The 1153433-nt window shown below is 44.4% G+C and overlaps 1 protein-coding gene across 1 annotated transcript; it reads left to right on the top strand.

Annotated features, from left to right (window-relative positions):
• The first annotated feature begins 211772 nt into the window (after positions 1-211772).
• PEMT (phosphatidylethanolamine N-methyltransferase) lies at positions 211773-1105651 on the top strand. Its single transcript, XM_069210067.1, has 7 exons — positions 211773-211807; positions 250437-250544; positions 472482-472597; positions 634240-634385; positions 856088-856199; positions 1045431-1045505; positions 1101209-1105651. The coding sequence occupies exons 2-7, from the start codon at positions 250455-250457 to the stop codon at positions 1101261-1101263; spliced, it is 594 nt and encodes a 197-aa protein (XP_069066168.1). The 5' UTR covers positions 211773-211807; positions 250437-250454; the 3' UTR covers positions 1101264-1105651.
• Positions 1105652-1153433: the final 47782 nt, after the last annotated feature.

Genomic DNA, 1153433 nt, shown 5'->3' with positions numbered 1-1153433 from the left:
TACAGTTGTCTAAAGTGTTCTTCCCAATCTACTGCAGCACTATTTGTTACTATCTCCAATGCATATTTGTTAAAACCACATGCAACCAAGGACCAGAACTTTAAACAGTATTTTTCTAGTGGGGTATCATTAAATAGCACCCACCACCATTCATCTAGTTCCCGTTTGGCTTTGCAAATGGCTGCCTTAAAAGATTTCCTAATCAAACGAATAGAGATAATGTTCCCTGATTTGATGGCTTTAACCAATGATCTACTCAAAGCCCAGCATTCCTTATTAAACCAATGTTGCTTGCCTTTAGGTCTGCCACTACAAGATTTGAAACCTACAGAGAAGTGTGCTGCAATCCTCTAGAAGCTAGTGACATGGGATGATACCAACTGGTTATTCTTGACTACAGTTCCTGCCTCAATGTCAGATAGCAGAGAATTGGAAACAGTATTCACGGCGCATAAAATGTCTGGGCGAGCAACTATCTGGTGCCATTTCAGGTAGCCTTTGTCATTAGTCAAACTAAAGTCCTCTGGCAGAATGGCAGACTTACTGGACGTGAGTGAGTGGTTGAAAAAAGCAAGCATGTGGACTGAGAGCAGGTTGTGGTCACTTTCTGTCCTCTCAAGGACAATCAGATCAAGAACAAGGTGCCACAATCTCACATCAACAAGACAATAGTCAATTCTGCTTGTGTGATTGACTCTATTATACGTGTGAGAAGTGTCAACATCTGATCGAGTCCTTCCATTGGGGGCCCTGAGCCTGAATTCGATGGTCAAGGCTTTTAGATGGACAGCTACCTGCGACTACTTGCTAACAGGTGGAATATCCAGAGAGGAAATGGACCACACCTGGTCTTCTTCAAGAGTGATGTGGAGGTTGTACCAATCAAGAGGTTCAAAGGTGGTGTTAAAATCCCTGCCACAATAAGATGGTAATGCTGAGGACACTTCCTAAGAATTTTTTTTAATGTGAGAAGAGTGCAAGAAGCCAAGCACTCCCTACTTCCTCTTGCATAGAAATTAATAATGACTATTCCCTGGTTTGGCGCAAATCACAGCAGAATGTCTAGTATATCAGGAGAATCAATAGAAAGCTGTTGAATTCTACAATTTAGAGTTAATTTGACCCAGGTGGTAAAACCCTCAAAGGGTTTACCCCTCTTGCTAGGGAGTGCTGGGATAAAAACGTTTGAATAGCCAGAGTAGACAATCGGATCCAGGGCCCAAGTCTCCTAGAAGAGGCAGATGTCAAAGTTGTCAAAAAATTGAGTGCTGACAGGAAGAGAGATCTTAGGCCTCAAACCTGGCACATTCCAAAAGACAAGACGCACCCCCTCAGAATGATGTGCTGATGACATAACAAATAAATTAAGGGCCGGGGTAGGTTGGGCATTTCAGATTTCCTGCAAAGGGGGGTCATTGGTCGTTGTACCAGTAGCAACACTCTCAATAATAGTTGGAACACTAGAGCAAGCAGAACCGCTAGTTAAATGTGGAACAAAGACCACACCAGTTGGTAGAATGGACGCTCAAGGCCGGCAAAGTGCTAAGGACATGAATGCTAGAATGTGTAAAAGAGCCATATTGATTGGCTCCAGCCGAAGGCAGACAAGCAGATGGCAACTGCAAAGAGGGAAAAGGGGCCAAACAAAGATCAAGAAACTCACTGTGTCAATCATTGTTATTTAAGCCTGAGGAACTACTCCCCAGAAGAGAAGCGAGTTGAACCCTGGGGCAGGAAAGAAGCCTGGAATATTTAAACTGGATGTTCAAAAACCTTGGAGTGTAAGTTCTTGCATCTAGGGCCACCAATTTGTCCACCATACTCTTGTCTCTGAAGGTCAATTCAATCGTGTCATATTGAGCATCATGATCAGTCCTCCTGGCTGCCCTGATTATATCATCTCGAATCACGGAATGGCAACCTCTCACGTGTTGTATCCAATTAATCGCCTTATTTATAACAGATTCACTTCCTTCCCAGCGCACAGCAGGGTGTAGCTTGGGAACATTAACCATCAGTACATTATTAGCAGCTGTAAGCCTTCTATCAGCTGGGTGTGCTACACAATTGGATGTATCGCCCGCCAAGTGCCTAGGGGGTTGAAAATGAGAAAACGATGGGGGCCTGACTCTGGCTTCCTTCTCCAAGCCTAATCCCCCAAACAGGCCACAGCTAGCCGCAAATCAGGACAGGAGGCAGGACTACAATTAGCAGAAAAGCAAGTAGAAGGTGGGTTTTTATTAAAAGTTGGCAAGCGGGTTCTAGGCGGTGCAACACGCAAACCAGCGGAGTGAAAATCCAGGATATAAATACTCTCCGGAACAGTCTTCCCTTCAGAGGGTAACAACTGTTTAACAATAGAGAGTAGAGTGGTGCCCAAGGACTTGAGCTCCACCTCCTCATTTTTTAGATCTTGGATATGGGAGATGCACTGCGACTGGGTTAAATTACAATCAGCAGAAGCGCCAACGACCTTCAGGATCTCTAGTACAGGGTCATCATGCAGATCTAAGGAAGCACTTAAAAGGCTTAAACGATTGGTGCAAAGCGCAATGTCACTATCAGCAGATAGCGTCATATCAGACTAAGGCGACGCAAGCAGAGGTCAGGCCTGCCCCACTCTCCCCTTCGGATGCCACCCCCTGAAACTCCCACTTTTTAAATATATTCGGTATTTTCCGGCAGGTTGCTCCCGTGCTTGGAAAAAATGCACTCTGCACGTGAGGCAACATTATCTGGAGGGGAAGACAATATTTCGTCAAATTCAACCAAAAGGTTGCCAATCCTGTCCAACACACAATTATCCACTGCTTTCTTCATCTTCTTATGAGTTTTCTTTTGCACTAGACCTGCCCACCCTTGACCGCCTTCCTTTTCCCCATGGGCAAATCGTATGCAAGTAAACCCAAATTATGTGATCTATCCAATAGCGCTAATCCCCGCTAATATAAACCTCCAAAACCAATGCCTTCGACCACTTTTAGCTAAAAAAAAATTAGAGGTGGTCCAGCCCAGCCTCTTCAGGGATCTGATGGGCACGGATGGGCCCACTCGCGTCCTGCGCAGCAGTGATCCTGCTAGCACTATATAGCGCTTGTTAGTGGCACCATTGTGAGCAGCTGGTCTTGAAAATGGCTGCCTCTAGGGGCCAAGAGCAGTCTGGGAAATGTAGTCCCCCAAACAAATTCAGCGCGTCCCCTCCTCTGTTCATTCAAACACTCATGTCTTGAATCTTTTTCTGAATTCCCAGAGCAATGCAGCATTCCTAGGCTGCAGGCAAAAGTTGTTCCAGGCTTTGGCCACCAGGTGAGAGAAGAAGCGACCTCTGCTACTGTATTGGCGGATCCGGGTGGGGTGTTTATGAGGAAAAGGGAGGCAGATCAAAGGTGTTTGGTCTGTTGGTTTAAGATCATTAGTTTGATGACCAATGCTGGTCATTTCTTTCATTGTGCGGGGCTTTGTATGCAGGGGTCAGCATCTTGAATTGGCATCTCTTCTGGATCAGGAGCCAGTGGAGCTTTTTGAGGTGCAGGGTGATGTGTTGGGCACGGCAGACTGGGGTTGGGCGGGGCTCCTTTAATGGGTGGATCACGTAGCCTTTAACGCTGCGTGCTGCACTTAAATTACTGTTTGTTGCTGTGAGTCGTTCATCAGTTTCTCTGGATCCTGCTTACCTGCTTCCTGGCATCCGCTCCAGTTGTCAATGTCCATGGATCCCGCTTACCTGCTGCCTGATGTCTGATCCAGTTGCTGAGCTTCCTGGATCCCGCTTACCTGCTGCCTAGCTTCTGCTTCAGTAGTTTCTTCTTCTTTCGTAGGTGCACCAGCTTCCTGACTATTGGCTTCGGTCACTGGTGTTTTCTTATGTCATATTTGCTTCTTCGAATATATAGCACTGACATGTAGCAAGTCCATTGGCCTCCTTCTGCATCACAGCGTTGACTCAAGCTCTTCAGCCTCCTGTAAAACATAAAACACAAGTAAGGAGCAATATTGTTGCCCAGGGCATTGCGTTTTATCTTAATTACTATTGTAACAATTGGAAAACGAATCTGAGGTTTTCTGGAATTCTTCTTGAATTGCAGCACAAACTTTTTGAACACTTTCGAAGACTGAGCCACAATCTTTCTGAAAGGAAAGAACAGAACAAGAGTTATTTGCATTGGTTATTGTGTATTACTTTCACAGGATATTTAAAAAACTACCATTCATTGGTAATAATTCTTATTAGAATAAAACTATAAATTAAATGTACAGGTAACGATGAATGCTGATTGACTCAATTATGAGATAAAAACTTTTGCCAAGTAAATCAATAGGTGAGCATTTTGCACAAAGGGACATATTATGTATCATTTAGTTAGGAACATGGACTTTCATATTTACTGTTTTTAAGTTCTATTTGTTGCAGGAGTAGCTAGCTTATACTAACACATTCTGCTTAACAAGCTAGGAGGAAGGGACAATAGGTATGTGGAATCGTTATTGCACTTATGTTTAGGTACACCTCTATTATTCGGAACACTAACAATCTGTTGTCGGTTTTAGGTACTCAGAAGGCCAGGAATTGAAGTCATCATGTGTCGGTCTGGGGTTCACACTGTCCTGTCCTTGTCCCTTCATACAGGTGAGTCAAGCTAGATTGTTATACTGATCTGTTAGACTTGCTGGGAGGTAAGGAATTTTAGCTTGTGCCCATTTCACTCCTGCGAAAAGGTAGGTTCTTGATGGATGGGAGTCTGTCTGCAGAGGTCAAGGATGAGTCTTGCCACTGAGTTTTGTATTGTCTGTAGTCTCTTCAGTAGATGTGCAGTGATTCCTACATGAGTGTTGCCATAGTCGAGTCTGCTGGAATCAAGAGATTGAGTGACAGTTCTTTTGATGTTGATTGAAAGCCACTTAAAGATCTTACAGAGCATCTTAGGGTGTGGTGGCAAGCAGACAAGACTGTGTTTACCTGTTTCTGCATAGATAACTTGTTGTCCAAGATGATGCTGAGATTGCCGACGTGATCTGTTGGAGTAGGGGAAGAGGTGAGTTTGGCAGGCCGTCAAGTGTCATTCCATGAGAAGGTGTTGTTCCCAAAGATGAGGAATTCCCTCTTGTCTGTGTTGAGCTTGAGACAGTTGTCCTTCATCCATTCAGGAACATTCACAATACATCATGGAAGTTTGCTCTGTTGATGGAGGGGTCTTCTGAGAGCGAGAGGATGAGCTGGGTATCGTCAGCTTAGTAGAGTATGTTGAGTCCATGTGGTCTGACTGTTGGCCGGGGGTGTATGTGTCGAAGAGGGTGGGGCTGAGGGATGATCCTTGTGGGATGTCGCATATGATCTCCTTGAGTTCCGAGGTAAATGGAGGGAGACGGATTCTCTGGGTTCTTCCTATGAGGTAAGTGGGGATCCATTTGAGGGCATCTCCCTAGATTCCGATTTGGTAGAGTCTGTTGATCCAGATGTGGTAGAATATGGTGTTGAAGGCAGCTGACAGGTCCAAAAGGATGAGGGCTGCTGTTTCACCTGATGTCATCAGTGGCTGCACTCAGGGCTGCCTCAGTGCTGTGGTTGGCTCGAAATCCAGATTGAGAGGCGTCCAGGAGGTTGTAGTGTTTCAAGTGTTTGGTGAGTTACTCGTTGATTGCCTTTTCGAGAACCTTCACCAGAAAGGAAAGCAGGGAGATGGGCTGGTAGTTCTGTGAATCTACTGGATCCGCCAAAGATTTCTTCAGAAGGGGTCTCACTTCAGCGTGTTGCCAGTCTTCAGGAAAGGAGGTCTTGCTGATGGAGGCATTCAGGACTTTCTTGAACCAATCATTTTGCTACCGAGGTTGAAGATGTGGTGGGGACATGGGTCCCTGTGTGCACCTGAGTGTACGGAATTCATGATGGAGATAGTGGATTGAATAGTGAAAGGATCCCAACGGGTGAGCAGGTGTTCGGGGTTTGTGTTTGTGGGTGTGATCACGCTAATGCTATCAGCAGCTGGGGTTTGCAGTTTTTGTAAATGGCTGAGATCTTCTCATTCAAGTAGTCTGCCAGGGTGTCACATAGTTCTTAGGAGGGAGTGATGTTGTTCCCAGTGGCTGGGAGAGTCAGAAAACTCCATCCTATGGTTTGTGCTGCCCTCTATGCGGTCTGCTAGAGCCTTCTTCTTTGTTTCTCTGTGGAGGGCGTGGTACTGGTTTAATGTGGTTTTGAAGGTGGTATGGTCTTCTGTCTTTTCGCTAGTACGCCACTTCATTTCTAGTTGCTGGCAGTTGCGTTTGGAGGATGTCAGCTCCATGCTGAACCATGGTGGACCAGCTGGCTCTCCTGGCCGGTACTTTGGGTTTGGCTGGCTTGGCGGGGGACAATTGTGCCAGCGCATTCCGTGATCTACTGGGAAAAGCTCTTTGCATCCTATTCTGGATCCAGTGTTGTGTCTGGGAGGTGAGAGTTGAGAGCATTGTTCCACTGGTCTTCTGATACCTTTTTCCAATTTCTGCGTGTGGAGCTGGTGCCAGTGTTGGTAGGTACTGAGATGGTGGAAGTGGACGCTGTAGTTGTCGGATCAGTAAAGCTGTGAGGCGTCGTTGTACTTGACTCTGTTGCTGGGCATAAAAATGAGGTCAAGCGTGTGTCCTGCGAGGTGAGTGGGGTCAGTGACAGGTAGTTGGAGGCTCATGTTGCTCTTGCTTTCCAGGAGGTTGGTTGTGTTTGTGTCGTTGGGATCGTCGAGGTGGAAGTTGAGGTCTCCTAGGAAGATGTAGTGCTCAAAGTCAATGACAATCGGGGCAATGAGGTCAGGGATAGTGTTGGAGAAGCTGGGGTGATCCCAGTGGTCTGTATGCGAGGGTGTCTCTGATGGTGCTTTCTCCATCTGTGTGATGTTGCAAATTGAGATACTCCATTATCGGGTCCGATCGCCTGAGGAGGTTGTGCAGCAGATGGTGTGGATGGACGAAAATTAATGTTGTCTGTGAAGGATGGCAGAGAGGGGTTTTGTAACTCAGATTGCTGACTTCAGGAAAAATGGTTAATGGCTAACAAAGGGTTCAAAGGGCTATAGCAATCAGCAAAGGCGAGCTCAGGATCATAAGAATGCTCTGCTGAGCAAAAGAAGGGGCGATGGAAGAAGCAGGTAAATTGTCTCATATGTTCCAAAAGAGGATTCTGTGTGACCCCCCAGATCTTTGCACCGAAATTCCATGTGTATGTATGTGCAATGGGTATGTAGCAAGTGCGTAGTAGTAAGACACATTGTGTGAAGAAGGACTAAGTGCATGGACCAGTGGGATGCGTTTAGCATAACGTGGAGGAGAATAGATACAGATTCCCTACACATTGGGCATTTATTAACTACGTCCCCGTGGATGGAGGGTAGCGACCCGGAACTGAGCTGTGAGAGAATGGCGAAAAGGGTGCCCAAAGAAATTCTGTGCAATCGGTTTTAGAAAACTTCTGCTGAATAGTTCTTCCTGAGTGATGACATATACTAGATTGTAGAAGTAAGTGAAAGGTCCTAGGTTTCTCTTGTTAAAGCTGTCAAAGTTTCAAAGCAGGTCTGCCCTTTTGTCAGTGCCTGATGACTGATCAAGGGTGATGACAACCAGGTGCTGTGATTTCATGTGGGATTGTGTGCTTGTTTTGAATACGTATGCTTGGAAACAGCACCATTGCTACTGATGTAAAAGTCATCACTTAGTGAAAAGGCTGTTTATGAGCTAATCCCGGAAAATTTGAATTGGAAGATAATCACCCCAAATCAGTTCTGAAACCTTCCTAGTGGATCCACATCCCGTCTGGAAAATGAGTACTAGAGTGGAACAAGAATCAAGGTAACAAAATTTATTACCAGGATACCCTCATGGGTGATAGTGCACTTTACAAATACACATAACATAAGATAATATTTGTAATAAAGTCATTGACTAAAAGTCAAAGTCAAACATCTGTGTCTTTGATGTTTATAGGTATTTCTCTGATTTACTGGAAACTCTATAAATACTCCAGTGACATTCAGTTCAATTAATTATAGTCCCATTCCTTTGTTTTTGGCTCCTGGACAGAATACTTCCCCTAATGGCTCGACTGAGTAGGGGCCATCAAATGAAGGACTTTACGCTGTCTACTTTTTTTAGGATAAAACCTGGCTTTCGGGGCAACAAGGAAAAAGTCCTAGCATGCGGGATCATTCGCTTTTTATTTTCCAAAAGCAAACTTTAACTTTGGGAGTTTGTATTTGAAATGTTTGCTGGCAGGCCATCATACCTGACAAAACTGTCCTTCAAACTTTTCATGTGTAGACAGGAAATGCAATGACAGCAGTTCCTGTCAATGTAGGGTGTGGTCCACAGGGCAAGTGGATAACTCCAAATTTGGCCTGCAGAGGTCTCTTAGGACAGAAAAGGTTTTGTCCTCCGCCATCCTGACAGAGTTAACTCCATGCTCAAAACTTTAATCAGGTCCATAGATGTTCTTTCTTCTGTCATGATATTGGAATAAAGCCGCTCAATTATATTGTGTTGGTCACTTCATAAGGGCACAAATGCAATTGTTTCTTTTTTTATAAAATTACCCTACATATTAGACTGCCTTATGTCACTGAGATACAACATTTTCCAGTTCTAGATTTTGCTTTTACAAATCACTGTTTTCAGGTGTCTTAATCCGGTTTGTTTAATTGAACTGCACTGATTCGCTGCAGAAAAAGAGGTGTTCTGATAAAATTGAGTCTTTTGGTAATTCTCTATCTGGCCCTGGTACATTCCCATGGCTTTGTGGGCTTTGTGAGTAAGAGCAGGTACATAGCTGTAGGAGAGCAAGCAGTTTTAACTAGTCTTGCAAATATTCTAATCATATTTATCATTAGTCACAACTGCAGGTAAGTATAAAGCAGTAGGAGCCTTTGTAGAGCACAAGACAGCTCTATAAATGGCCACCCAAGTTGCTACGTCTTTCTCTATGGTGTAATGGAGTGGCATTCTGTGCCATGTCTTTCAAAATAACCTCATGTTGCAAAATCACAGGGTTTGTGGCCACAAAAAGACAAAGCCCTTTTTATGAGCTGGAAAATTATTTTGACTAGTAAAAGGACCTTTGCAATTGTTTCCAAATTGCAAATAGGAGGGTTCATGAAAGGAGTTTTCTCCCTCCCTTTTCCACTTAGGAAAGGAATTTATCGATCGTTTCTGAATGCAAGTGCTGTCATGACCCATTGATGAGGTGATGACCAAAGGTTGGTGTGGTAACTAATTTTCAAGCGGGAAGGGGCCCCCTTAAAACCCCATTCACTTTAGGAATCATGTTGGCAGCCGCAGGACGGAGACGTTTTCTAAAACTAGATTTTTCTTTCCATTTTGGAATGCAGTCACAAAGATGATGGTTTGCTGTCCCTTATAGGCCACCATCTCTGTGATTACAGTCCATCACAGAGGGTCACAAATAGGCACTTGCATAGTGAATTTGAATTAAGCAGGTCGTTCTGCAATTCCCTGCGATTCCAAATTTTGTGAACCGACTGAACAGTACATATGTCGGTTTGCAAAATACTATTTCATTTGCAAAACCTATGGGCCTGATTCACAAAGGTAAACTTACACCTACGTGTAAGTTTAAGTTTGTTTGGTATTCACAAAGAGATTTATTAGTAGTATCTTTACAAGTCTCTGTACATAAAAAGATAGGACTGTCTATTTATATATATCCTTTTCTGGTTTGCAACAGTGTGGTCAAATAATACACAGTTTATGTGATTTAACCAAGTAGCCACATATATAACTAGGTTTATTTGCTATTTGCATGACAGCTGGCCTATCTGTACGTCTGCTGGTTTGCCAGCAGCTGAATAATGAGGGAAGTTTTTTTTGTTTGCTTGACTGATGGTCAATTATAACAAAACCTCTGCTATATTTGTAAGGCTGCCAGCCAAACAGTGTAAACTCTCTACTGTTTAGTCAGTGGCCAAGTAAGTGGCCAAGTAAGTGATGTTTTTCTGCTATCAGCACAAACAGTGCAGACGTTCTACTATTTAGCCAGCGGGCAGGTAAGTAGTGAAGCTTTTCGGCTATTTACATGGCCAAAGGAAAAACAGAGTAGAATCTCTACCATGTAGCCAGCCACCAGATAAATAGTGACGTTTTTCTGCTATTTGCATGCCCTCTCCGCTAAACATTGCTTAATCTCTAGTATTTAGCCAAGGCCTGTAAATAGTGAAGTTTTTCTGCTATTTGCACATCTGCTGGCCAGACAGTGCAGAATCTCTACCATCTAGCCAGCAGCTGGGTAAACAGTAAAGTTTTTCTGCTATTTGCACAACAGTCAGCCAATCAGTGCAGAATCTCTATTATTCAGCCAGCAGATGGCTAAATAATGAAGTTGCTCTGCTATTTAAAAGGCTGATAACCAATTAGTAAATCATTTCTACAATTTAGCCAGCCCAAGTACATGGCAAAGAAAGTCACTATTTACCCGGCAACCAGATAAATAACCACTACCATATTTTAACAAGAGGTATATCAGACAGAGGAGTTGTGAAGCCAGACCTAGCAATGGTGCAACGATGCACTGCTGTGTCAAATTGTCTTGATGAACACATAGCCACGGCTCCTCACACAGTATTCCACAGTGCAGACATAAAACTTACCCTCGCCTCACTATGGGTCAGGCAGGCACAGCACAAGGTGTAACGCTTCTCATCAGTGGCACCTGATTGCTACATGCTGCTCAGCAAATCGTCATCGATGAAGTCCACAAAATGAAAATTTGCAGTTGCCAAGGAAACCGCCAGCTGCTGAGCGGCGATGTTCGCAAATACACAAATGGCACAGATTCATCCCTCCCGCCCTAATGCCCCTTTTCCTGATTCTCGAAGCGGAGAACGATTCTCTTTGAGCTCAGAGACAGGGGTGAGGGCCTTGGGGACTCGGAAGAGTTTGCATTTCATTAGAGAGACAAAACGTGGGTGAAGATTCTAGAAAGGAGCTGCTGACGTCTGCACTAGAACTGCATGCCACTGAGAGAATAATGCTGCACACAGAAGCAGGATGTAGCTTGTCTCCGTTTCTTAAACCGAATTATGAAATAATGCCTTTGCTATAGCAATAACAAAAGTTAAAAAAATGCACACAAAGGAGCACTAAGTAGAAAAGAAACGCTCTCCAACATCGTTTTGTAATGACTTGTTTTTCCTTGGCGGATGGTGACGTCAACCTCAACTAGACCCATCTGTGGCCCTCAATCTAAGTTTCTCTTAAACTCAGTAGGCCCAACGGGGCGTAACGCAGACCCCTGAAGCCCCTGCGGGGAATGGGGCCCTCGACCTTTTCAGGCACCCACTTACCCTTCAAGGGGCCCCTATTTAGCCCAACTTCAATTAATATCTATGAGATATGGGACACTCGGAGGCCCCTCTTGACATAATCCAGGGGCCCCATCAATTTGAGTTACAGAACTTTGGGCAGGTACTGGAGTTATCTGGCCCTTTGGGATGATGACCAACAGTGTAAATCTGGGAGACCCGACACTTTAAAGCAGCTGAAATCTCCTATCAAAAATGTGGCTGACAATGAGGAATAACCATGGGACTGAGATTCAGTAAATTGTGGGAAATCTTGGTTAGTCTTCATCTCATAGCAGACACTCGGGGTTACCCTATCAATCAACGACGGTAATTCTGGGGACGGAGCTACCTGTCTGATTACGGGGGACTTCGTAATAATGCCCACGGTATCAATAATGGTTATATCTGCAGATTGCATGCATTACCACGTCCACCCTACAAATTATGAGACAGTGACTGAATATTTCTGGGTTTCTATCTCTTTCTGAAAGCCTTTGTGGTTTAGAGACTTTTCGCTGTGCCTGGTATTTACATATTAAGGAACCTTAAGTGCTAGAGTACATTATGCAATGGATTCTGATAGATTGTGTGGCCCGTTCACGTCTTTTGGACAATATGCACAAAACTAAATATTGTTAAGCCCTGTTGGTGACTACCCCAATAGGCAGTTGGTATGGCTACTTACTAAGACATTGTACCCTATAAATAAATATACATTATGTCAAGAATGGATAATGTATTGAGTGACATGTTGAGGAAAGAAATCCCTACTGGGGAATGTGAAAAGCCACACCGCTCAGGACCATTGAGATACATCCATTCCATGCAGCAAGCAAACAGTTGAAAGCTGTAGCGATGCTACGTACCAGTCCTGATGTCCTTCCTACAGCCTACTAGAACAGTTCCGAATTTGTCTGCTATCTTAAGATTGCTGGCACCTTGAAGACATTTGTGCAGATCAGGTGTGGGATACCAGTCTTTCAGGGAGTATTGTATTTCAAGAAAGTGGAAAGACTGTTTCTAGCTCTCTGTTGAGCTCATCGCATCATTCCACAAGTGTGAACTCACCTATCTGTGCTAAGCAAGGCTATTGAGCCCACATAGTAAATGCTTTGCTAGGTGTTAAGAGAGATGATGTTGAAATCTCCATCATAACAACAGACACTTGGGCCCTAATGACACCTTTGACATCATGAAAAGGCTTTTCTAAAGGCCAGTTTTGAGCACTATTGCTGGAGGAGCATCTGCTGTATCATTAGGTACCCTGGAAGTGTGTCATTAGTGCCAGATGTCCTTTTAGGTCTTTTTCACCTTCTATACGTTTTCAATCTTTCAGTCATTATCGTCATCAGGAAAACCACCAAGAGGGCAGCAGAATTGATCACATGCACCTTAGTGGGCTAGGTTTGGATCTGACCCATATCGGTTCCCTACTACTGGCACTGACAGCAGGCGAGTCTAAAGCATCACAGTGATCACAGACCACTTCATTAGGTATGACCAAGAATTTCCCTGCAAAGACCAAGGAGCATCTGATGTCTCCAAGGTCCCCTTTGAGGCTACATTCCGTCCAGGGTCGCAGGTTGTTCATGTCCATTTAGGAACTTGTAAGAGTGAAAAAGTCCAGACCACCAGCAATAATCTGGTTCATGGTGCACAGATGAAGTGCTTGAGCGAGGTATTGAAGCTGGCATGTTTCTGCTCTGATTTAAACCTAAACTGCACAAGAAACTATTCCACTTGTTTCACTACCTACTACCTGTTGTTCAGAAGGGATGAAAGACTACATTGGGACAACTACTTCAGTTTCACTGGAGGAGGCAGCAACAATGTAACATACCTACATTGCATGAAGGACCTCACAAATGAACTGGGGGAGGCATACTAGCTGAGTTTAGACATCAACCCAAGAATGAGGAACAGAGGGTCCTGTGATGAGCATGTAGGCCAAGAGGAACTCACACAGGGGAAAATGTCCTACTCCGCAGCGTCAGCAGCAAAGGAAACAATAAGATAGAGGTTCAATAGATGTCCGACCTCTACATCATGTCCTGATGCACAAACTTTGCAGGCAAAAGGGACACAGAAAAATCAATGTTCTTCATTGAAATTGTCTCCTGCTTGTGATAAAGCTCAGCGAGTAGGGGTGTTGCTGCCCCTTCCTGGATACCGTTCTCAATTCCTGTATACCTTAAAGATTGCACCCAACACTTGTCAAAATTATTGTTATTGTTTTTTTGTGTAGTGGTGCTAAGCCATCCGTGTAGGTAGCTAGTGAGCTCAATACATGCACGTGTCTTTGTTTGTAGTTGTGTGTGTTGGGTGGTTTAGCCTACACTGTGAGAACTGCACTATTCCTTACAGTGTTTGTAAATTCTCAGAAAACCATACAGATACTATCTCTGCTAAAACCATCGTGCTAAGGGGTATTTTCGAACATTAGCATCAAACAACTATATGTGCAGATATATTTTTTATTGACCTTTTCGTTAGGAAAAACAATACAACATAGAGCACTCCTAAAAACTAATGCATCACCCATCTGAGCACCCTGACACAGCCACCCCTTCCCCATCGCGCACAATTCTCAACAGTGCTCAACTGTTTTTCCCTTGACCTCAGTTCGCAGGCGGAGGTAATTCTTGGCATGTTGTGTGCTTCCATGGCGAGCTCTAGCATAATCCCGGTCTTCCTGTACTGGTGGCGCTTTCTGAAATATTGTGGGCATTATTTGTTCAGCAGGGTCTACCTACCACATAACAATGCATACCCTGCAATATTATGACAATTCTTGATGTGTGGTGTGGCCATGCATGGCATACTAATGTACAAATGTGACATAATGGAGATGAAAATTTATAGCATATGATGGTCATCCCAGGAATGTGGTGGCCATACACAGGCATGTCTAGCTGAATCTTTTAATGTGTGGCAACACCACATTTACGTCTTCTTTTTTAAGAACACAATAGTGTTTCATTACAAATGGCACATTCAAAAGGAACAAGGGATTCCATATGTTAAGATATTTCAGTACTCCATTTGCCCTGCAAGAATACTTAGCTAGACGGGCTGAATCAAAATATATCCACACCCTGGTAAACTTAAAAGTGAAATAGAAGTAGTGCTCCAAATTACCTGGCCAAACCAATGAAGCAATGAATGGTAAAACGTATTAATTTCCTCACAAGAGCTGCTATCTCAAGACCCTATTGTGTGTGGCAACCTTGTGTTGTGAAAAGGCTTGTGGGTTCTGACTAAAATGGCACTCAGACTCACGCCGACCAAACAGGCAAACATGCAATTACTTAAAACTGAGTAATGTGATCAGAATGTTTACTTCAAAGGACTAGATGTCCGGCACTAAATAAAAGGCACTTCTCAAGGGGCAATTGTATTCCTGTGTGTCTAGTCTTGGCAAAGATAAGTCCTGTCCAACTACTTTGAAGTCTTGTTCTGGGATGTATAAATGTATCCCTAGTAGGAGCCTTAAGTGGCATTTCTGATTTCTGGCATTTATAGCTATTTAAGTATGCAAGGAGATTGAGTCTCTTTTCAAGAACGAGGCCTAGAGGTTAATCGACCCAGTGATAGCAGGCTGGAAGTCAAGGATTCTTAGAGACTGAACTCTGTTTCAAGTCGATCAAGATTAAGGGCCTTATTAAGAGTTTGGCGGATGGAAAACTCTGTCCGCCAAACTCCCGACAGGATGGCCACCGCCTACGCATTGACCTCCCCGCTGGAGTCATTCAGAGTTTCCCGCTAGGTCGGCTGGCGGAAACCTAAGTTTTTGCCGGCTGGCCAAGCGGGAAACAGGCTACAGCATTGTCTCCGGCACGTAATCGAGCTGGCGGCAATGCTGTAGACAGGAGGGTGCCCCAGCACCCTCCCAATATTCAGAACTTTGTGATGATGCTGGGCAGGGGTGCCCTGCACTGCCCATGCCAAGTGCATGGGCAGTGCAAGGTCTTCCCTGTGGTCCCGTGCACCTGTTCTCCGCCAGCCTTTTCATGGCGGTGATACCGCCATGAAAAGGCTGGCGGAGCACGAGGTTGTAATCCACAGGGCAGCGCTGCTTGCAGTGCTGCCCTGGCAGATTAGGATCTCAGCCACCTCCAGGCTGCTGGGATCCAACATCCTGGCAGAGCTGGCGGTAGCCTGGTGGTTGGACTGCCAGGGTTTTTATATGGCGATCGGACTGCCGCATCCGCGGTGGTGCAGACCGCCATCGCAAGTGTTGCTGTCGTAAGACTGCCACACTCATAATGAGGGCCCAAGGCTGCAGTCAGTCACCCAGATCTGGATGTTTTCAAAATTTTGTGTTAAGTGTTCTCTATCAGCAGAAGAAAATGTGGAATCCAACTGTGTGTTGTTGGTGTATTGTGATATGAAATGCCTGTATTACAGAGAAAAGCTTTGAGGTGCAGGTCGAAAAGAGTTGGTGTAATAGCAAATGCCGGGGGAACCCCTACCTGAATTGGCACACTTTTATCATTCAGAACCACTGGTTAAGTAAGTGCTGGACTAATAATGTACAATAGCACCTATGTCCTTACTCTCTGTTAGTATTTCAAGTAAACACTGTGGTTTACAATTGATGGTATCATCAGGCTAGCAGGGTAGTGTGGTCTTTGACAATGGAGTATCTTAAGTATGAGGCTAAAGAACTTAAATTTACTTGTATGTTTTGTCAACAGCCAGTGTGCTAATGATGAGATAAGGTCTGTGTACTTCAAAATAAGAAGGATGTGAGTGGTCTGGTTTTCAAACCCACAGAGGATGCACATTGATTTGCTAATAAACCACAAAATACACCATTCAACAACCTAACCATGAGCCTATCCCAAGGTGACTTCAAGGTTGTAGCCTGTTTAAAGAGAAGACAGAGAGCTCAAGGGGAATGGCTGGTCAAATGGCAGTGAGTTCTGGGTGCCCAAACAAAGTAGCATTACTCGGAGGTGTTTGCACTTGCTATTTGAGCATGTTTTTAAACCTTTTTAATTCAGCTGCTGAAAGGGCAGAATTTATGGTAAAGAGGAGTGGGATTAGTAAAGGAAAGCTGTACTCAGTATGCATAATATTGAACTTGTTTGAAGCGGGACATCTGGTTGTGCAATTCTTCATTCTGCTATTTCAGGTTGGTAGTTCATAATTGCTCTTGAACAGGGGGTAGAGCACGTGAGGCCACTCAAAAGCAAAAAACAACAAAAACAACCAAACCATGTGGGATATGATTTCCTCCCATTATTCTCCAAACTGTTAGGCAGTATAACAAGATTTCTGCACCTCCATTTTCTACTTTACATAACCCCTTATTCAAAATCTCAGTCCCTTCCCCTTTATTGTGTCTCAACCATGTAACACACCAAGGCATGGCAGCAACGTGGCCTTACAATGGACTTCCATGTCCACGATGCAAACGCTGTATAGCTGGACTAATGAATATAGAGTGGCTTGGTTTGCGAAAGATAAACCCCTTTGTCCTGGAAGTACGTCTGAATGTTGATTATGTCACTGTCATACACAGTCGCCCTTCAATGGAGCGACATTGAAAATAATGACTAGGCTAATTCTGATGTCTCCATTAGCAGGAGTGCTATTACGTAAGTGCAGCTGACTCAAAATAAGCAAGTGGACGCTCTTGCCAGCTGCTGCAGCTAAAAGGCCGCTAATTATATTAGATGTCCTTTTGCTTCTGAGATTTTTTGCCTTATTTAATTTCTTTATTTGACAGAAGAATTTGGAATTGATTGATATTTTTATATGACTATACTACAACTTATATGACTAACCATGCATGGCATTAAGATTAAACCAAATAGGCTTAGAAACCAGGACTAGGAGACACATTCATCAAACTCAGTGCAAATCACTGTTGCACAGCATAAGCATGGTTTTGTGAATTTTGCAGGGACAGCAAACAGTTACTTTTATGAGGTACATTTAAAATGGGATCTTCTTACCAATCAAAATTATCTACCAGTAGTGATACAATACCTGCCTAAAGGTGAATTCCAAAACTTGAACTTCCACACTCATCAATTTTGCATTAATAAACACCCACAGTACTGAAAAGCGGTAAACATATACCTACATATAATAAATTACGCAACGTCTATATGTGTAATGGCACACGTTTACTCCATTAACAAAATAGAAATATATATTCTATTAAAATGTCCGGCGTTTTCATATTCTTAAATAAAAGAAGCCATTTTAGCTAACAGTTAACAAAATAGAAATATATATTCTATTAAAATGACAGGCGTTTGCAAATTCTTAAATAAAAGAAGCCATTTTAGCTAACAGTTCCAGGTCCTCTTGAATTCAACCTAATGAATGGAAAGTCCTGATTATTAATCAAAGTGTCAGTGATGGTTTGATTCAAGTGAGTAAAACAACCCTCAGTAATACACTTGAGTGCTTTAGATCACACCACATTCACTACAAAAAAACACAAACACTGATGTACCCTTCAATTCCCATGCCCATGGGTGACCTCCAAAACCCAGTATTAAAGTAATCCATTATCCACTTTATGAAATGATTTTCAAAAATTGAAAATGAAAAACTATCATCAAAAGGTCTGATATTGCGAACTCATTACAGGGCGACATGATGACTGGGATATCAGCAACGGCTGACGAAGAACACATCGATCTGTCCGAAGACACCGCAATAAAACTGAATTTTAACTGCCAAAAACTGTTGCAGCTCTGTCTGTTCATTAAACGTATCCAGTTCGGGGGTGGCTGAAGGCCTGGTGGCACGATTCTATGTCACGACCGGAGGCTTCTGATAATGCTTTCTCTGTCTTTACTGTCAACACACAGCAGCCAATAAAAAACAAAACTACATTTCCCAAAGGCTTAGAGGCCTCGTTATGACCCCCAATCAGGGCCCATTTTCCAGTATATAGATCTTACACACTAAAGGCCAACCTCTTTTTTTGCTGCTTCAACACAGAGCTAAGTACATTCATAATTTTCTATACAAGTTGGTTGTTAATAATTTCATTGATTACACAATCGGTGCGGCTTCTTGCCTTTAGGCGCGTTATCTTTAATGTTTGTTTAATGCGCTTGAAGCGCAGGTGCCAAATTTACATCAGCATTGCTTTAAGCCGATTTTTTGATAACGCCATTCAGGAGTGTAAGGGGAAGCAACGCAACAGGCTGGAGCAGTCCTCTTTCTATCGCTGCTCTTGCGCATGCACACAGACCCATTTTTGGGATCGGTGCGAGCGTGTCTCAGCAATAGATGGAGGTTTCTCCTGTTTGCTCTGTGCGCTTCCCGTTCTACGCCCGCAGGGGCTGAAATCAACATCAGAGCCTTGCTCTAGGGGATTTCAGGTGCTTCCTTGTCAGTAGCTTCATTGAAATTACCGGCAGGAATGTTTTTAAACTCCCTTTTAGCACCTGGGAACTCCTCCCCATTATTTTTATAACTGTGCACACATATTTGGGACCTCTATTATTTTGTTGGTATAGTGCACTGGATAACGTGGCACAACAATATCCTGATGAGGAAGAGTATGGGGATTAATAGGCTGAGCATTATGACCAGCACATGGAAGAGAACCTGGTGGAGGCTTTAGACGTCATGTTCAGGATTCAGTAAACAAAGCTTTAGTGAAAGCCCTACGCCCGTTTGCGCAACCTGTTTTCAACTATGGAGTTAGACGCTTTGGTGCAGGCTCGGGGAACCCCACCCCTCTAGAGGTCAATATAAATGAGCCTGTCCGGTCATCTTATGACCCTGTGGAACAGACCATTAATGCGGTCCTCAATGATCATGAATATGATGCTTTTAGGAGTCGCAAAGCTACTCCTTCCTTTCAAAATATTCAAAATATGACAGATGAGTCCAATTCTTCTGATTCGGATGTTGATTATACGCGTGACAAACTCATGGGTAAGCGCAAACGTAAGACTCAACATGCTGAGGAACTTTTGATTCCTCCACCTATGAATTTACAATTTGATCCTAAGGCCATAATACACCCTAGGTCCACGGAATGGGCCCCACGTCAGGATGTGGCAGGGTATGTTCAGTCAAGACTCAGGAAGAGTTTTGAGAAAGACATTCACAATTCCCTGCGGTCTGAGTGCCCTCGCCCTGCTCTCTCTGGCAAAGTTGCGGAGACTCTGGAACTCGACCCTCATATGGTAACCTTTCTGAAGAAATATGCCACGGACCTGAAAAAGGGTATTGATAGAGCCTGGAGGGGATGTCAGGATAAGTTATTGGATATTTCGGAGCCACTCACAAAAATTTTAGACTTGGCGGTACAGGCCAAAGAAACACAGGAAGCAATAGACCCGGATGTCCTGTTAGAATGGGCTCAAAGAGCCATCTGTTTATTAGGGAACGCCAATTGTTCGATTTCCACGGAACGTAGAAAGTCTCTTCTGCTTCACATTGATCCAAAATTGGCAGAGTTACCACCTTCTGATGCAGGTCCGGTGGCTAACGGACTATTGTTTGGCGACAGGTTCATCAATGATCTGGCCAATATGTGGCTACCTTCTCGGCTTTGGATAAAGCCCAAACTTCAATCAAAAAGGTATTTAGCAGTGGCCTTTTTTGCAGAGCCGGTCGCTTCGGAGGTTGAGCGCCAGGCCGGTTCAGTCCCCAGATCACCCGTCCACACTATAGAGGAAGGGGTGCCTCCAGGTATCAAACAAACTCCAATTTCTACCACTCTAGAGGCCAAGGCTACAGGGGTCGCAATCCCAGAGTACCTCACAGAGAAGGACAGTACAACCAAACTTCCTCTCAATCAGGTAACAATTCTTCCTTCTGGGGAAGTAATATTGGAGGGCAGAGTGAGTATGTTTGTACACAATTGGTCTTTGATCATACCGGATGTATGGGTACTAGAGACAGTAACAGGCTACCATCTAGAATTTTATTCAAACCCCGAGCAAACGTTAATTCGGCCTTCTCTCAGTTTTCCCATCAAGAGAGTGCTTTTATAGATCAAGAAGTAGATGTTCTTCAAAAAGGCACCATTGTTCCTTCTCATCCTCATCCCAGAGGGTTTATCAGTACGATCTTTCTGGTCCAAAAGAAGAGAGGGGGTTCTCGCTTGGTGCTCAATCTTCGTCAGTTCAACTCATGGATTGTGTACCGACATTTCAAAATGGAGAGCATTCTTCTCCTCTGAGATCTTTTGTTAGAAGGAGACTGGATGATCCGCTTGGACCTCAAGGATACCTATCTGACCATGCCTATTTTCGCTCCTCATCGCCGTTTCCTTCAGTTCTTCTGGCGGAAAAGGTGTTCTGGGTTCTCAGCTCTTCCCTTTGGACTGTCTTCTGCCCCTTGGTATTTCACCAAAATCACACGTCCAGTTGTGCAGTGGCTCAGAGAAAAAGGTGTGCGTCTCATAGTTTATCTAGATGACATTCTTATTTTGGCGCAAGAAACGTGTCTAGGAGTTCTGCATCTTTCCTGGACGATTCAGCTTCTTCAAGATTTGGGCTCTATTATAAATTCAGTGAAATTCCAATTAGCTCCCTCCCAAAAGATCGATTTTTGGGGTTCAAGATAGATTCCATTTCGACCCAGTTGAAACTCCCTTTGATCAAGAGACTGGTTATAAAGAAGGAGTTGAAGAAAGCATTGTCTGCTCCTTTGATTTCCTTGAGGGTACAAGCCCGATTGGTAGGCCTCCTGGCTTCATCTTTTCAAGCCATCTTTCTGGGCTCTCTGCATTATTGCGCTCTTCAGAGATTGAAGATTATGCATCACCGCAGGGGCCTATCTTATTCGGAACTGATTGTTTTGTCACAGGAAGCCCGAACAGAGCTTCAATGGTAGTTGACTCATTTGGACGCCTGGAATGGCAAGGACATTTTCCGGAGATTGTCATAGAATCAGATGCCAGCAGATGCTGGCTGAGGAGCCAGATGTGGACAAATGGAGACAGGGGGTCGTGGTCCCGGGATGAACTTCAACTGCACATTAATTGTCTAGAGCTTCTAGCAGGCTCGTTTGCTGTGAAGACACTATCTCCGGGTAAGTCAAAATGTTGTATCCTTGTGAAAATGGGCAACATATTGGCAGTGAGGTATATCAACAAACTTAGGGAGACGCGGTCCAGAATGCTAGCAGAAATTGCGAAGGATTTTTGGCACTTCTGTCTAGCTCACCAAATTTCTATCACAGCGGAGTACATCCCGGGCAAGGGAGTAGTATGTAGTAGCAGATTGGAATTCTCTATACCTCCGAGATGTCAGCGTTTGGCGGTTACATCCCAGAGTATTTCAGTTTCTGAATCTTCTTTGGGGTCCTTGCTCGGTAGATCTGTTTGTGTCCCGCCTGAATGCTCAACTTCCACGCTTTTACAGCTGGACACCGGATCCAATGGCTTTCAGCTCGGACACCTTCCTTCAGTCTTGGGCGGGGGAATTGAATTACGCGTTTCCCACCTTTTCCATGATTCACCGAGTCCTCTCCCAGGTCCTTCGTCAGAAGGTGGAAATGATCTTAGTAACCCCATGCTGGAAAGGTCAATCGTGGTTTCCAGTGGCATTGTCCCTCTGTTGTGCTGCCCAGGTTCGAATTCGGGGATCGGAGGATCTTCTATTGGACCCGATGGGGCAACCACATCCTCCCATTCTGGATAAGCCATTGTCGCTCATGGCTTGCCAAATTTCCGGGGATCAGAACAAATCTCAGAGGTTTCGGAGGACACCAGATTCTTCCTCTCTCAATCCCTGGTGCCCAGTACACATAAAAAAATATGCTTCTGCCTGGAAATGATGGTTGGATAGGTGCAGTCAGAGGAGTGTGGATCCCTTGTGGGCCTCAGTGAAGATAACTGCAAATGTTTTTATCCCAGTTAGCAGCTCAAGGTTTAGCTTACAGCACGATTAACAACTTTAGCCAAACATCCTTGAATGGATGGTAAGTCTGTTGGGTAGCATCCTTTAATTTGTAAGTTACTATGTGGTATCCGGTTGATATGTCCCCCTCAACCAAAATATTCATCCTTGTGGGACGTTAATATAATTTTGAAATTCATGGTAGCATGGCCAGCTAATGAGGGTTTATCACGAAAACAATTATTGGCAAAATGATCTATGTTACTTTGTCTGATTTCATGTCGGAGAGTGTCTGACGTTAAAGCACTGGACATTGCAAGTAGGGTTTTTCCTCCGACAGGGGTTTCTTTTCAGGTTTCTAAATGCGCAAAATCTAATTCTACATGTATTTATCATCCAAGTTTTAGAGACAACGCCAAATTATGTGTGGTGAACTGTTTAAAAGTGTACGAGGATGTCACTCATAAATTCAGGAGAGATCATTCAGGGCAATTATTGAATTCATTACAAAAACCCTTTGGCCTCAAAAGCCTTTCATTCAGGGTCCAGACTGGAAGATATTATGACAGCGGCAGATTGGTCATCAGATTCTACTTTTAAGTTGTTTTTTATCATAAACCAATTGTAGATGTAGCTCCTGGGGTGCTCAGCTTTAAACTAGCATAATCCAAAGCCTTCGGTCCTGACATAGACTCAAACATTTTCTAGCTTGTGCGACAAGAATTTTCAATTCTATTAAGGACACGGAGGTGTGGATTATCCCTCCTGTGATATGGGTAATATTTGGAGTTAATGTCAATGGCATATTGTGTTATGATATTGTGTTATCCCACCCAATGTAATATGATTCATTTTCTCAGCTTTGAGATGTTACGTCATGCTTTTCTTTTACAGATGAGAAGACTACTTGAAAGATTTTTGGGGAGATCATCCTCATTTTCAACATGGAGATCTGTTGGGTTCTGAGTTGCACCGGTTGTGCTGTTTCGTTTCCTTCGCCAAGAAGAAACAATAGATTGGTGATATGGCTACGTTGATCAGTGTTGGTTCGTGTCTTTGATTTTGGACTGAAATAAGCAAAGAAAGAGGACGGACTTTAGTGTGTAAGATCTATATACTGGTAGGTGGGCCCTGATTGGGGGTCATAACGAGGCTGTAAGCCCTTGGGAAATGTAGTTTTGTTTTTTATTGGCTCCTGTGTGTTGACAGTAAAGAAAGAGAAAGCATAATCCTCGCCTCCGTGCCCTTAAAAGAATTGAAAATTCTTGTTGTGCAAGCTAGAAATATTTTGATTCAATTGATCACGAGCCAAAATCTTCGACTGCTTTGCACTTCGTATATTATATTACATTACATGTAAATGGTACTCAAAGACATCAGTAAAATTAGATAATGCTACGTTGAGAGTAAGACAGAACTATTTTAAAGCATGGGCATGAGTCAGCAAACAATAACACAACCCGTTTTTCAAAATAACTTATTTCCCCAAACACATAGTAAAACATACAGAGGCATATTTAAGAGCACCTAGCGCCTTCTTGTGCCACATTCATTAATTTACACAAATGTGGACCAACGAGGCCAGAAACGCTGCGCCATATTTACAAAATGGCGTAATGCTTGCATTGTGCCACTCTGTAACCCCTTGCACAACATTATGCCTGTGCCAGGCATAATGTATGCGAGGGTGCGTTCCGGCGCTTGGGCGGCCGTAACAATGGCGCAAAGGAAATGTGGTGAGTAAGCCTTGATCCACACGGTAAGGTTCTTCAATATAAGTTTAATCGCAGTAACACCACCTAACGTCCAGCCATCACAGAGAGAGGCCAGTAACTGCCTTCTCTCGAATGTCAGAACATTGACATTCTAAAGAATATTACAGGTAAGCAAAACACAGCAGGAATCTACTGTTCCAACCCATAAGGCGCTGGCACAAACTTAACACTAGCGATTGGATAAGTACCTTGAAAAGTCGTAAATCCATCCTCCTTGATAGGAATGCCATAGGGATAGATTCATTCAATGAATGGATCATGGATTGTTTAGACACCTTACTCCCCTACAGTACGAAAAGTGGGAGACGTTGGAAAGCTGGCGCCCTGTGGTTTACTCCTCATCTACATATTCTCAAAAGGAAATGTAGATGTCTGGAAAGAAGATGGAGAAAATCCTACGACCCTGCACTAAAGGAAGAATACAAGAAGGCTATTAGATTTTATCATGCTGAAAATAAATCAGCTCAAAGTACCTATTACGCTGCTAGAATAGAACAGTCTTCCAACTCTTCCAGAGAGATTTTTCAGTTACTCAAATAAATTTTACAATCACCCTCTGATAGTGAATTAGTTGAAGCATCTCAAAATCACAGTAACAATCTGGCGATGTTCTTTCAGCAAAGAATTGTTGATATTTATTTGAATTTTCCGAACAGTAGGCTCCCCTCGGAAGTTGCGGTGACAACTGTGCTGCCACTATCACGCTATTCTCTCCTCTCTCACAGGATCAAGGCGCTGATCAACTCTCAAGTCAGGATCCACTTTGGACCCTGCTCCTCCATCGATATTGGCCCTTGGGGCTCCAGTCATTGTCCCGGGCCTGACTGAACTGTTATATTCCTCATTATATAGGAGCACCATTCTGGATCAATGGAAACATGCCATAGTCAAACCCCTGCTGAAAAACCTAACCTGGATGCAACAGTGCTAACAAATTACAGACCTATCTCGCTGCTGCCATCCCCCTCTAAAATATTAGATAAATATATCAATGCTCAACTCTCAACATTTCTTGAGGAGAATAATATCCTTCATCCTACCCAGATGGGCTTTTGACCCCTTCACAGCACTGAATCCGCTTTGATCGCCGTCATGGAAGAGACCAGGAATCGTATGGATCAGGGGTGCATGACTGCGATTGTACTCCTTGATCTTAGTGCTGCCTTCGATACAGTTGATCGCCATTTACTATGTCAGAGGATGAAGGAGATTGGAATCGAGGGAGGAACACCAAGTTTGCTTTCATCTTTTCTGAGGGGGAGATCATTCCAGGACCTTGACCGTTCTTACCTTTCCAGCAAGATTGAATGTAGCTGTGATGTGCCACAGGGCTCTTCCTTTAGTCCTACTTTATTTAATATCTATATAGCACCCCTGGCTAAGATAGTGGAGTCATTTGGACTTTCACTAGTTTCTTATACAGATGATACCCAACTAGTGGTTTCGTTTTCTACTAATTCAGGAACCAATGGACTCTCTTCTTCTCCTTGTGTACAGCCAGTGTCAAGATAGATGACTGAAAGCATGCCCCAATTAAATGAAGACAAAACAGAAGTAATGATACTGGGACATTGTGCCCGTATGGGCATGAATCCCTTGCTGCCTAGTTCCTTGGAGGAGCTGCCTCCTCCTAAGAATTATATTAAAAGCCTTGGAGTTTGGCTAGATCCCCGACTTACTTTGGAACATCAAGCAAACAAAATGACTGCTACTTGCTTCGGATTAATGGGGCTTTAAGAGAAGGTCTTTGCAATTCTCCCGTTCTTGGAAAGAAGTCTTATCATCCAGGCGCTCATTATTTTCCGACTGGGCTATGGCAATGGATTATTTCTTGGTTCTCCCAAATATGTTAAAAGGAAGTTACAAGTGGTTCAAAACGCCGCAGCCTGTCTTCTCTTTGAGGTACCTAGGCATGCTTCTGCTAAATCAGCCCTTTCTTCACTTCACTGGCTCCCGGTGGAACAGCGCATAGAGTTCAAAACACTGTGCTGTATCCATTGGCACTACACAATAGAGGTCCTCCTCTTTCAAAGACCCTCACATCTTTTTATATACCTGGCAGAGATCTTAGGTCCGTATCAGCAGTTTTGGCCATTATACCTAGAGTAAAAAAATCCAAATGGGGAGGCACTTCAATGGCATATTTTGGAGCTAAATTGTGGAATTTCCTTCCCCGCAGCCTTCGGATAACTAGCCATGAACTGAACTTCCAGAAAGCACTCAAAACTTGACAGGTCTAGGGCCGGCTTCTCAAACATTGTTGCAGAGATTGTCTTTTAGCGCTGGGAGGCCTTTGGGTAGCCATGCGCTATATAAGCAACTTAACATTAACATTTGTGCCATTTTTATCAGCATATTTCAATGCCTGCTAAGTGCAGGCATTAAAAAGAGGCTCCCATTGATTACAATGGGCCTCTGGGTGCTTTGCAGGATTAGCGTCATTATTTTTGATGCTAATCCTGCAATGTACCGGACTACCGTAAAAAATGATGACACTAGTCACAATAATTACAGCCATGGTGCGTTAGGGGGTGCTTAGGGGTGCAGGAAAAGTGGCGCTGCAGTAGGTGCAGCTACACTTTTCATAAATCTTCCCCACAGTTTTATGTTACATAGCAGAACCCACAAATTCCTTCTTTTTAGAAAATGTGCCTGTCTTAGGCCTTAGAACGACCATTATTGTTAACGGAGTGGTTGTTGGACCTATATCCCCCCCTCTGACTTCCTTTCTCATTCTACTAACGTTATGGTTAACCTTATTTCAGAGGGGTAGCGCATTTGCTGGAGAGGCTGATGTGTTCTTCATCTCTACATTTCTGTTCAGCATCCACAATGAAGAACCTTGCAGGGTTTGTGTCCTCAGCAGTGGGGGTCTTTTGTAATCAAGCATTTGATGAGAGAAACTATGTCCATTGCCATAAAATGCACCATTGTTCAAAAGGACACCTCTGTCTAGTAATGGATTGGACATTGTGCCAATTTAGACCAACTCCATAATCGTTAAGGTAACTGAGGCTTCTTGGTGGGAGTTGCGAAGACACCAACAAATGCAGCCAGTGTTCTGCAGTCACAAGTCCGGCGTCTTACCACAACATGTTGATGGAGGCTGCTCTTGTGGATGTTAAGGAGACCCTTCCACTGGGCAGTGATGAATTGTACGCAGTAGCTCTCATTATATTAGGTCTGTCAGTGGCTTTAAGAAAGTTGATCGTTTTTTGCTACTTCCTCAAATACAAAGTCAGGGTTAATGGAGTTTCAAATACATGTTTGTGCTAGTTCCTGTCAACAGCAAAAAAAACTCTGGACCTTGCTTGTGTCACATAAGGACAATATCTATAGTATGCAACTTAGTTCTATACCTTCCCCATCTATTTTTAAATTCTACAAGTGACCACTGCCTGCATTTCGTAGGAAGCATGAGATAGCTTATCAACTTTTTATGGATACTACTAATGTACTGCTGAACTGAAAAGGGGCAAGAAACCAGAGCTTTGGCAAGCCTCCTTAACATTCAAGATGGAGCAAGACCGAGGTAAGCTTTAATAGCGCGTCTTCCACCTCAGTTTTGCCATTAGGTTGAAATGCTATGTTGGTCGCCCAATAGCACATCCTTGGGAGGACATACTAGGGGCATTCATAGATACGCTGAACACATCCCCAGTGCTGACCAAAAGGACCTATAATCATAAAGCAAATGACACAGAATTAAAGGCATTCACTATATTGTGGCTAATCATCTGTGTTCACCAAGAAAACAATTCAGAGGATTGGCAACATGGGCAACACTCTGCCTGTACTATGGAGATTCCGCTCTCAATGACCATGGGATCAATGAGATCTACAATAACACTAGTAGAAAACATAGGAAGGCCACTCACCCTGTCCGATGGTCCATGTTTTTAGTTTAACTATGGTATGCTGGAAGGGCCAATAGCCAACGATATATGCATAAATAAATTAAGTTCTTCGCTATGATTCAGGCAAAATTAAATTTGTTCTAGTCATGTTTTTTCACTTGACCATGCAATGCACACAACGCTTGCCACTATAAACAAAAGTTTTTAAAAAAACATTATGAAGAAAGCAAAGAGTTGGGATGGCCCCCTGATTCTGGAGAGAGCGTAACAGGGGCCTGGTCGGGTTCAGTGGTTAGTGCAACACAATCCAGGCCCTGGAGCAAATGTGACTAGACTGAGAAAACATAAAAAGCATAAATGAGATTAAATTGACAAAACGTTTATAAAGTCTACTAGGCTAGTTTTGTCACAAATGTAAGCATTCGGGGACATCTAGGGGATTTTATGTGGCCCAAAAATACATTTGACACACCTAACACCATAACCCAAAAGGTGACCATACAACATTTAAACCCAATGTTTTTTACCTAAATTAACTTTCTCTGTTTAGAGAAAAAAAAAATCTGTACTTGGCTCAAAAGGATGTAAAGTAGTTTTATGTTGAAGAAGAAGTCCACGTGTCCCCTGTGGCTTATCTGTGGAGAAACAATAGTACACTCTTTTCCCACTTTTGAGGATCTCCTGCTTATGAGATCAATTTGTTTCACCTCATTACTTTGTCTGGACACCTTTTTATGGGTAAAACTGACAAGCCATAGTATTTACCTGCAATGTAAAGTGCAGCACACCATGTTGGAAGAACAGGGTACGGTGAAGATGGAAGTAGACTGGATCAGGAGGGACAACTTTCTAATGGGGATCAGGAAGAAGATATGAACAATTAGATTCACTGGTTTCTTTTTTGGATTTGTTTTTTTAAAAGCGCAAACCCATCCAAAAGGGCATAAGAGCACTTTACTTCAGAACCAGAGTAGACTATGTTATGCATTCTAAGTTATTTGCTTAGATTTGCAAGATACAGAATTAGGCCTGGAAGTTAAACCTGGTTCACCATGTTCCATGGCCAGCACCTTTAGCCAATATTCCAAAGCTTCTCCACTCTGACCAGTAGTGTAACAATGGTGCCTTGAGCACTGGGGCAAGCATGGCAAATGGGCCATGCTCGTGTTCACTGGCAGGACAGTACAATACAGCCTTAACATCCCTGTAACGTGCACCACTATACCTGCTGCACTAATGATAACTACATCCCTGAGAGGGGCCACTAACATTGGGGCTTGCAGTCGTTGTTCTGGGCTGCAAGGGTCTCTGTAAAAGCCCCTACCCTGTGCATTGCTGCAACGGCAATAGGAAGGGGGGTTTATGGCATAGGAATGGTACCATAGGTTTTGGTGCAAGCACAGTAAATTGCCCCATTTCCCAAACCTATCCACTAATCCACTGGCTGGAATGTATATAAGGCCCTCAGCATCCTGCAGTGTTGATAGATAAGTCCCTGAGAAGGGCCGCTTCCCAGAGGCCTCGCAGCAATAATCCAGTGTCCGAATGCCCAATTAAAGGAGCCCTTCCTTCGGCTTTGCAGCTATGAATTTTTGCTGAGGCTCACAGCAACAGTGTTATGAGCCTTGGTGCAAGTAAATTACATTTTCCCAAAGCCTAGTCCCGTCTACTGCCTGGACATAATATTAGTGCACTGACCCCTAAGGCCCCTTGGTCCCCTACAGATAGCTACGGTCCTGTCCCTGAAGTGGCACATCCGAAGATTTATGGCAGAATTGTCCTCTCATATTATTCATAGGGGTCGTGGACGGTCTATTCAATTCTAAAGATTTTGGCCTGGACAAAATCTCCCAGTTTACATCAAACAATCGAATTCAATAAACACAATACTTAACAGTGACACAGAACAATCTCATCTTGACGTTGTTTGCACTGTGTAAATTCACTTAAATAAATACATTGAAACATATCTTAAAGAATTCAAATAATAAGTGTATCATATCAAATGTTTCAATAGTACTAAGGGTGCAAATGTCAAAGGATATATAACCAACATTTTTATAACATTATATTTCCAAAGCATATTGTAGATTATCTACTTCGATGTGGTACTTTTGAAAGTAGCTCTTTTCATGGGAAACAAGAGAGGGCTAATTTGCTAATAGTCTCTGCTTTCACATCTAGAGTAAATTTGATAGCCTGGATTTGACTTCACTTTGCCTGATTGTTTTACTAGGACAAATTTCTCTACACACTCAATCCTCTACTCGTATTGAATTTCCAGTTGCCAAAAATATCATCATAGTTTTGGTGTGCAAGTCAGTTGTACCATATATGAAGAACACTGCATCTCAACAATCGCTAAAATGTCATCTGATAACAAATAAGGCAGAGATGACTTGGAGATCCCACCAAGCACCCATATGTTATGCTCATTGTCAAAAGAGGATAAAATCAGTGTTATGAGTACTACACACAAATATCATCAAACCAATGTGTTTACCTACCAATCTGTTCAATGCATCTTATGGACCACTCAAGCACTATTCCTATCTCTTGTGCCGGAGATTATTTTGGAATGGCAAAGTACAAATACTCTTTAAATATGTCATCACCCACGTTTTAAGCAATGTGGTGGGCAGACGCCTAGATGTGTATCCTAATATAGTTCTGTTAGGTGTGATGGATTCTCAGTGGCTGGGGGGAGGAGCAAAGAGTGTGGGCACCCTGGTGGCCATGAGTTACCTGGTAGCCAAAAGAGATATAGCCCAACTTCGGTGAGCAGCCCGTGCTCCCTTAGAGCTAGAATGGACCAACGGAATGAATCATTGTGCCACATTTGAAGAACTGGTATACAAAGGCCTGGGGAGTGCTTAAGAAATACTTTAGTGTATGGTCTCACTGAACTCAAACATCGATGGCTGTGGGAGAAGAAGTCTGATATTGAATCCTTGATTGTGTGGAACAGTAGATCAAAGGGTCTGATATTTATATTTCAAAGGTATGAATATGTAGACGGTATAGTTTTTCCTGTGGAGATTCCTTCATGAAAAGAGACTAGTTGGAAATATATATGTTCTGTAAATAAAAAATTAATACAAGAATGGAGTAGCTGTTCTTTTTACTATAAAAAGGCATCTTCAAATATTAATCAAATGTTCAGATACAGACGGCCGTTATACCATAGCAAAAATTAAAATTGATAATAACATTTTTTTATCTAATTAAATGTATTTGGTTCAATAAATGACAATCCTAATTTTTGGTCTCTCATTTCCTCAGAAATACTAAAACTAGGGAATGTTCCATTTATTCTTGGTGGTGACTTTATTTTGATATATAACCCCCTTATTGGATAGAAACTCTCAAACCAAATATTGTCCTCCCAAAGCTTTTTCAATTTTTAGAGCTTTTTTTAAAACTACCAAGTTGGTAAATATTTGGCGTTTACATCACCCAAAGGAGAAACATTTTACATTTTTTTCTAATCCTCATAATTCTTATTGGGAATACATTATTTATTCATTTCCTGTCCATGTATTCAGGCACTTTCTGACCCTATCATTCATAAAATTGATATTTCTGATCATGCACTCATTTCAGGTATTTTGCAACTTAACGGTACTCAACAATTCCAATCTCTATGGCGTATGAATTCAAATATTGTCCTTAATGAGAAAAATAAATTACATCTTTTATCGGCAATAAATGATTGTTTTTCTTTTAATCCAGAAGGGTCTACTTCACTTGTAAATCATTGGGATGCATTTAAGGCTTATATTAGAAGGGTAACCATATCTATTATGGTACATGATAACAAATCATTTAACTCTAAACTAAAGGTTTTGGATAAAGAAATAGCAAAATATGAACATTTATTTATAAAATCTAATAATATCTTATACAAGATTCACTTACAAAAACTATGTTATGAATTCAATTCCCTGTTAAGCAAAAGGGCCGGCATACAAATTTCTAACAACCTAACTCAATTTTGTTTGATGCGAATAGATCTGGGAGATTTTTGTCAAACTAACTCAGTATTAAAAAAAAGGTAACATTCAAATTAATGCAATCCATGGTTCAAATGGTAAAATCGTATTATCTCACAAATATATTGTTAATGAATTTTAAAATTATTATTCAACCTTATACAATAACCCTTCATCTACTCATACTTGTATTATTTATCATTTCTAGGAGTTATGTTGACTATCTAAAATGTCCCAATCAGTCATGGATGAGTTAGATATGGCAATTTCAGTTTGAGGAATAAAATCAACTATTAAATCCCTTAAACAGCTTAAATCTCCTGATCCGGATGGTATACCTGCAGAATTTTATAGAAAAATGTTCTCCTAATCTTACACCTCATTTACTTAAACCTTTCACTTACTTTAGTATCTTGGATCAATTTTAGGGTCCTTTACTGAAGCTTTGATTATAGTTCTTCCAAAACCAAACAAAGATCCACTATTGTTTCAAATTACTGACCTATTTCTTTAATAAATCAAGATTGTACACTCTATGCCAGAATTCTTGCAACCAGGTTGGCTTCTGTAATCAATAACATAATTCATATTGATCAATCTGGTTCAAGAAACACACACTTTCGATAAATAACACTAGGTTACTATTCCATATGATTGAAGTCAGACCATCCTTATCTCTTTCCTCTGGAGTCCTGGCATTAGATGCTGAAAAAGTTTTTGACAAGGTACATTGGAAATATTTATTTTGTAACTTGTCTGCTTTTAATTTTGGAACCTCATTTATTAACATGGTTTCAGCACTATTTTCAGACCATCCGTAAGACGGTTTCCCTTTTCAGTGGCACCAGACAAGGATGTCCCTGATCACCTTTACTTTTTCTTCTTACCATTGAACCTCTTCTCATTGACATTAGAAATCGAAAGGTAATTGAAGGTATTAATATCAAGGACCTTACTATAAAAACTTCAGCATATGCTGATGATGTATTACTATACATTAGTAATCCTGATTCTTCCATTCCTCCTCTCTTAAGTTTAATTCAGCCGTATTCTCACATTTCAGGTTATACTTCAAATCCTCACACAATTCTTTTCCATAAAATATTCATTGTACCCCTGATATGCTCCCTAACAATGAAATCATATGGCACAAGAAAAAACATAAAAATCTTGGCATTTTATTTTCTCACTCCATTAGGCATTCAATCACTTTGAATTGTGAGTACATTCTTAACCATAATAAAAACAAATTCCAAAATTGTTCAGTTTTACAACTCTCAAGGCGGGGGAGGTACCGTGTATTTAAAAATATTTTACCTCTTCTCAATGATTCCTACTCAACTTCCTCTCACGTTTTATAAAAAAATAGATAATCTACTATCTAAATGTATTTGGAGCAACAAACCCCCTTGTATAAGCTATAAAAATGAAAAATGCAAAGTGCAATAGTGGTTTTGGTCTACCAGATGTTTTTATTTGCCATAAAGTGTTTATTTTAAAACAAGCTACTTTTGGTTTAATCATACATAAACTAATAATTAACCCCGGTGGCTTCTCATTGAACGAAGTTTGATATCACCATATACTTTATTTACATTACTATCAATGTCTAATTTTACCACTTTACTATGACGATTAATAATTTCAAAATGTACAATATTAATGCTAAACGATCTAGACACTCTATTTCAAGTAACTATCTCACATACTGCATAAATGCCATTATTGTATGATCCATTGTTAAAACTTGATCGTAACAGCACAATTTGACCATCCTGGACAAATGCTGGTATTTTTTATTTAAAAGATATTTACTATAACAATACTTATTTGACTTTGGATGAATTACAACAAAAAATTATTTTACCTCCCCGAGATAATTATAGATATCATCTTCAATACAATTCCATCATGGATTCACTTCCAATCAAATTCCCCCTAAAAACATTTCGGATTTAGAAATTTACATTTAAACAACAACTACTTCATCACATGCTGTATCAATGTTTTATAAAAAATTGAAAACATTTAATGGAAATAATATTAATTTTCTATTCTTTGGAATAAAGATTTAGTTATATCTATTTCTCAAGGTGTTTGGAAAAAATATATCTGAACAAGGTGTCTGGGCGGCTTCCATCTGTATATCAAACCAATTACTTTATACTATTTAATTGTTTATGGGCTCTGATAAAATTATTTAATGCCAAACTTCTACATTCTCATTATTGTTGGCACTGCAATTCAAGTTTAGGTTTGTTATGCCATATGCTTCATTAATGTAATTCTGTTTCTAAGTTTTAGGATGAGGTTTGGGATGTATTAAAAAAATATATATCTCATAAAATCACTCATACAGTATCTTGATTTGTAAATCTACTATACTTTCTACAAGAACGTCAGATTGGAATAGCAAACTTTTAGAGTCCTTAATTTCTGCTGCCTTGAAATCAATTACTTCCAACTAGAAAAATGCTTCTTTACTATCAATACATGCATGGTGGTCATGGATAATTTTCAAAGGAAAAGGAGCAAACCCACTTTATTGGATGTTTTTCAAAACACATCTTTTTATCATTTATTTTGGAAACCAATAGATAATTGTATAATATACCTATAAATCAGTATCATTAATATTTTTTTACCTATTTGATATGTACGATCTTTAAAGTTATAATGAGTAGCTCTTGTATGATAGATTTGTATAGATGGTCTTTATTGCTTCCCTTTTATTTTGTTATTATTTTATATCGTATTAGTAATTGCATTTTATAGATAAATATACGATATAAAAGTAATATTGTAACCATATATGTGACTCATGTGGTGCTCTTTTTTGTATAGATCCAATACATAATTTAATAATTTCACTATTATCATAATTTCAATCAAATATTTTAAACTACAAAATAAACGTTTTTTTTTTTAAATGTGTTATCACCCAAGGTTATTAGTAAAACATCTTACCGATCTTGGATGCATATGTTTACTTTTTAAATCTTCAATGTTTTCTCTAGGAGCACCACTCTTATGGCTAACTTTAGGATATTGGGGAGTTCTCCTAATCTAGAATGCTTCATCACAATATTGCACTTTTTATTCAAGGAATGGTGGTTTTCAATATAGAACTCTCAAACCATGTGTGGTGTTCTGTGAAGATGCAAAAGTGGTTCTGATCTTGCCATGGTTTCTCTGACCATTGGCCTACATAACTTTCTACTGCCATTTTTCTCAAAATATAACTTTGCAAAAGCTTCATATGGGCTGCAAACTTAGGGACAAAGCTGTTTTGTAACTCCAGAACCTCACTTACTGGCTAGGTTGTGGTTGCAAACAATTAATCAGATATCAACTTCCTGAAATGGGGGTATTCCACATGCACCTTGCAAACCTACCCACATACAGATACTACATGGTGAGAACTCCCTAAGAGGCACCTTACCTCTCACCAGTCCCACCACCTCCTCCCAAAAAACAATTAAAAAAAAAACCAAATGTCCGCTGTGGCTGTTGCCATGTCCATGATATTTTCAAACCACTTAATGGGTATTAACTGTTTACAGACACCAAAGACACGCTGGAAAGCCAATCTGTGCGTGATTTCACACCATGGTGTGATATCTGCTCTTTACCGGGTAACCATTTGAAGGGAGCCAATATCAAGTAACACATGATGGTACTGTGTGAGTTGGCAGGGCAGACCTTGTGAAGGTGTGGGTCTGGCACTGGGGAACGTCAGCTTTGTAATTGTCCTCATGAACTTGTATTGCTCTTATAGTCATGATCCTCCCCATCCAATAGTTGCATATCATCTTCATTGCTCACTGGTACGGGTAATTTTTCAAGTATCTTCCTTCTTACTACTCTCAAACTGTGCTGTAATATTGCCAAATTTCTTTTTGGCGCAAACACTACTGCACTAATTGTCCCTGTGTAAGTTTCAAATGCATCCCTCCAGTCTTTCGATCACAAAGCAGATTCACCCACAGACAGGAGGAAAGTCAGCAGAGGTACCACAGATTCCATCTTCCTTATTTATATGTATGTAGAAAATATGTCACGTGTAAACAATGTGGCCACAGTTGTCTTCTTCACTTTCAGCAACCTATAAAAGATTCTGCCAGTTCCTCTTTCCCTTTGTGTATACCACACCTCATACGAAGATCTCGATTCATCCTCCTTCCTCAATAGAAGCACATAGTATCTCTATCTTATCATTTGTAGTATATAGAAAACAAACGTGCTTTCCTTAAACTTGGCAACTGCTCTCCAATGAGTAACACCAGCATATGTGTTAAAAGCCCAGTGTGTCTCTTCACACTCTCAGGCAGTCTGCTGACAAACGTTTTGATCAGACGCGCAAGCTGTCAAACTTCACCCCCCAGTTCTCCAATACTAATGTTTCCCATTCTCTGGCTCCCCTTTGATCAGAGGCTAATACTCGACACGTGCGACCTGAATCTGACCTCACAAGCTAGCAATGCGTAGTTATGATCTTGCATGGGCTACATCAGATCTTACACCCACTGCTGAAGCCTGTTGCATTCAGCAATATGCTCAACCACCAATGTCTTCTCAGTGAATCCCAGCAAATCCTTTTGGTTGAAACGGAGACCAGTAGGCACATTCCTCTGCACAGTCCACTCCTAAGTTGTCCACGGGCTAAATGACTTACCTGCCCACTTGCTTTTGGTATCTCTCGAAAACCACTAAACAAGACTTCATCCAGGAAAACAAGGATCTAGTGGTGCTTTAAGTTCTTGTTGCATGTTACCTTTGATAAGATGGTTCTTTTGGTAGGTAAACATCTTTATTTTTAGCACACCCACACATATATGGCAACATCAATATCAGCAGCCAGGTATCAACTGCCAGACCCCAGTCCCATCAGCTGCCAACATTTTACCCATTCCATGGTCCATCATACCTTCTGCAGAAGGCAACACAACCTTTCAGAGAGACCACATCTGCTTCGCAGGTGAGTACTTCTCACTCCCACTAGAGAGTTGCAGTTCCCAGCACTTGCATATCGGGAAATGTCTGTGAGTGATGAAAGAGAGAACACGAGAGGTATAGATGGAAAGTCTACTTGACATTCTTGATTGTGTATCAAGTCATTTGTTAGGTCTGGCCTAGAGACATCTTTATTTCTCAGAAGCCCCATGTATAAAAAATAATAAATAATAAAACCATACTAATATGCATATACCTTCTACGGCACTAGGTCAGCCCTCTTCGTCCACTGCTCTGTTCACATTTTGTGTCCATTCACCAAAGTACAGAGCACAGAGTAATGTGTCAGCTCACTTACGTAATTTCCTCTCTAGTACTGTGAACAATGGCATTATACCTGATCACATGTGCACATTTGCCTAAAAACAGGTGATCTTTAATCCAGGGTTGCTGAGGCAACATACTTCACTAATGCTTTTTTCTTTCATGTTTTATATTTTTATAATTTTATTATTTTTAGTCATCCTTTTGTGTTTTAACTATGCTTTAATGTTACTGTAATTCAACTGTTTTTTTTTCATTTCATCAATAAGAATCATTTCTATGATATATACTAGACCTAAACGTACTCTAAGTGCACCAGCTAGCTATGAAGCACCAGTACTGTTCTACTAAAACTAGACGTGGAGATTACATTTTTTACTTAAACATTTTATTGCAAATATGTGGCTACCACATTTAAGCGGCAGCTTATTTTCCTTCTTGTGGCATATATTTGAAAATAAAAATAATAACCTTCGTACCAGTCTGGCAAGACTGGCATATTGGCTTTGCCAATGCATATTAACATTGTCACTGCTCCAAGTCCAGCACAGCCTCCTCTGGGTTCTGTTTTATAGTGATGGATCTTTATGGGACATTGCATTAGAATTCTGCATCCTTAATCCTAACCTTGTTATATATTATGCTCTAGAACATCAGTGCTTTCTGTTCCAATTTATAGGCGGCACACATTCCAGCTGTAGGACCCTCTATATGGTCTAACTCATGATTGCATTATTGATTTACAGTTAGGAGTGTTGTACTGAGTGTGACATGGCCTTAAAACTGACGCCAAACCCAACGTCTCCTGCAAGGCCAAACAGCCACCTCCTTTAATAATGTCATTTCAATCACCACCACCACTTGAGGCCCCCCTCCCCAATGTTCCAACATTTTAATTTCTAAACTTCCTGGGGTAGTTGCACAACATCATCATGCCCCTTTTTGTCTCAATGACAGAATATTTTGTGGTCGCAATAAAGGAGTGACAGCATATTTTTGAATCAATAGCATGCACACTCTCACACCATGAGCCCCACAAGAAGTGCTTAATTTGAGCCGGTGGTTTCTGGTGCGGAGCACCAGCACTTATTTCTGAGGGCGGCACTTATTTTTCTGTCTCAAACATTTACTGCGAGCAAAAGCAAAGACGGAGGAAGAGAACAAGCATTTGCAATGCAACGGGTCTCGCGTTTGCTCATGTTAATGCTGATAGCGTTGTAAACTCCTAACCCGACTTTATACCTAACGGCCAAAAGTGCTTTTATATACGTAACCGGAAAAAGTGCAATTAACTATGTAAAGCGCTCCACTTCTGCCAAGCGAGATTGCGCTTGTAAATTAGAGAAAAAGAAGTCCACGAGCCCCGATGGAAAACAGCGAGCCTCGCATGTTTTCTGTACTTGGTCGCTGCGCTCGAGGAGGGCTAGCCACCGGAAAAGGCATGACTTATGCGTGCCTTCGACTAATGAAAGCAAGCAGATTTTATTAGGCAAGCCCACGAACCAATAAAAAACACTGACGTGATGTTGACAGGGCTCCGAGCCCTTTTCTGAACACTAAAGAGTCTTGCTGCGATACGAATGCGCGAGCGCATGCAACGCAGGCTCGACCCTAAAAATGAAAAAGCGTCACAAAGGGAGAAAACAGAAAGCTGCAGGAGTGAGCTGAAGGGGCCGGGAGAAGGGGGGGGAGGAGGAGGGGTGCTGTAAATGGATTAAATGGTCCCGAGATGGCTTCAGGATTGCGCTGCCTCAGTTAGCATTAACTGCAGCAGCAGCCGCGTGTTTCAGAGGAGAGCTTTGCGCACCGGCATGTTTTTATTGATAAATTAAGCAGTGCCCACAAGTGTATCAAGGGAGTGAGACAAAGGTGCCAGCAGAACATGCAGACAGACGCTTGTGGCATCGGTGCCAGGGTCGTTCGTTATCCAAGTAATTGCCCCATAGCCACACTTTGGTAGACAAATACATTCATAAATAGAGGCCAGCGGGTCCGTCACACCGCTTTTAATCGATCATGATGATGTAATTTTGTGGTTGTTTAGATAAAAGTTGATTCAATAATGGATTCTGATTTGCGATATTGTATTTATTTGTTAACCTAACAACAAACTAAATGCTGTCAATAAAAATAATGGAAGGTCGTGGGAATGTCAATCGAGCTCCATTTGGTCATCTTGTGTGTTTTAACCCTTGTGTTGTCCTATTTTCTCCTTTTCATTTGCAACTCTTCATTATTTGAGCTTGTTGGTCTCTTCATAGAAACTGTTATGCGGTGAATGTGAAATAGAATACCAGGTAAATATATTTTGTCGATTTTTTTTCTTTAACCCTTCAAGTTTGATTGTTATGCAAGACAACAACTGATAAATGATGGAAAATAAATAAAATTGAGGGTAGGCAGCAAATTACAAGCAAATATAAACAGAAACCTACTCCAAGATCAATAAACGAATTAAAAAAGTAGACTGATTGTTGGTAGTTAAACAGAAGTTCATGATATTTCAGTGCATCTCCCTTATCTCTGCGCTTGGCCCCAGGAAGCCACTGCTGGTGTTTCTCCTTCAGCCTTACTGTCCTTTAATGGAGTAACGGAAATACCACACTGTGAGAACAATTTCAAATTCACAAAGGTGTCAAACAACCTTGCTCCTGTCTAGCTTTGTGATCTGGGTCATATATGTTTATTATAAATCGAGTTTCCAGTTGGCAGAGATTTGCATTCTGTCCAAGTAAGGACCTCATTCCTAGTCAGGTCAAGTAAGATACACGCCAAAAGTTTACCTGTGCTCACCCGCTGGTAGCTTGGCACAGAGAAGTCAGGCTAAACTAAAGAGGCAATGTGTAAAGTATTTGGGCACACACACAGTAACACAGTGAAAACACCACAAAAGGACTCCAAGCCAGTTTAGAAAAATAACCAATATTTATCTGAGTCAAACAAGAACAAGACGATAAAAATCCAACATACACAACTCAAGTTATGAATTTTAAAAGATTAGATCAAAATGCAGTGTTTAGAAGAAAATAACTCCAACTGGAAGAATCTGGTCGCGCAGGACCAGGGCCATCCAAAAGTTCAGTCCAACGCAGACTTGCTGAAAGTATCTTGGTTGCTTCAAGGCTCAGTGACAATGCATTGATCCAAGGAAGGGCTGCATCACGCTGGCAGATGATGTGTTGTTTAGTGATAGGGCAACGTTGTTGATGGGTCAATGTTGCTCTGCGTTGGTACTGTGTCGGCCAAGCCTGGGCTGTGTTGTAAGTCAAAGTCATTGCATTGCACAGTCGGTAAGCGGTGTCTGTGGCTTCGGGCAGGCATTGGTAAAGCAGCATTTCTGCAGCAGGATGCTTCTGTTCCAAGTGATACACCAGTGTTGTTGCATCATTTCTTGTGTTGCAGCAACACACTCACATCCAAGGGCCCAGAACTGGATTTGGCACCACTTGGCAGAGCAGGACTCACAGCAGAGGAGCCCTGGTGCTGGTAGCAAGATGCTGGTGAAGTCTTTGATATCCCTGAGACTTCAGAAACAAGAATCAAGCTCAGTCAGGCACTGTGAGAAGTTTTATATTGCGGGGTGTAGATTTAGATTCAGTCCTCTCACTCCCAGACAAGAAGCAGCAGGCATCAGGCCAACACAGCAGAGCAAACAGCAAAGTGGAGGTCTCTCCTGACAGCCCAGCAGTCCTTCTTTCCGGTAGAATGTCCTCAGTCCAGAAGTGTTCCAAGTATATGGTGTCAGTGGCACAGTACTTATACCCAAATGTGCCTTTGAAGTAGGGAAGACTTCAAAGAGTGGTTTTGAAGTGTCCCAGTTCCTTTTCAGACCAGTCTTGTCTGCCAGGAGGTCTATCAGTCCCTTTCAGGCCTCTACCCTTTGAAGTGTAAGTGAGAACCCCTCCACCCTTCCTGCCCAGGAAGACTGATCAGTATGCAGATGGAATGAGGGGCAGTTGACTGTCCTGTATTTATGGCTGTCTGGATGGAATGCCCAAAGGTTGCTGTCACCTAACCTTACACAGACCAGACATGGATTGGAGACAGGCTAAGACACAGGATAGTTTAAGTAAGAAAATGCCAACTTTCTAAAAGTGTAAAGCACACAATGTTCATGGAGAATCATTTGCATACAAATATTTCAGCGATATTAAACACTATTTATGTTGTAATAAAAAAATATCAAATTTCATTAATGAATAAATCTTCAAACAGCGTGTGATTCATTTCTAAAAAATGAAGACTTTATATATATATATATATATATATATATATATATATATATATATATATATATATATATATATATTCACTAATTATATATTCATCAATAAAGCAAAGCAAGAAAGAGAATTTTTAGTGTTTTTATACAAACGCACTGGTGAACCCTCTAGTCCCCAATCACTCTACACCCGAGGGACAGAAGGAGAGCACCAACCCTCCTGACTTTCCAAACACAAAAGTTTTGAGTCCTATATGCAGTCTCTCAAACAATCAGAAATTGCCCTTAATAGACTCCAGCAGATCATGCAATGAATTGCGTCAAAGAGAGTATAAGGTTGAAGTTTTGGTCTCCCAAGGCTCAAACCGTCCATGAGACCATCCCCAGGTAATGTGTTAAAGTGGATTAAACCACAATAATTGTTGCTTTCAATATTAACTTGCTAGAAAAGCACTGCTTAATCATTTTCGTCTGGCACATCCAACTAAACAAAAACCATACTAAATCAAGAGTAAAGTTCTAACATCTGATCTACAGTAGCAGGACTCCTACATGACCATGCTTACCACTAGTTATTTACTCCAGTATAAAGAAAGGATAATGTCATTTCACCACAGATACATAAACTCTCGCCGGGCTCGAATCAGTCATAAAGCTCAAGTCAGGCCCGATTACCAGCAAGTAATTGAGATATTACTTCTACATTTCTTGTCCTCAACTCAGTCATACAAAAGTCAAATAAAGCCTTTGACAACAATAAAGACACCTTCTTGAATGCACATATATACATCCTATAGTAGCATACACTCCAAAACATACCACCTCTCCATAATATAAAGTAGTACCTAGTGATTTAATAATCAATTAATGAAAGAAACACTGAGCCAAAAGGACCACAATATGATTCTGAAAACAAGTAATATTTGAAATGCACAGACACAGACAAAAAAATCTAAATCATTAATTCTAAAAAGTTTGTAAAACTCCAGAACAAACCCTTTTCCCCTCTGGACCAATGATCTGTAAATAATAATGTTTAACAAATGTATGTTCACATGTCCAGGTTCCGGCTCTCCGTATTTCCTCCAGTGGAATCCCTTTAAACTCTGCCCAGGAGGCTGCCACTCCCCTAGTAGAGCGACCCTGACAGAACCAGGAAATGGAGGATTCTGACTTGCACAAGCCATCACAACTGCCTCTTTAATCCATCAGCTTATAGTCATTTTTGAAGCCTTCTTACCTTAATCAGTTAAACCAAAAGTAACAAAAAGAGAGTCTGTTTTTCTGTACTTACTGAGTCTGTCAATGTAAACCGACGAAGAACGTTTGACATTCAGTAAAGGTAGCAGGCTTTCATCTTCATAGACAGAAGTCGGAAAGAAAGACGGAAGAACCATTTCCTTGGATAAGTGAAATTTTGAATGAACCTTAGGAAGAAAGGCAAAACAGGTGTCAAAACTACTGCATCCTCTAGGTACCATAAAAATGGAAGGTGACAAAATAGAGCTAAAGGCTCCCTAACTGATGTGCAGATGTGATTGCCACAGGATAAGAAACCTTGAAAGAAAGAAACTTCACATCCACAGAGTCTGAAGGCTCAAACGGATGTGTGGCAGATATTTTAAAATCAAAGCAAGATCCCAAGAAGGTGCCATGTTCATAGACATAGGCTTGGAGATAGAAATACACCTGAAGAGTCTGGAAACAAAAAAAGTCAATCAGAAGATAAATCTTTCCCATGAAAAGCCTTAAATGAAAACCACTGCAACATAAAGGTTACCAAAGCTACACCTTTGTGAAATCCCTCCACCAAAACCTCAGGAATAGAAGGAGGAGTACAAGAAACTGCAGAAATATTGTAAGAAATACACCAAGAATTAAATATAGACCAATGCCTGGAATGGGACTTCAATGGTGAAGGTCTCCTTGAACCTAGCATGGCGGCAAACACTTTTAAGAGAAAACTTTCTGCTCTAAGTTCACCCTCTCAACCTCCATACCGAGAGGGTGATCTTCAGATGACTGGAAAAACTCAGTCCCCTCCAGGGCTTAGGGAACTCTGTAAGAATCCAAGGAGACATGGCCATCCTCTTCAACAGAGGAAACCATGATCTGCAAGGCCAAAATGGAACCACCAATTTTACATTTGCATTTTCTTTCAAGACTCCTAGTAACAACTTGGGTATCATGGGAAAGGGAGGAAAGGAATAAAGAAGTCTATTTGGCAACATGATCAGAAATGCATCTGTTCCCATGGAGCCTTTCCCTAGAAACCCGGAGCAGAATCTACGAAGAAGATGATCCTCACTGGAGGTGAACATATCCAGATATGGCATGCCAAACCTTCTGGATATCCTCTGAAAGATTTCTTCAGAGAGATGAAGATTCCAGGAAAAAGAAAACACTCTGCTTAATGGATCCGCCTTGATATTGTCCTCCCCTCTGATATGAACTGCTGAAATAGAAAGAAGATGTTTCTCCGCCCAGTCTCCCAGAGCGCCACCATGTGAGGAATGGGAATGTGTGCTGGCCTGGTGGTTTATAAATCCAACAGTAACTGGATTGTCAGATATTACCAATACATTGCGGTTCTTGAGAAATAATTGGAACTTGAGAAGAGCGTGAAACACCGCCGTCAACTCCTTTCAATTCGTGGACTTTATTGTTTCAATATGACCCCACCTGCCTTGAACTGTAAAGGCTCCCAGGGTCACTCCTCCATTTTGCTTGCGTCCATTGTCAAAAGAGGAGGATGCATCAGAACCCCAGAAATAAGATTTCTTGGTTCCAACCACAATTTCAGATCGTTCTCGAGATCCGAAGGAAGAGGAATAATTACATTTACATCTTGAACCTTTTTCTGTGGATATTTGTACAGATGCCACAGCAGAGGATGAAGATGGAGACTTGCCCAAGGAACCATGAACACACAGGAAGCCATGTGTCCTTTCTCCTGCATCCACTTCCTCATTGGAGCTTGTTTCAGACGTAGAAGAGTATGCAAAAAGCCTTGAAAATGTGACAGTCTTTCTTTTGCCAGAAACACTTTGTCCAAATCTGTCTTGAACCTCACTTCAATAAAGACCAGATCTTTTTCTGGAGATAGCTGACATTTTGGCAGATTTAAGAGGAATCCATAGAAATTTAGCATAAGAATGGTCTCCCATAATGCTTGAACTACCAACATATGTTACCGGGCATTAATTAATCAGTCGTCCGCGGTATTGATGGACTGAAAGGCCCTTGATGTGTAGAGAAGCCACCAGTGGAGCCACCACCTTCGTTAAAACCCCTGGACTTAGAAAAGGTCAAAGGGCAATACCCAGAATTGCCAGTGCATGTTCTGGAAACAATACCTGAGAAACTGTTGATCTACTGCCATCAGCATATGAAGATTAGCGTCTGTGAAATCGATTATGATTATGATCCTTTTGAGTCAAAGGAATGATCCTTTGTAAATTCCCCATTTTGAACCGGATGAACTTATTGGGATATCACCATGCGAAACCTCTGTGAAAGTCTGGGGACCAGGAAGACGACTGAGTACACCCCTTTCCCCTTCGGAAGGACTGGCATCGGAACAATTATATCCTTTTCCAGTAACTTCTGAATTTCATCTAATAGGGCCAGCTTCTTTTCTGAAGATTTGGGAACAGAAGTTGAGATTGTTCCTGTACCTTTGGGAGGAGAGATGAATTCTATGTGGTACCCTTTCCACACAATGTTGGGAACCCATGCATCTATTGTCATTAGTGTCCATGCGTCCAGGAAATGATGGATCCTTCCTCCAATCGGTCAATTATGCCCAACCATATTCTCGTACCTCAGCATAGTTAGGATCTCTTGTCTTTGGCATTCCCACTTTGATCCCGCTTTCGGGGAAATTTCTGAGAAGGTTTGGACTGTCTCCTATCATACCATTGTCTTCTAGATGGCTGACAAAAGGAATTCCAGCCACTAGAAAATTAAGAACTTCTAGATGGACCATTCACTCTCAAATGCTGTCTTCTACATGAATTAGTTATTTCTTTCCTTAAACAGCTTGTCAAGTTTTTTCTCCAAGGATGAACTAAATAAACTTTTACCCTCAAAAGGCATTCTTAACACTGTGGCTTTTAGGGCTGAATCCGTATTCCAATCTCACAGAAACAAATTTCGCATTACCACTGAGGCCTCACAGGCAAGGGCAGAAGCTCTGGCAGTATCAATAGAAATGTCCAGCAATGTTCAGACTAATGTGCAGGGTGCGGGTGCCAAAAGGAATGTCATATATTATCCGCCAAGTATGTAGAGTGTGGGAACACGCAGTCACAACAGTGATACGGCATGCCCCGTATGCCAGGTGCATGCCACTTTGGCCCTTAAACCATATGCACAAGTCACTCAGGTTATGTCGATACAAAAATGGAAAGATGGGAGTTGTGAGCTCCTGAGAGATCTTTACCTTGAGGAAGGATTTATCACAAAGGGTGGATGCCATTGACTCCTTCAGGTTGGGACTGAGTCAATATTTGCAATATATAAAATTGGCCCCAATGGCACGAGATCTGTGGCCCTGTTTTCCAAAGGAACCACCTACATCACAAACATTGACCACAATGTTAAACATTGCAGGGGGCAGATGCTTGATTTCCTATCTTTATAGAGTACTTGGACAGGACCTTCCCAAACATGCACCTAAATCAGAGAAGCGCTGGGAGAAGGCACTGGGTGAGACACTGACTACACAAGAATGGGAAAAAGTATATGTTGGGGCAAAAGAGATAAGTTCCAATTCTCGCTTCAAAGTAATACAGTATAATTACATACGTCAGATATAGTTGACCCAAAAATCTTACATATAATAAATGCAAACTGATCAAATGTATACTCTCAATATGACTCCCCAGTAGCCGATCTTCTGCACTTGGTGAGGCAATGCCCACTGATCATAGTTTATTGGGGTGACATAATTCAAGCCCTGGTCTGTGTCTCAGGCTGGGATATACCAATGTCACCACAGGCCTTATTCCTGGGACTGTTACATCACCAGAAAAATAGAAACTAACTCGTAAATTCATACAGCTGAGGACTGTATTCGCATAGCAATGAATTGCCGTCAGATGGCTGCGTGCTGTCCCACCCAAATACACAGAATGGTTTAGGGATAGGGTGGATTGGGCAGTGGCTGGAGAGATACGAATGAAACATATCAGAAAAGATGAGAAATTGATGGATGACTTGGTAGCATGGGCGCAGATGCTATGGGTATTGCACAAACCTCCTGAAGAGTTGTTGGGTCCAAGGGGAGAGGATGAACAGATACCTCTTATCCAAAGTCAAGAACATGTAACGGAGTAAGCCTAGCCCTCAATGGGGATGAAGTACATTAGAGGGGAATCTGCCGGTCTATGGATAGACTAAACTTTCTGTTTAATGCACTTACCTGCAGCTCTGTTGGTTTGATAATATTATTCAACGGTCTTCACATTTACTTAATAATGTATCCTATAAGTATGGAACCTGCATAACCTACTTATGCCCTGTGTAGTTTTTACATGTACGAGCAGCATTCCCCTGGGTTTTTTGGGGGGATTGGTAATTTGTATAACTTGTATTACTGACGCATTCTTTCTTGGTCTAGATATAAAATATCAATAAAAACAATTTATAAAAAAAAGAAAGGGACATGCGTCCATTGTTCAAGGCCAGCTGCTATTTTTGTCGAATTTATCTTGTTTACATAATTGCCTTGTTTGTATCTGTTCTTTTGTAGGAAAAGGCTTACTAATTTAAACAGCTTTGAAAGGTTTTATAAATTATATTTTACGTGAATAGGTGTTCACACAATCTATGGACTTCGATGAGTACCCATTGTTTTTTTCTTAAATATAGTGCTTCTTACAAACCCCCCAAAAACACAGTTCAATCTGCTTTTCCACCTCTCCAAAAATCCAGATACATCCTGTTTTTCCTGTATAACTTTAAAATGTGCTTTAAAGTCTAATAATAATGAGTTGGAAGTATAAGCACTATATACTCCCACTGTTAAGGCTAAATGAGCCCCTCATTAGACTTTCTTAGGAAACCCAACAACTTTCCTCTCGGCTGGATGTTTCAGAATATTTTCCTCAGTCATTGAAGATCTCCCACCCACCTAGCTGGCCACTCCAGAATCAATATGAAAAGAGTCTGGAAGAACCTCATACATCTTATCAAAGGGGTAACGTTTAGCCATAAATCTAGGTAAATTAATTTTGTCAGGATCCCTCCATTCATTCAAAGTTACCTCCATAACATAATCATGAATTGGCATGCCCACACAGGGAGGTGTCTTGATTTTCCTTAAACAGTGTCCTTAGAAGAGCTGGGAGCCTCCTCCAAAACAAAACCATATTTTCTTCCACATGATTTAAAATATCAGGCAGAAACCTCCCTAGAAATATATTTGACTTTTAAATCAGGAGCAGGAGTAGTAGAGTTATCAGAATCATCAGACACAGAAACATCAGAATAAAAGTATTTTTCCAAGGAGTCTTTGACCTCATCCTTTTTCTCCTTTAAAGAAATTAGGGGCTCAATAATCATTTTCTTTATCCTCTCATCCTCCATATCCCTTTTCCTAGACTTCTTTTGGGGATGGAAAACATGATCTTCCAGAAGAATCATGTGCTGAAGAGAAGGAATCAGAAAGATGTCTCCTTTTTGAGCGTTCGTCTCCATCTTAATAGCCAGCATACACTTGCTATCATAACAGTAAGGATAGCCGTGACAGCAACAGCTTAAATACTGCTTCCCTGCAAAAAAGAGGCAAAACACGTTTAGAGACTCGCTTGCGCATGCCTAATTACCTTGGAAACGCTAGAGTGGGACTGCGATAAACAGCAATCCTGCTTTACCTAAATGAATCACCAACGCATGGAGCCCGCCATGTGCATGAGCAGAGCTACGGCACATCGGGACCACCAAGAAGCACTTAGATGCCCGCAATCCCTCTCTCTACTTTTGCAACAATGAGAGAGAGAGGGGGGAAAAATCTTAGGTACGTTCGACACCCCGTTCATACATACCTGAACCCAACATGGCGGGGCCTGCCTGAATCGTACCACGACCATTAAAAAAAGGGAGGGGTTAATAACTGATTCCTGTCCCACCATGGAACGGTAAGTAATTTGAGACAGGAGGAAATCACCCTCATTCCCTGCTCACTGTAACATGGCTGACCAGGTGCTCCTAAATCATGCAGACGAGAACCATGATCCCTGTTGGAGGAACCAGCCGTGCTGACCTTCATCCTCGTTCAAACTTCACTTCCCTTCAGGACAGGAAACAAAAACAGAAAGTCTAAAGGGTATGCTAGCCATTTTATGGCTTCCACCTAGGAGGGGGTTGTAGTCAAGGGAAAGCATTTCCTGTTTTTGTTTCCAGTCCTAAATGAATCAAACCTCATTTAGTGATGACTGGAAAGAGGGCCATAGAAATAATACAACCTTTTTTCTGCTATTATGTAATAAATGACAGTGGGGCAGTGATGTGGCCTAGTGACATGAGCTACCAACCTTAGAACATGGGTAACTGGACTGAAATCCAGGCCTGTGAATAAATTAATCTCTCTGTACCCAAAAAGGAAAAAATTAGTAAAGTGATCTGGTTCTGTTATACAGTGTTCTGATGCCCTTAAGCCAGGTTCGTACTGTAAAATCTGCAAAAACTGACTGAGAGACTCACATAGAAAATCACTACTTCCCGGTTTTGCCTCTGCCTCAATCTTCTCCGTTACAAGCACCAGTTTGTACACTCCTGACAAATTCCTTTCTCAAGTGCAAGTAAGTTAGATACTATAAAATGAAATGTTCTTCATTTGTGCACCCAGAAATGGCAGCATTATGGAATCCACCATAAAATTAGTCTACAAGCAGTCCCTTTGATGCGTGGCTCAAGGTGATAGATGAGTAGACATCACAAAACATAAATTGATTGTCAAATTAAATTGGTATAAAGCTCCAGTCAAGTTGAAACATAACTGTTCATAAGACGCATGTGCAGAGTTGGCCATTTTCTGTTGCACTTTCACTTAAATAGTGCAGAATTTATCCATCTTTTTTAATAAAAATTACTCTTTTAGCATGTTTAGAGGTGACTGAAGCTGGAAAGTTTTACTCTTGTGAACTTCTCAATATAATTGTGAATAATACTATTAATACCCATAGTTCATAACATTTTCTGCATCTGTGTTTTCACATTACAATGCTAATTTTCATGCCATTTTTACATTGCCTTGCAAAAAGTATATCTCTGACATTCATCCAGTTTTGATGTCACAATGCAAACAGCCTTAAAGTCCCAAAAACAGATCCTGCAGATTGATTCTTAGATTTGTGAGGAACCCTGATGGGACCAAAGGAAACACATCAATGGCATTCTCATTAAATAAACTATTCTCACAGATGCCCCCAATCAAAAATGAAATTTGCCCATAGTTATGGAAAATCAAGTTCTTTTCATTAGACCCAAACCCATCTGCTCCCGGAAACCATCCTGGTCTCTTTTGTATTGCATTAAAGAACTAATTTTAAGGAAAACAAGAAGTGCTCAATTGTTCCAAGCTGCTAAAGGTTTCATGTATCATATGTTTGCTGACCTAGCCTTTGAGACTCCACAAAAATGAAAATCCAAGATGCAACTGATTCAAGAGATCACAGTAAGTTGCGCCAGAGCTTAAACTGTGTATCGATCTAAACTTTGTGTCCTGTGGAATGGACAGTTTTGAACCTTTAACAAAGTATTTGATGTTCAAACATTTATGAAAAAGATTCAAAGCACTCTATGATGCTCAGCAATGTAAAAATGGCTGTTTAGACCTCTATAAAGGAGAAATGTAAAATAAAAGGAAGTAAAATTAAATCTTTGGTGGTATAAATAGTGGGCAGATGACTCATAAGGGGTCAAAGTTACCACCAGCACACCCACTCAAAACAGGTAAATGAGCTGGCTCTTTACACTTGCATTAGAAGGATGGAACGGACAGAAAACATTTTGCAGAGTTTAATCTAGGCGGTGGCGGCTGCCACTAAACAGGGCTGGCGGGGGGTTAAAAAAATACATTAATTAAAAAAAACACTCACCAGCCCCTTTGAGAGACGCATTCATCTCTCCTCCGTCCTTGTCCTCTACCCGGTAGCACACAGGCTTCCAGCCAATCATGATGCTGCTGTCAACAGCATGCAGCAGTGTTGTGATTGGTGTGAGCGGCCTTGTTCGGCACTCACACAGGGAGTAAAGGCCTGTTCACTTTCTCCTCATGGCTGTGCAATACAGCCAGGTGGAGAAATGCAAAGTGTGCATGTCTGTTTGGCCTGCCCAACACAGTCAGCCAAATAGACATGTGCACTTATGGTGCACATACCCCTCCTCCTCTAACCCTCCTCTGACCTCCTCCAGGCCCGTCCCGCCCTAACCTGGCTCCCAGGAATAATAAAATGATAAGAACATACAGTTATTATCATTTTATTTTTCCTTTTACTGAATGCCGCCGCTGAATATAAAATCTGGAGGCAACACCAGAAAAGCAGAGGCTAATGAAGGGGAGGCCCTGGAAGAAATGATGTTAGCTAAAATAAATCCACAATTTATTTTTTACGATTTTGTGTCTTAATGTCAGTGGTCAGAACAACAGATGTAGAAATACTACCTTAATCTTCCTTTTTGATTAATGCAGAGCAGCCATGATAATGCTCAGGGCCCCACCTTGCAGGGTCCAGAATTTCATTTTTTTAAATGTATGGATCAATATAAGATGCTAATTGTTTGAACGTATGTAAGATTGTGAGAGGGGTAGCCTCAATTATTAAAAGCCAGGGAGTCACTGTAAAAACGGTCGATTTCTAGTGATAGGGATTAAAAAGAAGAACATGAATTTAGTAAAATGTGTTACCACTGTGCAGCCAGCAATGATCCCAAATCCCTTAAAGAAACTGATTTAAAAACAGACAACTTTTCCAGCTTTGATCCTTGTAGGAGGCAATTTTAATGTGTCACTTTCTTCCATAGATCGGTATTCTAAGAAGCATCAGATGCAAGTTCTTCACCATAAAATGCCAAAGCTACTATAGATAAGCTAGATCAAAGCTTTAGATTATAACATATCTAGACCCTAAAGCACATTACAGAAACAGGACATAAGTATTCTAGTTAAAAAAGTGCAATACTTTTGCAAGGACTGAATATCTTTTAGTGTTCAATTATTCGGTTACCTTAGTCTCCAGTGTCCTGCTAACAATCAGATCATTCCCCAATCTATCTGATTCTTTCTTTCTCAAAATCAATAAAAATCTGATTTTGATCTGGTGAACTGGACCTTTCAACAAGCCATGCCGGGGAAATTAACTTCCTGGACCAGTTAACCAGCTTGATAAAGGCTTTATATTTTGGTGTGTCCTTAGATATATTGCTCAATGGAGTATCATCGACTGTTGTACAGAGAGCCCAAAGTACACAGCTGGGTTATCCTCTACCCCCTTAGTAGTTGCCTTCTTTATACTGTAGAACCACTTCCTGCTTCAGTCATGGAAATTAACAACATTCGTGTCAGCCATAAGCCTCCACTGGTCTCTAAAATCATGAATATGCCAATGATACTGCACAGTCAGTGTAACGTCAACACTATTTATGAATTCATGGAGGAATTGTCGGCCGTTCGGGATATGACACACACCTACACAAGGTTGATCTCTCTTTCTCCGTGTATTGAATGAGCTTCTTGCTGCCAATGCAAATTCTACAAATAGGCAATCGATTTATAAAGCGGTCCTTAAATCCAACTAAATTCTGACCGGTGTTTCGGGCCTATTAGGCTTAAAAATGCACCTTATGGAGATTAGTTCCTGAAGAGAGGTGTTGAGGTAATCTGTTTACAAATGCAACATTTACTACTGAAAAGAACCCACAGAGTGGAATTCTCTGTCAGGACCGGAGGCTTCGGATTATGCTTCTCTTTCTTTACTGAGAATAAAGAGCATCCAATCAAAAACATTAAAGACAAAAAACTACTTATGCCAAGATCCTGAGTAGTCCATACTGATATCCAATCATATGCGCTCCCCACATATATATAGCAATAGAAAAACAGTCCTTCCTTTTTATTTGCTGCTTGCAGCCAGAGATTAGGGTCCCCCTGTTACTCTCTTTATTATTCTTTGTGTTATTTTAACACGATTGTCTTGTAGCGTGGAGCAGGGATGTCGGTGTATCATTGTGCATGATTTGAGGTGTGTTACGATCGCGCGATCGACTCAAACGACTGGGTGCGGCTGAGACGTATTTACCCTCGTTTTGGATGACTGTGACGTAAGTGCTTATTGAACGGGCTTTGCCCGAGAGAAAATTTGACTTGCACACGCGTCTTCCTAGATGCAAACGTATGACCGCTGGTTGCTGAGGATATAGTCCTCTTTCTCTTTCCATGCACGCACATGCGCAGAAGCCGTTTTTCCGGCGTCCCGTTCAAATCGGCTCTGCGGTGCGACACAAACGTGTCTAATACAGTTATCCCCTTTAGAACGCCCGATGGGGCGATTAAGTGCTTTAGGGCTCTGCGTTAGGGGTCATTTGGCAGGTGCTCCCTCCACATTCTAATCTCTGCTTGTGAAGAAGCTTATTCTTGTGACTTTTCTTTATTAACATTGAACTCCTGCAATCCTCGTATCAATGTGAGATGGTGCACTTCGCCGAAGAGGATGATTGTTATCAGGATTTTCTGGAAAGACCAGAAGAAAATCAGATGGAGGAGAGATTGGTTGAAGCCTTGGGATATCATGTCCAAGATTCGGTTAACCAGGCCCTTGTTAAGGCCTTAAACCCTTCACACTGCCTCTTGCAAGGTTTGGCCAACGTGAATTAAGAGGCCGCTCCCTCACTGAACAAGCATCCAGGGGTGACCTGGCATCTGATTTGGGCTTTGCCCAGGGAAGGTCTATGGGGCCTGCTTCATCCGCTGAGATTTTAGCGCACATGGCTGTGTCTGTCCTTAAGGACCATGAGTACAGCCCATTTACCTCATTTGATTCTTCTGAGTCTTTTCCAGAACCCTCCACGCAGACAAAAGAGGCATCTCCAACTGCTTCCTCTCAAGCATCTGACTCAGATCAGACCCCAAACCTGCGGCCAAGTGCTAACGTAAGTCTCACAACTTACAAGAAGATGCTCTGGTGCAGCCCACTTTGGCATTTGACCCAGAGAATATCATTCACCCAGTTCCACAGAGTGGATACTCTGCACTGAGGTAGCGCATTATGTCCAGGACAGATTACGTAAAGGTCAACATTACTACAGAAAGGTGGTTGATGCTAAACGTTGCACATCTGAAACAAGACGTTCCAAAAAATATATCGTATGTACAGTAATGCACTTGGTGCAGACCTGGTATGGAAACCCAACCACCAAGGGTTTCAAAAATACACAAGAAAACAGGCGGAACACGTAGAATGAACCGCCTATGTCAAGTGTTGTAAGTAGAATGTGCATAAACAAGAGCAAACCAGGGCACTCCAAATATAAGTCCAAGATGAGTACAGTTACAGAAGAATAATTTTTAATCCTTTATACTGAGTGAAAACGAAATGATACTGAAAGATCATCATGTCCATATACAAGAGCACGGCATATGAGAAATCAGAAAAAACAGCCAACACGTGTTTCGTCCTCTCTGACTTTTTCAAGGCTGAAACAAAAACAGATGGGAATTTTAAACAAATAGTATCGCTACCGACCGGTAGGAGCAATAAATAATAATACATAAACATCCACTTTAATTTAAAACAAAAGGGATACTGACTGAGATATAGAGCCCTCGAGTGTGTATAAATATTCCACACAGGAGTTAATCCGAGTTATAGATTCATTCGGCATAAAGACATGCCACCCTGTGCAAGACAAATAGATAATGAGGAAATAGTGAGGGAGAAATAGTAATGATGGTTGTTGCAGACGTATAGAATCACCAGGTGAAAGTTAGTTGCAGTAGAAAGTGTGGATTAGTACATAAGAAAAAATGCTGATGTTATTGTGCGCCTATTGTGTACAACAGTAGAACAGAAAAAGTGCCTTTGGATTAATAAAATTGGGAAATGTTATATAAAAAATGAAAAAATGTACCTTAGAGAATGAGGTTACAGAAACCTGTTCAACAATTACTTCTGTTAAACACTTGGAAATAGTACTACATCTAGGGGAGAAACCCACAGAAGAAAAAGGTCTGTAATTGCAAAATCTCACTGAGAAAGCAAATTGAAAATTGAAATGTATACAAGGAGAAACAAAAAAAGGAACGGCAGACTTTAGTGGACCTACCAAAAATGATGGAATAATCCAGCAGACTAGTCTGGAGAACTCTTATGATAGAGAGAAGGGAGATTTCCAGATTGAATAAACTGTGCCCAGTACGCGTATCCGAAATACGGGGATAACACAGTAAGATTGAGGTCTAAATGGACCCAGCCTGTGGATGATAAGAGAACAGACTAAAGACCCTGTAAGATGAAGCAAATATTCAAACACGAAACATACATATTTCAAAACCTGGTAAAAACGAAGAAAAGAAAAACTGAAAATCCCTCTATGAGAGAAGTTTACCAATCAGCCTTATATTAACTCTGGTTAGACATTAATCCACCTAATTGGGCTTGTAACGCTAAACAGGACGCAAAAAATATAATTGCCTAACCACGTAGAAGAAACCATGTGTGGTGGTAGTCAAACACACTCACTAGGTACGGCTGCAAAAACCCACAGGACCATGTCCGGGTGTCAACATAAAGGGGGTCATTCTGACCCTGGCGGTCGGTGATAAAGCGGCGGCCAACCCGCCAACAGGCTGGCGGTTCCAAAAATGGAATTCTGACCCTGGCGGGAACCGCCAACACAGCCCGCCACATTACCACTCCGACCGCCACGGCGGGACAGGCAAACAGCGCGGCGGTCACCGCCAACAGGCAGGCGGCAGACAAAGTACCGCCCACCCTATCACAACTCACCAATCCGCCACCTCATCCGGGGCGGGAGCCCCGCCGATAAAAACACGGCGGAAACAGACTACAAACGGGAAAACGCTCACCTCTATACTCTCCACGAGGACGGAGGACAGCATGGAGCCCGAATTACACATCCTACCCGCTCTCGTCTACCTGCTCATCTACCACGAGTACGAACTCCGGCGCAGACGACAACGGTGAGTACCGCACCTATGACACAGGGGAGGGGGGGGAGGAAGGGTTACGGGCACACACATACGCATCACACCCACCCCCCAACTATCTACACACCAATGCAGAGCACCAAGTCAAAGTTACCCCACCCAAACCCCCCGGAATAACGAAAAGATATGATTCAAGTGAGAAACAACATTTATGTACAAAATAGGTTCAATGAAGACATGGCAAAATAGGAAAATGATGGAAAAATTATCTAATGTAAACATTGCGTGACCGAGAAATAGAGGCAGAAAGTCCCGCACAGTCACAGAAATTGCAAATGTCCGTGGGCCGAAGTGTATCAACACATGGGCAAAGCCCACACAGGAGACCTGAGTCCGTTGGAGAGAACACTGCAGGGGCATCACATGACAAAACTACAGGCACCTCAGGGGGAAGGGAAGGGTGGGCACCACAGCCACATGAGTCCACGACACCAGATCCAAGAAGGGGCCACAATGCCCACCGTCCAATCCTGGGTAGTGCAAAGCCACAGTCTCTCAAGTCTCTACAGTGGGTGGCTTGCCCACTGTCATATCCTGGGGAGTGCAAAGTCACAGTCCATCAAGTGGATAACAGTCTCCACAGGCAATGGAGGAGGCAGGGTGGGCCGAGTGCAGCGTGAACATTAGCACGACACAGAACCGGCACAGTCATTGGCCCAGCGGTGCTTGAGACGGCGGGGCCCAGCAGAGCGGTGCTTGACAGGAAGGGCCCAGCGGAGCGGTGCTTGAGACGGCGGGGCCCAGCGGAGCGGTGCTTGAGACGGCAGGGCCCAGCGGAGCGGTGCTTGACAGGAAGGGCCCAGCGGAGCGGTGCCTGAGATGAAGGGCCCAGCGGAGCGGTGCTTGACAGGAAGGGCCCAGCGGAGCGGTGCCTGAGATGAAGGGCCCAGCGGAGCGGTGCTTGACAGGAAGGGCCCAGCGGAGCGGTGCTTGAGACGGCGGGGCCCAGCAGAGCGGGGCCTGTCTTGGCGGGGCCCTCTTCAGCGGTGCCTTCCTGCACGGCGGGGCCCTCTTCAGCGGTGCCTTTCAGGACGGCGGGGCCCTCTTCAGCGGTGCCTTTCAGGACGGCGGGGCCCTCTTCAGCGGTGCCTTCCTGCACGGCGGGGCCCTCTTCAGCGGTGCCTTTCAGGACGGCGGAGCCCTCTTCAGCGGTGCCTTTCAGGACAGCGGGGCCCTCTTCAGCGGTGCCTTCCTGCACGGCGGGGCCCTCTTCAGCGGTGCCTTTCAGGATGGCGGGGCCCTCTTCAGCGGTGCCTTTCAGGACGGCGGGGCCCTCTTCAGCGGTGCCTTCCTGCACGGCGGGGCCCTCTTCAGCGGTGCCTTTCAGGAAGGCGGGGCCCTCTTCAGCGGTGCCTTTCAGGACGGCGGGGCCCTCTTCAGCGGTGCCTTCCTGCACGGCGGGGCCCTCTTCAGCGGTGTTTGTCCTGTAATTCCAGGGAGTCTGACCTGGGCAGGACTCCCTGCTCAGTCGCCCTCCGACCGTGCAGTTGCTGGACCCTTCGGTGACGGTGTCCTGAGCCCTTGGGTGTCCTCCCTCACACCCGGGATGGGGCTTGTGGGGCCCTCCTGGTCCGCGCTCCTGCTGCCTGACTTCTCCGCCCTGCTGCCCTTGCCCTCCTTCGCTGTGGCTCTCTGGGCCTTGCCTCCCCTGGATGTTGTGGCAGGTGAAGTGTCTGAACTTTGGTCCTTGGGGGCAGCCGTGGCACTCCTCCCGCGGCGGCCCCTCACTTTCCGGGTCCTCTTTCCAGGGGGGGGGGGGCTGGCTGTCCCCTTGCTGCTGACCGATGTCTCACTGCTGGCAAAGGGGGGACTCCAAAATCCATGGACTACGCTGACACGTGAACCCGGGCTGGTGGTGGCTGAGGTGCTCTTGGGACTCTTAGCAGATGGAGGGGGTGGGTCAGGTGAGGGAAAGAGGTCAAGATTGGAGAGGTAACACTTTTTAGGACCAAGGTAAAAGGTAGGTGCAGTGGTTATGGGAGTGGAGGAAGAGGAGGTGGTTGTAGGAGAGTCAGGTGTGCTGTCCTTGGGTGAAGGTGCATGGACTGGAGGCTGTCGTGAGGTGGTTGGCTGTTGGGTGGGTGGCTGCCTGCGTTTGTGTGTCTTGGAAGAGGGGGTGACAGACACAGTGGGAGAGGACACAGGGGACGTGTAAACGGCAGTGGGGGTGGTGACTGCACGTGTGCGGACTGTACTGTAGGGTGTGCTGGTGATGGGTGTACTGGCTGTTGCATGCAGGTGTGAGTGGTGACGTCACAGGGAGGGAGGAGGGAGACGAGGAGGTGGGGGACACAGAGGTGGTAGTGGCTGTTGGCATGTCTGCATCTGGGTGTTGCTTGGGTGAATGTTTGTGTGATCTGTGGTGCTTATGTCTGGAAGAGCTGCCCTTTGGTGTTGAGGTGTGTGCAGGCTGGTCTGATGGTGTGGATGGGATAGGCTGAGGAACAGGAGACAGAGACAGGGTGGAGGCAGTTAGAAGAGGGAGGCTGGAAACAGGGACAATGGCTGCCGTCAGTGCTGAGGCCAGAGAATTGAACGATCGTTGATGGGCAGACTGACCCGAATGAATGCCCTCCAGGTATGCATTGCTACGATGCACCTCCCTCTCTACCCCCTGGATGGCATTCAAAAGGGTAGTCTGCCCAACAATGATGGTCCTCAGGAGGTCAATGACCTCCTCACTGAGGGCAGCAGGGGTAACAGTGGCAGGGCCTGAGGTGCCTGGGGCGAAGGAGACGCCCGCCTTCTTGGGCGAGCGGGCACGGAGCGTAGGCTGAGGGGCTGCTGGGAGGGCGGAGCTGGTGCGCTGGGTGGCGGCTGTACCTGTAGACGCAGGGGGCACGGATGTTGCCACCACCGCTAGGGAGCTCCCTTCCGGGGACGTGTCGGTGTCGCTGGTTTCACCACGGCTCCCCGTTGTGAAGCTCCCCTCGCCCTCCGTATCACTGGTGGCCTCGGTGTCTGTGCCATGGCCCACCGGGGCCTTGTGAGTCGCAGCTCCCTCGTGCTCCGGTGCCAAGTCTCCTCCACCTGATGATGCTGAAGCACACATGCACAAGAAGATAAAGAAAAAGGGTGGGGGGAGACATAATAAAAGGTTCAGTACATGCATTGTCAACACCGTTGGCGGAGAGGACAGACACAGGAGCCTCATGCACTAAGCCGCGCAATCGGGGTACACTACTGAGTACTTGTGACTGGGCCAACAGGTCTAGGGACAACAAACGCGGACATGGGTGAGGCAGGACCATGGCTAGCTGTACCTGGCACCGTACAGAGGTTGGGGGCGGGGGCACAGGGCCATGCCTAAAGGAGGGGACTACACTACAGAAAGCGCCCTGGCCTAATGTCACCCACAGCCCTCCTCCCCCACCCAGACGCCTCCACTGCGTGTAAAGATAGCTGAATGTGCTGGTACTCACCCCCTTGTGTCTGCTGTGATGTCGTCACGCGCCCATCCAAATCGGGGTAGGCCACCGCCAGGATCCGGGACATCAGGGGGGTCAGGGTACGACTGGCACCCCTCCTAGGTTGGGAGGCCATCCCCAGCAGTGACTCGGCAGTCTTCCTGGTCCCGCGGCGGATGTCCTCCCACCTCTTGCGGCAGTGGGTGCCCCGTCTGTTGTGGACCCCCAGGTTCCGGACTTCCTTGGCGATGGCACGCCAAATGTCGATCTTCTGATGGGCGCTGACCTATTTGACATGGACAGGGTGGACATTGAAATATCATCAATTTTCCGCATGATAGATGCGATTGGCCCCCCCTCCCCAACCTTGCCACGTGGCACATGCTCTCATCTGTCGTGCCTTGCACTCCTCATTCGCTCCCCACCCCACCATCTTACATCCACCATACACAACCCAGGCATAGCCCATTCAACGTGCACACAGTGTACTTACCTGTTGGTCTGGAGGACCGTAGAGTCGCGCATACTGGGGCAGGACCCCATCCACAAGTTTCTCCAACTCTTCTGTCGTGAAGGCAGGGGCCCTTTCCCCAGTCGCAGCAGCCATTGTATCTCCCAGACCGAGGTCACAGCAGCACTTGCAGTATAGGTCCTCTCCTGTGGATGATCAGGTCTCGAGTGATTAATCAGATAGAAAATGGCGGTCACGACCGCGGCGGCGCGTACCGCCGCGGTGCGTTCCGCGACCGCCGGCGCAGCTAGTCATTGGCCCGTGAAACCCATAGGGTTCGATGTTAACCAATGCGGCTTTGCGCCGCGGTCTTCGACCGCCTACCGCCACGGTGTGTCACGCCAGCGCATTGACCTCACATCCCATTGTCACACTTCTCAGGTCAGGCAGCCGCCATTACAAGGGACCACAGGGCTTAATTACTACTGCGTCACACAGGCCTAGGCCTTGCATTGCCACTCATACAAGCCATTCAATGCATTGAGAATCGTGTACTGTGCAAGCTGTAGTTACGTACCTGTGGGTTGTTTGACTCTGTGCTCCATGTTGTCCTTCGTAGGCACCGTCCGCTGCGACTTGTGAGGAGAAGGATGAATCCTCCCGTGTACCGACCGCTGGTGGACCTGTCGACAATGGAGGAACGTCATATAATACTTCGATACCGACTTGACCGAGCCACTATACATGAACTGTGTGCCCAGCTGGAGCCAGCACTGATGTCCCCCATCCGCCAACCCACAGGAATTCCCCCTCTGGTGCAGGTTCTGTCAGTCCTCCATTTCTTGGCAAGTGGGTCTTTTCAGACAACAGTGGCCATGTCATCAGGGATGTCTCAGCCTATGTTTTCTAAGGTTTTGTCCAGAGTGTTGTCTGCCCTGACGAAATACATGCGGAGCTACATAATTTTCCCTGAGGAGGGTGATTTGGCCACTGTGAAGGCTGACTTCTATGCCCTTGGACATATCCCCAACATCATTGGTGCCATTGATGGGACCCATTTGGCCTTAGTACCCCCAAAAGACGATGAGCAGGTGTACAGAAACAGGAAAAGTTACCATTCTATGAATGTCCAGGTGGTCTGTTTGGCTGACCAGTACATCTCCCATGTAAATGCCAAGTTCCCTGGGTCAGTGCATGACGCATATGTTATGCGAAATAGCAGCATCCCCTATGTGATGGAACAGCTACAGAGACACCGTGTGTGGCTAATTGGTGACTCTGGTTACCCCAACCTGCCGTGGCTACTGACCCCAGTGAGGAATCCCCGGACCAGGGCAGAGGAACGGTACAATGAGGCCCATGGGCGATCTAGGAGGATCATAGAAAGGACCTTCGGCCTCCTGAAGGCGAGGTTTAGGTGCCTGCATATGACAGGGGGATCCCTAATGTACTCACCCAAGAAGGTGTGCCAGATCATCGTGGCCTGCTGTATGCTTCACAATCTTGCATTGCGACGCCGGGTGCCTTTTCTGCAGGAGGATGGTCCAGATGGTGGTGTCGTAGCAGCTGTGGAGCCTGTGGAGAGTGAAGAGGAGGAAGACGACGGGGACGACACGGACAACAGGGACACGGTCATACAACAGTATTTTCAGTAGCACCCAGGTAAGAATCCCCCACGTCATTTTACATTTACTTCTGGCCTCCTGCATCTCTACTTTCTGTGTTTCCCCCCAGTTCCTTTCAACTGAATTGTGACTTTCCCTTGGCTTTTCAGAGCTGTATGACCCACTGCGTGACTTCTGGTTTGTTCGGCAATGGAGTAAAGCAAATTGACATTGGTATGTTGTCATCACAAAGTAACTGCACATTTTTGACCCGTTATGCATAATACATTTGTTAAGAATACAAGCAGACTCCTGAGTGTTTTATGTGCAATAAGTGATTTATTTAAAGTGCTACATATAGGTCCATGATAGTAAAACGGTGATGGGTGGGGGTGGAGTGATGTCCATGGCAGAGTCCAGTTCTCGGTCGCACAGGTGCATTGTCCATATGCCTGTGGAAGGATGGAGCAGGGGCAGTTCAAGGTTGGACAGGGTGACGATGTGGGACAGTGGTATGACATCCGGGGGGATCTTGGGCTGGCAGGGGTCTTGGCATCCTACTCTGTCTTCCTTTGTGATCTCAGGCTCCTCTTGCGGGGTGGTTGATCTTCAGCAGGAGGTGGGGTTCTGGTGGCCCGTCGTTGTGTGGGGGCCTCCTGTCCACTAGCGCCGGCGGAGGTGGTAGGCTGTTCCTGGTCCGGGCTGGTGACAGGGGCCCTTTGGGGTGCCACATGGTCCCGCAATGTGGTGACTATTAGGTTCAGGGCCTGGACGATGTTCCTGAGCTCCTCTCTGTACCCCATGTACTGTTCCTCCTGCTGTGCCTGGATCTCCTGGAACCTGGCCATTACCGTCGCCATCGTCTCCTGGGAGCGGTGGTATGCTCCCATGATGGTGGTGAGGGCCTCTTGGAGAGTCGGTTCCCTGGGCCTGTCCTCCCCCCCCTGTCGCACTGCAGCCCTCCCAGTTGCCCTGTTTCCCCGGGCCTCTGTCCCCTGGACGGTGTGCCCGCTACCACTGCCCCCAGGTCCCTGTTGTTGTTGGGGTGTTGGGTCAGCCTGGGTGCCCTGTAGTGGCGGACACACCGCTGATTGACCTGTCCTGGAGACAGAGGCATGGGCCCGCTGGGTGGGAGCGGTGCTGATATTCCCAGAGGGGGTTAGGTCTGCTGTGGCCTGTGTCTGTGTGTGGGGAACCGACTGTCCAGAGGTCCCCGATGGTCCGGGCTGGTCATCAGGTTCCAGATCGACAGAGCTGCTGTCCTCACTGCGGGCCTGTTCTGGGGGTGGGATGGACATATCTGGACCCTCCTGGCCGGTGTGTTGGCGTTCGGGCCCTGCAGGGGTGAAAGAGTATGGTTATTGCTTCTGTGGGTTCCATGGTGTGCGATTTGTGGGTGCCCTTGTCCCCCAGTGCTGGCATCCCCTTGTGGCAGGAGTTGTGAGGGTGGTTTGTGGGGGGGATGGGTATGTGCAGTGGTCATGCATAGATGATGGGTGTCCATAGTTTGTGTTGGCATTCAGGGTTTGGTTTTGGGTTGGGTGGGTTGTGCTGGTGAGACATTGGCAGGGAGGCTGTGTGCTGGGGGGTTGGGGGTGAGGGTGGGGGTGTGGGTTGGCATGCTGGTGGTTGGGGGGGGGGAGTAGTTGAGACTAGACTTACCAGAGTCCATTCCTCCGCCTACTCCAGCGAGGCCCGCAGGATGCAGGATGTTAAGGACCTCTTGCTCCCATGCTGTGAATTCGGGAGGGGCGGGTGGGGGTCCGCCGCCAGTCCTCTGCACAGCGATGTTGTGTCTGGAGACCATCGACCGTACCTTCCCCCGTAGGTCGTTCCAGCGCTTTCTGATGTCTTCCCGGTTTCTGGGATGCTGTCCCACAGCGTTGACCCTGTCAACAATCCTCTGCCATAGCTCCGCCTTCCTGGCTATGGTGGTGTGTTGCACCTGTGTGCCGAAGAGCTGGGGCTCTACCCTTATGATTTCCTCCACCATGACCCGGAGTTTCTGGTCAGAAAACCTGGGGTGTCTTTGGGGTGCCATGGGGTGGTGTGGATGAGGTGTGGGGTGGTGTTTGCGGTGATGTGAGTGGTGGTGTGTGGTGATGTGTGCTTAGATGTGGTTGATGATGTTGGGTTCCTGTGTGTGTTGGGGTTTTCGATTGCTGTTATCTCTCTCTCTCTCTCGCTCTCTCTCGCCTTCTCTCCGATTTCCAACTAGTGGGGGTTTGTGGGTGATGTGGGTGTGTGTTTTATAGTTGCTTGGATGTGTGGGGGTGGTGTTTGTATGTGTATCAGGTGTGTGTATTTCAAATTGTCCAATGTGGCTGGGTTTTGGAGCCTGGGTGTGTATTTTGACCGCGGCGGTGTGTACCGCCAATGGAATACCGCGGCTCAAAGACCGCCGCGTGGATTGGTGGGTCGTAATGGCATGGGCGTGTTTGTGTTGGCGTGGCGGTGGAGGTTTGGTCATCTCCAGTTTATCGCTGCCCGCTGATGAGGCGGCCTTCCGTGGATGTCGGGTTTTTGGCGGCTTGGCAGTTGTTGGTCAGAATTACCGTGGCGGGTTTCCGCAGCCGCGGCGGTAGAATGGCGGTCTTCTGACCGGCGGTAAGGGCCTTTTACCGCCGAGGTCAGAATGACCCCCAAAGTGTCAAAACCTTAAAAAAGCTGCTTATGGAGCTCGAGAGAGCCCAATAGTACACTTAACCAAATCAGCTCGTAAACAGATAACCAATGGTCAAAAGATTGGGCAAAATATTTGTGGTGGCACAGTGAGAAAAATAAAAAATCTTTCGTATTCCCGTTAACCGATGTCCCAAAAAGCCAATTTCCTTGAGGTCCGAAAGTCGGCCGGTCACCATACCTGTAGTGTTCTGGTCCGGCATTCAGGAGAAACAAAAACGGGTATCTTCAATCGCACGCAGCGCATGATAACGCTGCCGTGGTAAAGTGTAGCAATGTCCCCGGGGAGTGTTTGCGTCTAAATACGCGCGATCAGAAAATATAAGAAGGACTGTGCCTCCTTTAACATTGTAGCTGGTAACGCACACTCTAAGTAGCAGGCTAACCACGGGCGCCATATTGTGTGTAGTCAAAAACGTAATAGACCATGTGCCAAGGCAATTGAAGTGTATATTAAATCAAATAGAGTTACAGGATAGTCCCTCCCCGTTAAGAGGGGTGTGCATTTAAAAAGAGAACCACAGAGATACCGTGACCAAGATGTGTTACGTAAGAAATTTTAGAGAATGAGGCCAAAACATATTACTTCTAAGGACAAAGAATATAGTAAGCCAAACAGATAAACTTAGTAGATGTACACTAGGTAATACAGTAAACCATAGACATATAAACTTTTACATCGAATCCTGTAGAGATACAGATGTCTGGTACTGGCAAGGGCATGATATAAATGACATTACAGAACAGTGTGCGCTGAGAAAATTTCACATGAAGAGAAGTTAATACCATTTACCAATGAACCAAATTAAGAACAGTACGTAATGCAATATTAGACATAAACAGTATAAATTGTTTAGACAAGCATCTAATATTAGAGAAATACATGAAGGTCTTTGTGAATATTGAGGCCCCTTTCTACTGCTCGTAGTTTAATGATCCACCTGCTCTCCAGGCGTCTCAAGGCCAAAGTGCAGTTACCTCCTCGAGGTGTTTTGTTCAGGGAGTCAATCCCATGTATTGAAATGTCCAAAACTTCCCTTTATCCATGTGCCTCGTTGTAATGAGTCGCAAAGGGGTAGTTAATGTTAGAGGCTCGAATGGCTCTCAGATGTTCTTGAATTCTCTCTTTTAATGGTCGGATGGTGCTTCCAACGTAGATAAGTCCACATGTACAGACAATGCAGTACACCACAAAGCTTGTGTTACAATTAATAAAATGTTTAAGTTGGTATGTGACCTGAGTATTGTACTGGAAACTCACTGTCTTGTCCTTGATGTCCCCACAGATATTACAGTGGCCACACCTGTAAGTGCCAGGCGGTGGTTTAGGAAGCCAAGTGTCCCTGTTCTCGGGGGGCATGAAGCTATGACATAACTGATCCCGTAGAGTAGTGCCTCTCTTAAAAATGATACTAGGTTTTTTAGCAAGACCACTTTTCAGTATGTCATCAGTTAGTAACAATGGCCAATATTTACGTACAGTTTGGAAGACTCGGGAACTTAGTGCACTATGCTTGATGACCAGAGATATACGTTCATGTGCATTGTTCTTTTTTGAATTAGTAAGTAAGTTAGGACGTTTAATTATCAGAATCTTATTACACGCTTTTTTGAGGGTATGTGGGTGGTAGCCTCTATGTATGAAGCGTAGTTCCATGTTGTACAATTCTTCTCGGAAAACCTGATCCTCACTACAGTTACGACATATCCTGGTGCTCTCCCCATAAGGAATGGCATTGATCTGGGGCCTAGGGTGTGAACTGGTAGCATGCAACACAGCATTGCACGATGTCGGTTTAATGAACAATTTAGTAAAAATGTTGCCATCCTTGATATATAAGTTAAGATCCAAGAAATTAATGGAAGATTGACTAGACTCATGGGTAAAAACTTGGCCCCCATGGCCACTCCTTGTATCTGGCGATACCATCCCCCATTATGCATGAAAATGTTGTTGTCTAGTACCACACTAATCAGGTCCATTAACATATTAGTATGATCCAGTAGGGAAGCATCCCTAGTGGCTAAGTAATGTTGAATAGCAGAAAGACCCTCTATTCTCGGGATGCTAGTGTATAAAGATGTTACATCCAAAGTGACTAAGTAATGGCCCTCAGTCCAATCAAAATCCACAATTTTACACAGTAAATCTTTGGTATCCCTTATGTAAGAGGGTAGGTTTTTGACAAAAGGCTGTAAGAAGATGTCTATGTACTCTGACAATTTTTCTGTCGGGGAGCCAATACCGGAGATGATGGGTCTGCCTGGGGGAAATGTACCAATCTTGTGTATCTTTGGTAGGATGTAGATGCAGGGGGCGGTGGGTGTGTTATTATAAAGATATTTGAACTCCATATCGGAGATCAGGTCAAGATCCAGAAAAGTTTGGAGTTTATGTAGAATGCATCTGTTTACTCCTGTCATTGGGTTGGAAGTAAGTTTTAGATATGCAGTACAGTTCAATAGTTGGCGACCCAATTCGGATATGTAGTCTGTCCTGTTCATAATCACGATGTTCCTACCCTTATCTGCTTCCTTAATGACTATGGGGGTCATTCCGACCCTGGCGGTCCATGACCGCCAGGGCCGGGGACCGCGGAAGCACCGCCAACAGGCTGGTGGTGCTTCCTGGGCCATTCTGACCGCGGCGGTAAAGCCGCTGTCAGAAAAGGGCAACCGGCGGTTTCCCGCCGGTTTACCCCTGGCCCAAGGAATCCGCAATGGCGGCGCTGCTTGCAGCAACGCCATGGGGATTCCGACCCCCTTCCCGCCATCCTGGTCCTGGCGGTAAATACCGCCAGGAACAGGATGGCGGGAACGGGTGTCGTGGGGCCCCTGGGGGCCCCTGCACTGCCCATGCCACTGGCATAGGCAGTGCAGGGGCCCCCTCACAGGGCCTCATAATGATTTTCAGTGTCTGCAAAGCAGACACTGAAAATCGCGACGGGTGCCACTACACCCGTCGCACCCCTTCAACTCCGCCGGCTCCATTCGGAGCCGGCTTCATTGTTGAAGGGGCTTTCCCGCTGGGCCGGCGGGCGGCCTTCTGGCGGTCGCCCGCCGGCCCAGCGGGAAAGTCAGAATGACCGCCGCGGTCATTTGACCGCGGTACGGTCTTTTGGCGGTTCCCGCCAGGCGGCCGGCTGCCGCCGCCCGCTGGGGTCGGAATGACCCCCTATGTCCTTACACACTCCGAGGGAATGTAGAGCTTTCTTTTCGGCTAGAGTGATGTTATGCATAGGGATAGATTTATGTCCCAACAAATACTGTTCTTCCATGCGAAAAAGGTCATTGGTGATCTTATTACAAAAAGAGTCAATAGCATAGTCTCTCGGAATTGTAGGGGTAAACTTGGAGGGTGTTTTTAGACCACTCAGGGTCCTAGTGTTGGAGTCAATGTTAAGATCAGACAGAATCTCCGAGAGTGCTGCCATGGGACCCTCTGTATGTTCGATAGATAACAAAGTTTGAATGTCCTTGATGTCTCTGATGTTCATTGTGCTGGGGGTGTGGTGAAAAACAGTGGCGGCATGAGCAGGGGTATGGATAACATAGAAATATTTATAGAGTTTACATTTACGAATAAATTTAAACAGACTGATATGCATTTGTGTAAAGTCTGCAAGAGAAATGGGTACAAACCCTAGACCTTTTTTCAGAATGTTAGTTTCGATTGGACTCAGAGTTTTGGAAGATAGATTGACAATGGAAATGGTGTCTGAAGTGTCTACCCTAAGTCCACAGTTGTCCATCATTGTTGGGCATTGCGGGTTGTCGAGCGTGTAGCCACTCCCTCTGGTCGTCTGTTTGTGTTTGTATTTGTGCTTCCCCCGCCTGATGGTCTTGTGCTTTCTTCCTCCCTCATCTGAGGTTGTTTTTGACCTCTTCGAAATCTCTTCAGTTCTAATAAAAAAGGTGACCTGTGAGTGGATGAAGGCAATGGTGTTTGGTCACTTGTATCTTCGTTAGACCCACTAGAGATGCTGGAAATATCCATGTCACTAGTTGTGAGATTAGAAGGAGAGAGGTTCTTCTTATTCCCTATTGCTATCAAGTTTGGTACTGTCATATTTGCATGCAAAGGTAAACACCCTGCCATTCTTATAATCATAGTCATCCCTTCTGAGTTTACATAGTTTTTTGTCCTTTATATATAACGTGTGTTTGTGTAGGATCTCCTTGAGTATGTTAAAGTTCTTAGTTTTAGTGTCAGGTGAGTCTATATCGTTAATATCTTTTTCTACCACAGCAATGTCCTGTAAAAGTTTATCCCTTTTGGCCTTGGCATCACGAATAAGGATATCCATCATACCGTATGATGAGGTAATTAACAGTTGTTCCCACTCATTTAATAAGTCAGGGCTGAGGTCATCAAAAGATGGAAATAAGATGACCCTCAGACCCCTCGGGATCTGGTTTATTTCCATATATTTCTGTAAGATTGTGTAGTCCCACCAACGTGAAAGTTCCTGTTTTTTTAGTCGTTCGAGTTTGATAAACTTGGTTCTAAGGCCTTCATGCATGTGATTAGATGCAAGGGGTGCACTGGTAAGTGAATCGGCTTGGAAAAGTTCTTTAAACAGGGTATCCCTATTGTCATCAAAGTTGTCCATTATAGAAATATACAATTATTTTATAAACCAAGTACAGAGTATGTCCAGTCATGCAAACTGTGACACAGAAGGCAAAAGTTCAATATAGAGTTAGAGAGTAACAGAGTGCAGACAGCATCTACTTGCAATCGGTCAACATTACTACAGAAAGGTGGTTGATGCTAAACGTTGCACATCTGAAACAAGACGTTCCAAAAAATATATCGTATGTACAGTAATGCACTGGGTGCAGACCTGGTATGGAAACCCAACCACCAAGGGTTTCAAAAATACACAAGAAAACAGGCGGAACACATAGAATGAACCGCCTATGTCAAGTGTTGTAAGTACAATGTGCATAAACAAGAGCAAACCAGGGCACTCCAAATATATGTCCAATATGAGTAAAGTTACAGAAGAATAATTTGTAATCCTTTATACTGAGTGAAAACAAAATAATACTGAAAGATCCTCATGTCCATATACAAGAGCACGGCATATGAGAAATCTGAAAAAACAGCCAACACGTGTTTCGTCCTCTCAGACTTTTTCAAGGCTGAAACAAAACCAGATGGGAATTTTAAACAAATAGTATCCCTACCGCCCGGTAGGTGCAATAAATAATAATACATAAACATCCACTTTAATTTAAAACAAAAGGGATACTGACTGAGATATAGAGCCCTCAAGTGTGTATAAATATTCCACACAGGAGTTAATCCCTTTATAGATTCATTCGGCATAAAGACATGCCACCTGTGCAAGACAAATAGATAATGAGCAAGAAGTGAGGGAGAAATAGTATTGATGGTTGTTGCAGACGTATAGAATCACCAGGTGAAAGTCAGTTGCAGTAGAAAGTGTGGATTAGTACATAAGAAAAAATGCCGATGTTATTGTGCGCCTATTGTGTACAACAGTAGAACAGAAAAAGTGCCTGTGGATTAATAAAATTTGGAAATGTTACATAAAAAATGAAAAAATGTACCTTAGAGAATGAGGTTACATAAACCTGTTCAACAATTACTTCTGTTAACCACTTGGAAATGGTACTACATCTAGGGGAGAAACCCACAGAAGAAAAAGGTCTGTAATTGCAAAAACTCACTGAGAAAGCGAATTGAAAATTGAAATGTATACAAGGAGAAACAAAAAAGGAACGGCAGACTAACGTGGACCTACCAAAAATGATGGAATAATCCAGCAGACTAGTCTGGAGAACTCTTATGATAGAGAGAAGGGAGATTTCCAGATTGAATAAACTGTGCCCAGTACGCGTATCCGAAATACGGGGATAACACAGTAAGATTGAGGTCTAAATGGACCCAGCCTGTGGATGATAAGAGAACAGACGAAAGACCCTGTAAGATGAAGCAAATATTCAAACACGAAACATACATATTTCAAAACCAGGTAAAAAGGAAGAAAAGAAAAACGGAAAACCCTCTATGAGAGAAGTTTACCAATCAGCCTTATATTAACTCTGGTTAGACATTAATCCACCTAATTGGGGTTGTAACGCTAAACAGGATGCAAAAAATATAATTGCCTAACCACGTAGAAGAAACCATGTGTGGTGGCAGTCAAACACACTGACTAGGTATGGCTGCAAAAACCCACCGGCCATGTCTGGATGTCAACATAAAGTGTCCAAACATTAAAAACGCTGCTAATGGAGCTCGAGAGGGCCCAATAGTACACTTAACCAAATCAGCTTGTAAACAGATAACCAATGGTCAAAAGATTGGGCAAAATATTTGTGGTGGCACAGTGAGAAAAATTAAAAAATCTTTCGTATTCCCGTTAACCGATGTCCCAAAAAGCCAATTTCCTTGAAGTCCGAAAGTCGGCCGGTCCCCATACCTGTAGTGTTCTGTTCCGGCGTTCGGGAGAAACAAAAATGGGTATCTTTGATCCCACGCAGCGCATGATAACACTGCGGTGGTAAAGTGTAGCAATGTCCCCGGGGAGTGTTTGCGTCTAAATACACGCGATCAGAAAATAGAAGAAGGACTGTGCCTCCTTTAACATTGTAGCTGGTAACGCACACTCTAAGTAGCGGGCTAACCACGTGCGCCATATTGTGTGTAGTCAAAAACGTAATAGACCATGTGCCAAGACAATTGAAGTGTATATTAAATCAAATAGAGTTACAGGATAGTCCCTCCCCGTTAAGAGGGGTGTGCATTTAAAGAGAACCACAGAGATCCCGTGACCAAGATGTGTTAAGAAAGAAATTTTAGAGAATGAAGCCAAAACATATTACTTCTAAGGACAAAGAATATAGTAAGCCAAACAGATAAACTTAGTAGATGTACACTAAGTAACAGACACTAGTAAAAAATATATTTGTAAATACAGTAAACCATAGACATATAAGCTTTTACATCGAATCCTGGAGAGATACAGATGTCTGGTAATGGCAAGGGCATGATATAAATGACATTATAGAACAGTGTACGCTGAGAAAATTTCATATGAAGAGAAGTTAATACAATTTACCAATGAACCAAATTAAGAACGGTACTTAATGTAATATTAGACATAAACAGTATAAATTGTTTAAACAAGCATCTAATATTAGAGAAATACATGAAGGTCTTTGTGAATATTGAGGCCCCTTTCTACTGCTCGTAGTTTAATGATCCACCTGCTCTCCAGGCGTCTCAAGGCCAAAGTGCGGTTACCTCCTCTAGGCGTTTTGTTCAGGGAGTCAATCCCATGTATTGAAATGTCCAAAACTTCCCTTTGTCCATGTGCCTCGTTGTAATGAGTCGCAAATGGGTAGTTAATGTTAGAGGCTCGAATGGCTCTCAGATGTTCTTGAATTCTCTCTTTTAATGGTCGGATGGTGCTTCCAAAGTAGATAAGTCCACATGTACATACGATGAAGGACAGCACAAAGCTTGTGTTACAATTAATAAAATGTTTAAGTTGGTATGTGACCTGAGTATTGTACTGGAAACTCACTGTCTTGTCCTTGATGTACCCACAGATATTACAGTGGCCACACCTGTAAGTGCCAGGTGGTGGTTTAGGAAGCCAAGTGTCCCTGTTCTCAGGGGGCATGAAGCTATGACATAACTGATCCCGTAGAGTAGTGCCTCTCTTAAAAATGATAGTAGGGGGCATATTTATACTCTGTTTGCGCTGGATTTGCGTCGTTCTTTTTTACGCAAATCCGACGCAAAGCTAACTCCATATTTATACTTTGGCGTTAGACCCGTCTAGTGCCAAAGATCTTGGAGTTTGCGTCATTTTTTAGCGTGGGCTCCTACCTTGCGTTAATGATATGCAAGGTAGGCGTTCCCTTTTAAAAAATGACTCTAAGGCATGTGCGCCTTATTTAAACTCCCGTGCAAAAATGACGCACGGGAGTGGGCGGGCCTTAAAAAATGACATCCAGCCGCTTTTGCGTCATTTTTTAACGCCTGGTCAGGGCAGGCGTTAAGGGACCTGTGGGCTCAGAAGGAGCCCAGAGGTGCCCTCCCATGCCCCCAGGGACACCCCCTGCCACCCTTGCCCACCCCAGGAGGACGCCCAAGGATGGAGGGACCCATCCCAGGGAACTTAAGGTAAGTTCAGGTAAGTATTTTTTTTGTTATTTTTTTTGTGGCATAGGGGGGCCTGATTTGTGCCCCCCTACATGCCACTATGCCCAATGACCATGCCCAGGGGACATGCGTCCCCTGGGCATGGCCATTGGACAAGGGGGCATGACTCCTGTCTTTGCTAAGACAGGAGTCATTTCAATGGGGGTTGGGCATAAAAAAAAATGGCGCAAATTGGGTTGAGGCCAAAATTTTGCCTCCGACCTGACTTGCCCCATTTTTTGATGCCCAAGCTCCATTTTCCCCTACGCCAGCGCAGCCTGGTGTGAGTCATTTTTTTTTACGCACACCAGTCCGCAGCGCCGGCTAACGTCATCCAATAAATAAGGCGCCCGCATGGCGCTTTGGAATGGCGTTAAAATTGTTGAAGCACAACTGCGTTGGCGCAGTTGTGCATCAAAAAGTATAAATATGGGCCTAGGTTTTTTAGCAAGACCACTTTTCAGTATGTCGTCCGTTAGTAACAATGGCCAATATTTACGTACAGTTTGGAAGACTTGGGAACTTAGTGCACTATGCTTGATGACCAGAGATATACGTTCATGTGCATTGTCCTTTTTTGAATTAGTAAGTAAGTTAGGACGTTTAATTTTCAGAATCTTATTACACGCTTTTTTGAGGGTATGTGGGTGGTAGCCTCTATGTATGAAGTGTAGTTCCATGTTGTACAATTCTTCTCGGACAACCTGATCCTCACTACAGTTACGACGTATCCTGGTGCTCTCCCCATAAGGAATGGCATTGATCTGGGGCCTAGGGTGTGAACTGGTAACATGCAACACAGCATTGCACAATGTCGCTTTTCTGAACAATTTAGTAAACTTTTTGCCATCCTTGATATATAAGGTAAGATCCAAGAAATTAATGGAAGATTGACTAGACTCATGGGTAAAAACTTGGCCCCATGGCCACTCCTTGTATCTGGCGATACCATTCCCCATTATGCATGAAAATGTTGTTGTCTAGTACCACACTAATCAGGTCCATTAACATATTAGAATGATCCAGTAGGGAAGCATCCCTAGTGTCTAAGTAATGTTGAATAGCAGAAAGACCCTCTATTCTCGGGATGCTAGTGTATAAAGATGTTACATCCAAAGTGACTAAGTAATGGCCCTCTGTCCAATCAAAATCCGCAATTTTACACAGTAAATCTTTGGTATCCCTTATGTAAGAGGGTAGGTTTTTGACAAAAGGCTGTAAGAAGATGTCTATGTACTCTGACAATTTTTCCGTCGGGGAGCCAATACCGGAGATGATGGGTCTGCCTGGGGGAAATGTACCAATCTTGTGTATCTTTGGTAGGATGTAGATGCAGGGGGCGGTGGGTGTGTTATTATAAAGATATTTGAACTCCATATCAGAGATCAGGTCAAGATCCAGAAAATTTTGGAGTTTATGTAGAATGCATCTGTTTACTCCTGTCATTGGGTTGGAAGTAAGGGCCAGATGTAGGAAACTGTTTGCGACTCGCAAACGGCAAATTTGGCGTTTGCGAGTCGCAAAACGCAGTTTCCTATGCAGAAATGCATTTTGCGAGTCGGAACCGACTCGCAAAATGCATTTCCGACTCGCAAATAGGAAGGGGTGTTCCCTTCCTATTTGCGAGTCGCAGTGGGATGCAATACCATTTGCGACCGCGTACGCGGTCGCAAATGGCATCGCAGTTACCATCCACTTCAAGTGGATGGTAACCCACTCGCAAATTGGAAGGGGTCTCCATGGGACCCCTTCCAGTTTGTGACTGGACCCAAAAATATTTTTTCAAGGCAGGGAGTGGTCCAAGGGACAAATCCCTGCCCTGAAAAAATACTGAAACAAAAGGTTTCGTTTTTTTTTAAGTGCAGCTCGTTTTCCTGTAAGGAAAACGGGCTACACTTTAAAAAAGAAAACTGCTTTATTAAAAGCAGGTCACGAACATGGAGGTCTGCTGACGTCAGCAGGCCTCCATGTTAGCGAGTGCCTATACTCGCTATGGGGCCGCAATTTGCGACCCACCTCATGAATATTCATGAGGTGGGTCATTGCGACCCCATAGCGAGTCGCAGTCGGTGTCTGAGACACCGTACTGCATAGCAATTTGCGACTTGCAAATTGCGAGTCGCAGGGACTCGCAATTTGCAAGTCACAAATTGCCGATTTGCTACATCTGGCCCCAGGTTTTAGATATGCAGTACAGTTCGATAGTTGGCGATCCAATTCGGATATGTAGTCTGTCCTGTTCATAATCACGATGTTCCCACCCTTATCTGCTTCCTTAATGACTATGTCCTTACACACTCCGAGGGAATGTAGAGCTTTCTTTTCGGCTAGAGTGATGTTATGCATAGGGATAGATTTATGTCCCAACAAATACTGTTCTTCCATGCGATAAAGGTCATTGGTGATCTTATTACAAAAAGAGTCAATAGCATATTCTCTCGGAATTGTAGGGGTAAACTTTGAGGGTGTTTGTAGACCACTCAGGGTCCTAGTGTTGGAGTCAATGTTAAGATCAGTCAGAATCTCCGAGAGTGCTGGCATGGTACCCTCTGTATGTTCGATAGATAACAAAGTTTGAATGTCCTTGATGTCTCTGATGGTCATTGTGCTGGGGGTGTGGTGAAAAACAGTGGAGGCATGAGCAGGGGTATGGATGTCGTAGAAATATTTGTAGAGTTTACATTTACGAATAAATTTAAACAGACTGATATGGAGTTGTGTAAAGTCTGGAAGAGAAGTGGGTACAAAGCCTAGACCTTTTTTAAGAATGTTAGTTTTGATTGGACTCAGAGTTTTGGAAGATAGATTGACAATGGAAATGGTGTCTGAAGTGTCTACCCTAAGTCCACAGTTGTCCATCATTGTTGGGCATTGCGGGTTGTCGAGCGTGTAGCCACTCCCTCTGGTCGTCTGTTTGTGTTTGTAGTTGTGCTTCCCCCGCCTGATGGTCTTGTGGTTTCTTCCTCCCTCCTCTGAGGTTGTTTTTGACCTCTTCGAAATCTCTCCAGTTCTAATAAAAAAGGTGACCTGTGAGTGGATGAAGGCAATGGTGTTTCGTCCCTTGTATCTTCGTTAGTCCCACTAGAGATGCTGGAAATATCCATGTCACTAGTTCTGAGATTAGAAGGAGAGAGGTTCTTCTTAGTCATGGGGGATTCCCTATTGCTTTCAAGTTTGGTACTGTCATATTTGCGTGCAAAGGTAAACACCCTGCCATTCTTATAATCATTGTCATCCCTTCTGAGTTTACGTAGTTTTTTGTCCTTTATATATAACTGGTGTTTGTGTAGGACCTCCTTGAGTATGTTAAAGTTCTTAGTTTTAGTGTCAGGTGAGTCTATATCGTTAATATCTTTTTCTACCACAGCAATGTCCTGTAAAAGTTTATCCCTTTTGGCCTTGGCATCACGAATAAGGATATCCATCATACCGTATGATGAGGTAATTAACAGTTGTTCCCACTCATTTAATAAGTCAGGGCTGAGGTCATCAAAAGATGGAAATAAGATGACCCTCAGACCCCTCGGGATCTCGTTATTTTACATATATTTCTGTAAGATTGTGTAGTCCCACCAACGTGGAAGTTCCTGTTTTATGAGTAGTTCGAGTTTGATAAACTTGGTTCTAAGGCCTTCATGCATGTGATTAGATGCAAGGGGTGAACTGGTAAGTGAATCGGCTTGGAAAAGTTCTTTAAACAGGGTATCCCTATTGTCATCAAAGTTGTCCATTATAGAAATATACAATTATTATATAAACCAAGTACAGAGTATGTCCAGTAATGCAAATTGTGACACAGAAGGCAAAAGTTCAATATAGAGTTAGAGAGTCACAGAGTGCAGACAGCATCTACTTGCAATCGGTCAACATTACTACAGAAAGGTGGTTGATGCTAAACGTTGCACATCTGAAACAAGACATTCCAAAAAATATATTGTATGTACAGTAATGCACTGGGTGCAGACCTGGTATGGAAACCCAACCACCAAGGGTTTCAAAAATACACAAGAAAACAGGCGGAACACATAGAATGAACCGCCTATGTCAAGTGTTGTAAGTACAATGTGCATAAACAAGAGCAAACCAGGGCACTCCAAATATAAGTCCAAGATGAGTACAGTTACAGAAGAATAATTTGTAATCCTTTATACTGAGTGAAAACGAAATAATACTGAAAGATCATCATGTCCATATACAAGAGCACGACATATGAGAAATCAGAAAAAACAGCCAACACGTGTTTCATCCTCTCAGACATTTTCAAGGCTGAAACAAAAACAGATGGGAATTTTAAACAAATAGTATCGCTACCGACCGGTAGGCGCAATAAATAATAATACATAAACATCCACTTTAATTTAAAACAAAAGGGATACTGACTGAGATATAGAGCCCTCGCATGTGTATAAATATTCCACACAGGAGTTAATCCCGTTATAGATTCATTCGGCATAAAGACATGCCACCCTGTGCAAGACAAATAGATAATGAGCAAGAAGTGAGGGAGAAATAGTAATGATGGTTGTTGCAGACGTATAGAATCACCAGGTGAAAGTTAGTTGCAGTAGAAAGTGTGGATTAGTACAAAATAAAAAATGCCGATGTTATTGTGCGCCTATTGTGTACAACAGTAGAACAGAAAAAGTGCCCGTGGATTAATAACATTTGGAAATGTTATATAAAAAATGAAAAAATGTACCTTAGAGAATGAGGTTACATAAACCTGTTCAACAATTACTTCTGTTAACGACTTGGAAATGGTACTACATCTAGGGGAGAAACCCACAGAAGAAAAAGGTCTGTAATTGCAAAAACTCACTGAGAAAGCGAATTGAAAATTGAAATGTATACAAGGAGAAACAGAAAAGGAACGGCAGACTAACGTGGACCTACCAAAAATGATGGAATAATCCAGCAGACTAGTCTGGAGAACTCTTATGATAGAGAGAAGGGAGATTTCCAGATTGAATAAACTGTGCCCAGTACGCGTATCCGAAATACAGGGATAACACAGTAAGATTGAGGTCTAAATGGACCCAGCCTGTGGATGATAAGAGAACAGACGAAAGACCCTGTAAGATGAAGCAAATATTCAAACACAAAACATACATATTTCAAAACCTGGTAAAAACGTAGAAAAGAAAAACTGAAAAACCCTCTATGAGAGAAGTTTACCAATCAGCCTTATATTAACTCTGGTTAGACATTGATCCACCTAATTGGGGTTGCAACGCTAAACAGGATGCAAAAAATACAATTGCCTAACCACGTAGAAGAAACCATGTGTGGTGGCAGTCAAACACACTGACTAGGTACGGCTGCAAAAACCCACAGGACCATGTCCGGGTGTCAACATAAAGTGTCCAAACCTTAAAAACGCTGCTAATGGAGCTCGAGAGTGTCCAATAGTACACTTAACCAAATCAGCTTGTAAACAGATAACCAATGGTCAAAAGATTGGGCAAAATATTTGTGGTGGCACAGTGAGAAAAATTAAAAATCTTTCGTATTCCCGTTAACCGATGTCCCAAAAAGCCAATTTCCTTGAAGTCCGAAAATCGGCTGGTCCCCATACCTGTAGTGTTCTGTTCCGGTGTTCGGCAGAAACAAAAACGGGTATCTTCGATCGCACGCAGCGCATGATAACGCTGCCGTGGTAAAGTGTAGCAATGTCCCCGGGGAGTGTTTGCGTCCAAATACGCTCAGTCAGAAAATAGAAGAAGGACTGTGCCTTCTTTAACATTGTAGCTGGTAATGCACACTCTAAGTAGCGGGCTAACCACAGGTGCCATATTGTGTGTAGTCAAAAACGTAATAGACCATGTGCCAAGGCAATTGAAGTGTATATTAAATCAAATAGAGTTACAGGATAGTCCCTCCCCGTTAAGAGGGGTGTGCATTTAAAGAGAACCACAAAGATCCCGTGACCAAGATGTGTTAAGTAGGAAATTTTAGAGAATGAAGCCAAAACATATTACTTCTAAGGACAAAGAATATAGTAAGCCAAACAGATAAACTTAGTAGATGTACACTAAGTAACAGACAATAGTAAAAAAGATATTTGTGAATACAGTAAACCATAGACATATAAACTTTTACATCGAATCCTGGAGAGATACAGATGTCTGGTACTGGCAAGGGCATGATATAAACGACATTACAGAACAGTGTACGCTGAGAAAATTTCATATGAAGAGAAGTTAATACCATTTACCAATGAACCCAATTAAGAACAGTACTTAATGTGATATTAGACATAAACAGTATAAATTGTTTAGACAAGCATCTAATATTAGAGAAATGCATGAAGGTCTTTGTGAATATTGAGGCCCCTTTCTACTGCTCGTAGTTTAATGATCCACCTGCTCTCCAGGCATCTCAAGGCCAAAGTGCGGTTACCTCCTCGAGGCGTTTTGTTCAGGGAGTCAATCCCATGTATTGAAATGTCCAAAACTTCCCTTTGTCCATGTGCCTCGTTGTAATGAGTCGCAAACGGGTAGTTAATGTTAGAGGCTCGAATGGCTCTCAGATGTTCTTGAATTCTCTCTTTTAATGGTTGGATGGTGCTTTCAACGTAGATAAGTCCACATGTACAGACGATGCAGTACACCACAAACCTTGTGTTACAATTAATAAAATGTTTAAGTTGGTATGTGACCTGAGTATTGTACTGGAAACTCACTGTCTTGTACTTGATGTACCCACAGATATTACAGTGGCCACACCTGTAAGTGCCAGGTGGTGGTTTAGGAAGCCAAGTGTCCCTGTTCTCAGGGGGCATGAAGCTATGACATAACTGATCCCGTAGAGTAGTGCCTCTCTTAAAAATGATACTAGGTTTTTTAGCAAGACCACTTTTCAGTATGTCGTCCGTTAGTAAGAATGGCCAATATTTACGTACAGTTTGGAAGACTTGGGAACTTAGTGCACTATGCTTGATGACCAGAGATATACGTTCATGTGCTTTGTTCTTTTTTGAATTAGTAAGTAAGTTAGGACGTTTAATTTTCAGAATCTTATTACACGATTTTCTGAGGGTACGTGGGTGGTAGCCTCTATGTATGAAGCGTAGTTCCATGTTGTACAATTCTTCTCGGAAAACCTGGTCCTCACTACAGTTACGACGTATCCTGGTGCTCTCCCCATAAGGAATGGCATTGATCTGGGGCCTAGGGTGTGAACTGGTAGCATGCAACACAGCGTTGCACAATGTCGGTTTTCTGAACAATTTAGTACAAATTTTGCCATCCTTGATATATAAGGTAAGATCCAAGAAATTAATGGAAGATTGACTAGACTCATGGGTAAACCTGATGTTGAAAGTGTTCTCGTTTAAGTGTTCTGTGAGAAGTATGAGTGAAGCTGCATCACCTGACCAGAAAACTAATATATCGTCGATATATTTACCCCAGTACAGGATGTGCTGCATCAAAGAAGGAGGGCAGCTGCGCCATACATGTGTTTTTTCCAGGTACCCCATGTATAGATTGGCATAAGATGGAGAAAACTTGGCCCCCATGGCCACTCCTTGTATCTGGCGATACCATCCCCCATTATGCATGAAAATGTTGTTGTCTAGCACCACACTAATCAGGTCCATTAACATATTAGTATGATCCAGTAGGGAAGCATCCCTAGTGTTTAAGTAATGTTGAATAGCAGAAAGACCCTCTATTCTCGGGATGCTAGTGTATAAAGATGTTACATCCAAAGTGACTAAGTAATGGCCCTCTGTCCAATCAAAATCCGCAATTTTACACAGTAAATCTTTGGTATCCCTTATGTAAGAGTGTAGGTTTTGGACAACATTTTCATGCATAATGGGGGGATGGTATCGCCAGATACAAGGAGTGGCCATGGGGGCCAAGTTTTCTCCATCTTATGCCAATCTATACATGGGGGTACCTGGAAAAAACACATGTATGGCGCAGCTGCCCTCCTTCTTTGACACAGCACATCCTGTACTGGGGTAGATATATTGACGATATATTAGTTTTCTGGTCAGGTGATGCAGATTCCCTCATACTTCTCACAAAACACTTAAACGAGAACACTTTCAACATCAGGTTTACCCATGAGTCTAGTCAATCTTCCATTAATTTCTTGGATCTTACCTTATATATCAAGGATGGCAAAATTTGTACTAAATTGTTCAGAAAACTGACATCGTGCAATGCTGTGTTGCATGCTACCAGTTCACACCCTAGGCCCCAGATCAATGCCATTCCTTATGGGGAGAGCACCAGGATACGTCGTAACTGTAGTGAGGATCAGGTTTTCCGAGAAGAATTGTACAACATGGAATTACGCTTCATACATAGAGGCTACAACCCACATTCCCTCAAAAAGTGTGTAATAAGATTCTGAAAATCAAACGTCCTAACTTACTTATTAATTCAAAAAAGAACAATGCACATTAACGTATATCTCTGGTCATCAAGCATAGTGCACTAAGTTCCCAAGTCTTCCAAACTGTACGTAAATATTGGCCATTGTTACTAACGGACGACATACTGAAAAGTGGTCTTGCTAAAAAACCTAGTATCATTTTTAAGAGAGGCACTACTCTACGGGATCAGTTATGTCATAGCTTCATGCCCCCTGAGAACAGGGACACTTGGCTTCCTAAACCACCACCTGGCACTTACAGGTGTGGCCACTGTAATATCTGTGGGTACATCAAGTACAAGACAGCAGTTTCCAGTATAATACTCAGGTCACATACCAACTTAAACATTTTATTAATTGTAACACAAGCTTTGTGGTGTACTGCATCGTCTGTACATGTGGACTTATCTACGTTGGAAGCACCATCCGACCATTAAAAGAGAGAATTCAAGAACATCTGAGAGCCATTCGAGCCTCTAACATTAACTACCCGTTTGCGACTCATTACAACGAGGCACATGGACAAAGGGAAGTTTTGGACATTTCAATACATGGGATTGACTCCCTGAACAAAACGCCTCGAGGAGGTAACCGCACTTTGGCCTTGAGATGCCTGGAGAGCAGGTGGATCATTAAACTACGAGCAGTAGAAAGGGGCCTCAATATTCACAAAGACCTTCATGCATTTCTCTAATATTAGATGCTTGTCTAAACAATTTATACTGTTTATGTCTAATATCACATTAAGTACTGTTCTTAATTTGGTTCATTGGTAAATGGTATTAACTTCTCTTCATATGGAATTTTCTCAGCGTACACTGTTCTGTAATGTCATTTATATCATGCCCTTGCCAGTACCAGACATCTGTATCTCTCCAGGATTCGATGTAAAAGTTTATATGTCTATGGTTTACTGTATTCACAAATATCTTTTTTACTATTGTCTGTTACTTAGTGTACATCTACTAAGTTTATCTGTTCGGCTTACTATATTCTTTGTCCTTAGAAGTAATATGTTTTGGCTTCATTCTCTGAAATTTCTTACTTAACACATCTTGGTCACGGGATCTTTGTCATTCTCTTTAAATGCACACCCCTCTTAACGGGAGGGACTATCCTGTAACTCTATTTGCTTTAATATACACTTCAATTGCCTTGGCACATGGTCTATTACGTTTTTGACTACACACAATATGGCACCCGTGGTTAGCCCGCTACTTAGAGTGTGCGTTACCAGCTACAATGTTAAAGGAGGCACAGTCCTTCTTCTATTTTCTGATTGCGCTTATTTGGACGCAAACACTCCCCAGGGACATTGCTACACTTTACCACGGCAGTGTTATCATGTGCTGCGTGGGATCGAAGATACCCGTTTTTGTTTCTGCCGAACGCCGGAACAGAACACTACAGGTATGGGGACCGGCCGATTTTCGGACTTCAAGGAAATTGGCTTTTTGGGACATCAGTTAACGGGAATACGAAAGATTTTTAATTTTTCTCACTGTGCCACCACAAATATTTTGCCCAATCTTTTGACCATTGGTTATCTGTTTACAAGCTGATTTGGTTAAGTGTACTATTGGGCACTCTCGAGCTCCATTAGCAGCGTTTTTAAGGTTTGGACACTTTATGTTGACACCCGGACATGGCCCTGTGGGTTTTATGCAGCCGTACCTAGTCAGTGTGTTTGACTGCCACCACACATGGTTTCTTCTACGTGGTTAGGCAACTATGTTTTTTGTGTCCTGTTTAGCGTTGCAACCCCAATTAGGTGGATTCATGTCTAACCAGAGTTAATATAATGCTTATTGGTAAACTTCTCTCATAGAGGGTTTTTCCGTTTTTCTTTTCTTCGTTTTTACCAGGTTTTGAAATATGTATGTTTTGTGTTTGAAGATTTGCTTCATTTTACAGGGTCTTTCGTCTGTTCTCTTATCATCCACAGGCTGGGTCCATTTAGACCTCAATCTTACTGTGTTATCCCCGTATTTCGGATACGCGTACTGGGCACAGTTTATTCAATCTGGAAATCTCCCTTCTCTCTATCATAAGAGTTCTCCAGACTAGTCTGCTGGATTGTTCCATCATTTTTGGTAGGTCCACATTAGTCTGCCGTTCCTTTTCTGTTTCTCCTTGTATACATTTCAATTTTCAATTTGTTTTCTCAGTGAGTTTTTGCAATTACAGACCTTTTTCTTCTGTGGGTTTCTACCCTAGATGTAGTACCATTTCCAAGTGGTTAACAGAAGTAATTGTTGAACAGGTTTATGTAACCTCATTCTCTAAGGTACATTTTTTCATTTTTTATATAACATTTCCAAATTTTATTAATCCACGGGCACTTTTTCTGTTCTACTGTTGTACACAATAGGCGCACAATAACATCGGCATTTTTTCTTATGTACTAATCCACACTTTCTACTGCAACTAACTTTCACCTGGTGATTCTATACGTCTGCAACAACCATCATTACTATTTCTCCCTCACTTCTTGCTCATTATCTATTTGTCTTGCACAGGGTGGCATGTCTTTATGCCGAATGAATCTATAACGGGATTAACTCCTGTGTGGAATATTTATACACACTCGAGGGCTCTATATCTCAGTCAGTATCCCTTTTGTTTTAAATTAAAGTGGATGTTTATGTATTATTATTTATTGCGCCTACCGGTCGGTAGCGATACTATTTGTTTAAAATTCCCATCTGTTTTTGTTTCAGCCTTGAAAAAGTCAGAGAGGACGAAACACGTGTTGGCTGTTTTTTCTGATTTCTCATATGCCGTGCTCTTGTATATGGACATGATGATCTTTCAGTATTATTTCGTTTTCACTGAGTATAAAGGATTAAAAATTATTCTTCTGTAACTGTACTCATCTTGGACTTATATTTGGAGTGCCCTGGTTTGCTCTTGTTTATGCACATTGTACTTACAACACTTGACATAGGCGGTTCATTCTATGTGTTCCGCTGTTTTCTTGTGTATTTTTGAAACCCTTGGTGGTTGGGTTTCCATACCAGGTCTGCACCCAGTGCATTACTGTACATACAATATATTTTTTGGAACATCTTGTTTCAGATGTGCAACGTTTAGCAACAACCACCTTTCTGTAGTAATGTTGACCGATTGCAAGTCTGCACTCTGTTACTCTCTAACTCTATATTGAACTTTTGCCTTCTGTGTCACAATTTGCATTACTGGACATACTCTGTACTTGGTTTATAAAATAATTGTATATTTCTGTAATGGACAACTTTGATGACAATAGGGATTCCCTGTTTAAAGAACTTTTCCAAGCCGATTCACTTACCAGTGCACCCCTTGCATCTAATCACATGCATGAAGGCCTTAGAACCAAGTTTATCAAACTTGAACGACTAAAAAAACAGGAACTTTCACGTTGGTGGGACTACACAATCTTACAGAAATATATGGAAAATAACCAGATCCCGAGGGGTCTGAGGGTCATCTTATTTCCATCTTTTGACGACCTCAGCCCAGACTTATTAAATGAGTGGGAACAACTGTTAATTACCTCATCATACGGTATAATGGATATCCTTATTCGTGATGCCAAGGCCAAAAGGGATAAACTTTTACAGGACATTGCTGTGGTAGAAAAAGATATTAACGATATAGACTCACCTGACACTAAAACTAAGAACTTTAACAATCTCAAGGAGGTCCTACACAAACACCAGTTATATATAAAGGACAAAAAACTATGTAAACTCAGACGGGATGACAATGATTATAAGAATGGCAGGGTGTTTACCTTTGCACGCAAATATGACAGTACCAAACTTGATAGCAATAGGGAATCCCCCATGACTAAGAAGAACCTCTCTCCTTCTAATCTCACAACTAGTGACACGGATATTTCCAGCATCTCTAGTGGGACTAGCGAAGATACAAGGGACCAAACACCATTGCCTTCATCCACTCACAGGTCACCTTTTTTATTAGAACTGGAGAGATTTCGAAGAGGTCAAAAACAACCTCAGAGGAGGGAGGAAGAAACCACAAGAGCATCAGGCGGGGGAAGCACAAATACAAACACAAACAGACGACCAGAGGGAGTGGCTACACGCTCGACAGCCCGCAATGCCCAACAATGATGGACAACTGTGGACTTAGGGTAGACACTTCAGACACCATTTCCATTGTCAATCTATCTTCCAAAACTCTGAGTCCAATCGAAACTAACATTCTTAAAAAAGGTCTAGGGTTTGTACCCACTTCTCTTCCAGACTTTACACAACTCCATATCAGTCTGTTTAAATTTATTCGTAAATGTAAACTCTGCAAATATTTCTACGACATCCATACCCTTGCTCATGCCGCCACTGTTTTTCACCACACCCCCAGCACAATGACCATCAGAGACATCAAGGACATTCAAACTTTGTTATCTATCGAACATACAGAGGGTCCCATGCCAGCACTCTCAGAGATTCTAACTGATCTTAACATTGACTCCAACACTAGGACCTTGAGTGGTCTAAAAACACCCTCCAAGTTTACCCCTACAATTCCGAGAGACTATGCTATTGACTCTTTTTGTAATAAGATCACCAATGACCTTTACCGCATGGAAGAACAGTATTTGTTGGGACATAAATCTATCCCTATGCATAACATCACTCTAGCTGAAAAGAAAGCTCTCCATTCCCTCGGAGTGTGTAAGGACATAGGCGGTCATTCTGACCCTGGCGGTCAAAGACCGCCAGGGCGGAGGACCGCGGGAGCACCGCCGACAGGCCGGCGGTGCTCCAATGGGGATTCCGACCGCGGCGGTAAAGCCGCGGTCGGACCGGCACCACTGGCGGGCTCCCGCCAGTGTACTGCCGCCCCATTGAATCCTCCAAGGCGGCGCAGCTTGCTGCGCCGCCGAGGGGATTCCGACCCCCCCTACCGCCATCCAGATCCCGGCGGTCCGACCGCCGGGATCCGGATGGCGGTAGGGGGGGTCGTGGGGCCCCTGGGGGCCCCTGCAGTGCCCATGCCACTGGCATGGGCATTGCAGGGGCCCCCGTAAGAGGGCCCCTAAATGTATTTCACTGTCTGCTGTGCAGACAGTGAAATACGCGACGGGTGCAACTGCACCCGTCGCACAGCTTCCACTCCACCGGCTCGATTCCGAGCCGGCTTCATCGTGGAAGCCTCTTTCCCGCTGGGCTGGCGGGCGGCCTGAAGGCGACCGCCCGCCAGCCCAGCGGGAAAGTCAGAATTACCGCCACGGTCTTTCGACCGCGGAACGGTAACCTGACTGCGGGACTTTGGCGGGCGGCCTCCGCCGCCCGCCAAGGTCAGAATGAGGGCCATAGTCATTAAGGAAGCAGATAAGGTTGGGAACATTGTGATTATGAACAGGGCAGACTACATAGCCGAATTGGATCGCCAACTATCGAACTGAGCTGCATATCTAAAACTTACTTCCAACCCAATGACAGGAGTAAACAGATGCATTCTACATAAACTCCAAACTTTTCTGGATCTTGACCTGATCTCTGATATGGAGTTCAAATATCTTTATAATAACACACCCACCGCCCCCTGCATCTACATCCTACCAAAGATACACAAGATTGGTACATTTCCCCCAGGCAGACCCATCATCTCCGGTATTGGCTCCCCGACAGAAAAATTGTCAGAGTACATAGACATCTTCTTACAGCCTTTTGTCAAAAACCTACCCTCTTACATAAGGGATACCAAAGATTTACTGTGTAAAATTGCGGATTTTGATTGGACTGAGGGCCATTACTTAGTCACTTTGGATGTAACATCTTTATACACTAGCATCCTGAGAATAGAGGGTCTTTATGCTATTCAACATTACTTAGACACTAGGGATGCTTACCTACTGGATCATACTAATATGTTAATGGACCTGATTAGTGTGGTACTAGACAACAACATTTTCATGCATAATGGGGGATGGTATCGCCAGATAAAAGGAGTGGCCACGGGGGCCAAGTTTTCTCCATCTTATGCCAATCTATAAATGGGGTACCTGGAAAAAACACATGTATGGCGCAGCTGCACTCCTTCTTTGACGCAGCACATCCTGTTCTGGGGTAGATATATCGACGATATATTAGTTTTCTGTTCAGGTGATGCAGCTTCACTCATACTTCTCACAGAACACTTAAACGAGAACACTTTCAACATCAGGTTTACCCATGAGTCTAGTCAATCTTCCATTAAATTCTTGGATCTTACCTTATATATCAAGGATGGCAAAATTTGTACTAAATTGTTCAGAAAACTGACATCGTGCAATGCTGTGTTGCATGCTACCAGTTCACACCCTAGGCCCCAGATCAATGCCATTCCTTATGGGGAGAGCACTAGGATACGTCGTAACTGTAGTGAGGATCAGGTTTTCCGAGAAGAATTGTACACCATGGAACTACGCTTCATACATAGAGGCTACCATCCACATACCCTCAAAAAAGTGTGTAATAAGGTTCTGAAAATTAAACGTCCTAACTTACTTACTAATTCAAAAAAGAACAATGCACATGAACGTATATCTCTGGTCATCAAGCATAGTGCACTAAGTTCCCAAGTCTTCCAAACTGTACGTAAATATTGGCCATTGCTACTAACGGACGACATACTGAAAAGTGGTCTTGCTAAAAAACCTAGTATCATTTTTAAGAGAGGCACTACTCTACGGGGATCAGTTATGTCATGGCTTAATGCCCCCTGAGAACAGGGACACTTGGCTTCCTAAACCACCACCTGGCACTTACAGGTGTGGCCACTGTAATATCTGTGGGTACATCAAGGACAAGACAGTGAGTTTCCAGTACAATACTCAGGTCACATACCAACTTAAACATTTTATTAATTGTAACACAAGCTTTGTGGTGTACTGCGTCGTCTGTACATGTGGACTTATCTACGTTGGAAGCACCATCCGACCATTAAAAGAGAGAATTCAAGGACATCTGAGAGCCATTCAAGCCTCTAACATTAACTACCCGTTTGTGACTCATTACAACGAGGCACATGGACAAAGGGAAGTTTTGGACATTTCAATACATGGGATTTACTCCCTGAACAAAACGCCTCGAGGAGGTAACCGCACTTTGGCCTTGAGACGCCTGGAGAGCAGGTGGATCATTAAACTACGAGCAGTAGAAAGGGGCCTCAATATTCACAAAGACCTTCATGTATTTCTCTAATATTAGATGCTTGTCTAAACAATTTATACTGTTTATGTCTAATATCACATTAAGTACTGTTCTTAAGTTGGTTCATTGGTAAATGGTATTAACTTCTCTTCATATGAAATTTTCTCAGCGTACGTTGTTCTGTAATGTCATTTATATCATGCCCTTGCCAGTACCAGACATCTTATCTCTCCAGGATTCGATGTAAAAGTTTATATGTCTATGGTTTACTGTATTCACAAATATCTTTTTTACTAGTGTCTGTTACTTAGTGTACATCTACTAAGTTTATCTGTTTGGCTTACTATATTCTTTGTCCTTAGAAGTAATATGTTTTGGCTTCATTCTCTAAAATTTCTTACTTAACACATCTTGGTCACGGGATCTCTGTGGTTCTCTTTAAATGCACACCCCTCTTAACGGGGAGGGACTATCCTGTAACTCCATTTGATTTAATATACACTTCAATTGCCTTGGCACATGATCTATTACGTTTTTGACTACACTCAATATGGCGCCCGTGGTTAGCCCGCTACTTAGAGTGTGCGTTACCAGCTACAATGTTAAAGGAGGCACAGTCCTTCTTCTATTTTCTGATCGTGCGTCTTTAGACGCAAACACTCCCCGGGGACATTGCTACACTTTACCACAGCAGCGTTATCATGCGCTGCGTGGGATCGAAGATACCCGTTTTTGTTTCTCCTGAATGCCGGAACAGAACACTACAGGGGACCGGCGATTTTCAGACTTCAAGGAAATTGGCTTGTTGGGACATCGGGTAACGGGAATACGAAAGATTTTTAATTTTTCTCACTGTGCCACCACAAATATTTTGCCCAATCTTTTGACCATTGGTTATCTGTTTACAAGCTGATTTGGTTAAGTGTACTATTGGGCACTCTCGAGCTCCATTAGCAGCGTTTTTAAGGTTTGGACACTTTATGTTGACACCCGGACATGGCCCTGTGGGTTTTTGCAGCCGTACCTAGTCAGTGTGTTTGACTGCCACGACACATGGTTTCTTCTACGTGGTTAGGCAATTATATTTTTTGCGTCCTGTTTAGCGTTACAACCCCAATTAGGTGGATTAATGTCTAACCAGAGTTAATATGAGGCTTATTGGTAAACTTTTCTCATAGAGGGTTTTTCAGTTTTTCTTTTCTTCGTTTTTACCGGGTTTTGAAATATGTATGTTTCGTGTTTTAATATTTGCTTCATCTTACAGGGTCTTTCGTCTGTTCTCTTATCATCCACAGGCTGGGTCCATTTAGACCTCAATCTTACTGTGTTATCCCCGTATTTCGGATACACGTACTGGGCACAGTTTATTCAATCTGGAAATCTCCCTTCTCTCTATCAAGAGTTCTCCAGACTAGTCTGCTGGATTATTCCATCATTTTTGGTAGGTCCACGTTAGTCTGCCGTTCCTTTTTTGTTTCTCCTTGTATACATTTCAATTTTCAATTCGCTTTCTCAGTGAGTTTTTGCAATTTCAGACCTTTTTCTTCTGTGGGTTTCTCCCCTAGATGTAGTACCATTTCCAAGTGGTTAACAGAAGTAATTGTTGAACAGGTTTCTGTAACCTCATTCTCTAAGGTACATTTTTTCATTTTTTATATAACATTTCCAAATTTTATTAATCCACGGGCACTTTTTCTGTTCTACTGTTGTACACAATGGGCGCACAATAACATCGGCATTTTTTCTTATGTACTAATCCACACTTTCTACTGCAACTAACTTTCACCTGGTGATTCTATACGTCTGCAACAACCATCATTACTATTTCTCCCTCACTTCTTGCTCATTATCTATTTGTCTTGCACAGGGTGGCATGTCTTTATGCTGAATGAATCTATAACGGGATTTACTCCTGAGTGGAATATTTATACACACTCGAGGGCTCTATATCTCAGTCAGTATTCCTTTTGTTTTAAATTAAAGTGGATGTTTATGTATTATTATTTATTGCGCCTACCGGTCGGTAGCGATACTATTTGTTTAAAATTCCCATCTGTTTTTGTTTCAGCCTTGAAAAAGTCCGAGAGGACGAAACACGTGTTGGCTGTTTTTTCTGATTTCTCATATGCCGTGCTCTTGTATATGGACATGATGATCTTTCAGTATTATTTAGTTTTCACTCAGTATAAAGAATTAAAAATTATTCTTCTGTAACTGTACTCATCTTGGACTTATATTTGGAGTGCCCTGGTTTGCTCTTGTTCATGCAGATTACGGAAAGGGTTTGATTGTGATGTACGTTAACACCCTGTGATCAAAATGTCCTCGCCCATCTCTTCTGAGTAAGGTGGCGGATACAGCCGAATTAGATCCCAACATGGTGGCCTTTATTAAAAAAACTTACCAAAGATCCTAAGAAAGGACTGGACCCTGCATGAAGGGGATGTCAAGATAAACTCCTAGACATCTTCAGTCTCATCACTAAAATTCTCGAGCTCGCCATTCAGGCAAAAGATACCTATTCATTGGATCCAGACACTGTGTTGGAGTGGGCTCAACATGCAGTTTGCCTTTTAGGAAATGCCAACCGCGCAATGGCTACAGAGCGTAGACGATCAATACTCATGAAAATTGTCCCGAAGCTGGCTGAACTAGCCCCTAATGAACTGGGTTCCCTGGCTAATGGAATGCTGTTCAGAGAAAAGTTCATAAAGGATTTGGGGAAGTATGTCGCCACCTTTTCTGCATAAGACAAGGCCCAGACATCAATTAAAAAGATGTTTAGTGGGGGCCTTTTTCTCAGGCCGGACGTTACAGGAGCCGAGCGCCAGGCCGTGGACTTTATCAGGCCTCTGGAAGTTACACCCAACGGGGATGGGGCCCTGGATATGCCACATCAGGATTCTACCCCACCTGATCCAGCAAAGGCCGGGGCTGTGGCTTCCGAGGTTCCAACCGTGGAGGTTTCAACACTGCAGATGGCGCAACCACAGGTGAGAGTCATTCCCTTTTCAGAGGTGATTCTGGGGGGAAGACTAAAGGGGCACATTACAGCCTGGGAGCACATTTCTCAAGACCCGTGGGTCTTGCAGACAGTCCGAGGGTTCAGACTAGAATTTTTCTCACCCCCTCCGCAGTGAGTTCCTCCAACTCCTATCTATTTTTCCCAAACAGAGGGCATTTTCATAGACGCCAAAGTCAAAGCACTTTTTCGCAAACAAGCGATAGTTGCGACGACTCCTCATCCTTTGGGGTTTATCAGCACAATATGTTTGGTGCAGAAAAAAGGCAGGGGGCTCTTGCCTTGTTCTCAATCTGAACAAATTCAATTCATGGATTACCTCCTGTCACTTCAAGATGGAGGGTATCCAGCTTTTATGAGATCTTTTACAAGAAGATTTCCTTTTACGTTTGGGTCTCTAAGATGCGTATCTTACCGTCCTTATTTACGGTCCACATAGAAGGTATTGTCAATTTCATTGGCTAGACCAATGGTATGAGTTCATCGTACTCGTCCTTGGGCTGTCCTCAGCCCCTTGGTGTTTTACTAAGCTTTTGCGTCCAGTAGTACAGTTCCAGAGGGAAAGAGGCGTTCGCCTCATTATTTATCACAACGATATTTTGATCACGGCCCAGAGCGAGGAGCTAGTCATGAGACATCTGTGGTGGACGATACAGCTTCTTCAGGACCTAGGCTTTCTCATAAACCCAGACAAATCAATATTAGTCCCATCTCAAACTATAGAATTCTTACGTTTTAAGGTAGATTCTGTCAAAACCCAAGTGTTGCTTCCTCTAATGAAGTGGAACGCTATCAAGAAGGAGTTGAGGAAAGCCCTTGTCTCTCCGACTATATCATTGAAGACACTGGCATGCCTGGTGGGTCTCTTGGCCTCTTCCATTCAGGCGATATTCCTGGGTCCTCGTCTTTACAGGGCTCTTCAACGTTTGAAGATTATGCATCTTCACAAAGAGCTATCCTATTCGGAACAGATTCTGTTGTCTGACTAAGCCAGGGCAGAGATGATCTGGTGGTCAGACCACATGGATGCCTGGAACGGCAAGGCTATATTTGCATCTGCTGGGGAAGCGATAATAGAGTCAGATGCCAGCCAGTTGGGCTGGGGAGCGAGATGCGGCTCAGTGGAGACAGTGGGACGTTGGTCCGCACAGGAGCTCAAACGCAATATCAATTGCCTAGAGCTCCTGGATGGGGCGTTTGCGATTCAATCGCAAAACGAGTTGTTGTATTCTGCTGCGCATGGACGTTTCAGAAGTTTGATATATCAATTGGCAGGGCGGTACCAGATCATGAGTTCTTGTGGAGATAGCCAAGGAATTTTGGCACTTTTGCCTCCAACATCAGATAACAGTGATGGCAGAGTACATCCCGGGATGTACCAATCTGGTAGCGGACTGGAACTCTCTTTTCCTGAGAGATGACACCGACTGGAAGCTCAATCCTCAGATATTTCTCAGCCTGAACTTGCTTTGGGGTCTATGCTCAGTAGATCTGTCTGCGTCAAGACTCAACTCCCAGTTACCACTGTTTTTCAGTTGGAGACTGGATCCCCTCGCATCAGAGTCAGATGCCTTCCTTCAGTTTTGGGAGAGGGGACTGCTTTATGCATTTCCCCCACTTTCCATTATTCAGAGAGTACTCTCTCAGGTGAGGAGACAGATGGCGGAACTCATTTTGGTGATGCCACTATGGAAGGATCAACCAGGGTTTCTGGTGGCAATGACAAAGTGCAGGACCGTCTCACATCCCTTCCGATCCACCTCTGACCCTCGATCCAGTGGAGATTCCTCATCCGTTGATGTTAACGGGGCAATTGTCCCTCATGGCATGGAGAATTTCAGGCAACGTTGGCAACTGCCTGGTATTTCATACAACACAATGTTTTTCTTGTCCCACACATAAATGATATAAATCTTCTTGGAGAAGATGGATAAGTTGGTGTGGTGAACAATGTATTGATCCCATGGGAGCAAGCATTAACATGATTCTTAATTTTCTTTCGGAATTCGCCGCCCAGGGTTTGGCTTATCGCACTGTTAACAACTTCAGGTCAGCAGTTTCGGCAGGGCATCCTTCTTTGGAAGATAAGCTAGTAGGAGAGCATCTGCTAGTATGCAAATTACTTTGAGGTATCAGGTTGTTTAAACCTCCTCAATCTAGATATTCCTTTTTTATGGGACGTAGCTGTGGTCTTACGTTTTTTGTGAGCTTGGCCTTGTAATGAGGACCTATCGCATAAGCAATTGTCTGCAAAGCTTACGCTACTTCTTTGTCTGATTTCTTGTCGTCGTGTTTCGGATGTACATGCACTAGATTTAGCAGGTAGAGTATTTACTCCTTCCTTGAGGAGTTTCTTTCACTGTTTCCAAATGTACGAAAACAGCATCTAGAAGTATTTCTTATCCAGCTTTTCCTAATAACCAGAAACTTTGTGACGTTAAGTGCTTGAAAGCCTATGAGGATGCTACTCGTGATGTTCGCCAAGATGCCCAAGGGCAAGTATTGATTTCGTAACAGAGACCTTTTGGTCCAGTTTCTGCAGCTACGCTGGCTAGATGGGTTAGATGGTTATTACAAGAAGCTGGCATTGACATTTCCAAATTTGGAGCATATTCTGTCCGCGGTGCCATGGCTTTGAAAGCATTATGTACAGGTTCTTGTTTAGAGAACATAATGGCAGCGGCAGACTGGTCTTCAGATTCTACTTTCAAGGTAGTTTATCATAAACCTATTGTTGATGTGGCTACTACGGTAGTGGAACAGCTTTGAATTAGCATAATCCGAAGCCCGGGTCCTGACATAGAATAACAAAAATTCTAGCTTATGCTTCAAGAATTAACAATTCTATGAACGACACAGAGGCGAGGATTACCCCGCCTGTAAACAGAAAGGTATTCATATGCTCCTGAATAATGTTTATGTTGATACATTGATCTGTGATGTTTTGATGCATTTGAGTCAGGACGAATATTATTGGTATGTTTTATTGGTCCTAGGTTACGAGAGCAAGGGTACTTGAAGATCGGAAGAATGCGGAGATGTTCCAACTTTGGCTTGAGCCCTGTTGGCAGAAGTTGGCAAGAGGTTTCGTCGATTCCCTACTGTGTGTGGATTCCAGTTTCTAGGAGTCAGGTTGATGATTCAGGCCGATCGCAAAGAAAGAGGCAGGACTGTGTTCCTATGGTCATATATATGTGGGAAGCGCATATGATTGGATATCAGTATGGACTGCTGGGGATCTTGGAATAAGTAGTATTTTGTGTTTAACGTTTTTGATTGGCTGCTATTTATTCTCAGTAATGAAAGAGAAGCATAATCTTTGCCTCCGTGTCCTTAATAGAATTGAAAATTCCTGACGCGTAAGCTAGAATTTTATTTTCTAACACCCTCCTTGCTTTAAAGCGCAACAGTCATTTGATCAAACAGGTGCTAGACAGCACAGGGGCAATATGAAAACAATACGCTGATTAAATGCAGTCTTCAAATTTTAGTTTATTCCAAAAATAATACATTTTAAATGCGTTTGTATAATGTAGTATTTTGGGTAACTATACTTTGCGATGTATTTATTTTGTAAAGTATTTAATTTATCAGTGCAACACATCCTACTGCTTGTAAAAAACAATACAGATAGGGAAATGCAAATCCAACATTTTCAGGTGCATAGACCCTCATCCTCCCTCCTAATATTGCCTGCCAAGTACCCGCCCCAACTGCACACCAAGGTACCAGGACTTTGTACACAATGTGCCTCACTCCACTCCTGGCAAGCGCTACACCCTGAAACAGGGGCAGAGTCAGAAGCAAATTCAGGTTGCCACGAAGCTGCCACAAGAGAATTCAAGGGAGATGCCAAAGGAACTGACATAGAACTTGCAAAGAAATTAACAAAAGAAACTGGCAAAGCAGCTGCAAAAGAAGCTGACAAAGAAGCTGAAAAAGGGGCTGTCCACGGAAATGATAAAAAAGTTGACAACGGAGCTGACAATGAAGCTGACAAACATGCTGTCAAAGAACGGACAAAGAAGATGCCAAAGAAGCTGTTGTTAGAGGGAAATCTGTTAATAAAATAAGACAGATCAATTTGACACAATAATATAGGTTTAATCGATTTTCAGCTGGGAACAACAGGCAGTCTCATCATAGAGGCCATGACTGAAGTTCAAAGTTCTAGTTCACAAGCAGTGGTATTTATACTGTAAAAAACACAAAAAACTATTCTGACAAGTTCAGCATTGACGTAAGCTAGAACAAGCAGTACAGATAAGATAATAGGGGAGAGGGACCTCTTGACAAGAGCACATGCACGATTACTGGTCACCTCATGGGTGGGTAAGTAACATTGACGTCATTCTGCATCTCTATCTTTTCTGCACAGCAAGTGATTATATGTTACATGATGCTCACGGTAGCCCTGCCTTGTGCTAATGCTTATCTGACCCTTACACAGTTCCCCTCACCAAGATATCAATGACTTGTGGTTTTTAGGACCCTTGTGCTAAGGCAGGATACACCCTTTTGTTCCACCCTGTTCGTGCTAAGTGAACATTTTGAAAGCAACAGTTGGTGCAGCTTTAAAGAAAAACTCTCATTCTAATATGGCTTTGGCCTCTTGTGTGTTTCAGCACAGCTAACTTAACAATGCAGCATGTGTATAAGTTTCCTTAGTAATAAGTGTTTGTTTGTCCTAAATATGACCTGCCTTTTCTATTGAACCCACAGTCTCTCTTTTTTTTAGCATGTCATCTATTAAGCCTTTCACTACTTACATTAGTTTACAACTATCCCTAGCCTAAAATGTTTGTATTGGGATTTGGGAACTTATGTTTGTATGTATGTGATGTATGTGATGTGTTCCTATTCTTCCTACATCACTGTCAAATGAGATGCCAATGAAGCAGTCCTAGGAAGAGCCAAAGCAGATGCCAAAGGAAATGACAAAAAAAGCAGACAAATGAGTTGACAAAGAAGCTGTCAAAGAAGTTGCCTGGTAAGACTGCCATGGATTAAACCAAAAAGCTGCCAACATGGCAGACAAAGGAGGTGACAAAGAAGCTGCAAACACGTGTGGGCAAAAGAGCTGGTGCAGACGCTGCCAAAAGAGATGCCGAAGAGGCTGCCAAAGGAAATACCACAGAGGCAAGTAAATGAGCAACACAGACAAAGAATCAGATACAGGGCCGGACAGACGCAAGATACGAACATGGGTTTGTTATGAATGATTATGCACATCACTCTCTAGTGATTAGAACCCTTTGCAATAGGTATTTCTTTATTAGAGTCGGTAAAAACCAATTACCACTGTGCATCAGATATTTTTAAAACTAGAAACAACCTGCAGCCTTACACCACGATATAGTCAACATAGACCCAGACACAGGACAGAGTTGAAGCAAACTCCGACACTTGTGGTGACTGGCTTTTGACGAAGAAGCAGCGCGTAGCTCCGCCTCACCAACAAAACGCATTAAGCTTATTGAGCAGTGGGTTCATGTGGGGTAGGTTAGTACACAAGCAGAAGCCACTCACTGAAATCTGAGTGCTTCGAAAACAAATAAAGCAGCCATTTTCTAATTTGCTGACAATGAGCAATGCCCCAGTTGGCCGTGCAAGCGCGCGCAGTAGCAGCCTGCTGGGAGCAATTTAAATCAAGGAGTGTTTGGTAATATTAACAGGGAAAGTATGCCTAGCTGCTGAGAACTAAAAATGGGACAAGAACATAATTTTCTGTAATGTTGTGCCTACTCATTTTGACGCGGAAAATGAATTCTGTGAATTGAAAAAGTACAATAACAAACTAAGCACAAAGTTTTGTTACTTCATTTTGTAGCAGCACCATGCTGTGCTTTTTGATGTGTTTGCACCACGCACGGAGTGCATAGCAGTTCGGGTTTCAGAGGAGTGTCACGTGGAACACGGGACGGTTCAACAGCTTGTCACGTGTCCAGAGAACCACGCCCACTATGACCACTTCCCGTCCAATCAGTGGCGATGAACAACCGTCATGCCTCCATTAACACTAGTTGTAGCACTATGTCGTATTTGGTTTTCTTCATGGGTTCCATTTGGTTCAGTTCCAAGGGGAGCCTTGGGAATTGTTTTTCTCCGTATACCACTGGCTCTATTTGAGATACTGGGGTGTCTGGTGTCAGCCCTCTTATTCCCTTTTCCAGCCTTGGCACCACTTTTGCTTCTATTGACAGGTGATGTTTTCTGGTGGTGCTCACTTGAGTTTCTGGCAATTCTGGATGTGACTTAGGGCTACACGTGTTTTTAATTGTGAAGTAATTGGGGAAGAGGGCACTAAAACATGACACTGTTGCTGAGTGTGGAAATGGCCGCTTAATTGGAAACAGGTGCACTTACAAACAATAACCTTGGCCTTCGCCTAACAAAACTAAAACCTCACTAAACATCGACATGACCTCTCCAGAATCCTCTCCCTTCCCCTACCCTATGCTCCCTCCCCTTTCCTTTTCCTTTTCCCAGCTGTATTTGTCCATTCCTGTTTCTTCCATCTAACTCGGTTATTGACCTTGCCCATTCTTAATGCAACCTGCCAATCGTCCCTGCCCAGTGTCATATTGTTAATGTCAGCCTACCTTCTTGTCCGTCCACTCCATCTGTTGTTCCCATTCCACTAACTCAATAACTGCTAGGGTTCTGTCCTATTTGCTATCCGAGCGTCATTCTTTTTGTCCTGTAGGATTTACAGTCACCACCAGGAAAGCCGGCAAGCTGGCTTTCCTGCCCCCCCCAAATGACTACTAGGATTCGTTAAACGTCTTCAATGCCTCCTTCACCTGTAATAGATAAAGTTCCATCCCCATGAACCCCGTCACCCCGGAAGAATTCCACATCCTCAAACCGTAAGTCCTTGTGCTCTAGAAAAGTAATGCCCCGGGCTTCACATAAGCTCCTCATCTCCTTGTTTAACTTCCTCCGGGCCCTCTCAATGGCACTGGGCTTTTTTGCCCCCATCCAACCCCGCCACGGATCGAAGCCTGTAAAAACCACATGGCAACCTTGCCACCTCTCCCGAATCTCCCCTAAATCCCGCTTCATGGTTTTCATGAGATCAAGTCCCGTCACCTTAACTAAGTCATTCTCCCCAGCATGTATCAGCAAAACATCAGGACAAAACCCATTCCCAGCAAAATTCCTCAAACGAGGTAGCAATTCACCCCACCATAAACCACTTCTCGCATCCCAGCGGACTTGGTATCGGGTCCTGTCCAAACCCAGGTTCTCTCCGATGGCCGTTCTGGACACTTGTCTGCGTACCCATTTAATGAACGAATGTCCCACCACCCAAACTGAAAGGAAAGAAACTTCTGGTCCGGGTACCACACCTTTAGGAAGAAAAAAAAAAGTTATAGCTCATCGTGGGTCACGATTCCGGACCGCACATACCTTTTAAAACTATCTGACTTCCATCTCCCAGACCCATGATCTCTGCCCTACCCCATCCCCGTCTCCTCGCTTCCGTAGCCACGCAAATCCTAAAATAATGGGTCCCAAACTGCCCCCCATCCTGCCACAACATATCCAGGCCTCTTCTCATCACTACTAAAAGTTGAGAGGCCGTAACTGCTGTCCCATCCGCATGCCGAAAAACCACTCCTGTCCTGAACGCTGTGCACTGCCACCACCGCCCAAGCAATGCCAAGGGGCAAATCGCGGCCACCGGGTACTGCCGCAATCGGACATCCATCCCTCTTCCCACGTGATCCGTCTTAGAAGACTTCAAATGCAATCATATTCCCTTGCTATCCAGGGAAATATTCTCCCAAGCAATCCCCGCTTTGTGCTTTGAACCCAATACATCTGACACGCGAAAAGCCCCGAAGAACATGCACAACATGAGTGTCCGAAACACCTCCAATAGGCCCTTCAGCAAAGACACCGACAAAGGCTGTCTCACTCTTCCTCGCTTGCCACCCCCTCGGGCCCAACCCTCGAGAATTCTCTGCCCCAGTTCCCCCGCCGACGGATGATATCCCCAAAACAGCTTACCCATGAACCACAGGGCCGCCAGCTTACCGACTATTGTCACCCTGGACTGTCCCCGAGCAATCAAGGACATAATGAACCGGACCACGTCCTCCACCGTGTCTGCACGCCCTACTCTCCTCCGCGCTCCCTATCTCACGAACTCCCGCCAAGCACTCATGTCGGTACGACGCGTGGACGGCGCCAAGGAATCCATCACCAGTTGAAGCATCCCACCGTTCCCATGTTCCGCATCCCGTCTGCCATCCTCGCTCTGGTCAAGGGCACGCCCGATACTAACCCATGGAATCTCTCCCACTGCGAACCTTGACAAAGCGTCCACAATGTCATTGTCAACACCAGGAACATGCCACGCCCTGAACATAATATCCTGTCGCAAAGATTGGAGGACGAACACTTGCAGCAGCTGCAATATTTGGGCTTCCCTGGCTGACTGCCTATTAACCATTTGCACCACTGACAAGTTATCCACTCGAAACAGAACCCGCTTGTGCTGGAGAAGATGCCCCCACAAACATACTGCCACCACCAGCGGAAACAATTCAAGGAAAGCAATGCTGCAACCACCATTCAGCCACGCGACCGACCAATCCTCCGCACACCAAAGGCCCTGCCAATATAACCCAAAACCGTGAGCCCCTGCTGCATCAGAAAAAATTTGCACATCCCACTCGTACTCACTCCACACCTGCAGCGGAATGCCATTGATGGATTCCAACAATAGACACCACACGCGCAAATCTTCACGCCCCCCTGCTTTGAGCCGAACGTGATGATGAGGGAGGGAAAGCCCCGCCAAAGACAGTCCCAGTCGTCTGCAAAAAGTCCATCCAGCTCTCACCACCCGACAGGCAAAATTGAGATGTCCGAACAACACCTGCACGTCCTGCACCGTCACCTTCGCCTTTCCCAACATAGTCCGAATAGCCAGAAGCATCCGATCCTTCTTATCGTCAGGAAGCCTAGCCGTCCTAGTCACCAAATCCAACTCAATCCCCAAAAAGGACGAAGCCGTACAGGACCCCATAGTCTTTTCGGGGGCCAAGGGCACACCTAGGTCCCCCATCACTGTTTGGAAGCGTTGCAAGATCTCCGCACACCTCAGAGAATCCTGTGGGGCCATGAAAAAGAAATCGCCAAGATAATGGGTCACGTGTCTGTGCCCCGTGACCTTCGTAAAGATCCATTGTAGGCAAGTACTGAAACACTCAAAAAGAGAACAAGAAATAGAGCACCCCATCGGTAGCCTTCTCTACGTACCACTTGCCTTGAAACTGTATTCCCAACAGCTCAAAGTCAAGGGGGTGAACGGGCAGCAAGCAGAAGGCTGATTTGATGTCTGCCTTAGCCATCAATGCGCCAATCTCCATGTTCTCCACCAACTCAATTGCGATGTCCACAGACACATGAGAGACTCTCGTCAGCTCCACTGGGATAAAATCATTTACCGAGCTGCCTTCCGGCTAGGATAGGTGTTGAATCAACCAAAACTGTCCTGCTTCTTTCTTGGGGACAACACCGATAGGCGAGACAATCAAATTCCGCAGCGGCCAAGCTGTAAAAGGGCCAGCCATGCGTCCTTCCGCCACCTCCTTATCCAATTTCGCCTGAACCACTGCCTCCCTGCCGCGAACCAAACAAAGATTTTCCGCCCACCTGTGCTCCCTCGGTCCTGCGTATCCCAGACGAAAGCCATGATTAAAACCGTGAAGTAACTTGTCAGCGTCTTGAGGTCTGTCATAGTCCTGCAACCAGAATCTCAACTGGTGTACCTTAACCGGAGTAAGCACCTTTTCCAGGAAAACCTTGTCTAAAACGCTGCCCAGATCAGTTAGACTATCCCCCTGAAGCCCCCTGTCCTTGTGCAGGTCCCTGCTGTCCCCCTTGTGAAGTCTGCCCGAAGCAGTGCACCAAGGCATGTCGCCCCCGCATTTGGAGCACTCATGCTGAAACTTGCAATATTCTCGAGAGCAAGTCCCTTTATTGAAGTCCCAGCACGCTCCACCCCACGTGGTGGTGGTGGTTTGCTGCCTGCCTGACTGTCCTTTTCCCACAGCTGCCCCACCCATTGGGTGGGGCGCTCCCGAAAGGGCCGATAAGTAATGGGGAGGCCACTAGCAGTAAATATAGTTTTACCGAACTTGGCTGGACCCATGGGATGTTGCCAAAGGTCCTGGTCAATCTCGCCCCACTGCACCTCCGAGTCCACCTCCATTCGCGCCCTGAACTCCTCGTCATATTGAAGCCACGCGTAACCACCATAGTTGATCAGCGCCGTTCGGATAACGTCCATGTTCTTAAAGAGCGCCACAGACCTGTCAGGGTGACGCTCACAATACACGCTCGCAAAAATTAAGAAGGCAGCCATCCAATTTTCTATATTCACCGGTACCCTAGGCCTCTTAGCCAACTCATATTCCTCCTCCTTCGACCCCTCCTTAAAACGGACCTCCCAATGTAGTAATTTCAAGATTTCAACGTGCTCGCCCTTCCAAATTTTTTCTTTCAGTGTCTGCATTAAATGAGCTCCCAAAGGCTTGGATGTGCCCATGTAAGGCAGCTTTGTTCGCTTGGGACCCTCCTGCTTGGGCTTATCCTCCACCTTAGTCACTGATACTGACACCTCAGTGTCCGTCGCAACCCCAGCATCCACTACGTACACTCCTTTAACCAAACGTCCCCCACGCTCACTAGCATCATCTTTTGCCTCAAACGCCACGGAAACCATGTGCGATTTTCCCGCGCAAGAGCCCTTACCTGGCGCCAAGGTCGGTGGCCGTTCCTGTGCCTTCCGCCTAACCAGCTCGGCTCCCTCCGGCAAAGCTCTGGTAACTGGACGTGTCAGCTGCAAAGACTTAGCGACATTATTAGAAGAGAGCCATCCCTCCCACCAAGCCTGCTCCTCGTCCCCATAATCTGAAATCTCCCCTTCTTCCAAACTCTCCTCATTAAAGTCCAAGTCGTCCTGTAATTCCTCCAGCTCCCAGTCACTTACCAAGCACTCCCTGGCATCAAACTGCTGCGTTCTTGCTGCCCTCTTCGTGACACCACCTGTCGCTGCGCCACGATGCTGCTTTCCAGGGGAGGCGACGCCGATGGGCGCACTGCCCCGATCATCCCACCTTCCCCAAAGAGCGTCTTTGACCACACTGCCCGAAAAGGAAACATCTGTTGATGCCATCCGGCTACCCGCACCGGGGTCCGCCTTCTCTTCTTTCCAGCGCCGCTGAGCCGCACACTGCACGCCTGGGTAGCTACCACTCGTTCCTGCCTCCACCTGCCAGGAAAGGTCCGATGTGCAGGGTTGAGAGCTAACCCTCAAACTCTGTGAACCCGCCGCCCGTGAAGCTCCCCCTTTTCCAACGCGCACCCTTTCACCGTCGCATGGCCCACCCTCCTTTTTAAGGACTGCTCCTGTGCCCCCAAGGGCCAGTTCCCGATGACCATACACCCTACCCAGTGGTCTTACCTGCATGGGCGGGGACGCTTCCTCTGCTCTGTCCCCCACCCCTTCTTTACTCTCAGATTCGCTCCATACCAGCATGGTAGGCCATTTGGAGCAAACCAGTGCTGGGTCGACAACACCCTCCACCAGACTTGTACCTGACTCCATATCCACCTCTGCAGCCCCCCGAAAATTGCCTCCGCTTCCAGCCTCACTGTCCTCCCGCACCCAGTACCCACCTGGCCCTGTAGAACACCCCTGCTCCTGGAGATCCTCTTTGCCGCCCTCTCTACGAGGACCTCCAAGTTAGGGGGTCTCGCCCCTCGCTGCCCCAGTCGATTTTGCAGCCCCTTGACGCTGCGACTCCTTCAGGGCCCGACCGCCCAATGTGATGAAACACACTCCCCCGGGGGCCCCACATCCACCGCAAAGTCATTGCGGGAGGCTTCCCCTTCCTCAAAGGGGGCGCCTCCCTCATCTATAAAAGCACACGCACCAAAGCGCGCTCAAGGCCCTTTTTGGCAGACTCTGCCACCCTCAGCTGCCCCAGCCGCATTCTTCTGCTGCCTTGCCGTGGCAGGTGAGCCGGCAAAACATAACCCTCCCTGCACGAAACAACGTGCTCCACCCCGCACCCCCTTTGACTCACCTGCATCCCCCGGATCCTCTCATGGCGTGGGGGCGAACACGCCCATACCGCCGCAGCCACTCCTCCCGACGACTTACGCGCCGGGCACCGTAGGCTGCACCTCAGCATGAAGGAGGTCCGTGCGCCCGGCCTCCTCCAGCAGCCGGAGCGCTTGCTGGACTTTGTCTTCCGCCATCCGAACGACCACTGTTCCACACAACGCCGCGCCGACGGTAAAGCGAATACCACTACTTACTTTTTTTTTTTTTTTTTAAATACGCCTGACTGCCACCCAGACAACACAGGGGAAACTAACAAGCCACTAACCACTGTAGTGAGGTTGTACGAAAAATACTTAACCACCACTACGCTGCGAGCCACTAACTCCTATGAATAACTTTGCAAAGCACATAAAAAAATGTCCTTAACCTCCCACCGGCCACCGTGCCACCTACTGACAAAATGGTGGCTGGTACAAAATGTCCAGTTATAAATAACCCCCAGCGCCCACTCAAGGGAGCCCAAAAATAACCCACGCTGCCCATGGGCAGTACCACCTTCTCCAAATAACCCCGGGGGGAGACCTCGCCCAACTCGGCAATCCCCCCCAGGGCCTCATTCTCATTCCAGAAACCATCGCCCATTCACTATACATACATGCGGTTCTTTGACACTATATCAAGGTCAATAATATCTAAAGACAAAAATATTGCATTAACGTAATTGTCAGTAAGTAATGGAGTGTGCAAAATTTGCGTAAATATGCAAAATGTTTGCAAAATTACTCAATTCTGTGCAATTATGCAAAATGCGAACCAATCAGTTTGCGCTATATTTTAGCGTATATTGCACCCATGTGTCACTTGTAGACACAAGGACGCATTTCACACTTTAGAAAGTGCAAAAACACCCAAAAGCATTGTGAATAACAGCTGCCCGTATTTTGTTATTCTGGTGCACTTGAGGTAAACTTTTATTTAACCCGAATGGTGCATAGTTACACTAAGTTGCATAATGGCGGAGTTTCAGAATATTTGCTTAACAAGTGTAATGTGAAATTCCATAAATTACCTGAGTTATGCCAGCAGACAGATCAGCAGCTGCCTTTTCTGGGTTATCGCTCTATTAGTCCTAGCTGCTAGATGTATCAAGGTGATCGTGCGGTCCAAAAGTATCTTCGATCACTTCCATACTCGTTCTTCAAAAGGAGCCAAGAGAAATCCATTATTTCTGCTTTGCAGCTCATCTCTTCCTGAATCAGTGTTATATACACAGATATTACCTCCTCGCCTTCGAATTCTTGGCTCTGGGATTTATCTTTGTGCTCCAGTGATATGCCCTCCAGTCTAGAACTAATGCTTTTGCACAGAACTCAAGAACTCACCATTTCCATGTAGTTCCTACCCATCATTTACAAGTTGAAGATGAAACTTCTACTCTCAAGGCAAGTCTTTACAAACCTGAGGCTCTTCTGTAAACTGATCTTGTAAAAAAAACTTGTACAAAGAAGGTACTTTATGCATATTACTCTTTCCCTGGCTATGCTGTTTGGCATTGCTTTCCAGGCTCCACTCTGTCTTGACTGTATAGAGCCACCTGGGCTCTATTACACTTTCTTGCGGCTGGGGATTATGTGGGCCGTGCCTACAGTGCGGATATAAATAAAGGACGGTGTCGGAGACCCCAAGCTAGACTTAATAACACATCTCACAGTGTGCTGCGTGTTTATTTAGTGCTGCAAGCTAGCTTGCAGGCAGCACACCACATTGGCGATGAGGGATCACGATCCCATGGTGCCTCGGGAGAGGGGCGCCCGGCGTGCCCCCTTGAGGCTTAGGAGAGGAGCCAAGCGCCGCTAAGTGTGTGGCCACGCTTCCCTTCGCCTCAGCAACCTCGCAAATCGGCACACTGTGGCCCAGCCATGCTCGCACGCACGAGGACCACTACGACCTCACACGGAGTGTGGTGCATCCTATGCTGTCAGATCGCCCCAGCAGCTGCCCGGAGTGATGGTGGCACACAACCTGTCGCAGCAGAGGGGAGAGTGTATGCTGGATGCCTCAGGCGAGGCACCGCACGTGTGCCAAGGGAGCCGTACCTCGCAGCGGTGAGGCCTCACTGCCTAGCCCAGCGCCCGCTGACAACGCACTTAGTGGTGGACTGCCCGGTGAGGGGCCCGGCTGGAAAAAAAATGTGCTCTTCTATCCGAGCCCTCAGAAAGCCAAGTAAAAAGAAAAAAGATATGTATAACATACAGGTATTTGAATGCAGAGCAGGAGCGGATGATGGAGAGGTGAACACCGGAAGTGTGCATTAGGAGGATGAAGATGACAAGGACATCTTCAATTTTTTTGTTCACTAGGTGGCAGAAACAGAAGCGACAGCCACTCCCCCATGTGTACGGTAGACATCAATGGTGCCCCGTCGCGTTGCCTCAGCTCACGACCTGCCACATCAAAATCTACACATACGACGGGCGTGAACCGCTGCCTCTCAGAGGTGCCATCAAAGAAGTGATCTGCTGCAGAGGGCGAGCGACTAAGGCAAAGTTCCATATGGTTGAAGGGTATCGCTGGACATTGCTCGGATGCCATATGGCAAGGACCTCAAACTGGTTTTCTTTGCTCGACACGTCCATGACACTCGGGCTGACTCCATGCTGAACGAATTCCCACAACTCTTCAATCGCCTAGGCAAACTAAAAGGGAAACAATTCAAGTTACACATTGACCTGACTGTACAGCCCACGGCGCTTCGTCATCACAGGGTCCCGTTCCTTCTGCATCCGGCCGTGGAGAAGGAATTGCAAATCCTGGAGGACCTGGGCGTGATTGAGAAGGGCACGGGGCCCAACCCGTGGGTATCGCCGCTAGTGATTGCTCCGAAGCCAAAGCAGCCGGGAGCTATCCTTCTCTGTGTGGACATGCGACTCCCGAACTGCGCCATCAAGAGGGAAAGGCATATTACGCCCACCATGGACGATATTATTGCTGATCTGAATGGAGCCCAGTAGTTCTCCAAACTGGATCTGAATGCTGGGTATCTTCAGCTTGAATTAGCCCCTGAGAGTAGTATCATCACCACGTTCTCCACTCATGTGGGGCTGCCCAGGTACAAAAGGCTGAGCTTCGGATATCCTATGTGGTGAAGGTTTTTCAGAACGCCATAAGAGAAACACTGTCGGGACTTGAAGGCGTGCTCAACCTGAGTGATGACATCCTCATCTACTTCGAAATGTTGGAGGACCGTCATTGTCGTTCACGAGCCACGCTCAAAGGCTTGGCAGAAGCCAGCTTCATCCTCCACCGAAGGAAGTGTGATTTCTACAAAACGTTTTCTGGGTATATATTCTCCCGGGAAGGGTTACAAGTAGACCATAAGAAGGCGGCTGCCATCAGAAACGCCCCAAAACCTGACAACGTGACTGAGGTGTGAAATTTTCTAGGGATGGCAACCTATTGTGGGCGTTTCATTCTCCAGTTAGCCACCATGGCAGAGCCCATGTGGCAGCTCACAAAGGTGGGAAGGACGTAGGACTGGGGCAAAAAGGCTAACCAGGCATTTTAAAACATCAAGGAAGCCCTGTTAGACAGAGCAACGATGGCCACTTCCAACCAAAGAAGAAGACCGAAGTGGTCGTTGACCCCAGTCCGGTGGGGCTGGGCGCGGTCCTGCTACAAGAACGAAAGGACCAAAAATGGGTGCTGGTGGAGTATGCAAGTAGAGCGTTGTCATCAACGGAGTCCTGGTATGCTCAAATCGAGAGGGAAGCGTTGGCCACCCGCTGGGCATGTCAACATTTTCATCTGTATTTGTATGGCCATGAATTTCGTGTGGTCACGACCACAAGCCTCTGGTGTCCCTGTTCGCTGGGTCTGCCCGTCTGGCTCCTCCATGGATAGGGAGATGGGATGTGCTACTGCAGCCCTACCGGCCCGAAGTGAACAACCCTGCGGACTGTCTATCACAACACCCTCAGGAGTGCCCAACCGGTGAGGCCTGGGATGGGGAAGCTGAGAGGATAGGTTTTGTGAAATTGATTGTGCAAGCGGTGTGCCCGGCGGGCATGACACTAGCTGAAATAGCAGACCCCTCTGCCCAAGATCTTGTCATCTGTCGGGCGAAAGAAGCTTTGCCCACAGAGAGTGGAAGCACTTTCTGGATGGTACCTGGTGCCTTGATTATGGCGAGCGGCTTGCCATGCATCTGACCTGGAAGGTCAGAAATGAACTGTCCATTGGGAGTGATGGTCTTCTTCTGCATGGCCAAAGGGTAGTGATTCAAAGATGCCTCTGGGATCGAGTGTCCAAATTGTCCCAACAAGGACATCAAGGGGTGGCTAAGACGAAAGCCTGTCTCGGGAGCAAGGTCTGGTTTCCCGGAATGGACACCACTGTGGATGAGTGAGCGAGGAGATGCCATTCATGTGCCATCACTGCCAGGGATCAGCTGAGCGCTCCTGTCATCACCAAGGTCCCTGTCACCAAGCCCTGGACCAAGTTAAGCATGGATTTTAGGAGTTTTCCCGATGGGCGATTGACTCTTGTAATGATTGACTCGTACTACCATTTCCTGGTGGTGGAACTGGTTGCATCAACAGCATTTGAGCAGGTCAGACCACTGGTTGAAAAGACATTCGCCATGCTGGGCCTCCCTGAAGAGATAATACAAACAATGGTCTGCCATTCCAAGGGCAAGAGTTTAGAGAATACCTACATCTGCTCGCCATCCATCACAGACGGATCACGCCCTATTGGCCTCAGGCCAATGGGGATGTCGAGAGGTTCATGAGGACCCTCAACAGAGCTCTACAAGTTGGGGTTGATCAAGGTGAAGATGCAGAGTGATGCTTGTACAAATTCCTACGGGCATATCATCAGATAGTATCACCGGATGTGCTCCCGCAGCCCTAATGTTCCGGCAGCCCCCTCAAGACTGTATACCCGCTGAATACCAATGGCAGCCGGAATAGATGGATGTCAATGCTGCCCAAAACAAAAGAAGGATAACAAACAAAAGGGCCAGTAATGTGCTGAGGACAAGGAGACCGGACATCCAAGTGGGTGACTACGTGATGGTGAAAGATTGCCATTTAGGGCACAAGTTCAGAACCCCTTATGGACCAGAGGTATGGACTATGTCAAGGGTGCAGGGGACGATGGTGACCGCCCGGCGAGGAGGGGGACAAGTAACCTGCAATGTTTCCTGGTTCAAGAGAGTTGAAGTGCCCGTCGGGAGCACTGAGGGTGATGAAGAAGAGGAAGATGAGGAGCCTGGAGAAGTCGGTGAACGTGATGAGCCTGGTGAATCCCAGGGGTCGAGGTCGGTGCAGCCGAGCCCACCAGCGGTGATTGTGACAGTCGAAATGGGCGGTACCATCTCCAGCCCAACCCGGCTCCAAGCCAGAGACTGAGGGAATTTGCATGTTAATACTAGACATGATCATCTGTTGATTGATGTTGTTCTTTCTGGATACAGGCAAGCAGTTTTCCTGTATGCCCTGTGTGTGCTTATTTTGTCTTTCCTATTTCATGGTTTTTGTTTTCTCTCTTCCTGTCCCTTCCTCTTCTGTTTTCTTTAGAGGTTTGGGGACTGGTTTAATAAAACAGGGAAGGGATGTAGAGAGCCACCTAAGCTCTATTATACATTGTTGTGGCTGGGGGTCGTGTGGGCCGTGCCTATGGTGCGGATATAAATAAAGGACAGAGCCGGCGACCCGAAGCCAGAGTTAATAACACATCTCACAGTGTGCTATGTGTTTATTTAGCAGTAAGCTAGCGTTGCGGCAGCACGCCACATTGACCATTGCATATAATTTGAATTGAACAGTACATGTTCTTCCTAGCAGGTACGGATACCTAATAATAGGTATACAGATCGTTTATAGTTTTAACACATAATATCTGAAAGTATGGGTCTCCTTAGTGCAGAGAAACAGAACTGTTGGTTGTGAATTACTGCATCTAAAGGCAAAGAAGAGGGACCGGGAGTTTTTGTGGTCCAGTGTACAGTCTCCCAACAATGTAATATACAAAAAAGGTACACTGTTCCAAAAGTACTCGAATAACCTAGGGCACACTGAGGTGTCAGGAGCAAAACCCTCAAGCATCACAATGGATGACTGGCATCATCATTGGGAAATGCTCCTCGCCAGGCCGGCGCTGCAACGCCTGACGGGCTCCCCTAAAAGGGAAGCACTCAGCCGTTCTGTTCAGATGTAAACTAATCAGACAGGAATGCCTATATTAAGGCACCAGCATACGCTCGGAGAGAATAAGATGTAACTAAAATTGGTTATTCATCCCTAAGAAAGAAACATTCTTTTAATTTAATATACTTGGATGAAGACCAAGACTAAAATCAAATAGGAAAGTAATAAACTGAGTATTGATGCTCAATTACTTTCAAAGAGCAACAAACTATTGGGGTCTGTAATAATCGCAGTACCCTCAGAAAAAGGTCGACATGTTTCGCGTCGTGTGGTCCTCAAAGGATCCAATGACGCTTCATCAGGACCAAAAAAAGACAATTATTAAGGAAATTCTTCTCCAATTACAAAGGAAAGAGTGACGAAAATTAAATATATATACCGGTCACTTACATTTTAAGTCAAACTCGCTACGTCACTATCAGGTCGCCCTAGGGGACAGAGAAGTATCAAAACAAACAAAAATATATTCATACAACTCATAATATCTACTGTGAATATCATGGTGTAATATGTGTTTATCATAAGGTTGATCAGGCAGTCTTAACAGTAAAATATGGGCTTACCATCCCTTAGTCAGGATCGGGCTCCTTGAGAGGCACGTTTCAGGGACTTGGAAACACGTAGCCTATTAGTAGATGTAAGTCATCAAAAAGCACACAAAAAAACCATGTAATCCATGTTGTCCACATAATACAAGTAGCACCCAGCACTCTGTAGTCAGTGCGTCGTATTATAGGGTAAGATTGGTGACAAAAGTAACCAAGCAATTATGTGCGTTAGAGTAGTGAGTATCAATCATTAACAATGAGCAAACCAACAGATTATAGTGCATGTCACTATAAGTGCTATATAATTAAGGGAAATAGCCATCATAGTGCCCACACTCGTGTAACCTGGAAGTGTACATTAGAAACGCTAGGTCGTTATATCTATTGCTTCAAATAATTAAGGCAAAATATCCATTTGCTATAATACGTGGTATTAGTGTACCATTAAGCATTTTTGAGCTCGAAAGACGAGCTAAAAGAGCGTTAAAAATCGCGTAAGTAGCAGCCGCAGTACTCACATAAGTATTCCAGGTCCATAACTGTGGACCTACCCTCCGTAAACGGCGTCTCGCACAAGTACAGAGCGAGCGCCGTCGGAGCTTAAAGGGACGCCGCGGACCCGGAAGTAACTGTGTTTCCACGGGTTCCGCGCATCTCGAATCATGGAGAGGGAGAAAGGACTCCCGAAACCCCAAGTGAAGACTAACGAAGGACTAACAAATTCAGTCCTAGTTAGATCACCGATGTGTCCTGCTCACGCTCTGCCCAAATAATAATACACATCTCTCCTCCTCAATCGGAGGTAGACAACGGGGGATGTGTGTCTCCTTCAAACAAGAGTGCATTTCCACAGATCTACAAGGTAACTAAGTGGAAAAAGTGTAAAATTAAAGGTTTTCAAGCCATTAGAGTGTGCGTCAGTATATAGTTAACAGATCTGGAGCCAAACTTATTATTCCTTGGCAAGGGTACAGTTGCTCATAATGGGACAAAATTCATTTACAGGTATTCTCAGGGTAAACAATACCACATTATATACCAAGAAATATGTGTATGAAATTTATTCCAGTAACCAATCAAGAGATGAACAACCAATATGTCTGCATAAAAGTCAAGTCAGGTCAGTGAAGTCCAAGGTATGTCATCGTTCAGACCATATATATAGGTACCTAGTTTGAAAATCCATCTTTGTTCTATTCTGAAAAGATGGCTAGTGTCAAACGAGTGATTTTTAGGTGCCTCTATTACTACCCACCACATATCATCTGGTGTGTGTTTTGCCTCCAAAAAATGTTCACTGAGTTTGGTAGTAATTCTATTGCAACGAATATTACTCCTGTGTTCGTTAATGCGGATTTTTACTGGTCTTGATGTCATGCCAATATAACGTAAATCACAGGGGCATGTGATCATATAGATACAATTTTTAGTGTTGCAGTTAGTGTGTTTATTGAGATGCCAAATCCCTATGGGATTTAGAACTATGGATGTGAAATGTTTAGTTAGAGTACAGACGTTGCAATTACCACAAGGGTGGTGGCCCGTAACAGGCGGTAGGTCCCATAATGTTTTCTGTCTTTGAATATCAAGCTTAGGCTGTGGGCGGGTATGTATAACCATATCCTTAATATTGGACGTACGTTTGAAAGCAAAAAGAGGTTTAGGAATGTCATTACCTATACTAGTCAGAATAGGCCAACGTTTGTTAATCAATTTCTTAATAGAATTGGATAAAGGTGTGAAAGTAGAGACGCACGTTATCCTGGTCTGAGGATTCTTGTCAATAGTCATTAATAGTGCTTCCCTGTTATTATTCTTCGCCCTTTTCCGTGCTTGATTAATTATTCTCGAAGGGTAATATCGTTCCAAGAGTTTTTCTTGGAGTGAGTCAGCCTGATGGTTAAATTCAAGGGACGAACTGCAGTTCCGCTTGAGTCGTAGAAATTGTCCCACCGGAAGGTTATCCCGTAGGGCTTTTGGGTGATGACTTGCATATAACAAAAGTGAGTTTCGATCAGTAGGTTTATGATAAACTGTCGTGGTCAGTATACCATTATCAATTGAAATCATTAGGTCTAAAAAGGGTAACTGTGTGGCAGAAACAGTAGATGTAAATTTCAAGAAAGGATCAAGTGTATTAATCCATGTTGTGAAATGATCAGTCATGGACAGAGGACTTTGCCAGATGATAAGAATATCATCGATATAGCGACGCCATAACTTTATGTTTACACTTTTTCCACTTAGTTACCTTGTAGATCTGTGGAAATGCACTCTTGTTTGAAGGAGACACACATCCCCCGTTGTCTACCTCCGATTGAGGAGGAGAGATGTGTATTATTATTTGGGCAGAGCGTGAGCAGGACACATCGGTGATCTAACTAGGACTGAATTTGTTAGTCCTTCGTTAGTCTTCACTTGGGGTTTCGGGAGTCCTTTCTCCCTCTCCATGATTCGAGACGCGCGGAACCCGTGGAAACACAGTTACTTCCGGGTCCGCGGCGTCCCTTTAAGCTCCGACGGCGCTCGCTCTGTACTTGTGCGAGACGCCGTTTACGGAGGGTAGGTCCACAGTTATGGACCTGGAATACTTATGTGAGTACTGCGGCTGCTACTTACGCGATTTTTAACGCTCTTTTAGCTCGTCTTTCGAGCTCAAAAATGCTTAATGGTACACTAATACCACGTATTATAGCAAATGGATATTTTGCCTTAATTATTTGAAGCAATAGATATAACGACCTAGCGTTTCTAATGTACACTTCCAGGTTACACGAGTGTGGGCACTATGATGGCTATTTCCCTTAATTATATTGCACTTATAGTGACGTGCACTATAATCTGTTGGTTTGCTCATTGTTAATGATTGATACTCACTACTCTAACGCACATAATTGCTTGGTTACTTTTGTCACCAATCTTACCCCATAATACGACGCACTGACTACAGAGTGCTGGGTGCTACTTGTATTATGTGTACAACATGGATTACATGGTTTTTTTGTGTGCTTTTTGATGACTTACATCTACTAATAGGCTACGTGTTTCCAAGTCCCTGAAACGTGCCTCTCAAGGAGCCCGATCCTGATTAAGGGATGGTAAGCCCATATTTTACTGTTAAGACTGCCTGATCAACCTTATGATAAACACATATTACACCATGATATTCACAGTAGATATTATGAGTTGTATGAATATATTTTTGTTTGTTTTGATACTTCTCTGTCCCCTAGGGCGACCTGATAGTGACGTAGCGAGTTTGACTTAAAATGTAAGTGACCGGTATATATATTTAATTTTCGTCACTCTTTCCTTTGTAATTGGAGAAGAATTTCCTTAATAATTGTCTTTTTTTGGTCCTGATGAAGCGTCATTGGATCCTTTGAGGACCACACAACGCGAAACATGTCGACCTTTTTCTGAGGGTACTGCGATTATTACAGACCCCAATAGTTTGTTGCTCTTTGAAAGTAATTGAGCATCAATACTCAGTTTATTACTTTCCTATTTGATTTTAGTCTTGGTCTTCATCCAAGTATATTAAATTAAAAGAATGTTTCTTTCTTAGGGATGAATAACCAATTTTAGTTACATCTTATTCTCTCCGAGCGTATGCTGGTGCCTTAATATAGGCATTCCTGTCTGATTAGTTTACATCTGAACAGAACGGCTGAGTGCTTCCCTTTTAGGGGAGCCCGTCAGGCGTTGCAGCGCCGGCCTGGCGAGGAGCATTTCCCAATGATGATGCCAGTCATCCATTGTGATGCTTGAGGGTTTTGCTCCTGACACCTCAGTGTGCCCTAGGTTATTCGAGTACTTTTGGAACAGTGTACCTTTTTTGTATATTACATTGTTGGGAGACTGTACACTGGACCACAAAAACTCCCGGTCCCTCTTCTTTGCCTTTAGATTTATGTACAGCTGTTTGCTGTGGGACCTTAGTCTTTTTCAATTGCTGCCCTGTTGAGATCCTCAAAATGGATGATTTCCAGGGACTTAGCTATGACGACGATATGGTGTCAGCAATTTTACAAGCACCATCTATTCTTGATCACGATGGGTCAACTCCATCTGGTAGTCTAAAAACTGAATGGGATAAACTTTCTGCTTTAAAGAAGGAATTAATTAAAACAGTCATGCATGGTACCATCATGACTGAATACTTACGGGCTAACATTGCACCTAATGGCCTCTTGGTTTCTAATATCCCTCGGATATTTTTGCAAGATCTGGCCTTTAGAAAAGACTGGGCACAAATAGCCTGGAAATGTACTAGGGATTGGCTGATTTTAATCATTAACACTTCTAAACGCTTAGCGGATATTCTTACTATTCAAATTAACACCATGGAAAATGGACTAAAAACGTCTGTCACTTTGACATCTTTCAAAAGCCGTCTTTCTGAAATCAATACTGAACTTAACGAGCACAAGGAGTTTTTAACACAACAAAAGATTACTAAACTCCAAAAGGACATCACAAGATTTAGCAGGGAAAAGGTTTATCCGTATATTAAAGAAGATTTTGAGGGGGATAACCAATCTCGATCATCTGATGATTCTACCTCTTCTTATAAGAAGAGTCGCAAAATCAGCAGTGGTTCATCATCAGATGGGTGGAGTACCGATGATAATCAACCTCAGCCTTTTTACAATTATCCTCCTTACCCGGTGCAACATCCTATGCCCTGGCAAACACCATTTCCCTTTTTTCAACCTCGCCCTATGATGCCATACATGCCTTTTTTAGGCCGCGGCCGGGGCAGAGGCAGAGGCAGAAGGAGAGGAAGAGGAAGGCACGTCCAGTGGTCCAGAGAGGAACCACAGATGGTCACGAGGAGCCAAGTGAAAAACCCTCCAGTGCGAACCTAGTTGTTAATCTATCAACTAGAATCCTCACAGAAGCAGAAACTAATGTGCTCAACAAGGGCCTGGGATTTGTCCCTACCCCTGAAGAAGATTTCTTCCGCTTACATATCGAAATTTCCCAACTCTTTCGTAAAATTCGCTTACACTTTTTCTTCAAAGACAAACCTACTGACACATCACTTATGGATTCAGGCCTAAAAAAACCTTCTGGGTTCGTTCCTCCACTAGCCTTGATGCCTAGTGAAGTAGTGACCTCTGAAAAGGCAGTATTATCTGATTTGGAAAAATTATGTCCTAAACACCCATATAATAACACACCTACAAATGAGAAGAGAGCACTACTATCTTTAGCTTCTGATACTAGCATTACCATTAAACAGGCTGATAAAGGTGGTGCAATAGTAATCATGAACTCCACTGACTACAGACAAGAATGTCTACGCCTACTTAGTGACTCTACTTACTATGACCAGATAAGAAGTGATCCTACTACTAGATTAAAGAAACAGATCAGAGTTCTTATTGAAGAAGCCAAGAATAATTTATGGATATCATTAAAAGAGGCTGAATTTTTGGACACACCCCATCCACGTGTTCCATACTTTTATTGCCTACCTAAGATTCACAAGGGTATTACACCACCACCTGGACGCCCTATAGTTTCAGGAATTGGTTCTGTCTTAGAACCTCTTTCAACGTTTTGTGATCACTTCCTACAACCATTAGCGAGGAACTCTTCCACCTATTTAAAAGACACAAAAGATGTCCTCAATTTAATTGAGACCATAAATGATTCAGGAACGGTTCAAGGAATCATCACATTGGATGTAGAAGCACTTTACACCAATATCCCTCAAGAAGCGACTTTAGCAGTCATTGAATCAGCTCTACGAGAAAAATCTGATTCCTTGACCTCTCCGGTTTCCTTCATTATGCACTGTGCTAGACTGGCCTTGACAGAAAATTATTTTCAGTTTGAGGACCAGTTTTATAATCAGATCCGAGGGACTTCAATGGGAAGTACTTTTGCCCCTAGTCTTGCCTGTTTATACATGTATGACTTTGAAAAAAAGTTCATCCTTTCCTCTTTGAATGTTTACCAGGACAACATAAAGTTATGGCGTCGCTATATCGATGATATTCTTATCATCTGGCAAGGTCCTCTGTCCATGACTGATCATTTCACAACATGGATTAATACACTTGATCCTTTCTTGAAATTTACATCTACTGTTTCTGCCACACAGTTACCCTTTTTAGACCTAATGATTTCAATTGATAATGGTATACTGACCACGACAGTTTATCATAAACCTACTGATCGAAACTCACTTTTGTTATATGCAAGTCATCACCCAAAAGCCCTACGGGATAACCTTCCGGTGGGACAATTTCTACGACTCAAGCGGAACTGCAGTTCGTCCCTTGAATTTAACCATCAGGCTGACTCACTCCAAGAAAAACTCTTGGAACGATATTACCCTTCGAGAATAATTAATCAAGCACGGAAAAGGGCGAAGAATAATAACAGGGAAGCACTATTAATGACTATTGACAAGAATCCTCAGACCAGGATAACGTGCGTCTCTACTTTCACACCTTTATCCAATTCTATTAAGAAATTGATTAACAAACGTTGGCCTATTCTGACTAGTATAGGTAATGACATTCCTAAACCTCTTTTTGCTTTCAAACGTACGTCCAATATTAAGGATATGGTTATACATACCCGCCCACAGCCTAAGCTTGATATTCAAAGACAGAAAACATTATGAGACCTACCGCCTGTTACGGGCCACCACCCTTGTGGTAATTGCAACGTCTGTACTCTAACTAAACATTTCACATCCATAGTTCTAAATCCCATAGGGATTTGGCATCTCAATAAACACACTAACTGCAACACTAAAAATTGTATCTATATGATCACATGCCCCTGTGATTTACGTTATATTGGCATGACATCAAGACCAGTAAAAATCCGCATTAACGAACACAGGAGTAATATTCGTTGCAATAGAATTACTACCAAACTCAGTGAACATTTTTTGGAGGCAAAACACACACCAGATGATATGTGGTGGGTAGTAATAGAGGCACCTAAAAATCACTCGTTTGACACTAGCCATCTTTTCAGAATAGAACAAAGATGGATTTTCAAACTAGGTACCTATATATATGGTCTGAACGATGACATACCTTGGACTTCACTGACCTGACTTGACTTTTATGCAGACATATTGGTTGTTCATCTCTTGATTGGTTACTGGAATAAATTTCATACACATATTTCTTGGTATATAATGTGGTATTGTTTACCCTGAGAATACCTGTAAATGAATTTTGTCCCATTATGAGCAACTGTACCCTTGCCAAGGAATAATAAGTTTGGCTCCAGATCTGTTAACTATATACTGACGCACACTCTAATGGCTTGAAAACCTTTAATTTTACACTTTTTCCACTTAGTTACCTTGTAGATCTGTGGAAATGCACTCTTGTTTGAAGGAGACACACATCCCCCGTTGTCTACCTCCGATTGAGGAGGAGAGATGTGTATTATTATTTGGGCAGAGCGTGAGCAGGACACATCGGTGATCTAACTAGGACTGAATTTGTTAGTCCTTCGTTAGTCTTCACTTGGGGTTTCGGGAGCCCTTTCTCCCTCTCCATGATTCGAGACGCGCGGAACCCGTGGAAACACAGTTACTTCCGGGTCCGCGGCGTCCCTTTAAGCTCCGACGGCGCTCGCTCTGTACTTGTGCGAGACGCCGTTTACGGAGGGTAGGTCCACAGTTATGGACCTGGAATACTTATGTGAGTACTGCGGCTGCTACTTACGCGATTTTTAACGCTCTTTTAGCTCGTCTTTCGAGCTCAAAAATGCTTAATGGTACACTAATACCACGTATTATAGCAAATGGATATTTTGCCTTAATTATTTGAAGCAATAGATATAACGACCTAGCGTTTCTAATGTACACTTCCAGGTTACACGAGTGTGGGCACTATGATGGCTATTTCCCTTAATTATATTGCACTTATAGTGACGTGCACTATAATCTGTTGGTTTGCTCATTGTTAATGATTGATACTCACTACTCTAACGCACATAATTGCTTGGTTACTTTTGTCACCAATCTTACCCCATAATACGACGCACTGACTACAGAGTGCTGGGTGCTACTTGTATTATGTGTACAACATGGATTACATGTTTTTTTTGTGTGCTTTTTGATGACTTACATCTACTAATAGGCTACGTGTTTCCAAGTCCCTGAAACGTGCCTCTCAAGGAGCCCGATCCTGATTAAGGGATGGTAAGCCCATATTTTACTGTTAAGACTGCCTGATCAACCTTATGATAAACACATATCACACCATGATATTCACAGTAGATATTATGAGTTGTATGAATATATTTTTGTTTGTTTTGATACTTCTCTGTCCCCTAGGGCGACCTGATAGTGACGTAGCGAGTTTCACTTAAAATGTAAGTGACCGGTATATATATTTAATTTTCGTCACTCTTTCCTTTGTAATTGGAGAAGAATTTCCTTAATAATTGTCTTTTTTTGGTCCTGATGAAGCGTCATTGGATCCTTTGAGGACCACACGACGCGAAACATGTCGACCTTTTTCTGAGGGTACTGCGATTATTACAGACCCCAATAGTTTGTTGCTCTTTGAAAGTAATTGAGCATCAATACTCAGTTTATTACTTTCCTATTTGATTTTAGTCTTGGTCTTCATCCAAGTATATTAAATTAAAAGAATGTTTCTTTCTTAGGGATGAATAACCAATTTTAGTTACATCTTATTCTCTCTGAGCGTATGCTGGTGCCTTAATATAGGCATTCCTGTCTGATTAGTTTACATCTGAACAGAACGGCTGAGTGCTTCCCTTTTAGGGGAGCCCGTCAGGCGTTGCAGCGCCGGCCTGGCGAGGAGCATTTCCCAATGATGATGCCAGTCATCCATTGTGATGCTTGAGGGTTTTGCTCCTGACACCACAGTGTGCCCTAGGTTATTCGAGTACTTTTGGAACAGTGTACCTTTTTTGTATATGTGAATTACTGCAGCCTGAAGATGGCAATATAATAAGGATAAATAACAGAAAGAAAAAAAAGTAATGCAAAGTAAAGTATTGGTCCACCAGCCTTGGCAATGAAGTGCACTTCTTTTTAGGAAAAAAGTGATCAGGCAAAATGCCATCACAGTGCAAGTGGGTCACCCTCTGATAAAGGCTGACCCATTGCTGCATGCTCTGGTGGGTGGAAGCAAGATGTGTATGACAGCTGAAAAGCAGAGCCTGTATATAAACATATATATATATATATATGTATATATATATATATATATATATATATACATATATATATATATATACATATATATATATATATATGTGCAAATTCACACCACCACAATGGAGCATGGGCCATATGCAGGGCCAGGCTCATCCCTCGGGAAGTCTACCTTCTGACTTTAATGTAAAGACAGTGTACCGTGGTTCTGCGGGTCTCTGTGTAGACTGGCGTTGCGCTGTGCTTGGCCAGATGAGGCTTTCATTTGGTAGCTGTGTGGCTCGTTCAGGCTCTGAGTCACTCAGTGGCAGATCTAGTGAAGCCTTCGGTGAGGAGCTGCATGTGTGGGTCTGCGGGGCTCTGCATCGCCCTGCGCTCATTCTGGTGAGGCTTTCAGTAGCTCTCTGGTGCTCGGTGTCTGGTTCAATGAAGCCTTCAGTTAGCAGCTGCACTGCTCTGCGAGCCTCCATGTTGTGCTGTGTCGGATCCTTCAGTTGAATAGGGAGAAGTACACTTTGACTCAAGCACTGGGGGTTTACGACATGTTTCACAGTGCTACTCTAGCAAATGGCACAATGAGTGCTGAAGCCCATTTAATTTGCAAGCCCTGGGTACATGTAGCACCATACATAAATAAATGTAGCAGTCGGAAGTATACCAATTCAACCATGTATAAAATGAGCCCGCAAACACTTTACCACTGATTAGCAGGAGTAAAGTAAAGGCAAAAATCTGTGGGAATACCATGCAAAAGATGGTTGTGTCCAGTATTCGCTCCCCCAAGCAGAAAGTAAGGAGAACTAACTACCCTCATGGGAGCTCTGATTGCTAATTTGGAAAAACCTGGAAAGTCTATCAGCATTGACGTGGTCAGTCACAGGATGATGTTCAACTGTAAAGTCCATTCCTGTAGGGAGACAGGTCATCTCAATAGTTTTAGGTTCTCATCCACATATGCATCAGTCATCTGAGGGGTCTGTATTTTGCTGGCACCCAGAAGTGAGTTCCAGTATGTGTGGTCTCAACTTCTTCAGTGCCCAGACCACTACAAATGCTTCCCTTTCAATTGCACTCCAGTACTTTGTTTGAAATCAATAAGTCATACAGTTTTTGAAATATTGTCAATAATCTGTTTTAAAAATGGACACTGCAATTTTCAGAAACAGGTTTTTGAGGGAAGAAAAGTTAGATTGTTTTACAGGTAAGTACAACACTTACAGTTCCAGTCTCCGAGGGTTAGGAAGTCCATGGGTTGGGGTTCAAGTTAACCCCAAACACCCACCACCAGAAACACGGGGCCGCGGGGGCTGAGGTTAAAGTGTAGGCAAAATTAACAAGGGCTGCTATGGAGACTGAGGGCACTCGGTTTCAGATCTGCAGGCAGGTAAGTACCCGCGACTTCGGAGGGCAGACCTGGGGGGTTTAGAGGAGCACTGGGGGGCCACAAGTAGGCACCAAACATACACCCGCAGCGGCACTGGGGCAGCTGGGTGCAGGGTGCAAACATGATGTCGGGTCTCCAATGATTCTCTATGAGAGAACACCGGGGGGTCACTCAGAGGTTGCAGGTGAGGTCCAGGGGATTGTCTCGGGCAAACCACAGACTGGACAGGGAGGAGGGCTGCCTGCTGAACGGTGCTGCACCAGGTGTCGGTTTCCCCAAGGCTTGGGGCTGTGGGTGCACTGGGTCCTTTAGGTATCGGATATCTTTGTCCGGCTTCGGGGTCAGGGGGGTACTCAGGATTCCCTCTGCAGGCGTCATCGTAGAGGGGTGGAGAGGTCAACCCAGGGTGGGCAGTTGCTTGGAATCGCCTGGGGAACCTCTTCAGCTGGTTGGGCCACCTGGACACGGGACGTGGGCATCGGGTACAGAGTGGTTAGGACTCAAGCATTCGGAGAGAGGTTGGAGTCCTTAGTTGTTGGTTTCTTCTCAGACAGGGCTGCTGTCCGCAGGAGTTCTTGGTCCTTTTGGGTGCAAGGTAGTCCTCTGGAGCTTGGCAGAGGTCGTTGGTCCCGCTGGATGTGTCGCTGTTCTTTTGCAGGTTCTTTGAAGCAGGAGCCAGGCAGGTAGGGCTTGGGCCAAACCGGTTGTCGTCTTCCTTCTTCTCAGCTGGGGGTTTCAGCTCAACAGTCCTTCTTCTCAGGTTGCCAGGAATCTGGTGAGCTGGGTTCAGGGAGGCCCTTAAATCCTAAATTTAGGGGCATCTTAGCGGTCAGAGGGCAGTAGCCAATGGCTACTGTCTCTGAGGGTGGCTACACCCTCCTTGTGCCCACTCCCTTTGGGGGGGGCACAAACCTAATCCTATTGGTCACTGTCCTCCAAACCAAGATGGAGGATTCTGCAGGGAGGGGGATCACCTCAGCTCTGGACTCCTTAGGGGTGGTCCTGGCTGGGGTGGTCACTCCTCCCTGTTTTACCTAATTTTCCAGCCGGACTTGCTGCTAAAAGTGGCAGGCTCGCACAGACCGGTCAGTCCTACAATAGCAGTTTGGCTAACATACAGGGGGCATCTCTAAGATGCCCTCTGTGTGCATTTTTCAATAAATCCCACACTGGCATCAGTGGGGGGTTTATTGTGCTGAGAAGTTTGATACCAAACTTCCCAGTATTCAGTGAAGACATTATGGAGCTGTGGAGTTCGTAATGAGAAACTCCCAGACCATATACTCAATATGTCTACAATGCACTTAAAATGTCTAAGAATGGACTTAGACACTGTAGGGGCATATTGCTCATGCAGCTATGCCCTTACCTGTGGTATAGTGCTCCCTGCCTTAGGGCTGTAAGGCCTGCTAGAGGGGTGTATTACCTATGCCACAGGCAGTGGTTTGTGTGCATGGCATCCTGAGAGAGGTGCCATGTCGACTTTGCCTTTTTCTCCCCACAAGCACACACAGGCTGCATAGGCAGTGTACATGTGCTTGGCAAGGGGTCCCTTAGGGCAGCATAATACATGCTGCAGCCCTTGGGGACCTTCCCTGGCCACAAGGCCCTTGGTACCATGGGAACCTTTTACAAGGGACATAACTGTGGGCCAGGGTTGTGCCAATTGTGGAAACAAAGGTACAGCTTTTGGGAAAGAACACTGGTGCTGGGACCTGGTTAGCAGGGTCCCAGCACACTTTCAATCAAAGTTGTCATCAACACTAGGCAAAAAGTGGGGGGTAACCATGCCAACAGCAGCACTTTCCTACAACAAGTCACTGAGTGGAACTGCAGAAACACAAGTACTGAATCCAACTGCTGAATTCCACTGTAACAAGTTGTATACCTAGTTGAAGGAGGTGAGAACCCACATCAAATGATAATCACACTCCTTGTCAGGATGAACCATAAATGTAATTAAATAAATCTGTTCTCCATCTTATGATAGCTTTGTACAAAAGTAGTCAGGCATAACTTAGAAGCAATGTGTAACGGATTTATACAGTACTCAAACAGTAATAGAGTAAAAACACAACACAAGAAAAATCCCAAACCTGTTCAGACAAAGAGTATATTTTAAGAAATAAAATGATACCAAAGAAGCACAAATCCTCCATTAGAACTCGATTTATGAGTCTTGAAAATGTTAGGTAAAAATAGCTCCAAAAGGTGTGAATCACCTACCATGAGTATTTGGTTGCACCAGACTGGGACAAAGTCACAAGTAGGACTGATCGCAATGTCACGCTCCTGGATACAGGGCCAGGCCTGTCCCCTGGTAGTTTTACCTTCTGACTTTGATACAAAGGCGGTGCAGCGTGGCTGTGCATCGTCCTGTGTTGCATTGTGTTGGACCCAGTGAGGCTTTCTGTTAGCAGCTGCATGGCACTGAGCAGCTCTGTGTAACTCAGTGCCAGATCCAGTGGAGCGTTCAGTAAGGAGCTACATGGTGCGGGTCTGTGGGGCTCTGCATCACCCTATGTCAAGTTGCGTTCATGCCGGTGAAGCTTCCAGTCAGGAGCTGCATGGCGTCGCTCTGTGGGGCTTTGCATCACTCAGCATCAGATTTGGTGAAGCCTTTGGTTAGAAACTACTCAGCTCTATTGGGCTTTGAGTTGGATTCAGTGAAACCTTCAGTTATGTAGGGAAAATTACACTCCAGCCAACAGTCTAGGACCTTGAGGACAGCACTTACGAGACAGAACTTACTTACACAGAGGCCAGTATAAGGGACCAGGTTAGGTCCAGTTGGGTATGGTCAGCTGGAAAGCAGAAAAAGCCTTTGAAAGCTTGTTGTGTCCCTGTGCCTCAAGCAGGAGGTCAACCAACTGACCCTTGAAGTTACTCCTGGGGGTGTGGGTTCAAGACAAGCAAGTCTGGTCTTCTTTCAGTATTCCAACAGCAGGGCAGTTCCTCTGATCGTCACAGGTCCAGGAGTGTTCTGATTTCAGATTCCATGGATGGCGCTTTTATTCCCAGTGCTGGTGTTCATGCACTTTGTCCAACCCTAAACTGGTTCTGATCAGTTCTTCCTTCTTCCCTGGATTTGACTCCTGCCTGGCTAGTGAAACAAAGGGCAGGCAGGCCTAGGTGTGAACTGCATGTCCTAATGCCAGGGCAGGCTTCTTCTGAAGTGAGGAAATGACTAAGTTGGGATCCAGGCTATCTAATCAGTGCAGAGACACAGACCCTCCCCAGCCAGTGTGTCAGGATGACCCACTCACCTCTACACCCAGGTCCGTTGTCCACTGTCTGATGGCAATACACATTTCCCTGTGCGGAATCCATCAACAGTCAAGAGACCCTGGACACTGGCAGAAAGCCACATTTGGCTTAGGCAGAAAAATGACAACTTTCTTAAAGTGGCATTTCCAAAATGGCATCTTAGAATCCAAATTTACCACTAAAGTGGATTTTAATTTATTAATAAAATGAGTGGAAGAAGTATTTTTCTTGCTGTTCATAAACTGATTTTACCACTTATTAAGTGTCATGAGGTGCACCTGTGTCAGACTATGGGATGCCAGCCTTGCCACAGTGAAAAATGACTGAGGTTCTTTTACAGCCAGGACTTATAAAACATTAAACATACATATCCTAATTTTTAATTACCATGCACCCAGCTCTTTGAGCATTTAGGGCCTATCCTAAGGGTTGACTTCTAATTATTAAATAGAAGGTTTAATTGCCAGGTCAGAATAGCAGTTTACAACTGCACTACAAGCTGTAGTGGCTATAGTGAGATATGTTTTACAGTGCTACTTTCGTGGGTGGCACAATGATTCCTGTAGCTCACTTTTAACATTAAATATACAGTCCCTGGGCACATGTCATACTGTATACTAGGAACATATACGTAAATTAAATGTAATAATTAGGCCTCTACCAATTCACCATGTTTAAAATGGAGAACACAAGCAGTTTACCACTGGTTAGCAGGAGTACAGTGTGCAGAGTCCTAAACCCAGCAACAACGGGTTCACCAAAATAGGGCAGTGAAGGCCAAAATCTGGTGGGATACCTTGCAAAAGATGCTTATTTCCATCAGAGGACTCCGGAAAAAAACTAATGAGACTGTGAGGCAGGTCAGAAAACAATAGAAACGTCTTCTTTGTGATTTTGGGCTGGTTGATAACAAGCAGCTAATAATAATACCTTCTTTTTAATACAGTGCTTTATCTTGCACTTGTGTTGTTTCTAAGCAGTATAGATGGACAGTTTCATTTTTACCCGTGTAATGGCATTCATTTGAACTACTTTGGAAGGACAGAGGACTGAGTCTGCCTTAGCCCGGATTCAAAATCCTGACCTACAGATCAAGGTGTGAGTCAGTGGCACATATTTAACCTAAAAGGCCATCTTGCCAGCTCTGGAGACAGAGGTAAACTGCAGCCTTATTCCTTTCATGGGCAAAGGAAAACATGACAAAGGCAAGCGATACATGTAAAGATATGCAACTAAGGCCATTAACCGCTTATCACCAAATATGTCAATGCATGAAAGAAAAGGCTGAAATGAAAATTCTCTTATTAAGAATACAAAAAAGGATAAAAAAATAAAAATGATCAGTTTATTTCAAACTTTCATCAACAAATATGCCATTCTTTGCTACTTTCTTGCTCTTCTGTGGCATTCCCCTTACGAAAGAACTTCTCAAACATTTTGGAATCAAGACCCTGATAGTTAGAATGAAAAAATGTCACAACCCAACTAGCTTTATTGGACAATTTCGGATGTGGTTTTTGTCAATACAGTTGTGCTACATTTATTGTTGACTATGAGACCACACAGGAGCATGTTTAATAATCTAGTATCGGACGAATCTTTTTAAGTGGACTGAAATGCAAAGGGAGTTAACAAAATTAAAACAACTCAAATTTTGTGAAGTCCATATGGCCTTATAGTATGGACCATCAATCGGTGATTGAAGTTAGGCAATTTTATTTCCAATCAATAATCAGTCCAATATATATACATATCATGAAAATATAAAAAAGATAAAGGATAACAACTGGCCATCTGAATCATCGCAGTTGATTTAGCCTCAAGAGGTTAAGGTACAAAGCAATAACAGCCATTGCAATACAGAAACTGAGTATTAGAAATACATCATCCATAAAGAAATTCCGATTCTCTCTCCTAAACATAAATAAGTTCTAAAGTCATCTAATCAAGTTTCTAAATTAAATTATGAGGATGGTTTGTTAAATGGAGTCTCAAGAAATTTCTGAAATGGAAGAAGGTGTTAGCATAGTGGAGACTTGAGGAGAAGTCTTCCAAGGACAGAATAAGGCCCTCATTATGACCCTGGCGGTCGGCGGTAATATGGTGGAAAGTACTGTCAACAGGCTGGCGGTACTTTCCACAATATTATGACATTGGCGGTTTGAGCAAAACTGCCAATGTACCACACCGACCGGAATGACGGTAACAGCCACCGCGCTGGAGATATCAATCTCCAGCCCTGCGGACGTCACTGTACCGCCTGTGGGATAATGACCCCGCCTACCGCCATGGTTTCTGTGGCTTCCTTACTGCCACGAAAACCATGGTGGTATGCACTATCAGTGACAGGGAATCCCTTCCCTGTCACTTATAGAGGCCTTCCCCACCCCCAACCCCCTCTCCAGATACCCCTACCCCCCTTTCCTCTCCAAACCACCCTACATTCACACCCCCTTCACACACACACACATGCATACACACAACTATTCCCACATGCATCCACGCGAATGCATACATCCATTCACACACACATCCGCACACACTTTCATAAATACACGCAGACATGCATTCACAGAACACAACATACACGCACTCACACCTCAATACATGCACACACATTCATTACGAAACACACACCCGCATACACGCACGCACAAACATTCACACACACACCCACACAACACCCCCCACCCCCTCCCTTGTTGGAGCACCCACTTACCTGGGTTCAGGGGGTCCTCCGGCAGGAGACGGGACGGGGCGCTGCTGCCAGCAGCAGCGTCCGAAAGCAGAACACCACTAGGCCGTATTATGGGTTATAATACGGCTGGTGGCGGTCTACTGGCGTGGCGCTGCTGGTGGCAGCAGTGCCACCTTACCACCATCCGCCGGCATGGCCACAGCCGGATTTCCGCCATTCTTCTGGCGTAAATCTGGCTGTAGTCATATTACGTCAGACAGCAGGTAGCCACGGCGACGGTCTTTCGCGGCTGTCGCCCCGGCAGTAGGTGGCTTTTACCACCAATATCATAATGAGGGCCTAAGTGTTTAGCATAAAGCTTCACCCTTGCAAGAAAAAAGGAATAAAAGAGGTCTGTACCCCTCAAAAGCTGAGGGAATCTGTCTTATCTTCTAACAGCGTAAACATTAATTTAATATAAATAGAACCTTTAGCCACAATCATATCTCTTCCTACCCCACTGTTTGCTCCCGTGGTGTGCATTTACAACACCACCTGAATTTCACATCCTACAGAACTTGGACAGTTACTGCTACCTTGAACATCAGCCGTTCCTGTTATGCGATGAAAAAAGAGACTTCAGCTGCTTTTTCAGTCCTCACATCTCTTTGAAACATTTCTCTTTTCAAGCCTTACTATCAGTAAACGAATACAGACAACAATGCTCCTTTTCTCTAGCTAATGGAATAATGAGAACGCTCCTGCAAAAGAAAGAACTGGCTAACCGAGCAACATACATTTCAAAATGAAGGCCTTTAGTTGGGCTAAATTTAAGTATACCTTAAATGTGCATATTGAATATATGATTATATGTACACACAAATAACTTTCAAAATAAATGCAGAACACAAATAAAAGTATGCATGTTACGTCTGCAAATGCAACTTAAAGTGTAAATATAAAACGTAAATAATGAGAACATGAAAGCAATTCAAACAAACATTAGTGCGCACATTATAAAACTTTCAGTTTCCCAGTAGTTAAATTTCATTAATGTGTGTATATGTTCACACATGTTAATATTATTAAAGCACACAGTAGATATACTGTCAAATATAAATGCGTTATTTTGCTATGACAGCATGTAAAGGATGGAGTCTAAATTACGCTGCTCCAAATATCAATATACTTTACTAAAAAATTATCTATTTCTCATAATGAGACGTGTGAAGGGTTACTGGTGATGGCGACATTGAAATACACATCTATACGAATAATTTCAGGGGCAAAGAGTTTGACAACTGCAGTTTGTTTCAAAATGTGGTTTTGATTGATACAATCTCTGAAAATCCACAGATGTACGAAGATGTGAACGGCAGCAACACCTTCAAAGCTTCAGTAGAAAGAGTTGAATAGGTTGGTTGAAGAGACTGCCAGGACTGAACCAGTTTGGCAGTTGAAATTAATTTTTAACAAGGTGTCTGCGGACAGATCTATGTGTTCTTCGTCAGCCTTTGCCAATGTACCAGTCATGAGGTCACCCTGAAACAGATTCCCAAACGAGGTCTCTTCAAGGGAGTAACAATCAAAATGTTCTTTAAATGCATTCAAATAAGTAGCAATTACAGAGATTATGGCCCTCATTCTGACCCTGGCGGTCCTAAACCGCCAGGGCCGCGGGCAACGGAAGCACCGGCAACAGGCTGGCGGTGCTTCATTGCCCATTCTGACCGCGGCATCAGAAAAGGGGATCCGGCGGTTTACCGCCGGAATACCCCTGGCAGGGCTGAACCTCCATGGCGGCGCTATTCCGACCCCCTTCCCGCCAGCCTGTTTCTGGCGGTTTTGACCGCCAGGAAAAGGATGGCAGGAACGGGTGTCGTGGGGCCCCCTAACAGGGCTCCAGCATGATTTTCACTGTCTGCATAGCAGACAGTGAAAATCGCGACGGGTGCAACTGCACCCGTCCCACCCCTGCAACACCGCCGGCTCCATTCGGAGCCGGCCTCTGTGTTGCAGGGCCTTTACCGCTGGGCCGGCGGGCGCTCCTTTGGCGGGCACCCGCCGGCCCAGCGGGAAAGCCAGAATGGCCTCCGCGGTCTTTTGACCGCGGAGCAGCCAAATGGCAGTGACCGCATGGCGGGCAGCTACCGCCGCCCGCCGCGGTCAGAATGACCGCCCATGTAATCAGCTGGTTTCACCTAATTTTTTATGACAAAGGTTTCAAAAGTTTCAAAACAGTCATACTCGCGGTCTTCCATTTTTTCTTCCACAAGTTTTTTTGATAAAACCTATAACGTTGTTGCGAGCTGCAAATAAATAAGCTTCAGCATTTTCCCACTCAACAGCCAATGTACCTCGGTATGCAGAAGTAATTTATCTACTGCTACAGCTTTTCAAATAAAATAGATTACAACTGCCTCAACTTTGTGAAATTTGCGATTTTCATAGAGTGTTCAAAACACTTTTCAAATCATCTGACATAGTTTTCGATACTAACACTTCCAGTGAAGGTTGCGGTGGGGCCATGACGCATTCCGACTAACTTCATGAACACCTGACCCGCGTTTTTGCATAAATATCAATGGCCTTGAAAATATATTTGCCGATACTCTGAATAATTGGTTTGCAGAACAGCTTATCTTCATGGGATTTGTTGTTCCAAATATAAAGCATGAAAACAAGCTGCTGGGACAAACTTTTGTACATCTATGGATTCTTCCAGTTGTAACGAGAAAAATGTATTGCACTACCTCTTTGGATCAGCTCATCTGTCGCTGGGATATTGAATGGATTCTGTGTGCAATCATGTTATTGAGAAACAGAGTTGTTTCAACTTTTTCTGAGCTTTTGTCACCAAACATACCTCCAACCGTGGTTTTTATTATTGGGAGCATTAAAGACTTGCCAGTTGTGTGGGGTTTATTAGCTTGTTTGAATCGTAAATGAATCAGGTACAAGGCGTGCGTAGCTTATTCATTGATATTTGTGAAATGCGAAATCTTCCATTTTGACTAAATCAAATCTTCCCGTTTCATTTCAGAGACACGCTCTCATTTGCAAGCACTTTGCAGCAAACAACGTACCTCAGACGTGGATCTTTTTCATTTCCATTCCACGGAATCAGATTTTTAAGTGGTCTCAGTCGTCCTTTCTCCACATATTGCTTTGCGTTGATTTCTTGGAAATCAGTGCTGGACGCTCTTGTTCGTTGACGTCCATTGATTTTCCTTGATTGACCAGTTCCCCTGCAAACGCTTCTTTCCATTTTTGTTGTCAGTTGCTGCATTCTACGTCATCATCCACTGATTTTCAGCCACTTAATCATGAGCCCATCATGCCCTCAAAGAGCGTACAATCAGATGAGACAGTAGTAAAAGAATAAACTATGCGAGTAACACAGAAGTTTCATTTCATGACACTTTGCTCAGTACGCACTGTTGTACTCGACTGGACACGAGGGTGGTTCATCCATCTTAAATAAAATGATGCAAAGCTCTGGGTAGGAAAGACATTTAGCAAATCGGGAAGCTGGTGCCACAGCCCGTGACCCTCGGAGTGCCTCCAGCACAGCAAAGCCCAGCTCTCAAAGCTCATACAGAAGAGTTGAGACACGTAGCTGCTTAAGAGACAAACAGGGAGGGCAGGCGGAGGGTCTGCAGCTCCACGATGTTACCAGGGCGGAGAGAGGGGCCAGAGAGAGAGGGGCCAGAGACAAACAGGGAGGGCAGACGGAGGGTCTGCAGCTCCACGATGTTACCAGGGCGGAGAGAGGGGCCAGAGAGAGAGGGGCCAGAGACAAACAGGGAAGGCAGACGGAGGGTCTGCAGCTCCACGATGTTACCAGGGCGGAGAGAGGGGCCAGAGACAAACAGGGAGGGCAGACGGAGGGTCTGCAGCTCCACAATGTTACCAGGGCTGAGACAGAGACCAGAGACAAACAGGGAGGGCAGAGGGAGGGTCTACAGCGACCCAGGGTGACCAGGGAAGAGGCAGAGTGAAATATCAGGTCTTCAACACACAAACAGGAAGGACAGAAAGAGATCATCTGCTGCCCAGTGTGACCAGGGCTATGCTGAGGCACACAGCCGGACATTACAGGGAGTGCAGAATTATTAGGCAAATGAGTATTTTGACCACATCATCCTCTTTATGCATGTTGTCTTACTCCAAGCTGTATAGGCTCGAAAGCCTACTACCAATTAAGCATATTAGGTGATGTGCATCTCTGTAATGAGAAGGGGTGTGGTCTAATGACATCAACACCCTATATCAGGTGTGCATAATTATTAGGCAACTTCCTTTCCTTTGGCAAAATGGGTCAAAAGAAGGACTTGACAGGCTCAGAAAAGTCAAAAATAGTGAGATATCTTACAGAGGGATGCAGCACTCTTAAAATTGCAAAGCTTCTGAAGCGTGATCATCGAACAATCAAGCGTTTCATTCAAAATAGTCAACAGGGTCGCAAGAAGCGTTTGGAAAAACCAAGGCGCAAAATAACTGCCCATGAACTGAGAAAAGTCAAGCGTGCAGCTGCCACGATGCCACTTGCCACCAGTTTGGCCATATTTCAGAGCTGCAACATCACTGGAGTGCCCAAAAGCACAAGGTGTGCAATACTCAGAGACATGGCCAAGGTAAGAAAGGCTGAAAGACGACCACCACTGAACAAGACACACAAGCTGAAACGTCAAGACTGGGCCAAGAAATATCTCAAGACTGATTTTTCTAAGGTTTTATGGACTAATGAAATGAGAGTGAGTCTTGATGGGCCAGATGGATGGGCCCGTGGCTGGATTGGTAAAGGGGAGAGAGCTCCAGTCCGACTCAGACGCCAGCAAGGTGGAGGTGGAGTACTGGTTTGGGCTGGTATCATCAAAGATGAGCTTGTGGGGCCTTTTCGGGTTGAGGATGGAGTCAAGCTCAACTCCCAGTCCTACTGCCAGTTCCTGGAAGACACCTTCTTCAAGCAGTGGTACAGGAAGAAGTCTGCATCCTTCAAGAAAAACATGATTTTCATGCAGGACAATGCTTCATCACACGCGTCCAAGTACTCCACAGCGTGGCTGGCAAGAAAGGGTATAAAAGAAGGAAATCTAATGACATGGCCTCCTTGTTCACCTGATCTGAACCCCATTGAGAACCTGTGGTCCATCATCAAATGTGAGATTTACAAGGAGGGAAAACAGTACACCTCTCTGAACAGTGTCTGGGAGGCTGTGGTTGCTGCTGCACGCAATGTTGATGGTGAACAGATCAAAACACTGACAGAATCCATGGATGGCAGGCTTTTGAGTGTCCTTGCAAAGAAAGGTGGCTATATTGGTCACTGATTTGTTTTCGTTTTGTTTTTGAATGTCAGAAATGTATATTTGTGAATGTTGAGATGTTATATTGGTTTCACTGGTAATAATAAATAATTGAAATGGGTATATATTTTTTTTTGTTAAGTTGCCTAATAATTATGCACAGTAATAGTCACCTGCACACACAGATATCCCCCTAACATAGCTAAAACTAAAAACAAACTGAAAACTACTTCCAAAAATATTCAGCTTTGATATTAATGAGTTTTTTGGGTTCATTGAGAACATGGTTGTTGTTCAATAATAAAATTAATCCTCAAAAATACAACTTGCCTAATAATTCTGCACTCCCTGTAGAGACATGTAGAAGGAGGGTCTGCAAACTCTCATCGAGGCTGGGGCGGCTCCTCGGCTAAGGCAAAGGAGTGTCGACCCACTGGATTGCGGGGAAAGGAAAAATAAAATGATTATAACACAATGTTATTAGCATTTTATTTTTTCTGGGAGTAAGGGATGGGACTGGGCTGGAGGAAGGGGGCCGGATGAGGGCTTTTGCTGCAGAAAGTGCACTTGTCTGTTTGGCCATATGGCCAGTCAAACAGACATGCGCACTTTGCATGTTCTCTACCCAGCTGTACTGCACATCCAGGTGGAAACTATGCCCATGCCACCCTCTCCCAATCTGAGCGGCAAAGCAGGCCACTCAGACCAATGACGATGCTGCTGTCATGCGTCCATTTTCTTGCGATAATGGCATTACTCCTAGTCCTACTCCCTCGCCTTCCTTTCAAACCAATGAGGCTTCCTGCCTCCCACTAGACCCTCCCCTTCCCTTTTAAACCCCCCCCCCCCACCCCTACCCCCTCCTGTACAAAAACCAAGCCCAAGCAGCAACTCAGACAGTCCGTACCGGGAGGGCGGGAGGCAACGGAAAGGAAGGCGAGGGAGTAGGACTAGGAGTAATGCCATTATCGCAAGAAAATGGACGCATTACCTCCCGTCCCTCCCTCGCCTTCCTTTCAAACCAATGAGACATAGCAAGAAGCACACAGGAGACGGACACTGAGTTGCAAGAAGTTCAATATCATGCACAAAGGCCACCAAAAACCCCACCCCTAAGACTACATAGAGGATAAGACCCGGTGAACCAATACCGACTCCAAACAACCCAAGTCCGACCGGCCAGAATGCCGAACGAACGCCAAAGGCGAGGCCCAAGTGGCGGCCCTGCAAACTCCCACCACTGAAATCCCCTGAGACTCTGCCACCCAAGCCGCCATACCCCCGGTAGAACGACCCCAAACCCCCTGATGAGGAACAACCCCCATCAAGGAAAAAAACAAACAGAATCAATGATCTCACCCCCCGACTCAAGGAAGCCGTGGAAGGCATCTCCGCTACGGGCCGGCCCAAAATTTACAAAAAGCGAATCACCCTTACGGAAAGGAGCCACCACCCTCAGGCACTCCAACAAAGCCCTGCATACATCCAACAAAAGCAAACGAACCACCACCACCAAAGCGGGATTCGGACAAAAGGAAGGAAGGATGACCTCCTGGCGAGCATGAAAAGAAGAATTGACATTCGGGATAAAAGAAGGTACCGGAACCAGAACCCCCCGATCCGGAAAAACTTCCCAAAAAGGAAAGGAACAGGCCAAGGCCCCCAAGTCTACTAAACGGCGAGCCGAAGCAATGGCCACCAAAAAGAACGTCCTTAAGGAAAGAAGACGTAAACACAGTACCCCAGAGGTTCAAAAGGATAATCCATTAAAACCTCCAACACCAAAGAAAGATCCCCTGAAGGAAAAGAACGTACAGGGCGAGGAAACAAATGAAAAAGCCCCTGAAAAAATCCCGGCAACAAACGACCCTTAGCCGGAAGGCTGCGCCACGGACCTCAAAACGCCTGAATAGCCGCCCACTGTACCAGCAGAGACACCCCAGACAACCTCAACTGTGTACCGTCCTGCAAGACCTGCATCACATCAAAGAGAGACGTGCCGGTAGGATCCAATACATGCCTCAAGCATCAAGAAGAAAAAAACCTACCACAGCCTACCCTAAGAAAGTAAAGTGGAACGCCGCCAGGAACCCAGTAAAGTAGAACTTAAAGCCACTGGCACCCCCAGACCCGTCAAACCTCGGCGGGCCATTCCCAGGCAGTCAAGCGTAACCTCCCCTAAGACCTCAACGAGAGGCCGGGAAACTCCAGGGGAGACGGACACAGAGGAAGAGGCCACATCCGACCGGATGCCCTCAGCTGCAGCAATGGGAACCAATTCGCCCTAGGCCAATGGGGAGCAATCAGGACAACCCTGGCCCCCAGAAGCCGCACCCTTAACAGCAAAGGCCCGAGTAGCTGAAACGGCGGGAACGCATACAAAAGGCCCCTCGGCCAAGGACACGACATCCCGTCCACCTCCCAGGCTTGGGGACACCGAAAACCGGGAGCCGAAGTGACCGAGCTACGCGTTTTACTCGGACGCGAACACATCCAGCACTGGAAGACCCCAGAGCCGAACCAGATGAAGAAACAGTGAACTCTGGATGGAGAAAAGTTGAGAGGAAGTAACACAATGCCCGAACGTATGCAGCCCTGAGAGCAGAAACCCACTCCTGAGCCCACACCAAAAAAATCTTCCAGGCCAGACCGAACAAAGCCCTAGACCAGGTCCCCCCATGAAGTATGACATAAGCCCTGGCCACTACGATGCCCGAACAAGCACCGCAGAACCACCAAATGACCTTGCAGCCGCAATCATAGAAAAGCACGGAGGGCCGTCTGTACCACAACCATCCCCACCATGGACCGGAGCACCACAAACTTCTTCACTGACACTGCCACCAAGCCAAGAAGAGTCCGAAACTGAGACCCCAGAAAAACCAGATCCTGGGATGGGACTAAACCGACAGCCCCCCGTTGATTAAAAAAACTGTGGTTCTGCCGGACACCAGAACTCGGGCAACCTGCTTCCGAAATAGGGCCTGCGAGGTAGAACGGAGCAAATGTCGTCCAGATGTGGATGAGTAAACACCCCTTCTGAATGTAGCAAAGCCACCAGGGGGGCCAGTACCGTCGTAAAAATCTGAGGAGAAGTCTTGCGGCCGAACGGCAGAACACAAAACGGACAGTGCACCCGATCCACAGCAAACCTCAGGAACTATTGAGAGGATCCTGCCACAGGCACGTGTAGGCAAGCATCCTGCAGATCCAGTGACACCAGAAAGTCCCCTCGTCTGACCAATGGAAAAATAGTCTGAATGCAGCATGCGGAAATGCACTGTCCTGATCCAGGTATTCACCTCCTTTAGATTGAGCACAGGCCAAAATCCCCCTGAAACTTTCTGTACAAGAAACAAGACCGAATAAGTGCCCCGACCCCGTTCGTCTAGCGGAACGCGGGAAAGGGCCCCTTTGACCAGTAAGCCTCGCACTCCGTTCAACAATGCTCTTCTCCGTGACCCCCCTGAAGGCAGAGGTGTGGGACGTACCCCTGAATCTGGAGGAACCACAACAAAATCTATGACATAACCATTGGTCACAATGTCTATTACCCAATGATCGTTTACACTGTCCTCCCAAGCTGACAGAAAGCGACTCAGTCTTCCCCCAACCGGCCCTCTGCCAGGCCCACAGTGATTGTCAGGACCCCTTCTTGAAACCACCCCGGGTCGCAGGAGCAGACCACTTAGGCGAAAAACGTGGCTGAAAACGTCGTTTCCTGAATGAAAAGGATTTAGCAACCCTAGTAGGAGAAGATCAGGAATGCTTCTTCCACCCTTCACCCGAAGAAGAACCCCCTTTATAAGGTAAGGCATGCTTCCTCTCCTTAAATGCCTTGGAAAGCATGGACGGCAATTGCCCACCAAATAGGTTACGGCCTTCAAACGGCAGTCTCAACAAGGCCGCCTTCTCCCCTGGATCAGCCTTCCAGGAACGCAACCAGAGGGACCTACGAGCCCCAATCAAAGCCCCAGAAGCCAGAGCCGAAGTACGGACCACATCTGAAGACACATCTGCCAACAACCAGGCCGCTGCCCCATACCAGCCAGGAGCTCCGAACACTCTGCCCCATCCTGAACAGCCACTGCCAGTTCATCCAAGTCCTGCACATTGACTGGGCCGCAGAAGCCGAAGAAATACCTGCCCACAGAGCCAGATTCTCAGCCGCAAAAAGCCCTCTTAAGCCCTGAGTCCACCCTACGGGCCGTGGCATCAGCAGGCACACAATCCTCCGGATTGACAGCTGTTTTGCCAATCAGGGTAGCCAAACGTGAATCCAGGAGGACCGAGGGAGGCCATACCTCCTCACCCTAAAGTAAAGAACGTAACTGAATGAACCGTGGAACCTGAGCCATATCCACATCCTCCACTCCCAAAATACCATATCCTTCACAGGTCCCCGAAAAGGCATGGAAAATACAGACAGCGTCTGATATCGTGGAAAAAGAGAGAGCCAGCGTTGGCAGGACTAAACACAGGAAACCCTTACATGTGCCATCACAACCCACATCACCATCCTGGAGCCAAAATCACCCCCAGAGGACGTAGATGGAGCATCCCTTCCCACACCCTCAGAGGAGGACTTCCCTGCAATTGCAGGAGAACGGGTAGCCCAGCCCCACTAGGCCAGGCCATCCCCGCATGAAGAGCCCTGGAAACAGCCCCCTCGAACATCTCCTGCACCTCCTCCCTGGACATGATGGGCGCAGCACCACCACCCTGAATCAGGGGGCTCCCAGGAGTGGAAATGCCATCAGCACCACCCTCCTTCGAGGAGGAAGAAGAAATAATCCTCATAAGAAATTTTAAGGGTGTAGGCGGGAGTCGCCCCACTGTACACAGGTAACCCGCTGCACCAAAGGTACTTGACCTTGCCACTGAGCTCTAGCACCTGGATTCCGGCCATTAACTGAACTGTAGGCACGATCTCATCCACAGATAAAATATACAGGGCCCAGGAACAATATCCCAGAACCAATCCAAATAAAGGATAAAACAAGAATTTCAGTCAAAATGCGGGCAGAACGCCCGTCTTACCCGCACAGAAACCCAAAAACACTCTTCGGCATCCCTCCGCGGCTCCGCGGCGAAGAAAAACCGGAACTGAACGCCCCAGCCACCAAGAGCCGGCCGACCCCGTCAGCCGCCTCCCAGGACGCGTCTTACGAGCAGCCCCGCCTGCTCAGAAAAGACGCGCCCGGCCGAAGCACACCTCGCGGAGCTCCGCATCCCGAGGAGTGCATCCAACGATGACCTCCAGGCCCCGCCGTGAAGGTAAGTGAAAAGGGAAAGTCTAGCGTGGGCTAGACAAAAAGAACAGGAGGGGGTACGGGTGGGGGGGGGTTTTAAAAGGGAAGGGGAGGGTCTAGTGGGAGGCAGGAAGCCTCATTGGTTTGAAAGGAAGGCGAGGGAGGGACGGGAGGTAATGCTGGTGACAGCAGCGTCGTGATTGGCTGGCAGTCTGTGTGCAGTCAGGAAGAGGACGAGAACAGAAGGGAGACAAGCATGTCTCCCCCAAAGGTAAGCTTTTAAAAAAAAATGTGTTTAATCCCCTCCCCTGTCCGGCCCCTCAACCCCCATTGAGTAGCACCTGCCACTCCGTCTAGGGTAACAAAAAGGCACTGGGCTAACCCCTATACCCTGTACCTCAATCTCAAAAAAAGGTGGGCCCGTCAGCCTGCACCAATTACTGTACTTTAAGGAAGCAGGACATGATTGCTCCTTCGAGGAAGTAGGACACGAAATTACCCACAATGTCAAGAACCAGATCGGTTGGGAATGAAGAAGTTTGTGTGTACAAATTCAGGCATTCTGCTTTTAGGAAATCATTAATTACTGTGAAAACAAGATAATTCTTCATACTAAATGTTTGTATTTGCACAGAGACATTGTTCCCTCTTTGCAGAGTTCTCTACTATGGACATCTTTGCACAGCAGGAATATGATGTAAATGGAAATGTCACAAGACGTTCCCGTGAATGTACTTGGAAGCCTGTGACTGACTCAGCTTTCCAAGGAATGTTTGTGAACACCATAAATGTGTAAATCTACACTCATACCTAGGTGTAATTCTGCAGGTGCAGATTTATGAACTTCTTTGTGAATCAGGCACCAGGGGTCAAAAACCACTAAAGAGGCAATACTTCTGATGGAATCTGCTCAGCACGTTTTGACAACAACTCAGAGTGTCCTTGTTCAGATGAGGGCTTAGGACTTTCATTGTACTGGATATAAATTGAACAATTCCTGGAATAGTTTTAGAAATGTTTTCTATTTTTACAAAGGTGCTGCGCTATTAGCTTTTGAAAAAGGAGCTTGAAGTGTAATTGGGTATCTTCTACATAATATTTTTTATCTTGGAGGTAGTGCATTGGTCAGAAAACTTAAAATCATTATGGGAACATCATGAATAAACATCAAGGCAGTGAAGACAAAAAGACCGTCCTCTATCAATCATTTAAAACATCCTACTTTCTTAACGACTCAAAAATAAGAACCATGTTGTATAGTAAAAAGAAAGAAGCATCCATTCACATATTAAAGTGACTATGTGCAATCGACTATGTGCCACCAACATTCCGAATACACAGTGCAAACGTTAGAAGTGTTCAAGCAATAGCAAAACACAGCAGCATTTCTCATCAAATATCTGAGCAACCCTGGAAGGATATCTGAAATAGGCCCTCCAAAATGTTCAAGTACTAAAGTGCTAAATAACTTCCAGATCCTACATTAGAATGTGGAAATATGTTGAACAGAATGTTTTGTAAAATATTGATACAAACGTAATAGAATACCTGGTTTAAGCCTTCCAAGAAGGCATCACAATTTACAGTGTTAAGCCGAGATTTACAAGGCTCTAGTGCCACTGGAGTGTCACTTTTCTTGACGGTCAGGTGGTACTGTGACGTACGCCACATTTACAAGACGGCACTAGTGCTCTGTTTGTGGCTTTAGGGCACCTTGTAAATATGGGCCCCTCCAATGCAGTTTTCTTAGTCAGAGGGGCATGTAATGGGTGTTGCTGTGGGTGTTCCACTGCAACACCCATTGCTTTTGACGCTGCCCCAAATTTACAAGCAGGCGCAAATCTGTTGCAGCACCAAAAACCAATGCCACCCTAGGGGTGTCGTTAGCATGGCACAACTAGGAGGAATACTTTCATTCCTCCTCGTTTTTGCTTTTTCCATGTGTGCTGCACTTTGCGGCACACATGGAAAGAGCAAAAGGCCATAAATGAATGTTTATCTGCAGGAAGGTGTCCCTTCCTGCACATAAACAATCATTCAAAAATGCCAAATCACCGTTGTAGATTGTTTATGTGCAGAAAGGCGTCCCTTACTGCACGTAAACAATCAGTTTCCTCAACGCAGAAACCCTTGCACTATGGAGCAAGGGCCTGCGTTGGAGGCTAAATTTAGCGCTGGAGTAGGGGGAAACACAGGGGTGCGCTGTATTTTAGTAAATATGTCACATTCCTGCATTTCTTAAGTGACGCAGCGCAGTGCTGCAAATTTTGTCGCAGCACCGTGCTGTGTGCGCCACTTTTGAGTAAATCTGTCCCTTAGAGTGCTAAATAGCTAATTCATATAAGTATTGTTGCCATTCAAAAATACTAAAGTGCTAATGCTTAGTGCACTAAGGCATTAAATGATGTCTACAAGCAATGTATTTTTTCATATTACCAGTGCTTAATTTGTAAATAAAAAGGTGCTGGTGCCCAAAGCCCTCCTCTTAAACACGTGGCTGCTGCAATTCAATGTGTGAACACGGCATACTGAGGCGGCGTACTCCTGAAGCCATCGTGGCCCTTTTGAATCCATATAAAGCCACTCCCTGCCCCTTCAGCTCACTCTTGCAGCTTTCTACTTTCTCCCTTTGTGAAGCTTTTTCGTTTTTCTCTTCCTCCATCTTTGCTCACAGCAAATGCTTGAGGCAGAAGAATAAGCGCCGGCCCTCAAAAATAAGTGCTGGTGCTCAGCACCGGAAACAACAAGCACAAATTAAGCACTGCATATTACCCATCCTCCTGGCATACGCTTCTTCAAACATACATGCCTTTTGTAATCACTAACCACATCTTTAGTGTTGGAGCCCTGGTTGTTCGCCATCATTGCAATATCAAGAATATAGCTACTGCTAGGAATGCAGCAATAAAATACTGAACATGTTTATCCAGCCGAAAGGTTAAACTAGCTGCCCCGAAACAAATAATTTTGCTTCACGCTTGATTGTAACTTGCACATAATCATTGAAAGCTTGGAAAACCTCTCCCAAAATTGCAACCATTTCGGGAAAGCCAATCCCCCTTATCGTTTTGGGCACATCTAAAACATTCATCAGGGATGGATGAATACATTTTATGATTTGCCCCCGGAGTATAATATGCCATCCACCATGATAGAAAACACACTTTCTCCTAAAGATAGCTGCACTGAGGGATTTATAACTAGTATCAAAAGATGCTCCCATTCTCTGGCTGTCTCCCGCTCTATTTTATTCAAATGACCCCCAACCAAAGAGGAGTCTGATTATTTCCGAAGGGACCTGGACAAATTCCCTAACCCCTTTAATTGGGTTCTATATCAAAGTTCTGTCAAAGCCTCAGTAGGATGACTCATAAACCCTCTAATCTGCACTAAACTGTGCAAAACTGTATGGTGCTCAGCCCCACCACGTTGTTATCCTCGCCCCAACATAAAAATCACCCAACACTTGATGCCCTAGGGAGTTCCAAAACCTACATACCTTCTTTAAAAAAGAAAGCCCTAGCACCTGTTATTTTTGCAGCCTTAAAAAGCGATGAGGAGACGGGACTTGTCTTGCTGTAAAGAAATTTTTCACTATCCAATTAATTTCCCCTAGCACTTTGCATCTCCTTCTTTTCGGCAACCTTGGCATCTTTAAATAAACTGGGAGATTGCCATCACACTCCTGCACATTTTCACCCTCGGCTTTACCCCTTACCTTAATATCCAATCATGCTGCATGGTGGTGCAATAAAAAAAAATCAGGCAGGGTCAGCCCACCCTGTTCCTTATCAAGCTGAAGGATTGAACAGCGCCAACATTACTTTTTGCCTACCACAGGAATTTTATTATAAGGGAAAAACCTTTATAGATTTTAGCTGGGAGGTTTGCAAACAAAAACAAGAGCAGGGGCAAAATGGAAATTTCTATTAATGACACTCTACCTATTATCGTAAGAGGCGGGAGCGCCCATCTACTCAGCAGACCTCTCAACTTCTCCAGCATCTTATTGTAGTTCAGCTTGAACAAATCAGTATACTTGTTGGTCACATAAAGACCAAGATAATGAATGGGGTGGCTGCTATTAAATTGTTTTCCTATGTCTAAAGGTAGAACGGATGGCTGGGCATTAAAAAGCAATGTCTCAGGTTTGCCTCGGTTGACCTTATCAACACCGAGCTTTGTGTAATCTTGAATATTACTCAGAGCACCCTCAATATCTGCCTGATCCACTTTTAAATCCAAGACCATATCATCAGCGAACAAGTTAAGCATTGACATCCCTTGCAGCGGAGGGGCAATGCTATCAGCATTCCATATTTTAGTTGGTGGTGGCTCGATAACTAATGTAAAAGGTACAGGGAACATTGGACACCCCTGACGGGTGCCACGCTTAATTTGTATCTACCTTTGCATTAATTATTATTCACGCCTCTGCCCCCGATATACTTTTTTTTTTTATAACTGTTTTATTTGCATTTCATATAAACACATTACCATTCCCACTCGGGCAAGGAGACAGTAAAAGTATTAACATATCAAAGCACAACAGAGGAAGGTGGTACAGATGTCTTGGTCATCCGTCGTACAAACTGAGGGTTGCAATACCAGCGCATTCACGTCTGTCATCCCAAACGTTCAACATAGTCTTCATGTAAAGTGTCTCAGTCTACCCGGTGTTGCATATCGTACAAGTCGTGATATTCCCTCCAAGAACCCCGTACCTTGATAAAATTCCTTGGGCAATCATGGGCTTGATAAGTCACTTTCTCTGCCATCATGTAGAGATCCATCCCTGCTTTCCATTCCGTCAATGTGGGGGTCTCAGGAGATCCCCAGTGTTTTGTCACATCCCTCTTGGAAACCACTAAGCCCAAGCTGCTAAGGAGGAGTATAGGGCGGGGCAGGTCTATATCCATTGGGATGTCTAACAATACATAACATGGATCAGGAGGGATCTGCACTTCTAGCGCCTCCTCAAGTTCTCCTAGAATGCTAGACTAATAAGTCTGAATATGTGGGCTTAACCATAATGTATGCATAAAGGTGCCCACGTCCGTCCCTCAGCGCATGTAGCTTGGAGATGGGGCCCTCCCTATTTTGTGGAGCCTTACCCTGTTGTTGTAGGTTCTATGCAGAATTTCTAATTGTATTAGTCGTAGTCGGATATGTATGGCCACTTCTCATTGGAGCATGAGAGCAGCCTCCCAATCAGAGTCATCTAGGTATCCCAAGTCATCCTCCCACCTCTCTCTCCTCAAGCATCGCAGAGTCTTGAGCATGTTATTAATCAGGGTCTTCTACATCAATGATATTGCTTTCTCTCGAATTTGACCCATAAGGAGCATCCCTTCCAGCGGGGCATATTTTGAGAGGTCCGCTGTGTCTAGGTGCTCTACCTACCTGGCATGTATTAGTCAGATATATTGGTATCATTGCGTCTGTGAGAGGTGATATTCTTGCAGTGGGGTGGTGAAGGTCTTTAGTTTTCCATCTTTTATAAGGTCCCCCAAGATGGAGATGCCTCATGTGTCCCAGGCCTGAAAGCCCTGAATTTTCCCTAGTTCTTTCAGAAAAGTACCCTCCCACAACGGGGCTTCCCGAGCGACCTTTACGTACCAACCTATCTTTCTCACTGCTTTACACCATGCCCCTATCGTTAGCTGCATGGGCATTAGGAGTGACTATATCCCTTTCCTTCCATACAGGATATGCAGGTGAGACTTAGGTGCAAATTGAAGCCTCTCTAAGAGGTATGTTGGATGGTCCAAAGGGTGCATGTTGCCAGTCATTGACCACTATGAGGTGTGCTGCCCAGTAGTATGCTCTAATATCAGGCAGTGCAATCCCCCTATTGTAGGGGTTACACTGAAGCGGTTGCAAGGATATTCTGGGATATTTACCACCCCAAAGGAATGTACGGACCACCCAGTCTATCTTATCAAAGATGTCCTCAGGTAAGCGAAGATAAGTGTTCCGGAGAGAATTTAATAATTTCGGGAGGGAAATCATTTTATACATTGCCGCTCTACTGAACAATGTTAAGAGGTTCTTTCCCCATCGTACTGTGTATTTATGGAGCTCATCCAGGACCCTCAGGACGTTGCGTTCCCAACACATCATAGTCCAGTGTCACATATACCCCCAGCTAAGTGAAACCTTCCTTGTCTATTTGCAGGTCATCTGGGTTCTATCTGCTTATGGTGGCCCCCCACTTGATAGCGGCTCAACTTGGCCAAATCAATCCTATATCCTCGGTAGGACCCATATTCCTTGAATGTAGCCAGAATCCAGGGCAGCGTTGTTCTTGGGTGAGTGACATGAAGAAGGATGTCATCTGCATACAATGAGATCTTTTCAACATCCCCACTTCCATCATGTACTCGGAAGCACAAAATATCTGGATGTGTGTGTATAACACAGGCCAGGGGTTCAATCATGAGAGCAAACAGCAATGGTGAGAGAGGGTACCCTTGGCGTGTGCCTCTCGCAATGGGAAATTCCATCCACTGTAGCTCGTTCACCAGGACTACAGCTATCGTTTGTGTACAGCAGCATAATCCACTCCCTAAACACAGGTCCTAATCTGAAATTTTCCAGCATTTTTATCATGAATGGGCAGTGGACCATGTCAAATGCTCTATGGGCATGTAGAGTTAGTAGTCGATGGGGTTTCTCTCGCTCCGTGACTGCATCAATCCAGCCATGAAGCCTACGAAGATTAAACCTCGTTGACCTCTTGGGCATAAAGTCCATCTGGTCCTGGTGAATCAGGTACAATGTGACTTCCGCTTATGTGGCAAGTATCTGAGCAAGAATTTTCATCTCTATATTCAAGAATGAGATTGGACGGTAGGAATTACATTCCCTAGCGGGCTATCACTGCTTAGGAATTACCACTATTGTGGCCCCTCACAAGTCCCAGGGGAGCGATCTTTTCTCTCTTGCCACTTGAAACATGTGGAGAAGGTAGGGGCATAGAATGTCTGGAAGGTCATTTGGCCTGGGTATCTAACCATATTTGATTGCGGCTATAGTTGCCTTGATTTCTGACAGATCTATTTCCATGTCTAGGGAATTACTGTCTTCCCCGACAAACGTGGCAGGGGTATCCAGGCAATTCTCATCTAGGGACGTGTCTGTGGATGTGTGCCTAAGGTAAAGTTCCTTGTGAAACTTTGCAAATTCATTGGCGATGTCAAGGTGAGTACTGTAACAGGTCCCATCGCCCACCTCAATGGTATGTACCCATCTTTTAGCTCCCAGGAGTTCGGCCTCCAGAAACCCCTCTCTTTAAGGGGCCGGGCCCCAATTGCTAGCCACAGAGGAGAGTGATCTGATAGCCCTCTCGCTAAATATTCTGCCTCCTCTGTCATTGCCACTTCACCTGCTGGAACCAGGATATAATCCAGTCTTGAGAAGACTCTGTGGGCCCCAGAATTTTTTTTTAATTGTCACCAGGGTGGCGGTGTCACCAGAGGTCAATCAAGCCAAGGAAAGCCACTATGTCAGCCAGCAGTGTTCCCCTTGCGGAAGTTGCTGTGTGTTCTGATAGGTCTTGTTCGGGCAAATGACACAATTGAAGTCACCCCCTATTAGATGAAGGGGTGAGTTTGATTGTAATAGAACTTCTGCCACCTTAGTGTATGTTTGCCGTTGAAGTCGAGGTGGGAAGTAAACACTCATTAACATTTTCTCTGGTCTACTCCACTTTGCTTGGATCACTACAAATGTTCCGGTGGGGTCCCTACAAATTCTAGTTGTCTGAAATGAGGGGGATTTCCTTATTAGGACCTCGACCCCTGTGTAACAGGTGGTAAGTCGTGCATGTGCTATTACAGAATACATACCCCCTACCAATAAAGCTACAGTACTGACCCTTTAGATGGGTTTCCTAGAGGAAGACTATGTCCAGCTTATGCCTTTTAATATTTGTCGCTACCAACCCCCCACTTAATTTAATTACCCAGTCCGTTGACGTTCCAGTACAACATAGTATATCAACTATTCTCACCCATCAGGTACATGTATCTGAAACATGCACTGCGTGACTGACCTTTCTCCATCTTGTGGGCACCATCATGACCTATTAGTACAGCGTAGTGTTTGTTGTGTGATCACTGTCTCCCTATCTCTGAGCCCTGTGTAAGAATCAAACCTGTAAACCCCTGACACTTCCCGCACCCCCTCCACCGTTCTCTGCAGATTTTATCATCCTCAACCAAAGAACTGGTCTGCAGAGAGGCTGGAGAGATCTGTACTCCCACTCTACCCATACAAAATTAGGACAACTTGAAACTTATATCAGCCATCAGAACTCAAAACACCAGAGGGCAGTCGCTCAATGCTTAATGCAGCGAGCTTAGGTGCTGTGTCCATGGATCGAGCAGGTGCTGCCATTTGGGGGGGAGGGCTCACTTCTAGCTCAGTGCCCCAAAGTTAATTTGTAGATGGCCAGCATGGCCGGCCCCTCTTTAAGCCAGTTCTTTTTTTTCTGCGTCTTGGAGGCACCACACCGCACACTTATTGACTGCTCGTGCTTTTCTGAGGGTGTGTACTGCATCTTCCAGATCTGATATCCTTGTTTCAACTGAAGTCACTCTTTCTGCAACTTTTCTCAGGTTTTGTAAAGAGACTTCTTTTCTGATTTCGTGAATCGTACCCTCCAAGGAGGATTGTATGGCTTGCAGCAGTGCAGCGTTGTCCAGACCTGTCTGCCCATCTTCACCCGCAATGGAGGAGATCACTCTGGCATATTTGTCTAGTTTTACCTGCCAGGGGGTATTGTCTCTTGTCTTTTGACATAGCTACTGAATTTGCAGTAGCGCTGAGGGGGCACTCAGTTGGCACGTGCAGTTTTATAGTGGTGTGTCTCTTTAGGCCATTGCTCCCCTTTGACCGATTTGGGATACCGAGATGTACAGACCTGGGCAGCCGGCTCTTGCCATCTAGTTCTCAGAGGAATGATCAAGTGTTGTGCCTCAGACAACCAAGAGATCGCGCCTCTGGACCTATGAGTTCTACAATGGCTGAGCTCAGGGTATAATTCTTCTAAGAAGGACTTGACATGATTGATGTTGGGTGTTGCGCATCCCAGCAACCAAGGCTGAAAGAAGAGTGCACCAATCAACTGCCCTTAGTCAGCCCCCTCTGGACATGCGGGTGGGTCCCTTTTCAAGAGGATGGTGCGGTCAGCTATGAGCAAACCCACTAGCCCTCCATTATCTTGCTGTGGATAGCCCTAGACTGTGGTCTCCCATGGAGTGTCTGGTCCAGGATGATGCCTGCACCACCACACTGGGCGATGTTGTGGAGGCTTTCTGAAGGCCTTGTGCATACACTCCTGGGATCACTGTCTATCCCTGATCAGTCCCCTCTAGCCTGGGGGGAGGCACGTCTCATCACCAGGACCTCAATGGGGGCTCTCTGCGAACCAACCATTCCCTTTGCACCTGTTCTTGATGCTACCTGCTTAAGTCAGGTGTCTCTAGGTGCCCCTAGGTCCTCTATCAGTCTCCTTTTCTTTAAGGCAGTCCCCGGAGCTGTTCGTGTATCTCGATGTCAGCCGGGGGTGGGGTCCTGGGGACAAGAGGCCCCACCCCCAGCTGACCGCCGCTATGGGTATCTCTGGTAGTGGGATGGCGGAGGGGTCCCAAAAGGGCAATTCTTCAATGCAGGCATTAGGTCTAAGCCTTCCCCACTGTGGATTCAGAGTCTTTGTTAGTGCCTTGCACAATACCCCTTTACCTCCTCTGTGCCCCTTGATGCATGCTGGTGGTAAGGATTGAGCTCTCGGTGGGGAATCGGTGCACCCATACCTGTCACCTTCCTTCCGGGCTCCCTGCGCAGGCCATGCTTGCCACGCTTTGTTGCATAGTGTGCCTCCTGCCCTTCACAACCCGCCGTCCCCGGTCTGACGTCCTTTAGGCCTTCGATACGGGTGTGTACTCGGGGACGTGCTGGGGAGGCCTGTTCATTCACCACACGGTTCACCATTCAGCACTGGCTCTCCCCGACCCAGGACTGGCCGGGTCATGAGTCACCTTTCGGGGTAGTCCGAAACGTGGGCTATGTGGCTGCGCTCTGGTGTCATCTCCCCCTCCATGTCGCTTCTCTCCCGGAGCACCACGCAGTGGCTGCGATGAGAGGTCTGCCACTTCCACCTCACGGCAGGCCGCTCTCAGATTGGTCGCTCCTCCTTCCATACCAAATTTGCGCAGACTTTTTCACACAGTTGTCCACCTTCAGTGCATCTCACGTTGCATTTTTGTGGGAAAACACGGCTCCGTCCACCATCAGGAAGCAGGATTATACAGGATTTATTTGGGGCCCATAGTGGATCTCTTTACAGAGCATCCGTCCATGCCGCTGTCTTGGCTACACCGCGATATAACTTTTTGAGCATTGTCACTATACTAGCTGGAAATCCAAACCTATCAAGTGCAAACAACTAAACATCCGAGTTGACAAGGTCAAATGACTTTTCGAAATCAAGCAATACTATTGCACCTTTCTCTTGAGAACTAAAAAAGAAATCATTTGCCTGTACCAATTACTGAGTATTTCCGGATATTGTTTGATTTGGCAAGAATCCATTCTGATCCCTATGAATCAGTATCTGACCAACCCCCACTATATGTGATGCCCATATTTTTGCAAATAGCTTGTAGTCAGCGTTGAGGAAGCTTCTTGGGTGATATTAATTTGTTCTTGAAGATGGTTTATCCTTTTTCAAAAAGCTTACCATCTCGGAATCTTTAAAGATGGATGGAATATCCAGCCTCCTCCAACTGAATTAAATAATTGTACCAGAAGGGGTGACGGTTCTTTTTGGAAAATGTTATAAACCTCCATCGCAATTCCATTGCTGTCACTAGCTTTGGAATTAGGCATCTTTTGCAATGCAAAGTCAGCCTCTCAAAGCAAGATGGTCTCCTGTAATATCTCTACCTGGACATCTGTCACGTGTGGGAGCTGAATCAGTCCATAAAATTCTTCAAGATGAGATCTAGAAATTATCAGTTTTATGATCGCCTGTCTGCCCTACATTCAAGCTTGGATCATTAATTTCCGTAATGTGCAATGCATCTTGCTGAAGGCGTGCCGACCAAGCCAACAGCCTCTTCCATCTGACTCTCCCCATACTGTTTTTACTGGAAGGTTCTCGCATTGTTGATCTGTTCCAGAATAAAAAAAACTTCAATTTCTGCTTAGCCTGATCAAACCATTCTTTTAGAGTAGTTCTTGCACCTACCCTTGCCTTGGCTAACACACCTTACGTCTTATCTAATGTAGCCTGTAGCTCACCAGTTTGGGCTTTCCGGGCCCTGTTCTGGTCTGCTTTACTTGAAATCACCTGGCATCAAAATGCGTCCTTAAAAAATCCTCAAACTGCAAAGGGCAAAGCAGTCTTGAATACAATTTTGCATTGCATCTAGCCAAACCTGATTTGCCATGAGAGTTTTATCGACCTGCCATGTCGGTCTTGGGGCCGTCAGTACTTCCATTTCTAATGTAACACATACTACAGAATTAACTGGAAAAGCATTAGCCCTGATATCCGCAATATCCCAATTCAAAAGTTTTGAGATAAAAAAGAAGTCTAGTTGTGAGGCAGTACTATAACGACTAGAAAAGCATGTAAATTGCACCTGATCTGGACGGTTTGAGCTCCATGGATCGACCAAATTGAGATCATGATTCAAAGATTCAAGAACAGAAGTAATTTTAGGCTTCAATTGTTTTTTTGCTCCATTTGAGTTCATGTGTTTGAGATTCTTGATGAAATGAAATGCCCCCATATCAAGGAGCCCTCTTTCCCCATTGCAGTTACAAACAATTCCCTTAAAGGGCTAGCTTCATCTTGTATAGTGCCATAATAATTAAGGCTATTCAGATAGACTGATTGCACCCGGACTTTCAGGCAGCTCCATCTTTCCTGTGTATCCCTTATTACTTCCCTCGCCTACCAGTCCACTGATCTGGAAAGAAATATTGCCACGCTCTAACAGCCAAGCCTTCCGAAGCAAAGAAGGCATATGAGTACTTCTTAGGGATAGGCAGTTTCGGATCATTGTGCTTGAGGTGAGTCTCCTGCAGATAAATAACATCTGGATTGAAAGTAGATAGCAAATTCATTATAGCCCCATATTTCTGTTTAAGATGGCATTTACATTGCATGAAACAACACCAATCTTATACATTTATCTTGCCCTGTCTTTGTCTTAAAACCTCCCAATGAGTACTAAACTGGATAACCCCGCACCACTCCATAAACCTTGCTTGCTAAAAAAGCACCTCTGGTCATATATCTGCTCTTTTATAGCTATAATCCACCCCCTGTGTACCTCCTTAATACTCCATGGCCTTTTGCCCTTGAAGGGGGAATTGTTCACACTACCCCAACCATCTCTTCCTAGTTTTGCTGTCTTGGTATAGCACTTCCATAGGAGAGAAAATCCCTCCCACTGCTATTCCTCAAATCATATTAAGCATAACAAATCCTAGTTTTCAAAATCAAGGTACAAAACAATTTCCATCAAAGCATTGAAAACGTACATAAATGTTTCACATTGTTCATCATCTGGCCTGGACCATCTTCAACAGACTACCGGCCTCTCTATTAATGAGGGGATGTATTAGTAACCACTGTATTGGGCCCCATGCCATGTATCTACCGCATATCTTAGTGCAGTCGAAGCAGAAACAAAAAGCCTGTTCAATATTGGGGGTGTCCAACCCCCTACTGGCAATCCCTGCCACCACCTACACTGAGGGGCAAGCAGGGAGATGCCCAGGTCAGAGAACCTCAAAGTAGGTGGAGGGACCCATGCTATGCCAATCTAATGAGGCATGCCTCACGTACCCCTGGTGAGAAACCTGGTGGCTCCCCCGCAAATCAAATGGGCATCTCTTGGCATCTGTCAGTGTCTCCTGGTGTCCATGGCCGTGCACACCTCCTTTGCCCCACTCTCTGGGCTCGTCATGCCTGCTGTGGCCTGCATGCGGCACACCTCCCGACCAGCCGATCAGTGGGAAGCAGGAAAGCAATAGGTCGAGAACCTGTTGCTTGAATGAGAGCCCTCCTGCTTCGATGTCGAAATTCCACATGGCTGTGGATCCGGAATTGCTGACCCCACCTGTAGCAAGGGAAAGGTGCTATGAAGCACATCTAGCAGCAGATCATGTGGGATCCATCCTCTGCCATTCCAAAATCAACAATCTGAAGACGTTTTGCATTTTGGTGAATTGTTTTAGAACATGTGTATATACTTACTACGCCTATTTGGTGTCCTGAGCTGCTTGTCCATGCAGCTGGCATTCTAAACTTCATAGGTGTGCAGCTAGAACCACCTTCAACACCCTCTCTGAAAAATAATTCTACAGCATTATCAACTTGAGCAAACTATCATGATTATCTCAAGATCTAGCACCTCCAAGCACTTCTTAAGATATACGTTGCTCATCCTGTGCAGGGGAAGCAGCTAGAAACATGCTACAAAAGTCCTTGAACTAAGATCTTTCTCATCCGTGTTGAAAACCTTACATTATAAGGATACTCGATATCTTTGCCATCCCAAACATAAGACGTGCTTCTCAACTCAATATTAGAAATGCCTGCTGAGACTCCGCACCTGAAAACCCACATGCTGCCTAGGACTCTAAGTATAGCCAATTAACCCCTACACTTCACAGAAATAATGAACTATTTCTATCCTACTTCCTACCTCTAACCAAAAGGAGGATAGTACAGTAACTCCATCCCTTTCTGTTGGTCCCCTGAGGTTCAATGTGATATGATTCAAAGATTGAGAAATCTGCCAGACGTTGCTGACATATTTCACCCTATGGGTCCCAAATAGCCGCACGCCCTGAGAACCAACGTCCTATAATTGCAAGTATCATTACAATGCTGTGCATCTTCTATTTATTTGATTTCCCATAGTGGCAGTCATATATGCGGGAGACAGTGACCCAGTCTATTTGCATAGCTCTTTGATTCCCTCACACTTTCTTTTCATCCATTGAAAGCCTTTAGTCCATAAGATCTCAGAGTGGACATCCTCCTGCAACAGCCATGACTAGAAACTTGAATGTGTACATAAAAAATACCTACCAGCACAATAAAATGCGCCAGAGAGCTAATCACAAGTACCAGCATAACACAAACTATACAAATGTGCATTTATTTCTCACTCTTTTTCATTTAGCACACTGCCAGGCACTGTGTCCCATAACACGATAAAGACACTTTGGTGGTAATCATGAAAGAGATGGAAAGAGCCCTTCCACATAGGCTCAAGGAAAAGATATAGGTATTCCTATCAGGATCCACACACTGTTCTGACAATGTACTTTGATCATGTCCTTCACCATCCACTGATGTCCATACTGGAATCAACAGGCTGCTCTGCCAACACAGCTCAATGCTGCTCTGCAGCAGCCCTCATAATCTAGTGTTTGATTCCACACAGCACTCTGTAAAGGCACTGCAGTCCTGACCCAGATATCTGATCACAGACACAGGCAGAATAATGTACTGCCACTTATAGGTCTGGACTCAGGCTTAGTAAGACCTAAACTAAGTAGTATACATTTGAATTTTAAGAGTCTTAACCAAGGAAAGTGCTTGTGTGCTGCATTTTGAGGGGTAACTGGGCTTGTACATTGGCATGAATTACCACGAGTGGGCAGCAACCCCTGCCCGCCCTTCTTGATCTTCTCTTTCTGTAACCATAACCTCCAACAGGAGACCAGCTATTTTTAACATATCTTATAGGCCTGAACTCAGGCCTAGTAAGACCCAAACTAAGTAGTATAAATTTGAAATCTAAATCTAAGAGCCTCTATCCCAAGGAAGTTCTTTTGAGCAAGCTCTGAGGGGTAAATGGACCTGTACATTGGAATTACCACGGCTTAGCAGTCTCCCCAGTCTGCCCTTCTTGTACTGCTTTTGCATAACCATCCCTGTTCTCATTAGGGCAGCCTCACTCTTTTAAAACAGTGAGGGAGTCTAGGTGGCATGGCCTGGGCCTCAAGTTGTATGGAGGGACTAGGATTCTGTTATGAAAAGGGGGTCAAGCCCTCAAGTGAAATGTGTTTTGGTTCTTTCGAGCAGGGTGCATCTTCTTAATGGTTTCAGAGTAAAGTGCATAAATGCAGTGAAGTCAATGTTGCTTAGTGAAGATCATCTTTAGAGCTGGTGTCAACAGGTATCTTTCCTGAGTGGTGATGTCTATGCAGACTTCTGAAAAACACATCATCTACTAGTTCTAATTGTATGTCTGAGTTGGTCGGTCCTATCTCATGCCACTCTTACCCAACCATTCCACTTGAAGACTGTCAGTTTTTAGGCCCATTGAAACCTCAAAGGGGTGTTGTTCTGCATGCTTTGCCGCCCAGCGCACAAGAGAATGTCCAGTTATCCACATCGTCACCTCTCCTGATCACAGTCCTGCCAGGGAACCTGAAAGAAATGAAACCAACAAAAAACAATACACATTATCTTGAACATCCCAACTCTTGATGTACCTATTGGAACAACTACAGGATCATCTGCCCAGCTTCTTTATCCCCTCCTGTAAAAACTCCAGTCTATTTGCTTCTGAAGGTACACCTATCCTAAAACAGTGTGTGATAAAACCATGTTCCTTTATACCAATGCTCCTCAGTGCTCTCCCCAAGACCACGCATATCTGAAATGCTGTTAGGACTTCTCCATCTTCATCTTGCCCACCCCAATACCAAAGACCTTTCCCAGGCTCGACCAGGACACAAACTACCTAACATTTATTGCTTCATAACCCATCTTCCTTTCCCTTTTTGGTCCACCTTCGACTGACGCAGCTATAGAAGCAATATTCCTCGTGTTCTCTTCTCATCAAATACCTTTCTTTCCCTTTCCCTTTCCATCCACCAATCCTAAATCGGTAAAGGTGCCAAAATGAACCAAAACAAAGAAAGCTCAAACCTGATCTACCTTAAAGTTTGAAACATATGTCAGTACCGAGCTCTCTACCAACCTATCAAATAAATTAGCAGTTATAGGTCACCTCACTCCCTCAGACCGTACCCCTGTATTACTCCTATCCTGCCAAAGTTGTTTCCCCAATTCTACTGCTGTCGAGTCATAACCACAACAGTATTTGCCATAGAAGGCTATTACTGACTGCTTTCCTGTTATTGTAACCGGCAGCAACCCTTTGTGTGTCAGAATGATACAGACCACATCCTCCTGCCATTCACGAAGGACACTACCTGCACAATGTCGCCTTAGCGGCCCTGATGGCAACAACTCCTTCCAAACTTTCCTAGATGCATTTCTAGTACATAAAATGAACAATTTCTCAAGTAACTGAAATACCTTCACTCTTCTAGAATTCAATGCTCCTCCCCTCCTCATACCTTGTTGCCGACCATCTTTCAGAACACCACTTGCCTTAATAAAAGAGCTCAAACCTATCAGTTCTTGTTGTATCCAAAAATATTTCCATAAGCCATAGAAATTCATCATCCCACAACCACATTGTTACTCTAGTGAAATGCCTCATGAAACAAAGCCACACCTTAAATCTGCCCTGACCTAGGGGGAATTCCCAGTCCTGTGGTGTGGCATTGGTGCTCCAGACATCACAAAACTAAGCCTTTTACAAAAAATCACCCTGCATGCAAAACTGAGACGCCCCGACAATTTTTGTGCTATTCGTAGATCCATCTTCCTCGCTGCCATCATAGTTTCCAATCTCAGCTCCAATTCAGCTCAGTGGGAAAGAAGACGAATGTGGTTTCTGGTCCTTTTCTGCGGCTAAGGGTACCCCAATTCCTCCATTAAACCTTTAAAATTGCATAATGCCTTGCTGCATGCTCCTGGAAAGCCCATACACATGAGAAGTCACCAAAATAATGCTTTTTATTCTCACAGTCTGATACAGCTACAAAACACCACTGCAATAAAGTGCTGAAAGTCTCAGCCCACAAGAAATGCAGGGCCTCATAATTTTCTTTTTTGCTCTATGGGAATTCTCCAGAGGATTGGAGCCCTTGTAGGCCGATTTTGAAATGCCTGACAGCTCCTGGTGCCTCTGTTACTTTCCTCAGCCCTCTGTGGTTAATTGCAGCAGGCACAGATTGGCGATAGAGTTGGAAGATTCAGAGAGAAAGCAATCAGAGAAGGAGAAGAGAGTGAGAGGGGAAAAGGAGTGAGAGAGAACGGATGGGTCGAAAGAGAGAGATTAAGGGACAGATTTACAAGAAAGTGGCGCATCAGTACTGATGCGCCACTTTTCTTGCATTGCCCTTGCCCCACCTAATGACACCACGCGTGTGCCATATTTATAATACAGCGCACCATGGTGGCCGTTAGAACAATAGTGCCAACAGTTTTGATGCTATTCTGGAGCGTTGCTTCACTACCATCAAAAATGTTGACGCTAGTGTAGCAAAGTGCAAAAAGGCCCATTGATTTCAATGGGTGCGTCATTTTAATGCCTGCTCTGAGCAGGCATAAAAAAAGTATGCCGAAAATGGTGTAGTGAAATCTTGTAGATTTCACTGCACCATTTCTGCAGGCCTCCTAATGCCAGAATGCCCCCCTTGCACACATTATGCCTGATGAAGGCATAATGTGGCACATGGGTTTGCAAAGTGGAGAAATGCAAGCATTGCGCCACTTTGTAAATATTGCGCAGTGAAAATTGCCTTCTTGGGCCACATTAGCATAAAAAAATTACGCCTATTTAGCACAAGGAGGTGTTAGGGCTTTGTAAATATGGCCCTAAGTGAGGAGACAAAAGGAGAAGGACCGGTTGGAGCATTTTTGCCCGGGCTGCTTTTGGTTCTCCAGTCGGGCTCTGAAGAAATAGCACAGCTTACCTGCGGCATTTTGCCACAAATGTCTGCCCCTTAAATTGAATTCCCAGAAGTGGAAAATCCCTTGTGATTTTATGTTGCACTTTGCTAACTCTGCCCCCCTTCTGCAAGACTTCACCAAAGCCATAGCTACGTCAACCAATGCAAATTCAGCTATTACGTCCTCTCTAGCTATGAAATCATTTGCTAAATTCCCATAGGGCCATGGCAAATGGTAAATTATTCTGAACTCATCCAGCTCCTTCTTCAACACCACCGACTGGGGACACCTTTAATTCATCCAAGGGCCAATACTGAAATGGACCTACTATCCAATACTACTCTGCACAGTTTCACTCGTACCACATGTGACCTTTCTCTGGCTGGTTCAAATTGTCAGCACATCGCTTCTCCCCTGGTACCTAGCACTTGAACCCCTGTTTAAAACCTCATTCCAACAGTTTAGCTTCTTCCTTGCAGAACCGCGACCGATCTTAACTGGTGTAAACGCTCTATCCTTCAGACTGTTGTTGCCCTATCCCCTCCCCTGGTATTCCTTGGCTGGGCCCAGCACTTGTCCTTGGCACTGCATTAGCATATGTTTTCCCACACACTGTGAACATTACTGCTTGTAGTTACAGAGGCTCCGGACTCAAAGGTGCATGTTTAAGAGGCCCTAGCAACACCGGAGCATCACTTTTCGTGGTGCTCCTGTGACGCAATGCCCTGCGCCGTATTTACAAGGCATTAAGCCATTTTTTGTGGCATAACTCCACCTTGTAAATACGGCCCCTTCACATGCAGCACTTTGTGTGGAAGGGGTATGCAATGGTTGTTGCTGTGGGCGTGCCACAGCAACACCCATTGCAGTTTGATGCTGCCTCAGATTTACGAGTTTTCGTAAACCTGAGGCAGCGCCAAAATCTAACACCACCCTGGGGTGGTGTAAGCATGGCACAACGAGGAGAAATGCTTTATTTCTCCTCACTATTTCAGATTGTTTTAGTGCAGGAAGGTGTTCCTTCCTGCACAAAAACAGTCTCCCCTGCAACTCAGACATCCTTGCACTATGGTGCAAGAGATGCTGCGTTGGCGCACAGCAGCAAATTTAGCGCCAGCACAGGGGGAAACACAGGGGTGCGCCATACTCTAGTAAATACGGCACATCCCGGCGTTTTGAAAATGATGGTGCGTGACGCTGCCAAATTTGGTGCATTTTCTATTAAATCTGGCCCTGAATCTCCAGTTGAAACCCCAACAGGCACCAGCATAAAGATCCTGCCACCTTCCAACCCACCCAACCTTCCACCACCCACCAGGGTCAGTCTCCCTTTATGGTACCAGAAGCCCATTATCAGTATGAACTGCTGGCTGTGGCCGCTTGGTGTCATTCGTTCTAAGAACAGCCCATTTTCTACCTCTCCCTAAGGATTTCTCTGTTTGCTCCCAACCTGGCACTGAACTCGTCGCTGTACCTTACCCAAGCAAAGCCCCAAAACTCCATTTGTGCCTTCAGAATTAGATCAATGTGCTTCAAGATAACCTTCAACTTTTCTATATTTTTTCACAATACACACATGTATATGAAGGACAATGACGTTCAAGATTCTATAAAAATGGGCTCTTTAGGTCTTTTAGTCAACTTCCACACCTCCTCCTTAGAGCACTCTCTGGGCTATGTAGTAGCTTGAACAGACCATAACTTAACCTTTCCATATTTGGTCGTGGTCACTGATAAATGTGATCCCAAATGCCTCAGTACACTAATGTGCTGCAACATCTTCTTGGTATACTCCATCTTTTCTTTTCCTACTGCTTTTACTCAGTTCCCCTTTTGGTTCCTTTCTCTGTACCACTTTTATTGCATGTCACAGGATCCTCAGGCACCCCTTCCTTATCCTTCCATTGTCCCACCTTTCCCAAGCCATCACTTTTCCCTTTGGTTCTTACCTCTTTGTCACACATGATGACTTTCACTAACCTTTTCCTTAAGACCCCTCGCATCTCCTCTTCCATACCCACACAACTGGACTTCTGTTCCTTTTACCTGTTTCCCCTCCCCACCTTGGTCATCTCCACAACACCTCTTCCATTTTAACCTATCTGGTTGCAATCTGGCCCCTCTCGTTTGGCCCATCTTCGTCCTCAATCACCATTGAGCCGTAGTATAGCTCCCGCATTGCCCTTGCCTGGCAAAACATTCAGCCTGGTGGCTCAAGGGTTGGCTAAATCAACCTCCCCAGCCCCAATATTTCACACATCTGTAATCTGCATCCTTAGCATTCGCTTTGCTTTAGTGGGGTGAATCCTTGTCTTCCAGCACTTTTCATCGTAATCATAGTCCAACTTATTATCCTCCTCGCACCACTCTTCCATTACCTTTCACTGATTCACCATTCTCAGCACCACAACCATCAAAAACCTTTCAGTTTGGAACACGTTGAAATGACATTGAAGCCTTGTCCTCCATCGTTGTCGGTGAGGCTGCACCAGACCACCCTCTTTATTTGCGCCAGTGCTCCCAAGCCACACAAAGCTTGCCTGGACTGTGCATCCCAATGCTGAGTCTTCCTGCCAGGTTCACGTAGATGTATCCCCCAAGTTGCACAAACCTGGGTAAGGGTGTCATCTGCAGGATCCTATAGACATTCCAGCCTTCACAAACTCTTCAGCTATACCTTCTTCCTCTGGTAATCAAACAAACTCTTGTTTTCGAACTAGACTGCCTTTAACCGACTTTACCCAACTGGGTCTTCCTATTTTGAAAGGTCAATCACCCCATTCTTCTCTCTGGGGGCCATATTCCCGGACCTGCCCCCATTTTTCACATTCCCCAGACTATCCCATTACATAATTTTTAATATGGAAGCAGTACACTGTATCACTTTGTTCAGCCTCCTCTTGCTGTACTGACCAGATCTCCTTGAACTGTGTTAACTCCCTACCCACCGTTTCCTGTTGCAATCTACCCCCTTCCCTAAAAGACAGCATCCCACCGATTCTCTGCCTGTCCTTGTTGGTTACTAATATACCACAGAGGGTAACCCAAAAACCCGACCGGGCTGGGTAGGAAGTAATCATTACAAACAACAATGCCCAGACGGAGAAAGAACAACAAATTATTTATATCTCATAAAACAACATAGGTGAGGCCAAAAACACTATCACAATTTATTCCTATAAATATAAATATATTAATTCATTTAATTTTTACATAAATATCAATTTAATATATTATACGGACAACCCATCTAGAAACACAACACACCAAAGGAAGGATAGTGTGAGGAACAGTGCTCATGATAGATAGAAGAAAGAATAATACATATTCAAATAAATAAAAAAACACCTATACAAAAAACATTAAAAATAGTCGGTTGGTTCTATTTTGCTGCATTGACTCCATTCCAGATCCTCACAGAGTCTGAATCAATTCCTTCAATCCTCCACAGGTTCTATGCAGAAACCAATCCAAACTATAATATAATAGAAAACGTTTCGACCCCTTTATATCTTGGGCCACATCACAGCTCCATATTGGGTCTTCATCAGGACTAGTATGATGGGAGTCCCTAAAACATCACAACAACTCAATCAAAAAAACATCACTTACATCTTAGCCACCTATGTTGTCTAACAGTACTAATCAAAACTTACCTAAATATATCCTCTGACTCGTCCACTTTTTTCTTTATCTATTTATGAGGGGATCAAATCTAAAACAAGAAACCACATAAAACCATTTAATATCAACCCAATCTCTCGTATTCAAAACTATACGAATACAAAATACAGCAACAGAGAGACAACAACCTACTCACCTTCTTCCAAAATGCCAATTGCCCCCATATATCCGGTCATCAGTCAAATCCAATGCATTCTAAAAGTTATAACCAAACACAACACATTACCACATACCAATCAATAAATACCAATATCAATCACTAAAACATCAATATAAAATCCCCATACGTCCTTCCTTAACACTACCAATCAATAAATATTCATATAATATCCCACTACCACATTACTTACAAATACCAAGTCCTCTGATCATGAGACACTTTAATCAATATTCGTAACACTCACTGTGAAGTAGGAAGAGTCAACCAAGTAGGAATTGTGTTTTTTGCTCTGGGATATTCACCTGTCAGCGTACATGTCCACTTAGAAATACTCATCTGTATTGAGGGAGCATTCATGGCACGTTATACTATTCTCTTTTTGTTGCACTCTTGGCCCTTTTTGAACTCGATTGCATACATATGCAACTGTGAGGCTGGTCTCTCGATTGCCATGTTTTGCACTTGCATGCTAACTATGGGCGTAAAAGGTATTGCTGGTATATGCACCTTAGAGACAGGTGTCTTGAGTGTAATCTTACATCATGGTAATAACAAGTAATAAGACTTTAATTTGTGGACTTTCTATTAGAATCTCCTTGCTCTTCCTTTTATTTGTTTTACTTGCTTATTTATTCTCTAATTTTTCATTTTCATTTTCTTCATTCTTTTTTTCTTTGTTGTCACTTCTTTGTGTCTGTCTTGTTTGTCTGGCCAATACACATCAGTTCTGTCTTTTCCAATTATAACATTTTGTTTGTTATAGGTATTTGAATTAAGAACTATTACAGCCCCCCTGGGATTATTACAGACATTTGAATAAGTTGTGTGCCCTGATGAAGGTGAGTGCCCCTTGAGGTCACTCTTCACCGAAACGTATGTCGGCACTTTCTCACCTGGACCAAGACTTTGGATCGGATTTGTGTTCCACCCCTTCCATAAGGGCGATTGATTTAGGAGACAATACATCAACATACAAGGAAAGACTGTCCTAGCATTTATAATCGCCCCTGTATCTGAGGAGTTGGCCTGCACAACATGGCAGGACATTGATTCCTCTGGATATGTATATAGATATTTGAAGAACATTACTTTAGTGCTGTAATCTGTTTCTTTAGATCAAACTACAGGATAAGGAGAACGTTGTTCCCTTTCTTCTCCAACATGTCTTGGTGATAGGTGTGTCTTGGTGGTTTTTATAGTGTGATTGAGTTTGCATGAATGTATGTTTTTATTTGCCATTGTCATTACATAGAGGGTGTTTGACCATGTCTTTTCTCTATTTTTTCTATTCTCTGATTATATAGAGTATACATATTTGTGTATTAGCCAATAAAATGTATTATTTGTTTATTTTCTATGTATGAAGGACTGTTTTGGTTCCTTGGGCATTTTTTTGGCTGGCTTCTTATTCGTGGTTCATAGGGATTTTTGTATTACAGAACCCTTGGTATGAAGTTGGGTTATTTCTACTTGTCAGTATGCTGTGAAAACCCCAGGATTGTAGTTCATATGTTTTCAACCATCCTCATAATTACGTAGGTCATGCCCCTTTTAGAGACCCGCTCCCAACCCTTTTATCCTAATTAAAGCATTGTGTTCCACATTAGACGTTTGCCTACAGACTGCCAAATATTGTCTCATAGGAGAGAATGGAAAATTGTAATGTCAAACTGTGGAGTTCTTTGATCTAAAATTTAAGAAGCAAAAAGAAGGAGCAACCACTATGCTCCTCTGACACACTCATGCGGCAGTGTTTCTGGAAAAGCAGGAGCATAGCTGGTGTTACACGTCAGAGGGGAAAGCCGTGCATTCAGTGAAAGAAAGCTGGGGGCCTGTCCTCCTACACTGTGACACTCCAGGCAGGGATTGTAGGTCTTGCTCCCACCTTGTCCCTTTCAAAGTGCAGTTGCAGTATTTGTTCCCTGGCAAAGTTGATCCAAATATCATGCAGGTCATTTGCCCCCGATGAAGCAGATCCCAATATCTCCAGCTTCCCTGGGAGTCAAGCACAAAGAGAGATACAAGGGTGAGAAATAGCAACATAGAGCATGGCGACGGCTGAAGCAATACAGATGGTGGGTGGGGTGGAATTACAGAGAACAGGGTGGAGAAGCAATATGGGGGGGGCTAAGGGAGAGAAGAAAACTAATGAAAAGTGAGAGCAATGGTGGGTGGGTAAAGTAAATGGGCAAGAGAACAATTTGAGCTGGCAGGGAGAAGCATACGAGCAGGAGAGAAAGTGCAACGTGGAGCTCGGAAAAAGAAGAGAAGCACAGTAAGGAAAAAGCTGGACCACAGATGCACCCTTGTGGAATGCTGAAACAAAAATAAAAAGTAACATCTGATAAATGAGCACAACTAACATGTCCATGCTCCAGATGATGGTCAAACACAAGAAGAGGAAAGAAAGCCCATAGAAACTAATGAATAAGAAGAAAGCAAATAGGAGTCACACTGAAGCCAACCAATGGTAAGCACAGGAAGAATCTAAGCCCAGTGTAATCTAACAATAGATCTTCAAGTAGGCAGAGTATCTGCTGTCAAGTAGGTAAGACTTAAAAACCACTACTGACATTACCTACCACAGGGCCAGAGCTGCCTATACTGGACGTTCAGACCACCTTTCCTTGCCCCTTAACAGTCCCTAAAAGCCCGTCCTTGTCCCCAAAATAACCCATCCCTTTAATCCTGCCTGGATTCTGTCACTCACCAAACAATTCCTGGGTGGAGATGTTATGGGGACTCCTCTCCCACTAGGCACCCCGATTCTAAAGATGGAGAGCAGGTTTGTTTGCAGGACCATCCACAATAACCCTAAATTGCGGTGTTCCTGCACAGATATTCTCCCTGAGGAAACTAGGGTGGCACTAGGACCAGCGTTCAATGTGAGACATATGGCATTACCAACATCAAAACACTGACATGTATGGTCTGCGTGCTGACGCTCCAGCTCAAGTGGATGCGCTGTGATGAGTTGGGGGTGTGAGGTTAAGGTTAGATGGGAAATCTTCATACATTCACTGTCATTATAAAAATGTATTTATCACCTTACATTCGCTTTCATAGTGACATGGGCTTTTACACTTGTGCAGATACTGTACATTTCATACTGTTCATGCTCTACTTCAGATTGACTGTTAAAATTTCCAATTTCCTGAGTAAAGTTCCTTTCACACCCATTAAAATTCAAAGACCAAATTCAAGTAGCATATTGCCCATAGAGTGCACTTTTCCTCTCTAGCTTGGGTAGAGTATTCACCATCACAGAGGCTAGGTCTCTGCTGACCAGGAATCAGTGAGCTTTACATTCTCCTGGCTGAGTCCTGGTGCAGGTCACATCAGGACTTGCATTTGTGATTTGTGGCAGTGGCCTGAAAGAATCACTGAGTGCTCCGAGCAGCTAACTGAGTATTCTGTTTAGCCCTATCTGTCCACTTTGCAGATCCACAGAAGTATTAAAAGATTTCAATAAAGCAGACGATTGTTTTCCCTTCTCTTTGGGGTTGTCTCAGGTGAGTCACTAAAAATAGGGATGTATTCCTCTTTGTAAATTTATTTCGATGCACTGTGGTGGAGGATCACAGCAGACCGGGGAAAGAGTGGAATCCATGCAGAGATTAGATTAACTAACAAGTCGTCGCTCAATACATATGAAAGGATACTTTTGTGACAAGCATCTTTTAATCACCACACAGGCATAGCAGTTATCCCTAGGAGACCTTAGTAGTGCATATATTCCTGGCCATCTGGTGGTAATAATGTGTTTATTGATGGCCCTCTGGTGGCTGGTGCAGATACCATCTAGTTTTTCTTCTTATGAATACCATGGTAGCAAAATATGCATCGCTACTATCATCAGATGGACTATCATCTTAGAAAACTGTGGTAATACAACCCTTCTAGGAAAGTCAGAAGGACCAAGGGGGTTGCATTGCTGAAAAGAGCATACTGATTCAAGTAGTACTACTCCGGAACCCAAGAATAGTTCTTAGTAGGTTAGTAAATGTTTTACATTTCTTTTCTCGTGGATTAGTTGTGTTAAGTTTGTGCTCTCATGCCCATATTTATACTTTTTTGTGCCACATTTGCATAATTTTTTTACGCAAAAGCGGCGCACATTTACAGAATATAATTGTATTCTCTAAGTTTGCTCCGCTTTTGCATCAGAAAATGACACAAATGCGGCGCAAAAAGGTATAAATATGGGCCTTAATTTCATGTGTGTTTAGTAGCATATAGAATAGAGACAGAATGATAGGAATGGATTTGAAAACGGAAGTTCCTGTTGAATTTCATTTCTGCACTCCAAATATCATCTATGTACCAAAAGAGTGGATTGGGTACCAATGGGTAAGCTATTGTCCCCTATCCAATTGTGGAAACAGGGTGTTGAGCATAGTGAAGCGGGGGCAGCAGAGCCGGAGAGGTTGATGATAGGTGCATGCTTGGTGTCTGCTGTGTCCTAAAACACCAAATCATACACACTGAGACTCCTCAACTTGTTTCTGGCAAGCTAGGAACTGCAAAATTACTCTCCCAGCCAACAAAGATGCACCTTTTGCATATCTTTCGCCTTAATTGGGAGGATACAAAGCTGAGATGTGCATCGCCTTACGTGGATCAGTAATGGGATCCCATTTTGAATTACACACATATATGCATTCGCTTGGATAAATACTAGATCACAGTGGCTCTTCACCTTCAAGGTTATTCATGGTGGGTTTAGCTCTACATGTTAATCTAAAGTGACAATGCCCAGACGACCCTGTCCCTGGTCCTAGCATCTTCCCTAGTGGAACCATCCCATGAACATGTGAAGGGGAGCTGTATAATGAGGTTTTACTGGCAACAAGTTAAGCACTATCGAAATGAGAAAAGATTATTTGGCCATGACTGCTAAGCTAAGAGACTGTCTGTGGCCGACCACACAGTTCTGCAGCCAGCAGTCACCCAGGACACAATACAAGACTATGTGGTGACAACCCCAACCACAAAGGTTGGTGGCCCAATTGTGGTGACCCAACATCCCCACCTAATTAACTGTTCTATAGGAGATGTTGGCAGAAAGACATAGAGCCTTATATAGGTTGTCATTTGATTCTGAGAAAGAATATTTAGCAACACAACCTCTCCTCCTGAGTGGCCTCTTAGTAACATTTTGGGCAGAAACCATAGTTTCCCCAAGCATTTTATTTTACCACCGATGGTGTTACAGCATGGGGTAACACCACATTGGTTATGGTGGAGAATTCCCCAGGCTGTTCTTGGAGGACCGTCCAGTCGGGTTCAGCATATATAGAGTACACTCTATAGGTACACCCATAAGCAATCACAGTGCATCCACCCTGGTAGCAGCTCCAGGAGACCCTCCATTGTGGGTCGTGCCAACTAAATAATTAGAGATAGAAAGCTACTTGCAGCTGTTTCAGTAATCCAAGAGGGGCATCACCACACTGAGGATTTTTGGGACTTTCTGAGAGTTGAGGAGCATCCGCAAACACCCTTTTAGCCTGCATGTCTGCTAGGTTCACTCATCTTTAATTTAGGACACTTGACTCCCTGTCTTATTTAGGGAGAATAACATGACAGGTTAAAATTTCTGAATAAAAATTGTCTGTGGAATCTTAACATAATGTGCATCAATAAAATCTGAAATATTGCTATTATTGGCACACGCGATGATAGAGTAACCAAGGAGGCACCCCTTATGGTAACAATTAAATAGCATTGCCTTCTGCTTGGATCATTAACAGCCGTTAATATACTCTGCTGTTAAAACCCAGTTGCATGTGGGCAAGAATGCTGTTGCACCCGTCTTACTAGGCTACCCCAAAGGTAGAAAAAAACTGCCTCCCCTTCACACTATCACTAAACTTAGAATTCAGACAGAGGCTAATGCCAGCTTTCTACGCAGCTTGCTGGCTGCGCTAATCTCGGTACTCAAAACGCACGGCTTCATGAAACGAGAAATGTGTTACATGTACTACCTGACGCCAGCAGCTTGTGGGTATCAGTTTCCCTTCTGAAACCCAATTGTGATTATGTAAATACATGGAACTGTTTATGTAAAGAGTTACCCGGGTATCCGACCCATTATTAGGTACTTTCCAGTAACTTAAGACTGCCTCGTGTCAGTAAATACTCAGTTTCCATTTTCATCTGTGTTTTATTTAAAGAGGAGAATCGGAAAATGCAGAATGGATGCGGGGTGGGAGAGGGGGGTGGCGGGAATCCACATGTAAAATCGGAATATGCCAGACACAAGGCTACTTTTTAAACGCTAAGACAAACAAAGCATTTCAGCAGTTGGGATTCTGATTGGGCCATCATAGTTCCGAATGCTCAGCGAGTTTACAAAGTGCGCAGACTGGGCTGAAATAGCCACTGGGTTTGCCAAGCACGGCCAAATACACAAAGACTCACAATTGTAATTGCCAGTCAGAATTCTGAATGCCTTTTTGGCTTCCACCTATTTAGAATTTCTGTTGGCGAATGGAATATTTAACGCCATTAGAGGCCTCTGAGTGTTTGGATCCTAGCTGGAACCACAGGTAGAATTTGGAGCCATCTGTACAAAAATTGGAATATGTCCAAATAATAGGAATTGGTTAGCAAATCAACATACCTTGTGAATATTAATGAGGTAGGTTGCAATTTGCAACTCATTAGAAATCTCAGCCCCCATAGGTATTGTGGCCTGCTGGGGTCACCAGACCACCATGTATGTGATTGCTTTCTAATAAAGTAATCTTTTTTAAAGCCCATTTTCCATAAAGGAAAATGGGATATGTTTAAAAAGAAACAAGCATTGGCAAAGCCAATAGGTTTTGCCTATGTAACGTCTTTTAGCTGTGTTATTCCTCTATATTATGCTCATGTAAACCACTTCAATCTCTGGCAGAAAAAGAAGGAGCCACGATAAAGAGTGACCTTTATATATCTCGGGGCATGCATGCAGTCAGATGTGAGCATGTTCCGGGACCCGGGGGCTAGCATATATACCTTTCCGTGCACATGAGGGGTGCATAGAGTTGAACATATGACACAAACAGGCCAGTGAAAGGCATTTTGACAAACTATAAAAATTAAATGTGAAAGCAAAAAAACGCGCTGGAGCAAAGTGTTCACTTTGCAGTTAGTTGTTTTTGTGTCATGTGTGCACATCCGAGTTACCCACTAACTTCTGTTCTATTGACTGGTATATTTAGTCTGTTCTCTTGTGTAAAAGAGGCTCACACGTGAAACCAATCCGTTCATTATATATGGAAACGGGTTCAGATAAGTAGTCTGACTGTGTGCAGATGGGGACCGTTGGCTGCTGAAGCAGGGCCACAGAGAGGAAACACGACGTGTAGAAGATCAAACAACCAGAGGGGGGAGCCACGCCTCAAATAAGCCCCTAGCTCGGAATTCAGTTCCTCCACTGTAAAAGCAGGCTCTCTAGCAGCATTAGGTGAGGGGTGGTGTCTCCTGAGAGACAGCCATGCCTGCTGATATTATGAATAACATTAATCTCTGCAGTGCCCTCTCATTTCTCTGCCGAATTGCACCCCCTTCCCAGTTTAAACTTCAAAGCCTCTGCCCCTGTCTGTTTATGCATCTCCCATCGTCTGTAATCACCACCATATTGCGGTTCCCCCTGCTACCAATTAGACCACTCTCAGAGAGTCCAGATAGCCGCCTTGTAAACTGTGGCACCGTTATCAAAAGCTTGAGCCCAGGGCTTCTAAATGGCCACACTGCTGCCAACTTGAATACGTCCTTCGTAGAGCTCCAGGGGCCACTGGGTCGTCCAAGAACCTGTTTCCCCTACCAGGTTTCCAGTTTTATCCTTGTTTACCCGGATTCACTACATGCCTGTGTCTGTCTTGGGTGTTTGTGAGTAAATGTAAGCACTTCAGCGCCTCGTCAAGAGTAATAGGCACTATTCTCTGCTTTCTGCCCCATCCACCCTTCTGCTTGGAGTTTGCCCGCTGACCCAAGAACTCACTAAGCTTACACAATGTTCCAGAGATGCACTTCAGAGCTTGAAAGTGGACCTTGATGTTGACCTTGAAAGTGGACTCAGTACTCCAGATGTGCACCTTGGGAGTGCAGATTACTTTAGAATGACTTCCACAGCTTGACATAATACTCCAGATATCCACTTTAGAACTGGACACATTACTCCAGATGTGCACCTTGCAAGTAGATACAACTTCTGACGTATACATCACAACTGGGCACAAGACATTAGGTGGCCTCTGCAGCTGGCCGTAATACACATACACTGCATTTCAGATGTTCTCTGATGATCGACATGACAGTCTGGACGTGGGTGACAAAGCTAGATTAAATAGTCTACCTAGAAATGGACACCACAACAGCTCACACATGGCCCGAAAATATTATTCCAGTGGAAGACTCCCAAATATTGTGAAAGTGTAACAAATCCATTCCTTTCCCATCCCATAACTGTGAACAGCAACAAGCTTTGTGCTTTCCCAATAGTTCTGGCCAGTGTGGATCCATACTGACATCAGCACATACATTGTGTTATGATATACAATACACATTTTAGGTTTTAAGTAGTATTAGATCATATATATAGAGCACACAACAAAGTGAACCCCCTTTAACCGCTACAACACCCCGTACAGCTATCTCAGTTGCTTTCATTTCCCTTCCACTGAAGGTAGAAAGGCACAGTCGGCCCTGCTGGAACTCGAACTGTGCACTGCGGGTCCCACGGATTGCCAAAGCAGGTGCTTAACCCATAGAGCTATTTTACCTCTATGCACACTTGTGCCAGGTCGAAATAACTATGGCACTCAGGACGGGTTAAAAATTGTAATACATCTTTAGTCACGTATTGTTTTGCTCACACGCGCACAACATGGTGACCAAGAATGTCAGTTAAAGGTCAAATTTTGAAAAAAAAAAGATAATCAACATGGTAAAAAAAGCGAAATCTCCAAGAGTGCCGGCCATAAATGAGTTTTAAAAGTGTAAGTAAAAATAAGCAGAAGCCGACTATACTTCCAGACAACTTTCACCTGCGCCACTAACTCCGGCAGCTAAAAGTTATCTTGTGCAGCTCTTCTTTGTAGCAGTGGGTGTGGGGGGATGTGCCGAATAAAGGGCTCTTAGGCACATACGACCAATAAACACCCTTTTTCTGAAGAGTCCCACTATCTACCTTATAAATTGTCTAAAGAGAAAATCAGCTAAGCCAAGTCGAACTGCTATGCGATATAGTAGGAGCAGCCGAGTCCAATGAGCCATTCCAGATCCCTCCCTGAGCTGCTGGGAGAGATCTCTCTTTTTTCTTAAGTTCCCCAAATCTGACATGTTATTGTTAAAAAACACTCTTAAGAAGGAAAATACTTGTGTGTACGTTGTTGAAAGACTGCCACACGTCAGACAGGCTTTGTTGTGACCTTGGACGAAGGGTTACTCATATGCAGATACACTGCCATTGGAAAAGAAAGTTAAAAAAAGTTTGTTAAAAGTGCACGGCCAGTGGAAGGAAGGACACTATTGGCCAGCCACAGCCGGAAACAGTAGTTCATCCAAGCGCCATGGAACAGCTGAAGACAAGGAAATGACGCGAGGAGCTGCTGCTGACCAGTGACAAGCAAGAAAACAAGAGTGGCCAGCGAAGCTACCAATGGTAAGTAACGCATGGGCTGTGGGCGGGCTGTAAGTCCCTTTTTAGGATAATTTTTTTATCACAATAGATTTCACAAGCTCAGCGTGCAAGCAGGTGTGGTGAATCCAATTTAGTTTTATTGAGACTCAGGAGATTAGCTTAGCCCTTTGGCTTTCAGGCCTGTACCCCTATCACTTAGTTACTTTTAACCTACTTACCTTGCTCTGTTTTAGTCTATTTATTTTATTATTCCTTTTAAGATGGCTGCAATTGTTTATACTTATAGAAATTTTTTGATTTGCATTATTAGTGCCACTCTGTGAAGGCGTCATTATCAGCGTCATAATCAAGTGATTTACCTAGGTATTCACATCATGTCCCTTTCTCATTTACTTGTGACAGAAACATAATGTACCATTGTTGGGGATTATTTATATAATTGCCGCCACAAGTCTGCCTCCTTATCAATTGTTTGGGAACATACCTGCGTCAGGGGTCCTACATGATCTGTGTGAATACATCTCACACAGACATGGTCTTTAGAGGGATTCCTTCCAGATGCCATCTCCACTGCACTTCACCTTGCTGCAGAACTCAGCCTTTGTGTCACCACAGAGTCCGACATAGAGACCTCATTCCAAGGTAATGAGGGTTGGGGGTCACTTCTCATGGACACAGTACTGGCAGGTTCGGTTTATCATATCTAGCTCTCATAAGGTTAGAGACTTAGGGCCAGATGTAGCAAATAAAAAATTTGCGAGTTGCAAAGTGCGAGTCCATGCGACTCGCAATTTGCAACTCGCAAATTGGTATGCAGTACGGTGTCTCAGACACCAACTGCGACTCGCTATGGGGTCGCAATGACCCACCTCATCAATATTCATGAGGTGGGTCGCAAATTGCGGCCCCATAGCGAGTATAGGCACTCGCAAACATGGAGGCATGCTGTCGTCAGCAGACCTCCATGTTCGTGACTGCTTTCAATAAAGCAGTTTTTTTTTTTTTAAGTGTAGCCCGTTTTCCTTAAAGGAAAACGAGCTCCTCTTAAAAAAAAAAACGAAACCTTTAGTTTCGTTTTTTTTTCAGGGCAGGTAGTGGTCCCTCGGACCACTACCTACCGTGAAAAAATTGTTTTGGGTCCATTCACAAAGTGGAAGGGGTCCCATGGGGACCCCTTCCAATTTGCGAGTGGGTTACCATCCACTTGAAGTGGATGGGAACTGTGACACCATTTGCGACCGCGTAGGCGGTCGCAAATGGTATTGCATACCACTCAGAATCGCAAATAGGAAGGGAACACCCCTTCCTATTTGCGATTCTGAAATGCATATTGCGAGTCGGTCCCGACTCGCAATATGCATTTCTGCATAGCAAAGAGGCATTTGCGCCTCGCAAACCGCGATTTTCGCCGTTTGCGAGGCGCAAATCCTTTGCTACATCTGGCCCTAGGTTCTCTTTGATAGGAATTTTACATCACATGATTATTGTAAGATGGTGGGGGGGGTTTGTTTTCACAACTCTTATCTTCACAATTATGCTTCTTTTACTGTTCTTTATCCTGATAATTGCAGCTGATGCATTTTACCATAGATTGCAGTCTTTTCAATAAACCTATTGAAAACATTTCTGCATCTCCTTCATTGCCTGTGTGTGTCTGAGACTTATTGCTAATGAGAGAAAAGGGTAGCTTCCCTTCTCCCATGTCGCAATCTAGAGTCCATGCGTAATGCTGCCAGAAATCACCTTTTGTTTTTTTTTGTGAGAAACTGCTTGTGAGCCGGGAGGGCTGAGCCGACAATTGCGCCTTGTTGTAGGAATGACCTAGACGCCTACAAACAAACATGCTATCATCCCTGTACCAGCAGTCTTGCTTAGGAGCAAGAGTGAAACCTAAAAAAAGAGACTTTGAAGTTTCGTTTTTTAAGAGCAGGCAGTGGTCTGTGAAATTTTGCATCAGTATTCCTGGGATCACCTAATGTTACTATCAAGAGATGTACACTGCTTAACCCAGCAAACTCTACTTCCACATGAGAATGTAAATATTGAAAAATTGGATGACACTGAACATGAATGTCTGGAAATTACAGAATTGTGTACAAAACCCAGAGCAGATATGAGGATACTTGCCTAAAGGAGATTATTTTTGTTGATGGTTCCTGCTTGAGAGATAACCTGGGCTCATTGAGAGCAGGATACACAGTGTGCACTACTACTGGCATACTGGAGGCTTCATGGCTTCAAGGAGTGTTTTCTGCACATGTGGCAGAACTGGTGGCTTCTACTAGAGCATGCCACATTTCGATTCAGCTGAAATTCACTGTTTACACAGACAGTCAAAATGGAGCCAGCATTGTTCATGATTTTGGCCAATTGTGGCCACAGAAAGTTTCTTTTACTTCTTCTGGTTCACCAATAAGAAATGGTGAAAGAATTCATGAATTGTTACAGTTAATCAAATGCCTGAAAAGATTGCTGTGGTAAAATGCAGTGCACATCAGAGATCCCAGGATTACATGTCATTGGGCAATGCTTATGCAGATCAAGTTGCAAAGTTTTGTGCCTTGAACGGCATATCTTACAAAGGAGAATGGGAATTGTTGCCGGAACATTATGAGACCTGTCCAAATTATGTAATGCACATTATTGACAATTTAGAAGAGTTGAAAACTCTCGAGGACAATGTTCCAAAAGAGGAGAACAGGGAATGAGTTAAGATGAAGTGTGTCCAAAGGGACGATGATATTTGGGTCTCAGGAGAAGGGAAGGTAGTATTACCTAATAGTCTCCTGACTCAGATGGCCAGATACTATCATGGACAAACACATGTGGGGAGAGATGTGATAGTCAGGTTATTCAAACAGTTTTGGTTGAATCCCAAATTTAAGCAGATTGCCGAAGCAGTTTGCCACAGGTGTGGCATCTGCCAGCAGATGAACGTGGGCAAAGTAACAGTAGTCAAATGGGACATATTGGCATGGCTGTAGGACCATTTAACAGAATGCAAATGGATTTCATTGAGATGCCGGTGTGTGCTGTTTTCAAATACATTTAGGTGATTGTGTGCATTTTCAATCATTGGAACAAGGCTTACCCTACAAGGAGAAATGATAGTCTCGCAGGAGCAAAGTTACTGTTTAGGGAATTAATTCCACATTTTGGTTTTCCAGTCTCTTTAGAATCAGAGAGAGGAAGCCACTTCAACAATGAAGTGATTAAGTTGCCATGTTCAGCTTTAAACATTGAGCAGAAGCTTCATTGTAGCTACCATCCAGAAGTCTAAGGACTTATAGAACCTATGAATGGTACTTTGAAATCGAGATTGGCAAAAATGTGTGCATCGTCAAATCTTAAATGGCCAGATGCTTTGCCGTTGGTTCTAATGTCAATGAGAAGCACCCCTGACAAGAAAACAGGATTGTTGCCACATGAAATCCTCATGGGAAGAGCCATGAGATTACCAGATATACCTGCAAATGCTCTTGTGAACATTACAGATGATATGGTATTGAACTACTGCAAAGGCCTACCTGATGTGGTTTGCTCTTTCTCTCATCAGGTGGAAGCTACCACACTGCAACCATCTCAAGAGCAGGGACACACCTGAAGGCAGCTGACTGGGTTGTGATCCAAAAACGTGAGAAAATCGTGTTTGGATCCTCGGTGGAAAGGTCCTTTCTAAGTAGTATTAATTACTACCATAGCTGTGAAGTGTGCAGGACTTCCAAACTGGATCCACGCAAGCCACACTCAGAAAGAGAATAATACAACAGAACAAGAAGAAGAGCTGTTGAGATTACCACCACTCAAACGTATTCCAGAGCAAGACAGAAGAACAAACAAGCTGGAGATAGAGCATGAACAGCCACTAGTCAACTTGCCCACTCCTGTGACAGACAAAGTGGGAGGAATCCTGGAAGATGAGGGTAGGTTGTCCTTAACGCCTTCAGATGAAACAGTAAAATAACTGGTCCAAAGAGATCAAGAGAGGGAACCTGTCCAGAGAAACCCTGTTCTGAGGAGGCTGTCCTCAGAAGCAGGTGGTCTGACAAACCAGACTGAACAAGTGACTGACCCCAGCAGGAAAGGAGTTGAGGCAGATCTGAGACAAAAGGATTTGACTCCTCCTGAACCGGTTGCGGGAACGTTGAAGGGGAATAATTCATGTCCAATACTGAAAAGAGCATCAATGAGAAGACCTCTGAAAGGTGACAATTGGCCAGAAGCAAGACCAAAGACAAAGAAGACAAATCTAGTGCAACCAATACAGGAAGAATCAATACAACCAGAAATTAGATTTGAGTGATGGTGAAATGAGTGATGGGAGAAGGTTAAAAAGAAAAAGAGTTGCCAATCGAAGATATTCAGGTCCAGATTGGGCAAATGTAGCTACCAGGGAATGGCAAGAAGAATTTTAAAAAATGTGTTTTGATAGAGACATTCCGGGTGAATACTTTGGCACTTGAAGAAAGGTGATGACCTGAACTGTCGAGTAACCTCAAATTAAGAAAGTGCAATTGAAAAGACTTTGATAACCTGATTTTGATAAGCTACTAAACTGAATTTGACAATTTTACCGATTTTTGACAAAAGGATCCTGTGTGAATGAAGCTGTGAATATTATTTGAAAAAAAATAAGGAGGGATCGAAGACTGAAGATTTGAAAATGTTCGATTTTTGTTTTTCTTGTTTTGTTTTTGCCTTTTTGGGAGATTTTGATTTTTGCTGCATAGCTATATTCTTGATTTTTGCCCTTAAATATCTGATTCTTTATAGACCATAGGTAACCACAACCAGCAGAACACTAAAAGTAGATGCTGTAAATATATGGGCATTGGTTTAGTGATTGTTTGTGCAATTGTATGTTTTTTACTGATTGTAGGTGTGACTGTTTTTGATAGGAATACCATAGCTATAGAAACAACTGCAACACCTTTAGAGTTAGTGCCTACTTTTTCAGCAATGGATAGATTTAAGGTATATCAGAAATATTTGCATGGGGAAAATGTACAGGGAGAACTTTCTTCTAATGTCTTCTATCGCTTATTGCATGAGTATGTAGATACAATGGGTGCAAGAGATTGTTATGTTTGCACGCAGATTCCAGCCTCTGTTGAGGAGGGAATTGCCTATCATATTTTGCCATTAACCTATGGCACAATTATAATCTATTACTAACCAGATTCTATAACCAGGAGTATATGCAGTATTTTACTCCAGCTTTGACATTGTGTTTTCTTTTGTTCCTATAATTAGGGATCTTAATAAGATAGTTAAGGACAAAAACATAGTAATAGTGAGGGATTTCTTTGAACCTACACTAACATTTGGGACTGCTTTCGCCCACCAAAATAATTTGACCTGTTTACTTTCACCCTTAGAAAAGAGCTTTTTAGATTACATAGAAGATAGGAGAAGGGCGATAAAAGCTAGGGGAGATAAGGGATTACTTTTAAGTAGTCCTGGGATTGGCTATGCAATTACTGACATTAATAAAGAAGAAAGACTAACTTTAGATGCACAACACATAGGAAAGCTTTGCATACATAGGCCTCAATCTAGGATTGATAAAATATTTGTGGGAACAAGTGAATGCAGACATTTGTTTTTGTTTGAGAACAAGTGCACATTTATGTTAAATGGTCAGGATCCGCCAGTGGCTGGTGTTTATTACGTCTGTGGGACGAATGCATATTACCATCTTCCTAAAGGATGGTATGGCACATGGTCTTTGGGAACAGTTTTCCCGAAAACGCACCAACTTGATGACTTGAGTAAATTTCCGAAAATGACTGAAATACAACCAAAGAGACAAAAGCGAGAATCAGTTTCTAGCATTGTTAGCAACATATTTGGAGCAATAATTCCTTCAGTGGGTGTTGTTCTGAATGCTATTAAAATTCAACACTTGGCTACAGTTGTGAATAACATGATGACAAGCTATTCAGGAGCCATTATCCTTTTGGATACAGAGATGGCTATGGTAAGAGCTATGACTCTTCAGAACTGCATTGCATTAGACATCCGCTTAGCGAAAGAGGGTGGAGTTTGTAAATTGGTAGGTTTGCATCATTCTTGCTCCTACATACCGGACAACAGTGAAGCAGTTAGAAGCTTGATTAACAATCTAACAAAAGAAGAAACTAAATTGAAAGAACTAACTGAGCCCACTGTTTGAGAAAAAGCTGTTAAAGGGGTGACTGCTGTGGGAAACTGGCTTGGCAACTTGGGAAATGGAATGTAAGTGGAGATAATACAAGGGGTTTCAATTATTGTGATTTGTCTAATTGGAATATGGGGCATTTGCAAATTGTAAAAAGAGATGGTTTGAAAAGAATGGGAGGAGGGTGGAAGTTCAATTAGAAAAGGTATATAGGAAAAATTCAAGGAAGACGAAATATCATAAAAATGTGAGGGAAGCAAAATTTTGAAAATCATTGCAAATAAATAAATACATTTATTTGAAGGCGTAGGTGTGATGATATATATAGTCATCAGAGGAGGGATTGTGAGCACATAGAATTCAATAATAATTTTCTCTATATATTTCTGTGTCTGATTAAATATATAAAATGCATTAACAGTTGAAATTAATATGTAACATAAAATGTGCCTTTAATATTGGTCACCATCGAGGGAAGGCCTGCACATGTATTCTGAAATATTGTACTAATGTTGAAATGAAAAACATGTCTGTTTGAGAGCATGTTCCTTGCAAAATTGAATGCTGAAATAATATGAGTATTTCTTGTTTTCTGCTGGGCTTCAAGTAGACAAGGCCACAGTGGGAAGTTATCTAATTCCCGGTGTTCTAGCTGTTGATACATTTGTATGCTTTCATGTCCGTTGTTTTACAGACTCCATTCACTGAATTCACATACTTGTCTGTAGTTATGTTTGTAACTCATGTTTTTCTCTCGAGGATACTGAGTTTTCTGCAACAACTGTCTCCCAGCATATTTGGAATGTGCCAAACAAAGAGCTTACAGATCAAAGGTGGAAGAAGAAGCGCACAAGATACATTTAGTATAGTTTGGAGTTACATAAAAGATGGAAGAACCCAATCAACGCTTTCCAAGTTAACATTTTATGATTTGCTGATATCTAATGTTTTTGTAATTGGATGTTCTTTCTTCGCCTAATGTTTTCAGTCAATAGAAAATGTTTAGTAAGTTTGATTTAATGTTCTGGTGCTGAGAAGTGTTATGCCATTATTCTTCTGACTTGCTTCTCACAGTAGCCATTCTTAATGTGGCCTGTCACTCTGACACTTCATGCCTTGCCAGATAGTCTACTGACACTCTGGTATTTTATTATGTTCTGAGTTTTCCTTGCCTGTTCAATGCTGAACTAATATGCTGATGGTTTAGTGATCTTATAGTTCCAGTCCCGCTTTCCTTGTTCCTGTCCTGATGTTGACGCTGAGGTCCCTCTGATGAAGCCGAAGCCTATTGCTAACATTCTCTAAGGAGAGGTAATTATGAGAGATCTGTGCATTTGTTATTTGTCTTTTGTCTTTCAGGTACCAACTGCTACTATTTTAATACTGCTGCTGTTTTGATAGTGCCGTAGCTAGATGTTTTTCTAAATTAGTGTTACTAAACCTTTTGCATAAAGCCCAAAATGCTAATGCTAATCCGAAGTTAGCGAGGTATTACCTTTATGCCTACAGCTTGTTATAACTCTATTGTTGTATCAACGTATGTAATTTCTCTTGCTCAAATATTGTTGCTTTAATTAGTGTTTTCGCTATCGAAGTTGTTGTTCTCATTGCTTTGTTTAAACAAAGATTTTCTCTGAGATTTGGGCAGCCTGTGGTGTTTCTTTACATGTATCATTTGGTGCTGAGACTAATTTTGGTGACCTTAGCATTGTTAACATAGGGAAATAAACATTTAAATTGAAACTAAAAGGTGTGGTTATTCATGGCCAAATGGGTCGTGGTGTGTTATTTACTCACTTCTTAATAAATTGCATTGTTTGATGGTTGTTGTTGTGTCATGTGACACTTTATAATAATAACTTAAACGCGTAAAAAGATTCATCGACATTAAGCGATGCTGTCAGCTTACTATATAACAAGTTATCTAGTGCAAAACAGGACCTAAAAAGTCTACATACAGTTAAAAAAAAAACAGACTGAAAAACAAAAAAATCTGAGCTCTAAAGCTGCAAATAAATCTGTCTCTGATCAAGCACCTTCCCTGTGGAACTCTCTACAAGTTAACTTGAGCTGATCTGAGATCCAAAAGGTATTCCAAAAAAAGGTGGAAAGATATTTCTTAAAACATAATCTTATGCTTTCATGTTTTCACTTTCCATTTGCTGTGAATTTCAGAGGGGCTAGTCCAGCGTGTTAAAAAATTGTAAAACTCAGCAGTTCTCTGTGATTACTCTTTCTTATTCCTTAAAATATTACAGGGGTATTGTTTTTTTGTAATAATAAAAATGATTTAATTTAGTTTCTTTTCTCCTTCATGCCAATTGTCAGTTCTTATTTATATTCTTTCCAGCATGCTCACTCTAGTAAATTTTCATTATTTCTTTCTCCTACGTCCTTGTCTCATTTTCCAGCCCTTAAATTGACCCAAGGGTAGGTCGCTCCCCCTGCCGCTGCAGCTCCTCCAGGTTCCTGAGTTCCTGAGACCCACCCCACAGTAAGTACCCCCCACCTCCCAGCCCCTCGTTCTGCCCCGCGCTACTCACCTTCTCTCCTGCTCCTGCTTCTTTTCCTCTTTCCTTCTTCTCTGTTCTTCCTCCTCGCTCCTCATCTGTATTCTTCTTCTGTACTCCTCTTCTCCCCGTCTTCTCTCCTCTTCTCTTCTTCCTCATCTTCTGCTGTGGTATTCTGCACCCTGTTTCTTCGTTTTTTGTATCTCCTTCTGTGTTCTTCTGTGTTCTTCTGTGTTCCTCTGTCTTCTTCTGTCTTCCTCTGTGTTTTTCTGTCTTCCTCTGTGTTTTTCTGTCTTCCTCGGTGTTCTTCTGTCTCCCTCTGTGTTCTTCTGTATTCTTCTCTGTTCTTCTGTCTTCCTCTGTCTTCTTCTGTCTTCCTCTGTGTTCTTCTGTATTCTTCTCTGTTCTTCTGTCTTCCTCTGTCTTCTTCTGTCTTCCTCTGTGTTCTTCTGTATTCTTCTCTGTTCTTCTGTGTTCTTCTGTGTGTCTTCTGCTCTTCCGGTCTTCTGCTCTTCCGGTCTTCAGTCCTTCCGGTCTTCTGCTCTTCTGTTCTTCTTTTCTTCTGTTCTTCTTGTCTTCTTGTCTTCTGCCTTCGGCTCTTCTGCCTCCTCCGTCCTCTTCTCCCCGCGCCTGCCCTCCTGCTCCTGCCTCATCCCCCTCCCCCACTCGCATCCCCCCCTCTATCTCCCCTATCTAACCCGTTCACTTTCTACCTCCCTCACTCCTCCTATCTACCTATCTCTCCATCTCTCTATCCCACTATCCAACTCCCTCACTCTCCACCTCCTCCTATCTTCCTATCTTCCTATCTCTCTATCTTTTTCCCTATCTATCGATTTCTCTATCTACCTTTTCTCTCTACCTATTTCTCTATCTCTCCCCCCCTCCCGCCACCCCCTCTATTACCTATCTTCCTATCCCCTCACTCTACCTCTCACCCTCACCCACCTCTACAACCCCCCCTCCCCTATCTTCACAACCCTACACCTATCTTTCTCCCTAATCTCCTAAACCTCCTAACACTCTCCCCCCTCCACCCTTAAACCCCCCTCCCCCAGCTCTTCTCACTCTACCTGTCCCCCCCTCCCTCGCGCTTTCCCGCCGCGACCATCTGCACGCCCCCGCCCCCCAGCTCCCATTCGCCCCCAGCTGACCCCTCCCCCCCCTCCTACCTCATATGGCGGCCGCTGCACGACAGTGGAGCGACCCTTGACCCAAGGGTAGGTCGCTCCCCCTGCCGCTGCAGCTCCTCCAGGTTCCTGAGTTCCTGAGACCCACCCCACAGTAAGTACCCCCCACCTCCCAGCCCCTCGTTCTGCCCCGCGCTACTCACCCTCTCTCCTGCTCCTGCTTCTTTTCCTCTTTCCTTCTTCTCTGTTCTTCCTCCTCGCTCCTCGTCTGTATTCTTCTTCTGTACTCCTCTTCTCCCCGTCTTCTCTCCTCTTCTCTTCTTCCTCATCTTCTGCTGTGGTATTCTGCACCGTGTTTCTTCGTTTTTTGTATCTCCCTCCGTGTTCTTCTGTGTTCTTCTGTGTTCCTCTGTCTTCTTCTGTCTTCCTCTGTCTTCTTCTGTCTTCCTCTGTGTTCTTCTGTATTCTTCTCTGTTCTTCTGTCTTCCTCTGTCTTCTTCTGTCTTCCTCTGTGTTCTTCTGTCTTCCTCTGTCTTCTTCTGTCTTCCTCTGTCTTCTTCTGTCTTCCTCTGTGTTCTTCTGTATTCTTCTCTGTTCTTCTGTACTCCTCTCTGTTCTTCTGTGTTCTTCTGTGTGTCTTCTGCTCTTCGGTCTTCTGCTCTTCCGGTCTTCAGTCCTTCCGGTCTTCTGCTCTTCTGTTCTTCTTTTCTTCTGTTCTTCTTTTCTTCTTGTCTTCTTGTCTTCTGCCTTCGGCTCTTCTGCCTCCTCCGTCCTCTTCTCCCCGCGCCTGCCCTCCTGCTCCTGCCTCATCCCCTCCCCCACTCGCATCCCCCCTCTATCTTCCCTATCTAACCCGTTCACTTTCTACCTCCCTCACTCCTCCTATCTACCTATCTCTCCATCTCTCTATCCCACTATCCAACTCTCTCACTCTCCACCTCCTCCTATCTTCCTAACTTCCTATCTCTCTATCTTTTTCCCTATCTATCGATCTCTCTATCTACCTTTTCTCTCTACCTATTTCTCTATCTCTCCCCCCCTCCCGCCACCCCCTCTATTACCTATCTTCCTATCCCCTCACTCTACCTCTCACCCTCACCCACCTCTACAACCCCCCCTCCCCTATCTTCACAACCCTACACCTATCTTTCTCCCTAATCTCCTAAACCTCCTAACACTCTCCCCCCTCCCCCAGCTCTTCTCACTCTACCTGTCCCCCCCCTCCCTCGCGCTTTCCCGCCGCGACCTCCTGCACGCCCCCGCCCCCCAGCTCCCATTCGCCCCCAGCTGACCCCTCCCCCCACTCCTACCTCATATGGCGGCCGCTGTGCGACTGCGCGCAGCGGGTGTGCCGCTGGCGCGCCGGAGGCGCGCCAGGGGCAAGCCCGTCTGCGCCCGTCCGCACCTGGCCCGCGCCCAGCGCCATGACCCCTGGTCCCCAGCGCTCCCAAGCCCCGATGATCCGCTATGACCCCACCACCCTCCATGCCCTCAACCCAGGACGCTCCAACACCTGCTTCCAAGCTCACCCCAAAGGCACCCATGGACCCTTCGCCTGCAACTCCTGCAAACGCATCTTCCACCACGCAACAACTACGACCACAAGCCCACGCGCCATCAACCACCTCAAGTGCATCCTAGTCAACGCTCGCTCCGTTCACAAACACGCCGTTGAACTCTGGGACCTCCTAGACTCCACAGCACCGGACGTCGCCTTCATCACGGAGACCTAGATGAACGCCTCCTCTGCTCCAGACATCGCCACCGCCATCCCCGAAGGCTACAAGATCTCCAGGAAAGACCGCACCAACCAAGTAGGAGGAGGCATCGCCATCGTCTTCAAAGACTCCATCAGCGTCACCACCTCCACTGAAGACTCCCCTCTTGCCGCTGTACACCTGCATTTTCAGATTCGCACCGACCCGAGGACCACCCTCAGAGGATCCCTCGTCTACCGTCCTCCCGGACCTCGCGCCCCTTTCAGCGACACCATCGCCGACTTCATCTCCCCGCACGCCCTCGCCTCACCGGACTACATCCTCCTAGGCGACCTCAACTTCCATCTGGAACAAAACAACGACCCCAACACCACCACCCTGCTCGACAACCTCGCCAACCTCGGCCTCAAACAACTGGTGAACACTGCCACCCACATCGCCGGACACACACTCGACCCTATCTTCTCCGCCAGCAAACACGTCTTCTTCAGCCACGCCTCCGCCCTTCATTGGACCGACCACAGCTGCGTCCACTTCACATTCCGACGCGAGACCCGCCACCTCCGCACTCAACCCATCCCTCGCCGACAGTGGAACAAGATCCCTGAAGAGCAACTCTTCGCCGCACTCGCCGCCAACCAACCCACCCTCACCACTGACCCCAACGTCGCAGCCCTCAACCTCACAAACTGGATCTCCAACTGCGCAGACAACCTTGCTCCCCTCAAATGCTCGCAGCGACAGAACAACACCAAGAAACCCCTCTGGTTCTCTGACACCCTCAAAGAATCAAAGAAAACTTGTCGCGCACTTGAGAAAGCCTGGCGCAAGGACCGCACCGCTGACAACATGACCGCCCTCAAGAACGCTACCCGCAAACACCACCACCTGATCCGCACTGCCAAAAGGAATTTTTTCACCGACAGACTGGACATAAACAGCCACAACAGCAGAGAACTCTTCAGCATCGTCAAGGAGTTCTCCAACCCCAGCGCCAACGCCAACGCCGTCACGCCCTCACAGGATCTATGCAAATCCCTCGCCACTTTCTTCCATCGCAAGATCAGCGACCTCCACGACAGCTTCGGACACCAGACCCAACCTAACACCACCGAACCCACATCCCCGACCATCACCCTCAACAACTGGACCCACATCAGCACGGAAGAAACCAAATACATCATGAACTCTATCCACTCCGGCGCCCCTTCGGACCCCTGCCCGCACTTCATCTTTAACAAAGCCGACAACATCATCGCCCCGCACCTCCAGACCGTCATCAACTCTTCTTTTTCTTCTGCTACCTTCCCCGAATGCTGGAAACACGCCGAAGTCAACGCCCTACTAAAGAAACCTACGGCTGACCCGAGCGACCTGAAAAACTTCCGCCCCATCTCCCTTCTGCCTTTCCCAGCCAAAGTAATAGAGAAGACCGTCAACAAACAGCTGACCACCTTCCTGGAAGACAACAACCTGCTCGACCCCTCACAGACCGGATTCCGAACCAACCACAGCACAGAAACCGCCCTCATCTCAGTCACAGACGACATCAGAACCCTGATGGACAACGGTGAAACAGTCGCCCTCATTCTTCTCGACCTCTCGGCTGCCTTTGACACCGTCTGTCACCGCACCCTAATCACCCCCCTCCGCTCCACCGGGATCCAAGACCAGGCCCTGGACTGGATCGCCTCCTTCCTCGTAAACCGCTCCCAAAGAGTCTACCTCCCTCCGTTTCGCTCAGAACCCACTGAGATCATCTGCGGCATACCTCAAGGCTCATCACTCAGCCCGACACTCTTCAATGTCTACATGAGCCCCCTCGCTAACATCGTACGCAAGCACGACATCATCATCACCTCCTACGCCGACGACACCCAACTTATACTCTCCCTCACCAAGGACCCCGCCAGCGCCAAGACCAACCTACAAGAGGGTATGAAGGACGTCGCAGATTGGATGAGGCTCAGCCGCCTAAAGCTGAACTCTGAAAAAACTGAAGTCCTCATCCTCGGCAACACCCCGTCCGCCTGGGACGACTCCTGGTGGCCCTCGGCACCGCACCGACCCCCGCAGACCACGCCCGCAACCTCGGCTTCATCTTGGACCCCCTTCTCACCATGACCAAGCAAGTCAACGCCGTGTCCTCCGCCTGCTTCCTCACCCTCCGCATGCTCCGCAAGATCTTCCGCTGGATCCCCGCCGACACCAAAAAAACCGTGACCCACGCCCTCGTCACGAGCCGCCTGGACTACGGCAACACCCTCTACGCTGGGACCACCGCCAAACTCCAAAATCGCCTGCAACGCATACAAAACGCCTCAGCCCGCCTCATCCTCGACGTACCCCGCAACAGCCACATCTCCGCACACCTGAGACACCTGCATTGGCTCCCAGTCAGCAAAAGGATCACCTTCCGACTTCTCACCCACGCCCACAAAGCCCTCCACGACAAGGGACCGGAATACCTCAACAGACGGCTCAACTTCTACGTCCCCACCCGCCCCCTCCGCTCCTCTGGCCTCGCACTCGCCGCCGTCCCTCGCATCCGACGCTCCACGGCGGGTGGGAGATCTTTCTCCTTCCTGGCAGCCAAGACCTGGAACTCCCTCCCCACCAGCCTCAGGTCCACCCAGGACCACTCCGCTTTCCGGAGACTCCTAAAGACCTGGCTGTTCGAGCAGCGATAACCACCCCCTTTGTCCCTAGCGCCTTGAGACCCGCACGGGTGAGTAGCGCGCTTTATAAATGCTAATGATTTGATTTGATTTGATTTAAACTACTCTTATCAGCAGGCCAGCTTCACCCCAGTCAAGGAGGCGCATGCATGGAGAATTGTTTGCAGCTCATTAAGATTTGATTGTAGCAGATTAAAAGTTCATGGTGGGAATTTAATATTCCTTCCTGCTCTTGTATTCTTTAGACAAATTGCAAAGTTCAGCTGAATGAATATTTTACACTTTGAGATGAGATATATACTTTGGGTGCTAGGATACTGAAAATCAGTGACATGCTGCCTTGTTCATTGTCCAAATACACCAAGAAAGGACTGTAGAATAAATGTACTATTCATGTGAGATTTGGGCCTGTTTCCTGCTCTGACTGGTCATGGTTGAGAAGCCTGCAAAAGAATTTAAGTTTTATTTATCTTTTGCAGGTTTATTTGGCTTCGAAGGCACTGGAGTGCTAATATGAGCACCAGATTATATTATACAAGGTCAGATTCATCTTTTTTCTGTTTTAGTTTTGAAGACAATAAGTGAATTGCCCAGAATCACAGGATGTTGAGCCAATCCCTGGTCTCAAACCTGGTTCCCCAGTTCAAAGGTTGACAACCCTGGCTGTTAGGCCACATCCTCTCATGTATAGTGTTAGCTAAAGGGGCTTCAGTTGGTGACTACAAACAGTGCTGCTGTATGAAAAAGCAGTTCAATTAGCAAGGTTTTCTTAAGTGATGCCCTGCATCCTACCATATTGTTTTAGTACAGAAAACATGCATCATTTGGTTTAGTGCTCTACAAAAATGCATAAAATAAAAAGCATATAAAAGAAATTGAAAAAACAACCAGTGGCGAAGTAGTGGTCCTCATTTCACTCACCAACCAGGTGCCCAAACTAGACATTGGTGTGCTTACTCCACAGAGAGTTTAAAATTGTGAAATGTTTTCCATGCAAACACTTGCCTGCTTCCATGACAGTTTGCGAGGCACATTGTAGTCTCATGAAACCTTTGAGGCTCCTTTGCCTAAAAAAGCCTCACATATTCAGCACCATCCAGACTCATAATCCATGACAATTTTTATTTGTGTTGACAGAGGCCAGGGCCATCACAAAGAGGGAGGGGAGTGCACAGGAGACGTTATGACCCAGGCCCATGATTTTTAGGACTTTAAACTTGTGCAGCCAAATTGTAGACCCTTAGTGCCAGGCTGAACTAAATATAATGAGGCCTCTTACTTGTTCATATCATTAAAATAGGCCAATTGCCATAGCTGCAGTGTTTCTTCTTTCACTGCAGGACATGTTTTTTTACATAGAACTAGCTGATCTTAGCACCTGGCAAAAATTAAAGAGGCCTCACATTAATTTTATGACCTAGGCCCCACAAACATTTCTGACATACCTTACTTTAAGTTCCACAATGATTCAGCTTATGCGCCAATGAAAAGCAAACTTTGATTCAGCAATGTCAACTTTTATATAAAACCTATTCCTAACCTGCAGTGCACTCAGCACATATAGAAACAAATGCTAGAGTAGTGACAAAAACAGCCCAGACTGCGATGGTTAGTGTTAGTTAGTGATGGTTAGTGTTTGTTATCCTAAATATATTGGTGCCATCTATATTATTTTGCCTAGCGAGATCTCTGTCTTCGGCAGCTTCCAAACTGATGACTCTTATGGCATCAGTCTGGATCAGTATTTGCAAGCCCAGCATTATTTGACAGAGGCATACATATCAGCTCCCATTCTTATTTCCAAATAAAGTGACCACTTCTGCAGCTTCTCAGTCAATACAGAAAACAGTCCTCAAAATGTGTGTGTGTGTCATATACTGGAAACCCACTCACCACATGGGAAGAGTAAAACAAATGTTTCAAAAAAACTACCTTCATATTCCCTCTCAGGTCACAGTATGTAAAGGGGCTAGTAGTGGATCTCCTGGAAGATTACAGGGAGCTCTGGTGTACTCCAGACCCAGAGAAAATATTTGCTATTTTAGCACCCCTAATTACAACAGGACACACAGATACATATGGCACAATTACTTATTCTGTGATCATGTATTTTACCCATACTGTTCTGTGCACTTATGGCTATTTCAAACACCCTCTATTAAAGGGAAAACATTATTTTGTTAAATGCTTTATCATAGCTTACGTAATGACTACAGTTATAGCTTGTAACCCCAACCTCATTTTAATGTACAACTTTCCTAGAATTCTGGACAGTTCCTCTCCCCAATCCAGTGCCAAGGATTCTCTGGCCCTGATTCGGAGGTGGTCTGAGGAGCATATGTTATTAAGAATCCAACATTGTGGGTTCGGAATTTATTGGGATTGTTAATTAGCATACATTTCCAATTTTGGGGCAAAAAAGTTCATTTTGGTTTTTAATGTGCCACAATTCACATGTTACAGTAAATACTGTACTATTTACCCCTGTTCAATTCTGGCAGGTTTGACCTACCAACATTTAAATAAGGGTGAGGGTATTAACCACACCCAGTAGTTAGCAGGTGCAATATATATCACCTAACTCAGATTTCTGGACCCTGCACAATTAGGGATTTGTGAAGAGCTCGGAAAACACCACCCAACTCAGAATAGGAACCATTGTCTTCAATTAAGAATTTAGTGGTAGAAAATTCTAAACTTAGCCATTAGGTAAATACCAGGTCACCCTGTTTAATTGATAAACATGTTCTGAATAACACTGATTATGAGTTTTTACTGTATAAAGTGAAATTGGTATTTACTGTATGTGTTAAATTCCGAATTTGTGCTATTTATCCCCAATTAATCCCTACAGAGTAGAAACAGCCAGATCAACACACAGAAGTACCCCATGACACCCCCAAAGTACAACATTAACTCTGTCCTCTGTGGGAGTGTACAGGTATTCATTTTCTGTTGGCAAAGCACCTTGAAACAAGACAAACAGCATCCATTCCCATCCTCTGACATCACTCAGTCATCACAATCAGAATCCTGCCAAACTTTTCAATTTTCTATCATGAACTCCATCAGAGAAAGGAAGGGCAGGTTTATGTGGCATGAGCTGGTGGCCTTGGCCAAGGAGGTGATATCACACCATGACTGTCTAATGTGCCACCACATGCTGAAGATGACACCAAAAACAAACAAGACCATGCCTGTGTGAGAGAGAAAACAAACAAAATCAACACTGTATCAACATATTCACTCGACGTTGAGAACATTGGAAACAGGTTCCAAATCTTGAAAAGCTTGGTACTTTGGGGAGTTGCAAAGCACTAAATTATGACAGCTGGTGGTAGTTGCCCACCTCCCCTCTACATCAAGCTGTTGGAACAAACAAATATCAGCATCCTCAATATGTCTGGAGTAAGAGGAATGAAAGAAGGTCTTGAGGTTGGAGGAATTCAAGGTAAGAGACTTCAGAGTTGTAAAGGAAGTGTATGCGGTTGTTAAAAGCTTGTCTTGGCTGAGCATCCTCATCTTTGTGAAGAGTGATTAATTTTAATTGTTACACTAATTCACATCGATCCATGGATCTGCTGCCATAAGTTCTGACTATTTAATTGCACTGCAGATACAGATTGAGATTGTACAATAATAAACATATTGCACTGGAATCTTGAAAATGAAGGCTTGATTTGTCTTCGCAGTACACTGAGGGTGATGTGTCATTGAAGTATGACCGATGTTGCTTCTATGCAGAATCATGTCATTGTGGTTAGATTGAGGCACCTACTACAGCAGTTCAGTATACATAGGTCCTCGTCACTTAGCATTGGCACATTAGTAGTGTGCTTCATTTTATGGTTGCAGCATACTTTTTCCTGTTTGCATGAGGCCACCACGTGTACATGAATGCAAACAATTGATCCAATGGCATCAGGTAATCCTGCTGTGGGCTACATTTCCCTTTCTGGCATTGGCTCGGAGTGTGTCCAAATTAAACTACATATGCTGCCCACTCACTCTCTGCCCACCATTCATCACTTAGCAAAGTATTTTGTTCAATGTTGACTGAGAAATGCCAAGCACCAATACTACTGCCTGCTGTTTGGTGGCGGTTGAAAAGGATTTTAGTGCTACTAGCATTTTCAAGAAGAGGGGATGGCAGCGGAGCCCTACGTTGGGGCTCAGGGTACCTGCAGCAATAAGGATATGTTTTGTATGGTGCCCATATCGAGCCTGTACATCCTCTGGATCTCAATTTTACTCACGCTTATGCGTTCCAGCCTCACTCTGTCAATCTTGGCTCTCATCCACCATTGCTGCACCGTTTGAGGTTATTCATTGGTGGCCTGGTTTCCATCCTCATGTTGAATAGTTATGGGAGTTCCATTTGTGCAAGGTCCACAGAAACAGTGTTCAAGATGGCAGAGAAAGCAAGTGCTCTGCCATCATGAAAATCGCTAATCGCTGCCCTCTAAAATAGCACGTAGGCTCCGAGAGGACAATCAGAACTTCCTTAAATTTTTGGTAAATGGGGAGCTTATTTTTCATGGAATAAAGTCACCACACAGCCCACAGCAGGGCTTTGTGGGAAGCCTATGGCAAACCTCAGATCTATACTCCGTTGGTAGTGCTTTTCGGATACATAACAGACTCAGTCAGGCACGTGGTCACCCGAATGGAGATGAGAATTCACCTTGGCCCTTGCCAGCTATTGGAGGCTCGCTGTCGCCTCTGTTTTTTGTTTTAGATTTGGGCACTATGACTCAGCAGAGAAAAGTGTCCTCAGAAATCCTTCATGGAAACCCTGCGTAGGTCTCACGTGCACGGTACGCGTGACGGGGCCCGTGCCGCCGCCGCTTTCAGCGGCAACCCCGGGCTTTAAGGGCAGATACCAGGCTTTCACCTGGAGGCACCAGCTGCCGGCCGAGGACGTGTTATCCGTTTTGTGGTCTTGTTTTGCATTGTTGGATATTTTGTTCTCAAACAAAACCGTACGTTAAACGAAAAGCCAACGCATTTTAAAACTTGGTGTCAAAATTAGCAACAGAAAAATACATATATTAATTTTGAAGCTGTGTTTACAGGACACGTGCAGCTCATGCGTAAAAAAGCATTAGCATACTATTAATTAGATTTGTCCCAAATGTACCATGATAAAACAAGAGTAGTGCTATCTGCCAAAATCAAGTGCTGCACGTGGAATCCCGAGCCACCCCTTTTGCCCGCTGAACAAAACCATTCTTTACTTTCATTTTATTTGTTTCTTTTTTGGTATTTGTAAAACGTGATAACTCACCTGTAGACTTCAAGGCGCAATTCTTGTCAAATTCCATTTAAAGCAACTGACATAAGGTTTAAGTGAACAAGTTTGTTTGGAAAGGTTTTATTGGCTAAAAAAGCAAACAAGACGTTAGTATGAGACGAGATCTGGATACTAACGTGTAAGCTACCCGTTAAACAAAAAAATGAAAACACAGAGACTTCTTTTACTCTGGAACCTGCAGGAATACCCAACACTCCCACGATGTGCTTGAGTCCGTAATTCCATTGATGCTTGTCTGAGGTTGGGTTGCAAGCGCAAGCCTATTGGCTAGGAGACTCTTCATGGCATATGAGTATGTTTGTTCACCCAGTTAGCGTAAAAGTGCCTCCACCACCTGCTAGGGGCCTGTGAACCTCAGCACACTTACAAAGTAATTAAAAACTCTAAACTCTCACACTACTGACATACTTATCTTTAGGTTTAAACTGGTCCCTGATATAAAAGCTGTGCTTAATTTGAGGGTCATCTTAAGGATGTTTGGGGACCAAGGCAAGGTATATTTTGGGGACCCTTACTAGGGACAAATTTTGATTGTATTAGTATTTTTGCAAGTTCATGTGATACCAAACAATGCTAAATTATACGTTAATATGGCCTAACCGGAGCTGACAGGATGATGTACTAACAAATAAGACACTGGGCCCTGCATCCAGCCAATAGGATACTAATAGACCGTTAACACCGTTTGAAAAATGGATCCTAACGAAAAAGGATGATAAGCGCGTGGTTTCTGAGCTTTATGTCCTTCTACGGGGGTAGGTCCGCTCGACCAAGACTAAGGGGCAATTGAGATGGGAGAAGGAACTTGAGAGAGAGCTATCGGAAGACGAGTGAGAAAGTGTCTTTTATAGGGCACACCACACAGCTTACCACTCAGAAGGTACAGAGACAGCCTATAAAGTAGCCTCCTCCTGGTATCACACTCCAAATAGGATCCACGCTTGTGATCATAACAAATCTAGTCTCTGCTGGAGGGGTTGTGGGGGTGGAGATTCACTTGTGCATTTGCTATGGCATTGTCCCAAACTACACCGGTATTGGAAGGACATATTAGACACGGTGGACAAGGCTTTTGACACTCAAATCCCTAGACTTCCTGCCTATGTCTTACTGGGCCTTCCCAATTCTCTCACCTTTCCCCTGAGATCATTGAAGGATCGGCCGATGGCTTTAGCCTTTAATGCAGTAGTACAGATGTTGCTATCTGTCTGGGGGACATAGCGGATCCCGACAACAGTCTCGTGGCTGCATAAACTCTGCTTCATCCTCGCCATGGAGAAGCTTAACCTGACTTCTCAGCAGCGAAGTGGGGACTTTAAAGAACTTTGGCAACCATTTTTGTCTATTCTGTCTGGGGAGTTCTCAGAGCTGACATGCCCAACTTATTTGAGGGTTCTGAATTTGAATTGAATGAAGGGGACTGTACCTGTAAGGAGATGTGTATATAGAACTAGATCTTTATGGTATTAGAGACTGGGAGTGTTTGATCATTGAATTGCTAGCCCGAAGTGGGGAAACATAGTTGCATTAAATTACTAACCTTATTTTTCTATTGTTTCGCATTCATTAAGCTAATAATGAGACTTTTGGCAATATTGTGATGTATTGCATATGCGATGTTCGAAAATTGAAAACTAATAAACAGATTTGATCCATAAATTATACGTTAAGCTTTCATAAAGTACATCTCACAAAAATGACTACATTTGGATGGGGCTCCAAAGTTATTATGATGACTGCACGGAGAGAGACAAAGTCAGAGGTAGGGGTAGGTACAAAGAACGGCAGAGTTTGAGAAGTAGAAAAAGGCAGAGGTAATATGCAGAGAAAGATCATTTTCTGAGGGGTCCCACCTGGATGGTGTGGGGCCTGGGCAGTAGCCCATTTTGCCAACGAGTTAAAACGTCTCTGATTAATTTGTAAAATAAATAAACAAAAAGTGCAGGGCGCCTCAAGGGCCATGACAATTTGCATTCAGGGTTGGGGAAACCGCTCACAAAACGTGTTGCCCTTCAAATCAATCTAACTGTTTAGCCTATGGGATTAAAACACATAGGAAATCCATTCCAGGCTTGAAATCAGAAGAAGCAAAACATAGGAAATTACAACAAGTTGAAGTTAGTAAAAGAGCTGAAGGCTCTTTGAGGGTCCTACACTGTGAGTATCAGGAATGGTTGTAAAGAAAAATCCTGAACAAGCAGGAGCTATGTTTAAATGAATAATTAGGAGACTACTTATGTATTGTTATTGATGTAACACAAAATGATTTAAAAAACAATGGAGCACTATACATTATAAGGAGATTGGAAGACATTCTACAAGATCATGTACATTACACAAATACATTTCATATCACATTTATTTTTAACCCGAAAGGGGACAAAGTAGTTTGCTCAGAATCATACAACTGTTACATCAAGCACTGAAACCAGGACCCAAACATAGATTCCCCGGTTCTAAAGCCAGTAGCTCTAGCCACTACACCACAATGTAGAAGGCGGACCGCGCACTCCAGGAAGTAGTCAAAACTAAAACCAGGTTACACGAGACACCTTATCTATATACTGATGTTGAGGAAGTAGTCAAATGCCACCTCGCCAGGTCTCAGGCCATGCAGATGCTCCAGCATCTATCATAACTCTGGATAAGTGTGAAAGAACACTACATACAATGGAGGAAAATCAGGTCTCATTTCTGCACCATCCTTGTAGACAGTTATTTGATAGTATCTGCAAACAGTTGTACTCAATATCCAGTAGTAGAAATTGTAGCGTAGGCATTTTCTGACAAGGTAGCCCTGAAGGTAGAAAACATTTAGCTTCACATGGTCTGTCTGACATAGTGAAAACATACAGTGGATCACTATTTCAAAGAACTGAGTTGATAATAGGTGGACATTTGAGCTCAGAAAATCACTGCTAGATGGCTGTAAGTCAACAGTAAAGTAAACTGTTCATGAGGACCATCAAAAGTAAATGTGTATTGGACTGGAACAGCACACTGACATTGTTAGACATGTCAGCCTTAGGGTGGACTTTCTAAACAATTTTGCCTACTTACCTCAAATTTTTGCTGGATTTTTGCTTTTGTTAGCCAAAGAACTCTATGCACTTTACTACTACTAACCAGTGCTAAAGTGCTTATGCTCACTCCCGTAAACATGGTTTGATTGACATATACCTAATTGGCATATTTAATTTATTTATAATTCCCTTGTAGAGTGGAAAACTATATATAGGACCAGTGTTCTTGCAGCACTTATTGTGCCACCTACCTAAGTGGCACCTTAAACATGTCGCAGGCGAAATGTAGTGTCACACTGCCATGTCGACTTGGCATTTAACCCCCTTGCCTAGCCTTAAACGCCCTTCTAGTACATATAAGACACCCGTCAGGTAGGCCGTAGATAGCCGGTAGGTCAGGATACTGCGTAATTTAAAGATTGGACATGTACATGTTCTGGTAGTGATCGTCTCCCAAATTCATTTTTTACTACTCTGATGCCTATCTCTCCCACACTCCCCTACTTTGAGGATTCTCATTATGTTTAATATGCTGTAATTCCTGATTGAAAGGAGGTAGATAGATCATGTTTGGTACCTATGAATTTGTAATGATGAACTCTCTTTAATGGTAAAGTCAGATTTTGAAAATGTCACTTGTAGGAAGTTGGCACGTCCCTGCCCTTAGCCCTTTTGCATCTGTAGCCTAGCCTGAGTCACATGACTGGGTGTTAGTGAGAGACTTTGTTAATTCCTTCAAGATGGTCACACAGCTGAGGGTTTGGGTGTACCTGAATGGGACATCTTCTGTCAGGATTTGGGCGAAGCTGAGGATAGCACCACTTACACCTAAATAGCTTATGCTCTGCATCCTCACAAAGTGCTTAATGGTCCTGTATTGTTACTGTAGCCAGCCGGGAGCCAGGGGAGGGGAGGCAGGAAATTCTATGCACTTCAAAGAACCTTTCCAGAAGCTTCTTCCACCTTCCAGAAGACAGGAACCAAGGTATAAAAATAGGACTTTCAGACCCACTCTTCAGCTCACTGCTGGACCTGTGAAAGGACTCTCAGAGGACTGTCTGATGCAGTGACCTACTGTGCACTCTGCCAGACTGCTGCTGTACCTGGAAGAACTGCTTTGCTGCCCAGAGCCTGCCTTGAGCCCTCATAGGTCAGCCCTCTATCTTCATCTGCACCTAGGACTACCAGAATTGGCTTCCTGTTTTGAGCCATAGAGACATAACAGGCTCCCACTATCTTGATCCCGTACCTGGACCCACTCTTAGTCCTGAACCCCTAAAAGCCCTCCCATCAGTCCTGGACCCTTGGTTGTGGGGCTAAAGGTTCCCAGATGGCCGTTTTCGAAAAGTGGGGACTTAGACAAAATTTGCCCAAAAATTGCCCACAAAACCAGGAAGAGACTGGGACCAACCTGCTCACCTATCTGTCCGAGATGCATCGCTGATCGGATTGACTTTGCAACTTCTCCCGCTATATTCTTCTCAGCAGCAGCAAATTCATTTCAATGGTCCTTCTCAGAAGGGGTATTTAACCTCGTAGAGCTATCTTCTGCTACAGCTGTTTAACTCATCCTGGTGAAGTTTTTCGACTTCCATTTAGACGATTAAGGCAGAACATGGAAATCTTCATCGTGGCTTTGGGTCAAGGCCACCCAATGATGTCACCAGACACCTGCTGTAGCCTTGCTCCACTGAACTTTACCTTCTCAGACATTTTTCTCTATTGCGATTGGCCTTAACTTTCAACTTTGGCCCGGTCATGCACAGTTAATGCCTGAGTTTGGTGCGTTGATCTTTTAGGCACTGTTGTTTTGGTGTCAAATATTTTTTTTAATTTGCTCTATTTGTCTAAATTGGTTTGGGATTTTTCATGTATTGAGTTTTCACTTCATTACTATTAGTGTGCTGCATTATTACTTTACACATTGCCTTTAAGTTAAGCTGGACAGTATTTTTTGTGCCAAGCCACAAAGGGTTAAGCACAGTTTAATGTAGAGACGTTTTGTCGTTCACCGTGCAAGGAATTGTGACTGTTGCTTGACCATGGCTGACATCCCAGTCAACCAACAACCCCATTTCTCACAGACGTGGAATGATTCATTCATCATTTCCTGTAGATCTACAAGAATACATTGCTCTATGATAGTTGTGCTGTAGGTTTGGGGATGTCAACCATTCTATGAAGGGATGAGTACCAACACCACCCTCTCCTGAACCAATGAGCAGAGAAGGAACATTAACACATGAGCTCACACTATGGGTCATGGCCATCGTGCTTGCGAGTAAGGGATTGAGTGTTGAGACGGAACAGTTATTCCAGAGGCAAGTTTCAGATGCTAATTGATGTGCTCAATGGGCAGTTATCTGTGAGGAAGGTACCATGGTAACAAGAAGAGAGAGCTAGTGAGATTCACCTGCAAAGTGTTCATGTTCAAATGGACCAAATCTGAACCCACCATTGGTAATCTGCCAAAATTTTCTAGAGCACTGCGACTGGAAGGTGAAGTCTTATAGATCAGCCCTCATCTGTTTGGCTGTTTCCGCCAGTTGAAGAACATGGGACATCCTTGGAGCCTCAAGATGTTCCCCAACGTAATAGCAATGGATACAGTGTCCAGGCCAGAGGCAGATACTGTCCCATATGCATTCATGCCTATCCCTGAGACTACTACAGTACAAACTGTAATAATATTTTATTATGATTGCCCCTATACTTAGGGTCTTATGTATTTTATTGTGGATGGAACTAGATGCTACCTATACTGTCATACAGCAGTTACTGCTATCTGGATGACAATGAGACACACACTGCATTCCCATGCACAAACTTGGTAGTGTGGAGAACGTAAAAGGGACTTTGACATGCCTGGTTGTCAGTCCTTATCTGTCATCCAGGGACAGTGTGTGAGCATTACATGTGCGTCAGCACCCAAATTACAAGCAGGGGCAGGGTCTTAAATGGTACACAGGGTAACGAATAAAAGGGAGTTTTTAAGACAGAATTCCAGAAAATATTGATTTTACTGTAGCTTGCATTGAAAGGGAGGAAGTGTTAGGAGGGAGAAAGCTATTTTAACATAATGTTTGACTCGAAAAATCTGAAGTCTCCTGCCTGAATCAAAAGTGTAGGCATGTATGCGGGATCTCATGCTTGTATGGTGTTAACATCTCTAAGCAAAACAGTGGGGAAATCTAGTATTTGTGCAACTTACATGTACATAGTGTTTTATAGCCCATATTCCCAGCTTGGTTCCTAGGATTGCTACCTTTAGCAGAATAAAGTACCAGCCATTTATTTATGTTTAGCTACTTTGAAAGGGACAAGAACTGGTAGGTGAATAACAAATTATGCAACAATCCTTAGGAATCCTTAGCATGGAAGTTATCACTCCATGTGCATTCATAATCATGAGGAAGTAATTTGGACAGCTCAATCAAATTCCTAATGTGTTTGCAGTTTACATTTATAGCTCAAAGAGAAAAAATACAAGATTCACAGATGTTCACTTTTTTTTTAAACTGGTATAGTTTATTTTTTAAATGTTATATAGCACACACTAGATCCACAGGCATCAGAAAGTTTCCACTGCATGCAAGCAGCTATTTTGCTGGGACATTTACTAGTTTACAGTTACAATTTAGCATAATTCAGTTACAAAGACTAAATATGAAAAAGGTACAAATAGTGCTACTGAAAATGCTTGTAGTAGAATGAACAAGGACAACAGAGTTTAAATTAAGCAAAAGATAGTTTTATCTAAGACGGTGCTCAATGATTTATCCAATATGGCAAATGCAAAACAGTGTATAAAACTATCAGGAAGCAGAGAAGTGGAATCTGGAGTAGGATGAGTCAAGGCTGGAGATTTTGGAGAACAATGATATGGAAACTTAAATGACTCAAACACTAGACCACTAACCTGATCCCTACCTATACTCACTTCCTGGTCTTAAGAAATCTAAAAGCCAGAAGGGGTAAAGTAAGTATTTAAGAGCCTACCCAACTTGAAGACAATGCGTGACAACATGTTGCTAATAGCAGCCTTCCGTGTGTATCAGTTTGCACTTGTTGTTAAGTCCCTTGCCTTTGTTGTTTCCCTCTTGTCCGGTTCCATCCTGTACCTCGCCCCCCTACCTCCTTCCTTTGAGCTTGTATTGTGTTCCTAGCACTATTGGCACATGAGCCATTAAAACTGATGATCCAAAAACTTGGCTATTCTATTCTTATATGCTCTTCACTAACATCCAAAACTTGACCGTGGTGTCCCAGTTCTATGCACAAGTGCAGTAACTTACCATACTCTTACTAGTGAACCTACCTATCATGTTCCCAACCTGTGCTGAATCCATCTGAGACTGAACTACAGGCAAGTGTTTCTGTCTCACTCTCACCCCAACCACTCCCAAGTCACTATGAGCATATAGTTCCTTTACTCATTCATGTATTAGTACTAGGATGGCAAAGGCCTTCAGAGGGTTACATGCCTGAAATCTGACAAAAACGCAGGATTTTATTTGTTAAAGAAGAGGTCACTTCTTGCACGGGTTACCTATGTTGAACTAAAGAGTGCAACAATGTTGGACCTTTAGAATAGCTAATAAGGTGCCTCCATCATCAGCCTGGTGAAGAGGCATTATTGGGATGTGTTTCTCTCTAATGACCGATTACATGATATAAGCGCTCACAGATTAATACAACATGTTGGGTATTCTGTTCACTTTTTCATTTCTGCTAATTGTCTATGCAAATGTGTTACTAATGATTGTCATAGTTATCATTCTTTTTGCTCCACATAAGTATGCAAAGTCTAAATATGTAGTTGTGGTATAGTATTCTACTAATGTATTAACTCTTTAGTGCTCAATTGTGGAAACAGTTCGCTTTTCAGTAAAACCAACAATTATAAACAATCTTGAATGAGCTCTGGAAACTTCTGTACTAATCACTGTTCTGATCCACAAACTGTGAATTTGCCTACGGTGGTTTTCAATATCATGGTCTGTTTTCTGAGGTGTTCAGAGCAACAATAGGTCCACAAAGATGTAACAGTCATGGGAAACCTAGTTTGGGAGTGGCTAAGGAAATATATGTGTAAAGTGAAACAATGACAAAGGATGGCTGCATTAAGGTCCAGATGTCCTCAAGAGAAAGGGAGACACCTGGCATTTGTACTCTATATGAACCCCTGGCAAGGATAAGAACTCCATGGACACCCTTTGCGAGACAATGGGGCACATTATTCTACTGGTGGCTTCCATGCTCCTTTTAGACTACTTCAATTTGCACATTGAGGATGCTTCTAACTGCCTGTCAAGAGACTGTATTAAACCTATAAACATCTATGATCTAGCCAAGCTGATTGTCACACCTACTAATCACAAGGGTCACACCTTGTATCTTATTTCCAACCCATATATTAGGTTTTCACCCAATATATTGGAGCAATTTCCACTACCCTTGTCATATGGACTGATTACTGCTTAATTCTGTTACTGATCGAAATGCTGGGTAAACATCCAGTCAACTAAAAAATGGAATGCTCTCCTAGAACCCCATCTAGGTAATGACAATATAGATGAAGCCTCGCTTACATTAAACAACAGATAGCGAAGATTGTCTCACAGGAACTTTACCACAAACTCACATGCAGAATTGCTGCATGCCAAAACAAATCTTGGTTTACAGCAGCCCTGAAACAGCAGCAGCTACTTACATGTCACTTACATGTTACTCCGCCAGTGCCCACTCTAACATATCTTTCCTCCACATTTAATATCTTGTGGCTCTTTCCGTAATCCAGTGGATCAAAATTTACCATTTCACCAATACTATTCCCAAACACTAGAAATGTATGCTTCATTTAGTGTTTTTTGTTGTTCTTGGGTAATATGCACACTAAGCGGTGATTGCTTTTTCAGGCGGAGATCTGGTCACTGGTCGCAAGTTAGTCATTACTACGTCCCATTGCTCCTGTATATGGTGGCATTCACAAATCATGAGTAGGAAACTTTTGACTTGTATTTAATGTTAATGACTATTCATTAGCACAGCTAATTAGGTGTACTAAGGACGATATTCAGTTAATTCTTCACTTACATCAGGATGCCTCCAACTCACTGCAAAATGATATATTAAGTTTTTTTAGGGTATTTGTTGTATAGCACTTAGCAGTGCTTAGGGATTTCTGCAAAGCCAGTTCTTGCCTCGCGCTATGTTCCTTGTGGGGCAGTTGGACACTGGTAAGCTTTGTGAAGTTGTCCCCAAAAAAAAAAACATTTACCTCTTTTACTCCCGTGTCCATCAACGTTGAATTTACAACAATTTTGGCGGCAAGCAGCTGGCCAGTGTGGTGAAGAGGCTAGAAAGAAGGGTGCCTCCACACAGCAACTTCAAAGTGTAACAGATCAGAGTGGAAGAAGCTGTCGACAGTACAGAGGAAGATGCCATCGAGCACCCGCGAGGAGGTGATTCTATGGCAGGACCGGAGGCTTTGGATTATTCTATCTCTTTCTTTACCGAAAATCCACAGCAGCCAATCAAAACCTTTTAAACATCAAATCTATATTTCCCAGAAACATTAGTAGTCCATATACTTAACAATCCCATGTCATCACTACTGTATATATGTCCTTGTAAACACAGTCCTTCCTCTTTCTTTGCTGCTCGCAGCCAGAGTTAAGTGTACACGTCTTACATTTTACTAGTCCTGTATCGTTTCATTAATTGTACCTTATTGCTATGTCATTGGCCAGCATGAATTGGGAGCAGGGTTTGCCATGTGCTCATAGAGGATCTCCACCCTCATTCTTTCTCTGGTGCTGCAAAACCGTTAAGGTTCTGGCTATGGGATTGACAGATGCTCCCTCCACCATCACTGTGATATTGGCTGACTGAGACTATATATGTATATCTATATATATCTATAGATATATATGTGTGCATGTGTATATATATATATATATACATATATAGTCTCAGTCAGCCAATATCACAGTGATGGTGGAGGGAGCATCTGTCAATCCCATAACCTAGAACCTTAACGGTTTTGCAGCACCAGAGAAAGAATGAGGGTGGAGATACTCTATAAGCACATGGCAAACCCTGCTCCCAATTCAATATAGATTGATATATAGATATATATATATGTATATAAATATAGTGATTTAAAGAACTCATCGACTTGCAGGACTAATTCTGCCCCCCCCCCCCTTGAACTCCTTCATTCCTCTTGCGGACCGAGCTATGGCGTAATACACTGAAGAGGACAATTACTATCAAGACTCTCCTGAAGTGTCCTTTGAACACTAAATGGAGGAAAGACTAGTGGATGCCTTGGGTAACCATGTCCAAGACTCTGTCAACCAGACTCTTATAAAGACTTTTAAGCCATTTACGCAGTCCCTAATGAGACTTGGGCAATGCGAATTGTTGGGAAGACTCCCCTCAGAGAGTGTGGCCAGAGATGGCTAACCATCACAATTGGACCTTGCCCAGAGAGCCTATATGGGTCCTACATCATCAGCCGAGATCCTAGCACACATTGCAGCTTCAGTGCTCAAGGATCATGAGTATGGGTCCCATTCAACCCTAGATTCCTCTGTGTCTTTTTCTTTGCCATCAACTCACCTGACAGAACCCCATCACTCATCCTCTTCTCATTCTTTGGATTCCAATCACCAGCACGAAGACCCTAAACCGGCGACTAAATGTAAGAGGAAGACTCTCTTCATGAAGGAAGAGTCTCAAGCACTAAAAAATCTGTGCTTCGATGCTGAAAACATAATTCATCCCCGTTCTAAGTAATGGATCCTGTGCATGAAAGTAGCCCATTACATCCAAGACAAATTGCGTAAGGGTTTTGACAAGGATATATGCTGTACTCTGCATTCTGAGTGCCCCTGACTTTCTCTCCTGGGCAAGGTGGCTGATACCTCAGAATTAGATCCTAGTATGACCACTTTCTTAAAGAAATTTGCGAAGGACCCGAAAAAGGGCCTAGACAGAGTTTGGAAGGGATGTCAAGACAAGCTCCTGGACATCGCAGGACCACTTATCAAGATCATCGAACTGGTGGTACAAGCGAAAGAGTCACAATCACATTTGGACCTTGAAACAGTCCTAGAATGGGCACAAAGAGCCATTTGTATATTGGGTAATGTCAATTTCGGCTACGTCTGACGAAAGGTGAAAGTCCCTGCTGATGCACATTGACCCAAAGCTGGCTGAGCTGGCCTCCATTGATGTGGGTTCGATGGCGAATGGTCTTTTTTTTGTGACAAATTCGTAAAAGACTTGGGGAAATATGTCTCCACTTTCTCAGCCCTGGGTAAGGCGCAGACGTCTATGAAGAAAATGCTCAGTGGGGGCCCTTTAACCAGGGCCGGATGCTATCGAGGTCGAGGGCCAGGTTGTGGATCATTTCAGACCTCTGGAGGCTACCCCCGTACCCAAAGCAGTTACCAATCCTCCTCAGGTTTTCACCTACCAGGGCCCGGGGGGTCATGAACAGGTCTATAGCGGTGGCAACCAAAGTGGATTCAACGCAGATGACGCCACTCCAACAGGTGAAAGTCATTCCCTTTTCAGAAGTGATTCTAGGAGAGGAGGACACAATGGCACATTGGACCCTGGTAACATATATCTTAAAGCTCTTGAGTACTGCAGATGTTTTGAGGTTACAGGTTGGAGTTTTACTGCAAGTAGTTCCTCTTTGCCCCATGTATTTTTCCCAAACAGAGAGCAGTTTTATAGATGACGAGATTGTGTCTCTGTTCCGCAAACAATCGATTGTCATGACGGATCCCCATCCAGCTGAATTTGTGAGTAAAGAAAAAAGTGAGGGCTCTCGTCTGGTTCTTAAACTAAAGTCTTTCAATTCTTGGATAGTGTATTGCCACTTCAAGATGGAAGGTGTCCACCTTTTACCAGACCTCTTGCAAGAAGGCGATTGACTAGTGTGATTAGACCTAACAGATACATATTTAACAGTTCCCATTTATGCCCCCTCACCAATAGTTTCTACAGTTCAGCTGGCAAAATCACTGGTTCGAGTGTACCATCCTCCCATTTGGTCTTTCGTCAGCCCCTTGGTGCTTTACCAAGCTCTTACGACCGGTGGTGCACTCCTCAGAGAAAAGGGAGTGTGCATTATCATTTATTTAAACAATGTTCTAATCATGGCACAAAGCGAAGAGACGATTCAGCTGCACCTATCTTGGGTGAGCCAGACCCTACAAGATTTGGGGTTTCTGATCAATTTGGACAAATCCAGCTTGATCCTGTCTCACTAAATGGAATTCTTAGATTTTCAGGTGGATTCTCTACAAGCTCAGTTGAAACTACACCTCCCCAAACAGAACCTGATCAAGAAAGAGTTGAGGGAAGCTTTTGCCTCTCCGACTATATCATTGAGGACTATTGCTTGCCTAGTTGGTCTTTTGGCATCTTCAATTCACGTGATATTTCTGGGGGCCTTACATTATGGGGCCCTTCATTGTCAAAGATCTTTCACCTTTGCAAAGGTTTAGTTTATCCAGAACAGATTCTGCTGTCAAGTGAGGCTCAAGCAGAGATAACATGCTGGCTGGATAATATGAATGCATGGAATGGCAGGTTTATTTTTGTGTCCTCTCCGGAGTTGATGATAGAATCAGATGCCAGCAGGTGGGGTTGGGGAGTGCTTGGTGAATCAGTGCATAAGGGAGGTCGCTGGTCGTCAGAGGAGTTGAGCCTCCACATTAATTGTCTGGAGCTTCTAGTGGGGGCCTTTGCTATTCAGTTGTTGTCTCCCCGCAAGGCAAGTTGTTGCCTCCTCTTACGCATAGACACCTTCTAAACGGTCTGTTATATCAATCGTCTTGGGGGTTCCCGGTCTCGGGTACTGGCAGAAATTGCCAAGGAGTTTTGAAACTTTTGCCTTCGACATCACATAAATATGACAGCTGAGTACATCCCAGGAAATTCCAATATGATAGCGGATTAGGGGCCAGATGTAGTAAGCAGTTTTGCCCATTCTGTCTCTATGGGAAAATGTGTTCGTACATATGGCCCTAGAACTCTTGCTTCTGGAGGGATGGCAGCGATTGGAAGCTAGATCCCTGTGCGTTTCACAGTCCTTGTGCGAATAACCTTTTTGTGTCTTGTCTGAACTTTCAAATCCTGCTATTTTACATTTGGAGACCAGATCCTCTGGCAGCGGGGCCAGCTGCATTTCTGCAGACATGGCAAGACTGTCTTCCCTATGCCTTTCCCCTATTCTCCTTGATTCTGATAGTTCTCTCTCAGGTACGGAGAAGGTCGGCGGAAATGGTCTTGGTGACCCCTCTCTGGCGATGTTGTTAATGTGTGCCCTTCTGGTTCAGATCCAGTCTTATCAGTCTCTACTCTTGGACCCGTTGGGTCTTCCTCATCCGCTGGTAATAGCGGGTCACTTATCCCTCATGGCGTGGAAACTTTCCGGCGATGCTGGCAGGTACCGGGAGTTTCGAAGGACGCTATGTTTTTCTTGTCCCAATCCTTGGCCCCTTCCCCTCATAAGAGACATGAATCTGCATGGAAGAGATAGGTTTGTTGGTGTAGAGAACGGTGTGTTGATCCCTTGGGGACAACTGTTAATATGAGTGTCAATTTCCTTTCCTGCTTAGCATCGCAAGAGTTGGAATACAGGACTAATAATAATTTCAGGTCTGTGATTTCGGCGGGCCTTATGAATTTGGAAGGTTAACCGGTTGGGGAACATCCCTTAGTTTGTAAGCTTCTTAGAGGTATAAGAATGGCGAATCCCCCGCAAGCCAAGTATGCTACTTTATGGGATGTGGATGTTGTTTTGTGTTTTTTTTGTTTTTTACCTGCATGGCCTTGTAATGAGGATTTGTCACATAAGCAATTATCTGCAAAACGTACCCTTCTTTTATGCCTAGTATCCTGCAGGCGTGTTTCAGATGTCCGTGGGCGGGGTTTATCAGATATAGTATTTACTCCTTCTGGAGTCTCTTTTACTGTTTCTAGATACACCAAAACAGGTTCACATTGTATTTGATAATCAGCTTGTACGCATAATACGAAGTTATGTGGGGTATAATGTTTGAAGGCTTATGAAGCTTTGATAAGAGAGTTTTATAGGGATGCCAAAGGCCAGTTATTAATTTCATTACAGGAACCTGCATAGACCAGTGTCTGCGGCCACCTTGGCAAGATGGGTCAAGTGGATATTAGGGGAGACTGGAATTTACATTACTAAGTTTGGACCACACTTTGTTCGAGGGCCATGGCATCAAAAGCTTTTTACATACGTTTTCAACTAGAAGACCTCGTGGCTGCTGCAGATTGGTCTTCAGATTCTACCTTTAAGGTATTTTATAATAAGCCTATTGTTGATGTGGCATTTGGCAGAGGGGAATCAGTTTTAAACTAGCATAATCCAAAGCCCACGGTCCTGCCATAGAATAAAACATTTTCTAGCTGTTGCGTTAAGAATTTTCAATTCTATGAAGGACACAGAGTTGAGGATTATCCCACTGATACGAGTCATATAGCGATGCATGTAATGTTATAAATAACTGATATCATTATAAATGCTTTTTTGTGATAGTTTGGATTTTGTATGCCCACCTGTTTGTTTTTATTATTACCAAGTGCTGTGGTATTAGCATGTCTCTTTGTCCCTAGGATCAGACAATAAATAAAGAAGTGGGAGTTCACATGTGAATCCAGAAGTTCCGTGCAGATATATGGATCTGAATTATGAGCCTGTTGGGGTTTTCAAGGCTACGCTGTGGTTCCAGTATGGTTGGAGGTTCACGTTGTTAAGTTTCCAATGATTTGCAAAGAAAGAGGAAGGACTGTGTTTACAATGACATATATACAGTAGGGCTGACATGGGATTGGTCAGTGTATTGACTACTTATGTTTCTGGGAAATGTAGTTTTGATGCTTAAAAAGTTTTGATTGTCTGATGTTGTTTTTCAGTAAAGAAAGCGATAGCATAATCCGAAGCCTCCGGTCCTGCCAACATGTCGGCCATATTGAATCACCAAAAAGAAGTGCACAGCAACGCAAAATTACCTTGAGACGCGCACATGTAAACGGTTATGTGCACACCTATGAAAAATTTAGTGGAGATATGGTCATCATGCTAGCCATTTAGTGTTATAAGATATATTGTGAGGAGTGTCTACTACAGTGCATCGGTGATGCTCACAACCTATATACAAATATTTGACTGTTGACAATTTGTGCTCCCTAGTAGAAAGTTTTTATAAAACACCGATTGTTATTTATTATTGGTATCCCTGAAAGGATACTTAAACATCAGCACTCACACTTCTTGGGTAAAGTCATGGATGCCTCCAAGAGTAAAAGAGTGAGGCCTCTCCAGTAACTTCTTCTTCTGACATCACAGTAATTCAACCACTATGGGGGTTATTCCAACTTTGGAGGAAGTGGTAATCCGTCCCAAAAGTGACGGTAAAGTGACGAATATACCACCAGCCGTATTACGAGTCCATTATATCCTATGGAACTCGTAATACGGCTGGTGGTAAATCCGTCACATTTGGGACGGATTACCACCTCCTCCAAAGTTGGAATAACCCCCTATGTTTTTTGATACAACCTGGCTCACCATCCAAGTCTTGGGAAGATTGGGTCTTAATCTTTGACCACTATCTCGAGGCCTTAGACAGAGAGGGGGTTCCCCCCATTAGAAAAGAACCATTGTTGTTGAGTCCTCTAGACAGGGAGGCTCAATGTGTGTTTAAATATTTACCTCCAGATGTTGACCTTAATGGTAAGCCCATGCAAGATGTGTTTAAGTAAGCCAGACACAGATTAAAGATTCACTATGCTAAGGAGGAAAACCTTGTCATGACAAGATATATGTTTTATACACAACATCATAAGGGGTGAGAAACAATAGATGAGTTTGTAGCAAGGTTATGTGACTTGTCCATCAAATGTCATTTGATGATAAGACAGATGTACTTATCAGGGAACAACTAATTGTACTATGAAAGAGCAAGAAAACTCAAGAGGGGTTAAGGGCAGCTAAGAATCTGACAATGAGTGACACTATTGGCATTGCCGAAGTGTTAGAGCAGTCAGACTTGTGTATGAAAAAACTGGAGAAGAAGAAGCAGGGATGTGAAGTTTCTGAAACAGGAGCTGAAGGTAGATCAGGTGTTGAGTCCTTTACTCCAGTGAAGCCCAGTAATACAAGGGAAAATAATTATGGGCCTTCCAAACACATTAACAATGGTTGCAATCGATGTGGTCATGCCTCTGATTCAAAGTTTTGTTATGCTAATAATAGAGAGTGCAGAAAATGTGGTTGAATGGGGCACTTTGCAAGAATGTGTAGAGGGGCGAGTTATGGGAGAGTGGCATGTGTCTCCAAAATTCCAATAAAACCAGCTAAAATTCATGAAAAGATCTTAAGTGTAGGGAATGAAAATAAAGGGTTAGATGAGGACCACAGGAGGAACAGACCCAAAGAAATCTTTAAGATAAACGGAGATGAAGTGCAACTTATGGTGGACACAGGATCCATGTACACCATTCTACCTAAGGCCATATTTGAATAACTATGGGGAGGTACGGTATTACAACCTAAAGATATTTCACCAGCTGGATACCAAGGGGAGGCTATTGACATTGTGAGGTGCATGAATGCTGACACAGAGTTTGGAGGTAGAAACACACATGGAAAAGTATATGTGGCAGAAGAGGGTCCACCAATTTTAGGGTGAGTACATCAATATGATTTGCACATCATTACCAATCCCAGGGTATCCCCCCAAGTGATGGTAGGAGAAGAAAAATCAATTTCTGGACTTTTGAACTCAATGAAGCAAGTGTATGACAATAAGTTAGGCAGGTTGAAGGGTTATGTGCATAAGATTATGCTCAAAAAGGTAGCGGTTCCATTCCAACACAAGTTAAGAAGAGTTCCTGTTATTGTTGGGAAGGTGTAAAGAGCTAATAAAAGAGATGTGAAAAGAGGAAGTATCCAGTGGTCTTTTCACACAAGGCTGATGATAGACTGAGATTCAGAGTGGACTTGAGATCCTTAAATCAGAGCATAGTAGCAGATCCTCTACCCAATATTAATGAATTGGCATTTATCAGTGTTGGCCGGTAAACTTTAAACGTGGTGAGGTGCAAATGCCATCCACTAACTGAAGCTATTGAGCAAATCACGCTGGCATTACATCTTTTTAGGAGATTATCTCTCCATGGCATACTTGGGGGAAGAGTGCCAAATGCTGCATCTTATAGCTTAAGGTTGAACAAAGTTGCCTAAAAATCCAGAACACCTGAAGGTATGTCCCTGAAATATTCCAAAGATCATCTCATGGAATCAAATGTGTCTTCTGAGAGATGATGACAGCGACACTTACTTGAATATGCATAAGCTTCACTGTGAAATTTTGTGGCAAAACACCTCCTGGGCTTCTGTTTTATTTACAATCACAAACTTTTCAAGAATGGGAATTTCAACTGCTGCTTTCTAGAAGGATGCACTGCTCGACTGCTATTAGCAAGCCAGTTTATTTTTTCTGCATACTTACAATGAACATGAGGATAAAAAGGCAGGGTGTGCAGGCATGCCAGAGAGATTTTCAGAAAGCACTGCTGTCCATTGAACAACCACCCTTTTGCTCAAAGGTGCTCTTCTGTCGTAGTTTTACTTTCGCTCCTAGGTGAGATTGCTGGTTTAGGGATGACAGCACTTTTGTTTGTAGATGACTAGGCTAATCCTACAACAAGTCGCAAATGTGGGCCCATCCCTCCTGGCTCACAAGCAGTACCTCACCAAAACCCTAAAGAGTAAAAGGGGATTTCTGGCAGCCTTTACGTGTGCACTCTAGAATGCAACATCTCAGGGGAGTCATGGTGGAACAGGGATTATCCTTTTCTCATATTAGCAACGAGTCTCAGTCGCACACAGGCAATGAAGAAAATGCAGGAGAGTTTTCTACAGTATATATTTATTGAAATGACTACAACCTAGGGTACATTGCATTAGCTGCAATGATTAGGATAACAACCAATACAAGAAGCATAATTATGAAGATGAGAGTTGTGAAAATACAAAGACCCCATCATTTTTCAATCAAGATGAGATGTAAACAATCCTAAAGCCCTAGCATGGGGAACCTAATCTCTAACCTAATCAGAGCTAGATGTGATAAACCTAATCTGCCAGTACCATGTCTATGAGAAGTGCCCCCCAACCCTCGTTACCTTGGAATGACTTCTCTAGATCAGATTCAGTGGGGACACAAAGACTAGATCTGCATCAAGTGACGTGTAGCATAGATGGCGTTGACAGCGTTGTGCCTTCCAGCAACCCTCTGCACTACAGGCAGTTCCCAGACATCCCACTGATAGCCTTGTCTGGGTGAGATGTACTTATACAGATCTTGTAGGACCCCTGATGCAGGTATGTTCCCAAACAATAGATAAGGGAGCATGCCATTTGCTGCAAATATGTAAAAATTTCCTCCAAAAGTACATTATGTTCCTGTCGCACGCAAGTGGGAAAGGGACATGATGTCAATACATACATACATCACTTGACTTTCATACTAATAGTGATGCCTTCACAGAGTGGCACTGATAACATAAAATCAAAACATTTCTCTAACTATAAACATGGCAGCCATTTTGAAATAAATAATAAAATAAACCTGAGTGTTGCTGTTTTAATGAACTGCAATCAATTAAATAAATAAGTATGTTCCTGTGCAGGAATATATTTGCTGTTGTCTTTCAGAAAAAAATAATTGTTGAGGTAATCCCATTTCTTTACATCGTTTGCATTCCTATGCCAAGGAATACCCTAGGTACTTCTGAGATCCAATTTCCATGAACCAATGTGCTTACAATTATGTGTACATAAATGCAGACAAGCTGAGCTACAGACCTTTGCTAATACACAGGTTCGTCTTTTTCGCTGTGCATTCTCTTTCTCTCTGTTGCACTTAGTCATGCGTTGTGCTTTCAATTAATTTCCACTCTTTCTCTATCATTTTCTTTCGTATGTCTCCTTTCTCCTTTCTCTCTTACCTATTCCCTTCTTAAGGACAAGAGAGCAGGTTAGAGGCATTAAGGAGAAAGAGAACATTTGACCGAGGCAGCGACAGAGGAGTCTCACCTGAGGAACATAGTGCCCCCTTTGCATGCTGCACGTCAGGCCTCTCCTCACACTCCTAACATATTTGTCTTCATTCCCTCACAGTGCTGGTAATACGTGCCTTCCAGCAACCCTGTACACCACAGGCAGTTCCCTGATATTGGCTTCTCTCCTTTCAGTGAGACTCAGCATATGACAGGAGAACCCTAATTGTGCTTGACTTCCAGACAACACAGGACGCTGATGGACTTCAAAATGTTTTACAGCAGATGCAACTAATTTTAATGCTTTACTCATGCCTGGTACTCCTAGGACAAAACGGATCTGTTGAGTATTTTACCTTATAGGTTTGTGTCTCGGCAGGGAGATCTTCAAGCTCTGGGCTCGCAGTGCAAAGGAAGTCAGGTGCACTTAGTCAGCGATGGCTTGTGATACCAGACCACCCAGTGACAAAGTGAAAAAGATGCACCTCGCTGATTGTCACAGTTTCAGGAAGCACTGAGTTTGAGACTAAAGCGCCCTTGCTGTGTTCAATCAGCGAGGGTGCTGTTCATCATGGGTGGGTGTGGCTCCTTAACACTGCAGGATGAAAAGTCTTTGGGCTGATAGACAAGCCCTGGAAAAACAGCAATGGGGCACATGCACACTAGCCATTCGTCTGTGAGAAGAGCCATGACTTTGCCTGACCATCTCACAGGTCAGACTGATGGCCCAGAAACCCTTGGCACGCTGCCTGAAATAAAAATAAAATGAAATATAAGGCAGGCAATGGGAGAGGGGCGTAGCCCTAACGTTCCTATGCTGGGCCTTATGTTGAAAAGGGGGAGATATTTTTCCAAATTAGACTTTAAAAAGGCATACCATCAGATTAGTCTCCACAAGGATTCTAAACCAATCACTGCATTCAAAACAATGGAAGGAACTTTCCAGTTTACTTGTATGCCCATCAGATTGTCTCAGCGGCAAGCGTTTTTCAACGCATGATTTCAGAAGTATTTCAAGCGATGGATAATATCATCTATTTTCAGGATGACATACTCATATTTGGTGAAACCATTGAGGATTATAACACAGTATTGAAACAAGCTTTATAGAGGGTCATTGATGTAGGTCTTACTTTGTGCAATTATAAATGTTGCTTCTTGTGAGAACAAGTAGAATACTTAGGGTACAAACTGTCGGCTGATGGAGTTAAGCCGAAGAGGAATTTGTTGAAGGCGATTGAATGTGCTCCAAGACCAAGGGACAAAGAACAATTGAGATCTTTCATGGGTCTCATAGAGTACTACGCAAAGTCTGTACAGAGATTTGCAGATAAAACAGAGGCATTGAGATAATTATTAAGGAAAAGTCAAGCCTTCATATGAGAGCACTAGTGTTTTAATTTGATTAAAAAGGAAATTTGTGAGACAGGCATTCTGGACCCATTTGATATTGTTCTCACGTCAAACGGTGGATATAAGTGAAACAGGTGTCAGTGCCATTCTTTTTCAAGAACATAGTACTGGAGAGAAAACTGTTGCTTTTACATCAAGGACATTAACTAATGCTGAAAGAAACTATTCATTGATCAAGAGAGAGACTTTGTTTGCAGCATGGGGTGTGGAATGTTACCGAACACACATTTGGGGGACAGAGTTTGTGTTCAGACCCGATCAAAAGCCCCTTGTCAAAGTTGTTCTTCCTGGAGGGGCTGGTAAAGGATCTGCCAGATTAGCCTGGTTAGCTGCTAGACTGCAAGGATATCAATATGTAATGGAACATATACAGGGTTGGCGGAACACACAAGCTGACTGGCCCAGTTGCCAAATGATTGTGAGTTGATGGATGGAACAACTGAATGGACTGGTAAACACAAAGAGTCTGTAGCTTCGGTGTAGATGCTGTGTTGGAGGTGGCCGGTGTTTATGCATTGGAGAAATGGTGCCAAGAAGTGGATAGTGATGCCATCCTCAACAAGTTTATGTGGATGTTAGTCAATGGAAGCAGGGGAAAAAACTGTGTTGTGATGTCAGTGTGACCATCTGTCAAAGTCTTGGATGAGATGACTGTGTGGTGACAAGATTTGATTGAGTGGTGACAGGTTCGTACCTCCAGTGGGTTTGAGAGCTAAACTAATAAGCATGGTGCATGAAGGACTCTTGGGGCGGAGTTAAACACAACGTTGGCTCAGAGCTAAATTCTGGTGGCCAGGCATGGATGACCAGGTTGCAGGATGGATGGTGAGATGCAGTATGTGCAAAAGGGGTGAGAAGAGACTTAAGGTAGGTAAGCAATCGGGGATGGGACATATAACAAATCCGGGAGAGGCTTGGCACAGTGTATGCATTGATTTCATTGGTCCTATGTGTGACTTGAATAGTGATTGTAAATTTGCATTGGTGGCAGTGGATGTACTTTCCAGGTTGTTGACTTTGTTGTTCGTGAAAGAAATCACTACAGAAGCCGCTCTTGAAAATGTAAGGAGAATGTTCTTCCATCTAACCTCATAACTGACAATGGCATACAGTTAGGGTCCCATGAAATGAAGATGTTCCTCAACCAGCATGGCATCATGCATCATTTCACCTCTTTTTACAACCCACTAGGGAATGGGATAGTGGAGAGAGCCAACAAGATGCTTAAGGGTGTGATCCAGATGGCTGATGCAGCAGGACAGGATATTAAAAGAACAGTAGAAGAGTTAGTATGGACTTATCATACCACAAAGCAAGAAAAAACATAGAAATCACCCTTTGAGTTGTTGAGGAGAAGAGTTCCGGGGTCAAAAAATGGTACCCTCTCAGTTGAAAGAGTAGGTAGCAGAGGTGGGGTTACAGGAACTCAAGTCTGAGAAGGTCAACTTGAATGCCAAAGGGAAAATTTTGGAGGGTGATTGGATAAAACTCAAAACAGGACAGGTGGTGAGAGGTTTGTCTAAATTTAGAGGTCCATACAGAGTGGTGCGTGGATACAATTACTTCATAGTTTTGGAAAATGGTGAACAATGGAATCGACACAGAGGTGCATTATATCAGAAAGGTGGTGAATATGATGAATGTGAGGTGAAGAAGGTTGAGAATTGCAGTGGGTACATGTTGCTGAAAGATGGTGAATTTAAACCGACTCTGAGAAAGAAGAATGAGAGTTGATGAGATACTACCCACTCCCATAGAGGACACTGATGCTAGTGATGTCAGAAGCTCCAAAGTCAAGGTGTGTAAGAGACCGCAGACCACCAGAATACTTGAAAGTTTATATATGCTAATTAATTCCTTTTACCTTGTTTAGTTCTTAAAGCTGAAAGATTGTGAAAGATTCTGTGTATTTATAGCATGTATAATCTTATTTTTGTTCTACTTTTCACATTATTTATGTTTGTTTTGTTTTTGTTTCCTTGCAGAAGCATACTTTGGTTCTTTGTGTTGTAATTGTGTCTTCATATAGAACAGAAGGGAATGTGTTTTATAGTACTTAGCAGTGCGTAGGGATTTCTGCAAAGCCTGTTCTTACCACGCACCATGTATATAGAGGAATTCTGCTGTGGCAGGATTCCACATGAGGGTTGGAGGACGAACGTTCCTTGTGGGGCAGTTCAACACTGGTCAGCAATGGACGATCTGCTTTGTGAAGTTGTCCCAAGAACTAAATTTACCTCTTTCACCACTGTGTCCATGGACGTAGAATTTACAACAGTATTCAGCAATGAGTTTGTGGGTGAAGATGTCCTCAGGTTTAATGAAAACATGACAGAAATTCTTTTAGTGGTTCTGAATTGCCAAACAAACTGAAGGAGGGTCTCCCGCCAAAGCAGTGCCCAGGCCACCTGGAGTCTATCCATCTGAGAGGAGAAGTTACCATTCAGCAGAAGAGCTTTGCACCAATAATAACAGTGGCTATAGTTTTCACATTTAGCATCTGCATGTATTATTGATCTTTTGTGAGGTTCTGGGTGGTCTACTTCAGTGGTTTCCAACTTGTGGTCCATGGGTCTCTGGAAGTCCACGAAGCCTTCTTACAAGGTCTATGACTGCTTAGGAAATTAAGTAACAGATTAATTAAGTGTATATAAGTAAAGTGGCTGAATGTACAGTTGAAAATGTTAAAACATACTGTCAAGGAATTTGAAATTAGAGGCTAAAAATGAAGTTAGTATCCTCAGATTGATTCCTGAGAACAGTGCACGTGCATCAAACAGAATATAGTATGGACAATGTGAGGCTTCAAATGAATTTAGAAAAACTCCACCTTCTCATTAAAATTAATGTTGTTTTTACTTATGCTTATTTGCAAAATAAATAAAGTGTGTTATTGTTTGTGTATATGTTTGATTGAATGCTTGTTTCTGTATTTTTTGTGTATTGTTTTGCTGTTCAAATCATCAACAATGTGTAGGCCGGGGTCCCTGGCTTCCAGTAATGACTTAGGCCCTCATTACGAAGACTGCCGAAGCTACGGGTGCCATTATACTGCCAGTGCTGGCGGTATTGGTAGCTCCATATTATGACATTTCCGCTGGCCCAGCGGAAAAGTCATATCAACATTGCAGATGGCTCAAAATAGAGCCGGCAGCAATGTTGCTGTGAAGCGGGTGCAGCCGCAGCACCCGTCGCGCATTTCACTGCCCAAAATTCAGGCAGTGAAATGTGCAATGGGGCTGTGCCTAGGGGCCCCTGCACTGCCCATGCCAAGTGCATGGGCAGTGCAGGGGTCCCAGGGGCACCCCGAGTCCCCCTTACCGCCAGCCTTTCCATGGCAGTGTTTACCGCCATGGACAGGCTGGCCGATTGGGACTCATAATCCCCTGGGCAGCACTGCTTGCAGCATTGCCCTGGGGATTATGACTGCCTGGCAGAAGCCTGGCGGTCAAGTGGAGGAGCCGGCGGTATAGCCGTGGCTAATGCGCCACAGTCATAATACACTGGTGGAACACCGCCAGCCTGTTGGCGGTGTTACCGCCAGTGTACCGCCGGCCGCCAGGGTCATAATGAGGCCCTTAGTGCGGGAGTGGCTGGAATCAACTAATGATTCATTAGGTATCCACGTGTCAAAAGGTAAAAAACCCTTGGTCTACTTTATTTAGACTGTGGTCCTGTTATATTTTGGTACATTTTGTTTTTTTTAAATCGTTTTTATTTAATTCACCTTCACATCACCAGTCTTCTTACATAAATGAATGTGACGATGTTACCCATTATGACTGTTCGTAATCACTGCTAAGAATACTGGCAACATGAGATCCCAGATTTGCATGCGAACTACGAAAAGTGACAGTGTCTTCTCCATGTGTAACGTTACGTTTAGGGCTACTGTCTCTAAACTGTACGTTATTGAATACTGCGATGACGTAGATTATGAACCTCAGTTCTGAGTCACAGATGTTCAAGAGCACATTAATTGCCGCGTGCAGAGGAGCGAAAAGAAAACAGGCGCACTGTCCTATTAGCCGGTGCAGTACATCAACCAATGAACAGCTTCCTCCTCTGACCAATGGGAGAATGGCTTGCATGCGTAATCCAGGAAGTGTCCTTGATCTGTCAGGTGTGTTGCACAGAATGTGCTGCTGTTACCTGCTTTGACCCTAAGTCTTTATCAGTGCAGCATGGCCCACAACTGTCGCTATCGCATGCTGCTGCCATGGGCAAAGGTTACACTTTAACCCTTTTGTTACTGCTTCTTTGCATCCAGCACACACATGCTGCAAAGTGTACATGAGTTGGATATATTTGATAAGCTGTTTGAACTGTTCTTGACAGACTGAGACTGGCAGGCTCACTGGCATTTGGCAGGTCCCAGTTGGACTGCTGCGGAGGACTAAATAATTTGGATTTTAGCAAGGTAACACCGTGATGCTGGCTGATCTAACTGTGTGAAGTGTGACTTAAGTTGTTATCATTTCAGTATGAAGTTATTTTTATTGACGTACTTAATGTAACAAATGGACGTTTTAAAGTATTTATCGCGGGGAATGAGTTTTCACTATCGATAGGTGACGACAGTGATTGTATTTATTTGTCAAATCGGTGTTACACAGACACCATCTACGAACTTGTTTGAAAAACACGTTCCAAAACAGTGTGTTGAGAGCTCTGTGCCTATTTACATGTATCACCTCCGCTCCAGTGTATCAAAATATTGAATACAAGAAGATCTAGGCTAGAAAGTGAACTCAATGTAGGTCTCCCGGTCATTACAATGATGTGTATATATATCTTAAATATATTTATTTGTCACTTATAGAAATCAAAACATTTGAAATAAGCTAAGTTCTTGTTTGAGTTCTTTGTGTAAGAGTAAAAATAAATCTGTGTCAGGTGCCGTGTACTGTGTAGGGTATTGCGGAAACGTTACTGACTTTAAAAACACAGTGATGAATATAAGATGTTGTTCCGCTCAATTCCCTAGTATTTGTGGGGGAAAAAAGTGTTCCTATGTACGGTAGTTTCAGAAAACATTTTCTGGCTATTTTGATACAATGCCAGTTACAGGGTGATAGTTAAAAAAGCTAAGACTACAGATACGTGTGTTCAAAAAAGCTCACTGCAGGTATAAGCGTGGCTGGGAGTTGTGCATGATCCGCATCATTGGCTTTAACATGTGGTTTTCATTATAAATAAGTAAACTCCACTACCTTTGTTTTAACATTTCATAATAAACAGATCAGCTATATGGCTTCTGGCATAACTTTTGACAGTGAACCAATGAGGCCTCTAGGCTTTGCCATTGATTTCTCATTATAAACAACTCAAGTATACTTTATTCAGCAGTAGTTTTTATGAGTTAAACAGCAGGCATGCAATAAAACTCTAAGTTTGTACAGAATTATTGTTGGTAATACAATAAACTTCTGGCAAGACGGCATGATAAAGATTTTCACAAAGCAATTAGTCTCTCCCTCGTGTTAGTTGTGCAGATCTCAGGTTCGTAATGGTCAACCTGCGTGTTACGCTTCCAGACTCTAAAAAGTGAATGTTTTGCTACTGCATGTAGATCGCAAAGCAGTCATACATACCAAAGCAAGTCGCTATTAGGAAAGGACGTCCTAATACTGAATCACTAACCTATTTTGCAATTCGGTAGGAGGTTACTGCATCCCAAAATAGGTCTCAGTACATCAGAAAAAGCTTTTTTCTTGTCGCAAACAGCCTTATTCTGCGAATTTGGCAGTTTGCAACCTTAAAAAAGCTTTGTACATCTGACCCATTGTTTCTTTCTTATGTGTTATTTCAAAAATTATGCTTTAACACATAATTGTTGCAATACACCCCACCCAACTTCAATCCAATCTGCCCCACTCCAGTCCACCACTCCACCCCACACACCAATCCTCACCAATCAATCCAGTTGACCCCAGACCACTCCAGTCCAATCCAATACACCCCACTCCAAACCGAACTACTCACCCTCATCCACTGCAACCCACCACATTTCAGCCATCCAAACCAATCCCACGCCAATCTCCTCCAATTCAAAACAGTCTGACCCAATGTAATAAAAAACAATCTGCCCCTCTCCAATCTGCCCCATGCCAATCCAAAAGTCTGCCACCTTCCAACCTAAAACAATCTGCTCCACTCAAATCTGGTCACTCAAATCTAAAACAATCTGGTCCATTCTAATCTGTCCCATTCCAGTCCAAAACACTCTGCCACACTCCAGTCCAAAACATTCTGAACCACTCCAATCCAAAACATTCTGCCCCACTCCAATCCAAAACAATATGCCCCACTCCAATCCTCCCCACTCCATCCCTAAACAATCTGCCCTACTCCAGTCTTCCCCTCTTAAAACCAAAATAATCTGCCCCACCCCAGTCTGCTCCACTCCAATCCAAAACAATTTGCCCAACTCCAATCTGCCCCATGCCAATTCAAAACAGTCTGCACCACTCCAAACTGCCCCATGTCAATCCAAAACAATGTGCCCCACTCCAATCTGCCTCACTCTAATTTCAGACACTCTGCCCCACTCCAATCCAAAACAATCTACCCCATTCTATTCTGCCCACTCAGTCCAAAACAGTCTGCCCCACTCCAATATGCCCCACTACAATCGGCCCCCATCTAATTCAAAACAATCTGCCCCACTCCAACCTCCCCCACTCCATTCTGTTTCACTCCAGTACAAAACAGTATGCCCTAATCCAATCTGCCTCACTCTATTCTCAAACAATCTGCCCCACTCCAGTCCCAAGCCGACAGCCTCATTCCAATCTGCCCCACACCAATCCAAAACAATCTGGCCCAATCCAATCTAAAACAACTTGGCCAATTTAAGTCTAAGAAAAAGTGGCCCCACTCCAATTCAAAACAACCCAGCCTACTCCAATCCGAAACAATCTGCCCCCTCCAGTCTGCCCCACTCAATCAATAGCAATCTGTCCCACTCCAACAAAAAACAATCTACCTCACTCTAACCCCAAACAGTCTGCTGCGCTCCAATCTGTCCCACTTCAATCCAAAACAATCTGTCCCACTCCAATCTGTCCAGTTCCAATATGCCCCACTCTAATCTAAAACAATCTACCCCACTCTAATCTAGCCCACTCCAATCTAAAGCAATCTGCCCCATTCCAATCCAAAACATTCTGCTCAACTCCAAGCCAAAGCATTCTGCCTCAGTGTAGTCCAAAACATTCTGCCCCACTCCAACCCAAAACAATCTGCCACATTCCAGTCCAAAACAATCTGCCCCATTCCAATTTGCCTCAGTCCAATCTGCCCCATGCCAATCCAGAACAGTCTGACCCACTCCAAATCCAAAACAACCCAATTCTGGCCAAATCTAACAGCAAACAATCTGCTTCATCAAATCCAAAACAATCTGCCCTCTCCAATCCAAAACATACTGCCTCGCTCCAATCCGCCTCCCTCCCATCCAAAGCAACCTGCCCCCTCCAATGCAAAACAATGTGTCCCACTCCAATCTCCCCCCACTCCATTCTGTTTCAATCCAATCCAAAACAATATGCCCCACTTCAGTCTGCCCCAGTTCAATCCCAAACAATGTGCCCCACTCCATTCTAAAACAGTTGCCCCACTCCAGTCTAAAAAAATCTGCCCCACTCCAATTCAAAACAACCTGACCCAGTCCACTCCAAAACAATCTGCCCGCTCAATCCAAAGCAATCTGCCCCACTGCAATCCAAAACAATCTGCTGCACTCTAAACTGCCCCACTGCAACCCAAAACAGTTTACTGCAGTACAATCTGTCCCACTCCAATCCAAATCAGTCTGCCCCACTCCCACTTGGCCCCACTCCTATCCAGAAAAATCTGCCCCACTCCAATCCAAAACAATTCACCCCACTACAGTCCGCCCACTTCAATCTACCATACTCCAATCTGCCCCACTCCAGTCCAAAATAATCTGTCCAACTCCAATATGCTCCACTGTAATCTGCACCACTCCGCTCCAAAGCAGTTTGCCTCTCACCAATCCAAAACAATCTGCCCAACTCCACTTTGCCCCCCTCCAATCCTGAACAAGCTGTCCCACCCTAATCCAAAACAATCTGCCTAACTCCAATCTGCCCGACTTCATTTTGTTTTACTGCAATCCAAAACAATATGCCCTGCTCAAATCTGCCACACTCCAATCCCAAACAGTCTGCCCCAATCCAATCCCAAGGGAAATGCCCCACTCCAGTCTGCCCCATGCCAATCCAAAATAGTCTGCCCCAATTCAGTCTAAAACAATCTGCCCACTCCAATCTAAAAAATCTGTCCCACTGCAATAAAATAAATCTGTCACACTCCAATCCAAAACAATCTGCCCCACTCCAGTCCAAAACAATCTGCCCCACTCTAGTCTGTCCGATTCCAATCTGCCCCACTCCAACCTTAACCTCTTGGGTGCCCAGGACTAGCTGGTCTCGCCCTCGGCTACAGTTGCCCGGTGCCAAGGACGAGACCAGCTCGTCCTGCTATGGGCCCTCGGGGGGAGCGCTAACACTCCCGAGGGCCTGGCACCCCCTCCCCTGGGCAGGGGTGGAAGGTGAATTGCTTCCCCTTCCTCACCCACCCCCCTAACCCCCCCATGGCGTCTGATGACGTCAGCGCGCGATCTCATCAGAGGCTGCCCCCTCTGCGCTGGAAGCTCAGCTTCCTTTGTGGATCAGAAGAGAAATGTTTTAGCATTTCTCCTCTGATCACGTGGAGGGGGCGAGAGAGGCATGAAAGGAAAGGCCTTTCTTTTCCTTTCATGTCTCTCTCTGTATTTCTGCCGGCCGATCGTGATGCGATCGGGCAGCAGAAATGCCCACTGGACACAAGGGAATTTGTTTTATTTTTTATTATTGAATAAGGGAAGCGGCCCCTTGGGCAAGGGCCACTCCCCAGGGGTGGCAGTTTATTTTGAGGCCTTTTCTGCCCCCCTCCCTTCCCCCCCGGGCAGATCAGCCTTTTCTAATTAGGCCGATCTACCCCCAGGAGGGACAGAAACTGCTACACACCAAGGAATGTACATTTTAAAAAAAAACTTTTTTATATGTGGGGAGCGAACCCTTAGGAAAGGGTCGCTACCCTGAGAGGAAAAATCTTTTTAGGCCATTTCGACCTATCTTTATTAGGCCAATCTGCCACCAAGGGGTGCAGAAATAACTAGCCACCAGGGATTTTTATGTTTTGCGTCAATTTCAAGCAAGGGGGGCGACCCCTTAGGCAAGGGTCGTTCCCCCTGGGGGGCAAATTTATTATAGGCCATTTCTGCCTCCCTTGGGGGCAGATCGGCCTATTTTTATTAGGCTGATCTGTCCAGACGGGGCAGAAACCACTAGGCACCAGTGATTTTTTTTTTTTTTGCACCAATTTCACGCAAGGGGAGCGATCCCTTAGGCAAGGGTTGCTAACCTGGGGGGGCAAATTTATTTCAGGCCATTTAGATCGGTCTATTTCTATTAGGCCGACCTGTCCCCGAGGGTGGGGCAGAAACCACTTAGGCACCAGGGATTGGTGTGTGTGTATCTGTGTGTTTTGTTTGGGGAGGCAGCCCTTTGGGCAAGGGTCACTCCCCATGGGGGCACAATACTGTTGGCAGATCAGCCTATTTTTGGAAAATCCATCTGCCCAGAGGCCAGGGAAGATTTTTTTTTCTCAAAAAAAGAGGGCGGGGTATGGCTATACCCCCACCCCAAATAAATGGGGCCAAAGTTGTTCTTCCCACCAGTGGGCAGATGGGGCAGTTACCCCGATCCACTCCCGGAGGGAGGGGGGCAGAAAGCCTACTAGATGCCAGGGAATTAAAAAAAAAATAGTGGGGTGGTGGCTACCAACCAGTATGGGCATGGTTATGCCCCTATCCCAACAGAATGGGGTAACAGTCTTTCAGCTCTTCTCCGCACACTAAAACATCTTACCCACGGCAAGCAAGAGGACATTTGATTATTTTGGGTTTTGGTTTTACATTTGGGCCATGAGAGCTTGTCTAACTCTGAAAAATCGTCCCACTTGGAAAAGTGAGGGCTGTACCTTTTGGACTTTGGGATGCTGCCATGTAGAAAAATCCACAAGACCTAGACACATCTGAAAACTAAACATGTGGGTGAGTCCAGGTGGTGTGCTTCACATACATCTGCACCATTTTCTTACCCACAATGCCCTGCAAACCTCACATTTTGCTGGAAATCATACATTTCCCCCACATTTTTGTGATGGAACCTTCCCGAACCTGCAGTAATCCAAAAAATTCCTACCACCCACCATTGTTGCATCTATACCAATAAACATTCTGCCCCACTTGTCAGCCTAAAAATGTTTTTTTTCAAACTGCCCTTTTGGACCCGCTTCGGTTCCTCCTCAATTTCAACATGTTTTTGGCTCTTCCCTGTCACAGGCACTTGGCCCACCTACACAAGTGAGATATAATTTTTACCAGGAGACTGAGGGGAATGTTGGGTGGTAGGAAATTTGTCCTGGTGCTATGATTCCACACAGAAATGTGGGAAAAATGTAATTTGTTTAGCTAAATTTGAAGTTTCCTGAGGATTCTGGGTAAGAAAACACTGGGGGATCCACGCAAGTCTCACCTCCCTGAACTCCCTCGGGTGTCTAGTTTTCAGAAATGTCTGGGTTTGGTAGGTTTCCCTGTATGGCTGCTGAGCCCAGGGCCAAAAACGCAGATGTTTGCAAAGGATTCTGGGTAATAGAACCTGGTGACAGCCCCACAAGTCACCCCATCTTGGATATCCCTAGGTGTCTAGTTTTAAAAAATGCACGGGTTTGGTAGGTTTCCTTAGGTGCTTGCTGAGCATAGAGGCCAAAATCCACAGCTATGCACTTTGCAAAAAACAGCTCTGTTTTCTTTGGGAAAATGTGATGTGTCTACGTTGTGTTTTGGGGCATTTCCTGTCGCGGGCACTAAGCCTACCCACACAAGTGAGGTACCATTTTTATCGGGAGACTTGGGGGAACGCTGGGTGGAAGGACGTTTGTGGCTCCTATCAGATTCCAGAACTTTCTGTCACTGAAATATGAGGCAAAAGTGTTTTTTTGGCCAAATTTTGAAGGTTGCAAAGGATCCTGGGTAACAGAACCTGGTGAGAGCCCCACAAGTCACCCCATCTTGGATTGCCCTAGGTGTCTAGTTTTAAAAAATGCACAGGTTTGGTAGGTTTTCCTAGGTGCCGGCTGAACTAGAGATCAAAATCCACAGCTAGGCACTTTCCAAAAAACACTTCAGTTTTCAATGTAAAAATGTGATGTGTCCATGTTGCGTTTCCTGTCACGTGCATTTGGCTTACCCACACAAGTGAGGTTCCATTTTTATCGGGAGACCTGGGGGAATTCAGAATAGGAGAACAAGAGTTATTGCCCATTATCTTTATCTACATTTTTTCCTTCCAAATGTAAGACAGTGTGTAGAAAAGACGTCTATTTGAGAAATGCCCTGTAATTCACATGCTAGTATAGGCACCCCAGAATTCAGAGATGTGCAAATAACCACTGCTTCTCAACACCTTATCATGTGCCTATGTTGGAAATACAAAGGATTTCTTGATACCTATTTTTCACTCTTTATATTCCAGCAAATTAATTGCTGTAAACCCGGTATGTAATGAAAACCCATTGCAAGGTGCAGCTCCTTTATTGGCTCTGGGTACCTAGGGTTCTTGATGAACCTACAAGCCCTGTATATCCCCACAACCAGGAGTGTCAAGCAGTCATAAAGGTATATTGCTTTCAAAAATCTGACATTGCAGGAAAAAGTTAAACATGGAGACAAATGGCTGTTTTTTTTTCACCTCAATTTCAAAAATGTTTTTAATTCTGCTGTTATTTTCTGTAGGAAAACCTTGTAGGATCTACACAAATGACCCCTTGCTGAATTAAAAATGTTGTCTACTTTTCAGAAATGTTTATCTTTCCGGGATCCAGCATTGGTTTCACACCCATTTCTGTCACTAACTGGAAGGAGGCTCAAAGCACAAAAAATAGTTAAAATGGGGTATGTCCCAGTAAAATGCGAAAATTGTGTTGAAAAATGTGGTTTTCTGATTCAAGTGTGCCTGTTCCTGGAAGCTGGGAAGATGGTGATTTTAGCACTGCAAGCGCTTTGTTGATGCCATTCTCAAGGAAAAAAACACAAGCCTTCTTCTGCAGTCCTTTTTTCCCTTTTGTTTTGAAAAAAAAACAAAATTGTAGCTGTATTTTGGCTAATTTCTCGGTCTCCTCCAGGGGAACCCACAAACTCCGGGTCCCTAGGATGTTGGAAAAAAAGGACACAAATTTGGCGTGGGTGGCATATGTGGACAAAACTTTATGAGGGCCTATGCGCGAACTGCCCCAAATAGTTAAAAACAGGCCTGGTACCTGAGGGGGAAAAGGCCTGGCAGCAAAGGGGTTAAACAATCTGCCACACTCTAATCAGCCCCATTACAATCCAAAACAGTTTGCCCTAATCCAATCTGCCCACTTTACTCTTCCACACTCCAATCTGCCACACTCCAATCCAAAATAATCTGCTCAACTCCAGTCCAGTCCACTCCAATCTGACACACTTGAATTAAAAACAATCTGCCCCACTCCAATCTGACACTCCAATCTGGCCCACTGCAATCATCTCCACTCCAGTCCAAAACAACCTGCCCCAGCACAATCCACCCAACTGAAATCCACTCCAATCTAATCTACCCTAATTTCATTCAGTCCACTTCACCTGAATCCAATTCACCCTACCCCTCTCCAATCCACCTCATGCCAATATAACCCACCCCAGTCCACCCACCCCAATCCTCCCCACCCCATTTCAGTCCACCCTAATCCAATCCACCCTTCTCCAATGCGCTCCACACCAGTCCACCCCACTCCATTCCCATTTATCCCACTCCACTTCAATCAACCCAACTCCATTCCAATCCAATCTATCCCACTCTGCCCCAATCCAAACCACCCCACCCCACCACGGTTCACTCCATCCCATCCCACTCCAATCAAAACCATCCAGCCCACCCCATTACACTCCACTCTAGTCCAGTTTACCCCTCTCCAATCCACACGCCTCTAGTCCAGTCCACCCCACTCTAGTCCAGTCCACCCAACTCCAGTCCAATGAACCCAATCATCCCACTCCAATCAACCCTATCCTAGTCCAGTCCCTTCCACTCTACTCCAGTTCCATTTGTCAATGTTTGTTATTACTTAGAATGTTATTTTTATTATGTTGTTGTAGGGAGCTGGGTTCTGGTTGCAGGACCCCCACACACTTTTTGCTGGGTTTTTAGCTGCAACTTTGACAAAAGTGCACTGGCTTCCTGCTAACCAGGTCCCAAGTGCCAGTCTTCCTTCCCAAAACTAAGATACCTGGTCCCTTGATCACCAAGTGACCAGGACCTTTAGCACCTCTGTATGTCCCTGGTAAATGGTACCCCTGATACCTAGGGCATGGGTACTAGAGAGTGCCCCTCAGACCTGCAGCACAACTTATGCCACTCTTAGGGATCCAGCATCAACTTTATGCAGACTGCCATTGCAGGTTGTGGTACAAGGTGCTCCCAAAATTGATAACACAATATGGCACACACTTGTGTGCCATGTCCCCTAAAGCACTGCTTGTAATATCTGTAAGTCACCCCTAAAGCAGGCCTTCAGCCCTAAGGCAGGGTGCATTCTATTACAAGTGAGGGCATAGATGCATGAGCAAATATGTCCCTACTATGTCTGTGTTAATTCCCAGACATAGTAAGAGTACAGGAAGCCATTTCAAATACATGTGCTGGACACTGGTCACTATGAGTTCTCCAGCTACATGATCGCTTCTCTGAACATAGGGATGTTTGGTATCAAACATCTCGTATTATTAAACCCTTACTGATTCCAGTGATGGATTTATTAATAAATGCACCCAGGAGGCTCATTAGAGGTGCCCCCTGAAAAAGCTGACAACTGCTGGTAAGCTCACTGACCGGTTCTGGCCAGCTGTCACCAAAAGGCACAAATCTGCCCTCCCAGGGTGATAGTCTGTGCTCTTGAGAGGTCAGAAAACAAAAGCATGTCCGGGCTGGGTTTTACACACCCTACCCCACAGGATGACCTGCTTTCCAAGGCTGGACCTTCAAAGCAGCCCACCCCCTTTGGTAGGCAGATATGGCCTTCTTCAGAGGAAGATGCCAACACCCCCGCCTCAGGGTCAATCTGGCACCTGGACATGTGGGAATATTAGATATGCAGGAGGCGTGTCACCCCTCCAGGATGGACACCCTCCCAGGATTGCCAAACTGCAAACTGAACTGGACATGGCTTTAGAAATTCTGCCATATGCATGTGGCGGGATTTAGGGACTCTGGTTTGGTTCCCATAGGAAGTGGTCATCTATGTGGTGTAGTGCACCCCATTGGCTACTACCCTTCACTCCCCTTAATGCTCCCTAAATTGAATATTTAGGGGACCCTCGATAACAGATCCTCAGATCTTAACTGGACAGAAATGGAGTGGATTAGAAGCCTGCTGAACCTGAGAACCAAGGAGCACAACTGACTTGGCACCAGCCCTGCCGGCCTGCCTCCTGCACCTGACTCTCGAGGAGCAACTGACCTGTCCTGCCGTTGCAGCCTCTAAGAAACAGGGAGAGCAGCCAGTGCTTCGTCGATTGCCAGGAGGAACTCCACTGGAGTAGAGGAGCTGCTCCCCTGCATCCACAGGCACCCCAGAAAGAACTGGGAGGACCAGGACCACCAAAAAGCCAACACCAGACATCACCACTGCACCCAGGCACACCAGCCCGTGTTGAAGTGGGCCAATGATTTCACTGTGGTCCCAGGCCCTCTAGAGACAAAGCCCACTCTGTGCTCCCCCACTATGGACTACCCACCAGTGTCTGCAGCTGTTTCTGCAGGCCCCCTGCAACTGCGAGTGACCAGGAAACAAAAAACATATACCTTACGACACCTCTGCACCTGTCCGCCTTGGACCCAGGAAAAGAGAACCAAGGGTAACCCCACCTATCCCCGCCTCAGAAGACATGAGCCCACCTTTTGGCTTGGTCGGACTGGACCCCCAGTCCACGCGTTCAGAGTGTTTCTGTGGGCACTCCTGCAACCGCGTGGAACTCCTGCACTAGACCCGATGCCAAAAGACACCCCTGCACCCGTGCTCTACAGCATGAGGAGGAGTGGACCGACGGTGTCCCCATGTGCCTAAGGTCCTCAAGAGTCAAGTCTCCCTGTGAGGTCCCTGGGACTGACATTCCTTTCCGTCCCTGCAGCGACTTTCTACTCGGACCGATTCTCATAGACTTGAATGGGACACTCAACGCCATGACACACCTATGTACCAGAGCCTTCCGAGGTGACTGGTTGGTTTGGCCTAGGACCTGGCCTCGTACTCACTCAAGTCCAGAAGAACAGTCCTGTAAGTCGTGGCTGAGTGCCTGTATGCAGTGTCTGTTTTTCCCCATAGGATAACATTGCGCACAGAGGTTGAAAAACACCTCTGCACCCAGATGTCTGAGTGCCCTCCGAAATGAACTGTTGGTGCTGCTTTGAACCTTGCCTCATATGTATCTTAACTCCAGAAGAACAGTCTGTTGAGATCAAAGAGATCAAGACACACTCGGTAAGTGGCTGTGCACGTTTATTCAGTGTCAAGATACAAGAGCCACCGTAAACACGTCCTGTCACCTTTCCCCAACTGCTGGTCCCCGGTCTCCAAGACTACCCCAGCACGAGCCCATTACAGGCCCCGCATTCCAAATAGAACGTCAACATATCATACCATCTCTTCCCCCTTTTTTTTTTTACATAACACATAAATACTTGCTAATTAATAAAGCACACAATACATTTTTTTTTTTTTAACATAACCTGACCCTACTTGATAATCTATAAGGACCATAGCAAATTGTTTGAAAACTGAAAAAAAAAAATAACTATAAAAAACTATTTTTTTTAACTCCACCATAAAGTTCCAGAGTCCCTAATAATGACATCTTACACATCTGATCTCATCTTCCAAGGTAAAAAATGTTCACGGGTAGACCTGCGTACACACATCTCCCCAGAATCCATGGCTCCCCTTTGGGTACTTGAACTAAACGAATCTTTGATCTGTACAGTAGGACCGTTACTACAACCACTCTCACATTCGTTACTACAACCACTCTCACATTCAACACCTTGGGAAGAGTCTTCGGATATCTTTACAACCTTGGACAGATTCCACCACTGGCCTCCATTACTGCATTGCCACAATTTTTTTACCCTAACAGGTTCACTGAAACAATCATCACCTTTTTTAACAAACATACTTTTTTTAATACGCACTAAATCCCCCGGGCAAATCATACGCAGTTTGGTGGCCTTGATGAAGTCGTATCTCTTCTTCATACTTTCCTGTCCCAAATCCACATTTTCCCACTTGTATACACCATTCCTTTCACTCATCCCCTTATCTTTCATGCAACTTGCTAACCAAGACGGAAACAAAATGGAAGTTGGTTTGCGACCTCTTAACGCTTCAAAAGGAGACACCTTAGTCAAAGAATGAGGTGTAGAACGATAAAACCATAACATGGTCTTAACTGCCTCTTGGGTGTCAAAATTATTATGTCTAGCCCAACCACTCTATTCATTCTCTCAACCAAACCATTGGTTTGAGGATGATATAGTGAACTTTTCAAGTGCCTAATGCCAGACTGTTGTAAAAAACTCTCCATTTCAGAATTAACAAATTGCACTCCATTGTCTGAAATAATGGCTTCAGGAAAACCTTCTTGCATGAAAATATCTTTAAGGAAATTGACTGCATTGGTTGCAGACGGTGTGGCAAAAAAACGAACCTCTGGCCACCTACTGTGATAGTCCATGAGAACGAAAGCATACCACAAATTGTGAGGAAGAAAATGAAATGGCCCGACCATGTCTATGCCTAGCTTCGACAAAGGTACTAATAGGGTGTAAGGGGGGCGTAAACACCTTCAGCCCCTTCTCAGCAGTATTGTAGATCACACACCCCTTGACCACAGCATCCACATCTTTATCCATAGATGGCCACCAGTAATTCTCTCTTAGTCTCCGTTTGGTCATTGTTTCCCCAAAATGAACGAATACCATATGGCGGAGTACACCTCTCACCTCTAAAGAGTATCTGATCTTCAATGGAAATCTCTTCCGCAATTTTATAAAATGGTTGTAAAGACAAGGAAACCTTTCTTTCTTTCGGCCAACCACTAATCACAAACTCCTTAACCTTGGCTAAAATTGCATCGTCGCAGTCCGCTTCCTTCCAGTCAGTTTTGCTGAAAACTTTGCACACTGGAAGATCCACACTGGCAACAAAACAGTCTTCCCTATTGTAAGGAAATGCCTCCTTGGCATGGTTACCCCCTGACTTTTTGCCTTTGCTGATGCTATGTTTTGAATTGAAAGTGTGCTGAGGCCTGCTAACCAGGCCCCAGCACCAGTGTTCTTTCCCTAACCTGTACTTTTGTATCCACAATTGGCACACCCTGGCATCCAGATAAGTCCCTTGTAAATGGTACTCCTGGTACCAAGGGCCCTGATGCCAAGGAAGGTCTCTAAGGGCTGCGGCATGTCTTATGCCACCCTGGAGACCCCTCACTCAGCACAGACACACTGCTTGCCAGCTTGTGTGTGCTGGTGAGAACAAAACGAGTAAGTCGACATGGCACTCCCCTCAGGGTGCCATGCCAGCCTCCCAATGCCTATGCAAGTATAGATAAGTCACCCCTCTAGCAGGCCTTACAGCCCTAAGACAGGGTGCACTATACCATAGGTGAGGGCACCAGTGCATGAGCACTGTGCCCCTACAGTGTCTAAGCAAAACCTTAGACATTGTAAGTGCAGGGTAGCCATAAGAGTATATGGGCTGGGAGTCTGTTTTACACGAACTCCACAGCACCATAATGGCTACACTGAAAACTGGGAAGTTTGGTATCAAACTTCTCAGCACAATAAATGCACACTGATGCCAGTGTACATTTTATTGTAAAATACACCCCAGAGGGCACCTTAGAGGTGCCCCCTGAAACCTTAACCGACTATCTGTGTAGGCTGACTGGTTCCAGCAGCCTGCCACAACCGAGACATGTTGCTGGCCCCATGGGGAGAATGCCTTTGTCACTCTGAGGCCAGTAACAAAGCCTGCACTGGGTGGAGATGCTAACACCTCCCCCAGGCAGGAGCTGTAACACCTGGCGGTGAGCCTCAAAGGCTCACCCCCTTTGTTCCAGCACCACAGGGCACTCCAGCTAGTGGAGTTGCCCGCCCCCTTCGGCCACGGCCCCACTGTTGGCGGCAAGGCCGGGGGAAATAATGAGAATAACAAGGAGGAGTCACTGGCCAGTCAGGACAGCCCCTAAGGTGTCCTGAGCTGAAGTGACTCTAACTTTTAGAAATCCTCCATCTTGCAGATGGAGGATTCCCCAATAGGATTAGGGATGTGACCCCCTCCCCTTCGGAGGAGGCACAAAGAGGGTGTACCCACCCTCAGGGCTAGTAGCCATTGGCTACTAACCCCCCAGACCTAAACACGCCCTTAAATTTAGTATTTAAGGGCTTCCCTGAACCTAAAACTTTAGATTCCTGCAACTAACAAGAAGAAGAGGACTGCTGAGCTGAAAGACCCCTGCAGAGGAAGAAAAGAAGACACCAACTGCTTTGGCCCCAGACTTACCGGCCTGTCTCCTGCCTTCCAAAGAAACCTGCTCCAGCGACGCTTCCCCAGGGACCAGCGACATCTGAATCCTCAGAGGACTGCCCTGCTTCAAGAAAGACAAGAAACTCCCGAGGACAGCGGCACTGCTCCAAAAGAACTGCAACTTTGTTTCAAAGGAGCAGATTTAAAGACCCCTGCAACTCCCCGCAAGAAGCGTGAGACTTGCAACACTGCACCCGGCGACCCCGACTCGACTGGTGGAGAACCAACACCTCAGGGAGGACCCTCCGGCGACTCCGAGTCCGTGAGTAACCAAAGTTGTCCCCCCTGAGCCCCCACAGCGACGCCTGCAGAGGGAATCCCGAGGCTCCCCCTGACCGCGACTGCCTGAACCTAAAGTCCCGACAGCTGGAAAAGACCCTGCACCCGCAGCCCCCAGCACCTGAAGGAACAGAACTTCTGTGCAGGAGTGACCCCCAGGGGGCCCTCTCCCTTGCCCAGGTGGTGGCTACCCCGAGGAGCCCCCCCCTTGCCTGCCTGCACTGCTGAAGAGACCCCTTGGTCTCTCATTGAAAACCATTGAAAACCCGACGCGTGTTTGCACACTGCACCCGGCTGCCCCCGCGCTGCTGAGGGTGTACTTTTTGTGCTGACTTGTGTCCCCCCCGGTGCCCTACAAAACCCCCCTGGTCTGCCCTCCGAAGACACGGGTACTTACCTGCTGGCAGACTGGAACCGGGGCACCCCCTTCTCTCCATTGAAGCCTATGTGTTTTGGGCACCTCTTTGACCTCTGCACCCGACCGGCCCTGAGCTGCTGGTGTGGTAACTTTGGGGTTGCTCTGAACCCCCAACGGTGGGCTACCTTGGACCCAAAACTGTGACCTGTAAGTGATTTACTTACCTGCTAAAAATAACAATACTTTACCTCCCCCAGGAACTGTGAAAATTGCACTGTGTCCACTTTTAAAACAGCTTATTGTGTTTTATGTAAAAAGTATATATGCTACTGTGATTATTCAAAGTTCCTAAAGTACTCACCTGCAATACCTTTCAAATGAGATATTACATGTAGAATTTGAACCTGTGGTTCTTAAAATAAACTAAGAAAATATATTTTTCTATAACAAAACCTATTGGCTGGATTTGTCTCTGAGTGTGTGTTCCTCATTTATTGCCTGTGTGTATGTACAACAAATGCTTAACACTACTCCTTGGATAAGCCTACTGCTCGACCACACTACCACAAAATAGAGCATTAGTATTATCTCTTTTTGCCACTATCTTACCTCTAAGGGGAACCCTTGGACTCTGTGCATGCTATTCCTTACTTTGAAATAGCACATACAGAGCCAACTTCCTACATTGGTGGATCAGCGGTGGGGTACAAGACTTTGCATTTGCTGGACTACTCAGCTAATACCTGATCACACGACAAATTCCAAAAATTGTCATTAGAAATTAATTTTTGCAATTTGAACTATTTTTCTAAATTCTTTAAAGTCCTGCTAGGGCCTTGTGTTAGTCCCTGTTAGCATTTCTTTTAGAGTTTAAAAGTTTGGTAAAAGTTTGAATTAGATTCTAGAACTAGTTTTAGATTCCTAAAAAGTATTCCAACTTTTAGAAGCATAATGTCTAGTACAGATATGAATGTGGTGGAACTCGACACCACACCTTACCTCCATCTTAAGATGAGGGAGCTAAGGTCACTCTGTAAACTAAAGAAAATAGTAATGGGCCCAAGACCTTCCAAACTACAGCTCCAGGAGCTGTTGGCAGAGTTTGAACAGGCCAACCCCTCTGAGGATGGCAACTCAGAGGATGATGATAGTGACTTGGAGGGTGATTCCCCCCTACCAGTCCTATCTAGGGAAGACAGGGCCTCTCAAGCCCTGACTCCAAGCATAATAGTCAGAGATGCTGGCCCCCTCACAGGAGGGACCAACCTCTCTGAAATCACTGAGGATAACCCCAGTGAAGAGGACATCCAGTTAGCCAGGATGGCCAAAAGATTGGCTTTGGAAAGACAGATCCTAGCCACAGAAAGGGAAAGACAAGAGATGGGCCTAGGACCCATTAATGGTGGCAGCAACATAAATACGGTCAGAGATTCTCCTGACATGTTGAAAATCCCTAAAGGGATTGTAACTAAATATGAAGATGGTGATGACATCACCAAATGGTTCACAGCTTTTGAGAGGGCTTGTGTAACCAGAAAAGTGAACAAATCTCACTGGGGTGCTCTCCTTTGGGAAATGTTCACAGGAAAGTGTAGGGATAGACTCCTCACACTCTCTGGAAAAGATGCAGAATCTTATGACCTCATGAAGGGTACCCTGATTGAGGGCTTTGGATTCTCCACTGAGGAGTATAGGATTAGATTCAGGGGGGCTCAAAAATCCTCGAGCCAGACCTGGGTTGACTTTGTAGACTACTCAGTAAAAACACTAGATGGTTGGATTCAAGGCAGTGGTGTAAGTAATTATGATGGGCTGTACAATTTATTTGTGAAAGAACACCTATTAAGTAATTGTTTCAATAATAAACTGCATCAGCATCTGGTAGACCTAGGACCAATTTCTCCCCAAGAATTGGGAAAGAAGGCGGACCATTGGGTCAAGACTAGGGTGTCCAAAACTTCCACAGGGGGTGACCAAACGAAAGGGGTCACAAAACCTCCCCAGGGGAAAGGTGGCGAGACAGCCAAAAACAAAAATAGTAAAGAGTCTTCTACAGGCCCCCAAAAACCTGCACAGGAGGGTGGGCCCAGAGCCTCTTCACAAAACAATTCTGGGTACAAGGGTAAAAACTTTGATCCCAAAAAGGCCTGGTGTCGTAGCTGTAGTCAGTCTGGACACCAAACTGGAGACAAGGCCTGTCCCAAGAAAAATACCACTTCAAACTCCACTCCAGCTAACACTGGAATGGCTAGTCTCCAAGTGGGATCAACAGTGTGCCCAGAGCAAATCAGGTGTCACACTGAAGCTACATTAGTCTCTGAGGGTGGGGTGGATTTAGCCACACTGGCTGCCTGGCCTCCTAACATGCAAAAATACAGGCAGCAGCTCTTAATTAATGGGACAAGTGTAGAGGGCCTGAGGGATACAGGTGCCAGTGTCACTATGGTGACAGAGAAACTGGTTTCCTCTGGCCAATACCTGACTGGAAAAACCTATCCAGTCACCAATGCTGACAATCAAACTAAAGTACATCCCATGGCAATGGTAACTTTAGAGTGGGGAGGGGTCAATGGCCTGAAACAGGCGGTGGTCTCCTCAAATATCCCAGTAGACTGTTTGCTTGGAAATGACCTGGAGTCCTCAGCATGGGCTGAGGTAGAACTGAAAACCCATGCAGCCATGCTGGGTATCCCTGAACTGGTGTGTGTCAAGACAAGGGCACAGTGCAAGGCACAGGGTGAAAAAGTAGAGCTGGAGTCTGGAAGAAAGGCCCAGCCTACCAAGAGAAAAGGAAAGTCAGCTGGGAAACCAGCTGCAACACAACAAGAAAAAGAGAACCTCTCTTCTCAGGAAGAAGTTCTGCCCTCTGAGGGAACTGAGCCTATGGAGCTGGAACCTTATCAGGTTGAGCTCTTAGGCCCAGGGGGACCCTCAAGGGAAAAGTTGTGTAAGGGACAAGAAACCTGTCCCTCTCTTGAAGGCCTTAGGCAGCAAGCTGCTGAAGAGTCCAAAGGCAAGAAAAATGGAACACATAGGGTCTATTGGGAAGATGGACTCCTGTACACTGAGGCAAGAGATCCCAAACCTGGTGCCACTAGGAGAGTGGTAGTGCCTCAGGCGTTCAGAGAGTTTATTCTGACCTTAGCCCATGATATTCCCCTTGCTGGGCATTTGGGACAAACCAAGACGTGGGAGAGGTTAGTCAACCACTTCTACTGGCCCAACATGTCCCAGAAGGTTAAGGAGTTTTGCATCTCCTGTCCCACCTGTCAAGCCAGTGGTAAGACAGGTGGACATCCAAAGGCCCCCCTCATTCCACTTCCAGTGGTGGGGGTCCCCTTTGAAAGAGTGGGTGTGGACATAGTGGGCCAACTTGAACCTCCCACAGCCTCAGGACATATGTACATCCTAGTAGTAGTGGATCATGCTACTAGGTATCCTGAAGCTATTCCCCTTAGGTCGACTACTGCCCCTGCAGTAGCCAAGGCCCTCATTGGTATCTTTACCAGAGTGGGCTTCCCTAAGGAGGTGGTGTCTGACAGAGGTACCAACTTCATGTCAGCATACCTGAAACACATGTGGAATGAGTGTGGAGTGACTTATAAATTCACTACACCCTATCATCCACAAACTAATGGCCTTGTTGAGAGATTCAACAAGACATTAAAGGGCATGATCATGGGGCTCCCAGAAAAACTCAAAAGGAGATGGGATGTCCTCCTGCCATGTCTGCTTTTCGCTTACAGAGAGGTGCCTCAGAAGGGAGTAGGGTTCTCACCCTTTGAACTTCTGTTTGGCCACCCTGTAAGGGGACCACTTGCTCTTGTTAAAGAAGGCTGGGAGAGACCTCTTCATGAGCCTAAACAAGACATAGTGGACTATGTACTTGGCCTTCGCTCAAGGATGGCAGAGTACATGGAAAAGGCAAGTAAAAACCTTGAGGCCAGCCAACAACTCCAGAAGTTTTGGTATGACCAAAAGCCTGCACTGGTTGAATTTCAACCAGGGCAGAAAGTCTGGGTTCTGGAGCCTGTGACCCCCAGGGCACTTCAGGACAAATGGAGTGGCCCTTACCCAGTACTAGAGAGGAAGAGTCAGGTCACCTACCTGGTAGACCTGGGCACTAGCAGGAGCCCCAAGAGGGTGATCCATGTGAACCGCCTTAAGCTCTTCCATGACAGGGCTGATGTGAATCTGTTGATGGTAACAGATGAGGACCAGGAAGCTGAGAGTGAGCCTCTCCCTGATCTCCTCTCATCAGACCCTAAAGATGGCTCAGTGGATGGAGTGATCTACTCAGACACCCTCTCTAGCCAACAGCAATCTGACTGTAGGAAGGTCCTGCAACAGTTTGCTGAGCTCTTTTCCCTAACCCCTGGTCAGACACACCTGTGTACCCATGATGTGGACACAGGAGACAGCATGCCTGTCAAAAACAAAATCTTCAGACAGTCTGATCAAGTTAAGGAAAGCATCAAGGTGGAAGTCCACAAGATGCTGGAATTGGGAGTAATTGAGCACTCTGACAGCCCCTGGGCTAGCCCAGTGGTCGTAGTCCCCAAACCTCACACCAAAGATGGAAAGAGAGAGATGAGGTTTTGTGTGGACTACAGAGGTCTTAATTCTGTCACCAAGACAGATGCCCATCCCATTCCTAGAGCTGACGAGCTGATTGACAAATTAGGTGCTGCCAAATTCTTAAGTACCTTTGACTTAACAGCAGGGTACTGGCAAATCAAAATGGCACCTGGAGCAAAAGAGAAAACAGCATTCTCCACACCTGATGGGCATGATGAGTTTACTGTTATGCCCTTTGGTTTAAAGAATGCCCCTGCCACCTTCCAAAGGTTGGTGAATCAAGTCCTTGCTGGGTTGGAGTCCTTTAGTGCAGCTTATCTTGATGATATTGCTGTCTTTAGCTCCAACTGGCAGGATCACCTGGTCCACCTGAAGAAGGTTTTGAAGGCTCTGCAATAAACAGGCCTCTCTATCAAGGCATCCAAATGCCAGATAGGGCAGGGAACTGTGGTTTACTTGGGACACCTTGTAGGTGGAGGCCAAGTTCAGCCACTCCAGCCTAAGATCCAGACTATTCTGGACTGGGCAGCTCCAAAAACCCAGACTCAAGACAGGGCATTCCTTGGCTTGACTGGGTACTATAGGAGGTTTGTGAAGGGATATGGATCCATTGTGACAGCCCTCACAGAACTCACCTCCAAGAAAATGCCCAAGAAAGTAAACTGGACTGTAGAATGCCAACAGGCCTTTGACACCCTGAAACAAGCTATGTGCTCAGCACCAATTCTAAAAGCTCCAGATTACTCCAAGCAATTCATTGTGCAAACAGATGCCTCTGAACATGGGATAGGGGCAGTTTTGTCCCAAACAAATGATGATGGCCTTGACCAGCCTGTTGCTTTCATTAGCAGGAGGTTACGCCCCAGGGAGCAGCGTTGGAGTGCCATTGAGAGGGAGGCCTTTGCTGTGGTTTGGTCCCTGAAGAAGCTGAGACCATACCTCTTTGGTACTCACTTCCTAGTTCAAACTGACCACAGACCTCTCAGATGGCTGATGCAAATGAAAGGTGAAAATCCAAAACTGTTGAGGTGGTCCATCTCCCTACAGGGAATGGACTTTATAGTGGAACACAGACCTGGGACTGCCCATGCCAATGCAGATGGCCTTTCCAGGTTCTTCCACTTAGAAAATGAAGACTCTCTTGGGAAAGGTTAGTCTCATCCTCTTTCGTTTGGGGGGGGGGGTTGTGTAAGGAAATGCCTCCTTGGCATGGTTACCCCCTGACTTTTTGCCTTTGCTGATGCTATGTTTTGAATTGAAAGTGTGCTGAGGCCTGCTAACCAGGCCCCAGCACCACTGTTCTTTCCCTAACCTGTACTTTTGTATCCACAATTGGCACATCCTGGCATCCAGATAAGTCCCTTGTAAATGGTACCCCTGGTACCAAGGGCCCTGATGCCAAGGAAGGTCTCTAAGGGCTGCAGCATGTCTTATGCCACCCTGGAGACCCCTCACTCAGCACAGACACACTGCTTGCCAGCTTGTGTGTGCTGGTGAGAACAAAACGAGTAAGTCGACATGGCACTCCCCTCAGGGTGCCATGCCAGCCTCCCACTGCCTATGCAAGTATAGATAAGTCACCCCTCTAGCAGGCCTTACAGCCGTAAGGCAGGGTGCACTATACCATAGGTGAGGGCACCAGTGCATGAGCACTGTGCCCCTACAGTGTCTAAGCAAAACCTTAGACATTGTAAGTGCAGGGTAGCCATAAGAGTATATGGGCTGGGAGTCTGTTTTACACGAACTCCACAGCACCATAATGGCTACACTGAAAACTGGGAAGTTTGGTATCAAACTTCTCAGCACAATAAATGCACACTGATGCCAGTGTACATTTTATTGTAAAATACACCCCAGAGGGCACCTTAGAGGTGCCCCCTGAAACCTTAACCGACTATCTGTGTAGGCTGACTGGTTCCAGCAGCCTGCCACAACCGAGACATGTTGCTGGCCCCATGGGGAGAGTGCCTTTGTCACTCTGAGGCCAGTAACAAAGCCTGCACTGGGTGGAGATGCTAACACCTCCCCCAGGCAGGAGCTGTAACACCTGGCGGTGAGCCTCAAAGGCTCACCCCCTTTGTTCCAGCACCACAGGGCACTCCAGCTAGTGGAGTTGCCCGCCCCCTCCGGCCACGGCCCCACTTTTGGCGGCAAGGCCGGGGGAAATAATGAGAATAACAAGGAGGAGTCACTGGCCAGTCAGGACAGCCCCTAAGGTGTCCTGAGCTGAAGTGACTCTAACTTTTATAAATCCTCCATCTTGCAGATGGAGGATTCCCCAATAGGATTAGGGATGTGACCCCCTCCCCTTGGGAGGAGGCACAAAGAGGGTGTACCCACCCTCAGGGCTAGTAGCCATTGGCTACTAACCCCCCAGACCTAAACATGCCCTTAAATTTAGTATTTAAGGGCTTCCCTGAACCTAAAACTTTAGATTCCTGCAACTAACAAGAAGAAGAGGACTGCTGAGCTGAAAGACCCCTGCAGAGGAAGAAAAGAAGACACCAACTGCTTTGGCCCCAGACTTACCGGCCTGTCTTCTGCCTTCCAAAGAAACCTGCTCCAGCGACGCTTCACCAGGGACCAGCGACCTCTGAATCCTCAGAGGACTGCCCTGCTTCAAGAAAGACAAGAAACTCCCGAGGACAGCGGCACTGCTCCAAAAGAACTGCAACTTTGTTTCAAAGGAGCAGATTTAAAGACCCCTGCAACTCCCCGCAAGAAGCGTGAGACTTGCAACACTGCACCCGGCGACCCCGACTCGACTGGTGGAGAACCAACACCTCAGGGAGGACCCTCCGGCGACTCCGAGTCCGTGAGTAACCAAAGTTGTCCCCCCTGAGCCCCCACAGCGACGCCTGCAGAGGGAATCCCGAGGCTCCCCCTGACTGCGACTGCCTGAACCTAAAGTCCCGACAGCTGGAAAAGACCCTGCACCTGCAGCCCCCAGTACCTGAAGGAACGGAACTTCTGTGCAGGAGTGACCCCCAGGAGGCCCTCTCCCTTGCTCAGGTGGTGGCTACCCCGAGGAGCCCCCCCCTTGCCTGCCTGCACCGCTGAAGAGACCCCTTGGTCTCTCATTGAAAACCATTGAAAACCCGACGCGTGTTTGCACACTGCACCCGGCCGCCCCCGCGCTGCTGAGGGTGTACTTTCTGTGCTGACTTGTGTCCCCCCCCGTGCCCTACAAAACCCCCCTGGTCTGCCCTCCGAAGACGCGGGTACTTACCTGCTGGCAGACTGGAACCGGGGCACCCCCTTCTCTCCATTGAAGCCTATGTGTTTTGGGCACCTCTTTGACCTCTGCACCCGACCGGCCCTGAGCTGCTGGTGTGGTAACTTTGGGGTTGCTCTGAACCCCCAACGGTGGGCTACCTTGGACCCAATACTGTGACCTGTAAGTGATTTACTTACCTGCTAAAAATAACAATACTTTACCTCCCCCAGGAACTGTGAAAATTGCAGTGTCCACTTTTAAAACAGCTTATTGTGTTTTATGTAAAAAGTATATATGCTACTGTGATTATTCAAAGTTCCTAAAGTACTCACCTGCAATACCTTTCAAATGAGATATTACATGTAGAATTTGAACCTGTGGTTCTTAAAATAAACTAAGAAAAGATATTTTTCTATAACAAAACCTATTGGCTGGATTTGTCTCTGAGTGTGTGTTCCTCATTTATTGCCTGTGTGTATGTACAACAAATGCTTAACACTACTCCTTGGATAAGCCTACTGCTCGACCACACTACCACAAAATAGAGCATTAGTATTATCTCTTTTTGCCACTATCTTACCTCTAAGGGGAACCCTTGGACTCTGTGCATGCTATTCCTTACTTTGAAATAGAACATACAGAGCCAACTTCCTACACCTATCTTCTTCTGCATCAAACTCGTCCAACTCAACAATGGGTAATCTTGAAAGGAAATCAGCCCTTATGTTAAGCCTACCAGGTAAATGCTTAGCCTCTATGTTGTATTGCAAAAGTTTTGTGTTAAGATGAGCAATACGTGGAGTGGTGTAATTGATTTTGTCACCCCTCAAAATATATAGTAGCGGTTTGTGATCAGTCACAATTACAAATCTTCTACCCCAAACATAACTTCTAAACCTTTCACTTGCCCAGCCACATGCCAAGAGCTCCTTTTTTACTACGGAGTAATTCAACTCGGCTTCCCTCAATACTCTAGAGACATAGCTAATAGTGGCTTCTCCTTGTGCAGTTTCTTGGATTAACACAGCACCCAAACCATACTTGCTCGCATCCACCTTGATCGTACACTAATTAAAATGGGATCATATGAATGTAATGCTTTGGCATTGGTCATTTCAGATTTTACTAATTCAAAGGTGTCCTGACAATCCTTGTCCCACACAAATGCAACACTATTTTTCAACATATTGGACAAACACTTCATCTTTGAAGCGTAATCAGGAATAAACCCGGAATAAAATTTGCACAATCCAACAAAAGAGCGCAACACATCTTTATTCTTTGGAGGAGGACAATCCTGAACTGCATTGACTAAACCAGGTCTAGGTTTGACTCCCTCCGAAGAAATGACATGTCCCAAAAACTCAATCTCTCTCTTCCAAAATTCACATTTTTCACCTTTCACAACCACGCCATTATCCTAAAAAATCTGTAAGACTAACTTGAGTACAGTGTCATATTCTGCTAACTGTTTAGCAAAAATGAGGACATCGTCCTGGAAAACCAGAACCCCTTGAATATCCCTCAACAGCTGTGATATAATACGCTGGAAAACTGAAGCCGCTGAGGCAAGACCAAAAGGCATCCTGCGAAATTGAAAGCCACCAAATGTCGTGTTGAAAGCAGTGTAATGTCTAGACTCATCTTCAAGCACCACCTGGTGGTATGCCAAAGCTATTTCAATCTTAGAAAAACATTCAGCACCATTGAGTTTCTCCAACAAATCTTTAATTCTGGGCAGGGGAAATGAGTCAATCCAGATCTCCTTGTTCAAGCTCCTTAAGTCAACGCATAAACGCATTTCGCCATTGCGTTTGCGTGCCACCACAATGGGAGACAACCACAGGCTGGACTGGTTCGATAACCCCTGATCCTTGTAGTTTTTCCAACTCTAATTTAAGGTCATCCCTCAAACTGAAGGGAATTGCTCTCAGTTTGTGTTTAACAGGAATAGCACCTTGTTTGATTTTAATTCTATGTTTAAAACCCTTAATACATCCCAGTTTCTTCTCAAAAACATTGGGGAAATCTTTATGTAGGCCCTGGAGATCCAAACCACCTTGGTCTTTAACTACCATCACCTGCTCGCTCGTACCAGGCTTAAGTACCATACCGAAAAGGCCCTGATGGAACCAACCCAGAATGTTCAGCCCCTTGACCGCTACATACACTTTTCCCTGGATCTTACGCCCTTTGAATTTCAAAATGTCTTCGATAAAACCCTCAAGTTCTATCCTCCTGCCTTCATAGGAAACTGGAGCTCTATCAGGCGGAAACAATCTCCTAGAACCCCATGTTTTATTAAATAACTCTGACGTAACCATGGTGATTCGTGCCCCAGAATCCACTAGCAAATGTAGTGTCTTACCCCCTACAACGATACCCACATAGGGGTCTACACATTCCTCAGGATTTCCTGAAATAGCTTGTTTATCTGTGACCACAACAATCACATCACGGAACTCACTCTCCAAATACTGATCTGAAACCTCTCTGGCTTCAGAAATGCTGTTAATCTTGACATTCTTGTTCACACTACTTGGACATACTTTTGCAAAGTGGCCTGTACGACCACATTTGTGACATACAACACCCTTTGCCGGGCAACCCTTAGAGTCCTTTCCATGCAGAAAATTACCACATCTAAAACAAATATTGTTCAGTTTAAAAAATTGATTGTTCACACTCTTGTGTTCCTTACGTGTGGAAACAACGCTGATGCTGACTTTCTCTTCTTCTTTACACTGGACAGCTAATTCCTTAAGAGACACTTGAGCTAGTTCAATACTCTTAGCCAGTTTGATCACCCATCGTGAGTAGCTTCTGTTGAATGTATCTATCAACACAATGTCTGATGAATTGATCCCTGATAAGTTGATCCCGGAATGTTCCAAACTGGCATTGTGCACACAATTTCCTAAGTGCACACACAAACTCATCAATTGACTCACTCTGTAACTGGGATCTCTTGAAAATTTTGTAACGTAACACGACGAGGCTCGGCTGTTTGTCAAATCTCAGCACAAGTTTTTTTTACTGTTTCCTGGTATTCATCCAACTCTTCGCCTTCTGCAACTACAACATCAGGGAGATGTTTTAAAGTTTCTCGGCCTTCAAAGCCTAGAGAGTGCAGTAACAGAAATTTGTTCCTTTCAGGTTTGTAGTGTGAGGCACCAATAGCACCCAAATAAGTCTCAAATGCATTAAACCATTGAGACCATAAAACTGGAGACTCTAAAAATGGTGGAGGAGCAGACACAGATTGTATTGTGCCAGAGACGGTATAATTTTACTATTGATATTACTCTATAAAGTTGTGTATTTGTTGAGAAATGCCTACAAAACCAGTGTGAAACTGCACTCCAAACTATATATTACAGTGAAGAATGCAGCAAAATTTGCCATGCGACACACAAAAGTGCTCTCCAATGTGCTCTGAGGATGAGAGGCACGGCAAGAATTACTGGTGTTGCATAGCAACCGATCCACACAATGAGGCCATTCCGTAAGATCGTTCTTGTTGCTTGGTTACCAAGCAATGATCTCACAGCGTATGCGAAACGTCTGATGGGCACGCGCGCGCACACTCTGCTCGCGCAGACCGTGATGGTAGCGGCACGCGCACAAGATGAAACTGCTAGCAAAAGTCGGGATTTACGAACAGAGTGCTGCCAGGGAATCCCAATACAGTGCTCTCACCGCCTCCGAAAACCAGATGACTCCGTCCACGCCGTCCGTTCCACGCTGCCCCTGCAAGAATGGAGGAGTGTGAGGATCTTCACTTTGAACGCGCAGGCTCCTGAGGTGGCTCCAACTGCTCGTCGCCAAGTTTATGTTGAGATCAAAGAGATCAAGACACACTCGGTAAGTGGCTGTGCACGTTTATTCAGTGTCAAGATACAGGAGCCAACGTAAACACGTCCTGTCACCTTCCCCCAACTGCCGGTCCCCGGTCTCAGAGACATCCCCAGCACGAGCCCATTACAGGCCCCGCATTCCAATTAGAACGTCAACATATCACAGTCCTATAGGCCGTCACTCAGTGCCTGCATGCAGTACATGTTTTCCCCCATAGGACAACATTGGGCACCCTACACTGAAAAGCACCTCTATATCCGGACGCCCCAGTGCCTTCTGAAGAGCCCTAATGGTGCTGCTTTGGAACTTGCCCTGTACTTACCTTAACTCCAGAAGATTGGTCCTTTAAGCCTTTGCTAAGTACCAGTATGCACTATATGTTTTTCCCCCAAGGATAACATTACCGCTCCAAAAATTGCACTGTCAACTTTTGAAAACTGTAAAAGTTCATAACTCGAAAAGTACTCACCTGATTACGGTGATCTTGGTATCAAAATGTATATAAAAGTATGTTCTTTTTATAAATGTGTGTCAGATTTCTTTAGTGAGTGTGTCTCACTTAGTGTAGGGGTGTGTGCCTTACCTGCGTAGCACTAGACTCTGATACTCCTAAATGCTCAACAACACTAGTCAGAAACAGAGCATTTGGGATGTCATTTATGCCTTTGTGTTACGTCTGGGGATTGCTTGGACTTTTTCACACAGTGTACCTCATTTTAGTCCACTATATAAAGGGCCAGGATTCCTACAGTTGTGTTTTCTATGTTTTAACTGTTTAGGTACTGATAAGTACTTTACACATTTCTCCTAAGTTAGGCCGATCTGCATTGTGATACAGCCACCAAGGGTGGAGCTCAAGTTTAAATTATTGAGACCTAACTGGATCTGCTAGGGAATTTGTGACATTATTACTTGGTGAAGACTCACATCCTCTCTCACTAATAATCAATGCTTCCACCTTAAGAGTTTAAGAATAGTGGTTATTTGTACAACTCTGAAATTGGAGTTACCCATGATATCATGTGATTCAGTGGGCATTTTGCAAAATGTGTTATTTTTTTACTTTGGTTATATTTGAATGTCAAGATTGAATGGAATTTAATAATAACAAATTTTATGCTGTTCTGTTGCCCATGCTTCTCCTGATAAAAACGGTACATGACTTGTGTGGGTGGGACTTTTACTCATGAATGGCCTAAAATACAATGTGGAAACATCAGGATTTTTGTTTTGAAATTCACTCATGATAGCAATGTGGGTAGCTGTGGTATTTGTGGCCATGCTCCATTGGCATCCAAGAATACTTACCGACCCCCAGACATTCCTGAAAACTTTCCACCCTTGGGAAAAGAGAGTGGTGTGGTTTGTTTGGATTCCACTGCATTCTCTGCAAAATCACACTTTTGATACAATCACATATGTTCCTCATATTTTTGAGAGAAGGTTCTGAAATCTAAATGATCTAACATTCCATCAGTTCTCCTGATAAAAAAGGCACCCCACTTGTGTGTGTGGTCCTATCGCCTACAACATGAAAGGCCTCAAAATACACATTTTTCTTTCGAAAATTCATTCATTCAGATGGTGTGGATGGTTGTGTTTTGGGCCAGGCTTGGCACCCAAGCAAACATATAAATCCCACACATTTCTAGAACCTAGACACTCCCAGTAGTCCACAATAGTATTGCTACCATGCAGCATTCAGCTATTCCCGCTCTCAAACAAAATGGTATTCCACTTTCGTGAGAGGGTTTGTCGCTTGCAACAGGAACCAGTGAAGTCAGTGTGGTGCTAATAAGGTCTTCACTCGCGCTTAATTAGTGCCGGTGTTTGTCAGTGCTCCGCACTTATTTCTCAACACTGACACTTTTTTGGATAGTCCACCACACGGTGGTGCTGTGTGTTTATTTTTGCAGTGGTGCTTAATGTTTTTCTGCCTCTTCCCCGCCCCACCTGGGTGAATGTATTGGGATAAACCTCCACCAGTCTATTCCCCGAGGTGTGTGGGTGCTTTAGAACTTGGGTATGGCCCAAAGCTAGGACTTGCCAACCCCCGTACACGCCTCTCTGCAGATTGGGGGTAAATAACCCAATCACTCTCTCGATGAAGAGTAGAAAGACTAATAATGTCCATTTTATGGTACAGAGGACTTAGCCCTGCCTAGAAGTCTGCTCAACCCCTTCGGGCCATCGCTAGTGGCTAGTAGATGGATCCATGCTACAGGACCACCCTCCTGCAGCAATCCACGAGCAGAGATCTAGTAGGGAGGAGCACAGTTGGAAATGGAACAATCTCCTTGCCATAGTGTTACTTCTCCCATAGTGATTGATGCTCAGGGGCTGAGGTATGCCCCTGAGCATCGATTACAGTGAAATCAGCCAAAGCCTGAACGCTCCAGCTGCTTCTACTTTCAGTATCTGTGACATCAGTGCACTTAGCATCCTGTAGGTTACAAACACCCACAAAAAAAAAAAAACTTGAGTTGTGAGGGAAGTTCTATCGCTGCTTCAGAGTTTACAGGAAACAGAAAATCCTTTTGGTACAAGGACCATAATGATTTTCTGTTTTTAGTGAAAGGATAAGAATTTTACGGCTTCAACAGTGTTGAGGTAGTGTGGAGGACATGAATTGAATGTTTTGACCTCTGCACTGAAGCACCCTTAACATATGCTTTTCACAAGTGCTTTTCACAGTAAATAAGTCAAGCCTACTGCTTTTGTCACAAGTGTTTATAATGAACAAATCAGACCATTGACATCAGACATTTTTGTCATCATTGGTTTGTCACAGTCATCAAGTTATGCCTACAGTATTGAGTAATATCTTTCCAGCAAAGCATAAAATGCAATACAAGCACTCTTTTTTTTCTTTTCTTTTTTTTAACCAGCGGAGGAATACAGCTTCTGCCCAATCAAATGTTGTAATTTTGTTGTAATTGAGATAAAGAAACTGTCCCAGTAGTGCTTCCTAAAATTCTTATTCTGATCGCGTAACGTCAGGTGACAGCAAAGAGGTCAATCCAGACCCACAAATGCAACCTGTCCCATCATCCTGCACTCTTTGTGAGCACTACAAATCACTGAGAAGCATTTCAAATTCGTGTTTTAAAACGTATTAAGTTGAGCACTGCATTTTTCAAAATCATGTCACTTTGTTGGTGAAATATGTTTTCACTCATTCAGGTTGTTTAAACTGGCAATTCGACTTGGCAAGTGTACCCACTTGCCAGGCCTAAACCATCCTGGGCACAGAATGTGTCTTCCGATGTCTCTGTGGCAGGCTCGCTTAAGTACATGCTATTAAACCATCAATCATCCTCGGTGATAAAGAATGGGGCAGACCCCCATCTATGCATCAGTCCAGTTCATAGAACACAGACAGCGCCCCCTCCAAATCGGTGGGAAATGCTTTTAGGGACACTCGTTCTGGTTACCGTCACATACCTTTCCACCGCACTGAATTTCACTGCCGGAGCCCTTCTGGATAATTCATATTTCTGTCATACATACCTTGTGCTTCTTTCTCTGTTATAACTAGTGGAAGAACTCTTTGCTTCTGCAATGGCTCAGGCATTCCTTCAATTAAATTGAAGATACCCCCTGTGCAGAACCTTGGAAAACCAATGCTCTTCAAACGAATGGTTAGACCAGAACTCACTTCACTGTGTTGCATCTTTATGTGGTGAACCATTAAGTCAGTGTTGGAAATGAAAGTACAATGTTATTGCTTTTAAATCGCCAGATACTGAAGGGGTGACTTAAAAGACAGGATACAAGGGGTTAGACTTGGCATCCTTGGCGTTGTCTCCCCTAACTTTTTGCCTCTGTTTCCCAGTTTGTTGATGTGTGCTGTGCTCTGTTTTTGCTGTTCTTGTTACTCTGGGCACTTTACCACTGCTATCCAGTGCTAAAGTGCAAGTGCTCCTATATAAAATGTGCATGTAATTGGATTTCCATGATTGGTATATTTGATTTACTGGTAAGTCCCTAGTACAGTGCGTTAGAGGTGCCCAGGGCCTGTAAATCAAATGCTACTCGTGGGCCTGCAGCACTGGTTGTGCCACCCACATTAGTAGCCCTGAAAACGTGGCTCAGACCTACCACTGCAGTGTCTGTGCAGTTTTAAACTGCCAATTCGACTTGGCAAGTGTACCCATTTGCCAGGCCTAAACCTTCACTTTTCTTACATGTAAGACACCCCTAAGGTAGGTCCTAGGTAGCCACATGGGCAAGGTGCAGTGTATGTTTAAGGTAGGATATATATTAATGTGTTTTGTAAGTCCTAACAGTGAAATACTGCCAAATTCGTTTTTCACTGTTGCATGGCCTATCCCGCTCATAGGTTAACATGGAGGCTGCCTTTAAATATGATTAAGACGTAGATTCTCTTTGAGAGATATGGAGTTCGGGGTCTCTGAACTCACATTTTAAAAATACATCTTTTAGTAAAGTTGGTTTTGAGATTGTGTGTTTGAAAATGCCACTTTTAGAAAGTGGGCATTTTCTTGCTTAACCCATTCTGTGACTCTGCCTGTTTGTGGATTCCCTGTCCGGGTCAGTTTGACAGTTAGCTGTTTGCACCTCTCTCTAGACCAGAGGTCTTCAAACTTTTTGATGCCAGGACCCCCTCTCAAAAAAATGTAGGTGTAAGGACCCCCTCCTGACAAAAGTTTCTAGAACCTGGTACTCATCATCGACAATCATAAACGTCCCCAATTCTCACAGCAAATCATTTGTATGGTGAGGAAATAATATTAAACAGTGTTCAGCAAGCAAATGGTCAGTGAGTGTGGGGGCGCGGTCAAAGGTATGGCTAAAAACAAAGGTCCTAATTTATGAAGAATTGGCGTAGGGAAGTGCAGCAAGTCTTCTTATATAAAAGGGCACAAATGGACCGTATTTATGAAATACAGTACCCTCTGCGCTGGTGCACAAATTGCTGCCTAGTGCCAACAAAAGCAGGATTGTTTTTGTGCAGGAAGGAGTGCCTTCCTGCACAAAAACAATCCAGAGAGGCATTTTTCTCTTTCTATATGTGTTGCAGAATGCGCACAAAATGTCAGTGAATCCGGCCCAAGGGCATGTATACGCAAATCTAATTCTAATAACAATTTGAGTACATTGTGAAAAATAGGAATGTTTACTTACTTCTCATTGTCCAAAGAGAACTATTTTGTATAGGAATTTGCCAGTGTTCTGTTGTCAACATCAGTTTTATTCTTCGAGAGAACTGCGACACACCTCATGTAGATACAGCATGGTCATAAAGTTATACTTTGAACGTAAGTCACATTATGAAAATTACTTCAAAATGTGAAGCAAAGTTCCTGTGTGGCTACTTAACGTCTTCAGAGTTAGATATGTTATGTGCCTGATACTCACTGTGCTTTTGAGAGTAATTTTTATTATATCTTATAACGTTAGCACATTATCCTCGTTGTGAAGCTAATAAATATGAATTCGACTGCATTATGCACCGAGTGCACACAATCAACTTCCAAGAAACAGCAACTACATTGTCATGATGCAGCTCACATCTAAAAGTTATAGTGGTGGAAAAAAGTTGCTTAATGGGTGTTCTACAGATCTTGACCTTTCCACATTCAAAGTCGCATTTTAATGATTGGACAGATAAAGTGAGGCTTGGACAATTAGCGACCCCCTGCCCACGAGTCCACTGCCCCCCGGGGGGTCGCGACCCACAGATTGAAGACCTCTGCTCTAGACAGTGACACAAAGGGAGCTGGGGTGTGGCCTGCATATCCTGGTGAGCCATCTATGCTAGGAGGGAGGGGAGGAGTGGCCACTTACACCTGAAAGGGCTGTACCTGCCCTCACACAATGCAATCTCCAACCCCCTAGTGTGTGTCTGGGGCCTGGCCTGGGCAAGGCAGGATTTCACAAACAAGAGAGACTTTCCTTTGAAGTACGCCTACTTCAAAGGCCAAAATGGGTATAAGAAGAGCACCCAAAACCACAGACTTTAGATCACTTCTGGAAATCAAGAGGAACCTCTGCCTGGAGAAGAGCTGAAGAGCTGAGGAGAAGTGCTGCCCTGCCTGTGACTGTGCTTTGTGGAGCTACCCTGCAGTTGCTGCTTCTACCTGTGCAAGGTGACAAAGACTGGACTTCCTGCTTGTGAAGAAATTTCCAAGGGCTTGTCCTGAGCTTGCCTCCTGTTGTTGAAGTCTCAGGGCCATCAAAGACTTCTTCTGCCAGCACCGGACTCTCTGCTGAGACTCCTGCCCTACCAAGTGGTGTCCTATCCAGTTCTTGAGACCCTAGAAGGTGAAGCTGGCAGACCAAGACTGAAAATCCACGCACAGACCGCCGTGCAGGGAAAATTTCGACGCACCTTCCGAGACATGGCTGAGAAATGATGCGCCGCCGGCTTCGCGGCTGAAATTGATGCTCCACCTGCATCGCGGCTGGAAGATCGACGCACGCAGCTGGAGAAACTACGTGCAACACCCGCTGACGGAGGCTGATAAAGTCGCAACCCACATAGCGCAGTTTTGCTGATACCGTGCAGCAGGATTTTTCAACGCAAACTTCGCTGGGCATGGAAAAACGGCACAAATACTGCCCGGACCTAAGTGCTTGCCCGGATTGACGCATCCCTCTCCTGGGGAGGCGGAAAACGACACACGTCGGCCGGAGGAGGAGAAACGACGCTCGGTCTCACTTGCAGGTGAGAAATCGACGTATCGCTAACCTTTTCCAACGCACACTCACCCGTGCGTGTTATTTTGAGGCTACCCAGGTACTTTTCAACGCTAACAGTGTTTTTACTGTTTTCTAAAGGATTGAATACTCTTTTTTTTAATTCATAACTTGACTTGTGTATGTTGGATTTTCTGTCGTTTTGGTTGTGTTTTGTTTAGATAAATATTTTCTATTTTTCTAAACCTGTGTTGTGTCATTCTGTAGTGTTTTCACTTAGTTACTTTATATGTTTGTACAAATACTTTACACCTAGACTCTGAAGTTAAGCCTGCCTGCTTGTGCCAAGCTACCAGGGGTATGAGTGGGGGTTAACTGAGGGTGATTCTCCTTTACCCTGACTAGAGTGAGGGAACTTGCTTGGACAGGGGTTTAACCTGACTGCCTACCAAAGACCCCATTTCTAACACAATGTCTGCAGGAACTGTTCTGAAGTCCCAAAGCTAGTTTGTCAGGTAGGATTAATTTACCTCTTGGCTTAGTCCATCCTGTGATAATTTCACCAACTTTAATATCCTTCTACATATTGCACTCAGGGCGATTGGATGTAAGAGTATAGAAAACGTTTTTTGAGCTGGTGTTTCCATGTAGGAGCGGTTTTGGATGTATGAATGCATTAAGGTATTCAATTTATATCTGTGTTAGGGACTGTTAGGTTATAATTTGCAGATAACACTTATTTTCATCCTTCATGTGACCATTTCGCTATTGCCAAGTCCTTTCAACTTTCTCTTTTCAACTTTAATCTGTTTGGACAGTGGTACAACCACAATAGAGTTTACAGTAGACTGTATAATACTTTGTGACAATTGTCCAAGTCTCTGTGCCTACAGTGCAGCAATGGTTGGTGATGGCTATGTCTTTATTATGGATTAAGTGAAACTGTGGTTTCACCTTGATTAAAAGTATGGAATATGTCAACTCAGTGAATGGTTTTCTATAGAATGGTCCACATTCAAAAGAAAAGGATGGTTACTAGAATAAAAAAGAAACAGAACAGGCAAGCCAGTGAGAGTCCAGTTTGACGTATCCACAGGAAAGACAATGAGAATGCTCTCCCCAACGCCAAGAAGACATAATTTTTCCTTAAAAAGCAATCCAAACTAACTTAACATTGAGTCCTCTGCTATAAGGTGTTACGCTCCGAATTTTCATTTATGGAGGTATTATGGGAAAGGTGTCACCCTTTTGGATGAAAGGTTAAAGAATGAGTGCCTGAAATTTGGATGAGCCTTTGCAGAAGGGGAATGAGATTCATTTTTGATTGTTTTAGAATCTGGATATGCTATGACATTGCTCTGCCCTACAACAGAATATAACTGCAGAATACACTTGACATTGTTTGTTCTTGTGTCTTAATTGTGTTAGTGTTTTTGGTACAGAGGTATATGTATACTAGACTAAAATCAAAGTAGTGTTTTGATCAGTATAGTAATATCTGTCACCCTTCTCTCTCTGTTTTTTCTGTTGCCAGTAACCGCCCTTTAATTTCCTCTGCACCAGCCCAACTGAAGCTGTTCTCCATTGGTTGGAGAGGACCGGAGCCACTTAGTAGATAAAAACAAATGTAAGAAGGTTAGGCTGAAGTTAGCATGAGGGGCTCTTTCATATTTCTGATGTCACCATGAATTGGAAGTATTAACACAGAGAGAGTTCTTGACTAATGGTATGACATTTTCTACAGTGGTAGGTATCCTTTCCTATGGTACTCCTTTGTTATGAACAAGAATGAAATGAAGAACCAAAAAATAGGCAAAAGAAGAATTATGTCCATTCTGAAGTTTGAGATGGCTAACCTTTTGCAGAAGAACTTCGGCAAATAGCGGAAAAATGGACACACATTCACTCCACAGTCTGTATCAAAGGCACCCGCCAACAAGTTTGATCATGAAGACAGTATGAGGTGATTACAAAAACTAGTAGGGCCCGGTAAACCAGCTCAGATCATTTAAGCAATACCTTCGGAGGTCTGTCTGGAACTTCCATGATATAGATATAAATCTACAAGCCATTCGCACGACAGATGTTTAAAAGCAACACTTAGGGCCTGATTACAACTTTGGAGGAGGGTGTTAATCCGTCCCAAATGTGACGGATTTCCTGCCCACCGTATTACGAGTCCCATAGGATATAATGGACTCGTAATACAGCAGGTGGTATATCTGTCACATTTGGGACGGTTTAACACCCTCCTCCAAAGTTGTAATCAGGCCCATAATGCACAAAAAAGAGAGAGGTGTGTTTTGGCTCACTATAATCAAACATCTAATTTGATTCGAACTCAACAGGTTTTCACTGCATTAGTAGCCTGTTTTGTTGATTTGATAAGTAATAAATGATCTAGCACTACCATCAGTCCTACTTAAAAGGTTTGATAATAGAAATATTGACCAGAATAGGTTTTGCAAATCCCATTCTTTTTATTTATTAAAGAAAACAGCTGCCTACATTTGTTTCACTCCCGAAATTGGATGAAGAGTTTTCTCCACGCCTTTCCATTCACATTGTAAACGTTGGGGTACCATCCTAACTCAGTCTGTGCTGAGATCTTAATTACTCACCATAGAGCTTGGTCCAAGTATTCTTATTTCCACTGTGTTGTAAAACTGTAAAAATACATGAATAGGAGTGATTTACAAGTAACACGTCCAGGACAGTTTTACAATTCAAGTTGGAGTGGGTAGGACAAACTGAAAGAAGAGTAGTGTGTATCAATCTGAAATGGTTGGTTAAACAGTCAAAAGCGTACACTAAAGTATTTTCAGAAGACAAAAGTTTTGAGGTTTCTAAAGATGACTCCTCGGGAGACCTTGGAGTAAGAATGCCTGTGGGTAAGGAGTTCTATATTTTGGCTGCAGTTGCTGGAAAGGAGTGATTTATAGATTACTTGTATTATATGCAGTCGACAAAATAGTCAGGTTCAACTTGTGAAACTACGGGTAGTTATATTATGGAAGTATTACACTGTTTTTTCAAGAAAGTCTCTTTCTAGTCCGAGCTTGAAAGAGGGAGAGGAGTGGTGAAAACAAGCAGCTAAACGTGATCCACTCTGATGCATAGATTTTACTCTAGGGCTATCTGACTTCAGTATTATTATCATTATCCATGTATGTCGTATGCTATGTAATTTGTAATGACAAATATATTGGAATACCACTCTTACTACTGGTACTTTGCACTCAGGACGGTTGGCTGACTCCACATAAAATGTGGCCAGTGGTGTCAGTTCCCAAATTTAAAGTAATCAAGACTTTGTGATTGAAAGTCCCCTACTGGCCACTGCAGATAACAATTTGCCGGCCCTCTCAAAATATGTGTGATGTTTTAAGTGATTTTACCTACATGTACTGTCTATACTTAAACATTAAGACAATTTGGGCATCAGTTTGAACGTTTTTGGTCAACCGCTGCTAGTTACTACCAACCTGGTTTTGTGTTTCGACTAGTATAATCTAGAAACTTAATACTGGAAATCGACTTGACACAGGTGGTGCCCGGCATTGACTACTGACAATTTGAGTAAGTAAAGCTTTCTCTGAGAATATTTTCCGGCCATGGTGGTTATTAATGATGTTTGCAACCTTGTGGAATCGGCTACTTCAAGTGGGGTAAGCTACCGACCCCTCAGGCGTGGTGATTTCTTCAACCTTCTATTAACCATATGGCTCTGATTGGCCATTTTTCAGTACGTGCACAAGTCTGACCGGTTCGTTATGGAATCTCCGGGGCACTAGCATTTAGTTTGGGATCCACTTCAAAACATTTATTTATTTATTGGAGACTGATGTGTTTTTGTACCTTCTCTTTTTGGGCTTTCTTATATGTCATAGTCAGAAGCAAGCATTGTGTAAATTGCCAAAAATGTTCCACTTTAAACGCTTATTAGGCCCTACTCAGGAGACAATATTTTCTACCCTTCGGGCTGCTACTTAAATTGTCACAACCTCGTCCCGATGAAGACTATTTAAAGGGTCAGAACAATGACATCTTGATTGGTTTTCGACTGGTTGCACTCCTAGTACGTTTCCAGCAAAAAATATAACCAGAAACATTGGATGTTTTCGCTTAATTACTGAATCCTGAGCCAGAACTGCTCTTTTTATTCTACGGGTGTCTCTTACTTACCCTGGTTGTTTGCATGTCCAGTTCGCTCAAACACTGTGCCACCACCATCACATAAATTTGTGTAGCATCCATTTGTATTAAATTCCTGATGTCCAAATTGAACAACATCTGGCTGTTAGTTTTTCTGTTCCTGGCTAAAACTTTTGTAACCAAGTACTAGGTTTATTTGGCCGTCACAAATAAAGTATGTTGCAGTCACACATTTATGAATAGATTTTCTAGTTGTCCTGTGGTGTAGGGGCACACTTGGGCATACCTAAAACTATAACCTAACACGCATATATAGAATAAATCCAAAACAACCCACCTGTTTACTGACTTTAAAGCCATTTTCCTTAGTATACCTGCTGCCCCGTCATGAGACCAGTTTGTCAAAGGTCCGAGTTACCTTGCAGGGTATCTTGGCCCTGAATAACAGATGTTTATTATTATCATCTCAAATATACTCATTAGATGTACAGAGACCAATGGCTAATGTATAGTCTATGGTGAAGACAGATACCAAGGTTAGTATTGTTCTGAATTGGTGGAGGGGTGGAGAGGTTTTGGTTGAACAGGTAGTTTAAGATGAGACAGTATAGCCTTACAGGGGGCTATACTGCCCATTAAAGGCTCGCTCTAGTGTCAAAGGCCTGAGCCGAAGGCCCGAAGATAGGTCAGAAATTCCGCCTGCTTCAGAGATGGGTGCCTTACTTGCCTGTCTCGGGTTCTCATTTACATTAGAGACTATCTCTTTCTCATCTTTAAAACATACGTTTGTTGCCAATAATTCCATATTTTCGCTCTGACACCATTCTACTTCTCTTTACCCTACATTAATGATTAATATTAAAGGTTATGATGCGCACAGTGTATAATTCAGTGGCCGTTCTGTTCCTGTAGGTGGACACCTCTGTTATCATGGCGCCGGCTGAGTATATCGATGTAACAGATTTCAGTTTTGTCATGGCTGCCCTGTGCATCGTTTTTGCTCCGCTCTTCTGGAATGTGGTAAGTGGAAAGATTCAGAGGGCTTAAACGCTAAGAATGGTTTGAACGGTGAGAATCTTGGGGCGGGTAATCATTTGTGTCTGAGTCTAATACATTTTCCCTGCCTGGAAAGCATGTCGGACACAGGTTCGGATAATGTAAAATGGCCCCCAGGCCGAGGGAGAAAACTCCTTGCTTGTTGGTCCATTTGTTTATTGTATTGCAAATACAAACTTCCACCTTGGGAGTTGTTTTCTGGAAAATAAAGTTTGCTGAGTGGCTGCTTTTTAAAATGATAAAAGGGTGGACTGTCCTCTGAGAGACCGTCAGCCACGGTCTAAATGACCATCTTTGTCTGGTCAAAGAGATATAGAACATTTTCTGGTACCATTACTGCTGTAGTCGTATTTCAGATTCTAGCTATGCCTTTTATGTTCATTTCTTTGATGCCTCTGAAAAAGGCAGTGTTCTTCTAGGTGCTTCAGAGAGAATTCAGAGAACAATATATGACATTTTGCTCTATAATTTTGTACGAAATGTTGCTGCACAGGACAAAATCTTGAGTGTTCTGCCATTTTCACATGGTACCTGGTGGTCCAGGTCCTTGACCTGTCCCGTTAGAAAGTGAAAATAAGCTGCAGACATAGCCTGTGTCTCTCTGAGACCTATCTTTCATGCAGCGTTGTAGTTAGTTTTTTTGTTTGCCCACAGCAACCATAACACCACTTTACCTCACTGATAAGGTCCTTGAACTAGTAGCCTAGATATGACCAAAATATGTTAAAATGTATTCCTTATGTTTAAGGCATTACATTTTCAGCAATAGCCTCTCTTCATTTTTGTACAGAACGTGTAGTGTGCATGCTCTAAAGTTAAAGGCCTTGTGGTGTGGCAGTGCAGGGTAGGAACAGACACATCACAGTGAACAGCTTTCTCCTGTGTGCATGTATGTTGTTTTAGACAGACTCTTTTCTTATTTTGGTTTGCCACAGGATTTTGTGAAGATGTGTTTTAGGGGTGGTGAACCAACTGCGCTTAAGTGTATGTGAGTTTTACAATTCTTAAAGAAAACTTTAAGCTTCTTTTTAACAGTCCATGCATTCTTTACAGTTTTTCCATAATATGATACATGTTGATTGTTTAAAAAAGATACCATTCGGGCATGCACTATCATTTTGTATGCAGTTCCCTCACTTTTACAGTGCTGCTTTGAAAATGCAGCAGTTGCGCTTGCACTGTGTGTTTTTGAGCCATTTGCCACGTTCAGATCCGTGCGCAGTGTGTTTTACTTCATTTTCTCCGTTTGAATTCAGCTCACCAATGCTAAAATTGTACATTAAAACTTTAGTTATACTACAGTGAGATGATGTGACTTCTTTGCTTGAAAACATGGCATTTTTGCGCGCATGGTGCTGTTTTGTCCAGTTTTTCAATTTCACTTCACCTCTGCCTAGTTCACATTATTAATATACATTCTGGTTTCAGTACGGGGACATTTTGGCCTGCTTGTGGTTTTTAAACACGGCAGTTGTGCACGCACTGTGAGCTTTTGGGAAATCACTCCACTTTCACTAAAGTGCTACAAAGCTGAGATAGTCGTCTTAAAACATGGCATTCACACTTGTACAGTGTGTTTTACTTCATTTTCTCCGTTTGTGGTCAGCGTTCCAACACTAAAACGGTACATTCAAATGTTAGTTTTACTACGGGGGATTATGTTATTTCTTTGCTTGAAAACTGATATTTGCGCACTCATGGTGTTATTTTGTGCAATTTATAAATTTCACTTTAGCACCACAAGGTTAATATTATTAATATACAGTTTGGTTTCAATACGGGGAGATTATAGTCCTCTTGTGGGTGTTAAACGCAGTTTTCACGCACGCATTTGTGTGCTTTTGGGCAATCCCTACAATTTCAGTACAGTGCCACAAAGCTAAAATAGTCGGCTTAAAACATGGCATCCGTATTTGCCCAGTGTTTTTTACTTCAGTTTCTTCTTTTGCCCTCAGTGCACCAATGCTAAAATTGTACAGTAAACATTTTATTTTACTACGGAGAGATTATGTGATGTGTTCACGTGAAAACATGCCATTTGCGCGCACATGGTGTTGTTTTGTTCAATTTATCAATTTCACTTCAGTACTACAAAGTTAACATTATTAATATACATTTTGTTTTTCAGTACGGGGAGATTATGGCCCCTTGTGGTCTTTAAACTCTGCACTCGCGTACACACTGTGTGCTTTTGAGCAATTCGCACTTGAACAGTATGTTTTTCTTCAATTTCTCAGCTTAATTTATACTTTCCAACTCTAAAGTAGGACATTACAATTTTAGTTTTACTACGGGGAAATTATGTAATTTGCTCGCTTAAAATCATGGCATGCGTGCAAGTTTTTTGTGCAATTTATCACTTTCAATTCAATATAATAAAGTTAACTATGTTAAGGTACATTTTGGTAAGGGGAGAATATAGAATTTAATGCAAAGCGCCAAAGTCCAGTACTCTGTTGCTATAGGCTTGGAGCACATCCCATTGCACTAGGTTTCAGTTTCGCTTGTGGACCTTTATCCCTGAGACAGATAAGTGATTTTTCACATTTTCAAAATGTTGATGGCATGCGCTGTATGCTTTAAAAAGTTGTAATTTGTGCACAGATGTTAAGGTTTATTTCTCGTTGCCCGTAGGGGAACTGTGTCTGTGCTTGGTGGATTGGGAACATTCTGTAGTTTATGGCAAGTGACTCAATTGCTTTGTGTTTATCAGCATCCCAAGTGAAATTTGTAGCATTGATAACAATCTTACCAGATGCTAAAGTATTCGCTGGGATAGGCTAGCAGACTCTTCTGTTAACAGAGCCTGCACGTTTTTTTTCATTCCCACGCCACTTGTTACTCCAAACTGGCACCGGGTTCGTGCCAAAAGGAGTGAGTCTGTTACAAGTTCGGAGGTTGATAAAGATTGTCTAAAGGTTAAAAGCAGCAATATAGTATTTAAATCCAGAACAATTGTATTAATTATTTGCCACTTCAGACGGCCTGGGGAATTGTGAAACAGCGTTATTACAATGGATTTTGATTTTAAAAAGCTGCCTTTCTGACTTTTAAAAATGTGGCAGGCAATGTGAGTTTATTTTTTGGTATAAACTTATTGAGGGGACTTTCCGTTTGTAAGGCACTGAACTAATTGATACATTACTGACTTAGTCCCAAGCGTAACAGCCGTTTATAATTAAAACATGCCTACATTATTAATCAACGGGAGAATTATATTACTGTAGGGTGTATTGCGTTTTACGTTGCATGCTGATAAACTGTATATAAGAAATCTACTATGTACATTAGAGGAAATGCTTATCTATTAAAAGCACACATACTATCTAATTCAATTTAGTGCCAGCAATACACTTAGAAGACAACCACAATACTAAACAACTCAACTAGAAAAACAACACTAAAAAACGTGTGCAGGCGCAAGGCCTATTGGCATTGGTAAAGCCAATAAGTCTTGGCAATTTGAGAGCTATAGGTGTTGGCAATGTTAGTGCATTTGTGTATATCATTAAAAAAAGCACCAGAGCCGTACACGAATGCATTTACATTGCCAATAGCTCTCGGATTACCAATACCTGTTGGCTTTGCCAATGCTTCTTTCCTTATAGGTAATAGTGGCCAAGAGCTGGAGTGGAGCATGTTGGACCTGTCCATTGTTCAGAAAAGGATGGGGTTCACACTTGATAGGCACTTAAATATCAGCTTAGAATCTCGTGGTGGAGGAGAAAAAGAACAGTATTAATGATTCAGAAACGTGCGCTTGGAATGTTGTGTGAAAATGAAAATTTTATTCCAGAGTAGGCATGTTATAGTACAACTTGAGAGGAGGCTTAAGAAATTGGATTACTATTTGTGGTGGGTGACTACATACCTCAAGGGATAATCACAGCCCTTGTCAGGGTTTACCCTCAAATCTCTAAATTATCCCCCCCCCCCCTCCCCCCGGTAACTGTGGCACAGAGTAGGCATGCTTAACTTAATGCAATGTTTAGAGTATTCATGCAGTATCAAAACAGTAATAAAGTCGAAATACAAAATAATAAAAATCCCAAAACTACTTAGAAAAACAGAGTAAAATGTATTAAATAACGTTACACCAAAATGGCAAGAATTCAATATAGGTTTAAGTAGGAATAGTGCCAAGAAACACAAAGTTCCAATGATTTTCAATGGTCACAGTAGGCGGGGACCTAGGTTTGATTTGACACTGACTGCGATGGTGCCTGGGTCAGATACACCAATCAGGTGTGTCCTGAAGAAAGATTTTACCTTCTGACTTTAGTCCTTTAAGCCCACTGCACCCCAGGAGTACACTTATGAAGTCCCTGGGACCTCCACGGAGGCAATTACAGATTGACAGGGTGTCAGGCTGGGTCCAGTCCAGGTCCAGTAACCACTGATCAGCTGGACAGTTGAAGGAAAAGGACTCTTGTTGTGTAGCTGTAGGAGGTCAGCCTTATGATTCCTGTTGTCTACTTATTTGTTCTCAGTGCAAAAGAGAGCAGGTCCAAACCTTTAGGTGCCTCTCCGGTCATAACAGCAGTGTCCGATCCTATTCTGTTCTTTCTCAGGTCCAGGAGTGTTCTGAAGTGGGTACCTAGATGTGCCACATTAATGCCTGGTATGAGCTACTTGGTGGGAAAGACCTCAGAGGTCTACACCCACATCACCCCCCTACCTTAGAGGACTACACTGGCTGCATGTGCACAAGAGGGGCGAATTCAAGGTTCTCACCGTTGCATACAAAGCCCTCCACAACATCGGACCTAAGCTAATCAAACTCAGACTCTCCTTCCACCAGCCAACCAGCGAGCTCCATTTGACAACTCTCGCTCATGTCCCAAGAGTCCAACACAGCCACTGTGGAGGGCACTCCTAGCTTCCAATAACTGGAACAACCTCCACCACCTTCGCACTCGCACACCCTCCTCGATATCAGGAAAAAACTCAAGACAAGGCTCTTTGAGGAGTAGCTCGGACACAGTGACAACCCTGAGTGCCTGGATACCCCCTGGGGTGATAAGCTGTGTTTCAATGATTGATTGATTGATTAACCAAATGTGTAATAGTTCCTGAGGCCAACCCAATCCTCTTTGGGCTTTTGCAAGATGGCGGAAGACTTCGGCCGCACTAAACATGGACTCTGAGGGCTGGGTGGGGGAGTGTGTGTTTGGTAGGTGTACTGTACTATTGCAGTCCTAGTGTACTCTCACATCTAATACTAAATTATAGTTTGAGGCAGACTTTATACCAACATCTTGTACAAGAGGAGAAGCGTCACTGAAGTGTGTCCCAAGTGTTATATCTAAAACGCTGGTAGATCTATCAAACAGAATTTGACATTCAAGCAGAATCTGCCACTGCAATATCAAAAATGATGCTTACTGCCCTGCCCTGTATATTCAGAGGGGTCATCTCTGCCCATTCATGTCAGCCTATTATTTTCTCACGGGAGGCATTTCATACCCATTCACACCTATTCAGGTGCTAATTGCTGGTTGGTAGAAGTAGGAAAGCAAATGTAAATGGGTCCCCAGCGGTTTTTAGCTGAAAAAGGTAACTTTCTAAAAGCACATTTTCCTTACTATTTATTAAAAATCCTATTTCACAATTGAATTTGATTTTTATTAACTATTAAACATAGTTGTATGATTATGTTGTTAGCTGTTTCTTAATCAAAATCAACATTATTAAATGTAATAATTTAACTCATTGTTTCCCTATGACATGCCAGCCTTGCTACAGTGAAATAGCTTTTGCAGCTTTTTCATTGTATGGACATATTTAACATTTTATTCCTTCATGTCCTACTTTTAAATAGCTTGCACCAGCCTTACAGGTAATAAGGCCTACTTAGAAGAGACTCATACATATTTAAAAGGAAGGGTTTTACCTGTCAAAAGGGGTTATTTTGACAGGTCTAATTTGCAGTTTAAAACTGCAAAAGCCAGTATACAAAAGGTAGACCTGCAGTCATGTTTCACTGCTACTGTAGTGGGGGTACAATGGGTGCTGCAGCCCACAAGTGACATTTAACTTAGAGGCCCTGTGTGCACTTCTTACCATGTACTAGGGACCTATAGGTAAATTATATATTCAAATTAGGAGTATACTGATTTTATCATGCTGAAAGGAGGAGCATGGAATTTGGGCTCCACTCCTTGCAATTCTTTAAGTACCTTTATATACAACATGCACTAGATACCAAATGTGCATTCTTGGGGGACAGTCCCAGACTATAACTCCTAGAGGTTATGTTGGAAGTGCATTGAAATGGCATTTCATGGTTATACAGATCCCTGCTGCTTAGTGTACCAGACCCCATGAAAGCACTCTGCGTGAGGTGAGAGATAGAAGGGGGAACTAGACGACGATGACTAGTGGGAAACCAAAATGGCCTTGAGAAAACGACTATCTTGGTCACTCTCAAACTAATACAGATTAGCTTTCTTCATACATACTACAGCCCAGACCGGTTTCTGGAAGATAGGAAGAGTTGAGTCACTGCGCACCCTGACGGAACCTTCTTGCGTCTCACATGGATCTGCCAGATAATAACTATATCCTGGAACACAATCCATACTAGAATCCCACATCTCCTTCACAGACCTGCCAACTCACACAGTCCCACCGTGTGACATACAATATAGGCTCCCATCACACATGACCTGGTGAGGAGCCAATATCGCACAGTGGCAGAAAAAATGAGTTTTTGGATGCTTTTAACTGCCCATGTCCATTAACGTGTGTGTAAACAACGGGGGACATTGGAAACACCCTCAGCAAGCTTTTGTTTTGTGTTTTTAGAGGAGAGTGTTTGGGGCCCTGGTGAGGGAAAAAGTGCCTCCTAGGTTCTTCTTGGCACAAGGCCATGCCCCCTCCAGGGTCACACCTCCTCCTCACACTGTGAGATTTTTCTTGAAGTTGGCAGGGAGGGACATTGCTTGATATTGGAGGCACTTGGACACCCAGGGGGGACAGTACAATCGAGAAGGATGACTATTGCTGCATGGTGGAACAAGAAATCTACAGAATGAGAGGATGCTCCCGTAAACATCGAAAAATCTGGGGCCCAAGGCTTTCAAGATTTACACTTTACATTTAAGATTTGCTGTAGGTTACCTTATGTTAGATACTATGTAGTGGGTATGGGTTATGCTATAAAATACAAGCATTCTCCACTGATAGTCACACTGCCTTTCTGGGGCCATATTACGGATAGGGCCCAGTGGTGGGAGGGTGACAGGCATGTGCACCTGCTTTGTCGGCCCCCAGGGCACTTTGGTATTACATACGCTTATGTGGACCCTTCTGTGATACTGATAGTGCTGGCACACATATATCGCCAACGCTGTGTCAAGAGGACATTCCCTCATTTGCATGGGGGTGTGGACCCATGCAAATGAAGGACTCTCTTTGCCTCTGTGTCTGCACCATATTATGGATATGGGTGCAAAGGCAACGAAGCTGCCAGGAGACACACTGAAAGTGCACCAAAAGGGGGTGTACTTGGTGCACTGTCAGTGCACCACGTCATGGCAGCCATCTTAAGAAGCAAATTGGGTCCCATGGACCCCGACACCTTGTGCAAGTGGCTGCAGTTACCAACAGCACCTGTCTGCAGCAGGATCTCTGTCTTCTCTCTAAAGTGCAGGTGGGGGCCACCTGCACAGTGAAACACAGAATGGCTGGTTAAAGGGGCCACTCTGTATTTCACTGAATGCGCTGCGCCCAAGGCAGCCCTGAGGATGTGCCTTCCCTAAGGACAGTACATTCATTGTAATCTGTCACACTATTCATGTTTGTGCTTGGTCACCTGTTTAAAAGTGTGCTGAGGTGCAGATGTCAGCAGTGCTCCAGGTGCATGAAACAAGCCCTTTTCTGTTAAGTTTCTTTGTTACACTATGACTAAAAACGTAATAAATAGATGTATTAAAAAAACATAATCACACTACTCTTGTGAGGTACAGCAAAGGTTTGAGTAATTAAAACCTTAGCTCAACCCTTGGTAGCTGTGGCACAGAGCTGACAAGCACAGCTTAATAAAATGTGTAAAGCATTTAGAAGTACCAAAGCAGTTGAAAAGTTGAAAACACAACACTAGTTGAAACACAACACAATACATATCCACTCCAGTTTATAAAAATAGTTAATACGTTTTTTAACAAACTGACACCAAAACATCAAAAATCGACCAAACCTTGCCAGTTGCCTAAAGAATAGACCTGCAGGAAGATGTGTTACTCGCCCACCATTATTGTTTATTCTGCTGCCGTCAAATCTAAATAAGGTGCAAAAAAAATTCCGTGCATGCACATCCTTGATGTAGGGTGGAACAGGCCGGCTGGTAAGGGGAGATTTAGTGCCGGGAGATAAGACGGGCATTGCGTTGATAGAAATAATGAAAGGTTACTAGAAAGAGCAAAATCAGGTAAAGTTTACAAAGAAGGGAGTATGAAGATGAAAGAAGTAAAGAAGAATAGACCATAGGATTAAATGAGAGAAGGAATGAAATTAAATATTTTTTTATAAATACTAGAAAAACACAACCGCTATGATTTATTTTAAGGAACAAAAGAGTTAACACTAATAACCACTGTTTTTACAAATTTTGTAAACTGAAAAACACTGAAAAAACTCCACTAGACTTAGCAAATAGAAACTGTAAACAGTAAAGCATAATATTATGTTTTTGGAATACCATTACAGTCTTAGATTGCCTCAAGTTAACTGTCAGAAAGTTCCACAGGGAAGGTGCTGCATCCAAGAAAGATTGATTTGCAGCTTTGTTAGTTTTCTCTCCCCACATACAGTGTTCTTGTTATAGTCTTAGAAATGGGAGAAAGCCTTTACAATGCTGTATTTGCAACAACATGCCTTTATCACCCATTGCTTTTACCATGCATTCCTTTATCATGAGTATGCCTTTTCCATGCATTTAAGTTTTTTTTTGGGTGTGTGTGTGTCTGTGTGTGTGTGTACAAGTACATATAGGTATATATGGCAGTTGCCAGTAGGTAGTTATATTTAGAACCTACTTTCCATAGGAAAAGCGTTTTTTGACTTGCCTATATCTTTGGCATCAATCGAGAAGTCTTCACAAAATTGTACCAAAAAAGTGTCCTATAGGGTCTTGTTTGTGTGTGGAAAGTTTCAGGATGATCCGACAAGCAGCGGCTGAGAAAAAGGGGAGTTAAAAAAAAGTGTGTTACCCTTGTTCATTCCTATCGGGATTTTGAATACCACTACAGCCTGAACTGCTGAACAAAATTAAACCAGATTTGGCAAGAAGCCAGATTTTTCTGGGCAGATTGTGCTTTTTGTGATTTCATGTAAATCCCTTCAGTAGTTTTAGGGACATTAAAGTTAAAAAAATATAGATATCTAGGAAAGCGGAGGATCTACGAATCCTGGAATTCTCATTCTGTGATCTGATTGGCTGCCAACACTTCAACCAGGAAGTGTTGGCAGCCATTTTGGGACTCCGCTTCAGCTGAGTCCAAAAAAAGCATAAAAAAAGAAAAGGGGGCAGGGTAGGATTACCCTGACCATCTAGCCGGTGCTGGAGTCCTACAGATACTCTGCCATTCCTAAAAAGCAATTTTTAAAAACATTTGGTGAAATTTGCAGCCGGATCCGCTGAAATTTTTTTTAAAAAAACAAGTGCGTGCTCCCGCACTTGTTTTTTTTAATGCCCCCTGGGTGGGACAGGTCCCATGAGTTAATTTGCATCTTGCATGTTGCTTGGGGCTTTGCATGGAACAATAGTGGAAAATGTAGAGCAGAGCTGGATCGACGTGCGGCGTGGAATGGTTAGTTTGGACAAGGAGCCATCTTCTACCCCGACTCTGTTTACATCTATGCTTACTTGCCATTCTGCAATTTCATTTTGGATTTAGTGACAATCAAGAAATGAAACTGCAGTATGGCGAGTAAGCATCTATGTCAACAGACCTGGGCCCTATAACTCGCGCCCTTGCCATGCACAGTTTTCTTATCAATAATTTTATTGCAAACGTTGCATTGATGATATCAAAGATGCCATACAAGATCTCATCAGTGATATAATATGTGGAGTAATTAGCTGTGCATGGCGAAAGTTCGAACTATAGTTACCTTAGTTATAGTTACTTGAAAGACTATAACTGCTGAATTTCTGTGGTTTTGAACGAGTACATTCAGAACCTGACTAAAACATCCCTGTAACATTTGTTTTTTTCTGTGATTTTCATTGGATTTTAACATAAAGCAATTTTAACTACTGTACATTATTCCAACCCCAGCCGAGCAAGGCTGTAACCACCCAACCCCACGCCATCCACGTCCTTTGGCTGTGGGCAGTGTAGGTTGGCCACAGGGCATGTCTCTGTCATTGGATCTGTGGGTGAGTGCGTGAGTGTTTGAGTGGGTCTGAAAGTGGGTGTATGGGTGTGAGGGGGTGCATGCGTGTCTGTGTGGGTATGTCAATGGCCTCATGAGTCTCTGAGTGTATGTATGAGTAAATGAATTAGTGTATGAATGAGTGTGGTTTTTCTTTCAAATTTTTCCACATTCACAAATAATTCTTGAAAATTCGCGAATTTCCACGAATATCGGGCGTGGTGACTCAAAATTATTTTAAACCTTTAATTTGCACCTAAAACACGCCAATGTCTTTCCCCTGACCCCTTATGTCCTTTTCAATTTGGATTTTCACTCCCGGGGACCGTGTCCCGTGAAATAAAATGTCAGATACAACTTTGTAGTCAGGTTGCGGTCAGGCAATTGTAATGCTTCTTTTTCCATATTTATTTGCGGCAAATTTGTGAATTTCACAAAATATTCACAGATAGAGCTATACAAATTTATTTTCCCTTTAATATCTCAAAAACTTCTGAACAGATTCACACTAAATAAGTGAAGACGTAATATGCATACCGACAGTCAGCTTTCTGCCAAATTTGGTGTCATTCCGTCCATTAGTTTGGCCTGTAATCTTGTTTAAATAATCCTTTTGGAATTCACATGGGAAAGGCAGTGTTTTTTTAGCCCTCTTTTTCTTGGCTCCCTTGATGGATTACCCCGAAACTTCCCATGTGCAACAGGAATCACCACAACACCTTTTGGGGGAAAATTTTGTGAAGTTTCGTCAAACAGTGGCAAAGATATAGGCAAGTCAAAAAACACTTTTCCTATGGAATCATGGTCTTAGCTATATATATATATATATATATAGGTATGTGTATATATATATATATATATATATATATATATATATATATATATATAGTCACTGAAAAAAACAAAGGTTACAGGGACGTTATAGTTAGGCTCACATTTAAATGTACAAAATCATTGAAATTCAGCAGTTATGGTTATGGTTAACTCAAATAACTATACCTTGTGCCTTTAGGTATCTATAACAACGCACAGTTTTCTCATCAATAATATTATTGCAAATGTTGCTGTGATAATATCAAGATGCCACAGAAGGTGTCATCAGTGATGCAATATGTGGAATAATTAGATGTGCATGGCGAAGGCGCGAGTTATAGTTAACTTAGGGCACGTGTTATAGTTATTTGAGTTAACCATAACTATAATTGCTGAATTTCTGTGGTTTTGTGTAAGTTCAGAACCTAACTATAACGTCCCTGTAACCTTTGTTTTTTTTCTTTTAGTGAATTTCGATGTTTTTTTTAGCATGCACATATGTAAATATAATCAGCGCCACCCGCGCAAGGCCAAAGGTAGATAGATAAAATAGAGGGTTTTCTTACCTTTATATATACTTACTTGAGTGGTGAAAGCATTGCGTGGTAAAAGCATATGTTCTAATGTGCATGTCATATAACAATAGAAACATACTACTGGGCTTCTGAATATGGATCAAGTCCTGGGGTCTCGTTACATATCCCCTCAATCATACTTTAACCAGCAGGGAGAGAAATACAGCACTAAAGCTTACTATGAAGCTTAATTACGCGCTCATATTTGTTGGACATTTCACTCGTAAGTAGAAAACAGAGCTACTATACTTCAGGCGTTATCTGAGAGGAGCGAGCTTTAGTTAAGCCTTGACAATGTCTACAGGATGAAACATGTTGTGTGCTGGTTTCTAACTGTTTCCACCTGCTACTGAAGATCTGGCTGCTGACTGGCATTATGTACTTAAATGGGAGCTCATATTGTGAACTCATCGAAGTAAGTGCACCAAAAAGAACAAGCCTTTGCAAGGCAATGGGTCTCGCATTTGCTCGAGTTAGAGCTATTAGCGATGTAAACTCCTACCCAGACTTTTCTTGCCACATAAACTGAAGATGAAAAGTAATACAGTTTCACATAAGTGAGCCGAATCAAAGCGCCACAGCATCAGCGAGAAGCAGCGCACAAAAGGAAACAGCAGTTCGCTCGCAGTCAAACATATTGGCAAAAGTGCAATTAGCCCGTAACAGGGGGATGTGCAAGGCGGTAACGAAACTGCCTCAAGGAGGGACAAACGTAAAGCATTACCAACGAACATAAAGTGTTTTGTTTTTAAGTGCAAGCCCACTAACGAGTGGTAATGATGGGCGTGCGGTGGGCGTTAGTTAAAAGCCCAGATACATACCAACATGTCGGAAAAGCAGCGCTTGTGCGCGCTATCCTCGACCTAAAAATCTAGTAACTTGCTAACGGTTCTTTGTTTGCTCCAATATCATTTGATTTATGTTGCGGAAAGCAATCCCACTACAGGTGATGAGATGAATGCTGCAAATAGTCGTCCCAGGTAGCAGTCCAACCCTTAATAAGGCTGCAACCAGTCTTGCCACTCTTTCCAGAAGTGGACTTTATTGGGTAATTATTCTGCGGAGTTATGTTCTTTTCTTTCTCGTGTGGCACACTAGGTTGTGGGACAAAAACTAATTTGAGCTCCAATCAAATATTTTTCCTCCGTGAGAAAGTATGTCTTAATTATGGAAATTCTAAAGTAAATCATACCTATGCAATGAATAAGACCGATCTACTCACAGAACACTCCTCAGGGATCTATGCCATAGTAATTTTGATTTCCTCAGCAAACTACCTCTTTCTAAGGATGAAAAAAACAGATAAGAAACACTTGTCTATATTATAATGTCAATGTTTTTCTCAACATTTGGATGTTTCACTTAAAATCTGAGTCTGAATAAACCTGGGCATTCATTTAGTATTTTTAAGCTGTGTCAACAGTGGCATCCTGAGCTGGATAACTTACAATAGTGCTGATTCACTGCAGGGCTGCTCATGGCTCCATGTGTTGGTACCGTTCACTCAGTGAAATGTAATTTTCAATTATAATATCATCGTCATCGTTCATATGATGTCATTTACTGCTGGGAACTCACTTTGGGGTAACATGACACCATTTTTTTACGAAGTGTTTATTCTGGGGTTCAGTTGTGGTACTTGTGATATAATCAGTTATCCCAATTGAACTCTAATAAAGCTGGCTTTGTGTTTGTATCCCTTAACTCATTGGTATTCAATCGTTTTAGAGCCGCGCCCACCACGCTCCAGTGTCAAAAACGCAAAAAACTCCAGTCTCCGTAGAATGTAAAAACTTTTTCACAAATATTCTGTAAAACGGGCAGTGTTTGAATATATCTAATCATATTTTAAGCATTCCAGTTAAGTTCAGATAACCCTTTTAAAAATGCAATCAAATCCATGATTGCCACCACTATTCTGGAATGCCCCGTCTTACTAAGGTGTAAAAGTACCCAAGTGCAAAGGTGTAAAAGTGTGATTCATTATCAGGAACGGAGGAGGCGAGGGTTGAGGATTATATAGAGCCCCCTCACCAATGAAGCCTTCTCCCAGCCAGGATGTGAGTGACAGAAAATGGTAGTCATGCTCCACTACAGAGTGGCTTACTGGCCCTCATTTGTTCCACTTAAAACAAACCACTGTTGTCAGGGTGATGCTTCTCTTGGTAAGTGCCTGGGTGCAACCCCCCCACGGGATCAATTAAGGCCCCCCAGGGGGTCCACCTGCCTAGATTGAAGACCTCCTCCTTTACCTAGCCAGGAAAATGGAAGAAGAAAAGAAGTGCTGGTTAGAAAAGATATCATGAATAGCACTGTACTTGCTTCAGATCCACATTAACCCATGGACAGATGCTTCAATCTGTGCTGTGTTTGTATTGCAGCCACGTGCACTCATGGGATGACTAATGCTGCCCGTGAGTCTTTAGTCAATGTTTGCTCATTAGAGCAGACTATTACATGTGTCATCTTGGACAACTTTCCTTAAACAGATCACAGGTCATATTGACCGCAGAAGTGTGTCACTACTGCTTGTTCTCGGTTTCCGAAACTGGTTCTTGTGTGCAATCTGTATTCTCAAGAGGTACAGATGTGCTAGGTTTTGAAAGGGCTTCTTTACTTACGCTCTCATTATTACTGGCTGAGATTTATGGGCCAGTGATACAGGTACCCAGGTATGACAAGTTGATGCCCTATAGCTATATGCAGTGACAAATGACATGCTGGAATCGGTGGTTTCTCATTGAATCCCCAATGTAAACCCTTATGTGCAGGCTTTGTACCGGAGGCAAAGCCTCTAGCCACGACCTAGACAGTGTGTCTCTCGGAAAACGTAGTGTATTACGCATAACGGAATACTGGTTGTAGTAGCACTGCATCATTTGTAAATTCTAATGGGACCAGTAACTCCTGTTACTGATCACACCTAGATTTGCAGGGCACTCGTAATGTGTGCCCAAGATTTTTTTAACAAGTATTATTAAAGTCAATAGTCTTTGTAGGTCGCAGCCTGCCAGACAGCACAGCTGTCTGGTTTGCTAAAGACATCTAGGGGACATTCAGAAAGTTTACCTAAGAATGCATTCTGCCCATTGCTTGCCATCAGGTTTGTGTTTTGTAACTCACATTTTCTTGCCTTCCATTGGCTGGCTTTATTTGTTTTACGATGTCCAGCCTGAATTTGGTCCTTCCCTTGCCAAAGCCTTATTTACAGTATTCTTCAAACTGCTCCCTTTTTGTAAACATGCCTGTAGATCTTGTTTTTATCTAGTCTTATTTACTGTGCATTCAAAGACCGAGGTCAAATGTCAGGCCCTGTCTTCTGAGGGCGCTTGTTTCTTTTCTTTCTTTGACTTCAAAGTGAAAGGATTTATGTGACAATCTTTCTGGATACTGGGGATAGGAAAGAGTTTTCTTTCTAGCACACCACAAAATTTAAGTGAACTTTGTAAGTATTTCAGAATATATCAGAATTAGGAACACAATGAAGTACATTTTTTGTTATTTCTGAAGTGTGTTGGAAGCAAATACTTTAATAGGATCAAAATAAATCATTACCTTAGGTGATGCAGTTTCCACACATTTCTGTCTAAGCATTGTATAGACTAATTAGTACAACTGTATTTCTGTGCAAATGTAATGGTTGTTTCAATTGAAAATGAGTTGTCAGAAATGGCAGTGTGCTACCACACCATGAGTACTCCACTCTATGCCACTCAACTCCACGCCATTGCACTCTTTCGCCACTTCCTTCTATGCCTCTCTACTCTAACCTGTACATCTCTACTGTATGCCAGTGGACTCTTCACCACTCTACACTATTGCACTTTTCGCCACTGCACTTTAGACCACTCAGTCTACTCTGCACAATCCGCTCTAAGCTGCTGTACTCTACGATACTCTGCAACACTGCATTCCGTGCCACTGCATTGTATGCCAATACACTCTACGCCAATGCACTTTACTCTGTAACACTCTACAATATGCCCTGAAATCTACAATAATCCACTGTACACCTCTTTAATCTACTCTGCACAACTGCACTCTACACCACTTTACTCTACGCTATTACACTCCATGCCACTCTATGCAACTGCACTCTACCCTGCACCACTCCACTCTATGCTACTTCACTCTACTCTGAAACAATCTACTCAATGCCACTGCATTCTATGCCTTTCTACCCCACTTTCACTTGGTGCCACTGCACTCTACATCATTCTACTCCTAACCACTGCACTCTACACCAGTGAACAGAGCTTCACTCTGTCACTGCACTCTACTCTGCATCACTGTACTCTGTCACTGCTCTCTACACCAGTCTACTCCACCCTTCTCCACTTCACTGAAACTCAACTCTGTAACACTGCACTATCCGCAACTGAATTCTACACCACTGTATTGTGCACTACTCCACTCTACAGTACTCCACTGCACTCTATGCCACTGCACTGTATGGCACTATACTCTACTCTCCACCACTCTGTGCTACTTTATTCTACACCACTCTGCACCACTGCACTCTATGCCACTCAAATCTACTCTGCACGCTATACCCCTGTACTGTACTCTTGGCCACTGCCCTTGCCATCACTCAACTCTACGCCACTCCACTCTGCACCACTCTAGGCCACTCTGCTCTACGCCACAGCTCTCCATGCAACAGCACTTTTCTCTACTCTGCCCCCTCCACTCTACGGCCCTCCATTCTGCGCCCCTCCCCACTCTGCACCTCCCCCCTTGGGCCACTGCACTCTGCACAACTACTCTCTCCTAAGCACCATTCTAATCTATGCCACTGAATTCTACGACGCTGCATTGTACACCGCCGCACTCAATGCTACTGCACTGTATGCCACTATACTCTGCAACACTGTAAGCCATTGCTCTCTACATCACTCCACTCTTCGCCATTCCAATCTACGCCACTCTCCTCTATGCCACTAACTTTTAGCCATGCTGAACAGCAGCCAAGCCAGCACATTGGCAAAGCCATAAGCTCTTGCATACTCAAGACCTATTGGCTTTGCTAATGCTTGTTCGTATAGCGACTGCACAAATTGGTATTGATCACACATACTTTTACATTTGCAGACAGAGTGGTGCACACACACAAACAGAAACATTCAGGTACACACACACGCCTCGGCCTCCAACCTAGAACAGACGTACAGGTATCCATGTTCATAGATTGACAGGCACACAAACTATCCGATATAGAACTATCCATGCAACAAAAATAACTTAGAAAGAACACACATACTGACAAACATAGTGCCACACAACACTAGTGACATAAGACAGCCTCAAGTAGAGATTTCAGTCAGGTGGGTGCCAGATGAATGGAGGTATTATATACTTAATTGCTAGCACCTCAGCTGAGGAAATTTAATATGGAGAAAAGAATAGTATTAAACACCTGGTCTCTTGTATCAATGGAGAGAGTATCCTTCATTATTTACGCCCATCCAGTTGTTACCACATTCACTGCTAAGGTGTTTGTGCGCCATTGTGCCACAGGTTTTTTTTTGTTTGTAATTGTCATTTGGTTGTTCAAACACATGCACCCTTTGAACTCTTTGTGCTTCCTACGGGGCTGATCTAGAATTTGGCAGAGAGAGTGCTTCTTTGTAACAGTGACAGAGCACCCCCTTTGCCAAACTCAGGGACTGCCCTCCAGATTTAGTGGCAGGCGAACCTTAAGTATGTCGACGATAGAGCTTATTCCAGCTTTATCAGCACCATACTACTCCGATGGAGAAGAAGTCGCCTGAGATTAACGCATAACAGTGTGCGCTCTATTAAAAGAGGATTTCATTATGTGCTCTTCTACATTAAATATTATCAAATCACCCCTTGTGCATAATACAACATGTATCCAGTCCTCGCCTTTCATCATTTTATAAGTCATTTTCTTTAAAGCATGTTTGTCAAATTAAGCAAAACGCACAGTCCCAGAATACACTGATTCGGTAAATAATATCCAAGGAATTTATACATATTTAGTGCATGTGGATAGAACTGGCAATCCTTCCTAACACTGGTGACACCTCTTGAGTGTTGGGGCTGTTTCTACTTCCCCTGTGGGTCACAGGAGCTAAATGAAGAAGCCAGAGGGAGGGAAATAACTGTGTTGGGGGTCCACTCCACAGCCTGGCCAAGTCTAAGATAGCACGTGGGTTAGCTGGTCTAGATATTGAAAGAAGGAGCTCCTGCAGTCAAATGTGGTCGAACTACTGTTGTTGTGAAGAAGAGACAACCCTGCTTCATGATGAGGACTGTGCAAGACAGAATGGTGCAACATGCCTTCTGTTTGGCAATGACTCGAAGTGTAGGTTCAGCCGCCCTCACCTCTGCATATGCCAGTGGCCCTTGGTTGGTGGCATCCCTTTAGCAGGTTCAACAATCCTGAGGTGGGTGATATATTTTGACTGTGGGCATGCAGGGCTTCTACACTGAAGGAGTTGATGAGGACCACTAGGCTATAGATCATTGGTGATCCAACCCACAAACTTCTGGTGCAGGTCTGGATATTGAGGATAGGAACGCAAAGTATGATGGACAGAGTGCTGAAACTTTTCGAACACTCACCCCCAGTCACAGATCTGGTTTTAATTCATCATTCTTTTGCTCATCATGCCAACTCAGTTTGGACCCAGCCATATGCAAATCAGTCTTAACCCTGTTCCCCATGGGAACAGTCCAGCCCGAACTGCCGGGCCTGGTCCTCCCTGGACCAAAAACAAGCATCCTGGGACTGGTTTCAGGGTATCATCCTTCGTCAGCCAGGCTAGCTTGAATCCAGTGGCACAGTGAGCACGAGACTGACATCTGGGGATACCCTTTCCACGAAGGGCAACTTTAGCAACACAAAAGGCTGATGGACGTAGTGCTGAAACTTTTCAAATACTCACCGTCAGTCTCAGATCTGGGTTTAATCCTCCATTCTTTTGCTCACCATGGAGTTTGGACCCAGCCATGTGCAAATCAGTCTTGACCCTCCAGCCCTACCTGCCAGGCCTGGTCCTCCTTGGACCGGAAACAAGCACCCTGGGATTGGTTTCAGGTGATCACCCTTCATCAGCCAGGTTAGCTTGTAGCCAGTGGTACAGTGAGCAAAGGACCCACATCTGGCCATACCCTTCCCACTTAGGGCAACTTTAGCAACACAAAAGGATGAAGGGCAAAGTGCTGAAACTTTTCAAACACTCACCCCCAGTCACAGATCTAGGTTTTTTCCATTGTTCTTTTGCTCACCGTGCCACCCCACTTTGGACCCAGCCATATCCCCAGTTGACCCTGTTCCTTTTGGGAATAGTCCAGCCTGAACTGCAAGGCCAGGTCCTCCCTGGAGCAGAAACAAGCATCCTGGGACTGGTTTCATGGTATCACCTTTCATCAGCCAGGCTAGCTTGAATTCAGTGGCACAGTGAGCACAGGACCTACATCTGGGCATACCCTTCCTACTTTGGGCAACTTTAGCAACACCAAAGGTTGTTGGAAGGAGTGCTGAAACAGTCACAGATCTGGGTTTATCCATTGTTCTTTTGCTCACCATTCCACCCCAGTTTGATGGATTAAAGCAAGATTTGTGACTGGGGTGAGTGTTTGAAAAGTTTCAGCACACCACCCATTATCCTTTTGTGTTGCTTGATATCGAGGATGGCAATAGTAAAAAAAGAGCAGGATTAACAAGCTGGTGAAAAGGATCCCTTGTATTAACTAGATTGCCTCCAGAGAAAGGTGGACAACATCGAAACCCAGGGTTACAGCAGTGGAGAACAGCTTGGAGCCCCTGCTCTGCAAATTAGGAGGTGTTAAAGCTTCTACATCTGCATCAGAAAAGATGACTGGAATCCTTAAGTGTTTTGATCCAGAACAAATGGAAACCAATGATTCTTTCACTCATTTTCATCAGTGTTTAGTTTCATTTTTTGCGAACGTGGAAGACTATGTGGAGCGGCTAATGCTCGGAGGTTGAGGAATATAAATCTGCTAGGTTGGGAAGTTCTGGCAGAATGGGGTTGGAAGGGGTCGATATCTATTCGTCATTCGGAAGTTCATGAAAGCAGAAGTGTCTCTGGATGTCTGTTAATCTACAGTAGTTGTTTAAAGGACAACACTCTTGCATACTTCTGCGTGCCAAAGTAGCATGCTGCTTACTTCAAAGGAGCTGACCGCCGAGAGGTGGTGCTGAAATAGACAACTGGAAAGGGCAACGTGTTGCAAAATGGTTAGAGGCTTATTTTTCCCTGATGTCAGTCTAGCGCAGTTGCCAGGATCAGTAGCCTGCAGGGTTTGAGAAGGAGCCTACCAGTTAGGCAGTTGTGAATGACAAAGGCTTCATGATTATTTTGTTATATTACACGTTCAGATTGTCTATCCCTGTGATATAAGGACCCAAGGGCCCGATGTAGTACTGCTAGAAATAGCACCTTGCAATTTGCGATTTTTTGGGACTCGCAAATTGTGGCTCACTATTTCTGATGTGCGTACAGTTTCGGCCAACAAATTGAGACTCGCAAACCAGTCACATTGCTGTTACCAATCTCGCAATCTGCTAATAGGTAACTGTTCGCTAATATAGACCGCGGTTGCAAATTGCGACCGTGGATTTGAAAAGTGCCTAAACACTTCCTGAAACACTGCAAGGGCCCCTAAACAGGAAGGGGTGGCTCAGGAGCAACATGCACAGGAGTTACAGCACAAGGTTGAGTCCTGCAGCGCAGACCCGCACCACTATCTACCTGGAATCCGCACACTGCAGTGGCCAGCCAACAGAGCGGGAAGGCAGCATGGGTGCGCAGACGAAAAAACAAAGTTCCCAGATAGGGAACTGGACAGCTTCACCGAGGAATGTTGCAACCACCATGAGGAGCTATTTGGTAGGCTGTCTCAGACTGTCCCTAAGTCTGAGAAACGAAAGATCTGTATCAACATGCAGATCAAAATCAATGCCGTGGGTGTGACTGAAAAGTCAGTTGGGGAGATCAAGAAAAGGTGGTAATACCTGCGCTCCAGGAACAAGTAGAGGGTTGCAGTACAGCTGAGGGACACCGAGGGAACAGGAAGAAGACCATCCAATGTACCCCCTCCCTCCCATCAGCGGAGGCAATGGTAGAAACCAAATTGGAGCTGAAGGTAGTGTGAGGCTTTCGGTCCCTTAACACATCTGCACCCTCACCAACCACTGGTAAATGTAATATCTCAACTACTTCAGTATTGGTCCCAAAAGCCTGCTGGCCACAAGCATGCAATAAACCCTCACCTATATAAGCCTGGATGGTTCATGTAGATGAGGAAAAGTACACAACTGGTGCATTATGGAACATGTAGTCATGTACAGAAATAGTGCTGTTACTGTCAGACAGTAGTTGATTAATGTAGTGCAACCAATGAGCCAGTGTCCCACACATATATTTTATTATTTTTCCCACTTACCACATAGAAACACCTTGTAAACCACGAGAAGGGGAAGGTAATAAGGGAGAGGTCCAGTCCCAATCCCAGATGGAGGGAGGCAGGGTGGTGTGACCCTGAGTCCGCCAGGGATGTCGCAGGACCATGACAGTGCTGATTTCAGTTCACCATACTCAGCTGCAATTGGGGATCCAGTAGTCTTTCAACAGACCACTTCCCAACACATCCCTGTGACCAGTGCCTGACATCTATGTCCAATTCAGCAGGCACGAGGGCACCAGCAGGTTGCATGCTCCCAGGCAGGATCCAGCAATCAGGATGAGTTTGGCAGGCTATAACGGGTGAACTTGCAAGTTCAGCACCTGCAACAAAGACAAATCCGTATGATCTGCCTCAAACTCATGCAGGTGTTCTCACACATCACCCAGCAGATGTCTGCTAACCAGGCACGCCTAAATGCAAAGTTTGATGCCCTTACAGGGGCGATTGGCCAAATCTGCACAGAGATGGCAGAGGAGAGATGCCAGCTAAGGCGCAGGGAGCACAGCCGGGCAACAAGATTGGACACAGGGCAATTGGCAGGCTAGCCCAGGCTACCACCCAGCACACCAGACGCACACTGGCTCTGCAGGTGGAGATGGGTCACTTAAGTGGTGATGTGGCTTGTAGGGCTGCAACAAATCACTGCGGCTTTGGAGGCATTCCAGACAGCCAGCATTGCCAGTGGGGCTACTGTTAACGCAGCACACAGTAAGGTATCCAGCATGAGTAGTGTGACTGCTGCAGACACGCATGTCATTCGTAGGAGCAGCCGCCAGCAACCTGCACCTTCAACAGCCAGCACCCCACATGCCAGACGTAGTGCACGGAAGTGACTGCACACTGACAGTGTGCCTGTGTGATATTCACATTTATGTTTACTTTGGCGGTGAAGTAACCGCACAACATGTGGAACAGCATTACCCATTTCACTTATGATGGACAGGGTGTCCATCCTTTTTATTGCATACACTGATATTAAAGGGTTACCTTTTTGTTTGGAGAACAAACAGTTGTTTTATCAATCATGGTGGGTGTTGGGTACATGTGGATTTCTTACCATGCAAAATAATGTCTTGCAATGTGTTCCCTGTGCCTCTGCTGTCTGCCTCTCCCCTCTGCTGCTCTGCTTTCCTCGACTGGCTGTTGGGCAGGTAGAGCAGGGTCATCATCCTCAGAGTCAGATCTGGATACCTCTATTTGTACGCCTGGCCTGCAGGCAATGTTGTGCAGTATTCCGCAGGTTGCCACTATCCTGTTTACAGTTTCAGGGTCATACTGCAAGGCTCCCCCTCTCTTGTGTAGACAATGGAAGCATGACATCAGGATGCGAAACGTACGTTCTATTAAAGGCCTGGTGCGCCTATGTGCCATGTGTGTAGCTTCTTTCCTGGAGATTGTTGGGAGACAAATAGAGTGTCAGGATCCAAGGCCGCAGGGCATACGCACTGTCACCTGTTGAGACATATATGAGGGTTAGACAACATAGAGACAAATGATTGTATCACAAGACATTACTATGCACCATCCATTCAAGTACCTAGTAGGAATCCTTCGTCAAAATACCCTCTTTCTAGTCGCTGGTATATGTCACTGTGCCTGAATATATAGGAGTCATGAGTGTTCTCCGGATATTTGGCTAAGGTCTGTGATGATGTTCAGGGCATTGCAGACAACTTGTTCGTTCATGGAATGTGTGCTTTTCACTGTTCTGGAATATCTATTCCAGCTGGGATGGGGGTCATAAGGTCACCTGAGTCCCGTCTATGCTGCATTTTCAAACCATCCCTTGATATGTAGTTGTGCTGATGCATGTGGTGGAGCATGGCCTATAGGAATTGTTGAAAAAACTTGACAGTGCACTCTGCGACACCCCTCTAGCAAATGCTGTGACATGGTGGTATCTACCACTGGCCAATAGGTGGAGGGAGCACAGGACCTGGTCATAGGTGGGGATTGCATTGCTGCGCTTTGTAGCGCTCTGACAGCACAGCTTTAAGATGGCTATTAGCTCCAGGATCACATTGCTGCTCAGCCTGTACTGCTCAAATATCTCCTCCTCTGTCTTCTCATACAGGATCAGCCTGACCCTAAAGATCCTCTCCTGTCTCCACCTGCTCTGCTGGACAGCCAGTATCCGCCTCCTCCTCCTTACCATCAGGTACAGGGCAGCCATTGTAGAAAGTCCCTGGTGCATTCTGGGCCTTTTTTTATAGGTTGGTTCCAGTTAACACCTGTTTTGAATTGGTGTTAAATTGCATGTGCAAACTGGCCATTTTGCAGCTACTTGAAAATTGCGACTCGTTTGTACAAGTATTTTTGTGTATCAAAATTAGCGATTCTCTAAATTGCGAGTCGCAAACCCCTCACGTCGCAGTTTCAGCTTTGTGAATGCTTGTGTTACATCCCGTGTGCCCGTTTTGGCATTTGCAAAGCAAATTGCGACCGATTTCCGAGTCGCAAATCGGTCGTACATCAAGCTCTAACTATCCGTGAAGTCTTCCACTTTTCGTATCTGAACTCTTCTGCTTTTCTTATCTACTGACCCTCACTCCACTATTATAATTGCTTTCTTCTTTTGTAGTTCCGTAGGTTTCTGGAACTCTGGCGTTGTCCTCCTACTTCTGACATTATGAAGTTATTTCTCTATTTTTAAACCATCACACTGTCCCCATGTAGAGTTACAAACACTTGTTTAATTCATATAGGACGGCAGTTGATCTTTGTAGTAATACTTTTTTTGCTTCTATCGTCGTATATTGGGGTTTGAGGCGCTCCATTATTGATGCAGTTGCAAATGGATAAATTACTTTGTAAAAACTAAATAAAGTTGTTAAAAAAATCATAATAAACAAATTAAAATACCTCAAATAAATTACATCGTGTACTAAATCTGTATAATGCACCATGTAGGATGAAAGAGAGCTTTGCTTGACAGGCATAACTTATTTCCTAAGCCAGGAAATTGTATTGATATTCTGTTAGGACGTGGCTGCTACCAGTGCCAATCCAACAGAAACAGCAGCTGTTGTCTGGAAAATGTAGTGCAGATTCTAAAATCAATTCCTGAAGCATGATGCTGGCACGTGCACAAGTGCAAAATGAGAAACTTCCATTCCTACACCGGTGCCGTTTAGTCGTGTATTGCCAAAAGAATATAGCTTTTGAATTCCATAGAGACATTCGCTAAATGAGAGCTAAAATTAAAAAGATGCAAGGTGTTACGTTTTTTTATACTTATTTTCTTCTTTTCACCTCATATCAGTAAAAGGTTGAAAAAAGGGGTAGAAAATGCAACAGACCCCAAAAGATCAGAGTGCTTAATCCCTTGCAGTACCAGGACCTTCGGTATTCTCTATTTTCACTTAAAAGCCTAGGATAATGAAACTAGAAGTGCCAGAAGGGATGTTACAAATATATCAAATAGATGAGGATACATCTGCCTTTTCACCTAGATTTAAGAAGCCATGGCTGCAAATGCAACAACTTAACACATTTAAACCAGGACTGCTGCAGAGCTACCAAACATTGTCTAGGGTCACGAAATCTGGCAAACAACTAAAACCAATAGTCCATCACTCAGAAGTAACCTGGAATTTCCCACCAATAGGTAAATGATAAATTCTAGAGAGCCCAGTGACCGGGCTCAAGAGGCAGGGTTTCAGAGTTCAGTTCAAATTTTGGCTGAGGATCCTAATGTAGGTATCAGAAGGCACAAGACAGTGTTCAGATGAGGCCAGTTGTGGTTCCAACTGGTTGCAAGAGTCAGTTTTGAACAAAACGTTCAAGTTGCTTGAAACCCAGCCCACCATCGTGCCTTTGGATTTACCAAGTTGAGAGAACCACGGCGCATCCAATTATTCCAAATATTGTCCTTTATTCTTCTTTAGTTGTCCATTGAAAAAACATCTGCTACAATGTTCCATGGACAAACAGGCTGTTTTCAATGGACAACTAAAGAAGAATAAAGGACAATATTTGGAATAATTGGATGTGCCGTGGTTCTCTCAACTTTATTTATCCACTGTGGACCAGTTGGCTCACAACCTACACACCCTGTGGCTGGGTGTGGAACCACCATGGCACTCCTTATAACTTACGTGTTCAAGCTTCAATATCATTGACTGTATTGTACTTATATACAAGCAAAGAATTCTGGGAAGTGCGCACCGTTGTAGTACACAGCCATATTTCGTCCTTTGGATTTACCACTTTCTCCTAAGTCAGGGGAAGTGGTCCTATAAATGCACCAGGAAAATTCTCAGATGTTGCACAACTTGTAATGCCAAATTGGAAGTAAACACCTGTTTGCGTATGATTTTGAATAGGCGCCTTGGAGCGAAAAGAAAAAACTCATACCCGCCTTGGTCTGGAAAAGGAGAGCTATGGTCTCCCTCAAACTGACAGGTGGTACTACGGTGAGTAAGTGCGATATATGCTCAACACACTTGATTTGGAATGTAGCCTACATGTCCTCCAACTCTGTTAAATGCAGATGTCTTTGCTTCAGTTCTCTGACCAGCTTAGCTGCAAGGCCCATCTGACTTTTCAACCAATTATTTTGAGCAGTACAGCTTCCTCTTCCAGTGGGGCAGATCTTCTTTCCTAGTCCTTGGCTTGGTTCCAGGCTTAGGGGATGGAGGGGAAACAGCAGCTTCCAAAGTCGAAGATGAATGCACAGGCCTGATCTTTTTGTGTAGTGGATTCACCGGCAGGAGGGCCAATGCCATTCAAAAGGGATGCTATGTTCTCAACCCGTCGCTCCATGCAAGCACAGTAAGGCACATCATACATGCTTTTGTAACTTTGGGCAGATGTCAACTGGTAAGAGGTACGTGTGTTACAGGGAGTACATGCAGACTTCCTGACTGAGACTTAGAACTTTTCAGACAGTTCCTACCACATGACAAGTGGAAGGCCACAAATAGCCACGTGATATGTGTTATGAGAGTGAATAGCCAGATATCCCAGCTCTTCATATCTTAAGGCAGATCTAAAAATATATTGGTTTAAGATGCAACCTGGCAAGATGCAATTCTTGAATCCCCAGTGGATCTACAGAACCGCTTTACAAAAAACTAAACAAGGATTGCCATGTATACAAGGCATCATATGTGTCAGTTTCCACTTTTGCTTCAAACTCTGTGTCCTTGCAGAGGACATCATTCACATAAAGCACAACACACCTGCCATACTTCCGCAATCCTTCATATACACATGGGTCAATAAAGCACCCACAACATTTTATTACATTTTGAATTGTAATCTATTTTTTATTCTTTGTAAAGGCCTGCTTACCAGTCTGCGTCAGCCTCAGAGCAGTTTTGGTAGGACATGAAAAGAAGGGAAATAGAAACTGACCAATCAGAACATCACAGGAAACAGTCAGTGCCTAGCAGCGGGATTGAAATCTGCCTGCAGGATATCTCCTCATATGTGTACAGGAATTATCTCAAAAACCGTATGATGGACGAACTACAGAGTCTGTTCATTGCTGTGGTATCTAGAGTTTATTTTGACTGTGTGCTTGAGTCCAAAGACAGGTAAAACTAGCTTTGCACGGGGGGATGAATAATGTTTGAGTTCCTACCACGCACGATCATACTTTAGAGGATGTCTTAATTTCTGAAATATCTTTAGAGTAGCCATCTTTGACTGCACCTGGAAACCCTTTGTTTAATTTCCCGAGGTCCAGGAGAGTAGATACTTATTATATGACTGCTGGGTGCCTGCTGCTATGCATGCCTCCCAGTGTTTCTAATACATCTACATGGACGTAGATCGCAATCACAAACCTGATCAGTGCCATGAGGAGCACAGCACATCCTCTGCCCCTCCATTATTGTGACTTCCTCCATCACACTGAAGTAGGTCACGCATGTATGTATGTAGCAAACTCATAACGAAATACAGTGAACACATTCAAAGTGATCTTCGACACACAAAGCATAGCTATTAATACTGAACAACCAAAGGTAAATCGGGGCACCATGTAAGCTTTGGGTGTCATGACTAGTGAGGATATGGGTAGGCTGAATAAACAAAAGCTTCTTATATCAGTCATATTCTATTTCTATAGATATGAGTCTCTGTAACGAAAGGTCAAATTTCCTAGACAAAGCGCAGTTCTATTCCGAACGCCCACTCTATGATCACCTCTTTCAATTAAAAGTCCACATTATCAGTTAAGAAGGGTGTTTTCACTGCAGAGTAAGTCAGCAGGGACACTTGAGTAAGAAACGACCTCGCAGGTAGGATGACATTTTGTTAGCAATCAAAAAATGTATGATTGTGTCACATTTATTTACAGTAAAAGTGGGTTGGCCAATCGTTCTAGTGGAATAATCGAAAAAAGCTAAAATTAAAAATAGATGCCTTTTCTTGCCAGCTATTGACTCTGCGCTCAATACGAAGCTGCTAAACCTAGTGTTTCAGACAGCTGTCCACTGACACCTCTGCATGCCCTATTGCCGTATACAGTGACAAAAGACATGCAGGAATTGATGTTTTCTAATTGAACGCCCAATGTAAACCCTTATGTGCTGGCTTTTTAATGGAGGAAAAGCCTCTAGGCCCAATCTAGACTATGTGTCTCTAGGAAAAGGCTGGGCTCCATACTGGGCCACATAAAGAAGGTGAAAGTGTTACTTCGAAGCCTGAGATAGCAAGAAACCATCCCACCTGGGTCCTTCCAATAAGAGACGTGGGTGACAATTTAACGCAGCATCTCTTGTGTTTGTCTTGAAAAGGGTTCCAGCGTTCAGGACATTTATTAAAGCTTTTTAAAGACTTTTTTTATTATTTGCAGTTGGCAAACAACAATACAAAGAAAGAAACAAAGAAACTACAACCATCCCCAAACGTTTGACATGGAGTAATAGTTTATCACGGTTCAAACCCCACAATAATGCATATATATCGTGGCACAACAATCTCCTATGAAGACACCACAGGGCCGCAACATTGGAGGTGGAAGGAACGTGCTCCTTGTCCTCTAATGGAGTGCTCTGCGACCCCACTCCCCTTGTCGCACAAACTTAGTCAGCAGCACCCTCCAAACCTGGAGGTGGTCCTCCACCCTCTCATAATGTCCACATTTTCTGAGGCGTACTTTCTCTGCAACTGCCCACCTATTTACATCCCTCACTATTTGAGCCCTAGTACTGTAGCCACTCTCAACACAAAAGGCATCCAAAATGAGTTTACCAGAGAACAGTACTATGCAAGGTGTCGGAAAGATGCCACCTGAGCCTGGCACCGATGGCAAACACTAGGCCTACTGGGATCTATCCTGTTAAACGGCACTGGTGTGTTATACGTGTGGTGCAAGAATTTAAAATAGACCAATTTAAATCATGCATTACAGGAAACAGTCTGGACCATAGCACTGGACCTGCACCACTGCACATTCTCTAGTGGCATCCCCAATTCCTCCTTCCAAGCAGCCCTTGCAGGAAACGGGATTTGGGGTCTATCAACCGTTATACAAATGTAAAACCAAGTGTAAAACCCAGCCCCAACAATCCTCGAGGCAGAAGTGCTGTAGACGGAGCAGTCAGGAAAGTGGGCCATATTTGGACGCAGTAACATCCACTGAGTGTATGAATCGCCGTGTGCAAAAGGGGCTCTACCCAGCACTATCTTGACAGCTTGCTCCCAAGGGATGCTGTGTGCTGTATTCCGCCCTCCTAATAACAACAATTGCGGGAAAGTGAAAGCACGTCTCATTCACCAATTGCGATTTCTCCCAGTTGACATCCAACAACCAATGGGCAGCTGGTATGCCAAGTGATACAGCTCCATATCAGGTATCACTAACTCACCCTCCGGCGTTGGCGAAAACAGAAAATCACTTGCTACCCTGCTTCTGCCGCCAGCCCAAATCGGAACATTAGTGAGGGAGTGTAATCTGTGAAATGTCATTCGGAGAAAGGTATCAAACGAATGCTGCATAGTGTACAGGCACCACGGCAAAAACACCATCTTGGCTACGGCCACTTGACCCATTTGGGACAGAGGAAGGGTATTCCAAAATTGAAACAAAGCACTCTGACCCTCAGTGATTCTGATTCTGTCAATTTTATAGCGCCTACATTTTTTTGGAGGTGTATGCCGACATGATCCCCAGGTAGCAGAACTGATCAGTTTCCATTTGAAAGGGCAGGGAAGCTGGTTTCCTGTCAGCCAGTGGACCCAGCTGGAACAAAAGTGATATGCCATGATTAATTTTAAGCCCTGTGAGCTCTTTAAATGCATCTAAATATTGTAGGTGAAGAGGTAGGGACTCCTGAGGATCCATAAGATAAGAGAGGGTGTCATCTGCATAAGGAGACACCAAATGATTAACATCACCCACTCGGATCCCCCATTCCAAACATCATCAGCCAAATTTGAATCACCAGTAGCTCTAGTACTATGACAAAAAGGAGAGGCAATAGGGGCCGCCCAGGCGTGTACCTACACCCACTGCCCATGAGTCAGAGCACAAGCGATTAACTTTCGCCCTGGCTCTTGGTGCAGTATACAACAGACACACCCATGCCCGAATTTGCACACCAAACCCCTTTTCCTCCAAAACTGTCATGCGAGGGGTGTCGAATTCCTATAGTCTGATGCCCAGGACATATTGTTTTAGGGTCAAGGACACCAAGTTTTCAGTTTTATTTTGTCCTTGAAACAAGTAGGCCCAATCCCTTGCAGCACAAACCCTTTGCCAATTTACAGTTGGAAAGGAATTGTCTGCAACTGAGGAAATATTTGTGTCTATATTTTAAGGCTTTTCAAACTTGTATTTATGGTTTATTAATACAAAGCTTTTAAGATTAGGGTGAGCGTTCTAAATATATGTTGTGAGCTCGGACTGTACTACTGACAGTGGTTTCAGGAAAAAAAATATGTACACTCGTTTGAAAAGTTTAAAAATAAGGGGCGACGTATAATGCTCCCAGAATGCTTTTTGATTAAATGAAAATATTTACATAAGCTTGAAATCAAGATTGATGATTTTGTGCTTTCAAGTTAAAATGTTCCCAAAAAATGCAACCAGGAAAAAGAAACATTTTGCTGAACTACTGTAAACGTTTAGGTACCATTTCCCTGAAACATCATTTAGTAAAATGTCTTGATGCCTTGCTAGTATTTCCAAAAAATATTCATAATGGAAAGTCAGTGTAACCGGTTTCAAAAAGATTATAGGAAACAGGAATCCAAACTAGCATTGGCAAACCCAATAGGTCCAATATTGGTGGTCAGTTTTGGTTTTGACAAGGTGTGTCTTGTTTTGACATGGCTTTTGTAAAACTTTATTGTTGTGGGAGCTGCTGGGCCCTCACCATTGTAACAAATATTAGCAAAAAACAAAAATATTTTTGGCGCCAAAAAGCACACATTGCCTCAGTAGCTCTTGGCACTGAACAAAACTACTTTGTGTGCTGATAAGCTCTTAGTGAAATAGCAGATTGCGATCATTGTAATGCAATGTAACATGGATTTGCAGAGCGCAGAATTTGTCACTTGTGAGGGTATCCAGGCACTGAGTAGGAGCAGGTTCTGCATGTAGGATCAGTCACAGTTAAGCAAGTCGATAGAGAAATATAATTTTAATAAAACAAAAGGTCATGGGTATGCCAGACCTAATTAGGGGCAAATTCTTAAAGTTCTTAAAGAAAGTCATAAAAGTGCACCCATGGTATATGTTTTTGCATTCGTGCAGATTTGTGTATTTCATGAATTCACAAGAATTTACAGAAGTAGTCCAGGAAATCATACTCCTAGAAACATTTTTTGAACTGTACTATAGCACAAGCAAATCTGCAGGTGTAGATTTGCTCATGCGAAAATCTGTTGAGCGTTTACAAGTTCACTTTCCCTTTAACAAATTTTTCCCCCAATCTTGGAAGAAGTTTTACTTCTGACCCTTGTCAGGAGTACATTTTGGACCTTTCTCTTAATGGGATTAGAGAAGATCTTTTAAACATGCATGTTAATAGGCTTTCACAGACTCAAAAGGGCAATCCAGCTGTGGAACTATTGCTTACCGCTACCTCCAGCCCCAGTATGTAAAGGTGGCAAAATAAGGAAGCTGCTAGTATTCAAGCACTACTATAGTACTAGCCCTGGCTTAATCAGAGAGGCTATTATCAGAACTCTTATATAATGATATTGCTGCCATAATTTGTTGCCGCATTACATGGCACTAAAGAAACAGGTAGATTATTTTACAGGACAAGTAGATTTATGAAGCAGCCTGTCCCATGGACAAGTAGATATTTCATTAAATTCCACACCCCTGCGTATTTAACATTGTAAGCGAACCATTGGTGGACGGATCTGAGGCAGCGTTGCCAGGCTTCAAAACCATAGAGATATACCCTCCCGCATGGATGGGGGTAGAATGCCGTTGTCACAGGCCTCCAGATACACCTCAAGAAGTCGCTGACTGAGGACCGGAGAAAAAGCCTGATAAAACTTGACAGGGAAGCCACCACTCCCTGGTGTCTTCCGCCCCAGGAAAGCAAGGACCATACTGACCTCCTCAAGGGTGAGATCCACATCAAGTTCTTCGGCCGTAACAACCCCCAATCTTTGAAGCAGCAGAGTTGCCAAAACTTCACCATTACACTTTAGTTCCAGCCGCCAAGGGCAAGAATACACCCGTTCCAAATGGTCTTTAAGGGTCTTTAAGATATCACTATGTGTGTAAACATCCCACCCTAGGGAGTCCTAAGATGTAAAATAGGGGCACCGGGTGCCTCCTGACGGAGCACCCATGCCAAGAGCCAGCCTGGAGCTGCCCCCCTCCCTATTTAGTAACTGACAAAACAACTTCAAGGTACAGCTCTCAAGTCTACCTCTCACGAAAACTACATGATTGATGCTGGACCCCCATCTCATCCCGGCGGTCATCCACGTAATCTGGGGGAGCCACTGAATCTTAACCAAAACTCCCTCCTTCTGGAAAAGTTCAGCCCGCAGTGCCCGTTGCACCCCTCATGAGAGGGCCACACACTGTCCTCCCAAGACAGCCTTGATCACCTCCCATTCGTTCGCCCTGCTCCAAGTTGAAGCCCAATTAACCGCAAAGTAGTTTGTGAGAGTAACACCTCCAGGGGAAACCTCCAAGTGAACGTAGACCTGAGACTCCTCCCCCCCCCCACGCAAGCAAACAATATAGTCTCTCAACAATAGTAGTTTCTTAGAGTAGTGTGTCTTTAAGTGATATAATTCTAGGATGGAATTTAGGTGATAGAATCGAAGGGGGTGATATTTGATGTTGGTGAAACGGAAGGCAAATGTTTTACGGTGTTCGGGGCTGAAACATAATTAAAGCTCGTAACTTCAATTTGTCTGGAGACTTCACTACAAATACCTAAATCTCCAGCTTACTAGGCAATGGCCAACACAACTCAACAGTGTGAAATGAATATGTATTCAGGTATAGTACTAGCCAGAAACTGTCTGCATGGAAACAGATGTATATACTCGCAATTCGCTAGACATGACTGGATTTCAGTGACAGGCCATCCATCGCACAGTGTATATGTAGATCATCAGATCCATTGGCATTAACATTGTGTGCAGGCATTTGCTATTCACTCTGCTCACAGTCTTACCTGAACCCGCATGCATGTATCATACCTCTCACAGTATACAACTCTGCATGGAGCAGTGGTTGAGTAAAGATGCAGTGGATAAGGACACCAGTTTTGTGAAATGTCTGTAATTTTACAGGTGAGAGATTGGTAGACCATTTTGCCTCCTCCCATAGATCTAAAAAAGCTGTACGCCAGAGCTAAGGTCCTCTGACCATCAAGTCCTGCAAGCCTGACACAAGAGGTCACTAGGAAACCAGACTATGGTTGGTGGTTCACTTTGTGTCCACCATGGACACATAAAGAGAAAGTTGGGCTCTCTGCAAATATATTTATTCAAGTAGTGCACATGTTTCAAACGTTAGAATTTCAAAATTTTGGAATACTTTATGTGGAATGATAGATTGACAAGTCCATTATAGGAAGTGCAGCACTAGTCAGAAACATTGGCAAGTGTCAAAGCTTCCATATTCACGTTCCTACCTTCAAGTCAATGATTTAGTCTGTTATTGCATATGTGTGTGATGAGGTCTGAGAGTTTATCTCAGATCCCGTCATGGCATTGCACTTTGCAGTGCATTCTTCACTATTTCTGCAAACATTCATGCAGTCCTCTGAAACGTAATATTTCAGATGGATACTTCTACGTGCAGATTTCTCCCCTTTGAATATCCCAGGCACCAGTCTGGATACTGAAACCTCTAACATAGCTCTGTGGCACTGGCAGGGGTCGCTGGCTCCATCTCCACGACAGAAGTATATCTTCTGTACTGTTACAGGAGCAATAAAGTGTCCACTCTGGCACTTCAACATCCGTTCCAGTTTTGCCATGCCTTTTGACCTGGTTTGGGAATTTCTCTCCTCATTTTATGGTGACAAACGTTTTGCTTTCTAAGACCTTTTTGGTGCAGTTTAGGCAACATTTCCTCACCTAAAATGTTGAGATATAAGCTGTATGTGTAATTAACTAATCTCCATGACAGACCCACATTATGTCTGCTTGATTGCCTGTGGTGTCTTGGTTCGAAGCATGATTCGTTATCGTGTGCCCTTTGCCTTTGAATGAAACCTTAAGGTCATCAAAGAGTGCAACACCAAACTATTTATGGTCCTGGCTGAAGAATGACTGCAGTGGTAGCCAAAGGTTGAGGACCATATCCCGGTTCAGGACAAGATCAAGATCACCATTAATCTCGTCCCGGTATTCCAAGTCTCCGATGGTGAAGAAGAGGGGCTACAAGAAGAAGAAGCACTCTTCTTCTTCAAGGAGACTGAAGTCCACGGATAGGTCTTCTAATGGGGCTTCACTCTCTGCACCTTCTTCACTGGAACTGGGCTTAGTGCCAGTTTATCTTTGGGAGTTGCTGACACCATTGGTGCTATCTCGACTCAAATGCTGCCTCTTCCCTTGCATCTACTGGCAGTGGCATTCCCTGAGTTCCCAACATCGGGAGTGTATCGAGCCACCTTTTTACGGGCTATGCTGGACAAATTTCGAGAATGGAAGTCCCCTGTGGTGTGTCCTCTGCCCCTGTAAGAATTTATAGGGCTCCACTTGTCCATAGGCACTGAGGACCCTTTTGCCACTTTATGGGTTTCTCCCGTTATTGCCTTAGTTGCATTTTATACTGGATCTCTTGGCGGAGTTCCTTGCTCCAAAACCATTACAAGCACCCATTCTAATGCTCACCCTGAAGCCACTTTTGATGGTGGCTCGGGCGCTACCTCCTCCTCTGTCTCAAAAACCGAAGTTAGCACCTGTAAAGTGGCTACGATTCAAGAGAGAGGAATAATACCTCCTAGAGTAAGATCAATACCAGACTGAGGCGCCCATAACCCTCACTACTAGGAGACAATCTATACCCTTTTCAAGTCTGTTTTGGACCAGCATCCCCAAGATGATCAGGGGGATGTCTCTGAACCCCTACCCCTTTCTCATGCCCCGGATTTGCTGACCCTGCAGGATATCAGTGGTCTGGGTACCTTTACAGGTATTGATATAGAACCAGCCCCTAGCCCTGCACTGGCCAAGTGGGTTTACATCCACACTGTCTTGAAAAAGGAGGCTGAGGTGTTAGAACTTCATATCACCTCAGTGGTATAGACAAGGAACCTCCTTATGGATGTGCTGTACATGGCTCTTACTATGCTAGAACCACTCCTTCCTTTCAGTGAGGCCTTGGTTGAGGCAGTAAGGGGCCTCATAGTCAAAGCCCACTTCATGTGCTGTGGTAAACCAGATTACAGTGCATCACTAACAGCCAACCCTTTGAGTCCTAGCCTTTCAGTCCATTCACCCCTGAGCAGAAAATGTAGTATTCTTGGCCACTTCCAGCTTCAGACTGAACCCAGTAGCATCTCCGACCCACCCTCCAGACAGAGAGTAAAAAAAGCTAGAAGGATTGAGAAGAAAGCTTTTTCTGGTAGGGATTTTGTTACAACACTTCTGTATGCGGCATTCTTGTTGGAATGTTACTTTGACACCTTGTTGGATATGGCAGTGATGTTTGTTCCTAATTTGCCTATAATCCTCTGAAACCATTGTGCCAAGGTATACGATGGACTGGACACCTTCAGCCATATCTTAAATATGGGCAGCATTGCAATTGCGATGGTTTCCTCCATGGCTGTGAGATGGCATGCCTTTCTGCTTTCAACAAGGTTCTCCACTGATGTGTAAAACCCTCCAATGAATTAGCCATTCGTTGACCATTTGGATAGAAGGCGGACGCAGTGCTTGAGCATTTAAAGGGAGGCAGAACCACATTTAGGGCTCTAGGTATTCGACCTTCCAGAGATATTCATTCCTTTTGAAAATCCAGAGGCTTTGGCAGAGGATTCCAGACCAAGCAACATCAGTTGGGCTCGGTCTTCCTGCAGCAGCCCAACCGCTCCTCCTTCTCAGCTTCTCCCACACCACCAATGAAGCAACAGTAGTTTGGATGTGAAGGATGCACGTGTTGCTAGTGCGTAGACTTGTATCCTCTTTATGCAGGCCTGGAAGGCCATATCTTCAAAACAGAGGATTCTGTAGATAGTAGTAAATGGGTATACCCTACCCTTCTCCTCAAGACACCCATATCCCTTCCTGGTACTCCCTTACTGAGGACCATTAACGGATCCTGCAGCAAGAAGTGACAGTGGAATTAGTGATTGAGCAGGTAATTGGGGGGGGGGGGGGGTTGCTGATTTTGGTACTTTCTAGTTCTGAAGAAGACATCAGTCTTCGTCTATCCTAGACCTCAGGATCCTGAACTGGTATCTTCCTGTACAAGGAAAAGTTCAGGATGTTGTCCTCAAACTCAGGTTTTGTTGGCACTGAATGGAGAGGACTGAATGTTGGCCCCTGACTTGCAGGACTTGTATTTACGTATACCATGCCTGCGGTCCCACAAGAAGTATCTACAATTGATGATGGGTTCCACTCATTATCAACTTGTGCTCCTTCCTTTTGGATAACCAAAGTGATGACAGTGGTTGCTGCCCTCTCAGGAAGTTGGAATTTGTAGTATTCCCATATTTGGATGAATGGTTGTCCAAAGATGGTTTGCTGCAGATGGTGTTGCATTTTTTTTCCCTACCCTTGATTCATTGGTTTCTAAAGAGGATTTGCCAAGACCAAACTCACGTCATTCTCACTGTCCCAGACTGTTCTAGAAAGCAACCATTATGTATCCCTGTTTTGTTCTCTTCAACATCTTGTGGTGTCTCATCTTTGGGATAAACCATGTCACATATTTTGGGTACTTATTTAAGTTTCCAAAACATCCACTCAGTATTGTGAGTCTTCACTGGTTTGCGATTTGGTTTTCATAACGAACCCCGAGATATGGATAAATATCATCTTACTATAGGTGGCCAAACTTGGCTAATTTCAGATGGCATATTAATAATGAATGTTTTCTTAATGTGCATGCTTATGAATGTTACTGATGTCAGCACAAGAATTTGTATGTTTTTGAGATTTTTAAAGAACATTTAGTAGGTAAATATTCAGCCAAGGTGAGAACAGGAAGGGCTATTAATAACAACTGCCAGTTCAATCCAGTTTTCTATATTCACAGCTAAGGAATCCTTTCCATCTGACTTTTGAATGGTGGTGACAGGATTCTCATAGGCAGACTTTATAAAGGAGACCAAAACTTCAGACAACATAATAAAGTCATCCTTCCTTATTTGCACATCTTCTTTTATTGTAAAGTACAAAAATCTTAAACTGTATCCAGGCGGAAAATGAATCAGGATGGACTACCATGTATTAAGAGTGCTGATCCAACCATATTTTAGACTGTCGTATCCCCACCGTGAGAGCACCAACTCACCATTGCTCACATAAGAGTGAATCATTTATATCATGTCAAATATAATTTCACCACTGAGAGCTATTATGAAGACTGCATGTACATTTTCGAACAAAATGTTGTTTTTATCACTTTTTGCAGAGACATTTTGATCACCTAGCCTAAACATCTTTTAACAAAGTATTTTATTAGTGATCTAACTGATAAATTACTGTGAAGCGTTTCAGCCTTGAGAAAGACTTATGCAGAATCGCCTAAAAGGGTGAAACGCTAATGGGCTGAACAATGTAACATACTCAACATAAGAATGCAATTGAAGAATTGAAATAAAGATTTTATCCAAGTGATTCCATAACCATATACTATGTGTGAACAAAAATTGTTGATTAGAATGCAACAATTATGTTTATAGATATGGGGTCCATATATTGTTATACTTGCTGCTCATAATATGGGGACAGTGCGTGATATTAACCTCTTCATTGCGGGCGTCGGCCACTGGCCGACGCCCACACACCCTCCCTGGTGCGGGTCACGACCAGTGGCCGACACCAGGAAGGGTATCAATAAATCCTCGGGTGCGTTGCACCCGAGGATTTTTTATTTTTTTTAAACCCCCCCCGGGAGACACAGAAGCTTCCGTGTCTCCCCCCGCCCCCCCACCCGCCCCTTTGTGACGTCAGCGCGCCTCGCGGCGCGCTGACGTTGCAAAGGTGTTTTCCCCATCAAAGCAGGAAGCAGCCTTGCGGCCGCTTCCTGCTTTGATGGGGAAAACGGCCTTTCCCACGTTCGGGAAGGCCTCGTAAGAAAGGGGAGTGTCTCCCCTTTCTTACGAGGCCTTCCTGAAAGTGTTTCCTGGCCCCCGGTCGCAGCTGTGCTGCGATCGGGGGCCAGGAAACACTTTCAGGTTTCCTGGCCCCCCGATCGCAGCACAGCGATCGGGGGCCAGAAACAGTTTGAGAAGGCCTCGTAAGAAAGGGGAGAGTCTCCCCTTTCTTACGAGGCCTTCTCAAAGTGTTTCCTGGCTGCGATCGGGGGCCAGGAAACACCACTAGACGCCAGGGATTTCACTTTGTGGGGGCGGCCCCCTCGGAAAACGGGCCGCCCCCCCCCCGGGGGCATAATTAATTTTTTTTTAAAAGGTAGGTGCCCCCTGGGGGGGGGGGGGAGGCGCGATCGCGCCACCCCCCCAGGGGATTGTTTTTTTTTCAAAAAAATAAAAATAAAAAATAAATAAAATGACAGGGGGTCGCCCGTGGGCAGGGTGACCCCCTGTGGGGCAATTTTTTTTTTAGATGTTGTAGGGTTTCCCTGGGGGCCATTTTGGCCCCCAAGGAAACCATACAACAACTAAAAAAAATAGATCTATATATAGATCTATATTTATATATCTATGTAGATAGATATATCTATGTACATGGATATATCTATAGATATATCCATGTACATAGATATATATATATATATATATATAGAGGTAGATCTATATATACCAAAGAGATTTATAAAGTGTGCTACTCACCTGTGAGGGTCTCAAGGCGCTTGGGGGGGGGGTGGGGGGAGGGAAAGGGGCTGGGAGGTTCACTGTTCGAAAAGCCAGGTTTTGAGGCCCTTCCTGAAAAGAAGTAGGTTTTGGGTCTTGCGAAGGTGGGTTGTGAGGGCGTTCCAGGTTTTGGGTGCAAGGTAGGAGAAGGATCTGCCCCCGGTGGTGGTGTGTTTGATGCGGGGGACAGAGGCGAGAGAGAGGTCAGCTGAGCGGACGTTTCGTGTGGGGGTGTGGAAGGTGACTCTCGTTGAGGTAGGCAGGGCCTGTGTTGTGGAGTGATTTGTGTGCGAGGATGAGGATCTAGAAGGTGATCCTTTTGTCAATGGGGAGCCAGTGGAGGGATTTGAGGTGTGGAGAGATGTGTTCGTGTCGGCGGAGGTCGAGGATGAGTCGTGCTGCTGAGTTCTAGATGCGTGTAGTTTGCGCTTGAGTTTTAGAGTGGTGCCGGCGTAGAGGGCGTTTCCGTAATCAAGCCTGCTGCTGATGTGTGCGTGAGTGACAGTTTTTCTGGTCTCTGTGGGGATCCATTTGAATGTTTTTCAGTATACCGAGTGTGTTGAAGCATGAGGAGGTGAGAGCGTTGATTTGTTGGGTCATCGAGAGGGAGGAGTCTAGGATGATGCTGAGGTTGCGTGCGTGGTTGGCGGGGGTGGGTGCAGGGCCTAGCGTGGTGGGCCACCATGAGGGGTCCCAGGTGTTTTTGTGTGGGCCAAAGAGGATTATTTCGGTTTTGCTTGAGTTGAGTTTCAGGTGATTGGCTGTCATATATATATCACTTTTGTCAATATGTGTGTGGTTTCCCTGGGGGGAAAAGGGTCCGACTTGTCTAGTGGCAGTTTTAGTGCCATAAAGAAGCGCAGAAGGTTTATAGGCCTACTGCAAAGAGCAAATCTGTATTTTATGTAAATAGCTGAGTACATTAGCAAAGTCTATGGAGAGATGAAGGGCACTTTTGATGGGTGGTAATGAGGGAATCCGAGGAGGAGGGAGTGGGAGCACCAATAATGATTGTTGGACTGGGCGCAGGAGGTGCTAAAGACTGTGACGAATGGTATGTGACAAGGTGTTTTTTGAGTGTCTTGAAAGTACGTGCTGATTGAGGGAAGAAGCGCAGGTAAGGTGGCCTCTACTGTTGCACGTATCTCACACACCATCGATTTTGTGACTGTCTACGTAGGCCAGTGTTTTAGAGCAACAGTTTAGCCAATAGCAGAGATGGCATCTTGATGGATGACTGCTGCCTGCACTCGGGTTATAGAGGACCGCTCTGACATAGGATCAGAGACTGAGACATCAGATACTGAGACAGCATCTGAGGGATAGGACAATGGCGCAGACTCTGGGAGTGATTTTTCAGTCAGAGAAGTCCCATTCGATAACTCCTCTTCCAGTACATTATGAGGGAGGTGATGAGGACAGTCCTGCTGTCCCTTCGCAAGCTGTTTGTGCAAGTGGGTAATAGTGGGTTAGGCCAACCCAGAGAGCAGGTGAATGCGGCGGCAAGCAGAGAGAGAGTGCTCTCTTGGGAGCTCCCCAATTTAGTTCAGCCCCAAATTCCACCACCCAAATCATATTGTGGAGACATCAAAATTATCCATGGCAAAACAAACTGGTTTTGTAAGTCAGGCACCTGTGTTTTTGGTCCTGGATTCGGCGGCCATATAGAGAAACACACTAAACCCAAACATTTCTGGAAACTAGACATTCGGGGGAGTCCACAGAGGTGTGACTTGTGTGGCTTCCCCAAAGTTTTCTTACCCAGAATACCCTGCAAAGCTGAAATGTTGAAAAAAACCTCAATTTTTCTCGCATTTCTGTCACACAAACTACAGGAATATGCTGGGATCCACAATATTCCTACCACCCAGTGACTCCTCACCTGTCCTGATAAAAACACTACCCCACTTGAGTGCCTACACCTAGTGTCTGTGTCAGGAATGGATCACCCCAGGGTCAACAGCTGCCTCACGTAAGGACCAACATTGACCGTTGTGTGATCTATTCCTGTCGCAGGCACCAGGCCTAACCACACAAGTGAGGTATCATTTTTATCGGGAGGCTTGGGGGAACGCTGGGTGGAAGGAAATTTGTGGCTCCTCTCAGATTCCAGAACTTTCTGTCACCGAAATGTGAGGAAAACTTGTTTTTTTAGCCACTTTTTGAGGTTTGCAAAGGATTCTGGGTAACAGAACCTGGTCCGAGCCCCGCAAGTCACCCCTTCTTGGATTCCCCTAGGTCTCTAGTTTTCAGAAATGCACAGGTTTGGTAGGTTTCCCTAGGTGCCGGCTGAGCTAGAGGCCAAAATCTACAGGTAGGCACTTTGCAAAAAACAGCTCTGTTTTCTGTGATGTGTCCACATTGTGTTTTGGGGCATTTCCTGTCGCGGGCGCTAGGCCTACCCACACAAGTGAGGTATCATTTTTATCGGGAGACTTGGGGGGACGCTGGGTGGAAGGAAATTTGAGGCTCCTCTCAGATTCCAGAACTTTCTGTCACCGAAATGTGAGGAAAACTTGTTTTTTTAGCCACTTTTTGAGGTTTGCAAAGGATTCTGGGTAACAGAACCTGGTCAGAGCCCCGCGAGTCACCCCATCTTGGATTCCCCTAGGTCTCTAGTTTTCAAAAATGTACAGGTTTGGTAGGTTTCCCTAGGTGCCGGCTGAGCCAGAGGCCAAAATCTACAGGTAGGCACTTTGCAAAAAACAGCTCTGTTTTCTGTGATGTGTCCACGTTGTGTTTTGGGGCATTTCCTGTCGCGGGCGCTAGGCCTACCCACACAAGTGAGGTATCATTTTTATCGGGAGACTTGGGGGGACGCTGGGTGGAAGGAAATTTGAGGCTCCTCTCCGATTCCAGAACTTTCTGTCACCGAAATGTGAGGAAAACTTGTTTTTTTAGCCACTTTTTGAGGTTTGCAAAGGATTCTGGGTAACAGAACCTGGTCCAAGCCCCGCAAGTCACCCCTCCTTGGATTCCCCTAGGTCTCTAGTTTTCAGAAATGCACAGGTTTGGTAGGTTTCCCTAGGTGCCGGCTGAGCTAGAGGCCAAAATCTACAGGTAGGCACTTTGCAAAAAACAGCTCTGTTTTCTGTGATGTGTCCACGTTGTGTTTTGGGGCATTTCCTGTCGCGGGCGCTAGGCCTACCCACACAAGTGAGGTATCATTTTTATCGGGAGACTTGGGGGGACGCTGGGTGGAAGGAAATTTGAGGCTCCTCTCAGATTCCAGAACTTTCTGTCACCGAAATGTGAGGAAAACTTGTTTTTTTAGCCACTTTTTGAGGTTTGCAAAGGATTCTGGGTAACAGAACCTGGTCAGAGCCCCGCGAGTCACCCCATCTTGGATTCCCCTAGGTCTCTAGTTTTCAAAAATGTACAGGTTTGGTAGGTTTCCCTAGGTGCCGGCTGAGCTAGAGGCCAAAATCTACAGGTAGGCACTTTGCAAAAAACAGCTCTGTTTTCTGTGATGTGTCCACGTTGTGTTTTGGGGCATTTCCTGTCGCGGGCGCTAGGCCTACCCACACAAGTGAGGTATCATTTTTATCGGGAGACTTGGGGGAACATAGAATAGCAAAACAAGTGTTATTGCCCCTTATCTTTCTCTACATTTTTTTCCTTCCAAATATAAGAGAGTGTGTAAAAAAGAAATGCCCTGCAATTCACATGCTAGTATGGGCACCTCGGAATTCAAAGATGTGCAAATAACCACTGCTCCTCAAAACCTTATCTTGATCCCATTTTGGAAATGCAAAGGTTTTCTTGATACCTCTTTTTCACTCCTCATATTTCAGCAAATGAATTGCTGTATACCCAGTATAGAATGAAAACCAACTGCAGGGTGCACCTCATTTATTGGCTCTGGGTACCTAGGGTTCTTGATGAACCTATAAGCCCTTTATATCCCCGCAACCAGAAGAGTCCAGCAGACAAAACGGTATATTGCTTTCAGAAATCTGACATCGCAGGAAAAAGTTACAGAGTAAAACATAAAGAAAAATGGCTGTTGTTTTCAGCTCAATTTCAATATTTTTTTATTTCAGCTGTTATTTTCTGTAGGAAAACCTTGTAGGATCTACACAAATGACCCCTTGCGGAATTCAGAATTTTGTCTAGTTTTCAGAAATGTTTAGCTTTCCGGGATCCAGCATTGGTTTCACACCCATTCCTGTCACTAACTGGAAGGAGGTTGAAAGCACCAAAAATAGTAAAAATGGGGTATGTCCCAATAAAATGCCAAATTTGTGTTGGAAAATGTGGTTTTCTGATTCAAGTCTGACCGTTCCTGAAAGGTGGGAAGATAGTGATTTCAGCACCAGAAACCCTTTGTTGATTGCATTTTCAGGGAAAAAACCACAAGCCTTCTTCAGCGGCCCTTTTTTCCCATTTTTTTGGAAAAAACTAAATTTTCACTGTATTTTGGCTATTTTCTTGGTCTCCTCCAGGGTAAACCACAAACTCTGGGTACCATTAGAATCCCTAGGATGTTGGAAAAAAAGGACGCAAATTTGGCGTGGTTAGCTTATGTGGACAAAAAGTTATGAAGCCCTAAGCGCGAACTACCCCAAATAGCCAAAAAAGGGCTCAGCACTGGGGGGGGGGAAAGGCCCAGCAGCTAAGGGGTTAATGTTGCCATCCCAGAAAACATATTGCCCAGAGCTTAAAGTTGTGAGCCAGCTTTCCTGTTCTTGCAGTAGCTTGACAAGATGCTTGCGAGAAAGTAAACAGTCCATGAGATACAAGGATTCTTGTCACTCAACTGGAAAGAACCAGACTAAAGACATCTGCTTTGCTAGAGTCTCTTGAGCGTGGAGGAGACATTGCAGTACAATAATTGTGGTGAGGAGTCAATGCCGTGACCCTCCACATACCAACACTGACTTTGTCGGAGCCACCACCAGCCTAAGAAGGACACAAGATTTGGGAGATTTGCTGCAGGTCATAGTGTAGTATCATCTTCACTTAAACTGGTTGCGCTGATTTAGGTATAGTTACAACCATTTGTCTACCGCATACACTGCTGTTGATATTGTATTTTAAAGGCATGCCAAGTCCCTGCACCTGTGACTTAGTACTCCAGTGGCTAGAAGCAAGCTGTGGGTCCTGTAGGCAGCCTGGCCAGCGGATATTGCCTGCTGTGACCATGCCATTTGGCCAGCTGAGCAGCGCACAAATCACAGCTGTTCTATTTTGGGGTCGATAATCTGTGAAACTTTCAAAGGAAGTCCCTTACTCATGTCAGCTGTTTAATTGTATCTTTTTACTGATATTATGAAAGGTTTTTTTTAGAATGTGTTATGTTTTAATTTTGTGATATTTTAGTAGACCTTGTTGCTCTACTAAACTATTTGATTCATTCAAGATTTCGAAAAGCAGAGGATTTTCAATCTTCTTACCATTTGTTAGGTAATGAAATGCTTCACACTACTCATGCAATTACTTAATAAGGGGCTGGGTCGGAAGGGCTAAGGAAGGGCCACTTAAGAAATACTGTGAGTGGATGTTGTGCCTTTTAAAAGCTGTCTGCCAGAGCAGGGAATGGCTTGTCATTTGGTGAAAAGCCCTCATGTTAGGATGAAGTCCTTAACGGAGGCGGATTGTGAAGGAAATGGCAAACATGGACTGTGATGCATCCAACAGTCACAAATAGGAGGGTGGTGCCTTGGTGGATTACAAAATTTAGAAGGGACTAGATAAATTCTGTGACGGAGGTTTGGGGAGATGGTACAGTATTCTATGTAGATGGGGTATATACAAGTTTCTCCTAAATAAAAATATGAAAATGCAAGTGATTTCCTTCTGCAAGCTTAAACACTGCTTATATTCCAGTGATACATTATTTAATATGTTTACTTTGGTTTCTAAATATAATATTTTATCTTATTTGTTATGTCATTGTATTGGTTTTAAGGTTGTAATATTAGTTTGTGCAGAGCTACATTGCCTGTTTCTATTTTAGAAGATGTTTAGATAAAGCCTTAATAATAGTAGTAGTGTGCGACATGCCGTGGGGTGGGAAATCATTACATTTATTTTGTGGAATATGGTTGTGTGGAGTAGGAGGTGTAGTGTTACAAGTGGCAGGTTAAGTATGTTCTGAAATGTTCAGTTTGTAATGACAAAAATAATCTATTTAAATATTTACGCAGGCCCGCTCTGGGGAGTACATGACATCGGTGCCTCCGCTGTTTATGTAGCTGCAAAGTATGGGAAAATGTCCTGGTCACATTAACTTAATACGTTTAGCTCTAAGAGAACTCCTGGTCCTGCTTTCAGGAAATGCAGAATTCCTGGTTTTCATGGAGACAGCTACAGCCTCCTGCTTAAATGTCCCAGGGATCTTGGTTGGATGCCCCCCCACCAATATCCCTGTAGTGGAACCACATTTGCATCTTCACTGCTGTAATGTTAAAGCAGAGTACAACTTCTTTTACCAAATAGATAGTAACTCATACTTAATTGCATTATTTTAATGGAATTTGTGTTTTCCTTTATTCACTAGCAAATTCTACCTATTGACCACTCACTGAGTTGTTCACTCATTATCTCTTTGAGCGTAGCAGGGCATGCGATCCCATCTAGACACATAAAGCTCTAAGAGATTCGGTTCTGGATCTAACTTATTTTACTTTAGCATTAACTATTATCATGATCCATTTCTAAACAGTTAACAAAGCACTACTAACCATAGACCATCAAACAATTCTACGCAATTGAGCAATCATAATTACTGAACCATGGAAAAAGGGCACCCTGATTAAGAAGGCACCACATTATTCGTAGAAAGTGGTATCTGAATGCGGATAACATCAGAGCTCTTCTAGCTCCTAATAGTGTCAGATGAGCAGTGAGCATCAGCTAGAAAACTGGAAAACTGGCACACTTGGTATTGGGTGGAAAAGTAGGCCAAGTACATTCCTCCTTTGTGGCTGTGTCAGAAAATAAGCACTAACCCCTTGGCTTTCCTCCACGGTCTGTACGCGGAAAGCAGAAAATGGGCCACATTCTGCGTAGGTTGTAGATTGTATGTTTTCCTAACCTTTTTAGTTATTTCTTGTCCGGAGCTGAACGTTTGTTTGCAAATTGGAGTGTGTACTATGAGCTGGCTCTAGTGCCTCTCAGGAACCGAGGTCTAAATTCAGAAACAGCAGTGAGTGCATACAGTCGAGGATTTCAATGTATGAATATTCGACTAAGAGACCACAGCAAGCTGTGTTGACAACAGTTGAAGGGTAGCACTTTAGTGTTTCATAAAAAAGGGAGAGAGGGTTATATAATGAGTGTAAAAAGCTTTCAAGTGTTGACCTTTGCGCAAGTGGCTTTTTGTGAAACTTACCTGCTGAGCTCTCCTGTGCGCACTCTTGTCAATGACAGTCATAATATTTGAGTTTTTTATATTTACTTTATATTTCGAGGACAAAGGGTTGCATTGCCTTGTACCTCTTGTGAAATGCATGTTTGTTGCATAAATGGTTTTTTGTTAAACTTACCTTGTGATTTGCTTGACTATTCCATAAGCTTGCTACTGATGACAGACATAGGCCCTCATTACAACTTCTGCGGTCTTTTCAAAAGACCGTCGAAGGTGCGGGTGCCACTATACCGCCAGTGCTGGCAGTATAGCTGGCTCCCTATTATGACTTTTCCGCTAGACCAGCGGACGGTAACAGCGTTTCCGTCCACTGGCTAAGTGGAAAAGTCACATCAACATTGCAGCCGGCTCGTAATAGAGCCGGCGGAAATGTTGATGTGCAGCGGGTGCAACTGCACCCGTTGCGCATTTCACTGCCTGAAATTCGGGCAGTGAAATGCGGGATGGGGCTGTGCCTGGGGGGCCCTGCACTGCCCATGCCAAGTGCATGGGCAGTGCAGGGGCCCCTAGGGGCACCCCAAGTCCCCCTTACCGCCAGCCTCTCCATGGTGGTGTTTACCGCCCTGGACAGGCTGGCGGTTGGCGATTATGACCGCCAGGTTGAAGCCTGACGGGGTATGTTGGAGGGTCCGGCGGTATGGCCGTGGCTAATGAACCATGGTCATAATAGCTGGTGGAACACCTCCAGCCTGTTGGCGGTGTTACCGCCAGCTTACCGCCGGCCGCCAGGGTCGTAATGAGGCCCATAATGTTTTATTTTTTTTACTTTCTCATTTTCTTGGTGTATCTGCTTAGGTCTATCAATAGCCAAGGCCTTTTGAGTTTATTAAAATTGTTTATATAGTATACATTGGTTAGAGATATTCTGAGCCGGCCCTCTTCATCAATTGATCCGTTGTTGTCATTTTTTCCGCCCTCTAGAGCATTGTTCAGTGGGTCAGGCCACTTTCATTGTTTAACTTCATTGTGAGTAACGGCATTCCACCCTTTGACAAGGCACATCCTCACACAAAGCTGTACCCTTTATGGTGGAGGCTATCAATGGCAGCATGTGCTTTATGAGACAGAAATATTTCTCCTTTAGGCATTTTTTTAAATTGTGGCAATGGCTGGGCAGCTCCTCTCACAGTAAAGTTTTACAAAAGCAATTATGAAACATAACCTGGATTGGCAACGTCCAAATGGAGGTAGCAAACACCAGACATGTTGTCTTTACCAGTGCTTGTTTATTTTGGGAACAGAGAGTTGCCTTATTTTACACATCTTGCACGAGTGCTTGTTTGTTGTGCTAGTGGCTCAATGCGAAACTTATTTTTGATTTGCTCGACTTTCCTATGGGCGCTCTATCTATCACACTCGTGTTAATGTTTTACTTTAACCCTTTTATGACATATCGTTTTATTTTGAGAACAGAGATTGCCTTGTTGCTCACATGTTGTACACATGCATGTTCATTGTGCTGGTGGCATTTTGGTAAAATAACATTCATGTTTGCTCCACTCTCCTGTTAGCCCTCCGTCAATAGCAGTCAGTGTCTATTGTTTTTTGTTTTTTACTTTAGGGAGAGGGGACAGAGGTTTCCTTGTTCCTCACCTGTTGCAGAGGCACATGTTCCGTGTTATCAAGAAACATAGGGGCTTATTTACAAGCTCCGTAGCACGCAAGTACCTTGCTGTGCCGCCCTGCGCCTCTGGGGCAGAAATTCACCTTATCTACAAGATACAATGCATTTCTGCACTTTCTCCCTGCAGCACACATTGAAAGAGGGAAAAATTGGGAAAAATAATGACATTTCTCACTGTTGCGTCACTCCTTCGCCACCTCTGTGGTGTTATAGAAATCTGTCGCATTCTCAGACTTGTAAATCTGGAAATGCATCAGATTCCATAGCGTTCCATGGGTGTTGCGTGGTAATATTGAAACACACTGAAAGCCCTTGAAAGTAACTACTTAAGAACACCTCTTTGGTGTCCTGAACCGACCACTCACTATCCATAATCCAACCAGTCTATTTACTGCTGTTCTCTAGACGCAGAAATTTAGGGCAATATCTTGATGTCCTTGGTAGTTATACTTATCTAACTTCGTATTACCCTCCACACTGGCTCTCCAGCTTCGGTGCAGTTTCATGCATTTACCATAGTGTCTGTGATCTTCCCTTGACAAGTCTCGTTTCATCATAACATATATTAGAGTCACACCTCCATTGGAACACACGGCCCCTTGCTCTCCTCGTGTATATTTATTCCACTGCAGTACTTAAATGCTCCATAATTTCTTATATCTGCATTCAGTGGGGTTGATTTTCCAAGATCGTTGGGTTTCAGCAGTGCTAATTTTCGAACTTTGACCCGATGCTATTTCTGCATGTGACCTTGCATGAAATTAAATTACAATAAATTGCTAAATCAACCATGTTCCGGGCAGAAATTACTGAAATAACTTAATCCTCTCATCTTGTCAGATGCACAGGCTATCGTAGCACATGAAATTCCATTAAAGTGTATTGAATGATGCTTTTATTGTGATTTTATTTTCCTGGAGATGTGGGTCTTTCTGTTTTGGATCATGGTTTGTTCACCAGCTCCAGAATTGCCATGCTTGCCAGATACAGTAATCTGAAATCCTTACCTCTTACAGAATTGTGGCATGCCAACTATTTCCTGAAGAGCCAGTTTTCACCAATTTCAACATCACTGCATGGTCGTTAGTTTTGGAACCATGAAATATCCATCAGATACTGAAATGCACGTTGTTCACCAGTTTTACAGATCTCCATCAGTTTTAGATTCATGTAAGCTCCCCTGTTTTTAGATCGGTTGAAGGTGCATTTGTTTCGCAACCATGGCATGCCTGCCATTTCCAGATCCTGTCCCATGGCAGCTTCTGGATCACAGCTTCTGCGTAAGTCTTATAATCATTTCATGGTCACAAGGATCACAATTATGGTATGCCTAAATGTTTGCACAAAATATCCAAGTTTCATAACCATTACATGTACCAGCACCTAACTTGTGAGTTGGGGGAAAGCGGCCAAGCTTAGATTGAGCAGCGGGCCTTCTTACTATCCATTTTTATTGCCACCTCAATATGACTATTGCTCTAATCGTGAACCTCTCCTTGCATTTTTCCATATTACACATCTCCTCATTGTTGCAATTGCATACACCTTTCCTATCCATGAGTATCGCATTAGTAAAACGCTTAAAGAGCTCACATCGTGCAGAAGGGGAACATGAACGACCTCCCCATTGGTGGGGTTTGAGACAGGAATTCATAAACCATATTGAGACAATCTGTGAAGCTATAGTGGTCTCCAAGCCATGCAACATCTGTAGAGTTCCTTCAATTAATCTAGATATTAACCTGTGGTACATATCTGTGCAGCAGTAATCAGACATCCACAGCCTAGTACTGCTTTTACAGCACATCCACCATGATCTTAAAATGCACTTCTGTCCTCACTTGCATCAAGCTCTTTTCACAATACTGATGCATTCCCGGAGCTCTGGTAAGGCAGCTCTCTTCTGATTTGAGTCTGTGCTGAAATATTTTGCTAAGCATATGCCACTAGGAAGTTGAAACTAGTTTTTTTCCTGGGCGTCGTCTCGCAGCTTAAATGCTCAAATAGATAATATACCATGTATGTTTAAAGCATCAACTGCAGATATTTCTTTATTTATTAGTCATACGTAAGGTGTGCCTGTAGTTAAATGAGCAGCTCCAAAATGTCTGTGGGGGAGGGCACGCTTTCTAAAAGCATTAAAATAGCTAGGGGGAACTATTTGCCTGCTGTAGAGATTTGAGTGTAAGGTGCTAATGGAGAATGAAAGTTTCCACAGAAACTCCTACAGGCTGATAGCTGTGAAATATAAGCAAATATACGGAGTTTACAGCTGCAGTCACTATAAACACCTAAAAATACACCTCCCTCAAAAGAGCTAAAGCCTACTCAGTGGCACTGCCCCTGGTATTTCTCTCTCTTCATCACATCAGATGTAGTTTGGGGTGGGAGCTAGCGCTGTCCACATCTAAAAAAAAATCTATGTTGCAGTCTCTCCCCAGCTATCTGTAGCATTCTGTATGTAACCGCTACCATTATTTTCACCGGCCCTACTGCAGCCAGAGAGCAAACCTATCATGGTGGTTGCATATTGACACAGACGGATCCAGTCATGAGTAGTTCAGTGGCACCCTCTGACACTAATCACAGCCATGTGACATTTGATCTATATCCCTCCCCATATATTATAGCCACTGAAGCCTTCACATCTGCTCTACTTTGGGTATTTGTGCATACTCACATTGGTAGAATTCTTTAGAGTTATCTATAATATGTCTTTATGATGCTGTAGAAATGACTTTCAGATTTGGTCTCATCATTCCAGGAAAGGTATCACCTGTGATCTATGCAATGATGAGGCATTCTCTGTGCTCTGATGTTTATATTTTTCCACGGCCTCTACACTCCGGTATTCTCTTACATCTGTGACCTGTCTTTGTACACTGTTTGTAAAGGTAGTGAGGCTTACCTGCTCCATGAACTTTGGCCCTTATTCATATCATCCTCAAAGAAACAGGACAAGCCCGATGGTAAGAGGAACCTGGGTAATTAACAGGTCTAGCAATAAAAATGGTTCTTTTTGGACAAAGAAAGGAGATTATTGTTTTTATGAAAGAGTTCTAACAGTTCTTACCAAGGGCTATCACAAAGGACACAGTTAAATAGAATAATCACCTTATATTAAAGTATTCATACATATGGTACAAGAGTATACAGGGAGTGCAGAATTATTAGGCAAGTTGTATTTTTGAGGATTAATTTTATTATTGAACAACAACCATGTTCTCAATGAACCCAAAAAACTCATTAATATCAAAGCTGAATATTTTTGGAAGTAGTTTTTAGTTTGTTTTTAGTTTTAGCTATGTTAGGGGGATATCTGTGTGTGCAGGTGACTATTACTGTGCATAATTATTAGGCAACTTAACAAAAAAAATATATATACCCATTTCAATTATTTATTATTACCAGTGAAACCAATATAACATCTCAACATTCACAAATATACATTTCTGACATTCAAAAACAAAACAAAAACAAATCAGTGACCAATATAGCCACCTTTCTTTGCAAGGACACTCAAAAGCCTGCCATCCATGGATTCTGTCAGTGTTTTGATCTGTTCACCATCAACATTGCGTGCAGCAGCAACCACAGCCTCCCAGACACTGTTCAGAGAGGTGTACTGTTTTCCCTCCTTGTAAATCTCACATTTGATGATGGACCACAGGTTCTCAATGGGGTTCAGATCAGGTGAACAAGGAGGCCATGTCATTAGATTTCCTTCTTTTATACCCTTTCTTGCCAGCCACGCTGTGGAGTACTTGGACGCGTGTGATGGAGCATTGTCCTGCATGAAAATCATGTTTTTCTTGAAGGATGCAGACTTCTTCCTGTACCACTGCTTGAAGAAGGTGTCTTCCAGGAACTGGCAGTAGGACTGGGAGTTGAGCTTGACTCCATCCTCAACCCGAAAAGGCCCCACAAGCTCATCTTTGATGATACCAGCCCAAACCAGTACTCCACCTCCACCTTGCTGGCGTCTGAGTCGGACTGGAGCTCTCTGCCCTTTACCAATCCAGCCACGGGCCCATCCATCTGGCCCATCAAGACTCACTCTCATTTCATCAGTCCATAAAACCTTAGAAAAATCAGTCTTGAGATATTTATTGGCCCAGTCTTGACGTTTCAGCTTGTGTGTCTTGTTCAGTGGTGGTCGTCTTTCAGCCTTTCTTACCTTGGCCATGTCTCTGAGTATTGCACACCTTGTGCTTTTGGGCACTCCAGTGATGTTGCAGCTCTGAAATATGGCCAAACTGGTGGCAAGTGGCATCGTGGCAGCTGCACGCTTTACTTTTCTCAGTTCATGGGCAATTATTTTGCGCCTTGGTTTTTCCACACGCTTCTTGCGACCCTGTTGACTATTTTGAATGAAACGCTTGATTGTTCGATGATCACGCTTCAGAAGCTTTGCAATTTTAAGAGTGCTGCATCCCTCTGCAAGATATCTCACTATTTTTGACTTTTCAGAGCCTGTCAAGTCCTTCTTTTGACCCATTTTGCCAAAGGAAAGGAAGTTGCCTAATAATTATGCACACCTGATATAGGGTGTTGATGTCATTAGACCACACCCCTTCTCATTACAGAGATGCACATCACCTAATATGCTTAATTGGTAGTAGGCTTTCGAGCCTATACAGCTTGGAGTAAGACAACATGCATAAAGAGGATGATGTGGTCAAAATACTCATTTGCCTAATAATTCTTCACTCCCTGTATATGAAAAGTGCAAAGAGGGGAATGCAGTGCCCAGTGCAACAAAGTGTAGCTACACCAACGCAGTCTCTCTTGTGGGCCATACTCCTTGCTACACCTTAATTGTATGGGTAAGTGTTGATTTTCCGCCAGACAGATTAGGGGTAATTTCCTTCCTGCCTGCTTCCTTGACTCAGCTCCTCGACTGCCCAGCAAGGCTTGATGATCCTGAAGCCTTGCGGTATATCCAATATTGGTGGACCTGCACGTTGCCTTTATCTGTGGTTTACAGATTAGAATCTTTCTGAAGTATTTTTTGATTTCCCCAAGTGGTTGGATCATGCTTTTTGCTCTTCTTTCTGTACCAATTGTCGTTCAGTTTTCATGTAGCTTTGGGATCTATCTGACCTTGATTGTTAACTTTTATGCTTTTAAATAATCTTTTGTCCTGACGATGACCCTATGATTTGCACAAGTGTGTCAGAGCGCCAACATAAGTACTAGTTGCCTTAAATTACTGTGGATTAATTTAAACATTTGTTCTCGGTCCACATACCCACATAGCGTTTTAGGTCTCTTAAGTTGTACTTTGCAAATTATCGTTTTAGCACATTGTTGACCCATTTCGTTTGAGTGATGACTACAAGGTAATTATTCTATTTAAGTGTGTCTTTTTTTATAATCTTTGGTCAAAATTGTTAGAACCCTCTAATAAAAAAAATACTTCAGTTGTCCGAGAGTAACCATTGTTGCTATGAAAAATATTCCTCCATGGCACCCACCAGCACTGTTCTTTGAAATTGAGTGTTAGGAAGCAGCTGTACCTGTCAGGAACATCTGTCATCAGAGCAACACAAGCCAACATCAAGAATTAGCTTGAGAATCATTGACCTGCAGTACAAAGAGGAGGCGAAGGGTACCTTTCACACAATATTCCATGATCAATGTTATTTTGAATCTGGAGTAGCTCCGCAAACACAATTTTTTTTACGGCACTCCTGAAGGATAGTCAGTTTTGTGCATTAGGACATCAAGCTAGTCTGCTGAGCACTGCCCATTGTGCACATGGAGTGAATGTTCCCTGCTAAGTACGCCATATGCTTGAATAGATGCGACTGGATGCATAGAGCAATGAGACAAAATTTGATTCAGAAGAGCTATTACTGAGAAAATCGTCTTCCTGGTTGAAACAGTAGGGTCTACAAGAGGCGATAGGTGGATTTGAAAGTTGAAGCTGCAAATATCCCTGCAGTGTAATGCTAATGGCAGATATACCGCTTTTTAAAAGCTGAATGACGAGTGCACTGAAAGTAAAGTGGGTGAGCAAAATGACAGCCCACTCACACCTTCATCACACTCTGCCTATGAAAATTGCCTCAATGTAATTAATCTCTCTATTGGTTTCTTTCTGTCTCTACATAATTGCAGCACATCCCGGAGCTCTGTTACGCCTATAGGCAGCATGCCAGCAATAACATGGGCCTGATTTAAAGTTTGGCGGATGGGATACTCCATCACAAATGTGACAGATATCCTGTCCTCTATATCAGTGTTGTCCAACCTTTTTATCGCCGCGGACCGGTAAATGTTTGATAATTTTTCCGTGGCCCGCTTGTCCCATTGTGTGAGGAAAAATTATCAAACATTTACCGCCCGCCACAGTGGGGTCGGCCCGGTGCCGATTGATCCACGGACCGGCACCGGTCGGCGGCCCGGGGGTTGGGGAACACTGCTCTATATTACTGATGCATTATATCTTATGGCACTTGTAATTTATCCCACCCGCCAAGCTCTAAATCAGACACTAAATCAATTTATAATGAAAGAAATAGGTTGCATTTATCAGTGTAGAAGATCTCTGCCAATGATGCAGGACTTTGGTAAGGTCAGACCTTCCAAGTGGCAAACCCAGGTGGCAAACCCAGATGCCAAACCTTTGACTGTTTTTTTATATGACTTAGCACCTAGTTTAGGAATATGCAGCTATTGCTTAGCTGTAAGCCCTTCAGTTGAGGGTGCTCTCTTACAAGGTGTGCAAGTGCCAAGTCTAGTGGGTGAGGCTCTAATAGTCGACATTGTTTTACAACTGAAAAACAAAGTCCTGTTATCCCCTTGTCTCTCCTGTAGCTACAGCCACGTTCAGTGGGTTCACGAGTGATATTGCATGCAGTAAGCACCACAGTGCTTAAAGTAAGAGAATGCTCAATGTATGCAAGGGTGAACTATTATTTATGTGGCTGTCAACACTTCATATACTCGCTGAAGAGCCTAGAGACTGCAGAAAAATTCCCTTGATTGTAGAGACGTGGAGACGTGGGGACCTAATCTTGAAGGATTAGAGCTGCTCAGCATTGGTTCAGAGGCCTTTGCAGGGAAAAACAATTAACATAATAGATTTCCATAGAGCGAATCTTATTTTCAAAGACATGAATATTAGGTTGTATGTTGCCCTCAGGGATGCAAATATACTGGGATGGAAGGATCAAGCGCTGGTTGTGAGGGGGTTAGTGAAAGAGTATTTAGTGGTTGTGTGCTTTCCAGAAATGTTTTCTTGGATGTTGGGCATGTTTAAGAAGTTTTCGCACCAGATTAAACTCAAGCAGGGATTGACTGCTGTGAAAAAGATGTTTAGGGGTTTGCCCTTGTAAATTAGAATAGAGTTGAACTCCATGTTGAATGAGTTATTTGAGAAGGACATTTTAGAAGCTGAATTGTCAGGGTGTGTGATTAGTTCTATCCAGAAAACCTGGAAACGTTTGAGGCTGTGTGTGGTTTTGAGGGCACTGAATGGAAATATTAAATTAGTCTCCCACTTCTAAACATCAATAAACTTGTATCTTCATTGGGTGGGGACATGGTTAATTTTCATGTTTGATATTCATTCTGCATATCATCAAATTGCTTTGTCATTAAAGTGAAAATATCTTGCGTCTTTTCTCACTCCTCAAGGATTATTCCAGTTCATAAGAATGCCATTCAGTTTTGCCTCAAACTCTTTCGTTTTCCAGAGGGCTATGTATCATATTTTTAAAGACATGGAAGATTGTGGGAAGCGTTTCTAAGACAATATTTTGATTTTTTTCACAGAATACAGAGGACCACCTCAAGAGCGTTATGTAACAGACTTGCATTAAATGTGTTAATGCTTAAGAAGAAAAGTAATGAATATGTTATCATTTGGACTAGTTGGAGCATACTGCATAAGGTATCGGTGAGGTTCTAAAGAAGTCTTTGGTGGAGGCACTTCAGAATGCACCTCTACTGGACATTAGAGACTAGCTGTTATCTTTTGCTGGAATATTGTGCTTGTTTTATAGCAAGTTTATGACAAATATTGTAGTGAAAATAGAACCGTTACAGTTTATGAGGAATGGTGTGTAATATTTGTGGACTGAAGAACAACAGAGTGTGTTTGATGGAAGGCAGGGGGCCCCCAGGTTTAAGTTATTTTTTTTGTATAGGTATTGTTTTGGCTATGACAGTGAATGTAATTTTATCTCTTAGTGGAGGTTGTAATTCAACCGGATTGTCTCCCAGACTACAGTTATATTTTTTCAGTGTAGAGCATCTGCCTTGTAAAACAAAATGTGGCTGGTGATTGTATAGCTAGATGCCAGTGTCAATCTCTGGTAAGTGTGCTGGATTAGGAGCCTGTGAACTTGGATGTAATTATCACTGAAGAGGTGATCTTTGAAACCTTTAGTGGCATTTGTGAGGAATGGATGGAAGTTGAAAGGAAGATAGGCTTCCCAAAAGTATGAAGAAATTGGCCATTCAGAGTTGGACTCATTGCTGGTCCGTATCTCCTGAAGCATTGTTGTTTTGCTGTGTCACTAGTGAGATGGAGGTTAAAGTAGGAATGATATTTAGGGCTGGTACCATTAAGTGTATGTGACAATGTATTTGGGATCACCTGTGCAGGGCTGTCTGTGATGTCATCCTTAGGTTGTTAGCACTAAGTTTTTGTGGTAGACTCAGCTGTGGTCGGATGAGAGAGGGAGTGCACTAGTATTGTGATAGTGAAAGGATATTACAAGCCAAGGGCCGATTGATACATTGGTGTTGTGTATACTCCATCACAATAGAGCCTTCACACTGCCAACATAATGGTCCACCCACCCGCCCAATTTAATTGCGAGCAGACCATAGGTTTGGCTACCTCAGTGACTACTCTGTCCCCGCCCTAGCCCAGCCTCCCCGACGGAGTAAGGGCCATCCGTGAAATGGCTACATTTAAAAAAAAAAAATGTATTACTGTTGTCACCACCAGCCAAACCATCTACCACACTCCCACCCCCTTTCCGGCGAAACAACAGGCCGCCCATTGAAATACAAATCAACCCCCAAGTATCCACCCCTTTCTCCTCTGGCTTGGCCTTGTGATCCATGGGAAAATGTGGCATTAGACATATCGGGAGCTTTCAATAAGTTATTATATGAATCTGGGTTTGCTTTTGTAATGATGGTTTACCACTTCAAGAGGCCTGAGATCAAGTTTGTTAACCATGCCTCTCCAGTGGTGTTTGGTGAGTTTTTTTAAGTTTAAGAAGATGTTTGCCATGGAGATGTGTGCCTTGACAATGCGGTTAGTTTAATAATACAGGATATGAAGGAGTTTTTAAAAATTTACATCTTTAGCCATATGACTCCAGTGGTACATGTTTCCCCAGAACAGTGGACAGGTAGAGCGGTTCAAAACTCTGATCAACAAAAATCTGGTGTGTGCTCTTTCTAAGAGACTTAAATGTAATGAGCTATTGCAGGCAGACCTGTAGCTGTATCACAACATAGTCCATAGCAGTACTGAGGTGAGCCCATTTAAACTATTCAAAGCAATAAAACTGACATCAGGAATTTGTCTGTGGTGGTTTAAGAAGAAATATAGGGACAGTAGGTGAGTCTCTTGTGTCTAGGGGCAGAGATGTTGAATTAATCATGAAAAAAAACAAAAGTCAAAAGCAAGGCATGATTCTAGTAATGGTGTGTGTCTTCCTGATTTCAAAGTGGGTGAATTTTGAGAGAGCTTTGAAATTGGGTCATATTACTAAAAGCAGTTTGAAGTTTGGTAAGCTGATTAAAGCAGTGAAATTAACTCCCCTTAGTGTAGTGACCTATAACAGGATTATTTGGAATTTTAGGAATTTGGGTAGGTTGAATTGAGAGCTTCTTTTCATTGGTGACAGTTCTCCGGAAGGTTTTGTAGTGAGAGTTGGTCTGGTCACTGGTTGTCATTTTCCAAGCTCAATTGAATGCCTATTTCTTAAACTTTGGAGGCCGAAACGTGGTTAGTGTGGTGTAATTGGACTAACTGCTGACATGGTTGATAATGGGATTGCTGCTTGTGAACTGACACTGTTGCCTCAAGGCCCGAACAGATTGAAATGAACTAAACTTGTGGTTTACATTTTTTTTATAATATATTTCCCTTTTGTTTTCTTCTCCCTGCTCCTATTGTTTCCTTCCCTTGTTCTTCCTTTTCCATTTTTTTCTGAAGGAAAGAGGTTAGACGTATAGCTATGTTTTCGTACTTCCACATTTTCCTTTGTATTTCTTCCCTCCCACTGAGAACATTATAATGTGTGGCTTTGTGCTCAGACTGTGTTGTATGTGCTTCTCAGCATTCTGTTTCAGTTTTTCCTGCTACTGCCCTGTGTTGCTGTGGTATGGATAAATTCTGCTTACCAACATTGTGTCTTATTATTAAAACTTAATTGTCTCAAATTCAATAATGTGGAGGGCAGCATATTTCAGGAGTAATGTACAGTGTAAATTTGTAGAGAATGAGGAAAATGACTGATGGAGCTATGATCAGGGTTAAAAGCTCACCAGTGGAATCAGTTTGGTCTAAGAGGCCAGGACTGTGCATGTTCATATGCATCAAGCCTCAGCCCTATTTGCTTTCTGCACCATTATCATTACACTAATGTTGGATAATACACAGTTATTCACTAAATACTGATCCTTGCTGCAAGGGAGGGTCCAGCAGTAGTAGTCTGAGGCAGGCATGTTTGTGAAGGGTGGTGCAGATGCATGATAGTGCTGGCAGCAACCATCAGACAGATTGGCCTGTTGTGGCCCCCCGCCCCGTGGTACACTCTAGCACCATTATTTAAGGTATCCCTAGGTGCTTTAAGCTTGGGGCCTGTATTGTTTGCGGATTCGAGCAAATCAGCTTGCACCCCAACATCTTCTCAGAGCAGAAAAGAGTGGGGTTACAAATTTGAGGTTGGTAGCTGCAGCCTGTAACTGAGCAGGTTCCAGCTTGTGTAAGCATGAATGTCATTGAAATTAAGTAGGTAATCATAATAGTAACAATGAGTGACAGGGACTGGGTGAGCATGAAGGAAAGTGAATGACACTGTGTGAGTATGGGAATGAGTGAGAATGTTTGCAGGTGAGAAAGTGAGTGAAGATGAACGTGTGTTAAGGAGTGTCAGTGAGAATGAGTAAATGACAGTGATTGAGTGTGATTGTGAGAGGGAGGGGGATAAATGGAAATGAGTGAACTACAGTGAGTATGAAAAATGCAAAACCTAAAAGCAAGTGTGAATGAATGAGAATGACAAAGTCAGAGTAAATGAGAATAAATTAGAGTGAGTGCTTGTGAGTGAGAAAGTGTGAGTACATGTGAGTAAAAGTGTCTACAACTGAGAGAGATGCATGAGTAAGAGTGCATAAGAATCAATAGGAGTTAAAGTGGCAGTGAATGAATGAGAGCATTAGTGAGAGAACAGTAACTGAGTGAATGAGAACAAGTGAGTGTGTGAATGTACAAAAAGAATGTGGTGTTTGCAATTGGCGCTAACATACTGTATGTAATTCTTGGCTTACAGAGGCACGCATAGCAAGATGATATTGCTGGCATGCTGGAGGCAATTCTTGGCATAACGACCACATGTGGCAAACAGCTGATACTGGTGTTGTATAGGGAATTCTTACCATATGTGGCCCTCAGAGAAAATGGCATGCTGGTAGAAATTCAAAGCACATAAGCTACCCACTGCAAAATGTTGCCGCAGGCAAGTTGGAGGTAACTTTTTGCATAGGGTAGGACAACCATAGCATAGGCTAGAGAGGCAGCCCTGCCAAAATGCTGGCCCTGGATCATTAGTGGTAATTTTTGATGTAAAGGTCACCCATGGTGTATGAATGGCGCCAATGGCTCATTTCTACCATTGACTATAGCATATTTTATCTAATGGTTGGCATATGAAAGACACACGTGACAAAATTGTGGTCCAGGCTCAGTGGGGGTAAATTTTGACGTGTATGCATACCTTGGCACCAAAAACTGAAAATAATACTCAACTTATGCTAAGCACTAGTCCTCACTGGCTTGGCACACCTTGAAAGGGCTTAAATATTTATTAGGTGCCCTTTCAGAGCTTATGCATTTTTTTTATCAAATGTAACTGTTTTAGAATTCACTATTTGACCACATTTTTTTAAAAAAATGTCTCCGGTAGAGAATCCTCCTCCCCACATTCCTTTGGAAGAAGATGGGCATGCTTGGAACCAACCACCCCCCCCCACCACCTGGCCCCCCACCCCCACTCCTACCCCCACCCCTTTCTACAGTTCAGGTTAGGTGGCCCCACCACTTGCTACGAGTCAAGCCCTTGTTAATTTTGTTCATGTTTTTTGCCTCATCATGCAGGGTGTAGCCTCCTTGCTGCTGTTTCTAAGAGTTCTCTGGACCTTCATTCCATTCCATAGTGAACTGCTGACTGGGTTCTCCTAGGTGGAGTGATTGATTGTGAGCTCCATATTCCTTCAATATGCTTGAAAACTGTATTACTTTCCTTAGCTGTTGTGTACTGACATTAATGTTGATGCTTGTGAATACGTATGCCACGCTTTTCTACACTTTTTCGCCTACTGGAAGCACTTTTCATTGCTCCGCTCATATAAAGTCTTATTTTTAAATGTATTCTCTTTCTTGGCCCCAGACTACCTGTGTGCACACTCTTCGTGGTACGCACCTTGAATTATGTGTTGTCTATCCCCTACCACCTCCAGGTACTGTTTATTTTGTTAAGACTATTGTGTTGAGTAGAGTTGTCTGACACCTGACTTGGACAAGTCCATGCTCAACAAAAAAGCACAAATAACTTGTTCCAAGTGTAAGAGACATCATAGAGCTAGCAATACTGTGCGATGACTGAAACTTGTGGAAATGAGGAATAACGCAGGGAAAGTGTTACCACAAAGTTTGGTGCATGTGCATAACTGAATTTGCCTGATGCTTGAAGTCTTCGGTGGGGCCTGCCACCAGAGAGCAACCTGGCTTTATGTAAATCCATTGTAATACATCTGGTACTGTTACTAGTTGATCAGCAACCTACTATAAATCGAGAAGCGTGGGCTGCTATCCAATGAGGTGCAGCTTGAAGACAAGTCTGTAATTCAGCCCCCAGGCCCACGGCCTCCTCTGCATCCCAACCAAATTTTTCTTGCTTACTATCCAGGCAGCCCTAGTTTGCAAGCATAGGTGTGAATATGTTTTGAAGCTGTGACTTTGAGGAATGTTTTGTTAATTGAATATCTCTTGTCACATTTTAGTTTTTCCCCAGCCTCACGTAGGGAAGGAAGTTCTTCCAGGCAATCTAGAGGATGTTGGTGCAAACTGTTAATTATTATTGATACGGAAACACCAATCCAATAGCAAGTGGTGGGTTTTTGGCTGTTTTAGTTTGCTGGTGTTGTTTTTAGGTTGAGCGTAAGCGTTCGATCTTGTGTATACTTTTAGTGTACTTCTTATGACTTAAGCTATTTCATTTGTTCATTTGTTGGTTGCATTGTCCTTTAAAAAATTCTTGCTCGCTAGTGGTCAGTTCTGCCTTTTTCTCCCTCCTTTTTCTGTTTCAGAGCAGTGACCAACTACTGTATTATTCCTCTTTGGTTGCTTTATCTATTGCTGTGACAGACTGTTTTTTGTTGTTGTTATTTCTTTGGTGCTCCCCTTTCACTGTGGGTGTTTTAGGCTGGTAGCTGCCTGCATTTTATTGCAGAATTCCGTTCCTCCCATCTCCTCCCATGTAGCTGACATTTCTTTTGACTTTATTCCAGTGCTGTCCTTGTTTACATCTGGCTCCTAAAATAAGCTTATTTTACAAAAGAAACACCCAGTTGTTTAGATCGCTGCTCACGAAAGCCACAATATGCCCTTTCTGGTAGAATGTAGCTAAACCTAGAAGCAATGATGTGAAGCTTGCTTAGCCTTGCATCTCATCTTGAGTTTCTCTCCAGGGCCCCTCCCTACCAGCACTCACGACAACGCACACAGGTCATTGTTCACCTTCTAAATTGGGGCCATGAAGCTTCTCAGGCTGCTTTGCTCATTGAAATGCGAGGGAAGAATGCTTGTGAGACTTTTCATTCTGTTAAATTTAAAAAAAAATACTTTTCCATCCTTATTTTCTAATTTCTGTTCAGACTATACACAACGCGAGGTAGTGCAGTCATCTTCTCGTCTCTCCTCAAGCGCTTGTGATTTCTGATGTCAGTAGCCAACAGTGACCACCAAAACATGGCAGGAAAAGATGAAATTATGAGACAGGGTTGACCAATTTATGTGTCAAGAAAAGTCCAGTTCTGAATTTACAATGCTCTAACTCAAGAAAATTCAAGACCTATTGCCTTGCAAATGCTTGTTTGTGCCTTTCTGTAAACAGGCCTGTAAATCTTCTACTTATCTTGTCACATTTGATGTGCATTCAAAGACTGAGGTCAAATTTCAGACTCTGTTGTCTGAGGGAGCTTGGTGTTCTCTGATTTCAAACCGAGAAGATTTATGTGACAATCTTGCTGGATACTGGAGGTAGAAAAGGTTTTTTGTTTTTTTTCTGGCACACATTTAAATTAACTGTTCAAGTGTGTCATGATTTTTTTGTTAATTCGGAGGTGTGTTGTAAACAGATACTTCTATAGTATCAGAACAAATCATTATACTAGGCAATGCCATTTCCACACATTATTGTTTATGCGCTCTATAGTTTTATTAATAAAACTGTATATCTAAGCGAATGTAATGGCCATTTAAATTGAAAATGTGTTGTCTGTAGTGGCAGTGTGCTACCACGCCATGCATACTGCACTCTGCACCACTCCACAGCACTGCACTCTACTCTGCAGCACTCCACTTTACACCACTCCACTGCACTCTGTACCACTCCAAGCCTCTCTGCTGTACTCTGTACCACTGTACTCAATGCCAATGCTCTCTATGCCACTCTACTCTATACTTTACTCTACACCACTGTACTCTTTGCCAGTGCATCATACATCACTCCAGTCCAGGCCACACCAATCTACTCTGCACAGCTCCACTCCATGGCACTCTACTCTACGCCACTCTGCAACACTGCACTCTACGCCACTGCATTCTATGCCGTACTCTCTACACCAATACGCTTTACTCTGTTACACTCAAATCTATGCCCCTCACTTTACCCCAGTCCAGTGTATGCTACTGTAACATACTCTGCAGCACTGCACTCTATTCCACTGCACTCTACACCACTTAATTCTACGCCATTACACTACGCCACTGCACCCTACCCTGCACCACTTCACTTTCTGCCATTTCACTCTACTCTGAAACAGTCTACTCAACGCCACTGCACTCTGCGCCTCTCTACATCACTCTACTCCACTCTGCCCCACTGCAGGCTACACAATTGTATTGTGTGTCACTGCACTCTACTCTGCACCACTGTACTCTACACCACTCTACAGTACTGCACCCTACGGCACTCTACACTGCACTATTGCACTCTATGCCAATGCACTCTATACCACTTTACACCACTGCACTCTGCGGCACTACACCCTCTGCCACTCCATTCTACACCACTTCACTCTATGCCACTGCACTCTATGCCACTCTAATCTGCACCACCCCACTGTACTAAGCAGCACTCTGATAAACGCCACTGCATTGTAAAATGCTGCATTGGACGCCGCTGAATGATATGCTGCTGCACTCTACACCACTATACTCTGCAACACTACGCTAATGCACTCTACACCAGTTCACACAAGTCTATGTCACTGTAGGCTACTCCACTCTATGCCACTCTAATAAGCAACACTCTTCACCATTCCACTCTGACACTCCATGCCACTGATGACGCAGAAATGAAGGATTTACATTTATTAGCGCATAAACGTAGTGCTGCAATAATCAAGTGTGACTTTAACCGAACTAATAAAGATTGTACGGGGACAAATGTGCCCTCAGAGTAGTTTGCCGACATTTATAAGCGTGCTTTATATAACGTGATGTATTAGAATTGTACTAATCTGACATAACCGTAAACGTGTGCTATGATTTGCTTGTTTGAAATGTTTTAGCTTAGCATGACTTTAGTGGAGGCTTCGGCCTAGTTGCCTGTCTCACGGTTTAGATGCTCGTGTTTTTCTAACGTGCTAATAAAACGTGTATTCTTGCTTGAAGCTGTACTTTTCCAGTGAGATCGTTCACCTGCTTATCTTTAAGGTTTCGTGCCAGCCTGGCATCTTTTTCTTTGCTCCAAGGTCAATCTGCAGGTGCAGACAATGGACGCTCTGAAAGTGAGTTAATTGGTAAAATATGTTGCAACTTACGTTCCCGACTCCAAGGATAATGTATGCTTAGGTAGAAGCTTGTGAACTGTAGTTTTTGATTGGACAATTTGAAGCCAACCTATGAACCCTCCAATGGAAGACCCTACTGGATTTGAACTGTTGTCTATTTAAACCAGGTGCACAAGTAGAAAGCAGCTATTACCAGCCATTATTGCCGTTACCTGCCATTATTAGCCCATTACGAACTTTACCAGCCATTGACCGCCATTTGCAGAACTTTGCAGCTATTATGGCCCATCTTGCTGCGACGCCATTTTGAAAGAAACTTTGATGCTTTCTCTAATCGAGAGAAAGAGACTTTAAGTCCCTAGAGACTTTAACTTTGATTCGTCCCTTTGCATGAAGTAATAGTTTTGTCCTTTATCTTGCCGCTGAGAGGCAATTGCCCCGTCCACCCTGCCCCTTTGCCCCCGTCCCATGCTGATCGAAACCGGTACCTGTGAGACAAAGACTTCCTTGAATGCTGATTGAATTTGGTAAATATAAAAGGAAATTGTACAATTGCATTGTGTTCTTTTTAGGTAACCAACTGCTGATTTTTTATAAGAGCCCTAGTTAGGAGTTTTCTAAAATTAATGTTGCTAAATTGTTTTTGCATGAAATCCCACATGCTGATGCTAATTTGAGGTTAGATGAGGATTCATTTGTTGCACGATGCAATTTGAGACCTTGTTGTGCTGACCAATGTATGCAATTAGCTCATTACAGATTATAGTTTTAGTGGTTTGCGTTGCTATTATCGAATGCATTGTTATTCAAATGCTGCATAGATTGCATCTGTTTCGCCGTTATGGACAGCTATTAATGTTCATTTACATATATCATTTGGTGTTGAGACACATTTATATTGTGCTAGCTTTGTTAATATAGGGAAATAAATTCATTAACTTTGAATAAACTGGTGTGGTTATTCATGACCGAAAGGTCATGGTTCGCCGAAATGTATTCTGGATTAATTGTGAAATGTTATGTTGATCAGGGTATTGCCTATGTACGTTATTGATTATTGATTTGATCGAATTGATTACTCTCGGGTGAAGAGAGCCCCACTTGGTCAAAAGATTCATCGACCTAAGAGCGTCCAGATACAGGTAATTTATTAGTACGGAACGCTCTATCACCACTCTCCTCTACCCATTAAATTTTAGCCATGCTGAATAGCAGCCACACTGATGTACAGCATGGCTAAAACACACTGGCAAAGCCAGTAGCTCTTATCTATATGGCTTGCTAATCGGGACTACTTTAATTCTGGTGCTCTGGCATATTTTTTGGTCTAGACCGACACTGATCAGATGCCTGGATGTGTGCACCTTGTATTGCATCAGTGTTTGCAGCAGAAGCCTTGGGCTCGGCTCTCCTCGTGATGGGATGGTTTTATTTTATTCGTTGTTTTTGTAAAGCCCAAGTGACAGCCTTGGCGCGCTTTGGAATAGTATAACGAATCAGCAAATAGCTTGGAACACGCTTGTCATTGTAACCTTATGTTTGCGTAAAATTATCATGGAGAAACGGTAACAAAGTCAGTGAGATATTTGCAAATAGTGTGTAATCATATTCTGATTTATTTCTTGTAGGAAACTGATTGTACAGCTGACATTGTGCGTGCGTACATTTTGTTTTCGTCTTCATCGCTTTTGCAATATGCCGATGTACGTGCACTCCTGCTTGCGCGTGCTTTCTCGCGGGGACACAGAGACGTGCACGAGGACACCTTCTTTGCATAGAGGCAAGTGGCGTTTTCCCCTAGAAACAAGCTTCTTCTCAGCTCCGCAGACTGCTCTACGTGCATTATATCAAGTTCACGCTGTACTTGGCTATTATTGGCATTTTCGCTCGCCACTGAGAAGCATACTCGTCCCCGAAGATTCAGAGGATATTTTCCAAAGGCTAAATTACCATTGATCCAAGAAACATGATACACCCTTCGTAGGAGAAGTTGTCCTCTAGCTGGATTTTATGCTTGCTGGAGCTAAATAAGCCAATCTCTCAAAAGAGTTATTACTGTTCTGTGAAGGTAAAGTGATGCATATTAAATTTCAGCTAATGTTCCTGTGCCTGTCGTTTGTCCCTCCCCAGACACGCCAACAACAGCAAATGGGTCAATTTGATTGACCGATGCGCGCATTGGATGTTTGCTTAAACGGACACAACCATGTAAACCAAATGGCATACATGGTAGCAATTAGTAGTACACCAGTTGTGTCATGGCAGTGTGGCATACATACAGTGAAGGAGTAAAAAGGCGCCTGATGGCAACTCACCATGCACTCGTGAATACCACACTTAATTGATGAAGCCAGCTCTTCATTGACTCTCAATGCAATTAGTCATTGTAAAGTCATTGAATCTCCCCACGTAACCTTCCCGGCTCTTGAAGATGGGCGCTTGTAGGGATGCCTGCTTTTGTCTTATTTCGAATAGCTCATCTCTTTTTTTCTGTCAGTACAGTTCTCTGTTTTTTGTTGAACGATTTCCAAAAATTTAGAGTTGCCCTTGGGAACACAAATTTATATTAATCAGCGCATCTTTGCTGTCTGCCTCCTCTTCCCTTGGAGCCAGGGTCCTCTTCCCAACCATTTGCAAAAACAAATTCTTATTTTCCTTTTTGATCAAGCTCATTGACAGCCTCTGTAAATGTCCCATTATTTTTCCATTTATCTGGACATTTAGGGTGTGTTGAGCTTTTCTGGGCTATATTGTGGACTGTGCCTTCACGAGTGGCTACATTCACTGCGAGTTTTGGATACTCAAATGTTTTAAGTACATTTTTTTGTCTTCCCCTTCTACTTCCCTTGAGCTTCCCCTAAGTAATTTACAAATTAGATTCTCCCTAACTATTTGTACGGTCTCTTTTACTTTCTAGTTTCCAAATGTTGGTTTATAGGTATTGTGGTTGCTTCTTAACCCTATGATTCTTGCACTTATTGGGGCCTTGTCATGATGGCAGTAACTTCAAAGCTTTGCTCTATTTTGCACCTATGCTTGTTCAAGATTGGGTAGGCAGACTGCTGCTAAAAATAGCCTACAAAGTAACTTGCTCCTTCCTTTTCCTCAGCTGTTTCCACTGGACTTTGACAAGGTCAAGAAACCTGATTCCAGGCAACTTGATCGAGCCTATAAGAGCCTGGCTGCAGGCGTTTCTGGTTGCTCTAGGAATTGTCGTGTCCCTCACTGAAGCTTTGACACTCAGTCAAGTAAATACTATGCCTACCACTACCAAAAGGAACTGGTAAGCTCTCTGGGAGGCAATTAAGAGTCTTCTGGTAGCACCTTTCATATTGCTGAGCCTTGGCTCATAGGTTATCACAGGGTAGTTTATCACAGTCCGTTTGCCACCCTAGCTCATGAAGGTCCAGTTTCGTTCATTGTTGCTATGCTTGTTCTGCTCTCGATTATCCTCAGAAAAAAAGATGAGATTGCCTGGAGTCTGTTCGTGTCTGGATGTCAGTATGTGTCTCTATAATCTACAAATGATTAGTGGGGTTGTGCACATAGTCCTCAGAGTAGAGAGGCACTTGAAGCCCTAAAGTAGTTCTCTCCCTTAAAACATGTTTTACTTTCTTGCTTGAATGCTAGTTACTGGTCCTTAGGCCAATAGACAGGATTATGGGCATGCTGGAAATCCCTTTGAAGATGGTCTCTTTCTGAAAAACAAATTTCTTTGGCAAAAATACCACCTTCCAACAGCAGCAATAAAGTTAGAAATGCCAGAGGCTCAACTCATGGCATTATTAGGTAACTGCAAAAAATACATACTGGGAGTAGAGGATTTAAAATGTTGCATAATTTTTCCAACATATGTTCTGTACTGCAGAAGTGCAGAGTTCGGGGTGCAAAAAAGACTAACATGTTTTGTCCCTCTTTCTTCCCTTCTCAAAGGAACAAGATGACTCAGTTCCTGTCTTCTGTACATAGAGTTAACACCAATCCTTGTGCACTTTGATGCACCAAAAAGTGCACACATTAATTGACATTGGTCAGCCAATTCCTGCATTGTGAGCAATATTATATTTGGCACTCTGTAAAGAGTTGTAGAGTCTCTACTGGGAATCAAGAATTTTAGTTAATGGGACAAGATAGCATTTCCTTTAGGTGAAGCAATCTCCAATATTTTTGTAGAAGTCTGGGAAAGGTGTTCTGTGGAGCCATCAGCAAAAGTTCTGACATAAACAGCAAGGATTCAAAGGACACTAACACATCAGTAGAGTTCATGCCAGGCACCTCTAGGAAAATGATGACTGTTATGGTGGCACAGCTAAGCTGGCTGTAATTTTCTCAACAGCTGTGAGAAATTGGGTTGTTGGTTGAGAGGGGAGTGAAACCCTGCTTAAGCAACAGCCACAGTCCCCGTCAGGGTGAACCACTATATCACTAAATTACTGTTTGCTTAATCATTTGGTAGCTTGTCTTAAAGTACTCAGGCTTAACTTAAATTCAATGTGTAAAGTATTTATGCAGCACACAAACAACAAGAAGGTGAAAACACAACAAAAGAAAAATGTCTATGAAGGTAAAGTTCAACGGGGCAAGACATGTGTCAATGTCCAACATCGCAGCAGCTGGCCAACATCGCAGTGAAGAATCATTCGTTTGGTCTCTTTTTTGGAAGTCAAAGATCTCCAGGGGGATGAAGCTGTAGCCCTTAGCCAACAAGGGCTCCATGAGGCCAGACACTTCTTGTGCAAGGAGTCGTTGAACAGGATTTACTGCTGTGGAGAAGAACATAGTGGAAGCTGCCGCAAAGTCAAGCTGATTGACGATGCACCTTGGGCGGATAGACGAGCAGTTTGGTACTAGTCTTCTCTTGGTTCTCTTTTTTGGCCGAAAATGCTTCTGTTACCCAAATGAAGCTTCTCACAAGGCTTCAAGTGTTTCCCCAATTTTTTATAATGGGGTCTAACAAATAAATCTCCCGGGAGTGTTGCCTTCAAAAGCCCCTGATCGGCAAACTGTACATCATTGCAGTAACTGCACCCTAGGCGCAACTGCATATGCTTATTTATAACACTTTTCTCATGTGAAGGTTTTCATGCTTGGTTGAATAGGTGCTTAGAGTGTTAATCTTTGAAACATGAATTTTCACTTTCAGGCCGTATAAGCACTCTCAGAGCGCAGGTTTGCAAGAATGTTGTCCTTGTTCATGTTGACTTTCCTTGTTGGGAGGGCAAAAATATAAAAATGCAGATATTTACCACTCTTTAGGGTCTTAGTACCTAGACCTAGGACACGCCAGTGCCAGTTAAAATTAATGTGAGATCATAGAGAAGAACACAAGTGAAAGAGTGGCAACAGAGACGTAGAACTCAATGCCATCCAGTCATGAGCAAGGGTTTGACCCAAGGCCTACTGTAAGTATACGTTATGTTTTGGAAACAGTAGGTCTGCCTTCCAAAGCTGCTTGTATCTGAGACCTAAAAAGGATATGCAGTTTTGTATTTGGATTGATAAATGTAAATAGGTAACACCATATTGGACGAAGCCTAGATCAAAATTTAACAAGCAGCAATAAGTGTGGGTATAAAACATTTAAAAAGCAAAGTCTTTATTTGAATGATTTCATAGATTCTGTTCCATCACAAAGAAAATGCAATGTCTTCCAGAGTACTGAGATTCTTCATTCTCCATAAATCCATAAAGTATCAAAGATCACATAGTGCTGTTCACAGAATCATTATTGGTGTAGTGATGGATTCGGTATGTGCTGCACAGTGTTGCATACATTTCAAGTGAAAAGATTAGAAGAAAAGTTGAATAGTGACATAAGCTTGATATCTGTATGCAGAAAAACACAACCCAACACTCTACGCTTACGAAATACAAAACCCATTCATACTCATACATAGTACTTGGTACGCAGAACAGATCGACACAAGGCCACTGGGAACATATAACCCACTATGTTAAATACCGCCACAGGCTAGCATTGTCTGCAACCTTCTGATTGAATGAGAGTTAGTGAGGTACTTTATTATTCTTGTGTCGCCTAGGGCCTGATTTAGAGTTTGGAGTTGGTGACAAAGTAACCCCTCTGCCAAACTCCAAAATTAGGCCCTTAGACGATCTCTGTCTGCTAGGTCATGTTGTCAGACTTTAACTTGATATTCTCTACAATATCACTTATCTTAAATGTTTCAGGATTAGGTTTTCCTCAAACATTTGACTCGTCAGTTGCCTGTTTTGGTGAAATATAAGTTGGAGACTATTATATAAAGGTGTGCATTTAACCTTGTTCGCTTTTATGCGGTGTGAGGTTGAATTCTGTTAACAGATATGTCAGGTGTGGGTTAAGATAAGTTTAAAAATGATACACAGATTTCAAAATGTATTTGGCTTTTTCGGTAAGGTAGTGTAATGAGTGGTGATCAGATGCGGTATGGCCAAACCTACTCAAGTTGTTTCATATTTTCTGATAGCAGTGAATGTCAAAACTGTGCATTACAAACTATGAATCACTGGTATTGAACAGATGGGAGCTAATAGTTGTATATACCTCAGGGATTACCAGCAGGATATATTTGTGTAAATGAAGTGAATTGGATTGCTGACTGAGTCACAACATTAATCCTTAGGGGCATAGACGTTTCAGCATTAAGCATCATGTTTTTTATCCGGTGTTACGTTGAGACGAGATGTTGGCAGCTGAAGTCTGTGCATCATTTCACACAGCCAAGAAAGTAGATTTCCCAAGGCGAGGTCTAAATCTTCCTCCGCATGGGTACAAATGCTGTTTAACACATTTCTGAAGCTCATATATGATCACTTCTTGGGACGTTTTAACCAGATCTTAGGCCCCTAGGGGGTCAGTCAGAAGAGGAGTCCCTCAAGCAGAACCTCTCCATGGCCCTGCACAAGGACTCAGTCCATCCAGAAGGTTTCAAAAACCTGATCCCTTCCTGTGCGACTTCGAGTCAGCACAGAAACTCCTCGCTGCTACTGGCATTGAGGACCTTACCAGGTGGTGTGAGCAAACAGCCAGGCCTCAATTTACGAAGCTTTTAAGGGCTTCTACTTGAATCTAAATCAGGAGCAGGGCACACATATAAAGAATTAGTGTTAATGAGCTATTCAACCCCTTCCCACACGTGTGGCTATCAGTAGAAGTCTCAGGGCGTTGGGAAGCTGGCCGCTGTCACGCTGATCAAGTGAGTAAAGCACGCTGCATCTTCTCCCGGTTCCTCCTTTACAACACTTGATTGACATCAGGCCGGAGGTGGGGCGGGGAAGAGCTAGAGCAGTGCTTTTTTTCACGACCTTGATGGTGGTAATTAATTGCTTGTTATGGCAATTGTTATGGTGTGCGGTGCTTTAGTATGGAAATATAGCTACATTTGTTAATGTAAACCAAAGTACTTAGAGAAATAGCACACTGAAAGATGCAACAGACAGCAAACTAGTCAAACCAGGAGACAGCACAGCCAGTACAACACAACAGTAGTGGAATGCAGTATTGCCACACATAACACACTAGCACGAAAAAACACAACAAAGCACATCACCACCACAATTAAATGCCGCCCAGCAACTAAGCACAAGCATGCTTGTCTCAAATCATCACCTCTTGAAAGCAAATACAGCACTGGGTTTCCTAATCCATGGTACCCCACAGTGAAACTAGCCAGTAAGTCAGGATTGTAGGCAATATATTGGGAGGCAGAGGGAAGGTAACGGTCAAAACCATTTCCAGGTCTACCTTCCTTTCACCACTTGGCCCTCGTCATTTCCCATTTCTCTATCACATCCCTCCCTTTACATTTCTCCTTCCCTGACTTTGTCTCCATCACGTAGTCTTCTCACGCTTTATTGTTCTCATATTCCTTGAGAGAAAGAGATAGAGAGAGAGTGAGGCTCTCTCTCTTTCTCTGTCTCTCAGTTCCAAACTCCATAGCCAACTTTCACATACTAGACAACGTCTCTCAATCGTGTGTACGCCATAACATTTTTTTCCCACCCTGCTACTGCCCCTCATGTCTCCACCATTCCTCTGGTCCCTGTCTTCTTTACCAGTCAGCTCTCCTCTTTTTCACTGTAATCGCCAAGTGCCTAAAACCTCTAAGCCAGAGGTTCCCAACCTTTTGACTTCTGCAGACCCCCACTTTATCATTACTGGAATCCAGGGACCCCCACTGAATCATTTTTGGAAACTGGAGACCCTCCCCCCTCCTCCCCCCCCCCCACTGAGTCATTACTGAAAACTGGGGACCTAAGCTTGTTAATATTATTTCATTTTCGAAGCACTCACGGACCCCCTAAGGAGGCTTAGCGGACCACCAATGGTACCTGGACCACAGGTTGGGAATCACTGCTCTAAGCAACTGTCTCATGTCCAGATGCCTCTTTTCTAGTCCAGGCATTTGCTTTAACAAACAGTGCTTAGTTTGTAAAATAATGAACTGCTGGGCCCAGAGTTTTGCTCAAAAGCTCATGGCCGGCGCTCAAGGGTGCGATTACCAAGGATGTCTACTCTTAATTCCACCTCATGCCACTTTATTCCACCACCAGGCACTACCTGACCCTTTATCCTAATCCTTCAGGTGTTTTTCACTCCTGCTCTCATTCTTCATCGTTGTTTGTCTGTCTTTCCCTTCCTCATTATTTTCCTCTTTTGTGCTTTTATCCTTTTGGCTCTGGGTCAAACCCTGATGAGGAAATACAAGTGATGGTCCCCAAAAACGAGTGGCAGTGCGTCCTACCTGCAACCACTGGCACAAATCAAGCACTAACAAGTCACAATTTAGCTGGGCATTGTTCTTCTTAATGAGTATTTATACCATTTGATGTAGAACACCTACAGATATTCTAGTTAAAAGCCGGAAATTGTGTTCCCTGGTAACAAGGAACCATCTGTTAACCCTTTGTGTGATCTCTGCAGACAGTCCTGGCATTTCTCTCAACAGAACGCTGCATGCTGGGGTTTAGGGGCACACACTTCTAACTGGAAAAAGGACAAACTTCAACATCAGAACGAGTAAATCTGTGACAAAGAGAGAAATAACGGTGCGAAAAGGATCTCGAAAAGTTTGATAAAGAGAAACTACGTTTAAAGTGGTAGAAGAAAGATGCCTGAGGTGGACTGGCATTTGCTAGCACCAGCAGCAGCGTTCCAAGAAGAATTTGGGAATATGCACTTTATTTATTTGTTTCTTTATTTATTTACGAAGTAATCACATCATTCATCCCTTTTGCACAGCGGCCCTGAACCGAACCCACTCCCTTTGAGTTCTTTAAACTCATGCACTAATGAATACACAGGCACACTCGACGATCAATGCAAGAATAACAACCTGGTTCATTTTCATCAGAATATGCAGTGTTTATACAGTTGCAAGAGAGTGAAGTGCACGGCCTGCAAGGCTTTTTGTTTTGATTGATGGCAGAATGTACGGAAAAACGCAGGCCGTGTTTTGATTTGGCGGGCTCATTCCACCTCATGAAAGGTTTAATGACCTCAGGCTTTGGGTAAGCACGGCAGGCCTGACGCGACGGGGGCCCCCGCATGCCCGCGCAAACGCTGTTTGTGGAATTAAATTGTTATCAGTTGTCATCAGGGGTGGAATTAAGGTAAAGGGTCCTCAAGTAGTTTGTTCCACAAAGTCCTCTCCAGGTTAAAACGTGTCCACTGTGGGCTTCACGTGTACCTGGTGAACCTGCTGCTTTCCTGACCTAATGCGCAGGTAAAATGGTGAGCTTTTTCTTGCAGAAATTACAACATACTCAAGGAAATTGACTTTGCATATACCACATGCTGTCTGAAACATATGGAGCGCCCCCCACCGGGGAAGGCAATAAAATGTGAGGGAGATGTCTTAAGGTGGGGGGGGGGGGGGGGGGAGGGGCGGGGGCGGATCCATGCAAGCTACTTGAAAGGAGTGGGGAGGGACATAAAATAAAAAATAACTTACCTTGTTTTTGAGTTGCCGACGGACGCCTTCCTCGCTCTGGTTTCCTTCTTTGCTCCAGCCTCCATCTTAGACACCATCCAACTCCCCTAACCAGTCGTGGCGCTGCTCTCATATTGGTAACCAGCGTGAGGGCAACGCCAGGATTGGCTGGACCAACCTCTTTCGGCTCTCCTAAGGGCACTGGAGGCCTGTGATACCACTCACCCCGTTGAGAGGTTTAAAGTGCACCTGTCTGGCTGACCATTGCAAGACGGCCAGCCAAAAGGACATGCGCTCTTTAAACAAGTGCACAGGCAGCCATCAACTCCTTGCTGCTGGCACTTAGGGTGCCCTGCCCCTCCTGACACTGGGTTCAGGACTGAGAATGAAAAATAAAATGGTGATGAAGTAACTTTATCACCATATTATTTTTCGTCTCTGGGCAGGGCCTGGGGGCATTTGTCCCAGTGGGGCAACGCTTTTCAGCTCTAATGGAGGGGACCGTGCCTGCTCAGGCCATGTGTGTGCTTGTGTTATTTATTTAAAAAATTTATTTGAAGGATTTAATGGTTAAACCCATGAACATTGCTAAAACTATCAGCAGTAATCAGTTTACAAATGTTTAAATGTAGATGGTTGTTATGTCCAGTTTGAGCCTCCTTACTGAATGACTGGCATTCCAATGGAGGGTTAGGTAGTTGGAGGCCCACATTTGGAGGAGAAACAGAGCTTTGAATATGAGTGTCCCCTAATCCTTGTAGCTGGATTAAACTTTACTCACATTCTACAGAACTGGTTCGATCTTTCTAACCGCATCTCAACACAGGTGGCAAGTGATACAGGATTCAATTTAAAGAAAGTGGTGATTATGTGACATATCACTCTGGAGATTTGACATCACGCGGAGGAGTGTTGTGGAGGAGGTCGGATTACCAGATCTGGGAAGACAGAGCATTCAAAACTAATACCTGTATTAACAAAGATTGACTGCCATTTTATCCTTGGCTTTCTTCAGAATCAAAGATCTTATTACTGTCATTTCTGTGTATATATTGTCTGTCTTCTGTATCTGACAGGGCTGATTCACATCGTAAAGGGGCGTGTTTAATTTCTAACTTTACTGTTTGCTGACACAAATTATCTAGGTCAACTCTGAGTGCTGTGCGTTTTTATATTACAGTAGTTAGAGTGACCCTTGAGTGTCAGCCTCAAGTGAATCCCAGAAATAATCCACTGAGGAAGAACACAGATTATCTTTAAAGTAGTCATTTAAGGGGGGGAGGAATACATTGTTTATACACTGGTTTGGTGAAAAGAAAGTATTGAAATCCACCTACTAATTCTACCTTTTTTGCAGTTATCCAAAATAGGGATTTTAAAGAGGAAGGGGCTATGATTCAAGATTGTCTCTAGAAACAGGATAATAAAAAACTCCTATTATTCAAATAGGCTGAACAGAAAATGTCAGTACTCAAGAACACTCAAGGAGTAGCACAGTAAAACACAAATGCTGACTCTGTCTCCTTTGTCTCTCACCAGATGGCTAACAAGCCTCAAGCCATGACCGTTTGTGCCACTGTGTCTCTGACTTTAATCATCTTATTGCTACCTTGTTTAGTCTACCTAACCAGACGAGTATTAAAAAAAAAAAAATACCAACAAAATACATATGCACCTTCTCCCCATTTCAATATTTCGAGTAGAAGTGATACAAATGTTTCTGGGTTGTAGATATTAAGAACATAAACTGCACAAATGTCCAATTCTACTTTCCACTCTACTATTTTCATTATTACCCAGCAGCCAATCTCATGCGATTGTTTGTAATGTCATATATTTATTTTGGTATTTGTAAACCTGAATATGCCCTTAAACCCATATGAGACCAGGGAAATGTATTGGAAAATGTATACAAAGGAGTCATGGGACTCATATATAACAGTCTAACGTCGTAAAAATTGTACTTTTGTGAGTTTAATCATTCGTTTATTTGCGAATATGTCAGTACGTTCAATTAAATGAACAGAAATATATACGATGGCCTATTCTTTTCAAAAATATGCTTTTTCTATTTCCATGTTCTACTGATACATATTTGCCGGGCCATTGGGTGGTCAGCTTCTTCTCTTTTTAAGCAAATGAGAGGAGTCAATATCAGATGCACGATTCCTGGACATAATCAAGGAGGGCAACAAGATAGAGTTTCCAGAAAGTCCAGAAGATAGTTTTACAGAAACTCCGCCGTCTCAGAATCCTCAAAAAAGAGCAGTAATCCTACTTGGGATTCATGACTTATTGAAGAAGAAAGCCATACTCCCAGTCCCTCTGGAGGAATGAGGGAAGGGTTACTATTCCATAATTCTTGTGGTTAAAACAACTTTCAGGAGCATACAGATCTATCCTGGATCTCAAGAAGTTGCAAACGTAGGTTAAACACAAGATGGTAACTCTTCAAGATGGTAACTTTTCAGATGTTTTTCCTTTGATGTGTTTAGGGCATTTATTGGCATCTTTAGATCTGTTAAATGCAATCTACCTGTTCGTATTTGCAAACAATTTTTTGGATGTTTAGATGTTAGTCTGGTGGAGGCATCTTCAGTTCAGAGATGTACCATTTTGTCAGTTCTTGGCTCCCAGGGTTTTACAAATGAATTGTCTCCTCCGCTTGGAATATAGTATAATTAGTATATACATTTGTTTCCTTTATTTTCTGATCCTATAATAACTGCATCTTGTGTTTTTCAAAGGCCCAGCAAAATGTAGACTGTTTGTATCATTCTTCGGGATCACATTTTACTTTTGAATTTCAGAAATCAAATATTTTGCTATCTCAGGCACACCAGAACATAGGAGCGATTTTTCAGACAGGGTACGTCAAGCTTTTCCTTCCAAACTCAAGAACGGTGAAGATAAGACATAATCTGACATATCTCCTGGTGAAGGATTCAGCAACAGCCAGAGAGTGGCTACAAGTGCATGGAGAGATGTCTTCATGCCTATCGGTCATTTTGTGGTCACCTCTTTACTTGTATCCACCATTCCAGCATCTGTTAAGGCATTGGAATCCTTGGTCTCAGTAAGAGGATAAAACCATTCCAGTAACTAAACAATAAGATAATAATTGAGTTGGTGTTTGATTCCGAGCAATCTTGACAAGATTGTACACATTCCACAAGGCATTACCACTTATGCTAGTCTCAGGTGCAGAGGTGCTGCAATGGGCACTCTTTCAGTCCTGGGTGTCTGGTCCCAAATGGAAGTTCAGGGATCTTCATATTGGAGGGAACTGGCAAGCACCCTTTAATGCCCTCCAGGCCTTCCCCAAATTTATTCAAAACAAAGCAGTGAAAATAAAAATGGACAACAAGATGGCTAAGGCTTCTGTGAATCATCAGGGAGTAACTAGAGTTTGGGTTCTTCCTGTCCTGACAATGTAGATGGGGGGTTGGGCAGAGGCCAGTCTCCTCTCTCTGGAAGTAATTAATCCTCCAGGGAAGGAAAACAGACTTGCAGACCAATTGAGCATGATTTTGCTTTCTCCAGCCTCAATGAGTATCCCTCCTGTGATATTACATCAAATCATTCAGAGGTTTGGACTTCCCTGAATAGGAATGTTTGCAACGGATAAGAATGCATTATTTCCCAAATTTTGCTTCCTATGTCTGTCTCAAAAGGCTTCGGCTCAAGATCCTCTTTCGTTCCCCTGGCCAAAGGCTTCGATTTATGCCTTTCCTCCAATCCCTTCACCATCCAGAGTCCTAAGGAAAATGTATTCAGGAAAGGGCTCACATTCTGTTATTAGCTCAATATTGGCCTTATAGACTCTGGTTTCCATTAATTATCAGGTTAGCTGTAGTGGATCCTTGCGAACCTTTAGGGAGTATTTTACTAAGTTCTCAACTTTTAAGGTTTTTTTTCCTATTCACCATTGCATCCAAAAGGCAATAAGTGGACATTGGAGCTTTTTTGAATGACGAACCATACCTTCAATTTTCTTTTGAGAACTGTTCCACGTTTTCTACCCAAAGTAACTGCTTCAGTTAATTTATGTAAGGGCATTCTCCCCTTCTCCTTCCTCAGAGGAGGAAGGTCTATTATATTTGTTGGATGTGCATGGGGCTGTACTTACATATAAGACTCTCACTTCATAGTTCAGAAGGATACAACTCCTCTTCATAACTTTTGGTACCCCAAACAAAGGTTTAGTCTATCCTCCTCTACCTTGAGTAGGTGGTTAAAACAGACATGACTTAAGTGGTACATGCCTACAGGAAGCAGTTCAGGGTGAGCCATAAAGGAGTATTCCACTGGGCAGTATACAAAGGAGTTTCTCCCAAAGAGATTTGTAATGCTGCTACCTGTTTGTTACCTGTTTTCTGTCAGGTGGGAGGATATAATCCCCTGCATATGCTTAAGAGGTTCTTGCTAAAGTCTTGGATTAAGTATTAAAATTGTAGATAAAGCACAGGATATAGTATCATTTGTATTCAGTGCTTCGATTTATTATTGATGTGTTTACTGTTTAGAGGGATGATTAACTTGGGTACCTCATTAGTAAGTGTTGGGAAGAAGAAGAAGACAGATGAGAAGATAATGTTCAAATTATTTACTGATGATTTCAATACTCCAAAATTATACTTATTGATAATGGAATTACTCCGAGTCATAGTTTTCCTCATCAGAGTCCTATGTACCCTCCCTCCACCCCCTTTTGTTCTTTGTAAAACCTATATCTAAGTGCTTTGGTGTAACAGGATGTGGAGGAAGGTTACTAGCCCAGGGTTCATTTTGTGTTTTTGGAATTAACATGGTCTTCACCTGAGGCAAGAATTTCTTCACTAAGAACTCTGATGAGGAAGATTACAACTTGGAGTAATGAAGGTTACAGGTGAGTTATCTAAGCAATAGTACTAACAAACATTACCAACTATGGAAGGGTGACGGACTGAAACTGCTCCTTTGAGATTTTTTACTTGCACCCAACGAATTCCAATACATTTTTGCCAATAACCTTGCTTTCTCTTTTGCAAATAAGAATTTAATATAGTGAAAAATAATTTGCATAAGGTGACCAAATTTAGCAGTCCACAAATCCCTAGAACATGTGTTTTTCTCAACTGTAGTCCAGCATCTTTGCTCTGCAAATTTGTCACCCCCAGACTATAATTACTAGGTAAGGAAATAAACTACTTTTCAAGTTAGCTCTACTCTTCGTTTAAGAAGGGGTACGTGTGGCACCCTATTCTGTGTGTCAAACAGTACTTGTCTCCCCTTTGTTTCAAATGAAAGAATACAGATATGGAACCGGGGACCAAAATAAATATCTTGCTCATGGAGGAAAAGAGGGAAAAAGACATTAAACCGCATTTAGATATCAATGGAACAAAGTCATTGGAATTTAAAAGTAGTCAGGGAGTCAGTGGTTTAGTGCTATGGGAAGCTGCTTAGTTTCCCCCTCATGCCTGGACTGTGGAGCATTAGAGCCGCTTCACTGCACTGCTAGTTCCCACTAATGGGAGTTTTAAGATTTTAATTCTCTGGACATGCTTTATCATATACCAAGTTTCAGGCACAGACTGATAGCAGGGGAAGTAGTCTCTAAAACTGTGTCATCAGGCTCGGAAAAATATTCCTGGCAGTTCATTGTCGCCAATAAAAACAGCTCTTTCAACTGGAAAACATTGTTTAACATAGCTAAATCAGAAAATAGGTTACTTGTCAACATCGTTAGCTGGGTTAATCCTGTTTTGTTCCTTGCTTGTGTAACGTTCTCAGGCTCGCTGTGGGCCCCACATGCAGGGAGGCAATTAAGCACGCCTAAACATATCAGGCTATTAGATTGATTCACCTGCGGCCCCCATGTGTCAAATTAGATTTATTCATCCTGGCTGTTTCCAGTCCGAGTCTTATGAAGAGCTTCATGGCACAACATTATCATGTTTATCAGTGGAAGCTTGATGGGCATATATAAGGTGAAATCTCCTAATAGGTAGTGCAGCTGAACAACTTTGAATTCGTTTATATGATAGTCGACAGTTTTACACTGTCATACTTAAACTGGTGTACAATAGCAGCTTGAGTTAAGGCTTACCGTGCTTTATGTGTAAAATATACATTTAAGTAGTGCAGGGCCGCAAGAATGTTCTGAGGAGGATCGTTGCAGAATTGATTCTAGCTCATGTCTCTTTCTCACACCATCCTACACTTACCGTCTCTTATTTTTGTAGATATTTCACTCCTGTCTATTTTTTATATTTCTCTTTTTCCGTCACCTGCAAGCACCGGAACAAGTTCTGTATAAGAGGCACATAGCATCATAGTATTTTGTACGCAGAAAAAGCAAACCTCTGAGTCTTCTGTCACTCTTCTGAAGCATAAAGGTTTGGCAATAGCAAGTGGTGTCAATGAAGAATGCTAAGTTGTCTGGCAGAATAATGCTTAATCATCATCAGTGTGAGTGCATAGAATGAATTAGATATTTCCACACTGCAAATGTGAGTTGAGAGTCCGTTTTAGTGGATGCTAAAATTGTTGGAAGGTGCATTCTGAACCTTCAGCTGGAAGGTTGCACTGCGGTTTGAACTCTCAGGAAGGAGCCCACAGCGCAGAGGAGGTGGGAGTTCCTGCCCTGGTGATAAACAGCCTATGGCACATCTGCTAACTTTGTCAACAAGGTGTTTTTAATACACGTTTTTTGTTGTTGTTTCAAATATCATAAAAATTCAGGCCTCAAGTTACAGAACTTCCCAAATAATTGTTTACTAGTACGGTGTTAATGTCACACCTTCTTCAATAGCATTTATGCTGTTATCTCTCCTCTCTGCAAAAACAGATGTTTTATCAAAGTTTCGTTAAGTCAATGAGGCATCCCAGCACTCACAGAATTCCTGCCTTTTCTTTCCAGACCCCTGAGATTTTGTTGACTTTTCCACAATTTTGTATAATCATACAAAAGGAAATTACGCAAATTTCTCACACCCCTAGATTGACGTCTGAGGGGAAAGATCGATCTCTTAGACACATGCTTGCAATTGGCTGCTGGTTTGTGTGTGAGGGCTACTCATGGTGATCACCGGCCACTGAAGAAGAAAAAAGCAAATACTGTAATAGACATCAATCACTTACCACTGATCGGTGATGTACTCCGAATGAAGGGCCATCCTCAACCCTGCAACAGATGCACAAGATTACCTAATTAGAGAGGCCCCTAAAAGTGCCCAGGCTCAAGCATTCATACAGTGGACAACAATTTACACCTGGACTGTGCATGTGCCTTTGAATACAAGCTGAAGGTCCAGCACATATTCCAAGCCTATCACTTTTCCCCGGGAGAGAGTACACATTGGAACACATCCCAACAGTGAGCATCTGCAGTACCAAATCTACGCATGTCTGCATGACCTATCGATTCTTTTCAACAGGAGGCTTTCACAAGAGACAGAAGATTCTGCTTAATGCTATCCCCCTTTTTTAGCGTTCCTCACATGGGGAAAAGCCTCAGGACCTGGGAGGAGTAACAACAGGGGTTCTTGTTCCAAAGGTGTGGGCAGTGGCTAATGTCTGATCATGACCGATATGGGTTGTTTTCACACTGGCCCTTTCTCTCCTTCCAAATCACTGCACCCTCTAGTTTACCTTTTGTGCAAATCAGTGTCCAGTATTGAAAAGCCAGACACAAACGGTGAGTGAATGAAGAGGAGTCCAAATTGTGTAAGAATAATTGTACAGGAAAAAGGTGTGAATCACTAAGAATGAATGGGTCTTAACGTCCCATAAATTGTCCATCTTCTGTGTCCTGTTCATTCCCTGACCCCTAACGTGACTGAGTTGTAACCAGTGCCGCATTTATTATCAGAAAAGTAACAATGGGCTTGTCAGATACCAACGATTCCTAAAATAAAATCCACTTCATGCCTTTATCTTCCACCACCCTACACCTCTTGTCTGATGTCTGCATTTATTTCTGTTTTCCTATCGTTTTCTTTCTTCTTCTTTCTCCTTTTTCTGCCTTCTCTCCTCTTGCTCTGGTGAAGGTCTGATGATGAAAAATAAGACCCAATCCTCAAAAGTGTGTGTTGGTGCCTACTGTCTGCAAGCACTTACACAAATTTAGCACTGGTTATAATGCTGAATCATTTAAGCCCTCTTGCTAAGTGTGCCCTATATAAGTGCAGCACTCCTTTATATGTTCTGTATTCTCATTATTGTACTGTGAAATCTAAAGATGACTGAGCATCATTTATATTAATTCTGATCCAATTTTTAACGTTGTTCATACTAGCGGTTTACTTGTACGTCAAAGCCAGAACTATCAAATCAAAACATGTTGACCAGTGAACACCTATACTTATTCATGACGTCAATATCTAATGATCCTGTTGACCAGTGCCAGGAGGTGGCTAGGGATTGGCACCCCATATTAGAGGTTACAGGAAGACAGGTGTCCCCTGGAGTTAAGGAGTCACATCTCGCACTGTTTGTTTTCTATGTACGTGACTGAGAAATCCCTTGTACTTTAAGGATCACAAATCTAAAGCGGAGTCTCAAGGATAAATTAAATCCCTGATTCATGGACGGCTCACACTGATTTCCTGTTTGTTATTTTACCGATCGCTGCACAATTGGCTGACTGCTTGCAGGTTGCTCTCTTTGGGGCACCTGTTGGGTTGAACTGCTGACTCACCTTCCCTGAAAGCAGTTGTATTGAATCGATGTGTAATGAGGCCACACAACAATAACTGAACGATTTTTTAAAGAATGTCAATACCCTTAAATTGATACTTTGCCTACTATTGTCTGCCACCTAGCAACATTTGAAATGCATCAAAAATGCAAGAGGATTGTACATTCCAAGCACGAAAAGATCTCTATAGCCCAGGTTCAAGAAGAGAATACATTTGCAATTCATTTTTTCATTTATCTGTTCTTCTTCCAAATGTGTTTTAATTTCATTATGTGGAGATATTGTTCCTGAATTTACATTTTATGAAATCCAAATATGTGGTACACAGTTGCACCCTCAGTTATATGTGATGTTTTAAAAAAAATCATATACCATGGAGCCTCTGACTAGTTCAAAATAGGAACTTTTGTGGCTCCAAGACACGGAAGGGCACATTTATACATCAATTTTGCAGTTGCAGTGTGCATATTGCAAAATTAGAGACTGCGCGACCACAAAAACCTAAGTTGCAATGTACACTGGGTATTTTGTGGGTAGGAAAAGTGTTTTTGACCTGTAAAGTACACATTGCTACTCATTTCAAATTGGAAGTTGAAGAGGATGTGAAAAGACTGCCGGGATCAGGATTGTAATGCCATGTATGAGTGGTGCAGTCTGGCAAATGTGGTTACTCACTGACCGGATACCAACTTCCAGAAACTAATGGTATCCATTCAAACAACTGAAGATTCTTAAGAGGGACAGCTTCCACTTTGTAAATGTGGGCTGTTACCTTTAGCTGGAACAGGTAGTCGTCAAGGGGGCCTCCCCCTGCACCCACAATGCTATTAATAGAATGCCAATTGTTTTAAATCTCCTTTCACATTACTTTCCACATGATGCCAGGCAGAGTCTCCAGCTTGTTTGTTATTCAGTTGGCTCTGGGTCAGTTTCAACCTACAGATTGGTATTATGTCTGCTTTTTTCATTGCCCTCCTTTTGGCCCTCTTCAAGCACTGCAGTTGCCTCTCTGGTTGCATCCTCCCGTACAAATTGTTTTCTCTTCACAATCAGGCTCCAGATCCTGCAGCTTGATTGCTTTTTCGGTTGACACAGATTATTTTTTTGCCATTCAGAGAGAAGAGTAGTAGAAAAGGGTGCCCCATGTACACTGGATTTGTCTGGATTTAATGCATCTCTCGTCACTTTTGTAGGATTTCCGTTCGATGAGAGTTGCAGCTGAGACATCTTGAAACGGTAAGATTTGCGGCTTCTCTATACATAATGGGTTCAACTTTCCACACCACCAACAGAGCCACACATTTGAACTTAAACAAATTGTATTGTATTGTAATCGTATTTATATAGCGCTTACTACCCCTGACGAGGCGTCGAAGCGCTTTTCGATGAGTAGCACGCTACTCTGGAACCCAACAAGAATAAGTGATGGATTAGTATCGGGAAATAATGAGTACAGTTTTAGTATTATTATGAGTTAATTTGAGCCGCGGATATGAGAGTTTGTTAGATTGACTGGAGTAATGGAGGGGTGGAGGAGGAAAGAAATCCAGAAGTGTTAATTGGGAGTATATCCTTCATTTACTCAACCCAAAGGCTTTGGGATGAATAAAGGGGGGAGGAGAAGGGAAGAGTATGTGGAAGGGTTAGGGAGAACATAGTAGCAGGGCAAGATAAATGCGGGAGAATTTAGTAGGGTTGTGTGGGAGGTCACAGTAGTAGAGTGAAATTTGGTGAGTTAGATGTGGAAGCGGAGGGAAGAGCTTAGGCAGAGTTATTTAGGAGATTAAAGTAGCAGAAGGCATTTGGGATGAGTCAGAGTGAGAATGGAGGATAGTTTGATAGACATGACATATGATGATGAGTAGATAAGTGTGATAAGATGAGAGCAGGAATTCATATATATCTAGTATAACAACCACCCAGGAGCCATGCAATGATCCACGAACATGCCAAGCACTGAAACAACAAATACACATACATATATATATATATATATATATATATATATATATATATATATATACACACACACACACACACACACACACACATAAATACACACACATATGCACATACAATACATAATTAGAACCATGGGTAAAAAATACTTAGTCAAACAGGTTTAAAGAGTGTGTGTGTATTTTATTGTTATGACATAGTAGCGATACATATTTGAACATGTGTTTTGTTAAAAATGGGTTCTCTTGTTGGCAGAGGCAGAGTGAAGTATTTAATCCAAAAGGTTCACATTGTCCTAATCTCATATGGTTATTCACCTCTGGATTGAGCCTAACCAATTCCAATATTGTAAACCTCAGTTGTGCCACTGAGTGACTGTGTTCAAGCCAATGTGTAACCAAGCTCGAATTTTTATTCTTGTTGGAAATCATACTTTTATGTTTGGTTAACCGGACTTTAGCCTTCCGTTCTGTCTTGCCTCCATACAGCAGCCGCAGGGTCATTTTATGGCATAAATGACATTAGTTGTGTTTCAATCAGAAGTATGTTGAAGTTTCAACACTTTTCCAGTCCTTGGATAGTTTAGAATGCTGTCAACAATAACGTTACTGCAGTGTACACAATTGAAACACTTCTGCATTCCCTTATACTCAGTTTTGCCCCTCCTGCTCGATGTGGACAAAATTCCCACTTGCCAGGCCCAAACCATACTTTTTATTACATGTAAGTCACCCCTAAGGTAGGCCCTAGTTAGCCCCAAGTGCAGGGTGCAGAGTATTTAAAAAGTTGGACATGTACCTTTACGTTTAACATGTACAGATAATGAAAAACTCTCTAATTTGTTTTTTCACAATTGCAAGGTCTGTCTCTCCCATTGGCTAACATTGGGGTTACCTTAAAACATCTTTTAAGTATAATTTCATTTCCACATAGGAAAAGGCAGGAATATGGAGTTTGGTGTACCTGGACTCAAAAATGTAAAATCACAACTTATGGTGAAATTGGATTTTAAAATGTAAGCCTGAAAATGGCACTTTTAGAAAGTTGGCATTTCTTACTTTACCATTCTGTGCCTTTGTCGTTCTCTGAATGCATGTCTAGGGTACATCACAGCTGGGCTTAGTGCATTCACTCCAGACACAACTGGAGCTTAGGTGTGACTTAATGGGCCTTAATGGCCTGTTTACTGGCTTGTTGGGCTGCCGGAGCTTCGCACTGCCTCACTTACATCTGAATAGGGATGTGCCTCTCCCCACACAATGGGCTGCAAAACCCCCAGTACAGTGTCTGGAGCCAGGAAGGGCCAGGACAGGGACGTGGATTTCAGAGGACGGCCTGGACGTTTCTCCCACCTTCCGGAGCCAGGGCACCAAAGTATACATACTGGACCCCAAACCCCACCTTCTACTGGAACCAAGGGCACTCTGCCAGGAAGAAGGACTGCTGTGCTGCCAGAAGGGACTGCCACACTTCTACTGCATTGCTGTGGTGGCCTACTGCTGCTGTTGTAGGAGGGACTGCCACTTTGCCTTTGCTACTTGCTCTGCTGTGTTGGCCTGCTGCTGCTGTAGGAGGGACTGCCACTTTGCCATTTGCTCTTCAGTCTTGGCCTGCTGCTTCTGTCATGCAGTGAGAAGGAATGGATTTGCCTCTGCATCCTTGCGACCAAGAATCTCCAAGGCTTGTTGGCTTGCCCCTGTTTTTCTGTAGTCTCAGGGACATTGACGTCTGCTTCCAGTTCACCTGCTACAACACCTGGACTGTGCCATATGTGAGTCTACCCTGCCAAGTGGTCTCCCCAGTTCTGGACTCTTGGAAGTGGGCGTAAGGTGCTCTGCCGTCTGTGGTTTTCATTTGAACCGCCGCAATGCAACACGAAGCCTTGCAAAGCAATGCAGTGAAGGCCGGGCACCAGGATTTAAGGTAATGTGTTCAATGCACCCGAGTGGAACCCTGTAGCTTGTAGCCAGCCCCCGCTCCATCAGGATTTTGGCCCGGTCCAGCACGACCAGATAACCACAGTTGGCGATTTGCTCTTCTATGCGCTATTTTCATCTAAATCTTTAAAATTGCATATCTCAGGATCTATTAATTGGAGCTTTGTTGTTTTGCTCTTGTTTTAATCATATAAATGTTATCTATTTTTTTCTAAACTGGTGCCGAGTCATAGTTGTGGTGTCTTTCACAGTATTACTGTAATTAAGTGTTGCACAAATACTTTACACATTGTCTCTTGAGTTAAGCCTGACTGGTGTGTGCCAAGCTACCGTGGGGGAGCACATGTTAATTTAGGATGTGTTATCTGATTACCCCAACTAGGATTGTGGTCCCTCTTTGGACAGGGTGATCATGTTAGGAATTAACGTTCAAGTCCACATGAGATTCACTACACCCATTTCATCTCTATGTATGTTTATGATTCTTCATGTACATTGTGTTGTTTATGGTTTTGCAAGTTGGACAATTAATGGTGCAGGAAGCCTTATTTTGTTAATATCTTCAACCATTGGAAGTTTTGTAACTCATGGAGTATGTACATGGTACCATGTTTCATGTTGCCATAGGCATATGTCTAGTTTTTTCACATTTCATTCTACTGATGTTCCTAGATATGTTTGTATTCCTTTTTTATATCCAACTCATTGGAATCACAGTACATAGTGATACACACTGGATGGGTATATATCAGTTTTACACTCACCATTCCATTGTCTTCATGTGTTTACCATAATTTTAAAAAAGAGGGCAAACACAACCTTTCTCCTCTTTTTTAATCATTGAGATTCACTGGTATTCTCTTATGTTTACGGGCACTCTTTCTGTTATTGCGATTACGAGGGTTCATGTGTTGGTTCAGCGGGTATCAATATTAGTGTCTTGTTGCCGTACACCTTTTTGCCTGTTTGCAGCTGCAGTAACATTATTTTCACGTTTGTGCACTAACCTGTTACCGTCATAATGATGTAATGTATACTGCCTTGACAACAAGACACACTTAACCTCTTAGCTGCTGGGTCTTTTCCCCCCAGTGCTGAGCCCTTTTTTGGCTATTTGGGGTAGTTCGCGCTTAGGCCTTCATAACTTTTTGTCCACATAAGCTATCCATGCCAAATTTGCGTCCTTTTTTTCCAACATCCTAGGGATTCTAAAGGTACCCAGAGTTTCTGGGTTCCCCTGGAGACCAAGAAATTAGCCAAAATACAACTTAAATTTCGGTTTTTACAAAAAAATGGTAGAAAAGGGCTGCCAAAGAAGGCTTGTGGTTTTTTCCCCTGAAAATGGCACCAACAAAGTGTTTGCGGTGCTAAACTCACCCCTCTTCCCATCTTTCAGGAACAGGCAGAGTTGAATCAGAAAACCACATTTTTCAACACAATTTTGGCATTTTAGTGGGACATACTTCATTTTTACTATTTTTGGTGCTTTCGGCCTCCTTCCAGTTAGTGACGGGAATGGTTGTGAAACCAATACTGGATCCCGGAAAGCTAAGCATTTCTGAAAAGTAGACAAAATTCTGAATTCAGCAAGGGGTCATTTGTGTAGATCCTACAAGGTTTTCCTACAGAACATACCAGCTGAAATAAAAAAATATTGAAATTGAGCTGAAAAAAACAGCCATTTTTCTCCACGTTTTACTCTATAACTTTTTCCTGCAATGTCAGATTCTTTAAAGCAATATACCGTTACGTGTGCTGGACTCTTCCGGTTGCGGGGATATATAGGGCTTGTAGGTTCATCAAGATCCCTAGGTACCCAGAGCCAATAAATGAGCTGCACCTTGCAATGGGTTTTCATTCTATTCCGGGTATACAGCAATTCATTTGCTGAAATATAAAGAGTGAAACATAGGTATCAAGAAAACCTTTGTATTTTCAAAATAGCCACAAGATAAGGTGTTGAGAAGCAGTGGTTATTTGCACATCTCTGAATTCCGGGGGTGTCCATACTAGCATGTGCATTACAGGCCATTGCTCAAATAGATGTCTTTTTTACACACTGTCTTACATTTGGAAGGAAAAAATGTAGAGATAGACAAAGGGCAAGAACGCTTGTTGTGCTATTCTGTGTTCCCCCAAGTCTCCTGATAAAAATGTTACCTAACTTGTATGGGTAGGCCTAATGCTCGCGACAGGAAAGGCAATATGGAAACATTACATTTTTACAATGAAATCTGACATGTTTTTTGCAAAGTGCCTAGCTGTAGATTATTGTCTCTAGCTCAGCCGGCACCTATTGAAACCTACCAAACCTGCACATTTTTTTTAAAACTAGACACCTAGGGGAATCCAGGTTGGGCTGACTTGTGGGGCTCTCACCAGGTTCTGTTACCCAGAATCCTTTGCAAACCTCAAAATGTTGCCAAAAAAAACCCTTTTTCCCCACATTACGGTGACAGAAAGTTCTGGAATCTGAGAGGAGTCACAAATTTCCTTCCACCCACCGTTCTCCCAAGTCTCCCAGTAAAAATGGTACCTCACTTGTGTGGGTAGGCCTGGCGCCTGCGACAGGAAATGCCACAAAACACAATGTGGACACATCACATTTTCCTAAAGAAAACAGAGCTGTTTTTTGCAAAGTACCTAGCTGTGGATTTTGGCCTCTAGCTCAGCCGGCACCTAGGGAAACCTACCAAACCTGTGCATTTTTGAAAACTAGAATCCTAGGCGAATAAAGGGTGGGCTGACTTGTGGGGCTCTCGCCATCTTCTGTTACCCAGAATCCTTTGCAAACCTCAAAATGTGGCCAAAAAAACACGTTTTCCTCACATTACGGTGACAGAAAGTTCTGGAATCTGAGAGGAGCCACATATTTCCTTCCACCCAGCGTTCCCCCAAGGCTCCCGATAAAAATGGTACCTCACTTGTGTAGGTAGGCCTAGCGCCTGCGACAGGAAATGCCACAAAACACACTGTGGACACATCACATTTTCATAAAGAAACCAGAGCCGTTTTTTGCAAAATGCCTAGTTGTGGATTTTGGCCTCTAGCTCAGCCGGCACATAGGGAAACCTACCAAACCTGCAAATTTTTTAAAACTAGACACCAAGGGGAATCCAGGATGGTGTGACTTGTGGGGCTCTCACCATGTTCTGTTACCCAGAGTATTTTGCAAACCTCAAAATGTGGCCAAAGAAACACTTTTTCCTCACATTTCGGTGACATAAAGTTCTGGAATCAGAGAGGAGCCACAAATTTCCTTCCACCCAGCGTTCCCCCAAGTCTCCAGATAAAAATGGTACCTCACTTGCATGGGTAGGCCTAGTGCCCGCGATATTAATAGATCTCACAACGGTCAATGTTGGTCCTTACATGAGGCAACTGTTAACCCTGGAGTGATCCATTCCTGACGCAGGCACTAGGTATAGGCACTCAAGTGGGGTAGTGTTTTTATCAGGACAGGTGAGGAATTTTGTGAATCCCAGCATATTCCTGTAGTTTGTGTGACAAAAATGCAAGAAAAATTGAGGTTTTATTCATCATTTCAGCTTTGAAGGGTATTCTGGGTAAGAAAACTTTGGGGAATCCACACAAGTCACACCTCTGTGGACTCCCCCGGATGTCTAGTTTCCAGAAATGTTTGGGTTTAGTATGTTTCCCTATATGGCCAACAAACCCAGGACTAAAAACACAGGTGCCTGCATTACAAAACCAGTTAGTTTTGTGATAGATAATTCTGATGTCTCCATAATACGATTTGGGCGGTGGAATTTGGTGCCAAACTAAATTGGGGAGCTCCCAAGAGAGCACTCTCTCTCTGTGCTTGCTGCCGCATTTACCGGCTCCCTGGGTTGGGCTAACCCACTATTGACCCGTTGCACAGACTGTGCTTGTGAAGGAACAGCAGGACTGTCCCCATCACCTCCCTCATAATTTACTGGAAGAGGAGTTATTCAATGGGACTTCTCCGACTGAAGAATCACTCCCAGAGTCTGCACCATTGTCCTATCCCTCAGATGCTGTCTCAGTATCTGCTGTCTCAGTCTCTGATTCTGTCAGAGCTGTCCTCTATAACCCGAGTGACGACGTCAGCAGCAGTCATCCATCAAGATGCCATCTCTGCTATTAGCTAAACTGTTGCTCTAAAACACTAGCCTAGTGTGTGTGTGTGTGTGTGTGTGTGTGTGTGATACATGCAACAGTAGGGCCACCTTAGCTGCGCTTCGTTCCTCAATCAGCACGTTCTTTCAAAACACTCAAAAACACCTTGTCACATACCATTTGTCACAGTCTTTAGCACCTCCTACGCCCAGTCCAACAATCATTATTAGTGCTCCCACTCCCATGTCCTCCTCCTCGGATTCCCTCATTACCATCCAGCAAAAGTGCCTTTCATCTCTCTATAGCCGCCACCCATCCCGCGCATACATTTCATTTGTATTATAGCGTAGGAAATGGCACACTTTACTAATGTACTCAGCTATTCACAAAAAATACAGATTTGCTCTTTGCAGTAGGCATATAATCCTTCGGCGCTTCTCTATGGCACTAAAACTGCCACTAGAGTAAAGTCTGATCCTTTTGTAGCAGAAACAAAATCACAAGCCTTACTTGACTTTTTTTATTGCTGCCTAAAATCTACAGTTGAAATGCGTCAGATGAAGTATGTGCATTGCTTTGAAGACGCAAGCTACAACTACAAGACAACTGGTGGCAAATTATATATATATTTATATATATATATGTTCAGTGGCATGTGTAGCTGCAGATACACATGCTGTGCATTATCCTGCCATCTAGAATTCCGGGGTGTCCATACCAGCATGTGCATTACAGCCATTGCTCAAATAGATGTCTTTTTTACACACTGTCTTACATATGGAAGGAAAAAATGTAGAGATAGACAAGGGGCAAGAACGCTTGTTGTGCTATTCTGTGTTCCCCCAAGTCTCCAGATAAAAATGTTACCTAACTTGCATGGGTAGGCCTAATGCTCGCGACAGGAAAAGCAATATGGAAACATTACATTTTTACACCGAAATCTGACATGTTTTTTGCAAAGTGCCTAGCTGTAGATTTTGGCCTCTAGCTCAGCCGGCACCTAGGGAAACCTACCAAACCTGCACCTTTTTGAAAACTAGACACCTAGGGGAATCCAGGTTGGGCGGACTTGTGGGGCTCTCACCAGGTTCTGTTACCCAGAACCCTTTGCAAACCTCAAAATGTGGCCAAAAAAACCCTTTTTCCTCACATTACGGTGACAGAAAGTTCTGGAATATGAGAGGAGCCACATATTTCCTTCCACCCAGCGTTCCCCCAAGGCTCCCGATAAAAATGGTACCTCACTTGTGTAGGTAGGCCTAGCGCCTGCGACAGGAAATGCCACAAAACACACTGTGGACACATCACATTTTCATAAAGAAACCAGAGCCGTTTTTTGCAAAATGCCTAGTTGTGGATTTTGGCCTCTAGCTCAGCCGGCACATAGGGAAACCTACCAAACCTGCACATTTTTTAAAACTAGACACCTAGGGGAATCCAGGATTGGGTGACTTGTGGGGCTCTCACCATGTTCTGTTACCCAGAATCCTTTGCAAACCTCAAAATGTGGCCAAAGAAACACTTTTTCCTCACATTTCGATGACAGAAAGTTCTGGAATCTGAGAGGAGCCACAAATTTCCTTCCACCCAGCGTTCCCCCAAGTCTCCAGATAAAAATGGTACCACACTTGCATGGGTAGGCCTAGTGCCCGCAATATATTAATAGATCTCACAACGGTCAATGTTGGTCCTTACATGAGGCAACTGTTAACCCTGGAGTGATCCATTCCTGACGCAGGCACTAGGTATAGGCACTCAAGTGGGGTAGTGTTTTTATCAGGACAGGTGAGGAATTTTGTGGATCCCAGCATATTCCTGTAGTTTGTGTGACAAAAATGCAAGAAAAATTGAGGTTTTATTCATCATTTCAGCTTTGAAGGGTATTCTGGGTAAGAAAACTTTGGGGAATCCACACAAGTCACACCTCTGTGGACTCCCCCGGATGTCTAGTTTCCAGAAATGTTTGGGTTTAGTATGTTTCCCTATATGGCCAACAAACCCAGGACTAAAAACACAGGTGCCTGCCTTACAAAACCAGTTTGTTTTGTGATAGATAATTCTGATGTCTCCATAATACGATTTGGGTGGTGGAATTTGGTGCCAAACTAAATTGGGGAGCTCCCAAGAGAGCACTCTCTCTCTGTGCTTGCTGCCGCATTTACCGGCTCCCTGGGTTGGGCTAACCCACTATTGCCCCGTTGCACAGACTGTGCTTGTGAAGGAACAGCAGGACTGTCCCCATCACCTCCCTCACAATTTACTGGAAGAGGAGTTATCCAATGGGACTTCTCCGACAGAAGAATCACTCCCAGAGTCTGCACCATTGTCCTATCCCTCAGATGCTGTCTCAGTATCTGCTGTCTCAGTCTCTGATTCTGTCAGAGCTGTCCTCTATAACCCGAGTGACGACGTCAGCAGCAGTCATCCATCAAGATGCCATCTCTGCTATTAGCTAAACTGTTGCTCTAAAACACTAGCCTAGTGTGTGTGTGTGTGTGTGTGTGTGTGTGTGTGTGTGTGTGATACATGCAACAGTAGGGCCACCTTACCTGCGCCTCGTTCCTCAATCAGCACGTTCTTTCAAAACACTCAAAAACACCTTGTCACATACCATTTGTCACAGTCTTTAGCACCTCCTGCGCCCAGTCCAACAATCATTATTAGTGCTCCCACTCCCATGTCCTCCTCCTCGGATTCCCTCATTACCATCCAGCAAAAGTGCCTTTCATCTCTCTATAGCCGCCACCCATCCCGCGCATACATTTCATTTGTATTATAGCGTAGGAAATGGCACACTTTACTAATGTACTCAGCTATTCATATAAAATACAGATTTGCTCTTTGCAGTAGGCATATAATCCTTTGGCGCTTCTCTATGGCACTTAACTGCCACTTGAGAAATGTCTGATCCTTTTGTAGCAGAAACAAAATCACAAGCCTTACTTGAATTTTTTTTATTGCTGCCTAAAATCTACAGTTGAAATGTGTCAGATGAAGTATGTGCATTGCTTTGAAGACGCAAGGTGCAACTACAAGACAACTGGTGGCAAATTATTATATATATATTTATATATATATATATATATATATATATATATATATATATGTTCGGTGGCATGTGTAGCTGCAGATACACATGCTGTGCATTATCCTGCCATCTAGTGTTGGGCTCAGAGTGTTACAAGTTGTTTTTCTTCAAAAGAAGTCTTTTCGAGTCACGGGACAGAGTGACTCCTCCATTTCGGCTCCATTGCGCATGGGCGTCAACTCCATCTTAGATTGTTTTCTTTCCGCCATCGGGTTCGGACGTGTTCCTCTTCGCTCCGTATTTCGAATCGGGAAAGTTAGCTAAAGTATCGAAAATTTGACGGTATTGTTATCGCTCGGTACCGGGTTAGTGTTAGTGTATCGGCACCGACATAAAGACCGCTTTGGCGGCCCTTCGGGGCTTCCACTCTTCACCGAGGCCTGGTCGGCCCGACAACACCCGTCGTCCCAGACTAATGAACCGGACCCCCTTCCGTTTCTGTCCTAAGTGTCATGCAAAGTATCCTTATCCAGACCAGCACCAGGTCTGTAATCTGTGTTTATCACCTGAACACAGAGAGGATACTTGCAAAGCTTGCCGAGCGTTCTGATCGAAAAAGACCTTGAGGGATCGACGCGCAAGTAGACTACAAATGGCGTCGAAACCAAAAGAACAGATCGACGTCGGAGAGGAGGCAAGCATCTCCATCCAAGAGACGGACTCGGATGAATCCGAAGGTGAACGACCCTCGACGGTGCAACGAACCGTGAGTAAACCTGCCCCGTCCAAAACTCAGGGTAACACCAAAACATTTAAGGCCATGGGGACGCCACCGCCAGCATGCCATGGCTCAACCCACCGAAAGGAAGGTGACCAAACATCGGCACCGAAAAAGGCCAAAGAATTGCGGAAGACTTCCGACTCCAGGCGAGAATCCGGCACCGAACGATCTCGACACCGAGAGTTCGAATTGACCAAACCACGGAAAATCTCCTCGGAACCGAAAAAGACTGTAATAACAGAAACATTGGTACCGAAAAAAGCAGCCTCGGAGCCGAAAAGAAGCTCTTATACAGAAGAGCGAGGACTTTCCAGCCAACTCAAGGAAAGACATCGATTTGAGCAAGAGTTAGGTATGGAAGAACCTGACCATACACAAAGGAGGTTACATATCCAAAAAGAGACTGGAAAACTACAAACTTTACCTCAGCTCAAATCAAAAAGGAAGCTTGCATTTCAGGAGACAGAAATGCAACCTAAGGCAAAAATGGTTAGAGACAAATCGCCACCACCAATGTTCTCACCACAACCATCCTCACTGCACTCAGCCTACAACTCTCACCAGTGGGAATACCTCTAATGCAGTCACCCACACATACTGGGATGACACAGGATGATGCTGATGCATGGGACTTATATGATGCACCAGTATCTGATAACAGTCCAGATTGTTATCCAGCAAAGCCGTCACCACCAGAAGACAGTACTGCATATACGCAGGTACTATCCAGGGCAGCTACGTTCCACAACGTAGCAATGCACACAGAGCCAGTGGAGGATGACTTCCTTTTGAACACTCTGGCATCCACCAACGCTTCCTATCAGAGTCTGCCGATGCTCCCGGGCATGCTTATGCAAGCGCCACAGGTCTTCCAGGAGCCTGTACAGGGAAGAGCTATCACGCCTAGAGTTGAGAAAAAGTATAAGCCTCCCCCAACAGATCCTGTGTTCATAACAGGACAACTCACACCGGACTGAGTGGTTGTAGGGGCGGCAAGAAAAAGAGCAAACTCTCAATCGTCAGGAGACAGTCCACCACCTGACAAACAAAGTAGAAAATTTGACGCAGCGGGCAAGCGAGTGGCAGCACAAGCAGCCAATCAATGGCGAATAGCAAATTCACAAGCCCTACTTGCACACTACAACAGGGCACACTGGGACGAGATGCAAGACATCATCCAGCACTTGCCCAAAGAACACCAAAAACATGCCCAGCAAGTAGTGGAAGAGGGACAGGCCATATCTAATAACCAGATAAGGTCCGCAATAGACTCGGCACACACGGCAGCACGGACTGTCAACACGGCTGTGACCATTCGCAGACATGCATGGCTGAGAAGTTCTGGATTTAAGCCATAGATTCAACAAGCGGTGTTAAATATGCCGTTTAATCAACAACAGTTGTTTGGGCCGGAAGTCGACACAGCCATTGAGAAAATGAAAAAAGACACGGACACGGCCAAAGCCATGGGCGTGCTCTATTCCCCACAAGTCAGAGGCACCTTTAGAAAACCACAATTCAGAGGAGGTTTTCGGCAACAAACATCTAAGCCTTCCACCTCTCAAACCAGACCCACCTATCAGGCACAATACCAAAGGGGAGGCTTTTGTGGTTCCTATAGAGGACAATTCCCAAGAGGAAGGGGAAAATTACAAACAACCAAACCAAGCCAGACCAAGCAGTGACTTCAATGTCACAACACCCCAACACTTGTCACCAGTGGGGGGGAGGCTAACCACATACTACCAAAACTGGACACATAATACCACAGACGCATGGGTTCTATCAATTATCCAACATGGTTATTGCATAGAATTTACAAGATTCCCACCAGATGCGCCACCCAAAACTCACAGACTGTCCCAACAACACTTAGACCTATTACAAATAGAGGTCCAAGCACTACTACAAAAACAAGCAATAGAGTTCGTACCCAATCATCAAAAAGGAACAGGCGTCTACTCACTATATTTCCTGATTCCAAAAAAGGACAAAACATTAAGACCTATCTTAGATCTCAGAACAGTGAGGGGGTCATTCTGACCCTGGCGGTCTGAGACCGCCAGGGAAAAAATGACCAAAGTCGCCGTTCTGTCTCCTTGCCTGATGCTTTTAATGTTTTCACCATTTTTACATGCTTTACATTTGGCACATTTAAAGAATCCATTTTGCGATTTAATCCAACCACTTTGAGAAGTTTTCCCTTGTCGCACATCACTCTTCACAAGTACATTTCTTATTGACGTCCCTTTTCTATATGTAATTGTAGGCCTTTTTTTCAAATTTGTGCCTTCACAGGATCACTTTTTAACATGTGCCAATGTTTCTGTAAAATCTTTCTTATGGTGAAAACATTAAAAGCATCAGGCAAGGAGACCGAACCATTCACACTATAAAAGGCAGATATGACTGCAGGAGTGAATACGTCATCTACATTTTAAAATGTAGCTGTCCCAAGATATATGTTGGCAGCACTAAACTTCAAGCACATAAAAGAATACTCCAACATTTCAGGGCTATAGCCAACAAAGATGATTCTTATCCCGTTGCCAGACATGTACAGACATGTACATGAGTTTCATGCAGGACGAATAGAAAGCATCAAAGATAGCGTAATTGACGGGATAAGAAAAGATGTCCGTGGAGGCGATAGGGAGAAAAACTTGAGAAAGTTAGAATCCAGATATAGATTGACACTAGACTCTAGAGAACCAGTAGGGTTGAATTCCAGTGAAGAATTATATATACATTTGAGTTAATACTCATGGGTCCCTACCACTGTGAACACACTTTCACCTGTTGACATATTTCTCCCTGTTGGTATAGTCATTCCTCCGGAGATTTACCTTACTTTTCCATAAATAAATATTTTTCTCACTTTTGTGAAAATAGATGTATAACAGCCAGACGACATCACATCATTAAATAGGTTGGAGTGTATGGTTATATTAGTGCATTGTTGTTGCAGTTTTCATATGAGTTTCCAACAGGTCTTAAGATTTGTTCATGGTAATTTAGTTCAGTTTTGTTTCTTGTAGATTAATGATCAATTTATTCAATTAATTTTTTTAATTAATTTTCTTAATTTGTATTGCTGATGACAAGAATGACAATTATATTCTTTCACATTTATTATTTTTCTTATTCAAGGATTGGTTTCATATAGATGAAAAAAATGTGATATATGATGTATTAGCTTAAGTTGTATATATATATTTTTTCAAAAGGCGGTATGATGGACACTATAAGCACTTCATGTCTTATTATTACTATTTTTTGTCACCATGTTGCTTTAAGAAAATCACTTGTATATAAATGGGGCAAAAATGGCGGCCCCCACAGGTTGAGAAAGGCGGAGACGCCGAAACGCGTTCCTGTTTGGTCATATTAAACCTGATTTTGCACATTCACGGAGTGCCGGTTGCCTTATTGAGGAATAAGGTTTTGTTTTCATGTTAGACACGGTGGCGCGCGTCATATCCAGGCACCATTGGTGGTCAGGAGCGGCAAGGGAATTGCCGAATTTAAGTGTTGTTAGATCTATATATATATATATATTTTTTTTAGTAGTTGTATGGTTTCCTTGGGGGCCATGGTTTCCTTGCCCCCACGGGCGACCCCCTGTCAAATTATTTATTTTCTTTTTTCTTTTTATTTTAATTAACCCCTGGAGGGGGCGCGATCGAGCGCGATTGCACTCGATCGCACCCCCCCAGGGACCACCTACCTCGTTATTTTAAAAAAATGCCCGGGCGGGGGCCGACCCGTTTTCCAAGGGGGCCGACCCTTCCCCCCCAAGTGAAATCCCTGGTGTCTAGTGGTGTTTCCTGTCCCTCGATCGCAGCTGTGCTGCGAGGGCCAGGAAACGCGTTCAGGAAGGCCTCGTATGAAAGGGGAGAGTCTCCCCTTTCATATGGGGCCTTCCCGAACGTGGGGAAGGCCGCTTGGGGCTGATGGGGAAAACAACAATGTGACATCAGCGCGCCTCGTGGCGCGCTGATGTCACAAAGGGGTGGGGGTGCGGGTTGAGACACAGAAAAGCTTCTGTGTTTCCCGGGTAGTGGGGAAAAAAAAAAACCTCGGGTACGATGCACCTGAGGATTTTCTTACCCCCTCCCTGGTGTCGCCCACAGGTCGTGACCCGCACCAGGGAGGTAGTGCGGGCGTCGGCCAGTGGCTGACGCCCGCACTCAACGGGTTAAGGAAGTTCATGGTATTTTCTTTATTTACTAACCTACTGTTGTCATCATCAGCTAACTTTTATATGTGCACGCTGCAATAGATGCGGTTACTCTGTTGGCCATTGGAGGAGCAGCCTCTGGTAGAACAGGATGCAGCGGGTATGTAGCACTATAGGCAGTTTTGGGGTAGTATCCATCGGGAGATTATCAAGGTCCAGTGTACAGCCTCCCTAACTATGTATAGCAATCAACAAAGGTACACTGTTCCTAAAAAGAAAAAAGAAAGTCAAGGCACAAGTACTCAGGACACTTCTAAGTTTAGAAGCAAGAGCCCTCACACATCCACTGGATGTCATGCTTCATCATAGGGCTAGCTCTTCGTAAGACTGGCTCTGCAATGTCTGACGGGCCCCTCAAGGGGGCTCTTTGCCGGAGATCTTGAAAAATGTGTGCTGTGATGAAGCCCAGTGGGGATAGAGTAAGTCTGCTGAAAGGAAGAGCAGGATATGATTAGAACTTCGGAGGTCTTGGTCAAGATTAAAAACACAGTAGAGTGGAAGGGAAACAATGTACCACCCCTCTCACAAATAAAGGTAGCTAGACAGGGACATTCACCCTCTAGCTGAAAAATCAGGTCAACATGTTTCGCGCCTAAGAAAGTCCGTCCGGATCCCATGGCGCTTAATCAGGACCAAAAACAGTCAAATCCTGAGCTACAGTATTCGTCCTAAATGAAATCTAAAGGACAAAAAGCAACTTACATCACCTGCTACAGTACTGAGAAACCTGAGTAGATGCAACACCTGTAAACAAAAAAAAAATTCATAAAAATAGTGTCATTTAGAACATACAAGTGCATAACACACCTACCAGTGTAGTAGCAATTAGTGTAAGGGTGCTGCCATGCTAAATATAAACATGCTCCCAATCAAATATAACCTTACCCTCCTGACTAGGAGCTCAGGTCCTTGGGAATGCTTAAGCCACTTGCTTGACGTCACTAACTGAAAGTCATAAATAGGTAAAATAATCATATTTAAATAAGTCAAAGGACATTTATAGAGAGGATAACAGAGCAACACTGTATACATATCTTTCTCTGAATTGCGACTGATGCTGTCTCAGTGTTATTGTGGGAAGAAGGTCAGGACAGAAATCAGGTAAGATGTACAAAAAAACCCACAAAAAAAGTAAAATAAACAAGCTCAAATAGAACCTGAATATCAACAACGTTCAGAAAAAACAGGAAGCCAACTGAAACTTAAAAGAACAGGCTCTGAAAAGGGGCTGCATGTTTTATATGTACGTTACATTCAATGTCATAGGGCCAGAGTAAAACCCCCTTTTGTTTTTATAAATGTATAATTGCATGTCTTATATGTGCTTAACATTCAATGTCATAGGGCCAGATTAAAACCCAGGGTTATAAGGTAGGGCATCTCAGTTATATATTATTGCGAGAGAGGGGCTCGACCTCGAACCTGTGCAACTGAGTGGAACCTAACTACACTAAAAATACCTATAAGGTACCCTATAAAGATAATTTATTTTGGGGGTCCTGTGGTATGATTAAAAACAATGGTGACACAAACCGGCTATAATGGGGCGAATGTGTGCCACAGTCGACATGATTCATCCCAAAAATGTCAGTCCTTGGATATCTTGAGGACTGAATAAGATCCTTCACATAAAAGGAGGACCCCATACTACAGGGTGCAGTCAGTCACCTTGGTGTAAAAATATGCACACACACATTAGAATGAATCAAGCTATTGGGGTTATTATGTAGGAACCTAAAAGGAAGACATAAACGACAAAAAAGTGACATTGTACTCATTAGTTTTTTTTCTCAACACATACCTGATTTAGGAACATTAACCCATGATTTCACAGCACGTGTTATATTGCTCAAGTGAAAAAAATGACATAAAAGTAAATGACTCTCTGCCATCAATTATCCATTACAATATAAAATATCCATGTTGTGCTTGTAACCTTATCAAATAACCATGATAAAAATGTGAGTTTCAACTTGAGTATTCTCAAGTTGTGGCCATCGGTATAAGAAGTTACTTAGTTGGGGGATATACTCTTGCCTGGAGTCAAATTTGAGAGTATGCAGGGGACCTCAGTTTCTGTTTCACACCCTGGAAAGAATGACATGCACTTATTATAAGTGGGGAGAAATAGTAGGGCAGTACATCTAGCTCCTGACCACATCTTCAAATGTCAAGGGAGATGCAGCACCAAAGATCTCGTTAAATAATAGCCACCCTAGGTGAATGGACCAGGGTGTTATTGCCTGGGAAGGGGATATGTCCATCCTCCTCAGAATGTGAGCTCACCCCAAAGAGTCAACATGCCACACAGGAGGAGGAAGTCAGATAAAGGTGGCCCTCCTATTAAAACCCCAAGAGAGTTAACCTGAAGAGGACCAGGGCATGTCTTCATTCAGACCGAATAGGTTAGTCTTAGGTGGTACACCAGCCTATGTTCTCTTTTCAAGACAATTCGGTTGAGGTTTGTATTTGGGCCATCGGGAACCACCTGTTCCAAGACTGTCCAGTACTTGTCTTGGTGTGTTTTTCTGTAATGAAGTATTTGGCCAATTTTGTACTTGCTCTACTACATCTTATATTGCTCCTGTGCTTGCCAACCGAACAACACCTTTTGAATTACAATTGATGTTTCGTCTTTGGATCCATGGTTGGAGAGACCCAGGTCCAGATCGGTCTTTTTTTTGGGGGGGGGAGGGGGGGGTAAGATGACACACACTGCAGTTATCACAAGAGTGGTGTCCTGTTACTGAAGAGTGACCCCACAGTGTCCCTACATGTATGGGCTTTTGGTCTGTCTTCTTGTCCCTAGTATGAATTAGGTTATCTCTCAGACTCCTCTTTCATTTGTGTGCACAAAGAGGTTTTCAAAATTAAGATTAGTTGTATTCACCATGGACCACCTCTTATTGAGTATCTTCTTCGCATCATTAGATACCAGGTTATAGTTGTTCACACAGACTGTAGGAAAGTAGCCTCTTTCTAGCATGGTTACCCCCACTTTTGGCCTGTTTCTGAGTGTGTGTCAGTGTGTTTTTACTGTGTCACAGGGATCCTGCTAGCCAGGACCCCAGTGCTCATAGATACAAACCTATATGTCAGTGTGTTTTGCCTGTCTCACTGGGATCCTGCTAGCCAGGACCCCAGTGCTCATAGTTTGTGGCCTATTGTGTATGTCTGTGTAGTGCCTAACTGTGTCACTAAGGCTCTGCTAACCAGAACCTCAGTGCTTATGCTCTCTCTGCTTTTAAATTTGTCACTGTAGGCCAGTGACTTCATTTACCAATGTCAATTGGCATACTGGACCCCCCTTATAAGTCCCTAGTATGTGGTACCTAGGTACCCAGGGCTTTGGGGTTGCAGGAGATCCATATGGGCTGCCACATTTCTTTTGCCACCCATAAGGAGCTCAGACAAACCCTTGCACAGGCCTGCCATTGCAGCCTGCGTGAAATAACGCACACGTTATTTCACAGCCATTTTCACTGCACTTAACTAACTTCTAAGTCACCTATATGTCGAACCTTGCTGAAAGTTAGGTGCACAGTTACTAAGTGTGAGGGAATCCTTGCACTAGCACAGTTGCCCCCACATAGTTCAGGGCCATTTCCCCGGACTTTGTGAGTGCGGGGACACCATTTTACGTGTGCACTACATATAGGTCAATACCTATATGTAGCTTCACAATGGTAACTCCGAATATGACCATGTAACATGTCTAGGATCATGGAATTGTCCCCCCATTCCAAATCTGCTATTGGGGAGCAAATTCCATGCGTCCTGGGGCCGCCACCATGGACCCCCAGTACTGCCAAACCACCACTCTGAGGCTTGCACTGCAGCTACAGCTGCTGCCACCTCGCAGACAGGGTTCTGTCCTCCTGGGTTCCGGGCAGCCCAGTCCCAGGAAGGCAGAACAAAGCATTTCCTCTGAGAGCAGGGTGTTACACCCTCTCCCTTTGGAAATAGGTGTTACAGGCTGGGGAGGGGTAGCCTCCCCCAGCCTTTGGAAATGCTTTGAAGGGCACAGATGGTGCCCTCCGTACATAAACCAGTCTACACCGGTTCAGGGACCCCTTCTCCCCTGCTCTGGCGGGAAACTGGACAAAGGAAAGGGGAGTGACCACTCCCCTGTCCATCACCACCCCAGGTGTGGTGCCCAGAGCTCCTCCAGCGTGTCCCAGACTTCAGCCATCTTGCTTTGCAAGGTGTGGGGGCACTCTGGAGGGCTCTGAGTGGCCAGTGCCAGCAGGTGACGTCAGAGACCCCTCCTGATAGGTCCATACCTGATAAGGTAGCCAACCCCCCACTCAGGGCTATTTAGGGTCTCTCCTGTGGGTTCTCTTCAGATTCTGCTTGAAAGTTTCCTTCAGGAATCCTCTGCAACAACTTCAGACTCTTCTGACCTCGGATCAACCACAGTCTGCTCCAAGAAACGCCGTAACTGCAACAAAGTGTCTACAAGAGGCACTTTTCTTCAGCAACCTCAGCTCCAAGTCGGCAACTGCAACAGTTTCCATGATGTGCACGCTCTGGGGACTCCCTGTCTTCATCCTGCACCAGAAGAGCTGAAGAAATCTCTTGTGGAGTGACAGAGTCACTCCCCTGCTCCAAGCAGGCACCTTCCAGGACGATGACTGGTACCCTGGGACTCCTCTTACAGCATTGACCGTGCTCCTAGGGACACAGAGGGTGGACATCATCGACATAGACTGTCCTGAGATCCTGCTGATGCAATTTGGAGGGGGTAAGACCTTGCCTTCCCTGAGAACGACAGTACCCCTGTGTATTGTGTCTTCTTCGCCTCCTGAGGCCTGGGTGTACTCTTTGCAAAATTCCTTCGTGCACAGCCTGGCCCAGGTCCCCAGCACTCCATCCTGCGACGCTCAACTTGCTGAGTTGTTCTCCGGCTGCGTGGGACCTTCTTTTGTTATGCTGCATCAACCATGTTTTGAACCTCCTTTGAACCCGGATCCTTCGGCTTCTGGGGGTGCTGGCTGGCATCCTGAGGGCTCTCTAAAGTGCTGAGAGACCCCTCTTCCTCACACAGAGTTGAGGGCCCCCAGGTCCCTCCTGGGTACATCCAGCACCATTTTGATGCAAAATGCACTTTTGTCATAGCCAAGGCTTGTTGGCACCTTCCAACACGAAATCTCATCTGCAACAAGCTTCACGCCGTAGGACATCTTTTGCATCACGCAGGAACCCACCGGCATCTACCTTGGCTGCATTTCTGCAGTCTTCGACTAACCTGGGACTCTTCTTTTGCACCCTCTTCTGGGTTGGCAGGGGCTCCTGTCCTTCCCGGAACTTTTTTCGACTTCTGGACTTGGTCCCCTTCCTTTGCAGGTCTTCAGGTCCAATAATCCAACAGTTGTTCTTTGCAGACTTGGTTGGCTGCTGCAAAATCCCAAAAACGATGTGTAGTGTGTCCTAAGGAAACTTGCAATACTTTACTCCTGCTTTTCTGGGCTCTGGGGTGGGGTAATTTACTTACCTTTACTGTATTCTTACTCTCCCAGCAATTCTGCACACACTACACTTGTCTAGGGGGAATTCGTGATTCACATTCCACTTTTTTAGTATATGGTTTGTGTTGCCCCTATAGCTATTTTCTACCATTGCATTCTATAGGATTTCCTACTGTTTGCATTGTTCTACGACTACTTAATTGTCTCATTTTGGTCTCTAGTGTATGAATTGTGTATAACACTTACCTCCAGAAGGAGTATTGTCTCTAAGATATTTTTGGTACTGTGTCACTCAAATAAATACCTTTATTTTTGTTAACACCGAGTATTGTCTTTACTTGTGTATAAGTACTGTGTAACTATAAGTGGTATTGCATGAGCTTTGCATGTTTCCTAGTTCAGCCTAAGCTGCTCTGCTATCGCTACCTTTATTAGCCTAAGCTGCTAGAACACTCCTACTTCACTAACAAGGGATAACTGGACCTGGTATAAGGTGTAAGTGCCCAAGGGACCCACTACAAACCAGGCCAGCCTCCTACATTGGTGGTGCAGTGGTGGGATAAGTACTTGCAATTGCTTAACCACTTTGTTACCTGTGCTTTTCACAATAAAAGCTTGCTCCAATACTTATAGGATATATAATATACACCTAGAAATCATTTTCTAACTTTCTTAAAAGTTCTTTAAACCTTGCAAATGTTTTTACAAAGTTCTGAAAATGTTCTTCTTTTCTCTAAAAAGCAAGCTCTGGTATTCTACTAACTTTTTACTCACTTTCATAAACTTTTTTTCTTTCAATATGTCTTCTGTAGAAACCATCCCTAGATTTGTCCAGACCACTTATGACAATTTAAAGTATAAAAGCTTGAAGGGGCTCTGTATTGAAAGAAATGTAGGAATTGGGAAGAACCCCAATAAGGAGTACCTCTTAAATCTCTTCATACAGGATGACCAGGGAATCAGCACTGAGGAAGAGGTAGAGGATAACTCCAACCAGGAAAGCTCAGAGGAGTAAGATGACAATCCTGGGAGGGTCCTTCCACAGACCTTTCTGGTACCAAGCCCCCTAGTATAACTGGTAGTGGTAAGGGTTTGCAGTGAAGTAGGGCTCTCTTCACCCCTAGAGGCCAGGTCACTAGAGTGGCCCCTGTTAGAGATATGTCTGCCTCTGCACACTCTCATCTTACCTCTGTTTCAGAGGCTTCAAATAATTCTAACTCTGAGGACCAGTCCCTAGATAGGGAACTCAGAAAGCTAAGGTTAGAGGAGGCCAGACTGAAGCTAATGCAACAGCAGTTGGCCTTAGACAGGGAATCCCTGGCAGTGGAGAAAGATAGGCAGAATTTTGGGTTAGTTCCCCATGGTGGCAGCAGCAGTTTTAGAAATACAAATGTGAGGGAACCTTCATTTGATTCTAGGAATCTGCACAAAGTTGTCCCTCCTTACAAGGATGGTGATGACATCAACAAGTGGTTTGCTGCACTTGAGAGGGCCTGTAAAGTTCAGAGGGCCCCTCATGTACAGTGGTCTGCTATCCTTTGGTTATCCTTCTCTGGCAAGGGGAGAGACAGACTTCTTATTGTCAGAGAGGATGATGCAGATGACTACCAAATTCTCAAGAATGCACTCTTGGATGGTCTAGGCCTAACCACTGAACAGTACAGACTTAAGTTCAGAGAAACCAGAAAGGAGTCATCACAGGACTAGACAGACTTTGTGGACTGTTCTGTGAAGGACCTAGAGGATTGGTTACATGGCAGTAAGTTGACTGATTATGAAAGCCTTTATACCTTTATTCTGAGAGAGCATATCTTGAATAATTGTGTGTCTGACTTGTTACATCAGTATCTTGTGGACTCAAATCTGACCTCTCCCCAAGAATTGGGAAAGAAGGCAGACAAATGGGTCAGAACAAGGGTGAGCAGAAAAGCTCATACAGGGCGTGACAAGGATGGCAAGAAGAAAGATGGTGAAAAATCTCAGGACTAGCATGGGGATAAAACTAAACATAAAGATCCCTCTTCAGGTCCAAAACACTCCTCTGGGGGTGAGGATAAAATGTCTTCATCTTCTTCAAACTCTTCACACAGTCAGAAAAGGCGTTGGTGCTTTGTGTGTAGAAATAAAGGCCATTGGCCAGGGGATAAGTCCTGCACAGGTAAAGTCCCTGAGCCTCTAGTGCCCCTAGCAGTAGTGGTAATAGTGGTGGGACTACTGGCAATAGTCAAACTAAAGGTGTAGTTAGGTTCACTTTTGGAACCATAATAGAAACTGGGGTAGACAGTCCCAAGACAGTTTCTGTCACACCTGGTGGCATTGGCCTTGCCACCTTGGCTGCTTGTCCCCTTAACATGGATATGTACAGGCAGTCAATCTTAATAAACGGTGTTGAGGCCCAGGCCTACAGGGACACAGGTGCCAGTATCACTTTGGTGACTGAAAACCTGGTGTCACCTGCACAACACCTCCTTGGACAAAAGTACCAAGTTACTGATGTCAATAACTCCCCTCAGTCTCTCCCCTCAGCTGTAGTTCAACTTAGTTGGGGTGGAGTTACTGGCCCTAAGCAGGTGGTAGTATCACCTAGCTTACCTGCAGATTGTCTCTTAGGGAATGACCTAGAGGCCTCAGGTTGGGCTGGGGTAGAGTTTAGTACCCATGCATCCATGCTGGGTATCCCTAAGGAATTGCTTCCTCTCATTTCTGGTTAAATGAAAAAGCAAAGGAGAGAAAAAGGCCTGAAATCTCAGGATCCCTCTCCACCAACAGGTAAGAAGGGTATCAAAGTATCCCTTCCCCACCCTGCCACTAAGGATACCATTCCTGTGGTAGGAGAAACCTATCCTGGGGTGGAACCTGTACCAAAGGAGCCCTTATCTACCACTGCTGGACTCCCAGAGGTAAAAGTATCTCTCTGTGGAACTACTAAACCAGATGTGCAAAACTGTACCATTTTAGTAAATATGGAGCATCCCTCCAACCCTCCCAGAAAAACTTTAGCGCAGCAACCCTGCACTACCTCTAAAATCTTAGGACAACAGCCCTGTCCTGGTGTGGAGCTTATAGGACAGCAGCCCTGCCCTACTCCAACTCAAGAGAAACAGCAACCCTGTTCTCTCTTACAGCCATATGAACAAAGTATTTGCCTAGCTATTGCTTTATTGAGACAGCATCACTATCTAGCATTTCCTGCATTTGACATAGACCCAGTGGACCAATCCCACTGCCCAACTTTAAAACATACTAATAGGAACTCTGAGAATTTACACTCACACTGTTGGTTAGGTAAGAATCTCCAAACAGGGTGGTTTACATCCCCACAGGGAAGTAACCATATATTGGATGTTAAAGGGAGTAACCACTCTATTGCAGATCTACTCTCCACTTATCACCACTTAGACAATAAAGTCTCCACTGGCCAAGGTTAGCCTTATTGTCCTTCGTTTGGGGGAGGGGGGGGAGTTGTGTAGGAAAGTAGCCTCTTTCTAGCATGGTTACCGCCACTGTTGGCCTGTTTGTGGGTGGGTGTCAGTGTGTTTTTACTGTGTCACTGGGATCCTTCTAGCCAGGACCCCAGTGCTCATAGATACAAACCTATATGTCAGTGTGTTTTGCCTGTCTCACTGGGATCCTGCTAGCCAGGACCCCAGTGCTCATAGTTTGTGGCCTAATGTGTATGCCTGTGTAGTGGCTAACTGTATCACTGAGGCTCTGCTAACCAGAACCTCAGTGCTTATGCTCTCTCTGCTTTTAAATTTGTCACTGTAGGCCAGTGACTTCATTTACCAATTTCAGTTGGCATACTGGACCCCCTTATAAGTCCCTAGTATATAGTACCTAGGTACCCAGAGCATTGGGGTTCCAGGAGATCCATATGGGCTGCAGCATTTCTTTTGCCACCCATAGGGAGCTCAGACAAACCCTTGCACAGGCCTGCCATTACAGCCTGGATGAAATAACGCACACGTTATTTCACAGCCATTTTCACTGCACTTAAGCAACCTATATACATGTCTAACCTTCACTTGCTGAAGGTTTGGTGCAAAGTTACTGAGTGTGAGGCCACCCTTGCACTAGCAAAGGTGCCCCCACATAGTTCATGGCCATTTCCCTGTACTTTGTGAGTGCGGGGCACCATTACGCATGTGCACTACATATAGGTCAATACCTATATGTAGCTAGCTGCACAATGGTAACTACGAATATGGCCATGTAACATGTCTTAGATCATGGAATTGTCCCCCCATTCCAAATCTGGTATTGGGGAGCCAATTCCATGCATCCTGGGGCCTCTATTATGGACCCCCAGTACTGCCAAACCAGCTCTCTGAGGCTTGCGCTGCAGCTACAGCTGCTGCCACCTCAAAGACAGGGTTCTGCCCTCCTGGGGCCTGGGCAGCCCAGTCCCAGGAAGGCAGAACAAAGCATTTCTTCTGAGAGCAGGGAGTTACACCCTCTCCCTTTGGAAATAAGTGTTACAGGCTGGGGAGGGGTAGCCTCACCCAGCCTTTGGAAATGCTTTGAAGGGCACAGATGGTGCCCTCCTTACATAAACCAGTCTACACCGGTTCAGGGACCCCTTCTCCCCTGCTCTGGTGGGAAACTGGACAAAGGAAAGGGGAGTGACCACTCCCCTGTCCATCAGCACCCCAGGTGTGGTGCCCAGAGCTCCTTCAGCGTGTCCCAGACTTCAGCCATCTTGCTTTGCAAGGTGTGGGGGCACTCTGGAGGGCTCTGAGTGGCCAGTGTCAGCAGGTGACGTCAGAGACCCCTCCTGATAGGTCCATACCTGATAAAGTAGCCAACTCCCCACTCAGGGCTATTTAGGGTCTCTCCTGTGGGTTCTCTTCAGATTCTGCTTGCAAGTTTCCTTCAGGAATCCTCTGCAACAACTTCAGACTCTTCGGACCTCGGATCAACCACAGTCTGCTCCAAGAAATGCTGTAACTGCAACAAAGTGTCTACAAGAGGCACTTTTCTTCAGCAGCCTCAGCTCCAAGTCGGCAACTGCAACAGTTTCCATGGTGTGCACGCTCTGGGGACTACCTGTCTTCATCCTGCACCAGAAGAGCTGAAGAAATCTCTTGTGGAGTGACAGAGTCACTCCCCTGCTCCAAGCAGGCACCTTCCAGGACGATGACTGGTACCCTGGGACCCCTCTTACAGTGTCAAGCGTGCTCCTAGGGATACAGAAGGTGGACATCATCGACATAGACTATCCTGAGACCTGCTGATGCAATTTGGAGGGGGTAAGACCTTGCCATACCCGAGAACGACAGTACCCCTGTGTATTGTGTCTTCTTCGCCTCCTGAGGCCTGGGTGCACTCTTTGCAAAATTCCTTCGTGCACAGCCTGGCAGCCTGGCCCAGGTCCCCAGCACTCCATCCTGCGATGCTCAACTTGCTGAGTTGTTCTCCGGCTGCAAGGGACCTTCTTTTGTTGTGCTGCATCAACCATGTTTTGAACCTCCTTTGAACCCGGATCCTGCGGCTTCTGGGGGTGCTGGCTGGCATCCTGAGGGCTCTCTAAAGTGCTGAGAGACCCCTCTTCCTCACACAGAGTTGAGGGCCCCCAGGTCCCTCCTGGGTACATCCAGCCCCATTTTGATGCAAAATGCACTTTTGTCATAGCCAAGGCCTGTTGGCACCTTCCAACACGAAATCTCGTCTGCAACGAGCTTCACGCCGTAGGACATCTTTTGCATCACGCAGGAACCCGCTGGCATCTACCTTGGCTGCATTTCTGCAGTCTTCGACTAACCTGGGACTCTTCTTTTGCACCCTCTTCTGGGTTGGCAGGGGCTCCTTTCCTTCCTGGAACTTTTTTCGACTTCTGGACTTGGTCCCCTTCCTTTGCAGGTCTTCAGGTCCATTAATCCAGCAGTTGCTCTTTGCAGACTTGGTTGGCTGCTGCAAAATCCCAAAAACGAGGTGTAGTGTGTCCTAAGGAAACTTGCAGTACTTTACTCCTGCTTTTCTGGGCTCTGGGGTGGGGTAATTTGCTTACCTTGACTGTATTCGTACTCTCCCAGCGATTCTGCACACACTACACTTGTCTAGGGGGAATTTGTGATTCACATTTCACTTTTTTAATATATGGTTTGTGTTTGCCCTAGACCTATTCTCTCCCATTGCATTCTATAGGATTTCCTACTGTTTGCATTGTTCTATGACTATTTACTTGTCTAATTTTGGTGTCTAGTGTATATATTGCGTATAATACTTACCTCCAGAAGGAGTATTGTCTCAAAGATATTTTTGGTACTGTGTCACCCAAATAAATACCTTTATTTTTGGTAACACTGAGTATTGTCTTTACTTGTGTATTAGTACTGTGTAACTATAAGTGGTATTGCATGAGCTTTGCATGTCTCCTAGTTCAGCCTAAGCTGCTCTGCTATAGCTACCTCTATCAGCCTAAACTGCTAGAACACTACTACTTCACTAAGAAGGGATAACTGGGCCTGGTATAAGGTGTCTGTACCCAGGGTACCCACTACAAACCAGGCCAGCCTCCTACACAGACCAATTGATTTTCAGGTTTTTTCAGGTCACTGTGTTCTGTGAGTGCATCTCTGTCATAATTACTTTTCCTCTTGAAAGCTTTTTGATTTATCCTGTCCGGATATACTTGTACTCATTTTTTTTTTACTGTGTCCTGGAATCCTTTTTCTTGGTTCAGTTCCTCCATAATCCGAGGAACTGACTAAAAGGTCATCTTGTTCACTTGGGTTGAGGATGGAAGCTGTCAAATTTCAGTAAATTGTTACAAGCAGTGCTTTTGTGGAAAGTGTCCGTTATGACCTTCCCATTCTTGTGAACGTTAGAGATATCTAGAAATGGTAGCCTCACTACTTGGGCAGTGTTTAAATTTTAGGAACTCATTTTGTGTATTCAGCCAGGTCATTAAGGAGGTAGCTGATGCTTCATCGCCTTCATCATCGCTGTGCCGCTTTTTATCTGGTCAAGGTACAGATTACTGTCACTGAGGATGATTATTTTATCAAAGTGATTTACATATAAACCGGCTACATTGGAAGCAAATATACCGTCCATAGATGTAACATGCGTTTGCAAAAGCAATGTCCTATTGTACCCATAATAATTCCTGGTGGTCTCATACACTCGATAACAAAGCTGCCTGTAGACCAGACCTACAAAATAAGTTGGCATTCTTAGAATGTGAATGTAGGGATAATGGCCTGCGGTCCCCCTCGGGCTATCAGCTGTGTATGTCAGACCACTCAGTAGGACTAGTAAATTGAAACCTGCCTCAACTTCGTCAATGGGACTTGATTCTGCAATTTCCACTTCATGGGTAGTTTGTACTGCAAAGGATTTGGACATCCATCTTGGGGCCAAATTGGGGTTCGCTCAGAAAGCAGTTTCTATACAGCATTCTGCAATTCCTCTTTGACCCTACCTTGGTGTATCTGGCATGAAATTCCAGAAGCCCAGTAACATCGGCGCTTGTGCTCCCGTAAGGCAGGGTATGGTAGGCTCCGAGCTCCACGTGCTGCCAATTCACAAGACAAGAACATGTCTGTAATGCTGTTGAACGCTGTTTCGCTTGGAGTTAGAGCATATCATTGCTCTCCTCCTGGATGTAGTACCTTGGACAGAAAGAATTAACAATCAGAAAAATACACATTCTGGGAAAGGTTCCGCAGTTCATGAATGATTATGAGTTCATTCTGAAGAATAAATGTCGTGTGTCTGACAGTATTCCAAGAGTTATGATTATTTTTAAATAATGAATATTGTTTGATTGCGGCCAGTACAGAGTTTTGGGAAGCAGTTGGTATTAACTCTGCTTTGTTTGTGTGTGATTTGAGGTTTCGAAGAGCTATATCCGAGCTAAAAGCATCTAGAACTATTGCGAGTTTCCAGTTGATGCTGGTTTACACTGAACTCCCAGTATAATGCGAGTATTTTTAGACTCTGTATTTTGTAGTTTGTTTTTTCCCTTTCGGATGAATAGTTTGTTTTGAACCGCACACCCAGTCACAATGCCCTGTCCTCCACGCACCCTCCCAATGCTGAAATCGTTTTAATTGAATGTATCGCTTTAATTATTGCAGCAAACAGTTTAAACTTGATTAGTAAAAGGAGCAAAGAACATTTCGTTTTCATTTACTTCCATTAGCTCTATTTATAGATTTGATTTCCTGAACTCAGACTCGCTTATAATTCATTACATTGCCCAAAGTTCAAGAGCCAGGCTAGAAGATGTGGAAAGAGAGAAAACCTCAAGGCCTTGCTATGACAGGAGAGGTTTTAACATGTGCAAAGTGGGCATTTGCCCAAGGCCCCCACCTTTCAAGTGCCACCCAGGTCAAAGATCGGTACATTTCAGATATATATATGTATATATATATATCTCTAGCGTGCGCCACCCACTCCCCCATGCCTCCCTGACTGTGTGTGACTTGATGAAAATATGTTTTTGTGAGGAAAACTTAAAAGAAAACTAGTAACCTGCTAAACATTGTATACATGTCTTTGTCTTCGCGGATCAGTACAGCTATTGCTGTGCTCCTTTAGATATAGCTTTCTGGTTTGCTGTTCTGTTTCTATTGCAACCAGAAGTTGACTAAGAACATAAGACACCATGAATGAGTGGTTGTGTTGTTGTGTGATAAATAAAAGAGCACTTGAGTTTTGATTTTGTTCACTGGGCAATGTTGTAAGCCACTTGTAAGGGCAAAGGGACCTATTCACAAACTGCTTTGTGTAGTACGTTATTAATACTACAGTGGTACTATTAACGTATTACACAAGGCCATTCACTCACCTAAGTGCAGAGATTCCCCCTAGCCTCTCCAGTCTTTTAGTAGAGTACATTTCCACCCCAATGGTGGGAATCTCTGCACTCATGCTCCTCTGCTTTCGCAGTAAATGTGAGCAGGAAGCGGGAGTGTCTGAGTAATGGTGAAAATGTATTACTAAAGGGGAGGGTTTAGGGAGAACTAAGGAGGGACTAAAAGTGGGCTTTTGGTACGGGCATGGACACACCTACAAAAGACTAAACTCTTTGCTATTTATAAACTGCCCTTATACATGTTCTACAGCCACAAAGTACAAAAAACAGCTCCACCCATGGCCACTCCGAGGTTCTGCAACTCCCTCTCACAGAAAATGATGGACATGAGAACATTAAAACCCCATAAGACATAGGGTTAACATCAATTAATGGATTTAAACATTTGAAACATATATTTAAATTCATTTTAATGTTAAGAAAAAATAACAAATTATAAATTAAGAATGTTTATAATAAATGATTAAAATAATGTATTGATTTTTTTCAATTTAATTAAACAATTTCTACACATACCTATTAGTAACTTTTAATACATAAAAAATACTTCTATACATTTTAAGTGGGTGTTATTTTTTAATAAATCTTTAAAAATATGTTTTTATAATCTTTATGCATTTATCTTGTAGCATCCATGCATTAACAAGAGAAGAAAATAACAAGCTGACCGCAGTGCTTAATTTGTAAATAAAAAGGTGCTGGTGCCCAAAGCCCTCCTCCTAAACAAGGGGCTGCTGCAATTAAATGTGCGAGCACGGAATACTGAGGCGGCGTAATCCGGAAACCACCTCGGGCCTCTTCAATCCATATAAAGCCACTCCCTTCCCCTTCAGCTCTCTCTTGCAGCTTTCTACTTTCTCCCTTTGTGACGCTTTTTCGTTTATTCTCCCTCCATCTTTCCCATATGTCTTTTGCTCGCAGCAAATGCTTGGGGCAGAATAATAAGCCCCGGCCCTCACAAATAAGTGCCGGTGCTCAGCACCGGAAACAACAAGCACAAATTAAGCACTGGCTGACTGTGGCTCTTCTCCAGTTCCATCAGTATATTTATAAAGTGCTGTCCTGTTTCACCTTTCTATGCCTTTATGCTGCCTGTGTCGTGTGCCTTTCTGCCCCCCTAAACTGCCAATGATTACAGAATACATCCTTTCCTTGTTCCGAGAATAAGCCTTCCAGCTTCCCTCCTCTCCCCACCGACCCTATGGCTAAGGTACAGGAGTGTCCTAGGAGCGTGTAGGAGCGTTTCCGGCCAGAGACCCTCAATCCTCCTCGTGTGTCCCCACCCCTTCAAAGGTGGACAGTATCTGCCCCCATACCACAAAGTCTTCAGTGACATTGTCCTCTCTATGGGAGAGCTTAACGTAAGTCTCCTCCTTCACTGACTCAATGGTGTCCCTCATGTGCCGCTCAAACACCGGCCCTCAAGTACCTGGTCACTCTATGGCAACTGTTCGCTTCGCTAGTAGAAGTGCCAACTGGAGGCATTTGTAACGCATCTTAATTTTTTGGGGGCATGTTACAGTGCGTAATAAACACTGCTTGGGGGAGTGATCCAGTTACCCAGGCCGTTTCAAAGCCACTGTGCACAGTCCCTACCTGATAAGGGTATAGAGGGATGGGCAGCTACAGTGGAAGGGTACGTAAAGGCAAAAATACTGTACATGATGTTCATTATTATGATTCAAACAGTTGCACCTGTTTTGACTCCCAAGTTTATCCACTGTTCCAGTTCTAAAAACGAACCGATGACTCCTGCCTTGCACCCTCTGTATCTACATGTAGATGACACAAACGTTTTATGAAAAATGTAAATTAATCTTCCAGTTCCGAATGTAACACTGACCACTATATGTGCCTTAAATACTTAATAAAAATTGGTTTAAAAAAAAAGCTTAGTTCTGGGAGAGGTGTAGCAGTTTTGGGCATCATAACATGCTTCATCATCCTACACAACTCAGGATTGTTGCACGTGGCTAATTCCCAGAACTAAACCTTTTATGTAACCTGGTGCCTTGGTTGTCTTTACAGAAGCATGTGATCACCATGGTACTTTGTAAGCAGGTCATCCAAAAAAGACCATCGACCCTGCACCAAATACTGTAGGCAGACTAGGCCCCTATGAGTGAGCAGTAGGCTAATAAAGATATGGATGCAGTGTCCTGAAACTTCTTCTGGTGGTATTCCTGGGGGTGCATAAGTGCACACATTGTTTGCAGATTTGGAAACTGAAGCACAAGAAGACAAAACACTGTTGCTAGGTTGGCCTACAGCCTGTTCTATGATCTGCTCTCTTCTCTAGGTTCAGGGAGCGGTCAGTGAGATTCAGATGAACTATGTTGGACTCTAGCATGGAGCAGGCACCAAGCAGGGTTATAAGATAGACTGGACTGACGTGGTCAAGAAAGTTTTTTGTTTTCAGCAGACCGCCAGCTGGGGCTGGGGCTTGTATGTGAATGGGATTGGGCTGGGCTGGACTGCCTACAGCTCTGTGCTCTGTTTTTTGGCCAATCTGTGTCCTTGATTGTGGACTAGTGTAGGCTATGGTATGAATAGACTTTGGTTTGGCTATTGGTTAAACTAAGAATTAGATATGACTAAACTTGGTGCAGGGCTGTGGACATGGTAATACAGCCAGTTGTTTTTAGAATCACAGCAAAATCGTGCAAGTCAAAGACAGACAAAACAGCTAGGATTGCATGCCTTGCCTGCACAGACACTTGTCTGTTCCATCTTTAAAACGTGGGGTACCAACTTGGTCATTCACCATTCCAAAGTTGACAAGTTATGCACTACTGAGCTGTTGTAGGAAAGTACCATCTTGCCTGGCATGTTACCCCCATTTTTCACTGTATGTATGTTGTTTTAGCCCTTGTGTCACTGGGATCCTGATAGGCAGGACCCCAGTGGTCATAGTATGTGCCCTGTATGTGTTCCCTGTGTGGTGCCTAACTGTATCACTGAGGCTCTGCTAACCAGAACCTCAGTGTCAATGCTCTCTTTGCTTTCTAAATTTGTCACTACAGGCTAGTGACTAAATTTACCAATTCTCATTGGCACACTGGTACACCCATATAATTCCCTTGTATATGGTACTTAGGTACCCAGGGTATTGGGGTTCCAGGAGATCCCTATGGGCTGCAGCATTTCTTTTGCCACCCATAGGGAGCTCAGGCAATTCTTACACAGGCCTGCCACTGCAACCTGAGTGAAATAATGTCCACGTTAACTTATAAGTCACCTATATGTCTAACCCTCACTTAGTGACGGTTTGGTGCCAAGTTACTTAGTGTTTGGGCACCCTGGCACTAGCCAAGGTGCCCCCACATCGTTCAGGGCAAATTCCCCAGAGTTTGTGACTGCGGGGACACCATTACACGTGTGCACTATACATAGGTCACTACCTATGTATGGCGTCACAATGGTAACTCTGAACATGGCCATGTAACATGTCTCAGATCATGGAATTGTCACCCCAATACCAGAGGTGACAATTCCATGATCCCCCGGGGTCTTTAGCACAGAACTCGGATACTGCCAAACGGACTTTCCGGGGTTTCCACTGCAGCTGCTGCTGCCAACCCCTCAGACAGGATTCTGCCCTCCTGGGGTCTGGGCAGTCCCGGCCCAGGAAGGCAGAACAAAGGATTTCCTCTGAGAGAAGGTGTTACACCCTCTCTCTTTGGAAATAGGTGTGAAGGGCTGGGGAGGAGTAGCCTCCCCCAGCCTCTGGAAAAGCTTTGATGGGCACAGATGGTGCCCATCTCTGCATAAGCCAGTCTACACCTGTTCAGGGATCCCCCAGCCCTGCTCTGGCACGAAACTGGACAAAGGAAAGGGGAGTGACCACTCCCCTGACCAGTACCTCCCAGGGGAGGTGCCCAGAGCTCCTCCAGTGTGTCCCAGACCTCTGCCATCTTAGAAACAGAGGTGTTGGGGGCACACTGTACTGCTCTGAGTGGCCAGTGTCAGCAGGTGATGTCAGAGACCCCCTCATAGGCTCTTACCTTTCTTGGTAGCCGAACCTCCTTTTCTGGCTATTTAGGGTGTCTCCTCTGGGGTATTCTTCAGATAACGAATGCAAGAGCTCACCAGAGCTCCTCTGCACTTCCCTCTTCGACTTCTGCCAGGGATCGACAGCTGACTGCTCCAGGACGCCTGCAAAACCGCAACAAAGTAGCAAGAAGACTACCAGCAACATTGTAGCGCCTAATCCTGCTGGCTTTCTCGACTGTTTCCTGGTGGTGCACGCTCTGGGGGTCACCTGCCTTCACCCTGCACTGGAAGCCAAGAAGAAATCTCCTGTGGGTCGACTGAATCTTCCCCCTGCTAACGGAGGCACCAAAAGACTGCATCACCGGTCCTTTGGGTCCTCTCTCATCCTGACGAGCGTGGTCCCTGGAACACAGGAGCTCTATCCAAGTGACTCCCACAGTCTAGTGATCCTTCAGTCCAAGTTTGGTGGAGGTAAGTCCTTGCCTCCCCAAGCTAGACTGCAAACCTGTGTACTGCGTGATTTGCAGCTGCTCTGGCTTCTGTGCACTCTCCAAGGATTCCTTCGTGCACAGCCTAGCCTGGGTCCCCAGCCCTCCATCCTGCAGTGCTCCATCTTCTGAGTTGGACTCCGACGTCGTGGGACCCTCCTTTGTGACTCTGAGCCAGCTCCGGTTCACAATTCTTCTAAGTGCCTGCTCCGGTACTTCTGCGGGTGCTGCCTGCTTCTGTGGGGGCTCTCTGAGTTGCTGAGCGCCCCCTCTGTCTCCTCCTCCAAGGGGCGACATCCTGGTCCTTCCTGGTCCCCAGCAGCACCCAAAAACCTCTACCGTGACCCTTGCAGCTAGCAAGGCTTGTTTGCGGTATTTCTGCGTGGGAACACTTCTGCAACCTTCAGCTTGCCGTGGGACATCTTCCATCCAAAGGAGAAGTTCCTAACTCTCTTCTTTGTTGCAGAATCCTAAGCTTTTTCCATCCGGAGGCAGCTTCCTTGCACCTTCATCTGGTGTTTCCAGGGCTCCTGCCCCCCTGGACACTATCGTGACTCTTGGACTTTGTCCCCTTGCCTTGCAGGTACTCCGGTCCAGGAATCCACTTCAGTGCTTTGCTGGTGTTTGTGGTTCTTGCAGAATCCTCCTATCACAACTATTGTGTCCTATTGGGGTAATAGGGGTACTTTACTCCTACTTTTCAGGGTCTTGGGGTGGGGCATCTTGGACACCCTGACTGTTTTCTTACAGTCCCTGCGACCCTCTACAAGCTCCAATAGGTCTGGGGTCCATTTGTGATTCGCATTCCACTTTTGGAGTATATGGTTTGTGTTGCCCCTAGACCTATGTTCACCTATTGCATCCTAATGTAATCCTACACTGTTTGCATTACCTTTCTTACTCTTACTTACCTGTTTTGGGTTTGTGTAAATATAACTTGTGTATATTACTTACCTTCTAACTGAGGGTACTCACTGAGATACTTGTGGCATATTGTCATAAAAATAAAGTACCTTTTTTTTTTTAGTAACTCTGAGTATTGTGTTTTCTTATGATATTTTGCTATATGATATAAGTGGTATAGTAGGAGCTTTGCATATCTCCTAGTTCAGCCTAAGCTTTGCCATAGCTACCCTCTATCAGCCTAAGCTGCTAGTAACACCTCTATTCTACTAATAAGGGATAACTGGACCTGGCACAGGGTGTAAGTACCACAAGGTACCCACTATAAGCCAGGTCAGCCTCCTACAGCTGTGTAATAACAGCTGTGATTTGAGCTCATAATAGCTTTAGCTTTCTGTGTGCATCAAGTAGGCTTTAATATTAATTGAAGAGTGAAACAAGACTTCAAAATGTTGATCAACAAATTAAACAAGCATTCGCAAAACCAATAGGTCACACCAATGCAAGAGCTATTGGCTTTGGCAATGTGTTTTAGCCATGCTGCACACCAGTAAGGCTGCTGTTCAGCATTGCTAAAACTTAGTGACGTGTGGTGCAGTGGGGTAGATAGGGGTAGAGTAGAATGGGGTAGATTGGGATAGAGGGGAGTGGGGTAGATCGGGGTAGTTTGCACTGGGGTAAATCGGAGTGGGGTAGTTGGGTAGATTGACTTGGTAGCGTGGGGTCAATTCAATTGAGGTAGATTGGGGTGGGGTTGGGTAGATTAGGGTGGAGTAGGTTAAATTGGAATGGAGTATATTGGAGTAGATTAGAGTGGGGTAGATAGGCATAGGCTACACCGAGGTAAATTGAGGTAGAGTGAAGTGGGATATATTGGGGTAAATTGAAGTGGAGTGGGATAGATTAGGAAAACGTGGAGTGGGCAGGTTTGGGGTAGATAAGAGTGGACTGGGTAAACTGCAGTGGAGTCGGGTAGATTGGAGTAGTGTAGATTTGGTGGATTTGGTGTAGATTGAGGTAGTAGGGTAGATGGGAGTGGTGTTAGTTACATTGGGATGGGTGGGATGGATTGGAGTAGGGTGGATTAGATTCGGTAGAGTGGGGTAGATTGAGATAGCGTGGGATAAATTGGAGTAGATCGGAGGGGAGTGGATTGAGGTAGAATGGAGTGGGCTAGATTGGAGTAGGGAAGTGTGTTAGATTTAATTGGAGTAGATGGGTGGAGTGTAGTAGATTGGAGTGGGGTACATTGAAGTGGGGTCGATTGGAGTAGAGTAGATAGGGGTACAGTTGAGTGGGACATATTGGAGTAAATTGGACTGGAATGAAGTAGATTGGAGAAGGGTGGAGTGCAGTGGATTGTGGTAGACCGAGTTGAAGTGGAGTAGATTGGAGTGGAGTGGAGTGTGGTAGACTGGAGTGAGATGCATAGGAGTGGAGTCGTTTGCAGTGGGGTAGATTGGAGTGGAGTAGATTAGAGTGGGGTTGAATGGAGTGTGCATTAACTAATTGAATAATAAAACTAGTGTTTTATTTACAAATATGTTGTGTTTGACTGCATTTGAGCTCTGTGGGTTGTGTGACTTCCTTACTTCTTTACTAACTAGGCTAACTTGGTACTAACCAGGGGCTTAAAGGTGCTGATCATTGGAACCTGCAGTCACCTAAACAGAACTCTTTGGTGAGCAATACCTATCAAAAGCATAGGGCTACAAAAGGGGAGAGGCGCAGGACCAAAACAAATAGATCCCTTCAGCAGAATAGGTGCATATTGAGCTTTTTTTCTTACAAAGATTTAGGGATGGGGCATATCTGAATTTCTTGCACAAGCCATTCCAAACCTTAGATGCAAGATAACAGACTCAGAGGCCTACCTAGGAAATGAGCATATGAGAGAACTCAAAATAGGGATTGTCCTTGAACATCTAAAGTACAATGAGGGGTGAGGTAGTTTTCTACATTCTTTTACCAATTCAGAAATCATAGTGTATAATTCATTATTGTTTTGCATCACGAGGTCTTGAATTAGGTAAAAATGGTTAATAAATTCAGAGTTGTTCTAAACAGGGTGATCCAAAATGTCTTGCCTGTGTCCCAAACATCCTTAAAATTGCTCAGTCTTAAAAGAGGAAGGGATCACTTGTTGCTGCTGAATTATTCATATAGGTGCATTCATTCTAATATTCCCTTCTATGTTTTATAATACTCCGAAGATTCAGTGGGAATATCACCTAACGTCGAGCAAGGCCTTCAGAACACCTTAGGATGTTCCCCATCCAGTCACAAATTGATTGAGAAGCACAAATGTACGCCCATCGTGAATTACACATACCCGACGTGTATAAAATAGAACCACCCTATGAAGGAACCGGTGATGTGTTTAAGGGCTTGGTGATCGATCAGGACTTACTAAGTTCAGTTTTAGCATTGCTGCATGGTCTTGAAGCTCATTGTATCTTGGAAAGATTCTTTATGGGATCTCTTCGTAGATTGTGTTGCAGGAGTCCAAACGAGTGTTGCAACCACGCAAACTTGCAATTTTTGTAGTGGAGGTGCAGCTTAGGGAGATTACCGCAAAGTTGACATAAGCGATTGAAAACGTTTTTGGTGACTTTATTGACTTTCAGGAGCTGAAGAGCATTTACTTTCAAATAGCACTCCCAGATTCTGCTGTAATTTCTAAATTTCTGCAATGCCTAGATTTGTTCCACACTTGCCTGGATTTACAGTTCCTTAAAAACATCCCATCCAAAGAGTGAGTAAATCAAGATGTGCATTGTGTACCATAGATGATCGATCTCCATGTTGACCTTCAGTGTACCATGTGGATCTGTCCCAGTATACAGCTCTCGTGCTCAGAAGTTAATTAATTTATTTTCACTATGAAACGTCTAAACTGAGCTGGCAATGCCATCGTCGTACCTTGAAAGTAGATTCTGTTCATTTTCTAAAGACACTTATACTTTGAAGAATACCTTGTGGGGGAAAATTCCTCAGTAGAGTTGATGTTGGTGTCTGTGAAATGTGTTGGGCGCACATTGTGTGCGATGTTAGTTACAAAGAATAGAACAGGAGGTCACATGTTGCTTGGGTGGCTAATGGACGCTTCCTAATTTGCATTAGAGCTGATGAGCACAGCATTCCATTATCTCCCTTTCAGTAATACATTGGATACACAGGATGCACTGCACGTAGGACATATTTGAATAAACCCACTGGGAATGTTGGTACAGACAGCAGATCTGCATCCCAGACTGTTCAGATTCATTTGCTGAATTGACCTGAACTTCATCTGCTTCACTGTTGTTAATTGCTGTTAATCTGCCGGTGTATATTCGGCCATTCTGTTCTTTTCTGTCCTAGGTAGTGATATTATGATGCGAGACTGCCTCGGGAGCCTTCTGGCCTGCCACCACTGTGGAAGGACATGGTGAACATGATTCAGACTCAATACTTTTTAACATGGACATTTACACCTGAAGGCCTACGTTCACAACGGTTTGAGCAGGTGCTCGCACTGTGCGTCACATTTTTGCGCGTGACAACTGCCTGTGCTGTTTTGACCCACGCGAGCACCCTTGCAAAGCCGTAATTTGGGGTCGCAGAAGTTTCTCACGGTACTCTAATTAGACTGGAGTTTCCATTCACTAGCTGGAAACGTTTTCTGTTCGTCAAGATTTTATGAGTTAAACATTTCTACTTGACAGTGGAACTATTCCTGACACGAATGTCTTGCGCACTTTGAGTTCTCATGGTGGCACTGCAGTTGCGGGACCATTCCTAAGCGTAGCGCTCTTCTAGCCTTTGTGTTATCTCTGAATAATAATATAGCAATGGAGCTTGTGGTCTGACCATCTCACCTGTTGCCAAAAGCTGGGGTGACGGAGGAGCAAGGCAGCACATTGATATCTGTTCGAAAGTCTGACCAGAGCACTGGGACAGCTGGGACCTGCAGCGGTCGCCTGTGGGTGGCCTCTAGCTTTTGATGGGTATTGGGAGGCTTTGGCCCCTCACAGCAGCCCAGCGCCCCGAAACACTGTTTCGAACCCATAGATAGCATTTGGAGATGATTCGCCAAATCCAAGAAAAGGCACTGAATGAAGAAAGGCCTGTATGCCGCTCAGTGCTTAATTTGTGCTTGTTGTTTCCGGTGCTCACCACCGGTACTTATTTCTGAGGGTCGGGACTTATTTTCCTGCCTCAAGTATTTACTGCGATCAAAAGACACATCTGGGAATGATTGAGGAAGAGAACAACGAACAAACGTCACAATGGGAGAAAGCAGAAAGCTGCAAGAGTGAACTGAAGAGGCAGGGAGGGGCTGTAAATGGATTAAAGAGGTTTGAGATGGCTTCAAGTTTACGCTGCCTCAGTATTTCGTTTCGTGTTCGCACATTCAATTGCCGCAGCCGCGTGATTAAGAGGAGGGCTTTGGGCACCTGCGCGTTTTTATTTACAGATGAAGCACTGATGCCGTTAAAATGTGGTGAACTCTGTCCAGTGGTCTGATAGTTTTACATGACCAAAACCTCTTGTTTGAAAACCTCTGGCAAATTCAAAAGTGACAGGTTTTGGGAGTCTGTTAACTTTTTAACTGTAAAACGAAGCAGCACCACATTTGGCTTCTTCCTGGCTTGAACTGTGAATGAAGTTTCCATAATCTTTGATACAAAGCGGTGAATGTGGCAACGTTATCGATAAAGCAATTATGCCCTATGGCACAAGGAGTCGACTTTAACGACAGCCGTGCGACTGTGCCTCTCTAATAATTCCATGGAAAAAAATAAGTTTAGGCGGGTGTTTAGTTTGACTGGTCATTAATAGAGTTTACAACACCAAACCGAAAAAAAAGAAAAAATCACATATGTGGTCCTCCCTTAATCTTGAAAAACAGTTTTATTTTTCAACACTTCCTTATCTTTCATTTTCAAATTCATCTTATGTTTACTTATCCCAGTTTTTTGACTGTAAAAGACATTTTGCTGCCCAGATTTCTGGAAAGCCTTATGTTTTACTTACTTGCAGAGCTCATATACGAAAGTACCATGGAATAGAGTTCTGTCTCTTTCATGGACGTTTTTACAAACGAGTTTATTGCCTTGCTATATCTGATTTCTAAACTTGATCGAATCAACATTCCTTTTGTATCAATACCTTCTTCTGTGTTTACACTACCTCCAGTTTGAAATCACCTTCTTTTGAATTTTTGTTTGTTAGAGTACACTTGCATTTATTTTAAAATATGAGTGATGGAATCTGTTGCATAAGGAGATACCATCATTTTAAAAATATTATCTCTAGATTAGGAGCTCCTAAGTACATTTTTATGTCACCCAAAACAGCACATGCGCTGCAGGCAAACCTTTTTGTTAAAAAAAAAAAATTACATTGTGCTTAGAACCCGCCCATTACTTACCATTACCTACTATTGGTTGACTTTGACCTCACTCTGTGTATTTACAGCAAAGCACCTCAAGCCAGGCCACTGTAGGACCGGCTCCTCAGCCCACCAGCCACTCTGAAACAGCCAAACCTTCAATCCACACATACCAACCACACTACATATAATCCAGAGTTACAGGAATGCACACGTAAAGAATTCAAAGCACTGCATGACTGGAACAGGTCACATGATGCTTCTTTCAAACACACACAGAACCTCCCGCCAGCCCATGCGAAGATGCACCCTCTTGCCCTTAATTTTCCAAAAGGTATCTCCTCTCAGGCATCTGAAGCACGGGTGGATGAATAAAAAAGTGTTCGTTTGGGTTTGGACTTTAAAATCACAGCTCCTGCAACTCACACCTCGTACGTCACAGTTCGGCAACATTCTCTTTTGTGTATTCTCTCCATATAGACCAAATATTAACCAGCTAATGCGCACACTGCAGCCCTTACACTGTGATACTCAGACCTATCCACATCAAACCTTCTGATCACATCGGGCTACCCATCAGCACACATTCAGCAGTGCTGCACACAGGTGCTTAGCTGTCCTCATTAGCACCAATAATGGTGATGCCATCTTCATTACAGAATCATGGCACATCCGAACCACCTCTCACAACACTGATGTCCTGTTGGTGCAAGACTGAAGCATCCAGCACATCAACAGGCTTAATAAACCAGTTGAGGTGTCACAGTCATCTACTGAACATATTCGCCCTCACACTGCATCACCACCCAATGCTTAGCACCCTCTAGCTCTTCTCCTACCAACTCGCCCAGCTGCTACACAGACCATACTAACCACCAAGCCCCAACAATTTAGCCACTTAGTTACCTACATTGTGATCCAGAAAAAACTTCTAACTCAATGGGAATTTATCTGGATAACATTCTAGTCCATCATTTTAGCTCCTCGATGCCAATCCGGATATTCACCTGAACTCTAGAAAATCCAATGTATATGTTGAAACATGACTTCCAAGCATACAAAGGATTCAATATGCAAGCCGCTGATGAAGCTCTGAATTTTCAAAATACATCTGGCATGTCTTATTGTCTAATACTGAGAAAGTATGGCCAATCTACTTGGTAGCTAACTGCTGGCCTGATTTGCTTATAATTGGTACAATTATGCATTACACATACAAGCTAAAATACAACAGGGGGGGTTCCATCCAGAGGAAAACACAGTGGTTTGGAAGTGTTGGCTCCAGCATTTGCATCCAAAATGTTTTGGATTTCTCTTTGAAGAAAGTACAGATCTCTTGATCAAACCAGTGACTTATAGGTTCCAAGGAAGTGTCATGTCTGAATTAAAATAAGCCAAAGTGAGTAGGTGGGTCAGCAATTTCAGGTCTTGTACACTGTGTACTAGTAGAACAATGCACATCATCTGCTTTCCAAAACCGAGTCCAGCTGAGAAGTGGTAATACTCCGTAAAGATAGGCGGGTGCAGCCAACTTAGGTTCTGTGTCAAATAACACACTCAATTTACTAATTTGTCTTCAAAACTTCAAGACTGTGTGAAACATACCTGAAGAAAATACCACGTTCCAGTTTCTAGTTCGTTTCATCCCTCAGTATTCTACTTTATAATCTGTTTAGCTGTAGGAGCATCGGGCCGGACCTAAACATAGGTCACTCCCTGTATCTGAACAATATATGGATGTCTAGCAACAGAGCCCTCTACAGCACCCTCATCCCAGGATCAGTGCACGTATATATATATATATATATATATATATATATATATATATATAAATCAATTTGTGGTCCACTTGGCTTTTGCAACTAACAACTTCACACTTAATCCTTCGTATAAATGTATTTCACAGTATTACCATGATTTCCCCCGTTTTCTCACATTCTATGAGCATTCACATTTTTCTGGGACTACCCACCTGCTGGATCTGAACTGGAGTCTTAAATCGACCTGGGCGAAACGTTCATTACACCAGCGTAACTGGAATAATTTTGGTAATTCCGTGTATCAAAATTAACGCAGAATCTGAAAGCAAGTAGCAAGCAGTGTTTTGAAGGCAAGAGGCAGTTCTGTTAATGCGAGCCGTCACCTAACATTTCAGGTGGATTTTTTTCCCGAGTGGAATTTGTTGGTCATTTTTTAGCATAAAACTACCACCGGAACGCTAGATGCAGTGTTTTGAATGCAAGAATTTGGAAATAAACTTGAAATGACATTTTGTAGTTTAAATTTTACCCAAATGGGTCGTTTGGTTAATTTTTGGAGTGCAAGATGCATTTGTCCTAATTAACCATAATTTCGGAGTTATTTTGCGTAATTATGCTACATAAAATTGCGCGTTTCGCACATCCCTAGTCATCACCTCACTTCAGACTGCTCACCAGCCAGCCACCATCTGCTAAGGTCTCTCAGTCACGTCTCTCTTGAATCAACGTTTGATTGGCAACCCTGGCTCAAGTGCTTTCTGATCCTTCACCAAGCCATGTCCCCGAGAACTCTATTCTGTGTGTCAGTTCTTTAAGATGATTATGAAAGCAGGCCGCCATTTTAAAGGCAGCCCCTAGTGGGAACATCAAAAACATAGCAACAAATAACAGGATAGAGTAGCCCATAAGTTTGTTTAAATATCAAACAACGCGCTGAAAATGCATTCGTTCCATAATCAAATCCTGTTGCCAACAAACTTGTCTGTCTACGTTTTCTCAAGCTACCCACAAACCCCCTTGCGCCTTTGTGTCTGCTGCCCACGTCATGTTTACAGCCTATGATACATTGAAGTAGAACATTGCTCAAAGGAGCGGAAACGTAAACCCAGCGGGTGACCAGCTGTGACTGGGGGGTTTCGAATGGATTCTCTTGTTCGGAGACCTCTCCCTGCGCATTGTGCCTGTTCTGCTGGCACATGAGGTAACATGAATCCATTATTGCCCTGGTTTTCATTCAGGTAAGCAGGGCGCTACGTGTTCAGTGGAAAGCAGGGGTTGCGATGCCGCTCCAAGCACTTTAGCCCTGAAGATACCGCTTTTGTATATATTTATGGGCATTGTCAGCTCATCCCGTGGTGAATTATCAGTGATAAATAGAGGCTAAAGGGATAGCCATTGCAAGGCTTATAAAAAGCACACGAGCACAATACACCTGAAAAACTCTTCTGAGGCTTACAACTTTTGCACTGAGTGGGACTGATTTTTGCTTATTTGTAGCTGTCCCAAAACAGATAGATTACAGTGCTTACATTGTACAACAACCATTGGCAAAGTCACAAGGTCTTGCTTATTAGAGAGCTATTGGCTTTGCCAATGTGTTTTAGCCATGTTGTTCACCAGCGTGGCTGCCCTTCAGCATGGCTAAAAGGTAGTGAAGTAGAGTAGTGTCGTGGATGGAGTAGAGTGTAGGAGAGTGTTATTGTAGATTGTAGGCCCAGCAAAAATTAAGTAGTGGTTTGCACAAGACTAGCTGTCCTTTTTTTGGTGGTTTCATTCGAATAAGGTACTCATTGTGGAAATATCAGAGGGAGCTTGTGTTGACTTCACACAGACAGTACTCAATTTGTTAAAAAATGCTCTTGCATTTGAAGTGTGAGTGGCAAGCTTTACCGGTGCCTGTTTGCTTTATCAATTTAAGAAAATGAAATTAAATATCTAAAAATGGCCATTGGTGCATGTCACAACGTAAGCCTTAGTGGTTATTTTGGAATGCTTTTTGTTTGATATGAGAAAACACCAATCCATGATACCCTCTATTGTGTGCACAGGCGTTTTGACGTCACCAAACGTGTACACTCGACTGCTGCCATCTTGAATGGGTATTTCCTCAAAGAAAATGCTTTCCAAAATACTTTGAAAGTTGATAGCATTGCTTTACATACCATTAACAACTATGGGCATGGAATTGAGATAGCTTTCGGTATTTACACTGGTCATTGCTTGCCATGTCTGACCATGGTGGGCACAGAAGCACATTAGTTTCACACTATCCCTTGCTGAATCTTTTCATGATGAGATGATTGCTGACTTTACCTTCATTTTAGAGGAGCAGTGGCTTTGTTTCCACAAACCCAGATCTGTGACTGGTGGTGAATATTTGATTTGTTCCACCTTCCATCCATCATCTGTTCTTTTTGATTTTGTTGCCTTAAGTGGGAACTGTATGTCCTGATGTGGGTCGCGGGATCCCTGTGCCACTGGATTCAAGCTAGCCTGGCTGAGGGATGGTACCCCAAAACAGGTGCCAGAATGCTTGTTTATGGTCCAGGGAGGACCTGGCCTGGCAGTTCGGGCTGGACTGTTCTGTTGGGGAGCAGGGTCAAGACTGATTTGCCTATGGCTGGGTCCAGACTGGGGTGGCAAGGCGAGCAAAAAATAATGATGGATTAAACTCAGATCTGTGACTGGGAGTGAATGTTTGATTTGTTCTTCATTCCATCCATCTTCTGTTCTTTTTGCTTTTCTCGCCCTACGTGGAATGGTAGGCCTAGATGTGGGTCCCGTGCTCAGTGTGCCAGTGGATTCAAGCTAGCCTGATTGATGAGGGGTGATTCCTCAAAACCGGTCCTAGGATGCTTGTTTCCGGTCCAGGGAGGACCTGCCCAGGCAGTTCAGGTTGAACTGTTCCCGTGGGGAGCAGGGTCAAGGCTGATTTGCATACGCTGAGGTGGCATGGTGGGCAAAACAAAACAATGATGGATTAAACTCAGATCTGTGACTTGGGGTGAATGTTTGATTTGTTCTGCATTCCGTCCATCCTCTGTTCTTTTCGTCCTTAGTACAGTTGCGAGCAATGCAGTGAAAGACAAGAATTGACAAAGCCAAAAATTCTGGTTTATAACTGAAAGTGTCTCTTGAGGACTTGGTGCATTTACATGAAGAATTATGAATTGGCGACTAGATGAGTGGAAGAATGAGTCAACTGGAGCATCTCAAAATGGAGAAAAGGGGAGAAAGGTGGTGGGCAGGATCATATGCAAAGCTTGTGAAAGAAGCATCCTAGACAGTGCAACATCAGAGTCAATCTTTATCCATTCATCACTGAAAAAGTCAAATGTAAAAGACATAACTGCCCTCATAAATACTGAAAGCCCTTTGTGCGTATTCTATTTTTTGTTTAATAGGAGATGTGGAAGATAGATGGAGCTGTCTCTAGCCAGGCCTACAAATCTTTTTCAGCATCATATGTGCACTCCAAATATTTCAGCGTTGGTTATAGTGAGCAACTGACGTGTAATTACCAGAGTCCCCTTTCTGTTAGTGGTAAATAGCTGCCTATGAACAGAGAAGGGTATTGGCAGGTTATACAGAGTGTTTTTTCTAAATTAATTTTAAAATGAGACACATTATTTTCTTTTCAGAAAGGTTTCCTGCCAGAAGCAACTTCGAAATGTGTAGTATTTTTGATCTGATCAACTTAATATATATTTTTTAAACTTTTTTTCTGTGACTTATAGAAAGAGTCTATCTTGAGGTAAGATTTAACCATGTAGAAAATCAAAAACAGAAAAGTAACGACTTGAGGTTAATCTCAACTGAAGACCGTCGCTCGGGTCTACATTCCAATATGTTAGCCTTTGGCCACTATGCCACAATGGAGAGAAACCAGCCATATGCAACTCGGTCTTGGACGAGTGTAGTAGGAACAATCTAGCCCAAACTGCAAATAGGTCCCTCCATATGGAACACTAGCACCCCGAGAGAGTTTTGGCCTTTTGGGCTTCAGCACTGAGGTGCAGATTAGGCCCAGTGAGAGTGGGGTCCACGTGAGGCATACATGTTGCATTTATGGCAACTACTAAAACAAACAAACAAAGTGGTGGGAGGAGTGCTTGAAGTAATCTCAGCCTCTGGTAATTGACAGGCTTTATTCCAATCCATCGATTTCAATTGGATTTGAAAATGTGAGAACTACTGCTTAAGTATTTCATTTGACAGCGGAAATACATTAGTATTTTACTAGTATTCAAAGTTTGTTCAGTTGGCGTTTGTGTTTCCTCTGAGAGTGATTTCATACCTAGGAATGTTTGATACCTTTTCGAATATGGTGGAAACAGACACAGTTTTAAGGTATTCTTGCTTCAGAATCTAGTTGACAATTAAAGGCAGAACACGAAGTTTATGACTTCAAGGATGGTATGATGTTGATTATTCTTCAGCGTAATTAGGGTTTTGTTGTATAAATCGGCTGACATCTTTCGCTCTGAGCATGTATTCCAGTGGGCCCTCTCAACACCAAGCATTGTTGTGCTATAGACTCTGTCACTGCAGTTGTAATGGTTTTGTACAGTTTGATACACTTGTGAATTGAAAATGTCCATTGTAGACTGCTTTCACGTTTTCATGTTAAAGGCATGCGCATTATAAAGTATGAGTCACTCTAAGTCTATACGTTCACGGTGCTTTGTCTTAGATGAGCAAACTGAGGGGACGGATGTGAATACTTTTTGTTCTTAAGAGCTATTTGCTTCTGCTCAGCGATTGTTATCCCTTTTGTATTGATTTGTGTGACACCTCCACAACTGCTAGATTACGCACCAGCCTCAGAGTGTGGATCACACTACTACTTGACCTGCTTTTTCTTGCTGCACAATTTAGTCAATTTCTGCCAAATAATGAAGTCCTCACAAGAATCCCAAGGGCTTTTTACTACAAAAACGTGTATTTCCGCAGATTCATCTCAAGCCCGAGGTGCTGTCCACAGAACAGTGCTGTGTTTGTGGGGTGGAGACCCTATCCCAGAGTTCAGGATGCGCACAGGCGGAGGCGTGTAATAAAGAAAGCATATTCTCCCTGAATCATAGGTGTCCATGTTGAGTATCGATTATTATCCACTTTCAAAAGTATGAGGCAAGAAATTAAACTAAGCCCACTTACAGGCTTAGACTTAGATTTAACAACACTGTTTTTTAACAACATTCATGACTTTTGGCAGAATCTTTGTGCACCTTTACTTCGTCGTTTCTTTATAAAATACATTCACATCTCCAACCTTTACATAAGCAGTGCCATAACAGGGCAAATTATAGAATTAGGGCTCGTTCAGGCTAAGAGTTAAAGTGAAAGTTAGATAGGATTAGGTCTAAGGGTAGAGTACATGTAAGGGTTAGTTGTGTAGGTTTATGTTAGGATAGGGTAAGGACCAAGGGAAAGGTAAATCCAAGGGTTATCAAAAAGGCCTTGGTTGGGATTGAGGTTAGGGTTAAGGTAACTGACAATCAGAAATGTTTTAAGCCATGGGCAAAGTGGGCTGTGGCCCAGGACCTCTACTTTTCAAGAGACCCCTTCATTAAGCATTCAGGACAGTCCAAGGCTATCTAGAGTTTTACAATAACCAGTTTTACATGCTTTCCTTTTCTTCATTCAGCCCAGGCTGTCCGCCTAACCCAGCCCCTACTTGAGAGAACATGATGGATAAAGAAAAATACCCATTATATTCTGGGTAGATTCAGTAAGCGCTTTAACCTTTTGAAGTTCACAGGCCCAGCCCAACTGCCCACTCCTTTGGATTTATGCAGCATGTGCCACTTACTGGGGCCGTAGAGATTGTCTTTTTGTGCTCCCTCTGTGACTGCATAGTGCTTGTGGAGCTGCTGCCAGACTAGTGATATTACAGCCACCTACCTTCTGACTCTATATACCAGTCCCATGCTACACTGGTAGTGCGGAAAACAAGAGCACACTACAGCACTATATGACACAATGGTGCAGACAGACTAGCAAGACCATACATTGTACCTAGAAACTTGCTAAATCCACTATTCTTTCTGATGTTCTGGTGCAGTTGAGCCTGAGACCTCTTGTGCCAAGTAGGGCCCGAGGTTCGGCCACATGCCTGTATGCAGTGCAGCACACCAATATATATTCCATACATGGCTAAACTATCCATCTGAAACCGAGGCTGGGCTGGTGTGATCACAACCTAGAGCCACCTGACTCTGAGCTCCTGTTCCTCACACAGCAGGGACTGGAGTGCAGTACATATAAAAAACCACTCTCCATTTGCACAGACCCAAACGGTGAGGCACCAGTCCCTACCACATGCAGCAGGCTTCTTCAGGCACTTGTTTTCCTGCTTTTCTGGTGCTAGCAGTCAGAGAAAGATTGTTCAAGGTTTGGTCCCAGATGTAGGCTGGTCATGCAAAAGGATTGTCAATAATCTGACCATTGTCCCTGACGGTGTGAATGAGCAGAAAATGGATTATAAAATTCTGAATTGGTCTGAACAAGGAGCCCCAAATTAAGTTTGGCCCAGGGCACCCACAATCCTTAAGATGTCCCTGCTGGCAATGATAATGCATTACTATACTAGTGGAGAGGTAAACACTGTAATGAAAAGATGTTGATATATTGGTCCTTTACCTATTAGGAATAAACTAATGATGTAGTGGTAGTCGGGGTACAAGATTCCTAAAGGACCCCCTTCCCAGTTATGTTTTTAAAAATGGGATATGGCAGAGAAGTCAAGGCAGCCTTCGCATGGTCCTTCCAAAAAGAAGCAAACCCCTTTCAAGCCAGGTTTTTCACCCCAACCGCTGACAGACAGTTCAGCAGGATAGAAGAAGGTGCCATGTTGAAAATAGCCGAGGGACCCAAAAGAATAAGAGCTACTCTGCTGCCCTCCTCTAGAATCTTACAGAGGTCATCAAGGGAAGCCATAAGGACAATCTCGGGTTTGTGCATCAGTCTTCTCCTGATTTAGCACTTCAGTACTCCTTCATTGATTTTTTTTGTAGCCATATGCAAGAGCACAATAGGTCCATAGCAGACACGAATAAAAGCAGTGATTTCCTGGTGACAAAGCTGGAATGATGAACACCCAAAGGGCACAAATACACTTTATGAATACACTTTTTTTATGTGCAGTAGTCTTCATTTTTTGCACATGTGTAAACCAGGTGTGAATTGTTAGCAGCCACTTGACGTGCGTGAAATTAACCTCGGAGAGTTCCTTGCATTCAATTCTGTGCACAAGTCTAAAGTGGGTACTTTATGCACTGAGAATCATTCATCTGCAATCAAGATACGATTGTGCACTCAATTGCTGTTACCACTGGATGCATTAACTAGGCAATGTACAATTTGTTCTTGGTTTCGAGTTTGTCCCTTTGGAATGGGGAATTATGCCTAAATTGTACATAAATTCAGGGGGGCGGGGGGGCATACCAGAATTATGCTCACTTTGCACCTGCCATTTGTGGCAGATTTGACCTTTAGTGTGCAGATTGGATTCAGGACTTAAAAGCCTGATATAGAGCCTGGCAGACTGGCTACTCTGTCCCAAACGTGATGGCTATCCTGTCCGCTTTATCATAAATGCCTAAGGAGATAATGCACTGGTGATAAGGCAGGTAGGATAGACATCACGTTTGTGACAGAGAAACCCTCCTGCCAAAATCTCAATCAGCCCCAAAGTTTTTAAAGAAACTTTTTAAATTTTCTAACCTATTTGCAGTGTAGTCCAGTAAACCCTTAAAGAAGCATGAAGCCCACTGCAGACCTTCAGATTGTAATCGCCAGCGGTTTAGAACACAGTGACCCAGTAACGAAAGATTAGTGGGGCAAATTCGCTCATTTTTTCTTCAGGCAGTGCACCATCATTAGTCCTCCGCGCCCTCAGCCGACCAATTGAAGAGCAGAACAAATGCAGAGAAGGTCTAACCAAATAGCCCAATAATAGCGCGCAATACTCTTCGTTATTCCTCCACTGTGGAATTACCACTACTGAGGCTCTCGGTAATTCCAGGGCGGGGGAAAATAATAAGAATTACAATTTTGGGGGAATTAAATGTGGAACTGATATTTCTGCACCAACTACCGCCAAGTTTTCACCAAATTCACAAAGATATTCTGTGTGCTATCAGCAGTCGAAATCTCTGTATGAAAACTCCCCAAATCATAATTCCGATTGGCCCGGTACCTCCCTTCAATGGGCCCCTTGATATTAACGGGCTATTCAGAATGAGGACCTTTGTTTTATCTGCTTTAAGGCAGATTTTGCAGTGAACATTGGTGCCATTTGTTCATAAAAAAAAAAAAAAAGTGCAGTCCTTTTAGAGAAGCACGGAGCCCACCACAGACGACCAGAATGTAATAGGCAGCGGCTGGGACACAGTGACCCGTTAACTTTAGATCTGTGGGACGAATTCGCTCAGTATTTCTACTGTCGTAGCGCGACCGTCAGTCTGCTGTGCCCTGGGCTTATCAGTTAAAGAGAGAAAGTCCAACCGTGTGGCCTTGAGAAGAACAAATAAACAAAAGGTCTAAGCAGAGAGCCTGCGTGTAGATTCCAGCACACCGGATCAAAAGATCAGCGCGCCACGCGCACACAGGCGCGCGCGGAATGTTCTCCACACAAATAAAGAGCGAGCGAGGGTAGAGGCGTAACGTCATATGAAGCAGGCTGCAGCCATGGCCCCCATTTAGATCGCTAAAGATTTGTGCTTCATAAAGAAACAGTTTTTCAGGGTCACATTTTTTTTTGCAGTTTTTATGTAGCGCGAACTAGATTCGAAGGTATTGGAGCTCTTTAGATGAGCTCCAGTTACCCAAGAACACCTGCATTTTTTGGTAGGCACGGGGAGATTAAGGCTCTCATTACGAGTCTGGCATACATTATGACTGTGACGAAAGCGCCACGGTCCAACCGCCTGCACTGCCACTTTTTCGCCGGCCGACGGTGCCAGCGGGCTTAGTCTGCAAGCAGCATTGCCCTGGGGATTACGACTCCCGTCTCTGCCAGCCTTTGCAAGGCGGTTCCACCGCCATGCAAAGGCTGGCGGAGATGGGGTACTGGCATCCTCGGATTGGCAAGGCGGGCACTTGGGCATCAGCCGATGGGCCTGCGCCTGAAGCCAGTTAATGGGCTGGTTTTTCGGTCTGTTAAACAGTGCAATCTGCTTTGGCCCTCTCGGGTGCCTCTAAGTGCACAAATCAGTTCCCACTTGCTTTGCAGAGGACTGGAGCAGGGAAGAGGACCTGAGGGTTGGGTGGTGGGGGTTGGTAAGAGGCAGAGAGGGAACTCCGCAGTTGATTTTTGTCTCCTCTCCTCCATTGAACAGTGTGGGATAAATTACTCTGCTGTTCTTCTTTGCCTGCCCGATATCCGTTCCTGCAGTCAACAGGGAGAGGTTGGGTCCTTAGCAGACTTTGAAACTTGGAAACCAAGTTTAAGTCCCAGAATCAGCTCAGCATCTTGTGATCCTAGGCAAATCACGTAATTCACCTGAGCCTCCAAAGAAATTAATCGGACCTTCTGTAATGTTGATGTTAACTGCTGCTCTTGTAAAGTTCTCCAACACTCCCCTATATAAAACTGTGCGGAAAGTGACACTATGTATTTATTTTTGCATGTCCACACTAGCATCATTCCATTTGTTGAAACTTACGCATGATGCTATCTGCAAGTAAAACAAAAATAACAATGCACTTTTCGACAGTCTCTGGACACTACACTATAGGACCGCTCTTAAATAGTGTAAAGGTACTGTTCATATCTAAAAAGCCATGGGTGAGTGTAAAAGGCCTAAGGGCGAATAGGTCTCTCAGGGGAACTTAGGGTGAGAAATATTCCAAGAGCACCCAGGAGAATAATGTGGAATAATTTTGTTTCCAGTCTTGACAAAAGTCACTGGCCCTATAAGGTTTAAAATACTTTTAGTACTGCAAATGTTTACAAACATTAGGTCCATACTCCTAACTAAACAGTGTTTTGCGAAAGCTTGCGATCTGCGAATGTGGGCCACTTTTTTTTTTTGACTGCCCAGGCCTAATTGTGGCCCCAATCCAACCCTGGGTACTGGGGGCCCCTCTACTGCTCATGCACTTGGCATGGGCAGTGCAGGGGCCCCCATGGGCAGCCCCGTCGTGCTTTCACTGCCTGAATTACATGTAGTGAAAAGCACAACAGGTGCTGTCGCACCCAATGCACCGCAACATTGCTGCCGGCTCGATTACTAGCCGGCGTCAATGTTGTGGGTAGTTTCCTGCTGGGCCAGCAGGCGGAAACTCTGTTTCTGCCCGCTGGCCCACTGGGAAACTCATAAGAGGGCCAGCGGACGGAAGACCAAACTGGCGGTCTTCCGACGTAACAAGTTTGGCGGGCGGCGGAAACTCGTAATGAGGCCCTAAGTGATTTGCCCAGAATCACAGGATGTTGAGCTGACGCCAAGACTCAAACCTGGTTCCCCGGCTCTGCCCGTTTATGTCACCTGGATTTGTGATGCTGATGGTACCACTTGAAATTGCTTTGTGAGTTACTGCTCTGCAAATTAATGTGGAGGCACAGTAAACACAGAAGGTCTCGTTCACAACCGTTTTTGGGGTCATAATTCTATTTATGGTTACAAAAACTTGGAGTTAGGGGCCATATGCCAGTTCTTGATTCAAAGAATCTGGGTTTTAATCTGTTTCCCAGCTTAAACTACTTTTACAGTGGCATTAAGTCTGCCTCAGTGAGTATTTTCCGTTGTAGTAACTGTAGGGTTGGGGGAGGGAATATTAGTGTTCAAAAAGGAGGGTTGGCGATGGCCATTGGGAATGTGCTGACCAAATCCAAAGTCATAACACTGATGTTTGGTGACAAAGGGTCAAGAGTAAGAGTACAGAGGAGATGTACAAGACAGGCAAAGACCATTAAAGTTGCAAGGGATACACGAGGGTGATTTTTCAACAAAGGTTAATGCTCACTTCGCCGAATGTACTTCAGGTGGATTCTGCTGACAGCCTGGAGGAAGTGGCAGTAGGGTAGAATATTCCAATAGAGGAAGTGCCCACACTAATACTCATCAAAGAGTTACACAAAATATGTCACAGTGTGCTTTTAAAAGATTAAAACTATCATAGCAAACAGGGGGTGGCACTTATTTTCTCACTTTTTGAGGGTCTGCATCAGCAGTTCTCCGGGTGATGTGACAGAATCGGTAATTCTCTTGGAACTTACATAATTGTGCAGTACTGTGTAACCCACATGCACTACGATTGTTTCAGGCACAGTGAGGTATAATGCACCTCACTGTGTCTTCTGTTTAACCTTAGGGAATGAACTTGGACTTTTCCCTTGACATGAAGGCTAGTTGTTTATTTAAGAAATGCTGTCCACACCTTACTTGGGTGTCCAATGTCCTAATTATTTACTGAAATCAAACTCTGTATAAAAACGTCTACTTTATTTAACACTCAAAGAATGCAGTCCATGTATATGTATGCATGCACTACGTCAGATAATTAGTAAGATTGACTGAAAGGTCATCTGGACCCTTGTGTATCTGTTTCCCAAGTTAGTCCTCTCTGGAATCCCACTTGAGGTCAGTAGGAAAACCAGGTTACAAACAGAGGTGGTCATTCTGACTTTGGCGGTCTTTTCCTTAGACCGCCGAAGCCGCGAGCCCCAGAAGACCGCCAGTGCTGGTGGTCTTCCAACCACCATATTCCGCCACAATTTGGGTTGAAATCATCTAGTAGTGGTACTGGCAGCCAGAGGTGCAGAGGCGGTTCCACCGCCGGCACTGCCCCGCCAAAAGGACTCCGCCAGCCGTATTACAACCTGTAATACGGCTTGGTGGTTTCCTGATGGTGGGGCGCTGCCGGCAGTGGGAGCGCAGTGTCCCGTCCCCTCAGGGAGGAGCACCTCATCGGACGAGGTAAGTGTCCTCTGCAAGGGGAGGGGTGTGGGAGGTGTGAATGGATGTGTGTGAGTGAGTGCGTGTATGTGTGTAATGAATGAGGGGGGGGTGGGAGGGTAGTGTTTGTGCATGTGTGTATGTCTGTGTGTAAATGTGGTGATGCATGTGTGGGTGAATGTGTATGCTGGGTAGGGGTGCATGTGTGCATACATGTAGACAGGGGTGGGGGTTGTGTGTGTATGTACGTTGAGAAAAAGAGGGGGTTGGGGATGTAGTGTATGCATATCAATGGCTGAATGTAGTGAGTGCGTGTGTGAGTGGGGGTGTTATGCATGCATGTGTGTATGGATTTGGAGGTGTTGTGTGTGTGTGCACAAGTTTAAGGGTGTTGTGAGTGCGAGTGAGTGTGTGTCAGGGTGTGCATGTCCATGGGTGCCTGCATGTAATCGGGGGGGTGGTGGTAAGTAGAGTAAGTACGGGGATCGGGGTGGTTGGGGGGTCACCATTGGTAGCAGGGGGTTTGAGGAGGTGGGGGGATGGGAAGGTTGTAAGGGCGGGGGGCTCTTAGGTAGATGGACACATCTACCGGCAACTGGAATGCACCACCACAAAATCCTTGGCTGAAAGGGGACTTGTGATACCTCCAGCGGTATTGGGAGGACCGCTGGGTCGGAGCTGCTCATCTCCAGCCCGGCTTTTCCAACCGCCCTGGCGGTAGGAACGGGTACATGGAGGTTTGGCAAAGCCAAACCGCCACATTCGTAATCTGGCGGTGTTCACCGCCGGCCCGTCAGTGGTGAAGATGGTCGGAGTGACCACCAGAGTCTCCAAGTCGATATTGGGTTTCTTTTGGCAAGTCACTTCGGGCCTGCTTCCCCATTGAATCGCATGTACGGGTTTTCTCAGAGACCCTGTACGCATACATTTCCTAAGACTCCATCTGGGGTTTAGGATGATATTGACCATAATATACTGATTTCCATTGCTAATCTAATTGAGGGCATTCCTCGGGGTCTGTAGCAACACCACATAACGTTTCTGTTTTAGGTTGTAGAACAGTCATAATAGCAACCTTATTAAATACATTAATCTATTTTTGGTTAATATTCTAGAATGTTGTAGAGTCACATGTAAAGCACATCACTAATGCTTTCTCGTTATCACAGTAAGTACATCCAGAGATCATATGTGCAATCTCCTCTACCCTTTCCAAGTTGATTGGCTCACACAGCAGTCATGGAACAGTTGTACGCTGATATAGCCTCATCTCTACAGATGTCAACCACAGCTTACAAGAACAACACATAAGGGGCTAGATGTACATCTGATTGCAAAGCCTGCACTTTTTACTGTTGCTGTAAGAATGCCAGAAGTGATAGAGAGATATTTGTGATTACAAATATTCAGCAACTAAAGCCACAAATTCAAGCGCTATGTCTTATTGTAATATTATGCGCTAGCCCACTAAACATTTAACTAGTCACTCTTAGCATGTTTTTCCCACAGTGGGAGTTAACAAGCTGCTTAGTAGACACTGAATTTCACAAAAATGTGAAGTACAGTTTTAGTGGCAGGACTTGGACATGAGCAGTTCACTGGACGTGCAGGCGACAGCCAGAGGTGAGCCACTAGAGTGGGTTGGAGGTGGGGAGAGGTGATTGGGTGAATGCCAGCATTTCAACAGTAAGCAGACTGAGCCAGTGGTGAAACTAACAGTGGGGAGGACTGGGGCAAGCCAAATGCGGAATTAGAATGATAGGTTTTTAAAGTCAGTTTAGTGGGATGTTTTGCATGTTACTACCTGTGTGAATACGTATGCTATGTATCTTCTGACACTATAGTACCCAGTGTGCACTGCTGGTGGGTGCAAACATTTGCACTGAATTGTAATCCAGTATACACAATCTTTCTGCAAAATGCGCTACTAGAATATTCTTCAGTTTGATTATTTGTATTCAAAATTGTAGCATGATTTCATGATGTGTCTTTGTTTTTATAAAAATCAGTCCGGTGTCCGATATTCTAGTACAAACATTGTACAAAAACCTCAATACATTTCGAACGGCATATCCTTCATTTGGGAAAAACCTCATAATTTTACATGCATAAATTCATGACTCTGTGAAAAGATACAAACTATTCTATTTATTGAAATAGTCACAACCTTATACGTGCAGATTCTTTTATATGAAATTGACTGATGGAGGAGTGGCGGGGCGACGTGTGCGCGGGTTGGGGGGGTTTAATAATAAAAATAACAACTTGCCTCTGCCGCCGTCACCACCGCGTTTGCTCCTTTCTGCAGACAGGCTGCAGGCACAGGCTGCCAGCCTGCCCTGCTGCTAATCCTGACGCTGCTCAGAGAATAAACTTTGTTTAAATAAATATACACACACAGCACATCCATGTGGCAATTTCTCATAAATACGTGCCAGTGTTTACAAAACAAATGCCAGTGCCGAGCACCAGCAAACACAGTCACAAATTAAGCTCTGCCCTAACCTTTCTCGCTCTCTGTTTTATCAATTACTAACTATGATCTTTAAGCCCTCTTGGATCTTCTTTACTCTACCACCTCTCTCCTACCCATCTCTTCATCACCTCTTTTTTGGTAATACATCCTTTTTTCTGAGCTAAATGCTCATCACCTTCCTTATTTAAGAATAAGTATGCATGCCTTGTCCTCTCATCCACAGTTTTTATATCCATTATTAAATCATACTATATAAGAAAGATTGCATTGAAATTGTTAGTTTTCTGCGAAGCGCACTGACACAACTTTGATTATGCCATGCTATATAAAAATGTAAAATAATTGCCAAAAGTAAATTGCCATTTACAGTGCACTTAAGCATGAATACCATGCTGAATAGTATTCTAAAGGAATTGTAAGGGTTAAGGCATACTTCAGTAGAGATGAGTCTGGTTTGAAGGTTAAAGGCAGGAATATATTATATTTAGCATCATCCAAATTTTATGTCACGACAGGAGGCTAGCATTATGCATAACCTTTTATTCAATACTTCTGGAGCAGCACCTTTAAAAGCTTCCAAATCCAATGAACACACATCAAAATAGAATAGAATTTTGAGTCTCATAAATATAGCTTGTCCACCATTTTCTCCCTCTTTTGTTTGCTGATTCTGGGCAGATAAGTATTGTTTTTGTAATGATTGTATGAGTGTGATTTACTAGTGTGTTTCTTTGAGAATTATCTACTTTTTATGGATTTTATAGTTGTTTCTACCCAATTTATGGGTAATGTTTATTAGGTATATTCTTTTTTATTAGTCATGGTTTACCAATAGAATTATATTTTGAGAATAAGGAATGTTTGGAATTACTGTTTTTCTAAAGAAATAAAATAAAAAATAAAGCGATTCTTGTTAAGCGTTTATAATCTTAATTGTTAATGTACAATAATTTGTTCGTATCAAAATAAATATTTACAGTTATTGAACGCAAGTGAGTTGTGCGCTCAAGTCTCTTGGGCTTGTGACAGTATGCATGACTTGTGCGCCCGAGCCACTTCTGATGGTAAGAAAGCAGAGGAAGGCTCCTGAAAATGCTTGCATCATCTATTTTAGCAGTTGTAGCATTTTTTAGGGCAATTAATCTTGTTTTCGAAGCGTTGTGAAAGTGTTATCACGTACGCTTGTTTCTTAAGGATATTGGCTTATTGGATTGACAGTAAGGCTGATTTCTAAAGGAATATGAGGTGTGAAGCTGTTTCCATAGAAATGGTAGAAACAGCTGCAACCGAGTGGCAGTTTGTAAGGATCACACTTGCTTTTGTTGGTCTGCACCTTGTGAGGAGTGATATTAATCGTTTTACACAGGACTAAAGTGTTTTACCTAATAGATACATTGAGGATATAGCAAATTATTTAGAGGCAGACATTATGAGTGAGCCTATTATGGAAAATAGCTCACAGGAAGAGATAATAGGGAAAATACTGACTAAAGAACTATAGTCAGTAGTTCAGGCAACAGTTCAGCAAGTATTGAACAAAAATAGAGAAGCAAAATTTGGAAGATGGGGAATATTATTCAGTATCAGATGAGGAGGAAATGAATAGGTGTCCTGAGGGTAAATGTATGAAGAAACGTAAGCACATAGATAAGATGCTGACTAATAGAGGAATCCAAAGCGGTTCAAAGAAAAAAGATGTCCGATGCAACATAATAAAAAATCAGTTACACACTAAAAATAAAAATGATTCATTGGATGAATTGGCACCTTACAGTAAAAAATTGGATTTAGACGAATATAGTCTGGATTTAGAATATAAAGATGATTTAGATGTTGAGGAAGAGATTACAGTGAGTCCCAAAACTAAAAAAGAGTCTCCTGTTGTAGATCCGTTTGGTGAAAAATGATTTGATGCCAAGGATATTTGTCACCATACGGGCAAGGATTGATGGCCCTTGGACCATGTTGCAGATTATATTAAGCCAAGGTTACGTAAACCTTTGGAAAAGGATGAAAGAACTATAATGAGAGCTGAATGCTCTCGACCTCTTATTGAAGAAAAAGTGACTATTACTCCTATTTTGGACCCTGATTTAATCATACTTGTTAAAGCTAGGAAAGGATCCTAGGAAAGGATTTGAGAAATCCTTAAAACAATGTCAGGGTAAGGTCTTGGATATTGTGGGACCTTTGGCAATTGTTTTTGATGCAGTAGAGGATGCCCTCATAAAGGGTACAGATTTAGTTATTATTACTCTGTGAGAATAGTGTCAACAAGGAATATGTTTTCTAGGAAATGCAAATGCTGGATTGCTGAGTGAAAGCCGCAAAATAGTGTTAATGTGCCTTAACCCAAAATTATGTGATTTGGCAAAGAAAGAAATTTCTGATGAAGCAAGAGGGCTGCTGGTGAAGGGATGGTTTAAGCCCCTTACTAAGTATGTACAGACCTTTACTAGCTTGGACAAGACACAATATTCCATGAATAGAGTTTTTAATGACTGTAGTTTTTATGGTAGGGCTGGATGGAGGCTGTGTATATGGTAGAGCCCAATATCAAATGCAGTATTCAGGAAACCAAGTATATGGCTTATTCGGAAACTAGGGTGGTTCTCAGTTCTATCTCCAAAAAGGGAGAGGATGAGGGAGATCGATCAGAAGTAGAGGACAGAGTAGTACCCAAAGACAAGGGCAAGGTGAGTATGAGGACTAGTTCCACTTTTATCCCTACAAGTGTGGGAGGAAGGTTGCAGTTATGTAAAAAAAGAATGGGAAACAATAACTCAAGATGTCTGGGTTTTGCAGACAATACAGGGTTACTGTATAGAATTCGATCAAGAACCCTTCCAAATGAGAGAACTAAAAGAATGGGTGTTTCAGACAGAGTTGGAGAACATTGTACAGGAAGAAATAATGTGTATGTTAGAGAAAAAGGCTATTGTGGAACTAGAAGAAGATGACATGGGTTTTGTGAGTACTTTGTTCTTGGTAGAGAAGAAAGACAAGGACTGGATACCTGTCATAAACCTGAGGGATTTGAATCAGTTTGTAACGTACCTCCATTTCAAAATGAAAGAGATACATTTGTTACTAGACATTCTTCAGGATTTGGATTGGATGGTGAAATTGGATCTCAAGGATGCCTATTTCACAATTCCAATGGCAAAGGAGTCAGAAATGTTTACAATTCAGTTGGAAAAAGTGATTGTATCAATGTCTTTGCCTTCCCTCCTGATTATCTTCAACCCCTTGGTGTTTTACAAATGTTATGCAACTACTTGTGGGTCATTTAAGAGAAAGAGGAATAAGAATGATTGTTTATTTAGACGATTTGCTCATAATAAATCAGAATGTTCTAGAGATACAACAGCAGTTGAAAACAGTGATATAATTATTTCAAGCTTGGGTTTCATAATAAATTTAGACAAATCCATTCTAGCCCCAACAAGAAAAATAGAGTTTTTGGGATTTGTAGTGGATACAGAGATAGGTCAATTACAATTGCCAAATAAGAAGGTACGAAAGATAAGAGAGGGGGTGAAGTTAATGTCTAGAAAGGAAAGTGTGAAAATGAGAGATTTGGCTTGAATAATTGGTCTGTTGTCATCCTCCATTCAAGTGTTTTTTCCTGATCCCTTACATTACAGAGCTCTTCAACGTTTAAAGGCTTCAGGCTTGAGGAGAGGTTTGTGGTACCGAGATACTGTGACCATAACAGAGGAGGCACAAGAGGAGTTGAGCTGGTGGAAGGAGATTTCGAGACCTGGATTGGGCAAGCTACTTTTGGAATGAGTCTAGATTTTGTTGTAGAGACGAATGCCAGCACCTTGGGCTGGGGTGCAACTTGTCTAGATCAGGAGACAGGTGGAATTGGAATTTGTCAGAGAAGACAGAAAACATAAGTTATATGGAAATGCAAGCAGAGTAGTTTGCGATAGGCAGTTTCAAAGAGTTTTTAATAGGGAATTCAGTATTATTAAAGATGGACAATGTCACAGCGTTAACAAAAGTGAACAGGTTCGGAGGCAGCAGGTCCATGAAGTTGACAGAATTGGTGAATGAAATTTGGGAGTTTTTCTTAGAGCACAAGATAGGATTGAAAGCAGAATATTTCCCTCGGATCCTCAATGTGAAGGTCGGATTCGTATTCACAGAATATGAGAGATTTCAGCGAATGGAAATAGAACAAAGATTTATTCATGAGGATTCAACTGCTTTTAGGTCCTTTAGAAGTGGATCTGTTTGCCACAAGGCTAACGTATCAGTTACAGAGTTATGTCAGTTGGAGAGCAGAACCTGGCGCAAGCGCAATAGATGCATCCACACAGGATTGGTCAGTAATGAAAGGTTACACATTTCCACCTTTCTCAATGATACAGAGGGTGTTAGTTCAGGTGAAGAGACAGCTATGTCAATTAGTTTGTGTAACTCCTTTTTGGAAGTCTCAGGTTTGGTTTCCAACGGTTATGGAAATGGCTGTGCAAATACCATACTTAATATGCTCTCACAGAGGTCTTGTACTGGGTTTAGAAGGGAAGGAACATCAGTTGGTGGAAACAGGTTGTATGAACCATCTAGTATGGAAGATATCAGGTGTTCAGGAAGATTCACAGGTCTTTCGAGAACAGCTTCTGGTTTACTCCATGAATAATGGTCACCGGAAACTAGAAAGAAGTATAAAGGAACATGGAAAGTTTGGACATGTTGGTGCTTGGAGAGGTATTTGGATCCTGTGGAAGTTGATGAGATGGAGGTGGCAAATTTTTTTGCAGTATTATTTGAGAAATTACTGTCTTAGAGATCAGTAAATTGATATAGGGTAGGAATGGCAGCTGGTCATTCATTGCAACAAAGGTTATCAGTTGGGAGGAATCCACTAATATGTAGAAATGTGAAAGGAATTCGATTTAAGAGGCCACCTAGAGCGAAATATCAGTCAATGTGGGATGGTGATCTGGTTTTACAGTTGTTCATTTCTTGGCCAGATAACAGATTTCTGGAAATTAAGGAGGTGACTTTGAAGTTGGCGACTTTGTTATGTTTAATTTCTTTTAGGAGAGCTTTGGATGTGCGAGCTTTAGAAATATCGTGTATGTTTTTTCAGCCGGAAGGAGTGATGTTTTAAGTCTATAAAGAAACAAAGTATGTCTGAATCAATATTCTATCCAAGGTTTGATATCTTCCTGAAATTGTGTGTGGTGATATGTCTGAGGGAATATGAAGTTAGAGTGTCAGAAAACAGGAGAGCAGGCCATACTCAACTATTAATTTCTTATGTGAAACCTTTTAAACCAGTGCCAAATGCGACAATTGCTAGATGGGTTAAAATGGTGATGAGTAATCCTGGGGTAGATGTGACCAGATTTACAGCACATTCACTAAGAGGTGCAATGGCAAGCAAGGTATGTATCATGGGAGGTCGTTTGGAAGACATTTTGAAAGAGGCAAATTGGTTAAATGCTAAAACATTTAGGAAGTTTTATTTCAAAGAAGTTAAGCATGTTTCTAAATGTGCTTTACAGAGCTTAAAACATGCACAATGCTAGCCTCCTGTCTTGACATAAAATTGCGATTCTTATAGGTTTACTGAACAAAGAATCGAGATTTTGTTAAAGACAAGGCAGCTAAAATTATCCCACCCAACCCAGGTGATGGTGAGGGGTTTACATTTACATATTTGTAAGATGTTTATAACAATATGTGGGTTGTGTATCTTATAATGTTCATATCATTTAAATATATGTATATGTTTGCTATGGGTATATGTGTAATGTATGCTTTAACAGTATATGAATTACGTTTTTATCTGGGTTTTAGGAAGTTTCAATTAAAAACTTTTATTTATAGAATGGATAAGTAATAGAATTTTTATTTTGCAGATTGATAGTTATGGTTAAAAATATGATTATCGGAAGGATTAAGCGAGATTAGCGGAAAGAAGACAAACAAAAGAGGGAGAAAATGGTGGGCAAGCTATATTTATGAGACTCAAAATTCTATTCTATTGTGATATGTGTTCATTCGATGTTGAAGCTCTAAAGGTGCTGCTCCAGAAGTAGTGAATAAAAGGTTAATCATAATGCTAGACTCCTCGTCTTTAATAAAATCTTGATTCTTTGTTCAGTAAATCTTTAAGAATCACAATTACCTGCGTTGAGAATTTCAGAACAAGTAAAAGTTTAATCTGGCGAGTTGTTACAGATGTGTTTTGTGTCCCATCTCCTTCTGTAATTTTCTTCCTTTGTGTTTTATGATGTGTATTGCTTTGTGTGTTTGCTAATAGCGGCTTGGGTCTTTATGTTGGTATTTAAGTGGCGTTTTTGTCATTTAGCATCAGTGTCTGAAAGTTATGGCGGCTACTATGATTACCATACTGGGCATCAACTGCCATCAAAATTATTAAGGTGTTTCTTACTGTACCAAGTGTTTATTGCCTGCCCTCCTGCTTAAGCCAAAAGTTCACACCAATGGCAAAGGCAATTAATTCACACTAATGCAGATCAGAACATCACTTGCTAATATATCCTAAAACTGTGTGTTGTTGGCAGATTTACTGGGTAAGCAATGTTATTTGATGGGCAACATGGTGTGATCACTGAGATGAGCTTAAAAGCAGCAGACAGAATCACAGTGTGATTGGCCCTTGAAACGTATTACTATTTTATTGCTTCATTTACAATTGTGAAAAGTGAGTCTTTACTGCCAACTAGTAGCCTCAATTTGAGCAAGACTCAGTTTGAGCAAGCTCATTGTCTATCACATTGTGGATGCTACTAATTGTGATTATTGGATTGTAGGAAGCAAGAGTATTCCAAAATCAGCCGCCCAATTACCAAAGGATTATTGAGGAACATTGAAGAATAAGGAATTTTGTCTCCTTTTCACTTGAACTTGTGTAGATCTATTACCCTAGTATTTACAGGATGTCTCCGTGGGTATCTATTACCACCAAAACATAGAAAGAGAACTGGATCCCGAGGATATCAAGTGCCTTGCAGCCGAGTCTTAGCAGCAAGAAACTGAAGACTTTCTGTAGATTGACTCAATATTATTTGAACTGAAATTGTTGTCCTTTGAAGATAAAGTTTATAGTGGGGTTTTACTTTGCCTGTTTATCAGAGCCATAGGCACACGTGATGCTTTCTTTCATGTCAGTTGACACCTGCAGGTAAATATTATGACTGTTCAATAGTAAGTCATGTTTCCCCTTGTGGAAGGGTGAAGCCTTCAGATTAGTGTGTGGTTTTTATTAGTTAATATTGAGCTTGAAAATGATGTTCCTCGCCCAGATTTGTGATCAGATACTCTTTTTTTCTATCCTGTTGGCGGTGGCTCTGAATGGAATATTGTACAATTAAAGAGACAAAAGCAAAATTAGTCTAGGGCAAGTTTATAAATGGCAAAGAACACGCAACTGCTGATTTATTTTATGCAAGCAATTTTATATAGCACAGACTCCGTCCAAGCAGAGCACTTAACAACTGAAAATACAAGTTACAAATAAAAGTAAGGTGACCACAGCTGCAGTGAAACATTGCACTTAAAAGTAAACCAGTAATACAAATAGGAGAGTAACTATGGACTGAAATATATCAATGGCATTAAGCATTTGCAGGACATAAACATCAAAAATATTGGAAAACTAACATAGAATGGAAGCAGGAACCAAAGGAAAATGAGAATTGTGCTTCGTGCAAGGTGAGGGGGCATCACTGGCAAGGCAGCAGCGTAGGGTAGCTTGCAGTTGGAAGGCAGCAGATGAAAAGTTAAAAAACAAGTCGGAGAAGGGGGGCTTGCAGGAAGAGGCAAGGGACAACAAGCTTGGTGAAAGTGTAGAGTAAGTTACAGGACATGTCTGAGAAGAAGGTAAGCATCCAAAAAGGGAAGTTCAGGTAGAGTCAAGCATGAAGTGCTTTTTGAAGAGAAGAAGTTTCAGCCCATTCTTAAAGGTGGTTCCAGAGGCCGTGGTGCGTAGGTCTCTGGGAAGAGAATTCCAAATACTTGTAGTACTTTCCAAAAATGATTGGACCATGGTTAATTTCTTTTTGAAAGCCGTTTGTACAGAGAATTGAGTTTTAATGCATTAATGCCATACATCCAGAGCTGGCGCTAGGCAGGGGCAGTGTGGGCAGCACTCATCCCATCAACTGAGGGCACTGCACCAGGACACCACACACAGGCCACGGCAGCACACCTGTCCTTTTGTGTCCCCTGCCTTTCCAGTTGAAATAAAGGTGTCTTGTTGCAGTTGGACCCACGGGCCTCGCTGTTATTGTGTAAGCAGGCGAGGTCCATGGGGGATGGCGGAGGCTTCTATGGTCCCAGTTGCAAGGAGACACATTCTCAAGGTTTGTCCTGGCATGAGGCCTGCTGCCTGGCTGCCCATACAGAGGCACCGTGAGGTGCCTGTTGTCCTACAGTTTACCTCCTCCCCAGTATTAACATACAAGTAACTCTACACCTTCAGCATTATGTGAGCTGTCAGAGGTGCTTGTAGATGGCTGAGTGGGAGTGCTGCAGCCCGGCAGGAGTCTGCACAAAGCAGCTCAAGAGCAGGGGCATCTGTTGTGATGCTAACTGCCACAAATGTGTTACGTTGTATGAAAATGAGAGGGGCCCGTACATTCTCTTTCTGCCGGGGTCCCAAAAATCCAAGGGAAGTCCCTGCATAAATCACAACAGTTTTTACTTTGGAGGGGCGTTCGAAAGCTTCAGCAAGAGTTGCATCTCTTTAATGAACACTAACTATCACAATGCAGTAGCAGCATAGTTTTGTGTTGCCAGCCCATGAATCTCTTCTATCACTTGTTGACTGTATGCTTGCCTTTCACCTGTGCAGTGTCTACTGCCACATACAAAGAATGCAGAAACGTGCTTGAGACTAGCTCGGATGGGGAGACCTAAACATAAATTGATGCACACAATTAAAAATACTTCACCACAAACAATGATTACTCAATGTCATTTTCTGAACTAAAGGAATTCTGTTCCAAAGACATATGGACATTTCGTAGGAGAGGCACACCCAATGAGTTTGCCAATGACAAATCAAAAATAATTCAAATTTTGAGTTGTCTGCTGCATGCCAAAAAGCGTTTGACAACATAAAAATGTAAGGGGTTTACCCTAAGACAGAACATATTAAAGAAGTGGATGCAAGTGGGAAGAGATTAGATGCTTTTTTGACACAGAAAGATTGAGAGAGACAGTATTACCATTTGCATGCAGGTCAATGACACTAGAATAAAGAAGTTATTTTGTAATAAGTGTGAAGTGCTGTGATGCTTGTAGGCCAGTGATTCCCAACCTGTGGTCGGAGGTGGGGGTTTCTGCGGAGCCTACTCAGAGGGTCCGCGATTACTTAGAAAATTAAATAATATTAACAAATTATTAACATGTATATAAATGTACAATTTAAAAGATTAAAATGTTCTGTAAATGTTAAGAAACTTTAAATTGGAGGCTAAAAATTAAGTGAGTATCCTCAGATTGATTTGTGAGAGCAGTGCAAGTGCAGGATGGACGATCAGTGGCCTCAATTGGATTTAGAAATGCTCCAACCTTCCTATTAAAATTACAATTTTTTATTTTTGTTATATTTGATTGTGAATTAAATAAAGGATTTAATAATTTGTGTATTTGTTTGATGAATGCTAGTTTCAGTATTGTGTGTATATTGTTTAGTGGTTCAAATCATCGAACATGCTTAGGCCAGGGTCCCCGGCTTCCATAATAACTCAGTGGGGGCGTCCCCTGTTCCAATAGTAATTCAGTGGAGGTCCCCAGTTTCCAGTAATGAGTAAGCATGGGCCATCAGAAGCCAAAAGGTTAGGAACCACCAGTGTAAGAAATGGAAAGTTTCAGGCAATTTATGTGAGGTGGTGAATTTACAATGTAGTGTGATCATCCTGCTTTGACTAAGCATCTATATCCCGTGAAGAACTTTTGTCATTAGCAACCTAACTTAGGGAGCATCCAGTTTTTGGAGGATATCAAATCCTACTGGGTAACCGGTTACATTAATTATATAAATGCTGCTTTTTCTCTGACTACGTCAATTAATTATTCAAGTATACTTGGTCATTGATTTGTTTTATTCATGTAACAGACCAACATTTGTATTGGCATTCATCAGCGATAATTTAATGTGATTGTGTACAGTATTGAGTTCATTTAGGCTGTTTGCAAACTGCATCTTGGTCCCACTCAACAGTTGAAATACATAATCGATCCCTATTTTACCATTACCAACAACCACAACACATATTGATGCCTTATATTTTGAGACTTGAGGAGCTCCCGGAATATTAATCCCCTAAAAGCAAAATGCAAAATTACCATGGGAGAACCTGTGGACCACAAAGTAATGAAGCTCCATTGCTTTACTCGTAGGTCAGATGCCCGACACATTTGCTGCAATCCGCTTAGCCTAGGAACGTGAACTAGGGCCCCCTACAAATGAAGACTCAGTGAAGGTGAGAGCCTTAAAATGACGTTCGGCAATCACAACATGGTTCGGCCTCATTCAACTGAAATATGTACACCGAACCTACCTCACAAGACACAAACTATTAAAAATGTCAGCAGTTGTGTCCCCTAATTGCTGCCAGTGCGCACCAGAAGAAGGAGGCTTGCTATGCACTGTATGGGGCTGTGCCAGCTGGTACCATACCTGAGGCAGGTGCTTTCATACTTGGGGACAGCTCTGGGATGCTGTGTGTCTGAGAACTCAGACCTGATCCTCCTACATATCACCACAGACCTTGATGAAGATCAGCTTACACTGACAGTGGCTAAGAGACACATAGCTCAACCGTAGTAAAGACAACAATCTCCACTCGATAGAGAAATGGCGCAGGGGAGTTGATTGGTGTATGAATAAAGAGGAATCAGTGTACAAGGCCAGGGCCAGCCCCTGGAAATATGTAAAAATCTGTAAGCGATGGGCAGATTATCAGGGCATTACTATCACATCAAGGGACTCACAAGCCAAAACATTAGAAATGGAAATCCGTAAATACACCGGATGACCGTATTTGGATGGATCTGGAGGGACCAAGGTACTCAATGCAACAAGGAGGATTCTGGGAGGTGGGGGGTAAGGGACAGGGGTAGGACACATCAGGGGATAAGCAACAATGTCATAATGTTGCTATCCTATCTTCCACTTAGAGATGGAGACTGTTGTATTAAACAACCAAAAAAACAATAAAATGTGTTATTAAAAAAACTTATCATCTATGCACCTGAAGCATGCTTTTAAGCTGGTTCTCCAGCTTGCATTTTGCAATACATATTCAACCTATTTTTTTGTTCATGAACAGATTTGCATAGGATAGTGCTGTACGGCAACCCATAGAGGTGCCGGGAACCTGTAGAAACAAACTCATCTTTGTATTAATAAAATTGTAATGTAAAATAAGGTGTAGTAATTAGAATAATACAAGTTTAGTGACTAAAGGGATGCCAAATTTGAACATTGAGCTTAAGTAGGGGATCCAGTTTTAACCGCAGGGAGGTTGGGGAAATAAATGAAGACATAAATGTAAGGTCCTCCTTCTAGGTATTGATCAATATAATGTTGTCAAGAGAAGAAACAGAATATTATTTATACATAATCACTTTGTCTCTTTAATTTACTCCATCTAAATTAATTTTGATAAAATAACGTGTCCCGTCATATGTTATTCAGCTTGATTTTTGATTACCGCAACTTTAACAACCTAAGCAATTTTCCATTCATATTACATCAAAAACAAGGTTTTTATCTCTATATTTGCAAATAGATTCTTTTCTTCAACTGACAGAGCACAACTACTTTTATCTCACATTGGCTGTATAGGGAGGTTACTTTTAACATCAATAAATTAATTTCCACTTTCTTTCAAATATTTGCAGGGTTTATGTTTTATCTGTTATAGTGCTTTCCTCCAAATTGAGTTAATGTGTTTCAGGTGCAAACAATGTTTGTTTTTACCAAACTTTCCTATAAAATGGATCGTAGTTGCACATTAAGTATAATCAGTTCGATGCAATTCGAAGTTAATTTGATTTGAAGCTTTACGAACATTTACATATAATAAAATACAGACGATATATAAATATATTTAGTTTGCTTTTGTCATCATACTGATATAAAAAAGCTTTTACATTTAAAATGTTTAACACTTATTATTCAATGTTGAGGGGCTTTTTTCACCAAAGAAAACCCAAGTTGTAGAAACAGTCAATTCAGAAGTTGTTGATGTGTAAAATTCAAGACACAACAAATAAAATGGTGTGATCAAGATCTTGTACACCAATTTTACAGAGTTCACAAATTCAATCAAAACCATGGCGGTAGGCGGGGTCATAATCCCATGGGCAGAACAGTGACGGCTGACGGGCTGGAGATATCTCCAGCCCGGCGGCTGTCACCACCATGGCGGTCGGAGTGGTACATTGGCGGGTTGGCTTCAGCCAACCTGCCAATGTCATAATATGGCGATAGGTACCACTAGCCTGTTGGCGGTACTTACTGCCATATTACCAACGACCGCTGGGGTCATAATGACCCCCTATATATTTTATTGGTATTTCGACGCCTGCCTCCCCCATTTTTTAAGGTAGTGATTGTTTTCCTCTGATTAGTCAAGAGGAAATAAAATGTCTTCAAACTGATGTATTAATTTCTTTAGAAAGATGGCATTCAGGCTGACTGCCCACTAGAGTTATATTGACTTGGATGACTTAAACTTTTGAGGTCCCTCTCCTAGAAAAGGCTTTATGTAAAAGTCATATTCTTCTAATAAATTTATGATTGAATTAATTATGCCTTTAATTGCTTTTGATATCAGATAATGACATCATTATTTTATTTGTATTCCAGTCTGTTTGATTTCTGAAAATACAGTATGTCATCCTTCCTATTCCATAGAATATATTTTATATATTTTCTGGAGAAACAGTGTCTCTAAATGAAAGTGTTCTGTGTTTGCTGTAGGTGTTTTCTATTTTATTGAAGTCTGACAGAGAGCCAAATGCAGAATAGTATGTAATTGAATATGGATGACACCCATAATACAAGAGTGTGTATATTTTACAGCTATATTTTTTTCAAGTCAGCCATTTATTATAATGCAATCTTGCTCCCTGAAAATTATAAAATTACTAATCCTTTCTTATCAGCCCTTAATGTGGAGGAAACAGAGAGGAGAGAAAGCTCAACGCTCTTCTTTTGCTGTTGGTGAAATTCTCCTAAAATTGATTTAATTCTTTAGCATTAACGTCACCTGCCATAAGTATAAAATGACATTTTGCAGACTCAGTGATTGTAGGTATAGAGGCCAGTATGGTCAGAGAGATATTTTAGTGACCAGGAGACAGATGCACAATAATCAAGAGACACAAATGTTTACATTCGCTATCAAGTGTTTTCATAATTAATTTCACAAATTGTGCTAGATTGGAAGAATGGTTAAAAAAGTGATAGGACCATAAATAGTTTATAGAGGGTTAGATGGCACCAGCATGTCCTTCCTAGAATGTGTGCCCAAACAACTAAGTACATAATAGTTTTTTAATTGTAGATTGAATATGGATCAAGTTTCTTGTAGATATATAGAGGCCTATTCACAAACAGCATTTTGTAGTACATTCAGGACCCCATTATGACTTTGGCGCTCTTATGGTGGCGGCTGCCAAAAGACCACCAGTGTTGGCAGTCTCACAACCGCCGTATTACGAGTCACAAACAGAAGATCGCCCAAAAACAGCCAGAAATCCGACACAGCCAGGCTGGCCGAGGGTGGAAGAGAGGCGGTCTCACCACCAGCACTGCCACACCGACAATATTCTGCCCTCCATATTATGACCCCCAAATCAGCACAGCGGTCCTTCCACAGCGGTAAACCATTGTCGTTGTGACCCGCCACGCTCAAAAATACACCTCCAAAAGAACCCAAAGCCACATTGGACAGTACAAACACCCCATACCTGAGACACATACACACATCAGACAGACCCACACACACCACTATAAACCCCCCACACACATCCCACAATCCTTTGCAAAAGGAATGATTCACACAGACCCAAAGATACTGCCATACCCAATATATAGCACATATACACCATTGGCACACTCACACGTCACACACAGCACAACTGCACACAAACACCACAATCCACCACCACACCAACCGAAACACCCCACACACCCCATCAAGCACCAAACACATCAACCTTGAGGACAATACTCCCCACCCCCCCCCCACAATCCACTTCACTACCACCATGTCCCCTCAAAAGCACCCATGATTCACAGACGAAGAGTTGAGGGTCATGGTTGATGAAATCATCATGGGTAGAGCCACAACTGTTCGGAGTACAGGTCCATCAAACATCCATAGCCAGGAAAATGGAGTTATGGCGGAGGATCATCGCCAGGATTAATTCAATGGGCAACCATCCACGCACAAGGGAGGATATCAGGAAGAGGTGGAACGACCTACGGGGGAAGGTGCGTTCCATGGCATCACAACACCACACTGGCGTCAACAAGACTGGCGGTGGACCCGCACCTCCTCCCCCGCAGTTCACATTGTCAGAGGAGAAGGTCTTGGACATACTCCATCCTGAGGGCCTGACTGGAATTATAAGAGGACTGGAGTCCGGTAAGTCACTAACACTCCCCTGCCATCAACGACTCCTGTACAGCATGCGTCCCCACCACCCTATCACTCCCTAATTCAACCCACCTCACACTTCCTCCCCCCCACCCAATCACCCAATGCCCCTCCCAGGCATACCACACCCCCCGCCACTATCCCCACACAGTCCCCCCCGGGTGCACAGAGAGCACTCACATTGGCAAGCACTACAACTCCCACAATGCATGACTCCCCGCACATGAAAAGCTGCCAGTCCCACTTCACAGTGGAACACCTGCACCTAAAACCATCGCAGTAGCTACAATAACTAGATGCTTCGACTGCGTACCACTACATGGCAATGACAGCTATTCTATCCACAACCCTCCATGGGACACGCACCAATTCCACAATCCATCACCCACTAACAATGCCTGCAGTGCCGCATCTGTCATTGCCATCACAGGGAAGCAAGTCAAGACACTGTATGCATCAGACAATGATACAAACAAGTACACCTCCACCATGTAACACTTCCCCTCTCTATCCACAAGTACCCCCGCCACTGCCACCCTGCATAGGATGCCAGAGAAAGACAGCCCTCCCCGGGATGAAGGCCCCAGTAAGGACTACACCTCTGGATGACAGGACATTGACGATTTACCTGGCCCATCTGGGACATCTGGTCAGTCCACCACCACCAGACTCACCCTGCCCACATCTGAGCCCCCACCCCTGTGGTAACAGTGACACAATCAGAAGTGTGCCCCTCAGTACAGGGACATGAGCCTACTCCTCACACCCTAGACAATTAAGGTCCTGGTGTTGCTGGGAGTAGGAACACCGTGCCAGCGGCATGAGCACAGGGGGCCAGGGCCAGTGGGAGGGCACCTTTGGGCCAAGGGATGGGGCCCCCAAGGGAGAGGACTGGCCAGGAGGCCATCTCCCAAGTCCTGGGAGCATAACAGCAATCCCAGGACAAGATGGGCCAGATACTCCCCACTTTGCAGGAGAACAGGAGGCTGCAGAGGGAATACCACCAGGAGGCCATGCAGCAGTGGCAGGTTCACAATGCCACCATGGCCTCCGTTGCAGGGGTGTTCAAGGAACTCACATCCATCCTGCATGCATCCTCCTCCCGCCAACAGGCCCCTTCCACTAGCCACATACCAAGTGAGCCATCCACCTCTGCTGCAGCTAGTGGAATGGAGGCCCCGCCAGAGGACCCACAGGCCACTAGCACCCCTCCCTCTGTAGCTGAGGAACCCCCTTCAAACGAGGTTGTCCATCCAGACATCCTGCAGGAGCTGATACCAAGACCAAGACCACTGCCAGGAAGTGAGACTCTCCTGAACATCATTCTTTGTGTGCCACTGACACACCATGTTGACTGTCCACTGTTATCTCTCCATTTTCCCATGGCCCTTGGATACTGGACCTTTACTACCTGCAGCTGGGACAACTGCTCTGATGATTTCAACAACCATGACCCCACTAATCACCCATTGCACTTGTAAACCACAATAAACACCATTGAGCCCAGCTACTGCTTACCTGTCTTAAATGTAACATGGTTGAATTTGCTGTGGTACAATATGTCAGCTTACTTAAACCATTGACCAGTAAAAGTCTGTAAGATGGACAGAAGGGGGAGGCACTTGCAGCAAGTTTGGTAGTGGAACAGAATCATCCTGTGTCAAGGAAGCCACCAATCAAGGAAAGAACCAGAGTAGCACCACCCAAATTACCTGCAAATACACCAAGACAGGGACAACCATCACAATAGGAGTCACTGTTGCCTAGCCACCACACATCCAGTACATTGTCATCCTCCCTAGTGTGAGTACCCAAGTGGCATGTGAACACAACATACCGTAGCAGATCCATATTTACAAGACATCCATTCCCAATGGTCCATCCCTCACAGCTCACAGTACCCAACTAAAGCTGACTTCCACTGTCAATATGAGTTATCTCCATATCCGTCCATTGTGTACAGTGAGGATAAGTTGCTGTACTGTTGACACAACCATGGTTGCCAATCCTTTTGCAGTTGACAATGTATTACTGAGACCATACAACATGGCTATTCCCTTGCAAATGTGATGGCAGCCAACATCACAGTAAACATAGCACCAACATATGAACAGTAACACCTCCCCTGATGGGCAATATGTTATTTCCACAAACCCACACAGGGGGATAGCTGCACTTAACACCTCCACTGATGAGCTATGTCACATGGCAGGCAGGAGTACAGTTCACATAAAAGGCACATGACACATACCTGTAGATCATTAGAAGTATTGTTGGATCAACTTTGTCCTAGAGTCAGCTGCATCCTCATCATCTGCCTCCTCATCATTCCACAGGTCCAGCTGCCACCTCCTCAACATCTAGTAATGGTATGTGACATCTCAGAGCCAGATTGTGTAGCATGCAGCAGGCAACTACGATCTGGCAGACCTTCAGTGGTCTGTAGAGCAGGGCACCTCCTGAGATGTGCAGACACCGAAATCTGGCCTTTAGCAGGCCAAAGGTCCTCTCTGACACGCCTTGTGCTGCCGTGGGTCTCATTGATACAGTTTTCCCCATCTGTTGTTAGATATCTCACTGGCTTCAGCAGCCATGGAAGGTTAGGATAGGCAGAGTCACCTGTGTGCGCAAAGGTTGGACCTCTCACAATACCAATAGAGAAACAGGGTAGAATGCTAAGAGAGGTGTCATTACAGTTGCACACATACTATTGGATACATACCAACGAGCCAGGCCCTCTCTCTCTGTAGCTGTGCCATCATGTGTGTTCCTCAGGATATAGGAGTCATGCACAGATCCAGGAAACTTGGCCGTCACTTGTGAGATGTACTGGTCACTGAGACACACTACCTGGACATTGATGGAGTAAAAGCTTTTTCGGTTCCTGTACACTTGTTCATTGGCCCTGGAGGAATCAAAGCAATGTTGGTGCCATCTATGGCCCCTATCACATGAGGGATATGTGCCACAGCATAGAAGTCAGATTTAACGGTGGCCAAATCTGCATGGTGTGGGAACCTGATGTAGCCGTGTATGTGTTTCAGTAAAGCACACAGTACATTGTTCAACACTATACTGAACATAGTCTGTAACATCCCTGCTGCCAAGCCCAGTGTGATCTGGAACGAGCCTGCGGCAAGGGAGTGTAGCACAGATAAGATCTGTACTTTGGGAGGGATGGCATGTGGATTACGGATGGCTGTCAAGAGATCCAGTTCCAACTGGGTACACAGTCCCATGATGGTCTGACGGTTCAGACGATAGGTCTGAATGATGTGTCTCTCTTCCAGGGTAGCAAGGTCGACTACGGGCTGGCACACATGTGCATGTCTCATTCTCCCCATTGCACGGTATCTAGAAATAAGAGAGAGGAAAAGCTACACATTGATGTCAACAGTTCACATGCCACTTAACACTAAACATGTAGCTTGGTAACACACATACTTGGTTAGGCCGCCTACGATGCAGCAAGTGACTGCACATATTGTGTCATAGTTATCAGTACACACACTTGAGTATCCATGATTGTCACATGTGTGAACATTGCTTTGATGTGTGAACATGGTTAATCTATGCACATGTCACTAAAACTCATACGTGACACACTTATCGTTCACCTACATTACTCTACCTACATGTAAAATGGCAGCCGTCTGTCCTGCAAGCACAGGACAGATGGAAGTGACCTGATTCTGCCAGCGTTAGTCGTCATGGTGTGGCAACCGCCCTGCAACTCCTCATTGGCTAACATTGTTGCCTATGGGAGACTGGGGCCAATGGTGATCACCTCCGGCGGTCATGGTCATTTACGCGGCAGCCATGACCGCCATTTTGTGTTGCATAGCTCACTTGACTCCTGACACTTGTGCAAGCAAGACCACACTGCGTGACCTGCTGTGTTCTGTCTCTGGTAGCCATTACACCACATCCTTCAGAAAATAGGGCCCCTGCCTTCACCCAGGAGGAAGGGGAAAAGCTTGTGGGTGGGGTCCTACCCATGTATGGGCAGTTGTATGGGACACTAGAGCAGCAGGTGAGTCTAATGTTCCTGTCCTGTCTGATGGTGATGTGTGTGGGGTTTAAAGGTGTGGAGACAACGCACATGGAGTGTATGTATGCAGATGGCAAAGGAGTAGGTGCACAAGTGCCATGAAGACACATTTGTGTGGTCATGAGATCTGTCTGATGTGTGAGGTCCACTGCTGTTTATGTGATGCACTCTACATGACTTTCTCTTCTGTCTGGGTCACCCATGAAGGTCAGCACCTATCAGAAGAAGGGGATTTGGCATGCTATTGCCAAGCAAGTGCGGACCCTGGGGGGGGTCTATGCCCGGCGGAGCACCCATTGCAGAAAGCGGTGGGAGGACCTGAGACGCTGGGCCCGGAAGACTGTGGAGGCCCAGCTGGGGACATCCTCCCAACGAAGGAGGGGTGCCCGTCGGACCCTGACCCCCCTAATGGCCCACATTTGGCAGTGGCCTACCCTGAGGTGGATGGGCACTTGAGGGCAGCACATCAGCCACAAGGGGATAAGTACACACTCACACCGCCCTAATGGTAGGCATGTATGGGTTTGGGTAGCCTACTAGTAGGTAGATGGTAGATGTTGTGTAGATCATTGGTAATTGCACATCGGCTATGGGTATGAGCCACCCTGACAGGAATTGTATTGGTTATGTGTGCCTGAACCATTCAGACGGTGGCTCATGAGGGTAGGAACTTACATTTTGGATATTGTCTCCTGACGTTTGTCATCTTGTGGGTGACCCACTCCTTCCATCAGCATCAGTATACATTAGGTGTCAGGGCAGTGCCATCACTAATAATCTGCCATTATGACAGAGGTAATTGGTGTGATCGCAATCAGCTGCCACAGACTGTAGGCTTAGTTGGCTGCAGGGGACAAAATGTTACTGGCTACATGGTTTATGGATTTGCTTGCATGCTACCTTGCCATGCAGGAATCAGTAGAGTAATGAGTACAGGGTAGGTCTCTGTAAAGGACAATGGATGTGTGCCAAGTACAGTGCATTGTATGACCCTTCATGTAGTCAAAGGTGCCAATGTTCCCACATCAGTTGGATTACAGTGCATAGCTTCTGTTTCCCCTCTGTTTTCCTAAAGTTGAGCATTACCTTGTAAAGGTATGCAATGGCAGTTTTTGTTTGTTGTCAGTCTGTGTGAATGATGTGTAGAAATTGACCCATTGCACCCTTTATTTCTCTCCCACTCCCCCTCCCTCTCCTTCTCTTTCTTTGTGTGCATCAGCATCATCAAGCGAAGGAGAAGGGGTGCACCGGCGAGCGGGGAAGCAGCAGCCCACTAGACCCAGGAAGCTCATACCAGCGGAGGCGAGGGGACCAGTGGGACAGAGGGTGAGGGAAGTGCCACGGGGAGACTAAATCTACAACATCCTCTTCGGATCCTCCTCCGATGGATGCCCCCTGGCGGTGGCGGACCCATCTGGGACCATCCCAGCACCATCCTTGTCTGCCACCCCCTTTACCAGCCCCACCCTCCCTGTAGCTCCCCACCCAGTTGCCCCTGCCCACTCTCCCAGTAGGGTAGGCGTCTCCTTTGCCACAGGCACCTCTGCCCCTGCCCCTTGCAGCCCTGCTGCCCTCAGTGAGGAGGCTATTGACCTCTTGAGGTCCATCTCTGTGGGACAGTCAACCATTGTGAATGCCATTCAGGGTCTGGCATCACAGATGCAGCAGACCAGTGCTTTCCTGGAAGGCATTCACGGTGCCCTGACTGGCCTGCAGAGATCCTTCCAGGCTCTGGCCTCCTCATTGACAGCTGCCAGTAACCCTTTGTCATATGAACCCCCTCCAGCCCAATCCCATACCCCTCTACCCACACTCATCCAGAGGACACAGTCAGACCAGCACTCATCCACCTCAACAGATACGGTTCGCAAAGACAAATACAGGCACCACAAGTCCCACCATCGCCATGCACACAGCCAACAGACATAACAACATCCACTCCCTACACAGATTCCCCCCACCTCCTTCCTCACAGACACTACACCACTCACTCTTGCTTTCACCACATCAACACTCCCAGATCCATCCACAAGTCCCATCATGCCCACCATCACCACAATAGCAGACCCACATACATCCATTGCATGCACCACATGTGCACTCACCACTACCACCGACACCCCCACATGCAGCACATCCACCTTACCTGCAGGCACTACCCCAACAGACACTCACACATCCACCCTGTCATCTCCCTGCATCTCCTCCCCCCCTCCTCCCAAGACCCCTAAACGCCCATACTCACCCACCCAACAGACACCCAGCACACACATGGCTTCCACCCATGCACCCAACACTCCTACCAAGACACACCTCACAACCACTCCCTCTCCCTCCACACCCGCCTGTTTTTCCCATGACCGCCCTTGTGTCCCTAAAAAATTATTCCTGTATGAGTTTGCCCTGTTCCCTCCCCGGACCCTGTCCCTGTCCCTGTTTCCAACAAGCACCCTCATGCACTCCCCATACCCATTCCTTCCCCCTCCCAATCCTCCTATAGCCCCTGGTACTGCCCATGTCCCACGCCCTCCGGAGACTACCACCCCTCCAAAAGGCAAGAGCCCTCCTACAAAGGGCCATACGAAGGGGAAAGCCCCCCTCAAAATAAAAATCTAAAGGCCCCCACTGCCAAAGCAAAACTGAAGGACCCCCTCCCAAACCTAAGGACGACCCCCCCTCCCAAACCCAAACCAAAGGACCCCTCTCCCAATCCCCCATCTCGCCCTCCCTTCACCACCTCGTGCATCCCCCATTGATGCCCCTGCCATGTGGAAGCCACTTTGCAGTCAGGAGTCAAGTTGGGGCCAGTAACTCTGCCCAGTGTGTCTGGGACAATGGACACTTTTGGACTGGCCAGTAGGCCAATGTTGTATATAGTTTATTTGTATCATGAGGACATGATTTTAATATATCTGCACCAGTCACCCGCTGGAGTTGTATGGCCAGCAGCGGAAAGACTTCCAGTTCGGGTTCCATGGTGGCTGCGGATTTGTCTGTGTTCCTGAAGGTGTGTCTCCTTTTATGTTACAGTGTGACCGCCCCGGAAATCCTGGCGTTGTGCTGGGTTGTAATATGGTCGGCAGAAACATGGTCCCTGTTAGCCTGAAGATGCCTGCCGCGGCGGGAGACCCGCACTGGCAGTGTTTTGGATGTATTCTGTTGGGAACACCACCATGGTCATAATATAGTGGTTTTCTCCACAGGCCCCGCTGTAGAATGATCGCCACCCTGGCGGTCCTTGGGCTGCCAAAGTCGAAATGAGGTCCTCAGTGTTAGATACCGAAGCCAAATTAGTATGTTTTCAAAGTTTTCAGAAGTTGTTCAGCCCAAGAGGGAGGAATCGAGAGATGGAGAATTGATAGGTATGAAAACAGTAGTGGGAAAGTACGAAGCAGTAGATTGGGTAGTCCAGTAGGCTCCCTTTCCCCATACCCTGGCACATGTTTCACCTTCTCCCATCTCTCCAGGGGAAAGAAACACAAAGGTGAGGGTAGAAAAGCACACTACTGAGTCCAACCCTACCTCGGTGTACTACATACCAGAGGCTGCAAGACCACAGCCACAGATCATTTGTGTTTGTGTAAAAAAACTACAGGTTACAGGGCCTGTAGTCAGGAAGCACCGCTGCACCTTTCATCAGTCTCACCACCGAAAGGCTAACGGTCTGCTGGTCCACCAGTTCCTGCAATCTGTGGTCCTCCATCACACCACAGAGCACAGCGCCTTGCAGCACACGCAAGCAGTGGAGAGGTAAAATTCTACAAATCTGGAGACCAAACGACATGAGTCAAAAGGGAAAAAGAGGTCAGCGAGCCCAAGAATGGAGGTAAAAGCCAACCGACCAGCAGTGTAGATTAGTGGTTTAGGCCAGGGTTCTGCAAAGTCGGTCCTGGAGAGCCGGGTCCATGCCAGATTTTTAGCATATCCACATTTAGAAAAATGTAGAATTCTGAAACATCTTGTTTCTAAATGTGGATATGCTAAAAATCTGGCATGGTCCTGGCTCTCCAGGACCGACTTTGCAGAACCCTTTGCAGCCAAAGGATCAAAAGTGTGCTGAAAGACTATTAAAATTATGTAAAATCCAATGCAGAAGCAGCAAAAGCAGGTAGGATCGGCTAAAGTCATAGAGGAATCACAGATGGCAACAACAACAGTGGTGGGCGGCATGAGCAGGGTACATCTGCACTGTCTGACGCCAAAAGAGGAAGGGCTCTGTTACTGTTATGACATTTCAGCAGTGAGGCAGCGCATGTACAGCACAAAGCATACCATTTCAACTGCTTGTATTCACATTCCTCCAATTGAATAGCAGCACTTAGAGTATTCTTGACAAATGAGTCAACTTAATGGCTTTTCAGTGTTCATAAATATAGGGTGCATACATTCGACTGAATTTCTATGCCTACTTCTATTAAAGAGAAAATGAAGGATGTTTGTGATGAATGGATGGTAGCTTCTGTGATGTATTTTGCACGAAGCACTTACAAAAGATAAGTAAATATGTGGTCATGAAGAGAGTGAAACATTAAAAAAATCTGGAAATACATACGACTGGATGGGCAAATAAAAGTGAATTTGGTTCGGAAATACAACCAATTCTTGGACTTGAGGGATAAGTTGAATATGTTCATTATTGTCCAGAAGGATAAAGCAATTTCCCGTATAGCAAAAAAGAAATAGCCCAGATTTAGCCATGAAGGAGGGTAGAGATGTATTCTGATGGCAAGGATTGGACATCCAAGTAAAGAGATTGGTCAGGGATTATGCTTAACTGTAGTTGTGAGCCATAATGGACTTTAAAGTCAATGATTTCTCAAATGTTATGCTCCTGGAGAAGGTTGTGATAACGCAAGTGGTTAGTGGTATTAGTATGTATGTTATTATTTTGATGAATGTGTTCTGAAAATGGACAGAGTTAAGGAATTTGGAAATGGTAAATACTGAATAACAGATTTCTTTCGAAGGGGACAAAATCTATGTTAATAATGTGTCTTGGAGTCTAATATGATGAAGACTTATTTATAGACTATGGGGGTCATTATGATTTAGGTGGCCGGAAAAGGCCGTCTGCCAAAGTCCCGATGGTCAGGTTGCCGCCAGTGCGTCGCCTTCCCGTGGACCCCATTAAGAGTTTCCAGCTGGGTCAGTGGGCCGAAACGGTGTTTGTGCCTGCCTGCCCAGCGGGAAATGGTCTACAATGTTGACTCCGGCTCATAATAGAGCTGGCAGCAATGCTGTAGTGGGTAGGGTGCAGCAGATCGTGAAGATCGTGATGGGGATAGCCAGAGGGGCCCCTGCACTGCCCGTGCCAAGTGCATGGGCAGTGCAGGGGCCCCCTGCACCCCATCTCCCCCAGCCTTTACATGGTGGTGCTACCGCCATGTTACCGCCTGCGGAGATGGGACTCATAATCCCCAGGGCCGCTCTGCTTGCATGGTGGATGGGAGAGCATTGGGTCCAGGGTGAGTTATGTAGGCCATCAGTTAGAGCTACAAAACACATTAGTTGCCAAAGAACAAGATCACATTTTTGGAAGAGTTTAGTTTCAAGGAATTACTCGTTATCCTAGAGGCAGTGGAAATCATGCACTATTTCATTCTAGGTTAGGGGAGGAAACATTGCCTTTCAATTTAAGGATCAATTGGGTATCATCTGTATATGTATAATAAATAAAACTGAAGAAGTGTTTGTAAGCTTCTGGAGGGTTCAAGTACAGGTTAAAAAGAGTGGGACTTAAAACTGATCCTGGAGTAACTTAGAGTCAGATGTTTTTAAACTTAGATTGAAATAGAAACATGGAGTTTTCTTAGGAATAGTAATTCAGGCAGGAATTTAGCAAGTCAAGGGCACACCCTAGCTGCCATAGGGCACAAAGTAAGAGTGAGGGACCTAGTCACATCAAATAGACATATCCTATAAGGTATATAATGGAGAGTGCCCAGAATAAAGTCACATACAAATCTCATTAAAAACAGAAACAAGTATTGATTTCGTACTGAAATTAGATCTGAAGCCAGCCTGACATGTATGAAAAAATTGTTGTCTTATAGAACAGAGGAAAGCAGTGTAGTAACATGGGATTCTGGGATTGTAGAGGAGGCACAGGGAAGCAAAATAATTTTAAAATTAAAAAGAAAAGTGGCAGTCTGTTCGTGTTTGTTTTTGGAGTGGAATGATCAGTGTTTGTTTCCGCTGTGAGGGGACTGAGCCTAGGATTTATGATTGGTTTAGATTGGAGTTAGATGAGTGGCAGTGAGTGGGGCCCAACGTTTGATATATGTGGTTGAACATGGATAAGGAGTTGAACCTGAACAGTAGAGGTTTCGGCTATGACCAAGGATTCATCAACTGGTTCAAACTGAGATAGCAGAGACCGAGAAGATGGAATTTCAGTGTTTGTTGTGCAGCTGGCTTTAGGCAAACCTTGTAGTGCCTTGACAATGTCCAATATTTTTTCTTGAAAGAAAGTAGAGGGGCCATCACACAGAGCTTACGTTGGTGAACACTGGGAGGAACAACAGTCTGTGGGTAAGTGGCGCAATGATGTTGAAGACCTTTTGTTTTATTGGGGGGCAGATGAGATACACTTACCTTAGAAATCTATTCTTGTCAACTGACATTTTTTACATTTGCAGAGCGCTCAGAGACAGTGGCGACTGGTGACCTTTAAAAGTGGTGGGGCGTAATCCTTGGCTCGAATTCCAAAGAGCTTTTTCTTGAAGTATTCACTCAAATTTTCTTGCACTAAGTTTACTGTCTCACTCTGAGTCACTCAGTCTCACTTGGTCTCACTAATTCACACAGTCTCACTCATTCTGCTCTGGCCCACTGTGTCTCACTCAGTCCCACTCATTCTCACTCATTTTGAATTAGTCGTACTGTGACTCAGTCTCCCAGACAGTAACACTCAGTTACACTCACTGTCATTCTCCCTGACTCGCTCACATCCATTCTCACACCTGTGGTACCTTACTGTCACTCATTCTCACTCATTGTGACTCATTACTTCACTGACTCTCTCCCTCACTTTAACTCACACACATAGTCACACAAACTTGCTCACAGTGCTGGCATTTCACCAGCTCTGAACAGTATCACTAATGGCTGATGCAGGCACCTTCATGCCCGTGTGTTGGTAATCAGACAATGTCACTAGCTGCCTCAGTTTGTTGCTGGACCTGAAGCGGGTCTGCATTCTACTTTTATTATATCAAAAGTAAATAATTACTTACTCTTGATACAGTAAAAATCGACCACAAAACAAGGAGGGTGTAGTGTAGCTGTGGAGCCCATAAAGGAGAACCACCACTGCTCTAGGTTGTGATCTTGTTGTGGAAGAAGTGGCCAAGGTTGTCACACAGTTCCTGTGAGGGTGTGATGTTGTTTTGCTGGCAGCCAGATTAGAGAATTCCTTAAAGATATTGAAAAATTATTTGGTGTTGTTGGCGCTGGTTTTGATGCATGTGGCAAGGGCTTTCTTCTGTGTTGCCCTCAGCAGCCAGTGGTACAGGTTGAACTGTTTGCTGTCTCATTTCGCTTTCTGAGTTCTTGGGTGTACCAGCTTTGGAGGATTTTCTCTGGATGTTGCTCTTAATGGGGACAATGCTGCTGGCGCAATTGGTGATCCAGGTGTTGAAGTTTTTCACTCCCTGTTCGAGATTTGTGGCGGTAGCGGGGTTGGACGTGTTGAGAGTGTCCGCCCAGCTGATATCTGAGATTTTGTTCCACCTCTGGTGGGGGGCGCTGGTCATCTTGGGTGTGGCGGTGCGGGTGCTGGAGATGCTAAAGTGGACAATGGAATAATCCATGTGAGTTCTGTAACATGGCTGTATTTGACCCAGTTGCTGGGGGTGAAAATGGGGTCCAGTGTGTGTCCTGCGGTGTCTAGAGTCTTGGATAATCTGGGTCAATCCGAGGCTGCTCATACTGTCAAGGAGGTGTGCAGTGTTGTCGTTGGGGTCATCGATGTGGAAATTTAGGTCACCGAGGAAGATTTAGTCCTTGGAGTCTAAGGCTAGGGGCGCAATGAAGTCTTCGATGGTGTTGCAGAAGCTGGAGCGCAGTCCTGAGGGTCGGTATGCAATGGTGCCTCTGATGGTTGTTTTGTCATCCTTGTTGAGCTTGAAATTGAGATGTTCCATGGGGGTGGTGGTGTTGTCAGTGGTGGTGGTGCACTATATGGTCTCATTGTGGATGATGGCTCTTTCTCCTCCCGGCTTGTTGCTGCAGTCCTCGTGAGTGATTTTATATCCGTTGGTCATCGAAGAGGCAATTTCTGATGGATACAACTACCTGTGGATTCCTCACCTAATGAATTCTCCCCATGCGTAGCATTCGACGGAAACTTCTCTAGCTCTGCACGTCGGCGAGGACGTCACAATTGCCCTATTCCACGCGGCTCCGCCTGATGTCATCGTGGCAATAAGAGGCCCTCGCCGGCGTGCTGACGTCATTTCCCTTTTTTCCGTGCCTTCGATAACGGTTACTTTTCTAGTTGCCTGTATCGTTCGCTCTTTGGAAGGGATACTTTGTGTTTTTCCTCGATGTCGGCTCTTAAGAAGTCAGGTTTTAAGCCCTGCAGAGAGTGCGGAGGTCGGATGTCGGTGACTGATCCTCACAACGACTGCCTTCGGTGCCTCAGTTCGGAACATGACGTCCAAGAATGTGGGTCATGTCAAAAGATGAATCCAAAGGCCTTGAAGGAGCGTGAGGCTAAACTATTCTTAGCCAAGTCGAAGAAGGAGAGGAAGCGGCACCATGGTTGGTCTTCAGGAAAGTGGACTCATAAGAAACAGCGTCACCGTGACTCTCGGTGTCTGTCCAGGAGTCGGTCGGAGTCGAGGTCTCCGTCGACTCGATGCCGTAAGTCTTGGGAAGTGAGTCCGACGGTGTCCCCACAGCCAGTGACTCCGCAGATGTCCCCGGCGCCGTCAGTCTTCGAGGTTGTGGAGCCTCAAAGTCATCAGGCTTCTCCGGCGCATCCAGGCGTGCAAGAGTCCAGCCCGGCGCCGGCCCCGGCTCCTCAGGGCTATCCTATGTTTCCGGGGACGGATCCGGCAGCATTTCTTAATGCCATGTTTGCCATATTCCAAAATATGGCTCCGGGAGGTGGTGCGCCGGCTGGCCCCACCGGTCCCCTGGCATTCAATCTCAGCATTCCAGCTCTGTACAGGCTGACGCCGTTTATGCCGTTCTGTTCGGCAGCTGACTCTAACCAGGTGCCTATGCCGGCGGCGCAGCCGTCGTCATCAAGGGAGAGACCTTTGACGCCATTGTCGGATGAGATGGAGCCTCGAGGCCGGATGGCGTCGTCGGATGCAGGGCCTTTGTCCATGGCGCCGGTGGATCCATCTGCAGCGTCGGGAGGATCCGGAGATCCTGTCATGACGCCTTCTCGGCGCCATTCACCGACGACGTTGCACTCCATGTCGACGCCGGGGCTGGAGGCCAAGTTAAGATCCAGACGGAAGGCCCTCAGGTTGCTGGATGAAAGTGAATACCGGCAACAATTCCTTGAGGAGGGGGAGATTACTGATCCCCAGAGTGAGTTTCCAGGATTGGATACAGCTAGCGGGCTTGATACTTCTCCAGAATGGGATCTGGCCTCTTCAGGGGAGTGTACGGAGGAGGCAGCCACCTTTCACTCAGTCATTAGGAAGGCTGCGAGTTTCTTGGAACTTCCCTTACCTACAGCTCAGGTTAAAACCAACCTCTTGACGGAAGTTCTACACCCTGCTACAGCCATGGCGGATCCTCTTTTGCCATTTAATGAGGCTCTTATGGAACCAATAGAAGAGGTGTGGAAGAAGCCTGTCACTTCTTCGGCTGTGAGTAGGTCAGTGGCCAGACATTATAGCTCTGCACCTGGGGACCCTGAATTTTTGTCTAAACATCCATCTCCAGAGAGCCTGGTCGTGCAGGCATCCTATTCTTCGCGGTCTGCCCCTGATTCTTTTCCGGGAGTTCCATCTGACCGAGAATCCAAGCGCATGGAACAGTCAGCCAAGAAAGTGTTCTCATCGTGTAGCATGGTGTTAAAATCTGCCAATGCTACCTGCATTCTTGGCAGGTACATGCATGCTATAATGGACGCGGCAAAGACAGTTCTACCAGACATGCCCCAGGACTTGCATGGCCTACTCTCGGATGCCCAGGCAGCGGCTACGCAAGTCATTCAGTCAGGGTTGGATACCACAGACTCTGTTGCAAGAGCCATGGGGACCTCTGTTGCCACCAGGCGCCATGCTTGGTTGCGCACTTCTGGAGTTTCTTCGGACGTTCAGGCCACGTTGTTGGATTTGCCTTTTGATGGGGCAAAACTGTTTGGATCTAAAGCGGACTCTGCGCTAGAGCGCTTTAAAGAATGTAGGGCCACGGCTAGGTCGTTGAGTCTGCAGGCTGCTTCAACCCCATTTCGATCATTTAGGCGGCTGCGAGTTTTTGGAAGAGGAGCTTCCTTTCGTGGGAGATCACAGCAGCCAGGACAGCAGTCTTCGAGCCTCCCTTATCAATCAATTAGGGGGCGGGGTAGGGTCCGCACTAGAGGGGCCACCCAGCAGCAGCACCCTTCCTCTTCCTCAGGAGGGTTGCCACAAGGAAAGCAGCCCTAGTCCTCTCGCCATCGTCTCCCATGCCTCTCCAGTAGGGGGAGGCTTTCTCTTTTTCTTCCCATGTGGGAGTCCATAACATCAGATTCCTGGGTCATCAGTGTGGTGAGAAAAGGTTATGCTCTTCCCTTTCGGGAGATTCCCCCTCCCTTCCCTCCCCGTCCTTCCTTTTGTTCAGAAGATCATCTCCTGTTGCTAGAACAGGAGGTTCTGTCCCTATTGTTGAAGGGCGCAGTGGAGTTGGTTCCAGAGCAGGAGAGGGGTCAGGGATGTTATTCCAGGTACTTTCTGATTCCCAAAAAGGATGGTCGTCTGAGACCTATCTTGGACCTGAGGATTTTTAATTGGTTCCTCAAACAGGAGAAATTCAAAATGCTGACTCTAGCACAGGAGCTTATGGTGTTGAACAAGGAGGATTGGATGGTGTTGGTCGACCTGCAGGATGCTTATTTCCACATTCCCATTCTCAAGTCGCACAGGAAGTATCTCCGGTTTGTGGTGGGATCGCAGCACTACCAGTTTGCGGTCCTTCCTTTTGGTCTTACTTCCACACCTCGGGTCTTCACGAAGGTGATGGCGGTTGTTGCAGCAGACCTCCGGAGGAAAGGGATAGCAGTATTCCCTTACCTGGACGATTGGTTGATCAAAGCCGAGTCTCCGGGGCTTGTGTTGCATCTGCAGCTGGCAACCCAGTTGTTGTTCAGTCTGGGTTTTTCAATAAATGTGCCCAAGTCTCACCTAGAGCCCTCTCAACGCCTCCTATTCACAGGGGCAGTACTGGACACTACGTTGAATTGGGCCTTTCCTTCGCCATAGTGGATTCAGGACATTCAGGCGTTGATTCCGATGTTTCAAGAAGAGCGGTTGTTCCAGTCCTCAAGATCCTTCGTCTGCTCGGCCTGTTCGCTTCTTGCATTCTGTTGGTCACTCATGCACGCTGGCACATGAGGGTTCTTCAGTGGTGCCACCGCAGGCAGTGGTTTCAGCACAGAGGGGATCTCGGGGAGTCGATAAGGATCTCCAGAGACACTGCAGCGGATCTCCGATGGTGGGCTGCGGACGGCAACCTCTTTCAAGGAAAGCCGTTTTCGCTGCCTCCTCCGGTGACCACAGTGATAACGGATGCCTCCACTTTGGGGTGGGGAGCTCATCTGGGGGATCTGGAGATCAAGGGTCGTTGGTCTCCAGTAGAGCAGATGTTTCATATCAATCTGCTGGAACTGCGAGCGATTCGTTTGGCCCTTAAGGCCTTCCTCCCTTCCCTTCGCGGTCAGTCGGTTCAGGTTCTAACGGACAACACGACCGCAATGTGGTATATCAACAAGCAGGGAGGTGTAGGGTCGTACCGTCTTTGCAGAGAGGCTCTGCGACTCTGGTCCTGGGCTCGGGACCATCAGCTTTGCGTAATAGCAAACCATCTGGCCGGGGTTCAAAACGTGCGTGCGGACAGTCTCAGTCGGTTCTTCTCAGACGACCACGAGTGTCGTCTGCATCCGGATCTGGTTCTTTACATCTTTCGGATGTGGGGCTTTCCCCGAATAGACCTATTTGCCACTCGGGAGAACACGCACTGTCCGTCGTTCTGCAGCCTTTGGTATCTGATGCAAGGAGCGTTGGGGGACACGTTTCAGATGTCCTGGTGCGACCAGTTGCTATACACGTTTCCCCCCATACCCTTGATTCCTCGGGTTTTGAGGAAGATTCGCCAAGACCGGGTCCAACTCATTCTAATAGCTCCAGATTGGCCAAGAAGGGTGTGGTATGCAGACCTTCTCCAACTCTCGCTGTGCCCTTCGCTCCGTCTCAGGGCACACCTCCTCTCGCAGTCGCAGGGGCAGGTTCTACACCCCCACCTCCAGAGCCTGCACCTTCATGCTTGGAGATTGAACGGGGCAACCTGAGTGCTTTTTCTCTCCCGCCAGAGGTGGTGGTCGTTCTTTTATCGGCCAGGCGACACGCCACCAAATCGGTCTATGCTAGCAGGTGGGCTAAATTTGTTGATTGGTGTGGAGAGCAGCAAATTAATCCTTTAGGTGCCCATCTATCAGATATATTGTTATTTGCTTTGTCGTTGGCGCAGCATGGTTGTGCTGTGGCCACTGTTAAAGGCTATCTTTCGGCCCTTTCGGCCTTCTTATGTCTTCCTGATCAACCCTCTCTGTTCCAATCCCCTTTAGTATTAAGGTTTTTGAAGGGGCTTACTAATAGGTTTCCTCCCACTCCTTTTATCATGCCATGGTGGGACTTGAAACTGGTGTTGGCTTTTTTGATGGGCTCTCCCTTTGAGCCTCTTCATTCTTGTCCCTTGAGGTATTTGATTTTAAAAACTGTGTTTCTGACAGCCATCACATCGGCTAGACGTGTAAGTGAGCTCCAGGCCCTTTCTGTTCATCCGCCATTTACAACTTTTCATAAAGACAAGGTGGTTTTGAGGACCAGGGTGGCTTTCTTCCCCAAGGTAGTGTCTCCGTTTCACTTGGGACAATCCATCACTCTCTCGACGTTCTACCCTCCTCCGCATCCTTCTAAGGAGGAGGAAAGACTCCATCATCTGGACCCCAGGAGGGCTCTCAGCTTTTACAATGAGAGGACGAGAGTTCCGTTTGGATGACCAACTCTTTATTGGATACGTGGGGAAGGGGAAGGCCGTCCACAAGCGAACGCTCTCTAGGTGGGTCGTTCTTTGTATTAAAATATGTTACTCATTGGCGAAGAAGGATCCTCCTGAGGGGATCAGGGCCCATTCCACCAGGGCCAAGTCGACCTCATCAGCTCTGGCCAGAGGTGTTCCGGTGGCGGACATTTGTAAGGCCGCGACTTGGTCTTCCCTCCACACCTTTGTAAAGCATTATTGTCTGGATTTGGAAGTGCAGAGGGATGGCCATTTTGCACGGTCTGTGCTGCAGGAGTTCCTGGTGTGACCAGACAGACACCCTCCTCCAAGGTGGTACTGCTTTGGGACTCTATTCATTAGGTGAGGAATCCACAGGTAGTTGTATCCATCAGAAGAGCAAGTTACTTACCTTCGGTAATACTTTTTCTGGTGGATACACTAGCTACCTGTGGATTCCTCACGGTCCCTCCCACCTCCCCGTTGTCTGTCTGGTCATACCGAGATCTCCTTGGGTGTGCATTTGTATATTTTATTTATGTATATTTGTATATATATATATCTATATATAGTTGCATTTCTGTTTATTTGCAAGTTCTAAATTTTGTTCATAATGGAGTAGAACTTATAAGAAGGTGCATTAGTATTGTTTCTATTATTGGCGATTACTTTTTACATAAAGGTTTATTGGATATTGTTATGGATTGTTTGGATTATCAATATTTATCCATTCGTTTCAAAGGCATGTCAAAAATGGCGTAAACTGACGTCAGCATGCCGGCGAGGGCCTCTTATTGCTACGATGACATCAGGCGGAGCTGCGTGGAGTCGGGCAATTGTGACGTCCTCGCCGACGTGCAGAGTTAGAGAAGTTTCCGTCGAATGCTACGCACGTGGAGAATTCATTAGGTGAGGAATCCACAGGTAGCTAGTGTATCCACCAGAAAAAGCGTTACCGAAGGTAAGTAACTTGCTCGTCTGGGGTAGATGTGGGGTTGAGCCAGGTCTCGGTGAGGAAGACAATGTTGGATGTTTGGTGTGAAGGTGGCGACGAGGTCCCATAATTCGATGGAATGTTTGCATGGTGAGCGTGTGTTGAGAAGGGCGCATGCGAGTTGGTGTTTTTGTTCAGGTGCTGTCTGTGGTGTGTTTGGCGTGGGGCTGCTCAGTGGGCTGGTGTGTGTGCTGTGGCAGGTGAAATGGCATTGGGTACAGGTAAAGTATCCTAATGTGGAGTGTGGGTCTGTGCGGTGGCAGTGTTTGTTGCGGCGTCCGGGGTCGAGGGTGTAGAGCTCGGCGATGGTGTATCTCTGGGAGGGAGGGAAGACCAGGAGTCGTGGTGCTGGACGCGATCCAGGCTTAGACGGGCTTGCCTTTGGTGCGCCAGCGGTGCATCTGCCGATCGATCATGATGCGGCCTGCATTAAGTAGGACCGGGGTGGGCGGGGCTTCTGTTGGCAGGAGGAACGGTGAGTGGGAAAACCCGGTCGGGAAACCCCGGCAGGAAAACCCAGGCAGCTGCGGTGTCACTGGATCAGTCTGGAAAAGCAGGAATTGGAAGCCACAGGAAAATGTCAGGCTAGGTGTCTAGGTGCCTACTGATGTGGTCGCGCTGCGTCCTGCATCCTGGGGTGGGCGGGGCTTCTTCTAGCAAGAAGAACGGTGAGTGGGAAAACCCTGGCGGGAAAACCCAGCCAGCAGCGGTGCTGCTGGATCAGTCTGGAAAAGCAGGAACTGGAAGCCACAGGCAAGTGGCAGACTAGGAGTCCAGTTGCCACCCTTTCACTCAGCCATCCCCCCTTCCACCCATCCATCCACCCTTCGTCCCGTCCATCCATTCATAGATCCCTCCATTTACCCTTTCACTCAGCCATCCATCCTTTCATTCACTCATCCATCTAGCTTTCTATTCATCCATCAATTCACCCTTTCACTCATCCACTCATCCGTCATTTCATCCAGACATCCATCTACCCTGCCTTTCACTCATCCATCCATTGTTTTACTCATCCATCTTTACATACATCCTTTCATTCATCCATCCTTTTGCTCATCCATCCATACTTTCACTCCATCATCCATCCATCCATTTACCCTTCAACTCATCCATCCATGCTTTCACTCATTCTACCATCAAGGAGATTCAGCACACTGTCTCCGAGCAGTGATTTATTTTCAGCTGCTCTGTGTTTATTTCCCTGTTCTTGCGGCAGGGCAAACTGCTTTTGCCCATGAACACCAGTTGTCCCAGCTCGGAGATAGATTATCATCATTGGACAATGTAATGGGTATACCATTTTATTTCTGGGTGTTTGCAGATTTCTTTGGACTTTTTGTAGCGAAGGCATGTACTGGGTTGTAGAAGTTCATGACCTATGATAATGGCCATTCTTAGGGGAACAGACTTGCAGAGAGCTAAAGTATTCTAGCTGTTGAATGAAGTTACAATGCAGCTAAGGCCAAAAAAGCAGGTTGGTGGATCCACAGCAAGAACTGCCACCACCAATGAATTAGATCATTTATACAAAGCTAGCTGCACAGGAAGTGAGGCTAATGTCCCTGAAGAGAGACTAAAATTGAGAAATGGTGTGTCCACATCTGTGGAATACAAGAGCTCATCTTGACAACATCTTGGATAGAAAACATCAAGTCTACGGTATGGATTTTGGAATGACCGGGAATATTGATTAATTGGGGAAGAGTGAGACTGACTAGACTATCAATTTGGGTGTAAGCTATATTATTTGTGGCAGATTTCTGTATGAACGTAGCAGTCGCCCAGGACTAGCATATTATTAGAGGTCAGAGATGGAGCGGCGAAGAGATTAGATTAGAATGTATGGAAGGCAGTCAATAGGCAAGGAATATTTTAATCACAAAGGATTGGGAGGGTCAAAACTCAAATAATAGAAATCCCCTTCAGTAAACCAAGGACCTCTCAAGTTTTTTTTAAAAGTGTGGTTATCTTTCAAAATGATGACCATGCCTTTGACTTGCTCAGGTTGGTCCTGCTTTAAAATTGTATAACCTTCACAAAGGGTGAAGACAAGATCAGGCTCCTGGAGACATGTTTCTGTAATGAAGGCAAACTCAGTCTTATGTTGTAAAATGAGATCATGGAATGTGGGAGTGAGTGCATTTTGAATCTGGCTTGTTGGAGGAGATTGGAGCAGATATGTGAGACACTTGAAAAGTATTTGAAGGGTAAATGGGTGTGAACGATTTGAGAGCTATAGTAGAGGAACAGGTACCTAAAATATCAGAGGGACATGAGAGATGCTCCAAAACGGATGATAGTAAGAGTGGGAAATTACGGGCACTTATAAGAAATCACTATGATATTTTAGGGGCAGCAATGACTTATCGTGAGAAAGCCAGCATCCTGCACGGGCCTGACACCGACAGGAGTGCCATTATAGTGCCGGCAGTGTGCCTCCCTGCCGTTTCTCGTAGGGTTGAGAGAAGGAGAGGGCCAGGCTAATCCCCCACGCCAAAGAAACGCTGGGGTGGAGTAAAGCACATGTAGACTACAGCACTACAAAATTGTGTGTAGCTGAATTACGCAAGTGATTAGCCATTTTACTCATTTCTTTAATCTTCACGCTATGTTAGCACACCAGCGTTTTTAATAATTGTTAGTTATTTACTAATATTTTTCCCTTTTTCTCATTTTCGGAACTTCAAAGTGTCCCTTGAGGTGGATTTCTTTGTCCGGATGAGACCTTTAGTCGTTTGCTAGTCACAACATCAGCTGTAACCCGAATGAAATGAATACTTAGACCTGGAACCCACTAGACAGTGGGTATCTGGAGCTCCTACATGAACTTATTCAGCCTGGAGTTTTATTGCACTGTAATATACGGACAATTAACTTAAATAATAGAACCACTCCACGCTGCATTCAAAACGCAATTGCATTACTGCTCACATTTTATTCTTTATTATTCTCCTTTTACCCCTGCCGACAAACTAAAATATGTTTCAAAATAACTCAGTTGCGTCCATATGATTATTTAGTTGCTGTAAGTGAATTCGAATTTTACATGAAAAACTGAATTCCGTCACTCACAGCTATAAATACATGAAATTCACACCTTGTAAATTTGAACTTTAGACATAGCATTTAGAGCGAATCAGGGTCTATTATTCTTATTTATCCTATATACCAAGTTTCTTGGTGGCTTTCAGCCCTGTTTTCATTTTACTAAATTGTAGGCGAACGCATTAAGCAAGTAGAAAAGATAAGAGGGTGAACATACTCAATCTAACACAACATAGTATGGCATAACAAAACATATCAGAGCATAACATAACACAACATAGCATAACACAACACAATATAACAACATAGCACAGCATAAAACAACAGCATAGCATAACATAACACAACATAGCACAACATAACACAACATAGCATAGCATAACAACGCAGCAAAACATAACACAATGGAAGACATCGCATAACATAACACATTATAACACAACACAGCATAACATAACACAACATCGCATAAAATAACACAATATAACATAGCATAATATAACACTACTTAGCCTAAGATAGCACAACATAACACAACATAGCATAACATAATACAGCATAATATAGCATAACACAACACGACATAGCATAACATAACACTACATAACACAACCTAGCATAACATAACGCAGCATACCATAATATAACACAGCATAACATAACACAATATAATACAACATAGCATAACATACCACAACATAGCATAGCATAAACCATAGCATAACACAACATAGAACAACACACTCTGTCATAGCATAACACAAGATAAGACACCATAGCATAACAGAACACAACATACAACATAGCATAACATAACACAACATAGAATAGTATAACATAACACAACATAGCATAACATAACAAACCCACATCATTCCATGCCACGTCACATAGATCCACTTCATTCCAAACCAAAACACATGGGTAAAACACATTGTTATTTACAACGCCAGTAGCTCTAACTATAGCAAATGCGAGACCGATTGCTTTGCAAACGCTTGTACTAAATTGTATGCGAAAACATTAAGAAAGTAGAGAAGATAAGAGGGTGTTAAACTAGTGCACAGCAGGTGCCAGAGGCCACAACCATTAAACCTACATTATATTCAGTATTTTTGCATTTTTAGATTCATTAATATTTATTTTTAACCTTGTATTTTTTGGCATTTCCTTAAAAAAAAGAAAGAAGAAAAAGAGACAGCCCAGGGCAGGCGCCCCCCGCCATCATGAAAATGCATCACATCATCATTTACAGGATAATCGTAGGGCATCCTCCGCTCCTAGCCAAGTTACAGATCATTGAGTAACAGAGGGGTGGACTCCCTTATATTGCAATCAACCCTTGCTCCTACGAAGGAAGATGCTAGCAGCCACCCCCCATTGCGGGACGATCGCCTACGAGTACGCAGGGGGGCTTCCCTCGACCTCCAGTGGAACACAATTTCCCGCTTTGCGACAACGATTGCTAAGTAGTGAAACCGATCACCGGCGGTTTTTCTTTGGGTAAACATCCAAAAGGCAGACTTCCAGGGTGCAACGTCTCTCCTGCTCAGCTTGCGCTCCACATTGGTACAGGAATCTGGAATTCCTATCGCCCGACACCTGGGACATATTGTTTGGGGTAAAGGACAACACGTTTTCATGTTTATTTTGTCCTTGGGACAAGTAGGCTCAACCACCTGCAGCAGAAACACTTTGGCTACCAGTTTACAGAGAAGGGAGCAGTCTGTAGTTGATGTGATTTTTTGTGTCTGTGTGTTCAAGCTGTTCGAACTTGTATTTATGGTTCATTAATGAAAAACCTTAATTATTAGGGTGAGTGCTGTAAATAAACGTTTTAAGGTCACACTGCACTGTGGAAAAGTTTAACAATATGGGGCTAAGTGTAATGCTCCCAGAATGCTCTCTGATTTGATGCAGATGTTTGAGGAAGTTTGTAAGCAAGAGTGATGATTCTTTGCTTTCAAAGTAAAATGCTCAGAAGAAAAATGCAAGTAGAAAAAAAAACGTTTTGCTACTATGAAATTTTAGGTGCTGTTTCTTTGAAGCGTAATTTAGTAAAATGTATTGATGCATGCTAGTATTTCTAAAAAATATTACTAATGGAAAATCAGTGTAACCGTTTTTAACAAGATTATGGGAAATATGAAAATAAACAAGCAGTGGCAAAGCCAACTGATCCAACCTTTTTTTGTGTGAGTCTTTTGGTTTCGTCAATGCTTGTCGTGTTATGACATGGCTTTTGTAACACTTTATTGTTGTGGGGGCTGCCAGGCCCTCACTATTGTAAGAAACACTGGTCTAAAAAAGCACACGTTGCCAACAGAGGCTTCTATGTTCTTTGCAGGGGGTCCCCTCCAGTTTCGTTAAGCCAAGGATTGCCACAGTAGTTCCTGGCACGGGACAAAACTACTCTGTGTGCCCATATGCTTCTTGTAGAAGATCAAAATGCAATCACTCATAGTATAGTCAGGCGATAGAGAAATAGAAGTTTAATACAAATAAAATGTCTTTGTTAACGCCAGACCTAATTAGGGACCCAATTCTTCAAGAAAATCACAAACGTGCACCCATGGTATATGTCTTTGAATTAGTGTCTTTCATGTATTCACATGAACTTATAGAAGTAGACCAGGAAATCGTAGCCCTAGAAAGATATTTGTGAACTGTATTTGAGCACGAGCAAATATGTGTATATTTGTTCATGTGAAAATCTATTGAGCGTTTACAAGTTCACTTTCCCTTCAACCATTTTTTTCCCAACCCTGGAAGAACTTCTACTTCTGCCACTGTCAGTAGTAAATTTCCAACTTTTCTCATTATGAGAAAAGATTAGAGAAGAGCTGGTGAAAATCCTTGAAACATTCAGACTCAAAGACATTCCTGCCCTTGAACTATTGCATACTGCTTCCTCTAACCCCAGTATGTAGATTTGCGGAAAGGTGGCAAACTAAGGAAATTGCTATAGTAGGAATTGAAATTGCAAGTATTGAAACCCTAATATAGTAGTAGCCCCGGCATAATCAGAGAGGCTATTATCAGAACTCTTACATAATGCAATTGCTGCCATAATTTTGTCGCTGCAGTACATGGCACCAAAGGGACAAGCAGATTTGTTTTTTACAGGACAAGTAGATTAAATAAGCTACCTGTCCCATGGACAAATAGATATTTTATTAAATTCCACCCAACAAGTAGGGAGTCCCACCAGGGGAATCGCTGGGGTATAAAGCACTAGGTGGTGCATCCTCACCCTCAGGGCCCTCCAGCATCTCGTTGCAAAGGTCAGTAGTCTTAATAACATGCGGGCCCCCTTGTACCCCATCCCAGAACTCAGGCCACAAGGGCACCCCTGCGCAATGGTTTGGCAAATCCCTCAAGGTTTTGTACAACTCTGCCCAACAGCCACATTGCCCGCCACTGTAGCTGCACCAACAGGAAGTACAGTTCTATGTTAGGGACACCTAGAACCCTATTTCTAGTAGTCTGACGTAGTGCAGCAAGGGACACTCAAATCCGTCCCAGATTAATTCATGAATCATCGCATCAAGGGCATGAAACCCTCTTGGGCATCCAAATTGGGTGGTTGGCGAAATGCTATAAAACCTGTGGGAGGATCACCATCGAGCTACACTAGCCATAACGGGAAGTTTAATGAACCGTCAGAATTTTAATTTCACATTCCCTTGAGTCTTGGAGCGCAGCCCCTAGGTTGGCCTTCCTCATGTCTTCCTAGTCATGAAACACCCACTCTCCTATGTAGTTCAGTTGGGTCAGTGCCAATTGCGTATTGAGATCTGTCACAGAACGGACGCCTCTATCCAACCCAGGAACAAGGGAAAAGCATATGTCTTTTCCCAGTTGGTCATAAGTCTCAAAGCTTCACCCAGGGAGGTCCTCCAGCTCGCACATGCATTGCTGCATTCCCAAGTCAGGGTATCAGAGGTACATCAACATGTCAGTGTACCAGAAGACTACATGCACTGGGATCCCCAAGGTACACCCTCGGTCCATATTATGCAAGCAAAGAGTTCCATTGCCAATGCAAAAAGCACTGGGAAAAGGAGGCATTCTTGTCACATACCGTTGTACACCCCAAAGGATTCCGAAATGCCATCTCCCACTCTGACGCGAGCGCAGGCATCTGCATACAGGAGGGTAACCCACCTGCACCAGTGCAGGCCCAAATTCATTCGCCTCATCACTTCCTATAGGTATGACCAGCCCAGAGTGTCAAAGGCCCTATGTATGTCTACTGAGAAGGCTAGGATAGCACGGGCCTATTCCTCTGGCATCTCTCTCATGAGTGAAACAGTCTATAGATATTGAACGAGGTGTGCTGCAGAATAAAAAAACATTGTGGTTGCTGTGCACGAGAGTGGGCAGATGATCGTGCAGCCGGCCTGCTAGTATTTTACTCATGATCTTATAATCAATGTTTAGCATCGATAGCCTGTAGGCACCTACTTATTCATGATTCCCACCTGGTTTGGGCACCAAAATAATCAAAGCGTCCACAGATATAGGGACCTACCTATGCGTCAGCATCCAATGGAAGTCCTTTCTTTCTAGCTCTCCATGTCGACGAGGACGTCATAATGATATGACTCGCACTCAACTGTGTCTGATGTCATCGGAGCCATAAGAAGTCCTCGCCGGCCTGCTGATGTCAGTTCCCTTTTTTCCGTGCCTTCGACGCTAATGTTTTTTTTACCTCGCTGTTGTGCTACAACTGTTTTGAGGGTGATATTTTTATTGCTACAATGTCTCTGCCTAGAAAATTAGGCTTTAAGCCTTTTAGGGAGTGCGGGGGTAATATGTCGGTGACAGACCCGCATGAGAACTGTCTTTGGTGTTTGAGTTTGGATCACGATGTTGGAGGATGCTCATCTCGTCAGAGCATGAATCCGCAGGTTTTTATATAAAAGAGAGGCAAAGCTCTTCCTGCCAAAAGCAAAGAAGAGAGGCAGATGAAGATTCAACATCAGGAGGAGTCTTCGTCACATAGATCTTCGAGGTCACACAAGAAACAATGTCCTCATGGTTCAAGGCGTCGCTCATCTCGAGATGGCAGCCTTTATTCAGTATCTCCGACTCCGAGTTCTGGGCGCAGCACGACTTCTATTAACTATCACGTCGGCTAGACGTGTTAGTGATCTGCAAGCTCAGAGTGTAAAACCCCCTTTTACCACCTACCATGCTAATGAGGTGGTTTTGAGAACTAGGGCGGCTTTCCTACCTAAGGTATTGACACCTTTCCATTTAGGACAATCTATCACCCTTCCATCCTTTTACCCTCCTCCCCATCCTTCAAACGAGGAGGAAAGGCTGCATCGTCTGGATCCAAAGAGAGCACTGAGCTTCTATGTGGACAGGGCTAAAGGTTTCAGGGTGGATAATCAGCTCTTCATTTGGTGTGTGGGCAAGGTGAAGGGCAAAGCCGTCCACAAAAGAACACTCTCAAGATGGGTCATTCTTTGCATAAAAATATGTCTTTTGCTAGCCAAGAAGGATCCTCCTGAGGGCATTAGAGCTCATTCGACCAGATCTAAGTCTGCAACGTCTGCTTTGGCTAGAGGTGTACCTGTTGTTGACATTTGCAAGGCAGCAACTTGGGCTTCCCTCCACACTTTCGCAAAATATTAGTGCTCAGACTCTGAAGTGAGGAGAGATGGTCATTTTGTCCGTTCAGTGCTGCAGAATTTCTTGGTATAGTCAGAGAGGCACCCACCTCTGAGTGCGGGACTGCTTGGGGATTCTGTTCAAAAGTTGAGGAATCCACAGGTAGATGTATCCATCAAAAGAGCAAATTACTTACCTTCGGTTACGCTTTTTCTGATGTATACGGTATCTACCTGTGGATTACTCACGGTCCCACGCACCTCCCTGTTGCCTGTTTGGATATATGAAGAATGTTCTGGGTTGAATATATTGTATACATATGTGACTCTGGAAAGTTATATATTCAGAATGTGTGTATATATATATATATATATATATATATATATATATATATATATTATTGTATTGAGTTTGCACATGTTGTGCTTGTGATGTTGGTGTTCACCCGTTCACCTCGAAGGCATGGTAAAAAAAAGTGGGTGAAACTGATGTCAGCACGCTGACGAGGACTTCTTATTGCTCCGATGACGCCAGACAGAGCCGCGTGCAGAGCCGTATCATTATGAAGTCCTCACCGACGTGGAGACATAGAAAGAAAAGATTTCCGTCTGATGCTGGTGCATCAGGAGTATTCATAAGCTGAGGAGTCCACAGGTAGATACTGTTTCCACCAGAAAAAGCATGACCGAAAGTAAGTAACTTGTTTGTTAAGTTGAATGAAATGAGGAGAGGAATGAAGAGTATGTTGAAGAGGTGGCACATGTAAATATCCGAAGGAAAGAATGTGAGAGCTGGGTTGTGGCAGTTGTAGTGACATGGTGGATAAAAGAAACATGACAGAGTAGCAGCGGGTAGATAGTGTTCTCCATGTTGATGTGAATGTTGCAGAGGAGAGGATGCTAGGTCAAAGAAAGTGTGGCAGAGCCCCCAGGTAAGGAGAGGCAACTGGTGGTAAGAGAAGGACAAGAATGGTAACTGAAGTAGATGGAGAGTTTGTGGAGGTAAATGCAGGGAATCAAGGGCTGTTTGTGATTTTGTAATGGATTTTGAGACAGCCACACAATTTCTTGAATCTGAACTTGGAACTGTGATCTTAGTATAAAAGAAAATAAATCTTCCCTTTGAAAGTGAGTAAGTGTGAGCCCCCACCACCCTACTATCTCTCATAAGACTTTCCATCAGACGATCAGTACTCAGGAGAAAGAGTGCGGGAACATTGAACAGCCATGTCTCACCCCCTGGCTCAATTAAAATGTGTTTATGGTGCACTGTTTTTTTTCTGGCTGATGGTGCTGCACAGACGGCCAGAATCATGCAGATAAAGTAATCTCAGAAACCAAATCTGCAGAGGGTTAGGCTGCAAGAATGCTACGCAGCCTTCTCAACCTCCACATATAATCCTGCTGCTTTTGGTGTGTATGGCAGCATGGCAGAAAGAGGCGGATATCACTTTTGGACAATCTGCCTTTCATTAAGCTAGTTTGTGTTAGGTGCATAAGCTTTTGTAGAGTTCTTTTTAGTCTACCTGCAAAACTTTTAGCAAAGAGTTTACAGTCTTTTATTTAATTAAATTGGCTTGTTGTGTTTTTGGTAGTCCTTGGGTCTTAACCTTCTTTTGGAATGCCAACGATGGTGGCTCCTGCTACACTGCCATGAACTATTCCCGAATGGCTAAAATGTTCAAGCAGATGCATGACAGGGTTAAATTACTCAGCAGAATTTGTAGCCAAAAATAGTGTACACAAGAGACACATAGACCTGGAGATTTACCAAGTGTGAATAGCTTTTAGGATCCCTTCTTTTCCAATGGGTTTCAATTGTAAACTGTTTTGTATAACTTTATAATTTGCACCCTTTATCACTGTGATGTTTGACTTGTTCTGTTTGTATCTGGCTAGAGCACTTCTAGCTTTATTAGAAGAACATAATTTCTTGTCTTTCTCCATACTTACCCAAGCCTTCACCCTTCTACTTAAAATGTGACTGTTCTCATACTTAGGTTCTCTCAGTCTCATTGTAGTATTATTGTCTTTTATATGAATGTGTCATTGTTCCGTTGTCTTCATTACATCAAGTCTGTTTAGTTTGGAGTTTTGCTCCCTATTTTTTCTAGCCATATTCCAAATTATATGACCACTCAATGTGGCTTTTCCAGTATCCTGGGGGATTTGCTGGGGCGGTGAGGCAAACTAGAGTCCTGATATCAATAAATATTTGAGTAATGGCTTCTTTAAGTCTACTGATTTTTAATTGTGTAAAAGCTAGTATTTTAGCCTCCAGATTACTGCCTTTTTGTCTGTTTTGCCAATTGTGAATATCATGCAGTACATATGTAATCGGAACAAGCATAGGGTCTGTGAACGAGTATTCCATAAGAGGTAGAGGGGAGCCCTCTATGTTCATATATTCAATCCTTAATTAGCTGTGATGAGCGAATAAAAAAGGGAATTTTCCACCTACAGGATTGTGTATAAATCGCACATCTTTTAGGCACGAATATTGTAGAGTTGTGTCACCTATTTATGTGAGGTTGTCAGACAAAATTTACACTGACTCTGTCTACAATGGAGTCTGCCTTTTGGTAAGTGACAGCGGAATCTGCTTTCATCAGGAGTAGGGTCAGATATATTAATTATATAAATCAAGTTTCACATTTATTGACAGACCCAACCTAATATTTAATCGTCAACACTAAACAAGAAGTATTTAAAATTTGTTGTAAAATAAAAATCAGTGCAGAAATAGATAGAAAAATACATTAAAACCAACAATTGCGATGAATAAGTACAAAACATCAAAGCCATCAATAAAAAATCACTAAGAATAGAAAGAAAAATGTATCCACACTCTTTGAGGTACGACTAGCACAAACTAACCAATATGGTCAATTAATCAAGACGAGTGCATAAGCAACCCCAAAGTAGGGCTGGCCTTTGGTAACCGAGCAGACAGTTGATGTCTAAAGGACCACGCTGCAAAGATAAATTTGCTTACTGCAATTATTATTGCACTTTCTGAGAGTTTTTATATGATTTGAAATTCCTAGAAGACGACATAAGGGTGCAATCCACCTAGCTCTAGGTCTAGAGTATTTTGGGCACAAGAATAGCAAGTGTCAGTCTCATCGAAGCGCATTCAGGACTGGCACAAAGTAGAAATTTGCAAGCTCTCGTGCCAAAACTGCAGAGAAAGCGAGCATACATGTGTTGATCGTGTTTATTATAGGAATTCCTCTACCTTAGGCACGGTCTTATGCCATAGGAAAAACCTTGTGCAGCTGCCTATGGAACTAGGTGATTCATTTTGAGCAGCACCTTCTGCTTTATCAACCCATGGATTTCCCATTTTTATGGCTGCTCCCAAACCAGTCTTAGTTTCCTGCAGTAAGATTACCGCTGTGTAGGTTTGTGACTATTCCCAATATTTTCCTCATTTCCTCCTTCTGACAGTATGATTCTATCCATTAGGTTTTAATTATGAAAGTTTAAGGTCACTCTTGGATTAGAGCAGTGGTTCCCAACCTATGGTCCAGGGGCCCCTGGGGTCCACGAAGCCTCCTCCGGGGGTCCGCGGCTGCTTGGAAACTTTAATAATATAAACAGATTAATTCCACAGCTTTCAGTAATGACTCATTGCTGGGGTTCCCGGGTTCAAGTACTGATAAAGTGGGGGTCCACAGAAGTCAAAAGACTGGGAACCACTGGATTGGAGGATCAGAATTTGTCTGGGGCCAACCCCAAACATATCCTTTATAGATAAGTCTTTGAGAGGACGTGGTTGGTATGTGTAAGAGTGACAGAGCCATTGAGTGCAAATGAAGATCACATCTTTGTATCACATTACAACCATGGCCTTCTAACAGAGAAATGAAAAGAAGACGACAAAAGAAAGTGAGAAAATGCTAAGGAAAACTATAAATCTTCCACATATTACTTTCCAACTCCCACCTCTTCTTCCTTCTACCCACACCCATAGCAAAACTGCTCACGCTGTGTGTGGTACATGGGAAATACCGCTCTCAACTCAGCTGACTGACCTTTGGAAATACTTTGAAAGCAACATCAATACCAGTAGTCGCCTGTGAACACACGGCCTATTATCTCTAATGCTCTCAGATAGGAGTTTCTGGTGTAACTGTGTAGTGAGAGCACACAGAGGTGCACCAAAACCTGTGTACTTGAAGTATAGTAACTTTCAAATATTAACCAACATGAATGACCAAGTATCAGTCTCAGATAATTATTGATATTAATCTTGAACAGCTGTTAGACTAACGAAGCGTAGTAACAAGTTAACTTCTTTGTTGGCCATATACCCATCACCTACTACACACTAGAGAATACCATGATAAACTGCCTAAATGGGGCCTTAGAATGTGACGTGGAATAATGTGTGGATTACATAGAAACCATGTCAAATGGTATAGATGCGTAAACATCATAGAGCAGTGGACTTCGGGTGTCCATACCATATTTTGAGATATTTTAAAATGTTTCCTTTTTGATGGCCCTCTATATGACAGAAACTGATGCGACGATGCTACTAAAACAAGTTGTATATGTTTGTCTCTGAGACTTTTTCCTCCTTGGCAGACACTTTTTAAAATGTTTATTTCCCCTAGTCATGGGCAACGCTATTCCTGACATCATCCAATTTGAACATTTGTACTGAGATTAAATGTAATGAAAAACTCGCTGTGTTTTGAAAACACAGATGACAGAATAATTAGGCTTTTCAAGATTATAGAGATTTTGAACTTGTGGTTGGGAACCCAGTGTACCTTCTCGACCCCAAACAGTCTAACGAAGGAACTTCCAAGCATGTTGTGAATCCAGATTTACAGTAATTCATCTCAATTGCTACCTTTATCGTCTCCTCCATCCAGCATGGCAAATAAGCACATATTCACTCTTCGAAAGTGATCTTCCAAATTGAAAACTTCTCTTTAATTCATGAGTATCGGATTTGGATGTTTCCTGAATTTTCATTAGATTGTTTACAACTTTCCAAATAACTGATCCTCAATTCGGATTCGGGCACTCTCAAAGTCAAATTTTGGAAGTCCTTTTAAACTCCTGCTTGTTAGGTAAGTATTTCAGTGGTCTGGAATACCTCATTCTTAGCACTCAGGTTCTTCATTATTATCTTTATGTTCATGATAGGTTCACTTTAATATGCGAGTCTGAAATGGTGGCTTAGCCTTACATCTTTTTGAAGTCTGCCTCTACTTTTTTGCCGTGCCCTAACAATGGTTGACTTTATACGTTTGTCTAAATAAACAGATTATTCAGCAGTACTTCTGGTGGAGCAAAATAAGTATGGCCATTACTGACACTAGTTGTAGTGAGTGTCACTTGTCATGCTAACTAGTTGTCAGAACCAGTTCCAGTCCTGTCGGAATCAAAGCAATGGTGCAGTGCTTAATTTGTAAATAAAGAGGTGCATGTGCTTAAAGCCCTCCTCTTAAACATGAGGCTGCTGTAATTAAATCTACCAGCACTGAATACTGAGGCAGCGTAATCCTGAAGCCATCTCGGGCCTCTTGAATCCATTTACGGCCACCCCTGCCCCTTCAGCTCATCCTGCAACTTTCTACTTTCTCCCTTTATGATGCTTTTTAGTTTTCCCTTCTTCCGACTTTCCCATATGTGTCTTTTGCTCGCAGCAAATGCTTGAGGCATAAGAATAAGCCCCGGCCCTCACAAATAAGTGCCGGGGCTCAGCACCGGAAACAACAAGCACAAATTAAGCACTGCAATGGTGTGGATCAAAAGCTACCTTAAGGGTGTAATAGTGAGACATCATTTAAAGATCCAGCGAAACCAATCGCATTATGAAGTTAATGCATTCAAATTTTCATTAACCATAGGATAGAGACCCAAATTCTGTCATGAAACCACCAAATCAAAGTGGGCCCAAAGAGCTGGCACCATATCATAGTGGTCCTGACCACTGTCAACCGTTGCGTCAGGAGCACCCCACTGTAGCAGCTTAAGCTGGGGTGTTGTTGACAATAGAAACATTGATTAGTTATTTCTGAGCCTGCTTTGCTTGCACCTCCTCAGGCAAAAGCTCCTAAAAACAAAGTACGGGAAAACCATATCTGAGGTGAGGGATGCGAAATAAAGGATGCCTAGAAGAAGAAATGATAAAAAGAGAGAGAGTGGTGGCAGGAAAGAAGAGTTAAAGGAAAGACATATGAAAAGAAGGAATTAACAATGAGGAGGAAGAGTGAAAATGATGAAAGGATGGATGTAAGGGTGAACAGCTTAATGGATAAAAGGGTAAATGGTATTCACATGGGTTCTTGAAAGCATGAATGCATGAAATGATGAAAGGCTGGATACATTGGTGGGTGGGTGGATCAGTGGTTGGTGGATTGATAAGTGGAGGGTTAAATGATGGATGAAAAAGAATGGATGGATAGGTAAATGTCTTGATGAATGGTTGGAAGTGTTAGTGGAAGGACGGATGGAAGATGGTAATGATGAAAGGGTGGATGGATAGAATGATAAAGGAAGGATGGATGGAATGTTGAAAATAGATGGACGGAAGAATTAAAAGATGGATGACTGGATGGGTGAAGAGCTTGAAGGATGTATAGATGAGGGGTGAAGGGTGAGTAGGGCTTATTTGCTCCTTCTATCTGAACACATTTGACGTATAGATCGAAGTCTGAGTTATTTTAATTTTCTGTCTGTTTCATTTACTGTCAAGTACCAGTTTATAGAGGGCCAGAAAATGTTTCCAGTTTTGTTCCCCACTTAAGCCTAAAAAAATTGGAGCTCACATCCATAAAGTACTTAGTTACCCACAAGAAAATTGTGTGAGTATACCTTTACCTCTGGAGAAGTTTCCGCAGGTGCGCAATGCCCACTGGGCAAAAAGGGGTTCAGCCCCCACTGTCATGTGGCTCAGTCTGGGCTGCTGCAGCTTCCAGGACACACACAGATATTCAGTTGATGTATGCTGGGCTGAACTGGAGATAGACCCCAAAGAAAGTCTCAAGCAAAGTATTTTGTGGGGCATCTAGACGTTGATGTGCATAAAAAACATGATGGGGACTGTGCACCTGAGTGCAATGGGGTCAGGGGTGTGGCCTGAGCCCTGGCCAAAAAAGAGCAAAATATTCTGCAACTATTTTGTTGGCCTTTCACCTTGAGAGATAAGTTCATATAACACATGCCAAAAGTTAAAATTAAATGCAAGTGAAAATAATGGGTATACAATTCATTCTTTAATGCATGAAAGCTCAGTTGATTAATACGATCTCTACTGATGTTTGTGTGGGTAAACAGACAGTTAAAAGAACTGGGTCCTCGTTGGTACACTGAGGAATAGTGACATATGTAGTTATAGTGCTATGAAGTCCCCGCCTGTGACTGAAGACACTGTAACATCATTCTAAAATTGTATTACACACAGTATAAGAGGCTTGTGCAAAATACTCATTGATTTAGGGGCCTGGTGTATGAAATTCCCATTCACAAAGAGTGGTTGCAAATTGTGCACTAACTTTTTGCGAATGGAAAATAACTTTGCAAACTGACCTGTGTATTAATAGTTTGGTTAACAAAATTCTGAACCGTAGTGGTTCAGAATTCTATCTACCTCATCAGCATTTAAGAGGTAGGACTCAAATTGCATTTCACTGAGATTGGTGGCCATCTCTGTAGAGAGCCATCCGGGCTCTTCAATACAATGTATCCTGTTCTGCGCGTTCCGTTTAGAGACCCAAGCCGTGTGGAGTCTCTATGTTCCTGTGCACCATAGAATAAGGGCCTAGTCCACTACATTGGCAACGAGGCAGGCACTCATGCACCCCGCGTCACATTTCCCAGCCCGTGCATCGTCTCCGGTTCCAGTGGCAAGGAACCCGACAGCACGCCAGCAGAAGAAGGCGTGAGAAAAAATAAAAACAAGGAAGAGAGACGGCGCGCCGCTCCCCAAGGTGAGCCCTACCTCTGTTCGGGGGAGCGGCCCGTGGGGATCTGTGTTGCCGCTGGGTCCGAAGGCATCCAGCACCTGGCCTCGGGCAAGCCGCACAGCGGCCCGCATAAGAGGGAGGCGCGGCCAGCGCTCTGTAGAGCGCGCGCTTCGGAAAAAAAATAAAAAAACGCCACGTGTGGAAGCGGTGAGCAGCAGGCAGCACCCGCTCAAACCCCAGGGAGGAGGCGGTCATGTGCGCTCGCGCTGCGCTCCCCAGGAGAGGGGAACACAGCGTATAGAGCCAGAGGGGCAGGAGCCCCAATACAAAATAAAAGAAAAAAAAAAAGAGGAAGAAGGAAAGGAAAAAAAAAAGATATACCCAAGACAGGACAGTAGTGAGACACAGGGGCACGTGGGCGGAACCCCCCCCAAAAAAAAAAAGGGGGAAGGAAAACAAATATTCACCTCTAAAAGAGAGAAGAAAAAAATAATAATAATAAATAAATACATAAACATACAAACATAACTTTATCAAAAGATTTCTGCAATAGTAGCAAAGTACCTGGAAGACCAAAAGCACAATGAGCGCTCCACAACAAGAAAACCCCCAAGTGCCAGTGCAGGCGGGCACCAATACTCACTCTTCCGTCACTGCGCTGCCCCCGTTCAGCCAACTGATTGACCCGGCCACAGCGGCGCCGAGATGGCGCCTGTGGCTAAATCGGCTAGAGAACTACTTCTGCGCCACAAGAGAGACCGATGGGGTGGTGCGCAGGTCGCTTATGCTATTAATGGGAGGAGACGAGCTGCAAGAACTATTTGACTCACTCCCAGGTACCGGTGATAAATCAGACTTTAATGCGGTGGTTGAAGCCCTAAATAAACACTTTGACCCACAGTTAAACTCAGACTTCGAACGTTTCAAACTCCGACAGGCGCAACAGACGGACATTGAGTCCATGGATATGTTCTATGTACGTTTAAGAAAATTGGAAAGCTTGTGTGTAGGCCTTAATCAACAAGAGGAGATCAGGGCACAGATTATTCAGGGATGCCGGTCAAACGCACTACGAAAACTAATCCTACGCCAGCAAGGCATGTCCCTTGACGACATCTTGGTTCTGGCACAATCCCATGAACTATCGACGAGCCAGGCAGATGCCATGGCGGCAGCAAGGGGACAGTCGATGGCCGCTGCCTCTAACACACGCCCAGTCCAGGTGAAGGAAGAGCAAGTGGACGCCATACAAACTCGTCAACCGCCAGGCCGCAGACCGGACTCCGGCAGACAAGGAACACGTACCTGTGGAAGCTGCGGGTACGAACACAAAACGGTAATGGGGTACCCGGCGAAAGGTAAAACGTGCAATAAGTGTGGCAAAGACAATCACTTTGCGAAGGTTTGCAGGTCTGGGAGAGGCTGGCAAGGAAACCAGAAAGGAAAAGACGTCGAAGTCAGGAGTATAACCAAGAATGTCGACGAGTCCAGAACAACCACGGACCAAAGAGACCCAGTCTTTGAAGAAGATGAGGACGAGGACATCTTCGTGATCTCATTCACTGGTGAAGGAAAGCAGAAAAAGCAACCACCACCCATGAGCAACATTCAGTTTAACGGCAGATCGGCGACCGTCCTCATAGACACCGGGGCATCGGTGAACGTCATGGATGACACCTTGTTCAAACAGTTGACTCCAACGCCGTCGCTTACCCCGACCACCACCAAAATATATAACTACGGGGGCCGAGAACCCCTTCCTCTAAAAGGCACGGTGGAAGTGGCAGTATCCAGTGGGCAAGTAACAACACAGGCAAAATTTTATGTGGTGACCGGAGACCGAGGTACCTTGCTGGGATGTCACACCGCAAAAGAGCTGGAGTTAGTATTCTTTGCACGGCAAGTATACGACTCCCATGATGAGCGGTTGATCAGCGAATTTCCACAGCTCTTCGAAGGATTGGGCCGGCTCAAAGATAAAAAGATCAAACTCCACATAGATCCAAGAATCACGCCCGTTGCCCTAAGACACCGACGTGTACCATTCCATTTGCGGCCAGCGGTGGAAAAAGAACTACAATTGCTAGAGGACCAGGGAGTGATTGAGAAGGTGGAGGGTCCAACACCATGGGTCTCACCGTTGGTGATAGCCCCTAAACCAGCAAGCCAGAAGCCGTGGACAAAGCTGAGCATGGACTTTGGGAGTTTCCCAGATGGGCGGTTGACAGTCGTCCTCATTGATTCGTGCACGAAATTCCCTGTTGTTGACGTAGTGTCTTCAACGGCATTTGAAAACGTTCGCCCAGTACTTCAGAAGGCATTTGCCATGTTTGGTCTCCCTGATGAGATCCGGACAGACAATGGGCCACCGTTTCATGGGCAGGAATTTCGATCGTACCTGGAGGAGCTTGCTATACACCATCGGAGAGTCACGCCCTATTGGCCGCAAGCTAACGGAGACGTTGAGAGGTTCATGCAGACTCTAAACCGAGCGCTCAGAATAGGTGTTGAACAAAGAGAAGACAGTGAGCAATGTCTGCAACAATTTTTAAGTGCTTATCGCCAAACATCTCACAGCACTACCGGGTGTGCTCCGGCTGCACTGATGTTCAAAGTCCCGCCTCGGGACTGTATCCCATCAGGTCCTCGGTGGGTATCCCCAGAACTAGACGTCTAAGCCACCCAGGAGCGCCGAGAGCGCAAGAACAGGAAGGCCACCGAAAGAAGGTGAGGTTGGTTCCGAGACTTGCAGGAAGGGGACCGAGTGGTAGTGAAGAGTCGCCGGTTAGAAGGAAAGTTCCAAACTCCATTTGAGCCTGAACACTGGCAGGTTGTCAGTGTAAGAGGATCCATGATAACAGCCGCCAAAGGTAGACAGAGAATCACCAGAAACATATCACATTTCAGGAGAGCAGGAGTGACGCCCACGCATAGGGAGGACGGAGAGGGTGATGAGTCGATAGACGAATTTCAGGATGAGGAAGTCGGAATTGAGCAGAATTCAGTAGCCGTGCCCAGCAGAATGCAACCCCTAGGAGAGCGCGAAGATCAAGAGGAATCACGTGTGAGGGGTGGACGGTATCACCTGCGCCCCAACCATGTGCCTAACAGCCGACTCCGTGATTTTGTCTGCATCCTTGGATGAGGAGGCGCCTACGCGTGAGGTCGTATCATTAGATAAAGTGTCTTCTGTATCCATTGACATTAGCTGTTTGTTTTCTTTGTGTTCTTATCATGTTTTTGTGCCTCTATTTCTCTTTGATTTATGCGTTCTCATTTTCTCCAATTCGGTGTGACTGTTATAGTTGTTTATGGCTTAAGTGTATTCATTTCCTCTTCTGTGTGAAGTAAAACATGGGAGGGATGTAGAGAGCCATCCGGGCTCTTCAATACAATGTATCCTGTTCTGGGCGTCCGGGTGGAGCGCAGGACAGAGTCCTTAAATAAAGAAGGAACCGCGCTGACGCAGTTCCGTTTAGAGATCCAAGCCGTGTGGAGTCTCTATGTTCCTGTGCACCATAGTATAAGGGCCTAGTCCACTACAATCTCAACGATGGAATCTGCTGGAAAGACCGCCAAGTCAATGATCACTTATTAAGTAAAGTAATGTTTTTTCTTTTTAAATGTAGCCCAGTTTCCTTAAAAGAAACTAAGCTACATTTAAAAAGGAATGTTTACTTTTTGTTTGTTTGAGAGCTGGCAGTTTTCTCCTGGCCCACTGCTAACCCCCAACAAATGTTTTTTTTTAATATTCGCCAAAGGGAAGGGTCCCAAGGCAACCCCTTTCCTTTTGTAATTGTTACCACCCCAACTCAGAAGCTAGTAACTTCAATGTTTTGCGATTTGATTTAAGTCACAAAACATTGCTACATACTTTAACAAAATGCTATTTGGGACCACCAAACGCACTTGTGGATGCTGTGGTCCACGTTGTACTGTGAAGTTCATATGGCATTTTACTTTTACAGGGGCTGTTGTGGGGTTCATTGGATGTACTTTCAGGTCTTGTAACTGCCTGAATACCACAGTTTGCTCCTCCCAAGCATAGTTCCCATCATCTCTCTGCAATTTCTTAGCCCCATATTCAATGTGGTTTAACACAGAAAACGCAGGTATTGTCTTGTGTGACCTCGTCTATCATCAGAATCCTCTCCATTACACATGAGTTACCATAGCTACACACTTGGTTATGAAACCATTTCAGCAGTTTTAGCTGTATCCACACAACAACTCACTTCAGACATAGGCTAGACAGCACTCATACACTTGTGCCCATCAATTAGTATATAATGCTTAAGCAACCTATCTCTCTCTCATTTTCTCTTCAAATTCATGCTGAGGCACTCTGGTCCTGATGCATGACATAAGAAAACTCCCCTTACAGGCTGCACAACAGACATTCACTGTACCATCTATGGGACTCCAAGGAGTAGCGTGCTACCCTTTGTGAAATGCGTTTTGACAACTTGTTTCATGGTGTATAGTTTCAACTTCAATATAGTGCAACTTACGCCAACAGCACAGTGAAGCCATAATAATGGCAATACATAGCTAGACAAACCTGTATTGATATAACCTGTCCCTGTTTTCTGTAAAAGTACAGACTTTACTTACTTCCTGTATAGTGTCCTAGATAGAACATGGAAGCTAAGAGTTGACGTTGGTGTTAAAATCGGGCAGCATCTCCTGTGACACAACAGAATGTTATAGTTCTGTTAAGAGCTGTGATCTAGGCATTCTAAGTAGGTATGTAAGATGCATAAGGGTTCAGACCTGGGACTTGCCAGTCACACTTCCAGAAATCGGATATGCTAACCCAGTGGTTTTTAAACTGTGCTCTGATGGCCCCTCACGTATCCGTCAAATCTCCTCAGGGGGTCCGCAACAGATTTTAAAATTAACGAATATCAAAAGATCAATAACGCTTATATAAATAAAAAAGGAAAAATTAAAAATGTTAAAGCGTTCTATAAATGTGAAGGAATATGAGATTGGAGGCTAAAAAAAAAAGTTTGTATCCTCAGATTGATTTTTAGGACTAGTACTGATGTGGCAAACAGAACATATTATTGATGATGCGTAGCCTCAATTAAATTAAAAAGAAAATCCAACCTTCCCCTTAAAATAAAAATGGTGATTTTTAAAAATATTTTTTTCTGAGTTAAATGAAATATTTTATCATTTGTGTGTTTGTTTCATGAATGCTTGTTTCTGTATCTCTTAGTATTTCTTTGTGGTTGAAAACATCAAAAATGCTTATGGTGGTCCCCACCTTCCATAAATGACTCATTGGCGGTCACAGGAATCCAATAATGATTCAGTGAGTGTACCTTGGTTCCAGTAATGAATAAGTGGGAGTCCGCCAAAGTCAGAGTGTTAAGATCTACTGTGCTAGCCCAGCATGTATGTAACTTCAAACAAGTTTTTGTTACAACATCCTGATGAGCTGACTGAAAAAGTACCTTCGGTTAACAATGAGACTGGAGTGTCTTTCTGAAGATGGAATAAAAATAATGTCATGTTCCTATTGTGAATTTACGGATTCAATTATGAGAGAATTGGCATAAAACAATGTTGTCCTGAAATACCTATGCAAAAAACTGGTATCTCCGGACCATCTCCTCACTTCCAGAATTCTGAATGGCCCTCAACACCTGGCTGTTCCAATAAGCCTCGGACACCTGGGAGCGCCTGGATACCCTGTCTGGTGATTAGCCACGCTTTATAAATCCTGATTGATTTTAAGTGCTTTATAGTGAAATCTGTAGAAGCTCTTTTTTGGTTGTCTCACTTATTCCCATTTTTTAAGATCTCGGTCAGAAACCTATAAACATAGTTAAATCCACTAAAACATATTTGCTGTAATCAGGTTTGGCCTATCTGTTTCCAAGGCACAATTTATCACTCTTATTTTCTTGTATTGGTTCTAAGTATAGCTCTGCCCTGTTTCCATTGGTTGATCTGTTTCCATACCGCAATCCAAGTCGCCCACCTGCGTAGATATGACCACCTGAATAGCACTCAATTCAAATTTTATGGCAAGACCGGAGGCTCCTATTATGCTTAGTCTTTTCTTTATTTTCAATAGCAGCTGCAGTCAAGAACAGAACTACTGATCCCATAAGGCCAACAACAACGTCCAATGAGGATCAAAAGGTAGTTCTAAGAAAATGCACCAATCACCAACAACCTGTCCTAATAATACTTATCTTGACTGGGACAGCCCTCTTTTCTTGCTGCTCGCAGTCAAGATAAGTACATCCACTTCCTATGTCTACTGTATATTTTAGGCTTATAGGTATTATTACATGTAGTTATACTTCAAATGTTTGTTATTTCTGTATTCTGTGCTTAACGTACGTTTATTTTCCTTAGCCGGCTTGTAGCCGCAATTTTAGAATGTTCACAGCGCGTCTCTCCTAAATAACCGTTCTCTCCTCAGCGCGCTCTGTTATTTCAGCGCCCGCTGTGGAGAAAACTATTTCCTTCACGCTTCGTCGCGTCTGCCAGGCATTCTGTTTTTCTTACGGGAACGCTTGTAAAAAAAATATCTCGGCGCCCGCTGAGTTAATCTTTTTTCTTTTCACGCTTCGGCAAGCGCGTTTCCCCAGGCGTTCGGGTGTTTACACTAGAACGCTTGGAGGAATTTCATTCAGCTCCTGTCTTCAGAGACAGCGTTTTTTGACCCTGGTCGCTCCCCAGGGATTTTCATTTCAGTGAGGTTTTGTTGCCTACGCCTCCTGCTGTCAGGCGCTGGGGGAACATTTTTTTCAAGCCTCAGTTATTGATTGACAGCGCCGGACTCATATTTCTTTGGAGTTTTGGTTTCAGTTTCGATTTTTCAGTTTTGATTTTCAATTTTTCCAACTTAGGGTAGAAAATATTAACCCTTTCTTGGGCAGTTATTTTTTAGTTATCTTTCCCTATTACCATGGACAGCTCTAACCTTCCAATGCTGTCTCAGGAGGAGGAGGAAGACGTCCTCAAAGACAATCTGAATGATTTAATTCAGTCCTCAGTTGAGCAGGCCATGGCAGTTTCATGGCAGAAATTATCACAAAATTTAGAAAATTCTGTGGTGTCTCTGGTGTCAAAAACCATGCTGGCCCAATCTGCGGAAAGGGAGTAACATTTTCCAATCCTCCAAAACCAAAGTATAGTTCTGTATGGGATGTTAATACTGTACTAAGATTGTTTGTGTCATGGCCGGATAATGCCTCTTTATTGTTGAAACAGCTTTCAGCCAAATTGACTATGCTTTTATGTCTGGTGTCTTTCAAACGCTAAACTTTGGACATTACAGCTCGTCAGTTCACTTCTTCTGGGGTTTTGTTTAACGTGGTGAGACGTACAAAAACTAACCTTTCTTCAGTTTTTTACCCCTTTTTTCCAGATCAGCCTAAACTTTTTGTAGGTGAATGTTTAAAAGTTTATGAACAGCAGACAGCCGGTCTGAGGAATTCCTCTTCTACCCAGCTCCTGATTTCCTTCAGGAAACCTTTCAAACCTGTGTCCTCCCCAACCTTAGCTCGTTGGGTCCGCTGGATTATGTCTTTGGCTGGTATTGATGTCTCCATCTTTGGGGCCCATTCGGCTAGGGGAGCCATGGCGTCCAAAGCTTTTTGGGCCGGTTCCCGCTTAGAGGATATTCTCAGGTCGGCTGACTGGTCCAATGACAATGTTTTTAAAGTTTTCTATTGTAAACCGATTGAACATGCCTCTTTCAATGTGATTAAAACGCTTTAAAATAGCATAATAGGAGCCTCCGGTCTTGCCATAAAATGTAGATTTTCCTAGTAATTATGAAGGAAAGTCTTAATTTTATTAAAGACACGGAGGCGAGTATTATCCCGCCGCTACAAAATTAATTCTACTATTTTGTCTCCCTCCCTTTCAGCTTCTACATCGGGACAACAGTCAACGACATAAGACTCCTGCCTTCGTCTCTTCGGCTGCTTCGTTCTTGGCCAGTTCCGCCTCTACAATCTTCTCTCCGTCCTCTCAGAACACCCTTCCGGAGTTGGCTCAAAGACTGATTTACTCTTTACAAGAACTTTTAGCTCTAGGCTTAGCTATTTGTATTTGTAGTTTAATTGTTCCTTTGTTTTCTGCGGTTTAAGCTTGCACAAGAAAAGAGGGCTGTTCCCAGTCAAGATAGGTATTATTAGGACAGGTTGTTGGTGATTGGTGCATTTTCTTAGAACTACCTTTTGATCCTCATTGGCTGTTGTTGTTGGCCTTATGGGATCAGTAGTTCTGTTCTTGACTGCAGCTGCTATTGAAAATAAAGAAAAGACTAAAGCATAATACTCGCCTCCGTGTCTTTAATAAAATTAAGACTTTCCTTCATAATTACTAGGAAAATCTACATTATGCACTAGACAAGAGTAATCAACTGTCTAAAGAAAGTAACACAACCTCCTGGAAAACTCAAACAGTAACAGGGAATGGGGAATTAAGAAAAGTATGTGAAAAATAAGCAAGGACGACATGAATTATGTCAACATTTTTTGCACTCATTGTTAAGAACTCGATTAAAGTTTTTGCATGAAAAGTTACGGACGGAAGTGAACTATTTCACTGTCTGTTTTGAATACTAGTGGGGTTTGAGAGCGGAGGGACTCAGTTCACTCAAAGCCCAGGCTGCACAGACTACTCAAATCAAGATTTTCCCCATGTGATATATCAGTCTTTGAATAGCCTCTCACTTTCAGCAAACTCAGCTTTTTCACCAGGTCCGGGCTGAAACTGGGAGTTCACTTGGTGAAAATGCACAAACCGGGCCCGCCCTCTTCATCGACTTGTTCTGCCCTCTGTCGTTTACCATCCACCCCTTCACAGTCCCTCGCTTCGCATCCTCTCGCCCTTCCTGCTCTCGCGCTCTGCGGTGCCTTATACTACGCTCCACCTAGAGAATGAATGATTGCTTGTCAGCAGAAGCCGCGGCGTGACGCACCATTACATTATTGTATTTCAGAGAGAGACACGCTTAAGTGTCATTTAATTGGGGAATAAATGAGACCTCATTACTGGCAAGGAGGGTGTTTGCACTTATCAAATTAGCGGCTGAATTAACTTTTGTACATTATGTGAGCTGCTTTTAACGACCTCAGGTCATCGGCAACATGAAAATACGCTTGCCGCATAATCTCATGTGATGGTTTCCAGAATCATCTGGAACGAATAGATTTATACATCCAGTAAAATAAACACGTAGATTTAAGTTACTGTGGTGGGAATCTGTGCGCAAGCTTCCAATCTTATGCTCAGTACCACAATAGGTTGGTATATGTTGCACCCCTGACTTAGTGTAAAATTGAAGCCTGTCACAAAAAGTATTTGAAAACTGTTTGCCAGCATAAAGGAATAAATAAATAATATTTAATTTTTTTGTGCACACTGGTTGTCCTTGACAATCCTCCTTCAAATCTCACCGACGTGCCTCTGCGTCATAGACAGAATGTGGCTTGACATTATTTTTCTATTGCTTTCAATAAACAACCACTTGCACTATGGAAGTTTCAGTCTTTCTTTGCACCAGTTGAGCCAGTTGGAATGTTGTTTGCTGGTTTATTGTGTTATTTTACTCAGTTTCTTTAAGGAGTGCAGCTATTGACAATTCCTTGGCCCTGATGCAGTTTAGATTTTTGGGCAAACTACTTGTCAGTGGAGGAATGTCTGCTCTGATGAGGCCTTGCTTGTGTACTCCCAAACAGGACGGTGGTAGAGAATGGTTTGTGGGTTGCAGGCGCACATTGGAGGGTTTGTGGAAGAGAGGGTGTCATTTTTGAAGGGGAGGGTGTTATAGATGGATATGAGTTTAGAAGGAGTTTGCACACCAGATGTATAATATGTGGGCTGCCAGTTTCCTTCATTGAAAAGTGTTAGATCAATGATTGTTTTTATATTTCTACGTTATTAAGGACCTAGACGAATGAGGGATTGGTCAAATAGGCACAGACTGGGATAGCAGAAAAAGACCGTGAGTTCTGTTGGGTTTGCTTGGAGTGTCCAGGTGGCAGTTGCAGACAGTGATGATAGTTCCAGCAAGTCCCCTTGCCAAACACAGCATTCAGCCCCACGCATCTCAGTGTCCCAAACATCTAGGCCAAAGGTGCTGGAGGCCACAACCCATCTCAGAATGTGCCTGATCATGATACACTGCTCCTACGTGCGCCCAAGCTTTGTGGCATTATGATGCTACAAAAACATATTAATATGGTCATATTCCTTGTTTAAGCCACATTGGGTACCCACTGGCCCTTGTGGAAGTGGGCCTTTTGATTACTTGTGCGGCCAGGAAAGAGACTGCAGCCCTTCTCGGACCTAGGTTGATGTCACACACCAACATATCACTGCTGAGCCAATCCCTAAATTTACCATCTCCTGATGAATTTACAGAAGCCGACTTCTGCATATTTCTCAGTGTACGTATTAGATGAATGGAGAAGTGCAGAGTATTTACATTAAAGAGTTTGTCCCAGGATTTTCAGTGTGTATTTATTGGTGCACTTTGAAACGTGTGCACTTAAATACTGTGTATCTGATATAAACTTTGGCATGATCACATCTGGACTTTTAACCAGCATTCCAAGCAGGAATTAGTTTTGATCCTTGTTGCCAGCACATCAGAATTTGACCTCCTACTTTAACCAAACACATACAAATCAACCTGAAAATTAGTGTTCTTCATTATCAGGACTGTTGGTCCGGTTCTTCAGTTTTTAATTTTTTCCTCTTATTTCTTTCTTCACCTTTTTATTTTCATTATTTTTAGAGCTTACTATGGATCCCTAGACTGCTAACAGGCTGCTTGCTTGCTGTTCATTTCATTTGCAGGGGTCTGCATCCTGCAACACAAAAGTCTCTAGAACAACCCATCATCATAGAATGATATTGTCAATAGTTTCACTATTTTACCATTCCAAGATAACCCGCACAGATAATCTTGGCCATGCAAGACCTTCAGAACAATGAAACAATATGCACAATAATATTGCTAGACCTCCACCTGCTGTTATGTTTAATTTGATTTGTTATTGCAAGCATATGCTTGCTGAGTTTAGGCTACAACATTGATCTGTTATGCTTTTAATATTTTCATTTATTTTGGATGAGTTTGTGGAGTTGTTCTGTTTATTGTGGTTCTTTAAGTGGATGATTAAAAGGATGAGCCTCTTGTAAATTAATGGATGTAGGAGTGCTGCGATGAATGGCAGAGTGCTTGTGTGATAACGTACTGAATGCCCAGACCCATCATTGACTGAGGAGACACTTCATTTAAAAGCCAGAACTATTGGCATTGTGTAGGAAAGTACCCTCTTTCTTGGCATGATTACCCCCATTTTCTGCCTGTTGTCAGTGTGTTTCACTGTGTTCACTGGTATTCTGTGAACCAGGACACCAGTGATTATACTTTCTCCCTTCTAACTTGGTAACTTGGTTACTCACACCCCACATTTGGTATATTGGTGCCCCCATGTAAGTCCCTAGTATATGGTACCCAGGGCATTGGGGTACCAGGGGATCCTCATGGGCTGCACCATGTATTATGCCACCCATGGGGAACCCATGCAAAGTGTATCTGCAGGCCTGCTATTGCAGCCTGCGTGAAAGAGTGCATGCACCCTTTTCACTACAGGTCACTGTACCAGGCCACTGTAGGTTACCCCTACGGCAGACCCTCCTAGCCCAGAGGGCAGGGTGCAAGTACCTGTGTGTGAGGGCACGCCTGCACTAGCAGAGGTACTTCCACGAACTCCAGTTCCACTTTCCTGGACTTCGCGTGTGCGGGGATGCCATTTCATGCGTGTACTGGACATAGGTCACTACCTATGTCCACCTACATAATGGTAACTCCGAACCTAGGCATGTTTGGTATCAAACATGTTGGAATCATACCCCAGTACTGTTACCAGTATTGGAAGTACAAATCCATGCACTCTGGGGGCTCTTTAGGGGACCCCCAGCATTGCCCCAACCAGCCGTCTGGGGTTTTCTGAGCAGCCCAAGCTGCTACCACACCTCAGACAGGTTTCTGCCCTCCTGCTGCTTAAACAGCTCGAGCCCAGGAAGGCAGAACAAAGGATTTCCTTTGGGAGAGGGGGGTAACACCCTCTCCCTTTGGAAATAGGTGTTGCATGGCTTGGGAGGGGTAGCCTCCCCAAGCCACTGGTATGCTTTGAAGGGCACATTTGGTACCGTCCGTGCATAAACTAGTCTTCAGACTGCACTACAAGGGAGAAGAAATCTACCTTGGAGTGAAGGAGTCACTCCCCCTGCATCCACAGGCACCATCTGCAACGATGACCTGCTGCATGGATCTCCTCTCATCTTTAGCTGCATGGATCCTGCATCACTGGAGGTGGTCCGGAGTCGTCCTCTTGATCCTCTCTGCCAGCTGTCCAACTTTGGTGAAGGTAAGCCTTTGACTTCCCACACAAGACAGTACCCCTATGCACCACGTCTCTTGCAGCTACCAAGGCTTGTTTACATCTCCTCCCAGGGATCTTCAGGCTCCATGTAGCCCCAACCTCCAGCATTTCTTCCTCCGACGCAAAGCCCTCTGTGTGCTGCTGCTGCGGCATCGGACCCTTTGCTAGTTGTGCTGCGTGGGCTCCTCTGCGACTCCTGGTTCATTGCCCAGTGGGTCGCCTGTGGGGATGCCTCCTTTTATTTGGACTCTCCACCTTGCCAAGGATCCCCCTAGAATTTCCCCATGGGTTGAGTCCTCTTGGACCTTTCTGGTCCCCGGCAGCTTCACTTTGTGCATCACCGCAACTTCTGCCTTTGCCAAGGCTTGTTTGTGGCTTTTCCCCACCACTGACCGACTGCAATCATCCATCTGGCGTGGGATGTTGATTGCATCCTCCAGGAACTCTTCACCTGCTCCAGTGCTGCATTCCTGACCATCTTCGTCCTACCGTCGACCAACTCCTGCAACCACAGCTGGGTGGGTAGTAGCTCCTGCTCCACCTTGACTCTTCTGTGACCTCTGAACTTGATCCCTTTACTTCACAGCTCCTCCTCTTCAGGAATCCATTGTTAGTGTCTTGCATTGTTGTCTGGGTTCTGCATTTTCTTCCTTTTCTTCCTTCTGGGTGGTTTGGGGAAAATCCAGTAACTTACTCCTTTTTTCATGGTCGCTGGGGGGGCACTGTGGTACTTACCTTTGGGGTTTCCTAGTACCTCAGTACCCTTCTACACATTCCCCCTATCTAGGTGGGGGTCCTGTGTTCGCATTCCATTTTTATAGTATATGGTTTGGGCTCCCCCTCGGGTCACTATTGTCTGTTTGCTTTTGCTGTGTTTTCTATCACTTTTTTTACCTATTGCTGATTACTAGGGTACATGTTTAGTGTGTTTACTTACCTCCTATTGGAGGGTTGCCTATCTAGTGCTTTGATACTGTGTTACTATAATAACGACCCTTTATTTTTGTAACACTGAGTGTTTTCTTTCATGTGTGTAAGTGCTGTGTGACTACAGTGGTATTGCATGAGCTTTGCATGTCTCCTAGATACGCCTTGGCTGCTCATCCACAGCTACCTCTAGAGAGCCTGGTTTCTAGACACTGCCTACACTACACTAATAGGGGATACATGGACCTGCTATAAGGTGTAAGTACCTAAGGTACCCGCCACACACCAGGCCAGCTTCCTACACATTGCCAGTGGTTGATTCTCATGTGCAAGAGGAGAGTGGATAAATAAGAATCTTGAACTTTATAAAGCACTAAATGAAGTCGAACTGTTAAGCTATAGTGAGAATCTTGATATCTGTTGAGACTCAACTCCCACAAGGCCCAAACAAGTTTTCACAGAGTTATTCTGGTTCTACAAGGAGTCCTTGGGTCACCGTTGGTAGCTTGGAGTGGCTAGGCTTATGTATGAAATGCATGTAAGACAAAGTTAGTTTCAAAGATAAAAATATAATAAAACACACCAAAATTCATAATGGAAAAATGTGATGAAGTAGTAGTATAAAGGATCAAGAATACAAAATGGGCAAAATAGTCAAACTAGTTTTCATATTGAAGCAGAATTTAGATGAAGGTCGCAGTACGCTATGTCTATAAGCTGGCAAATAAATGACTTTGTTAGCATTGTTAAGGTATCATTTACATCCTTTGGGTGAATGATATCTATTTATCTATTGGCGTGTGTATGAGAGAGTGTATACATGTATTTATTTATATATATATATATATATATATATATAATTACCGAGTGGCAGTAGCCACTCTGTAGTTATTATTAAGGTGACAAGAGATAGGGATTGTTTGGATTTTTGACCCTTAATACTTTTCACCCATTTGATGAATGTCCGCAAAACTTTGCAGACCTGCTGCCCCTGTTTCATTGTCTGAGTACTGAAAGTTTCACGCTGTTTGGTGAAGGGGTGCAAAGAAAAAAGTGAGGTCCCAAAACAGGGTTGAAATTCAATGCATTTTACACAGTGTTTTGTATTTCGCATAGCACTAAAATAGCCAGTCGAGTTTTGTTGAAATTTGGCAGTATCAAATATTAGTATGCGCAGATGATTCCTTTGGGTTCTACAGGTGTGTAGAGTAAGTATTTCTTAAGTTATGAGGTTTTTCAACTTAGTGATATCTTCTAGCACAATACTACTAAAAGTAGCAAGGAAGCCAAACAAAATAGACTGCATATGTAAACTTTCAGATTTACTACATGAACAACTGAAAGACCCGTTTGTGGTCACATAGTAATGGAAACCTATAAACAAATACATACCAAATAGAATCTTCAAATACATAGTTTTTATTTTCATGCCCTCTGGCTCACAAATTAAAACTGGCTGAACAAAACAAACAAAATACTTCTTTTTTTATGAACTCCTGTGGAACAAAATGCAAAAATTCCCCTAGCAGTGAGCCACACAAACTACTATTTAGAGGACATGATTATTGGCCACAAGAAAAAAATAATCTCACTTTTCGTAACAGTAACAATGATTGGCTTTCATTCACTTGTGCCTTCGTATTTAGCAAGATCCAAAACGTAGGAAGGAGGCCTGAAGATTAAACTAAACTGCATATGTAAAGTTTCTGTGTTATTACTTGAACAAATGACCCATTTACGGTCACAAGCTAATGAAAATCTATAAACATACACAAATAGAATACATCTTACTCTACATACATTTTCTTTGCATGCTTTCCGGCTCACAAAACAGAAGTGACCCAACAAGCCAAACAAAAACCATTTTTCTTATGCATCCCTGTGTAACAACATGAAAAATGCCCTAACAGTGAGCCACACAAACTACTATTTCGAGGATAAGAAAATTGGCCACTAGGAAACATAATAATCTACATTTTTATAACAATAACCATGATTGCCTTTTGTTCACCTTGGCCTTTATATGTAGCACAACCCTGCGATAAGTTGCAAGGAAGGCAAAAGAATAAACTGGAATGCATATGTAAAGTTTCAGTTTTACTACATGAACAACTGAAAGACCCATTTATGGTCACATGCTATTAGAACTCTAAGAACAAATACATAACAAATAGAATGCATCTTACTCTACATAGGTTTTCTTTCCATGCTCTCTGGCTCACGAAAATAAAACTGTGCCTAACAATCTGAACAAAAACCATCTTCCTTATGTACTCCTGAGGAACAAAATGTACAACTGACCTTGCAGTGAGCTTCACAAACTGCCGTATTTAGGACATGCTAACTGGCAATTAGGAGAAAATAATAATACTAATTTTTATAGCAACAAATGATTGGCTTTCACTCACGCACAAAAAATAAACTAGACTGCATATGTAAAGTTTCAGAATTACCACATGAACAACTAAAAGACACATTCATGGTCACAAGAGTATGTAAACCGATAAACAAATACAATGGATAAAAAGAAAGAAATCACACTAAATCTGATTGCCACTCTGTAGTTATAATTCCCAAAGATAGGAATTCCTCGGATATTATCTCCCTAGTAACTTTCCTCAAGGAAGTGCAGAGATAAAAGTCAGTCCCAAAATGCGTTTTTTTCCCAGTGCATTTTCCGTAGACTATTGTATTTCAAATAGCATGAAAACGGCTGAAAGGATTTCCATGAAGTTTGGCAGGGTTATACATTATGGTGCAGAGATGATGATTTTTGGGTACCACAGTTAGGTAGGGTAAGTATTTTAAAAGATATAAGGCATTTAAAGTTAGTGATATCTGTCACAGCGGTACTTTCGCAGAATTTCACACAATTTTGTGAAACAACAGCGGTACATGGCCATAAACTTATTTAAAAAATTTAAAAAATATATAAATACATTTCCCTACCAATTGCCACTTCAATAAAGTGGTAATAGGTAGGGACCTACGTCTTACCTATATCTAAGGCCCTAACACGGAACACAGCCAAAGTGTAGTCAAAACAAAATGGCTGCCTTTTCATTGTCTACAAACAGCCATTACCCAATTATATACTGGCTTGTCATTGCCATGTTCCACAGTATACTGCAAAGTTATCATGATGTTCCATGGCCCAAAATAAAACAAAGGCCTCGCTGTATTATTGGATTGTGGTACTCTTGCCTCACTCATGGTGTTGCATGGGCAATTCACTACCCATGTCAGATTTACAAAGGAGCGCAAGGCCACCATGCGTGGCCGTGCATCGATTGGTAAATCTGGGGAAATGCAAGGCTGTGCAGTTCACAGTTTTACATTACTCAGCACACCATCATCTACATTGCTGCTAAATTTCACATACATTCGTATGCCAAGCCACTTTAGCCACTCCACTATACGCTATACCCCACTGTATGAAACTCCACTCTATGCTACTCCACTCTACGCTATTACACTATACACTGCACCACTGTACGCCACTCCAGTGTACGTCACTTCACTGTACGCTACTCCACTAGACAGTACTCTACTATAGGCTATTCCACTCTACGCCATTCTACTTTTACACCACTCAACTCTACTCCTCTCTGTGCCACTCCACTCTACAACACTCGAGTGCACGCTATACCCCTGTATGCCACTCCCCTGTACGCTACTCTGCGCCATGCCACTCCGGTGTATGGCACTTCATTTACGCTATTCGATTGGACCCAACTCTAATGTACGACACTCCACTGTATGCTATTACACTCTACCCCATGCCACTGTATGCCACTCCAGTCTACACCACTACATTATGCGCTACTCCTAAACACTATTGTACTCTATGCCACCGCACTGTACAACACTTTGGCTCTATGCCACTCCATCTGCGCTATTACACTGTACACAACTCCATTCTAAGCAGGTCAGCTCTTCACTTTTATGTTGTATGCAACTCCACTCTGTGCCTTTTAAGTGTATTCCACCCCATTGTATACTACTGAGCTCCAGTATATGCTAGTACACTCTACGCCATTCCACTGTATGCCACTCCACTCTGTGCTACTCAGCTGTATGCCACTTCACTGTACGCTTATCCACTCTATGCCACCCCCGTGTATGCCAGTCTACCTCACTCCATTCTATGCTGTTCCATTGGACACCACTCCACTGTATGCTATTACACTGTACCCCATTCCAGTGTACGCCACTCCAGTCTACACCACTTCACTGTACACCACTGCACTGTATGCTGCGCCACTATACATTATTCACCTCTATGCCACTCCACTCTTTTACACTCCACTGGACAGTATTCCACTGTACGCTATTCCACTCTATGCTACTCCACTTTATGGTAATCCACTCTACGCCACTATAGTGTACACGACTCTACTCTATGCCGGCTCCATTATATGACACTCTTCTGCACTCTATATAATTCAGCTGTCTTCCACACTTCCTGGCACTCTACAACATTCTACTCCACTCTATTTCTGGACATTCCACTGTGCAACTCTATACTCCACTCTATGCCCCTACAATCCAATGTCCAGTGTCGTAGAGTGGAGTATTGTAGAGTGGAATAGAGTGGAGTTGAGTAGATGGGAGTGGAGTGATGTAGCGTACAGTGAAGTAAAGTGTTATACAGTGGAGTGCTGTGGTGTATCGTATCATGGAGTGGCGTAGAGTGGAACGGAGTGTTGCACAATGTAGTGGCATGTCGAACAGTTGAACTGAGTGTTGCACAGTGCAGTGTCCTCGACTGGATTATCATGAAATGGAGTGTCGTGGAGTGTCATCGAGTAGAATGTTGTAGGGTGGCATAGAGTGTAGCAGAGTGTTGTAGAGTGTAGTGGCGTAGAGTGTTGTATAGTTCAGTGTGGTTGAGTGTAGTGTCGTGCAGTCAATGGCAGAGAATTTCCTACAGTGTAGTGTTGTACAGAGGAGTATCATTATTTGTGAGAACACAGTGCATGGTAGAGTGGCAAGTTCTAGTCAGTGTTGCCTAATTAGTGAGCTGAAAAGAGAGCATAACAAGGTCCACTACTTTTAATAATTTGATGGTGGTGGATAAATTGTAAATGAAAGTTATAACTATAACTTTAGATTTGTTAACATTTGTGTAGTTTAACATTCGTTTGTATAGGGAAAATACGTTTTCCTAACTATAACTAAGCTTTTATAAATACTGTCAGTGGCACTCACAATGGTGTAGTTATAGTTAGGTTAGAGATTAGATAGGAAAGGCATTTTTGTTTGATAATGTTGTTACCATTTATCTAATCTTTATGAAACTTTGAAAAAAAATGTTCATACACATCGGCTCCTTCATAGGAAATTGCATGCCAATCCATCAGGCAGAAGCAAGGAAACAAGAGTTCCAAAAGTGTTATTTCATTTGTCATTTCCATTAGGAAACTTTGCTCCGTCATACAGAAAAATCACCAGAACACAATTACACTAGATTTAGCAGAAAGTTTCCTAAGAATGCATGCTTTTTGTTATTTGGTGTTAGTCCGTCCAGCCGTTTTGGAGAAATAAGTGTGTAAAAAGGTGATCAGGGTGGGCATAAAGGCATTAACGCTAATAAAAATGTAAAGATATCTGGCCCGTTTCTGTTTATATCTGCTCTGATTGGCCCATTTGATGTGGATGGGCAGGTCTTGATTGGCGGGCCACAACATGGACAATATGTTGTGGCAGCCAGTACAGATTTTCTGAAAAAGAAATTAAAGCCCACATAAGGGATGGGATGGTCACCCTTTGATGGGACCAAGTGCCCTAAAAAGATCCCTCCTGATGACTTGAACTTGCTACCATGAACAAAATGACACCAAAAGCATTCAAAACAGCCACATTGGGCTTGGAAAATTCCAAGAGTAGCTCATTCTCTATGAGAACAGGACGAGACAGGGGCTCACAGTGCCCTGCTCAAAAATCCCTTTCAACCCATGTGGAAGGCCAGAGGCTTAGAAGGTGGTGCCCCTGCCCTCTATTGAGCACCATAAGCAGAATATGCAAATTTTAAAACACACTTACAAGGGCTTTTGAGATCCATTGCCAAATATTATGCATTAATTTACAAATATGTAAATGTAAGCAGGTGAAAATACCTATGGTGATACCCTCTTAACAGCCCACACCTCTATCAAGCCCTGAACCCTTAGTGCATGACACTATCACATATACTTGGCACAATGTAAGAGGTGTAGCTATCAAAAGGCAAGCCTACTCTCTTTTTAAGGGTGTCACCACATTCACCACAAAAAACTGAAACATAACATAACAGACCAAAGCAACACAGTTAAAACTACTAGGGATGGTACCTCACAATGACATTCAATAGAACATAACATAACGACTCACTTCACCTGGTGATAATCAATAAATCATTTCTAAGACTTTCAGTGAGAGATATACATTAAAACTGTCAATTTTATCATTGTCAATAAAGCATTACAATGTAAATAAAATATGAGAAAGAGTCTCTCTCTCACTTTCAACATGCTCCAAGCACAGCCCTATGGCCCACCCACAGGAGTCCCCACAAATATGGATATTTTTAAGAGTGCAATAGGATTCTGGGGCACTACTTTAGCCTCAGGCTTGAATATTTGATTAGATGCTTTCTGCCTCTTATACGTTTACATTTTCAATAAAGCAGACTTGTGGGACTGCCAGGAGTGTAGTAGGAGCCTTCTGCTAAATTATTATGTAAAAGTCCCTCAAAATCTCTTAGGGAGTAAAATGGTGCTGCAAGGGTAGTTTTCACGCAGTTTCAGGCACTTCTGGAGTTTGGACCAGTGCTTGGGGGTTATAGGGTGTAGCTCCTAATATTGCGCTTGCAATATGTTGAAAATCGAAGAAAGACTCATGCTCATACTTCATTTAAATTGTAATGCTTTATTGCCAAACTAAAAAGTATAACTATAACTTTAGAATGGTACATCTAATGAAAGTCATAATAATGTTAATTGATTATCACCAGACCATCAGTGAGTCATTACATGTTCTGAATAATGTCATTGGAAGGTGGCACCAGCCCCAGCAGTTTCAATAGTGTTGCATTGCTCCGTTCTGATGTTTCTGCTTTTATGAATGTGATGACACCCTGACAAGCCCAGTAGGCATGCCTTTGATAACTACACCCCCTTACATTATGCTTCGTATATGTGGTGTGGATAACTATCTTAGGATTCAGAGCTCAAAGAGCGTGGACTTTAGTGAAGGTATCACTGTTGGTACTTCAACCTGCCTACTTGTATATATTTGTAAATTGATGTGCTACATTAAGAAGTGTGTGCATAGTAAAGTATTTTTCTATTTTATAAGTAAATGCACTGATTGGAAAATAGCTTTTTAGGTGTAGCTCATTATGTACCTGAGGACTGGATGCTAGGTCACTCCGTCTCTCCTGAGTATGCCTCGCTACCTTGAAGGAGTCCAGTGCTACAGTGGGGTAATTGTAGCCAGTATATGGAAGGTTGCAAACGTATGACTTAAGAAGAACTCACATCCTTCCCAACTAATAACCCAAGTTTTTACATTTTAGGGATTGGCAGAGGGCCTGGCTGGAGGTCAGACCCACCACACAAACTCTGCTGTGATTTGGCTGAAGCCCTTGTGCAGCAGGGGCTGGGTGCCTGTGGGGAAAGGGAGCAGGGCCTGACCAGAGGCCTGGCCCTGCTCCCAACTACTGCTGCTCAAAGCCAAAGGCCATGCTCGGGGATGTTGGGTGACAGCTGTGGATTGGGTGCAGGGCCTGCTGAGAGGCGATGCCCTGCGGTCGTGCCTCCCACTGTGCATTACTGAAGGCTGTGCGCAGCAATGGGATTGACTGCGGTTTGCCCAAGAGCCTTGTAAGTATGCTCAACATTGAAAATGATTTTTTAAAAAAATAGAAATTCTCTCAACAAAAACAAAGATTAAAGTGATGTTTTAAGTAGCTTTGGTAAAAGGATCTTAACCTAGGTTAAAAAAAAAAAAAAGAAATATACTGAAAAAACAAGGGTTATTAAGGCGGTATACTTAGGTGCTGAAATAAAACAAGAACTAACGTTTAAAAATTAAAAACACTGAAATTTGCCACTTATAGGTTAGTAAACTAACTATAACTTGCAACCTCGTCATGCACTGTTTATGACCTCACACATTACATCACTCATGACATGTTAAATGACATCATTGATGACATCTCTGATGACATAAGACGGTAATGTGAATTTGTCCTTCATAATTACATTACATATGTGTACTCTTGGTAGTAGCTCAAGTAACCTTGAAAGAGACAGCTGCTTTACCCCAGGGAGAGTTATGGCAATTCAAAGAATAAAAAGCATACAAACGTAACTAAAGAACATATTGCAATGCCCGATTCTTAAGCGGCAGCCATAGCAGAGGTCGGAAAGGTATTTGTCCAGAGCACAAAGATGGTAAAAGTATGATAGAATATGGACTTTCTTGCAGGCACACAATATCCTGCAAAGTTGCAACTGTATTTGGCACAGCTGGAGCCCTTCTTTTTTCAAAAGTCCACCTATACTCAATGAGATGTTAGTGTGAGTCAGGGTGTCTAATATTTGGGGACGGTGTTAAAACCCCTTAATATTCTAGGGCCTATGTATTAGGTTGAGAACATGAGAGTATTAAATATGTGGGGATTTATAAAGAAGAGAAAATTATAAAAGGTGAGGTGAAGTTCAAGTTGAAATATCAATTAAGTTTATTTACTCATACCTAAAATACTACAGGGAATGATGCATTCTCTACGATAAGAAAAAATGAAGTTGCAATAACTGCATGCAGCCTTTTATCACCGGAAAACAAACTGGAGACAGGAGAGAACTACTCCTACCTCCTTCAAACATTGGCAAGCACTTTAAAGCCTCATTAAATACTGAATGGGCTTGTAACATTGTAGGGAATAAGGAACTATTGGCGTTCGGATGGAAAGGATAAATGCTAGTCATAATATCATAATAGACAACCCATGAAGAACATTACCCCTTAGCTACTAGATCTCCACCCCGCCCCGCACTTTCACCCACCACCCCGTGCTGAGACATTATTTGGCTATTTGGGGTAGTCCACACTTAGGGCTCCATAAAGTTTTGTCCAGGTAAGGCATCCATGCTAAATTTGCATCCGTTTTCCCAACATCGTGGGGATTCGGAGGTACCCAGGGTTTGTGGATTCCCCTGGAGGGGACCGAGAAAATATGCAAAATATAGCAACATTTTGATTTTTCTTTTTTAAATAGGGAAAAAATGCTGCAGATAAAAGTGTCAGATTTTTTCCTGAAAATGGCGTCCGTAAACAATTTACTATACTAAAGTCACCACCTTCCCAGCTTTCAGGAACATGCAGATCTGAATCAGAAAACCTAATTTTTATACCACAGTTTTGGCATTTTTCTAAGAGGTAGCCTATTTTCCCCATTTATTATGCTCTCAACCTACTTCCAGTTTGTGGTGAAAACCAGTGTGAAACCCCTGGGTGATCCAGAAAAGCTATATATTTCTGAAAAGTAGACAACATTTCAAATTCAGTAAGGGGTCATAGGTATAGATTTCTCAAGGTTTTCCCAATAAAAATAACTGTTGAATTAAAGAAATAGTGAAACTGAGTTTGAAACCACAGGCATTTGTGACAACATTTTCATCTGTAACTTTTTGTCACAATGGCTTATTTACAAAAGCAATACACTATTAGATCCGCTAAACCCTTCTGTTTGGGGGTATATATAGGGTTTGTAGGACCACCAAGAACCCAAGGTACCCATAGCCAACAACTGAGCTGCACCGTAGAACGTTTTTTCATTGAGTACAGTGTATAGATCAATTCATTTGCAAAACAGGCAGAGTAAAAAATGGATATCAAGAAAACTATGTATTTCTGAAACGGGCACAAGATATGGAGTTTAGGAACTGTAGTAACTGTACAGCCTTAAATTTGTGGGTACCCATACTAGCGTATGATTTAGAGGATATTTTTATAGATGTCATCTTTTTTATACACAGGTTTACATTTGAAAAGCACAGATGCATCAAAATCCAGTTGTTAATAACGAATGTTCTACTATTCTATCCTCCCACAAGTCTTCCGATAACAGTAGTTCTCCGCTTCCGTAGGTAGGCCTAGTAGCTGCAACAGGAAATGGCCAAAAGCGCAACATGGAGGTATCACATTTTTACTCTGAAAACTGACCCTTTTGTTCCATTCTGGGTAGCTCTAGGTTATGGATCCTAACTCAGCCGGTGCCTGTGGATACCTAGCCAGCCTGTACATTTTTTAAAACTAGACACCTAGGGGTATCCAGGGTGGGCTGACTTGCATAACTCTCACCATGATTTTTACCCAGAATTCCTCACAAACCGCACACTTTGACTCAAAAAACACATTTTCCTCACATTTCTGTGATGAAAAGTTCTGGAATTTGTGGGGAGCCACAAACTTTCTTCCACCCAGCATTCCCCTAAGTCTCCTGATAAAAATGGTTCTGCTATCTAGTTATCAGTGTTGGCATGCTGTCCACGTCATAGCACTTTGTTTTCTCCCTACCTGCCTTCCTTCTTTCATTGTCCATCTTGCCGCTTCCTCTGTTGTCCATGCTGCTCCCAAACCTGCCATAACAGAAAAAAAAGTGCTATGACTCAGCCAACGCTGACCACATTGTAGCCCTTTTTGACTCAGTTCCCTTGGTTATCCATGCTGCACGCCACACTCCCTCGATTATGCGGTATTGCACCCTGGTCCGTCCCACTAGCATAAAAAAAAAAGATCTTTGACGTCGCATCAATGTTTTGTTTTTTTTGTTTTTTTTTTTAGAGGCAAAGAAAAGCGGGATCAAAATATAAAAAGAGGAAAGTTGACATGTTTCTTATTATGTATAGCACTATACTCAACATAGCACTGTGCTCAACTAAGTTTAATCTATTTAACATGAAGGAAATTTGAATTTTGGTATATAGTTATACATTCTTAATAGAGGAACAGAATGTGTAACTGCATCAATGTATGCCTAAACAATGGTTTCCAAATAGACTTTTAGCTGACTAGTGTTTATTTTCAGCTTAACATGTATGCTTTAATTGAGCAAGAAGGATGGACCAAAGTTTGTAAAGTTCTTAATTTCCATCCGTATCACTAGCAATGCCTACTTTTTTATCTTTCCCTTCCTTCAGTAGTGCCCGAATGGTTTGTACTTTCATGGTCACGTTGATAGTAAGGCTGTCCAGTGTATAAAGCCACTATCTGCCTTTCTCCCACCACAAAGCCACAGAGGAGCAATTTCACCAAAAATTCAAGGGGAGGGCTCTTCACATCATGCCCCAATTAACATCGCAGCAGGGGCGGCTCCTCTGTTATGGCGGAGGAGCGTCGCCCCCGCCAGCAGTAGCAGCTGCAAAACTTCTACAACAAAATCATAATAAACTATGTTTATTATGGTTTTGTTGTAAAAGGGGTGGGCCATGAGGCATGACAGGGACCTAGGGGGTGTGCACAGGGCTCCCCTCAGTGCGCATGTTTGTTTGGCCGGCCGACTCGGGCCGACCAAACACACATGCGCAGAATGCTCCCTCCATCCGTGCATTGTGATGCCGGGTTGGAGACAGCAGGCAGAGACTTTCACTATGCCTCGGAGCGATCTTAACGCTGCTTTCATGCATGAAAGCAGTGTTAGGATTGGCTACAGGGCAGGCTGGGAGCCTGTGCCTGCAACTTCTGGCAGCTAGTGGAGTATTGGAATGGCGCGGCGAAGGTAAGTTGTAAAAAAATATATATATATATATTATATTTATTTTTTTCTTCCACCACGCACCGCTCCGCCCCTTTTCCCTCCCGCTATCCATGACTGCACCGCAACAGAAACGTACTTGAGTAAAAAACATTGACAAAGACAATAGCTCTCTTGTTGGAGAGAGATTTTTGACTTTGCCAATGCTTGTTGAACATCATGAACTCAATATAAAAAAGCACACCCTTAAGGAAAACTGTGTTGTTTGACGTCTAACAAGTGTCACAGGTGAAAGGAAGAATATTACAGACGTTAGCCCATCCTTCTTGTTCAATTAATGCGTCCCGTGAAGCCGAAAGGAAACAGTAGCCAGCACAAAGGGGACTTATTTACACTCCGGTGGATGGGTTACTCTGTCACAAACTTGACAGATACATCTTCCGTCGTATTACAAGTGCATTAAATCCAGTGGCACTTGTAATGCAGCAGACAGGATATCTGTTACGTTTATTTCTGAGCAACCCTTTCGCAAAACTCCAAATCAGGCTATAGTCTACTTGGGAAACACATTTAGGCGCATGTTGACGTCTTTACACTTTCTGTATTACGAATATTTAACTATATACACACCAATTTTAGTTTCCATTGTGTTAAATAGATTAAACTTTGTTCAGTGCAGTGCTATCCATAATAAGATACGTTTCCCTTTCTATTTCTATATTTCTACCCTCCCTTGCTTCTCCTCTCTATCGTTTCCATCTCACTCATCTTTCCCTTTCGCCCCCTTCTTTCCCCTCTCCCCATCTAGCTCACTCCTTCGCTTTCTTTCTCCATACTGCTTTGTGCATCGTTCTCTTTTTATTTTCCCCCTCGTTTCTTACTTTCTCTCTAGTTTCAAAGTCTCCATTCGGTCTCAATCTCACCACTCTCTCTTTCCCTCTCTTCTGTCTCCCTCGCCTCGTCTCTTTTTCTGTCCCATTCTTGTCTCTTTCATTCTCTCTCTCTCATAATTTATTCCTCCTAGCCATTTATTATTGTGTCCCTTGTACTAGTCTGTATCAAAGGCTTTGTTTTTAACTTGAGCCACAGTACACAGCACCACGGATGCTGTGCAGGGGGATGCCGTGGGCGTGTCCACACGCTTGTAGTGCCATTTCATGGTCCAGGGTGTCCCTGGACAGGAGGCCCAGGGGTAGAAAATTGTCCCAATCCACAATAGCCTGTAAATTGTCTAGAATGTTCTTCTCTACATTTAGGCCTGTGTTTGGGGCAAAATGTGACTTTTTAGAAACTCTCATACAGTTCCAAGAACTAGACTGCAAATTTGTGATAGTCACAGATTCCCAGGAGTACTTAGAAGCATAACCATTGAGGTGTCCAAAAATATAATGCATGTGGAAATAAAAATAAAAATGTATTTTTAAGGTTTGTTTCTAAACAGGGAAAGTTGAGAAACATATTTTTGTATATGTTTCTGCACAGGGAATTTCGAGACACTTTCCATCACACCACCATAAATTAGGGATCTTTCCTCCCCGTTGGAAGCCTAAACCAGGGCATGACGGTCTTTTATTCTACCGGGCATTTCCCTGGTGGGCTGAAGCCTTTGTAGGCTGGTTTTGAAATCTCAGGGGCCCTCCTGTTACATGTCACTTTCCCCAGCTCTTTGAGCTGCAGCAGACATGGGAGGCTTCGAGAGAGAGAAAATACAAATGAAAATAGGTGGTTGGAAAGAGAGTAATTGTGCGAGGAGACGAAGGGAGCCGGCTGGTTTGACCATTTTTGCCAAAGATGTTTTGGTTACCCAGTCCGGCCTTGCCCTGAACTGGCATTTAATCCTACCTTTGACGGGAGTAAATTACAATAGCTTTATGTGTGGTTAGTATACGACCTGCAGAATGTGTTTTTATATTCACAAACTTGCAAGTCGTGTGTTTGTACCAGCTTTTACAGGATGTAATCACGTTAGAACGACTCCAGACCCAGAAACAAGAAAAGGTTTGCGCAAAAGGAAATTCTTGCCGAATTTCCGTATAAGTAATTATCATTTAGAGTGCAAAATCTCAGCGACTGCAGGCCGTATTTGTGTGCCCGTGTTTAAAAAGCGTTTCTGGACTTGGTTTGAAGCTTTCCTACGAAGTAAAGTTGAAAACCTTGTCTTCCATTCGGTGCTCATAGCACGGTTGTTTCCCTAATGCTCCATGTTGTTTATATCTGTCCTGGACTTTAGTTTATTCCTCCTCGACCACACTTTCAGTTCATACTTTGAAATAAAACCTTTGTGGTTTTTTTCATTTTCCTCGCGGGATGTTAAATTTGCGTCATCCAGACGCCAGCATTTAAGAACAGTCTTTTGTCTCTGCCAACCACGAAATTCCGGATAGGTAGGGAAGTGGTGGAGAATAAAGGACTAACGCAATTACTACCTAATGTATCTGTCGGAGAGCAGTTTCCCACATCGATTAAGACAAGCCGACTACACAGGAAGGACATCTTGCTTTGTGTACATTCCTACACATTAAAGGAAAGCTCAAGGCCCTACCAACCCTCACAACAGGATGTAAACTGAGACCCGCAGTTTATGTTCTACTCTGTGACTGGAATATGATGCAGTGTCCTGCATTCTATGCTAGCTCTTCAACTTGCGTTTTGAGACCAAGGCCCTAATTATGGGTCTGGCTGTCCAAAGGCCGCCAGCCTTGCGGTGGCGGCCTCACCGCTACATTACGAGTTTGATGACAGACCCACCAACCTACAGCTGCCCCGACAAGATCAGAAATCCCAAAGGACTGACGGCAGACCTGGTTGTAATCAGCCAGGGCGGCGCTGAACTAATCGCCGCCCTGCTGATTATAACCTTGTTCTTCTCCAGCTTTTCCATGGCGGTCTGACAGCTATGAAAAGGCTGGCGGAGAACAAGTGCAGTGGGCCATAGGGGAACCCTTGCACTGCCCATGCCTATGGCACGGGCAGTGCAGGGTTCGCCCTGCCCAGCACCCTTGAAATGCACATGGTCTGCTGTGCAGAAAGTGTACATTTCAAGGGTGCTGGTGCACCCTGCACGCGGCAGCATTGCGCCGGCTCTATTACCTGCCGGCAGTAATGATGCCACACCTTTCCAACTGGGCTAACTGTGGGAAAGTTGTAATAGGGCCAGTGGAGAGACCGCCACCTCGACGGCAGTCTCCTCACCACGGGTGTATCGTAATCAGGCTCTAAGTAAGTTCAGAACACAGTGTAATCCGTCCTATGAAAATAACTATTATTTTGAAAATCTTAGTGTTGTTTTGTGGGTTGGGAGATCGGTTTTCCGCTGTTTGTAATTAGTCATTTAAATTTTTTTGTGTGTATTTTTTCTATATTGGAAACCGCCACCAAAAGTGTGTAACTGAGGGCATTACTACTTAGCGACAACTGAGCTTGCATACATCTAATAGAGCTGTCTGCTTGGCAAACGTTAGATGTTGCACCTGTTCGTACCTGGGCCGCATAACACAGGCTCACATGACTGAAGTTGTGTCAGGGTTTTGGAATATTCACTGACTATGTACACGATTCACATTTATTTTAATTGTATATAAATGTATTTCATGAGAATCTCAAGGTTTATCAGCAATGGACATTAGTATGCATGAAAGCAAGCATTTGGTGATCTGATAGCGTTCCAGGTCGGGGTAACAGTTGAAAAGTTGCATTTCATGGACATTAGTTAGAGATTGATTGGGTGAGGTTGTAGTTGGTGAATTTTGCATTGCTTGAAATGCAACACTTCATGCAAGGGCATGTACTGCTCTTTGTGCCCAAGTGTGGCCAAACACAGTGAGTGTTTTTGTTTCAATAGGATCATAAATCTGATTCACCTAACCCAGGCATTGTGCCGTGCTCTCACCCCAGCATAGATGCATCAGTCTTTCTGTTACAACCTCCAGTCTGCCCCCCGGGGGACAGAAATACTTTTGGGGCTGGGTGAGGGGGAAGCACTAGCCCAAAGCAAGTGGGCAGCTCCACCTCTTCAAAAAATAGACCCTGGTGTTCTTAGTCGGTGGATCCCTGCTTGGGGGATCACTCAACTCGGCAATCCCCAAGCAGCGTCCCACAAGGGCAAGATCCCAGTGGAAAGGGGAGATTCTCCCCTTTCCAATGATACCTCTGCTGCATGAATCGGTGCTATGGGGACTCACATATGCCCCTGAGTACCGATGTAGTGAAAGTGAAGATTTCACTTTAATTTTCTCTGTAATGACAGACATGCAACATGGCATATGCATTGATTATCATTGCAACAGCTTCGGGGTGCTGGGGAACCTATTCCCCAGCTCCCAAGGCTGAAGTGAATAAAAGAGAATCCATCTGGTGGTTGCACCAGAGGAATTTTATGCTTCTGGTGTCAGGATGTGTTGGCGCCATCCTCAGCACCAGTGCTCAGGTGCTGAGGATGGCTCCAGCACACCCATAGCACCCGAAAAGTTAATAGTTCAACAAGTGCAACAATGGAGGGCTTCAGCTGAAAAAAACAAGTGGCGTCACCTCAGTAACCGGTGATTCTGGGCAAATCACCTAATCTGCCAGCATACATTAATGTGAATTTGTGTAATCTAACTGGTGCGCATATAAAGCACCCAATACGTTCTAGTCAGGTCGAGTTCACGCTATGGAAAAATGCAAATACCCTATTTTGCAGCAGGAGCAGTGAATGGACAATAATTAGGTTACATCACTCTGTACTTTGCCCATGCTGCACACATGGAAGCCACATCTTGCAAGTGCTGCTGAAGTAGCAGTCAGCAAAGGAGAGTGATAAGGGTGCCAAAGAATTCTTAGTGGTGGGCAGGCTTAAAGCCCCTGATACAGTAGGTTGTTGGCAAGCAACAGCGCATGCCAGCTGCCTGCAGACTCGATCTAAAAATTTTAAACCCCCTCATTTTCTCCTCTAGAACTCTCACTCCTCCCTTGACTCATTGTCTGCCTTCACATTTTGGAGTAATTCTATTGCTCTACATCACCCATGGTACTATCTATTAAAAAAACTAAGTGCTGATCCCCTCACCTCCCTCTACCTCCCATCCATCACCCTGCTGCTCTACACAAAAATCCCTGAATGCCTTATTGTCAACATGTTAACCAATTACCTTTTCTTACCTCTTCACTGACCAATCTCCAGCCAGGCTTCCTAAATTTCCCCTCCACTGAAACAGTCCTCCCTCGGTTTCGATTTTATCACCTCAGCTCAGTAAACCCTATTCCCTCTCCTAGGTTTTGTTTTTGATGCACTCAACAACTTGTTTCTTCCCAATATACTTGCCTCTCCTAGAATTCTAACAAACAGCTTTTTATTGGTGCTTCAACCTCATTTTCTACCTTCTTTGATGTGTTCTTGTCCACACCCATTCTGTGGACATTTCCCAAAGCTCCGTGTTTGGTCCATTATTAGTCTGACTCACTTTGTAGTTCTTTCCTTTATGTGATCATCTCCTCCTTTGGCTTCTGTAATTGCTTTGTTAAACAGTTCCTACGAATCAAGAAGGCCTGCACAATTAGTCACCCTGGACTTCAGAATATCGGGACTCAGTCTGCACATACCATCAGAACATGCTGACATGATTCCTAGCAGTGCCCCGTCTGGAACCCCAATCTTACCAGAGTACCAGACAGTACTGGCAACCTTGAACATGGCCACTCCAACTCCCAAGAAAGTTGTGGAAACAAATCTACCCTTTTGTTGTCCCTCTGCATACCCAAGATGAGACACAAGAAGGATAAAAAAAATTATTTTCCAACATTTATTGCAACAATCGTATTCTCGTATAAAAAGCATGATCTGCGATTATTAGACAAATGAAACAAAGCATTGTAACCAGCATGACGAAAATGGTGAAAAGGATAAATAGTTAACCGTGATTAAGCTACTATGTTGATATACTCCTATCTGTTACTACCTACACTATCAAGAGCATGGTGAGTGTACTCTCTGCCAGATGACTTGGGAACGCCTAACCCCCCATACCTGGGAAAGATATACAAAGAAGCTGGTCTGGTGTAGTGCAGGCTATTGTTCTTTGCAGGATGGAGGTCAGAGGGTGTAGGCCTGCATCTTGGCTACTGTGCACCATATTTCAGGATAATCCTAGCAGAAGTGTTCCTCTGTTGAAGGTATCACAGAGGCATTTTTTATAATACAAGCACCATTCATATCACACTGTATCAGAGGTGCAGAGCTGATGCAATTATACATCTGCAATTGAGAAGCTGTCTCCATGGAGAATCCTAATACTAGTGCAGCGTATTCTGGGTACCTAACCTTGGACAGAGTGTACAGTCTGGATGGCAGCAGCGCATACAAGAAACATGCTGCATGTATAGTGATTTCCCTGTACACTATTGCATGAGCGAAAAGCTGAGTAAAAGATCACCATCAAAACGACAGGCTACGTTAAAATCTGAAATTTTAAAATGGAGGCTATTGCGGGTCCTGTTGTGCTTTACCACTGCATTGTCATCATCTCTTCATGCCACTGCAGTGGGTTCAGCATCGAATGCCACTGCACTTACATCATCTCTGCATGGCCCTGCATTGTTGTCAGCACCAGCTGGCAATGCAGGCCCATGTTGTCCATTCAGTCAAAACTGAATTCATCCAATTCTTTTGACTCTACCAAAACCCGCTGCCCTCCCTTAGTCCTCTCAGCCTTCCCTGGACATCTTTAATCCTTCCCCCAAAACTGGAAACCTAGGGGTTCTCTTTTATTTCCCAGTGCAGGTGACCTTCTTTATATCCACCACAGCATCAACAGTATGCTATCAGCTGCTCAACCTAAAAGCCTGACCAAAATAGAACCTACTCACCAACACAAAAGCCAGCACTGTAAAAAACCTCATTAACGAATGTATAATGAGTATGCTGGACCACTGCAAGTGTTTGCGCATAGGTCTTCCTAAGTATGCAATTTCTTTCAACGATAATATCATGAACTTTGCATCCAGACTGCTATCCACCCTTCCGTGCCAAAATAAACCCACATCTCCAGTTCCACCTAAGTGTTTGCTGACTTTCTTCAGGCAGCAGAAGAACCCTAGTTTAGCTCCTTAAACCTACCCTTAAAACAGTTACCCACTTCTCTCCCCTACATTGTCTCCCGCCACACTTCTTCTAGAGTTCTGCAGCAAATTACCTCCTTACAGTAACTGCTCATATGTGGTATGTAAAAATAATTGACTGCCATCCCTGATCATCCTCCCATGCAGTGGGTCCCAGAGCCCTTACATCAATCTCAAAACATTGTTTGGGCCTTTTGACCTTTGTTAACCAATACACCTGAATACTGCCCTGTGTAACAACCTTGTTTAGTACAGTGGTTCTGTTGGAAATGCTATACCTACTAAATAAAAAAGAACTACATAAATAAAGCTACAATAGCAATTATATGGATGCAACCAGAGCTTCCGGTCATTTATAAAGCTGCCTTTCTTTATTTTGCCTCTTATTTTTCCACATAGGTTGCAAGATGGGAACACAAAACTCGAGTTCTTACCAGGCTCTTTGGGTCTCCATACACAGCCTGCTATTCCGTAGGAGCTGTTATTATCATGCTTGCTTGTTTAAGAAGTTATTGGTAAGTAATATTTTCTTTAAGTACAAATGCGACTGTGGGATTATGTCTGAACAGTTTCTTAAGAACAGCAACAACAAATGGCTCATACAAATAATTTTGAAGTGAAAATGGGTAGCAGTGATGGGTAGTATAAGCTAGCAAGTGGAGATTAAAGAAGGATGCAGATTTGGGTGTGCTGCCAAAGCTCCTTGCAGCAGGCTCCTTGCTATTACTGGTTTCACTAATTTCCAGGTGAGATGCTGGCACAGTGCATTTAATTCCAGTGAAATGTGAAGCCTCCTATTTTTAAATCTTGTCTTCAGACAGCTTTTAACTGTTGTCTAAGACCCATTGTGGGCAGTATCATTACTAATAGTTGGTTTTGGGACTGCTTACCATTGGTTGTTTTTTTTAGCAATCCCATTTACTTGCTTCTTATTCAATGGCTTTCCTTGCTCTTCTTGCTCGATTGGAAGACTTGTGTCCTTCTACTGCTTACATTCTGGGAGTTACACTTTTCTTTTTCTTTGAGCAACCCATGTGAGTGTGTGGTTTTTTCTCTCTCCCTTGTTTGCTGCTTCTCTTTTTCTCATTACCGACACACTGTATATTGCTCCACCTAGCGTCAAATCTAATACTTCACTGGTCCTCCCCATCTGTTTTTGCTTTTTGTTTATTTTATTGTTTACCCCACCATCCTGGTCCTCCGTTTGTTCCCACCTTCGCTGCTCATGGCTACTTTCTTTGAAAACCCACTGCTCCTCCTGTTCCAGCAGTCCTCCCGCCTCCTTGTCTCGATCTTTTTATGTAAAAAAAAAAAAAGGTTTTCGGTACCCAGCAGCTGCAACTTGCTGCTGAACCATTCTTTAGAAAAAGAGTTATAGTGCAGTTTTTATATTTGATAATGTATCGCTCCAAGATGGTCATCCACCATCTTAGCACAATAAATGGAGTGATACATTTAAAAATGAAAAATGGTCGAATGGACATACACGCTTGGTGATGTTTTCCAATTGATGCTTCAATACGCAGGCATGTACATATGTGATGCTGCGTGCATATCATGCATTGATACCAGGTTAACAAACTTTTTATTACTCTTTTTATTTTATTTATCAAACCATAGTGGGTCCACTTATTTAAACTGTCCTTTCTGTTGCTAACAGGCAAAAACTGAATGGCTGAACATAAAGTGCACTGTGCTGGAAAATAAGCCATTGTCCTTGCTTTACAAGCGAAATACTCATTCTTTTAGAAGATGCTTAAAAACCAATGCATTACTAAATGAGGGGTTGATTTCCTTATAACAGAGACTCCCTTATCACCTTATTTTTTACATTGGCCTGACGATACATAAAGGAAGAATACCGCTGTCCAGTGGACCCAACGTGGCTGGGATTGGATCCTTCTTTGAGCCTCACTCAGAATTTGTTTTATAACTTCTTGAGCCCTGTAGTCCAAACCATGCCTTCCTGCCTCCAAGATTCTAAAGATGTCCTTAATATGTTGATTGATGAAAGTTTTGATAATGGCACCAACCTTTTGATTGGATTTGAAGTGGGGGCAGTTTACACAAGCACCCCCCTGAAAGAATCCCTATGAGCGGCATATGTTATTTCTATTTTAACTTCACGTCACAGGACCGAGTCCCTGTCTCCAGTAATGCTGGCTACACCATTTCTTTTGATGTTGCTGCCAGCCATTAAGATCACTTTCTCCTGTAGGACCGGTAGTGGACCAGCGCTACCTGGGCACTTGACAAGGTGGAAAAAGCCCTTTTGGACAATCAGAACGCTGTAGTTTTCCATTTTGTGGAACTGCAGGAGTACTGCAGGACCAACTGTACAGATATCACTATATTATGAACCTTAATTGCTCGAAAACAGCCTAAATGATATACACCAAATCACAAAACCATAGATTCTAAGTAAAGAGCAAGCTTTCTTCCAAATTTGATAATATGCTATTTTTTCTCTATCACTTCTGAAAACCTCACATCTTTCTTTCCCCTGTTTGATGGCTAGCAACCACCAATGTAATATGTGATTGGTATATTAAAAACCTAATGGTGGTCGCCACTGTGTAATTATAGCTAGGAACATGTTTCCATAGAAAAGCGTTTTTTTACTTGCCAATATCTTTGGCACCATTAATGAAACTTTCCCCCAAAAAAGTGTTGTGCATGGAAAGTTTCCGGATGATCCATCAAGCGGGGCCTGAGAAAAAAGGCGGGGGTCAAAAAGGTATCTTTTCCAATGTTAATTTTCAGAGGACCTTTGAACACTTCTACAGCCCGAAACGCTGGAAGGAATTCCACTACATTTAGCAGAAAGCTAGGTTCCCGTAAGCAGATTGTGCTTTTGCTTATTTGGTGTAAATCTGTTCAGTAGTTTTTGAGACATTCAAGGGAAAACAAATTTGTATATCTGTGGTATTCGAGACTGCGGGCCAGATGTAGGAAGGCATTAGCGCCTCTCAAACAGCGAAAAACGCAGTTTGCGAGGCGCTAATGCCCTCACGCGATGCTGAAACACATATTGCGAGTCGGTACCGACTCGCAAAATGTGTTTCAGACTCGCAAATAGGAAGGGGCGTTCCCTACCTATTTGCGAGTCGCACCGCGATGTAGGGTTGATTTGTGACCGCGAAAGCGGTCGCAAATCAACCCGCAGTTACCATCCACTGCAAGTGGATGGTAACTCATTCGCAAATGGGAAGGGGTCCCAATGGGACCCCTTCCCATTTGTGAATGCTCACAATAATGTTTTTTCAGAGCAGGCAGTGGTCCTATGGACCACTGCCTACTCTGAAAAAACACCGAAACAAAAAGGTTTCGGTATTTTTTTCTATTTGCAGCTCGTTTTCCTTTAAGGAAAACGGGCTGCAAAGAGAAAAAATAAACTGCTTTATTTAAAAGCAGTCACGGACATGGTGGTCTGCTGTCTCCAGCAGGCCACCATCCCCGTGAGTGCCTAGACTCGCTATGGGGTCGCAAACTGCGACCCACCTCATAAATATTTATGAGGTGGGTCTTTGCGACCCCATAGCGAGTCGCGGAAGGTGTCTGAGACACCTTTCTGCATACCAATTTGCGAGTTGCAAATTGCGAGTCAGAAGGACTCGCAATTTGCAACTCGCAAATTGGTTTCTACCTACATCTGGCCCTGCATGTGACAATGGGAATGCTGTCATTGCCTGGCCACAACCCGAGTAGAAAGTTGCAGCCCCCATTTTAGGTTTCTGAACTCTGTCCCTGGGGCTGAAACAAATTATGAAAAATAGCATAGGGGGTCAGGCTAACTCCACCCTGACCACCTATGCTATTTTTCATAATTTGTTTCAGCCCTAGGGACAGAGTATGGTCTACATGTGTTTTAGGGGTAAATTATGGGTTTAAAATACATTTTAATCACCGTGCAGGGTATTCATGAATTTTCGCAAATTTTCACGAACTATTTGCAAAATATTCACAACTATGAAAAAATGTGAAAGAAAAACTGCACTAATTCATACACTAATTCATTCACTAATACATGCACTCAGAGACTTATGCGCCCACTCACACACCCACTCAGACACTCATGCACCCACTCAGACCCACTGGTAGGCTCATACACCCACTTTTAGACCCACTCAGACATTCACGCACCCATTCAAAGATCCACTGACTGAGACAGGCCCTGTGGCCAACCTGCGCTACGCATGGCCAAAGGCTGTGGCGCCGATTTAGGTGGTTATAAGGGCTTGGCTGCAGGCCAGGCCTTGTGACCAACCCCCACTGCACACGGCCCATAGAAATTCACTGAAAAAACAAAGGTTATTGGGACATAATAGTTAGGTTCTGAATTTACTTGTACAAAACCATAGAAATTCAGCAGTTATAGGTAGAGTTCTTTCAAGTATCTATAACTCACGCCCTATGGTAACTATATCTCACGCATTTGCCATGCACAGCTAATTACTCCACATATTCTTGTGTGGCACCTTTGATATTATTACTGCAACATTTCCAATACAATTATGAATAAGAAAACTGTGCATGGGAAGGGTGCGAGATAGAAGAAGTAATGTGATTGGCTGGTCGCAAGCTGTAGGAAAAATTGCAGCCACCATCTTATGCACTGGTGCATGGTCCTAGGGGATGGAAATTTGGCCTAATAACCGTAAAAGGGGTCAGAGTAGAGGTACTTTGACCCCTTGATGTACACTAATGAGTGACTGAGGGACTGATTTTGATTGTAAAATGTTTTAAAACCTTTTATTTTTCTATGATCACGGAGTTTCAGCACCCCCCCATAACGTTGCAACGGAGTGACGAACCCTGCCACAAAATTAAACTCCCACCTTCGCCAAGCACTGCTAATGACCCCAGAAAATACAGCACTGATGACATCCTTGATAACATCATTGATAATATCAATGTAATATTTTCAGTAAAATGTTTGGCAAAAAACTGTGCATGGTGGGGGCGCAAGTTATAGTTACTTTGGGGCATGAGTTATAGTTACTTTTGGTAACTAACTATAACTTTCTGTGGTTTCGTACATTTAAAATGTGAGCCTAACTATATGCATAAATTTATATACTGAAAAAGACAAAGGACTAAGTGAATTTGTCTGAGACAACATTAAAGTTTTGAACAAAAAAATGCACGGATATTCACCAGTTGTAGTTAGCAGCGTGAACTGTAAACTTGCAGCCCTGCCATACAGTGCTTATGGCCTCACATATGATATCACTCAACATGTTCGATGACATCACTGATGCCTTTATCCAAGTTTCACTTTCCCACCTATTGCTTCAAAATTACTATGTCATTACAGGCCTGAAAGTAAGCACACAATAACTCATCGAATATCAGACATCATTAATGCCGTCACTGATGCAACTCCCGTAGGTGTTGAAAGCAAGCATTATGTGCAACATTGACCCTATAGCATACACTTTACAGGTAGCATAGTTCGCATTAACTATTAACCACAGATGCAGGGAACACCCTAGTTGAGTCTGGTGTTCAATCTGTGTACAGCTGTTCAGAGAAATGCCCTACTATGGACAGCTTTTATCTGTATCAAATCCCTGATACTCATCAAAACTACATTAAGAAATGAAGTTGATATTACTAGGGTATTGGGTACTGTAAACTGTTTTTACTCTAAGGAGAGAGTTTGTTATATGCCGTACTGTTTACAAACAGTGAAACTCTCATGAGAAATACACCACAGAGTATTAAAAACTATCAATAAGCACAACGTACACTGTATGCAAAATGTTTCCAAAGAGAGACTATTTACTTAAAATAACCAAAGTCTGCAGGTGTTAAAGATCATGCTACTTGCAGATCCATACTGTGGAAATAACTTTACAGTTAGCCCTTCTTTAGAAGCAAAACAAGCATACGTTCAAATCTTAATACCTGGTGCACAGTGTTTTATGTTACCTAGAATTTGTCATGCTGAGACAATTCTGTTTTTCGACTCAAGCCTGCTTACAATTCTTAGTATGTTGTATGTAGAATTTTTGCCCTGTTGAAAACGTTTACTACAGAGCCTAAAAACATGTGTTGAACATAATGGACACAAGTTGTCAATTGTCAGCTGCACACAGGGCTACTCCTCAGTGCAAACATTCATAGCATGTTCAATACCTTTGCACAGCTACGATGTATTCAGGGCACAAGCATTTTGTAAACACACTCAGCTGGACCCTATTTGTACAAAAACTGGAAACGTTATATAGTAGTTACTTACCACAATGTAAACTATAAAGCAAACTAACACAGTCATTGGATGATGTCATCTGTCATGTCATCAGTGGTGTCATTTGAGATGTCATCAGTGATGTCATAAATGATGTTCTAGAACATGTCTGGAGTGTTGCCATGTTAGGTCATAAGCAGTGCATGGCAGAGGCGCAAGTTATAATAAGCGCAGCTACCAATTACTGGTGAATGTCTGTGTTTTTTTCTTCTTTTTAGTTCAAAAGGTTAATGATGTCACTCACATTCACCTAACTATAACTTATTTAAACCTTTGTTTTTTCTGTGAATTTCTAAGTTTAATTATTTATTTATTTTTTAAATCTCTTTATAGCACCTAACTATAACATTACATTAACCTTTGTTTTTTCCAATGAATTTCTAGGGTTTTAACTTAAAGTAATATGTAGTTATGACACATAAATCAAAGCCCCGCTGTGCACAGCCTGCGGTCAACCCTCACTTGCAGCCAACCTCACACTGTGCTCGGTTGGCCATGCGCAGTGGGGGGTTGGCCACAGGACCTGGCACTGGGGACCCTGTCCCCGCAGGGCCTTTTTTTTTTTTTTTTTTTTTTAAAGTAGCCCCACTTCCAAAGCCTCATTAGGACCTGGGGATCCCATCCCTCAGGGTCACTCCTTTAATTTAAAGGGAAGTGGAGCGCGAGTGCCCCCCCTCCTCGGTCTGATTTCAGCCCCAGGGACCCCATCTCCTGGGGCCTGGCGTTATTATCAGTAGGAGGTGGGCATTCAAAACCTCAGGCCTCTTTCAGCCCAGGGGACCCCACCGCTTTTTAAAGAGATGGTGAAACACGGCCCCCCTCCACGGGCTGATTATGGCCCTGCAGACCTTTTCCCCAGGGGGAAGTGTTATAATCATGGGGAAAGGACACACTGCTCGGCTTCCTAGGTCGATTTCAACTTTGGGGATCCCATCCCCTGGGCCTGATTTTATCAGTAGGAGGGGTGAAGCAGCTACCTTTGGTCTCGGGGACTGAATCCGCCATGCCTGGTGTGCTTTTTAGAGAAGTGGGGCACACAGCCCCCTCCCTGGGCTGATTTCGACCCTGGTGACCCCGTCCCCTGGGGCCTGGCATGCTTTTTAGGGGGAAGATCACGTGGCCTCCTTCCCTGGGCTGACTTCGACCCCCAAAGTCCTCATCCCCGGTGCCTGCCATTATGATAAGGGGGAGGGAGGCACACAACTGCCCTTTCCGGGATGATTTCAGCCCCAGAGATGCCATCCTCAGGGCTCATCTTTATCATCAAGTGGTGGGGCACACAGACCCCATCCCCAGGAAAATTTTGGCCCCGGGTACACCATCCCCCTGGGCGGGGCATGTTTGTTTGTGGTAGTGGGGCAAGCACCCCTTCCCACCTGGGCCAATTTTGGCCCTGTGGACCCCACCCAGAGCACCCATCATAGTGTTGTAGGGGTGCAGGGGGAGCCCGAAGGCCTCCGCAGCCACAGCCCGCTCACTGCATCCAGCTGGAACTGTTGTTGCTTTCACCCTCAGGGAAAGATGTAGTACTTAATGCTGCTTCCTGTGAGCTGGAGCAATATTTAGATCTGTTTCCCTGCCTGTATCCTCGCAGGAAACAGATTTCAAGTCTGCTTCAAATAACATGCTCCGGGCGGGATCATGTTATTTAAAACTTCTTCTGTCTGAGAGCGGACAGGATATTTTTTCCCGCATGGTTGGAGATTTGAAATTACTCCAGCCAAGCGAGAGCAAACACAGGTTCCCTTCCGTTATTATCAGTAGGAGGTGGGCATTCAAAACCTTAGCCCTCTTTCAGCCCAGGGGACCCCACCGCTCTGAGCCCAGACTACTTTTTAAAGAGATGGTGAAACACGACCCCACCTCCATGGAGGGGTTTTCTGACAGCGAAAGAATGAGCTGTGTGTTGTCAGGATAGGAGATTAAATTGAATCCCTGTTGTCTGATGGTGGTAGCCAAGGGGGTCATGTATGTGTTGAATAGGGTGGGGCTGAGGGACGATCCTTGTGGGATGACGCACATGAGCTCCTTGTATTCCAAGGTGAATGGTGGGAGGCAGATTCTCTGGGTTCTTCCAGTGAGGTATGAGATGATCCATTTGAGGCATCTCCCTGTATTCCGATTTGGTGGAGTCTTTTGAACAGTATGTGGCAGGTGAGGGTGTCAAAGGTGGCTGACAGATCCAGGAGGATAAGGGCTCCTGTTTTTCCATGGTCTAGGAGCCCCCTGATGTCGTCCCTGTCTGCGATCAGGGCTGTCTCAGTGCTGCGGATGGCTCAGAATCTTGCAAGTGTTTAGTTAGTTGCTCGTTGATTGCCTTCTTAGGAACCTTTCCCTGAAAGGAGAGCAGAGAAATGGGCCGGTAGTTCTTTGGATCTGCTGAGTCAGCGGACAGTTTCTTCAGGAGGAGCCTTAATTCAGCATGTTTCCAGGCTTCAGTAAAGGAGGCCATGGTGATGGTGACTTTATTGAGCTTGTCACCAATTGTTTTGCTACCTAGGGTGATGATGTGGTGAGGACATGGGTCCATGGGTGCGCCCAAGTGTGCAGTGTTCTTGATGGAGATTGTGGCTTGAGTTGTGAGAGGGTCCCAACGAGTGAGCAGGTGTTCAGGGTTTGTGTTCGTGTGCGAGTAGGCTGATGCTGTCGGCGACGGGGGTTAGGGTTTCATATTCTCATAAAAGGCTGAGATCTTTTCATAGAAGAAGTCTGCAAGGGTGTCTCACAGTTCTCCGGAAGGGGTGATGCTGTTACGGGTGGCTGTGTTGTTAGAGAACTCCTTCACAATGGTGAAGAGCTCCTTGTTGTGGTTTGTGCTGGCTTCTGTGCGGTCTGCTAGAGTGTTCTTCTTACTTTCTCTCAAGAGAGTGTGATACTGGTTGAGAGCAGTTTTGAAGGTGGTATGGTCTTCTGTCTTTTCGCTAGTACGCCACTTCCTTTTTTGTTGCTGGCAATTGCGTTTCAGGGATTTCAGCTCCACGGAGAACCAGCTGGTTCTCCTGGCTGTTACTTTGGGTTTGGTTTGGCCTGGGGAGATCGTGTCAGCGCATTCCGTGAATCACTGGGAGAAGTTCTTTCCAGTATGTTCTGGGTCAGATAATGCATCCGTGACGTGAGAGTTGAGAGCGCTGTTCCACTGGTATTCTGATACTATTTTCCATTTTCTGCGAGTGGAGCTGGGGGGGTGGTGCCAGTATCGGTAGGTCCTGAGATGGTGAAGTGGATGCTGTAGTGGTTGGTCCAGGTGAGCTGTGAGACATGATTGTACTTGCTCTGTTGCTGGACATAAAAATGGGGTTGAATGTGTGTCCTGCAATGTGGGTGGGGTCAATGACAAGTTGTTGGAGGACGATGTTGCTCATACTTTCCAGGAGGTAGGTTGTGTTGGTGTCTTCTGGGTCATCAAGTTGGACGTTGAAGTCTACTAGAAAGATGTAGTACTCAGAGGCGATGGCGATCGGGGTGATGAGGTCAGGGATGGTTTTGCAGAAGCTGGGATGTGGTCCCGCTGGTCTGTATGCGAGGGTGCTTGTGATGGTGCTTTTCCAGTCTGTGTCAAAGCTGGAAACTGAGATGCTCCATTATCGGGTTGGGTCGTCTGAAGATGTTGTGCAGCGGATGGTGTCCTTGTAGATGATGGTATTTCCACCTCTGTGTTTGTTGATTTGTTCCCAGTGTGTTATTTTGTAGCCTTCGGGTATGGCAATGGCAATATCAGGCACAGAGGCGGGGTTCAGCCAGGTCTCTTTGAGGAAGATGACGTCCGGGGTGAGGGTTGAGATCGCGTCCCAGCTCTCCATGGCATGTTTGCTGAGCAATCGTGCATTGAATAAAATGCACTGAAGTTGTGCCATGGAAGGCTCAGTCAGCATGGTGAGCACAGTTGTATTTGTGGTGTTTCCAGCATTCTTGGTTGCTTCGGTGTTGCAGGTGAAGTAGCAGTCCTGGCAAGAGAACGGTCTTCTGGTGGTGCGCGGAGATGTGTGGCAGCAGTTGTTGTTGCAGATGTGCCAGGGTTCCTCGGCTCTGATGTCTGTGGAAGTGTTGCTGCGCGCATTGGAAGAACCAGGGTTCCTGGCGCGGTCTATGCATGGCATGCACAAACAGACTTACCTGCTGTACTGCCTCGATGCAGCCTCCATTAGGTAGGTCCTGGGAGGGGGGGTGGAAGGCTTGGGCAGGATAAAGTGGAAGGCAGGAAAACGGGCAGCAAGTGCGAGTGGCAAATGAGGGGAAATGCAGGAGAAAGCACTCCGAAAATGGGAAAGGAGGAAGAAAGCGTTAAAAACTAGGGAAAAGCAGGAGAAAGCAGTTAGAAAACGTGGAAAGGAAGGAGAAAGCAGTAAAAAAAATACACTCAGAGGATGGGGGAAGAAGCAAAAGTGATGCAGCAGCATGGGAGACCTTGCCAGGGAAGCTGCTGGCCATGGGTTGTCTCCCTGCGGCCTTTTGAGGCTCATGAGGCGGAGGCATGACTCCTTCCCCATTTTCTTAAATTTCTACCCTGGGGTGGGCTCCCTGGGGCCTCTTGAGGCTCTGGGAAGGGGGCATGCTCCACCTCTCACCTTGGCCATGGGGTTGTGCTACCCGGGGCCTTTGAAGGCATAAGGTGGGGCCAGGGCACACTGCCCCCTCCCCATTGTCACAGATTTTGGCCAATGGGATAGGCTTTCAGGGGCTAATAGCCATTGAATAGGCTTTGGGACCATTTTGTTTTTTCTTTTTTTTAATTCCACAAGAGTGCGGGATAGTGCCATTTTCTGCGGATTTCTTTTTTCTATTTTGGCCCCATTGGGTGTCCCTCTGGGACCCCCAATGGGGCTTAGAGTGTCAGGATATCCCCTACTCTGCCCTGTTATAGTATTCTTTTTAATCTTACTTCAGAGTCCTGTAATTGCTGCCAGAGACATTTTTCTCATGTTGCTGGCAGCCTTTCAGAGTGCTTGGGGGAGTCTGAGTCCAGCTGGAGCGAGATGGCCAAAGGGAAATAGAGCTCCCGTGCCAATCAGAATGCTCTATTTTTGAACTGGCGCTCCAGTGAGTCTCTTGAGACTGTCACGGGCCCAACCATCGAAATATCAATATTTTTTATCAGCCTAAATTTCTCAAAAACTACTGAACGGGTTTAAACTAAATCACAAAAAGCTAAATCTGCAGACCAAGATCTAGCTTCCTGCCAGGTTTGGTGTAATATTGTTCAGCAGTTTTTGCTGTAGCTCGTTGTGATGGCCCCTGGAAACTGAGCAGGTTAGGGATACCCTGGCACATTAGGCCTGGTGGTGGGATCCCACAGGCACCCCGCCGGGGCCAAAGACTATTTTTCAAAAATCTTTGGCATGAAATAGTAGTGAATCTGTGAATCTGTGGTTAAAAAAAAAGCCCTGCTCTCCCTATGCGGCTGCATCGCTCTAGCTCCTGTCTTCTCCTTGCTTTTTCCTCTTTTCTGAGTGCTTTCTTCTTGCTTTCCCCGTTCTCACTGCATTCACTTTGTAAAGTACTTGCATTTCCTCTAAAAAGTATTGCCATTCACAGAACCTTCGCCCTCACTTAATTCCACTTCCGATTCCATGGAAGTCTCTTCACCATTACGATTCTGTTGCATCTTTTGACTTAAGTATTTGCCTTCATGTAAAAATATTATAAGAATATATAGGAAATTATTATTGTTAGCACTGATGGGTTGTAATGAGTTCTGTTAGTATGATTTGTTGTTTACTTAATTGAACTACTAGTCCCAACATGCATTTTTGGGGTTATAAGGTCATTAGCTATAAATAGATGAGAATGGACAACAGGACTTGAGAACTCGATAAAGACCGTGTCGGTCGAAATGCGTTGTTCGTTTATTCAAAGTCATACAATAAATATTTGATACTAAGTCCTTGTCGGAGTGCCCTGCCAAACGTCTTTTTTCTTTCAAATATATATATATATATATATTTTTATATATATATATATATTTTTTTTTTTACTGAACAAAAGCAAAAATTAAAGAGACATTATATTTTTCTCAAGTAATAATAATTTGTGCAGCCACAGTACACAGTGTTGCCATTAATGATGTCATTTTAAAAGTTGCAGTGATGTTATCAGTGATGTCATAGATCATGTTATGAGTGATCTAATTTGTGCGGTAATTAGCAGTGCAGGGCAGGGTTGTGAGTTATAATTACTTTAGAGTCACTTTAACCTTTGTATTTTTCAGTGAATTTGTAGGTTTTTTTTCAACAAAAATGAATATTTTATTTGTGTACTTAAAACCAACTCCGCACCCGAGGCTCACGTTGGTTAGACACTGCTTGTGAGGGGTTGTATGTAGGGCCTGTAGATCCTGGCTGCAATCAGACAGACTCACTGACTTTGTCAAAGTTACAATTCCAAAATATAATAGGTGGGCCTATTGGATTTATTAAGGGGTGAGCATAGCAATATATATTAAAAACGATTTTTCATCTTTTTCCAAAAATCACCAATATTTTTTATCAAATTTATATTTCTGTAGTTCTCACAATGCAATGTTTATAAATAGTGAATATTATACAAATCCTTAATAAAGTTTTAATAAAAAAATAAATCAACATGTCTGTGAGTCTTTCTTTTAACCCCTTCGCTGACAGGCCTTTTCCTCTTCAGGTGGCTGGCCGTTTTTTGGCTATTGGGAGCAGTACGCGCTGAGGCCCTCATAACTTTTTGTCCACATAAGCTACCCATGCCAAATTTGTGTCCTTTTCTTCCCACGTCCTAGGGATTCTAGAGGTTCCCCTGAGTTTGTGGGTTCCCCTTAAGGAGATCAAGAAATTAGCTAAAATAAAATACAGCAAAAAGAAGGGTTTTTTTTGTTTTTTTTTTAAATGGGAAAAAAGGTCTGCAGAAGAAGGCTTTTTTTTTCCCCAGAAAATGGCATCAACAAAGGGTTTGCGGTGCTAACATCACTGGCTTCCCAGCTTTCAGGAACAGGAAGACTTGAATCAGAAAACCACATTTTTCAAAACAATTTTGGCATTTTACTGGGACATACCCCGTTTTTCTCAATGTTTTACTCTGTAAACTTTTCCTGCGATGTCAAATTTTTGAAAGAAATATACCGTTACGTCTGCTGGACTCTTCTGGTTGCGGGGATATAAATGGCTTGTAGGTTCATCAAGAACCCTAGGTACCCAGAGCCAATAAATGAGCTGCACCTTGCAATGGGTTTTCATTCCATGCCGGGTATACAGCAATTAATTTGGTGAAATATAAAGACTGAAAAATAGGTATCAAGGACACCTTTCTATTTCCAGAATGGGCACAAAATAAGGTGTTGAGAAGCAGTGGTTATTTGCACATCTCTGAATTCCGGGGCACCATACTAGAATTACAGGGCATTTCTCAAATAGACATCTATTTTACACACTGTCTTACATTTGGAAGGAAAAAATGCAGAGAAAAACAAGGGGCAATAACACTTGTTCTGCTAATCTGTGTTCCCCCAAGTCTCCCAATAAAAATGGTACCTCACTTGCGTGGGTAGGCCTAATGCCTGCGACAGGAAATGCAAAATGGACACATCACAATTTTACATTGAAATATGACGTGTTTTTTGGAAAGTTCCTAGCTTTGGATTTTGGCCTCTAGCTCAGCTGGCACTTAGGGAAACCTACCAAACCTGTGCATTTTTGAAAAGTAGACACCTAGAGGAATCCAAGATGGGGTGACTTGTGGGACTCTCACTAAGTTCTGCTACCCAGAATCTTTTGCAAACCTCAAAATTTGGCAGCCACAAATTTCTTTCCACTCAGCTTTCCCCCAAATCCCCCGATAAAAATGGACCTCACTTGTGTGGGTAGTCCTAATGCCCGCGACTGCAAATGCCCCAAAACACAATGTGGACACATCACAATTTCCCAAAGAAAACAGCTGTTTTTTGCTAAGTGCCTAGCTGTGAATTTTGGCCTCTAGCTCAGCCGGCACCTAGGGGAACCTACCAAACCTGTGCATTTTTTAAAAATAGACACCTAGGGAACTCCAAGATGGGGAGACTTGTGGTGCTGTCACCAGGTTTTGTTACCCAGAATCCTTTGCAAACATCTAAATTTGGCAAAAAAAAACATTTTCCTCACATTTCAGTGACAGAAACTTCTGGAATCTAAGAGGAGCCACAAATTTCCTTCCACCCAGCGTTCCTCCAAACCTCCCGATAAAAATGATACCTTGCATGTGTGGGTAGCCCAGGTGCCTGCAACAGAAAAAAGCCAAAAACCTGTAGAGATTGAGGGGATTCACAGCGAGTTGATAAGCACATATTTTTCTTTTATACATCTTTAGGCTGACTCTGCTTTGGGGACCCACACAAGTGAGGTATCATTTCACTTGGGAGACTGAGGGGAACGCTGGGGGGGTGATCCTACAAAGAAAAGTGAGGAAAATATGCCTTTTAAGCAAAGTTTGAGGTTTGCAGAGGAGTCTGGGTAAGAAAATGTTGGGGGATCAACGCAAGCCACACCTCCCTGGACTCCTTGGGGTGCCTAGTTTTTAAAAGTGTCTGGGTTTGGTAGGTTTCCCAAGATGAAGGCTGCACCCGTGACCAAAAACATAGGTGCCCCCTCCCCCTCAAACACAGGTAGTTTTGTAATAGATCATTTTGATGTGTCCACGTACTTCTGTGCTGTTCCAAACACTAAAATTATGAAAAGAAATATACTTAGGTTATGTTAAAAAGACCCCTCACCCACCAACCAAGTTGGTGGCATGCTCAATCATCGGGGTCCCACCTGAGATACCTAGCGTGTCATGGGTGTGCTGCGACACCTGATTACAGTGGAGCAGGTTTTGTCATTTTTACCACACATAATGGTTGGATTTGGCACGAGGGTGAGTGATGGTTCAGTAGTAAATGCTTGTTTATTAAAGTTAGTTTCTCCTTTCTTACTTCGACATCTGCCGATAACTTGTATTTGTAAATGCTTGTTTATTAAAGTTAGTTTCTCTTTTAAACTCTACTTTGATTTATTACCGTTGCATTTGTAAATGCTTACTTGTTAACATTAATTTCTCCGTTAAACTTGGCCTTCGTTTATAACCTTGGTATTTGTAAATACTTGCTTGTTAAAGTTTGTTTTTCTTTTGACTTTGGTATCTTAAACAGGAACCTTGTAAACATAAGGTTTATTCATACATGAAACTCTGTAGCCTTGCCAAACCTCCACTGGAACGGTCTACTATCAAACTCCTCAAATAAACCTGGACAATATTTATCACGTTTTCTGTAAAATAGTCTTCAAGTGTAATTTTACCTCACAGGAGTTTCTGCTCTGAAGCGCGCTCTCTCTCCACACAGCTGATTCCTGTCAGACCTCAGTTGAAGTGGCAAGCTTCCAGCTGGTGAGCTCGTAACCTAGCAACCAACCAATTGCAAGACTAGAACTGTAACTAACTTCAGGACACACGACGGCCATCTTGAATCTTCTCTTCTTGATTCTTCCTTTGAAATAAGCGCAGGATTACTCTGCAAACCTTCTTCCAGTTTGGGCTTTGCTGTCTCCACTGAGGATATCTCTTTGCTTTTCTCAAGCATTTCTTTGATTTGATTTGGCAAGTTTGTGTGGTCATGACAGTACTCCCCCTCAAGGAACAGTTCTCCAATTTAGGTTTGCTTGGGTAGGTTCTATGAAAGTTTCTCACTAATCTTGAAGCATGTACATACTCGTGTGGCTCCCTGGATCGTTCCTCTGGACCATAACCTTTCCAATCAATTAGATAATAAAGCTTTCCATTACGGATTTTGGAATCTAAGATTTGATTGACCTCATACTCTTCTGCAGAGCTAATCTGGATAGGACTTGGAGAGGAGTTTTGACGTAAATTTGGAGGACTGTTCTTTAACAAGGAGACATGGAAAACAGGATGTATCTTTAGGTGAGCTGACAACTGCAATTTAACTGCCACTGGATTGATCATCTTGTCAACTTTAAATGGGCCTATAAATCGTTGCTGAAATTTGCGATTTCCTTTGAGACGTAAATGACGAGTGGATAACCAAACTTTCGAATAAATGGGGCTCTCTCTTCTTTTTCTATCAGCCTGAGTCTTATATGAATCTTTTGCTTGAATTATGTTTTTTCTAGCTCTAACTAGCGTGGTCTGCAAATCCCTCCCCGTCTCTTCTACTGCAGGCACTGAATCATCTTCTTTGCCCAACATTACATTAGGATGTCTACCATGGTTCAGATAAAAGAGGGTGAACCCAGTGGTGGAATGAACAGCATTACTGTAAGCAAATTCAGCTGCCCACATCAACTCGGGCCATTCCTTCTCTTGATCAAATAAATTGAGTCTTAAATACTGTTCTAACTCTTGATTCACGCTCTCTGTTTGCCCATCGGTTTCAGGATGGTAACTGGTAGAGTAACGAGAATCAATTCCTAATCTTTTACTAAAAGCCTTCCAAAAGCGAGAAACAAATTGGGACCCACTGTCTGAAACTAGAATTTTTGGGATACCATGGGCACGTACAATGTGTTGTGTAAACAACTGTGCAACCTGTGGGGCTCGAGGGATTTCTTTCAAAGGAATGAAATGCGCCATTTTAGTGAAAGTGTCCACAAAAACTAGGATAGTGTTAAAACCTTGGCTACTACGGAGGTCCACTATAAGATCCATAGTAACAGTATGCCAAGCATGGGGTGCAGTGGGCAAAGGTCTTAACAGACCTTGTGAAGCTGTTCTATTTGATTTCCCTCTTTGACATTTGTCACAAGTTGACACATATTGTCTTATCTGAGTTTTCATTTTTGGGCACCAAAATTCTCGTTGTATCAGATTTTGAGTTTTTTGAATTCCTTTGTGTCCAGCCAATTGATCATCATGATAAGCCTGAAGATTTTTTTCTTGCAGCTCCACAGTCGGAACATACAGTGCACCTTTAAAGTATGGCAAACCATTTTTGATTTCACTTCCTTGGCCTTCTTTGGACCACTTCAGCATTCCTTTGAATGTTAAGTTTTCTTGAATTTCTTTGGTTAAATCTTCATTCAATATGGCAGATATGAACTTCTCTTGTGGAATAATCAATTCTTTTTCTGGAGGCTCTTTAACTGCACCGGTATCAATTCGAGATAGAGCATCTGCCTTCCCATTTACTTTTCCTGGTCTGAAAGTGATAACAAAATCAAAGTCTGCAAAATATAGGGACCAACGCAGTTGCCTAGCTGTTAGAGTTCGAGCTGATTTTAAAAACTGTAAATTTCGGTGGTCCGTGTAAACGGTCACTTTATGCTTAGCTCCCAAAATGTAATGCCTCCACTCACGAAAAGTTTCTTTGACTGCCAATAGCTCCTTATTCGCAATTGAATAATTTATCTCTGGTGGTGTTCATTTTTGAGAGAAATAGGCCACTGGATGTAATTGACCTGTATCTTTATGACGCTGGGAAAGGATACCTCCTATGGCAACATCTGAAGCATCTGCCTCCACAGAATATGGCTCATCCGGATTGGGGTGGAGCAAGATTGGAGCTGAGACGAAGGAATTCTTTAAAAAATTAAAAGCATTTTCAGCTTCTTTTGTCCACTCAAACTTCACTCCTTTCTTCAACAATCGAGTAATGGGTGTAACTGTTTGAGAAAAGTTGGATATGAATCTTCGATAAAAATTTGCGAACCCCAAGAAACTCTGGATCTCTTTGACATTGCAAGGAGAAGGCCAATGTTGCACTGTCTTTATCTTGGTAGGATCCATGCTAACTCCTTCTGGTGACAAAATGAATCCTAAGAACTCAACTCGTTCCACATGAAATGCACACTTCTCCAATTTTACATAGAGATGGTTTTCTTGCAACCTTGTGAGGATGGATCGAACATGGGAAATGTGTTCCTGTAGATTGTCGGAAAAGATTAAAATGTCATCTATATAAACCACGGCAATCCGGTCGAGGAATTCTCATAATATATCATTAACGAAATGCTGGAAAGCAGCGGGAGCATTGCATAACCCATAAGGCATCACTTGATATTCAAATAATCCGTATTGAGTCCGAAAAGCGGTTTTCCATTCATCCCCTGAAGCCACCCGTATCAAATAATATGCTCCTCGCAGGTCCAATTTGGTGTAGATTTTAGCATTCTTTACTTGATCTAATAAAACTGACACTAAAGGCAGTGGGTATCGATTCTTGATGGTAACCTGATTGAGGGCTCGATAATCAATGCAAGTTCGAAGACCCCTATCCTTCTTTGGTATGAAAAATAGTGGGGATGACACTGGGGATTCAGAAGGACGAATAAAGCAAGATATTGATCCAAATACTCCTTTAAATGTTGGTTCTCTGCTTCGGTCAATGCGTATATTCTGCTACATGGCAATATCGCACCTGGCTCTAGTTCAATTTTGCAGTCGTAGGGTCGATGTGGCGGCAATTTCTCAACCTCCTTTTCATCAAAAACGGCGACTAAATCCTCATATTCTTTTGGGATTTCTGTTGTTTTTAGTGCACAGATCATTGAAGAGTGTGATGATAAATAGGCCGCTTGGGACTTGGTGGACACTTCCACTCCATCATGAAAGCAATTCTCTTTGCAGTAAGAGGAATTCATCTTGATCGTTCTTTTGCTCCAATCAATTTGTGGATTATGTTCTGTAAGCCAGGCAGACCCAAAATGAGTTGAAATTGTGGAGCATCTATCAAATTAAAGATTATCTGCTCCTGATGCCCACCAAAACCTTGCATCTGAATTGGTTCGGTCTCATGGGAAATGGGTCCTGAAGAAAGATTGGTTCCATCCACAGCTCTTACTACTTCCAAAGTAGATTTCTTGATAAATCGAATACCCATTTTACGAGCGTATTTGATATCACAGAAGTTGCCGTAGCTCCAGAGTCTATCATAACTGAGATCCCTTGAATTTCCTTCTCAAGGGTCTTAACTGATACTGTTTGTACCAAATGTGGCGCTGCGGTTTGTAAGGTATTTGCCACTCGTTGATCTAAAGGAGTTGTCTTGGGTTCTGCTTTCATCAGGGCAACTCCCTCGACTGATGAAGCTGGCCTTTTCCAGACTGAAGAGCTTTGGGTTTCTTGGGACAGTTTTTAACAAAATGCCCAGATGCACCACAATATAAACATAGTTGATTCACTCTTCTTTTCTCTTTTTCTTCCTTAGATAAAGGACCTCGGATGGAACCAATTTGCATTGGTTCTTCTATCGTTATCCCTTCTCCGGCTCTCGTATGATAATTTCTTACACGTTCAATTCTCAGGGGAAATGGTCGATATTCTCTTCTCTTTTCTGCTCTTCCTTCGGTTAACCGGTGGTCAATCTGTAACACAAGATCAATTAACTCCGAAATTTCGTTGGGTCTATTTGGAACTTGTGCTAAGGCATCTTTCAATTCATCTCTCAGTCCACGATAAAATATGGCGGCTCTTTTTGAGTCCGGCCAGGCAGTCTCTACAATGAGTTTATTGAAATGAGCCAGATAGGCTACTAGATCTTTATTACCTTGCCTGATTTCCAATAGTTCATTGTCAGTGGCTTGAGCTGCAATTCGCTGATCAAATATTCTTGAGAACTCTTCCTTGAAATTTTTGAAATGATATAAAACAGGATAATTTCTGGAAATTATTGGCATGGACCATGCGGCCGCATCATCTGTCAGATAAGACAATATAAATGCCACTTTGGACTGGTCTTCGGAAAAAATTACTGGTCTACATAAAAAATGCAAAGAGCATTGGGTCAGAAAAATCTGTGCCTTATTTGGATCCCCACCGAAGCGCTCGGGTTGAGCCAGAGGAATAATAGGGGAAACCGCATGAATTACTTGAGTGGATATACCTACAGACTGTGAAGGGCTAGGGATTTGTGAAAACACAGATTCATTTGATTTAGAGGTGTTCCCTAACTCATTTATTCGCTGTTTTATTTGGACTGTTTCTTCTATGGTGTTATTTAATTGTTTCTGTAACCCTTCCAAAATGGTGGCTAATGCTTTTATATCAATTCCTTCTGCCATTCTGCTCAGGAGGAAATCAGTTTTTTCCCTAAAATTATGGTGATGGCACTTCAATCTGTCAGGATACTTCAATTCAATTTTAATCCTTCATGCCGAGTACCCCGGAGGGGGAAAGGGGAATGGGATTGTAGAGAGACTGCCATAGAGATGATGAACGTCAGTACTCAGTCTGCCTCTTCACGTCTAAGATTGGATGCAGCACCTGCAAGAGTCACAGTCACAATTACTAGGGACATACAACATCAGTTTTACACTTTCTACTCTTAACACTTAATTCTCTTTAATTCTATTATTTCTCCACTCACCCTGAGTTCTCTGTAGCCTTGCTTCTCTCTATGAATGATAAGCTCTTCTTAAAAATGCTTATTACTGATTCTGGAAGAACTTCTCAACCTTTGTTAGAGATTGGTTTTATGTTGCTATATATATATATATATATATATATATATATATATATATATATAGTTGGTGATAATGCGTTCCCCAAATCAGCTGATGTTAGTTGGTTTCTACTTTACATTAGAGAGTTCAATTACGTTTATTACATTGGTAATTCTTGCTTGTGAAAGTTTTCTTTCTCCTGTCTTATTTTGACTTCTGTCAATACTTGTATTTGTAAATGCTTGTTTATTAAAGTTCGCTTCTTCTTTCTTACTTCGACATGTGTTGATAACTTGTATTTGTAAATGCTTGTTTATTAAAGTTAGTTTCTCCTTTCTTACTTCGACATTTGTCGATAACTTGTATTTGTAAATGCTTGTTTATTAAAGTTCGTTTCTCTTTTAAACTCTACTTTGGTTTATTACCGTTGCATTTGTAAATGCTTACCTGTTAACATTAATTTCTCCGTTAAACTTGGCCTTCGTTTATAACCTTGGTATTTGTAAATACTTGCTTGTTAAAGTTCGTTTTTCTTTTGATTTGGTATCTTAAATAGGAACCTTGTAAACATAAGGTTTATTCATACATTAAACTCTGTAGCCTTGCCAAACCTCCACTGGAACAGTCTACTATCAAACTCCTCAAATAAACCTGGACAATATTTATCATGTTTTTTGTAAAATAGTCTTCAAGTGTAATTTTACCTCGCAGGAGTTTCTGCTCTGAAGCGCGCTCTCTCTCCACACCGCTGATTCCTGTCAGACCTCAGTTGACGTGCCAAGCTTCCAGCTGGTGAGCTCGTGACCTAGCAACCAACCGATTGCAAGACTAGAACTGTAACTAACCTTCAGGACACACGACGGCCATCTTGAATCTTCTCTTCTTGATTCTTCCTTTGAAATAAGCGCAAGATTACTCTGCAAACCTTCTTCCAGTTTGGGCTTTGCTGTCTCCACTGAGGATATCTCTTTGCTTTTCTCAAGCATTTCTTTGATTTGATTTGGCAAGTTTGTGTGGTCATGACACGTTGTCCCTCAAATGCTGCTCCGCATACAAATTAGTGTGCTCAACAATCTCTTCCAAAAATACATTGTCCATAAACAACTCAAAGAAATTGACAGGCAAAATGTTTTCCGTATTTACTCTACACCCTGGGAGACCAGTAAAGGCAGGTAACTATGGCTGCTCCATGTTTGGGGCAACCCAGGTGTCAGGTCTTCCAAAGGGAAACCTTTCAACCCCAACCTGCTGTACTATTGGTATATCAGTGTCCTCCTCTACAACAGGCCCTTCATCTGCACTCAGAGTGGCCTCCTCATCAGACGATTCCTCTCGGACAGAAAATTCACTGCCAGAATCTCTCACTTCCTCCTCTGCCTCAGATGCAGATTCAGTCTCATAATAATGGTCAGAAGACGACTCAAAAAGTATGCCAACAACCTGCTGAGCGGTCACTCTCCAGCTAGCCATGATCCTATCTTACAACAAATTGACAACAACAACCAGCACTTTCTAAAACAAGTAATAAACAAAGTGTGGCTTTTTCACAAAGAGTTATGTACTAAAAAACTAAACCAGTCACTTGCCTGAAAAAGCTAGACTCACTAACAACTACTCTGTACAGACACAGCACTCACCAATGATATCCCACTAAAAAGAAAAAAAGAAAAGCAAATTAGACATAAGACAACACAAGTATCATTGTGCACAAATCTAATGCAATTTCACACACAATCATGCATTTTGTATACCACCTATAAACATGTCATTCATGCATGTTAACAATACTCCTTTGGAGTAAATTGCTTTTACTTACCTAAAACATGGAACTACGCTAACCACAGGTCAACTACTGCCAACACTGCAAGGATCCACGGCAAAGGAAGCAAAGCTTTGAACTAGAACAAAAAGAAGAAATAAACTGTTATAATCACAAATACAAATACTTCGCCAGTTGATAAACACCCCACCATCAAGAATTTACAAATTTTCCCTGGTGCCTAAGTGGCTTGGGCCTAAACAAATAGGCTGATCTGCCCCAAAGGGGGGCAGTAATGGCCATCAGTAATGTGCCCCCTTTGGGGGGGTGACCCTTGCCAAAGGGGCCCCCCCCCACACACACACACAAAACACACACACACACACACAAGATCCCTGGTGCCTACGTGGATTCTGTCCCCCCTTGGGGCAGATAGACCTAAGAAAATAGGCCAAGAAATGGCCAACATTTCTGTGCCCCCTTTGGGGGGCCGACCGTTGCCAAAGGGGGCGCCCGCCCAGCAGAAAAAAAAGAAAGGGGAACAAAAAAAAAAAAAAAAAATCCCTGACGTCTTGGTGGCTTCTGCCACTCTTGGGGGCAGATGGGCCTAAAAAAAATAGTCCGATCTGCCACCAAGGGGGGCAGAAATGGCCATCAGTAATGTGCCCCCTTTAGGGGGTGACCCTTGCCAAAGGGGCCGCCCCCCCACACAAACCGCACAAACAAGATCCCTGGTGACTAAGTAGATTCTGCCCCCCTTGGGAGCAGATGGGCCTAAAACAAAATAGGCCGAGAAATGGCTACCACTAATGTCCCCCCTTTGGAGGGGGTGACCCTTGCCCAAGGGGTGCCCCCAAGACACAACAAGCACACACACACAACACAATCCCTTGGGCTTAGTGGGTTTCGACCCCACCCCAGGAGCCAGATCAGCCAAAAACATTACCGATCTAGCCCCACGGGGGGCCGAAACATATTTAAATAAATTGCCCCCTGGGCAGCGACCCTTGCCTAAGGGGTCGCTGCCCAAATACATTGTTGAAATCTGAATCCCTGGTGTCTACTGGGTTTCGACACCCCCCCTCCAACCCGCACACGGGGCAGATCAGCCGAAAAAAACAGCCGATCTGCCCCAGGGGGGGCCGAAACATGGATATACATATGCCCCCAGGGGAGCGACCCATGCCCAAGTGGTCGCCCCCAAAATAAACTGGTAGGTACATCCCTGGTGCCTAGTGGTGGATTCCTGCTCCACGTATGTGGGCCTCGCGCGCTATCGTGGAGCAGGAATCCATTGAAAACAGGCACAGGGGGAAAGGAAAAACTCTTTCCTTTCCCCCTGTGTCTGTGTTCCACCTCCAACCACCCCCCAGGAGAAGGACTCACTTGTAAAGGGTCCTCTCTCCTAACGCACTGGAAGCAAATGGCTTCCAGCGCGTCCTCTGCAGCATTTGGTGATGTTGGTGCACTGATGTCATCAGATTGGTGGGGGGGGGGGGTGGTTGGGGTGGAAGGGGAAGCGATTTACCTTCCATCCCCGACTGGGGTGTGTGGGCTGGGTGCAGGACAAGCTGGTCCCGTCCCCGGCACACAGGAACCGTGTGCGAGGACGAGACCAGCTCGTACCGGGCACCCGAGGGGTTAACATGGTTTGTATTATTGCTTTTTGAGGGCTAAAAAATGCTAAGAGTCAAAGATGTAGCTTTTAAAAAATAAAATAAAAAAGCATGTCTATGAGTCTTTCTTTTACCATTTTTCAGCCACAAAACACAATAATAAAAACAACCACAAGAGGGCTGTGCACTTCAGCTGAAAAGCATAAGAGCTTCATGTAGGAGTGTTTTTGAAAATATGTTTAAGTTCTCCTGGGGTCATGGATTCAATGACCCAGGAGACTTAACAGTTTTGTTTAATATTTCTTGGGGGCTGCTGCACTTTCTTCAGCCTGCCCGCAACATTAAATGAACGTTTGGTGGTGATGCTGTCCCTTCTAGGAAGATCGCCAAGCTTCAAAAAAAGTTCTCGCAGGTCATTATGGGGCTCTGCTTCGAGGAGCAGTGAATAATAAAAGAGCTGCTCCAGATGGTAATTTGTCATTCTTTTTTATTTATTTTTATTTTGGGTGTCCTGGTGGCCTCCTGGGTCACCCTTTTTTATAATTATTGTGGAGGGGGCTTGTGGCCCCCTTCCATGAACCTTTACTGTCCTGGGGACCTGATCCCCTGTGGCTGTATTAATTTATTAAGGGAAAGGCGGTGCCCCACTCACTGAGACTTTACGGGCCACCTAAGACCCCATCCCCCGGGGCTTTCACTTTTATGGGGAGGAGCACTGGGCACCCCTTTCCTGGCCCTGGAAACCACATCCATCTGGGCCTAAGATGGGTGTTCTGGTGACTCACACAACAATCGGGCCTGCTGGGGGAGTCATAGGACACCTTGTGGCCTGCCAGCTCCACGCATGCATGCATACGACATGTGGCAGGATCCATAGTTGCACGATCCTGGCAGCAGCAGGTATTTTTCTCAGCTCCAGCCAAGTGGCAGCAATCTCATTTTACTTGCCAGTGCTGAAATGCGTGGTGCTACCCGACGTTAGCATTTTTGCAGTTCCCATTGGGTGGGATCAGACAAGTTTTCGAAGTGTCCTGGGAGTGAGCTGACCCCTGGGAATAGGGTCCCCAGGACCTTTACTAGCTCAGGGAAGTTAAAGTAACTTTTAAAACTGACAGCCTTAGGGTGGTCACCCTCAAATTATTTCCTGCCTCCCTCCACTTTTTGACACTGTTTTTGCTGGTTTTAGAACTCCGTGCACTTTACCACTGATAACCAGTGCTAAAGTGCAAATGCTCTTTCCCTTAAAACATGGTAACATAGGCTCATACCCAAGTGGCTTGTTTAATAAGTCCCTAGTAAAAATGTACTACATGTGCCCAGGGCCTGTAGATTAAATGCTACTAGTGGGTCTGCAGCACTGGTTGTGCCACCCACATACGTAGCCCCCTAACCATGTCTTATTGCAAGGCCAGGGTGTGCAGTTTCTTGTCATTTAAAAGTACTTGCCAAGCTTTAAACTCCCCCTTTTCTACATATGTCACCCCTAAGGTAGGCCCTAGGTAACCCATAGGGCAGGGTGCTATATAGGGAAAAGGCAGGGCATGTACCTGTGTAGTTTATATGTCCTGGTAGTGTAAAACTCCTAAATTCGTTTTACACTGCTGTGAGGCATGCTCCTTTCATAGGCTAACATTAGGGCTACGCTCATATACTGTTTGAGTGGAGATTCCGATATGAAAGGGGTAACAAGGTCATATTTAGTATGGCCAGAATGGTAATACAAAATCCTGCTGACTGGTGAAGTTGGATTTAATATTACTGTTTTAGAAATGCCACTGTTAGAAAGTGAGCATTCCTCTGCACTTAAATCATTCTGTGCCTTACAATCCATGTCTGGCTGGGTCAGTTGACAGCTCTCTTGTGCATTTCACTCAGTCACACCTGCACACATCTGCACATTGAATGGGTCTTCCTGGGCTGGGAAGGTGGATGGCCTGACACTTACATGTCAAAGGACAGCGGCCTGCCCTCACACAATGGACTGCCAAACCCCCTACTGGGACCCTGGCAGGCAGGATCGACGCAGCTCCTGTGACTTCGTCCGCACAACCAGGATTTCTCTGCATCGTCCCCGGGGCGTCCTAATACCCCGCAACCTGAAGAGGATCCAAGTCCATGTGCCGGAAGTAAACGCAAGGCGCATGCGTGCGTGGAAGATATTGACGCATCGTCTGCATGAACCCAGAGAAACCAACACCCACCTCCCAGTTTTCTACACATCCCCTCCTCTACGGTCCCTTGCAGATAATTTAGACGCAAACCAGGTACTTTGTGCTTGCAAGAGACACATTGCTTTTTAAGAACTAAAGACTCTATTTTTCATTACAAAAGTGATATCTCAACTTTTACTTATAAAATCTTGATAATTTTGACCTTATTCTACTCAGATACATATTCTATAGTTTCTAAAACTGTGTGGTGTATTTCCGTGGTGTTATACTGTGTTATTGCATGATTTATTGCACAAATACTTTACACATTGCCTTCTAAGTTAAGCCTTATTGATCAGTGCCAAGCTACCAGAGGGTGGGCACAGGATAATTGGATTGTGTGTGACTTACCCTGACTAAGTGAGTGTCCTTGCTTGGACAGGGGGTAACCTGACTGCCAACCAAAGACCCCATTTCTAACAGTAATATTATAATTAGTTGAAATGTTTAGTGAAAATGTAATATTTTAACTAAGAGAAAGACACTGAAATTCACTAGTTATAGTTCTCTCTAGTAACCCTAAAGTCCCTATAACACATGCCCACCATCTACAGTTTTGTCATCAATGATGTCATTTCAGATTGTGCAGTCATTTTATCATTTATGTCATAGAACATTTCATGAGTGATCAAATATGTGGGGTAATTAGCAGTCCATGGCGAAGGTGTGAGTTATAGTTATTTTAAGACAAGAGTTACAGTTACTGGAGGTAACTATAACTGGTGAATTTCAATGTTTTTGAGTTTAAAACCTTGTTGTCACTGAAAATTTCACCTTACTATGCCATCACTTTAAACTTTGTTTTCGTCAGTGAATTTCAGTGAATTGCTAGGGCTTTTTAAAGTAAAGTAATATTTTATTACCAAACGTAAAGCCAACCCCTCACCACCCACGTTCTTCACCTGTGCACAGCATTGGCTTGGTTGTAGGGTCTTGAATTCAGCCAGGCCCTGTGATCAACCCCTTTAGGGCTGTTTCACTTCCTACAGCACACTCAACACCATAAAATAAATGCTTGGTGATGCCTCTTCTAGGGCACCACATCTGTTATTTTTTTATAAGGGGAAGGGGGGCCCATCCCCTGGGGCTGTGATTTGTTAGTAAGGGTAATGGGGCAGTCGCCCACCCACCCAAGCCTTTGCATGACCCAGGAACCCCATCCCCAGGGGCCTTTATATAATTAAGATGAGAGGGGCACACAAACACGCTTCTCTAAGCCTTTACGGCCATGGGGACTCCAACCCCTGGGGGCTAGGTTTGGTGCCCAACAAAACACTACATCGTGGTGGCGGGGGAGCCCAAGAGCCACCAAGGTACTCCAACTTCCACATGCACCCAGCCTGGGTACATCATGAACCGGCATTGCTCCTGCCCACCAGGAGCAGCTGTTTTTCACTGCTTTCCCTGGGTGTGAGCAATCTGACTTTCCTTGCCTGTAGTAATGCCCATGGAGCACAGTGTTATATAGTTCAGTGTAGTGGAGTGGCAGTCGGTGGAGTGCCGTAGAGTGTCATGGTGTAGAATGTTGTGGCATAGAGTCTCATGGCATAGAGTGGTATGGCGTAGAGTTTAAGAGGTGTGTCCTAAAGTGCACTGTAGTGGCATAGAGTGGAGTGGTGTGTTGTGTAGTGTGGTCTCATCCAGTGTGTTTGATTGGAGGGTCGTAGATTTGTGTGTTCTAGACTAGCGTGGAGTGTCGTACAGTGGAATGGAGTTGAGTGGCATATCGTAGAGTGGAGGGGCACACAGTACAGCAGGTTGTAGTACAGTGGAGTGGGGTGTCGTAGAGTACACTGGAGTGGCATACACTGGAGTGGAGTGTCGTACAGTGGACAGTCATCAAGTGGAGTGTCGTCAAGATCAGTGTCATAGGGTGACATGGGGCAGATGTACAAAAATTCAATTTTGCATTTCTTAAATAGCGAGTTCATAGAAATCGCTATTTAAGAAATGCAAAATGTTATATATAGCCTGTATGTATTAAGAAATCCCATTGCATTTGAGTCAATGGGCCAGTTTTGCATTTCCTAAATAGCGATATCTTATTAAGAAATCGTTATTTAGGAAATGCAAAACCAGAGATGGCAAAGTACAAAAGGCCACCCTTGGTGCACCCCAAAAATAGGGGTGCACCTGTAGAGCATACATATGCCTAAGGGACATGTGGGTGCTTTATTGCAATTAAAGAAAAAGCACCTTGGGGTGCTTTTTTTTAAATTGCACCTGGGTGGTATTTGCATCTCCTAAATGCCCAAGTCAACTGGCCAGAAGGGACACGTAAGTATCAAAAATAGCTGGATCTGATGTGGTGTGTGGTATAGTGTCTTACAGTGAAGGTGAGTCGATTTGAATGGCATAGAGTGAGATGGGATGTCATAGAGTAGAGCGGCGAACGGTGGAGTGATATGTTGTAGAATGGAGTAGCCTGTGGTAAAGTGGAGTGGGGTGCCATAGAGGGAAGTGGCATGTCATATAGTGGAGTGGCTTGGAGTGTCCTAGAGTAGAGTGGACTGTTGTAGAATGACATAGCATGTTCTAGAGTGGAGTGCCACGGCATAGAGTAGAGTGGAGTGGCATGTTATAGAGTGACATGTGGTACAGTGTCTTAGAGTTGAGGGGCATAGAGTGGTGTGGCATATAGTGGAATGGCATGTCATAGAGTGGAGTGGCGTTAGGGATTTAGAGTGGAGAGGACTGTTGTTGGTTGATGTGACATGTTCTAGAGCGGAGTGTCATGTCATAGAGTAGAGTTGAGTGGCATTTTATAGAGTCACATGTGGTAAAGTGTCTTAGAGTTGAGGATGTGTTATGGAATAGCGTAGAGTGAAGTGGGATGTCGTAGTTTGTGGTCATAGATTGGATTGGCATGTGGTAGAGTGGAGTGGCGTGTTGTAGTTTAGCGTCTGGTACAGTGACTTAGAGTTGAGGGGTGTAGAGTGGAATGGCATAGAGTGAAGTTAGATGTCGTAGAGTGGAGTGGTGTACAGCAGACTGGCATGTCGTAAAGTGGAGTATCATAGAGGGTCATAGAGTGAAGTGGATTGAGGTAGAGTGGGGCGGCGTACAGTGGAGTAGTGTTTCATAGAGTAAAGTATTGTAAAGTGGCATGGAGTGCCATAGATGAAGTTCTGTAAAATGTTGTAGAGTGTTGTAGAATTTCATACAGTGGAGTAGAGTGTTGCAGAGTGGCATACAGTCGATTAGAGTGGAATGACGTGTTGTAGAGTGGAGTGGCATGTCATACAGAGGTGTGGCGTTGTAGATTGGCATACACTGAAGGGGACTAGAGTGAGGTAGAGTGCTGTGGAGTGGCGTGTCATACAGTAGAGTGTAGTGTGTTGTACAGTGTCTTTGATTGGAGGTACGTAGATTGGAGTGGTATAGAGTGAACTGGTATGTCGTAAAGAGGACTGTCATATAATGAAGTGGCATGTCATAGAGTGGCTTGTGGTAATACGGAGTTGTATGTTGTAGAGTGGAGTGGCATGTGCTTGAGTCTTCGTGGAGCGAAGTGGTATGTTCTAGAGTGAAGTGGCATGTTATAGAATGGCATGTGGTACAGTGTCTTAGAGTTGAGGGGCGTTGAGTGGAGTGCCATGCCATAGAGTCGAGTAGCATAGAGTGGAGTGCCATGTCAGAGTCGAGTGGCTTGTGGTTGAGTGACGTGTCGTAGAGAGGAGTGGCATGGATTGTCATAGAGTGCAGTGGCCTTTGTAGAGTAGAGTGGTGTGTCTTAGAGTGGAGTGGCGTGCAGTGTCATTATATTGGAGAGGACTGTCATAGAGTGGAGTGGCATGTCATAGAGGTCTGTAAAGGTAGGGAAAACAAGGTGTATTACTTTATATTTTTAGAAAATTAAAAATAAGTTTATGGAGAACCATAGTAGTACCTAGAAATTATTGTGGTACTTAAAAAATGTTGTTTTTTTTTAAACTTGTTAAAAATTTCAAATTTACTGAACTACACTAAATTTCCCCTTACAGCCCACAACGCAGGCTAAGTGTTGTCTAAACAATATTTTGCCCTTACAAACTTAAAAGGCAGCCATAGTTTTTAGACCTCAATTAGCCTGCATTCTAGATTTTAAAGAGAAACATAGTGTAGTGAAGAGTATTTTTATTTTTTTCTATATTTACTTTTTACATTTTTGTACATACCTTGATACTTTCTAGGTAGTACTGCAGTTCTTCATAATTTTTTTCTTAAAATATATATAGTAATAAATCTACTTTTCCCTACCTTTACAGACTCAGCTAAAGCGCATCCTTACCCTCCTATACACTTTTAAAAAATGTAGTGCACTATATTTCCCCTTACAACCCAGTACGCAGACTAAGGGCCTGATTATGAGTTGGGCAGGTGAACCGCCACAACTCCAATATGGCGGTGGTGAGGCGGCCGTCAAGCTGGCGGCCTTACCATCACTATATTACGATGTTTCCACCGGGCTGACCTTTTGAAACCGACGTTTTCACTGGTAAGCCCGGTGGAAACAGTGGGACGGCATTAGCCTCAGCACCCTTTGGGAGCCAAGGCCAATGCCATCGCACACAGCACCCTCTGAGTACGCACTGTCTGCATGGCAGACAGTGGGCATTCTGAGGGTGCTGACAGGGGGTGCACGATATGGTCGTGAGCAGTGCAGGGGCCTCCCTTTGGCCCCCAGCACTTCCTCTCCGACAGCCTTTTCATGGCGGGGATCCTGCCATGAAGAGGCTGGCAGAAAGGAAAGTTGTGATCAGCATGGTGGTGACGAACTAGGCACTGCTGTGGCTACCACAACTCCGACCAACACCAACCCGTCAGGATACCTGAGCCCTGCGGAGTCGGCGGTCCAAACACCAGGATCATAATCTGGTGGTCGGACCACCAGGAGCACGATGGTCCATTCTGCACCATGAGTTTGAGGGTCTCAAGACCGCCAAACTCGTAACTAGGCCCTAAGTGTGGTGAAAACGATATAGCTGCCTTTTAATTTTGTAATGGCTTGTCTCAACCAGTCATAAACTGGCTTGTCATTGACACATACCTTAGTGTACCACAAAGTTCCTGTAGTATTCCATGGCCCAATATATCCCTACATTTTTGTGCCTTATAACTTTTTAACTACTGAACCAATTTTGATCTTGAAACAAAAAGCACTGTTTCTATACTAGAATCTATATTCCTGGCAATTTTTTAGAAAATCCGTCCTCGAATTCCACAAAAAGATGCAAGCCACCATCAATCTAGTATGGTAATGTGGATAACACCAATGGTTTATATTGATACACCCACCTGGTGATTCAGAAACCACAGAGCAGCTGTAAGAAATATCCTTATTATACAGTTGACCGTATCACCTACCGTTCGGTCTTCACAGCTGTCTGTGCCTGTGTGCATTATTTATCATGCCATTCATGATTAAGTTCCACTAACTTCAACAAAAATGTCATACCTACCGCTAATCCAGAACTGTTCAATCTAGGCTGGCAACTACTATTTGTCTCTTGCTTCAATAATTTTTACTGGATGAAACTTCTTCTCAGTCCAAATGGCAAGGATATGGAATGCACAAACAAAAGTAATTTGCAAACATCTTGAATCCAGGAGACCGCTAAAAACCTGGCTAATCCCACTTTTATAACTACTCTTTTAAAATAAACCTTAAAAAGGGGGTAGGCATTTTAAATGTGTCTATAATCACACTGTGCCTTTAAACCACAGGCTTAAGCTCAGCGGTAACACACCTCACCCAACAGCATCCACATAGGTCAAGATACAGCTAACCACAGCCTATCTGTGCATTCTAAAAGATACACCAGGTACCTCAGTACAAATTACAGTACTTCTAATGTGTCTCAGATTAGGAAATTACTTACAAATGTGCAATACAGCACATTTCAATTATTTCTTATAAACAGAAACACAAGGGACTCCAGGAATGTATTGGTCTTTTTAGCCATGTTGGTAAACCATAGCTTGAGTACCACAACAAGCATTGTCCTCCATTATGAAAGAAACATGCAGGGTTCCTCAATTCACAATCAAAACACAAAAATTTATGGAAATGCTTGAATCAGTCACAACCACTGGCAATTACCTTGAGTTTGTGTTGCTACAGACAACGACTGACCAATGATGTGCCAGTGAGCTTTGTTGCTCCACAAAAGGGGCGGTTGTGCCTGTAATGCTACACTGCAACCTCTTTATCCTTTAACTAAATCAATACTCTGATATACATACATGTAGATTTCAGGATAGAAGAATACAGAGATCAATTTATGAGTTCAATTTATGAGCACAGTCCCCACAGAGAGAAAATGTTAGACCAGGCATCCTTGGCATTGTTTTCCACCTAACTTTTTGCATACAGACCTCCTGTTTTGATGACCTCAGTTTTGCTGACCTTAAGAATCTGAACACTTTACTACTGCTAACCAGTGCTAAAGTGCTTGTGCTCTCTCCTTAAAACATGGTCAAATTGGCTTCTACCCAATAGTCATATTTAATTTACTTGTTTAAGTCCTTAGTAAGGTGGCACTACCTGTACCTCCAGAGCCTTTAAATGAAATCCTACTAGTGGGCCTTCGGCACTGATTATGTCACCTACTTAAGTAGCACTTTAAATATGTCTCTAGCTTGCTATTGCAGCCTGTGTGTGAACTGCTTTTTTCATCCTGGAAAAATTAACATTTTGACAGGCTCAAACCTTCCATTTTTATCTGTAGAAATCACCCCTAGAGTAGGCCCTGCAGAGCCCAGAGAGCAGGGTGCAGTGTGTTTAAAATATTGAATATGTACTTCTGAGTTTTACATGTCCTGGTAGTGAAATTCATTTTTCACTATTACAATATCTACCTCTCCTATAGGATAACATTGGAGTCACCTTCTTATATTTATTAAGCTGTAACTGTCAAGTGGGAACATGTAACTCATTCATGATTGGGGTCTTTGGAATTGTAATAAAAATTCTAACTTATGGTGCTATCAGATTTTAAATTACAGTTTTGAAAATGCCACTTTAAAAAGTTGGCATTTTCTTGCATTAGTCATTTAGTGGCTGCAGCCTGTCTCAAGGTCACATTACTGGGTGTAGTTGACAGTTGGACTTTGTGTTTTCCTCTTAGGCAGTCACACACAATAAGGAACTTAGGGGGTGATTTTAACCTTGGCGGACGGCGGAGGCCGTCCGCCAAGGTACTGCCGTGAAATGACCGCACCGCGGTCAAAAGACCGCGGCGGCCATTTAAACATTTCCGCTGGGCCGGCGGGCGCTCTCCGAAAGAGCGCCCGCCGGCCCAGCAGAAATGCCCCTGCAACGAGGACGCCGGCTCAGAATTGAGCCGGCGTAGTTGCAGGGGTGCGACGGGTGCAGTTGCACCCGTCGCGTATTTCAGTGTCTGCAAAGCAGACACTGAAATACTTTGCGGGGCCCTCTTACGGGGGCCCCGCGGCACCCCTTACCGCCATCCTGTTCATGGCGGGTTTCCCGCCATGAACAGGATGGCGGTAGGGGGTGTCTGAATCCCCATGGCGGCGGAGCGAGCTCCGCCGCCATGGAGGATTCAATGGGGCAGCGGTAAACCGGCGGGAGACCGCCGGTTTACCCTTTCTGACCGCGGCTGAACTGCCGCGGTCAGAATGCACTCGGGAGCACCGCCAGCCTGTTGGCGGTGCTCCCGTGGTCAGTGACCGCCAGGGTCAGAATGACCCCCTTAGTGTGCCTGGATGGACCATCACTGGCAGGATGGAAAGGAAGAGCTGGGCACAGCTCCCCTGACACTTGAATAGGATGTGTCAGAAAAGGCTGCATACCCCCTTTAGTTAGTCTGTAGCCATGGCAAGGAAGGCAGGGCACCTGTGCACTTCAAAGGCATGCCTCTAGATGCTTCTCCCCACTTCAAAGTCACAACATGCTTTAAATATTGGACCTCAGACACCACCTCCTCAGTATGCTTCTGGACCGCTGATTCATCTACCCAAAAGAAGGACTGCTGTGCTGCTGAAAGGACTGCCACTCTGCTGAACTGCTACTCTGAAGGAACTGCTGCCCTGCTGTGCTGACCTTCTGTCTCCGGCCCTCTTGTGTTGGTGAGAAGGACTGGACCTGCATGTGTTAAATCTAGATAACCGGAGTGATTCCAAGGGCCAGTTCGCTGACCTTGTGACTTGATCCTCAAGGATAGAAGGCGCCAACAACCTTCACACCAGCAATTGGACTTTGCCATCTGTGAATTTACCCTGCCAAGTTGTGCCACCCTTGCCTGGACCCTTGGAAGTGGGTCTAAGGTGCTTTGTCTGCCATTGAAGATCCAGAAGAACTGAGACATCTCCTCTGCTGCATGGCACAACACCAAGCACAAACAACGCATTGCTGCCACTGTGTGAGTCTTTCCTGTTGCAAAGACCCACATCACTTCGTAACCCTCATTGGAACGGCCGCTGCATGATGGATTCTAATCTCAGGCCCTCTAATCCCTCGTTGACTGCATATTTGACAAACATGCCCGAGGGTACTTCACAGCCTTGCAGCTCCTTGGAACTGACGCATTGCAACTGACTGCATGACGCATTCTTAACACCGGACTTCACATCGTAAGCCCTTGTTGACGGGATCCTCGATAATGATGCAGGACCTTGCATTGCAACCTCGCTGCATCTCGGAACCGACACAGGACTATGGCTGTGTGATGCATCTTTGATGCGGACCCTTGCAGCGCTCCACAAACCAGGACTTAAGGTACTTTGTTCAGTGGGCCTAACTGAGTCTCTATAGCCAGCCTGCCCTCCATCGTGGTTGGCCTGAACTTGTGGCTTTGTCCTGTCTGGCACAACCAGATATTCACAGTTGTGCTTTGTGCTTTTTGCCACTATTTTCACTGAGATCCTTGAAATTGCATATGTCCGGTTCTACTGATTGGATTATTGTTGTTTTGGTCTTGTTGTATTTATTAAAAGTAACTCTATTTTTCTAACTTGGTGTGGGGTCCTATATGTGTGGAGTTTTTCACTTTATTACTGTTTGAAGTGTTGCACAAATACTTTACTAATTACCTCTAAGTTAATCCTGACTGCTTTGTGCGAGAGGGTAGTTAATTTAGGGTTGGCTTGTGCCTCACTCTGACAAGGATTGTGTTTGCTGCTTCCCAGGGTCCACAGCCAAGTCAACCAACAACCCAATTTCTAACAAGAAATATGCAATGGCTCATGTGAAAGGTGGATGAAGATAAAAAATAATGTACATGCTAGGGCTGTGAGGGAAAAATACAACTGGATAGATGGAGCAAGCAGTTATTTCTGTGCACTTCATTTCTTATTATCATGTCTGGTAAAAAAAATAGGTTTGGAAAACTGAAAAACTCTTCAGGACAAATTATGTGTGCCGTCCCATTGTCCTCAGATGGTTTGTGATATTTCTTCCTTAGTGTGCTGCTCTTAACCAGCTATGCAAAGCACTCTGCCAATCCAGGTAATTGTATAATAAATTAAGTCTTATAAACCCACAGTGCTAGCAGGATATTGGAAGTGCTTTTTGAAGGCAAATTAGCATTATTATTGAATCATTTAAAGTCAAAGGTTAGAAGCGGAACATCCTAGGCTCTCACAAATGTGGATTTGGACAGGTCCACATGGCTCATTCTGCCACAACGCTTCCTGTGGTGCAGGAACAAATAGTGTGTTGATGTACTCTTCATTTGACCAGTTATTGTGAAAGCCTTGTAGTGACGCACTTCCAGCTATCTCTTGAGAAGCTAGTCCAGTGGCTGACTTCTCCGATGCTTAGAGACTCTTATTTTTCTTGCTTCTCAAGTATTCTCAAGTATTCTAACAGTTCTGTCATAACACGTCCTCTTATTCTGAATATTGAATGTTTTGCTCTTACTGTGCTTCTCAGTTACATAGTGGAAATGTGTTTGCATGACTTTTTAAAGGGTGTCTCTCTCCATGCTTGTAAGGGCTGTGTGACTAAAGGGTCCCATGACGGCTATGGCAGTGAGTTTGTGTGGTACCTCATTTTGCAGTGTTTATGAATGAAATTAACACCACAAAATAAAATGTTGAAACTTTTCAAACACTCACCCTAAGTCACGGATCTGGCTTTAATCCATTGTTATTTTGATCGCCACGTCACCCCATTTTGGACCCAGCCATAAACAAGTCAGCCTTGACCCTGCTCCCCAGGGGGAACAGTCCATCCTGAACTGCCAAGCCAAGGTACTCCCTGGATCTGAAACAAGCATCCTGGGACCGGTTTCAGGGTATCACCCCTCATCAGCCAGGCTAGCTTAAATCCAGTGGCGCAGCGAGCAAGGGATCCATGTCTGGGCATACCCTAGCCTCTTAGGGCGCACATAGCAACACCACAAAATGAAATGATGGACGGAATGCTGCCGCACTCTACTCCTGGGAGCCATAGTACAGGCCGCCACCAGCAGGGTCAACTCCAGTTCTTTTCATATTATCTCTCCGGACAGGGAATTAAAAAGAATTGAGGCCTTTGCAAAGAGGATTTTAAATTTTTTTTTTTTGGTTGCCTCCACCTCAGGTCAGTCAATGCCAGATCTTTGCTGGGGCATGCATTGTGGAACATGGTTGCGGAGTTCTTCCCAGGAGTGCCATGAGAATTTTGCGACAACTTGGTACAGTTCATCCATTCAGGATATCCAGGAAATGGCTTAGTAGGTCATAAGATCAAACCCGGACATGACCACCTGTTTAAGCAGAGGAGTCTGTACTAGTATGGTGCTCTGGTGCCCCACCTGGATGAGATTCATGGGCTTTTTGGGCAAATGTACTGTATACATTAGCACTCTAGAGTGACAGCCACCTACCACTATAAGCAAAGGCCTGTCTGGTGCCAGTGGGGGCCCATGCTGTGATGTGCCAAATTTGGGGGTCAAAGCGTCATTCACAAATAGCCAGTTGGCCATCAATGAAAATAACAAAAAGCTATGAATTAAAAAGTAGGTCACTTCTGACATAATTCTAGCATACTTCTCTTTCTTAATCAATCGCAAGCCTACAAGCAAGGCACTTCGGTTTCTTGCTTGTTGCGCATTGTGCCATGAATAGTGTGAGAGCCATCAGGCCAACCTAACAAAATATTTGCTGGATCAATGGTGTCTGTCCTAGTCCTTCCCATAGAAAGGGGCGGAAAGAGAGAAAGATTAATTGATTCGAAGGTTATTGGGTTCCTGGAAAATGGCACATAAGAACGAGTTACTTACCTTCGGTAACGACTTTTCTGGTGGATACATTAGCTACCTGTGGATTCCTCACCTAATGAATACTCCCATTGCGCCAGCATTCAACGGAAATCTTCTTCCTAGCTTCTGCACGTCGACGAGGACATCACAATTGCCCATGCGACGCCGTCTGACGTCATTCAGGCAATAAGAGGTCCTCGCCGACGTGCCGACGTCAGTACCAACATTTTTTTACGTGCCTGAGAATAATAGGCCATTGAGAGAAATGAACAAATAGCAATATTTAATAAAATTTCAAATAAATACATCATCTTAATAACTTAATTATTCTCTTTTTTTTTTTTTTTAAACAAGTAAATGAATATGCGAACAATCATATATACATATGAACATATATACAGAATATGTACAAGTCCTCAAAACCAAGAGGATCACACTCAAGAACTACTTGGTTAGACCAGACAGGCAACGGGGAGGCGGGTGGGACCGTGAGGAATACACAGGTAGCTAATGTATCCACCAGAAAAGTCGTTACCGAAGGTAAGTAACTCGTTCTTCTGATGGATACAATTCCTCACCTAATGAATAGAGTCCCAAAGCAGTACCGCACTCGGTGGTGGGTGCCTGAATGGTCAAACCAAGAAATCCTGCAGCACTGACCGTGCAAAATGGCCATCCCTTCTGACCTCGGAGTCCAAGCAGTAATGCTTCGCAAAAGTGTGAAGGGATGACCAAGTTGCGGCCTTGCAGATGTCAACCACAGGAACACCTCTAGCCAAGGCCGAAGAGGCCGACTTAGCTCTGGTGGAATGAGCTCTTATACCATCAGGGGGTTCTTTCTTTGCTAAAGAGTAACACATTTTAATGCAAACACAACCCACCTGGAGAGTGTTCTCTTGTGGACTGCCTTTCCTCTTTCCCACGTACCCGATGAAGAGCTGATCCTCCAGCCTGAAATCCTTTGTTCTATCTATATAAAAGCTTAGCGCTCTCCTTGGATCTAACGGTGAAGTCTCTCTTCTTCCTTTGAAGGATGAGGCGGAGGATAAAATGTGGAAAGAGTAATCGTCTGGGCCATATGAAAGGGTGAAACAACCTTCGGTAGGAAAGCAGCCTTGGTCCTCAACACCACCTTATCCCCATAAAAAGATGTATAAGGGGGTTTTACAGACAGAGCTTGCAACTCACTCACTCTCCTTGCAGAAGTAATAGCAACCAGAAAAACCGTCTTTAGGACCAATAATCTTATGGGGCAAGAATGCATAGGCTCAAAAGGGGACCCCATAAGAAAAGTTAGAACCAAGTTTAAATCCCACTGAGGCATAATGAAAGGAGTAGGAGGGAATTTATTAACAAGACCTTTCAAGAATCTAAGTACTATAGGGGATTTGAATAAAGAAGGCTGGTCTGGAAGACAAAGAAAGGCTGATAGGGCAGAGAGGTATCCCTTAACCGTAGCCACTGCACAACCCCTCTGTGCCAGAGACAATGCGAAAGATAAAATATCTGATAAGTGAGCATGTAAGGGATCAATTTGCTTCTCTCCACACCAAACCACAAATTTAGACCACCTATTAGCGTAGATAGATTTAGTGGAGTGTCGCCTGGCCGCTAAGATAACATCCACTACATCAGGCGGGAGAGAGAAAGAACTCAAGTTGCCCCGTTCAATCTCCAGGCATGAAGGTGCAGGCTCTGGAGGTGGGGGTGTAAAACCTGCCCCTGCGACTGCGAGAGGAGGTCTGCCCTGAGAGGGAGACGGAGCGGAGAGCACAGTGAGAGTTGGAGAAGGTCCGTGTACCATACCCTCCTCGGCCAATCCGGTGCTATTAAGATAACTTGGGCCCGGTCTTGGCGACTTTTCCTCAATACACGAGGAATCAAGGGTATGGGGGGAAATGCGTAAAGCAACTGGTCGCACCAGGTCATCTGAAACGCGTCCCCCAATGCTCCTTGTCCCGGATACTGGAGGCTGCAGAATAACGGGCAGTGCGAGTTCTCCCGAGTGGCAAACAGATCTATCAGAGGAAACCCCCACATCTGGAAGATTAGACGGACTTGATCCGGATGGAGACGCCACTCGTGATCGGGCGAGAAATGGCGACTGAGACTGTCCGCATGTACGTTCAAGACTCCGGCCAGATGATTTGCTACCAAGCAAACTCGATGGTCCTTTGCCCAGGACCATAGCCGAAGAGCTTCTCTGCAGAGAAGGTACGACCCTACTCCTCCCTGTTTGTTTATATACCACATCGCAGTAGTATTGTCCGTCAGGACTTGAACTGACTGACCGCGAAGGGATGGGAGGAAGGCCTTGAGAGCCAGACATACAGCCCGTAACTCTAACAGATTTATATGAAACATCTGTTCTACTGGAGACCAAAGGCCCTTGATCTCCAGGTCCCCAGATGAGCTCCCCACCCTAGAGTGGAAGCATCCGTTATTACCGTGGCCACAGACGGAGCTTGCGAGAACGGCCTTCCTCGGGTAAGATTGCCGTCCGCAATCCACCATTTCAAATCCGTGGCAGCATCCCTGGAGATTCTCACCGAACCTTGGAGATCTCCTTTGTGTTGAGACCACTGCTTTCGGAGGCACCACTTAAGAGCCCTCATGTGCCAGCGAGCGTGAGTGACCAACAGTATGCAAGAAGCAAACAGGCCGAGCAGGCGTAGGACCTTGAGGAGATAACCGCTCCACTTTGAAACATCGGAACCAACGCCTGAATGTCCTGAATCCGTTGAGGCGGAGGAAAGGCTCGATCCAATGTTGTATCCAGTACTGCCCCTATGAACAGGAGGCGCTGAGAGGGCTCTAGGTGAGATTTGAGCACGTTCACCGAAAAACCCAGGTCGAACAACAACTGAGTGGTCGACTGAAGGTGATGCAACACGAGCTCTGGAGACTTGGCTTTGATCAACCAGTCGTCCAGATAAGGAAATACTGATATCCCCTTCCTTCTGAGCTCCGCTGCAACCACCGACATCACCTTCGTGAAGACTCGAGGTGTTGAAGTAAGACCAAACAGGAGGACCGCAAACTGATAGTGCTGCGACCCCACCACAAACCGGAGATACTTCCTGTGCGACTTGAGTATCAGGATATGAAAGTAAGCATCCTGCAAGTCGACAGACACCATCCAATCTCCATTGTTCAGCGCCAAAAGCACCTGAGCTAGGGTCAGCATCTTGAACTTTTCCTGTTTGAGAAACCAATTCAAGATCCTCAGGTCCAGGATTGGCCTCAACCGACCATCCTTCTTGGGAATCAGGTAGTATCTCGAGTAACAACCCTGACCCCTTTCCTGCTCTGGAACCAACTCCACCGCGCCCTTTGAAAGGAGGACTTGAACCTCCTGTTCTAGCAACAGGAGGTGTTCTTCTGAACAATAGGAAGGACGGGGCGGGATGGGGCGCGGAAACTCCCGAAAGGGTAGGGTATAGCCTTTTCTCACAATGCTGGTAACCCAGGAGTCTGATGTTATGACCTCCCACTTGTGGAGAAAATTCAGTAACCTCCCCCCTACAGGAGTGGAGTGAGAAGGAATTGGCGGTAGCCTAAGGCTGCTTCCCATGCTGCACCCCTCCAGAGGATGAGGAAGAGGCAGAGTGCTGCTGAGTGGCTCCCCTGGTACGGACCCTACCCCTCCCTCTGAAAGATCTATAGGAGAGAGCAGAGGTGGGTTGCTGGAATTTTCCTCGAAAGGAGGAGGAGGAACCACGACCAAATCCTCGAAACCTCCTAAAAAATCTGGAGGAAGCAGAAGAAGTGGCTTGCAAGCCCAACGACTTGTTAGTGGCCCTACACTCCTTGAACCTTTCCAAGGCCAAATCCGCCTTGGCACCGAAAAGTTTGTCATCATCAAAAGGAAGGTCCAAGAGGGTCGATTGCACATCAGAGGAAAAACCAGAGCTACGAAGCCAGGCCTGCCTCCTCGTAGCCACACCAGTGCCCATTGCTCTAGCAACCGAGTCAGATGTATCCAACCCAGATTGAATAACCTGGGTTGCTGCTGCCTGAGCATCAGAGACCAGGCTCAATAATTCTTGAGGAATTCTGTGTGTGTCGATTTAATCTCCTCCATCAGGGCGTAAATCTATCTCCCTAAGATGCATGTAGCATTGGTGGACTTCAAAGCCATGCTACATGACGAGAAAACCTTCTTCGATGACATGTCCATCTTTTTAGAGTCTCTATCCGAGGGCACAGCTGGAAAGGACCCAGGAACAGATCGAGCTGAGCACGAAGCCTGAACCACCAGGCTTTCAGGTATTGGATGCCTGGAAAGAAAGCCTGGATCAGCCGGTGCAACACAATACCTCCGAGCCACAGATCTATTCACGGCCGAAGAAGACACCGGCTTCTTCCAGACTTCCATAATGGGGTCCAGTGGTGCCTCATTGAAAGGCAAAAGTGGCTCTGCAGATGTAGAGGCAGGATGCAACACTTCCGTTAAGATATTAGGCTTGGTCTCAGTTACTGGCAAAGGGAGGTCCAGAAAGTCAGCCGCCTTTCTAATGACTGAATGAAAAGAGGCTGCCTCCTCTGTGTACTCCCCAGGTGATGACAAGTCCCATTCAGGAGAGGTGTCCAGGCCACTAGCAGTGTCCAAGCCATGGAGACCCTCACGAGAGTCCTCAATCTCCCCTTCCTCCAAAGCTTGTCTCCTGTATTCCTGTTCTTCAAGGAGGCGAAGAGCAAGCCTCCTCAAATGCAGTCTCTCCTCTATCCTCGGCGTCGACATGGCATCAGCGGACATCGAAGCCTGACGCCGAGCTTCGGATCCGTCAGACGCCGGGTCTAAAGGCACCATGGTTTTCTTCGGCGCCGAACGTGGAGCAGGATGAAGCAAAGACTGTTCCGGAGTCGGAGGAGGTCGAGTCGGCGTCATTGGCTGAGACGCCGAAGCCGCAGGAGCCAAAGCCGCAGGGGCCGAAGTCACATGAGCCGAAGCCACTGGAGCCGATACTGGCGGCGAGCCCACGTTTCCCAGGGGAAGAAAGGGCATAAAGGGTGCCGGTCGAAGTGGAGCCGGAGCACCCATGTTATAGGCCAAAGGGCCTGAAGGACCAGCCGGTCCACCACCTGGAGCCATCTGTTGGAAGATGGAGAACATCGCATTCAAGAATGCGGTACTATCAGCTCCAGGGGCCGGGAAAGCCGGGTACTGAGGTGCCTGGTCCGAAGGCGACATCGACGCCGGTCTCGACGTCTGCATAGACGGAGAAAACACCTGAGCCTGTGGAACCTCGAACACTGAAGGAGGATTAACCGATGACATGGGCGAAGTCGGTGAAGCCGGAGAAGGTAACGGCGTCGTCGGCTGGGGAGAAACAGTGGGACTAACTTCCCACGTCTTCCGACGTCGAGTCGAAGGTGATCTTGATCAAGACCTCTCCCTGCTCGACCGGCCCCGACATTCTTGACGGCGCCGGGAGTCCCGATGACGCCGATGTGACTTCGGTGACGACGACTTTCGGTGACGTCTTTTCTCCCTCTTCTTTGATTTTGCAAGAAAAAGTTTGGCCTCACGTTCTTTCAGGGCCTTCGGATTCATGTGTTGACAAGAATCGCACTTGTCAACATTGTGGTCGGAACTCAGACACCACAAACAGTCAGAATGTGGGTCCGTTACCGACATTTTGCCTCCACACTCTCGGCAGGGCTTGAATCCTGACTTCCTTTGCGACATTGTAATGTCTCAAAGTAAAAATAGCCAAAAACACACTGTAACTGTTGAACCGCAACAGTAGCTCCCTCGAAGATAACCGTTTCGAATGGCACGGAAAAAAGGGAACTGACGTCGGCACGTCGACGAGGACCTCTTGTTGCCTGAATGACGTTAGACGGCGTCGCGTGGGCAATTGTGACGTCCTCGTCGACGTGCAGAAGCTAGGAAGAAGATTTCCGTAGAATGCTGGCGCAATGGGAGTATTCATTAGGTGAGGAATCCACAGGTAGTTGTATCTATAAGAAAGTTAAAGACTTAAGGACTTTTTGGTTATGATGACACAAAAACTCTTGCTAAATAACTGTAAACATGTTTACCTGCCGACGTGGGGAGCAAACTGGTAACAATAAAGAACACACCTGAGGGTAAATAGCAGTCAATATGAGGAATTACCTGTGGAAAAGGACACAGAATTACAGATTCCCCAGTAATTCCTCATTTCTTAGTCGTGGTCCACCTCATTATGGACTAGAACATAGAGGATTAGTGCTGACCGAAAAGTATTAGATGTCAAAACAGCCAAGTCCCCGTAAAACACATATTTTTTCCGGACTTTGTCACATCCTTCTGTGAATCTGTCTACCTTAAAGCAACCACATCAAGAGCACTTAAAGAAATAAGCTTAAGTGCCAAATCAAGAAAGCACAAAAACCCTGCACTTGTGTTGTCATAAATAGTTAAAGCTGATAATAGAGGCCTTTATAAGAATGATTCATGACACAAAGTTGTATAGAAAATAACTCCTTCATTCAGCTGACTGACCTAAAGAAAACATATAAAGCATACATTATATCAAGGCTTCCTCCTCTAGAAACTGTAATCAACAGTCCTTCCTCATCCAACTTATCACTCCAACCTCCCAAATGTTATCTGGGATTCCTGATATCTCCCAAAACGTGGCATCCCACTGAAACCAACCATACATCTCAAATTAACAAAGTACAGTAAGATTATACTTAAAAATGGAATCGGCTGATCCACAGAGGCAAAGCACTAGACCTCAAAGAACTGAAACATTAGAATACCCTCAATCTAGATCAGAACCTAGTGCTCAGTTTAATTCTTGGCATTCGGACCATTTTCTGCCTGGGATGTAGAGTGAAGCATTCTGTTGTCCTAGCGGATGTCCCAATTTAGAAATTCTAGCGTTCACAGCGAATGCATTTGAACTTTGCCCTGCTGCCCGTCAAACATGTCAGCTATGTACATCAAAGTTTCCAAGTTTTTTATTTTCAAATACATAGCTCAAAGTAGGTTTTTGTGTTTGAAAATAAAAAAACAATGCCACCCTCACCATGAGAGTGATCTCCCATGGTGAGGGGGGCATTTTCCATTTTTTTACTGCCCCTTACTGGCAGGGTTTGCCTGATGGTGACGGGGAGTAAAACATGGCTGTATGTCAACCCATCCTAATTATTGGACATATAGCCAAAACTCTGACGGCCCATAATCTGCCAGACCGTCGAAGATGTTTGGCCACGGCGGAGACAGAGTAGAGCCTGCTGTGGTCAAACTTTGGTCTGTCCGCTTTTAAATTTGGTGTGCGGACCATCACGTTGGCGGTAAGCACACTCCGTCGCCGTTGCGATGGAATACACTTACCACCAAGATTTAAACCAGGCCCTTAATCTCACCCCGTTCTGAAGAACTTTGAAAAACAAAACTATTCAGAGATGCCTTTGACAAAATGGAATCAGCCTACTTTAATACCATTCACAACACATGTGTTTAACAGCAACCTAGCTACTAACAGAGGCATGAGGTTTGAATCACTGAAAGCAATAAAAGATGCAAAGACTAAGGGCCTGATTTAGAGTTTGCCAGATGGAGGGTATGCAGTCTGTTAGAATGGTGAAAGACATTACCTCCCTTATATACATCTGCCCTCCAAATTTAGAGTTGTCTGCTGGCCCAGCAGACAACTCTGTACATTAACAGGAAACTCTGTCACAGTGGTTCCTGTCAATGTATAAAATGTTTGACGGACGATACTGTCAGCCACGATACATGCAACTCAAACTTTAAAAAATGTTGTTTTTTCCACTGTGACAGACAAGGAAAAAACTCATTAAACATGGTTCAAAGTCCTTCCTTCAATGACCCCTACTCTGTCGGGCTGTCTGAGGAAGTATGCAGTCGAAAGAGCCAACTGAGGCTGTCTGACAGAAGGCTTTTTTTTTTTTTTTTCGGAGGTATAGTACAAAAACCAGCATCATGATACAATTCATTAATTTCAAAAAGAAAAATGACCAATACTAAAATAAGACTGGGAAGCCCACAGAATTAATTTTTGCTACCAAATAATCAAGGTCTATATAACAATACATTTCATCAAATTCAATACCCTCCATCCCCCAAAGGATCCACCATCTAGTTCCCTTAGATTGCTGAGAAGCGCCCCCATAGTTTATGGAATTTTTACAAGGTGCCTGATCGGGCAGAGAACACACTGTCTTTGCCTTATCTTCTGCATTTTACACTTCCGTAGAAGCAATGATCATGCCACTTACATAGAAATATGTATACATTTCTGATGCCTTATCCCAACACCTGGCATAGGGCAATACCCTAGAAGTGCCAGGACAGGATTTTTTGGTAATGTGAATTTGAAGCTGATTTTCGAAAAATCTAAAAATATAGCCTCAAATGTAATCCGATTAACTACACTGCCAAATAATATGGAACCATTCTCAGTTCCCGATAAATCACACCTAAAGCACTTATTGGGGGACTCCCTATTTATTTATTTTTAAAGTCGAGGAATACTACAAAGCAATCATTTGGAAAAGAATAGCATTTTACGAATGTTCGCCACTCTGAATGTTGTAAAATTCAATGTCCTTACTTAATACTCCCACCTCTTTTCGTAGCCATTTGGTGTCAATCTGACTAAAAATATCAGCTCTTTCCATTGACAGCAGAAATCTATTCCAGAGTTTTCTAAAACTTCTCAAATTTGCCAGGCTGTGCCCAAGATTAGCACTAGACAGTTTCTATAGGAGTACGGATGATGAAGGCTTGACTATGCCAAAGATAAAATACAATTACTTTACACATTTTGCGCATTATCTTTTTAGATTTCAGAAAATCTGCACTCTGCGTGGGTATTTTCAGAATTATCTGTTAGATATGATTAGGCCGAAAAATCAAATCAAAGAGCCTTTACGGTTAAACAAATCCCCCAAAATGGTGAAATGTAAGTCTTTGCAATTTTTTTAAAAGACAGTTGCAATTTTTTAAGGAATACGATATTCCTTATCTGAATACAGAAGCTTACCTGGATCAGATTGAGTGGGATTGGAGATGTAGGGGACAGTGGACCCTGCAACTGTCTGCAGATGGAAAACTAATGGTTTTGTGAAGCTATCTGATTTTTTGGTGAATTAATCCATAACTCCATGTGAGTGGTCTGATCACTACTTAATTTTCCTTATCCTCAAAAAGGTGTTCTCTAGAAAGGGTCAGACACTTAAACCCAGGCAATGGTCTAGAGACCTAAGAAATATTAATCTTAGTGAGCTAACTGCAACAACATCCTACCTCCCCCCACAAACTTGATGAATGTGAATGAGTTTACCGATTGTGACACCCAATCCAAGACAGACATATTGGATACAACTGCTCCGAAGCAGCTCAAAAGAATATCTAGCAGACAGTCCAAACCCTGGTTCAATGGCAATTTAAATGAGGAAAGATGCATTCTAAGACGTGCTAGATATTTGGAGAATCTCCTAATCTGGCTATCACCTCAAGCAATTAAGGTCACTAATAAATTCCTTCAACAAACACATCCAAAGGTCAAAAGCAATATACTTCATGTCACAACTAAATAATGCCAAAAACAGACCCAAAAAATGTTTTGAAATCATCAAACAAGTAACAACTGCCATTCTAATCGCCACTCGGAAGGCAAGGAGAACTACCTAATGCTGATGCGTTCCCTGCACATTTCATCAATAAGACAAGGAAGATCGAATTAGAATTGCAACTCTAAAAATGGTTTACTTCATTCCTTCACAATAGAACTCAGAGAATCAAAATCAACCAATCCCTGTCAGACATTACACCGGTAACATTTGGAGTACCTCAAGGCACCACCCACTCTCCCACGCTATTCATCTTGTTCATTAAACCTCTTAAGGACATTTTGAAGATCTCAAACAATCGTTACCACATGTACGCTGATGATACACAACTGAACTTGAAAATCTCCTCACCTGAAGACATCAGAACGCTCATTTGCACTGTTGAAAACCCAACAATGCCTGACCCGCCATCACCTCAGGTTCAACATCTTCAAAACTGAATTCCTTTTGATCACTCCTCACAATCTCTCTGCCTCCGTAGAAGATTGGATAAAACAACTCACAGTTTTCAACTGCTCTCCCCCCCCCCCCCCTTCATTATTGACTCTGCTCAATCTCTAGGCATAACTTTGGACCAACATCTTAATAAACAAGATCATATTAGTGCAACCATCAGGGGATCCAATCACCAAATTAACATTATAAGCAAAATCAAACCCTTCTTTCACCCTGTGGATATTCAGTTAGCAGTACACTCTCTAGTCATCTCCGGATTAGATTACAGGAGTGCCACTCTTGCTGGCCCACCCAAAGTTGGCACTGTTAGAGGCCACACTGAACTCAGCGGCCAGACTCATAACAGGTTCCAGGAGAATCAACCACATTACTCTAGATCTAAAACTTCTAAAATGGCTCCCATACAAAGCTAGAATCCAATTGAAGATTGCATGCATGACACACAAGGCCCTCAACCATAATACTCCTGTCTACTTAGCCAAAAAACGCAAGCTATCTGGTGGTTGTCGCTCCTCAAGAAGCACAGACTCCCAATTGTTGAAACCACAGAAGTTCAAAAAAAGAAAACCCACAACCCCTCCTTCTCTGGGCTTGCCCCAAGAATTTGGAACACTTTACCACCTGGAATCAGGACAAAACACTTTCAAAAAAGCTCCTGATGTATAGATTCCTTCTCTAGGAGCCTTGGTCCTTTTTCAGCTTGGCTAACATTGGGTGGAATCCCTTGAATCTTGGAATGATATGCTTAATGGTATTCTGTGTATATGTAACTCTATGATTATTTATTTTCTGATTGTCATTTGTTTTTCTTTTTTCCTGTTTTGTATGACTTGACTGCTATATGTAGAGCACTCTGATACCCAGACAGGTCATGTACGGGCTATATAAAACTCCATAAATAAATAAAGTAAATGACAAATGGAAAACCTCAGGAGAGATTGAGCCACTAATTAAAGTCAGCAAAATGTGGCTACAGTGGGCCTATAGAGCTCTCCATGTCTTTTTATTGGACATAGACCCTAAAATATATCGGACAGGAAGGAGTGAGTTGAAAATGTAATGAGCACCTGTGACAAAATACTTACTGTTTGTGACAGAGCACCTAAACTATATCTTGACCAGACAACTTGAAATATTTAAAAACGATGAAAACCCCTGGGTACTATTTCACACAATATAGAAAGATTATGTCATACCAGCCATTGTTTGACTTTCTGTGAAGGACGAAGGTAAAAACGAATATTCACTTGTGTTAAATGTCCTACTCTAATTGCAGAGAAGGTCACGTTTGCTCATTCCACCCACGCAATACTAACTCAGCCCCCATCTTCTATTTCCCACCTCGACCCCCAAAACTGAACCTGGTGTGCAAATAAGAGACGCATGTATACCTGCAGTAATAAATAAATACTTGATCTGTCACTCATAAATAGATGAGCCTTTTACCACTTTCCATCACTCTGACTTCTAGTGCATATCGCACGGCGAGTGTAGATTTTCATAATCCCAAACTCAACAGCGGGATCGTTTCTGCCTCATAATAGGAAGCAGTTTATATGAATCTTGTGTACATCGTGAAATAAATAACATGCTGGGATTTACGATGGAAAGATGCAAATGCAAGTATTTGAGATTTAAGGATTAGCGCAGAGGCAGTGCATGCAGCCTTTGAGTTTATCTTAGATGTTGTGCAATGCAGACTAAGTTTGAATCTGTATGACATGTTAATATGCATGGCTCTGGTGTCCTTATATGGCCCTCAAACTTACTTTCCTGCTTTAATGTGCTGTTTTAACCAGCTCTGCTGAGTGCAATGTAAATCCTCGAGATTAAAAGAGATATGACTAAGTACCACACTGAGGGGCTGAACTCTCCCAAGGTAAAGGGATTTAATACATCTGTGGCGCATATGCCATTGTAAGTGCATTGTGGATGCAAATTACCGCTATTATTGGCTCCTGCGAAGTCCGCGGATAAAATGCTAGCATTATGGATTTACAAAACGTGTAATTGAATGGGGTCCAGCGTATCATTGGCGGACGCCTTCCCGCGATACCATCGCCACTACTATGTTGATGCACTTATAACTTTGTCAAGGTTACGTTTCTAGCCTTGCAGTGACGGCTGCTGGACCGCTTCATGAAGAAGGCTTTTCCAGTTCACTCGTCTGATGTTAGAAGCCTGTTAGATACCTTCACACTGGCTCTCCGGATCAGAGCGAGTAGAAATGTGAACCCTCGGATGGGACATCTTATTGCTAGGGTGACCAGACGTCCCGGATTTCCCCGGACAGTCCCGGTTTTTAGAGGACTGTCCCGGTGTCACGACGCTTTTCTTAATTTTAAATAAATGTCCCGGTTTTAGGGACAAAGGTCAGTTAAGGACAAAAGTCAGATCATCTAGGGAAGGATAAATTAAAGACGCCTACAAAGTATGAAATAATTAAAGTAATTTCTCTGTTACTGTCAGGCAACACAATCCCCTGTCTGCTCCCAGCAGAGAGACGGAGTGGGGAGCAGAGAAAGGTGGATGGGGGTGGGTTGGGGGTGCAGGGTGGGAGAGCTTATTTTATGCATTTAGTCTGGTAAGTGTGTGTGTGCGTGTGTGTATACACACACGCGCGCGTATAGGCACACATTTACAAAGCTACGCAAAAAAACGGGACAGGCCAGATATAAAAGTGAGAGTAAAGTCTTTAGTCCTCGTTTTATGTCTGCCCGGTCCCGGTTTTTGCCCCTCAAAATCTGGTCACCCTACTTATTGCGGACAGTCCACTAAAACAGCAGATTAAGGAGTATTACAGGGTAGGCACGCATAGAACCAAGTGTAGGAGTAGGGGTGGGAAAAGCGATGGCCTTGAACACATATTAAAAACAAACATTTGTGTGTATTCCCGTGCACTTCGTAGGCCATTTCTGACAGGAGACTCGCATGAACTAGTCCTGCAAAAACTGCTTCTGTGGATGTTTTCCCATGCCTGAAAGGGAATTGGCCACCTCCTTATTACAGTGGATTATGAGAGACTGGGTTTCTGTACAGGAAGAAATATTTTCTTGTTGATAAAATAACACATAAATACACATTTCTGCCATGGTTACCCTACTGACTTACATATGTAAAAGGGTGGTAACGCTGACCGAGATCAGCGCGTTGATCTCCCTTTTGTAATGGCTTTCACCCCCCCCTCGGTTGCAGATGAACAGAAAGAAACCCACAATAGGTGCATTTTTAGCAGTTCATTTTTTTCACAAACAGATTTTTTTCAGTCATAGTGAATTTCCAGAATCTTGCGTTGCCAGCGTGAGTTCTGTAGTTCTTAATCCGGTTTGTCAGATCAGCATGTGCACTATTTTAAAAAATAGGCAAAGATTCCAGATGATCCACTTAAAAAATAAAAATCAAATTCTCCAAGCCCTTAGCGTTCACTCAGAATTACAACAGATAGGATTTATTACCAAAATCCAGCCTCATAAAAAAACTAATAAGCAAAAAAAAAAATCACTACATTTAATATTCAGTAGGTTATCCTATGCCTATACATGTAATTGAAATATCCATAGTTAAAAGTACTTACCTACATTTGGCCTCATTCACAAAGGTATTTGTTCATGTAGATCTGACTTACACATACAAATAAGTTTTCTGCCAGTGCAGTCAGTTTGGCAATCGTAAAAGGTTTTACTCAAATAGCGTTTTCACTGTGAGTAATTTACCTCCAGTAAGAGAGGAGTGGAAGTTCCAGGACTAATGGAAATGTTCGAGACTTACTCCTGCCAAAGGCAAGATCAAATACACTTCTAAGGTACAAAGGCAAATTGGACACCCCCAAAAATGGTGGGGTGCAAGGGAAAAGTTTCTTTAAATGGACAAATATTTTCCTTGTAGAGAAGAAAAGTTAGAAGGTGCATTTGCACTTCTCTTGCTATTTTCATGCATGTGTTTAGTTTCAAATCCCAAATAGGAATTCTATGTTGGGACCGGAGGCCCTTTTACCCCATCAGGGAGTTCTTTTACCCCTCAGGGAGTAATAACCTTCTACCTCCCTATGAAGACTAAGACAGATTCCAGAGTGATATCTTATCCAGCCTTCTATAGGGTCCCAAGTTGTGTGTCATTCGTTGCCTTAAGGGATACGAGTATGCGACAGAGCACATCCATCCTCATGGGGAGCGACAACTCATGATTTCCATTAAGAAACCTTTCAAAGCTACCTCATCCCCCACCATCGCTCGCTGGGTCTGCTTGGTTATGCAAGAGGTAGGCATTAATGTGGCACCCTTCGGAGCTCAATCTGTGAGAGAGGCTGTGACCTCAGATGCCTTAACTCTAGGGGCTAGACTGAAGGATCTCCTTAATGCAGCCGATGCATCGGATTCTATATTTAAGGGATTTTACTTTAAACCAGTGGTAAACATGGAATCCTTGGTGGCTGATAAGCTTTAAACAAGCATAATCCTTGCCTCCGGTCCTGACATAGAATGGAAAATTTCCTAGCTATTGGGAAGGAAAGTTTCAATTCTATTAAGGAGAATAATGCTGTTGCGCCAAGAAAGAGGAAGTGCCTGAGAGGAAGGCTGAATATATGGACATTCAGGAGGAGTGTTTATGAGCTGTTATGTTTGTAGTTATTTTCTGTGGTGTTACGGGAAAGGTGGTTCTTCTCTTTGAACGCTGCTGATCAATAAATGGAAAGAAAGATAGAGCAAAATACTTAATAGAATTTAAACGTTCCTTCACAATAGCTTGGAAATTTTTCATTCACAACATTTTATCAGGATTATTCTTGTAAACAGTGAAAGATTGCAGAATTCTTGGAAAGTCTCTGGCCCTTTCATCACCCTCATCGCTCAGGGCAAATAACACTGAGAATCCCAACACCTTCCTCCTGCTTTAATTACCCCATCATAGTGTTTTCATAAGAAATGGCTTGCCCTGTAGAGCTTTACATATTTGAATATTGGAATACTTCATTAATTTATCTTTAAAACTACTAGTAAACATATTATTTAAAGCTAATATATGGTATATCTTGTGCTGCATAATACACCACTGCCCTGTGCTGCTTAACATTGACAGTCCATTTCTGAAATTAAGTCATCAGATTAAAGGTAAAATTGAGTTCTTACTGCTCTCATTAGGTCAGGATCCATTGTTTTGGGCCCTGGAAGACATAAAAAAGCGAGCTAAAACTGAATCCACAATCTGTATTTGTTTTTCACAATACTACAGATAGCATTTGCCATTTAAAGATGTGAACTGCTCACCTACAATTAATGGATATTTGAAAGCCACAAATGTTACTGGTGATTGTTTTATCCATGATTGGCATATTTGATTATTAGTATGTCCCTCGTATAGTGCACCTTCTGTGCCCAGGCACTGTAACTCAAATGCTGCTGGTAGATTGGCAGCACTGATTATGCTACCCACATGAGTAGCCCTATAAACATGTTTCAGACCTGCCACTGCAGTGTTTATCCGTGCAGCTTTAAACTGCCATTTCGACCTGGCAAGTGCACCCACTTGCCAGGCCCAAACCTTCCCTTTCTTTACATATGTCACCCCTAAGTTAGGCCCAAGGCAGACCCTTGAGCAGGGTGCAGTGTTTTTAAAAGGTAGGACTTGTACTGGTGTGTTTTACAAATCCTGCTAAATTTGGTTTTCATTATTGTAAGGACTATCTCTCCCATAGCGTAACATGGGAATTGCCTTGCAATATCTTTTAAGTGTAATTTCCCATTGGTAGCAGATATGGGGTTTGGAGTCTCTGATCTCGCAATTCGCAATTAAAAAAAACATCTTTTAATGAAGTTGTTTTTTAAATTGTGTGTGTGTGTGTGTGTACACAAATACTTTACACATTGCTTCTGAGATCAGCCTGACTGCTGGTGCCATGTTGTCAAGAGGGTGAGCAGGGGTTATCTGAGCTGTGTAACTCCCTTACCCTGACTAGAGTGAGGGTTCCTACTTGGACAAGCTTCTTAATGGTGCCATCCTGCCAAAAAAGAGAGCACCACCTCTGGCTTCACTTCATATTATGGTGCAGTTTTGTAACACTGCCTACAAGTACCCTACAAACCTGGGCCATTTAGGGACTTTCAGACATTAAGTCTTCACTTATCAGGATCTTTGCCAGGCACCCTCAGATGTGAGATTCTGGGTCGCCGTTCTCCTTAGGAACAGTGGGATCACACCGAACCATAATTTGATCAGCTGTAAGGCAAGACAGTGTGTGATGACGATATTAATGAGCCAAAGGTTTCAACTCCCATTTCCTTTTCATATCTGTTGTGCAAGAGCACATTTACAGGTGGTACAGTACAAAGTTGACGCGGTACTGCAGCTGTACTTCAGCTGGAAGCATCACAATCAATAATCTTGTATGTGTAGATACTCCATGGTATAGGTTGGAGGTCATCATTTCTCCACGACGCCGGCCCTGCACCAGTATATTAATGCACCCAAGTCCACAGTCAGTGGTCTGAAAGTGTACACAAACTCACTCGCTACAAATCAGTGGCAAAGCTGCAGTTTTCTTTTACCATTGCTGTTTTATCGCACTTGGAATCGGTAGAAGTAATATACAAAAATCTACCTATAAACAAGTTGTACTATTATTATTTTAAGTAAAACAGCTTTCCAGCTTACCACGACTTCATGTTTTCAGCAAAACGAAACTGTTCTGTAAAATTTTCCATGAGAAATTAGACTAATTGATTGGAACAAAACCTCTGGAATTAACTCATCAAACCTTCAAATGTCCCATTAAAAGTTGGTAATTCAGTCAGCAAACATGTTTTGCTCAGTTTTGAGACCAAAGTATGTGGGTAGCTGTGCTGGTCTGTTCTTGTGCCTGTGGAACCCGCTCCTTCTTGACGAGGCTGACACAAGCGCCAGCATGTGTTACAATAAGTCATGATTGCCCTTTTCAATAATTAGATTACATTTACGCGTTGGTAAAACTACGGTATTGGCGGCGCAGGATTAATATTGGACGCAATCAGGAACCGAGCAAAATGCGCAGAGGGCGAGGGCACCCTGACCGGTTTGTCATAATAAAGTAATCTTGCGGCGCAGTGGGGAGAGTCGAATATACCCCGTCCCTTGCCCGTGGTCACAATAACACGTTCGGAAATCAAGTTGGAAGGTAGGTAATTTGGTTAGGTCAGCGCATAAGCAGAGCCAATAAAGGCCGCCTTGGTCTGCATGCGATCTTGTATTAGGGAGCAAAGTGTGTTTGTGTTTTATTGTTGGAGGCTGGAGCCATCTTTGACCGCATGCGGCACTCTGACTTCGCCAGGGTGCATCAGAAAAACATTTCCCGTAAGGAAGCGCAGTCAGAAGCGTCAGACTTAACTTTAATCAAAATGGCCACCCTGCTTTGGCCTAAAGTGTTTCTAGCGGCCTGCAAAGAAGGCTCGTCTCTTTTGCGGCCTCTGTTTTTTGTTTTTTTTAACAACACAACAATGATGGGTGTACACTTCCAATGCTGCCTTATCACATAGGGCGGTCCCCATACCAGAAAGGAACATTAGTTATGTATTGTTTGACATTGGAACAGTAGGGGTGGCAATAATCCCAGGAATCATGTAACTTGTTATTCTAAATTGCAACTGGTTACATGTGTACAGGAACAGTACCCAATTGAACCACTTCATAAAGACTATTCTGATTTTTAGGGTCGAGCCTGCATCGCTAGCGAGGCGCTTTAGGTATTAGAAAAGTGCTCGGAGCCCCGTTGACGTCACGCCAGTGTCTTTCATTGGCAAGTTGGCTTGCCTGTTAGAATCCGCTTCTTTTGATTAGTGGAAGGCATGCATACGTCATGCCTTTTCCGGTGGTTAGCCCTCCTCGAGCGCAGCGACCAAGTACAGAAAACATGCGAGGCTCGCTGGGTTTGTGGACTACTTTTTCTCTGTGTTCGCAGCGCGATCTCGCTGGGCAGAAGTCCAGCGCTTCGCATACTATCGACCTTGTTACTCAGTTAATTGCACTTTTGCCCATAGGTATTATCAGTGTGAACTGTAAAAGCGCGATCGCGCTGTTTTTTTTTTTTTTTGCAAGAAAAATCCAGTTGGGAATTTACAACTGTGAACAGCTGTAACTCCGACAAATGCTAGGCCACAGTGCATTGCAAATGGTTGTTTTTTATTGCTTCCATGGATTGGCAGTTATCATCTTAATGGGAAAAGAGTCCATTTATAGTGCCCCTTTATTTCCTATACCCCATTTTTATCTTACAGACTCAAGTGTCCAGTAACATGCATACAGGAAACAAGTGCTAAAGAATGGTGACTTAAGGTGAAAAGAGCAACACCTAGTGCAGGCGGTGCAGTGCTCTATAATTAATGTGGATAGTGCAAAATATTTTCACACTAATAAAAACAACCATGACATTGTGAAAAAATGGCAAACAGCCTGAAAATGTAACAGTTTAATCTGTGGAATCAGTTTTTGTTGATGTTTCAGCTCTGTATGTCCAACGTGTGAGAGGGAAATCTTCAGGACAGGCAGAGGACCGATGGGAAATGACCGCTGTAATTTAGTTGAAAAAGAAAAAGGCAACAGGCCAACGTTAAGTAATCCAATTGGAAATGGTTCCAGCATTTGCTGAGTAAAATAATACTAAGTTCTGCATGCGTGTCCATCATCACACATTTGTCTGTGCTGATATTAATAGTTAGAGATAAGTGCTATTCTTCACCACGGGTGCTTTTGAACATTAAATTCCTGATACTTTTAATTTAGCAGCATCAAGTGAAAACATGCTTTTTAGTTCTAGATCTTGTTCTCTCTGAGAATGCCTCCTTTTAGTGTTGGAGAGGGCTCTACAGGCAAAAGTGATGTTTTCATCCATCCATCCATCTTTGACGTTATGCCAAGACAGCCTGAATCCCACTGGGCTGACGTTTACGATTAATGTAGGGTTTTTGTTCGGGCCAAAGTAGCCCATTGTGGTATCGCAAAGGAGGGATTCTTTGATTGTATGGAATGCCTTGTCTTCTTCTCCACTCCACAGTAATTTTTGTGACAACTTTGTGAGAGCTCCTAGTGGTTCAGATAGTGTGGTGAGGTTCAATACGGCACAATCCTGAGGAAGTTTCGACCATCTAACACAGTTGTAGGTTGGGTAGCATTCATGATGTCAGTAATGTTTGAGAGGTTCAATTTTACTTACTCTCCTGAAATGTATCTGTAGAATTCCATTTCTGCCTTGAAAAGTTTAGCATTTTCTTTTGTGGAGTGCCGGCACATATGTCTATGTTAGTGGCATATATTGTGAATCCTGATGAAGCTCAAGTGTAAGTGAAATGCATGGCTGTTCGTTTGGCTGCTCCTATATGAAGAAATGATGAATATAGGATTTATTTCAATTAACATGATTGGAAACCTTGCCTGGATTTTGTTTGTTGGGCTTAATGTTCTGATTGTTGGCTCTTTGATTCGATATAACATTTCCGATGTTCGGTTGTTTGGTAGCCAACCTATAGAGGTTGGCAGCAAGCTCAAAAATATACGGGAACTTATTGGTTGTGCGAAATATTGGCCCTTAGCTGCCTATGTTGTTTAGAAATTGTATTTCTTGGTTAAGAAAAAAAACGATTATAAAAGCTTTACAAAAGATCTTTGGAGTGTGGCTTTCAAATCTTGGTTGTGCTCTTAGATGTTACAGGCATATAGCAATATATTATCACTGATATTAGTATACCTTTCATACCTGTCAGGACATCTTGAATGTAATTATGGATAGCTCCACAGCTAATAAGGTGCAAAAGTTTAGATGCATTATCTTCAGAGACGAATATGAGCTGAGAAAGTGGTTTGATGTATTGACACTTTTCTACCAGGTGGAGTTGATGATAGCTTGAGTGTTGGTCTAGTTTGTTGAACCATTTAGCTCCCTTGAGTTTAGAGATGAGGTAGTCGATCATGGGTGTAATGTGTTGCTCCCTCTTAATCACCATGTTTGGAAGCGTCATGTTTATATACAGACGGATTCAGTCCGACTACTTGGGTTTGTCTGTGTTAACTTACAGTAACCATCAGTGAGCCCCTAGTGCGTGGCTTATTGCTTTGTCAATGGCTCCTTGGTCTTCAAGCCTTTGTTGCCTAGCTTCTATGGACAGTCATAAATGAAAAGGAGCATGCCGGTCACAAAATGCCCTGCACTGTATAGTGCAGTGCACATGTAACTTTACTGGAGGCACTTGGCTCTTGGACAGGCGGATGAAGATATTTAAAACAGTGTTTATTCCTTTCAGCTCTGCAGTTAGAACCAAGTTCACATCCGCTGCTGTTGCACAGGTAAGAAGGGTGCCTGTTCTAGCAGTGACAAAATATAATTTGGTGTTGTAGAGCTTTGTTTCATGAGCGATGGTGGTGCTAAATGTCCCAACCAAGCAGTTGTTCTGTGGTGCCGATTACCAGTGTGTCAAATTGTTGCTTATTTTACATGTTCACTGGTGATTCAGTTTCTGTTAGGGCACACATCTGTTTGCCTTGCATCTTGACTTGGTAGATCGGTTCACTTTTCCGTTTCTGGCTTTAACTGCTTCCAGTAAGTGACAGCAGAAAGGTTTGGTCTTTTTCATCAATTTAGTCTGCAACAGGCATGGCGTGCTAGTTGTTTCTTAGACATGTTGTCTCCTTATGGTTTCTTGTGACTGTCTGCCACATCCACGGTTGCTTTGAGTTGCTGTGCCGTAGGCTTCATCAACAAACCAGTGCAAGATGGTTAGATCTCTTGCAGATTGAAATGGTCTTTCCTTTGGCAGGGTATTCTGCCATCAGGTGTAGGGCAGGCCAGGCTAACCCCACTTTTATAGAATAATCTTTTTTATGGACTGGCTTGACAGCACAGCTGTCACTAAACAATACTGTGTGAAATCACCAGGAGAGTGACTCTGGCATCGCCCATATATTGGGAGCCAAGAGTAAATGTTTTGATTGGGCAGAAGTTGTGTTTTTTGACAAAAAAAGTGTTTTCTCTCCACACAGCTGTGATCATTTTGTTCATTTATCGAGCTGCCTGAGATTGAACTTTCAAGCACACACATGTCATTGTAATGTTATTAAATTGTCTTAGATAAATAGATAATTTATGGTGTTTTCTCTGGCAGCAGCACAGATGAAAGGAGGGCAGTCATTAACCTACATGGTTTTTTGGGTCTGCCTAGACAGTGCAGCTTTCACCTGGCCTTTAAGACTACCAATTTTATACTTCAGTTCTTTGCTTAGACACAAATATATACGCATTCCCATGCTATATATTTGTAATGCTTCACATTACCATACAACATTCCTTTAAACCAGACCTGTTGGCATTGCGGAGTGGGCGCTGTTCTTGATGTTGACTGTTTCCTCTGTGGTGAAAGTGGACCGCCACGCACGTCTTCACTACGACGACGCCACCCTCTGCGCCCTCAACACAGGCTGCTCTCCTGCCTGCCTTCAAGCCTGGTCAGTGCACTGCTCTGCCTCCCGTGGCTCCACCTTGCAAGTAGAGCCCTTTCCCTGGCTCCTCTGAACTCCTGACCCCTGTCAGGAGTTCGAGGCCCTCCTCCACCCGCAGGCTTCTGCCTGCATCTCGCCCCTGGTGTCTAGTGGGAGAGCTCTGCTTTCCTACTAGGCTACCTTCTGCCTTTCTCCTCCTTTTCTCCTTTCTCTGCTTTGCCCCCTGCTCTGCTTCACTTCTGTTCCTTAGGGCTCCTTTTGCTTCCGCTACACTCTTCCTCATTTTTCTCTCACTCCGCTCTCTCTCTCTCTGCTCTCTCTCTCTCTCTCTAGCTCTCTCTCGCCCCTGCCATTGCTGCCCCTGCGGCCCCAAACCCCTCCTCTCTCTCGCGCGCTGCACTCTTGCCGCTGCTGCCTCCACAGCCCGCCCCCTTTTTTGCGGCCCACCCCCTTTTTCGCACAGTTTTTCGCACCTGCTCCCGCCTTCCAGCTGTCCTCTCCTCCTCCCCACCTCCCTACTTAATGGTGGCATCTGCGTGGTAGTTCGTGCAATATCACTGACCTGGTCAGTGCACTGCTCTGCCTCCCGTGGCTCCACCTTCCAAGTAGAGCCCTTCCCTAGCTCCTCTGAACTCCTGACCCCTGTCAGGAGTTTGAGGCCCTCCTCCACCCGCAGGCTTCTGCCTGCGCCTCATCCCTGGTGTCTAGTGGGAGAGCTCTTTTTTCCTACTAGGCTACCTTCTCCCTCTCTCCTTCTTTCTCTGCTTTGCTCTCTGCTCTACTTCACTTCTGTCCTTTTGTGCTCCTTTTGCTTCACACTTCACTCTTCCTCGTTTTTCTCTCACTCCGCTCTCTCTCTCTTTCGCTCTCCCCCTCTTTTTCTCTCCCCCGCCGCTGCTCCCCCTGCGGCCCTGCCCCCTCCTCTCTATCTCTCTCGCTGCACTCCCGCTGCTGCTGCCCCGCATCCCCGCCCCCTTTTTTGCGTCCCTGTCCCATTTTTTGCGCTGGTTTTCGCCCCTGCCTCCCAGCTGTCCTCTCCTCTCCACCTCCCTACTTAATGGTGGCCACGGCCCGGCCGCGCCGCTGGCGCGCCAAAGGCAAGCCCGTCGTGCCTGGACTGCGCCCAGCGCCAGAACTGCACCCAGCACCAGAACCTCTGGCTCCCGTCCCCCCACCGCCGCCAAGCACGTCTTCACTACGACCCCGCCATCCTCCACGCCCTCAACAACGGCCACTCTCCCGCCTGCCTTTAAGCCTCCCACAGACCACCTGGGAACCCTGCTCCTGCTGGAACTGCACCTTCACCAGCCTCCACGCGAACGACCCACCCCCCAAGGCAGGACGCAACCATCTCAGATGTATCCTCCTCAACACCCTTTCCTTCCATAAGCATGCAGTAGAGCTATGGAATCTACTCGACTCAGCCTCCCTAGATGTCGCCTTCCTGACCGAGACCTGCATGAACCCCTCCTCAGCGCCTGACCTCTCCAACCTCGGCCTCAAACAGCTCGTCACGACACCGACCCACTCTGCGGGACACACTCTCGACCCTATTTTCTCCACCAGCAATCATGTCTCCTTCAGCCACACCACCGAACTCCACTAGACAGATCACTGCTGCATCCACTTCTCCTTCAAGAAACCCACAACACACCACCACCCACAACGGATCCCCCACTGAAGTTGGAACAAGGTCACCGAAGACCAACTTATTGCGACCCTCTCACGGAACCCACACATTGACACCATCAACACTGATGCAGCTGCCCGCAACTTCAGGCAATGGATCGACACCTGTGCCAGTACTCTCACCCCAATCAAGAATCCCTCCAACAGACGCAGTGACAGAAAGACCGTCTGGTTTACCGCCGACCTCTGCGAATCTAAGCAAACCTGCCGAAGACTCGAAAGAAAGTGGCGCCAAGATCAGACTCTACAACCACACAGCCTTCAAAAACGCCATCCGCAGACATCAACAACTCATCCAAGCCGCCAAGAGAACCACCTTCAAAGACCGAATCAACAACAATGCACACAGCCAGAAGGAGCTCTTCAACGTCGGGAAGGAACTCTCTAACCCCAGCTCCAATGCCAATGGCATCCCGTCATACCAAGACCTCGGCGTCTCCCTATCCTCCTACTTCCACTGCAAAATTGCAGACATCCTCAACAGCTTCAGCACCCAGACCCCCCTCCCACCCCCCCCCAGCAACTACCAACACCACAGATTCACCTCTGACCAACCTCCTGCTCTCCTGGACCCCCATCAACGACAATGACACCATCGAAATCATTAACACCATCCACTCCGGCTCTCCATCTGACCCATGCCCTCACCACATCCTCAACAAAGCAAGCTCCATCATTGCACCCCAACTACGGAAGATCATCAACAGCTCCTTCAAGTCCACCACCTTCCCGGAAAGCTGGAAACACGCAGAGATCAACCCAATCAAAAAACCCAAGACAGACCCAAAGGACCTCAAGAACTTCCGGCCTATCTCCCTGCTCCCCTTCCCGGAAAAAGTTGTTGAGAAGGCTGTCAACAGACAACTAACCTGCTTCCTCGAGGAGAACTGCACTCTGGACCCTTCCCAATCTGGATTCCGCAGCAACCACAGTACCGAAACCACCCTCATCACCGCCAATGACGACATCAGAACTATACTGGACAATGGCGAAACCGAGGCCCTCATCCTCCTTGACCTCTCGGCCGCATTCAACACCATCTGCCACCACACCCTACGCTCACGCCTCAGCAATGCAGGAATCCGTGACAGAGCCCTGGATCACATCCTATCTCACCGGCAGAACCCAGAGAGTCCGCCTCCCCCCATTCCGCTCGAAGGCCACCGAAATCATCTGCAGCGTACTGTAGAGTGCATCTCTCAGCCTGACCCTCTTCAACGTCTACATGGCCCCGCTCTCTAACACCGCCCGATCCCACAACCTCAATGTTATCTCATACACCGACGACACCTAGCTGATCCTCTCCCTCACAACGGACTCCGCTAAGTCCAACCTCCATGAAGGAATGAAGCCTATCGCCGAATGGATGAAGGGCAGCTGCCTCAAACTCAATTCCGACAAGACAGAAGTCCTCATCTTCTTCTCCACCCCCTCCGCATGGGATGACCCATGGTGGCCTGCCACTCTCGGAGCCGCTCCGACACCCACAAACCGCGCACGCATCCTAGGATTCATCTTGGACTCCTCATTATCCATGGCCCAGCAAGTCAATACGATCTCCTCCTGCTTCAACACCCTCCGCATGCTCCGAAAGATCTACAAATGGATACCCACTGAAACCAGAAGAACAGTCACTCAAGCTCTCGTAAGCAGCAAACTGGACTACGGCAATGTCTTCTGAGCAGGTACCACGGCCAAAGTCCAGAAGTGGCTGCAACGCATCCAGAATGCCTCTGCATGCCTTACCTGGACATCCCCCGCCACTGCCACATCCCAGACCACCTGAGAAACCTGCACTGGCTCCAGGTAAACAAGAGAATCACCTTCAAACTCCTCACCCATGCTCACAAAGCACTGCACACAACGGACCAGAATACCTCAACAGACGCCTCTCCTTCTACACCCCGACCCTGCATCTCCGCTCCACCGGCCTCGCCCTCGCAACCGTCCCACATGTCTGCAGAACTACAACCGTCGGTAGATCATTCTCGCATCTCGCGGCCAAAATGTGGAACACTCTTCCCACCCACCTGCTCCAGACCAAAGACCTCCTTACCTTCATGAAATTTCTCAATACTTGGCTGTTCAAGCAGTAGCGACAAAGCAAAAACAACAAGTGATGGACGGAATGCTGAACATTGTCAAACATTCACCCCCAGTACAGTGATCTGGGCCTAAATCCATCGTTTTTTTGCTGCCCATGCCATTCCAGTTTGGACCCAGCCATATGCAAATCAGTCTTGACCCTGTTCCCCATGGGAACAGTCCAGCCCGAACTGCTAGGCCAGGTCTTCCCTGGACTGGAAACAAGCATCCTGCTAGGCCAGGTCTTCCCTGGACTGGAAACAAGCATCCTGGGACCGGTTTCGGGGTTTCACCCCTCATCAGCCAGGCTAGCTTGAATCCAGTGGCATGGGAAGCACGGGACCCACGTCTGGGCATACCCTTCCCACTTAGGGCGACAAAGCAAAAACAACAAGTGGTGGACGGAATGCTGAACATTGTCAAACATTCACCCCCAGTACAGTGATCTGGGCCTAAATCCATTGTTTTTTTGCTGCCCATGCCATTCCAGTTTGGACCCAGCCATATGCAAATCAGTCTTGACCCTGTTCCCCATGGGAACAGTCCAGCCCGAACTGCTAGGCCAGGTCTTCCCTGGACTGGAAACAAGCATCCTGGGACCGGTTTCGGGGTTTCACCCCTCATCAGCCAGGCTAGCTTGAATCCAGTGGCATGGGAAGCACGGGACCCACGTCTGGGCATACCCTTCCCACTTAGGGCGACAAAGCAAAAACAACAAGTGATGGACGGAATGCTGAACATTGTCAAACATTCACCCCCAGTACAGTGATCTGGGCCTAAATCCATCATTTGTTTGCTGCCCATGCCATTCCAGTTTGGACCCAGCCATATGCAAATCAGTCTTGACCCTGTTCCCCATGGGAATAGTCCAGCCCGAACTGCTAGGCCAGGTCTTCCCTGGACTGGAAACAAGCATCCTGGGACCGGTTTCGGGGTTTCACCCCTCATCAGCCAGGCTAGCTTGAATCCAGTGGCATGGGAAGCACAGGACCCACGTCTGGGCATACCCTTCCCACTTAGGGCGACAAAGCAAAAACAACAAGTGATGGACGGAATGCTGAACATTGTCAAACATTCACCCCCAGTACAGTGATCTGGGCCTAAATCCATCATTTTTTTGCTGCCCATGCCATTCCAGTTTGGACCCAGCCATATGCAAATCAGTCTTGACCCTGTTCCCCATGGGAACAGTCCAGCCCGAACTGCTAGGCCAGGTCTTCCCTGGACTGGAAACAAGCATCCTGGGACCGGTTTCGGGGTTTCACCCCTCATCAGCCAGGCTAGCTTGAATCCAGTGGCATGGGAAGCACGGGACCCACGTCTGGGCATACCCTTCCCACTTAGGGCGACAAAGCAAAAACAACAAGTGATGGACGGAATGCTGAACATTGTCAAACATTCACCCCCAGTACAGTGATCTGGGCCTAAATCCATCATTTGTTTGCTGCCCATGCCATTCCAGTTTGGACCCAGCCATATGCAAATCAGTCTTGACCCTGTTCCCCATGGGAACAGTCCAGCCCGAACTGCTAGGCCAGGTCTTCCCTGGACTGGAAACAAGCATCCTGGGACCGGTTTCGGGGTTTCACCCCTCATCAGCCAGGCTAGCTTGAATCCAGTGGCATGGGAAGCACGGGACCCACTGAAGAACCAGAACCTTATGGGCCTGGCGGCGCAGGGTACGCCTGAAATCTCCTTGGATTCACCTGCCTCAACTAACAGAGACACGGGACACTCTGTCAGGCGTAAAAGATCAGATTTTATTAGCTGCAGCTAGTACAGTTGTCCAAGAAGTACACAAGGTATGTTCTCAGGAGACTGCCACTTTACTTTGTGGCGCACAATCTTATATACCGTATAAAAACCATTTATTAACTACATACACTCCCAGAACACATAGAAAGGAGCCAGTAAGAATAATGTAAAGATAGAACAGAGCCAATAGAAATGTCGGAAAACAAGACAGCACCAATAGAAGGAATTGGAAAACAAAGTATCAAGTGACTTAAGGTTGCCTCCCCTCCAGCTGTGTTTGTCACCCCTCCCTTGAACTAATTCATTAACCGATCCACAACGAAGTTGCATGTGGTGCGATAAGTTTGTGTGCGTTTGGAGGACAGTTGTGAAATGAGAGAATACTAGCAAAGGACAGCGAAGGCCAGACGATAAGATAAGATCGGCGGAGAATAGTGTGAGCCTACAGATAGTTGAAACAAGGATTAGAAAACCAGACAGGGATTAGTGTACTCGGTCAGACCTTAATACCAGCCTTGTAAAGATAGAGGCAGAAGGCTGTTTTGAACACCATGTTGCAGAATAAGCAGAAAAGGCAGAATGGACTTCGTTCGCTGTGCTGCCTGAGTGAAGGCAACATAAAATGGCGGCGGGCCACAAAATGGCGGGTCGATACGATCGTATTAAAAATCGAATTTCCTCAGACCCTCCTTTTGCCAGAACTCAGGCAAGATACACAAACTCATGTTAATCTGAGTCGATGTCTATGGCCATGAGGTCATCAAGCTGTTGCTGTACCATCATTTTGATATTCTCTGCTCTTTGTGACTTGGGTTTGGGAATACATGCAGTAGCACATAGGTTGCAGATGGCAGGACCGCAGTGCATACAAAGACAACAAGAGAATATAAAAGCTAAAATTACTCCAAAGAATGTCAATACCTTCCAACCCCATTTGGACAGTAATCCCCAAAACCATTCTGAAAAGGACCAATCTCCTTCGTCCTGATGAATCGACTCGGAGATTATGTGTAACTTAGAGATAGCTTGGTATACTGTCGGAGCGTCATTAGGTATGAAAATACAGCAACTTGATCCGATCAATTTGCATACTCCACCACGGTCCGCAAGAACAAAGTCTAAGGCAACACGGTTCTGCAAGGTCATAAGGCGATCAGCCTGTAGTTCAGCTGTAATGTTACTTAAAGCTCCTACAGTGATGTCTATGGTGGTTTCTACGACACGAACCAATTGCCTTATATTTCTGCTGTTGGCCATTGGACCCCAGAAGGGAAGAAATCCTTTCAGGAAATCTCCTCCCTCTTGTCCTGCTGTGTCTTTCGAATCCACAATCCCTCTGCCATATCTATTTTTATGATGGTTCGCAGGAGCGGTGTATGTAGGGGGAAGAAGAAAGGCTATATAACAAGTACCAGAGAAATCAGCTGGCAACCATGTATAAGCCCTATCGTGGCAAACGAAGTATGTACCTTGAGATGGTACTAACGGCAGTGAATTCAGGGCTGAATAAACATATGTATGGGAACATAAACTTTCTCTTTGTCCGGTGTTTGGAGTTCTACCATTTATTTGCAGACAGAAATTTCCTTGTTGGGGTATGACCCGTATCGGAGGAGATTTTCCTTGCTTAACCTTATCATTGAGGCTGGAAATGTAATTAGTTATGTTCCAATTGGTATATGCTTTTCTTTCATCTATGGAAGCTTCACTTTTTTCCATGATTTTAGCCATAGCTACCATTCCCTTTATCAATAAACTATGACTGAAATTTGAACCAACACTATGTGAACTGACAGGTTGTTTAATTTTACTTTGATATGCATTATTGAAAATGACAAAATAAGCCCAAGCGGAACCTTCATAGGAGAATGGAAGAACTAAATATGGCATTCCTTTTTCTACCGTATGTGGTATGAGTCCACACACCCAACAGTCAGTTGTATTGATCACTAACTGATGTTGATGTAACAACTGGACGAAGGAATTGTTAAAGTATTCACTTCTTCTGATGAGTTCATGCTGGGGAAGAGTGTGAAATAGGTGCGGAGAGATAGTAGAAGAAGATGTAGAGGTAGGAGAAGAGACAACTTTTTGCTGCAGAGTAATAATGATCCAGTTTACAGATGCCAAAAGAATACACGACAATATAATGACGCATAGAGCAATACTACAACGACTACATATTTCTTTACAATTATTCTTTACATTTTTACTTTCTCTTTTATCTAATGTAGCCTCCATCTTTCTAAGTGGATGCTCACGGCAATCTTCCTCAATCACTGTAGTCACGATTATCTACCGTCCTATGACACTGTGAGGTCCTGCAGGCCTATTGCCACTTACTCAGGTCGTAACTAAGACTCCTACCGTGACCCTGCAACCGGGATAGAGTACTACATAGGAGAGAAATTTACAAGTTCTTTGGTCTTGGTCTCAAATTATAGCGTTCCTGTCCAGAGGCAGTCTGGTTTTGAAACAATGTTCCTGGATTTGTCGTGTTCAAGCGACGATGCGATGGTATTGCTTCTTGAAGGATGTCGTCGTCCTCTTTCTCAGAAAGTGTTCCAATTAGACGCGCATCACTGAATGGTACAAATTGCGGAACTTTCTCACTTTCAGAGTCACTGATGCCTCTACGGACCCACTGATCGAAAGGCAAGGGCAAAGGCACTTTCTTGCAGTGCACGGCATGCACCCAGTTTTTCTTTCCTTCGACTTTAACTGCTGTTCTTGTGGTCAAAAGAACCAGGCGTGGCTCTCTCCATCTGGGCTCCAAATTTCTCTGTCGTTGGAAATTTTTCGTGCAGACCCAGTCACCTGGTCGGATGGAATGACCTGGGTCTGTGGAAGCCTCTGGTAGAGCACTCTGAACCTGTTGATGTAGAACACGCAATTTAGTTGTAAGGTCATGCAAGTAGTCAATCAACATCGGGTATGGCAAGTCTGAGTATTTCTTAGGGCGAGGAACTCCCCATACATTAGCTGGGCGACCAAATATCACTTCGTAAGGGCTAAGCCCCAAACGAGAGTGTACTGCTGTTCTGGTGGACAGAAGAGCCAATGGTAAAGCATCAGGCCAATTAAGTCCTGTGCTAGCTTGCACCTTAGCAATTTTAAGCTTCAAGGTTCCATTGTAGCATTCTACTAAACCAGCCGACTGTGGGTGATTCGCCGCGTGGAACTTCTGTTTTATGCCAAGACCTGCACAAACTTTTTGCATGACTTGACCCACAAATTCGCTCCCATTGTCACTCCAGACAATGCGCGGCAAACCAAACCTAGGGAAGAATTCTTTCAAAAGTATTTTGGCAGTTGATAAAGCAGTATTGTCCTTCAGAGGGTAGGCTTCTACCCATCTAGAAAAAGCACATACTACCACCAGAACATATTTGAGGTTGTTGCATCGTTCCATGTGAATATAATCGATCTGCAACACCTCAAATAGATATGTTGGAGGAGCAAAATGACCTGCTGGAGTTGGGGTTCCCTTTCCCGGATTGTACATCAAGCAAACAATACAATGTTTTACTACATTATTTGCACACTTTGGGATCCCCTCATTTTGCCACACTGGAGCCAGAAGCTTACATATTCCTTTTGCACTTAGGTGAGCTGGACCATGTGCCATAGTAACTACAGGTAGTACATAAGCATCTGGTAACAGCCAACGTTGATGTTCTGATAATTCAACCCAACATCCCATCTCATCTAACATTCCTGTACTTTCCTTCCACTTTCTCAACTCATTCTCCGTAGCCTCTCCTTGAATTGATTTCACACTCTCTACTGTATCTTCACACATTCCCTTTTCTCTTACGCAGTTTGCGAGACCTGCAACATACATTCGACTTGTGTTGTCTCTGGCTGTCTTTTTCGCTACCTCATCTGCAAATGCATTTCCTCGACCAACATCGTCCACAATCTTTTTGTGTGCACTACACTTCACGATCGCTATCTGAGTAGGCATTGTAAGTGACTCAAGAAGTTCAGTCACTAATTGACCATGTTGTATCTTAAAATATCTCTACTCTCTTCGGCGATGGGAATACTAAAGAAAGCATTCTTTAGATCAATAACTGAAAACCAAGTCGCTGTAGAAGGTATCATCGTCAACAGAGCAGTGATATCTGGGACTACAGGAAACTGCGGTACGACAATCTTGTTTACCTCCCGAAGATCAATTACAAAACGATAAACAGGAGGCTGAGAAGGATCAGTGCGTTTAAGAACCGGAAGAACAGGACTGTTACATGTATTTCCTCTCGTTTCCTCAACCACACCCTTCTGAATCAAATCATGGACAATTTCCAGAAGTGCTTTCTCACCTTCAGTAGAGATTCTGTATTGCGGAATACGTGGCATTTCAGCATTGGGCTTAAGAGTAACAACATAAGGTGGGATCTCAAGACAACCAACGTCATTCGGACCCGTAGCCCAAAGCGTTTCGGGAAGAGAAAGCAATTCAGGTGGGAATTGATCTTTTGATAAGTACATTGGACTAGTCATTTTCTGTCCTAGAGTGAGGTATACACCAGAAGGTGAACAATATATCGTAGCATGCATTCTTTTTAATAGATCTAAACCCAACAGATTTTCACCACAACCATTCGTCAGAAGAAGCGGAGCTTCTAAATCATAAGGGCCTATTGAAACAGGCAAAGGGCAAGAAACTGGATTGCGAACAGGGGCGCCAGAAAATCCTACAGATACATTCGTTATGCCAGACAAAGGTGCGCCAGGGAGTTTAGAATGAATGATAGAGCTTCTCATGGCACCAGTATCTAAAAGAAATGGCTCTGAAACACCCATTGTAGTGACATTAACATAAGGTCCATTCTGATCCACTGGAATTGACGTAACCCCCTTACTTTGTCCATGGCTGTCCTATTCAAAATGAAGACTTTCATTCCCTCCTTCAATATACTGATCCTCACTGTAATACTGTGTAGACCTAACATTTTGCTGGTCAAAGTAATTTCCGGAATTTGGAGGAACAAAAGAACGCTGCTCTTGGGTTAACACACCTCGACCTCTACCTCTATTTGCTGACTGAGGACCACCACGACCTCGTGAAGCAGATGTTGCTCCATTACGCTGCAACAATGCCGGACAACTGTTCTTAAAATGACCTTCCTCCCTACAATAAGCACATTGATTGGGACCTAGCAAAGGTCTTGGAATGAATGGTTCAGGCTTTTGATACAACCTCTGAAACTGCGGAGGCTGTTGAAACTGAGGCTGAACATAACGAGGAGGATAAGCCTGTTGCAAGAGAACTTTAGTTTTTAATTCTTTCGTCTTTTTCTCTTGTTTTTCTCTTTCTTCTTTGTCTCTATTTTCATAATATTGTGCAGTAGCCAATATCTGGGCGGAAGAAGAAACTGCCCATGAACTCTCGGTGACTTTTAGCTTGTGTGATAGTTCAGGAAGCAAGTTATATACGAACTTATCCACAAATAATCGCTGTCCCCCTTCTGTAGCCATATCTTGACCACTGTGATCAATGAATGTCTCCTCGAATCGGGTAAAGAAATCGGAAACACTTTCATCTTTCTTTTGTTTACATGCTGCTAGCTTATCCCAATTAACTCTCAAAGCAGGCATCATTGTTTTCATTAATGTAATAATCCTACCAGGGAGTTCTGAGATCAAAGCGTCGGGCTTTGCACCACCTACTTGACCTCTATCTGCGGCAATAATAGCGTTCCAATCGCCGCCTAATTCTTGAGCGTGATCCTCTCTACGAATTTTAGCCCATATTGTCTGTGGAACTACATTTCCCATCAACATGTCAATATCTGCTAGATTCATAGTACATGCATCAACTGTTTGCGACAACTCTTTATAGTAACCAGCAGGATTTTTGCGTGAATCTGGTAGTGACTGTTTAAGTGCTAAAACTTCAGACCTTTTCCAGGGGACATGTATCCATATGCGCTGAAAATGCGCAGGAATAGCTGGATTAGCACCTGCTGCTGCAACTTCTTCCTTCCATATTGGAGAAACCTCTCTCATGGGATAGTTTTTCAGTGCTGTCCTAACTGAAGGATCAGAATCAGGAAAAGTCTGTGAGAACAATAGGGATCTGAAAGAAATAAGTGTTCTGACAGCGTTTTCAACCTTAGGACCCACAATAAGTCCTTTGTCAAAGTCAGCCTGAACATCTAACAGATCCTGTGGGGCCGAACCCAAATTCATATCCTCCCATTCTTTAGCGAGAGTATCGCACATAACTTTAAAAACATATCTCTGCGTAGGTGCATTCCATTGCAGAAAGGTGGACATAATATCAGACGTACTATATTGGGGACCCTTCTTGATCCATCTACAAGCAAGTGAGTCCAATTTTTCTCGCTCTTCGGAGTCTGGGAATTGACTACGAGACTGTCTTCGAGAAAAAGCTGGAGACACATTTAAAGCTTCAAAGAAAGGTGATAAGAGACCAGAGACAGTATCTGCAAATTGTTTACGCATAGATGGAGAATTTGACATAAGGATAGGGGACAAGGTATTAGGTGAATTAACTAAAGGAGCATTAGGAATTGCCAAAGGAGCAGAAGGCAAAGGAGTTAAAGGCAAAGCTGGCATAGGCAATACTTGAGGAGGCAAATGTGGAAAAGCTGGAGCAGGCGGAAGCACAACTGGCGGCTGAACAGGCTGTAACATCGGGGGTGCATTAGCACCTTGTACATAGGGCGGAGGCAATTTCAATAAGTGGGACATTAAGGAATCTTCCTCAAAATCTTTTCTCTTATCAAGGGAAGAGATAGGCAACGTCGGATACCATTTATCTATTGCCATTCGATGCTGTCTGTCTGAAATTTCCATTGCATTATCTATTTCATCATCTTTGAATTGCTGAGCAGCCTGTATAATCGTCATTCCCTGTGTTTTCCTATCTCGTTTCGCTTGTTTAATTTCTCTCTGTTTGGCTTCCTTACGCCAAAGGCGAAAAGAGTCAAACATTGCCGGCCGGGCTTTTCTTTTAAATAACGTTGCTTCTAAATTATCTAGCACATCAGTTTCGAAACTACCATTTTCTGGCCATTTTAAAACACCATCTTTCTTTGTATATCGGGTCCATGTCTTATTAAAGGCAATAGGACCAACACCATGTTTAGAATAGAGCTCATATGTGGGAGTTCCAACCGAAGGAATCGGACAGGAGTCCTCAAGCTGGGAGTCCCTATTACAACCAAAGCAACAAAGTTTTCCAAACTTTGTCAGACCAGACATCTCACGATTTTTACTGGCTGTTCACAAACATCAAGGGGGTAAAACTTTCAGTTTACACAGCACAAATGCACTTACCCCTCGGCTTTGGCCACTGCAATGGCCAAATCTAAGGACCTAAGGACAAAACAAAGACCAAAATTTGTGGGTGCGACCCACCAAATACTTAACTAAGGATGTCTTCTTACACCAACAGAGGCCCGTCTATCGTCTCGCTTTACCATACATCATCAAAGAAAGGGCCAAGGCAGGGCGGCAGTCAGGGCAGCAGTCGTCAGTAGCCGTCAGGAAGGAGTAACCGCGCTGAAAAAGACCTTCGGACCACTTCGACATACAGGGGTCGCTTGACGTGGCTCGCGATTCCTCCAGAATTTTCTTGCGGGGTTCCTCACGACCTTCAGGCAGAACCGGTACCGCTGAAGCCGCCCCACGTTGGGCGCCAGTTGAAGAACCAGAACCTTATGGGCCTGGCGGCGCAGGGTACGCCTGAAATCTCCTTGGATTCACCTGCCTCAACTAACAGAGACACGGGACACTCTGTCAGGCGTAAAAGATCAGATTTTATTAGCTGCAGCTAGTACAGTTGTCCAAGAAGTACACAAGGTATGTTCTCAGGAGACTGCCACTTTACTTTGTGGCGCACAATCTTATATACCGTATAAAAACCATTTATTAACTACATACACTCCCAGAACACATAGAAAGGAGCCAGTAAGAATAATGTAAAGATAGAACAGAGCCAATAGAAATGTCGGAAAACAAGACAGCACCAATAGAAGGAATTGGAAAACAAAGTATCAAGTGACTTAAGGTTGCCTCCCCTCTAGCTGTGTTTGTCACCCCTCCCTTGAACTAATTCATTAACCGATCCACAACGAAGTTGCATGTGGTGCGATAAGTTTGTGTGCGTTTGGAGGACAGTTGTGAAATGAGAGAATACTAGCAAAGGACAGCGAAGGCCAGACGATAAGATAAGATCGGCGGAGAATAGTGTGAGCCTACAGATAGTTGAAACAAGGATTAGAAAACCAGACAGGGATTAGTGTACTCGGTCAGACCTTAATACCAGCCTTGTAAAGATAGAGGCAGAAGGCTGTTTTGAACACCATGTTGCAGAATAAGCAGAAAAGGCAGAATGGACTTCGTTCGCTGTGCTGCCTGAGTGAAGGCAACATAAAATGGCGGCGGGCCACAAAATGGCGGGTCGATACGATCGTATTAAAAATCGAATTTCCTCACCACGTCTGGGCATACCCTTCCCACTTAGGGCGACAAAGCAAAAACAACAAGTGATGGACGGAATGCTGAACATTGTCAAACATTCACCCCCAGTACAGTGATCTGGGCCTAAATCCATCATTTGTTTGCTGCCCATGCCATTCCAGTTTGGACCCAGCCATATGCAAATCAGTCTTGACCCTGTTCCCCATGGGAATAGTCCAGCCCGAACTGCTAGGCCAGGTCTTCCCTGGACTGGAAACAAGCATCCTGGGACCGGTTTCGGGGTTTCACCCCTCATCAGCCAGGCTAGCTTGAATCCAGTGGCATGGGAAGCACAGGACCCACGTCTGGGCATACCCTTCCCACTTAGGGCGACAAAGCAAAAACAACAAGTGATGGACGGAATGCTGAACATTGTCAAACATTCACCCCCAGTACAGTGATCTGGGCCTAAATCCATCATTTTTTTGCTGCTCATGCCATTCCAGTTTGGACCCTGCCATATGCAAATCAGTCTTGACCCTGTTCCCCATGGGAACAGTCCAGCCCGAACTGCTAGGCCAGGTCTTCCCTGGACTGGAAACAAGCATCCTGGGACCGGTTTCGGGGTTTCACCCCTCATCAGCCAGGCTAGCTTGAATCCAGTGGCATGGGAAGCACGGGACCCACGTCTGGGCATACCCTTCCCACTTAGGGCGACAAAGCAAAAACAACAAGTGATGGACGGAATGCTGAACATTGTCAAACATTCACCCCCAGTACAGTGATCTGGGCCTAAATCCATCATTTGTTTGCTGCCCATGCCATTCCAGTTTGGACCCAGCCATATGCAAATCAGTCTTGACCCTGTTCCCCATGGGAACAGTCCAGCCCGAACTGCTAGGCCAGGTCTTCCCTGGACTGGAAACAAGCATCCTGGGACCGGTTTCGGGGTTTCACCCCTCATCAGCCAGGCTAGCTTGAATCCAGTGGCATGGGAAGCACGGGACCCACGTCTGGGCATACCCTTCCCACTTAGGGCGACAAAGCAAAAACAACAAGTGATGGACGGAATGCTGAACATTGTCAAACATTCACCCCCAGTACAGTGATCTGGGCCTAAATCCATCGTTTTTTTGCTGCAGTAGCAGCACCTCCCCCTCCCTCTCCCCCTACTCAGCACCTTGAGACCCTCACGGGTGAGTAGTGCGCTTTAAAAATTCTTGATTAATTGATTGATTGACCAGTGGTGGGTGGTCTGGGTGGGTTCTGGGGGGTGGGTCGGTCGCAGGTTTTGGTGCCAGGTGACAGGAAGCTGTCGTAGATGTCCTGGATCTTGTGGTGGAAAAAGGAGGTGAGTTTGTCGCATAGGTCCTGTGAAGTGGGATGCTGGTGGCTCATTCAGATCCGCAACCGCCACCCACTGACGAAAAATCAAGAACACAAGGAAGTACGCACTCTGGGACTGCATCAACTCCTCCACACACAACTCGAAGGAACTCTTCTCAGTCATCAACGAGTTCACAGATCCCACCCTCCAAAGCCACCAGCATCTGCCCCTCACAGGACCTCTGCGACAAACTCCTCCCCTTTTTCCAGAAAGACCTTACTGAAACTCTCAATCATGCCATTCAGTTCAGGGAGGTATAATGCAGTTTTCTTATGCACAATACTTTTATTCACCAAGAAATCTTTGTACACCAGTATCCATCAATAAACAGAAGGGTAACCCTCCTGGCGACATATTTCATAAACGAAGGTAATGACAACCAGCGTTTTGTTTGAGTTTACTATCTTGACTTAGGACGACCTGGAGTACTTACCCATGCAACTCAACACATAATGATCTGCACCTGAAACATGGAGTGTACCAACTATATCCAAAGCTATTTCCTCCCAAGGTCCAGAAATTAGTTTGCGAACACACATTGGTAGCATCCTACATTTCAGTATCTTGTCACTGCTGAGGAACTCAATACAATCTCTTACCTTCCTTTTCACTATGAACATGTTCCTAGTTTTTAGAAATCCCTAAATGGCTTTCACGCACCATTGAAATAATTTGATCTCTCAAATGTGTGCTTGGAACCAATCTACTTCCTCTCCACAGAAAACCATAATTCACAGATAGTTCCTTCTTCACATTATAGAACCCTTTTAATTTCTCATTGCACGCAATTTGGTGCACCTAACCAGAATCCACTAATGTCACCATTGTTTGTAAAGTATGATCATTCTCCATTTGTCTCAACTACTCATATTCTTGGATGACACCACTCGTCACTTCACAAACATTCAACTCCTCGCTGTAGGATTCTCCATCAACCACGTCTCTAGGTACATCTATGTTACCCAGACCACACAACCTAGAAAAGCAATCCGCAAAAGCATTTGTTGCCCCTAGAATATATGTCAAATTAAAAACAAATTCCTGTAGGGCTATTATCCACTCCTGAACTCTATACAATACAGATTTAATGCCTTTTCTCGTGAATATCTCCATCAGAGGTTTATGATCCATCTTAATTTCAAAGACACATCCCCACAAAAGTTTAATTAGCTTTCACATAAACCAACATATAGCCATCTCCTCCTTCTCAATAACAGAATAATTCAGTTCTGCCCCCTTCACATTCCTAGAAAGAAACAAAATGAAATTATCTTTTCCCATCCACTAATTACCTACATTATCACAGCTCCCACACCTTTTGAGCGAGCTGGCATCAGTCATTAAAATAGTCTATTGACCAGGTTCAAAGCCATTTAAACACAGATCATTCTTTATTTCTAATTTCAGTCGACACAGTACCAAACAAACTCCTTACCTCTCCGTAGCAAAGCTCACATACTCTTACTCTTTTCTGCAAAATTAGATATAAATTTGATATATTACCCTACCATTCACAGAAACTTTACAAACTCCTCTTTTTTTGGAAGGACATGGCATGTCACTTATGGTAATCACCAAATCTTGCTTGGGTAGAATCCTGTCTGACGATATATAATGACTCAAGTGCTCAATGTTAGATACATTGAACTTACATTTTTCGAACTTAGTGTTGGACCACTAATTTCCAGCCGACCAAGAACCTCATGTAACCGCACTTCATATTCTTGCGGATTGCTTCAAAATACTAATGCACCATCTTGATGCATTTTCAAGCATGGCACAGCATTCAACACACTTTTCGCTGGAAAACAGAAGAAGCTAAGATTAATTCAAAGGGTATCTTCTCATAGTTAAAAGTGCCAAATGGAGTAACAACAGAGGTTAACTCTTGTGACAAAGGTTGCAACTTGGTCTGATTGTACTCTGTGTTAAAGTAAAATGTCTCTCATTACCCAATGAATTTTTAGTATCTCAGTGATATTAGGAAGAGGATAACGACCCGCAATTACACATTTGTTAAGCCCCTTAAGATCAATGCAAAGTCTTACTTAACCATTTACCTTTCTTGCCATGACTACAGGTGGTAGCCATTCAGATCCTTCCACTTTTTCAATTATACCATCTCACTTCAGTCTCTTCTATTCTTGAGCCAGGTAATTTTTTACCTTCAATTGAACATTACTCACTATACACACTTTGAGTACAGGACCCGGGCTAATCTTTATGAAATTATTATAATTTTTCAAACAGCCGAATCCATCCTTGAAATTATTCGAAAAAAACGTATTTCATGGCAAGAACTGAAAAAGAATCTTGAACTATGTTCCCCTTTTCAATCTCACACATGGAGATTCATTCAGATAAACCTTCAAATGTTTTGGGTGGAACTAGTTTAGCAGAGAGTCACCTTTCATGGAAACATACACTTTCCCTCAACAAAACTTCCATGAAAATCTATACCACCATTGAAGTCACCCAGTAACTTTATGGGCTATCCACTGTACTCTTTTAGTTGGATACGGGCCATAAACCTTTTACTTTGCCTTTCAAATACATGTCATAAAAATCTTTTGGTGGTATGGCAATTTTTGATCCAGAATCAAATAAAATTTTTACAGGGGCTCCTTCAACTAGTACTTCATCAAAAAGACCCCCTTCCTCATTTACTCATACTTGTAAAACAGTTTCATTACACCCATCCTCTGAATTATAATCTATTTCACTCACTTTCCATTCAAAAACACTGTAGATCTACAACTATTCTTAAAATGGTCCTTCTTTCTGAATTTTTTGCACACCGTGCTCCAACCCAGGCAATCCTTAAAATTCACTAAATGATTAAAGCTCCTACGTTGGAAACATTTAACTTGAGATTTCCCAGAGTCCTTGGATTCCTTTAACTGTCTCAGGTCTTCCTACATGAATCCTGTCACCCTCTCAGCATTCACACAGGACATTTTCCTTTTTGATCATTTCCACACATGCCATAGAGTGTTCTCAAGTTTTGGCAATTTTAAGAACTTCCTTTAACGAAATATTATCTTTCTACCACTAATTATCCCTAGCTTTTTCCATCACAAAGTCCACATAATTTGATCCTGAAGTTGGTCGTCACATGAAGGACCAGAATTACATGTCAAAGCTAATTTGCATAAAGATGTTATATATTCTTTCACAGATTCATGAGATCTTAGAATCCTTTTGCCACAGTGATAACGCTCCAAGACCATTCTAATATTTGGAAGAAATAAATAGCTTGTTTATGCAGATTTCAAACTCATTTAGTCCTGTAGCATCTTCCTCAGAAAGATAAGGTAAATGTTCAAATACTTCTTGACCATCACAACCCAAACAAACTGCATCAAAAGAGAGTTTTTTTTGTTCAGCACTTAATGAAGTACCACACACCCTTGTGTAATGGAAAAAAAACTTTCTTCTGTTTAAACCAATGAAGCACTGGATCACCAGGAGATAAGAAGAAAGGAGGAGGGTTAATATTCTGCATGGTGGTACCACAAGTTAGACAACAATTATATGACTTAAAACAAATCCCACCCTTTTTTTAAATTAAATAAAGAAAAAACTCTTTAACAAATTTCTTAACAAATTAGCAAGAACAATACAGTTATGCCACTATTCAAAATAATACCTGAATCCTTCCACAACCACCGGTATTCAATATAATACCTGAGAACCTGTGACTGAACTGTACTTCTTGGTAAGGAGAGATAGGAAGATGATTGTGAGGTAACACCACACTCACTTCTTGTAAGAAACATGCGCCTATGGTGCATGCGGCTGTAACTGTGAACACCAAAATTCTCTGGCTATGAAATGAGCTTAACAAAAAAACAGTCACCACCAGTATTTTATGCAAAAACAGGTAGGGGGGCACAGACCTTAAAAGAGAGCTTGTAGAGTGGCACTTTTAAGTAGAGCAGCCTGAAACTTTCTCAACATTACTCTCCCGATGCAAGGCATTCCAGCACTTTTTATTCAATTGTTGAAATGTTCCACATGCTCTTGTATGTTTAGCCAGAACAAATGAAAACTCAGTTCCTGAAGGCTCTGCCAAGTTAAAAATCCAGAAGGATTATAAAAAAAGGTAGTTGAAATCAGATCGCTGTTTAGTTCATGAGAGTTCTTCCCCTCATCGCCAGTGTGTTAAAGGACAGACAGTATCCTAGAGGAATGGTTCATGTAAATTTATTTTAAAAGTTTTGTAATGACCTTAACCAACATTCACCTTCAATTTCCTTTTTAACCTCCCAGGGTCTAAATAATAACATTTTTAGAGCTCCCAGAATAGATCATTCTACCATACACAGACTAGGAGATACCATCCCTTCTTTTGAGCTCAATCTGTTTTGGATGGCTGGTCTGCCTCATGTCAACCACTGAATTGGTGGGCCTGAATTAGAGTTTGATAGAGGGTTACACTTTCACAAATATGAGGGGTATCCCATTTGCCTTATTAAATGTGCCATAGGATCTAATGTACTTGTTTTAAGGCAGATGAGATATCTATCATTTTTGTGATGGAGTAAGCCATTCAGTAACCTCTAAATCAGGCCTTTAGTTTTTTTTAATATTGTCTAGTGATCATACTGCATAAGATGGTGCCAAGTACGTTTGTAAGGTGGTTAGGGGGGCATGGCCAACCACAGCAAGATGGTTGATGGGTTTTAGATCTGCTCCATCGGGAGACCCACTATCCAGTAACACCTGCCGCCATCCTTGCTTCAGGGCCCCAAACTTGGAAGGGTCTGTGGAGTGGAATGTCAGCGGCATCATTTAAGACGGTTGGCGGAGCCCAAAGACTTTGGGAAGACTGCCTACCCTGCTGGAGCTGCCTCTGGCCCGCGCGGCCTGCATCGGACACAAGCAGCCTTGGACTCAAGACACTCGGCGGCCCCCTGACCACCCAGACTACGGTCAGAAGGACTAAATACGGGGCTGAGTGGAAGCACGGGGCATTAGGAGAACTCGATTGCCTGACATGCTGTGCCCATGACTGAAGACCCTTGCTCGAAATCAGGAGGAGAAGCAGGAGGCCTAGTTCCTTTGCGCACGCCGCAGCATCGCAGAGTGCAGTGACCATGGCCAGGGCAGGCCTACTCCCCAGCCAAAGTCCCCGCTTTGTAGTGAGCGCGGCTGTGTATGAGACACTGGTCACACCAGCTCCATAATCAGACTCCCCACTTTCCTTTTTACAGAGTCACAGCTGCTGGGGCTGAGACATGTGCTGGAGCGCGACGAGAGGCCCGACCGTCGTGGAGGCCCCTCTGGGCTCAGGATTGACGCATGATAGCAGTTTAGAGGGATCATTACAGCATGCATTCACAGGGGAGCTGCCAACACTACAACAAAATAGTAGAATCCCCTATGCCCTGCAGGCCGTTAACATCAGTAACAGAACACCAGATCAGTGTATCATGCAGGGCAGTAGACATTTGTCAGGAATAAGGCTGTGCGCGGTCCAGGTCCCGCCCGAATCTCCGCTGTGCGTATTTGCGGCGCTTCATGCGCACCACTTGTCATCCCCTCCTGTTCTAAAAGTGGTCATCAGCGTCGCCTGCCCTGTGGTAAAGCTCATGTAGCTGCAGGGTCAGGACATTGGTGGACAAGATGCACTTATCAGTGCTATTATATGAAGGGACTACAATTCCCAGGTTTTTAGAGGTAGCGGCCATCTTGGGGTGTGGCAGGCCTATAAAGCCCAGCCACACCTAAGCACATTGCTCACTATTTTGAAGACTTCGATGCAGTCAGACCTCGTGGGGGTTCCTCTGAAGAAGAGCAGATTTCCTGCATGGCAGATTGACAGCAAGTCGGAGTATCCTTGTTTCCATGGTGAATTCAGATACAAGTAGGTCGTCCTCGTAGCGGTAAGGTCTTGATGAGCCCAATCTTGAAGGGGGTTGTTACTTCCAAAAGTACAGCGCCCCTTAGCACAACGAGCAAAGCGTTTCCAGTTCTAAGAGTAAAGTGGCCTTGGCGCGATGATCAAAGCGCTTCGGATCACAGGTGTAAAGCGCCTCTTAGCACAACGAGCAAAGCGCTTCAGGCCACACGCGTAAGGCTCCCTTGGCACGATAATCAAAAACGCTTCAGGCCACAGGTGTAAAGCGCCCTTGGCACGATAATCAAAAGTGTTTCAGTCCACATGAGTAAAGTGCCCTTGGCACGACAATCAAAGCGTTTCAGTTCACATGAGTAAAGGGCCCTTGGCACGACAATCAAAGCATTTCAGTCCGCATGAGTAAAGCGCCCTTGGCATGACGATCAAAGCGTTTCAGTCCACATGAGTAAAGCGCCCTTGGCATGACGATCAAAGCGTTTCAGTTCACATGAGTAAAGCACCCTTGACATGACAAAGCGTTTCAGTCCACATGGGTAAAGCGCCCTTGGCACGACAATCAAAGCGCTTTAGTCCACATGAGTAAAGCGCCCCCTTAGCACATCGAGCAAAGCGCTTCAAGGCGCAAGAGTAAAGCCCCCTTGGCACGACAATCAAAGCGTTTCAGGCTACATGAGTAAAGCGATCTGGGAACGAATATCAAAACGCTTCAGGCCATATGAGTAAAGCGCCCCTTAGCATAACGAGCGTAGTGCTTCAGACAAAGCAAGTAAAAGCGCTCTCTGGCATAATGAACAAAGCGCTTCATGTATGATAAAGCGCTTCATGAACAACAAGCAAGGCGCTTCTGCCCAACAAACAAAAAGCTTCAAGTTCAATGAGTAAACTTTTAGGCCTAGGTAGTAAATGTGAAAACGTTTCAGAGATAAGCAAATTATAGTTTCATTGTTTTTTTGGGAAGCATAATGTGTGAGATACATATTTAAGTCTTTGAGAATTTCCAGGCTGAGATCAAACGTTTGTCGTATGAATGCATAATTGTTACATGATTGATATTCAGAGTATGACCATAGTCCAAAGCTCTTGCCATCTCTAGGTTCAGAGGTTGCAGTTTGTTCTTGTTCCATGATTCAAAGAAGGGGCTACGCACAATTCACAAAGGGTCTCAATCTGAAATCACGGAGACGCCTTTGTTCAAGAGTCTATTGGTGAGTTATACTGTTATGAATGAATGTATGCATATTTGTTCTAACCGTTTCTTTTCAGACCTCTCTCCCTGCAGTTCCCTACCCTAATTCCCTTCCCCCTCCTGGCTTCATCATAACTCTGTGCTATAGTAGCTTTCTGAGTTGGTGACGCTGGGAGGTGGGCCTTTTGTTCAGCAGCGTGCAGATCCCGAGGAAAGGGCACTGTGACAACATTAGACTCAACGCGGGGAAACAACAAGAACCCTTGCGGACATTTAGCCTCATAGTTGTCAGGGTGACAGTGAAAGAGCTTCAGCTGGCTTAAAACAGCCTATTGGTGGGGGTAGCCCATCTTTCTGCCTCCGAAGCTGCCGTACACTCGTCTGCGGGAACAGAGAGTACCGGGGAACCACAACACCAAATTGGCAATGTGCCAGAGAAAGTTTTTTCTCTGTACAACAGCATGGGTTGCCTCAGAGGACTTTCCGTGAAAGCAGATGTATCTTATAATGCTGCAACACGTCCATACTACAGTGGAAGAAGAAGCACCATTGCATACCTATCTGTACTGACCTGTGTACCAAAAGGGCCTCCTGATAACACACTTTCGTCCCCTCGTGGACTGCGGAGACGGGGGCCTGGAGAGAAGCTGGGACTACTTGTGCCCCCCAGTGTGGGTATCTTGTGAGGCAAAAGGGGTGAATGCAGGTCCTGGTACTCTGTACAAAAGAACAATGTGGTGAAATCCTGGACGCTAAAAGAGAAGAACCATGTTGTGGGTGCATTGTGACCAGCACCCCTAGTGGGACCCCTCCCCCCATACTGAGGCGCTTAGTGTAAGTAAGAGGCTTTTGGTGGAACCCTTCTGCTTGTGCCACCCCACTAAATGCTTCAAGAGAAGGGATCTGGTGGGTCCACAGGACCGACAATTCCAACCCGTTACTACAATCATTATTGGCAAGTTTGCCCACTGGCATGGTAGCTGCCCACAGGACACAGTCCCCTGACAGGGACTGATCACGGGATGTAAAGGCTGAGTGGGACCCACATTGTGGGGCTTCAGCACGCTGAAACCACTGACTAGGAGCCTTTAACTGTGGCGCTCACAGGCTCTTTAAATACTTGAAGCCATTGCTGATACCAAGCAAGATCTACGCAACAGGGTTGACGCGGTGGAGCTGAGCATGCTGCCTGACGACTAGAAGAAGCTGACAGAATGAGAGTGCAATAAAGGAGTTGCGACCAACATTGAAAGACCTGACAGGACAAGTATGATCCCCTACTGCCAAGGTATGAAAACTGGAGGCTAGGGTGGAAGATTCTGAGGGATGTTCCTGTCTGACCAATCTCCATATAGTGGCTTTCCCAGAGGGTGCAGAAGGGCAGACCCAGTGCAATTCTTCGAAACCTGGCTGAAGCAAGTGTCATCTTTCAACAAGTTGTCCCAGCACTTTTTAGTGAAACGTGCCCACAGAGTCCCGGTAAGGCAGCCACTGGCAGAGGCGCATTCCAAACCCATAGTAGCCAGAATAATGAACTACAGGAGCAAGGAAGCTTTATTGCAGACAGCCCGGGCAGTGACGCTCATCCATTATGAAAATGACTGTACATTCATCTTCACAGACTACACACTATCTGTACAGCGCTGTAGGGCCTCCTTTCTGGGAGTAAAATAACACTAGCAACAAGTTGGATTAAATTACTCAATGCTCTTACTGGCGAAACTCAAAGTTGTGTTCAGGAACACAAACTATTTTTTCACTGAGCTGGCAGATGCTTGGGACTGGGTAGAGCACTGTCTCTATGAGTGCTCTGCCCCACCTTCGCCAACACCACAGTCACATAATGGTAGGGCCCAACACCATGGCAAACGTAAGACTTGAGCCGGTAGAGGCTCCAGGGTCCAGTAGGCCCCAACCCCGTCCAAGCCAAAGAGGAACAGATACAGGCGTTGTCAACGGCCACTACATTATGGTCACATAGACACTTCCTACTGCCTCCAGCCTCAGATGAAGCACCCTCAGTTACTGAATCTAGCCTATCCATACATACCATGTCGTCAGTGATCCAGATGTAACTCCGCAGATAGAAGATAACATGGTGTAAAATAAGTTTGTGGGATGTATATTGTGGTAAAGCTGATCTTGCCAATATCACAAAATAAAATGCTGGACGGAGTGTTGAAACTTTTCAAACACTCACCCCCAGTTACAGATCTGGGTTTAATCCATCATTATTTTACTTGCCACGTCACCCCAGTTCAGACCCAGCCATATGCGAATCAGTCTTGACCCTGCTCCCTATTGGAGCAGTCCAGCCCAAACTGCCAAGCCAGGTCCTACCTGCAGCAAGCAGGGGACCCATGTCTGGGCATGCCCTAGCCACTTAGGGCACACAAGGCAATATCACAAAATAAAAGGATGGACGGGGTGTTGAAACTTTTCAAACACTCACCCCCAGTCACAGATCTTGTCTTACTCCATCGTTATTTTGCTTGCCATGTCACCCCCGTTTGGACCCAGCCATATGCAAATCAGTCTTGACCCGTCTCCCTATGGGAGCAGTCCAGCCCAAACTGCCAAGCCAGGTGCTCCCTGGACAGGATTCTTCTTCCTTGATACCCCTATGTGACACCACTTTTATGTCCTTCCCTGCACAAAAACCCCTCATTGCTCTATTAACCTTTTTCCAAGCCTTGTCGATGGCTGCATGTTTAACTGCTAACCTCCATTTCCTATGTGGCACAAATTTCATCCATACCAAACATGTCCCAGACAGTCTGCGCTTTAGAGTCTCCAGTTCCTACTGCATGTGTTGCAGTAGTATCAGTCCCAATAGTTGTACCAAATCGTTTTCCCCCAACGCAAAACCAAAATGTCTGGACATCCCCTTATTGGCACCATAGACGCTAGAAATTGTAGTAAACCGCCCCGTCTCATACCACCCTTTCCCCACCAGAGCATCTCATGCCATCTGCTAGGCAGTCCCAGATTGCGCCCATATATCTGCTGTTCAGCGTACTTTGCTGCCCAGTGGGTGAACACGTGCCCCACTAGCCACATCACCACATTGTGACTTGTAAGGCGCTCACACACCCTAGGGCAAAATAAATAAGTTAGCCGCTATCCTCAGTCCACCGCAGACCCCCCAAATCTCCAGTCGCTCCCTCATTTCCGCACATACCGCTCACTGCACTTAGACCTCCATCTCTAATTCCTGCAAATCTTAGTTGTCCCCCCCCCAAACGTGCCGCCGTTGTCACTGCCCCATTCCGAAACTAATGAGTCCCAAAGGAAGCAGGATCCCGGCTTAACATCATCACTGCTCTGTGCAGTACCGTCAAAACGTGAAAATCTGTGACCCTGCTGCCATCCTGATGACAAAACACCGCCTCAGCCGTGTTGGGCTGGCCAAACAGACATGCACACTTTGTATTTCTCCACCCGCTGTATTGAATAGCAGTATGGGGAAAGGGCACAGGCTCCCACTCCCTATGTGAGTGCCGAAGCAAGCGCTCACACCAATCCCGACGCTCCTGTCATGCTGGTGACAGCAGTGTTGTGATTGGCTGAGAGCCTGTGTGCTGCTGGGAAGAGGATGGAGGAGACGCAAACGCGTCTCCGGAAGAAAGGTCAGTGTTTTTTTTTTTTTTAACCCTTCCCCCCGCAACCCGTGGTCAGTGGCACTCGCCACTGCAGTGGTTTCATTAACTGAGGCATACACTACCATAGTATCCTCCGTGGCAATTAAATTGTTGACCGATGCACCCTTGGTCAAGGATAAGGGATATATTTAGCTGAATTCCCCTTCTTGTTTTATAGGTACCACACCCAGAGGAGATATCATCAGATCAGACAGCGGCTAGTCCGAAAAGGGGCCCACGATGCTCCCTTCCTGTACCTTTTTGCTAAATTTTTCCTTCACTACCTATGGGAGCTACTTGGCTGACTGCATATTGTCCGCCCACCTGCGACCTCTAGGGCCTTTGTAACCCACTGGAAAACCCTCCCGGAAAACCCCACTCCAGTCTCAATGCTGCATCTACATCAGGATATTGCGCCGGCCACGGCAGGAACACTTCCAACTTAACTGGAGTAGGAGCCCTTTGGACCAGCAGTGCCCTGCTCTCCTCTGCCCCCTTGCCGCTCTCCGTTGCAGTGTCAGGCGGGCCAATGTAAAACATTGTGTAATAGGATGTCTGCCCCCACACTTGGAGCACTCATGTTTGAAACTGCAAAGGTTCCTATTGCAGAATCCCTTCCAGTTCCAGCAGGCCCCGTTGGTCCCCCCACAAAGGTAGTTCATGCCATGTTGCTGGCTGTATTACCTGCCCCATGTAGGGCGGGACGCGACCCAAAAGGACTTGTACGTGATCTGTAAACCACTAGCCGTATACATTGCGATGTCACCTGTTCTTTCAATGTTCCTTCCTTAAATTAAAAGTGCGCATAGACCCTTCCCGGGCCGTCCGCTCCTTAGGTGTCGAACAACACACGAGGTCCTTCGCCATAGGAAGGGCCTCAGTGAACCCCTCCCTTGGTTCTTCAGACCTACGTCCGGGGGGACTTCATGCTCCCCGCTGGTTTCACCATCTTTCTGCCAGCTTCACCTTCTGGTCTCAAGTCACCGTCTGCCTGGCTGCTCCAGCCTGGCACGTCGCCGCCATTGCCGGTCCCATGAGCCGGACCAGCTCCCCCTGCCGGGCCTCCCTCTTGCATCTCAGCAGACACCCACAGTCAGTGCCCTCTCAAGCCTTGACTTTCTAACCACATCCCAGCTCCACCTTTGGCTGGCGCACCTTTCGCCTTTTTGACTTGCAGCTCCTGTTCTGCCTCTAGGTCTCTGGCCCTGAATATTTTTCCCCAAAGGGCTCTGTCTCTTCCGCTGCCCTGTGCTGTTCCTTAATCCTGGCCTCCAAATCCCCAAGCCCCCTGCCCAATGCTGCGTGGGACCCCATCCGCTTCATATCCCCTACCTCCAGTCATCCCGCTCACACCTGACACCGTGCCCTCGCTCCGGTAGCTTTCAGAGTGTGAAACTGACTCTTCCCCATGCCTCAGGGTGCCTCAACCCTACCCTGCCTGTTTCCTATAACCCCCCATGCATCGGGCCGAAGCCGCGGTCCCCTGCTGCCTACCGCTTGCCTTGTCCAAGCTCATGTCCAAGGGGCCCTCCATCCCAGTGCCCTCCAATGACCCCCCTACCCCCTCTTTTCCTCATTCTGGTCCTCCCTGGACATCTCAGTATTGCGCCCCCCACAGACCTTGTGCAGGCCCCCACTTTGGGCCACAGAATCCTATTCCCCTGTGTCACAGTGAAGCCCCTACACCTCCTTGACAGTGTGGGACCCACGGGAAAACACTCCTCCCTCTTTCCCCCTTACTCTTTTGCTTACTTTTTCCTCGCAGCGAGCTGCAGGCTGCAACTGCAGCCACCATACCCCACGATGCGGCCAGGATCTGTAGCTCCATGCCGACCCAGGCCTCTTCCAACACGCCGGGCCGCAAGAGGTCGGTGCGCCAGTCTTTCCCGAGGGTGCCCAGCGTGCATCGAATCGGTATTATTCTGCATGTCCTTGCCAGAATCGTTCTCCCTGAGAGCAGTCTCTGTGACCCCCTCTCATCGCAAAACGGGCTGGCTAATTCAAATCCTGCCGCCCTGAAAAAGGAATGAGCTCTGGTAAGTGCTCCGTCCCCTGTACTGCTGGGAGCCTGGAGAGGACGTCATTTCCTCTCTAGGCTCTTTATAATCCTTCCATTCACATGTGACTCCCTTCCCACAGCCTGGCCAACCCTGTTACCTCTTTCTGCATCACAAAACTTCCCGGGGGAAGACTAGTCTGTGACTAGCTTCCCCCAGGACCCTCCTGTATGGTGTCACCAAGGACAGAGAAACCCAGACGCATACTGTGAGGAGTTTGTAAACTGACTGACGCCCAAGCACCTTGGGACTCTATTTAATATTCTTCCTATGCTGGGCATCAGCATGTATGTGTGTGGTCCCACTCTGATATGTATGCAGGGTGACACGGTACACCAAAGACCAAGGGAACTGGGATGTAGCCTCCTCCCTTACCCTCTTAGCATGTGAGGTGCACAAATGGACCAGTACATTTTAAGGTGGCCCAATTGGCGTACTTTATATGGTGAAATTGCTTCTCTGTTATATGACATGCCCAATTTCAAGTTGCCATACACTATGGTCTTTTCTTGGCTTTATTATGATGCGGTCGTTACTGCAAGCCCTGCTGCTTCAGATTTCTGATCCCCAGCTTTGTGGCATATCTCTTTATTTTATAACATTGAAATATCTGCTACAAGTACCCCAGCCTCTACTCTATGCACAACCTTTGAAGTCTCAACAGCCTGATGAGTCAGAAGCTATGAGCCAGTTGCAGAAGCATGAACGTGTCTGCAATCAAAAGATGCCAAAGTCATTTCCTGTTACGTATTAGATTGCTTAGTGGAGGGCAGCGTTAGCTTAAGAAGAAACAAAGGCACACTGAAAGGCCAAGTCAGATGTGGGTCAGTGAATCTCTCTCCATAAATGTGATTAATGCGAATATGTTCTTTTTTTCTGGGCTGAAGATTGAAAATGAGCAGTGCTTAAAGTTGGGCTGCAGAACCTGATGTGTGGACTGTTTTATTCAGGTCTAAACCTGTGTGTTTTGGTGCTAGCAAATTTCATTATACCATGGAAAGTACAGATGCCAGGAGAATGTCTTAATGTATGTGATACTATATTTATTTCTCTGTCCTCTAGCTTAGTGTGGTAATCCTCAGCCTACAGACATATAGGCTAGGTCTGAATATTGCCAAGGTTAAAGCAGCCTTTTTGTCATTCCAAGGCCTTTGAACAAAAGTAGCATTAGCGTGAGTACTGATTACATTTTTTGGTTCAAAGTTCTAGAGACATCTCAGTGTGTGATGTACATCTTATTGGTAACCATTTAAGTCGCTATCATTATTATCGTGCTCAATGTGGTCGTTGTGTTGCTTTTACTGCTAGCATCCAGGCACTAAGGAGATGATTTGCAACTGTTTTGCACATAGTAGATGAAATAGGTGCAAAGGATACCCCTTTATGAACATATATTTACATCTTTATTCACATATTCAAGACAGATGGAGCTTTTAAGTGTGTAGGGTGAATGTATGAACGTTATAAATACACCAGTGTGGTGGTTTTACAGTATTTTTGAGTTTAGATTTGGGGTCAGAATTGTGGGTGATTCTGTGTGAGACATTCTGCAAGAAGTTGGTCAGCAGCCAACAGCCACAACCCCAGGTCTCTGTGGATATTCACGTCCGTTTTGCATGTACTATTCCAGCCTTGAAACACATACATTTTCTTCCGTCGAGGACAAAAGTAAATGCCATTCCAGGGTGCAAATTGGGAGGTGGATTTGGGGGAAGGAGTGTTTCATAGGGTTTTATAAACTTTCTAGTTCTGTTGTCACAAATGCCTGGGCCACTTTTTAATATCATATAGGATGGCAATATGTATATGTACGTAATGAGAATGAGTAGGTGGTCGCTCTTCAAGCAGGCTTCATGTTTCGGGGGATGGCCATAACTGCTCACCCTACCCTCTTCAGTCCATCTTGCCCCACTCATGAGTGCACTTATCTTTAGACTGATGAGGGCTGTGTCCACTAAGATGTTGTGGAGTGGAGCATCACACATAAAGACAGGAACCTATAGTGAAGATGCTCAGGAACCTATAGTGAAGGTGATGTTGTAGCATATGTGACTTTATTGAAACAAGATCCTCTGAATCAATAGGTTGCAATACCTCTTCCAGTGTACAACTCATGCCAACTCTATACATCAGTGAAAGTCTAAACTTGGACCTAAAATGAAGCTCATTCCAAGTCAGGTTCTATCGGGTTCGACTAAAGAAAGTAGATGAACTGTAAGCCTTATTCTGGCTTGTAACGCATCAAGATGTGGCAATAACACTGGGTGTTTTCTAGCTTGCTTTGTCTATTGCTCCTAAACTCCCAAATAAAATCGCCCTGATGGGAAGCTCGAGTTACCTGGGACATGCAAGAAAAGACAAGTGTGACTACAGAAATTGAAAACATAGGCAAAGATTAGTTTCGTGCTGCGCAGCTTCTGTTTTTTGCTTTCATTCAGAAGGCATCACTATTGTATGTGTGGGCACAGGTATTTATACCTTGGAAAGAGGCTTTGCTCCAAACAGGACCCAGTATCTATGGATTGATAGCATGCTGTCCTTGCCATGCCATTTTTTTTTTAACTGAGTCCTGGTTTGTGGCCCATCAAAATATAGTTCTATTCATCTATTGCCTTAGTGGCCAAATTGGAATTCCTGCTTCTGAGCTTGATTAAAAAAAATCGTTTGATTCTTGGTCAATCAGTTAGTATCCCTCCCCTTTCTCGTAATCTGACCTACCTTTTATCAGCTCCTGAGACTGTATTTTCTCCAGTCCCTATCTCCATGAGTGATTCAGACCCACTATCCATTAATGTGTGGTTTCACCCCAAAACGCAGTGACATTTATTAAAGTCACGCATTGCTTCGGGTAGTGTCGCGTACAGCGCTGCCCTGGAAAATATGATGCAGACGAGTCACGAGCAATGGATCAGTTTCAGTAAACACGGCACGTGTCTGACCTGAAAAGATGCCACTGCAAATTGCTGCAAAAGAAGAGATCAGTGTTGAGCAAAACTGCATTGGGGCACAGGCACGTGGAGATTTTCAAAAGAAGTCCAATGTGGGTCAGTGTGGTGTGCACCATAATTGTTATGAATGGGATAATGATCAGTGATGCAGATTTCCTGCTCTAGAAACCTCAATTGAAGGGTAGTCTATTAACATGGCAGATTACTATTATGCTTTTTTTTAAATCAGTATGAAATAATTAGTAAACGTGACAAACATTTGGATATATGCAGAGTGTGCATTTGTACTTTTTTGGTGATTGTATTTGTGCAAGTGCAGTGTGTAGATTTGCATCCTGAATTAAACTTTGACAGATAATATATGTGTAAAAAGACTAATAGCATGATTAAAACATTAACATGTTTTTACCTTAAAGAATGCTTTAAGAAGTTGCAGTAGCTTCTCCCTCGTCTGTTTTCACAATGACTCCTATTTGGAGACCTAACACATATTTTGCACCTCTCTGAAGATGAAACACAAACTTTCCTCTGACAGCACAAAACGTGATAGGTCTGAGGCATCACTGTATCGAGCTAGTTAAATAAATGTAGTTATACAAACCCACCTGTGACTACCCTTTTTCCTCCATTCTCTAAGTTCCACGTTTGCATTGCTCCCAAGATAAATTAGACTTTCCCTGCTTCACCAGCGCTGTTTTATTACTTTTATTACTTTACCACTCTTGTAAGATGGTGCAACTAATTCTTGAATCTCGACAAATTTATTCAATTGGAAGATGTATTTCCTCCTCAACAATGGTGAACTTTCTGTCCCCATAACAATTAAAATTCTGTCCCGATTCCAATTAAGTATTCATTCTCAACCCCCCATCTTCCACATTTTTGTGTCTTTTCTTCCTTCTCCTTGGTAATAACCAACTCCGTTTCTCCTCCCTTTTCATCTGCTCCTTATAACTCCTCCTTCGCTGATCCTCAAAGCCTAGCCACATATATTTAACTTTTTTCATCTCTTATAATAAGAGGTCTTTACTCTGGGGCCTGTAAGCCTCAATGCTGCTTTCTTTACATTAAATCTCACACAGATTGCTTGCACAACCAACAATAAATTATCCGTCAAAGAGTGCCTTGTCAACTGTGGATCATTCAACCCACGTCGGGACCATGTTACCTACATCATTGATGTGCAACTTCTGCTGCTATTCTGTTAGTTTCATTTAGCTCTGTTAGGCATGTAACTGACGTTGTTTGAGCTGGGCAAGGATGTTCCTAAATTATTGTCCTGTCAGTAGAGTGTATCAATGTATCATTGTTTTATACACACATTTTCAATTTAAAAGGTTATCAATGTATCATTGTTTTATACACACATTTTCAATTTAAAAGGTTAGGGCCTTATTTAGAATTTGGCAGACAGGGTATTCTGTCAAAACGAGGCAGCTGTCGAGTCCAGTGAATTTAGAGTGCATTTGACTCTATGGCACTTAAAATATGGTGGGTTGGTCGCCCACCATGTTTTTGACATAGTACCCTGTCCACCAAACTCTAAGCTAGACCTCTACTTATTTAAACTGTACTAATAGCATTGATTGTTCAGCACATCACTCTGCCCTACCAGAACAGGGAGGTCATACAACTGAAAATGATGTTCTGCAAACATCCAAAGTATATCAGTAATACTAGAATAAAAGATCTCCTGCTCTAGAACATTTTCTCCTGGGTTTTCTACTACATAATTTGGACCAAACAGAGCCCTCTTCTGTCTAACCCAAATACCTTACTACCTCTCAGGTATTTCTGCATCACAACTTATCTTCCTTTCCAGCGCCTCCCATTAATCATGGACATGTTTGACATCCTCGTTAGCCATTTTGTTTTTCTACACAACACGTGAATAGGCAATATTTACCTTTCTCTACTATGGTCTCTAGGTATCCAGGGGACTCACACAAGAAGCCTGGATGTAGCCATGTAACACAAAACTATGGCACTCACATGCAAAATATGATGAGAGGGCCAGTGATGTAACTACTCAACAATAAGCGTAGTGTATCCAAACCCACCCTCACACATTTAATGAGGATGTAGTGTCAGTGGTTCTAATGAAATCTGAAGCCCCCCGCAAAGTACATAGAGAGCCCCTCCACTCAACCAGGAGCTCTCAGGCCAGGGTACTATGCTGAGGGGTTCCCCTGGAGTCCCCCCCCGTGCTGCGGGGATTGATGGGTATCGCCTGTACCGTAGATGCAGATGAAAGTTTGGGGGTGGAGTTATGCACATTTCTGTCTCCTGGAAGGAAAGGTCCCCCAAAGTGTTTTTTTCTTTGTATGTTTTCTGTGAGCTCCAACTACAGTGGACAACAGTGTGGCCTAACAACACTTTTGCAGGCATACCTATAAATCACATTTCCTTCTGTTGTCCTACCTGGCACAGACAGGCAGGCATTAGAGTCCCTTTTACACAGGCTGAAACTAACATGAGAAGGTGTTCCTCCTGTTTTTCAGCTGTGGGCTTCTGACCTGTTTTACTATTCCTTCTACTGCCTCGGCCGCCAGTCTTTCTAGTAACCTGCTAAGTGTGCTCTCAAACCTGCACCTGCTTTCTTTCCTTTCTGTGATAACCTCTCCCTGAATCATTCACACTATTACCTGCCTTCTAAGTGGCTAGCACTCCCCATTGCTACTGTCCCTTCACTGGAATCTTTTAGCCCCTTTTCAAACCTATCTGTAGACTTTACACCCTTAGGTAATCCTTCCTCTCAGCCATCTAACACGCCTCTACTCTATATATATGCACATGAATTATTTTGACACTAAGAGCCCCGGAAGGACAGCCTGCAATTTTGCATCAGCACAGGAATTTAATTGTCCTTACTATCGAGCATTGTATTAAACAGGTTAGTCATCTCAGATATATGCTTTGATAGCCAAGATCTAGCATTTCTTAGATGATGATGAACTAAATTATAGGTGATATCTAGTAATTGCAATATAATAATGTGTAGAAATTTGTATTCTCACAAACATGGATACTATGTTTGCGTCTTCTTTCTGGCCTTCTTAAGTAGACGAAGCAGTGTATATCACATTTTTTTTTTGTTTAGCCACAGAGATAAACAGATCGACTTTTGATTTCAAAATTACTCAAAAGTATGAAATTCAGTAACCGCTTTTTGTTCTTCTCTTCTGTATGACCTATTATTGGAAACTGTCATAACCTCAAACATATACAAAAGGATTTCTTAGAAACTGAGGATACTTGAAAGAAGCTAATCAGGTTCGTTACAAATAGGATTACTTTCTTTCACAATCATTTTTCACTTTTTTGCTGGTGTTTTCCTGACTCTGAAGGTGCCCTGGGCACTGATAAACAGTCCCAGAGCCTGTGCCCTAATTAAAATGCATATGCAAATTGGGCTAATTATAATTGGCAGTATCAACCTACCTATAAGTCCCTAGAATATGGTCTAGCATGTCGGTTTAGGGGCCTCAGCATAGGTGGTGCACTGCTGAGGTGCCAAGTATCATTTTAAAGGCCGGCCTGCCTTGCTGGCTGCTTTTGAACTAAAGTTGCACATTCAACTTTGGAATTAAAAGTACTTTCAAAGTCTTAAACTACCTTATTTTTACATCTTTGTCACCCAGTGGCGGCTGTTGACCATTAAGAGTGGTGGGGTGTAATTCTTAGCTTGAATTTTAGTGAGCAAGACAGACTCACTTTATTGGAGGTTTTGGTGGGGTGGTACCCTCACTCTCGCTTGTAGCCAGTCTTATTCTCTCATTTATTCTCATGCGATCTTAGTCATTTACCCTCATTCGCACTTGCAGTCACTTTTACTTACTCTGACTTAGTTCCACTGACTTAAGCAGTCTCACTCATTCTCACTCTGTCCCACTCAGTCTCACTCATTCTCAGTTACTCTCACTAAATCCCTCTCATTCTAAGTCATTCTGATTGGTTCAATCTCACTCTAACTCACTTAGTCTTACTTAGTCTCGCTCAGTCTCACTCTGACTCACTCATTCCCGTCCATTCTCACTCATTCTCACCTAGTGTCTCTTAGTCTCCCCATGACTCACTAATTCTTCCTGATTCACTCACTCCCACTAATTCCGATTCACTCAATAGCACTGTGACCCAATCAGTCCCAATCATTCTCACTCAGACCCACTAAGTCTCTCTCCTTCTGACTCGCACAATGTGATTTTGACTCACTCAGTTTGCCTCTGCCTCACTCTGGCTCACTTATTCCTACTCAGTCTCACTCATTCTCACCTAGTTTACAGAAGTCTCCCCTTAACTCACTTGTCCTCCCTGATTCACTCATTCATACTCATTCTAATTAAATCTCACTGTAACTCACTCATATGCAATCAGTCTCACTCATTCACACTCAGTCCCACTTAGTATTCCTCATTTTGACTCACTCAGTCTCAGTCTTACTCATTCATAGTCAGTCTCAGTCATTCTCACTCAATCTCATGAATTCTCACTGATTCACTCAGTCATACTCATTCTGATTCACCCTGATTTACTCGTACTCACTCAGACTCACCATTATTCTGATTCAAACGCACTTATTCACACTCATTCTGACTCAAACTCACTCAAACACAATCATTCTCACTCAATCCAACTCATTTAGTCTCACTCACTCTTACACTGACTCACTCTCACTCTCACTCATTCTTGACTCACTCAGTCTCACACACAGTAGCATTCAGTTACATTCCGTCATTCTCTCTCCCTCATTCTCACCCGTACTCATTCTTGTCACTCATTGTCCTCACTTTGCCTCACTCCTTCACTGACACTCCCAGCTTTACTCACGCATACACCCACAGACATAAAACATGCTCACATATACACACACTCTCTCACGGACAAACACTATCACACATACATACACAGTATTGAAAAGCAGTTTTTACTTACATTGCTGTCTCTACAGGTCCCATTTGCTGCTGCTACTTTCAGCTTTGGACACTTAATTAAACTTTCTCAGCTTTGGACACTTAAACTGAAACATCAAACCTGTGCGGTCGCAGATTTGAGTTTTCAGTCTCTGCTCATTCAACCCACCCTTTCCCAACTCTGTGACATGCAGCCACGGTCACTGCAGAGCTTAAGCGTGCAACGGCCCCGGTTAACTTTATCTGTGATGCTTCAACACATCACAGATTGGGTGGCTTGAGGCGTGCCAGAGGTCTGAGGCCAGGACTGGGGATTTCACCAGCCCTGGACAGTCTCTGATGACTGATACATGTGCCTTTGTTCACCTCCATCAGACATTCACACTAGCAGAGCTAAGGCTGCTGCTGCCAGACGGCATTTTTATTTTTATACCAAGAGTGAAGAAAATATTATTATTCACTCTTAATATGATAAAGCAGGGGGCGTAGCCCTGGAGCCCTAATAGAAAAAACACCACTGATGTCACCCCTAGGGTGTGCCCTAAGTGAACCCAGGGCTGTAACCATAAGCAGGAAGCTTAAAAAAGATGTTTTATAAGCCCTGGTGGGGAAAAATAGCCAAATTTGTTTATCCCTTATGGTAGTGAACGAGCACCATAGACTAAAATGGGGAGACTTTATTTGAATTAATAAAGTCTCAAAGGGGGGTAAATATATAAAGTTTGGTGTCATACATATTGTTATAATAAATTCAACAACTTGCCATTGTTCAATTTATTATAACTAGTTCAGGGAAAGAGTTTTAGAACTCTACCTGATAGTTGTCAGTCTCAGGTCTGTAGTGAGTGCCCTTCTCTGATTGGCCAGGCTCTGGCAGCCTGGTCAGGCTACCTTGATGAGGTGTGGGCTGAAGACAAAGGAAGTGCCGGGGGAAGAGATCTGCCCCAGCAGATGGTGAAACAGGATGGGTGGAGAGCAGCCAAAGTGGTCTTCAAAGGAGGGAAGGAAATTTGGAGCAGCTCAGGCCCTTTCCTCATTTCCTGCAAACCCAGAGAGCCAGGTGCCCCCCGGATTAGATTTGGAGAGGGGTGTGTTAAGGGAACTTAGCCACACCAGTGGGTGGTCTCAGCCAGACCTAACCTCCAAAATTCAGATTCTGCCAGTTTGGATTTGTAAAGAATGTTGCTCTCTGGGATTGATTTTGCCACACTTCTCAGGAAATGGTCATCCAAGAGGGTGGTGGCCTGCCTGTGATTGGACCCCCCCCCCATTTTCACCCCAGGAGCAAGGATACATTTGGCAGAGCTGCACCCACACTTAAAATCCCTCCTGGATGAAGATACTGGAGAAGAAGGGCTGCCCTGCTGGACCCCTGGCCTGCACCTGGACATTGCACTCACAAGGACTGCACCAGCTGGACACTTTGGGCTTCAACAAGAAAAGGACTTTGCCTTGCTTCTGCAACTCCAGGAGTGGACTCCCTGTAAGCTACAGGTACAAAGGAGCTGCCCAGAGTCCCCTGCATCAAGCCCTGCAAGAAGAGCCCAGCTGACCATCGTCCAGTGGCTACTTGAAGATTCTAAACAGGTGCATTCTGGGAACTGTAGTCCCAACTCCCAAGGAGCAACTCAGAGTGGATCAAGTTGTGGACACTTCAAAGACCCAAAAATGATGTCTGAAAGAAGATACAGGCGCTTGGAGACATTTGGAGCAAATGTTGTACACAGCTGTATAAGTTGAAGAGGTGCATTGTGAGAGTTGTAGTCCCAGACCCTAAGAGGCAAACCAGAACCTCTGAACCCTTGGCTGGTGCTGTGGACCACTTTTTTGTTTCAAGAAACACTTCTGAAAGTAAGTATAACAGTGTTACATCGTGGGTGGCCTGAACTCTGGACTTTGTCTCTGTCTAGTGTGACCTTTTTTAACCCTTTGAGCGCTATTTGCTTCTAAGTGCTGAATTACTATTAATCTTTTAAATAAATCATATCTCCGATTCCATACATTGCATTTTTGTAATTTTAAAGATAAAAGTATAATCTATTTTTATAAATTGGTGTTGAATTTTTATTGTGTTTTGTGTTTTACTTATTTACTGGTTTGTGATTTTTAAATGCTTTTCACACCTGTCTCCTAACTTAAGCCTAACTGCTTATTGCCAAGCTACCCAGGATTGAGCTGGGATTAATTTATTGAGACCTAACTGGACCTAGTGGGGGTTAGTGGCCTATTGCTAAGTGTAGGTACTTACCTGACCTTACCAATAATCCACTTTCCAAGAAGATGTGATGAAACATTCACTGAATCAAATTTAATATTGTCCCTCTGTTGCTCCCTCTTGACATAATTATGGAAGATGCTCAGATAAGAAAGGACCCCTTATGTTCCAGAACAGGAGGCTGAACAGATAAGGAAGGACCCCTTATGTTCAAGAACAGAAGTCTGAACATAGCTGATTGTGTGTATTTCTCATTCTTACTTTCTTGGAGTTTCAGCTGGTAACAGGAGTTAACAACTAAATCTGGTTTCCAGGTTATACAGTAATTCTGGCTGTGGTATTACTGCACTCTCTGGCTTTCCTGAGTACTTCTCAGAATATTGTGTGGCAATACCATACCTAGAAACTACTGCCCACACTAGATCTGAAGTAGCTACAGACCATAGTTGCTATACGGGATTTCATGAAAAGTACCAATTTAAAATGAACATCCAGGTTTTCACTTTGTGAGAGTAGGGGAACTGATGTCTGAATAAGTTTGGCGTGTGGAGAGGGGCTAGGCCGATCTTCCTTTGAAACCTCAGATTATTAACGAGGATTAGTAACTCAGTAAAATGTTTCGAATGTGATGTAGGTTTGTTGTGGAAGGCCAAGAATGAGTCTGGCAGTGGTGTTCTGTGTGGTCTGAAGCCTCTGTAGGAGGTTTGTGGTGATTCCTCCGTAGATGGTCTTGAAGGCTACTCTGTTGGAGGTGTCCTTGCTGGTGCGCCATTTCCCCTCCTGCCGTTCGCTCTCTCGTTTCGCTTTTCTGAGTTCTTGGGTGTACCACCTGGCTTTTTTGGCAGACTTTCTCTTGATATTGCTCTTGATGGGGATGATGCTGTCAGCGCAATTGGTGATCCAGGCATTGGAGTTGTTCACTCCCTGTTAAAGGTTGGTGGTGGTAGCTGGGTTAGAGGTGTTGAAGGCGTTCGCTCAGCTGGTCTCCGAGATTTTGCTGGCCCTCTGTTGGGAGACACTGCTCATCTTCGGGTAGAGGTGCAGGGGCTGGATATGCTGAAGTGGACGAAGGAGTGATCAGTCCATGTGAGTTCTGTGACCTGGCTGTATTTAACACAGTTGCTTGAGGTGAAAATTGAGTCCTGCGTTTGTCCTGCGGTGTGTGTAGGGTCGTAGACAATCTGGGTCAATCCGAGGCTGCTCATACTGTCGAGATGATGTGCAGTGTTGTTGTCGTTGGGGTTGTCGATGTGGAAATTTAGGTCGCCAAGGAAGATGTTATCCTTGGAGTCTAAGGCTAGCGGTGCAATGAAGTCTGCGTTGGTGTTGCAGAAGCTGGAGCGCGGGCCTGGGGGTCGGTATGCAGGGGTGCCTCTGATATTTGTTTTGTTGTCCCTGTGGAGCTTGTAGTTGAGATGTTCCATAGGGGTGGTGGTGTTGTCGGTGGTGGTGCACTGTATGGTCTCTTTGTGGATGATGCCCATTCCTCCTCTCGGCTTGTTGGTGTGGTCCTGGTGAGTGATTTTGTATCCATTGAGGATCGCTGTGGCAATGTCAAGGGCGCATGTGGGGCTGAGCCAGGTCTCAGTGAGGAAGACAATGTCCGATGCAAGGGTGGCGACAAGATCCCATAATTCGGCGGAATGCTTGCATAGTGAGCGTGTGTTGAGAATGGCGCATGCGAGTTGGTGTTTTTGTTCAGGTGGTGTCTGTGGTATGTTCAGGGTGGGGCTGATGGATGGGCCTATGTGAGTGCTGTAGCAGGTGAAGTGGTAGTTGGTGCAGGTGAAAAGTCTTAACGTGGGGCGTAGGTCGGCGCAGTGGCTATGTTTGTTGCAGCGTCCAGGGTGGATGGCGTGGAGCTCGGCGATTATGTTTCTTCGGAGGGAGGGAGGGCCGGCCAGGGATCATGGCAATATTCATGGTCCAGACGCGGACGGGTGCAAATGGACTTGCCTTTGGTGCACTGCGGCCTGCTTTAAATAGGTCCTAGGGTGGGTGAGGCTTGTGCTGGTGGGAAGAACGGTGTGTGTGGAAAACCCGGTTGGGAAAACCATGGTGGGAAAACCCATGCAGCTGCGGTGTCACTGGATCAGTCTGGAACAAGAAGGAACCAGAAGCCACAGGCATGTGGAGGGTTAGGTGTCCAGGTGCCTACTCTTTGGATTACTTTTGGGTTACTTAAATATGGCAAACAACAAAATAGTTATTCACTTCTCCAACCATTTTTATAGAGAACATATGTCATGTAATTCATCAATAATCAAAGATTCCTCAAAGAAGGCACAAAAGTACACATTCTCCATGCAGATCATGCTGTTAAACCGTGTATGTTTATGCAGTGGAATACAAATTTGTGTTTGGGTTACCAACCATCAGAATCTTACCCTACAAGATTCCTAATACATCCTCATAGAAGGGGGTGCCATGATAACACTCTGTCAAACTCTGCAAATTGAAGGATACTGGCAAAATACTTAATTTGGAGTATAATTTATACATGAATGAGCCTTAATTGAGGTTCCATAAAGTGGATAAACCCAGAAATGAAAATATACTGTATACTATTCCCAGATTATGTTAAAAGAAGCCGAGCACCCTTCCAGTTGTCTACAGATTATTTTGTTAAATGTATCTGCAGATGCGAAGTAAAGGGTAACATGAGCAATATTACTTGTGCCCCAAAGCTGTCATGACCAGTACCCCTTATCTAACAGACAAGCTTACCATCTCTGGTGGTTCTCGACATATCCACAGCCAGGCCACCATCAGACTTAGAAGTGTAAAGAGAAAAAACAAGGTAGCTCCATGGTAATGATAACTCGCTCCCTCGCCATGCATTTCGTCAAAAATTGAATTGCAAATATTACATTGATATTATCAACAGTGTTATCAAAGATGTCATGATTGCCGTAATATGTGGGGTATTTAGTAGTGCATGGCGAGGGCACGAGTTGTAGTTACCTTAGGACACGTTATAGTTACTTGAGGTAACTCTGACTACACCTGGTGAATTTCTATGGTTTTTTTTTACATTTAAAATGTGAGCCTAACTATAACGTCCCTGTAACCATTGTTTTTTTAAGGGAATTTCTTTGTTTTTTTTAACATTATTTCCTAACTATAATGTCCCTGTTACTGTTGTTTTTTTCAGCGAATTTCTATTTTTTTTTAACATAGTAATTTTACACTATACGTTAATCCAACCACTGCCCAGGCCCTGAGGTCAACCCCCTATAACCACACAGCCACATACCGTGCACGGCCATTCGCCCATGCGCAGTGGAGCCAGATCCTGCACCCCAGCCCCCATCCACCCAACTCTAAGCTGTGCAAGGCCCTTTGGCCGTGCCCCGCGAGAGTTGTCCGTGGCCTCTCGGTGTGAGAATAGGTGTAAGAGGGTGTATCTGGGGGTGAGAGTGTCTGCGAGAGTATCTGTCTGGGTGTGAGTGCGTACATCAGTGTTTTAGTGGGTGCATCAGTGTCTGAGGGTGTCAGTGGGTCTGTGAGTGGGTGTGTGAGGGTCTGGGTTGGTAGGTGTGTAACTGAGTGGGTGCGTGATTGGGAGAAAGAAACTGAAATAGAGAGAAAGAGTAAGAGGGAGAGATTTTTTAGGCTTTGATGTATGAAATACTTAGAATGAGATATTTCTGCACAATTTGAAAAGAAAAATGTATTTGTCATTTAAAAAGAGTAAGATCACCTTTTAATATGAACCTTAAACATTTGCATTTAAAAAAAATAATAAAGGTGAAAAATAACCAGGGTTATACCTGGACTCAAACCCTCAATGCTCAGTATGAAGGCCTGTGACCGTCACACTTGAGCTATTCATTTAAAAAAACATATTTTGTTTTAGCCCTTCATGAGCTATCTGGGACTGCGGGGGGAGCCTCAAGGCCTCCTCCCCAGTCCCATTGCTCCTGCAAGCAGGCAGCTGCTTTAAGTAGCAACTCCATGCTCGCTGGAGCAAAGCTTTCATCTCTGTTCCCTGCACGCATATCTGGGTGCAGGGAACAGAGATGAAAACTCTGCTTTCCACAGCTGGACCTGTTTAACAGGTCCGCTGTCAGAAAGTGTAGTGTTTGCTGTGCCTTGACTGCAGCTGTTAAAGCTGCAGCCAAGCCATACTAAACAGCTATGTCCTGGGATGGGCACCTCGGGACATAGCAGGATGGGATGCGGCAGTTCCCAGGGCCATCCATGACCGCACGGCCCCTGTCCAACGTAGAAGAAGCCCTGGGGAGGAGGTGGTCCCCAGGGCTGCAAGTGGTCAGAAACGGACACCCTTTCTATTTTTTTAATATATGCCCCGGGGAAGTGGTGGTCCCCGGGGCTGCGTGCCCCTGCACATAATTTCTGCTTTGCCCCGGGTAGATGGCGGTCCCTGGTGCTGCAGGGGGGCCAGGTGCCCCCGCACTCCAATAAAGGAATGCCTCCGGGACTTGGCCTACCTGGAAGCCTGTGCATTGTTTTTTTTTTTTATTCTCGCCGGATCAACAGCAAATTGTAGCGAAAATGTTTTAAAAAATGCTTTCTAGCCCTTAGGACTTTTTTTCTGGGACTTGGCTGCTGAGTCCGAAGATGGCTGACAGCACTTCCTGGTTGAAGTGCTGACAGCCAATCACATTTCAGCAGGAGATCGGGAGTAGTCGCGAATCCTTCGCATTCCTATATATACAAATTTGTTTTTCCCTTAATTTCTCAAAAACTAAAGGATTTACACCAAAACAAAAATGGCACTTTCTGAACGAATTAACACAAAAACGAAAAAGGTCATTTTCTGAACCAGGGCCTACCTTTCTGCCAAATTTGGTGTAATTCCGTCCAGTAGTTTCGGCGCTATCGCTGTTCAAAATCTCTATGGCAAAATTAATGGGGGAACGTGTTTTGAGACCCCCCTTTTTTTCTCAGCTCTCAGGCTGATCACCACAAACACTTTCCAGACAGCAGCTGACATCACTGGCAAAAAATTTTGGAAAGTTTTGTGAAGAGTTGTGAAGCTGCGCCAAAGATATAGGCAAGTTAAAAAAAACGATTTTTATATAGAAACTATGTCCTAACTATAACTACCTAGTGGCGACCGCCACTAGGTAATATATATATAAATCTTTAATTATTGTCTGTAAAATAAGTGTGTTGAGTTAGAATTACATCACTGGTTGAATTGGAAGCATGAGATTTCATCATTAAGAACCACCCTGTGATTGTTGGCAACTGGCTTTTCTGAAATTGTCTCCAAAATCACCCATTGCACATCATTCTTATTGTGACCCTGTTCAAGACGTTGATTGGTCACACAAATAGATGAACAATGACAGAGAATATTATTAATTCCTGTGACACAGTGAGCAATGACCCATGGCTTGTCATACCTGTCACACTTAAGGCATAAAGTGATGGAAGAAATGCTTGAATTATTCCCAGCCATTGGTGAAGATCCACTTTAGCAGATGCTGCTGAGAGTTCCAACATCACCACCAGACTGCAAGGTACTTCATCTGTCATCAGAGGTTAATGTCCAAAAAAGGTGTTTAGGTCTGAAACCAGTTTGAATATAGAATGACCCACATTTAAAGGAAGACGGAACTATGATGATGAACCGTTTCCTTCTCTAGAACTTTGGCCATTATGCATATTGAGGTGATAGGTCTAATGGTGGACTAATGGAGGGCTGAGTGGATGGGTCTATGTTTTTTTTAGTAGAGGCATCACATGCCCATTGTGTCATACTTACGAGACTAGTCTTTCTGCCAGTGATTGAATAATCAGCCCGCTGATGATAGGAGTGAAGAGGGCTCTTTGAATAGTGAGACTGGCTCAAGCTCTACTTGCAAGACTGTATGCTAAAGAAAGGCCAGGATGCTTTTAAATTTCTTCGGTATTCCATGCTTTAAAGAGAACACTATGTGAAGAGCTTACTCATGCCTGGGACCTCTTTCGAAAGTTTTGAAGCAAAGGTCATTTAGAAAGTGTGACCATAGCCTACTGTATATTTTATTTCTTCTGAAATTAGATAGTTACTAACAGGAGCTAGTGTTGGTATGGCGTACTGGTAGATTATGTAGGAGTAAGAGCAGAAGACACATTCTTGAAATTGTTACAAGCCTGGTTCCTCACCCTATTGGTGGCACACTGTCAATGTATTCGTTGGCAGTGGCGACCACTTGGCATTGGGGTAAGGGGTAAGGGGCATTATAAAAAAAAAATAACATTTTAAAAACGTACCTTTATGTTTGGAGAGACGGTTTTGTCTCTCCTTTGTCCACGGACTCCCAGAAGCACATAGGCTTCCAGACTCCCCTCCAATCATGATGCTTCGGTCACCTGCATGACAGCAGCATCGTGATTGGCCTGAGCATCCTGCTTCGGCGCTCAGAAAGAAAGTAGAGCTCTGTGCATGTTCTCCTCCCGGTTGCTCAATACAGCCGGGTGGAGAAATGCAAAGTGCGAATGACTGATAGACCGGCCCAACACAGCCGGCTAAAGCATCATGCACACTCCTCCAGCCCACCCCAGTCCACCCCACCCCAGCCCACCCCAGCCCCGCCCAGCCCAGCCCCGCCCCACCCTAACCCTGCTCCCAAGAAAAAATAAAATGATGATAACATTACGATATTATCATTTTAATTGTCCCTTTCGTCCACTGCATAAAGCAGTGTGGCGACGTTTCTCCGCATAGCCGCAGCTGTTCATTGGACAGTTTATAGATTTTTAATAGAGACAAATGTATCCTCTGGTATTTTTGTCATTTGGATCAAACACTTTAGTTAGCTTGCTCTAGTTTCTTTTAATTGAAATTAAACTAAAGAGTAGGGTGGGTGGGTGTGTACTTTGGGCCTTCTAGAGGTAGTGGCCTCCATGAATAGTGTAGCAAGAGATCCTTTGAAGATTGAAAAGGTGTACTTATAGGTAAGTCTCTGATCTGTCTATCAATGTCAGCTGCACTGAAGAAAGATGTGCTAGTGGAGAATCTATAGCAAATTCTGGGTATAATTTATTTTTTTAACACAAAGGATATTATTCTTGCTGTGTAAGGAATTGAGATGGGTTACATTAGCTGAAAATTGATAATAAAGTAGTTGGACTAGATTATTGGAGATCTACTGGTATGTAGACTTTAGCCTGCATTAATTATGCTGACTGAATGAAAATCTGCACCTGATAATTAGCTGTCACAGTGTACCTGGGCAGAGTCAACCCATGCCCACTGTACAAAGCCCAGACATCTTGAGCCAACTTAGGATCAATCAATCAAATAATTTCTTAAGCGCACTACTCACCCGTTAGTGTCTCAAGGCACTGGGAGTGGGGGGTGCAGTTACGGCTCTAAAAGCCATGTTTTTATGTGCTTTCTGAAGGTTAGGAGGTCCTGGGTCTTGCGTAGGTTGGTGGGGAGGGAGTTCCAGGTCTTGGTGGCGAGGTGGGAGAAGGATCTGCCATCGGAGGTGGTGCGTTGGATGTGGGGGACTGTAGCGAGGGCGGCAGAGCAGAGCTGCCGAGTTGGTATGTGGAAGTTGACTTGTTCGTTGAGGTAGGCTGGTCCAGTGTCGTGGAGGGCTTTGTGAGCGTGGACAAGGATTTTGAAAATTATCCTTTTGTTGATGGGCAGCCAGTGTAGGGATCTGAGGTGGGTGGTTATGTGTTTGTGGCGAGGGAGGTTGAGGATGAGACGTGCATCTGCATTTGACATTTTGTCTGGGAATGATCTAGCAGTGATGCCAGCAGTTGGTGGAGCTGAGGGCCTCAGAGGAGCTCTTCACAGAGAAATTTTTAAGATGCCAGATTGGATTGTCCCAGAATGCTGCACACAAGGGTTTGTGCTAGGGGTGGAGGGTTGTTGTGGCACCCTAGGATCGGCTAGGTTTTAAGAGATTTCCACCCCCCACTTATAAACTCTTGCACAAAGGAAAGACAGGGAGCAATACCCTGGACCTGGGAGCGACACAGCAGAGGAATAGTGAGCTGGAAAGAGAAGCCACCTGGTGCCCTGTAAAGATGGACTAAGGATTTTGTCTAATGCTGACCAACAGGACTAAAAGGTCTCTCCTAGGCCAGTACCACTGGTGCCCTTATCCACCTACGAGACCTGTTGAGGAAATACATTTGCTCCACTGTCCCCCTGAGTGCATTCAAGATAGCTAGGGTCCAGGCAGAGGAGAAGGCTGGTGCAGAGAGCCTAAAAACCAAGCTCGAAGCAAAGTGTGCTCTTTTAGAGGGCAGGAGGTGTGTTGAAAATGCTCATGGTGGCTAGAGAGCATCACCAGGAGCACGAGGAGCCCAAGCTTGTCAAAAATGGTGCAACAGGCTGAGTTATGCTCCTTTAAAGATCTGACCCTTGACCCACTGAGAAAGGAAGTACTTGGCACTCTGCCAATGTTTCTACAGATAACACCTCCTGACTAACTCAATAGTCCTCCCTTATTTAAAGTTATACCCCTTATTTCATTATGTTTCATCATATTTCATCTGGTATAGGGAGGAGGTATTGTGTTTAAGGGGTTCATGACCCACTAGCGATGAGTGGCACATAACACTTCCTCTGAGAAGGCTCGGACTGCTCTGCTTTGCCGCCCTGACAGCAGAGACATTTTATGGCACAGTGGGCTCTGACCCAGGGCCCCAGCCTTTCAGGGGGGCACTGATAGAACTAGCTGTGTTCTGCAGAGTATTGCCCTGATGTCCTTGAATAATTATTTAAAATATTGTTTTAAATACCGATTTCCTTTTATTTCTTTTTAATGTGGGTAATGTGTGAGAGTGTGTTACAGACATTGTGTAGAGAAATTTTGTGTTTGTTCCATGCAACATCAATAAAAAAACTTTTAGATCAAAACAGGACCTGACATTTGAGAAATGAGAAAGCTTCGCAGATATTATTTACAGCAATATTAGTTAGCTGCTGCTGTGTTACAATATTGAAGACACGTCACTATCCCTGAATATTAGATGAAAACCCATTTAGAATTAGGACTGTGTCTGTGTACTGTCAGTGAGTGACCTGGCCAAAATGGACTTCAAAGAGCTGAAATTCGATCTTAAATTCAAAGCTGTTCCTAATGCCCCCCCTCCCAAAAAAAATATATTTGGCCCAGGGCCCCCAAAATCCTTAATATGTCCCTGCCTTAGAGTCAAATGCTACAATGTTGCACTTGGTTCCCAATACGAAGACAACTGTGGATCTGTTATTTGTGCAGGGCGTACGAAATACACAATTAAAACTCCTATTTCTTACATGTATGCCTTTTATAAATGTTCTGATCAAGCAGAACAGAGGTGGGAGCCCAGGTGAAATTCCAGGACTGAAATGCAGACTGACCCTTTGATAAATGACGCACCAAAAAGGTACCAGTGGTATGCACCAGCTGAGCCACATCCCAGCCAATTGCATTTTTTACATTGTTCTTTTTGCTTTCACAAGGAATATCTTTCAAAAGCACAAGTTTGATCAAAGCATAATGAGGAGCGCCACTCTTTTCACTCAGGGGAGCCCATTAAACATGACAGGCATTACACGCTGAAGGAACGCTTAAAAGTCCCATTCTGAAAGATGGGTGAAAGCTACGGGTGTAGTGGTTTGTTAATCCAACGACGTCACTAGCCCTCAGCTTGCTAAAAATTGTAGTCATATATTTATGTTTTTGCTTTGTACTAAACATAGTTCTGATTGCCCTTCACCACAGGCCAAACAAGCTGCGGTTACGTTGTTCGAAACCAACCGTGTAATTCATTATTCCTCCACCCTCGCTCTGCCCTGCTTTTTCCTTGTTTTGTATAGAAAATGTCAAAAAAAAGATGCGACTTTAGAATTACACACTGACCTATTTAAGGCGCGAACACTTACTTTTGGCAGAGTGTCAATTGGAAGAAGCTGTGAAGGTAATCGGAAGAAGAAAGGTGTGAAAGAAACCAGCTGGAGGAACTTTCTCGACCGACGGCCATTACTGTGGCACCGGCAGTAAGGGCAGCGCGCGGCCCTGCAGTCACCGGGTTGTCATAACTTGAGACAATCGCTGTGCTGCGTTTGTTTTTTAAGAGTGATGTAACAAGCAGAACTCACTGGGACGAAACCATTTTGGGGACATTTGCCATTCCCTGGGATATTTTTGCCTTCATTTTTTTTTCTTCTGTTCTGCTTCTATTTTATAATCCATATTATGTATAAAACTGCACCCTACAACCATTACCTAGGAATGGGTTACACAAACTGGCAAAATCATAAAAGTAGTGTTTTGTGCCACTTTTCGGGATGTTATGTAGAGGAAAGCTCAGTAGTCCTTCTCCAGCAATCATTTGTTTTCAAAGTACCCTTTTGGCAAGTAGTTCTATTAGGTGTGTGGGTAATCAGACAAGTCATACCCAAGCCAATATATGTTATTTGTCTGTTGATGCGCATCTGTTTTTATATGTTCAACCCGTAAATAGTTGTAGTTTACACGTCATAAATGTGGGTGCGGTGGTTGGATACTTTCCCACTAATCTACAAGGGACATGAGATTACCCTTGACATTTAATTATTAGTCGCTCTAATTGCCCGAATACACACAGTCCTCCTTAGGTATTATAATTACACTAATTTAAAGACGTGATCAATTTCTTGGATTTTATTTTATGAAAGCTTCAAACTGAATGCTCATGGTTAGCCTAATCCAGGGTAAATACTTTGGTCACAACATATTTTATTTCTTGACACATTGGAAACTTTCTTGAAGAGCAGCATGTGGGTTCTTGGCCCTGACTGTTAAATTGGCTATCACTAGCAAACTCATTTTCCAGCTATGGTTCCTAGCTCAGGTAAATTTACTCAGTGATGGTTGGAGGGATGCTTGGCTAAAACTCTGGTGGCTAATTTATATGTCTTCACAGCATAACATTTCCTATGCAAGCACACCTTGTTCCTAACATGACATTTTGTTTACCAATTAAAGTGGAAGGTATGTTTGAATCATAATATTAAAAAATGGGAATCACTCTAATTCTTCTAAACTGGTATGTTTTGTTTTAAATCAAGAAAATACTTTTTTTCGTAACGGAAGCTTGCCACAACTTCTCATCTTCAGTTTTAGGTTGTATAGATTGTATTGAAAGACACACACAGTGGCCTCTACAAAGTTTTCTCTGCTTGCAAATTTAAGGGGTTAGGTCTGAGATGCCAGGGGCAATTATTCATTTTAGGTAAGGATACACTAAGGTCAAGCATCTTCCACATTATATGGTTAAAAAAAGCCATGCTAAGGCAGAGATAGTGGTTAAGAAATATCATTTACATAACCACAAATGTATTTTGTTACAACAAATAGGTGTGTCAACATTAAATCATAACAAAACAAAAACACCTGCACATTGAAGGCTGGGTGAACCCACTGGGTGTTGAGGTCCATCTTTCAATGGCACAAAACCCAAAGATCATTCTGCAAGAAGAACATTTGTAACAACTGTGTCTAAGCTAAGTAGTATCTCAAAATTAGGATAATTATATGTTTTTAGATATGGAAGCATGCATATCTATTTGAAAATGAAGAAAACAGTGATAAAGAAGCAGAGCAAAGAGACACCCAAATTGATTAACTTTAACTAGGAAACATGTATTGTACAGTGCATTAGCAATAATAACAAACCGGGTATGATGAATATCAACAAAGCATGATAGCAATCATAACTATTCCTTTTATGGTGAATGACAAAATATTATTTCAGAAATGTGGTGCAACAATATTGTGCCAAAAAAATGGTAATTCAAAAAATATCCAGGGATAGAATATAGAGGGCCAGAATATTGTTTTGTTAGGTATATAATATATATTTTAAATATTATATATTTCAATATAGTGCTTTAAATATTGTTTTACATTATCTTAATATATATCCCAGTTATATTATTTTAGGTATTGCTATTATAATCTTTCTATTTTTAGTATAGTTTGTAAGATTTAATGATTTATTGTGTAATTAAAAACTGTTTACAATTAATTAGTATTAGTATTTTTGTTTTTATTTAAATTTATTTTATGTGACTTAGATATTTATTGGTAACTCATTATGTATCAAATTATTCGTTATTTTAATTATTTAAGCGTAGTTTGTGATTTTAAAATTGTGACTAGTAAGTCTTATCCCACCAAAGCTCAGCACGTTCCTCACTGCTACTTAGAATGTAGTATGAATAGTAAGTCTAACCCTTCTAAAGTCAAACATTTTCTTGACTTTTGGTTGAATTGGAATAACAAACGTAAATCTGACTCTGGGATGGCATGGTGAGCAAAAGAACAATGAATTAAACCCAGATCTGTGACTGGGGGTGAGTGTTTGCATTGTTCAGCACTCCGTCCATCATCCTTTTATGTTGCTAAAATTGCCCTAAGTGGGAAGGGTATGCCCAGACGTGGGTCCCTTGCTCACTGTGGCACTGGATTCAAGCTAGCCTGGCTGATAAAGGGTGATACCCTGAAACCGGTCCTAAGATGCTTGTTTCCGGTCCAGGGAAGACCTGGCTTGGCAGTTCGGGCTGGACTGTTCCCATGGGGAACAGGGTCAAGACTGATTTGCATATGGCTGGGTCCAAACTGGGGTGGCATGGTGAGCAAAAGAATGATGGATTAAACCCAGATCTGTGACTGGGGGGTGAGTGTTTGCATTGTTCAGCACTCCATCCATCATCCTTTTGTGTTCCTTTAAAGTCAACTCTTTGCTTGTGTTGTTTATGTTGGAATATTGCTATTTTTATTATTTTTTAAATGTTTATATTTATAAAACATATTTTTTTAATTTCAATGTTATTTTTGTTTTAACATTAATTTTATTGTTTTGATTACGTTAAGTGTGATATGTTTGTGTTAATATATGTACATTTTAGTTTTTATTGTGTCAATATTATAATGAAAAAGGTTTACATATTGTTTTTATATTTTTAAATATATGCATATATATTTATATATTTTGATCAAATTAATATTTTAAACCAGTTGTGATATTGATTTCTGTTTTCAAATTAAGTTTCATGTATGTTTTTCCTATATACGTGTTAAATTTTACTTTTAAGTTGAAGATAATAATTTTAAAATCCAATTGTTTATACATATATATATTTATAGGTATGTGTGTGTGTATCTATATATAAATAATTTACATTACTAATTATAACGATTTCTCTTTTAATTATATTATTTTGTATTTTAATATTATAAATAAATTCCATATAATGTATGTATACGAACATTTTGACTGACCTAGCTTTTTTGACCATACTCTGTCCCGATATTTCTGACTTCATACTTTGGTAGTATAGATACCAGATATATAAGGTCTAGTTGTTTTTGTAGATTTATGTTTGATATAACCTCTTACCTATGTAAGGGGATTGTCTGGCACATGATGCAAGAGGGCAACTAGTTAATATGATGCATCAGTGTAGGCGTGCTCCTACAGGTTGTCACACCTGTTTGCACTTACTCTCAATGTCATTAAGAGGAAAAACTCAATCAGTACACCCAGTGGTTAATTTGAGCTGGTGGGGCCCACTAGCACTTCTTTTTACTCATCAGACTTTGACCAAGGACACGAGTTAGAGAGGCAGCAAAGAGCAGGGGAGTGGCAATGGGAGAAAGCAGGGACGAATAATAATATGCAAGAGTTAAAGAGTACTTAAAGGGGCAGGGAGAGTATGCTGATGGAATAAAGTGGTATGAGATTAAATCAAAACCATACAGCCTTGGTATTTGGCAGTCCTGACATTCGGCAGTGGCGCCATCAGTTTTCTGGGGAAACGTTGAGCTACTGCAATTATTCTGGTATTCTGGTACAAATTGACTGCTCTTATAGTGGAGTAATATGAAGCCACAAAGAAGATTGAAAGATCTATCTGCTGGAACCACATAACCATTGTGTCTTAATCTATTTTGTCAGCTTTTTTCATGTTGAAGCCGGCTAAGCATTAGTGCGCGCCTGTAAAATATTAAGACCAATTAGAAATTACTAATTCATTTTCTGGAGGGAAATAATGATTAAATAAATAGTGAGCCTCTTCCTTTTGTAATTCGTTTCGGTTTGAAGATAGTGAGTAGTATATTGTGAGATTTATTAAGTGTCAGAATTAAACTGTAATAGGTGGAGATTGTTCACTGTTGACTCGAACCATTTGTGAAACCAAATATTGAGGACATCATTTAGGGCACAGATGAGGAAACCACTTACTTGCCAGGCAGTGTGAGTGCAAGAAACATACTCTTTGCCAGTGCTTAATTTGTGCTTGTTGTTTCCGGTGCTGAGCACCGGCACTTATTTTTGAGGGCCGGGGCTTATTTTTCAGCCTCAAGCATTTTCTGCGAACAAAAGACACATATGGGAAAGACAGAGGAAGTAAAAAACGAAAAAGCATCACAGAGGGTGAAAGTAGAAAGCTGCAAGAGTGAGCTGAAGGGGCAGGGGGTGGCTTTAAATGGATTAAAGAGGCCTGAGAAGGCTTCAAGATTACGATGCCTCAGTATTCCGTGTTCACACGTTTAATTGCAGAAGCCGCTTGTTTAAGAGGAGGGCTTTGGGCACCGGCACCTTTTTATTTACAAATTAAGCACTGCTCTTTGCACTAAGTCAAAAATGTGGTAAAAGAAGGTGTATTCCTAGTTGAAACACAATTGAAGTGTAATAATATGTGAAGTAGGGAAGCTGGTATTGTACAATCTGTATTATGATATTTCCATCCACTAAGCTGTCGCTATTTTTGTAATTCAGGAATTGTGTATAACATGTCAGAGTTGTGTGTTGGAAATCAAATTCAAAGGTTACCGTTATAGTCTTCCTATTGTCTGTCTTTGATAGCCGGATAAACTTGTCGTTGATGAATGGTGTGGAATAAACATTTTGAGTAACAGGAAATTCCTTGATAGTTAGTGATGGAGTATCATGGCCTTAGGATGCTGTTTATCCACTCTGGGCATTTTTTCCAGGACGTGCCTGTTGCCACCCTTATGTTTAAATAATCAGAGAAGTGATCTTGAAGAATTAGTAAAAGAACAACTTTGTAATCTTGCCAGTAGTGGAGTGAAACTATAGTTTATGTGTTCAAAAGGTTGTATATCGTAATATCTTATACAGAAATATTAGCAGACATAAATATTGTGTCCTAAATATTGTTTACAAAAATGTTATCCCATTCAGTATGCATTTTCTGCATAAACTGTAATGGCTTCATATTTTTGTAGACATTATTTAGGGCATGATATTTATGCCAGATGATATTCTGCCAATGGTATTTTGATACCATACACATCAAAGATCGCAGAATACAATATGGTGTTTTGTAGAGATGATACCTGTGTCAAACTGACCCATAATTTAGATGTGTCAAGACCATCTAGGTCCCTTATTCAAGCAGTTACGGTGCAGTGTAACTAGATCCTCCTGTGTTGGGGAAGACCAGTATAACAGAAAGACATGCAAGCTGCCATTTTGAGACTGCTCAATCCGGACCTACCTGGAAAAAGAGTCATTTCAGCTTGAGAATTACGAGTGGAAACTTCCTGTGGCAGTCTGTCACATGAGCGCCATAAAAAGTAGGAAAGTCGATTATTCAGCTGGATCTAGCAATGCTTTTTTATCCCTGCCAGGGCTGGCATTGTAATTGGCAATTTATTTATTTATAGCTATCCTGATTAGAGTTTTGTTCCAGGGCACGAAGAAGTGGCTAGCAGGAGACATCTTTGATTGTATCATCTTGCCTTGCTTCTTCCGAATCCGCTTCTGGAACAGGGATAGCAGTGCAGGATACAGGGAGCAGTGCACAACTGATCAGATGCATGAAGGAAAGCCAGATTCTCAGGATATGGTGGGTCGGAGGCCAGGAATAGGCTGGAAGACCATGTGCTAAAATGTATTGCCAGGAGCTACCACTGTCTTTGAATGGCAGCAGGTAATCCTAAGGAAGCTGCTACATCATGTTGTACAGCTCGTATGAAGTCAGTCATACAATATTGCCTTCCTATGCACCATTGGAGGGCAGATACAAATTGGGGAGCCCACAGTCAGGTCTGAGAGGCCTCTTCTGGTTGTCAGACTCGCTGTCTCTTTTGTTGGTTCACTACTATACTGATCAAACTCTTTTGCTTTGCTTTTGTTCATTAACCCACTGGTGTCTTGTAAACAAAGGCTTTCCCAACTGATCTCCTGTCCTGTTTTGTGCTGCTGTGTTGCATTGTTTACATAGTTATAATTGGGAAAATGCAAGGATGGATCCGATGGCCAGCAAGGTAAGCTGCGCCATACACAGTCATCACTATCTCTTAAGAAGGTTGAATTCTTCTTTCTGCACAGCCTCTTCTGTAATGGTGGCTTGTGCAGAAGTTGGACATGTGGTCTTCATGGGGTGAAAACCTTGTAAAATTCAAAAAGACATTGTAAATGTCCCATATTAATGTTGATGATACTTTTTTGATTAACTCCAGATCCAACCATTTTTCCAGCTCCTCAACTCTACCTCAGGAAATCAATTTTTAGCACAATCTGGAATCTAGTGGACAAATGGTGAAACCGTCTCATATTGAAATTAGAGGGGCGGTGAACAAGGGCTGCAGTAGAAGAGCTTTGTTCCCTTTTTTTGCCTAAGACTAACATTTTCATAACACAAAGACCCACTAAAAGTATGCTAATGTGTAGCACCCCACTACGTTCTGATGAATTGTTCCATTGTCCCTTTCTAAGTTGATCAGTGTGCGTTCCCCTTGCCCTACTCCTGCTCATCACATGTGCTTAGTGTTCTGAAGATGTTTTTGTTGCATGCCTTCTCCCGCCTCTTCTCTCAGTGGGTTGATCTCCCTCTCTCAACACACAAATCCATTCTCAGTTTATAAATGTGGGCTTAAGCTTCTCTCTATGAGTATTCAACTATCCCTACGTGGCTGACGTTTTGTCAACCACGAAGCTGATAGAAATGATTTTGATCCCACAATAGCCTTCTACGTGGGTTGATAAACGGGTGCCCCCCAAAACAGTGCTGTTGTTTGTTGGGCTTGCTGTTCGAATAAAAATGCACTTTGATGTTGTGTTTCATTACTGGTATGTCATATTAATTGTGAACCACTCCCATACACACGCAGTTTGATCTCCTTTGACTACATTTGTCTTCCTGTTTCATGTCTTCTTAATTGTACTGACTGTTCCATATTGTGATGGTTTGATGTATTCGCCCTCCGTAACCCAGTGCCAGAAAATGTGCTGCATTGACTCTGCATTGCATCATTGACCGTTGTCGCCCACCTGCTTTGTATTACGTTGACAAGTCCCACCATTGTCTTGACATTCACCCCATGAAATGGTGTACATGTGCCCAGTTTCAATGAACAAATGCTGTTTCGTCGAGAGTGTTGTAACAAAAATATAATGAAGTGTGACAGTGTGCAACATTTAATGAAGAGTACACTGGTCCATTGCTGACGTGTCTCACAACGTCAACACATTTCACTGATTGTGTTGAATGTATCCAATTCTAATAATTTCGGGTTATTGTGACAGGATAGGCCATTTCTTGTCTCAACTTCCCAAAGCTGCTCGACCGTCTTTACAAATCGTGTCTACAGCATGCAATAAAAGCGGTGTCCCCCACAACAAAGCTTGTCCCATTCTGAAATGGATCTGAATTACTCCTGTGGCCTGATCTAAAAAGCGATTGGCAATGACTGTCAAACCAAAGGCTGAAGGTTTCTGAACCAAAGAGGTCAATGATGAAGGAGGTAAACTAAAGCACCTTAGTTGTGTAAAACAAATTATAATGATTTTTGGTTATTGCTACAGGATGGCGCATTCCACTTTCCAAGGTTCCTCAACCTTCTAAACATTGTGTACTGCATGCAGTAATAGCGGTAGCTCCCACAACTCTGCTTGTTCTTTTCTAAAATGTAACTTAAATACTCCTGTGAGCTGATCCAAGAAGTGATAGACAATGTCTGAAGCCATTGGCCAAAGGCTTGTGATGAAAAGAGGCCAGTGGTTGAAGGAGGTGTACCAAAGCCCCTTAGATCAGTGGTTCCCAACCTGTGGTCAGGGGACCCCTGGGGGTCCGCAACTGCTTAGAAAATTCATCAATATTAACAGATTAGGTCCCCGGCTTTCACGGATGACTTAGTTGGGGGTCCCCGGACTCCATTAATGGTTCAGTGGGGGTCCCTGGGTTCCAGTAATCATAAAGTGGGGGTCCACAGAAATCAAAAGGTTGGGAACCACTGTCTTAGATTATGAATAGAATACAAGACACTCTGGCAGTTCACAGTCTTCAAATATGACCATGGTTTCTACCAGATGTGCATATCTCTCCTGTGCGGCTACAAAGCAAGGAAACTGCTCTCAGACTCTTTCCAGGAGTGGTGGGAGGCTTTTGCGATGTTTGCCATAGACTGACCCAAAAACAGTTCTCAGTGTGTCCCGCAAATATATATGCAGAATCAATATTGACATAAGGTGCACCACACATCACTACACTAACTCCACACATACAGTATGGTAATGGATCCCAAAGATGATGGTCAGTAGAAGGTGAAAATGGGCCTTCCATCATTGACTACCCTAGGGTCCATGCTGGCTTGGTGAAGGCTACGTCCTGTAGCGAGTGGTGAACCGTCTACACCGGTTAGCTATCTCGTCCCAAACATGGGCATGTTAGTTTAGTTCCAAATTTCCTGTAGTATGTTTGCACCTGGAACACCAGGATACCTGGGCCTGCGGATGGCGTCTCACCACCCTTCGTCACAGGACTGTTATTCGGGTAATTTGCTCTTTCAAGGAGCCTCGTGCGTCACTGTTGCTTGCCTTTGACGTCTTGCAGACAGCCTGTATTTCTTTCTGCACTAAACACCTGTAATTACAAGCAAGCAGTTTACATCCGCCAGTGTGCGCAATTTTACCTCCTAGCTGTCAAGTGATCGTTCTCAGCACTAAAATGTGGGATTTTCCTGCGGAAGGGATGAAAACAGAAAGCTGCATCCAGTTGTGCAGAACCGATGCAGTTTCCCCACGAATCCTTCCTAGTAAGTGAAATGGAGAAGTCGGTCACTGTTGGACTTCCTTCCACTACCTTCCCGTTCAATACAACACCTGGACCAGACTTTGTAATGTTGAACACATATAAAACAATATTGCCCTAACAGTTTCACTGTTCAGCCCGTGCAACAATAATAATGTTTGCACACTTGCGAAGCACAATTTCTTTACCAGTCGTCTAGTATCAGAATTAAGACCTTTCAGGCTTGCGCTATGCACTCAAGGTTAAAATGGCCAAGAACTCAGTATAGATTCCTTTGACTTGTAAAGTCTGTAATTACCTCTTGGCAAAGCATTGGCAAACCCAGTACGTCTGGTGTTGACTGTCAGCCTTTTAACCTAGTCAATTTATTTTGTCATAGATTTTTGCAAAACTTTATTTTTGGAGAAGCTGTCGGGCTCTTTTCATTCTAATTAAAACTTTGGCTAAAAGCAAAACAGTTTTTGGTCTGAGAAAGCACACACTGCCATATTAGTCCCTGGTACTGACAATAGCTAGTTTGTATGTGGATGTGCTGCCTGTGAAAGGGCAGAATGACACCGCTCACAGTTTACTTAGACAGTGGGAAGTGTTGACCCATTTCCACATGCTGCATTCTGTCGTGGGTGGAAGTAAAATGTTAAAAAACGCTATAAAAGACCAAGGGACGAAGAGGGCTGCCTGATAGCGCCTATAAGTAAGTATATTAATCATATCATTTTGTGACCTTAAGGTCTTCACTAATGCCTGACCTAAAGATAGTAACCAGTTGGTGTGACTTTTGGGTTTCTGTTTTTGCTGCCCTTTCCTTGTCCCAGATAACTGTGCATAAGTACAGGTCGATCCAGCAGCCGTACACATTCATTTGCTTCCTTGCAGCCTTCTCTAAAGTTTTTGCGGGACCTGGGGAAAGAATTGCAGTTGGGGTCCCTTCCTTTCTTTGCCACTGACTGTTAGTTCAAACAAACCAATGCCCGTGGCTTCGGTACAAACCTGTCACTAGAGGAGGCTAGATTCTGGTTCCTTGAGTTAGCATACACGCCCTGCGCCTTTGCCACATCCTCCCCCGATCCCACTCACACACAATTACTTTCTCACCTCTGTTGTGCTGTGTGGGCTTCATAGTCTAACTCTTCTGCGCTGACTTGGGACAAGTCACAGACATGGCAGTATTCTGTAGACCCTCTCTTCCTCAAATTTCCTTTCTCCAACACACATGCGCACTCTCACTCCCCACCTCCTGTTCCAGTATCCTCCCGGCCTCCTGCCCTAATGTCCTCCCCATCCCACAGGCTTGGGCACTTTATAACAGACACAACTCTATCTCTCACCGTTTGTTTTGCTCTGTATCCTAGGCCGGACAGCCACAGGTGATACCACTATAAAATGATATAATTAATCCATGTTGGAGACAACGAGGTGGGCAGGGGGCAGAGCTCTTTACATGCAGCGCCCAGGTTTTTCTGGGTATTGAAGGAGGTCTGGCAAAGCAAGAGGATGCCATTCAGTGGACCACGGAGAGAATCCTGCCTTAACTCACAGACATTAATTGATGGCACCCATGCAGATGGCACCACTCTGTATTCTCTCTTTTCGCTGTTCTCTCTCTCTGGATTGAGTCTGTGGTGCTTCCCTTTAAACAACATTTCAGAAGAAGCTGAATTAGCCAAGAGAGGTCCATGCTGCAGCTGTACGAAGGCCAGCTTGGAGTATACCTATGGCACCATTAGTGGCAGTGCTTAATTTCTGCCTGTGGTTTCGGGTGTTGGGCACCAGCACTTAATAGACAACACCTGCTCTTATGGCAATCCGCCACATGGGGGAGCTGTTTGCTAATTTTGAAATGAGAACAACATATGCATTAAATAACTAACACCTGCTGCCTGAGCCATTCTTAGAGCTTTTAGTGGCCTTGAATAGTCTGAACTGTCACACTTTTAGGAGTGGGATGATTAGTAGTTGTGCTGGTACAGTCATTAGCACTGCTGGCAAGGGCAGTAGGCGATGCAAGCTGCAGTTGCCTCCTGGTGAGGGCCCTGATACTTTTTTTTTTTTCCCCACACAAATTAAGCACTGTCTAGTGGTGGGTCTCCACTGTTTAATTAGATCGAATAAGAGCAACCAGCCTGACCAGGGCCATCATTATTATGTATAAATACCTCTTGTAAAGCCCGGTCCTATTTTTGCACAGAGCTCGTAGTACACAGCTCAGGCCTTAACACCTTGGAACAATTCTGCGTCTTCCGAACTTTGTAACAAACAAATAGTTAGTGGTTTGTGATTTATACAAAACTGCTTGCTCATCTTGTTTATTCGTGCTGACTACTTTAATTAAAAGTGATCAAAGAACACTCAGCAGCTCTCAAGCTACCTTCACACATTGTAATACTCACATTTTCATTAGAAGGTTTCAAAGCTGTCAAGCGTGCGAACAGGGAAATTATTTGATAAGTATGCGTTATTGGGATGTGATTCATATACAATTCAATACGAATCACATCCTGAGTGTAGAACCCAGCATTCAGAGTGCAAGAGTAGTGGTATGCAAATTAAATGCCCTGAAGTGTGTAATTTTCACAAATACACCTGACAGGTTTGTGAACCAGGGCAGTCTACACATTAGAAACCCTTTGGGACTTTCGCCCTGTAAAATGTGGAGGCGTGAACCATCCTGAATGCTATAATAATATGATCCCATGGTATTGCCACTGCCCCAGAAACAAAAAAGAACAAAATCACCAACGAGCAACTCACCTCATTGCACGCCAAATCCCTCCCTCCTCCCTCCGATGACGCCAACACAGCAGTGCACAATCTAAACGCATGGATCACCAAATGCGCTGACACTGTAGCCCCCCTCTGGCTGACATCTATCAAATGTGTACCTAAGAAAGCCAGCTGGTTCACCACTGAACTCCAAGAATCAAAGCGTACCCACAGACCTTTAAAGAAAAAATGGAGAAACAGCCAAACGAGCGAAGACCTCACCTCATTCAGAGCCATAACTCCTGCCCACCGCCGAAAAATCAAGAACGCAAGGAAGGACACACTCCGGGAGCGCATCAACTCCTCCGCACACTGCTTTAAGGAGCTCTTCTCAATCATCAACGAGTTCACAGATTCCCCCCTACGAAGGCATCAGCATCCCCATCACAGGACCTCTGTGACAAACTCGCCACCTTTTTCCACTGCAAGATCCAGGACATCTGCAACAGCTTCCTCCCTGAAAATCCTGGCACAGGAACCTGTGACCAACCCACCAACCCAGAACCCACCCAGACCATCCACAGCTGGTCCTCGCTCACCACAGAGGAAACAGTCAGCATCATGAACCGCACCCACTCTGGAGCTCCCTCGGACCTCTGCCCGCACCACTTATACACCAGAACCAGCGCATCCATCATCCCGAGCTCCAGAACACAGTCAACTGCTCCATCAACCATGGCACCTTCCCCGAGGACTGGAAACATGCCGAAATACGCCCTCTCCTGGAGAAACCGTCGGCAGACCCATCAGAACTGAAGAATTTCCGGCCCATCTCGCTGCTACCATACCCCACCAAAGTACTGGAGAAAGCAATCAACGTACATCTACGGAATTTCATCGAGGCCAACAACTCCCGTGACAGCTCCTAGTCCAGCATCCACAGCAACCACAGCAGGGAGACAGCCACCTGGCAGCCACCGATGACATCAAATTACTCGTAGACCGCGACCACACTGCAGCGCTTATACTCCTCGACCTTGCAGCAGCTTTCGACACGGTCTCCCTCAGCACCCTACGCACCAGACTCCACGACAAGGGAATCTGTGGAAGAGCCCTGGAATGAATCAACTCCTTCCTCTTCGGTAGGAAGCAGAGGTTCAGACTGTCGCCCTACACATCCAGACCCACAGGAGTCAACTGCGGAGTCCCCCAAGGAGCCTGACTGAGTCCCACACTGTTCAATATATACATGGCCCCTCTCGCAGCCACCATCAGAAGCCAGGGTAAGAATATTGTGTCATATGCCGATGACACACAACTCATCATTTCCCTCACCGAAGACCCGGACACAGCCAAAAGGAACTTCCACTCTTGAATGGAAGCCGTCACCACCTGGATAAGAGAAAGCCGCCTCAAGCTCAACTCTGATAAGACTGAACTCATCATCTTCAGAAACGCCACTCAGCTTCGGGCGACTCCTGGTGGCCCACATCCCTCAGCGCTCCCCCCCCCTGCACCGACTGAGCACGCCTACAACCTAGGAATCATCCTCGACTCCTCCCTATCCATGACCCGCCAGGTAAACTCAGTCGCCTCCTCCTGCTGGCACAGACGCCGCAAACTTCAGAAGATCTTCAGATGGCTCCCAGCAGACTGTCACCGGACAGTCACCCACACCTTAGTCACAAGCAAGTTCGACTATGGCAACACTCTCTACGCCTGCACCTCAACTAGAAATATAAAAAAACTACAACTCATCCAGAACTCCGCCGCCACACTCCTTCTGGACCTCCCACGTCAAAAACACATTTCCCAGCACCTGAGGACCCTCCACTGGCTACCGGTCGAGAAGCGAATCACATTACAGCTACTCATCCACATGTACAAGGACATACACAACACAGGACCAGCCTACCTGATTCACCTTGTCTCCTTCCACACCCGTGCTAGATCCCTCCACTCTGCCCAGATGGCCTTGGCCACCATCCCTTGCATCCGCAAAACAACCCCCAGAGGATGATCCTTCACCTACATTGCAGCAAAGAGCTGGAACAACCTCCCCCTGCACCTCAGACAAAGCCCATCACTCACCATCTTCAGGAAGAACCTCAACACGTGGCTCTTTTAATGAGGCCCTTCCCTCCCCCCAGCGCCTTGAGACCCTCACAGGAGAGTAGCTGCACTGTACAAAAACTGATTGATTGATTGATTGATTGAAAAAAATAAAACTATAGGGCTCTGGCATGAAAGGGGAATCTTGTCCACACACACCCTCATGAGACAGCACTGTTGCAATGTCATGACATGAGACCACAATTAAACATGCATTTCTAAGTGTAACATACATATGTGACTTATTCATACATTTAATCCTAAATCTACGTAAATCATTCACCCTATCTTGTAATTTCCCGACACATCAGGGCACACCACATGTAGTGTCTGGAGAAAGAAACCTAACTCATGTAGAATTACACAATAATAACTTAGTTTACACACATTACACTAATATTTTCCAAGTGTGTAATTTCACTGAAAGTGTTGTGTGGCACCACTAAGGTGCCTTTTATGGCCCCAAGTGCATTGTTCATCTGGAGCCTGTCGTCCTGGACTGCAGTCATCACCATTCTTTCCCAAACCCACTCTGTCACCCAGTGTCATCCACTTTGCCTCTTAATCTACAGGAGCGTTGTATACTGCTCAGGAGGTGCCAGGTCCTGCCTCATGCCACACGATGCTTCCATAGAAGGAGTTGCATGTGATCTAGTTTTCAGTCCCTGAGTGGTGCCAGAACTTTTGACCTCAATCCAGGGGAGCAGGTGCAAAACAGCTTTTGGGTTGAGAGAACAGCTTTTGCGTAATATTGGACTCTGCACTTCACTATGAGTTTGTAAAATGAGTTTAAATCTTTGAACTTTTATTTGGCTTATTGTTTTGGACATTTTCTCTTCTTTACCTTTATTTTCCCCACTGGGCACTGTACTCAGGTCTCACTTCTGCTGCTTTCGACGGTCTTTTTCGGCCACCCACTCCCTTCCATCTCTGGCATCAGAATCTGTTTGGTTTATTTCACCCCTCCTCAAGCAATGTTGCCATTTTTACACCATACCCTGAACCCAAGACACATTTTCTTCACTTTTCTTTAAATGTTTTAATAAGATTAAATATTGTTTAATTCACCTTGCAATTGCTACGATTCGATTACAGACCTCTGGATTCAAGGAGGAATGACACATGCTCCAGACCCTAGAACACATTCATTAACGTTACTTCCATTTACCCAACACCAGGCCAGGCAAGTGTGAGAGGTGGAAGTTTGGAGCAATTGATGGTTATTAAAAAAGGTTAACAAAACAATAAGTTGTTAAATACATAATCTGGGTGGATGGGTGAACACTGAAGTAATAGTGTGTTATGTGAGAACGGGGCACTTACTGGTGGGTGAGCTCTTCAAGAGGTGGTAGTTGGATCCATAGCCATGTGGAGGTGAGCTGTCAGTTTATACTTTGAGAGGCTTCATAACACTAAACTATCTAGGTCAGGTTTGTTGCATATGTTTGTACAGATCTGTTTTCTATTAGTCTAAATAAAGAAACAGGGAACCGTGACCCCCTCCCCCACCCAACCCACGTAAGAGGTTTTGAAGTATGTCAGGGGATTACTAAACCATGCCATATAATTGATCGGTTGATGAGAACAATACAATTTCTGTGAACGGTGAGGTCTCTGTGCCTTCAATTACGTTTCCGGTAATGGAATGGTTCTGTCTAGGAATAAAGGAAAAACCCAGCTGTGTGTTGCACAGTGACAAGATTAGGATGAGATTGTCCTCCTTTCTCATCGCACAATATGTTGACCAATCAGAACGTCTCAGTTACCAGAACCAGCGTTGTCCAAAAGCAGCGAGAGGAACGAAGATGCTTTTGGTCTAAGTTGTTTGTGTTCATAATAGGCGCAGATGTCCTCTATAATAATTGCTACAGCACAACCATAAACATGTTATCTCACCTCACAATTGTTACCCTAGACACACCTGGCTCCCTGAGCATGCCCTGATAATGTTCTCTCTGTCTAATACTCCTGTAGCATTTATTCCGAAAGGTGTACGAAGAAGAAGCAGACAGACAATGCAACAATGGCAGACAGCAGTCATCTCATTCCCTCCACCCTCCTCTCCCAGAGACTGTGTAACTAACTTAACACTTCTAGTTCTCCAAAGATGATAGATTCCAGCTCTCAGGACCCTAATCTTGTCTATGATACAAGCTGCTAGACCCTGGCATTCTGTCACACTCAGCAGAAAGGTTCTAGTGCTGTCCACCTATGGAAATAGAAAATACTTACCTTCATGGTCCAGCCCAAGCTTAGCAGAAAATTCCTCTGTCAGCCTTTAGCTGTCAGTTCCTTTCTGATTTTCAGCAATGCCTTTTTTCGTATAAACAAAATAGGGATGATATCAGAAAACAACTCTAATCTGATGGTGCCTAGGGCACCATTTTTAGGTCGAGCATAGCAGCACACACACACTGCTTTTCGACCTGTTATAATCTATTCTGTGGGCTTTAACCACGCCCATCTCATGCCGATCACTTTCATTCGTTCCTGGGCCTGCCTTTCAAAAATCCCCTGATGTCGTTGGTAAATGCTTTACGTTTGTCCCACCTAGAGGCTGGTTTGTTACCACCCTGGAGACTGACCCTGTTACATGGTTATTGCACGATCGGCCAGATAGTTTTGTGTCGGGATACTATTTTTTCTTTTGCCTCGCCTCTTCGCTCATGGCAGTATGCTGTTTCTTCGTCTTCCTTTGTTTCGGGCATCTTGCTGTTTCTTTGCAGGGTCTTTTTTTTTTTTTTTTTTTTTTTTTAAGCTTTATGTAGCACAAACTTGACACAAAGTTATTGGAGCACTTTATTCATTTTTTCAGCTATATATAGCGCAAACTCGATGCAAAGGTATTATCACGCTTTACATGAGCACCGGTTACATTACACACAGACACATTCATTTTTGGTAGCAAGGGGAGATGAAGCGATTTGCCCAAAATCACAGGATGTTGAGCTGGCGCCAAGACTCGACCCGTGTTGTTCCCCAGCTCCAAAGTCATCAGCTCTGGCCCTTACGCCACATCCTGTCCCCTAGGGTTCTTTGTCTGGTGCATGTTGGTGCAGTCTGGGAATAACACTTTGTTTTAATATAGCACCTGGTAATATGGGTTCTGCCTTTTCATAGCACTGTAAAGCAGGCGCCATTCTTAACAAAATCGCTATAATTCATGTTCATCAACCTTGCAGAGATGAAGAGGTGAAAAAGCTATGCCAGGATTGTAATCTGTGACATTCTCGTTTTGTCAAGACCTCTGCAGTGGGCGCATTAACCAACTGATTTGAGTAGAGCTTAACACTAGGTGACAGCACGTGCTCTTGATAACCTCTGGAGGGTCATCAACCAAGCACATAGGTTAGTTCTAGACAAGAAGATGGCAAAAGGTGTTGTCTCCAAAATGGTGGAAAAGGAATCGTGACTCCAGACCCAAGCACTTTAGGGCCTAAAGCTTGATGGCAAAAAAGTTTAGTCTTTGAATGTAAGTTGGGCCTCTTCAAATAGATTTCAGACAGCGTAAACTCAATGCAAAGGTATTACATCGCTTTACATGAGCACCGGTTACAGTAGACAAGAACACATTTTTCTTCTTCAATTCAACTTTATTCGAATACAAAGTATTCATAAAAGTACTACACAAATAAAGATACAATGTAATAAATAGCATCTTTAAAATCAATACAAATAACTAATGAAAATTTAAAATAGCATATAACAGTCGATTACCATACAAACATAGGACTCAAAAACCTTCAGTCCATTTGCATAGAAAGCCAGGCACGCACTGCGGCTGTCAAAGTCTCTGACATGAACAATTACCTCTTCATCGGCCACCTTAACCAAAGTCTTAAAAGCTTCCCTACAGTTGTTGATCTTGTGTTTCCTCACAAGGGGTACCAAAAAAGCCTAGTATACATTGAATAATATTTACAGACGAATGTAAAGTACAATGTTGTTTGCCCAGACCTCCAATCACACGGGCAGGGTGTGCGTGCAATAACAACAGTATAACCCAAGGGAAAACTTAACAAATAATTAATCGTTCCAGCCCTAAGACGAAATAGCAGCCTCCGCTCCCATCGACCCATCATTCTTATCATGTACCCTGCCGTCTGATATGGCATAAAGGAGTCAATATATGTAGACACTTTGTGCTTTTCTCTGTCTGAGGTCAATCTTTCAGTATCCCTCAGATTATATAATGCCCAATGTAGTTGTTTTTATTAACATTGGAGACAGCCTCGGGCCCCTAAAAACATCTTAAAACCTGACTTATGCAAACACGACACAACATAAGATAGCCAAGGAATCTCCATACCCTTGTCACAGCTTAGGCAGTCCTTTATGATATCTCTTGTGAGATTTGCATCTTTATTCTTCCAAACTGTGAGCCATAACAGGGGCAGTCGAGTGGCAATATAATCCTCCACTAAGCGAAGACCCAATTCTCTATGACAGATCACACTAGGGGAAGAGATGGGAGCAGCCACCACCCTCCTACAAACCTATTCTCCTCCAGTTGAATCGTGGAACATTTCTTAAAACCTCACCCCCTGCTGTGTATGTTAGAGAGGCTAAACAATGCATGTTAAATATTTCTAAGAGGAGGAGGAGAGCACCTCCTGGGGTAACAAAGAGGACGTTACCTTAGCTAATTTCACCATGCTATGAGCGATATGCGGAGCCCAACTGCCCATGTTTGCAAATAACATCCCTAAATAGGGGAAAATGCTAGTAAATTTCAGAGTGTTGGAATCAACTTTCATGGTGGGCAAATGTCGTTACTTAAAACCACAGGACATAAAAAAGGATTTATTAAAATTAGTCAATTGGTCTAGATGTGCCATAAAATCAACAAACCCATTGAGTACAAGACGGAGTGCGTTAGGGGTACGAGCCATCAAATCATCATCGTCAGCGTATAATGACAATGGCAGTGGGGAACCAATACCAGTTTGGACGTCCGGAGTTATGTTTTTAAAAATGGGATCAATATTTATATATAAGATGAATAAATGTGGGGCAAGGACACAACCTTGTCTCACTCCTCGATAAACTTCTATGTTGTTTGTGACTTCGCCATTCTTATCAAATCTAACCCTGGCCTTCATATCAACATGCAAATAGGCCAGAAAATGAATAAGTGCTTCATCCAGCCCGCAGATTACAAGATTTGACCACAGTTTAGAACGGTTAACACAATCAAAAGCTCAGGTCAAATCCATAAAAGCCAGAAAAATCGGGGGTGTTTGGCAGTTGTATATTTTCTAATCACCAAAGACAAATTTAAATACTATTCCAAGGTCCCAACATGATTGCTAAATCCGTACTGACAGGAGTACATAATAGTCTTCCCAGCGTCCCAGTCCCTTATCCTATTGAACATGACTCTACCTAGAATCTTTACTGTTGTTTCAATAAGGAAATTGACCTATAACAGCTTGGTTGCGAATGGTCCCCTTTTTAAAAAATTAGAATTACACAAGGAACTTGATAGAGGGCTATGGGTTAAGCTGTTAAAAACATACACCAACAGGGGAGCCCAAAACTCAGGGACTAACTTTAATAAATCCATTGGAACACCATCGGGTCCAGGAGCCTTACACCCTAGACTCTGGGTGATTGCCTCGTGGACCTCGTCCACAGTTACTGCAGGCCCGCTCAAATTCAGTGCATTCGTAAACTCACTTGTGGCTTGAGGGGCGGAAATAGTTTTTGCAAAGTGAGATTCCCAGACCCCACTGGAAACATGGCTGCTCTCTGAAGGCACTCCCTGATTTAAACGCTTCATGTTATTCACTGCTACTCAAAAAGCTTACTATCCTTCTTTGAGGCAGCTGAGGCCAGGGAATCCCAATGAGACTGAAGTACTTCTGCCTTCCCCTTGTTTACAGCTTGCTTGTAAGCCTTCCACCTAAAAGCCACCTCTGCCCGGTCCCTGGCTTGGTGTACCAAAGCCAATAGCGGTTGGCCCTTCTACATTCCTGATCAAACCACCCAGGCGAAGTAATATGTACATGTAGAGGGGCACATCAACTTGTCTTTGATGCATTCACACAACTTGGAGAAGGCATTAATAATGTTTGTGTTCACACTATTTTCAGACAAACAGACCTCCAGCAAACTAAGATTCTCCCCTACCGTATTCCTAAAAAGTTGCAGAGGGTCCGGCACCCTCCAAGCAAGGCACATGGCATCAGTACGTGGCTGGATTGTAATGATAATACTCTCCTGTCTAAAATTGGGTCTAGGAAGTAAAGTAAAAGCTGCTTCAATCGGGTTATGACCCCCAAAAGTAGAGGGAAGAACCTTACCTTACAGCAATAGGTCTTCCAAGTTCCCTGATATAAAGTAATCAATTATCAAAAAGCATCCTAGGCCTCTAAAAGTTGGAACCAGGAGCCTGTCTAATGGGCCAACTCCATCACACTATTAAGTTCATAAGCTGCCAGATAGTACAACAGCTCCACCCCTCGAGAATCTACGACTCCCAGAGATACCAGGGGGTCATTAACTTTTTCTGTTAAGTCCCTGGGGGGCTTGGCATGATTGCCTATTTTGGCATTAAAATCTGCCTGCTTATCCTCAATGCCAACCCTGTTTTGCAAAGTTGAAATTAAGTCAAATAGGCTCTGTAATTTTGAACTAAAGGTATTACTGAAATCGTTATTATAAAAATAAATAAAATACAATATCACATTCCCTCTTAAATTCTACAGCCTGAAAACTATTGCTGTTGGTTTCAATAGCGTTCACTCTCCCCCCAGCAGAAAGATTCACCAAAATTTACAAACCACCTACAGCCCGTCCTGATTGAGATGGAGAACCTGAGATACTAAACATTCAAACCCTTCAAATGACGGGTCGCGCAGACTTCAGGTTTCCTGGAACTCAATTACATCATAACTTCTTATAAAAGTTGCCCAATCTGCATCTAAGATCTTAGAGTGGATACCAGCTACATTCCTTCTCATTACCCTGAATATTGTATCGCTAGCCCTCAAGGGATTTTTAGGAATGGTAATAGTAACGTGCCCTTGCGAAACTGCGTGTGGTGCTAACATATCTGGCGCTACCTCTGTATCAACAGCCACACTACTCACCAGTCAGTCTTGGTCATCTAAACTATTCAAAGGGGAGGACCTATTATCAGATCTACAGGAAGGGTGGTTGAATGCTGCTACTACCTCTATGGTCTGCCACTATATCAGGCCTGTAGAAATATCCAAGAGGGAGAGCACTGATCCCCATTTCACTATGGCTAAATTCTTCTTGCAGTTTTAACACTTTTTTTTTTAGCGTAGAAGGGCTTTCTAAAGTTTATTACGATGCAGTCCCCTGCAATAACTTTTTTGGAACGCCCCACCCACCCCACTCTCCGGGCCATTATTATCTCATTGATAATGTTCACGTTGAAGCGCTTATATTTAACTATCAAGTCTGCACACTTATTAAGGAGTTCCGGCCAGGATTCAGTTTGAGTAGCTTTAAGAGGAGGAACCCCTGCTAATACCACAACATCAGGGCAGGAAGCTGGCGGTACATCCAGACGTTCTTTAGTTGGAACCCAATCCTGACTGGAATTACCTTGCAAAGCGGGGCTAACCCCTAATCACCTCTTAAGAGGCCCGAACAGCCCTCTCTGTGTGCTGACTGCTATCATAGAGGTGGATCCAGTGGGGTTATTAGGAGGACGGCTTTCGTCAGCGTCTAATTGCACAGCATCGTAGTTAATTCAAGGAAGGGATCTAACACTGTTAACAGGTCCGATCATTTTAGCCTCCATTAGAGACACTTTAGCATATGAGTCAGCTACGTTCTTTTCAATACACTGCAGTTGGATCTGTATCCGAGACAATTTCTCCTCCAAGGTTGCACTAAGCCTCACACAGAGGGAGTCAAAATCAGGCATGATACTTCAGAATCAGTCTGGGTCACTTGGTTGTTATATTACTTAAAGCCCCATGAGGATAAATGACTTTGATGCTTTGCACAGTGTTTATTGCTCCTTGCAGGGTCTCTCCTTAGGGGCTTCCTTCGTTTCACAGCGGGTTCTGTTTCAGGACAGCTCCTGACCGGATTTGCCACCATCTGTGCATCATCTAGCCAATTGCCGGCATCCGTAGCGGCATCTGGATCCAGGGGATGTGTACAATCTCACGGCTCAACTGTGTGTGTGCACCTTCCATAGTCCCTCTATATGACATAGCCTCAGAGGAAGACTCATTATTAAGACCTTGTCCCAATGACATCCTCTGTTTGGTCAATCTGATCTTCTTTGAAATAATATTGATTGCTTGCTCCAACATATTGTCAATGGTGGTAGTTGAACATGTAGAGACCCGTATCCACGCAGGGCCCCACCTGTGCCCCCACCGGCCTTACATTTAGCCATGCTAATAATCTCAATCAGCTGGAATTATAATTATAAGGTACCAGATATAAATGAACATACCAGTTGACAGAGAGTGGCTAGGGTCCAGCCCAGCTGAGTTTGGTTGCGGTATACCATGTAGTCCTTTGAAGCACCTCCAAGTGCAAAATAGGTGTGTTAACAATGCGGCTATGGCACCTGGTCCTGGTAGTCCTACCATCCCGAACCAAGCTGCTGAAATTGACTGCTTATTTGTGGATGTCCAGAGGAATACCCTCATTTTTGTGTGTATAATCTCTGCTTGGATTACTTACAGAATGTAAAGGGTAGCTGCCATCTACTAGCTGGCAAATATTGTGATTTGAAACGTCCAATGTCGAGGCAGGCAATATCGTGGAGAGCATGGCCAGAGGTGGTGGGCCTGCCATGGCTTTTTCTGGCAATAAGAGGCGCAAGACGGGCTGCCCTTTGTCTGCGCTTCACCCAACAGCATCCTGTGCTGCTAGAATGTTAGAGGCGCTTCATTGCGCTGATGAGGCATAGCTGAAGTGTTGCATGGGCCTCCTCTGCTGGTCCTGTTGAGTCCTGGGGCTTGGGCTGCTGCTGCCCCTTGCATCCCCACGTGGCGGGAGTGTTCGAGGCACCTTATAGCGCTGATAAGGCACAGCTGAAGTGCAGCACGGGCCTCCTCTGCCTGGCCCTGAGGAGTCCTGGAGCGTGGAGTCTCTTGTGGCCGCCGCTACTGCCCCTTGCACCCCACAATAATTAATCAATTTAGTAGTACTTCAGGAGGTGCCACACGATAATAGTTCAGTGAGCAGTACTTCGGAATGTGCAACGTGATAAATTAATTAGCGGAGTGTCAAGCACATTCACAAGGTTTTGGAAATATTTATCAAGGCACTTTAACTTAAGGTAATACAGTTATTCCTTCCGGCCGTGTTCACTTCTCTTGAGTGGCTGGGAAGTGTATCCAAATCTGAGCCCGGCTCCTCCTTGGGGGTCGGTGATTACCCTCAGGTTACTGTATTAGTTGCCGGTTGCGCTCTCGTTTCTTGAACAGCCAGGGAATGGTGCCCCCACTGGAGTCCGATGGTGATGGGCATGGGTCAAATGGTTCAGGTGCTTTACCTCAGATAATTACAGCCGGGCTTTCTCCTCCGGAATGGCCAGGAAGGTGTGACGGGAAAGACCGGTGTGGGGCTCCTGTGATGCAGGGCCCAAGGGAGTCTGCAAGCCCCTGGTGGTGCAGGCGACACAGGACTTGGTGGGGTCCGTGAACCCCCAGTGGTACAGCCAGCGCAGGGCCCGGTGGAGTCTGCAAGCCCCCAGCAGTGCAGGGCTCGATGGAGCTCGCAAGCCCCTGGCAGCGCTGGCAGTACAGGGCTCAGCGGAGTCCACAAGTCCCCGGCGGTGCAGGCCTCTGAGTTAGGTGGGGAGACCAGGGGGATCAGCGGCAGCAGGTTGGGTGAAGTAAGGTCAGTTCTGCATACAGGATGTTGAGCTGGTGCTGAGACTTGAACTGTGTTCCCCAGCTCCAAAGTTGGCAACTCTGGCCCTTACACAACATCCGCTCCCCTAAGATTCTTTGTCTGGTAGGTGTTGGGGCAGTCTAGGAATAACTTTTTCTTTTTTTTTTTAATACAGCGCTTGGTGATACACATTCTGCCATTTCATAGCGCTGCAAAGCAGGTGCTGTTCTTAACAAAATTGCTATGAATCGTTTGCAGTTAAGCTGCCTCTTCTGTTATTCTCTTTGTATACAGTCAATGTTTTTAAAAGTTAGGCTTTAAAAGTTTAACACAGAGAAATATATGGCTGCCTCTTTTTTTTATTCCTAACTCTTTTGACCCCCCTCATTCTCCGGGTTAAATGCCATGAAGGTGCCTCTTTGTGGCCTGTTTTGTGCTTTAAAAGTCTAGGTAAACACACTAGAAAGGGTTACATCACTAGGGTATCACAACCAATCTGAAAGAATGAGGCAAAAACACTCCTAAAATGGTGGCCTTGTTGTGTCTTCTCTCCTGCAGCGACAGGCCTGGGAGGGTTGATGTGGCACCTGGCATACATCCACTACATTCTAAACCAAAACACATAGGTAAAAGACATTGGTGGTCATTCCAACCCTGGCGGTCCATGACCGCCGGGTTGGAGGACCGCGGGAGCACCGCCGACAGGCCGGCGGTGCTCCAATGGGCATTCCGACCGCGGCGGTAAAGCCGCGGTCGGACCGGCAACACTGGCGGGCTCCCGCCAGTGTACCGCCGCCCATTGGAATCCTCCAAGGCGGCGCAGCTAGCTGCGCCGCCGAGGGGATTCCGACCCCCCCTACCGCCATCCAGTTCCCGGCGGTCCGCCCGCCGGGAACCGGATGGCGGTAGGGGGGGTCGCGGGGCCCCTGCAGTGCCCATGCCGCTGGCATGGGCACTGCAGGGGCCCCCGTAAGAGGGCCCCTAAATGTATTTCACTGTCTGCTGCGCAGACAGTGAAATACGCGACGGGTGCAACTGCACCCGTCGCACAGCTTCCACTCCGCCGGCTCGATTCCGAGCCGGCTTCATCGTGGAAGCCTCTTTCCCGCTGGGCTGGCGGGCGGCCTGAAGGCGGCCGCCCGCCAGCCCAGCGGGAAAGTCAGAATTACCGCCGCGGTCTTTCGACCGCGGAACGGTAACCTGACGGCGGGACTTTGGCGGGCGGCCTCCGCCGCCCGCCAAGGTCCGAATGAGGGCCATTGTCATTTACAACGCCATTAGCTCTAACTGTCACAAATTTGAGACCTATTGCATTACAAATGCTTGTTTGCTTTGTTGTTTGCCTCAAAATTCTTCGGTATGGCCGCAGATAGTTCCAATTCCACAGTGCCCCCCACCCCAGATTTCCCTTATGCACTCTAGTAGGCTGAAGGCTTTCCTTACTGGGTTTTGTCCTCCCTCCAACTGAGTGCCCTGGAGATGTCTCAATACCTTAGACATCTCCCTAGATAGCTATTATGTACTAATAGAATCTTATGTCACAAAATAATACGGCAGGAGGAAACGTGTCATACCATTCTTTAGTCTGATTTTTAAATGGAGTGCAAGTTAATTTTACTTCCGATATCACTATGAATGTCTTCGGAAACAACTTATTATTTATCATCCATTATTATCCACCATCAGATTTTCTTTTGACTTCTCTATCGCATCTCTGTCTTGTGCACCAGATGGACCACTTCTGGACCACTTCATTCCTTTTATCATCCTAAGTGTGGTCACACTTCCTTTAATGTGCCTGACCTTCCTGTTCAGTATCTGACAATACGTATATGTAGCCAATACTCCATTATAGTTTTTCATATATAAAAGCAAGTGATGTTGTCAGCCATTTAAGTCTTGCCGTATTGTCTTCAAATCTTCGTTTCAGGAAGTTGTTAGAACTATCTATATTGTCAGAACTACCTGATCCTTATTTGATTCCTTCACATCTAACTACACCAAAATTACTGCCCGCCTGGTTTCTAGCCAGATGCTCCATGTTCTGGTTTCTAGATAAAGTGAATCAACTATTGGTCTTTATTCTTTGAAAAATGTATCTTTGACAAATGTATCTTTCTTTTAAGTCCTAAGATTCATATATTTTATTTTACCTTAAGTTTCTTATTCTCGCTTCATTAAATCTTCTCGGTCTAAATTATAGGGACTCGTGAGTATTATTATGGACAGTTTAAATACTTAAGACCTCATGTATGGATTGTGTAAATAAATAATCGAGTGAAGATCATGTAAATAGCTGTATTTAAGGCACATATACGTTGTAATATCTGTGATGGCATTCAAGCGCCTGTAAGTGCTGCTTTTAACCGCGGTTTACACTTAAAGACAGGGAATGGTGTGATTGCCACTGTAAACGGATACCATACATAGAGCCTACACAAATCCTGCAACAGCCATTTTAAAACTCCAGCAAAAAGAACAGATGATGGACGGAATGCTGAACAAGGCAAACATTCACCCGAGTTACTTAGGTGCCAAAAAAAAGATGGATTAAACCCAGATCCGTGACTGGGGGTGAATGTTTGATTTGTTCAGCATTTCGCCCATCACCTGTTCTTTTTTGTATTTGTCACCCTAAGTGAGAAGGGTATGCCCAGACATGGGTCCCTTGTGCTATGCCACCAGATTCAAGCTACCCTCGCTGATGAGGGGTGATACCCCAAAACCAGCCCCAGGATGCCTTTTTTCTGGTCCAGGGAGGACCTGGCCTGGCAGTTCGGGCTGGACTGTTCCATGGGAAGCAAGACTGATTTGTATATGGCTAGGTCCCAACTCGAAGACATGACGTGCAATTAAGTGATGGATTAAACCTAGATCTGTGACTTGGGCTGAATGTTTGATTTGTTCTGCATAACAACCATCAGCTGTTCGTTTTGCATAATAAAACACCATGTTTTTATACATGAGACATGCAATAAGAACATGTGTACATTCAGGTTAACAAGTATTATTTTTAAGACACTTGTAGCAATTGTTTCCGGCCCATTTAGTCCAATATGATTTTTAATTTATGGCAACCCAGTTTTTGCACATTTTAATGTGTGTGAGTCTCACTACCTGAGTTTCACTCACAGTAATTTTACAGTAATTGGATGAAACATGTTTACCGCCAGTGGCTGCCCCTTTAACATAAGGCCGCTGCAGCAGTAAGAGGCAGTGGGATGGTTACACGTGAAAACGTGTGCTCACATGTGCGTGGGCTGTGCACAACAGACAACTGTCTTGCATAGGTATCCTGGTGCAGAAGGGACTCTGCAAAGATTGGTACTGATCGGGGCAGGCCTTATAATATGAGTAGGCATTTATAGTGTATGTTTGTACTGCTTACTGGCGCATTTAGCTAACAAATCCAGCTCTCCCAGGAATGTGCCCCTTTAGAGGCCAGAAGGCTTGTTCAAAAGTGTAGCTGGTGGCTAGATCTCACCACCTGGAGCAGAACAAGCCCATGATGACTAAAATCAGCCCAAGGGGCAAGAGTTATCCCTTTTTTTAAATTTGCACATTGTATCAGTGCCCAACGAGAAACTGAGCACTGACCCTTTGTCGCTACTTTTAAGAATTACCCGGGTTTAGCCAGGGCCTAAGGATCAGCACATGTTTATTTACTCCTTTGGGGAAGGGGCGTGCGAGGGGACTCCCTTCCCTTACATTCATCTATTATCCTCAGTGGCTCCCATCTCCCTAGGGACTGGTGCTGTGGGAAAAAAGATTCCCTGGTAGGGATAGCACAGTCATGAGGTCCAAGGATCCATTCCCATGGGACTGAAAGGAGACACACTCTAGGCGCATTCCCCACACCCTGTGCCTGGGGTGTGGGTGCACATCGGATCTTCATCTCCCCTGCCTGCTACAGGCACGGTAAAGGGAATAATTCCAGTAACATGACAATTGTGGACCTATTACATGTTAATGACTCACATCCTTCACAACTAATTACCCAGTTTTGTATGGCACTGAATCTAGAAGGGCAGCATCGAGTTGAAAACGCACAACACCAGGATTCCCATTTTGAAATTAAAAAATGAACGAATGGCTCTAGGTTTTCTCATCGTTGTTGGCCTTTGCCCTAAGGTTTGGAATATTATTCTTATCAAGATAAAGCAGGAACCCCCCTTTCACACCCATCCGAGGATGCCTGAAAAATCACCTACTCCTTACTCGATTTAACACACTGTCAACCTCTAGTCTCAGTGTCACAGCCTTGAGGTGCTCGGGTTCATGTTGCTGAAACTTGTTGACCGATAATGTATTAGAATCATGGATTATGGCGAGATATATATTAGATTCCTGGCCCGCCACTTGCACTGCATCCCTCCCTAATTTCATCCCTATTCCGGCTCAATCTACTTCTTCCTAAATCCTAGATAATTAATTTGAGGGCTAATCCCACCAAATTACTAATCTAGAAAGTTGTTGGGATAGGTAGTAAAGCCAGGATATAACTCCTGTCATCAGTGGCACAAAGTGGCTGTTTGGTTTCTAAACAGAAATGTGTGTTAAGTATTTATGCACTAAAGTATACAAAAAGTGATGGCTGTAATGCTTGAATTAATCTCAGCCACTGGTAATTACTCAGGCCCAATCCATTGTTATTTTGCACACTATGCCACCTCAGTTTGGACCGGGCCATATGCAAATCAGTCTTGACCCTGCTCCATCAGAAACAGTCCAGCCCAAGCTGCCAGACTGGTTGCAGCCTTATTAGGGCTCATCAGTCAGGTATTGCTTGGTTCCAGTAGCACAAGGTGCACACGAGACCCATGTGTGAGCACACCAGCCCCTCTTAGGATGTCACACTGAAGTATACAAAAATATTTAAGCAGCACCAAACCAGTTTTACATTGAAAAACTGAAACTAATCAATACAATTTTCAAAGTTAGAAACAGATATAGATATGTAATAATACAAATGACACTTTAAAACGGTTAAAATCAGATCAAGGGAAAAAGAGATATGTTTTTTAAGTTTAAAAGCACCAACACATTATAAAGCATTTATAGTTTGGTTGAGTGGGATGTAGGGGTGATTTCAGGCCACCCACTACGAAAGCACATAGAGTAATTCTAGCAGGTCGCTTTCAAACAATGGCCTCACAACTGAAACAAGCACTTGTAATGCAATGGGTCTCGCTTTTGCTCGAGTTAGAGCTATTGGTGTTGTTAATTCCTAACTTGACGTTTCTTGCCCCATAAATTGAAAATGAAAAGTAAAACAGTTGACATAAGCGAGCCTATTCAAAGCGCCACCATGAGCATGAGCGCAAAGGAGAGACACAAAAGGACAAAGAAGTTGCTTGCAGTCAAACATATTGGCAAAAGTGCAATTATCCATGAAACAAGGTTGATGGCTAAGGCAGTAACAAAACTGCCCCAAGGAGGGACAAGCATAAAGCATTTACCAATGATAAAGGATTTTTGAAAGGCAAGTCCATGAATGAGTGATAGTGATGGGCGTGCTGTGGGCATGGTTAAAAGCCCACAGATAGATTACAACAGGCTGGAGTGCTTGTGCGATCAACCTTAAAACTAAATGGATTCGTCAGTGTACATTATGATGATGCATCACACACACCTACTTTGAGGAAATGAGAGCAGACACAAAAATGAAACTATGGAAGAAGAGATGAAGCTGGTAACCACCACCAGTGCTTTAAATGGGCAGGTACTGTCCGGTACTGAGTACCTGCACTTCTGTAAATTGAAGGGGAGAGTACCTGCACTTCTTAGCACTGTTGCAATACATTACAATGGATGAGTACCAGCATTTCTCAAGAGCAAACAGGTACTAAGTTAAGAGTACCTGCACAACTATAGTTCCATTTTAAGTACTGACCTCCACCAGTTTAGCTAGTTACCCATGTCCAGGACAGGTCTGTAGAGAAGGTGTTCAGAATGTGCCTTTTTCACACACTGCAGAACACCACGGCAAACTAGTTAGAATCTTGAATTAGAGGAACAACCGTCTTCTCAACGTGAGCCAACCCGTTGACAGTCCACACTTTGCCAGTGGTTTATCTGAGAACATTTGTGCCAGGTAAAGTGGGATTCCACAGCAGTCCTCATCCCTCATTGTGTAACAAGCAGTGAGTGCCGTGAATAGAAGTGCCCACACATACATACCATTGGCACTGCGGGGCTTGCATGGCGGATGTGATAAAAGGCATCTTTGTGCCATTGCCGGATCCCCGTATGTGGGCGGAGCCCTGAAGTGACTACACTTTCACCAACTACCACCGACGGCCAGACATCTTGTGTTCCACAAATGGAAGATGCACCACAGTCCAAGTATCGATTATTGATCCATTTTACTTATTGATACTTCGAACACACACACGATGGCTTCATGGCACTAAAATATCCAGGTCGTATGTGTCACAGACAGCGTTTTTTGCACAGATGCGTGGTCTCAGTCTGGAGAAAGAACCAGAAGAACGTTGACCCAATAAGAGGTTTCGAAGTATGTCAGTAGATTACTCAGTCGTGTCACAGAATTACTTGGTTAAATGATAACAGCTGTGTTTCTGTGAAAGCTGAGGTCTCCTTAACCTCAATTATATTGCAAATCACAAAATCCGTGAAATAAAGGACTCGACCACAGCAGTTGTCTTCCCGAGTACCCACTTATAATGAGATTTTCTTCCATTCTCATCGCACAACATGCCGACCAATGAGAACGCCTCAGTCGACGTAGCCAGCGTTGTTTCTCAAAAGTGGCAATGGAAAAGGACGTGTATTTTAATCTTACCTGATACAAAGAAGGCTGTTAAGGTGCGTCTTATGGGACCAAAAACGAGTTTATCAAATAACAGGCACATTATGTACAGGGGCAAAGTGGGTCAGCTCCTCGGAACTGATGGTTTGGCCCAGGAGACGTAGTATTAATGTAATTAATTGGTTAGGTTTCGCTGTTGAGTATAATAACTCTATTCTTTCTTTTGCATTAAGAATTCATCGTGAAGCAACTGCTGGGTTTTGCACTATTAGCCTATTTAAAGCATCCACGATCCATAATACCAAAATTATTCTACACGCCCAATATTAGAATTTCTCCGCCTAACTCTATTGATTTAATTGCATACACTTTCATATATTCTATTTACGAGCATAATAGTTTGAAGTTGCGAAATTTAAGTAGCATCAGACCAAGGATCACATAGAGGCAGACGTTAGTTCAGAGGTGAATTTATTTGAAGGCACCTCATCCATAGTGCCAGCCATCTGACCCTTGGAATATAACTAGAGCCACAGGAATTATGGGGCAGCGGAAGATCAAATAATGCGGCAGCGTTGAGTAAATTCTGCAGCATAATGAGGCACATTTTGTAATGTTATTACTACGATTACAATTACAATTACATAATTTTGTCCTTTTAAAACTTGGTACCTCTCTCTGGGTATTGGTTGCACCTCATTAGTACACGGTTAACACCCAAATGTAACCATAAGCATCAGAAAAGTGACCAGTCCAGCTTTGCTAAGGGGCCTTTCACTGCGTGGCAACACGTGTCTCTGCATTTGTAGTAACTGTTGAACCATTTGAGCTAAAAAAAATAATAATAATTGGTAAAACTTTCAGGTTATGCGGAAGATGATGGATAATGCTGCAACTGCCGCAAATCTATGATTGTGCTAAATTCGCGGCTGCCGCACAATCTCATAATTCCAGTGGCCCTGGATATAATCTTTTCATTTAATTCTTATAGTGCTTTCACCTCAGTGGCTCTTTTGACTTGACCACCTACACTTGGACAACATTTAGCATAATGTCCCTTCTTGCCACATTCGTTGGAGGGCTAACAAACTCCTTAACATTGACCAAAAATAGTTGTGTCATCAGAAGTTTCTATCTATCTATCTATCTATCTATCTATCTATCTATCTATCTATCTATCTATCTATCTATCTATCTATCTATCTATCTATCCATCCAACAGTTTACTGAACATACCTAACGCGTCCGGCAAGACCCCTCAAGGTAAGTCGCTCCTGGCTTAGCTCCGTTCTCATCCCTCTTTAAATCCCATGCTCCCGTGTAGTCCTGCATCGTGGCCAATGTGAAGGCGCCCTGAAACGCCCTAGGTGATCGCGTGCCACTGCGCGCGCACACGGTCAGTTCTTCGCTGCACTCCTCCTTTGCAGCGCCCTGGAGCTGCCTTTGGCCTCGCTCACCATGCTGAGGTAAAGAGTGCAGTGAAAACACTCAAGTGTCACGCTGCCCCACCGCCGGAATGCAGCGCCGTTAGGTATGCATTCCACTGCCCTCTGCTCTTCTCTGCTTTCCCCTCCTTTCGGAGATGGCCTTTTGCCTCGCAAGTAGCGACCTCACAGATTCCTCAACACTTGTCAGTTGTTGCCGAGAACGTTGTATCCCTGTGACCGTCCTTGTTCGGGTACACGCAGATGTAAGCACTAGCTCAGTGGGAAGTTTATTTGAAGGCATCTCGTCTACAGCGACAGCCAGCTGAGCCTTGGAGCTTCCTCCTCAGTTCAGGGCCCTTGAGTCTAAAATAAATCCCCAAGCAAGATGGTTCCAAGGCACCATAAACAGAAGGCCACAAATAACATTTCACTACGAAATGTGTGCCTCGGTTGGGCTTTTAAATGTAATGTGGATTATTTTTGCCTCCGTGATCACTGCAGACTTCTTCAGAAGCCCCTCAAAAGGGGAGCCGTGCTGTAACTGATTATTCACCAACAAGTATTCTTGTGAATTCTCCATCATCCCTGTTGTGCACCAGAAAGACTCGCCTCTGTCCTGTCACCAGCTGGAACGAGCTAATCCTTAGCGGAAGCAAAGAGCGTATAGTGGACTCTAATGAGCATTGTGGTATCCTTCCTCTGCAGCAAAGTCCACTTAAACCATTCAGGGACACCCACGGGTGTCAGCATAGTGAGAACATAGGGCCACAGGAAAAGGGACACAAACGCCTGTTGAGTGGCTGAATACCAGCCGTACATGAAAATCCGCAAAATCTGAGAACATACTTAATCTTTGCCCATGTGTGTGTAGTGGTAAACAGGGCAAGAAACTTTAATGCTCTATGAAGGAGTGTGAGTTCTGGTAACCTAGGGCAGAGTGTGTTTGCGTGTGTGTGTCACACTAGAGGGGTGCTTAATCTTGTCTTGAGCCTCAGTGCGATAGAGGAGGAGGTGCGATGGATAAACACACTTAAAAATTGTGATTAGGATTAACAGATATAGAAAGCTGCACAACACAGATATATAAACAGAGAGCCATTGAGGCACATGTGCTTGTACACACCAAAACAGTTAATGAGAGAAGGCCGAGTAATCTACATGGCAACACATGCAAGGCTGAGATGCAGCTGAAAAGAGTACAATTATGCCAAACGCATAGGAATGGGAGCTGGTGACATGAGCAGTAGCCATGCACCTCTTTTAAAGGTAGGAATTCTACGTACCACTGTCCAGCGAGGATAGAAGAGGATAAGCATTCAAGTTTGGCAGCCTCAGCAGAAAAAAAGTAATCGTTAAAATGCACAGATTTCGCATGCTTCAGCTAAATTGAAGTTTTTTAACATGTTTTTATTCGAAGCAACAAGTAACAGTAGGCATGTGCGTCCACTGCCTTACAATTTATATACAGTATCCTTATCATGATGGAGAACCCATAGCTCCTATTCCTCTCCCCTTGTCATCTTCCATGGCAATTTTTCAGATGGTCCTCCAACTGCGCCACATTTTCTATCATTTTTTGGGACATCCCTTGCTGCTGTACACCACTTTTTTCAGCATGCATACCCCAGCCCACATCTTTTTTACAGGCTTCGACCTCCGGGATTTTTCCAACCTCCTCAACATCGAGCAAAATTCCCTTTTGCTACCCTCAGTCCCAACATCATCAAAATGTTCTGGTATCGCTGGGCCTCCCCATCAATTTTAGCTATATCAGCCATTCAAGCCAACACTGCCTGCCTGACTCAGGTAATCTGTGATTTCTTCCCAGTACTCTTGAATTAGCAGGCAGGCCTATAGTATATGGAACAATGTACCCTCTTTTGTGCAACGTCCTATGCAAAGGCTGGTCAAGGCCGTCGTCGTTCAGTGAAGTATTCTTCTAGGTGGTAAAAGTGGTGCAGTATTCTAAGCTGTACCAGATTTTATAGCCGTGCCCCTTGGGCCTCTCAATGCCTCTTCCCATTCCTCATCTACAAGGATTCCCACATCTCCTTCCTATCTGGTCCTCACCTCCAACATAGTGTTCGGAGGATTGTTTTGCGTTTTTCTAAATGCCAGGGATGTAGCTTTCCTGGTCATAGGGTATCCTCTATTGGGGCAGTCTGCTTGTCAGCTAAATTGAAGTTATAGAAAGAGGTTTACGTCCAAGCCCATCTTATACCCCTGAAGCCATCGAAAGGTGGACAATCCCTTGTTAGCTAGTGGCTTAGACCTAAGTAATTTTCCTCCAAATAAGATATCCTTGGATTCCATGCCGCATTCTGAAGTCCTCAACTGGTTAAGTGAAGATATTCCCTGAAATTATAATCACACTTCCGAGTAAAAAAGGGAGGAGCCTTTTGAAGGAAGGGCAATCTGCAGTCCTTTCCTATTTTTTTTCCCTAGTTATCCTGACACTTTGCAAAATCTAATACCTAAAAAGAACAGAGATTTTAGGTTGTGTTGATAGGAATAGATAACGCAATGTAAGAATTAACCTCTGCAGTAGCGACCACTCAGTGCTACATTCCTGTTTATTGTTTTTCACTCACCATTCCACTCCAAATAGAAACCGGCCCTCCACAAACTAATTGTGGTCCTGTACCAATAGGATAGTCCAGCCCTAGCCGCCAGTCCTGGCCCCCTCCAGATGGGAGCAGCCGGAGCCACAGACCAGGTATGATCTACTTGGCCTCATCATTGAGCTATAGCTTCAATCCTGTGGCATAGTGAGCTCAAGACCCACATCTGATCCTACCCATTACATTTAGATTATCTTCTGCAGCAAAGAAGAAAGTGATGGAAGAAAAATGTGAATGAAACTCCACTAATGGCAATCGCTGAGGCCACTTTGACCCCAACCATGATGTGCCCTTATTATTTTTGATATGTGGCACTTGTGACATTCATTGCAAACGTATTCTATACATAATGTAAATGACTTTGGTTAATCTCCTTCAGCTATTTTATTTCTTGGTTCTGAAACCTTTGGCCATTCGGCTTGAGACATTGTCAATCACTTCTTGGATCAGCCCACAGGAGTATTTTTGTCTCACCCTCCTCCTACTCGCTATTTGGGTGAGCTCGTCCTTTCACTTCAATTTGAATGCATAAAAGGGACTATGTTCTATCTGAAATTCAACTGGCGAACGAGCATTAATAAACATTTGAAAAGTATATGCCATAGAAAATAAAGCACTGGTATTTATTTATGTGGCATCCATATAACAGATGTTTTTGTCTGAGCTTTAGTACAATAAATTTGATATTTGTGCAGTGTGTGCACACTCGATCCGCACACCATGCAAATATCAAACCCATTGGCTTTGCCAGTGATTGTTCGTTTTAGTTGTACTGACTGATGACTGTAGACAACTCAATTCAAAATAGTTTACTCATATATTACATCCATTAAACCTTTACAATTAGTATCAAAATATCCTCAATAACACAATCATCTCATAAATCAGTTAAGCAGCTGCCCTTTCTTTTGATTAAAATATTGATTTTGGAACCATGATTAATTTTATTCCATCTAGTTTGCATGTCAATATGATTTTATTGCTCACCTTTCTATCATCTTGTGGATAATAGTGTTGAACTTGAGTTGTAGGCATCACAGGATGACCATCTGTGCAGTTTTCCAGAGAAAATAAATGATAATGAGTATGAACTTTGCTGATGGATGACACCTCTGAAGAACAACAAGGACCAGTGTTACATGCTAATGGCATTATTTCTCTAGATTTCCCTCCCACTTATTAATTTTGGTTGCTTAAAAGTGCGTATATTACCTTCACTGTTCATGTATATGGTTTATACAGAAATGTCAGTCTCATAATTTAGAAAAAAAACGCATGTGCATTGTAGCCTTCTGTTTTTTTAACCCTGCGTTGCCAAGAGACACACTTAGAGGCCCAGAGCCTGATCCCAGTAGGGTAAAGCCAATACCCATCTTATAACGCCTGGTAAGGCAGTCCGAAGGGATGATTCTTAGATACGCACATTTTGAATTCCTTTCATTCTCTACTGAAGTTGGGAGACATTGCTTCTGTGGAAGACTGATATTGATACAAGTTCTGTCATTAGCGGCCTCACGTCTTTTCCGTAGCGGGTATCGACACACATAGTACAATATGAATATGGATATATGTAAAAAAGAAATTATGGAAGCTCACAAAAACAGGAAGGAAGGTCTGCTGTGGCCATTTTAAATACAGCCATGTTGCGCTCTTATTACTTTTGACATGTATGGTGTTTGTGACATGGCAAAATATTGTATTTTATACATATTCAAAGAGGCTTTAGTTCACATGATTCAGTCACTGGCTTCTTTGGCTCATCAACCTTCGGCCATAGGCTTAAGACATTGTCTATGAATTCTTGAATCATCCCACATGAGTATTTTAGTCTCACCTGCTTTCTAATGGTTGTTTAGGTGTGTCCTTCCGCCTCTTGATAAATAAGTGGGACTAGTTTCCATGAAAAAACAGTTGACAAGCGGTCCTACGATGCTAGACAACAAGCTTTAATAAAGCATCTGAAAAACAGTACCAGAGAAAATAAAGCAACCTTTTTCTGTGGCACAATTATTTCAGATGCTTTTGTCTGCACTTTAGAACAATAGGTTTGACAGTGTGTGGACACTTAAACCACATACTGCACAAATGTCAACCCTATTGCCATTGCCAGTGCTTGTTCGTTACAGTTTTACTGACTAATGCCAGTAGAAAGCTCATTTCATAATAGCTTTTCCAATGTTATATCCGTCAACCCATTATAATTAATATCATAACATCATCAGAAACACATTAATTCCATAAGACAATCCAATAGCTTTCATCCTCATTGGTTAACAGTTGTTCTTGTTTTTTGAGCCCTGTTTAATTATATGCCATCTGATCTTCATATCTCTGTATGATTTCATTGTCTGCCCTCCTATCATCTACTAGTATATGGTGCTGAGCTTGAATTCCACGTGAGAAGCATCACAGATGATCCAGCTGTGCAGGCTTCCTGTGAAAAGGAGTAATAGTGTGTATGATCTTTGGTGATTGGTGTCACCTGTGAAGAATCAGCAAACACAAATGTTCCACGCTGGTGGCTTTATTTCTCAAAATTTCACTCCATTTATTAATTCTGTTGGGTACAAAGGGCTTCACTTACCTGTATATTTTATGTACATGGTCTTCACAAAAAGGTAAGTCTCATAAATTAAAGCATCTGTTTATATATTGTAGTCTTCTTTCTTTTTTAGCCTGGGTTGCCATGCTGAAGTGTAGTCACACATAGCAGGGTTTAAGTGGTACTTGCTTATGGTTGTTTTAAAAATTGGTGGTAGAAAATAGTTACTTTTAGACTGATTATAACTTCCAGACAAAGACTGAATTGCGTTACAATAAAGTTATTATGTGGAGATACACAGTACATTTAAAGAAAATAGCTCTCAAGAGTGGCCCTGCTTTGGCTCGATACACCCCTCATCCCCCATCTTCCTTCCATCCTCACCTGCGTCTTGGAGACTGATACCCGGGGTTCCAGTAAGCGTAGATGATCGAGTTTTTGAGGGGGGGCTACAAGTGGATCGCTAAGGTTACTCTGAGAAATGAGAAATAACCGGGATGATTGGTACTTCACTACTGATTTTACGGAAGAAATACTTGAAAAACCTGTGATCCTGGGCTCTGCGATGTCTTGACCATCTTCAAGAAACAACCCATCCTTGGCTCATTGAAAGACAAATCTCCAACACGGTGGCCGATAACAAAGGGCTCGCGGCAAATCATCTCTGCCGTCCCTTGCATTCTTCTTATGGACACATTCTTGGATCATTCTTCATTCTTCTACAGCACCGTGTTGTTACCCAGCTATGTTTTCGCTATGTGAATAAAAATGCACACCTACATACAGACACACAGCAGCTCATCCTAATAATTAACTGCATATAAAAGCTTTGGTCAAAGAAAACCATGTCTATATGATTGGCTTTGATAAACCTGATCCATATTCTTTCTGCAATGGATAGCTTGTTGTTTATTGCAATGTTTATTCAGGTAATACAGTTACAATTCTTATTAGGCAGATGTGCAGTTCAGTAGTTATTTAGCACTGATACATTTAATAATCATTATTTTATTATTTGGTTGTTGTATAGTACAGTCTTGATCCTAGATAAGGGTGCCAGAATGCTTCATGTATTTAAGAAACCTGTTGAGAAATCTGCATGTTAATAATCATAACAGTATAGCGTTAATCATAACAGTAGAGTGTATGCAGGCAGGTACTGAGAGCTACCTAAATGGTTACATTTATGAGGTGGGTTAGTATAATTTACATGTTAGCTCATGTAACAACAGCTCTAAGTCAGCAGATGGCCCTTGGGCAGTTCTCCAAGCTGACCTTGCACTGTTGGAGGAAGGTGACAAGGGCTATCTCAGTTGGGAGGGAGTTCCAAATTTTTGCTGCATTGCCCCCAAAAACTTGCATCATAGTGGAGTTTTTCCTCATACTTAGGATGTTGAGGTGTCCTATTAGGACTTTGCATCTTCTGGCTAAAGTCAGTAGTTTTACCAGGTATTCATTCATAATGCTTTGTATGCAATGCAGGTCTTTCATATGCTTTGTGCTTCTGGAGACAGCTAGTTTAGAGATGCAGGAAGAGAAGTGATATGATCGAATTTTCTTGTTTGGTAGATGTGATGGCCAGGAGAGAGGTTAGCTGCTTTTTATTCGTCTGCAGCTCCTCCGCAATGGAAGAGGAGTGTCGCCCCACTGGCTAAGAGCCAGCAGCTGAGAAATGAAACAGTATTTTGTTTTATTTTTCAGCTGCTGGCTCAGCTGAGCCAGCTTGTGACGGGAGGGGCGGGGATGGGCTATGGGGAGGGGGGAGAAGGAGATAGTGCACAATGTGCGCATGTTAGTTTGGCTGACCGTTTTAGGCTCAGCCAAACTGACATGCGCACTTAGGTTTCTTAGAAATTGCACAGATTCCAGCGCAGAATCTGAGGGGCAGACCAAGCCGCTGAGACCAATCCCGGTGCTGCTCTCATGCTATGTACATGTAGCAGGAGAGCAGCACCAGGATTGCGTGTGGGGGGAGGGGGGGGGAGCCTGTGCTCGTGTCCCAGGGACTGCTGGGAGATCATCAGAAGAGGAATACAATGCAGCTGGCAGCGCCGGGAAAGGTAAATTAATTATTTTATTTATTTATTTTGTTATTTTTATTTTCCCCTCACCCATCCCCTCCCCTCTTGAGATTTGTGGCAGCCGCTTCTGTTTTTATTATGCAAGTTGTGTCTTAGGGAGGGTTGTGAGCACTGCATTTGTAAATTCAGTTTTATGACATTGCTTGAATTAAGTTCTTCAGACCTTATCTGGAGATTAAGTGTTAGTTGATTCATATTATCCTGCAATGATAAATGGTGCTGTTTTCGAACAAGGTTTGGGTGGGTTTCCAGATTGAGTTCTGAATCTAGGATGGCATTGAGGATGCTTCCTGCTGAGATGTATATAGTTCTTAGCCTTTTGTTCAGACATTCTGTCCATGTTATGGTTTGGTTAGAGAATGTAGAACTGGCTTTTTAAGGAACTGAACTTTAGTTTCGTATTTTTCATCCATGAATGTATTTCAGAAATGCGTGTTTGTGGAGTTATGGGAACAACTGTATTTCAGAAGTGTATGTGGTTTGTGTCACTAATTGCCGGTGCCATCCACTTATTGACGAAAAGAGACATTGTGTAGTTTTCAGGAGTTCACTTAAACATTCAACAAAAAATTATGGGGGTGATTCTGACCGCGGCGGACGGCGGTCGCCGCCCGCCAAGCGGTTCCCGCCGAAAGACCGCTCCGCGGTCAAAAGACCGCGGCGGTCATTCTGGCTTTCCCACTGGGCTGGCGGGCGGCCGCCGAAAGTCCGCCCGCCAGCCCAGCGGGAAACACCCTTCCCACGAGGAAGCCGGCTCAGAATGGAGCCGGCGGAGTGGGAAGGTGCGACGGGTGCAGTTGCACCCGTCGCGAATTTCAGTGTCTGCAAAGCAGACACCGAAATTCTTTGTGGGGCCCTGTTACGGGGGCCCCACGACACCCCATACCGCCATCCTGTTCATGGCGGGTGAACTGCCAGGAACAGGATGGCGGTATGGGCTGTCAGAATCCCCATGGCGGATTCCCATGGGCAGCGGAAAGTCGGCGGTACACCGCTGGCTTTCCGCTTCTGGCCGCGGCTGTACCGCCGCGGTCAGAATGCCCGGCGGAGCACCGCCAGCCTGTTGGCGGTGCTACCGCCGACCTCCGCCATGGCGGTAATTACCGCCAGGGTCAGAATGACCCCCTATGTCTTGTGACACACCAAAAGGCGAGAGGGTGAACTTAATGGTTGCATTGCCAATTTTCACCAGTTTAATTTGGTTAGTGAGGTAAGGCCGCAGCCAGTTCGGAACAGTCTCTTTAAACCCGCCACAGTTTAATAGAAGAGTAAGATGGATGGAGGGATGGTCAAATGGTACTAGCAAGCGTGCCATCCCTTTCTTAATGTGTTGGAGGGGGTCATCTAAGATATTTAAGAGGCTAATTTCGTCACTATGACCGATTAAAAAATAATAATAAGAACATAAAGTGTGTTGTTGTTGATGTGCTTGCTGAATTGAATGGACACACCATTTTTGATTATTTTTGTCGCGTAAGGTATAAGAACAGTGGTAGGTACGAAATTTTTAAATGGTCCAAATCAACTGTTTTAATTAGAGGTGGTCATTAGCAGATTTTCAGAAGACGAGTATGGTACCACTCAGGAGTGCAGCTTTTATGTAATTTAATCAGAGAATTTTCCAATTTCTTTTCCGCGGATGGAGGGATGGGATCACCTGAGCACAACAAGGCTTGGTTTTAGTGATACTTTTTCGATGCTTGTAGAGTAATTGGAGCAAATATGCTCCATTTAGCTGATCCTCCTTGGGTGAAGGTTGGTAGATTTTGTTCAGTCTCAGGAGCAAAGTCAGCCCGTTACCTAGTTCAGTGATTTTGCTGGAAATGTGGCTAATTTGCATTATCTGTATATATGAAATTCGTAGGTGGAGGTAGAGGACTAATCTCTAGGAAAGCTGAATACCTTCTTTGGGTGGATACTCTCATTATTTGGTCTGCTTTTAAAAGGTGTGTGCTTAGGTTTACACAGAAGCTTTTTGAATGTGCATCACGTGACCTTGAGTTGTGGAAGAGTGTCTTCCGATGATCGCTTCCAAATTACCATTCCATTGCTCTCCCGAGTTTGCCTTTGCTTGCTGTCATTGTGAGAGTACATATTAGGTGCTTTTCATTTAGTAAAAGAAGGGGGAATAATGGTGCTGAGTCTAGGATTAAGATTGTGGTTGCATTTTCAAATAAACAAATCTGTATCAAATAGTTTTTAACTAAGTAGCAATGTCCATGAAAACTGAATGATCAATATTTTTGAAGTTTCTAATAGTAAAACAAGGGTTCTTCAGCGTGGTGGGATCTACTGAGCAGGATATTCAGTGAATACGAATAAAAGGTATATAAATGGTCAAACCAGTCTACAAACAAAAAAAGTCTAGAGTTTGTTCAGTCTCTTGCCTGTCAATGATGAAGTCATTGATTGACGCTTGGAGTAATTGACAATGTAACTTCCACTTAGAAAGACTTTCAGTTTGCTGGTGATCTTGGTCCTGCTTTTCTGACAGTGTACACCAAAGCCACCAATTAATGAGGTGTAATTTCTGTTATGCAGTAACATTGAGAGAGTGTCTGTGTTTGCAGATGCAGATCTGCAGTTTATGACAGCGTGATTTAATTCTGAGGGTTGTGGCAGAACGGGCAGTTTTTTTGGTCATGTTGAGGACTTCAAGACTGCTGTGACAATTGATCGTAGGTTGATACGGTTAAGTCAGATCCTTCCTTTCGCCTGGATCTCTAAAGGCACTTCAGGAAGAGTTACACTGTTACTGGATTCTTTCAGGGGGTGTAATGGTAACTGCATTGTGGCCTTATTTCCCTTGGCTCATGGTCATGAAGGCAGCTGAAAGATCGTAAAGTAAATGGAGATTTAAGACCCAGAGTTATTTTCTGTGTTTTCCGCTCCTTGTCCTTTCCATAGCATCTCAGCAACAAGAAGACTGCTGAGGACCTAAGAGGCGGAATAAAGGCCAGCATTGTGATGTCTTTATGGGTCAAAGGGTGCATGATGTCACTTCCACTACTCCGGTATTTTGAGGATTCCATGTTTACAATTAATCCAAATGCAAATTAAACTCTTACCCAGCTGTTAAGAAAAAAACAGAGTAGGTCTAGGAGCGACAGAGACGTAGCTGCCAAGGTTTCAGATTGCTATGTATGATATTTTCATAATGTCACTGTAAATATGAGTGACATTTGAACGACTATGAGCGACACTTTCTCCCAAACAAAAATCTAGCAATGAAGACCAGGGAAACATCTAAATATCAGAGATTACACCCTTTTGGGTAGCGAGAAACTTTGAGTTAGCTGCTGCAGAGCACTGACTGGGTCCCCCGGCTCCTCCCTGCAATCAGTAATGCAGGGGAGCATCCCACGCGATGGGCCCCACATCTGCAGCCAGATGTGAGGGAGGCCCCAACAAGGACCTCAGGCTGCGCAGAGCTGCAAAGTTGTCATTTTGCTTATGCGTGACATCACATTTTCATTTTCATAGTATCCCTAATATGACATTTCAGGACCTTATGTGTGATACTGCTAGTGACACTTTATCGCAAGAATAAGGCATTCGTATAACATTGACAAGGCAACTCTCCTCTCTTTCTCTGCCGTTCCTCATTGTTGAAAGGCATTTTCACCCACCGAGTATCACCTTCTCCCACGCGATATTTGCATCAAAATATAATGTGACAAGTTGACAGTGTTAAATCACTACCCTACAGTATGTGGGACTCTAGAGTGAAAGCCCAACTGCTAACGATATAAAGTAGTTTGCTGTTAGTACTGGAACTCACTGGAGTAAACTAATAAATCGGAGAGTATGTAATAAACAGGGAAAAAACCCAATCCTGGCTAAAATGCCCCGTCCGAATGCACTTATTACGGGACGATGCAACTTTAAACTGCTGGGGCGTAAATGTGTTTATCACGCCAAATGTCTGAGGTAACCCGCGCTCGCCAGGCTCTGCTTCTCCGCGCTCCCTGCAACCGCTGGGTCCCTTGTATGAGGAATCCAGCGCGTTCACACAGTTCTCCACGGCGCCAGGCACTGCTGGAGGCTGTTGGGTAGAGTTGAATTTACCACTGATAAAACGCTGCGCTTTCCACTCTTCAGGTACAACCAGACTCTTTCCTTCGACAGTCGCCGGCACTGCTCATGTTGGGTAATGTTTAGGAAAGAATCATTGCTATCACCCTCGCCTGCTCGCCTTTCCCAATCTGCTCTCCCATTAGTGCGGGCGACACCTTGGATAGGAGACATATTTCAGGTGTTAGGCCCGTACTGAGTGGCCAGTGCTAAATGCCGTGAAGAGGGAGGCCGAACCGCCCTGGGGGACAATAACAATCAAGGAAGCCTGAGGTAGAGGCAGGAGATGATTCAGTTGTGCATACTGACTTTCACTTCAAACACGAGCAGTCACTTCAGTTGAAAGCTGCTGCCCCTGCTGCTGCGAGAGACTGTACTGTGAAGGGTCCTCGTGCTCACAGCTTTATTTGTTCAACTCTCCAGCCCCGCTGAGTGTCACCCATCGCATGACAATAAAACATTTTCTAGCTTACACGTCAAGAATTTTCAATTCTATTAAGGACACGGAGGCGAGGACTATGCTTTCTCTTTCTTTACTGACTTAAACAGCAGCCAATCAAATACAAGTAAACAGAAAAAGTAAACATCCCATGATGCCTCACATCTCATCACATGGTCCAATCACTAAGCATGACCTCGACGTCACTTCCTCTTTCCTTGGTCAAAACAGATAAGTTCAAAATGAAATCGAAACTTCTTACGCCATCTCGAATAACAGGAGTCAGGAACATCCACTCCTACTGGATAATCATAACCTGAAGAGCTCAACACCAGGGAAACCGTCCCAGGAAACCGCTACGCACAAAACTTTTCCATGAAGCCATGAATTTTCAGGAATTCTTCTGATCATAACCTGTAAGTAATAAACAGGAAGGTAATATCCAAAAGGAATTGAACACGTCTCAATAAATTGATATTTCTATACATGACAATAAAATGGGAGGGTAATATAACAATAGATCATAAACATCCACATTAAGTTGATATTCAATATGTTATTGTACTTAAGGGAGGGATAATCCTCGCCTCCTCCGTGTCCTTAATAGATTTGAAAATTTTTGACGCGTAAGCTAGAAGTCTATGTCAGGACCGGAGGCTCCGATTATGCTAGTTTAAAACTATTCCATTACTACAGTAGCAACGTCCAAGACCGGTTTGTGATAAAACTTGCGAAAAGTATTTTCTGAAGACCAATCTGCTGCCTTCTTAATGTCTTCTAAGCGGGAACCCAAGGCAAAAGATTTAGAGGCCATAGCTCCTCTAGCAGAATGAGCTCCAAACAGAGAGGTATCAGTACCTGCTTCTTTCATTAACCATCTCATCCATCTGGCTAACGGAGCTGAGGTAACTGGTTTAAAAGGTTTTTGCAAAGAAATTAACAGTTGACCTTTAACATCCTGTCTAAATTCTTCTGTGACAACTTCATAATCCTTTAAACATTGGACTACACATAATTTAGAATTGTCAGTATATACTGGATAAAATACTGACCTGTAATTTGTTTTAGTCCTTCTTGTCACCGAAAATGTGACCCCATCCGGGGAATAAGCTCTACCAGCTAAATCCAATGCTCTGACATCGGAAACTCTTTTACAAGAGATAAGACATAAAGGCATGGTCAGTTTAGCTGAAAGCTGCTTGCGAGATAAATACCTGTTGGCAGGCCAAGAGTCTAAAAATTTTAGAATAACATTAACATCCCATAATACAGAATATTTAGCTTGAGGAGGTTTAGAGAGACGTATACCCCTCAAAAGTTTACAAATTAACAGATGTTCTCCAATGGTTTTACCTTCTAGATGAGAGTGCCCCGCTGAAATGGCTGATCTAAAATTATTGATCGTCAGATAAGCTAAACCAGAACTAGCTAATTCTGCTAAAAAGTTAACAATCAATTCAATATGTGCTTCCACTGGATTGGCACCTCTTCCATCACACCAACCAGACCATCTGCGCCAAGCTGAGGCATATCTTTTATGGGTACTACAGGCCCAGGCCTGTTTAATGTAATCCGCAGCTTGTTTTGAAATGTCTGGGGTACTCCATCTTGACCTGAAATCAACCAGGCTAACAGAGTCAACTTCCCTGACGAGATCAGGGGATGTTGAAGGCCCTCCGGACTCAAGAGAAGATTCAGACGAGGCGGAATGAGAAGAGGAGAGGCACAAGCTAAATGTAGAGCTATGGGGAACCAAGGTTGTGCTCTCCAAAAGGGCATCACCAGAACAATCTCTGTCTTCTGTCTCTGAACCTGAGACAAAAACCCTGGCAATCAACAGGAATGGTGGAAAGGCATAACCCCTAAACTGGGACCAATCCTGAAGAAATGCATCTGTCTTTATCGCACAGGGGTCTGGACACCAACTGTTAAATTTTGGTATCTGGAAATTGAGTCGGGAGGCAAACAGATCCACTTCGCAATTGCCCCATTCCTTGACTATCTGAGAAAAAATCAGAGGATCCAGTTTCCAGTCGCTGAAATCTGTCCGGTATCTGGAATTCCAGTCTGCTATAATGTTCTGGTCCCCAGGAAGGTATTCCGCTATGACCACTAGGTGTTGTGTCAGATAATAATGCCAGAAATCCTTGGCAATCTCTGCCAAAATTCTGGATTTCGTGCCCCCCAATTTGTTGACATACCTCACTGCTGAGACATTGTCCATTCGTAATAGTATGTAACAGTCTGTCTTCTGAGGGGATAGACTCTTTATGGCAAATGAACCCGCCAGAAGTTCCAGGCAATTGATATGTAAAGTTTGTTCCCATTCTGACCATCTGCCTCCCGTCACTAGGGAGTTGCAGCGTGCTCCCCATCCCCATCAGCTGGCATCGGATTCTATCACCACCTCTGGGTGAGACCCGAAAATCGCTCTGCCATTCCAGGCTTTCATATTATGAAGCCACCATTGAATCTCCGATCTTACTTCGGCAGTCAATGGAATCTGGTCCGAATAACTCAGACCCTGTTATAGATGTCTGATCTTGAGTCTCTGCAGGGCACGATAATGTAAAGGGGCAGGGAAGATCGCCTGAATAGACGAAGCTAACAAGCCCACTATTCTGGCTATATTCCTTAATGAGACGGTCGGGCTGGCCAGAGCCGATCTCAATTCCCTCTTGATGTTGCGGATCTTTTGAGAGGGTAGAAGGAGCTGACATAGAGTAGAATTTATCTGAAACCCCAGGAAATCTATCACCTGAGTGGGTTTCAACAATGACTTCTGCACATTGATAAGGAAACCTAAATCTTGCAGAAGGTTGATGGTCCAATTCAAGTGAGATAGGAGGACTTGAGGAGACTGGGCCATCAGAAGGATGTCGTCCAGATATATGATTAATCTGACTCCCCTGGCTCTTAGCCATTCCATCACAGGTCTCAGTAGCTTCGTGAAGCACCAAGGTGCTGATGACAGACCGAACGGGAGAGCAAGAAACTCCAAGCACTCACCTTTCCACTGGAATTGAAGAAACCTCCTGTGAGGAGGAAAAATTGGAATCGACAGATAGGCATCCTTTAGATCTAACCGAACCATCCAATCGCCTTCTAACAGGATATCTCTTAACATGTGGATGCCCTCCATCTTAAAGTGCCTGTATAGAATCCAATGATTGAAATCCATTAGGTTCAAGACTAAACGGTGTCCTCCTCCCTTCTTGTCTACCACAGGGCTGAGGAAACCGTAAGGATGAGGGGAAGTAAACTGGACAGCTCCTTTGACTAATAAGGCCTGAACCTCTTTGTCTATAAAATCTTGATTTGCTAGGGAAAAACACCTCTGTAACGGTGGAGAGAGTTGTCTGGGAGTACTGATAAACTCTAGGCGAAACCCCCTGACCGTTTGGAGAATCCATGGATCTCTGGTGATCCTTTCCCAATTTACCAAAAACAATGCCACTCTGCCCCCAAGTTTGACCTGAGAGAAATGAATAATGCTCACCTGTGAAACTTGTGTCTTGTATGGCTCCTTGTTGCCCCCGGAGATAACCTCTGCGGAAGCGAGGACGTCCTCCTCTGGGGCGAGTGGGATAGAAGGTGGGGTCTTGTTCACCGTACCAACCACCTCTGCCTCTGGGATAATAGTTTTGGGGACTATTGAATGTTACTCAGCTGGGCATACGTCCTCCGTAACGACCGGCCCTGACAAAAAGGCCTCGTCTAAAAACCTTCTTGAGAGACATTTGGGCTTTGTCTAGCGAAGAAAAAGTAGAACAGAACTTAGCCAAGTCTTTAATAAATGATGATCCAATAAGAAGTCCCTCGGCCGAAGGACCCGCCTCTGAAGTTGCTAGATCCGACAACTTTGGGTCAATTCGCATTAGAATAGATTTCCTGCGTTCTGCAGAAATAGCGCAATTAGTGTTTCCAAGAAGGCAAATGGATCTTTGGGCCCAACCGATAAGAACATCTTGTAGAAGCCTAATTATTCAGCACCCATTCAGGATACAAACGACCGTTAGCCAGCTCTTCTAGATAAACATAATGAATTTATTAGGGATAGAATAGAAAGACATGTACATGGAGGATGCTCTGTACTAGTGTACACTCGAGCAGCCTAATACAAGGAAGTAATACATGATCTTTTATAGTATTAAACCACAAACATAATTCAACGTCTTATTGGTTCTTTGGCTTTGACGTATGATTGACGCATGACTACTTCTCCATTATGGCTGAGGTCGTTTTTCCTGTCATACCATATATAGTAACAAAAAGCATAGAAAAGGATTTTACACAAGGTGGCCTACGTGCCTAATATCACATGGTCCATCTTGTGACAGAACTTGAGAACATCACGTACTCAGACTGGTACTTTCCAGAAGGGAGATTGCTTCAGCTAGCATGCAATGACGAGGATCTTTCATGATGTCTGTTCAGAGGGCAAGCCTTGCAACATAATGCGTTCCTAGCAGTAGCGAATTACATTTGTAGGCCTCTTTACTTAATGATAGGCCTGTGCAGAGATTGTCATTGTGTATCACAGGGGCCACTAGGCATAGCATACCTAAGAACTGTAAAATGCGATTCCACAATCTGTGTCCACAGGAGATCCTGATTCTTTAGCTACATACACCATCTCAAGGATCTTGGTCAGAGGTCCGGAAAGATCCAAAAGTTTGTCTTGGCAACTACGCCAGGATCGATCCAAACCTTTTTTGGGGTCCTTCGCAAACTTTCCAAGTGACCATGGTAGGGTCTATTTCCGGGGTGTCAGAAACCTTGCCCTCTTAGTCTGGTCTGGGACATTCAGCTTTTATTCGTGACCGGACTTCCTTATCAAAACTTTTTCTTAGGTTAGATTGAACATATTGAGCCACTTCAGGACTAGGAACCCAATTGGAAGCTCTGGGGTTTATGATTTCTGTGGGGTCAAAGTCCAAAACCTGGCAAGGAGGGGCCGCTTTTTTAGCTGTTTTATTAGGAATCGGAGTATCCGAATCTTCTGAAACTTCAGAAGAGGAGTCTTTATCAGAGGAAGAGGGGGAGAAGGAGGCTTCCTTCTTAGAGCTATAATTATGTTCCCCACCACGTTTCTTACACAGTTTTTCGAATGCGCCAGCCTGAATTCCGCTAACATCGGCTCTAGACTCCAAACTTTTTGTCTTATCTTTTACTTTTTTACCTTCGGGTTGTTGTCCTTGCACCCAACCCAGTGACCGTGCGTAATCAAAAAGTTGCCCAGAGAAGGGGCCCAAGGCTCTCACCAGGGCATCATATACAGATTGCTGGACCCTGGTATCAAGGGCTTCCACTAGGTCTACTTCCAGCTGATTGCCCAACTCCTCAGTATAGTATTCTGCCTCTTGGTCATCCCACTGAGCCATGACCAGATTGTTAAAGTACAATAATCTTTTAATAAAAAGGAAGTATATTTTTTATTTGCTTTTTCAAATATCTTTGACAATGTTTTGGAAATCAAGGGGGAGTGCAAAAACCCCAAATCAGGCAAAGTAATAAAGTGCCCCTAAATAAAGTGTGGAGGGAGCTGCCTAATGGCACTCTCGGCAGAAGCCTTGTCAGAATTTTACAACCCAAGCTATTCTTATAGCTGGGCGTCAGGGAGCACAATCCTTAAGGTTAGGACACACCCGAACACACGCGCCGGTAATCCAACGAGCCGATCGATTTCAGGAAAGAAAGAAAAAACGTCTCATTTAGATGCGCGCGTGCCAGGGCGAAAGAAATAGAAAGGAGACTGCGTAGAGCACGCAGCTCCATTCCCGCTCCACAAGAAAAACGGGCATGAATTAGACGCCATGCCGAAAATAACAAAGAGCGCAAGAGCACTTCAGAAAATACAATAAAAGCACGCTGAATCGCAACCCTTGATAAATCTACAGTAATATACAAACAATGTTATAAAACACATCAAATAGTAGAGAGAACAATAGAGTATACTTATCTGCTGCGAAGCAGCAAAGAAAGAGGAAGCAACATCGAGGGTCAAAGGACTTATGGACAGAGGTCATGCTTAGTGATTGGACCATGTGATGAGATGTGAGGCATCATGGGATGTTTAGTTTTTCTGTTTACTTGTATTTGATTGGCTGCTGTTTAAGTCAGTAAAGAAAGAGAAAGCATAATCGGAGCCTCCGGTCCTGACATAGAATTTCAGGTGTGTGCGGTAATGCGGAGAAGGTACTCACAATCTGTTAGTTTAACCCCTGATGCGTGGTACTTGACAGTGCTGCAGAGAGCTTGCAAGGGATAGTTAACATGGGGGCTTGTCAATGTGAGCACCGGCTTTGTGAACGGAAACTATCCATCCAGCTATTGACGATTCACGTCACCTAACTTCCTGCTGCCGTGTCAACATAAGCAGGCTAATTAAATTGAAGTTTCGCATAAATCTCACCGTCGGCATATCGGCCCTTGGTTTCGGATTCTCCATATATGAGAGAAACCTATCTGCGAAATGCTTTCATTTGAGAATGCTGGACCGGAAAAGCATGAAAAACACGGGTATCACATTAAATGAAAGAAGTGGCTGTGTTTTGGAACATGTATCTGGAAGATTAATTAAACATGAAAAGTGATATCATACCCAGGAAGTAATTATAGAAAAAGCACTGTGTCTCATGTGATGCACATAGGGAGAACCAACCACATTCTACATAGCTGCTAAATTATTCCCGATGGAAGAAAAGTTAGGATTGTTAGTAAACTAAAAACTATGGCCTATATGACCTTGGCGCTTCATGCTCTTAGGCGCTGACATTTTGTAAAGTCTTATTTGCTAACCTGAAAACCCCTGGTCTCATCATTTACAGTGTAAATAGAAATTCCATTTTATAAGGTGTAAAAATGCTGGAGCAGGCAAAGTCTGCCATTATGGCCGCTGGAGCTTGGCCGCCGAAGCAGAATGTAAACTAACAAGGCTGCAGATTGCCCTCATCAACCTGGCAAATGTTTGCCCTTGAAGTCGAGCATGAACTAAATCTGTGATGGTCGGGGGGTGAGCAAGGTAATAAGGGCGGGAAGAACTCAACATAGCCTTGCTGGCCTCGTTGCATGTCACGTGGCCGAGGCTCGTGGATATTTTAAGGACAGGTGCACGCGTTACATAGGGGAGGGGTGTGCAACATCCAGTATCCTGATGCTTATCCACCCCAGTACACACATACACATTCATGCGCCTGCACAGCTAATAGAGGTGGCTGACACCTTAGTGCATTCTGTTTCCCGAAGGCGAGATGAAAGGTAATAAGGGCGCGGACGTGTTAGGAAGAGTGTGAGGGCTGTAAAGTTATGCAGTTATACTGACCATCATGGCAGGAGGATATATTATGTTTGAGGCCATGTCCTTGAGTTCACTGAGACCTGTCACCAATCACTTCTTAGGTCACTTAACTTTATCAGTTTATTGGTCGTGTGGGTCCTGTGACAATTTTGTGAGACTTCTCAACCCCTTCTCAACTTTGTGTAGTTCTTTCGTCTACTGATTGATTGATTGATTGATTACCGTATATAAAACCAAGAATATCTAGGGGATGAGGGCTGGTGGCGAGCTCCATGGCCACAGGAACAGATGGCAAGTCTTACCCAAAACGTCCAGACAAGATGAAAACAATGCAAATCCTTAAAGGAAATATAGTCCACTTCCTGCAAGTATATTTGTTCTGGGAAGTTTTATATGACAACATCATGCCATCACTTTACCTTTTTTGAGCGCCATAAATAGACAAGCATTTACAATGCATTGGGTCTCGCGTTTGCTCGTGTTAGAGCCGATCGCGTTGTAAACTCCTAACCCGACTTTTCACCTATCGGGCAAAAGTGCATTTATGCACGAAACCCGAAAAAGTGAAATCAAGTAGGTAAAGCGCTCGACTTCTGCCAAGCGAGATCGGGCTCGTAAATTAGTTTTAAAAAAAGTCCACCAGCCCGATGGAAAACAGCGAGCCTCGCATGTTTTCTGTACTTGGTCGCTGCGTTCGAGGAGGGCTAGCCACCGGAAAAGGCATGACCTATGCGTGCCTTCGACTAATGAAAGCAAGCCGATTTAATTAGGGAAGCCCACGAACTAATAGAAAGCACTGACGTGAAGTTGACAGGGCTCGGAGCCCTTTTCTAAATACTAAAGAGTCTCCCTGCTATACGCATGCGCGAGCGCATGCAAAGCAGGCTCGACCCTAAAAAAGTGAGCAAATGTGATAGCTAGATAGAGGTTACAAAGAGCTAATCTCTGTGTATCGAAGTAGAGCACCAGAAGAAACTCCACTGTCTGCTATCTACCAATAACATTTGCAAAGAACGTGTGACCTGTGATCGTTATTCTTGGCTTTGTGTTTGCTTTCCCATCTCCATGTTACTTGGGTGCCTTCTTAGAGCACCTAAGCCATTAAGCTTGAAGGTGATAATAATGTGTCCCCACTAAAAGATTTCCTGAACTTTGCTTTGTTGTGGGTGAGGCTGAGGTAGTGACTCACTGTTCCCTGTGAGTTGTGTAGCTGCCCATCATCTCAGCTTGTGATGTTGTGGCTGTGTTCCCTGGGTCCATGCTGCAGTGGCACCTGCGCTGGTTCCTGTTGACGGTATGATGGCTGTGGCACTCTGCTGATCTTGAGCTGACCGCGAATGGAATAGGTGAATCCTTATAGACTTACATCCACTGGATGGGTGTTTACACAGAATATCTGATCCAAAAATATTGTGGGACAAAATACTGTGTCTGTACAAATATGTACCTCGATGATTATATATATATATATATATGTATATATATATATAGATATATATATATATATATATATATATCTTCAAGGTATGTAGATTAGGAGTTAATAATAGTAAATCTGTACTTACCTACTTGCAGTTACCTTCTCGATGTTTGAGCCCTTGATATTTATGACACAATATTCTTACCACACAAAATCTTTGGATCAGATATTCTGTCAGTAATCACACTTGATGTGTTCAACTCATTACTTGCAAGGCAGACCGGCCGAATTGTAGACACAGATTGTAAGGGATCACAGAGAAAAGGGATGTGGTGCAGAGAGACACAACGATAAGTCAGGTGAGGAAGAGTGCTGAGAACAAGCAGAACTCAGAAAAGTGAACTTGACCAGTAGGACATTGAAATTGGGGTTGTGGGGGGAGGGAGAGGGATGCTGAGACAGGGAGAGGGACAGGAGAGTGAAAGGACATAGAAAAGGAGCAATGTCAAGGGGACCATACAGAGACAGTGCCACAGGGTGTCCCTCTCACCTCATCTCTGTAGTATTTGTATGGTTAGACTGTGTGAGAGGTGGGCTTGCAATGGTGAATAATGTCACCTTAGAAGGTTTAGCCATATAGTCATCATGGAGAAGTATTGCCTTACCCCCTTTTTTGAGATGATGCGTGTTTAACTTAACATCGGACCCCTGAGTTGAGGTTCTGTGTGGCAGGAGTGTTTGTAATTCTGGTGCACAGCATTTCTGCTGTGGTGGCCGATCTGAGCTTGCATGCAAAACTGTCTGCATTAGGTGTTCTTTTGACCCTGCACTGATAATGGTTCATAAGCTCATCCACCTTCTATCAGACTACGCTGCACTGTGTTCAGAAGGGTGTAGAGATGCTTTCGAAACTAGTGGTGGGTTTCTTGATCACTATATTTCCGAGACAATGTCTAGATCACCCAGAAGCTCCCCATGTGCTAAGTGCAGTGCTATAATTGTAGCAGATATTTTGTGCTACTTGCGGCCGACAACTAAACCTTATCTTGGTAACCTTTGCAGGAGGTGGTATATTCCAAATGATTGGGTGACCCAAGCATAATCGCAGTGAATAATGAGTGAATGGTGACTCGAGAGCAGTTTAATCCAGTGGGCGAGTGCACCATAGGGACTTGAGGAATGGTGACAATGTAAAATGGAAGGGGGTTCTTGACATAATACTAATAAAGAAAAAGCAATCTCACCTGGAACTCAACCCTTACTCCACATAAAATAAAAACAGTGTACTGCAGTGATCCTTACATTGCACAGGGAACAATCATGAGCCATTCATTCAAAATACACACAAATAGGTGTAAATGCAAACATCAATTATGCAGACCCACAGAAGCTATCTAAGGTGTAGTAGATCCTCAAATAAAGTTCATGAAGTCACTTTCCTTCCAGCGTATGCACTCGCTGTCCCCAAAATGCTAGGTGTCATTGACCTGCATTAATGCTGTAGCAACAATGGTTCTCCAGTCTATCATACCATTCTTTACAGTGGCACGGGTCTCAATGAGTTGAGGTACTTCGGTGGTGTTTCCCAGGCCAGCATACACTTCCTCCACTCTGGCATAATTTCTTCCTTTGGCTTCTCCTACCACATGTAAACAGACAAAAAACTAATGTCATTCTCCTCTCTCTCTCCTTCTCTTACCTTCAGTCATACATTTCTGATTGTGTTACTGCTTTCACCCCTAAAGAATGCAGATGCGCTCCATAGTTGTTTCCTTGTCAAGAATATTTATTGCAATTTTGATTACTGTAGCTCGAACTGAGAATACCAGGGCCATGAGGGCAGCTAGTGAGCTCTGTAGCTCCAACACAAGATGACGTGTCTTACACAAAACCTCCAAACAATATAAAATCAGTGCAAATATATAATCCCCCTTGGTTCTTTTAAGTTGAACTCCTCTAAAGTGGAGGTGGTATACTTTACACCCTCTGCTCCCATTTCTCTGCATTCTTCAATACTTTTTTCACCTGACACTGACTCTGTTCTCTTAGGCTAGAATTTTTGTGGTACTCTTCATAAGCTTCTGACTCCAATTCCACACTGCCGAGGCACTGGTTGATTCACAAAATTAGATTATTGTAACCACCGCTCCTGGGGTTCCCTTACTTAAAATTCCTTCTCCCAAATCGATAAAGTTCCCAACTTTGCTTTCAGTACCTGTTACAACTTGCACAGAAACACAAACTACGCTCTTTCATCAAAAACCTGTGCAGCTTTAAAAAACAAAACAAAACAGGGCAATCTGTAAAAAGTCGACAATGATGTACAAAATGGTCCATAGCACCTGGCCAGATGATCTTACCTTTCATGAGGAGATGATACTCACTGTAATTTAGGATCTGCCAACCAGAACTTGCTGGTCACACCAAAACCATCTTGTGCACCATCCTGATTCTGATATTTCTACCTTTCAGGTAACCATCACCGGCATTGGCTGCCCTATGACATCTGTGGTCACCCTTCACTTACTGATTTTGCTGGCTGTAGGGATTTCAACTGTTAAATGGCTTTATACATCAGCCCCCGTAGAGCCTTGTTTCCCTCCTGTTCCGCCATTGCCGCCTGAGCACTAAGAGTGGAATTTGCAAAGCCATTGTGGGGATACACATTATTGACGTCCTGGGAGATATCTATGTTGACGCCAATTTTACTCAAGCTTTATCTTAAACAATTACCTTTTGCTTCCACAGCTTTTCCGAAGCCATGAAGACTCAACCAAAGTTTGAAGGCATGCTTTGCAAAGCAATCTATTATGCAGGCGGAGCTTGCATAGGACTGGGAGGCTTATTTGTTGTGAGCAGTTTTTTTGCACTTGGATTCGTGGGCACGTATCTAGGTAAGGCAGAATGTGGTTGCAGGTCAAATATATGACTGGCTCAAACTTTGTAGAGTTTATCATAATACACCTGAAACTTCTGAGTATTCTTCAGTGCTATAACCTGTGGTCCCCTGGACAGAGAAGCACAAGATCACTGTTTTAGTCTGCCCTACTATTGTCAAAGAGGCATTTATATCTACAAGATATATCCATGTGAACACAGGCCCCATATTCTGCCCTAGACTTTACCAGCCTACTGCATTTTTGGAGCTGTAGTCCTAGTTCACTCACTGGAACCTCTGTTCTAAATTATAACGCTTTGTAGGAGAATATGGACTGGAATATGGTGTCCCTGATACACTATAAACTTTGTATGCACCTAGACAACTTGACCGTGTTATAATTAGTATATATTTTCATTTCTTGATAATCACCATTTAGAATTATATATGCTCATTTATTCAGGTGTATGTTTGAAATATATATATATATATATATGCACATTTATTGATGTTGTTATTCACTGCATTGTGGTAACTTGGTCTGCATGAATGTATATTGTTGTTTTTTCTATGTTTTTGAAATGGCCTCTCCATTTACTGCTTTAGAAACAAGGAACAATGTTTCACGGAAACTGGTGTCTCAACCTCTCAGTTATTGGTTTTAACAATAAGCATGGTTTCACACAATGTAAGTAAATTAAAGGTTACAAGTGCTTACTAGTTATTGTTTATTTTGAAAACGTTTAACAACGTTCAGACAGAATATGTAAACTTGAACAGAAAGTTATAAGCTAGAGAAGGCCTTCTTACTAGGGGTTCGAGACTGAGGGTCATACTAAGCTTTAATCACCGTACCTCACTGAAGGCTGTGGGGAAGGTGCGTTCAGATTTCAATTGGCTTATCTACAAGCTGTAAAACACAGGCACCTCTGCATGTTACTGAACATTGGTTTTTTGTTCTGAAAAGTTATGTGGGTGTGAACCATCTAGGAACCTCATATCTGGTGCTAAGTTTAGCTGAGTTAGCCAAGATAAAGGAGGGGCTGGAGATAGTGGCCTAAAAAGCTTTAAGATTTCTTCATAATGTTACAATATTTTTTATTAGTCACATTCGTAGCAAATATTGTTGCTACTATTTTTTTCTTTTTTTTATATAATAGTTACAATTCATATTGCATTCACTAGGATAGGATCGTAATGCTGAATACAAATTATGACTATATCCCTGCTTTCCTAGTGTTCGTGAGTGTGCCATTTCGTAACAAAAGAGGATTTGAGTTCCACTGATTTTCCATGTGAAATCTCCCAGAACTGATTGTTACCTGGCGTGCATCTCACTCAAGTAATGCTCAGTGTGTTGCAGGGTGCTTGCAGCCTACTGCGTTTTCTAGTTCAGGTTGGTACATTGATTAAGTCCTCAGTAATAGAGGGTCTAAAAAATCCACTTCTGAACTTTATTTTGGAAACAAATACAGAATACACATCAATCAAACTTCATTTGTCTTTGTTAATTTAAAAAGCCATGAGTAAGAGCCTGTAGGTTAATAGAAATACCTTTAATTCCTTCAAAATCAATTTGCACCTCTATAAAACTATTAAAAGTGTGACCCTTTAAGATCCTTTTGAAAACATGTATATTATAGTAGAATTTACCTAAGTGGCATAACACTACACTAACTTATAGCACATATATTTTGGATGTGTAGTAGCCAAGATGCATAAGCAATAGGCAATGCAGTCTTGCATTAACCCTTATACTTCAAAATCATACACCAACAGCTCAATGAATAGACAGAAAGACAGCACAGGAGGAAGATTACATCTGGTAGAATTTAGACGGATTCCAGCGGTACTTCGGTGTGCCGTGGCCATCAGGACCTCGTTTCCCCCCTCCCTCTCTCAGCTCGGAAAACGATCTTCAATGCAATTATGTATATATAATTTCTTGTAGGGGAGATTATTTTGCTAGAAGTGTAAATATCTTTGAGCTTGAGGAATTCAGCTGCAGGACAACACCAACGCCCAACGGTGCTACATTGGCCTGCCAGTCCCAGCTTTATTAAAAATTAACTTCAAATGAGACAGCAGGGACCAGGATCCATGGAGAGTTGATGTGTCTGCAGGAATTGTCAGCTTGAGTGTGCAATCAATAACCAGTTGAGACCATCCTTCATTTTCTCATGAATGCATGGCTTGGTGCTAACAGCCAGCATCCCACTGATATAACCACACATTACTGGGACCATCACCAACTATTCACACAGTGGAAAAAGCGATTAAACTGATTTAAAGTGTTTGACTTTGACACAGCTTGACCCCATCAGGGGCCAAAGAGGGGAGAGGGGAGTGGAGGAGGGCAAAGAAGGTGAAGTTTATTTTCCAGCATGAAGAGTATAGGTCATGTTGTGCCAACTAGCCACCCACCCTAGTGGGACGCAGTAGACTTCTCACTGGTTGGGGGCCACACTTGGGGTGGTCAGAGAAACAGCTTGTGTAGCTGCAGGTGAAGCTTGTGGCCCCCAGTACGGTTACTGCTACCTGCCTGCAGAGATGAAGCAGATTTCACATGGTTCTCAGTCCAAAGCGCGCTCTGCAACCAAACCAGCCCGCAGCATCGCAGCCATAGTTCACAGGGCAAGGAAGTAGGACTGAGCACTGTGGGCACAATGTGAGGGCCCTCTGCCGTGGCCATTTCTGCTGCTCAAGTAATGCACTCCCCCGCTAGCCGCAAGAAGGAGAAGGGATGGGATTAGCAAATAGTGACTGTAAACCTACGGGCAAATGACACACCGATACGTTCCATGGAAGCAAAAGGAGAGGAAACCCCTTCCCGCTTCTGGTGCTCAGCAGGAAGTTCAGATCCCGCATCAGATGCCAGATCCCCCATAATAGAGGAAATTAGGGGGGAAATATGTATTGACAATTGCTTGGGAGCAAAGCAACGCCATACATACCCACCGTTTACGCTGTCTGGTTCCAAGGAATTTATAAAGGGCAATGGATATGCTGACAACCCAGGAAAAAAGAATCAAATCAGGTGCAGTTCTTTACCCACCACTCAATTGCACGATAGACGCACGACACACCCTGGATACTTCTAATGCCATGCCATCTGTGTTGTCATGCCATGCCGTCAGTGTTGTCTTTGGGACGGTAGTGGCTCACCAAAGCACTCAAAATGCACCGAAATCCCAATCCTTTGAGTCTGATCATCTCTTCTTACCATCCGCACAGGGGTTGAGTCAGTGGAGGCAGATGAAAGGCATACCTCCCTGGCAGTAGATTCTGGGCACGCTTAAAACTACGAAGGTTTTGCAGGACCAGGTGAAACGGAGGACATAAGCTCAATTCATTCTCATCAATAATTATATACAGCAGCTTAACATGCATCGCTGGGGGTGAACAGCGTGTTTTGTATCTGGAAGATAGGGGTACCCAGCTAGATTCCTCGGTTGCCAAGCTACAAGTGGAGTTTACAGATCAGAATCAACGATGCCGAATATAGGTCAGGTCGCTCAAACTTGAGGTTTACAGGGGTTCATGAGGGTCGGAAAAATGGACAGACAACTGCTAAGTCAATCAATCACAGATGTTAACCTGAGCTTGTCTATCCACAAGGGGCATCACAAAAACTGGATCTTCCTATCACACGGGCCCATCGAGCCCCTGCAGCTCAGTCACCTAATGCTAAATACCCACAGACTTTACTGGTTAATTTGTGAGATTATCTGGTTACGGAGCACATACGTTCTAAGGCTACTAAAGCTAAATTTTATCAGGTTCCAGGCGATTTTTCTTTAAATTTTTTTCAAACATGACTGGGTTATCAGCTCGGCGATGGCATGATTTAAAGGACTGATTAATGACTTTCAAAACGCTGGTGCCCCAGCGGGTATTGTACAACAATCAAGGATAAAAGTGCTTTTTAAGGGTCAGTCACGTGTCTTCCACGCCCTGGAATAACCATGTGGCTTTTTGCATTACATTCGGCTGTCAGATGGCGGGTGAAAGACGGGAAGACAGGTGCAGAGGAGGCTGTGGTTAAACCCAACTTATTAATAAACTGATTACACTATAGGTGTTCATAGATATGCCCTCAGTCACCCTAGGTGTTTTTTTTGGCGCCATGTCTAGGCACTGCTCTAGGGGTTGGGACAATAGCTCTAGAAGAGGGGTAGGTAGGAGGATGGCTCACAGTGGGGAGCAGGGGGAATGGGGGATGGGATGTCCCTGTCCGGGAGGGAGCCTATGACAGGTTGCACTCCAGGGGCGGCAAATACAGGGATGGATGGTTGTTGGGCTGGAGGCAGGCAGGGCACGGGGCACGTGTGGGGTGTTTATTAGGGGGAGGAAAAGCAAAAAATATGCAGCAGTTTGTAATAGAATATTAAGTACTGCCTCATAGCAAGTTGAAAACTGTCTCTTGCAATTGTAAAGGGCATAAACAATAGATTAAAATGTCAGGGTATATTAGTTTGCCTCAGGTCCTTGGAGGCAGACGTGATTTTCTTGCAAGAGACGCACTTGAAAGGTAAGGGCCGCCAGCCTCTTATGCCTGCATACATTTAGCAGTCGTGGGGTAGCAGTTCCCATCACACGCTCAGTCCAGTCGGAAATCCTGGGCGTAGTGCGCGACTAAGGGGACAGATGGATTTGGGGGAAAGTCAAAATGAATAATCAAGTTTATAATTTAGTAAGTTACTATGGACCCATTGAGGATTTGCTCTCTCCCATTCAAGATCTTTATTCGTGATTAAAACAGGCTCAAGGCTATTTGATAATATGGGGAGATTTCAATTGAATTCAAAGCTGGTCTCAACACATCTTGTCCGAATAAGCAGCAAAATGAACTGACATCCATCCGGACGCTACAAACATTAATTCGGGATTTCGCTCCTATTGATCCCTGGCAAACACACCATTTATCAGCACAACAATACACGTCATTCGAAACGATAGGTCACTGCTTCATGGATAGATTTCTTTCTAATCTTGTATGCAGTTCTGTGGGAAAATGCCTCTATTCTAACTTATGCATTTTCAAGGGAATTCATTAGTTTTTCTAGACATCGAATTGGCAGGGCTATCGTCTCAAAGGCCAAGATAGTGAATTAACAAAGCGCTGCTGTTAGAAATGGGGTCTCTAGTTGTCAGTGGTTTGCACCCTGTTTAAGGAGGAACCCTCTCCCTAGTCAGGGTTAGGGAGTCACAGGGCTAAGATAACCCCTGCTCACCCTCTTGGTAGCTTGGCACAAACAGTCAGGCTTATCTCAGAGGAAATTTGTAAAGGACTTGTACACACACAGTAACACCGTGAAAACATCACAAAAGTACTCTGCACCAATTTAGAGAAATAGGAAATATTTCTGAATAAAACAAGACCACAATGACAAAGATCTAACATAAACAAGCAAAGATACGAATTTTCAAAGATTAAACTTCAGTATAGCGCTTAGAAACACAATAGATTCAACTGGGGCTATCATGAGCTCTTGACGGAGTCATTCCCAACAGTCTGATGACACATTTGAGGGAGTGCAGGCCAGTCATGGAGTTGCGTGGACCCAAGGTACAGAACCTTTAAAACAATGAAAAAAGTACGCTGCAAGGAGTCGGGCAGGTGAGGCATCACTGGAGCCATTTCGGTGTCGGTTCCTTACTGCTACCGGGAGGTGAGGCATCAGTTCCTTATTGCTAGGCCCACAACATCAGAGGCGCATTGCAGTTCAAGGCCTTCTTGAACCCAGTTGGATTCCTCTGTCCATAATCTCAGGGCCCACTAAGCTAACCCATGGGGAATCCTTCTTCTCACATGCGGACCCCAACTGTGCAGCGCCTAACCCTACTTGGCTCACAAATGTATCCCAGTAGGCACACAGTACCACCATGGCCAATGTAGAGGTGTGGCCCATTCCACCCTCAGGGTGTGACTCCTGTCCACAGCCCAAGGGCAACTCTGTCCATACGGACAGCAACCCACAGTGGCCACTGAGAACTGTCAATGACGAGAGCCAGGCCTCAGCCCTTCCAAGGCTCTCTAACCTCAGTGGTTTCTCAGAGTGGGGGGCAGTCACCCCAGGTGACTTGCACCCCGGGTCCACTCTTCCTCCCAACAGTTCCGGGGTGGTATCCTGAGACCGTTATTCCAGCCCAAGGTCTGTACTCTTAGGTTACACAGGAGTCAGGGGTGAATACTGCCTCTCCATGCCCCCCTTACCGGGGCTCTGTACCCTCTTTTTGGGAGCAATACCCTAGAATCCAGAACTGTCAGGGCGCTTGTGGCAGCTGTACTGCATAATTCTCCCACCAGTTCAGGAGTGCTATCCTGCACCTGGTCCCGCAACCCAGGGCCTGTACCCTTAGCCTGAGCATATGCCTGGAACGTCAGGACTTCCAGTGGAGTACAACCACCCCCCCCCCCAAAGAGAAACACATTCTTCATATGTTGTGTGAGAGTCTGCTTGGTGCAGGTCTCCCGACCGCTATCCATCTAACAGAGCATCATGCCCCCCCAAGCCAAAAAGTGGCATCACCAGGATCATTCCTGGGGTGCTCTGACCACAGAGCGCTCAACCCCTGACTCACTGGTCCTTCCACTGGGGATTTTCTCTCCCTCTCACCCCTCCTACTGGACTTCTCCACCCTCCTGTCTGGAGTGGTGCTGCCAGACACCTGAACTGCTGGGACTCTTGTGACATCCACAGTCCCAAGTTCTCCTGGCGCTGTGGGACTCCCATCAATGGATAGTCCCCTGGTACAGACCAAGTCCCCCTGCCTGTGCCCCCACTTAGAGCAACCTAAGCATTGGAGCTGAAGAGAGGGTGCCCTGGGCCTCTGCCACCCCTACCCTTTCTCCTGCTTCTAGAAAGGACGTGGGACCCTTCTCCCCCAATCTACACTGGGACCCTACTGAGTCACTGCAACCCTCCCCCTCACTTTGTTGGGGAAAACCTGAGCCATCTTCTTTGTAGTCCCTCCCCAATGCCATCCCAGACACTCTAGCACTTAACTTACCCAGAGGTCTGCCTCCAGTGCAAGCTTCCTGGGGTCAGATAACTCATACTCCACCAGGTGTTGTCATAGCTCTGGTAAACTGGGACTGAACATATGCTCTCCACCAGTCAAATTGTACAGCCCCTCACATGTGTTAACAATATACTACTCTTCACCCAACCATCCAGTGCCTTGAAAAAGTACTCGATATTACCCCCCATCTGGTGAGACAGTATCTGACTCCCCTTCGAACTCAACCTATCGTCTTCTGGGGTGACTCCATACTCCCTAACCAGGGCTTCGTCTGTGGGGGTTCACCTCTCCCTGTCACTCCCTTCTAGAGCCAGTAGAGATGTCCCTCCCACCACCAGGCATATGACTCCCCATGCCAGTTCCCCATTCAACTTCAGGGACTCTGCGCACCTCTGGAGCTACTTCATATGCCAGAGCCCACTGGTGTATATCACGTCCCTCCTGAGAAACCAAGTCGCTGGGTATGTGGACCTTTTCTTCAGTACTAGATAGGGTACTTTTGCTGCCACCATCTGAGCTGAACCCAGCCTTACTGGCTTTCAGCTTCATCAGACTGTGCTCCTGAGCTAAAAGAGCTTTTTCATCCGCAAGGGCCAGTCTCATTTCCTCCAAAGCTTTTTCTCTCTCCTGCTTTAACCTAAACTTTACCAGCTCCAACTCGAGCTTCCTCGCTCTCCACCTAGTCTCCAGCTCCTCTGGTAACAGACCTGGGGAGGAAACACTGCTGCCAACTCTTGGGAGGAGCCCTTCCACCATTCCAGCTGGCCCCCTGCCCCACAGGCGATGATGGTTCAGACTTTGTTCCTCCTCCTCCACAAAAGCAGTCTCATCCTCTGTGTGCTCACCAGCCTTCCTGGCTGCGAACCAGGCCCTCAGTGCCTTTTGAAGCTCCTCTTTCCAAGTGAGGCTTTTAAAAGGACATTTAAACTTCCTGCAGAACTTTTTGAGCCGAGACACCATATAGGTTTCCAACCTTTCCTGCTCAAACACCAAAGCTGCAGCGGAAGGTGATGGCTCACCAGACTGAGACATGGTTGTGGCCAAAACAGAAAAATAAAAGCAGTATGCGGCTATGTAATGGTCTGCGATACTGAAATCACGTACACCCATCACTGTATGTCAAGTACAAATACAAGTCCTATCCTCACCTATGATGTTAGAAAAGGGGTGTCAAGTTTGCAGTGGTTTGCACCCTGTCCAAGTAGAGACCCTCACTCTAGTCAGATAAGAGAGTCACACAGCTAAGATAACCCCTGCTCACCCCCTTGGTAGCTTGGCAGTCAGGCTTATCTCAGAGGCACTGTATAAGGTGTTTGTACACACACACAGTAACACAGTGAAAACACCACAAACATACTCCACACCAGTTTAGAAAAATAGCCAATATTTATCTGAATAAAACAACACCAAAACAATAAAAATCATACACAAGCAAAGATGCACATTTTCAAAGCTTAAACATCAGTATAGCACTTATAAACACAATAGCTCCAACTGGGGCTAACACGACATCTTGATGGAGTCGTTCCCAACAGTCCAACACCACTCGCAAATGAGTGCGGGTCGGTCACAGAGTTGCATGGACCCCAGGTACAGAAAATGATGAAAAAAAGACTTTGCACGGAGTCATGGAGGAGAGGCATCACTAGAGCCGGTGTGGTGTTGGTTCTACTGCTACCAGGGAGGTGAGGAATTGGTTCCTTATTGCTAGGCAGGGGAGGTGATGCGTCAGTTCCTTACCATTGCAGGGTAGATGATGCAGCGTCTGTGGTGAGGTGTTGGTTCCTTACGATCCGGCAGGGTCGATAGATCCAGCAGGTCAAGATGTGAAGCGTCGACTTCACGGTGTTGCGATCGCACCACAGGGCCACAGGTGCTGTGGCAAAGTCGGAGGTCCTGGATGTCGGGGACACAGCACTTGATACTCGCGCTGTGGCAGGACTTCCGCGGGACAGGCACAGCTCTATTCAGGTGCAAGTGTCAGCTCCTCCCGCCACTCTACCCCAGGAAGACCCATCAGGATATGCAGGGCACACTTCAGTCCCATTTGTGTAACTGTCTAGAGTGAATCTACAAACAGCCCAACTGTCATCCTGCCCCAGACGTGTATTCCAGCACACAGGCAGAGAATGGTTAAGCAAGAAAATGCCTACTTTCTAAAAGTGGCATTTTCAAACCTACAATCTAAAAACCACCTTTACCAAAAGTTTTTTTTTTAAATTGTGAGTTCAGAGACACCCAACTCCATATCTCTATATGCTCCTTATGGGAAATGACACTTAAAAGATATTTCAAGGCAATCCCCATGTTACCCTCTGGGAGAGATAGGACTTACAGTAGTGAAAAACAAATTTAGCAGTATTTCAGTATCGTGACATGTAAAACACACAGTACATGTTCTACCTTTTAAATACACTGCACCCTGCCCATTGAACTGCCTTGGGCCTATCTTAGGGGTGACGTACATGTAGTTAAGTACAGGTTTGGGTCGGGCAAGTGGGTGCACTTGCCAGGCCGAACTGGAAGTTTAAAACTGCCCATACAGGCAGTGCAGTGGCAGGTCTGAGACATGTTTACAGGACTACTCATGTGGGTGGCACAATCAGTGCTGCAGGCCCACGAGTAGCATTTGATTTACAGGCCTTGAGCACACCTAGTGCACTTTACTAGGAACTTAATGATAAGTCAGATATGCCAATCATGGGTAAACTAATTACCAGTACCATTTTAGACAGAGAGCACTTGCACTTTAGTACTGGTCAGCAGTGGCAAAGTGCCCAGAACCCTAAAAAGCCAGTAAAACAAATAGGAGGGAGGAGACAAAATGTTTGGGGTGATCCTGCAAAAAGGGCCAGGTCAAACAGCTGCTAACAGACGATTTCTGGGTCAAACAGATGATAATTGTCTAGAAGAAGTTCTGCATCCTAATTTAGGCACAGCCTCAGATTTTAATGTATGGAACGCTCTAAAAGCGTACTTCAAGGACCAGGTTATCTCATTTCAGGCATCCCAAAGACAAGAGGAAAAGACACACTACACTATACTTCAAAGTTTATTGGATGAAGTCATCAAAGCGCACATGCAGGCTCCTAATTAGTGTACACAGACAGCCTTAGCACAAGCTAAATATATTTGCAGACATTTTTTACTGCCTGAGAGATAATAAACCATGCTTTGTACCTTCAGAAAAGATATGTGGAAACTGAATTCATAGGTAAATACTTAGCCTGGTCAATCATAGAACCAATGCTAACACTGATAAAGTGATATATGACCCTCTGACCAATACGATTAGATCACAATCTTCGGGGTGGCCCAGAGGTTTTGTGATCTCTATGTTAGATTATACATTTTCATAGCAGTCCTCCTGAGGTTATTGCAGAATGGCTAAGGGATGTCAGGGTTCCTACCTTGATACCATCACAAATCGAATCCTTAACTACACCAATAACTCTAGTGGAATTTCAGCAGACGATAAAGGCATTACCCAACGATAAAGCTAGCTCTAAGGGCGGTATCCCAGCGGAGGTATACAAGATCTTTCCATCACAATTAGCTCTATTCTTTGTTCGCCTCTTTAATCAGATTCTGCAGGGGTGCTCTATACCTGGTGCTTTTACTGAGTCAGTTGTGTTCAGCTTTTTAAAGAAAGATAAATTAGAGATGGATCCTAATCCATATCGCCCCAAAGGCCTTCTCAACAGCCTTCTTAACTAAGATAATTGGAAACAGGCTATCGCTTGCTGCACTGTCAGTTACTGATACCGACCAGAATGGTTTTCTTACTGAGTGGTACATTTCCTCATACACAAACTTTCTGATGCAAGCAATACATTTCTATTCTAATCAGGACACTAAGGCCGTTTGTATAATGCTCGATGCAGAAAAAAGCCTTTGACTTAGTTGAATGGGATGTGCTAAATGCAATTCTCCATTTCTGCTGAGTTTCACCAGCCTGCTGAAAGCGTTATACTCTGAGGCTAAAGCCAGTATAATCCGCAATAATATTAAGACAGGGAGCTATCTGTTAGGCTGGGCACTTGTCAGGGGTGCCCAGCGTCCCTTATGTCTGCTCTTTTATGAAGCCGCTAGCCTGTGCAATTCATCAAGATCAAAATATTAGGGTACCCATTCAGGGTACACCAAAACTAAAACTACATGCGGACGATATGGTGCTATATTTGGCAGCAGATGAGCCAAGAACATTAGGAATAACTAATGATATCAGAGACCCAACTTTCGGAATTCAACTGCCATGACTGCCTTCAGTTCGTGGTACATATTTCTCTGAATGACCACATGAATTACTGTGGTTTCTCTGTACATTCCAATTTCTTCGCCAGAAATAACCACATCCAATTCTTTGCCTTGAAAAAGTCCATGTGACAAAACACATGTCAGCTGTTCACAGACCCTACCTTGTCTACAAGGAATAAAATCTTCATCAACCTCTACACAGTGTATGGACTCTAAACTCTTCTTTCCACTTCAGAATTATTTCTCAAACTACCTATGGTGTGCCCTGGCTTTCTTTGATGTATCTTAATCTAGTGTTGCATGATATATGCAGGGGTATGCAAGGATTTTGTCCCAGTTCAGGTCTGGAATGTCATGTCTCAGCATTTCTTCCCATCTGATTTTGAGTGTAGGCATAGGCAATTGTTTCACCTCAGTTAGTGCCTTTAATATCCACGTCACTTGTCTTGTAGAAGTGCCTAGTGTTATCAGTGTGTGCTGAACCTGGTGTTGTGTGGGTTCCTCCTGCCCTGTTCCCAATAGATCTCGGAAAGCGTTCACTAGTGTCTCATAGAGCAGAAGTTGGCCAGGTGGGATTTGGAATTTATCAGTCAGGTTGGCTCAGGGAATCAGCGTCCCCATTTCAAAGCATTCTCTGGTTGTTGTCACCTCTGCTTCCGTCCATTCCTTTAGTTGGTTTTCAGTAAAATAACACACTGGTTTCCCATGGAGTAGTCCACCAGTGGGAATGCTCGAGTGTACCTCAGGGCTCCCCTCGTTCGTCTTATACCCCCACACCATCCATGTATGGCCGCTTGCATCAGCACCTCAGGCTGCTGCAGTCGGGTCTCATGTTGTAGTAATTTAGCAACTAGTTTGTTCTGGTTAGGTGCTAACCCCAAGCGATTCAGACTCCATTCCTTGGTCTCAGCTATCCATCTAGTCACCCGTTGTAGTTGGCCCGCCTGGAATGCGACTCGAAGTCCGGTACCCCCAGTCCCCCCAACTCCACTGGTCTTTGTAAGGTTGTTAGTGAGACTCTGTGCCTATCCCTATTCCAGATCAGATCTCGGAACAGGCTATTTAGTTGTTTAAACCATGCTTCAGATAGTTTCACAGGGGTATTGGCAAAGTAAAATAGCACTCGGGCAGCATCACCATCTTGGAGAGGGCCACCCTAGCCATCAGTGGCAAGGTCAAGGGTCTCCAGAATGTCACGCTCGTGCATAGTGATCGTAGCGCCCTATCTAAGTTCCCTTCTTTCAGGTCATCCATTTGATGGTATACATGAATACCTAAATACTTGAAGGTCACTGTCGCCCATTGTTGTTCCGCCAGGTTGTCACATGGGTAAGGCAAGTCCAGCTGACACGGAAACAGATAGGTCTTGATTTTGTTAACCTTAGGGCATGATATTACGCTGAAGTCTCCAGGCGTTGTATCGCTCGCTCCACCCCTGCTCCATCATTGGATAGTTATAGTAAAATATCATCCACATATAGGGATATGATGTGTTCTATGCTCTCTATTTGAATGCCCTCTCCCTTCCCATGCTGATGAAAATGTTCTGCCGGTGGTTCTATTGCTAGGGCAAATAGGAGTGGTGATAACAGGCAGCGCTGTCTGGTGCCGCTGTAGATGTTGTACTCTTCAGAGATGGTAGTGCCCGTCATAACCATCGCCGTCGGTTTTTCGTACAGTAGGGCAACCCACCTTATCCAGTTCTCCCCCATTACCATCTTACTCATCACCCCCATCAGGTAGTCCCACCGTACAGAGTTGAAAGCCTTATCCAGATCTATCGACAAAAGGTGTGCTGCTGGTTGGAACATGACGTCTGGGTGGTAAAATATATGATAAAGCCTCCTGAGATTGACTGATGTGCTCCGCTGGGGGAGGAAACCATTTTGATCTTCGTGTATGAGTGCTTGCACATGTGGAAGCAGTCTTGTTGCTAGAACCTTACTTAAGATTTTAAAGTCCATATTAAGCATATGTAAGGGATGGGATGCTGTAACTGGTGCCCCAACTATTGACATCTTGGGCAGAGGTACTACTGTAACTCCACGAGTCGAGGCAGGCAGAGCCCCGAGCCCGAGCAACTCCTCGTAGAGGAGTTCGAACTTTGGTGCCAGCAGAGTGGCGTAAGTGGCGTAAAACTCCACTGGGGGTCCATCATTGCCCGGTGTCTTACCTTTTGCCATGTCTTTTATTGCCTGTTTTATCTTATGTAATGTAATCAGTCCCCCTATTTCATCCATCGCATCTGGGGCTAGAGTCCGGAGAGGTAGCCCACTCAAAAAGTTGTGCATTTCAGGGCCCATGGGGGTTAGGGGTGCTATACAACTTCTCATAATATTGTCTGAATTCCCTATTGATGTCCCATGGTAGGCAGACCTGTGTTCCTGTTTCTGTCTTTAGTCATGTAATTGGGGAGCCCCAGGATACAGGCCTAATCAGCCATGCCAGCAATCTGCCTGATTTCCCTACTCTGCATGGACTCTGCTCATGTATGTTTTATAATCATGGCATCTCAGTTTTTCCATTACTCCCCCATGTCGTTTCCTAGTATCTAATAACTGTTGACAAGCTGTAGGGTTTGTGGTCATGGATGTTTCCAGTGTGTATATCGTTGTTTCCAATGTGGGGAGTTCTGCATTGAGCTTAATAGTGATGCCCACTGATTGTCCCAAATAGTGGCCCGTATCACCACCTTGAACGCTTCCCATTCCACTAAGGGGGATGTAGCCGTGCCCTGATTAGTGGTGAAGTAATCAGCTATAGTCGCGCGTAGTACCTCCCTATATGCTGGGTCATCTAGCACTTCCGGCGGCAGTCGCCCCATGGGGATCACTAGTCTGTCATCAGATACACGTAACCCCTGTAGCATGGGGCTGTGATCAGACAACGTGCGCCCGAGGTATTCCGTGAAGGATATGCTTCAACTTAGTTGATCTGAGCAGAGAAAGGCATCTAGCTTTGATGTAGTGAATGTAGGGGTGAATAAAAGGAGTAGTCCCGATCATCTCCATGTTGGACCCTCCAGATGTCAACTAAGCCCCAGCTACGTTGCCATTCTATAAAGCCGGCGGCTAATTTATGTGCGGGAGCACCTGGTAAGGAAGGGCTAGAGAGGTCTAGCAGGACATCCATCACGCAGTTGAAGCTTCCTCCCAATAACAGCGCGCTGCTCATCAGTTTTCCCATTGGTGCAGACAGGGTTTGCGGGAAGGCCAGTTGGTCATGGTTAGGTGCATATATACTTCCTAGTATGATTTCCGAGCCCATGAGCCTAACCGTGACCCAGACATATCTACCTTCGTTGTCTATCAGGGAGTGAGAGGGTTTGAAAGCAAAACCTGTCTTTATCCATAGCAGGGTCCCTCATGCATATGATGAATAGGTTGTTGCAAATAGTTATCCTTGCCACCTTGACTTAGTCCGTCTAGCTCTCTGCCTGCCAGGTGGGTTTCTTGTAGCATGGCTATTTATACCCCTCTGCGCTTCAGATAGCGGTGTATGGTGTATCGCTTAAACGTTGACCACATTCCTTGCACATTCCAGAAAATACATGTCAGTGTGTGACCCTCCCTTGCCATATGTGGATTATGCATGTCATGTGTCTGTGCCCCCTCTGTTGTCTGCGCTTGTGCCCTACTGACCATATATGTAAGCTGTATACCGCAGAGATGTCTAAATAAAAACATCCCTAACACAAAACTCCCCATCCCCAGGACCGCATAGCAACAGCCGGCCATCCAAACTTGTGAACATCAAAAAGTAAACACATCTGGTCCAGTTCATCCAGCTTGGCTGCTGGGTAGATGAAGGGGGCTGTCTAGGGTACCGTTATGGACTGCTCCAGCCTACCCATTGCTCCATTCCGGGAGGACACTGTTTTTCTAAAGTCATCTCATACGTTGGGTGTATCAGGCATCTCCGGGGCACAGATGCAGTCCGATTCTGCCACACCTCTGGTGCCGCTTACCCGGATTGTGCCATTGCCTTCCTTCTTTTTCCTCTGATGCTGTCACTCGGGGCACCACCGCCCGGGCCACTACAGTACCTCGGTCCTCCCTCCGTGATCGCTCTCTCGTGATCTCCCTCGAATCTTAACCATCCGACTGCTCCGGCACAGAGGTGTGTTATCTGGTCTGGAGGGATGATGTCGTTCGGCTCCCGGGGCATTTTTTTAACAGGATTCTTACTAGGCCGGAGCGATGTGATTATTCGTCGCCATCTGTGCCATTCAGGCCATGCCACGCCCCCCAACCCCTTGAATCAATATGTTCTGCTGCATTTTTTTATAAATAAAATATTTAAAAAAATATTTAAAAGTTTATAATATAAATCCAAGAGGTAGAAAACAGCTCTCTCTGTTGATTACCTTTTTATACTAACACTGTTTAAATACTGGTGTCACATGAATCAAATTTAGGGCTATTGAGTGTGAATCATTATTGAAGTGATAAATTGAGATACCCTTTACCTCATTTAGTCAAGCCTTATTTTTAAGAAAATCTGTAGTATTCCAATTTAGTTCTTCCCCAGCAAGGCACTTAGCTTTGGAAGATCGCAGATTATGTCATCTTTAACTCTCAGTGTTTGAGAGTCCTGGACAATAATCGTTGGTATAGTCAGGAAATCTATCCATGTCTGAAATACTTTTTAGTGGTGAAACAAGAGAACCTAGGCATACATCATGCTCATTGTAGGGGTTCTTGTTATTCACTGCTGTCATTTTGAAATTATAGAAGGGTTTCCTAAAGCATAATGGATTGAGAAGGATCAAAAGGATTCTCACATCCCAAGATATCCTGCGTGGCTTTTAAATAAAATATAGGACGTCTTTCTTGAGATTAGGCACTTTCCTTCTTGAATTTGGATGTCATTTGACAATACCAAACTTAAAAATGCTATATTGTAGCGTTTTGCTATCCAGTGGTTAACCTAAACCTATGTAGGCGACATACTATTTATAAGATGGGGGCTGTCATACAGTTTAATGATGTGACGTATTGTTTGCAAAGGGTTTGAGTAGGTTTTAGAAGGGCAAGCTTTTTGAAAATGGCTGCTATTGCAGAATATTGGAGAAATATGATTGAGTGAAAACATCTACTCCCTAGGCGTTATTACTGTGAACATCTCTTTCAGGACTGTGGGATCAGCAGCAAAATATCTGGGTGCCTTGCCAATGTGTGGCATATTTCTCTACCATGAGAGAGACATAAAGTGCTGGTTCAGACATTGGGTCGTGTATATGAAGTTTTGTGTCTCTGCTGTACAATGTTATGTGCTTTGGAGCTGAATTTTTATAAGGTCTGTAGTTCTTGCTCTAAAGTGCAAAACAAAGGGTACAATTCACAAAGCCATTTATGCTCCTATTCTCGTGCATGTGTACTGTGTAGTTGTACTGCACAAGCTCATACATGCTTTTGTGAACTGGCCCCCAAATCATCTACAATGGGAACCATCAAGCAATATTCATATATAATTAGTATGAATAAAAAGGACTGGAGCCTCCATTCGCTTTTACTAATAGGGAGTCTGACATTTCGAGCTCATTTTCACAGCCTTTTATTGGGTACCAGGAGTAGCAGTAGTGTTTTTAAAGTAGAGTGCTCTAGGATTGTTTTTGGAGCATCTTGAGCTCAAGGTGATGGGAATGGAACCAGGTCTTATGTCGGACGACTCCTTTCAGATGTCTGTGTGAAGAGCAGGAGTGTCATGTGGATTCAAAGAGTTTGAAGGAGACGTGTCAGGAGGAGGTGCGGAGAAGGAATTTAGTATTCTGTGACAGGGGATTGGAGTTAAGCACATTAGAAAAGTCACCCTGGAGACCAAGACCTACTATGAAAAATGCAGACAAATGTCTGTTTTATGTTGATGTCCACGAGATCGGTGAGGGATATAATTATGCAGGTAGTGGGTGGTTTGGAAGATCTAGTGTTTGATAAGAAATCTCATGTGTTCTGGGGGGCAGGGTGTATGTCTAAACTGGACAGGTGGTTCTACTTAAGTTATACCATTAATGACTAGTGTGATGGGAATTGGCCAATTGTAGATTGATCATTGGTAGTCATTGTGGAGTATCTAGTGGTAGATTGGGTGTTGTCAAAGGGGTTCCATGGAAGAAAGTTTGTGGCTGGTATTGTTTGATGTCTCACTGCTTGAGCTTCTTTTTAGTAGTTGCTCATAGGTTTGCTGTGGTTCTCAGTAGAAAGATGAACAGTATTTAAGGTAGCATGGTTAGAAGTGGAGAATCATCTGAGGTATCTTGACATGAGTTTGTCAGTTGGGAGTCGAGCTCCCAAAGTGTGTGAGGTTAGAGGTTTTGAGGGCCTTATGGGTCCTGGAAGCATAGTGAAGATATGAAGATTTGTGTCTGAGGATTGAAGCATGGCCTTTACATTACAATACATATTGCCGTGTAGCTCATAGTCCTGGTTTTGGTATCATTAAAAGTACATTTTTTTACCATATGGTATTTTACAGGTTTTTTTATAGACCAATACAAAATTCATCAATGTATGAAAACCATGAGATTTGTGTGATGTATAAAACAAGAGATCCATTTTACTGTGCTGTGTTTAGATGTATGATATTTGTGCACTAGGCTGTATTTTTGCATGTAATGGATCTGAAGGAAAAATTATTTTACAAGTGTTATTTTCTAAATCCAGTGGTTTGACGTGTTCCTCTAATAACCTTTGATTTGTTGGTAAATGTGTTTTCCATATCCAATGGCAAGAGTGATATATTCAAACCCAAAAGAGCATGACAGTATATGGATATGGATATGAATGTACTGGTGCATGCATGGTCCTGTAATCATCCTATCTATAGATATGGTTAATTTTGGTTCCTTGAGTGTACTTAAAGCCTGAGTAGTCATTACATTTTAGTATGTGTCTTGGACATTGCACTGCATATTCACCAGTGGGCAGGTGAAGGTGTACCATATTGATAATGTGATTAGCACCAGAATTACTATAGCTCCATTGGCTTAACCCATTATGTGTCCCGACCTCCAACAGTTCTTGTTCATACAACTCAAGGTCACTAATTTAGTTGTGTCCTGCAAAACAATGCATAGTTGGCACCTTTCCCTTTGGAATATCACAATAAAAACTAGTAACAATTGTGTGCAGTGCCAAATAAATGACAGTAAGTTCATACATCACTCAGAAATATATGTAAACACTATACATTTATCCTTTAGGTAGGAAATGTCAGGTTTGAGAATCTCACTTGGAAAGATCTGTTAACAAAGCTTGTCGGGAGAGGTTCAGTAAAAGCTGCTTTCTGCCCCAATTTCGAATTTTCATGTGCATCAGAGACAGTGAATCAGTATTTCACAAGTACTAAATATAGAATGTTAAATAAATATTGCATACTTTTGACTATTTCAAGTTTTCTTCCATGAGGTTAGGCACTGAATCCCATCAAAGAATCCCAAATCTGAAGTTTTTTGTTAGGATGAGCATTCAGTTACCATTTCATAAGTGTGTTCATTCAATTGAGTAATGTCTGTAAAGTTTTCTTTCATTTTATCTTTCTTTTTTTTTAAATTAAAATGCTCACTTTTTCAACATTAAACCAAGGACTCATTCGAAGTTCAACAAAATACCTTTGGGGACGGGACATGGATTCATAGGCCTACCAACTCAGTGAGTCATGTGCAGCATCAGGAGTTATGACCAGTCTCTTGCTGGAAACATTTTTCATTGATCCAAGTGATTTTTATTAGATTATTTATTATTAATATATTATGATCGGTTGTAAACTGCATTGGAGAATTGTAATGCACAAGAGCATTCTAGCCATATATTTATGTATATATATATATATATATATATATATATATATATATATATATATATATATATATGTAGCAATATCAAAGTAAAAGAAAGTGGAACGTCCAGATGAAATAAGCATTGGTAAAGCCAATAGATTTCGCGTATTCGAGAGCTATTGGCTTTGCCAAAGTCTTTTAGCCATGTTGCACAGCAGAGTGGAGTAGCATAGAGTGGATGGCATGGTGCAGAGTGGCATCGAGTGAAGTGGCAAAGATTGCCATAAATTGGAGTCAAGTACATTGAAGTGGCGTGGCATAGAGTGGAGTGGAGCGGTGTAGCTTAGAGTGGACTGGAATAGAGTAGCGTAGCAGAGAGTGCAGTGGTTTAGAGTGGCATACAGTGGAGTGGGGTAGACTGGAGTGGAGTGGCATAAAGTAGAGTGGAGTGGCATGGAGTAGATACGTTTGAAGTGGCGTAAAGTGAAGTGACATAGAGCAGAATGGCATTATATGGAGTGAAGTTGGATAAAGTTGCGTAGAGTGGTGCAGAGGAGAGTGACAAAGAGTGGAGTGGAGTGGCATAAAATGAGGTACAGTAGAGTTGAGTGGCATAGAGTTGAGTGCAGTAACAGAGAGTAGAGTGGTGTACAGTGCAGGAGCATAGAGTGTAGTGGCGTAGAGGAAAGTGGTGTAGAGTGGAGTGTCATATAGTGCAGTCGCGTCACAGTGCAAGTTAGAGTAGTATGGCATAGAGTGCCGTGAGTAAAGTGCAGTTGCATAGAGTCGTGCAGAGTAGAATGATGTAGAGTGATGCAGAATAGAGTGTAGTGGTATAGAGTGCAGGTGCATAGAGTAGAGTGGTACAGAGTGCAGTGGTCTAGAATGGAATGGTGAAGAGTACATTGGTGTAGAGTGAAGTGGCGAAGAGTGCAGTGGCATAGGTAAAGTGCAGAATAGAGTGGCATGGAGTGCAGTTTCGTAAAGTGCAGTGGCAAACAGTATACTGATGCAGAGTAGAGTACAGTGGCATAGATTGGAGTGATGTAAAGTGGAGTGGTGTAGAGTACAGTGGTGTAGAGTAGAGTGTTGTAGACTAAAATGGCCAAAAGTTCAATGGTATAGACTGTAGTGGCATAGAGTAGATTGGCGTAGGGTAGCGTGCAGTGGCTTAGAGTGGGGTGACGTTGAGTATAGTGGTGTAGCGAGCAGTAGTGTAAGAGTGCAGTGGCATAGAGTAGAATGGTGTAGAGTAGAGTGGCATATTGTGCAGTTGCATAGAGTAGATGAGTAGATTAGTGCAGAGTGCACTGGCTTAGCGTACAGTGCATAGAGTACAGTAGTGCAGAGTAAAGAGAGTGTGATGCAATAGAAGCTCCATGGACAGGGATATGGGAAACTGAGGGGAAACACAAGCAGTCATAAGAAGTGCTTGAACCAAAAAACAAAAGGACCTCCAAAAATTCAAGCAGTGAAAGGCACAAGTACTTCGTCTGTGCTTCAGGGGAGGGCCTAACACAAGAAGAGGACATAACCCAGGCATACCAAGGTAAACTGGAGCTCAGCAAATGAGAGTGATGCTGAAACTAACCAATGGTAAGCTACGGCAAGCTGTAAGCCCACAGTACAGGGGTGCCCCGCCTCTGTGGCAGAGGAGGATCGCCCCCAGCGTTGAAAGGCAGTAAAAAGCAGAAAATTAAAATTATAACAAAAGTATTTTATTATCATTTTATTTTTCTGCCAGTCCACCGAGTCTAGGGTGGGGCGTGGCCAGCATCCTCTGAGTCAGGAGGGGCAGGAGGAGTGCTTAGTGCACTCTAAGTGAGCATGTCAGTTTGGACAGTTGTCTTAGGCCTGCCAAACTGACATGCACACTTAGAACTCTCCACCCAAGCTGTGTTTCACAGCCGGGTGGAGACCAAGCACAGGCTCCCACACCCTAACTGAGGGACATTTCGGCCAACTCAGGCCAATCCTGGTGTTTCTCTCATACTGGGTAACAGCATGAGAGAAGCGTCTAGGTTGAGTGGGGAGGGGAACAAGTTGAGAAGAACAGAGGCGGTGGGAGCAGAGGAACACAGAGGGCCGGCAGTGGCAGGTATGTCTTTTAATTTTTATTTTTATTTATTACCCCACCCGCCCCCGGTCACGCGCTGCCCCACCAAGCTTTCCCAGAAGCATCCTCCTCTGCCACTGTATGTACACTAAATGTCCATTAAAGCCAGTGCATGTGCTGCCTAGGTGAAACCTAAAAACAGCCCCGATTTTCATATATGGAAAATTCAAACAGACATACTAAAAAGGCAGACAAGCAAGCTTTTCAGAGCCTCCCACAGCGCTATATAAATCTTGCATTACAGCACAATACAACTCATTTTGCCAAATTTGTGACCTCACCAGGAAATGCAAGGAGTGAGCAATTGAATGAGGTTAGGTTCATGCAGATGAAGGTTGAGGCTATCTTTTTCAAATTAAAGATTTGACTTTACATAAATAGTCTTGGGGACTCTTTAAATATGACTTTGTCAGGGACTAGAGAACTCTAAAAAAAAAAAACCTTTCTGTAATGTCAAGTAACAAGGATTTGGCCTAACCACCAAAGCTGTCGACTTTGAAATTCAGGAGCCAGATTCGAAGCTCGCGGTCGCCTCAACATTATGAGATTCTGGGCAAATCACGTTATCTCCCCTTTCCATAAAAAAATAATCTAACCTTGTGTAACATAACTGGTGCTCTTGTAAAGTGCTCCAGTACCTTCGGGTCGAGTTCACACTACATAAAACTGCAAAAACAACCAGCATTTGTAATGCAATAGGTCTTGCATATTTACAACAAGTTAATTGTCATCTTTTGATGATAGTTCCCGTAAGCAAGAACAAAAGAAAACATGCATGAAAACTGAGAAAAGACAACTTGGCAGAATAAAAAAGTTAGCTGTAAAAAAAATAAGACTTTGCAATTTTGTTTGTCCTTCTGGGCACGATTTTGACAGTCACAAGCCTTCCGTTTGCAGGGCACTAGAAGTTAAAAAGAACAAATAGTACCTCGGTCACGTCAAAAGCAGCGGACGGGCGCTAATTAAGTTGAATCAATTAGTGCTTGACCCCTGTTCCACACAAAGAAACGGAAATGATTCCATCTGTACCTTGACGAATTATGAGGCTGAAAGAAGAGTACCATGCAAACCAACAAATGTTGAGCGACAGGCGGGCTCCAAGCCCTTTACTGGACACAACTGAGTCTTGCAAGCAAGACGCATGCACTCGCAGGCACAACCCTAAAAATTGAATTTTTATTATACTTAATATATGATGTGTTGAGGTATTTGGTAAATAAAGACAGTAACGTGTTACAGATCCATAATGGTGCTATTTAAAAATTCCTTCTCTACTTTAAGGGAAAAGCTCTACCAAACAGAACAGAAGTCACTGCATAAATCCATTACTTTTGAAGTGCTAACGTTGCTCATTAGACTATCCCATGAGGGATAGCGGACTAACATGTTGCTAGTGGCAAAGACCAGTATGGTAGCACTCTAGTTTCATGCGGCTCTGCTGCATAATGCTGGATCTCAAATGTAAACGTTTGCAAACTGAGATAATGTCATCACGCAAACAAGCTCTGATGAAACAGATGGATAAGACTTGTGAATAGCTACCGCCACAGGGCTCAGCAAGGGTTTAAGTATAAAACCTTAACATAGATCTTGCCTATGAGAATGTAACCTAAATCAGGATGCCTTGTGGTCAGCATGGAAGGGGGTTGTCCTTTCATTGGAACAGTTTGGGTGACCATGTTTAAATAACAGGGCGCCTTCTTTGTTCTCTTTGACAACAAATAGACAGGAGACAGAAGTGAAAACGCACAAACTGACTTTATGAATGGATTGTCACCCTTATCTTGCTTGGCTTGGGAATGGAACTGCGTGGTAGATGCTAGCAATAATATATATGCTAACCATTCTTACTCCAGTCAGAAAGCCGTGCTTTCATGGGTAGATGAGTGTTCGATGTAGGTTCAGGAGAGCTGGATCCATGCCAAATGTTCAGAATTCCCAGATCAAATACATTTGCACATTATTAAACTAGATGGACATCATTCACTAATACGTTGATTTTTCTGAAAATATGGAATGGTTAAGGCCCTTCTGGAGGTATATTGGACACTCATATGTTGTGCTGCCGTGTGCCCCCTGTAAGTGCATGCTTCTAGAAGGTAAGTAGCAGAGCTTTATCACACAGGCGTTCGCCATAACATTGGTGAAGACTTCTATCAGGTTCCAATTATTGACATACCTCATTTATATTGGGGCACAAATCCACACAGGACAAAACTTGCAATGCACTAACAATTACTAAATTGACTCAAGCAACATCTACAGTATGCAAATCAAAGAAATGTTCCTAGGAGAGTACCAGAAGGGAGATGAGAAATATACATTAAACCTACTTTTAGTGGAATTCTAAATCCTGGTTACTTCAACTAGATTCATCTGTCAATGGATCACACGTCTTTTAAATTAGGAGCTACATATCACTATAATTCTCTATGGCATTGGGATCCAGAGTGTAGCACCCAAAGGTGGAACAGAAGGACAATCACTGCAGCAGCTCAGTCATTACTGATATCAGATCAAAGATAAGGAGGTGTGGCTTGAAAGTTCTCAAGTAGAAACCAGTGTTATAGTGCCGTGCACCTTGGAGTGAAGCCACAGTGATGACTAAGCATCATCGGCCGTAGCCACTTTCCTACACATGCTCAATCTACTAATACACTGAGATCATCTAGGGGTTCGCTAACTTCTTCAAAAGCCTTTAGTATAAAGGGTGCACTGAACATGTAACATTTATTGTTTAAGCATTGGTGTAACTCAAAATGATGAGGGCCTCCTGGAGACCCCCCCTACTATTCCATATCTCTGTATACTTTGGGCTGAATGAGGTACCCCATGAATAGTGGGGGTTGCAGGGAAATGCGCTACACCCCTGTGTTCAGGATCATGCACATTGGCTGTGACATCTGAGAGGCCTCATTTGACTACTTGTCCTCTGTGAATAATAAACAGGTTAATTGTAGGGACCGCCACCTCCCCAGAACTGTTAGCTGTCTCGCCTACTCCTTGGCCACTCGAAAGGTGACTGGATCTGCTGCGAACCTCTGCCATCTCATACACTGATTGAATGGTACTCGTTTTAGGAACATATTTGTGCAATTCAATTGACCACTGTCAATAACCATTGTCTGTAACTTCTCAAATACTTAGGTCTGTGAGGAAATGGTTTTCTTAATAACATCTACTTTTATTTTTTTTTTACCAGTCCAGGAGCTTGGCACTTTTTTTTGGTAAAAAGGAGCATGGCCTGGCTATTCACACCATCTGCCTTTTTCTGGCCAACCCCGACACCAATCAATATTTTTGCCTTTTTGCATATAAAAAAGACTGCATTGTTGTATCAGTTGATGTGGAGAATGTGTCTTCTAATGAGCGAGAGCACAATTTAAGAGAAACAAAATTAGGAGAAAACTTACAGGAAGCATTGATCATCATGGCTATTGACTTTGGAAATGCAGTACACATGGTTTTTCGGCAGTGTTCACTGGCCCCTAAGTAGGCCGCCCACTGGCCTCTAAGAAGGCCGCCCAGCACTGCACATCCTCACTTAGCACTATGGTATATCAGTGTGAATATGTAACCTAAATCCTCATAGAGCTTTATTATCTACTCCTTACCTACCCCTAAAGGAACATAGCAGGTTTAGATTAGCTGCTCTCACTCTCAGAGCTCTCTGTCTAGGAAATATAGACTACCTCTCCAATTAACAGGCTGCCTTCTGCGGCTCAAGGGATCTGTGAATTAGAAACTTCAGATGTTTCTAAGTATCAAAACTTAGAACGAAGGAGTCCAGAAAATAGTCCTCCTGAAGGGCTTCTACTAGGAACTTGCTGGCCTCCAAGGTGACAACCCAACATTGTTCATTGACCCCTACCCTCTCACAGGTTTCAAAAAATCAAATAAGATTTCTGTTCAATCAGAGATCTCTACAACTCTAAGTCCTGTGCTTCTCTCCAAGGTAAATGCCTCCTTCTGTCTTTCTCTTTCCCATCTGTCCCCCTTCCTCACAACTTCAGTCATTGCTCATCCATGCTCAGGGTCTGGTCTCTGCATCCAATTTGAATCTCTTCTGATACCCCTTGGGGTAGAGTGAAATGCATACATAATAGAGACCATGAATGCCATTTGTGCACCTGAAGCTTGACAGCCTTTACAGTTAGGCCGATTTACGGGCACTGATCTGCGCGAAGGATGCTGCTGCACCCGCCGCACTGAGGCATTGACGACGGCTCCATGTGGAGCCGTCGGCAATGTCCCAACCCTGCATTCTGCTTGGCCGGCAGGCGGAAACACTGTTTCCGCCTTCCGGCCCACAGAATGTTTGTAATTCGGCCAGCGGGGTCTCAAGGGGGCTGGCGGTCTATGAAAAGACTTCCAGCATGAACACGGCGGGGTTTCCCGTTGTGTTCACAATGTGCCCCTATGTTTCTAGCCATTTATCTTGCAGCATCAGTTTTAGGACATCATGTTCCCTCGTCGATGAGAGTGAAGATTGTAACAAAAGAACTGAGGAATGTGGCATGAGGGATGAGGAGTGGTTAAAAAACAAATTAAGAATGAGGAACCTGGGATGAGGAATGAGACAGAAAGTGTTAAGAGTGAGAAAGAGGAATGTTGTGGAGTGAGGAATGTGAAGTAAGGAATGATGAAAAATGAATATGGGATGAAGAATGGGGAGCCAGAGATGAGGAATGAGAAGAGGGGCATTGGGAGTGAGGAAGAGGAATGATGAGAAGTGAGGGATGAGGAAAAATGAATTAAGGGATGAGGCATGAGGAGGGAGGAATGAGGGGTGAGGGATGAGGAATGAGAAGAGGGGCACTAGGAGTGAGATAGAGGAATGATGAGGAGTGAGGGTTTATAAGTGAGGGATCAGAAGTGAGGAATGATGAAAAACTAATGAGGGATGATGAATGAGGCGCGAGGGTTGAGGAATTAGAAAAGGGGCACTAGGAGGAATGAGGGTTCAGAAGTGAAGAATGATGAAAAACGAATGAGGAATGAGAAGGTGGTCATTGGAAGTGAGAAAGAGGAATGATGAATGAGGGACCAGAAGTGAGGAATGATGAAAAACGGATGAGGAATTAGAAGGTGGACATTGGGAGTGAGAAAGAGGAATGATGAGGAGTGACAAGTGAAGGGTTAGAGCTGAGGACTGAGGACTAATGAAAGAGAATGTCCTAAATAGAGCCACTAAATCCAGAGGGAGAGAGAGAGTTATAGCATAGTAGTTTGCGACTGTTGTCCTCACTGCGTCTTTGGATTGCACAGGAAAAACAACCCGAAGGTGTATGGGTTTGAGAAATATGCATTTATTTCTTTACAGTATTTTTTGAATTCACATGCAAAATTGTCTTTCCTGGAAAGAAATCCCTTCCCTCACTCCCCGTAAAAATGACCTGGGGCACTTCCCTCCATTTACTATACCACTCATATCTATATTTTTGAGATGAAAGATTTGAAATGAATTTCCCAAGCCCTTTATGGTGGGAGTAGGTTCTAGAAGTGAGGAACTTCTTAAGAGGAGTCAAGGTTTAGGGATGGATTCGGGAGTGAGGAGTTGAATCCGAAATGTTCCTCGTGGTCAGTGGTCACATTTGAACTTTCACTTTTAAGTGGCAGATGAACACTGGCAGCATGAACATTTGAAAATGGTGTGAAATAAATATATGCTTTGAGTTGCACTGGGTGAGTGATCCCAAAAATTTGAAGATGGGCTGGTTATGTTTTGTAAAGTAGGGACCAAATAATCCACTTATGACCAAAAGTATATATGTAAACAATCTAAAAAGTCATAGGTTCTAAATTGACGTTTGTATGTGTACAGCTATAGGGCAAATCAGGTTAGGGAATAGTGGAAGAGATCTCAAGTATACAATTCATCATATTGTTTACAATGAGTTGGGGTAGTATGAATGTTTCTTTTGTGTATGGTGTTAGTGCTCTTTGAAAAGATGTGGCTTGGGAAATAATCCAATATTTAATGAGGGGACGATAAAACCAGATCCTCCACATATGTTGAAGGCTAGACTTCCCCAAGAAAACTTTGAGAAAAGGATGCTTTTTCCAGACAATTTTCCAGAAATCTGGACAAATGTCTAAAGGTGTTAGAGGCAGTGTAAATATCTCGTGCTGCATACAATTTTTTTAATGTATGTATATTTATGTATTTGCTTCTGTGTTAAATTTTTTTTCACTTTACTTCTTGTCGTTCCACACAGATTCTAAGTAGTATTCTATAACTGAAACTCTACTTGGAGGGGCAGGATGCAAAATGCAATAAAATATTTAAAAAAAGTAATGCTCCAGGTTTCAGAGACTTTGCAGGTTCAAATGGAAACATGATACCCAGTTTTACAGGTTCAGGCCTTGAACAGCAATAGCCATAATGCAAGATGAAATACTGTACACAAATCATGAAGTAACACTGATAGCAGAACGTGGTCTTACCTTTAGGGAAACACTATCAACAAATATTCCAAATATTCCCACCTCTTCATGGAACATTTTTTCATATTGAAAACTCATATTTCATCAGACCCCACTGAAGAAGCTGTCAGCTTCTCTCATAAACACTTCCTGCTCCTCAACTGTTAGCCTTTAACTTGTTTTATTTAATTTTTAAAGATAGAATTTATTTAAAGTTGAAAATATAACAGAATTATATATATTTATAGAGAACAATATATTTATAAGTGCGATAATAATAGACCACAAGAAGAAAAGAAAGGAAAAGAGAAATAAGAGTAGAATAAAGGAAAAGGGATGTTTATATAATCATACTGTAGTACATAAAATACATAAAAACAATACCATTGCTTAGAAGTAATAAAAATTAACAACTAACATATTAAGAATACTCATTTATATTACAAATAACCATAACATCAATGATAAGTCAAGGAAGTTTGAGTACTTCTTTAATCTGAGGATTATGTAACTTGGCAGTTTGTGCTGATGAGTCCAGAAAAATTGTCACTGGTGACGAGAGAATGTCTCTTTTGATTGCAAGAGATGGTGGATTAACATACGCTCTATAAAGTCTGCGATTAAAGCAAACACCATACCACCAAGATTGAAAAGAGATGTTGGAAGAGTCTTTCCAGGTCTTAGTTATTGGCTGAAAGGCAACTGCAAGGAGTAAAGCTAAAATGTCTTCCTTAACGGAATAACTTGACCGGTCATTTAGGATACTGTCCAGAACTATATTTTCAAAATGGAATGGCACCGGAGAGAGAAAAGTGATATTTTTGTGACTCCAAACCTTCATCCAAAATGGATAGATGGGAGACCAGAAAAACAATATATGATTTAGGTCAGTAAAAGTAACATTGAAAGACAAACATGAGAGAGAGTTATTTGGATTCATTTTGTGTAAAGTAACCAGAGTGGCCAAGAGTTTGTTATAGATAAAATATAAAGTTTGAGTAGTATTAGCTAGAGGATTTCTGTTTTTTTAAGCCTTATTATATTCCATCAGAGAACTGAAAAAGAAGGTTAAATCTATTTTTCGTTGTGTATCAACATCTGTTTTATCTCGGTTGTCTGATGAAGTAGTAATTAAATTGTAAATATTGAACACTGTAGGAGAGGATGATAGTAACAATGTTAATAGAGAGATAGAGGTAATGGGTGTAGAATAGGGTTGAAATTGGTATGATGTTTTGGAAATTGCAGAGAATAATAAATTACATTTATCATTATCAGCGGAAGGAAGAGGAAAAACGTCATTGATCCTGAGTGAAAGAAAAGCAGGAATCATTATCAGTAAGTTGGTAGATCCATAGTAAGCCTTTCTTGTGCCGGGATTCCCAAAAATAGTCCTATTGTTGATCTTAATATGCTTGTTATCCCATATTGAGGAGTGATTAAATTGTTCTTTATGTGTGCAATAGGATCTGAACATGGGTGTAGGAGTTTACATGCACTCTAAGTATAGGAAGGGACAAAGACACAGGCTTCTAGCTAAAGGAGATGAACGTTTGAAAAGAAAAAGGGTGGATCAGGAAAGCCTCAAGATATACCAATAGGGGGTAAAGCAGACTCATTTTCAGATAGAAACAAAGGAGGCCTGTTTCATAAAAAACACAGTACGGTAGGAATGAAAGTCAGGAAAATTAACTCCTCCCAGTTGTTTAGGTCATTTAAGCTTTTTAATGGACATACAGGGTTTTTTGTTACTCCAAAAGGCGGCTGAGAGTAAAGATTTCATTCTCTTAAAATAAAAATGTGGAGTTTGAATGATAATGATGGATAGATAAATAAATTACCACTGGTGCGAACATCATTTTTAGTGTATCTAATCAACCCCACCAAGATAAAAATAGGACATTCCATCTAGACGGGAGAGTGGATAGAGTCGTAAGAACACCTTTCATATTAATAGCAATAGTCTCTTTATTGAATCAGTGAACAAAAAGACCAAGGTATTTGATTTTATCTTAATTCCATTGGGAATGAAAGGAGGCAAAGTCTGAGTGAAAACACCATTTACTGAGTGGAAGGATTTCACATTTATTCAAATTAAGCTTATATCTTGAAAGAAAAGCAAAAATAGTGACTTCTATCAATAAAAATGGTTAAGATGTTTGTGGATGAGACATGAAGAAAAGAATATCATCTGAGTATACAGAAAAGTTTAATTGTTTGTCCCCATATTCAAACCCATGTATGTCATGATTCAGGTGAATTTTAGATAAAAAGGTTTCTGAGGCTAGCACAAACAACAAGGGGGAAAAGGGGCAGGCCTATCAAACTCCTCGGTGTAACGAATACAGTGAGGATATGAAACCATTTGCAGAAATTGAATCTTTAGGAGAGAAATATAATAGAGAAAATAAATTAATCAACTTGGTACCAAAACCAAACCAAGAGAGTTGAGAAGATAAATGATCAACTGCCTTTCTGGCATCCACAAAAATGGCCACTGTTAGAAATGGGATTTCTGGTTGGTTTGGACATGCGCCTCAGCCATGCGGAAACCACCACTCTAGTCAGGGTGAGTAAGTTACACAACAAAGATAACCTGTGCTCACCCCAGGTAGCTTGGCACAGAGAGGTCAAACGTATCCCTACAGGCCATGTGTAAAGCATTTGCTCAACACACTCACACCAGTGACACAATAAACTACACCACAAAAGAGACTCTACGCATGATTATATATAAAAAAATATATTCATATATTGTGTATTGTGCATAAATTATAGACCAACATGACATTGTTCCTCCACACTGTGTGCAATTCAGCAAGAATATTATTGTCATACTTTATAACTTCAAGGCATGAGGATACCCTAAACAAACATAACATAGCCAGTGTCCCCACCCGACATGGACCATCAAGAAACCTAATCATTATGCATATTATTCCAACATGGCAATAATATCTGTTATTCTGTCTGGACAGGCATTGACAACAGTATTTATCATAGAAGAAGCACTGCATGTTAGACAACAGGTGCTGGCCAGGCACTACAGGTAGGTAATTCCTGGTATGCTGTGAAGCTCACTGAGCTCAAAAGATAGGAATGTAGTAAATACTGGCCAAATTGTTAGCAATGCTTTGATCAAATAAGGAACTTTGAAGCGTTGGCGCTCCTATTAGGATCTGAATGGTAATTTTCTCCCTCAAGCCATACAGACTCTGGCGGCCCAACGCCATGCTCAGGATCCTCTCTGGAGAGGGGTTTCCTCTTGTGGAAGTGGACCAGGGCCCCCTTCACTCACATGTAGGTCACAATGGTTGGGGAAGGCTCATGCACACTGATGGCTGTTTCGGGGAACCCTCGCTTGGTCTCCCGTGTACAGGACTTGATTGTTGCTGCTGCGAGCACACAGAGCAGCTACAACCGCTCTGTACCTCTCTCCTCCCATGTGGGTCTTCTTGTCAGTTGGGTGTGCTTCCTTTGTTTTTTTCAGCTTTTCAGCTCCCAGCAAGAGGGTGATCTCCGGGCTGCTCTGCTCCCAAGGCGATGGGGGTAGAGGGGTCTGGTACCACTCTTTGGTTTGGGCCGTGCTGGTCTGAGGGCAGAACTCATTTTCCCCTCTTCAACACCACGCTTGACTTCTTCCACAGCCCGTGCCGGAACAGAATGGTACTGGCAGCTTGAGCACTCCCCAGGCGCTAGTATTGGGAGCAGCGACAGGGGGGAGAAGGGCACTCCGCACACGCTAGGGACATCAGAATGAAGCACTAGGCTGACTCAGGGTAAACAAGGGCATTCATCAATGTGCGCTGCTTATAGAGATGCAGTATATCCATAAAGTACCCACCAATACTACAACACAATTAAACACTGAATACTCTAAGAAAAGAAGCTAAGGTGATCAGCCTCAGACCTCATAGCCATTCTCCTATCACCAAAGGTCTGCGGGAGCAGGGGTAGCCAGGGAGACCCAGGAGAACAGTTGCAGTTGGGGGCAAGGCAGGCAGGCCAGCACGTCAGGGAAATAATGGTGGTTCCTCCTGGCAGCCCTACAGGGTCTTGGGACCCACAGCTTTAGGAGCAGCTGGCAGCAGGGCAACAAACAGAAAAGCAATCCAGTTGAGTCCTTTGGGTGACCCGGCAGATACCAGGCAGAAGTGGAACAGGGTCAAGATCGATTTGCATTTGGCTGGGTCCAAACCGGAGTGGCATGGTGAGCAGACAAATTGATGGATTAAACCCAGATCTGTGATTGGTTCCGCATTCCGACGATCATTTGCTTTTGTCACCCTATCTGTTCTGGGTATACCCAGACGTGGGTCCCAGGCTCACTAAGCCACTGGATTCAAGCTAGCCTGGCTGATGAAGGGTGATACCCTGAAACTGGTCCCATGATGCTTATTTTCAGTCCAGGGAGGACCTGGCCTGGCATTTTGGGCTGGACTGTTCCCATGGGAAACAGGGTCAAGGCTGACTTGCATATGGCTGGGTCCAAACTGCGGTGGTGAGCAAACAGATTGATGGATTAAACCCAGATCTGTGACTGGGGTGAATGGTTCCGCATTCCGTCCATCATTTGTGTTTGTTTGGTTTTGTTGCCCTAAGTGTGCCAGGTATAACCAGACGTGGGTCCCGGGCTCACTATGCCACTGGATTTAAGCGTGCCTGGCTGATGAAGGGTGATAAACTGAAACCTGTCCCAGGATCATTGTTTCCGGTCCAGGGAGGACCTTCCTCGCAGTTCGGGCTGGACTGTTCCCATGGGGACAGGGTCAAGATTGATTTGCATATTGCTGGTTCCAAACTGGGGTGGCATGGTGAACAAACAAATTGATGGATTAAACCCAGATCATTGACTGGGGTGATGGGTAGTTCTGCATTCTGACCATCATTTGTGTTTCTTTGCCACTGGAAACAAGTTAGCCTGGATGATGAAGGGTGATACCCTGAACCTGATCCCAGGATGCTTATTTCCAGTCCAAGGAGGACCTAGCCAGGCACTTTGGGCTGGACTGTTCCCATGGGGTCAAGACTGATTTGCATATGGCTTGCATATTGCTGGCATGGTGAAAAAACAAATTGAAGGATTAAACCCAGATCTTTGACTAGGACTGGGCTTGACTGTTCCCACAGGGAACAGGGTTAAAACTGGGTGCTTATTACTGGGTCCAAACTGGGGTGGAGTGGTGAGCAAAATAATTGATGGATTATACCTAGATCTGTGTCAGGGGGTTACTGTTTGATTGGTTCCGCCTTCAGTCAATCATTTGTGTTTGTTTCCTCCTGTTGTCCTAGGTGTACCGGGTGTACCGAAGCATGGGTCCTGGGCTCGTTATGCCACTGAATTCAAGCTAGCCTGGTTGATGAAGGGTTATATCCTGAAACGGATCCCAGGATGCCTATTTCCAGTCCAAGAAGGACCTGGCCTGGCACTTTGGGCTGGACTGTTCCCACAGGGCCAAGACTGATTTGCATATGTTTGGGTCCAAACTGGGGTGGCGTGGTGAGCAAAAGAATTGATAGGCTAAACCCAGATCTGTGACTGGGGGTGAATGGTTGATTGGTTTCGCATTCCGTCCCTCATTTGTGTTTGTTCACTTTCTAAAAGTGACATTTCTACAATGGTAACAAAAATCCACCTACCCCAATGAACAGGATTTCTTACTACCATTCTAATCATACCCAACATGCTTACACCACTCCTCATAGCTCTGAAGATACCAGTTAGACATATGTAAGGGCATTTTCAATGCAATCCTAAAAGAGAGTAGTGAGCAGCTAAATAGGCTGTTTGTCACAACTGGGACATGGAACACATAAAAACATATGTCCTACTTTTTGCATACCCAGCGCCCTGCCCATACGGCTATCTAGGGCCTACTTTAGGGGCGACTTATGTGTAGTAAAAAGGGAGTTTAGGCCTTGGCAATTGGTTTGACTTTCCAAGTCAGTGTGGCAGTAAACTGCCCACGCAAGCCCTGCAGTGGCAGGACTGAGACATGTTTGAAGGGCTACTTCTGTGGGTAGCGCAATCTGTGACGCAGGCCCACTAGTAGAATTTAATTTACTGGCATGGGGTATGTGGTATACCTCTGTATAAGGCTCTTAGATGTAAATTGAACAATCCGAACAGGTGTAAGCCAATTATACCAAGTTTTAGGGGAGAGAGCACTTGCACTTTCCCACTGTTTATCAGTTTCTAAAGTGCCCAAAGTCCTAAAGCCAAGAAAAAGAGGGTCAGAAAAATAAGAGTGAAAAGGCAAAACGTTTAGGGATAACCCTGCTGAAAGGGCCATTTTCAACAGCTGGCAGCAAGTGCTTATAAGGGTTAGATTTACTCACAATGTTAAAAAAAACAGTCTAGTATTATCAGAAATGTGGCGACCTTTAACGAAACCGGATTGTTGTCTTCTGGTTAATATTTGGAATAGAGGATCAAGACGGAGGGCAAGAATTTTGGCAAATATTTTATAGTCCAAATTAACTAGGGACATAGGCCTATATTTTTTTAATAGTTTAAGGTCCTTAATATACTCAGGAATAAGACAGATTAAGGCATCTAAAAAATGAACCCCCAGCAGAATTAAAAGTTGGAAAATAAGTGAAAAGTTGGTGTAGTCTAGGAACGAACATTTTTGATAAATGGGTATATAATTCTTTAGGATATCCATCAGGGCCTGAGGCCATACATAGGAGTGCAAGACCTTGAGAACACCCTTAATGGTGAAATCGCCATCTACAGAAAAAAAAACTGCATCTATATTAGTGGACATATTAAGGGAGGATAAATGCAGAAAAATAAGTTTTGAACAAGGGTTTGAATCAGGACGATAAAGGATCCAATAATATTTAGGAAATTTGGCTAAAATGTCTTCATCTTTATGAAGTAATGTTTTATTATTACACAAAATTGATCCTACATTAACTTGATATTTATGTTAAGATAATTTGCGAGCAGTTTCCTAGCCTTATTTTGTTCTCAGTAACTCTTAGTACCCGACTTAAGAAGATATGATGTAGCATCTTCCATTGAAAGTTTATTGAATTAAAATGTAGCTTTAATTAGTTTGTCCTAGCATGCTTTAGATTTAGTAGCCTAGTATGTATGTTCTTAATACTTTAGTATAGTTCATGATCTCAAGCAACATTTTTGAAGCAGGCTTTCTTTTATCTGGAGACTGAAGAAAGAATGAACACTCTAGAGGCAGCTTTGGATGTATCCTAGAGATTGTGGAGGGAATGTGATGTGATTCTTTAACTTGAAAAAAAACAGTCATGACATGTTCAATACTAAGAATAAACGTATGATCAAGTTAAAGAGAAATATGAAAACTTCATTGTTTGTTTCTATTACCTACAAGGTGTAAATCTAGTGTATCAGGGACATGATCAGATATAAATATAGAACCAATGTCTACATATAAAAAATATGTTGCGAGAAAGGCTTGGAGAAAAACAAATACTTAATCCTGTTTTGGGGAAAATGTACATGGGAGGAAAATGTGTACTCTTGTATTGTAGGATGGTAAAGCCAGCAAGTATCAATTAGAGATTTTTGTTTTATAGTGGAGATAAATTGTGAATGCGTGGATGACGTAATAAAAGTCGTTTTGGATTTGCAATCAATAAAGGGGTCACAGATTATATTACAGTCCCTACCAAACATTAAATAGCCATCAGCAATTGCCATTAGTTTATACCAAACATCGGACCAAAATAATCTATCTAAATATGTGGGGGCATAGCCATTACAAATAGTAAAAGGTATTTTATTGATAGTTAGAGATACTGATATCCATCTTCCCCCTGAATCAGAGTCACAGGAAAAGACTTGAATATCTAAACATGTGTTGTAGAGAATGAGCACTTATTGCATGTACCCATACCCTGGGAAGCAAAGGTGTGACCATCCCAATTTCTTTTAAGTTTGTAAACTTAATTCTCCAATATATGCGTTTATTGTAACTAGACAATGTCCGCTTTCAATTTGGATAGAGATGGTGCCCACTAACTTTTTGTAGGAGGTCCCAAACCTTTAACAGTCCATGAAATAATTCTTTAAAACATGTAAGAAGAAGTAAGATAAATGTTTAAAACACTTTGTAAATAACCACAAAAAGAAAAAAACAAAATTATTGTAAATATGACTAAAGAATGTAAAGAGTAAGCAATGAAAAGGCGTAGCAAACGTCTAGTGAAAAGAAAATTGAATAAATTGGATAAGAGAGAGAATAGGGAAGATAAAAGGAGTGAAAGAGAGATTAGAGAAAGAGGAAAAGAAAGGGGGACTTAAAACATAAATGACAAAAAAACAAAAAGGATATACCTACAAAATAAACAAATAGTTAAGGGTGGTGAAGCCACATAAGGAGAACAACAGCCGGAACCAAGAACAGTTGATAAGAGAGGAGTCCAGGCCGCATTAAATGGTATTGATGAGTCCGTCCAGATATGGAATAAGGGCCTAAAGGAAAATAAAGATATATTATTGAAACTGGATTAAACCATGGGAGGAATACGACAAATTGCATATATATCACAACCAACTGAGTAACCAGGAAGAGTACAAGTAGGAACTATATAAATCAGTAAATCAAGTGGTAGTAAACTTTGAAGTATCTGTTGCTTCTCCTCTACAGTTGTCTCATGAGATGTAGTCTTGTTTTTGTATGTCACCTTAAATAAAAAGAGCTGGTCCCATGTCAAGGAATCTTTTCCTTCTTTCAGCTGTTGATTTTGTGAAGTCCTGAGCAAAGGACAAATTTTAAACAAACCATGAAATATGTCCTTTTACTTTAGCTGCTTCAGTGACTTTGAGAAGCTCAGTATACTCTAAAAACAAAATGATGATATCTCTAGGTTTCTGCAAAGACGTTGGATGACGAAAAGAGTGCTGTAGCCTATGCGCCCCCTATATATTTAAAAAAAGGGGAGTCTGGCATGTCCAAAACATTAAACATGAATTGGTTGAAAAAAGAAAATGGGATCTGAGCCTTCCACCAATTCTGCTAGACCATAAGTGCAAAGATTGTTTCTTATGTTATGATTTCCCAAATCATCAGTAACTTTTTTCAAGTGTTACCTCGGACTGTCATTGTTTAATAGACATGGCAGTATTTTGGAGGTCACTGAGTCTTTGTTCTACTTGGGTAACTCTGTCTTCGATTTATCATATAGAAGTAGGCGTTTTGTATTTGATTCCTTCATGGAGGATTTCACAGCCCCAATGTCCTCAAGTAAAAGTTACATTGAAATGGCAGCATAAGATTTTATGGGAGATGGCGGGTCATGTTTTTTTTGCTCTTTTATTTGTTGAAATGGTGTTCAGCTTTGAAGTTGTTTTAATGGCAGTGACTTGAATATTACCAGCTGAGCAAGAAAGGTTATCTAAGATGGAAAAAGAGTTCAAAAGTGCCATTGGTGAAAATGTGAGAGGAACCAGGTGTGGTGAGCATTTGAAGTTTTAAATTCCTATTTTTTTTCCATAAGACAGATGGTATGCACACAGTATGTATCAAAAGGCAGCAGACAGTGAGTATCAGACAGGCTGCAGCGTTATTGCATAAAAAATAATGTAGGCTATATAGTAAAGGAGTACCCAGGGCCAAGGGCTAACCATGTACTTATATTTATATTAGTCCCCTTAATGCTATGAAAAGAGCATTAAGAGCGCGTTGCGGCTGGAGGAGAAACAAAATAGCAAGTGTGACATTTGTCAGCGTGTTCGCCATGTGTGAAAGAAAAATGCTGCAAGGTTTGTAGGTGCCACTTCAGAAACAAACCTTAGGGCGCAGAAGATGTTCTCTCTGCAGATCCATTTGGCCAGGAGTCTCTAATAGCTGACGGCCTGACTACCATTTGTGACTGCACCAGAGCTCCTCAGATGGTGGCCATCTCTGTTTGATGCCAAGCTATGCCCTCATTAGCCTTTAACTCGTAAATGCCTGGTTTCCAGCAAGTCTAGAAGAAAATACAGCCACAAATCTGACAGCGGCGGTACCACCACCAGCACCGCCAAGCCGAACACTTTTGCCATCCAGATTACCACCCACAAATCAGCACAGCTGCCATTGCACGGCGGTAAACCATTGGTGGTGCGAACTGCCGCGGTCAAAAACTCACCCTCACCAGGACACAGCACCACATTGGACAGTACGAATACCCCACACCTGAGACACATACACACACCTGCTCACTGCACCATATAACACACCCTCAAACACCCCCACAAGCCTTTGCAACCACAACTACCAACACAGACGGTGAGGAGCACAGCACATCAATACCATAGGCACCATCACACTCACCACACAACTGCACCAGCAACACAATACACACATCACCACTGCACGCAAACACCAGATACCACCAGTACATACAACCAAACACACCCCACCCCACCCTACAATGCATCCTTGCACACAACACACACTACCACCCACAACACAACCATCATGTCAGGTCAAAAGCACCCACGCTTCACAGACGAAGAGCTGAGGGTCATAGTCGATGAAACAACTGTTTAGAGCACAGGTCCAGCAAACATCCATAGCCAGGAAAATGGAGTTATGGCAGAGAATTGTCGACAGGGTCAACTCAGTTGGCAACCATCCACGCACAAAGGGGGGACATCTGGAAGAGGTGGGACGACCTACGGGGGAAGGTGCTTTCCATGGCATCACAACACCAAATTTCCATACAGAAGACTGGCGGTAGCCCCCACCTCCTCCCCCAGAGCTTGCAAAGTGGGAGGAGAAGGTCTTGGCAATACTGCATCCTGAGGGCCTCACTGGAGTACCCAGAGGACTGTAGTCTGGTGAGTAACTAACTCTCTCCTGGCACCAAGTCATACTTCTCAGCACCCTTTCACTACCCAAGTCACCCTATCTACCACTCTGCCTCACACCCAATCATCTCACTTCCCTCTCCTGTGCCACACCACCACCAGCCACAATGCCTACACATTACCTCCCAAGTGCACGTATAGCACTGCCAACAACAATCACTACAAATCCAACAATGCACCAGCCCATCTACAAATAAACCTGCTATTTCCACTGCATAGTGCAACTTCTGCATGTATATCTATTGCACCTGCCACACCAACTGGATGCTTTGACTGAGGACCAGCACAGGGCAGTGACAAAAATGCAACCCCCCCCCATTCCTCAAACCCCTATGGAACAAGGGACCTACCCCACTATCCACAAACAATGCCACTAGTGCTGCATCTATCTGATAAAGACTTCTAGTTGCAGATTCCTTACCTTAGAATTTCCCCCCAGGCGTCAGACTGGATCCGTAGATTTTTTTCTTTGAACAATACCCTTGTGCGGCGGTAGGTGGCGTCAGTCGACTCCACGCGCATCGTTGGCATCATAGTCGGGAGTAGTACATGGACGCTGCCTCAGTGCAGTGACTTCAATTATTTTCTTTCTGTGCCACACACTGGTCCTGAGAGAGCTACCCTAGGTCAGTTTTTGACCGACTTCGAATCTTTTGTCGAGTTTTTCGGTGAATTTTTCGGTGCATCAAGGATGTCCCTGAAGACCGATTTCAAACCTTGCAAGGACTGTAACCACCTGATGTCTGTGACTGATCTGCATCGGGTTTGTTTGTGGTGCCTGGAGCGTGGCCATGACCCGAGGTCGAGCTCAGAGTGCCAGGCGATGCACCCTCAGGCCTTGAGGAAGTGGTCCCTCAAGCTGAGGGTGGCCCGGTGCTCAACTCTGCATAGGTCCTGGTCTTGAGACCGTTCACTGGGCCACCACCACTCTTCTTCCTCGAAGTCTTCGGGTCAAGGTAAGAAGAAGAAGTCAAAGAAATCTCAGCATCCTTCCACTTTACCCCATTACTCAACTGATGCGATGCAGGAGGAGCATCAATGCTCAATGCCTCTGTCCTCGAAGCCTGCTTTTGGGTCCGCTCTGCGCCTCCCCGAGTTTCTGGGAGCCGGTGCGACCCCTGCCCAATTAAGGAAATTCTATAAGGCCATGCACCTCTTTTTTGGGCAGTCCGACCCCGCTACAGCGCCTTCGTGCCCAGGGGAATCGGTTGGAGGGCCTTCGGGCTCTCTCTGCATCCGCTCTCAGATCTGTACTGACGCCGGTCGTACCATCAAGATCTTCCCCGCGCCAGTTACAATGTTGACGCTCCTGACGTCGGTGGTGCCCACTATCGACGTTGACTTGATCCCCGATGGCTTGGAGTCAGAACGGCATCGGCCAACGCCACCTCCTTCCTCGATGGGACCTATTCAACCCAGGTTAGATTCTGACCCATATTCTTATGGGTTCAAATTCGGGGAAGGATTGGAGGGGCCCCTTGACCCTTATGAATACCAGGATGACCCTACCATGGACTGTGCACAGGAGCTGGGCGAGGCCAGTGGTCTGGACACCTCCCCAGACTCTGGCATGCTGTCTATTCCTACGGTGGCTACGGCAGAGGGAGCTACTTATTCCGTGATGGTCAGTAGGGTGGCTGAGGTCCTCAGCCTTGAGCTGCCTACTGTTCAGGTCAGGTCTAATCTCCCGACGGAGGTGCTTTAACCAGGGGCTTCCACCTCTGAGCCTCTACTTCTATCCAGTGAAGTCCTCACTGATGTCCTTTTGGGTACTTGGTCCAGAGCCAACACAGGGAGTCCTATGAACAAGACAATCGCACGCCGCCATTGGCTCACCCCAAATGACCCTAAATTCCTGTCTCAACAGCGATCCACTCATCCTCATCCGTTGATGCATTCCCTTCCGCACCTCCGGATAGAGAATCAAAAAGGCTGGAACAGTTTGGTAAGAAGTTGTTTTCTTCCCCCAGTCTAGCAATGCGGTCAGTGAACACTGCATGCCTTCTGGACCATTATACTCACTCTCTATGGGGTACAGTCACACAAGTTCTGCCACAGATACCAGAGGTGGCCAGTGCTATTGTCTCCCAAGCAGTCACCGCTAGGAGAGACGCAGCAAAGTTCACTATCAGATGTTGGCTGGACATGACCGACTCTCTGGGTGGATCGGTTGCAACGACAGTGGCCTTTAGGCGTCACGCCTGGTTACGTACATCTGGTTTCTCAGGGGATGTCCAACATAACTTTATAGACATGTTCTTTCATGGCTGCCTTCTCTTTGGAGACAAGGCAGACTCAGCGCTGGAGAGGTTCAAAGACTCCCGGGCTATGGCTTGGTCCCTCGGCCTTTCCACTGTCCCTCGTCCCCAACAGTCCACCTTTCAACCCTTTCGTGACCACGGAAGGGGCTCCCTGTCACATCCCTTTCCCAGCCACCATGCCACCCATGCTGTTCAGCCACTGCATGGCCAGGCACGCGGAATACCACATGGTGGTAGGACAGGGAACCAGAGGTCTGCCCAGTCCACTTCTGCTGCAGCCTCCAAACCCTCCTAGTCCATCCCCTCACTCTGGTCCAGTTGGCGGCAGGATTTGCCATCACCGGCCTCTCTGGGAATCCATCACTGTGGACAGGTGGGTTTTTCAGATCGTTCAGAATGACTACTCCCTTCCCTTCAAGTCTGCCCCACCAGCCAGACCTCCATCCGTCAAAGGTATACCGGAGGATCATTTGGTATTTCTCTGCCAGGAAGTCGTGGCTCTCTCAAGGGAGCCATAGAGGGGGTCCCTGCACCAGAAGTAGGTTGTGGTTGTTATTCTCACTACTTTCTGTTGCACAAAAAAGGCAAAGGCTTCCGTCCTATCCTAGCTCTTTAGGACCTCAATCTCTTCCACTAGAAAGAGAAATTCAAAATGCTCACCCTGGCTCAGGTCCTGTCTGCCTTGGACCCAGGAGACTGGATGGTAGGGTTGGACTTGCCATACGCTTATTTCCTTATTCCCATCCTGCCTGCCCACAGGCGTTACCTACGATTCGTGGTAGGTCACGAGCACTTTTAATTTACCGTGCGCCCCTTCAGCCTTACCAGCGACCCTCGGTTGTTCATGAAAGTGATGGCGGCGGTTAGAGCTCATCTGCACAGGTTGGGGGTTTCAGTCTTCCCCTACCTCGACGACTGGCTGTTGAAGGCAAACTCTCCCCAGAAAGTCATCTCTCACCTTCAGACTGCGGCAAAGCTCCTGCACACGAGGGGGTTCACTATAAACGTGCTGAAGTCACACCTGACTCCCTCTTAGATGCACCCTTTCATCAGAGCTGTTCGGGACACAGTGCATTTTCGGGCATATCCTCCTGAAAAGTGAGTCCAGGATATTCAGACTATGATTCTGATCTTTCAGCCTTTATCTTGGGTTTCGGTGAGAGCGTCTCTGAGGCTGCTGGGCCTAATGGTATCCTGCATCCTGCTAGTGACACATGCCAAATGGCATATGCGGGCTCTGCAGTGAGACTTGAAGTTCCAGTGGGCGCAGCCTCAGGGAAATCTCTCCAACATGGTCCAGATGTCAGAGGGGACTGCAAAAGACCTGCAATGGTGGCTTTCGAATCGGCATTGGGTCAACAGCAGATCCCTCTCCCTTCCCCAACCAGATCTACCCATAGTGACGGACACGTAACTTCAGGGATGGGGCGGCCACATGGGAGAGGTGGAGATCAGTGGCCTCTGGTCTCTGGCGGAGACTGGGCTCCATATCAGTCTTCTGGAGCTCTGGGTGATCAACTTGCGTTGAAAGCATTTCTTCCCTCTCTCAAAGGGAAAGTAGTGCAAGTGTTCACGGACAACACTACCGCCTGGTGGTACTGCAACAAACAGGGCACAATAATGTCCTGGACCCTTTGTCAGGAGGCTCTGTGCCTCTGGACATGGCTGGCATATCAAGACATCACCCTGGCGGTTCAGCATCTGGCGGCCTTTCTGAATGCCAGAGCAGGCGAACTTAGCCCTTGATGCATAGAAGATCACAAATGGCGTCTTCATCCAGATGTGGCGCAAGGTCTCTTTCACTAGTGGTAAGAGCATTGGTTAGATCTGGTTGCCTCCTCAGAGAACGGTCAATGTCAGCTGTTTTGCACGTCAGAGTTTCTAAGGTGGCACTCGCTCGGAGACGCTTTTCGTCTTGAGTGGAACTCCGGCCTCCTTTCTCCCTATACCACTTCTGTTTAGAGTTCTCAAAAGATCAAGAGCAACAAGGCCCAAGTAATCTTGGTGGCTCCGGACTGGGCATGGAGAGTATGGTATCCAGAGCTACTGCGCATGGCCAAGGATCCTGCACTCAGATTGCCCCTTCAGGAGGATCTTCTGTCGCAGCAGCAGGGGACAGTCCTCCACCCTAACCTGTCCAGTCTCTGCCTTCATGCATGGAGATTGAGCAGCGGCAGTTGACGGATTTTAATGGCTTTTGACCTTCCACCCGAAGTCTGTGATGTAATCTTGGCAGCGTGTCCCTCCACCAAAGCGGTATACGCCTGTAGTTGGCATAAATCTGTGGCATGGTGTACCAACAAATCTGTTGATCCCTTCTCTGCCCCTCTTTCTGGGATTCTTTTGTTCATTCTTTGGCCCAGCAAGGCTGTGCTATGGGCACCCTTAAAGGCTTTTTATCAGCTATCTCAGTCTTTCTTAGGTTGCCTGATCAGCCTTCACTCTTTAAGCCTCCTATTGTTAGTAGATTCCATAAGGGCCTCACCCATTTGTTTCCTCCCACTCCCTTTATCATGCCTCAGTGGGACCTCAATCTTATCCTTCCTTACTTAATGTGTGCTCCCTTTGAGCCGATGCACAGTTGTCCATTGCAGCTCATTACTTTCAAAACTGTGTTTCTTGTTGCCATCACTTCTGCTCACAGAACAGAATATGTCTCTACCAGATATATTGCCACCAAAGGTAAGTAACGTGTATGTCATTGCCATAAAGGGAATCAAGTCAAGCCACTGTATGCATCAGACAAAGAGACAACCAATCACACCTCCACCAGGTACCATTTTTCCACTCCATCCACAGGTACCCCTGCCACTGCCACCATCGATGCGGTGCCAGAGAATGGCAGCCCTCCCCAGGATGAAGGCCCAAGTGATGACTACGGCTCAGGATGTCTGGACATTGATGACTTACATAGCCTATCAAGGACACCTGGTCAGTCCACCATTCCCAGCCTCACCCTGCCCACATTAAACACCCCCCACCTTGTGGCAATAACAGCATAGCCAACCCCTCATCCCCAAACCTGTTTCACAAGGATTGGTCAGTCAGTAGTGTGCCCCACAATAGAGGGACCAGAATCGACCCCTCACACCCAAGACAATGAAGATCATGGTGACACTGAGAATGGGCACACCATGCCAGTGGCACAGGGTGGCAGGGGGTGTGGGAGGGCATGTGTGGGCTGAGCACGGGGCAGCCAAGGAAGCCAACTGACCAGGAATCCATCTCCCACGTTCTGAGAGCATACCAGCAATCCTAGGACAAGATGGGTCAAATACTCGCCATCTTGGGTGAAAACCAAAGGCTGTAGAGGGAATACCACCAGGAGGCCATGCAACAGTGGCAAGCACTGCAGGGGTGCTCAGGGATCTCCCCAACATAGTGAGTCCCACCTCCACGCAGCATCAGGCCCCTTGCATTGGCAACCCCTTATCTGAGCCATCTACATTAACGGCAGCCAGTGGACTCTAGGCCCTGTCAAGGCAGTCACAGGCTACTGACACTCCCTCTGTAGCTGAAGAAACCCCCCTGCAAATGTGGTCGTCCATCCAGTCATCCGGCTGGAGCAGATGCCAAGACCAAACCCAGTGCCAGGAAGTGGCCCTCTCCTGAACATCCTCCCTTGTGTGCCACTGACTCACTCTGTTGACTGTTCAATGTCCTTACTCCATTTTACCTATGGCCCTTGGACACTGGACCGGTACTACCTAGAGTTAGGCCATCCAATCCAATGATTTCATCCACCATCCACCATGACCCCACTCATCAATAATCTGACAAAATATGCACAATAAACACTGTAGATCATAGCACATACATTTGTGTCTTTTTATGTGATGTTCAAATGCGTGTTCAGCTTAATGTCACGTGTAGTAATACCCCTCAACCAACAGCCAGTGCAAATTACTGTAGAGGGAGACACCCCCTGCAGAGGACCTAGTACAACAGAGATGTCACAATAGTCAGTTGAATGAGAGGAAGTAGACCAGCCACACACCAGAGTAGATCAAGTAATCAAATCTGAAAAATGCACGACACAGGAACACAAATCAGGATTTGAGGCCCGGTAGCACTTTAAGGACATATGAAGTCCATAATTTTGGTGGCCATTGTGGATTGGCAAGACAACAGGACACAACTGATTGCACTTCCACATCAACAAACACAGTAAGTACATGACTAAATAGCCATTACTGACAGCTGTAATGGACTCAACTCAACCACTTCAACTGTTAGCAAAGGCAACTTGACATGAATGGCTGAGGCAACTGCTAGGAGAGGAAAGGATACACTGTACACAGTCCATAGCTGGACTCACATCAGGACTTGAGATGACAGGGCACATACTACACTACTGGACTGTCCACAGAAGATGTTGCCTAGCATCCTGCATAGGGGACATATGGCTGAATTGAGACCAATTACACCTCTCCTGACATATAGTCACTCATCTATCACCACCCACACAGAGGAATGGGTAAATGGTACACCTGCACTGATGTAAATGGCCAGGAGGGGCAATGTCATTAATCCAAGTGCCAGTCTACCACCTGCTACAACACACACAACATGCCTGAATGTCACAGGAAGTACTGATTGATCAGCTCCGTCGTCGTGTGTGCTGCACCATCCTCATCTGCCTCCTCATCACTTTCCATGTCACCATCACCACCCACTGGTCCAGTGGCCACCTCCTCAACTTCCAGTAATGGGATGTGATGTTGTAGGGCCAGATTGTGGAGCATGCAGCAGGCAACTTTGATCTGGCACACCTTTTGGGGACTGTAGAGGGGGGCACCTCCAGAGACATGGAAACACTGGAATCGTGCCTTCAGTAGGCCAAAAGTCCTTTTAATCACACGTATCGACCTGCCGTGGGCCTCATTGTAACATGTCTTGGCATCTGTGGCACGGAACCTCACTGGTGTTGACAGCCAGGGCAGGTTAGGATAGTCTGAGTCATCTGTACAAATAAAGGCAGGACATGTTATGAACCAGGGACAGCCACAGAAAAAAATGTGTTGACAGGTGCTACAACAAAGACACACATCCATATTAGTACCTACCAATGAGCCAAGCCCTCTCTCTCTCTGAAGCCGTGCCATCATGTGTGGGACATTGCTGTTCCTCATTATGTATGCGTCATGCACAGATCCTGGAAACTTGGCGGGCACTTAGGATATGTACCGGTCCGCGAAACACACCCACCTGCACGTTAATAGAGTGAAAGTTTTTCCAGTTTCCTATATACTTGTTCATTGATAAAGGGAGGAACCAAAGCAATATGGATGCCATGAATTGCTCCTATGACATAAGGAATGTGTCCAAGGTCATAGAAGTATGCCTTTACAGTGGCCAAATCTGCAGTTTGGGGGAACCTGTTGTAGATGGTCATATGTTTTAGGAAAGCAGACAGTATATCCTTCCAAACTAAACTGAACACGGGATGTGACATCCCTGCAGCCAAGCCCACTGTGACCTGAAAGGACCCTGTTGCAAGGAAGTGTAGTACCGTCAAGACTTGTACTGTGTGAGGGATAGCATAGGGATTACAGATGGCAGGAGGTTGATCTTCCTGCAACTGGGTACAGAGGTCCATGATGGTGGCAGAATTCAGACAACAGGTCTGGATGATGTGTCTCTCTTCCAAAGTAGCTAGGTTGACTAGAGGATGGTACTCCGGTGCATTTCTCATTCTCCTCATTACAGGGTATCTAGGATAGAGGAGAGAGTGTAGATTGTGATTAGCAGTCCACACATGTTAGATGTACAAAATATTGTGCCACACACCAAACTATGCATACATGCCTCCACAAGTGACACACACTACATTGTGTATGCAGGATGGCCAGTTCTACCATCCGTGCTGCCCATTGTTGGCCCTGTACATTGTGCCACACAACACGTGTGATGTCCCATGTTGTATGCACATATGGGTCCCGCATGGGCCATGTATGTAGATGTTACAGTGATCTAAGGTGCACCGCCTACGAGGCGGCTAGTAGGTGAACATGCAGTTCATGTGACCTCTGCCCATAGTGCAGCACTGTGCATAGAATGTGACATGTATGCGCCAATACATGATGGTACAACATGAACCTGTGCACCATTCAGGACATATAAGTACCATGACACACTTATTTTTCAACTACAAGCCATTTACTGTACATAAAATGGCAGGGGCCTGTCCTGCAGCACAGGACAAATGGAAGTGAGGCAAGTCCGCCGGCGTATGCCGTCATGGCGGTAGGCGGTCGTAACCGCTGTGCAACTTCTCATTGGTTAACATTGTTGCCTATGCGGGACAGGGGCCAATGATGATCACTGCCGGCGGTGATGGTCATGTACGCTGCGGCGTGACCACCATTTTCTACCGCTTAGCTCACTTGACTCACAACACTCCTGCAAGCCACACCTCCACTACGTGAGCTGCTGTGTACTGTCTCTGGGAGCCATCATGCTATGTCCTGCAGGTGATAGGCCCCGGGTCTTCACCCAAAAAGAACGGGAGAAGCTGGTTGAAGGGGTCCTACCCCTGCATGGACAGCTGTATGGGTCCCCCAGAGGAGCAGGTGAGCCCCATGCCATTGTCGTGTGTGGTAAGGGTCTGTGTTGTTGTGAATGGCGTAGGCATACCAGCCACGGAGTACATGCATGCTGGGGGCATGGATATTAGGAGTGTGACCCATTACGATGGATGTGGATGGTGATGTGGTGTGTCTGATGTGTGTGTACCAATGCTGTCTACTTTGTGCCAGTCCTAATTACTTTCTCCTCCTGTCTGTGTCCCCCCTCCAGGTCAGCACCCATCAGAAGAAAGGGATTTGGCGTGCCATCGTCAAGCAAGTGCAGACCCTGGGGGTCCAAAGCCGGCAGAGAACCCATTGTCGGAAGCAAAGGGAGGATCTGAGACGCTGGGCCCGGAAGACCGCGGAGGCCCAGCTGGGGATGTCTTCCCAACGAGGGAGGGGGTACCCATCGTACCCTGACCCCCCCAAATGGCCCGCATTTTGGTAGTGGCCTATGCTGAGGTGGATGGGTGCTTGAGGGCAGAACAGCAGCCACAAGAGGGTGAGTAGTTACTGTTACCTCGCCTTTGTCAGACATTGAGTCAGATAGGGTGGGCTACTACTGAAATAATGTGATTGTGGACAATGGTAGACACACAACGACAATGGGTATCAGTGACCCAGCCAGGGTAAATATGATTTCTGTGTGACAAGACAAGGCTGTCACTGGATTGAAATGTCACATTTCCCATGCTTGGGGTGGTTTTGCCAACCTAAGCATTGTGTCTGACCGGCTCCAACCATCGGCATCAGGGTATCAAAGGTGTAAGTGCAATCCCACCTGTGTTAGTCTCCCACATGAACTGAGAATGTCTTGGTATTGTACAGTTGCTGCCATGGACTAATTGTGGATCTGGCTTCACAGTTCCACCACAAAAAGGGCCTCAATGGGACAGTGATAGGTGACTATGCAAACATATGTCACTTTCAAAGTGTAGGGTTGTGTATGGAAACTTCAATGGGATACTGCTACATGAGATTACAAGAGGGCAGATTGTACAGCAATTGCTGCTATTGTATCATTGTGTGGACTTGGCCTTACAACTATGGGATGGTACTTGATGTGGTAAGTGCCGTGGGAGGTCCCTGAAGTACCAACATTGTGTATTCATGTCATTTTTGAGAGGTCCCTGCCAATTCCTCTGCTGCAATGGTGAGTCACTGCCTTTCTCATGTCCATATCTATACTTGTGGTCACATGTGATATTAACTGTCCATTACAGCTTTCCACGGTCAACCAGTATTATCAGACTCTGGGGGTCATTCCAACCCTGGCGGTCATCGACCGCCAGGGTGGATGACCACGGAAGCACCGCCAACAGGCTGGCGGTGCTTCCCTGCCCATTCTGACCGCGGCGGTAAAGCTGCGGTCAGAAAAGGGGATCCAGCGGTTTCCCGCCGGATTCCGACCCCCTTCCCGCCACCCTGTTTCTGGCGGTTTTTACCGCCAGGAACAGGATGGCGGGAACGGGTGTCGTGGGCCCCCGGGGGCCCCTGCACTGCCCATGCCACTGGCATGGGCAGTGCAAGGGCCCCCTAACAGGGCCCCAGCATGATTTTCACTGTCTGCATAGCAGACAGTGAAAATCGCGACGGGTGCAACTGCACCCGTCGCACCCCTGCAACACCGCCGGCTCCATTCGGAGCCGGCTTCTATGTTGCAGGGCCTTTCCCGCTGGGCCGGCGGGTGCTCCTTTGGCGGGCGCCTGCCGGCCCAGCGGGAAAGCCAGAATGGCCTCCGCGGTCTTTTGACCGCGGAGCGGCCAAATGGCGGTGACCGCATGGCGGGCGGCTTCCGCCGCCCGCCGCGGTCAGAATGACCGCCTTGGTGTGCAATTGCAATGCCATGCCCGGCCATGAGCTGTTATCTGAAATATGCACATGGTCATATGTGTTTATGGAAGTTAGGTGTTGACCCTTTTCCACCCTATCTTCTCTCTCTCCCTCCCTCTCTTTCTCTTCCTTTTTGTACATCAGCATCATCTGGTGAAGGAGAAGGGGCACAGGAGAGTGGGGAAGCGGCAGCCCTCAGGACCCAGTAGGCTGATTCCAGGGAGGCTATTGGACCCAGTGGGACAGAGGGTGAGGTGAGTGCCACGGGGGAGACTGGATCGTCTACATCATCCTCGGATTCCTCCCACGGTGGACACTCCCTGGCAGTGGTGGACCTATCTGGGACTACCCCAGCACTATCATTGTCCTCCACCCACGTTGCCAGCACCACCCACCCTGTAGCTCCCCACCCAGTTCCCAAGCCTATTCACCCAGGAGGGTGAGCATCTCCTTCGCCGCAGGCACCTCTGCCCCAGCCCCAGTTAGCCCTGTTGCTCTCAGTGAGGAGGCTGTTGACCTTCTGAAGTCCATCTCTGTGGGTCAGACCACCATCGTGAATGCCATCCAGGGACTGGCGGCTCAAGTGCAACAGAGCAATGTGGTCCTGGAAGGCATTCACTGTGCCATGGCTGCCCTCCAGAGATCCTTTCAAGTTCTTGCCTCCTCCCTGGCAGCAGCCAGTGTTCCTTTGTCTACCGTCCCCCCTCCACCTATGTCTTTCCAATCCCAAATCCCGCTTCACACACCCATCCAGAGCACACCTTCACACACGCATGCATCCACTTCAACAGACACGGTTCCCCATGTCAAACACAGGCACCACAAGACCCACTCCCGGCATGCACACAGACAACATCCACCTGTAGACACAATAACATCCACTGCCGGAAGAGACTCCCCCACCATCACCTCTATCACAGACACTTCACCACTCACACCTGCTGGCACGATATCAACACTCCTCGATCCAGCCACACCTCCCATACTACCCACAGTCACCACAATAGCTGACCCGGAGACATCCACCCCAGTCATCATATCCACACTCACCACAATCACCAACACCCCCACATGCAGCACATCCACCATTCCTGCAGCCACCACCCCAACACACAGTCAGCCATCAGCATGGCAGTTCCCAGCACTTCTTTCTTCCCTCTTCCCAAAACACCTAAACGCCCACACTCACTCACCCACCCAACAGACACCCAGCATACACAAGCATTCCACTCACAGACCTGCACCCATGACATACACAAAAGCACATCTGACAACCACTCCCATTCCCTCCACTCCCATTTGCTTTTCCCATGACCGCTCTTGTGTCCCTAAGAAACGTTTCCTTTATGAGTTTACCCAGCTCTCTGACCCTCTCCCACCTTGTCAGTCCCCAAAGCGCCCTGTGTCCCTGCCCAAGCCAGCCCTTCCACCTCCTCCTCTGCCCGTGCCCCCCTACCGGTGTTGCCCATGCTCCTCCTCTGACCAAGAGGTCTACCCCCCAAACCCAAAGCCCCCCCCAAGGCCCTCCACCAAGACACAAGCCTCCCCCCCACCACCCAAGGCTAAACCCAATGACCCCTCTCTCAAGCTCAAACCCCCCCTCGACCACCACCCCCTCACCCCTGAGGTGCCTGCCTGCCCCCTTGATGCCCCAACCATGTGGAGGTGATTTTGCAGTCAGGAGTGAAGTTGGGGCTCTGAGACGTGCCATTTGTGTCATGGCACGGGGACCTATGGCCTGGCCAATGACCTTTTGCATGCACATAGTTATTTACTTATTTATAGTTTGAATACATCAGGGCCAACCTGTGTTGGTGTCGATGATGAGTTACTTTTCCTGCCTTTCATTCAACATGTCTGATTTATGTATGTGGGCTTTGGTTTGGGGTTGTGTGAGTTGTGTATGTTGGTAGTGCTGGATGTTGTGCCTGGAATGCATGTGTGTGTGTGGGGGGGCCTGCCATTGGTCCAGCTGCTACTTATGTGTTTTGTGTGTGTAATACGATTGTGTGGTTGCATGCATGTGTGTGATGTGTTGTGGTGGTGGTGTGTGCCATTGTGTGGTTGTTGTGTGTGCGCCTGTGTGTGTGGTGATGGCTATGTCTTCTGTGTTGTGTGGGCGTGGTGTGACATTTTGTACGTTGTGTGGGTGTGTGCTGTTGTTGATTGGTTGTGTGTTGTCTTTGTGTGTTGTCATAATATGTGGTCATATCTAGGTGTGCAGTACAATGTGTTGACAGGTGTTTGTGTAGCTGCGGTTGTGATGTAGTGTGACTCGGTGGTGTTATGTGTATGTGTGTAGAACTCTGGCGGTGATGTGTGTGTATGGCATGTGTGTGGTGTGTGTATTGTTCGTGTGAGTGTTTTGTGTGTGAGTGTGTGTGTGTTGGTATGGGTGTGTGGTTGCATGTCAGTTGCTAGCTGTCCTTGATGTGTGTGTTGTGTGTGCGTGTATGTTCTAATACCTTTCCCTCCAGTGTGTGCTAGGTATGTGTAATTACGGTTGTTGTTTTCGTCGTCGCTGGTTCCGAAGATGCAGGGCGAGCAGAAGCATTGAGAAGACTTCAAGTTCTGGTTTCATGGCGGCTCCGGACGTGTCTGTGTTCCTGAAGGTGAGTGTCTCATTTTATAGCATTCATTTCTGCCAGGGTTTTGGTGGCGTTGCGACTCCGGTGGAAATCCTGGCGGTGTGCAACCTCGTAATACGCTCAACGGGAACATGGTCCCGGCCAGCCTGTAGATGCCTACCACCGTCCAGTGCGGTCTGTCCGGATTGGCTGTGTTCGGTTCAGGAAGCTTCCATGGTCTTAATATGGTGGTCTTCTCCGCTGGCCCTGCGACGGTGCGACCGCCATCACCACCATGGAGGTTCTTGCACCACCAAATTCGTAATGATAGCCTAAGTGTGAGTGTGGACTACAGCTAAAGAAACTCTGTCTCTTTGAGTCCACATCTTATTTACAAGACTTGCGTTCTGCTCCTTGGCCGTGGCGGGCGGCAAGGGCAGAGGCCTAACATTAGACCCAGCTCCATGGGGCCCCCGCAGCACAGTTCCCTGGCCTGAGAGCTACTGACTGAAGGGGCCCTCCAGGTACTTTGCAGGGGGCCTCCTCAAGTTTTGTTACGCCACTGGACAGGGACATGTATATAGATGCACCAGGGCTCACAAAAGAGTGGTCTTTTGTCTTGACTCCACCACTAGACGAATCCCGATATATATATGGCAAATTGTCTGCTGAGTAATTTGCAGTCTGCACTAAAATATCTTTATATTATAATAATACGAAGGTTATATTTTTTGGGGGGGGATAAAGATGAGAGCAGAAATTGAAGCCTGAAGTCAGTATGGGTACCATGCTTTTAGCTTTGCCTTTTCATGTTAATGCGTTTCAACTGCAAACCAATTAATTATAATATGTTGCAGATGGACAAAGATCGGAGCATATTCTGTCTGTAATGAATTTAATTGATGAGTGTTGGTACAGGAATTTAGAGTGGCATTTCTATACCGAAATGTTCCACAATGATTTCCTGCAGACGAAAGACGTATAACTTTTTATATATGCTTATGTCTTGAAATGATTAAATATGGCTAGCTTCATGATTCATCCACTTCAAAATGAGTTCTAAAATTGGAGCAAGTGCTCACAGTTAGTTGGGAATAGTCATCTGATGGAAGACGGCAGGATTTGCTGCATCACATATTAGTGAAATGACTATGTTTAATTGCTCATATTACTATCAGCTGAAAGGATTCTGCATCCGCCTGCTCATTTTATTACGCTAAAAAAGCATGGAGATTCTTTATTTTAAAACTATGATCCCAAAAGTGTTTTATTTCTATTAGTCTACTAAGTTTAGTTTATCTCCATTTGTTTGTAGCATTTTGTAGTAAGTTAATGGGTTCAGACAGGAAAGTGGGTAAATAACAGGACACCCTACTCTCTGTCCTTATTGGGGGTGAGTAACCAAGTGAGGGAGGTGACGAGTTTCCCTAGATGAGGAGTGAAATGAAACAGTGGTGCTAATAAGCGCACTTAGGCCCTCATTATGAATACGGCGGTCAAAACCGCTGTGTTCATGCTGGCGGTCTTCCCAGTGACCACCAGCTCCCCCCGAAACCTCGCCAGCCATATACAGGGAGTGCAGAATTATTAGGCAAATGAGTATTTTGACCACATCATCCTCTTTATGCATGTTGTCTTACTCCAAGCTGTATAGGCTCGAAAGCCTACTACCAATTAAGCATATTAGGTGATGTGCATCTCTGTAATGAGAAGGGATGTGGTCTAATGACATCAACACCCTATATCAGGTGTGCATAATTATTAGGCAACTTCCTTTCCTTTGGCAAAATGGGTCAAAAGAAGGACTTGACAGGCTCAGAAAAGTCAAAAATAGTGAGATATCTTGCAGAGGGATGCAGCACTCTTAAAATTGCAAAGCTTCTGAAGCGTGATCATCGAACAATCAAGCGTTTCATTCAAAATAGTCAACAGGGTCGCAAGAAGCGTGTGGAAAAACCAAGGCGCAAAATAACTGCCCAGGAACTGAGAAAAGTCAAGCGTGCTGCTGCCACGATGCCACTTGCCACCAGTTTGGCCATATTTCAGAGCTGCAACATCACTGGAGTGCCCAAAAGCACAAGGTGTGCAATACTCAGAGACATGGCCAAGGTAAGAAAGGCTGAAAGACGACCACCACTGAACAAGACACACACGCTGAAACGTCAAGACTGGGCCAATAAATATCTCAAGACTGATTTTCTAAGGTTTTATGGACTGATGAAATGAGAGTGAGTCTTGATGGGCCTGATGGATGGGCCCGTGGCTGGATTGGTAAAGGGCAGAGAGCTCCAGTCCGACTCCGACGCCAGCAAGGTGGAGGTGGAGTACTGGTTTGGGCTGGTATCATCAAAGATGAGCTTGTGGGGCCTTTTTGGGTTGAGGATGGAGTCAAGCTCAACTCCCAGTCCTACTGCCAGTTCCTGGTAGACACCTTCTTCAAGCAGTGGTACAGGAAGAAGTCTGCATCCTTCAAGAAAAACATGATTTTCATGCAGGACAATGCTCCATCACACGCGTCCAAGTACTCCACAGCGTGGCTGGCAAGAAAGGGTATAAAAGAAGGAAATCTAATGACATGGCCTCCTTGTTCACCTGATCTGAACCCCATTGAGAACCTGTGGTCCATCATCAAATGTGAGATTTACAAGGAGGGAAAACAGTACACCTCTCTGAACAGTGTCTGGGAGGCTGTGGTTGCTGCTGCACGCAATGTTGATGGTGAACAGATCAAAACACTGACAGAATCCATGGATGGCAGGCTTTTGAGTGTCCTTGCAAAGAAAGGTGGCTATATTGGTCACTGATTTTTTTTTTTTTTTTTTTTTAATGTCAGAAATGTATATTTGTGAATGTTGAGATGTTATATTGGTTTCACTGGTAATAATAAATAATTGAAATGGGTATATATTTGTTTTTTGTTAAGTTGCCTAATAATTATGCACAGTAATAGTCACCTGCACCCACAGATATCCCCCTAACATAGCTAAAACTAAAAACAAACTAAAAACTACTTCCAAAAATATTCAGCTTTGATATTAATGAGTTTTTTGGGTTCATTGAGAACATGGTTGTTGTTCAATAATAAAATTAATCCTCAAAAATACAACTTGCCTAATAATTCTGCACTCCCTGTAATGGTCATTCCTCTGGGCCATCGGGCGTAAACATTGTTTCCACCCGCCGGCCCTGAGGAATGCCTGGCCGGGACATTGACGGCGGCTCCACATGGAGCCGCCGCCAATGCCTCTGTGTGGCAGGTGCAGGGCAGTGACCCGCGCAATGGGGCACTGCACAGGGGCCCCTGAACTGCCCATGCCAAGTGCATGGGCAGTGCAAGGGCCCCCTGGGGTGCCCCGGAGCACCCCTTCTGCCAGCCTTTCTCTGAAAGGCTGGGGGATTTGGGATCATTATCCGAGGGGCAGCTGCGAAGCCCTGTCGGATAATGGTGCCGTCCACCGCCAGGCTGCGTGACGGAGGCAGCCTGGCGTTGGGTGAGCTCTGGCTTCATTATGTGACTGTGTGGGCCGCCATGCCGGCTGGCGGGATTTCCCTCCACTGCCGGCATGGCGTCCCAAACCGCCATGTTCATAATGAGGGGCTTAGTGGTAGAGAGCAAGTTAATTGATAACATTTGGAGTATTAAAGTACTAATTAACAGATTAAAATGTGTATTTAAACATCTGTTTAAAAAATAATGTCAATAAAAATAACGTGTGTGCAAAGTGGTGATGGTGGCAGACACCATAAACAATATGTATTAATAGAAAATAATAATGTTTAATTTAGAAATGTTCTGTTATTCACTAACAATGGACTCTAAAGAAAACAAATTAATAATTATTTGGTTTGAAATGTTAATTAAATGTTTTATTAGATGTTCATATGTTAGCATTAGTGAAAGGCCGACTTTTAGCATTTTCCTAAAGGTCCATGTGTCTCAGCAGTTTCTAGAAATTCAGTGTTCATTGTTCACCCGTTTGCTGACCTTTCAGAAGTGTCTCAAATCTGCTGAAATGTTTAAAAGTTTAGTTATTCAACATCCTGTGTAATTCACATATTTTAGAAAAGTTATGTTATTTTGCTTGTTGCACTTGTCCTTAATAAGATGAGATAATGTGTACCAGGAGAACAATGATCTTCCGTGCTCACTATATAACCTGCAACAATTTTATTATACTGCGGAAGCTGATGATCAGGAGTGAGAGAAGATGGTTCACTCATGAATGCAGAAAAGGAAGAAAGATACTTCTGAAACTTGAATTAAAGTTTATTGGTTATTAACTAAATCACCTCATAGTCTGTCCAATCAAAGTTTAGCTAATTGCTCTCTGGGGTTTTAATATTGCAATGGTTAGATGATGTAAGTGTGTTCTTTTTTTCCTCTGCTAGTGAAATGATGCATTGTGCCCTTAGTTTTCTGCCATTGATGGTTTAGTTACAATAAGGCCAAAACATTACTGAACTGTGTCCCTGTTCATGCATGCTCGAGTGAAGACTGAAGATGATCTACTAATATAGACTTTGCTGCTAGCTGATCCATTAAGGAGAGGTATAACCAAATCTGCATTTGTCTTTTTGCAGGTTTTTATGTTCTCTCTCTTTTAAAAATCCAACTGCATTTTTTAATAGCGCCTTAGATGTTTTCCAAATTGATTTTTGTCTTCTTTTTCTTTTTGTATGAATGTCCCAAACATGCACTTCTAATCAGTGTAATAGTTAAGGCTAAATTTAATCAATTAAAATTGGATTGTTAATGATTTATCTGTATTAACTAAATGTATTCTGTTTCTATCTATCACATTCTATTGTTATTGTTCAGAATTGTGATTCTGGAATGTTTGATTATTAACATTGTAGCATGATTGAGCTTTTCCAGAGGCTTTGGTCAGCCGGTGTTGTTTTTGTACATGTATCATTTGGTTCTTTGTATGATTAACGTGAACTTAGCATTGGTAATCTAGGGCAATAAATGTTTGAACTTTACTAAACTGGTGTGGTGATCCACGGCCATATTGGTCATGGTTTGTGGAAATTAATGACTCCTTTTCATAATTGAATGTTATTATTGAAATTGTTTTACTGGTGATTGATTTTGTTGTTAGGGTGTTAACATGCTCTTATCTGAGGCTAAAGATACGTGTCGACCTCCAAGGGTAATTAATGGGTACCCTATACTTGGCACATTATAAATAATAAATAAAAGGAGTAATAAGGTTAGTCATGCCCACACCAGTGAAGTTTGTACCAAGATCCACACCTTGGCGTCGTAATGTGAGAGTTGAGTGTGCCTCATCTAGGGGCTCACAATTCTTGTGATAGTGATAAGGTGGTGTGACACTTGAAGCAAAGAAGACTGGCATCAATCTTAGCAATGTTTGCCACAAGCAATACAAGCTCTATTGATAACTTTTTTTAAATTTAGTATTTTTATTGAAAGAATTGAATTAATACAAGAGATCAAACATACCAATCAGTTTGGCAAGTATAACATAAATAAAAATAATTTGCTTCAATATTTATTTTCAGTAAAAAATGTTGTAATTTGTTAGGTAAAATTATGCATGATGAATCATATATATTTTTAAATATTTAAGAGAGAGTGAAAGCACATAAAAGAGAGAAAAGAAGAAGAAAGGAAAGCATGTAATAATCAGTCATATAAGAAACTGAAACTTTCTGATATAATATTTTGAAATGAAGAAAAAATGTTGCAGGAGAACTTGAGAAGTCTTAAGGGGGACTCTCTGCAGCCGTAGACAAAAATATTGTTAAAATATCCCACTGTTTTTCCCGCTTAGCTGATAATGATGTTGAAGGTAGATTATATCGATCGAAACGGTGATTGTGAAATACTAATTTCCACCAATGTTGATAAGAAACATTATCTGTAGATTTCCAATTGGAGGTGACCACCTTGTAAGCAACTGCTATAAGTAAATCTATTAATTTGGGAGACATTTTGATGTGGGGCAACAAATGTCAATGCCACTTAAAAATAGTGTTGTTGGAGAATGAAGCATGAAACCCTCTAATACCAACAACTGTAGACCAAACATTCTCCCAAAATTGAGAAAGCATAGGACATAAAAACAACATGTGAATGGAGGTACTCGGATTAGAATTACAACACAAACAAGTGTCTGCTTTAGGTAGGTTAGAAAGATGTGCTGGAGTGTAAAACAGTATATTATAGAATATAACATTTGAGAAAGGTTGGCTGGGCGTGCGTAGAATGAATTTTGTCCCATATTTTTTGCCATATGGATATAGGCCAATTAGAGAGTAAGTCCTGTTCCCATAGAAGTTCTGTTTTGGATTTAGACCATTCTACTAGGGGCGGTGCCAACGTTTTATATATCAATGCAGCTGTGGAGGTGTTTATGATAAAGCTAGGGAGTGGCTGTATGATGGGATGATTTATAGAGGAAGAAGAAAGATTTACTAATGATTGTGTAAGCAGGGATTCTGAAATCTGATATTGTTTTAGACAGTTAGAAGGTAGATTGTAGGAGGAGGAGGGAGTGCAGAAGGGAATGACCACAAAGTTGGGCAGAATTAGTTGAGAAACTGTAAAAATACCTTTAAGTAGCCATGTATACCAGAATAGCGGTTTTCAGTTTTTCAAGAGCTCCTTGTTATACCAGATTGAACTTCATAAGAATTTCTTTGTTGAAGAAGAAGTCTTTTTAAAATAAGGTTTAAAAAGAGAACATGAGTATGAGATCAATGATAGTATCTAATATTTAGGAGCTTGAAACACGTGTAAAATGTGGTTATGAAAAAGGGAGAGCTTAAGGCCCATTCCAGTTGAGGAACAGGGTCAAGACTGATTTGCATATGGCTGGGTCTAAACTGGGGTGGCATGGTGAGCAAAAGAACGATGGATTAAACCCAGATCTGTGACTGGGGGTGAATGTTTGATTGGTTCTACATTCCGTCCATCATTTGTATTTTGCTTTGCTTTTGCCGCCATTAGTGTGCCGGGTATGCCCAGACGTGGGTCCCGGGCTCACTATGCCACTGGATTCAAGCTAGCCTGGCTGATGAAGGGTGAAACCCTGAAACCGGTCCCAGGATGCTTGTTTCCGGTCCAGGGAGGACCTGGCCTGGCAGTTTGGGCTGGACTGTTCCCATGAGGAACAGGGTCAAGACTGATTTGCATATGGCTGGGTCTAAACTGGGGGTGGCATGGAGAGCAAAAGAACGATGGATTAAACCCAGATCTGTGATTGGGGGTGAATGCTTGATTGGTTCTGCATTCCGTCCATCATTTGTGTTTTGCTTTGCTTTTGCCGCCATTAGTGCGCCGGGTATGCCCAGACGTGGGTCCCGGGCTCACTATGCCACTGGCTTCAAGCTAACCTGGCTGATGAAGGGTGAAACCTTGAAACCGGTCCCAGGATGCTTGTTTCCAGTCCAGGGAGGACCTGGCCTGGCAGTTCGGGCTGGACTGTTCCCATGTGGAACAGGGTCAAGACTGATTTGCATATGGCTGGGTCTAAACTGGGGTGGCATGGTGAGCAACAGAACGATGGATTAAAACCAGATCTGTGACTGGGGGTGAATGTTTGATTGGTTCCGCATTCCGTCCATCATTTGTGTTTTGCTTTGCTTTTGCCACCATTAATGCGCCGGGTATGCCCAGACGTGGGTCCCGGACTCACTATGCCACTGGATTCAAGCTAGCCTGGCTGATGAAGGGTGAAAACCTGAAACCGGTCCCAGGATGCTTGTTTCCGGTCCAGGGGGGACCTGGCCTGACAGTTCGGGCTGGACTGTTGCCATGAGGAACAGGGTCAAGACTGATTTGCATATGGCTGGGTCTAAACTGGGGTGGCATGGTGAGCAAAAGAACGGTGGATTAAACCCAGATCTGAGACTGGGGGTGAATGTTTGATTGGTTCCGCATTCCGTCCATCATTTGTGTTTTGCTTTGCTTTTGCCGCCATTAATGCGCTGGGTATGCCCAGATGTGGGACCCAGGCTCACTATGCCACTGGATTCAAGCTAGCCTGGCTGATGAAGGGTGAAACCCTGAAACTGGTCCCAGGATACTTGTTTCCGGTCCAGGGAGGACCTGGCCTGGCAGTTCGGGCTGGACTGTTGCCATGAGGAACAGGGTCAAGACTGATTTGCATATGGCTGGGCCTAAACTGGGGTGGAATGGTGAGCAAAAAAACGATGGATTAAACCCAGATCTGTGACTGGGGGTGAATGTTTGATTGGTTCCGCATTCCGTCCATCATTTGTGTTTTGCTTTCCATTCCAGTTCACATCATAGTTTTTTTTGAGGCGCCAGAGGGTTCTAAAAGCATCCCTGACATTGCTTAGTGATAAGTGTTTTGCAATAAAGGGAGAAGTTGGGGAATTTAGCCCCTCCTACGTTTTTGGTAGTTTCAGACGGTTAAGAGAGACACAGGGTGTTTTCTCATTTCAAATTGTGATAAGATCTTATCAATAGCGATTAAGTATTTCCCAGGAATTTTAAGAGGCAACATCATTGTAAAGAGTTGACTACTTGAAGAATCATCATTTTAATTGTGTCAAGACAGCCCCACCATGATAAAACTAGGGATGACCAATTCTGAGACAATTTAGTGATTTTAGAGAATAAAGCACCCATATTAGCTTTGAGTGTGTCTCTGAGATTATTATGATATAATATCCCTACGCATTTAATCTCGTCAGGTGCCAGGCCCATATCCGCAAATTCAATTTTAAGACAATATTTGTTTGAAGGCATCACTTCAAATTTTTCTATATTAAATTCATATTCAGAGACTTCTGTATATTTATGTAACTGATAAGAGATATACGGAAGGGAGGTATCTGGCTTAGAAATATGGAGCAATATATCATCTGCGTATGCAGTGAATTTAATATGGACATCTTTCTGTTGAAAACAAAAAAAGTTATCAGAGTGTTTGAGTCTGCATAAGAAAGATTCCAGTGCTAAGATGAAGAGTAACAGTGAACAGGGACACCCCTGCCTTGTACCTCTATTTTGGAGAAAAATAGGGGGATTGAATACAATTTACTAATACAGAGAAAAGTGGTGATGGGTATAATGGAGAGATTAGTTGGAGGAATCTTGTGCCGAAACCATGCCAATGGAGAGCATGCATTAGGAAGTGCTAATTTACTCTTTCAAGTGCATTTTACGTGTCTAGTGCTATTGCCGCCAAAGAATGTTCGAGTTGGGGGTGCCTTACTGAGAATATTGAGAAAAACTTGTGAATTAGCTACAATATTCCTATTTAAGAAAAACAGATTGATCAACGTCAACTAAATCAGTCATAATGTCATTTTGTCTGATAGCCAATGCTTTTGCAAAGATATTACAATATGTGTTTATTAGAGATATGAGATGGTAATTTTTACACTGGGATAAGTCTCTATGTTTTTTTGAGATGACACATATCATTGTTTCTGGAAAAGTGGCAGACGATTTATTAAGTGAGAGAAAATAATTGATTCATTTAAATAGTGCAGGGAAAATTAGGTTTGAAAAATTGATGTAAAATTCAACAGTGAACCTGTCAGGTCCAAGTGCCTTGTCAGATGGAAAAAAGCTCTTCAATCGTGATGGATTGTTTAAGGGGATCAAATCAATCTGAGAATTTTTGCGCCTTGAAGGGTGAGAGAAATAGTTGTTGAGTATTCTGAAGGTATAGATTAAAGGATACAAGAGAACTTGATAATAGTCTGCAAAAGTTTGGGCAATGTCTGAGTCCTGAAAAAAGAATATCACCTGATTGATTTATATTCGATTTGATAGAACTTTTTTTCTGGCTTTGAGGTAATTGGCTAAATGAATACCAGATTTATTCCTGCCTCCTAAAAAGAGTCCAGCATGCTTTCTCTGTTGTGACTTAATTAAATTGAATTTTGGCTGCAACTAGCGCTTCTAAATCTGTTTTATTATTTTATGAGGTGCAATATTCCAGTGTTATTTAAGATAGAAACAGATTCTTTTTCCATAGATTTCCATTTATTGGAGACATAATTAATAATAAAACCTCTGGATGTAGCCTTGAAAGCATCCCAGTCAAATGGAAAGGTTGACTCACCTATATCATCATTATCAAACTATTCAAGAACAAAATCATTAAATGATGAGGGAAATTTTTTGTTGGACAGCAAATGGTTATTAAATCTGAATCAAGAATTGAGGGATGATTTCCGAAGAGTCTCCATATCCTTAGAAACCAGGGCGTGATCAGAACTCAAGACGGAACCTATCTCTGAATGTAAGATGGATTGGGTTACGTTTTTACTAATGGAGATATAGTCTATTCTAGTTTGAGAACTGTGAGGAGCGAAATAGAAAGTATATTCCTGAAGATAAGAATGCTGTAATCTCCATGAGTTTGAAAGAGCATTTTGTGTTGAAATGCTTAATGGGTTTTGTTAGATATAAATGTAGTTGTCGATCTGGGAAGGGGTCTGGAATATTGATGAAGTCTCCTCCAAGGATGAACTTTTCAGTGTTATGTTCTATAATCCTGTGAGAAACCTTTCTCCAGAAACTGAAATCTGGATTTGCAGGACCATAAACATTTATAATCATATATAAAATGTTGTCAAGTTTAATTTAGACAATAACCTACCAACCTTAATCATTGATCTCTCTTTTCATGAATGTTATGTTTAACTTTTTATTGCAAAGTGTTGCCACTGTGTTCTTACTTTGGACCAAAGGGTAAAAGTATAAATCTTCCACCCATTATTTTGTAACCTTGTGAACGTCTGTGTTCAAGAGTTGTGTTTCCTGGATTAATGCAAGGTAGCTGTGTAAGTGTGAGAGCACTTTTAACTGGGTTTCTCAAACCTTTTACTTCCAAGTTGTAATTCTCAGCGGTATATCAGAGGAAGTCATCAATGTATATCACAGAGATTGAGGGCCTGATTACGACCTTGGTGGATGGGATACTCCATCACAAATATGACAGATATCCCGCCCACCATTTTACAAGTTCCACAGGCTATAATGAAACTTTTAATATGGCAGACGGGAAACCAATCACATTTGTGACAGCGTGTTCCAGCTCCTAAGATCGTAATCAGGCCTTCAGTAACTTTAACTTAAAAATAGGAAGTTTTAGTAATGAAGAAGGGAGTTGCAAGAAGTATTGAAATGAAAGACAAAGATAGTAAAAAGAAGGCTAGATGGTTGAAAGGACCTCAAGGAACAGGATAGGCAACTAGGCAACACAGGAGGAAGGAACCGTAGTTGCAGTTTTACCATTAAGTTGAAAGAGATACATCCCAAAGGATGCACAGAGTACAGCGTGCCAAAAAGCATGGTACCAGACTCAACCTTGGTGAATAAGGACAAAAAGCCTAGTAAACAATCAAAATAGCTGCATATTATAAAATGTAAGACAAAACAAAGATGCTTAATAATTTTGAAATATAGATTACATAAAAAAGAGGATCAAAAACATACTAGTAAACTTATGTGGCACAACAAGCGCAAGGGTTTATATAATTCAGCAGAAGATAACAATGGACGACTGAACATAGAAGATACTCAAAATCACACTCTAAGACTGATAGTGCTGGAAAGAAGGCAGGAAACAAGAGGTTAAAAAGTAGTATTTGTGCAGTTTGAATACTAAGTGAAATAAAAGAAGAGAAAATGTTATATACGGTAAATAAGCAGATAAATACAATAAATGTAAAGGTGATATTTATGTTTTAGATGTAACTCCAACTTCCGTATCCTCAGGGCGAATCTGTCAAAGTGAGTCTTGTAGTTTGGTTGGATCCTCAAATGTGTAAGATGTTTCTGTATAGGTAATTTTGAAAAAAATATGGGTGAACTAAATCATAACATATATTTAAAGATTTGAGTTGCCGACCAAAATCAAGAAAGCACTTAAGTCTGGCAGCTGTTGTGTTAGAAACATCTTGAGACAAGAACATCTTGTGACTGCATCATTGCAAGGATTTAGCATGTTTGCCAGCCAATAGAATGTGCATTAAATCTGTAAGCTGTAAGAAAAGGATTATTATACCTCTTGGTCTGATATTAGCCTCACTCACAGATAGCTATGGACCCAGACGGTGTGCTCTTTTGATATTAAGCAGGCTTTGGTCTTGGTATTGCAGTTGTACAATGGAAGGTTATATCCGTTGCGCAAATTTGATAATATTCGATCTTTCTGAGTTCTCCAAAATCCTATTTAAATGCAAGTTATTTCTCCTGTTTCTATTTTCCAAGTCCTCACTGGCCCACTTAAGTAGATCAGTTTCCTTTGTAGGTAAGGCATATCTGGAATTGAGTGTTCTGTGTAGCTAATCCTTTGCTTCATTTCAGGTATTTGTTGGTCATGAGAGGACCATTTCTCCTTAATTCTTAAAAAAAAAAGAGGCATTGGTTTCCACAACAAAAGGTTTCAAAGCTCTAATTTCCTCCATGACATCTTCCAAAGTGAAAGGTGAGGGTAATTTAGGAGATTATTCTGAGTCTTTCTAACGGGTGTTTGACTGAAGTGGAGGATCTTTTTTGGGGTGTCATCAGATGGTGGAGCTATACACACCGTTCCCAGTTGGTTTGCGCATTCCATTAGGTCTGACAGAGTTTTAGGAGCTAGGTCCATTTGACATGTTTTTGGATTAGCGATGAATTTAGAGGATTGGAGAATAGGTATGTCTTTGTCTTTTTGCTTTAAAGGTTTACTAATATAGGAATTTGGAGCAGAGAAACTGTAATATTAAAGATGCCAAGTATTTACTGTCTGGGATCCATGAATATTAGAGGCGATGCTGGCAATATCACTGACAAATGATCCAGAAAGCAAATATCTACATTAAGGGTCTGTATCGCTGGGTTGAAATGCTCTGGGAAAGATAGCAAAAAAAGCCTATTTTGTCACTGTAGCAGTATATTACAGAACGGACAAGCGATTTTAAGGGGATCATATAAATTGTCTCAAGCGCGTAGTATTCGTTAGTTTACTTATTTTTTTCTTGAAGTGGAAAGTGGTAGTCATCTGTTTTGATCGATGAATCATTCGCCTCATGAATTTCTGTCAGGTGAACAAAATGGCAGCTGTTGTAATGGCTCGCTTCACTTGCATGCCAAATCTGAAACGCTCTTTTCTCCAGAGGCGAAACAAACACATCAGAGATTTTAAAATCCATACCCTGAAGGAGACAGCATGAGGCAAATGCACTGCGGTAGACGAGTTCTGCCTAGGCCGACCAGGCGACTCAAAGTCCAACAGCCATCTTGAACTGCGCTCGCGATGCGCTGCGATAACATGATTATAGTACTATGAACAAGCACTCTTTTATTTACAACCTGAAGAATGAGCAAGAGTTACTGCTTAAAATATACTAAGTCACTGTGGACTCTAATTATTTTAGTACAAACCTAGAGGACTCTCCTTGCGTACAGAGTCTTGGTCTGTGGTCAGTATCATGACACGGGTACAATAGGCTCTAACACAAGAAAAGGAAATAGTCCACCTTATTACCTGGTTGAATAGAAATAGCCAATAGAAGGTGCAGAGAGCCCCCCACACACCTAACCCTCAGTTTCACTGCACTTGCTGAGCTAATAATATCTAAGCCACTGCCTGCTGGTACATAGATGGAGCTCTTACTGATTGAGATATCATTCTGGTAGCTAAGCAGCTTTACAGGGTTTGAGTCCCCTGCAAAGGCAGAGTCGGTAAAAAAACATTATTGTGGTTGCTGGTGATGGTAAGGCTGGTATTCACTGTGTTGGACTCTTGCTCTAGGCAAGACTTCTGGTTTAGGGATGACAGCATTTTTGTTTGTAGGATACTAGGTCAATCTTACAGCAAGTCGCAACTGTTGGCCCATTCTTCCCGGCTCACAAAAGGTAACCTCACCAAAAACCAAAATAGTAATAGGTGATGTGGCAGCCTTTACGCATGGACTCAAGAGTGCGACATCTCCAGGGAGTCGTGGTTAAACAGAGATTACCCTTTTCTCACATGAGCAACAATTCTCAGTCACACACAGGCAGTGAAGGAGAAACAGTAAAGTTTTCAGTAGGTTTTATTAACAAGACTGCAATCTACTGTAAGATGCATGGGCTGCAATGATTAGGATAATGAATAATGCAAGAAACAAAATTCTAAAAAAAAAACACCATCTTGCAACAACATAAGATGTGAAATAGGCTGTAATACCCTAGCATGATGAACCTAATCCCTACCCTAAAGAGAGCTAGGTGTAATAAATCAAATCTTTACAATCTCTCCCTTGCCTGGAAAGTAGACTCTGCTAGCTTGGACGTGTGAATTCAGCCTGTCTGTATCTGAGGAGATTCTGAATAGAGCAGCAGCTCCCTTCTCCCTTCCCACAGGGGGTGGGGTTTGCTGATTGGCTCTCTGAGTACCAGGCAACCTGAGCCCTTCTTCCACACCTGCCCTGGCCCTTACGTTTGTGGAGGGAACCCCAAGACAGCCACCTTCCTTTTTGTGAGCCCAGCCTTTTCCCTGCACCCTCATACAGCCCAGTGATCAAGGATTCCTAGGAGACCTAGGTAAGGAACCCAAGACTTTTCTGGGAAGTCTTATTATTTGTTTGAAAGTGTTTTCTACTGCTACCTGTGCCTGTTTACTGTAGACTCTCTGTGTTTCAGGCAGCTTGGCCTTTTTAAAGTGCTGTTTTGTAGGTGTGACTGTTTGAAATTTCCCTCGTAGTTTGTGGCAAAAGTCTGCATAAAGCCCCCCCCCACTACTTTTTTAAGGAAAAAGGCTACATACACCTCAGTGGCTAACCAGAGTGTGATTAGGAGACTGCTTAATCTGTTTCTGTGATTTAAATTGTGTTTAGAAACTGTCTGCATCACTTGTTTTTACTTTGAATAAGTCAAATTTCAGAGTGCGCAACAAGCAGAATTTCAGTCTTTTTTACAATCTCTCCCTTACCTGGAATGTAGACTCTGCTAGCTTGGAAGTGTAGATTCAGCCTATATGTATCCAAGGAGATTCTGAATAGAACAGCAGCTCCCTCCTCCCTTCCCACAGGAGCTGGAGCTTCAGTTAACTTAGCCATTATATAAGTTTCTATTGGTTGTAGTTTATGGTGTTGTGATAGGTTTTTGGGGTTGGCCTTTCTATTGGCTTAGGGATGAGGGTTGGGTTTGTGATTGGTACTAGGGTTGAGATTCCTATTGGCTCCTGGTTTTTAGGGTTGGGTTTGTTAGATTAAGATTGCTATTGGTTCCTGGTTTTTAGGGTTGGGTTTATGATTAGTACTGGGGTTGAGATTCCTATTGGTTCCTGGTTTTTAGGGTTGTGATTGGTACTAGGGTTGAGATTCCTATTGGTTACTGGCTTTTAGGGTTGGGTTTGTGATTGATACTAGGGTTGAGATTCTTATTCATTTTTGGTTTTAGGGTTGGGGTTGTGATTGGTTGTCAGGATTAGGGGTATGATTGGGAAATAGGACTGGGTCTCCTATTGGTTGTGGGATGTGGGGTTACAAATTTGATTAGGACTAGGTTTCTATTGGTCAATAGGGCTATTTAAGCCTAGGGCTCACGGCGTCTCAGCCCGGGCGTCGAGACTAAGGGCAGAGAGGATAAGAGCATTTGCCTGTTTGGGAAGGGTCGGGCCTAGGTCCAGAAATGCTGCCCAATATTCAGTTTACCAGAAAGGACCTTACTCCATACACATTCATCAAAATACAAACACATTATCAGCAAAGACATCCAACTCGGGCATCACAAACTGACCTCATACAGATTGCAATCTATCATCAACCAACACAAAACCCCATACACCACACCTATACACATATCCACCACACCTATAACAGTAAAACACCGTCATTCTCACAGCAAACACTACTCTGTCCATTCCCACTAACACAACCTGCCATCTCCCACACAACAGAAAAGCACATTATACATTACTTTCAGCCATCCAGATGCACACTCCCTTTTCATACAAACCAACAGCACTATCCTCTATTTGCTCCTGCCACACACCCTCTTATCATGACAATATCTAAACCCATCCTTCCAACACACTATCTACAAACACCCTTCCCCTCTCTTCACCAATTACACACATTCATACAGTCTTTACACTCTACACCACCACACATATTACCTCTCCCAGTCATCACAACTAACATACCTGACACACATCCATCCCATCTTACACACTTCATACACTTGTCTCCAAAACACATCAACACCCCATGTAATACTCTAATACCACTCACCAGCACTAACTCACATACAAATCCTTCACAGAAAACCACTACATTAATATCCCAATATTCCACAAAAACAAAACAGACCACACACATCAGCACATCAAAATAATACAAACGTTCATAATACTTTCCGTCACACCCACTCCCACCCTCATGACTACACAAAAAATACAAATCCTGACCAATCTTTACCCCTACATTCTCACTTTTCACAAACATCTACCACAAGCACCCCAACACAGCAACATTCATTCACCCACCTCTCTTCCATTGCACAATTTAGAGCCTTATATTATGATCCACGTGCTCCTCTACCACCCATATTCCTTCCACACTAAACAGACACAAACAAAATAAACAACCTGCTTACCCTTCGCCTAAACAAAACACCCCCACTAACACACTTTTTCTAAACTGCCAGCTCATAAATACTCGAGCACTCTCAAAAAACAAGCACCAAATCTACGACCTGTTCACAGGCACACAACCTGACTTACTATTCATAACAGAATCATGGTTGGGAGATGACATGGCCCCAGTGTTGCATGAAGCCGTTCCTCCGGGCTGTCAAGCCATCACACAAAACCATATAGGCAAGAGAGGAGTTTGACTAGCTATTATATTCAAACAAGTAATGAATCTCAGTAAAACAGACAACATTTCCATACAAGGTCTTGAGGCCCTGCTCACCAGATGCCACCCTACTCCAACTGTCTCTTGTAACGTTCTCCTCCTTTACAGACCTCCACCTAGCAACTCAGCAGACGCTTTTCTGGATACAGTCTCAAACCTTATTACATTACACTCAAACCTATGCATTCTTGGGGAACTAAATATTTTGTTTGACAAACCCAGTTTGCCCCATCCAAAAGCTATCACCACTGGCCTAGTCGCATTGAACCTACATCAGACTGTACACAGTCCCACACACATCGCTGGACACATCCTAGATGTCATTTTTGCAAAGCCTGAACTAGTTACCGTTCATAGCATAACGCCAATCACATGGTCAGACCACCATTTGATAACTTTCCGACATAAAACACCACAAATCAACACACCCCACAACTACTTACTTACATACACCTATTGACCATGTAGCAAACACAATTTTGATGACTTAGAAACACAACTAACAGCCAACACAGATCTAGGTACAATTAATTCTGTTCCAAAATGTTATGAGTGGCTACAGGATGCTTTTGATATCCTTATATCACTCAGAAAAACTAAACAGGACAAAAGAAAACCAACACCTTGGAAAAACACAAAACTTAACAAAATAAAGCAACAAATCAGGAGGTTGCAGCAGACCTGGCTAAAAACAAACAACATTCAAGACAATCTGCAGCTACCTTAAACTTAGCAGAATATACAAATCATCAATCAAAAAAGCTAAAAAAGGTACTACTCAGACAGAATTCTGAATGCTAAGTCTGCAACCAAAGAATTTTATAAAATTCTCAATGAATTTCAAAAACCTATAAGCATGAAAGGAAGTCATCCTACTTCTCGGGATTTCACAAACATACTGGCAACTCATTACACAACCAAGGTAGACACATTGGACTCCTATTTAAAATAGAAGAAAACCATCAGCACCTAGCCCTTTACTAAAATCCCCTCTAAGAATAAACCAACCCAGCCTCTACTATCCTTCAAACAAATATCCCAAGGTGAATATATGGATTTGGTCAAAGCAAGCAGGTCTTCCATTGCCCTTCTGACCCTTGTCCACCACACATCTTCAAGAACATTCTTGTATCCACTTCTGCTACCACACCTGTAAGAAGAATCATCAACAACTCTTAAACTACAGGAACTTTTCCTGAAGACCTGAAAAAGACATACATACTTCTGTTATTAAAGAAAACAAACCTAGACCCACAGGACCCCAACAGCTACAGACCAATCAGAAATGGACCTCTCCTGGGCAAACTGATAAAAAGAGCAGCATTGACCCAGGTGTCACAACCCATTGAAGACAATTCCACGCTTTCAGACTACCAAACTGGATTCCGCCTAGGAAGAAGCACTGAATCGGCACTCATAGCAATCTGGGATGATCTTAAAAACACAGTCGACCGCAATTGAATTGCTGCACTACTTCTCTTGGACATCTCGGCTGCCGTTTGACCATGACACCCTAATTCAAAGACTCACCAAAGCCGACATAGAAGGGACTGCTCTCAACTGGGTTACATCCTACCTTCAAAACAGAACTAATATTACCTATTCTCCCCCCTTCTCGTCCAAGCCCTACCTCACAAAAGCAGGGGTCCCCCAAGGATCAATCATCTCACCTTTACTTTTCAACATCTACATGATATAGTTACCAGAGCTGATCAATGATTTTCAGCTCACATGCTACAACTATGCAGATGACACACAAATACTACTTAAATTGGAATGCCCCAAAGACATTGAAAACTCACAAACTACAACTGTGCAGATGACACACAAATACTACTTAAATTGGAATGCCCCAAAGACATTGAAAACTCACAAACCTTCAATTGTCTCAGAGCCGTTGATCAGTGGATGACTTGGAGCCATCTCAAACTAAATGCCTCCAAAACGGAAATACTCATATGTGGTGACTGGAAAAAGTATGACCCGCTGTGCGCCTGGCCTGATGATCTCGGACCACCTCCTCAATTATCCAAGGAAGCTAAAAACCTTGGAATTACCGTGAAAACAATTAGACATATACTATCATGTAATAAAGAAAATTATCAAATTTTGAATGTTCTAAACAAACATTGGCACATATTAAAGAGAGATCCGGATATTGGATCACAAGTAGGAGCGCGACCAAGTGTAACCTACAGGAAGGTTCCATCCCTAAAAAATCAATTGGTAAAAAGTCATTTTGAACTCCCACAAACATCTATTTGGCTAACAACACAGAATAAAGGTTTAATGTGCTGCAAATAAATGTAAAGCATGTCGGATTGGATGTAATAAATATAAAATCATGGATGGTCAGGTAAGAGAATTCCCCATTTTGGACAGAATTACATCTGATACAACATTTGTGGTGTATGTAATAGAGTGCCTCTCCAGGATGAGATACATGGGGAGCACTATCTGTTCACAAAAAAAGTGAATATTAGAGCATATCAGGGCGGTACAGAATGGGGACTGAAAATATGCAATGACAAAACTTCTTAGAAATCATAGTGGTGCAGATTGACTGCATATGAAATCTTTTGGGATCGCCAGAATTAAAAAACATGAGAGAGGGAGAGACAGAGTACTCCAGCTGAGATGTATGGAATCTAAATTTATTATTGGACTCAAAACCAAGGTTCCTCATGGGATCAATGGGGATGAAGAATTATATTGCCATTTTAAAAATATGTAGTTTGGATTATGATTACTCCCTGGAAGAACTAGATGGACAGATTATATACATATATGTTGAGAGAAAAACAATATGAGGGTACTATACCTAGAATTGAATCCCCATATATGATATGAAGGGGTATGTAACAGTAATACTAGCAGTAGATGTATTCATAGTGCTAGTACATATTGTATTAAAGTTAACAATTTGGAGATTGTATAAACATATGTCTGTCAATATGAGTTAATCTGTGATACATAATGGAACGGATACGAGTTTATAAATGTTTTTAGTTACTCTAATTTAGGTTTGGGTTTGAAGTCTGTTTATTGTTTTTTACGTGATGTAACTACAAATCCCATAATGCAACATAATGGCATTGGATGTGAAATGATATAAAGGGGAACCGAAGGATATGCTCACTAACCGGGAAGAAGACCTAACTGGGCAAAACGTGTCCGCTGATGGATGTTTTGGTCTATGGAACTCATAAATATTAGATGACTGGAATCCTTGGAGTGCCTCGTTTTGACTTCATTGTCCATTGTTGTGAATTTACAAACAGGGAATCGGTCCGTCCCTGACACAGGCACCAGCTGGAAAGCGCTCTGTGAGAGGGCCAACTTGTATGGAGGTATAATAATAACAGTGAAAAGTTATTCAATCACCGAACGGCTGCACAATGTCCCAAGGGTCGTGTGTAACAAACAGAGCAAGGATATCCAAAATAATTTATTTAAAGTTCGTCGACTGTTTATTGTGAAAAAAATATATATATCTGAAATTCAAAACAAAAATAGATCTTAATCACGCTGTCCCGGCCAAATGTCAACACGTTTCGGCAAACGCCTTCAACTGGACATTGGCTGACATTTTTGCACACATCTATTTAACTCGTCTAGTCCTTCTTTGATTACACCAACACCATATATGTTTCGAAAATGTGGCGGCCATATTGAAGTGTTGTTCCTTCAATCACAGTGGCTAAAAATACAATCATATATAAATGTCAAAACCATGTCATCGTAATCATATATATCTACCAATGATTGGGTTTACCTCCCTAATATAAAAAAGTCAATTTTAACATGAATATTTTTTTATATACAAGATAAATATTTGTAAGATAAATATTTTCAACACATTTCATACAACAAGTTTATGTATAAATAAATAAATATCAATGTTTAATTAAATAGTACAGAAATGTAATTTTTCAAGTATTTAGAATATTCATCTCCACATTGATCTCAAATCAATTTATCAAATTAACAATCATTAAAAATCAATTATTTCCAGATACAGTTGCATCCATGCAGAGTGAGTATGGTCCATCTATAGTCACAGTAACAACCACAATGGGTACAGGTCAAGACGACACATAAGAAACCTCAGCAATAACATGTCTGGCTCGTAAATAGATCTAATAACCATTACTAGAGTAATCATTTCATAAATGTGAAGAACATCATATTGACCCATCTAAAAATTCATATACAAGGGCAGAAGCTGATTTTTTATATATATGTAAAACGACCATCAGACCGCCAATGACCATAAAGTGCTGAATAAAGTGCAATCAATACCAATCTATAAAGTGCTAATCCCAATGTGCAAAGATGAACAAAAGTTATTCAAGAAATCTGGTTATATTGCTCCCGGCCTACATCTGGAGTCTTATTTGACATATCTATGTCATAATGTGTAAGAAATCTAATAGAAACGAATCAAATGCATATATTGAATAAGAATCTCACAAATGGACATAAAGTTTGGCATCTAAATCATCTTTGATTCCATTTGTCTCAGCTCTACTGTTCTATTCCCTCCCCTAGGGTTAACAGTGATGGTTTTGATCCCATAGAAGATCAGAGAGCTACAATCTCCATTATGGATTTCCCAGAAATGTTTGGCTAATGGATACGATCTATCCTGATTTGTTATTGCTCTGAGATGTTGTAAAAATCTCACTTTCAATTTATGAATGGTGCTGCCAACATATTTTTTGTGGCAGCCACATTCTATAACATACACAACATACTCAGTCTCACAGGTTATGCGGTCAGTCATTTCGCAAACCCTGCCATCAAATGTGACATAAGAATGTGTGTTGTAAGCAAATTTGCAAGATTTGCAACACCACACTTCCAGAAGCCCAAACTTTTCTTGGATAGCCATGATCGATTGGCCTTAGAACAAAACAAACTCCTAGTGAGATGGTCTCCTAGTGACTGAGTTTTACGGTATGTGATCTGAGGATGTGAACCAATAATCTCTTTGATGTATGGATCATGTCGCAAAACATGCCAGTTTTTACGAATGATATTGTTAAGTTCTGTATGCTGTTGGTTAAATTAAAAAAATAGTATAGGTGGGGATCTATGTCCTTGAGGTATCTCCTCTGTGACTTCCGATTTAAAGAGTAATTTTTCTCTAGACATATTCATTACTCTATGATGAGCATCATTTAAAATCTTTAAAGGATATCCTCTATTCAGAAATCTTTGGATCATAGTGGCAATTTCAATATTGAAGCTTTCATTATCCAAGCAAATTCTGCGAGTCCGCAAGAATTGACTATAAGGATTGCTCCATTTCAGAGCTTTTGGATGACCACTATTCCCATGAAAAATAGAATTGCATGCAGTTGGTTTGCTGAAAATAGTTGTCTGCAGAATCTCATTTTGGGCAGTCAACAAAACATCCAAGAATTCAATAGTGTGTGTTGTATATTTTAAATCTAAATGAATTTTAAACTCATTGTTGTTAAGTGCATTAACATATTCTATAAAGGACTGTTCATCACTATCCCAAATGAGAAAAAGGTCATCAATATATCTGACCCACAATACAACTCGTTCCATGTAGTCCTTATAGGAATCTGACCAAGCTATTTCCTTTTCCCACCACCCCATATATAAATTGTCATATGTGGGAGCAAAGGATGCTCCAATAGCTGCCCCCTGTTTCTGAAGATAATATTCATTATCAAACAGGAAAAGATTATGGTTAAGGCAGAATCTCAACATGGTCAAAAGCATATTAGTGTGTTGAAGAAATTCAATCTTACGGGTGCCTAAAAAGTGTCTGCAAGCCTGAATGCCGAACTCATGCATAATGGAGGTATATAATGAGGTCACATCCATGGTGACCAGTAGAAAACTGGATTGCCAAGGAATGTTATGTACTTTTGATAAAAAAAAATCATTGGTATCCCGCAAATAGGAGGGCAATTCGGTTACATAAGGGCACAAAAAAAGATCCAAATAACGTGAAGTATTTTCTAGGAGGGAAGAGTTCGTACTCACAATAGGTCAACCAGGAGGATTTTTCTTGTTTTTATGAATTTTAGGTAAAAAATAAATGCAAGGGATTTTTGGAAATTCAACTTTTAGATAGGAATACTCTTCCTGATCAATGAGGCAACTAGTGTGCCATGTATCCAACATCTCCCAATATATGGTCTGATATTCAGTATTAGGATTGGCACATAATTTCTCATTGTGCTCCCTATTGGATAATTGGCGGTGTGCCTCCTTAGTATAGCTTGCTACGTCCATGATCACAATATTACCTCCTTTATCGGAGGGCTTGATTATCATAGCAGGATTAGATTTCAAAACATTCAAATCATTCCAGTCAGCCGCAGAGAAGTTAGTTCTCTTAGGTTTTTCTGATTTCTAATTGTTACTAAATTTATCAATGTCATCGACTACCAGTTCATAAAAGGTTTTGATTAAGTTACCACTAGGTACCTGGGGAATGAATCTACTTGGGGGTTCGAATGAACTGGTGATAGTACGATCAACTGTAAATCCCATGTTCATCAAAGTTTCCCTATCGGTACCTCTACTTTCACTGATTGTTCCATCTGTACTGGTTAGATCACTGATTTCAACCAAATCAGGAATATCGTCAATATGAAACCCCGAGAATTCAACCACATTAGTTGGAAGCCGGCTGATTCACCTGTACTTTGTTAGAAAAATATTTCATTAGACGCAGTGTGCGAGTAAATTTATATAATTCAATTAGTGTATTAACATAATCCCAATGCACAATAGGACAAAAACTGAGCCCTAAATTAAGAATACGTTCTTGTTTATGAGTCAGATCGACCTTAGAGATATTGACAATAATGTTGGAATCGTCCAAAATAGAACCACCCTCTAGTCCTGATGTTTGTAATTTCTTCCTCTTCCCCCTCCACGTCTTGTGCCTCCTCGACCTCGACCTCGTCCTCTGTTTCTGTTTGATTGTGGCGTGACTAGTTGCATGAGTCGAATTTCCCCGCGAAAATCCAATTTGTTGGAAGAAGCTTCATCTGCCGATGAACTTAAATCCGAACTCTCATCTACAGAGTTGGATTGTGCATTTGAGTTTTCTGTTAGATTCATCTTATCTTGCGCTCTAAGGTTATTGTACTTTCGAGCGAAAGTGTAGATCCTTCCAAGTTCATAATCTTTTTTATCTCTATTGATTTTCAATGCTTTGCGTGTTTTAATTTCATCTTCTTTCTTTTTTTATACGTTCTTCCATTTTTGTCAATAATTGTTGTACTTCCTGTGAATTTCCCATTTTTTCCAATTCTTTCATTAGTCGATCAATCACCTGTGTCTGTTCCTCCATCCGTCGTTTCGCTTAGGTAATCAAAGTGCCCATAACTTTAACTGAACAATCAGCTGTATATGATCTCCACTGCTCAAGTAAATCAGGATCCATATCACCGAGGGTAGGCAGTATTAGAATCCTTAGACCTCGTGGTACACGACCATTCTCTATATATTTGGTCAATGAGGTCATCTCCCAGCATTTTTTAAATTCTAAAATCCGTGTCTTTTCCAGTTCAAGGATAATATTGGATATGGTACGATTTTGAGAATTAATAGTTGTTGATACCCCTTGAATATCATCAAATAAAGTAACCGCTGCTTATTCCCATAGAGCTCGTCGATCAGCCATACTGAGCTTCAATAATCAAAATACGAAGCCTCAAAAAGCAATATACTTGGTATCTTCTATGTTATTGCACATATAATGCTCAACAAAGGAGAGGAGCAACATTCAAGGTGTGTATATGTGTGTGTGTGTGCATGTGTGTATGTGTGTGTATATGTCTGTGTGTATATACACATATATGTGTATGTTATTCTACGCTTAACATGTTCGTAGGTCATTGCATAGCTCCTAGATAAGTTGTTATATTAGATACTTATGAATCCCTGCTCTCGTTTTTATATCACACTGATCGAATGTTTTATTATCATAAGCATTTCACTATTCGACAAATTGAGGAAAGATAAATAAATGTTAGAAAGGTACACTTATTAACTTCAAATATTACAAATCTTTAAAGTCTGTTTATATAATACTACTTTTCTTCTCACATTATTATACTCATTATTATATTCCTTGAACATATATTACCTTACTATATATTTACATATATATTTATTTATTACTCTAGTCCTACTGTACCAGAGAAAAATTAAATAAAAATAAATAAAATAAAGTCTATAAATTAAACTCAAATTATAAATAAATAAAGTTCAAAACAATAATAATAATGAATAAATAAATCATATAAGAATAAAAATAGTGATAAAAAATGTATATCTATGTAAATAAAATTATAAATACAAATAATATAAATGTACTCACTTGTAAGCTTTACTTTCTCTACCCATCACCACATGTCATGTCACTATCAATCTATCCTCCATCCCCACTATGACTCATCCCAAACCCATTCTGCTACTTTCATCTCCAAAATAACCCTGCCTAAGTTCTTCCCTCCTCTTCCAAACCTCAGTTTACTATCATGATGTCCCAAACAATCCTACTAAATTCTCACTCATTTATCTCACCTTTGACTCATCCAAAACCCCTCCTGCTACAATGATCTCCCTAACCCTTTCCAAAGACTCTTCCCTCCTCCATCTCTCCTTTACTCATCCCAAGCCTCATCCTATTACTATATACTCTCAATTAACACTTTTGGATTCCTCCCTCCTCTATCCCTCCATTACTCTAGTCAATCCAACTAACAAACTCACATATCCTCTGCTCAAATTAACTCATAATAATACAAAAAACTGTGCTCATATTTCCCTATACTAATCCACCACTGATTCCTCTTGGGTTCCGGAGTAGCGCACTACTTGCCAAAAAGCGCTTTGACACCTCATTAGGAGTAGTAATCACTATATAAATACTATTACAATGCAATACAATAAAATGCCCATGAGAAGAGCCCCCCAAGCCATGTTACCTTGAATGAGGTCTCTAGATCAGACTCCGTGGGAATCACTCAATATCCAACCCCAGAAAGTGTTGCATAGGCAACATTCTTTGCACTGATGTGGTACAAGTATTTTGTAGGGTATGCTTTTGGGAGAGTCTTGCCTTCAGTCGAAGCTTTCACGGCAGCCAGTATTTCATTATCCAGTCTCGTCTGGGAACGAGTCACTGCAGCAACAGAAGCCGTAGGTACTGAGGATTTAGCTGCTTCATCAGCCAAAGTATTGCCAATAACGTGTACACTTACAGGTTGGTGGCCCAATGTATGGACTACATGAGCACTAGGTAGCTTATCCTTAAGATCAGCCACCCTCCCTCACAGAGTTCTGTGTTTATGGTGTTCCCTTTGGAGTCTCTGAACCCATTCAATCGCCAGTAATTAAGATAATCCTTTTAAGACTGAACACAGTAGTACGAATTACAAACAATCAACGTGAGTTGTCCTTGAGTCTAGTGCTAAGATAAGGGCTTTAAGTTTAGCCAGCTGAGCTATACAGTCTCCCAGGGTCTGTGTGTAGGTATTGTGAGGGTGGAATATACCATCCTTTATCACTCCGCTCACAGCTGCGCAAGCGGCTGAGTATTGATGTTTGATACCTACAGCTGTTTGTGCTGAACATCAGTGTAAATGACAGTATGGTGTCTGTCAAGCGGCAAGATGTCTAGAGGTGCGGGGTACTCCTGTTCGTATTGGAGGAATTCTTGTGTTTGAAGTTTTGGATCAAAGATGTAATCAACATCGGTGGCAGTCTCAGAGGTTGCCCATTGAATCCAACGTGAATGTAATGCTTTAGCGTTAGGAACACTAGCTTTGGTGACGGCTTCTAAGGCTGGCACCCGGGTAACAACAATAATGCATTTCCATTGGGCTTCTCCTTGATGACAGCCATCAGTACTGCAGTTAGAATTTTTTCTGTAGGTTCAAAGCGTTGTTCTTCATTGGAAAATAAATGTGATTTATATGCTATGGGTACCGTGTCGTCTTCGTTAAAGGTGATATAAGTGAACCCAATGGCACCAGCAATTATTCTGATGACCAAATTTGTTTTTTTTGTCACAGGTGTGTAAGTGTTTTGCTTCTAGCATGTCCTGCTGTAATCCTCTCAGGATGTGTGTATGTTTTGCTGTCCAGTATCTGCTAGAAAAAGCGGGGCATATTAAGTCATAAAGTGGCTTGATACGTGGTGCATAGTCAGGAATGTAACTTCTACCAAAGTTAAAGAAACCAAGTAAAGACTGTAGTTTCTTGATAGAATTTGTTGGCTGGAGTTGAGCAAATTTTTCTAAAAAGGGTGGGTCCAGGCTCTTAACCTCGTTTGATAGCTCATATCCCAGGCACAGTACACCGAGAAAGGCTATTTTAGTTTTCCTAAAATTACATTTGTAACCAAGAGCTGCGAATCCCAGAACAATCCGATCAACCCTGGCAAGATGAATGTTGAGGTCGTCATTTGAGAGATAGATTTCTCCAAATAAGACAATGCCTCAGGATCAATATCATGCAATATTGATGTTACATGGGCTGAGAACACCCCTGGGCTGTTCCTTTAGCCTTGGGGCAAACGACAGAAGCGTTTTTGTGAGCCAAATGAGAATGCACTCAGGTCCTGACTTTTGTGTGCTCAGTTTTGGCAGAAAAAAATATTGGAAATGTCCAAGGTTGTTTTGTACTTTTTACGCACTATGTTGTTGATTAGTGCTGTGCTGTGTGAATTTTGTATTGCGTATGTGCGTGTATGACTTTTGAAGCGTCTATAATCTAAGACTATTCTATATGAATGGTTGGGATTTGCAAGGGGAAATACCAGATTATTCATTGCAGAGACACAGGGCTTAGCTACTATCTGGTACTAGAGCTGAATGAGGATCTCCCTCACTGGAGCTTTAGCTTTGAGTTTAACAAGATATTGTGGCTGAGGCTGGGGTGTATACCTAATCGGTTTTACATGATAAGGAGCATCCTTATCCCAACCTACATGGTTGCGGTATAGTGCAGTGCCTACGCTAAAGCCCAGTTGACAGCGTAAACTTGTTTTACCGCTGCTGGAACAAGATCAGAGAAAGAAGGCAAAATTACATCTACACCATGTGGGAGCTCACGGACATGCTTGGGTGGCCAGTCCCTTTGGGCCTGTACGATATCACAACTAAGTTCATCCCTGAATACCACACTAATGGTGCGCTCTGTGTCTCCCTCAATTTGGATATTTAAATCATAAACACTGTCGGGTGGGAGAAAGCACCTATCCATGGTCTAGACCGTTATAAAGTCACTAGTTGCTATTGCATCCAGATGATCTTTCAGACTCTGGCGACATATCGTGACTTCTGCTGCGCTGTCCAGCATTGTCACTGCCCACATCTTGTTCTTCAGCAGGGTTCTCAAGTTTACTGGCATTTTCAATTGAAAGTGCTGCCACCGTTTTATTTTTAAACTGTGGCTTTTGAGGTATATATGTGGCAAACATTGGCCACGTTGGTCCTTCATTACTTAGGGGACCTAATGTTAGGGGTTGTATTACGTGTGGTAGGGCGCCATTAAATCAGTTCTGATGTTCTTGATAAGTAATCGTTATTTCAAGATACTGGTATGCTTGGTACCGTTGAGGTACGTTTACAGTTCTACATGTGTGGAATGTGCTAAGGTCTTCTTGACAGTAGCTGACCCAAGAGTTGAATGCTTCTGTCTGATAAGCTTCATGAGCTTCTACAATGAATGTGACATCCCCGCCCTCATTACCTAAGCGGTGCCCTATTAAGTGGAGTGTTAATGCATGTCTCACATCCTCTGGAATGTCTATGGCTTCAGCTATATTGTGAAATGGGTAAAGAGATGGGACACCACATGGGGAGAGAGTCCTTTTAAGAGTTCGAGCTTGAACAATCTACAGCCTAGTTAAGTGTTCCCTGTTCAGCTGAGGAGATCCTCCCAAAGACCACAGACGTCTCCATATAATGGTACTTAGGGTACCTGTTGTGTGTGAGGCAAAGATACTCAGGGCAGCCGTACATTAGTGCCAAAAAACCATCCTTGGTGGCGCCATGTCGTAGTTGGACTCTTGCTCTAGACAAGACTTCTGGTTTAGGGATGAAAGCACTTTTGTTTGTAGGCGGCTGAGCCAATCCTACACCAAGTCACAACTGTGGGCCCACTCCTCCCGGCTCACAAGCAGTACCTCACCAAAAAACAAAATAGTAAAAGGTGATTTGTGGCAGCCTTTACTCATAGACTCAAGAGTGTGACATCTCAGGGGTGTCGTGGTTAAACCAAGATTACCATTTTCTCACATGAGCAACAAGTCTCAGTCACACACAGGCAATGAAGGAGATGCAGTAAAGTTTTCAGTAGGTTTTATTTACAAGACTGCAATCTATTGTAAGATGGATGGGCTGCGATGATTAGGATAATGAATAATGCAAGAAACTGAATTGTAAATATTAGAGTCATGAATACAAAGATCCCCACTCTTGCAACAACATAAGATGTGAAATAGGCTGTAGTACCCTAGCATGATGAACCTAATCCCTAACCTAAAGAGAGCTAGGTGTGATAAACCTAATCTGCCGGTACCATGTCCATGAGAAGAGCTCCCCAAACCCTCATTACCTTGGAATGAGGTCTCTAGATCAGAATCCCTGGGGACACGAAGGCTGGGTCTGCAACAAGGCGACGTGTAGCATAAATAGCGTTGATGGCATCTGGTAGGAATCCCTCTGATAACCTTGTCTGTGTGAGATGTATTTATACAGATCTTGTAGGGCCCCTGACGCAGGTATGTTCCCAAATAGCTAAGAAGGCATGCTTAGGGCAGCAATTATATAAACAATTCCATGAAAAGGTACATTATGCTACTGTCACACATAAGAGGGAAAGTACATGATGCCAATACCTACGTATATCACTTATCTTTGACGCTGATAGTGACACCTTCACAGAGTGGCACCGATAATGTGAAATCAAAACATCTTCCTAACTATAAACATAGCAGTCATGTTGGAAGAAATAATGAAATAAATGTTCTAAAACAGAGCAGGCTAAGTAGGTTAAAAGTCACTAGGTGACAGGGGCACAGGCCTGCAAGCCAGAAGGCTAAGCTATCTCCTGATTCCCAATAAAAACTAAATAGGATCCGCTACAGTATAGGTGGCAGCGCGGAGGCTGGTTGGCAACTACAAAACAGAGAAGGGAATGGATGCAAACAAGATTAATGAAGTAGGTTAGAATCCAATAGTGAACTGAACTGTGGCAGAACAATCCCATAGCATAGCAACACTACAAATAATACTTTGGGTCCAAAGAGCAGTTTTACTGTCTCTTGTTTGTGAGGACCTTTTACTCAGTTTATTGCCTTTCTTCACAAGTAAGATGGCACAGAGATCACTTGGGCCCACTCAATGCTAGACACTTCACACAGCACCAGGTACATCAGCACATCTTAGATGAGGAAACGTTGAGAACTCCAGATTTCAGGTTGATGTGGATGCAGTGGCAATCACCCCCCAACAATCACATTGAGTTCACATCACTAAGAACCCTTCGAGCTTCTGGAACCGAAGCTAATTAATACACATTTTCATCTCTTTCACTTGTTGGGATCAAAAGGAGCGCCTAGAGAACCTGTGAGTGTAAGACCCTTTGAGAAGAAAACTATCTTGCACTGTCCGGTCAAGCCTAGTTTCTTACCTGGTTAAGGCATTCCAAAGGAACAATACCGTTAAAGGGTTGAGCCTTTCCCTTCTTCTGAAAATTGTAATGCAGACCTTCTGCACCAAATGATACAGCCTCCCTCCCTCGCTCTATATGGATCGCATTAATATATCTCCATCTGATTCAGTGACCTTTTAAACTTCAACAGTAGAGTCAAGCCTAGCTCCTATTGTGGGTAGGCTCTATTGCTGTCACATTCTAAGTCAGTAGGCCTTTCTTCTAACTATTCCTTAGCCTGCAGGCTTGAGCCGAGCTCCAGTGCTATACAAATGTCTGTTGACAGGGTGACTGTCAACCAGTCAGCATGAGGAGAGTCTCTGTTTGCATAAGAAGAAACACGAACAGGGGTGTAGCTTAAGGGGGAGGCAGTGTTTGAGGCCTTACACCTCCCTAATAAATGTATTTTTCGATAAATAGTTTGGTACAGGTGCTTTCAGTCTGGTATGGTGAGGTGTCTGTCGGTTTTCACCAGGCATTGTTACATACAGACTGGCAAAAATGCACACACACTCTCTCCCTCTCTGTTTAAAAGTCCTCAAAAATGTTGGTTGTTTACAAAATATTGTGTGTTTCTCTCAGTACTCCTGCCAATCCACATTCTTCTCCCATTCCACTGCCCCTTAAGCCACTCTCATGCAGCCTGTTTGTCGTACACTGTATTATAACTTTAAATGCTAGTGTGATTGTTGAAAATCTGAAGCTCACTCCCCTCCTCCCCGCCCCCAATGTTACTGATCAACTTATGCCTCTATACACATGAATCGGTCCTCTCCCAGTGATCAGGCACAACATCAGCCCTCTCACAAAAAACAAATGGTATAAATAAAAGTGGGGGCACTGAGAGCACCGATACCCAATATGATAGCTTTCTTGGACACCCAACTACTCCTGTCCTGTCGGAGCTCATCCTAATTCCAGAGACTCATTACACCAGCAAGTATGTGATTCCACCACTCTTTTTCCTTGTCTACTTTCTGGAGGAACTGTACTTGACATAGGTTTCTTGTTACACAACTACAGGACTTTCACAAGTCCTCTGGAAGTTCTTTTGTGGACTCTGTGGAGGACAGATCGAATTTGTTGATCCATCTGTGGCACCATGAACAGCCGGATCAGGAGCTGCAGACCCTTGTCAGCTCCCACTAAAACCATCTGTAGAGTTTATCTTCATGCTGTCTTGAAACACTTGGAGAACTTCTTTTTGGATGCTCTGGGAATGAACCTGAAGGCCAGGGAGCTCCATGACAACTTCTACTCCTGAGTCTTGGTTTAGCTCCCTCATACTCCTGTTCAGCTCTTGACATTCCTAGTGCACCTCCTACAGACACTGGTGTGGCTTTCAGAACCAGAGGACCATCCTAAGGCACCTACCCCTTTAAACCATCCAGCTACCACTCCCCACTTCAGCAGGACCATTAGGGAAGGAGGATTCCTTGGTGGGTCATCTCTCAGGCCCTTCCTTATAAGAGGGCTAATCTTTGGGAAATTACACAGATCTGTAGAAGAGTACATGTGACTACTATGGTCTGTTCTGAATCATTTGGTACCATACTGTCATTACCAAGGATGCGGAAGGCTATCTGTTCAAACCATAGAGTCCTACCTTATAATGACAGAAACTATACCTTGGTGGCCTCAGCAACCACTGTAGACATAGAACTTCAGGTGTTGAGGCAGGTTCAGGAACCCACCCGTCCCTAATCCAGGCATATCAAAGTCACAGGATAACAAGTACTGGGCCCTGAAGAGCAATCACCTGTTGATTATTGTGAATCCCATAACTCAATTTTTGTGAGCATGGTGGATTCCCAGAGAGAAAAGCAGATTCCTGCCTACATAGATATAAAGGCACAATACCTGAAATAATAAATGAAGAAAATGTACTATGTTGGCAGTGGCTCCCTGAGACAAGCAGTAGGCCCCCATAACTTGGCTAGCATTGGACTCCACTAACTTGAGTACTATGTATAAATCTCATTGCTCCATGCAACTGAGTTACAGAGATCGTATAGAGTCAGCTGCTAGGATCATGAACTCTGGTCTGGCCATACACTGACAATTGTAGCTCAAGTTCTCATTCATGTACACAGAGGCCAAGGAAAAAGTGTTTGACCTGTCCGCTACTCAGCATTCCTGCAATAATGAAAGGTTTCGTCTTGATTCCATTTCTTCATGTTCACCTTTAAACAGTCTTAGGGGGTCATTCTGACCCTGGCGGTCCATGACCGCCAAGGCGGAGGGCGGCGGTAGCACCGCCAATAGGCTGGCGGTGCTTCCTGGGCGATTCTGACCGCGGCGGTAAAGCCGCTGTCAGAAAAGGGGAGCCGGCGGTTTCCTGCCGGTTTCCCGCTGGCCCAGGGTATCCGCCATGGCGGCGCTGCTTGCAGCACCGCCATGGGGATTCCGACCGCCTTCCCGCCAGCCTGTTCTGGCGACCAGGATGGCGGGAACGGGTGCCGTGGGGCCCCTGGGGGCCCCTGCACCGCCCATGCCACTGGCATGGGCAGTGCAGGGGCCCCCTAACAGGGCCCCACAAAGATTTTCACTGTCTGCTCTGCAGACAGTGAAAATCACGACGGGTGCCACTGCACCCGTCGCACCCCTGCAGCTCCGCCGGCTCCATTCCGAGCCGGCTTCATTGTTGAAGGGGCTTTCCCGCTGGGCCGGCCGGCGGTCTTCTGGCGGTCGCCCGCCGGCCCCGCGGGAAAGCCAGAATGGCCGCCGCAGACTTTTGACCGCGGAGCGGTCTTTCGGCGGGAACCGCTTGGCGGGCGCCGACCGCCGCGGTCAGAATGACCACCTTAGTCTTTTGTGAAAGGAATGCTGAGTAATGTTCTTTAATCTAGGAGAAGATGGCTTGATAACATCTCAATCCTTCCTTTATACAGAGGTCTGATTTAATGCACCAAGGGAACAAGAGAAGAGTGAAAAAGAACACTTTCTGTTGAGCTAGCAGTTTATCTTCTCCATTCCAGCCCGCTCTACCCACCTTCATGGTCTCCCCAGCCTTCCTACATGCCTGTGTATATGAGAAAAACCTGAACACTAAGTCGAACAGATTGTTTCTCTTTATAAAGGATTTTCTTCCTTTGGATGCCCTTACATTAATGGCATCTTGTCTGGGAATACGTTGTTTCTAGTTGGTCAATACCTTAGAACATTTCTTCTCTTCTGATAGAGATCTCGGCATATAGAGGAAGAATTGGACCTGTTCCCTCCAAAATTTAACTCCTCTTCCACCCTGCGAATGGTGGCAAAGTGTCAGGAAACAGAGTACCCTCCTGGCTTTCCGAAGACTTTTTTTATCCCTCTCATGGCCCTGTCTGTCAGCCCTGGACCTCAACGTTGGAAGGTAATTTGTAACATCATGATGTACTGTGACCAACTCCCAGACTGGCCCAAAAAACACTTCTGCCTCAATTGCGGGAATATGCAATATCCAGCACACCCACATTGTACTTGGAGGAGTGTCAATGAACCATCTGCTGTGCAGCGGTGCTCGACTGCATGTCCAGGCTAAGTACTCTGGACAGACACGTCTGCACTGTGATTAAATCTCATCTTTAGGAACAATCTAGTCAGATCTGCGTTTAGAAATAGTACAGGTATATAACTGTCAAAATGTTATTGTAAGGAAAAAGTAAGGAATGGTTGGCCTTATCTTAAATCTCTACAGGGTGAAACAGTTTCTCCCACGGAGAAGTCCAAGACATTGACTTTAAGTTAAGTGCTGAATGATTTCCAGAACTTGCCTGACTGTCCGTTGGGAAGCTTCAGGTTGCTTACTTCTATGTATCCTTCCCGGAGGAAAGCAAAATGCTCCTTTTTTGAACAGTGTCTATAAAGCATTACAAGTACAGGACACTTTGATTCAGTTTGTATGCTGCCTCTGGGGTTTTCACCAAAATCTGGTCTCAGAGGTGACTTTTGTGCAACAGTAAATGGTAGACGATTATCAGACTTCTGCAGTCTTGAGGAAAGTTATGTGCAAACATTGGGACATTTTACTACGGGATAAGACATTAAAGGGCTGTATTAATAAGAGACCTGAGATTACCTACCGGAAGGGTAGATCACTGAAAAGCCAACTCCGCCCCAGTTACCCAATAACTCGATCACAAGATCATTGGCTGTCTGAAAATAAAAAAGTTTTTTATAAATGTGGACTGTGTGGGGTTTGTAGTGGGCTCTTCAGGGTAAGAAAGAATTTGGAAACATAGGTAAACGATTTTTAATATTGGTTCCAACATTAATTGTAATAGGACATATGCGATATACATCATCAGTTGCTTATGTGATCGTATCTATATAGGAAGTACAATTCGTCCTCTTAAGGTGAGGATAAGCGAACATCTGAGAGCATTGAAGCAGAATGACGAACGCTATCCAATAGTTCAGCATATGAGATCATGTGAAAAACAAGGATCTAGTAAGCTCTTTAGATTTTTTGGATTTTAACATGTACCTAAGGACCCTCGTGGTGGGAATAGAGAACTGCAACTTAGAAGGCGGGAGTCATTATGGATTGTGTGTCTTAGAGCAGTAGAAGAGGGATTGAATATTGATCAAGAATTGAAATATTTTTTGGGAAAATAGGGTTATACAATATATGAGGAGGGTTACTAATCTTGAATGCATGTGCTAGTATAAAATTATGATTTCTATGTATTGTTTCTAAATGATATGCACACATATGGAATATGTCATTGATGGCAGGGGAATACTAATCTAATTATGATAATTAAAATTTGAACCCAGTATCTAATGGATTTTTTAGTATAACGAGATCACTAGTAATTTTTATTAGTGTCAACGACAATGGTGGTTGAATCAATGAGGACCTTGAACTCCCTTTAGACATCTGGCAGTAATCACTCAATAATGGATAATTATGAGAATTTATGGTACATTTATACATAATATGGCAACGTGGATTTAGTTGACAACATTTAGATATTTATGTTTAAAATCTTCCTTTCATGTCTTTGATTTTTTCTATTTGGAATTAATTAGCTGGGCCAGTATGAGAGTGGAGCCTTGCCTAATTTGGCTGTTTTAATTTACCTTGTTATTTTATTATTAGTTTGTGAGTTATTTTGATTAAATAATGTGTTTTTAAATGGAGGAGTGTTTGGAGTTATTTCTCCACTAATTTGGTCAGTGGTACACCATTAGTCTAATATGGCGACAATACTACACAAGGGAACGGTAAACATTCTGGGCGCCAGTCCTATTTCTATGTCTACAGGTATGATCCAAATATAATAGATGACGGACTACTGTTTCACGCAGGATGGCAGCACGTTGTTCTTGAAGAGTTTTTCTGAGTATACATGTCAAAGGTAAGCACGAGATGCCCAAATAAGTGTTTCAAAACAGAGGAGCACATGGGGTCATTTCTTTACTAACTTGGTCAGTGGAATACCATTAGTATAATATGGCAGCAATATTAAATAGGAGAGCGGTAAATATTTTAATGCGCCAGTCCCCTATCTATGTTTATAAGTCTGATAAATAGAATAGATGACAGACTACCGCTTGACTTGGCGTTATACACGAGATGGCAGCGCGTTCTTGACCGGTAGCGGTTCTTTGGAGAAAACAAATTACGAGTAAGCATGAAATGCCCAAATAAGTGGTTTTGAGTATGAGGTGGAAAGCGATTTTTAAGAGATAACATTGATGTTTGAACTAACTAGTTTTGGCACTTCTTACTTAATGGTCTCACTATTGATAGACTATTCCCGTAGACAGGTCTGTGACAAAAGTAGCCGATTGCCGTTTTATGGGTGTATAATGTGTAGTTTATTTAAGGTGAAGATACTTACAGATCGGCCGTAGTGGAGTCATTTCTATAATATATATGTTCATTTTTACTTATATATTTGGTCATTATAGGTTGTGTGAATATACTTTTTCGCATCAAATAAAATTGGAAAATCATGTACGGGTGGTGAGTTGGAAAGTTCCTTGATCCATATTTTGGGGGTACTCACTTAAATTACAATAAAAGACTGGATAGATTCACCTGTATTGGCAATAACTATGCATGATTGAGTTATAGGCATTAATGCGATAGAGCGAGTTAAAGATTATGGATTAGTCACTAATAGGCACTATCCATTGGATACAGGATGTGCAGGTTCTTAATGGAATGTGAAGGATCACTGCCCACATTTGTTATTTGGGATATATGGGGTCTCCACTTGTGTGAGCATGAATAGTTACACAATTCACATGCTGGCATGAATTGTGATGAATAATGTAGATGATACTGCATGAATGCACATTGATTTGGAATAACTATGTTTGATTTCCACACAGTTTGAGATAAGTAGATATTGGTTATGTTTTTCTAGACTATGGTGGTCATTCTGACCTCGGCGGTAAAAGGCGCCTACCGCCGGTCAGAAATCCTCCATAATCCCGCCGCGGTCGCGGAAACCCGCCACGGTCATTCTGACCCGCAGAAGGCAAACCTCCGAAAATCCGACAGCCACAACAGACCGCCAGACCAGCGGTCGGCGGAAAAGTGGAGGTGACAAAACCTCCACCGTCACGCCAACAGAAATACGCCCATGCCATTACGACCCACGAATCCACGCGGCGGTCTTTCAAACGCGGTATTCCATTGGCGGGACACACCGCCGCGGTCAGAATACACACAAACGAACAAAACTCAGCCACATTGGCCGATTTGAATTCCACACACCTGATACACATACACACACCACTCCCACACACACAATACAATATAAAACACACACCCACATCACCCACAAACCCCTACGACCAAAAATTCTGAAAGAAGGCCAGAGCGAGACACCGCCATCCACAAACTAGCAGCCACAGCCACTCAACACCATCACCCACACACTATCCACACACAAAACAACACACACCACCACACTCAACACACTTAACTACACATACTCCACCCCACACATCATACACACCACCCCATGGCACCCCAAAGACACCCCCGCTTCTCAGACGAAGAACTCAGGGTCATGGTGAAGGAAATCGTTCGGGTAGAGCCCCAGCTGTTCGGCACACAGATCCAATACACCAGCATTGCCCGGAGGACGGAGCTATGGCAGAGGATTGTCGACAGGGTCAACGCTGTGGGACAGCACCCCAGAAATCGGGAAGACATCAGGAAGCGATGGAACGACCTACAGGGGAAGGTGCGTTCCATGGTATCCAGGCACAACATCGCCGTGCAGAAGACTGGCGGAGGACCCCCACCTCAACCCCCACAATTTACAACATGGGAGGAGGAAGTCTTGAACATCCTGCATCCTGACGGCCTCGCAGGAGTCGGCGGAGGAATGGATACTGGTAAGTTGAAGCTTCAATACTGCCTCCCCCCCACCTGCATGCCAAATCATACCCCAACCCTCACCCCCATCCTCGAACCCCACCCTCACCCCCACCCCCACCCTCACCCCCACCACCATCCTCACCCCCACCACCATCCTCAACCCCACCCCCAGCACACCTATTCCCTGCCAATGTCTCACCATCACAACCCACACATCCAAAAACCTAGGCCTGCATGCGTCCACTAAGCATGGACACCCATCACCAAAGCATGCCCAATGCATATACACATCCCCCCCACAAGCCACCCTCACCAAAGCCCCCACACACGAATGCCAGCACTTGGGGACACGGGAACCCACAGATACACCCATATGCCACACATTGAAACTATAACCATACCTCTATACCCCTGCAGGACCCGACCGTCAACACACCGCCGCGGAGGGCCCAGAATTCTCCACACCCCCCACCCAAGAGGCCGTCAGCGATGACAGCAGCTCTGTCGACCTGGACACCGATGACCAGCCCGGACCATCGGGGACCTCTGGACAGTCGGTTCCCCTCACACAGGCCCAGGCCACTACAGACCCAAACCCCTCTGGGAACACCAGCACAGCTCCCACCCAGCGGGCCCATGCCTCTGTCTCCAGGGCGCGTCAATCTGCGGTGTGTCTACCACTACAGGGCACCCAGGATAACCCACCACCCCAACAACAACAGGGACCTGGGGGCAGTGGTAGTGGGCACACCGGCCAGGGGGCAGAGGCCCAGGGAAACAGGGCAACTCGGAGGGCAGCTGTGCGACAGGGGGGGACGGGCCCAGGGAACCCACTCTCCACGAGGCCCTCACCACCGTCATGGGAGCATACAACCGCTCCCAGGAGACGATGGCGACGGTACTGGCCCGGTTCCAGGAGATCCAGGTACTGCAGGAGGAACACTATCGGGGGTACAGGGAGGACATCAGAGCCCTCACCTCCACCCTGGTTACCATGGTAGGGCTGCTGCAGGACCTCATCAACACCAGGACGGACACTCAACAACACCAAAGGGCCCCTGCCACTAGCCTGGACCAAGAACAGCCAACCACCTCCGCCGGCGCTAGTGGACAGGAGGCCCCCGCACAGCAGCAGCCCACCAGACCCCCACCTCCTGCAGGAGAAGAACCACCCCGCAAGAGGGCCCTGAGATCTCGCAAGAAGACAGAGTAGGATGTGAAGACCCCCGACAGCAAAGGATACCACCTGATGTCATCCCACTGTCCCACATTGTCACCCTGTCCATCCTTGAACTGCCCATGCTCCATCTCTCCACAGGCCTCTGGACAATGCACCTGTGTGACTGTTACTCTGGACTCTGCCATGGACATTCCTTCACCATAGCCCCCACCCACTTGAAACCACCCATCCCATTTTGAGCACTTAAATAAACACCTATTTTGCACAAAACTATCTGGAGTCTGGCTGTGATTTCAAAATATTGTAATTGACATGACAGTGCAAATATGTCCTTGTACATAGTGAAGTCAACAAACAGCTGCCACAAAGCTGTAGTCCATGGGGAAACGAAGCACAGGACTCGTAGTGGGGACCCCAGATCTGAAATAGGGAGGGAAAAGCCACAACTCAGTCATCATACACTGGGGCAAATAGACAGGCAGCAGAGATGCAGGAGAGTAGTTCACATTTACTAAATTATCTTTGAATTGTTACCTGTGTCCTATTGGAAGTACTGTTCAATGATTCTGTCCCTGTTGTCTGTTTCAGCCCCGTCGTCTTCCTCCTCGTCACTCTCCTCAGGTTCCACCGCTGCCACAACACCACCGTCTCGACCATCCTCCTGCAGGAAAGGCACCTGGCGGCGCAAAGCCAGGTTGTGAAGCATGCAGCAGGCCACGATGATGTGACACACCTTCTTAGGTGAGTACATTAGGGATCCACCTGTCATATGCAGGCACAGAAACCTGGCCTTTAGGAGGCCAAAGGTGCGTTCGATCACCCTCCTAGTACGCCCATGGGCCTCATTGTACCGTTCCTCTGCCCTGGTCCGGGGATTCCTTACTGGGGTCAGTAGCCACGACAGGTTGGGGTACCCAGAGTCCCCCAATAGCCATACACGGTGTCTCTCTAGCTGTTCCATCACGTAAGGGATGCTGCTATTCCTCAGGATGTAGGCGTCATGCACTGACCCTGGGAATTTGGCATTTACATGCGAGATGTACTGGTCAGCCAAACACACCACCTGGATGTTCATTGAATGGTAACTTTTTCTGTTCCTGTACACCTGCTCCCTGTCTCTTGGGGGAACCAAAGCCACATGGGTCCCATCAATGGCACCAATGACGTTGGGAATATGTCCAAGGGCATAGAAATCACCTTTCACTGCAGCCAATTCGCCCACCTCAGGGAAAAGGATGTAGCTCCTCACGTATTTCATCAGGGCAGACAACACTCTGGATAACACCTTCGAAAACATGGGCTGAGACATCCCAGAAGCAATTCCCACTGTTGTCTGAAATGACCCACTTGCCAAGAAATGGAGTACTGACAGGACCTGCACCAGAGGGGGAATCCCTGTGGGTTGGCGGATGGGGGACATCAGGTCGGGCTCCAGCTGGGCACACAGTTCATGTATAGTGGCACGGTTAAGACGGTAGGTCAGGATAATGTGGCGTTCTTCCATTGTCGACAGGTCCACCAGCGGTCGGTACACGGGAGGATTCATCCGTCTCCTCGCCAAACCCAGCGGACGGTGCCTAGGAAGGACAACATGGAGCACACAGTCAAGCAACCCACAGGTACGTACTCACAGCTAGCACAGTAAACGATTCTCTATGCAGTGAATGGCGTGTCTGAGTGGCTATGCAAGGCCTAGGCCTGTGTGACGCAGTTGAAATTGAGCCATGTGGACCCTCGAAATGGCGGCTGCCTGACCTGTGAAGTGTGACAATGGGATGTGAGGTCAATGCGCTGGCGTGGCACACCGCGGCGGGCGGCGGGCGAAGACCGCGGCGCGAAGCCGCATTGGTTAACATTGAAGCCTATGGGTTTCAGGAGCCAATGGCGAAGGGCGCCGGCGGTGGCGGTACGCACCGCCGCGGTACGCACCGCCGCGGACGTGACCGCCATTTTCTATCTACTTATCCACTTGCGACTTGAACTTTCACAGGAGAGGACCTATACTGCAAGTGTTGCTGTGACCTCGGTCTGGAAGGGACAATGGCTGCTGCGCCTGGGGAAAGGGCCCCTGCCTTCACTGGAGAGGAGTTGGAGAAACTTGTGGATGGGGTCCTCCCCCAGTATGCGCTACTCTACGGTCCTCCAGACCAACAAGTGAGTTTAATTCAATCTGGATTTGGGGCCACTGGCTGGCTTGGGGGCCTGGCGGGGGGCCTGGCGGGGATGGGGGGGCATGTTGGGGCTGGCGGGGGGCCTGGCGGGGATGGGGGGCATGTTGGGCCTGGTGGGGGGCATGGCGGTGGGCCTGGCGGGGATGGGGGGCATGTTGGGGCTGGCGGGGGGCCTGGCGGGGATGGGGGGCATGTTGGGGCTGGCGGGGGGCCTGGCGGGGATGGGGGGCATGTTGGGGCTGGCGGGGGGCCTGGCGGGGTTGGGGGGCATGTTGGGGCTGGCGGGGGGCATGGCGGGGGGCCTGGCGGGGATGGGGGGCATGTTGGGGCTGGCGGGGGGCCTGGCGGGGGGCCTGGCGGGGATGGGGGGCATGTTGGGCCTGGCGGGGGGCCTGGCGGGGATGGGGGGCATGTTGGGGCTGGCGGGGGGCCTGGCGGGGGGCCTGGCGGGGATGGGGGGCATGTTGGGGCTGGCGGGGGGCCTGGCGGGGATGGGGGGCATGTTGGGGCTGGCGGGGGGCATGGCGGGGGGCCTGGCGGGGATGGGGGGCGTTGGGCCACTGGCAACGAAAATGCAGACAAACTTGAACGTGGTATTTCTCCCTCCCTGTACGTGTCACATAGGTCCGCGCCCATGAGAAGATCGGGATTTGGCGTGCCATCGCCAAGGAAGTCCGGACCCTGGGGGTCCACCATCGACGGGGCACCCACTGCCGCAAGAGGTGGGAGGACATCCGCCGCGGGACCAAGAAGACCGCCGAGTCTCTGCTGGGGATGGCCTCCCAACGTAGGCGGGGTGCCTGCCGTCAACTGACCCCCCTGATGTTCCGGATCCTGGCGGTGGCCTACCCTGATTTGGATGGGCGCGTGAGGGCAGCACAGCAGACACAAGGGGGTGAGTCCAAGCATTATCTACTCTGTTGTCGCACAGTGGAGGTGTCTGGGTGGGGGAGGAGGGCTGTGGGTCCCCCTAGGCCAGGGCGATATCTGTAGGCTGGGCACCCCCGTAAGCCCCTGTGTCCCCAGCCACCACCCTCAGTAGTTTGTCAGTACAGCCATCCCTGGGCCGTGTCATCCATGGGTGCAGTTGTCAACTCTAGGCGTGTAGGGCATGTTCCACGGAATGCGTAGCGGACCCCAAGTGCGCAACTTAGTGCAGGGGGCATCTGTGTCTGTCATGTCCGCTAACTGTACCGGAGATCCATGTACTCAATATCCCTTTATTTCTCTCTCCCCCCCCCTTTTTGTTTGTCTTTCTGTGCTTGTGTGCATCAGCATCATCAGGCGGAGGAGAAGTGGCATCGGGGCAGGAGGGAGCTGCATCTCACATGGCCCAGGAGGGCCATGCCACAGAGTCTGACTGGACCAGTGAGACGGAGGGCGAGGGGAGCTCCACAACGGGGACGACTGGACCCTGCAGCGACACGGACACGTCCTCGGAAGGGAGCTCCCTTGCGGGGGTGGCACCATCCGTGCCCCCCGCCATTACAGGTACAGCCGCCACCCAGCGCACCATCTCCGCCCTCCCAGCAGCCCCTCAGCGTTCGCCCCGTGCCCGCTCTGCCAGGAAGCCGGGCATCTCCTTCGCCCCAGGCACCTCAGGCCCTTCCCCTGTTACCCCCGCTGCCCTCAGTGAGGAGGTCATTGACCTCCTCCGAACGCTCATTGTTGGGCAGACTACCCTTTTGAATGCCATCCAGGGGGTGGAGAGGGAGGTTCATCGCAGCAATGCGTACCTGGAGGGCATTCATTCGGGTCAGGCTGCCCATCAGCGATCGTTCCAGGCTCTGGCCTCAGCACTGACGGCAGCCATTGTCCCTGTCTCCTGCCTCCCTCTACTAACTCCCTCCTCCCAGTCTCCTGTTCCTCTGCCTGTCCCACCCACACCATCAGACCAGCCTGCACACACCTCAACACCCAAGAGAAGCTCATCCAAACATAAGCACCACAGATCACGCAGACATTCACACACGCAACATTCCGATGCAGACATGCCAACAGTCACTACCACCTCTGTGACCCCCACCTCCTCGTCTCCCTCCTCCCTCCCTGTGACGTCTACACTCACACCTCCATTCACCTCACCATCAGCCAGTGTTTCCATCACCAGCACACCCTCCACTCCAGTCCGCACACGTGCAGTCACCACCCCCACTGCCATTTACACGTCCCCTGTGTCCTCTCCCACTGTGTCTGTCACCCCCTCTTCCACACCACACAAACGCAGCCACCCACCCACCCAACAGCCATCCACCTCACGACAGCCTATCCCTCCTGCACCTGCACCCAAAGACAGCAAACGTGACTCACCTACAACCACATCCTCTCCCTCCACTCCCATTCCCACTGTACCTACCACTCTCCATTGTCCCAAGAAACTCTTCCTCGCCACTGCTTACTTCTTTCCTGACCCTGAGCCCCCCCCTCCTTCTCGTCGGGGTAAGAAGAGCACCTCAGCCACCACCAGCCCTGCAGCCCCCTTGACAAGGGTGCAGGGGTATTGGAGCCCACCAGCCCGCATGTCTGGATCTTCGCCCAGCAGCAAGGGGACAGCCAGCCCACCCCCTGGGAAGAGGAGCAGAAGGCGGAAGGGGCGCCGCAGGAGCCCGGCTTCTACATCCCCCCCCGGACACCACCCAGACACAGTCACCAGCCACAGCTCCAAAGGGAGGAAAGGGCCACAGACTCCCGACTAAGGAGGGCAAGGGCAGCAAGTCGGAGAGGTCAGGCTGCAGGCCTGCTGCCCAGGAGGAGCCCACCACCCCCATAGCCACTGCCCAGGGAGGACCCAGCCCAGCTGGCCAGGAGGGCCCCACCACCCACAGCCCAGGTGGGCATTGAAGGAGCACCATCTCCGCTGCCCAGGAGGGCACCACCAGGCAATGAGCAGTTGGCCATAGACCGGCCGCCGTCTCAAGCACCGCTGAACTGGGCCCCGCCGTCTCCAGCACCGCTCCGCTGGGGACCGCCGTCTCAAGAACCGCTGAACTGGGCCCCGCCGTCTCAAGCACCGCTAAACTGGGCCCCGCCGTCTCCAGCACCGCTCCGCTGGGGACCGCCGTCTCAAGAACCGCTGAACTGGGCCCCGCCGTCTCAAGAACCGCTGAACTGGGCCCCGCCGTCTCCAGCACCGCTGAACTGGGCCCCGCCGTCTCAAGCACCGCTGAACTGGGCCCCGCCGTCTCCAGCACCGCTCCGCTGGGGACCGCCGTCTCAAGAACCGCTGAACTGGGCCCCGCCGTCTCAAGCACCGCTGAACTGGGCCCCGCCGTCTCCAGCACCGCTCCGCTGGGGACCGCCGTCTCAAGAACCGCTGAACTGGGCCCCGCCGTCTCAAGAACCGCTGAACTGGGCCCCGCCGTCTCCAGCACCGCTGAACTGGGCCCCGCCGTCTCAAGCACCGCTGAACTGGGCCCCGCCGTCTCAAGAACCGCTGAACTGGGCCCCGCCGTCTCAAGAACCGCTGAACTGGGCCCGCCGTCTCCAGCACCGCTGAACTGGGCCCCGCCGTCTCAAGCACCGCTGAACTGGGCCCCGCCGTCTCCAGCACCGCTCCGCTGGGGACCGCCGTCTCAAGAACCGCTGAACTGGGCCCCGCCGTCTCAAGCACCGCTGAACTGGGCCCCGCCGTCTCCAGCACCGCTCCGCTGGGGACCGCCGTCTCAAGAACCGCTGAACTGGGCCCCGCCGTCTCAAGAACCGCTGAACTGGGCCCCGCCGTCTCCAGCACCGCTGAACTGGGCCCCGCCGTCTCAAGCACCGCTGAACTGGGCCCCGCCGTCTCCAGCACCGCTCCGCTGGGGACCGCCGTCTCAAGAACCGCTGAACTGGGCCCTGCCGTCTCAAGCACCGCTGAACTGGGCCCCGCCGTCTCAAGCACCGCTGAACTGGGCCCCGCCGTCTCCAGCACCGCTCCGCTGGGGACCGCCGTCTCAAGCACCGCTGAACTGGGCCCTTCAAGGCAAGACCCGCTGAACTGGGCCCTTCAAGGCAAGAACCGCTGGCCCTTTGGCAGACGTGGCAGGGCAGGATCTGTCTCGGGCAGGGCTGCAGGATGTCCTCTGGCCAACATGCCTCCTCCAGTGGCAGTGGAGTCTGTTATGGACTGTTTGGACTGTGGCTTTGCTCTCCCCAGGATGGCCCAGTGGGCAGGCCACCCACTGTATGGACTGTATGGACTGTGGCTTTGCACTCCCCAGGATGGCCCAGTGGGCAGGCCACCCACTGTATGGACTGTGGCTTTGCACTCCCCAGGATGGCCCAGTGGGCAGGCCACCCACTGTATGGACTGTATGGACTGTGGCTTTGCACTCCCCAGGATGGCCCAGTGGGCAGGCCACCCACTGTATGGACTGTATGGACTGTGGCTTTGCACTCCCCAGGATGGCCCAGTGGGCAGGCCACCCACTGTATGGACTGTGGCTTTGCACTCCCCAGGATGGCCCAGTGGGCAGGCCACCCACTGTATGGACTGTATGGACTGTGGCTTTGCACTCCCCAGGATGGCCCAGTGGGCAGGCCACCCACTGTATGGACTGTATGGACTGTGGCTTTGCTCTCCCCAGGATGGGCCAGTGGTCATGGAGTCCCCTCGTGGATCTGGAGTCGTGTACTCAAGTGGCTGAGGTGCCCCCCCTTCCCTTCCCCCTGAGGTGCCTGTCCTATTTTCTTTCTGATGCCCCTGCAGTGTTCTCTCCGTGGAGTTCTTGTCGTGGGACTGGGCCTTGCCCCTTTGCACAGGACCCCTGTGGTCCACGGACAGTGGTTGGACTACATTTAGTAGCTGTATATATTTTGTACATAGTTTATTTATTTATTGGGATTACTGGTGTCCATATTTCAATATATCTGCCCGTTTATGATCTCTTCTTTTGGTCTTTGCATTATTTCGGAGGGGGGGGTTTGTGGGTTGTGACAGTGATCTGTGGGAATGCATTGATGTGTGTGTTGTAGTGGGTATGGGTGGGTGGGTGTGTGCCGGTAATCTTTTCCCTCCCCTGTGTCGTAGGTGCAGTACTCACCGATGTCTTCCGCGCCGCCGGGCGTGCTCCTGGTACAGGAGCAGGTATAGGAGTGCGGGGATGACCTGCAACTCGGGTTCCATACTGCCGGAATCTCGCGTGGAGTGCGTAGAGGTGAGCGTTTTCCCGTTCGTAGTCTGTTTCCGCCGTGTTTTTATCGGCGGTGCTCCCGCCCCGGAAAAGGTGGCGGATTGGTGGGTCGTGATAGGGTGGGCGGTACATTGTCTGCCGCCTGGCTGTTGGCGGGGACCGCCGCGCTGTTTGTTTGTTCCGCCGTGGCGGGCGGAGTGTTAATGCGGCGGGCTGTGTTGGCGGTTCCCGCCAGGGTCAGAATTGCATATTTTGGACCGCCGGCCTGTTGGCGGCTTGGCCGCCGCATTATCACCGACCGCCAGGGTCAGAATGAGGGCCTATGTTATCAAAGTAGGTTATGACATGGCAGTTTACATAATATTCACAACTCTGAAGAAGTCATGGGGACACATCCCAAAGATGAAACACGTGTTGGCTGATGGAATTGAACTGCATATCTGAAGACTGATGGAATGAATTAAAGATACCTAGTGAAGTACCTGATTTCCAGATTTATTTTTGGCTGTTCTTGCATCATGGACATCTAATTTGGAACAACAGTGATTTGAAATGGACTCATCGAAAAGTGTGGACTAATTTGTTTACATACTTATGTTAAGACGTGTCCCTTTATTAATTGTGATTATCAGTACCTAGATGACTGCCTCTTTAGTACAGTGTGACTGGAGGAAGCAGAGTTTGGTTTGATCCTAACCTTTGGTCATAGAAAATGGTTGGGTCGCTTTTGAGGATCTCTCCATTAGTGCTTAGTGAGACAAATCATATGGACATTGGTGCTGAAGACAATTTTCTCTGTACAGGAAGCATTCATTCCAGTGGTGAGATCCACTGATGATTCGTCATAAATGCAGCCATCTTTATTGTATGTCAAGAAGGAAGGGAGAGCACCTTTCTTTTATCTATGTTGGTTGGCAATGACTGCTTGAGAGAAGGTAACACATTGTATTCGATTGTGTAGCATATAACATTGTTATCTGCAATCTGGAATAAACAAACAGACAAACTATTGTATCACGTTAATCAGAATCTAGAATTTAAGACAAATTTTAATTGTTTTTTTTTAAAAGCACATTTTGTTTGTTGATGCAGATATGACAGCTGCTTTTCATGATCTTTGGGGTAAGCGGAGAGGCAATCACAAGTCGCCTTAGCCTATTTTCAAAGACAGGAGGCTTTAGTTTACCAGTAACCTTTCTTGGACAAGACCAGCTGCTTTAATAAAACCCCAGTACTCAGGCCAAGTGGCCAGGAGTGGACATCGTTTTTAGGTTCCATCTACAGACAGCTAAAAGCTGTTTTTTAACGAATGACATCTTGTGGACAATACCAATACTCACAGTGGTCTTTGGGTCAGGCTTTGCATATAATTATTTAGCTTTCATATCAAACTCAGTGCATTCCTTTCTCTTCCCTGCCTGTCTTTCCTCAGAGCCTAACTTATTTGCCATCCTTTTGATTGGGTGACTTGTATCCTTCTGCCAATTGCATTTCTGGAACTACTTTTTTCTTTCGCTTTTAGCATTCCCTGGGACTGTATGTGTTGTCTTTCTCTGTTCCCCTCTCACTGTATGCTGCTTCCCTCATCTCATGTCTGTTCTCCTGCGCTCTCTGTCTCTTACCTGTATCTCCCTGTCCTACACGATTTTCTTTTTACAACACTATGTTACTCTCCTGCCCCTTCTTGCTTATGCCTTCCACTTATCTGCATTTAGTTGCTCTCACCGCTGCCTTTTCCCTATTCTTTTTATCCTCCTCATCGCACTCAACTTTTTAGGTCGCAGTCTACTAGACAGCGCAGGTGTCTGCTTTGCTAAAGACAATCTTGGGGACATTCAGAAAGCTGACCTTGGAATGCATTCTGGCCCGTTGCTTCCCCATTGGCTTTGTAACTCACATGTTCTTGCTTTCCATTTGCTGGCTTTATTTGCTTTTGGTAGTCCAGCTTGAATTTGTACCTTCCCTTGCCCAACCTTATTTACAGTATCCTTCTGAGTGCTACCTTTCTGTAAACAGAGCTGTAAATCTTGTCTTATCTTGTCACATTTGCTGTGCATTCAAGACTGAGGTCAAATACCATGTGCTGTCTGGTGAGGGCGCTTGTTTACTTGTCTTTCTCTGACTTGAAAGTGAGGGGAGTTGTGTGATAATATTGCTGGATACTGGGGTAGCAAAAGTTTTTTTCTAACTCATGACAGCATTTAAATGAACTGTGTAAGTACTTTAGAATATATCAGAATTAGGAACACAGTGAAGCACATTTTTGTTAGTTCTGAAGTGTGTTGGAAACAAGTACGTTAATATCATCAAAACAAATCATTACCCTAGGTGATGTAATTTCCACAGATTTTCATCTATGCACTGTATAGTTTTAATAGTAAAACTTTATGTCAGTTCAAAAGTAAGGGTAATTTCAATTTAAAATGTGTTGTCTGTAACAGCAGTGTGCTTCCACAATATGAATACACCACTCTACTGTGCACTATTCCATACCACTGAACTCTACTCTGCACCACTCCACTTTACACCACTCCACACCACTACACTCGCACCACTTCACTCTGCTCTACTGCACTCTACACTACTTAACACTACACCTCTCTACTCTAACCATACCACTCTACTCTGCGCCAGTGCACTCTTTGCCACTCTACTCTACACCACTGCACTCTTCGCCACTGCACTTTACACCACTACAGTCTAGGCCACATCAATCTACTATGCACAACTTCACTTTATACCACTCCACTCTATGCCACTCTGCAACACTGCACTTTAGGCCACTGCATTCTATGTCTATACACTCTATGCCAAAGCACTTTACACTGTAACTCTTAACTCTATGCCCCTGCACTCTACGCCAATCCACTGTATGCCACTCTAATCTACTCTACACCACTGCACTACATGCCACTGCACTCTACACCACTTTACTCTACACCATTACGGTCTATTGCACTCTCCGCAACTGCTCTCAACCCTGAACCCCTCCACCCTATGCCACTTCACTTTACTCTGAAACATTCTACTCTGTCACTGCACTCTACGCCACTGTACTCAACTCTGCACCACTCTGTGCCACTGCACTCTCCGCAACTCTACTCTTAACCACTGCACTCTACCCCAGTGCACTCTGCACAGCTGCAGCTGCACTCTGTCACTGAACTCTATTCCACTGCACTCTACTCTGCATCACTGTACTCTATGGCATTGCACTCTACGCCACTCTACCATGCTGCACCCTGACACTCTCCTACAGCACTGCACTTTCCAGCCACTGAACTCTATGCCACTCTAGTCTGCACTTCTCCACTCTGTGCTACTCCACTGTAGGCCACTGTGCTCTATGGCGGTATGCTGTATGGCACTATACTATACTCTGCACCACTATATTCTGCTCTACTCTGCGCCACTCTGTGCCACTACACTATGGGGGTGATTCTAACCCCGGCAGGGTCGGCGGGAGCACCGCCGACAGACCGGCGGTGCCCCGCAGGGCATTCTGACCGCGGCGCTTTGGCCGCGGTCAGTGCAGGAAAACCGGCGGTCTCCCGCCGGTTTTCCGCTGCCCCTTGGAATCCTCCAAGGCGGCGCAGCTTGCTGCGCCGCCGAGGGGATTCCGACCCCCCCTACCGCCATCCAGTTCCCGGCGGTCCGCCCGCCGGGAACCGGATGGCGGTAGGGGGGGTCGCGGGCCCCTGGGGGCCCCTGCAGTGCCCATGCCGCTGGCATGGGCACTGCAGGGGCCCCCGTAAGAGGGCCCCTAAATGTATTTCACTGTCTGCTGCGCAGACAGTGAAATACGCGACGGGTGCAACTGCACCCGTCGCACAGCTTCCACTCCGCCGGCTCGATTCCGAGCCGGCTTCATCGTGGAAGCCTCTTTCCCGCTGGGCTGGCGGGCGGCCTGAAGGCGGCCGCCCGCCAGCCCAGCGGGAATGTCAGAATTACCGCCGCGGTCTTTCGACCGCGGAACGGTAACCTGACGGCAGGACTTTGGCGGGCGGCCTCCGCCGCCCGCCAAGGTCAGGATGAGGGCCTATATGCCACTCGACTCTACAATGCACCACTTCCCTCTGCATCACTGAACCCTACACCACTCCACTGCGTACCACTGTACGCCACTCCACTCTACACCACTTCACTCTACACCACTGCCCTCTACATCACTTTAATCTGTGCCACAGCATTTTACAATGTGCATCGTACCTCCCTGAATTCAGTGCCACTGCACTCTACCCCACTATACACTGCACCTCTCTATGCCAAAGCACTCTGTGTCAATGCACTCTTTGCCACTCTACTCTACCCGACTGAACTCATTGTCGCTGCACTCTACACTACTCCAGCCTAGGCCCCACCAATCTACTCTGCACAACTCCACTGTACACCACTCAACTCAGTGCCACTCTGCAACCCTGCACTCTACGCCACTGCACTCTATGTCAATACACTGTACGCCAATGCACTTTACACTGTAACACTCAACTCTGTGCCCCTGCACTACCATCACTCCAGTGAATGCCACGCTAATCTACTCTGCAGCACTGCAGTGAATGCCCCTGCACTCTACACCACTTGACTCTGTGCCATTACACTGTAAGCCACTGCCACTCAAAGCAACTGCACTCGACCCTGCAGCGCTCCACTTTTCACCACTTCACTCTACCCGGAAATAATCTACTCTACGAGACTGCACTCTAAGTCACTGTGCTCTGCTCTGTGCCATTCCACGCCTTTGCACGCTACGGCACTCTATCCTTAACCACTGCACTCTGCACCAGTGCAATCTGCACAATTGCACCCTATGCCACTGCACTCTACGCTCCATCACTTTACTCTACGGCACTGCTCTATATACCACTCTACTCCACTCCACACCACTGCACTCTGACACTCTACTCTGCAGGACTGCACTCTCCGCTACTGAACTCTCTGCCACTCTACTCAGCAGTACTCCACTCTACTCTACTTGACTCTAGGTCACTGCACTCTATGGCAGTATGCTGTATGGCACTATACTGTAGTCTGCACCACTCTGTGCTACTCTTCTCTGCACCACTCTATGCCACTTAACTGTACTCTGCACTCTATGCTTCTGCACTCTATGCCATTCGACTCTACTTTGTGCCACTGTGCACCACTCTACACCACTGTTCTCTAAGCCACTGCACTCTACGCTACTCTAATCTACTCTGAGCCACTCTTCTCTGCGCCACTCCACTCTGCACCATTCCACTCCGCTCTACTATACACCTGCGTAATCTACACCAAAGTATTCTACGACGTGCATTGTACACCGTTTAATTCAGTGTCACTGCACTCTGTGCCACTATACTCTGCAACTCTCTACACCAGTGGTTTGCAACCTGTGGTCTGGAGACCCCTGAGAGTCTGTGAAGCCTCCTCATGGGGTCCGTGACTGCTTAGAAAATTTAATTATATTATCAGATTAGGTCCCCGGCTTACATTATTGACTCATTGGGGGAGGGTTCTCGGATTCCACTAATGATTCAGTGGGGTACTGATAAAGTGGGGGTCCACAGAAGTCAAAAGGTTGGGAACTTCACACAAGTCCACACTACTCTATGCCACTTCAGCGTGTGCCTCTCTACGAGACTCCACACCCTGCCACTCCAGGTCAGGACCCTCTCTGCCACTCCACCCTTCGCCATTCCACTCCAAGACACTCTCCTCTATCTATGCCACTAACCTTAAGCCACGCTGAACAGCAGCCACGCTGGTGAACAACATGGCAAAACACATTGTCAAAGGCAATAGCTCTTGCATAAGCGAGGCCTATTGGTTTTGCCAATGCTTTTTATTTAATGCTCACCACACCAGCTGCTCCGTTGCTCCACACCCCATCCCCCCACATTGCACCCCCTTTCCAGTGTCTTGAATAACTCCCCCGCCGTGACTCTCCCTCTCAATGCTGGCCCTTCAATTTGATTTGCTAAAGCTTGTATAATCCTTCGGCACTGGCAAAAGCCAATAGTGGCGACATTGTTTTCTATAGTTTCAAGTGGCTGGAAGTTGGGTAACACAACCTGACGCCACAATTCTGCACTGTTTTAGATGGTATGGAAATGTGCATAGATATATTGTGTCATGCAATGTGGCAGCTACCCTGAGAGTAAACAAACTACAGAAATCCGTATGTTTGATACTTGCCAGACAGCCGCCAGGTTGCATTGGCACGTTGCATGACAAATTCTCTTAATGTCACCTTTATTGCCTTCGATCATTGGCAAAGCGACTAGAAGCATCCACAAAGCATCGGCAAAGCAACACCTATTGGATCAACCATTGTTTCTTACTTTTCATCTCTCCTTAGCCGTCATTCCTGCTGGAGAAGGTGTTGCTGAAGTCCGCGAGCCCAGTCGCTGTGTCTACCTATTTTTTCATGTACCTCTCACAGTCACAGAAGTTGGGAGGGTTTTTTTACTTTTAAAAAATACTACATTGGATTAACAATTTCTATCTGTAGTATTGTGTATGAGAAACAAAGTAACATATTTCCCTTCTTTTCCATTATGTGTCGATCTTCGCAATCGAAAGTAATGAAACGCAGAGTAAACAGCTCAGCTGCTATCTGAAAATGATTTCAGAGGTTGCAGCCTATATTTTACATTTCTCCCATAGAACATCTGTAACATTGGTTCTTAACCTTTTCACTGCTGTGAACTCCCACTGAATCGTTATTGGAATTCATGAACCTCCACCGAGTCATTGCTGGAAGCCAGTGACTGATGATTTGAGCTGCAAAACAATACACAAAAAATACATAAGCAAGCATTCATCAAACAGATACACGAAAGATGTAATATTGTATTTGATTCACAAACACATATTAAAAAAATCAAAATTGTAATTAAAATAGGTTGGACCTTTTCTAAATTTGTCAGAGGCCACTGATTGTCAATACTATATTTCGTTTGATGCACTTCCACTGCTTCCACTAATCAGTCTGGGGATTTTAAGAATGTTTGGCCTCCAATGTCAATTTCCTTCACATTTACAGAAGGTCTTAAAAAATTTCAGTTGTACATTTTGCTTCATTGTTGAATTACACTGTATTAATCAATCAAAGAAAGGGTGACCAGTATTGTGATCACCCGGTTATAAAGCAAAAACAAAAAGGTTTACATTGACAGGGAAACCGTGTGCCTCCTGTCTTATAATAATTGGGATGTTTAGTTTTTGGGATGGGAAACCATCATAGATTAAACCTCTCTGATGGACTAATGCTTTATCTTTTGGTCTATTTTAGGTACTTCAAAAAATGAAGTCAGCCAGAAGAAACAGGTGAGAGCAATAAGCCTCACAAGTGTGCATGACATTGGTGATAGAAAGGAGGGAAAGTCAATAGTTGCCCTGACAAAGGCCCCTAGACCCATGTGGGCTGTTTGAGAGGGCTGAAACATGTTGGCCAGATGATAGGGTTTACTGTGAATATAATAGACCCCAAGGAGACCTGGAACATTGTTTTTATTCATACCTTTGGAACCTCACAATAAAAGAGTTATTCTTGGGGCATTCCAATGGATATTTTTAGGATTTTAATCTGGATCCCTGCTATTATCCAGCTAATTTCATTTCTGAACTCCCAAGAACTCTTGGTTGAGCCCGGCCTGGTAATATTATCTTACTGGGGTGTAGCTAGACAGCCGATGATGAAGCATGCCACTATTAAGTGGGTGAGGCGTCTATTCCAATTCTTGGAATTATCCTATTAGCTGGTAGATATGGTAGGTGTTTTGATGGGTTTTCTCAAAAAATCCTCATTGGACAAAAAGTCCTGATATTTGAAGAGTTGTCCCCAAGCCTAGTTACTATAGTGAGGTTAGTGTATTGTAAGTTTCCCATCCAATCTGTGTCTTATGCATCGACTGTTTCTGACCAAAATATGGTCTCAAAGCATCAATATTTTACCAAACACCCCAGCGGAGGTGGTAACCTGTTGTCAAAAGGGGAGGGGGTCCCCCTGGGACCCTTTCCCCATTGTAAATATTTAAAACATGTTTAAGACAAGTTTCTCCAACCAGTCGATCACGAGCTACCAGTAGCTCCCTGACCTCTTCAGAGTAGCTCACAGCCTGAAGTAACATTTTAAATAAGCACAGGATCACATTTTTCCTTTTAAAGTTAAGGGAAGGCTGTGTTTAATTTACATTAATATCACCAGGCTGCAGATAGCAGGGCCTGATAAAGAGCAGTGCTGGAGTCAGATTTATGCCCCAGGTTCATAAAGGTGACGAATTGAAGCACCAAGGTATTTAACTCTTAAATAAAAGTCCTTGTCAACTCAGTAATGGAAGTGAAAACAAAATTATGTTTCTCAATGCTTTGAAATTGAAGAAAATGAAAATGAAAAGTTAACGTATAATTAAGTTAACTTTTCATTTTCTCAAATTATTTTTCAACGTGTTGCTTTTAGAAACAACAGGCCTCCCTCTCCCAATGGCAGTTAGAACACTCTGCAATATTTATAACTGAAAAATACAATCATTGTTTAAATGGGAGAAATTTAAAATGGAGAAAAATGTTCCACATTATGAACATTTTTGCACTTAAAATTTTTCCCATTTAAAAACATGGTTGTATGTTTGTGTTACATATGGTAAAAGGTATGCCCTGTGCCGCAGGTACATATGGCACCTGCTCTCAGTTACACATAACCATATACCCCATTAATATACACACATGTTCAAACATCCCCAAAGACCACGCTGTCACTGATACACATGCAGCCCTGTCATAGTGCATCTAGTCAAAGTATTTTGTTCAAACCATAGTGTCTGGCTCTATGAACATTAGACTTAAAGTCAGAGAAGTTTAGCGTGGGGGTGTCTGGTAATAATGCGCAGGTTGTTTAGCCTTCGGTAGCTCACAATGACTTTCACTGATCCAAAGTAGCTCTTGCTACAGAAAAGGTTTGAGTCCCCTGGTTTAAGAGCTCCTCTTAAACAAACTTAAAAAAGCAACCTTTTATTTGACACAGGAAAGGGGACTAAATTAAAAAAATATCTTTATTCGAAAGGAATCACTGACATCATGGTCTGCTGTCCAAAGCAGGTCACCATCCCTTTTATTGCCTCTAATCATAGTGTGTCTCAAATTGTGACTGCCATCATTATTATTTATGAGTTAGGTCTGATTGCCAGCCACTACAATTCAGATTTTAAAGAACCGACCTATTGGTTCTTAAAAATCTTTACTAGTCGCAATTTGCAACAAGTATTTACCTAGGAGATATTCGTACACCTGGACCCTGGAGAATTACTGCTTCCTTTACCTATTTCCAGTAGATGCACTTTTTCCTACCCACCAGCCTCAGCAGTAGTTTTCTCCTGAGCACATTCTTAGAGAGATGATATGGTAGAAGTTTGAGTAAATTGAATCAGTGTAATTCATCAATCATTTAGGTTGTATATTTAGTGTGAATATTATTTTGTTGTTCACAAGGCCAAAGTGTATCTTGGAACATGGACATATTCTGTTTCCACAGTTATTCCAGCCATTATTTTGTCACTCAAGCACTTAAAGACACAAGGACAGCCTTCTGCTGTATGACGAAACACAGATTAATTTCCTCTGTATTCGTGCACCAAAGAGTTTCTAAGGAGAACTGCTTCGTGGGACGAAACACGACTCCCCAAAGTAACAGCCCTGAAGGGATTCCAAGGCTGGACCAGCATAGGGATATCCACTTTAGTGGAAGTGTGGGATGCCAAAGGGGTGGTTCCATTTGCCTACCTGCAGAAGGAATATATGATGCCCAACATGCAGTGGCTGCGATATGCACAGCTACAGGCTGCCCTGCCCCTTATCATCCCTGCAGATGCGGAGACGCAGGAAGGTGCTTCGCTAGAGCTGAGACTGTTGGACGGCGTAGTGCCGGAGAAACTGATATCTCTAACATATGGTACAGAGATGAGGAACACGGAAACCCCCTAAGATGATTTGTATGAACGATGGAAGCAAGATTGTGGGGACCTTGAGGAGGATGATTGGAGGGAGGCACTTATGCTTCTGGCAGAGGTGGCTATATCTACATCTTTCAGGCTTATTCAGCTTGAAATATTACATCAAGTTTACTATACCTGTACCTTGCTTCCCAAGTTGATTAGGGCAGCCAATGCCAAGTGCCGGCAGGGTTGCGGATGGGAAGGTCAGTTTTATCACACACTCTGTAGCTACATCAAAATCGAGCCTTTCTGGAGGGTGCTGAGATAGATGTTACAGTGGGTGCCTGTTAGAAATGGGATCTGTAGTTGGCAGTCGGCTTACACCCTGTCCAAGTAGAGTCCCTTACTCTAGTGAGGGTAAGGGAGTCACACACCTAAGATAACCCATGCTCACCCCCTTAGTAGCTTGGCACGTGCAGTCAGGCTTATCTCAAAGGCAATACATTAAGTATTTGTACCCACCCTCACCATAACAAACTGAAAACACTGCAAATGGACACCACACCCGTTTAGAAAAATAGGCAATATTTATCTAAGTAAAACAAGACCAAAACGAGAAAAGTCCAACATGTACAAGCAAAGATATGAATTTTAAAAATTAAATCCCAATAAAAGCAGTTAGAAACACAATAGCTGCAACTGATGCTATCATGGTGTTGTGACGGAGTCGTTCCCAACAGTCCGATGCCACTCAAGAGGGAGTGCGATGCCAGTCACGGAATTGCATGGAGTCCAGGTACAGTATGTTTGAAACTAGGCAAAGTCAAAGATCGCTGGAGCCGATATGGTGTCGGTTCCGCAGTGCTATGCAGGAGGTGAGGCAGTGGTTCCTTACTGCTGCGCAGGGGAGGTGAGGCATCTGTTCCTTACTGATGCAGCGCAAGTGAGGCGGTGTTGGCAGCGAGGCGTCAGTTCCTTACAATCCAGTTGATGAGTCCAGCGGGTCAAGACACAATGAGACGACTTCGCAGTGTCACGGTCACACTATGGGTCCACTATGGGTGTAGAGGGAGGCCGGACCGATTTTGTTCATAGCCTTGTAGGTATGTGTTAGGAGCTTGAAGGTGATGCATTTGTTGATGGGGAGTCAGTACAGGTCTCTAAGGTGGGTGGTTATGTCTCAGTAGTGGGCAATGTCTAGGATGAGTCTGGCTGCTGCGTTCTGAATTCTCTGAAGTCTTGTGTGGAGCTTCTTCATGATTCCGGCCTAGAGAGTGTTGCTGTAATCAAGTTTGCTGCTGACGAGTGTGTGGGTGACCGTCCTTCTTGCCTTGGTGGAGATCCACTTGAATATCTTTCGGAGGAGGCGAAGAGTGTGGAAGCATGACAATGAGATGGCGTTGACTTGGCAGGTCATGGACAGCGTGGAGTCCAGGATGCTGCCCAGGTTGCGTGCATGGTCGGTGGGTAGGGGGCACTTCTGAGGGCAGCTGACCACCAGGAGTCATCCCAAGCGGAGACAGGGGGACCGAGGATGAAGATCTCAGTCTTGTCCAAGTTGAGCTTGAGGCACCTTTTTTTATCTAGTTGGCGACTGCTCTCAATCCATTATGGAAGTTGTTCTTGGCTGTTGATGGTTCATCGGTGAGCGAGAGAATTAGTTGTGTATCGTTGGCATAGGAGACTTTGTTGAGGCTGTGCTGTCTCACGCTTTTGGTGAGCGGAGCCATGTAGCTATTGAAGAGAGTTGGGCTCAGGAGGAGCCTTGGGGTACTCCACAGCAGGTTTCCATATGTTCCGAGGCGAACAGTGGGAGTCTGACTCTCTGGGTCCTTCCTGTGAGGAAGGAGCATATCCATTCCAGGGCCTTACCGGGGATACCAGTGTCGTGAAGTCTGGTACAATGGGTGGTGTGAGATACGGTGTCAAAGGCGGCGGAGAGGTTGCGAGGAGGGCTGTTTCGGTGCTATGGTTGCCCCTGAAGCCGGATTGGGAGTGGTCCAGGATGTGGTTTGCCACCAGGAATTCTGTGAGTTGCTTGTTGATGGCCTTTTCAATTACTTTGGCTGGGATGGGGAGAAGCAAAATGGGTCTGCAGTTTGTCATGTCTCTAGGATCGGCAGTGGGCTTCTTTAGTAGCAGGTTGATCTCGACGTGCTTCCAGTCATTTGGGAAGGTGGTGGTTTTGATGGAGTGGTTGATTGTCTAGCACAAGAGCTTTCGGGTGTCTTCTGTGGAGATGCGGGTCCATCGGCTGGGCGCTGGAGTCCATGGTGGTGCTGGTCCGCGATGGATGTAGGATTTGGCTCTCGAACCCTTCATATATGTCACATAGGTCTTGAGATGAGGGGATGTCTGTTGTGTCTGTGCCGGAGTTTGTGAATTCCATGCCTATGCTGAAAAGCTCTTTGCTGTTGTGTGCATTTGTGCTGATGCATTCCTGGATGGCAGCCTTTCTGGAGGCTCTGATGCATTGGTGATGGTCTTTGACTGCGTCTTTGTGTGCTGTGCAGTCTGCCATGTTTTTGTTGTTCCTCAGTTTTCCTTCGAGTTGTGTGCAGGTGCTTTTAGAATCTTGGATGTTGGTAGTGAACCAGCTGGGTTTCTTGCGGTGCTGGTTTCTACCGGGTTTTCTTAGTGGGGCTACAATGTTTGCGGTGGAGTTTGCAAGCAAAGTTGTTTGCTTCGGTGGTCTCCGGTGGACGGGAGAGGCTGAGTGCGTCAGTGAGCTGGGCTTTGGTGACCTTGCTCCAGTTCCTTCGGGGGGCGAGGGGAGTGGTGGCATATGGCGGTCTTGGTAAATGTGAAGTGGATGCAGTGGTGGTTGGTTTGGAGGTGTGAGAGAGGGAGATGTTGTTTCCTGCTGAGAAGACACGGTCAAGTGTGTGTGCTGCTGAGTGAGTGGGGAGGTTGACCAGTTGTTTGAGTCCGAGAGTGGCAAGGTTGTCCAGAAGGGATATGGTGTTTGGTTTTGCAGTTTTCGAGGTGAAAGTTGAGGTTGCTGAATAGGTTGTATTCGGTGGAGGCGAGGGTGTGGGGGGACAATAAGGTTGGTTAGTGGCTTCGCTGAACTTAGGGTGGTTTCTGGGAAGTCTGTAGACAAGGGTGTTACGGAGAGAGATTTTTGGGTTGGTCTGGATTTGAAAGTGCAGATGTTCGGCGGTGGTTGTCTGGGTCTGGGCCTCTGTGATGGTTGTAAGGTGGAGTGTGTTCCTGTAGATTATGGCGGTGCCTCCTCCTGGTCGGTTGACGCGGTCTTTGTGGATGATTTTGTAGGAAAGTCTTGGTAGTGCACAAGACCCTGCCTTTCCTGCCCTGGTCCCAGACACACTCTAGGGTGTCAGAGACTGCATTGTGTAAGGATAGGCACAGCCCTATTCAGGTGCAAGTGTCTGCTCCTCTCACCGCTCTAGCCCAGGAAGACCCATCAGGATATGTAGGGCACACCTCACTCTCTTTGCGTGACTGTCTAGAGTGAATTCACAGCCAGCCCATGTGTCATCCTGAACCAGATGTGTATTCCAGCAGACAGGCAGAGACACAGAATGGTTAAGCAAGATATGGCCACTTTCTAAAAGTTAAATTTTCAAACTTACAATCTAAAAACCAACTTCACCAAAAGATGTGTTTGTAAATTGTGAGTTCAGAGACCTCAAACTCCAAATCTCTGTTTGCCCCCAATAGGAAATTACACGTAAAGGATATTTCAAATGAATCCCCATGTTAACCTATGGGAGGGATAGGCCTTGCAATATTGAAAAACGAACCTGCAGTATTTCACTATCAGGACATGTAAAACACGCTAGTACATGTCCTACCTTTTAAATACACTGCACCCTGCCCATGGGGCTACCTTGAGCCTACCTTAGGGGTGCTTTAGATGTATTACAAAGGAAGGTTTGGGCCTGACAGGTCTGTGCACTTGCCAAGTCGACATGGCAGTTTAAAACTACACACACACATACTGCAATGGCAGGTCTGAGACATGTTTACAGGGCTCCTCCTGTGGGTGGCACAATCAGTGCTGTACGCCCACTAATAGCATTTGGTTTACTGCCTCTGGGCACACATAGGCGGTCATTCTGACCGCGCCGCCCGCCATGCGGTTACCGCCGAATGACCGCCCCGCGGTCAAAAGCCCGCGGCGGCCATTCCAACTTTCCCGCTGGGCCGGCAGGCGACCGCCAAAAGGCCGCCCGCCGGCCCAGCGGGAAAGCCCCTGCAACGAGGAAGCCGGCTCCGAATGGAGCCGGCGGAGTTGCAGGGGTGCGACGGGTGCAGTGGCACCCGTCGCGATTTTCACTGTCTGCAAAGCAGACAGTGAAAATCTGTATGAGGCCCTGTGAGGGGGCCCCTGCACTGCCCATGCCAGTGGCAAGGGCAGTGCAGGGGCCCCCAGGGGCCCCACGACACCCGTTCCCGCCATCCTGGTTCTGGCGGTGAAAACCGCCAAAAACAGGCTGGCGGGAAGGGGGTCGGAATCCCCATGGCGGCGCTGCAAGCAGCGCCGCCATGGAGGATTCCCTGGGCCAGGGGAAAACCGGAGGGAAACCGTTGGTTCCCGTTTTCTGACCGCGGCTTTACCGCCGCGGTCAGAATAGCCCAGGAAGCACCGCCAGCCTGTTAGCGGTGCTTCTGTGGTCCCCGGCCCTGGCGGTCATGGACCACCAGGGTCGGAATGACCCCCATAGTGCCCTTTACTAGGGACTTTCTGGTAAATCAGATATGCCAATCGTGGATAAACCAATCACCAATACAATTTAGACAGAGTGCATATGCACTTTAGCACTGGTTAGCAGCGGCAAAGTGCTCAGAGTCCTAAAGCCAACTGAAACAGCTCAGAAAAAATAGGAAACAGGAGGCAAAAAAGTTTGGGATGACCCTGCAAAAAGGGCCTGGTCCATCAGTATCACTGGGGCTACACCCTGGTATGGCTTTAATGGGACTCTGGGGACAAAAAGACCACACAAGATAATAAACCACTGATTAACCTAGGTTACCAAATTAGATATTGCCAGGAAATGGGATCGGGAACACTTCTAGACATCAAGAATGGTTGGAGGGTATAAACCAATGTTGAATACTGGAAAGAGAAATATATTGAGAGACTGTGAACGGAAATATGAGAAAATATGGGGGGGCCGGGATGCTGAGCTGGTGTAGAAAGGACGCCCATAAGGGAGACAACGGTCCCTCAGATGGAACGCATATAGGGGGAAGCGGACAACCAACGCTGTACTCAAAGGACACTGGAAGCTCGCTTGGAGACACAAAAGACGTCAAACTCAACAAATCCCAATATACTTAGGCAGATCAAGATAATGTACCGATGGGGGCAAGGGGGCAGATATGTTCACAGTTTTGTTATGTTGCTTGTTGTGCACCATAAAGCAATAACAAGTATTCCTAAATAAAGGTGTTTCTAAGGTTTTAAAATCTAAGGTTCACTGAACTGAAGCAGCTTTACATGAAGTACTTGTGCATTTTATACCGTTGTCTAAAGAAAAGGATTAAGATGGGCCATGGATTAGTAGTTACTACTTTATCATTTTCTGCATCTATAACTCTTACCCGCTTTTTGGCACCCTGGCAATCTGAAAGATCACTTTTTTTTAATTGTAGTTACTTGGCAGTGTAAGTTCTTCAGATATGTTCATGGCTCTTTACTTGCTTCCAGTGCTCCCTCCTGTGTTGTGCTCACCTTCTAAGGGGCCGATTCCACATCCCTTTCAGTTGGAAGTAGAACCTTACAGAATGAATACCAACAACACTGAGTTACTGGGTGCATTGTGACAAGTTACAAACCCCAGACTGGAGCACAATGCAGGTAATACTTAGTATTTTTCCCATTCAGAGGTGCAAAAATTGCATTTGTTCCCACATGAATGCAGCCAGGTTTTACCTGGTTCATGTCGTGCATGCAAAGCGCATGTAGTAATTACATAAAACTTTTGAATCCCAGTTCCGACACAAACTTGCATTCCTGTCAGGATGTGGATTTGAGGGACAAGAAGGAAAAAGGTCATGGAGTGTGATTCACGGGGTTTTAGGGCGATCTGAGTAACTCTATATGAAGGTTTCTCTTATTATTTCTGTCATTAATTTTTGATTTATCAAATACATTCGGTTACGTTATAGCCATAAACTAACCTTGATTTAAAATGCTTATTTAGCTACAAGTCCAGCTCCTAACATTGAGCAAGGAACCGAGAATGTGGGTTTTATCTTATTAGTTTTTGCAAAAAGAGTAACCATTCTCTTCATCTGCAGAGTACATCGATCTAAGGATAGGGGGATTACTGCTGAATTTCTTTTTAAATGGGAGAAGGATTTATTTTAAGGAAAACAATTATCTGCTAGAGACTTCTAGTTGCAGATTACTTACCTTAGAATTTCCCCAGGCGAAAGTCTGGATCTGGAGATTTTTCTTGAGCAGTACCCCTGCGCGCCATTAGGTGGCACTGGTCAGTTCCGCGTCCGTCGTCTGCATCATGCTCGCTGGATATATTGTTGCAGGTGCTATGTAGGGGCCACCCCAGCACACTGATATCTGTTCTGTTCTTTCTGCGCCAGCCAGCGTTGATCCTAGAAAAGCTACCCCTCAGACACTTTTTGACTGGCCTTTTATTTCTACTTTTGTCGAAGGTTTTTGAGTGCTTACAACCTGGTGTGCCAAGGATGACTTCCTGTAAGACTGGGTTCAAGCCCTGCAGATCCTGTAATTGGGTGATGTTCATGAAGGATCCAGACCTCGTGTGCTAATGGTGTCGTGCTTCGAGTGCCAGGTCATATATCCTAAAGCTTTGAGGGAATGGTTCCTAAAGCTCCTGGCGTCCTGGTGCTAGGCTCCACGTTGCTCGGTTGAGTTGAAGGTCTCAAGAACGGTCGCCCCTTCATCGTCATCCCATTTCAAGTCCTCGGGATGGTCGGGTAAGTCAACGCATAGGGAGAAGCTGAAGAAGCAAAGTGTTCTTCGACTTCTCCTAGTCCATCGGCCTATATGACGGGGGAAGGAGAGCGTTGTTGTTCGAGGCATCCGTCCTTGAAGCCTCCGTCTGGGCTGGCTCCGTGCCTCCCTGAGTTTCCCAGAGTCGGAGTGACCCCCGCCCAACTTTTTATGAGGCCTTGCTCCTCATCTAAGGGTAGTTCGATTCCGCAGGATTCCCGTCAGGCCATGCGGGGTTGGCAGGATTCCTCTTGAGTTCTGCATTGACAGCTTTGGCCTTGGCTCCAGGGGGCTCCCATGGATCCGTTTCGGGATCCGAACTGGTTTTAATGTCGACATTGCCAACACCGCCCATGCCCCCGGGTGGTGTTGACCCCAGCTTTAATGCAGACTTAGACTTTGGCTGAAGCCCGGCCCCTGTGTCAGATTCTAAACCTATCCCGCTGCCGTAGACCTGTTTCAAATGACTCAGGCCCTGATTCTCCGCCCGCCAGGGAACCGCCAGAAGACCGTACCGCGGTCAAAAGACCGCGGCGGTCATTCTGGGTTTCCCACTGGGCTGGCGGGCGACCGCCGAAAGTCCGCCCGCCAGCCCAGCGGGAAACACCCTTCCCACGAGGAAGCCGGCTCAGAATGGAGCCGGCGGAGTGGGATGGTGCGACGGGTGCAGTTGCACCCGTCGCGAATTTCAGTGTCTGCAAAGCAGACACTGAAATTCTTTGTGGGGCCCTCTTACGGGGGCCCCTGCAGTGCCCATGCCATTGGCATGGGCACTGCAGGGGCCTCCTGGGGCCCCACGACACCCCATACCGCCATCCTGTTCCTGGCGGGCGAACCGCCAGGAACAGGATGGCGGTATGGGGTGTCAGAATCCCCATGGCGGCGCAGCAAGCTGCGCCGCCATGGCGGATTCCCATGGGCAGCGGAAAGTCGGCGGTACACCGCCGGCTTTCCGCTTCTGGCCGCGGCTGTACCGCCGCAGTCAGAATGCCCAGCGGAGCACCGCCAGCCTGTTGGCGGTGCTACCGCCAACCTCCGCCATGGCGGTATTTACCGCCAGGGTCAGAATGACCCCCTCAGTGTCTCTGACGAAACTCCCAACCCCTGAGAGCCGGATTATCCATACCTCCACGTCCCCAGATGCATTCCCTTCCGCACCCTTGAACAGGGAATCCAAGAGGCTGGACCAACTTGGGAAGAAGATGTTTTCTTCTTCCAGTCTGGCATTGCAATCTGTGAACACTGTATGGTTTTTAGGCCAATACATCATACAGTTCTGCAAGTGCTGTGACGTGTCCTGGACTAGGCCCGAGCCATTCTCTCACAGGCTGTTGCTGATGGGAGCGATGCAGTGAAGTTCATAATACGATGTGGGGAGGATACGGCTGACTTACTAGGCAGATGGTTTGCATCAACGGTGGCCTTGAGGCACCATGACTGGTCGAGGACATGTGGCTTTTTGGGGGATGTCCAATCCACCCTTATGAACATACCCTTTGATGGCACCCGCATCTTCGGAGACAAAGCAGACTCAGCGCTCGAGCGCTTTAATGATTCCCAAGCTATGGCCAGGTTCATAGGCCTTGCAGCTTCCCCTTGTGTCCTCAGTCTGTTTTTCACCTCTTTTGTGGCTACGGAAGAGGCGCAACCACATCCGTTCCCCTCCAGCCACTGTGCCACACATGCTGGCCAGCATCCTGTGGATCAGGGAGCTAGCAGTCTACCCAGTCCACCTCCCCCCTCTGCGGTGATCTCCAAACCTTCCTAGTCTCACACTTCCCCAGCACGGACCAGTCGAAGTAAGAATTTGCCATCATCTGCCCCACTGGCAGTCACCACGTCAGACAAGTGGGTTTTGCAAATAGTCCAGTGGGGCTACTGCCTCCTCTTCAAGACTAACCCTCCATCCTTGCTACTACCCCATCGGATGATGGAAGATCACCTGGCACTTCTCTGCGAGGAGGTTACGGCTCTCTTGGCCGAGATAACCATTGAGAGGATCCTTCCCTCTCTCAAGGGGAAAGTAGTGCAGGTGTTCATCAACAACACCACCGCTATGTGGTACTGCAACAACCAGGGCAGGTGGAGCTGTGGACCCTTTGTTAGGAGGCTCTATGCTTCTGGACATGGCTGGAACATCAGGGTATCTCCCAGGTGGTTCAACATCTGTTGGGTTCTCTGAACACCACATCAGCCATCACCTACACTCAGCCATCAGTGCCTGGCAATCATGAATGGCGTCTCCATCCAAGGTGGCGCAAGGTCTCTTTCAGCAGTGGGGAGCGTGGTAGGATCTGTTCAGCTCCATAGAGAATACACAATGTCAGCAGTTTGGCGCGTTGGAGTTTTCAAGACGGCACTCGCTTATCGATGCTTTTCAGCATCAGTGGAGTTCAGGCCTCCTGTACGCCTTTCCACCCAGTAATATGAATCCTGATCCTGATACTGTTCAAGAATTAATAGAAAGTTTGTTCTTGGAAGATGATGTGTAGATATTTATTATAAGTGCAGGTAGAAAGTAGAAATCTCAAACAAGAGACTGCGTTGTACAAAATGACCATATGTCCAGGGCAGTCAGATGGTGATAAATGGTCAGAGTTACAATAGGATATTCAAATGTACCAATAAGTCCATACAGCAAAACAGCCAACACGTGTTTCGTCTTCAAGACTTTGTCAAGGCTTCAGATGTATATAAAAAGTATATGTAAACACGAAAGGTGCATATATCAAGCTGCTGGTAGTCATGAGTGTTTGAGAACACTCTGCCAAAACCCCGACGCGCATGGCACGGGATTACTCACCACACGTAACTTGAGGCTTATCATGGCCATCATTTGCCAATACTATTTGACTTCTCCAAAGGACTCATGACTACCAGCAGCTTGATATATGCACCTTTCGTGTTTACATGTACGTTTTATATACACCTGTGGTGGCAGGTGTTAGAGCTAGCCTGGCACCCAACACCATATTGTTCTAATTTATGATTTTGCTCGGTTTTCGCAATTGACACACTCTTTGCAGATGTGCAAGCGCTCTTTGGCATCCGCCACCTTCTTTGCCTGCCTTTCCACCCATACCACTTCTGCGCAGAGTTCTGAAGAAGATCAAGAATGATCTGGCCCAAGTAATCCTTTTGGCTGCGGACTGGGCACGAAGAGTCTAGTATCCTAATCTATTGAACATGGCCATCGATCCTCCGATCAGACTGCCCCTTTGGGAGGATCTCCTGTTGCAGCAGAAGGGGACGGTTCTGCACCCAAACCTGTCCAGTCTTCAGTCTTGTGCAGAGATTGATCGGTGGCATTTGATGTTCAACAAACACTACTGCATGGGCGGTCAGGTCCTTAGGGACAGCTACTTTGGCAATTAGGTCCTGCAGTATGATCATGGTTTGCATACTCACCTCCGAGAATGGTATTGCTTGGGTATCTATTCTAAGGTAAGGAATCCGCAACTAGAAGTCTCTAACAGATGAACAAGTTACTTACTTTTGATATTGCCTCACCTGGTAGAGACATATTGTAGTTGCAGATTCCTTACAGACCCCCCGTCCTACCAGCTCTGCGAACAGAACTTTCAGGGACAGAAACTTGCCTTTCAGGGCCCTAGTTCTGACCAGTGGTCAGTGCTCTTCATAGCTCCTCGCTTCTGGTGGTTTGGAAAGTCATGAGAAGAAACTGACGTCATTGTCCAGGGGTGGTGCCTATATAGGGCCCACAACATCATATCCTGCATGGATGGCATGGACGAGGGACTTGGAGCCGACTGGCTCCACCTAACGGCACTCAGGGGTACTGCTCAAGAAAAATCTCTGGATCCAGACTGAAGCCTGGGGAAATTATAAGGTAAGGAATCTGCAACTAGAATATGTCTCTACCAGGGAAGGCTTTCCTGAAGGTAAGTAACTCGTTCTTTAAAGCTGCACTTGTTTTCTTAGATCAGTGTATAATTTTGAGATGTGCTTTTCCCGAACACAACATGTCTGGCCAATTTCAGAGTCAACATGCTTGTTCTGTGATTTTCTTCTTATAATCACCTCCATTAACCATTAAGGACAACAGCTGTCCAGGAGTTGTATTCTCATTCGCGAAAAAAAGGCACTGGGACAGTTGTCCCCCATTTTACTCCTCCTTCGCTCTTATTCTTTTAAGAGTCAACAAGAACTGAAAGACAGGGCAAGACTATTTTGTTTTTAGTTGAGGGCACCAAATATCTGGGCACCAAATATCTTCCCACTCTGCCTTTGAGAAGGCAAATCATGCAGGCAGAAACCAGCAGGTGCAGTAATTACTGCCACCATTAGAATCCTGATTCAAATACAGCAAGGTGGGAAATCATAAAGAATGGAGAATCCTCAATCTCCCAAGGTATGACTGGTAAAGTGTGGTTTGGTGTTGATGTGGGGTTGCTATGGTGGTATGGGAGATTCTAAAAGGATCCTTCTGGTCCGTAGACAGCCCCGGTGAAAGTGTAATTTTTATTGAATTCAAAAAGAAAATGGCCTAGATATTCCCGCCAACCTCTACCCTGTTACAGGGTATGAAGGTACCGTGCAGAGTGGCCAACAAGATCCTGGAGAATTAGTTTTTACACCACTGGTTTGCTTGTTTGTGAGTACAGACCAGACTATTGTTTTCACTGGCTGCCTTTATGGCCAGTTCTCAGACTCAGGCAAACACAAGGTGGGCTGGGTAATGTTTTCACGCACATTTTCAAAACTGTAAAAAAAAAAAACACAGTAGAGCCCACTCGGTACTCAAGGAGGAATAGGGACCACCAAACAACCAGGGGTGTGGTATTTAATAAAATATCTACTTGTCCTTAGGGCAGGTTGCTTCATAATTTTACTTGTCCTGTAAAAAAAATCTACTTGTCCCTTTGGTGACGTGTGGCGACGAATTATGGCAGCAATCTCATATTAGAGCTCTGATTATAGCTTCTCTGATTATGCCAGGGCTTGTACTATAGCAGGGCTTGATTGTAGCAATTTCATTATGTTGCCACCTTTTTGCAGATCTACATACTGGGGAGGGAGGTAGCTGTAAGCAATCATTCCAAGGTTGGAAATGCCTTTTTTTAGTTTATGCAAACCTGTTAACTTGCATGTTTTAAAGGTTTTCACTATCTCTTCTCTAATCATTTCCCACATTGAGAAACGTTAGAAATTTACTCCTGACATGGGTCAGAGGAAAAACGTCTTGCAGAGTTGGGAAAAAAGTGGTTAAAGGGAAAGTGAACTTATAAATTTGCAACAGATTTTTGCATGAGCAAATCTACTGCTGCATATTTGCTCATGCTAAAATACAATTCACAAATATTTTCTGGGGCTATGATTTCCTGGTCTACTTTTGTAAATTATTGTGAATTCATGAAATACACAAACCTGCACTAATGCAAAGACATATACCATGTTTACTCTTTTGTAACATTCTTAAAAAATTGGGCCCCTAATTGGGTCTGGTGTTAACCAAGACCTTTTTTTTATTAAAAATATATCTCAATCCATCTATTGGCTGGCTTCACTGTGACTGATCCTACTTGCGGAACCCGCTCATATTTAGCACCTGGATACACTTGCACGTGACAAGTTCCATCCTCTATAAATTCGTGTTACATTACATTACAATGATCGCAATCTGCTCTTTCACAAGGAGCATACCTACATGCACAGTAGTTTTGTTCAGTGCCAGGAACTACTGTGTCAATATGTGCTTATTGAGACCAAAAAGACCAAAAAATATATTTGCTATTTGTTTCAATAGTAAGGGCCCAGCAGCTGCACAGCAATATAGTTTTACAAAAGCCATATTAATACAGACATGCAGTGACAGCACCTAAATACTGACCACCAATCTTGGACCTATTGGCTTGCCAGTGCTTGTTTATATTCATGTTTCCCATAATCCTGTTGAAACTGGTTACACTGTCTTTCCATTATGAATATTTTCTGCATGCATAAACACATTTTACTAAATCATGCTTTCACAGTAGTTTAGCAAAACTTTTTTTTCCCTATTTTTGTGAACATTTTATTTTGAAAGCAAGAAATCATCAATCTGCATTCAAGCTTCAGCAAAAATTTGCATTTTATCAGAGAGCATTCTGGGATCATTATACGTAGCCTCATATTTTAAGCTTTCCAAACGTATATACAAGCTTTTTTTACTGGAACCACTGTCAGTAGTGCAGTCGTTTCTTACAACATTTATTTAGAGCGCTCACTCTCATAATAAAGGCTTTGTGTTAATGAACCTTAAATACAATTTCGAACAACATTAATATTTGGGCACCTCAACTGCAGATTATTCCTTTCCCTGCTCTTTAATGTGGTACTGTAAATTGGCAGCCAAAGGGTTTGTTCTGCAGGGGGTTGGGCCTTCTTGTCCCAAGGACAAAGTAAACTTGAAAACTTGTAGTCCTTGACCCCAAACAATATGGCTCTCATTATGAGCTGGCGGTCCACCCTGGAGGAAAGGCTACTGGTGACAGAGAATGTCTTCCCTGTCACTGCCAGATGATTTGCCACCCCTCCACAAGCACAATACCCCCCCAACCCCCTTCCATACCAGAACCCCCCCCTTCAGATACAGAGCCCCATCCCCTTGCCCCCACCCCCCTTTAGGTACAGCACCCCCCTACCCCCACCTTCAGGTACAGCACCCCCTCCCCCTTGAGGTACAGCACCCCTGCATACTTGCACCCAGACACCCATGCGCACCCCGCATACACTCATTCACCAACACTAACATGCACGCATTCACCAACACTAACATGCATGCATTCACTCAAATGCACCCATACACGCATTCACTTCAACATTCATACATGCATTCAACCACGCATACACACACCCATACACACACACATGCAGAGACACACGCAGACATACACCCACTCACACACGAACACACAACACCCCCCACTCTCCCACCCCCTTCCCTGTCAGACGCCCGACTTCCCTTATCCGGAGAGGTGGTCGTCCAGCAGGGAATAGGCGCTTCCACCGCGGCAGCGCCCCGCCATCAGGACATCGCCAGGCTGTATTACTGCTCGTAATACGGCTGGTGGAGTCATTCTGGTGGGGCGGGCCCGTGGTGAAACCACCCATGTGCCTTCACCCACCATCACGACTACTGCAGGATTTCCCACCAAAATGTGGCGGAAATCATGCAGTTCTCATAATATGGTGGGCGGAAGACCATCAGCACTGGCGGTCTCCTGGAGCCTGCCACCTTGGCGGTCTTTCAGAAAGACTGCCAAAGTCATAATGAGGGCCTATGTCCTGGGCGTCCTACTATAGGAATTCCACACACCCGAAGCAACCTTTATGAAGCTGAAGTCCCACAATAACTAACGCCTCCGAGCACACAGTTAATCAATCATCAATAAAGTCAAAGTGTTATTGGTGTGCACCTTTATTCCTCAATTCCTTATAAGTGATATAAAGGGGAGTGTACCCCAAAAAACCTGAATGGAGAATACTCCAACCTCTTGATGCGATTATAGACTTTCATGAGTAACGATTGGATTGGATCTTGCACACAGATTGATTTGACTATACTCAATTTCGAGCCCTGAGGAAGTTGGAGGCAAAATATTCCATAACAACGAAACATGTTGGATTGTGTACCTTTAAAAGCATGCTGGAATAAAAATACACAACTTGACTTTATTGTTGATTGATTGTCTGTGTGCTCAGAAGCATTAGTTATTGTGTGACTTCAACCCTCAGACTTCTGTGGGTATGGCCACTATGTAGGGTGGCAATCCACAAAGCAGTAAGAAACTGGAGACTTGTAAAATGAATATATTTGCAGAAAAAAGGTTAAAGTTATATTATAATTAGGTGAAGATTTCAGTTAAAAATGATGTTTGAAGGTGAAGCTTCTGCAGGGGTACCAAGGGAATCCTGTGCCACTTCAAAACTATAAGAAAAAATAAATATACATGTGGCATCTTTTTCTGCGGACGACCGTTTTCCACCTGTGGAGAATTCCCCACACCATGCACCCCAACCCGAACCTCTGGCGACTGATTCTATCACTATGAAGGGTTGAAAGCTGAAAATGGCACCGCCATTCCAAGTCTCCATGTGTGACACCCACCATTGAAGCTCTTCTCTCACTTCTTTCGATAGGGCAATCAACTGAGAATACTTGAGGCCTTGATTAAGGTGAAAAGTCTTGAGGCTTTGTAGCCCTGTAATCCAGAGGGCCATGGAAAATGGCCTGTATTGATGAGGACAGGAGGCCCACAATGCGGGGCAGGTTCTGCAGGCAAATGGAGGATTTGGTTAGAGCTTTCTGCAACTCGTGCTTTATCTTGGACATCTTCTGCGAAGGAGTGGCTCTGACCGAGCCCACCACAAACCCCAGACATTGCATTGACCTAGATGGAGTCAGAGAAGACTTTGACTGATTGATCACGAAGCCTAGAGCCTCCAAAAGGTTGATAGCTTGCTGAAGGTGACCAGACAGTCTGTTCAGGCATTGATCCATCAGGAGGATGTCTCCCAGATAACTGATCAGATGCATGCCGCGGGACCTCAGGTGTTCCACTACTGGTTTCAATACTTTGGTAAAACCCCATGGAATGGCAGATAGGCCGAAAGGAAGGGAGGTAAATTCGAAGATTTGATACCTCCACTGAAACTGCAGTAATTGCCTGTGGGGGTGGGAAAATAGGGACTGTGAGGTAAGCGTACCTCAGATCCAGACATACAATCCAGTTGTTTGTTTGCAGTAGGTCCCTGAGAAAAAGGATTCCCTCCATCTTGAAGTGGTGAAAAAACAGCCACTGGTTGATAACAGGCCATTGACATCCATCCCTCTTGCCCACTAGAAAGAGCTTGCTGAGGAACCCATGTGTGTTTAGTGACGCTGGAGCAATAGCCCCTTCCTCTAAGAGTTAGCCAATCTCTACCTCCATGGGGGCCCTTTGGCTGGGAGTAAAGGAAAGGGGTTTGGGTTTCAGGGGTTGGAAGGGGGAAGCCGTTAAAGTTGATATGGAATCCCCTTACGGTTTAAAGAACCCATGCGTCTGACATTAGTGCCTCCCAGCTGTGATAGAAATCTCTCAACCTGCCTCCCAAGTCGGAGGATTGTATCCTCACCTTGAGTATTGTCATAGGGGTCACCGTCCCTGGAAGCTCCTCTCAACCCTCGACGACGGGGATAGCTTCTGGTTGGGTAAAAGGCACCAAACCGACTGGAGTTTTACCACTAGCCTCTCTGACTGTCTGTACCCGTAGCGGGAACTTGCTAGATGGGTCTGCTGGTCTAGTGCCCACATCCACTACCAGTGCGGGCACAAATGCGGGGCATAAAGATCAGTTTGATAGAAGACTGTACCTGTCAAGTGAGTTAAACGTGTTTACAAACTTTCCCAGTTTGTGGATGAAAGGGTCCCTGAAGAGATTCCACATCATAACGGGCCTGCTTCCGAAGTCGCCATTTCACACAGTTTTGGGTCTATTTTAATCAGCAGGGATCTCCGCCTCTCGGTCGAGAGAGCGCAGTTGGTGTTCCCTAAGTATATGATCGCCCGTTGTGCCCAGCTGGATAAGGTTTCGGGAGAGATGAGTGCACCGGATGCCTTAGCGTCCTCAGCCATGACCAGAATTTTAGACAAAGGGCCTATTACATCCAACAACTTATTCTGTCATGCCTGCCAGGAATGATCTATCCTTTTTTTGGGGCCCTTCACAAACTTTCCTAGAAATGTGGCCATTTTGGTATCAATTTCCGAAGTAATGGTGACCTTACCCTCTAGGGAATGATGGGGACATTCTGCCCTGAGGTGGCTACAGACCTCTTTATCTAGAGGTTTACGTAAACGGGAGGCGACATAGGATGTCGCCTTTGGCGCAGGGGTCGAAACTCCTCGAATATGGATGTAGGAGCTTATTGGGGTCCAACATGTCAGAGTCAGGAGTCCAGGCAGAACGACCTTGAGTGCACTAGACTTCTGGGTCGTTAGAAGGGCACCAAGGCCTGTTGCAGTCACATTCTCCATCAGACACATCAGGAGAGGTGTCCCCATCTGAGGGATCGGGACAGATGGGTGATACAATAAGGGTCTTCTGAGGTGCCAGGGATCGGCACCTGCGCGTCAGCGACGGGAGGTTGGGACTCCATGAACGCCTTCTTGATGCAGGCAAAGGTGTTGAGATCGACCCCCAGATCATCTGCGCCCTTGCGTGTGGGTGCTGAAGGTGGTGCCAAGGGCTGCCTTGGAGATAAAGGGCCCTGAGGCCCTGCTGAATCTTTCCTTGGCACGAAGGGTCTGCGGCACCGGACCTCTAGGCAGCAAATTTTCTGCTCCAAGCTTGAGCCACGGCCTTAAATACTGAAGTGTCCATGATTTGGCAGATGTGTTCATCTATAGGGAGGTAGGAAACCTCCTCTTCGTTTCTGTACTTTTCAGAGTCTTGTATATTTAAGAGAAGGACCATCATAAGACCGAGGGGAGTGGGTATTTGTGTTAGGTAATTACCCAGGTAAGTATTGATTCCTTGAAGGAATTTGAATATTTGGGCCCTGCAGAGACCACTGGGAATACCTGGGCCCTGTGGAGGCCCTGGGACTAATGCAACCACGAGTTGACAGGTTTAGTAACAAGGGCCGTCTGGGACAGGTTCCAATAATATAGCCACTCCTACCCGAGAAAACGGGTGTTCAGTCTCAAGACAAAGGCTCTGGAAGGGTCAAAGCAGACAGCTTATGGGCCTAACCAGGCAAAGGAAAAAAAAATAGGCCTAAAACAGCCCTGTATTGCCGAGCGGCCTTCGTGCTTCACCTCTTTTGATGGATTAAATTGTTGGGCCGGCCGCCGGGGGCTAAAGATGCGCTGAGTGCAAGTGCAAGGGTGCGCGGGCCCCCTAGAGGTCGGCAGACCGCACCACAGAGCCTCCGGGAATAAGCGACTGAATAGGAAACGGATCTGATATAGAGTTTGGTAGACGAATTAGACCATCACAGAACATGACAGATATCCTGCGTGCATTATTACAAGTAACACAGGACATAATGCACTGATAATAGATAACTGTCACATTGTGATTGAGTCACCCGTCCACCAAACACTAAATCAGGCCCTAACTATTTTTGGCTGAAGCCAATACCAACGAGAATGTTACAGGCGTATTGTATACGTTTGTAACACATCCGACTATTATGGCCTTCCCTTCCCAAGGAGGGCCCTTACCATCTTCAGGCAACCCCTTGTGGATGGTCGGGATGCAGCAAAGTTTGCCATCAGGTGCAGGCTGGACACAATTAATTCCATGGGCTGAGCCATGACCTCCACAGTGGCGCTGCATGGTTATATCTGGTTGCGGTCCTTGGCTTTTGGGGGATGTCTAGGCTTCACTCATTGTCTTGCCCTTCAACGGCTCCGTCTGTCAGGCTTAACAACAAGTCTGACAGACACTCAAACGCTTTAGAGAGAGAAGAGTCACCGCCAGATCTCTCTGGCTTTCCTTGTCTGCCTGGGCTCAGCAGCAGTCTGTTCTTCCATCAAGACCTATGGCCAGGACATCGAAGGCATCTGCTATACCAGCCGTTTCTGTCGTTACAGCAACCTGCCTAGTCCTTTTATGAACAGGCCACGAATCCCATAAAGGACGCAAGAGTCTGGCCCACTGAGCTGCCCAGTTTCCCAACCTTCTTGCAGCTGCAGCCTCTATGCCTCTGTAGTATACCCTCCGTCCCACACAGCCACCCAATTGCTGGCAGGATCAGGCACCACATGTCCCAGTAAATTGCTATTGCTGCCTACAATTAGGTGCCTTAGATGCGCTGAAGAGTTATGCCTTTCCATTCATTGAAAATTCTCCTCCTGTGCCATCATCCCAAGATTAGGGGAGGGAGGACCACCTCTCCTCCCTTCATCAGGAAATGCAGGCTCTTTTGGCCAAATGAGACTTCAAGAGGGTGCCTGCTCCAGAAGAAGGTTGTAGTTGCTATTCCCACTACTTTCTGGGGCCATAAAAGGATTGAAGACTTCGTCCTATCCTAGATTGCGCCCTCTCAAAGCCCTTCTATGGAATGAGAATCTCAAAATGCTCACATTGGGTCAGGTTTTGTCCACTGTAGACCCTGAGGACTGGATAGTAGTGTTGGACTTGCAGGATGTTTATTTTCAAATCCCCGTCCTCTGAGACCACGTGATTTATGTTTGGCAAAGAGCACTTTCAGTTTGCTGTGCTTCCTTTGGGCCTCATCATTGCCCCTTGGGTGATCGTGAAAATGAAGGAGGTGGTTGCAGCTTATCTCTGAAGGTTCCAGTCTTACCCTACCTCAGCGACTGGCTGCTGAAGGTGGGCTCGTCTCATGCTGTCGTCCTGACCCACCTCCAAACTACAGGAAACCATTTGCACTCGCTGGGATTCACTAGCAATGTGCCAAAGTCACACCTGACTCCATCTCAGACGGCCCCTTCCATCTGAGCCATTCTAGATACAGTGCATTTCTTTGTCTAACCTGTGGAGCAGAGAGCCCAGGATATTCAGGCTTTGATCCTGATTTTTCAGTCGCAAACCTTTATTTTGATGTGACTCACTCTAAGGTTGTGGGTCCTCCTGGCTCATGGCCTCATGGCTGGTAAAAGCATGCCAGATGGCACATGCAAGCTCTGAAGTGGGATCTGAAGTTCCAGTGGGTGCAGCAGCGGGGGAACCTCACCACCTGGTCTAGATTTTGAAGGAGACGGTGAAAGACCCATAGTGTTAGCTGACAAATCGAGATTGGGTCAGAAGCAGACCCCTCTCTCTTCCCCACCCAGAGTTGACAGTTGTAACAGATTCATTGCTTCTGGTTTGAGGCAACAAACTGGGAGAGGTGGAGATTTCAGTGCTCTGGTTTCTGGGCAGAATCTTAGCTTCACATCAATCTTCTGGAGCTGTGAGCAATCCACTTGGCATTGAAAGCCTTCCTTTCATCCATCAAAGAGAGGCAGGTTCACGTGTTCATTAACAACACCACAGGCCGGGGTGGGGTTGTGGAAACTGTGCCAGGAGACCCAGTGCTTCTCAATCTGGCTGGAGCACCAGGACTTTTTACTGGTGGTAGAGCACCTGGCAAGCTTGTTGAACGCCAGGGCAGACAAACCCACCAATGAATGCATTATGGCTCCCAAATGGCGGCTACTCCCGGAAGTGGCACAGGGTGTGACTCTTGTACGTATTTACATTGATACCACTCTTACCCCAAGTTCTCAAAAAGGTCAGTTTAGACCCGGCTTAAGTCATCCTAGTAGCTCTGGATTGGGCATGGAGAGTATGATATCCCAAGCTCCTGAGCATGAGAATTGGTCCTATGAGAGGACCTCCTTTTGCAGCAGAAGGGTATGATCCTGCATCCAAACCTGTGCGTGATCCACCTTCATGCATGGAGATTGAGCAGCGGCAGTTGAGGATTTTCAATCTTCCGCCAGAGGTCTGTGAAGACATCCTGGTAGCCATCCCTCCATCAAAACAGTATGTGCCTGCCATTGGAATAAGATTCTGGCCTAGTGCTCATCATGTCATTAGGACCCCCCATTCTGCAGCACTGTCGGAACTGTTGCTGTTTGTTTTGTCTTTAGCCAGACAAGCCCTTGCACTGAACACTGTTAGCCATTTCAGCTTTCCTGCGGTTGCCAGATGAGCCTTCTCTAATCAAGTCACCAGTTGTGACTAGTTTCCTGAAAGGTTTACAACACTTGTTCCCTTCAACCCTCTTTGTGATGCCCCATATGGGAGCTTAATCTACCCCTCATATTTCTGATATGTTTTCTCTCCACACTATACAGCTGTCCTCTGTGACTCTTGAGTCTCAAAACTGTCTTGTTGGTGGCCATCACATCAGCCAGGACAGTCAGGGAGCTTCAGGCTCTGTCACATCACCCTCCTTACAACAGCTTTTCCCTCTACCTACTGGTCCTAGGGGCGCGCATGCCTCATTCCTGTTGAAAGTTGTCACCCGCTTCCATTCGGACAGAGTATCACTCTGCCTACCTTCTTGCCTTGCCTCATCTCTCCAAGGAAGAGGAAAGACTCCATCACCTGAACTGAAGAGAATTCTTTCATTTTACATTGGTCACACCAAAGACCATCAGATGGACGATGAGCTCTTCATCAGGTACACGAGCAAAAAGGGGGAAGGCTATGCAGAAGCTGACCATCTCCCAATGGATTGTACTCTGCATTAAGCTCTGCTACGCACTAGCTAAGAAGCAGCCTCCTGAGAGTTTGAGGGCACATTTCACCAGGGCCAAGACCGCTAGTACTGTGTTGGCACATGAGGTAGATGTCCCCAACATCTGCCATGCTGCTATGTGGATGTCACTCTACATGTTCTCAAAGCACTAGTGCTTCGACAGTTAGCTACATCAAAAAGGGCATTTTGCCCATTCAGTCCTCCAGGATTTTCTGGTTTGAGCCTGTTTGAAGACCTACCTCCACTGAACTATAGGTATTTCATGAGTATCTATTCTAAGGTGAGAAATTTGTGGTTAGAAGTTTCTATCAGAAGAACAAGTTACTTACCTTTGGCAACACTTTTCCTGGTAGAGACTCTGAAAGCAGATTTCTCACTGACCCTAAAGATTCCTGTAGAATTTGCACACTGGTCAAAACATTGGTCTTTATATGTTTCCACAATGATGGTGTAGAATATTGACCAAAGAAACTGTCTGCCTGCTGAGGTAGCGCTTATATGGGCACTGCAATGTCACTTCAGACATGGACAATGCTGATGCATGGCTGATCGAAGTCACCTACCAGCATGCAGAGGTACTGCTCAAGATTTTCTGGATCCAGTCTTACCTCTGGGGAATATAATACGGTCAGGACTCTTTAGTTAGCCACTGTACCAGAAAAAGCATCACCAAAACTAGGTAACTTGTTCTTCAGTACTAGAGACCACCAACTCTTTCTAGACTGTTGGAAAAATAGAGTCGATCTGTATTGAACTCCCTTGAAATGATTCACTCTTATCTTATCTGTCAGAGCATTTGCAACTATTCTGAATTGTGAAAGGTTTATCATATATTGCAGGAGCTTGTACAAGGTTAGATTATTCATCTTAGCCACGTTTAGTTGTCAGTATATCTGGAGCACTCCAGCAAGCAAGATGTTATCTTGACAGGAGTGTGGAAAATCCTTGAACTGTTGCTGATGAATATCACAAGAACCTGGGTATTTGGAAAATGTAGGGTACTTTGGACAAATATTTTCTGATCAGAATGTACTAGCACAGGGCAAACAATGAGGATGGTTATAAAGTACAATATTATCCATTTTGTATCGGGAACATTTCTCTTCAAATGTGTATTATGTCCATATAGGGAGATTGGTAAGTAACTTTTGTCTGTTGGATGCCCGCTACAGCATCTGAAATGTTTATTATTATATCTTTCACTCGATATCCTCTTACCTTTGTCAGCATGGACACTCTGTTATTCTCTGTCTGTCTTCATTTTGCTGTGTTGTTGTACATGAAAATAGGTTAAGTGTTACATATTGTCGACAAGGCGTGTAGACATGTTTCTGAGAGGTATTCCATAGAAAATTGAATTTTTCAATCGCTTTTAACATTGCCCTCTTTTGATTAACCGACAAGGTAATTCAACAGAGCAATGGCAGTTGTGAACTACAGCTGTATTTTCCAAATGTTATGCACATTGAAGAAGTAGCAGAGAGGCAAACCTGTTGGGTTGATCTAATAATATGTATGCTTTTTTAAGTCCCAGAAAATTTGTTTGTGGTGTGTTAAAAACTGCTAATCCAAATGAGGCTAAATTTGGGTGTTGGTGCAAATCTATTCACTAATTTTTTAGATATTTTCATTCCACAAAAAAGGTACTTTGGTGAGCTTGATAGGGTCAATTGGTTTGCGAATCACATTTGACCAAAAAACAAAAGTAATTGGTTTGCGAACTGCAATCATCTGATTGGCTGTTCCTGACTTAACATTTTTATTTCGCTTATCATTATCTCATGTAGACAGTTTACAAACCAATTAATGGTTACAGTTCGCAGAAAAATATCTCAGATGGTTATGGGAGGACAGGGGGAGTACACCGCAACCAAGGAAATGGCAGAGGCACATAGGAGCCAAATCCATCCCCCGGTAAAAAAAAAAAATAACACTTGAAGTGTGGTCCACTATTGGCAGGCCTCTTTATTTTTATTTTTTTTTTTGTTTATTTATATTTTAGTGTGTTTTTAGCGTGCAAACATGTAAACAAAGTGTCAGTAAAATTGCAAAAAATACTAACGTAGATATAAGGCATCGTAATTGCAATTTCTCAATAAATAAGAAGCTAGCAATGTAAAAGGGGAAAGGTGGAGGTGATGGGAGATATAGAGGCAGAGAAGCCTCAGAGAGTAGTATTAGGACAGTTACACTTCAAGTGAACAACTTAAGTACAAGAAGCCCTCATGCAACAAAGTGGAAACAGTGCAGCCAAAGCAAGAGAAAATAATTTTAAAAAATGTTGTAGAAGTCAGTGGCATCCTTGTGAAGATGCCTAGCACCAAATAACGACTAAAAAGAAATATATAGCAGGGTAAGGAACAAGCTTAGATGCTGCTTTTAAGAGGGGGGGAAAGAAGGAGAAGATGATGTGCATTCATCTGTATGATAAGATAAGGAAAAGAGGCAAAGCAGGTGGTAGAAAAGTGTGCACCCTTAAGGCAGAAGAGCAAAATGCGGAGAGTACAATGTGCACCAGCCGGTTTGGAATTGTCCTTAGAAAAGAAACACTTTATGATAGTTCTTGAATGCAACATTGAATGTAATAATGTGGAGTACTGGAAGGAGTGAATTTCGAGTTCTAGTAGCACACTTACTCTGGGTCCGTTTGCTTTGTTCAGCATTCGTCCATCAATTATTCTTTGTGCTTTTGTCCCCTTAAGTGGGGAAGATATGCCCATGCTCACTATGCCACTAGATTTAAGCTAGCCTGGCTGATGAAGGATGATACCCTGAAACCGGTCCCAGGATGCTTGTTTACGGTCCAGGGAGGACCTGGCCTGGCAGTTCGGGTTGGACTGTTCCCATGAGGAACAGAGTCAAGACTGATTTGCATATGGCTGGGCCCAAACTGGGGTAGCGTGGTTAACAAAAAAACATGGCTTAAACCCATATCTTTGTGGCTGGGGTGAATGTATGCTTTGTTGAGCATTCCATCCATCAGTTATTCTTTTAGCCTGTACCAGATAGGCACAAGTTATGACATTCCACAATTTGACCAATGGCAACCAGACACAGCCTTAAGTTGTTAGAGCATATATCAGCAGTGGCATCAACCAGAAGTGGAGTAAAGTGAGGGTCCTGCAACGCTTGCCACAGAAGGCCTGATTGATGATGTCATGTGCCCAGTTTAAATCTGTGAAACCCCTGAATGTTCTCTGCAAATTGCTCATCATGCACATGCCTCTGAGCTGACAGAAAGTATAAATGCTTGATCGCCCTTGCTCTGCATGAAAATATGCCAATGCATTGTCTTCTTAACCAATGTAACAGGTGCTCAAAATTAGCATGGGGCAACAAGATTGATTTGTAAGACTGTAAATAATATTTCATTTAGTTAGCACTTAGCATACCTGATGAGTGGTTGAAACGCTTTACACCTGGCAGCACGCTGCTTCGGGGCTCAAGGTTAAGGGATATGTCAGTATTATTGGTTGCTGTTATATATTGGGATTAGTCTTGCACTCTCAAAGAAAGCCATTCCATGCAGTCATTCCAGTTTATTTATGGTGGACCAAATTAACAGTTGTTGTTTGTGATCATTCGTAGGGGCGGGGGGATTGTGAGATCATGCACATGGTTGTTGAGATTAACAGATGAATTAGAAAAGATTAGGTATTGTTATGTTGCTTAGGCATGTCTTTTAGACAAGAAAGAAAGATTGTGATCTTGTAAATGAGTTGTGGGAAATTTGCAGAAATACAATAATAGAAAATAGGCAAACATGCTGGCGTCAGAGTAGGGTGTGCTCAGAGAGAGGAGGCATGGAGAAGATAGAAGGGAAGGAGGGGGACATTTGAAAGAGAGAAAAAAAAAGAAGAGGTGCCAAACAGAAGTTTTAATTAAAGGACAGTTGTTAATGCTGGATTAAAGGAATGTAGAGAATATTTTTGAGGCAGCATTCAGTATAAGGATACAAGAATGTAGAAAAAACCTATTTGATTTCTTGCCAATACAAGAAGATATCGTAATGAGACATCTTGGAAATATTAAATCAGGTTCCCCTCTTGATCCGGCAACACCCCAGATATTATCTATGGGTTGGCCAGTGACGGTCCCGGCTATTATGAACCTTATTAATTCTTCACTTACCACCGGGGTAGTTCCAGATTAATGGAAACAGGCCATCATCAAACCAATTCTGAAGAAACCTAATCTGGATCCAGAACTGTTCAGCAACAATAGACCTATTTTATTGCTGCCCATTTTGTCTAAAATAGCGGAAAAACATGTGCACTCTCAGCTTACCTTTTTATGGAGGAAAACAAGATCCTGCACCCCACTCAGATGGGCTTCAGACCATTGCATGGAACGGAAGCTGCGTTAATCGCCTTCACGGAAGAAGCCAAAAAGAAGCTAGATAGTGGGATAGAAACAGCGGTCATCCTCCTGGACCTGAGTGCGGCCTTTGACACAATGGGCCTGGATATATTAAAGAATAGGGTACAGCCTTAGAATGGATTACCTCATTTATCAGTGGCAGGTCGTTTCAGATAATAGATAGATCCCACCTGTCAAAACGCACCAGTGGCTGTTGCGGAGTTCCGCAGGGGTCTTCCCTTAGCCCCACACTATTTAATATCTCTATGTTGCATCTGGCCGAAATTGTTCAGTCTTTCGGCCTGAAGGTGGTGTCATATGAAGATGATACTCAACTAACTGTCTCATTCACAAAAGACTCGCGTGTATTCGGGGCAACATTTTGGCCCTGTCTCCAAGCAGTTGCTGCTTGGATGACAAAAAGTAAACTAAGGGCCAGATGTAGCAAAAATAAAAATTGCGACTCGCATTTTGCGAGTTGATGCGACTCGCAAAATGCGAATCGCAAATTGGAATGCCAGAAAAAAAAGCGATCCGATTTTGCGACTCGCAGCCGGATTCGCAACGCTGTGTGCGAGTCCGCAGTTTGCGAGTTCGCTGTTTGCGAGTGTGCAAAAACGAACTCGCAATTAGCGAGTGGGTGTCGCAAATTGCGAATACCTTCAAAATTGCTTGCAGATGCAGCAGAACACTCCAGAAAGCATACCAGAACACTCTGGAAACACTTCCTGGCACATGATGATGGCATCACAGCCAGGAAGTTAACAAATACACCTGGGAGGAGGGCTCAACAGTGAGCAGTGTCTCTGCCACTCACAGTAGGGTGCTGAGGAGTGGTAGGCACAGCACCATGGACGCAGCAGGGACCAGCCAGGCTGGCAGGAGGGGCAGGAGATCATAGATAACAGCCAGGACAGATTCATGTGGCACATGGCGTTAATGTGCCACATGACTGGTTGGCATTTTCCTGCCCATGGACAATTTCAACTTGTATATAGTTTCTTCATGACATTAATAAAACAGTTATTTTTGTTCCACTTAACAAATGGTTAATAGGTGAGTATGGTGGGAGTTGACACGTACCGTCCAAAATATTGCGTTGCAATGTGGTCCCGTCTCAGTCTGCCTTGATTAGCTAGACTCCTATCCCCATGATGGCGATGTGGTTGTTCTTGCTCTTCATCATCAGGATCTGGGTCTGCAGGGGTGAGAGGTAGCCCACATCGGGTGCCTATGTTGTGGAGGATGGCTCATGCGACCACAATTTTGAAAGCGGTGGAGGCATCTGAATCTTGCCTTCAGCAGTCCGAAGGTGCGCTCGATCAGGTTCCTGGTCCTCTTATGCGCACTGTTGTATTGCCTCTCCGATTCAGTTCTGGGTGTTAAAAACTGAGTCATGATCCAAGGCCTGAGAGCATATGCACTGTCACCTGTTGGGCACAAAAGTACACGGTCAGGAAGTCCAGATTGTCGTGCACAGTGACCTGTGTGTATGTCTGCAAGTGTCTGTGGCTCTACCTAGGAGGTAACCGTCTCCAAATTCCCCACGTTCCAGGCGTTGATGTATCCCACTATGCCTAAAAATGTATGAGTCATGGGTACTGCCAGGAAACTTAGCTACGATGTCCGTGATGACATAATGGGCATCACAAACAACCTGTATGTTGAGTGAGTGGGTACACTTCCTGTTGCGGAAAATGTGTTCCAGATTAGCAGGGGGGCATATTTGAATGTGTGTCCCATCTACACACCCTATGACATGAGGAAAGTGGACAATGCGGTAAAAGTCCAGCTTGGTGCTGTTAATTTCTGCCTCATTCCTTGGTAAGTATATGAAGTGAGACATGTGCGTGACTAAGGCATCTAGGAATGCCTTGAGGAACCTTGACACTGCACTTTGGGATACCCCACCTGCCACGGCAATGACCCCCTGATAGCTCCCTGAGGCCAAGAGGTGCAGTGCGCATAGCACTTGCACATGCATAGGGATGGCGCAGCCACGCAGAGTCTTGTGTTCTAGCTGTGGTTTCAGTAAATCTATTAATTCTAGAATGGCTGCGCTGCTAAGGCGGTATTTGTCATAGATCTCCTCTTCAGTTTGCTGAAAAAGAGTCTGCCTGGTTCTATATATCTTCTCCTGTCTGTGGCCCCTCCTCCTCCTCTGCTGGGCTGCGTAGACTCTCCTCCTCACTGCTATCAGGTATATCTCCGCCATCTTGAGTAACCCAGATGCCTTCTGGGTCCCCTTTTATACTTTGGTAATGGTTACCACCTGCTCTGAGTTAGTGGTAAATGGGACATGCAAACTGGGCTTTTTGCGACTAGTCGCAATTTGCGAGTTGCAATTGCATAAGGTTTGCGACTCGCAAATTGCGACTTGCAATTTGCGTGTCGCAAAATGGGGTCGCAACGGATGCGACTCGCAAACGGGTCCCATCGCTTTTTGCGAGTCGGAAATGGGCTTTTTGCATCCCATTTCCGATTTTGCACTGTCGCAAATTGCGAATCGGCCCGTTTGCGAGTCGCAAACGTTTGCTACATCTGGCCCTAAATCTCAATGATGACAAAACGAAGGTGATGTTCTTCGGATAGCCAACAAAGCCCGTTGTGATCCCAGCAATGATAAATAGTGTGGGTGCTTTGCCCCCTCCTAAAGAATTCATTAAAAGTTTTGGGGTCTGGCTGGATCCACAGCTTTCAATGTCTCATCACGCAAACAGGATATCGGCAGCCTCCTTTACCCTTCTTAGGATGCTGAGGAAGGCCTTCATGATTCTTCCCTTTGTAGCTAAAAGACTAATTGTTCAGGCATTGATTGGGTCTCGGATTGACTACGGAAATGCCTTGCTCATTGGCTCACCAAGCTATGTTATTAAAAGATTGCAGAGGGTGCAGAATGCCTCCGCCCGTCTGCTGCTGGATGTTCCCAAGTAGGAATCCATAAAGGTGGGAATTTCCTCGCTACATTGGCTCCTGGTGGCCAAAAGGATACAATTTAGGCCCTTTGCCATATGTACAGAGCACTGCACAATCAAGGCCCAGAGATGCTAAGGTCCCTAGCTTCCTTCTACTCACCAAATAGATCACTCAGATCCGCCTCAGCATTGCTAGCAGTGATTCCAAAAGTGAAGAAAGCTAGATGGGGTGGAAGATCACTGGCGTATCTGGGAGCGAAACTGTGGAATTCTCTCCCTTTTAACATTCGAGCAAAGAACTCTCCTTTAGGAAAGCTTTAAAGACATGGTTATTTAGAGCTTGATTATTGGGGTACTACTGTGTGATGCTGCTGTTTCGGTTTTGAGCGCTGCGAGGCCCCTGGGCAGTCAGGCGCTATATAAATCCATATAACATAACATAACTTGTGAAGATTGTGCTATATGAGGAATTTTTGATTGGTGCTCTAATCAGGTAAACATTTCTCTGCAACTAGCTCACTTGTAGACCACGGATCCTGCCAGGTCAGTTGATCAGCTCGAGGGTTGAAAGTGAAAAATAATGACTGTACTCATATGTCCAGAAGATATTTGGGAAATAATGTACTCACTGAGAAAGAGATTCCTGTGCACATTTTCGGATTTGGTGTATTTGCTGGTAAGGTTCCTGAGGATTACCGCTTGCAGTTTGCTTACCCTGCATAGCGTTGTTAGAGCAATTAGTAAGGAAATCTTTAAGGTTAAAAAAACTCAGTTCTCTGTTGTGGAGTGGTTCAAAAGGCTCCTTCATGATCTATATCAGCACCTGGTTGAAGTTTCTCATGGGTGTTGGTACCAATCGAAATGGAGCTACTCTCATTGTCACACTCATTTGGTTGCTTTTCATTTGATGGCTTGTGTGGGCTTGACTTTGCTGTTGTGAGTTTGTCCCTCCCCTCTGTCATTACACTTCATTTTGTGTGCTACTTTTTTCTTTTTAGTTTAGCACTCTACAGGAGTGCATGTGTTTTTCAGCTGTTTTCTGCATGCATTTCCTTAGCTGTTGTATCTCTGTTGCTCTTCTCGCTGTGTGCTCTCTAGCCCTTTTCTCCATGTTGCTTTGACTCGCCATGTGCTTCTGCATAACCTGTTGTTCCTCCCTGCGTCTCTGTGTTGCACCGCCTCACCATTTGCTTCTCCTGTGTCCCACCCCACCCACAACGCCAGTTTTGCTCCCCTTGCCCAAATGTCGCATTTTGCTTACGAGCATCTCTCTGTCAGTTCTTTTTCCAATTCGAATTTGTAAATGGCAAATAGCATTGCCAAAGACAAAAGGTTTGGTAGCGCCATTGAAAAGCGAGATCTTATTGCAATTATGGGACCTCAAAGTTCAAATGAGCTGGGATGGTTAAGATGTTATTTTTCCAGCCTCCATTTCTTTTTTGGTGTCTACATTTGATGGAGGCCAATACCTGCTTATGCCCACCCTCCTACTCTCCTCCGTGTGACCAAAAAAAACAGCATGTGACTAATATATAGAAATACAAAAGAAACAAACGCACCAGCCTCCATTTTCTTTTTGGGCGCCTACTTTTGATGGAGGCCAATACCTGCTTATGCCCACCCTCCTACTCTCCTCCGCATGACCAGAAAAAACAGCGTATGATTAATATATAGAAACACAAAAGAAACAAACGCACCAGACTAAAGCTAACAAGCAATAGTAGAAATAGGAAACAGTCATATACTATACAGGGAGTGCAGAATTATTAGGCAAGTTGTATTTTTGAGGATTAATATTATTATTGAACAACAACCATGTTCTCAATGAACCCAAAAAACTCATTAATATCAAAGCTGAATATTTTTGGAAGTAGTTTTTAGTTTGTTTTTAGTTTTAGCTATGTTAGGGGGATATCTGTGTGTGCAGGTGACTATTACTGTGCATAATTATTAGGCAACTTAACAAAAAAATATATATACCCATTTCAATTATTTATTATTACCAGTGAAACCAATATAACATCTCAACATTCACAAATATACATTTCTGACATTCAAAAACAAAACAAAAACAAATCAGTGACCAATATAGCCACCTTTCTTTGCAAGGACACTCAAAAGCCTGCCATCCATGGATTCTGTCAGTGTTTTGATCTGTTCACCATCAACATTGCGTGCAGCAGCAACCACAGCCTCCCAGACACTGTTCAGAGAGGTGTACTGTTTTCCCTCCTTGTAAATCTCACATTTGATGATGGACCACAGGTTCTCAATGGGGTTCAGATCAGGTGAACAAGGAGGCCATGTCATTAGATTTCCTTCTTTTATACCCTTTCTTGCCAGCCACGCTGTGGAGTACTTGGACACGTGTGATGGAGCATTGTCCTGCATGAAAACCATGTTTTTCTTGAAGGATGCAGACTTCTTCCTGTACCACTGCTTGAAGAAGGTGTCTTCCAGGAACTGGCAGTAGGACTGGGAGTTGAGCTTGACTCCATCCTCAACCCGAAAAGGCCCCACAAGCTCATCTTTGATGATACCAGCCCAAACCAGTACTCCACCTCCACCTTGCTGGCGTCTGAGTCGGACTGGAGCTCTCTGCCCTTTACCAATCCAGCCATGGGCCCATCCATCTGGCCCATCAAGACTCACTCTCATTTCATCAGTCCATAAAACCTTAGAAAAATCAGTCTTGAGATATTTCTTGGCCCAGTCTTGACGTTTCAGCTTGTGTGTCTTGTTCAGTGGTGGTCGTCTTTCAGCCTTTCTTACCTTGGCCATGTCTCTGAGTATTGCACACCTTGTGCTTTTGGGCACTCCAGTGATGTTGCAGCTCTGAAATATGGCCAAACTGGTGGCAAGTGACATCGTGGCAGCTGCACGCTTGACTTTTCTCAGTTCATGGGCAGTTATTTTGCGCCTTGGTTTTTCCACACGCTTCTTGCGACCCTCTTGACTATTTTGAATGAAACGCTTGATTGTTCGATGATCACGCTTCAGAAGCTTTGCAATTTTAAGAGTGCTGCATCCCTCTGCAAGATATCTCACTATTTTTGACTTTTCTGAGCCTGTCAAGTCCTTCTTTTGACCCATTTTGCCAAAGGAAAGGAAGTTGCCTAATAATTATGCACACCTGATATAGGGTGTTGATGTCATTAGACCACACCCCTTCTCATTACAGAGATGCACATCACCTAATATGCTTAATTGGTAGTAGGCTTTCGAGCCTATACAGCTTGGAGTAAGACAACATGCATAAAGAGGATGATGTGGTCAAAATACTCATTTGCCTAATAATTCTGCACTCCCTGTAAGTGAAACACTGAGGAAAAACATCGTATCCTACAGAAAAGATAGCTAAAAGAAACATCCAAGGAATTAACAATAATTAGGTATAACATTGTCCGACATTATCACTTGTAATTCCTCCACTCGAATCCATGCCCATAAGAAACTCTTTGACGGTCTTAGTATCTAGTTTCTTCACAAATGTTACTTCAGTACGCTTTGAGTAATAAGCAGTTAAGAATACTGCAACGCAGTGTTCTTGGGGAAGATCCTGAAAAAATCTAGTGGTGGCTGCTACAGAACAGGGGTGGCATGATAGGATTAAAAAGCCACTTACCTGTTCCATCCGGTTCCGTCTCTACCCGTAGGGGTTCCGTTTCACCTCTGTGCTCTTCCTGATTGACGGCAATACACGGACTCCCAGACTCCCTAAGCCAATCACAGCACTGTTGTCACCGGCATGACAGCAGCGTCGTGATTGTTCTGAGCGGCCTGGTTCGGTGTTCAGACATGGTGTGGGAGCCTCTGCATGTTCTCCACCTGGCTGTGCAATACAGCTGGGTGGAGAAATGCTAGGTGCGCATGTCTGTTTGGCCAGCCCAAGATGGTGCCTATACCCCTCCTCCCTGTGACACAGCCCAACCTTCTCTGCACTGAAAAATAAAATGATAATAACGTTGTAATAACCTTTTTTGCACTGCTCAGAGCAGTGGGGCGATGCTCCTCCACCTTAGCTGCTGCTGGAAAAATCAAAGACGACCTTCTACCAAGATGTCTTTGGTAACAGCACAGAACAATGGCTGTTTGCAGCTATTCAAATTCTTATTTGCTATTTTGCAAATCCCACAGTTCTCAATTTTAAAATATACCTCCCTGTCACTGGTCAGGTATAAATATGTCTCTTACAGTCTCTTCTTGTGTGATGACATACTAAACGGCCAACATGTACAAAACGCATAAACACTGTTTCAAGTGTAAGGGTGGCACAAATTCCTTCCCTCTCATAAAAATTCCATCTTAGCTGCATTGGCACCTCACTTGCCAATTTCCTCTCTTCACACCTCCCTAATTTTACACAATACCTGACTTTCAGTGATTCATCTGTGAAGCCCCCACCATTTAATCTGTCATTTCATACTATTATGAATTTCCTAAATCATTTTGCACCAAGACACCCTATAACCTCCTCCAGATCGAAATTATTTTAATCTTTTTTTCAACCTCTTTAATGGGTTACCAGGAAAAAGAACCAGTTTTATTATTAAAAGCACCCAGAAGGTGTTTAGCGATAAAGTTGTACACCAGGATGTTTGTGGCCAAAGTGGCTAATCCCCCGGTAGACTTACTGCTGTGCACAAAAACACATCAAGAGCGTGTGACCGTCTCTCAAATATCGAGCCCCAGGCATTCTTCTCTGCTCCCCGAATGCAAGAGAAAATTAATTTCTCAGTCACAAAATACGACCTTTCCTGTGTTGTCTGGGCATGCGAAGCAAATGGGATAATTTGCACCAATTGTAATGTAAACAGGCATACCCAGAACAAATAGTTGCAAGATAAGGAAATGTAACAATGCTTTCTTGACTTGCTTAAAAGAAGTCATCTGATCAGTACACCCTTCCTTTCAAGGTTGCCTCGTGATTGTTTAGGCAAATGTTTCACAATTTGCCACATGGTAGCATAGAACTTGCATTGCACGAGCAGGGCTTGATTTTCTCAGAGGAAATTGGGTGCCCCAGGTATCACATCTTCATCTTGGATGGGACCAGGATGGGGAGAGTGCACATCACTGATTGATTTGGCTGACCGACATACAGCAGGCAAATGGACCTACCATAGTATGTCGTGAAATACCCAAGTACTCTCAGGAAGGCCGCAATGCAACATATAATGGTGATGTAGTCTAACTGTTAGTAGAGTCCCTCGTGTCACAAAGGTCATCAGTTTATGTTAGTAGTAGTCATAATGGTTCAACATAGAAAGCAGCACTGACACGCATTTTAAATGTGCACTTGATTGTATTTCTGAGTTCGACTGAAATGGCATTTGAATAAGATCACATGTTAGAGGGATAAAATTGATATTATAATGTCATTTAGACTATATATAAACAATATTGAATTTCTCATGATTAGTAAATGATTAATGATTTTCAAAATATACGCAAAGGTGACAGAAATGCAATTCTCTGTTGTAGCTAATGAAGTGCAGTAATTATGCTTTTACATTTAAAATGTAATGTATTATTCATATTAACGAAATGTTATTATTGCTGAATTTCCAAGTTGCATATAACGTGTGTTTTACTGAAAGGTATTAATTGATTAAATGCATTTTATATTTTTTCTTGCGTTAGCATGAGTGAGGCCTGTTGAAGCTAGAATGCCGATTTTTTTGGAAAATGTGAACTTTCTTTCAGTTCATGTTCTCATGAGGGGCTTAGCTAGTTGGTAATAGATTCTATTGTTTAAGTATAGAGAGAATGTAGCGTAGTGTCCCTGACGGAAGAACAGTGTGAAACATGGACTGGTATTGTATATAATTGTTTCAAACTTGCATGGAGTGACACAGATGGAAGATGTTCCCATGACAGACCTGTGAAAGAACTGGACTGTTAAAACTTGGAGTCTGGTGATCGACCTCAATTGGATGATGCCCCTTTAATGACATAAACCGATATGTTTGATGAATCAGAATGCTGTGTGAATTCTAAAATATCGATGGACATTTGAACTTTGAAGCATTGCTGAGTGGTACGGAGCAGATACTGTCCTGATGCTTTCTGATCCTGATACTTTACTTATGAAGATTCCCCGAATGCTGTATCCCTTGGAGAGGTATCTTCCTTTCTGCCATTTCTCTTTGAAATACCTTTTTAGATTTAGTAATCCTTTTATTTTCCCCATCAGAAGACTCTTGACCAAGCTTCTGAGTTGACACAGACCCAGTCAAAGCAGCCTGCAGCAAATCTTCATCCTCACTCAGACCTGCTTGAATGCATCTGTCCAAAATACAAGACTATAGTGTCCCACAATTGTAGGATGCAGCAACAGATTACCATTGTGAAGATGACAGTGTCATGGGTTATTGAGAAGTCAGTGTTAATTTCAACCCACCAGCATCGGAGAACTAGTTAGGATGACACTAATGAATTCTCTACTGTTTAACCCAAGCTAGACCTTTCCCACGCTGCCAAGTAATGTGCGCAACTGGAATATGACATGACACAACTTAGATATACAGGCTATAACAGAAAATCCATCATTAATTCAAAATTCCAAAACTCTTCCTTTAAACCAGCATGTTTCTGATCCACGAAAATTCTGGAGTGGGTTGGACACTTTGTGTGTTTTGGCTGTATAAAACCTTTGCATTTAATCTGACATTTACTCAATTTTCTTGACCTAGCAAAGTGCAGAACTATAGGTGGGGTGATGGAAGGCCAAGTAGTGTGCTTTCTGTTTACGAACTGTTAACAAACAGCAATTTTGCAAAATCAAGCATGAACTCGTGTGATTAAGGCTACATATTATTCAGGGACAATCAGCAAGGTACCTTTCCAGAGTTACCTACTATTATTTCCAGTTTAACTGTCTGTGCCTCTTTGCAGTTACATTATTAGATTATATATTTTTGTACATTTTTTTAACACTGTCTAGTCAATGTTCTCATTTCCACTCATCAATTGCTCCTTTAATGATAATTTGTGATTGTTCCAAGGGTTTTTATCAGCTCAGATTGTTGCCTATATATTGCCCGGCTACAGTTTTATGCTCTTTCTTTAACTCTTGTTCCAGTTTTATTACCAGCCGATTACTTGTTCTTTCTCTACTAACCTGGTTCTGTAGTCTTAGAAGATGCTCACTGTTTCTCTGTTGCTTTAACCCCTTCTGTGCCGAGGACGTAATGGTTACGTCCTGCGGCACAGTGCTGCTGTGCCCAGGACGTAACCATTACGTCCTGGGCACCCAGCCCAGAGGGAGCGCTAGCGCTCCCTCTGTGGGGTTCTCCCCCCACCCCCCCAAGTCAGGGATGGAAGGGGAAGCCCTTCCCCTTCCACCCCCGACCCCCCTCCGCACCCCCGTGACGTCAGCGCGCGAGCGCGCACTGACAATCACAATGCCTCCTCCTTCGCGCTGGAAGCTCAGCTTCCAGCGCAATGATCAGAAGAGAAATGCAAAGCATTTCTCTTTCGATCACGGGGAGGAGGCAGAGAGGCTTCAAAGGGAAGGAAATGTATTTCCTTCCCTTTGAAGTTTCTCTCTGCGTTTTGGCAGCCGGATTGTAAAGCAATCCGGCTGTCAAAACGCCCACTAGACACCAGGGATGTATTATTTGATGTATGTAACTGCAAAAGGGAGCGACCCCTTGGGCAAGGGTCGCTCCCAGGGGGGGCATTTGTTTTGAAGGCCTTTTCTGCCCCCCCCTGGGGGCAGATCGGCCTATTATTAGGCCGCTCTGCCCCCAGGGGGGGCAGAAACCTCTAGGCACCAGGGATAAAAAAAAATTTTTTTTGGTTTAGGTTTTGTTTTTTGAGCTGGGGAGCGACCCCTTAGGTAAGGGTCGCTCCCCTAGGGGGCAAATTATATTTAGGCCATTTCTGCCCCCCTTGGGGGCTGATTGGCCTATTTTTATTAGGCCAATCTGCCCCCAAGGGGGGCAGAAACCACTAGACACCAGGGAGTTTTTTTTTTTCACGTAAGGGGAGCGACCCCTTAGGCAAGGGTCGTTCCCTTCCGGGGGGAATTTATTTTAGGCCATTTCTGCCCCCCCCCCCCATGGGGGCAGATCAGCCTATTTTTATTAGGCCGATCTGCCCCCACGGGGGCAGAAACCACTAGGCACCAGGGATTTTTGTTGTTGTTGTGTTTTACAGATGGGGAGCGTCCCCTTAGGCAAGGGTCGCTCCCCTGGAGGGGCAAATTGTATTTAGGCCATTTCTGCCCGCTTTGGGGGCAGATCGGCCGATTTTAGGTCAATCTGCCCCCAAGGGGGGGCAGAAACCACTAGGCACCAGGGATCTTTTTTTTGTGCCGTCACGCAAGGGGAGCGACCTTGTAGGCAAGGGTCGCTCCCTGGGGAGGGGGGTGGGGGGGCAAATTTATTTTAGGCCATTTCTGCCTCCCCTGGGGCCGGCTGAGCTAGAGGCCAAAATCCACAGGTAGGCACTGTTTTCTATAAAAAATGTGATGTGTCCACGTTGTGTTTTGGGCCATTTCCTGTCGCGGGCGCTAGGGCTACCCACACAAGTGAAGTATCATTTTTATCGGGAGACTTAGGGGAACGCTTGGTGGAAGGAAATTTGTGCCTCCTCTCAGATTCCAGAACTTTCTGTCACCGAAATGTGAGGAAAATTTGTTTTTTTATCCAAAGTTTGAGGTTTGCAAAGGATTCTGGGTAACAGAACCTGGTCAGAGCCCCACAAGTCACCCCATCTTGGATTCCCCTGGGTTTCTAGTTTTCAAAAATGCGCTGGTTTGCTAGGTTTTCCCAGGTGCCGGCTGAGCTAGAGGCCAAAATCCACAGGTAGGCACTGTTTTCTATGAAAAAATGTGATGTGTCCACGTGTTTTGGGCCATTTCCTGTCGTGGGCGCTAGGCTTACCCACACAAGTGAGGTATCATTTTTATCGGGAGACTTGGGGGAACGCTGGGTGGAAGGAAATTTGTGGCTCCTCTCAGATTTCAGAACTTTCTGTCACCGAAATGTGAGGAAAATTTGTTTTTTTAGACAAATTTTGAGGTTTGAAAAGGATTCTGGGTAACAGACCCTGGTCAGAGCCCCACAAGTCACCCAATCTTGGATTCCCCTAGGTCTCTAGTTTTCAAAAATGCACAGGTTTGGTAGATTTCCCTAGGTGCCGGCTGAGCTAGAGGCCAAAATCTACAAGTAGGCACTTTGGAAAAAACTCCTCTGTTTTCTTTAAAAAAATGTGATGTGTCCACGTTGTGTTTTGGGGCGTTTCCTGTCACGGGCGCTAGGCCTACCCACACAAGTGAGGTATCATTTTTATCGGGAGACTTGGGGGAACGCTGGGTGGAAGGAAATTTGTGGCTCCTCTCAGATTCCAGAACTTTCTGTCACCGAAATGTGAGGAAAATGTGTTTTTTAGCCAAATTTTGAGGTTTGCAAAGGATTCTGGGTAACAGAACCTGGTCAGAGACCCACAAGTCACCCCATCTTGGATTCCCCTGGGTTTCTAGTTTTCAAAAATGCGCTGGTTTGCTAGGTTTCCCCAGGTGCCGGCTGAGCTAGAGGCCAAAATCCACAGGTAGGCACTGTTTTCTATGAAAAAATGTGATGTGTCCACGTGTTTTGGGCCATTTCCTGTCACGGGCGCTAGGCCTACCCACACAAGTGAGGTATCATTTTTATCGGGAGACTTGGGTGAACGCTGGGTGGAAGGAAATTTGTGGCTCCTCTCAGATTCCAGAACTTTCTGTCACCGAAATGTGAGGAAAATGTGTTTTTTAGCCAAATTTTGAGGTTTGCAAAGGATTCTGGGTAACAGAACCTGATCAGAGCCCCACAAGTCACCCCATCTTGGATTCCCCTAGGTCTCTAGTTTTCAAAAATGTACAGGTTTGGTAGGTTTCCCTAGGTTCCGGCTGAGCTAGAGGCCAAAATCTACAGGTAGGCACTTTGCAAAAAAATACCTCTGTTTTCTTTAAAAAAATGTGATGTGTCCACGTTGTGTTTTGGGGCGTTTCCTGTCACGGGCGCTAGGCCTACCCACACAAGTGAGGTATAATTTTTATCGGGAGACTTGGGGGAACGCTGGGTGGGAGGAAATTTGTGGCTCCTCTCAGATTCCAGAACTTTCTGTCACCGAAATGTGAGGAAAATGTGTTTTTTTAGCCAAATTTTGAGGTTTGCAAAGGATTCTGAGTAACAGAACCTGGTCAGAACCCCACAAGTCACCCCATCTTGGATTCCCATAGGTCTCTAGTTTTCACAAATGCACAGGTTTGGTAGGTTTCCCTAGGTGCCGGCTGAGCTAGAGGCCAAAATCTACAGGTAGGCACTTTGCAAAAAACACCTCTGTTTTCTTTAAAAAAATGTGATGTGTCCACGTTGTGTTTTGGGGCGTTTCCTGTCACGGGCACTAGGCCTACCCACACAAGTGAGGTATAATTTGTATCCGGAGACTTGGGGGAACGCTGGGTTGGAGGAAATTTGTGGCTCCTCTCAGATTCCAGAACTTTCTGTCACCGAAATTTGAGAAAATGTGTTTTTTTAGCCACATTTTGAGGTTTGCAAAGGATTCTGGGTAACAGAACCTAGTCAGAGCCCCACAAGTCACCCCATCTTGGATTCCCATAGGTCTCTAGTTTTCAAAAATGCACAGGTTTGGTAGGTTTCCCTAGGTGCCGGCTGAGCTAGAGGCCAAAATCTACAGGTAGGCACTGTTTTCAATGAAAAAATGTGATGTGTCCACGTTGTGTTTTGGGGCGTTTCCTGTCACGGGCGCTAGGCCTACCCACACAAGTGAGGTATCATTTTTATCGGGAGACTTGGGGGAACGCTGGGTGGAAGGAAATTTGTGGCTCCTCTCAGATTCCAGAACTTTCTGTCACTGAAATGTGAGGAAAATGTGTTTTTTTAGCCAAATTTTGAGGTTTGCAAAGGATTCTGGGTAACAGAACCTGGTAAGAGCCCCACAAATCACCCCATCTTGGATTCCCATAGGTCTCTAGTTTTCAAAAATGCTCAGGTTTGGTAGGTTTCCCTATGTGCCGGCTGAGCTAGAGGCCAAAATCTACAGGTAGGCAATTTGCAAAAAACATCTCTGTTTTCTTTAAAAAAATGTGATGTGTCCACGGTGTGTTTTGGGGCGTTTCCTGTCACGGGCACTAGGCCTACCAACACAAGTGAGGTATCATTTGTATCGGGAGACTTGGGGGAACGCTGGGTGGAAGGAAATTTGTGGCTCCTCTCAGATTCCAGAACTTTCTGTCACCGAAATTTGAGAAAATGTGTTTTTTTAGCCACATTTTGAGGTTTGCAAAGGATTCTGGGTAACAGAACCTGGTCAGAGCCCCACAAGTCACCCCATCTTGGATTCCCCTAGGTCTCTAGTTTTAAAAAATGCACAGGTTTGGTAGGTTTCCCTAGGTGCCGGCTGAGCTAGAGGCCAAAATCTACAGGTAGGCACTTTGCAAAAAACACCTCTGTTTTCTTTCAAATAATGTGATGTGTCCACATTGCGTTTTGGGGCATTTCCTGTTGCGGGCGCTAGGCCTACCCAAACAAGTGAGGTATCATTTTTATCGGGAGACTTGGGGGAATGCTGGGTGGAAGGAAATTTGTGGCTCCTCTCTGATTCCAGAACTTTCTGTCACCAAAATTTGAGGAAAATTTGTTTTTTTAGCCAACGTTTGAGGTTTGCAAAGGATTCTCGGTAACAGAACCTGGTCAGAGCCCCATAAGTCACCCCATCTTGGATTCACCTAGGGCTCTAGTTTTAAGAAAATGCACAGGTTTGGTAGGTTTCCATAGGTGCCGGCTGAGCTAGAGGCCAATACCTACAGGTAGGCACTTTGCAAAAAACACCTCTGTTTTCTTTAAAAAAATGTGATGTGTCCACATTGCGTTTTGGGGCGTCTCCTGTCGCGGGCGCTAGGCCTACCCACACAAGTGAGGTATCATTTTTATCGGGAGACTTGGGGGAACATAGATTAGCAAAACAAGTGTTATTGCCCCTTGTCTTTCTCTACATTTTTTCCTTCCAAATATAAGAGAGTGTGTAAAAAAGACATCTATTTGAGAAATGCCCTGTAATTCACATGCTAGTATGGTCACCCCGGAATTCAGAGATGTGCAAATAACCACTGCTCCTCAACACCTTATCTTGAGCCCTTTCTGGAAATACAAAGGTTTTCTTGATAGCTATTTTTCACTTTTTATATTTCAGCAAATTAATTGCTGTATACCCGGTATAGAATGAAAACGCACTGCAGGGTGCAGCTCATTTATTGGTTCTGGGTACCTAGGGTTCTTGATGAACCTACAAGCCCTATATATCCCCGCAACCAGAGGAGTCCAGCAGACGTAACGGTATATTGCTTTCGAAAATCTGACATTGCAGGAAAAAGTTACAGAGTAAAACGTAGAGAAAAAGTGATGTTTTTTTCACCTCAATTTCAATATTTTTCTTTTTCAGTTGTTATTTTCTGTAGGAAACCCTTGTAGGATCTACACAAATTACCCCTTGCTGAATTCAGAATCTTGTCTACTTTTCAGAAATGTTGCAGTTTCTGGGATCCAGCATTGGTTTCATGCCCATTTCTGTCACTGACTGGAAGGAGGCTGAAAGCACAAATAATCGTAAAAATGGGGTATGTCCCAGTAAAATGCCAAAATTGTGTTGAAAAGTTGGGTTTTCTGATTCAAGTCTGCCTGTTCCTGAAAGCTGGGAAGCTGGTGATTTTAGCACCGCAAACCCTTTGTTGATGCCATTTTCAGGGCAAAAACCACAAGCCTTCTTCTGCAGCCCCTTTTTCCCATTTGTTTGAAAAAAACTAAATTTTCTCTGTATTTTGGCTAATTTCTTGGCCTCCTTCTGGGGAACCCACAAAGTCTGGGTACCTCTAGAATCCCTAGGATGTTGGAAAAAAAGGACGCAAATTTGGCTTGGGTAGCTTATGTGAACAAAAGGTTATGAGGGCCTAAGCGCGAACTGCACCAAATAGCCAAAAAAAGGCTCGGCACAGGAGGGGGAAAAGGCCTGGCAGCGAAGGGGTTAAAAGCTGACTCTGAATTTCTATTTTTTTTTTACTCGGAAAACAACATTCCTCCTCCATGGCCTTTGTAAGTGACTAACCATCATCATCAATAGTATCAACCGGAAATATAACAGGTGTAAAGCATGTCCCCAGACCTGAGTTGCAGTCTTTACATCTTGTCAACCCCTTGTCAATTTAACTTCTTCTGCTTATTGATAAAAAACAGAACAGTGTAGTGTTTCCTACAGGCTCTGATGGTTTCCATGGATTCATTCATATATCAGGCATGATGAAACTAGTAAAACAATTTCTTAAACAGATATGACTCCTGTTTGTTAAAAATGTCCTCTGGTTTATTCCATATATGCTTATTTACTTATTTCAACAGGTTCCTGTCAGTTTGTTTCTCTGAGGCAGTCCTGTTTCTGCTCTTTAGATTTTACACAAGGGCCACGATACCCCTGTGCGCCAGCCTACAACGTTTACTGAATCAACACTCTTTAGAACACTTGTTGGATTTAGACACTTAACCAGTTAGTATGTATGAATCTTACAAGACCCACAAAATTATTGTGAGCCCTTGCCGTCTGTGCAGAAATTCCACACTCTAAAACAATTGCTATTGGTGCAGGAGAAACAGAGATTACATCACCTAATACTGCACTCAGCTTTAAAGTGCCCAACTCACAATCCTTAAGTTGGAAGCTAATTCCAAATTTTAGAATGAACCATTGCCAAGAGGTCCGTAGCTCCATCAATATACGGTAAAACACCAAATACATAATGGCTCTGATTGCTTGTCCACTTGAATGAGCAATAATTCTACCTTTTTTCCTTAGCACAGGTCAGAATTAGAGGTATATAATGTTTTATCCAGCAGACGTCATAATGGAGTCTTTTTTTTTTTTTTAAACAAATAGTGGGAAAAAATCTTGAAAGTGAAAGATTTGCAGGATTTCCCCAAATCTGTTTTAGTGGGAGATGCCTTTGGCAAAAAATGTTTTACAGGACATTTTTTTGCCAAAATATATTTTGCTTTAGGTGAAGTTTTGTTAAGCGAATAGCAAATGGCATAAAGTTTGATGCTTGTCAGTTTTGAAAAATTTGAGGCTGAAATGTAATTTTCACACACCCACAGTCTGAATAGGAGCACATTTATGGATTAATTTAGATCCTGAGTGTGCAAGAAGGGGGATAGTTGGCTAGTATTTCTTCTTTTAATGTTAATAATTCAAACAGTGTCAACATTTTTTAGATGTACTTCAGAATTTAAATCCCTAGAGTGTTGCATTTGTAAAGTATTCCACAGTGTATTGTGCTAAGCGTACATTATTGACTCTCTTTCTGGGGTATTCAGCGGGAAACTTGGAAGCCGACAGAGAGGCAGGAGCGGACTGGGCGCCAGACGACTACAACTCCCAGCAGCCCACAGCCCAAGGTTGGTCCATCAGCTAAAATAGATGCCCGAAGGTGCCTGCCTTTTCATTGAGTTACGCTCTCCCGCAGTGCAAGACACAAATACTTGTCCAAGAGCGGGACCATTAGCGCCCATCTGCTGCTGAATGAGGCTGGAATGGGCCGTCCCTGTGAGAGCAGAGACTCAGTGGTGGACTTGGTGAGCAACTTAATTCATCTATTAATGTGAACAATGGGCAAGCGCAAAGCAGCAGGAGGCTTGGTCGTAATCCTACCTGTATGGACACAATGCTAGGGCGGGTTGTTGGGGTAGTGTTAACAGAAATTGACCTAACTGAAAGGAGATTGTCTCTGGGCCAAAGGGATGGACAAGAGGAAGGGGCAGGCGGTGCAGGCCCAGCAGAAGGTGGTGTAGCTGCTTGTTTGAAGAAGATTATTACTGAGGAGGGAGGTGCTCTGTGTGATAGCCCAGGAGTATTGGGTGACTTCGCCCCCCTTGAGGTGGGTGAGGATTCTATAAGGAAGGAGATTCTCCAGCTGTCCCTGACTGAACCAGCCCCCAAACAGAAGAAGCAAGGGCCCCGTAACTGAGGCAAAATGATGCTTCTGCCTGTAAGTGGGCACATTAAGGAGCCTTTCTCCTTCTTTGAAATGTCTAACTTGGAGGATATCTTTGACCGGTTTGAATTGTTAATTGCTACTCAGTTGGACCCCATTAGAGCTCGATTGGCCCTTACTGAACCACATTTGGAAACTATTTGTTGCTCACAGCCAACTAGAGGGAATGTTAGGCAACCCAGGGTAATTAATGTTATCATGCCTGGGTTGGGGAGAGTGATCTGCCTGGACAGGGGAGGAATCTGAGTGTTCCTAAATCTTTGACACATTGGCGTTCAGATAAAAAGTCTCCCACACATGGAGACGAGCCCGCAGCTGGTATTTGCAGCAAGCCAACTTGTCAAGGTGCAGAGTAGAGGAGCAGTTCAAATGTGCCTTGGGATAAGCAGGCACTTGTGGCTCATTCCACATTTTCATCAGCTAAGATTAATTGGGAGGGACCGGGAAATGGAGTTCCCGCAAATGTTAACCATGTCTCAAGGCGGTCTAATCAAACTAAGCTACAACTTCCACCGGCGGCCCCTCCCTTGGTGGCTATTTTGGCAGACCTTCCGGCCCTGAGCTCAGGGGTGGAGGAGACCACCAGTGAACTCATTCGTAATGTTAAACATTGGTGTAGCTGGAAGGGGGGAAAAACAATTTGAAGGAGATTGCATTGTGTTGAACTTTAGGCAGCAGGAAGTAGCGGGGCGACTGATAACCCAATTTGTGGGGGAGGGGTCAAAAAGGTTTGATACCAAAGTCCTCCCACTGGGTGTTTTTTTACCTTCCATTTACAGGGAAATCTAGATGGATGCAAAACTGTACCGGGGGGAGCCTAGCCTACTCCAGCAGAATGCCACTGACCACTTTTGGAACTTAAGAATTTGGTTCCAGCCTCCGAATGACCTAGAGCAAAATGATTGACTAAGGCTAGACATTAGTCGCCCTTTGCAAAGCGAGGCAAATTCCCAAACCAAAGCCCAGAACAAGCAGCCTCCCTGCCCTCTTGTTAAAAATATGTTGTTGGAATATAGCTGGATTGAGAAGTAAGAGAGGGGACCAAATTTGGCTACGAAAATAAAGAGTGTGATATTGTGGGCCTTCAGGAGACATGTGAAGTGGATTGTCACTTTTGCTTGGCTGATATATTCTTCTCAGTTCCAGCAGAAGTTTCCCGGATGGGTAGAGCAAGAGGGGGCATACTTTTTCTGATATCTCTTAGCCTAAGGTGTTTTGACTCTAGGCATTTGCAGATTGTTAAATTAGACTTTAAGGGTTCCCGAACATTCTGTTGTTAAACTTTTACAATTCCCTCGAAAGGGGTCTTTGGACCAAACAATTAGGCTCCTTGCGTCCTGCTTTAGCATCTTTTGGAGGAAAGCATAGGCACCTTTATTTCATCAGTCTACTAGAGTGTGTTTAATTTGCACTTGTGCCCCCTGAGTTGTTTTGAAATAACACATACTCCGAATGGTGATTTAGAGCACGGCCCCCATTTTGAGCACTCAGAGGAGGTTACACTTCTGGATGAAATATTGGCAGACTTTAATTTGGTGCACTCGAGAGAATTGATGAAAGGGCCTATGGTACCAACTTTTAAAGGCAGCGAGGCCAATATGATGAAATTTTTGTCTCCGTCTTTCTGATGCAACTTGTCCAAAACTTTGAAGAGCAGTGGTCAGCATTACTGATCATTACCCGTTAGCCCTTTTTATGGACTGGGGCTTTCATCAGGTGATGTCAGAGGAGAAGGGACCCTCAAATAGTGAGATTGTCCCACACGATCAGGGGCACAGATTAAGATGGAGCAAGGTCAGTCAGGCATCCTTAATAGATTCTTTGTATATGGCATGTGATTCCGATTTGGAACAGTGCCCAAACACAGTGGGGGATGATGGACTTTGCCTGGAGCCCTTTGTTAGGATTTGTCAGCAGATTAATATTACGTTGAGGGTCACTGGGTAGTTGGGACAACCCCTGAGGGAAAGTTGGTTTGACACCCACTGTACTGAAGCCCTCTGCACTCTGAAAAGGGCACTTAAGGACCACCAACTCAGAGATAGGACGCGCAAATTGCTAAACTGTGGAAGGAATATAAGTCAGCCATTCAAATTCGTAAGGAAGAGATCAGGTAACAAGCTTGGGATGTATGGTGGTATAACGGAAAGCATGACTCCCTACAGTTTGGAAAGGTTCTAATGAAGATGGGGTTGTTTGATTCACAGAAGAGGAGGTGGGAGTTGCTATAGTAGCGATGTTCAAGAAAAAGGCTCCGGGACCCGATGGGGTACCCGCTGATTTATTTTTCCTGGACATTCATCTTTGGACAAAGGTCCTTACTCATGTATTTAATGCAGTTTAGAGAGTGGGCACTCCCCCTCACTTGGCGAAGTTTGACCATGTTGTTATAGGCCTATTTCCTTAATTGACTCCTCTGTGAAGATTTTGGGCAGGGTCATTTATGGTGAGGTTATATGAATGGCTAGAGCAAAGGAATAGGATTTCTTGTTTCCAATATGGCTTTAGGATTGGTAGTGGTACTCTTGACCAGTGCTTGAATTTGCATTTATTAGTGGGAAAATAGACAATGGCTAAACGTGAGAGGCTCTTTGTGGCTTTTATGGATCTGGCCTCAGCATTTGATCAGGTTAATTGAGCCAAGTTGTGGGCCACGTTAGCTGATATGGGATTAGATGGTACCAGGACCTAATAGCCATAGTAAAATATACAGATGAAGGCTCTCTCATGGATCAGATACATTTGTGCAATTTATTTGTAATTGTATTTATATAGCACTTACTCCCTCTTACCTATGTGCAGCTTCAGCTCTCCCAACCAGGAGTGTGGTTGTGGCACTAGCAGACAGTACACAGGGACGCAGGGATGGCAGTCTTCCAATTTCTCCTTTCCTGCTGCAGAAGCTACAGAGCCACTTTTATTTGTCCTCAACAACTGACATTGGGCTGGTGGGAAGTAAGATGCAATATTTCCCCTGCTGCTGGAGGTCCATTTTGTCAGACAAAGGGGACTTACAAATCATTCAAAGGTGTTATTCCCTATCCATCTTTCCGTCCTGCCCCTCCCTCACATTGATGGGAATTAGGTTTACTATTCCAAATCCAGTCAAACAATCACTGAGGAAAGAGCATACTTGTGGGACCACATTCATTACATCCAAATAATACAATTTATCCTTAAAAATAAATATTTTTTAAAATCAGAAATATTTAATATTTTAAATTACATTTTTAAAATTGTATACGTTAATAAACTGAATACAATAATATTAAGAGATATTTTACAATATACAGAATATTTCAAACTCTTCCTTAAAACAATTCTGTCATAAAATACTGATGTATAATTTTTTTTTTCAAATTTAACAAGTACAAAGATGTAATTAATTACAACATAAATATAGGCAAGAATGCAGTCAACCCTCCAAAAAACACACAACCCAATAAAAATAATAACATTATTTATCAAAAATGTAAATATGTTTAAATTACAAAATAATTAAAATGCACATTTCAATACTTGCCAATTTGAAAAATTAACATAAATTATACTTTACTCATGTAAGCTTGGGGCCTGATTACAATAAAAGTAGTTTGACCGCTGGACCGCCGATATAGCAGTGGGGAGGACACCCCCAAGCCGGTGGCCTCTCCACCACTGTATTATGAACTCCCTGCCGGGCTGGCCAGCAGAAACAGTGTGGCTGCATTTGCTTTGGCTCTGTCGGTGCTGCCAGCACACTCGGAATGCGCACTGTCTGCCATGGCAGACAGTGTGCATTTCGAGTGTGCTGACATGGGGGCCTCTGCACTGCCCACGACATGGGCATGGGAAGTGCAAGGGCTCCTCTGTGGCCCCGTCTCTGCCTTTACGCTGGCCTTTTCATGGCAGGGTCCCGCCATAGAAAGGCTGGTGGAAAGGCAAGTTGTGATCAGCAGGACACTGCCAACTTCCACATCGTTGTGCTTGACCACGACTTGCACCGCCACCAGCCTGTCGGGATCCATGATCCTGACAGTGGCGGCAGTCTTGTGGCGGTCAGACCGCCAGCATCCTAGTGTGGCAGTTGGACCACCGTACTCGTAATCAGGCCCTTAGTTTTGAAATATTTTATTTAAAACGTTACCCTTCCAATCCGCCAGTAAACCACATATCTCAAATTTTAAATGTAATACACATCTCAATAAAGAATCAAACATTTAAACAAATAAAAAGTTTAATATTTTAAACAAATAGCATGTTTTAATTACCATAAATGTATATATAAATATTCTTATAAAAAACTGCCCATCCTATTTCCAATGAATCACTCAACCTGAATTTAAAATGTATTACATGAATAATTTTTTTTAAAACTTTTAAACAAATAAGTATAAATAAAAAAATATAATTAACAATTTAAAGTGAGCAACCCCAAAAATATAAATGTTATTTGAAGAAAAAAACAAATTTGCTGTAAACTATATAATAAAATAGAAACATAAAACAAAACACAAAACATTATAAAACAAGCATTGGTAAGGCCAGTAGGTCTCACTGTTATAAGGCGAGTGTTGAGCTGTTTGCTTTCCTAATATTTGTTTGTAAAGTATTGTTTAAAAAAAATAATAATAATAATTTCAAAATACTGGAGGAAAAGCAAGCACATATCTTTCAAAACTCTAATGGGGTTCCGTTTTTTCAATCTTTATAAATGACGTGTGTTTTTAAAATATATTTCACTCCGGAAACAGAAAATAATTTTAAAAGAATTTAAAAAAGATAATGAAGTGTCAAAATGTAAAAAGAAACTCCTGTGAGGGCCTAATTTACTTTTCCACAGCCATTTACTCCTCAGTAGTAGTCCTGAGAGCTGGAGTGTTATTGAATGTAACTTCTTAAAATGTTTGCTTTTCTAGTTATGAGAGTTTGAGCTTCTCTCCACTTCCAGTCTTAACATCTTACCCACTTTCATCCTTCCTTTTTTCTGCTCTTCTTTTTGCTGCTACACTCTGAAAATTCCCCTCTCAACCGCTGTCAGACCTTTGGTATCTTTAACTTTAGCTTCTTTAATGCAAGAGTAGAGGCATATGAGATAACTAGAATATTGAGTTATTTAATACAAATGGCACTTGTGGCATGATCAGTGAGAGTAGGGTTAGGCTTCTCCTTCAGAAAGCTTAGTTAAGGATTGTTATTTACCCTTACTGATGAGTTCGTCTGCTGGCTGAGACTTCACATTAACTCCTTTATCTTCTTAATGTTAGTGTTTTTAACTGGCTCCTACTGTAGATGTACCTTAGAACTTATTGTGTGGTATCACATGTCTCCAAAGTCTTGGACCAAATCTCTGCAACACTTCACAACACTTACCACCAGTGTGAGTTTTCTTTTTCGTAAGCTCTTTAGGCAATCAGCGATTTCTGGACTGTATCTATGGTGGGCACAATAGTTGCCACTGGGGTTCAAGGCCCTCAGGCAGAATCGCCATCTAGTTAGATAACAAAGTTACTCCTTTTGTATAGATGACTCTCCCTGCAGCGCTTACTCCAAGACTTGGTAGTAGGTTTGGAATGCAGACACAGTATTCATTCTTAAAATAAGTAGATAAATATGTCTTTATTTAAATATATTAAATTTAGAACATTTAAATAATAAGCAACACCAAAAAAACAAGAGATCCTGGCACCATCCTAGTCGAAGATATAACCCGGAACATACTTATCATCAATTACATGTTAACAAGTTATGCCAGAAATAACATGGGATCCTGCAAACCATGTTCTTCCGTGGGGGAAGGATGTTGAATTCTCTGCTATCTCCAGAAACCCCTAGTTTAAATTCACTGTGGTTCTTTTTACAGTCCCCAGTCAGCGGAATACAAGTGACGGATACAATGTTACAGATATATACAATATTCACTGCTATATATTTGTTATTTCCATTTGTTGAGATTCAAAGCCCCTTAAGTTGAAGTGATGTACATTGAAAAAATATCTTAAGTTAGTTTACAAAGTTAGTGTTTGCACATTACAATAGTAAATGAAACATGAGGTTTAATAAAGGGAACATAGGCATGGATGAATCACATCACATAGAAACAAACTATATTATAGCATACACTGTGGGATATTTACAAAGATAATATATTTATACTTTTCTTGAAGTCGGGCTTTGGATAAAAGGTATTAACTGTTCTTGCAGTCAGGCCTTGTTTAAAATGTATCAAGTTTGGCACCAAAATATGATTAACAAACTCAAGGAAGATAACTTTGATCTGTGAGTGTCTAGTTCACAAAATCATTGTAATGCCCACATTACCCTCTCTGTGGTTCATACCATACATAAACAGAATCGCTATATCATCTAGATTGCATCTGCTCTACCTCAAAAATGTCAAAAACTGTTCTTCTCAGCTCATCTAAAAACCACAGATCTGCACTGATTCTTCTTGTCTAGGCTCTGGAAATGTAACCCTGGCTAGTATCCTGTAATTCTCACTGACCCCCATGAGGGCAGTACTTGACCCGACCATCTGCCTTTAGTCATTCACCTGAAATGTCATTCAGCGTGGTAGTGTAAAGGAACAAGCAGGCTACAGGAGTGACTTTGGGGTAGGTTTGCCCTTTGTTTAGGTTCTCAGCAGGAGCGGCCCCTCTGATGTGGCGGAGGAGCGTCGCCCACTGCTAAAAACAGAAAAATAAAGGGATAATAAAAGTATTTTTGTTAGAAATGGGGTCTCTAGTTGGCAGAGGTATACACACTTGTCCAAGTAGGGACCACAATTCTAGTCGTGGTAAGCCACAACACAATCCAAATTATCCTGTGCCCACCCTCCATTAGCTTGGCACTAAGCAATATTTAAAGTATTATGCAAGAAGTTATACAATAACACAGTGACAACAGCACAAAAATATACCATACTGGTTTAGAAAATATTTATCTGAATAAAATAACAATATGAATTTTTAAAGATGAAATTCCACTAAAGTGCTTAGAAACACAATTGCTCCAAGTGGGGCCATCACAACATCGTTGACGGAGTCGTTCCCAATAATCCGACACCACAGGCGCAGGTCACAGAGTTGCATGGACCCCAGGTACAGCACATTTTGAAAACCATTTTGGTTCCGTAGCGCGAGGCCGGTGGAGATGAGGTGTTGGTTCTGTCCGGTTGCAGGAGGAGATGGTATGGCTTCTGTGGTGATGCGTTGGTTCCTTGTGACGTGGCGGGGTCAATGGATCCAGTCGGTCAAGACGTGATGTGTTGACTTCACAGTGCCGTAATGACCCTGTGTAACGGCAGCGCTGTCGCAGCAACGTTGGCATTGAGTTGCATGCTGCAGTTTTTGCATGCAGCAATGTCCATGGGGCGGGAGCAGGCTGCGGCGTGGGCATCACTGAAGTCATTCCTGGTGTTGCTGAAGTCGGAAAACTATCTAAAAGCTAGTAGGTGAAGTCTTTGCTGTCCCTGAGACTTGAGAACAACTCAGTCCAAGCCCTTGGAGAGCACTTTTGGGGAAGACAGAGTCCTTCCAACACAGTCAAAGGCCAGCAGGCAGCAGGGCAACAAGCAGGGCAGCAGTCCTGCTTAGCAAAGCAGTCCAGATGAGTCCTTTGGGCAACCAGGCAGTTCAGGTGTAGATCCAGAAGTGTCTCATTTGGTGGGTCAGAGACCCAGTTTGTATACCCCAAAATGCCTTTGAAGTGGGGGAAAATTCAAAGAGTGGTTTTGAAGTGCACAAGTTCCCCTTTCAGCCCAGTCCTGTCTGCCAGGATCCCTGTGGGGGGTTATCAGTCCTTTGTGTGAGGGCAGGCCACTGGCCTTTGAAATGTAATAGAGAATGCCTTCACCCTTCCTGCCCAGGGAGACCCATTCAGTAGTCAGATGAATGTAGATGTGACTGAGTGTCCTTTGTTTATGGCTGTCTGGGTGGAATGCACAAGGGAAGCTGTCAACCAGCACAGACCAGACGTGGATTAGGGACAGGTTGTAAGGCACAGATGGCAGTAAGTGCAGAGAAATGCCCACTTTATAAAAGTGATATTAATTCTAACGTCAACAATAAGCAGGATTTTCTATTACCATTCTGGCCGAATTAAACATGACATGGCTACCCCATCGAGATCAGAATCTACCACTTAAAAGTATATGAGGTCAGTTCTAATGCTAGTCTATGAGAGGAGCAGGCCTCCCAGTAGTGGAAAACAAATTTGTGGATTTTTCACTACTAGAACAAGTAAAACACATAAGTACATGTCCTGCCTTTTACTTACATAGCACCCTGCCCTGTGGGTTACCTAGGGCCTACCTTAGGGGTGATATGTAGAAAAAAGGGGAGTTTAAGGCTTGGCAAGTAGTTTTAAATGCCAAGTCGAAGTGGCAGTGAAACTGCGCACACACAGGCCTTGCAGTGGCAGGTCTGAGACATGGTTAAGGGGCTACTTATGTGGGTAGCTGAATTAGTGTTGCATGCCCACTAGTAGCATTTAACTTACAGGCCCTGGCCACTTTACTAATGCTCTTTACTATGGACTTATAAGTAAATTAAATATGCCAATTGGGTAGGAACCAATGTTACCACCTTTAGGGAATAGAGCACATGCACTTTAGCACTGGTCAGCAGTGGTAAAGTGTGCAGAGTCCTAAAACCAGCTAAAACACTGTCATAAAAATGGAGGGAGGCAGGCAAAAAGTTGGGGCGTGACCACCCTATGGTTGTCAGGTCTAACACTTTTACTATCCCTTTATTTTTCCGCTTTCGTAGGATGGGGCGGGGCCAGCCTCCTCAACAAGTGGAGGAGTAGTAGTGGTATGCCACTAAGTGTGCATGTCAGTTTGGCCGGCCAAACTGACATGGACACTTAGAAACTCCTCACAGCTATATTTTAAAGCTGGGTGGAGACCAAGTGCAGTGCCCTACTCCCTCCCTGTGTGGCATTTTTACCCGCTCAGGCCAATCTCAGCACTTCTTTCATGCTGTGTAACAGCATGAGAGAAGCGTCAGGATAGGATGGGTTGAGGGAGGAAGAAGACGCGAGGTGGCTAGAGTGGGAGCGGCGGATCACAGAGGGGCCGGTAAGTTTATTATTATTATTTTTTTACTGCCCCGCACTCCCCTGCTTCACCCAACCATCCTCAGCCCATGGAATAGTATGCCAGGATTTATGTTTATTCATGTCTGTCGACTGTTTCAATGTTGAACATTTTAAGAAATGTTCCCTGTAGGATTTTTTTCAAAAGGTGATAAGGTAGTAGATTATTCTATTTTCACTGACAATGATGGTATCGAGCTCCATGGCTAAGATCGTGGTATTAATGCAACTACCAAAAGTTCAGCAGCTGATTCTCTATAGTTTCCTATGATGTTAGCCGAGTTGACCTTGTGTGCGATCTTGATTATAAATCCACTTTAGAACAGTGAAAGTTTCAGAATACAGCAGAAGTGCTTGGAGATTTTATTGCTCATATAAAATGCTTCAGAAAAAACATTAACGTTCTCTTCTTAATGGTGAGGAGGAAAGTGTCAAACCCTCTCCATTACTTAAAGACTATGGGGGTCATTTTGACTGGCGGTTTGCCGCTAGGCCTATTATGACCGTTGGCAGCTCTCCGCCCTTTTACGGACGGAGAGCCGCCAACAGCCATACTGGCGGGCGGCTGGGAAGTGGAGGTTGCTCCACCTCCACCGCCACGCCAACAGAACACCGCCCAGCGAATCACATCCTGTGATTCGCCGTGGCGGTGTTCTGTTGGCGGTGTGGTGTCGGCGGAGCTGCCCCCATGGCTCCCGTCCCCTCCCAGAGGATCGTCGGACCAGGTAAGTCGATCGTCCGTGAGGGGAGGGGGGTGGGGGAGTGTTGTGTGGGTGCATGGGGGTGTGCGTGTGTGTATGTAGAGGGGGGGTGTGAGTGCGTGTATGCCTGCGGGGGTGTTGTTTGTATGGGAATGAGTGCGTGTATGTCTGTAGGTATGTCTGTATGGATGTGTGCGTGTATGTTTGAATGTGGGTGTGCATGTATGACTGTGTGTGTGGATGTAGGCATGTATGTCGGCGTGTGTGCGTGTAAGTATGTAGGCGGTGCCTGCGTGTGTGTCGTGTGGGTATGGGTGAAGTGATGTTGGGGATCGGGGTGGGGAGGGGGGCCCTTCCACCTTTGGGGGGTGGCAGGGGTGGTGGGGGGGTAGGGGAGGGAGTTGGGGTGGTTGTGGGGGGGTGGGGGAGACCCCTATCAGTGCCAGGGAAGGAATTCCCTGGCACTGATAGTGCTTACTGCCATGGATTTCATGGTGGTTCAAACCGCTGGAAATCCACGGCGGTAAGCCGGGTCCAAATACCGCCAGCGGTATAGTGATGGCCGCCGGGCTGGAGACCCAGGTCTCCAACTCGGCGGTAACGGAGAACCAGCGGATGACCATGGCGGTAACCGCCATGGTCATAATTCCACAGAGTAAGACCGCCAGCCTGTTGGCGGTCTTACCGCCGGTTCTCCGCCTTCCGCCAGGGTTGTAATGACCCCCTATATGAAACATCAGTATGGAACCACGTGGATCAATCAGGTGTTATTTGTATAGCATGGCTTGTCACCCGAAGGGAAGGCGCTTGAATGGAAGGAGGGAGAAAACACTAGTGGATTTTCTAACAAGCCCCAATGTCTCCACTTAATTTAAATACCCCGTTTTTCCATTCTCAATACTCGTATGAAGTTATTGTCTTGGATTATTGTTTTTAATTGTCTCCTATATAATTTCTTGATAAGTAACATCAGGTTTTAGATTATTTGAGAGACAGAAGTATGAGATAAAGAAGAAATCTGAACATGAAGCAATAGCAAATTGTATCACAGTCTCTAAGGGCCAGATGTAGGTAAGTGACAAATTGCGACTTGCAATTTGCGAGTCATAGCGACTTGCAAATTGCATCTCGCAATTCGCGATGCAGAAAGGTGTCTCAGACACCTTCTGCGACTCGCTATGGGGTCGCAAAGACCCACCTCATAAATATCAGAGTAGGCAGTGGTCCATAGAAAAAATAATTTTGTGAGCATTCACAAAGGGGAAGGGGTCCCCTGGGGACCCCTTCCCGTTTGCGAATGAGTTACCATCCACTTCAAGTGGATGGTAACTGCGAGTTGATTTGCGACCGCTTTCGCGGTCAAAAAACCAACTCTACATCGCGGTGCGAATCGCACATAGGAAGGGAACACCCCTTCCTATTTGCGAGTCAGAAACACATTTTGCGAGTCGGTACCGACTCGCAAAATGTGTTTCTGCATCGCGTAAGGGCTTTTGCGCCTCGCAAACAGCGTTTTTCGCCGTTTGCGAGGTGCAAAAGCCTTCCTACATCTGGCCCTAAGTAATTATCAGGAAAGTTTTATTAATAACCGTATAAAATGTCTTGGAGTTGATTCTTTATTACTTTCAGGGAAGCAACAAGAGAGTTTTTTTTTCCAGTCTCTTAGGAGCAGCGTCTAGCCAGATCTTTCTCGAAGTGCTGTCCTCAGAATGGTTACTTCTAAGTCATTTTGCCCAAGCTTTGCTTCAAAGTAATGAAACTTGGATCCGACGTCTGTGCTTTCCCAGTAGGATTGTTACTATTTGTGAGAATCCCGCACCCCAGACAGAAATTGAACACGACTAAAGACACCAGCATGACGGATGCTGCTAATATAGGAATGAAATTAGAAAGAAAATAGAAGATCAGAGAGTACTAACTCTATTGTCGGGTGATCTAAGGTAATAAAAAAAACGTGAAACGCATCACGCTGGTAGATTGGAGATATTGTATGTAGTCTTACTGGGCCCGCGGCTGGCATAATTCGAGTCCGGATGCGGTGAGTAGTATATTACTGTTTAATGTAGGGCGATTTGAGTGTTTTCTCGGTTTCCGAAAGCTTTTTTCTGGGTATGCAGACAGATGGAGAGATTGCTTTTCTTTTGATGTCTACATGGCAGACATTCATGTTTTTTCTGTAATGATGATTACATTTAATTCAGCGGCAAATTACATTGCAAAAAAACTGCAGATGAGTTGGTGGAGTGTGCATGGGTTCATAAGGGAGTATGAAGCATTTTCTTTTTTAAAAGATACATCATTTTACAAATGAACACACCAGCCTCTTGTACGCCTCTATAACGCACACACACTTAAATATATTATATAGAAAAGATACTAGGTTACTGTCTGTCCTAATGCCCTTCTGTTTAAACATATTTATCGTTGGTGCTGTTTCGCTACATGTTTCAAACGTTAAGTTTTATTATTTTCCCGTTTTTCCTTGTAAGCTCTCCATAGTTGAAGAGAAGCTGGGGAGTGGGCAGAATTGTCAGACTCATTCATATTGTGGTGTACATGGGTTACACTGGCATGCCCATGGAATGAGTGTAGTACAAGGCTTGTAGGGAAGCTCCTCCATTTGGTACAGCAGCTTGTCAATCTTTGATGTGATTAGTATGGGGCAAGTGAGGGGTTAAAGATCCTTGAAGAGGGATTTGGGGCCGCTGAACGCCCTACCAGAGATCTCGCTGGCCGCTGGCTCGATCCTGCCCGTCTCTTTTACTCAAGAAGAATGTACTCCTAGGAGGTGGTGATTCAGGTAGATGCTTTGTATGGCCTCTGGACTTACCTCTCCCCCTCATTACATTCAGCATCTTTTTGGCACAATCCCTGATCATCTCCAGCCCGTTTTCATCCTTATAGAAATGCAGCCTTCATCAATGGATATGATATTTCAGAATGGGTCTTCCTCGTGATGTGTCCTGCTGACTTGACTCTCCTTGCATCTTCTGTCACTTCACTTGCTCCGCTAGCAGCTACATCACATTGTTTCAGGACCTGGAGAAAATATGATAAAGCAAACACAAGGCTCCTCTCCTGTTTGATAACATTTAAGCCTTCCTTTTCGTCCTGAAATTCTCCTTAGGATAAAATGTCCTCACTGCAGAAAACTTTTGTGGGACTTCTTCCAACTTTTCTCAACCCCATTTGACTTTTTCTACTAAATCTTATGGATGTGATGGCCACTTTCCTCAGTATCGTCACAACAACTGTTTCCATTCATGGGCTGTAATGGCGCAACCTGATGCACTCTGGGGTTGAAGTCTTACTTTGCATCTATTGAGTTAATTAAACTAACATGGCCCATGCCAATTATTTGTGAGTTTAAAGCCAAGAATAAGAGACAGTGTCTGTGATAACCTTGAGTGAGGTGTTTCCCGCCTTCCTGAATTAACTTCATATTTTGCTGATAGACATCTGTAACTGATTAGCCTGTCTGTAGCATAGCCTATATGTACATTGATGAGCACCAGGACAGAATCCATTCAGTTTGGCAAGATTGCTGCCTTCCTAATTCTTATGAGTGTGTTTGCAGATCTTCTTTGTGGCATCATAATGTAAGCTTTACGATGTATACATAGATCACACCAATTGCTCTGGCTGCTGATATTCTGTAATTTGTCCTAGATTTTACCTTTGTTTGTTACCCACGTGAAACCATGCTGCCCAGTTTTTCCACTGCTTTTGGCTCTTTACTCAAGTAAGCCCATCAATTTATGCACCAGTGCTGATCAGCAGTGGTGGTGCTCATCTGAATGTGGACTACAATTTCACAGACATTCACTTTGTTACCAATAAGCATTGCCATCAGTAATTAAGGATCATAACGTCCTAGGATGTGTTTCACAACTTACTGTTGCTTTATTCACCATAAACACAGGTAATACTGGCTCTTCCGATACGTTCAAGTGTCCATGTCTGACAAAGGTACACAGAATAGGTGCACCTGCTTTTCTATTCAGTTTGACTTTCAAGACTTTGTTGCATATAATCTCAATAAGAATATTTTATTCACAGTTCATGTTCATTATGTGGGATACGTGCAGCTTCAACAATCGTACACAAAGTTGTCACAGCATACGCCGCAGTCGTGTCACCATTCGGGAGCTTAAAGCAGGAACCATCCACCCACAAAGTATCATCACTCTTTGCAATGGGAGTGTCCAGAAGGTCTATTCTCCCTTTCGTTTCCTCTTCTGTTCTACGGAGACAATCATGTTGTTCAGAAGTATCTAACTCCGTCACAATTGGCAATAACGTAGCTGGGTTAAGTGTAGTGCATCTTTTTATATGTACATGGCTTGCTAACAATGTCAACTCGTAACCTGACAATCGAGCACTAGTTAAATGCTGTGTCTTGGTTCTGTTTAACAGCGTGTCCACTGCATGTGGAACCATTACGACTAATGTGTTATTCATCACTAAACCAGCAGACTGTCGGATAGAAACAGCAGCTGCCGCTCTTAAGCAGCTCGGTAGTGCCTTAGCTACTGGGTCTAAGGTTGAAGAGAAATAGGCGCATGGACGCTCCCTGTCTCCAAACTGTTGTGTCAAAACTGCTAACGCACAACCTTCTTTCTCATGGACATACAATGTAAAAGGCTTTCTGTAGTTGGGGGTACCCAACACAGGAGCTGAACATAATGCATCACGTAATTCGACAAAACTTTTCTGACAATCTTCAGACCATGGGATGGGATTTGGAATATCTTTACAAGTTAATGCCACCAAGGGTTTGGCTATTAACGAAAAATTAGGTATTCATTGTCTGCAATATGATGTAATACCCAAGAAAGCACGCACTTCTCTTTGTGTTCTTGGCACACTCATTGCTGCAACAGCTCTGATTCTCTCTGGGGTCAGTTGCCTTCCCTCCTTCGAAAAGAGATGACCTAAATAGGTCACTTCTTTTTGACAATACTGTAACTTTGAAAGGGACACTTTGTGGTGTAAATCAGACAAATGACGCAATAATGACAATGTTGCTTCTTTGCAGATCTCCTTAGTATCTGCGGCAACTAGCAAATCATCGACATATTGAATGAGAGTGGCGCCATCAGGTAACATAAGGGTGTCAAGTTGTGCTTTCAAAGCCTGACTATAGATAGATGGACTTTCACAATAGCCTTGAGGAGCTCTCTTAAATCTGAAGCTTCGTCCTCCCAAATTGAAGCCAAAAATGTCCCTGCTCTCTTCTGCAATAGGGATGCTGAAGAAAGCATTTTTCAGGTCTACTACTGAAAACCAAGTGGCTGAAGCTGGAATCATTGTCAACAATGCAGTGATATCGGGGACGACTGGAAACTGTGGCACAACTATTTTGTTCACCTCTCTAAGATCAATTACAAACCTATAAACAGGTGGCTGAGTAGGGTCAGTATGCTTCAAGACAGGCAAAACAGGACTATTGCAAACGTTGCCTCTTGTCTCTTCAATTACATCCTTCTCAATCAGATCACGAATAATTGCCATCAACGCTTTTTCCCCTTCACTAGAGATCTTGTATTGGGGAATACGTGGCATTTTAACATTGGCTTTTAATGTTATCACATATGGCTGAATTTCCAAAAGACCTACATCATTAGGTCCAGTAGCCCAAAGAGTATTAGGAAGAGACGAAAATTCTGGTGGAAATCTGTCCTTTGACAAATACATTGGTGAAACTACTTCCTTACCCAATGTGAGTTGCACTCCAGAAGGAGAGCAATACAATGTCGCATACAATCTCTTTAACAGATCTAATCCTAACAAGTTCTCGCCACAACCTGTCGTCAAAATAAGGGGTGTTTCAAATTTACAAGGTCCAACAGAAAGAGATATAGGGTTAGAAATCGGATTTCTAACTGGGGCGCCGGAAAAACCTACTGATACATTTGTTTCGCCAGACAAAGGTGCGCCAGGGAGTTTTGAGTGCATAATAGAACTCTTGGTAGCACCAGTATCCAACAGAAAAGGTTCTGACACACCTGATGCAATCACCTTAACATAAGGCCCACTCTGATCTACTGGAACTGAAACAACTCCCTCTCTTTGTCTATGGCTGTCCTAGCAATCATTACTGTCCAAATGCTCACCCTCTGTATAGTAATCATCAGTATAGTACTGAGCCGTCCTACCGGATGCATTAACCTGTTGATCAAATCTGTTCATTGAGTTTTGAGGGAGGAATGGGCGCGCGCTCTGGGGAACATATCCACGTCCTCTTCCTCTAGGTGCTTGTGGAACACCTCGACCTCTTAAACCGGAAGTATCATTTGAGCGCTGTAGCAAAGCAGGGCAACTATACTTGAAATGACCCTCTTCCTTGCAATATGAACACTGATTGGGACCTACTGGGATACGTGGTTGACCATACTCAGCTCTTTGCGAGTTTCTCTGAAACGGTTGGGGCTGATAGTTATTCTGATAGTTGTTCTGTGCACCACTATTCTGACCACCACGTGGCGGGTACGCTTGTTGTAACAGAACCTTCGTTTTCAAATCTTTTGTTTTCTTCTCTACTCTATCTCTCTCATCTTTATCTCTATTTTCGTAGTATTGTGCAGTAGCCAATATCTGCGCTGAAGAGGAAACTGCCCAAGAACTTTCTGAATCTTTTAACTTCTTACACAACTCAGGAAGCAGATTATGCACAAATTTATCGACGAACAAACGTTGACCACCTTCCGTGCTCATATCTTGACCACTGTGGTCCACAAACGTTTCTTCAAACCTTGTGAAGAAATCTGATACCGTTTCTTCTTTCTTTTGCTTACATGCAGTCAATTTATCCCAGTTTACACGCATCGCAGGCATTATAGTTTTCATGTAATCAATAATCCTACCAGGCAGCTCTGTCACTAAAGGCTCAGGTTTAGCACCACCAATTTGTCGGGCATCTGCAGCAGCAATATTAGCCCATGTGTCACCTAATTCTTGAGCATGGTCTGCATGGCGAATCTTTCCCCATAAAGGCTGTGGAACAACATTCCCAAACAACATGTCTATGTCCGCTAAATTCATAATGCAAGACCCCGCAGTCTGTGACAATTCCTTGTAATACCCTGTAGGATTCTTACGGGGATCAGGCAATGTCTGCTTAAGGGCTAAAACTTCAGCTCGCTTCCATGGAACGTGTACCCATACACGCTGGAATTGAGGCAGGACAGGTGGATTAGCATTTGGGTCCCCTTCCCTCCACTGTGGGGGAACTTCTCTCATGGGGTAATGTTTCCCTTTCTTTTTAGCAGAAGAATCATGTTTAAACAATAACCTGGAAACACCTTCAGTCCTAAACGACAATAACGTCGCAACTGCTTTCTCGACATCTGAACCCACAATCAAACCTGTCGAAAAATCAAACCGTACACGACACAACTTAGGCGGATTGGGCTCCAAACCATTTTCCTCTAAATCCTCAGAAAGAAAAGTACACATTTTCTCAAAAACGTATCTCTGTTTCGGTTCTTCCCACTGATGGAAGACATCCATAACGGACTCTAGTTCATATCTCGCTGGTTCAGTAACCCATTTATGCACCAAATAATTCAGTGTCTCTTTCTCCATACCATCAGGCAATTGGCTACGCAATTGTTTACGCTCTGTAACTGGGGTCGTAGCTAATGACCCAAAGAGAGGGGATAAAAGACTAGTCACAGTGTTTGTCATTCTCTGACGGATAGAGGGAGAGGTTGACAAATGAACAGGAGGAAAAACAGAATGAGACAAGGCAGAGACAGAAGCAGTGTCAGAAACAATACCAGGAGTGGTAGTCGCTATAGTAGTCAAAGTTGTAGGAAGTAAAGGCAGAGCAGATGTCAAAGCCGGTGGCCCTTGAGGAGGCTGCACCGGAGGAATAGGAACCAACTGAAGAATAGCTGGTGGGTGCTGGGGAGGAGCAGGAGGCAATGCAACCACTGGTTGTGCAACTAGAGGTTGCGGAGGTGCCGTTGCATTCTGCGCATAGGGTGGTGGCGAACTTAGCAAATGCGACATTAGGGGATCTTTTTCAGAGTCTTTTGCTGCATCTTGCTGAAGAGGCGACAAAGCTGGATAGCATTTATCTACTGTCATTTTATGTCGCCTATGCAACTGCTCATTCAACTGTTCTACTTCGTTATCTTTAAACTGTATAGCAGCTTGCATAATCGAAATACCTTTTTCTCTCTTATTTTTCTTAGCTAATTTAATTTCCTTTTGCTTGGCTTCCTTACGCCATAAGCGGAAAGAATCAAACATTGCCGGCCGGGCTTTCTTCTTAAAAAGTCTAACTTTGAGGTTATCTAAGATTTCTGTGTCAAAGCTACCATTTTGGGGCCATTTTAAAACACCATCTTTTCTGGTGTAACGGATCTATACTTCATTATATGTGATGGGACCTACTCCGTGCTTCACATATAGTTCATAGGTTGGAGTTCCAATCGGAGGAACCGGACATGAGTCCTCCAACCGGGAGTCCCTTTTACAACCAAGACAAAACAAATTTCCAAGTCTGCTAAGACCAAGCATCTTTGCTCACTAGTCTAGCTTCTAACTTCAAAGGATTATCGTTTACGATAGTCTCGTGAATACACAAGTCCTTCGGCTTTGGTACTTGCAAGTTCCAAATCAAAGTGATCCCGAAGGGATACCAAACCAAATGTCCAACTAAGGACCAAACCAAGGGCCTGATTCTAACTTTGGAGGACGGTGTTAAACCGTCCCAAAAGTGGCGGATATACCACCTACCGTATTACGAGTCCATTATATCCTATGGAACTCGTAATACGGTAGGTGGTATATCCGCCACTTTTGGGACGGTTTAACACCGTCCTCCAAAGTTAGAATCAGGCCCCAAGTGTCCAACTAAGGACCAAACCAAGTGTCCAACTAAGGACTGGGAGACGCTCCACTTATACTTAACTGAAAATATCAATGACGTCACCAGAAGACTCGTCTTATCGTTTTGCTCTACCAAAAATCAAGGGTCCAAATCAGGGCGATAGCCAGGGCAGCAGTCCTTCGTAGCCGTCGGAAAGCGGGGAACCTCGCAGCAAAGACTTTCGGACCACGTCGACATGCAGGGGTCGATGAAGTGGCGGCCTTCCTCCAGAATTTTCACACGAAGCTCCTCACGGACCTCAGGCTTGGACCGGTACCGCTGGTATCGCCCCACGTCGGGCGCCAACTGAGGTACTGGGTTTTTCAGAACCGGTACTGATCCGGTAACCCAGCGGTGCCAGGGTACACCCAAAGACCTCGGGTACTTTCCTGATTCAGACTACAGAAACTCGGAGTCTTCTAGGTGAAGTCAAAGATCGAATTTATTGGTTGCAACCAAGTAACAAGCGTCCTAGAAGTACAACAGCACGGTTTGTATGTTCTCAGGAGACTGTCTCTCAATGCAAAATCAGGTTTCCTTATATACAGTTTTTTAAGCTTCAGGCAAACATTCTTGACATTTTGGTTGGTCATTCACATGTTTTCACTACAAAGGAAAAAACAGTGTCATGATGAAACCTCATATTTCATGTCATTCAACCCATAATAAATTACCCGGCAAGGCCTAGTATTTTACATCAGATAAGTGTGAGCCCCCAATAAAAACGGGCACCTCCCCCTCGTAAAGTAAGAAGAAGAAAAGAGCAGGTGCAAGTGTGAGCAAGATTAGGCAGGGTGTGTGAGCGATAATAAGGGTTTTATGGCATGGTGTGCCTTGATGCTATCTGATTCGGCCACTGGGAGAGAGACTGACCAAACAGGTTTGGCCTGAGGCAATGGTTCCAGCTTGCCCAGGTCAGAGAAAAGTCAATCAAGGTGTACGTGTCCTTGGAATCAAATCTGACTGTATTATAAGCCTATGTGAGGGCAACTATAAAAAATGGGAGCCACGAGTGCAGGACGAAAATGGCGATTTCGGGGTGAAAACGCTGCTGGAATTGAGCGAAAATGCTCATGCTTAGTGTACTAGTCATTATCGGTCTTTTGATACTAAAATCGTACTGCTGTGGCAAAGTAGATTACATGGGTCCAGAATTTTTAGAACCACAACTCAGGGCCCAATTAAGAGTTTGAGGGATGGGAAAGCCCGTCCATCAAACTCCCGACAGGGTGGCCGCCGAACCCAGCTGAACCTATTAAGTGTTTCCCGCTAGGCCGGCAGACGGAAACAGGAGGCAGTAGTGTCTGTGGCTCGTATTCGAGCCAGAGACAATGCTGTCGCCTGCAGGGTGCACCAGCACTGTCGCAATGATCACTGCAGTGAACATTGCAACAGTGCTGGGTGGGGGACCAAGTGTGTGGGCAGTACAGGAGCTCCCCTGTGGTCCCCTTCACCTGTTCATCGCCAGCCTTTTCATGGTGGTAAAACTGCATGAAAAGGATGGTGGAGAACGAGGTTGTAATCTGCAGGGCAGCGCTGCTAGATTTGCCACTCGGAGTAAAACCGATCATTTATCTGCTTTACTGGACTTTATCATTTAGCTGCATTTCCCTTAAGTTAAGGCTGCTGCTGAGACTTCCTGGTGTAACTTGGTAGCTCTGTTCAGAAATGACTACTTGTTTTGAAGACTGGGGAGCACAGGTAAGTCCAGACAGCACTGATGCCAGAAAGTTGAGGAATTTGCAATTTAGCTTCCTTTACTTAAGAGCTTTTCTCTTCAAGAATTTCTTCCTGAGGCTTCATAACTGAGGGCAGATGCAAACAACATGAATAAGATCTTCCTTCTGTCAATTGCAGTACCTACACAGGGTTAACCCCAGGTGCTTCCATGCTGGTATGTTTGCCAGTACCTGAAAGAATACTACAGGAGTACTGCTTTGCCTACTTCAAAATGCTTTTACTCATAGTGCTCTTTGTGATTGGGATGTGAACGAGTCAGAATCTAGGGCTTTTTGCAAAATTGCATGTTTATTTATCAAACTGATCACTGTCTTCAGAATGCATCCTGCACCAAAAACCATGACACTTGCCCAGCATGTGATGCTGGATTGGTAGCTATATATCTCTGACTTGTGCAATCCTGTTGCTTTTTATGTCACTTATGTGGGTCCTTCACTATTCCCGCTTGCAGTTTCTACTTTTTTTGTTATTTTTAGATTGACTGATATGTTTTTCTTGAATACAGATGATATTATTTTAGGGCAGGTTGGATAGCTGCACAAACCACTTCGTTGTTGTTTCTCTCTTTTTCTTTTTTTGTGTGTTTTTTTTTTTTTTTACAGTTTCTTATCTTACTGTTGGGCGCCTCATCAATTTTTCAGGATTTTCTCTAGATAGTCTCTGATTCTTTTATACTCCTATGCAGGCTGTGGTAGTCGAAGTGAAATCTTCTTCCAGTCGCAGTGGCTGTTATGGATATATGACCGCTATCCAAATTCTGCACTGGTCTGAGAAATTTGATCAAGGAAAATGATCCAAGGCTATTTCACAGAGACGTGTTAGCGCTAGTGTTATGAGCAAACATGAATCAGCCTGTCCAGAGTAATGGGGGTCACTGAGTCATCAATGTTCATGGCAGCCTTTCACCATTGGCGACACACCAATCCTCTTGTTTTCTCTTTCTCAGAAATTACACCAAAGTGCAACATTGCGTAAACGTTTTGCAAGTAACTTTCGCCTTCTGATCCACCTCACCAAACCAAAATACAGATTTTTTATTTTTACTTTGCTCAGGACCTGACAGGTCTTCTTGGTATGTCGAGCTTGACCTTTAGAAAAGGGGAGTAGAAAATAATCAGCACTTTCCAGAAGCACTTGTGTAGGTCAGAGGGAGAAGCAGATTCGAGTCCTTCCACAAGTTCAAAGGACAGGAAGGTGTTATAGAGTTTCGCTAGGTAATAAGTTAGGCTAGAAACTAAATACAAGAAGCTGGTTAAGCCGCCATATGCAAAGCCAAGGAAAGCAAATAGATCAGATGTTTGACTTTCCTTTTGCGAACATAGAGCTGTGATCATTGGAAGGATAATAACCCGCGCCCTTAGAGACTGGTACGTGATTATGTTCACAGACCAGTAATTGCCTTTGGACTGCCTGCAATGGACAATCTAGGCATGATTGCAGGCATCTAGGTCATTGGGACTCGCTTGAAATGAGTTATGGGAATTTACCTGTTCACTCTCTGCCGCAGAAGCCTGTTGCCATGGCATCATCACTATACCCTGCAGTGATGTACTAAAGAGGCTGAGGACTATTATAGCTTGTACAAAATTAATGTGAGAGCTTTTAAACATGTCCGCAGTATATGTGATTATTTTATCTTTAGACTGTGCTTGTCTGCAACACAATCCTGGAAAACAGGGCTAGAAGACAGTGGGCTGTGTTTAGCGCAACAAGGCTATACCCACAGCAGGAAGCGCGCTATGTAAATACACATATAATGAAATAAAATCTCTGCACATGTAGGTATACATTTTAGTAATTACTCTGAGGCAGATCAGAGGGCAGTGGCAGGAAAATGGCTAATACTTATTTCAAAACCTTCAAAAGGGGTTAAGGTAGATACTGCACTGAAAGCAAAAGAAAGGAGGCCTGCGTTCCATGTGCTAGAGTGTTTGCTTTTGTAAGCACCTGAAGGGAGGGGAGAGAGAGGGAGTAAAAGAGAGCATGAAGGAGAGATTGAGAGAGAATGCTGGGGCCAGAGAGCTAATGAGGGGGAGAAAAAGAATGGAGGGGACTGGGGAGGGACAACAGAGAGATGAAAAAGACTGCAGGTTTCTACTGGCCAGGCACAAGTTAGGTGCCATCAGTAGTGCTTACCAAGGATTGCTTGACACAAGGAGCCCAGCTACTGCAATCCTGTCGTGTTATTGGTACAAGCTGTTAAAAAGGCAGCTTCCCTGTACCATGTCGGGTGCAGGCATAATGTATCCGATAGGTTGCATTTCACTGCAGAGCCAGACTGAAAGAACAGTAGATGGGGGTGTTTGTTTTCTCTAAAGTTAAGCAAATGTTTAACAATTCATCGATTTCACCCTGGCTGTTATCTACAAATCAAGTCGCAAATGCACTCAGCCAGCCTATTTTGCATAACATTTTTCAGCAGATCCCTACCTACCTGGTTGCACCAACACGGGCATTCGAATTGTAACCCCAAACAGACCTTTTAACCAAAATATTATCCATCCTTAACGCTGAACAGCCTGATGCTATCACACGTCTCGATCTGCTACCCTAACCCGGTATAAAACGGATCACAGCCTTCATTCCCAAAGCTTAATTGATTGTCTGTTTTCTTGGTAAAATACACTTTTCTGAAGCTCCTCAACACTGCTTCAGTGTAAAATGATTGGCACCGTGAGATGAAAATGTTACTATTTTCACGTGGAAACTGAATGTGTTTACATTTGAAAAATAATCTGGCTGCAGTGGACCCAATAATACCGCCTCCTGGCAGTCTCTGCTTCAGTGCAGGGCTGAATGTATATGCCGTATTTGAGCTCAACGGAGCTTGGGGCGCTTTAAATGGGCAGGTATTGTCAGGCACTGAGTCCCCGTACTGCCTTAATATGAAAGGGAGAACACCCGCACTTCCAAGAGCTTCTGCAATGCATTTAATGGGAAAGTGACAGCACTTTTCAGGAGCAAACAGGTACCCTCTTTAGTGATTTTCAGGACTGCTTTATTTCCATTTGAATGACTGAATGCTGTATATCCTTACGTTGAAAGATATTTTTACGGTTTCCATTTGGCACTGTTTAGAATAAACTCCTTATAAATGCCCAGGATATTTCTGAAGACATTTGCTTGATTTTCCATTTGTCAACAGCCAGAGCTAGTTGCATGAAGTTGTTTCTCCGGGGCATTAGCAATGCTTGGCACCAGTATATATGCACCTCAAACGGACTGTTTGGGACATGGAGGTTATCGATCCCGCAGATTTAACTTTAACTGGCTTTATCTTGTGAATGCTGTAATACCTGGAACATTTATGCCGGGGTCTATAAGGGAGACATTCACATTAACCTACAGTGAATACAGTATCATCCCCCACAGGATCCATGTGTGCCAAGTTGACTAAGCAGATATGTATCTCTTATGGGCCCTTGCTGTCCATGCTTGTTCCATGCACATTGATGCTGACTGTGAAAGTCCTGGCATCTTCCATGTCTGCTTGATATCCGCTAGGCAAGTCAGAAGATTGCACTGAATCATCAGATGGGATTGTCCTCTTGGGCCACCAAGAATGTCCTGAAATATTGGAAGCATCACTGGACAGTCACATAACATCTCCAGAAGCAGTGGAAACGAAGGCTGAGACCTTGGAGTGAAGTCACCAGAATCATCTCTTCTTATTGCCACCTGACTTGTGTTGCAACTCCGGTTATGAGGATAAGCTGGGGAAAGGCATAATTCAACCCTTCTCCTTCGGCTGTAAGAAAAGCACCCACTTTTGTGGCTTTAAGATCTGGTCTCCAGCTGTAAAATCATGGAATTTCAGCTTTCTACCAGGATTTATATAAATGTGTGTCCCCCATCTCTGGCAAAATGGCTGTAACACTTAAGGGTCGAGCTTCTAACTGCTGGAACTGTGAATTCCTATCCGCAGTAGTTTTCAAGCTCCTTGGCAGAAGAACAGCTTCTAATTGCTGGAACAGTTCATTCCTATCCGCAGTGGTTTTGGAGCTCTCTGGCAGAAGAACAGCTGATACCGAAATCCTTCTTTACAGGCAGAAAATCCAGAAATCCTTAGTGATCTCTGCCAGTCCATTGGATCTCATTCCTCCTATTTTTCGACATATTGCACTGCCCAAGAGATTATCGATCTTCAGCAACATTCAACATTCCACCCTGTTCCTTGCAGGCTGCAGATGCTAAATGCCTCATTAGCAACACAAGACAGTTTGTGGCATTCCAGTTCCTCCTGTCACCATCTCATTCCGGTGGATGTCTACCCACATCTGGCTTCCCAGTCCCACTGACTGGCATCCAAATGTATGATGACATCTGGGATGGATCCAGAGATTGCTCGGCCATTCCACACTTCCATGTGGCTGAGCCACTGGCTCAACTCTATCATGACATCTTCCCTCAGTGCAGTTTTTTCCGCAAAGAAGAGCTCTCCCTACAGATGGTTCATCTTTAGGTGTTGCAGGACCCTGTAGTGTAGTGGCCCCAGAAATTTCTCCTGATTCGAATATGAGAGGAGACCCACGATTCTCACAAGAATTCACAGGGAAATTCAATATGACTGGATCAGCTTTGTCAACTCCCCCTTGATCATGTTGATTTTGTTGGTGGGTATCTCCAGAGCCACTTTGAGGTAATAGATGATAAAAGTGAGAACTTCCATCCTGTGTTTCGATGTCAGGTCCGATTTGGATTGATTGAGCACCAATCCCAGATCTTCCAGAGGAATGTTTTACTAAGCTTAATACATAAATGTATCCATGTCCTGTGCCTTCATGACCCTGTTGTCCATGCAGATGATTAATCTGTAGCCCATGTCTGTAACCAAGCCACCACAGGTTTCAGTAGTTATGTGGAACACCACTGGGCCGAAGAAAATTCCAAAGGGAAGAAATTTGAACTCCCAGACTTGGTCTCTCTAGAGAAATTCAAGGTATCTTTGACGGGGAGGAAAGATTGGATTCTTAAGATGGGAGTTTTTCAGTTCTAACCTGATCCTCAAGTCCCCCGATAGAGTAGATCCCTCAAGTAATGAATACCCTCCATCTTGAATTCCCTGTAGAACACTAGTCATTGAACTCCTGCACGTTTATTGCAAGGCACACTTCTTTGCTCTTCTTTTTTACTTAAAAAATATTGCTAAATATTTTTTGGGGATGTAGAAAGGATCTTGCTATACTATCTTTGTTCTCTAACTCTAGTACTTCTTGATCTATAACACCACATATTTCTTCTGAGGAAGTAGGTAGATGTGATATTATCTGCTTTCTCGGAGTACCTGAAAGCCTATTTGAAACCGTTGTACAGTCTGGTGAACACATGCATCTGAGGATTTCTCCTCTTGTTTGCTCAAGCATTCTGCTGTACTGTCCCCTAGTTTTACCAGGGAAGAAAAAATTCTAGTTCACTGAGAAACTTCCTCTGCTGCCACCTCTGCTGGCTCGCCGTCTGCTAAACTTATTCCGGAAAGGAAAGAAGGAAAGTAGCCCCATTAACCTGTCCAGTCTGAACATTTGAGGCATTGGTCCCTGCTGGAACCTTGAGTGAAAAAGCATCCAGATAAGCACTCAGTGCCATGTCTGGGCCAACCAAAAACCCCGGGCTGAACAATTTCCTAATAGAGGACTGAGCTTTATCTTAAGCTGTGAAGGCTTGCAGAAATTATGTGAGGGCCTTAAAAAAGCCATTTAAAAAAACATTTCCTTTCGCCTTGGGTCCAGCCTCAATAGAGACCAAGGGCCAGATGTAGGAAGATTCTAATTTGCGACGTACAAATTGCGAGTCGCAAATTGGAATGTAGGATGGTGTCCCTGACTCCATCTGCGACTCGCAAGGGGGTCGCAAAGGCCCACCTCATTAATATTAATGAGGTGGATTGCAATTTGCGACCCCCTTGCGAGTGGCGGCATTCACAGGGATGGTGGCCTGCTGCGGACAGCAGACCACCATGTCTGTGACTGCTTTTTAATAAAGCATTTTTTTTTTTTTTTGTAATGCAGCCTGTTTTCCTTAAAGGAAAACGAGATGCATTACAAAAACGAAAAATTTATCGTTTTTGTTTCATTTTTTCAGAACAGGCAGTGGTCCATAGGCCAACTGCCTGCTCTGAAAAAATGTTTGCAGTTCCATTGCAAATGGGTGCAAACTGCGATTGGTTTGCGACTGCGTTTGCGGTCACAAAGCAATCTGGCATGCACTGCGACTCGCAATTAGGAAGGGGGCTCCCCTTCCTAATTGCGACTTGCAAACCCGTTTTGCGATTCAGTAGCCAGGTTACCGAATCACAAAACGGGTTTTGTGCATTGCATAGTGCAGTTTGCACGTCGCAAAGAGCGAAAATCGCTGTTTGCGAGGTGCAAACTGTTCCCTACATCTGGGCCCAATTCCTCTAATTGTCCTTTATGTTTGGTTCCAATCTTAAGTGTAACAAGCACATAAGGTTGGTAAATAGGGCAGTTTGAATTGCCCAAAATGCAGATTGCTCTCTCGGCCCACCCGAAAGAATTTCTGGGACAGAAATGTTCCCAGTATATTTGGCATCCTCTGCCAACTCGAGTGATCTTGGTCAGTGGACCAGTGATATCCAAGAGTTTATCTTGGCATGACCATAAAGACCTATCAGTACCACTCTTGGGGTCCTTTATCAGTTTTCCCATGAATGTCACCATAGTGATGTCAAGTTCAGGCGTGGGTTTGACCTACCCTTAATGGAGGGGTCTTGGGTATCATACCTAAAGTTTCTTTAGTATCTCCTAATTCAAAGGCTGCCTCATCTTGCTTGAGGTAAAAAAAAACACCTTGGAGGAAGGTTCCCACTCAGAGGCGCAGGGGTGCCTGATGTTGTCAGGATCAAAAAAGTCTTTGCGATGGTCCCGGTCATTGGGGTGTTTGACTGATTTGTTCTTAAATTTCCTTTTGACAGTGTCTCACCCCAAGGGATGCCAGTCCCTGGTTCCTTTAGTCTGCATGTATAAGTCATTAGAGAAAGGTGAAACAGTACCCCTGTTTTCATAGTCAGACCACTGATCTTCATTTGGGCTTGAATGTAAGGGGAAAAGACCACTACAGCCTGCACCTTCCAGGAAGAGGTTCACTTGCATGTGTGTCTGCAGAACGTTTTTCAGGTGGGGGGTGGGTTTGGTGCGTGGGCTGTTTGGAGGAGCTGACGCAGTTTTCCTAAAGATTTTGCTGAATTCCTTGGGCTTTTTAACATATAATTCTCCAATGGGAGGGCCCCACGTGCATAACAGAGGTGACAGAACACCCTTAGAGGCCTTGGCAGCTGAGTTCTATCATGTTTGCAGTCTCATTGACTCAACAGACTTGGAAAGTGCCATGTCTACTATTGAGACCAGCTCCTGATCGATATCATAAGAATTTATGCCCTCCTCTTGCCTTACCTAGGCATGGTTATCATCTATTAGAACACTAACCACTGTAAACCAATTTGTAGAAAGCTGTGACTATAGTAACACTATAAAGTGTACAAACTAATTACGCCCCCCGTAATGCAAGGGGATTGATCTGCCTTATTAGCAGCGGATGTACCTCAATATCCAATATGGCCAGCACAACTGTAATACGCTTGCGCAATCAAACCCAATTGCTCCGTGCTTTCAGTATGGATGGCTACCTAATGCCGACAGTTACCACCACCTCGAATTTTTCCCAGTGCGAAACTTTCTCGGTGCCAGTAGCAGGTGGGGGTCACAAAGAGTAAACTTCCTGAGGGTGTCATATTTAACACATCATGCTGAGGAGCCCAAGGACTCTCGCAGCCAAACCTTGAGATTGCACGCATTCACTTTGGTCCACGATCAACAAGCTACTTCACAGCACACGCTTACTGTGGTTGAAAATAACAGTCATGTATGTTATAAAAATACTCTACAAACACGATAAAGCTTTGTAAAGAGAATAGCACTTTTCGGAGGCTTCTGTGAGCAGCAAAGAAAGGAAAGGATGAGAGGATAACAGGCCTATAAATACTGTTAAGGACATTACTATTGGGTAGTGGGTGTGAAGTCATGTTTTGTTCTGACATTTAACATAGTCATGGGAGTTGTAGTTTTTAATCGTTGCTGTGAAAGTTCAGTAAAGTAAGTAAAACTCATTCAGAGCATCTGGTCCTTACATACAATTCACAAGAACTGGCACCATCAAACTAAATTAAAATAAACCAGGCGCTGATGTCATAAGCAGCAATAGTGAAATGCATAATGGGACAGTGAATGCCTGATCATCGGCATTAACTATTCCATCATTCAGTGAGAGTGAATTCAGTGAGGGTTGGTGCAACTGCTGTGACAAGAAGAACAGCTTGCTTGTAAATTGTGGAGTTGAGAAACACAAACACAGATGCTGATACTGTATCACAGAAGAGCCCCAGTTTTTTTGCAGTGCCAAGTAAGAATAAAAAACTAAATTCAAATGTTACTGCTGCCCAGCTCTGTATTTACTTAATTTTGAAAGATGGGCAAGAGATGGTCACGGATGTGAGAGCAGAGCAGGCATCTAAAGGGGTGGGAATGGGGGAGGGCATGGGCGTGAAAGCAGCATGGAGAGAGAAACCTCACAAGGGCGAGCACAACATGGAGGAGATGTGCGGAAGAAGGACGCAGGTGAGTGAGAGCAACATGGAATGTGTTGTGCAGGTGGGGGTGTAAGTACACAAAAACCCATGCTCTCTTATGGAGCGCTTACCTGAAAAGAAAAAAAATAGTGCCTGAAAAGTAAGTAGTGGAGGGACAGAAGTAATGAAGGCATATTCCAGGAGAGGGACAAATACAAGAAGAGGAAGCAAAGCCCACAGACGCTGATGAATAAAAAGAAAGTAAATGAGAGTGACAGTAAAGCCAACCAACAGTAAACAATGGACGGGCACTAGGCCCACTATGCTGACAATATGTCTTCTCACAAACAGACAGCTTGGACTGTCCGGTAGATGAGACCTAAAAAGGGTATGGGAAGAAGTGATCATAACTTTACCCAAAATGTCACTCAAATAGGAGGATTTTGAGATCCTCTTTCAATGTGGCTAGATTTACACTTGTACAAAATACTAGTGGTCTGGAGTTCCTATTGAAACAAACAGTTGGCTTAGAAAAAATGAACCTGCCTGATGGTGATGACATGGATCTGGCCATCCTTGGCCCGTGTGTCACTCTCCTTTTGTAGAATTGTAGAGCACAGCCACTTTTAAGATTCACTTGTTGATTTGTGAATTATGAATTTTAGCATTCATAATCTGGAAATGTGTCACATCGCAGGCTGCCCACCTGTAAAAGCATTTTCCTAAATCGCAGTAGAGTCCACAAAAAGCATGAGCCTTGATTTGTAGAGTTATGAGATCTGTAAATGATAATGGGAAGTCTTTAACTATAAGGGGCCAGAGCTCGGTCTGTCTCTAGGATGTTTGAAAACATTTTTTACCTAACATACAAAATGAAGATCCAGAGCTCAAATAGAAAAGGCTAAGAACCTCAGCCACTACTTAGACAGGCCTGATGTACAGTAGGCCTGGCACATATTTTTTCTCCAGTGTTAATATGGATAAAACATAGGAGGCACTGAGTTTTTCAGTCTGAGCACCAAAGCAAATTTAAGAACTGTGTTTCTGTCAGCAAGGATTTACTTGAGAATTAAGAGCCAGATGTACAAAAATTCCATTCTCAAAACTTGGTCATTTTGCACACCCACTTTTTTGTAATGGGATGGAATTTGTTAGACCCAACCTATGTACTAATCGGTTAGTTTGGAAAATTCACATTCAGAGTTGATTGCAATCTGGCCTACCTCATTGCTATTCATGAGGAAGTGTGAAAGTTCTGATGAGTGACCATCACAGGGGTAATCATCTGCTGGGGTCATCAAACCACTATATCTGTGGCAGCTTTCTAATTAAATGGAGCTATGTTTAAAAAAATAGATATTACTTTAAAAAAAAAAAAGATTTGTCAGTGGTGTTTTGGACCACTGCCCACTCCCAAACAATCTTTCTTTTTATATTCTCAAAGTGGAAGGTGTTCCAAGGGGGACTTCTTTTACCTTGTGAATGGGCTACCAGCTCCTTTGAGGCGCTGGTAACCTCTCAGTGGTTTGCGACTGAAACTGCAGTCGCAAACCATTGATACATAACATTCTGAACTATAGTTTGAGTGGAATACCCTAAATAGCCTCCTTCTAAATGATGATTTGTAATACATTTCTAAACCCAGGTAAGCACTTACCAAATCCAAAATGGGTTTAGTACATACTTTTAAAGCCATATATCGGCTACAAACCATGTAATTTACAAATCATAGGGTTTGCAACCACTAAATGGCTTTGTACATCTGGCCTGAAGTTTCTTTTGTCTTCCACTTACAATCATGGAACTCCTTTGGAATTATTAGAAATGGGATCTCTGGTTGGCAGTGGTTTACACCCTGTCAAAGTTGGGACCCTCACTCTAGCCAGGGGAAAAGGAGTCACACAGCTAAGATAGTCCCTGCTCATCCCCTTGGTAGCTTGGTCATGAAGTCAGGCTTATCTCAGAGGCAATGTGTAAAGTATTTGTACACACACACACAGTAGCACAGTGAAAACACCACAAAAACACTCCACAACAGTTTAGAAAAATAGCCAATATTTATCTGAATAAAACAAGACCACAACAACAAACATCCAACATACACAAGGAAAGATAGACATTTTCAAAGATTAAAATTCAGTATAGCTCTTAGAAACACAATAGCTCCAACTGGGGCTATTGCGACGTCTTGACTGAGTCGTTCCTAACAGTCCGATGTCACTCGCGAGGAAATGCGGGCCAGTCACGGAGTCACACGGATCCCAAGTATAGTACCTTTGAAAACGATGAAACAACGACGTTCCAAGGAATTGGGGAGGCGAGGCATCGCTGAAACCGGTGCAGCGTTGGTTCACACCTTGGGCCACAAGTGCAGCGGCGGAGTCGGGTGTCCTGGATGTCGGGGACACAGCGTCAGGACTCACGCTGTGGCGGAACTTTGGAGGCGCTGCAGCGTCCTTGGGCCTGCGGCGTCAGTCACGTTAGTTGCAATCAGCAAGGACCATGGATCAGGTGCAGGCAGCGGTACAGAGTCAGACAGCGTGCCTGTTCTGAAGTTGCTCTGGAGTCAAAGTACTTGGTTTCTTCTTGGCTTCACCAGAATTAACTCCCTAGGGCCCAGGAACTGGATTTGCACTACTTGGCAAGTCAGGACTCTCAGCAGGAGAGCACAGGTGCTGGCAGATGAAGTCTTTGATGTCCCTGAGACTTCTAACAGGAGGCAAGCTCAGTCAAAGTCCTTGGAGAACCTTTGGAAGCAGGATGTAGGAAGCAAAGCCCAGTCCTTTCACTCCTAGTACAAAAGCAGCAAGCAGCAGGCCACCACAGCAAAGCAACAGGCAGAGTGACAGTCCCTCCTACAGCATCTAATGCTTCTTCCTGGCAGAATGTCCTCAGTCCAGAAGGATTCTAAAATTGTGGGGTCAGGGGTCCAATACATATACTCATTTCTGCCTTACAGATAGGCAAATGTCAAAGGAAAGTTTTTGTAGTGCACAAGACCCTGCCTTTCCTGCCCTGGCACCCAACACTCCAGAAGGTTGGAGGCTGCCTTGTGTAAGGACAGAGACAGCCCTGTTCAGGTGCAAGTGTCAGCTCCTCCCACCACTGTAGCCTAGGAAGACCCATCAGGATATGCAGGGCATGCTTCAGCTCCCGTTGTGTGACTGTCTAGAGTAAATTCACAAACAGCCCAACTGTCATCCTGCCCCAGATGTATTCCACAGACAGGCAGAGGCACAGAATGGTTAAGCAAGAAAATGCTCACTTTCTAAAAGTGTCATTTTCAAACTGTCAATCTAAATACCAACTTCACTAAAATATATATTTTTACATTTTGAGTTCGGAGACCCTTAACTCCACATCTCTATCTGCTCCCAATGGGATATTATACTTAAAATATATTACATGTTACCCTATGGGACAAATAGGCCTTGCAATAGTGAAAAACGAATTTAGCAGTATTTCACTACCAGGACATGTTAAACACACCAGTACATGTCCTACCTTTTATATGCTCTGCACCATGCCCATTAGGCTGCTTTTCACCTACCTTAGGGGTGACTTGCATGTAGTATAATGGAAGGTTTGGGCCTGACAATTGGGTGCACTTGAAAGGTCAAACTGGCAGTGCAAAACTGCCCATACACACTCTGTAGTGGCAGGTCTGAGACATGTTTACAGGGCTACTCATGTGAATGGCACCATTAGTAGTGCAGGCCCACTAGTAGCATTTGATTTACAGGCCCTGTGCACACATAGGGCACTTTCCTAGGGACTTACTACTAAATCAGATATGCCAACCATGGATAAACCAATCACCAATACCAATTTAGACAGGGAGCACTTGCATTTTAGCACTTTTCAGCAGTGGTAAAGTGCCCATGGTCCTAAAAGCCAACAACTAAATTTGGCACAGGATCAAAACAGGAGGTCAGAAGCCAAAAAGACAGGGAAAACCATGCCAAGAGCTGATGGGTCTAACGGAAATGATGGTCAAACAACTGATGAACTACCCTTTTCTAATAAATCTGTCCATGTGTACAGGGAGTGCGTCTACATAAAAAACTATTGAAGTCAAAACAAAGGGTGTCAGTGCAGCCAGCAGCCAGGTTCAAAGTGGAATAACCTAAAGGGATAGTCTTGGGCGACAAACACAGGTGGCCCAATTCTCAAAGATTTTGCTAGGTGTATGATTGCCTCATATTTGTAGCAATTACGGCTTCCTTTTGAATTATGGATGTATTTGTGGCTTACGTATGAATTCATCCTGAAATTCAGATGAAAGCCAGGCTTACTACAGGGGTTCCAGTAAAATATTTGTGAATCAAGCTAAATGTGCTTAGATTGCTTTCCTTTTAAGTCTCCATTAATGTATTACACTAATATAAATATACTTTTAAAATCTTAAACTGATGGCAGTATCAGCCTGAACGTGTTTATTTCTTGTTAGTTTGTAGAATGTTGTGTGTTTAATTTACTTCAGAGCAAAGAACGTACATAGATAATGTGTTGCAAGCGGAGGAACAGAAAATTCTTTGGATATGCTAGAGGGCACCCTGTGCTTGTATGGCCAACTGAGCTGTTCCTGATTTATTGACCGCAGTTAGAAAGGACAACTAGATCTATTTCAAGTCTCTTTTGCTCACATGTTGCCCTGGTCTTTACTTCTTTTGTGCTCTTGAATAAATTCTGTGTAGACTACTGTTGTGTAGCCATTTCAGTTATAGCTCCATGCACGTTGTTTTAACACACTAGGCCGCTGTGCACTTTAATCTAGATATATTTTATTCAGCTTCGCTTTATCATTATCATTACAATAACCATTTTTACCGTCTTGTTTTATTTTTAGCTAACTGTTTTTGCCTAAGCCAGCACTATGGTCTCAAACAAGACATTCTTGATCACTCTGTGCTTCATTCAAGGCTGCAGCTCGGTACATTGCCAGTGAATGTGGTAGAAGTTTAGTCTCTGACATTCGTAGAAAATACACATCCTTACGTTGGGACATTTTCTCCGAACATCAGCTGTGTTATTATATAAACACTTCCTTGTCCTTTACACGTTAGAGGGAGATTCCAGCAAGGGAACCACGGCTGTATGCTGATTGCTGAATGCTTCGCCACAAATGCTAACGCAGACCACAGGCCTTTGCTCAGGTATGGGGGTTGATGTCTTCCCAGGGGAACCTGAAAGGCAGAATTAGAGCTTAACATGCTGTGCTCAAATTACAACCTAGATAGGAAATAGTACATTGATCATAGTGACAATATGATAGCATTGTTTTTGTGCTTCACTCTTCTCGTCACAATTTTAATACTGTCATGTTGTGTCGTCCTGGTTATTGTAGCTCACGCTTTGCTATCTAAGATGCAATTGTTTTATTAAGCTCATTATTGAAAGATATACTGCTTCTGTTTGTCATTTATATATGAGACTAAATTGTAAATGAGAGAACCGGATGCGACCTGAGTGACAACGACTTCCCTGAGAAGCCTAGTATGTCATGCACTCGGCTGCCCAATCATCACTATACTTTGGTAGCGATGAGGAACTGCTAGTTAGCCGGAGCAAAACCTGGATTGGAGCGACAGGTGTCACCCGAAGTGGGTTGGACTCAGTCTCCCACACCACGGGCGATTCTGCCGCTCAAAATCCAGTTGTCTCATTAGAATAATGAGAGCCTACGCAACACTACGGAGTCATTGTCTCATATCTGGTGGTCAACTAACACTTTCTTTTGTCCATGCAAACTGGAAGGCATTCACAGCTTCAATTTTTGGGGTAGCAAAGGAATAACTGTCACAAGCTATTGAAGTTCTGTGTTTTGTATATGACTGCTATAAGCATATTCCTTTAAAACAGATCACACACCTTCCTTTAGCAGCAAGATTACTCTTTTTGTCCCATTAGAGCAGGGGTGTTAAACGTAAATACAAAAGGGCTGGAGCCATGCCAAACCTTATGAATAACTGCTTCACTTGTATATTAATTGTATTGTACTCTCAAGTGGCTATCATAAGAATGTATTGTCTGCTGTTTGATAGCGGAAGGAGTAATGCTTCCTTGGAGCAATGTAAATGGCAAAAAGTGATTTTGTTGTTTATGGTTGAGATGCAAACTGTTTTATTTTGGGTTTATGTTTATCAGATGTGACTTTGATTTAATAGCACTAAGCAATTACATTGATTCAGCAATTAAGATGTTTGATTAAAAACCCATCCCTCCAGTGTTCACACAGCTTTGATTAAGTTAATATGGCATCCTACTTAAAGAGAACCGCAATAGATTCTTGTCGTCCCACTGCAAAATGTAATGGGACCTAAATGCTTATTTTAAAAAAAAAAGGAATTCCAAAAGGAGATGTAGAGAGAGAAAGAGTTTTGATGTCCACCTCCAAATAATTGTGGCTGTGATTTTGTTAAATTTACATGCCTGACGCACCTCTAAATGTACTTACCTCTTGCACTGCAATTAAATTATTAACTACCTATGTAAATTTGAAACAAATACTGTCTGCTGCTTCAGTTGCATTTTCACTTCCTACTAGTCAGGTCATGGCTCACTTTGTTTTTAAATATTCATAGTACAGTGCTCTGATACTGGTTCCGTGTAGTTGGCTCTTACAAGACCATAAAAAAACGAAATTAAGAAAAAGAGAATGAGTGGGTGGGTGTGTCTGGATATGGGTGCACACCCTGTCACTGAAGCACCATTGCTATAAGCTGGTTCCCCTCAGTTTTATTTTCATAACTGCACCATTTTGACATTTAGACCTTTCTTTGTGTGTTGCAGGAGTTTGTGCTGTCCCCACAGAACAAGTTTCCTACAGCTTAGGTGCTTAGTGCTTAGTGCTTTTATTTTACATATTCCAGATAGCTTTGTCGCTGCAGAATATGTTTCTTCCAGTTTAGATTCAGTACTTGTAGTGTGTCTACTCTGTATATCACATGCCATACACCATTCTTCCATTCACAGTATCACACCTAGTTTTACTGTGGGTGGATGATATGGGAAGCTGTTCACGTCACAAATTACAGAAAGCCATGTAGGGCACCCCCTGAAATGCATAATCTGTTTCAAAATGAATATGACACATATAAGAAAGAATGTAATTTGTGTAAAAAAAATTATGATACCGGGCAGAATGAATCTGACTTGTACCAGAACAAATATGAAACATGGCAGTTCAAATATGTTACTCTGTGATTAATATGAATAACGCACACTCTTAATTGAATAAGAGATATATTGAAATATGTATCAGTTATGCTGAAATTAAAATGGTCTTCGCTGTTCATAATATAGCAAGCACTGAAATGAATACAATATGCATCAACAAGAATGGGACATTTCTTGAAATGACTGATATATGCCAAGAGGAATATGATATAAGTTGAAATGAATATGACAGATTGAAATGAATATCAGTTACAGCAGTGAATATGTTATATTGTGAAAACTATGTGTTGTACAATGAAAATAATATCACATACCTTGAAATGAACATTACACATGTTGCAATGACTATGAATTGCGATGAAATGAACATTACTGAGATCGGAATGAATATGAGATATACAGAAATGAATATGAGATGATTTAAAATTAATATGACATATGTTGAAATTAATATGTCCCATTGAAATTAATTTGACATGCCTTAAAATAAATTTGACCCTTACTGTGATTCACATGACATTCGTCAAAATAAATATGACATGCATTGCAGGGGTGTGGAATTTATTAAAATATCTACTTGTCCATGGGACACGTTGCTTCTTAAATCTACTTGTCCTGCAAAAGAAATCCCCTACTTGTGCCTTTGGTGCCATGTAGTGCGGTGACACATTATGGCAGCAATCTCATTATATAAGAGCTCTGATAATGCTAGGACTACTATTGTGGGGCTTGAATACTTGCAATTTCAATCCCTACTATGGCAATTTTCCTTATTTTTCCACTTTTCCGCAGCTCTATGTACTGGAGCTGGAGGAAGCGGTAAGCAATAGTTCTAGGGCTGAAATGCCTTTGAGTCTGCAAAACTACTAACTTGCATGTTTTAAGGATTTTCACCAGCTCTTCTCTAATCTTTTCCCATAATGAGAAAGGTTGGAAATGTACTCCTGACAAAGGCAGAAGAAGAAGTTCTTCAACGGTTGGGAAAAAAGTGGTTGGAGGGAAAGTGAACTTGTAAATGCTCAATAGATTTTCACATGAGCACATCTACACATGCATATTTGCTCGTGCTAAAATACAGTTCACAAATATTTTCTAGGAGTACGATTCCCTGGTCTACTTCTGTAAGGTCTTGTGAATTCATGAAAGCCAGTAATTCAGAGACATAAACCATGGGTGCACTTTTGTTACTTTCTTTGAGAATTGGGCCTCTAATTATGTCTGGTGTTAACAAAGACAATTTGTTTTTATAAAACTTGTATTTCTCTCTCTATCTATCAGCTGGCTTTTCTGTGAGTGATCGCATTCTGCTCTTCCACGAGGAGCGTATTGGCACACAAAGTAGTTTTGTTCAGTGCCAGCAACTGCTGTGGCAATCAGTGGCATAACCAAACTGGAGGGGGCCCCCTGCAAAGAACAAATGCCCCCCCCCACCTCCAGACTCACACAGGGCAGGTGCTGTGCTGAGAGGGGCCCCCCTGGAGGGGGGCTGCGGGACTTTTGTTACACCACTGGTGTCAATGTGTGCTTTTTGAGACCAAAAACTTTTTTTCTTTTTGCCAGTGTTTGTTACAATGGTGAGGGCCTGGCAGCTCCCAGATCAATAAAGTGTTACAAAAGACATGTCAAAACAAGACACGCATTGATGAAACCAAAAGACTAAAAAAAAAAAAAAAAACTCTGATCGGTTGGCTTTGCCAGAGCTTGTTTATTTCCACGCTTCCCATAATCTTGTTGAAAAGGGTTACACTGATTTTCCATTAGGAATATTTTTGGGAAATACTGGCATGCATCAACACATTTTACTAAATGACACTTCAAAGTAATAGCACCTCAAATTTCATAGTAGTGACACGTTTTTTTCCTACTTGCATTTTTTTCTTGAACCTTTTATTTTGAAAGCAAAGAATCATCACTCTTGCTTACAAGCTTCTGCAAACATTTGCATCTAATCAGAGAGCATTCTGGGAGCATTATAGTTAGCCTCATATTGTTAAACTTTTTCTTTTTCTTTTTAACTTGAACCACTGTCAGTAGTGCAGTGTGACCCTAAAAGTTTATTTTGCAGTGCTCAACCTAAGAATGAAGGATTTTCATTAATGAACCATAAATACAAGTTCAAACAGCATTAGCATATAGACACATATTACCTCAACTGCAGACAGTTCCCTTGCCTGTAAACTGGCATCCAAAGGGCTTGTGCTGCAGGGGGTTGGGCCTACTTTGCCTCAAGGACAAAATAAGCATGAAAACATGTTGCCCTTCACCCCAAACAATATGACCCGGGCGTTGGGCGATAGGAATTCCACATCCCTGGATTGAAATTAATATAATACATAGTGAAATGGTGTGACACAGGTTAAAATGGACATGGTGCAAGGCAAAATTAATGACAAGTGCTAATATGATTATGACATCCATTGAAACAAATATTACATCGATTGAAAGGAATATGACACATCATATTGATGTACTAATATCAATATGAACTTCATTGAAATGAACTTGATATGAATTTAAAAAGAATATGAGTAATGTTGAAATTAACATGATATTTATCAAAATGAATATGCCGTGCATTGAAAGTTGTACGATACACTTTGGAAATAATCTTATATGTGTTGAAATGGATCTGACTGTTGGAATAATTAATATGAGAAGTTTTAATATGAATACAACATCCATTGAAAGGAATATGACACATGCTAAGATGAATATGAAATGTATTGAAATGAATATGAGACTCACTGAAATGAATACAACATGCATATGACAAATGCTAATGTTATAATGACACTCATCAAAATGAAAACGGCATGCTCTAAAATTATGATATGCATCGAATTAGACGTCAGGCCTGGCCAAGGCAAAGATAGCGGACCTTGCCACACTATGAAATAGACGCCCTGACCTGGATGAGGAGAACTGGTGACAGTGGTGCAGCAACTGCGGATTCCGTTGGTGCAGCCTGCCTTGGCCTGGCTTCGGAAGATAATCCATGTAAAAAAGCTGGGTGGCCCGAACTCAAAGAAAGGAAAAGAAGGCTCAACTAGCGCATTTTCAGGCTTCCTGTGCCACATTCATTGAAAAATGGATCCCTCAAGTACTCAATATAAACTTGCACAAGAAACAAAAGGCATTCCTATCCCAGAGGCAAGCTTTGGAAGATCTAACCATACAATTTTAGTTTATTGGCCCTGCACGAATAAAAACAACATTCAACGGGAAAACCAATATCTTTGAAGATCCTAAGGAACTGGACTCCTACACTGCAGAAATCCAAGAATTGAAAATTACTTCTTAAGCTTCGGAAGGGATGATTAACACCTAACATCAGTACTCCCTACTAACAGTCACTAATTCTCTACTCACTAACAAACAGCAATCAAGGTTGCCCCCAAGTGACCCAAACAGGCCCCAAAGCACCTACCTCTCATTGCACTGCATAACCCTGAATGATCCATGGGAATGGCACATGGGTGCACAAACTTGTTCTTCCTTACTAACAATGGCATGACGAAATATTTGAGTTGCTTCCACACCTTCAAACTGGTGTACCACCCACCAATGAACAGTTAAAGTGGACTGCAACCTACTAAACCTAAACCTATTCATAACCCTACTCAGGGTCAAGGTTTTTATTTTTCTATACTGACTGGCACTGTATCTCAGTACTGATCTTTGAACTGTTCTGAGCTGATCTGATCCTCTATAATCGGCTTTAATCCGACTATAAAGTTATTTTACTGATACGTTCTGTCTGTACACTTTTATCACGTTTACTCTATCACTCTTATCACAGTTTCATATTGATACTAATCACTCACAGGATCCAATTGTTATCTCATCAGCTTTTAACCCACAGGTTATAAACTTTATAACTCTCTAACGTTAGTCAGCACTACCTGCACTATAGTAACCTGGGGACTTTTGACCGATTCACTTATGGTATGCCCTGAATCTACACTACACCATCCTCGTTTCTCTGTCCCGAATATGCATTACCGGATACGTGGTAGTATTATGTTTGTACTATGTTGATACTATGCTGGTACTGTGTTGATACTACGCTTGTACCGTGTTGATACTACGCTGGTACTATGTTGGTACTATGTTGTCACTATGCTGGTACTGTGTTTGTACTGTGATGGTAGTAAGTTGATATAATGTAACCCATATAATGTACTCTGTAATTGTGATATACATCGGGTACCACACTTCACAACCTTGAACTATGGGAAACAAACTTACATCATCAGAAATAGCAACACTTTTGTTGCCAATCAATACCCATCCCTGAAATAGCCACCACATTTACTATTACACTCTCTACATCTACTACAACCACAATAAAAACACTACAATACATCCGCTATTATTATCCATTTCCACTAAATGGCAACTGTCTTACTGGGCCCTCCTTTGGAATCAAAGCCAAGCACTGTGGCCAACAGGCAGTATATACATGCACATCCACTTAGACATCTCTGTGACTCTTAATACATACCCCAATCTATCACAGGGCGCGGCAAGAGTGCGCACTGGACCTAGGCTTAACCACTGATGGCCTCCATTGCCTCTCCTCAGTTAGAACTTGTTGGATACCCCTTCAGGGTATCTAGAACTTCATCACAAATGTACAATCAATCTCTGTACTATATTTTCCTTTTCTTTTTGCATTATATATCTTCTTTCCAGTCCTTTCCAGTCCTGTACTGCGCTACTCTGCTATCTCCCTTCCCTTCCCTTCCCCTACCCCAATCCCTTTCTCCCTCTCCCATTCTTTTACCCCTCTCCATACCATTCCTTCAAACCCACCCATCAACCACCATTCCTACACCCGCCTCACTGACAAACAATAGCTGACACTCTGCTGATTACATTGACAAGAGAACTCACCTCCCACAAAAATGCACAAGTTAAATGTACTCTCCCCTAATGTCAAGGGTCTAAATAACCCAACCAAACGCCAGAAAATCCTAGACTACACCCACAAACTCAAGGAAGACCTCATACTACTACAAGAAACCAAAGTGGCCATGAAAGAGGCAATTCTCCTAAAAAGGCATGGGTTGGCGACTTATCATGCACTCCAGTCACTAATAAAAAAACAGACTGATCACTCTTACCTCAAAACCCTCTGGCCCATTTATCCTGTCCTCAGAGGTGGATCCTGAAGGCAGATGGCTCGTCACCAAATTACAGAAGGACAACACTGAAATTATAGTCCTGAACATCTATGCCCCCAATAACGACAACCCAACATTTTGGGTCAATCGCAATAAAAAACTCTCAACTGTACCTCCCATTGGCAGAATCATTTACGAGGGGATTTCAATTTACCCTTGGACACCACCCTTGATAGGAACTCTGTCTGTCAATTTAAGCCTAACAAATCCCATAATCAAATACTAAATATGTGAAACCCTCTTAAACTAAGAGGCATATGGAGACCATTCAATCCCACGGGGAAAGACTAATCATTCTTCTCCCACCCGCAAAATACATTCTCTCACATTGATCGTATCCTATGTGATGAAACACACATCCCAGCCACTTCTTCCTCCACAATTGAACCAATCCTGGCCCCATGACATGGCTGCATTTGACTACTCTACGATATCTCTTGCAAAACAACAGGAACAAAACATGAAAAATTAACGATCTCCTCACGGAGGAATCCTCCTTCAAGGAAATAATCAAAAAAGAGATTGATGAATACATAGAACTCAATAGATTTTCTGGACTGAATCCACAAATTATCTGGGATGCCCTCAAATGCACCGTCTGCGGGCATATGATTAAACTTATGTCTAGGAAAAACAGATTAGGCAACAAAAGCCTTGACCAACTAGAACTAAAAATAAAAGCAGCAGAGAAAGACCTCAAACACACCAAAGACAAAACACAGTTAAATAACCGAACTAACCTCAAGTATGACTACAACAAGATACTGAGTAACAAAGCCCACCTAATAGTACAAAAACATAAAGCATCAATTTTTGCAACCGAAATAAAGCTGGCAAAATACTTGCGTCCTACTTAAAACAGACCCATCAGAAGCCAAGAATAACCTCTATAATAAAAAAACATGGCATCCCGTTGACAAAAGAGAAAGCCATTCTAAATACCTTTGAAAAGTTCTACCATACCCTCTGTTCCAAAAGTAATAACACAGCCTATGACACATGCTTGGACTAAGTCAACAAAATTAACATAACTAAGATAGATGAAGCAACAAAACAATGACTAGAACAACTGTTTCTCTTAGAGAAATCATAAGTGCTATTAAAAAAATGAAAACCAGGAAGGCTCCGGGCCCAGACGGCTTCCCGGCCTCATTCTTCCAAACCTGGGGTACTTCCCTAATCACTCCCTTAGAAGATCTAATCACCCATTTCTGCTCCACTGGCTCCATTGAAGGTTCTGCCGCAGAGGCAACCATAATAGTTATACCCAAAGAAGGGAAAGACCCATCTAAACCCAAAAGCTATCACCCAATATGCCTCATATAAACAGACTGTAAAATACACACAAAACTCTTATCCCTTAGAATGGAGCCCATCCTCAAAAACACAATACATCCCTCACAATCTGGATTTATCAAAGGGAGATTCAGCACTGATAACATCAGACTTTTTAGTCATGCCATTGAAATAGCCCAACTCCTGCACCAACCAGCCTGCGCTATAGCATTAGATGTGGAGAAGGCCTTTGATAAGGTATTGTGGACCTTCCTCCAAGCCAAAAGCACCTCCTTTAATTTTTGCCCTGTCCTGTCAAAAATGATTCTTGCTGTATACAAAGAACCTAACGCTAGTATAAGCATCAATGGAAAGCTGACTAACCCCTTTCACCTCCAACAAGGGACCAGACAAGGATGCCCTCTCTCCCCCTGGAGTTTCTATCAACATTAGAACCCCTGCTTAAACTAATAAGAGAAAATTAATTAATCCCCGGTATCCCCTTCTCTGCAGGCCCACAAAAATTAGCCGCCTACTTGGACGGCATTTTCCTTTTTTACCACCCAGGCGGACTCAGCCCTGCCCCACATCATATCCACCATTAACGAATACTCTAAAATGTCAGGCTACTGTCTCAACAAAGAGAAGACAGAGGTTCTTCCTCTCAACATGCACCGCAACAGCTCACACATCAGCCCGTATGGACTCAAATGGGCCACGGTAAGATAAAATACCTGGGTATCTGGTTCACCCACAACCTTAAAGATTCCATCGATCTTAACAAGAAAAAGATGCTAGAAAAGATTAAAGACAGCTTAGACAAATAGCCAACTAGGTTCATTACTTGGTCTATCAAAATGATGATTACTCCCCTCATTAACTTTTTAATCAGCATGTCCCCCATATACCTCTCAGACATCTTCTTTGCTAAAGTAAACATATTACTTAATGAATTTCTCTGGAATTCTAAAAAACCCAGAATTGGCCGAAAGAAACTGAGACTTCCTAAAAAACTTGGTGGCTTGAACCTACCTGACTACCGGAAATACCAACATGCCTTCCTAACGAAACAAGGAAGCCACTGGATCCCACCTACTACCAATCCCCTGCCACTGTGGCTCACTATTGAAAATGCCCTTGCCAAACCGTTATCCCTCGCTTTAATTATAACCGTCCAAAGAATTAAAACGCACTACTCTATAAACATTCTTTCTGATGGATACAAACTACCTGTGGACTCCTCACCTTATGAATTCATCCTTGCGCCCGCATCCGACGGAAAGTTCTCTTCCTAGCTCTCCACGTCGACGAGGACGTCACAATTGCACGGCTCCACGTGATTCCATCTGACGTCACCGTGCCAATAAGAGGTCTCCTCGGCGTGCTGACGTGCCTTCGACGCCAACGGTCTTTTCCTGGTTCGTTGGATAGTGTGTATCTTTGGTTGTTACAATGTCTCCCCCGAGAAAATCGGGTTTCAAGCCTTGTAGTGAATCTGGCGGTAGGATGTCGGTCACTGATCCGCATGAGAACTGCCTTTGGTGTCTTAGCTCTGAGCACAATTTCGAGGGGTGTGGTTCGTGCCGAAGTCTGAATCCTAAGGCACTTAAGGAAAGAGAGGCCAAGCTTTTCTTAGTGAAGGCTAAGAAGAAGGACCACAAGAGGCATGACTCTCGGCGCCGTCATGGTTCACGGCGCCGATCGACACGGAGCCGATTGAGGTCGAGGTCTCCAACAACTCGACGTCGAAGTAATTGGGAGGTGAGCCCTTGTCATGACCACACAAACTTGCCAAGTCAAATCAAAGAAGTGCATGAGAAAAGCAAAGAGATATCCTCAGTGGAGACAGCAAAGCCCAAACTGGAAGAAGTTTTGCAGAGTAATCTTGCGCTTATTTCAAAGGAAGAATCAAGAAGAGAAGATCCAAGATGGCTGCTGTGAGTCCTGAAGGTTAGTTACAGTTCTAGTCTTGCAATCGGTTGGTTGCTAGGTTACGAGCTCTCCAGCTGGAAGCCTTGCACTTCAACTGAGGTCTGACAGGAATCAGCTGTGTGGAGAGAGAGCGCGCTTCAGAACAGAAACTCCTGTGAGGTAAAATTACATTTGAAGATTATATTACAGAAAACTGATAAATATAGTCAAGGTTTATTCGAAGAGTTTGATAGTAGACCGTTCCCGTGGAAGTCGGCAAGGCTACAGAGTTAATGTATGAATTAACCTTATGTTTACAAGGTTCTTGTTTAAGATATTAAAGTCAAAGAAAAAAAGAACTTTAAAAGAGCAAGTATCTACAAATGTCTAGGTTATAAACAAAGGCCAATTTTAAAGGAGAAACAAACTGTTAAGAAATAAGCATTTACAAATTCAATGGTAATAAACCAAAATAGAGTTTAAAAGAGAAACGAACTTAAATAAACAAGCATTTACAACTACAAGTTATCGACAGATGTCGAAGTAAGGAAGGAGAAACTAACTGTAATAAACAAGCATTTACAAATACAAGTTATCAACAAATGTCGAAGTAAGAAAGGAGAAACTAACTTTAATAAACAAGCATTTACAAATACAAGTATTGACAGAAGTCACAATAAGACAGGAGAAATTAAATAACATCAGCTGATTTGAAGAACGCATTATCACCAACTATATATATATATATATATATATATATATATATATATATATATATATAGCAACATAAAACCAATCTCTAACAAAGGTTGAGAAGTTCTTCCAGAATCAGTAATAAGCATTTTTTTAAGAAGAGCTATCATTTATAGAGAGAAGCAAGGCTACAGAGAACTCGGGGTGAGCGAAGAAATAATAGAATTAAAGAGAATTAAGTGTTGAGAGTAGAAAGTGAAAAACTGATGTTGTATGTCCCTAGTAATTGCGACTGTGACTCTTGCAGGTGCTGTATCCAATCTTAGATGTGAAGAGGCAGACTGAGTACTGGCGTTCATCATCTCTGTGGCAGTCTCTCTACCATCCCATTCCCCTTTACCCCTCCGGGGTACTCAGCACGAAGGATTAATATTCGTTGTGAGTAGCTCGGGTCGGGACTGAGGAGTTATCTTCTGCTTCTGAGGAAATCGAATTGAAGTATCCTGACAGCCCTACTGTGATTCCGCAGCACCAGAGCCCAGAAGTATCTCAGACGCCGTCAGTCTATGAGGTGGCTCCTCATACCTCTCAGTTTTCTCAGGCGCCGCAAGAGCCTGATGTACAGCAGCAGGATCAAGAACAGCGTTATCCTGCCTTCCCGGCTCTGGGAGCGGATCCGGCGGCAGTTTTAAATGCCATGTATGCTGTTTTCCAGGCTATGGCCCCTGCTGGTGCACCGGCGGGTCCCACGGGGCCATTAGCTTTTTCTTTGGGCTCCCCGGCTCCATATCAGACGAAGCCGTTTACGCCGTTCCGCCCGGTTGAGGGTGCCGGGTCGACGTTGGTGATGTCTCCTCGAGGTATGGTGTCCCCATCTAGATCCGTGGCACCGTTGCCATCTCTGCATCAGCCGACACCGATGCTCTCCCCTGGCCAGCCGGCTCCATTACCTGCGTGCCACCCGACTCCGAAGGAGGCGCTGTTGGAGTCTGTGTCGGCACCGGGTCTGAGTGATACTCGGATCCATGCATCTTCTTCTCTGCCTGTTCGGGATTCAGCGTCAATGGAGTCGTTGTCGACACCAAGGTTAGAATCCCGCTTGAGATCTCGAAGAAAGGCCTTGCGTCTTCTTGAAGAAGAAGAATACAGACAATTGGAAGAGGGTGAGCTTATGGAGCCTTCGGAGGAATTCCAAGGATTGGGGTCGGCCAGTGGATTGGATACTTCCCCGGAATGGGACATTTCATCTCCGGGGGAGTTTACGGAGGAGGCAGCGTCATTCCACTCGGTCATTAGAAAGGCAGCGGACTATTTAGACCTGCCTTTATCTGCAGCAGAGGTAAAGACAAATCTGCTGACTGAGGTGCTGCATCCTTCTAAATCCTCAGCTGATCCTTTGCTGCCCTTCAACGAGGCATTGTTGGAGCCTATTATGGACTTGTGGAGGAAGCCAGTTTCGGCTCCAGCTGTTAATAGAGCGGTGGCAAGGAGACATAGGAGGGCACCCGAGGATCCTGGGTTCCTCTCACATCATCCAACCTCAGAGAGTTTAGTGGTTCAAGCGTCTTGCTCCCGTGGTTCGTTCCCTGTGGCCCTGTCTGATAGGGAGTCCAAACGAATGGAGCAGTCTTCAAAAAACATCTTTTCGTCTTGCAGCATGGCGCTTAAGGCTGTGAACTCTACCTGTGTGCTGGGCAGGTATGTCCATGCCCTTATGGATTCAGCCAAGGCTATGGTCGGGGATCTGCCACAGGAGGCACAGAAGCCTTTTGGGACACTCTTTTCGGATGCGCAGGCTGCGGCGCAACAGATTATACAATCTGGCCTTGATACCACAGACTCGGTTGCTAGGGCGATGGGGACATCTGTTGCTACAAGGAGGCATGCGTGGCTGAGGTCTTCCGGATTCTCCTCGGACGTACAGACCACCTTACTTGACTTGCCCTTCGATGGTGAACGGCTGTTTGGAGAGAAAGCTGACTCTGCCCTTGAATGTTTTAAGGAGAGCCGAGCAACTGCAAAGTCCTTAGGTTTACAAGCTACCCCTGCTGCACCCCATAGGTCTTTTCGCAGATTCAGAGGGTTTGGTCGTAGGGCGGTTTTTCGGGCGCCCCAGTACTCGGCCAAACAGACTGCCAAACCATCTTATCGACCCTTTAGAGGGCGTGGGAGGGCTAGAGCTAGAGGGGCAGTCCAGCAACACCCTTTTTTGTCATCCTCTTCCTCTGGTGGACAACAGGAGGGAAGGCAGCCCTAGTTTTCCCCACTTTATCAAACATGCCTCTCCTGTAGGGGGAAGGCTTCATCTTTTTCTCTGCAAGTGGGAGTTGATAACAGAAGACTCCTGGGTGTTGAATATTGTGGAAAAAGGATATGCTCTCCCCTTTCAGGAGTTCCCTCCTCCCTTCCCCCCATCCCTCGTTTTGTTCGGAGGACCATCTTCTGTTGTTGCAACAGGAGGTTCTGACCATGTTATCAAAGGGTGCAATAGAGTTGGTTCCGGAGCAGGAAAGGGGTCAGGGTTGTTATTCAAGATATTTCCTGATCCCCAAGAAGGACGGTCGTCTGAGGCCGATCCTAGACCTGAGGATTTTGAATTGGTTCCTCAAGCAGGAGAAATTCAAAATGCTGACTCTGGCACAGGTACGTCGGGCGTTGAACAAGGAGGATTGGATGGTGTCTGTCGACTTGCAGGATGCGTACTTTCACATCCCTATACTGAAGTCGCACAGGAAGTATCTCCGGTTTGTGGTGGGGTCGCAACTCTACCAGTTTGCGGTCCTTCCGTTTGGGCTTACTTCAGCACCTCGAGTCTTCACAAAAGTGATGTTGGTGGTTGCAGCACATCTCAGGCGGAAAGGAATAGCGGTATTCCCTTACCAGGAAGATTAGTTGATCAAAGCCAGCTCTCCAGAGTTGGTGCTGCATCACCTGCAGGTGACAACCCAGTTGTTGTTCGACCTGGGGTTTTCGGTAAACGTGCCCAAGTCTCACCTGGAGCCCTCTCAATGCCTCCTCTTCATAGGGGCAGTACTGGATACAACATTGTATCGGGCCTACCCTCCGCCTCAGCGGATTCGGGACATTCAGGCGCTGATTCCAATGTTTCTAAATGGAGCGGTCGTTCCGGTCCTCAAGGTCTTACGCCTTCTTGGTCTGTTTGCTTCTTGCATTCTGTTGGTCACTCATGCGCGCTGGCATATTAGGGCTCTTCAGTGGTGCCTCCGCAGGCAGTGGTTTCAGCACAAAGGGGATCTCGAGGATTCAATAAGGATCTCCAGGGACACTGCAGCGGATCTCCAATGGTGGGCAGTGGACGGCAACCTTTCCCAAGGAAGGCCGTTCTCACTACCACCTCCAGTGGCCACAGTTGTTACGGATGCCTCCACTCTAGGGTGGGGTGCTCATCTGGGGGATCTGGAGATCAAGGGTCATTGGTCTCCGGTGGAACAGATGTTTCACATCAATCTGTTGGAATTGCAGGCGATACTTCTGGCTCTCAAGGCCTTCCTCCATTCCCTTTGCGGTCAGTCGGTTCAAGTCCTCACGGACAACACTACCGCGATGTGGTACGTAAACAAGCAGAGAGGAGTAGGGTCGTACCTTCTCTGCAGAGAGGCTCTGCGGCTCTGGTCCGGGGTTCTGAACGTACGTGCAGACAGTCTCAGTCGGCGCTTCTTGGCCGATCACGAGTGGCGTCTCCATCCAGATCTAGTCTGGTACATCTTCGAGATGTGGGGGTCTCCGCAGGTAGATCTATTCGCCACTCGGGAGAATGCGCACTGCCCGTCGTTCTGCAGTCTCCAGTATCAGTTGCAAGGAGCGTTGGGGGACGCGTTTCAAATACCCTGGGGCGGCCAGTTGCTTTACGCGTTTCCCCCCATACCCTTGATTCCTCGGGTCCTGAGGAAGATTCGCCAAGACAGGCCCAAGTCATCTTGGTGGCACCGGATTGGCCGAGAAGGTTGTGGTACACAGAACTTCTACAACAGTGCTCTCCGCTCCGTCTCCCGCTCAGGGCAGACCTCCTCTCGCAGTCACAGGGGCAGGTTCTACACCCCCACCTCCAGAGCTTACACCTACATGCCTGGAGATTGAACGGGGAAACCTGAGTTCTTTTTCTCTCCCACCAGATGTAGTGGATGTTATTCTATCGTCCAGGCGACACTCCACTAAATCCATTTATGCCAATAGGTAGCTAAATTTGTTAGTTGGTATGGAGAGAAGCAGAAAGATCCCTTGAAGGCCCACCTTTCTGATGTTTTGGTATTTGCCCTTGATTTAGCAAAGAAAGGCTTTTCAGTAGCTACAGTGAAAGGTTATTTGGCTACTCTATTGGCTTTTCTTTGTCTCCCGGATCAGCCCTCTTTATTAAAATCTCTGAATATAAATAGGTTTATTAAGGGCTTACTTAATAAGTTTCCCCCCACGCCTTTTCACATGCCTCAGTGGGATTTAAATCTTGTGTTAACATTTCTGATGGGTTCACCGTTCGAGCCCATGCATTCATGTCCTGTAAAGTATTTGGTTCTTAAGACGGTATTCCTTATTGCCATAACCTCTGCTAGGAGGATTGGGGAGCTTCAAGCCCTTTCCGTAAAACCCCCCTTTACCTTGTTTTTTCCTGATAAAGTGGTACTGAAAACCAGGGTGGCTTTCTTGCCAAAAGTTGTCACTCCTTTTCAAATGGGACAGGCTATTACCCTCCCCTCTTTCTACCCTCCTCCCCACCCCTCTAAAGAGGAAGAGAGAATCCATCGATTGAACCCTAGAAGGGCTCTCAGTTTTTATATTGAGAGGACGAAAGACTTTCGCCTAGAGGATCAGCTGTTCGTGGGGTATGTTGGTCAGCGGAAGGGCAGAGCAGTCCATAAAAGAACAATCTCCAGGTGGGTCATTCTTTGTATAAAAGTTTGCTACTCACTGGCAAAGAAAGTTCCTCCTGAGGGAATCAGGGCTCACTCCACCAGGGCTAAGTCGGCCACTTCGGCCCTGGCAAGGGGAGTCCCGGTGGTGCATATTTGTAAGGCGGCAACTTGGGCGTCCCTCCACACTTTTGCTAACCATTACTGCTTGGATGATGAGGTTCGGAGGGACTGCCGTTTTGCGCAATCTGTTTTACAGGATTTCTTGGTGTAATCAGACGGGCACCCACTTTCGAGTGCGGTACTGCTTTAGGTCTCTATTCATAAGGTGAGGAATCCACAGGTAGTTTGTATCCATCAGAAGAACAAGTTACTTACCTTCGGTAACGCTTTTTCTGGTGGATACAAAAGCTACCTGTGGATTCCGCACAGTCCCGCCCGCCTCCCCGTTGCCTGTCTGATTGCACTAGGATATGTGGTTGTATAGATGTATGTGTATAGAGATATTTTTTCCTGTATATATACATAAATGATGGTTTTTCATTATGTTGCATCATGAGGGTTTTATATGTATATGTATTTATTGTGGAAGTCGGTTCGCACCTGTTCGCCTCAAAGGCACCCGTAAAAAATGGGTGAAACTGACATCAGCACGCCGATGAGGACCTCTTATTGGCACGTTGACGTCAGACAGAGTCACGTGGAGCCGTGCAATTGTGACATCCTCGTCGACGTAGAGAGCTAGGAAGAGAACTTTCCATTGGATGCTGGCGCAAGGATGAATTCATAAGGTGAGGAATCCACAGGTAGCTATTGTATCCACCAGAAAAAGCGTTACCGAAGGTAAGTAACTTGTTCTTCTAGCTCAAGCATTCTGAAAAATCGACAACAAACTACCCAACAAAATTAAATACTCATATTAAGTCTCTGTGGCACAATGAAAACTTGAAACTAGAAGGGAGAATGGTGTATAAACAGAAATGGGCACAAAAAGATATTGTCTTGGTGGGAGATCTCAATACCCCCACAAAACCCATACCCTTCTCCCAAATTAAAGCTAAGTTTGACCTAATGGACCTAGATTTCTACCACTTCCTTAAAATTAAATTACTTATAGCCAGAGCTAAACCTCCATCCCCCCGACTTACCCAGTACATTAAAAAACATACACCAAAGGTGGTCACCTAGCCTCCAAACTGTACTCCCTCCTATACCCTACAAAAACCTTGCTAAACAAACCAATACAAGACAGATGGGAAACTCTCCTCTCAGACTGTAACAACTCGCAGAAGGTAAGACTGGACTGGCCACCTACCTGGGAAAACCTCACCCCAGCATAATATCTCCATCACTAACACAGTGTTGATACAGGATAGCCAATATTGCCCCCTGGAGTCCAGCTAAACTTTATGAACTAGGTCTCGGTCACCCCAGCACATGCTGGAGCTGTGAGAAGGAAACAGGAGACTTGAAACACATGCTAATGGAGTGTACCCCTACTAAAAAAGTTCTGGCAGGACATGAGTAATACCAGATCACAAATACTCCATATAAAATGTACTCCTATTCTAGCCTCTATTACACAGGGTATTCTCCTCTGACATTAAACAGACACTAAACAAAGAGGACCGCCTCCTATGGGACATTCTAGTCACATTTGGCCTTAAAGTTATCCTTAACTTAAACGAATGGGAAGACTCATCCAAACTGTCCTCCCAAACATGTTGGGAATTGGTCCAATTCACCAGAACTGTTTGAAGCTCACTAAACTTATACTTGAAGACAGCACCAATGAAGAATGGTAAATTATAGTGCAAACTAGACACCTTCATGTCTCACTTGTCTATAGAACCAGGTCTATTCACACAACCACCCTCTTCCCCACTCTCCCCACACCCTCACCCTGTCCATTCCCTACCCTCCCACCCATCCCCACATAATTCTTTCCGTACACTCCCTGCCAGCTTTTTCTCTCTTCTTGTTTCCTTTCTCTCACTCTAGGCTCATCCATCTACAACTGAGGTACATTATTCACTCAACACAACATTTAAAAACATTCACTCACCATACACACACTGAACAATCTCACCCTTTCATCACAAATACTTATATCCACCTTCTGATTTACACATATGTGGCTCAACTCCTTATGCTATCCCGTAAATAGCTGTTCCCATATGATCTAATGGTACTATACAATGAACTGTTTCTCTATGTTTTACCCTTATGTTATTTAATTCTTCTGTTGTATAAAATCTCAATAAAACAAAAGTTGGGCGGCCCCAGTTTGTCACCTTTGTACTGATGGAAAGAAGTGGCCCATATAGCAGGCACTCAGGAGGATATATAAGCGGGCCCCTTGTGACAGGTGAAAGTCCTGAGATGGGCCTGGCTCAAATTTTCCAGTTTTGGGGGATAAGCTGGGAGGGCGAGGCTCTCATTGAAGGTACCGACCACTGGTGACACAATCGTGCTGAGCCCCCAGGTGTCTTGGAAAAGAACGGGGCATCCTTGTCTGGGCCTGTTAATGCGCACCACTGAGCCCATACATCCTGGTGAAGTCCGAGTTACCCTTGTGCAATGTACAGGTGTTATACAGCACATCTTTGCCCCACTGCAAATTCTTGGCCCACACAGGCCCATCAATCAATCAATCGATCAGTACTTGTAGAGTGTGGCTTGTCACCCATGGGGTTGTGTTGATCACTCGAAAAGCCAGGTCTTGAGATCCTTGCTTCAGTGATGCGGCCTGTCTGAGGTTGATTGGGAGAGTATTCCGAATGTGTGGCATTGGCCCCAGGGATCCTACTGCAAATTGATTGGCTACTGTGCTGTGCTACTGGAACTAACCTCGGGGGGAGCCTGCTAGAACTCCAGTTCCTTATTCCTCAGTTGTCATCCCCTAATCATGTACTCATCTGTCCTCACTCCATTATCCCCCATTAATTACTTCCTCATTATACAGTATTCATACCTCATGTCAGATCCCTAATTTTGAATCTCTCACTTCTTATTCTGCACTCCACAGCATCCACTCCTCATTTATATTTTCTTGCTACTCATCTTTTACTTCTCATTTTACTCCTTATCCTGCGTATCTCATTCCTTACACCGCACTCATCAGTCATCAGCTCTTGCTCGCACATTATTCACTCCTCACTTCTCATCCTTCCCACTCATTCATTACTTTCATGGTTAACTCATGTCTCACCTTAGTTCTTATCCATCACCCTCATCCCAAATCTCTCCATATCCTTTACTCCTAATTTATCCTCTCTCACTCATTAACGCTCACTCATCTGTCCTTATCCATTACTCATCTTAGCTGTCTCATGATTTTTCATTTCTCAGCCCTTCCCTTCTTCTTCACTCCTCATTTTTTTACTTCGCTTCTATCATGCTTAGAGTCCAATTTAAATGTTGGTGGAGAGGAAACAGTGATTCCTGTCAATGCTTGAAATGTCCAGCGGACCAGTAGACATTTTACATTTTGGCAGTCGGCACCTCTGTCAGGGCGACAGACTAGTTTATTCCCTCACCCTGGTGGAGGATGGGCAAACTGCCAAAATATAAATGAGGCTCTAAACGCCTTCTTCTGGTTCTCACTTTTTCCTCACCCCTCCCTCTTCTATCCTCATTCCTCATCCCTTACTATTAATCAGCCATCATCATTGCTCATCTCTCACCTCTCATCCCTTCACATCCCTCACTGTGCATCACTTAAACTATGTTTTAATGTTTCATCCCTCACTGCTCATCCCACAGTTGTCTTTCCACAAGTCACACCCCATATTCCATCTCTTTTTCCCCCACTCTTCCACACATTCTTCATTACTTGTCATTTCATTCCTCACCTCTCCTTCTTTGCTCATCCCTCATTTCTCATACTTCCCCCTCTGAGAAATTAGGGAAATGGACAAATCGTGGCACCTAAAAAGGTATACCACACTGCCCTTTTTTAGGACATGTTGATCACTTACATCTCATGCCTCCGTTCTCTTTCCTCATTCTGTACCCTCCTGACCTCACTCCTCTTTCTTTGCTTCTCATACTTTTTTAATCAACCATCATTCCTCATTATTATCCATCACTTCTCAATGCTCAGTCCTGATATCAAACTCCTTATACTTCAATTCTCATTTGTTAACTCTGCACCCTCACTTTTAATTACTCCTTTCTCTAGTCTCACTCCTCATCCCCCACTTCTCATCTTTCATCTTATCCCTCACTCGCTGCCTTCTTTTCCATGAGTCCTCATGACTCAATCCTCATCTTTTATTCCTTTCCCCTAATGCCTCACTAAGTCAACCACTTCCCTCACTCTTCATCCCTCAGTGCACACTCTTGACCAGATTTCTTACTCTACAGCCTTGATCCATCACTGCTCACTCATTCTTGGTTCAGCAGTGACACTGGTCAAATTATGTTTTCTTAAAATGTCCACCATCCTGACCATTTTGGGATATTCTTAACCCTCCCTCCTCGTGACACTGTTGTCTATATTCACCCCATATTTCTCATTTATCATGCCTTCATTTTCCCTCATTCTTCATCTCTCACTGAAGTCTCACCAGTGAATCTTCAGTCCTCAGCCGTCACACTTCATCTCTTATTCTTTACTTCTCATCTCTCACTCCTCAGCCATCATCCTTCACTCATCATTCTTCAAATGTGCAGTACCTAGTCCTTTTAAAGACATGCTCAATGCTCAGTCCTGACCCCTAAGTCATCAGGCCTCATTCTTCATCCCTCATCCCTTAGACATATCTGTCATACATCACTCCTCAGTCCTCCGGCCTCCTCTGCCACTCCCATTCCTTGGAACCCATCTTTCATGTCTCATATCCAATCCCTCATCCCGCGGTAGTCACATTTTATCTCTTGCACCTCATCACTCATTCTTCTTTCCGTACACTCCCTTCATTCTTCCTCACCTCCTACCCCTATTCACTGATTCTATATCTTTTGGGGTTCACCTTTTCTTTTCGCTTTGCGTGATGAGTGAGACTGGAAAACTATGATGTCCTAAGATGCCCACCCTGTCTATTTTAGGACAGTCTAATCCCTCACACCTCATGCCTCTGTTCTTATTCTTCCTTCCTTATCACTCATCCCGTCTCCAATTTCCATTGTTCTCATGACTTACTTGTCACCCGTCGTTCATCACACTTCCCTCCTCAACCCTCAGCTCACCCCTTCCCAAAAATTGGAAGAAAAACAGTTATACACTAGATTTTCCAAATCTAGTGTACAGCAGTAAATTTACAATTTTGGAAATATTTGATCAGTACTGCGGTATTACCTAGAAATTACTGTGCTACTTACATTTATTTTTAAAATAACAAACATATTTCAAAAAGAAAAATATTCTTCGTAGTTATTAGCATGGTACTCCCTAAACTTGCTTTAAAAATATGTAAAAAGAAAATATGTAAAAAAATTCCCTACCAATTACCACTTTAATAAAGTGGTAATAGGTAGCGAACAAACCTACTAGCTACCTATATCTAGGGCTCTTACCTAGAATATAGCCAAACTGTATTAAAAACAATATGGCTATCTTTTAATTTAGTAAAGACAGCCATTAGCCAACCATATACTGCCATGCTGGTATACCAGGGCACAATATATAATTAAGGCCTACCTGTAGTATTGTATTGCATTACCCTTGCGTCACGTATGGTGTTGCATGGGCAACGCAATACTTACGTCAAATGCACAAAGCAATGCAAGACCACCATACACCGTCCTGCGTTGCTTGGGAAACCTGGAGAAATGCAAGGCAACGCAATTCACTGTTTTGCGTTACTCTGCACACCATAATCTATATTTCTGCTAGATTATAACTGCATGCATACGCCACCCCACTGTATGCCACTCCACTGTACGCCACTTCACTTCAAGATAGTTCGTTGTACGCCTCTCCACTATGCGCTGTTCCACTCTATTCTACGCCACTCCACTCCACACTATTACACTGTATGCAACTCCAATCTGAGCCACTACACTGTATGGTGTTCCACTGTACCCCACTCCACTGTACACTATTTCACTGTACACCACTCTACTCTATGCTATTCCACTGTATGCCACTGGAATCTACGCCACCTCAATGTATGGTGTTCCACTCTAACCCACTCCACTGTATGCCATGCCGTTCTACGCCACTCCAATTTACACCTGTGCTATACTCTGAATCCTAAAATTACCCTTACCTCCCTATACCTCTACCAATCAATCAATCAATGTATTTGTAGAGTGCGGCAATTTACCCATTAGGGTCTGAAGGCGCTTGGGGGTGAGGGCAGAAGAGAAGGTCAGAGGGTATCAGGTGAAGAGCCAGGTTTTGAGGTCCTTTCTGAATTGTTATAGAGTGGGAAATCTTCTGAGGTGGATAGGAAGGGAGTTCCAGGTCTTAGCGGTGTGGTGGGAGAAGGACCTTCCTCCGGCTGTGCTCTTCCGGATGCATGGGACGACGGCGAGTGTGAGGTCGGAGGAGCGGAGATGCCTGATGGGCGTGTAGAAGTGGAGTCTTTGGTTGAGATATTCTGGTCTGGCGTTGTGGAGGGCTTTGTATGCGTGGTTGAGAAGTTTGAATGTGAATCTCTTGTCTATTGGGAGCCAGTGCAGGTCTCTCAGTAGGGCAGAGGTGTAGCTGTTTTTGGGGGTGTCCTTGATGAGACGGGCGGAGGAGTTGTGGACGCGTTGTAGTCTGTTCGGTACATTGGTGGTGGTTCCGACGTAGAGTGCGTTGCCATAGTCCAGGTGGCTGCTGACGAGGGCCTCGGTGACTGTTCTTTTTGATTCAGTTGGGATGCATTTGAAGATCTTCCGGCGCATGGTGTTGAAACAGGCGGTGGAGACAGCGCTGACTTGATGGTTCATAGAGAGTGCTGAGTCCCAGATGAAACTGAGGTTGCGGGTGTGGTCGGTCCCTAACTACCCAGGCTCTACCCACCCTTAAACCCTAAAATCACCCTTACTTCTCTTTACCTCTAATTGCACATAAAAAAATTGTTATTGAAAAAAAAAACTATCTGCGTAGTAAAGTACTGTGTAGTAAAGGTAGAAATACTTACCTGCATAGTAAACCTATGCATTGTAATTGATGCGTGGTAAAAGATGTTTCTTTTTTTATATTCAGTTAAATATTTATTTTCATTTTTTTATTAATTCATTTTAGTGCATATCATATACTTTCAGAATGTGTGATATTAATCTCAATATGGAACATTAATTTGAATGCAAGTCAACATAACTTCAATGCATACCATTTTCATTTTAATGTGCCATATTCATTTAAACATGTCTTGTGTTCATTTCAATATGTGCTTTATTCATTGCAGTTCATGCCAAACTTTTCTCACATAGTTTCATATTAATTTCAAAAAGTGTAATTCATTTAAATGAATGAAATATTAATTTTGATTTGGGCCATATTAATTAAAAAAAATGTCATTGGCATTTAAAAGTGCTTCATATTAATTTTAACATGTGTCAGATTCCTTTCAATGAACGTCATATTCATTTCAATGGATGTCAAGTTCACATTAACACTTGACATATTCAATTTAGCATGGGTCATATACATTTCAGCGTTATAATTATTTAAATATACGTCATGTTCATTTCGATGCACATCATATTCATTTCAGAGCATGCCATTTTTATTTTGAGAGTGTTGTAATTTTAGCATTTGTAATATACATTTTAATGGATGTTGAATTCATTTCAATGAGTCTCATATTTATTTGAACACATTTCATATTCAGCATAGCACGTGTCATATTCCTTTCAATGGATGTGGCATTCATATTAAAACTTCTTATTTTAATTTTATCAAAAGTCACATCCATTTCAACACATATAATATGCATTCTGTGTATCATAATGACCGTCAATGCAGGGCCTATTCATTTTAATAAGTATCATGTTCATTTCAGTGTTACTCATTCATTTTAAATTCATATCAAATTAATTTCAATGAAGCTCATATTCATATTAGTACGTGTCATATTAATTTCAATATCTATCATATTAATTTCAATGCATGCCATATTCATTTTGACGAATGTCATGAGAATTTCAGTGATGGTCATGTTCATTTTAAGGAATGTCATAATCATTTCAATGGGGGGCTTATATAAATTTTACCACAAGTCATATGCACTTTAAATTATTTCATATTCATTTCTGTGCATCTCATAATCAAATCTTGGTAAAGTTCATTTCAATGCAATCCCTAGACATTGCAACATGTATAATGCCATTCCTAGACATTGCAACTTGTATAATGCCTATTTTAAGGTATCTGATATTATTTTCATTATTCTTTGCAAAATATAATATTCACTGCTGTCACTGATATTCATCTCACTATGTCATATTCATTTCAACTCATGTCATATTCCACTTGGGATATTTCTTTAATTTCAAGAAATGTCCCATTCTTTTTTATGCATATTATAATCATTTTAGTGCTTAGTTTACAGAGAGGGCCATATTAATTTCAGTATAATTGATATATATTTCAGTAAATCTCTAATTCAATTTGGAGTATGCTATTCAAATTGATCACTAAGTAGCATATTCACCCTGCCATGTTTCATATTTGTTCTAGTACAAGTCAGATTCATTCTTCCAGGTATTAAATATTATTTGACACATATTACTTTCATTCTCATGTGTCATATTCATTTTGCAGCATACAATGCATTTCAGGAGTTGTCCTATATTAGGATCTTCAGTTTTGACTTGATCAGTTGCCCAAAGGATGAGCTCCCTCCGGTTCCCACATTACAGTACCTCGGTATTCAGGCACCCAAGAGTAAATGGCTGCATCTGGTAGGGTCCTCAGTGGGAACGGGAAGAAGTCAGGACAGACTCATCATCCTCTGTGTTGACTAAGGTAACGTGTAACCAATAGCTTCAATACAAAGGGACAGGCAATGTTAAAGACCATTCTTCCCTTTGTAAACTATAGATCGTCAATCTATTTCCGTGTTTCTTGTCTAAGGACTGATTGCATTTCCACTCAAAAGTAGTTCACTATATTCCAGTAGGGCTAATAGTTATACTATTTGGATTTCAGTTTGCATTCTACTCTCATTTTATTTATTCTGCTTAGTAAATAACATTTAAATAAAATTATACTTTCAAAGTAATGTGTCTGGCCTTCGATTGACTTGTGTATTGGGATAAGCTAGTTAAGGGTGGAAATGGTCCCTCTCCCATGGCCCAGCCGTCTCTCCTTTCGCATGCTGGCTCAGGTGAGGGAGAAGCTGAAAATAAAACAAAATATTGTTATATTTCTCAGCTGCTGGCTCTTAGCCAGTAGGGCGACCCTCCTCCACCATTGCAGTTGCTAAGCATCGCCACAGGTGGGAATTACCACTAAAAAATGTTTTGTGAAATAAATTTTCCAAGGAAAGTGTTTTTTTTTTTTTTTTTTGCAAGGGCCTCTTTTCTGTAAAACCTATTATTACGGAACATATTAACTGCAAATTGTTTTAAATGTTGCTACCTTTGTGAATATTATGAAGTTTGCAAAGTTTTGAAAAAAACTTCACGAAGACTGGGTGATAAACGTTGTTACTAGGAATCCGGCTACCACTGCTATTCTATGCTTTGTGCCTGGCTTTATTTCAAGGAGAGCCTCTGAGCTGCTGCTTTGGAATGTTTCTGGCTGCTCATGAAACCAGGGCGTAGCAGCGGAGGAGCCACCACCAGTTATGTATATGACCCACCGGCTAATCAGGTTAATGAGGCAGCAGCTGAAAGCTTCTCCTTTTGTGAGCCTCACAATGGCACATACAAATGATGTCTCTTGCGCAGACAGACCATTGTCTGATACGCTCAGTGCAGGCACCTGATCCACAGTTTTATCAGTCACCAGGATTAAGCGATGACACGTGCCGGCGATTCAGATGGACACCGCCAAGTGTATAAAAAATACCCCAGAAATATTCCATCCTGTTCTACAGACCTGAACATGCTCGTCAGGGAACAGCAAAGCCCAGCATGCAGCGCCTGCGCATTCACTGAGTAGAGACAATGCCATCTTTGTTGAAAATTCATTTGTAGGAAGCAAAGGCAATTCCTTGCCTGCTTTGGGTCAGTGAGTCAAGTCCTTGAGGCCCGAGACATGACCAATGGCTGATTTTATTTCAAGCATTCTATCCATCACTTTTTATATACTTAAGTTGTGGAACTCATCAGCAGACTCACACCCTTACTTTAGTGGCACATGAAGGTTTTATTAGAGTGTTTTTTGTTTTAAAGTCTGTTTAATAATTAGTTTCATGTCTCAGTGGTGCAAAGTAACCCAGTCTACTTCATTATTAAGACAAATGCCTTTATATAGGGCCATGGGCCCTGCAGCAGTGCAGATGTAACAGTGGTACCATATAGTGCTCATTTTTTTATCTAATTTGCATACTGAACAGTTTAACAAAAACAGAAACCATGAATCTTGTGTGTTCAGTGCATTTTTTAAGTTCTATTCAGCCTAGTTTATGGCACATGATCTGGTTATCTTAGGGTGTGTTCCGGAGGAGCATGCGCTCAGTAAGGTAAGGATAGGTGTTTAGTAGGCCTTCTTCCTTAAGTGTTCATGTCTTGATGTAGCACATATCCAGGCCTCCACCCGCTGCATTCTACCTGTCCTCTCTCCATTTCTGACCAAACCATAGCAATGTTTCTTCACATAGAGGTGCTTTTGCTTACCCACACACTCAGCCTGACCCACTTTTGCACGTAGGGTCAGGCTATCACTAGTGGCCCATTTCTTCACCTCCCTTCCTCAGTTCTCATTTCCATCGCTATAGCTCTTTTAACTATTAGAAACGCTAAATCTAGGAATCTGTCACCAGCTTTTTTTCCCATTTCGGATGAAGAAAGAGCCCAACAATGCAGTTCTCTATTTGTAAAGGCCCACCCTGTCGATCTTCCCTCCTAGGTGTTTCATAACCCTCTTCCAGAAATGATTACAGGACTGTCCGATATCACATGAAAGAAATCCGTATTTATTTGCCTTTATTTGCATCTAGGGCAGGTCATCGAATTAGAACCATGAATCCTATGGGTTCTTTTCGGTGTCATGTATGTCCTGTGGAAGTAGCTAACTTTGGTGTACTTAAATCTAGCATATCTGCAGACATTTTAGGCATGTGCAAGAGTTTTTTTCCACTCGCCATCATTAAGTTGTCTGCCCAGGTTGACTTTTCATTCAGTCCTCAACCCGTTCAGTTTAACCTTAGTCACTGTAGAAGGGTCTTCTAGAACCAGGTCACTAGTTTGTAGCCCACAACTATTGTGACTAGAAGCTGTAGCACTCCAGGAAACTGTAGTTCGGTCTAGTCAGTCCCTCACTTTCCTTGTATCATGTTAAGAGACCGCACGCTATAGGAACATTGCTGGGAGTCCAAACTCCCTCTCATTGCTGGCAAGGTCTTTAATTCTCCAGGCACAAAACAAAGTCCCACACCGTTATCTGACTCCCCCTCATCCATGCCTCCAGCTTTCTCACACTAAAGAATCCCTAAAGATGTGGGAAAAACAAAGGGTCACTTCCAGCGCTTTAATTGTATCTTAAGGAGATGGAGCATTTACCATGCGGGTCCTTGCCTCTCATGATTGAAGTGGCTTGTGCGCTATGATCTTGGCTAATCCAAAATGTTCCAGTTTCTTGCAGGTGTACACCATCAATAAGTCTGCTCCCCCACTATACTTGTGTCACCAGTAAATAAAGTTCAGAAGTCGGTGCACCCAAACCACCATCTGACACCGGTCGCTTTATCTTGTTGAGCACCTCCCTGTGTCTGCTTCCACCTCAGACAAAGTTTGACAACAAAGAATCCAATTCATTAGAGTGGCTGCTGGGTAAAGGTGGGTTGGTTAGTGAGGTTCTTACAGGGGTGCTCCAAACTCATCATTGGAATGTGGTACAGCAGTAAGGGTGGTAGTAGCTGTGCGTGTGACTCAGATGGTAGACAGTATGCTACGGCAGGAGCCTCCGACTGGTGGAGTAAAAATGTAAGAGTACATATTTAGATGCCCTTCTATATGGATCTAATTTCCCAGAGGTCCAAGGGAGGGGTGATTGTTAATATATGTTTCAGAAAAGTATAAAGTCACAAGAAATAGGTATGGCCCAGAAAGGTCAAGCAGTGGTCACATATGTTGTCGGCAGGAGCTTCAAGAGTGGTTTCACTGTGTTATTGGAAATTGCTGATGTTTTTCCTCAGCCACCACAGGGAGCAATACTCATTATGCCTCCGTGTGTTGAGTATCTCGGTCTGGTTGTCCTGGTAGTAAAGGATGAATCAATGTGGTCCTTCCCCCTAATGGTTCTGGCATACGGCACAGAGGTGCAACACAGCACACCATGTAAATGGCAGAAGTGCAGGTCAAGAGATGTGTGCGTTTGTCTTCCATGTATGTTAGAAGACCTTTGGGCCACTCAGCTGCAGAGGTAGGTGTACTACTCATGTTTGCACCCATAGCAAGTCAAGCAAGACTTTAGCTGGGCTAATTGTAGGATGGGGTATGCCAGGTGTTTTTTGAAGAGAGTGCAACAGTATTAGGAGAAAATGAAGAGCACCCTGTACATCTGTGCCCTCCGCCACATAATATCTGAGGTACCTCTTTTTGCAGTCTCAATACAGACTCTCCAGCTTCCAGAGACGACATTGCAAACAATACTCCACAGAACCAATACATGCTCCAGACTGAAGGTCTTTTAGTGTCTCAGTTGCTTTGTTTCTATTCGCTTCTTTCTTCCATTTGTTTGACCTACCCACAGGAACTTTTTGGTTTCTCTTTCAGTAGAATCGACATTCGTCCTGCTTTGAACGCAGCCTTGCTAACAGATAGATCCACGTGTGAAAAGTACCAGTTTGCTGCCTTTCCCTGCCCCCTATTGGTCACTAGGAAAAATTAAACAGAAATGTGGAAGATACAACATCGAATTTGACTAATCTTGGCAGACAATGAAGACTACTTAAAACAAGCATTTGCAATGCCGGTCAGTCTCGCTTGTATACAAAGCATATATGACAACAGACTCAATTCAATTTGGAGGCTCTCGATCTTGAAAGGCAAAACTTGTTTCAATTTAACTTTCTCCCGCCTGAAGTTACCTCATTTCAAGGCAAGTCAGTGGAAAAATTAAACACACCGAGTTTTTTGTTTTTGTTTTTTAACATCTTCCTCTTTCTGTATCCCCAATGTTGGTGTCCTCGGTAAAGGCGAGCGAGGCTGTTTGGAACTGCCAATGCTTGTTTTTCATTTAATGTCAAAATGTATGTGAGTAAAATGGAAGTCTCTGTCTCCAAACGCGGGAAGTGAACTAAGTGCAGGTGGGCTATATTTTAAAAAGAGCAGGATGGGCAACAGGCAAGTCGTGAAAGCGACCCCGGCCTCGGGTAGGGTTCTTTATGGGCCTCTTCTGTCTGCAACTCTGTAGACAAATGCTCAAGAGCGAAGAGGAATGAAAGATGGGTATATGGAAAAGGGAAAGAATGATGGAATATTAAATGGAAGGGATGAAGGATGGCTGGATGGATAGATGAGTTGGTGGATAAATGAGTGGCTGGGTGAGTGGGTAGGCAGATGGCTGGTTGGGTGAATGGATCAGTGGATGGACAAGTAAAAGGTTGGCAGGGTAAAGGGATGGATGGATGAGTGAGTTGATAGGTGGATAGACAGGTGAAAGGGTGGTAGATTAAACTGGCTGAAAAGAGTAAATAGACAGGTGGATGAACAGGAGAAAGGGTGGCAGAGTAAAAGGGTAGATGGATAGGTGGATGGCATAGTAAAGGGATGGATAGGTGGATAGGCAGCTGAAAAGATGGCAGGGTAAATGGATCGATGGATTTGTGGGTGAAAGGGTGAATGAATGGATGGCAGAGTATATCGATGGATGTACGGTGGGGGTGGATAGATGGGTGGCAGAGTGGATGGAGGAATGGATGGATGGCAGTGTGGATGGATGGCAAAATGGAGGGAAAAGAATGGGTAAAGATTGAATGATGAATGAAAAAGGAATGGATGACAATGTGAAGGTGAAATAGTGGCTATCAGCGGGTGGATGAAAGAATGACTAGATAGATGCTTGGATGGAAGTGACAAGAGAACTTTTCTAGGGAGGGCTGAGCTCACATGCTTCACTTGATCGGTGCAATCAGAGCTTTAGTATAAAGAGGGGATATTTTAATTCCTTGCTACCCCCACCTCTCCCCCCCCCCCCCCCGTGCCAGACTGAAGGAAGAGAGCTAGAGTAGTTATTTTGTAACACCAATATGCAGACTCACAGAGTCCTTTATCTGTCCGTTAGTCAGCCTAGGTTGCCCACCTTCGACTTTGCCTTTGCTGCCTAGAGTGGGCTCCTGGTAAGTGCTAGCTAATGTCAAGGTGTGTCTAATATGCCTCAGCTGGAGTATTGATAAAAAAGGCAGTTCAGCCTTGAAAAACCCTCGTGGATGGAACAGCGTGTGAAACGACCCAAGATGTAACAAAAAGCAACCACAAGAGATAAGGCGTGATTTATAGTAGTTAATTGTCAGTGTTCCTGCTGATGATTTTCCTCTGTTGCGATTGGAGATGTTTTTTCTGATAACGTGATGTTTCTTCAAAATTAGATGCACATGTTTATAAATAGAAACCAACACAGTGTGCTTACGGCAGTAGTTTATCCACGCGAACTAGTTCACTCTTTTGCAAATGACTGTAGAGCTGATTTCATTGTTGTTACCATTCTGCTGTTTTTGTACGGTTGCTTTCTGCTTAAGGCACAGTGCCCTTGGGCACTATCACCTTACTCATATAGCCATATTGGGTATTTATAATAGTATGTGGAACAGAATGTGCATTATTTATATTAAAGATATTTATTGTACAGCGAAGTTTGGTGCATTAGTGATTACACTATGGGCCTGATTACGACCTTGGCGGAGGGGATTACTTCATCACAAACAGGATGGATAGCTCGTCCGCCGTATTACAAGTTCGATTATATCCTATGGAACTTGTAATACGGCGGACGGGATATCTGTCACGTTTGTGATGGAGTAATCCTATCCCTTAAGGTCGTAATGAGGACCTATGTTATGACAAGCACACAGCAAACAACATGGGTCCTGAGTGCAGCAACAGGGCACAAAAACCTGTTTGGCACAAGACGCGAATGCAAGTCTAGAATTTTATAAGGATTTATAGTACTCCAGGCAAAATAGCTTTTTTGCATGCTGAAACCATCTCCTTATACCGAGAATGGTTATTTTCAGACCTTCAGCAGGAATGTACACAAATGTCATCCAACTGGAACAGCCAGCCAAGGCAGTCGCACCTCCCCATTATCCCATATGTCTCTTTATTTCGTGCTCCCAACCAAGGCACCTGCTGCTCTATAGGTGCGACCATACTGGTCCAATGCCCATATATTACAGATGGAGGGGCACCAAGAAAACTTAGAATCATCCAAGTACATTGCAGCATCAATATACCAAAGAAAAACAGCCAACTGTTTCGTCCACCATACGTGAACTTCAGCAGGGCACTGCAATCCAAAGGTGCGACCAAACGGGTCCAATGTCCATATTATAATAATTGAATTGCAGTGCCCTGATGAAGTTCACATATGGTGGACGAAACGCGTTGGCTGTTTTTCTTTAGTATATAGAAGCAAATAAAAGCTGCATTGGAGCAACATACTTGGATGATTCTATGTTTTCTTGAAATTTCGTTGGTGCCCCTCCACCTGTAATATATGGACTTTAGTAGGAATGTGTTGCTCCCAATAGATGCATTGCAGTGCCCGGTCTCAGCTGCTGATGAAGTGCATTAGCAGTGGAGTACAGGTTTACATTCCTGATTACTACAGGAATTTGTCAAGAAAACATTTCAGATCTTAACAAATCAATATAAAAAAAAGAGTGCAACAGCCGAGGATTTTAGAAAGGGTTGGAAGGCACTGTGCCACTATGTATCTATTATATTATGCATTAGAATGTTAGAATGACATTGCTAGTCCTCTATGTCAGAGATCTATGACCTTGTAAAGGCTCTCGTCATTGACTAGATATACCAATACAGTAGGTAGTCTTTACCTGATGTGTAACCAGCTGCGCTTCAAGTCTGTGGATTTATATGCTATCTTCAAATTAAACTATAAGGTGTTTGTAACAGTAAGGCCAAATCTTTTTTATTGGCAAGCCTGTGTGCACCTATACAGTCCTAACATGGCTAAAGTATTTCTGTTCCATTCTTGAAAAAGCTGCACTTGGGCTAAACATGTGTTGGTCTGGCATGAAGAAGTTAGTACATTGATTTACTTGCATCTAGAATACCATACGTAAAGACAAGAAATACTTCTAATTCACCTGGAATCTCATAATGCTGAAAGCCAGACCCATTAGCTCTCTGGAATATTTACTTGCTTTTTTTAGTTTACTCCCTTTTCATGGCAAATAAACATAGATTTTAGTTCCATTTTAAATAGGCTCTGTGACGTGTGCCTTGTATCCCGTACCTTCCTTGTGGTTAGATGCCTGACCTTTTACTGGGAACATCTAATGCTAAAGTTTTTGTTTTAATTTTTTTTTAACTCTGTTTTATTGAGTTTCTAACAACAAATAAAGATAAAAAACAAACCAAACAAACAAGCAGTGCGTTGTCATACGCAAAATCAGAATGTACAATGTTCTCCTGAGCGTAAGTTGATGATGATACCTGTAAACAAAAACATGGATCATATCCATCAGACCAGCAGTATCTCCACCCCCTCCCCTTCCATAGGGACCTCCTATGGAACCAAATTGTTCATACTTCATCATAACAGCAATACACTAGTACCACAATTGGTCATCAGCAATATGCCCAGCATAACATCCTTCAGCCAGGGATCCTCATCCGAGCTCCAGTCAGAGCTGGAATCTTGGGTCCAGTGAAGCGCTTCAACAATGTACTCCAGGCCGTTATGTCTTCCAGTGCCCCTTCTTCCCTGCGTGTCAGTTTCATGTTTTGTGCCTTAGCCACCCCCCACTCCAAGACATCACAGGACAAGTGAAAAGGGGAAGGGCTCTGTGTTCCCCTCCAGCCCATAGCCACCCTTCGCTTAGCCAACACCAATGCAAGCTGCCCAAATCTGTATGGAACGCACCTACCCCGTGGTCTCTGTAATATACCCAGTAGGCAAGTCAATGGAGTCGCCTCAAGTCCCAGACCTGTAACCCCTTCCGAACCTCCACCCACCAAAACTGCCGCAGCTCCCTACAGCTCATAACAATAAACAACAAGAGGCACTCGTTGTATCTACACAATTAACCAAATGGTGTAAAGATATCTGACTCGGGGGGTCATTCTGACCCTGGCGGTAATTACCGCCATGGCGGAGGTCGGCGGTAGCACCGCCAACAGGCTGGCGGTGCTCCGCCGGGCATTCTGACCGCGGCGGTACAGCCGCGGCCAGAAGCGGAAAGCCGCGGTGTACCGCCGACTTTCCGCTGCCCATGGGAATCCGCCATGGCGGCGCAGCTTGCTGCGCCGCCATGGGGATTCTGACAGCCCATACCGCCATCCTGTTCCTGGCGGTTCACCCGCCAGGAACAGGATGGCGGTATGAGGTGTCGTGGGGCCCCTGGGGGCCCCTGCAGTGCCCATGCCAATGGCATGGGCACTGCAGGGGCCCCTGTAAGAGGGCCCCACAAAGAATTTCAGTGTCTGCTTTGCAGACACTGAAATTCGTGACGGGTGCAACTGCACCCGTCGCACCTTCCCACTCCGCCGGCTCCATTCTGAGCCGGCTTCCTCGTGGGAAGGGTGTTTCCCGCTGGGCTGGCGGGCTTTCGGCGGTCGCCCGCCAGCCCAGTGGGAAAGCCAGAATGACCGCCGCGGTCTTTTGACCGCGGAGCGGTCTTTCGGCGGGAACCGCTTGGCGGGCGGCGACCGCCGTCCGCTGCGGTCAGAATCACCCCCATAGTCACTGTCTATGTCCAAAATTGCAAAACAACATCCCATGTATCTCTGGAAAAATGAAATGTACACACACAAATTGAAATGCAAAATAAACTTCAAGTATAGTTCCAAATTTCCTGTGCTTTAATAGCAATGTCCAAATTCAGTTCAGTTGGTATTAGAAAAAGTTGTCACACGTAATATTCCAATCAGTTCCATGACCAAGTATCAATGTCCCAAACCGTTCAATCCATTATTCAACGGCACTTGCCATGCGTGATGTTACATTTTGACCCCACAGCCAACACATGTTTTGTCCGGGGATTGCCTTGTTGACTTCGTCAGGGCTGCAATTTTATCAGAAGTAAACATATTAAGTGAATATACACAATCATCAGATTCCAAGATGATATATAGATCCACCACCAGTTCTCCAGAGGGTGAGATGGATAATTGCGAGTTACTAGAAGGAACATGAATAATAGAAAACGCAAACTCGGTGTGACAAATCATGGATTTGAATAATGGATTGAACGGTTGGGACATTGATACTTGGTCATGGAACTGATTGGAATATTACGTATGACAACTTTCGCTAATACCAACTGAACTGAATTTGGACATTGCTATTAAAGCACAGGAAATTTGGAACTATACTTGAAGTTTATTTTGCATTTCAATTTGTTTGTGTACATTTCATTTTTCCAGAGATACATGGGATGTTGTTTTGCGATTTTGGACATAGACAGTGACTATGTCAGATATCTTTACAATATTTGTTTAATTGTGTAGATACGAGTGCCTCTTGTTATTTATTGTTATGAGCTGTATGGATTGCCACACAGTTGGGGCTTCGGGGTGTGGTCCTCCAAGGGTGCACCGTGTGTTAATTGTGGTACAATTCGATATATACCTCATAGCCTTGAGCGCCAAATTTCTCCCATTAGATTACACCCACATCGAGTAACAATTCAGCTCCCTAAGGCCTGGCCAAATGGATAAAGGAGGCACCTGACTCCCCAGACCAAGGGCATCCAGTCTCCCTCGTCGGGTCCATCTTATTAGAACGAACAGGCATGATGTACACATGGTGAACGAAATTAAAGTGCAACAACTTAAATCTATGATTACAAGAAACCGTGCGTACCAGAGACAGTGCCAGACCCAGTCCCCATCTTCTAAGGGGTTCTCCAACTCTCAATCCCAGGCCCTACGCGCCACACACTCCACCCCCACACTGTCCCCATGCAGCGCTCTGTAGAACAGAGTAACCAGGTTTGGAATCCTCTCCCCAATTTATTAACTCATTCAACATCTTTGATGCCACAGGGGCCACCGGGAACCCAGACCAGACCTCCCGGGCCACACTCTTAATCTTGGCATATTGCAAGAACTTTCCAACCCTCAATCCAAATGTATTTTGTGCCCCCTGAAAGGAAATAAACTCACCATTAGGATATAAATCAACCGCCACCAAGCAGCCACCCATTCTCCAAGCCTCCATTGACATACAAGTATCTATGTCCCGAAAGGGGGCCAGACTCCAGATTTTCAGTTCCCTATCAAAGGAAGCATGCCCTAATATTCTCAATGCTCACGTTTAAAGGCATCATCCCTATAGTGGATTGTTTCTCAGATGAATTATTAAAGGAGCAAGAGGTGCTGTAGATTAGCAGAGACTGCAATTGTAAACCTAACTGAGTTCAGGAAAACAACAAACAAGTGACTTATAATTTTATCTCTGCAGAACGCCTATGTAGTTATCAAATAGTATTCGGTATTTATTTATGGAGGATGGCTGGATACGAGAAACACAAATTCATCTTGTTTTGCCTTAGCCTTTATACATTTCACAGATTATTAATAACCCAGCCCCTATCTGTGGACAGTGGCGTGATTACACTGTTTCCATGATTTGGAGCCTTTAGTTGAGAAGCTGTGTCTTGTTGCTATTATGGAATGAGAGTTTGAATCTGCAGCTGACATATATCTTTGATGCCCTATAGCTGCACCAAAATACTTTAACAGCCGTTATTCTGGAAGTAATTTAACTATTCAACTTGTAGAGGATCAATGCGGTCCAGTTATTGAAACAGATTTAAATGGTTTCACAACCCAGTTTGCCTTGAATATTTTCTTTTCTTTTGCAGTGATCCAGGAAATGATTTTATATTATGTTAGGTTGAGACAAAAAAATATTTTTCTAACGCATTCAAAACGTCTGTTGCTTTTTTTAGATTCACTTATGTCCCTATACTACTTCTTTCTGTTCCAGGAGACTATTTCGGCATTCTGATGGAGGAAAAGGTTACAAGCTTCCCATTTAATATTATGAACGATCCAATGTACTGGGGGAGCACAATGAACTTCCTGGGATGGGCGCTCATGTGAGTAAAGATGCGACGTCATCGGTAACGGCCGCGAGAATAGCAAATATATGTAATGAATTTCAAAGATGATTGAACATTCGTGCAAGTGTGCTACTAAATCAATAACCGTTAAAAAAACAATCAAAATGGTGCTAAAAGATAACATTCATAAACGGTGATTTAGGCATACGATACAGTGTCAAAACTGTTACAAATAGTATTTCTGTTCCCTTTTTAGTGCTAGTGTGCGTTTTGAGTTCAGAACAAATTGTCTGCTCTAGTGACTTACTCATTGTTGCCACCAGCTTTTTATTTGTGATAAATGAGTGCAGAACATGTATAATGAGTTTGTAACAAGTTCAAAAACAGCCACAAAAATTGTTTGCATGCATTATTCCCAATTATTACCATCAGTCTGTAAAACAGGTAGAAAAACAAGGTGAGAACCAGGCCCAAAAGTAATTTGCATCAAACTCACTTTGCCAGATCTAGTTATTTAGATCATCCTTAAGCTTACTATTTTGCTACAATGAGAAGTAGATCACTAGTCGGATTTACTGATGCGGGTTGCTTCCAGAAGTGCAAACTGATTAACATTCCCACCATGGATTTGCATTTGTAGATTTAGTGAAAAAACAGTATACCCTAAGGAGGAAGTAGAGGTGTATCTCTTTGGTAATCCCGAACTGCAAAATTCCAACTGAAGAGTGAAACCCCATATTTACTATTCATTGAAAAAAACGAAGACTAAAATAACATATTTAGGTGAATTTCTCAGTGACAACATTAATGTTTTGAACTAAAAAAATGCTAAAAATCACCAGTTATAGTAAGCAGTGATAACTATAACTTGTGCCCCGCCATGCACTGCTTATGATCTTACATAGCATCACTCATTACATGTTCTACGACATCATTTATGACATCACTCATGACATCTCAATTGAAATCAGTGATGTCTTCTCTGAGGCTTCACTGATGACATCATCCAGGCTTCATTTTGCTGCATATTGCTGTATAAATTGCTATGGCTTTACACGTACTATAGTTCACATTCACAATCAACCACAGATACATGGGAAACCCTCATTGAGTATGGTAGCCAATCTGTATACAACAGTTCAGAGAAAGACAAAATAGTGAATGCCAATCCCAAAACAAATGCCTTACTATGGACAGCCTTTATCTGTATCAAACCCCTGTCACACACTGAATATACATTAAGAAATACAGTTGATATCAGTAGCGAATTGAGCGCTGTAAACAATGTTTATTCTATGGAGAGAGTTCTCTGTGTACCTATTTGCAAACAGTGAAACTGTCAAGAGATTTACACCACGAGAGTACTGTAAATAATCTACTAAGAACAGTGTACATTCTGTGCAACAGTTGTCAAAACACTATTTGCTAAACTAAACAATATATGAAAGTGCTGAAGATCATACCAGCAGCACCCTTAATACTGTGGTGAAAACTTTACTGATAGCCCTTCTTCTGAAGCAAAACAAGCACACGTTATTAGGTTAGTGAAGGATAAATGATCATACTAACACAATTCTCTCTACTAACTCAAAGCTGCTTACAAAAGTTAGTATCTGCTACTTAGAATCTTTCTCCTGTTGGAAACTTTTTGAGCAGAACCTAAAAAATTGTGTGGAGCATAATCAATACTAGTCAACTGTCATTCGCACAAAGAGTTAGTCATGAATGCAAACATTTATAACATGTTCAATACTTCTATACAGCTACGGTGCAGTAGGAGCACACACATTTGTAAACACTTGCACCCATTAGATACACCCAGTGCTTAATTTGTAAATAAAAACGTGCCGGTGCCCAAAGCCCTCCTCTTAAAACACACAGGTGCTGCATTTAAATGTGCGAGCACGGAATAATGAGGCAGCGTAATCCTGAAGCCATTTTGGGCATATTCAATCCATTTAAAGCCACTCCGTGCCCCTTCAGCTCACTCTGGCAGATTTCTGCTTTCTCCCTTTGTGACGCTTTTTCATTTTTCTCTTCCTCCGTCGTTCCCATATGTGTCTTTTGCTCGCAGCAAATGGTTGAGGCAGAAGAATGGTTGAGGCCCTCAAAAATAAGTGCTGGTGCTCAACACCGGAAACAGCAAGCACAAATTAAGCACTGGATACACCCAAGCTGTATAAAATTATATAGAATTAATATGGTAGTTACTTGCCACTATGTAAACTGTAAAACAAACTAGCACACTCATTGGATGATGTCACCAGTGATATCATCAATAATGTCATTTCATATGTCATAGAACATGTCTTAAGTGATGTCATATGTGAAGTCGTAAGCAGTGCATGGCGGTGGTGCAAGTTATAGTTAGCGCTGCTGACTATAACTGGTGAATTTCTATGTTTTCTTTAGTTCAAAATGTTAACATTGTCACTGAGAAATTCACCTAAATTTAGTGCTACCTTAACCTTTGTTTTTTCACAGTGAATTTATAAGGTTTTGGTAAACAAAAAATCATACTTTCATTACAACTAACTATAACATTACTTTATCCTTTGCTTCTTTCCAGTGAATTTCTAAAGGATTTCTCAAATAAAAATATATTTATAAATACTTAGAAACTAGCAATTCCAACAGTGTTTGTGCTGAGAATAATCTACTTCTTAGTTGTTGTAACTAACATATTCAGAAATATTCTCAGCATACTTTTCGTAGTCTTTGTCTATTTCCAAATTACCATCATATTTATGGATCAAATCTGTTTATTAAGTTTTTCAATTATAGAACATCGCACATGTACTACATCACAGTATTGCCAAAAGGCACGTAGATAGCTTATTCCATGCGAAACAATAAAAAAAAAGAAGATTAAGGGCCTCATTCAGATGAAGCACCGCCAACAGGCTGGCGGTGCTCCATCCTGTATTCCGACCGCGGCTGTGAAGCCGCGGTCGCCCAGCCGGGTCTGGCGCTTTTGCGCCGGATTTCCCCCGGCTGGGGGAATCCTCCATGGCGGCGCTGCTTGCAGCGCCGCCATGGGGATTCCGACCCCCTTCCCGCCAGCCTGTTTCTGGCGGTTTTTACCGCCAGAACCAGGCTGGCGGGAACGGGTGTCATGGGGCCCCTGCAGGATTTTCACTGTCTGCCACGCAGACAGTGAAAATCGCGACGGGTGCCACTGCACCCGTCGCACCCCAGCTACTCCGCCGGCTCCATTCGGAGCCGGCTTCCTTGTAGCTGGGCCTTTCCCGCTGGGCCGGCAGGCGCCCTTTTGGCGGTCGCCCGCCGGCCCAGCGGGAAAGCCAGAATGGCCTCCGCGGTCTTTTGACCGCGGAGCGGCCAGGTGGCGGTTCCCGCCAGGCGGGCGGCGCCGGCCACCCGCCAAATTCAGAATTGGGCCCTAAATGTTTAACACAACTATGTTTCCCCACTGCTGGTTGAAAATGCATTAATCTAACAATCTCAGGCTCTATTACCATATAATTATAGTCCAGAATAAACATCCCCTCGTAGGCGACCTCCCGGGCAATCAATTCAAATTCAGAACCCTCAGATAAATTGGACATGTCAGCTCTGAAAACTCCCCTGATAGAATACGTAAAAACGGTTGCCAAAGTTCCCTAAAGTCCCCACTCCGCAGCTGTGAAGTCAGGGTAAGCTTTTCCATAGCGAGGATAAACCAGAGCTTGTGCAGCCAAGAGACTGTTGACGGGATCTGCTCTGTCCCCCACACTGATAGCAACAGCTGTACAGAAAATTCAAGGCTAAGGCCATCTGCCGACCCTTCAAAGATCTTAGGGGAAAAGTTAGCGGGTTGGGGAGACCCAGCAAAGTATACGAAGGAAATCTAGGGATCTGAGTGTCAAAGGCCCTGTCCACAGTGTCTATTATGTCCTTCCAGTACCGATGTAGTTTGGGACAATGCCATAGTAGGTGTACAAGCGAGCCCCCACCCCCACACCCCCTCCAGCAAAGACTAGATTTGTCATGATTCCAAGCATGGATCCTGTTTGGGGTGTAGTACCAGGAAGAGGCTACTTTATAGGCTGTCTCTGTACCTGCTGAGTTATAAGCTGTGTGGTGCGCCCTATAAAAAACACTCTCCCACTCATCTTCCGATAGCTCCCTCTCTAGTTCTTTCTCCCATCTCAATTGACCCTTAGTCTTGGTTGAACGAGCCTCCCCGCAAGAGGACATAGAGTTCAGAAACCACACGCTTATCACCCTTTTTCATTAGAATCCATTTTTCAAACGGGGTTAACGGCCTATCAATTAATATCCTATTGGCTGGAAGCAGGGCCCAGTGTCTTATTTGGTAGTACATCATCCTGTCGGCCTCGGTTAGGCCATATTGCTCCCTCAGCTGGTCGAAGGGGATAACCCCATGCTCACCAAATAAGTATCCCACCCTTTTGCAGCCCCTCTCATACCACCGACGCAGTGCTTCCGGCTGTAGGCCAGGGCCAAAATCGGGGTTCGTGCCCAGTGGAGTCATTGGGGACGGGAAGGTCGTCAAACCCGCCCTGCCGACCACCCGATCCCACACTCTCATCGTAACCCCCATAACCGGTGATATATACAACCCCTGCGCCCTGTGACAGCGCCTAAGCCAGGGTTCCTTCCACATGTGAGAGCCAGCCACTGCTTGGTCCATGAAGCACCAATGCTTCTCAGAAGACGGTCGGCTCCATTCCAAAAGGAAACGCAACTGTGCTGCCTGAAAGTATCGAAGGAGGCAGGCGACCGCCAGCCCCCCCTCCCTCTTAGGACGATACAGAACCTGCCGTGATATCCGCGCCTCCTTTCCTTCCCATATAAATCTTAAGACCGCCGTTTGGAGGGACACTATCGTTCGCGGGGGAGGTTCCAGCGGGAGCACCTGGACCAAATAAAGTATACGTGGTAGGATGGTCATTTTCACTGCCGCAACCCTACCTAGCCAGGACAATTTAAGCCTCCCCATGACTCCAAGTCGTGCTGCACCTCTCGCGTTAGTTTCGAATAGTTCAACTTCGCTGTACTGGCGACTGTAGAGCCTAGCTCAATCCCCAAATATGGGAGCCCCGAAGAGGTCCATGTAAAATGGAAACTGGCCTTCAGGTCCCTTTCATGCTCCGCAGTGATAAACTTGCCCAAAGCCTGCGATTTAAGCATGTTCATTCGGAACCCCGAAACCTGTCCAAATTCCTCTGTATTACCCATTAGCGCCTGTAGTGAGGTCATGGGCTCCGCCAAAGTAAGAGAGCGTCCCATTAACCCGGACCGCTGCCCGAGCGTCCCATTAACCCGGACCGCTGCCCGAGGCTCTTGATAAATGCATCGAATCCATGTCATAAAACCTGCACCCAGTCCAGAGCGTTCGAGCACCCTGAACAGGTATGGCCAGTGAACCCTATCGAAGGCTTTCTCAGCGTCAATAGACAGGAAGAGCGCCGCCCTACGGGAATGTTCAGTTTTGTCCAAGAGATGGAGCAATCGCTTGGTGTTATCGCTGCACTGTCTATGGAGTATAAATCCCGACTGGTCAGGGTCCACAAATCCTGGCATATAATAGTTGAGACGGTGTGCCAGAATGCCAGTGAACAGTTTGGCATTGATATTCAGGAGGGAGATCGGCCCATACGAGGCGCATTCCTCTGGGTCCTTCCCCGGTTTCGGGATAACAACGATAGTAGCGTCTAACATACTAGACGAAAGCACACCCGTTTGACGAAAGGAGTTAAAAAGTCGCACAAGAACGGGAATAAAAAAGCGCAGAAAAACCATCGGGCCAGGTGACTTCTCGGTCTGCAACCGAGCAATCGCAGATATAACCTCCTCAGCCCTTATAGGCTGGTCTAACGAGGCTGATTCTGTCACAGACAAAGGAGTGATTGCTATGTCCTCTAAGAAGGATTCTGGGGCTAAGTCACCGGGCTTCTCAGCTATGTACAGACTACGATAGAATTCCGCAAAAGCCTGCGCTATTTGGTCGCTCGTACCAGCCTCTGCCCCAGAGGGGAATCGTACCATTTTTATCAGTGACGCTGCACGCTGTGCTCTCAGCCTATGCGCCAGTAGCTTGCCGCACTTATTACTTCCTACATAATACTATTGTTTGAGGTGGACTACCGCATACTCTGCTCTGTCCCAATCCAACCTCCTCAGCTGCTTTCGGACCTTCTCGAGCTCTCGCCATATTCTAGGAGCACCGGTGTGTTTATGTGAGCGCTCTAACACCCTCACTTGCTGCTCCAGGTCCCCCCTGAGTCGAGCCCTCACCTTATTGTTCCTAGAAGAAAGCGACATCACCTCGCCCCTCAAGACAGCCTTCAGTGCCTCCCACAGTGTTGCTATGCTTGTTGTCCCGTTGTCGTTAAAGCTGAGGTAATCTATTATTGCCCCTTGGATCGCCTCTACCGTTGCACCGTTCTGAAGCATTGAGTCCCTAAATCGCCATCCCGATGGGCTGACCCTCTCCATGTCCGTGTGAATCTCAACTGTTACCGGAGCATGATCCGACAAAGCCCGCGGCTCGATCGCCGGGTCTCTAACCCTGAGGAGAAGCTCCTGGGAAGCCAGAAAAAGGTCCAATCTAGCATATGTTTTGGTTGCCGATGAGAAAAATAGGGGCAGTCCCTCAACGTGGGGTGCGCACTCCTCCACACATCCACCAGACCACACTCACTCAACCACTGCCGCCCAGCATCCGACAAAGACCCTATCTGACCATACCTTTGGCCTGAGCGATCCAGGTCCCCATCCATCACCAAATTAAAATCACCCCCCAGCAATACAGCACCATCAGGGGATTGGAGCAGCAGAGTCAGAGACTGTCTCAAGAAGGCTTCTTGTTGGGAATTGGGTGCATATAGGGAAGCGATCGTGAAGTAGAGACCCCCAAATCGAATCTTCATGGCCAAGAGCCTCCCCGGAACCTCATGCAATTTGGATATGACTTCCCCCGGGAATGAGCGTGATAAAAGTATCGCCACCCCTGCATGCTTTGGCGGTAGCGAGGACCAGAACTGCCTGGGAAACCACTTAGAGCGCATGCAGTAGGTATCTTTAAGGACAAGGTGCATCTCTTGCAAAAGGCATACATGACTCCCGGATCTCTCTAAAGCTGAGAGGATGGCCAGCCTCTTAGTTGAGTTATTTAGCCCCCTAACATTTAAGCTTATACATTTGATGGTCATAGCCTATACTGAAGAAAGCAAGCAGAGGAGACAAGAGCACAACATAGGACTACCACCCACAATATTATCTAGACCGCCTAGAGTACTCAGGCCTGAGGATGCCTTCTCAAAAGACCAGCATCGCAGGGAAAACCAACAGCAAACAATCAAAAAGCACAACAGGTGCATATGACACAAAAGTCCTCGATCGTCCATCATCGCGAGGTAAAATCTCCACGGGGCAGTATATCCCACCAGATTAGTAACTCGGTCCATTGCCCCCGCCGCCTCGACCCACTGCGACAATCAACATATTATTACGACTGCGGCCTGTAGTAATCCCGGGCGCCCCCGGGTGTCCAAACCAGGCTGAAGTACCGGCGGCCACGCTGTTCAAAGCGGCTTCTCTCTCCGATCTCAGCTCCGAGGTTGTCCGGCGCTGCAGCTTCCTTTTCTTCTCTTTTCTCCGCCACCGAGGAGGGCCCCCCGCCGATAGAGCCGCCCCCTCGCTCGCCTCCCGGCCTATATCCTCAAGGCCCAGGACATGGCCAGCCTCCATAACAGATTTCACCTACCAAAGCTGTTCCTCCCAGCGGAAGACCAGGCGGAACGGATGGCCCCAAGAATAGGACATATTATGCGCCCTCAAGTGATCTGTGATGGGCCTGAACTCACTCCGTCTCTGTAAAGTCTGCACAGATAAATCATGAAAGAGCTGGAGTTCATGCCCTCGATAGAGTACACTCTGGAGGTTGCGGGCCCCCTGTAGAATCTTTTCTTTAAGGACAAAATGGTGGAGACAGGCTAAAATGTCTGGGGGGCGGCCTCCAGGGGCCCCAGCGCGCCCAACTCGGTGCACCCGGTCCAGGACTACCTCCTGTGTCACTTCTGTGCCAAGCAAGGAGCGAAACAAATCCACCACGTAGCCCCCAATGTCCCCTTTTTCAGTGCCAACCGGGGCCCCTCGTATACGAATATTTTGTCTCCTCGAGCGATTTTCCAAGTCCTCAACCGCCATCTGAAGAAGGTCCTGTTGCTCTAGGAGGCGGACTACTTCCTGTTGCAGGCCCGCGACCTCTTCACCGCGAGGGATCTCACTGTCCTCCAACTGCGATACACGTTCACCCAAGGATCTAACCTCTCCTCGTATCTCCTTCACCTCCCGTGAGATGTCCCTATGCAGCTCTTGGATATCGCCCCGGAGTGAATCAAACAGGGAGGTCAGAAAGCCCTTCGTAACGGAAGAACTCTCCTCTGGATCCGTCTCAACTCGACTCTCCAAGGCCCTCGTCTCAGGTAAGTCCTCCATCACAGTCCCATATGCAAAGAGCGCCCCTGCCAACATATCCCTCACTGAGCGCTCGCGTTTGGACTTTGATGTCGCCATGGCGCACCGGCCTGATCACACCTCACCGTCTCAGTTCCGCAGGTCCTCCAAAGTGACTTTCCGAGGCCGGTCAGTATGCGCCGCTCTGTCCGGAACCGCGCCCAGGTCCAGCTCCCAGCCGCCACCACGTAAAACGGTCCGCTCCTTGCGCTTTTTCGCTGGACTACAGGGCCAGGCTACATAAAAGATCAAATGCTGGGGTTGTGCCACCCGGAGGCCAGGTAGCTGGGCCCACACTCTCCACTGTGGCCCCGCACCTCACTGACCCCGCCCAATGGCGCCGGGGCGAGGAAGCCCCGTCAGCAGCTGCCGGTCCAGCGGGGCATATGAGAGCACCTCTCACCCCTCAGGCGCTCCAACCACAAGACGCCGGGTCCCGTGGCGATCTCCAGTTGTTAAGGGGCCCAAGGGAGGCCCTCGGCCCTCAATCCCCGGCGCCCCGTCTGCAAGGGCCGCCGAGGGGAAGGTCCGTCCCGCGGCCCAGGCCGCGCTTCGGGCCGCTCTGCGGCGGCAACCCCGACTCCTGGGCCGAGCCCTGCTCCCCCCGCGGGAGCGTCGCAACTTGGCCCCGACCGAAGCCGAGGAGCCAGAACCCCCGGGGGGAGCCTCGCGATGTAGGGAAAGCCTCCAGGCTTCCCCCAAGCTGGCCGCAGGACTCTTTCTAGGGCCGAGGCGGCGGAGCGCAAGCAGAAACGTCTTAGCGCTCCGCCATCTTGGACACGCCCCCTCTACCATCATATTTATATTTCAAAAATAGACTGATCAATTGTTCCTGTACTGTATAGTAGGTGTTTTCACAATGTACATTCATTTTTAAGGAGTGTGATTGCTCTTGGGGCAGGCTCTCAAGGTTGCAGAGTTTTTTTGTTCTCATCTGTTGTACAGAGTTGGTTTTCATTTGGTCAGTTATTACTGAATGCTAATCTTTAATAATAAAGTCAGTGCAGTATGTATATTGTATTAATTATTTTGTTTGTGAACTTATGGCTCTTGTGAGACGATTGCGGGTGCCGAACACACAATCCCCTGCATCGACTACGAGGGGGCTGTTCTACCTATTCAGCTCTTACAAGCCGCTTGGGAGATCATACATTTGGAATTAAGTTCAGACAGTGTATTTTTGTAGTTACGAAGAAAGTAAGTCATGAAAAGTTGTTTAAAATACAAAAACATTTGATGTATTGTTGCATTTGTTTTTTACGATCTCATGGGCATTTCGTAAAACACCAGCAAGACCCCCGGGAGAGGAAAGTCATCCCAAGGAAAGGTTGTGATTGTTTCATATTGATTTCTTTATTTAGCAAAAAAAAATGTTGTCCTTCTTGTATCTTTGCATATTGGGTTTTTCTGTGATTACACCTTTTTGGCTAACTCTCTGACTTTGCTGATTTTCTGTGATCAGAATGGCATCATCTGAATCAGATGAGACCCATACTCCCATTCCAGCAAGTCAGCCATCTCAGCTACCTAAGGAGTCCTTGGCGGGCAGTTTTTTCAGATGAGGCCCGGTGGGAAGAAAGTATCTGCCAAATATGTAATTAGTAAGATATGCAAAACAGAGTTCAGTCGGGCACCCAGCACAAGCAATATTCCTTGAGTACTACTGGGATGTAGCAACATTTGAGAGCTGTGCACCCTTAACACCTTGCTTGGGCTCATGCTGCAGACCGTGATAACTTATCAGGAGCGTTCACATTTTTTCAACTTGGTGACACTGTCCCTGTCTAGGTACTCACCACTCAAGCAGATAACAACCATGTATATCTGTACAAACCACCTTTTTGCTGCCTGCTTATGGAAGGGGATTATTTATTCTTCTGAGGCAAGCAGGGCTTTACAAGACAGGCTTGTCCAGGATCATAAATGCCCACCTAGGCAGTAGTTATTTTTATTTTTTTTCCTACATTTTTCTCCTCTTTGTTTTGAAGGAGATATTGTTGTTCTACTCACAGTTTCTTGTTTTTGTTCTATCGCTTAAAAAAAAATAAGTTCCTTATGTGAAAAAACACAAACAATACAGTTGTTCAAAATGTTACTTGAAAAAGCTCTTTTCAAAGCTACCCTATACTTTCATTATGTATGTTGTTCATACTATCTACCCCTTTTTCTCCTTCTTGATGACTCTTGCAAGACACATGTGAGAGCCATGATGCTCCCCTACACAGCATGGGCAATTCTTGCTAGCCTCTCAAGAGAGTCAGGCACAGTCTTCCTTGCCACTGTGACGGGGCTTTGTTTGTGTTCATGAGCACCTCGCGAAACTGTACTTTAATAATCAAATTTGCATTTTCACTGAACATATCCTGTTGTAATAGGTATAATTTATATGCACCAGATTTTCGCTACCTCTCCACTTTTTTTTTCTTGCAATCCTGAGATACTTGCAAGATTGTAAAAACACTTTAGAGGAAAACTATACATTTTCTTTCATTACAATAGTTATCACGTATAATCCCCACTACTAGACTATGGGGAGGGGTCGGTCTCTCCACTGAGAGCTTGCATCAAGGGAACTAGTTTGTAGAGTAGGGTTTCATGGTTAAGCTTTTGCTCTAGGCAAGACTACTGGTTTAGGGGTGAAAGCACTTTTGTTTGTAGATGACTAGGCCAATCCTACAACAAGTTGCAACTGTCTACCCATCCCTCCTGGCTCACAAACAGTACCTCACCAAAAACCTAAACAGTAAAAGGTGTTTTGTGGCAGCCTTTACGCATGGACTCAAGAGTGCAATATCTCAGGGGAGTCGTGGTTAAACGGAGATTACCCTTTTCTCACATGAGCAACATGTCTCAGGCACACGCAGGTAATGAAAGAGATGCAGTAAAGTTTTCAATAGGTTTTATTAACAAGACTGCAATCTACTGTAAATTGCACGGGCTGCAATGATTAGGATAATAAACAATGCAAGAAACAGAATTGTAAACTCGAGAGTCATGAATACAAACATCATCTTGCAATAACATACGATGTGAAATAGATGTGAAATGAACCTTAATACCCTAGCATGATGAACCTAATCTCTAACCAAGAAGAGGTCAAGGTGTGTTAAACCTAATGTGCCAGTAATATGACCATGAGAAGAGTCCCCCAACCCTCGTTACCTTGGAATGAAGTCTCTGGATCAGACTCCGTGGAGACACGAGGACAGGGTCTGCATCAAGACTACTTGTAGCATAGATAGTGTTGATGGCATCTGGTAGGAATCCCTCTGATAATCATGTCTGTGTGAGATGTATTTATACACATCGTGTAGGACCCCGGATGCAGGTAGCTTCCCAAACAATAGATAAGAAGGCATGCTTGGGGTGGCAATTATATAAATAATTTCCTGAAAGGGTACATCATGTCACTGTCGCACAAAAGTGCGAAAGTACATGATGTGAATACCTACGTATCTCATTTATCCTTGACGCTGATAATGAGCCTTTATAGAGCGGCACTGATTATGTGAAACTAAAACATCTTCCTAACTATAAACATGTTAGCCATCTTCGAAAATTAATTAAATAAATTTGCTAAAACAGAGCAAGCTAAGTAGGTTAAAAGTCAGTAGGTGACGGAGGCACAGGCCTGCAATCCAGAAGGCTAACCTAAACTCCTGATTCCCATTAAAACTAAATAGGATCCACTACAAGCGTGTAAAGAGACACTGCCTCCCTATTCACATCTTTCCCTAAGCTCAGTAGTATGCATAGTAGGGTGGGGATGGTACTCACCTCACATTTGAGACCTCACTATTCCATACTAAGTATAACAAGTAAAAGCCTTCCCACTGACAGCTCTCCGCAGGGAAATAACTGTATTCATTACACTTTTGGAATGGATTTCCCTGTCCACTCACAGATCTCCCCAGCATGACAGATATATACAGCACTATGTAGGGAACCATTGTGTTCTGCACTCACACCTCTCTACGGGACAGCTTGGCTATACAATACGGTGTAGTGAACCAGTGGCATCTGTCCTCATACCTCTCCTCAGAACAACTGTGATATGTAGTGCTGTTTGGGAAGGAAGTCATCTCTCTTGTAACACATCTTACCAGGGTAAGAGATGCCTCTCATAGTGTTTGAGAGAAATGTATCTCTCTACTCATACCTCTTCTTATGCTGATAGGTATGCATATTAAATTGTAGGGATTAACTGCCCTGTTTCCTGAGACTAGTCTCTTCCATGATAACTCTGCATAGTATAGTATGTACATAGACTGGCCTTTCTCCTGTGGTGTGTCTCTTGGGTAATGCTTATGCAAACTAGGGCGTGAAAAGTGACTTACCTTTGTGATCACACCTCTCCCCATAATGAAAGAAGTACAAGTAAAGTATTTAGCTCAAATTACCTTTATGCTCATAAGTATGTTTTGCCTAGCAAATATAGAGACTATGATATGAAAACACGTTGTCCTCTTAGCTGAGACATCTTCCCAGAGTATCACATTTGCATAATTTGCTTTCTGTAGAGACTGCTGTCTCTGCTTATACCTCTTTTTATGATAATGAATACTATTAGTAGAGTGTAAAATGGAGTAACCTCTTTGTTTTCAAGTTTGTCTTGGACAACCAGTGTGCATATTTCAGTGTAAGGACACAGTCACCTCTCTGTCAGACATCACCTTAGGGGAGGTGCATGTGTAGTAGGGTGTACACAGAGACAAAGCTCTGCGCAGAAAGTTCTCTTTGGAGTGACAGGCATCTATACTAAGATGTGCTAAAGAAAAAGAACTGCCCTCTCCACCAGTAGACAGCAGTGTGTAGTATACTATGGGAGTGCATTTGCCTGTATGCCACAACCTGCTTCTTGTGTAAAAAAATCTTTATTCTACAGAGGGAAGAAACACTAATCTCTCTATAGTACCTTAAACACATAATACACATAGCAGAACAGTTACAGTTCTTGAAGAATGTACTGCCACTTTAAGTCAACATTCGAAGACTGTAATAATTTTCAAATCTTTAAAAGCTATTAAGGAACGAAATCAGTAATAACATTAAACATTTTATTTAAAAACAATTTAACAACATAACAAACAATAACAACATTAGTAAAGTAGGACAACAGTAAAAAAAAAAAACACACTTTACAAAGTAATTACATTATTTCTCCTCTCAGTACTAGGCAGTAATACCTCCTCCCTTTTGCTTTATTTGCCTACTGGATTTTGATGTACATAGATCTTCTTTTCCTTCTTTTCAGCCACCTTAACCTGCCAAGCAATATCTCATTTAATAGTCTTTTTTCTGGCAGGCTAGGTGGCAAAACAGTCTGTTAAAAAAATCAGCAAAGAGGAGTTCAGCCAGGAAACTAGTAACAACCAGTGTGTTACATCCTTTAAAGGAATGTAGAAGTATTGTAAATGCAGTCATTTTACAAGGATAGCTAAGACAAACTTAGCTAATGCAACCAAACTACAGTTCTTCATCTACCTACAAATTATTTCAGCTGGTAGATACAACCTCTCCCCAGGTACTCAGTGCTCAAGCAGATAACAATCCTCCTTATATAAATAAAGCACTTTTTTGCTGGTTAAGTAAGCAGATCATATTGTCATTAAAAAACAAGTGGAGCTACACAGAACAAGCTTCTCCAAGGGTATAAATGTTACAGAAGGCAGCAATAGCATCATTTGTGTAATTATATTTTTTCTTGGCTTACTGTTCCATCTTTCTTCCAAATTAAACATTTTTTGTTTTACTCGTCCATGTAATGTGTGACATGGTACTTTTGTTTTTCAGAGCTTCTGATTTCCATTTTTTGCCAAGGAAAAGACAAAGTAAACAAAAAAATATAAAATTACATACTGATCAGTAAGTGATAATGATACATCACTACATTCTCTGAAGATTGTTACATTTTCTGCCCTCAATCAAATATTTATATGTACTGCACCACTAACTTCATAATCCTTTCTGTCAAAAAAAAATCCACAGCCTCAAACACTGCATTTTTTTATCTACAATTATATTATAACCTGCCTTCAAACATGGTTCCATAACAATTGGTAAAGTAACACATTCCTCTCTACACAGCTTTCCTAACAGTGAGCACAGTGTTTTACTCTAGAAATGGCAATATCGCCACGCAGACATCTCATAGGTGGTAAATTATTTGCACAATAAGGTTCATAAAAACACTAGGCCTTGTATTAACAGATTGCAGATGCTTTGTTTTATTATTTCAGAAACACTGCCTTGTTTGCGCGCAACTACATATATATTTTGCATTTTCCTTTTTTAACACAATGGTTTTTTTACTTCCCCCATACGATCCTGCAGGACTTTTGCAGGATCATAAAGCACCTTGTGGCAGGCTCAATTTTCCATGTGGGTGTTGCAAGAGGCTCACATGATCGTAACATGCATCATGGCAGGCTCAGTAAATTTCCCTCAGGTCTGGCAAGCTTCACTCCGTGAAGCTTCTGAGCTATTCTTGCGAGGGTCTTGCGGAATCGTAAGAAAATTGAAGGGAAACAGTAGTATGTTGGGTGGAGTCTCCTCTCCACTGAGACCTACCTCTTACATGACAGGTGTGTGTAGTAAGTTGTGGGGAGAGATTAGCCTCTCCACACAGACTTCTGTCACAGAAGATAGGTGTACTTAGTAGTGTGCATGGAGGGTCTTACTTCTCCAGTGAGACTCCTCTCTTGGATGATGGGTGTGCATAGTAGGATGTTAAGAGAGACTGGCCTTTTCCCTCAGACCTCTCTCATATGAAAAGTGTGCTTAGTAAGGTATCTGCATTAACTGCCCTCTCGTTCCACACCTCTTTCTCAGATAACTGGAGTGCATAGTAAAATGACAGGTTTGCGCGGTAAGGTGAATGGAGAGAGACTGCCTCTCCACTAAGTCCTCCCTCTCAGATGATGGGTGTACGTATGAGGGTTTGTACATGGACTGGCCTCTTTTGCCAGACCTCTGTCTCTGATGTTGGCTGTGACTGGTAGGGTATGTACATGGACTACTCTCTCCTTCCAGAACTCTCTCTCAAGATGACTGGTGTACGTAGTAGGCTGTGTGGAAAAATATTGACCTCTCCATAAGACCTCTGTCACGGATGACGGGTCTGGTTAGTAGGGTGTTTACATGGATTAGCCTCTTCTGTCAGACTTCTGTCTCAGATGATGGCTGTGCATATTAGGGTGTGTACATGGACTAGCCTCTTCTGTCAGACCCCTCTCTTAGATGGCAGGTGCGTGTATTAGGCTGTGTACATGGACTGACCTCTTCTGTCACAACTCTGTCTGAGATGACAGGTTTGCATAGTAGGGTGTGTGGAGAGAGACTGGATTGTCTGCTGAGACCTCTCTGTCTTGAATGACAGGTGTGCACAGTATGCTCTGTCCAGGTGCTGTTCTCCCTGCCAACACCCCTCTTTCTGATAATGAATGTGCATAGTACAGTGTGGGGAGAGACTATACCCTACTCACAACTCCTGCAAAGCCGGTGGATGTAAATAGTACACACAGACAAACACCATTTCCAATAATACTCCTTCCTACAGTAGCAAGTGTGCATACTACAGTGTATTCAAAGATCACCTACTCCTTTCTACTGTTCACGATCCTGCAAGAGTACTGTGAGATTGTAACTTTTTGGGAAAAAAGGAATTAACCGTCTACCCATCACTGTACTTATCTCTTACGCGATTCCTCTCAATATGCATTCCTACTAATGGAGTGTGTTCAGAACTCATCTACCCTTTTTCACTATTCACGATCCCACAAGAGTGCAGTGTGATGGGTTAAAAACAGTTTATTTTTATCACAACTGTTATCCCTTAAACACCTCCTCCCTAAATCTAGGGGACAGTATGCCTTTCTGATGCACGCTTATATAGCTTTTTTGCTTCATTGCCAAAACACCTCCAATTTTTCAGAAGTAACCAGTAACGGCTGCCATCAAATTTCTAAAAGAACAAGTGATGGACGGAATACTGAACAATGTCAGACATTCACCCACAGTACAGAGATCTGGGCCTAACTCCATTGTTTTTTTGCTACCCAGGCCATTCCAGTTTGGACCCATCCATATGCAAATCAGTCTTGACCCTGTTCCCCCTGGGAACAGTCCAACCCGAACTGCCAAGCTAGGGCCTCCCTGGACTGGAAACAAGCATCCTAGGACCGGTTTCAGGGTATCACCCTTCATCAGCCAGGCTAGCTTGATTCCAGTGGCATGGGGAGCACGGGGACCCACGTCTGGTCATACCCTTCCCACTTGCGACAAATGCAAAAAGAACAAGTGATGGACGGAATGCTGAACACCATCATAAATTCACCCCAGTACAGAGATCTGGGCCTAAATCCATTGTTATTTTGCTACCCATGCCATTCCAGTTTGGACCCAGCCATATGCAAATCAATCTTGACCCTGTTCCCCATGGGAGCAGTATAGCCCGAACAGGGTCAAGACTGATTTGCATATTGCTTGGTCCAAACTGGGGTGGTGTGGTGATCAAATATGGAAACCCATGGTTGTTTTGTCCACCATGTCACCTCAATTTGGACCTAGATCCATACATCATGGTAAACAGGTGCTTGTCCTTTGGACATGTAGACAGAACAATGTACTCTCCCTGGAGATTTGCCATTTCTGTGTGAACTGATGTTATCATGACGGTGATCCATAGTTCATTTTCTGACGTATGAGGTATTTGGTTGCTTAGGTAATACCCAGTCCATTTTTTGTCAGTGATCCTGGGGACCATGGCAGCATGTGTAATTGTTTTTATTATAGTTTGATTTTGGTGGTTCTTTAACCGTTTTCTTGATTTCAATATTTTGAATCTGCTTTAAGGGGTACAGTCGTTTTTGTTCAAATATATTTTTGTATCATTAACCACCTGAATTTCAGGAGATGCAACACAGATCTATCTTGAGAGCAGGTCAGTAAGAAAATGTTTATATCTGGGGAGGCCAAGGGCATAAAAACGTACTGACTAGCAGGAGCTGAAAGAAACAAACGGTGTGATTTTACCATATATTTCCCATTTCTGTGACAAGCCTGGACTGAAATGCTGTTTTTTGGAATGACTAATGGGATGTATGGCCTAGTGGGATAATATTGGAAGAATTAAAAGACAGTTCAGTCTCCATTACAAATGAGAACCTAAGAAAAACAAATAAGACACACGGAACAGGACAAGAATTTCAGAAAGAATGGAACCTACTCAGGTAAGTAAGCATTTAAGGTGATGAACTGGACTTCATTGTGGAAATCAGTTATGAAGAGTTCTTGCATTTCTGAAACTACTTTATGAGCCATATCACATTATCTGGGCTGCAAGTGTTGCCTTTGGGGGAGGCTCAGTGGGCTTCAGAAAGGAGCAATCTTTAAATGGCCATGCTGTTCTCTTCTGTGCTACTTCTCTGTGCATCATGGTTACAAGCCTAACCCCCTTTGTATTGGAGTCTGCATCCTCTAGTTGCCAAGGAGCTCCTGATTTCCGCAAGATCAGTTACAATAGGGGACCTTTAACAGGGACTTCGAGTATGGACACTATTACAAAAAACATGGCTATCACAGAAACTTAGTTGTATACCTTCTGCCCACAACTGTGAGTAATAATAGGAACAGAGACAGCTGGTCACCTGTTGTGTCTTGTTCTGCTTTACTTTATTTTGGGTGAAGTGGCTGTTCTAAGGGTAGTGAATATGTATTAATACAAAGCCCTATCCACTAATAATAGTAGAGAGGGTTTCGTACCAAAAAATATTGTCTCTTTGACACAGATGCTATAAAGGAGAAAATATTTGTATTTCTCCAAATGTCTCCAACTTTGCATCTGTGCTGCAGTGTACAGCATGCATTCAAAGTGGGGAAAGTTTTAAAGTTTGCCTAGTTATAGTAGTTTGTACTGAAATGGTACCCTTACAGTGCATAACCTATGCTAGACATCACGCACACAGCCATACTCTAGTGTGCAAAAATGTGTGTATAGTGCTAGGTGGCCCTACTGTCCATCAGCGCAAACTGTTTCTTTCATATAGGTTTATAAAAATGTTCTAGTGGCATATAGTGTATAAATCAGGATATTATAGTATTGTCGTGTGAGCAGGTCTGATCCCAGTGCCCCGTGCAACAATACATCTACATATTAATAGAAAAATGCACACAATTCTGTGGTAGCAGTGATCATCAAAACCATGTATCAGAATGAGAAGAAAACAATGATGAGATAAAACAATCAACTTCGCTCATCTCCCTGCAACTTGCCCCCGATTCCCCAGTCCAGGATAACCAACTATAGCACAACAGCAGCAGGACGCAGCTTCCAACAGGCAGTAACATTGGTAATCATGGCTGGGCCTCAACAATCTGCTCAGGAGCAGTAATCATAGCATTACGTTTGGTCAGATACTCATTCCATGGTTCCATTAGGTTACACCTCCCACCACCAGCACTAGTGTCTGCTTGTACTGAGAGTTCTGAAGATACCCGACAGATCACATCATTCTGCATACAGTGACCAGAGGGGCGTTTGTTGCCTTCCAAGCCATGGCAATACGTCTCTTTGCTAACACCACTGTTAGAGCTTGGAAACCTCTTAATTGTCGCAATCACTTCGTTACTACACAGAAATATATGCAAACCACAGGATTACATGGTAGAATAGAGGTAGTGACATCTGAAATACAGATTACCATTTGCAAAGCCACACCATATGAAAAAAATCTGCTTGAGCCTGCGTACATTTGGGGCTTCTTGCGCTCGCTTCCGGGTACATTTTAGCTACCTTGTCGGAGAAAAAGCATATGTAATGTAAATAATTAAATTGTGTAAACCTAAACTGTGAATTTCATGTACTTGTTCTAATAGTCCTCAAACATCTTTGCCATGTGGTGTCCTGCGGTTCAGATAATTTCTCCTCCACCAACCCTTAAGAGCCGGGCGTACCCGGTATTCTCACCATCACCCCGCATTGCTCCGTAAAATTGAGAAATAGCTGTACCGACCCATTTAATTTTATCATTAATTCTAATGGGCCAGCTACCTGCACAGGGTTCATGTCTAAATTCCATAATTTCCCTACCACTCCGCTCAGGGCGGAATATAGTCGAAAGAAGAATCTGCGCTCCACTATTATGTCTCCCCAAGTCCTGTATCCAACTGTGAACTAGGCTTCAACTTGATAAACCTCTCTTGGAGGCCTGCACTTTGGGGACGCCCAGAGGGTGAGGCTAGGTGCGTAAGGCATATTCCTTTTACTTCAATGTGTGTATTTCTACCAGCACCATACTGCCACCTTCAATAAAGCGCTGGGGATAATACATTAGGAGGGGGAGTCCAGGAACCATTCCAGTAATGGAGTACTCCCAAGATCAAAACAGATGGCTCTCTGGGTTGGATGTGTCTAGCAACCCCCGAAACAGATACTGCAGCTGAGCTGCAGCATAATAAAGCTAATAATTGGGAGCTCCTAACCCTCCCATCTTCCAATATTGCACATTGGGTGTCCGGTTTAACTCTATGCCACTTATTGGCCCAGGTCAGTGAAGCCAACAGGCGTTGTAAATCTCAAAACATTGCTTTTTTAATATCACTGGGAGTGCCAAACAGAAATAAAGTATTCATGGAAGGACTAACATTTTGGCAATTGACACTCTCCCTACTAGAGACAGGGGTAACTGTGTCCAGAAGGGCAACGACTGTCGAATCAAGGTTAGGGCTCCCCAGAGTCTCCTCCATTAGGTTGCATCAAGAGTGATATAATGGTACTCCCAAATACTATAAGGTATCATAGTTTTACAGCAAGGTGCCATCACCAACAGGTTCAGCCGTCCATAACAAGGGAAATAAGCATGATTTCTCCCAATTTATCCGCAGTCCAGAAATGCAGCCAAAAGCATCTAAGGCTGACATGACCTCTGAGGGTAGTGGGGGGTCTGCTTGTAGATAAATCAGGGTATCATCAGCATACATGGAAACTATGTTAGGGTGGTTCCATACGGAATAACCCAGGTACGTGTTTGTTCTCATAACATACAGGCCAATCGCTCCATGGTCAGGGCGAACAGCAAGGGAGATAGAGGGCAACCCTGTCTAGTGCCACATTCAAATGCAAAACTCTATGAGATGACCCACCCTGTACATACTCTGGTAACAGAGAGCTCATAGAGGACTCATACCCATTTGCAAAACTCAGGCCCAAATCCTACCTTCACTAAGATCGCTTGTAAATAAGGCAACCCCAGTGTGTCAGTCGCCTTTTCTATGTCAAGCGAGGCCACCCATCCCTGTGTGTCAGTCCAGGCACAGTCCATGACACTGAATAACCAATGAAGGTTCAGAATTGTATCTCTGCCCGGTATCATCCCATTCTGATACGTATGGGTCACTTTATGTCTCATTGGGGTCAATCTGTTTGCTAGGACCGTGCTCAGCACCTTATAGTCAGGGTTAAGTAATGAGAGGGGGTGATAGGATCACATTTCCAGTGGGTCTCTTCTAGGTTTCGGTAGTACTGTTATTAAGGCTTCCAACATTCTGTCTGGTAGTCTGCCCTGTTCCTTGGCTTTTCCAAATACTTCCAAAGTCAAGGACATGGGAGGCCTGGAGTGTGGCGTAAAACTCTATGGGTAGCACATCAGTGCCAGGAGGTTTGCCTTTCGCTATGTGTTTGATGGTCAGTTTGACTTCCTCAACTGTGAAGGGATCATATAGGTGTTGTCTCAACAACAGAGTAAGAGGGGGAGTGTTAAGTAGGCCCAGGTGTAGAAATCTGCTCCGCCGGCGACGTTTGAGGAATTAGGGCACTTCACTGTACGTGAAGTAGCATAGAGTTCCTAAATTCTGCAATCCAGAGTGGAGTTCATTCTTGCTCGCGAGGTTGGGGTTTGGTGCCCTTCTCGTGAGCGCCATGATACTCCTGGGCCATGTGCAAAACTTTGCGTTCGATTGTGCGATTTCTGGCCATGGGCGCAAGACTTCAGGCTTATTCCTACTTCCAGCCACGACGGCAGCCAAAACAATCCCACTCTCCAATGCACCTGGAGTAGATTTCCTACTCCAGACATATCTAAATCTAGTCAAAAAGTGTTTTTTGAGTGGGTTTTCTTCTCCAGTGGACCCTTCAAGTTTTTTTTCAGATTCAGAAGCCCTTTTCTTTTTTTCAAACAGGAAGGAAGTGCCACAGAGACTCCAACTCCTTGTTTCTGTCCCGCAGGCTCCTACCAGTGCTTTGTCCATCTCCTGGTCACTTTTCACTTGGATTTCGAGGTGGAAGGATCACTCTCTCTGTCTCCTGGATATACTTTTGGATTTAAGGACTTTGTTTTTGTGAAATCACACAAGTAAGTTCAAAAACTATTTTATAAGGGTGCTGTTTGTTTGCTTTGGCATGCACCAGTATTTCTTTGTACTTTAATTTGATTTTTAATTTTTATAGTGGCGAGTGGCCTGGAGTTTAAGTATATGCCTAGTTATTCCTTATTTTGCATTTCATTGAATTTTCAGCTTTGGTAAAGGAAAGTTGTTACACAGCTCAGTACCTTTTCTACATGTTTGTAACATTTGCAAAATTATTTTACTATATGGTCTAGATTTCCAAAGGGCTATCTAGCCAGTAGGAGTCAGTACTAATAGTGTATAAAATACAGTTTTCAGTGGTATATGTTGTTAAAACGTCATTTAAGACAGGGATGGCATTGGATTAAATTAAAAATGTTGGCTATTCTTTGCATTTCATGTTTTTTTTCAAAAGTGTATGTGTTATGGGGTAATATTTGATGGCATAGGAGGATGTGTGTTGTTGTGACGTTTTCATAGATCAGTTAATTTTAGTGTTTTGCACTGCTGAATTAATGTTAGGGTTTTCTTCGGTGTTACCATCATGCCTCCTTATAACCAGTGTGTGTGTGGCTGGGTGTGTTTGTTTGTCATTGTCCACCATTTGTCTTTGTTCTCCATGCCGTCTGTCCAGGGGCCATTTTGTGTTGTATGTGCCTGTAGACTTGCATGTGTTCTTTGTTCTCCATCCCTCCTTGTTCAAAGTTGTTGTTTGACCATATGGCCGGTGGCCATTTTCTGCATCCAGCCAGTGTGTCTTTGCCATAGGCTTGCATGTGTTCTTCTTTGTTCTCCTTGCTGTTGTTGTTTTATTATGAGGTTGGCAGCCATTTTGTGCAGGCAGCCAGTGTCCCTTGGCCATAGGCTTTCATGTGTTCTTTGTTTTCCCTGCCTCCTTGTTTGCAGTTGTTGTTTGACCGTGTGATGTGGCTGGAGGCCATTATCTACATCCAGCCAGTGTCTTTGCCATAGGCTTGATGTGTTCTACTTAGTTCTCTTTGCTCCTTGTTTTTGTTTGACCATGTGGCTTGCGGCCAGTTTGTTCATTTAGCCATTGTCCCTTTGACATAGTTTTACATGAGTTTTTTGTTTGCCATGCCTTCTTGCTCCTTGTTGTTGTTTGACCATGTAGCTGGAAGCTGTTTTGTGCATGCAGACAGTGTTCCTTTGCCATAGACTTGCATTTAGTCTTTCTTTGTTCCCTTTGCCTGCTTGTTGTTGTTTGACCATGTGACTGGCAGCCATTTGGTGCATGCAGTCAATATTCCTTTGCCATAGGCTTGCATGTGTTCTTTCTTTGTTCTCAATGCCTCTTTGTTGTTGTTATTTGACCATGTGGCTGGTGGCCATTTTGTCCATCCAACCAGTGTCTCTTTGCCATAGCCTTGCATGTTTTCTTTGTTTACCATGCCTCCTTGCTCCTTATTGTTGTTTGACCATGTGGCTGGCAGCCATTTTGTGCATGCAGCCAGTGTTCCTTTGCCATATGCTTGTTGTTGTCATGCAGCCAGTGTTCCTTTGACATAGGCTTGTATTTGTTCTTTGTTTGTTCCCCATACCTCCTTGCTTCTTATTGTCACGCAGCCAGTGTTCCTTTGCCATAGGCTTGCATGTGTTCTTTCTTTGTTCCCTATGCCTCCTTGCTCCTTGTTGTTGTCATGCAACCAGTGTTCCTTTGTCATAGGCTTGCATGTGTTCTTTCTTTGTTCCCCATGCCTCCTTCCTCCTTGTTGTTGTTGTTGTTTGACCATGTGGCTGGTGGCCATTTTATCTATCCAGCCAGTGTCCCTTTGTAATCGGCTTGCATGTGTTCTTTGTTTGCCATGCCTCCTTACTCCTTGTTGTTTGACCATGTGGCTGGTGGCCATTTTATCCATCAAGCCAGTGTCCCTTTGTAATCGGCTTGCATGTGTTCTTTGTTTGCCATGCCTTCTTGCTCCTTCTTGTTGTTGTTTGACCATGTGGCTGGCGGCTATTTTATCTATCCAGCCAGTGTCCCTTTGCAATAGGCTTGTATGTGTTCTTTATTTGCCATGCCTCCTTACTCCTTCTTGTTGTTTTACCATGTGACTGGCAGCCTTTTGCGCATCCAGCCAGTGTGTCTTTGCCAGAGGCTTGCATACAAACATTGTTAATTATTGATCAGTTGTTTATTTTAAGTTTCAGTTTAAAATGTTATTTTAATTTTCTCTTTTAATTGTTTACATTATTTTTTAATTCAATGTATTTATTTTTTAATTTAATTTTTTTTTTTTTTTTTAGTTTTTATTTTCATTTTGTATTTTGTTTTTAATTTTTTATATTTTGTAATTTTAATTCTGCATTTTGCCTTGATCCATCCATCCACATCCATTCCTCAATCCATCCATCCACAAAAGATGCACAGCCGCACTACAGCATTCAATTTCTTTAGGTGTATAATAATTCAATTTCCTACTGAACACCCTGGCTGCAGAGCAGTGCAAACAAATCAGCAGCATAATTGATTTTTTTATGATTATTCCATTTCCCCTGGTCCTCCTTGCCGCCATAGGCTTTTTTAAGGATTATTCCATTTACCTCTCTTTGACTACCCTAGGTGTCTCCTTTAAAACAGGTGGAGATAAAGCAAAGAGCTATATCTGCATGTTGTGCTGCCTGATTTGAAATGAAACTTTATGGTGTGGTTTCACTTTTCAATGTTTGATTAAATTGGTATTTATTACATAAGTAACCAACCACACTAAGATTGCATTTGTCTATACTATTTCAATCTGCAACAATGCCACTTTTCACTAACTACATGTTTTTGTGCTTGGTTGCTTTTAGGTGCACAAGAGAAGAGACCTCACATCACCTGCAGTACTGCCAAAGAGGCCTTATTGTTACTTCCATCTTCCAAACTCATCCCCTCATGCATGTTAGTGCCACTGACTACTTAGAGCTTAAGATGGCCCCAAAGAAAGTTGCTCCAAGAAAGTGGCTAGTGAGAAGAAGCAGCTTTCCACCAGTGGCTTGCCAACTGCAATCTTTTTGGGACACATGTGCCTGCCACACCAGCCTCCGAGGAGGAACCTGAGAGCAGCATTCCTGCACCAACAGCACCACCCCAACCTAAGCCCAAGACCATGTCTGTCAGTGAGGCAGCCACTGTAATCATGGTGGAGCCGACATGCAGTGACGTTTACATGGATTTGTCCCTTTTGCAAAGTAGTACCCAATCGTTTCAGTAAACAGAGCAAAGTAGACAGTAGTCGCGGCCAGCAGTAGTAGATCTTCATGAAGTTGGAGCAGAACAGGAGGACGAGCTTCCTACCGAGCAAGAACCTCCTCTTTTAGAATGAATGGCTCCCAAATCTCCAGCAAGAAAATGGAAGGGTACTACTCCACCATCTTCTCCAAGCACCATTTCTCAGATGATGATAGGGAATTGGAGTGGACCCTGCAGAGTCTGGGAAATGCCAGGAGAGGCAAGGAAAAAAAAAGTTCCAGAAAGCCTTAGACTCATGGAAGAGGATGATGATGAAGAGGATGGTGACGAAGAACTAGTCATTGTGGAAGCTGGCACAGAGGAGTCTGACATTACTATCCAACCTACTCTGAGGGATGTGGCACAGGCAGCACCGCCAGCTCCCATATTTGTAAGGCCCCAGCAGAGACCTGCACCAACCCATACCTCAGTAGAGGTATGTACTGTAGAGAGGCAATTGAGACACCCACCTTCCTCTAGTTCTTCCTCGGGCATTGGCAATGGATCAATAAGAAGTACTCCTCCCCAGTTGGGGATTTTTTTCTGATTGGCAAACGGGGGAGAACATTGCAATATGCTCCTTTTGCTACACAAGTGTTAGTCGAGAGAAGCCAGGATCATATTTTGGTATTGGAGGACAGATGACCCATATGAAAAAACATAACGCAATCCGGTGGGAAGAGCTCCTTAAAAAATGGCTCAACGTGGTCACAGTGGTGAAGGTGAGGAGAGCCAGAAAACATCTGCTACAGCTGGTCAAATCATGGTGGAAGGTGATGAAGAAGAGGGTGATATCCTCACGCAAAGAGCCTTGCCCCCAGCAATGCGTCAGAATCACCCACCTCAGTGACATCATAATGGCAGAGGAAAAGTCAGATGGAGACACCACGTCATACGGTGACTGCTCCATGACACACATTGAGTCTACCGCCACCTACATCTCAAACGTCACCTGCGCGAGTGGCCCCACAATAGAAGAAAATTCAGGCTACAATTACAGGCATGTTTAGGCATGATGGGTCCTTTGACTGCAACCACCCAATGGCACGTTTGTACAATGAGAAGCTGACAAAAATGTTAGCGCTGGACCGCCTCCCTTTTTTTTATGGAAGGAGTGGGATTCTTTTAGTTTGTGGCAGCCATCTGCCCGAAATGGAATGTTCCAAGTTGGATCTATTTTGCCAGAGTTGCTTTTCCAGCGCTGCATCACGATGAGCTGCAATTGGTTGGGCAAGCTTTGCAGCAATGTGTTGTCCACACTATCCACCTGACTACAGACATGTGGACCAGTTGTCAGGCGACTGAGTACATCTGCATCACTGCACACCGGATCTCTTTTGTGGGTGTAATGCAAAAGCATTCTACAGGTCCTGGCCCTGAAGAAAGTTTTAAGAGCGTTTGAAGGCATGCAACAGTAGCCATGTTTGCCATGGAGAAATCACACACACAGCTGCAAACCTCTTGCACAAATTTAGTAGCAAGGTCTCTGAATGGCTGTGACCCTGAGGTCTCTTATTTATTGCCACGGACAATGGCCACAACATAGCCAAGGCCATGGCTAATGGTGGCTATTTCAGGGTCCTGTGTTTGGTGCCCTGCATCAACCTGGTTGTACAAGACTTTCTCATAAAAAAAGACATAGGTGGTCATTCCAACCCTGGCGGTCCATGACCGCCGGGTTGGAGGACCGCGGGAGCACCGCTGACAGGCCGGCGGTGCTCCAATGGGCATTCCGACCGTGGCGGTAAAGCCGCGGTCGGACCGGCAACACTGGCGGTCACCCGCCAGTGTACCGCCGCCCATTGGAATCCTCCAAGGCGGCGCAGCTAGCTGCGCCGCCGAGGGGATTCCGACCCCCCCTACCGCCATCCAGTTCCCGGCGGTCCGCCCGCCGGGAACCGGATGGCGGTAGGGGGGGGTCGCGGGGCCCCTGGGGGCCCCTGCAGTGCCCATGCCACTGGCATGGGTACTGCAGGGGCCCCCGTAAGAGGGCCCCTAAATGTATTTCACTGTCTGCTGCGCAGACAGTGAAATACGCGACGGGTGCAACTGCACCCGTCGCACAGCTTTCACTCCGCCGGCTCGATTCCGAGCCGGCTTCATCGTGGAAGCCTCTTTCCCGCTGGGCTGGCGGGCGGCCTGAAGGCGGCCGCCCGCCAGCCCAGCGGGAATGTCAGAATTACCGCCGCGGTCTTTCGACCGCGGAACGGTAACCTGACGGCGGGACTTTGGCGGGCGGCCTCCGCCGCCCGCCAAGGTCAGAATGAGGGCCATAGTCTGCAACATACTGACCACCTGAAGATGAATTTGCACTCATTTCAGCCATTCTTTTAAAGCCTGAAAACAGTTGTGGATTATTCACTGTGGTAACAGAGTACCAGTTAAAGCCCTGATACAGTAGGTGGCAACACTTTCAAACTCAACCTATTATATGTTGCAACGTCTGAGCATTACAGACAGATCAGTGACTGTCAATCTAAGAGGAAGGAGTGCATTTGGGAAAGCTATGACGATGGATGAGGACAAATGGGCCCTACTCAAATGTCTGACACAGATGCTGCTCCCTTTTGAGGTTTTCACATGGGAAGTTAGCAAGGAGGACTCTACAGTGGGCCAAGCTATCCTGTTGTTGCATCTGCTACAGGACCAGCTAAAGAAGGTACCTGAAAGGTTTGCACTCGGAGGTGTGAATGAAAACTCAGAAGAGCATGCCTTGGTTGAGAGCCTAAGCTATTGCTTGACTTGTAATGCATGGCTGCAAAATGACATTAGCAAGTCCAAAGAGTATATCTGTGCCACCCTACTTGATCCACTCTTCCAAAAAAAATCTTTCCTGTTTCATCCTTTTTCTGAAGGGGATGTTTCTACATACAAGAGGTGGATTGTTGAGCAAGCTGGAGAGCTGGAAGAAGAACGGCTGAAACCTAGAGTCCCACTCTGCAGTTCATGGGTGCCGCCTTCAACTTCTAGAGAGTGCTGTCTTGTCTCACAGCAGCCAACACCAGCAACAAGAATACCTGCAACAACAGCATCAAAACAATCGGACCCAACCTCTGCATTGGCTTGGTTTCAAATGGCAGGTCTTGAATCCAGTACCAAGGCAAAGGCAAAAGAGGTCAAGCAAGTGGCAGCACCAATTACACTTCAGAGGATGTTCCAGGAGTATCTGGATGAGCCAAAAGAGGTGTATGTGGATCAAAATCCTTTGGTGTATTGGTATGGGAAGATGCACCAATGGCTAGAGCTCAGTATGCTGGCAATAAAGTTTCTGGCTTGACCTGTAGCCATTGTGTCTGCTGAATGTGTGTTCAGTACAGATGGTGCTGTTGTTACAGTGAGAGGGACAAGTCTCTCGCCTCAAAACATGGAGGGATTATTCATGATCAAAATGAACCTGCATTTTATACCACCAGATTACACAGTTCTCGAAACACCACAGGAGGAGGAAGAGGAGGACTGGTCAGAATCAAGGGTGTTTGCTGACCAACTTCTGGGTGAACCAACTGAGTTTGAGGACTTCCATGACTGAGTATGGCAGTGACACGATAGAACTTTTAAATTATTTCTTGTTGAACTTCTTTCATTCTTTCTTTGAAAAAAAAAAACTGCTAACATTATGGTTGTGTTGGATTTATGCTGCCCACCATTTTTCAGTCACATATTATATGGTCGGATTGGAGTTGGACCTGTGTGCAGTGAAGAAGCAACCACATTCCTTTCAGGACATTGGAGACAATACCTGCCTCCCTCACATGCCATTGCCTATTCATTTTTTTCTTTTTACATCACCTAGCAGAGCTGCCCCGGAATATCATTGATTAAAAGACTGCAGGTGCCAGTGCCAAATTATAATGTTATGCTACTTGCTACCAATGGAGGAGATAATATTTTGTTCAACCACCATGCTTGGATTGGAAGAGGTAACTACTTACTATTGCACAAATGAGTGGTGATATATTGAGTGATTGTGAGTGAGGATGATGTATGTGGTGGCTGACAGTGAGGGAGAGTTCCACACAACAAATCAATAACTATTACTCACCGAGCCTCAAAACCTCGATGCCCAGCAGGTCGAGCAAGTCCTGTTCAAGGTTGACTATGTCCACCCAATGGTGCATCAACTGCTGCTCGGTGCACTGGACCTGTTGCTTGCTGCCAGAATGGAGGGGAGGTGATGGTGCTCAAAAAAGACAAGTGCAATCACCTCTGCCACAGTAAAAATGGGGTGGAGCTGCTTCCCTTGGCGGCACCAATGCCCACAAGGTAAGGGACTAGCAGCCGCATTGACGCCGCCACTCCCTCTGCCGCCTTCTGCCATGGAGCTGTGTGGGAAAAAGAAAGGGGAAGAAATGGAAGCAAGTAAGAAAGAAACATATAAAATAAAGATAAAGCAAAAAAAATATTCAAAAAGTTACAAAAACACACCAAAAAAGTGCCAGAAATTTAAAATACACAAACACAAAGAGACACACTGATGAAATAAAGGAAAATGAGGGCTGGATAATTTAGAAAAGGGTGTGATTGAAAAGAGTAAGAGGGGATTAAAAGTTAGGTCCAGCACCATGCACAGAGACAGAGACAACAAAAAGACTGCGCCCATGCAAATGACATGTTGCTGTTCACACTCCCGAACGTGAAAGACGCAGTGCGAACGGACGCGCCGAGCAATTCCGCCCACTGGCAGAATTCCGCAGGGCTTGTGGAGTTTTTTAACCACTTTGCGGAATTCTGGGTGGTGGGACTCCACAAGCTCCACCCACCCCTAGTGTCAAGGGTGCACAGCGATGCAGTAACCTCATCAGGGGGTACAGCAAGTTGTGCTTGGTAAAGCGATTTGTAGTTATTTCAACTTCTTATTAATGGCCAGTTGGGAATTCACCACACTCCCCATGAGTGTGCGTTAAGCACCTATAACATTATAGGAATGATCAGAATTCCGCAGTCAGGCCAATAAGCTATTAGCTTCACCCCCCGATCATGTTGACACTTGGTGTATCCTTTGTAATCAAAGTCAGTTAAGCGTTGGAAGGTTTCCCTAAGCTCGGATCTAATGTCCTCCAATTTGCAGAGCCCACCCGGTTCCTGGACCCAGGCCCGTTCAGCAGCCCGCAGTCACCCCTGTATATACTTGATCTCCCTTTGAAGTCCCCACCTAATACTAAACTGTGTAGACATACACTCCCCCCGCACCATCACTAAAGGCATCCCATTCATTTCCTTTGTTTATGGCAGTACCTTCATTCTCTGTAAAATACCTATTAATCTAGTCGCCCACATGAGTTTGAAATGGGTCATCTGCCATTGCCCCGCGGCTGAAGCTGCCAAGAAGGTATCACCGGATGAGGTGAGGTGTCCCACATTTAAAAGTCACCAATAATGGGCACTGATCAGATAGTGTTCTAGCCAAATACTCCGCCCTCGTACAGCTGGCTTTCAGTGCCCGCTCCATAAATCAGGTCAATTCTTGAGTAGAGTATGTGAATGGGGGAGTAATACGAATACTCATGGTGTAGTGGAAATAGGTTTTGCCATATGTCAGCTACCTCCATGTTATGGGCGCACTGATGTAACTGCCTGGTGTTAGTATGAGATTGTACTCCTTGAACCGGGGAGTGGACCTATCGAGTGCCCGCTCCGGAACCCAGTTAAAGTCTCCACACCAGAACGAGGCTGATATTGGAGACCTCAGGAGGGCTGGCCTAAGGGAGCTGAAGAATAGGGGTTGCACCACATTTGGGGCGTACAATACCACAAATGTGATGGGCTTGTCATCCAGTGTACCCTCTGCAATGAAATGGCAGCCTTCTGGGTCTATTAAGTTGTGTTCCAGAACAAATGGTACCCCAGGGACCACCCAAAATAAACCCCTCTGGCGTACCCAAGTAGGAGGTACCCAGCGCCATGCCACACCAGTGTTTATGGAGCCTACTGAGTTCCCCCTTGGTTACATGGGTCTCCTGGAAACATGCAGACTGAATACTACGTCTCTGTAGGTTTGAGCAGATCCTATGTCATTTGCTATATTTGCCCAAACCCCGCATGTTCCAAGTCAACATAGTGTAATCCCTGGAAGCCATAGCAAACGTATGAGGTGAGCTGCCTGTGACACTTAACTTAAGTCAGGGATCAGGCGTGGCAGCATGGAGGCTGAGCAGTACAATAAGCAACAAACCAGATTATAAAATATTGTTAACAATCCTGAATAAACCCACACTCTTGCCAGACCCTCAATCAGTCACAGCCACCTAGGGCCTTCAGTAGTCCAGCAACCACTACAAAATCTATTAGATTAGAAGGGCAATCTAAGTCAGTCATCACAAAATCACATATTCCAGATCCCCACCGACATAACAGTAGGGAAAACACCCTCACAGTATAATATTGGCATTAAACTTCAAGTATCCTTCAGGTGTCCCTACCCTTCACCCCTCCCAATCCCACATGCCCCAGACCAGACAGACAGAAGAGCGAAAAAAAAGACACATGATGCTCAAGCAGACTGAAAGAAGTCCACAGTCTTGGGAGTGATCATGCGGGACACTCTGAAGCTCCCCTGGAATCTCTACTACCAGTGCATTGTCTTGAGGGGTACCATCTTCGTCATTAGAGTCAGAGCCCTCTTGACTGGATAGGGAGGATTGTTCCACCACTGCTAGTACCTCCGCCCTGCCCATTGCTGTTGTGCCTTGGTAGATTTGCCACATATGCTCCTGTTGTTCCTCATAGAGCATTGCCAGTGTTTCTGAGTCTGTCAGTCTTTTCACTTTCAGAGGAAGGTGTGCAATGGTGGTCATCTCTAGTTTCCAGCCAGGACCACACTTCTTTGGGCGTTGCAAAGAACGTCTCAGTGCCAGAAATGGCTCGCAATTTTGCTGGGAACATCAGAGCATATTTGATACCTAAAATACGCACAAATTTTTTCATATCGTGAAAGGCGTCTCATAATCTGCGAACATCCATGGTGTAATCCAGGAATATGGTAACAGTACTATTGTCCACAATCCAAGGACCTTTGGCACAAGCCAGTTGCAGGATATTGTCCCCGCCTCTAAAATTGAGGAGTCATGCGACCACCGGTCGTAATGGTGCTCCCGGTGCCGGGGGTTGACCAGGCACCCTGTGCACTCTTTTGACCGAAAAGAACCTTGAAACCTTTCCTCCTAGCACCTCCCCAGTCAGCCACATCTCCAAATACAAGAACATGCTCGGTCCATCTGCACCTTCAGGAAGGCCCACTACCCTGATGTTATTCTGCCATATGCGGCGCTCGGAATTATCAGCCTTGGCCCTCAAGAGCGCCACTTCTTTCTGCAGTACCTCAATGTGCAATTGGTGATCAGTTACGGCAGGGCAACCCATGGCCAGTTCCTTTTCTGTATCCTGCACTCTATCTTTTAGCTTCTTGTGATTTTACCCCAAGAACCCACCGTCAGTCATCAGGGAATCCAACTTTTATTCCAGGGTGGACTTAGGGTTACTGACTGCTGCCAAGAGTTGTGAAAATTTATTAGTATGGTCTTGCAAGAGGAGCTCTACTGTGTTGTGTGCTGGTTCCGTAGTGCTGTGTGTATGTGAACCGTCTCCACCTTTACCTTTTTGCACTTTAGCCATCATGACATGAAGCATGATGTCAAGTATCCCCCAGGAACTGAAACAGTGGGGAATACCTGAGTGGGCCTCAAGCACCTTGTGCAGGTATTTTGTTTGCTAATAAATCCTGCGTTGATTTAAGTATTTACTCTCTCCCCTCAGCACTCTCATGGAGGTGAGCTGCACAAGGGGGATCCCCAAGGAATAGATGAGGCTGAGAGGTTTGGTTCAGGGACTGAAACTGTAAGTTCAGAACTAACAAGTGCCCTTCATTCAGGAAGGCCGAAGGGATTTGTACTCCACAAAATATTCACATGAGGAAGCTCTGTCGCCCCAGGGCTGGGTCAGTACATGCAAAATTGAGGGGTTCCAAACTGTAAAGCAGGCAATGAGATAAGTTAATTGAGTCCAAGCACAGTCCCCCTGGGGGCCCAGCATGCAAACACTTCTCTCGCTGCTCCGGCATGGGAGAGGGGCGCCCAGGGGATAGATTAAACTGTATCTCATGTCATGCTTGGAGGGGGTGCAGGCATCCTCCGACCAGCGGTCCCCCACACAGGCCGGTCCCATGCACCGCCCAATGCTCTTTGCCCCATAGACTCTGGTCCTCACTCACTCCATAAACAGAGGGAGGGGGGAAAGGAGAGGGAGGCGAACCACCAGCTTCAAGCATGTCTTACTGCTCCCTGCGAGGCAGTCAGTATTGCATTCCAGGGCCCCCACCACTCCACTGCTAAAAGCGGAGTGGATGTTTCCACCTCTGCCTGCCCCAGCCGACCGTGACCCTGCCCCTCTTCAGAGTCTGCTCAGTCCTTCTCACCCGCTTCCAGTGCAGGCGGGCACAGTGCTTCATGTCTCTGTTGGTCTGGTTGGCTCTGTTGCCCCGAGGTCCGTGCACCAAGTACTGCTCTCCCAATCAATCACATCTGCGGCCCACATGAAAGCACAGCCCTCAGACCCCTCTCACTGCCTAGGGCCACCTGTGGAATCTATTGGGGCCACACTTTCACCCCTGCTCATTCCTTTGATGGGTTGCAGGCACTGCACCCCTCATCTGCGATTAGCAAACATATTGATGGTGTATAATTTTTTATGGTGGGTCGGAGCTCATAATTAGGTGACCGTCCTGCCCTCCATCTTGGCCACACCCCTCGTCCGTTAGCGCTAACGTAATAGACATGACGCTGTCCTGTTTTCTCCTCTCCAGCACTGCAGTGCAGCAATTTTGGTTGCTGCGCTGTGTTGCATGGGTTTTTAGCAAATCTACCCCTTAGTTTCTATACACAAACCTAGATATATCAATGCAACCATTGATGACGCTATTAATGAAACAAGATACTAGTAAATTATCATGTGAGTCCTGCAAGAGTTTTAATAACATATGCAGCAACCTTAACATCTATCAAAAATATACAAGTGAGGTAGAGCACACATCCTAAACTGAGGCTTTTTAAAGGTAAACTCAAATGAGAGGACAAAGGACAAACAAAAGGGAGGCACAATGAAATACAGTAATTGCGTAGGGTCGCATAATTTAGTCAAGCAGATATACTGTTTGATTCCAGGATCCTGGTTTCATGTTGCACAATTTAGCCGCTAGATGAAGCGGCAGAGGACTTGGTTATTGTCAAAGGGGGCCATGGGTGACAGAAGCCACATGAAGTCTTAGCTTGAGGTTCCAAGAATATATCTTCCTAAGTAAGAGTTCTGGATTTGGCTCTTGTCTTCAGTGGCTCACACACCTCTGGAAAAGGGCATTTGTCCACAAAGCTGACATTTCATTGCACAATCAGCTGATAATTTATTTACTCCACCCTATGTCCCTGATTGGCGTCATGATAATACTAGTTTAAATAACTCTTGAAACCCCCTACTTCTCAACCATCAATGACATGGTGAGTTCCTTAAAGATTCTCGAGATACATCATCCTGCACTCACAAGGGCCTGCATCTCACCCATTACTCACACACTCATACAGTGTATCTTTCACTCAACACTCACAACGCTAACTATACATTCAAACCACTCAGCACTTACATGGGCACATCTCTCACACCTTAAATCACCCAACAATCATAAACCTGCACATGTCTACAAATGGACTCAAACATATCTGTTCTTCCCGTAGTACTAGATGCCTATTCAGTTCCATCCACAGCCACAGGGCTGGGGCAAGAGGCAAGAGTATACGAAGGCTGTAGGATGGAGCAGGAAGGGTCATTGGCAGAGGCTGAGTGGGCTGGTGTGGAGGTCACATCACTCTTGGTCTGTGAGAATAAACCGATAAGGAGTTGTGTGGTACATGAGGGGAATGCAGGCGAAAGGTGCTGGAAGGGGAACAAGCACAACAGGCTAAAGGTGAAGCACTGAATCTGAGGTCATGGGGTGAAGCGAGAATTGAGTGGGGATTGCAGGCTAAGGATGTGTGTGGGCACAGGCTGCAGGTCTGATTGTTGGTCCTACTACCTGGCTGCTATGAATGACAGAGGCGGTGGGTTTACGGTAGCCAGACCTCGATTACTGCTTTAGAAGCCACAATTTAGACCAGCATCTGTGCCCCAATTGACCTGTCTAGTGGTAGTGCACTGCAAGGACCCCTAGTGGCGGGGCATTAAATTGAGGCTGTTTGGACTAGTGCGGGACAAGGGAGCTGGGTATGGAGGAGCTAGTGTAGTTGGGAAGAGGGAACTGAGACTGTAGTGGTGGGTGGGCCACTGGTCAGAGGCATTTTGGTACACTCGATCAGAGGCTATGACTTCAGCATACAGCACATCCTTGGGGGGTGGGTGTGTTGTATGCATGTCACAGACACAAATGGGAAAGAAAACACAAATAGGCTCAGACACCACTGTGTCATCATGCTGTATGCAGCCCCCATTTTGGATGAGAAACAAACCCTTATCGGCAGACTCTAATCACCATTACTTCTACCAGTCAGACTGCTACGGGCTCACAAAGCAATGCTCATAGCTAATACTATCAAATCATATTTGAGGGGTCATCATCTTGTACACTGCCCTGTCATTACATATTAATGGGCAATCATGTAAGGTAAAGGAACACCCCTCAGGAATCAATAGAAGTACGCCAGGCACTGTTTCTTGGCAACAACACATAACTTCTGCCCCCAAGTGCTTTGCTCAAGGTATGTAACATGGGCAGAGCCAACGTCCTCTCTCAGTTCCACCCTCAAAGGTATTTTTCCTTTGATCATACAAGTTCTGGTAACAGCTGCACTGTCAAGACTGATCTAAAAGGTAAGTTTCAGAACTACCAAAACACATCCATGAATGTATTCAAACCACTATACAAGTACATTAACTCTTCAAGAATAATGCATGCAGTTATGGCGTGTATTGTGGAATACTGCTGATTATCCAGAATTAGTGAACTGGTTTTAATAATGCTATTAGTTTTATTCAACCTTACCCTGTTTTCACTCCTGTGCCTTAATGCATTTAATGCCGAGAATCTTGCACCATTCCTATCTGCACCCATTGTGCCCTGGACTCTCACAGAAAATTTAGTATTAAGTGAATTGCAGTGTCTATATAGAGTTAGGAGGCACATAGTGCAAAGTTGATCAATTTAAATGCATACCCTTTCTATTAGAGGACCTGTCAGTCCATGTTCAGGGGACCATGCATCAAGCATGGGCTATTATGTCTCATCCTTGGTGCTGCGGTTGTTTGCCTCTGATGTCCAGGATTCCATCATATCATGGCTGTGCAAAATGGACAACGAACATCCTATTCAGCACGTGGGTCTCAGTGGTAGTGATGGAAAGTAGTCACAAGCATCCACCAAGGTAATGTGGAGCTTCCAAATGATTGGTAGCCAGAGTGGTAGCCCGGGAGTCTTTTAATGAGTGCAGGTACTATCAATGGTGGGGGCTGACAACAGGCATCTTCTGGTCACGTGGTGTTGACCAGCAGATGGGCAGTCATGTAGACAGGGACACAGTGGCATGATAGCAGCAGTGGTAAGGGCCACAGGAACAGGCCTTGGCTTCAATGGCTTCAGCCCCAATAGTTCTTATTTCACAGTGGCAAGGTTAGCCGCCAATCTGCAAATCCCACTTGGCACTTCGCTTCTGGAGAGATTATGTCCATAATTTCAGGCTCACCAATCTCTCTGTGCAGTCTCTATTCCCCTTGGTAGACCATCAGCTCTACGTTGTAGCTGGATCTTTCCCTCTCTCAGTAGGCAGGCTGGCTTCCAGGCACTAAGTTCGGAGATATAGCTCTTCCAGTTAAGCAAAACTCCAGGGAATAACCCCTCTGAGAAGCTGGCTGCCAGCCAGAACTCAACTCTAAATGCACAGCAGTCATCACAGTATACCGCAGAGCAAAGTGAGGCTCCTCATAGCAGCGTAGTCTCCAGCTTGGAGTACCACCACAAATAGGAATGAGCTTTCAGTGCCTAGCTTATCAACAACCACACTGTACAGTAATCACTGGAAATACGAAAGACTGGCTCACCTAAAAAGATCCTTTCCACACTGAACAAGAGACTTTAGTCCCAAACTTCAACACAACCACATGGCAGTGAAAGACTAATCAGCAGCTCCTCCCAGCAAAAGGGCCTCTGTGAATTTCTGAAGGGGTCGAGTGTTCTTTGCCCACAATTTATTGTATAGGTCTCCTCCCTCCAGCTTCAGGAATGTGAGCCTAACACATCTAGGAAAACAATCTCACCTCCATTGTGTGCACTGAAGCAAGTTAGGTGTTTTCAAAATGGAACCCACAGGTCTCCATTACACTGGCACACTCAAGCACATATTGGATGTACCACACAAGCTGTGTGCACAACATGTTTGGATTGTTAGCACAAAGATTAGGATTAGCGCATTGAAGCAGAACTTCAGACAATTGGGGCCTCCAATCCAGTGACACAATAAAATGTTCTTGCCTTGACTATGGATTCACAAAACACGGTTTGCTGCACAATCGATCTACATGCTAAACGTGTGCAGGGTCTGGACTGATCACAAAGCAATCAGGCAGTGGATTGTGGGCTGTTCTGACAGGTCACTTTGTGGGCTGGTTGATGTATGTTGGCCTGGTTTGTGGCCTACTGGGTCAGTTGTTTTTACTGTTGATTTCCCTTATATCAAAACAAACATTGATTGCTCCAAACTCAAATCCATGAAGTCTTCCATATCTTTAAAAATAGTTATACAGTCTGTGCGTACAAGTTCAAAACTGCCCCAATTTGCAAATATGGGCCACTTTCTTAGCTATCGAATTTGATAGTGGGGGCCACTTTTATTTTGATACCCAAGTTTATTTTCTGTCCCAGTCAGACCCTGCACGTATGACAAATGATTAGTCCACTGTCAGGAAAATGAAGGCATGCCCGGAGTGCCCCTCCAGGTCACATGGCAGATCTAGGACCTCAGTCTTGTCAAGGGATAGCATAGGCTTCTATGTACTAGATTAGCATGAGTCGAGACCTGAGGAGAGGGCATAAACGTCACAAACTACAACGCCTCTAGAAGGGATCAGAATAAAAAGGGTCATTCCTCCGCAATACCTAAAATAGTGGTACCCTAGGGCATCTTGTTTGCTTGGAAACACAGCAAAAGATCTCCTCATCACTGACTCTTGCTGATTGCAGGTAATACCTGAGTTACTTCCTGCCCACCAGTGTCAGTCTCCCTCCTTGCCTTCCCACTGCTCAACCACAATTCTAGCTGCACATCTCAATTCACGAGATAACAAACCCAAAAACAACTACAATTAATTCCCTTCAACCTCTGACCAAAGAAGACCTCTTCAATGCTGCAAACACTTGTAGGCCAGCAGAATCATCAGCAGACCAATATCCTCTTAAATGGCTCTGAAGCCTATTCATCCAGAACTGCCAACACCTCCCTAAATACAAGTATCTTACCAAAGAAATTCTAAATGTCTTACATAAACCCTCCATACGACTAATATCTTGAAACAAGAGAGCCTTTTTACTTCTGGCCAATAACAGACTGTTTTAGTAAAAAAAAAGATAGAAAGATCTGCTTTAAGACAAATATCTGCTTTGGAGTACTAGCTCGGTTACTACTTGCCTTTGATACTATTCATCATCCCAATCTTCTACAGAGACTTGAAAACCAACGGGGTGAACTGAAACAGATTGCATCTTTTCTGTCAGACAGATCATCATCTCACTTTATCCCTTCAGGTCAGCTCCATTAAACTCACATACAGAATGCTGTCAGAACAGCCCACCAGGGACTGCTTACTTGCCCTCTGTGCCAGTCCGACCCTGCACTTGTTTAACATATAGATTGATTGTGTAGCATACCGTGCTGCAAAACATTCACACGTGCCATTATGATTTGGTATCAGGAAGGGACGCCCTAAAGCATGCCACTTCCTAATACCGTGTTACAAACCCTATTTGCAATTCGGCAATCGGTTACTGAATCACAAGTAGGGCCTTTGTACATACAACAATGCTTTTTAGCGGTCCCAAACAGCCAATTTCTGCAAGTTGGACCGTTTGCGACAGATATAAGGTTTTGTACATCTGTCCCTTAGTCTTTTAGATTGAAATAGACCAATATGTGTAGAAAAGGTTGTAATGTACTTCCAGTTCTCCTTGCGTTCCAGCTGCTGATATCCTTTATTTATAACAAGGCAAGAGAAGACGTTCACACCATTCAGTTGTGTTATCATGTCAGCAATGTACGGACCTGGATGTGGTTCTCTTTTAATTGCCTTGTTCACTTGACACATATCCAGCCCATATCCACACAGATGCATATGGCTCCTTTACTGTCCGTTTTGGGTACTACCACTACAGGAGAAACCCATGGCGTTGGACCAGTAGAACGCTCAATGATATTATGTTTAAGTGAGTTCCTTGTCAACAACTTCTTGTAAATGAAATGCAATTCTTCTGTGTCTTTGTTCAATAGGAAAGACATTCTCATTAATATGCAATTGTACTTTCATAGTCTTAAGTTTTCCTAACTCATGAAACAAACAAGAGAACTGACTTACTGTTCTGTGATGAGCATTCATGTTGCCTATGCTGAAGCTGAGTAAACAGGCACTTGACGCCGTACGAATCAACCTTGACTTTTCAAAGGTGTCAGTGCTGCCCATGGGTATACTTTAGTTTATGATAGCATCAGTCGCGGTAATAGAAATAGTTCATTATATTTCTGTTCAGGCATAATACTTCTCGACCCACCACTGTCGATAATGAAAGGTATTGAACAACTGGAGCCAATGCACTGCTGCCTCCCAGTCCTCAGGGCCCAGGACTCATGGGTGTCTTGATCTTGTGAGTGGCACCTGGGTCCACCCAAGGGTGGTCTAAGTGTGGCCACTCAGTCACCACTCCCACACCTCCTTCGGGTTATGGACGAAATGGGAACGACTCTCACACAGAACCTTAAGCCTTGTTGGAAAATTAAGCATGTTTTTGAGGTTAATGACTTGCAGTTTCTGTTTCACCTTGTCAAAAGATTGACGTTGCACAGAATCTCACAAGTGTAATCCGGGAAAATCATGATCTGCTAGGCCTTGCATGCAGGGTCCCTACCCTCCGGGCCTCGCATAGGATGGAATCTCAGTCCCTGTAATTCATCATTCAAGCGATCAACGGGCACGGAGGCACTCACGGAGGTGGATGCTGGACCAGTGACCAGTGGGCCCTCTCGATCATGAACCACTGTGAAAATGGCTTCTTTGGGCAGCCAGGATTGTAGCCAGTCACGAAGGAAGTACACAGGGTCAGAGGTTTCCAAATCCTCCAAGAACCCCAGCAAGTGGAGGTTGTTGCACTGCAATCTATTCTCGGCATCTGCACCGCATTTCTCCAGGGTAGTTGTGAAGGACAGTAGCCACTTCAGTCTTGAGTGAGGACACATCGTCCACCACTGTGGAGATTCTCTCCTCAGCTGCAGTCACCGTATATGCCATGTTCCAATGGTTATGCCTGATAAGGGATACATCATTACCTCATCTATCCTGGTCTCATCTGCCTCATGAGGTGCCTGGATAGCCTGCAGTATGGCAGTAAGATCCGTGGGATCCGCTGGTCACTGGTCAGAGGAAGAAAAGGAGGCCCCTGGTCACTCCGCACTGTGGTCTGTGGTCATAGTAAACCTGACCATCTTGGTTTGTGCATGCAACGTGGCACCCTTATCCTTCCCCATGGCACATAGGTCATCCCTCCCAGGGCAAAGTCGGAAGGCAAAGACTCAGGAGACCGGGCTTGGTGTTCTCACTCGGCCCACTTGCGCCCAGACGTTTAGGGGCAGCACAAGCAGCCAAAGGCCCCGATGGGTGGCCACAGGAGGAGGAGGTTGAAGGCGGGAACCTACAAGCAGGATGAACGCCAAGGCACAGCCCGCAGTTGAAGTCTCCAACACAGGTGGTGCACCTCCCCTCCTCCCCTGCAAGGTCCAACTTGTGCACAGCCGCAGGGTCCCATTAAGGTTTCTATGGATGAAATGCAGAGGGGGCTCCCAATTTCGATAGCTGGCAGGCCGAAAGGATAGGCTAGGATCAGAAGGTCCAAAGGGCTCCACCAGGGCCCAGGAGGGCACGCAGGAAAGGCTCCATTGCTGCAGAGGAGAAGACAACCACTCACCCACCTGAGGGGGAGAAGAGGGTGGCAACAGTTCAAGTCGGGACAGGCTGGGAGGCTATGGAAGAAGGGCTAAAGGGACCTCGGCCACAGCAAAACACAGGCAGAAACGAGCACACAGTCCGCTCCTCATGTCGAGCAAGTCACCGCAGGGATTCCTGTGCAAGATCGCCACGCACGGAGGGCTGGATCACTGTGGAATGTTCGGGAGCACACCTACAGTTTGACCCCCCTCTTGCATGCCTAAGCCACACACACACACAAAAGTAATGTTTTATTACAAATATCTACAATATCTATTCACAATCTGTCAGATTTTCTGTATTGCTACCTAAAGCTTAATTCACAAGCTTGGACCCTCCTGAAATATATGCAGACGCTGGCAGGGCAAAGTTCATTCAATATGCAGATCTAAAACAGTAGGCAACTATGTGTTACAGGAAAAACTTTTGTTTTTAATAGATATTTCCTCTATGAGATTTCTAGTATGAACATTATCTCAGAAACCAGTTCACTAGTAACACTTTACAGTGCAAGGAGGACCTGCGTGACATTGGTTGCAGTCAGTAGAATGAAAGTGGTGGCGATGCCATATGTAACTCTGCTAGAACCAGTAACGTTCATTGATTTTTTGCTGTGCTTCACCAGATGCGAGATTCAGAACGATGCCTGAGGGTTTTACAAATGTTTGCTTCAGTTTCTTAATGGTGTCCTAACTTTGGTCACGCATGTCGCTACCAAAGTCCTTGCATGTCAAGCCCAGCAGTAAGAGTTTCAAGCAAGTGTCCACCCCGGACCCCCACAAGGTCTGTATGTGTTGTCTTCGGTCCTCCCACATTTGTACACCCTTGGCCTCTGCTTCATTGTGCACCAAAAGGCCGCCTACAACAGGGAGGTTAAGCTTCAGTTGGTCACTCCGAAAAGGAGGCAGAGGATGTAGGCTAGTTCCAAGGAATCTGACCATATGCGATGAAACATTAATAAAGCAGCCGTGCCATAACTTTCATGACTGAGTTTCTTTTGCAGACCCCATTTCAGATATTCAGCAAATGCACTCTTCCGGTTCAGATTCCATGCAACCAACGTTTAAATATCTTCTTCCTTAATTATAAATAATCTGGTACAACAAAATGATGTTTGCGATATTAGCTTTAAGGGTAATTTTGGGAGGTCAGTGAGATAAAGCCCAAGTAAAAGCGACCGTGACAGAGACAGTTATTCTGTTGTGTGTTGTAACTTTATGTTGTAACTTTATGCAGGGGAAAGTTCACCATGCAGTGGAATTCTATGTGTTTGTGTCATAGAGTTCCATGTTTGTTTATCTTGGATTGCTCTTGCCAGTTGCATCTGTGGTGACTGGCCCTGAAGCTGTCATATGCCTTTTGCTGATAAATTTATACTGTTCTCTGAAGGATAAATGCATTTTCATTTATTTTTAACAAACTTTACAATAGGCGCAGGGATGTTTTAAGGCATGTGCAGAGTGGGTTCTGGCTCAGGGCCCCAACCTTTCCTGGGGGGGTGGGGAGGAGGGGCGGCGGGGCGGAGATGGCGGGGAGTGCCGGATAAAGACAGCGCCGTTCTGCAGAGAGGCCTGCACTGATAACCTTTAATAATTTTTAAGTAGATTGTTTTATATACCCCTTTCCTTTAATTGGTTTTTAATGTGGAAATGTGTGAAGAGTCTATTACAGACATGTTGCAGAGAAATGTGTTTGTTTCATGCAACATCCATAAAGACTTTCTTTTAGATCACAATAGGACCTCCCATACGAGACATGGGAGGCTGTCACAGAGATTATTTGCAGTAATATTAGTGAGCTGCTGCTCTGTTACAATATCGAAAATATACACCTCTATCCCTGACTATTAATTAGATGAAGACACATTTAGGATTTGGAGGAGTGTGTCTGTGCACTGTCAGTGACCTGGCCAAAGAGGAATGAAAGAGCTGAAATTGGAGGTAAATTTAAAGATGTTCCTAACAAGGCCCCCGAAATCCTCGAAATATCCCTGAATAGGCAAATGCCTGGTTTTCCCAACATATTTCAAGAATGATTTCTCATGCAATGTCAAGGCTGGTTTATTGTGTGATCTCTGCATAGTGCGAGTCAGCTTATTGAATAAAGGGCGGTAAACTTGCTCTTGAACACAGGTGTACATAAAGAATTGCACATTGCTGTGGCAGAGGAGATAGGAGAAGAGAATATGCTGTTACTGAATTGCAGACTGTGGCTTCAAAACCCATTGCCAAATCTTAGTGCTGTTATTTGGTAAAATTGCGTGCTCCGAGCCTAATCACTTGCCCACACTGTGCCTTTTTTTACTTAACCGCAAATTCTGGGGGTTCCTGAAAGATATTCCTTTTCAGAACCTTTTTTAAGGCGTTGGCAAAGCAGGCATGTGTCCAGGGCCCACACCTTCAAAGGTGCCACCTGTAAAATGTTAGGGAACATCAGATTGTTATTTTTAAATGATTTACTAGTAGCCTCTTTGCATTTATCTCAGGTAGAAGCTCATAAACAAACTCGGTAAACACAAACAAACAAGGTAAACACTGTCATCACAAGAGAGAGCCAGTGCAGGAGAAATAAGTAAAGTCCGTAAGGAAACTAGAAACGACACTGACAATGACCAGACAGTGCATGAAAAAGAGGGGAACATCTGCGATGTCTGAAGCAGAAAAAAGATAGAAAAATAAAAATAAGGAATAATATCAATAAGGATGAAATAAGAGACAAACAAGGATGGAAAATGTAAAAAAAAAAATAAGGGAAGTTGAAAATGAAAACAGAATAAAGGAGGAACATGAAAAGAAACAAAAAGTACAGAAAGCTAGAAGGAAGAAATAAAGTCATGAAGAAGAAAGATGTAAAGAAAATGGAGACAGAGACGGAAACAACTAAAGTAAGAAATATTAAAGAAAACTCCCTTACAGTTAGTTAGGCACCGTGATTTTTACCTAGCTGTGTTCATTCCCTGTGTTCATTTCCCTGCTACTGCGTGTTACTTTATTACACTACACTTAGCACACAGGATTTGCTCGATGTTGAAGCTGGACTAGAACTATGGGTTTGTCACCATGGATGGAATCTTGCATCCAACAATATGGCCGACTTGGACATTATTTTAGTGAGCTCTAATCAGGCTGATACAATCCTTTTAAATCCAGCTTAAAACGCCTCCATACAAGCATGTTGGGGGCCCATGACTGAAATTTAGAATAACCTGTTACAGATGCAGTGGTCTGCAGTCTGGGTTCTAGGGCCCTCCACTGCTGTTTCCTCTGGAGGCCCTACACCTTTTGAGATTAGCAGGACAGCTGACTCTGGTCCTGACCACTTGACGTGCTCCCCTGACGACAAAAGAACAGAATAAGAGGTTGCAGTTGGTCACTGAGGCAACCTTGAGCTTGCTGGAGATTGGAGATGGATTGCCTGGAGAAGACAGACTGTTGGAATGAGGAACTCTTTAACCTGCTGTAGGAAGAGCTGTTGCTGCCCGGCAGAAGATACCAGCTGGACTTGCAGTACGAGGCAGACATTTGGGCTTCTGCCCTCAGCAGACCTGGGTATTGCTCCACTGTGAGACAGTGAATCAGGGAGTGATGTGTAGTGCAAGCAGTTGACCAGCTGTGGACCGGGAGTGCAGCTCTCAAAGTTGAACACCGACAAACATACCAAAGTTGATCCTGCAGTGTAAAGCCGTTTGGTGGTCCAGGGAATGGAGGCTTCGATGCCTAATCAGGGAGGACATTTGGAACTGTGGTCCAGGGCTACAGATGGAGATTGTGTTGGCCCTGCTATTAAACACTCCGTTGATTTAGTGCACCTGTTGAATTCTGTGGTTTATAGGTACTTTGCTATGGTGTATGCTCAGAGCAGGGACAATTAGAGCAAGAATCCAAAGAGCTCCATCTCCCTATGTGGAAACAGAAGCCCTGAATGGGTTGGGACAGTATATGGAAAAGAAACCAAGATCGCTGGATGCTCCCTCAAAGACGTTGAGAGGGGCTGGGCTCAGTGTTCAGTGGTAGCAGGATTCGACTGCTATGCTGGTGAAACTAGAGTAGGTCCTGAATGCCATCATGAAAACGAGGAAGACATGAGAAAAAATATTGATTCAGAGGTGAGGATGTATGTCTGCTGTGAAACAACTTGAGTAAATTGGCAGATAAGTAAATAATATTAAAGACACACTTGTTTAGATAAGTTGAACCACAGGAATTATTTCAACAACAAATACAAAAGGTTATGAAGTGAATACGCTTCCTGAAATATAAGGTGGAAGATGCAGAAGGCAGGTGATGCAAAAATAATGTTAGAGTGGTGGGGCTGCCGAAAACAGTTGATGGCGTGTACATGATGACCTTTGTGGAACTTGGCTGAACAAAATAATGGCTCCTGTGGGTCTACCCAGGCTGTACGCAATGGAACAGGTGTATAGAGTATCAGCACACCCACTGGTGCCTGGCACCAATCCGAGATCAGAATTGGTGTGCATCTTGAACTGTTGTGACAGGGGTTTATTGCTTCAAAAGGTGAAGGCAGTCGAGCTTTCCTGTAGGAGAACAGCATAGTGATGCTGTTTCCATATTAGAAGTGCAAAGCTAGTGGTTGCCATTCCTTAGAGTTGTGTGCAGGCTAAGACACATGGGGATTATTCTCCTGTTCCAGCTAAAAATAATGATGGAAGTAAAGCCATACTTTTTTAATGATCTTAAAAGTGCCTGGGAATGAGCTGAACTGCACGAAAATGGCCAGCTGGGTCTGACAGAGACAGTATGGTTGACAAAAGAAAACGCGGACAGCGAAGATATTGGTGCCAGAAAACCAAGAAATGTGTGAAGCCCCAGATATTAGCTTTCAGGATGGATGCTCTAGCGACAGCCAGTACATCACAAACTGTTAAATAGTATTGTCCCTCTGTTGAACACATTTCAAAATTGTTTCATCAACACTTCAAAAAGGTATTGAGGATGTGGGACACTCGTGAAACATCCATAAATGTCTATTTTCGATATCACTATATCAAAGTACAGTGTGTAATATAATTTTGTGTGTGTGAACTATTATATATGTGTAAAGTTGATGAAGGAATACTGGTTGCAGGATGCACTGAAATTATTTAGTATTGTGCCTAGCATCCAGGACATTTTGAGAAGATCTTGTGTGTACCAAATCCAAGCATCTCTGGCTAATATGCTCCTCCACATCAACCATTTGAGTTGATTCAAGAGGATTGATTAAAAAAGAAAGTCACTGATTCTGATTTTGGTATTAAACACAGTGAATGCAGTGTCCCTGATGCATTGAAGAAATCGGTGGCCTTCCTGGGATCACCTCATATATCAGTAATGGGAAAATTGCTGTAGTTATAAGGGTTGTGTTGCCATGCTTTTGCTATTTTTTTGCAAATTTCCCAATACGACTACCAAGCAAATGGTTCTGCACCTTGGACAGTATTAATATACGGCTATCCTTGACAAAGAGTGGCATTCCACCATCGTTCTGTTGAGAGTGAGGTGGAACTCCTTTGTTTGGTTGACATCTTGCAGTACAGTTGCAGTAGATTGGCAGATGGCTTGCCATAACCCACCATCCCACTCCTGAGGGGAAGCTAGATAGGCGCTGTTGAGGTTTAACAAGAAAGGGTTAGTCACTTGCTTACTGATAAAGAGAGCCAAGCCAGGTAGTTAAACCTGTTGGTCAAACCATCAAAGCAGTTTTGGCTGCAGGATTTTTTTCCTCCTTTTTAATTCCATTCCTTTATCTTCAGCCTGGGTCACCAAGTGCAAGCACAAGCAGATTACAACATTGCTACACCAGTGTTGCAGATATTGTTGTTATGCAAAATGTAGTAAACATGTGTGGTGAACAATCAATAAATGAGATAACCCATAACAGGCAAAGGTCCTAGGCCCTGGACCTGGAGCAGGAAAGTCCCTGACACCCCCCCACTGGGAAAACCATGCTCGCTTTTACTGTAAAAGTTAGTTGGATATTTTCACCTTATCTTCTTCTGTTTACCATTTATATCTCTCTCTATTTCTCCCTCTCTTTCTACATCACCTTATGTACTACACTTCTTTCTACTTCTATTGTTGCACCTCATGTCTCTCCACCTCACAAATAACTAATTCACACCCTTCTCACTACCTTACTTCTTGATTTATGCCTCCAACTGCTTCTAGGCCCCCTCTCAATACGCCCACCCACCTCTCTTTATCCGCCTCATCTCTTTTTCTACCTCATGGCAGATGGCTCTCTCCTTACTTCGCCTTGTGTCTTCTACCTCATCACTCTCTCCTTAACCCTCTCTCTGTACCAACCCCTACATTTCCATGTACCTATCCCTATCTCTCTCCGTCTCTGCCCTCTCTACCTCACCTCTGTCAGCCTCACCCTTTGCACTTTATTTCCCGCACCTTTTCTTTGTCTCTCTCGTGAACTCGCCTCTACCACTCTGGGATTATCAGTACATCGTTTCCTCACTTTTCTAATCTTGCATATCCGCCTATATACCTTTCCTTCTCACCTCCCTTTGTCCCTTCTTCAAGTACTTCTCCTCGCAGACTGTCCTCTCTCGCTCCCATTTCTTTACCTCACATCTCTCACTACCTCTTCTCTCTCACAGCTCAACTTTTGAATGTTTCTCAGTTTGTCTGTCACCTTACCTAACCACCTCCACTCTCTCTTTCTGCTTCTCTCACGGCCTTGCTTCTTACTTGCTATCCTTTTTCTACCTCTTTTCCTCTGTCGTTGCCTCTTCTCTCTTTCTGTCACCTTTCTGCCCCCCTGCCTCTCGACCTCACCCTTCCCGGCACCCCACCCCGCTCTACTTCTCGTTGTCCCTGCCTCTGCCTGTCTTTGCCTCGCTCTGGCCTATAACCTCCCCTGCCGCCGCCTCTGTGTTCCTTCCTTTTTGGCTGGCTCGCGTTCCTTTCTTCACCTACACCTCTCCCTCTCCCACCATTCTCCCTTCCTCCAATTTTCTCGCTACACTGCCCTTTGTACCCCTCTGCCCTCGTGTCTTCTTTCTTTTCTCCTCACCAGAGACGGAGATCCTGGCTAGCTGGACAAGTGTACATATAGGAAGAGAAGATTAGCGACTGCACAGGCCAAGAGTGTGACATATCACAATACGGAATGGTGAAAACATTGCAGCAGTGTCTCTTTCATTTGCCTTTTGTTGAGAGATTGCCACTTGTGAAGTGACATGTATATGTTATTACAGCTATACAGCAAAAAAGCTGCAGTTTTGAGCGGCGTGTGCATGTTTTTAGTATTATGAGCTCGCCCACCAAACATCGTCAAAGCAACCCTTGTGCATATTCTTTGTCGGTGCTCATTAAAGTTTTCTTTTGGCACTTTTTGTCTGACGGACACTCAGCACTTTCAGTTTTCAGGTCGTTTTGTGCCGCCCTGTCAAACGCCACGCATCGGGGGTTACTTTAACACATCAGTGCCAGTGTCCGCATCACCACACTGAAGTGCAAAGTTACGAAAAAGAAGCACCTCAGTTCCCTGCCTTACTGCTGGAGGCACTCGCAGCCTGCTGATATCAGAGCCTGCTTGACCTATTGACCATGAAGATCCTCCACCTGCGGCCGAATATAGGTGAGGTTACTGCGGTACAGAGCACAGGTGGGGGACCGCATCCATACCTCCAAACAAATAGCCCAAATAGTTCACACTGGTTCCCCTCTATGATCCGCTGCTTGGAGGAGCATACTTAATGTTCACAGTAAACAAAGCAGACTGAAACCTTCCTGCGATAGAGAATATAACAATTCTCAGGCCATATTTCTTCACAACCACATAAACACGACATAAAAAACATCATCATATTTACAGTCTTTCTTTTCATCCTTAAATTTCCATATTTATTTACAATATGCATCTCAAATAGTTTATGTTCTTTAAAAGGAGTCATGGTTGTCCACCCACCAGGCACCTGTGGCATCCTCCGTAAACTGGGGGCTGTGTTCCCCCCCCCAAAACCAATTACGCTTCACATGGCAAGACTCACCTGCCCACTCAAGATAGAGGGGGCGCAGGCCAGCATGAAAACTGTCCCCCAATCCAACCATGCCAGAGCCAACCCTAAGCAAGGGATCCCCTCTGGCACCCAATGGGGATGATACTGGGCAACCGGGCCATACCTTGGTCCCCTGGCACAGTCTCATCCCCCCCAAATTAAAAAATTCCAGGACCATGTAATGGAGTACCATGGGGGGAGCTATGGACATTTGCAGTAGCGGTTGCCCCGAGCCCCTTTCCTACACCCACCGCACCGCCACCCTTCAGGTCTCCGCTGGACTGCAGGCTCGCAGACACAGGCTCCCAGTCTGCCCTGTGGCTAATCCTAATGCTGCTCTCATGCCGCTGGCAGCATGAGAGCAGCTTCAGTATTGCCATGAGTGCCCTGGCATTGCGCTTCCAGGCAGACTGGACGCCTGGGCCTGCTGTCCCCAACCAGGCAACACAGTGCCGGGTTGAAGAGAGCTCAGTGCGCATGTGTGTGTGTGGCCAAACACACATGCGCACTGAGGGAAGTGAACATCCCCCCCCCCCTGACCCTGTCATCCCCCATGGCCCCACCTTTTAAAAATAAAATGATAATAAACATTGTTTCACTTTTAAAGGTTTTGCAGCTACTGCTCGTGGCACGGGGGTGACTCTCCTCTGTCATAGAGGAGGAGCCGCCACTGGTATTTTCGACTGCCTCATGTACTTCTCTGTTGCTTGTCCCTGTGTGCTTCTACTCGCCATGTCCTTGTTGCACTCACCTGTGGGCTTCTCAGTTTTGAAGTGGCGTAACAAAACTTGACCCCCCCCCCCCCCAAGGGGCTTCCCACACTCTGGACCCTGTCAGGAGCACTCAGCCAGGTGCCCACCGTCCGTGCACAGTGCCAGAGGGGGCCCCCTGGAGCTCGGGCCTATTGTTTCCATGTTTCCTTCCCTCCCTCCATTGCTTCCTCTTCACGCCCAGCTGCTTTAAAAAAAATGTTTTAAAACACTTTTGCTTGTTTCGTTTTTAGTTACTAATCCTAAACCTCAGCAGTTTGTTGTGTTGTTGTATTGTTGCCAATGTACTCAGCCGTCCTGGATTTTAGAGAGCAAACTACTTCAGTGCTGCAGATGTAGAGTAAAGAGTAAGGAGGAGGAGAGGAAGGAGGAGGTAAATCAAGGGGGGAGGCAGAACAAGAAAAGAAAGAGGGAGAGAAGGAAAAGCAGATAGAGGGAGGAGAGTGAGTGGAGGAGAGAAGGAATAAGATGGGCAACACGTGGAAGTGAAAGTAAGGAGGCAAAGGAGGAAAATGGGAAAACTGAGACAAAGGAGGAGAGCAAGAAGTAAAGTGGGCAGAGACGAGACAGGTGAAAGGAGAATAGAGAGGAGAGAACAAGAGGGGTGAAAATTGGACAGACAGGGCAACGTGAGAAAAGCGAGGGGATAGCAAAGCTAGAAAGTAGAGTGGAAGGTGGAAACAGCAAGAACAGTGTGGAGGTGAGAGAATGAGAGGAGGGAAAGCAGACAGAAAAAGTGGCGAGAAATGGACTGGCTACAGTGTACCCAGCTTATCCCGGTAAATAAGTGTATCAGACTGACCTTTGAAGCTCATGTTTATGTTAGTTCCCTGTATGTCAGCATAGAAACTGAAGACTTGTGGTGCTCAACTTGGTGTTTTTTGATTTCACCTCAGCCAGGAGGGCGCTGCAAACATCACTAGGGTCCTGATTCCACGTTGGTTGGTATTCTGACCATAGAATTCCGCCCCTGCGCAAAAATCAGTTTGTCCAGGGATGGGAGTTCTGAATCGGGTGATATTTACTGCACCTTGTAATCACCGGGCGTGATAATACCGCACCCTCCGTTACATTTCGGAAGATCACGTCTGCTGAAACTGAACAGGAGAAAAGAGTACAATATTTACCGTACTACGGATGTTAGTGTGTTAAGCACCAAAGTCTACACATAAGTCCACAGAAACGTAATGTAGGTGATATTTATCACACATGATACATCCGTGGTATCGGATTTTAAAAGCTGGCACAACTGACCTCTAATTCTCTGAATCAGGGGCTAAGGGTGTCATTTTTTGCATTATCTGAACTTGCAATCTGTAAGCTACTTTACCCTGCACCGAGATTTGACTTTTCGCCCTTGCACTTCAATTCAAAGACATCATTAAAGAGCAAGATTAAAACATACTTATTGATTGCGCCGGCCTTGTCTGCTGTACGTCGCATTCTCACATTTTTGTCCCCACATTGCATTATTATTTTAGAATTTTCAAATGGCAGAATATACAAAGCCTACATTTAATCTCTAAACATCGCAATTCTGTTATTTCATCTGCCTCCCTCCCCCTTTTGTAAACTTCCTGAAACTTATTATTGGAAGAAGGAAGTTGAGTAATGCTGTTAATAACCACCTGAAAGATTTTGATGTAGATCATTACATTGAAGGGGTAATTTCTGTAGTTTATTGTATCACAGGGACAAAAATGTTTTGTTTTTCTTGCAATAAAGTGTCACTCAAAATGTCACACACATGGCCGTGAAATGTTACACAGGAGCACACTGAACACACGAACCATCGCATACTAGCCAGCAGAAAGCTTGCCAGCTATCCTTGTTATCCCCCATTTCTGAAAGTTTAACATATAATTTAAAATGGTCTGGAATCATGAGAGCTTTTAATTAGCTGAAACTAGGTAATGTATTTAAAAGTTATCCCCAAAAATGTTTTGCCCAGGGCCCCAAAAGTCCTTCAGATTGTACCGTTTGTTTTTGAGTGGGAACTGCATCATTTTCAAAGCATATAAGTTTAGCTCCTGGAGTGAGTTTGACATAGCACATTAGTCCTTTTTAATCCCCAGGTTAATGTACATAACATAATGGTTCTGTATGAATGCACGCAAATTGGACCCTTAATATCCTCCACTGCAGTCGGGCCAACTTGTCTGACCACAGTGGAGAATATTGTCCATACCCTAGAAAGGCATTTGTAATGTACCTCTGGTTAAGTACATTCTGTTACGTTTAAGGGGCACTTGGGTTCTGAATATTTTAAATGTATTTTGACTAATTGTGTGGCATTGTGACTTAGCAGAACTTAGTTCCTGCCTACACGTTTTTTTCGCAAAAAACATTACGGAAAAAAATACACTTATTTCCAGTTCAAGAGTAATTACATCGATTTTCTTTTTTACCAGTGCACTCTGCGTGCTTACAACAATCGCATCAGGACACTATGGCCCATATTTATACTTTTTGACGCAAACTAGCGCCGGCGCTGGTTTGCGTAAAAATGTTACCACTGGCTAACGCCATTCCTACGCGCCATGCGGGCGCCTTATTTAAGGAATGACGTTAGCAGGCGCTGTGGACTGGTCAGAGTAAAAAAAAAAAAGACTCAAACCAGGCAGCGCCGGCGTAGTGGAAAATGGGGGTTGTGCGTCAAAAAATGGTGCAAGTCAGGTTTGAGGCAAAAAATCGTGCCTCAAACCGGACTTGTGCCATTTTTTGACGCACAAACCCCATTGAAATGACTCCTGTCTTTCCCCTAGGCATGGCCATTGGGCACAGTGGCATGTAGGGGGGCCCAAAATAAGCCCCCCTATGCCACTTTAAAAAAAAAAAAGTATACTTACCTAAACTTACCGGTACTTACCTGGGATGGGTCCCTCCATCCATGGGTGTCCTCCATGGGTGGGCGAGGGTGGCAGGGGGTGTCCCTGGGGGCAGGGAAGGGCACCTCTGGACTCCTTCCATGGTCAGAGACCATGGAAGTGAGCCCACAGATCCCTTAATGCCTGCCCTGACCCAGGCGTTAAAAAACAGCGCACATCAGGCTGTGTGCCGTTTTTTAAGGCCCGCCCTCTCCTGTGCGTCAAAATGACGCAGGAGTATAAATAAGGCGCACAGGCCTTAAAGTCATTTTGGGGGCGGGAACGCTTACCTTGCATGTCATTAACGCAAGGCAGTTTCCCGCATCCAAAAAATGACTCACACGGAGGAATTTTAATGTCTGCGGGCTCGGGCGTCAAAGTTTAAATATGGGGCAAGGTTTGCGCCGAATGTGCGTCAAAAATTTTGACGCACATTTGGCGCAAACAGAGTATAAATATGCCCCTATGAGTCTTGCATTGTTGTCAGCGGTGGGTATTGCAAAATTCAATTAAAAAGTCCGAGATTAAGCAAGGTGAACATATCCGCTTTATAATTGTGCCACAGTTAGACTCATTTGAAGCCAAATGGACAACCGTTGCTGTTTCCACTCTGTGTAGTTGAAATGAAAAATCAAACTTATGCTTTCTGCGTGTGTCTCTTTGACGTGGACTTTAATTCACCAAGATGCCAGCATTCATTAAAGTGACCTCACGCACCCCCTGACCTTTAACGAGACCACATGGTTTATTGTACTGCATTTTTTGCAGCATTTATATAGCACTTACTAACCCTATGTGGGGCACGGAGCCACTTGCTTAGAAGATAACAGTGTGTGATTGGAAGGTGTATTCTTTGTTTTTTTGATTCTATGCGGGAAGTGTTTCTATGCCATGCGTGATGACCTCTGAGGTGTGGTTACCATGTTATGGGACGTACCGCTTAGCAGTATGGTAGATGAAGAGGTGAGAGGGACAGACGAGCAGTTTATTGTTTTAAGCAAGTCAGCATCTTTGAGCAGCTCTGCAGGTCCTATGATGGTATGTCTTTTGATCATAGTCTAATTAGTTGGTTTCTGCACAGGGTTCTCCAACCTGATATTTACTTTAAAGGTTTGTGGTACTGAGCAGGTACCTGTAAAGAGTAATGTTGTGGGAGAACTCCTGGGAAGACTGTTGTTACTATCATCCCATATCAGAATGTCTTTGTGAAATATATACAAGAAGTCATACTGTGTGGCTAGGTGGAACCTGCAGTGGTGGGCTAGTTTAGAGTCCTGGATTGACCAGCAGTATGTGATAAATCTCTATAGTTAGTCCATGGCTGTTCAGCTGGTGATGACTGTTTTATTGGTTGATACAGTACTGAGGTGGCCAAGACCTGTAGCAGATATGTCATATGTGCGTGTAAGAGGATTAACCTACAATTGTCCGCAGAGCGCTGAGTTTCACTGTAGTAGTGTTCATGGGGCCAGAAGGGTTATATAAGAGTTGACGTTACTAATTAATACTCAAGCTATCCACACGTCAGTCCTTCTGAACTTACCTGGATATAGCCAGTAGTGTGGTGGTTAGATTGTTCTATATATGTGTGCTGTGAACTGTAGTTTATCTTTCCAGATTTTATCCAAGGGTTATGGGATGATAGTTATTTTGAAAATAGTCATGCTTTCATTTGTTGTCTGAAAAGTATTTGGTCCTGATCACTTGTCTGGTAGTTAGTTCCAGAGCTTGGTGGCTTGTACTGAGAAAGCAGTGCCTCCTATGGATTTCTTATGGTAATGTGGTATGATGATCTGTGGTGCAGGGCTGGAGCGCAGTGTCCTGGTTTGTTTGTATTGCTTGAATTTTAATTGTAGGTATAGGGGCCTTTTTCTTTGAAGGAGTTTGTGGACAATGCAGAGTGCTCTGAACATTGCCTTTCAATCTGTAGGTAGCCAGTGGAGTGATTGTGGGACAGAAGTCATGCATTCTCTTGGGTGAAGGAAGGCAGAGAAGCGGCACTTTGGATTAGTTGAATTTCGTGCATGATGAATGTAGATGTGCCAAGGTATAGGTCATTAGCAGGGTCAAGCTTCAAGATTACAAGTGTGAGGATAGCTCATAGTTTTTTTGGTACTCAATATCAGAGAAAGTGTGACACAATGTTTTCATTTTGTAGAAGGCTCTCTTTGGGATGTGTGACATGCGGTATCAAGGATAGGTCTGGATCCATTGGTTCCCCTAGATTTCTGACTTCTGTTTATGTTGCTGGAGCAGCCTTGAGTTCCTTGGACTATATGGTGGTAGGCAGTTTTTTCTTTTGTATTTGTACTGTCCACAAGCCATGATCTCTGCCTTTGCAGTGTAGAGCCTAAGGTAGTTACTCATCATCCATGTGTTTATAGCAAGAAGACAGTCAAGTTTTGAGTTGAGGTCTTCCGGGCTGATTTGCATGTCATCTCCATATTGTGTAGCAGGTGAGGTTGAATAGTTTACTCAGGTTTGGTATGGGAGTTAGGTAGATGTTGAATAATGGGGTATGATGGACCCCTGAGGGACACCACAGTGTTAAGTGGGAGGAGCTGAAAGGAGAGATAGTAGGCAAACCACACTTTGTAAGGTAAGAAGCAATCCATTTTAGAGCAGTTTTGAGATGATGAGTCTTAGTAATAGCATGTGGTGGAGTACAGTGTAAAATGAATTTGATACATCGAAGAGCAGTGAGGAGGCATGCAATCTTTTTTTGTTTACAGAGAGTTTTATAACATGGATTACTGTACCTCTACTTGGTCTGAAGTCAGACTGTTGATCTGACAATAAGTCATTTACTTCTGTGAATTTGAATGGTGAGTGAGTAAACACTGACCTTTCAAATGCTTTCAAATACTTTCCTAAGAATGAGACATTTGATCTTGGCCTGTAGTTTGCTAGATCAAATAAATTAAGGTTTTTCTTTTTGAGGAGTGGTCTTATATAGGAGGCTTTCAGCTTAGCTGGGAATAAACCTAGTTTCATGGACTTCTTGTGTAGGTGCCCAGCTGCTTCCGATGCACGGTCTGTGCAAAGGATATCTTTAAAGAGTTGCTGGGTCTGAAAGTGATCCCGATGTTCTGCTGGCAGTGATAATGTTGAAGTAATTTTTTGCGAGGGTAGTGAAAGTATTACTGGCGGAAGATTGCTTTTGTCTATTTCTGTGGTAGTTGGCTTAAATGCTGATTGATGTTGTCTGTGTTCTCTTTAACATATTTTTCTTTTTCATTTTAAGAGATTAATTCCATTGGAATTTTATCAAAGAGGTCTTGCTATTGTGTTGTTTCTGTGTTTGACACTCTGGACTGTATAATTCTGAACAAAGTCTACAGAGATCCTGAAAAGGACATTAGACTTAATTTATGTGTGTGGAATAGTGTTGATCTTTGTGGTTTGGATGGATCTTCTATAGGCTCTGTTAAAGTGGTGTAGTGTGATTTTGTCTTTTTCATTCCATAATTTTCTCTAGTTGCATTCCCATATGTTGTGTTTTCATCCTTTTTCTTTTGTCATTAATCCATGTAGTGTTCTTTTTGCGGTTATACCTGGATGTGGCCTCTATTAGTATCTGTTTGTCCAGTTCAGTAGAGATCCAGTTGTAGAAGGTGTGTATATCTTGAGGTTGCATATTTATTTGGCTTAGTTCCAAATGGGAATTGAGGATGTTGAAGCTGTGGAGGTCTACCTTTTTTTACCACTGTCTTTATAAGCATTTGTTGTTGTTGGTTTTTCCTGTCTTTGAAGTGTAGTTATTGATAGGAGCTTGTTCTGGTCGTTGACATGACATTGCCACACATTGCTGTTGCTGCTGGTTGACTGTCGTCGAAGGGAGACGACAGGGAAGGCTGAAGCAGAGTTGCTGAACACCACCGTGTACCTTGTGGCCCGCTGACACTGGGGATACTGGTGTCCCCCACCGCTCCACCGGCATAGTTGATCCCTGCAGACCCCTACCTACCCCTGCTAAAGGCCAAAGTGAGTTGGAAAGCCACACGGGCTTTGGGGGGTTGAGCTGACGGACTGGCAGTGAGGACACAGAACACATTCATTAGACAGGTCGCGCCACCGCGGCCTAACGAGGCCAGAATGGAAGAGGCTGGATAATGTACCGTGCATTGGAGCATTGAAGCCTTGAGGTTTTGGACATTTTTGAGCCGCAGAGAGGGGAAGGCTCCTCAAGGAGGTGATTCCAGCATGGACTGGCATCTTCAGGGCTACTGTCCATAAACCAGCTTTTGCAAGCCAACACAAGGAAAAACAAGTAAGCATGCATCAGCCCCCCTCCCCACACCCCGTCACACCCACCGAGACTCGCATCTTGATTTGAATTGACTGAAGGGTCAAGCTATAAGGCTACAAGGGATCAAGAGCATGCGGAGCCCACAGAGTGTGCTAATTACTGCAAGTAAGTTGGGGCTCGGTACGAGGGAAATTAGGGCATTTGGCAGCAGCTCTCCATCGATGCATGGAATCGGTTGGCACTAGGCTGGTGCGGCTTGTACCCAAAGGGAGAACTGCCCTAGCACCATAGCCGTGATTGATTACCCAACCACCATCGCAAATAGAGGTAGCACATCATGGACTGAACTGGTGATAATAAGATAAAAAAACAAGCAAGCGTTTTGTCCCCATACTAAGACCCTTAAGGCTTAGTGGATCTCACGTGGCTCACATGTTCCCCTGCTTATCAGACAAGAAGCACAGCCTCCTACAGCTTGGCAGCTCCATTAAAAAAAAAGACAAGAAAGGAGTAGAAAGCTGCGCAGGTCCATTAAAAAAAAAAAAAAAAAAGACGAAGGAGTAGAAAGCTGCGCAGAGCTGCAAAATGTTTGCAGATAGCAATATTAATACTCACTTACTACTATCTACCACTTCATCATGTCTTATTGGGATGCTACCACACGTTTAAAAAACGTTATCATCCAACCTAGTTGAAGGCGTTCCAATGGAGTCTGGGAAAGTAAGGTTGACACTAGCTTGGGGGAGGAATAAGGGAGCAAAGAGACAAAGCCAAGGCTCCCCAGGGCTTAAGGAGGAAGAGGAATTAGCTGAGTGCCTGTGCGAAACAACAGAGTGGAAAACCCCTCAAAACCAGCAGTTCCCAAGAAATTAAAAACAGCAGTCTCCTCCAAGAATGAGAGGTATACATTTTGGCAATTAGGCCTGTAGACAACTCCTCAGTAGCTCTGAGTGGTATTTCCCCCCCCCCGCTGCCTGACATCAAAATAATTTCTGCAGATACAGACAAGTCGCCTAAGGTAAAGGAATGCCTCTTAGTCAACTCGGCAGCCAGTAATGTATCAAAGCCATACTTTAGCAACTCTAGCCTAACAATTCCGGTGGATATCCACAATTGCAATTAGCCCTATTCCTTTTTCTCTCTAAATTTTAGTAACTGGAACAATCCAAGCCAGAACTCCCCTTCAATAACAGCAGGGGGGGGGGAGCAGACGACATTGAGTTGCAAGATTTACCGCTAATCGGCCTTTCAGATTCAGTTTTACGCACGCAGGATACCAGCACAGGGTTGACTAAATCACCTCCAGCATTAACTACTTCTCCCACGCATGGAGAAGAGGGGCTTTCGGAAAGGACAAGAGTCAGTCTGAGTCAGTTTTCCATCTGCAGTAGTAGTTCTCCTGCTAAGACTAAATTCGCCTTTGAACCTAGGAGTCTAAGGAATTCAAACAAGCAGTTTGATTTAACGGATACAGCATCGGTCTGCTAAGTGGAAATTGACACCCCTTTGGCCCCTCTACCATCAGTCAAAGTTAAAGTCAAGGAGAGAACGCCCGATACAGAAGGTAACGAGAGAGCCAGTAGCCTTGTGGCCGGCCATCCTATCGACCATGGACACAATGTCCGCAGCTATTCACCATCAAGCTGACAAGCAAGAAATTCAGGTTGATCTTCTTCATATTTTGGCTGTACACATAGTGGGCATTGACAAGAAGCTACAAGCGCTCAACGGCTTGACAAGAAGGGCTCAAAATCATTCTTATACCCAGCAAGTCTTGTGTCAGTGTGCTCCCCAAGGGGATAACGCCCAAATGGTTACGGTAATTCTTGATGGTATTTTGACAGAAATAAGGGCTCAATCATCCAGATCCCCTATTAGATATTGTTGTTTTTTGGATGAGGCATATGAAAAACCAGTTGACAAGGAACAAGCTGCCTCCGAAGCCGCCCATGTACAAGAAAGTACTGTTTTACAGTTTTTTCGCTCCCCCCTCCAGGCAGCGGAACAGAGTCCAGAAGAAATTGTGACAGGCCCCTGCTCCCAAGATGTATGAACTGCCGGGGGTGGGATCTCTGGGGAAGCTGCCATCGAAAATGCAGAGAATGGGGCATAACTTACCAAAGGGAAAAGAAAAGGCAAAGGAAAGCACAGAAGAAATGTAAGGTGGCACAGCAAATCAGCATATGGAAATTATTTGCCAAACCTAGTGGCACACCGGGCGATGACCCCGAGGGGGTAAACAAGGCAGATAGCAATAAAATGGCTGCACAAAAGAAGGAAGAACACAAGACACTACAGCAGTTACCAGTAGAGACACGCCCTCAGATAAAAGTCAAACAGTAAGGATGGTAAACAGTGTGGGCAGCCAACAAAGGGGTCAGATTCAGTCCTTAGGACAGTGGGCAGCCCCGTGGTTTCAAACCAGGAGATGGGTAAACAAGAGGAGAACAACAGAGTTAAGATGCAGGGAATGACCAATGATTATACCACAACATTGGCACCTGTAGTCAGGAATCATCAAAGTCGGCAAAATCAGCCATTTAAGGAAGGATTTCCAAAAGTGAGTGAAAGTTGGGGTGACAGCCAAGTTCAGCAGCAATTTGTCCCCCCAGAGCAGGAATCCAATTACTTCCAGCTTTAAGGCCAAAGCATTCAGCAGGCTAGTGCTTTGCTTGCTGCAGATCAATGGGCAAATAATCAATCGACCCTCACTGATCAAAATGGTCCAAATAGACAAACACACCACGAGGGAATCCAAATGTGGGCCATTGGGCAGGAACAACATCTAAAATCGAATAAGGCCCAGCAACCAAAAGTGACTGTGTCTTCAACATCTCCACGCCCACTGATGCAGCTATCTAGTGGGGGTTTGGGAGATTACAAATTATTGTTAAGTTCTCCCCCGAAGGGGACATTTGATATCTTAAATAGAGAAACAATCATTAAACTTATAAGTGAAATAAAGACCCTAGCTTACATCACTTTGGCAGACTTGCGTTCAGTGGAGTTCATACCCCATCTAGATAGAAGGGATAAAGAGACAACATTAACATCTAGGGCCTCCAGCTTCTGCTCATGGGGTATTGCATTACAAAGAATAGAACCTCCCCACTACCCCAGTCCACTGCTCCCGGCAAAAACTATGGGGGTTCAGTTTTAAAAGGAGGCGTAGGAGTAGATAATGCCTTGAGCAGACTGGAAAACCTAACTATAGTGAAGTATCCAAGTATGCTCCACCAGGGCATGATCCGGCAAGTGTACGTTGGTACACTTTCTCCCAACAATTCGACCAAGCAGCGCCCTTTAAATGCTCAAATTAGCAGCTGGTCCTGATGAAAAACTCTGCAGGCAAGAAGTAGTGGATGACTGCATAAACATCTACTTTTGGAATTTTCACGGTTTGGAGAATCTATCAGATGTGGAGGCGATGACGTTCCTCCAGAAATATGACAGCATCATGTCCCCGGAAACTTGGTGCATAGAGCCAATTCAAATTTTAGGCTACGTTGGGTTTTATGCATAGCTACAAAGACTCAGAAATTCTGAAATCCTAAAGGCAGTTTTGCAACAGTATGTTCTACCAAATACAACTAGGCTGTTGAACAGATTGATCTAGGAGTATATTGGTTGTTGCCAAATAAGCTGGCGCCCCAGCAGATTGGCCAAATATGTTATTGCTGCTTATTAATGTATACATTTATCCTAACAAGGTACAAAATAGAGAAAATATGGAAACTTTGTTTACCACTATAAAAATTTGGCAGAAGCAGTCCTAGCATGCAATCTTTATTGTTTCAGGAGACTTTAACGTTGACCTGGGCAAAGCCTTTACAAAAAGAGGCTCAAAACAAGTGGAACGCATCTGAGTAAGAGGTTTTAAAATCTTGGTTTGCAGCATCTTATGTGCTTCTCAAGGGACGTTTAGCCCCCACCAATTACTTATTTAAGTGGCAAAAAAAGCTAAACAATCGACTTCATGTTAATTAGGATTCAGCTTGATTGCAAGTGGCTTCCTTCAACAAACATAATAATTTCTGCTCCAGTCATCTACAATACAAAAAAGCTAAAATGGCAGGTCCCCAAAATTGCGAAAGTGATGGAAGAGGTTTAGAGATGTTCAGGTACCATTGAAGATGTCAGGACTGAACTAGAAAGAGAGGAAAAAACAGAATCTAAACCTGGAGAGCGGGTAAGGGCATGGATGCGTTTATGTGATTCTTTACTGACAAAAGTTCCAGAAAAAAACATCTTTCATCTACAATAAACGGGGCAAACAAAAAACAAGAGGGGTGGTTACGGAATGCAAACATGGTGTAACAGAACGTTCCGCAAACTAAAAACTCAAGTCTCACGTGAAACAAGAAAAGTGATAAAGGAATTACAATGGGGGCAAAAACCCAGATTAAAACAAGGCTCCTCACACTACGACTGCAATACAAGAAAGACTGCTGGATAGAAAAACAGTGTAACCAAAGGGACCTGTGGACCAAGCTCCTTACGCTTAGCAAACGGAAGAGCAACAAAAGGTTCTGGCAGCTGGTGAATGGGCTGTCCCTGGGAAAATCTCGATAATCCAATGCAAGGATAGATGCAGCCACCTGAGAAGCCAATGTGCTTTCATGTATTCATCCTCAGTTCAAAAGGTGAAGGGTGAAGATCCCCTGGCTACAAGCAAATGTAAATTAAGTCTGGCCTCAGCCAACTTTGGCTTCAGAGTGAAGTTGTAAACTGGCCCACCCTCATACGATCATGAAACAAGTCACCATGGTCATGGATATTGAACAGCTGACGGGCATTATAAAGAAATTAAAATTGGAAGGGGCTGCAGGTCGGAGCAGAATTCCAAGTGGCCTTTTTAGAGGAGACGTAACTTATTGGGCCTACTATTTAGCGCTTCTCTTTAACAATCTTTAACGTATAAAGTGATTGCCAGACTCATGGAAAGGCAACATCTTCCATCTATAATAAGAGTGGTAATCCTGCTTCCCTCTAAACTATAGGCTAAATGACATCAAAGCAAAGCTCTGTGCATCCTGTCTTCTGCATCATTTAACAGGTTGAATAAATAAAAACCATCACATACCAAGAAGTCAGACAGGATATAGAGCAGGCATGGGGGCACTAACAAATGTAACAGCTCTATCCTTGTTAGCTACGAAGGCCAGACACAGGAAAAGACGGTCATTTGTGTGTTTCATTGATCTCAAGTCAGCCTTTGACCGCACTCCCAGAGCTTGACTGTGGCAAAAACTGCATGATTGTTCTCAGTAGGCCACAGAGGAAACCCCAATCATCGAATTCCATTCAGACACCTGGTTGCAAGTCAAAATCGGAGAGGATGGCCAAGTTAATAATAGAGCTTCAATGGCTAACAACCTCAAACAAGGATGTGCCCTAGCCCTAGTGCTGTTCAACTTATATCTTGCAGACTTGACTGGCGCGCTTTCACTCAAAAACAGCCATCCTTCTATTCTGGCCTCCAAAGCAATAGTATGGCTACAATATGCAGTTGATATTGTATAACTTAGTCAAACACCAATCGGCTTGCAGCACAATATTGATGCTCTTATTTGCTATATGGACAAGCAAGGTCTTAAACTAAATTTGATTAAAACTCAAAATTCTAATCATTTGCATGGTTATTAAAGGAAATCAGGCGGAGGTAATCCCTTCATTTAAATATTTGAGACATACTGTGGATTGTCAAATGACCTTTAAACCACAGCTTGCTGCCACTCTGGCAAAAGAACAGTCCCTTATCCATGGGTTAAAAACAAAACAAAAACTGAGCTGTCCTTCACTTAGCCATTTGCTTTCTGTAATGTAGCCACGCTTAATGCCAGCAGTTTCTTATGGGGCTGAAATCATGTGGGGCAAGGAAATAGCCTCCTGAAACCAAATTCAAATGAAAGTTTATAAAACAGTTTTCCATATTCCAAATTCAACTTCACCAGCACAGGTAGGTTTAGAATTACAGTTGAAAAACAAAGCATTCCAGTGCAAGTGTGCCTATATCAAACTTTGCTGGAGACTTTGAGCCGCTATGCTGCTTGGAAATTGAGGAACAACAGTGTAGCAATGTAAAAGGCTCATGGGGTCATAATTTAAATCATGCAATCAAGGAACTATGTGTGCATGATACATGGGCATGAACTTGTGGAAAGAAGAGTTCAACCACATAACAAAAGTTGCTACACTGTCTATGTCCTTTTCAACAGACATAAACACATTTGCTACAAGACGGCATGCCTGGTCTGTACCATTATCACATAAAAGTTTACGGGCCCATGAATATCCATCAATGCACTTTTCTCAAGTTCTGAAACATCAATTCATGCTATTTTGCTTTGGTATGATGGAGACTAAAGACATTGCCCCTTCTTGGAAATCCCAGCCGCAGTCTCAATCTTGACGTCTTTGTGGTTACAAACAAGAGGCACTTGAACATGTTTTCTGTGTGTGCCTAGCACCGAAAGTACAAAGGAAAATTTACATGAAACACATTTTGAGGATATTGAACATTCACTCATGCAAACAAGCAGTTATCAGCGGCACTTCAATTCTTCTGGTCTGTAGGGGTACAAAGTTTGTATTGCCGATTTTTGAAGAAAAGTCAAAAATGCTCAAGTAGGTCAGGTTAAAGCCAGGGGCAGTTTTAAGTGTTCTTCTGCTAATGGATACTGTGAAGAGATAATTCATTTTTTTTAAATGGTGGGCCGAGGCAACTCAAAGAGAATTTGAAGAGTATCAAGGTTCCTTATAGTGAAGCTCACAAGAGAACCCGTGTTTCAAAACATTTTTTAGTTGACACTTTCCCTGCAGGTTCTACATGGATTGTTTTTGTGTTGTTTACTGTATTGTATTATATTGTATTGCCACTTTAATGAGGCTAATAATAATTGTATGGTCTCAAGACTTATCCTTTATAGGGGAAAGGAGTCATCAGGTTTGTCATCCATGCAACTCAAAGCACCCTGTGGAACAAGTAAGCTTTGGTACCTCATTAGCTGAGATGATCCTTGTAGCAGGGCTTGCAAGAGAACCCGCATTTAAAAATCTTTTAGTTAACTTTTTCCCTGCAGTTTCTACATGGATTGTCTTTATGGCACTTACTGTATTATGCTGCATTGTCACTTTAATTAGGGCCATAGTAATAGACTTTTCCTTTAGAGGGGAAAGGAATCAGCAGGTTTGTCAAATAGAAAACTCTAGGTAGCCCGTGGGATATGTCAGTGTTGGTACCTTATTAGCTGAAAGTGTGTGCCTTGCTCACAGACTTAGCGTGTATTTATTGTTCATATTTTATGTACATTTTCTTCTCTTAAAATCATCAGGCTGGGATAGTTTTTATAAAATTGTATATTTTTATGTTAAATTATGCAGAATGTCCTGTGTGCTTACCTTGTCAGGTTTTATGTGATTTGATCTTAAAGTTGGCGTTGGTTTTAATTAACTATGCTAATAAACTTGACTTGACTGTTGACAGGAGTTATGGTCCTGATGGGGGTGATAGATGGATCTTGGTCATTATGGTGGTCATTACGACTTTGGCAGTCTTTTCGAATGACTGCTGAAGCCATGGACCCCAAAAGACCGCCAGTGTTGGAGGTCTGAAGACCGCCATATTACAATGTTGTGCTGATTCCCACCTGATTTCGTAATAGTTTCCACCGCCGGCACCGCTCCGCCAACAGGGCTCCGCCCACTGTATTACAATCTGTAATACAGCGCAGCGGTTTCCTGCATAGTGGTGTGTTGCCGGCGGTGAAAAGCGCCGGGACCCATCCCCGCTCCGACAGCCACCTCGCCGAAGCAGTTAAGTTTATCGACCGAAAGGGGGGGGGAGGTGTTGTGTGAATGTGAGTGGTGTGTGTATTAATTTGGGGGAGGGGTCTGTGTTTGTGTGAGTGCATGTATGCTGAGGGGGGGAGGGTTTGTGGGGGTGTTTGTGTGAGTGCGTGTATGCCAAGGGTTAGGGGGTTGTTGTGTGTTTGTGTAAGTGCATGTATGCTGAGGGGGTGTTGTGTGTGTGTGTGTGAGTGCATGTATGTGTGAATGCAGAGTGGGGTAAGGGGGTGTCTGAGTGCGTGAATGCAAGTGCATGTGTTATGTCTGAGTGCATGCATGCGACTGAATGGGTGTATCTGAGTGCGTGTTTGGGGGTGTGTGTGGGGGTGTATGTAAGCAAATGCGTGGGTGAGTGGGAGTGCGTGAATGTAGGTGTGTGGTCGTGTGCGGAGGGTGTCTGCCTGTGAAAGGAATGGAGATTCCCGTCGACTGATGCATGACTGCCATCATTTTCATGATGGTGCGACCGCCACGAAAATGTTGTACTTTGTAATGTGTCAGGACCAGCAGTCTTCTGCCTTTGAGAATGAAGCGTAAGGCCCCCTACATGGATGAAGTCCACCCAATCCTGTAAGAAACGTGAAAGAGCAAGTTAACTCCATAAAAGGATGGCTTAACCTGTGACCCTTCTGACTAAATTGATTTGTACCGGTCTGAAATCTATATATCCAATCTCATACACATTCATATGCCTAAGGCCGCAATGCAGGCTTCACCTCGATTGAGAAAACAAGTGTGTGTGTGTGAGACTGAAAGACTGTGACTGAGTGTGCTCTGCACATGGTTTTAAGATACTTCATGCTCTTAAAATGCTTGCCTGGAGGATTTCCAAACATCATGGTGTATCTATGATGCCTGGTGGACCAACATGGTACAACAGTGATGAGGATGGCGGCATGTTTCTTCCATGAATTCAATGCAGAACCCCTCAAACCCCATCTTCAGAGACTCCAAAATGGGGTGAGTCTGTTTGGTGCTCTCCTTACATGGATTGTATTACTGCACAGGATGATCCTGAGTGCCTGCCGTGTGTCCTGTTATGTTTTTAGACTACTGTTGTGCACAATACGGTTGATTTCCTTTTACAGAGTCACTAACTAGCTAGGTAATGCATGTTCCATCTGTGATAGTCAGTGTAGGAGGCTGGCCTGGCTTGTAGTGGGTACCAGAGGTACTTACATCTTGTGCCAGGTCCATTTATCCCTTATTAGTGTAGAAGAGGTGTTTCTAGCAGCTTAGGCTGATAGAAGGTAGCTATGGCAAAGCAGCTTAGGCTGAACTAGGAGACATGCAAAGCTCCTACTATACCACTGGTGTCATATGCACAATATCATAACTATCTTCTGCAGATTCCTGGAATCATGCTCTCTAACAGGATTACTATCAGGAACACTGCTATTGCTGCCACCATGGGGTCCAAACCCCAATCTCTGTCTCTCCTTCTCTAGGTCTAGGGATTCCCTGTCTAGAGCCAGCTGTTGCTGTTTAAGCTTCAATCTGGTCTCTACCACTCTCAACTTTTTGAGTTCCCTTTCTAACGTGTTGTCTTCAGGGTGGGTGGGTTGGGAATGCTTGGACACAGAGGATAAATTGGAAAGAACAGAGGGAGATCTGTCCCTAACTGCTTGGACTCTAACAACCTGGCCTCCAGGAATAAAAACATCCCTACTATGATGGGAGCTCCTAATACTACCAGCATTGCTAGGTGGTCTGCTAAGGGACAGATTTGGAACAGAACCCTCCCCACCTCCCTCAAGGAGTTCCCCTGAGTCAGAATGGGAGCTATCTATTAACTTCTCATTTGAAGTGCCTGCTAGGGACTCATCATTCACAATGAGCATGTTATATAGAAACTCTCTTGTAGGGTTCTTTCCCATCACTAAACCTCTATCTAGGCGGAGACTCCTTAGGCTCTTGAAATTTAAATTGTCATAGGTAGTACTGACCATTTTAAGAGCAGCCCCTACATCAGACATGATAGAAGAAGGTTTAGAGATAGTGAGAAGAAATAAAAAGTTTCAGAACTTTTTAAAGAACAGAGAAAAAAACTTTTTCAAACTTTTAGAAACTTTTTAGAAGTTTTAGAGTACTTTTCAGCACTTAGTAGAAAGTGTCAGAGGAGAAAAGCAAAACTTTTTGGTTAAGTGTACATACACTGAACTTGTTTTGTATATTATTCTCTTATGGAAAGTACACAATGACAAAGTGGTAAGTAGTTACAAGTACTTATCCCACCGCTGCACAACCAATGTAGGAGGCTGGCCTGGCTTGTAGTGGGTACCAGAGGTACTTACACCTTGTGCCAGGTCCAGTTATCCCTTATTAGTGTAGAAGAGGTGTTTCTAGCAGCTTAGGCTGATAGAAGGTAGCTATGGCAAAGCAGCTTAGGCTGAACTAGGAGACATGCAAAGCTCCTACTATACCACTGGTGTCATATGCACAATATCATAAGAAAACACAATGCACAGATATACTAAAAATAAAGGTACTTTATTTTTATGACAATATGCCAAAAGTATCTCAGTGAGTACCCTCAGTATGAGGATGAGAAATATACACAAGATATATGTACACAAACCAACATTATGCAGATAATAGCAAAAGAAAGTAATGCAAGCTATGTAAAGTTACAGTAGATTGCAATAGGAGCACATAGGTATAGGAGCAACACAAACCATATACTCCAAAAGTGGAATGCGAACCACGAATGGACCCCAAACCTATGTGAGCTTGTAGAGGGTCGCTGGGACTGTAAGAAAACAGTGAGGGTTAGAAAAATAGCCCACCCCAAGACCCTGAAAGGTAGGTGTAAAGTGCACCTACAACCCCCAGAGAGCACAGAAGTCGTGATAGGGGGATTCTGCAAGGAGAACAAACACCAGCAATGCAACCACAGTGGAATTCCAGACCTGAGTACCTGTAAGACAAGGGGACCAAGTCCAAGAGTCGCGACAGTGTCGAGAGTGGGCAGGAGCCCAAGAAATGCCAGCTGAGGGTGCAAGGAAGCTGCCACCAGTTGGAAGAAGCTTGGTGTTCTGCAAGAACGAAGAGGACTAGGAACTTCACCTCTGGAGGATGGATGTCCCACGTCGTGAAGAAGCTTGCAGAGGTGTTCCCACGCAGAAAGACTGCAAAGAAGCCTTGCTAGCTGCAAGGGTCGCGGTTAGGGTTTTTGGATGCTGCTGTGGCCCAGGAGGGACCAGGATGTCGCCACTTGGATGAGGAGACAGAGGGGGTGCCCAGCAAGTCAGGGAGCCCTCACAGAAGCAGGCAGCACCCGCAGAAGTACCTGAACAGGCACTTAGAAGAAAAGTGAAACGGAGTCCACCCGAAGTCACAAAAGGGAGTCCCACGACGCCGGAGGACAACTCAGAAGGTTGTGCACTGCAGGTTAGAGTGTCGGGGACCCAGGCTTGGCTGTGCACTAAGGAAACCCTGGAAGAGTGCACAGGAGCCGGAGCAGCTGCAAATCACGCGGTACCCAGCAATGCAGTCTAGCGTGGGGAGGCAAGGACCTACCTCCACCAAACTTGGACTGAAAAGTCACTGGACTGTGGGAGTCACTTGGACAGAGTTGCTGAGTTCCAGGGACCACGCTCGTCGTGCTGAGAGGGGACCCAGAGGACCGGTGATGCAGTCTTTTGTTGCCTGCGGTTGCAGGGGGAAGATTCAGTCGACCCACGGGAGATTTCTTCAGAGCTCCTGGTGCAGAAAGGAGGCAGGCTACCCCCAGAGCATGCACCACCTGGAAACAGTCGAGAAAGCCGGCAGGATGAAGCGATACAAGGTTGCTAGTAGTCGTCTTGCTACTTTGTTGCGGTTTTCCAGGCGTCCTGAGCAGTCAGCGGTCGATCCTTTGGCAGAAGGTGAAGAGGGAGATGCAGAGGAACTCTGGTGAGCTCTTGCATTCGTTATCTGAAGAATTCCCCAAAGCAGAGACCCTAAATAGCCAGAAAAGGAGGTTTGGCTACCTAGGAAGGAGGACTGGCTACCAAGAGAGGTAAGGTAAGAGCCTATCGGAAGGAGCCTCTGACGTCACCTGCTGGCACTGGCCACTCAGAGCAGTCCAGTGTGCCACAGACACCTCTGTTTCCAAGATGGCAGAGGTCTGGGACACACTGGAGGAGCTCTGGGCACCTCCCCTGGGAGGTGCAGGTCAGGGGAGTGGTCACTCCCCTTTCCTTTGTCCAGTTTCGCGCCAGAGCAGGGCTGTGGGATCCCTAAACCAGTGTAGACTGGCTTATGCAGAGATGGGCACCATCTGTGCCCATCAAAGCATTTCCAGAGGCTGGGGGAGGCTACTCCTCCCCAGCCTTCACACCTATTTCCAAAGGGAGAGGGTGTTACACCCTCTCTCAGAGGAAATCCTTTGTTCTGCCTTCCTGGACCAGAGCTGCCTGGACCCCAGGAGGGCAGAAACCTGTCTGAGGGGTTGGCAGCAGCAGCAGCTGCAGTGGAGACCCCGGAAAGGCAGTTTGGCAGTACCCGGGTTCTGTGCTAGAGACCCGGGTATCATGGAATTGTCCCCCCAATGCGAAAATGGCATTGGGGAGACAATTCCATGATCTTAGACATGTTACACGGCCATGTTCGGAGTTACCATTGTGACGCTGTACATAGGTAGTGACCTATGTACAGTGCACTCACAAAGTCCGGGGAATTTGCCCTGAACGATGTGGGGGCACCTTGGCTAGTGCCAGTGTGCCCACACACTAAGTAACTTGGCACCCAACCTTCACCAGGTGAAGGTTAGACATATAGGTGACTTATAAGTTACTTAAGTGCAGTGGTAAATGGCTGTGAAATAACTTGGACGTTATTTCACTCAGGCTGCACTGGCAGGCCTGTGTAAGAATTGTCAGAGCTCCCTATGGGTGGCAAAAGAAATGCTGCAGCCCATAGGGATCTCCTGGAACCCCAATACCCTGGGTACCTCAGTACCATATACTAGGGAATTATATGGGTGTACCAGTATGCCATTGTGAATTGGTAAATTTAGTCACTAGTCTGTCAGTGACAAATTTGGAAGTAAAGAGAGCATAACCACTGAGGTTCTGGTTAGCAGAGCCTCAGTGAGACAGTTAGGCATCACACAGGGAACACATACAGGGCACATACTTATGAGCACTGGGGCCCTGCCTGGCAGGGTCCCAGTGACACATAGACTAAAACAACATATATACAGTGAAATATGGGGGTAACATGCCAGGCAAGATGGTACTTTCCTACAGTCAGCTTCCCCTTAGAGTGTCCACTTAACAGACAGTCCACTTTGGCATCTCCATGGTAGAAAGTAGATGGTGCACTGGTGCAGCAAATTACATGCTGGGTTTATACTCATAACCCAACATTTTCAGATGCTAAACCCATGTTGAAGGTGCCACATGCTTTACTGAGGACAAGGATACCAGCTATCTGCCTTTAAAACTCCAAACAAACTGGCACAATTACACAGAATATATGTCTCTATGTATGCATGTGGTATTTCTATCACACAGACGTAGCCAAAAGCCAGTGGAGCTCTGTACAGGGTCACAGACAAGCATAAAGTCAACGAGTGACTGGAATGGTGTCAGATTTGAGAATTGTTATTGATTTGTGATGTACTGTTCTTTGAAGAGGTACAGCTTCTTCAGCAGCGTTGGGGCAGTCCTGATAGATAAGTGGATGTTGTAGTGGTTTCAGGGTGCATAGATGGAAAAGGCCTGCTTCCTTGTTTTCTTTTTTACACTTCTTTTTCTTCAGTATGATAGTGTCCTGGTTGCAGGTGTGCAGAGAACCACTAGAGATAGTGAGCTTGTCTGCCAGACAAGCTGGGTGCCGGTTGGTATGGCTTTGTAAATGATGCCGCTCATTTTGAAGATGAAGACGGTATGGGCCTGCAAAGGGAGCCAATGGAGTTCAATCAGGATAGGACGATTTGATCCTCTTTCTTCAAGCCACTATCCAGATGAAAGAGTGTGGCTGCTTGATCAGCAGTTCTGTCTGAAGTCCCTTTCTGGAATAACTGGTTTCACTTTCTGTAGAGGAGAGAGCAGGTACCAGCCTGTCTTTGTGTTTTTCTGCAGTGTTTTCCTTGGGGATGAATTTGGAGTCTAGGGTGAATCCGAGTGACTTGGCGTTCGGTGAAAGTTGAGGCTCGAGGCTGTCAAGGTTCATATCATTGAGCCAGATTTGTACTGTTTCTTTTTTGTTGTTGGTGAATAACGAGATTTCTGTATTGGTCTGGTAGAGCTTCAGGTAGACGCTGGGCATGCAGGTCTGTGTGATGTGCAGACAGTGTTTGAGGCGTGGGATGTCTGAAGCAGAGGAGATTTTCAAGTAGAGTTGTGTCTCATAAGCATATCAGTGAATCTTGACGCCGTTTTTGTAAGTAGAACACCAAATGGCTCCATGTAGAAGTTTAATATGACAGGGGTTGAGGATGTCAAGGAACAATATAACAGTTCCACCAATCCAGAGACCTGTTAACAGAATGCAGCAGGGCCTTGCTTGGGAGAAGTATGTCAGCATTTGGGAGGCATTAAGAGAGCTTGAAAACAGGACTCTGCTTGGCATTCACCTTTCATTAGTTGAGAGATGACAAAATATAAAAGTTCATTCTGAAAATGCATAATGTGATGGGCAGGAAGGAAACCAAATGAAAAATAAAAAAATCATACGATTTACAAATGAGAGTTGGATGACAATAAGTCTATAGCTGGAGACTCATTGTGGCATCCTTGTGTTGGAGTGGCTAGGGTGGTTCCACAATTAGGGTAGAGATTTCGGGCCAGATGTATCAAAGTACCGTTTTGAATTTCCTAAATAGCAAATTTTAAGAAATTGCTATTTGAGAAATGCAAAATGGTATGTAAGAAAATAGTGAATCCCTAATAGCGATTTCTTAAAATTTGCAATCGCTATTAGGGAATGGGACTCCATTCGGTGCGAATGGTTTTGCATTTCCTAATTTGCGAATTCCTTTTAGGTATTTGCAACTTAGGTAATGCAAATTCAAGGGTGCTAGGGGCCCAAGGCCCCTTTTGATGCACCCCGAAAAATAAATGTGCACATGGAAAGCGCACACATGGCAATTTCAAAAATGCATTTTAATGCATTTTTAAAAATTGCACATGGTTACCACCAATTCCATTTCCTAAATGCCTAGTTTGCATTTAGGAAACGCATGATACATGTGCATAGGTCATCGCAAATAGGTATTCCCTATTTACGATTTCCTATTTAGGGAATCGCAATTTGTGATACGCAAATCTGAGTTACAATTTTAGGGAATTGCTATTTTAGCGATTCCTTAAAATTGCACTGTGAATGCCTTTCATAAATCGTGAAAGGCTATTTTGCATTTGCAAAGGGTGGAATTCTGTGATTCGCACCATTAATAAATGCAAAATAGTTTGATACATCTGGCCCTTAGTAGCTTGTTTGTAGGCGGTAGAGTACTCTGCAGTGGAATGAGCGGAGGCCATGAGCATCCATATTCACGCTTCTCTCAAGGACTGCTAAATTCAGTACTTTGATTGCATCAACAAAAAACATTGCATCTGCATAATTTTCAAGGTAATCAAACTAATGGACATACCTGCTTCTAAGTGCTAGCCACTTTACCACTCGAATCACACTCGTATTCCAGCTAATGGTCATGTCAGCTTGACCACCTGACATTCATTTAGTGTATTTCTTTTTTTTTTTTTTTTTAAAGCTAGGCGCTCCAGTTTTACACTCATCCCCTTGAAATGTGAAATGAAACAAGCCTTACGACCATGGAACGGAATCTTGGTAATTTTTCTTCTATCAAAATGAAGTGATGCGCTCACCTGTAGATATAAAAAGCAAAATGTTGAAATCTGCTTCTGAATCTGCAGAAATTTGGATGTTTATCATTTGATTCCCATTCCCTTTCATTGCCTCCCATTAATTTAATTTCTCATTTCTTTTTAAAGGATGATACGTTCTATCTTGATGTTTTTCACGACTAAATGTCTGTCAGAGTACTGAAAGTACTTCTTGAGATGGGGAGGAGGGTTATTTTATTGAACTCAACTGAAAGTCACTGCAAATAGACATGTCTAGGGACGTAGAAGGAACAAAGCTGCTCTATGAGTTTCAGTTAAACTTTGTATGAACTAACAAATGTAAAGTACGCCTAGTTCCAGTGTTGATCCAAAGTTCGCATTTAGCCATTTTACGTTTATTTACAGACTTCAGCTTTCCGAAATTCACTACTAATTCCCTGTAGTTCCATCAGTGAGTCCCACATTGTAACAAACACAGAACCTTATATGATCAGACACCAGAATGAAGCTGTAAATGAGACACTTCCAGGTGGATTCTTCTAACTGTAGATTCCTCACCTTTAGAATTTTCCACTGGTACCAGAGTAGATCTGAAAACCTTTCATAGCAGTGATCCTGCCACTAAGTGGTGCTATGCAGAGCTGCAGTGGCTATGTTCCACCGCAGAAGTGACTGAACGGAGCTGCATATAAGCACCACTTCTACCCTGATGTCATTTCTTTTTTTTCTATGCCTTCAAACACTGATCCAAAGCTGTGTTTCCTCCTTTGTGGGTTTTGGAATATCCTTACAACAACAAAATCAAGGTAACAATGTCCCCACCTAAAAGACAGGCTTCAAACCATTCCAGCGACTGCAATTATTGGATGTCGTTCACACACCTGTACAAGATAAGTTGTGATATTTGGGCCTGGGTAACGACTTGAAGTCATGTAATGAGCTCTTGCATCCTAAGGTGATCCGGGATAGGAAGTGAATCTCACCAAACACAGGAAGACGTGGCAGGCCTCTTGTAAGTCCCACTCCCACCCCAGGTTGAGGCCACAGGCCCAGTACACCTCATAAGGTTGCTCCAACAAGAAGTCTTCTTTGTGGTCGAAGTCCTTCAGTAATTTGGAGCCTAAGCAGAAACACAAGTAAAGCGAAGCACGACTAGACAACATCCCGACACACTATCAAAAGAGAAGTTGCAAGGGCGATCTCGGCTCCTGATATTCAATTGAGGAGCCCATTTCACAGTTGATCCCAATGCACCCTGAATTCCCCAGGGCATTGGTGACTGCAAGAGGTTGAGGCTTTTAAGGAGGCCCCACTGCTTATATATGGCACTCTTCTGGCTCCCTCGGATGTGCCTTTAAGCCCTGAGAATCCGCATGGACCGTCAGTAGGTTCGCACCGACTCCAGTGAAGGCTTCCACTCTGGCTCCATGACCTGCGTCAGTCTCTTCTCCGTTGACGCTGATGAACATGGTGCTGGTGGAGGACTCAGCACTGGCTCCGATGACTGACCCAGATCAGGCTTTAAGCCAACCTGACCGAGGTCAAGCTAAAATTCACTGTGAGGCAACTGGTCAGTATTTAGTCTTAGTCTAATTCTGTGTGGAAACACCCTCGGTGGTTAGATTCTCTTTTTGGTTCTGACTCCGATCAAAGTTTACTACTACTCAGAGATGAAGATGATAGGAGCAAGATTTGCTCCCTAATTAGGATGACAGTGTTTATATGGACTTTCAAATGACCAGGGGGCTTGATACAGAGTTTAATTTTCATTTTGGTACTCCAGTGGAGGAGGTTGCTTCATTTGCTATGATAATTTGATGACCAGCTGAGGCCATGAGCCTTCAATTACCCTATTTTGAGGTTAGGACAAATGTCCTTATGGAAGTTCTACAACCTGGGCCATCCACTTCTAAGCCCTTGCTCTAATTCAGTGAAGCCCTCATTGACATCTTGATAGACATCTGGTCAAAGCCCTGTTTTCTCCTACTAGTGAATAGGCAGGTGGCCAGATAAAACAAACATAACATATATTTGTAAAGCGCACATTCACCCCAACAGGGACATCTTGTTGCGGAGTGAAATGACAGATGTTTATTGTCACTCATCTCACTGGTACTCATTTTATCGACCTCAGAAAGATAAAAGGCTTAGTTGGCCCGCCAGGATTCAAATTTGTGCCCATGCAGTCAGATTCCTGCAGTAGATGGATTAGACACCAGACCCAGCTTCACAAGCACATGAAATCCTTTATATCGTCACTAAACAACCTACTCCAGAGAATCTGTCTGTTCAAGTTTCCACCTGCAGGGTGAATCCCAGTTCCTTGCCTACAGCTCCCCAGATAGAGAGTTTTAAGTAAATTGAGTTGTTCAAGAAACGTATGGCCACTTCAACCAGTCTAGTTTTGAGGTTGGAAAGGGCAGTTTGTTTATTGGGCTGGTATACACATGTCCTGTGGGACATGGCCAGTGAGATATTGCCAGCATTACAATAGGATATTCAAGCCCCTTAAGCTCAAACCATTCAGGGTGGTGAAGATGCAGGCAAATAAGTGATTTGTGGTGGCCTTGATAGTACTTATTATGTGGGAAGGGATGTTGGCACTGGTGTGATCCTCTTCCACCATGTATGGATGTGCTCCTGGGGATTCTCTGGAGACACACAGATATCCCTTAAGGATATGCCTTTCGATGGTTCAGGCCTAACTAGTGAGAAAGCCAATTCTGCCTTGGATCGTTTCAAGGAGAGGAGGGATACAGCACATTCTATGGGTCTTTTGGCACTGATGGTTTCGCATCTGTTTATTAAGTTTTGGGGTTACTCTTGGGAGCTTGCATATAGGCAGTGCCAGTCACCCCAGTCCTTCTGAGGTCGGCGTGAGTCTGGCAGACAACGAGCTGGTCATCAGAGGTACCGGCCCTCCCAGTCCCCTTTCCGTACTTCAACAACCTCAAAGCCATCTTAGCTTGCCATCAATGGCACACAACCACCCTGTGTGAGGCAGGATCTGACACTTTCACCCTTGTGGCAATATATCACATTCAACAGATGAGCCCTCCAAATTATTCAGCATACTATACCATAGCCTTTTTTCTGCCCCGCCGCATCTTCGTCCCACATCAGAGAGGCTCCCATAGGAGCACCTTTCCGAAGGAGCCATTGAGAGGGTTCTGGACTCAGAAATAGGGATGGGCTGTTATCCTTGCTTTTTTCTTGTGCCCTCTGAATGCCTTCCTGCAGAAGGACATTCTAAATGCTCACGCTGACCCAGATTCTGTCTGCCCTGCACCTGAGTGAGTGGATGATATCCTTGGGCTTACAGGACGCAAATGTTCTTATACCTGTCCTGCAGTCCTACAGACTGTACCTGTGGTTCAAGTTAATCCAGGAGCATTTTGAGATTGCCATTCTCCCCTTCTACCTCACCAGTGCCTCATGTTAGTGTTCACGATAGCGATGGCGGTGCCACAACCTATCTTCAGACATTGTGGATACCAGTCTTCTGCCACCTCGACATCTGACTGTTGAAGGCGAGCTCACCACAGGCATAGACAACCTCCAGATGACAGCGAACTTCCTGTCATCGCAGTGGTGCTCGATCAACAAACTAAGCCAGATCTGATGTCTTTCTTTGGGGCGATCCTGGATAAGGTACAGTTCAAGGCCTTCACTCCATTGCTGTGATCCTAATGTTTCACCTCAGTTCTGAATCTCTGTGAGCGCAGCTCTTAGCCTTTTGAGCCTTCTTGCCTCCTCCATTCTGCATGTCGATTACACCAGGTAGCATTGGTGGGCTCTGCATTGGAATTTGAATTCCCAATTAGCCCAGTACCAAGGAAACCTGTCAGATACCATCCAGGTTTTGGAGCAGACTGTATGCAGTCTGTAGTGGTTGCTGCTCATCCACATTTGGACCAGTGGTAGACAACTCTTCCTCTCCCACCAAGAGTTGATGGTGGAGATAGATGTGTCATTGCTGAACCTGGAAGACCACCTGGGGGAGGTGGAGTCAGAAACCTGGCTCTAAATCAGTCTTTTGGAGTTGTTGCCCATATGTCCTCCACTGAAGGCATCCCTGCCGCCCACCAAGGGAAGGCTGGTTAGGTTCTGATGGACGATACCACTGTCCTGTGGTAGTGCAATTAGCAGGGTGGAGTGAGTTCATGGGCCCTATGCCAAAAGGCTCAGTGCCTCTGGATTTGGCTTGTAGAGTCAGGGCATCCTCATGATCATAAACCACTTGGCAGGATCTTTAAATGCCATGGCAGATCATCTCAGCTGGCAGCACCTGGTGTATTGTGAATGGCTTTTGTGTAATGAGGTGGCACAGGGCACCTTCTGGGGATGGGAAGAACCCAGGCTAGAACTAGAGATCCCGCAAAAGTTCTTTCTCAACAAAGGACTCCAGCTGGAATTAAAAACAGTACTCCGGTTCGCTTTCCTGCCTCTTTGTCTCCTGCCCAAGTTCTGAAAAAGATCAGGAGTGACCAGGCTCAAGTTATTATATTGGATCCAAAGTGGGACAGGAGAATGTAGTACCAGAACCTCTGTGCATGAGCGTCTGGACCTGATCAGGCTACCTCTTCAGGGTGGATCTTCTGTCACAGGTGCAGGGCTGGGTTCTGAATTCTGAACCTACACAACCTCACCTCCATGCTTGGAGAATGAGTGGTAGCAGCTGACCTTGTTTGAATTATCACCTGAGGTTGTGGATGTCATCCTTGGTGCCGGGCAGCTATCTATGAACTCATTTACCCCAGATACTTGCACAAATTTGTGTCCTTCTGTAGAGACCACGAGATAGATCCTTTGCAAGCCAAACTGACAGATATTTTGTTACTTGTTTTGTCTTTGGCCCAGCAAGGCCTTGGTCTGAGCACAGTTCAATAATACGTCTCGGCCCTTTTGGCCATTTATTTTTCATTTACCTGGCCAACCTTTCTTGTTTGAATCACTGTTGTGATGCAGCTTATTAAAGGTTTGACACACATTTTCTCCAGTAAACCATTTGTTATGCCTCATTTGCATCTTAATTTAGTCTTGATATTTCTCATATGCATGTGCCAATTGCATCTTCTGACTCTATAGTGTGTCTTCCCCATTGTGATCACCTCAACTCATTGCATGAGTGAACTTCAGGCACTGTCGGTGCATCAACCCTACACCACCTGTTTTCTGAACAAACTGGTGCTGAGGACGTGGCCAGCTTTCTTGCCAAAAGTCATGACTTCATCCCACTCTGGGCAATCCATCACTCTCAGTGTTCTTTACCTGCTGTGTCCCTCAAAACAGGAGGATTTGAACTGTAAAACAAAACACATAAAATACAGAAACAAGCATTCCATGAAAACACACACGCATATGATAACACATTACATTTAATTTGCAAACTAATATTTGTAATTTTAATAACAGGAAGCTTAGAGCTTTTCTAAATTCAATTGAAACCACACATTGTCCGTCCACACTATAGTCTGTTTGATGCACCTTCACTGCCCCCATGAATCAATCTGAGGATACTAATTTAATTTTTGTCTCCAAATTCAAATTCCTTGCCATTTTAAAATTTTCAATTGTACATTTAGCCACTTTATTTATATATTCTTTATTAATCTGTTAATAGTAGTTAATTTTCTAAGCAGTCATGGATCCCTTGTGGAGGCTTTTCAGACCCCTAGGGGCCTCAGACCACAAGTTGGGAACCACTGCCATAATTTTGTAAACCGCTGTTTTGTACATACTTTTTTTATTCATGGATAGTTTTCTTTGCCAAAATGTTTAATGCCAGAATATTGTCATCAGTACTAGACTTGGGTCCGAAGCTAGCGTGTTCTGTAGGAAGTATATTAGTGTTTCTATCCAATTTTTAGGATATTGTAAAAGCAACTTCCAAATAGGTTTTCCATTGTAGTCTAGTAATGCAAGCGTTCTGAAATTACCTGGGTGTGGACAGGAGCCCCTTTTGTGGATATGAATTAGCTGACTTCAACACCATGGGAGTGGGATTTTACCCTCACTCAAGATGGCTTGATACAAAGTTAGTAAAGCCTTAGCCCAAAACAGTAGATGGTACTTAAGGAGTGGAATACCATTGTATCCTAGTGTCCTTGAAGAATGAATTGACCAAATTAAATTGGTTATTATCTTGTAGTTGTTAATGTCATAAATCTCTAGTGGTAGGTGCTCCTGTTTATTTTTGTAAGATGATTCATTGTCAAGGGCAAAAAGTCAGGACCAGAATTTCTGTGAATCTTTTTTTCCATAATTTTCTCTAAAAAAGTATTGTTTTCCCGTTTGTAATGTGATTTGCCATTTCTAATTGTCTATCTAGTTTAATTTGTAAGATTTTAAAACACTGATATAAGGACTTCATTAAATGTATCCTTAATTGTTCAGCACCTATCTTTCATAATGTTTTAATGGATAAGATTACATTCTGCAGTAAACCAGAATGTATTAGCTTTTGTATTTATTCCTTGCCGGCAGCCTAAACTCAATAGATTTTATTAGTTCTACATTTTTCATAAACATTTGTGTGGACGCAAGATGCAGTATAATTTTCTGAGATTGTCTTTTTATGTAAAAAGCTAAGCTGACTGTTTAAAAGTTAGGCTATTACTAATCTTGAGGTATCATCTGCCACATTTTCATTTTAATGTCTATTTCCTCTAGTGTTGTCTGAGTTTCAACAGCTGTCCTGTCCGTCACCACATTTTCACAAACGTATCACTTAGGTGTAGCAATGCTATTTTTACGGAATGATCACTTACTGCTTAAATATTGATTTCATAATCAATTGTAGAATCAAAATGTATGCAGTCTACAAAAGTATAATCCAGGGTTGTATTACAACCTACCTTCAATAAGTGAGTGAAAATAGCTGATACATCACCATAGCTGCTGTTAAGGCTCATAGGGAGTAACGTCTGAAACACTTTTATTATCTTACTCCCAAGCCAACCCTTAATTTATAAGCCTTGTACCCCAAACCTCGTCCAGCTTCTTTATAACCAAGTGTTTTCCATCCTAACAAGTTGGGACTAAGTTAGCACTGAAATCCCCTGATGAGAATAGCATATATCCTCATAACTGATCATCTACTTACTGAACACCTTAAATATTTGATACAGTATTACTCCTACAACAGGGGTTTGTTGGTAAGTACAAATTGCCTAACAATATATATCATTTGATTCCAGAGCGGTTTTAGTTGACCAGCATGTAGTCCTTCAAGCTCATCATCTCAACTGACAAAAATCTAAGTAGATGGCAACATTTACCATTAATAATAATTTGAATTCCTTCTTTAGTCATACTTTTCCCAATTTCAGTGTAAGAGCTTTTGTTAGAAGTCAGAAGTTGAAAAAAATGTGTTCATTAATGACCCGATCTCCCAATTTGTATACATTCTACCCTGTTTCTGCACTCATAATTGTAAATTCTCTGACATTCAGTGGAGATTAGGATGCCCATTCATAGTAAATGATTGAAAATGTGAATGAGCAACTCTGCAGGCTAAACTCTACTCTTATAACCTCCAGCTGGGGCAAATTTCCCTATAGTACCAGTTGAACTGATTTTATATCTGTGAAAGTGAGCACTTCAAACTCTGTCATAGTTCTTAGATATATGTATATGTATATATATATATATATATATATATATATATATATATATATATATATATATATATATACACACACACATACACACACACACACACACCTCTAAATTGGAAAGAGTATTATTCTCTTACATCTATTTTCTGAGATGTCTGGGGCTCTCCTTTTCGTTTCACAAAAAGTACAACTATCTAAAATGTCAAATGGTCTAACTAAGGATTTTTAACATGACTGTCTTTTCTCTGGTCTATTCTAACGGCCCTCTAGGTTCCTGTCGAGTACCCTTCGATTGACCTGTATGAGTCAAACTATTCCGATATAGAAGATAGAGCCCTGTCACAAGCATGGGTTTGAGTGACACCACCATGACACCTTACTGTCGTTTCAGTTACTGCTTTAGCTTCTTGTTTATTATACAAGTCATCTCCAGATTCAGTTTATTTGTACTCTCATACACTTGGATGGCACCTGAGTTCTGACACTTTTACTGTCAACATCTTTTCCCTATGCCCTGCATATTCTTCCCCAGGGATCACTGTATCTATAAAATCTAAAATAGTGGCCAAAGCGAAATTAATCTCAGGACCAGTTTCATCTGGAGTTGATGTTAGTCTTGCCTCTGGTTCAGTAGCCATTAATGAGGAATTTCCCTCCTCTCGTTCACTATTAAATTCAGTTGTCTTTCCACAGTACTGTACAGTTATTTGTTAGTTAAGGTGCAGGACTGTTAACCTATGCAAAGCCTGTGTCACTCTCATGTTACGGACTTCCAAATATGCCAGCAAGGTATTAAATGTAATTACTTACAAAAAATACAGGGGTTACCTGAAGTAATCATTTTGAGACCCATGCCCCAATCCCAGCCCTTTAAACAGATGTCTTAACAGCCCTGTTATTGCCCTTGTCATAATAATCTTATAAAAAGCTGACGATCTGCATCAGCTTTTTTGAAGTATGTAGGGTAAGTGGAAGGGCCTGAAGCGATTGCCATGGCTTGCTGGGTCCAAGTCCACAGCGTCAATGTCTCCAGCAGCAGTGTAAGTGGTCTCAGAGTCAGCGCCAAACAAAGACAATGTGCAGTACCATGACCAGTGTGATGTAAGCAGCGTCAAGTATTAGTTATGTTTGCAGGAGAAAATAGCTCTTTATGGCTGGCAGTGTAAGGAGAATATAAACGTTTTTCTCTCAGTGTAGCTCTCAGCTTTGAATACGCAGTCGCCACAAGTGATGGGTGCCCATGTCATATTAAGCAATGCACATGCGTCCGCAGAAAGACAGTGCCACAACCTTACAGATGAAGTATCATGGTTGAACTTTCTGAGCTAGCATAAATCATGGCCACCTCCTTCCGGCCTCTCTGAAATTTACTAATGTCTTTCTTTGGAAGACCAAGTAAGAAACTGTTGCTGTAATCCAGACGTCATGTCACAAAGTATATGTCTCTTGGACTTGGTGCTTGAAAGACCATGTATATTCAGGTTCATTCTGTTGCAATTTCTGAGACTGAGTGCTTAAAACTGCTGCTCAAGATAACACCCAAATATACTGACATTTGGGTATGTCTGTGTAACAATAGAAATCAAACCTGAATGTCCATATGAAAACCACTAGACGTGGTATGCATGGACTAAAACAGTGGGAAAAGAGCTGAACCCTAAGCTTTTGTTTTTGATACTGAATTCATTTAGTGGCAATAACAAGGTTTGGGCACAGTGGGAGCAGTTGGTTTCAGTTTGTTGCATGGCCGGTCCCACAGATGCCCCCATGCTGTAATCTTAGAATTAAAAAAGAATGTGTTTTAATCTGCTATGCTTGTAATGCATTCTTGTGCACACCCCCCATTGATCTCTGTGCGCTTAGCCAGGGTGTGATGTAATGGAATGTTGGTGAGTGACTAGAGGAGTGTGACAGAGAGTTGGCTAAGTAGAGAGGATGCTGCTCCCGGTGGGGTTTCCTAATTAAGTAATTTGTAACTTATTTTGTAACCTCTTGAATAAATCTACACGCTATTATCCTATGTGAACTGGCTCCCTTACTCCTACTTACTAAGGAAGTATCTTCAATTTCAACACTGGAGATGATCCGGAAACAAACCTACACTTAAGGAAACTCAAGAAACAAAGGAGTGAAGGAACATTGAAAGCGCAGGAGAAGAAAAGTGATGCAGGAAGAGGAGACTCTGAGCTCCACCAGTGTCTTAACCCATTGGACAGCCTGCATACAGAGATTGGTCTACTAAAATGGGCGCAGATGAACAAAGACACTCAAGCAGGCACGGTTTTTGAGCCAGACCTGCTGTGCCTGGTAGGAACTGTGTCAGTTGCAGAGTTAATTGGTTTGATATTAAACGGACTATGAATAGCGATGTGGTGGCCTACTGAACTTCACATGCACACAGCTGGACTAAATACAGAGTTGATCTAATATGTGGAGTGGTTTACAGTCAGCATTCCCAATGATGAGTGAACTGGCAATGAGTATCAGTATATCAGAGGAGGGCAATGCTTGTCACCAAATTTGAAGGCTGACTGGTGCACCTCATTGTTTTTAGCGCTAAGACTGAGGGCCTGATTTAGATCTCGGCAGACGTGTTACACCATCATAATGATGAAGGATATCCCATCCGCTGAAATATAAATCGCATTTTATTCTATGGGAGTGTTTTCTGTTGATTTACTGTGACCCCTAGCAAGCAAGTTGTCATAGTGGAGGCACAACCACTTGCAGATTAAATCTATCCTTCCGTCATCTGTGGGATTTCCAAGCGTGAGCTCCTAGGCTCGAGGGAACATAATCATGAGCTTGCCCATGTTGTGATCAGTGTTGCCTGGGAACACGTTAGAGCGATGCGTGATGTAGCAGCTATACACTAGACCACATTTGAGTCAACGCGATGCGGTAATCATTGGCGTTGGCATCATAGTTTTTGGAAACACATCAAAGCGGTGTGCAGAGTCGTTATTTGAAGCCAAACTGCTCTGCAGGATCAATAAAAGAGATATGCAGTTTTGCAAAGATCGGCAACATTCAAAATTCATTCAGCTGAGCATCTAGGGACCTGTAATGTGTCTTTAAGTAGTAGATCTACGCCTAGGGTATTGTGTGAAGTTCGGGTGAGATGTACCTCACCGGAGTGAAGAGCTCTGTGTTACCTGCCATGTTTTTTTTCATGTTATGCTGATATTGCTGCCACTTATACTGTCATGGGTTCTGTGTGGCATATTTGGGTGAGATATCGCACACCGTAGTGGAGGACTTTGGGTATGCCATACTGATTTTGCTACCACAGTATATGTTTGCTTTTGCTCCAATTTGAGTGAAGTTGTCAGTAAGATATTTTTAATAGTGGTTGCATACAATGTAATGCTGAATGGTTACATATGGTATCTAGTCGTATTGTGATACTTTTGTGGAATCGTATGCTGAAGGTTTACTGCTAATCTCAACTGTCAAAAGTATTTTTTTTGTTTTGCATTTGAGCTCCAGTAAGAGTGTGCAGGAGTTTTGGTGAGTGTAAGTGGCTACGGTTGAGTTCATGTTTTGTTATTTGGTTCTGTGGATGGTTACGCAGTATTGGGTGAACGTGCAAAGCTAGTGCCATTGCTAAATTCACAAGATGCCCTGTTGTTTTGGGATAAGTGTGGGTTGAAAGAGGCCTATTGGTAAATTCACAATATGCCCTGTTGTTTGGGATAAGTGTGGGTTGAAAGAGACCTGTTGTTAGATTCACAAGATGTCCTGTTGTTTCAGGATGAGTGTGGGTTGAAAGAGACCCATTGATAAATTCACAAGATACCCACTGTTCTGGGTTGAAAGATACCCATTGCTAAATTCACAAGATGTCCTGTTGTTTCAGGATGAGTGTGGGTTGAAAGAGACCCATTGCTAAATTCACAAGATACCCACTGTTCTGGGTTGAGTGTGGGTTGAAAGAGACCCATTGCTAAATTCACAAGATGCCCTGTTGTTTGGGATGAGTGTGGGTTGAAAGAGACCCACTTCTAAATTCACAAGATTCCCTATTGTTTTGTCATGAGTGTGGGTTGAAAGAGCCCTGTTGTTAAATTCACATGATGTCCTGTTGTTTCGGATGAGTGTGAGTTGAAAAAGACCTGTTGCTATGTGCACAAGATGCCTGTTGTTTTGGGATGAGTGTGGGTTGAAAGAGTCCCGTTGTTAAATTTACAAGATGTCCTGTTGTTTTGGGATGAGTATCGGTTGAAAGAGAAACCCATGGTAAATCATGAGGTTCTCTGTTGCCACATATTGGATGAGGGCTGAATGATATCCATTGTCAAAGTCTAGATTGAGTGTTGAAAGACAACCTTGTTTATTGCTTTAGTGAGGGTTGAAAGACACCCATTGCGTTGTGCACAACTAGCCCTGTTCTGGCTTGAGTGAGGGTTTAAAGATACCCATTTTGTGGTTTCTTATTTCATTTGATTGTGTCTGCCTGGTTGAGTAATAGGTGGTGTTTTATGGGTCCAGTGGGACTTGTATGTGCTTTTGGTTTTGTGTCGATGGGGTTAGATGTGACTACTGTGTGAATAATTTTATAGGTTTGAATAATGTATAGAACTTATCAAAGCTAGAGTCTCTTGTGTTTTCTGCTTGTATTTTATTATTTTCTATCTTACATTTCCTGTTTGCATTTTGTTATTTTCTAAAGGAAGGATGTGTGTTATAATCTGCTATGCTTGTAATGCATTCTGTGCACACCTCCATTGTTCTCTCCTCAGCCAGTGTGTGATGTCACGGAATGTTGGTGAGTGACTGGAGGAGTGTGACAGTTAGCCGGAGTGGGCTGAGCAGAGAGCATGCTGCTCCTGGTGGGGTCTCCTTATTGAGTAACTTGTAACTTATCCTGTAACCTTTTTAATAAATCTACAACCTGTTATCCTATGTGAACTGGCTACCTTACTCTTACTTACCAAGGAAGAATCTTCATTGGCAACAGAATGGTCCGCTCTGCCAGATGTTGTTCAAAATCTCAGCAGCACCAGGGCACCAGAACCCTGTTTGCAGCAGTAGCCCTATTTTTCTCTAGGCCCGACACCTCCACACTTTTTTGTCTTTCTTGAAATGGAAACCTACTTGTAGGTTATCCAGTTCTTGACTTCAGTAAACTGAGTGGAAGACTATTAGCTTTTTCAAACAGAGTGGCTGTCAAATGCACCTGAGGTGTAAGTCTGAAGCTTGAAGGGTGTGAGTGATTTCATGTCTTGGGAACAGATCATAGACCTGAAACCATTGTAGTGGAGTTTTTAAAAAACATTTTTAATGATATTTTAATGTATTTTCCAATGAGAAAAAACATAGAAGCAGATGCATCATGACTGGGTTATATAAATAGTGATGAGCATTACAGAAACAACTCGTCCTGGAGCAATACCGCCTATATGAGTCCAAACTAGTTTTCATCTCCAGTGTTTCACCTTTGCGCAGGGGTCTTCAAACTGGGGGACACGCCGCTCTAGGGGGGCCTCAAGGGATCCTGGGTGGGTGGGGGGCATTTGGGTGCTGGGTTCTTTTCAAAAGAAGGGTTATGCTGCTAACAAAGCTCTGTTTTGAGCTGCAAAAACGAGATGCAGTAAACCGCTCTGTAATGGACCATCAATAACATGTTTTGTCATTTGTATCAAAGCAGGGAGTATGTAGCTAAAGAGAAGGGACTCCAAATACTCTTCAAAACCCCCACCCCTCACTTCTAATATTCACACTGTGGATACTTTTACACGTTAGTAAGGCCTGGCTGACCGGAATAGTATGTTTAAGTCTAAACATATTTAAACATTACCAATTTAATAGAATAATTATGAAATATTTGAAGGGGGGGCCCAGTGCTACTTTTTTTTCACTTGGGGAGGCGCAAAATTAAAATGTTTGCAGACCACTGCCTTAGCGTTACACAACATAGGCGAGCAATCATATTCTGATTATTTAACTATTTTTGTAACTATTTTTGGTTGCTCAGCGCTTAAACCATATAGTACTCCAAATACAGTCTGTGGACTGACAGGTATTAAACTTACATTTGCAGTGTAGTTACGATCTACAGGAAAATAAATGTTGGCTAGTGATTCCCAACCTGATACCCTTTGAATGATGGACATTTCATGTCTATCACTCACTACTCCAGTAGTCTTGCTTCACAGTAGGCATACCCATAGTTGAAAAATGACTGGGGAATTACAGATAGACCGTTGTGTTGCTGGTACTGCCTTCCATTATATTTCAATTTTATATTTAAACACCAAACGGGCTCACACGCCTCAAAAAATCTACTCACCCACTCGCTGTAGCGTGTCATATTTTATCAGGTCGAACTATTTTTAGGGCCTACTTGCCCATCTGGTGAGTTGACAAAGAACAGGTGTCTGTTCAGTCAGAAAGTGAAGGAGCAATATAGACTCATTTTAATCTTTTTCTTATCCTGCCACATTTGCTCAATGTTCAGAGAGAGAGGATAAAACATCAGTCTGCTGACTTACAATTACTTTTCCTTCTGACTAGAGTTCCAAGATTTTGGAAGGTGAACTGTCTGACATACTGTCAAAGAGTGTGAATTGAAACGTTGTAGTGTGTCAGGTTTTTCCTAACACACAATATTTAAACAAACAAAGTAAATTGTACAGACATTTCAAAATATATTTCAGTAATTGTGAAAGCCCATTTTTTTACTTCTGTGTGATGAAAAAATATTCTAATGGGATGAAAACAAATCAGAACACTTTACTTGGTGATGTGGAAATGATAAATGTGTTTTCTGAAACCCATTTTTCACAAACTATTATTAATACACTATATAGTTTTATCAGTAAAGCTTTACTGTCTTTAAATGACCGTGTGCTACCGCATCACGCTTTAGTAATATATTTATCAAAAGTGAGTGTTTAAACATAAACTGAAAAATACTCCTGCCCTGATGGCAATTCTATTAGTAAACTAAGAGGCAAGTTATGGATAATGTGTGCCCTTATATGTGGGCTAGATTCTTACTATACATGGAGCAACTGTTTAGTCTATTTAATCAAACAAAATAGGTTTTATTTGTACAGCAGAAATGCTGAGCTCGTATCTGAAGTATCTTATATTTGAAAATACACTCATATGTGAGAATAAAGAAAAAGGTGACTCTTTAAACTAAAATATTTGCTTAGGATCCCACAATTTGAGACCCAGTTACTGGTCAAGTACTGTATAGTTAGGCTGAGTAGATTATCCTGCAGTCTAGACCAGCAGATCTAGTAACATTTTTATGATTTTTCGAGGCCTGGCTCAGTAGGGAAATATGAAATAAGAATGTGAAGAATAATCAGCTTTTTGTTCTCTTTTTGAACGTATAACTTGCTGACCTTATGAATTTCCTTTGGCAGCTCATTCCGAAGAATGGCCACCTGATCAAACTTGCTCCTGCCTCAAGGCACCTATGTTTGGTTCTGGGTACTTTAAATATGCATTTGTTTCTTAACCTTCATATCTCCTGGTACCTTCCTATGCACTGTGCGGCGTTTCCCTCCGAGGTGCAGCAATTGGCTGTGGCTCATCCAGTGAGATATAGTGAGATATAAAACATGAAAATGAACACTATTGTTGGGAAGGCTGTGTGCGCTGAATCCAACTTAAAGGTCGAAAGGAAGAACGAGTGGGTTCATGCAACCTACTGGCAGCATTACAGAAAACAGAACATTAGTGGCACCACAAGACCTTCTCAGTGCTTAATTTGTGCTTATTGTTTCCTGTGCTGAGCACTGGCACTTATTTTTGAGGGCCGGCGCTTATTCTTTTGCCTCAAGCATTTGCTAAGAGTAAAAGACGCATATGGGAAAGACGGATAAAGAGAAAAATGAAAAAGCGCCACAAAGGTAGAAAGCAGAAAGCTGCCAGAGTGAGTTGAAGGGGCAGGGAGTGGCTTTAAATGGATTGAAGAGGCCCGAGATGGCTTTAGGATTCGGCTGCCTCAGTTTTCCGTGCTCGCACATTTAATTGCAGCAGCTGTGTGTTTAAGAGGAGGGCTTTGGGCACTGGCACTTTCTATTTACAAATTAAGCACTGACCCTTCTACTACTGGCAGAAGTCATCTGGAACTGATGAAATCATCAACCTTTAGCCGCTGCTGAAAAGGCTTTAGCTGCTTCCAGACTAAGAACATTTTGTCCCATTGCCACCGTTTAGAGCCATGGTGGAAGGGAGCATTTCTAACCATCACTGGCTTAGCAGTAGATAATAGGAGACAGGTGGCTGGTAGATATTGTGCCGAATGGATGTGATACAAGATTTACAGCCTCCCCAAGACACATTCTCTCAATGGTGTCGAAGCCTTTTCTGTGCACTAGCTAGTTCATAAAGTGAACATCTTGATGTTGAAAAATATGTGGTCACACCTGTCTAGACAACAATGCTTAATTTGTAAATAAAAACGTGCTGGTGCCCAAAGCGCTCCTCTGAAACATGCGGCTGCTGCAATAAAATGTGCGAGCACAGAATACTGAGGCAGCCGAATCCTAAAGCCATCTCGGGCCTCTTCAATCCAATTACAGCCACTGCGCCTCTTCAGCTCACTCTTGCAACTTTCTGCTTTCTCCCTTTCTGACGCTTTTTCGTAGTTTTCTACCTCCGTCTTTCCCATATGTGTATTTTGTTCGCAGTAAATACTGGATGCCGAAAAATAAGTGCCGGCCCCAAAAAACAAGTGCTAGTGCCCCACACCGGCAACCCCCTGCTCATATTAAGCACTATGATACCAGCAAAACAAACATATTACTCCCACTACTTTCTTCTCAGGGAGAAAATTAAATTCTGAAACATGTATTTTCTCCCATTCTCGTCATGAGAAACGAAAGTACATGAGATAGTATCAAGAAACTAAGAATGTGTGTGCTTCATCAGATACTTCCTCCTTTCTATCTAGGAGATTTGTTAGAGTCTTACGGGGTGTCTGTTTTCACATCAGTGTCTGTATAAAAATCAGGCTCGGGATTGCGAAGGATCCCTTCCTGAACAAAGTCCTAGTTTAAGGCTGCTTCAGAAATCTCAAAGTCCAGGGCATTGGTAGTAGCTTTCCATCGCTGTAAAATTAGCTTAATTTGACACTTTGTTTTTTTGTTCTGAAAATCCTCTTCCCGATTTAGGACGGTTGTGCTGACTTGCCATCTACATTTTTTACTCTAGACTATATAATTCCTTTCTTTTAGTGGACTCGACAAACTGTGAGGCAACTAGAGATGCTGTGCTGTTCATTATCAAATCTGTCAGGGGGTCACCTAGAATGAACCCCGACCTGCGTGCGGGGAGCTACTGCTTCTTTAGCTCTGGCTGTAGGATATATGACCCCGGCGAGAGGATAACGGCAGTGATGATAGTGGAATTATTGTCCAGAGTACTGGCCTCCTTCCTTGCACCTTCTTGGGAAGACTGCCCGCTGAATGCCCCTTTTAAAGGAGGCCAGTTGGCTCTCTGCCCATTTCATCGATAGGGGCAGATTGGGTTAAATCTCCTAATCAGCTCCAGGAGGGGTGGTGGGGGTGAGGGCAGAATCTGTTGGACACATTAGGGGTGGTTATACAGCCCATGTCTGGGTGTTCTGATCATCACACCTTTTTTGTTTATAAAGAAAAGTATATCCGTTTTGTCTTGGGCTCTTTCTACCTCATCGAGGGTGGCTAGTTTAGGGACAAAGTCCCAGTCTGTGCCCACGATGAAGCAGAAAGACGTTAGAGGATGGGATCATGGCACTGGATGAGCCGCCCCAGCCCCATTCTATTACTGACATAACACCTGGTACCTAGTGGGCTTTCTGCCAAACCGTGGGCAGTTTGGGGGTAAACCCAGTGGTTTATTGTTGTTATAGTTGGTTACCCCTGCAGCACCGGGTTTATGGGTGTGTTAGATGGAAAGGTACTAATCCTTTGTGAACCTAGGATGTTGCAACTGGGCAGTAGAGAACCATCAAAATCAACTTCCATGTTAGTAATAGCGCCTCGCCTGTAAGTGTCTGCAGCTGCGCCTGCATCTATCTTTTCCATTCTCTACAGCACCCGCGTGGGCTCAGCCGAAGCCGTATACCCTCGCCGACCACCGTGCCTCAAAACTTCCCCCACTGCCGACGACCTTTGCTACATAGGTCCCTCACCTGAGGCGTGCCAAGAAACCAGATGAAAATCAGAGCGCTTGGTGACACAGTCCAGACTACAAGGCACTGCATCAATTACACAGATAGAGTACCTACTTACTCAGCCATCGAGAAAACACTTTTTACCAAACAAGGGCTATGGAAATCTTGTATAAGAAGCAATACAGTACAATGCTTCTTTGATGCGCAGATGACCATGAAAATTTTCAACAACTAATTCATTGAAGAATTGAAAAAAAAGCTAAGCAGCAAATCAAAAGAACTTTGACTCTGTCGGACACTGCCAAATGTAATGAATATCTTTTAAGAACCAACCCCATTTCGAAGTCTTTTAGGATGATGCCTAAGCCTGTAAGTGGGGCTCGTCACTATGCTTGTTCAGTTCCAGTGCACAGGGTGAAAATCCCATAGCGCCAAAGAAATACATGAATGAAATAAACTAACCCGACAAAGCAACCCTGCCATTATGTGGTGACGAAAGTAAAAACTATAACACAGGTTGAAGAACTCACAACAAGCCTACCTCTCTGACGTGACTATCTAACACAATTCCATGAATTGTCCTGGGCAGCATTTCAGCCTATTTGACGGATTTTGTTATAGCAACAGCAGTTCTCTCGCGCTGTTCTCGCCTCTGTTGTTGCCTTTCAATCATAGCAGTGACTGAGCTCTACGTATACGTCCCTGCGCTCGCGGCTCGCCACGCGTCGGCTTACCTGCCACTTTTATTTGTGCGACGTCTCTTTACCCATGAGTCACCAGGGCTCAAGCTCGTGGTTACCGAGATTGTTAAACTTCCGACCTCAGTCCGAGTCATCCATTGACACATTTCTTGGAGCTGTAAATTGGAAATTGTAGTTATACAAGCTTGAAAACTGAGCTCAGGGCACCACAGACCCATCGTAGTGTACGTCTTTCAGCTTAAGCGCCCTTACCTGATATACAGATGGCTGATACCTCTGTTGGGGTTAATGATTTGACGCAATCCCATCCTTCCATATTGGCCTGGAATGACATGGCTTTGGGGGAAGTGGTCTATGAACTTTCTTCGCAACTTGTTGCCACCTGCTTTCTGTAGGAACAGGACTGCCACGAACATTTCTAGGGCCTACGGTATAACGTTTGTAGGACCTTCCAAACTATTTTGCGCAGCGCACTTGGCAATATTTATTAATTTGTTTTAAAGTACGAATTCGATTGTCCAGTTTACACTTCCCTTGTGGCGCCCCTCTTAGTTTCTTCCTTTACCATTAGCTCTCCTCTACACCTCTTTTTCTCTGCTTGTGCCCATCTGTTATTCTCTTTATCCGCCAATTTGCCCAATGTCTTGTATGACTTATTCAGACAATTTTGGCTTCTTGGTCAGCACTACTTTGTGTTCCAGTATTTATAATTTTCCCATTACAAGTGTGTTAAAAAATCCCACCATGGCCATTTTAAGTGTCGTTGAGTAAAACGCGAGGACTGGGTAAGTTCTACACGACATGAGGTCATGTGGCAGTTACAGCTCCTTCTTCTGCACCTCTCTCCTCTATGAACTTTCCCACTACTTCATGGGTTGGCTTTCACCCATGCAATAAAAAAAAACTAAATACACTTTCCCTTAAGTCAGCCCAGTGCCATTGGAGGTGGAAGTCTTGTTGGCGGTGCATCAGGGAGGTAGTGAGTGCCAGTGTTGGTGGCTGAGCACGAGTCAGGGTAGGCTCCTGTTTCCCTTCTAGCTGATGTTGCTGTTGGATGCAGCAGCTGGTTCATGGGTGGACGGCATAAAGGGAGCAGGTATTTCTTTCAGGATCTCATCTAGGGATATTTTGGGCTACATTTCTATGTGTTCCTTTTTTTTTTTTATTTATAATAATTTTCTCACATCTCACAACTACATTCCAACTTGACATGTTCAATTCTGCAAATGTAATGTAACATACTTTACAAAAGCTTTGAAATTTCCCAAGGCTTTTATTCTGAATAATGGAGTCACATATAATCTGGCAATGCATATTAGATTTAGGCCCTGATTATGAGTTTGGCAGGTGGAAAAGCCCGCCCACCAAACTCCTGCAGTTGGTTTACTGTCTATGCAGCATCCCTCCCGCAGCCCCTATTACGAGTTTCCCGCTGGGCCAGCTTGTAATCGAGCCGGCAGCAATGTTGCAGTGCATCGGGTGCAAAAGCACAGTCACACTTTTCACTGTCTGCTAAGCAGACAGTGAAAAGCATGACAGGGCTGTCCATGGGGGCCCCTGCACTGCCATGCCGGCACCCTGTCTCTACCAGATTTTACATGGCGGTGCAACCGCCATGTAAAAGTCGGCGGAGAGGGGACTCGTAATCCCTAGAGTAGTGGTTCAAGCAGCGCAGCCCTGCAGATTAAGACCGACAGCACTGCCAGGCCGTCGGCTGGCAAAAAAGTGGCGGAACCATCGGTCCAACCGTGGCGCATTCGCCACTGTCATAATGTGGAGGCCAGACCGCCGCATTGGCAGGAGTTAGGCCACCACCGTGAGTCTGGCGGTCCTAGAACCGCCAGACTAGTAATGAGGGTCTTTATGTCCATTGCTAAAGGGCTTCTATCAACTTTCATGGGTGCCTTCCATAGTATGCCTTCCTCATCCAACCTTGGTCCACTTTCCTGATTCGCAAAGCTGGCCCTTGCATCCGATCTCTTCAGCTCTGAGCCACTCATCCAATTCATTACTTTTTCCTGTCAAGGACCTTTCAGACCCCCATATCCCGTTTGGTTATTTAAGCGTGCAATTCCGATATGTCTTTGGGGGCAAAGTCAGTGACATTAGCAGGCCATTTGATTCACCTTGGTACAGTAAATTAGGTCTGAAGGCCACCTATCGCTGGTGGGGAATGGCCTCTCTGTAATTCAAGCATTCCATTTGTCACTTTGTTGTTGTTGCAGCTGATGCCCTAAGTGACAGGTTTGCCCAGAGAATGGCTCCTGTGATCACTGTGCCACTGGAATCAATCTGTACCTAGCTGATGAGCCCTTATCTCTGTGAAACATGTCCTAGGTTGCTTGTGTTCCGGTTCAGGGAAGATCTGAGTTAGGTGTTCGGGCTGTACTGTTCCCATTGGAGCAGGGTCAAGACTGATTTGAAAATGGCCGGGTCCAAAATGAAGTGGAATGGTGGGTGAAAAATGATGGATTAAGATGTGACCACGAGCCATTGCAAGTGGTTGAGATTAATTCAAGCAATCCATCTATCACCTTGCTGTTGCAGTTGTCACCCTAGGTGCGACAGGCATGCCCAGATAGGAGTCCCATGCTCACTGTGCCACTGGAATCAAGCTGTACCTGGCTGATTAGCTCTTCCCAGGGTGAAAACGGTCCTAGATTGCTTTTATTCTGATTAAGGAAGGATCTGGCTCAGCTGTTCGGAAGGGACTGTTACCATTGGAGTTGGGTCAAGACTGATTTACATATGGGTGGTTCTAAAATGAAGTGGCATGGTGGGAGAAAAACAATAAATTGGGATGTGGGCACGAACGATTGCCAGTGGTTGAGATTTTTTCAAGCATTCCTTCAATCAACTTGTTGTTGGAGTTAATGTCCTAAGTGCGACAGGCATGTTCTGATGTGGGTCTCGTGTTCACTGGGCCACTGGAATTAAGCTGTACCTGGCTGAGGTGCACTCATCAGGGTGACACCAGTCCTAGGTTGCTTGTATTCCGGTTCAGGGAGGATCTGGCTTGGCTGTTCAGGCTGGACTGTTCCCATTGGTGCTCAGTCAAGGCTGATTTTTATATGACTGGGTCCAAACTGAGAGAGCATGATGCACGAAAAATGGTGTATTGGGTTGCAGCCCCAGTGGTTGCCACTGGCTTAGATTAATTCAGGCATTCCATCCACCACTTTGTTGTTGTTGCAGCTGATGCCCTAAGTGTGACAGGTATGCCCAGACTTGGGTCATGTGCTCGCTGTGCCAATGGAATCAAGGTATACCTGGTTGATGAGCCCTTGACAAAACCAGTGCTTGGTTGCTTTTATTCTGGTTCAGGGATGATCTGGCTTGGCAGTTCAGGCTGGACTGTTTTCATTGGAGCAGATTGAAAACTGATTTGCATATGGCTGGATCTATACTGAGGTGGCATGGTGTGCAAAATAACGATGGACTGGGATGCAACCAGTGTCATTATCAGTGGCTGAGATTAATCAGAGCATCCAATCCATCAATTTTCGTGTATATTAAAGAAAGAGACGCTGCACAGGAGAGATGGATGGATATTTTTTAATCATTGTGAATGATGAGATTATGCTCGTAGCATACCATTCCACTGTGTTTTTAAAATAATTGATATATATATATATATACACATATACATACATATATATATATATATATATATATATATATATATATATATATATATATTTACGAACTGGCAATTCCCACTAGGTAGTTATAGTTAGGACCTAGTTTCCATAGGAAAAGAGTGGTTTTTGTGTTGCCAATAACTTTAGCGCCGTTTGATGGATCTTCACAAAATGTTCCAAACTAGTACGACAGTCGGTTCAGCTTCTGTCTTGAATGTTTCGGGGTGATCTGTCAAGTGGGGATAGAGAAAAAGAGGGGACCCAATCTGCGTTTTCCCATGCATTTTCCCTTTGGGTCTAGACACACCTACAGCTCAAACTGCTAAATGTATTTACTCCAAAATTGGCAGGGACCTAGATTTTGGTGCACAGCTCATGCTTTTTGTGATTTGGTGTAAATCTGTTCAGTAGTTTTGGAGTTATTAAAGGCTTACAAATGCAGATACCTAGGGACGTGGTTCCTCCGCTGATCCAACAGTCCCTTGCTGAGATCTGATTGGCTGCCAGCACTTCAACCAGGAGGTGTTGGCAGTCATTTTGGGACTCTGCTGCAGCCGAGTATCTGCATAAAAAAGGGTACAGGGTAGGTATACCCTAACATCCTTGGCTTGGTCCTGGGGTCTCCCTGGCACCCTACCAGGGCTAAAAAGTATTTTTGTTAAAATTCTCTGCAAAATCCGCAGCTGGATCTATGGATTTTGCAGAGAATAAAAAAAAAAAAAAGAACAGACTCAGCGCTTCTAAATAATTTTGCCCCTGAGTGAGCCAGGTCCCGGGAGCATTCGCAATATAATGAAAAAGTGGGGAGTGCAAGGGGTTCCCCCTCTTAGGGTTTTTAGAAGGCCCAGGGACCACCACCTTCCCAGGGCTAAATTCAGTAAACATACAGGTAGCATGGACCCCTCTCCCCTGGCCCCAGGAACCATCAAGTCCCCTGGGCAACAAATAAAAAATAGTTAGGGGCCCTCTAACTATTTTAGGGTATTTAGGTATTATAATAGTTAGGGGCTCCCCCACCCCCAACCGGGCCCAGCGGACGACCACCACATCCCCTGGGATCCATTTTTATAAGTATTCGGGGGTGCACACACCCCCCAAGGCCTAGAGGACTGACACCTCCCCAGAGCTACAATCAAATTTAAAGAGGGGGTCCATGTGGACCCCATAGCCCCGGGGACCACCACCACCTCCCCAGGGCTGGCTCCTGCTATCTTCCAAGGTGCCCACCCTCAGGAGATAGCTGTTTGCTTTTGCTTGGTGGAAGCTGTGACAGCCCTCGCCAGGTAAAAGCAAACACTCTGCTTCCAAAAAGCGTGACCTATCCCAATTCTCCTTCTTTCTGGGAGGGGAGTTTTCATCTCTTTCCCTGCCTGCAGACAGGGAACAAAGTGAAAGTATTTCTCCGGCACACAGGGTGTTGCATTGCAAGCAGCTCTCTGCATGCAGGAGTAATGCCGTATCCAACAGGAGGCGGGGAGCTGGCTGGGACTGTGAAGGCCTTGAGTCTCCCCCTGTGGTCCCAAATAAGGAAGGCAGGCAGCAAGCATGCACACAATGGGGCTGAGAGTCTTGGGAAAGCAGTGAGAAGGAGGAAAAGGCAGGGAGCAAGCATGCACATAACTGGGCTAAGAGCCTGGGGAAAGCAGTGAATCATTCCTAACAGAAAGGAAGGCAGCAGGCATGCATCCAAAATGACTGAGAGCCTGTGGAAAGCAGTGACAAGGAGGTACAGGCAGGCAGCAGGCACGCACACCACGGGACTGACAGCCCAGGAAAACCGGTGAGAAGGAGAGACAGGCAGGCAGCAGCCATGCACACAACAGGGCTGAGAGCCTGTGGAAAGCATTGAATCATTCATAACAGAAAGGCAAGCAGCAGAGACATACAAAATGGGGCTGAGAGCAAGGAGAAAGCAGAGAGAAGGAGGGGAAGGCAAGCAGCAGGTATGCACAAAACGAGGCTGAGAGCAAAGGGCGCGTCTCAGAAATGTTTACAAAACACACTAGATGATGTAATCAGTGATGTCATTTGAGAGGTCATGAGTGATGTAATATGTGAGGTCATAAGCAGTGTGTTGCGGGGTGTACGTTTTAATTACCTCAGGTAACTATAACTGCTAAATTTCAATGGTTTTGTGTTTGTGAAAATTTTGTCCCCAAACAGTAGCGGATCTAGGGGTACCAGAGGAGCAGCCGCCACCCCTTGGATCGCTTTGTTTTACCCGTTGCCACCTAGGAACAGCAGGATATTTACATGCAATTTACAATTCAAATCCTATGTTTAGACAAGCAGGTGCGTAGATTTGTCGTTAGATTATGGGGGTGTGACCTTCAGATTTTCCAACAATCACAGTGGCATGTAATGTTAAAAAACATTATATGGCAAGCAGGGTCCACAACAAGGGCTTCAGGGGCAGTAGAAAGGTATAGGAATGCAGATTGGCAGGAGCACCAATTGAAAGAACACACATTATTTTGTGAAAGAACCGAAAACATTCCTGGTGAAATCTGACAGACACCTCAACCATACCCGACTGAAACCACATGTACCCAACTATTTATCTCAAAATACATTTATTAGGGGGGAGTAACACCCCAAACACCACATCTGAAGCCACGACCCTGAAGGCAAGATATGACTGATCTTGCAATTTGTTTTGCATTGACTGTGCAGGAAATGCTGATTCATTCCTAACGTGAGCTTTCTTTCAGACTTCATTCCCAAGAGAAGACTAGCTTTTGGGAATAGGCCCTTATTGTTTAGACATGGAGAGAATGTGTAACAGTATCCTTGAGTACAATACATCGTGGAATACGGACTACCTTTGTATACAATTGTTTCAAACTTGTGTGGAGGCATATAGATGGAAGATGTTCTCATGACAGACCTGGGAAGATTTATGGATGTTTCAGTTCGGAGTTTTGTGATCGATTTCTATTGGATGATGCCCCCTTTAACGTAAAATGGACTGCCACCTTTGGCGAACCAGAATTCGTATGAACTTTGATACATCAATGACCAGTTGGACTTTTCTGTCAGATTTCAGATGCTTCCAGATTTTCAGTTGTCCTGTGACCAGATGCTTTGCTGTTGAAGAACCCTATATGCTGTGCCCCTTGGAAAGGGATCTTCCTCTCTGCTATTTGCCCCTTTGAGATGCCCCTTTGAGACTTAGAAACCTTTCTTCTAATCCCCTTCAGAAGACTCTTGTTCGAGCTCCTGACATTTTGACGCTTTCTCTTTATACCTATCTTTTGCCCACCTTAGCAAGTAGCCCGCAGTCCGAGAATATCTTTTTTCCAAATTATTTTTGCCCTTTTTGTACTTTTGTCTTCTGCACATGTGTGCTCCTCCCTGCACATGTATTTCCCTGATTTGGCCAACTGTAGGGTTCCCCTCTGCCCAGCTTAATTATGACCCTTCTTAACTGAAATGATTGATGATTGCTAATCCTGAGCAACACTTTCTTTCTGCATCTCAAATATTTCTTTTGATGATATGTATTATTCTTCTTCAGTGCTTAGTTTTGTTAATGTTAGTTCGGCTGAACCTATTTCGCCGCCTTGGGCAACCCTTGGTGATTATGTATCTTTTTAGCTTACGAATTGTCTACATTACTTTGACCTTGAGTATGTAATAAATCCCGTAACTCCATTCCTGATTGGAGTTTTCCTTCCATGGCCACCTTGGTCATGGTGTGTAAATAAATCTGGTTTGCATTTAAATTGTGTTAGTGGTTCTACCACACCCTTTTGCAGTGTCCAAAGATCCATCCACCTGGAAGGGCTTTGATTCCTTGAATGGATGAAATTGCTCTAGCACAAACAACCCAGGGTCGGTATCGCCAGTGGTGGTTGCTGTCAATGAAAAGTGGTGGGGCACCACAGGGGAGAATAAAGAAAAAAAATAAAAAGAGTACTTACCTGCCACTGCCGGACACCACCTCAGTGCTTTTCTGCTCCTATGGTGGTGCACACTGCACAGGCCAATCCAGATGCTGCTCTCATGCATGTTGCCCACCATGAGAGAAGCACCAGGATTGGTCTGAGAAGGCTGGTTTGCCGCTCGCTCAGCGACAGGAAGCCTGTACCTGTTCTCCACCCGGCTGCGCAATACCTTTCAGGTTGGAGAAATTTAAGTGCGCATGTTAGTTTGGCCATCCTAGGACAGCTGGCCAAACTGACATGCTCACTTGCAGTGCCCAAAACTCCTCCTCCCTGCTATTGTCCTTTAAGATGCCCCCCCGCCATAAGACTCATCCGGCTCAGTTAAAAATAAAATTATAATAAAATTGTTGTTTTATCATTTTATTTTTCATCTTTGCATCTGCTGGCTCTCAGCAGTGGTGTGAAGCTCTTCCACCCTAAAAGAGGAGCTGCCGCTGGGTATTTCCCAGGGGTTGGTCCATTCTTACTTTAGCATTGGAATAAAGCTATACTGGCTGCTTAGCCCCTAACAATGGCAAAACCAGTCCTGGGTTTCTTGTTTTCCAATTTACAGACCTTGGCCTGGTTGTTTCGGCTGGTCTATTCAAATTTGAGCAGTATTGAGGCTGATTTTCAAATGGCTGGGTCCAAACTGAGGTGCATTGTGGAAAAAACGACGGATGGAGTGCGGCCCGAGCTATCGCCACTGGCTGATATTAATTCAAGCATTCCATCCATCACTTTGTTTACTGATGTCCTTTCTTTAATGTAACACTTTGTTTCAGGGACTTTGAATTACAAACTTTCTGTATAATTTGCAAGACCACTGGGAACAGATAGAAAGCCACTGGCTCTCAAAATGCTGTCTTTAGACCAGAATAGAACGCTTTCTGCTATGGGGCCTTTACATACTAACCCTCGTCACTTTGCTTTGACATATGCATTTGCCATGCATTACCTCGGCCAGGCGCCTTTCAAGGTTTCAAATGCCAGGAATTGTCATCTACGAACAATGTGGCTTGTAACCGGTTAGCTGTATGCAGCAATATGGCATCTTAGGCCTCCATGAGTTGTTTAGGGACTGTTTGCTATCTCGTTGCACAATACAGTTCCCCTTAATATATGTCAATGAGATGCAAACGCCACATCTGAAAAACAGCTGGAAAATAGGGCATTCAGTACCAATAAAAAGGCATGCAAATTTGTCCTGGCATAAATAAATCAATCAGTAGTCCTGTCTGCACACCTATTATACTCAATATTAGCATAAACAGCAAATTTGTGGTGGTTAGAGCTTTGAATAGAACATTAGCAAATTATGTGGGTCAGGTTTTAGCAGTGCAAGTTTGAGCAGGCGTTGGCAATGCCAATAGGTCTCGCCTTGGCAAACGTGATTTTTTAAATTTAATTATTTCCAGACGTAGTAATATGAAAAAGAACAAATTAGCAATTATATGAAAAAAGTATAAGGAACGATGAGCTCAGCAGTCCTGGCACGTCAGCAAAGACACTGAATGCACCCTTTTTCAATCATCTGTCCCTCGTAAGTGCTATATAAATATTTACAATTACATGCGATGAGACAAAATGCGATCAGTCAAGGCAGTCAGTGTCTGAAATGGGTTGACCCCTCCTCCAAGGCAGAATGCTATGGTGGGAGGAAGCAATATGTGAATGACAGTTAAATAGACCAGTAGATAACGAGGTCTATCTGAAAGCCCCTGATTTTATGTTTCTATGGAAAACATTACCCTGGCTAAGCAACTAAAGCTGCTTCTAGGCTGACATGAAATTGATTGTGGCTTTTATTAGGCACTGAAATAATATTTCAAGGGCTCAAGGATGCTTTTTATCTTCCATGCTAAAGGGGAGTGGGCCACTTCGCATCTTTCATCGGGAGCATCAATTAATACGAAATTCCCCAAAATGCTAGCGAAAGCCGAAGTTCTATTTGCCCATTAATGACATCACAGAGGTGACTCTACCCCCCACTCTAGGCACTCAGTAACCTTCTAGAACCTGGAGGGGAAGGGCAAAGAGCTCAGTTTCATCTCTGTTGCTGACCCCTCTAACCAGAGGTAGCAAAGACTGAGCTAGGGGTCAGAAAGAGCAAGCCAGGGATTGCAGCTGATACCCCTGGTGACGTCTAATTGACGTCCATGGAAGCAACACAGCTACAGAACTGTAATGTTTCCCTATGCTTATGAATTAACGCTATATGCGAAAAACCATCAGGTGAACACTGTACCGATGCAGCAAGAAAAAGGTGTTGAAAGGATAAAAAGTAGGGTAAAAAGGATAAGACCTCTTAGTTTCTCCTGACCTATAGCTACTCACTTCCACTCTTTCTCTCTCTACACATAGGCATATATTTTATATATATATATATATATATATATATATATATAGTCACTTAAAAAAAACAAAGTTAGAGGGGCGTTATACATAGGCTCACATTTTAAACGTACAAAACCATAGAAATTCACCTGTTCGAGTTATCTCAAGTAACTACAACTTGTGCCCTGAGGTAACTATAACTCGTGTCCCTGCCATGCACAGTTTTTTGGTCAAAATTTGATATTATCAATGATGTTATCAAAGATGTCATGAGTGCTGTAATTTGTGGGGTAATTAGCAGTGCATGCCAAGGGTTCAAGTTCTAGTTACCTTAGGGCGCAAGTTACAGTTACTTCAGATAACTAACTAGAACAGGTGGATTTCTATGGTTTTGTATGTTTAACATGTGAGCCTAACTATAATGTCCCTGTAACCTTTGGTTTTTTAAGTGAATTTTAATGTTTTAAAAAAATTCTATTTCTAACTACAACGTTCCTGCAACCTCTGTTTTTTCACTGAGTTTTTATGTTTTTTTTAAAAGTAAAGTAATTTGAATTATTATTAGTTAATTCAACCACTTCTGAGCATGGCCATCGGCCCTGCACGCCGGGGGTTGGCTGCAGGGCCTAGCTTGTGGCCACACCCTGCGGCCAACCCCCTTTCACCTAACCCTATGTCGCGCACGGGTTGGCCGCATCGTGCCAGAATTAAAAATTTTCTAGCTATCGCGTCAAGAATTTTAGATTCTATTAAGGACACGGAGGCGAGGATTATGCTTCTCTTAACTTTACTGACAAACACAGCAGCCAATAAACAAACACTTTTCCAAAAACTACATTTCCCATGAGCCTTAGCCCACCAATCATAGCACGATAATGTCCGTAAATAGCTCAAACACCGCAGTCCTTCCTCTTTCTTTGCGAAACAGTTCAAACATGCGAACTTGCCAACTTGATCCTGAACTCCTTCCAACTCTTTAATGAAGATCTCCCGAACTGGAAGATGAACTCAAAACACTTGCTTCCTTGATATCTTTCATGAAGTCGTATTAGGATTTCCTGAAATAACGAAAAAACACAACCACTAATATCAAAGTATCATGGGTGGGCATCATTCTCATTATTTAAAATTATGACAATTGATCATACTCATATTATTGACTTAAATGACCATCAAACCTTAACCATCTTGATAATATGGCTAACAAACTGGGTGGGATAATCCTCGCCTCCGTGTCCTTAATAGAATCTAAAATTCTTGACGCGATAGCTAGAAAATTTTTAATTCTATGTCAGGACCGGAGGCTTCGGATTATGCTAGTTCAAAGTCTGTTTACCACCTCCGATACCACATCCACATTAGGCTTATGATAGAAGACCTTAAATGTAGAATCATTGGACCAGTCAGCTGCAGCCATGATGTCTTCCAATCTGGCTCCTGTCCCATAGGCTTTGGAGGCCATGGCCCCTCTAACTGAATGAGCACCGAACACATTTATGTCAATGCCTGCTTCGGCTAAAAGCCACTTGACCCATCGGGCTAACGTTGCTGTAGATACAGGCTTAAACGGTTTTTGTAATGAAATCAACACTTGCCCTGAAACATCCTGTCTGAAATCTCGTGTGACTTCTTCGTAACACTTCAAACATTGAACAACACATAACTTTTTGTTGTGTGGAAACGAAGGATAAGAAATGCATTTGGATGAGGTTTTTGTACGTCTGGAAATAGAAAAGGATACCCCAGTAGGAGTGAATACTCTACCTGTTAGATCCAGAGCTTTAACATCCGACACCCTTCTGCAAGATAATAAGCATAAAAGCATAGTCAATTTTGCAGACAGTTGTTTGCGGGATAACTCCTCATTGTCTGGCCAGATCCCGAGGAAACGTAAAATAACGTTAACATCCCACAACGCGGAATATTTTGGTTGTGGTGGTTTTACCATACGGATACCTCTAAGTAACTTACAAATCAAAGGGTGTTCACCTACCGGTTTCCCTTGGATGTGTGGATGACCGGCTGAAAGGGCTGAACGACAATTGTTAATTGTCCTATAAGCCAGACCCTGGGAAGCCAATTCCGACAAAAAATTGGCTATGACGTGAATCTCTGACCCCAGGGGATCCACACTCCTTGAATCGCACCAACGTAGCCATTTCCTCCAGGCTTGTTCGTATCTTTTGTGCGTGGAGGGGGCCCAAGATTGGGATAGGAAAAACAATGCTGATTCCGAAACTCCCGGCACTTGCCATCGTCGCCTGAAAGTCTCCAGGCCATCAGGGTTAACAGACCCTGTATCACCAAAGGATGAAAGCTGTTCGATGGGTCTGATAGAAGATCTTCCGACCACGGAATTCTCACTGGAAGGTCGCATGACTGATTCATTGTGGCAGGGAACCAAGGTTGAGCACTCCACCAGGGAGTCACAAGAATGATCTCCGAACGTTGGCGACGCACTTGTGCCAGGACGCGCGGGATCATCACAAAGGGAGGAAAGGCATAGAGAAGGACTCTTGGCCATACCTGCATGAATGCGTCTGTCCCCTTCGCTTGAGGGTCCGGCCTCCAACTGAAGAAACAGGGAACTTGACTGTTCAGACGTGAAGCAAAAAGATCCATCTGACATGTCCCCCAACGAGATTGCAGCGCTTGAAAAATGCTCCGATTGAGCATCCAATCGCTGCCATCCCGGAGGAAGCGAGAATTCCAATCCGCAGCTGTATTGATGCTGCCCGGAATGTATTCCGCTATCACGGAAATCTTCTGATTGAGGCAGAAATGCCAGAATTCCTTCGCTATCTCCGCTAGGAGACGAGACCTGGTTCCCCCTAGGCGATTGATGTACCTTACTGCGGAGACATTGTCCATCCGCAGAAGGATGCAGCAATGAGCCTGGCGAGGGGCCAAGGATTTTATGGCGAAAGATCCTGCCAGGAGTTCCAGACAGTTGATGTGATAGGATAACTCCCCCGGGGACCAACGGCCTCCTGTCTCCACCCGGCCGCACCGGGCTCCCCAGCCCCAACGACTGGCATCCGACTCTATCACTACGTCTGGGGAGGAGGGAAAAATCGCTCTGCCATTCCATGCATCCATGTGATCCAGCCACCACGATATTTCTATCTTGGCTTCCTCTGAAAGGGGAACCAACTCTGAATACTGAAGACCCTTCTGAAGGTGACGAATCTTCAACCTCTGAAGTGCCCTGTAGTGTAAAGGCCCCGGAAAGATCGCCTGAATGGATGATGCTAAAAGACCGACCAGGCGGGCTAAAGTCCTCAAGGATATAGTCGGAGAGGCAAGCGCTCTCCTCAACTCCTTCTTGATCAGGTTCCGTTTGCTGACTGGAAGAATCAGTAATGACGTTAAGGAATCTATCTGAAAACCCAGAAATTCCATATTCTGTGAAGGGATCAGGCTGGATTTCTCTGAATTCAGGATAAACCCGAGGTCTTGGAGCAATTTTATTGTCCAATTTAGATGAATCAGCACCAGATCTTTCTCCTGGGCCATGATGAGAATATCGTCTAGATAAATAATTAGACGTACTCCTCTCTCTCTCAAATATTGCACTACAGGTCGGAGGAGTTTGGTGAAACACCAGGGTGCTGATGATAGGCCGAACGGAAGTACCTTGAATTCGAACCATTGGGAACCCCATTGGAATTGGAGGAAACGTCTGTGTGGGGCGAATATTGGAACTGATAGGTAGGCGTCTTTAGATGGAAACCCTGAACCGTCTGCAGAACCCAAGGATCTTGCGTAATGGATTCCCAAATCGGAAGAAACAGACCAATTCTGCCCCCCAATATTACTTCTGAGGGAAGAATGATTCTCACCTGAGTTAGTGCTGTCTTGAATGGAGTTGGCTCCCCGGTACCCTCTTGAATTTCTACCTCGACCTCTGTGTCGATTGGGATAGAAGTTGCCTTGGTTTGAATAACTTCCTCTATTACCCTGGGAGGCATATCTGGGGTTCTGGAATCTTCGGCCCGGCGCCCGACCCCTGAAGCGTCCGGCCCGAAGAAAAAGAGTATTGTTGAATACCTTTTTTATATTGGACTGAGCCTTATCAAGAGCTGTGAAAGTAGCCACATATTTGCTTAAATTGGAGATGAACTTCTCTCCGAAGAGCATTCCATTAGCTGCCGGTCCGGCTTCGTTAATGGCCAATTCGGCCAGCTTTGGGTCCAAGCGAATCAGGAAGGACCGCCTGCGCTCCGCTGACATGGCGCAATTTGCGTTGCCTAAAAGGCAAATGGCCCTCTGGGCCCATTGAAGAATAGTTTCCGTATCCAGAGGGGTTTCGGATTCTTTGGATTCAACCGCTAAATCCAGAATTTTTGTAAGCGGGCCGGATAAATCTAATAATTTGTCCTGGCAGCCTTTCCAGGCCCGGTCTAGGCCCTTCTTTGGATCCTTAGCAAATTTGCGGAGGAATGATGCCATGTTGGGATCCAGCTCTGGGGTGTCTGCCACCCTGCCCAGTAGGGAGGGGCGGGGACACTCAGATCTAAGAGTGTTGCGCACTTCCTTCTCGAAGCTTTTGCGCAGCCTGTCTTGCACATAGTTTGCAACCTCTTGATGAGGAACCCACTCGGTAGAGCGAGGATGGATGATATCCTCCGGGGAGAATAAAAGGTTCTTGCCTTGACTAACGTCCTCTTTAGAAGCGCCATGCTTCGTCTTGCGCCGTTTTTTGCGCGGTTGGGAATCCACCTGCGACTCATCTGAGTCCGACTTTGAGGATGACGGGTCGTGATAGCTAGATTGTGATGATGCTTGCACCGGGAAGGAAGGTGAGCTTTGAGGAGGCACTAGACCTCCATATGCATGCTCGCGCAACACTGAAGTTGCCATTTGAGACAATATTTCCGCAGAGGAAGTGACACTTGAGCGCTGTACGTTAAGATCCAGCACCTCACCAGACTCCCCGGTCTGCCTGCGAGTTTGACTACCTTCGCCTAGAAATTCCCTTCTAGCAAAATTAGATAGAGGTTGGGTAAATGGCTTGAGAGCCTGAATTAACGCCCAATTCACGGAATCTTGCACATGGGAACCAAGTGCTTCCACCAGTCTTTCCTCCAAATGATGTTCGGAAGGATTCTCTTGCAGTTGCTCATACTGCTCTTCTTCCTCGGCGTAGTACGCCATCTTTAGATTATAATTTTTTTTTGTTAATCTGCTAGGAGGAGTTAACAGGGGGAGGCGCCCTGGACAGGTGTAACAGTTAGAGACTGTATTTTTATCTATATATAGTGGAGGGAGCCACCTGTTCTAATATTCAAAGGTTTTAAAAACTTATAACAAAAAGCCTCCTGAGCCAGGCTCAGACAGTATTATTACAGCCCCTACGGGCGCTCTGAGGCCACAAAATTGCACGAGGTGCTCAGCGCGCAGCCCGCGTCGCTCCAAGCCGGTCGGAAACTCTTCCGATCGGGAAATGGAGCGCGCGCGCGCGCGCACGTATGGGCATCAAAAGAGGACTGTGTCCTCCAACACGAGCGAACGCTCGTTGCTTAAGGCCTGCTCCCACTCCACAAAACGACTGCAATGGTACAGGGAGCAGTAACTCTTTAAAACAATACAAAGACAATTATTAAACGCACTTCGAAAGCATTAGCAATCAAACTTAGACCCTAAAAAGCTTAAACAAGTACAGAGCGCCGCGTGCGTGACTTAACTGGCTGCTGGAGCAGCAAAGAAAGAGGAAGGACTGCGGTGTTTGAGCTATTTACGGACATTATCGTGCTATGATTGGTGGGCTAAGGCTCATGGGAAATGTAGTTTTTGGAAAAGTGTTTGTTTATTGGCTGCTGTGTTTGTCAGTAAAGTTAAGAGAAGCATAATCCGAAGCCTCCGGTCCTGACATAGAATTAATCCCGCCCTGTGTATTTATCCAAGATTAAATGTATAGTGCATCCCCTACACTACAGCTGCGTAAAGGAAGCCACATAATGTCTCCAGTTACCTTTTGTGTCTTTAACCTTGTCAATGTGATTGTTCCTCAAGCCACTTCAGCAGATAATTTTCAAAGTAGGACCGCAGATCTGCAGTTCCACCTTGAACTTTATTTTTTTATTTTTTTGGTGGAGCACAGGGGGAGCCTCAAAGCTCCGCGGTCCCAGCTGTCTCCCGTCTCCTGCGGGAGCCAGCAATGCTCCCTCAAGCATGGACCTGCTTTAAATAGCCGCTACTTGGTTGCGGGAGCAATGTTTTAATCTCTTTCCCTGCATGCATATTTGCGTGCAGGCAAAAGAGATAAAAACTCCGCTTTCAGCAAACCGGAGCTGTTGGACAGCTTGGGTTGCTGAAAGGAGAGTTACGTTTGCATTTGCTAGATGGGAGCTGCCAGCTCCTGCCAAGCAAAAGCAAATAGCTCTCTCCCAAGGGTGGGCACCTCGGGAGGTTGCAGGATCCGTCCCTGGGGGGTGGAGATCCCCAGGGCAATCTATGGCTCCAGGAGGGTAGCCACATGCCCCTCCCCCCTTTTGATTAATTTTATCCCCGGGGAGGTGGTGTCCCCGGGGTTCAGTGACAAGCCCCCTACTTTAAGCTGCTGGAGCCTCGTGGTGGTCCCCAGAGCGTGGGGGGCCGTGGAGCTCCCCCATATATTGTATTGATTGCCCAGTGGCGGTGGATGACCCCGGGTTTTGGGGAGGCCACATGGGCCGTCAAGCATTCATTTCATTACATTGGCCCTAGGAAGGTAGTGGTCCCCGGGCCTGCGTGGGGCCACGTGGGCCCCACCACATTCATTTCACTGCATTTGCCCCAGGGCGGTGGTGGTCCCAGGGCTGCTGGGCGGCCGCACGGGGTGCACAAGGGGTACGCCCAGCCCTCGCATACTTTATATGCGAAGCCCCATGGAGGTGGCTGTTCCTGGGGATTCAGTAGGCTCTAAGAGGTGGGCCTTGTGTGCCTCCTTCCATAAAATATAATGCTCCTTAGACCTGGCCCACCAGGGGGCAAGAATAAAAGCAAGCGCAGGAGGCCGTGCTTGCTTTAAAAAAAAAAAATAATAACTGCAAAATTTGTGCATATTTGCGATTTTTGCCATTTCAAAAAAAAAAAATGCTTTTTAGCCTGCACGAGATCGAGAGGATTCAAGATGACTTTGAGCCTCTAAATATACAAATTTGTTTTTTCTTTAATTTGTCTTAAACTACTGAATTGATTTACACCAAATAACAAAGAGCGTAATCTGCATACTGGAGGCTACATTTCAGGCACATTTGGTGTAATTCTGTCTAGTGGTTTGGGCTGTAGTCATGTTCAAAAACTCCTAAGGAAATTAAAATGGGACATGCACTTTTTTTGCCCCCCACCTTCCCCCCCTTTTTCTCGGCCCCCTGCTTGACGGATCAACCCAAAATGTCCCATGCACAACAGGATTCTTGGGCACACTTGTTTTGGAAAATATTGTGAAGATTCATCAAACAGTGCCAAAGATATAGGCAAGCCAAAAAAATATTTTTCTATGGAAACTAGGTCGTAACTATAACTAACTAGGTCCTAACTATAGTTAGTTTAGTTTCCATTGAAAAAAGCATTTTTTGACTTGCCTTTACCTTTGGCACCGTTTGACGAAAAAACTTCACGAAATTTTCCAAAAAAGTTGACGCTCACTTCAGCTGCTGCCTGGAAATTTTTGGGATGATCCATCCAGTAGGGTCTGAGAAAAAGAGGAGGTCCCAAAACATGTCTTCACCTTGTTAATTTCCATAGGGATTTTGAACACGACTACGGCCCAAACTGCTGGACAGATTTTCACCAAATTTGTCAGAAAGCTAGTTCTTGGTCCAGAAAGCACCCTTTTTGTGATTTGGTGTAAATCCATTCAGTAGTTTTCTAGGTACTGAATGAAAACCAAGTTTATGAATATAGAGACACGGATCGTTAGTGACCTCTGCACGTAGCATTGCGAACCCACCCACAGGAACATTGCTGTGATTGGCTGGCCACAGCCTGTGCAGAAAGTTGTGCCTTCCATTTATAAACCGAGACGCAATCCCGGGGGATAAAAATAGAGGCTAAAAAATGTAGAAAGGGGTTAGGGTAGAGGTACCCTGACCGCATGGAGGCATTTCAGGGGCCTCTAAGGGACCCCTTATGAGATTTAAAATGCCGTAAAAAAATTTTTTCCACATGCCTGGAGTCGCGACTCCATCGCACCGCTCAGCGCACCCTTGTGTAACGCAGCAACAGAGTCGCAAACGCTGCCAATTAAAAAAAAAAACAATATACATTCACACACTCACTAACGCACACACTCACTTAGACTCTCACACAGCCACTCACAGACCATGCGTTGTGCACGGTTGGGTGCTTATGGGGGCTGGGTGATTATAGGGGCCATAGGCTACGCCCTTCTGCCAATCCCCGCCGTGCACTACTGAAGGCCGCGCACAACTGAAGGCCGTGCACGGCGCTAGTTCTATTTACATGGGTTTGTGCTAAAACAACATAGATATTCAATTAAAAAAAATAAAGGTTACAGGGTCGTTATAGTTAAGTTCTGAATTTCCTCACACAAAACCATAGAAATTCAGCAGTTATAGTTATGGTTATCTCAAGTAAGTATAACTTGTGCCCTAAGGTAACTATAACTTGCGCTTTTGCCATGCACAGCTAATTACTCCACATATTACATCATTAAAGACATCTTCTATGGCACCATTGATATTATTACTGCAACATTTGCAATCAAATTATTGATGAGAAAACTGTTCATGATGGGGGCGCAAGTTATAGTTACCTTAGCGTACGAGTTATAGTTACTTGAGTTAACCATAACTATAATTGCTGAATTTCAGTAAACAAAGATGTAGCAGCAACCTTTTTAGGACTCAGGGCTCTGCTCTAGGAAAATATTTGAAAAACCATATACCTATTCTGCCCCCCCTAAGCCTGGTGGGGAGGTGTGTTCTAGAAGGACATCCCCTGGGGCCAAAAACGTCATTTATTTTTAGGATCTGCAGCATTTATATAGAAAATTAGTGGGCTCCTGTGCTTTTGGTAAATAGGCACCCCAGAGGTGGACCAGGAGGGTCAGGGACCTCATCCCTTGGGCCGGTAGATTTATTTTTGGGGAGTGGGACATGTGGACCCGCAACCCGCGCCTTTGTAAGGCCTTGCCAACTCACATCCCTCCAGACCCAATACTTTATTTGGGGTGGTTGTACGCCCCCCCCACCTCCCCATATCAAGAGCCTCATAAGATCTGAGTGTCCACATTCCCCAGGCCAAACGTATAGTTTTGTTGAGGTGGGTGTGTGGCACTCCACCCCCCCCCCACCAGCCTCAGAGAGGCCTAGGTTTCCCCATCCTAGGTCCAGTGTTTATTTGAGGAGGGGTGTCCTGACCACTTCCCCAAATCTTGGACCGGTTCCAGAGACCCACCCCCGGGGCCTGATCAAAGCAGTGTTCAGGGGTCTCCGTCCCATGAGACACTGTTGTGTTCCCTGCCAGTGCAAGTGCTGGCAGGGATCGTAAACTTTATTTCCGGTCTGCACTCTCCAAGGCAGGGAACAGTACTTTGCTCCTTCCTGAGACAGGGAAAGAAAAAAGCTTCTCCTGCCTGGGCAGAAGCAAAGTAATGGAGCCAAATCCCACTAGCACCGACGTAGGGTGCTGGCTGGGGAACCAGCAGGGGCTATGGGTGGAGCCCCAATATTAGCTATATTGTTGGGGCCACAGATGGGCACCCATTGTAACAAAATAATTTGCTCCCTCTGGCACCTACCTTGGTTGCTGGCTGAGGAGATGGCTGGTGGCACAGGGACCTTGGGGCTCCCGCCCGCATCCCTCAATGACTGGATAAACTTTGGGTGTAGGTTCAGGATCAAACGAAAAAGAAAATATATATTATTAAAAGGAATAATAATTGAGTGGAAGAGCCGCTCCTTTATTATTCACTGCATCAGACAAGGAGTGCCCCATAATGCCCGGCAAGGGCTTTTAAATTGTATTTTTCTATATTTTGCTTCCTGGTGATGCCCTTAAAGGGGCAGGGGCACCACCAACCATTTTATTTAATGTTATGGAGGGCTGCAAGGAGCACAGCAGCCCCCAGCAACATTAAAAAAACACAGTAAATCTCCTAGTTCATAGAATCCCTGAACCCAGGAGAGATTACCATATTTTAATCACTCCAAGGTGGAGCTATATGCTTTTAAACTGGAGTACAGGGACCGCTTGGGGTTGTTTCTTTGACTGCACTTTGTGGACTGAAAAGTATTAATTTGTGCTCTTGTCATGCACTGCTAATTACCTCACATATTATATCACTCATGACGTATATCAACCCCCAAGCAACAGAAGCATGTCTAAAAATTTCAAAAATATCATGTCTTGTAATCCTTTATTTCAGTCTTCAACAACTCAAATGAACCTTCTGGTCATAGCCAACACATATGTCGTTGCTATTCTGACTTCATCAGGGCCAATGATATACTAGTGTCCAAATCCAAAGAATAAAAGACAGGAAAAGCAGGTGATCCAAATCCTATCAGTTAAAGTATGCCTGCATGCTGAAAACAATGAGTCAGCATAGGTATACTTTTGGTCCAAAAAGTGAAGAACTAAATTGGAGAATACTCCGTAATGCACAACAAAAATAAATTATGTAGAATTTACCTCAGTCCCTCGTGACTAATCACTACGAAAATTTCCAGACAGCAGCTAAAGTAACTTGTACATTACTTTGGAAACTTTTGTGAAGATTGGTCAAACAGTGCCAATGTTGTTAGCAAAACAAAAAAATGCTTGTCTATGGGAAAAGTTGGACCTAATTATAACTACCTACAGGCTAACTCCAGTAGGATATATACAGATCAGCTCACTTTGCGGTGAATGACGTGGACTTACTGGTGCGAGCTCTCATGGCCAATAGAATTGACTTTAGTTAAGTGCTTCAAATCAAGCTCTTGTGGTTGAGATTTCAGGATTTTTGGTACTGCAGAATGACACCATCTGACTGCAGCAGAAATCAACAATGGATAGTATTTCAGAACGATTGTGCAGGATCTGCACTGTCACAAATCTCCTTTCCAATACCATTTAAAGTTATCATACAACAATCTTCCCTCAAATTAACCAGTACAGTTTAATCTCCAAAATAGTTGGAATCTTCATACTCTGGGCAACTGTTCACACCAAAGGTTGCCACTGACCCCTAAAATCCTGTAAAGCACAGAAATATTTTTGAGAACTGTATTCAGTTTCCAAAGTTAAAACAGAAATTCACTTTATTATGATCCTTTGTATCACATTACATTAATGAATTCAAATAGAACTCTAGGTAAGGCATAATGTTTGCCTGTTGTAATAACATCATTTGACATCCCTCTCTTAACTAGCCCACCTCCTCGAACTATGTTTACTCTTTAATGGGCAGTGATGGAGAGCTTCCTAGAGCTTATGTACAGATCACTTACCCAATTCCTCTGGAAGAGCACAGAGTGCTTCATGAGAGATGTTTTGCAGTTTTATCCCAGAGCTGATACATTTAAAAGACACAATAATTTGTTTCCCTGTGTATATTCACTCAGTGAGATGCAAAGGGAATAGATCCATCCCATAGTTACAGGATAACCACTAATTGTGTACATGATTCCCATTTAGGTTAAAAGAACTCAAATTTACCACATGCAGCTATTTTGAAATTCTGATGTGGATCCGGACATTGTGGTTTCGCTCAAGGTTAAAATATTCTTGCCTTGCCCTTCTCGTACTGAAAGTGCCATGCAACCTAGGTGATGAAATGTGTATTTGATATTCTGCTGTCTTGCAGATGTCTATACACTGGGTATTCAACTGGGTTATATGACAGCTAAGCCCTCTGTCTGGACTTTGGAAGCTCTGCGCAAACACTTGTGGTTATGACAAGGCAAACATAAACCAGTGGGTTCCTTATAGGATTGTAGCACTAGATATGAGCAACATCCAGTGTGAGAGAACCTCATAGACCCCTGTCAGAGATAGGACATATTCAGTAAAAACCTCTGATCTGTAATATAACACAGGTTATTCAACTGGACATACTTAACTGAAGGAGAACTGTCAGTTTTAACAAAGATTTATTTATCCTGCTGAACTGGCATAACTGACCACCTGATGCTCAAGGCAGCTAGTCAGCAAAGACAGATAAGATACAGGCTCAGCAATCTTCCTGACCCTATGCCTGCTTCGCACCTGGATTTGTAGCCAGTGTCCCATCACGACGCCATAATTTTTACAAAATACCTGTAACATAGGCTCGAGGTTAGTGTCCGTGAGCAGATTCACTGATAAGGAGGTGCCTCATTTGTGAGTCAAGGTATGGTAGCATATTCTGTCAGTAGTGGAACATTAAATCCTTTTAACCTTTCTGTATCCATTGCATAGTTTTCACCTCATTAGCTCTCGAGAACTGGCTTCTTTCGCTGACTACTCACACAAGACATTCATCATGTTTACAAACGATTAACCAGACACAATGGATGCTTTATTTTTTAAAGTTTGATATCGTAGTATCATCTTTGAACAACCTGGGAGCTAAGTCCCAATTACTAAGTAGATATCAATTTAGAAGCATCGAAAGCAAAAATAATATTCTAGCTTGATATGTAGACAAGCATACCTTTTGTATTGATGCACAGATAGTGGACAGATAGGAGTCACGTGCGTGAGGTACAGTTGTTCGTGGAAGAATTGTAGTAATCAGATTGCAATTTATTACTCATAAACCCTACACCATGTTTTCACTCTTAGCTCTTGTTCCAATAATCACTGTGTCTCGAGAGCTCAGTCCCTGCATCAGATATTCATCATCGAGCTTATTTCCTCTGTGCTCTGTCTCTCTGAACCAAGTAAGCATGTTAGAGCATTAATGAACCAACTACACTTATAAGCTATTGGCTTTCCCAAGTGACAATTTAGTTTATTGTATGAAAACAAAACAAAAACAGAATGCGGAGATGGTTGTGTGCCAAAGACCAAAGAATGGTGTTCAGTCACAGCAGTGGGAAACATCTTCCAACATTCTTGTCAGACCTATGGAAGTGAAGCTTGGCATGGCGAATCCATCACAGGCAAAGGTCCTCCAAGGTCTCAACGCTCCATTCGACACACCTTGTGGACACTAGATCTCAGCGGCCACAACCACCCTCATTAAATAGGTACTTGCTACTAGTAGCACCAGTGACTCAGAAAATGTGTTTGTTTCTCAACTTTAGTTCAAACAACGTATCATAAATTGTAGAGAGGTAGACAGCATAGTGATGCTGTTCACCTGACATTCTGGATGCCATCATTGAGAATTCAAGTGTCTTGTTGTTTTCTGTATCAGAGCTCACGCAATGTGAAATATCTGATCAAATTCTACAAATAATACAAAGATATCAGCAATCTCAGAATGGACTTCTTGCCTGTAACTTCTTTAATTCAGTCTAGTGGTGGCATCACTACTCACCAGGGCTGGCGCCTCATTGAGGCAGCTGTAGTCCAGTTCCTCACAGTGCCGTAAGAGGCTACAAAATGATGTCAGATCACATCTGACTGAGCTACTGTTAGAAACTGATGTTTGATGAGTACTTGTCTTCTGGAACCCCCACCATAGACTCTTCTCTTCTGACGAACATCAAAAGTACAACACATATGTATGAGGAGATGTCCAACAATGACTGCTTTGAGTTTATCAGCAAACAGTAAACGAAATGTTGGTAAACAGACTTCTTGGAACTACGTTTACCATGATGCATTTGGGAGGTCTGGTGCGGGCTTGCCAAGTGTGCGAACTCCTTTGTTTAAACCTCAGAAAGGAACTCGTTCTTCGGCTTTGTTCAAGGATCTCCCAGTTGACTCGAAATAGCCATATAATTGACAGTAGGGAGTATTTTATCAAATAATGTACGCAGTATAATCTTCCAAACATGATATAAGATTGCAGGAATTCGATGTTCGCTGTAACTGGACAATCAAACAAGCCCCAGTGTTGTTAACATGAAGGCAAGCGTTTCTGACTGTTCGTCACACGCTGCCGGATATTCACGCCCATGATACACCGCGCCGTGTGACACAGTAAGCCACGTGTGCGTTCAAGTGTTTTCCCCTAGAAGTGAGTGTAATGTCACTGTGCCTCTGCGGTCATGTAATCCGCATCTGACTCCAGCCTTGATGTGTTGCTCTGCCAGAAGTATCTTGTTTCGGGGTAGGCTGCTAGCATCATCCAAGGATTAAAAGCAAATACGTGTTTCACTGATCCCTTCTATCCCTAGTGGGGAAAGGCTATTGGATGCTGCAGCTTGCTGCGAAGATGTGTGACTGACACATAGGTAAAAGTAATGACAGCGATTACCTTGCAGAAGAAAAGTCAGTGAACAACGCACCTCCAGAGTTACTCAGAGTCTTAATCACAAGCAACACACGAAGGACATTCTTTACTAGCTCAAATGTAACTTTCTAAACTGCACAAATCCCACAAAGTAATGAAGATTCTAATTCCTGTCCTTACTCACTCAAATGAGCAACAGCAATAGTGGTGAAACTAATCCAGATTGCTTGTATTCAATGACTAGGGTAACTTTGCTTACAGTACGTGTACTGGCCCATTTATAGGTCCTTTGGGTAGTGCAGCTGTCTGTCGGTGATCATGCAATCACAAAATAGAAAAGAGTTAAACAAGAAGCATAAAGGGAGAAGCTTTAGCTCTGCCCCTTTGTTGAGCTTTTCTTTACAAGTATTTGATGGGGCAGAAGTTGTGCTAGCTCACTTTTGGAGGAGTTCCGTTGCAGTGCATGGATAGTGAATTGTTCATGCGCTCCAATGAAAGTGTGTTGTTTTGATATATATTTCCTAGCCACAGCCTTAACAGAAACCATCCATGTTCCTTTCACACCGATATATGTCATGCTTGGTGGGCTAGCTGCAACATGGCCTGCTCAATGCGGTAGGACTTGCTAAGTATTTTGCATAATTATGCGGCAAGGTTAATGGGAAGATATTCATAAGAACTTCTTCAGTTGATTGACAGTGGTGTTTCCCGTAACCAAGATGCCCACACATCCAGTTTGAAGACACTGTGGCATCTGAGATTGGTTCCTTGGTGGCATGAGCGCCCTCTGGGCAGGAGTTGCATCCGACCAACAGCTATGGAGCCCGATTAGTAGCATATTTTTCATGGTTGCTGCTAATTTTTATGTCGTACCTGTTCCTGATTTAAAAATCAATCAGGGGCGGCCCCTCTATGTGAGCAGAGGAGTGTTGCCTGCTAACAAAAATGCCTCCAGAACTGAAAAATAAAATGGTAATAAATTTACCCATGAACAAATAAATGGGCTGTACCTTGCAATGGGTTTTCATTGTATACCGGGTATACGGCAATGCATTTGGTAAAATACGAGTGAAAAATAGTTATCAAGGATGTCTATGTATTTCTGAAAAGGACACATGATATGGAGTTTAGAAGCAGTGGTTATTTGCACATCTCTGAATTTGGAGGGGTCACTTACTAGCATGTGAATTACAGAGCATTTCTCAAAATGACTTCTTTCGTACACACCATCTTACATTTGGAAGGCACAAAGGTAGAGAAAGACAATTGGCAATATCACTTGGTCTTCTATTCTGTGTTCCCCCGAGTCTCGCGTTAAAAATGGTGCCTCACTTGTGTGGGTAGACCTAGTCCCTGCGACAGGAAACGCCCAAAGGACATCGTGGACACATCACATTATTCCAATAAAAACTGATGTGTTTTTTGCCTAGCTGTGAATTTTGGGCTCTACCTCAGCTGGCAATAAGGGAAACCTAGGAAACCTATAAATTTTTTTAAACTAGACACCTAGGGGAATCCAGAATGGGGTGACTTCCTTCCACCCAGCATTTCCCCAAGTCTCCCAATAAAAGTGGTACCTCACTTGTGTGAGTAGGCCTAGTCCCCCAGACTGGACACGCCCCAAATCACAACGTGGACACATCACATTTTAACACTGAAATCTCACATGTTTTTTGAAAAGCACGTAGATGGGGGTTTTGGCCTCTAGCTTAGCTGCCACTTAGAGAAACCTAGCAAACCTGTACATTTTTTTAAACTAGACACCTAAGGAAATGCAGAATGGGGTGATTGTAGGGCTCTCACCAGAATCTGTCACCCAGAATCCTTTGCAAACCTGAAGATTTGTCTAAAAAACACTTTTCCTCACATTTTGGTGATGGAAACTTCTGGAATCCGAGGAAAGCCACAAAGTTCCTTCCACCCAGCATTCCCCCAAGTCTCCCAATAAAAATGGTACCTCACTTGTGTGGGTAGGCCCGGCGATAGGAAACGCCCCAAAATGCAACATGGACACGTCACATTTTTATACTGAAAACTCACACTTTTTTGCAAAGCACCTAGCTGTGGATTTTGACCTCTAGCTCAGCTGCCACTTAGGGAAACCTAGCAATCCTATAGGTCTTTGAAAACTAGACGCCTATGGGAACCCAGAATAAGCTGACTTGTGGGGCTCTCATCGGGTTCTGTCACCCAGAATCCTCTGCAAACCCCAAAATCTGGTAAAAAAAAAGTTTTTCCTCACATTTTGGTGATGGAAACTTTTGGAATCTGGTGCTTCCTTCCACCAAGCATTCCCCCAAGTCTCCCAATTAAAATGGTACCTCACTTGTTTGGGTAGGCCTAGTGCCCGCAACAGAAAACACCTAAAAATGCAACATGGACACATCACATTTTCACACTGAAAACGGACATGTTTTTTGCAAAGTGCCTAGCTGTGGGTTTTGGGCTGTAGCTCAACCAGCACTTAGGGAAACCTAGCAAACCTGCACATTTTTAAAAACTAGATAGCTAGGGGAATCCAGGATGGGGTGACTTGTGGGCCTCTCATCAGGTTCTGTCACCCAGAAACCTCAAATTAAGTCTAAAAACACATTTTCCTCACATTTTGGTGCTGCAAAGTTCTTCAGTCTGAGGGGAGCCACAAACTTCCTTCCTCCCGTCATTATCCTAGGTCCCCCGATAAAAACAGTAGCTCACTTGTGTGGATAAGCCAAGGGCCCGTGACAGGGAAGGCCCCAAAATGCATTGTGGGGATAATGCTAACTAAGTTGAGTGTACGAATTAGTCCCGAGATTGGGAAACATTTAGGGAAACCTGTCAAACCCAGACATTTCTGAAAAATAGACATCAAGGGGTGTCCAGGGAGGTACCGCTTGTGTAAATTGCCCAAAGTTGTTTTTTTAACCAGAATACCCTGCAAATGTTGAACATTGAATAAAAAGACTATTTTTCCTAGCATTTCTGTGATGTAAACTACAGTAATATGCAGGGATCCACAAACGTCTTGGAATACATTTGACTACATTGTACCACCTGTCAAGTAACCTCCTTCTTCTCCCTGAATATTACTGAACGCATGCATAAGGAACCTTTACTAATGGCTCACACGTCAGCCAAATGAGGCTCAGGAAGACATGTCTTTCGTGTACCTTTAGGGCACTTACTGTGCTAAACCCAACTCCATCCAGTTTGTGGAGGCAAGTTAGGGGTGTCCGAGTATGCCTTGCAAGGCCTATTCCTCAGCCACCATTATGTGCAGTGCTGTGACTGTAATGCACTTATCATACAGCAAATTGAACGTCTACTAAGTTCTGACGGAGGATGAACATGGCAAGCAGGTCAAACACTGATCCATATGTGTTGTAGTAATTTAGTTTGCGAGGGGCACCAATGGATTTGAATCCATAGGTGTAGATGTACTACCTTTACTGTCTGCTTTTTACCTATGCAATATCCCTGGGAAAGCACATCTACCGTAAGCTTTTCTTACCCGTTCATGTCTCTGTCCTCATCAGACTCCTGATTAATCCTGTATAATTGCAAAGTGAACCTATACTAATGGCTTCCATTCCTAGCTACTTGAAGCTCAAGAAAACATGTCTTTTATGTGCCAACAGCGTACTTACTGCGCTAAATCCAATTCCTCCCAGTTTGTGGATGCAAGTTGGAGGTGTCAGAGTATGCCTTACGAGGCCGGTTCCTTGAACTGAGCGCGCATATCTGCTGTTGAATCTAAGGCAGCCATGATGGTGAATACCAACCAATGTCTCTAAAGTAAAAAGCCAAATAATTATCCTGTGGGACTCATTCACCAACACTTCTCCTTTTGCTTTGAAAGTGAAGCTATAAATTGAGTGGGCACACTTTCAAACAAGTAGAAATGTTGGTGGATATGGCCCACAGGGCATTTGTTTGATTTATTGCACTTACTCTAGTTCTCATTGGCAATCGTGGTGGTCCTTGGGTAGCATACATAAGTTCCCTAACAATCACTTCAAAGTTCAGTCACGCCTTTAACATTTTGCCACACAGGGAACTTTTTGACAATGTGGCATATGGTCTGTCCACTAGTATGTGCAGTATGGGGGACTATAACACACATTAATCATCGAACAGAACACATCAAACGTTCTGATGGCAAATAAAGGTGTTGAGCAAGCCATAAGGAAGTCCATGATTTCCTGAAGTAGACTGACTAAAGTTCTGTGGCTGCTTGCCTAACGAGGTAGTAGCCCATGGACATTAGGGATTCATGCACAGCCATTGAAAACACAGGGCTGGCTGAGATGGGCACTGGGGACGGTAAACATGACTCTCCTGCCTCTTTCCCTGCTTTGAGCACACTTTACATTGACAACATGGTCGATCCTTTTTGAGGATTTTAGGAATGCGATCAGCAAAGTGTCACTCTTGCAGCCTTGCCACATCCTCCAGAACATATGAAGTAGAGGCTGCTGTTTCTGTAGTAGCAGTGAGGCTTTCAATCACAGACAACTGAAAGTCAAGAAAAGACACAAGTCTTCCTATGGTTGTCTGACGATAAACAACATATGCATTATATGTTGCCATTTGGATCAAGAGGGCAAACAGTTTCTTGTACAGAGTGCGAGGTTTACGATTCACCTTGTATGGTTGAAGAACTTCTTCGTTCTTGTCCACTCTGCCCATGTACTGATTGTAATCAAGTATACAGGCGGGCTTGTGGACTTTGACATTCTGACCCTAAACTGTGATGGAGGAAGTGCTCTCATCATGAATTGTAGTGAGCATGTACACATCATGCCTATCTGAGACTTTGACTATGAGCAGTTCGTTGGAACGCAACACAGTACTCTGGGATTTCTGTAGCTTCTTGCAAACAACCTCCTGCAGGAATTATTAGCTGTGACAACAAACTGTACTGCAGGCCTCAGTTCCAGCTTTGTGGAGCTCACTAAATAGCTCTACTCCTGTATAGAAATTGTCCACATAAAGTTTATAACCTTTGTGAAGGAGTGGCTGGACAAGCTCCCATACAGTCTTTCCTGTGACCCCTAGTATGGGAGTGAAACCTACCATGTTTACTGTGGATTTCTTCCCTGTATACTCTCTCAAGCTGTACACATGGCTAGTAGAGCTCTCACTCAACATGTACAGCTTGATGCCACAGTGAGCTCTGTTGCTAACAATGTACTAACTGAACAGTAGCACTCTTTTTACAGAATCAAGGACTCATCAACTGCTATATTCTTTCCAGGAGTACAGATCTCTGGAAACCTGGCAGACAAATGTTCCAAGACAGGCCGAATTTTGAACAACCTGTCATGATCTGGATGGTTCCGGTGAAATTCAGCAGAATTGTCATTGAAATGCAGCATGTGCTGCAATAGCAAATAAATGAGCTCTGCTCATGTATGGTGCAAAGATGGGGGTTACCCAAACTGTGTGAGTCGTCCAGTATGATTGCAAGGTGGGTTTCCGCACTAACCCCATTTTGAGCTCAAGGCCCAAAAATATCTTCAACTCCACCAGCAAAGTGGGAGTCCACTGTTTTGCCATAGAACGGGCCAGACAGTGCCTCCATGCTCCCTCAGAAATTCTTCGGCACACAAATTTGTTTGCTGCACAATTTGCTGAAGGAGTCAACATCCAAAAAGAGATGGATGTAGTCTATTGGCAAAAGGTTAGCCATATCGACTTTACATCCAACGTCACAAGTAAAAGGTGGCATTTGGGGCTGAACTAAATTGGGCGGCTGCCAAGAGAGCACTCTTTCTGTGCTTGCCACCGCATACCCCTTCTCTCTGGGTTGAACCTGCTATTGTCCCGCTGCACAGACTGTGCTTGCGAAGGGACAATGCGACTGTCCTCATTGTTTCTCTGGGAATCACTGGAAGAGGAGTCATCAGGTGGGACTGTGCTGACTGAAAAATCACTCCCAGATTCTGCTCCATTGTCCTCTCCCTCAAATGCTGTCTCAGTATCTGCCTGTCTCACTCTCTGATCCTGTCCTCCATAACCTGAGTTAGGGCTTGAGCAGCACTCATCCAAAGAGACACCATCTCTACTACTGGCCAAACTGTCCTTCTAAAGCACTAGCCTATGTAGAAGGAAGATAGGGTCACAAAATTGTTGGTTTATGTGTGTTTGATGTGTGAAACAGTAAATGTCACTCACCTTAACTTCGCCTCCTCTCTCAATCAGTATAGCCTTTGAAGACACAGGAAAAAAAAAAAAAAAACATCATTACTTCCCATTGCCACATACCCATCATCACATCAGCCTTTAGCGCTGGTGGCACCCAGTGCAACAATCATTTTTGGTGCTCTCCCTCCCATGGCCTCCTCCTTGGATTCCCTCACTACCACCCGGAAAAAGTGCCCTTCATCTCCCCATAGCCCCCTGGCCCATACATTTCATTTGTTTTAAAGTGCAGGTAATGCCTGGCTTTACTAATCCACTTAGCTATTCACATAAAATACAGATCTGTTCTTTGCAGCAGACATATAAACCATCTGCGCTACTTTATGGCATCAAAACTGCCACTAGACAAATGTCAGATCTCTTTCTCTAGGAGGAACATAATCACAAGAGTTATCTTGACATTTTTATTCCTGCCTTAAACCTATATATGCCTGAAAGATATGTATCTATAAATATCTCTTATAGAGATATATATATATATATATATATATACAGAGAGCGAGAGAGACTAGCTCTAGAAACATATATATGTATTTATTTATATATATATATATATGTACACAACTTTTTTTATAAATATGTGTGATGTCCACAGGAGGCGATCGCGGCCCCTGGAAAACAACACATGTAAAAAACAAAGTGATATATATATCTATACATAGAGAGATTCCTCTGTTTATAAATAAATATATATATATATATTTATATATATATAGCGAGAGAGAGAGTCTGTCTCTCTCGATATCATTTGTTATATACATGTGTGCTTTCCCTGGGGTCGATTGCGATTTCAAGGCAAACCACAAATGTATAAAAAAACAAATATGTGATTCCCCCCTCAGGGGAAACCATTCTTTTATTATATAAAATTATGCCCCCCTATGGGGTTGGCCCATGTCAGGAGGGGGACCCCAACATTTTCAATGATTTATGAAAAAATATATATCAACTGAGGGACACAATCACCCCTCACCCCCAGGGGGATACCATTCTCTCTCTTTAAAAAAAAAAAAAAGTTATATCCCTCTAGAGAGTCGGCCCGTGTCAGGAGGGCCGACCCTGCCATTTTGAATTTTTTTTGGGGTGGGGGGAATTTTATATTTTTGATCCACGGCCAGGAAGCGGTGCCAGGAAGGCATTGATGGAAAGGGGCGACTCTTCCCTTCCCATTGATGCCTTTCTAGCATCTGGAGAGGCCGTTTCAGCCTCCCCCACCCCCCCCCATAAGAGTGGAGAGAGGGCTTACCTGCTCCTCTAATCCTCCAGTGGGGAAAACTGTGGCATCAGCATGGCTCGTGGGGTGCTGAAGTCACAGATGGGTAGGAGGGGGCAGGGGCATTTTGGAGAAAAAAAAATTGTCCGGTGCAAAGCACCGACAAAATCTTTAAAGCCCTCCCTGGTGTTGGCCAATGGACGTGGCCCGGTAGGGTGTGCATGTGTCAGCCATTGGCCAATGGCTGACACGCTCACATAATGAGTTAAGCAGAAATCTGGTATTATACTGCATTAAATTAATGAGGCAGTTATAGCTGTATTTTGTTTCATTATTAGGACCTTTTATCCTGCAAGGGATTCATGAGAGAATGAGAGTACAAAAGTCCTAATATTGAAGAGGTGTCCCTAATGCCAAGTTATTTTTAGTATTATTGATCTGGATCCCTGCTATTATACCGCTAATTTTATTTCTGAACTCCCAAGAATCCTTGGTTGAGTTGCCCCGGTAGTATCATCTTACTGGGATGTGGATAGACAGCACATGATGAAGCATGCCAATATTAAGTGCGTGAGGCGTCTATTCCAAATCTTGCAATGATCCTATTGGCTGGTGGGTACAGGAGGTTAGGTCTGATTGGTTTCCTCGTTAATCTCTTGCCTGAAAAAAGGTCCTAATATTGAAGAGGTATCCCTAATGCCTACTTAGTATATTGTGGTTAGTGGTTAAATAGGGAGAACTTGACTAGGTTGTTCTCTCACTCTCAAAGTGTGACATATGTTTTTGATGGGCTGTGTTGGCCCCAAGAGTTTTTTGAACATTAAGAAACAGTTTCCAATTTGAGGAAACAGAAAATGTTCAATATGGCCGAGGGCGTACCCTTTGATGAGGAACTTATCACCTCAGTCTTGGCAACACCATCCCTTATCTCTGATACTACCCTTTCACTTGGGAGCCCAGGCTCTAATGATTGGGACTCTTTGTCTCAGTTAAAAAGAACACAGGTTAAATCACTTTTAAACAGGACCATCGTGATAGAATATCTGAGAGGTAACATAACCCCAAAAGGATTAATTGTAACTAATGCCCCACGTATCTTTCTTCAAGACACTGAGCTTAGAAAAAAAACTTCTCGTTAATAGAATGGAAGTGTACCAGAGACTGGCTGGTTCCCATCGTTCAAACTGAAAAAAGACTGATGCCTTCCTGATCCAAATAAAAACAATGGAGAGTGAGCTAAGAACACAAGTCACGTTGGCCGTCTATAAAAAGAAACTAGAGGAGAACAACAAAAGAATAAATGAATACAAGGAGTATCTAATGCAAAGTAGAATTGAAAAATTCCAGATGGATTTGAGACAATTCTCATTTGAAGGAACTTTCCCATATTCTAAGCAGGATTTCCAGCCACAGAGATCAGAAAATTCAGATTTTTCAACTCTGATAGCTCTGTTTTCAAAGGGGATGGGTTTGGGAATAAACAGGGCCAGTACTAAACAAGGAGAGGAGGATAACGCCCTCCCAGGGAGAGAAGAGGTTTTATCCAACCTCCACAACCACTGCCCCTTCCTTCCCTGCATGTGGAACACACAACCCCAATACCCGTTCTGCCCTTCGTAATATGGCCCTATCTGGCAGCGGAACCCTCTTCCTTTTCTAGAAAGAGGCTGGAACCCTGGAAGAGGAAGAAAGAAAGGCCTGAGTGTGCAGTGGGGAGAACAAATTGTGAGGGACCAGGATCTGGAGCCTCAACCGGGCCCCAGCAAAATAAATCGGGAATGATTAACTTAACCAACCAGGCCTTTACAGACACACAGATGCAAGTCCTCGAGAAGGGCTTAGGTTTTGTTCCAACCCCCAGTCCAGACACTTTTGAGTTACAACAAGAATTGGCCACAATTTTCCACAAAATAAGGCTTTCAGTATTTTTTAGGGACCAACCGGAAGAGATTGGGACAGATAACACCAACACCGGTTTGAAGAGGAGTCACATTTCCTTCACCCAACACAGACAATGTCCCCAAAAGTAATAACCTTTGAAAAGGCAGTAAACTAGGAATTTGACAAATTTACACCTGACACTGGCCATTCTTTTCAGAACCTGTCTAAAGCAGAGACATTAGCCCTCAAGGAGATCTGTGAAATTGACTCATTAATCATAAAGCTGCAGATACAGTACTTCCTAAGGAGATGCATAGACAAGAATACCTCAAGCTCCTTCAGGACCCCAGCAACTATAAAATTCTGCACCACGACCCAACTAAGGATATCTGTCAAGATATTGTGTTTATGGTAAAATCTGCTGAAGAGAAATATTGGATCACAAACAAGGAAGCATAATTCTTAGTTTAAAGGAATCCAACTGTTCCCTATTTTTACCTCGTACCAAAAATTCACAATGGTTGTATTCCACCACCAGGCAGACCGATTGTCTCCAGTACAGGGTTGGCACTACAACCTTTCTCAAAACTCACTGACCACTTCTTACGACCCTTAGTGTCAATGATGCCCTCTTTAGTGAAAGACACAAAAGACATTCTTATTATAATACAAGATATTGACTTTGAAGTGGGAAAAGACCTCCTCCTGACACTAGACATACAAGCCTTATATACTAGCATTCCCCAAAAGGCATCCTTGAGAGTACTAGACTCCCTTCTTACAGTGATCCCCTGGGGATCAATTACACCAAGAGAGTTTGTCTTGGGTTGTGCCCATATGGCCCTAACTAGAAACTAGTTTCAAGTTGAAGAAAAATGTTATTTACAGACCTACGGGCCATCAAAGGAGAGTACCTTAGCCCCTAGTGTGGCATGTCTGTATGTGCATGATTTTAGGACAAAATATATCTATGAGAACCCATTCAAGAAAAACATACGCATTTGGAAAATATATATTGATGATATTTTCATAATTTGGAGAGGGGATAAAAAACAGGCACTCAAGTTTGTAGAGTGGTTAAATTCAATGGACCCTTCCTTGAGATTTACTGTAACAATTGAGAAGGAGTCAATTACATTCCTAGACTTGAGAATCTGTGCAACAGAAGAGAGATTACGGACAGAAGTCCATTATAAGCCCACAGACTGTACCATCCTTCTCAGCTATGACAGCTTCCATCCTAAATAACTGAGGGACAATTTACCTGTTGGTCAATTCCTAAGATTATGCAGAAATTGTACAGAGAAAGCAGACTACGACAGACATGCAGAATTTCTCTCCAAAAAATGTACAACCAAACAATACCCACCCCACCTAATAAGAAAAAGAATGAAGCAGTTACAAAATAATGCTAGGGAACAGCTACTTGAGACACATGATAAGCCTCCCATGACCAGCCTGGAGTGCGTTACCACCTATGGGGTGGCACTCGAATCAACTGAAAAAGCATATTCTTAAACATTAGAGAATTCTAAATTCTGGTCCTTTGGACCCTGAAAAGACCCTATTTGCCTTCAAAAGGGCAAAATCTCTGTGGGACCTTTTAGTGCACACCAGACCTAAAACAATCAAAACAAGCAAACACACACCTTACAGAACATGTGGAACCTACCACCTGTGGTAGGGCATTTCCTCTGTGGCAAATGTAAAATGTGTTTACTCACAAGCCAGAGAAAACAATTGGACTTTGGCCTTGGACCCTAAAGGATCACACTACATGTGACTCTGCAAATGGCATTTACATTTTAATTTGCACCTGTGGCTTAAGATACATAGGCATGACAACACAAAAAGTTAAAGTCAGAACTAAGGAGCACAGGTTTACATTCAGAATTAAGAAGACAAACATAAAATTGATGCACCATTTCGTGGATGCAACACACCCCGAGAATGACATTGACTGGTTTGTCATTGAGAAACTACAGAGGCTATATAGACTGTCAAGCTCCACACATGGGTTGAACGACACATAATTTGAGCACTAATACTGGCCCTAGCATGCAGCATTGTACTCATAACGGTAACGAGATGACACATCATTAGATATCAATAAGGTGCTAGCTCGGAGCTGTCAAGTTTCAGGAAATAGGCACCTATTTCACATTAAGTGACTACTAATGCGGATCTTAGCACGTAGTGCTATACCCCTCATAACAGTAATAATAGGACACTTGGTGGTAGCTAACATTTGACAATCATCACTGTGTATTATTTTATTAAATATTTGTGCCAGACTGTGCTATATGATATAATTAAGATATCTTAATTTTAGAAGGTGAGCAATTGTCTGCATACTGGTGGGGTGAATACTATCTTTGTCATGGAGATCATAAGTGACACATGGTAGGGTGTAACCTGAATCAGAGTGGCAAGTAGACTCACACTCTTAGAACAATTCAATACAAATAAAGGTGTTTGTTTTCCAATTTGTAAGTGTTTGACTACAGGACCACGCCATTCCCTGACACGCATGAGGCATGGATAACCCAGTTATAGGGCAAGAACATCTAATATACCTCACGTTTGAGTGCATGCAGTAACAGTTGCTGCCTGAGACGGGTTGGTGATTTCTCATGTTTTTTTCTAGGTCTCTGTTTTGGTCTCCTTATATAGGGTGATTAGTTATATGGGTAAATACCAGAATAAGTGATCATGGTGTAATTCCGGTGACAAGTAATTTATTGAATCAGTATAGTAAGAACTGAAGAGGCTTTGCAAAAGGTCTTTTAACCAACAGCCAGGTATAATCCAATCTATATGAATGATGGGAAAGAAGAGAGATAGGATGGGTGGGAATACATATGAAGTGTCATAACAAAACTGGTTGCCCTTAATTAGGGCAACATGGAAAGGGGAACTGTCTGTTCCTTACAAAAAGACTGGGACACCGTAATCTTTTGGGGAAAAATAAATCGATATAGAGTAAACCTCTCCGAAAAGACTAATATATGAATTTAGTAGTGACCTTCAGAGAGTTAGTGAGCAGCCAGTTATGGATGATGTGCCGACAGTGTTTGAAGTGTTGGATATCTGAAGCAGAGGAGGCTTTCAAATAGAGTTGAGTATCAATAGCATATTGGTGACTTGATGCTGTTATCTGTGAGCAGAGCATAAAGCAGCCCATGTAGAAGTTAAAGGTGACAGGGTACATTCTGGACCACTAGGCGATTTCACAAGTAATAGGGATCTTTTGGGTTGACCATATGAACAAACAGGTTTTGAGTCAAAAGGCAGGAGGAGAACCAGTGAAGGACATCTGGGGTGAATCTCTTTCAAGACTAGTGTGCATAATAGGTGGGATGGTCGCATGTGTTGCAGGCAGCTTAGAGGTCCAGCAATAACAGGAGGCATGTGTCATCTTCATCTGTGGTCAGGAGTGCATTGGCAAGGATGTGTAAGGTAGCAGTCTCCATGCTGCAACATGATCTGAAACCAGACTGGTAGTTGTGCAGAAGATGGTTAGCAATAGTATGACCTTGCAGTTGACATTAGACTTTTTTTTGCTGATGAATGCTAGGTAAGTGATCGGTGTGTGTGTTGATGTTGTCATTGTCTAGTGTAGGTTTCTGTAGGACTTGAAGGATCTGGCAGGTCTTGAGAGCTTCTGGAAAGATACTTCAATGAGTATTGTTGAGAGAGCATCCACAGAGAAAACTTTGATAAAAATGAGGTTAAAAGAAAATCTTCATAAGAAGTGGCTTTATGGGTGTTGAATATGGTCAATCAATCAATCAATCAATCAAGAAATTTATAAAGCGCGCTATGTACCCGTTAGGGTTTCAAGGCGCTAGGGGGAGGGGTAGCTGCTATTGGTCAAAGAGCCATGTCTTGAGGAGTCTCCTGAAGGTGAGGAGGTCCTGGGTCTGGCGTAGGGAGGTCGGAAGTGAGTTCCAGGACTTGGCGGCGAGGTAAGAGAAGGATCTGCCGCCTGAGGTCTTGCGCTGGATTCGGGGGATGATGGCGAGGGAAAGGTTGGCAGAGCGGAGTTGGCGGGAGGGGACGTAGAAGTTGAGTCTGTTGTTCAGGTAGGCGGGTCCGGCGTCGTGTAGTGCTTTGTGCGCGTGGGTGAGAAGTTTGAAGGTGATCCTCTTGTCCACGGGGAGCCAGTGGAGGTCCTTCAGGTGGTGGGAGATGTGGCATCGGCGGGGTATGTCGAGGATCAAGCGGGCAGATGCGTTCTGGATGCGTTGGAGTCGTTGGATGTCTTTTGTTGGGATGCCTGTGTAGAGTGCGTTGCCGTAGTCAAGTCTGCTACTGACGAGGGCTTGGGTCACCGTCTTTCTGGTTTCCGTAGGGATCCACTTGAAGATTCTGCGGAGCATGCGGAGGGTGTTGAAACAGGAGGAGGAGACTGCGTTGACCTGTTTGGACATGGTGAGAGCGGAGTCGAGGATGAAGCCGAGGTTGCTTGCGTGGTTGGCTGGAGTGGGTGGGGGGCCCAGTGCGGTGGGCCACCAAGAGTCGTCTCAGGCCGAGGGGGAACGACCGAGGATGAGGACTTCTGTCTTGTCGGAGTTTAGTTTCAGGCGGCTGTTTCTCATCCATTCGGCGATGGATTTCAGTCCCTCGTGTAGGTTGGCTTTGGCGGTGTGTGGATCTTTAGTGAGGGAGAGGACGAGCTGGGTGTCGTCGGCGTAGGAGAGGATGCTGAGGTTGTGCTGACGGGCCAGTTGTGCGAGGGGTGCCATGTAGACGTTGAACAGCGTCGGGCTAAGCGAGGAGCCTTGGGGGACGCTGCAGATGAGGTTGGTGGTTTCGGAGCGGAAGGGTGAGAGTCGGACTCTCTGGGTTCTACCGGAGAGAAAAGAGGAGATCCAGTTGAGGGCATTGTCTTGAATTCCGGCTTCGTGGAGTCTGGTTAGTAGGGTGCGGTGGCAGACCGTATCGAAGGCGGCGGATAGGTCTAGGAGGATCAGGGCTGAGGTTTTGCAGTTGTCCATTTGTTTTCTGATGTCGTCTGTGGCAGCGAGGAGTGCAGTCTCAGTGCTGTGGTTGCATCTGAATCCGGATTGGGAGGGGTCTAGGATGGAGTTGTCTTCGAGGTAGTGGGAGAGCTGTGCGTTGACGATCTTCTCGATGACCTTCGCTGAGAAGGGGAGGAGGGAGATCGGTCGGAAGTTTTTGAGGTCGTTGAGGTCAGCCTTGGGTTTCTTGAGGAGGGGTTGGATGTCAGCGTGCTTCCAGCTGTCCGGGAAGGTTGCGGTGTTGAAGGAAAGGTTGATGATCTTGCGGAGTTGGGGGGCGATGGTGGCGTTGGCTTTGTTGAAGCCGTGATGTGGGCAGGGGTCAGAGGGAGATCCTGAGTGGATGGAGTTCATGGTCTTTAGGGTTTCGGCGTCGTCTACGTGGGTCCACGTGGTGAGGCGGTCGGCGTGGGAGAGGTTGTTGGGGGTGGGGTCTGGCAGAGGTGTGGTGTTGAAGCTGTCGTGGATGGCGGTGATTTTCTGGTAGAAAAAGGTGGAGAGAGTGTTGCAGAGTTTCTGGGATGGTGGGACGTCGTTGACGTTGGCGTTGGGGTTGGAGAGCTCCTTCACGATGCAGAAGAGTTCCTTGCTGTCGTGTGCGTTGTTGTTTAGGCGTACTGTGAAGTGGGAGCGTTTGGCGAGTCAGATCAGTTGGTGGTGTTTGCGGTTGGCTTCCTTGTGGGTTGCTAGGCTGTCGGGTGTGCGCTCGAGGATCCATTTTTTCTTGAGTTTCTGGCAGTTGCGTTTGGAGGTGATCAGTTCGTCTGTGAACTAGGCTGCTTTTTTCTTTTCTTGGTTGACGGTGGGTCTCTTGAGTGGTGCTAGGATGTTGGCGCAGTTGAGGATCCACTGTTGGAGGTTGATGGTGGCGGAGTCTGGGTCGGTGGGGTCAGACGGTGGGTTTTTGGCAAGGGTGCTGGTTAGTTGGTCTTCGGTGACTTTTCCCCAGCGGCGGTGAGGTGGTAGTGGGGTGCGGTGGTGTTCGGTGTTTTTCTTGAAAGTGAAATGGACGCAGTGGTGGTCGGTCCAGTGGAGTTCGGAGGTGTGGCTGAATGAGATGTGGTTGCTTGCAGTGAAGAGTGGGTCAAGGGTGTGACCGGCGATGTGGGTGGGTGTGTTGACCAGTTGTCTGAGTCCGAGGTTGGAGAGGTTGGTGGTCAGAGATGCGGTGTTGGCGTCGTTGTTGTTCTCCAGGTGGAAGTTGAGGTCTCCCAGGAGGATGTAGTCTATAGAGGCGAGGGTGTGGGTGCTTGCGAGGTCGGAGATGGTGTCACTGAAGGGGGCTCTTGGTCCTGGAGGTCGGTATATGAGGCTTCCTCTGAGAGTAGTGTTGGGGTCCGTGTTGATCTGGAAGTGGAGGTGTTCGGCTGTCTTGAGGGTGTCTTCCGTGTGGGTGTGGATCTTGAGGGTGGATTTGTGGACGATGGCTATCCCTCCACCGATTCCGTTTGTGCGATCTCTTCTGGTATTCTTGTAGCCGTCAGGGATGGCGATGGCGATGTCTGGAGCCGAGGAGTCGTTCCACCAGGTTTCGGTCAGGAAGGCTACGTCTGGGGCGGTGGTGTCGAGCAGGTCCCAGAGCTCGATGGCGTGCTTTCATGCGGAGCGTGTGTTGAGGAGGATGCAGTGCAGGTGGTTGGTGTTGATTGTTGCAGGCTTTGTTGTTCTGTTGCAGGTGAAGTTGCAGGTGCGGCAGGAGAAGGGTCCTTTGGTGTGCTTCGGGGTGGCCTGGAAGCATGCAGTGGAGGATCCAGGGTTAAGGTCGAGGAGTTCGCTGGCCGAGTAGCGGAGGCTGGAGGTGCGGGGCGATTGGACCAGGGGGGATGGCGCTGGGCGCGGTCCAGGCGCGGACGGGTGCAGACGGGCTTGCCTCTGGCGTGCCTCTGGCACGCCAGCGGTGCGGACGCGCTGCGCCAGCCATTAAGAAGGGAGGGGGGAGGGGGAGGGTGGAGGGAGGAGCAGCTGGGAGGCGGGAGGGAGCGGCGAATGGGGGTGCGAGGGGGCGGGGCCGCAGGGAGGCAGCGGCAAGGAAGAGATCTGCAAGGGGGAGCGCCCAAGGGGCGAAAAGGCAGGAAAAAAACAAGGTACAAGCAGAAAGGCAAAAACTTCAAAAACAGTCACAAAATACAATGATGGCACAAGTTACAATCGGGATACAGCAATCAGAAGGGGCACAAAGGGGGCAGAAGCGCAAGGAGGCAAGGTGCTGAAACAGTGGAAAAAACACTTACAGAACAGCGAAAAGCGGCACACGGGTCTAAAGAGGCTTACCAGGGCCTCGAACACGCTAGCAGCAGCGTGGGTGGGGGTCAGGGGCACGAGACAGCAAGGTGGTGCTGCGGACGTGGGGGGCGAGCTCTAGACCTAAAACAGGTCAGAGGTCGCTCACTCGCGACGCGCAGCGCCAGCCATTAAGAAGGGAGGGAGGAGCAGCTGGGAGGCGGGAGACGGGAGGGAGCGGCGAATGGGGGTGCGAGGGGGGCGGGGCCGCAGGGAGGCAGCGGCAAGGAAGAGATCAGCAAGGGGGAGCGCCCAAGGGGCGAAAAAGCAGGAAAAAAACAAGGCACAAGCAGAAAGGCAAAAACTTCAAAAACAGTCACAAAATACAATAATGGCACAAGTTACAATCGGGATACAGCAATCAGAAGGGGCACAAAAGGGGGCAGACGCGCAAGGAGGCAAGGCGCTGAAACAGTGGAAAAAACACTTACAGAACGGCGAAAAGCGGCACACTGGTCTAAAGAGGCTTACCAGGTCCTCGAACACGCTAGCAGCAGCGTGGGCGGGGGTCAGGGGCACGAGACAGCAAGGTGGTGCTGCGGACGTGGGGGGCGAGCTCTAGACCTAAAACAGGTCAGAGTATTATGTTGGTGAGATCTGCAAGATACAGGGCTTTAAAGGATGACCATTGCTGGATTCTGTGGAAAGTTGTGTTTATAAGAGATGAAGCAGGCTTCATGGGGTCTATGTGCTGTCGGATCGTCTGTATTTATTAAGTGAAGAAGAGATTGATAGGATTGTACGTTTCTGTGGTGTGAGGAATAGGTGGATCTGGCAGGGGGTGTTGATGCAGTGCTTGATTGTCTTCAAAAGCATTCTGCTTCTGCTGGTAGCTTCATTGATGGTGTTGGTATGATACCTTGCTTTAGCTGATGCGATAAGCTATCTGCATGTTGTATGGAGGGATTTCAGTATCATGAGGTCTTCAGGAGTTCTGTTTTTCTTCTGTTTTCTTTGCTGTCTGCAGATGGATCATTTATTGTCACCAAGGTCTTTAGAGTATCAGGGTGCTGAAGGCTTTGACTTGCACTTGTCTGTTTTAATTGGGGCTTGGATGTTCAGGATGTTCCTAAAAAAATTAAAGTTGTTTAAAAGAGTGATGGCGAAGGACATGGAGTTGATAGAATGAGAGAAGAGTTCAAGCATGAGGTTGTCTATGGAGAAGTGTTTAAAAGATCTGAGTCATATTTCAAAAAGATATTATTAGACATAGTTGTACGTCTTTAAGTAGGTACTTTAAGGGGAGCTTCATGTAAACTTAGGATCTGTGTCAAAACAAGGAAAGAACGAAAAAACAAGGAACTAAGGGTCAGATGCACTAAGAATTTTAACTGTTATTGTCTAATCTTAGGAGTAAGAAATGTTTTCCAACTTTTAGAATAGGATTCTGAATGGATATTGATGAAGTATCTCAAAGGAGTATTTATAGACATCCCTCCCAAATACCAAATCAATATCTTATGGATCAATATTTACTGACCAAACTCCAATTGCAAAACATTTATATTTTACTGGCACCTCAAATGAGGTGGTAATGTATCTGCAGAAGGAGAGGGGTCCCCTTAAGACCCCTTTTCCTTGGTGAATGTAAAAAGAAAAGGCTTATGGGACCCTTCCAGCTCTTAAACAAAGCAATAAAGTAAACTTTTCTTTTTAAACACAGTCCCATTTCCTTTGAGGAAAACAGGTTTCATTTATAAAAAAAAAAAGGTTGCTTCATTAAAAAGCAATCGCAGACGTGGTAGTCTGCTGACCCCAGCCCCGCCAACCCTGTGATGGCCTCTAATCACAGTGAGACACAATTTATGAACTACCTCAGTAATAATCTTGAGTTAAGTCAGATTCCAGCCCACTATGCTTTGGAAATTTAAGAAACGACTTATTACCACATAGGTCGGTTCTTGAAATGATTTACTCTGCAAAAATACTGGTCTCAAATTGTGACCAATATATAATGACCTGTAAATAGTACTTTTGGGGAGATAGAGAGGGAGGAAGGGAGAGAGGGAGTGAGAGAGACAGCGCGAGAGAGAAAAGGAGGGAACAATAAGGTGTACTTCTTTGAGTAGCTAAGTCGTAGACTGGTATATCGCTTTAAGTGGATGAGTCAGATGTCATTGTACTGACTGAACTCTGCATGTTTGGTACAGGTGTAGTTTTTCAGGTGATAGTGTATTATATGCCTTCAGGTATGGATGCAATTTTTAGGTCACATATCAGGGTGCAATTGTTTTTGATGGTTATTGTGGGTATAGTTATCCTGTGGGTAGGTAAATCAGATAAAGCTGCATTATTTTAACTGAAAATTCATGGCTAGATTACTTATGATTTAAATGGTGGTGTGTTATCCCTTTGAATGTGAGAGCCCTTCACAAAGAAACACATTGTGTTAAGGCGGGATATCTGAAGAACTTTACCTGTGCAAAAGAAATGAAGTTAGGAAGTTAAAAGTAAGTAACATTCCTATAATCCCAGTTTGTGACTACCGTCTTTGGCTCCACTCAAGCCTGTTGTGTGATACAGAGCTGTGCCTTCCTCCATATCACTTTCAAATGGTTGTCAACACTCAGTTAGGCATTCAGTAAAAATCTCAATAACCAATCAGATCATTTGTAAAATTAACTTATTCTCAATTTTGAAACTGAAATACACTTAGAGACTATTGGCAAACAATAGGAATGTATGAAAAAAAGGAATAATACGCAGATATGAACTGACCAAGAACAGTAGAAAATTGAGACTAAATCAATAAAAAAATTATATGAAACTCATTAATGAATGCTAACATTTTAGGGTTGTCAATGTAAGTAAAACTTTTGTAACTATTTGGGGATGGGGTGGGAGTTGGGAAAGTTGTAGTAGATAAACAAAGGTATTTTGGAGGAGAGCGTTAACTCTTATTTCGATGAGGGGAATACATTGGGATTTAGACACAATTTAAGAAGTACAGTTTTTAGGGTCTTATGGGAGATACCAGTGCCATCTAAATGACTAGTGTTATAGATGTATTTCTGTTAGTGGATTCATCAGATTTATTATGCTTCATTTAATGGATTAGTCCGGTAAAGTTGAGCTTATTTTAGTGGTTTAGTGGTATAGTTATGATTTTTATGGCCTAATCAGTGATCTTTGTGTCACTTTTAATGGATTAGTCTGGTATAATTACTTAAAGCGAATTAGTCAAATGTGATTGTGCTTCTTTTAGTGCGCTGGTCAAGTGAAAGTCGCATTTCTTTTAATGTTTTAGTCTGGTATAATTGTACTTATTTAGTCAAGTATAATGCTTCTTTTAGTGGACTTGTGAGGTATAGCAGGGTTGTATGAACTAGGCACAGATGCTTCAGTTATTGGATCTTCTCTTCACCTATCTTACACAGTGTTGGATTTCTCTATTTGGAGGAGGGATTAAGTGAGGGTAGTTCAGAAGACCACCTGCTGGAGTGCTTATTACTATCAGCACATTTTGAAGATTTTTATTTGCACACCATCTGTCAATAACTTTTCACATGTAGCGTCATGATGCGAGTTCTTTTTAAAAACAAATTCAGGCGATATCCACAATTGTATTCTGTTCTTTTGTCTGCTAAAATCGTAAAAATAAATGTGTCACATCTGACGGTGATAAAATGCCGACTCAAATCAAACAAAAGGTAACCTTCATGTTGAGCACCTAAATTTAGAAACTCATTTATTATGTTTTCAATTACTTCATTTTTATGAAGCTTTGCTTTAAACCTTGTATTGTTCCTTTTACGATTTCCTTAAACTTCAATAATACAGCACACAATGTTCAGGAAAAAAGTGAGCGAGTCATGGATTTACATAAGGAATATTATTGAACAGTCACAATTAAAATAGCTACAGACATTTCTCATTCATAGTGCCCAAGTATGTAAATACACATTTTTCTTATTGCTCAGTCAGTGCAAGGAAAGGGGAAGGGATGGTGTGTAGACCATTAGACAGTCCTTTGCATTTTCGATGAGCTTACTCACTCACTGATGGGCATATCCTTTGCAACTAACTGGTGTGCAGGTTCTTTGTATACATAACCATTATTGCTGAGAATTCTATTCTAGTTCTTTTTTTTAAAACTCTTTTACTTTTTGACATACAGTGTGGCCTCCCAAAAAGTTGCAAAAAGCATTGGCAAAGCCAATATGTCGTGCCTATGCCAGACCAATGTGTTTTAGTCATGTTGTACAGCAGCATAGTTGCTGTTCAGTAAGGCTAAAGGTTAGTGGAGTAGAGGAGGATGGTATAGAGTGTAGTGGAGTGTCGTACAGTGGAGTGTCGTGGAGTTCCGTAGAGTGGTGTGGAGTGTCGTAGAGTGTCATGGAGTAGAGTGGAATGGTTTAGAGTGGAGTGGCTTATAGTAGAATGATTTGAGTGGAGTGAAGTAGAGTGGCATAGTGTGCAGTGGCATAGAGTGCAGTGGAGTGTCAGAGTGGAAGGTTGTAGAGTAGAAAGACGTAGATTGTTGTGGAGTGGAGTGGCAAAGAGTGGAGGGACAGAGTGGACTAGTGTGTCATAGAGGGTTGTGGTATAGAGTGGAGTAGAGAATTGTAGAGGGGTGTGGAGTGGCTTAGACTGCAGTAGAGTGGATTGGGGTAGAGGGCTGTAGAGTGGGGTGAAATACAGTAAAGTGCTGTTGGGTGGCGTCATACAGTAAAGTAAGAGTGTTGTAGTGTGGCGTAAAGTGGAGAGGAGTGTAGTGGAGTAGGGTGGCATGGTATAGAGTAGAGCAGAGTGGAGTCGTATGAAGTAGAGTGGAATAGAGTGTCAGAGAAGAGTGACGTAGAGTGGAGCAAAGTGTCATAAAATGGAATGGAGTGCCATAGCGTAGAGTGGAGTGGCATAGGACAAAGGGGAGTAAAATGTCATAGAGTGGAGTAACGTAGAGTGGAGTAGAGTGTCCAAGAGTGGAGTGGCATAGAGTTTTGTGGAGTATCATAGGCTGGAGTGGTGTAGAGTGGTCTAGAGTAGAATGGCACAGAATAGATTGTAGTGTTATAGTGTGGAGAGGCTTAGAGTGTACTGGAGTGTCAGAGTGGAGTATTGTGGACTGTCGTAAAGTGAAGTAGATTGTGGTGACCTAGAATAGAGAGGTACAGTGTGGAGTTGCGTATAGTGGAATAGAGTTGCATCAAGTGGCATGGAGTAAAGTGGCATATAGTGGAGTACATTAGAGCGGCATAGAGTGGAGTTGAGTGTCATGGAATGGAATGGAGTGACTTGGAGTGGTGTAGCGTATAAGGGAATAGAGTGATGTAGAGTAGAGGGTATGGTAGTGCCCTGCCATTACAGACAACACATTTGCAATTGAAATTACCATTACTTGTGCACATATATAGAGTTTTTACTGCCAAAACTAAACAGTGAAAAAACAATGTGTGTAAATGGCATCACCAAGTGTATTGATTTGTTTTGATTGTATTAAAATATTTGTTTCGATCTTACTTCAGAATTACAAAAAATGTGCTTCATCAGTGCTCTCTTATTTCTGAAATATTTGCACAGTTCTTTTACAGTCATTTAAATTTTGTTGTGGGCTAGGACAAATTAACATTGTACAGCTTTCCTTCAGAACACCAGTGGCATGGGTGACATTAAGAAGTGGTGTGGCAATCAAATCAATAATTTTGACCCACTGACAGGCACAGTGAGAAACTAGCAGTGGCTTTAGGGTCTATGCCAAAGTTCTCAATCATGGCTCAATATAAACAGTGTTTATTGTGTACCACAGGTGAGAACGCTGGAGTTGAGGCTGAAGGCAGTACAGGCTCCTCACAGTGCCTGTCAGTGGATCATAATGTAAAAAATAAAATGTCGCTCAAGCTGTTAATAATGTTAAGCAACATGAAAGAAGCGCCATGATTGCTTAGATGTGGCTTGCTTCACACTCCCTGGAGACACTAGGTACTGGGTCCTGTGCCTGATCTCCACCCAGCTAATACAGCTTGCTTGGAGAGGTTTAAAGTGTGCATGTCAGACTTGCCTTTGCAAGACAGTCGGCCAAAGTGACATAGACACTTTAAACTGGAGTGGCACCACTCGTCCTCTGCTGCCAATCAGCAGCAGTGGCTCACCCACACTCTCAGCTCTGGCTGGGAGCTGTAAAAAACAGGGGCGGCCCCACCCAAAGCAGCGACAGTTGCAAAGCTTTTACAAAAACTGTGTTTATTATCGTTCTGTGTTAAAAGGGGCAGGGCCACGGGAGTGACGAGCACTGAGGGGAAGCACAGAGCACTCTCCCTCAGTACGCATGTATGTTTCGACGTCCGTCTTGGGCTGGCCAAACACACATGCGCAGTAGGGTCTCTCCAGCCTAGCAACGCAGTTGCCGGACAGGAGAGAGCCTCCACAGGCTCCCAGTCTTCCTGGGAATACCCTGGCTGGGCGCTCCCAGCCAGTCCTAATGCTGCTTTGAGCAGCATCAGGATTGGCCGCAGGGCAGGCTGGGAGCCTGTGCTTGCAAACAGCAGAGGAGAGGATGGAGCGGTGCGGAGATGGAAGTGTTATTTTTTTATATTTTTAATTTAATTTTTATTTACCTAGACCCCACACCCCTACGCCCTCTTGTGCGCCGCCCCACCCGTCTGCTCACTGCGAGCCGCTACTGGTGAAAGATAAAATTCTAATAAATTAATTTAATTGCCACTTTATTTTTCACCATTGCTGTACTGGCCCCCAGGGATGCAGTGCTCCTCTGCCCTAATGCAGCACACCCCAGTACCCAATATTGCCACATGAAACCTCTACTTTAAGGTCCGAGAAAGAAAAATAAATAGCAAGATCCCTCTGAAGACAGAGTTTGACATTTGACCTCTGTCTTTGAATGCACAGCAAATGTGACAAGATATGAAAAAATGTAATAGCCTATTTCCAGAAAGTGAGCACTTGTGGAAGGATACAGTAAAGAGGGTTTGCTCCACGTGAGGGACAAAGACATACTGGACAGCCTAAAACAAATAAAGGCAACAAACCAAAAGCATGCAACTATGAGTTATAAAACACAAAGCCAATGGTAAGAAATAGGAGGCATGCATTCCCAGATAAGCTTTCTAAATGTCCCCAAGACGTTTTAGCAAATCAGACAGCTCTGCTGTCTGGTAGGCCTCGACCTAAAAATTAACCATTTGAGTACATGTTCTCTGAAATTCTTAAATGGTCCGATTCTCTAGCACAATATGACAGGTGTACAAGAGGCTACAGTTTTGCAAACTTTTATATATATGTATAATGTATTATATTATTCTATGTTAATCGTTTACATAAAAAGTCTGATTAAATATGATGCGTGTCCTTTATGACACGTTTTAGTGTGCACAGTTTCAAGTATAATGTACTAATCATATTTCTCACCATAGGCCATGTATTTTGGCACAAAGGCACAAATAGACCGAGACCAGTTTAACACATTTTTATATACTGGAAGAATGATTATGAATTGGTTATAGTTTGCATGGTCTCTCTGATGCATAATGTGCACCTGTTAAATATTAACCATGCAGGCACCTGTATTTATCACGTGGCAATTTAAACATGATTCAAGCATGTTGGAATAGAGGATAATGTGAAGGCGCATCTTGTTCCCTATCAAAGATGTCCACCGCAGGTGTATTCTTTGCTTACTGAATATGTGGCAGGTTTGAACAGGCAAGAAATGGCCAGCCGAACCCCCTAACATAGTGGTTCCCAACCTGTGGTACAGGGACCCATGGAGGTCCGCAAAGCCTCTTCAGGTGGTCCGTGACTGCTTAGAAAATTAACCATTATTAACAGATTAATAAAGTGCATATAAACAGAGTGGCTAGATTTACAAGTGAAAATTTTAAAACGTTCTCGAAATGTCAATGAATTTTGAATTGGGGGCTACAAATTAAATTTGTATCCTCAAATTGATTCGTGGCGCTTCAGTGTAATGTAGAAAAGCTCCAACCTCCCTATTACATTAAGCATTTTTTTTTTTTTTTTTTTTTAAACTTAAATAAGATGTGTTAGCATTTGTGTATGTTTGAAGAATGCTTGTTTCTGTATTTTTGGTCTATTGTTTTGCGGTTCAAATAATCAACAATGTATAGGCCTAGGGCCTAGTTTCCAGGAATTACTCAGTGGGGGGGTCCCTGGATTCCAGTAATGATGAAGTGGGGGTCCACTGAGGTAAAAATGTTGTGAACCACTGTCCTAGCGTGTGTAATTTGCTCTAGCTTGTAATAGCATATTGGGGGTAGACAAGAGTTTGCGCCCAAAACAAAGTAAAACACAAATCCGAATCAGGAACTAAGTATCTGAAATAGTTGCCTAGGTTTGACTCAATATAATGGTGTAATTACCTGTCATTATTTGATGGGCACACTGGCACGGCGACGGCCATTTCTGTTCATCATGAACGTGAATTCTCGTACAATTTCAAGGTCGTAGTCAATGCCACGTTTTAGGTTTTACCTCCGGGACACTGCCTAGAGATGACTTAAGATGAATCGCTTCTGTTTTTCCCTACAAATTAACTTCTTGCAAGTTGTCGAGTGATACCCAAATACCTTGTTACCAGGCACCTGTAAGCAGCCTTTCATCTGTATTTCAGAAGTTAAGAAACAAAGAGTTCCTCTTGCTAACCTTTCTAGCACGCGCGGGACAATAAAAGGAATCCCTCCAAGAGAGTGGACGCTCTGCGGAGCTTTTCCCACCGGAAACTGCCAGACACCGGATTTGCACATGGAAGGGGATGGACGTCCAGGATGATATCAGTCATTCGGTTCAACCCCATACCTGTATACTTCTTCCATCTAACACTGTCACCCTATCACACACTGCACAGCACCCTGGAGTGCCCCACTGGCCCCTTTGAAACCAACTTCTTTCTCCATGCTCCTACGCCTTCTCAAGTGTTTAAGAGGGTAAGAGCCGCATAATTTTAATATATCATTTGGTAATCAGCATACTATGGTCCTTTAAGAACGTCAAAACGATTTTTTAAGTGCAGATTAAGCACTTCAGCAACACCACTAAATCTTCAATCCTCAGTCGGTGTCAACCCAACTGTTGCCATGAATGTGCACCGAAATGAGATCAGCCGCAGTGTGGAAGGTCAACTTTAATCAACCTAACCGAAACGCATTTCACTTCATGATGCACATACATGTCAGCTATGTGACACCCTTATTAACTGAATCTTTCTCACAATAGAGCTTGTTTCCATCCTCTTGTGGCCCAGAACCTTTATCAAAGACTGAACCACATTGCTCAAACAATGGCTGTCCCCTCTGAAACCCATCACCAGAGCAGTGCCACATAGTTCCACTGTATCATGCATCCTGTTGAATACTCACATGCTTCATGTCGTGTTCACCCCCAGGTACCGTTCCTCACCATCTACTCTTACACAGACAACACCCAAGTACAGCTGAAGGTCAGTGCCTCATATGAAACCATTATTTAAAAAGATGGCCTATCACAGAAGCCCCCATTTGAAAACTAAATGAAAAAAATGAAAGCAGTGAATGGCCCTTCAAACCAAACACTAATATAGACTACTTTCTATGGAGATGTGTACATGAACAAAATGCTGTCACAGCAAACATAATAAACGGACGAAATGGGCTGACTCATTGCCCCATCCTATGATTTTCTAAAAGCGAAATGTGAATGGAGAGAGAGAGAGAGAGAAAAAAAAAAAATAAAAAAAAAAAAAAATGTGGTAGTAGGAGATCGAGTCATCGTCGTATCGACCATCGAAGTTGCTTAAGTAGAATCGTCGTCATAGCTCAAGGCTTTGTTCCTCTCATGATGAAAGTCCATCCCCAGCTTCTAAGTCTCGGTGCCGGTCGACTTGGGAGGTTAGTCCTATCTTTTCTCCTCCTAAACCGAAGTCACCTGAAGTGTCACCGGCACCGTCTTTGGTGGAGATTTCGGCATCGCCGACTAGTCCTGCGCAATTCTCTCCTGTTACTCCAATGGATCAGGAGATTGGAAATCAGGAGTCAAATCAAGCTCAGCCTTAGCAGGGGTATCTGGGTTTTCCCACTCCAGGGACGGACCCGTCTGCATTTTTAAATGCTATTTTTAGCATTTTCAATAGAGCTTTGGCCCCTGTTGGTGAACCTGCGGGCCCCACGGGTGCCTTGGTAATTAATCTTGGAGGACTCCTGGCGTCATGTAAACAGGCTTCTTTCATGCCATCAGATCCAGACACGTTGGAGTTGACGGTGGCGCCAGTGCTGATGCGGACTTCAGATAGATCTTGTCTGACATCGAGTCACTCTGCAAAAGTTGACACCCCTGCACCAGCTCACTGGCACCTCAAAAGGCGTAGTCGACGTAGGCACCTGCTTTACTGATGCCAAGGCTGGAATCTAGACTAAGGTCTAGAAGAGCAGCCTTGAGGCTCATAGAAGAGCAGCAATACGATGAGGAGCAACAAGAACTTGAGGAAGGAGAAATTCCTTTACCTTCCCAAGGTTTTGAAAGTATTGATGAGGCTAGTGGTTTAGATACCTTTCCGGAGTGGGAGTTGTTATCGCCTGGTGGTATTCCTCCTCCAGAAGTTACTGGTTACCATGGGGTGATAAGGAAAGCAGCTGAATTTTTGGAATTACGGTTACCCACTTTGGAGTTAAAAACAAACATTGTAACTGAAGTGCTTAACTCCTCTTCTGCTACTTCGGAGCCTTTACTTCCTTTTAATGATACTTTGACTGAGCCAGTTCTGCATCTGTGGCGCAAACCAGTCACTACTTCGGCTGTGTCAAGGGTGATTGCCAGAAGATATAAAGCTGCGTCAGGTGATCCACAATCTCTAACTCAGCATCCTTCACCTGAGAGTCTGATGGTCCAGGCTTCTTGTTCTTCAAAGGCAGCTCCTGGTTCCTTCCCTACAACTTCGGCAGATAGGGAATCTAAACGCATGGAACAATCGGTGAAGAAGAACTTCTCCTCATGCAATATGGCATTAAAGTCGGTTAGTGCTACATGAGTGTTGGGCAGGTATATCCAGGTACTAATGGACTCAGCACAAGAGGTTGTTTTCGTATTGCCACAGGAGGTGCAGGAACATTTTCAGGATTTGTTACATGATTGTCAAGCCGCGACTAGACAGGTTATTCAATCTGGCCTAGATACAGCCGATTTGGTTACAAAGCCATGGAACATCAGTGGCCAATAGGAGGCATGCATGGCTTAAAGGTTCAGGGTTTTCCCAGGATGTGCAATCCTCCTTGATGGACCTTCCGTTTGATGGGTCCAAACAGTTTGGAGAAAAAGCATACTCTGAACTTGAAAGATTTAAAGAAAGTAAAGCCACTGCTAAGTCTTCAATCATTTTTATCGACCTATAGACCTTTCTGTAGGTTTAAAGGATTTGGCCGTTTCGTGGGAGGCAGCAGTTCCAGAATCAACAACCCATCATCCCCCTCTACAGGTCCTATGGAGGTCATAGAAGACTTAGATCACGTGGTGCCACTCAGTGGCCTTCCTCCTCCTCGTCATTCTCCGCTGGAAACCAGTCAGAGAAGCAGCCCTAGTTCTCTCCACTTCAAGCAGCATGTGTTACCCATAGGGGGAAGGTTGTTTCATTTTCTCTAAGGATGGGAGTTGATAACATCAGAGTCATGGGTGCTGAGCATTGTAGGAAATGGTTATGCCCTTCCCTTTCGGGAGTTTCACCCTCCTTTCCCTCCCCAACATTCTTTTTGCTCGACAGGAGGTGCAAAATCTACTAAAGGGCACAGTGGAGTGGGGTTTGGAGCAGGAAAAGGGTCAGGGATTCTATTCAAGGTATTTCCTGATTCACAAGAAAGACGGTCGGTTGAGGCCAATCTTGGACCTGAGGATTTTTTTAATTGGTTCCTCAAACAGGAAAAATGCAAAATGCTGACCCTGGCACAGGTGCTTCTTGTGCTGGACAAAGAAGACTGGATGGTTTTTATCTACTTGCAGGATGCATATTTTCACACCCCCATTCTGAAGTCGCACAGGAAGTATCTGTTTCATGGTGGGATCGTAGCACTATCAGTTTGCGGTCCTTCCTTTTGGTCTTACTTCCACACCTTGGGTTTTCACAAAGGTGATCGCATTGGATGCAGCACATTTCAGAAGGAAGTGAATATCAGTATTCCCTTACCTGAACGATTGGCTGATCAAAGCTAAGTCCGCAGAGTTAGTGCTGTACCATTTGCAGGTGACAACCCAGTTATCGCTCAACCTGGGCTTTTCGTTGAACGTGCCCAAATCTCACCTGGAGCCCTCTCAGCGCCTCCTGTTCATAGGGGCGTTACTGGACACATCATTGAATCATGCCTAACCTCCTCCTCAGAGGATTCGGGACATTCAGGCTATGATTCCAGTGTTTCATAATGGAGTAGTTGTTCCAGTCCTAAATGTCCTACGCCTGCTCGGTCTGTTCTCTTCCTCTGTTCTGTAGGTCACTCATGCATGTTTACACATGAGGGCTCTCCAGAGGTGCCTCCACAAGCAGTGGTTTCAACACAAAGGGGATCTCAAGGAATCAATAACAATATTCAGAGACAATGCAGTGGATCTTCGATAGTGAAGTGTGGACAGCAACCTGTCTCAAGGAAGGCCTTTTTGACTTCCACCTCCAGTGACCACAGTCATTATGGATGCTTCCACTCTAGGTTGGGGAGCGCATCTGGGGGATCTGGAGATCAAAGGTCTTTGGTCTCCAGTAGAATAGATGTTTCACATCAATCTGTTGGAGTTACTGGTGATACATCTGTCTCTCAAGACCTTCCTCCCGTCCCTTCGCGGTGAGTCGGTACAAGTCTCAACAGACAACACTACCGCGATGTGGTACATCAACAAACAGGGAGGGATAGGGTCATACCTTCTCTGCAGAGTGGCTCCGCAACTCTGGTCCTGGGCTTCGGACCATCGAATCTGCATAGTAACAAACCATTTGGCCGTAGTTCTCAACGTATGTGCGGACTATCTCAGCTGACACTTTTCAGACGATCATGAGTGGCGTCTCCATCCGGATGTGGTTCTTCACGTCTTCTAGTTGTGGGGAGCACCTCAGATACACCTGTTTGCCACTCCCAAGAATGCGTACTGCCCGTCATTCTGCATCCTCCAGTATCCGATGCAGGGAACATTGGGGGCCTCGTTTCAGCTAAACTGAAGATTCTTGCATAGGAAGGACCCATCATTCCCAGAGATGATGGTGCAGCCAGGATTGTTCATTTTGTGAATTTTGGGAAGCATATAAAATCTTCCAGGTCTTGGTTTGGGGTGAACAAGTATATCTGCTGTTGCTGTTGTTTCATCAATGAGGTTTAAGCTTCTGTACCTTACAACCATGTTCTTGATTTCTTTGTTGAAGTCTTCTGTGGGATCAGTTTCTAAAGGTTTGTAAGTGTTGGTATCCATCAGTTGTCTTTATTCCCTCCTCAATATAATGACATACTTTCATGGCAACCACTGCACCACCTTTTTCTGCCGGTTTTATATCCATGACTAAAGCCCACTTAATCTAATCTAGCCTCCTACTTAACACTTCTGGAAGCTCTTGAGACAATCACTTTCCAAGGCAGGTTTTTTTGAACCCTAAAACCCTAATTTCAGATATTTTCTAAACCCTTATAACAAGGCATACACTAGTCATAGTTTGGATAATTTACCTTTCTTTCTTGCTGAAGCATCTGCTCTTCATTGTTTATTCATTCTTATGATTCTGGATGTCACACTGCTTAGTTCTGTTCAAATTCCTGCTAGCACCTTTTAGACCAGCAAAGTGTATAAATGTTACAAATATCTAAAATAAATACATTCTAAGGCAACTAAAAAGGACCTCTCACTCATCACTTCTCAGGTCCTTGCAGCTGCAATAGGAATGATAGTCATCTGAAACCCTGACCACACAAATGCCTTCTTCAGTGAATCCCCAGAATGCCAACTGAGCAGTCTACAGAAAATGCTAAACAAGGATCACTGAGGACCTTGAAAATAAATACCTTGTGACCCTAGCCATCCAGAAACTTCAGTAGTTTGAGAGTGCTGTGCTTGACATAGAGATGCTTGAAGGCTTGTGATGAGATTGCCTCAGTGCGCAAACAGACCGACTTCATTAGCCTACCACCTCCTTATCACAGCACTTGCCAAGTGGCTGATTGTTCTTCATTTACGCTTCAAACTTCCAAGTCATCCGGTGTATGTCAGGTCCTTCCCTCTCCCTGCAGGTCTTCAGAAAGACCCCAGAAATCGCCACTTATCTGGGCCCATGGGCTATGTAATACCTTATATGTCATCTTCCTGAAATGTGGAGACACCTGCTCTCCTCTGACTACACAAGACACTGTTTTTGCCGTGCCTACGTATTGAGGCAGCTGGGATTGTGTATGGTCCCTCAAAAAAATAACGTGTCTGTTTCTTCTCAGGAATTTAATCAGCTTGGAGAAAATGAAAATGAGAAACAATTCTATCTTTGTATTGAGCTATGTTTTGTTTCCTTTTAATTCGGTAGGGTTTTTTCCGATTAATAAATCCATAAAATCATTTCATTTTTTTAAAAACTGTTTACACAAATGTTAATTCATTTGCAGTTCGTGAAAATAACAAATAGAAAATATTCTTCGGTTAATAAAAATAAAAGACACCTATCACTGTGTAAAGAAAACACAAATGTTTATGTTAAAATGGTTTCTAATTCCCTGGTTGCCTATTTGTTTGCTTCATGAAAAATATTACAGACTGACACAGGCTCTCTCTCTCCTCAGGGATACTGTCAGTGCTAGAAGTTCAGGTGGCTTGGATCACATCATACCTCACTATTCGGGCCTCCAAGGACGAAAAAGATGAAAGCTTTTAGAAAATAATGTCATTGAAATAAATGGAGATGGAAACATTTTTGAAGGGTGGGGAAGGTCTTCCTAGGAGGATTATCCAATTTTTGCCCAGTAAAGCGTTTTGGTGTTTTGAGGCTCAAACTGAGCCCCAGGAGGGTGACACAGGTGAGTTGAGAGGTATGCCACATTCTCACTAGGTGTCACGCGTTGATGAGTGTCCAGCTCTCATTGGCAGATGGCTTCCTCCCATCTCATGGACCTTCATCCATTTAAGCACACATCCCCACAACCTGCTGCAGAAATCCGCCAGCAGTGAGAGGTGAAAGGCCTGTAAATGCTCACTTTTGGATGTGCCCCAGTGGGGCATGAAGCACTTTCCTTCTGAACAGCCGTCCACCTGCCCACCAGTGATGGATAGGCTTCATTACTGCAACCGGATGACGCAGCGGCACCTGATGGCCTTGTGTAAAAGTATGGCTGTCTCACATGTCATCCTGATGGCCGTCAGGGAGACCTGACTCACTTTCCGGTCTCTTGCAATGTTTCCACTTTGACGGCAAAGGCGGGCCTGTAAATCGGTAGCGCGTAAACCTGCTGCTCTGATAGAAGTTAATGGTAGGCTCTGCTTGGGATCTAAAAATAAAATAAAAAGGTTCCTCCAATCTCCTTCCATTTTAATCGTCTTGAAGGTCACCCGCGCCGGCCTGTTGCCGTGTGGCCTCTGATCTCCCACTCTGGCAGCACCTACCGAAGCCCCACAACAGAGGTTCAGAGGCAATAGAGAGAGACGCAGGACTACGGAGCTGCGGGAGCAGTCAAGAGACAAAACCAGTAAAGATCCCTGAGCAGGCACAGACTTGTTCGGATCCAGTAACCCGGACTGCAGTCAGCAGTGAGCAAGCTGTCCGGTTCCGGTAAACACCTCTCTCTCCCAAAGTATGGATGGTCGAGGGGTCTTACAACCCCATTACTACGTACCAGAATCTCAACAACGAAAAAGGCATCTGTGTAAGTAGCAACTTGAGAATAGTGCTCTGTGCCAAACTAAACTGAAGAGTCCAAACTTAAACAAAGGCAAGAGATGTTGCACACAGGTAGGTTTTCTTACCATAAACACGACCCCCCCCCCCACTCACACACACATTTACTCCTTCCATGCACTAATAAATGCATCTAAATAATTCAAAGGGAAAAATGCATAGTTTCTAACGACTATCAAAAACATGTATCTCCGTTGGACAAAAAGAGCTGGTTCGTAAAGCTCCGTTGAATGTATCAAAGAGACAATGTATACAATATGTAATCAATGGAACAGAAGCCAGGGAAAACGTAGCCTAAAAATAAACAACGCAGAGGCAGGCAGCTTCCCTCAAGATCCAGGGATGAGTTGGAGATGTTACTTACCTCAGCACAACTCTTTACAGCATAAACCTGGCACCAACACCCAATGATAAAATGTAACTGCCAGCTCTGTGCAGTCGAGTCCTACTGAGCACAGGAACAAGCATCGGCAAAGCAAATAGGTCGTGCCCTAAGAGAGCTATTGGTCCTGTCAATTTTTTTAGCCATATTGTTCAGCCGCGTGAATGCTGTGCAACATGACTTCGAGTAAAAAAACAAAAAAAAAACACTATGATGAAGCGCTATGGGTCAGCGTTTTTTTTTTTTACTTTTTGCCATGTTGCACAGCAGCGCGCAGCTGTTCCACATGGCTAAACAACAAACATTGAGAATGCCAATAGCTGTCCTTAAAAGCATTTCAGGCATGTTGTACAGCGGTTCGGCTGCAATGCACTATGGCTGAAAGTTTGAAAAAAATCGCTATGAAACGGCCAGGGCTTGGGAGAAAAGGGAAAGATTGTACGGAGAGTGGAGGGAGGGAGTGTGAGGAGGAATGGAGAGAGCGAGACATTTGGAGAGGGGGATTAAGAGAGGTAATGGGAAAAGAAGAGAGAACAAGCATTTGCAATGCAATGGGTTTAGCCTTTGCTTGACTTTGAGCTATTAGTGTTGAAAAGTCCTAACTGGACTTTTATTGCCACATAAAATGAAAATGAAAAGTAATACAGTTTTACATAAGTGAGCCGTAACGTGCCACGCCATGAGCGTGAAGGAAAATGAAACAGAAGTTCAATCGCAGTCAAAAGTATTGGCAAAAGTGCCGTGACATCACGCTGCGTAGGAAATAAAAAGAAAAAGTAGTCCAGAAACCATGCTGAAAACATGGAGCCTCGTATGTTTTCAGTAATTGACTGGTGCGCTCGAGGAGGGCTAAACACCGGAAAAGGCATGACGTATGCCGCCTTTCACACATAACATCACGCTATTTTTAAAATGCAAGCCCACAAACTAACTAAACTGATGGGCATGCAGTCGGCGTGGTTAAAAGCCCACAGACAGATTACAGCAGGCTAGAGCGCTTGCGCACTCGACCCTAAAAACAGGGAGAGTGAGATTCACAGATAGTGAGGGAAAGAATGAGAGGGAATGTGCGTGACAGAGAGTGAGGGAGAGAGAGAGAAGACAGGCAAAGAGAGACCGGATGACACGTTAGTTAAGATATATGCCAAGGTGAAGTGATCAATGTATGACACACATGGCATCCTGCGCTGCAGCAGTGGACGAGAGGCTGCAACGAGCTTAGCAGTGCACTGTTAAACAGATGGTTGCATCATTAAATGCTCTTTCCATTAAAGTAGCATGAGAGTGGCGAGGTGAAAAAGATAGCAAAAACGTGATGAGGGTAAACTTGCACAACAAAGATAAAGAACCCTATAACTTCTTGTAAAATAAACGTGGTCTCTGGTATAATATATCAGCAGGTAGCATGTGCAGCCACAGGTTCTAAATTGGCACTCTTGAGTGATTACGCTCTGCGTTGTAATCTTAGCTAAAAAGCGCGTACCTCGGAGTTTGTGGGGTTATTGTAATAATGATTCTCTGTCAGAATGGTTAAAGTAATGAGGTAAGATTTATTCGTACATGAGCAGCCACCAACATATTCATTTCAGGGTCCCTCTCTCCCAACTGTTCCTCTAAGAACCCTGCAACATTCTAAAACCCATTACCTCATCAACATTCCACCCACTCCCTTTCCCAAGACTCGGAATGTAAAATACAACACATCTTTCCCCCTTTAAAAAATAATACATTGTACTAATAACAAAACTATAACCTTGAAGAAAAGTATAAATAAAACAAAATGTGTATACAATTTTCATATACTGCTTATAAAGAAATGTATATATATATATATACATATATCTAGAGAGAGAGAGAGAGCATTAACTACAGTAACACATGTCAAGAGAACTCAAAGGTACTAGTAACTAATAGTACTACCTAATGCTTAACATATTCCTAAAATTTGGCTGGACAACGTTTGGTTCTTGAACTTCTTCTCAAAACAAAACATCCTCAACTCCTTTAGTATTCTCTCCATTTCCAGGAGCATTGCCCACTTCACATGGTGTCACACCATTACCAATTTGCACATCCATGAAAACATTACTTTCATCCACATCACTAGGCGTCTACTCCGCATTCTCCATCCTTGCACACCCAGGACTCCTGCAAACTGAAACCCAAATCAAATTCCAAATTTTCCCGTCTTGAACCTTTATAGCTTGTCATACACTTCCACTACCCCAAGGGGACCACTTAGGTAATTCCTTTCCACTTACTGAGGGTTTTCTGATACGCACCCAGTCACCACAAGAAATCTTAATGCTAGATGATTTTCATCTGATTTCATCCACAACCTTTTTCATTTTACCTTGATACATTTCCACTCTCTTCCTGATTTTCCTATAGTCAATACTCTTCTTCAAGGACACTATTTTTTTTTTCAACCACCATGGTTCAACCTTTGATCCTGGCTTTCCACCACACAGTATTTCAAGTAGAGAATACCCTGTAACTGAATTAGGCATGGTACGATAGGACAATAAAGTCATTTGCAAAGCTTTCTTCCACAGCAAAACTCCTTTGCACACCAATTTAATGGCCTACCTAACTAAACAGTGGAACTTTTCAGTTTGACCATTGGAGTGTGGATAGTAATTCCAAGCTTTTTTAATGTTGAGTTCTCGAAAGTTTTACGAGAAAATTGTGGTCCATTGTCAGAGACCAGCTCTTCCGGTAGTCCCTCCCTGTAGAACACATCCTCCAAAAACTCAATAATAACCTCTGAAGTTACTTTCTCAGTCATTTTCACTTCTGGCCATTTTGAAAAATAATCAGTTAACACTATGGCAAATTCTTCCTTCCTGGGAATTGTACAAAATGGACCTAAAATGTCCTCCCCCAACTTCCTCCATGGACCTGGGGCAAATTCAACATGGGAAGATTCAGTAACACATGGTTTTCCATCTTATCACCGTTTGCACACAAACCACATTTTCTCCCCTACTCCTCCACCATGCCATCAATTCTGGTCCACCAATATGATTCACGAATGCACCTTTTAGTATCAGACATACCTATGTGTCCTTCGTGTCCCATTAGAAAAATCTTCTTCCTCAATCCCAGTGGTGGAACAACTTTATCACCACGGAACAAACAAAACCCATCATACACTAATTAATTCTTCATTTTGAAAAATACTGCTGCTTTACTGCTCGACTTCCTTTCTTCTGGCCAACCCTTTTTGAAGTATTCACATACGAAATTCATTTCAACATCTTTTCTAAATTGTTCCTCCCAGATTTCTTTCGAAATCACTTCCACTTATTCACTTGAGTGATCCCACCCATCACTTCCATGGTATTTGCTACTTCACAATCATCTCCTGTATCAGTGTCATCTGATTTCACATCTAAAGCTAATCGAGAAACAAAATCTGCATGAACATTCAGTCTTCCATGTACATGCTCAATTCTATATTGATAAGATTGCATCTTTACAGACAATCGTGCCAGTCTAGCAGTCAATTTTCTGCCTTCTCCTGGAGAAAGGATCTCCATGATCTGTTCTTAACACAAATCTTGGTCCCCACAAGAACTGCTTAAAATGGTCTGCTGCCCAAGTGCATGCCAAGAACTCTTTCTCTATTTCTGAGTAATTTCTTTCTGACTCTCCTAATGCACGAGAAGCATTCAACACCACATACTCCTCAGTTTTCAGTCTGTGCACCAGATTGGCTCCCAATCTATAATTTCTAGCTTCAACAGCAACAATACAGTCCCTTCCAATCTCAAATGATCTAAAAAAAGATGCATTGACCAGGTCCTTTTTAAGATCCACAAAGGCATTATCTTGTTCCACACCCCACAAAAATTCTCAGTTTTTCCTTAACTATTTTCATAGACATTCAACTTTGGCGGCATAGTTATCAATTAATCTAGAGTAGAATTCTGTAAGACCCAAAAATGAAGCAATTGCTCCTTTGTTTTCGGAACACAGCTTTAACAATAATTTTCTTAGGCTCAGTACCTTTTTTTGCGATACAGTGCTCCAAATATTCCACTTCATCACATTTCAACCCTCATTTGGATTGCTTCAGTCAGGCCTCTTTGACTTAACCATTGAAGAACACTTCTAAGGTTGAATAAATGTTCTTCTTCATCGTTACCATAAACCAAAATGTCATCTTGGAATGCTATGGCTCCATGAGTACCTTCCAAGGTTTCCTTCATAAGGCACTGAAATACGGACACCGCAGTGGCCAAACCAAAAATCATTCTACAGAACTGAAACATTCCCTCTGGCCTAACAAATGCAGTCAAATGAGGTGACTCCTCGTGTAACTCTATCTGATGGTAAGCACTGGCCAAGTCTAATGTGGAGAAAACTGTTGCAGCCGCCAACGTAGGCAGCAACTTATGCAAATTTGGTAATGGATGTCTCTCGTCTATAGCTCATGGTTAATACTTCGGAGATTCACACATAACCTGAGATCCCCTGAATGTTTCAATGCATTGACCACCGGAGATACCATGGTGAAGATTCAATTGATTTCTGCATAGCTCCTGCAACATCTCTTTTAGTTTCACTCGGTATGTGATAGGAACATTTTTAACCTTATGCCTGACTGGCACTGCATCGTCCAATAAAACAATTTTGTGTTTGAACCCAACAAATCTTCCTAGCTTATCACAAAAACTTCTGGGAACTCAGATTTTACATCACACACACCCAGCTCATTTTTTACATCAATGTTTTGACTACCTACTGCTTAGACAGGTGAAACAGCATTAGGATATGATTTCATGTTTAACTGTTGCTGATGATGCCATCACAAAATGGGGTCATGTTTGGCAGCTACATAGATTTTCCCTTGAGTTTTCCTTCCTTTAAAGCTTACGTTGGTCCAGAAATACCCAAGCAAATCAATTCGGTGTCCAGGTAGCCACCTGGACGTACATCCGGCACCTCCAGCATTCTTCCAATTTGATTCCCATAGAACTTTGCTAATGATCCTATACCAGGCACAAGAATCCACCATGACTTCCACATTTGTTCCATTAATATTAACTACACGTTGAGGAAAGCAATTTACTCCCCCATCCCTCACACACAATATGGAATTAGGATTTAATTCCCCATAATCATTGTCATTCCCTACACAGTTTACATTTGTTTCAGGTTTGCTTTTGCAAACTCTCCCAAAATGCCCCTTTTCCATACACCTGTTACAGGATTTGTCATTTGCAGGGCAACCTTTTAATTTTCCAAAAATGAAAAATGCTGCCACATCTGTAACAACATGCAGATTTTTTTATTTTTACGTGTGATATTTTTTTCTTTGTCACCTGTAACAGCATTGACACCTGTACCAGACTAATGCTTCTTTCCATCACAATTACCGTTGCCATTACACCCTCTGAATTCTTGAACAGATTTCTCAGGTTGCTCAATCCTTTTACCAATGCTAATAGTGGCATTCAGTGACTAATAGTTCACACCCGGAGCCTTTTTGAACTTTCTTGCTTTTAGTTCTCATCATAACCTTCTCCCTCAAAACTTGATCATATGTTATTGTTTCAAACTCCCATGACGCTGCTAATGCTCTTAAGTGCTGATATATTCCTCAATACTATCTTCTTCCTTTTGCACTCTGGAATAAAACCTAAACCTTTCCATAACGGTGCTAATTGTTTTCTGTACCTGTTTGACAGTTGTTTACAGCATATTCAAATACATCTAGATCACTTGGATTTTCCACAGGGGGTTACTGTTTTAAATTATTTAAGACCCATTCAACCCAAGGTATGCTTTAATAAAGCTAATTGCCTTTGCAGACAACACTCCTCCCCTTCCAAAACTTCAACATAGGCCAGAAACAATGGAAACCAAAGTTCCCCTTCTAACAGTGGATCACCTTTACATTGTAAAAATAATGTTGATGGAGCTTTGCTGGACATGCTAGACATAAACTGAAAATCAGTAAATACAAGAAACGATAAGCTAATAAAGTACACCAAAAGGAGTGTAACTCTGTATCCTACTAGTTTGGAATATGTCAGCAACAATTTGTATGGTAATCTGAAATTTCTGTGCCTTTTGTTGTAATAATACTTAAGCATATCACCTTGGTTACACTTCAATGTCCCAGTTTGTAGTGGGTTTGTGCATCACCGAATGAATAAGTATGAATATCCAAAAAACAAATTAATTGGTGTGCATGTCACTCTTCATCGCGCAAGGTAACTAATATCTGATGAAATGCTGAATCTCTGAATACAGAGATAAACTGGTGTGCACATCCCCGACCACGCACATAGATTTAATGAGAGTGATAAAACACTTATACACCCAAGAGCCCAAATCGAGGTGGCACTGGATGACGGCATCTGCATGTGATGAGCGTCAATGCTAGAGTGCTTTTCCTGCAAGGGTCTGTGTGTGGCGTGGCGCTCGTCAGTGCTCAAGTCAGTGCTGTTGCTGAACACTCCAGCACTCGAGCCAGAGACGCTGCTTGGGACCACTGTACCGCCAAGTAACCTCACCTCCTGCTTGTCCCATTATGTGTCCACCCTAGCTCACCGATAGCAGAGCAGAATAAAACAGGACGGAGTTGTCCACAAAACTTGGTGTTACGTGTTCAGGACTTGTGGTGGCTCTTGAACAATCCTGCTGGCAAGGATATGGTTGTGGCTGATCCAACTCCCGCTCGTCCCCAATATGTAATAATGATTCTCCGGCAGAATGGTTAAAGTAATCAGGTAAGATTTTAGAAGCCACAAATGTTTTTACTTCAGGGTCCCTCTCTCCCAAATGTCCCTCTGAGAACCCCGCAACATTCTACAATCTATTACCTCATCAACATTCCACCCGCGTCCTGACCCAAGTCATGGAACATAAAATACAACAGTTATAGCCAAAACATGAATTTATAGCACAGAGAAACGGTATCCCTCAATTGAAGTTCTTTGTTTGAAAAAACAAATGTTATGTCATGAAGGCATTAAAAATATTGACAGATATATAATTATACACTGACATCTAGAAGCAATACAGATCACTGTCCCATTGGATATCAGTTTAGAGGTCAAATCAAAGTACAATTATAGGGTAAAGCAGTGGAGTGTGTCATCGGAACAGAGCTATTCACTTAAAACACCCCATTCTGACATCAACATTGAGCAAAGACACAGAGAAAAAAAACGGGTTATGATCATCATAACCACAAACTACTCACAGTGCAATTCTAGTGTGGTAAATATAGAGAGAAGCATCGCAGTGAAAAATCACAGCAGAGCAAACCAAAAGAAACAAGCCACTTTGAACTCAGGCACAGTAACCATACAAAGATACATCTCTCTATAAAGTAGCTCAATCCCAACACGAGCAGTGGATCGACACGAACAAAAAAAATAACTGTACTACACAGAAGGGAGAAACAACAGAAGAGAACGTGAAACTGGCACGTGCTGATCAATCAGGAGCCATCAAATAAGACTGACAATAAAGCCAACCAATATTAAACAATTGGCATGCTCTAAGCCCCTTTTATGTAAACAAAATGTCTTGCAAGCGACAAAGCTTGCTTTGTCTCAGCCGAGATTTAAAACTACCTATTCCAGAGCCTTAGCACATTGTAGATCTACTACAATCTATGAAGGCTGCAAAGTATTCAACAAAAACACACTGCACAGACAACCCAGGAAAACAGAACTAGACCTAACAGGCCTGAGTCTTGTAAAACAATGAGATGCTTCATCTCATACACTTGTGAAACACGAAAGGAGAGTACTGGGGGTGTTGCTATCCCACACCACCTCCCAAGAGAAATCTGTATAACCACTAAGGGTGTGGGGTAGTAGGGATTGAGGGTGGTACTGGACCAGTGTTCCCTCAATAGGCGGTATCAATTAGGTCACCTTGAAGTACGAGATGGAGAAAGCATGAGTGAAGAGTGTCCCAGGAACGAAAAACAGTGTTGTCCTAAAAGGGGGGGGGGGGGGGTAGGGGGGAGTTCCCTTACGGACTAGGTGGTCTCACACACATAATAGTGTCTTGCTTCATCATTTGACCACCTAGCCCCACCCAAGTAAGATGGTACTACTTGGGCGGACTCAACCTCTTGGTTAAAAGTACCAGAGGGAGTGCTGAAATTAAACTGGCTGGATAAATTACAGGGATCCAGATGAGGTGGAGATAAAATTACCATACATGTCACCAATTGCTACTAGTTAAGTTTTAATGGGGGTGCATGTTGGTAAGATTAAGAACAGGGGAGGAGGCTCACTGGAGAATAATGTCTCTTAGAGTCTAAAAAGGAATACGTATGACCAACATGTTTCTGCCCTCTCAAAGTGCTGGTGGGTCAGGGGCATTCGTCAGGGTCTAGGATCCCTGAGCACTAACAATAAGTGAAGTGCTCAAAATGAATCATAAAGAGCCCACCTGAACAGGTGGTTCATGGTGTGGTAGGTCTGTAATGGCTAATAGATAAACCACAAATAAATAAGGGTGAGAGGTGGCACACCACTGCACACAACACAGCAAAAGTAAAGTGACAATGTATGGGAAAAGGTGAAAAGACACTCACACGCACATGCACTAATGACTTACCCCGGAGTAAGGGACGGATGGCCTCTGGTCTGGGTAGCGCCGGGGGGAGGGATAGTCCCTTGTAGTCACACTCTAAGGAGATGAAGGGTTTAAGGGGGGGGGGGGGGGGGAGAAAGAAGAAAAAGGAAGAAGGGGGGGTGGAAAAAAGGGGGAAGAGAGACAGGGAAAAGCAAAAAAAGGCCCTTTTTCCTGTTGTCTCTACTTTCCTTTATCTTGTTCTAACCCAACCCCCCCTTTCCATTTCACTTATATCCTTTCATCCACCACCCCTCCCCTTTCTCCACCCAGACCTTCTTCCTTTCCTTTTTCTTTTTCCCTTTATTAGTATCTTTTCCCCCCCTTTTTTTGCTTTTCCCTGTCTCTCTTCCCCCTTTTTTCCACCCCCCTTCTTCCTTTTTCTTCTCCCCCCCCCTTAAACCCTTCATCTCCTTAGAGTGTGACCAGTTTTGGGATAAGAATGAAAAAAGGATTAAAATGAGAAAGGTGCTGTTGAATAGCTAAAAGACTCGACTAAGCTTTTGGTGTACAAAAAGAAGATATTCACATGGTACCAATGCGAAGCTCCAGACTTCACCTGACATAATGGCTTCTGTCTCCATGTCAATGACTTCATGTGCCATTATAATGTTAGCATAAATAGGCTGCTGAAGCCACAGTTTATTATTGTGATGGACTAGTCTGAAGTACACCAGTGTGTTCATAAGGCCTACATCCCCCCCAAGCTAGAGGCAGTCAAGAGCACCGTACTGCAGCTGAGAACTGAATGTATTCAGAGCTAGACAGGTCTATAGGGAAATCTGAGGGGCTGGTGTGACATGTCAGTGTGTGGGCTGCTTATTAGAGGTTTGTGAGCTTGTGTTATGATCTGTGGTGCCGGTTTTTACTGTTGATTTCTGTTAGAACTGTGGTCTCTGTTTGGCAGGGGTGGCTCCTCCTTTAGGACTGAGGAGCGTTGCTCCCCTGCCAGCAGCGGCAGCTGCAAAACCTCTAAAAGAAATTAATAAGAAACTTAGTTTACTATTGTTTTCTTCTAGAAGGGCAGGGCCCCGGGGTGACGAGTGTGAGGGGGAGTGCTCAGCACTCCCCCTCAAAGCGCATGTGTGTTTGGCCGGTTGTCTCGGGCCAGCCCAACACACATGCACACAGGGCTCTCTCCAACCTAGCAACACAGTTGCCAGGGTGGAGAGGGCCTGCAAAGGCTCCCAGTCTGCCTTGGAGCGCCCTGGCTGGGCACTCCCAGCCAATCCTGATGCTGCTCTGAGCAGCATTAGGATTGGCGCAGGGCAGGCTGGGAGTGTGTGCCTGCAGCCAGCTGCAGCAGAGACAGAGGAAAGCCACGGCCTGCGTTCAGGTAAGTTTTTAAAAAACTTTTTATTGTATTAATATCCCCCTTCTGTCCCCCAGTGTGCCGCCCCGCCCCATGTAAGACCCACGAGCCGCGGCTGCTAATTGGCAGTGGTTTGCACCCTGTCCAAGTAGGGTCCCTCACTCTAGTGAGGTTAACGGAGTCACACAGCGCAGATACCCCCTTCTCACCCTTTGGTAGCTTGGCTCAAGCAGTTAGGCTTATTCTCAGCTGCAATGTGTAAACTATTTGTACACACACACACAGTAACACGAGTAACACAGGAAAAACATACTAAAGGACTCCACACCAGTTTAGAGAACTAGCCAATACTTATCTGAGTAAAACAAGACCAAAACAACAAAAATCCAACATTCACAAGTCAAAATATATATTTTATAAAAGTTAAACAAATCCTAATCCATAGGAATCAATGGATGTATCTCTTTAGCACAAAGTACCTGGGATACGTCAAAAAGAAAAACGACGTGGGTCACAGCGGAGGTGAGGTGCTGGAAAAGCAAAGTGATGCATTGGTTCATCACTGCGCAGGGGAGGTGGTGCGTCGATCCTTTCCTTGCTAATGAGACAATGCATCGGTTCCTTACTGGCAGGGCAGGTGATGCGTTGATTCTTTCCTCGCAGGAAAGGCGATGCATCGATTTCTGGTCACGCAAGGGGTTTGATGAAAAATTGACATCCGGGTAGGATGCGTGGAAAATTCAGACCCGCTGTGTTGATGTGACTGCAGTGAAACAGGCGCTGCGTCGATTCTACAGCCGCAAGACAGGCGCTGCATCGATTTTTCAGCCACATCAATTCCTGGGACACATCGCATTTATGCATAGATTTTCTCATTCAGATCACCAGCCTCCACTTCCAAGGGTCCAGTGACTATAGTTGGCACCACTTGGTAAGTTAGGACTCTCAGCAGAAGATCTCAAGCACTGGCAGATGACGCCTTTGATGTCCCTGAGACTTCTTAACAGGAGGCAAGATCAGTCCAAGTGCTTGGCGAACCTTTGGAAGCAGGATGTAGAAAGTCAATTCCAGTCCTTTCACTCTCAGGACAGAAGCAGCAAACCCCCATAGAGCATCCAGCTCTTCTTTCTGGCAGAATTTTCTCAGTCCAGAAGGATTCTGACTATGTGGTGTCAGAGGTCCAGTGCTTATACCCATTTCTGTCTTTTGGGTAGGCAGACTTAAAAGAGAAGTCTTTGTAGTGCACAAGACCCTGCCTTTTCCTGCCCTGGCCCTAGACGCACTCCGGGGACTGGAGACTGCTTTGTGTGAGAACAGGCTTAGCCCTATTCAGGTGCAAGTGTCAGCTGTTCCCACCACTCTAGCTCAGGAAGGCCCTTCAGCCTGGTGATGGGCCATTAGGATATGCAGGGCACACCTCAGCTCCCTTTGTGTGACTGTCTGGAGTGAATTCACAAACAGTCCATCTGTCATCCTGAACCAGACATGTACTCAGCAGACAGGCAGAGGCACAGAATGGTTAAGCAAGAAAATGTCCATTTTCTAAAAGTGGCATTTTCAAACTCACAGTTCAAAAACCAACTTCACCCCAAACATAATTTTTAAATTGTGAGTGCAGTGACTCCATACTCCATATCTCCGTCTGCTCCCAATAGGAAATTACACTTAAAAGATATTTCAAGGCAATCCCCATGTTACCCCATGGAAGAGATAGGCCTTGCAAAGTGAAAAAACTAATTTAGCAGTGTTTCACTATCAGGAAATGTAAAACAGACCAGTACTTGTCCTACCGTTTAAATATACCACACCATGGCCATGTGGCTGCCATGGGCCTAACTTAGGGGTGACTTATATTTGTTAAAAGGGAAGGTTCAGGCCTGGCAAGTGAGTGCACTTGCCAGGTCAAAATGGCAGTTTAAAACTGCCCACACAGACAATGCAGTGGCAGGTCTGAGATATGTTTACAGGGCTACTCATGTGGGTGGCACAATCAGTTCTTCAGCCCCACTAGTAGCATTTGATTTATAAGTTTTGGGCACACATGATTCACTATACTAGGGGCTTAATAGTAAATCAGATATGCCAATCACAGATAAACCAATCACCAATACAATTTAGACAGAGAAAACTTGCACTTTAGCACTGGTCAGCTGTGGTAAAGTGCCCAGAGTCCTAATGCCAACAAAGACAGGTCAGAAAAAATAAGGGGGAAGAAGGCAAAAAGTATGAGGATAGCTCTGCAAAAAAGGGCCCGGTCCAACAATTTCCCTAATATTACCTACACCCTTGCCTGAAGTAAGCACAGATGCATGCAGTCTCCCATACCAGGCAGAAATGCCTATACAGTTCTTTATTTACAAGTTCAAAACTGTCCTATTTGCAAATGTGAGGCACTTGTGTTTTTGAAGTGTGCCTTTTAGTTTATTAAATCTGCAGTTCTTTGTGATTGAGAGTACCTGAATCTTGATTGGACTAGGTGAGAGTTGAAAGATTGGGTAGAATTAAAAAATAAAAATATTAGAACAGAAATGTTTAAAACTAAGTGAATTTGTTTATAAAGTTATGGAATTAAATGACAGTGCTAATAGAAAAAAGAACATGCTCTCGCAAATGATTGGAGAATATGCATGCAGATTAAAAAAGAAATTAGGAAATTGCTATGTCTTAATGCGGAAAGGTGTACTGAAGCAAGAATGGAATAAGGCGTGCTATTTAGCAAAAGACAATGAATTAGGATGGAGCAGGTGATAAAGTTAGATTAGGCCTGAACAGCAAGAGACATGCTAGTGGAAGCCAAATGGTTGGGTATTCAAGAGGGAGAAAAGTCAAAAAGTCAAATTGAGTGTCATGCAGAGGTGGACCATCTTCACAAGATGTATAGACCATCTGCTATACTCAAAGGTGTCAGTTAAGACATTTGTGCTGTTATAGAATATGGGCTCTCTTTTGTATGTATGTATATATTGTAAACCTAGCTAGGAAGCAATGGAGCGATGTACCTAGTAGAAGACCGCCTACAGGATCGTATTTCTCAAGTGAGCATTACATAATTATTTTTCACATTTGTTTCGGTTTTTGGGCACAGGGAGATTAAATAATTTGCTCAGAAATCACACAGTGTTGAGAAAAGCAGGAGGTGAGGAATCAAACTGGATCCCCAGGTTCCAAAGTTGTTAGCTGTGGCCGCTAGGCCACATCTCCTCTTGTAGTTTCATTTCATACTGTTGTCCCAGAGACCTGGGTACTATTGCACTACAGTTGGATTCACCAAGTACTCTTTGGTCCCCACTCTTAAAAGTACCTTTGGGGAGCAGTCAAGGCTTACACCTGGTTCTGGGAGTAGGCCTTGAACAAGGTTATAGTAAGGCACAGTAGCCATACATAAAGGAATCAATGTAAAATGAGAGCTGTATAATTAAAAAAAAGATAAAAACTAGTTGAGTAATTTCTGTGGGAAACATCCTAGGACAATTTGTGGACAATATCCCTTATTCGAAGGGGTTTGAAAACATCTTGCTGACGCCTGCTCTAGTGGATGTTGTGGCATAGTCTATTTTTGTATTCCTTAGAAGTCCACTTCTGGCCACAGTCACACCTGGGTGCCCCTCCTGAAGCAGTGCCACAGGCAGATATAATCTGCATTGACATCGTTCATGAGTAGGCCTTGCAGATTCCCAGGGTCCTCGGACCACAGGTTTAGAACCATTGTGTTAAATGGGTTTTGGACGTTCCAGATGAGAGGGTAAGAAATCTGGAGCTCAGCCCAATTAGATGCAGTTTACTGTCAAAATTACCAAAAGTGATGACTGCACAAAGTGTCTGTTTTTGTAAGCTGATGAATTCGGCTGGGCCTGTTACAGTGCCCACTGGAATAGTTTCATTCACTTTGTGCCTGTGAAGATGAGGGACGGAGTGTTTTTAGGCGCCTTGGATGAGGTGGTGAGTGGAGGGTGCAGCGGACATGGACAAAAGGTTATAACAGTGGGAGTGGAGAATCAAAGGGTGGGGCTATACCCTTTTTCCCTCAAGGGCACACAAAACCCATCTGTAGCATTTATAAAATCTGTACTAGGAAAATGTCTGACTTCTGCAGCTTTAAAGCACAAATGTGTCAACTTCTGGATATCAACTGACTGGGTTCTCTGTGTATTGCAGTGGTATGTGTCCTACACAGAGGCCTTTGGAGATATCAGATTTTTACCTGAGCAAGTCCGTAGTATACCTACTATCTTTTAATGTCATTATTATTCTAGAGTGGAAAGAGTGCAGTGGTGTAGAGTAGGGTGGTGTAGAGTGCATGGGCATAGCGTAGAGTGGTGCATAGTAGAGGAGAGAGGAGTAGAGTGCAGTGGCATAGAGTCGAGAGGTGCAGAGCGGAGTAAAGTGCAGCGGCGCAGAGTGCAGTGTCAGAGTGGTGTAAAATTACTATTGTAGAGTGGAAAGAGTGCAGTGGTGTAGAAAAGAGTGCTGTAGAGTGCATTGGCATAGAGTAGGGTGGGGCAGAGTGGAGTAAAGAGGAGTACAGTGCAGTGACGTAGAGTGGAGAGGCACAGAGTGGAGTAAAATGTAGTGGCGCAGAGTCCAGTGGCATGGAGTGGTGTAAAGTGGAGTGGTGTAGATAGAGTCCAGTGGCATGAAGTGTTGCAGAGTGGAGTGGAGTATACATGACATGACAGCACACTGCCATTACAGACAACACATTTTCAATTGAAATGACCATTACGTTTGCACAGACATGGTTTTACTAACTAAACTATACAGCACACTTAATGATATTGTGTGGAAATGGCATCACCTAATGTATTGATTTATTTTGATCATATTAAAGTATTTGATTCCAACATACTTCAGAATTAACAGAAAATGTGCTTCAGATGTGCTTTACTAATTCTGATATCTTCTGAAATACTTACACCGTAAATGTAAATGGTGTGTGCTTGAAAAAAAAACTTTCCTACCCCCACTATCCAGCAAGATTGTCACATAAATCCTCTCACTTTGAAGTGATGGAAAGAAAAGTCAACACAATGCTCCCTCAGAAGACAGAGCCTGAAATTTTACCTCTGCATTTGTTAGCACAGCAAATATGACAAGATAAGACCAAAACTTGCAGGCTTGTTTACAGAAAGGAACACTCATGGACAAATACAAGGAGAAGTAGTGTGAAAAGACTTTGCTCCTTGGGAAGGACAAACTGAAGCTGGAGAGCAAAAACAAAATAGAGCTAGCAATTAGAAAGCCAGAAAATGTGAGTTACAAACCGCAAAGCCAATGGTAAGCAGTGGGCGGAATGCAGTTCCAGTGAAGCTTTGTAAATGTCCCGAGATGTCTTTAGCAAACCAGACAGCTGAGCTGGCCAGCCTCGACCTAAAAATTAATATAAAACGGTAAATGTGGCTACTTCAAAAAACCTGTAATCATGGTACAATCGTACCATTTTCTTTATAGCACCAGAAGTATGTGTGTCAAGAGCTTTTTTTATAGTACAGTGCCCTTTTCAAAGCACAGGAGGTGGCTGGAAAAACATGTTTTCCCCATTGCAGTGCAGGGATAGAACTAGGACGAGATAAACCTGCAAGATATGCAGGGGAAGATTATGGCTGTCCCTGGCCGAGCGTAAAATAAGAGCATGTATTTTTTTCTGTAGATTATGTTTTAATGTAATTATATATGGTTTCATGAATCCTGTCCTTTTGTGCCTCCGGCAGGATCGGCACTTTAGAAGTTTGTTTCTCCAGCTAATGCAGATTTCATGTACTGTACAGTATGCAGACTGGGCACCCACAATAGGACGTTCAGTATGTATGAAGGCAAAACCGAATTAAAAATATTAGTCCCATTTACCACGAGGGCAAAGGCTGAGTGGTTTGCAAATGTCACTGGAACCTTGAAGCAGCAATCATGTTAAGGCTTATGTTTTTTCATGTTATGTGTTTATTTTTGTGATGTTTATGGAACACAATTATTTTTTTCGAACAAGTTTTTTTCTTTTCGGCACAGGACTATTAATTTGTTTGCAGTAAATCGAGCAGGGTGTGTTAAATGTTGTAGAGTAAATGCTTACGTTTAGTGTAGACACGCTTTGTGCCTCTAAGAAAAGCGCTTGGTCTGTAGTACTGAGAGGGTCTCGAAGCAGCTTTCTGTAGAGTACTGCTAGCAACGCACCCTGATTGCAATTACTTTGTTAAAGGTCGTTTTCCTTTAATGAAGAGAAAAGAGCATGTGCTATGGTAAAGCGTGTCCCTTTGGGGTATGTCCGTCATTATCTAAAAATACTGCCATACTCAGAGAAAAGTTATCTGTAGGAAAGGAAATCTTACTGAGACCGCCCTCCTATGGGTTAAAAGGTATAATTCGGGGGAAATAATTCACGGGTATGACATCACTCCTGTGAAATATGGGTTTTGAAACCATTGGTCCTATGCAGTGAAAGCAGGCAAGCATGTAATATATCCATTGAGAAAACATCATTAATAACTATAATATCGGCTGTATTGTCACTAGGTGGTTATGAGCGATAAATACAAACCAGGAGGCTGAAGACCGAGTGGTTTATAGATGCAACCTGATCCCCGAGATGACACTATAGAACCATAATCCTTATGTTACGTGTTATGTGTTTTCTGTATTACATGGTTCATTCATTTATTGTAGTACCTTTTGGAAAGATTTAGAGCTTTTGAGTGTCATCCTTTAGTATTAATTGTATGCCTGAGGCTGCAGATACGCCTGCCACCGTTTGTTTTTGCTGGGAATAATGAGCTAATATCTAATGTGTTTATGCAACAAAGTATTAATTTAGAGCAAATGTGAATTGAAAAGAACATTGTAAGAACATAAAAAGCATGCCTTCCAAAATGTACTTTCTTATGTAGTACATTGACACTTCATAGAGTAGGCTTAAAAATACACATATAAAGAAAGAAACTAAAGGTCAATGTGGGACGGTGTTTCTTTTTTTAAATAAGATTCTGTGCTTACAATGTTTATTTTCACACCCTGTGGAGGATTCATTGGTTAATACTTTGATCAAGGAAAGGCCTGCAAGGGTGAGTTTGTTAGGTCTGCTGATCAGTGGTCTAAGAGGTTTTATATATATATATGTGTGTGCGTGTGTGTGTGCGTGCCGGTCTACTGGTGCACCACCATTAAGTATACAACATACTCCTCCCTCTTTGCAAAGAAGAAGCCATCACTCTAGGATTGAAGATTTTGAGCTTATTCTAAGTTACACGTTTCAGCAACACCCTTTGTCAAACTTTATAGAGATATACACATACACACACACATATATATATATATATATATATATATATATATATATATATATATATTTATTTATTTTTATTATTTTTTTTAACCTACATGGTAAGCCTTTATATTGAATGTTTTGCAAAATTAAACTGTATTATTGGGAGACCATTGGGACCATGTGTTTATGACTTCCTGGCCTTCATTATCAACATGTTATGTCATCAGGTGACAGCGTTTTCAAGCTTCCATTGTCTCATTGGAACCAGTCGACCTCCCCCTGTAAACTTTTCATTTTAAGTGTTGAGAGGTGTACAGCAAGAAAACACGGTGTCTCTGTGACCTGGAATCATCAGGTAGCTCTTGTTGTTAATCAACAGGGTGTAGGTTTGCAATGCACTTAAAGTGGGTTTTAGGCGTGGAGGTTGCAAATTCAAGAGCAAAAGGATGTGATGTTCCTGGGTCCCTACATTTTTCCTCATTATAGGTGAAGTTCAGGGGCGGTGTGTCCTTGGGGGTGGAAGAGCATTGCCCCACCAGGCACGGGTGCAGCAAATTAAGTCCTTTCCATGCCCAAGGACTCCTGGGCTCCCTGGCTGCTCAGGGGCAGGGCCTAAGGCAGGGGATGGCCAATGGGAGATTGGCAGTGAGTTCCGAATGCCAACCACATCAACTCTCAGCTGACGTCCAGTATGCATGTCAGCTTGGACAGGTCTTGTACTGTGCCCCATCTGACATGCGCACTTCAGGCCTAGAAACCATCGCTCTGTTTGGGAGCCGGGGGAACACAGCTCAGACCCTCTGGCTTCTTTTGGAGCGTTGTGTTCACCTGCTCCAACCAATCGCTGGTTTGAGCATACAGCTTTAATTGTACAGTAGCCGTATGTAAGCAAATCAGCGATTGAAGCCAATGCAGGTGGCAGTGGGTGGGTCTGAAACCCTCCACCATCTCCTCTCCCCCTCTCCCCAGTTTATATAAACTGCTCTATCTCACAGGAACAATTTCTATTTTACCTTTCCTTTCTTTCCTTTGCATTAGCAAGTGGCGGGATAGACATATTGCTGAATGCTGACCAACGCATCTGAGGTGGACCGGTTGGGTGTAGTTAGTGGTCAGATGCAAACTAACAACAGACAGGCCACAGACTGGCAAAATTCTTAGGAACGACACAGAAAATCTAAAATTCAGTAACTGGTGAAATGCTCGGCTCCTCGAAAATGTTCTCCTGATGGGATGCTGGCAGCACAAGGGGTCACGGAGTCCAAGGATGTCACTCTCTTGCCATGCCCACACTTCTCTGTGGGCTGTGCACGACTCGTATGCCAGGCAGACGACAGGTCTCTGGAGAGTGCACTGAGTTAAGAACAACAGCAAGGTGGAATAAGTGAGGGTGCAGCAGTCAAGGACATTTCAAGGCACCACAGTGCCCTACCACGTCAGCCAGAAAGGTAGCTTCTGATGAGGAATTATTGGTAGTTAAGTAAACCCGCTCCCAGTTCCTTCATTAATTCCCCTTTCCCCGGTTTTCCTCTCAGAGATTGTGCCAGCATTTAGTAGGAGAATTCTCCAGGTCTTCGATAAAACCACAGGTCTTGTAATTGCCATGGGCTCTCATAATTGTCAAGTCACCCATAATGAGGCCCCTAAATTCCTTAAAGTTATACCCAAAAAGCATACTTTTTCCTCGAGCATTTTCTGCATCCATGCAAGAATTTCCTGGAAGAGGAAAAAAGGGAGAGTCAGTGTCCCATGTCATGGGAGCACCCCGGCCTCTTGCTTTTTAGGTTTCTGCAGGAGACAGACTTCCAAAGCTGGGGTTTGCCTGTGGAAAAACACCCATGAAGTCTCCCGAACACTGGGGAAAAGGTACCAGTGTGAGGGCGGTATTTGTGAACAGGTCCACCTTGTGCTACCACAACTGCCCCAATATGCACCATGGCATATGTTCCAGGCAATCTCTCCCGCAGTATCAATGAAGCAAAGTGGAACGGAACACACTTCAAGTGGATAAGGCTCAGAGATGGAATCAGAAAACTCTGGCAGACCTTTTTGTTTTTTAGAAAAAGATATTGTTTTGTAATTCAACTGCTGCATGAGCGTTGACTGCTGTGCTCATGTTTTTTGTTTACATCCCATGGTATACCTCTTATAAATGGAGGAGTAAGCACTGATCTCCTCTTTAGAATCTGCATCCCTTGCTGCACATTCAAGGCCTGCTACTTTAACTCTAATACATTTGCAGAATACATTTATATTGCTACGTTACAACCTTAATTGTACAGTTTGTGTGTCCTGAAACAGAACTGCAGCAATCCATACCTAAACTACACAATTTGCTTTGTTATTGATATTAAATGCCCCTAAACAAATAATTTTCTGTGATAAATTAGAGTCGTACCTCTTCTTGCGTTACAGTTAGAAGGTATGTGACAGGTTCAGACTGGGATAGAAAATAGGCCTGGGTCCCAATAGCAAAACGGATAGTTAACAAAAGTGGGACCCATTTTGAAATCAGGGCAGTTTTCAACTTGTACAAGCACTCAGTATAAGTGTTTTGCAAATAGGAGATTGCCTTCAGCAAGCTCAAATGCATGCAATGTATGGTGACATCATGGAAATCAACAGTAAGAAACGGCCCACCAGACCATGAAGCAGGCCCACAAACTGACCTCTCACTAATGCTGAGCTAGGAAATGTAATTTGATTTGGAATATGTATGCATATGTTGTGTTTTTATACATCATTTACCTAATCGCCAAGTTGCATCTTGTACAGTGTGTAAGTATTCTAAGACTCACAAGCCCTTGTTTCATTGAAAAAAATCCTGAACACAAGAATGCGGCGTACGTACTGTAGATTTAAAAACACACACCGGGTCTACTGAAGGTGGTGCACATGATCACATGGCAACTCCTGGAAATAACGGATAATTTTATAGATAACAGTTAGGCCCAATAAGTAATTGTTTAGTGGCCATGTTTTACTAAGTAACCGTTTTACCCACAAGTAATGTGATGTAAACAGCTGCGACAGCAGGCGGTCTGGCAGGAAACTAGATGTTGTTATGCAGATTGTGCTTTTCGTAATTTGGTGTAAATATGTTCAGTAGTTTAGGGGAAATTAAAGGTCAAGAAATATACATATCTAGGGACGAGGATCCTCCGTGGGTCCGACTGTCTCCGTGCAGAAATCAGATTGGCTGCCAACACTTCAACAAGGAAGTGTGTTGGCAGCCATCTTGGGACTCGAATCCCAGGGGAAAAAAATAAAATAAAAAAACAAAACGGGCCAGGGTAGGGACACTATGACCCCTTAGCTCTGGTGCTGCCAGGGCTTAAAGCATTTTTATTTTTTTAAGCGTTGGAAAAATCTACGAACCTGGATTTGCAGATTTTTCCACTTTTAATAAAAAAACAAAACACAGCAGCTTCTCGCCCTTTTTGTGAAACCCCTGGGTGGGCCAAGTCTCGGGTGCATGAGTTAAAAGTTATGAGCCCAACAAAGTCTGCTTTTTGACAAAGTCTGCTTTCTGACATCGGTAGGTGTGAAACAGCCCCGGCTGTCAGAAAGTGGAGTTTTCATCTGATTCCCTGCACGCAAACTTTTTTGTAGGGAAACAGATGCAAGCATTGCTCCCACAAGCAGAGAGCTGCTATTTAAAGCTGTTCCCTGCTTGGTGGAGCAATGCTGCATTCCACAGGACGTGGGGAGCTGGCTAGGACCGCGGGGAGCCTTCAGGATCCCCTTGTGGTCCTATCAATCTCTCTCTCGCTCTCTTTCATCCCACAGTTAGATAGAAGAGAGAGGGAGATTGTCATTGCAATGGACTCTCCAGGCAATTACTTCAAAGTGTCAAACTAGCAAGATGTTTGGTGTGAATGATATAGTTATGTTTAAATGCAGAGCACAACAGTGTCACTCATGGCCTAATGGTCAAAGTCTTGTACTGCACTCAGTAGGATGAAGGTTCAAATCATAGTATCGCTTGGCAGTGTGTTTATTTATTCAGTAGTGTTTTAACTGTTAAAGCTTCCTAGTGATGCAACATTCACATTTTTTCCAATCACATGCATGGGGTGACTGTCATAGGTATGTCTGAAAGCATCATGGGAAGGCGTCACTTATGGCTTAAAGGTTAAGGTCACAGACCCGCACACTGAAAGTTGAGGGTTCTACTTGAGCTGTGTCCCTGGTCATTTTCCTTCTTTAATTTCTTTTAAACTTCAAAAGTTTAAAAGGCTCATTCTGAAAGGTGATCTCACTCTTAATAATTGACAAATACATTTTTCTTTTCAATTTGTTCAGAAATATCTTGTTTCAGTATATCATTCGTCAAAGCATAAAACAACTCTCTCTCTCTCTCTCAATTGCTCTTTTTCAATCTTTCTCCCACTCACACAGCCACTCAGACCCTTAAGCACCAAATCACAGACCCTCTCAAACACTCATGCACCCAGTCACAGACCCACTCAGACCCTTGTGCACCCACTCAGACACTCATGCACCCACTCACAGACCAACACAGACACACCCACTAAGTCACTGATGCAACCACTCTCAGACCCAGACAGACACTCTCACAGCCACTCTCACCCTCAGATACACCCTCCCACAGGCCGCGGCCAACTCTCACCATGCACAGCCAAAGGGCTGTGTGCAGCGTGGGGTTGAGTGGTTAGGGAGCTTGGCTGCAGGGTCTGGCTGCAGCCCTGGCCTTGCAACCAACCCATGCCATGCCATCCCTGCTTCTCATCCCTCATCCCTGCTTCTCATCCCTACTTCTCATCCATCTTCCATCATTCCTACTTCTCATGCCTCAGCCATCAGCCCTACTCCTCGTTCCTCATCCCGCAGTCATACCAACACATTTTCAGTTTTGTGAAACACACCTTCACACTGATTGGTTGGGAACAGCCAATCCGAGTTATAAGAGAGAGCTGCATTCTATTTCAATGAAAAACAGCCTCCTCATTGCACATGGTGGGTGAAGGGGGATGAGAGGAAATGCAACTGTGTGTTTGTTTCCAGTGAATTCAAGGCTGCACAATATTTCATTTTATTTAACTCAGTGTTTTTCTGTTTGCACAGGCCTCTGCAGAAAGCACTGCTGGTTTGGGAAATACAAGGAGTGCACAGCCTGGGCCATAAATCAGCTCTTGGAGAAAGGGTTATACAGGTCATCTACAGTTCAACTGAAAACCTTTCTGGTTTCAGTTTCATATGTAGAAACAAAATGTTTAAAATCAACTCTGGTGACAGTGCAATCCAGTTCATCCAAACCTTTTCTGGTTTCATGTTTATATGTAACAAATAAAATGTTTCAATCTGAGCCTGCTTTTTATTTGTAACAAATAACATGTTTACATCTGAGGCTGCTTTTATCTATGAGAGCTGTTTTTATTTTCTTTTCTGAAACCAGAAATATTTCCATGAACTGTATAACCCTTTCTCCAAGAGCTGATTTATGGCCCTAGCTGTGGGCTCCTTGTATTTCCCAAACCAGCAGAGCTGTAAGAATGCAGCTCTCTCTCTTAACTCTGATTGGCTGTTCCTAACCAATCAGTGTGAAGGTGTGTTTCACAAAACTGAAAATGTGTTGGTTTGACTGAGGGATGAGGAATGAGGAGTAGGGGTGATGGATGAGGAGCAGGGATGATGGCTGAGGCATCAGAATTAGGAATGATGGATGAGAAGTAGGGATGAGAATCAGGGATGAGGGATGAAAAGTAGGGATGATGGAAGAGAAGTAGGGATAAGGAGTAGGGATGATGGAAGAGAAGCAGGGATGATGGATGAGAAGCAGGGATGATTGATGAGAAGTAGGGATGATGTATGATGGATGAGAAGTAGGGATGATGGATGAGAAGTGATAAGTAGGGGTGGTGTATGATGGATGAGAAGCAGGGATGATGGATGAGAAGCAGGGATGATGGAAGAGAAGTAGGGATGATGGGTAAGAAGCAGGGATGAGAAGTAGGGGTGATGGATGAGAAGTAGGGATGATATATGATGGATGAGAAGTAGGGATGATGGAAGAGAAGCAGGGATGATGGAAGAGAAGTAGGGATGATGGGTAAGAAGCAGGGATGAGAAGAAGGGATGATGGAAGAGAAGTAGGGATGATGGATGAGAAGTAGGGATAATATATGATGGATGAGAAGTAGGGATGATGGAAGAGAAGTAGGGATGATGGATGAGAAGTAGGGATGAGGAGTGAGGAATGAGGATGTCCTAAAATGGATGCTGTACTCCTGAGCTGCTTTTCGCCTGCTCGCTTTGGCATCAGGGGTTTTTCCTCTCAGTAATGTTCAGGAGGAAATATTTATCAAGTCATTTGATCCTGTCGAACAAATCCTAGTTTCGGTACATCATAAGTTGTTTTTCCAAATTAAATTCCAAATTCTTCTCCTGATGCAGGTTTCTGATTATTCCTAAATATTTTTTTTCTGGAATATTTTGGCCTCAATGTCTGAATGAAGATGCGCCCTGTATTTTGCAGATATGGTTTAGCTGCTTTGCGAGGAGAGTACTCTGCTGACTGTATGAAGGCAAAATGTCAGGGCCATTGTTGAAATTTAACGATAAGTAACAATGGTTTTTAGGCTTGTAAGTACATTTTAATCCATGTTGGTGCTTCTTAGTAGAAACATGATTACAGTAGAAACTTTGCCTTCCTACCGCCTCCCACTTTTCGCTCTTTCAGAGCTTTCCAGACACACACACATGGTTGCCCTATCGAGGCCTCCTTCTGGCCATCACTTTTAGATGACCTATGGTTATGGGACAGTTACCTGGGTAATTCAAGTGCTTATCTGCCAAAAGACCCCATGTCTTTTGAGATCTTTAATTAGTCCTGGCTTTTTAGCCCCACACATTATACATTCCGGAACTTGCAGCTCAGAAACCCCAGTCTGCTATGTGCTATTGGATAAAAAGCCAGATTGACCACTTGGATCACCCATTAAAAGCCAGAGACTAAATGGTCTGTCCATGCTGCCTGGGTCTGAAAGGACAGAAGGATCCTCCTACCTTCCTACTTTGGCATGAGTTATCAAGTACACTACAATAACAATTGCTCCCCCCAACTTCAAACACCCAACCTCATTTCTCCCCATCACAAACTTCCTAGCTCAACTCCCTAGACCCCCCCTCTCCATTCCCAGCCAATAACCCTAAAGTAGACACGGGCCACTTTGTGACTTCTAGGAGTCGCCCATCTGCAATCACAAGCCCCAGAGGATAGGCTGCATATGCAGACCAGATACCACACAGCCTACCTCCACTGGGTACCAACAAACAAAGAGCAACATCTGGCCTTTTAAAGTAAGGCTTACCAGGGAAGAATCGAGATTTCCATGATTAGGGAGGTTAAATGCATAGAACATATGCAGTCTTTACAATTGTGAACTCCCTTTTGAAATCGAAAGTTTCAGGTGTTGAGCCTCCTCCCTCTAAGGAGCGCTGTGACGACCTGGCTAATTTCTTCCTTTGTAACGTTAGGACCATTTATGACTCAGTGGTAGAAGTTTCAAACCAATATGCTTAGGAGAAGAAGGGTCTATGGGACAGGAAAACTTCTTCAATTCTTTCAACCTTCCCCCAACTTTGCTGCAACACTGTCCAGGAGGCAGCAAAAACTGTTAATTCCAGTTCCCCCTTGGACCTAATACCTATCAGTATTCTCATGAAAGGAAGTGATACTTTGATACCAGCTCTCACTAGCATGTTCAGTCTATTGTTGGACGGTGAGCATATTCCCAACTCATGGAAGCACACTTTTATTAGCCCACTGTTGGAAAAAAAACTCCCTAGATTCTGAAAAAAACAGAGCATTATCGACCTATATCTCTGCTCCCAGGTGTCAATAAGATCCTAGAAAAGCTGGTAAATAAACATTTAACTGACTTCCTGGAAACCCACAACCTCTTGCACAAGGCGCAAACTGGATTTAGATCTAGATACAGCACTGAGACAACTCTTTTATTGGCTACAGAAGATCTGAAGAATTCCCTTGACCAGGGTGGGTCAGTGGCGCTCATTCTTCTTGACTTGGCGCGTCCTTTGACACCGTCTCCTATTCCATTCTCCATCACAGATTGGAGAGGTTAGGGATTACAGGAAAAGCTCTAAAATGGCTGGCTTCATTTCTTAACAAGAAAAGCTTCAAGGTCAGAGAGGGTTCTTGCTTGCTTGGGGTTCATCAGCTTAAATGTGGTTTGCCTCAGGGATCATCCCTGAGCCCCAATCTTTTTAACGTATATGTACACCCCCTGGCTGATCTATTCAGCTTCAATATGTTGTCCTACGTAGACGACACCCAGATTGTCATCTGCTTGGCACCAAATACAAATCAGAGTGCAGTGAATCTATCCAGCCGCCTCGACTCGAGCATATCAATAAATTGATAGCCTCCAGTTGGCTTAAACTAAATGCGACAAGACGGAGGTCATGGTAGTGGGAAGTAGACCATTCCTCTGGGATCATCTTATATGGCCTCCAAGTCTGGGGTACAGGCCGTCCTCTACTCCGAAAGTTAAGAGCCTGGGAGTTCTTTGGGACATAGATCTTACTATGACCTCCCAGGTGAAGAAAGTTGCTGGAACTTGTTTTGGCCTACTAAAAGCTCTAAGAAAGGTGCTTAAATGGCTCCCTGTCGAAACTTAAAGAATAGTTATACAAGATCTCATACTCGCATGGTTCGATTATTTTAATTCACTCTACCTTGGTAGCCCGTCTATGTTCTTAAGATACAACAGAACATTCAAAATGCTTCAGCACGTGTCCTGCAAAACCTTCCTAAATGGCAGTCTGTATGCCAAGTCTTGGCTAGTCTTCATTGCCCACCAGTAAGTAAAAAAAAAAAACAAATTCAAGGCTCTCTGCATTGCTCACAAGATGAAGTATGCTCAGGGACCCCATGTCCTGAGTCATTTAATTGTACCTTATAGCAATGCACGAGAACAGAGATCTAACAAATGTTTTCTTCTGACTGTCCCCAGAATTAAAAGGGCCAGAAGCGGAGGACAAACGTTTGCCTACCAGGTGATTAGGCTCTGGAACTCCCTCCACATTAATATTAGGGCCACCAGGAATCTGCTAAACTTCAGAAAGCTTCTAAAGACTCACCTGTTTGTATAACGAACCCATCACTGTGTCTCTTATGAATTCTGTTAGCACTGGGAAGCCTGTGTTTGGGTAGCGATGCGCTCTATAAGAACGTAATAATAATAAAGTCTCTTTTCCTCCTGCATATTATCTCTCCTACCACAGGCAAAATGTCTCGCAACGTTCTCCCTCTAAGCACCACTATCACTACACTAACAAAACACAAGGGTCTCTGAAATATCTGGACACTGATTATAGGAGGAAACTGTCCCAGGATAGGGCACACATCAACATTGAAGATGAGTGTACACTTCACCTACTCACAGGACTAATTGACTCTGATTTCACACTATATATGGCACAGAACACCTATGGATCTTTCTTACAGGAAATATCTTCATAGCTGTCCCAAGACTATAATATTGTGCAAATTATTCTTTCTCCTGAGAGAACATTGGAACTTAGAGTCATTGTGTTCTTTTTTCCTACTACCCTTTGGTGCACGACTTGTGATTTGCCTGATCATCCCTTCTGTTATCACCACTCACTAAACTGAACTACTTTATCCACCACCCCCTTCCAGTAGTGAAACACTCCAATCTTCTGTGAAATACGGCATACCCATTTACAGGCAAGTGACGAGGCAAAGGCAGGGGGATGTGGTGGCACATCTGTACCTCTCTCACTGTTCACCACTGCCAAAGGGAGTCACAGTAGAAAGTGGCAAACCTGATACACTTGGCCAGAACTAATGATGCCATCACTCAAGTTGACATATTTCATCAGCTAGCAAAATATTACAATCTGCTGGAGTTTCACTACAAAGGGGACAAAAAGAAGAGGAACCAATTGTTCTTCATTGATAGACACCATAAATGTTCATTTCGGCTCCCAAGCAGATATTTGATGCTATGGAGATTGTGAAGTCCTCCAGTGACCTCTGATGGTACCATGAAGACAGTGAAGAAGTGATCTTCAACTTCCCAGCCGCTAGAACTCTATTTCGATAATTGCTTATTCAGTTATTCTGTCTTAACTATGCTTTGTCTCATCAAATGCTTGCCAAGCTCTCAGCCCTTCTGTGCTAAAGTGAGGATAGCTGAGATTCCCTGTGTTGCATTTTTCTACTTAACAGTGCCTTTTTTAATCTACGGCAAGCAATAAGAGTTCTTATGTTCGAATAGATTTGTCCATCCATATAGTGTTGAGTTGCTCCAAGAACTTCCTGAAAGTCAAACATTGTAATACTCTTATACCTGCATCACCCTTACAAATCTGCAGTCTTTTCTGACACTTGCTTAATCTCCTTCTTCATTTGCTTTGTGATCTTGGCTTCTAACATAACTATGGCCCACTTTACTTTCACCTTCATACATGTTACCTACCAGCTCCCCAACATGTCTGTGTATTATCCACCCTAATAGTAAGTGTGTTAATTTTATTCTTGTTTGAGGTATGGTTCACTCTAATTTCAAGAAGAATTTGCATAAAGTTCTGTCCATTTCCCTGGCAGGCCATTAGATTCAATAGATGGCACTGGGGTCACCTTGCCAGCACTCTTGGGAGTAAGCGTCCAGTCTACTTTGACTACCTATCTCAATTCTATATAGCATGGTCATAGCAAGTTATACTGCCTTGCTTACATCTGGATTTAACAGATGTGCAGGTTTGCTCCAACAGACACTCTGCACACAATTTGCTTCAGTGCATCTTCACAGCTGGATCTTGTACTTCTTCAGAGCAGCTCGCAACACTCTGCACTATGGTTCAGGAACCCTGTAATAGGTCTGCCTGGCATCGAGCTTGCGAAGTGAGGTGGACCTCGCTTACAGCTCACAAAAGATCATATCTGCAATACAGGCAAGCATGCCTTGTGTAGGAAGGTGGCCCTTTATGTGGTATGTGAATACTGTGTAAAGGGTCAAGGGGTTCCCCAGTGAGTGGACAGAGCTTTCTATGCAATCCCAAAATGCTCTATTTAGGGGTAGTGTGGTCAAGCAGCCTTAGGCTTAGCACAGAGGAATGCAAGACATCTGCAAATACACACAATAGTCAGTCAGTGAGACATACGACTCGAGAAGGAGATCCACACCAATTTATTAATCAATCAATCAATCATAGCATTTGTAGAGCGCACTACTCACCTGTGAGGGTCTCAAGGCGCTGAGGGCGGGGTACTTCTACTACTCAAACAGACATGTCTTGAGGTGTCTCCTGAAGGTTAGCAGGTCCTGTGTCTGTCGCAGGTGGATAGGAAGAGTGTTCTACATCTTGGCCGCGAGGTGGGAGAACGATCTGCCACCTGCGGTTGTTCTGTGGATGCGTGGAATTGTAGCGAGGGCAAGGTCAGCGGAGCGAACCTGTCGGATCGGGGTGTAGAAGGAGAGCAGTCTGTTGAGGTATTCTGGTCCGGCGTTGTGTAGTGCTTTGTGAGCATGGATGAGGAGCTTGAACGTCATTCTCTTGTTGACGGGGAGCCACTGCAGGTCTCTCAGGCGGGCTGTGATGTGGCTGTGGTGGAGAATGTCCAGGATGAGGCATGCGGAGGCGTTCTGTATGCGTTGCAGTCTTTTCTGGAGCTTGGCCGTGGTTCCTGCGTAGAGGGCGTTGCAGTAGACCAGTCTGCTGCTGACTAGGGCTTGGGTGATCGTCCTTCTGGTTCCTGTGGTGATCCATTTGTAGATCTTCCGAAGCATGTGGAGGGTGTTGAAACAGGAGGAAGAGATGGCGTTGACTTGCTGGGTCATTGATAGCGATGAGTCCAGGATGAACCCCAGGTTGCGTGCGTGGTCGGTGGGTGTCGGTGCGATTCCCAGTGTGGCAGGCCACCAGGAGTCGTCCCAGGCAGAGGGGGTGGAGCCAAGGATGAGGACCTCAGTTTTGGCAGAATTCAGTTTCAGGCAGCTGTTCTTCATCTATTCGATGATGGCCTTCATTCGTTGGTGGAGGTCGGGTTTGGCCGTGGCGGGGTCCTAGGCGAGGGAGAGGATCAGCTGGGTGTCAATGGCGTATGAGATGATGTTGAGGTTGTGTGATCGGACGATGTTTGCGAGCAGAGCCTTGTAAATATTAAAGAGGGTTGGGCTGAGGGACGACCCCTGGGGTATGCCGCCGATGATCTTGGTGGCTTCAGAGCAGATGGAGGGAGACAGACTCTCTGGGTTCTGCCGGTGAAGAAGGAGGTGATCCAGTCCAGGGCTCTGTCACGGATCCCTGCGTTGTTGAGCCGTGTGCATAGGGTGTGGTGGCAGACGGTGTCGAAGGCGGCCGAGAGGTCCAGGAGGATGAGGGCCGCAGTTTTGCCGTTGTCAAGTAGTATTAAAATAGAAAGTATCTTTATATATGTTTAGGCATCAGGGAAAACCCGTTCAAGTTAGTACGTTTTTAGGAATTCTATTCACTTTAAAAGTGGATACAGTGCAGTTTCTGCAAACCTTATCCTATGGGAGGAAAAACAAGTTCTGCAAACAGGTGGAGTACAGGGACTTATACACCAATCTCCAGGTGTTAAGGTCAGTAGTGGGTAAGGTCCAAGGCAGCACCCACAGAAAACCCTTAGTGGCAGGGGGGCAGACAGGTACAGAGTGCAAAACAGCATTGGGTGCCCAATGCGTTCCTATGGGGATCTGTCACTGCGAAAAGAGGCTGCAGGCTCTGGCCAGCAGGCCAGTCAGGATGTACCAACAGTGGGGCTCAGCCCTCACGATCCTCGGGCACAGGTCCTTTGGTCCTCTTCTCCACAGCTCAGGGGCGACGGGTGCAGAGGTGTCCTTAGGTGTTGGGTTTTTGTGACCTGAGCAGTTGCAGTAGAGGGGGGCTGTGTCCAGAGGCTGCAGGTGTCATCTGGGATTCCAGGAGGGGTGACACCACGGTGGACTTGGACTCCGGACGGCTGTGGAACCTTTGTTGGCACCAGTGGTCCACTTCAACTCAGACCAGAGATAGCAGGTGCAGTGGTGACTTTAGTTTGCGTGTTTTGGTGTTTTCAGAGGCATCAGAGTCCCTTCTTTTGGAGTTTGCTGGGGAACAGGTCTGATCTTCATCGGAGGTCTTGAGTCTTTATTGAAGGCAGGCAGTCCTTCCAGGTTTCTGGAGTCACTGCTCCAGGACCAGTCACTTTGGTGCTGATTTCATTGAGGGATGCAGACAGGCCGGCGGGGTTGGTACCAGGTTAGCTGCTTTTTTTCTCCTCTTCTACTTTTGCAGCTCTTCTGTGTCCTTGGTCTTCCTAGGTCGTCAGTATCTGCTTCTCTGGTGCCACGGGTTCCCCTAAATACTGAATTTAGGGGCATTGGGGGGGGGCTATTCAGCAGGCCATCCTGTGAGAAGGGGTATTACACACTCTTCCCGGAGAGGCTTTTGTCCTGGGTCACTTGAGAGCACAAGGCTCTCACCTTACAAACAACGTTGGGCAGGAGATTGACACAATATTTGGTATTACAGGCCCAACTCCAGCCTCTTGCACATACCTCTGATTGTCAACATTTTGCTGTCTATTGCCCTTCAAATATAGGCAGTATTACAGGAGCTTCACCATAGGCCCCAACTTTGGAGATCTTCATTTCTCATATACTCTGCTGAAAGTGGGATCAGGTTTGGGAAGTGCATGTGGCTTGGAGGCATGGTGACACAGGCAGATAGCTCTGTGCTTTGGCAGCTTCTTAAGTTCCTGTCCATTAGGTGTCTCTCAGAAGAACGTGGCAAACTGGAACGACTCTATTTGTAAATAAAGTTATTCCTTGTTTCCAATGTGGGTGTTAAATGCCCTTGGCACAATACGAATAATTGCCTGTATTGTCTGTCCAACATGTGCAGAACTTGTGGGAAGAGTAGTCACTATCCAAGAACTTATAAAAGATATGAAATGATGATGTTGGCACTGAATGGGAAGGAAGGAGGTACTCACAGTGGACATTGAAATGTTCGGGCTGTTAATGAACCACCAATTGTTCGAAAATCAGATTTGTGAACTGCTGGTGCAAATTTAAAATAACACATTTTGAGAGAGGCAGGGCTATCCTAATACATTAGTTTAAAATTTGATTCCCAGATAAAGGATAAAAATTATAATGTGCCCTTCAAATGTTCCTTGTGAGGCGTACCAAGAGTTTAGGGTGATGTTTGTTTGATATTTTGTTGCTTATTCTGCTGCGTGCTGATAACAAGCGTTGTGGCAAACCAAAAGGAGGAGAGTATTAAAAGCTGCAGTAGAAAGCAGTTGGTTGATACTGGCAATTTTCTGAGGCCTTCAAGAAGTCTCCGTTTGATAGGGCGAACCATGTTGATTTTTTTTAATTGAAAAAGACTACCAGAAATTAATGAGCAGCAAAAGAATATGTTTCATAGCTTATCATGGAATCTACTTTGATTTAGAATCTTTGTGCAACTGTGGAAACAGACTACGATATCACGAGATTAAATCTATAAGCAATTTGCAAATACAGTCTAGTGTGCAAGCCTCTCAGTGCTTTAAGTGCAGGTAGGCCACAACCAGTGGACCGACAGTCTTGCAAGTGAAGATCATAGACTTTTTTTCGTAGCCATGTCTTTGAATATTCTCTTGTGACATTCTGATATAACTGCCTGTATAATGTGTCAGCGTGTGCCCTCTCCAAGTTCCTCATATGGCATTAATTCTCTATGATTAATTTTGTGCCCACTTGCGATATTTTTGCCCAATGGTCGATTGTCCATTATGTGATCACTCCCATGAACTCTTGCCTATTCTGATACCAGTGGCTTGCTAGGCATCTTCTTAAATATGGCAAAGCCAATAACTCTGTAAGTGCACCACATATGGGGGATTAATGCTTTTCCACCACTATACCTTCTGCACCTTTTACGGACAGTAGATAATCTGAAATGAATGTATGGTGGACAGATTGATGGAGTATTCAAACAGACCAAGGCGGCCATGTTTCTTATAAGCCAATGCTATGAAATTTGCACCCATCACCTTTATGTCCTTTTGTCTTCTTGACTAACTTTGATATCGCAAAGTAATTCATTCCTTCATGTACCTTCAGTTGTTTGGCAACATCATTGTCCATTTCAAAGGTGTTCTTTGCAATCTGACATCAAAGTAAGTAGCTTTTCTGTGTCAGGGTAGAAACAGCATTTCTGTCAGATAAAGCGTAAATGCCAGTACAATACTGACACTGGCTGAGCTGCTACAAACATCTGAGGTTTTGTTTAGCTCACAAGAGCCTGAAATGTTTGTGGGGTAATGCACCTCATGGTGCGACAAACAGTTTTGCAGGATAATTGGTGTATCTCATCAGTGCCTTGCCTAGAACAAAGAAGCAAATGTAGAAAACACCTTTTACACTTGTGGGGTTGCAGGAGAGAAGTAACAGGGAGAGGTTTTCCACAGGAAAATTTAAGGAAATAATTGGGCTAAATAGAACCTTTTGCAGCATATTTTTTGACATATTGGATTAGAGGGGTTATGTTCCACAGACATAACTTCTTCTTCAGCATAGCGCTTTGGTCTTGTGAAAGTTTTATCTCCTACAGTAGGCCCTGTTTTTCTTAGCTCGCGAACGGCTTCATTTTTGGCAATGACATCCATTCCATCTCATTACAACATTCCTTTGGTTGAATGACTTGTACCACTGACGTCACTTCTGCAGCTATGAGTAACCTATTTGTCCTTCCTCGGTGTTGAGTAACTACATTTGGCATGCATGGATGTTGGATTTTCTTCAGAAAATTCTGTTTCCTGAGTAAGGCACTCTTCTTCGGCGTGGAGGTTTCTAAGGCACTCATCTGATGACGGCCCCATTCTTCTCCCTCACCTTTTTCTTGCTTTATTCTTTTAACAATCCACAGGCATGTGTTATGTCAGATGAATTTCAAAAGTTGCCACTGGCTGATCAGGGCACACAGGACTGGTACCCTCCACTTCTTCATTGTGACTCTCTCCGGCCTCAACACGAGGTCTACCTTCCGCACACTCCACATCCAGTGGGTCAGGCTGTTATTGGAATGGCTGGCCGCATTTGACTAACTTTCAATTTTCTATCCGTCTGCAAACTTCGATTGTTTTTCTCCGAAATAGCATCCATCTCTAGACTATCATATTGTAAATGCAACTTTGTACTACACTATTTTCAAGTGGCCTGAATGAGTATTTAACATCCATCACTGTAAATATTAGTTAATTTGGGCAGCTAGTGGAAGTAGTTCAGCCTCTCTGTCAGGTTGTTTACACTCAGAGGAGAAACAACAAAAGAGGGGCAGAAAAATGGGATATTCGGAGTGTAACTCCTGGTCCCGTGTGTAAGGTTCCCAATAGACAATAAATCAAAAAAGATTACACACGGTTCCACCTAGTACTGTGGGTTTCTTTCAAGTAAATAGTTCAGTCAGGCGATGAAAACCGTGAAAATCTTTTTTGATTTATTGTTTACACTCAGAACCAAGATTATTGGGTTCTAAAGCGAAGAATCTCTCTTAGAGGTGATTCCCCAGTCGTAGTCCAGGTTTACTCCAACCAGTCTTCCTTTCTGTGTCTCGGTACGACCTCCTCACGCATTCCCGGTAAAACCTAGTGGTTATTTGGGGACCTCAGCAATGGTATAAAAAATAGGGATAAGTGATTGTAACTCTGTTCTGTGCTAAATTCAACGTTTTTTAAACACACACATACACCTTCCTCTTTCCTTCTGCCATATTCCTTTAGGTGGTATGATACTTTTATCATGCTGAATCTCTGACACACAGGTACACCAAAGTGAAGGGGCCCTTACAGGGACTGAGCTAATGTTTCAAACATTAATGCATAACCATAGTAACCACCGAGCATCTTTTGTTCATGCTGGGTGATGCATGGACTGCACACGGCACTATCTTAGATACCTATTTTCAATTCTTAGAAATCAATAAGGAACACGAAATATGACTATCGTTCTGCTATTTTGAGAGCGCGAATCTACACAGTCTTATGATGGCTCACCCAATGCGCTCACTAATCCACGTCGCCTGTGTTTTTGCTCATTCGGATTCCCATCTGTCAATGCCCCTTAGTCTCTGGTGCACATGCAGTACCATTTCAGAGCGCTACGCTAGACTCCTACTATGAGTAAAGACACAAGCATACATCTCCCCTGCTTTGTGGGCACTACTATGGTTACCAGTTGCCAGAAGATCCTCCTTGAAACTGCTTTGTATCGCCGCAAAGTAAGACATGGTAAAGGAACCCTGTGAATCAGGAAGAAAATGAACAAATAGTGACAACAAAGGAACCTACGCGCAAAAATATCTCCTGGACTCATAATTCCAACATACACAAAAAAAACACGGGTGGAGCATCTTTGTTCAAGCAGCCAAACTATGGAATGCCCTACCCACAAACATAAGAACCACAGGTAACCATCTCCACTTCAGATGATTAGCCAAGAGCTGGCTCTCCCCCCATGACAACTATACTCCCAACTCAAGAATATACCTCAACAGTATGCTCAGACTTGACAAACAGTGCTTCTCACGACGTGGAAAAGAGCTGTTGTTATACAAGTACACATCATTGTACTTTGAACTATGCCTCCGGGTATAAGCAGATACATTTATATAAGGGTTGAACTATATAATGCACCACACACTACATGTGTATATCAGACTATGCCATAAGTGCTGCTTTAGTGTACATATAGGTGCATATATAGAGTGCAATGCCTGCTACTAATAAGTATAATAAGTGCCATGTGTATATTTATTTAATTATGAGTCAATTACAGTTATTTGAAACCATAGAGAATGTACCACAAGGTAAATTTGGACAGCAGACCATATAAATATTGCAGTTTCAATGTACATATGGGCATTTATATGAAGGGTTTAATCAAGTAAGCACAACATTACCAAGTGTCATGTGTATGTATGTTTGTGGATATATATATATATATATATATATATATATATATATATACATATATATATATATAGAGAGAGAGAGAGATTATATTTTGCAAAACACCTTTGTTCCTTCCCATCCCTCCTCCCTCTCTCTCATCCCATACCAACTTTCACCCATGTTTTCGCCATGCCACCCAACTAACAAGCAGAAACAACCACTACTTAGAGAACATCTGTGCTACTTCCCCTTTTCAAATACATTTTTATCATTCTATCCCTACTACAAACTCCCCTTCCCAAATCTTTTCTATTATTCTTTCCCTACCCCAAACTCTACCAAATACACATGAACTCAAGAGCACAAACCTAACACAGCTAATGCACAAGAAGTAAAAAAGTGTACCAACCTACTATCTACTAAGCTTGAGTTCCGGAGTAGAATGCTACTTGCCGATAAAGCACTTCAACACCTGGTCAGGGGTCGTAAGCACTATATAAATACATTTACAATTCCAATTTCACACATGCACACTGACGTGGTGTGTTTTTGTAACTCTTTCTGTTTGCACAAATACGGTAAGACTGACAAACACTTTCCTCAAATTTGTGAGGACTGAAGATAGAATAGTAAATCATCCTCTCCTCTTATAAATGGGGATATTTCTCGGTCCCTCCTCTGAGTTTAAGAAAAAGCATAGAGCTACAGACAATTTCCGAAGAGATGAACAGACTGCAGGTAGGGGCGTGGATGACAGAATACTGGCAATGCACAGACCGACTCAAACATCTAGCTGGATAGTGACTGCACTTTCTTGGATGTAGGTTCACTCCCAGCGGCGCCCAACATAAATTATAAGTGGTCGAGCAGTTGGTGGGATGCGGGGGGAGGAGTGCGAGTGGGGAGCACACGGGGAGGTAATAAAAAATAAATAAAAAAAACACTTACCTGGTGCTGCCTACTGCCTCGCGCTCCTCTGCTTCCTGGTCCCAGCAGTCCCTAGGACAGCATGAAAGACTCCCTGTGCAATCCCTACACTGCTCGCACGCTACTACCTAGCATGAGAGCAGTGCTGAGATTGGCCGGAGCGGGCTGGTTTGCCGCTCGCTCAGGGAGTATGTGCTGTTTCTCCAACTCGGCTGTCATATACAGCTGGGGTGAAGAAACCTAACTGTGCATCCCCGGTCAAACAGATATGCACAATTAAGGGCGCACTACACTCCCCCCTCCCATGGCCCAGCCCCATCCCACCCTGCACCCGGTGGATCAGCCAGCAGCAGAAAAATAGAAATATTGTTTTATTTTTCTGCTGCTGGCTCTAAGCCAGCGGGGCGACGCTCCTATGCCATTGTGGAGGAGCCGCCGCTCTTCTCCTGTTTCCTGCAGTGCTTCTATCATCAGTGAAGTCTGGACACCAACTGGCTATCCATGGGCATTAGGAGGGCATTTTCCAGTACCACTTGCAGTGGTTAATTTGTGGCAGAAAGTGCAGATGAACACCACCGGCACTTATTTTGAGGAACTGGCCCTATTTGGTCCCTCCTTCGGGCAGCAACACTCTACTGGAACACACTCTTGGATGCATGTCCTTACTGGCCCCTGGCCCACCCACACCATGTCATTTATTTGTGGGGCTACAACCCTAATGGTGACACTGAGTGGTGATGTCAGTCAGGGCTTGTCATCATGGGAGCAATGCTTTAACTGGTCCTGAGGACTGGCCTTTAGCATGGACAACCTGGGCCCATACCCAGGGCGTTGACTTATTGAGGGGTGCAAGGAGATGTCTGCTTGCAGGTCATGCAGCAGTCTTTCTCCGACCTGGCTCAAAAAAAATGTTTAACATTTTGTGTACACTGCTCGGGCAGTGCTCATTCCACAGCTCTGCACTAAAGAATACACCAGGGACTGATTTAGATTTTAGTAAAGAGGGTACTCCGTCGCAAAAGCGGTTGTCTCCAAAGCTTGACCTGTCTGAAAACCTAGAAATCTTATGACAGGCTGGGACGCCTAAAAGGCAGGCCTTGGGCAGAATTCGTCTGGCACACGAATGACCCTGCCTCAGTCCTGCGTCCTTTTAGAACCTCTGGTCAGTTGCAACACCTTTTTGTTAAAGAGTGTGAGTGCTAAAGCATGTCTGGAGAGGGCGATTCATCAGGCCTAGTCAGTTTATTGATGTGCTGCATCAATGTGATTCCTAATACAGCTGGGGTGTTCAACCTAGGTCCAGGAGGGCTAGATCCAGGCTAGATCAGTACTACATTATATTTTATTTTTGTATAAAATCAGTCACAAACTGCTAAATGAAGCACAGGGAAGACAACAGCGCATAGTCTATAATAAAAGCGAAAAGATTAACCAAAAAGGAAGGCCTTTAGAAAACCAGTGAATTTAAACAGAACCGATGCATGTAAATTAATGGTTATCGTGAAAACAGACATCCTAAAACATTGATTTAAATCATCAGTGTCTTTGTTCTGCACACACTCATAGCTCCTAAAAGCTACCATACCAAATGTGTAGGAAACAGGAAATGCACTGTCAATGGAACAACTAAGCTACCTAAGTAAGTGCTTCCCAAACATTTAGCACCACAACCCACTTTTTAGAACAACAAACTTTCCCGACCTACCTGCAGCGCTTAGTTTTTGCCAGTAGTTTCCAGTGCGGGGCACCAGCACTTATTTTTGAGGGCCGGCACTTATTCTTCTGCCTCAAGCATTTCCTGTGAGCAAAAGTCACCATTGGGAAAGATGGGGGAAGAGAAAAAATGAAAAAAAAACAGAAAGCTGCAAGAGTGATCTGAAGGGGCAGGGAATGGCTGTAAGTGGATTAGAGAGGCCCATGATGGCTTCAGGATTATGCTGCCTCAGTATTCTGTGCTAGCACATATAATCGCAGCAGCTGCTATTTTCAGAGGATGGCTTTGGGCACCGGCACACATTTATGTAGAAATAAAGGACTGCTCACCTCGCTTTAAAGGACATGAGGCAGTTGAGTTTTTCATATAATTAAAGGATGGTGTAGAAGAGTATTGTCATTTAAAGACAGCACATTTTCCTTTGAAAGGGCCACTAAATTTGCATATATATACAGTTCTACTGATAAAACTATATTGCACACAAATGATAAAGGGCCAGATGTATCAAAGCGTTTTACCCATTCTCGGTCTATGGGAAAATGTGTTCGTACATAAGGCCCAAAGTGTGGAAAACGGGTTTCAGTGAATAATTGTCATCTGTGCATCACCAAGTAAAGTGTCTTGCTTTGTTTTGACCTATTAAAATCTTTGCTTCCAGCACGATTCAGAATTACAAAAAAATGTGCTTCAATTTTCCTTTCCTTTCTGCTCAGTGCGTACAGTTCATTTACAGGTATTTACAATTTGTTGTGCGTTTTAAAAAATAACATCCGACAGCCTTTCTTTTCCCACACTGTGTACCCCTGCAAGATTGTCACATAATTCACTTTACTTTTTTTTCTCGGACTACAAACTGAGAGGAGTTTGTAAACACCAATCCCCATGTTAAAAAAATAAACATCAATTTGTCTGATGTTGCCTGACATTTGACCCCTGTCTTTAAAGCACAGCAAATATGACTAGATAAATATAGAATTTAAATAATCTTTATTTATTGATTGGACTTTCGCAACTCACCGAAAATGGGCTTATTAAACCCCCAGTGTAGTAAACACTGAGCTATAGTGATCTTCAGGAAAAGAAACACTTAGTCATCAGCCTTGTATCCATCTCTACATAGCTTTTCACTGCCTACCACCAGGTACCTGACTACTGGCAGACTGGCAAATCAAATCGTAATAATGTAAAAACCATAATAGGAGTATTGGCTACTGTGCGCCCCTAGGCTCAAATATTCAGGTAAGCGATCTCAGGGGTGAGCAGACCTGAGGGACATTCTGCCCTTTTATGTTGAGCGTGCAAGCGCTCTGACGTGTTGTAATTTATCTGTGGGCTTTTAACCATGCCCACCACACGCCAATCACTTTCACTCGTTTATGGGCTTGCCTTTCAAAAATCCTTTGTTATCATTGGTAAATGCTTTACGTTTGTCCCTCCTTGGGGCAGTTTTGTTACCACCTTGGCCATCGACCCTGTTACATGGATAATTGCATGTTTGCCGATAAGTTTGACTGCGAGCAAACTTCTTTTTCCTTTTGTGTCTCTCCTTCGCGCTCACGCTCATGGCAGCCGTGCAGCTTTGAATTGGCTTGCTTATGTCAACTGTTTTACTTTTTCATTTTCAGTTTATGTGGCAAGAAAAGCCCAGTTAGGAATACACAACGCTAATAGCTCTAACTCGAGCAAACGTAAGGCCTAATATAGTGCAAATGCTTTGTTTACTCTAGCCAAAAGGTTTACATTGATGTACCATACTCAGCTTTATAGTGTCTCCAGGAAGACTAGTTTGCATGCTTCTCTCACTGGCTGCAAAAGGCTTTGGGAGTCGTCAATGAAGACTGCACTGATAGTGGAAGTGAGTGACACCAGATGACGAAATAGGCCACACTTCTGGCGGTAATGGGCTGTGCCAGTGGTGGAAGTGGGCAACAGCAGTGGGAGAAATGAGTGGCACCTCTGGGGTGTAATTGGGCTGCACCATTAGTTGAAGTGGGTGACAGCAGTGTGAAAAGTAGGCAGCACTTTGTGTGGGCTGCACCAGTGGTGGAATCAGGCAAAAACAATGAAGTGAATAGAAGTGGCAGTTGGTGACATATTAAATTGGAGGAGGCGCAAAAAAACATTTTACAAAACAAAAATAAGTTTCACTTACCTTACACTCCCGCAGCACGTGCTCGAAATTCCTGGCTTCAGACTCCAGTTTGAGTGCGAGGTCCCATAGCCATCTCCCTTTCCCAATCAAGATGCTGCTCTCATGCTATTAAGCAGCATGTGTGAAGCGTCTGGATTGACTGGAGCGGGCTGGCTGTGCGCTCCGAAAGGCACTTGAGGCCTTTGCCTGCTCTCCAACCTAGCTAAGACAACTGGGTTGGCAAGGTAGTCAGCCAAACGAACATGCACACTTCAAACTTCAAACACTTGCCCTACCCCACCCTCTCTCTCTCTGTTTGCTGGCAGAGAGTAAAAAAATAAAATGGTAATAAAGTCATAGAGAGTAAAAACATAAAATGGTAATAAAGTCATTTTGTTACCATTTTATTTTTTCATGCTTTATGTGCAGCAGTGTGGGGGAAGGGCGATACTCAGCGGCTCCTATGAAGGAACCACCACTGGTGAATAGGCAATACCTTGAGGGGAAATTGACTGCGCTACTGGTGAAAGTGGAACATAGCAGTGGGTGAAGTGGGCATGGCCTTCTAAGAATTTTCTTCAACATGTTCATCACTGGCTTGGCTCATACAGCAGGTACTGCAGCTATGTGCAGCTTTCATTAAACATGTTTTGTCAAGCAGCTGCCTGTCCTGCCAGTAGGTGACAGGAGGGCCTACGACTGATAGGAACATTATAGAAAGCTGTTGGTCCATCCAGCTGTCTCTGAACTTGAATTCTTATAGTTTTTTGCTATGAATGTCTTTAGTGTTAGTATTTATCATCTATATTTTGTCGAATATAGATCTGAGGAGGCAGATTGAGCCCAGTTGTGGCCCTGCATATGGTTAGAGGAGTCACCTTCAGACTGGGATGTAGCCATACAGCACTATTTTAGTAATTTGTCCTGGACTGGTCAGTTTTAAGAGGACTAAGGTTGTCAAAGCCTGGCCCAGCTAAGGGACATTATTTTGCTTGGGAACTGTTCAAGTGTTTTTGGGCTTGTCGGTTGCATAGTGAAATTATTGGTCGTTATATCTTTGTTTTCTTTACCCCAAACACAGGAACGCAAGCCCAGCAGGTCTGGTCCTCACAGCGATAGTGGGAGTTTGTTACAAGATTGCCCTAATGTACGAGGGGTAAGTTGCCTTCATGACTATATGGTTTTGTCTGACAGCAAAACCTGATTTTGAATTTGGGAATGTGAAAATATGCACTGGTTATAGCTTAGATTTATATAGTGCTGAACGTGGAGGTCACATTGCTTCAAAAAGCACCCTACTACAGGTGGCACATGAAGAGTTACTGAGAGAGCGCAGTAGCAGCTCACGGGGATTCCTGGGGGTGGGAGGTGCGCGGGGGGCATTAATACATTAAAATTTATTGAAAAAAAAAAAAACTGCACGAATCCTGACGCTGCTCAGAGGGGTGAGTGCTGTGCACTCCCCCTCTGTGCACGTCACCCCGTGGCCCCACCCCTTTCTTTGAAAGGTTTTGCAGCTGTCGCTGCTGGTGGCAGGGCGACACTCCTCTGCTCTTATGGAGGAGCCGCCCCTGAGAGACAGTAGTGCCAAAGAACGGGCCTTGCGTCTTAAGAGGACCAACATTGTAACCTAGGTCTCCTAATTTCAAAGCCAGTATCTTTAAACGTAGCCCAAATATCCAGCCCAGAATTAATTACCCCAAAATTGGAACAGATTTGAAACAAATCTTCTGCTGGTGTATAATAATGTATCAGCCCCTCCCTTCCAGTAAAACCGTGATGCTAGTTCTTATAATCCAGATTTTAAGAACGTCCACCAGTTTTCAACAAATTTCCCCAATTGTGAGGTCAGATTTAAAGACTAATTATAGTTGGTAGCCCATTCCATGCCATCAGTTTTTTAAACCAAGTGAAGCAAAGTGGTCTCTGTTGCTTCTAAGATCTATCTAAATCCCCGCAATACTGCAGGATGTGTTAGAGGATTATCAGATGGAGCGATCCACACTTACGCCTGCTCGTTTCAATCTGATTGTTTCTTTTTTTATGTGGTTAAATGTGCCCTTGCCCTTTCTGACTTCTTTCATTAAACTGGTTTTGTTTGTAAATAATTTGAAAGTTGTTATTCAATAATTGTGTTTTGCACATTTGCTGTCCTCACACACTTCTCCTATCATTCCCCCAGTGCCACTATTCCATGCCTCCCAAATACTGGTCTCTTTCTTTTAGCGCCTGCACTATTATACTCACTTTTTGGTCCTTATCATTCCTCCCTGCCTTACCTGTAAACTTGTACTTTTGCTCTTCTTGCTCACAATCATTTTATGTATTAGACGTAGCCTTGGGTAGTTTGCTCCTGTTATGGAAGCCAACCTGCAACATTTGTTCTTATCTTTTTTTATATAGAAGTTTCTGGTTTATCATCTGGATAAGGTGTATTTAGATATAGAGGAAAGAAAACACTGGTAGAGAAGCTTTATGAATCATCTGGTGCATCAGAGGGCAACCATTTTTAGGTTTCGCCTGAATGGTGTGCGCTGGCGTGCTATGCTTGTGAAGTCTTTTGTTATCAAAAACATCTCAAAAGAGGCTTAGAACCCAATCCCTTACTTACATTCGTAGGCATCTCAATCACGTGCATTTTCTGGCTTCTGATTTGTCAGCAGCCTCAGGGTCATGTCCTCAAGGTTCAATTCCGCTTTCTTTGCTGTTCCTTGGAGTCTGGACAAAGTACACTTTTCATCTGGCAGCAAGTGGTTGGCAGCGAGTGTACTTCCACCGCAGAATGCTTTTTAAGGTACTCTTTTTGTAATTACTTTTTAGTGCTCCATAAGTGGGCCCATGTTTTCAAACGATCTCTAGTCCTTAGTAGCATTCCTTCCACATCATTGTTGCTTGTATTAACTTGTGACTTCACTTCAGTCAAATCATAAATCTGCTGGTGTCTCTCAGCCGTGCATCCTTTCTGAAATGTGCTGCATTCTTTTTTATTTTATTGTTGCAGACTTTTGCTTTCATTTAGAGAGAGGTATGTTTTGTTCGGCTCTAGGAAGCGTTTGTTTTGTAGCCACATCTCCCTCCAAGATACGGCAACACAATAATTTGATTCTTTGTGAAGACTGGGTAGTTACGGAGAAATCATTTTTTGTTAGCATGTTTTATTTATTTAGCAACATCAGACATGACGTTTGTATGCAACATTTGTACATAAGGTCGTTGGCGGTAGGTAGCTATGTCCAGAATAATGCAATATATAAACTACAAGGTGAAGGGAATGAACAAATGAGCTGTTTTTCTGGGAGGCACTAACATACAGAGAAAGAAAGCAGTAAGACAAACATACATAGTATAATAAGAAAACAGATCTATTTTTATAACGCAAATGAGCTCGCAAAACGCTTAGGTTTTCCATATCCATGTTTAAGTAGCTCATCTCCCCATCTATGTTGTGTTTTCAATCCCCTTATACTAGCTAGCACTACTTCAGAAGCTATATCGTTATAGAGGTAAAAAAAAAAATTAACATTTAAGGTAAAGGGGGCGTGGCCAAGGCGTCAAGATGGCGGACGCACTTTTGTAATGCTCCGGACCCCTCCGTCATCTGCCTTCGATTTTCCCCTAAAATCTGCCTTTATCCAAGGCATCCGCTTGTTTAAAGGACTTCACCACTCCTCTCCCGACAGAATAGTAGTTTTGACCAGGCTTTTCGTCTGGTTCTGAAGGAGAAGAGGCCCGGACGAGCTGCGCCCAGAAGATCGTCCGGCGAGTGCGGCTGGTGGCGCAAGAAGTGCTAAAGAGCCGGGTTACACGACATCGGCTCCCTGGGGGCTGCTGGTTGTGGGTGGGAGACGGCGGAAGATCTCTCGTCTCCCTCCGGTCCCCCGTCCCTGGTGAATAGAAGAATCCGACTGAACGGAAGGCGATGAAGGACCGCAGAGGCCCACGTCCAAGATGGCGACCGGAGTGAATGGCCGACGGCGGTGGTCCCGGTGAACTAATCCGGCCCTTGCGGTGGAGACGGAGAGACGGGGACAGGTCCGCAGAGACTGACAAGGAGCTGACTTGGACTGCCTCAGCGTCAGAGGCGGTGGCAGTGGAGACTGCGGTGCGGGGGCGCGAGACGGTGCGGAGGGGATCGGGCTGAAGCACGGGGGAACGGACCCCCATCCCCCCTCTTGTCGCCTGTTCTCTCTCCTCCTTCCCCCCCCATTCCTACAGAGAGGAAGGGAGAGATACATTGTGGGGGCTCTTCCGCTGGTCCCCCCACCACCCCAGATCGTTGTATCGGCTGGCGGTGCGGAGAGGCCCAGAGAGCCACGCGACGCCGAGAGAGACATGACATGGGCATCTCCAGAGGCCCAGTGATAATAACTACAGGAGAGGAGGGTCAATTGGGATTGTGACAAGCCGTGGGTTGACATTGATGGGCTTTGCTTCCCCAGAGCCGTGATGACTGCCTGATGGAGATTGGGGGGTGAGGGGGGTGCCCCCGCCGGGGCGTTGGCTGCCCCAGAAGCACACGGGTTTCTGAAGTGGTCCCCCCCCCAGACAGACCTGGACTCAGACATTGCAAATACCCGACGGTGAGATTGCGCAAACACGCATAGAACAATTTACCAAAGGCGCGAGTGGACACTGTACGGAAGCCCACGCCCCGAGCGACAAAGGGGGCCTGCCCACGGTATCTGGAGACCTGGCGACGATCCTTCAGGCCATTCATGCATCCCAGACCGCAGTAGAGGCCAAGATTGGTGAGGTCAGAGAGGAAGTGACCCTGGTCCGGCAGGATCTCTGAAATGCCACTGCCTGACTCGCGGAGGCAGAAACTAGCAACTCTGCGGTGGAAGATGAAGTAAACACTCTTAAGGCACAGATGTCTACCCTCACGTCTCGTACATTTCGAGCTATACCGGAGAGCTGAGGACGCTGAGAACAGATCAAGACGGAAAAACCTCAGAATGATTGCCCGAAGCCACGGCTCCGGCGTCCCTTGCCACATTCCTCGAAGAATGGATCCGCTCCTTCATTCCAGTGGAACGCATCACCCCATGGTTCGCCATTGAACGAGCACACAGAGCTTTACAGATGAAGCCCCCGCCGGGATCCCCGCCTAGACCGGTGATTCTCCGCCTCTTTAACTCGAAGGACAGAGATGTGGTTCTACATAAGGCTCGCTCCAGAGGAGAGTTTTTCTGTAATGGGGTTAAGGTCCTCCTCTTCCCCGACTACACCAGGGACATCCAACAACAGCAATGTTAATTTCTTGAAGTCAAACAAAAATTGAGAGCAATGGACATTCAATACTGTCTGCTGTTTCCCGCAAAACTACGAGTGGTCCATGGAAATAAAACTTACTTTTTTTAACAACCGACTGTGGCATGGACCTGGCTGACTGAGGAGGTGCTGCTTGGATCAGGCGGAGACTGGCACAGTCTGGAAACCGAGCTAGCACCCATTCGAGACAACCAAATGGCAGGTGACACCGCACACGTTCGAGGAAACGTGGGGAACATCGTGGTTCCCGCTCGACCTCCCCACTGGTGGCTGCGTCTGACAACCCGGAGGCTCGACAGTCGTTAAAGACACTTGGAGACGCTGAGAGAGACCTAAGGCCCAAATGCCCACCACAGGCGGGCTCTGACTCGTCTCAAAACACTGACCTCTCCTATAGCCCGGCACTATAACTCGATGAAGAAGGAAATTCCTCCGGAGAGGGGACTAATTGCCATGTTGAAGTACTACTGTTATCAACATCTGTCTATTATAACTTGTTTTTCTTTAAATGATCCAACAGTATGGAGGGGTCCACCACCACCACTGCTCACTCAGTTCTTGTCCTTAACCCGCTAGGTTAGGGGATAGGATGCTTATGTGTAAGGGCTACAGATGCTTCTGGGGGGGAAGTATGGGGAGGGGTGGGAGTTGTGGGGATAGGGAGTTCAAATCCTTTATCGGGCTGTTCATTGTTGTTTACTGTTGAGTTGACATGTTTATTTGCTTTAATTGCTATACCAGACAGAAGGCAGAAAGATTCCAGTGATAGAATAAGGCTCTCATTCAGACACACAAGAGACAAAAGAGGGGGATCCTCAATCCCAGAGCAACAATACCCAAGGGGTAGCACTGCAACACTGTCTCAATGAGTCCAATACAGGCTATCTCATGGAATGTTAATGGTCTCCTAGACAAAATGAAACGCACCGCAGTATTCACCTTCATATATAGATATCGACCGAATATGCTCCTCCTACAGGAGACACACCTCATGGGAGAACAATGCCCCTTCCTGTTGCGGAAGGGCTTTGACAGGGTGTACCATGCAGGGTTTACGCGAGGATCGCGTGGTGTGGCGATTCTACTTCACCGCTCCTTTCCTTTGACGGTGATGCGGGTTTGGAGGTATAGCCAGGGCCGTTTTGTGGCCATTACTGGAAGGGTCGAAGGGGTGACGATTAATGTAGTCAGTGTGTATGCCCCTCCAGCGCTAGTGCGTGGGGCTATCAAGGAACTAACTCAGTTTCTCTTGGGTCTACCCCCGGGACATACCATTCTGGGGGGAGACTTTAATGCGGTTCCAGACTCTACCATGGATGTGGATGGCCCAATATCGACCCATGGACGCGCTGTGGCAGCGAGTCTCACTGACTGGTTGGCGGCTGTGGGGCTCTGTGACGCGTGGCGGCTGTGGCATCCGAGGAAAAAACTATTTACCCATACCTCACGCCCCGAATTGATCTGTTACTCTTGCCAAGCATTGACTGCAGTGCCCTGTCCCACATTGAGATTCTACCACGAGGTGTCTCTGATCACACACACCACTCCGCTTTACGATAGGCCATGCCCGACAGACGAACCGCTTTGTGTGGAGGTTAAATGCCTGGTACTTACAGGATGAGATGTTTGTGGGGCGACTGCAGCAGGCACAGATTGAATACTTTACCCTTAATGACGGTTCAGTGTCTTCTCCTGGTACCCTGTGGGCCGCAGGAAAGGCTGTGCTGAGGGGTGCGGCCAATGGCCTTATACGAGAGATAGAGCGCTCCAAAATCCAAGATATTGAAACATTGGAAAAACGGGCAACACGTCTCGAATGCACACAGGAGATAGAACCCACCGAGATGACAGCGCGACAGCTTTCCTTAATATACGAGGAAATCAGGGACCTATCTTTAGAAGCAGCGAAAGCACTGTGGAGAGCGAGCACTGCGAGGATTTATGGTTGGGGGAATAAGACTGGGAAATTGCTACAATGGCTGATTTCCCATTACAGGGCCTCTGGCATTGTTCCCGAAATCTGGGATGGAGAACATGGTGGAGTTGAGGGTCACCAAGAAATAGCAGAGGCTTTTGCCGCTACTACAAAACGCTTTATAAAGCCTCATAATCGGTGGACCTAGCTCACTCTCGCAGGCTATTAAATGATACTTCCTTGCCGCGATTACCTCCGTCTGAAAGGCAGATATTAGACGAACCTCTTAGTGAGGAGGAGGTAGATGGAGCAATCTCTGAGTTAAAAACAGGGAAAACCCCGGGCCCTGATGGTTTCCCATCAGAATATTACAAGACGTATAAGAAGGATTTAATACCTCATTTGACAGCTCTTTGTGGAGGTGGAACAGCGGAGGTCCTTCCCGAAAGGGCTGGACGCTGCCACCATTGTGGTGCGCCCCAAAACTCAGCCCCCATCGCTGTACTGTGCGGACTATGGGCCGATATCCCTGATTAACTGCAAGGTTAAAATTCTTGCTAACATTCTAGCGACACGCCTCAAGCGGGTCCTGCCACAGCTGATCCACCCCGATCAATGTGGATTTATGGCTACTCGGAGCACTCGCCACTGTATCCGTCGTCTACACGTGGCCCTTGCTGAACGTCACTGGTTGCCCCGTTTCCTAGCCCTTCTATTCATTGATTTTGAGAAGGCTTTTGAGTTGGTGGATTGGGGCTTTCTCTTCTTGGTGCTCCAGAGGGCAGGCATTGGACCAAGATTCTGCCGCCTGGTCCGAGCGTTATACGCTGACACCTCAGCCCGGGTACAGGTTAATGGGACCATGTCGTCGACCCTTGAAGTCAGACGAGGCACGAGACAGGGCTGCCCGCTGTCTCCCCTCCTTTTTACCCTGGTTATTGAACCTCTGGCCCAGATGTTCCGGACTGATCCGGAGTAATATGGATGGAGGTGGGGACGTGCCCGAGAGGACAGAATAGCCCTTTATGCGGATGATGTCCTGCTATATATGGGTTCACCGAGTGTCTCAGGCCCATGCAGCCTTCTTCTTCTAAACAGTTATGCATTGGCATTGGGCTTGAAAATGAACCCTTCCAAATCAATGCTAGTTCCCTTAGCGAACACCCAAGATTGTTTCGATGGCAAGACACGATACCCCTCCATAGATTAAGCTTTAAATATCTTGGCGTCTGGGTGACTCTCCTACCGGAACTGACATGGACTAAGAACCTAGACTCACTTTTGGCGCGTGTCAAGATGGATTTACAGAGATGGCAGACTTTGCCACTGAATGTAATAGGCCGTGTTGCCCTGTATAAGATGATGGTTCTGTCTAGACTACTGTATGCTTTCCAGAACTTTCCCTTTCCAATACTTCGTTCATGGTTCCGGGATTTGAAGGCAGCCACTGCACTGTTCCTTTGGAGGGGAGCCAGACACCGAGTGGCAGCGCGATATTGCCGGAAAGGAATATATGACGGTGGCCTGGGTGCCTCGGATCCCTACCTATACTATCTGGCGATCCAGCTGCTAGTGATTCACGACTAGTTCGCTGGAGGCTGGTCAGATCCGGCATACCAGGTGGAATTGGAAACCCTGGGGTTCCCACGCATTCTTGATATGTTATATGGTACACCCCTCCCTCAAAACATGGAAGCGATCACTAAGGTGGTCTTCCTGGCATGGCGAGCGGCGCTGCAACACACCCGCTGGAATGCTGTGGTCACTCTCCAGACTCCGTTGTGGAGAGGGACGTGGTTGAGCACTACGGCTGCGCTGGAGGGGTTTGCGGAATGGGACCTACTGGGTATTTCATTAGTGGGGGATGTGTGTAGAGGGGAGACACTAAAGACCTTCCAAGAACTACAGACAGACTTTCAACTATCCCGAACACAGTTCTTCAGATACCTTCAACTTAGACACGCTCTGGGGGGAACCCTCCCGAGAACAGGTCCACTGCCAGAATTGAGCCCACTTGAAGCTACGTTACTTATGGGGAGACTGGACAGGAAAGGGGTCTTGCGGATCTATCACATGTTGATCAACAATACACCAGAGGGCCTGAACTCGACCAGGGCGGGCTGGCAGGCATGGGTGGGCGCCCTAGATGACATGTTGGTCAGAGGCGCTTAGGGCCCCCCAGACCCTAGCCATATTGACAAGACTCCGCGCGGTGCAGTTCTACTATCTATATAGAGCATATCTAACACCTGCCAGACTGAGTTGGGCTGGGCTACGACCTAACAGTCAATGCCCACGCTGTGCTGGAGAGCCTGCGGATTTCTTCCATATGGTCTGGTCCTGTCCGAATCTGCAAATATACTGGGGAAAGGTACTAACTGAGCTAAATGCGGTACTGGAGATGGAGATACGATTCTCTGCCAAATCGTGTTGTTAGGAGTGATGGAGGACATGGTGAGATCCCGGGAAAACCGTGCTCTTATAGGCACGGCTCTACTGATTGCATAAAGAGATATTGCCGCGGCCTGGAGCTCACCATCTGGTCAGTCCCTGCAAAAATGGAGGAGAGGTGTGGATTGGTGCGCAAACCAGGAGGAGCAGTGTATGAGTCGAGAGGATGCCCCCGAAAGCATGAAAAGATATGGGGTGCCTGGCTGGGGACGCTGTTATAAGATAGAATGGAAAGGGAAGGCCCCTCGTGGTCGGACCTTCCTGTAGTAATACATCTATCCTCCGAAATGTTTTATGGTCTAAGATCAACAATGCATGGAATTGAATTATGTTGCACTGTCTGTAATAACTGTTTAAAACTCTGCCTTTCTAAAAACAATAAAAACTTGTTTATAAAAAAAAACTTTTAAGGTAAAAAGGAAGCCGAAGTAGATAACCAATTAGGACTGATTTGTAAAAACTGGATTAATCGCTGCTCTTACCCAAATTGTGTGAACTACGTACCTACAAATGCTGAGTTCAGAATACAAGCTGTACAAAAACCTATAGCGTTTGTCTTAATAGACTAATGTGCTCTGTAAGAGCCTGGGTCACATACAGGGTCACATGGTCTGCATCTGAGTTCACTAATTGCAGCGTCACCAGGGTGAGAGTGGGAGCAGGAAATACGGTTCAAACTTCATATTGAAAAACGATCACTTTTAATAAAAAACTTATAAGTCCAAGTCTAAAATGTGAAATAACAATGTCTAACGTTCCACATATTAAAAAAAGCATTTTTTAAAAATTTCGAAGATACTTTTTCATATTTTACGCGGTTTGTTGTATGATTCACAAACGTCAAACATGTTTAGGGCTCTTCTGGTGCTCAGGCTCGAAGAGCCAAGCCAGACACTTAGCTAGGCTCTGCTCACACGTAATTTGTTGGTTCGCAAATGGATGTCAATTCACAAAAATGCCCGGAGTAGCGGAAGTGACATCACGCGCCCTTTGACCTTCTCTTTCACTCAGGCACATACTTAAACATACACACAAATTTACATTTAGACACGCTCTCACCTGCAAGCATGCATACAACAATAATTATTTTAAAGCATTTTTGCTTACCTCTGCTGCCATGGAAGGGCATATTTACTAATAGGTTTTATTCACTATTAGCGTAATAAAAACTGAGAGGAAAGCAGAGATAGCGGAGCTCTAACTGATGTCCGTAAGGACGAGAAACCAGTGTTCCTCCACTGAATTTGCCACCTCTGAAGCCAGGGGTGTTAAGGTAGTGTCAGGGGCCGCAAAAGGAAATCCAGGGGTTGCAGCTGCGACTCTTAGCGACCCCTAATTGACATCTATTACCTCTCCCCAAACGTCTTTGTTAAAGTGGAAGTTAACAAGTCAAGGGCCAAACTTCCACTACTTTCCAAAATGTATCTGCCAGTCTTGAAAATACGTTAATGATGTTGATTTATCGAAGCAATAATCGAGAGTCTGTTGAGTCCCTGCAACATTTAGAAGTTTCCCCGGCTTGCCCAGTTGTCTCTAGTGGAGACTCAGGAAACATAGGCCGGGGGGGGCTGAAGGAAGTTTTTGACTCCAACAAACATCCCTGTGATGGCGTCGCAGCAGATAACGCAAGCTATGGAAATGAATACACTTTAATGCCTTTGCATGTGATTATAATTTAAATGTTGGACAAACATGTTGGACAAATTATAATTCTGATTTACCATGAACATGTTCTGTTTGCCTCCATTGTTTTGTCCCCTCTGTGACTCACGCGGCTCCTGGGGATGGTAATTGGAGTCATTATTTCTCAGCGCGGTGAGCACAATTACTCGGAGCCCGCCGGCTGCTTCTTTCCACACTCGGCCTGCGCGATTTAATTCCCTCAGCCATCAACAGCACCACCTGAGGCGGAGGTCTCGAGGCTTCAAGGCGCTGTGCCGCTGAAATCGTTCGGAGTCACCCTTTCAGGCGTGCAATTGCAAAATCAGCAGTCGGTCTCCTTATTACGTACATCGGCACAAGTGAAAAAAATCACTGAAATTCAGTTTGCATAGAGGTGGGCGAGGCAACAAATTAACAGAGAGCCGAGCCAAGGGTCTGGCTCGGCTCTAGCGGACTGTCCACGAGCCGAGCCCTGAAAAATGTTTGCCTTGTAAATCAGTAGTTCCCAACCTTTCGACTCCTGAAAAAAGTTTAATTCTTTAACATGCTGGAGCATTTCACTTTAGTATATCAGTTTATATCACACTGTATTGAAGGGTATTAATCGCTAGGGGCCCACAACATTTTCAACAGGTGCAGCGCCGAGCCTAGGATTGCACAGCGCCTGAAGAGGGCAGGACTAGACTGGCAACCCAAAGCATCTCTGGCACATGTTGTAAGACCCATATCTGCGAAGCATCAAGCATGACCCCTATAAGTGGGGTTTGGTAGTGTTCCTCAGCCGCCAAGAAAATTTGGAAAAAATGGCAAAAATGATGCATTCTAAAACACATTTTTCATTGCATATTCAATGTTATTAGCTTTTAAATTATAGTAAGTGATAACCTTACAGGGCACCAGGATAGCCAGTCATCCTGACAGACATTCATATGGAGCACACACAAATCAATACGTCAAGCATGAAACATGAACATAAATATAAACATAAGTGCACACACTCACTGTAAAGCACAGCCAGTAAGCTGAGAGCACAATGAAAGTCCAGTTTGAGGAATGTAAGCATCCTCCACCCCTATAAGCGGCACGCCAGGGTAGGCTTTAGCGCTGGTGGTGAGTTGTGCGACAGTATTTTTGGGCATCCACTCCCCATGACCTTCTCCTTCACAGATTCCCTCACCAGCCCTCGCCGTAGTGCCCCTGATCTCTCCATACCCCTCCATGTTTTTCATTTGTTTTATTACACCTCTTATACCATTGTATGGTGTCAGCACCTTACATCACACATACATACAGAGACATTGACCACACGTGTGTAAATCAGTGTATAGGAAATGTTACGTAAGACAAAGGTAACTACAGGGTGTAGGATTCATATGTCATCCATATTGGTAGGCGTTTTTTTAAGAGTGCTTGGTCTGGAGAAGCACAACCTAAGGAGTCAAAACATAACACAGCAGTTAGGGTTGAATTTACTCATAATAATTTATATCTACCCAAACAAACCCTTTTAGCAACATTAGGATAATGAAAGACTGAGAAAAACACAACTCTCTGAACTGAATCATGTAGTTTGCATGCAGCTCTTTGGTGCAGTTCATAGCTCACTGTGCTATATTACGGTTGTCACTTATCGACTGCAAGTAACAAAAGGATCTCAATGACAAAAGCAGTAACCAATTGGGCTAGCGACATAAAATACAGTACTTTGATGTGCACTGTACACGTTTTTTGCAGCAAGCATGTTAACGCTCTGCACTACTTTAGGTAAAATAAAAACTGCCAAAACTTCAATCCCTGTCCAGCAGGAATAGTAATCACCACAGTTATATTCACATTTTTATTTTTGCCTAAAAACTACTGGATATAAAAAGGAACTTGGGGCCAGATGTACGACCAACAGAGGTTATGACTCACAATTGGTGAATTTTAGCGATTTGCTAAAATGTGAGTCACAAACTCTGTTGTACAACATTGTTTGGAGTCCCAAATGGGTCGCAGGGGACCTGCCTCATTCATCAGGCAGGTCGCAATTTGCAACCCATTGGGAATGGCCGGCCCTCATGTCTGTGACCGCTTTTTAAATAAAGCATTCTTTTTTTAAAAAAGCTGCACGTTTTCCTTTAAAGAAAAACGGGGTGCATTTCAATCAAAAACATGAAAAGGGTCCTTTTCGTTTTTTTAAGAGGAGGCAGTGATCCCTGGGATCACTGCATGCTCCTATAAAATGATGGCACCCCCATCCACAAAGGGTAATGGGTCCCTTGGGGACCGCGTCCCATTTGCAAATGGCTTACCGCATCCTTCATGAAGTCGTTAGGCTATGAATGTTTTGTGGCTGCATTCTGGTCACAAACCATTCATACATGCCAGAGCGATTCCGTATTAGGAAGGGATGCCCTAAACACGCCCCTTCCTAATACTGAATCGCAAAATGCAGTTGGTAACAAGTTAATGACTTGCTTTTTGCCTTTGGTACATGCCAAACGCATTACCGGTAAAATACATTGTACAGTTGGCCCTTAGTGTTACATTTTTTTTTTAATGGCAAACTCGAGTGCACGTGTTGAGTGCTGGCTGGCCCCCAGAAGCCTGTTAAAGAAAGGGAGTGGATTTGCATGCTGTCTGATCTTGTTACTGGAGCCCAGTATTGCAAAGGTGAGGCAAACTGGCCCCCAGGAACAAAACTGGCCCACACCCTTTCAGCCTCTAGACCAGTGCCTAGTACGGCCAGTCTGGACTTGGAAGAGAGCACCAATTCAGAAGCTTTTTGAAGAGGGTGCTACCTGCGTGCATCTTTAGAGGGTAAATACTTTGTGCCTGGGCTACTCCAAAATGACAATGACCTGCGATTTAATGGCTACTTCTCAATACATGGAACATTAAAATATTCACACAAACAGCAGGTCACAAAGTGACAGCAGCAGGACGTTCAGGAAGCTGACTTGGAATAGAACCTAAACAAGAATGAGAATGTGTCAGAACTCATGTATACACTATTTCATTAGGGTGACCAGGCGTCCTGGATTTGCCAGGGCAGTCCCAGTTTTCACAGGATATCCCATCAGATTTCAGCAAATTAGGCTTATGTCCCAGTTTTTAGAGGGGGTTGAATGAAAAAAGTGAGAGGTACTTTTTTAGGTGTTCCAGAGCAGGGCTAGTTGCAGTTGTTAAAAGCAGGGCCACTGGAAATAAGCGATTGTGCGGCCGCAGAGATTTTCGCACAGTTACAGATTTGCCGCTTTTGCCACTTAATTCATTATCGGACGCATAATCTGCAGATTTTAACAAAAAAAATGTGTTTCTAGCTCAAACTGTTCAAAATTTACCAAAAGTGCACCAACACATGTTGCCGTGCAGTGAAAGGCCCTTTGCAAAACTGAACTGGTCACCGTTTTGTTGCTTATTGCTACATTTAGGTATTAAAATGGTACTAACTAGGTGCAACCAATGCCCAGACAGTGTTAAGAAGTTTAAAAATATTGAAATAATGAAGTAATACTAATACAGAATGTGCCATATTATGCCGCATACTTTGCCTTTTCCTGCCGCATAATTCCAGTGGCCCTGGTTATAAGTAAGCATTTTAGTTAACAGGTATGATGCTGGTTTTAAAAAAGTACATTTTATTTAATTTCTTAGTGCCTCTCCTGCTTTCTGATGCTGAAGGGAGCTGCCACTTTGGGACCCTTTGCGAATGTAAAAATGTAGTACTTCTTCTATTTCAGCAAAATGTCCCAGTTTTTGGTGCTCAAATTCCGGTCAGCCTATAATTTATCCATCTATACATTTATCTCAGTGACTTAAGCACCCACTTCAGAAATCTGTCTGTAAATTACCTGTCATTCATGCTTTACCTGTATGTGATTGATAAGATAGAGAAGCTTGCTTTGTTACTGCCATATTGTCCCTGTTCTGTGAGGAGGTAAAGCTTGCAGTGCTACTACCTGAATTGTACCACTTCTGTGATGGGAAATGTTTGTGTTGATGCTACCCTGGCTGTACCTGTCCTCTTAAGTTGGGAAGCTCGCACTGTTTCTGCCCAAGTTGCAACTGCTATATAAAGAGGAGTGTTTCCAATTCTGCTGCCCTATCTTATAAAAGAAGAAAGGGTATTTTGCATGCACTTGCATAACATGCCGAGGTCAGTCAGAAGCTTTTGTTGAACCCTGTTCAAACACTAATGGTAAAGCACAGACCCAGAGAGTCTGATTTCAGTCACAGCTTCCTATCTTGTCCAAACTGTGTGAGTCTGGGCAATTACTTTTCTTTCTTCTGCCTCCATTCCCGTGATCATCACATTTGAGGACACCTTCAAATAATACAGATCCAGATGTGCACTGTACAAAAATCTCTTTCGTACAAGGCATAATAGACCATACAGTTGCTGCATCAGTAACATCAATGAAGGCCTTGTGTAGGTGGCACCAGACAACTGACTTGCCTGTTTAGTCATTCTACGCTCACTTCCAGTGCCAGAACATTTCCATCCAAAGTACCTATACGCCTAACAAAATTTCATTCATTCACTGATAAAAATGTCATTGGAGCAGATGGATAAAGAATGTGATACCCATCCAGGATCAGAAATGCACAATGTTGAATCTGGAAATGTGATTTCAACCTTGGCTTCCAAGCTTGAGCAAACAGTGTGACCCTAGGCAATTACTTTTCTTCCTTGTGCCTCCTTATCCATGATCATCGAATCTGAGAGCACTTTCAAATAATTCACTTGTACAATAATCTCTCTGGTTTAATAGGCCCTAATGTTTCTCTGTAGGAGAAACGAGACAACGGACTTGGCCTTTTAAGTCTCTAATAAACCTGTCAAGGTGAAAAGTGTGTAGTATATTATTTCTAATAAAGGTCCTTCAGTGCACTGATATAATCTAAGGTTCTAAAGTGAAACAACCCAAAATACACTTTTTATGTAAAAGTTTACACCTCAGCTATAAATAAAGTGGCAACTAGCAACACTTGCAGGAGGTTAGGAGGCCCAGGATGAGCCAAGAGCTGCACTCCTCAGCCTCCACTGCGCTGATTTACAGACAGGATGCAACACAGACAGAATGCTCGGAATTATGGGAATCAGCTGTGGCCGCTTCATTTCCTCTCCCCTTGTGGTACACATAGCGAAGCAGGAGATGCTTTGGTGTTGGACACGTTGTCCACGGTCTTAAGGCCTATGCAATCCCACTTCCAACACCTAGTCAGCTGCAAGTTTGGCTTCGCAGCATGGGGGTGGCCTGTTTCATAGTGCAGGCTGCCATTACAGTGGCTCACTCTGTGAAACATGCTGCACATTCTGACAGCCATACCAGTAGCACATTGTGAGGACTCTTCAAGGAGCGAGGCCTAAGGAAATTTTGCCCCATCTTCCTTTCCACCCTCTTTCTGAGGTTAGTGAACATGCCATATGAAGCAGGGATTATTTCACATTACTTGATGTGGGATACTATGTTCCTGAGGAAGATGTCTGCCCCCATATTGGCAATATTCAAGCAAGGAAACATGTTGATGGAATAGAGGAGTAGGGTCAGTTGCTCTGCCCTGCTGTTTTTAATCTTGTAGTAAGGAGACACCAGTGAACAGCATTTCAGCTCACCCACATACAATTTTATTATATGTCTCACAGTGTAACAAAAGGATAATTTAATTGTAAGCATAAGTGACCTAATTGTACCAAAACTATGGAACCCATAGCTAGGAGAATGTACAAATACTGAACAGTAGTACTGCTGAATGCTTCCCAATACAAGATATGGTAACCACTGGTAGAGTATTTTCATCCTTCGCAGGAATCAATGCTCTTTGAGGTGGATGGATCTTTGGACCCACTTAGTAGTGTGGTAGAACCACTAACGCATTTTCAATACAAACTCAAATAATTTAAACACAATGGCCAATGTGGCCATAGGAAGAAAACTCCAGTCGAAAATAAAGTTAAGGGATTTATTCCAAACTTAAGCTCAAAGTCATGTAGACAGTTCATAAAACCAAATACAGAAATAAATAATCATCAAAGGTTGACCAAGGCGATGAAATAAGGTCAAGTGAACTAACATTAGTAAAATTAAACATTCAAGAAGAACAATAAATATAATCTAAAGAAATATCTGAGATATAGAAATTAAGCGTTGCTCAGAATTAGCAACCATCAATCAAATCGATTTAGCAGTCATAAATGTGTTGGGCACAGGAGAAACCCTACAACTAACCAAATCAGGGAAATACATGTGTGGGGCGAAACACATTTGGGAAAAACATAAAAAGCACAAAAAGGTCAAAAATAATTTGAAAAAAAGATAACAAGACAACCTCTGACTGCAAATTGGTAGCTAAGGTGGACAAAAGATAAGTAAAAAAGGAAAGCATCAGCATATCAGAAGCTCGATCAAGAGTCTTCTGAAGGGAATTGGAAAAGGTAGTCTCAAGGGACATTTTAAAGGGGAAAACAGAGTGGAAGATACCCATCAAAGAGGCTCAGCATACTTGATTCTTCATCAGCAAAGGTCTGATCACAGGGCATCTGAACATCTGCAAGCATCTGGGGCATCTAAAGAACTGCTTGAAATCCAACTAATCAATGATAAATTAAAGTTCATAAAACAATTTGATTAGCTCCAAGAAGCAGTCCGAATTACTTTGAAGGGGCATCATCCAATGAAAAACTATCACACTACTCCAATCTGCAACATCCACGTCTTTTCCCAAGTCCGACATGGGAACATCTTCCTTCCGTTTGATTCCACACAGGTTTGAAACAATTGTATACAATGGCAGTCCATGTTCTACTACATTCTGCTGTCAAGGACTATAAGATACATTCTTTCTATGTTTGAACAATAGGGTCTATTACCAAAATCTAGTCTTCTTGTGGGAACGAAATATGAAAGAAAACAAATGTTAGGGAATGAATCAGCATTTCCTGCACAGTCACAAAGTACAGCTTTAACAGGCCTCACTTGAGATAACACAAGTGAATTAAAGCAATATATTCAGTTAATACATTTTAATAAACACACTTTAAGATGCAAACTAATGAATTCAATAATATTAATAGTTCATTAAAATTTGTAATACATTTGATTTCAAACAAAACGGCTTTGTTACTGCATTACATTAGATAGGACAAAAAAAGGCATTTCTTTCATCATTTGCACGCATATTTAATTCATTAATCATTAAAAATGCAATATTGTTTGAATATATTCGGTTAGTCTAGAATCTAAGTTACATGATAATATCAGTTTAATCCTGTTAACATGTGATTTAATTCAAATACCACCCAAGTCAAACTCTGCAATGTAAAAATTGCACATGTAAATTGCGTGTCAGTGAAGCTTCTACATTCAAATCATTAATGCTTTAACTAACATAAGGCATAACGTGTCACATTCTGATGACTTTTGTGGCACAAGGGACTCTACAAAAATTTAGACTACATCAGTCCCCCTTTGATGTCAAATTGCCATTACAAAATACTCATACTCTCATTTTCAATGAAACAGGCAAACATTCCAGAGGTTATTTAATGTAAGATCTTCTGAAATCCTCTAACTGCCTGATGTTACTATAATTCAAGCATCTCCTAGTCCCCATTTCAATCTCCTCTTCTCTCTTTCTGTTTGTGGCTCATTTTTACTTCAGCTTCTTGTATAACTTGTAAAATCCATCTGCAACTAGGACACAGAAAATCATGATCAGTAGAGATCTCAAGATGGTTCCCACAGTACCTCTTCCTAAGCTTTCAAACCACCTTTAAATAGCTAAAAAAAAAAACATTACCTATAGCTCCTATGCACCTGTTGGTGTCAATCCTTTCAGGTCGTGTTTCAAGTCAGTCATGTTTACAATTTACTTTCTTATCTCTTTACTCTTGTCAGATATATATGTGCAGCATTTTTGTGCATGCAACATTTTGTAGACTCCGCCTTCTTTTGCAGGAGTATGTCCAACGCAAGACGATTCTGCAAAACCACTGATGTCATAGCAACCATTCCTGTATCCATTAATAATATGGCATGTGCGGTATCCTTCATTGCCAGCACTTGAATGTGTTGCATCTTTTTCCCAATTCTGTAAAACTACTCCCCTTTCTATCCTGGCTTTCATGATCTTCTTCTCTCCTCAACTTGTCCAATGAATTCCTTTTCTATTGGGCTAAGAATGCAGGTCAAGTTATTCAGGTGTGCATATACTGTTCCAAAGGTAAAGGCAATTCAAAGGATTCTCTCACAGTGTCAATGTTTTTTAGTTTTTGCAATGTTACTCAAGTGTTTCATGAAGGGGACTATTGAAAACACTAGGTCATAATTAGAAGTATTGATAATACTCTTGCTGATAAAGCAGTGTTAATAACAAACTACAGGAAATTCCATAGATTAAGGATAAACTATGATATATGATCCCTTCGCTTACTGATAAAGGCACTTATGAGCATATATAGTGATTTCTAGCTTCCATGGTGTCTAGATATTCATACAAAAGCTTATAATACACATTTGCTGATAAATCATCTCTGGAACCATCAGTGTGTAAATATTTCTCATCATTGTAAATTGGATTCTGATCTGCAATGGGATTTGCTAAATTCAGAATAAGTGTGGGTGCAACCCTTTCCAAATCATTTGCTATGGGCAAACTCAAAACTCTAAACAATTATATAATCATAATAACGGTCACTAAACCTATGTATTTACATTTACTACCACTATTGCAATTTGACTCTATGAGTTCTCGAATTCCATACTAAATTCAAAAATTAAAAATGCAAAGCGGCTTTAATGTATCACAGTCTCTTCTTATTCCTTTTTATTTGCGAGCAAAGCCAAAATCAAAGATAGTCTTTTCAGAAAATGCAATTATTCACAAAGTCCCTTGATCTTCGAAAAAGTTCATCATGAGTTTTCTCTACTTGCAAATATTCAAAGGGTTCCACTAAAAGTTCAAATGTCTCTAATAAATGCACAGTTCTTAATCACTGATAATCACTTCCAAAGTGTAATGTCTGTCTTCACCAAGTGGCAATGCTATTTCAAAGTTCAGCACCTAATACAGGTATTAAATTCCTGTTCCCAATCATCAGCAAAAATATGTCCATTTAGTGGCTGGGTACTTTTGGCTTTCTCTTCCTCTTTGACCTTCTGTTAACTCGGCTCTCAGCGTCACTATCACTTTGACTCAACTCTCCAGTTTCTTCATCAATAATCAATGGCACTTGTACAGCAGGCACCGAATGCTTTTTAAGCCAATTGTCTCCAGGTACAACTCTTTTATCTAGCACAACTGATTCTTTATCAGCATCAGAGCTTGTATGAGTGAACTGATTCTGTTTTGACCTTTCTGTACCATCCACTGTTGTCGACTTGCTCAGAACCCCATCAGACCGAGTCTGTGGTGCCACTTGTCCAGAACCAACAGCTTGGCTAACCTGATCCCTCTCACTCACTGTAATCGACCCTTTTGGAACAAGTGCTGTTTCATCAAGGGGACCTGGAATTTTATGGGTCGCATGTACCCAGTTCTGAAGACCAGCACACTTCACAGCTGTAGCTGTCACTAGGACTACCTGGTGAGGGCCTTTCCAATGCGTTTCCAAGCATGTTTTTCTTACATGCTTCTTTACCATGACCCAGTCTCCTGGACATAGGTCATGACACAGTTCCTGCTGCAGTTATACAGTAGCCTCTCCAACCCTATGAGACAAAGAATGCACCACAGCACCCAATCCTTTGCAGGAATCCAGCACTACGTCATCCGTAATGTTCAAAAGCGCATTTGCAGGCACTGTCGGCAATCTCATGGACCTTCCCATGGTAATCACATGGGGAAACACAATCCAGTCAATCAGGTGTACTGCGCATACTCATCAAAACAAGAGGCAATGCATCTGGACATTTCAGAGTTGTGGATGCACATACCTTCGCCAATCTGGATTTCAAAGTCCCATTACTCTGCTCTACCAGTTCCGAAGCCTTAGGTCTGTAGCTGCAATGCAGTCTTTGCTCAACTTGTAATGCCGCACACAACATTTTTAGGACCTCGCTGCTGAAATGAGTTCCTTGGTCTGATTCTAGAGAAGTTAGGAAACCAAAATGAGGGATCAACTCCCTAAGCAACAGCTTTGCTACTGTGGGACTGTCATTTCTCCTAGTGGGGTGAGCCTTGACCCAGTGTGAGAAAATACATACAATGACTAAGATATTTCTCAGTCCATTGCATACTGGCAGCTCAGTAAAATCCAGCTGCATTCTGTTGAACGGTCCTTCTGATTTACCGATATGGGTTAAAGAAACAACTGTGTGTTTTCTTACATTTATCCTTTGATATGTACACACCTGTGACATGTGGCTTCTGCAATCATTCTAAATCTAGGGTTAAACCATGTTTATCTGAAACTTCTGATTATTGCGTCCCTACATACGTGTGCCTGTCCATGATAGTGTCTAGCCATAGGAAACAGTAATCTATTTGGCAACACTACCCTTCCATCACTTGAAACCCAAACATCATCTTCATTTCTCCTAACACAGCCTGCTCTGACCGAATTTTGCTGTTCTTTCTCTGTCACTTCTTCCTGCAATCTTTTCACTTCTTCCCATGTATCAACAGTAGTCAATAGGAAAGTTTGACTTGTCTCATCTTGTACATCACTGATCCACACTCTATTGAAGGAGGTACAACTTAAAGCGCAGTATCAGGCAACTCCATCAGCATAAGTACTGCCTAAGATGACATAATCAGTAGAATATCTGTGTGCAATGTATTTTACAATAGCAAATTCTGCAGGCTACGGTAATGTGTTCAACAGATTGTAAATCTTGGCACCGTTTCGAATTAGGGATCCAGAAGAGGTCATATAACTTTTCTGAGACCACAACTGTCCGAAATCATGAACAACACCAAAACCATATTGACTATCAGTGAAAATTGTCACTTTAAGCCATTCAGAAACAGTTAAACACATGTTCTCTTAAGAGTGACCAATCTGATTACTTTGGATGAAAAGACTCCTCAAAGCCAGGAGGCTTCTGTCACACCTGAGGCTGAGCAAACTACATAACCTGATTTCAGGGTAATATCTTTATCTCTTAAGCAGGAGCCATCAACAAACATGACATAATCATTTTTATCTAAGGGGACACCTTAAATGTCGGGTCTTGGTTTGGTGCACAATTCAGTCACATCAAGGCAATCATGCTCGACCTCATCCTCACGGTCACTTACATTTTCAACAGGATTAGGCAGGAAGCTAGATGGATTTAAGTCAGTGCATCTCCTGATATTTACATTAGAGGAAGCAAAAATGACTTGCTCATAATGGGTCAAACGTGTACCTGTAAAATACTGGATTTTGGAATGGGTCAACAGAATTCCCACTCAATGAGGAACACAAATGTTCAGTGGGTGTCCCATAGCAATGCCTTTGCACTGTTCGCTGCTGATGCAAAGCACAGTGACAGCCTTTAAACAAACAGACAGCGCTGATACTACAGGATCAAGTGTAGTAGAAAAATAAGCCACAAGTTTGTTTGCATTTCCATGCAGCTGTGTCAAAACTGAGAGAGCACATCCATCCCTCTCACAGCAAAACAAAGAAAAACATTTGTTATAATCCGGCATTCCCACAGTTGGGGCTCGGCATAGGCTTTCTCTCAGCTCTGTGAAGGTACAAATGCAGTTGTCATCCAGTGGTACTAGATCAGACACATCTTGTATGGTTAGCCTTTATAAAGGCTTGGCCAAAAGGGAAAATTTGGAATCCACTGACGACCGTAGCAAACCATTCCCCAAAATATTGGGACTTCCTTCTGTGTTACAGGGGGATTCATTTTCATGATTGCTGAGATTCTCTCTTATGACACTTTCCTTACACCTTTCTCAATATGGTGACCTAAATACAGAATTTCTTTACTACAACATTGTAATTTTGCTGGGGAAACTTTATAACCATTTTCTCCTAACTGGTTCAAGAGAATAATTGTATCTCTACTGCATGCTTCTCGGTGTTTGATGCAACCAACAGGTCATCAATGTACTGGACTAAGATAAGGCATCTTAAGGGACTCCAGATTCTTTTTCAAGATCTGGTTGGAAATGGATGGTGACTCAGTACACCCTTGTGGAGTTCGACACCATGCAAAAATATGGCTGCCAAATCTAAATGCAAAAAGGAATTGACTTTCTATATGCCACAGTATGGAGAAAAAAAATCTTGGCAAAGACCATTCACAATGAACAATTCTACTTCGCAGGGAATCTGAAATAAAATCACTACAGGATTTGGTACCATGGGACAACATAGAATGACAATCTTGTTCAATTTTCTGAGCTCTTAAACTATGCAGTACTTTCCATTGGGCTTCTGCAATCCTACAATGGGAGAGTTGCGTGGACTTCCTAAAATCCCCTTTAAAACACTCTGCTCGAATAAACAATTAATCAAAGGGGTAATTCCAGCAATTGTCTCTGGAGACACCGTGTTTGGCTTCACTGTTATTTTAATTGGCTCAACTCCTTTGATGAGTCCTATTTCTTTTCCTGAAAAATCCCAAACCTTAGGTGTCACAGTTTCTTTTAAGTCTTCGAGTAAATCATTACATGTCAGCATTGGGCACAATGGGACACTCAGGTACTGCTCTACAATTTTATAAGGTGCGTAGTACTCTACAGTTTTACAGGGCCCATCTTCATCATTTATATGAATCTGTATTCCTAGGGTTGTGCAGCTAATTGAGCAGTTTAGATTACAGAGCAGATCACGTCCTAGCAAACTTACAGGACTCAAATCACAGACCACAAATTGGGGCTCATCTTCAAATGAAGCAATTTTTACAGGGACATACTCTTTTACAGAGTTTGTCAATTACTTATTTGTGACTCTTACAGCCTGGCTTCTCTTTCCTAAAAGGGGCGAATTGAGCACTTCAAATGTTCTGACAGTGGAATGTGTAGCCCCTGTGTCAACGAAAAATGGCACATCATGGCCCGTAACGTTGGCATTTACATAGGCACCACGTTGATATACTTCTAAGGATGCACCTAGCATGCAATCCTCCCCATCAGAGCTATCAGTTTGAAGAATGTCTGAAAATTCCTCAACACTTAGGTCAGTTAAGGAAAATTGTGATGCTCTCTTATTCATGTTCGTATTTGCTTTTTCACTCATGTTTTCTTGGAAAATAATTATTTGCTGTTGCGTCATTGAGGATTGTGGTACCTGCATCTGATGTCCTTGGGACACATTCACATTTTGTACTCAGGGTCTTTGAACTTGATTATTACATTCCTGTCACCCATAATCTCAATTTTCATAAGCATGGCACAGTTAGTTCTCTTCAAAGCCTGGACATCAAGAACACTTCCACTTTGATCCATCTGAGCACCACGACCTCTAGGCTGAACCACATTTACCACCTGCCGTGGAACTCCTTGAATTGCACGAGTGCTAACCATCATCTGCGGATTCTGATTTGCTTTTGTGCTGCTTTCAATTGCAAAACCATAATTCTTTCTTTAAGCTTTTCGTTCTTCAATTCTAATTCATCACTACAGTATTTCCCATAATGCATAATCTCATCAGTCGGTTTATCCTGCTAGCAAATCAGGTGCTGTTGAATCATCACACTTATCTCTCGTTTCAATCCCTGTACAAATGTGAACACAAAATTACCCATATCTTTACCTTCTATAGTCTCAGTACCTCTGTGCTGATGTTCGGTCAATTTTCTGCCAATCAATATCTTTCAGGGACACTTTGTTTGTCAACAATTCAGTCACCTGGTGATACTTTTTCATCACCTTCTCAGATGGTGCTCCTGTTACCAGATCTCTTTGAGTTTCACTATCAGGCCAATCAACATGCACTTTGTACGTAGTCCACAATTCAGTCACAAATTCAAACTCAGTATTCAAATCTTCCCAAAAGCATTTTGAAAGTTTCACTGATCTCTCTGTTTGCTTGTACCATCCACAGACTCTTTTCCCAAGCTCAGGTAATCGTTAGTGAATGACAGTATATCACTCCTCTACTCCAGGACACATAAACATAACCTCCACCTGGTATTTCTCTCATGGGCATAATTTTCACATTGTATTCAGCTTGAGTTACTCCTTCTCGAGGCACATTTGTCTTGGCTTTCTTCTGGTCTCTTTTCTTCACCCACTTATTGAAAGCACCCCAAGTTGTATGTATGTAATCAATTCCTTCATATGCAATTTCATTCCAGGAGATCGCATGTTAACGATGTCTTTTGAACTGAATTCCAATCTGTAACATCTCTTTAAGGGTTTTAATTTTTCTAAATCTACATCATATTTCTCAGCTACTTCAGCTAGTCTCTTATAAGCCTGTCCTGCACATTGTGTAACATCTTTGCACATGAACCGCAGTTCATCTTCTTTGTAAGTTTCCAATTGTTCTGTGTCTAACGTTCCTAAAATCATTTCATTTAAGTCTAATTTCAATCTGGGCACATTTGCTGATCTATCTCTCCCTGGTGTTTTTTCCATTCTGGCATTGCATTTTGTCAAACTGGTTGCACCTTGAGGACTCACATTTTTAACAATCTGTCAACTGGTGAGCTGTGAAACCTTGTAAGCTGATATTATGTCTCTGGAGTACTTCTCCTAGCAGAGTGCTGCAATGTGCATTCGGGGATCTGGTCAGGTCTGCTAGAGGTGGGGTTCCCTGCAGAAACCTCGCTTCAGGAATAAGTCCTGCTTGACTTAACATCAGGTTAGGTTCTGCAGTTTGTCTAGGGGTCAAAGGTGGAACAAGAGAAGCTGTTCTTTTCATCTCTGAATTGTTTGTATATACTGATCTTTGCATATCAACTGGTGATATCCCAGCAGAAGTAACTGGTGTTTCAGGAACAGTTGAGACATTTATTGAATGGGCATTACTTCCAAAGTTGCTTGAAGCATACATTGAAACAACTGGACCTATAGTCATTGGAAAAGTTAATGCATCAGGCCCTATAAGGTTTGTCTGATTCTGAGGAATTGTCATTCCAGTACTTTGTCCTGTTAAAGCAATACTGAAACGTTGTCCTGTTTGGCTCGGGGTAACATTTGGCATTGACTAAACATTGGCATAGGCTGATTTGGTGTATAGTTTTGAATGGGCTGATTCACATAAGGTGGCATCACCGTCTGACGCACATTGGGACTTGAAACAACTTGATTTACAACTGGAGTTGATATGGGCTGTACTGTGTTAACAGCCAGGATTTGTGGCTACACCACGGTCACTTGTATCGCTGAATATGCTTGGATACCTGGCACTATCTGATTTGGGGTCTGTGCAACTGAAACAGTTGGCACATTCAGGATTACATTTTATGCTGCTTTACTTCTCGTTCCTACCTGAGTGATATGGAGGCAGATAATTCATCAGGATCTGATTTCTAAACTCACCATCTGAATCACTGTCATACGTTACTGACTTTTTATTCTCCACTTTTGCAGTCTGTTCTGACTTTTCTGTCTTTTTCTTTCGTCTTTAGTGTAGTACTTTCACCTTCATCATTGGAAATAGATGCAAACATTCTGACTCCATCTAATATATCTGCTCTCTATATTTTCTGCCCTACATCCCTTCTAGCTTCTGAAAGTGTCCTTATTGCTTTCTGCATTCTGTTCTTGTATTTGGCTGACATTCTTTCACGGACAATGAGTTCTCAAATACAAAGGGCTTCAAATTGTACAGGTGTTGGAGGCAGTTTCATTTCGTACATTATTCTCCTCAGATTGTCTAAAGTTCTCAAATTAAATGTTCCATAACGGAGAAAAGCTAAAGCACTTTCTTTCTTAGTAATCTTGCACAATTGTTCAAGCCATGTACATGGGTGAAGACTTTTAACAGATGCCACAATATAACCTAGAGTTCCTTCTGTTGGTGTTTCTAGACCCTCCCTAACTGAAATAAATATATCTCCTCCTAATGCACTTTAAAATGCCTTAAAAAGTCATTTTCAGCCAAATTCAATTAATTACAATAACCTTTTGATCGAATTAGGAAGTAACTTCAATCCCACAACCCTTTACTGTTGATGTTTTCAACCAATAGTAATGCAGCACTGTCCACTCCACCAATACCAGCGCAGCTTCACACAAACCAACCTATACCAGCACTGCACAGAATGACTCTACACTCAATTCTCTCAGAAGCTGCAGTTGCTTCGCAATTCTCTCAATCAATTGCTCACACACACATAACGCAAAATATTGCGAGCAAATAACCAACATGTCAGCACACTATGGGTAGGAACTCAAACACTTCAAAACTGTACAGACTTAGGGGGTGATTCTGACCCCGGCGGTCTTGGACCGCCGGGGCCAGGGTCGGCGGGAGCACCGCCGACAGGCCGGCGGTGCCCCGCAGGGCATTCTGACCGCGGCGGTAAAGCCGCGGTCAGACCGGCAACACTGGCGGTCTCCCGCCAGTGTACCGCTGCCCTGTTGAATCCTCCAAGGCGGCGCAGCTAGCTGCGCCGCCGAGGGGATTCCGACCCCCCCTACCGCCATCCAGTTCCCGGCGGTCTGCCCGCCGGGAACCGGATGGCGGTAGGGGGGGTCGCGGGGCCCCTGGGGGCCCCTGCAGTGCCCATGCCACTGGCATGGGCACTGCAGGGGCCCCCGTAAGAGGGCCCCTACAAGTATTTCACTGTCTGCTTGGCAGACAGTGAAATACGCGACGGGTGCAAATGCACCCGTCGCACCTTCCCACTCCGCCGGCTCGATTACGAGCCGGCATCCTCGTGGGAAGGTCGTTTTCCCCTGGGCTGGCGGGCGGCCTTTTGGCGGCCGCCCGCCAGCCCAGGGGAAAACTTGAAATACCCGCCGCGGTCTTTTGACCGCGGCGCGGTATTTTGGGGGCGGAATCAGAATCACCCCCTTAGACTTTCCGACTATAGCTTTCACAGTTACACAACGACTAGCAATTCTCACTCTAGTTGATACAGATCCTCCATGTGCACTCAGGATTCACTTAATACCAACCACTAACTCACACTCACTCCTGGAAACTAATGGCACTGTCAACAACTTCTTATGACAAGTACCTCACTGCAGACAATAAATTAACCAAGTGTCTTCTACACTTGAGTGTCAACCCAGGATCTTACACCACGACGGACCTGTCAACAACAGCAACAATCGCAGACATTTTTGAGCAAAAAGCGCCACAGTCACTTTGAGTACGACAACTCAGCAAGATACTTCACAACATCACACTGTGTCAAGGCATGCCCAACCCACGCTCCCTCAAGACAGAATGTTAGAAAGGGAACTCAATAGATTGAGAGTGAAAGAGTCCAGGCTGAAGCTTAAAAAGCAACAGCTGGATCTAGACAGGGAAGCATTTGACTTAGAAAAAGAAAGACAGAGGTTGGGGTTTGGACCCCATGGTGGCAGCAGCAGTTTTACAGATAGTAATCCTGTGAAAGAGCATGATTCTAGGAATCTGCACAAGATAGTTCCCCCTTATAAGGAGGGGGATGACATTAACATGTGGTTTGCTGCACTTGAGAGGGCCTGTGTTGTACAGGGTGTCCCTCAAAGGCAGTGGGCTGCTATCCTATGGCTATCTTTCAGTGGAAAGGGTAGGGATAGGCTCCTTGCTGTGAAGGAAAGTGATGCCAATAATTTTACAGTTCTTAAGAATGCACTCCTAGATGGTTATGGCTTAACCACTGAACAGTACAGGATCAAGTTCAGAGGAACCAAAAAGGAGTCTTCACAAGACTGGGTAGACTTTGTTGACCATTCAGTGAAGGCCTTGGAGAGGTGGTTACATGGCAGTAAAGTTTCTGACTATGAAAGCCTGTATAACTTAATCCTGAGAGAGCATATTCTTAATAATTGTGTGTCTGATTTGTTGCACCAGTACCTCGTGGACTCTGATCTGACCTCTCCCCAAGAATTGGGAAAGAAGGCAGACAAATGGGTCAGAACAAGGGTGAACAGAAAAGTTCATACAGGGGGTGACAAGGATAGCAAGAAGAAGGACGGTAAGTCTTCTGACAAGGGTGGGGACAAATCTAAAAATGAGTCTTCATCAGGCCCACAAAACACTCTGGTGGGGGTGGTGGGCCCAAATCCTCTTCAAATCAAAATAAAGAAAAACCATGGTGCTATTTATGTAAAATAAAAGGCCGTTGGACAACTGATCCCAGTTGTCCAAAGAAAAGCACCAAGCCTCCCACTACCACAACCCCTACTGCTACACCTAGTGCCCCTAGTAATAGCAGTGGTGGTGGGAGTAAACCTACTAATAGCCAAACCAAGGGAGTAGCTGGGCTCACTTTTGGTAATTTAGTTGGGGTTGGTCTTGTTAGGGAGACCACAGAGGCTGTGCTAGTCTCTGAAGGTGCCATTGATTTGGCCACCTTGGTTGCTTGTCCCCTTAATATGGATAAGTACAAGCAACTTCCCCTAATAAATGGTGTTGAGGTTCAGGCCTACAGGGACACAGGTGCCAGTGTTACCATGGTAATAGAGAAACTGGTCCACCCTGAACAACACCTACTTGGTCACCAGTACCAAGTGACTGATGCTCATAACAACACACTTAGCCACCCCATGGCTGTTGTAAATCTCAACTGGGGGGGGGGGTTTACTGGTCCAAAAAAGTTGTGGTTGCCTCAGATTTACCTGTAGACTGTCTACTAGGGAACGATTTAGAGACATCAGCTTGGTCAGAAGTGGAGTTGGAGGCTCATGCAGCAATGCTGGGCATTCCTGGGCATATTTTTGCTTTGACAAGGGCCCAGGCCAAAAAGCAAAAAGGACAGGGTGACTTGGATCCTGGAAGAATGGGCCAAGTGCTCCCTAAAGCTAGGGTTAGCAAAGGTAAAACACTGCCTACTATCCCTCCCTCTACAGTGGATTCAACTTCTGAGGAAGAAGAATTTCCACCCTATGCAGAACCTACACCAGAGGAGCTGGAAGCAGACACTGCTAAGCTTTTGGGTGGAGGGGGACCTGCCAGGGAGGAGCTGAGTGTGGCACAGCAGACCTGTCCCACACTAGAGGGTCTAAGACAGCAAGCTGTCAAACAAGCAAATGGGGATGTCAGTGACTCTCACAGAGTTTACTGGGAGGACAACCTCTTGTATACTGAAGCAAGGGATCCAAAACCTGGAGCTGCCAGGAGATTGGTGATTCCTCAGCAATACAGAGAGTTCCTCCTAACTCTAGCCCACGACATTCCCTTGGCTGGACATTTAGAGCAAATGAAAACTTGGGACAGGCTTGTCCCCTTGTTTCCTTGGCCTAGAATGTCAGAGGACACAAAGGAATTTTGTAAGTACTGTGAAACCTGTCAAGCCAGTGGCAAAACAGGTGGCACTCCAAAGGCTCCCCTTATTCCACTACCTGTGGTTGGGGTCCCCTTTGAAAGGGTAGGGGTTGACATAGTTGCCCCCCTTGACCCTCCTACTGCTTCAGGCAATAGGTTTATTTTGGTGGTAGTGGACCATGCCACCAGATATCCTGAAGCAATTCCTCTAAGGACCACTACAGCTCCTGCAGTGGCAAAGGCCCTCCTGGGAATCTTTTCCAGGGTGGGCTTCCCAAAAGAGGTGGTATCAGACAGGGGAAGCAATTTCATGTCTGCTTACTTAAAAGCCATGTAGAAGGAATGTGGTGTTACATACAAGTTCACCACACCCTATCATCCACAAACAAATGGACTGGTTGAGAAGTTTAATAAAACTCTCAAAGGAATGATAATGGGACTCCCTGAAAAACTCCGCAGGAGATGGGATGTCCTGTTACCTTGCCTCCTTTTTGCTTACAGGGAGGTACCCCAAAAAGGAGTGGGCTTCAGTCCCTTTGAACTCCTATTTGGACACCCTGTAAGAGGTCCTCTAACACTTGTTAAGGAGGGTTGGGAACAACCTTTAAAAGCTCCTAAGCAAGACATAGTGGACTATGTACTTGGCCTAAGATCTAGGATGGCTGAGTACATGAAAAAGGCCAGTAAAAACCTTCAGGCCAGCCAAGAGCTCCAAAAGCAATGGCATGACCAGAAGAGTGTTCTGATTCAGTACCAACCAGGGCAGAAAGTGTGGGTCTTGGAGCCTGTGGCCCCAAGAGCACTCCAAGACAAATGGAGTGGACCCCACATTATTGTTGAGAAAAAGGGAGAAGTCACCTACTTGGTTGACTTGGGCACTGCCAGGAGTCCCTTTAGGGTCCTCCATGTCAATCGCCTGAAACCCTACTATGACAGGGCTGATCTCACCCTGCTCATGGCAACAGATGAAGGACAGGAAGAAGAGAGTGACCCTCTCCCTGATCTCTTCTCTTCCACAGAACAAGATGCTCTAGTGGAAGGTGTAGTTCTGGCAGATTGTCTTACTGCTGAGCAGAAAGACCACTGCATAAATCTCCTGGGTCAGTTTTCTGAACTCTTTTCTACTGAGCCAGGCACCACTTCCTGGTGTGAGCACACTATAGATACTGGAGACAGCTTGCCTGTCAAAAGTAAGATCTATAGGCAGCCTGACCATGGCAGAGACTGCATAAAACAAGAGGTTCAGAAAATGCTTGAACTGGGAGTGGTTGAGCACTCTGAAAGTCCATGGGCCTCTCCTGTGGTACTTGTACCAAAACCTCATTCCAAAGATGGAAAGAAGGAAATGCGGTTTTGTGTAGATTATAGAGGTCTCAACCAGGTAACTAAAACTGATGCTCACCCTATACCCAGGGCAGATGAGCTAATAGATACACTGGCATCTGCCAAGTATCTAAGCACCTTTGATTTGACTGCAGGGTATTGGCAGATCAAGTTATCAGAGGATGCTAAAGCAAAAACTGCATTTTCAACCATTGGAGGGCACTACCAATTTACAGTAATGCCTTTTGGGTTGAAAATTGCACCTGCCAATTTTCAGAGGTTGGTGAATACAGTCCTGCAAGGGTTGGAAGCTTTTAGTGCAGCATATCTAGATTATATAGCTGCCTTTAGCTCCACCTGGGATGATCACCTGGTCCACCTGTGGAAAGTTTTGGAGGCCCTGCTAAAGGCAGGCCTTACTATCAAGGCTTCAAAGTGCCAGATAGGGCAGGGGAAAGTGGTTTATCTGGGACACCTTGTAGGTGGAGAACAGATTGCACCACTTCAGGGGAAAATCCAAACTATTATAGATTGGGTTCCCCCTACAACTCAGACCCAGGTGAGAGCCTTCTTAGGCCTCACTGGGTATTACAGGAGGTTCATAAAGAACTATGGCTCCATAGCAGCCCCTCTTAATGACCTCACATCTAAGAAAATGCCTAAAAAGGTATTGTGGACAGCTAGCTGTCAGAAAGCTTTTGAGGAGCTGAAGCAGGCCATGTGCTCTGCACCTGTCCTGAAAAGCCCCTGTTACTCCAAAAAATTCATTGTCCAAACTGATGCATCTGAATTAGGGGTCGGGCAGTCTTATCACAACTTAATTCTGAGGGCCAGGATCAACATGTTGCTTTTATCAGCAGAAGGTTGACCCCTAGAGAAAAGCGTTGGTCTGCCATAGAGAGGGAGGCCTTTGCTGTGGTCTGGGCACTGAAGAAGTTGAGGCCATACCTGTTTGGCACTCACTTCATTGTTCAGACAGACCACAAACCTCTACTTTGGCTAAAAGAAATGAAAGGTGAAAATCCTAAATTGTTGAGGTGGTCCATATCCCTACAGGGAATGGACTATACAGTGGAACATAGACCTGGGAGTACCCACTCCAATGCAGATGAACTCTCCAGATATTTCCACTTAAACAATGAAGCCTCATCAGGTCATGGCTAGTCTTATTGTCATTCATTTGGGGGGGGTTGTGTAGGAAAGTACCATCTTGCCTGGCATGTTACCCCTATATTTCACTGTATATATGTTGTTTTAGTTGTATGTGTCACTGGGACCCTGCCAGCCAGGGCCCCAGTGCTCATATGTGTGCCCTGTATGTGTTACCTGTGTTATGACTAACTGTCTCACTGAGGCTCTGCTAATCAGAACCTCAGTGGTTATGCTCTCTCATTTCTTTCCAAATTGTCACTAACAGGCTAGTGACCAATTTTAGCAATTTACATTGGCATACTGGAACACCCTTATAATTCCCTAGTATATGGTACTGAGGTACCCAGGGTAACACTCTTATGCTCACACAAGACATGTCCGCTATGGGTCTTACTCATCATGTAGTACTGTAACAGCCCCTAAACCAGTCATCATCTGCTGAATAGACATGGAATACCTAAAGCGATCTGACAGATAAAGCTTACAACTCGTCGGACTGCACCCTGGTCCAGCACTGCAGGTCCCAATTAGTTGCATTCTATGCATGCTGCTTTACATCTCACAATGGCATTCCAATATGAGATGCTAGTAACAAAGTCCATTCGAGGAGATGTTCCCGACCATTTCTCTCACCAAACATGCCTGCTCAGGGCCATGAACTGTTAATAAAATATCAGACTGGACAACTGTAGGAAAGTTAAGAAAATATCAGACTGGACAACTGTAGGAAAGTACCATCTTCCTTGGCATGTTACCCTCATTTTTACCTGTATGTCAGTATGTTTTTGCCTGTCTCACTGGGATCCTGCTGGTCAGCACCCCAGTGCTCATAGTTTGTGACCTAATGTGTGTGTTGTCAGTAGTGCTTAACTGTGTCACTGAGGCTCTGTTAACCAGAACCTCAGTGCTTATGCTCTCTCTGCTTCCACATTAATCACTATTGGCTAGTGACATCATTTACCAATTCCAGTTGGCACACTGGATCCCCCTTATAATTCCCTAGTATATGGTACCTAGGTACCTAGGGCATTGGGGTTCCAGGAGATCCATATGGGCTGAATCACTTCTTTTGCCACCCATAAGGAGCTCATACAAACCCTTTCACAGGACTGTCACTGCAGCCTGCGTGGAATTGTGCACACACTATTTCACAGCAATTTTCACTGCACTTAAGTAACTTATAAATCACCTATATGTCTAACCTTCATTTACCGAAGGCTAGGTGCAAGGTTACTAAGTGTGAGGGCACCCTTGCACTAGCAAAGGTACGGGGACGCCATTACACGCGTGCACTATATATAGGTCAATACCTATATGTAGCTTCACAATGGTAACTCCGAATCTGGCCATGTAAGGTGTCTAAGATCATGGAATTGTCCCTCATTCCAAATCTGGGGGCTCCAGACCCCCAGTACTGCCAAACCAGCTCTCTGAGGCTTGCACTTCAGCTACAGCTGCTGCCACCTCACAGACAGGGTTCTGCCCTCCATTGGTCTGAGCAGCTCACTCCCAGGAATGCAGAACAAACAATTTCCTTTGGAAGGAGGGTATTACACCCTCTCCCTTTGGAAATAGGTGTTACAGGCTAGGGAGGGGTAGCCTCCCAGAGCCTCTGGAAATGCTTTGAGGGCACAGATGGTGCCCTCCTTGCATAAGCCAGTCTACACCGGTTTAGGACCCCCAGTCCCTGCTCTGGCACAAAACTGGACAAAGGAAAGGGGAGTGACCACTCCCCTGTCCATCAACACCCCAGGGGTGTGTCCAGAGCTCCCCCGGTGTGTCACAGGCATCAGCCATCTTGTTTTCCAAAGTGTTGGGACACTCTGGAGGCCTCTGAGTGGCCAGTGCCAGCAGGTGACGTCAGAGACCCCTCCTGATAGGTGCATACCTAGTTAGGCCCTCTCAGGGCTATTTAGGGTCCTCCTGTGGGATCCTCTTCAGATTTGGCTTTCAAGTTTCCACCAGGAATCCTCTGCAACTCCTGCTTCATCCTCTGACCTCGGATAAACCACAGACTGCTCCAGGAACCACTGTAACTGCAACAAAGTATCCAGAAAGACTACTGCGACTCTGCAACTTCAGCTCCAGCCAGCAACTGCAACAGTTTCCACGGTGTGCATGCTCTGGGGACTCCCTGTCTTCACCCTACACCAGAAGGACCGCAGAAATCTCGTGTGGAGTGACGCAGGCACCTTCTAAAACGACTACCGATTCTCTGGGATAATTGTATGTGTATTAATAATCTCTCTTTATTACAATTATGACCATGATTCAGGCCAACCTAACATCTGTATTACACTAAGACTGTTTGAATAGTCTTGATATGTTTGGGTGACCCTTCTAGTTTATTTCTCCTCTGTGGCTGTCTTGTGTCTTTCTTTGGGGAATTGTGTTAGCCAGCCAGCAACTCTGATGGCGGGTGGTGAAAGTGGTATTCTATGGGAATTAGCATGACAGATTTAAATGAGGATGCTCAATGGCACCCTTTACATTTTGTGCTGCAGATACAGGAAGAAAGTAAACGGACTTTAGTTAAATGCAGAGCCACTGGAATGTTAAGGCTGGAAAAGACAAAATTATGAGGCAGGGTTGACCAGTTTATGTGGCAAGAAAAGTCCAATTATGAATTTACAACGAAGTGCATCCGTTCAAAGGGATACAGGTTCAAAGGCTGCAGTGTCAGGTTCATGCTCGCGCTCCTGCCTCCAGGAAGGCTGCGTGACTGAATGCTGCTCCCCTCCTACAACCTCCTCGGCCCCTGGCCTTGGAGCCCAGCTATAAATGCAAGGTCAGTTGGTAAATGCTCTTGATATAGGGAGACCAGACGTCCTGGATTTCCCCAGACAGCCCCCGTTTTTAGAGGACTGTCCCAGTGTCCCGACCCTTCTCTTAATTTTAAATAAATGTCATTAAATACATGTTCCGGTTTTTGGGACAAAAGCCAGATCATCTAGGGAAGCATAAGTTAAAGATGCCTACAAAGTATGAAATAATTAAAGTAACTTATCTGTTACTGTCAGGCAATACAATCCCCTGTCTGCTCCCAGCAGAGATGGCGTGGGGAGCAGGTGAGAGGTGGGTGTGGGTGAGTTGGGGGTGCACGGTGGGAGGTCAAGCCATAGCTAATTTTATCTATGTGGTCTTGTAAATGTGTATATTTGTGTGTGTGTGTGTGGGTGTGTGTGTGTACATATCCATATACACACATATATAGGCACGCATTCACAAAGCTAGACAAAAAAATGGGGCAGGCCAGATATAAAACTGAGAGTAAAGTCTTTAGTCCTTCTTTCATGTCTGACCTGTCCTGGTTTTTGCTCCTCAAAATCTGGTCACCCTATCTTGGTATCCTTTGCAGGGTTCAATGCGATCGTGTTGGCACGTGCATAGCCCACTGCCCTAATTCTCCAGGACTGCAACTTATGAAGGCAAACTGCACTAGAACATCTTCAGCAAATGAATGAATGCAATGAGAAATATTTTCAGTATTTGAACTTGTGAGCTACAGGTTACATACAGTGCTTAATTTGACCTGCTGTCTGCAGATGGGGCCCACTGGCACTTATTTTTTCCACTCAGACTTTGACATATAGCAATAGAGAGAAAAACACAAAAATGGTAAAGGAAAATGACGAGAAAGACGTAGTAACCACGGTAAAGAAATAAACCAAGGATGAAAAAGAACCTGAACGTGTGAGAAAAATGGGCTTTGACTGGTTGTGGATGAAGGAGGAATGAGGTGGAATAATTTGGCACTCCCTCTCCCCCACCCTCGCCTCCCCAGGCCACCAACTTATGTACACTGCTTTTGACACCAACACTTACTCTTTTACAAACTAAGCACTGGTCACGCACAGTACTCTGCAGCAGGGACAAAAACTTGGTACAGATTCCTGGAATAAGTGCATTAACCACCTGAGCACTCTTCTTCAATACCTTGAGTCCTCGTCGATCTCTGCAAGACGTGCTTTGACTTCAAAAGCCATCCTGCGCTTTCGCCTGTTTGTAACTGTGTCACATTTAAAATGCATAACAGAATAGTATATTAAAAATAAGAAGACAGACAAGGGGGCGTGGTCTGGCCGCCGACACGAATGGCGGCCTGAGCAAGGAGCTTTGCCGCCGGGTAGGGTCGGAGGCCACGGAGGGGGAGCCGGCTGACATCTAAGCCCCCGTGCTGTCCAGGAATATACACGCGACGGAGGGGCTCCGAAATTCTCGGTCTCCGGGCAGGGGCCGGCTCCTTTTACCCTCTGGAGCACCGTAGACTGCTGCGGCCTGGCGCGGCGCGCTGGGCCGCAACCCCTTCTTTCCTGAGGGGAGGAAGGCACTTGGACAAGGCCGGGTGGCCGGGAGCGTTCTCTCCTTGGTCGCGCGGCGCAACTTGGATCGGTGGCCCTGGAGGGGTTGCCCATTGGACTGGGAGCCTCCTCGCTGCCCAGAAACACCCGTACAGCGGCGGGGCACTCCCGTTTACACCCTCCAGATGAGGGCCGGGTCCTTCAGCGCACCGGGACGCCATAATCGGATGCGACCTGGCGCGGCACGCTGGGTCGCGACCTAGGCCTACATTTCTCTCAGAGGGCGGAGGGCCCTACTGCTGAGCTTGGTGGCCGGGAGTTCTCCCCTGTTGCGCAGAACGGATTGGGAGGTAATCCCAGTTTTAAAACCTGGACCTTCAGGCGAGTGAGATGAGAGGAGAACGCCCTGCCCCCCTCGTTGCTGGGCCGGAGGGTCAGCGCCCTAACTCATCGCAGCGCACTGCAGCATTGCGGGGGACACCGCAAACATCCTGGGAGAGACAGATGGCGGAGGGGGACGGGGACAAGTGATCTGCGCTGATCCACGATCTGCCCCGGCTTGAGGGACCTTGGATGCCTGGGTGCGGAATTCCCACTGTGATGCGAGAGGCTGGGGACCGAGTTAGCAGAAACTACATCTGATGGTCCAGGGTACCCCCAGGTAGGAGTGGAGGCTGGATTCGTAAGATCTGGTGGAGAAGAGCCTACCACAGAGATACATCGGATGACCCGGTGCGGTATCGTAGAGGGTAAGGGATCTCCTGTCTGGCTGATTCGGTGACGTGAAAAGGTTTCTGAAAGGGCATATCATCCTGGGGCTCTTGTGTCCTGCGCTTCTAGCTGTCGTCGGAGCCTCCCTTTCGATCTGTTCCCTCTTGCACCAGACCAGGCATGAAACACGGCCTGAGGCCCAGAGATAACAAGAGCTGACTTTAGGAGGTCTCCGAGGGGGGACTGCTTCCATCCTGGTTGAAAGAAACCATTGGGGTGCTGCGGGTCTCTCGTGTTGGAATACCCTAACAGACACAGGCCCCCTGCACCATACATGATATCTCTCCTGAGGTCTCTCTTGAGGTCTAGTTTGCCTCACTGACCCTCTTACCGAGGCTATAGCCCCAGCGACTTTGACAGTCACTATGCCATCCTCGCTGCCCTTCCGTTGGGAACGAGGCTCCGCGGCTTCGATATATTCAGCAAACCTTCCAAGTCCGCCAACCCCCCCCCCCCCCTCCGGGGCAATACCAAACGGGAAACCTTCAGGCAAGCACTCCCACCAACTACTATTCTCTGAGGCCATCGCACAACCTAAAGTCATGGCAGCACTGACGGCCCCTCCAGGCTCCTTCGTCTCTCCAACTGACCCCCGCACAGTAGAGGCTACAGACTGCATTTTGCAAGAGATAACTGCAGTGGGGCATTGCCTAGAGGCAATGGGCTTGAAGATATCGGACCTGGCCGTGGCCTCCACCTCCATCCGCGCAGATATAGCTGGTTTTCGTGAGACAGTCACTGATCTAGACCACCGTTTCACAACTGTGGAGGACCAAGTCGCGACGTTACCAGACCGGGATGCTGAGCTGTGTCTTTTATGAACGAAAGTCGCAGACCTGGAGGACAGGAGCCGTAGGGACAATGTTAGTTTTTTTGGCATCCCAGAACATAAAGAAGGCTCCGACATTTCGATTTTTCACAAAAACCTTATACCTGAACTCACTGGCCTGGATTTCTCCCCTCCATTGGAGTTCCAAAGAGTACACAGGATTGGCCCAATGCATAAAGGGGCCTCTGAATGACCTCGCCCCATAATTGCATACTTTCTGCACCATGATCAGGCTCATCAGATTATCTCCATGGCCAGGTTGCGTGGTCCGTATTCCCTTGAGGGACACGAGATCAGAGTGGCGGCGGTCTTTACCAAGACGACAAGTGAGAAATGGAAGGCGTTCTTGGCCCTTCGGCCGCAGCTTAGGAACCTCGACGTCAAATGTGGCCTTTTTGAGCCGTCTCGCATGTGGATAACTCATAATGGAAAATCAAGAGACTTAACGGAACCTGTGGACCTCGACTCCTTCCTGGACGGTCTCGCTCACCATCCTATGGACTAATCCTTTGCACCTCTGGATCCTGACGCCCTCACATCTGGAGATCCTTCTTCCGCCACTGCCTCCTTGCCCCAACATCACTGTTCTGTGGCGCAGAAGAGGGGCAGAGTCTCTGACCGCTCGCCTAAATCGCAGGATGGAAGAGCTCATGCTTTCCAAGCGACGATTGCCCACACTCAGGACCAACGCAGAGACAAATCCCGATCTCCTCTGAAGCCAGCTCTGAAGGAACAACCGTAATGTTGGTCTTGGTAACCTTCAGGGGACTCTCTATCTTGCAACCAACATTGCTCACCCCCGAATTGGGCAGCTAAGTGTCATTGTGATCTGTTTTTATTATTGTGGTCTCTGGTGGTGGGGTGGGGGAGCAGGGGTGAGGACAGCAAAGTATCATTTTTTTGCATGTTGTCGCCAGGGTTATTCATTTCCATTTATGGGCTTATTTCATTATTAGCTTATACAGGCGTCCTGAGGATCCCCCTTTGGGTGGGACAGCCGAACAGGCAACATGATTATTAGATTTATTCAGGTTTATTCCCTTATGTTTTAAATTGCAGTACACACAGGTTAGCATGTTCATCAATAGCGTTATTTGTATTATGCACCCCATCCTGTCCACACCCGCGCTTTATCCCTAGCTGCAGGATGCAATTTGGCCCTTAGGTGCTCTCGGCATCCCCTGTTGTGTCCTCTCATCTTGTGTAATTTTCTGTTATTTACCCTGTGGGTCCGCGTCAACTGTGGATTACCGGGGGTCAGGCACCAAGGGTGATTCTGATGCTCTTCCCCTGTCAGACAGCGGTGGGGTTTGCCTCCCTCCCCTCCACCCACCCCACTTTGCTGGTCATCCTGGAGTTGCGCGTAAGTGGCGTGCGTAGTGAGGTGCCTGCCTTTGAATTTAAATTGATCCACTCCTGGATGAGTGTGTTCCATTACGGAGCTCCTTATGGCGTGCTGTTACACACTCCCTCATCCAAATCATGGAGCCCTTGTCCCAGGTCATAGATCACACTTACCTTGCTTTCTAGTCAGGGATCGCTGTTGACGTCCCCGCGAGGCCTTCGGTGATGTTGCGCAGGCGACATTGGCCTGGCGGTGATGTAGTAGGGTATCCACCCACCTTTCCTGCTTCTCTGGGCACGGCTAGTCGGCCGTCAATCCCGCCTGCTGGTCGGGCAGCGGTCCCCTCTCTATGCCCCCTCCCAGAGATGTTCCACACCACATCCTGTCTTGCTGAGCGCTTTCTACTATCCATTCCCACAAATATTATAAGACGTTTTATGCTGATGGGTACTTTGGGGGGGTTCGGTTGGATTGCATGTATACCTGTTCCTTCCCCTTCCGCTCCTCGGGGGACCCACCCGGCGGGCGGGTCTTAAAGGTTTTGACCAGCAGTTTAACAGAGCATCCAGCTGCGAGGTATCGCCTTGCTTACTGGTGTTTTAGCTTCTTTTCCTTCTCTTTACCTATTCTCTGTCTATTTCTTTCTCCTTCTTTCGCTCCTGCACGACTGCACGTATCCCATCCTTTCTCATGCGACCGTTATTTCTCTCTATATTCTCCCATTCCCTGTTCCCCCTTCTTGCTTTCCTATCTTCCCCCCCCCTTTTTTTTCTCTTCTCTCTCCTATTCCTTGACCGAGGGTTTCCTCCACTGCTTCTCCTTCCCTCCCATAAGTTCTCCCATAGTACATGAGAGCCTGGAGATTTGTTGCCCCTACTCTTCTATTGCACTAGGAATTCTAACGCGCTAGAGTCTCCCAGCCTACCTCCGACATCGACTCAACCGAGTCCAAAGATGGGTGCGGTGACCCCATTGACGGTCCTTTCTTGGAACGTACATGGCATGACAAATTATATCAAGAGACAAAAAGTCCTATCTTACCTTCGATCTAAAGGAACTGATATCGCTCTATTGCATCGGAATCTTAGAAACTCCGCAGAGACTGGCTAGACAAAGTACTCTTCAGTGGAGCACCATATGTGCATAATGAAACACAGGGCTCAGGGCGTAAATGTGGAGTGGCGATACTCATTCGTCTGTCACTGCAGTTCAGGCTCCTCAAGACGTGGTGTGACCCAGAGGGGCGGTATGTCTTCACCAAGCTTGAAGCTTCCACAGTTTGAGCTGGCACTGTTTATGACCCCACGGGCTCCAAACGTTTTTTTTCCCTTTCTCTTAACCGACTATTGACATAGATAGGCGCTTCCCAATACCTCCTGGGTGGGGACTGGCACCTGGTTCAGGACGCCATCCTCAATAGGTCAGGTGGTCTTGACACAGGCAATAATGCCGATCATGCCCTCCTAAGGGATGTCCAGTCGGACCATGGCCTGCTAGATCATTGGCGTCTTGCCCATCCATCCGACCGAGAATATACCTTTCTTTCTACAGTCCATGGGACTCAATCTAGACTGGATTACTCTCTGGTCATCCATCGGATGTTGCAGGCGATTAGAACGTCTGAAATTCTACTGGCCGCTCTGTCAGATCATTCCCCGGTACTGTTGGCCCTGAATCTAGGGCTGGCCTCACCCGGTCGCAAACCGTGGCGTCTCCAAACCTCCAGATACGGCACCCCAAAGAGAAAGGAACAGCTCAGATCCCATGTTGCCACATATCTCCATGACAATAGAGGGTCAGTTTCTTCGCCTCAGTTGTAGTGGGCGGTGGCAAAGGCAACGATCAGGGGTCAGCTCATGAGAGATGCAGCCATTTCCAATGCCCAAAGACGCGTCCAACAGACGACATTGGAAGAATGCATAGCTCAGACTACTCGGGAATACACTTTAGCCCCCTCTTTGCCCACCCGCCGTTGTCTCGAACAAGCCAAAATGGAGCTTAACTCCCTCTATACATGTTGTGCGGAATACGCCTTACAGCGACTGAGAGGTCACCACTATGAGCATGGAGAGAAGGCGGGCCACCTTTTGGCAGCCCACCTCCGTCAACGTGAGGCGGCACTAGCCATTCCGGCTTTACAAGGTGCCAACGGCACGCTTATCACCCATCCTCAGGCAATAGCAGACGAGTTCGGTCGTTTCTATCAAACCCTTTACTCCCCGGAGACCACTGTCGACACGGACATGTTGGCTGCTTTCCTTGAGAAGGCTAAACTACCGTGTCTTTCGGCAGAAGGCAGAGCTCTCTTGGAGAGGAACATCAGCAAGGAAGAAATACAGCAAGCGATAGCTAACCTCCCATACCATAAAGCTCCCGGTGAGGACGGATATCCAACGGAATTCTACATATGGACAGGAGAGGATACAGTAGATGCCCTATATGAGGCATTTTGAGGAGCTGATCAGACAGGCTCACTACATCCTATTTCCAACAAAGCTTCTATCATAGTTCTGCCCAAACCAGGTAAGGATCCTCTTCTTTGCGGCAGTTACCGTCCCATATCCCTCCTCAACGGAGATATCAAGATCTTGGCAGGAATCTTGGCGTCCCGCCTCAAGAAGGTCATACCGTCCCTAGTTCATCACACACATGTTGGTTTTGTACCTGGTCGCTCTTCCAGGAACCATCTACGTACACTCCTTCAAGCTATTTGGACGGCCCGGGACTCTCGTGAGGAAGCCCTTGTTCTCTCATTAGATGCCGAGAAGGCTTTTGATCGTATAGAGTGGTGTCACCTTTTCGAAACAATGAAACGCATTGATTTGGGGACTGGATTTATTATTAGTGTGCTTGCTGTATGACTCTCCGTTGGCCAAAGTCAACTGTGGCGGGTTTCTGTCAGACACTTTCCCTATTAAGAGGGGGACTCGCCAGGGCTGTCCTTTATCTCCGTTATTATTTCTATTGGCCGTTGAACCCTTAGCGGCGACAATTCGTAGTTCCAGCCTCATCTCTGGAATACTGGTCCCAAGGGGTTGCTCCACCATCTACCTATACACTGATGATATCTTACTTACCCTTACTGACTTGACCGAATCCCTAACGGCTCTCAAAACTATCCTGTCAGAATTTGAACTTCTTTCAGGATATCAGATTAACTGGGATAAGAGTGAGGCATTGCTGATATCCCCAATGACAGTAAGTGCATCAGTCCAGGGATTCTCTGTCAAATGGAAGCAGACACGTCTTCATTACCTGGGTATTGACATCAACAGGGGCTTGGAGAGAATGGTGGCCGACAACCTGGACCCGCTGCTGGCCAGTATGAAACGTGACTTTGAAAAGTGGGCACACCTGGGCCTCTCCACGTGGTGATGTTCCTGCGATTCTTATACGTCCTAGGCCTGCTACCTCTGCGGATACCCTTGACTCTTCTCAGAGAGATAGATCGTTGTATCAGGGCCTTTGACTGTGGGTCCATGCGTCAGCGGCTACCTAGAGTAGCGCTGCTCGCCAGGCGCGAGTGCTGAGGACTGGGTCTTCCCTCAGTGGAATACTATACCCTGGCATTACATCTCTTGCAATTAGTCTTTCTACTTCCTGATGTAAGGGACCCCCCGCTCTGGGTCGAGGTGGATCGGCTTGTTTCACACTCCCCCTGAGGGATCCACTTGCTCTATAATGCAGGCATGATGCCACATCATACCACCAACCCCATGATAAAGAGCCATGCAACATGCATTGCGGCAGTCACATCGCTTAATGAAAGTGGACCCCCAGATACATGACATGGCACCGATATGGGGCAATAGAGGTTTCCTGATAGGGGTAAAGACGATTTTGTGGGAGGAGTGGCGTTCAAAGGGTCTCCTGAGATTGGATCAGCTTCTGACAGGGGACAGATTGAAGTCGTTTGCAGAACTCAGAGAAGAATTGAATCTGCTGGCGCACCATTCGTAGCAACTTATACAGCTCAGGCACTTTATGGAGAGGTGCTTGGGGAATCCCCCTTGGCGACTCCCTTAATCTCCAATACTCCAGTATCTGGAGACCTGGGGTCATATCCGGGGAGCTATATCGGGTCTGTAGGCATTGATGAATCTGCACCTTTTTTCCCTCCCCCTACTTCTCTCCCTTAAAACTAAGTGGCGGGCACGTTTACAGATTGAATACGACATGGAGGACTGGGCAGAATTGATTGAGACCAGAGACTGAGGAGCTCGAGAGGCCCGTTTGAAATTTAGTCTTTTTAAGACATTACATGAGTGGTACTGGACCCCCCAGAAACTGCGTAATGCAGGATTGTTTCCCAATGCCTAATGTTGGAGATGTCCTCATGCTCGCTGCGATTTGCTGCATATCCTACATGATTGCCCCATCATTCAACCCTTCTGGCGATCAGTGGGGGGGCACCCTTACCATCTCCTCTCACCCACGCTCTATTACTACTACATGATACCGGAGACATATGCGACCTTTCACGACCGCAACGCCGCTTATTACACACAACATTGGCCACAGCCAAAGTCTGTATACTCTGACATTGGTGCGCAGAAACGTTCCCCTCCCATGAGGAATGAACTATTGCAATGTATCAGGCCGCTTCCCATGAACGACTCATATACAGCATACAGGATAAACTGGACGTGTTCCTACAAACATGGACCCCGTTTCTGTCAGGGCCAGTGGGCTGAGTATCCACTGAGGGTGCCCCGGCTCACGACGACCAAATGGAGACGTAGGCTCCTAGAAACCACCTGCTCACATATCGATATGCTTCCACCCACTTTGGCGTCACCCTGGTTCCAGTAGAGCACAGATCTACGTCCCCATCTGCTCTCCTTTTGACCCCTTCAGGGGCGAGCTGCCCCCTCTTTCCCGCGCTCCCCCCCACACCTCTTTCTCTCCTCTGCTGTGCTCCCTACTCATGCTATTCACGCTAACTCTTCCCCACCGTGCCCTCTACATTTCACCTCTCCTTCCCCTTAATCATTCCCCCCTCAGTCGTCTCAGCATCTCAGCATTTCAGCATTTTTGCTATTATTTCAGCGACCATCTCTGTCATAACCTGCACATACTTTACGCTATTACCATCTATCCCCTCGTTTTCATGCTTATCTCTGCTTCCCTCGCGCTCACGTATATCCAGTAGAAATACTCTCCTGTTATGTTCCCTCTTTTTTTTCTCTCTTCTCTCTTTTCTTTCTATTTTCAGACACATTCCTGGCTGAATTGAGACCTAACTCCTGTTATTACCCAGGTGTGACATCATCTCCCCCATGCTATGCAATTGGCACTATGGCATCCCTCCTCGGTTCCCGTCCCCCCTCTCTGTCCTTCCCATATAACTTTTCTCCCCCCCCCCCATAGGTACAGCAATCATTCATCCCTCCAGGATAATAGGACTTTTTCTCCTCCCCTGTCATCAGCTTTCATATCCCGACTGGGGTGTTTATAAAACCGGCTCATTACCCGACCTGATCAACGTTTTGAACCTTCCTAATGTTCATTGCCCCATACCCCTTAGAGTCTACCCTCGGGGAGGGATAGGAGAGTTTCAAGAACCTTGGTGGAGAGACAGCTAATGGAGACATGTCCAGTTTGTTGTAGGACCACTTAAGTATGGGTTTATGGACGGGGTTGGAGTGAGGATGGGAGAGGTGGAGTCTTATATCTTGTCGGTAACATTTGCTTATTTTCTGTTAGTTCTAGCTTTGTGCAACGGCTATGTACCAGGTATACCTTGAAGGTTTCCGCCACTGTGCTATACCACAAGGTCGTTCTCCTCTTTCATGCTAAGAAATCTTTTGCATTGCTCCGTTGGAATGTATCATGTGCGATATATTAGTGTCTCATTTGACAACTTCATGTGTACTATTGTAGATGCTGCCTAATATTAATAATAAATTGCACCACAAAACAACAAAAATAAGAACACAAGACTACAGCACAGTGACAACACAGCAACACCACAACAGTATAAGACAGCACAAAGACATACCACAATAATACACCAACACAAAACTCATCAGCGTTACAGTAAAATATTAATGGAAGAAAACAAGACTATACAACATTGCCAACAGTAACACACACACCATAACACCACAACAAAAATGTAAACACATCAAAAAGACAGCACAGCAACAAAAAAGCACAACAGGAAATACCTCAACACCTGAGAACAACACATTAGCACACTAATATGCCCCACACACACACAAGACATCAGTACCAGAGGACAAAACAGTGTAACATTAAAAAAAAAAAATCCCTAACTCTACACGCAGTGCAACACTCCACACTAATGTCCAAAGGAAATGCAGCAGAACAACACATTTAGTTGCATTGGCTTGGTGTGTTGATTTTTTTTTTTTGTATCATGATGACGTCCTGCCGTTTAGTGTTGTGCTGTCATAATGCGCTATTCTTTTGGTTTTGGTTATTTGGGGTTGTGTAAATGTGCTCCTGTTTTGAATAGTGGTGGCTGTGCAGATTTCGAGAATGCACAAACTGCTGTATGAAGTGACTGTGGTGCTCTCACTGTTAAAATCGTAGCCACCCACCACTAGTGAAAATGGAAATCCCCCCCAAGACAAATGCTAATAAACATGGAGTGCGCAGTTCCTAATATTACCGCTGGGAAAAACACTGTTAGTGTATCCCCAGGAAGATGCGGTAGATGGAATATTTAGATTCAGGAGCAAGGGCCCTCACCCACCCAATTTAGTGGCATGCTTCATCATCGAGCAGCTCTTCATTGGGCCAGCGCTGCAGTGCCTACCGGGCCCCTCAAGGAGGTTTTTTCCAGGAGTTCTTTTGATTGGTTAGTTGTAGCAAGCCTGTAGTGAGGGTGCTGAAGTGGTGTAAACTGGAGTGGAAGTGAGTGAAATACTAAAATTTAAGTTAACTAAGGGCCTCCACGTCACTAGTTTTTTATACTGTTGGTCCTTGTTAAGGGATGAAAACACTGTGGAGCTAGAAGGTAAATAATGTCCCTCCTGTTCTGATACTAGTTGGGTTCAGTATCTGGTCAACATGTTTCTTGCTGTAAAAGGAGTCAGGGTGATCTTTCTTAATTTGTCAGGACCTATTGGTATCCTAATCTGCACTGGATTAGGACCCGAGTATTAAGTGGTAATCAAAGTGTGGGAAAACTAGTATGTCTTACTCATTATGGAGATACTGTCATGAAGTAAAAAGGTATTAAAAGCCTCCGACCTGTAGAATAAATTAAAGAAGAGAAGCGTACATCATTAGACATGTCCGTTGATCTGGCTTGACAATTTCATTTTGCAAAATAGGTGGAGTAGCACAAGCAAGGACAAATATCAAGGTGAGCACGTCAAACACCTGTGCGTATGATGCCTTGGTAATGACCGATCCACATCGAAAACACCCCACGCAGTAGTGAAAGGCATTTAGGTGATAGACAGAAATGTTTATCCATGTCTTACCCTTGCTGAAAAAATATCAAGCCCCTTAAGTATTGCAGGATAAAAGTCACCGCGCAGTGTAAAGTTTCTGAAAGTGAAGACACATATTCCTGTCATTTTATGGTACTTACAAGAGATTCCAAGCGGTGTTGAGAATGAAGTATACTCACGGCTTGTGCGCGGCAGTGTTGGTAGACCTACCCCATCACTGCAATCCTGGAGGTGACCGGGTATGAAAAGCGACTGCTTAAATCGCATCTGTACTCGCACCTTAAAAGCACCGCACTGTCATCAGTTGTGACGTGAGCGTGGTGCGTCAGTGGGAAATAAAATAGAACCAGTGCGGCGCCATCTTGGATGTAGCAAGGGGGGGGGGGGGGGACGTCCTGGAAGAGATCTTTGCTGCAAATACTATTTAGTGGTCAATTATCTGGAATAATATGTGTGGTCAACAGAACAGAGTAACAATAAGCTCCGTCATGTAACAGTCATTGTGGATACCGAAGATCGTTTATAGTTGGGTGTCTGAAATGGCTCGTCAGTGGAAAACAAAATAATGGTTGATAGATACTGTATGTTCTTGACATTTGGGAAACATAAGAAAAAGGATGGGCTCATTAGCAGTCAAGTATATGAACTACTACGAGACAGTCGAAACCTACATATGGGATTCTGAATGGAGTTAAAATTATCACAGGGAGTTGTTTTGTGACCCTTTGAAACAGTCAATGTTGGAGGAGTTCGCTCCACGGGTTAGCATCATTATGTTGTCCTGTAATGTGAGTGTGGAGACAGAACACCCAGGAGAGTGCTTTTGTTAGCTTTATGATACCTCCAATTGTCCACTCAGTATCTTCAGGGGTGTGACTTTTTTTTCTAGAAAATTGGCGCCCGTTTTAGCCCGTTTTAGCGCTACCCTTCTGCGTCTTCCAACACTTCTATGTTCTTTAATGCAGGTCTTTATGGTCCTTGAAGTAATCCCCATGTACCTCAGTTTACAGGGGCACGTGGTCATTTAAATACAGTTTTTTTAGTGCAATTTGTATGGTTAATCAGGGACCGCAATAATCAGGGACAAACACTACACTATTTGTTTTCAGTCTTTCTTTGAAATGTTGACTTTGGAAGAAGGAGAGAATATTTTTTTTTCCACTTCTCAATTGTGAAGGTTTGGGTTCTGTTTGAGGCAAACTCAGTTTGTTATTTTTTATTATTAAGTAGCAATAAATAGTGCTAAATGATTTGGCTTTGCCTTGCTGAAGAAGGTTTATTCTTGGATTAGGATTTCTTTGTTAAAATATGTTTACATTAAATTATTTTAAGTGTGTGTATTACATTACACATAGTTTCACAAACCGTTGTCTCGTTTTTCCATCAGGTGTTAAAAAAAATTCTGATGGATACTTCTAACTGTAGATTTCTCACCATTAAGAGTCTTCTTTTGGTAACTGATTGTATCTGGAAACCAGGGCTGGCTTTAGTGTTGGTGGTGCTGGGGCGACAATGTTTTTTTGCACCCTCACCATGACCTCCTCCTGAGATTCCCTCACTACCACCAAGCAAAAGTGCTCCTCATCTCTCCATAGACCTATTCTAACATAAATGTAATTTGTTTTAAATCTCCGGTAAGGTCTGGCTTTACTAATCCACTCAGCTACCCACATAAAGTACAGTTCTGTTCTTTGCAGCAAGCATGTTAAGCCACTGCGCTAAAACTGGCATTAGACAAAGCTCATAAGAGCTATCTTGACATTTTAATTGCTGCCTGAAAGCTAGAGGCACAAGGAACCCTGCAGCAAATGTTTTTAAATGTAAGTTAAATCGTATGTTATTGCTAAACACAGCACCCCTCCTCTGCGGTCAGTGCCCACCTCTTCCAGGTCAGCACCCAGTGTGGCCTCACCAGCTGCACCGCCCTAAAGCCGGCCCTGCTGGAAACTCTTGCAATAGCTCCTGTGTGTCTCCGTCTCGACTCTGTCCTCGCCTCTAGAAAGACAGCCACATATAAGCGGCACCTTTGCAAGCTGATCTCAGCCCCTTTTTTTCTGCGCTCTTCCATGGGGGGGCAGAGCTCCGCTCGTTCCATTTTTTTATCTTGTTGGTGAACTTTTTTCTTAAAGAGAAGGTTTTGACCGTGTAAAAGGATTTAAACACCATACCAAAAGATAGGGGGTTTAAACATACCAGAAGTGTTGCAAATATATGTTACTCACTGATACAAACAGCATCTGTCTTTGGTGCCTTGCCAGTGCCTAACAGGCATTTTATTCCACCTGGTATTTCCGCGGTGCAGTGTGCTGGATCCCCTGAAGCCCTGTTTTAAAAGCACAGGGCCGCTCCTTGTGCCTCTGTCACTTTTGCCAGCTCGCAGAAGTTAATTGCAGCAGACATGCGGAGGCCTCAAGAGAGAGAGAGAGAGCGAACGAGAGCATGGCAGGTGGGAGGTTGAGAGAAAATGTTCAGAGAGGTAGAAGAGATAGAAAAAAGGCAAAAGGGAGAATTGATGGATTGAAAGAGGGAGTTTGCACAAGGAGAGGAAGGGAGCGGGTCCGAGTGAGTATTTTTGCCTGGGCTGCTTTTGGTTTCCCAGTCTGGATCTGTGTCTCGGCACCAAACAAGACTTCTAGTCCTACGACAAATAGAGTAGCTTAACTGTGAATCATTAAGCAAGAAAAACTGTGTTGGACCTGCTCCAGGTCATTGGGATGTTCCCATTTGCCTTTTCCTGGCAAGTTGAGAGCCAAGTCAAAAAGAAATCATAAAAAATCCAAGTGAGCCCCTTTAAGTTCTCAACGTTCTAGCTGCAGGGAGATGTTTGATCGATAGTTGGTACCCTAAAGGCTCAACCTGGACACCTGACTCTGGTTCTGGAGCCAATGTGCCTCGATTTATCTGCCCATTGTCTACTGCACAGTAAATTGCAGATTTCAGTGAGACCATGCTGCAGCTCTTTTTAAGATAGTTTCCTCTGTTCTGTTTCTGGTTCCCACTGACTCATCGAGCCTCCAGTCATCATGTATCCGCCAGCAGGTCTTCCACAAAATCCGGCTTATACTGGGAATACTCAGCCTGCTCTGTCTCAGTGTTGTTACATGCCTCGACTCCTTCGATGCCAGCCCCCCAACTAGTTCCCTAATAGGTGCCACTGCCCTCTCTGGAGAAGCCATTACTCGATCCTACTCTGAATCCGAATTTAGGACCTGCTTTGCCTCTTGTCCTGCTGTACAATCAATAAAGCCCAGCCCCGCTTTGAGGAAAACCTTGCTATTCCATTGCTTCAGAAGCAATATTTCAGGAGGATGAGGGCATCTTTGCTTATGATTCTAATTCGGTTCAATGCCTTGAGCATGTTCCCCAGGGACCATGGACCGATGGTGGCTTGCATCTTGATCACCAAACTGGAAGTAGCTCGGACATCTCAACAGATACCTTAGCTGAATTTGCCCTTACGGTCCCCAACACAAGAGAGTGATTATTTTGCAGTGGAGGTATGCAGAGCTGAGGAGGTGCTGAACTTGCTGCCTGCTGCACTGAAATGTTGCTGCCCGGGTCTCAACTTCAGAGCCATTACTGACATATAATGAAGGCCTGACTAAGTCCCTCATGGTAGCATGGTCTAAGCCCTTCTCCTTGCCAACATTGAACTGAACTATTGCAACTTGACAGTGAAGAGCACCAGGTGATCCTGTATTCCTGACGCAACATCCTAATCATAAGACTCTCAAATGAATGAGCCCGTCCGTTCTATGTGTGCTAACCCTCATGCATTGTAGAGAAAACGTGCAAAGCTTTTTTAATATAGAACCCTCACCTACAAAGTTTGCCCCTTGGTGGCATGCTTCGTCATAGGGTGCATCCTGTTCCACTGCGGAACGGGCCGTGCTACGACCTGCCAATTACGTGGGAGCATTGAGGTGTATGCTCTTTGTGATAAAAAGAATAGGAGTAGGAGGGATTTATTTCTATATAGTTAGTGATTAAAAATACCTGTCTGGTAGGTAAGCTATGCTTTAATCTGTCCCCCAGACGGTATGGTTAAAAAGTTGGTAAGGGACATTGCTACCTATACTTTAGACCGACGTTACTCAAAGTTCGGCCCGCGGGCCGCCAGCGGCCCCACGGACCTTCCTTGGCGGCCCGCGGACACTTACAGGAAACGCCATATAATAATGGCCGCAGTATATAAACATAGAAGAGGGCCGCGGGAGCATGCGCAATCGTGGCTTCTTTGCACATGCTCCCGCGGCCCTCCTCTATGTTTACCTACGGCGGCCATTATTTATGGCGTGACGATCCTGGAAGCCAAAGCCCCATAAAAGTCCGCGCTTGCAGCTAACTTTTACGGGGCTTTTTCGTCTGCTTCCTGTCCCCGACTCCACGTCTGCTGCCCGCCTGCCTGCCGTTCTACATTTGTGGCATCTTTACAGTGCTTTATTGAGGCAGGTAAGGGTCTTTGGTTATTTATTTATTTGTTTTTAATGTAGTGTGTGTGTTACTGGGGTAGGGGTGAGAGCAGATTGCGCTGTGTGTGTGCGCTGTGTGTGTGTTACTGGGGTAGGGGTGAGAGCAGATTGCGCTGTGTGTGTGTTACTGGGGTAGGGGTGAGAGCAGATGGCGCTGTGTGTGTGCGCTGTGTGTGTGTGTTACTGGGGTAGGGGTGAGAGCAGATGGCGCTGTGTGTGTTACTGGGGTAGGGGTGAGAGCAGATGGCGCTGTGTGTGTTACTGGGGTAGGGGTGAGAGCAGATGCTGCTGTGTGTGATACTGGGGTAGGGGTGAGAGCAGATGGCGCTGTGTGCAGATGGCGCTGTGTGTGTATGGCGCTGTGTGTGTTACTGGGGTAGGGGTGAGAGCAGAAAAAGGGGGCGGGGTGGTTGTGCCCCCAATAAGCCTCCCCCCCACCCCCGCTGTCACTTCAGTGCGGCACTTGGCCGCAAACCATACTGCAATTTTGGCCCCCGAGAAAAAGTTTGTGAGTACCCATGCTTTAGACTCTCCCTCCACCCACACTTTTTAACCATGTCCTTTAGCCAACCAGAAACCCCATTTCTAACAGAGAATAAAAAAGAATGGTTGCTAAGAGCAAGAGAGTCTTCATTGGCAAGCCTAATGTGTTGGTCTTGAATTCTTTTTGCCTCCTTGAGTGTTACACTTGCACCTTGGGGACATGGCAAGTGAAATTTTGCCCGCTCTGCATGAGGGCTTAAGAAACGTCTTTGCCCAGACAATACACGATGGGCAGTAAGTAGCAAAATATATTTGAAGGCCCAGCCTGGATCCACAGATTCTGCTGCTTGGGCATCAGTGTTGCTACTATATGCCATGCGTAGATGCATTCAACCAAGTTTTCTGAGGATCTCCAAGTCTCACTCATAGACATGCCCTTTGATGGGCCTAGATTATCTAGCAAAAGGCAAATTCTGTACTTCTATTCCTCAAGGACAGGAGCGCTATAGGTTGTTGCATGGGGTTGCTTTCCACTGCCTACCAATAAAATCAATAGTATTGGTAGTTTAGGTAATAAGGGACCTTGCTTATTATCAGAGGCAGCCCTCACTTTAACAGTCAGCTCTGCCCTTTTGTAGCTGCAGGGGCTGGGTGGTGGCAACGGAAGAGGTCATCAACAGTAGCAGCAGTCCTCCTCACCCAGCAATGCTGCCATCTATGCTGTTTAGTTTTCCTACCGTCAGTACTTTTTTCGCTAGTAGGGAGGGGTATCTATTAGTGTCTATACCAATGACACTCTATTGATTTGAACCCAAGGGGCACACATTTTGTTCACCAAGATAATGCCCTTCCCTTTCTGAGAACCCCGTACTCCTCATGTTCCTCCATTTTTTACTCAGTGATTATTGGAGCATGATGCTAGTCGTTCTAAAGAAATTATATAGTTATTTGGCATGGGAGCAATAAAACTCAGTCCTAAGGCAAAGAGGGGTCTTAGTTGTTATTCATGATACTTCCTGATCCCCAAAAAGATGGCTGTCTAGATCGATTTTGGACCTCAGAGAATTGAGAAGTTCAGAATGATGGCAAAAGTTCAGGTTACGCTGGCCTTGGACCCTCATGGCCAGATGATGTTCCTGGTCCTGAAGAAAGTGTGCTTTTATGTGCCGGTTCTGCAGACCCACCAGAAGGACCTCCTCTTTGTTGTGAGGTCAGACCACTTCCAATTCACCATCATGCCTTTGGCATCAGAATGGCCTCTACGGTTTTTATGAAGGTCTTCTCAGTGGTTGAGGCTCATCTTTGGAGCTTGGGGATTCATATTTTCCTGCTTGTCCATGACTAGCTGTTAAAGGCAAGCTTGCCTCAATTAGTGACCACTATATTAGCTGTGCAGACAAAACAAATTATCAGACCAAGGCATACCCCAGCAAATCCTTAAAAATCAAAGTCAAACCAAACAAGACATTTAGAAGGTTACAACAGTATTCCTACTGAAGGAATAGACAACCAGGTTTTTGTTTCAGGATCAGAGGATCATTATATTCAAGGAACTGCTTTGCAAGAAATACTGAATACCTTTTGCCATGGCTATACCTGTTATTGCCATCCAGGAGGCAAGAAAACCAGAGAGTTAGTTAGCAGCTGTTTTTTTCCGGCCTAATATGAATAAGACCTTTCAGAAAAGTATTAGTAATTGTAGCACATGGCCCAGAATAAATCACCTCACCAAAAAACATTAGGTTTACTAGAACTTCTACTATTTCTAACAGAACTGTGGTCCAGGATTTTGATGGAGTTTATCGCTGGTAGTGGACTATTTTTCAAAATTAACCCATTCGGTTCAAATCAAGGGATTGCCTACAGCTAGAGAACTTGCTTGTTTTTTGTAAAATAAATAAAAAGACTACATAGACTTCCTGAAACAGTCATCGAGGACATAGGAGCACAGTTTATGTAATGTTTTTGGAATAGATTGCTGCAACAATTGATAACTATTTATATAAATCCACAAGTTACCATCTCCAGTGCGACTGTCAGACTGAAAAACCTAAGCAGAAAATAGAACAATATCCACATTGTTTTTAACCAACCACTAGGAAGAAATGGGAAAAAGTATTTCCTCTTGCAAATATCACTTATAATAAATCAGTGCATAGTTCCTTGGGCCTATGGATACAGTCCAAGAGTCAGTCCTGGCAGTTTTCGTTCTGTAACCATGCCTTCCGTGCAGAAACATTTACAAAGTTTAGCCAAGGACCCCTAGACTGCTGTAAAACAAAAATATTTGGAAAACCAGGCCCATCTTTACGAAATTTGCTGACAGACACAGAATCCCTCCTTCTTTATACAATATAGGTGACTGAATGTGGTTGTTCTCAGCTAAATTGATCATCTCTAGCCGACATTCCACGGTGTCTCCTCATTGTGTTGATCCTCTTGCAGTAGAAAGTTTGTTTGGAAAGGCAACAGTAAGATATAAAGTGCCTGATACCTGGAAGATTCAACCACTGGTCCATATCTCCAGGGCTAAGTAAACGAAGAGCACCTCAGTGAGCTACAGCCCTTGTCAGTCCACTCTCAGTACAATACATTCTGTCCATACAAGTTGCTACTTGGAACTTGTGCATCCTTTCTTCTGGGAAAGGCGTCACCCCTACATGTGGGGCAGTTCATCATGTTACCTCCGTTTTTCTCTCCACTACATCTCTCTATGAAGGAGGATAAGCTGCTCCAGTTTGCTTCTAAGTGGGAATTGTTTCTGTAATAATAGAACTAAGGAGTACCAGGTAGACGATCAGCTCTTTGTTGACATCGTTTGGTGTGACAAAAGAAAAGGCGGTACAGAAAGAGACCTTGTAGCATTTGTTTCTTCATCAAACTATGGTATATCGTGGCCAGGAAGGATTCTTCTGATTGCCTTATGGCTCATTTCATCATGGCAAAGAATGTGACTACAGCTCTGATTGGGCATGTGCCTCTTTTTGACATCTGTCCATACTTTATCAGAGACTGCGTATTGTTTCACAAGGCCATCTTGCTCCTGCAGGACTTTCACATGTAAAACCCACCCTCAGACCCACCTCCTTTAGGTAGCTATTGCTTTACTATTGATTCACAAGGTGAGTAACTTACTTACCTTTGATAATGCTCTTTCTGGTGGCAGTCTATCTAACCACAGATTCCTAACCCCACACCCTCCTCCATTTTCTGCTGAGTGGACTTTCTGGCGTTAATAAGGCTGCAATTTAGACTGGCAGACCGTCTGTGAGTCTTTAAGTGTCAGCTATACTCAGAGTCTGAGGGCACTGAAATGACTAATGAATAAATTGGGTTCAAAGCACAGGCACCTACATGCAGCTCTGATTTGTCATGTCTGAATGAAGTCAATCCAGATGGAGGCAGATGGCACCGCCTATTGGCATGCAAGAGCTATTGCAAGAGCTTCTGCATCTAGTCTGATGCCTGGGAAGATTCACAGTGGGAAGGATTTGCAGATGGAAAGTGTATACACCAGAAAGAGGGTTACCGAAGGAATTTTATTCCTCTGGTATGGTTGAGAAAAATCTGTTTGCCCTTTCTCTATTACATGAATAGCAAAGTTGGTATAAATAGATGTGTCCTCTCCTTTGCAGTAACGCATGCCACTTTCCTGTCCTCTATTTAAATTGATGCACATTCATTTGGAAAACTGAATGGTGACATTTCATGTTTTTGTATGTGAGCAAACTCAAAGTAAGTGTGGAAAAGCATGGATAGAACTTCATTTTTGTTACAGAAAGAAGTACATCAGGCAAACACTTAAAGTACGATTAAATTAAAAACTAAATGTGCTGTGTGTGAAAAGAAATGATAACTTGGCCCACTTTATGGTTATTATTGCAGAGGTTTGTCTATCCTCTTCCATTACTTTTATAAACAATTATATTCTGATTCTGCTGGAATCTGTGTGCCGCTTTTAGGCAGTGTACAACCTTCAAAGTGAATCGCACTTAAGATCGGCAAATATTTGAGGTACTGAGGATACAACATGAGCCTTTTGGCTTCCAAATCACTGTCTTCCTAAGCTCCTGGTGTCAGGGAGAGACAGGTAGCAGATATCTTATCGGCTAATGCCTTTTTGACATGTGTTCCTTCCTTTATTTCCTCTCTATCAGGCCCTTCACCGAGGAAATCTATCAGCGGAGAGAGGAGTCTCGGAAGAATAAATAGAAGCAGCTGCGGATATGCAACAATCGCTGAGAGATTGATGCATCATTTAAAGCTGCTTGGCAGACAACACGGAAACAAGACAAGAAGCCCTTCGGATAGCTGCAGAATCCTGGAGCACGCCTATACTGTTTTATTCAAATGTCAATCATTACAGCTCTGTTTGATTTCATGAAAATGTCTGATCAGTGAGCCATCAGAGACTTGCCAAGTTAGTGAATCCGGTGTACCCACCGGAGGTGCCTGAAGCCGGCAGGCGATCTTGTAAAGAACAAATTAAAGTACATAGGTTTTGCTGCTAAAAAATCGATTACATTTCAAGGATGGACAGTTTCCTCGATTGTCGCAAAACATGGTTTAGCATCCATTTTTTAATGTCACAGAAGGACTGATCATAGCCAGATTGAGCTATCAAATACAACTACTTAGTGATGAGTTAAGGGTGCCTTAAGCACCTGACATTTCCATGTTGTTTGGAAGAGATGCAGTTGAATTATCATGTCTTAAACAAGTTCTGCACCACAATTGACCTACAGGTGTGTTGTGGCACCCCATTCTTGCACTATGAAACCGGTAAGCCACTGAAAATAATGTGGCAGGGTTGAGTAAATTATGCTACAAGAAAAACAAAATTATGTCGCATACTGTGGCAGTATTATTCACTATTTAGGCCTAATAGCCAACATTGATTTTGTCTTGGCAAGAGTTTCACATCATTAGTATCAGTTTAACAACTCAGTACAATAGCCAGCATTTTGAAGGTGACTAGTTTAACCTTTGCCACGAATCTGCCACTACACATCACGACATTTTAGTAACTTTTGATCCATTTATGCTAGATTTTGTTTCCTGAAATAAAGCAACGCAGCAGATGGTAAATTATGCCGCAAATATAATAAAACCATAATTACGATAAACCACTGTGTTCGCAAATGTAGATATTTCCCGTGACTGGGGGTAGTTTTGCGGTTAAGCATTTGGTTCATGAGTCTGTTTGTGGCCCATAGGTCAGGACGTTGAGTCCCAGCAGGTCTGACTTAGCCTTTCATCTTCTGAGATCGTTATAAGCAAGTACCATTGTTAATAATGACATCTATTATGAATAACTAAGAGAAAATGCAGTATGTACGATGCTCAACACATATGGCCAGTATTATAGTTATAGGACGGTCGCCAGGAGACTAACTCTTCCATAGTCATACCAACCTTTCATCTGCCAGCCATTAGGAAACCTTCCCACATACCAAAGACTGTCCAACCTTCAAGCCCCACAAGACAGTGGTGAATTAACAACTCTCACTGCCATATCCCCAAGCAATAACTGAACCCACAGACCTGGCTGAAGGTTCTGATGAGGCAGCATGGTAGGAGGAACAGGCTATGCTGCCATTTCCTTTGCCTGTTATGCAAATGGGGATGATGTGCTTGATTCTCAAAAACACACTCAAATACTTATACACGCATTTTGCTCCTCACAAATGTGTGAATCCATCATTATCTACACTTCCTTTCCTCAATTGATCACCATGACTATTAAAGCATTTATATTCTCTGATGCTCTAACCCACTTGGCCTCGTCAAATAGTAGATAGGCTCCTTGACACTCCACCAACCTCGGTAGGAACGAATACTTTTAACTCCACAGCTTTTACCAAGTCCTTGTGTGGACGGTGTCCATAGCCTGTTGAAGTGCGTAAGGTGCACTTGAGAACGATGGTGCTGTACCTCCACCACATGGGGGAAAAGAGTGTAGGTTGGGACTGAGACATTGGTACCAAAAACGCTTGCCTTAACTGGGGGCAGACTGGCCCGTTGTAGAGTGTATGGCACACTTAAGCAAGATGGAGCTACCTGTCCCAGCTGGGGAGAAAAGAGTGTGGGAGGGAGGGCTAGCACCAGGACGCCTGCCTAAACTAGAGGAGCAAGTACCAGCCAAAAGAGTTTGAAAGGGTTGTGTTGGGATTGGCCGGTGCTTTTTGAACTGTCCTATTGTAGCCGTGCTCTAGGCACTCAAAAGGGGATGCCTAGGAGCTCCTGGGCACCATGTTCTCCGAATCCTCACCCACCCACATGCAAGCTTGGAGCAGGAGGCGGCGAGGGTCTTAGTGCCAGATTACGAGTCTGGAGGTCTTTAGGCCGCTGCGCTCTTGGCGAGCCAACTGCCAAATTACGACCCTGGCTGTTGGACGCCAGGGGATCGCTGCCACCGCCAGGAACAAGGTTCCCGATGGGTAGGCGCGGTCGAAGTTGTGCTCAGCCATGACGGTGCTTAAAGCAGTACCGCAGTGCTGATTACAACTTCACTTTTCCTCCAGCCTTTTCATGGCGGGGACCCTGCCATGAAAAGGCTGGCAAAAAGCCAGTGCTGGGGGGGGGCACAGGAGAGCCCCTGCACTGCCCACAACCATGTCATGGGCAGTGCAGGTCCCCCCCTGCCCAGCACCCTTGGAATGCGCACTGTCTGCTAAGGCAGACAATGTGCATTCCGAGGCTGCGGGGAGAACCCTCTGTGTGACAGCATTGGCCTTGGCTCCATGAGGAGCCGAGGTCAATACCGCTGCATGGTTTCCACTGGGCTGATTCCTGAGGTTTCCGCCAGTCAACCCGTTGGAAACCTTATAATGGGATTGACTGCCAGCTCCACGGTGGTGTCCTCTCCATGGAGCTGGCGGGCCGACGGTCAGCCCACCAACCTCATAATGAGGCCGTTAGTCTCCCAGATGACTGCAGCTCAGTGGTGCATGGTTGAAGAGCAGAGGGAGAACAGTGAAACTTTCTGTTAACAATAGCCCTGGTCACAAGAGAGACGGATGGGTGGAGGTCTTTTAGAAGGTGAGCTTTGGGATGCCAGACCACAGTGCCACCGCAGAGAAAGAAATGCGCAAGGATGGGATAACCAAAGGTGAGACACAACTTGCACCCTGGGCATGGATGGGGCTGACCAGGAAGGACAGACAGATGGTTAGCAAGTTAAAGCCCCATCCTGCCAGGGTCACCACAATACCAAATTGACAACAAGGTCTCTGACAGCAAGGTATCAATCAAAAACAAGTTTGCTTTGGTGTTAATGCAGCATTAAATAGACGGGAGACGGTGATTCATGGCAAGTAAACTTTGGCTTGTTATACCTTAGCAAGTGACTGTGTGAGGTTAATAGAATTGGGGTGGCAGGTGGTTCCAGTGGGACCTGGTGGCATGAGTGATTAGGTGATTTAATTTCTATCCTTGATCGAGGGATAGAAATAAAATCCTACATTTCATTGTTCATCTCTTGCTTCACCACCCATGTCTGAATTGCTTCTTCTGCTGCATGAGTCCCGAGTCGTGTAAGGACTTTCATCAAAAAGGGGAATCTCAAATCAGGGGTGGATAAAGTATCTGCAGGCTCCCCTCGAGCTAGTGATGCCCTGCAGTTGGCACCCTCAAATATGTTTTCATTGTAATTTTTTATATTCGATTGTTTTCAAATTTGGCTCCTTTTTTGTGCCTTGGGCAACTGCCTTCATTCGCCTATATGGATGGGTCACTTCCTTCTTCACACACTAGAATTGAGCTCAAACGTCTGTCAAAGAAGAATGTCCTAATATTTGTGTCTGATGTGCATCTTTCCTTCCCAACCTAAAAGCGTGTGTTTTCCTCATTTTGTTATGTGAATTTACCTATGTGCAGAATGTTCTTTTTCCTTCTCCACTGATCTGGTAAAATGCTATGTAAATTTGGTCTTACAGTTCCTGGACCTGTTGTGTGAAGGGTGGGTGTTGTGCGGCCCTGCAGCTTGACCTCTGTCTGTAGTAACCAAACCAACACCACTTCCTCCCAGGGGCTGGACAGGAAGTGGGGCAGTCAGGACCAGGAAAGTAAAGAAAGTATACATTGGTGGAGACCAGTTTCCCAAGGAGGAGAGACGAGGGTACGCAGGAAAGGAAAACACAGTTACATAACCTGGTACGCAGTCTTCATTTCTGTCAGCCTCCACATTAATATGACCCACAGGTTTACAAGAAAATGTTCATGTGTTGGTGCATGAATCGAAGCAAGCAACATGAAGGTCTTCTGGCTTGTAAAATGCACTTGATGGTTGTTATTATATGTATTGTTTCTTGTCCTCTACCTTCCCTTTTTTTGCTTGAAATTTTATTAAAGCCAAGATTAAACTCAAGCCGGTGGTAGCAGTCACGCTGAGACCTACAAAGGAGTGACTGGTTTATGAGTCACTTCGTTTAATATGTCCATCTTTCTTTCCAACTTCCAAAATCTAATTTAATCAAACAATAAATCCTCAGACATTGCTGTTCTCTGCTCTCTTGGGGGGTGCTCACTGGTTCTGCTCATACTGCAATTTCTTTTTGTTTCCTTCTGTGGTGCTGTAAAATAAAGTTTTGTTTCAGACAGCTGTCACTGTCTGTCTTAATTGTTATTACTTACAGCTTTCCTCTCAGCGTCTTCAGTCTTTTTCATGGTTTCCTCTGGAACAAACATTGGCAAGGCCAATAGATCTGACTTATGAATGTAAGTGCCTTTTGTGTCGCTGATCAGTTTAGGCACTCAATAAATTAACATACATGAACTTTATCACTCATCTTTGGCCTTGTATCCATTCATCCATCTACTGATTCATTCTACTGTTCATTATCTGACACAACTGGAATAAAACACACACATTCAGCAACATGTGCAAGATAAATGAAAAGAATACAAGTAGAAAAAAGAAAACATGCTGCCTTTTCATGGTGGACACATGCTTTCCAAAATTAACCTAAATATTGCAGCTGGAGTCCATCTTACAGAGGTATTGGACATAGTCTATACTTGTTTTAAAATTTCAGAATGGCTGCAATGTTTAGAACTATCATGTTGGCCATCTTGGAATGGTAAAACAATAATACACCATTGACAACAGCATTCCATAATGGTTGTCGGTCTAGAGGAAGTGCCACGTGAGATACGGCACACTGTAGATGAAATGAAAGGCAAGCAAGCATCTGGTTAGCACTTAGGGAGATGCAGTGTCTCCTAAGCAACATTAAAATAAAAGGAGGAGAAGTAAATAACCAGAGGGGTACTATGAAACCAGAATGTTAAAAACGAAAGGACTGGCTAATCAGCTTTGACACAGAAGCTTTTACTTTGAGGGGAATCTGCCCATGATCAGAAACTGTTGTGATTCATAGGACAAGAGAGCCAGTTAATGATGTGGACAGTCAGACAGACCAATGGTAGAAGGCTGACCTAAAGGCCCTCTTTGTATCTACTTGGCCATAGAGCCATAGAGTGCATATATATATATATATGTATTTCACTGAGAAAACCAAACGTTACAGAGATGTTATAGTTAGATTGACGTCTTACACATACAAAACTATAGAAATTCAGCAGGAAGCTATAACTGTTGGCCTAAAGTTATTTTACGGCATGAGTTATAATTTCTTTAGATAAATATAACTATACGTGCTTGAATTTCTATGGCATTGTATGGGTAAAACGTAAACCTAACTATAACGTCCCTGTAATCTTTGGTTTTCTCAGTGAAGTTCTATTTTTTTTAACATAAAGTAATATATAATTACCATACGTTAATACAACCACTGCTGCTCATGGCCTGCGGCTAACCCCTTTGCATACACCCAACCTAACACAGCGCATGGCCTTCAACCATGCACGGGGGGCTTTTGTGTGTGAATGGGTGATTTTTTTTGTCTGCTTTAGATCTGTGGATCCTTCGTGACTGAGGGTCACACTGAGCACCACAGCAGATCCACAGACTGGCCAAAAAAAATAAAAGGGCAATTTTTTGCCCACCCCCTCCATGTGTCCTATGGGGTTAGGATACCCCTATCCTGTTCCCTTATATGATTCGCCTTTTTTTCTTCCATCCCTCGGCCCAAGCCAGAAAGAAAATAGTGCCCACAACTTTTCTTTCAGGTTGTTGCCAGCTAATCTGGGCCTTCCTTTTGGTCCAGGAACCGAAGATCCTCGCAGGTGGGTCTACAAAGGATCTGCACCCCTAGATATTTATATTATATTTATTTTAATTACTCCAAAACTACCGAACAGATTTACACCAAACAACAAAAAGAGATCTTTCTGGACGAAGATGGAGCTTTCTGTCAAATTTGGTGTAAATCCGTTTAGTGGTTCGGACTGTAGTCGTGTTCAAAAATTGGAAACTTCCCCGTGATATAAAATGGGGGGAAACTGTTTTGTACAGCTCTAGACGGCACTCCTGTGTGTCACTGCCAGGGGAAATAAGAGCACTGATAGCATGAGGATGATGGCACTAGACATGAGCTTTTGTTTAATTGTGTGACAATATGGGCAGAATGCATGGAAATGCTCCAAATGCATTAGGTTAACCGTTGATACGTGGCAGGGCTGTTGCGGAGGCGGAGCGGTGAGGAGACCCAACCACCCCCATTTGCAGTCTCTCCTCTGCTGTCTTCTGCTACTTTCTGGTGGTGCCACACTCCGAGCAGCCAATGGCATGCAGTCTTCGCTAGACTCATCTTGACCTCTGAACCTACTGCCTCAGAGATAGAATGTTTTGTATCTTCTGCAGTCAAATAGAAATCAAATTATATAGGCACACACACATAAAATGTATTTTAAAAGTATGTTATTTTATGTCTCACACATTGTCCGTGTACTTTATACTTCAACATACATTGCAACAGTTCAGACTAGAAGAGGGAGATGCTGAACACAAAAGCAGGAATATTTTACCCTTATGACTTGTACTGAGATTTTTAACCAGCCATATGTTAAAATAGAACCATTTTCCTTAAAATAATTGAGTCTCCCTACTAAAAAAGGATGTTTTGCATATGTGCTAAGTCAGTGATAGAAGCAAAACACATGCCTATTAAGAAATGGACCAGAAACTTAGAAATGTGGCTTAAAAGGGTTGAGCACTGAGGTTTTCCTTTATAAATGAGACTCGTCAAGTTAGTATCAGCGACGGTGCTTGTAGGAAAGTACCATCTTGCCTGGCATGTTACCCCCATATTTCACTGTATATATGTTGTTTTAGTTGTATGTGTCACTGGGACCCTGCCAGCCAGGGCCCCAGTGCTCATAAGTGTGCCTGAATGTGTTACCTGTGTTATGACTAACTGTCTCACTGAGGCTCTGCTAATCAGAACCTCAGTGGTTATGCTCTCTCATTTCTTTCAAATTGTCACTAACAGGCTAGTGACCAATTTTACCAATTTATATTCGCTTACTGGAACACCCTTATAATTCCCTAGTATATGGTATTGAGGTACCCAGGGTATTGGGGTTCCAGGAGATCCCTATGGGCTGCAGCATTTCTTTTGCCACCCATAGGGAGCTCTGACAATTCTTACACAGGCCTGCCACTGCAGCCTGAGTGAAATAACGTCCACGTTATTTCACAGCCATTTTACACTGCACTTAAGTAACTTATAAGTCACCTATATGTCTAACCTTTACCTGGTAAAGGTTAGGTGCAAAGTTACTTAGTGTGAGGGCACCCTGGCACTAGCCAAGGTGCCCCCACATTGTTCAGGGCCAATTCCTCGGACTTTGTGAGTGCGGGGACACCATTACACGCGTGCACTACATATAGGTCACTACCTATATGTAGCTTCACAATGGTAACTCCGAATATGGCCGTGTAACATGTCTATGATCATGGAATTGCCCCCTCTATGCCATCCTGGCATAGTTGGCACAATCCAATGATCCCAGTGGTCTGTAGCACAGACCCTGGTACTGCCAAACTGCCTTTCCCGGGGTTTCACTGCAGCTGCTGCTGCTGCCAACCCCTCAGACAGGCTTCTGCCCTCCTGGGGTCCAGCCAGGCCTGGCCCAGGATGGCAGAACAAAGGACTTCCTCTGAGAGAGGGTGTTACACCCTCTCCCTTTGGAAAATGGTGTGAAGGCAGGGGAGGAGTAGCCTCCCCCAGCCTCTGGAAATGCTTTCATGGGCACACATGGTGCCCATTTCTGCATAAGCCAGTCTACACCGGTTCAGGGACCCCTCAGCCCTGCTCTGGCGCGAAACTGGACAAAGGAAAGGGGAGTGACCACTCCCCTGACCTGCACCTCCCCTGGGAGGCGCTCAGAGCTCCTCCAGTGTGCTCCAGACCTCTGCCATCTTGGAAACAGAGGTGCTGCTGGCACACTGGACTGCTCTGAGTGGCCAGGGCCAGCAGGTGACGTCAGAGACTCCTTCTGATAGGCTCCTTCAGGTGTTGCTAGCCTATCTTCTCTCCTAAGTAGCCAAACCCTCTTTTCTGGCTATTTAGGGTCTCTGCTTTGGGGATTTCCTTAGATAACGAATGCAAGAGCTCATCCGAGTTCCTCTGCATCTCTCTCTTCACCTTCTGCCAAGGAATCGACTGCTGACCGCGCTGGAAGCCTGCAAAACTGCAACAAAGTAGCGAAGACGACTACTGCAACTCTGTAACGCTGATCCTGCCGCCTTCTCGACTGCTTTCCTGGTGGTGCATGCTGTGGGGGTAGTCTGCCTCCTCTCTGCACTAGAAGCTCCGAAGAAATCTCCCGTGGGTCGACGGAATCGTCCCCCTGCAACCGCAGGCACCAAAGAACTGCATCACCGGTACCCTGGGTCTCCTCTCAGCACGACGAGCGAGGTCCCTTGAATCCAGCAACTCTGTCCAAGTGACTCCCACAGTCCAGTGACTCTTCAGTCCAAGTTTGGTGGAGGTAAGTCCTTGCCTCCCCACGCCAGACTGCATTGCTGGGAACCGCGACTTTTGCAGCTACTCCGGCCTCCGTGCACTTCCGGCGGAAATCCTTTGTGCACAGTCCAGCCTGGGTCCACGGCACTCTAACCTGCATTGCACGACCTCCTAAGTTGTCCTCCGGCGACGTGGGACTCCTTTGTGCGACTTCAGGTGAGCACCGTTTCACTCCACTTCGTAGTGCCTGTTCCGGCACTTCTGTGGGTGCTGCCTGCTTCTGAGAGGGCTCCTTGTCTTGCTCGACGCCCCCTCTGTCCCCAGACGCAATTGGCGACATCCTGGTCCCTCCTGGGCCACAGCAGCATCCAAAAACCCTAACCGCACGATTTGCAGCTAGCAAGGCTTGTTGGCGGTCTTTCTTCAGGAAAACACTTCTGCACGACTCTCCACGGCGTGGGGGATCCGTCCTCCAAAGGGGAAGTTCCTAGCCCTTGTCGTTCCTGCAGAATCTTCAGCTTCTACTGTCCAGTAGCAGCTTCTTTGCACCCACAGCTGGCATTTCCTGGGCATCTGCCCATCTCCGACTTGCTTGTGACTTTTGGACTTGGTCCCCTTGTTCCACAGGTACCCTCGTTTGGAAATCCATCGTTGTTGCATTGCTGATTTGTGTCTTTCCTGCAGAATTCCCCTATCACGACTTCTATGTCCTTTGGGGAACTTTAGTGCACTTTGCACTCACTTTTCAGGGTCTTGGGGTGGGCTATTTTTCTAACCCTAACTGTTTTCTTACAGTCCCAGCGACCCTCTACAAGGTCACATAGGTTTGGGGTCCATTCGTGGTTCGCATTCCACTTTTGGAGTATATGGTTTGTGTTGCCCCTATCCCTATGTGTCCCCATTGCATCCTATTGTAACTATACATTGTTTGCACTGTTTTCTAAGACTATTACTGCATATTTTGGTATTGTGTACATATATCTTGTGTATATTTGCTATCCTCATACTGAGGGTACTCACTGAGATACTTTTGGCATATTGTCATAAAAATAAAGTACCTTTATTTTTAGTATATCTGTGTATTGTGTTTTCTTATGATATTGTGCATATGACACTAGTGGTACTGTAGGAGCTTCACTCGTCTCCTAGTTCAGCCTAAGCTGCTCTGCTAAGCTACCATTATCTATCAGCCTATGCTGCTAGACACCCTATACACTAATAAGGGATAACTGGGCCTGGTGCAAGGTGTACGTACCCCTTGGTACTCACTACAAGCCAGTCCAGCCTCCTACATTGGTTGTGCAGCGGTGGGATAAGTGCTTTGAGACTACTTACCACTTTTTGTCATTGTACTTTTCATAAGAGAAAAATATACAAAACAAGTTCAGTGTATGTACACCTAACCAAAAAGTTTTGCATTTCTTTTCTCACCTCTTTTCTAAAGTGCTGAAAAGTACTTCTAAACTTTCTAAAAGTTCTTAAAAGTTTTAAATGTTTTTTTTTCTGTCTTTCTAAAAAGTTCTGAAAACTTTTTTCTCTTTTTCTGTCACTTAAACTCTTTCTAAAAATGTCTGGCACAGGCCCTTCTGTTGATCTGTCCAAACTTGCATATGATCACCTTAGCTGGAAAGGAGCAAGGAGTCTCTGCATAGAGAGAAGTTTGAGTGTAGGGAAGAATCCTTCTTTGGAATTATTGCTCAACATGCTTAGAGAACAAGATAAGGCCAGAAGGGCCCCATCTGTTGAAAAAGTAGCTAATGGTTCCCAATCTGATCCAGGGACTCCCCTAGGTAAAGATTCAGGAAAGAAACTTCCTAGCCTGCCCATTACTAGACAGCCTAGCATAGTTGGTACTGATGTAGAGTCACACCATACAGATAGTGTTGTCTCACATCCTAGCAAGAGTATTCCTTCTCACCACAGTAGAAGTGATGTTTCTGTTAACCAAGCTGTTAGGGTGCCTTCTGTAAGGGATAGGTCTCCTTCTGTCAATTCTCATCATACCTCTGTTTCTAGACATGTCCCTCCCACCCACCCTGATGACAGATTGTTAGAAAGGGAGCTCAATAAATTGAGAGTGGAACAAACCAGACTGAAGCTTAAGAAGCAACAGCTGGATTTGGATAGACAGTCCTTAGAACTAGAGAAGGAAAGACAGAAGTTGGGTTTTGAAACCCATGGTGGCAGCAGCAGTATTCCCAATAGCCATCCTGCAAAAGAGCATGATTCTAGGAATCTGCACAAGATAGTTCCCCCTTATAAGGAGGGGGATGACATTAACAGGTGGTTTGCTGCACTTGAGAGGGCCTGTGTTGTACAGGATGTCCCTCAAAGGCAGTGGGCTGCTATCCTATGGCTATCATTTAGTGGAAAGGGTAGGGATAGGCTCCTTACTGTGAAAGAAAGTGATGCCAATAATTTTACAGTTCTTAAGAATGCACTCCTGGATGGTTATGGCTTAACCACTGATCAATACAGGATAAAGTTCAGAGAGACCAAAAAGGAGTCTTCACAAGACTGGGTTGATTTCATTGACCATTCAGTGAAGGCCTTGGAGGGGTGGTTACATGGCAGTAAAGTTACTGATTATGACAGCCTGTATAACTTGATCCTGAGAGAGCATATTCTTAATAATTGTGTGTCTGATTTGTTGCACCAGTACTTGGTGGACTCTGATCTGACCTCTCCCCAAGAATTGGGAAAGAAGGCAGACAAATGGGTCAGAACAAGGGTGAACAGAAAAGTTCATACAGGGAGTGACAAAGATGGCAACAAGAAGAAGGATGGTAAGTCTTCTGACAAGGGTGGGGACAAATCTAAAAATGAGTCTTCATCAGGCCCACAAAAACACTCTGGTGGGGGTGGTGGGCCCAAATCCTCTTCTAATCAAAACAAAGAAAAGAAACCATGGTGCTATTTATGTAAAATAAAAGGCCATTGGACAACATATCCCAGTTGTCCAAAGAAAAGCACCAAGCCTCCTACCACTACAACCCCTACTGCTACACCTAGTGTCCCTACTAATAGCAGTGGTGGTGGGAGCAAACCTACTAATAGCCAATCCAAGGGAGTAGCTGGGCTCACTTTTGGTAACTTAGTTGGGGTTGGTCTTGTTAGGGAGACCACAGAGGCTGTGTTAGTCTCTGAGGGGGCTATTGATTTAGCCACCTTAGTTGCTTGTCCCCTTAACATGGATAAGTACAAGCAGCTACCCCTAATAAATGGTGTTGAGGTTCAGGCCTACAGGGACACTGGTGCCAGTGTTACAATGGTAATAGAGAAACTGGTCCACCCTGAACAACACCTACTTGGTCACCAGTACCAAGTAACCGATGCTCACAACAACACACTTAGCCACCACATGGCTGTTGTAAATCTCAACCGGGGGGGGGGGGTTACTGGTCCAAAGAAAGTTGTGGTAGCCTCAGATATACCTGTAGACTGTCTACTAGGAAATGATTTGGAGACATCAGCTTGGTCAGATGTGGAGTTGGAGGCCCATGCAGCAATGCTGGGCATCCCAGGGCATATTTTTGCTTTAACCAGGGCTCAGGCCAAAAAGCAAAAAGGACAGGGTGACTTGGATCCTGGAACAATGGACCAAGTGCTCCCTAAAGCTAGGGCTAGTAGAAGTAAAGCACTACCTACTATCCCTCCCTCTACAGTGGATTCTACTTCTGAGGAAGAAGAATTTCCACCCTGTGCAGAACCTACACCAGAGGAGCTGGAAGCAGACACTGCTGAGCTTTTGGGTGAAGGGGGGCCTGGCTGGGAGGAGCTGAGTGTGGCACAGCAAACCTGTCCCACACTAGAGGATCTAAGACAGCAAGTTGTCAAACAAGCTAATGGGGATGTCAGTGACTCTCACAGAGTTTACTGGGAGGACAACCTCTTGTACACTGAAGCAAGGGATCCTAAACCTGGAACTGCCAGGAGGTTAGTGATTCCTCAGGAGTACAGAAAGTTCCTCCTAACTCTAGCCCACGACATTCCCCTAGCTGGACATTTAGGACAAATGAAAACTTGGGACAGACTTGTTCCCTTGTTTCATTGGCCTAGAATGTCAGAGGACACAAAATAATTTTGTAAGTCCTGTGAAACCTGTCAAGCCAGTGGCAAGACAGGTGGCACTCCAAAGGCACCCCTTATTCCACTGCCTGTGGTTGGGGTTCCCTTTGAAAGGGTAGGGGTTGACATAGTTGGCCCCCTTAACCCTCCTACTGCTTCAGGCAATAGGTTTATCTTGGTGGTAGTGGACCATGCCACAAGATATCCTGAAGCAATTCCTCTAAGGACCACTACAGCACCTGCAGTAGCAAAGGCCCTCCTGGGAATATTTTTCAGGGTGGGCTTTCCAAAAGAGGTGGTATCAGACAGGGGAAGCAATTTCATGTCTGCTTACTTAAAGGCCATGTGGAAGGAGTGTGGTGTGACTTACAAGTTCACTACACCCTATCATCCACAAACAAATGGACTGGTGGAGAGATTTAACAAAACTCTCAAAGGCATGATTATGGGACTCCCTGAAAAACTCCGCAGGAGATGGGATATCCTTTTACCTAGCCTCCTTTTTGCCTACAGGGAGGTACCCCAGAAAGGAGTGGGCTTCAGCCCCTTTGAACTCCTCTTTGGACACCCTGTTAGGGGTCCACTAACACTTGTCAAGGAGGGTTGGGAACAACCTTTAAAAGCTCCAAAGCAAGATATTGTGGATTATGTACTTGGCCTCAGATCAAGGATGGCTGAGTACATGAAAAAGGCCAGTAAAAACCTTCAGGCCAGCCAAGAGCCCCAAAAGCAATGGCATGACCAGAAGGCTGTTTTGGTTCAGTACCAACCAGGGCAGAAAGTGTGGGTCTTGGAGCCTGTGGCCCCAAGAGCACTCCAAGATAAATGGAGTGGACCCCACACAATTGTTGAAAAAAAGGGTGAAGTCACCTACTTAGTTGACTTAGGCACTGCCAGGAGTCCCCTTAGGGTGCTCCATGTCAATCGCCTGAAACCCTACTATGACAGGCCGATCTCACCCTGCTCATGGCAACTGATGAGGGGCAGGAAGAAGAGCGTGACCCTCTCCCTGATCTCTTCTCTTCCACAGAACAAGATGCTCTAGTGGAAGGTGTAGTTTTGGCTGATTGTCTTACTGCTGAGCAGAAAGACCATTGCATAAATCTCCTGGGTCAGTTTTCTGAACTCTTCTCTACTGTGCCAGGTACCACTTCTTGGTGTGAGCACACTATAGATACTGGAGACACCTTGCCTGTCAAAAGTAAAATCTATAGGCAGCCTGACCATGTCAGAGACTGCATAAAGCAAGAGGTGCAGAAAATGTTAGAACTAGGAGTGGTTGAGCACTCTGAAAGTCCATGGGCTTCTCCTGTGGTACTTGTACCAAAACCTCATTCCAAAGATGGAAAGAAGGAAATGCGGTTTTGTGTTGACTACAGAGGTCTCAACCAGGTAACCAAAACTGATGCTCACCCTATACCCAGGGCAGATGAGCTCATAGATACACTGGCATCTGCCAAGTATCTAAGCACTTTTGACTTGACTGCAGGGTATTGGCAGATCAAATTATCAGAAGATGCAAAAGCAAAAACTGCATTTTCAACCATTGGAGGCCATTACCAATTCACAGTAATGCCTTTTGGATTGAAAAATGCACCTGCCACTTTTCAGAGGTTGGTGAACACAGTCCTGCAAGGGCTGGAAGCCTTTAGTGCAGCATATCTGGACGATATAGCTGTCTTTAGCTCTAGCTGGGATGATCACCTGGTCCACCTATGGAAAGTTTTAGAGGCCCTGCAAAAGGCAGGCCTCACTATCAAGGCTTCAAAGTGCCAGATAGGGCAGGGGAAGGTGGTTTATCTGGGACACCTTGTTGGTGGGGAACAGATTGCACCACTTCAGGGGAAAGTCCAAACTATTATAGATTGGGTTCCCCCTACTACTCAGACTCAGGTGAGAGCCTTCCTAGGCCTCACTGGGTATTACAGGAGGTTCATTAAGAACCATGGCTCCATAGCAGCCCCTCTTAATGACCTCACATCAAAGAAAATGCCTAAAAAGGTATTATGGACAGCAAACTGTCAGAAAGCTTTTGAGGAGCTGAAGCAGGCCATGTGCTCTGCACCTGTCCTGAAAAGCCCTTGTTACTCTAAAAAACTCTATGTCCAAACTGATGCATCTGAATTAGGAGTAGGGGCAGTCCTATCACAACTTAATTCTGAGGGCCAGGATCAACCTGTTGCTTTTATTAGTAGGAGGTTGACCCCTAGAGAAAAGCGTTGGTCTGCCATAGAGAGGGAGGCCTTTGCTGTGGTCTGGGCACTGAAGAAGTTGAGGCCATACCTGTTTGGCACTCACATTGTTCAGACAGACCACAAACCTCTACTTTGGCTAAAACAAATGAAAGGTGAAAATCCTAAATTGTTGAGGTGGTCCATATCCCTACAGGGAATGGACTATACAGTGGAACATAGACCTGGGAGTAGCCACTCCAATGCAGATGGACTCTCCAGATATTTCCACTTAGACAATGAAGACTCATCAGGTCATGGCTAGTCTTATTGTCCTTCGTTTGGGGGGGTGTTATGACTAACTGTCTCACTGAGGCTCTGCTAATCAGAACCTCAGTGGTTATGCTCTCTCATTTCTTTTATATTGTCACTAACAGGCTAGTGACCAATTTTACCAATTTATATTGGCTTACTGGAACACCCTTATAATTCCCTAGTATATGGTACTGAGGTACCCAGGGTATTGGGGTTCCAGGAGATCCCTATGGGCTGCAGCATTTCTTTTGCCACCCATAGGGAGCTCTGACAATTCTTACACAGGCCTGCCACTGCAGCCTGAGTGAAATAACGTCCACGTTATTTCACAGCCATTTTACACTGCACTTAAGTAACTTATAAGTCACCTATATGTCTAACCTTTACCTGGTAAAGGTTAGGTGCAAAGTTACTTAGTGTGAGGGCACCCTGGCACTAGCCAAGGTGCCCCCACATTGTTCAGGGCCAATTCCCCAGACTTTGTAAGTGTGGGGACACCATTACACGCGTGCACTACATATAGGTCACTACCTATATGTAGCTTCACAATGGTAACTCCGAATATGGCCGTGTAACATGTCTATGATCATGGAATTGCCCCCTCTATGCCATCCTGGCATAGTTGGCACAATCCCATGATCCCAGTGGTCTGTAGCACAGACCCTGGTACTGCCAAACTGCCTTTCCCGGGGTTTCACTGCAGCTGCTGCTGCTGCTGCCAACCCCTCAGACAGGCTTCTGCCCTCCTGGGGTCCAGCCAGGCCTGGCCCAGGATGGCAGAACAAAGGACTTCCTCTGAGAGAGGGTGTTACACACTCTCCCTTTGGAAAATGGTGTGAAGGCAGGGGAGGAGTAGCCTCCCCCAGCCTCTGGAAATGCTTTCATGGGCACACATGGTGCCCATTTCTGCATAAGCCAGTCTACATCGGTTCAGGGACCCCTCAGCCCTGCTCTGACGCGAAACTGGACAAAGGAAAGGGGAGTGACCACTCCCCTGACCTGCACCTCCCCTGGGAGGTGCTCAGAGCTCCTCCAGTGTGCTCCAGACCTCTGCCATCTTGGAAACAGAGGTGCTGCTGGCACACTGGACTGCTCTGAGTGGCCAGGGCCAGCAGGTGACGTCAGAGACTCCTTCTGATAGGCTCCTTCAGGTGTTACTAGCCTATCTTCTCTCCTAAGTAGCCAAACCCTCTTTTCTGGCTATTTAGGGTCTCTGCTTTGGGGATTTCCTTAGATAATGAATGCAAGAGCTCACCCGAGTTCCTCTGCATCTCTCTCTTTACCTTCTGCCAAGGAATCGACTGATGACCACGCTGGAAGCCTGCAAAACTGCAACAAAGTAGCAAAGACGACTACTGCAACTCTGTAACGCTGATCCTGCCGCCTTCTCGACTGCTTTCCTGGTGGTGCATGCTGTGGGGGTAGTCTGCCTCCTCTCTGCACTAGAAGCTCTGAAGAAATCTCCCGTGGGTCGACGGAATCGTCCCCCTGCAACCGCAGGCACCAAAGAACTGCATCACCGGTACCCTGGGTCTCCTCTCAGCACGACGAGCGAGGTCCCTTGAATCCAGCAACTCTGTCCAAGTGACTCCCACAGTCCAGTGACTCTTCAGTCCAAGTTTGGTGGAGGTAAGTCCTTGCCTCCCCACGCCAGACTGCATTGCTGGGAACCGCGACTTTTGCAGCTACTCCGGCCTCCGTGCACTTCCGGCGGAACTCATTTGTGCACAGTCCAGCCTGGGTCCACAGCACTCTAACCTGCATTGCACGACCTCCTAAGTTGTCCTCCGGCGACGTGGGACTCCTTTGTGCGACTTTGGGTGAGCACCGTTTCACTCCACTTTGTAGTGCCTGTTCCGGCACTTCTGCGGGTGCTGCCTGCTTCTGAGAGGGCTCCTTGTCTTGCTCGACGCCCCCTCTGTCCCCAGACGCAATTGGCGACATCCTGGTCCCTCCTGGGCCACAGCAGCATCCAAAAACCCTAACCGCACGATTTGCAGCTAGCAAGGCTTGTTGGCGGTCTTTCTTCAGGAAAACACTTCTGCACGACTCTCCACGGCGTGGGGGATCCGTCCTCCAAAGGGGAAGTTCCTAGCCCTTGTCGTTCCTGCAGAATCTTCAGCTTCTACTGTCCAGTAGCAGCTTCTTTGCACCCACAGCTGGCATTTCCTGGGCATCTGCCCATCTCCGACTTGCTTGTGACTTTTGGACTTGGTCCCCTTGTTCCACAGGTACCCTCGTTTGGAAATCCATTGTTGTTGCATTGCTGATTTGTGTCATTCCTGCAGAATTCCCCTATCACGACTTCTGTGTCCTTTGGGGAACTTTAGTGCACTTTGCACTCACTTTTCAGGGTCTTGGGGTGGGCTGTTTTTCTAACCCTAACTGTTTTCTTACAGTCCCAGCGACCCTCTACAAGGTCACATAGGTTTGGGGTCCATTCGTGGTTTGCATTCCACTTTTGGAGTATATGGTTTGTGTTGCCCCTATCCCTATGTGTCCCCATTGCATCCTATTGTAACTATACATTGTTTGCACTGTTTTCTAAGACTATTACTGCATATTTTGGTATTGTGTACATATATCTTGTGTATATTTGCTATCCTCATACTGAGGGTACTCACTGAGATACTTTTGGCATATTGTCATAAAAATAAAGTACCTTTATTTTTAGTATATCTGTGTATTGTGTTTTCTTATGATATTGTGCATATGACACTAGTGGTACTGTAGGAGCTTCACTCGTCTCCTAGTTCAGCCTAAGCTGCTCTGCTAAGCTACCATTATCTATCAGCCTATGCTGCTAGACACCCTATACACTAATAAGGGATAACTGGGCCTGGTGCAAGGTGTAAGTACCCCTTGGTACTCACTACAAGCCAGTCCAGCCTCCTACAGTGCTAAAGAATTTAAATGTATGTGTTATGTCCTGTCCATAAAACAATTGGAAGTTAAGCAGTTTTTTTTTAATTAGTGAGCAGGAACACCACCAAAGTGCAGGCCAAACAGAGATATTCAGCTACTGTGATGCTTTCTGAAAATCACTGTATAACCACAACAATAATTAACAGACCACAACAATATATTGTGAAATATTTATTGTACATTTATGCCCATGTACCTTTCACTGCAAATCAGTAATTTTTTGAGCCAATCTGTGAGCATATATTTGATTGTGCTAAGTGTTTTGCTGAAAATATTTAAATATCACTTTGTACTTGTGTGTGTGTGTGTGTGTGTGTGTGTGTGTGTGTGTGTGTATATATATATATATATATATATATATATATATATATATATATATATAGGGATGGCCCAGTCGAATACTTTTTTGTCGAAACGTGAGGGCCAGGTTTTCTTTGTGGCACCTCGCACTTTGCACTTTATTGAACAATGAAACAATAAATCCCTTTTGAAAAGCAACTAGTCGAACTGGATTTGTGCCATCTCTCAGTAATGTCCGGAGAACAGTGTGCAGATTGGGGCAGGCTTCCTGGGAGAGAACTATATGTACAGTATATATATATATGTGTGTGTTTCTCTTTGAATCCAGATCTCGAAGGAAAGACAAAACAGGTGACACACTACCTGTTGTCCACAGTGAGATTTTATTACTCTGTCATATTTGTGAAAAACATGGCTGACACTTTTCGGCTACTGCCTTCAACTGGACAAAAGATTCCATGGGCCAACTCATCTACTTAAAGTGAAAACATGCATATTGAAACCTACTACCAACTAAAAACAACAACTAGAGCTCCCATGTTACACAGAAGTGTCACCTTTTGACCACAAATGTCTGCAATCACATTAATAATGGTTTCTGTGAGTACAATCTCAATACTTCAATCATATTGTTGTCATGTTATTTCTCATGTAACATATACAATGAATTGTGGAATCCAAACATATGCAATTTGAAAATCATTGCAGGTTCGAACTGGCCCTGTTAACATTGTCATTACCACTAATGGTTGATAGGAAAATGTATGTATATGTAATCCAGTGATTACTAAATGATTCAGATTTCACAGTGATAAATTATCATGTTAAAGAAAGTATATTCCCAAGAGTCCTGCTTTAGGATAGACAGAGGAAGTGCTATTTATGTTGCACTGTTCTACAGCCATAATCGTATTAGTGCGGTTTATTTAATACATTGAAAAATATAATGAAACTAGTCTAGGTTTGCACGAAGTCACATATAACCATATGTACAAATACAGGCACGCACACTTCACAATTGGCCATTATTAGTGGCCCCACTATTTTTAGTTCTCACCTACCAGACAGTGAAAGCTGTTGGCAAAAAAAATATTCTTGGCTTAGAACGGACCTACAGCTCACCCATTGTTTGCCATTGGTGGGCTTTATTGTCATTCTCATTTGCTTGCATTTTATTCATTGCCATGTATGAGCTTTCCTTCCTCTTCTTGTTTTTGTCTATTCGTCTAGAGCATGGACTCATTACTTGTGCCGTTTCAGTGCTTACTTTTCAAGCTCTACTTTTTTTCTTTGTGTAAGCACTCTTGAGAGTCCATGTGTTTTCCAGCTGCCTTACTCATGTACTTCTCTTGCCCCTCTGCAACTACTAGTTGCCAGTGGCGGCCGGCAGCTTTAGGAGGGATGGGGGCGGGCGGGAAGCGCACACACATACACACACTCATTCATTCTTTCACACACAGACACGCACGCACGCACGAATGCACATCCATCAACAACACTCATACCATTCAAACATGCACGCACGCACCATTCATTTTAAAAGATCACACACACTCATTCTTTCACACACACATGCACGAACGCACATCCATTAACAACACTCATAACACTCAAACATGCACACGCGCACCAAACATTCAATTTTAAACATCAGACACCCACACTTACCTTCAGCCTCCAGGTTCCAGGAGGGTTGGGACTGCTGCCTTCCCTCATTGGCTGACCTTTGGTCAGCCAATGAGGGAAGGCAGCAGTCCCAGCCTCGTCACAGAGTGGGATGGGGTCAGTGAGACTGCTGACCCCACCCAACTCTGTGACGAAGCGTCACTGATTGACACTCGCCCTGGGCGCTTCAGGGCTTAAACCTGAAGTGCCCAGGGTGAGTGTCAATGGGTGACGCTTTCCTTGTCACCCAGGGGAGGGCCTCGAGGCACCTTTGCTGAGCCCAGGAGGTCACGCCCATAGGAGCTGTGACCTCCTCAGCCCAGCAAAGTTCAGCTCAGGCAGCCAGGAGTCTGTGCAAATCGTACATGGCTCACTCCTGGCTTTCTGAGCTGAAAATGAAGAGTGTCTGTCAGGCTGGCCTTTGTTCAGCCTGACAGACACTCTTCTTGAGGGCAAAAGGTGGGGGGGCGTGGCCCCTCCACCCTAAAGTACGGGCCGCCACTGCTAGTTGCTCTCTCTCACCCATGTGAATCTCCCCACCCCACTCCGTATTGGTCTCCAATCTGCGTGCTTCTCTTCTCCACCCCGCCACCACATTTCTGTTGCTTGTCGCTTTTGACATCCGTGCCCTCTGTGTTGCCACTGCCCTCTGCGTTGCCTCTGCCACTGCCCTCCTTACTGCTCCAACCCACGCATTCCACTTTGCTTCCCCTATGCTATCTGTGTTGCTTCTTCATACCTCCACATGCTTACAAAAACAAAAAACTTTTGACATAGTTTTTCTTTTTATTTACCAATCCAACTGAGATCCGAAAACAAAAAGAAAAAAAACTGACATCAGTTTGTAGGCACAAGCATACAAGGGGCATGTGCCTACAAAATGACACAGCTTTATTTTCTTAGCAGTGTTGCATAGTATCGCTGAAAACCATTAGCAAAGCCAATACCTGCCAGAGGCAAGACCTGTTGGCTTTTCCAGTTCTTGTTTTTAGCTGTAGCAATTACATTCTTATTCAAACAGCATGTAGTGAGGTCTTTGTGCAGAAACTTGGGCAGGATGAGTGACTAGATCTGGGAAACTAAAGCTCTTAAAATAGACTAGGGGTGTGCAACATTGTCATACTTATGTGCAATTATGCAAAAAACATGAAATTGAAATCCCGCTTTTAGCGTGTGAAATGCATGTCGGACGCATTTTGCCCTAAAAAATTGTCTATAAAACACAGGCGCTGTGAACAACAGGCACTGGTGGTTAGGTTACCATGTGCTACAGCGATAGGTTCTTGTACTTGAACTATTTATTAATTACGCGACCGTGTGTAATGGCGAAATATCGGAATTTCGCATAGCAAGCATAGTACGAAATTCCAGAAATAACACCAGATTACGCCGGTGTAATTAATCTTTAAAGAAGTTAAGTGAGGTGAGTGATGAGTTTATCCAGTGATTAGATCTGTAGTTTTTAAAATATTGACCACGAGAGAGCACGACTTTGGTATTTATGGCGAGAGTTGTAGGTTGCAGGTGGAAGAAATTAGCTTCTTTCTTTAAAGAGGGGGCTTCTACGACCAAAATTGATTTATTCGAATGGTTCCCTAAATCCAAAGAGATTTTTCAGTTACGCATTTAATAGGGGAGCACATCATTTGTAGCAAGTATGAAAAGGGTCATAAAATGCCACTTTTCGCGATAAAAGGTGGGTATGTGTCATTGAACAATCGACAGATCCACAGGAGGACACGCCACGCCTGTTTACCCGGAAGGGGAATTAACAGCTCTGCACTCGCAGTTACACTGGAAATGGCTTTGTTTGGCCTCCTTGTCTAACACCTCTTGCAGCGCCCGGCCGCTGACCCTGCCCTGAGGGGTTGCACGTGACCCCGCCCTTGCCCAGTCGGCGCAGCCTGTCGGCGGCTCAACGCTATTCCTGGGTCTATATCTGCGCGTTAACAACAAGGAGTGTTAGTCGACAACTTGTGAAGACAATACAGGACAATGGCCTTAATTACCGCGGGCGGCGGATGGAGCTGTAATCTGGAGGCGTCGCAGCAGGAAGTGTTGTTAACCAGAGAGACAAGGAAGTGTACCTGGTGCATCACTTAAGTGGTGGCGCCCACTTTATTTGCGCCTGACGCCTCATCAGGTGAACAACTAAACTGGAATCCGCCAGCCTAGTGTGTGTATTTACAGGGGGAGACCCTCCCTTCGGGCAAGTGCGCAAAAGACCCAAAGTAAACCGTGCACGGCATCGGATACAGCTGAGAACAATGTGTCACCTCGCTGCACTTCCCCTGTGAAAGACACTAGGGGTGTCGGTTAACACAACCAACCGATGGACGCCTGGAAACCTGCTGGGTGTGCGTGCGTGCGTTTCGCGTGCTGTAACAAACTTCAGCCTTAAGTAGCTTTCCCAGGTTTTTTCCTTTGCATTCTGGTAGCTGAAGCCTTGATTTTGAAATGGTAAATACATGACTAGTATTCACAGAATGCAAAGAAAACAAGCATTGGCAAAACCGCACGTGCCTTTGGGAGAGCAGGTACTGGTTATCAATCAATCAATCAATCATAGTATTTATAAAGCGCGCTATGTACCCGTCAGGGTTTCGAGGCGCTGAGGGGGGGGGGGGGGGGGGGGGGGAGGGTAGTGCTGCTGGTTTATCGGTCGAAGAGCCAGGTCTTGAGGAGCCTTCTGAATGCGAGGAGGTCCTGGGTCTGGCGAAGGGATGTGGGGAGAGAGTTCCAGGTCTTGGCGGCGAGGAAGGAGAAGGATCTGCCGCCGGATGTCTTGCGCTGGATTCGGGGTACGATGGCGAGGGCGAGGTTGGCGGATCGGAGTTGACGTGTTGGGGTGTAGAAGTGAAGTCTGGTGTTGAGGTAGGAGGGTCCGGTGTTGTGAAGTGCCTTGTGAGCGTGGGTCAGGAGTTTGAAGGTGATCCTCTTGTCTACCGGGAGCCAGTGGAGTTCCTTTAGGTGAGGGGAGATGTGACTTCGGCGGGGTATGTTGAGGATCAGTCGGGCGGAGGCATTTTGGATACGTTGGAGGCGTTTGATGTCTTTGGTTGGGATGCCTGTGTAGAGTGCGTTGCCGTAGTCAAGTCTGCTGCTGACGAGGGCCTGGGTCACCGTCTTTCTGGTTTCTGTTGGAATCCACTTGAAAATTCTGCGGAGCATTCGGAGGGTGTTGAAACAGGAGGAGGAGACGGCGCTGACCTGTTTGGACATGGTGAGGGCGGAGTCCAGGATGAAGCCGAGGTTTCTTGCGTGGCTGGCAGGGGTGGGTGGGGGTCCGAGGACGGAGGGCCACCATGAGTCGTTCCAGGCCGAGGGGGTGCGTCCGAGGATGAGGACTTCCGTCTTGTCGGAGTTGAGTTTCAGGCGACTGTTGTTCATCCAATCAGCGATAGATTTTAGTCCCTCGTGGAGGTTTGTTTTGGCGGTGAGCGGGTCTTTGGTCAGGGAGAGGACGAGCTGGGTGTCGTCGGCGTAGGAGATGATGCTGAGATGATGTTGGCGGGCCAGTTGAGCGAGGGGGGCCATGTAGACGTTGAACAACGTGGGGCTGAGGGAGGATCCTTGGGGGACGCCGCAGATGAGGTTGGTGGCTTTGGAGCGGAAAGGGGAGAGACGGACTCTCTGCGTTCTGTCGGAGAGGAAGGATGAGATCCAGTGGAGGGCTTTATCTTGGATGCCGGCTTCCTGGAGGCGGGTCAGTAGGGTGCGGTGGCAGACGGTGTCAAAAGCGGCTGATAGGTCGAGGAGGATGAGGGCTGAGGTTTCGCCGTTGTCCATTTGATGTCTGATGTCATCTGTGGCGGCGAGGAGGGCGGTCTCAGTGCTGTGGTTTCGTCTGAATCCGGATTGTGAGGGGTCCAGGATGGAATTGTCTTCGAGGAAGTGGGTGAGCTGAGTGTTGACGATCTTCTCGATGACTTTCGCTGGAAAAGGGAGGAGAGAGATCGGACGGAAGTTTTTGAGGTCGTTGGGGTCAGCCTTGGGTTTTTTGAGGAGGGGTTGGATTTCGGCGTGTTTCCAGCTGTCCGGGAAGGTGGCAGAAGTGAAGGAGAGGTTGATGATCTTGCGGAGTTCGGGGGCGATGGTGGCGTATGCTGAGTTGAAAACATGGTGGGGGCAGGGGTCCGTGGGGGAGCCTGAGTGGATGGTGTTCATGGTTGCTATGGTTACTGCCTCGTCCACGTGGGTCCAGGCGGTGAGGCGGCAGTCGCGGGAGGAGACGTCGGGGGTGGGGTCTGGCGGTGGACCGGTGATGAAGCTGTCGTGGATGGTGGTGATTTTCTGGTGGAAGAAGGTGGAGAGGTCGTCGCAGAGTTTCTGGGAGGGCGGGATGTCGTTGGAGTTGGCTTTCGGATTGGAGAGTTCCTTCACGATGCCGAATAGTTCTTTGCAATCGTGGGCGTTGTTGTTGATGCGTTCGGTGAAGTGGGCGCGCTTGGCGGTGCGGATCCGTTGGTGGTGTTCGCGGTTGGCGTTTTTGAGGGCGGCGAGGTTGTCGGGTGTGCGTTCTTGGATCCATTTCTTTTTGAGTTTCTGGCAGTTGCTTTTGGAGGTGGTGAGATCGTCTGTGAACCAGGCTGGTTTTCTCTTTCCTTGGGTGGTGGTGGGTTTCTTGAGAGGGGCAAGGGTGTTGGCGCAGTCGAGGATCCATTGATGGAGGTTGATGGCGGCTGTGCTCGGGTCGATTGCGTCGGGTGGAAGGTTGTTGACGAGGGTGTTGGTCAGTTGTTCTTGGGTGATTTTGCCCCAGCGGCGGTGGGGAGGTAGCTGGATGCGGTGTTGCTCTGTGGTTTTCTTATAGGTGAAGTGGACACAGTGATGGTCAGTCCAGTGGAGTTCGGAGGTGTGGCTGAAGGAAATGTGGTTGCTAGAGGTGAAGAGGGGGTCAAGGGTGTGTCCGGCGATGTGGGTAGGTGTGTTGACTAGCTGGCGGAGACCGAGGTTGAGGAGGTTGGAGGTCAGTGACGCGGTGTTGACGTCGTTGGCATTTTCCAGATGGTAGTTCAGATCTCCCAGGAGGATGTAATCCGGGGAAGCGAGGGCGTGGGTGCTTGCAAGGTCGGCGATGGTGTCGTTGAAGGGGGGTCTTGGTCCTGGAGGGCGGTAAATGAGGGTTCCTCTGAGGGTCGTGTTGGGGTCCGTGTGGATCTGGAAGTGGAGGTGTTCGGCTGTCCTGAGGGTGTCGTCCGAGTGGGTGTGGATTTTGAGGGTAGCTTTGTGAGCGATGGCTATTCCGCCGCCGATTCCGTTGGTTCGATCTCGTCTGGTGATTTTGTATCCGTCCGGTATGGCGATGGCGATGTCCGGAGACGAGGAGTCGTTCCACCAGGTTTCGGTCAGGAAAGCCACGTCAGGAGCAGTGGTGTCGAGCAAATCCCAGAGCTCGATGGCGTGTTTCCGTGCGGAGCGGGTGTTGATGAGGATGCAGTTCAGGTGGTTGGGGTTGGATGTTTTCGTAGTTGGATTGGTCGTTCTGATGCAGGAGAAGTTGCAGGTACGGCAGGAAAAAGGTCCTTTAGTGTGCTTCGGGGATGCCCGGTAGCATTCAGTGGAGGGGCCGGGGTTGAAGGCGCGGAGTTCGTTGATCGAGTAGCGGATGCGGGGGGCGCAAGGGCCAGGGGGTGTGGCGCTGGGCGCGGTCCAGGCGCGGACGGGCGCAGACGGGCTTGCCTCTGGCGCGCCTCCGGCGCGCCAGCGGCGCGGACGCGCAGCGCCAGCCATTAAGAAGGGAGGGGGGAGGCAGGAGCAGCTGGGAGGCGGGAGGCGGGAGGGAGCGGCAAATGGGGGCGCAGGGAGGCAGCAGCAGGGAACGGGGAGCGCACAAGGGGCAAAAACACTGAAAACGAGCAAAAAACAGCAGATACAATAAGAAAAGCACACAATCAGAAAAAACAAAATGGCACAATATACGATCGGGGAGACAGCAATCAGGGGGGCACAAAGGGGGCAGAAGCGCCGGCGGCGAGGCGCTGAAAAAAGCGAAAAAAACAAAAAACACTTACGGGACGGCGGAAAGCGGCACACGGGTCAAGTGAAGCTAGTCAGAGCCCACTAGACCCCAGGGATGAGGCGCAGGAGGATGCCTGCGGGTGGAGGAGGGCCTCGAACACGCAAACAGCAGCGTGGTCAGGGGACAGAGGCAGGAGGCAGCAGGTTGGTGCTGCGGTCGTGGGGGGCGAGCTCAGGACTCAGGATTGTAACTATTGGCATGAGTCAGAAACAATGAAAGAAGAAAAAAACATGCTATGGCATTAAAGTCACGGCCATATGCTTGCATTAAGAATATTGAATTGTCAGCCCTGGCACTGGAGTGCATTTTGTTAAGGCGGGTGTGGACCTGCGATCAGATCAAATCAAATCATTAGCATTTATAAAGCGCGCTACTCACCCGTGCGGGTCTCAAGGCGCTAGGGACAAAAGGGGTGGTTATCGCTGCTCGAACAGCCAGGTCTTTAGGAGTCTCCGGAAAGCGGAGTGGTCCTGGGTGGTCCTGAGGCTGGTGGGGAGGGAGTTCCAGGTCTTGGCCGCCAGGAAGGAGAAAGATCTCCCACCCGCCGTGGAGCGTCGGATGCGAGGGACGGCGGCGAGTGCGAGGCCAGAGGAGCGGAGGGGGCGGGTGGGGACGTAGAAGTTGAGCCGTCTGTTGAGGTATTCCGGTCCCTTGTCGTGGAGGGCTTTGTGTGCGTGGGTGAGAAGTCGGAAGGTGATCCTTTTGCTGACTGGGAGCCAATGCAGGTGTCTCAGGTGTGCGGAGATGTGGCTGTTGCGGGGTACGTCGAGGATGAGGCGGGCTGAGGCGTTTTGAATGCGTTGCAGGTGATTTTGGAGTTTGGCGGTGGTCCCAGCGTAGAGGGTGTTGCCGTAGTCCAGGCGGCTCGTGACGAGGGCGTGGGTCACGGTTTTTCTGGTGTCGGCGGGGATCCAGCGGAAGATCTTGCGGAGCATGCAGAGGGTGAGGAAGCAGGCGGAGGACACGGCGTTGACTTGCTTGGTCATGGTGAGAAGGGGGTCCAAGATGAAGCCGAGGTTGCGGGCGTGGTCTGCGGGGGTCGGTGCGGTGCGATCAGAAACCAATGCAGACGCACGCAGTGCATGAGAGCCAGGGTGCTGACCCATTGCCCCACTCTGTACACTATGGTGAGTGGAAGCAAAATGAGAGTAGCAGTTGCACAGAACAAGATGGCTGACACACCTCCCCTGCAGGAATACATATGCATGTTGTTTATGTTTGTTTTAATTATAAGGCTGGCGAGGCAATTGAAACTCCTAATAGGTCTGGCCTAAAACACTAGACTACAAGAACTACAGGCGACTCCCTTAGCACACGCGAGCTTGCACGAATGTCCGATCTGTTCGATTTTTCAATTACTCATCTTTTTGTGTGAAATTACATTATTCAAGTTTCATAGCCATTCTGGATATCACGGGTACTTGTGCCGTGTGACAGTCAGTATTTGGTAATGTCGTGTTTTGTCACTAATTGATAAAAATTAAGAATTTAAGTGGCAGGCATTTGCAACAATGTCTGGTTAAGGGTTACTATCTCTTCTAAATCAAAACGGGGACAGGACACAGAGAGAAATGTGACTGCCAATTTGAGATCCACAACTGGCATAGAAACGGTCTTGTCTCGACATTTAAAAGTGACTAAAACAGCAAAGTTCGCACAAAATGGCAGTTATGTGAGGGACAGTGAGAATATGTTTCCATTTCATTATAACTGGATTGTGTACACATCATTTGCAAATACGTACCCTATTTATTCCATGGTATTCTGCACTTTTAAGTGTTTTTCATGGATTTTTAACATATATGTGTAGAATACCAGTGGGTTTGGTTGCAGCCCTCAGATTACCACAACCATATTCTTTTTTTTTACTTTACATTCTAGTATTTGTGGTTTATCGTCATTACGAATGCACACTTGCAAGTAGTGGAATACAAAGTAAAAACATGCCTGGATAAACGACTCGCACCTGGCATAGGGTAACTTGAGAACACTGCCAATGAGAAGAGCCAATTATAGCAGATCGATAGTTTGCGCTGTACTGACCCACCTGAGCTACAGGACTAGGCACTGGAGGTCTTTCACTTTCATAATGTATCTTCGATTTCTTTTACTCTTGGCCTCTCTTCTGTCTTACAGTAGTTTCTTTCTATTCGTTGTACCCTCTGCTACATGTTCTTTCCGTCACAGTTCTTCTCTTGTCTCATACATCTGTTTTTATTCCTTTCCTCTCTGTTACAGTCATGTTCCATTCTAGTCTTTCTCCCTTATCATATTTACTTTCCTTCTATTCTTTAATGTAAATACCTTATCTGGCTCATTCACCACTGTCCACTGATGTGCTCTTCCACACTTGTACTCCTGTGTCTCATTAATGGAGTGGTACCCCTCAGTTGCTGGCAGTCCAACGTCTGGGCTCATCCAACGCTGTGCTCTCTCTCTCTCAATATGCAGACCTCCTGTACCTTTCTGTCCTTTGGCCCAGACTTGTAACTAGAAGAGGAAAGCACACACACTCATTGTCCCAGAGTACTTCCTACTGAGACGTGCTTCTGTCTTCACATTGAAAGCACTGCACCCCTCCTAAGGTATGCTTTCCAATAAGAGGATAGTACTCGGAGTTCGGCTGCAACTCCTCAGAGATGTTTTAAGGCATGGGGAAAGTGGGTTCTGACACCCACTGCAATGCCCATGGAATGCCTCCCGAGTGTAGAGTAATGCAACGCAGTGACTTATGCTGCCTTGCCTTACTCCATTTCTGAGGCCATTCAAAGCCACTCAAAGTGGATTTGCGCAGCCTCATAGATATGATTTTGTAGTCTGCGCCATCAGAGTGTAACAAAAAGTGGCAATTTGTCAGCGCAAGGGACTCATAAACATGCCTCTAGGAGAATAAATTACAACTTTTATAGACAGTATCATCTGTGTTAGTTGCTTTCCAATAAAGGCTGCTAATTAATTCCACAACCACTGGCAAAGCATGTGACAGCCAGTGAAGCCATGACAGTCCTTTTTGCAGATACTGTTCAGCATTGGCAAAACCAACATATTAGTTTTTGCCAACTCTGAACACCCTCGCCAAAATAGTCCAATGCATTGATCTACACACACACACACACCTGTCACCAAGCATGTGTGCCTGTGTTAGTAGCAGTATATTAAAACTAAAAAGGTATGGAAAACTGCATTTAAGGAAAAGACTAGTCTGGAAGCAAATTGTACCTGTTGAAGCATCCTAAAAGCAAAAAAAAACAAGCATTTGCAATGCAGTGGGTCTCACGTTTGCTTGAGTTAGAGCTATTAGCGTTGTAAATTCCTAACTAGACTTTTCTTGCCAAATAAATTGAAAATGAAAAGTAAAACAGTTGACATAAGCAAGGGGATTCAAAGGGCCACGGCCGCCATGAGCACGAAGGAGAGACACAAAAGAAAAAAGAAGTTCGCTCGCAGTCAAACACATCGGCAAATGTGCAATTATCCTTGTAACAGGGTTGATGTCCAAGGCGGGAACAAAACTGCCCCAAGGAGGGACAAACATAAAACATTTACCTATGATAACAATGTTTTTTTTAAAGCAAGCCCATGAATGAGTGATAGTGATGGGCGTGCAGTGGATCTCGTTAAAAGCCCATGGATAGATTACAACAGACCAAAGCGCTTGCCGCTCGACCTAAGAAAAAAGGGATGTGGTGGGGCGGAGTAGCTTAGGTGTTAGCAATGCAAACTGCTGAAAAAAACAAGGATGTGAGCAGTGGGGTACCACAGATGTTAGCAATGCAAACTGCTGGCAAGTGTCGGTAAGCAAGGAGGGGTGTGGGAGTTTAGTTGTAAATATAAAGTTGGTATTTGTGGGACACTGCCCTGGTAATCTACATTGATGTTATATAACGCAAGGGTAACCTTCCAACAGCTCCTTCTGGTGGGGTATGAGGGCGATGAGTCATACAAGGGAAAATACTGCAAGAGGGAACACACGTCTAGAGCCACTGATCTTTAAAGGACATTTGAACATGTAATTCCCAAAATAATCCTGTGGGTAAAACCACAAGTCCCTCCCCCTGCTTATAAAGTTGCCTTAAAATTATATTTATGTGAATTTCTGCCCATTTCTACTGAACCAATATGTGTTAAACTGCACATTTTCAAGACAGTCCTTAGATTAGGCATCCTGTCCCGGTGTAAAGTTGTATTTTTAAGTACTGTCCAGCTGCGGACAATGTTGCTAGCACATTATGCTTTAAAATAATGTCCCAAACATGTACACAATCTTTCTTGGGGTAGGTAGGCCAAAGCTTCCTCTATAAAACCGCAATTTTAGCCATATAAGTATCACCAGTGTTATTCCCCAATAAGATTAATAATACACATGTCCATCCATTTACCATAAAAAACCCTGAGGAGGCTCCCTTCTCAGCTCCTGCCCACATCTTAGCCTTCACTCTGATAGTATTCGCAGGACAGCCACCGCCCCTCATTTTGGTTTTGAAAAATGTTATGTGTTTAAAATTCTCCAGCTAGAGCAAAAATGTTCTCTATATGCATCACTCCACTGTTTCTTGAAACTTGACCTGCTCTTTAACAAGGGCATCACTTATCTTTAAATAGAGGTAAGGCACTTGCAGACCTCAGGATCCGTCTGTTTCATAAACTTTATCCTGATTCGTTAATTTCCTCTAATTTGCAAAGCACCCACTCCACCCTGCATTGCGAGGCTGTTGTACAGTGTGAATAGCACTGACAGCTTGTTGGGTTGGGCTGATTGCAGTTAAGTGTCGCCTTTACTGAGTGAGAAGTGAAATCGTCAAAAAATATTTGCTGCCAACATATCAGTGTACAGTTTTAACCGGAAGTGTGGATTGGCCGCCTCGACACCACGCAGCAAGCTATGCTGAATATTACCTCATAGCTGTAAAACGAGGCCTTTTTTCTGGAACTCGCCACAGCCATATTCATAAGAATGCAATGTCCTCTTATTTATAGTTAATTTCCTATATCTCAGACACCGCTCTAGTTTACGGGCAGATGCAAATGTGTCCAACTGCACCTAGCAACCGCGCCGAGCCATGGATGCTGCTTGCGCAGTTGCTGTCATAGTGGCCTCCGCGAAAGTAATGGATACAAACAAAGCCTGTCTTTTTCCAATTCCGCTTTCCTGTTTTATTTTTTTGTGTTTCTGTTTGGTTTTTTTTGGTTTTTTTGTTTAAATCGAGCGTCTTTATTAGCTCCCGGGTCGGATTGCCGCATTGAAACAAAATAAAATCACCCCTGGCAGAAATGTTCAGGCCTGCCACACCTAGTAGAGTGGGGCTCTCGTGGTTTGGCCATTGATGCGCTTACAGCTCTGAAAGTAGTCCCAAACCACGCAGCCCCATGTCAAAATGCCAGGCCGGACGATCTAGTAAAACAAAAAAACAGACTGAAATCCTTACCTTCGGAGGCAGACTCAAGCACAGCCTCTCCCGCCAAAAGACTGCAAATTCACCCTGCACTGCAGGAGGCTGTGACTACAGTGAGACCACAAGGCCTTTCGTCAAGGCATAAGTCCTAAAAAAAACTAACCAAATTAGGCAGTGTGACATCATGGCACCACAGTGTATGACATCCCGGCATGTGACATCATGCGTGTCATGACAGGAAGTGGCATCTCAACCCATAAATTCACATTAAGTGACATCAGATCTTAGGACCTCACATATGTTTAGCAGGTCTATAACGATTACATTCAAGTGCATTACAATATTTAACACGATTTTGCGCTAGGCTTGTGCCAAAGAATTTACGCAACCCAATGCAAAATCTGAGCCACAACTTATACATATATATTTTTAACCCCTTCGCTGCCAGGCCTTTTCCCCCTCCTGTGCCGAGCCTTTTTTTGGCTTTTTGGGGCAGTTCGCGCTTAGGCCCTCATAACTTTTTGTTCACATAAGCTACCCACGCCAAATTTGCGTCCTTTTTTTTCCCAACATCCTAGGGATTCTAGAGGTACCCAGACTTTGTAGGTTCCTCAGAAGGAGGCCAAGAAATTAGCCAAAATACAGTGAATATTTCGTTTTTTTCAAGAAAAAGGGGCTGCAGAAGAAGGCTTGTGGTTTTTTCCCTGAAAATGGCATCAACAAAGGGTTTGCGGTGCTAAATTCACCAGCTTCCCAGCTTTCAGGAACAGGCAGACTTGAATCAGAAAACCCAATTTTTCAACACAATTTTGGCATTTTACTGGGACATACCCCATTTTTACGATTGTGCTTTCAGCCTCCTTCCAGTCAGTGACAGAAATGGGTGTGAAACCAATGCTGGATCCCAGAAACCGAAACATTTCTGAAAAGTAGACAAAATTCTGAATTCAGCAAGGGGTAATTTGTGTAGATCCTACAAGGGTTTCCTACAGAAAATAACAACTGAAAAAAAATAATATTGAAATTGAGGTGAAAAAATCTGCAATTTTGCTCTACGTTTTACTCTGTAACTTTTTCCTGCAATGTCAGATTTTTTAAAGCAATATACAGTTACGTCTGCTGGACTCTTCTGGTTGCGGGGATATATAGGTCTTGTAAGTTCATCAAGAACTCTAGGTACTCAGAGCCAATAAATGACCTGCACCGTGCAGTGGGTTTTCATTCTATACCGGGTATACAGCAATTCCTTTGCTGAAATATAAAGAGTAAAAAATAGCTATCAAGAAAACCTTTGTATTTTCAAAATGGGCACAAGATAAGGTGTTGAGGAGCAGTGGTTATTTGCACATCTCTGAATTCCGGGGTGCCCATACTAGCATGTGAATTACAGGGCATTTCTCAAATAGATGTCTTTTTTACACACTCTCTTATATTTGGAAGGAAAAAATGTAGAGAAAGACAAGGGGCAATAACACTTGTATTGCTATTCTATGTTCCCCCAGGTCTCCCGATAAAAATGATACCTCACTTGTGTGGGTAGGCCTAGCGCCCGCAACAGGAAATGCCCCAAAACACAACATGGACACATCCCATTTTTTGACAGAAAACAGAGGTGTTTTTTGCAAAGTGCCTACCTGTAGATTTTGGCCTCTAGCTCAGCCGGCACCTAGGGAAACCTACCAAACCTGTGCATTTTTGAAAACTAGAGACCTAGGGGAATCCAAGATGGGGTGACTTGTGGGGCTCTGACCAGGTTCTGTTATCCAGAATCCTTTGCAAACCTCAAAATTTGGCAAAAAAAAACACATTTTCCTCACATTTCGGTGACAGAAAGTTCTGGAATCTGAAAGGAGCCACACATTTCCTTCCATCCAGCATTCCCCCAAGTCTCCTGATAAAAATGATACCTCACTTGTGTGGGTAGGCCTAGCGCCTGCGACAGGAAATGCCCCAAAACACAACGTGGACACATCCCATTTTTTGACAGAAAACAGAGGTGTTTTTTGCAAAGTGCCTACCTGTAGATTTTGGCCCCTAGCTCAGCCGGCACCTAGGGAAACCTACAAAACCTGTGCATTTTTTAAAACTAGAGACCTAGGGGAATCCAAGATGGTGTGACTTGTGGGGCTCTGACCAGGTACTGTTACCCAGAATCCTTTGCAAACCTCAAAATTTGGCTAAAAAAACACATTTTCCTCACATTTCGGTGACAGAAAGTTCTGGAATCTGAGAGGAGAGACAAATTTCCTCCCACCCAGCGTTCCCCCAAGTCTCCCGATAAAAATGGTACCTCACTTGTGTGGGTAGGCCTAGTGCCCACGAAAGGAAATGGCCCAAAACACAACATGGACACATCACATTTTTTCACAGAAAACAGTGCCTACCTGTGGATTTTGGCCTCTAGCTCAGCCGGCACCTGGGGAAACCTAGCAAACCAGCACATTTCTGAAAGCTAGACACCTAGGGGAATGCAAGATGGGGTGACTTGTGGGGCTCTGACCAGGTTCTGTTACCCAGAATCCTTTGCAAACCTCAAAGTTTGGCCAATAAAACACTTTTTCCTCTCATTTCGGTGACAGAAAGTTCTGGAATCTGAGAGGAGCCACAAATGTCCTTCCACTCAGCGTTCACCCAAGTCTCCCGATAAAAATGGTACCTCACTTGTGTGGGCCTAGCGCCCACGAAAGGAAATGGCCCAAAACACAACGTGGACACATCACATTTTTTCACAGAAAACAGAGTTGTTTTTTGCAAAGTGCCTACTTGTGGATTTTGGCCTCTAACTCAGCCGGCCCCAGGGGGGGCAGAAATGGACTAAAATAAATTTGCCCAACCCCCCCGGGGGAGCGACCCTTGCCTAAGGGGTCGCTCCCCTTGCGTGACGGCGCAAAAAAAAGATCCCTGGTGCCTAGTGGTTTCTGCCCCCCTTGGGGGCAGATTGACCTAAAATCGGCCGATCTGCCCCCAGAGCGGGCAGAGATGGCCTAAAATAAATGTGCCCCCCAGGGGAACGACCCTTGCCTAAGGGGTCGCTCCCCTCACGTGAAATTCATGAACAAAAAAAAAAACTCCCTGGTTTCTAGTGGTTTCTGTCCCCCTTGGGGGCAGATTGGCCTCATAAAAATAGGCCAATCTGCCCCCAAGGGGGGCAGAAATGGCCTAAATATAATTTGCCCCCTATGGGATCGACCCTTGCCTAAGGGGTCGCTCCCCACCTCTAAAACAAAAAACTAAACAAAAACAAAACAAAACAAAAAAAATTATCCCTGGTGCCTAGAGGTTTCTGACCCCCCTGGGGGCAGATCGGCCTAATAATAGGCCGATCTGCCCTCGGAGGGGCGAAGAGGCCTTAAAAAAAAATGCCCCCCTGGGAGCGACCCTTGCCCAAGAGGTCGCTCCCTTATGCCAATTTCCTTTTTTAAATAAAATCCCTGGTGCCTAGTGGGCGTTTTGACAGTCGGATTGCTTTCAATCCGGCTGCCAAAACGCAGCGAGAGACTTCAAAGGGAAGGAAATAACTTTCCTTCCCTTTGAAGCCTCTCTCGGCCTCCCCAATGTGATCGGAAGAGAAATGCAAAGCATTTCTCGTCCGATCGCGCTGGAAGCTCAGCTTCCAGCGCGATGGGAGGAGGCCCTGTGACAAACAGCGAGCAATCGCACGCTGACGTCACGGGGGTGGGAGGGGGTCGGGGTGGAAGGGGAAGGGCTTCCCCTTCCATCCCTGCCTTGGAGGGGTGGGGGGAAACCCCACAGAGGGAGCGCTAGCTAGCCAGAAAAGCTTACCAGACACCAGGGATTACTTTTTTTGTTTTTTTATTTGTATCGGCAGGGGCTGTCCAGCATGGGTATGGCCATGCACCCCCCCCCCTCCCAAAAAAAGGGAAACAGTCTCTATGCCTCTCCGAATAAGGGGGGGCACATGGGGGCAGTTAATACACCCCACCCCTCCTACCCCCCCACAGAGGGCTGAAAGCCGTCTAGACATCGGTGGTGTAATGTTTTTGTAGGGGACTATGTTTTTGTAGGGGTGGGGGCTCCCACCCATTAAAAAATATCCAAGCAAAAGGATATTTACATTTTTTAGGTGTTGTTTTTAGAGATTAGGCGAGGAGAGTTTGGCTAACTTCCAGTATCATCCCACTTGCAAAACTGAACAGCTGCACATTTTGGGCTTAGGTAGGCTGCCACCTGTTAAAACCTACCAGACTGAGACACTTTAAAAAACTAGACATCTGGGGCAGTCCAGGCTGGTGTGCTTCACATCCATCCCACACAATTTTCTTACACACAATGTTCTGCAAACCTCAAACTTTGACTAAAAACACACATTTTTCCTCAGGTTTCTGTGATGAAAACTTCTAGAATCCACAGGAATGCACAAAATTCCTACGACGCAGCATTGCTCCACTTCTGCTGATATAAATGCTGTGGTGCCACTTGTATGGGTGGGCCTAGTGCCAGCGACAGGAACATATTCAATCGATGTCTTAGGAGACCCAATGCAGGGTTTCCCATTGTCCTTGGTTTGATAAGTTCCTGTCACTGGCAGTAAGCCCAGCCACACAAGTGGCACAGCATTTTTATTGCACAAATGGAGCAATGCTGGGTGAAAGGATTTTTGCGGATTCCTGCGAAGTTTCCATTACAGAAATGTAAGGAAAATGAATGATTTCAGGCAAAGTTTGAGGTTTGCAGAGCATTGTGGGTAAAATTAAAACCTCCTGGGATCCATGCAACTCACCTCATCCTGGATTCCCCTAGGTGTCCAGTTTTTTAAAAATTGATTGGTTTGGAAGGTTTCCCTAGGTGCCAGCTGAGGTAGGGCCCAAAAACTACAGCTATCTACTTTGCAAAAAATGGGTCAGTTTTGTGTGGGAAAATTTGATGTATCGATGTTGCGTTTTGGGGGGTTTCCTGTCACAGGCACTAGGCCTACCCACACAGGTGAGGTACCATTTTTCTTGGGAGACTTGGGGGAACACAGAATAGTAGAAGAAGTGTTATTACTAGTTGTATTTCTCTGCATTTGTGCATTCCAAATGTATGACAGTGTGTACGAAAGAAGTAATTTTGAGAAATACCCTCTAATTCACATGCTAGTATGGGTACCCACAAATTCAGAGATGTGCCAACAACCCATGCTTCTAAACTCCATTTCTTGTGCCCATTTTGGAAATACATAGCATTCCTTGATACCTACTTTACACTATTTATATTTTACCTATGAATTGCTCTATACCCGGTACACAATGAAAACCATTGCAAGGTGCAGGTCAGTTGTTCACTCTGGGTGCCTCGAGTTCTTGGGAAAACCAAAAGCCCGATATATCCCCACAACCAGAAGGGTCTAGCAGATGTAATTGTATATAGATTTTTCTGTGTCTGCCATTATGATGAGAAATTACAAATGAAACGTCATAAATGCCTGTTTTTTTCCTACTGATTTTCAATATTTTTCTGTTTCAACACTTGAGAATTCAATTTTGATTTCTTTGAGAAAACCTTGAAGGATCTACACAAATGACCCCTTGCTGAATTCAGAATTTTGTCTAGTTTTCAGAATGGCGTAGATTTCCAGAATCCACCATAGGTTTCACAGCTGTTTCCACAACAAACTGGAAGAAGGTTGAAAGCACAAAAAATAGGAAAAATGGGCTATCTCCCAGTAAAATGCCAAAACTGTGTTAGAAAATGTAGTTTTCTGAGTCAAGCCTGCCTGTTCCTGAAAGCTGGGAAGAAAGTGATTTTAGCACCAAAAATCTTTCGTTGATGCCATTTGCAGGAAAAAAGGCACTTTCTTCTGCAGCACCTTTTTCACATTCCCATCCAAAGAAAACTACATTTTGCTGTCTTTTGGCTAATTTTTTGGTCCCACCCATGGGAATCCACAAACCCTGGGTACCTTTAGAAATCCTGTGATGTTTAAAAAAAAAAAGGATGCACGTTTGGCGTGGATTATGTCATTGTAGCCCATCTATGTCTGGGTGCAGACCCGTAGCCTGCAAACCCACCAGGAAAATGGCATTTTGGCAGAACAGTCAGTCTAGCTTGCTCTGTAATGAGCAGAAACGGTGTCTTGTCCATTAAAACGAGCATTAGGAAAACCAATAGGTCACACTTATGCGATTGTGTTTTAGCCATGTTCTACAGCAGTGCGGCTGCTGTTCAGCATGGCTAAAAGTTGGTGGTGTTGAGTCGGGTGGGGTAGAGTGGAGTGAGGTAGATTGTGTGCTATAGTGGAGTGGGATGGGTTGGCATAGAGTGAAGTGGGGTTGATTTGGGTACTATAGAGTGAGGTGGATTGGGGTAGATTGGAGTGGGATAGATTGGAATGGGGGAGTTGGGTAGATTAGCATGGTATATTGAAGTGGGGTAGATTAGAGTAGAGAGGGGTAGATTGGTGGGGAAAAGTGGAGCGCAGTGGATTGGGTTTTATTGGAGTATGGTAGATTGGAGTGGGGAAGTGTTAGAAATGGTGTCTAGTTGGCAGTCAGTTTGCACCCTGTCCAAGTCACTCTAGTCAGGATAAGGGAGATACCCGCTCAGAGAACCCCTGATCACCAGCTTGGTAGCTTGGCACGAGCAATCAGGCTTATTTCAGAAGCAATGTGTAAAGCATTTGCACATAACACACAGTAACACAGTAAAAACACTACAAAAGGACACCACACCAGTTTTAGAAAAATAGCTAATATTTATCTATTTAAAACAAGACCAAATACAATAAAATTCCAACATACAGTAACAAAAATATGAATTCTGCAAGATTTACTCAAAAATACAGTTCCTTGAAGTCAATAGCACTACCTGGGCCTATCACGGCGTCGTGAGCAACAAAACCAACAGTTCAGGCCTACCGCAGCACCGTCGGCTAGCTATGGTGTCTGGAAGACCCGCAAACAGAACATTGGAATTGTAGGACGTCATGATCCTCGCGGTGAGCTCCAGAGAGCGGCTCTGCTGACGTCGCGGTGTCAGTTCCAGTGTCGGTGCAGGAGTCGTCGGGCCCTTGAAGTCACACGTGTTGCAGATCGAACTCCGGGCTGATGAAGTCAGGAGCACTGGCGTGGATGGCGTTGGGGCTAAGGTGCGAAGCGGGATAGTACGACGTGCGGTGCAGGCAGGTCACAGTGCAGGCAGCAGCTCAGTGATGGCGTCCAGCAGTGTCGGTAAGACCAGGGCTGCAGTGTGAAGCGGGGCGGTGCAACGTGCAGTGTCCACAGGTCACGGTGAAGACAGCGGCGTCATCGTTGCGGAAGCACTGTCTGTGGCCCAAGCCAGCGGTAGGGGATGGTGCTTTGTGACCCTCACGAGCGGTGTCCACAGGCCACGGTGCAGGCAGTGGCACTGGTGTCAGCAGGAGCGGCGGCATCGGGGAAGCCCAGGCTGCTGTATGAGCAGGCGATGCCAGAGTGCGGGGCCCACAGGTCGCATACGAGCAGCGGCTCAGTGAAGTCGTCTGATGACGCCATTAGTGAGATCAGGGTTGCAGTGCGAAGCGGGGCAATTCGTCTCTGTGTGGCGTCGGCAGGTCATGATGCAGGCCAGCGGCATCGTTGGCTGCGTCGCAGTGGTTTCTGCTTTTGAACAGACCAAGACACACAGTTCCCAGTGCTGCAGGTCGAGGAAACTGAAGTCTTTGGTGTCCCTGAGACTTCCAACAGGAGGCAAGCTCTACTCCAAGCCCTTGGAGAACTTTCTCAAGCAGGACACACAGCAAAGTTCACCCTTTGCACTCTTTTCAGGCAGAAGCAGCAACTGCAGGCCAGTCCAGCAAAGCAGCACAGCAAAGGGACAGTACTCCTCCTCCAGCGCTTCTCCTTGGCAGAGGTTCCTCTTGATTCCAGAAAGATGCTAAACGTCTGAGGTTTGGGGTCTTCTTATACCCTGGTGTGCCTTTGAAGTTGGCAAACTTCAAAGCAAAGTTTCAAGTGTTTGTAAGATCCTTCCTTGTCCATGCCAGGCCCCAGACACACTACAGGGGGTCGGAGACTGCATTGTGTGACAGCAGGCACAGTCCTTCGGTGTGAATGACCACTCCTCCCTCCCCGCTAACTCAGATGGCTCATCAGGATATGGAGGCTGCAGCCCACTCTCTTTTGTGTCATTGTCTAGAGAGGTGCAAAACAACCCAACTGTCAAATTGACCCAGATAGACATCCACACACAGGCAGAGTCACAGAATGGTTTAAGCAAGAAAATGGCTACTTTCTAAAAGTGTCATTTTCAAACAGACAATGTAGATTTTCCTATAAAGTTATGACGTCAAGTCTTAATTTTATTAAAGACACAGAGGCGAGTATTATGCTTCTCTATCTTGCTTTATTTTAACAGCAGCAGTCAAGAAACTACTACTCCCATGAGGCTTGAAAACAGAGAAAGCCAATGGGAAAACAAAACGCAATAACTAACGCACAATCAAGATGTTAGGACATACGTAATCACTAAGCTTGACTGTGACCAGCCCCCTTTCTTGATGCAAGAAGGTTACTCAGTACGAGAAAACTGCGGAAAAATAGCCAGAACAATTGCAACTGCTAAAACTAGAGAACACAGTTCTTGGATAAAGTTCAGGTAAATGTGGAATGAAGGAGAAATCCGGAGAGCAGTAGGAAGACTTTGATGGAACGAAGCTTGTTGTCCCGAAGAAACGTCTGGAACTGGTAGAACCATGGTCCGATCAGGTAGAAGGTTGCGATGTCGTGGAAGTTGCTGTTAGGGAGGGAAAGAAGAAGACAAAATCAGGAGATTGTCCTTCCTGAGGCGGGATAATACTCGCCTCCGTGTCTTTAATAAAATTAAGACTTTCCGTCATAACTTACTAGGGAAATCTACATTTTATGTCAAGACTGGAGGTTCATATTATGCTTTTTTTAAGCTTGTTAATCACCACTGAAGTTGCAGTATGTACAGGCTTACAATAAAATGTACTGAAAACATTATCGTTAGACCAATCGGCCGATCTCAGAATGTCTTCCAATCTGGAGCCAACCCAGAAAGCCTTGAAAGCTGTAGCCCCTCTAGTGGAGTGAGCCCCAAAAACAGAGGTATCTATACCCGCCAATGACATTACCCAGCGAACCCATCTGGCAAGAGTAGCCGAAGACACGGGCTTATGGGGTTCGCGAAAGTAAATAAGTAACTGGGAAAGAGAAGACGTTCTGAGATCGGCCGTGCGTTCCTCATAACATTTAAGACATTGTCGTAGGCATAATTTAGGCTGATTGGGAAAATATGGATAAAAAACTGTATGCAAATTAGTTTTGGTACGTTTATTAATGGAAAATAAAACCCCCGTAGGGGCAAACTGTCGAGAGGTAACATCTAAAGCTATAACGTCAGATAACCTTTTAATGGAAACTAGACAAAGCAACATAGTAAGCTTTGCAGAAAGCATTTTCAAAGAAATCTCAGAATTATCTTGCCAAGATAAGAACAAATTCAATACCACATTGACGTCCCAAAGTTTTGAGTATTTAGGCAACGGAGGAATAGAACATTTTACTCCCTTTAACAGGTGGCAAAGTAGAGGATGTTCTCCCACAGGTTTCCCATTGACATAAGCATGATGCATAGAAATAGCCGATCTATACAAATTGATCCTCCTGTATGACTTACCTGCACTAGCTTGCGCGGCCAAGAAATTAATTACATAATTTATATCTGTTGAAACTGGATTGAGGTCCCTTCCCAAACACTAGCTTGACCAAAGAGACCAGGCGGAATTGTATGCCTTCCTGGTACCTGGAGCCCAGGCCTTGCTGATGAGGTCCGCAGCTTCTTCCAAAATTGGGATGGAAGGTCGGAAAGTCCCGACACTTTCCAAGCCGAAAGATTGAGTGATTTGTTGATTTGAAGGGGATGCGGGTTCCCTAGAGGGTCCCGTAGAAGGGAAGGGAAAAGAGGAAGAAGAATGGGGAAGTCGATTGTCAATTCCAAGAGAGGGGGGAACCAAATCTGTGATTGCCAAAAGGGCACCACCAGCACTACGGTTGCCTTCTGGCGTCTGACCTGGGCCAAGATTCTGGTGATCATTATCAATGGAGGAAAGGCATAGTTGATCGCTTTGGACCAGTCCTGAAGAAAAGCGTTGGAGGCTAATGCTGAAGGATCCGGACGCCAGCTGAAAAAGAGAGGTAGCTGAGAATTGAGGCAGGAAGCGAAGAGGTCTATGCCAAAAGGACCCCATTTGTGAAGAATAGAATGGAAAACTGAGGGGTGAAGCTTCCATTCGCTGTAATCTCTGAGGAAACACAGTGCCAATCCGCTGTTTAGTTGAGAGACCCTGGAAGATATTCTGCCGAAAGAGATATCTCGTTGAGAAAGCAAAATTCCCATAGGCTTTTTGCCAGATCTGCTAACAGCTTTGATCTGGTTCCTCCTAGATGGTTTATGTAACGGACAGCCGAAACATTGTCCATGCGGAGGAGGATGGTACACTGCACTCTGTCCTTTGCCAGGCTTTTGATTGCAAAGGAGCCCGCAAGCATCTCTAAATAATTGATGTGCAATTTTGACTCCTCTAACAACCATGTACCTCCAGTCTAGATTGAACCACAGCGGGCGCCCCAACCCGTCAGGCTTGCATCGGACTCTAACACAAGATCGGGGGCTGATGGAAAAATAGCCCTGCCGTTCCTGACACCTAAACGGTCTATCCACCACTGGAGTTCTAGACGAGATTCCTGATCGAGAATAATCATCTCTGAATAGGAAAGCCATCTTCTGAGATGATGGATTTTGAGCCTCTGAAGCGCCTGGTAATGCAGCGGACCGGGAAAAATTGCCTGAATCGAGGCGGACAGAAGGCCCACTATCCTGGCCCGAGCTCTGAGAGAAATCTGAGATCTGCGGAGTGTTTTTAGAATCTCTGCCTTGATGGCATGTACTTTTTGTTGCAGGAGATGAAGGGTGGAGGAAGAGGAATCTATCTAGAACTCTAAGAAGTCTATCCTTTGAGATGGGAGAGTGTTTGACTTTTCTTTGTTGAGAAGAAAGCCTAGTTGGGAAAGCAGGGAGCAAGTTATTTGTAAATGAGATAGAAGAGTGGAGCGATCCTGATGTAATATGAGAATTTCGTCCAGATAAATCAACAGTCTGAAAGACTGCCCAAAGATCTGAGATGAGCTGCGACCGGTTTCATTAATTTGGTGAAACACCAAGGTGCTGAAGACAGGCCGAATGGAAGGGAAGAAAACTGGTACGTCTGACCTAGCCATTGGAACTGTAAATACTTTCTGTGAGTTGTATGAATGGGGACTGAAAGATCCTGAAGATCCAGACAAACCATAAAGTCGAAGGGAAGAAAAATGTCCCTTAGATGTAGAATGGTCTCCATTTTGAAATGTCGGTAAACAACAAACTGGTTGAAATTTCTGAGATTTATGACTGGTCTGAATTTCTTGTTTTTTTTCTGAACCAAGAAGAGAGAACTGTGAAAACCGGAGGGATTTAGGGGGGAGATTTGAATGGCGTGTTTTGTAAGAAGGGAGCGGACTTCCTCTGAGATCAGCGCGGACATTTCTGTGGAAAAATGCAAAGGAGGGGGAAGGTAAACCTGGTACGGATTTGAATAGAATTCTATTTGGTAACTTAGAACTGTGTCGAGAACCCATGGATCTGTAGTTAGAGTGTGCCATTTTTGAATAAAATAACGAAGCCGACCCCCAATTGGAGGAAGGCCAGAAACAGGCCTTACCTTGATTGTTGTTGGAGCGGAAGCCACGTTGACCACGACCCCTGTAGCCTCTGCCTCTTTGGGGGTAAAACTGGGGTTTGTAGGATTGAGTCCCATAGAAAGAGTATGAGGAGCCTCTGTTTCCTTGGAAGGATCGGCCGGTAGAGCGGCTCCTGCCTGTACCGGCCCTGGCAAAAACACGTTGGTTGAAGACCTTTTTGATGTTTTGTTGTGCCTTGTCAATGGAGGCAAACATGGAAACAAATTTTCCTAGATCTTTAATAAAAGAATTGCCGAACAGGCGTCCTTCAGCCTTAATTCCGGGATCCATGGTAGCCAGATTAGACAATTTGGGGTCTAATTTAAGGAGTAACCCTTTTCTCCTTTCATGAATAATGGAGGCATCTGCATTGCCTAAGAGACAAAAGAATCTTTGGGTCCATAAGGAAAGTTCCACCGGATCAATTTCTGCATTGTTCATTTTCGCAGATTCTGCCAAAATATGGGCCAAGGGCCCGACTAAATCCAGGAGTTTATCCTGGCAGTTTGACCAGGCCTTGTCTACCCCTTTCCGAGAGTCTTTCCCAAATTTGGAGAAAAAGTTAAGGAGGGGTTGATCAATGGTTGGAGTTGAAGTGATACTGGAAAAAAGGGACGGTCTGGGACACTCCGATCTTAATTTTGCTCTCATCTGCTTATCCACGGGAAGCCTTAACCTGGAAGCAATGTATTTGCCAACATGGGATGAAGGGGTCCATTCTGTGGAATTGGGGTGAGGAAGGAGGGAGGGTTCAAACATGGGGTTACCATCCGAATCCAGAACAGTTTTGGCCAAAAAAGGGTCAGAAAACTCCAATTTAGGCTTTTTTGACGAGGAAGCCTGAGATTGCGAACCTCAAATATCCGAGACGTCATCCGCCTCATCCGCATCACCGACATCATCATCGGTATCCGAGATGTGAGAAATCACAATCTGTTTTGGCACAAAGACAGTATGCTTTCTCTTGGTTTTTCTATTTCCCATAAACACCTTTTGAATTCCCCCTCCTGGGAAGGAGGCCTGGGAGGAAACTCGTCCTCAGTCATGGGTGAAGAAACTTCACCAGTCAAAAAGGTGCCATCGGATGGTTTTTGAGTAGACAAATCCTTAAAATTAAATTTTCTTTTTCTGCTATCCCCCACAGAATGGGCCAGAAAGGATTTGTAGACCATGTTATGGACAGTGGTCTCAATGTTTTTAGACATTTTGGTCATGGTGGCTGAAACAGCCTTAGCCACAGTCTCATTTATATAGGCTCCAATCTCATTGGAATCAGGTAAGCTAGAAGAATCCTGACGTTCCATTGTTACAAGGGAACAAGCAACACAGCAGAGTCTGTGAATAGAAAAAAATACCGGACTGAAGGGGTTAAATAAATCAGGAAGTGAAGGATAAAATTGAAGTACACGCCCCCCTAGGTGTGTCTGTTTGTTGTGGAAGTCTCTCGGGGCGGAGAACTCAACCAGAGGAGCAGCGCGGGCTGAAAAGAAAAGCCAAGGCAGCCGGAGCGGTGAGAACGCGAGTGCCGAGCTGAGGGCTAAAGAACGGTAATCCGTGCGGCCGTTTGAATGTTAGACAAAGGCAGTTAGAACTGCCTCAGACGGCGTGTGAGCGCTTGCATGTAAACGAGGTCAGCGAAACCCCGGGGGGAAGGAATAAACGCGCACGAGCGTTTTACTTTGAAATAAAGAGAAGACATACGACTATATGTGAAAACAGTCTAGCGGTAGAAAAGCGAAACCACAAATAATTAAACAATACCACATAAATTGAGGATAAATATGAGAGGAAAATAAGACGTCACTTATCTTGACTGCGAGCAGCAAGAAAGATAGCTGGTTGCAGTCAAGCTTAGTGATTACGTATGTCCTAACATCTTGATTGGTGCATTAGTTATTGCGTTTTGTTTTCCCATTGGCTTTCTCTGTTTTCAAGCCTCATGGGAGTCATAGTTTCTTGACTGCTGCAGTTAAAATAAAGCAAGATAGAGAAGCATAATACGAGCCTCCGGTCTTGACATAAAATTTAAAAAACAACTTCAATAAAAGATGTATTTTTAAATTGTGAGTTCAGAGACACTAAACTTCACATGTTTTTCTGCTTTCAAGGGGAATATGCACTTTATGGGTATTTAAAGGCAACCCCCATGTTAACCTAAAAGAGAGATAGGCCTTGCACAGTGAAAACCGAATTTGACAGTGTTTCACTGTTAGGACATATAAAACACACTAGTATATGTCCTACCTTAAACATACACTGCACTCTGCTCCTGGGGCTACCCAGGGCCTACCTTAGGGGTGCCTGACATGTAGTAAAAGGGAAGGTTTAGGCCGGGCAAGTGGGTACACTTGTCAAGTTGAATTAGCAGTTTAAAACTGCACACACAGACACTGCATTGGCAGATCTGAGCCAGGTTTACAGGGCTACTAAGGTGGGTGGCACAACCAGTGCTGCAGGCCCACTAATAGCATTTGATTTACAGGCCCTTGGCACCTCTGGTGCACTTTACCAGGGACTTACCAGTAAATCAAATATGCCAATTATGGATAAACCAATCAACAGTACAATTTACACAGAGAGCATATGCACTTTAGCAGTGGTAAAGTGCCCAGAGTCGAAAAGCCAACAAAAACTGGTCAGAAAAATTAGGAGGAAAGAGGCAAAAAGATCGGGGATGACCCTGCAAAAAGGGCAAGGTGCAACAGGAAGACTGGAGGGAAGTGGGGTAGACCGGAGTGGGGTTGATTAGGGTGGAGTGGGGTAGACTGGAGTGAGTATATAGGACTCGGTAGTTCGTGGTAGATTGGGGTTGAGTGGGGTAGATTAGAGTGGAGTAAGTCGGAGTGGAGTTGGATAGACTTGTGTGGTAGATTGGGATGAGTTGGGTAGATTGGAGTGGAGCAGATTGGATTAGGGTGGGGTAGATTGGAGTTCAGTGAAGTAGATTGGAGTGAAGTAGATTTGGGTAGATTGGAGGTGGGAGGATTGGATGGGGTAGATTGGAGTATGGTAGTTTGGGGTGTAGGGGGTAAGGTAGACTGTACTGGGGTGGATTTGGGTGAGGTGGGTAGATTTGAGAGCCATGTGGTAATATGGAGTGAGGTGGAGTGGGGTAGAGTACAATGGAATGTGGTAGATTGGGTTAGACTGGAATGAGGTATATTGGGTGGCTTGGACGGGGTAGATTGGAGTGGGGGGGTAGATTGAGGTAGAGTGGAGAGGGGTAAATTGTAGTGTAGTGGAGTGAGGTGAAGGGGAGTTGTATAGATTGGAGTGGAGTCAAGACTAGGGTAGAGTGAGATAAATTAGGGAAGAGTGTAGTGCAGTAGACTAGGGTGGAGTGGGCTAGACTGGGGGGTCTAGAGTCGGGTAGATTGGAATACACTGGAGTGAAGTGGGATAGAATGGAGTGACGTAGAGCGGAGTGGAGTAGATTGGAGTAGGGTGTAGTGGAGTGAGATATATTGGGGTGGATTGAAGCAGAGTGGTGTAGATTGGGGTAGAGTGGAGTGCAGTGGATTGAGGAAGACGAGTGGAGTGTGGTACATTGGAGTGCGGTAGATTTGAGTGGTGAGGAGTAGATTGGAGTGAAGTGGGTTAGATTGGAGTGGAGAGGAGTAGATAAGGGGGAGTGGGGTATATTGGAGTGGAGAGGAGTGGAGTGGGGTAGACTGGAGTGGAAAGGAGTAGGTTTGGAATGGTGTGGGGTAGAGTGTAGTTGGTTATATTGGATTTGAGTAGGGTGGATTTGAGTGACGTGGTAGATTAGCGTGAACTAGAGTGGGGTAGATTGAGTGGAGTGGTAGATTGAGTTAGAGTGGAGTAGATTGGATAGATTGGAGTGTGGTAAATTGGGTAGAGTGGAATGGAGTGTGGTAGATAGGAAGTGAGTGGATTGGGGTAGGTTCGGTGGATTGGAGTCAGTAGGCTGGAGTGGGTTAGATTGGAGTAGGGTAAACTGGTGTAGAGTGGGCCAGAGTGGAGTTGGATAGATTGGTGTGGAATGAGATAGAGGGGGTAGACTTAAGTGGGGTGGAGTGAGGTAAATTAGGGTGGGGTAGATTGGGTGGATTAGAGTAGAGTAAATTAGAATTGTGTGGGGTAGATTGGGGTAGGGTAGATTGGAGTGGGTTAGTTTGGAGTGGGGTAGATTGGAGTTGAGTGGGGTAGACTGGAGTGGGGTAGGTTGGAGTTGAGTGGGGTAGACTGGAGTGGGGTAGAGTGTGGTAGGGTATATTGCAGTGGAGTGGGGTGGAGTGGGGGAAGTGAGCTAGATGGGAGTGGAGTAGACAGGAAGATTGGGGAGGGGTAGATTGGAGTGGGGCGGATTTGGGTGGAGTGGGGGTATATTTGAGCAGAATAAGGTAGATTGGAGTGGGGTTGTTTGGAAAGGAGTGGGGTAAAATAGAGTGGAGAGGAGTTGGATAGATTGCAGTGGAGTTTGGAGTGGAGTGCAGTAAATTGGAATGGAGTGGGGTAAAGTGTACCGGGGTAGATTGAAGTGGAGTAGATGAGTGGATTTAGGTAGATGGGAGTGGAGTGGGTTGGACTGGGTTAATAGTAGTGGGTTGATTAGGGTAGATCGTAGTGCGGTAGATTGGAGTGGATTGAAGAGGTGTGGGGTAGACTGGGTTAGATAGGAGCAGAGTGGGGTAGATTTGAGTGGTGTGCAATAGATTTGGGTGAAGTGGGGTAAATTGGAGTGGATTGGGGTTGATTGGGTTGGATTGAGTGGAGTGGGCTAGATTAGACTGGAGTGGAGTGGGTAATTTGGGGTAGAGTGGAGTGGGGCAGATTGGAGTGAGGTGGGGTACATTGGATCGTAGTGGAGTGGTTGAGGGAAAACTGGGTTGGAGTGCAGTAGATTGGAGTGGTGTGGAGTCGATTGAGGTCGGGTAGACTGGAGTGTAGTGAAGTAGATGGGGTGGGGTAAATTGGAGTGGAGTGAAGTAGATTGGTTGGGTAGTGCGGGGTAGGCTGGAGTGGGGTAGATTGGAGTGGTGTAGTTTGGAGTAGATTGGAGTGAAGTGGAGTGGGGAGGGGTAGATTGGGGTACACAGGACCCACGTCTGGGCATACCCTTCCTACTTAGGGCAACTTTAGCAACACAAAAGGATGATACACGGAGTGCTGAAACTTTTCAAACACTGGCCCCCAGTCACAGATCTGGGTTTAATCCATCGTTCTTTTGGTTCCAATGGGGAGCAGGGTCAAGACTGATTTGCATATGGCTGGGTCCACACTGGGGTGGCATGGTGAGCAAAAGAACGATGGATTAAACCCAGATCTGTGACGTAGGGTGTGTGTTTGAAACGTTTCAGCACTCCGTCCATCATCCTTCTGTGTTTCTTTGAAAAGAGAACAGTGGGGGAGCAATGAAAGAGTGGGACAACACATACAGCTTAGGGTCGAGATATGATGGTGAAGGACACTGGGGGAGACATCATAAAAAAACATGCCTTCCTATTTAGTGCTAGATTGAAAATAAAATAGTAGCTCCCTGATGTCAGATATGGAAGGAAGCTGTGCTCCATTGAGGGTAAAACACAAGAAGAGGTAAGGAAGCCATCAAATACTAAGTAAGCAGATACAATTGTCAAGAATACCAACCAATAATAAGCGGTGGGGTGGAATCAATAATAGGCAGCAATAGTATTCAGTAACCCTGATGGCCTTTGCATTGGGGGCGAAGGAGGCGAACTCCTAAGGAAACTTTTTTTTCCTGCAGATTAAGCCCTGCGGATCTTCCCCCTGATAACCTATTTGCCATCTCCACTGTCACACCCATTGGCTCTTTAACCCTCCATCCTGCCTCAGGATTTGAAACCTCTCCATTCTAGATTACAATGGATGGAAGTGACAAATTGATTTTAACCCATCTCGCAACTATTAGTTGCCAGGTAACAAGCTGATGTCATTCAAGAGACCCGCTTCATATGTGCATCCTTCACCCTGTGGATGCAAGCAGAAATGTGGAAAACATCCTTACAGTTTCAAATTGTATGCAAGCGATTGTTATTGCACACTCTGGCAGCATCCCTTATATCACGCCGGCGCTTTTGTCCCTTGAATACTTCTTTCCTCTCTTCCTTTAGATCTCTCTTTAGATTCGCCTGCACTCTACACCCCACTTCAATCTACTGCCCCCGATAAATGTTTGTAATTTCCTGTTTCGTTTCTCTCCATTTCGTTCTTCTCTGTATGGTGCCAGTAAGCAACTGGATATACATTGTGCACTACTTTATTTTGCACAGTCTATATTATCTTCTCTCCGTTTCACACTTTTTACTTTGTGCAAAGTATAGAAGCTTCTCTTCATTTCACTTCCGTGCTACTTTCCTCTGTGGCACCTGAGGTACCTTCTCTCCATTTCACTTGTGTGATTCTTTACTTCGTGTAAGCTGCATTAGCTTTTATCCATTTCACTTGTGCACTATTTTATGCTGTACAAGCTGCATTGGCTTCTCTCCGTTTTGCTTGTGCTCTACTTAACTTTGTGTAAGTTGCATTAGCTTCCCTCCATTTTGCTTGTGCACTATTTTACTTTGTACAAGCTGCCTTAGCTTCTCTCCATTTTAGTTGTGCACTATTTTACTTTGTACAAGCTGCATTAGCTTCTCTCCTTTCGTCTGTACACTATTTTACGGTATACGCGCTGCATTAGCTTCTCTCCATTTCACTTGTGCGCTAGTTTGTGAATATTATATTAGCTACTCTTCATTTTGCTTGCATGCTTTTTTAATTTGTGCAGGCTGTTAGCTTCTCTCCATTTCGCTTGTGCGCTACTTTACTGTGTGCAAGCTGTGTGAGCTTCTCTCCACTTAGCTGGTGATCTACTTCACTTTGTGCTAGCTGTGTTAGCTTCTAAGCACTTCGCTTGTGCACTACTTTAAAAGGTGCAAGCTGTGTTAGCTTTTATGCACTTCGGTTGGTGCTACTTTACTTTGTGCAAGCTGTGTTAGCTTCTCTCCATTTAGCTGGTGGTCTACTTCACTTTGTGCTAGCCGTGTTAGCTTCTCAGCACTTCGCTTGTGCACTACTTTACTATGTGCAAGCTGAGTTAGCTTTTATGCACTTCGGTTGGCGCTACTTTACTTTGTGCAAGCTGTGTTAGCTTCTCTCCATTTAGCTGGTGGTCACCTTCACTTTGTGCAAGCTGTGTTAGCTTCTATGCACTTTGCTTGTGTGCTGTTCTACTATGTGCAAACTTTATTAGTTTCTCTACACTTTGCTTTTGTTGGGTTTGCACCCACGAGAAACTAGATATACATTGCGCCCAAGTTTACTTTGTGCGAACTGTGAACTAGTCCATTACCCTTCACTTTTTGTGACACAATTGTAAGTTGGCCATAACATGCATCTGTGGAAGAGCGAAGGTCTGTGGCTACAAGTGGATGGTATTTACACTTGTCTGTGTGGTTCAGCCCAAGCTGGTACCTCGTAGTAGACAACACACACAGGACGTTTTGAGTAGCAAACAGGGGCAGCTCCTCCATAAAGGCGGAGGAGTGTCGCACTCGTGGTGGCAGCTGCAAACCTATTCCCAAAAAACGATCATAAACTGTGTTTATGATCGTTTTTTTTGGGAAAAGGGGCAGGGACACGGGGTGACGTGCACTGAGGGAGAGTGCACAGCACTCCCCCTCAGAGCGCATGTGTGTTTGGCCGGCTGTCTCGGGACGGCTGAACACACATGCGCACAAGGCTCTCCAGCCCAGCAACACAGTTCCTGGGCTGAAGAGAGCCTGCACAGGCTCCCAGTCAGCCTGGGAGTGCCTTGGCTGGGCATCCCAGCCTATCTTGACGCTGTTGGACCAGTGTGCCTGCCCAAAGAGACCACGAAAGAGCTGAAATAGGATCATAAATTTAAGGCTGTTATCAATGTGTTTACATCTAATATTCAGGGATAGTGATGTGTGTTTTCAATACTATAACACGGCAGCAGCTCACTAATATTACTGTAAATAATCTCTGTGACACCCTCCCATTTCTCATATGTGAAGTCCTGTTTTGATCTAAAAGAAACTTTTTTTAATGGATGTTGCATGAAACATAAACACAATATTTCTCTGTAAAATGTCTGTAATGGACAATCACACATCACCTACATTCCTACATTAAATATAAATTAAAGAAAAACGGCATTTAATACAATCTGTTTAGGAATTATTCAAGGTCATCAGGACAAGCCTCTCTGCAGAACAGAGCTGGCGCTATCCGGGGCCCCCTTATAGGCTGGGGCCTTGTGCCAGAGCCCACTTTGCCCATCCCTTGAGAGGTGCAGCTGCTAACTTGATGTCTGGCATAAGCTCCACCCAGCTTCCATGGGGGGGGGGCAGTGCCAAGGTCAGTGACATAACGTTAAATGATGAGGCCCGCCCGCAGAATGAGATGAGTGGCTCTGGAGTCTCCCTTTTCTCACAGATATTCAGTGACCTTTGGCCAAATTGGCCCCTCTTGATTGGTTAGGACAACTTGGAAAACTGGGGCCCCCTGCACTGTAGGTGCTGCAAGAGCCTGCGTTACACCCCTGACCAAGTTACTAAATAGCTGATTTGGGCATGTAATCTCTCCACTGCTAACCATTAATATGGTACCAACCTCTTCCTCTGGAGAAAGGATCTGTAGCCAGCCGCTCCAGATTGGCATATTAATTAAGGCTGTTTATTGTTCATTTTAATTAAATATTGAATGTTGATTAGTGGAATGGACACTGATTTGACAGAGACAAAATTAGCAGCAAGTTCCTTTCGCAAAAGATCTCAGATAGTTACTAAGCAAGATGAACCATTAGGGATGGTCATTGATTTTTAATTGCCTTCCGAAAAGCATACTTAATCACTTTTCAGTTCTCTTTCTCTACCTCATAAAAGTCTAGTCAATATTAGTATAGTGGCAACCTTATCTCTGTTGTCCAAGGATAAGCTTAATTAT

Source organism: Pleurodeles waltl, chromosome 10 (genome assembly GCF_031143425.1).
Source record: "Pleurodeles waltl isolate 20211129_DDA chromosome 10, aPleWal1.hap1.20221129, whole genome shotgun sequence".
NCBI lineage: Eukaryota > Metazoa > Chordata > Amphibia > Caudata > Salamandridae > Pleurodeles > Pleurodeles waltl.
Note: the sequence above shows the minus strand (reverse complement) of the source record. Positions and strands in the feature narration are given on the sequence as shown.

Bases quoted from the DNA above. Each gene is read 5' to 3' on its own strand.
- PEMT (XM_069210067.1), top strand. From the start codon at position 250,455: ATGGCGCCGGCTGAGTATATCGATGTAACAGATTTCAGTTTTGTCATG. The intron at 472,598-634,239 runs GTAAGTAATATT...TTGCTTCCACAG, and splicing joins GCTTGTTTAAGAAGTTATTG to CTTTTCCGAAGCCATGAAGA. The intron at 856,200-1,045,430 runs GTGAGTAAAGAT...CCCCAAACACAG, and splicing joins TTCCTGGGATGGGCGCTCAT to GAACGCAAGCCCAGCAGGTC.